The 1,128,042-nt window shown below is 43.1% G+C and overlaps 7 protein-coding genes, 1 long non-coding RNA gene and 1 pseudogene across 32 annotated transcripts; 4 read left to right on the top strand and 5 right to left on the bottom strand.

The window, feature by feature from the left end:
• Positions 1-186,040: 186,040 nt before the first annotated feature.
• On the top strand, positions 186,041-855,042 carry ZBTB20 (zinc finger and BTB domain containing 20). Of its 11 annotated transcripts, XM_073308823.2 has the most exons (13): positions 232,698-232,996; positions 302,464-302,523; positions 346,460-346,581; positions 425,858-425,933; positions 556,435-556,572; positions 617,089-617,181; positions 686,781-686,835; positions 729,587-729,728; positions 796,443-796,544; positions 805,194-805,381; positions 829,197-830,798; positions 841,566-841,899; positions 853,723-855,042. In XM_073308823.2, exons 9-13 carry the CDS (start codon positions 796,480-796,482, stop codon positions 853,724-853,726), a joined length of 2,193 nt encoding a protein of 730 aa, XP_073164924.1. In that variant the 5' UTR covers positions 232,698-232,996; positions 302,464-302,523; positions 346,460-346,581; positions 425,858-425,933; positions 556,435-556,572; positions 617,089-617,181; positions 686,781-686,835; positions 729,587-729,728; positions 796,443-796,479; the 3' UTR covers positions 853,727-855,042. The 11 variants fall into 11 exon arrangements, with proteins under 11 accessions (XP_073164895.1, XP_073164924.1, XP_073164877.1 ...); XM_073308794.2 differs by lacking the exons at positions 232,698-232,996; positions 853,723-855,042 and adding an exon at positions 186,041-186,207 and having other exon boundaries at positions 841,566-843,099; XM_073308776.2 differs by lacking the exon at positions 853,723-855,042 and having other exon boundaries at positions 556,438-556,572; positions 841,566-843,099.
• Positions 814,278-814,592, bottom strand: LOC140896847 (small nuclear ribonucleoprotein F pseudogene; annotated as a pseudogene).
• Positions 855,043-870,184: 15,142 nt separating the features above from the next.
• On the bottom strand, positions 870,185-882,155 carry TIGIT (T cell immunoreceptor with Ig and ITIM domains). Of its 3 annotated transcripts, XR_012154619.1 has the most exons (5): positions 881,929-882,155; positions 877,771-878,094; positions 874,128-874,237; positions 872,898-873,179; positions 872,531-872,594 (listed from the first exon to the last, which is right to left on the bottom strand). XR_012154619.1 is itself a non-coding variant. In XM_073308844.2 (4 exons), the coding sequence occupies exons 1-4, from the start codon at positions 881,990-881,992 to the stop codon at positions 872,406-872,408; spliced, it is 687 nt and encodes a 228-aa protein (XP_073164945.1). In that variant the 5' UTR covers positions 881,993-882,155; the 3' UTR covers positions 870,185-872,405. The 3 variants fall into 3 exon arrangements, 2 of the variants coding, with proteins under 2 accessions (XP_073164945.1, XP_073164954.1); XM_073308844.2 differs by lacking the exon at positions 872,898-873,179 and having other exon boundaries at positions 870,185-872,594; XM_073308853.2 differs by having other exon boundaries at positions 872,530-873,179.
• A 36,004-nt stretch (positions 882,156-918,159) lies between these two features.
• Positions 918,160-933,425, top strand: DRD3 (dopamine receptor D3). The gene is made up of 6 exons (XM_073308834.1): positions 918,160-918,429; positions 927,084-927,196; positions 929,274-929,416; positions 929,942-930,138; positions 931,190-931,529; positions 933,229-933,425. Exons 1-6 carry the CDS (start codon positions 918,160-918,162, stop codon positions 933,423-933,425), a joined length of 1,260 nt encoding a protein of 419 aa, XP_073164935.1.
• Positions 933,426-948,668: 15,243 nt separating this feature from the next.
• On the bottom strand, positions 948,669-971,698 carry QTRT2 (queuine tRNA-ribosyltransferase accessory subunit 2). 4 transcript variants are annotated; one of them, XM_073308694.1, is made up of 9 exons: positions 971,627-971,698; positions 970,133-970,362; positions 969,180-969,235; positions 966,607-966,683; positions 964,042-964,251; positions 962,025-962,224; positions 958,805-958,956; positions 955,461-955,578; positions 948,669-954,299 (listed from the first exon to the last, which is right to left on the bottom strand). In XM_073308694.1, exons 1-9 carry the CDS (start codon positions 971,696-971,698, stop codon positions 954,068-954,070), a joined length of 1,347 nt encoding a protein of 448 aa, XP_073164795.1. In that variant the 3' UTR covers positions 948,669-954,067. The 4 variants fall into 4 exon arrangements, with proteins under 4 accessions (XP_073164795.1, XP_073164812.1, XP_073164823.1 ...); XM_073308711.1 differs by lacking the exon at positions 971,627-971,698 and adding an exon at positions 967,033-967,109 and having other exon boundaries at positions 970,133-970,163; XM_073308722.2 differs by lacking the exons at positions 970,133-970,362; positions 971,627-971,698 and adding an exon at positions 967,033-967,157 and having other exon boundaries at positions 969,180-969,200.
• Positions 971,699-971,828: 130 nt separating this feature from the next.
• Positions 971,829-1,008,866, top strand: CCDC191 (coiled-coil domain containing 191). Of its 9 annotated transcripts, none has more exons than XM_073308570.2 (18): positions 971,829-972,001; positions 973,297-973,335; positions 975,139-975,280; positions 981,511-981,642; positions 982,200-982,378; positions 985,190-985,413; positions 986,196-986,346; positions 988,665-988,855; positions 989,875-990,124; positions 991,380-991,493; positions 991,639-992,114; positions 992,756-992,829; positions 1,001,447-1,001,529; positions 1,003,570-1,003,671; positions 1,004,812-1,004,955; positions 1,005,776-1,005,928; positions 1,006,408-1,006,562; positions 1,007,956-1,008,170. In XM_073308570.2, exons 1-18 carry the CDS (start codon positions 971,933-971,935, stop codon positions 1,008,086-1,008,088), a joined length of 2,811 nt encoding a protein of 936 aa, XP_073164671.1. In that variant the 5' UTR covers positions 971,829-971,932; the 3' UTR covers positions 1,008,089-1,008,170. The 9 variants fall into 9 exon arrangements, with proteins under 9 accessions (XP_073164671.1, XP_073164662.1, XP_078704419.1 ...); XM_073308561.2 differs by having other exon boundaries at positions 981,490-981,642; XM_078848293.1 differs by lacking the exon at positions 1,006,408-1,006,562 and having other exon boundaries at positions 981,490-981,642; positions 1,007,956-1,008,866.
• A 4,069-nt stretch (positions 1,008,867-1,012,935) lies between these two features.
• ZDHHC23 (zDHHC palmitoyltransferase 23) lies at positions 1,012,936-1,023,807 on the bottom strand. Its single transcript, XM_073308671.2, has 5 exons — positions 1,023,719-1,023,807; positions 1,022,982-1,023,263; positions 1,021,342-1,022,052; positions 1,020,358-1,020,525; positions 1,012,936-1,017,775 (listed from the first exon to the last, which is right to left on the bottom strand). The coding sequence occupies exons 2-5, from the start codon at positions 1,023,086-1,023,088 to the stop codon at positions 1,017,508-1,017,510; spliced, it is 1,254 nt and encodes a 417-aa protein (XP_073164772.1). The 5' UTR covers positions 1,023,089-1,023,263; positions 1,023,719-1,023,807; the 3' UTR covers positions 1,012,936-1,017,507.
• LOC140896692 (uncharacterized) lies at positions 1,023,211-1,031,680 on the top strand. The gene is made up of 3 exons (XR_012154604.2): positions 1,023,211-1,023,307; positions 1,031,035-1,031,177; positions 1,031,279-1,031,680. It is a non-coding gene; the product is annotated as an uncharacterized LOC140896692 (long non-coding RNA).
• On the bottom strand, positions 1,025,745-1,109,074 carry GRAMD1C (GRAM domain containing 1C). Of its 2 annotated transcripts, XM_073308639.1 has the most exons (18): positions 1,109,046-1,109,074; positions 1,105,317-1,105,445; positions 1,077,350-1,077,434; positions 1,072,147-1,072,250; positions 1,070,821-1,070,916; positions 1,068,969-1,069,049; positions 1,060,608-1,060,726; positions 1,059,237-1,059,360; positions 1,054,050-1,054,224; positions 1,046,294-1,046,437; positions 1,044,286-1,044,404; positions 1,043,477-1,043,619; positions 1,038,141-1,038,244; positions 1,035,053-1,035,232; positions 1,033,269-1,033,326; positions 1,032,479-1,032,589; positions 1,031,322-1,031,427; positions 1,025,745-1,026,330 (listed from the first exon to the last, which is right to left on the bottom strand). In XM_073308639.1, exons 1-18 carry the CDS (start codon positions 1,109,046-1,109,048, stop codon positions 1,026,253-1,026,255), a joined length of 1,959 nt encoding a protein of 652 aa, XP_073164740.1. In that variant the 5' UTR covers positions 1,109,049-1,109,074; the 3' UTR covers positions 1,025,745-1,026,252. The 2 variants fall into 2 exon arrangements, with proteins under 2 accessions (XP_073164740.1, XP_073164749.2); XM_073308648.2 differs by lacking the exons at positions 1,044,286-1,044,404; positions 1,077,350-1,077,434; positions 1,105,317-1,105,445; positions 1,109,046-1,109,074 and having other exon boundaries at positions 1,046,298-1,046,437; positions 1,072,147-1,072,244.
• Between the last annotated feature and the right edge of the window lie 18,968 nt (positions 1,109,075-1,128,042).

Genomic DNA, 1,128,042 nt, shown 5'->3' with positions numbered 1-1,128,042 from the left:
AAGACTTTTAATAGAAGTAAAGAATTCACCTCTGTAAAATCAGGATGGTAGATACCTTACAGGGTAATTAGATGCAAAACACAGAGAATCCCTCTAGGCAAAACTTTAAGTTACAAAAAAGACACACAGACAGAAATAGTCATTCTATTCAGCACAGTTCTTTTCTCAGCCATTTAAAGAAATCATAATCTAACACATACCTAGCTAGATTACTTACTAAAGTTCTAAGACTCCATTCCTGTTCTATCCCCGGCAAAAGCAGCATACAGACAGACACAGACCCTTTGTTTCTCTCCCTCCTCCCAACTTTTGAAAGTATCTTGTCTCCTCATTGGTCATTTTGGTCAGGTGCCAGCGAGGTTACCTTTAGCTTCTTAACCCTTTACAGATGAGAGGATTTTTCCTCTGGCCAGGAGGGATTTTAAAGTGGTTTACCTCTCCCTTTATATTTATGACAGGGGTCCTACAGAATAACACGGGGGCATCCACATTAATGCCAAGAGAGTTCATCCAGGCTGAATCTTGACTCAGTTCATGATTTCATGCCATTGATAGTAAAAAGCTGCTGGTGTTGAGGTTTGGACTCCATTCCAGATGGAGAAGAACCATCAGTATCCAAAAATAAGAATGTCACTGTGTCCCTCCTCCTCTGTATTTCCTGAATGAACAGCAGGACCTGATGACTTCCCTTTTCCCTACCCATGTCTGTTGGAGGCAGTTGTGGAGAAGGGGAACGAGCATGCTTTTCCAACATCTTTCCTAGAATACTATGCAGCACCACCAGTGTTGGCAGGGTGACAACCTATCCCAGGGTTGCCATGTCCCAGAGGAAGCCATTACAGGTGTTGACCATTGACCCTTGACCTGATCTTGGAGGTTCTATAGTTGCGGGTAAAATATAATCTATCTGCTAAGCATGCTTTTAGACATCATAATGGAAGTTACCAAAGCCGTAACAGCAATTAGAAGAACCAAAATATATGTATTAAAAATTGGCTTGACACTAGATCTTAAGCATTAAGTGTTAAGGGCTTAGAGTGAAGTCCAGTAGAAGTTGGCAGTTGGCCTGAGTATTATGAGCTTGACCAAAGCTTATGAAATGATATGTGCTTAATCTAAGGTTATAAAATTAAGCAATATGTATCTTGTGATAGGGACAGGTAAACCACTAAGCAAACAGATGGTAGCATCTTAGGAGCTTTTTGCAATAAAAGCTAACTGCATTGACATATCAAAACTACTGGGAAAGGGAATGATGTGGTTGGTTGGAAATGTAATTATGAGCAACTGGAATACCACATATGGACAACCATACCCATAAAATTTGGTCGCCCAGAACACCAAATATGAATGGGGGCTGAGACTTAAACAGATGTGGTCCCAGCCGTCTGCGGTGGAATGGAAAAAGGTGTACAAAAGGTTGTCGAACACACCCCAAATCAGGACAGTAGGCAACAACATGGGGCAACAGTTTCTAAATGGTCCCTATAAGGTTGTAAGTACACACAATGTCACATTGTAAACATGGACAATTCAGGAAAAGCACTTATCTCGTTCTTATACTTACGTATATTGATTTTTCTATTATTTCAATTATATGAGTCTGTATTAAGTAAAGCTCAAAGTTTCTGTGTGTGCTTCACCAATGTCATCTTTTTAATTAACTCTAAGTAGCTGCCTGAGCAAGGAACCTGTTATTTGTGACCCTAAATTAATCCCAGGCTACATGGGAATGGCATCAGAGCAGTGACCGTTAAAAGTGTGCAGGTGTTGTGGAGAATGTCAGGCTAGATGTAGACACCAAACTTATGTAAGAATAAGCAACTCCTGACCATTCGGTTCTGCATTAATTGATGTGGGATTGGAAGTCATAGTACATACCTGCCTCTGAGCTCTATTATTAAGGGGGATCTTCTCTCACACATACACAGCAGGATGAAAACACTGGGAACAAATAGCCTGACCAGTGCAGCCAAAACCAGGTTAGGACAATCTCAGATTGTACACACATCCCTACATGGAACCCTCCATAGACCCACCCACATGCTGTGACCCAGCCTCTACTTGGAGTGGTAATAACAGAGACCACCAACACAAAAACCCTCTGTTAGACTGGTGTGGGGGCCACCCCAACTCCTTTTGGGGCAGGCTAGGACTTCCCTCCTCCTTGGAATACAGCTCCCTATCTTCAGGAGGGCTGTGTTCCATCCCAGAGGACTCAGTATTCACCCACCCAAGCAGAAATATTGGCGGGGGCCACTGCAGACACCACTCCAGAAGAGAGGCATCTGATGCCTGAATTTGAGAGTAAAACACTGGTGGGAGATGGGAAAACAGAAGTTGCTGTAATAATGCAGGGGAGGTCTGAGTCAGTGAGCAGAGCATACATTTCTCCCCCTCTCTCTAATGTATACAGTGTAATCTTATAGCTCTTCTTGTAAAACCTGCACACAACCCTACCATCCCGCCTCTCTCTCCTGTTCAAAATCTTAACCCTCTCCCTCATACCACACACACACACACACACCATTAAGGTGACTATATTTGCAAAATAAAAAAGCAGGATGTTTTTATGCCAACAGTTTTAGGGTACTAAAAAATGTGTACAAAAGCAAAAAGTAGACCCTTTTCAAAAACGTGTGCTTGATGTCACTGCTGTCAGCTTCTGACTCAACAGTGACACGTGCATATTTCTCAGAACGGAGGATGTTTTCCAGTAATGTAAGTGCTCTGAATGAGTTTCTCATGAACCTCTAACAGGTTCACTTTGGGGAACAGCTTTGATTGTGTCAACGCCCATTTGACTTTTCTCTTCACTCCCACCACTTGTTCGTCACAGTGAACGCTTGTTATAGTGGACTGGTAAATGCAGAGCACATTCCACTAGGTGTTGCAGTGCATCTTGAACAAACATTTTTTTCAAGTATTTTTTTCAAATATTCCAAATATTTTAAGTTTCATCATTAAAAACAATGGACGTTTCAAGTGTTGGGGTTCCTTGCTGGGACTCTCAAACAGACACAATGTAATCTCCCTCCCTTTAGCACACACGTGGTGTAATCTTTCTCTCTCTAATACATACAAATGCATACACACGCATAACATAATCTCTTTCTAACACACACACACTGTACTCTAACACAGATGCACAGAAACACAATGTTCTCACTCTCTAACACTCACACATAGTAATCTCTCTTTCTAATACAATGTAATGTCTCTCTCCCAAACACACACAATCACGCACACACAAACAGTAATTTTAAAACACACTCACATACGTGCATAGTCTCACTCATTCACATAACTATGGTATCTACAGTAGTAGCAAGAGAAAGACAGAGGAAGATGTAGTCTTCTACTTGGCAGGAAAGGAGAGCTAATAATGGGCAAGATTAAAAAGATTCGGGTGTTTAATGCTTATTCTGCGTCAGTTTTCAGTAAAAAAAAAAAAGTAAATTGCGATAAGATACTTATCCTAATTAACACAAACAGCAAGAGGGATGGAACACAAGCCAAAACAGGGAAAGAACAGGTTAAAGAATATTTAGATAAGATAAATGTATTTAAGTCAGCGGAACTTTATGAAAGTCACTCTACGTACTTAAGGAACTAGCTGAAGCAATGTCAGAACTGTTAGTGATTATCTCTGAGAACTCATGAACGATGGGTGAAGTCCAAGAGGATTGAAGAAGGGCAAACATAGTACCTATCTTTAAAATGAGGAACAAAGAGGACCTGGGGAATTATAGGCCAGTCAGCCTAACTGCAATACCTGGAAAAAGACTAGAACAAATGATTAAATAATCAATTTGTAAGCACCTAGAGATAACAGGGTGATAAGTAAAAGCCAACATGGAATTGTCAAGAACAAAGTATGCCAAACGCAACTAATTTTCTTCTTTGATGGGCTTATTGTGCTAGTGGATGGGGGGAAGCTCTACATGTGATATATCTTGGTTTTAGTAAATGAATTTAGGGAAAAGTAGTCTAGATTAAATTTCTATAAAGTGGGTCCAAAACTGGTTGCAAGGTACTTAAACAGTAGTTATCAATGGTTCACTATCAAACTGGGGGGGTGTATCTAGAGGATTCTCCTGAGGGTTAGCTCTGGATCTGGCACTAGTCAATGTTTTTATTAATGCCTTGGATAATGGAGTAGAGAATATGCTTATAAAATATACAGATGACACCAAGCTGGGAGGGGTTGCAAGCACTCTGGAGGACAGAATTAGAATTCAAAACGACCTTGACAAATTGGCGAATTGGTCTGAGATCAGTAAGATGAAATTCAGTACTGATGTGCAAAGTACTACATACAGGAAGAAAAAAATCAAATACACAACTACAGAATGGGGAATAGCTGGCTAGCTGGTAGTACAGCAGAAAAGGATTTGGGGGTTATAGTGGATCAAAAATTGAATATGAGTCACCAATGTGATATAGTTGTGAAAGAGGCTAATGTCATTTTGGGGTGTATTAACAGCAGTGTCTTATGTAATTTGTCCCACTCTCCCCAGCACTGGTAAGGCTTCAGATAGTGTGTTCTATCCTCTTCTGGGCAGCACTTTAAGAGAGATGTGAAAAAATTGAGAGAGTTCAGTGGAGAGCAACAAAAATGACAAAAGGTTTAGAAACCCTGATCTGCGAGGAAAGGTTAAAAAGACTGTTTATGAGTATTCACTAGATTTGACTCCCTCAGACTGTTCCCCAAGTTGAAGGAACACCTTAGTGGGAAGAGTTTCAAATAGGATAATGAGGTGATTGCAGCAGGGATACTGGAACTAAGGGTGCTGTGGGTGCAGCAGCACCCCCTGGCTTGAAGTGTTTCCCCTCATATACCGAGTTTACAGTTGGTTTAATGGTTTTCAGCACCCCTACTATAAAAATTGTTCCAACACCACATCAAGGAGTTTCTGGACATACAGGACAAGGATTTCTACAAGCCAGGTATAGCCAAGCTGCTCCTGTGCTGACCAAGTGCATCAAAGTCAAGGGGGATTATATTGAAAAATAAATAAACTATTGAACGCGAATCATGGGGTTTTTGTCTTTGTCAGGCTAGAAACTTTCTGAACGCCCCTCATACATGGATAACTCATAAATAATAAGAGACTTAAATGCTTGATAAAAATGTGAGAGTCTACACAAAAATAGAATATTGGCTATATTATTATCATTATCAAACATTGTATTGATATGTTTCAGGATATGTACTACAAGCAAATTACAATATGCAGTTACACCAGTATCTCCTGTGACATATAATGTGCCATAAACCCTGAGAATTCAAAAGCAGAAGAGAAAAATGTATAGAGGAGGTTCCACCTCCACTTAAGCTATTATTTCCACAACAAAAGCCTATGGTTAGCTTGACTGTATTAATAGGATGATATAAATTGTTCTAGTTCTCTAACTGGAATAATGGAACCACTGCTTTGGGGAGCACAGGTCCATGACATAACAGGGGTTGGATAGCTCAGCGAATGAGGTACAGAACATTTCACCTCCGGGTCACTGGTTTAAATCTGGTCCAGGCTGAAAGTGAGTTAATGACTTCCGTCCAATTTGTAGCAGGCTAACGTCCCCACCAAAAGCCCCGCCCTAGCATCTCAGATGATCTCTCCTGAGCAGTCTCAGGCTATGGAGCCCGAACTATCCTTTCGCACCTAAAAATGGTGCTTCTAGGTCAGACTTTAGGTACATTGGCCCCTGCCAGGACAATACCTCTTCTGTTGTGACACTGAAGGGACTGCTCTCCAGAGATGTCAATCTGGCTTCCACAGACACTAACTAAGTCAATAAAACCGGGCATGTGACAAAACTAGAATCTTTCAGACCACTTTTGACAAGAGAAAAATTGACTCAAATCTACAGTAGGAAAAGCGCTTCACCACAGACCTTGAGAAATCCCTAGGATCTGTGCTAGCATTGGCCTCTATGTCTCCATAGAATTGATACCGCAGGAGCCGCTGCAGAGTTATAAGCTTCCCCCTCACTCCACATCCCCAATATGCCTCCTCTCCCCTGACCCTGTGAAAGGGAAGTTGCATCTCATGGCCCATTCAATAACGACATAACACTTATACGTACCATCTTCTACCTGAGGATTTGAAAGCACTTTACAATCTTTAAACTGCAAGCTCTCTCCTTACCCTGAGAGACTGATAAGCATTATTATCCCTGTTTTACAGATGCAGGTACTATCTGACTTACAGCATGTCAGTAACAGAGTCAGGAATAGAGCATAGGTTGGTGCTCTAGCCACTTGGTAATATTGCCTCTCTTGCCCTCTGTGCTAAGACCACTGATAGTATGGAAACCTGTCCAACGGAAATTGTTAACTAAGAAACAGAGTGGGACATGAACTGCGGTAGCCTGAGCCACTCCAGGCTTGTTTACTTGTCCTGGCATTTGGGGTCTTTCAATGATCTTCATGAATGATATTTTTAGGTCATTCCTGGTTGACTCCTGAGGAGTATTTCTGTGTGGGGCGGGGAGGGGGGGGGTGTCTCTTTCTTCTGTCTGTTCTGCCAATTAAGGGTTTCTGACCTTCAGACCTTATTCCACTTGTGCATATGAGAAAATATAATTGTATTTAGAAGATACCTTCCACTCCCTCAATCCCCATCATAGTCAGTCTCTGCAGATATCTGAGGGGAAATCCTCGCAGGTAATACACAGTGGCCTCCCTCAGTTAGCCAAGCCTCCAGTGGGATTGTGCTGCTAGTCATCACAGAGTCAACACACAGTCGGTTCCCTTGAATAGTTGTTGGCAGTCTGCCTCCTGGCAGTGTCTGGGCCACACATATGCTACCGGAAACAAGCAAATCCTTTCCTCCAGTGGCAGGTATATGCTGCACAAACAATCCCACACAGGCAACAGGGGAGAAACACTCTCTGTGGATGCCACTGTCACCACCATCTTTGTCTCAGCTGTCCTCCAACCTTGTTGTTGTTGTGCCTGCCGTAACACAGGCCCTGCCGTCAAAGTTTCTTAGACTGGAGCCTCTGGACTCCTACAGCGCTTCCTTTTTAGCTCTAATGAGATTGACCTATGGGGGAAGCTCTGGAGCTTCCTGTCATCGGTGTCTGCATGCCTCTTGTAAGCCTTCTTCACCTCTTCTAAGTGGCTCTTGAGCTCCTACTGGATGAGATGGATCTGTTGGATCCAGCTGGTGTTGGCTGGTAGATTTGGGTGAAAATGGGGGTGGAACCCATAATTTGCAAACGCGGGGCTCTGACCTGTAGAGGCCTGGTCAGTGCTGTTATATGAAAAGTCTGTTTCTGTCAGGAGTGTGGACCAATTATTCTGATGATAGTTTACGAAACATCTCAAGTATTGTTCTAGTACTTGGTTCGTTCTTTTGGTTTGTCCATCTGTTTGGGGGTGGTACGCGCTGGAGATGGATATGCAGATGTTCAATAACTGGAGCACTTCGTGCCAAAAGCAAGAGATAAACTGTGGGCCTTGGTCTGAAATGATGTGGTCTGAAAGTCCATGAAGATGAACCATCGTTTGCACCAGGAGTAGGGTGCTGGTCTCATCAGCGGGCAAGTGGTAGCAGGAGATGAAGTAGGACATTTTAATTAGTCCACAACCATTAAGACAGTGGATCTCAAACTAGGGCCGCCACTTGTTCAGGGAAAGCCCCTGGCAAGCCGGGCCGGTTTGTTTACCTGCCGCGTCCACAGGTTCGGCCGATCGCGGCTCCCACGGGCCGCAGTTCACTGCTCCAGGCCAATGGGGGCTGCGGGAAGCAGCGCAGGCCAAGGGACGTGCTAGCCGCCCTTCCCGCAGCCCCCATTGGCCTGGAGCGGCGAACTGCAGCCAATGGGAGTCGCAATCGGCCGAACCTGCGGACACGGCAGGTAAACAAACTGGTCTGGTCCGCCAGGGGCTTTCTCTGAACAAGCGGTGGCCCTAGTTTGAGAACCACTGCCTTAAGACTACTGTGTGGCAATCAGATGCTGGAAGTTCCACAATGAAGTCCAGCGTGATGGTGGACCAAGGTCTGGATAGAATCTCCAGGGGCACTAAGATTTTGAGGGGTCTAGTCTGGGACCTAGTCCATCTAAGCATTGACTTTGGCCTGCATGTGGGGCCACCAGAAAAAACAGACAACCATGCAGGAGATATTAAGGCAGCCAAAGTGACCCACAAATGGAGTGCCTTGGCACAGCTATAGGACCTTCAGTCAGGGGAGCCCTAGTGGAACATATACGCTTGAAGTATGTTACCCCATCCCATATGTAGCAGTGCATCTTAGCCCCTAATGGAGTAGACTGTGTTTCTTGGGTGAGTGGATCTTCTTTCGAGGCAGATTGAATGAGGGAAATTAGGTCTTGATAGACTGGGGCAGTGACAAAGTTACTAGGCTTGAAGAGGTAGGGTGGCTCAGAAGTAGGTTCCTCATTTTCCTTATAGTATTCCCCCTTCCGTGACGGAGCATCAGCTTTCCCATTTCAGTTTCCTGGGCAGTAGGTGATAGTAAACTTGAATCAAGAGAAGAATAAGGCCCACCTTAACTTCCTCCAGTTCAAAGCTTGGTCCTTACAGAAGCACACCAGGTTCTTATAGTCAGTAAAAACCTGTACTGGGTGCCAAGTTCCCATGAGGTGGTGATGTCATTCTTGTAAATGAGTTTTGTCCCGTATTTCATAGTTCATTTCTGCAGGGGTGAGTTTTCAGGAGTCATATGCACAAGGGTGCAGAACTGACTGGGATCCAAGTCACTGTGAGAGTACTGCCCATGGGCCATGTTGCACACATCCACCTCCACTATAAATGGACAAGTCAGGTCGGGATTTGCAGAATTGCTCAGGAAGGCGATGGTGAAGGCAGACTTGAGCTAGTCAAAGCACATTGGGCTTCAGGCAGCCAAGTGAACCAAGCAGCTTTACGTCGGAGGGGATATTTGTTCGGATAAGTGGGTGATGAATCACCAATAAAAATTCACAAAGCCCAGGAAGCATTGTGTTCTCAGAGAGTCTGAGATGCTGCCCACTTGTGGCTGGCCTCCACCTTCTGTGGGTTCATCTAAATGCCCTCCGGAGAAATCATGTAACCCAAACATTCAGTGGCTGCCTGGTTGAAGGTGCACTTCTCTAGTTTGGCGTACAAACCATACTTCTGTAGATTCTCCAGGGTGCACCAGACATGATGGTGGTGCTCTTCGGGGCTCTCAGAAAACACCAGTGTATCACCAAAGTAGATGAACACATATTAGTGCAAGGTTTCCCTATACACATTGTTTACAAAATGTTGGAACATTGTGTGGGGGGGTTGATTAAGCTAAATGGCATTACTTAGTATTCAAAATGCCCATACTGGGCATGAAAAGTGGTCTTCCATTTGTCCCCAGATGTAATGTGCACTGGATCGTATGCCCCCTGAAGATCTAATTTAGTGAAGATCCTGGTGGTCCTCAGGCAGTTCAACAATTCCAGGATGGGGGCAGAGAACACCGGTTATGAACAGTCATCTGATTTAGTGTACACAGATGTGCTGTGACCCTTCCTTTTTTTGCAAAAGAGGACTGGTGTCCCCCATTGGAGAAGTGGCTCGCTTTGCATGATTTTCCAGGATTTACATGCGTAGGACCTCAAGTTTGGTTCAGATATGGTGTATATCCATTCGTAGGATACCTTTGCCCCAGGTTATAGGTCTAATGGACAGGTGTAGCCCCTCTGTGGGGGTAATGAATCCACGTTTTTTTCCCTTCAAACATATCCAGGGAGTCTCCATATTTGTTGGGGAGGCCAGGGTTGTGGTCTAGAGCCTCCCCCTTCTGGTTAGCCTTTGCCATCTGTGGGCTCACTTCCGAGAGTCTTATCCAATCCTGGGGCCCAGGGTGCAGGTCACCTGGGGCTTGGTTGATTTGTTGCAGGTAAGCTGTCTGGCAATATTTGAAGGAGACGGTAATGCTCCTCTGCCACAAGGATATCCATGGGTCATGACCCTCCAACCAAGGAATGCCAAGAATTATCAGGAAGAATGGAGAGCAGATCACATCAAAGCATATTATTTCCCAGTGCCCTTCCATTGCAGTTTCTAGGGGGATGGTCTTTTGGGTCACTGGTGCCAAAGATAGGAGTGACCCATCAATCACCTCCACTAGGTCTGGGTTGGGTTTGGCTGGAGAGGGATCCAGATGGTTTGGGCTGCCTTAGTGGTACAAAGCTGGCAGTGGCCAGAGTCTACCATCACCAGTTACAGGGGAATCAGTCTTGCCTCCCCCAAGACATGCAACCACAGCAGCAACTGGAAATGTGGAGAGGCCCTGTGGTTCCCAGCGTGTGTCCTACTCAAGGATAGGGACTGGCTGTGGAACATAGAGCACTGGTGATGCCAAGGCTGTACCCCCTCCCCCATTAGGCCTGTTCTGGTCCTTTTCCTGAGCTCTTTTGAACTGGACAGGTGACAAGGGCATGTCCTGGACACCCCAGTGAAAACAGAAGTTCAGCTGCCATTGATGATCTTTCTCCTCCAGGGTCAGGCATTGTTGACCCAGGGTGACCTGCATGGGTTCTGGACTCAGTTCTGTAGGCTTTGGCATAGCAGGCAGATGTGGGGGATCAGGCTGCCCCTTCTTTCCTCCTTCTGCTTGCACAGCTGAATCAATGTGCAGGAGGAGATCAATAAAGGCCTCTAGGCAGGTGGGCTCTTCAGTGCAGGCTAGCTCATCTTTTCCTTCTCACTGAGTTCCCACCAGAACTGGTATAGTTGGGCAGCCTCATTACATTTGACATCAGCTGCATGTAGGTTCTGTGCCTCGGCAGCAGCCTGCAAACAGATGAACAGCTCATGCAGGGTCTGTGCTTTGGTTGCCAACTGCATAGCTTGGGTCTGCAACATGAAGTTCTCCGCCTCAGGTGGGTGACTTGGTCCTGTAGGTCTCAGGCCCTGAAGGAACCTCTGTTCAGAGGGCAACCTGCCTCTTCCATCTTGTGTGGAGGGGTTGGATGCATAACTGATCAGGCTATGCACTGATCAGTTACCAAGCTGCAGTCAGGAGATAGGGGTAGGATCAATAGCCATCCTACTGAAGAACTAGTATCAAACATGTCAGGTAATTTCCCATTGTGAGGCATGGTAGTGGGGTGTGTGCAGGTGGGAATGGTGATTTCCAGCACAGGATACACTGGAGGAATGTTTCCCATGAGCCGTGTGCGTGATCAGTTTGGAGCTTAGTGTAATGCTGGGACAGTTGCTTTCAGATCTCAGGGTGAATTATTTGGAGGGAAAAAAACCCCAAGGACATACTTAATGACAGCACAGCCCTTTTTTAAGTTTGTCCAACCAAATCCCAACATTCTGGGCTGAGTTGGTCAGACCTCAGTGTTATGTTGCCAGACCCAAAGACCATGTTCCAAGAGCCGTACCTTCCCCAGAGAGTGGGGGGAAAGGGAAACAGGAGCTGGCTGTGGGAAGAAGCATCTGGTCTTGCTGTGTGTGTTTTCCAGGAGCCCTTTCCAAAGCTCAGGGAGAAGGAAAAAGCTGGCCACATTGGGAAGCACATGGCCAAGAAGGCCCTGTGAACCTGGAGCCAATTCTAGACATTTGGGAAAAGACAAGGGCTGGATGCTCAAGAAAGGAGCTGGTTCAAAGGAGTATTACACTTCAGAAGGCCATCCCTTGGCTGTCGAGTGGAGAATGTGCATTTCAGTTGTAACATAATTGCAGTATTGCCAACCCCAACCAGTCAAAATTGATGACTCAGGCCCTCAAAAATCATAAGATTTTTAATATAATACATGGCGGGTTCTTTTTATTTTCCTTCTGGCTTTTGAGACTTTAGGTGTTGTTTTCAAGTTTTTCTTTGCAAACAAACTTGGCGGGGGGAGGTTTAAATGAAAGCTCAGATTCTCCTCTAATCACATGACTCCAAGAGCTGGGGTTTTAAGAAACATATCCAACATTGTAAGACCCATGATTGACTCATGAACACTGGCAACATGTCCCTAAGAGAGGCATGTTGTCTTTCTGGCCCCGTGTTAAATCATCCACACGCACATTGCTCACAATTGTTTTTATGCCTATGGGTTTGTGGAACTTCTGAGCCATGACCCCATGATCAAGGCCCCATGTATTATGCGGCAAGTCAGACCTGAACTGGTGGCAAGGCTTCTTCCCCACAAGGCAGCCTATCACAGTGACTCTCAACCTTTCCAGACCATTGTGCCTCTTTCAGGAATCTGATTTGTCTTGCGTGCCCCCAAGTTTCTTCTCACTTAAAAATTACTTGCTTACAAAATGAGACATAAAAATACAAAAGTGGCACAGCACATAATCACTGAAAAATTGCTTACTTTCTCATTTTTACCATATAATTATAGAATAAAGCAACTGGAATATAAATATTGTATTTACATTCCAGTGTATAGAGTATATAGAGCAGTATAAACAAGTCATTGTCTGTATGAAATTTTAGTTTGTACTGACTTTGCTAGTGCTTTTTACGTAGCCTGTTGTAAAACTAGGCAAATATCTAGACGAGTTTATGTATCCCCGGAAGACCTCTGCGTACAACCAGGGGTACACGTAACCCTGGTTCAGAATCACTCGCCTAGTGGATCGGGAAAGCAGTGGGAGCTGCACCCACTGTAGAGCTCACACTGGGATCTTTATGCAAGCCAACACTTTCTGCTAATGCAGAGTCCACATCTCATTGGAATACTCAGAGGGAAGTGGTTCCCAGTAATGCACATCATGGAGTCCTTGTTTGTTTCCCCCAGATTTTCCCAAGGGGGTTGAGGGCTGCACCCCCAGTCTCCAAGGGTCCGTCTCTCTCCCTTCAGCTTTACATCCTTCTCCAAGTCTTCAGACTCAGGCTAGCAAGGCTAACAGTGCACTAGAGGCCACACCCCATTGACCTCTGATCTGTCACCAGTGGCTCCTCTGGCTTTTTCAGGAACAACACTCAATTAAGTGCAATGGGCTGTTGCCCTGATACAGGTGGCTTGAAGATGAGAAAGAGAGTACAGGATATAAAACTAGGGTGAGCCTAACAGCTTTGAGAGTTGGAGAACCACAAGCCCATGGACACAATGCCTGCTTCTAGAGATTGAGGTTGCATAGCAAGTTTGCATGTGATAGCACCATCTTGGCTGACATACCAGCCATGGAACTGGGGACCTTCAGACCTGAAAACATAAGCTTTTACTTATTGAGCTAAAAATTCAACATTCTGGAGTGTGAGCGGCTGTAACAGACTCATATCCTCTGTGGATTGCTCGGAGGGGGACCCAAATCACACACAAACCGGTGTACTACATGAGCATTCCCCAGGTGTTTCTCATGCAGAATGTCTCTGCTTCTCCTATGGATCCTGTGTGCGTGGGACACAAACAAAAGACAAAAAGGCCCAGGGTCATGCCATCATTACTGCTTTACGGGAGCTCAGATGTTACTTGTTACTACAAAAGGAAATTATACAACTATGTTAGGGAGTTTCAGACTTAGGCTCCTACAGGGGGTGGCAGGGCAGCCCCCTCACCATCCCCAAGGTGGGAACAAGGTCAAAGACCAGCCAGCAGGCAGCACAATGAAGCCCTCCCCAGAACAAGTTCTCCCCACAGCCAGTAAAACGCAGAGGGCAATTGCTAGGAAGGAGGAGGGCTAGCTCTCTGGTGAGAGAGTCCTGCTCTTCAAACTCAATTAAGTGGATAACAGATGAGCTCATTCCCAGCTGTGGGTCACATTCCATTAGAGGCAGGCTTGGTGCCAAGTGGAGTCAGCAGTGCCGGGATGGCAATGCCGATCGAAGCCATGCTGCCACTTACCGTCTCTGCCTGCATTCTCACCGGTTTGCCATAACCTGTAGGACGTCCCATCTCACTCCCTGTCATGCTGTGGCAGACCCATCAGTCATCCTGACTAACTCTCCTACTGAGATAATAGAGGTCAGCATTAGGTCGGCCTGAAAGGTCACAGGCTGCTACTACCCTCTCTGTGAAGGCCCAGTGCTCTGTTATCTTTAACGCTGAGAGAACAGCCTCATGGTGGGGAAGGAGGAGTAAAATTGATGAGAGCAGTGGGATTTGATGAGAGCAGGAGGAACAAGAAGAAAGGTTTCATGGGGGATATTCAAGCTGAGGGGCTTTGTGGGATGGAAACAGCTGGCACCTTGAATTGTGCCAACCTTATCTCATGTGGGGGGCAGCCAGGGAGGGAGCTCAGGGCTTTCCACTCACCACTGCCAGGGGTCCCTCCTCTCCCAGAAACAGATGTGATCTCACAACATATGTGCTACCTCCAAAAATTGTGCATAGATTCCAGAGGTGTGCGTGTTTATGTGAGCGTGGGTTTGCTTGTGGGGGGAATGAACGAGTGTTTCAGGAATGGATATAAGTGTTTGCGGTGTGAACCAGTGGGTCTGTATGTTTGAAAGAGAGAGAGAAAGAGAAGGGTGAATGACTTTGCAAGAGGTGAATGTGTGTGTTTTGTGGGACAGAGATATGGGTGAGTGAGTGTGCGTGTCATATACATGTTAGAGTTGGTCAAAAAGTGTACGCACCTGTGAGCATTTCGCCGAATTAGTGACCAGATTTTGCTTTGGTCTGTTCATCCAACTTTGTTCTGCATTGTTTGCAAATGTTCCTAACAGCACGGTTTTATTCATAGAAACAGGCAGCCAGTGCAAAGAGCCAAGTGTGAGTGAAATTGATTGAGAAAGAGGAGGTTTATGGACATAGCCAACTCAGAGTGGCTTTGCACCATCTGGAACTTGTGTACTGAGTCCCAGGCAAAGGCCTACAAGTGAGATCATTCATCCACTTCCCCATACCCCATGCAGAAAACAAATACATCAGACCAGCTGTGAAATAACACATGCAGCCTGGACAATGATTCTTATGGTACATGAGGCCTGCACAGCATAGGCATCTGCCATCCTGGTGCATGAGACCTCCTCCAATTGTCTTTCCTTCTTCTTCAAACCTACCCTTTATTTCTGTCTCTCTCTGTTTATTCAGCACCACCATCTTCTGTGGCCCTGCCTGAAATTTGACTATATTGTTGCAAGTGCCTTCTCCTCTCCAGAACAGCCTCACTGCACCCTCCCCATCTCACTGACCCTTCTCTTTTCCTGGCTGAAAATGTACTAGATGTTCTTGCCTATACGCTGACTTGTATATCAGCTGATCCTTTCGCTTCACCATCACCATACACAAACAGCAATGGGCATATAGAGTGACACCTTCTCCCTCTGGCCAGAAGGGAGAAGATGTGTTTCCCATCTACCAAACCCCTTTACCAGGCTGGAAGAGGAGAGAGAGAGCAGCAGATCCACCTTGAACGCCAATGCAGGATGGAATGGAGAAAGCCATTTTCATATTGACTTGTGCATACGATGACTTTCACAGAAGCTGATGTGAAATGCTGGTGGAAATGTCTCAGTGACGTCCAGGTATATATGGTACCTTTTTTCCTTCATAACTCCTCTCTCCTTCTGCTATTACCTCTGTGACTCTATTTCTTTTAGTCAAGCATGCTAGGACACAACTTCTGTGAAAAATCCTTTGCAAAATATAGCCTCACATCCCTTGAAATGAGCGATGATAGCTTGCTGAACCTGCCACAGCACAGACAGCAAAACTTGCTGCTTGCATTTAATTACACTGAGAGTTAAATTAATGTGGTTGAGGCCACTGCTGTTCTTTGCTTTGGAATTGACTCTTCTGATAGGCAGCCAGGCAATCCCGCTGCTGCTGCTATTTCTACGCTGTCTCAGGAGGAGAGATCGGGAAGAGGACATTCTAATGGGCTAGCTATGGCTCAGACCTCTGAGCAAGGTGTATCAGTCATACAGCCCCCTCCCGGGGTGTTCTCATCTCCCAGCAGGCATTAGCTTTTGCAATATGAACTAGTTTTATTGCAGGACTTTCGGGCCCATCCATGTTCACTAAGAGCTCCTGTTTCCTCCTTCTTAAGGCTTTGTCCCAACTCCCATTAGAGTCAATAGAATGACTCACCCTGACTTTAATGGGCATGGGTCCTCTTTCTAGAGCTTCACATTCTTTGGCACCCCCAAGTCTCAGAACTAGAGAGAAACCTCTAGCCTGTGTCTCCCAACACTGTCTCCTGGACCATGCAGGTCATCCCACTTTGCCTCTAACTCTGGATCATTTGTTGGCATCATTCTTGGCAATCACACAGGATTCGAATTTTCAACAAGAATTTCCAGGATATTTGAGTGAATCCTTAGGCTTGTTAAAGTGAGTGAGCAAGTGTATTGCGTCAGGCAAACAACAGGCTGCCATGGATGCTTCAGGCCTGATTCACACTGCCTTGAGCCTTGTGTTGTCATTTACACTTGCACAAAACGGGTGTACAATATGATAACATTTTCCATCCATTTTGCAAGCGTAAATTTCCACACAACAGGCAAGGCCCCCTGTGGCATGGGGTCGTGTAGTAATTTTGTTGTCAGAAAGGCGGTCACAGTGCAATGAAGTTTGAGAACTGCTGAGATAGACGGATGGGATAGGAAGGAGCCCTGGGAAACAGCAACAGGGCCTGAGGCTCAGCAGACCTAGCTAGGTAGTTAATCATAGGGTCCCTGGGCTGGAACCCAGAGTACCAGCTAGGGTACAGGGAAAGTGGCACAGGACCTGGAGTTGGAATAGAAGACTACCTGGAATGGCATATGGACAGCTGGTCCAGTAGGACTTCATGCCCTGGAAGCAGGGAGGGAGGGGGCGGACAGAGTATATAGTGAAGTGGCTGGAGTGGTGAATCGTAAAGAGGGAGCATTCCAAGTTGTGAAGAGAGAGCAGGGTCACAGAGTAAGTAACTGATGGCAGGGGCTGGCAGCTGGGGCAGGAGCTAATTCCCAGCCCCAGCAAGAAGGAGGTGCACCTGTGGAGTGTGGACCCCTTTGCACCTTATCCTGGCTTTTCTAAAGCTGTGAGACGTTTGTCTTCACAAAACACCTTCTTCCATCCTGTAACCTAACACAACAGAAGTGCTGAGATGAACTAACCCTCCCACAAGAGCTGCTGGTGCTGCAGCTGCGGGATTCAACTGGGCTGACCTGCCTAAATGTTTTACAGGAGAATGGCCGGTACCTCTAACAAGATTCCTGACACAGAGCTCCCTGGAGGGCGCAGCTGCTGAGATGTATTTAACATTCACCGGGCCAGACCTTTATTAGAGCTAATGTAATCTGCAGCCTGCTGCAGTGGAATCCCAACACTCTCCTCTTCCTCTTCCTCCTCCTCCTCCCTGCATGCCCAGCCATCTCACTGAAGGCTCTGCCAATCAGTGAACTGAGATCCAGAAACTAGCCAATTATTCTCTCAGGGGGTAGAGCATTAGGAAAACTGCTCTTTGGATTTGTGGTGGGCATGGTGCATTGGCACAGCTGTCTTGACCCCTTGCACCTATTGGCACTTGATGGAAATGTGGTGCAGTGGGACAAAGATAAAAGCACATCCTGAGGGGAAGAGAGTGTGGGGGGTCTTGGAAAGGATCCACTTGTTTGTGTCACCCTGGCATAAGGCACATTTTCTACAATATGTTTCTCAGGCATGAAACAAACGCACCCCCTGGTGCCTTCTCCTTTGTTGTTTTTTTTCCTGGGCTTCTGACATGATTTAAGAATCTGAGCATTTGCACAGCAAAGGGTTAACTCCCTCTGCCTCGCTCTGCCTTTTCCTCTCTCCCTCCCTCCTTCCATCTCTCTCTCTCCATTTCCTCCCTCCCCCACTATCCCTTATTTAAATACAAATATCTCCCCCCTCTTGTCTTTCCTCCCACAATCTCCCCCCACTTTACATCATGCTAGAATCACCATGGAAACTGGAACACTAGCAGCTGGCGGCTGCTGCTGAGACAGCCAAGAATTCACAGATAAAGGCAACAGCAACAGCAAAGAGGTGTGAGACCTTTCTGAGGAGATGCCATTTTCCTTCTTCACTGAGACATTGATGGGTCTGGAAAGGGAAGCATGGCTAGTGCAGAGGAGGGGGGTCAACATCAGCCACCTCCTCTACAGAGCAAAAAGAGTGGAGGCAGGATGATGAAACCTGCCCCCTGCCCTGGAGAGGACCCCAGGAGAGCGGAATTCAGTCCCGGCTTCTTTCCATGCTGCTTTGCCTAGGGATGCGTCAGCTCTAACCTGGAGGTTTCTCTCTCCTGAGTATCTAAGTGAATCCAATCTCTGTGAACATTCACAGCATCCAGCAATGGAACCTGCAAGGTCTCCAGGCTCTCGGGAGCTGGGAGGGACAGTCTGTCTGGGCTCCCTTATGCTACCGTTGTTAGGAGTAAAGACACAGCTTTAGTGGGGCACATGTGCACAAGGCAGCTTCCTTTTTTTCTGGATCTATAGTCAGAAGTATGGCAGGGGTGCTGGTGTGAATTCAGGGATCCATTTTGCCTTTTGCTCCTTTCCAGAAGGAAATCCAAATGGACTTCCAATGGCCAAACTCTCCTGAAACACAGCAGGTTAGCTTCAATCTCACCTTGGATAAATGACTCTCCAGCTCAGACATTCCACTGCAACTAAGAGATGCATCTCTGGAGACCTCCCTTCTACTGAGGGTATGTCGCCACTGCAGGGTTAGCCCAGGCTCTAACTCAGACATTTCCCCAACACACCACCCATCCACACACAACACTCTCTCACTCAAGTGTACTGGTGATTTCTGTGCAGATTAGCTGGTCCATCCTGGGCAAGAGGCTAAAACCCAGGTGCTGCTTTCACTCGGGCTGGTAACCAGTCCACTTTGCAGCAAGGACACAGGCTAAACCATTTGAGTACTGATGGACCTCCAAAGCCCCACAATTCCTCATGTACCCAAAAGGACAGACAAGCTCTCCCACAATCCACCAGGAAAGATTCATAGAGAAGCTCAGCTTACTGCCGCACAAAGAACCAGGAGCTATGCCCCCAGAAATCCTAGCAACACATATGGGGAGTGCAGTAACCCAAATATGACTTTGAAGTGTGGCAGTTCACACCTGGCCTATGCTAACCCACGTGTTTATCACCCAACTTAACTCCACAGTGAAGACATAGCCAAAGGCATGTCTTTAAACTGAATTAAAGGAGAGTGTGGAATGGGGCTTTGCCTTCCTACCATTCACACTGGACCCTATTTTACCCTATGCTCATACCTCATATCCCATTGCTGGCAAAATATTGTCCCCGGGAGTGTCTCAGAGACTCACTATACCTACCCTGATGTAAAGCGGCAATTGTGTCCCAGCCCTGGCCTTAACCTTGATCTTACCCTTGCCACTGACCCTAAACCTCTCCCTCATCCTTTGCCTAATCCTAACTCTCATTCCAGCCCAGCCCAATCCCAACTCTCTCTCTCTTACCTTAGCCTTTTTCCTGACCCTAAACCTCTTGCTGATAGTAAACCTGTCCCTCGCCCTCTCTGACCAGGTCTCATTCTGCCCAATCTGTGTGTAATGCTGCATTGTGCCCCTAATCCTTGGCTGTAGGTAAGTGCCAAAGGGCAATAATAGCTTCTCTCCCCGCCTCAGGCTTCTTCTGAGACTAAGATTTTGATTGTGGATGAGACAAACACCTATTCTCAAACTGGAGTCTGCTGCTTGAAGGCCACCAGCTACCTTCTCCCCTCACTTCTGCAGGTTACTCCTCCTCCCTCAGCTCTCTGAATCAGTTCTTTCTTCCCCTTTGCTCTCCACAATCTCCAGACTGGATCAGTCCCTAATACATGGAAGTGCAGATACTGAAATTGCTGTTTGATGTCACTCAGGAAACATCTGTCACTCAATGCCATTAGTTAATTAAAAGATCTGATACGATCTAATAGATATGGCTATTAGATGTGAACCGTCTCAGTCAAAAAACATCAGGTGTGAGAGCTGACATTTCTGTGTAAACCACTCTCATTCTATTTTATGTGCTTCTGACATCATCTTTATTATGCCAAATAAATGTAAACTCCCCTACTAGAGTCACCCACCTACCAGCCATGCACACCCACACCCGTACATGTATTCAAGGCACTCCAGTAATACATATGCATGGAATGTTAAGGTTGTGATTTAAACTCATAAAGAGTCTAGGGAATTCAAGCTGTGGTATGTGATGACAGACTAGTTCTTTAACCTTACCATCAAAAGAGGGTGTTAGAAAGAACACAGATCAAAGGGATACATCTTTTAGGTGTCATGCTGGACACCTCACTACTCTTGGATATACAGATTGCTGCTGAGGTGTGGATGAATTCTTCTTCCTTTGCCCAGTCAGGAGATTGTACCCTTTCCTCTTGGATGAGGACCTAGACATGAGGATCCACGCAGCTGTGACTTCCAAGGCTTGACTACTGCAATGACCGTGATAAACTCCAACTAGTTCAGAATGCAGCACTAGCCACTGAGCATCACAAATCACAAGTACACATTACACCAGTGCTCAGCTCTCTGTACTCATTCTCTATTGAATAAAGAGTCAAGTTGAAAGGTTTTAGTTCTTGTCTTTAAAGCCCTCCATGGGATTGGCCATAGTCATCTGAGATATCACCTCCCCCTACATGACTATGCCCTTCCATGACATCTACACTTCTTTGGAACAATGGAATGGCCAACTTCAACAATGAAATTCATGAATGCAGCAATTGGCCCACAACCATTCCACAACTGAGTAAAATGACCATGGATCTTAACGCTTCCAGAACCTCATGCAAAACTCTCTTCTTTAGACCCCACTTTGCGACAAAACAAACAATGAAGGAATCATTTGGCCAAAGGGAGAGGAAGGGAAACAGAGGGTTTTTAAAGCACTATGCCTTTTCAGAATTTGTCAGGAGCTCAGATACCATCAAGATGAGTGTGGTGCAGGAGGGCAGACATAGGTAGAAAGAAAATAAACCAACAAGAGGAGGTAAGAAAGTTAAGTAGTCCCCCCACTCCACTTTAGCTGACACTTTCTGACCCCTTCTTCTAGCCCCTTGGAGCATAAGGTATACCGTCTTAGGTCTCCTTAGGCTCATTTGCCAATGTGTAACTTATACTGCCTAACGCAACAGTCCTGAATTTTAGTCACCTGCACCTTTGGCGCCTCAGGTCCTTCACATGGTCATTAACTGCCATGAAGTGCCCTTCCTCTTGATCAACATTGCCTGCTTAATCATAAACTGAGTGGACTGTTCAAGCCATCTGATTGGTTAATGTGCAGGGCACTAATTCTTTCGAGATGCCCTGCACATGCCAATGAAACATCATCACTCTGTGACAGGATTCTGGGACCCTGTTTGTTTTCTGGAAGACAGGGAGTTAAATTGCAGCTTAGGCCTCACCCATAGCTGGAAACATGAGGCAAACATGGGGACCCAAAGCAAGCAGAAACTAAGGTGACTGTTTAGCTTATGGTGCACATACGTCCAGAGCTGTACCCTGTAGGCTTGTCAGTTATGAACGTGAAAGAGTTCGTTCCTTCCTTCCTTCCTTCCTTCCTTCCTTCCTTTCACCAGAGGAATTTAAATTTAAAAATGCTTTTTATGGCTGCACATGTTAAATCTCAAAAAATAACGCCAGGCAATGCCTAAATGAAGGCTTCTCCAGCAGTGTCACCTTGGACATCCTGTACATGGTAGATGTGTAACGACACTGAGGGAGAGTCTCACCCCTTCCAGGACTCTGCAAACCGGGGAAAGAGGTCAGAGCAGCATCAAGGGCCTCTAAAAGCCATAAGCTGTCTTCTGAGGACCCTTACAGGCCCTGATGATGAGGGTCTGTCATGGGCATGACTGGGGGCAGTAGAAGCATGTTGGGGGCAGGGCTGCAGCACATAGCACTGTGGAAACTTTGGGCACCACTGAGGCCCATTGGCAAGAAGGGACACATTGCCATAACCTAGCCCCTTCCCCTCCAGTCTGTCTCGGTTACCCCCGGGGCTGCTTTGGCCCCTACAGCAGCCCAGAATTGGGAGGGAACAAAGGTAGCTTAAAGCCCACTGGGTTGGATCTGTAAAGAGTGGCATACTGAGAAATCATATTTAACAAGGATAAGGCAACAGAATATACTTCATAGGCCAAATTTTTCTCTCAGCTATGCCTGTGCAACCCCACTGAAATCAGTAATGATGCTTCTGTGTAAACGAGGACAAAAGGAGGCCCAATATGTGCCAAAGGGCCAAGGTAACATTGGCATAGGAACCTTCTTCAATCCACTTCCTAACATTTTTAGATTTAAGTCATATGTCCTTGACAGTGAATTAGTGTAGCTTTTCCCATTGTCATTATATTACTGTAATTAACCCATCCTGGGTCATCAGCCCAAGTTCCTACCATTGAGGCTAAATGCCTTGAGAAACAAACAGACTCTTATCCTCCATGTGGACCAGCCATTACAGGGAAACTCCACCCCCTCAACTTAGCTAGCATGATTTGTGTTTACATTATATTGTGTGGCGTCCTGCCATTTTGCTGAACCATATGTCTCAGTGTCCAGTGTTGGATGATCACGTAATGAGAGACACTCTTGTAATGTGTATGAACAAGAGGACAGAGATATGATTGCTGTGGGAGCCTTAGCTCTAAATTGCTCTGATTTTCGTGCGATTGAAATCTCAGCCTTAATGCTTCATTCACATAGGTTCCCCTCTCCTGTACCTTTTTCTATAATTTTATGTTGAAGGAAGCCTGTCAATTGTTGCCCAGTTCCTGGTCTATTCAGAGGAAGCACCACGACCTACACGTCTGCCCCTGACCTTTAGCCTGATCAATAAAACTACAAATTGGTCTTTTCTTATCCTTGGCACTTTAGTCATAAAATCTCCATTGAGATGGAATGAGACTTTGAACTTTATCTCTACAAGTTGGGAATATACTTGGGGTGGGGGTGGGGGAGATTGGCAGCATTTCAGCCACCAAATTTAAGGAGCCTCTCTCTCTTGGTGCATCATCCGCATAGTTTATATTCAGCCCCTGTAGCACATCTTATCGTCTCTATATCCAGACAGTTTCCCATCACTTCCTGAACTGACAGAGCCTCTGGTGCCTTTCAGCAGTGCTGCTGCTCCCCATAATCCTCCTTTCTGTGTCTTGTCCCTATTTGCATGCACAGAGGTACTGGGCTCTTCTGCGGGTTGGTGGCCAGATTCCACTTCCTCCTGAAAGCTACCCTCTCAGCTACAACAATGTGCAATGGGAGGTAAAACAACACTGACAAGAAGTCCTAGAAATCAACTTTGTCCTCAATGTATCAGCAGCTGAGGATGAGAGATGTGGATATGACATAAATACACTCCCGCTTGAGGGCCTAGTAACAAATACCTATTTCAATACAGAGCACAACCTAGCAGGGTGGAAAGAGCAGAAATTGCTTGGTGGGTTACAAAGATGAGAGCTTAACTTAACGGGGAGACTGATGAGTGAGTTTGAGACAGTCCCTCCCAGTGTGAGCGTAGAGTATTCAGACACTAAAGAGTTAAATGGTGTTCTAGTGCATCAGTAACTCAGGGACAAGCTTTCTCCCCGCTGCTCTCAGAAGCCTGCACTAGGAGCAGACACAAAAAGGAAGCCACTCCCTATGCGTGTTTCCAATCATTCCTGAGCCGTAATCACTACACTAGGCCACAGGAGACTCCAGAGGGAGAGGCACAGGGACAGCCCCTCCCCGTGTGGGGCTGAATGAACTGTGATAGGGAGAGATATATTCCAAAAGAACAACAGGCAGTGGTGGAGCTGAATTATAGTTCACCTGCAAAGTGAATTGGGTTGAATGTATTACGACTGCCGCTACTACGAAGATGACGCTGATGATGATACATTTAACTGGATTGTGGTCACACTCAGAGGCTCCCATTGGGGCTCGGGTGACATTGTGCCGGGCAGCATACAACACACAGGGAGGAACCGTTCCTGGACCTGATTCTCATTTACACCAAGACCCCTTACCACAGCTCTGGCAATGTAAAGGGGATTAAAGCAGGTGTAACTAATTAACTATAATGACATTTACAACCATTGCAGTGTAAAGGGGCCTTGATGGGAAAGAGCATCCGGCCCCCACAGTCTTATTTAAGATGATACACATTGAGACACAAGTGTGGCAAATGATAGTTGGAAATGGTTATATAGGGTAGTTAAATGCACAACTGGAAGGATTTATTCCACCCATCCTACAGTGAATTTCCTGGTGGTGAAGTCATGTTACTCCTCCGCGCTGACAGAACAGAGTGTAGCAAGCGCATGGTGCCGTTATTGAACGGCTGAAAAACTATAGGTTTTCACTCTGCTCTACAGCCAAGAGCCTCTTGGGAGGGGCCCTGAATATCCTCTTGCTTCACTTAAGGGCATTTAGCTTAAGCACTGAAGAAATGAAACACAGCTGTGAATCAGAGAAAAAAAATCACAGCAGCCTCTCTTCAAATTCCCTTCAGATAGTCAGCCACCTCCTCACACCTGAAACACACGGTGTCCCATCCAGCCAACAAGTGGCCAGAAAGCCAGCCTCAGGCGACTGCTCGCCGCTGGAAGGACTGGAAGACTGTCAGGTACTTGCTAGTCCAAGAGGAGTGGTGGGAAACTAACATGGCTTCCTGTGTCTGTAGCACGCTGTATCATGAATGGGCCAGATGTGTGTTACATACCCTGCTGAGTGTAGAGACATGCCGTCCCACACCTCTGCCTCGGCTGGAATACAGCAGTTATTCTGTGTTAGCATCACAGCACGACACAAGGGTGAGACTAATTTCTCCAGCTTTACACAGCAGATAAGGAAAGCCTAGCCTTTAGAATGGTATCGCAGGGCCTTTAACAATCACATGTGGTCAGGACCAGAGCACTACACATCTTAAATATTTGTATTGCAGGAGCACCTAGAGGATCCAACAAAGATCAGGGATTCACTGTGCTGGGTGTGGTAGCAGCATAGGGTTGCCACCCTCCAGCATGTCCTGGAGTCTCCAGAAATTAAAGATTATTATTTACTTAAAGATTATGTCATGGGATGAAACCTCCAGGAATATATCCAAGCAAAACTGGCAACCCTGTTAAAAGCAGCACATAGTAAGAGTAACTTCCCCAAACAGCTTACAGTCTAAAAAGACGGACAGAGTGAAAGGGGAAGTAGAGGCACAGAGACAGGAAACACTTGCCCAAGGTTGGTCAGGAGCCAAGGTAGGACGAGAGCCCAGGCCTCCTGACTCCCAGTCAAGTGTTCTATTCATTGGACCAAACAACCTCTCTCAGCAAAGTTTCCCCTAACACCATGCTGGGGCACTGCTTCATTGTACACTCCACACCAAAAACCTCTCTTCTGTCCTTTTCATAGTGCTTCTTCAGCTAGTGCCCTGATGTCTCTTCTCTTCATCTTCTTGTAACACCAAAAATGTTGTTCTTAGCTAGGACCACCGATGGGAATGTGTTTGATTTTATTGTTGATTATCATTATGTATTGCTATGTCCTTCTTCTACCCTTCCCCAGTGCTTTCGATCAAAGCAACTATTTAAATAGGAACCACTTCAAGTTGCAAAACTCAGATGTGACTCCAGATTTCAAAACACCCCCATGTCCATCGATCAGTCCAACCCTCTGTTGAATCTGTGGTTCCAATCCTGCCATCAGATAGATCCTCATGGGAGGAATCCTTTGTCCATATAGAGACCCACTAGATCTGACTGTAAGATCCAGTTTCAGGACCGGGGCAATGAGTGAAATCCTGGCTACGGCAATAAATGGCAAAATTCCCAATGACTTCACCAGGGTCAGGATTTCACTCTGTGTGTTTACAGTGTGCTCACTGGTGCGGTCTCTGAGCATGTAACTTAAACCACTCCACATGATATAAATTTAAAATATGCTCCCTACCTACAGACTTATCTTGGAGAGGATGTGGTCATTCTGACCTCTTTATACATATGGTTGAGCTGTGTTAGGAATAAACATGTCTGGTACTGAGTTCAGTGAGAGTAGATATTATTGTAGACAATAAGATATTATCTTCTCCATTGGCATTACTGGGAGTTGATAGCATTTTGCAAAATGCAGAAATAGTATGTGTCTTAATCTCTTGTGGGCTTATCACCATGCTAACTGCTACAATAAATCTTGGGTCAAATGCTGCTTTCAGTTATACCCCAGCAGCCCCAATGATTTCAGTAGTATCAAAAGGGGTATAAATTAAAGCAGAATTTGACTCCTTATAATATCTCATTAATTCCTACCAGTGATCATATTTGTAGATGGTACATATAACCACTCTAGTTTATTATATACTGAGCCAAATTCACCCTTAATGAAACTCCACTGAAGTCAGAATATGCCAGGGAAGAACTTCCAGACCAATAATTTAAGATGATCTGTGTGACATATATTGGGATGCTTGCCCTTTTTCAAAATATATTGTTGGGTAATGCATAGGTTATATTGGGAACCTGAGACAGTAGTAAAAGTACCAAGTTCATGGAAAAATAATATTAGAATGTATCTTGCATTAACTTTGAAAGTCTCTGCCGCTCTACAGCATTCAAATGTTAAACTGCATTTCCTGTGTCCTAATCCAACATCAAACTGTCCGCTTGGGAGCTTCCTGTGTGAGCAATATTATTTTTTTATTATCATCAAAACGCTCTCAAAGAGTGGTGTCAAACAGCTGTCAAATGTGAGCTGAGACTATGCTTGCGTCTATAGCTACTTGAGCTTGAAACAATGACTCTGAGACCTGTGATCTCCTGTGCCCCCTACTAACCTCACTGCAAGCCTAAGGCTTGCCCTTGAAATGTGACACTTAACTAGTTCATTGCTGGTCATTTAGTGAACAGAATGGAGAAAGATGGAGGAGTGATGATGGGGTAGAAACTGGAAGTTGCTGCAAGGAAGGAAATGCAGATGCAAGAAAGGAGAGACACACAGAAAGATGAGAAACAAACAAAAAAAGAAAGACAGGGAAGGAAGAGAAAGAAAGGGTAGAAATAGCAATGGTCATAAAGGTGAGCACATTTTCACACTGGTAAGTGTGAAGGAGCCCTAAGGCCCCTGGGCTAGGCAACGTACAAACCCAGAGGTAGACTGAGGTCTATCTATTCCAAACCAAAACACATCATTAAAAAGAGTTAAGATTGAAAGTGTGTTTAAGTGGAGTCCAACTCACAGTCCCCCAAGATACTTAACCCTCTTCACAAAATATATACTCCTTACTCAAATCAAAGAGTTAAAAATCCTGGAAATGAACGGGCAAGGGATACAGTCACTTCCTCGCTGCCATATAATCCCATCACCCCACCTGACATAGAGTGCCCAGCCAACTTTAACTTTGTCCTCCTCCTTTTTTCTATAATAGAACGATGCTGTTGGAAGCATACTATTGATTTTATATATTATTTATTAAATGTGCAATAAAGATTTCAAGATGACTATAGTCCCAGGGTACATTACATTACATTTTATAAGTTTTCTCATAGGTGATGTGTTGGAGGAGCTGAAGAATATTTTTATGAATAGAAGAATATTGTTTTGAACTGAAATGATTGATCTGTTGGGTATTATGAAGAGTGTTGATTATACAGTGTTGTAGGTTTTTGTAAGTGTATGTAGACCTTAAAAGTGTTTATTTTAACTATAATAGTAATATTGTGTAGCAATTCACATGGCAGGGTTTTTGTTTGTTTTTGTAGTGAAGAATGTAATAGTATACGTTTGTGTTACTGTAAATTGCAACTGGATCTCTTGAATAGGAAATGTAATTTTATAATTGCCTAGTAGTTAATTCTGGGTAAAATTTTCAAAAGACCCAAAGTGACTTAGGAGCTTATGTGCTATCATAAAAAAGGATTTGGGTGATCCTGAGCCTAAATCTTATTAAAGTCAGTGCGACTTGAGAACCTAAGGCAATGAGGTGCTTTTGGAATGTTACCCTTTATCCTTTGTGTGTATTTTTACAAGTTTTAGGGGGGGAAATTAAGGGTGGGTGAGTGGTGTCAGAAGGATGGGGAGATGGTGAATGATGTGTAATTTAGCATAGGAAATGTCAGGACTGGGGAAGTTAGGAGGGGGTTGAAAATAGAGCTTATGATCATAATGGGATGTTAGCTTCAACCTTAACAATCGAGCCACTAGTGCCACTCCATAAATCATCTATCTATCCCATGTCACACTCATCATTACACTTTCTGAGGATTTACTCTCTGGGCCAAACCCAGCTTATCTTAGTTAAGTGAACATTCCACTGAAGAAGGGTGAGTAGGATTTTGTCAGATGAATGCTAAAGGTGAGGCATAAGTATGATCTGGGGCTTTCACATTCCTGGATCAACCTGGAAACCATTCCACTGGAGCTGTGCCATTCCCCTCTTATCCAGTGTCAGCAGCACCCCCACAAGTCACTCGCCCAGGCTCCGGCCCATCACTGCGCCTGCAAAATGCCTATGATTTCCTTTTTACTTGAAAACAGCTGTTGCTAGGGAACTGCTTAAAGCAAAGATGAGAGGGAGGGAGGAGAGTGGCAGTCGAAGGATGGCAGGCCAGAAGCTGAGGAGTGGGAAGGGAGCTGAGGGGAAAAGAAAGATCGAAGAGAGTGGGATTGGAAAAGGAATTATTTTTCATTTTGCCACAGAGCAATAATTCATCATTCCTTCCAGCTCCAGCTTTTCTAAAACAACTTCCCCCGGACTTTTCCCGCACAGCTTTCCTTTCATTTAGCTCATTTTCACATTCTACTCTTGCACTTAATTTAATTTTTTCCCCAAGTCAGCTTTCTGTCTGTGAGGAAAAATACAACCCATACTTCAGCCTCTCTCTCCCTCTATGATCATCACTCTGTGGCAGTGAAATTTATTGTGCATGTCCTGTTTTACACATTCATATTAAACCAACAGCTTACTTTCTCTCTGTCTCTCTCGTGTATTATATGTCATTCTTCCTAGAATTACTGGGATCCTGAGAGGTGACTCTGGTTATGTGTCCAAGAATCACCTTGGGGCATATAACTACTTCCCATCCATAACCATCCAAGATCCAGTTAAGATCTATTTTATCCAATCCTAGGGCTTGAGCCAAAGCCCAATGAAGTCAATAGGAGCCTGTCCACTCTCACTCCAATGGGTTTGGCACCAGACCCTTTGTGATGATATTACAAACCACTACGTGCAACAGACTCTAACACAAAGTCTTCAGCATCAAGGATGTCATCCTGCCAGCTGCTGAATACCCTCAACTCACAATGAAGACAGTAAACACTGAACACCAATCACTGCTTCCATTGCCTGCGGAAGTCACTGGGGATCTTTCCAATTACGTCAATAAGTGTTGTATCAGGCTTTCAGAACTTTGCCAAATCAGGGTTCAAGCTACTAATGTCAAATTCAGAAAGGGCTAGGTCATGTAAATCCTTACTCAACTGAGTAATCTTCACTCACACAAGGGATTCCTATTAACTTCAGGGCTGTAGGATTCGGCTCCAGGCTTGCTGATTTTATCATTTAGGGTATGCTCCAAAGTCTACCTCAGATTTTTCCTGAGAGTGTGTGAGTAGGAACGTATATATGGAGAGGGTGGTCTGAGTTGGGTAAATTTTAATGCTGGACATTGTTAATGCTGGAAACACAGCTGGAGTGGTGGATTGGTACATTTTAAATCAATCAATAAAAGTATACCTTTTTTTTTACTAAACAAAACAAAAAAAAATTCCTTGCAATTTAAAAAAATAATTTCATGTGGATAAAAATAAAAGGATGTGTGTGTACACAAACACACACACACACACACTCAATAAAGAAAATATAGCATACTATATGTGAAATCTCCAAACTCAACTGTGGCATAAATATCCCCTAAAAGAAGCCGTCACTTGTAATAAAAATGACTGCAGCATTGGTTCTAAATGCTAGAATTTACTTTTGACGGGGGGGGGGGGGTTGGTGGTGGGAGATGCAATATTTCACTTCCAGGTGGCTGAGCCAAAATGAGCCCTAGTTAACAGTTATTGAAAGTTATTAATATCTGATGGCTCTTTAGTGGAACATGTGAAAGGAGCTGGAGGTTTCAGTGCCCATACCACAAAAACCACACCACTTTTGGCACTCGTGTTTTTGTTGGCAGTTGCAGTGGAGAGGCTCAGGACTGAATGAGCCTTGGAAACTTAACTCATCTTTCTGCCCCAGATGAGGTCCTCCAGTTCAGTGTTGTGGCACATTAATGGGAGTGTGTGAACAACAGTGCCCTGCTGCTGTCAATGCTGTACCTACTAGACAGAGGACTTCAGTCTTCAGTGCTCTCAGCCCCTTTCATCTACTTTTAGGAAAAAATATTGCTGAGTCTACAGCAGCCCATTCTTCAGTGTGACCCTGGGTGAAGGATCCAAGTCCCAGGGTCATGCCTGGGCTCTTGTTCCCAATTTGGCAGGCAGGTTTTGGGGAGAGGAAGCACCTTCTTGCATTATTCTGCAGTGATCCTCTTGGCTGGACTGATGGAGCCATGATGTCGATTGACAGCTCAGCACTGAGTCCAACTAGTCTCAGACAGAGGCGTCACTGTCACGTTGCATGGGTGATCCTGAAGACAGAAGAAATACAATGGAAGAATGGGATGGAGTCATCCTCTGGACATGGAGAACTCCCTACATCCCGCTGCTCAGCTCCAGGGAAGATGACTGAACTCTGAAAATGGAGGCTCTTTGACAAATCAGAGTTGCTCTTTAGAGGTTGTTCACGGTGCTCCGTAGCATGCATTTGTAACTGACATTTATATTTAACATTTTGCAGGCTTTGCTTTCGCCATGTTTTCTTCCCCCATTGCTTCTTGGCAGACAAATAAATCCACCTGTCTTTTGGTGGCTGCCTGTCACGCTTCCCCTCCTCATCTCCTGGGCTCTCTTCATTTTCTTCCCTCAGTGTCATTAGCTCAGAGGCACATCTGCTTTGCAGCTGTATTTATTTGCTGCTTGACTTTGCAGCACCTGCCATGCAGTCCTCTGAAACTGTCATACCCCCGGGGTTCTCTGTGTATTGGGTGGTTGGCTCATTAACCCCTTTCATCTTTTACATCTTTGCTGCCATATGAGAAATGTGCTGTAAAAGTGGCTTGCAGAGCTTGAGGGGGTGAGCCTTGATCAGCAGAGTGGGGAGGGCAGGGGCAGCCACTGGGCCAAGGCCACAGGGGTTTGTTTTCTTTATAGTTTCCCTTGTGTGTCCAGATAGATTGTATGTAAGAAGATTCAGCAATTATCCTATTTCCATGATCCTAAGGAGCCCTGAATGTTGTCATGTGCCCTGTGTTGGGTAATAGCATGAAAAGACTTCAGACTTGTAAAACTAAGAAAACTATTTACAGGGATGCAGCCATTATAGCTAGAACTCCAGCCATGTGCACACAGGTGGAGTTCCTTGTGCATTGTCCATACTCTCCCCTACCACAACCTGTGCTCCTCCCACCAAGTTCCATGCAGCACCTCTGTGTCATCACGACAACTGTCTATACAGCCAAAGAACACAGATTGTGGCTTTTCAAGACTGCTCCTCCTGCTCCTAGCCAAGCCAGAGGGAGCTGCTGCAAAGGCATATGAAATACTCCCTCCTTCTCACCCTTTGAGTGTGTTGACTCCACTCTGTTCCCAAGCCAAGCCTGAAACAAAGAACAGGTGCTGAGCCTTAATCTCATCTCTACTCTAACTCTGTCCAAGAGTAACATGTTGCACCTACCCTTGCACCTCTCATAAATAGCTTCCTGGCTGCTTTACTGACAAAACCCTCATCCAAAATTGCCTATCCTTAGGGAAGTTGTGATGCTGGTTCCCTTCCCCCTCCTGTTTTTCCTCCTCATTTATATTATCCCCTCTCCTCTCTCTATAATCTTGGCTCTGTAGGCAATGGTTGGATCAAACTTTCTCGGTCAGCCAGAGACCAGATAGCTGCTGTGGTGTCTCAGCACTAATTATTGTAGAGTCAAGAGCCTTCCCTGTGGAAACTAAGTGCTGAGGCTGAAGTTAATGGCACAACAAAGCAGTGTTGTGGTGTTAACAATAGCACAAGGCATCCTTGAATGGTAATGAATGGGATGTCCCTTTCCAATTCTACTAGAGGTTGGGCTCTTCCCAGATATCTCAAGTTTCTTTTTTATTTTCTTAAAGGTGAATTAATTGCTGGTGAAAGTTGCCAGAGTAGAAGCCCTGTAGACCTCTGTATATCCACAGAGCAGGACCATCACTGGCAGCTGAAGTGCAAACTTCCCTCACACACTCACTGCCCATTACCAATATGGATTCATAGATTCCAAGGCCAGAAGGGACCGTTGTGATCATCTTGTCTGATCTCCTGTATAGCACAGGCCACAGAACTTCCAAAATATATTCCTTTTGAACTAGAGCCTGTCTTTACCAAAGAATCCAATCTTGATTTTAAAATAGGCCTCAGACCTGACTTATAAAGACCATCTCTTGGGGCAGGAATGGGATTCATTCTCCAAGGGCTGCTCAGTTCTCAGCTCCACTGCTGTAACTACGAACCACAGCCCACCTATGATGGAGCTTTCTGTGATGTGGGTATTGGCTACTGTCCACTAGGAACAAGAAGGAGACAACCAGTTCTTTGCCTCTGTTACATTTATACCTGTAGTATTTGTCTTAGTTAAGATGACCACAAGCCAATCCAGGTTATGAAGACACGAAGGGCTTCTCTACATGGAGACCCGAGGGAAAGTTCATCCGAATTAACTAAAGGTGTAAATTAAAAGTGGATTAGTTAAATGGCACTAAACATTTGTGTGGATACTCATTCAGAATTAAAGTTGCCGTAATTTGGTTTGGCACCATCATTAGCAGAGCAAAGTTAAGGAAGTTCCTGCCAGCCTCAGTACATGGAAAGCCCGGCCACTCCAGACAGTTGGGTCAGTCACAGCAGACCAGGACAAGGGAGCCCAACATCCCCAGCTGAGAGGGGGCTGGGATTCTCTGGCCCAGTTGCAGTCTATCCTAGGGAAAAGGGATTGAAGCATCTCATATACACCAGCCTGCCCCTCTGCCTGCCACAGATCTGCACCACTCCTGGCCCCTACCACTGCTCCCACCCCAGTTAATCTGACTACTGTCACCACCCTTATCCTTAAATCCTCTTCTCACTTCTCTGGACCTCACACCAGGAGAAGTCTGTGTTTCTCATTTTTCATCTCTCAGAAGGAGAATCTCCTTTAACCCATTTCTCCCTGCATCCCATTAAGTTCCTCTGAACCCTCATCAAGAAGGTTTATGCCACTTAATTCTTTAGTAGAGAATGTTGTTTTTCCTGTTGCATTGTAGTTTCTCTCCTGTGAGAAGAAGCTGAACTTTGGGTTTGAAATGGGAATGTGCTCTCAGATGGGGCTGCCTTGGTTCCCCCCCAGTTCACTGCAGACCATTACACCACAGCCGTATGGGCTCCTGGTCCTTTCAGATTTATACAGCTGGACTTCAGCACTTCTACCAGTCTCTTTTCCATATTCCCGTATAAGCAGAACCTCCTAGGAAACAAAACCCTGATTGAACAAGGTTCTTGGGTATTTCAGATGTCCTAAGCACCCCTGAATGGGTCGAATAGGAGACAGAGGGGTACTCAGCACCCATGAAAATCATCAAATCAAAATGATAAAAGGGGTGTCTAAATGCAGAACCAAACCCCAAAGTGTATGCTTCCAAAAGCCAAAGAATGCTCTGCAATTCTGACTGAGCAATGAGCGTCAGCAGACCTGGTTCTGATTGTTTGACCTTGTACAATTTGTGTCACCTTTCTGAGCCTTAGTTCCCTCCTCTGTAAAGCAGGGGAATTGATACTGGTCTGCCTCACAGAAACAGGGTGCAAAGCTTAATCCATTAATGGCTGTAATGCACATTCAGCTCCCCAGGCGCAAGGTCACCTGCAATGGGCTGACGCTATTATTAAAGACGCATATTCAGAAAAGGCAGCATTTGGAAATTGTTTGTGTATCTAGGAATGCTCTAAAAAGACATGTGCCCATGTTAGCTATGACCTTGCATTTTAATGAGCACCCCGGGTCCAAAATGTTGGCTTTTCTTTTCCAATCCTTCTTTTGCCTCTTGTCTACTTCATCAGAGTCTTTTTCATTTGCATTACAAGTTAGGGAGTGTCTCTTCCCAGGTGCTAGGTGCTCTCAGTGCCCACCAACTTCAATGGATGTTAATGGAACTCAGCGCCTTGTAGGACTGGCCCACAGTCCCCTGTATGTTAGAAAAGGAAAGAGAGCAAATGTGAGCATGTGAACCACTGAGTGTGTGGGTGTGCGCGCAGGAGAAAAAAAGGAAGTAAGAGTGTGTGAGAGCAAAAGAGAGACCAAGAGACAGAAGTGTGTGTGCGCACGCATACATGCATGCACGCATGTATGAGACAGAGACTAGCATTGCCAAAATTGAAGTGATAAATCATACCTGAGATCGCCCCAGAGACGTATAAATAGGAAACTGAAAGCATTTCCTTCTATTTATTTTATAAGAGCAATAAACTTTATCAGCTTTTACTATTGGAAACTTGTGCAATATTTATGTTCTGTTTACTTTAGAAGATATTCAGAGGTTAGTGTCAGGAGGCTAATGAAAAAGCAAACTGGGAAGGTACAGGGAAGAGGGCTTTTCCTATCTCTTTTCAGTAAAGATGTACAACTGCTGAGCCACTCTGCCCTTCTGTTGCCATCACTGGCTCAAGATGTGCTACTGATTCTCTAGTGAGCACCTACCGTAGGCCCCACCACTCCACAGAGGTCACTAGGCACCCAGGCTTTGTTACAAAAATAATGTACTTGCTCTTGGGCTCCCACAAGGAGTCAGTGGAGAGAGAAGAGAGGCTGTGCAATGAGACTGGTGTGGGGGAGTTGGGAATCCCCTGGACAGTTCAATTTACTAGAACTCTCTGTGTATGCACCAAAATCCATGTAAACCTTCAGTTAGTCATCCACTAAAGCCCAAGGGTAGGTTATGGAGGGAAGCTCCTGCCTTTGTTTTGTAGGCCAGGGGCTGTTATTAAGGATGGATCAACAGGTCTGGATAAAATAAGGGCCATCCCTACTCCCCATAGATCTTCACCCAAAACTCAGACCAAATGTCGTCTTTTTTGATGTCCAAAAATGGTTACTTTGCCCTCCTCCTCATTGTTTTTCATTTATGGCCTTTCTACACTTCCAATTTCCAGATGGAATTGGAAGCAGAAGCATCAAGATACTGGGACAGTAAAGGTTGTTCTCAACATTTTCATGTATGGAAGGAGAAAATTTCTCTGAATTTCTAGACAGTCTAAAAGAGTTTTCTACTATCTGTCAATATGGGTGTCCTTCTCTGAACAGGCTTTAGAGATAGTTTTGGTTTCAGCATAAGGAACAGTGACCGTGAAGAGGCTGCTGGGCACGGTTGGCACCAAGGAGAGCCCTGGCAGGGCTGTGGAAACAAGAGCACATTGAAAAACACTTAACAATGAGAGGAAGCAACTTCCTCCAGCTTGCCATAGTAGGAAGGCAGGCCCAGTCCACAGATGCAAAAGGTGAAGTGGTTCAACACATCCAAGATGGCATCAGCAAAGCACAGGGATCATGTTACCATTGCTTGGGGACACTGCATTGTCCAGAGCTGTATTTCTTCTACAAGCTAAGCGCAGAAACGGTGCTAAGAGGGAACATGATGCCCAGGCCCTTAACACACCTCAAGAGGACATGTAGTTTATCCAAAATAAGATGAAGAGGTGACTTGATTACAGTGTATAAATACCATTCTGGGGGAAAATACCAGATACTAAAGTGTTATTTAATCCAGAGAAGAATGGCAAGAACCAATGGCTAGAAGTTAAAACCAAACACATTCAAATTAGCAATAAGGCTCAGATTTTAAAATAGTGGGGGGTCATTAACCAATGGAACAAAGTGCCATAGGAAGTGGTGGATTCTCCACCTCTTGAACTCTTTGGATCATAGAATCAAACAAATACAGAGCTGGGAGGGACCTCAAGAAGTTATCCAATCCATTCCCACTCTTCTGAGGCAGGACCTCGTAAACCTAGACCATCCCTGACAAGTGTTTGTTCAACCTGTTCTTACAAACTTCCAGTGACAGGGATTCCATGGCCTCCATGGGACGCCAACTCCACAGCTTAACTACCCTCATAGTTAGAACATTTTCCTAATATCCAATTTAAATCTCCCTTGCTGTGGATTAAAACCATTCATTCTTGTCCTACCTTCAGTAGATAACGGAGAACAATTGATCCCTGTCCTGTTTATAAAAAGAAAAGGAGTACTTGTGGCACCTTAGAGACTAACCAATTTGTTAGAGTCTCTAATAAATTTGTTAGTCTCTAAGGTGCCACAAGTACTCCTTTTCTTTTTACGGATACAGACTAACACAGCTGCTACTCTGAAACCTGTCGTGTTTATAGCAGCCCTTGTTGTATTTGAAAACTGTTATTAGGTCCTGCTCAATCTTCAGATCTCAAGACTACACATGCCCAGTTTTTTTAACCTTTCCTGATATGCCAGGTTTTCTAAACCTTCTGTCATTTTTGTGGCTCTCCTCTGGACTCTCTCTAATTTGTGCACATCATTCCTGAAGTGAGGTGCCCAGAACTGGACACAGTGCTCCAGCTATGGCTCCTTGAGGGGAGCAGGATAATTACCTCCAGTGTCTTACATACACCCCAGAATATTAGCCTTTTTCGCAAGTGCATCCCATTGTTGACTCATATACAATTTGTGATCCACTGTAACCTCCAGATCCCTTTTCAGCAGTACGACCACCTACCTGGTTCAAGACCGGATGCTTTTCTGGAAGACTATGCTTTAGTCAAACATAAGTTATTGGACTCAGCACAGAAATAACTGGGAAATTCTATGGCCTGTGATTCTGCAGGAGGTGAGACTGAATGATCTAATGGTCCGTGGGGCCTTAAAAATCTATGAATATATGACAGAGGAACTCACTAACACCTATAAGTACAAAACACTGCATCTGCTATTTGATTACAAAGGAGCCCACCTAAGAAACTATGCCTTCCCACAACAAGACATTGCAGAATATGTTTGTTGCATACAGGTGAGATGGTGATACTGGGTGAAATCTTGGCCTGTTTAAATCAATGGGAGTTTTAACATTGACTTCTGTGGAGTCAGGATGTCACACATTGTTTCACGCAATGTTCCTCAGTCTTCCTCTGAGAAATTTCAAATATTCCACAGGAGAAATTCAATAAAGCACCCTAGATCTGTTGCTTGTCACCCGGCATCAAATGGCTTAGAGGAGCATTTTGTGAAGACATTTCAAAAGCATTAGAACAAACATTAAAGTGGAAACTTGCACTGTCATATTGCAAATGTACTGTTATTGTATACATCAACGCTATAGTCCACCACTCAGAAAATTCCAGCAGCATTGTTTTTAAACCATCATTTACAGATGAATGGTGATTTAGTTATAGCAAATTTAGCAAAAATTAAAAAAAAAAAAAAAAGTCAGAAAAGCAACAATATATACCTCCTTGGATTTTACACCTCAACCAGAAAGCTGGTTGTGAAATAACAGGGAGAAAGAAAGTGGGGACAAAGTGTCAGGAAGTTGATAGAACCAGTAAAAGCAGAGAGGTAAATGGGGAGGTAAGGAAGAAACGTGGATCAGCTTTTACAAGACAAGGTGTAAGGCTGAGGCCTTTTCCGGTAGCCATAATAAGAGCGCAGCAGCCATCAGCCGAGAAGCAGAAAGTCACATCCTCAAATTCCATCTAAATTACATTAAAACAATGTAATATCGGGATGTTAAGAAGGCGATCCTGTCCTAATAGTATCTACCATCACCAGATAAAGAAACAGATGTTAAGATAATTAAAGAAAACTTGGTTTGATAGCATTCTGTCTGGCAAGAAATCACTTATCAATAGTTGTGGGTGTGAAATCCTCACTTCTTTATTGTTTTGTCATTATGGTCCCCATTATGGTCCTGGTTCTTTGATTGTTTCAGTCTCTTACATAACTAATTTTGCTAGGTGTCAATCAACTATGGTGGTGGAGTGTGACGGGTTAAAGAATTGTTTTACAGTATGTTAGGATTGGTTAGAAAATTGTTTAGTAATACTTTAGTAAAATGATTGGTTAAGATACAGCTAAGCAAGACTCAAGTTCACTATATAAACTGCAGTCCAAAAGGAAGCTGGTTCTTTGGAATCAACCACAGGACACAGCCCCAAGATGAGAGCTGCCAAACCTCAACACCCTGCAAATCACACCATGCAGAAGCTGGAGTCCCTGGATGACCTGATCCTAACTGGCCATCAGGAAAAGTTTATCTGCCCTATTGGGAGTGGTGAGCATTGTATGCTTAGCATGTGTATTCTGTTTTGGTGATTGCTAATAAATAGAGGTTAAGGATATTACTGTGTAAGGCTCTTTCAGTGGTAAAAGACCCTGTAAACCCGCAAAAGATTACACCCTGAGCTCTAGGAGTGGGGTAAGGGTGACTCTGAGCCTTAGGAGCTGGGTAAGGTTGGGTGCCTTTTGACCAGAGCGCATGTAAGGGAAAGGATGGGGTGCCTAAATCAACCAGGTTATGCCTTGAGCCACGGAAGGGTAAAGGTGGGGTATCCTAGAGTGTAACAAAAGGGTTCTGAAAGGGGAAAAGGCCCTGAAAGTGAAACTGTCACGACCATGCAATACTGGAAGGAAATTGATTCTGCCCTTTACTGGCCTGAAGAAGATGTAAATGAAAATGTTACTCTAGAAGGTGACTCTCAGGGTGCAGATGAGGAACCTTGCTTCTCAGAAGACAATTTTGGCCACAGCATAAACACAGATCTGCCAGAAGACAAAACCGATAAAAGGTTCAAATATTTTCAAGAGTGGATATGTAGCTGAAAGAGGATGGTGTGATTCTGTTTCCATACTGAAATAGTAAAGAAGTCTCCTTGGCTCTACTGCAAGGACAGGTGTAAGGTAGATGCATTTTGTGCTTCACTTCTGGTGCAGAATGTTACAATCAGTCACTGGCCTTTACTCTTGGAGACTTTATATTTGTTCTTTGTTTTGTGTACTCTTAAATAAAATAATCTAAAGTGGAAATACATGCTCTTTTGTTGATGAGAAAACACTGCATTTTGGGATTGATTGATTGAATTATTTACTTCCTTCATTCTTTCAAAAAATAAAAAAAAAAACGCTAGGAAATTCCAACCCAAAAAACTAAAGATAATGTTAAGATTAAATGGTTAAGCACTCCAAAGGCAGGAAATGCCAAAGGTTAGCTTTCCCATGAAACTTTAACTCTGTCCCTTGTGTTGATTTACCTTATGGTTGCAGCGGGACAGAAAACTTTGAAAAGATGCGGGGAGGGGGGAAATTTGCAAAATGTTCACAAAATGTTTTCAGTTTTCCAACCTGCATTAATTATGATACATCCTTTTTTCAAATAATATAATATAATATCATACATCTTTTTTTAGATACACATTTATAGCATTTTGTGTTATGGTGTGCTGCTCTGTGTATGCCTGACAACCAGAGCCCACACAAGTAATTTATATGAGAAGTACGTAATAAATTGTTTTTACGCAATATGCTACTGATTAAGTAGAACAACACAGAGTACCAGGAATAAAATTGCTGCCATATGTGGTCACCTAAGTACACGGCTAAGTCAAACTCATAGTTAACTGCCTCAGCCCCAAAAATACACTCAAAGACTGAACTCAATAGGTATGCAAAATTAAATTAGCTGTGTAGTTACCTGGTTGATTCCCTAAAATGCACCTAAAGAAGATAGAGCAACTGCTTGGTAACATATTTCCTGATTTCTAGAGGTATTCATATCCATAGTTCCTGTAAATTTAGAGTCATAGAATTTAAGGCCAGAAGGGACCACCTGATCAGCCAGTCTGACTTCCTGCACATCACAGGCCACCCACCAACACCACTCAGCGCCTGCACACTACACCCAACAACTGAAATTGGAGCAAGGTATTACAGCCCTCAGGAGACGCATCTATAATGTGCCCCAGGCACAGAATAAGAGGACTGAGGTGCACCAGTGCCTGATAGGGTTGCCAACTTTCTAATTGCAGAAAACCAAATATCCTTGCCCTGCCCCGCCCCTCCCCCAAGGACCTGCCCCTGCCCCGTGCCTTCTCTGACGCTCTGCCCCTGTTCACTCCATCCCCCCTCCCTCCATCGTGCACTCTCCCCAACCCTCGCTTACTCGCTCATTTTCACCAGAGTAGAGCAGAGGGTTGGGGTGTGTGTGCAGACTCTGGGATGGGGCAGGGGATGAGAGGTTTAGGATGTAGGAGGGGGCTCTGGGCTGGGGCCGAGGGGTTTGGAGTGCAGGAGAGGCTTCAGGGCTGAGGCAGGGGGTTGGGGTGTGGAACGTGGTTTGGGGTGCGGGCTCCAGACGTTCTTTACCTCAGGCGCCTCCCAGGAGGCGGCAACATGTCTCCGTCTCCCAGGTGGAGGGTCAGCCAGGTGGCTCTGCGTCCTGCCCATCCACAGGCACCGTTCCTGCAGCTCCCATTGCCCGTGGTTCTTGGCCAATGGAAAACGCAGAGCCAGCACTTGGGGCAGGGGCAGTGCCCAAAGTCCCCTGACTGCCCCTCTGCCTAGGAGCTGGAGAAACATGTCACTGCTTCCCAGGAGCCACACAGAGCCAGGTAGGGAGCCTGCCAGCCCCACTGCGCCACCAACCTGACTTTTAATGGCCTGGTCAGTGGTGCTGACTGGAGCTACCAGGGTCCCTTTTCGACCAGGTGTTCAGTTGAAAACTGGACACCTGGCAACCCTAGTGCCCAAGGCTCGTGCAATGGCAGGAAATTGATTAACTGAGATCTAAACCCACACCCTACGTTACCCACACCCCACATTGCAGAGGAAGGCAAGAAACTCCAAGGTCACTGCCAGTCTGATCTGGTGGGAAATTTAGTGGAACTTGTGGATTTTCAGCACCTCTAAACATCTGGTTAAAATTGAGGGCCATGTAACATGGAGAGAAAGGAAGTTACCATAAAAAATCTACTCACCGATGTCTAACTAAGACACATTACAAATGAATGGGCAGTTTTTCCATGCACAAAGAGCAGCCCTTGTCAGGAATCAGGGCCTGCAGCAGAGCCTGTCTCCAGGCAACCTAATGAGTGCAGCTGGCCTGTAGTAGGCTGCATAATTGGATAAACTACCTGATTGCATGGAAGAGTCAGTAGACCAGCTCTTAAGCCCAGCAGTAGCAGCAGCAGTTCAGTGGCTACTCAAAGCATTTGCCCATGGCTGTGATAACTCCTGGCTTGTTCCCCGCCCTGCCCTTGCCCTGCCTTGCCTCACTCCAGATAACTCAAATCTGACCCTTGGCTCTGGTTTCTGCCTCTGGCTGTGGGGCTGGGCTCCAATTCCACTGATGGCTACTGATGCCTGCACTATCCACTAGGTCCAACCACCCACGTCCCAGTCACTGACCGCCATCGATTTTCAAAAAAACCCTGACTTTTATTTTAGATAAAGAAAAACAATCGCAAGAAAGAAAAAAACTAAATCCCCAGGAGAGAGCACAGTGTGTTTGACTCCTCTGTAATAGGTTGCAGCATCTCTGAGAACAAAATGGATGCCATTTGTGCATACAAGCAGAGGTCTTAGGAATGTAAATGTGCAATACTCTAAAAAGAAATCTGGGAGGACCTATGTCACAGTTTCAGGGTAACTGCACCGGTATTTCCCCCTCATTTTCCCCCTTTTCGTCAAGTCTCAGGTCTCCAGCCGTCATCTGTTTCTGCCTTGTCCTGCTTCCTTCTGACCAGGGTTTAAAGGCTACATAGACCCCTGCCATACACTGTGATATCTCCAGCAAGCCACTGTGCGTAAGGGCCCCCACCTGAGCTGTGCTTTCTCTCTGAGGACAATGACTGTTTTAACTAGTGACCATACAGCTCTTCCAAAGCTTTATTCTTTGGGCACAAGCTTTACAGAGAAAACATAAACATAATAAAAGTTCCAGTATGCTTACTAATAAATGAACCAGAAATCACCCATCTTCCTGGGCTGATAGGCCTGCGTCCCTCCCCAACCCTTCAGCAAGGGAGGGAGGTCTGTCCTTGGACAGAAGGTCCCTGTCCATTTTCGCATTGAGAAAGAAGGCCCTGTGTCTGTTTAAACTCAGCCTTTTATTCCAAAAGTCCTGCTTTGTCCCCCAGCCTCCTGAAAACAGGTAAAGGCAGTCCCTCTCCCTATAGCTCAGAAGATCAAGCTTCAAAGGCTGGGAATTAACATATCCAGCCATGGGATTTTGTATTAATCACCCCCTAGTCATTCCAGATTCCACAGGACACCCCTTCACCCTGCAGTGATCCAGGAACACATCAATACCCATCACCTGTCTGGATACAAAGGGCTCATATACAGCTCATGCTGCCTGGCCCATCTCAGTGAAACGGCTTTTTGAGGATTTCGTACTTTAAACATAAAATATAACATGGTCCCCAGAGGTGCTGCATGTGGCTCTCGGTCCCACCTCTTCAGAGGTTGGAGCCTGGGGACCCATTTGGCCTGACTTAGGCTTCTCAGTGGGGAGGGGGTAGAGTATTTATTCCCTACCCCATTGGGGAAGCCTTTTGATCTCCATGCCCTGAGTCAAGGTGATCAACAGTTCCTTCCTCACCAGGCTCCGGGTCCTTTACATTTTCACAGACCAGAAGGCAGTCACAGAGTGTGGGAAGAAATTCCCCCTTCTTCCTGGATGTAGTTACCTCTGTCATCTCCCGAGCAGGTGTTGTACACTTTACATGGGCATTTCCCACCTTTGGGTGGGTGTCACAGATTTGGCAGTGCACGGTAGTTGCCTCAATATCCCCACTTTCAGATGGAGACACCATCATCACCTTGCTCTCTACTGCCCTAAGTTTCCAGGTAAGGGTGGACAGAAAAGCTTATTTCATTGGCCTGGGCTTTAGGATTCAGGGTATGTCTGCACTACAAAGTTCAGTCAACATAAATTACAGCTGCCAACTTTAGTATATTGCTTGGGTGCGTACACACTTGGTTGCCTGCATCATCACTGCACGTCCTCACCATGAGTGGCTGTGTCACTGGAAAATGTGGTACGCGGTGGGTAGGTATCCCAGTGTAATCCACGCCACTGTCCACTGCAATGCCTTCCAGGACATTTGCACAGTGCTTTGTTATCTACCAGCAATTCACTCCGGGATTTCTGGGAGCTAGGGATCAAGTTCCCACAATGCCACTGTCTCCATCCCATAATGCTTATTCCATCCCATAATTTTCACACCCTTTTAAAAACTACCACATGCTGCCATTTCTTTGGCAGAAGCATGAACCCTGCAAAGCTCAGTGCAATTCTAATAACCATTGCTAACACATGACATCCAATTCTACTGTATTTGCAGAACTTCAATGATATACAGCTACAACCGGTGGCGCCAGGAGAAAGAAGAGGAGATTTTCCACAATCATGACTGGATACTGAGGGACACAGAGAATAAAAATGTCAAGTTTCTGCTGGCATTCATGGAGCTGCTCCACTCAATGGATCAATGCTTCTGGGCCCAAAAAACAAGCCCTGACTGGTGGGATCACAGCTTAATGCAGGTTTAGGACAATGATCGGGGCTGCAGAACTTTTGAATGAGAAAGGCCACATTCCTGGATCTATGTGCTGAGCTCACCCAAGCCCTCCAGCGCAGGGGCCTCAGAATGGGGTTGCTGCATTGCCAGTGGAGAAGCGATGATGATTACACTTGACAAGCTTGCACACCGGATTGCTATTGGTCAGTGCCAATCAGTTGAGAGTTGCAAATCCACTGCAGGGGCCATTATTATCCAAGTATGTAGGGCCATTAAGCATATCCTGCTGCACAGGACTGGGACTTTCAGCAGGTGCAGGAAATCATCGATGGATTTGGAGCAATAGAGTTCCCAAACTGTGGTGCAGCAATAGTCAGTATACATGTCCCTGTTCTGGCACCACCCTGCCTTGCCACTGAGTACATACACGGAAAGGGATTCCATGGTTATGCACACACTGGTGGATCACTGAGGGTGCTTCATTTATATCTGCTAGTCAGGAAAGGCGAATGACATTTGTGACAAGTTCAACAAGACAATTCTTTTCCAAAAGCTACAGGCAGGTGCATTCTTCCCCAGCTGGTCTATTCTACTGCTGATACTGAAATGCCAGTAGTGATTCTGAGGGGCCCAGCCTATCCGCTTGCTCCCCTGGCTCATGAAGCTGTACACTGGACACCTGGACAACACCAAAGCAAAGTTCAACTACTCGCTCAGCAGGTGCAGGATGACTGTTGAATGTGCTTTTGGTAGCTTAAAAGGTCACTGGTGATGTTTAGTAACTAGATTGGTTCTCAGGGAAGCAAACATTCCCCTTCATTATAGCGGCGTTTGTGTACCGCATAATAACGGTGAAGCACAGGGGGAAGTCTACTGCCAGGGTGAAGGGGCCAGGTCGACTGGCTGGCTGTTACATTTCAACAGCCAGACATATGGGCTATTAGAAGTGCCAACCATGGAGCTATAGGGCAGAGGGAGGCCTTAAAAGAACATTTTAACAGTCAGCCACAGCTGTGTTGTGTAATGCTCTTATGAAGCAGTGCTTCCTTGTGTGCATGGAGCTTAAATATGCATGGGCTATTGACTGCTATTATGAATTTTTTAATGTGGCAGTTGTGCTTAGTGTCCATTAATAAATAGTCGGGGATTCAAAAATCAGACATTTATTGTGTCCAAAGAAACAGGAAACAAAGGATAAATACACAAGTTAAACATATTAAATGTTACCCTTCTGCCAGGTGAAGCCAGCAGCAGCCAGGGCCAGGTTCAATATCTGGGGATTCCTTTCCATCGATCCAATACAGAACGATCTTGAGCCCCCACCCAGTAACCTGGGAAATTTACACATCACGTCCGGATGCCTCTGAAAGGCAATACTTCCCCACTCGCAAGCACAGAGTCTGAGTATAGAAAAGAAATTTTTAATAAAAGGAGGGAAGTAACAGAGCATTAATTTGGGAAAGCACCACAAACAGAGTTCATAAACACAACCCATGAGTAAAAGGCCCACTCCAGGTAGGTTGGGCAGTGCCCTTTCCCCCTCAGGTTCTTAAGTCCAGCAACCCAAAAGTCCCCTTCACATGCCCGACCCTTCTATGCACCCCACTCACAGTTGCTGCCCCTGGTCAGTGCAGACCCAGAGTTCAGAGGTGCATCTGCAGAGTTCACCTCCCACTCTGGGTGCGGGGTAAATTTCTCTGCATCCAATGAAATGGGCTGTAACCCACAAAAGCTTATGCGCTAAAAAATTTGTTAGTGTCTAAGGGGCCACAAGTACTCCTGTTCTTTCAATGGGTAAGAGGCATCTTACTCACTCATCACACCTCGCCACCGCTGCCCTGCTGACCGCTCATCACACCTCTCCACTGCCGCCCTACTGGCTGCTCATCACCGGCCACCTGCTCGCTGCTCCCACCAGGCAGTCTCTTAGCGATTTAAGCTCTGTGTAGGCTCAGCCAAAACACAGTCCGACAGTGGTTTCAGCTCTTAGTAAGTCACAGTGAAAACACAGTGGTTTCAGCTCTTAGTAAGTCATTTAACATTACAAAAGCAGCTCCTAATGAAGCCTATTTAACTTTCTTCTTTGAACAGTGGGGAAAAACAGGTTGAACCAGTCTTACAGAGGACCCTGGTTGAGAGTGTGCAGCCTCCTGGCAGAGCAGAGCAGAGCAGAGCAATCTATTCTCCCCACACCACCCCTTTCTTTCACAGGGCTCAGACATTGGAGCCCTTGTTTTCCCAAGGTTCTTTAAGCTAAAAGTGACTCCTTCCTTTGTGACAGGTTAAGCATAGTCCTTCTTTTCTGTATTCCCACAATAATTACAAACTTTGGTAACCATATTTCACTACCCCTGCATTCACTTCTATCATAATTTGTGACCGAACACCAGCCAAGTTGATTACAATGAGCAAAACACCACTCCATCAGCTGAATAACTAGCAAATCTAAGCAAAGCAGGAGCAAACTGTATTTACATAAACACACCCAGGGTCTCTTCCCCGCTCCCAGCTAGTTGTCAGGGAAGCATTCATTCAGACCCTGCTTATATATAAACACTGTAAGAGGGTGAACCACACTTGTAAAAATCAAGTGACCAATAACATCTGTGATTACATATTAAAACATATTACAAAGTTTCATTCATGTTACAAAACATGTAGTTCAATGTGCTTAGTGGCTGATCCTGTGGTTATCACAGGTCAGTATAGTTGTAGTCATAATTCTCCTTGTTTTCCTCTGGCATGGAGAGGTAGGGAGAAGGGTTCGTGCCATGCTACCACCTATTATGTGGGGGTTATAAGGAGCAGCAACCATGGAGTTTTCCATGGACTGGAAAGGCTACTATGTCTCAGGTCAGCATATAGCTCAGTAATGACAGGTTTCAGAGTAGCAGCCATGTTAGTCTGTATCCGCAAAAAGAACAGGAGGACGTGTGGCACCTTAGAGACTAACAAATTTATTAGAGCATAAGCTTTCGTGGGCTACAGCCCACTTCATTGGATGATGCATAGAATGGAACATATAGGAAGAAGATATATATATATAGATATATAGATATATATATATATACACACACATACAGAGAAGGTAGAAATTGCCATACAAACTGTAAGAGGCTAATTAATTAAGATGAGCTATTATCAGCAGGAGAAAAAAACTTTTGTAGTGATAATCAAGATGGCCCATTTAGACAGTTGACAAGAAGGTGTGAGGATACTTAACCTTGGGAAAGAGATTCAATATGTGGAATGACCCAGCTACTCCCAGTCTCTATTTAAACCCAAGTTAATGGTATCTAGATTGCATATTAATTCAAGCTCAGCAGTTTCTCGTTGGATTCTGTTTTTGAAGCTTTTCTGTTGCAGAATCGCCACCTTTAAGTCTTTTACTGAGTGGCCAACTATTTCACATTTGGGGACAATATATACCTTCAAGTCAGCAGCACTGCTATGGGTACCCGCATGGCCCCACAGTCTGCCAACATTTTTATGGCTGACTTAGAACAACGCTTCCTTAGCTCTCGTCCCCTAACGCCCCTACTCTACTTCTGCTACATTGATGACATCTTCATCATCTGGACCCATGGAAAAGAAGCCCTTGAGGAATTCCACCATGATTTCAACAATTTCCATCCCACCATCAACCTTAGCCTAGACCAATCCTCACAAGCAGTCCATTTCCTGGACACTACTGTGCTAATAAGCAATGGTCACATAAACACCACCCTATACCGAAAACCTACTGACCGCTATACTTACCTACATGCCTCCAGCTTCCCTCCAGGACACACCACACAATCCACTGTCTACGGCCAAGCTCTACGATACAACCGCATTTGCTCCAATCCCTCAGACAGAGACAAACACCTACAATATCTCTATCAAGCATTCTTAAAACTACAATACCCACCTGCTGAAGTGAAAAAACAGATTGGCAGAGCCACCTACTACAGGACAGGCCCAACAAAGAAAATAACAGAACGCCACCAGCTGTCACCTTCAGCCCCCAACTCAAACCTCTCCAGCACACCATCAAATACAACCTATCCTGAAAAATGATCCCTCACTCTCACAGATCTTGGGAGACAGACCAGTCCTCGCTTACAGACAGCCCCCCAACCTGAAGCAAATCCTCTCCAGCAACCACACACCACACAACAAAAACACTAACCCAGGAACCTATCCTCGCAACAAAGCCTGATGCCAACTCTGTCCACATATTTATTCAAGTGACACCATCATAGGACCTAATCACATTAGCCACGCCATCAGGAGCACATTCACCTGCACATCTACCAAGTGATATATGCCATCATGTGCCAGCAATGCCCCTTTGCCATGTACATTGGCCAAACTGGACAGTCTCTATGCAAAAGAATAAATGGACACAAATCTGACTTCAGGAATCATAATATTCAAAAACCAGTAGGAGAACACTTCAACCTCTCTGGCCACTCAGTAAAAGACTTAAGGGTGGCAATTCTGCAACAGAAAAGCTTCAAAAACAGAATCCAACGAGAAACTGCTGAGCTTGAATTAATATGCAAACTAGATACCATTAACTTGGGTTTAAATAGAGACTGGGAGTGGCTGAGTCATTCCACATATTGGCAAAAAGAAAAGGAGTACTTGTGGCACCTTAGAGACTAACCAATTTATTTGAGCATGAGCTTTCGTGAGCTACAGCTCACTTCATCGGATGCATGCCGTGGAAACTGTAGCAGACTTTATTTATACACAGAGAATATGAAAAAATACCTCCTCCCACCCCACTGTCCTGCTGGTAATAGCTTATCTAAAGTGATCATCAGGTGGGCCATTTCCAGCACAAATCCAGGTTTTCTCACCCTCCACCCCCCCACACAAATTCAACCTCCTGCTGGTGATAGCCCATCCAAAGTGACAACTCTTTACACAATGTGCATGATAATAAAGTTGGGCCATTTCCTGCACAAATCCAGGTTCTGAGGGGGTGAGAGAACCTGGATTTGTGCAGGAAATGGCCCAACTTTATTATCATGCACATTGTGTAAAGAGTTGTCACTTTGGATGGGCTATCACCAGCAGGAGAGTGAATTTGTGTGTGGGGGTGGTGGGTGAGAAAACCTGGATTTGTGCTGGAAATGGCCCATCTGATGATCACTTTAGATAAGCTATTACCAGCAGGACAGTGGGGTGGGAGGAGGTATTTTTTTCATATTCTCTGTGTATAAATAAAGTCTGCTACAGTTTCCACGGCATGCATCCGATGAAGTGAGCTGTAGCTCACGAAAGCTCATGCTCAAATAAATTGGTTAGTCTCTAAGGTGCCACAAGTACTCCTTTTCTTTTTGCGAATACAGACTAACACGGCTGTTACTCTGAAACATTCCACATATTGAATCTCTTTCCCCATGTTAAGTATCCTCACACCTTCTTGTCAACTGTCTGAATGGGCCATCTTGATTATCACTACAAAAGTTTTTTTTCCTGCTGATAATAGCTCATCTTAATTAATTAGCCTCTTACAGTTTGTAGGGCAATTTCCACCTTCTCTGTATGTGTGTGTATATATATATAGCTTCTTCCTATATGTTCCATTCTATGCATCCAGTGAAGTGGGCTGTAGCCCATGAAAGCTTATGCTCTAATAAATTTGTTAGTCTCTAAAGTGCCACAAGTACTCCTGTTCTTTTAGCTCAGCAATGTTCTGCAACATGTTTCTATTTGCCAGAAGCTGGGAATGGACAACAGCGGATGGATCACTTGATGATTACCTGTTCTGTTCATTCTCTCTGGGGCACCTGGCATTGGCCACTGTCGGAAGACAGGATACTGGGCTACATGGACCTTTGGTTTGACCCAGTATGGCTGTTCTTATGTTTTTAACATCTCCTGGAGCAAAGCCATATGCCCTGGGGCACTTCCCACTGCATTTCTCCATTCCTGTCCTTGATGGTGGACATTTGGTGCCTCCAATCCCTGTGTTCATAGTCATCAGCTGCAGAGGACGGGAGGATCTTGCAGAACATGTCCTTCCTGGTCTGCTTCTTTCTTTGCCTGATCCAGGTCAGGACTGCATTGGGGCTGGAGGAGGCGGCACCTCTCAAGGCCACACTGCCAGAGGCTGCTGATTAAAACAGGCAGACAAATCCTTAGATTTACAGTCACAATGGAAAGGGAAAGATACATCTCCAAACACCCTGACATTATTCCCATAAAGACCTTTAATAAGAAATGGTCATTGTTCCTTTAGCTTGGGAACATCTCGTTACAGCACTGCTCAGCAGCTTGAGCCATGGTGAGTATGGACTAGCAGAGCAGGAGGATTGTTGCATGGAAGGTTTAGATGCTGGGTGTCCCTGAGTATGAGTATAGGGAAAGTGCAGTGAATACAGCCAATATTTCAACAGGCAATGGTGATTTTAGCTGATATCTCACTCCAGAGGGTGACAAAGGGCCAGAGAACTCAGCTGGGACTGGTATCCTGAGGCTACCTGGGCCCGTACGCTTCTAGCCTATTTACTGCAATGGTGCCGACCAAATTCATTGCATAGTTGCATAGGAATGTCTTCCATTGTTGGGGAAGAAACAGGGATGCCACACTGAGAAATGTTTGGGAGAGTATTGCAGAGTAACTTCATGAAAGTTTCATTGAGATTGCTCAACAGAATAAAAGGACATCCCTATTGAGATAAAGAAAGTACTCCCTATGGGGAGAATTGTACTCCTCCCCTACCCTCTGCTGTGACCAACAAGCCAAAGTAAATAAACTGGATGCTGCCGCTACCTCTTTCTTCTACGTCTGCTGAGTGCAGGACAGTGATCAGATATGGACTATGTAATTTGGATTGCATTACTAATCTTTTTGAAATTATTTTCTAATGTTTTACAAGTAAAGTGAGCAATCAAAAGTAATTGCTTTTGTTCTCTAAACACATGGATGGGAAGGTGCCATTTTTAAACAGGGAGGGAGGGACAGTAGGTTTCAGGCTGCAAAAAGGTAAACAAAACTTAAGGAATAATTAATATATATACTTACTCGAGCTTCTTTCCCCTTCATCCCAGGGCTCATCTGTGTTTGCCTGGCAGGACTGGTTTGACTCTGATGGAGTTTCAGACTCCTGACTTGCCGCATGGTTTGCAAGACCCTTTAGTTCCCCCCCACCATCAGTCACATTCAGGGGGCTGATGGGTTCCTGCCAAGTCCAGCATGCGGTTTGTGGTAGAAGCAGCACGCCTGCAGGGCGTCCCCAGACCTGTTGTTGCCCTCCCTTGCCTTGCCAAAGTCCCTTCGCACAGCACTGCTCTTCGTCCCTGTTGTGCCCCAGTTTTAGCATCCGTGAGCAGTCTGCATATAGATTTATTTCTTCAGCTACTCCTTCGCTGGACTTGCTCAGTCTTTTCTCCCCACAGGGTGCAGAGACCAAATGACTTGTTTCCTGCTGCAGACAGATGCGTGCCTAGGATCTCTCTGTGTACACAGAGCCTGCATGTTCAGATGCTTGCAAAAGCAGACAGTCAGGAAAAGGCATTTCAAAAACATGCTGGAGGCTTTGTGGGCAGAGACAGATTAAGGTTTTCTGGGGTCCTGGGCCAGAGCAAGTGGAGGGCCCCATCCACCCCTTCTGCCTACGGTCCCGCCCACAGCCACACCCCTTTCTGACCCTTCCCCGGGCCCACCCCTGTTCCACCCATGGTCCCACCCCATTGCACCCCCCCCACTGCAGCTCTGCAACCCATTTGCTCCTTTCTGCCCCTCCCCCCCGGACTGCAGCCCCAAGACTGGAGAAGCTCTGTCCCCCCGCCATGGCCTTGGGGCCGCAGCACGGAGTGAGAGGTCTCGCAGCCCTGAGGCCACAGCAGCGAGCAAGAGCTCCAGTCCCAGGGCCACAGCGGAGGTCTGGGTGCTGGGGCTTGCCCAGCCACCCCACACTTCTGCAGAGGATCAGGGTCAGGGAGCTGGGACTTCTTCTGGCCCGCCCAATGCTTCTGCAGGGCAGCAGGGTTGGGGCACAGGGGCTTCCCCTGCCCAGCTCTTCCTACCTGGCGCTTCTGCCAGGGCTCCAGGCTTCCACTGCCCAGCGGCGAATTTCTGCTGGGGGCAGGGCTCCCATTTTTCCTGGGCCCCCCGATTGGCCAGGGCTCCTGGGCATTGGCCCTGTCGGCCCATTGGATAATCCACCACTGTTTGGGGGGTGGGAGCTTCCAGTGTCTGTGACCACTGGGTTGTTGGGTTCAAAATTATGACCGAAGCAACCAATGTCGCAGGGACAGGGATGTTATGGGACAGTGACTGAAGGACTGCTAGGCTGAACACAGGTTGACACAGGTCTCCCACTGGGGACGAGATGGATCTGCACCCCGGAGCGGGTTGTGCAGCCTTTAAACCCCAGTCAGAAAGGAGTGAGACAAGGTTTCCCTACCCGGAGACAGGTGACGCAGAAGTCCTGAGACCTGACTGGGCACTCCTGGAGTGGACCACAGAGGAGGGAAAGAAGGTGCAGTTACCCTGAAATTCTAACAGTATAGTGGCAGCTTCTGAGATCTAGGACAGTGTGAATTGCTCATAAGTGCCAGCAACAATGAAAGCAAGTACAGGGGGTGGTGTTCTTGAAAAGGGTGATGGATACTGAAATGACATATACCAGGGAAATTTTCCCCATAAGAAATAATGTAATGGGGGGCGGGATGTATTCACAATGTCACCACACTCACCTATGAGAATGCTCTTTTCACCTAAACAGTATACCTCTTTTACAATGACAGGTTATACAGTACACATTTTACACATAAAACGTTGAATAAAATAATGTAGAACCCTAATAACACCATTCAAACACACAGAACATTTTAATACAGTACAGTAATACAGTATAAAACAGTGTTAATCACGGTCAACTTAAGTAGGAATGGTGACTGTGTTTTCTTGGGCTGGCTTTTCCGTGGCTGGCTTTTTAGTTGCAGAAGTATTTAAAAAGGATTTTATCAACGTCTGCTCTCCTGCATGAATCTCTGAACGATAGATCTTCCTGTAGCAAGCCACTGCATCATTGAGAGCCCTGGAGACTTTGGCAGACCGTTCACGAAAAGGATTACTGCTCTGCATGATTTCCGTCATCTCATCCAGCAATCCAAAGAAATGCAGGAGACTCTTTGTCGTCCTGCCCTACATCATCGTCATCATTGGCCTTGCTTTCTTCGGATAGCCATTGTTGGTCCAGCTCAATCAGTTCCTCATTTGTCAGTTGCTCACCATTATACTCCAACAACTCCTGTACATCATCCCCCTCCACCTCCGCTAAGCTGACATCCTTCACCAACTTGACAATTTCTTGCTCGAGAGCAGGAATGGCATCAAATCCTAAGAAGCTGTGAACAGCATCTGGCCATGCATGGTGCCAAACACCATTCATACATTGTGAAGTGACCTCTTCCCACGATGCATCCATGTTTTCCATGCCATTCAAGATGTTGTAGGACTTCCAAAACTCCTTTACACTGGGCTTTCCTTCACCTGCCATCTCCTTTCTCAGCATGGAAACCGTCCTCTGTAGGTAATAAGTCCTGAACGTGGCCATCACACCCTGGTCCATAGGCTTCAGCAATGATGCGGTGTTGGGTGGCAAAAATAGGACCTTGATGTTTGGGCAGAGGGATTCATAGTCCAGTTCATGGGCACTTGTGTTATCCAGCAGAAGGAAAATCTTAAAGGACAAATTTTCCTTCTGACAGTAAGCCTTAAATTCAGGGACAACATGGTCTACAAACCACTCAAAGAAAATATTGCGTGTCATCCAGGTCTTTTTGTTCAACTTCTAAATTACGGGGAGATGAGACTTGATGTAGCCCCTCATTGCTCCTGGGTTTTCACTGTGGTAGACAAAGAAGGGCTTCAACTTGTAATCACCTTCTGCATTTCCCTCAAGCAAAAGGGTTAAGCGGTCTTTTGGGGCTTTGCATCGAGCAGCAGTCTTCTCGTCACGAGAAATATAAGTCCTCATTGGCATCTTCTTCCAGTAAAGATCTGTCTCGTCAACATTAAAAACTTGTTTTGGAGAGTAGCCACCTTCCAAAACAATTGCGTTTAGCTGCGCAGGAAACATTTCAGCTGCTTCTTCATCCTCACTAGCCACTTCTGTGAGTTATACATTATGTAGATTAGCACGCTTCTGAAACCTATGGAACCACCCACAACAAGCATTGAAGGTCTCCTTTTCTGCTGTTGAGCTCTCTCTCTCTCTTTCCTTTAAATCGTTATACAGGCTTTTGGCCTTCTCCTGAATTAAGCTTAAACTCACAAGCGTTTTCTTTTCATGGAGGTCACCAATCCAATCAGCCAGCAAACATTCCATCTGCTCCATTGTACTGCTTCTCTGTTTTGTTATCTTCATGGATGACAATTTCATAGCACTTCTAGTGCTTTCGCGAATTCAATCAGCACTTTTAAAAATTGAGCCTACCGTAGAAGCAGGCAAAATGAGAAAACGAGTGAGGTCGGCTGCACGCTCATCTCTTTCAATATGCTTTATAACATTTAATTTCACTTCTAATGTTACACTCTTACATTGCCTATTAGACACAGGCCCACTCTTAACACTTTGAATGCATTTTGCACTCACGATGGCTACAGGCCAGCACTGTACTCACTGCTGCCCCGTTTCTTCCCGCCCCCCTCCACCCCTATCCTGCCTCTTTCCACCCCCTCCACCTACACCCCACCTCTTCCCGCCAAGTTCCACCCTCTCCTCCTGAACACTGCCTAACAGCGTGTCAGGCAGGAGGCCCTGGGAGGGAGGGGGAGGAGTTGATGCAAGTACAGTACTGTACTGAACTGTACAATAGGGGAACGTGTTCCAATTCACATCGGTCCCGATCTGTGCAAATGATGGATATGTGGATCAAGACCAACGTGAATCGGGAACACATTCCCCTATTGATGAGTGACAGATATCCAAAACAACGCATAAGGGGGAGATGTATACCGGGGACCCCCTGTGTTGTAGAAGGGGAAAGCAGAGAGAAAAGTGTCTCATGGTGTTTTTGGGAAAGGAATAGCAAAAAGAGAGACTGAGGGAAATGAGTTAAGAGCAGCTGAAGAAAAATCAGTCACGCTCCATCCAGACTGAACGCATCACTTCAGTGGAGGTTGTGGATAGATCTACAGGTAGAGCAAGAGAAGCAGCAGCTGCAGAGAGGCAGACTGCAGCTGGAAGTCCAGCAATTTGCAGACTGGGAAAAACAGTGTCAGCATAAGGAGAGAGAGAAGGAAAAGGAACATCATCAGCTCGATATGAAGAGACTGCGCCAGCAAAACCCTAACTGGTAGGTGGAGCGAGATGCCATGTATGGTACCTGTCCCAGTGAGTAGCATAGACTCCAAATTATTTCCTAACTTTAGGGACAGGGAGGAGAATGATGTATTTCTAAATGCTTTTGAAATGGAGCATGAATTGAACAAAGTGGGGCAGGAGGACATGATACAGTGTCTGACTCCACTGCTGTCAGGGAAGGCTTTAGACACTTTCACCCATACGGACAGAGATGACTAAAAAGATTAGGGCCTATGCAAATAAGCTTTCTTGCAAAAAGATTGACCCACGAACCACAGGAGTAGAAGGAAGTTTCAGGAAGTTCAGGATAAAGGGGACATGACCTATGCTGAGGTTTCAACCCAAATTAGGGGTTACATAAGGAAGTGGAGAACTGGTTGGGGGATTGCCAGGGTCGATGAGGCCTATGAATTAATGAGTTTAGAACAATTCTATAAACTCTGCCACTCCAACCTAAAATCATGGTTAACAGACAAAGATACTAGAGAGGTGTGTTTAGCAGGAAAGCTGTGGACAGTTGACTGGGGTGTGATAGAAAACCTAATAGTGATGTAGTAGGATCAGATACCCTGAGCAAGCCAAATTGCCAAAGAGCCAGAACCTGGGTGTGCTTTCTCTCTGACGACCATGACAGTGTTATTACTAGTGACCACACAGCTCTCCCAAAGCAAGATACATTTATTCTTAAGGCAAAAACCCTTACAGTGCTTACTAATAAATGTACCAGAAATCACCCATCTTCCACTTGGGGAATTTGATAGGGCAAAGACCTGCCCAAACCTTCAGCAAGGGTGGGGATCTGTCCTTGGACTGAAGGCCCTGTCCATTTGCTCACTCAGCCTTTCATTCCAAAAGTCCTGCTTTGTCCCCCAGCCTCCTGAAAACAGGCAAAGCCAGTCCCTTTCCCTATAGCTCAGGGCGTCAAGCTTCATAGGCTGGGAATTTACATATCCAGCCTTGGGATTTTGCATTAATCACTTTCTAGTCATTGCAGATTCCACAGGACACCCCTTCACCCTGCAGTGATCCAGTAACACACCAATACCCATCACCAGTCTGAATACAAAGGGCTATGACTCGTGTATAGCTCATACTGTCTGGCCCATCTCAGTATAACAGCTTTTTGAGGTTTTCGTGATTTAAACATAAAATATAACACAGTCCCCAAAGATGCTGTGTGTTTTTTATAGGCAGCAGGTTTAAAACGAACAAAAGGAAGTATTTTTTCACACAACGCACAGTCAACCTGTGGAACTCCTTGCCAGATGATGTTGTTGTGACAGGTTGAGTCACAGAGACCCCCTTGTGACTGTCACCTGATGTGCTGAGACTACCTCTGAGCCCATTTTCTCTGGCAGTTTGGGCCTCCAAAACCCTGTCTTGTTGAGCCAGATACACTAATCTGATACATCACAAACCCAGGGTCTGACCCACACCCCCAAAGCTGCAGACTTAACTGAAAACAGCTTAGCATATGCTCCTGTCTCTGGTACCCAGACACCCAGCTCCCAATGGGATCCAAACCCCAGATAAATCCACTTTACTTTGTATAAAGCTTATAAAGGGTAAACTCATAAATTGTTCGCCCTCTATAACACTGGTAGAGATATGCACAGCAGTTTGCTCCCGCAGGTATTAATTACTTACTCTGGGTTAATTAATAAACAAAAAGTGATTTTATTAAGTATAAAAAGTAGGATTTAAGTGGTTCCAAGTAATAACAGACAGAACAAAGTAAGTTACCAAGCAAAATAAAACAAAACACGCTACTCTAAGTCTAATACATTAAGAAACTGATTACAGATGAAATCTCACCCTCAGAGATGTTCCAATAAGCTTCTTTCACAGACTAGACTCCTTCCTAGTCTGGGCCCAATCCTTTCCCCTGGTACAGTTCTTGTTAGCTTCAGCTCAGGTGGCTGTCTCATGACTGGAACCACCTTTGTTCTGTTCCACCCACTTATATAGCTTTGGCACAAGGAGGGAATCTTTTGTTTCTCTGGGTCCCCACCCCTCCTTCTAAATGAAAAAGCACCAGGTTTAAGATGGATTCCAGTACCAGGTGACATGGTCACATGTCCTGGGAGCCCCTCCGAGCCTTCATTCTTCCTGGCCTGACTCACAGGAAGACTTGCAAGTAAACAGAGCCATTTACAACCAATTGTCTAGTTGATGGGAGCCATCAAGATTCCAAACCACCAATAATGGCCCACACTTTGCATTATTACAATAGGACCTCAAAGGTATATTTCATATTTTTAGTTTCAGATACAAGAATGATTCATTTATACAAATTGGATGAACACACTCAGTAGATTATAAGCTTTGTAATGATACCTTACAAGAGACCTTTTGCATGAAGCATATTCCAGTTACATTATATTCACATTCATTAGCATATTTTCATAAAATCAAATGGAGTCCAATGTCACAGTTGTGAAGGCCAAGACTATAACAGGGTTCAAAAAAGAACTATTCATGGAGGATAGATCCATCAATGGCTATTAGCCAGGATGGGCAGGAATGGTGTCCCTAGCCTCTCTTTGCCAAAAGCTGGGAATGGGTGACAGAGGATGGATCACTTGATGATTACCTGTTCTGTTCATTCCCTCTGGGGCACCTGGCATTGGCCACTGTTGGAAGACAGGATACTGGGCTAGATGGATCATTGGTCTGACCCAGTATGGCCGTTCTTATGTTCTTATGCGGTTGTGATCTCTGTTACAGCCTGGTTCTCCACTGCCCTTCATCTTGTGTAGTAATTTGTACCTGTGCAAGGTGGGTGTGAAATGCCACCAAATAAGGGCTTATCCACTTATTTTGCCTAGATATAAAGAACTACACAGGCGCAAGACCACAGGGAATTAGGCCCTCTGTGATCGGAGGAGTTGCAGTGTGGAGGTGAAGGTGGCTTTTTGAGTTGGTGACCAGCCTATAAACGTCAATGGGCATTTCATTAGGCTGGGAAGGAAGGACATGTACAGACTGATAAGAGGCTCAATGCCTACAGCAGCTTCTTTCCAGCACACGTGGCCAGCCTATGTCTGTCACAGTACAGACTGACTGAATTCACTGCCACTGCATGGTGCTTTCATCTTTAACATGCTAGCTAAGGGCCAGCTATTTAACACTTTAGGGAATGGCCATTTACCTGGAGGTTCTGTCGTGAGGTAAAGAGAGGATTTCTAGTTCCTGGGGAAGAGCCAGTCTTGTCCTGTCCACCCTGCCAGGAAGCCCTCTTCTTCTACCCTCCCAACATGATCTAATCTCTCCTGCCCAAAGTCCCTTACATCTCCTTACGTCTCCTTCAAACCTGGAACCATCTTTCCCCTCAGTAGAGACTCTGACTGTGTCCCCATCCCAGCCCCTTCACTGTAGGCTCTGATTATATTCCTCCTTCCCCCCAAACCAGCCCTCTCAGTGCAGGCTCTGTGTCCTCCCCACCCCAGTCCTAGACTCCGTACAGGTTCTGACTATATATCCCCTCTTTTCACCACAGGCTGTGAATATTCCTCTTCTCCCCAGCACAATGCAGGCTCTGAGTGGCCCTGCAGCAGGTTTCTCAGCGATCTTCCTGCGCAGCAAAGGAAGAGGCTCCATGCAGCAGTCAGCTCATAATCTACCAAGGGGCCTGTCACCATGAAAGGCAGCCACGCCTGAAATAAATGCATGTGCTACAGTTTTGCCAACACTCCCTATTTTGGAGGAAAACTCTCCCCCCACCACCACCATTTTTTATAATCAAAAATTTTCCTGCTTTTCCCTCTGCCCCTGCAGAACACTCTCCTGGTGCAGGGCATCAATGGAGTTAAAAGGTGTATCCGTTTCTGGGAGCCTAGTCCGGCTCTTCTCTGGCAAGCTTGACTTTGCTCCTGGTTTCTATCTTCCCCCCTCCTCCCTAGAGACTCTCCTCTTCCCTCCCCCTCCCATAGCTCCAGTGAGATGCTGGCTCCTAATTAAAGTGCTTGTGATTCCCTACTGGAGCACTGGCGCCATGGCCTGAAACTGTCCTGCTCCTGCATCCTCCAGAGATGGCCCAGGCAGCCTCAGACACCTTGCAGCTTCTCCTGTCACAGACTTTCTCATGTTCGCTCCATTGGGTTTGTTATTTGTGTTTTCTTCTGTGCTAATTTCCCTCCCACATTGCAGGCAGGGAAGAAGGTGGGGGCAGGAGACATGCAGCTGAAGTGAAAATGCCACAGAGAAATGGAGAGGGAATCAGCAACTGGGGGAAGTGCCAGGATTGAAGCAAAGGCAGAGCGCTGTCCTGTGCTCTGCACGTTTCCATTTGACTCATCCCTGTCGTTTACAGAAGCCAAATGCACCACACAACCTGCACCAGCCAAACACAAAATAAACGTGCACGTATCCCCCAGCTATGGAGAAACATGTTACAGACTCCACACTCACCTTTGTGCTACCAACACACAAATATTCCACACAGACTTGCCTCACACAGCACCATAAACACAAGCATGACACACGTCCCATACATTTCTGCCTGCATTATCCATACCCATGCCTCATACCAACATTGTAGACAAACCTATAGGGCAGGCATTTTGCACATTCAGCACATAGCCACCCCACACGTCAATACATGCATTGGGTAATGCACACAGACTACTGGCTCAAACTACAAATTCACATGCCTCACTCATACATATGTGTAAGCGGGGGAATGGTCCCGCTACTGTGGGGAATTTTCCTGGCTTCTGCACTACCCCGGTGAAGTAGGCTAGGGAAAGGATCTGAGTCCTCGCTCCCACTTCCTTTACCCAGAGGCCTCCCTGCCCTTGAGGACTCCCCTTCCACTCTCCTGTCTGGCAGAGTCCGCATAACCCAAACAAGACTGAGCCCAGGATTCCTGGAGGGGGGGGGGGGCTCAACCCCCAACCCTGCTGCGGTCACCTAGGACAGGGGCTAGGGTGTCCCCACTCTGGGGTGCTCTCTCTGCACTGGACAATTCCGTGACCCACTGATCATTACATACAATTTAAAGAAAATACAAGTTGTTTAATCACAATTAATTTAAAAAAGAATAAGGGGAAATGGGAAAGGTTAAAGGAAACACATCACCCCGCTCTGTGGCAGGGATCATCACAAACAGTGTCTCTGGAACGTCAGGGCAATTCACAGTCTGTCCCTCGTAAGTCCCAGGCCTTCTTCTCAGGCCCTGGCTGTGCTGCAGGGATGCTGTGGGTTGGACACTTGCTCTGGTGGTGGCCACAAACCTCCGGGCTTTGGGTGGTGGGACCCTTCTTCCCAGGGTCAGCCGCCCGTCAGGTTAAGTTTCCCCTCCCAGTCGGGCCTGCAAGGACCCTTGCTTGGGGTTGTCTTTCTGCACTGGACCCTCTGCCCAGGGTCCCCCCTTGGCTGGCCCCAGTTGCTCACCACACCTGGCTCTGTGGCTGCAGCTCTGCTCCCAGCACAGGATCTGCTCTCCCTGGGCTGCTCCTGTGACTCTGCTCCCAACTCTGACCTACTTCCTGGGCTGCCTTTCTGGCCCCTCTGGATCTGGCATGGCTCTGCTCCCCAGCTCAGCTTGAGCTCCTGCTTTCCCCTTAACTCGGCCCCTCTCTGTCTGACTCAGACAATTCCAGCTCACACGGAAGAGGATGGGATCCCCATGGCCTCCTGACTCCCTGATTGCCTGCCCGCCCTGTCATTCACGCTGACCTGGAGTATTGGCCTCAGGACCAGCTCCAGGCACCAGCAAAGCAAGAACATGCTTGGGGCGGCATATTTCCAGGGGCGGCATTCCGGCCATCCTTTTTATTCCCCCGGCCCCGCTCAGTCAACCAATGAGCCCCTGCGTGGGGTTTGAGAGTGGGCTCAGCCCGGGGGTCTCAGCCTGGGGGCGGTCCCTGCCCTGGTCCCCCACCGCCAGGGGAGCAGGGCGATGCAGCTCCTCCCCCGCTGCCCACCCCTGCTGCACGTGTCACAAGCAGTGGAGGAGCCGAAGCTGAGCGGAGCGGAGCCCAGGATCGGGGCAGGACCCGCGGCCAGTAAGGGATCCGCTGCCCCGGGGAGCTCGGCGCAGGGCGGGCACCCCTGGTCCACCCCCGTCCCCGTGGCTGACCCGCCCCCCAGCAGCTCTGTCGGTTACTGTCCCCTCTGTGGGAGTGGGGCCAGGTGTGAGATCGGGCTGGGGGCCCACAGGCGGGATGTACAGCCTCGAGCACCTCACTCCAAACATTGCTATAGCATTACGTATTCTTTTAACATTACCAGTATCAGTGGCTTCTGGTGAGCGTAATTTCTCAAACTGAAATTAATAAAAAATTATTTGAGGTCCACCATGTCTCAAAATCGTTTGTCAGGACTGGCATTAATTTCAGTTGAAAGTACCATAGCAAAAAATTTAGATTTCACTGAATTATTAAAAGACTACGCAAGCATAAAAACCAGAAAAATTCAGTTCATATAAATTCTTGTAATTTATGAGAAACTGGGCGCATCGGAAGATGCTAACGCTTTTCATTACAGTGTATAGTTGATCCCAAATTGTTTGTAATTATGATTTTGTTAAAATTAAATGAGTACACTAGTAGGAAATTGTTTTATTTCACTAACGACAAATTCTCTGTTTTCATTTTTTTTAAATTTTAAACAGTCAAAAAAAACCATTGCAAAGTGCAAATGTGTAAAAGCCAAAAAAAAAGGGGTGGTGGTGGAGTGAGGGCGGGAAGAGGCAGGGGATGGGTGGGGCCTTGGGGCAAGAGGTGGAGTGGGGCGGGATCTGGGGCAGAGCCAGGGGTTGAGCACCCCCCAGCACTTGGAAAGTCGGCACCTGTGCATGTTACAACTATTTTGAACACTCCATACAAACTCACTCTGCACATCAAACACATGAATAAGGAAATGTGAACAGTACTGACGTGCAAACCCAGACACTTAAAATGCACGTCATATACATTACCCACATGTCTTATATGTCACATGTACACAAACTAGAGCCATCTACATGTAAAAGGTCAGCTGATTGAGGGCAAGTCACTCCTGACTGCCACTGAAGGCATTTATGTCTACCTTATTATCATAAATATTGAACTACAAAAGAAAATTAGCTTCATCCTATATTTTGACTATGGGTAACTGTGACAAAGTTCCTGCTCTACCTTGGTGGGTCTTGTGCTTATTGGCAGATTGGCTCGCCTTGGAGCTTCAAGGCAGCCCTCAGCTTGGCCATTTTTCTGAACCCACAGTCCCGGTCGACTCCTCCTGTGTCTGACCAGGAGTTGGGAGGTTTGGGGGGAACCCGGACCCGCCCTCTACTCCAGATTCCAGCCCAGGGCCCTGTGGAATGCAGCTGTCTAGAGTGCCTCCTGGAACAGCTGTGTGACAGCTACAACTCCCTGGGCTACTTCCCCATGGCCTCCTCCCAGCACCTTTTTTATCCTCACCATAGGACCTTCCTCCTGGTGTCTGATAATGCTTGTACACCTCAGTCCTCCGACAGTCCGCGTTCTCACTCTCAGCTCCTAGTGCCTCTTGCTCCCAGCTCCTTACACGCGCACCACAAACTGAAGTGAGCTCCTTTTTAAAACCCAGGTGCCCTGGTTAGCCTGCCTTAATTGAGTCTAGCAGCTTCTTGATTGGCTGCAGGTGTTCTAATCAGCCTGTCTTAATTGTCTCCAGTAGGTTCCTGATTGTTCTGGAACCTTCTCTGTTACCTTACCCAGGGAAAAGGGACCTACTTAGCCTGGGGCTAATATACCTGCCTTCTATTACTCTCCTATAGCCATCTGGTCCGACCCTGTCACAGTAATATTTTCAGATGTGCCTACGTGGTTTAGGAGCCCAAGTTCCATTTCCAAAAGTAATTTGGGCCCTTACAAGCTGAAGGCCTTTGACTTTCAGTGAAACTTAGGCTGCTAAGTGCCTAAGACCTGGATGCACAAAAGGAGTAAGGCGTTATGACACTGAGCATCACTATGCCTTACTTTTAGGCACCTAGAAAAATCCCTGCAATTCACAAAGCCTCTGAGTTAGATGCCTCTGCTCCTATACAAAGGGTGGGGAAAGATAGGTGCCTAAGAATGTGAGCCACAAAAGCCAGCTTTCTAGGCAGGGAGCTCCCTAAGCTAGCCAATGGGAGATGCCAACGAGAGGGCACTAAAGCCCAGCTCTCCTGTGGAGATAGGCTCCTAAATCTAGCTGCAGAGAGGTGCCTATCTCTGCTAGTGAGTCTCAGCTGTGAACCTTCTCCTAGAGTTAGGAACCTACACAATTTTAACAAGAAGCTGGAGGAGGACCTCTCCCATAGGTTAGGGAGCTCACCTGGGATATGGGGACGCCCATTTCAAATCCCTCCTCCACTCTCAGGAGAGTACTTCAACCATTGGAATACAGGATATTCTAATGTGAGGCTCCGTCAATATGAAAAAAAAATGCTATGTTTGTTTTACCTTCCCCCCCACCCAAAAAATCAATGAAAATATAAGTTGTCTATTGAACATTCCAGTTTCAGCAAACAGCCATTATCTTTTTTTGAAATTAAGTTTTGACGCAAGATTTTCAACCAGCTCTACCTAACAGAATGATTGATTTAGCTAGTGAATAATTTCTGCCAGGAATATGGCAGGAGCACTCGGGACATTTCAAACTAGACTTGACTGAACAGTAGTAAACGTACAATGGGTGCAGAACACTTAGTGGCAGGGAGAGTAGTCTGGATAACATACTGGAAATAGGCCTTGTCCAGCTTTGACTTCTGGGATTATGTGACTCAGCAGCTTCCTACCACGGCCGGCCCCCAGAACCATCTGGGTCTGAATAAGAAAGTACTCTTTTCCTGTGCTCACCCTGCCATCCCTGCTGCCCATCTCCATGAAAATCCTTGGCTTCCCTCTGTGTAGACTGGGTTGATAGGATATTACAATAAGGATTTCAGGGCTTGACACCCAGCAACAGTGATGGAGAATATGATAAGTAGGGGTGTGCTTCTGTATAGTAAGGCATTTCTAATTCATCCATTACCATAGTATCTCGGTTCCAGGTAGTGTGTGTTTTGTTCTTATGTCCTGGCCCGGTGGTGTTGCATACAACAACATGCGCATGTGAATGGGTGCTTGAATGTGAGTTGCTTGTGTGTTATACCATGTGATGGGGTGTACAAACCCCACACTGAACCCGAAGGGATTACAGGACGATACTGGGCCCAGGTAGCCCTGCTCCTCCAGAGCTGCAGAGCACGCTCCATTCTAATATATGTTTCCATATCTATGGATATAATTTCCAGAGCTGATCAGGAAATGAGTTTTCTGCTTCATGGGAAATTCTGACTTTTTTGGTTTTGTTCTCAACTGGAACAAAACGTCAAAAACTTTACATTTCCCGTGGAATGGAAATTCCAAAAAAAAAATTCTATTAAGGGCCATCAGAATGTTTTGTTTTGATAGTATTAAATTGTTTCCTTTCAAAAATGTCAAAACATTCCACTTCAAGACATTACTATTTTGTTGAATTTCATGTTGACTTATAGCTTATATTAAAATATGAACTCTACTATATTATATATTAATATAATAAACATCAGAACAAAATGAAACAATACAGTCAAAATGAAGTGTTTTAGCTTATTGAAATGAAATGTTCTGATATTATTGAAACAAAATTAGAGTCACATTGATTTCACTGAGTTTTTCCCATCAAAAATGACACGCTCCCACACAAAGGTTTGAGTTTAATGAAACTGCATTTTCTGCTGGAAAACTCTTTTGCTGAAAATTTTTCAGCCAGCTCTAATGATTCCACAGTTTAAGTGTTTGTGGACAAGTATGTGTGAATGTAGCTCTGTGTGACTTTGTGTGTTTACTAATGGCTGTATGTGTGCATGAATGTATGTGGTTTTGTGGCTTCAGGTATATATGTACAGTGGTGTATGCGGAGAGGCCTGATGCTAGGTGTGCTAAAGTATGCAAGCACAGGAGTAGGTATGTGTCCAAATATTTTGGGCTGTTGTACATTCACACTGGAGGTCTGAACACTTGATAGTAGCGTTAGTTTCATTTCCTCATTTTACAGATGGGGAAACTGAGGCACGGCCACTTGCGCAAAGTCACAGTAAATCCAAACCCGAATTGGGACTAGAACTCAGGTCTCTGGACTCTCCGTTTTACATACTAACACGCTGCCTCTCTTTAGTGACACAGGGAAACTAATGTACACACATATAGAGTTACTAGTACACTCATTTTCACCACAACACTATGGACATGCAGGCACAGATACACTTACCAGTATGTACACAAACTACACAGCCATCTATATGCATACATGCTACAATTCAAAAGTGTGCTGGGCAGTTGCCTAACAGGGAATATCCTGACTCCCAACTTCGGGATACTCACTCCGTCTTACTCTCTTTTAATCTGGGGGCTCCTCATACTTTCCATGCTGTCCTTGCTCATTTAGTGACAGAGCAAGAGTACATAAGAACATAAGAACAGCTATACTGGCTCAGACCAATGGTCCATCTAGCCCAAGGCCCCACCCCCACCCTGCCTCTTCCTGCCCCATTCTGCCCCTCCCATGAGTGCGCCCCACCCTCCCTCCACCTCTTCCTGCCCCTGCTCCTCCTCCCCTGCAGCGCCCTCTGCACGCTGCTGAACAGTTGATCCCAGCGAGCAGGAGGTGCTGGGAGAGAGGGGGAGGAGCTGATCGGCTTGGCCCTTCGGCGGGTGGGAGGCACTGGGGAGGAGCTGATGTCCGGGGCTGCTGGTGGGTGCTGAGCACCCACTATTTTTTTTCCAGTCGGTGTCTACTTAGCCCAGAATCCTGTCTTCTGACAGTGGCCGGTGCCAGATGCTTCAGAGGGAGTGAACAGAACAGGACAAGTTATCATGTGATCCATCCCCTGTTGTCCAGTCCCAGCTTCTTGCAATCAGAGGCCTATGGACATCCAGAGCATGGGGTTGCATCCCTGACTATCTTGGCTGATAGCCATTGATGGACCTGTCCTCCATGAACTTATCTACTTCTTTTTTTAACCCAGTTGTACCTTTGGCCTTCATAACATGCCCTGGAAACCAGTTCCGGAGGTTTAGTGTGCATTATGTGAAGAAGTATTTCCTTGTATTTATTTTAAATCTGCTGCCTATTAATTTCATTGGGTGACTCCTGGTTCTTGTGTTATATGAAGGGGTAAATAACACTGCCCAATTCACTTTCTCCACATCAGTCATGGTTTTATAGACCTCTGTCATATCCCCCCTTAGTCATCTCTTTTCCACGCTGAACAGTCCCAGTCTTTTCAATCGTTCCTCATATGGAAGCTGTTCCATACCCCCGATCATTTTTGTTACACTTCTCTGCACCTTTTCCAGTTCTAATATATCTTTTTTGAGAAGCATCTACCAGAACTGCACATAATATTCAAGGTGGGGGCGTACCATGAATTTACATAGTAACACTGTGATCTTTTCTATCATATTATCTATCCCTTTCCTGGTGGTTCCTAACATTCTGTTCACTTTTTTGACTGCTGCTGCACATTGAGCTGTTGTTTTCAGAGAAGTATCCAGAGTGACACCAAGATCCTTTTCTCGAGTGGCAACAGCTAATTTAGACTCCATCATTTTATATGTATAGTTGGGAATATGTTTTCCAACATGCATTGCATTGCATTTATTAATGTTTAATTTCATCTGCCATTTTCTTGCCCAGTTCGCCCAGTTTTGGGAGATCTCTTTGTAACTCTTTGCAGTCTGCTTTGGACTTAACTATCCTGAGTAATTTTGTGTAGTCTGCAACTTTTGCCACCTCACTCTTTAACCCTTTTCCCAGATCAGAATATGTTGAACAGCACTGGTCCCAGTACAGATCCTTGCAGCATCCCACTATTATACCTCTCTCTACTGTGAAAACTGATCTTTATTCCTACCTTTTGTTTCCTATATTTTAACCAGTTACTGATCCTGGGAGAGGACCTTCCCTCTTATCCTATGATTCCTTACTTTGCTTAAGAGCCTTTGGTGAGGGACCTTGTCAAAGATTTTCTCAATGTCCAAGTACACTGTATCTCCTGGATCACCCATCTCCACATTTGTTGACACCCTCAAAGAATTCCAATAGATTGGTAAGGCATAATTTCTTGTTACAACAAATTGTGTTAATCTATGTGCCACATAATTCTGTTCTTTACTATTGTTTCAACCAATTTAACTGGTACCGAGGTTAAGCTTATTGGCCTGTAATTGCCAGGATCACCTCTGGATGCTTTTTTTAAAAATCGGCCACATATCAGCTATTTGCCAGTCATATGGTAAGAGACTGATTTAAGCAATAGGTTACATACCACCAGTGCTATTCAATATACTCTGATCTGGAGAAAGTGCTAAACAGTGAGGTGGCAAAATTTAGTAATTAGTAGGTCTACACTTTCATATTTGAGTTCCTCAGAACTCTTGGGTGAATACCATCTGGTCCTGGTGACCTATTACTCTTTAATTTATCAATTTGTTCCAAGCCCTGCTCTACTGACACCAGGGCCATCCCTAGCGGGGGGTGCAGGGCCCAGGACAAATCAGCCTCCCCGCTAGTCTCCTCACCATCCGCCTGGTGCGCCCACCCACCCAGTCACTGCTTGTCTCCTCACCCACCTGCCTGCTGCTCGCCTCCTCACCCGCCTGCCTGCCGCTCGCTTTCCCACTAGTCTCCTCGCTGTCTGTCCAGAGCTCCCCCAACCTCCTCACCTGCCCACCCGCCACTCTCCTCCTCGCTGTCTGCCTGCCCACCTGCCTCTTACCCCCCCTCCCCACCTGCCTGCCTCCTCACCCACTTCCCTGTCGCTCGCATCCTCACAGGCCTGCGCGCTTCTCACCTTCCCGTTAGTCTCCCCGCTGTCCATCCGGCATGCCCCCCTCCACCCCCCGTCCGCCCACCGGTTGCTCTCCTCCTCGCCGTCCACCCTCCCACACGCCCCCTCACCCCCCTCCTGCCTGCCCGCCTGCCACTCGCCTCCTCACCTGCCTGCCTGCTGCTCGCCTCCCCACTAGTCTCCTTGCCATCTGTCCAGTGTGCCCCGCCCCCCCCGTCTGCCCGACCGCCACTCTCCTCCTCAGATTTATCACCTAAAAAGAATGGCTCGGGTGTGGAAATCTCCCTCACATTCTCTGCAGTGTAGATTGATGCAAATAATTAATTTAGCCTCTCTGCAATGGCCGTATTGTCCTTGAGTTCTCCTTTAACACTGTGATCCTCCAGTGTGCCCACCAATTGTTTGGCAGGCTTCCTGCTTATGCTGTACTTAAAAAAAATGCTGTTATTTTTTGTCACTTTTGCTAATTGCACCTCAAATTCTCGTTTGGCCTAACTAATAACACTCTTTCTCCTTGACTTGCCAGAGCTCATGCTTCTTTTTATTTTCCTCAGTAGTATTTTACTTCCAATTTTTAAAGGCTGTCTTTTTTTGTTTCTGACTGCCCTCTTTTATTATTTTGTTTAGTCAAGGTAGTGTCTGTGGGGTTTATTTGTGCTCTTACCGGGGTTTTTTTTTTGTTTTGTTTTTTATTTGGGATATAAATAGAGCCTCTCTTGTGGTGTTTGTAAAAAGTTTCCATGCACCTTGCAGGCGTTTCACTCATTCAGACTTGTTTCTTTTAATTTCTGTTTGACCAACTTCCTCATTTTTGTTTAGTTCTCCTGTTTCTAGTTAAATGGTACGGTGGTGAATTTCTTTGGCATTTTCCCCCTAGAAAGATGTTAAACTGAATTATATTATGGTTGCTATTACAGAGCGGTTCAGCTACATTCATCTCTTGGACCAGATCCTGTGCTCTACATAGGACTAAATCAAGAATTGTCATCCCTCCCCATAGGTTCCGGGACTAGCCACTCCAAGAAGCATGTGATGGGCTGTCCACCCCACACAAAGCCTGAAGGGGTTAAGGTGGCTAGGTGGGCCAATTAACCACCTAGGCTTCACCTGGAGGAGGATCCAGGGAGCAAGGACTAATTAGAGATGAAGCTCCGGTGGAGAAGAACAGGAAGGGCCTGTATAATGCCCAATAGCTGAGTACAGAAGGGGGCTGCACAGAGAGAACTGCAGTCAGCATCAGGGTGTGGGAAGGCAAGGTAGGAAGCAATCCAGAGACACAGCAGTAAGATTCAGGGCTGTGTAGATCTTGACTGATTGTTGTAGGGTCCCTGGGCTGAAACCCAGTGTAGAGGGCAGGCCTGGGTTCCCCTACCAGCCGCTGGGGAAGTGGTACCATTAAGGGGCAGTGAATGGGAAAACTGCATGGGACAGTGGGTCCTGAGATGCTTCAATATCCCGGAAGGGGAGAACTACAGTGACCTGGCCAGCGGGCCAACCCATGAAGTGGGAGCAGCTGAGTCCCAAGAGAGTGAGACACAGGGCAGTCTACGCTACTGCTTAAGTCGATATAACTTACATTGCTCAGGGATGTGAAAAAGACACCCCCGCCCCCAGTGACACAAGTTACAGTGACCTAAGTGCCGTCTACAATGGTGCCATGGCGGTGGGAGATGCTCTCTCACCGACACCGCTTCCGCCACTTGTGGAGGTGGAGTAATTATGCCGATGGGAGAACGCCCTCCTGTGTGCATACAGTATCTTCAGCAGACGCACTACTGCTGCGCAGCGCTTCCTAGCGTAGGCCTGCCCACAGAGACAGTGATTGGAGTGCAACCACAGGAAGGGGCATTGGCCTGTCAGAGCTAATCTCCAGCTGTGGCCGGAAGGAGGTGCTCCAGCGGTGAGAAGACCACCCTGTGACAAGCAGTCATTAATGGTATCTAGAAACTTTTATCTCTGCATCATGTCATGAGGTGACTTGTAGCCACTCACTATGGGGATAGTTGAAATCCCCCGTTATAGTTTTCTGTTTTTGTAGCTTCCCTCATCTGCTTGAGCCTTTCGCGATCACAGTCACCGTCCTGATCAGGTGATTGGTAGTACATTTCCACTGCTGTGCTCTTATTATTCCAGCATGGAATTTCTGTCCATAGAGATTCTATGGTACTGTTTGATTCATTTAAGACTTTTACTATATTTGACTCTATCTTTCACATATAGTGGCACTCCTCCACCAGCACGACCTACTCTGTCATTCCTATATTTTAACGCCCTGGTACTACTGTGTCCCACTGTTCATTACCATTTCTCCAAGTTTCTGTGATCTCTGTTCTATTAATATTCTCATTTAATACCAGGCAATCAAGCTCACCCATCTGAGCATTTAGCCTGTTTGCATTTGTATACAAGCAATTATAAAATTTGTCAATATTTAGTTGTCTGCCTTCATGTCATGGAACAGACTCCATGACTCAGACTCTTTTTGTTTGACTGTTTCTCTTCTGCTTGTACCTGTACTTTATCAACTTGTATCTGCTCCTCTTTACTAGGATAGAGAAGATCCCCTTTAATACATCCTCCCTCACAAGGGACATGTCTCTCTGAGTCTTGTGTGCCTCCACACCTGTTGGCTTTCCCAAGCCCTTAATTTAAAAACTCTACAACCTTTTCAATTGTACATGCCAGCAATCTGGTTCTGTTTTGGTTTAGGTGGCATCCATCCTTCCTTTATAGGCTCCTCTTTTCCCAGAAGGTTCCCAATAATCCCAAATCCCTCCTTTGAACACCGTGGGGTGCTCGCCTGGTATGTGGGAGACCTGGATTCAGTTCCCTGCCACAGACTTGCTGAGTGACCTTGGGCAAATCGCTTACTCTTTTCTCAGTTCCCCATCTGTCAAATGAGGATGATAGCACTGCCCTACCTCACGGGGTGCTGGGAGGATAAACTCATTCAAGATTGTGGGTGCTCAGATACTGTGATGATGGAGGCTAGAGCTGACTGAGAAATGCTGTTTCGTCAAAACAGAAGTGTTTCATGTTAACATATCGCTTTGGACAAACATTTCCTCAGGCCTAGGATGGAATTTCCACTCTGAGAGAGAGAAAGCCCCCACCCCAGAATAGCCAATAACCTGGAGGTTAGGGCACTTATATGGAAGATGGGAGAGGCAGGTTCCAGTCCCTGCTCTGTCTAATTCAGAGCACGGATTGGAACCTGGTTCTCTCTAATCACCGTGCTATTGGCTATCCTGGGTTGGAGCTCCCTCTCAACAAACTTCAAGAGCTCTTGGTTTTGTTCCATGGTGGAACAAAAACAAACTTTTAAATCCTTTGCAAAGCAGAATTGTTGTTTTCCTTCTGCTCTCAGCTATTGGGCTTTATATAGGCCCCTCCTTTTCTTGTCCAGACAGCCCTAATGGGGGCCATATAAGTCCTTAAGTTAGCTAAACTGGACTTTCTTTTATAGGGCAGCAAGGCCTTTTATATATAAAATCCCAAACCTTGAAACAGGATCCTAGCCTTTTTTGCTATAGCCATTGAGAAAGGTGAGGGGGAGGAGCATTAGGTTGAGAAACACCAAGAAAATGAGCTCTTTTTCCCTTGATCCAATACACACAGCTCCTGTGAAATCTAGTAATAAGCACCCATGGGAAGGGAGTAACAGGGAAAGTGTATATGCTCAGGTTACAGTAACAGCATAGCAGGCTGAAGGGGGAACATAGTCCATTTGTGTGAGATATACAGAGAGCACCAACCAGATCACATAGGGCTGAGATGCCACCTTGCACACCACTTAAAGTTTCATGTCAGCAAACTATGAGCCCAGTCTTGAAAGGTCAAAATTGCTGGGACCTTTGTCACTGAAGTCCATGGGAGCCCAGGAGCAGGCCCAAACAGACAGTGCAGTGAAATGCTGCTGTAACATGATCACCAGGGAAAGAGGTCAAGCGCAGAGCTAGCAAGCATGACTTCCCTTTTCTGAGACACCATCCCGTAGGGCTTGAAAGGAGACGAGTTTGCTCCTGAGAGGGTCACAGGGCAAGTGTGATTGGAGCTAAAAAAAAGATAGATCAAACTGTTAATACAAACCAAACCAAAAGGCTATGGGTTCTGATTTGATTTGTATTCTCTCCGGTGATCTGTGACCCAGTCTGACCTTCCCCTGTGACTCCTTCCCCTCTACAGTCAAGGCAAGAATTAGTCACTGTAAACAAGGACACAGGCCCAAGGCTCTAGTGTGGTTCGTGAGCATCTAAACTGATTTCCTTAGGATTAGGGCTGTTTAATCCCATGCACCACCAGCTGCAGTTCAGGGCACTGTCGTGATAGCCACCCGTCTGGAGAGGCTCCCCAGGGGAGGGGCAATCTGTTGACTGGTCCCAAGGCAGAAGCACTCTCTAGTTGTTGTAGATAGATACCTGCCACCCTAAGTCATCTTGATGTCTTTCCCCTCTAGTCCTGCTGAAAAGGGACAGGAAGGAGGGGAAGTCAGACTTTGTAAGTCTCCCTCTTCAGAACCACGGTTGGAAGGGTGAGGATTTGACCCCTGAGTTGCTGAGGGAGTGCAGAAGAGCTCCATGCATTTGTTTTTACTTACCGCTGAGCACAGCTGGGTCTGACTGACTGCATTCTTATTAAGCAGGGAGTTAATCTTATCAGATGCTTTCCTTAATGAAGGCTGACTGCCCTTCCTCAGGGCCTAAGCCTGTCCCCGGGGAGGGTACAGCAGGGATACAAAAGTGAAATGGATGCCCTGCCCCCAGTGAGGCATCCCCAGATTTGCAATTCAATTCAATAAAAGATGGGGCAGGCTGCTGTGCTGCCTCTAAAAGGGTCAGGAGGTTCCAGGGCCTGCAAGAGCAGGGGCTGGGAGGCAGGGTGCAGGAGGAAGAATGGTCATTATTCTTCTTCATTCCAGAGTGAACGCTTTGCCCCAGGGACCTGGACAAAAAAAATCACGTCTCTGATTCAATTACAAACAAGACTGGGAGAATACGTGAGCCCTGGGTTGCTGATACCAATTCCATTGGCTCACACGTTCCCAAAGCACCAGAGCCTTCACCTAATATGAAAAGTGAGGCGGCAGTAGCTTACAGTCAAGGACTGGATAAAGGAACTCTCTGCCCTGATATCATACTAAAAAAAGGCTATCTCCAGTTGTCTGGGCCCCTGTCTGACCACCGGCTTCAGAACATTCATTGATCTTCATGACATATTCCGGCAGAGCACACCACTCTAGTAGCATCCTAATGGGTGGGTACAGAGCAGCTGAGCTTTTTTGGTGGCCTCACAATTACGTGATGCTACATCAGCCCAGCCTAGAAATATATGCGGCTGGGGTGTGTCAGTAGGCCATCTCAAGATACTGTTGTTCTTTCAAACACTTGACAGGCTGAGATATGTTGCTAGAGCACACCACTCACAAGCTATAACACCAGTGTAAGTTTTACCAGACTGTTGTGGTCAGATCAGGCCAGTAAGAAGTGAGTAAAAGAGGGTCTGAAAACTGGTAATCTAATGATTCCACAATCTAGATATATAGAATTCTTAGCAGTCAGCATCTTCTTGTCCTGAAAGTTCAAGGTTTTATTATTGAGGATTACAGCACAGTGTGTACAAGAAGGATTCAAAATGGTTTAACCTGACTAGAAGAAATCGCCCAGCTTGCGGTATAAACCAGTCCAATAACACGTAAGTATGGCGCTCTATCTTCCCAGCAGCCTTATCCCCCCCTTCTGACTACATGATAGCTGTTTTGGATTGCCAGCATTCCCTCTCATAGCTTTTAGTCCCCAGCCCTGCTTCATAGCTCCACCCCATACGAGGCAGAATGTAACACTCCAGAATGGGCACATCCAGAATTTTTCTAAGGAAGAGGCCCAAGCTACCTGCCCAGCAGCCCCAAATTGAAGTGGTGGGGCAACTCCAGGCACCAGGTTGCAATACCACTCACTCAGATTACTCCCAACTGCCCCTCTGTCACGCCAACAAGGAAGGGGCTCCACTGTTTTACCACCCAGCTCTGGTCAGGGGCGAAGAGGAGCCCTGGGACTCCTGCCCCTGCCCCACTTATTGTGCCCCTGATCTCCAGGGAAGAGCTTGGCCTTTCAATTTCACTGTCAAAGAAGTAGTAAAATCTGATTGGTTTCCTCCTCTTAGCACCACTAAGAAGAGACGACAAATCCCCCAGTTGCCCTTCCCCACAGGATACAAGTGACACTTGTTAAAGTCAATGGTGGTTACTGCTTTCATCTGGCGTGAGAAAGAGGACATCCCTGAGATGGCATACTGTTACCTGAAGGTGAACTGGCCAATGGCATAGAATGTCTGCTCTGCTGGTTTCTTACAACCCCTGCTTCCCTGAAGGAGGTGCAAAAGTTACTGTCCTGTGTCATGATGCACTGAATCATATCACGACCACATAACATATGCCTTACCCCATCTTGCACCTGGGTTTACACAGGGCAAGTGCAGGCAGCTCATCTGAGAGGTCTGATTTACGTATGCAGTGTTGCTGTAGCTGTGTTGGTCCCAGTATATTGGATATGAACTCATCCACCAGATCTGATTTACCACTTTTTTCTTTATTATAGGCAGGGCCAATAGCACAGCCAATAGTCAAGGTGAGCTGTAGCTCACGAAAGCTCATGCTCAAATAAATTGGTTAGTCTCTAAGGTGCCACAAGTACTCCTTTTCTTTTTGCGAATACAGACTAACACGGCTGTTCCTCTGATTCCTGTTATAAGACTCTGTGTTCAGTTGCTTATAACTTCAATCAGTATGGTTAAAGATTGGCAACATTTTCCATGCTAGTGCCTACCTCAGCCTAAAGATTTTTGGAAAGTTTCAGCTAAGATGGTTCTGCTGTTTCCAGGACCAAGATTAGGGCACCAATAGATTGGTTTGCCAACATGACAAAATATTTCTTACAACTTTTTCACTGAGAAGCATCCCTGTGCTTTGGAGCAAGTGCTTTGGAGCAGGTGCTTGAAATTTGGCAGGGGAGCTGCTTTCGTGTCAGGGAAGTTCCTTTTGCTGAGCCTTTGAAAAATCTCAGTTCACACAGGCTCAGTAGAGGTTTGCTAGCGTTTGGCAGCTACATTCTCCAAAGATCCCATTGCAGGGTCTGAGCAAAACTTTCCCTCCTGGGCTTTCAATACATCTGCTGCTGCTACCCAGGCACCCTAGAAGGGGTAGCAGCCTGACTCAAATGCAGAGGTGATAAAAACTGGACCAGCGGGGTGAGGGGAAGGCAGCGAAGGGAATAGACTGGGGCAAGGAACCAGAGGAGGAGAGTGGGACTGGAAGCTGGAAGAGGTTAGGGGAGAAAGTGGGATTGGGAGTTGGAGGAGAAGTCTGGGACTGGCTGGGCAAGGAGACTGAGAGCCAATGGGGGTCAGGAAGACTAATCAGACATGGAGCCTGGGCAGGAGATGGGAGGAAATTGCCTGGGAAAGGAGACTGAGACTGGTATGAAGAGTTTGAAGGTTGAAGACTGGGACAAGGACAGGCTGGAGGGGGCAGGGCCAAGGGGATCAGGCTTGGGAAGAACAGGGGTCAAAGGATCTGACCAGTAGAAAAGACTCTCCTCCAGAAGGAATGGAATCCAAGATATCTGAGACTTAACATCCCTGTGACAGGAAATAGCTGTGAAACCCACTGGCCAAGTGTGTGTCTGCTCCCCCTTGAGTGCTGTTTACAAAGGCAATGCATGTGTGTGTGTGGGGGGAGGAACACAAGGGGTCACCTGCCCCCTCTCCAATTTCTGCCAGGGTTTGCCAGCCCCACTAGGTCATATGTTGCAGCCAGGCCTCCTTCCTGCGTGGCAGCTTCTAGAGCCCGTGAGGGGCAAGCTGCATCCTGTGGAGAGAGGCAGAAGCAATAGCTGGGAGCTGCAAGGAGGGGCTGTTGCTTTCAGTGGGGGGGAGAGACTTAGAAGGTAAGGAGGGGGATTGCCTGGGGGGCATGACTCAAGCTGTTCCAGGCATGGCTGAACCTTTAAATTGTGCGGCCCCCCATCTTCCCCCCGTCAGCAGGCACGAGTCTTCTCTGGCTGTTCCACTGAGAGGGTGGAAAAGCTCAAGGAGTAGGGTCTGCATGGTGGATCTAAAGGTTCCAGCAAAGCCAGTTAATGCTCTGTGTGTCAATATGAGCACACAAGATGGAATTTTGTTTTCTTCAGGTTTTTTAATACCTAGAAAATTACTCACAAAAACCTACATTAAGAGGGCAGAATCAAGCTCTTGAAAGCTAGAAAATGCCAGAAATAAGGTGGTCTGTTCAGGCCAGGATGATCCTAGACACTCTACACTGACTGTCTTTCTAAAAGCTATTCTTTAGTGCAATCGCAAGTGATTGGGTTTGAAGCAGGAATTACTGGGTGAGGTTCTACGGCTTCTGTAACACAGAAGGTGAAACTAGATGATTAGAATGGTCTCTTCTGGCCTTAAAAAGCTCTGAATCTCCCAGGAGCCCTCTCTCTCTTTCTCCACCCTTCTTTCTTCCCCCATCACCTTTCACCCAGGAGCCTCAGCTGCTTGTTACCTTTGTGCTGCCTGAATTCAATTAGGGTTTCTGCATTGTGTCTCTTTCCTCTGTGCCTTTCCCAGGACAATTTGTGGTGACAAGAAGCAGAGATACCAATTCAATTACACACTGTCTCCTAGCTCCCATTAACGATCCCAAGCAGGTCAGTGTGGAAGGGTTGAGGAGGGGAGTCATCCTCAAGTGCATAGGAGGGGGCTGCAGGAAGCAGTGCCTAAGGGTCCTGTGATGTGTTAGTTTCCTAGACCTCTACGTGCTTATGAGGTTTCCAAGGGGGGTGAAAAGAAACACAGAGAATGTCCTTCTCAATCAACTTGGAGAAGTAGTTCCTGAAAGAGGGAGGTATCTTGCATACCTGGTGCACATGCCTCCTCTATATAGACACTCATTGGGAGAGTGACACTCCTTATTCCACCAGCATGACTTAGCAATGCCATTTCTTCGCCTCTCCATAGGCTATGCCTGGCTTGCTCCAATATAGTGGGTCCTGACTGAGACAGTCATTCCATACGCCCTGTTCCCTCACTATAACACCACTAGCTTCTCCATAATGACCAAACAGCCCTAAACCCTTCCAGAAAAGTCTCCAATCAGTATCTATTGGTCAGGAATCCACATTACTAAACCATGTGAGAAAGCCAACTGTCTCTGCCCAGGGAAGGGTTAGCACAGAACAAACACGGGGTTAGAGCATCTTTCTTCTTTTTTCATCTGTCTCCCTTCATACTGCAGGTCGGAGAGCACAAGTGTAGTGCAAATATTGCCCACTTCTAGTTTCATGGATTCAAATCTCAGCTATTTCCATGCTCGTGGGTTTTCATTTTCTGAGCTCTGAGCTTTGATTTGAGCTACAGGTTTGAACAAACCCAGAAACTCAGTTGAAACTCAGAAGCCAACACGTTTCAGGTGGAAATGGTACAAAACAGGTGTTCTGTAGGAATCAAAAGCAAACCCAGCTTGGATCACAAAGGTCAGGTGAACCTCTTAAAGAGCCTGATCTGACTTTTGAGCTTGCACCGCTAGTTGAAACCAGGTGAATTCCATTCGGTTTCATCTGCCTGTGAAATTGTGGGGACATGTCAGCCAGTCATAGGGAAGATAGAAGAAGTCTCAGATCTTGCTGAAAGCTGCTGGTTACAGATGGAGTCCTGTTCTTGCAGAGAGCCACACTGAATAAAATGAGACTCTGCATAGGTATTGGGGTTAACCTGTGAGAGTAACTTGCTGGACTGGGTCTCCTGACTCCCAGCCCCGTTCCATATCTACCAGAGCACAATGCTTCTGACACAGCAGGACATGTATCCTCTGAAAGTTAATGAGACACAAGCTTCTAGGTCCCTTGGATGCTTTTGAAAATCTTCCCCCTCAGTCTTTAGGCTTGCAGTTCAAAGTCTGTCTTTCTCTCAAAAGCTTTGGAGTGGATTCTCTGGTGTTGCACTCTAGGTGAGCAGCTCATACACTGTATATGCAATTCAAACCCGAAGGACATGGACACGGACACCGTTAGGACTTACACCCACAATGTAAGCTAGTCCCATTGACCCACAGTTTTGGGCTCACTGTCTCTTGCCATCTTCGCCAAGAGGGTTAGTGTCACCAGTGCCAGGACTGTTGCTGTCACCCTTGTTATCAAGACCAGTACTTCCTGCAGCCAGCAACACTAGCCTCACCAGCGGCAGTATTAACAGCACCTTTGACTTCATCATACGAATGTGTGAAGGAGGTAGAAGAATGCTTGCCACCACCGATCAACAGCAGACAGACCTATGGGGACTTTTATTTTTCTTTCCAAACCCCATACTTATTTCCTTGTCTGACGCCAGTTCCATCCTAGAGCTAGGGTGAGCGTTGACCTCAGAGTCCTGTCCACATGGCAACTCAGAGCCCTTTAAACTGCCCCAAGAAGTATCAGCTGGAGAAGTTATTTTTCCTTCCTGAATACTGCTGTGAAGTGATACTTGAGCAAACCAGCTGTGCTTCAGTGGTGGCCGAGTGATATTTATGCGGTAGAGAGAGAGAAAAATCAGAATAATTTATCTGAATTGCATGTAGTTGATGGGCCAGGGGAAGGTTGGATGCAATAGGGCAAGGTTCTAAACCAACCAGGTTTTGGTTCTGCCCAACCAAATCCTGGTTGAATAGGCTTTGCAAAACAGTATGTCTACTATTTGTGCCCATGTTTAACTAATACTTGTTTGATTGGGACACTTTTTGATAAAAGGAGCTAAAGAAATGTAAATGTATTATTATAAATAGTGGCCGTTATGCTTTATTCCACAAGAGCAAATCTTAGTCTTTATAGGCTTAGAGAAACAGAGGCATGTGGACTTTTAAAACTCCATCTGAGCTGCATTTCACCCATCTCCTCCTCCGCTATAGGGAATCTCATGGTGCAGAGATATCTAATGTCAAACTTTTTTCTTTTGGATAACTTTTAGCCAATTTCAAAACAACTCAAATATGAAGGGATCCAAAGTCCAAGTTAAATTCAAATATTATTAGGCTCTTCTTCTGCTTAGGAGATGTGGTGAAGAAAGGAGGAGAGGAGGAAAGCGAAAAATTAACGAAAATCAGATGAAAACTGCAGTAGAGAGAGAGAGACAAATACAGAGAGAAAGAGAGTATGAAATGATGAGCAGAAAGGGTGAGAACAACTAAAGACTGTCAAAATGAGCAGCAAAGATGTAAAGGAGAAAATTTTTAATAAAAAAAAAATACATGATGAATACAGCTGGTCAAAAATAAGTTTTCCCCCCGTACCCCCAGGGGAAAAAATGACAAACGACAAAAAGGCTTAATTTTCAGCAGAAAATTGAATTTTCATCAAAACATGAAATTTTTTGGCCAAAAATGGGCAATTATTTGGTTTTCACTTTTCTGCCAAAAAACTGAAATTGTTTGAGAAAAGTGGACACTTTCCTTGAAAACGTTCACTGACTCAAAAAACGATTTTTTTTCCATCAGAAAAAAGTTTCAATTAGCCCTATCAGTTACACATAGGTTGGCTCCCTCTGAGGCAGCCTCATTTTGGTCAGACTCTTCTATTCCTAACACCAGCTATTTCACATTTCCCTATAGTAAGAAGAAAACCCCAGCCCCTATATTTAATGTCTCTTGGGGGTTGGGGGAATCAAAGAAATTACAAGGGGAAAAAGGATTATTAGCACATATCTCAAAAAGGAGTTGAAGAGATTCTCAAAAGCACATATTCCAGGAGATTAACACCCCTCCTACACAGCAATCTTGGTCACAAATAACTCTCTGGATTCACTTGTATCTTCTACAAAGCCATTAACAAAATCTTCCTTCCTCTGGGTATGCCAAATGAGCTTGCTCTCACACTGCAGCAGGGACAGAGGCAATCCGTCACCTGGCCCTTCCCCCACTCATTAGACATCCAGCACCAGCTAGGCTCTTCTCAGAACATAAAAGGCTGACTTTTAAAACTTGTTTCCACCAGCAGGCAGTGCTTTTAGATTTAAAACACTCCCCTGGAATAATTGCTGTGTTTGCATGGGAGTGTGCGGGAGATTCCAGCTTTCAGGATGCTGGTTTACAGAAAGCCCCTGTCCCCTAGGATTCTGGTTCAATAGGCCAAGCAAACTATGCTCTTCTAAAGGAGAAGGGGGTGTAAGGATGTAGGATCCAGCCTCATCCTGAGCTTTCTTCTACTGCTGCTGCTGCTGCAATACTGTATATCACCCTTAACATACTGTGCCTTTAAGACATGACTGCTTAAGTGAGCTGTCAGTCCAGAGTATGCAATTTGCTCTTGCACAATCTACACCTTGCTCTGGCATTTTTATAATAGGACTGCATATCAGATGGAAAAAATCAGAAGGACTTTGTCTTTTCCATCTCTGCTCTATGATCCCTTATAAAAAAGGTTTACCTTACTATTTCTACAATTCTGCTGGGACTTTCCCTCCTAAAGGAGGGAGACCTGGACATCTCTTGGAGCAGCAGCCACCATGGAGCTCCCAAAAAATTGGTGTTGCCATCTGGAAACACAGCAAGATGCTTGAAGGAATGAGATTTGAGGAGGAAGAAAGGGAAGGAAGTAGTAGTAGCTTTGCCCACACATCTCTTTCACATGAACCAGCCTTTTTGAGTTCATTTAAAATCATCTAGCTGTGCATGTAACCAATCACTTGTTTCCGATCATTGTTACCCAAATCCTCCTTTTCCCCTTCTTTCCAATTATTACACCCACCTGCTGAGTCTTGTCGTAAATTACATTGTCAGCGCTTTGATGCAGGGATTGTTCTTACACTGTGCGTACAGCACCTAGCACTGTGGGGCCTGCATTCTGATTGAGACCTCTGGGCACTGTTGTAACACATCTAATAATAATAATAATCAGGAAGAACTAGCTACATCTTGAAAGTGAGTGCACAGCTGAACGTTCCATTTACGCTGGGATTTTCAAAATAACCTAAGGGAATTAGGTGCCCAAATCCTATTGAAGTTCAATAAAAGTGGAGTACTATTAGGCTCTTTTGAAAATCTCAGCCTTACTCTTCACAGAATGGAAAGGGAAATGTGATACCAACAGCAAAAGTTCACTACTCTGTTATCTTCCTGCAGGCCCGTGATCTTCATCCAGAGGCACTTTGTGGGACTAAGGGACACCTCAATCTTCAGATCAGAGTCCCTGAGATATGACATACAAAAATAGCCTAAACATTGCTCAGTTTGGGGTATCCCCACGTGACACCACAATGGTAACTGGGAACCACGCTGATAACCATTCAGTTCAGATGATAGGATCATAGACAAACACACACACACATCTCTGTACCAGACAGATGATCTAGATGGGTGCAGCGGGGAGTGCAGGCTGCCACCTTAAATGGGTGGCACAGCTCATGCTGCAGCATGTGGTCTCCAGAAGCCCAAGGAGGAAATCTGGCAGAGTCAGCTAGGCCCTTTGGAATCCCCCCCGGCACCAGCCATGACTTGAAAGCTACAATCTGAAAATCCAGCACCCACTCTTTGCACTACCTTGAGCTGGACAGTAAAAATCAATGAATTCAGTTTAATTTTTGTTTATAGCAGCTTTCACTTCCTCATTCTCAATGGTCCCATTTTCGGGGTTACCTTACAATCACTTCAAGAAAATTTAAACAACAATTTCAGATGGAATTTTTAAAAAAATAAAAAGTCACGGAAACATTTCTGTCAGTCTCAGATTTGGAAACAGTCTATTTTTACAAGATACAAATTTTGGGTCCAATCTGAGTCAACAAGTTCTCTTTAAAAACCAACTGGTGGCAAACCATTTTTTAAAAAATCTGCCGTGCCACACACACACCCCCAGTGATTTTAAAATCTCCGTAGTACTTAACCCATTGTATGAACTTTCTATATAAACTAGTTTATATGAACTTTCTATATAAACTAGTTTATAAAAGTGCATTGGGTTTAATGGGGTAACTGGAGTCATAACAATTATGTGTTCTGCACCTTTAAATAGCCAAGAATTTGGCTTTCTAGTAGCCATTGTGTGTTTAATTCAGTGCAGACTTACAAAAGAGATATGCAATATGATCTCTCATGTGGACTTTACTTTTGTTCTTCTTTGTTTAACTCCCATAATCCAGATCAGAAGTAGGTGTGAAAGTTTCTGTTTGTGAGTGACATGTTGTAGGGCTAAATGGAATGCTGAATGTCCATGTGACAAGACACCAAATTAGCCCAATAAACCCCTTTGCGGTGCCCAGCCAGAAGGGATGATTGTTTTCATATTTTGTTTAGGTTAGGAAGTGACTTTAGTGGCTTGTGATAAGAGCTGAATTCACGGCCCTATAAACCAGAGATACCTGAATACCCAGGAAACAGGTGCAGCGTTGCAAACTCCAACACGCTGCTGAGCCAATGAACCCTGAACCTGATTTAGGGGCATAATTTCTTAGAGAGAAGGAGAGCTCATTCTGCAGGCCCATGCAGTCCTTGGCCTCTCTGCTGAGACTGCCAACAAGAGAGCTAAAATATTGCTGGTAGATTTTTGCTGTGTGGACACTTTGTCCACCAGGAACTGGACGGAGACCCATCAGCAACAACTTGCAACCCTTTTAATATTAATTTGAAAGCTAGCCTGTGCTGGATTCAGATCGATGTTGAAGAAAGTGGTTAGGGGTCAAGTGGCAAAGTTAACAGAGCTCTGGATTTCCTGTCTCTTTGCATTTGTGGGTGGGTGGGTGGGTGGAGTGGAGGAGTTGAAGTTTGACTGATACAATCCGTCGCCTCTGTGTGTGTGTGTGTGTGAGAGAGAGAGAGAGAGAGAGAGAGAATCATCTGAATGAAGCACAGTAATTCCCACCGCTCACTTGTTCTCGTTGTTGCTTTTCATCTCCATGCTGACTCTGCTCTCTAAACGTATCCAGAGAGTGTGTCTAGGAGGGAAGGTAGGAGGACGCCAATGAAGCGGAGATGTGCTTAATGCAGACGCCATTAATAAATCACTGATAGTTAAGATATAGATTGGGTGATGGGTGGCAGATGGGAAGGAGGAATGTCAAATTGCTTTTTTCATATAGATTATTGGATTAACAAGGAAGCAGCGGGTTTGTGGCAAACCGGTGTAACAAATTACTATAATAAAAAAAAGGAGCTCATTGCAGGCTAGTAATAACGCCATGTCGGCCATTAGCTCTCTGGAGAGGTTCTCAGAGCGCAAGCATCCGTCTTCTGGCAAAGAGACGGCCATTGGCACATTAGGACATAGAAGGCTCACACTTGAGTCTTTTTCCCCTCTGCCAGCTCACAGCACATGCTGTTGAAACATAGTGGTAAATAGAGGCTGAGTGAATAAATACCACAACTTTTCATGAGTGCAATGAATTATTCACCTCACCTCCCCGCTTACGCACTCTCTGCTTCTGCACACAGAACATGAGAATGAGATCATTGGCCAAACAGCAAGCTGCCAGAGTCTCTCTGCTTCAGGGCCCTGAGCCATAGTTTCCTGATCAATTTTTCCCCTGTTCTAAGTGCCAGCCACGTGTTCACATCCTGGGGTTCAGGAGGTTACTTACAAGTGTTACATGTTCCTCTTTATTCCACAAATGACTACTGTCCACATGCGCTGCATGGCATGCAACAGCATGTGCCTTCCATAGGCTTTACTCTTTCATGACTGCCAGAAACCCTGTTGCTTCCCAGCCCCACCGAGGAAAGGTACCCCAGAGACTGAGGGGCTAATGTAGCGGGAGAGGTCTCATTATCTGAGGGAGAGATGGGAAAAGTATACAGGTATATTTAAAAGAAACTAATAATACTAGGTGAAGGAAAAGTTGTGAAAAATTAATATAGAAATATTCATAATATAAATAAATATACTATAATATAATAAATAAAATATAATTAATATAATGTAACTAGTAGCTGAAAGCCTATGATGTCTCATGAGTGTGGCAGTTGAGGGCAAGTAATCCACCCTCTGTTCAATCTGCCTCATACAACCAATGAAATTGTTTCACATGAATTAGCTATAGAGAAAGGGTGGTGACTGGTTGAATTACCTCTGATATCACAATGGTCTAGGACACTTGGAGTGGCGTAGATACATGCCTTATTGTAGCTGGAAGCCTTGTTGCAAAGCTATAATTCACAAAGTCAAAATGGCTGAGAAATAAAAATTTGATGGTAACAAACCATGAATCCCAGCAATGATTGAACTTGATGATGTTTTAAACAAGAGCTCCCAACCATGCTTGCAGCTACTTCCATCACTTCACACTGACTCAGACATTTTAGGTTTCAGAGTGACACACGGAGTGACAATTCTGGAACCTTAATGTAACATAACATAAAAGTTACAACCTGGCCTAGTACTCCACTGTATGGTCATCAGTCTGTTGCAAGTGGACACATTCTCTAGGTCCCAAGTATTTCCAAGCCAACTGGGTCTGAGCAGAGTCTAATCACTGTTTCTAGCACTGGGACGCTTGGTCACACTCCCAGGCTCAGATCTCTTGTCTGAGACCCTTCCTTGGGACATGGGATGCCACCATCCAGCCGCACTGTACCCTAAAACCAATGTCTCAGACCTCTTGAGTCCCCCAGTTGCTTACGTGCACTCCCTCAGAGCTCCACCCAGGCTGTGGGCTCTCTGGGCTTCTAGTTAAAACTCTTTGGGGACAACAGAACAGCAAAGCAAGGAACACAGGCTTAGCAAAGGAATTTGTTAACCACAGCAACTTCACTGTTCTAGATATTTGACCATAACAAATGTCTTGAGATGAACACTCCCCTCATCTGACCTTGCCCCATCTGTTCGTAGGGACCCATCTTCCATGGGAGAAGGAACATAGTTGAGCCATTCAACATCAACAGCCCCCGATGGCTCTTAGTGATTGCCCTTCAGGAAGGTGCCAAACACCTTTGCTGGGCAGGGCAGCTGTGTGAAAGACAGCACCATAGGATGCTTTATAACAAGTCCAGACTAGGACAAAGGAGAATTAATAATTTGATACAGACATAGCCCACTCTGTCACAGTCTTATACTAGTATACATAACGTAATGTGTGATCATGTAATTAAAGACTACAGTATAATATGAGGCTATTATAAAAGTTATTATATATTGTAGCATATATTATAGTATATACATATAATGCACATACATAGTGGGGCTAAAGTAAAGTTGCACGGGCAATATTAACACCACCATTTCCTTACTTCCGAGGGCTTGATTTGCAACCTTAATAGTGTTCCTTTAACATAGATTTTGTGTGTGTGATTTCCAAGATTTTCAAATTTCTTGTTTAAAAAACAATATGTGGTGTCATACTGACACCCCAGCACACCCCTCTCGGCTCCTCATCCAATCTATCTCTCCCAGTCCCAGTCTCTTTTCCTGAGCTCCTCATCCAACTTCAGTATACCCCTCCCTCTCCCACCCCTCACTGGTTCCTTGCCCCAGACTCTTTCCCCAGCCAGTCCCATTTCTTCCCCCATACCCTAGCTTCTTGTCAGATCTCTCCCCTGCCCCCCTCGAACCTGCCCCTACACCAGTTCCTAATCCCAGGCTTAATCCAGCCAGTCCCAGGCACCCCCTGATCCCCCAGCTCCTTGTTTTATCTCAATGCCCCGACCCCACCCAACAAACTGACTCCCAGTCACCAATCCTGTTTCCTTCACCAGGTCCCAGTCTAGCTTTCCCTTCCCCTTTCCCTGGCTTCCAGTCCCAAACTGCCTATTCTGAGTCCCAGTTCCTGCTCCCACCACAGCCATTACAGGGAAAGTCCAGTTTTGCCACTGTAACCCTATGGTCAATCCCTCTGTAAGGATGGCACATGCACAATTCAGTCACAAGTAGGATCCATGAAGGCATGGAACATGCTCGGTTGCTCTGTATGGGGATTTTTCAAAGACTTATGACTTGGCCAAATTTAGACAGATTTTCCTAGGGATGGGAAAGGGCACATCTCTGACACAAAAAATGCCCCCTTCCAACTTTCAAGTCTCTGCTCCAAAGAATGGGGGTAGTAAAGCTTTTTTCAAAGATAAGATCAACAGAATATTTTAACGTGGGCAAAACAATGCACTTTTCCTTAGCTTCATTCTCAGAAATGACTAAACCATTTTGGCTGAATGTTTCCCAAACAATTCAGCCTGAGGCAGACACCCAGCATAGAAAATTTCAGTCCAAACACAATTTTTTTTACAAAGTTATAAGCAACTGAAAACAGGATCTTATAATGGGAAGTGTCAGGCCACCTTAATAATAGGTAGTGCTACCAGCCCTGCCAATTAATGGTAAACTACTTAATACAATGTATAATAAATTAACTCAGAAGTGTAACCAATTGTTTGACTACACTCGTGGTTCATACTTAAAAATATTCAAAAGACCATATAACTGAACTTAGCCAAATTTATTGTCTACAGACAAAGCAATACAGTACAAAAAGGAAATATACATGCCTCCTACAGGAAGCAAATTCTCCCAGCATATTTACCTTACACAAAAAGTGTGCTTCAAAGATATATATTTCAGCTAATAGTATTTTGTAACTTATAAAATCACTCTTTACATGTCACTAAAATCCAACCCATCAGCTCATAACAGTTCCTTAACTTGTTGTTTTGTACTCTTTTTATCTTTGTTTTAGATGCTACATCCAAACCAATTGGGCACAGAGGTACATCCCAACCTGTGCTAGGCCACACCACTCATGCATCTTGGCTTTGACAGGCTTCCTATATTCTAATGCCAAAGCTGACTTCAGCTTTGCAAAGTGTTGTGGAATACTTGACTCAGGTGAATAGAATTGTGGGGAAGCATAATACATTCAGCTAACATAACTTCCCAACACCCATACATGTAATGTATATTATATTAATGCCATTCACATAATACTTATTGATGTGGTGTATACTATGCCTGACATATATGTATTGGCTAACAATATAAATTACAATATATAATATGCAGCTCAGGGTCTTTTTACTTGGGGATTTTGGGTTGAGAGAGAATCATGTGTATGATAATTATAGAAGCCAAATATGTCTCAATGATTTGGAATCATCAGGTTATAAACATGGTGAGATCTTATTACCATTATGCATCATCCTCATTCCCCATGTTCTCTCCATTATCTGTTGCACTCATTTTTTATATCTTGCCACTGGATATACCATAGACTGTTTGAGGCAGAGACTGTGTCTTTCTATATGTTTGCATAGCACTAGGGCACTCTGATCCTGGTTGGAGCCCTTGGTATTAATAATAAATAATAATACATGTGTCTCATGTGTCCTAGCAGTAAACCTTTGGTGCCCCTGTCATTACCTGTCTTGGGAATGGAATTAGCAGGTGGCAAAAAGGGCTTGTCTCAGGCATGGCAGCTGGACTTAACCCTGCCAGGAGACAAGGGAAAGAGCCTCCATCCCCACTGCCATGGTCGTGCCAGGAACATCCCATCATGCCAGACAGTTTTGGGAGTTCACCCATCCCCAATCATGTCAAGGAGCTCACCCATTTGGGGACATGATTGGTACTCCCAGTTGCATTGGAAGAGGGAACAGACATGTTTGGGGATATGCCAATGGCACACAGCTGAGCTGGGAGTAGGATTTTGGAAAGTCACCCATTCTGGGTCATGGCGGGCACACTCATCTGCTGTGAGGTTTTGTGCCTGTCCTATTGATGAGGTGAGGATAGACAGAAGGAGCAGGACAGCACAAGGTTCTGTTATCATGCTAATGCATTATCTCATCCAGTGGCGGATTAGCCACTGGGCCATGCCCAGGGGCCATGGCCAATTGAGGGGACCTCTGAAAAAATTGGGTGCCCCCACACTCCAACCCACTCCAATTGCCCTGCTCTCCTGCTGGGGAGTGGGGTCAGGGCATGGGGGCTTGCCCTGCTCCCCCCGGCCCACCCAGCATTCCTGCCTGGGAGCAGGGGAAGGCCCCACACCCCAACCCAGTTCCCCAACAGGAGCTCTGGGAGGGCAGGGGAGACTGCAGGCAGAAGGGGTGGGGAGAGGTCCCCACTTGCTCTGGCCCAGGGCCCCACAAATCCCTAATCTGCCTCTAATCACAACACAACCTCCAAGTCTACAGGCAGCCCCAGCGCTCTCACTTTTCCTTGAACCCCTAGTTGGAATGCAGCCATCAGTCAGAGTCCCTCTGGCAGGTTAAGTGTCTCCAACCTGGGTCTGGACTGAGGGAAATAACCTGCAGATTTACAATATTTTAGGACAAATCCACTAGAAAACATCTAATTAAACTACTGCCCAAATTCCCACTCTTCAGGCTCTTCTGGGTCAGATGGGTGAGACAGAGCTGCATTCAATGGCCAGAAGAGGAAAAGTCAAAGTCTGGGGAAAAAAGTGTTTTTCTGTCTCAGTCCAGTTCCTAGCAGTCAGCTGTCCATACCACACAACACCACCAGCACAGCTGGTACTCAAGGACCTCATTGTTGGTAGTGTCATCAGAAAGGCCAAGGACTGTCTGGATCAAGGAGACAATCTCCCACTCACCACAGGTCAGGGCTCAGGCACATTGGCAGTCCTGCCACTCCCATGTTATACCTAATCTGTGAATAAACAGAGTTCAGTCTTCAGGGCTGCTAATCTGCACCTCTCGCCAGCACTAAATTCACATTACAGTTAAAACAAAAATCTCATAAAAAGAATAAAGTCAGATAAAATGCCAATGCCTCAGCGCTGACAGGACAACACCAGCTTTTATTACAGCTGGGCCACAGGTGCCGTAGGCTGCGATTCTCCATGGAAACTCTAATCCCTCTGAAACCTCCATTTGTTTTTTAAGAAACCCACAAAAATAGCTAAGAAATGGAAAGGCTAAATAAAAACTTTGGAAACATGAGAACAGCAGGCCTGTCCCTATCCACATTTCCAACAACCATCAAGCCATCTTTTAGGGTTAAATAAATCGTACTTCCAAATATATGCATCCCTCCCTTTTTCCCTCTCCTCCAACACACACCTCATTTTTTGACTCTCCTTTGTTATTTAAACAAAGAAAAGATAGAAAATCAGGGCAATTCCACCCCAACTCCCTCTTTATATAATTTACTCTGGAGGGACAAATGGAGGTTCTGAGTAGGTAGTGAAATATTTGTCCAGAGTACGTTCAAGAGAAATACACAGCATCAGCATGTACATAAGTCTTGTTAGGCAGGACACTACATATCATACTGGTGTGCAATGGATCCATGAAATCCAACATCTTGATAATGTACTAATTCACTGGCCATGAATAGCTCTGATCTTCACCATCTGTGTTCTACACTGGTCTGGGTTTCTAAATACACAAAACACCCCACAAAATCTAAACAATTACCTATCAGAAAAGACAGAATTTCATAGTCTCTGTTGAGGAATCTGAGCCACAATTTCAGGGCTGGAATCCCTCACTTTAGGTTTCCATTTTGGGGCATTTGCTGCTTGCCATGTAAATGTAAAGCTGAAAGTCCAAACTATCTAGCCATGTTTGAATATTTGGTTTTGTACCCTTTCTTTTACATGAGGGTTGCCACTTTAAGTTGTTTATCTTACTGGACAAGCTTGCCTGTGTTGTGATGTCTGATATCAGCAAGGTGCTGATGTGGTGCCATGCTCATACTCCATGGTAAAGCTGATTGAAAAATGGAATTTCTGTCCCATGGAAAATTCCCATATTTGTTTTCATCTTCTGAGACTCCACAGGAGCTCAGCCACAGGAATAGACCATAGTGCATCATGGGAGTTGTAGTCCAGATGGGGAGCAAAGGCTAGGGAGGGGAATGGAAGCACAAAGGATCTGGAACTACAACTCCCATGGGGCACCACAATGGTTCGGGTACACACAGATGAATGTTCATGAAATTAGATATTTCATTTTGGGTTGACCTAATCTGAAATTATTTGTTTTTTGTTTCAATTTCTCTGATGGGGATATTCCACCGCAAAATTGATCTTTTCCTGTGGAAAATGTTGTTTTAGACCAAAAAAAAAAAACACACCCCACATTTTCTCATGGGGTTTGTTTTGTCTGGATTTTTTTGAACACAGCCCTCCTCCAGACCTTTCTTGTACAATGCAAGAGTACACCTGAATTTTTTTCAAAGTGGGATGACCCTACAATATTCAGGGCTGGTAGCAGCTCTGCTATGTACATACCTCTGACATGTTTCTCCTAGTCTCCAGTGGGACACTGACTAGGTGTGGCATGAAGCAGTAGAATCTGCATAGGAAGCAGGGAGGAGTTTCCCACTGTCGAGTATTTATGTGATTTTATAAAATGTGCTTAACAAGCCCCTTAGGCATATGCATGTCTTTGAAGACACACTAATTACATAACAAATCTATCAATTAACACACTGACTCAATGTATGCAGTGCTGGTGTAGCCATGTCAATCCAACGATATTAGACACACAAGGTGGGTGAGGTAATATTTTTTATTGGACCAACTTCTGTTGGTGAGAGAGACAAGCTTAAAAGCTTACCTCACCCGCATTGACTCAATGTCAATAACATCTTCTGCAGGAAAGAACCTCAACCTCTCCAAACACCCTTTGAAAGTCTATGGCGTTGGATGAACTCTTTGCTCTGGCAGACCTATGGGGCAGTGAGTTCTAGAACTGAGGACCCTCCACAGTAAACACCCTGCCTGCAGCTCAGAAACTGTTAGTATAAGCATTTACTTCTGTTGAAAGCATCTATGGACAGAACGGAGAGTTGCAGGACCCAAAACATGTAGGGCATTATAGGTCAAAACCAACTCTTTGAATTGCATCCAGAAGTGAATTGGAGGCTAGTGTGATCCAGGGAGCACAGGTGTTATGTGCTTTCATGAGAGACACAACAAAGTAAAAAGAAAAGGAGGACTTGTGGCACCTTAGAGACTAACAAATTTAATTGAGCATACACTTTCGTGAGCTACAGCTCACTTCATCGGATGCATTCAGTGGACTGAATGCATCCGATGAAGTCACTGAATGCATCCGATGAAGTGAGCTGTAGCTCACGAAAGTTTATCCTCAAATAAATTGGTTAGTCTCTAAGGTGCCACAAGTACTCCTTTTCTTTTTGCGGATACAGACTAACACGGCTGCTACTCTGAAACCTGTCATTACAACAAAGTAAGCAGCTACTGTGTTTTTATATTAGCTGGAACTTCCAACTGGTCTTCACATGTAGTGCTGTGTAGAGAACCACAGGAGAGTAATACAATCTGCAGGTGACGAAAGCAAGGGCAGTCAGCTCAGGGGAGGAAAGATCAGTCTTAGCTGTGAACTAGACGAGAGTTCACACAGTAAAAACAATCTGACTGAAAGTGTGGGGAGGCACACCAAGCCAGAACAGTAGCACGGGATGGGACTTTTCATAAATGCTATGGTAGTAAGGGAGGAGGAACTTTTACCCTCCCTGCACTCATGGCAAAGGAATGATGTGCTGATGACTGGATTCACTGCCAGGTCTCTGCCATCAGCACGCTCTTCTACCAACCATTGGTTGCAGGTTGTGGCAGCCCATGGCAGGAAGTGATAGGACAGACATTAATGGTTGTGAATGCCACAGTGCTTCAATATCCCACCAGGCTCACATCCAGAGACAGACTGGTTTTTATTTTCTCAGAAAACTTTAATGCAGCAGAGTCTAAGCCTCTCCTAGGATGGACCACCAAAGTAGGTTCACGGCCCTGCCATAAGAATAGAATGGGCCTGACCTCAGTGTGGAGGCAGGTCATTATATACCCAGGCTGGGATTTTCAAAGGGCCCAAAAGGAGTTAAACATCCAAATCACATTGACTTTCAATGGGACTTGGGCACCTAATTCCCCTAGGCTCTTTTGAAAATCCCAGTATCTACACCCCATGCCAGTGACCAGACCACAGCATGTCCACCTGTATACATCAGGCTAGAGGTTCCCTGATGTAGGCACAACACTGACACAAGAAATGGCCAATGCATGTGAGCTCTACGTAGGCTGAAGTGTCCCTGCTCCTCCCCACAGACGATTAGTATGCTCAAGAAAGGCTCTGTGTGTGTGTGTGAGATCTGCAAATCCTGGTGCAGGCTTCCTGCCAAAGCACTGATTTTCCTGATGGGCGTTATTGCCTTCTTCTAGTAATTATTGATAATGTTCTTGGATGAATTACAGACATTTGAAAATGAATTAGATTATACGTCTGTGTCTCTCCCCCTTCCCGGGCCGGCCCCCACAGGGTCTCCATCTCTCAAATGTTGATACATATTCATTACAGCTTCTAAGACTTGAAAGACATAGCTCAAAGGAGAGCTCAAATCAACAAGAATGGGGGTGCTGCAGTGAAAGCAGGATTCACTGATAGCAGGGTAGTGTATAGGCAGCATTCTAGTGGTTACAACAGGGGAACAGCTGACTGGACACTAGGGTTCTATCCGAAGCTCTACCACTGTCTCTGTGAGACCTTGGACAAGTCTTTCTGTCTCAATACCCCTCTCCCCTAGAAGGTGGGCAATGATACTTACCCAGTGCTCTGAACTATTCAGTGTGAAGTATTATTCAAAATAAAGTGACATCCCAAAGAGCTGACAAGTGGATCCAACTATTACCCTGCTTCCAGTTATCAAGACAACTGAAATACCCAAAGAAACACTCTTCAGAACTAGAAGGCATGAGTAGTTATTAGTTATTATTAGCTATTAGCCAGAGGCTGCTTCTGTTCACAGGTAAAGTTGATACGCTGGTGGAGAACTGATAAAGAAATGGATCCGTGTTCCAGCTCAGTGCAGATTGTCAGAGGAGATTGCACATGCACATTCATTGTGTTCTTAATGGAAACTTTTGTTCTTTCTTGCTTAGTTGTGCTTTCCATCGAAAATACATTCTGAATGAAGTTTGGAGGAGCCTCCCTATTCCTGCCCCTTCAGTCTGAGATGATGTGAGGAACTGCAGCTGAAAGATGACTCTGTTGGTTTCGACAGTGGGCAGAACTGGCCTCATGTATATGTATTCACTTAGAGTCCTATGTATCCAGGAGCACTGTGGGGGAATCCAACCACTTCTCCCATGGTTCATAGCTTTCATGTAGATCGCTTCCTGTCTTCAGGTTCAGTTTCTTGATTGTATTTCCCCAGTGCCATATTCTTGCTGAGTCTCCTGCCAGTAGGCATTTTGCTAGTGGCGGTCCATTTAGGGGACGACAGAAGACCACAATGACTGCAAAGACTCACAAAGAGATGCACAGGATAGCGGTTTGCTGTGACCAGATTGGGTGCTGGCAGGCAAACAGAGGCATCAGAGAGAGGAGCTGCAGGTATTCAGAGGTGGAAGAAGGATCCCCAGACACCACGGGGGAAAGTGATGGAATCTTGTATGCCTTTCTTCAGATAGAACCCTGTGAAAACTAGGGACAGCGTTGTACCTTACAAACTGAGAGTAGCATCCACACAGACTATATCCTGCAGTTGACTAGAGCACTGACCTCTGAAGGTCTGTGAAACAATCATCTCTCCCCTTTCACACAGTCTAAGAATACAGATACATGGACTTCTGTGGGCCCTTCTGAGGAAACACTCTCTCCCCTTACTCTGCCTCAGGTACTTATTTAGTGCCTTTCCCCTGTTAGATACAAAGTTCTATTTCCCCCATCTTTGTCTCCTTCCCAGGGATTTTCATACGAGTCATTAATTTAACATTGGTCAAAGGTGCCAAGTTGACAGCACCAGAGTCCTTTCTCCACAGAACAGGATCAGTACAGGTAGTGTCAGGCAGGCTTCTCCAACCCTGCCCCTGCTAATGTGCCTCAGCACAGACCTACAATTACCAGGGGCGAAAGGATAGTTCTGGCTCCATGGCTTATTCAATTCTTATCCTCTCTGCTGATCTGGCCAGTGAGGGGGGCAGTTCATGCCAATTGTGCTGGTGATCACTCCTCCACTAGGAACTGGCCTGATACCTGACTCATTTCATATAGGCTGACATACAGCAATCAGATGGTAGAAATATGCAGTCACTGTCGATGTGGGCTGGATTCATACTGGCTAACTCCAGATGAATGGCTCTGTAAGCCATTACTAAACTGAAGACATCTCCCCCATCTCCTGCAAAGATTCATCTTATAGTACTTCTGATGAATAGCTCTTGATTGATTGAGGTATGTAACTTTTTAAAAAAAAGAATATACAGGAAAGAAAACACATCTCTATTTCCCAATGCATTAGGAAGATCCTTCTCTGAGATATTCCATCTCAGCCTGAAAATGTGTGGATTGGACAATGGGTGCCATCAGATTTACAGGGAGATATTTTATGACCTACATAAAGGACATAGAACCCTGGGCTTTAACTATTTCAGGCTCATCATAAGAGCAGCTTGCCAGCAATCTTTCAAGCAATCCACTTCCTTAGTCGGGTGTGAGGCCTGTTTCCATCGTACTTCATTCAAGTGGGTTTGGAATCCATTCTGCACAGGTGAGAGCATCTCTTGTAAAATTTAACCCAGGAGATAGATCATTAAAGGTTAGAAACTTACTGTACACAAGTATGAATGTGCTGAGACCTTACCATATCCTCAACAGAGAACACAAGCTCTGAGTTCATGGCCAGACTCACCCCCTTCCTGGGGCTGGACTTTACTGATAATTCAAAAACAATTATAAGACAAAAACTGCAAACTGAGTTTCAATCCATATCTTTTTTCCCCTTTAGGGTTCTCTATAGGACCTCTTCTGTCATAGGTCCTTTGTTCCCACCTAATCTCTTTATATCAGCTGAAACTAATTGGACCCACGTGCCAACATGATTCAGATGAAGGATACAATGGGGCAGACACTCATCTGCATAAATCAGCATAGCTCCAATTAAGTCAATGGATCTATGCTGCTTTTGCACCAACTGAGAATCTGGCCCATTAATAATTGTAAAAAATTAGGTATTTAAGGTAATTTATTGCTTTAGATACATGTACTTCCCCTATTACATGGATATTATCTCAACTGTGCTATGCACACAGGAGACTTCATTGGGCCTTTCTAGAGGCAGTAGCTAGCTAAATAAAGGAATGGGAGTCAGCAGACCTGGGTTCTATCCTGATCTCTGCTGGTAACATGATAATCATTTTAAATCACAACCAAAAAAACCCAATCTTTCTGTGCCTCAATTTCCTCATCTTTTAATTGGGGCTAATACCCACTTGGACACTCTCTGATGAAAGGAATTATATATGTGCAAAGATTTATTATAGTAACCCCTTAGTGAGGACACACGACAGCCGTAGCTCCTCCTTAAACGATCACAAGTAAAACAGAGCCTTTGAGTTACTGTAGCAAGACAGTCCTGGTTGCTGACAGACAGCTTTAATGTGACTGTTATCAGTGCCTTCCTCCAAAAGATAAGGAAACTGTTAGAAAGATAGCAGTGGTTTAGGGAATGCTGGCTGAGGCTGTTCTAAATTAATAGTAGGGGCAGCCTCCTTTGATATCTCTTAAAATGATTTGATGGGACAAACTTGCTGAGGTTCAGCCACAAGGACTGTATTATTCATGACACCATTGTATTTGCAATGTCTTTCCTACGTATTGTTTGCTTCTTCTCTGCCATGTCCATTTCTGACGGGCTGATTAGAATCCAAGTGGGCTGCGTATTTGTCCCAATAACAGGCTATTTAATTTCACACTGCACATGGCTTCAGAAAGTGCCAGGACCAGACTGCTCTGGGAAAAACAAGACAAAACTCAGGGGGCAGAATGGGTGTGATATTTTCCTTGCTTTAACATCCCAGAGGTTTGTATATCAGTTTCCCTTGTTTATTTCAGTGGGACAGTCAGTGAGACAGATCCATCCCACTGGCAGAGCAGACTGTAATGTTATAATTCCCACATCACTAACAATACATCAACAGGTTTTGTAAGGACCTATACAATGAATTATGTCAGTGTGAAACTCTGCAGTCACAGTTTATTCACACAATGGACCTTTACCATAGGTCATGTGGTTATAGAGAGACATTTCCATTTTACTTTTTCATGCTGGTGAAGGATGCCAGATTGACAGCCCTGGAGATGAAGGGCATGATTTTCAAAGCTAGAGATGGCAGTTGGATGCCTAATATGCTTTGACTTTGAAAGTCTCCCCCTAAAGGCATCTCTCCAACATGGGGAGCACTGGTGTCAGTTTCCTGCAAACTGTCCCACCAACATGCCTTAACCCTACCAGGGCTGTTTAGTTCTTCCCCCAACCACCTAAGGCTCAGAAGGCAGTTAAATCTCAACAGACCTATTCAAGCCTTGGCTTCTCTGCTTAAACTCACATGATGGATCCTAGCTAGTACCAAACATGGCAGGGGGTTATGATTTGTATAGAAGCCCACTGGGAACAGAACTGAGACCACCAGCTCATTTCACATAGACCAACAAACAGCCTATGCTCTGTGATTAATGTAGATCAGAGATTCTCAAACTCCGGGAAGGGGGTGTGCGGAATGTATTTGGGGGGGGGGGGGGCATGAGAAGCTTTAGGAAAAAATACTTACTGTGGGCATTCAGAACTGGGGGCTGCTGACTGGGCACCCAGCTCTGAAGGCAGCACTGCCATCAGCAGCAGCGGACAAGTAAGGGTAGCATGGTATTGCCCCCCATACTTCCGCACTGCTGCTAATGGCAGTGCTGCCTTCAGAGCTGGGTGCCCAGCCAACAGCTGCTGCTGCTGCTCTCCACTCAGCCTTCAGAGCTGGGTGTCCAGAGAGCAGCAGCTGCTGGCCGGGCAGCCAGAGAGGGGGAGGCATAAACTACTACAGCCACAAAGAAAGGGGGCAGGATCAAATAAGTTTGAAAACCCCTGATGCAGAGCAACACAGAAGATGGAACTCACTGATTCTAGTTGTGGTATGTCGTCATGGATGGTGATGTCACATGATGAATTGACAATGGATCATCTTGTGTGAGGGAACATGGCGTGGGGTAGAAAATGAGCATAAGAGAATAAATGCACCTGAAAGGAGCCCATAGCCCCAGGCAACAGTGTGTATGTGAATGCACACATGCCAGAGTGCAGAACGGTGTAAGGGAACATCGTTTATGCCCCCAATCATCTTCCCCAATGTGGAACATCATGAGGGTAGAGGGAACTCACAGGCCCATTCTGTTTCCCCTGGATTCCAACTGGGGAAGGGGAAGCTGGCTGCCAGGTTTCAGCTCCACCTGTCGCTCCCACTTCAGATGCTCCTGTGAGATATAGCCATATTTTGCCAGCCAGTGAAGAGGCAGGAGGAAGGGGAGGTGAGCTCCCCTGAACCCAGGAGATGAGGTGAACGGTCCTGCTTTCAGCACAGGAGAGGAAGCTGTGCTGCTATACACACACACTAAGACCTGCATCACCCAACTGTTGACCCAAAAGTATTGAAAGGCTGCAAGTCTTTTTACTACTCCCCTGAATCATAGTGTCATCATACAGGGGACAACACTGCACTGGCAGGGGAAGGGTGAGAAGGCCTAGATACCCTAACAAACCTTTTCCAGCTCTGATTGTTGTGATTCCATGGACACAGCTACTTGGGGAGGATGCCGTCTCCTGGCTGTTTTAATTACTGGTGTGTTGTAGGGGAGGGAAGGAAGCCCTAGGGTTATGCACACACCTCTCCAAATTCATTCTCAGAATTTACTTACTGCCCTGAGGAAAACCAGGAAGCTGAGGTGTCAGATTAGCCCGGTTGCTAATCCCATAGAAAAACATGAGGGCTCTTTCTCTGAATGGCCAGTTTAGGGCCAACTTTCATTACAGTCAATAGAAAGCTTCCCATTAATTTAATGGGAGCTGGATTGAGCTCTTATATTGACTGGCTCTGGGGTGGGAGGGCATCAGTGAAGAAATATATATGGATTTCCTCTGCAGAATCCTTAAGGTTGCCAGTTTTCTTCACTGGGTTTCCTAGACAACAATGGCTTCACTCTGTGCTTTCGCCTTATGTATTATGATGTTCCTGATCCCCTTCTCCTCAGAGCTGGCTTTAGGGGGTTGGATGGCTTTAGAGGCAATTGATAGACATTCAGTATGACAATGTATAGTTATTGAGCTAGGGCAAAAGAGTCAGAGTGACTTTATGGCCAGGTAGTGTGGTATCCTAACAGAGGCAACATGTAGTGAGGTGTGGGGGTCATGTGCCCACCCTCAGATTTGCTGCTTGGCTTATACTGAGCATGCTTAATAACTCCTGAAGACAGCTGCCATCACTTTGCCACACACACACCCCACGCACACTATCAGCAGGCACGCATTATCTCTGTCTCCCACATCCTAGGTGGGTGCCTTAAGTTCAAGTCCTTGCTTAGGAAATGTAGAACAGCTTCAAAAGAGAGAGTGAGGAAGTCTCATACTAGACAGGTTTCAGAGTAACAGCCGTGTTAGTCTGTATTAGCAAAAAGAAAAGGAGTACTTGTGGCACCTTAGCGACTAACCAATTTATTTGAGCATAAGCTTTCGTGAGATACAGTGATGCATCCGATGAAGTGAGCTGTAGCTCACGAAAGCTTATGCTCAAATAAATTGGTTAGTCTCTAAGGTGCCACAAGTACTCCTTTTCTTTTTGTCTCATACTAGAGTATTTCATAGCCCAGTGGTGAGGGCAGTGTCCTGAAATGGGTGAAACCCAAGCTAAAATCCCTTTGCCACCTCAGGCCCAGGGTAGGGGTGTGTGAAGAATTATACCTGGGTCACTACCTTCTCATGGGAGTGCTCTATCCACTGGGACAAAACCCTCTTCCTGGTGGGTGAATTATTTGCATTCTTTTGTCAAAAACAAAATTTAATGACCTTTAAGTCATTTAGACACTACCAAAATGGTTGGACTCTTAAGCTCTTGCAACTTTTCAATTTGCCAAAAAGTTTTGAAAAATTGTATTTTCAGTTCAACCCAAAGACCAATTTTCCCCCAGTGAACCAACAAAATCTATTATTTACCCAACTGTACCCCAAATACTACATTCCTCCACACACACACACACACACTCAATTATTTCTGTAGGTTAAAGGCATTAACAGTAGCAAGCTCTCCTCACTAAATCTGTACTGTGACGGGCAACATCTAATTATTAACATCTTGGCCGTAACACCACTTGGCACAATGATTTTGCCCCATAGCGCAAAACAGCTTAATCCCATCTTGGCTGATGCAGAAGTAGTTAGCATCTTTTCCTAGACTTGCTCAATCATGTGGTCCATGTAGAGATGCTAGAGGTAACCAACCAATACCAATTCCCTCGCAGGCCCCTCCCTGACAATTCAAGGTCTCCAATTAATGCAGCTGTGTGAGGAAAAATGTGCAGAACCCACAGTGCAGTACCCATCTCCTCCACTGAGCACTGCAAACAGTCTATATCAGTTTCCTATGGTTTCCAAAAACTACTCCCCCACTGTGGTAAGGAACTAAAAAGGGAAAACATCTTTTTTTCTGAGATGAATGAATGCCTTACGTTGCATTGCCCAAAGCTTTGAACTATCCCAAGTGACAGAGTTTTTATTATTTCTCTTGGGAGATTATTCCTCAGGCTTTTTGGGTACGTTTGCACAGGCCATGGTAGCAAGCTCTCCAGTCCAGGTCAACAGACTCTGGCTCACTGGACTTGTGCTACCGTGTTAAAAAATAGCATATGGATGTTAAAAACAATGAGGAGTCCTTGTGGTACCTCAGAGACTAACACATTTATTTGGGCATAAGCTTTCGTGGGCTATAAACCACTTCATCAGATGCATGGAGTGGAAAATACAGTAAGCAGGTATAAATATTCAGCACACGAAAAGATGGGAAAAAGAAAAGGAGTACTTGTGGCACCTTAGAGACTAACCAATTTATAAATTGGTTAGTCTCTAAGATGCCACAAGTACACCTTTTACTCGAATACAGACTAACACGGCTGTTACTCTGAAACTGAAAAGATGGGAGTTGCCTTACCAAGCTGGGGGTCAGTGCTAATAAGGCCAATTCAGTTAGGATGGATGTGGCCCATTCCCAACAGTTGACAAGACGGGGTGAATATCAACAGAGGGAAAGTATCAGAGGGGTAGCCATGTTAGTCTGGATCTGTAAAAGCAGCAAAGAGTCCTGTGGCACCTTATAGACTAACAGTCTGTTAGTCTATAAGGTCTGTTAGTCTATAAGGTGCCACAGGATTCTTTGCCGCTTTAACAGAGGGAAAATTACTTTTTGTAGTGACCCAGCCACTCCCAGTCTTTATTCAGGCCTAATTTGATGGTGTAAAGTTTGCAAATTAATTCCAGTTCTGAAGTTTCTCGTTGAAGTCTGTTTCTGAAGTTTTTTTGTTGAAGAATGGCCACTTACTTTACTGATACAGACTAACAAGGCTACCCCTATGAAATCTGTATAGATGTTGTGGCCCAGGCTGGAGCTCACCCCCCACCCCCACACACCTCCCTAGACTTCAGAGCCAGAGCTGCAATTTCAAAGTGCTGTCTACACAGCTATTTTTAGAGCAAGCCCAAGTCAATCAATCCAGGCTGGGAGGCTTGCCACTGTAGGCTGTGTAGACATGCCCCTTGCCCGGGGTGGTCAAACTTTTTGGCCTGAGGGCCATATCTGGGTATGGAAAATGTATGGCGGGCCATGAATGCTCACAACATTGGGGTTGGGGTGTGGGAGGGGGTGAGGGCTCCAGCTGGGGGTGCGGGATCTGGGATGGGGGTGGGGATTAGGGGTTTGGGGTGCAGGAGGGTGCTCCGAGCTGGGACTGAAGGCGTCAGAGGGAGGGAGGGAGGGCTGGGGGTGGGAGGGAGATCAGGGCTGGGTCAGAGGGTTGAGGCACGGGTGGGGGGGTGGCTCAGGGGTGCAGGCTCCGGGAGGTGCTTGTATTGTAGACAAGGCCTTGGAGACAGTGTACGTGACATTGATTTTCAAGGCATCAACCTGTGAATTTGAGAGGTTGTGACTGATCTATATGCCTGACCAGGGGGAATTTAAGGTGCACAAAATTGAGTGGGATTTGATAGGATCAAGACTTTGGATCTCTCGCTCACTCACACACACACACACTTACTTCAATCTCCCCTTTCAAACTGATATTTCAAACTTTACTTATTTCAGGAAGTCTTATACTTCCCTTGCAAACAACATAAAAGTCTGACTAATAGACAAAGATCAAGTAAAATGGCCTAAGCAGTAGACCTCTGTGACCATAACTCACTGCTGAAAATGAAGGCAATCCAAAATACTACACACTTCCCAGACGATCCCATGACCATCCACTAAAATAAAGAGGTTAGAACTTATCCATTCATTGTGTTTCCATGGAAAAGCAAACCCTCAAGTCATGCAGAAGTGCTTATATAGTCTCTGAAGTCCCTAAAATCTGTCTTTTAGTTCCCAGATGTGCTATGCTTGGTGCCAACAACATGTGATACATTCTGGGCTGCTTTTTCCCTAATTGCATATTTAGGTATCTCAAAAAAAAAGGACAAGCACGATCCAGCTCCACTATTGGTTCTGTTAACACCTGAGGGTAGATATTTACCAGAAATAGCAAAGGTCCTCAACACAACGATTCAGCTGTGGAAGGAAGCAATGGTGATGAAAACGGTTGCTCATTATAAGTTGCTTGAAGCTATATGCACAGTTGGCAACCTTGAAAAAGGAATCTTTTACCTGTACTGTGATCCTGAATTTATTACAGTAAATTATAGCATTTCCCTACGCTTAGACTTCAGTAGCACAGTGAGGTGTTCATAGTGCAATAGAAAGGGCTCCTTTTTAAGACAGTTGACTGTAATAACCATAATGATAAAAATCATCCAAGACTAGATAAGATCTGGCCTGGAATTTTTAAACAGATTTTAAATGTGGGAATCTAATTTTGGAGAGCACATTTGGAGATACAGTTTAGAAATATAGGGTGAAATTCTGGGCCTATTTACATCAAAGGGAGTGTGACAGGTTGGAACCCCCCTTCTGGGATGCCACCTGATGCATTGGGGTTTCACTGAGCCTACTTGCTCCACTAGCCTGGGCTCCCTCACCCTGTTTTGCTGAATTAGGCTCTCTGGCCAATGGCAGCACACACACAGGTAGGGGCACACCAGCTGTAGAATCACACAGAGTCTGGAAACAGCTCTCTATGGGAAGACCCAGCTAGGAAATTGTCCAGCACTCAAGTGCAGCTCCCCTCTGGAAAGTACACCCAGAATAATATGGTCTTACACGGTAGAGAAATCTATACAACGTAAGCTCATAAATTCGCACCCTCCCTCAATGTGGAGAAAGATATGCACATCTTCTTGTCCCCGCCCCCAGTTATAAATTGCACAAACTGAGTTTTATCATAAACAAAAACAAGTTTATTAACTATAAAAGGCAGATTTTAAGTGATTATAAGGGATAGCAAACAGAACAAAGCAGATTACTAAGCAAATAAAACAAAACATGCATACTAAGCTTAAGATATTAAAGAGACTGGTTTCAAGAAGAAATTTCTCACCCTAAATGTTGCTTTTGGGCAAGTTGCAGAAATTCTTGAAGGTTAGCTACCCTGCTTGCAGCTTAAATCTTCAGACACCGTATTCACAGACCAGATCCCTTTTCCAGCCTGGGCTCAACTCTTCTCCCCTGTGTCTTTGTTTCTCAGATCTTTCCAGCTGTCATCCTGGGTGGGGTTTCAGTGAAGAGTGAGCCAAAATCAACTTATTCCCCAGTCTTAAATAGAATTTACATAAGGCGCGAATCTTTTGTTTCCCAGTTTTGACCTCCCCCTCCTTTTCGTGGAAAATCACTAGAAGTCCAAGATGGTGTTTAGTACCAGGTGACATGACCACATGACCTTGTAGTGTCAAAGCAAAGTCCCAGGACACTTCTCAGGAAGGAGAGAGATTAGCATCTTCAAAGTCTTATTGTTTCTTCATAATGGCCCATCAAGGCTGATGGCCTGCTGTCTGGTGGGTGTTTCCCAAGTACACGCACTGCTGTAATTGTTACATAGTCAATATTCCTAACTTTAGATATGGAAATGATACATGAATATAAATTGGATAATCACAATCAGTAAATCATAACCTTTCCAATGATATCTCACATGACCTATCTTGCATAAAACATATCTTAGTATGCCATATTCATATCATAACAATATTTCTATGAAGAATATGGGATGTAACATCACAGGGAATTTTCCATCAACTTCAATAGGGTTAGGATTTCACCCCGGGCTCTGGTTATTTGAGCATTCCTGATATATAAATTATCAATGAAGTTTTACTATGAGATACACAGAACCCAGTTCACCATTGTGGCTGAATTGTGCTCAGCACCAAACCTGAGAGGAAGGGGAAATATGTCATCTTTACCCCTCCCCTATTCTGAATCTGTCTGAAGGTCATCCAAGCTCCAGGCAAAGATAAAGAAGCCCAAGGTGCTCCAACCTCTTTTCCCTGGAAACACCCAATACATGCACATCAGTAGCTTCTGGGTATGGAGAAAAGGAAAAGCATAAGACTTCTACACAAATTTGATGCCACAAACAGACTGCCCCCTTTGTCAGGGGTACTCCCTGAAGGCTTGTCAGGGGTACTCCCTTAGAGTAGCAAGGGAAAGTGGCTTCACAGTCCCTGGTGCAGAGCAGGCATAAAAGACCCATAGGGCAAGAGCAGGTCCATACATTTGATGTATACAATGAATCGGGTTCCATACATTTGATGTATACAATGGAGAAATGGTCTCCTTATACACAGTGCTTTTCGTCTGTAGAAGAGTACTCATCACTGGCACTCCCCCTCCTGGCTGCACACGATGTAGCAGACTCTTTGGCTAGCATGCCTTGTTGACAGTCATTTGAGTCCTGTGGGGGCCTGTCTTCTCATAATTCAGTCCTCCATAGAATAATAGAATCATAGGATATTAGGGTTGGAAGAGACCTCAAGAGGTCATCTAGTCCAATCCCCTGCTCAAAGCAGGACCAATCCCTAACTAAATCATCCCAGCCAAGGCTTTGTCAAGCTGGGCCTTAAAAACCTCTAAGGATGGAGATTCCACCACCTCCCTAGGTAACCCATTCCAGTGCTTCACCACCCTCCTAAAGAAATAGTTTTTCCTAATATCCAACCTAGACCTCCCCCACTGCAACTTGAGACTATTGCTCCTTGTTCTGTTACCTGCCACCACTGAGAACAGCCGATCTCCATCCTCTTTGGAACCCCCCTTCAGGTAGTTGAAGGCTGCTATCAAATCTCCCCTCACTCCTCTCTTCTGCAGATTAAATAATCCCAGTTCCCTCAGCCTCTCCTCACAAGTCATGTGTCCCAGCCCCCTTATAATTTTTGTTGCCCTCTGCTGGAGTGCCGAATAGAGGGGAATAATCACTTCCCTCGATCTGCTGGCAATGCTCCTACTAATACAGCCCAATATGCCATTGGCCTTTGTCATAAATATAAAAAACACCTTTAAAATCCCTCCTGGCCAGAGGAAAAACCCTTTCACCTGTAAAGGGTTAAGAAGCTAGGATAACCTCACTGGCACCTGACCAAAATGACCAATGAGGAGACAAGATACTTTCAAAAGCTGGGGGGAGGGAGAAACAAAGCCTCTCTCTCTGTCTATGTGATGCTTTTGCTGGGGACAGGACAGGAATGGAGTCTTAGAACTTAGTAAGTAATCTAGCTAGATATGCGTTAGATTCTGATTTCTTTAAATGGCTGAGAAAATAAGCTGTGCTGAATGGAATGGATATTCCTGTTTTTGTGTCTTTTTGTAACTTAAGGTTTTGCCTAGAGGGATTCTCTATGTTTTGAATGTAATTACCCTAATCATCCTGATTTTACAGAGGTGATTTTTTTTACTTTTTCTTCTATTAAAATTCTTCTTTTAAGAAACGGAATGCTTTGTCATTGTTCTTAAGATCAAAGGGTTTGGGTCTGTGGTCACCTATGCAAATTGGTGAGGATTTTTATCAAACCTTCCCCAGGAAAAGGGGTGTAACGTTTGGGAGGATTCTGGGGGGGAAAGATGTTTCCAAATGGACTCTTTCCAAATTATATCCCTGTTAGACGTTTGGTGGTGGCAGCGATAAGTCCAAGGGCAAAAGGTAAAATAGTTTGTACCTTGGGGAAGTTTTAACCTAAGCTGGTAAAAGTAAGCTTAGGAGGTTTTCATGCAGGTCCCCACATCTGTACCCTAGAGTTCAGAGTGGGGAAGGAACCTTGACAGCCTTCTTCACAACAGGGGCACACTGCTGACTCATATCCAGCTTCTCATCCACTGTAATCCCCAGGTCCTTTTCTGCAGAACTGCTGCTTAGCCAGTCGGTCCCCAGCCTGTAGCGGTGCATGGGATTCTTCCTTCCTAAGTGCAGGACTCTTCACTTGTCCTTGTTGAACCTCATCAGATTTCTTTTGGCCCAATCCTCCAAATTCTCTAGGTCACTCTAGACCCTATCCCTACCCTCCAGCATGTCTACCTCTCCCCCTAGCTTAGTGTCATCTGCGAACTTGCTGAGGGTGCAATTCATCACATCATCCAGATAATTAATAAAGATGTTGAAAAAAACCAGCCCCAGGACCGACCCCTGGGGCACTCCACTTGATACCGGCTGCCAACTAGACATCGAGCCGTTGATCACGACCTGTTGAGTCCAACAATCCAGCCAGCTTTCTATCCACCTTATAGTCCATCCATCCAATCCATACTTTTTTAACTTGTTGGCAAGAATACTGTGGGAGACCGTATCAAAAGCTTTGCTAAAGTCAAGATATATCACGTCCACTGCTTTCCCCATATCCACTGCTTTTCTCATTTGGGGCAGCATGCTAGATTGTGCTGAGGCTAGGAGAAGGCTGGAGCAGATACCTGAGACAGTGGAAAGTTGTCCAGGATTGTGGAGGAGATGACAGAAGCAGAGAGAAATAGGGACACATGAAGAGAATGAAACAGAGGAAAGTGGGGGATGGAAAGGAGAACATTTTGGGACAACATGGACCAGGGGAGAGTAAGAAAGTGGCAGAAGAGGGAGGTAGGACACCAAAGGAAGTTGGAGAATAGATGTTAATGGCAGCTGAATGCTGAGATAAGTTGGAAAGTTGAAGAGGAGGTAAGAGCAGAGAAACTGGATGGAAATCATTAGCAAATCAGGGGTGGAAGGGAAAAGGAGTTAAATAAGTATGAAGGGTTCACAGAGGATCATAACGGTAGTATGGTCCTGCCATTAGAGCTGGAGACTGTGATTCAAAAGACCTCTTCCATTGACTTCCTGGGTGACTTTGGCCTCTTTACTTTGTTGTGCCTCAGTTTCCCCATCTTTATAATTGGGATAATGAAACCTTCCTTTGTAAAGTGTTCTGGGATCTGCAGATGAAAAGAGCTTATTAATTAATTCCCATGGTGAGTGTCTGAAATCACCTCCATACTTCTATACAACCTGAAATTTAAGGGCTGGTGCTAGTAAAAAGGCATTGTAAATCACCAGAAAATAAAACCAAGGCACTTTAAACTCGTTGTACAGCTAGACAAATGGCACAGCTTTCCTCCTGCTTCCACAGGTGGCCACTGAAATGCTGTGCTCCCTGATCTAAATCCAGTGAATATGCTTTTGGTGAGACGGACAAGAAAACCTAACATTTCGCAAGGAAAGCCTCGATCCCAGCAGCTTTGTGTATTATGTACACACACACACACTCCTCCCTCTCCCTGGTCTGTGGTTAATACTGAGTTACAAATCACCCAATGACAGCCCTGCAGAGACAGGCAAAGCCTGCACTGCATTAAACCAGAACACAAAGCACACTGAACCAGGTTTGTCAGGAAATATCATGCTCATCTTCCCAGAGAAAAACAGGGCTTCATAACTCACATCAAGTGACAACTTGGGTCCTGGACATTTATGCCCTGAGTGAGCTAATTTAGCCTTTTGTCACAGGTGTTTCATTTTTTTGGCAAGGACTGCTGGAGTGAAATGCTTCTACCACATCAGCAGGCATGTCACTCCCTCACCAGTCACATCAATCACAGAGTCTCTGGCAATCAAATAGCCTTGTCTTGTGCTTTCTGGTGAAACAGGAAGTCCTTTCCCCTCATATCATTCCTCCCCTTTCTGAAGGAGCAGGAGGTTTGTTCAATTACACACAGAGGATGTGAAGAGGCTATCCACCACACCCAGTGGAGAGAGACTGCATCAAAGGATCAGTTTGAGATATTGCAGAACAACGAGGTGAAACAAGGGGATTCGTCCACACTACAGTTTTCTCCTGGGTTTGCAACCAAGGTGTAAAATGGCTGACTCCATACACACTGGATCCACATGCAATATAGGTAACACAAGACCAGATTCTTGGCTGGTGTAAACTGGCACAGCTCTGTTGACTTCAGTGAAGCTATGCCAATTTACACCAGCTGAGAATCTAGCCTATGTGCACATCTAGTTCCTAACCATGTTCATGCACCACGTTTTGATATACAGCACTGGGGTCTGCTTTTCAAGCTGTGACTGGGGTGTAACATGGTTCTTCTGAGGTGCAGAAGAAGGGACTGCCTAACCACATCTGTGTAAGTTCACCAGTCCTCCTGCCTCCTAACTGTCTGTGCTGGAGAACATCCCAGAGTACACTGCACCATGTGGCAAACACATAAGTGAGGAAATTAATGTGGAAAATTCCAAATTGTCCCATGTGGAAAAACACCCATAATCCTCAGGCCCTGACACCAGATACTGAGGCAGTTGTCCCAGAATGCACTGATACAAACAGTTGTGCAACATGCTAGGTGCGGACAAATCAATCTGGTTCTAGGCGTGAAGGAAGAGTTGGAAACAGGTAATGCAAAAGTAGTCCAGGAGAGGAGGGGCTCACTATAGGGGGAAGCAAGACTAGTCAGAGCAAACTCCAGACAAGGTTTCTGAGCTGGACCTACCTTATACAGCTCTCCCTTAAACTGTAGGAGCTGCTTAGTCCCCACAGTGTGTAAGCACCTGGGAATATGCCATTGTCCTATAGGTTAAGGTGAGATTTAAGGATAATGGATTCACAAAGGAAACAGAAAAAGAGCTCCAGATAGATATGGCAGCACAAGTGAATGAGACACCACCAGCTGCAGAAAGTCTTGGGGAGAAGAAAGAGAGGAGACCAGAAGGAGCAGACAGAACAAGCAGGAGGAACAGCAGGATACAACATCAGAAGGGCAGGTACATGGAGAGTTTTGAAAACCAAGAGAGGGCAATATTTAATCAGAGCTGGAGATAGTTCGAAAGTCAGTGAAGCTGACAGAGAACGGGGAGGATAAAGTCTCACTTCCGGGAGCGGGACAAGAGTTAGCATCCTGGACTCCAGAAGTTCACAGAAAGTGGGGATTTAGGAAGACTGTAAGAGAGGGACATGCAATAGTCAAGAAGGGAAATAAACAGCCTGAAAAAAGATCTCAGCAGAAGCAGGATTATTGTGAGGGGTAAGGATCACAAGTTCTGGAGGCAACAGAGACTTAAAGACAAATAAGAAGAAAAAAGGAAGTTTAGGGGTAGAGGTGGCCTTAAGATTTCTGGCCTCAGGAAGCAGCATTAAGGGCTGAGTTAAACAGTGTGTAGGGTGACAGTGATGTGGGACAAAGAATAATGTGCTTCACTCAAGAGGAAGAGGTCACTCTCTAGAAGGTTCAGTGGTAGGAAGTTCTGATGCAGAAGGGAAGTGACTGAGTCCAGCTGGGTCTGGAGATGGGAGATCAAAGGAAGAGTTTCCCATTGGAAGTGGTAGAAGCCCCATTTTTGTCCAGTCCAGTTTTATGTGAATTAGAAAAAACACATAAGGAACAAAGTGCACTGATAGCAAGGGATTGACTAGACGGGGCCAAAATATGTCACCTGGTGAGGCAGTTTAACTGTTTATCTCTGAGTACTGCACATGACACTCTCATCCATGTGCACAGATGCGTGGACTCAAAGAGAAGGCTGAGCTGTCACAACAGGCCCTCGGAGAAACGGTTTGATACAATGAGTGATATTTCTTACAGGTTAAATATTTGGACAGGTGTTTTGAGAAGAGCCGGAAGTGTTGGGTAAACCTGGGATTTTGTCACATAAAGCCAGTCATTGGACCAAATCCTCTCCTGGTCAGCATTGAAATCCTCCCCTGGTCAGCATAAATCAGCATTGAAATCAGTGGAGTTCTGCTGATTTGGCTCAAGTTGTATTTTAAGGATGGATAGAGCTCAAATCTTAGTCTGACGTCTTTAGCAGAGGGAGGTTAATGTATTTCAGCATCTCGGTTCCTAGTGAGCAGTGATTTCCCTGTCTTTAGAGAAAGATAACAATTTTCCAGTATGACTTGAAGGAAAGGCCTGGATTCAATTAACTGGCAGACAAAATGATTTCTCCTGCTCCTTAAGACAGCGGGTGGCCTTACGCACCAAGGCCACCGGCAGCATGTTAGGCAGTGGAGAAATGGGGGTGTGGAATGAGGAAGCTCACGCTGCAGCTGCCAGCACCTTGGTAACCTTCACAAACATCAATTCTGCAGAGATCTGTAACTGTTTTAAATGGGTTAAAATAAAGCCTATTATTTAATGTAATGTGCATGCTAGGAGGGTCAATATCTATCACTCTCACCCACTCCCTCTCCCCCACCCTCAGGCCTCTAAGGGCAGAGGTTTAAGTCCCAGCTGAGGAAACAGGGCTCACTTCATTTAGTAGCGTCACAACATGACTGCTGGGGATATCATGCTTCTGATGAGACATTAAATCAAGGTAAACTCTAATCTCATGGGCATCCCTGTCTAAGGAGCACAGGAAAAAACATAGCTCCCATGCTTTGACCTAACACTACAGTACAGCTCTCAGCCCTCCTTATGCTACAGCACTGGTTCTTAAAGAGGCAGTTTCAAGTGTTAGGCTGTAAAGAGGGTCACACCACAGGAGCACCTCCTCATGGCCAGACATGGCATGGAGGCTGGCTTTCATTCCAGTAACCCTTGCTGACAGCCACCCCATTGCTGCAGTGGTCTCTGTGACGGGTTCAGTCACAGAAATCTCCTTGGGACTGTCACCTAATGTGCTGAAGTTACCTCTGAGCCTGTTTTCCCTGCCATCTTGGGATTCCAGAACCCTGCTTTGTTGAGTCAGACACGCTAGCCTGCTGCAACACTGACCCAGGGTTTGGGCCATGCCCCCAAAGCTGCAGAATTTAACTAAAAACAGCTCATCACGTTACCTGTCTCCAGCACCAAGACACCCAGTTCCCAATGGGATCCAAACCCCAAATAAATCCATTTCAGTCTGTATAAAGCTTATACAGGTTAAATTGTTCACCCTCTATGTCTCTCTGATAGAGAGATATGCACAGCTGTTTGCTCCCTCAGGTATTAATCACTTACTCTGGGTTTATTAATAAACAAAAGTGATTTTATTAAGTATAAAAAGTAGGATTTAAGTGGTTTCAAGTAATAACAGACAGAACAAAGTAAGTCACAAAGCAAAATAAAACAAAACACATAAGTCTAAGCCTAATACATTAAGAAACTGATTACAGATAAAATCTCACCCTCAGAGATGTTCCAAAAAGCTTCTTCCACAGACTAGACTCCTTCCTAATCTGGGCTCAATCCTTTCCCCTGGTACAGTCCCTGTTAGTTCCAGCAGACATCTCAAAAAGGTGGTAAGCAGGGGTTTTCTCATGACTAGCAGCCCCTTTTGTCCTGCTCCACCCACTTTTATAGCTTTGGCACAAGATGGGAATCTTTTGTCTGTGCTTGTCCCCACCCCTGCCTCATCAATGGAAAAGTACAAGGATTAAGATGGATTCCAGTGTCATGTGACATGGTCACATGTCACTGTAAGACCCCTAGTCTCCTTTCTTCCTGGGTTGGCCACATGGCCCACAGGTACACAGGAAGGTTTGCAGGTAAATAAACCATTTACAACCAATTGTCTGGGTCAATGCGAGCCATCAAGATTCTAAACACCATTATCGGCACACACTTTACATAATTACAATAGGACCTCAGAGCTATACTTCATATTTCTAGCTTCAGATACAAGAATGATGCATGCATACAAATAGGAGGAATATATTCAGTAGGTTATAACCTTTGTTATGATACCTTACAAGAGACCTTTTGCATAAAGCATATTCCAGTTACATCATAAAACATATGGAGTGCAACGTCACAGTCTCTCTTCTGTAACTCAGTCCTCAGACCAGGTCATGATATTAATGACCATGCATTTCAAGGTAACAAAGTTCAATAAACAAAAGTTCAACAAATAGTTCCAAGACCTTGTGTCAGGTCTCTGGCCCCTGACTCTGGGCTCATGACACTTTGCCAGTGGCTGATAAGGGAACCCAGGCCCTACACTGGATTCAACCCAATGACAATGTAACCAGTAGCTAAGGTTTGCACACTCCAACCCCTTGCTGCTATTTCCCTGGGCTTCTTCCCCACAACTTCTCTAGGCTGCCCCTTCTCTCAGGGCCAGGGCTAACTCTTCCCCCCACACCCCGGTTTCCTCCTCACTGCCCCCTATGCTCCCAGAGAAAGAGAAATTGCAGAGTCTCCATCTGTGTCCCCTTCTGCTACAGACTTCCTCTCTTTATACTAAGCAGCCTGCTCCTGCCCTCCAAGTGCAGCCCTGGAACATGATTGATTGCTTAGGTCCACATTAACCCATCCATGGCCTGTTTGCGGTACACATCCAATCACATAGGGTTTTTTATTTAAATAAAGGAGAGGGATTTATAAAAATGGCTTTGAGGTTAAGGCACAGGACAAAGAATCTGGAAGAAGCTCTCCCTGTTCTGCCACTGACTTGCTGTGGGCTCTTGGGAAAGTCACTTCACCTCTCTTGTGCTGTGGTATCCTCATCTGTAGAAGGGTAATGATGATCATACTACTAACTGAATCACAGGCCCTTGATTAATATCTGTAAAGCTTTTTGAGACCTTCTGATGAAAGGAGCCATGTAAGTGAAAAGTATCACACTAAGGAAGAGCAAAACCAACCAATACAGATTAGTTACGCCATCCACAGTCTAGTTATATTATCCAAGGCAAGTGGAATGCAAATGAAATCACATAAATTCATCACACATTGGGTATCAGTCAGTGGAATTCCTTGCTTCAGAAGCCCATAGACAAATGCTATATCTAGATTTAGAAAGGATACAGGTAATGTTATGACTAATAGTAATATTTGCACTTATGCCAGTAAATATAAAGGGGAATCAAAACTCAAATCTTAGGGCATAAAGTGGTTGTTGCAAAGGGGTCTGAAATAAATTTTTTAACTATCTGCAGCATCAGAAAACTAACCAGGTGCATTTTAAGCTTGTTTTGTCTTCCTCTGATATTCAAGTTACTGGCCACTGGAGAAGGCAGGATGTCAGACTATATGGGTCAATGGTCTGAACAAAAGCAAATGGCCTGAACAAAAGCCAGTACCAAGTGGAGTGCCCCAGGGGTCGGTCCTGGGGCTGGTTTTGTTCAACATCTTTATTAACGATCTGGCTGATGGGGTGAATTGCACCCTCAGCAAGTTTGCAGATGACACTAAACTGGGGGTGAGGTAGATATGCTGGAGGGTAGAGATAGGGTCCAGAGTGACCTAGACAAATTGGAGGATTGGGCCAAAAGAAATCTGATGAGGTTCAACAAAGACAACTGGAGAGTCCTGCACTTAGGAAGGAAGAATCCTATGCACCGCTACAGGCTGGGGACCGACTGGCTAAGCAGCAGTTCTGCAGAAAAGGACCTGGGGATTACAGTGGATGAGAAACTGGATATGAGTCAGCAATGTGCCCTTGTTGCCAAGAAGGCCAACGGCATATTGGGCTGTATTAATAGGAACATTGCTAGCAGATCGAGGGAAGTGATTATTCCCCTCTATGGAGGGGAGGCACACCTGGAGTATTGTGTCCAGTTTTGGTCCCCCCCACTACAGAACGGATGTGGTCAAATTGGAGAGAATCCAGCGGAGGGCAACGAAAATGATTAGGGAGCTGGAGCACATGATTTATGAGGAGAGGCTCAGGGGACTGGGGTTACTTAGACTGCAGAAGAGAAGAGTGAGGGGGGATTTGATAGCAGCCCTCAACTACCTGAAGGTGGGTTCCAAAGAGGATGGAGCTAGGCTGTTCTCAGTGGTGGCATATGACAGAACAAGGAGCAATGGTCTCAAGTTGCAGTGGGGGAGGTCTAGTTTGGATATTAGGAAACACTATTTCACTAGAAGGGTGATGAAACACTGGAACGAGTTACCTAGGGAGGTGGTGGAATCTCCATCCTTAGAGGTTTTTAAGGCCCAGCTTGACAAAGCCCTGGCTGGGATGATTTAGTTGGTGTTGGTCCTGCTTTGAGCAGGGGATTGGACAAGATGACCTCCTGAGGTCTCCTCCAACCCTAATCTTCTATGATTCTATGAAATGTAACACACACATGGAATTTAACCATGTGTATATATATATAGTTTCTATATTTGAGGTATCTTTAAAATCTAATAGAGAGGTGAGGGGCACATCAAGTCAAGACACAAATAGTCAGCTCAGACTTGAAAGCGAACTCTGTGTAGCTCGTAATCTTGTCTCTCTCACCAAAGTTGGTCCAATAAAAATTATGACCTCACCCACCTTGTCTCTGTCTATATGAGGTACTACCATTATCATAGTAGCTGAGCACCTCACAGTCTTTAATGTATTTATCCTCACAACAGCCCATGAGGCAGAATAGAGCTATTATCTCAATTTTACAGAGAGGGAACTGAGATACAGATAAACTAAGGCTATGTCTACTCTAGAAGCACTACAGGGGTACAGCTACACCGATGCAGTTGCACTGCTGTAGCGCTTCTGGTGAAGATGCTCTATGCAGACAGGAGAGAACTCTCTCATCAGCATAATTACTCTGCCTCCCATGAGAGATGGTAGCTCTATTGACAGAGAAAGCTCTCCCGCCAACATAGCGCTGTCCACACCGGCGCCTAGGTAGGTGTAATTTACCTCGCTCAGGGGTGTGGATTATTCACACCCCTGAGCAACATAAACTATACTGAAGTAAGTAGTAGTGTAGAGAAGGGCTAAGTGACTTGATCAAGATCATACAGGAAGCCTGTAGCAGAGCTGACAACTGAACACAGGTCTCCCAAGTCCCGGCAAGCTCTCTAGTCACTGTCTGGACCATCCTTCTTCTTATTGTCTTTGTGCCACGCCCCCCACACTCCTGGTCATTTTACAAACATAGATTATCCCAGCTGATTTCAATCCTTGGAACAAGGACTTCCGCTCAGGTCAGGATATACAACACATTTCTCCCCAATGTAGACAGGAAGCCACAAGTATCAAAGCTGCACTATTTCAGCCTCGTCTCCTAACCCGTTCCCACAATGCAGACGCTTGTGTCTGGAAATAGCCCCAATGCCCCTGTTCCTTGCTGGAGTCCCAGAATACAGTGGTACAACTATGACTGTATAGGCCTGGTTCTCCGTGCGGATGCAGCAATGTTAGAAACAGAATTACCCTGAAGGAGGCACTGAGCCATCCCAAAGATAATCAAAGGTGCTAACTATCAAAGCAGCCACAGTGGCTTCCTCATTTCACCTAGATGCAAACACAGAGTGAACGAGGAGAGGTAGATACCATGGTTAGAAGCAGAATATAAATACTCTTCATGGCCCTGCATTCTGTACAAAGTCAGAGCAAAGGGCGTTTAAAATGCTCCCATTCTAGCTTACACATACTTCACACTGGTCTAAAGAACTGCACAAGGCAATGGAGAATCAGGACCAGAGAGAAGAGTGTAATGGAGAGAAAGATTGATCATGCCAAAATAAGAATTAAAATGTTGAGGTGTTTATTTCTAGGCTTTTCTTCTGGGATAAATGGATCCTTCAAACAGCCCCTGCCACCCACCCTCTGTATTCTTTCACTTTTTCCAGTCCTTCAAAAGCACCAGTAAAATAAAGGGAATTCTGAACCCAAATGTACCATGCATATCTCATTTGTTTAGGAAGGAACTAAGGATGAAGCAGCCAGAAGGGATTCAAGGAGCTCAGATTTCATGAGATCAAACCAACCCCCCACTCTATACTGCCCAGCAACTTTGGGGAAGTTCTGATTGGGATCCAAGCTTCATAGCCAGAGCCCAGCTCTAGCATGTACGAGTCCAAAGCTAGGAGTAGGGTAGTATTTTAGTCATCATGTCTGTAAGGGTTAAACATAATGCAATCCATCATGACACCAGCACTGCAGCTCTCATACTTCTCCAGTGATCTAGAAGTGTTGGGGACACGGAGGAGAGACTGCATTTTCCATTGGGGAGGAGGGAAAGTGAATAAAATATTTGAAAACATTAGAGTATTATTTTAAATGGGGAACAGAGAGATCAGAGAATTCCAATACTACCACTTACTGAAAAACAATTAATCCCTCCCTTTAATCCAGTCACGTGCAATGAACGTACAGAGCCAAATTCAACACCACTGATCTCATTGGGCTCACACCAACAATGGATTTCCTTCTGCACACAAGCATGTTGTTATATTCCCCACCCCCAGCCATCTTTAAAACTTTCATTTGACTCTGTCTCTCCAACTACCTTCCTGTCTCCCTCTTCCCCCAAGCTTCTAAACTCTTTGAACATACTGTACTAATTTCCTCATCCCAAAGTCATTCCTGGATTTCCTCCAATCCAGCTTTCACCCTTTCCACTCTCAGAAACTGCTCTCACCAAAGTCTGAAATCAACATTTCCTGGCTAAATCTGAAGGCCTCCCTCTTCATCCTCTTGTCTCTCTGTTACCTTTGATACTATTGATCTCTTCCATCTTGACAGTGTGTCTGTAGAGCCCCTCGGCGTTCTGTCCTTGATTCCCTCCTCTTTTCCCTCTAGACTTTATCCCTGAGTGATGCTCATTCACTCATAGGTGTTTACCTATCACTTCTATGCTAACAACTCAAATATACATCATCACTCAGAATCTGGTCCTGAGTTTCATTCTTATATCCCTATCTCTCTGATATTTCCTCTGGGATGGCTTGCCATCTCTAGCTCAGCGTAGCCCAATCCATACTCAAAGTTTTCCTCCAAAATCCTCCACTATCTGTATCTTCCAATGCTGTTAAAGCCCCCATACTCCTTATCAGCCAGGCCTGAAATTATGGGTGTCATGTTTGACACCTCCCACATCCAGACTGTGGCCAAACCCTTTAGCTTCTTCTTCCACAACTTTGCAACAGCTAGACCTCTTATTCAGGAAGATATGACTACAAAAACCTCACCTCCTTTGTTCTTCTGGACATTCACTGGGTCCTCCCTCCCACCTGGCCAAAACTCACTGCATATAAATTGATTGGCTGTATAACACCATGCCCTAATATCTCAAGACAATGGCTAGGAAAGTCAAATTGCCAGGCAGGAGAGTCTGGATACAGACCTTACTCTCCATCCCCTTGCTCCTAAGCCAGCCAGGCTAGGAATAAGGTGAAGAGAGAGTGCTAAACGCCTGGGAGGAGGACAGTGTTATACATCTTTTTAGTGACCCCACTTGGCTGACTGTAGAATGGCATTGAAGGGTTCGAGCAGAAGTCATGCCCAGCTCTCTTCAGCTGGCAGGATGCAGCAAGGGCTCTTTGATTATGATGGGGGTACCAAGAGAGTCTACATGGAGACACATCTCCACTCCCTGCCCCAGAATTATGCTAAGAAGATTTTGGCCTGATCGCTAGTGTTGTTGAAGACACTTCTGCTATGTTTGGGAATAGTAAATCACCCCCATTTCCATGTCACACCCATAGGTACCAATGTACTTTTCAGGAATTCATTGTGCTAAGAGTTCCCATTGTACCATCCAATGAGGATAGGATAGAAATCATGCACTCATGACAGCCACTGCATGACATGGACCTTTTCTCCTTATTCCCATACACAAGCGCAAACTCTTTCTCTTGCTCACACACACTTCAGTACAGACAGGCACATGCTTTCTCACAGAATCTCTCAAACACAAATTCTTACATATCATCTTTCACACATATTAATTCACACAAAAAGACAAACACTCTCTCTCTGTTTCTCTCTCTCTCTCTTTCTCTCTGACACACACACTCTGTCCCTCAAAAATGACATACCCACATTGTCAGTTCTTTAGCTCCAAGAGAAAAGGATCTGGCTTCTCCCTTGGACAAAGCGTTACCTCTCTTTTGTACAAATAAATATAGTTCATTTACCTGATGAGCCATTTAGGCCCAAGGCAGGGAATGCATTAATGTTCAGATTATGTGTCTGTGATTATGATGTACAGAAATGTATTTACACTGCAGAGTACTGGATCTGTTTCTTTATTGCAGGATCAGGACCATCTTTTATCCAGAGAATAATGAAACAGCCTTGAAAGCTTCATCACTGCACTGCAGCAAGGAACTAGTAAAATGGGCCTTCAGAGCCTTTTTCTGCCACTTGAAAAAAAAACCCAACAACCCTGCACCACCTCCCAAGGGCTTTGGATACTGTTGCCATGGCAACACTACATCTGAGTCAGAACTATTAAGGATCACCATGGCAACAAGTGTCTCACTTGCCATTTCCAGAAAACTGACAGTGTTTGGAATGGAATCATCACACCATACAAAAAGGGGCAGGGTTGTTGCTGCACCGAGAACCACAGTATGGGCCAAATCCTGCTCTGGTGTAATTACACTGAGATCAATCGGCCAAACTGATCTACAAGGAACATCCACAGAGTTTGATGGAGCTACACAATTGATTACTTTGGATTTGGAACTCGAATATGAATACCCGATGTGCTATTTTACACCATAACTCTCAGGATTAGGGGGAGGTAGGGTTAAGAAAAGTTATGGTGAGTTGATTATTGATGTAAAGAGTTCAGTATAAGTGGATTGTAGCCTCTAAATTGCAGACAAAAGGATAACAGTAGGCAAAACGCTTGGCTCTGTTTGTAGATTTCCATCCACCCCTGAACACACATTTGTCTTCATGCTCCTCTGAATATTTTGCAGAGACAGAAGTCTTCAGGGATTTGCATTTCACTCTCATCAGCAAATGAGCAGCAGGAAAAAAAAATCACACTCAGACTTTAGAATGGCACCAATACAGATATTTGCACTGGACATATAGCTCTAGGGCCAGTTCTAGGGTCCCATTGTTAGGGGGCAAGGGATATTCTGAGTCCTGGGATGTCGCTATTTAAAAAACAACCAACCTTCGAGCACTCCAGGGAAAAATCCTGGAAAATCTTGGATTTTAAGAGTTTAAAGATGTAAAATTTGGCTACAGTGTCAGAATGTTGATGGGATTTATAATTTATGTAAAGGAGAAAGTCTGTACATATTGTTCATATTTTGGCCCCTCTGACAATAATTTGGGGCCTTTTGAAGATCGTACGGATGGGCAAACATCCCCTTTGCTCCCTCTCCACCCCAGTAAGTGCAAACCTGCACAGATCCACAGCAATGGTGCTTTCCCTCTCCCTCTATCCTAGTGAGCAGGAATTGGCTTTGCAGCCAGCAGGCTAGGTTGAAACCACAGGTAGAACAGAATCTGGACTGCAGTGAGGAAAAAAAAAGCATTCCGAGATGTCCATTTTATGTTTCTATTTTCTAACGTCTGAAGTGACTCACACCATCCCCTCCTCACACAGTTTTTGGGCATAATCCTGTGAGATGCTGATCACTCAACCCCCAGTAAAAATCAGCAAGAATTCCAGGCACCAAGCACTCCACCCGCAGCACCTCACAGGATCAGGACCTTTAACTAAACAAAAGAGGGTTCACTTGGATTTGGTGTTCAGCTCTATGATCGCTGGGGCTGAACCTCCCCACACACAAGACACACGTTTTTATAACCAGCTGGAGTGGTAGCTTAACACCAGGGAGTGTTTGTTGGCATGGAAAATTTGTCAATATGGATTAAATTTAGTGACACAAAAGGTGTAGTTTGCTTGGCAAAATATATTGCATGTACCTGATCGTTGTTTGTTAGGTGGCATAGGACTTACTTTGCCCCTTACCACAGCTCTGAGATCCATTTTCAGTGCAGCGAGCAGGGCCTTTAAGCAAATCCTCTTGAAGTACACCCTTCATTCTCTAACAAGGGCCCCCTGCTCTCACTACACTGTCAAATAAAGGCTAAAACACCGGATGAATATGGTGATGCAGCTACAGGTAGGTGGCGGGTCTTGTACCCAGAGAAATGTGGGATCATCACTCAGTATAACCTAAGTCAGCAAGACAGACGCAAACTGGGATGTGCCACCTGGCTAGCAGAAGGTATGTCTATGGTGGAAACTTTTGTGGCACAGGGCACACCCTGGGCTACATCATGTGTTATTAATTTCTATGCGAGTCATACACTTCTGGCATCCAGGACCACTGAATGAGACATCTGTACATTTACAACCAAGAAGAGTAGCCAAGCTGTCCCTTATTATCCCCAAACTCAGTAGAGCTATGTTGTATCACATACACTATCATACTGCCATCAGGCCAAGTGGCTATACTGTGCCATTACACCCTGGAAAGGTGAAACCGGCCTGGATAAACCCTAATGCACTTTAAAGGCTCCTTTTGTGGCTGCCTGTGAGGAATCTTGAAGTAATGTGAGATTCTTGCTGTAGCTCATAGGCTTGTCAGTACTTGAAATACTCCTCTAGCCAGGGGTGTGCACAGGAATTTAAATTTGACTGCTTTTGGAGGGACACATTAAACACACACATTATACACATTAAACCATATCAACACATGCACATACGTCATACCCATAGAAATAAACAGTACCATTTCAACAAATATCCATGCTGTTCTTCTTCCCATTCTAGCACTACAGCTGAACTCTACTGTTAATCCACCGCGAATACATAATGGGGGAACGTGTGCAAATGAGCCTTAGTATTTGCATAAACCTCACATTATGGGGGTACGTGTATAACCTGAGTTTGTGCGTGCTCATAACTGCATGTTATGAAGAAATACATTTTACTTCAGTTTGTGTCAGTGATAGAAAGGATAAAACGTAGTGAATTGATCCTCAGAAATAAAGCTATTACCAGCAGGAGAGTGGGGTGGGGGTAGAGAAAACCTTTTGCAGTGATAAACACCCATTTTTTCATGGTTTGTGTGTATAAAAACATCTTCTGTATTTTCCACAGTATGCATCCGATGAAGTGAGCTGTAGCTCACAAAAGCTTATGCTCAAATAAATTGGTTAGTCTCTAAGGTGCCACAAGTACTCCTTTTCTTTTTGCGAATACAGACTAACACAGCTGTTACTCTGAAACCATATATTTTCTGACTAATACTGGGGGGGGGGCACATGCCCCTGCCTCTACCTCAAAGCCATTTCACACCAGTAGTTTTATAATGTGCAAACGTGATAGCCACCATCTCAGCAGATGTACCAGAGATTGAACCGGAGACCTCAAGAGCTAAAGCATGAGATGCTACAGGTTGAGCTAAAAAGCCAGCTCTCGTTAACTATGCCTAAAACAGACTCATAGCCTCAGTGAATCAGGCATAGAAAGTAGGGACTTCTAACACACACCTACTAGAGGTCACACATAAAAAAACCCTTTATAGCTGGAATATTCAAAGGGCAGCCGAAGGCAGTTAGGCCCACAGCTCCATTGAATTTTTGTGTCTAATTCCCTTAACCTCAGCTGGATATTGTAACCTGCCTTCCTAACCAGGCCACTGACACAAAGAAAGTACAGGGTATTCTCAAGGCCTTTTCTGAACCACCTCCCCAGCCTGACAAAGCTCCCTTGGTAACACTGTGCCACCCAGACGGGTAGAGATAGTTCAAGAAAAGAAAGTGACATGCAGTAGCTCAGTAAAGAAGAAAAAGGGCTTAGTTTTCAGAGCATCCGCAAACCCAGCTGAAGTCAACGAGAGCTGCAGGATCTCAGCACCTTTGGAAATGAGGCCCCAAGTATCTGGTCCTTCAGGGATTAGTATTTGTGCAACCTAGCCTTCTAGGTGATGACAGGATACTAGAGAGACATAATGCAGGGTTGTTTTATCTCTCCAGACATCTACCCTATTGTAAATTCATCACTAGTGGCCAGTCACATGGCAACTTATTATGGAGCCTCGGGCTGGAAGGGTAAGCCCTGACTTCTGCTTCAGATCTGTTCCTATTCAGCCTCTTCAGCATCAGTCTTCCGGGGTGACAAAAGAGTAGGGGGAAGGGGGAAGGAAAGGCGGAAAATGCATGTGCTGCATGCACACCTAGTGTCACACAGTTCTCTCTATAAGCTTAAAATTCAGGGATACATTCAGCCTTGGTGCAGTTATTGAAGTCAATGGGATTTGCACCCATTTACACCAGGGCTGAACTGGGCCTGTACTGTAGTTTGAGTAGCAGTGAGACAAAGCACTAGGTAGCCAATCACCTGCAACTGCTTGAAAAGGACCCCTACACCACCCCAAGAAAGGGTATTCCAACACAGCCCCATAATTCAGAAAGTTGGAGCCACAGCCATCAGATGTCTATCTTCAACACCGGTTCCCTTGGCATCCTGATAATAAACAGCCATAATAGGGTGCCAAGTGGACCTGGCCAGAAAATTTTGCCCGAAATTTTGGAATTCCCCACACACACACACACACAAAAGAATTTCCCCCCAAAAGAATTTTCACTAAAAAACCCAAATAAATAAAACCAAAGATTTAGCTTTTGGTTGTTCATTTTTTCTGCTTCCCCACAGCCATTTGTGATTTTCTTGGGAATCTGAGCAGGCTGAGGGCAAGAAGGGGATTGGGCCATGCTTTCCATTTCTCTGGGTGGGAAGATTGGTACTTCCCTAGGAGTTTGCTTTTCCTCCCAGTCCACTCAGAGGTGGAACTGATAAGCACTTTTAAGTGTCGCTGGAATTCCTACTATCCCACCTCCCACCCCATAAGTCCCAGCTCACCCATACTCTAGCCTCCATCTATTCCCTCTCTTACATGTGTAGATCCCGAAGAATAACCCTCCACAGTATACCAGGCAGTAATCTATCTTTGTCCTTCTTCCCCAGGTCTGGACTGCAGCAGTGGCTATTCACATCCCCTCCTGGCCCCCTGCTACTTACATTGAGTAAGGAAGCAGCTGGTAAGGGAAACATAGAGAAAGAGAGAGGAAAAGGAGGAGCCACCTGCTGCTATTCAGCATTCAGTCATTATTATTGCTATTTGATTTATTTGCATAGCACTACCCAGGAACCAGGTGCTTTCCAGGCAGGTATGAGGACAAAAAGCTTGATTATGCCTCACTGTAACTCCATGGGCCTCAGTAGAGTGCTGATTTACATAGGTGTGAGCCAAAAATCAGGCCAAAATCCCTGCCTCAAACAAAGTTCTAGGGCAGAGGTGGGCAAACTACGGCCCGCGGGACCCTCCTGCCCGGCTCCTGAGCGCCTGGCCCGGGAGGCTCGCCCCCGGCCCCTCCCCTGTTGTTCCCCGTCCCATGCAGCCTCAGCTCACTGCGCTGCCAGTGCAATGCTCTGGGCCGGGGAGCTGCGAGCACCTGGGGAAGCGGAGCTGCAGAGCCCGGCCTGATCCGGTGCTCTGTGCTGAGCGGTGGCTTGGCTGTAGCACCGCCAGCCACCGGTGCTCCAGGCAGCGTGGTAAGGGGGCAGGGAGATTGGATAGAGGGCAGGGGAGTTCAGGCAGGTGGTCGGGGGTGGGGGGGTGGATAGGGGTTGGGGCAGTCAGAGAGCAGGAAACAGGGGAGTTGAATGGGGGCAGGAGTCCCAGGGTCCTGGGGGGCCAGTCAGGAAGCGGGGCAGGGGTTGGATGGGGTGGCAGGGGGCAGTCAGAGCCAGGGGTTCCAGGGGACAGGGAGAAGAGGTAGTTGAATGGGGCAGGGGTCCCGGGGGGGCAGTCAGGAATGAGAGGAGGGGTTGGATGGGACAGCAGGGAGCAGTCAGGGGTGGGGATTCTGGGAGTGGTCAGGGGACAGGGAACAAGGGGGGTTGGATGGGGCAGGAGTCCTGGGGGGTGGGGCACATCATGGGGCAAGAAGCGGATGGGGGCGCATGCCTCACTGTTTGGGTCAGCCTCCCCTAACCAGCCCTCCATACGATTTCCGAAACCCGATGCTGCCCTTAGGCCAAAAAGTTTGCCCAACCCTGCTCTAGGGGAACATTTTCAAAAGAGCCACAGTGATTCAGGAGCCTAAATCTTATTTTCAAAAAGAGATTTGGATACTTAGGAGCCTAAGACATAGAGGCTGAAGTACTTTGGAAAATTTCACCCTTAAATCTAGGTAGACTGGTACTTAGCAGAAGCAGGACAAAACTATAGATCGGGGGTTGCTGCTTCCTGCAGCTCCTGTTGGCCGGGAACGGTAAATCGCGGGCACTGGGAGCTGTGGGGAGCCATGCCTGTGGACGCTCAACATAAACAAAATGTCTCATGGCCCACCAGCAGATTATCCAAAGGTTGCCAACCCCTGCTATAGATTAAGAGGATTTTTTCCCACCCATCTACTTTTCTGGGGCAAGAGGGGATGATGCCCAATGATGGCTTATTTCTGTCCACCCATCCTTTTCTGGGCAATGGAAAGGCACCTCCCTAGGAAGGTGGACCCAAGAACTGTAAGCCAGGGAAAAGAAGGGCAGCACTGTTAAAGCCGTGCACTCTTTTGAACCGCAAAAGCCCCTTTTTCGTCTCCAGTACCTAATGCTGTATCCAGCAAAAATGGAGAAGCACATTAACTGGACAGTTTGGCTAAAATCATCAGCAGTGAAATAGTTATCAATGTTATCATTAGACTTCCGAATGAATACCTATTGTGATGATGGACGGTTCTCTCTCTGATATGTCGCCTCAGGCACTCTCTGCAGACTCAGACTGTGCTATAGAAGGCCATGTTTGGAAGGGTTTCTCCTCTGCCAGAAGGACTGGAAATGTCATTTTAAAAAGATCAAAGCATAAATTCAGCAGAAACTTTTTTTATGGGGGAAGGAAAGTTAAGCTTGTAAGAACCGTTGGGATTCGCACCTGGGACCATGGGGGCACTGATGCTTCTGCATCACCATTGGAAGCTTAGACTGGGTTATCGCTAGAGAACCCTGTGACGCCTGGCATTGCAGGAAGTACCAACCAGCAGGGCCTGAGTGGCGGCCCCTCATAGCCCACTGATTGGCTCAAGTTGGTATATAAACCAGGAAACCATCATAAGGAGCTGTCTGACCAATGATGCAGATGGCCTGCTTGCTTCTGCTCCAGACCTTACCTTGCTGTGGACCTTGGACTTTGGCTTCTGATCCTGGTTTGTCCCCAACTTTGCTATTTGCCTGCTATCTGTAACCTGATGCCTGACCCTGACTCCCTGGTATCCTGACCTGGCTTGACCCCAACCCCACTACTCATCTTCTGACTGCAGTTTGATAATTGACAATGCATACAGGCCATCCATGGCTGGGGCCTGACAAAGCTGCACCTATGCCCCAAAGTCCTGCCCTGCTGGCAGAGGTTGTGATGAGGGTCAAGTGGAGAGATTCCTCTTCTGCTTTTCACTGGCGGGGAGGGAAGAGGGAGAAGTCAGGGCAAAGCAGTGATTAGCTAAGGAATGTGAGGTGCTATACCAGGGGTTGGCAACCTTTTAGAAGTGGTGTGCTGAGTCTTCATTTATTCACTTTAATTTAAGGTTTCACGTGCCAATAACACATTTTAACATTTTTAGAAGGTCTCTCTCTATATGTCTACATATTATATAACTAAACTATTGTTGTATGTAAACAAGGTTTTCAAAATGTTTAAGAAGCTTCATTTAAAATTAAATTAAAATGCTCATCTTACACTGCCGGCCTGCTCAGCCCGTTGCCGGCCTGGGGTTCCATTCACCTAGGCCGGCAGCAGGCTGAGCAGGGCCTGCGGCCGGGACCCTGGCTAGCAAGGGGCTGGCAGCCAGAACCCCAGGCCGGCAGCGGGCTGGCAAGGGGCCGGTGGCCGGGACCCCGGCTGGCAAGGGGCCGGCGGCTGGGACCCCAGGCTGGCAGCGGGCTGAGCAGCTCAGCCCGCTGCCACTCAGTCTGCTGCCGGTCTGGGGTTCCGTCCGCCGGCTCCCGCCAGCCAGGGTCCCGGCTGCCGGTCTGGGTTCCCGGCCCTGTCCACATAGAGTAGATACCTATCTTCTCCCTGGTTCTAGCCATTCTCTTCCTCTCCCTGCACTGAGCTGAGGGTGGGAGTTTGTTGAGACCAGGGCTGGGGGTGAAAGAGCAGGTTGGGGTGCAGGGTCTGGCCAGGAGCTAGAATGAGGGAGGGGGCTCAGGGTTGGGGCAGGAGGTTTGGGTGTGGAGCACTTACCTGGGCAGCTCCCATTTGGTGTGAGGGGTCCAGGTGGGAATGTGGGGTGTGTATGTGCAGGAGCTCCCGTTTGGTGCTCAGGGCTGGGGGGGGTGCCGGAGTCAGGGCTGGGGTTGTGAGGGGGTTCAGGGATGAGGGCAGGGGGCTGGGGTGTGTGGGGGGTGCAGGGGTGAGGGCAGAGGGCTGGGGGTGTGTGAGGAGGGTGCAGGAGTCACGGCAGAGGGCTGAGTGTGCGGGTGGGTTGAGGGGTCAGGGCAGGGGGCTGGGGTGTGTGTGAGGGGATGCAGGAGTCAGGGCAGAGGGCTGGGGTCATGGGTAGTGTTCCCTGCCCTGAGCGGCACGCGGCAGGGGGCTGGAGGGGATATGCCCTGATTCCCCACACACACACACACACCCCCAAGGTTCCCGGCGCAGAGAGTGTGCTGTGGTTCCGCTTTTCCCTCTCCCCTCCGCAGCAAGGGCCGTCAGCTGGCCACAGGGAGGGAGAGAAGGAGGGACAGGAACCCATCACGCTGGGGGAAGAGGCGGGGGGAGGGGGCGTGGTCCGGCAGACAGCAGCGTACCATTAAAAATTGGCTCTCGTGCCGTCTTTGGCGCGCGTGCCATAGGTTGCAGACCCCTGTACTATACAGTTGCTTGTGCTAGTGCTTCCACTAGATGGACTTGCCTGAGGGCCTCAGTAGAACTTTGTATCTGTGTGTGAGGCTGGAATGAAGCTTCTGTCTGTGTGTAGATATGTGCACATACAACATTTATACGACAGATGGCAAATTACTCTCCATTTATGCAGAGAACTAGGCTATTTTCACTCATGAGCCAACTGGTTTTTAATAATCATTCCTTGCATCTCATAGACTTTAAGGCCAGAAGGGATCATCTAGTCTGACCTCCTGCACGTTGCAGGCCGCAGAACCTCCCCCCACCCACTCCTGTAAAAGATCCCTAACCGCTAAATGAATTACTGAAGTCCTCAGATCATGGTTTAAAGACTTCAAGTTACAGAGTATCTTAGAATGTTAGAGAATAACAGCTCACTTTTCTTGTGGAAAGTTTAGTGGCTCCCAATAGAATTCAGGCAGCAGGAGCAGCTGAGACTAGGGAGGGATAAAATACCACGTTGGATCAAGTCAAACTGACTCAAACCTTTGCCCACCTCTTGGAATGAACCAGAACCTTTTTCAGGTTTATAAAAAATGTTGGGTTGACTCAAATTAAAAGAGGGTGAACAGCAAGACTAAGTTCTGGATTTTATATGCTTCAAGGTGTGTGCATGTTTAAAACAGTGGTTTGGCTTTCAGGCGTTTGTTTCCATAAATGTTTATCTAGCTATTTCTAATGGGAAGAGCTGAAATATTAAACCTGTAGTCTCTTACTCATTAACAAGTAAGGCACACTTGAAAGTGGAGCTAGTCAGAAAACAAGTTGTCCACCCCACAAAAAGTTTTGAAATCTCAAGTCATCTCAAAATCAGGACCAAAAAAAAAGGTCAAAACTTCAAAATTTTCACTGTGAAATTCTGAAAACATTTCATTTAGATCAATTGAAATGTTTCATTAAGACTTTTTAAAATAAAGTAAATTTCTAAATGGAAAATAAAAAATGTCTAAATGAGAAGACAGAAGGGTTGAAATGGGATGTTTCAACATTTTAAAATGGTTTTCCTTGTTTGTTTTTATAAATAAAATTTAATTGAAATTAGATGATTTCATCAAAATGTCACTTTCCAACTGAAAACTGTTTTGACTAACACTTTCTGACTAGCTACAGTTGAAAGGCAAATTCATCCACCAACATGGGGACATAGGGGGAGGCACAAGCTGCCTCCCCTATTTAGGGGATCTGAGGGCTGGTTTAGTGCTCAGTACAGGCTAGAACAACTTTGAAAGCTGCCCCGACTTGAGCCCCTACTTCAGTGACCTCTACAGAGCTTTGCTTTGGCACAGAATAAGCTGGGTGCAAGTGTGCCCTGGCCACACTCCTCCTGCCCCTTTCCCTCTTCAGCTCCCCCAAGTCCAGCCCTCAGTCCACTTCAAAATGCCCCCTGTACCAGGGGCTGCTGCCTTATGTAGGGGCTTTCTGCACTGGGCATACTCCTGCTTAGGGAGGCCTTACACAGCCTCTACTCTTTTGTGTCAGCTGAACTGCTTGGAGCCCTAGGACAACCATCATTTGTCCCTCCTGTGTCAACTTCTCGTAAGTGAGAAGGGAGAGGGAGGTAGGGGTGATGTTCTGGTGTTGGAAGGTTCTTTGTGCTGTGGCTAGGCAGCTGTATTTTGGCTGAAACAAACAGGAAGCTTTTGAAGGATTTTTTTCATTCAACCCAGCATTAAAAAAAGCAGTATTACCAACCATAAGCTCAAAAAATTCAAGAGTTAGCAACACCCTACCCTCCAAAAATATCATGAGATTAGCTTTAAAAAAGAAAAGTTATTTTTTAAAGTGGGTTCTTATTTTCCTTCCGCTTTCCAAGCATTTAGATTAAACTGGAGTCACAAACTAAGTTTTTCCCTGCAATCCTGAGGGCTAGACACTTCTTTTTAAAAAATAAAAGCTGAGATTCTCACCTGATCACACGCCTCCTGGAGCTGGGACTTTAAAAGAAACACCAAATATCATGACACTCAGGCTAAATTCAGAACATCTGGCAACACTTATTCTCGTTCTCTTTTCTTTCCCTCAACCCCCACTCGTGTTCTTAATTATGCATTGCATTTAACTCACTCCTGTTCTGTTAGCAATAGATACAACAGTAGCTTAAGCAGCATTGGGCCAAGTTTAATGTGAGGAGAAAATAATATTTGTAGACTTGTGTCAGTGGAGTGCAGCCAGACATTCCAGCAAAGTCAAAGGGGGTGGGGGGGTAAGTACTCTTTAGTTAAAAAAGAGAGAAACCCAACAGTATTTTTGTGCTGTGAGTGCTGAAACAGAGACACAATGCTCCATCTCCCAGACACATGGTGCACCGGTTGATATCAGATGTACTAAGGCCCAATCAAGAGAAATTTGCATCGTGTTTGCTGGGGCTCCACCCCCTTCCATTTCACTTTATATTCAGACTTGTGCAGGGGAGAGGGGTTAAGTTCAAGGCCCCAGTACAATTATTTCTCCTTTTTCCCCCTATCGTGTTATCCCTGGGTGACAGTGTACCCATCAATTGCCTGTACTGCTTATTTAAAATACCAGAGTGCACATATGCACACCCTGCCCCCCTCACTTACCTCAGCCCTGCCTTTGAGGGTTTGACTCATTCTAGGAGTAAGAAGGAAATTCAGTTTTCGCAGGCCATTTACCCATTGGACTCTGCTGATTTGTCAGGGAGCAAGGAGGTTACCAGTTATGTCCTGCTGAGATCTTGACTCTGGCAGGGCTGCTTTAGGACCATCATTTTCAGACTCTCACTTGCAGAGAGGCAGCTTTTGCCCCTGCTTTTCTCACCCACACATCCCATTCCACCTCTGATGGTATTAAGACATTAGTAAGGGTGTCCTGGTCTTCTCTAGCAACAATCTAGTCCCAGCCAATGTCAGGCTCACTCCTCTGTCTCAAGTGTATAAATATTAAGTAATTTGGAAGCTTCATGGACTTGAATGAAATGCCAAGCCAAACATTAATTCTATGACCCTATACTGTTCTCCTACACAGGGATGGAAATATGAATGGGCCTGACTTTCAGAGTTGCTGAGCTCCTGCAGCTCCCACTGACTTCGACTGGGGCACAAGCATTCAGCACATCTGAAGCCAGTATCCAAGTGAATTTTTTTGTGGGGGGAGGGAGGGTCATTTAAACCAAGAGGTTCAGATTATTTGGACAATCTTCCACACTTCAATGCCCTTATCTGGCCTGAACACCCTAATCCCTTTGGAGTCATCCAGCTGAGAGACTAATGGGGAGGGAGAGAAAGGCACCTGCCACTGGACCTGGCAAACACTGGGAGGGTGAGGTCTGGGGATGGGGAAGGAGGCCAGTGCAGGCAGCTGGTGCAGCTAAATGAAGGACCCAGGGGAACTTAGAGATACCGGAAGGGCTGAGACAGGCAGCTGAGGGACGTAGCAGAGGAAAATGAGAGAGATAGAGAGCTGACTGGGGGAAGATAATAAAGCTTGCCTGTCAGGGGAACTATATGAAGGGCAGACAGCCAGAGGAAAAAAAGCTCACTTGAGTCCATGGACCCATAACTGGGTTATATAGCTACGTAATCCACTTAAGCTTTGGAACGGTCCTGCTCCCCCTCCCCCATCCCCATTCCCTCATGCTCCTCCTCCCCTTCACCTCCAATATACAGAAACGTTTCCTCAAAGCCTCACAGGAAGTCTTGACAGCAGTTCAATTTGATTAGAGCTAGCTGCAGAGTTTTCCCAGTGTATCTTGGGAAATACAGCCTCCTGTACACCTCAGGAACAAGTAGGATATTGATAAATTCATACTATGTAGAAGAGAGATTCTGTAGAGAGAAACAGAGGCGGGGGAATTATTTTTACCTGTATAAAGGTATTAAATGTGGATATGTAATACAGTTTATTCAATAAGTCATTAAATGTTAGTGACAGGAATACTTGTCTTTTCCATTATATGTCATTTACCCTCAGAGAGAGAGCATAGGAGCTTGAGATGTAAAAGGCCTCTTAGAACGTCTAGTCCACTGCCCTGCAAATGAAGGATTAATTGCATTAAGGACCACCACTGACGTCAGTGGAATCAGGATTTGGCCTTAATTGCATAAACACAGATCCATTACAATGCTGCAGTCTGAAAGAAACTTTCTCTTCTAAGCCAAGTGCAGTTCTTAATAAAATGGCTTATCCAAATAGTTTTTCCGTATGCTATGCAGTGATTGTCCAACTTTCTGTTGTTTAATTCCTATTAGCATAGCACCATGTGAGAGATCAACACCTCACGGCCATATCAAAAAGACAGGTCCCTGCCCATGAGGGTCTTCTCTAATTTAGTACATGGATTGGAGCCCTGGATTAACAAACTGACCAGTGGGGTTGATGTTTATGGGAAGGATGAGGGATACAGTAGCAATGCCTGATCCAAAGCCCATTGAAGTAATGGAAAGACTCCCACTCATTTCAGTAGGCTTGGGATCAAACCAGAGGAGAGCCAGATATGCTTTTTGCTATGTACGCATCTTGTTAATTTCCTTTAAATTAGTTATTAAGGAGCAAAGTCAGGGAAGAAGTCAGGATGAAGAGGCCCAGGAAGAAGTGAATGAGGCAGAATTTATAGGCAAGCTAGGCTGCAGGAAGGACAGGGTCAGGGACGCTGTTTCAAGCATAAGGCAGGGTGAGAAAAGATGAAGACAGCAGTGGGGGGTACAACTACATGCTGCAATTATACACCCACGACCAGCCTGTGCTGGCTGACTTGGGCTAAGGGGCTGTTTAATTCTGGTGTAGATGTTTGGGCTTAGCCTGGAGCCTAAACTCTGGGACCCTCTCCCGTCACAGGGTGCTAGAGCCAGAGTTCCAGCCTGCGCCCAAATGTCTACACCACAGTTAAACACCCCCTTAGCCCAAGCTGCAGCAGCCCACGGTCCAACCATGAGTTTTTAATTGCAGTGTAGATGTACCCTAGGAGACCACCAGAGGATTAAAAAGGCTCAGTGAGCTGACAGAGTATAGGGGCAGCTGGAGATAGGATATAGGCAAGGACATAGCTGTGCACGGCCTCAAGAGGAAGATAATGAGTAGGCATTTGATATGAAAAAGATGACAGGAGCCAATGGAAGACTCAAGGAGGAGCTTATGCATTTGGAGTAGCAAACAAAGGTGACTTTAACTGCAATGTGTTGGATGGACCTACATGGTGCAGTGCAAGAACTGAGAAGGCAGGAAGTGGCAATAGTCAAGGCGATAGATTCTAATGGTCTTCAATAAAAAGTAATTAAATAATGTCACAATAAAGGCCAGAATATGAACCAGGTCCCAAGGAAGTCCTAAGGCCTGACTAAGGGGAAAAAAGGAATGGGATCTTACATTACCAAGCAACAAGGGATTATTTCACCTACTGTTGTCTGTAATAAGACTATCAGTCAGCCAGGATGGATGTTTATCCCCTAGTCAAGTATTTAAAGCCATTCATTCCCCAGACACAAACAAATAAAGAATTGTTCTTAGAACCAAGAAGATGAGCCCCATCCCTTTGCCCCTTCAATCAAAACAGAAAGCACCACATGAAAAATATAATCCTGAGCAAGAAAAGAGGGCATTTCATGAGAGGCAGGAGAGCCCCAAAATAATAATAGCGTTTGCAGACAATGCAAGGGGAGAGCGAAGCAAAACAGAAGAATAAGATCTTAAAAGAACACCACACAAAAACACAACCAAACATTCCAAGAGCCATCCCCAGGATACAATGAACTAGTTAACAAATATAGAAGTCAGCACTGGAGGCTCAACTTCAACTGAACATCAGCAAAGTGTTGACAGCAGGGCACTGGGAACCAGGACTCCAAGGTTGGCATGACTTCTGTTAGCTGAACTTGAAGTAGGGCTGGTGCCAATTGCAGAAGATGTTTTCATACACTGTTGGCTGGAGAGAGGGGGGTCAACATTAGAGATGTCTGAAGAAAACCAGGCATTCCCAAATATCATAAGAACTGTGAGCAAATCATGACAGTTGGCATTTTTCTGAATGCTGGAAGATCTCAATTCTTTTTTTTTTTTAAATAAGTTTCTATCCATCATGGTTATGTTAAAAACTTGACTGTGTGAAGTGATTGGAGTTGAGTGGGAGATAAGTTTCCCATCCCACAAGAACTGTCATTATTTTGAAAATTTTCCCTTTTCACATCAAGACAAAACTGAGGCCTTTCAAAACTTTTTGCAAAAATGGTTCACCCCATTATAGCTCAGTGTTTAGAGCACTCAGCTGAGATGCAGAATGCATGGGAGAACCAGCTTCAAGAATCTGCTCTGCCTGAGAGTAGGAGCTTGAACTTGGCTCTCCCACATCTGCGGTGAGTCTCCTACCCACCAGACTGTAGTCTAGAATACTCTTTCCCACATCATGTCAGACTGGAATCGATCAGAAAAGGAGTTTTTTCCTAAAAAAAAAATTTAAAGAATGTTTATTTTCAAATACCCTGTTTTTCTGTTTTCATTTTTTGATTGAAAACATGAAGAAAACTATCATTTTTCAACCAAAATGGGAAAGTTTTCTATGAGGCTGGAAATGTTTTTGCTAAAATTTCCACTTCACTGAAAAGCTGTTTTTAATCAGAAAAAAAGATTACTTGGAAAGTGTTAGAACTAGTCCTATGTCAGGCTATTCTCTCATGCCATATTCTCTGTTGCCAGTAAACTGATTCCAATATTTTCCACACCATGTATGTGGTAATCACATGGTATGTATTGCACATATATGACAACACATGTGAACAGTTTGTATTCTTACCGAAAAAGAACTACAAATCGATCAAATTGTAGGGCTCCAGCGTAACAATGCCAATTGTCCTTTCAGTTCCTGTGACAGCTGGAATGAAAGAGAACAAAAGGACAGTGGGATTGTGTCAACACACACAAGCATTTTAGAGGAAGTACAGATAAGTGTCATTCACTCTGCTGTGAACACTAAACTGTTGGTGCTAGGAGGCTTTCTTGGTACTTTGATCCTCATTCTTTTTGTCTTAATCAGTTCAGCCTAATCATTCTCATGATGTGATGCAACACTTGCAGAAGAAAGGGGTTCCTCGCTACCAGAGACAATTATTCGATTTCACTATGTATTCCCTCTTTATGGGACTGGAATGATTTAACCCATATAATAAACATGTATACACAAATCCAATAGAGAATTTTGAATTTGAAATTGGCATTACAAGCGAGACAAGCATGGCCAAGGTACAAACAGGACAAAAAGTTTTGGGGCTCTTGTTGTAGGTAGGTGCACTAGATCAAGCATCTGCTCAGGCGGGGGCTACCCAGCATATTTGGAATTCAATCCGCCATGTCTATTTATTGTTTCTAATTCAGTGGCAAGTTGATCTGTAATGCAATATTGTCTTTGTCAACTCTCTCCTTTTTACCAGGGCTGGGCAGTTTTCCCTCATCGCCTTTTAATGGTAAATCTTGTCTCATTTCTAATAATTAGGGGGAAAAAATCTCTCTCACTCCCTCATTTTAGGCACAGAGAAAGATTTTCTTGTTCAATTTCAACCTCTCCTCCGTCAGTCTGTTGCACGCTACTCTAGTTTATGATCACTGATTCCGTATTTGGTAAGAATCTGGCTGAGTCTGGCACATTTCATTGGGGTGAGGTCATTTGCTATCCTGAAGACTTTCTGTAGGGATCTGTAGCAGGCTGGTTGATTCCTGATTTTTAATCTGTTCTTCCCAGTAACACACACATTGTTGCTTTAGGTTTTTATCTAGTGTTTTGAGTACCATTCCTCTTGTTTTGGTGAGGTTATTTGCTTCATGGTCCTAGAGATTGGTGTTGCTTAGCCTTGCAGTTTTAGAGGGTTGGATTATGCTTTCATTAAATTAGTCTTTTTTTAATCCTCACTGGCTCTGTGGTGGAGGGAGCATTTGCAGCATTGGTCAAGACAACACCAGAAACTCAGTATTCTTTTTCATACGTTGCAAAGGCATATGTGCTCTCTCCACATGAATGTAACAAGCCTATAGCAATGCCTGCCCTGATGTTACACCTTTTTGTATTTTCAGTTTACTTCAGTGAGGCACATGGAATACATCATGTGATATAGAATGAGAGGAGATAATGCCATATGACAATCTCTCTGCAACCAATTATGCCTACATCCCAACCCTACTTTCTTTGAGTTCCTGTCATACAAAGTAGACTGATGCACAGCAGAAAGTAAATGGATACGGAAGAACTATTCAAATTTTATCTTGCCATATATTAAATGGCCCCAAGTTTGTGGGAGGGATGGACAAGAGGAGAAAAAGAAAGGTCTGTTTGACAGGGGCTTTGGACTCAAAGGGATGAATCCCTTAGCTTGTGTGTATGTGATAGGGAGGGGGTATAAGTGTCTGGGTGAGATAATCTCCTTTGCTTTACTCCTCCCTTCCCCCATCCCTCTTTCTGTGTGACTGTGCGTGCACATGTGCCTCTCTCTCCAGGGAAATGACTCACACCTGCTCTTCCCTTGATATTATCATTCCCCATCAGAAGCACACAGCCACTATGATGTCAGCCAAGCTGTTCTATGTTAGATCCCTGCATCGCTTACATCTGCTCCTTACCCTGTTGGATTCAAATCTATGGAAGAAGGTAGTAGGGAGAGCTCTCCCTAGTAACTAAGCATAGAGTCCTGCAATCCAGTAACCTCTGTGTGGCATTCTGTCCAGATGTCTTCCTTGGCTTTTGAGTCCTTCAGCCTGGTGGGAAATCCATTTCACAGTGGGTCAAGAAATTGCTCCCTGATTATTCCCATTATTAGAGAGGTGCTACTTTCTGAGGGCCCCAGGCAAAACATTCCTCAACAATTAACATCAGAGCCTCAAATAGCTTGCAAAAAGAAAAGGAGTACTTGTGGCACCTTAGAGACTAGACTAACCAATTTGTTTGAGCATAAGCTTTCGTGAGCTACAGCTCACTTCATCGGATGCATTCTGTGGAAAGTGTAGAAGATCTTTTTATATACACACAAAAGATGAAAAAATACCTCCTCCCACCCCACTCTCCTGCTGGTAATAGCTTATCTAAAGTGATCACTCTCCTTACAATGTGTATGATAATCAAGGTGGGCCATTTCCAGCACAAATCCAGGGTTTAACAAGAACGTCTGGGGGGGGGGGGGGTAGGAAAAAACAAGGGGAAATAGGTTACCTTGCATAATGACTTAGCCACTCCCAGTCTCTATTCAAGCCTAAGTTAATTGTATCCAATTTGCAAATGAATTCCAATTCAACAGTTTCTCGCTGGAGTCTGGATTTGAAGTTTAAATGGACACAAATCAGATGTCAAGAATTATAACATTCATAAACCAGTCAGAGAACACTTCAGTCTCTCTGGTCACGCAATTACAGACATGAAAGTTGCTATATTACAACAAAAAAACTTCAAATCCAGACTCCAGCGAGAAACTGTTGAATTGGAATTCATTTGCAAATTGGATACAATTAACTTAGGCTTGAATAGAGACTGGGAGTGGCTAAGTCATTATGCAAGGTAACCTATTTCCCCTTGTTTTTTCCTACCCCCCCCCCCAGACGTTCTTGTTAAACCCTGGATTTGTGCTGGAAATGGCCCACCTTGATTATCATACACATTGTAAGGAGAGTGATCACTTTAGATAAGCTATTACCAGCAGGAGAGTGGGGTGGGAGGAGGTATTTTTTCATCTTTTGTGTGTATATAAAAAGATCTTCTACACTTTCCACAGAATGCATCCGATGAAGTGAGCTGTAGCTCACGAAAGCTTATGCTCAAACAAATTGGTTAGTCTAGTCTCTAAGGTGCCACAAGTACTCCTTTTCTTTTTGCAAATACAGACTAACACGGCTGTTACTCTGAAACCTGTCAAATAGCTTGATGACTTCTCATTTCCAAAGGACTGACTCCTTTCTTCTGCATTTACCTTCTTCTACTCTCTCTCCCACCCTACTTAAAATGTACCTTTTTGCATGTGAATCACTGCATTATCCTTCTCTCTAGTGCTTTCCACCCAAAGAGTTTTGTGAACATTAAAGAACTAAAAGTCCCAACCCTTCCATCAGGCAGGCAATAATTATCACCCTCATTACAAACTGGGAAACTAAAGGCACAGGAAGGTTAAGTGTCTTACCCAAGGCTAGGTAAGGAATCAGCAGCAAAGCGAAAAAGAGAACTGGACTCTCAATTCCGAGTTTTCCTCACAAGACCACTCTTCACCTCTACCAAAAGGGTAGGTGTAAACTGGTGTGGCTGCCCCTCCATGTCTGCGTCTGAGGGAGGCCATTCGCTACAATGGGCAAACATCTAACCTTAGTTCATCTCCATGAGCATTTGCATCCCAAAATTTCACTTGGAGTTTCAGGATCAAATGGGCCCAAAGAGTTGAAATGACATTCAGTCAAGATGGCCCAGTTAACTGGTTTTGCCTCAAAAAAAAAAAAAAAAAACATGCAACTTCCATATGATTCAATGTAAAACTATATTTTTCCCCCAAGTTCCTGAACCCCAGGGAAGCTTCCAGAGACCTGGAGCTAAAGTCATTGAAATATGGCACAGAACAAGTTTCAAGTGGTTCTGAAATTCATTGAGAACATTTTGCCCACAACTACTTCCTGCTATTACTTTTTATAGCTGTGTTCCCAAAGTGCCCATTACTTAGGGTGACTAGATGTCCTAATTTTATAGCGACAAGCCCAACATTCAGGACTTTGTCTTATATAGACGCCTATTTTCCCTGTCCTGATTTTGCATACTTGCTATCTTGTCAATAACATCACTGCAGTATCTGGTGCTCTTTACAGTTATTACTGAGTCCAAGGAATATCCATGAAGGAGTATGACTCTCGTCTCCATATAGCCATTCAGCACCTGCCTATGTCCTTGGATAGTGTAGTTATGTGTTCTCTAGTACACTAGACACACAGGTAGCACTTGCAACCGGAAGGGTCTGATGTCTCCCCTTTCTTTATAGACATTCAGCACTGGCCTATGTAGTGTACTTCCAAAGCACACAGAACTACAGTATCCAAGCACATAGACAGGTAACCCTAATAACCTGAAGGGTCTGATTACAAAAGTAGTCACAGTGACTTCCAGTTATGAAGATGTTTGCCTCAGAAAGGAAGTCTTGCACCATGCCCTGTAAGGTTCCAAGGTTCAGGCTGATCTCCAGTGGAAGGCAATCCCACAGTGGCGGGCCCTTCCTGGAGAAAGCTCTTGCCCCTAAAAAGTCTTTGCTGGGCTCCATCAGTGGGGGTGTCCCTACAAATCACAGCTGCCACTTCAGGGCTTGGGAAAAGGGAAAGACTAAGACAGCCAGACATCAGCATGTTTTACTTTATTTTCTGAAATACTAAGCACCTGCCACTCAGTAGGTTAATAGGAACTTCAGGTGCCCAGCACCTCTGAAAAAAGATCAAGCTCTTAGGGCTCTGTTGATGTGGACCAGAACTTGGAAATAATTAGGAGAAAAAATAGGACTTGACTAGCCTTGTACATTAAAACCACAAGCAGCTACCCATAGAATAAAATGGCATCTGTAGCTGTGTTTCTCTCTGCTTTAATTTTCCACAGAAGAGATGCTACTGAACTCGTCCACTGGGCCTATCCGGTGACAGTGCTGGCAGTATTTGGGGGATATAGTGTAAGAAGAGCTCAGGTCAGGTTTCTGAGGTGGCCTTTAGGGTGACACAAAGCAAGGGGTGTGTGCGCTTTTCCTTCCAGAGTTTTTGTTCTAAGCCTCTGCTTGGTTTAGGGCTTGGCTACACTTGCGAGTTAGAGCGCCTTAAAGCAGCCCCAGGCACCCTAACTCCCAGCCCATCCACACTGGCAGGGCACTTAGAGCACCTGGACTCTGCAGCTGGAGCGCTCCTGGTACTCCACCTCCACGAGAAGCATAACGCTTGCTGCGCCGTGGCTGGAGCACTGCAGTGTGAATGAGGTGTTGCCTTACTGCGCTCTGATTGGCCTCCGGAAATGTCCCATAATCCCCTTACGTCAAGTGGCCACTCTTGTCATTGTTTTGAACTCACTGTAGGAATGCAGATACAGTATGCCCTTTCAAAGCTCCGTTCTGACAGCTGGCTGCTTATCTGCTCCCGGACAAAGGAACCATAACTGAGGAATGCTGCTTGCTGTGAGGTGAGAGAGAGGCGTGGGGAAGGAGAGGGGTCTGCTGCCATCTGAACTTACAAGACAGCATGATGACACGCTCTCAGCTACCCCAAAACCCACTCTCTCCCCCCCCACATACACACAACACGCTCCCTGTCACACTCCACCCCACCCCCCGCACTTGAAAAGCACCTTGCAGCCACTTGCGTGCTGGGATAGCAATCACAATGCACTGCTCTTTCTGGTGTTGCAAGAGCTGCTAATGTGGCCACTCCAGTGCACTTCCAGTTGAGAGTGTAAACACTCAGCAGCGTTTTCCCTGCTGCGGTCTGCAAAGGCTGGTTTAACTCCCAGCACTCTACAACTGCAAGTGTAGCCATGCCCTTAGTCTCTCATTATTCCAGGTGTCAAAGAAGGCCTAATAAAGGGCCTGTTGAATACACCTCAGAGTATCTCTGCAATTCACTAACCACCCGCTGAGCTCTTCTGCTTTCTTGTCTGTATCGCCCAGATGTTTATCTTTCTCTCCCTATCAATTTGGCTAATCTATTGCCTACCTGTCTTCCCTGGCTTCCTGCTCCCTATAATGTCACCCTGATGCATCACTTTCTACTTTTAGTTATTCTATCATTGATCAGATCAGTCATTTGGCAGCTTGCAAGGTCTGCCCAGTGCCTTCATTTAGTCTGATAAGGGTAATACTTAGCACTTGTGTAGCCCCTTTCTAGCTGAGGGGCCAAATACTTCATGAAAGTCAGTGGATGTCATTACTCCCATCTCACATATGTGGAAACTGAGGCAGAGAGAGACATAAGTGTCTCACTCACACAATCCCATACAAAGTCTGCGGCAGTGTCTGCTGCAGGGTCAGGTCTCTTCCTGCCTCCCAGCCCACAATCTCCAGCAGACTACACCACAGAAGCAGTTAGTACCATGCTTTTTGTCACACTATCCAGCCACACGGCCTTAAAGTTTAAAGGGCCTTTAAACAATTGCACTGATGAAGAGATACATAGTGCTGTTACAAAGATTGCTAGGCAAGTGTTGAGTTGGCAGAACTACTGAGCACAAATATATAGTCAGACTGTGTCCCCTGGAACCCAGCAGAGTCCCAGTATTTCTCAGTTACATTAATATTTTATATATTGTGCCACTAAGCTGTGTTGGTGCACTAGACCTGGCGTATCCAAAAGCCGGACAGGCCCCTAAAACTCCAGCCTGATCCTGGCATGTTATGTTCTTGCTGCTAGATTAATCTCAGATCTGATTTCCCTGCCACGAGCACCACAGTCCAAAACATTTTCCATTCTCCACCTTCTCACTTACAGGGCCTTTAAATTTTTAATAAAATGTGATTGATTAACATTTACATGCAAAAACAAAAGCATCTATCGAGCTGCACTTACGCGAATCAATGTTTCCAAGAAACCCAAAGCCCCAGCCCAGTGAAGATGGAGCCTTGCCTTTAGCTAGCAACTTCTCATGCTGTGCCCTGGCTTCCTCGGGTTAACACCTTTTGGATGATGTTTTAACAGGCCAGGATTAAACATGATCCCCCGCAGCCTCAACTTCTACCCAGTATCCTTCTCTGATCCCATGTGTGAAAGTGAGAAGGTGGCCTGGGTCTCTCTTTGGAAAGGAAGAGAAAGAAGAGTCATTCAGGGTGTGAGGAGAAGGGGGAGAAAAATTCAAGGTCTACCAGCGATACAGAGGAAAGCAACATCTTTTCAACGGCTAGAAATCAAGGACCATCATTTCCTCTCGCGAACGAAGGCTCATGGAAGGGGAGAACTTACCTGGAAGGATCAATGACTTCTACTGAACAGCTTCATCACCTTGGCAACATAGGAGGAGGCAGAGGCTTTGGCCTACAAAATACTTATAGGCTGAGGTGCCATTGACAATAGTGTCCAAACACCCAGGGATCTCCAGCTATGTGTGCATGCCTGAGAACCCGTACAGCATACCCACAAGTCTCTGGGATCCCCCACACACATACTAGTAAATCCCTCCAGACACCCCTTTAACTCCCATTGCTGTCATTGACACCCCACTAGTAGCTGCACTCAAGTGATTCCTCCAGTAGGATTTACAGAATGTGCATATATAAAGTCATTAGATTACATACAAGGCCCTCACCCTTTAGACTGAACTAATTTTCATACATTTGTTTCAAATATTTTCTCCCAGGAGTAGCTAGCTTGGGTGGTTGGAAATGGGACACAGAGCTTTTTCCCTAAAGGTGACTGTTATGAATTTGGCCCGAGTCAGTAAAGGCCAAGAGTTGGTACCATCTGGTAGAGGTTTGGTGGTCTGTGAGAAATGACCTGGTGATTCTCAGGATAGCATTTTCCAAAGTGCCAAAGTGATGTAAGGCACTTAATTCCTATTTTCAAAAGTGATTTAGGCACTTAGGAGCATATGTTGCCGAGACTTTCAAGAGATTTAGGAGCCTAAGTGCATAAACCTTTTTGGAAAGAGGTCTATTTTTTTTTCAAATGGATAAGTGTCCACATCACAAGAACTCATTCAATATGAGTAATTTAAGTGACAGCTCCATTGAAGCGGCCAAGAAGTGAATGCATCATGAAGCCTGAACTCCCTTCTCACCTCCAGAGATTGAGCTAAGGGACATTGGTGGGACACTGTGGAGCAACATGCACCATGCGGCTGCTGGCAATGCTGTTTCAGAGATAACGGACCAACTTTAATCTCCAGGGTTATTAATCCAGCACCTTTCATCAATGCTAATTTCACTTTTAAGAAAGAAAGAGAGAGAGAGAGAGAAAGAAAGAAAGAAAGAAATTTCTAGTATAGAGAGGCAAACACTACTAGCACAAAGTGGAGCAGACCTAACGTGTTTAGTGTAGTTGCCTATTTTATTATTCCTTGGAGATGTATTATTTTAACAGGTTTATTTATGGTACTTGAAGTTAAAGATTCCTTTGTCCTTGGAATTTAAATAAACTGTTGCAGAGTGAGATTTCGGGTTGAGGTGGGCAATTAATCAGGTATTTGTAAAAATAGCCTCACGGGTATTTTTTTTAAAATACCTTTTCAGACCAATATATATATTTACTACAAAACCTCTGCTCGTATCAGACTCCATCTCAGTGCCTTGTAGGGGGCAGACCAGTATTTTGGAACAATCAGAGAAGAGACTGGCCCCAGAGAATCCATTCTGCACTTTCCACCAAGCCAAGCACATACTGGAGCAGCATTTTGGGGAGTTTAATGAGCGCTGCATGGATCCTCATGCAGTGCAGATATAATCAATAAAGCGAATCATTCTGTACCTCATTCTTGAGGCTCTGTGCTGTGAGTTAAGGACCTCCTAGTCAGCAGACAACAGGGCTCTCAAAAGTTGTTGCTGGAAATCCTGCAAAATCAAGGGGTCTCCCGCATCTCCCCTTCCTTTAGCACAATACAATAAAGGAATTTAAATAGGTTTGAAAGGAAACAGCTGAATGTAATACTCCTCCTGGACGTAATACACAATAACCTAGATTTTTAAGCTCTACAGGGCAGGCACCACGTCTTCTATTTATCTATAAAATGCCACCATGCACCCATGGTTATGAGAAATTTTGGGGCTTTTTTTTGGCACAGGAGAAATCTAAAATAAATAAATAAAATAAATAATCCCTAAAAGGTGCTTAACACCAGTAATTCGGATTCCAATTGACTTCAGTGGCTGCTGTAGCAGCATAGTGCCACTCAGAATTTAGCCCAATATTAATAATAATACACTTGGGACAACACCTTTCATCCCAGAGATCTCAAAGCACTTCACCAACATTAATCAAGCCCCATAAAGTCCAGGGTGGGCAACAGGGCTGGTTTTGTCATACACAGAGAACAAGGATTAGCTTAGAGCTTCAAAAATATTTCAGTAATGCTGTATGGGTGACTACATGCTGAAAGAGGAAACCATTTTTCTCACTAGCTTATAGCAGCAGAACCCCTAGAGCCAAACATTATTATTCCAATTTTGCAGATAGGCAAACTGAGGCACAGAGACCTGAAATGATTTGCCCAGTGTTACCAAGTGACTCAGTAGTGGAGCTGGGAAGAGAACTGTAGTCAGTCCAGCTGCCTCCTTTGCACCTCTCATGGCCTCAGGTGACACTGAGGCAACCTGCCTCAGTGTCCCATCTTGGACTGTTCAAATAAACTTGACTTCAGGCTTTTTAATTGATCAAAAACACCCCTCCTTGGGGACTGGTTTTATTAATATAAAATAAGCTGTGAATAAAACTCAATATCCCAAAACAATGTCCATTCATAAGTCCATACAACCCAAGGTTTCTCTTCCTCCTCCAGGCCTTCCTGCCTGGCACACTTTCCTCACTCTCTTCAGATTCTACCACAGCTTCCCAAGATTTCCCCCTTCACTGCAACTTCTTGCTCCTTTTATGTTGGAATCACGGGATTCCCCTCAAATGGGGCTCATCCTGTAATCAGGGCTGGCTTAGCCCCAAGCTCTCCAGCCCATGGGATAAGACACCATGTTGCAAGAACCCAGGAATCCTGACTCCCATTCCTCTACTCTCGTTATCTGAGAAACTTCCAAATACAGAATGCCATTGCCCCTTTAATTCTATTCAGCTGATGTTTTCCTGCCAGCTGTTACACAGAATATGCTTTTGACAGTTTCCTAGGAGAACTACTGGAGCTCTCTACTGCAACCCACATTTTTTTCCTAGCAGCAGGGGATCCTCTCTGGCTGTGCAGGGGCAGCAGCAATTCCAACACACTAGTGTGAAGGACATAATTCGATACTTTGAGCCTTTTGTGGATAGGATAGCTTCTGTGACTTTGAATGTTGCTTTTATATTGATAAACACTAAATGACAAGAATAATAAAACCTCTCTCTCTGGAGGAGTTCCCAGAGGAACTCCAATCTTTTGAAAGCATCCATGAACATTTTTTTCCACTCTGCTTTATTTGCCAATCTGAACATAGTATTGGCATTTGGACGGCTCTGGGAATTGGCAATGAGCTATTGTGACTTTTACCTCCCAGGCTCTAGTTTGAATCTTAAGTCCATGGTGACTCAAAGTTGCTACCGTACAATACCTGCTTGGTGGCACATGAAATGAGTTTGGTATGCCTCCGCCCAGTTCCTTATGGACAGATGTCTGCATTACCCTACCCCCACAATTATAACTCATAGCCAATCGGGGCAGAGAGGCCAAGGACTATATAAATATGGAGGAGTTACTTGGTGACCTTTTCATAGTAAGCTTGATGAACATTGATGGGCCAGTGAGGGGGAAGCCTGTGTTGTAAGCTTTTATTATTCTTGGCAGTTTCCAGTGTTGGGGGCTGCCAATAAATTCACCAGCACTAAGTTCATTCAAATAAATCAGAAGACAAAACACATGAAACTCTGTCCGGGACACTGAAAGCAACTGGTGACAATCAATTCTTCTCCACGTCCCATCTGCTGAACCTCCCCATAACCTCCTCTATCAAAAGAGCTGTCTACTCCACCCAAAATACCCTCACCCCAGTTTCCATACCCACAAGAAGCTCCCCCATAACAGAACCCAGCCACATACCTCACACAGATGCAAATGATTACAAAGGGTGCAAGGCAGTGGAGTATCAAGCCCCAAGTATCTGTCCAGATAAGGGATTATGTAGGGGTCTATAGAGGTGTAGAAGAGCAACTCAAGTTAATTTGGGAGCTGGTTAGTTTGAATCTCCCTCTGTTCAGAACCCACCTTCCAGCTTCTTAACCTACAGCTCAGGGAAGTGATATTTTACCCTTCACATAACATAAGAACTAGGGATCATCCGATAAAATTAATAGGCAGTAGGTTCAAGACAAACATACAGTCACATCGCACAGTCAACCTGTGGAACTCTTTGCCAGGGAATGTTCTGAAGGCCAAAAGTATAATGGGGTTCAAAAAAGAATTAGATAAGTTTTTGAAGGACAGGTCCATCAATGGCTATTAGCCAAAATGGTCAAAGGAAGGCAGCCCCATGCTCTTGGTATCCCTAAACCTCTGACTGCCAGAAGCTTGGACTGGATGACAGGGATGGATCATGTGATAATTGCCCTGTTCTGCTCATTCCCTCTGAAGTATCTGGTACCTTCCAGTGTCAGAAGACAGGATACTGGGCTTGATGGATCATTGGTCTGACCCAGCATGGCAGTTCTTATGTAAAATTATTAAGTATCACCCAAAAATATTAAAATCATGGGAAACTGAGGAATTCAGGGGTCCCATGTCTTAGGGAAGATCTTACAAAGGCCATGCAAAACAGTTAGCTAGCCACATTTCCATGGGAATCATATAGTATTTAGAGATGGGCCCAAATCAACCCCCCAGAAATGCTCTTCTTGAACTTGTTCAGATGTTGATCCTAACTAAGTGGCTCAGCAGCATTTCTTGTATTAGCAGTGTAAATATGTATGGTGCTATATAAAACACAGAATACAATAGAGCCCCTGAAAGACCCAGGAACTTTCTCCAGGAAGACAGCCACCAAAGTGCTGCTATTCAGGAGAGTGAGAGAAAAAAAGGGGTGGAGAAAAGAGGTAAAGCTCTTTTGTGGACAGAATTCAATGTTACTTGGTGTACATGGTGCTTAGATCCTAAGGTTGGAAATGTAGACAGATGGGCTGGATATATTGGAGATGTTCAATGAACAGATGAGATACCAGAGGATGGATGGATCAAAACCCAGCCCCACCCTTTACAATGCAGCATAGAAGGGACAAAAATTCAGGGAAGGGAGGTTGTGGGAAAGAGGAGTTAAGTGGTTTGGGGACTAAACATAGAAAACTTCCTGGAAGAAGCTGGGTTTAAAGAAGGATTTGATGAGGCAGAGGAGGCATTTGGACCCTCACCTAGAGCCCACTTAAGTCAATGAGAAGACTTCAATTGACTTCAATGGGTAGTGGATGAGAGTGTGGGCAGACATGAGGAGGGCAGGGCATGTTCCAAATGTGGCAGGAGGAAGGCTAGTCTTTGCTAAACTGAGACTTGAGGGGGAGACAAATGGAGAAGTGGGAGGAGAGCATGGAGGCAGACGGAGAGCAGGAAGAAGAGAAGGGAGACAACTGTAAGGTGCTCAGATACTCCAGTATAAAAATATACATGGAGATGGAAGTGAGGACAAGATTATGCAACAGCATTATTTATAGGTATAACAACATTCTTGCCAACATCATACTGCCTTTATTGTGCAGCATTAGAAATCAGCCATAACTGGAAATGGGAGATTAGAGGAGTAAATAATTACTTAATCAATTAACTCATTTTGACTTCAGAAATTATTTACAAACTAGAAATTACTGAAATCTCTCTCCTCTGGAAAAAAAAGTGCCACAAAATAAACTAATTGTTTAATTAGTAATTTGGGGAGTGAATCAATATTTACTTCAAAACAAGTTAACAATATATAAACACACCCCTTTTCCTTTTCACTGTGTGGGTGGCGATTGCTGGATATTGCTTAACTACCATGTGGGCTGTGTTTAGTAACTATTGTCAATCCTGGAGAAAGATGATGCAGACTCAGCTTGTTCCAGAATTCAGTATTATTAGCTTCAAATCTGCAAGCAGTGGCGACTGGTACAGAAACAGTCATATAGTATCTGGGTGACACACACACAAGTAAAAGGGACACAGCCATCCTGTCTTCCTCGATCAATGCGCACAATAGTAGACAGCAGAGACCACATTAATTAGAAGACTGTCCCAGTCACAGAGTTCTGTATGAGGCTCCTGTTTCTGTATTCTTCCAGGTTCCTTTCTAAGAGACTAATATGAAGCCCATTAAAATCAGAGGGTCCCAGATCCTCAAAGGTATGTAGGCACTTAACAGTGAGAGTTAGGCACCTAAATACCTTTAAGGACCTGGGCTTAGGAGTCTTTCCATTGGCTTTGGATCAGGACCTAAGAGTTCTGTTCTGTAAAGTGCTAATTCCTGGTGGATCTTGGTGCCCTCAACTCTCATTGATGACATTGGTGCTCAGCACTTCCAGGAGATACTCAGCACCTTACAGGGATCTCAGTCCACAACACCCAATTGTATTTTGCTTTGCAGGTGAATCTGCCAAGGCCATTTCACTCACATCTGAATAAGATTGAGGGGAAAAGCAGTTGAGGCCACCCATATTCATGGCATTAATGTCCGCAGGGCAACCACGACAGGGATACATGCCTCCACATCCTTGCATTCTCCAGTCAGGCAGGATTACATTGCAATGTCATTGGGAGTGACATACAGCCACAACAAATGGGTGTAATGTTAGGCAGTTGGGGTTTTATTTACTTTAGGGCCCCTAACGGCTCCTAAAAGGGTCTCTCAATTTTTAATAGGTTATATTTTAAAATAAGAGAATGAATGAAGCTTTCTGAAACTTAAAACACCCTTGCCGGATGGAAGCTTTAAATTACAGAGTATACACTGGCTTCAAACTGAAATGCACGCATTCATTATTTATAACCACTTATAAAATTTAAGTAATCTGCTACGAGTTATTACCTAACACTTGCTTTTCAGTATCCACAATATATTGGTTACACACACACACAGTCAACAAGCCTGCTTGTAGAAGACTTCCAATGAGAAGGAGGAACCGGGCTATCCTGCATGTATTTTCAATTCCTCTCCTTTGCCACCAGTAGGGCTCACGCTGGTCATCTCTTCAAAAGGGGGTATGATGGTCGGTTACCACAAATCTCTCCCTTTCCTGGAAGGTAGGAGTGGAGTGACTACAACAGGTGCTTTGCCAAAAGCACATTCAGAAGGGCACAGGTGGCCAAAACATAGCCCAAATAGCTCCATGAAGTGGTCCATGGCCACTGTCATTTATAATGTGGGGGTGCCACCCAGCCAGAGACTGCAGATCCCAGCCAGCTGTGCTCCATCTTAGTTCAAGCAGTGATTGTTTGGATCAAGATGGAGCACTGCATGCCAGGGCTTGTGGACTACACTCAATTTTCTTCATTTTTTAAAGTACATCTTTAAGCACCTATTCAATCCAGTGGGCTGGAATGTGCTCTATTTAAGGTACACTAGGGGTCATCCTCAGCCTCCCAGGAAGTTGCACACATGGGCTTTGATTGAGCAAAACGCAGATATCCCCAAAGTATGCTCTATGCTCAAAGTGCACAACTTGAGCCACACCACCATCATTTGTGCTAACCTGACTCCTGCATCTAAAACTCTTCATGATGAGTTCAAGATACACACACAACTACTGTATGGCCAACTGGGAATTGTCCTCAGGGAAGCTCTAACATCCATCTAGCTGCATTTTTCAGGAGCATTTTAGGCCACTTTCAACTCCTTGACTGAAGGAAAGAGAAAATCATGAGGTGTTTAGTTTTTAAGAGGGCAAAACCACTTCAGATATCTACAGGATGCTATTTTTATCCTAGTTTCCTTAACCTCTTTCATGGCATGTAAGCCTTGGAATAAAAACAATATCACCTACAAAGCTGTATGGTGTCTCTGCCTTAAAAATCTATCTCCTCCCCCTCTCACACTCCCTCCCTGCAATTTATTTTTGTTTCCATCAAAAAGTTGAAAGTGTCTGAAATGCGACAGAACAAGGCAGCTGGGCTGACGTCAGAGCCTCACTGAGAATGTCTCCTAATAGGCCTTGAAGAGGATTAAACCGTGATCTGTGACAGTAAGGGCTGTTGATTTTCAAATCCTTTTTACTCAGTATTTGCATTGGCATTTTCATGCATGTTACCTCCAAGCTAGACCAAGTATCAATTTGCTCTCACTGGCCCGCTCAATAGCATGCATGAAATAAGCATTAGCAGAGTGGACATCAGCAGTGAGTGATGGTAATCAGCTATATGGCTTTGGGAAACGAATGGCAGGCAGCTGCACATCAGAATCTAACTAGTGGGACTGAGTCAGGTTGCTGCTGAAAGCTCATGCATGGTATACCGTGTCACCAGTTAGAACACGGCCCGATCTTGATAGGTTGCAAGCTCCTCAGGGCAAAGAGCTTGCCATCTCAAACGACTGTGAAGTGCCATGCACGCCTAGGAACTCTATTAACGATGACAGTGACAGAAGAATAGGAGAAGGAAATATGCAGGTGAAATTACCTTTGACAACTTTGACATCCTTCTCCATGTCAAGACCTGCACTGGTGGCAATAGCGAGGGGATGTTGTTTCAGGACACTGGTGGCAGGATCCTTCCATCTCTCAGTGACTGGTTCAAATCCATCCCAGGATCAATAATAAGGACCAAAAACTGATACCATACTATTTTGTTGTATACTTCATATGCATTGTCATTCTTAGTTTACTTGATTTTCCAAGATGCCAGGTGGGATTTCAGTTCTTCTCCAAATGCTTTGGTGAAGAGGCAAATCCTGGAGCACCATCTGAGAACAGCAAGGATTGGATTCTTATTGTTTTTCCTATGGGAGGCTGTTACATTAAGAACATAAGAACGGCCATTCTGGGTCAGACCAATGGCTCATCTAACCCAGTATCCTGTCTTCTGACAGTGACCAGAGTCAGATGCTTCAGAAGGAATTAACAGAACAGGGCAATTATCAAGTGATCTATCCCCTGTTGTCCAGTCCAAGCTTCTGGCAGTAGGAGGCTTAGGACACCTGGAGCATGGGGCTGCATCCCTGACCATCTTGGCTAATAAGTTAATGGAGGAGAGGTCCATCAATGGGTCTCTCGTTCTTTTTTGTGCCCAGTTATACTTTTGGCCTTCACAATGTCTCCTGGCAACAAATTCCAAAGGATGACTATGCATTATGTAAAGAAGTACTTCCTTACGTTTGTTTTAAGTCTGCTACCTATTAATTTAATTGGGTAACCCCTGTTCTTATGTTATGTGAAGGGGTAAATAACACTTCCCTATTTACTTTCCCCACACCAGTCATGATTTTATAGACCTCTGTCTTATCCCCCCTTTGTCGTCTCTTTTCCAAACTGAACAGTCCCAGTCTTTATAATCTCTGATATGGAAGCTGTTCCATAACCGTAATCATTTGTGTTGCCCTTCTCTGTACCTCTTCGAATTCTAATATATCTTTTTTGAGATAAGGTGATCAGAACTGCACGCAGTATTCAAGGTGTGGGGACATTCGGATGTTTTCTGTCTTACTCTCTATCCCTTTCCTAATGGTTCCTAATAGTCGATTAGCTTTTTTGACTGCCGTTGCATATTGAGTGGACGTTTTCAGAGAATTATCCATGATGACTCCAAGATCTTTTTCTTGAGTAGTAACAGCTAAATTAGACCCCATCATTTTGTATGTATAATTGTTGTTGCAGAGTCTTGGACTTGCTCTTGAAAAAGATTTCCCTCAAGCTATCACAATGTGCTGGATTAGCACAGCTACCATTGTGGGTCTCAGAAGGAGAGGCAACCTCTGAGCAGAGTGTATTAAGGGCTTTGTAAATCTTTACCAGCACCTTGAAGGGGATCTACTACTAATGGGGATAGGGAGCCAGGTCTTTGCAGGGCTATAACATGTTTATAACACTGTTTGTTACATCTACCCAAGCAGGATCAAACAATGTTTGGATTAAAATTCAAAATGATCTAAACAAACTGGAGAAATGGTCTGAAGTAAATAGGATGAAATTCACTAAGGACAAAAGCAAAGGACTCCACTTAGGGAGGAACAATCATTTGCACACATACAAAATGGGAAATGACTGCCTAGGAAGGACTACTGCGGAAAGGGATCTGGGAGTCATAGTGGACCACAAGCTAAATATGAGTCAACAGTGTAACACTGTTGCAAAAAAAGCGAACATCGTTCTGGGCGTGTTATAAGCAAGACGTGAAGTAATTCTTCAGATCTACTCCACGCTGATTAGGCCTCAACTGGAGTACTGTGTCCAGTTCTGGGCACCACATTTCAGGAAAGATGTGGGTAAATTGGAGAAAGTCCAAAGAAGAGCAACAAAAATGATTACAGGTCTAGAAAACATGACCTATGAGGGAAGATTGAAAAATTGGGTTTGTTTAGTCTGGAGAAGAGAAGACTGAGAGGGGACATGATATCAGTTTTCAAGTACATAAAAGTTGTTACAAGGAGGAGGGAAAGGAACTGTTCTTCTTAACCTCTGAGGACAGGACAAGAAGCCATGGGCTTAAATTGCAGCAAGGGAGGTTTAGGTTGGACATTAGGAAAAACTTCCTGTCCGGGTGGTTAAGCACTGGAATAAATTGCCTAGGGAGGTTGTGGAATCTCCATCATTGGAGATTTTTAAGATCAGATTAGACAAACACCTGTCGGGGATGGTCTGGATAATACTTAGTCCTGCCATGAGTGCAGAGGACTGGACTAGATGACCTCATGAGGTCCCTTCCAGTCCTACGATTCTATGTTATGATACAGCTAGGGCACAGTTCTGTTATAGTATGGTGCCCCAACACAGTAAGGGCCTAGTGTTCCCCTGTTCCCCTATATGGGTTCTTCTAGCATAGGGGAGTGGAAAGTCCATGCAGAATTTCTTCATTCTTACATTGGGCAGGAGTTTGCACCATGGTGAGAGATGCTGGGTTGCAGCATTCTATACCCAGGGAGCCCTCCGCCCCTTGATTTCTGTGGTTGTTGGAGAATCCACCCATATGCCTTGCCTCTGGACTTCTACCTGGCTCCCCATGACTCTCTGAAGCCCCACAACAGCTTGGCTCCCATAGGAGCCTTGGCAGGGGAGAAAAAAAAGGTATCCACAAGGAGGAAGTGGGGCAAGTTAATATAAACTCTGCAGTAAATTCCACTGATGTGCTCCATCACAGGCTTGAGGATGGAACAATCCACCAGGAAGCACCTTGGCCCCTCCCCACCCACATAGCAGGATCATCACAAAGTCACTTCAAAGGGGCTTGTGGGGGGTTGAGGGAATCATGACACAAAGATGGCTCTCCCTACACCTTCTTCTGTGCCTCCTGAGCCAGATCAGAAGAGGTCAACTCTCCACTCACAGCGGCTGAACAGCGCATGGGACTTGAGTTTCTGTAGGGCACTCATCCAGCCTTCCATCCACAAAAGTAGTTCCTCCAGCTCAGCTGTGTGCAGAAATCTGCTTTGCAGCTACCTGTGCTGTTCCTAGTCTGGATAAAATTAGGCCTAAGTCTAGTCCACAGGTCTGTCATACTGGCACCTTTCCTCAAAACACCACCATCCCCAGAAAAAGACTATGTACAAACTCAATAAGGCAATCCCACAGGTGTGGCTAGAAGGACATAGCTTAGTTGCCACAGAGTAAGGACATCAGCATGCTTTTCATAATGCCCTGTCTTGTAGTTAAGTACAGGCTTCCCAAGGGTTGTGTTGTGCGTCTGTACTCTTCATCATTCCCTCCTGCTTCTCATTTTCAGGCACTCTGTGAGGTGAATTCTTATCACAATTCTGACAACACCACTTGGATTTTTGCTCAGGCTTGGTCAAGCCTGGCTGATGAGCAAATGAGGATTCTCACAGATTTTCTTAAACATGAATGCAGATGAAACAGAAAGCTGGAGATCTGGCTTCCCTCAACCCCCTGAGAGCTACTTCTGATTTTAAAGTTGTGTCTGAGGCTCTTTTCCAATGACACCGTAGTTTCAACGGGGCAAGGGAATTTCTGTGTTCAGCTGTACATAAGACTCTATGGTGCTGCCCGTCTCTAACATCAGTGGAGTAATACCAGGGATGAATCAGGCACTCTGTATTTCACTCTTCCTGTTAGCATCTTGTTCAAAATGCAAAATATGTTAAATCAGTCTAACACCAACGTGGTGGCACATGTGTTTGACATAACTTCTCGGGCTGATTCCAGAAAGGCTGAAATATGGGCACATAGTGTGTTGAGCACCCTCTTCTGGTAATTCTAGTTATTGTACTCCTTAGTATAGGAAATTGCCCAATAGATGTCACTTCCCAGAATTCTTAAGAGGGAGTTGGGTGTGTGTGTGTTTGAATAGTTAAACATAAGGACTAGTGGATTGTTAGATGCAAACTTCAGTCTTTTTCTTTCCTTATTTTAAAAAAAAATGAATCTCAGATGCACATATTAGACCACAATTCCTGTACTATTTTTCGTGAGCTACAGCTCACTTCATCGGATGCATTCAGTGGAAAATACAGTGACTGTATTTTCCACTGAATGCATCCGATGAAGTGAGCTGTAGCTCACGAAAGCTTATGCTCAAATAAATTGGTTAGTCTCTAAAGTGCCACAAGTCCTCCTTTTCTTTTTGCGAATACAGACTAACACGGCTGCTACTCTGAAACCTGTACTATTTTTGTTGCTCCTTGAAATCTTGGCTGTATCACCCTCAGGTTCAAAATGCTGCTTTTAGAAAATGTTACAGGTGAAAAAGACCTGCTTGAGTGTGTCTCAGTAATTATTACTTGTCTTGCACACTAAATATTTATGGCATTTACAACACATATAAATAGATTTCCCTGAGATCCTGTCAAGATTAAAAATAATATGAGCTTTACCACTGTTTTGCTATCAGCAAAAATGAGATTCACATTGATTCTGCCATAGAGCCCAAACTCTCCACTCTTAACCTCTTTGTCTGTCTGCATACAAAACTCAGGATGAACCACAAAACTAGCTTGGTAAGTTTTGCTATCCTTCTTCTGGTCAGTTTTATTTTCCAGTTCCTGCACACTTGCAAAATGCCATTGTGTTTGCAAAGAAATGTATGCGGAGTAGGGCGGGCAATTTTGGAGGTTTCTGGAGCTTTTATCACATCAGAATCTTTAATTAAAGGTTAATCTTTAATTCCTGAAGACTCCAGAAAATCCGGGAGGGTTGGCAACCCTAACAGAGGGACTTTTAAATTAAAAACAAAATAACCTCTTTTCACTGAAATTAGAACAAAAATCATAAATATACTTCTATTTGTATTAACTTTTGTAATCCCCCTTTTTACAAACAAATACCCGTACCAATTTGCTTCTAAACTAACTGGTGCTACTAGACATGCCATCTTTTGCCTGAAACCTAAAATGGAGATTCTGAATATTAATAATCATTAAGGGCGTGATCCACAAAGGTACTTAGGTGCCTAACTCCCACTTTTAGGCACCACTGCGATCCACAAAACTCGCACTTGGCTGCTGCTGAACCCTGAGAATGCCTAAATTTCTGCCTCTGAGAATGCGCACTGCAACCTCATTCCAGGCACCTGGAAGCATATCTCCTGCCTTAGACCCAGAGGGAGTCACAAACCGGGGGAAGTCATACGTTTGGCCGCCTAAGTTGCATGCGGGGGCCCGATTCAGTCAGCATGCTCAGAGACTGCCTACCAGATTGGGCATAGGGTTTCTAATTACTGAAAACCGAACACCCTTGACCCGCCTGGCCTCTTCCCCAAGGCTCTGCCCTGCCCCTTCCTTGAGTCCCCACCCCTGCTCAATCCTCTGCCTCTTCTCTCTGTCGCTTGCTCTCCACTCCCCAGCCTGCTCACTCCCCCCTCTCCTAGGACTCACCTGCTGCCTACAGAGCCAGGCTGGAAGGAGCTGACATGTAACCTGCCTGCCTGCCCAGTCAGGGCACAGCGGGGTTCAGTCCCTGGAGCAGAGAGGTCAGTCTCTGTAGCAAGGGGCCAGGACTAAGGCAATCGGGGCACTGTGGGGGCCGGTCCCCAGAGCAAGGGGCTGGGCCGGGGAGGGGTCAGGCTGTTCCAGGCCCAGAAGCTGCTCCTTGCCCAGGCTCTCCCGGACCGAGCTCTGTGAACAGAGCCCATCGACTGTGTGGTTTCATCCTTGCACCACAGCTGTCGCCAGGGAGAGGGGCCAAGCAGCCTAACCCAGTGCACTGGAGGCACTTGGAGCCGCCGGCCTGGCCCTGAGCGCCTCCTGCAGCCTGTCTGTGAGAAGGCACTTGCAGACCCCTCACCTCTGGGCTCAGGGCCTTGTCACTTCAGCTGGGTGGCCGAAGTGAAAAAGAGAACCCCGCAGAGGGGAGTTCTTAACGCCTAGACTGCTGCGTAGTGAAAACACTGGGCTGGGACTAGCCTTAGGATGAAGGGGGGAAGGAGCGAGGGCCTGACAGAGAGAGAGAGAGGGATCATTCACACACAGATGCAGAATAGTACATTACACACACACGATTTTCAACACAGTTGTGTACGCAAAAAAGGCACACTCACAATTATGGCAGTTGTATGTTCAAACAGTCAGTTTGCATGCTTGATCATGATAATTGCAATTGAGATCATTTGCAGATGCTTTTTGTATTATTATTTTTTTTCATATGCAGTTCTGCACTTAGCACTTGAAAGAGCAGACCCATGGTGTGTGAGAGTAGGTAGGGAGGGTGTGTGTTTGTGTTCTCTCTTTTCTCTCCTACAGGTAGAAAGCCACCATCCTTGCTGTGGAGGGTAAAGTCTTCAGGCAAGGGCAGCCCGGCCCGTAGGGAGCCACTGCGTGCGGGTGCTGGGATGGGACGGAGCCGGCACCTACTGCGGCCAACTGATTCGGGCCTCAGGTGAGTTTACACAAAATAGCAAGAGTGGGTGGAGGACTTCCCTAATAAGCTTTAGACGAGTAGATAGGGTACTCACCCAGGATGTGGGAGACCCACATTTCATATCTCTCCTCATCCTGAGGGGGAGAGGAGATTTGAATAGAAATCTGCCCCTTCTCAAGTGAATCCTCTAATCACAAAACTATAGAATCATTCTAACTCTTTCACCAGCCCCACTCATATTTAATTATTCATCTATTTAACTGAAATGGAACAACTTCAACAGGAGAGACTGAGGGAGCCTCTTCCCCCCGTCAGACTATCCCACAGTCCCAGTGGTTAGAGCATTCTCCTAAGAGGGGGCTGAGCCTTGTTCAAATCCCTTCTCCTGCTCACAGGGACAGGGGACGTGAACTGGGGGGCTCCCAGACCCTGCTTGAGTACCCTAACCACTGGCCTAAGGTTATAAGAGAAGACTCCTCTCCCCCAGTCTGTTTTGTTTCAGGCCCAACCTGTGACTTAGGCATTCAGCTGCCTATCTTTCCCTTGTTTAAGTATCACAAGCAGAGCCAGGCACCCTGGTGCAGACTGGACTTAGACATCTATCTCCATGAGAGGAACAGGGCTTAGCACACCCTCCGGTTGGTGTCTCCCATTGGCAAGTTTAGGCAGCTCCGCAACTGGTGTGCTAGCATTGTGGATTGAAGTCTACGGCTCCTATCTTTCGCCATTCATGGTATAAGATCCTAACGCAGGCTTTGTGGATCACATTGTTCCTGTGATTTTCTAGCAATGCTTAGCACTGCAGCATCTAAGTTCCTTCATGGATCTGTTCCCATAGCCTTTTTCACAAGAGTAGGGATGTCATACTTCCAATCTCCTAGACCCAGTTTTAATGCAAGTTAGTATATTTTTAGCTAAATTTCTTCTCCAATTTCAATTGGATTCAGAGTTCTTTTTCACTTTCTGTCTGAAAATGTTGTGTACTGTTGGTTAAGCACCGTTAAATAGCTTCATTCTACACCAGAGGTTGCTGCATTTCAGTGGTAAATAACATGATTCCTGTATATAAGTGTGTGAAAAGCTTTGAGAAGAAAGTAAATAATATTGTAATTCATAGAGTGACTACTATCTGCAGAAGAATAGCTGGGGAATTATGAATAGCAACAGATGAACTACCATAAAACAAAGACCCTACTTTCATGCAGATATATTTAGTGAGAGGAGAGTAAAAGAGGAAACAAGATACATAAGCAATAAGGTTACTTAAGTAGGCTTTTCAGATTTCATCTATTAGACGCCAGTAGCATTTTTTCACAGAATAACTTTTCCTTGCAAACACCAAATGTCTTTAAACAGGAAACTTTATCTAGTACTTTTCATCTCCAGGTATTCACTAATTACACAAGAAGTCAAAAGCAGAACCAGGAACAGAGTCCCAGGAGTCCCAATACCTAGGTCTTCTCCTTTGATCACTAGACCACATGCCCAGCGTAGTTGGCAGTTACCCAGTGCCTAATGTCTAAGCCTGTGCATTTTGAATGTTTTGACAAAATTGTTCCTTGGGTGCATTTTGCATTCTGCCAGAAGCTCATCAGATATTAATGTTTTCCTGTGGCTCCAATGCTCTCAATCCCTTTAGTGCATGCAAGAAATACAAGAAAAAACACTGACCTCATTTGCTTGTAGCACACCAAGTGTCTTCACTTCCAATTGCAACCAGTCACAGACAGGCAAATCCCCTAATTTTCCATGGGAGGCAAGCATTTGAAAGATATCAGATGACCCTTGCTCTGACCTTTGCCATGATCTTTGGAAACGTTAATTATTGGGCGTGCCAAGTGTCCTCCATCTTCCTGCTAAAATCAGTTAGGATCAAGGCTTTAGATGAAGACAAGCAGCTCAATGAGGGTCTGTTCCTGCACAGTGCTGAGTATTCTCAGCTCCCACTGAAGTGCAGTGGAGGATGCACAAACGGTACCTTGCAGCAGGTGTTCTGCATCTCACAGGACTGGGCTCTAATTGCCTTCTTTTAACCAGCAGCCGTTGCTTGTGTATGTCTGGCCACCAGATCAAACCTGGCTGTTTCTAAACTACTTCTTTATGGTTTCCAGTTTGTGTCTGTGGGTAGTTCTGGGGTTGGCTTTGCTGTCCAATGGGCCCTAAGGTTTAAGTCCTGTGTACCACAGAGACCGACCTCTCTCCTCATATTTTAAACCAGCAGTTGATATCCAATGGGCTATTCCAGCTGGCTGTCCCAAGATCTGTTTGTCAGGGAGCGTGGCATTTTTAGTGGAGGTCCATAGACTATGAAATATTCTCTCTTCCTTAGTCTGACCTAGGCCAAACACATTGACCTGTGTTATGCATTGCAAAGCCTAACTATTTCCCCAGGCTTTTTGGAGGCACAGATTGAGTAGAGGGGTAATTGGGTTGAGTGAGGAGGGTTTAAAAGGCTTGGTAAGGTGGGAGTATTGATAATGGATCAACCTGACTTTTTTGTATGACGATTTAAGACTTGAAATGTACATGGAGCTGCAGGCTTAGGTGCAGTCTCATAAATAATACTCAATGAATTATATAAGAAAAGCTCCACCTTTCCTTGGCTGTTTTAATTAATACCTAGCTTCTAGAGACAAAGGAGGTCAGGATCATTTTCTCCGTTTTACAGATGGGAAAACTGGGGCACGGGAGCTGATATGCTTGGCTAAGGTCACTCAACAGGCCAGTGGCAGAGCCAGGAATAGAGCTCAGGTCTCATGGGGGCTAGTCCAGTGCTTTAGCCACTCGGCGACACTATTTCTCTATGTGCCCCACTCTGGGTTTCTCAGGGCAGAGATCAGTGGAGCAGGCAAAGTGTTATTTGCATGAGAAACCCCAGTGGAGAAGGCAACTCACCTACCAAGCGTAGCCCTATATTACAAGCCAGAGTCTGACCTCTATTTCCATTTTCTGATTGCTTCTCCTGCAGCCCACATTTTTTATATTTGTGCATAGCTAATGAAAAGGTAGAGTACTCCCCCTCACTTCTTTTTCCTTCCCCGCACCCCACAATAAACTTAAATGTATTGCTGCCCCTTGTGAAATATAGAGCTGGTGCCTTTGTTCCTCTCAGCCACCCCTATGGAGCTGTCTGAAGAGGAGACTGCCACGCCTAGTGGCTGGGACAAAGGCAGGGATGAGGAACTGTGAAGTGGCATAGAAAGAATTCACTTTGACTTTATTTATAGGTGTGTGATAAATTGTCCCCGGCAACTCAAAGGTGTAAATCAATTGCTATCGCTATAAACAGACACATACAAAAGGGGCTTAAAATGAATGTCTGATCTAAAATGCCAGCTGATAGAGCATTCCTTTTCCTAGAAAGAAAGGGGTGTGTGACCAGGCAGCTCCCTTCTTTTCAGCTGAGGGAGAATGCTGCCCCCTCTCGTCTAAGGAGAAGAACTGCAATTCCACCCTAGCTACGTCCACAAAGAATTGAATTCCTGCCAGTCAAAATGAAACAATAAAACCAAACCAAAGGGGCTGGCTATTTGAGACATGGCTGAGACACAATATTTGCATGCAGAATTCAACCACTGTGAAGTTCAAGGGTACCTGGATCTCAGGTTTTAGTTTTGCCTGTTATAAATGTAACAGAATCTGCAGATTCTGAAACCCCACAAAGTGTTGTGTGCTTGGACCTGGAGTTACCAATGAGGCCATTGAGGGGAAAAGTGGGTTCCATTGTTAAAATGTGGTTTGGATTCTGACAAACCACCTCCACCCTGCCCCCTTCTCCAGAACTGTTTGGGCTCCCGGTTTTGCTATGGCCCATGACAGAGATAGGAGCTAGCTGTGAAATTCAGCTCCAGAACTGGGTTATGATTACAGTAACTTATCCTTCCCAAAGTCTGGCAGTGAGGGCTGTGGAGTTTAGGTACAGTTCTACGAGCAACATGGCCTTTTTCTTTAAAGACGGGTTTGTAGATTGTGTGTTCAGTGGGATGGCTTTTCATACTGACTAACACTGAGCCATGCACAGACTTGACTTCTGCTGTGTCAGTTTATACAGAGGTGTCTCCTGAGCAGGGGTTCCTATTATACTGAATCTCCAGGGCGATTCTACCGTGCTGCCATGCAAATCCCAGTGCTGTGTTTCCATCACTATCAGCAAGCTGCCAGGTGGATTAAACGAGTTTCTTTTATTCAAGCAAACTCATAAATAGGATTCTCTTCTTTTCTCTTCCCCAGCTGACTCCTTCCCTTGGGCCCTCTCTAGTGTTCTTGTGTATACACTGCATTCACACATTACTGCTCAACTCCATTGACAGTAGACACAGTGCTGCCATGACGTATTCTCATATCAAGGCGTAGGAAGCTATGCACAAACTCCCCATGCCTCTGGAACAGAAAGTATCCCCAAATCCACATTTGAGAGCTGAATATGTCATTTGCTAATGCAGCAAGCACATGTTAATATGTCAATGTAGCATCTTTCATTCCAAAGGAAACCAAAGCACTATGCAAGCTGCAGGATCAAGCCTGCACCATTTAAGTCGATGGGAGTTTTGCTACAAATTTCAATGGGAACTAGGTCTGGCCATGTAAGAATCACTTCCCCTGCTTTTGAAATGCTGCCAACTCCAGGCTGCAACACTACAGGCTAGAGTCTAGCAACATCAGACAACAATTAAGAATAGGAAGTGAGGAAGAAGTTCACAGCAGAGACAGTGAAGAGGATTTAGGGCGGCAGAATGGAATATCACAAATCAGCAGTCCATCAATGTTAGCAACGCTCATTTTGAAAAGGAGCCATGGAATCTGTAATGTCCACATGTTGTCAGGGACTCAGTTTATGTTTCATCTGAAAGGCGGTACCTCCAGCAGCACAGTACACCCTGAACATCATGGTAGGGTTTAGTTCAGTAACGATTCAAAAGGAAGACTGCCATCTAGTGTACTTCCAGCAAAACTTTATGGAGCAGCTTGGCTTTTCTTTGGATATTTACTGCCCCAAACCAGTGGCAGCTAATATCTCAGATGTGCCAGATGGGAGGATGGACTCAAATATTTTATATTAGGTAGAAAAAAATGGTTTAACTTGCTGGTGACCTGAAAATATCTGGAAGGGAAAAAAATCCTATAAAGCTACTTTCAATGTTTTTAGTCAATTTAATCCTGAATCGACACCTTTTATGGGATGCCTTGGATTAACATAGAGAACAGATATGGCACAATCATCCCACACACCCTGCCCTGACAGCATGCCTCACTTCTGATCTGCAGGGACCACTCTAGGATTTGCAGAGCACTGGAGTCCTATATCTGTACCCATTTGTTCCTAGATCATTCTGTGCCCATCCTCACAGTGGGACAGTTGTGATGGTGCTTTTGTGATGTGGACCCTTATCCACTGGGAATGGGACAGAGACCTATCCAGATCACTTCACAAAGACACACTGATTCTAACAACTTTAGTCTTGGGCTAGATTCAAGCCAATAGCATAGAGCAGAAAGTTTCTCTAGCCCACTCCTTGATCCATCCATTCCCCAACAACCACTTCACTGTAACTTTAAAAAGGAACTAAAATCCCACCCAGGGCTCAGACTTCATATCATATACTTCATATACTGATGCCTATGGGAGTTTTGTCATTCACTTCAAAAGAAACAAGATCAGGCCCATTATCTATTTGTTTGGGGCATTTCAGCACTTCATAGCACAGTGATTTGTTTACTTTTAAAATATATATATATTTGTAGGCAACTCAAAGATATCGGGACATTCTAGGACATGTCTAAATGAGTTAGCTTACAGCCACAAGGCAAGTCACAGGAATTGTGCCCTGAGCGCAGCACGACTGTCTGCACTGCATTGTAAATCTAGGTCTCTGGGACCCTGGGCTTGTGTGCTTGCTGGTTCCAAGCCTGTGCTTGAGCATCCACACTCCATTGTAAACCTGGGCTTACAATTGCTGGATCCAGATTCCATAGCCACGTTAATGCGTCCATTCTGTACTAGGCAGACCTTCTGACAGGTCTGTGGCTTGACCTGTGTCCAAACTGCAATGTAAACCCAAGGTTAATGGAACTCAAGTCCCTGGATTCTGGGTTTGAGAACCTAGGGCTTGAGCATCTACACTGATTGCTGACTAGGCTAAGAATTTTTGAACCTGGACCCCAGCCCTGGGCTCCAGTATCCACACTGCAGTATGAAGGCCCAAATCCAACCAATCATATCCCAGACTTCCCAGCACATTCCCAAAATGTAGCCACTCTTGCCCTTTATTGTGGTGTAGTGTGGGAAAACCTGACGGTCCACCCCCACATGTCACAGGAAGTTGGAGCATCCCACCAACACATCCTGCTGAGCCATCATTTTGGTCTACTGTGCCGCAATCCCATGAACTGGAGCCAGCAACATGGAGGAGTCAGCATTTGAAGAACTTCTTGCCTGTGCTTTCAATCCTGTTTCAGGAAACAGACAGAGCTTCCATCAGTCACTGGTGGACATTCCGGCAGCATTTTCTGACCCACCAAAGGCACCTGATGAAGCTAATGACAGCAGAGGAGGAAGAGGATGACATAGACATGGAAGAATCACATAGGCTGATGCTGATCATGACTCCTTTTGTAGCTGCTGCTGCCTGCTACATAGACTGGCACTGCTGGAGCAGGGGCACAGGTACAGACTGGTGGGACCACATCATCATGCAGAGTTGGGATGACCAGCAGTGGATCCAGAACTTTTGCATGAAGAAAGCTACAAATCTGGAGCTTTGTGAGCAGCTCGCCCTGACCCTCCAGTGTCAGGACACATGCATGAGGGTGGCCATGCCGGCCCAGAAGCAGCTTGCTATAACCATCTGAAAGCTGGCTACTCCTGATTGCTGTCAACCAGTCTGGTGCTAGGAAGTTGACTGTGACTAAAGTGGTGGCAGAAGTTTGTGAGGCAATCAGGTGTGTGCTTTACCTCAAGCTGGGGTACATTTATGGACAGCCTGGGATACTATTCTCACCACGTGACATTGTCATAAATGGAGTTTTGTTCCAGGGTTATTCTGGGGCACCCCACATAATCCCTTTTGCCTTGGCTTATGAAAACCTCTCCTGACCTCAGAGGCCTCAGCAAAAGAGAAGGTTTATCTACATTCTCAGCAAGCGCAGAATGGTGGTTGAATGTATGGTTGGCAGACTGAAATCCCTCTGTCATTGTCTCCAGACCCGTTTGGATGTCAGTGTTATCAATGCTGGCCAAATGGGAGTCATTTCCCCCGAATGGGCCTATGACAGCAAGGGGCTGCTGAATTGGTGCACTCAGTCAGAGAGTGCACTGACCACAGCTGGGACTGGATGCACCCAGGCAAAAGAAATCAGACATGCTCTGAGTTCCCACATTATGGACTTGCCTTGGCCAATGGAAAAGGGAGAATAGTACTTTTATGAATGTGTTTAAGGTACATTAGGTACTGTTGCACTCCGCAATGAAATGGGAGGGATTGTTTGCCATGCAGTATACTTATGAATGACATAGCCACTTGTGAAATAGGGGTAGGGGGGTTGATTGCCATCGTACCTCTAAATGACATGACCACTTATGAAATGGGGGGCAAGAACTGTGTATTTACAGTATGGTTTGATGTAGATAACAGTACTGATAAATAGTGTTTATATACAACTTCCCAGTTGTTCCTTATCATGGGTTTACCTTTATTGTTTGAAACACACATTGTATGATGTGATGCAGTGGTGGCAATAAAATTTCTTTAAAAAATTAAAAATGTTTTGAGCATTTGTTGGAAAATATTATACCATTGCCAGGCACGTCAGCTGCCATTAGCAAACCAGAACACCAATAACAACGAAACCTTTAGCAAAATAAAAACAAAGAGCATGAACAGGGCAAACAATGAAACTATTTCCAAGACAGAAATCCCCCACTATTGCATGTCCCTTGGCCTCCTGTTCTCCTTTCCCTTTCTTCCATGTTTACCACGCACTTGGTGCCGACCCAGGCAGGGTGGAGGGGTTCAACATGGAGAATTGCATGGAGGTATATATGCCCTGTCCAGCTGCTGCTGAGGCCTGCTTGCATGGGCCTCCCAGCTATGGAATTATCCAAACTATTCCTGGTGTACAGCACTTACAGGAGAACCTCAGAGTTACGCACCCGTCGGGGATAGAGGTTGTTAGTAACTCTGCAATGTTCGTAACTCTGAACAAAACATTATGGTTGCTCTTTCAAAAGATTACAACTGAACATTGACTTGAAAATTTACTATGCAGAAGAAAAATACTGTTTTTAACCATCTTAATTTAAATGAAACAAGCACAGGAACAGTTTCCTTACCTTGTCAAAAAAAAACAACTAAAAATGCTCTTTATTTTTTTTAATAGTTTATGTTTAACACAGAACTATACTGTATTTGTTTTTTTCTTTTGGTCTCTGTTGCTGCCTGATTGTGTACTTCCGGTTCCAAATGAAGTGTGTGGGTGAATGGTCAGTTCATAACTCTGGTGTTCATAACTCTGAAGTTCTACTGTAGTACCATGGAGGGGAGTCAAGCTGTGATGTAGATGCTCTAGTACCCATGAGCAAAATCAGCTGCTCAAAAAGTTCTTTCTGCTGTGCTCTACCTTCCTGTCTTACCCAAGGTCTGCTCATTCGCTACAACCCTGTCCTCAAGTTCTGCAGCCAACCTGTGCCTTTCCTCTAGCCACTAAGTCCTTCTCTTTTTGGTATTGGACCTGCTTGGTGGGGCTGTCTGGAATGTCAACCACAAGTACATCATGGAAATGCTTCCTCTTGGAAGGGTCCACAACGGTATAGCGTCCAAGGCTTCTACTAGAGTGTGGGCGAATGGTCAAGGTACTGCAGCTTGCAGGGGTCAAGGGGTGTAGCAAAGTGATGACTCACCGGTGTAGCGCCTCCTGCTGGTCATCTGGGAATTGGCTCTTTTCCAACATACGGAGCGTCCTGTGCAGGCTGGTGTCTCACCTGCCTTCAGGCCCCGGTGTCCCTCCAAGACCCCAGTGCTACTTTACCTCAGGGTTCTGCCCTTGCAGTACCCCACCACATTCTGAGTTGCCCCTCCCAGGGGAACCCCCAGTCCTCTAAACCCACCTTGCCTCAGTGGCTACTGCCAGTCATCATCCAGCCCCCTTTCCCTGGGGCAGACTGCAGTCTGTAATGGCCACTCACCACTGGCCTCACCACTGTTAGGACCTGCTGCCTTTGCCTATTCCTAGGCTGTATCTCTGCAGCTCCAGTACCTCTGTAGGCCTTCAACAAGGCCTGCAGCCTGGGGGTTTACTCTCCCCAGCCCTATTCCCCAGCACTGCTCCAGTTCAGGTACCATCCTTTCAGGCAGCAAGCCCTTCTTCCTCCAGGGCTGGAGAGAGACTTCTCCAGCTTCCAGCCCACAGCCCTCTTATCAGGGCCAGCTGGGCCCTAATTGAGCTGGCCATAGCTGTGGTTGCTTCCGCAATCAGCTTAGCTTGTCTGCTTTTAACCCCTGTTCTCCAGGAGTGGGGCACTACAAGGTGCCTGGAAGCAGACAAGGCCCAGCTCCCTGGAAATAGCCTGGTTAATCACAATGAAAGAAGTGCACAGAGAAGGCTAAGGGAAATCACAAGTGTTTTTTTCCCTAAAAATTGCAGGCCACTTTGGGCAAGGGCAGTGACCGCGGCGTGCTACATAACCCTCTCTACCATTTCAGGCATTCCACCGTTTGGAGCAAGTAACAGATCTTCTGGTTCCCAAATGGCAAAGAGATCTTTTATTCCAAGCTGCCAGTGCCAAGCCAGCTGTGCATGCTACTGAAGTATTCAGGCGTATGGTGACTGAACAGCCCATCTATGAGTGGAGTAGGCTGGCCAGCCCTTCCCTGAATGTGACTGTCTATCTGGAGTCCCTGCAATGGGATAAAGTTTGCAGCTATCTGCACCCGGGACTGGGTTAAAATTCATGAGGGAATCCACAGGATGCTGTGTTAGCAGCTACATAGCTTAGTGCTGCCCCACAGCTCCAATACAGCCTTTTGTGACTGCATGAAAACACACCAAATTCCACTGCCATCCCCCTTCCTCTCGTCACATTTCTGGACTGCGTTCAACCCCCCAGCCATCGTTCAGACAAATGTTTCATCACCCATAGAGTGTGCAGACTACATTTAACTAAAACAGACTACATTTGTAAATGGACTACATTTCAACCTTCCCACCCCTACAGTTCACTTTTTGCTGGTGGCTCAGTACACCATTGGGTCGGTACAGAGTGGTGTGTTTACAAGGAAGGCAATATAAAGTTCTTATTTTTAACAAACCGGCACGTCCTACTACAATTATGCTATTTTCTAGTAGGTCACTTTTAGATGCTTGTTTCACTATTTGCGCTTCCCAGTCTCCATTTTGAATTTCACATAGGAGGTGGTGGAGCCAGAGACACTAAGATGTTGGCATGCAATCCACCATTAGGCAGAGTCGACGTGAGGGTGAAGTATGTGGGGTTATGTGTCTTCCCATATTTGCTGCTTGGCTTATATTGAGCATGCTCACATGGACTGAGCATGCTCAGTAACACTGCTGAAGCTGGCTGCCCTCACTCTGCCCCCTCCCACTATTGGCAGGTGCAGGCTGTCTGTGCATTAGTGGATACCCGTTGCTACCTGGGGCTTGTAATAACTTTTGTATTGGTTCATAAAACAGAAATCCCTCCCATAGCTATATTAATAAACCCCAAAATGGAGCCGGAAACATACCTGACTCTGGGGCAACTACTGCCTCTTCCATTTTTGCTGCTGGTTCCATGGAGGGCCACTCCTCCAGACAGGCATGAAAAAACTCCTCCAAGCAGCACCCCAGGATGTGCTGCAGCTGCTCTGTGACAATGCCTCTTTGGGGACCAATTCCAGCACCAGAGTCACTTCAGTGGCCTCATCTGGTACCTGCTGCTAGCTCCCATCCATTCCCATGCTAGAGTCTGGGATCAGCAGGTCGCCATCCCAGCTGGTGCACCACTGTTGGCTCAGCACAGTACCCAGCCCCTGTCAAACTCCTCGTAAAACGGGCACAATGACGGTAAGTTCCCAGAGGTGTGGTTCTGGTCCCTGGCTTTCCAGTAGTCAGTCTGAGCCACTTAATTTGCTCCCTGAACTATCCACTGGTCAGGTAAATTCCCAGGGCTGCAAGCTTTTTCGCTATTTGTTGGTACACATACTCATTCCTGGTACTCTGGCTAAAATCAAATGTTTTGCTTGCCTCACACCAGAGATTCACCAAAATTTGGCTGCAGTCCCGTGACTAGGATGGAGCGTGCTTGGCAAAGGACTTCTTGTACTCAGTGGCCATTACAAATGCAGGAGAAGGCTCACTGTAGTTTGCAGCTCAACAGACAGAACAAAATGGAAGGCTTAAACGCTGAGGAGCTGTACTTGAACAAAGGGGGTTTCCTCTGTTTCTTGGGAGTCAAATGGTGAATTGTGGGATAGAGAGGACAAAGAACACTGGCCCATGGGATTGTCAGATAATGTTGGCAGACTCTCAGGGCCTGAGTCTGGGGAGGCTGCATCCACATTGCAAAACAATAGGGCTTGAGCCCTGGGTCCCAGCAAGACTTGGGCTCAAACCCACTCCCCTGGTGGGGTTCTGGGGGCCAGGCCTGAGTCTGACAGATTTGCATGTGGAGAGAAGGGGATTTGGACTAGAGCCTGAGTCTGAGCCCAGGCTTACTTTTCAGTGTAGGCAAACTCTTAGGTGCTTAGGGCCGATTGTAAAGGTATTTAGGCACCTAAATCACATGAAAATGGGTCGTGCGCTCCTAAGTCCCATAGACTTTTGAAAATGTTACCACTTATCTTCTTACAAAGCACCCCTTGGTGAGGGTTGAAAAGAGTTTTGTTGGAAGCACAACTCCCCTACCTCTTCTAAACACAGGACAGTTCCCGCTTGACTCCTTCTAGGCTTCAAGCTGAGCTGCTCTCCTCCTGGCCCTTCACTTGCAAGTGAAATGAGGATGCATCAGGCAAGAGAATCTGCTGGGAGAGTGACAGGAGGGGCTGGTGGCTGGCTTGGACAGTATATAGGGTTCTAGGCCTTCCTAACATTGTGAAGAACAGCACTGGCACCTGATGGGAGAAGAAGAATTGTCCAAGCTGAGTGCCCCTATCTATCTCCCTGCAGGTATATCTGTCCCCTTGCTGGTTCTGCCTCTTCTCCAGGGGGATAAAGAAGGAAAGAGGCAGAGCCTGCTGCCTCCAGTTCTTCCTCCCCTACAAGAGAAAAGAGGGACCCTGCAGCCAGCTTCCCCTTCCATAGCCAGAATCCAAGGGAAACATAGTGGATCTGTGAGTTCCCTCTGTCCTCCTAGAATGAGTGATATGTGTGAGAGGAAATAAGCAGGGAGGTGCTTGGGAATGCGAAGATTGTCCTTCTTCACAGCTCCGCACTATCTAGGCATGTGCTTGCAGACACACACACACACACACACACACACATATACACACATTCTTGACTAGCTATGTGCCTGTTTGTGGCTATAGATTAGGGCTGGCTGGAAAACAACAATTCCATGTTTCAAAATTTGTTTTCATTCCCAGGCGGAATGAAACTGGCCTTTTGAAATATTTTGCAAAAACATGTAAGAAACCCAGAAAAGAGCTGAGGGGCCAAATCAAAATATCTGGAAGGAAAATATCCAGTTTGATTCAAACCAAAACAAATGTTTTTGTCAAATCGAAAAACTCCAGAAATGAGATTTTTGCTTCATTTAAAGTCACCGAAACTTTTCAGTTGACTCAAAACAATTTTTTTTCTAAGTTTTTCATTTTGATTTGGCCATTTTGGGTGATTTTCACCCTTTTTTGTGGGTGTGGGTTTTTTTTATACTGGCCAAATTTAAAATGAAAAAGCTGTTTCAAATTGAAAAGTCTAAATGAAATGTTTTGATTTTTTCAAACCACATTTTCCTGGAACTGGAACTATTTACCAAATTATTGAACCCTATGATGGGGTATCCACGACATACAAGCCCTGAGCCCGTTAATATGGGCGAGATGTGGTTATAATTAGCCTTATAAGTTGCACCTGGGAAGAAGCCAGGGCTTGATAAGTATTAAATGAAAATGAAGCCCACCTGGTAGAGGAGCAGGGGGAGGAGTATAAAGCCGGGGGTGAGACCTGAGTTACAATTCCTAGCTTCTGATTTATATTATTGACTACCAACTCTCCCTTCTTCCACTTGTTGTTATTATATATAGCATAGATATTATATATGCATTTTATAGCTAACTTTGCTTCCCCTCTAAACCAGTTTAAAAATAAATAAATACAGCATTCTTCCTCAATTGTGGTATTTTGAGAGGCTAGTAAAGTGTTCTGAAAAATTCCCAATTATCTGATTAAATTCTTCCTCCCAGCTGATTTGGCTCATATTTGTTTTCAGCTTTGTGAAATTATATAACTGGTCTGGACTGTACAGTATTCAGTTTTCACATTATAAATGTGATCAAGTCACGACCACTTGTACCTAAGCTATCATTAATTTTTAGTTCTGTGATCAGTTCCTCATCTTCTGTTAAGACAAGGTCCAATAGAGAATTCCCCTAACTTTTTGAGTTAGGAAATTGTCATCTATAATATTTAGAAATTTCAAGGATGTTTTAGTACTGACTCTATCATATGTCAGTCAAATTGAAATCTCCCATCATCACTCAGCTTTTTTCCCCACACATTATAAATAGGTACAAAAGAAACTGGTCACCCTGTTCCCTAATGTGATTTGGTTGTCTGTAGCAGACACCAACAAATAACCCATCTTGTGCTCTAGCTGTTAGGACATTGATCCATAAGCATTCAACGTCATTTGCTTCCCAATTATCAGTGACTCGGAAACAGGTAATGCCGGTTAACATAGAATGCCACTTCCTAAATAGGTTATAACCATTGATATTAACATTCCAATCATACAACCTCCCACCAGGTTTCAGTAATACCAAGTAGGTTGAATATTTTGTTCATAAATGAGCAATTCCAATTCCTTTTGTTTGTGATCCAGGCTCCTAGCATTGCTGTATAGGCAATTTAAAAATTCTTTCTCTTCATGTTCTTTTGTGCATTAATTAATTCTGTTCTCAACATCTCAATTTTGTGCTAAATGAGTGCTCATATCTTCTCTCTTTTTACCCTCCCCATTTGTTATTAGTTTAACAACCCTCTTGACTAGTGTAACCAGCCTGTCCTCCAAGAGATTGATTCCCCTTCTACTGAAATGAAGGTAATCCAAACTATACAGCCTTTAGACAGCGGACCAATGTTGCACAAAACCCAAACCCTACACCACTTACCTAGCCAGTGGTTCACTTCCAGAATCTTCTGCCTCACTTCACTCATGGGGCAGGGAGGATCTCAAAGATCGCTTGGACACTCTTCTTCTTCAGCACGTTTTTGGGTTCCCTGGATCACATCTATCCCTCTCAGGATGGATAGATGAATACAGATAGATCATCACCAAAGTCTCCATGCATTATTACAATTATTTTTATAAAAATAATAAATTTTAAATGAATAAAAATATGTTAAAATCACAGAAAAACCCACTCCAAAGAGTAGGGGTTAAAGTAGACCAAAAGAGGAGCATGATGCAGTCTATCAGGCCTTTTCTTCCCTCTGTTGGAGCCCCTGACCACCCTCCCTGCTCAGGCCAAGCTACCAGCAATACAGTCCTCTAGAGGTGTAGAAAGATCGGGAGGAGACACTGACTTAATGGGGAACTTCTTGCCTTGCACCCCACTGCCTATCTATGGCAAAAGGTGGTCTCCCCTTGCCCAGTTCAATTAGCAGATATTTCACTTCCTCATTGCTGTGAGTTGGTAATTTGTCACCCACCTCATTATTCACACTTCGCTCAATGACCACTGACACAGGGCTGTTCCTCTTCCTTACTGATCTCACTCTCAGGCAACTGACCTTTTGGTTGCCTTTCTGCCACAGGCTCCTGCTTCTTACATTAACTTACTGTCCCCCAGCACTGATGCGAACACTCAGCCTTAAGCTCCGTTCTGGGCAGTGCTCCTGAGTTGGTGCTACTCTGGTCCACTCCATAACTCCTTGGTTAAGTCCTCAGGCAAGCTGTCTGTGCACCACCTTCTTCTCAGGTCCTGTCAAATCTGATAGCAATTAGTCCTGCTGTGGTACGAGGAAGAGCACTCACTTGTGGACATGAAACTGATTGATTAATCTGACCACTTTCCACTAGATGGAATTGATGGTCATACCACAATTTCACAACAACTCGTTGTTAACAAGGTAAGGTTCCAATGCTGTGTGATCACTAGGCCAGGCTGTCATAGTGATCCTGAACCCTGAGATCCCCGTCCCATAATCAGAAAGCGCATGAGAGGGATTCAGTACAGAGGTGGCATGGTGTACTGCTGATTGCTTCTAGCTGACCATCTGCTGCTGCTAGCGCCCAGGGAGGAGAGGAGGAGATGCACTGGCACTCAAGCACCATGGTGTCCCATCAACTCCACAGATCATATCACAATGTGGACACCGGTAAGCGAAGGAGCAGGCATATGCTAGGAGCCATGAAATTCCTACTTAATCATCAGGTGCAGAGCACATTGTTGGTTGTCCAGGGGAAGGAGCCAACATTTCTTTTGGGAGGTAGGGGAAATGGGCAATAATTTGGTGGGGTCCATGCTCAGTCTAGTCTTAAATCCATTCCTACTGCTAGTATACTACATCATAGAATGTCACACTACTCCTTGATTACAGTTCTTATCCTATTTTCTCTTTAATAATAATAATAATTCATTGCACTAATATAGCATCTTGCATCCAAGAGTATATGTTAGTGAATATTAACCCTCTTAGTCCTTTTTCTTTTTGTATCTTTGATTCATTTATATATTAACTATTCTTTAGAATCTTAGGATATTAAAGTGTATGTTGAATTCTAAGGTCCAAGCCACTTGTCCTTGACCAATAAATAACCCTATTCAGGAATTCTATGTGTTAGATTGTATTTTATAATCCTGTATGCCTCTATGTACGTTGAATTCCAGATAGCCTGGGAAACCATTCCCTTCATATATATAATGCTTACAAAAGCATATATAAACCTGGGAAACTGATAAGGGATAATTGTCACAACAGATAGGGAAGAATGATTATGGGAGGAAAGACACACTGAAATATATTATCTTGAAGAACTGCTAGTCCTCTCAGCTCTAAATGATCATGCTTTCACACATAAATCAGATACACTTAAAATGTTTAGAAATAACATCAGAACATATGTTTTTTTGGCAGAGATTTTCTTTGTTTGAAAATCCTATATAATGACACTGGTATGAAAACTTAGTGGGGGAATGAATCTGCCATGCCCCTTCAGCTACAGTGAAGAAGAGACACAGAGCCAGCTCTTTATCATATCATCACATAAAGGGGGAAATGCATCTATTATTTCTGTATTCTGTATAATGCTGTACTAATCTCTGACTGATAATCTTGGATTAAATAATTCCAGTTGAGCCTGTTATTCAACAATCTTGAATCGTCAATAATTCAGACATGCAACACAAGAATCTTAGTAAGGCAAGGTGTCTAAATATCATTATCCCTGTTTTACATAGGAAGCACAGAGAGGTGAAATGATTTTCCCAAGGTTCCACAATGAGTCAGTAGCACACGGAAGAAATAACCCAGGAGTCCTGATTCCCAATACCTTGCTCTATTACCCATACTACCAAGGCCCCACATACTGCATAGGAAGCTAGACCTGCATTTTATAACAAAATTCCTGGATTTTGCAGCATTCTGCAGCAGCAGATTAACCATTCAGTTGGAGCTTACTTTCATTTATAAATGTTTATTTTTATTGATGTAAAAATGAAAGTGAATAATATGGTGAGTACACTAGCCCCTATGTTATGTATTTTACATTAAACTCACATTTTTATGTTTTTCTCACGTTTTCAGTGTGCCAAAGGTTTTGTTCTGACAGTGCATAACACCTGCATGGAAGATGTCAGGGACAAAACTTCAGGTGAAGTAGGCATCAGGTGGGGTTTTTTGGAACCTGGAGAGGTGATGGAGGGAATTTGGAACTCTGGTGTAAGCACATTAGCTGGATTAACAGTGAAATAGTCGGTGTTGAAGTGTAATGTCCATCATTAGGTTTCAGAATTAATAATCCATTGCGAAGAATGGGACAGTTCACATCCTTCAGAGTGGTTGCCTCAGACAGTTGACAGACTCAGGTAGGCAACAGTTCATCATTTACATTTGATTCATATTTTCAAGGTTTTCTTGATTTCAGAGTGTTAGACTGTATCAGCAAAAACAACGAGGAGTCCTTAAGGGCTTGGATTCTGGAACACAAATTTGTGGCAAAGAATGAATGCTCTTCCCCGAGAATCATGCAATACACTGGCCCCTTCCATAGCACATCTGCTTTGTGCTGAGTCCATCTCTTGCCTTTATTCTAATAGAGTTCTTGGGTTTCACATAGTCCATATGATGAACATTGCAGCCACTTTAGCTGCCACTCATCTGCTTTATAAATCAACAACTCTGGTACCTGTGTATTAGTACCCTGAGAGTTTTCACACATACCATATACTATAAATGAGACAAAATGGACGTAAAGTATACACCCTTCAAAATTCCACCTGTTCAGCAGTTATTTTGTACCCTGCAGGGTGAATTCCATAGAATAACATTGAGTTTCTAAAAGAAAAAGCCGCTCCATCCCTGCACGACTGGAGAAATATTAGAAGACCAGGATTCTAGGTATAGTGCCATGGGCATCACTTTGAAGTGCTGCTATCACCAAATGTGAGCAAAAAGGTTAACTCCATGATTTTACTGTAAGCCTCTGCTGTGTATTGAAAAGGCTTCATCTCTCACTGTAACACCAGCCTACGCTTCTTGTTGTAGGTTCTTAATCGTCCTCCTCAGAAGGTTCAGAGGTCACCTTTGATGCGTGCTGCTTTGCCAGTTATCGATCCTTGTGATGTGTGTGTAGTTCAGTCTTTTGGGACTCACCATTTTCATGTTCTGATTGTGTCAGAACATTTCTAAAAGAAGAGCCTTTTATTCACTCTGTACAGCCTGTCCAGATCGTGTGCTGCCCACACTGCCTGCTCTGGCCCAGCCTCCAGTGGAGCAGGCACTGCCCAGCCTGTCTGCAGTGAACCAGCCAAGGCAGCCACTGACTACCCTTCCTGCTCTGTTGTGTGGTGGTGCCTAGACATCCTATTCAGGAATCAAGGACTCTTTGCACTAGACACTGTACGTACAAATAATACAAAGACAGTTCCTGCCCCTGAGAGCTTTCATAGGATTATGAAAAGACATAACAGGTGAGGGTAAAGGTAACAGTAAAGGGGCATCAGCCACCCTACCTGCTCTGGCCCACCTGCCTCTTTGGTAGGCAATAGCTATCTTACTTGTGTGTGACCAGCTGCCTCTGACACACACAGACACACACACACATTAAATAGTCTTTATGGAGTGTTAACAATTAGCAAATGCTAAACTCAAACCAGATGTAACGCCCTCCACCAGCTAGCGGGTTCGGAATGTAGTTCCACACTGTCCAAGCAGGGCTGGCACCCAGTGGGCCTTTCTGGGGTTTCACTTTCCTACAGCTTAACATGTGCTGGATCCATAGTATCACTGCGAAAAAAAGTACAGTAGAACCCTGTTTATCCGACCCTCTGTTATCCGGCTTTCCATATTAACCAAACAACCAGTGTGCACAGGTCCAGAAGCGGGCGATCTCTCCTGTAACCACTAGATGGCGAGGCAGCCCCACACTTTCCCATTCTCTGGATTATCTGAATTTCTGACTGTCCAATCTGGAGTGCAGTCTCAATTAGATCAGATGAAGGGAGTTCTGCTGTGACTAAAATTTACATGATTTGACCCACCACAGATTTGCTGCAGTGAAACTGACAAGAAACATGTCAACTTAAGCCAGCCTCTCCCAGGCCTGCAGGATTCATAGCTTCATGGCAGCCCCACCATACTGACTGTTTCAGAATTGGGGACCCCAGGTCTTCCAAACTCTTGTGCAGGCTGGCTCACTGGGCTGCCCAACTCTCAGGGCAGTGGACTCACCAGACTGTGGGAATCAGGCAGCCCGGGAGTCAGGCAGACGAGGGAGCCAGCCAGCCCAGGAGTCTGGAAGCCATGGGGTCCCTGGTGCCGGGGGTCGGGCTGCCCTGGAGCTGGATCCTGGAAGCCTATCTGAGGACTTCCAGGCTCCTGACTCTGCAGCAGGGAGCCTGGCAGCCCTGAGAGATCTGACAGACTCCCAAGGCTTCAGGCTACCTTCCACAGAGGCAGGAGCCTAGACCTCAAGACACTTGGCTGGAGTGGGGGCCTCCAGAGATGTCTGGCTTGATGGTAAGGAGCCTAGAAACCCTGGGAGCCACAGCTGAGTTAGGAGCCTGGGTTGTAGTGCATGCAGGGCTTCCAGCTCCATGGCTGAGAACCTGGAAGCCCCGAGAGTCCCAGATAGAGCTGTCAGGCTAGTTGGATCCCTGGGCTGCAGGAGTCAGGCAGCTGGAGGAGCCAGCTGGTTCAGGAGTCTGGAAGTCCAGAGGTCCCTGGCCTTGGGGCAGTCTGTATGGCTGGGCTCCCCCAGAGCAATTGACACTAGAAGCCTAGGATTCCTGAATCCAAGGCAGTCCTTCAGCCAGGGTGCCAATAAACCATGCAGGTGAGCTTGCAGGAAACCAGGCAGTTTTCAACAAAACACTGGCAGAAGATTCATAAAAAATGACACATTTCTGCAAAATGTTTTGCTTTCAAGGAGTTGGCATTTTCCAAAGGAAAACTGTTCTGCTGGAAAATGTCTGACTAGTTATAGTCTCAACCTTCTGTGCCTGGCAATCTGCAGGGAACTTTGATTCCAGGACTTCTATATAGGCCTTGCTGATTGTACTACTCTTTCTGTTATTCTGGCACCATGGCTCCTTAGAATGTGTGTTGGCATTGGATTCACCCCTATCCATACACTGTGGCTGAGCAGCAGATGCTGCAGAAGGTCCCTGATGGAATTAATGGGTTCATCAGCATGAACTCCCATGTGGCTTTTTGAGTAGGAATTTGCAAGACACAGTAGGCTGCAGCTGCAAACTATGCTACTCCATGGCTCTGCCTCCAAAAACCTGCCGGGCAGGAGGATTCCCTCTGCTTGAGAAAAAGGGAAGTATGACCCACTGGCTCCCTCTCCTCTTTTCCATGGGCTGATTGTTAATCCTTCACTTCCCTCTGAGCCAGTTAATGGTGGGAAAATCCAGCCCTTCCTGTGGGTTTCTCAAATAACTGTGGTCCTGGAAAAACACTTAGTGGCCTTGGCACTGAAAATGAGTGGGTTTGGGAAAAGAACTGATCAGAATAGAATTACAATCCACATGTCAATTTTAACTTGAACAAATTCATATTCTTGTTCAAAGTGATAGTTCTTTAACTTCCAGAGGGATGTAAAACATGAGTAAGCCTCTGCTGAACACTCCTTTCTGATTAAGTAGAAACTGCATCCCAATTATTATTACTAAATAAGGCTCTTTGTTTGAGTTTCAGTCCATAAAGTACAACCAAATGACTTTTACCGTGCTATCTAAACATTTGGTCTGGTTAATGTCTAACTACAAGTATTTTTAATATTTGTAATAATTAAATTCTTCTGGGAGAAGCTTGGGCCAAATGCTGATCTCAATTACACCAACAACTAGCATAACTGTATTGCTCAACTTTGTCATGTGCTGTAAGCATTTGTGACACTGTTTACGTGCTCTTCCAACTATCCACCAAGAGGTGGCAGCATCTGAACTCGTTTCTTCTCACAGATTTTAAGTAAAAGGCACCCTGAGAAGCTCCTCCAGTTTATTTTCACTCTCTGAACAAGTTGGATTCCCCCCTTCCCGGCCCCCGCCGTGATTTAAAGCTCACTTCTCAGAATAATGACAATAGGGGAGAGAGGCCACTCTCTGAAGCCCAGAGAAATACAAGAATGGATTTCACATCAATACATGAAATAACTAGGATAACTTCACAGTCGATATATCATGGAATAGCTGTCAGAAAGGGCTAAGAGTCAAATATAATTTTAATTTAAAAGCAAAAAGGAAGAAAACCTAATGGAATTCCACTATGACAGGTTTTGGGGCACTGCTGCCTCCTGCAACCATTTTTCGGAACTATACAAAACTGTGACTGGTTAAACAATGAGACTTTAACTAATTAAGTTAAATAATGAGACTTTCACTAATTAAGCTTCCTAACAGTCCTGTAAAGTAAGAATTTAATGCATTGAGCAGTTTGGGAATAGGAGGCAGAGACTACACATAATTTTTGGACTGGAATAACATAGTTATACTGATACAAACCCTATTGTGAAGACAGTTATACCGGTATAAAGGTGTCTTATAGTGATATAGCGTATTCCCCTTCTGCTGTGGAAATAAGCTATCCCAGTACAGTTAAAGCTGTATAACTTTTGTGTGTAGACAAGGCCTGACTACTTTACCCAAAGTCCTGGCACAAGTCAGGCTAAGAATATTACCCGGGTGTCTTCATTCCCAGTCTTCTGCTCTAACTGCTACCCATCATTTTTTTCATATTACTTTCAACTATATCTTAACATAAAGCACCATGATCTGTAAGATTTCACAATGGTCTGGGTATGAAAAGTGATTTATAGCTACAGTGGAAAGCAAATATTCAAAGTACTTACCACAGCACACTTCCAGTAATACCTGGCCATTTTGTGGATGCTTTCAGTGGAGTGTAATTTTTATTTAATCGTGCTTTCTATAGGGCCTGACAAATTATATTTAGTTGCACAGCAGAATTACTGAAAAAATGACGTTTCTTACATTGAAAAACTACACACAAAGATTACTTCATCCACCCATGAGCTAAAATATGGCAGTTATTTAATAGCTCTCACCTGACAGCTTAAGTTTTTGTACCGCGACCCATCTCCGTAATATCTGAGCACTTTCCACGTAAAATTGATTAGAAGTAGTCAAGTCCCTAGTGGACTTCCTGGAGTCTCTGGCTCTTCTCCCTTTCAGGGTGAAATAATTCTGCTTGGAGTAAGGTTTTTTGTTTCAGAGTAGCAGCCGTGTTAGTCTGTATCCGCAAAAAGAAAAGGAGGACTTGTGGCACCTTAGAGACTAACAAATTTATTTGAGCATAAGGTTTCGTGAGCTACAGCTCACTTCATCAGATGAATGTGATGAAGTGAGCTGTAGCTCACGAAAGTTTATGCTCAAATATATTTGTTAGTCTCTAAGGTGCCACGAGTCCTCCTTTTGTTTTTTTTTGTTCGTTAGTTTGATGGTTGATATTTACTAGTTTCACATCTTCTGGGTTTTAAATTTTTTTGTTGGGGAGCGATAGATAGAAGGAGTGCAGGAGCTGTGAATGCAATACTGTGCAGCAGTGCAGGACAGGATGTGAAGAAGTATGCAGGTGAAACTGGAAGGAGTGTTTAGGAAGGAAGAGATCTTTTATATGTGAGGTCCTCAGTTATATCTCACATAAAAGATAACATTACTAGTAGCACAGGATCTGTTAGCACTGAGCTGCACCATTGTTATAATGCTAATTCACAGACACAATGACAGTCCCCAATACCACTGGAGTCCCCACGCCACTTCCTGAAGCTCCTGAGGCTTTCCACTGAGGTCTCGTATCATAGCACTGAGGCAGACTGTAACAGGGTGGTTTGCCTTTGGGCTGGAGAACCTGGAGCTAAGCCAGCCCTGATTACAAGATGAGCCCCATCTGAGAGGAATCGGGTGATCCAAATATAAAAAGCAGCAGGAAGTTGTAGAGGGCATACGTATGTTTCTGTGAGGGAACTACAGCAAAAGAGCATCTCCTGTGGTGGTCCCTGAGGAAGGGATAGCACCTCAGGAAGGAGGCGCTGTACTGAGTTCAAGGCTGAATAGAAGATTTCCTTTGTGTTTGCTTTTGGGACCTTTGATAATTTAATTTAAAAAAATGTGTGGAGCTTTGTTTAAGGAGCCCTGAAGGAGAAAACAGGGGCAGGGCACTTCAGAGGCTCCCCTGGTCACAAGGGGGTGGCGGCAGCCATGGCATTACACAGACCAACAACACTACTTGCTTGAGATGGGATAAGATCCAGACAGAAGGTGGTATTGCTAAAGGCCCTGAAGATATCAAAAGGGCTCCAAGAAAAGAGTTTCTTAGCCAACTGGTGATGAAGAAAAGTGTTTTGTTTGTTTTTTTCCCCTAGATCTGCAGTGCAACCAAGCCTGACACCTCTTGGGTTGGCCATCATGCCCACAATGCATTTTTCCAGCTTTGTTCTAGTCTCATTCAGAGCATGTGTGTCGGGGGGTGGGAGGGTGGGGAGAAGATGCAAACCCTATCATAGCTGGCTGGGTGCCTAAACCAGTATCCCATTCCTGACTCAACCTTCTCCTTAGGTTAATTCACTCTCAGATCCCCAACAGTGGTGAAGCAACAACTTAAATTGTGAGTAGTGACTCGCGCTGGTTGGGAATTTTCCATTACAATGTTTTTTTCAATAGAAAATGAAGTTTTTGCAACATCAAAATTTTCTGCAGGAAAGTTGATTTCACCATTTTTCCACTGGGAAAATAAAAATGAAATATTTAATTTTTAGCCAGGTCAACTTGAATTGAAATGTTGAATTTCAGACAGTTTTACTTTAATCTGTGTTCACCTGAGCTATTGTGGTGCCTCGTGGAGTGGTAGTTCAATTGCTTCATGACCCTATTCTCCTCTATGGGCTGGCTTCCAGAGCTGGAATACATCTCCTACAACACACTGGAATCTCCCCGCAGGTTGGACCACCATAATGCATCATGGGATATGTAGTCTGTCTGGGCCATAGAAGAGAACAGGTTCATGAGCCACCTGAATTACAACTTCCACAAGGCCCCATGGCTGCTCGCGTGGACATAGATTAATGCTGAACCAAACCAAAATGAAATGTTTCAATTAATTCAACAGACTAAAATGAAATGTTTCCTTTCAACTGATAATGAAATGTTTTGACATTTTGGAATTGAATTTTTTGAAAGTTCAATTGCACTGAAAAACACCAATAATTTGATATTTTGGGATGAACATCAGCTTGAAATATCTCAGTTTCCCTTGAGATGGAAATAATGATGTCTGACCAGCGGTAGTAATGACTGACTTAAACTTCCACAGAACAAACCAGATACTGGTATTTAGACTCCTAAAGATCATAACCGTGATGCAATAATATTTTTAAAGTAGGCCAAATTGTGGGCATAAAAACCGCAACAATTATACCCTTTTAATCTCTTCCTAGAAGCAATAAGCCTTTTGATATTATTGCTATCTTAAATATTAAAGAGAAAGCAAATTACAATTACAATCATGTGAATACAATAGATCAACGCTATTGTCAGACCAATATTCAGTCAGATTGTCACAAATTACTCAAAAGTAAGTGCTATTTAAAGAATTAAATAAATTAGACTCTTTATACTACTACTACTGCTCCTGTATAGTGTATCATTGACCCTCCATCTTTGCCAGTTTAATTACCAATTTAATCCCCAGTCCTTCAAATATTTAAGCATAGAAATAGTAGTGGATACTCGCATAAAGTATGTAACTGCAGGATTGGGGCCTGAGTTGGTTCTATCACTTGTGTAATTTTACAGATTTTTTACAACATCCCAGTTTCCAAAACTTTCTACCAGGTGGTTAGATAACAGATCTTTAAAATGTTATCCTCTGAAAAGACTATGAATAGGGACATAACTGCAGCTCCCATTGACCTGAATGAAGTTGCACCATAGCTGAATTTGGCTCAGAAGAAGCAAATATACTGATTAATAAGATGGCCTTTTATAGGAACACTTTTCTTACCATACTTGCTGTGTATCTTTGCTTCATCTAATACTCCCACCTGAAATACAGCACATATTTGTGGTCAGATGCAGGCAACAAGTATCATCAACTGAGGGGAGAATTCCTTCCCTAACACTTCTTTAACATTCCTTTTCCTTTATTCAAGGGTCCATGAGTCCATTATCAAGTGTACTTATTCTCAGTCTAGAAACTCCACCAGGTATATATCATCTATCAGGCACGTGATTCCTCATTCAGTAAAACACCTCATTGATAGAAGAGTGTTTTAACACTTTCCCCAAACTGATTTCAGACAGTTTAGACTCTGAAATATTTCTGTATAAAGTGTATTCAGTTTTTCTGTAGTGTGCCACTGTTTTGACAACCCAGCTGAAGTTATGGGTATGCTGCTATTAAACAGAATATACCTGAGAGATATTATATTTCTAAAAGCATTTTATTCCACAGTCTTTCTCAGCTTAAAGATGCCGAATGGGCCCCAGAAAATGAAATTAAAATGAAAGCTCCAGTTCAGCAAAGAACTTCAGCACATGCTTATATTTCAGCACATGAGTGCTCAGACTAATTATGTACTTAAAATTAGGCATGTGCTTAAATGCCTTGCTGAATCAAGGCCTTTGGGGGATACTTTCTTTAATACTAATGGGAATTGTTTTGCTATGTCCTCCTACAGCATTTTGTAAATAGAGGGGTAGTGTGTAATGCAAAATGGATGTGCCTTATTTTCAACATGAATAGAATCCAATTCACCATTGCCCTCCACCTTGTGTGGTCATTTACACCTGTGCAGTATGAGTTCAAAATACCCTCAAAAATCAGAATTATAGATTTTTTACACATTTTTGGCAGTCACTTCACACTGATGTAAATAGCTACACAACATTCAAAGGCAATGGTGAATTGGCTCAGTCTTTTGTGTGGTTTTCATGTGGGTGAAAGATACCATTGTATTTGTCAGTCCTATAGACCAGAGTCCTGTATTTAATCACCAAATAACAGGTACAGTGTGGACAGCACAAACATCCCCTAAAATGCTTTTTCCCCCTGAATTGAAGGAACCAACATAGGGAATCAAATTCCCCTCATACTCCTTTTGCCCATTTAGTCCTTATTCTCTCTATTGAGCCTGTGAAAAAGGGGAGCAGTTGGCTCCTGTAGTGATGGTGGATTTTGTGGTGTGGACTCACACCACCATATTCAACAATCTATGGCAAGCATAAATGGCTGCTTCTCTGCAGGGGTGATGGAACAATTTGTATAGTGGAAGGGCTCGGAGTCATTAAACCAAACTGTAGTAGCAGGCATCCTTCAGTCTCTGGAGACCATGGGTATGCGCTCCTGAGAAATATAGAATTTACTCAGTTGGTTTTATGGCAGCTGCAAACTTGGCTGAAGAGATCCACTCAAGAGAGACAATCTCTGCCGCATCCACCACATTTAAAGGTGATATTTCAACCCTTTGGACTCTGCCTTCTGTGAGCTCTTTTCTCCTCTACTAAGCTGGACTGCTTCCTCTTGTAACTATGGAGACCTTTGTTTAGCTCTTGTTTCCAAAGGCTGCAGTCTTGAGTGTGATCTTCCCAGTTATCCACATCCAGGTCCATTTCTTTGAGATCTCACTTGCACACATACTTGAAACACAATTTTGGGTGTCCTTTGGGTCTTTTTCTAGATGCCTGTTCGCCATAGAAGATGTCCTTTGGGATGCGCCCATCTTTCATTCAGTACACATGCCCAAGTCAGTGGAGGCATTTCTGTCTGAGAGTGTTTGCATGCTGGGTAAGCTGGCCTGCTTGAGCAGCTCAGTGTGGGTGACTCTGTCCCTCCAGAAGATTCCAAAGATTTGACGAAGGCAACAGATATGAAAACTGTTGAGCCTCTTTTCCTGACGAGAGTATAATGTCCATGTCTCGCTCCCATTCAAAAGTGTAGAGATAACACATGCACGATACACACAGATCTTTGTGTGTTCTGTTATATTGTTGTTTTGTCATACCCTCTTGTTCAGAGGCTTTTCCAGTGCAGATGTTGAGTTCTGTTTCAAGTGAGAGGTTGACTGTGATAGTGAACACCAGGTATGTAAACTCGTTCATCACTTCAAGTTCATAGTTGTTGATCTTGATGGAGGGTGCTTCCTCAACTCCTTGGCACATTATGTTAGTCTTTTTTAGGCTTATAGTAAGCCTGGAGTCTTGACAGGCTTTGGAAAAACTGTCCATTAGGCTTTGAAGATGAGCTTCTCTGTGGGTTGTCACTGTTGCATCATCAGCAAAGAGGAAGTGTTGGATAAGAGCCTCCTGAGTCTTGGTTTTAGATCTGAGTCTTGCAAGATTGAACAGATTCCATCAGATCTTGTTTGCAAGTAGATTCTCTCAGTTGAGGAACCAAAAGCTTGTTTCAGTAGCAGGGAGAAGAAGATCCCAAACAGAGTTGGGGCAAGTACACAGCTTGTCTTAACTCCGCTACGAATCTGGAAAGCCTCAGACACTGAGCCGTCATATAGGACTGTGCTGTACATGTTTTCATGGAAGGATCGAATCATGCTTAAGAGCATGGGGGGACATCCAATCCTTTCTAGAAGCGCGAATAGTCCACTTCTACTGACAAAGTCAAAAGCCCTTGTGAGATCAATGAAGACTATGTAGGGGGCTTTTTTTTGTTCTCTGCATTGCTCTTGTAGTTGTCTCAGTGAGAAGATTGTGTCTAAAATAGATCTTTCAGCTCTGAAGTCACACTGTGATTCAGGATAGATTCTGTCTGCAAGGGTCTGAAGTCTGTTCAGGACAACTTGGGCAAAGGCTTTTCCCATAATACTAAGAAGGGAAATGCCACAATAGTTGTTACAGTCGCTCCTGTCACCCTTGTTTTTACAGAGAGTAATGATGTTGGTGTCTCTCATTTCTTGTGGTACTTTGTCTTCTTTCCAGCATAGGCAGAGCTCATGAAGTTCATGAAGATGTTGCAGTAGAATAGGTTTTCCACATTTTTTGACCTTGGAGGGTAAGCAGTCTTTTCTGGGGGGGCCTTTCCATCAGGGAGGCCATCTGTGGCAAGGCTAAGTTCCTCGACAGTCGATTCCCACCCATCATCGAGTTTGTTTATAACAGGCAGCTGTTGATGGCTGCATCCATAACAATATTTTCATGAGAGTAAAGCTCAGAATAGCGTTCTACCTAGCGATCCATCTGCTTGGTCTTTGATTGTTTCCCCTGTTGTTGATTTCAATGGAGCTATCTTCTTTGAAGTTGGTCGCAAGGCTTTCTTGATCCCATCATACATGTTTCTGATATTGCCTGCATCAGTTGCTACTTCATAGAATCATAGAATATCAGGGTTGGAAGGGACCTCAGGAGGTCATCTAGTCCAACCCCCTGCTCAAAAGCAGGGCCCATCCCCAATTAAATCATCCCAGCCAGGGCTTTGTCAAGCCTGACCTTAAAAACTTCTAAGGAAGGAGATTCCACCACCTCCCTATGCAACGCATTCCAGTGTTTCACCACCCTCCCAGTGAAAAAGTTTTTCCTAATATCCAACCTAAACCTCCCCCACTGCAACTTGAGACCATTACTCCTTGTCCTGTCCTCTTCCACCACTGAGAATAGTCTAGAACCATCCAACCATACTTGGATGCTTTCACAGAAGTGCAGCCAATAGTCATTAGCGCAGCATTGAGCAGTTTGTTGTACCTTGGTTCTTGCCACTCTCTTGTAAGGTTTTTTCATTAAGGTCTCTCTTGTAATTGGTTTGGGCTGCGTGTTTGGCCTCTATGACTGGTGTCAACATACTGGAATATGGGTCAAACCAGTTGTTGGTCTTATTTTCCTTCTTTCCAAAGACTGACAGAGCTGACATCATAGACTGTGTTCTTCAGTTGCTCCTGGGTGCTTGTGACACAATCACTGGTGTCAAGGACTTGTTGTAGTATGTTCTTGTACTGCTGCAACTTTTATTGGTCTGCGATGGCACTGAGGTTAATATGAGGACATCCTTTTACTTTAAATCTATGTATTTTCTTTGGTTTAAGTCTGACCTTGCTGCATACCAGAGAGTGGTCTGTGTTGCAAACAGCACTTTGATAACTGTGGGTAATGAGTATGGTGTTAAGGTTGGTATGCCTTGTGATGATAAGATCCAGTCGGTGCCAGTGGCCAGATCTGGGAGGTTTCCAAGACACTTTGTTTTGTGACTTTGTCTGGAAGAATGAGTTTGTTACACAGAAGTAGTAATAGGAACAAAAATCTAGAAGCCTCTGACCGTTTCCATTCTTCTTACCAGTTTTGTGTTGACCAAGACAGTTGGTCCATGCTCCCACCCTTGCATTAAAGTCACTTAGCAGGAAAACATATTTGCGTTTCGGAATCTTGCTGATGGTGATGTTCAGCTGGTCTTAGAACTGGTCCTTGATATCAGAAGATGAGGAAAGTGTTGGGGTATACACACTCACAAGGTTGACTGGGCCCTCAGATGTGAATAAGGGTAGTGCCAAAATTCTCTCTGATCCATTTGTAGGTGGCTCAACCATCCCCAGAAATGAGTTCTTGATGGCAAATCCGACTGCGCGCTCTCGCATTTCTTCTGCGTTTTTCCCCTATCAGAAAAAATGTGTAGTCTTTTGTTGTGACAGATCTGCTTGACGCTAGCTGAGTTTCTTGGAGGGATGCGATATCCACATTGAGTCGTTTCAGCTATTCATTGATCACAGCAGTTTTACGTGCAACGTTGATCTGTTGAAAGTCCTCAGATACTCTAATTGTCATGGTGTGAATGTTCCAGCACCCTATCTTTAAGGATATTTTCTTTCTTTTACCTGGTTTGCTTGTGCATTGGTTACAGTCCACTTATCAAGTTATAAAACTCTAAGCTCCAAGCACCCATGAAAGCAGGCAGACTGTGGAGGGACAACACCCTATTGTCTGGGGGCTGCCCAGTTTTATAGGGGGTGGTGGTTGCCCAGCGAGATATGATGATCTCTCCCACCATCGGAGGCAGCCCCTGGCGTTCAACTCTACACCAATTGAGTAAGAGCTTAGAACCGGTGACTGCTGCCTCCCGTGTTGTGTCGATGCTCGAGGCGAAGCTGGAGTTCCTCTCCAGGGCGCAAGTCTGGGCAGATGATATGGAGGCCCTGAGTTTCCCATGCATCAGGACCCCCTTCTCGGCATCATCAGTAAAATCCACAGGAGAAGAAGAACCAATACACCTGGTACCCAATGCGCTGCAGGAATTGCCAAAAAGATTAGTACCTGACCACCTTTGGGGCTCCACTCCAGATTTTCAGTCTGCGTTTACTCTCATACCCTTACATTCTCCCGAATCCATCCACTAGGCAGTGGGGCTTTTCTGTCAGGGGTTGCTCCCTTAATCTTACAACCTGCCGGGCTACCCACAAGGCAGTGGGTTTGATGAGCCACAAATAGTACCCTCTACTCTCATTATGATAGCAGGCATAGCCTGACCTGACACTCAAACCAAACTGTAAACCCTTTATATGATGGAAATCACGTCAAGCCAAGAGGTGCTGCTGCACCCTCAGTACCCCTTCTCTGTAAGAATGCACACAAGTTGCTTTCAATGGGGATCTTTCTCAGAAAGTTGAAGTCCCTGAGAGAGAAACAGGGGGCTAGGAAACAGGCTGGGGGTGAGAAACTCCTAAATTCTTCCCCTAGTGATGTCACTGGAATGCTTTGTGCCCTTTGGCTAGTGACTTCACCACTGTATGCCTCAGTTTCCCCAGTTGAAAAATGGGGAGAATGATATTTTCCTGACACACAAGTTGTATTAGGTTTAATAAGCATTTGTGAAAGGCTACATGGATGTTAATATTATAAAATGAGTGCAGGTTTGCAAACCAACTTCTGTAAAATGTCCTTCAAACTTGGTTCCTTGGTTGCACAACAGAAAATATAATAAAATAAGGGATGAGTTCATAGCTTCAGCCCTTGCATGTCACTCATCCCATTTTCAGGAAGGAAACAATTGCAGGTCCCTTCCTCGCACACCCACGGGCCTGACTGCTCGCACTCACCCGAAGGCATCCCTCTTACCCACCCGTTAACAGTGGGAAGAATCTTTAACTCTCACTTTTTATATGGGGACATTGGGCCTGACTGTCCTCTCACTCACTTCAGTTATACACAAGACGAACATGGTTCAGTACATCCAGCGGACCACTCCTTCCATGCATGGAACACTGTGGTCCCCTACACCTGCTGTCCACCCCTGCCGGGACACTACTGCCCTATTCTCCCCCCCACCCCCCCATGCAAGGAGTACTACAAGCCCACTCTCCCTCCATGCCAGGGACACTACTGCCCCCTCCTTCACCTAGGCAAGGGGCACTATTGCTCCCTCTCTTCCCCAGGCCTGGGGCATTACTGCCCACCCCCTGCACGTTCCCCCCTGGCATTTCTCTTGCCCCCCACTCAGCCCTGGGGCAGTCCTGACCTCCCCCCCTTCCAGGATGAACCTGTTCTAAATCCCCCCCCCCAGTAGTTTAGGCGATGGTACAGGCTGTCTGTCCCCCCCCCTCCCCCAGCTGGGAATGGTGCAATCCACATCCCACTCCTGGCACAGACAGTGATTAACTGCCGCCGGTGCCAGGCAGAGGGTTAAGGAAAGGGGGAAGGGATGATTGGGCCGGCCGCACGCCAAGAGCTGAGCCGCTGCTCTCTCCTTATTGGCCAGCACGGTTGTCGGCCATACCCCTTCTCCGTCTCCCATTGGTAGTCGTCTCCGTGAGGCCCCGCCCCGCCCCCCTCCTCGCCGGGGTCATTTAAGTTTATGAAGAAAATAAATAAATAAATAAAATGGGAAATAGAAATGCGTAGAAAGAGGAGGATTCGCAACCTAACTTGCTGTGTTGGGCGGTGTGGCATGGGTAGCCAATCACCACTCACCCGCCGGGGGGACTGACAACATAACTAATCCAATGAACGTCCTGTCTTCGCGAAAGTGGACTTCATCTTTCGGATCTCTGCCAATGACAGACGAACTTCAGTTGATGAACATGTGGCTGGACCAATCGACTGGGCGAATAGCGGGACCTGAGAGCACCGCTACACCAATAAAGAACCAGCATCCAGAGGCTGGCGGGGAGGGAGAGAGTGCGTGCTGGTAGGCGGGGCTCGAGTGGGAGTAGCGTGGTTTTGAGCCAATCGGTATCTGCGTATCCGGGGCAACAGGCCAATGAGGGAGCCGGCGAGGCGGCGGCGGCTGCCTGTGAAAGTGTGGAGCTGCTGCAGAGGGAAGAGAGAAGATGGGAGAGGTACCGCGCTTCCGGGGTCAGCCGAGGGTTAGGGGGCGGAGCCGGCAGGTTGCTCGCCCCGCCCATGGGGGGTACCTGTGGGGCTGGGGGCAGGCGGCTCCTCTGAGCCGTTACTGAGGTGCCCCGGCCGGTCTCGCGACTCCTCCCCCCCCCCCGCCGGCGGGGCAGAGCGGAGCGGGGTGCCCGAGGCGCTGGCGGGTCAGACCCGCCGAGAGCCCTCGGCTGGTCTCTCGGAGCCGAGCAGCTGCCCCGGGATCGGGCCCCCGCTTGAGCCGGCTCCGCGCGGCGAAGTTGGAGCCAAAGAAAAGTTCTGCTGGAGGCGCGTCCCGAGCGCGGGTCCCGCCCTGGGGTTCAAATCCGGCTGGAAACCGTTAAACCCCCGCCAAGTGCCGCCTCCCCCCTCTCGCGGTTCCAGCTCCCGCGCTGTGGCCCTAAGCCGGGGACGCCAGGGGAAGGCTCCCGGCGATAAAGCGCGGTCTGCGCGGGCGCTTTTCAGCCCTAAAACGCTCGGGGAGGGGCGCGTTTTTAACCCCCCCCCCACACACACACACTGAGGGACTAAAGTTGTAGCGCTGGAAGTGGCCCTGCGCATCTCGTCCTGTCGGCGCTTTTAACCCCCGCCTCTCCCGCCGCGCGGCGCTCGCCCTGCCCTGCCCTGGGGACAGAGTATTGCACCGGGGCGGTGAGCAGGCGCCGCTGCCGTCAGTCTGTTCCGTCCCTTAGGGCGGCCCAGCCCCGGAGTCCCTGCACCCCGCCTGCCTCCCGCCCGGCGCGCTCCCTGCGAGCGCGCTGCTCCGCCGCTGCCCTCCCCCCAGACGCTGACAACCGACCAACCAATATCTAAGGATTATAAATAGTGCTGTAAATAACTAACTGTAAAAGGGGGGGGAGGGGAGAGCAGTGGTTCATGTGAAGAGAAGGCATGTGGGGTTTGAATTGTCCGGGTGAAATTCAAGTGTTGAAGATACTAGGTTGACTCTGAAACAAATGTCTTGGTTCAGGTGTCCTTCCATTGCCAAGTCTGAGCTTGTCCCACTCATGGCACCAGGTGCTTGGAACTCTTGTTTTTTTTGCCTGACAATATAACACCTGTATCTCCTGCTCTACCAAATTATTTCCCTTTTCGCTTTGTTGCATAGCAGTTAGGTACCATGTTTAATAAAAGGGGTGGTAAATTTATTATACATTAAATGAATAAAGAGTAGCTTGGCTGGTCAGGAGGGGTAAGGTATGCATCTCTGTGGCACAAGTGGTACCCGTTTTGGATTTCAGCCTTCAGACTAGTAGAGAAGATGTACATTTTGATCCTATGACAGGGACAGCCAGTTAGTATCTGAGTGCCCCCTTTGGACAGTTCACCAAGCAGTTTAGTTTTCAAGAAAGTCAGTTATTTGCAATTCCAGGGCCAAGCATCTGCAGATGCAAAGATCACAGGGCCTCCTGTCCCAGATTCCTGCAGATCCCTCAATAGAATCATAAGTTAAATGAAAGGGCTACTGCCATTTACATCACTTTTCTTTTTTTTAGAGGTGGAGAAGTAACTATAGCTGTAAAAGAGAAAAGATTGAAATGAGGATGCTCTGTGGATAGGCAAGAGAAAATCCACTTTGGGGTGTTTGGATAAATACAGCATCAGGACTGAAATATATTTTCACTTTGAAATTGGATAGTTTTTTTGGAAAACATTGTAAATGGTTATTCCAGTGTTTAAAATAATTTCAATAATTTAGAAAAGTTCCAAGGCTAACAAAGGAGAAATAGTGAAGTGTTAATTCTCTGACCATGTCCTGACTGTCTCAGCAGGTATCAGTTACATGATTTAGAGGCTGGGACTGCTGGTTGACCAATGTCAGTGACATCCCTAAGTGTAATAGATTGGTTAGAAAGAAGGATGTGTTCCTCCCTCCCCCCTCCGAGACATAGTCACTCACACCAGCTCTTTCTGTCACAGTGAGTTTGAATGAAGTATCAAGAAAATCTTAGAACATACTTGTCTCCAGGAAATAGTTTTCATGAGATCTACAATATGTTGGATTCTAGAATCCCCATCAGTAACAGCACTTTTGCTCAAAGACTCTTACAGCACTCGACAGACATTAGTTAAGTATAACAACCCCCATGTAAAGTATGTAAGTATTATCCTCATAGAAAAGGACATGGAGGCATATATACTTTAAGTGAGTTGCTGATGAAATGGCAGAACTGGGACTAGAAGACAAGTTTCCTGACTCTCAGTCTTGTTATCCAGCCACAAGACCCTACTGTCTTCTCTGTCTAAATAAGTTCAGAATCTTGAGGATATGCACAATCTTGTAAAATTAAGTTGGCCCTTGTGCTAAACAGCATAACAATAATAACTGCAATAAGACAAATAAAGGAATCTCAATCGGGTAAAATGAACCAAGCCTGCTTGAAGCCAAGTTCTGAGATCTAAGTAATTATTATAGGAGAAAAACGTCTTTATATTCTAGAAATGTGATTATTTATGATTATACAGCAGACAATCCTGAAATTTGCACATTTCAGTGGGTCTTTCTGGAATGCATTTTATATACAAATCATATCTTTGAAATTAAGAGGATAATAATAAGACTGCTCTTCTACAGCATCTTACATCTGTGGAGCTCAGTGTGCTTTGCAAGCATTAATAAATTAAGCCAAAACCCAGCTCTGTGTGGTAAGAAAGGAGTATTATCCCCCTCTTATGAATAGGGAAACTCTAAGGCATGAGGAGGTTAATGGCTTGGATGTCTTTAATAGGAACTGTTTCAGAGTAGCAGACGTGTTAGTCTGTAACCGCAAAAAGAACAGGAGTACTTGTGGCACCTTAGAGACTATCAAATTTATTAGAGCATAAGCTTTCATGGGCTACAGCCCACTTCATCAGATGCATAGAATGGAACATGTAGTAAGAAGATATAGATATACAGAGAAGGTGGAAGTTGCCATACAAACTGTAAGAGGCTAATAAATTAAGATGAGCTATTATCAGCAGGAGAAAAAAACTTTTGTAATGACAAACAAGATGGCCTATTTAGACAGTTGACAAGAAGGTGTGAGGATACTTAACCTTGGGAAAGAGATTCAATATGTGTAATGACCCAGCCACTCGCGGTCTCTATTTAAACCCAAGTTAATGGTATCTAGTTTGCATATTAATTCAAGCTCAGCAGTTTCTCCTTGGAGTCTGTTTTTGAAGCTTTTCTGTTGCAGAATTGCCACCTTTAAGTCTTTTACTGAGTGGCCAACTATTTCACATTTGGGGACAATATACACCTTCAAGTCAGCGGCACTGCTATGGGTACCCGCATGGCCCCACAGTCTGCCAACATTTTTATGGCTGACTTAGAACAACGCTTCCTTAGCTCTCATCCCCTAACGCCCCTACTCTACTTGCACTACATTGATGACATCTTCATCATCTGGACCCATGGAAAAGAAGCCCTTGAGGAATCCACCATGATTTCAACCATTTCCATCCCACTATCAACCTCAGCCTAGACCAATCCACACAAGCAGTCCATTTCCTGGACACTACTGTGCTAATAAGCGATGGTCACATAAACACCACCCTATACCAGAAACCTACTGACCGATATACTTACCTACATGCCTCCAGCTTCCCTCCAGGACACACCACATGATCCATTGTCTGTAGCCAAGCTCTATGATACAACCACATTTGCTCCAATCCCTCAGACAGAGACAAACACCTACAATATCTCTATCAAGCATTCTTAAAAGTACAATACCCACCTGCTGAAGTGAAAAAACAGATTGACAGAGCCACCTACTACAGGACAGGCCCAACAAAGAAAATAACAGAACGCCACTAGCTGTCACCTTCAGCCCCCAACTAAAACCTCTCCAGCACATCATCAGAGATCTACAACCTATCCTGAAAAATGATCCCTCACTGTCACAGATCTTGGGAGACAGACCAGTCCTCGCTTACAGATAGCCCCCCAACCTGAAGCAAATACTCTCCAGCAACCACACACCACACAACAAAAACACTAACCCAGGAACCTATCCTTGCAACAAAGCCCGATGCCAACTCTGTCCACATATTTATTCAAGTGACGCCATCATAGGACCTAATCACATTAGCCACGCCATCAGGAGCTTGTTCACCTGCACATCTACCAATGTGATATATGCCATCATGTGCCAGCAATGCCCCTCTGCCTTGTACATTGGCCAAACCGGACAGTCTCTATGCAAAAGAATAAATGGATACAAATCTGACATCAGGAATCATAACATTCAAAAACTGGTAGGAGAACACTTCAACCTCTCTGGCCACTCAGTAAAAAACTTAAGGGTGGCAATTTTGCAACAGAAAAGCTTCAAAAACAGACTCCAAGGAGAAACTGCTGAGCTTGAATTAATATGCAAACTAGATACCATTAATTTCGGTTTAAATAGATTTCAGAGTAACAGCCGTGTTAGTCTGTATTCGCAAAAAGAAAAGGAGTACTTGTGGCACCTTAGAGACTAACCAATTTATTTGAGCATGAGCTTTCGTGAGCTACAGCTCACTTCATCAGATGCATGCCGTGGAAACTGCAGCAGACTTTATATATACACAGAGAATATGAAAAAATACCTCCTCCCACCCCATTGTCCAGCTGGTAATAGCTTATCTAAAGTGATCATCAGGTGGGCCATTTCCAGCACAAATCCAGGTTTTCTCACCCTCCACCCCCCCACACAAATTCACTCTCCTGCTGGTGATAGCCCATCCAAAGTGACAACTCTTTACACAATGTGCATGATAATCAAGTTGGGCCATTTCCTGCACAAATCCAGGTTCTCTCACCCCCCTCCCAAAAACCACACACACAAACTCACTATCCTGCTGGTAATAGCTCATCCAAAGTGACCATTCTCCCTACAATGTGCATAATTAAGGTGGGCCATTTCCAGCACAAATCCAGGTTTTCTCACATCCCCCCCACCCCCATACACACACAAACTCACTCTCCTGCTGGTAATAGCTCATCCAAACTGACCACTCTCCAAGTTTAAATCCAAGTTAAACCAGAACATCTGGGGGGGGGGTAGGAAAAAACAAGAGGAAATAGGCTACCTTGCATAATGACTTAGCCACTCCCAGTCTCTATTTAAGCCTAAATTAATAGTATCCAATTTGCAAATGAATTCCAATTCAGCAGTTTCTCACTGGAGTCTGGATTTGAAGTTTTTTTGTTTTAAGATAGCGACCTTCATGTCTGTGATTGCGTGACCAGAGAGATTGAAGTGTTCTCCGACTGGTTTATGAATGTTATAATTCTTGACATCTGATTTGTGTCCATTTATTCTTTTACGTAGAGACTGTCCAGTTTGACCAATGTACATGGCAGAGGGGCATTGCTGGCACATGATGGCATATATCACATTGGTGGATGTGCAGGTATACGAGCCTCTGATAGTGTGGCTGATGTTATTAGGCCCTGTGATGGTGTCCCCTGAATAGATATGTGGGCACAATTGGCAACGGGCTTTGATAGAGACTGGGAGTGGCTGGGTCATTCCACAGATTGAATCTCTTTCCCCATGTTAAGTATCCTCACACCTTCTTGTCAACTGTGTAAATGGGCCATCTTGATTATCACTACAAAAGTTTTTTTCTCCTGCTGATAATAGCTCATCTTAATTAATTAGCCTCTTACAGTTTGTATGGCAACTTCCACCTTCTCTGTATGTGTGTGTGTGTGTGTATTTATGTATATATATATATAATCTTCTTCCTATATGTTCCATTCTATGCATATGATGAAGTGGGCTGTAGCCCACGAAAGCTTATGCTCTAATACATTTGTTAGTCTATAAGGTGCCAGAAGTACTTCTGTTCTTTTTAATAGGAACTGTGGATGCTCAGTACTAGAGCTGGTTGGGAATTTTCTATCAGAATAATTTTCTGATAGAAAATACCTTTTTTTGCAAAATTGAATTTTTCTGTGGGAAAATGTCAGTTTTGCCAGAACATTTCAGTTTTCTATGGGGAACATCAAAATCGTGGCTGGTTGCCTGGAGGGCTCTTGTCAGTTATACTTTCTGCCTGCAGAGAGAATGTGAAATTGACAAGAGCCTTCCAGGAAAAATTCCATTTCAGTTTTGATGAAATTTTTCAGAATTTCTGTCCTCTGAAAAATGTTAAGGTTTCCCCTTTTTGCCCCAGATTGGGATGAAATTTTTTCTGAACTTTGAAATTTTCCATGTGAGACAGAAATTCTGTTTTCCTGCCAGCTTTACTCAGTATCTTTGAATACTGAGGATCAGAGCCTCAGATGGTGCAAATTAATGTAGCTCCACTGAGCTTAATCTCTTGAAAATCTGACCCTAACTCATGAGTAACTTGTCCAGGGACATACAGTGAGTGAGTTGCAGAGCTAGGAATTGAACCCAGAGTTCCCAGCTCCCAAACTTGTTAGATCAATTATACCACAAATTCCTTTTTCTTCATATAAACATTGTTTATATCTTGAACTTTAGTACAGGACATTTTATTCTTCCTCGACAAATTTGAGTAATGAGATCCAGAATTCATGAGATTCCCTGATTGTAACTTTTCTAAAAATTCACATTCTCAAAACCTTTTGAATTGTGGTCTTACTAGAAAAGATAGTAAATACGTTGTAATTAATGTATATAGAACACTGACTTAAGTGTGTGTGTGAGAGAGAAGCCTGAAAAACAGCTTTTGTTATTTAAACCTTTCTTTCAAAGTACAAAAGCATTTGATTGGCATTCCACTGATTTAATAGTCCATTTGTAATGCAGGAAGAACATTACAGAAGATTTGAGCATTATTTTAAATCCAATCATTTAATCTGTAGGTGTAAAAATCCCAGATTTCTAACAGAAGAATACTTTCTGATGGCATGTATGAGAGAATTTGTGATTTAATATCTAGTAAGTTGCCAAAGTTTTGGATATTTCATACCTTTCAAAAAATTAGTGCATGCCCCTCAAATGAGTCCTAACCCGGGTTCCTAATAATACAGTAAAATTAAGTGGCCAACTAGAATTTCACGGTCGCCATTATTTAATTGTGACACAGGGGCCTCCTGCTCTAAAATCACAGGTCTCTGCCACTTAAGCTAAAAGAGAATCTATAACTGTTAGTGGTAGAGGGCTTATGACATGGAGTTGAACTATTCTGAATCAATCCAGCAGAGGGCAGTGACATATATACTTTACTTTTACATACATTTGTCATCAGTACATGCAAAAAGTCACTTTGCAAAGGTGGAAATTATTTCTGTATTACAGATGGAGAAGTCACAGAGACAAGAAAAAGACGTCCCCCCCCACCCCCATAATCTAGACAGAGCCCCTGTAATTGATTAAAGGAAAAGAGCAGAGGACTTCATAAAGTCCATTGGGACTTCTCTAAGCCCATCTAATTTTCCTTGGAGGGACTTAAATAGTAAAGTGATGGGTGCTACAGAAGATCCTAAATTAGGTGAAGATACTTGGCCAGTCGTACACAGCAAATCAGTGGAGGAGCTGGGGACAGAATTTCTGCATCGAAGACTGTTAGGGGGCTTATTCCTTCACCCAGTTACTTCCCTGGTCCTTCTCGCATGAACAGAGAGCAACAATACCCGAAGTCCAAAGGTGCAAATAATTCGATGTTTATTGGGGTGAACTTCTAGTAAGCATGATTCCAGTTTCCTTCCTTAGTGTCCTTCTTCCCAGCTCTGACACCACAGAGCCTTACACCTGTGTCCCTGTTCCCGTTCCTGCCCTTAGCAAAACATGATTCCAACTTCCTTACTCCCATTTCCTGTTCCCATTTCCCCGTTTAGCAAAACATGATTCCAATTTCCCCACTCCCATTCCCTGTTCCCATCTCCCACACCCACCTCAACTCCCCCTCCCACTTCCTGATTGACTGCAGACTATATAGTAAAACTTGAGTTCTGCTTTGCTATACCTTAACCAATCATTTTCCTGAAATTTAACTAACCAATCCTAACATATTGTAACATGATTATTTAACCAATTATATCCCACCACTTTAATTAGTTTACACCCAGCAAAATTAATTATACAGCAGACAGGAACAATCATAGAACCAGACAGAGATTATACAGACAAACAATAGTAAAGTGGGAACTATAATGACAAAACAATACAGAAGTGAGGATTTCACATCCCAGCTATTGATAAGTGAATTCTTGCCAGACAGGATGCTATCAAACTAAGTTTCCTTTTACATTTTCTAGGCACTTCCCTTTCTCTGGAGGCGATAGGCACTATCAGGACAGGACTGTATTCCTAAGGGCCCAATAGCACCTTCTTTCAATGTGACTAGTTTGGAATGTGAGGATGGGACCATTTCCTTCCCAGCTTATGGCTGCCTCTGTTGCTTAGCCAAAGGCCTTAGCCTAAGAACAGGGCCTCAGACTGTCACAGCAAGAGAAGGGCCTTACACCGGCAGACAGTGATTTTGATTCTCTTTTGTACCTCTATAACTAGCTAAGTGATAAGAATACATCTAAATTCTTAGAGTATAGGCCTTTACAGACAGACCTTAATATCTATATCCTAACACTCCACCCCCTTTTTTTTCTTTTTCTTTTGGGATCCTCCTGCCCAGGTATCCCTGGAAAAGCATAGGACATATGGCGACACATTTCCTGATAGGGCCAGGCATCAAGGTGGAAGGTGTCGATATTCCATTTGTCCCACTGCCCCTTGTGTAGTATAGTGCCCTGCACCTTCTCTCATACGGGCATACCACACCTATTCCAATTAGTGTTCCAGACTTCCCATTATAGTGGGCCCGAGAAGGTTGGGTCCGGGTTGTCTAGTACACTGCAGGGTTTGGAGGGCTTATTACATTACTTATAGGTTATCTCCCTATGCAACGTAACACAAGTACAGTTAACAATTCAAAATCCACAGCAACACCAAGTCCTGACCACTGCAGTATGATCCAACATCCGAGACACCACCAAAACACTGCCTCTCCTCCTTCGATGAGGTCACAATTTTATGTGTCCAGTTGCTGGTAGTTGCAACAAGCTGCTCCTGCAAATTTTGCATGCTTTTGTCCATATCATAAGTCCATTGAATGTTCACAGAGAAATGGGATATTGTCCAAACCAGCTTGACCACTTGGTATGGAATCAGGCAGTATGCCCTGGTTTGATTATTCACAGCAATAAGATTCACAGATCCATTTGTGCACCAAAGTCCAGATAGCAGCATGTAAATGTGTGTAGTTTGGTTATGGGCTGGTGTAATTGTGCCCCCAGTAATATGTACATTCCCAGCAAAACACCACAGCTGTACCTCTTGGCTTTATTGATTGGGGTGTTCCCTCCAACCCAACTCAACTCAACATAAACCTCAGTCTAGTCTTGATTTGGACATACAGCTGAAATGTAATAATTCAAACTAATAACTCAGAGAGCCGTTTGTTGAATTACTTATTTTGCAAATTAATAACTTAATGAAGAAATTGATTAAAAAATCAAGTATACTCTATCATACAATCTGCTTTGTTCACTTATTTAAACAATGGTGTTATTTTCATTATCTGTAATAATTTAATAGTATAGGAAATATTCTGTTGTATATTTTGTATAAGTAAGAAAGTCTTATGAGACCTCCGTATAACACTGTCTTTGCTATTAAATCTTTGATGAAAAGTGGGGTGGCAGGTCTTCTGTAGGGAGTTGTCTGGTAGGGATTAAGAATTAATAATAATCGTTAGCACCCATCGTACAAAACCAGCATTTTTATAGTATTCTCTAGTGGTTAAACCACAGCCCTTGTATTCAGTAGTTCTGGGTTATTTTCCTAGCTTTTCTTCAGGCTTACTTGATTTCAGTGGGACTGCTTGATTAGGGGCAGGAAATCTCAACACAGGTGGGATTTTAAAGCTGTAGGTCTAACCTCTTTTGTGTCCAAGTTACTGAGATTCAGATGTAATTACATACTTTGTAAAATAAGGTTTTTTTCTAATCTTATTATTTCCCTGGGTTGTGGATGGCTTGAGTGATAGTACCTGAATTAAATGTCTGTTGAAATAGTCAGCTGTTATAGAAAGAGTGTACATATCATTACAGGATAGATGGTAATGGGATGCTGACATGGGTGACTTCAGCAAGCCTGGGCTGTTTACCTTACTGAAGAACCTTGATGCAGAGTAGCAGTGAAGCACCATCAAAAAAAAAATTAGCTCCTTGTAATTTTCATGAGGAAGATGTGCTGGGACTAAACATTTGGAGTTTTCAACCCAAAATAAAAGTTGGTTAGTAGAGGAGGGATTTTTCAAAAGCACCTAAATGACTTGTGAATACTAGTGGCATATTTGAATAATTTGAATAAAATAATTTGAATAAAACCCGATGGAACCTGATTTATGATTTATGTTCAGAATGTGGACTCCCTCCTGATCATTGATCAGGAGAGGGAGATATGTTAGTAGTCTTGGACTGTACTGTACTCTTACTTCACTTAGAACTACAGAAGACAGAGAAATGAGACCAATCAGGAAAGATGGGAGAGTTATATTACCCTTTGCAATACACGTTTTTTTTCAGAGAAACAGACATGACCCACGTCTGACTTTTCATCTATATACAAGAGGAATGATTCCTTATGTCCTCCCTGCTTTGTTTTAAAATTGAAGTGCCTTAGTACATATCATCAATACTCCATGTTCCATGATAAATACGGGTCAGGGTTAGGTTGCTGTCTTGGGATTTGGGAGACCTGAGTTCAATTTCCTGCTTTGTCACAGGCTTCTTGTGTGACCTTGGACACATCACCTAGTCTCTCTATTTCCCATCTGTAAAAATGGGTATAACAGTATCTTCTTACTTTACATAGGTGTTTGAGGATAAATATATTTAAGATTGTGAGGTGTTCAGATATTATGGTGATGGGGATTGTATAAGTACCTTAGATAGAAGGCATTTCATGGATCTTCTGGCTTGACATTAGAGGCCAAATTCTGGTTGTAACTCTATTGACTTTGGTGGAATTAGTCTACATTACACCAGAGAGCAGAATGTGGCCCTAAAGATTAAATTAATCTCTGGTGTAATTTAAATGACATCAGTGGAGTTACACAAGGGATGCATTTGGTTTTAGGATTTTTGAAAGAGATACTGTGCTGTGTGAGAACTTTGACCACATACCAAGCGAGCTAGACCAAAAAAATTTAGGCTGTATACACACTACATCTTAGGTTGATATAAATTATGTCAATCTGGGGTGTGAGTAAGTCCCCCCTTCCCCCCGTGACATAAGTTACATTGATCTAAGCGCTGTTGAGGATAGCACTATATCAGCAGGAGAGCTTCTCCTGCTGACATAGCTACTGCCAGTCATGGGGGATGGAGTAATTAAGTCAACGGGGGAGCTCTTCCGTCGGCTTAGAGTATCTGCACTAGCAGCGCTACAGTGGTGCAGCTGCGCCGCTGTAAGCTCTGAAGTGTAGCCATAGCCTTAGTAAAATAGTCCAAAGTTTTCCTTGAATTGTATTGTACAAAATTTACTGTTGTAAGTTTATGTGTATTGAAGCTAGCAACTCTGTCTCTTGAGCAGTCTATCCAAGGGCTAGATAAGGGTATCAACACGGCCCTGTCCTAATGTAAAAGGAATACAAAATGCTTTGATTTTGCTGTCTTGTAGTACTGGAAAATGCATATGTCTCACACCCACTGGTTATTAAACAGATGACTTAAACTCCCACACAACCTCTTCCCCACCCATTCTGAGTTTTGGACAGCTAGTGCTTTTGGCTTAAAAAGGTCGAACACTCAAAGCTTGCATGGCAAACCACGCTCAGAGCTGTATGAAAAAATAAAAACACAGGGATCCAGTTTACATGTACAGTGTTCAAATATTAATCTTCACAAACTCCCTGGGAGGTACATACTGTAGTATTATCCTCCTTTTACAGAGGATGAAAAGAAGATAAATCAATAAAGCCCTAACATTTCAAAAATTGCTGTTAATTTAGGATGCCTCTGTTTTTGGGTACACACCTTGAGACACTTTGAGGCTGATTTTTACAGGTACTGAGCATGTACTTCTCCTTTTGAAGCCACTTGAAACTGTGGGTATTCAGCACCTCCTAAAATCAACCCAAGCTGTTTTATGTTGGACACAAAAATAGATGCCTCCAAAGCTAGTGGACACTTTTTGACCATAGTGAGGCAGTAGCAGAGTCCATTGAAATATGCTGGGAGAGCCATTTGGGCCACTAGATCAGGTTGTCACTTAAATATTCTTCAGTATAATAAGGTGCAGCGGGAGATTGAAATAGCATCCCTATTTAGGAAGATCAGCCTCTTCTTGTTTTGTTTAGTTAGCAAATGATTTCCCACTCTATCTTCCCAAAAAGCTCTCCTAAACTAGTGTATTTCAGTGGAATTTAAAGGTATGTCCTTACTTCTATCCTAATCATACCTGGCCCCTCTTCTACCATCATAGCATATGAATAACTTCCACTGAAGTCCATATAAGTTATTCATATCATGTGGCTGGAAAGCAGGGTCGCCTGTTTATAGCATTCAAGTGTTGGCAAGTGTGAGACTAGTGAGAAACTTTAGTCTCACACATATAAATTAGTTTATTTAGAAGAGCCTTACATGCAGCAATAGCCACTTTTAACTGGGCTATTAGAATCACTGGTATCGCTCAGTAACTGTCTTCTTGTTTAGATCTGTCAGCTTGTATTTCCAGGCTGCTGTGTAATAAAGGGGGCCCTGATATTGCTGATTGCAATGATATACTTAGCTATGGCAGTCTTAGCTATTTATAGCAGTGCTAATTATATCAATAGAAATAGCAATATTAATACTATTAAGTGTCAGAATCCATGCTTGACAGCATGAAATAAACACAGCCACCGTGAAACAAAGCAGCCAACTCCTCTCCATTGCTAGTTCACCAATATACACTTCAGGGAAAGTATACACCCAGTTTAATTGCTCAGAGACTCATCATTTCTCACTAGATCTCTAGCATTTCTAGTTGAAAATTCATAAGATTATCTGTTCCCATGAGATTTATCCTGCATCCAAAGTCAATCCAGGAAATTCAAACTGGGATCAAAGCCACAGGGGTGGATTCTGTTTGAAAGCAGCCAAACCACTGATGCCAGAAACTCAAAGCTTTGAATTCAAAGCTCTGATTCTGACCCAAATCATTTTTAATCTGAATTTTCCCATTTTCATGTTGACTAACTCATTAGTGAAAACTCACCAAGATTTCAACACCCACGGTTGCCACGAACATTATAACCAGCCCTAATCGGCATCTTTTAAAGGGCACAAATCACATTACCAAAAAAATAAACAAAATTAAAAGAAAACAAGAGCATATTGAGACTTATTTTCTGGCTGCTTTTTTAACATTTAAAATGTGCTTGATTTTCTGTCATAGCTCTTGTCACTTCTGCCCACCTCTTGTGACAGTATTTTAGACTGGCTTCCCACAGGAGCTTACAAATCAAGCAGGTTAATGCCTTCATTAAAACTGAATAGCAGTTTACTTTGGGAAAAAACATATTTAATATTTCAAGATATTGAACACTAAACTACTATTAAGCTTTAACTAATGCATTTACTTTGCTGACACTTACTCTCCGATGGGACATGTAGCTCAAGTTAATGTCACTAGAAGTGATGTTTAGGGCTTCAGGAGAGAGTGTTTCCAACCCACTCTAGACGATTTTACTTCACTTTCGTCTTGCTGTACTTGAGAAAAAGTTTTAAATAAGTGATTCCAGCAACTCGCAGTTTCTACTTTGGAAATGCACTGAGTATTAATTTCCCCTTTGCCGTCTTAAATAACCTTTCAGTTGCCCTAGATATATGTGGTATATGCAGCAAAGAAGGTGGCAATTTAGTGGCCTTTGGACATGTGTGGAATGTCCTATCACTTCTTCTGCTTTCTGAGTAAAATATAAAGGTTGCTTGACAGGAAAGGTTTGGAGCTGTGTCACCTGAGATTGCAGACCTAGCTTACGGTCTGAGTGCTTTGAGGGAGGGTTGGTCAGGGCCGTCCCTAAACTAAATGGCACCCCAAATGAGGAGCATCTTTGGCTCCCCCCCACCTCCATTTGTTTCCCATCAAATTTGCCCCTGGATGCAAACTAGATTACAACTGAGCTTTCTGCTTCCTAGACTGAGCTTCTGAAGGCTTCTTCAGGGACATCTTTTATTTTCTACAGGGAAAAATACACAGTATTTGGGAGAGTAAAAATCTGTATTCCACAGATTTAGGAAGTCCTCAAATGTTACGTGTTAAGCATGGTAAAAGAAGTAACAATGCGTATGTCTTTTATATTGTTGTGTATATAGGGGTTCTGGCATCTCCTTAAATATGTCCTTTATTAGTCACTACTTGTACTCTTCAACTCTTAAAACACAAATACACTTTCACAATTACACAATAAAACAAGGTTCACAATATTGAAGCTGGGCTTTCACTTCATTTCAGTTCATACTTATATATCACTGACTGGCGATGCCCTGCTCCTTATATGCCTGCGTGGGCATGGCTGACAACATTTTAGGAGGTTTGAGGAAAAAGTAGTTCTCAGAAAGTCTAGAAGGTTCCATGAGATTCTACAAAGGTCCAGAAGGTTAGTGAAAAATGAATCCATATACAGAATACCTGAAACATGTTACTTCAAATATTCTATTTTCCCTTTTGTTGCTAGGAGCAAAAACAGCACCCGAGCCTGGTGCCCCGCAACCCCGGCACCACAGCCTGAATCGCCTCCCCCTAAATCCGGCCCTGGGGTTGGTTACTAGTGCAGAAGCGCAGCAATATGGCCAATCAGTGCAACTACTGTCAGATTCAACACGGACCATCCTCACTGCAGGGTATTTTCCTATAAGATTACTGCTCTTTCCAAGAATCACTTGTAATAGTGCCATCTGGGGCACAGGGACATGAGCATTGGGAATTGGATTCGTTTGGGCTTTTTTTGTTCCTGTCACGTTGTAAATCTCATGGGTTTAATTTGCTTTATCAATGATTTTTTTACCTCTGGGATTTAGCAATCCAGCTGTTTACCTATGTGTTATCAGAGCCACGTGAAACTGTACAGCATCATTGGTTCTGAATCCAACCATAGCAGCTTCTCAGTGACAGATGCATCATATAACATTCTTCGACCGGCAAATTCAGACCAATCCACCTTGGTATCAACTCAGCTTCTGCTAATTTATCTAGAATTAAAATAATTTTATAGTTCTACTCAAAGGGAATACTAAAATTTTGTCGTGAATTAATGAAATTTCTATCATTGGACTATAACAACCACAGAATTTCTTTGACATCTCTTTAAACCCCATGATCAGGTGATATGTGAGTAAGTCTCCCCAAGGAGTGAAGAACTTTCCTGAATTATTTATATAATGTGCAGAAATTCTGGTCATGTGTTGCATACTTGGCTGATTGTGTAGAGATTACAAACTGAGTGATGAAGAAGGAAATAGTGGATGTGCTGAGTATATAGAGATATGAATTAGCGTGTTATATGCACTGGATGAAATAAGTACCTGGTATAACTCAATTGGCTTCAGTGGAATTATATCAGGGACAAAACGGGCCCACGGAGCCTAGGATCCTGGTTATATTCTTGAAAGAGCTCACTGGGGAAAGTGAATGGCTCACGATTGTTAATCCATTATCAAGACTTTCACTTCTAAGTCATCGATAGACACTTGGCCTAAATTGATAATGAGTGGCCAAAAGCCATCATCATTCGATAGCTGGTTTGTAATCCAGTTCCTTAAGTCCACATTCAAAGCTCCATCTCTCTTATCATAATTGGCTGTAATTGGTTACTGGTACTAGGCTAAAGGGTAATTAGTGAGTGGGCATGGAATATGAATTGTCTTTTATCACTAGACATGGTCCCTCCAGATTTGAGTTCAGTAGAGTTGAGAGAATAGTGTGCAGTGAATAACTGCATTCCAATAATTCTGTGTGTCATTCCACTTGCAGACTAAATTAGAGCAGATTGTGATTTCCTTGAATTTATTCATTATGCACATTTGTTCAACATATTTTCTCTTTGACTTCATGGATGGATCACACGCACTTCACCTGTGAGAATTTGACACTACGTCATTTGAAAATAAATTTGTCCTTCGTTGTGATTGCTCAGATAAGTAGCATGGTATTGTTTCTGTTCCCTAAATGGTTGAGTGCATTACTACCAGTAGAGCAGATGCATCTGCAGACTTACCATTTATTTTTTTGTAAATGCCCATGCATATGACTCTGAAATTCACATTCCGTGAACACTTGCTCCAGTAAAACTCAATCTCTTGAATGTTCACAGAATGCAGATATGAAAGGTACAACAAGGTCAAAATTAATTCATTTAGAAATCAGAGTGATTGGGTTGGGGGTCAGTAGTTGCCCTTCTGTAGGGTTGTGTCACATTTGGGGTGCCATGTGAGCAAAGCTTACTCTGCTGATGCCTGAGCTGAACCTGCCTTCTGGATAAATAAAGGGTTTTGGTATATAGGGCTGTTAATCTGGCAGTTTTTAGCAGCACCAAATTACAGGCAGCATTATAACCAGGGCTTTGAGAAATCAGTTTTAATTAATGCTATCCAGACCCCTAAACTAGTATTAACATTATTTATTATTTGTATTACAGTAGCACCTTGAGGTCTCAACTGAGACCAGGGCCTCACTGCAGTAGGTTCTGTACATAAGTTAGTAAGAGACAGTCCGTGCCCCAAAGCGTTTATAGAGTCTAAATAGTCAAGACAGGCAAAAAAGCTGGGGAAAAGAAGTAAGTATTATTATCCCCATGGTACAAATAGGAAACTGAGGCACAGTGAGAATCAGTGACTTGCTCAGGATCACATGGGGGAGGGGGAAAGAAGATTTTCAAAAACACCTAACTGCCATCTGTACCTTTGAAAATCTCCCTAGAGAATCAGTTGCAGAGCCAAGAATTAAACCCTGATCTCCTCGAACCCCCACAAGACCATTCTTCCTCTACTTTAAATACTTTTCGACTGATAAAAACAGTCTGAATAGTGTCTGTAAAGAGTTTACTTTTATGCAGGCCCTCCTAAACAAAAGAAAAATGATGGACTGCAGAAATAAATTAACCAGTGATCACAATAAAGAAAATCATGATCTTGTTATGGAAACCAGAATTGGTCTGTAAATACTGTCATCTTATTACACTACTGAACAAAAATCCACCTTGTAAAATGCTGGTACATTGCAGAACTACAGAAGTAAAAAATGATCTGCTTGAATATTTAAATCTCTCTTTTAAACAGACTTTAAATCCAAAACTAAAAATTGTTATACAGCACCAACTTCTCCTGTTGTATTTCTGCAAACACTATTTATAACTGGGTTGTGTTTGTTTTTGGGAAGAGAATAAAATTTAGGCTCACATGAAGTTCCCATCTCTGTCTCCCCAAATAGTAATAACACTTAGCACTTTTCCTCTTCAAAAATCTGTACAAATGTTAACTAATCCCTCATGGCTCCCCTGGGAGGTGGGCATTATTCTCTCCATTTTACAGTTAAGGAAACAGAGGCAGAGATAGAGGTTGTCTGAGTTCACAGAAGCTGTCAGAGTCTGATTACATCTCTGGAGTGACCTGTGCTCAGGCCTCCCCTAATAATATTTTACAAGCATGACCCATCTGTGTGTGTGTGTGATGAGATCAGAAGCAAGGAAGTATGTGGTTGCCAAGAGAATTTTAGTAAGCAGTGAACATAGTTGTAGGACAAAAAAGAAATCCCAAAGAATTAATAAATCAAGTTAATAGAAATTTGCACTTTAAACTTTTCTTGGATGATCTTAGATTTTATTTTCTGCTCTTGTAACATTTTAGGGGTTCATTCTTCCCTCTGCAAACATAATTTCACTTATGGTAATAGGATTTTCATGCATGTATTGAAGGCAGAATAGACTCCAAAATGAGTAGTTAATCAGTTTACAAAAGGGAAAAATAATACTGCTTTTTCTGAATCTCTTCATTTACTTAGCTTAGCGAAAGCCAAACTTTCTGATATAGTTGCTTCACATTGATCACAAACTTAGGCTTTGGGTCCAGGACAGCTGATACACTGGCCCTAATACTGCTCACATTGAACTCAACAATAAAGTTCCCATTATCTTCAGTGACAACAAGACCAGGTCCATCCTGCTGTCTTAGATCACTGTATTGGCATGCATATTAGAGTCCTTTGTCACACACAATTTTTTGGTTAAAATAATTAGGGCCATCCTTATTCAGTCCTTACTCAGAGAAAACCCCTATTCATTGAAGTCAGTGTGGAGAGTTTTGCTTTTAGTTAGAAGATTCCTGGATCAGGCCCTAAAATAATAGAGCCCCAGATCTGCGTCCTATCTTTTTTATTCATTAACCTATGGCAACAAGTGGTACATATGGCTGCAAGCAATGACAGACTGTGATGCCTTCCTACAGCTGAGTTGCAGAAACCTGCATGTGAACAGTTTGAGAAGAGAGACTTTCTGAGCCACAGTTCAAGGGTTTCAGAGTAACAGCCGTGTTAGTCTGTATTCGCAAAAAGAAAAGGAGTACTTGTGGCACCTCCAATTTATTAGAGCATAAGCTTTCGTGAGCTACAGCTCACTTCCTCAGATGCATATCGTGGAAACTGCAGCAGGCTTTATATATACACAGAGAATGTGAAACAATACCTATTCCCACCCCACTGTCCTGCTGCATTTTTGTCACCCCTATAGAGTCTGAGTAAATCCCAAGATTAGAATGGGGATAAAGGGAGGGGCAAAGCAAAAATAGGTTCAGTGTGTAACCCCTAAAGTGTCTGATACCATTGGCAAAAATTCCATGGACCTCAATAGGAGCTTCACCTGTGTAAGAAAAATAGGATTGGGTTAAAGAGTTAGTTGGAATTGTATAAAATAGCTTTAAACATGTGAGGATATAACATAAAAATACATTGGGGCTTCACACTTCCTTGGGCATTGGAGAAAACCTAAAGATCCATGAAAGATAAGCAGATTTAAAACAACATTTTCTTCCTCTCTTTTTTCTCTTCAGTTTTGTGTCACTCTTTAGGCAATGAGGGTCAAGTTTTTCCGTATAATTTTGACCCAGCCTTTATTTTGCATATTTCAGATTGCACTCCCAAGTTTTTGTGCATATCATTTTGAGTGACCTATTTATGTATTTTTAACATAATCAAAACTTCAGGATTTGTGCACACAATTTATATTTTTTCACTCAAATTAATGCTTGAGTGCACATAAGAATTTGCCCATGCACATAAGAATTTTGGAACATACAGAAATGAACTACAACAGAAACTGGTTAGGCAAACTCAGAGATTTGGCCCTCAGTATATGCAATCCCAATGTTGACACCCCTTGTGAATTCACTGAGTAATGCAGTTTTTCTCTCTGCTGGAACTAGTCTTGCCATGACATGAGAAGTTCCAGCCCTGACACAATTTCCAGCCCTGCTCTCTTCGATTGGCTGCCTTCCCCAGTTGTCCAGCTAATGGGAAAGAGCAGCCAATCAGGGATTCTGTGGGAGGAAAGCACAGCTCTCCCCAAATTTTTCAGGAGTTTAAAGGAGATTTTGGGAAGGGGAGAGGGAGCAGTGCCATGATTCACACAGGATGGGGACAGGAGAGGAGGGAGTAGAAAACCTAGGAGCTCAGGGCAGTTCTGCTTCCTCCCCTCTTGTGAAAAATGGATCAGTCTGGGCTCTGCCCCTCCCCTCTCTCTCCCTGTAATACTAGACTGCGAAGGGAACAAAAGTAGTTAGACTGTTGGGGTTTGGGGAGAAGCTGGGAACTCTGCTCCATCAGGCAGCTGCGAGAGCTCCTGCAGCAGGGCCAGAATTACCTCACTCTGTACAGCTGGAAGAGCTGGCAACTGTAATGGTCACTCATATGTATTGGGGTGGTAGGAGGAGCTCAATAATAAAAAGACAGACCAAAAACAAAATACAACCCTTAAAAGCAATCTGATGCTTTTGGGGCCAATCTCCTAATTTTTGAGCCTTTGAGAGCACTGCAATTCCCTCTCATTACTGGAGAGAATTTCACATCTGCTTAAATGTTTGTGAGTATGTCATTCTCTAGTGGCTGCATCCCACAAAAGCTATGAACCCTAATCCTATTATCGGTCCAGGTCCCCCCGCCCCACCCCACGGGGGTCGGGGCGGGGACAGAGAGAGAAAATCTCCAGAGAATCTCCTTACTGAGATATCCCCAGTGTCCTATTGTCCCTCCTACACCAAAGAAAAGGCTGCGGGACCTGCTCCCAAACATAGATGTTCTAGGGGCTTTTGCAGGAGGCTAGACCCATGAATATGTGCAAGATCTGTACTTCCACACTGGTGCAAGTCCTTTTCTCTTTCCTCTGCCACCTACAGGCTCCCTCATTGTGCCTCTCCTCAGACATCCCAGGGGAGGCTCTATAGAAAAATTAATAACTGGGGTTGTATGGTGTTTTGTGGGGAATCTCCATAAAGCCAGAGAGAGGGCTGTGTGTGCCCTCCTAATCCCAGCTCTGCCTCTGGGAATGGGATTTCCTCACCTAGCCCTCCCACTCTCTTCTTTCCTCTGCATGGATCTTAGACCCCACACATTTCTGAGGAAATGGTGCTGTGGAGGTGGCTGACTCCCCCCTTCTGTGTGGGAATGGGAGAGCCATGTGAGCAGGGTCTAGGTAGGCTATTAATTTGGTTTTAAGTCGGACAGTCCTGCTCCTGTAAGATTTGTCCCCTGTTTGGTACTGAGACAAAACCAGGTACGGTTTTGTGTGGTATTGGATGGGGGCCACCATTTTGAAGAGTGTGCTGCCCTGCCTCCACCAGCGTAACTTGTCACGCACCATGCATGTGAGTTCACGCTTGTGGAGGCGGGGTCATGCAGGTGGAGTGGGCCCATGCTGTTCCTGGAAGTATAGGAATGTCTAGTATTCTGGGGATGCATCAGTGGCCACCTGAGTAAGGTCCCCTCCATTAATGGATATCAGGGCACAATCTGGAACATTTCTTATATCTTTATGCTATTATTTACTTTTGAGTACCCAAAACTTTGTGAAGTATTTCATAGAAATAAATAACTGCAAAGGGTGGCATTTTCAAAAGGGCTCAACATTGGCCCAGTTCTGCTCCTGTTGAAATCAATGGGAATTTTACTTCTTTGGGACTGGATTTAGGGCAGTGCTGAGCATTTTAAAACATTCAATCCATAGTCTCTGACCCTAGAGAATTTAATTTCTAAAGGGACCATGTGATTGATTGGTTAATAGTAAAGTTGACTAATGAAGATAATTCTTTACATCAAGTAGCAGAACTCTGTGATTTAGGAATTGAAAGTTGCTGAGCTTTTTGTTTTTAGTAACCATGGGTTAAGTTCTGTTAGTGTTTCTGTCAGTTTGTTTTATTAGAAAACACAATTTATTTGACTGTGGTATGCTACCTAAAATTGTTGTAATTTGTTTCTTTATTTCCGTAAACATTGCTGGGTTTATTTGGAAGAGTGATTACTTCGAAACAGTTGCACCAAGTAATCCTAAAAATATATTGGTTATCTACAATATCTAATTTTGTCTTTTAAGCAGTGTATATAATTTTTCTATGACACCAGTTAAAAAAAGAAAGACATCAAAATCTATTTTCAGCGTGGCATATCAGACCACACACACTTAGTACGGAGGGGTGGGTTGTTATTTTGGGCAGAATTATGAAACTTATGTGAAGTTTTTTATACAATGTTAGGTCAGAGCAGATTAAAGTTTATTTCAAACTCAGCATATTTGACCTCAAGCATCATAAGAGTCATGTAGAATTGGCCCATGCAATTAAATTCCTACAGCGAATGTTATAATAATGATTAATTTATTTCATAACTCTCTTCATAATTAATATGGGTTTCATTGTGGACACTGATATTCTCTTATTGATTATCTCTACCATTTAGATTGGAACTAGTAAAACTGTGTCTCTTTTTAGTCTGATGACCAGACACTTATTTTCTTTGGCTAGCTCTCATCATTTGTGAACAGTCCTGGATTTGTGCTGGAAATGGCCCACCTTAATTATCATGCACATTGTAGGGAGAATGGTCACTTTGGATGAGCTATTACCAGCAGGATAGTGAGTTTGTGTGTGTGGTTTTTGGGAGGGGGGCGAGGGGGTGAGAGAACCTGGATTTGTGCAGGAAATGGCCCAACTTGATTATCATGCACATTGTGTAAAGAGTTGTCACTTTGGATGGGCTATCACCAGCAGGAGAGTGAATTTGTGTGTGGGGGGGTGGAGGGTGAGAAAACCTGGATTTGTGCTGGAAATGGCCCACCTGATGATCACTTTAGATAAGCTATTACCAGCTGGACAATGGGGTGGGAGGAGGTATTTTTTCATATTCTCTGTGTATATATAAAGTCTGCTGCAGTTTCCACGGTATGCATCCGATGAAGTGAGCTGTAGCTCACGAAAGCTCATGCTCAATTAAATTGGTTAGTCTCTAAGGTGCCACAAGTACTCCTTTTCTTTTTGCGAATACAGACTAACACGGCTGTTACTCTGAAACCTGAGTACTGGGCATATTGACTATCATGGAAATTACAGGTATTTCAGTGCTTGTTTCACACAAGAGCAGGGTCATATTTTAGCACCTGAGGTTAATAGTGCTTTGATCTTCTCTGGCATCTTTCATATGAAGATCTGAGTGGATTATGAGCATTAATTAATGAAGTCATACAGCATCTCTGTGAAACAGAGAAATAGCCCCCTTGTACTGTTGGATAAACTGCGACTTAAAGAGGTTATGTGAGTTGCCCAAGGTCACACAGTAAGTTAATGTCAAGAATAAAATCCAGATCTCCTGATTCTCTGTCTTGTATTCTAACTACTAGAGCCTTCTCCCTCCTTGCATAATTTTTGATGTGGGATAGTTGCATTTGGCAAAAGATGCTTTTTAAAAGGTTATAGTAACAGGCGATATTTTAGCTGCCTAAACAAATATGGACCTTTCATGTTACTTTTGAGTTCATTTAAAAAAAAATTGTTTTCAGTATTGTAGCACATTACAATTTGTATCCAGTAAAATGTTAAAGAGTATCAGAATTTGTTTTGAAAAGAAAGCTAAGATTGTCACATACCTGCAGGGCTCCAGGGGACAAGGCTTTAAGAAAAAAACACTGAATATTGTACAGTAAAATTGTAAGAGTTGGCAATGTTGGAGGAAAACAACCACAAAAAAGTTTTGCAATTTGTAGTATTGTGCATTTTATAATATATTTGTGCAACAGGTAAGCTTCCCTCTGAGACAGTTCCATATTTTAATAATAAGAATCTACTGTATAATACAATTGGGCTCACTGTGGACGCCAGCCTACCCTGGGAAAAAATTGGTTTTTGACTGCACAGAAGTTACTGCAACCTGGACCTGGCCCTTACTACAAACATCGAGGCTGGATTCCAGCGAAAAGTCAAGACCAGTACCACTTTCATCAATCTGTCAGCGGCATGTGACACAATCTGGAAGGATGGTCTGCTACTGAAACTGGCCAAAGTGATTTTATGTATGCTTGGCAGCTGAAGGATGCACATATACCTCGGAGGTAAAACCAGCAAGCTGCACGCTTTGAATAGTGGGCTAACACAGGGCTCCGTACTCACGCCAGCACTCTTCAATGTATACATGGATGATATGCCTGAAATGCTAGCACAGAAGTTTGTGTATGCTGATGATTTGGCACTCATAGTGCAGGCCTGTAGCTTTAAAGAACTTGAAGTGATTCTTACTTCTGACCTTAAAATCATGGAGGAGTACTTCCAAAAGTGGCAGCTGAAACCAAATCCAAGCAAATCAGTAGTCTCTATTTTCCACCTTGACAACAGAATTGCACAAATCACTCTGTCGATTTTTGTGGTGAAACAGTGCATTATGACCCAAAGTCAACATATCTCGATGTAATTCTTGACCACATACTGACCTTTCATGACCATCTCAGGAAAGAAGCCTCTAAAGCAAAGGCTTGAATCAACGTAATTCAGAAGCTAGCGGGAACAAGCTGAGGATCAATAGCCTCGATGCTGTGAACATTGGCCTTGGTCCTGTATACTCATTGCAGAGTCGCATAAACCGGTGTGGACAAGAAGCTGCCATACCCAACTTGTGGCTAGACAGCTGAATCAGACCACCCAAATCATCACAGGAACTTTAAAATCAATACCTCTACCGTAGCTTTCTGTATTAGCAAACATTGAATCTCCAGCTATCTAGTGAGATATAGCCACAGCACGAGAACTTAAAAGCACTGATGACTACCCAGAACTTCCCATGTGGAAGGTTATGGATAACATACCCCAACAATGTCTGAAATCTCAAAAACCACAATGGACCACATGTGACTGCATCATGTCTCTGGATCCAGACAGGGAATGGCAAAGTGTGTGGACCCCATCTACTGTTCCAAACAAGCACACTATTACTGACCCAACAAGCCACCCTCCTGCCCCCCGCAGGTTTCAACCTGCCACACAGACTTTGGACCACATTGAACCGTATCCAAACAAACCATGGAATTTGCAGCTATGTGATGCACAAATAGAAAATTAAAGACCCCCATTGTGTGACTGCAATGAGAACATCTAAACATTGAACACATCATAAAGCAGTGCCCCAAATATATATTCAAAGGTGAATTGGATGATATCCAGAATGTCACAGTGGAGGCCTTGAAATGGCTTATGGACCTACAAATGCATCTATAGAATGTTGCTCTGCAGATGTCATGCATACGTGCGAGAGAGAATACAATATGCAGACAAAATTCTCATGTGATCCCATCCATCAGAGATCTCAGGCATGTATTAGTTACACCAGCCTAAATAACCTTGATGCCCAGTTTTGAAAGGGGGCCTGAAGTGCTGTACCCCCTCTGCCACCACTGATTTCACTGGGAGTTGAGACAGTTCAGTCCCTCTCAGGGAGGTGCCCAGTATCTTGTAGATTCAAGCTCCTAGAGACGAACTAGGACAGAAAAATTCTAGCTATAATTCTAGCTTTTTAGATAAATTCAGCCATCATACAATTGCCAAATCCATGAGTAGGCAATACCAGGTCTGGCTCCAGCTTTTTTGCCGCCCCAAGCAGCCAAGAAAAAAAAAATGAAGAAGCAGGGCCTGCCGCTGAATTGCCACCGAAGAGGGAGAGAGGGAGTGAAGCACCTGCCGCCGAAGACGCAGACATGCTGCCCCAATCACGGACAGAGTGCCGCCCCTTTCTATTGGCCGCCCCAGGCACGTGCTTCCTTCTCTGGTGCCTGAAGCTGGCCCTGAGCGATACTGTGGATTTACCAGGCAGCAAGTATATCATATTGTTAATACTTGGAGTACAAAATCTCCCATGTCGGGGAGACTACTGTGTCCTTGACTGCACTTAGACTTTTCAAAAGTTCCCCATGTGCTGAGATGCCTTACAGTCCCTCTGTGAGTGACCTAGCAAACACCACATGTGAAATATAAATATGTAGAAACTTAAAAGTGGAATGAGATTCCACCCCTTTGAGTTAATTTTATAGTATGCCACATCCAAGGGTTGAGTGTGTGTTGGATCTAATGCTAGTTGAATTGTGCGGCAGTTATTAAATTCAGTATGTACTGGAGACACAACAGGACCTAAAGGGAGATGTGAGAAAGGAGAATAATATGGTGGAAATATTATATTTCAGTGATTTTTTTAAAGAAAGATTGAAGTTTAAACCCATTGACTGTTTGTTTTCTTCAGTCAAAGTGCAAGAATGAGCTCCTGTTGTCATGCTGAGTCAGTCACCGTGACTCACTTTATTGGTCTCCAAATTGTCCAGCCTTCATCAAAACTGGATTACATAGTGTTTATTTTCCTTTTCTTCTTTTTCTTTTCATGTATAATATTAATAGATACACAAATCAATCTATATCACTTTCTTTCCTCATTTACTTTTATTTTATTTTTTACATTGTAAAATTAGCAATGATGCACAATTTACCAAAGATGTATATAATCCTGGGTTTGACTTGAAATTCTACAGAAATTACAAACTTTCTCTGTTATATATTTTTCTCAGTTAAAAAGTAATTTTAAGCCCATCTTTTACTACTAAATAAATAAAAGTCTTTTAGACCCAGAGCCCCAAAGGTATTTAGGCTCGTTTTAATTAAATAAACCTTGACACAACCTACTTTGTAAATATTGATTTAGGATAGATTTAGGTTTTCAGGGTATAAGAAAGGCAAGAAATATGTTTGATCAATCTCTTCATCTTTTTCTGGGTTTTACCCCTTACCTTTCTGGTTGGGATCAGTCATGTCAGCTAAGAAATTGAAAGATTCCAAAGGGCCATTGAATAACTTTTTATTTTGTCCTTCTGTGGTTTTAGTTCTTTGTTAATTAGATCAAACCACACTTCCACTGAGGTTCCAACCATAGTATCATTGGCCTGTAATCTAAGTCTTTTGTAAATGTAGTGCCTCTCTTTAAAGTTTCTTGCTGTATATCATGCAGGCTGTGTTTTGATCAAAATCCTCCTTGGCAGTGCAAATTTCACCATACTTGTAACTTGATGCAAATGTGGAGGCGCATCTTCCTGAGAGTTGTTACTGGGGAATGGGGGCATCGGTCCTCTCTTTTTGCTCAGTCAGTTAAGTAGATGGTGGTTTCTGAAGAATTTTTAACTTCCAGAATGTAATTTATGACTCTTAGATTTTTTTTCTCTCTCGATGTTAAAATACAGTAGGGAACATCAAAAGTCTAGAGGATTGCACTTGAGAAATTCTCTCTTCTTTTCATCTTATTTCTGTAGTCTGAGCAAATAGCAAAGATCTCCTTGTCATGCTTTTCCCTGCATTCTTGGATGGCGTCTTCAGCAACTTCATCACAATATTTGTGCTTTTAATTTCTGATGTAGAATTCGGTGTTATGCAATAGCACATATTTCCCTGTGTGGATGCTTTAGCCATTATTAGGTAACTTGTTTTATTCACCTAGCCACCTTGCATTAATGTCATTGTTGATTCTTTTAGTTCTCCCTTTAATTCCTTCCCCCCCACCCATTATTTCATTTGACGCAGTGCTTTCATTTGACGCATTATTTCATTTGATGCAGTGCTTCAGTCAGTTTTTTAAATTGCTGCAGTGAAGGCAATGGTTAATATAAAAGAAGATTGCATATTTCTTATAAAGTTCAAGTTGTTTTTATGGCATAATCACTTACTGATCTTTGCAATTGTTAGGGTGTTGAAGACAAACTAAGATAGCTGATGTTGAAAAGTTAGTAGGAGGGTTGGGCTTAAATTGACTTTGCAGCTATGTTTCAATGATGATGATAGCACTGAAAATCACTTTCAGGATCATCAAACTCATCAAAGGTATATCTGATCTTCGAGGATCTGAAGAAGCAAATTTTCTGTACTTTTTGAGATGAGCATAAATCTGTCCTATCTTGCTCATTAACACTTCTTGACAATGTTTACATGTTACTTTACAAGAATTATCTCTTTTCATTATGTCAGTCCATTCAGACACTTGTTTCCTGTCACTTCTTTTAACTTTAAACATGGTGAGTCCATTCCATACACTAATTTTGGTAATCTTTAAACCCTGAACACAGTTTGTAGCACTGATCAGAATTTTTCTTATTGACTACAGTTAGAATGAGAAACAATTGTCTTGTGAATTCAGTGCTGTGAAGAATGAAAAGTGAGATGAGCTAGCTAGCTTTCTATAGAACCTCACTATCAAATGTCCTTGCCGTGTACCAGAAGTTTCTAGATCCTTGAAAACCAAGCAGTCATACCTGTTCACATCTACACCCATTAGCCTATCCACAACATCCAGTGACAAATGGTTCTGTTCACTATCCATATACCTCTCTCCAGTCATCAGTGACACCATTCATTCCCACACAGGCTTCTATGCAATTCGATAAATTTTTTACTATTTCCTAAAAGGAACAAAAATCCTGTTGTTCTCATCATTTCTCTATTAACTTTTTAGAATGGTTATTTTTTTTTCGCTCACAGATTAAAATTGGAGCCAAATGTTTCTAGTATCAAAGTGCTTTCTAATATATGTTATGTTCATATCAATGCTTCAGAGTGACAGGCATTAAAAAAAGAGAAAATTTGCAATAATCCCATTTGGGTTGTTGTTATATATGAAAATATATCTCAAATACAAATGTATATCACATTCCTTGCTGAACTGGCTATAAATAACAGCAACAAAAATGCAATAATTTATCACTGTTTTTACAGTTACATCCCTTTGGACCATCAGATTGTAGAAAAGCATTCTAGAATAATTGTATTTTCTAGAGTTGCAATACTCCTTGTCAGTTTGCATTCTTGCTAGCAGGTTAGATGCAAATCTGATATAACAGAATAAATGTACTGCAGTTTTGCCTGTCTTTGCACCATCTCATCAATCCCATCTTTTATTAGGGATTTTTTTAATTGTGTCTCCTTATACCTGCTGTGCATCAGAGGGTTCCATCTTAGAAAGAAAAATGTTTTATGTTATCCAAATTGCACCAATCTTGCTGTCTTCAGTATTTGACTACTTCTATTCTCATCTGCCATCAGTTCATGTGAAGTTCTTCCAGTTGCCTATTGCTCTTCTTGGCTCTCTTTCATTGATAATAAGATAGCGACTCTCAGACTAAATAGGTGCAAGGTAGCATGCATGTAGCACCTTTGCTCAAGTAGTGTGGGCTATGCTTTTGGAGTCAAAGGATCCTGACTGTCCCCTGTACAGCCATGAAGTCCTGCAATGGAGATGAAGTGACTGTGGTGAAGTCATTTGTGGCCACAGACTCATGATTTTGGGTAGCGAAGGCAATAATAATTTGCTCATCAATTTTACAGACTCTCTTTGCCGGGACCCTTAGTATGCCTTCTGTTCTCAGTAATGTCATATTTTTAATCCATGCTCCTGTTAGCTTTAGTTAGAAAGGTTGGAAACATATTCTTATACACCCTTAAGGGAAGTTATTTCATGCTTCTTAAGGGGAGCTACTTAGCTTATGCTCTTCTTCCTTATTTTATTTCCCATTCTGTCCATCTGTTTTTGATAGATTTCATTCTTTGATCTAACTCATCAATTTTAATAGGAATGTTTTCTGCCTCCTTCTCCTGTGATGTGAAAAATATTAGCATCTCATATGTTTCTTTAGGCACAATAGCAGAGATTTGCAAAGCCATCTCTGGGATTTAGGCAACTATCTTCCATTAATTTTAATGGAAGAAGATGGATTTGAAAATCTGTAAATCCTGAGTTGTTTTAATCAATGAGCCTTGTTGAACTGAAGGGAACACCTGTTGCAGGTGAAGATGGGTGAGCTTGAGCCTTGCAAATAGCACTGAGAGCCTGTAAGTCTTTTGCCTTGTTCATGGGCATTTCTTGGTCAGAAAGGAATAGCCTATAAAGTAATTCAAAGATTTTTCAGTATTCTTAAGTGCCTGTCATCACAAACTCACATAAGTAATTATGTTATGGTTTCTCTCGGAGTTGATGCAATTTGAGTTTCCATTTTTTAAGGCAGAGGCCAGATGGAGCTGACTCTTGGCAGCTTGGTGAGCTGGTGCTTTTGCTTGGGGGCTGCCATCTTGTGCTCTAAAATTAAAGCTGTGATTTAGAAAATAGTAAGCCTCTACCCCTTATGGCCACAAATATAAGCTTTAAAGCGTGACCTGGATGTGAACTGATGCTGTGCTGTCTGCAGACAGCCTGAAATTATAGGTCTAGGGTGGTGTGAACTGGGCCATTAACTCTGAAGTCTAATGGTGATCATATAAATGTCATAATTGGTAACTATTTCACTGATTCTCAAAGAACACAAGCAAGAAAAGGGATGATCATATTTATGAAGATCTTTACAAGTGTGATCACATTTTGGCATCGTGACTGGTTGGAGCTTGGATTGAGAGTGGAGTTTAAGAAAGTATCGCCCCTTAACTTTGACCAGTGACCCCTGGACTCCCCTTTCCTGTGTTTGTTTTAAATAGTGAATGGATAACATGAAAAATTCTTATTGATACACTTATCTGCAGTGAGGGTTTACGGTATTTCAGATAGATAAGCAACACTTCCGCATGTCTTTGTGTGTTACAACTTGTGTTTGATTGTTGTGCATTATTTATTTATTATTCAGACAGCTGCAGCAGCACAGGAGCTAGCAAACAGAGCTGTAAACAGGGGAGTTTGAGTGGGAGTTCTGTTGGAGGAGAAGGTATTTGTGTTTGTTTGGCTTTGTATTGGTAGTATTTGTATGTGTAGAGGCTTGTAGGGGCTTTGTGCTGGAAGAGAAGCTGAGCCCTGATTAGGGGGCGGGGCTTCACTGACTAGGGGTCCTATAAAGGTAGCAGCCAGTCAGGCAGCAGCACAGACAGCTGCAGCAGCACAGGAGCTAGCAAACAGAGCTGTAAACAGGGGAGTTTGAGTGGGAGTTCTGTTGGAGGAGAAGGTATTTGTGTTTGTTTGGCTTTGTATTGGTAGTATTTGTATGTGTAGAGGCTTGTAGGGGCTTTGTGCTGGAAGAGAAGCTGAGCCCTGATTAGGGGGCGGGGCTTCACTGACTAGGGGTCCTATAAAGGTAGCAGCCAGTCAGGCAGCAGCACAGACAGCTGCAGCAGCACAGGAGCTAGCAAACAGAGCTGTAAACAGGGGAGTTTGAGTGGGAGTTCTGTTGGAGGAGAAGGTATTTGTGTTTGTTTGGCTTTGTATTGGTAGTATTTGTATGTGTAGAGGCTTGTAGGGGCTTTGTGCTGGAAGAGAAGCTGAGCCCTGATTAGGGGGCGGGGCTTCACTGACTAGGGGTCCTATAAAGGTAGCAGCCAGTCAGGCAGCAGCACAGACAGCTGCAGCAGCACAGGAGCTAGCAAACAGAGCTGTAAACAGGGGAGTTTGAGTGGGAGTTCTGTTGGAGGAGAAGGTATTTGTGTTTGTTTGGCTTTGTATTGGTAGTATTTGTATGTGTAGAGGCTTGTAGGGGCTTTGTGCTGGAAGAGAAGCTGAGCCCTGATTAGGGGGCGGGGCTTCACTGACTAGGGGTCCTATAAAGGTAGCAGCCAGTCAGGCAGTAGCACAGACAGCTGCAGCAGCACAGGAGCTAGCAAACAGAGCTGTAAACAGGGGAGTTTGAGTGGGAGTTCTGTTGGAGGAGAAGGTATTTGTGTTTGTTTGGCTTTGTATTGGTAGTATTTGTATGTGTAGAGGCTTGTAGGGGCTTTGTGCTGGAAGAGAAGCTGAGCCCTGATTAGGGGGCGGGGCTTCACTGACTAGGGGTCCTATAAAGGTAGCAGCCAGTCAGGCAGCAGCACAGACAGCTGCAGCAGCACAGGAGCTAGCAAACAGAGCTGTAAACAGGGGAGTTTGAGTGGGAGTTCTGTTGGAGGAGAAGGTATTTGTGTTTGTTTGGCTTTGTATTGGTAGTATTTGTATGTGTAGAGGCTTGTAGGGGCTTTGTGCTGGAAGAGAAGCTGAGCCCTGATTAGGGGGCGGGGCTTCACTGACTAGGGGTCCTATAAAGGTAGCAGCCAGTCAGGCAGCAGCACAGACAGCTGCAGCAGCACAGGAGCTAGCAAACAGAGCTGTAAACAGGGGAGTTTGAGTGGGAGTTCTGTTGGAGGAGAAGGTATTTGTGTTTGTTTGGCTTTGTATTGGTAGTATTTGTATGTGTAGAGGCTTGTAGGGGCTTTGTGCTGGAAGAGAAGCTGAGCCCTGATTAGGGGGCGGGGCTTCACTGACTAGGGGTCCTATAAAGGTAGCAGCCAGTCAGGCAGTAGCACAGACAGCTGCAGCAGCACAGGAGCTAGCAAACAGAGCTGTAAACAGGGGAGTTTGAGTGGGAGTTTGAAAGCGGAGTTTGTCTTGTGGTGCTTGTGTGGGGTTTGGTTTTGCTGTGGGTGGTGGTGTTTTGGTGTGGTTTGTGTTTCCCAGATTAACAGGATTTAGGTGGGAAGGCTATGACAGATTCAGAGGTGGCAGTGGGAGTGACCCATGTAGCAGATGACACAATGAAGATGACTGGATGTGGAAGCTGTGGTATGTACATGATCCTGGAGGGGGCACCTGGTAAGAGTTTTGTCTGCATGAAATGCCGTCTGATAGAGCTGATGGAGGAAAAGATCAGAGGTTTGGAGATGCAGGTGGAAAGTCTGGTAGAGTTTAGGAAGGGGTTTGAGCAGATTATGGAGCAAAGACATGAGGTATCTGAAGGGAAAAGCTCAGACTTGCAGATGGAAGCAGGACTAGGGAATTTTGAGGGGAGACTGGGTGAGGAAAGTGGTCAGTGGAAGCATGTGACTAAAAGAACTAGGCAGAGGAAAAGACGGGCTAGTGAAGGAGAAATAGAGCTTCAGAATAGGTTTGCAGAGTTGGAAAATGAAGAAGGGGCTCAGCAGGTAGTCACTGAAGGTGACAGGGCAAGGAAGAAGAGAAGAGCGGTTAGTCCTATAGGAAAAGGGGAAGAGTTAATGGAGATTACACCAAATATGAGCCCCAGGAGGATACAGGATGGGTTAAAAAGGATTACAAGGGAGAATGGGAATGGAAAAAACTTGCAGCCAGAGGGAACAGGGGATAGACTGGAGAATAGCACTGTCACTAGGAAAAGGCAGGTCTATGTGATTGGGGACTCTTTATTGAGAAGAATAGATCGGCCTGTAACCAGAGCTGATCCAGAAAATAGGAGGGTGTGCTGTCTTCCAGGTGCTAAGATACGGGATGTAGACCTGAGGTTAAAAAGGATTCTAAAGGGAGCGGGAAAGAATCCCCTAATTATCCTTCATGTGGGAACAAATGATACGGCTAGATTCTCACTGGACAGTATTAAGGGAGACTATGTTAGGCTGGGGAGGACGCTTAAGGAAATTGAGGCTCAGGTGATCTTTAGTGGGATTTTGCCTGTTCCTAGAGAAGGGCAACAAAGGTGTGACAAGATTATGACTATCAATAGATGGCTTAGGCAGTGGTGCTATAAGGAGGGCTTTGGGATGTATGGCCATTGGGAGGCATTCATGGATAGAGGACAGTTCTCTCGGGATGGACTTCATCTGAGTAGGGAAGGAAATAGACTTCTAGGATGGAGGCTGGCACAACTGATTAAGAGAGCTTTAAACTAGGAATTTGGGGGAGATGGTTGGGAGATGTCCAGGTAATCTCCACGCCAGAATTTAGCATAGAGTGGAAAGAAAATGAAGTAAGAGTGGATACAGCTGTAGGTAGGAGGAAGGGCAGTGTAGATACAAGTCTAATAGGTTATACTGGTAGTAAAATAACCGTGCCTAATAGGGTACAGAATGTGAGTGAGGCCAAACAGCAAAAATTAAGATGTTTGTACACTAATGCAAGGAGCCTAGGTAACAAAATGGAGGAACTAGAGTTACTGGTGCAGGAAGTGAAACCAGATATTATAGGTATAACAGAGACCTGGTGGAATAGTAGTCATGACTGGGCTACAGGTATTGAAGGGTATGTGCTGTTTAGGAAAGACCGAAATAAAGGTAAAGGTGGTGGAGTAGCACTGTATATCAATGATGAGATAGAATGTAAAGAAATAAGAAGCGATGAAATGGATATGACTGAGTCTGTCTGGGCAATAATTAAATTGGGGAAGAAAACTATTAGAGCCTCCCCTAGGATAGTGCTTGGGGTGTGCTATAGACCACCGGGATCTAATTTGGATATGGATAGAGCCCTTTTTAATGTTTTTAATAAAGTAAATACTAATGGAAACTGTGTGATCATGGGAGACTTTAACTTCCCAGATATAGACTGGAGGATGAGTGCTAGTAATAATAATAGGGCTCAGATTTTCCTAGATGCGATAGCTGATGGATTCCTTCAACAAGTAGTTGCTGAACCGACTAGAGGGGATGCCATTTTAGATCTGGTCTTGGCGAGTAATGAGGATCTCATAGAGGAAATGGTTGTAGGGGATAATCTTGGCTCAAGTGATCATGAGCTAATTCAGTTCAAACTGAATGGAAGGATTAACAAAAATAAATCTGCAACTAGGGTTTTTGATTTCAAAAGGGCTGACTTTCAAAAATTAAGGAAATTAGTTAGGGAAGTGGATTGGAATGAAGAATTTATGGGTTTAAAGGTAGAGGAGGCCTGGGATTATTTTAAATTAAAGCTGCAGAAGCTATCGGAAGCCTGCATCCCAAGAAAGGGGAAAAAATTCATAGGCAGGAGTTGTAGACCAAGCTGGATGAGCAAGCATCTTAGAGAGGTAATTAAGAAAAAGCAGAAAGCATATAGGGAGTGGAAGAAGGGAGGGATCAGTAAGGAAAGCTACCTTATTGAGGTCAGAATATGTAGGGATAAAGTGAGACAGGCTAAAAGTCAAGTAGAGTTGGACCTTGCAAAGGGAATTAAAACCAATAGTAAAAGGTTCTATAGTCATATAAATAGGAAAAAAACAAAGAAAGAAGAAGTGGGACCGCTAAAAACTGAGGATGGAGTGGAGGTCAAGGATAATCTAGGCATGGCCCAATATCTAAACAAATACTTTGCCTCAGTCTTTAATAAGACTAAAGAGGATCTTAGGGATAATGGTAGCATGATAAATGGGAATGAGGATATGGAGGTAGACATCACCATATCTGAGGTAGAAGCGAAACTCAAACAGCTTAATGGGGCTAAATCGGGGGGCCCAGATAATCTTCATCCAAGAATATTAAAAGAATTGGCACACGAAATTGCAAGCCCATTAGCAAGAATTTTTAATGAATCTGTAAATTCAGGGGTTGTACCATATGATTGGAGAATTGCTAACATAGTTCCTATTTTTAAGAAAGGGAAAAAAAGTGATCCAAGTAATTATAGGCCTGTTAGTTTGACATCTGTAGTATGCAAGGTCTTGGAAAAAATTTTGAAGGAGAAGGTAGTTAAGGACATTGAAGTCAATGGTAAATGGGACAAAATACAACATGGTTTTACAAAAGGTAGATCGTGCCAAACCAACCTGATTTCCTTCTTTGAGAGAGTAACAGATTTTTTAGATAAAGGAAACGCAGTGGATCTAATTTATTTAGATTTTAGTAAGGCGTTTGATACTGTGCCACATGGGGAATTATTAGTTAAATTGGATAAGATGGGCATCAATAGGAAAATTGAAAGGTGGATAGGGAATTGGTTAAAGGGGAGACTACAACGGGTCCTACTGAAAGGTGAACTGTCAAGTTGGAGGGAGGTTACCAGTGGAGTTCCTCAAGGATCAGTTTTGGGACCAATCTTATTTAATCTTTTTATTACTGACCTGGGCACAAAAAGTGGGAGTGTGCTAATAAAGTTTGCAGATGATACAAAGCTGGGAGGTATTGCTAATTTAGAGAAGGACAGGGATACCCTACAGGAGGATCTGGATGACCTTGTAAACTGGAGTAATAGGAATAGGATGAAATTTAATAGTGAGAAGTGTAAGGTCATGCATTTAGGGATTAATAACAAGAATTTTAGTTATAAGCTAGGGACGCATCAACTAGAAGTAACGGAGGAGGAAAAGGACCTTGGAGTATTGGTTGATCATAGGTTGACTATGAGCTGCCAATGTGATATGGCTGTGAAAAAAGCTAATGTCGTCTTGGGATGCATCAGGAGAGGTATTTCCAGTAGGGATAAGGAGGTTTTAGTACCGTTATATAAGGCACTGGTGAGACCTCACCTGGAATACTGTGTGCAGTTCTGGTCTCCCATGTTTAAGAAGGATGAATTCAAACTGGAACAGGTACAGAGAAGGGCTACGAGGATGATCCGAGGAATGGAAAACTTGTCTTATGAAAGGAGACTCAGGGAGCTTGGCTTGTTTAGCCTAACTAAAAGAAGGTTGAGGGGAGATATGATTGCTCTCTATAAATATATCAGAGGGATAAATACCAGAGAGGGAGAGGAATTATTTAAACTCAATACCAATGTGGACACAAGAACAAATGGATATAAACTGGCCACTAGGAAATTTAGATTAGAAATTAGACGAAGGTTTCTAACCATCAGAGGAGTGAAGTTTTGGAATAGCCTTCCGAGGGAAGTAGTGGGGGCAAAAGATCTATCTTGCTTTAAGATTAAACTCGATAAGTTTATGGAGGAGATGGTATGATGGGATAACATGGTTTTGGTAATTAAATATTCATGGTAAATAGGCCCAATGGCCTGTGATGGGTTTTTAGATGGGGTAAGATCCAAGTTACCCGGGAAAGAATTTTCTGTAGTATCTGGCTGATGAATCTTGCCCATATGCTCAGGGTTTAGCTGATCGCCATATTTGGGGTCGGGAAGGAATTTTCCTCCAGGGCAGATTGGAAGGCCCTGGAGGTTTTTCGCCTTCCTCTGTAGCATGGGGCACGGGTCACTTGCTGGAGGATTCTCTGCTCCTTGAGGTCTTCAAACTACAATTTGAGGACTTCAATAGCACAGATATAGGTGTGAGGTCTTTTTTAGGAGTGGTGGGTGAAATTCTGTGGCCTGCATTGTGCAGGAGGTCAGACTAGATGATCATAATGGTCCCTTCTGACCTAAATATCTATGAATCTATTTGTTTATTTGAAGCCTGGGAAATCCCAGATTTTGAGCATGAGTTCTGCCTAACTTATGGTTATGTGTCGTATAGGTTGGAATATATGTGTGGAACTTATATGCTTTATTTGAGAGAACATTAGACCTGAAGAAATGGATGAGATTTTGTTTCCATCTCCTGGCTGCACATGAAGGATGTAAGCCTTAATACTTGTGCAGCTAATGGAGACTTGCCTTTAGCTCAAGTGGGAGCACCATTGTTTTTTAAACTGAAAGTCCTGAGGTCTATTCTATTTATGATCCTCAAATGTGTGAGGCTAGGATAGTGTGGTAGAGGTGATGTCCATTAATTCTCAGGCAACTGCAAAATTGTTTTGAGTTATGTCCTTAACCTACTTCCTGCTACCTAATGTAGCAGGTATATCTAGTTAAATGCACACTGGTGTCAGATATACAAGTTAGATCCTAATGCTCCATTGACTTCACTGTAAACTGCAGTAAAACTCAGCAGGTGGAATAGGAGGCTGGCAATGTAGCTGTTATATAAAATGCCTTTTATCAATCTATTGAATGCTTTCAGTGTGACCTCAAAGCAGGTGAAATTTGGAAATTAAACAAATTAAAAGCAAAAAACAAAAATGAATGCAACATTATAGTTGATATTTTAAAGACTGAAAGTCAAGAAATTAAGTTAAAGTTCCCCCAGCAATTGCAAACTTAATTGTGCTTAATTCCATAGACTTATTACAATGGAGGTCTCTTATTACGTGATCATAGATCATTTATGCAGTAATAAAAAATGCTGTTGTACACACCAGTATGTATACAACTGAGTGTATTTGCAAAGCCTGACTGGAAAAGCAATATAGAATATAGTGTAGTTCTTTTCCATTGTATCATTTTGAAAACACTATGACACCTTAACCTGTATTGTGTGCTCCTGTAATGAAAGACCTTGTAGTAATGAATACAATGTATGCAAAGGGGAAGAGTTTTCTCTAGGAACCTTGAGCTGGATTTTAATCTCATTTAGACCAGGTTTACAGTGATATAACTCTACTGACTTCAGTGGAGTTTCCTCTGATTTTTTGCGGAATCAGGCCTCTGAACTCTGACTCTTGTGTAGTTGAAATCTGAATTAACATAGCCTTTTGATTTTAATTTGCATGGCTTTTAATAATAAAAACCACACTCCCTCTCTCGCCACCAAAAATAATTTCAATTAATATTTAGGTTTTTTTAAAAAATGTACCTCCAAATGGATACTATAAAACAGCTGAACAAACTGTGTTCAAACTATCCAAAAATATTCACCTCCAGGCAAAGAACTAAATTCTAATTGGAACCAGTCTTGCTGCGTTTTTTGTTGAGATCAGGCATGAGATCTTAAGTTTATACAAAATCAAGGAATATTCAAACAAGGACAACCCTTTGCTTTAATGCATCTAGCTATTGCTTCTTCACCAGTGTTTTCTTGTGACTAGATGCTTTAAGGATCATAAGGGCTAAATCCTGCTCACCTATACACACGAAGTCCCACTGAAGTGTGAACAGATGATCAAGATTTGGCCATTAATTTTTTGCATTACTAGTGAAACAGTGAATTCTTCATAAGTTGGTTCAGTGCTTTTGGATGCAGAGGTCTCTAATTCAATTGCTGGAGTGGATTCCTCAGAATAATAATAAGAAAGCTTTTTTTGATAGTTTAATTGGTTAACTTTCTGTGCTCTGCACTGTTACTGGCCACAGAACCCTTTGCAGCGTTTGGTCTGCTGAGGAACAGCAGAAGCAGAGCTCGGGATACTTTTGTACACCTTGGATGTGATTTTGTGCTGTACCTCATAGAGGTGAGGAAAAAGGTGTCTATGACATGTTTGTGACTTCCTGATTCCAGGCTACCTTATGGCTGCATGCTGCAGGCCTGCCCCATCATCAGGGCTAGGTTTCATATGGCAGGCTTATACCGTGCCTGTGCTTGGGAAAATTCTTCCCTGGACAGCTCAGGGATTTATATGGGGCAGCAATCAGCATTGTAGTGGAACCCAATATTGCTCCTTTTCACTGTTGTCATCAACTCTCCCAGTTTTCTCACAAGTGTCGTGATATTTGATGTTTTTCTTAAAGCCCTAGCTCATGGAGTCAAGTGAATATGTGAGCACTCACTTTAGTAAAAGGTAAGTTTCTAGTCCTCCTAGTTCTATACAAAAGCGTGAAAACTTGACCCAAGTGCACTTAAAGCTTCAAAACCCAGAAGTCCAATAATTTTTAGTTTTATGATTTGGGGTTTTGACCTATTAATTTTGAATGCTTGGAGTTGGCAGTACTGTCTTTTTTTGCCAAGTTCTCCTTTCTACATAGATATTCTTGTACTTACTCTGTGAAATGGTAAATCTAAAAAAAAAAGTGAATGTATTTATTTATTTTTCTTTCCGTGTTCTGATCCACATCAGAGTCAGTTTTTCCAAAAGAGGCACTAATATTGGGTGCCTACATATGTGGGCCTGATTTTCTGACATAGTAAGTGCCCACAGCTCTCATTGATTTCAGCTGGAATTGTGGATGCTCAACAACTTTGAAAATCAGATCCTCATTGTCTCAAATTTGACATCCAAAATGAATGACCACTTTTGAAAATGTTGGCCCAACTGTTTTTCATGTGACTTGGGTGTAGGCTTACACACTATTGAGAAAAAACTCCCTCACTTACACCAGGGGAATCAAAATCCTAGCCTCCGAAGCCTTTGCTCGTGATGTGTCTCTCTTGTTTTTTTGCACGCTTAGGGTCAGTTCCTAAGCTGCTACAAATTAGTGCAGCTCCACTGAAGGATCTGGCCTATACTTATTAGGCAGTTGCAGTAGAGAATAGTGTTCATTATAATTTGATGTGAATACAGTAAGAATATGATAACTCTATACCTACTTAGGAGTCCATGGTTTTCACTACGTTCTATGCAATGGCCACCAGAAACCTCTGAGTGACAATAAGGACAGGCTGCACAGGCCCTACTACCTGAGCCAAAGGAGAATCTCTAATAGTAGTATAGAACCTCTGACACAAAGTTAAGCAATTCAGATTCTATCCAGGAGAAGACAGTGGTCAATGCACGTACTAACCAGTTCATTACAGTGTTTTCCTTTTTAAAAAATAGAATATTTTTAGTTTGTAAAACCACTTCATAGTCTATTCTGTGCCTCCCAGAGGGTATTTATAATTGAATCATGGGGTGTCTCATTCTTGTTCCAGATGGCAAGAGGACTGCTCAAATTTCATAGTCCTTTAAATGTTGCCTGAAATGCCACGAGGTACCCTATAATTCAATTATAGGTAGCCTTTGGGAACCATATAATTATATAACTAAAGGTGCCTTGCACAATGGACTAGGCTATGTAACAAGATCCCATTGCATTGTAACTGTACTGCGTGGGAGTGGGTCTTATACAGTAGCTGAACAGCTAAATTGGTCATGAATTGTCCACTGGTGCAAATAAAGGTAATGTCCAGCACCCCGTAAACTTAGCGGATGGGCAGAAAAACCAGATGCATAATTAGATAGTGGATGCTATGGGCTTTACTAGGTGCCAATAATTGTAGCACAATAAAGGGACCGAGGCGATTTATTTATTTAAAAAAATTAAAGACATGAGGACCCCAAATGTGTGTGTGTGTGTGTGTTTAGTGTCGAGGGGCTGAATAGAGCATATTCATTGTATTGTTCTCTGATCTGGTAGTGTAGTAAAGTGTCATTTTGTTGTGAAGTTGCATCTTCACTTGTCATCACTCCGGGTTTGTCTACATTAGGGCTTTCTGCACTGATATAAGGTTTACTGGTGCAGGCCCCCAGCATAGATGCACGACACCCGCTGAAACAGTGGGGATTTGCACTGGTAGAGCTACACAGGTGCAAAAATCCCTAATGTAAACTAGCTTTCAGTGATTCTGAGAGTCACAACTCTCTGACATAACAGTACACCGTATCTTCTTTTAGGGGAGCAATGTCACCTCACAGTGGTGATGCAAATATACACATCATCCTGACATATGGATGCCATCATCATGCAGTGAGGTCACGTGATAGCAAAGGATGATCATATAGGATGTGGGTTATGATGCAGTGATACGACATTATGACTTGGACCCAGATCCTCAGTTAGTGTAAATTGGCATAGCACCATTGAAGTTAACGGAGCTATGTCACTTTCCCCCATTTAGGATCTGGTCCATAATATTTGACAGGACACTTGATTAAATAATATTAGGAGAAGTCAGCAACAGTTTAGAAGCTGTGACTCCACTCTTGTCAATGGACTGAGTTAATTGAGATCCTGTTCCTGATACAAAGAGGGTGTGTACTCTAATGGTTTGAGTATGGGACTGGGAGTCCAACATCTGAGTTATGGTCTCAGTGAGCAATTTGCTCTTTTTGCCTCCATTTTGCTGTCTGTAAAATGGGAATAACAACAGCCCTCCTAACCAAGGGAGTGGTAAGGTTAGTTTCATTATTGTCTTGTAATGCATTGTGAGATCTGTGGATGAAAGCTGCTATATCAGTAGAAAGTATTATTTTGTTGAAGTAGGTCTGGCTTTCGGTAATGACTACTGAGATGGGAGAACTATTGAGATGCTGTGCATTGTGCAGCACATCAAAATCACATTGTAATTCTCTCCTTCTGTCTTCAGTGCATCCTCAACAGCAGTTCTGCAGGGATAAGAAGCATTTGCAAAGTCCTTTTAGATTTTTGTTGACCCCTGCTGATATAAATTAAACACACTGTCCTCTTGTTATCCTCAAGTTTAGAAAACCTGTTTTTTAATCACTTCATACAGGTATCTAATTTGAATCGGGCTACTGAACTGCAGGGCTCTTGTGCTTTTTTAATTGGCATCTTCCTCATTACATTTGAACAAAGTTGCACACACACTGCAGGACATTGATTGATAGAGACAATTGAATCACCAATCCTGACAGTATGGTAGCAGGATGGTGTGATGCACCCTGGGAGTCCAGGAGACCTGGGTATGCTGTGGCAGGGGCTAACTAGAAGTAATAGGGTTCAGACATATTGTTCTTAGTGCTTCTAGGGTCTGTCTATATTAAATGAAAGAGTGCTGCAACAAACAAACTTGTAACACCTTGTATAGCACCTTGTGTCAACTCACAGAAGCAATTGTACTAGTTGGTTGCAATGCCTGGGACGAGGTCTTTCACTCAGGACCAGCTGAAGCAGTATAGCCTACCTACAGCAGCCAAAATGAGACCCCAAGTGTTGTGGCTGCTCTGGGTCAGTTGCATTTGGAAATTGCCCAAAAGCTCCTATTTCCAGGAGCAATGCTGGGCATTCTGGTAAAAAGTGCTTCAGAGAAGTACGAGGATGCACTGGTGCAGTTGCAGTTGTCAGTGTGACGTATTAAAAAGCGATGTTCTGACATATCACAAGGATGAGCAAGACAACCAGATAGTTCATGGAGCCGATATCCCTGGATCAGTGTCCTCACTTCGAGTTCAATTCTGCTTCAGTTAAAATAACTGATAAAACTCCTATCGATTTAAATGGGAGCAGGATTATACCTTTAGACATAGTTCTAGCATGCTATGCCTCCTGTTCCAACTGTTGCTGCTTAGAAGAGGTGTCCTAACATACCATGACAGTGAGCATGGGAGTATGAAATAGAAAAGGGATTTAAAAGGAGAGAACTGAGGAACATACCATAGAACATATTCTTTGGCACTGAAATATGCTCTTTCCATCACCGACTGCCTGCCATGCAGAATGTTGTCCCTTGTAAGCAAAGAAGCTTTCACAGCAACGTCGGTTCTGGTGGGTTCGCCCAATCTTCCCCTTATTAATGAAGATCAGCAAGTTCTTAGGGCTTCTGCAGCTCCTTCAAAGAACTGTAGATGGGGCCCCTGCTGTGTGCATCACTGTGATTCCTTACCCACCTTTAGGAGCCTGTTATTATTTCATTAATATTAAGGCTTTATTGGAGATGCCATCCTCCTGCAGCTGCTTAGTTTGCAGCTCCCCAAAAAACCCAGCCCTGGATGGGAAAGGCAACAGAGATTAAGGAGGAGAGAAGGATAGAGCATTATGTACTGGTTAGAGCACCAGCCTGGAAGTCAGGACTTCCAGATTCTTTTCACAGCTTTGCCACTGATTTTTTAGGTGACTTAGCTCAGCATTTTCAAATTTGTAGGCTTAAAGTTGGACAGCTAAAATAAATGGCCTGATTTTCAGATGTGCTCAGCACCTGCAGCTCCCATTTTCTTCATTTGAAGCTGTTGGTTCTCAGCAGCTCTGAAAATCAGCCTATTTTTATTTAGGTACCAAAAAAAAAAGGATTTAGATGCCTAATGTTATAAATGTATAAATTTAATGTAATACATTTTTCTCTCAACTTCCATAAACCATATGGAGTTACACCAGGGATGAATATGACTCTCTGTCCTTTCTAAAATGGGAATAATAGTACTTCACTATATCCCGGGAGGGTTGTAAGGCTAAATCAACTAATGTCTGTAAAGTATCTTGAGATCCTCTGATGGAAGCCACCACACAAGCATAAAGGATTGTTATTGTCTTCTAGTTATCACTCTATCATCTTAATTTCAGACTCATGGGGCCTGATTCCCCAGAGCTTTGCATCTTGTGCTATCATTTATACATTTGCAAAACACCACCAATCAAAATCCTCCATTCTCATATACCGCTGGTAGTGTTTTTGGATAGGTTTAAATAGCCAGCTGCATGAGTTACAAGATAGTGGAAAATCAGGCTCATGGTTTCTATGTTGTACCTCAGTTAGGCTGAGATCGCAGTGGTCAGGGAGGAAGACCTTGCCTGTTTTCCGATGCATGTGAATCATGATTGTGATATTAACACTAGTGAATCAAGATAGCTTGCTCCTTCTCCATGTGCGGTTTGCTGGAGGGGACAGAATTTACAGGGCTGTGTGGTGTTGTGGTAGCAGCGGATTTTAGCCCCAGGGATCTGCAAAGTCTGCATCTTTTTCTCCTCAGTTGCCACTACTTACAGTGCCCCCCACATCTCCTAACTATTTCTACTCAAGGGGAGAGATATACACCACATCTGACAGCTGTCTCTGCCTTCAGCCCACCACCATTACAACCAGGCACACAACTGCCTATGCCCCCAGGGACACCATTTCCCACATACTCTGAGTTGCCTCGGCCTGCGGGGAAAGCTTCCAAATTGCCTCTGCATGGGGAAGATAACTAACAGATTCTTTTTGATTCTTACTCTGGTTTCTCGGACAGTTTTAGCAGATTTTTGCTTTAAGATTTGGTAGAGATGGGCCTGTGTTGCAAAGTTTGGATCGAGAGCTGAACTTTTCCAGATTCCCAGCAGGTGTCTGATTGGAAAGATGGGGTAGTTTGGATCCATCTTATAAAGGATCCCAGGTTAAGAAGTTAAAATCCGGATCTCAGCTTCCCTACGGTTTGAGGGGACTCAGATACAGAGCTGAATTTTGCAAAGATTCAGGAAGATCACTTCCAGTTCACCTCAAGATGCAATCTCTTTCATATCTTGAGAAAGTTTGGACCCGGCTCTCTGGTTTATATGAGACTCCAAACACCCTCAAAGCTTTGGGGAGTTCAGATCGGGTATTGTGGTTCTGATCTAGATCAAGACTTCAGTCAAATTTTCATGGTTTGTTTCTGGGGTTTCTGTTCAGACCTGGATCTGAACATTCCCAAAGCTAGAGGGGAATGAAATCCAGCTCTTCAGTTCTTATCCAGATCCAAACTTCCCCAGTGCTTGAGGGAAATTGATCTGTTTTTCCAATTTGGATACATATCTGAAATTCTAAAAAGATGCAGTAAGTTCTGATCTAGTTCTGATTAAGATCTAAACTTCCATCAACTTGAGAGGGTTTGGATCCAATTCTCTAGTATAGAGCCAAATCTGAACTTCCCCAGAGCTTAAGGGTTTGGATCCAGTTCTCTGGTTCAGAGCCAAATCTGAACTTTCCCAAAGCTTAAGAGGTTCAGATTCAATTTTAGGGTCTTAATTTGGATCTAAACTTCCTTAAGCTTGTGGGGCTCAGATCTGGTTCTCTGGTTCAGATCCAAGTTAGAATTTCTCCAAAACATGATTGGGGTTAAGATCTCTTTTCTGATTTGAATCCACTGTACATAGATGAGAGTGAACCAAGAAGTTCAGATCTGGATCCAATTACAGTTGCACCCAATATTAAGGGCTGTTTATGTCTGATGTCCTGAATTGGATCTCTATCTATATTTTTGGATTTGAATCTCAAGGACTACCAAGGTGATATGAAATGTATAGGTGTATACAAACCCCTGTGAACTTCAGATGCTGAGTTTCACATAGGTCAACTCATGCTTATCAAAAAGAAAAGGAGTACTTGTGGCACCTTAGAGACTAACCAGTTTATTTGAGCATAAGCTTTCGTGAGCTACAGCTCACTTCATTGGATGCATACTGTGGAAAGTACAGAAGATCTTTTTATACACACAAACCATGAAAAAATGGGTGTTTACCACTACAAAAGGTTTTCTCTCCCCCTGGTAATAGCTTATCAGCAGGAGAGTGGGGTGGGGGGAGAGAAAACCTTTTATAGTGGTAAACACCCATTTTTTCATGGTTTGTGTGTATACAAAGATCTTCTGTACTTTCCACAGTATGCATCCGATGAAGTGAGCTGTAGCTCACAAAGCTTATGCTCAAATAAAATGGTTAGTCTCTAAGGTGCCACAAGTACTCCTTTTCTTTTTGCGAATACAGACTAACACGGCTGTTACTCTGAAACCTGTCATGCTTATCAGTAAATCTCCTGAACTTAGCTTCTATATTCTTCCTCGTAATGATAATGATACTTTATCTTTCTATGTTCCTCTGAGGGCCAAAGCAAATTAATCCTCACAGCTCTCTTGGGAGGAGAGTAATTATTACTTAGATGCATTTTATGGATGGGGAAACTGAGGCAGAGATGAAGTGACACATCCATAGCCAGAGAGTAAATCAGTGGCAGAGCCACAATTAGAGGCCTCTTCATGCCCAGTCCCCTGTCATAACCACAAGACCATATTTCCTCTCCAATAGTATATGTTCTTGAAGTCCAGGAAAACAAAAGAAATATTAGGGCTAGCATGTAGAATTGATGTAAACCATATATTTTCTCTAGATGTGGCAGATTTTTTTTATAATATCTGAGTTTTCTGTAGACATAAGCAGTCTATTGCTTCTTCCCCATTTCTTCTCCTCCCTCCCCCCGCCCCGTGGGAAAAATGGGGATGCGGGGTGTATGCTTCAGCCCAGACCGTTATTTTAAATAACCTTGGCCTGGTTGCCATTGGAAAAAGATTTCTTTACTTGAGGGATTTATTTTTGTCCTTGCAACGCTATGTACTATATGCATTGCACCTGTTCAGACATAAGCACAGTTCATTATTATAGCTGTAGGGGCAGAAGCTTACTAATACATATATATTGGGGGGACAGAATGTTGGGGAGAACTGCCCTCTCTTTTAGTTTGCTTACTGAGCAACCTCTTGAACAGACTTCCTCTTCCAGATCAGTTTTCCCTGCTCCCCTATTGTCTGGGGAAACCTGTCTTCTGGAGCTTCGTTCTTGAAAGATCTCATGACTTTAAAATCATCAGTGGGCTTTGTGTAGCCTGCCTGTCAAAAGAGATATGTTTACACCTTCCCTGCATGTGTTAAAGCTATAAGGTTACGGAGGAGAATGGCTGATACATTTCAGTGTTTCATGCTAATATGCACAAAATGTATTTATGATAATTACATGGACTGTCTGAAACAATGCATTCCAACATTCTGTAACATAAATAAGAAAGGTGGAGCCAGCTGGCTGTAAACAGTTTATTTGCCAGCAATCCTGATCTGCACTATATACCTTTTTTACACTGTCTCAGTCTGGCAGTATTGAACCTGTTGCTGCATTAGCCGAGTTGTATTTTGCTAGATAGGGGAAGGAGGGTTGTCTGCTGTCTGGTAGGAGGGCTTTGTCTGTGTGTGCCTTTCTCTCTCTCTCCCTCTCACACTGTCGCTTGCTCTCTCTCTCTCTCTCACTCACTCCCTTTCCCGTCTCTGTGGTTTGTAAGGTAGGTTGCAGTGTGTGTATATACACAACATCAAGAGCAGGAAAATGGACTCATTAGGGAGGCAGGCAGTCATTACCACTCACACTGTACTTCCAGGGAGACAGCGACTATGAGGAGACAAACTGAGGACTGGGAAACAAGGTAGGCCAGTCAACTTTTATAAAAAAAAAAAAATCCTGCTCCCCCCAGCCCCGTGACACTTCTTTATTCTTTCACCCCCACCCTCTCGATTTTTAATATAGAGATGTAAGTTTGTCAAACCCTTTTGCGAGCTTAAAATTTGGAACATCTATAGAAGGCCTTAGCCTTTACAAATGTTTTTTCTCCTTCTACTTATTTCAGGGTGTGCCCCCTTATGATTCACTTTAATTACTTTTTTTTTTAACATCAATGAAGGAAACAAATATGTTTGTTTTCCAACACTAGTTCCAAGTAAATCAATATCTTTCACTCTTTTAAAACAGCCCTCTCCGTATGTCTGTGGGTCTCTGCTTTTTCTTTTCTGTTTATGCAGTTCCATCTGTCCGTCCATATATCATGTTCTCCTTATTTACTGCTAAATGGGTTTTTGTTAGTATTTGCCAATGAGTTTTAGCTGTATTGCCGGTGACCAGGTTTAACTGTGACTCTTGTTCTGTTTTATATTTACTATAAGTTTAAAGTCCATGTTTATTGTACATTAAATAAAAACAGAAAGCAGGTTCCACTCTTTCTGCCAGGATTTTTATTTTAAAAATTTTGGGTGGGGGGAGGGAGAAGGGGAGGTGAATTTAATTATCGTACATGTACTTTTCCCTGATGGATTTTTTAAAGCATTTATTTTAATTTTTTAACTCTTTATTTTACTTAAGAGGGAGTGGGAGATATATTCAAACTTTTATGTTGCTGATTTAATGTAACATCATAGAGGCAGAACTCGGTTAATATGAATTCAAACTTTCTAAGAGGGAGTTTGTATCTTTGATTGCCCTCCCCCCTTTATACATGGTTGTGCTTGTGTTTCAGTATGTGTATTTGGAGGGGGGAGGTAGATATCCTTTTACAGTGGAAACAATTTATGAAATCTTTTGAGCCATTTTGTCTAGAAACAGTAACTATTTATTTACCATATTTTCATTCCATAAATAACCTTTGTATATGTTATTTCAAACACAGAGTGTGTCTGTGGATTAATTATTATTATTTTTCTGGGTTTGTGTTGCGTTTCATAGCCCATTTAACATTGCTGAGTTTTTCAGGCTAGCCTTATCATGGGTTCTAAAGGCTGGTTAAACAGATCCATTCGAAATGGGCTTTTTATCTGAGCTCTTGTCAGTGCTGTCGGAGGGTAAAACTGCTACTCTATTGGTAAAAAAAAAATTAAGACAGATAGTGAGTGGACCTGAGTTATATAAAACATTCTGGAGAATCCATGAGTAATTATAGAAAATGGACGCTGATCAGTGGAGATCTCTTGACAATAACAATCACCTTTTTAAATAGCAAATTATTTAATAGTAAGAGGCAGACTATTTAAAAAAAAATCTATTAGGCCTTTCCGATAACACATGTCCATAAAGCAATATTCCTAGCCCACTTGGGATTGTACAGGAGATTCTTCAACACATTACCAGGGTTCAAATCTTGTGAAATGTTTATTAAAAATTCACTGTTTCAGGACAGTAGACAACTTTTGGTACCAACAGGTTTATGTTTTGTATTTTTACATCCTGTATCTTGTAACTCTCTCATCTCAACAAAAGTGACTCCGCACTGGACAAACCAAGTCAGTTTAAATCCAAAACAGCAAATAATCAACTGGCTGTGTAGTTACAGAACCCATTCACTGTGTCTTATTAGTTTTTTTTCCAGGGCCTAAGTGGAACTTTACAGTGGCTTTCTGTAGGATTTTGTCAAGATTTGGTAGTCCATCTGTTAGTTCAGGAATGAAATTTAGTGTTTTCCACTCCCTTTCCTGCCTCTTTTTAACTCAGGCTACTAATTAACATTTGGTCGACAAACTTTAACTCTTTTTATTGCTACAAAATACATGTCACTGTAGTAAAATACCCCCCCCCCCCAATCTCAAACCTTGAAACTCTGATTTGAGCATATAGGGAGCTGAAGTATTTCCAAAAATTAAGGACTCTCAAATGGGGGAACATTTGATGCCATTTTTGGAGGGTTAACCTGGAGGGATGGAGCTGGAATATTAGCATTCTCTCTGCCCGCCCCCCCCCCCATGAAGTACTGTATGTGTATGCATTTCTAGACACCCATCACTTTCTTTTGAACCAATACAGGTGTGTATGATCTCTTTCAGCACTGATTTCTATCTGTGTGAGTTTTTGTGAAACTGATGTTGGGACTCCTTAATATATGATTAACAGAAATCATGGTCCTATCCCAACTCTTCCAAATAACTTTAAAAAAGATTACAAAATATCAATTAATTTTATGTAAACCCCAGGAAAAAAGAATTGCCTAGTGAGAGAAGCAGAATGTATGAAACATTTTTTATCATCCAGCAGGAAGAAAAAAAAATTAAATCCTTTTAAAAAAATTTAATACTTTGCCATTAAAATGATTTAATTCTCTGTGAAACCAAAGTATTTTCTATCAAAAGGCTCAGCTCTGTCTATGGCACAAAGTCTATTTGCAATGTGTATACAAAAGCAAAGGGGAGAGTGTGCCTAAGTAAACTTAAAACCAGCATATGATGCTGTAGTTGGAACTCCAAAAGCCAAAAGTCTTTTGGCACAGGGGTGTATAACAGAGTTGGAAGACCTGACATTAGCCAACCTCAGGTTCTTGTGGGGTCTACATGTTCCAATCCTACCAGCCCTTTCAGTCTAACAGAGTAGAACCCCGCCTTGTTGAGTGGGTCTCAGTATGCTTTATTTTAGTGTTGGAGCAGACAGTTATCTAACACACCCACATGAGGAAGTACTCTGGAGCAGTTATTTCATGCTTTGCCATGCCCTGTAGCTAATGCAGTTTTGGACTGGATGGTGTGTGTGTATGCCTCTTTAACTCCTGTGAGATCAAAGTGAGTGCTGGATTTTTTAACAGGGCCAAAATATGGGGATACCAGATAGTTAAACCCAAATGCCAAATAAATACCAAGTCTAATTATTTTTAGTACTTTTTTAGGAGGAGAGATACATATCAATTTTGTTTATTTTGATATACACAGTTGTTGTAATTTCCTGAGTTGGATATATCATAATAGTAAATATTACTCAGTTTTCCTATTTCCACATTTTCTCCATAGGCCCAGCTTACTCATAAGGGAACATCTGCAGAATATGTTTAAAAATGTATTATCATTTGTATAAAACTGAGATTTAAATGGAGAATGAGATCCCTGCTATAGAATTCTGTAGGAAAATCCCATAGATAGGAACTCGTATTCTGTTAGATTTTATAGGTTTTAAATGTCATTTCAGGAAACTCCTGCTTAATTTCTACAGCCCGTATTGTGCCATTAGTTTTTAAGCAAAAATATATCAAAAGGGGTTTTGTTTATTAACTGACGGCATGATATGTCCCTATATAATCCAATTTGTTTCATTCCTATATCATTTTATAGGTCTTTTCCACAATGATGTGTTGGGGAAGATGGCTACTGTTGCGAGGAGTTTACAGATGTGAAAGGGAAATTAATAACTCAAATCTAGCTTCAAGTTATTTAGATATTTGGGGGGGAAAAAACTTTGACAAAACCTAAGACCCATAGAAGTGGTTCAGAATTCTTTTAAACATTCCATTGGGAACAGTTGTTTTTAAAACAACCTATTGTTCCCTCTGCAGGGTTTGCAACTCAAACCTTGCAGCACTGAGAAACTGATGGTAAACTAAAGTGAAACTGACTTCATTGATTTGCTGTCTGGCTCAAGAAAATTCAGAAAATAAACAAACAGCATCAACAGTATAAAATTGGATTTTTAATATTCTTTCTCCTCTAATAATCCAGGGTTTTATTGGTACTTTTTAACTAAGGTCTAAATCGTGAGGATCTTATGAAATGTTTACTCAATTTTAGCTCAGGCATGCTCTTGTTGATTTATGAAGTTTTGAGTAAGGGGTGAATAAAGTTTGAGTAAAGAGGATTTGCCCCAATTTGGTTTTTTTAAGTCGACACTATCCCTTGTATTCCTGTTCATTATTTATCTAATTTTAATTTTAATGCTTAGTCCTATAGTAATTATCAAATTCTCCTTTTAGTAGAAATGGGGCTCTTCATAACGATGACTAATTATGTATGTTTGATTTTCTGCGTATACAGGACCTGATAGTACAGTCTTCCCATGTACACTGTGTATATTGCAGTCACTTCAATGGATGTTCTATTTGTATAGGGTTTGCAGGAATGGGCTCATAAGAAAGAACTGAAACATTTGTGGCTAGCAGGGATATGGGTATGTGCTTGTCCCATGGTCTGTGGGCCAGCAGGGACTGAGAGTATTATGGAGTCAGTTTGTCACATAGCTCTTCTATGGCCAGTGTAGGATCAGTGTTGATAGACAGCAGGGGGTAGGAATGGGAGGTACATCCAGCTTTCATCAGGGAAGGCTATCTGACTTGGAGCATTTGAGAGTCCTGGATGGAAAACTGGGGTAATGGCAGAAGACTATGCTGAAAAAGAAAACAGTTACTCTCTGACAGCCCTTTGTATGTATTATATGAAATAAACATGGGACTCTCAATCCAGTTCCTAATGGGCAGATGTCTGTATTACAAAGTCAAATCACAAAAGCCATTGGCACTAGGTGGCAGTGTGAAAAGAAAGGGGAAGGACTAAATGGGCACAAAGACAGAACTCTCATGAAGTGGTTCCCTCACCGTCAGGAATAAGCCATGTCATCAGCATAATGTGAAGAAGATTTTATTGCTGCTGCCTGTCTTATACCTGTTCTGTGACTGTCAATCTGGCATTATTCAGCAACTGTGTGTGTGTGTGTGTGTAGCTAGATAGGCAGACAGACAGATATGTTAAGAACAGTCCTGCCTAATTCAAACATTGGCACAACTTATAGGGCTTGATTTTCTAGTGTCTTGTACCTTGTGTCATTATTTACACCTGTGCAAAATGAGTGCAAAATATAACCACTGGTGTTTGTGAGTGAGAAGAAAATTATGCTTTGGTAGCATTTTATGCCTAATTTGCACAAGTATAAATGACAGTGCAAGGTCCCAGGAAGTGGCAAAGCATGTTCATTTTGTCCCTTCCTCGATGTCCCAGCCAGAATTAAATTAGTGGTTATCTAATTTTGTATTTTCAAAGTAGTGAGTTTGGTAAACTCAGCAGTGAAGAAGAAAGAAAACCTGAATGGTAGGCTGTGAATCTGCATGCAACACACTGTATAGTTCCTATAGAAACTTTTGGAGTACTGAAGTATTACCATCCTATAAATTACATAAAGATCATCTGAAAATGTAATGCTCACACAATAAATTTGCTTTGAAACTGTGGCACTGCTACTAATGCAAGGGTGGTCTGCCCTTTGATCCTGAGGGCAATTCATCATGGGAAATTACCTGCACTCTACTAGAATACTTTTACAGTAAAGTAGTTGCTTTCTAGTCACTTGGTTCCAAGGTGTTTAGTGGCTGGGAATGTGATCAGTCCCATGGAAATATGAACATGGAGTGGGAAAAGTGCTTTGTGGGACCTCACTGTGATCCTTCCAATTGACTGAAAGAAAGTTAATTATAGATGTGTGCCTCAGGGAGTCCTATGTCATTCTCCTTGGCTGGGTAGATGGTGACCATGATGCAGGAATTTGACGATAATGGTTAAGGGGGAATCTTTGAGACTCCAACAGGGATGCTGAGAATCCAGGTAGGAAGTGAGGTAGGGATTGAAAACATATCCATAGGCATGCTTTGTGTGTGTGTGTGTGTGTGTGTGGGGTTAATATTTGGCGGTGTGAAGGTCTTTTTTGTTACCTATACCTTAGCCCCAATTTTTTTCCGTGTTCTTTATTTTAATCTTCTCTTTCAAAGATACTGTTTAAGCACCAAATTGTCCCTTCTGCTCACAGATGAAGGTTACATAAACCCAACAGATCCCTGCTTGGAAATTGGGTTCTGTACTGTTGCTGTGGTACCCATCTCCCCTTCTCTATAACCCTTAGAGTCTCTGGCTCCACCTGTTACACTCCACTGTGTTGGCCCCTAAACTCCTAACAATTTGGTAGATTACTGAATTACAAGAATTGGAGGTGGACGGAATGCTGAGAATTAGAAAACAGATGATTGTTTAGATACCAGGACAAATTGTTTAATTGCTCTTGTGCTCCCTCTGCTGGTTCTATGTCGAACTAACAAATCCTATCCTTGGAGTCATGCCCAAGCCCTCTGTGAGGGTGCAGTACAAAATGGGATGTTAAATAAGTTGATTTCAAGCTGTTTTGAAATGGACAACATTGGTAGAGGAAAAAAAGCTTCATATGAAGAATATGAAAAGCAGTGGATCCTAGAAAAAGTATTTTACATCATTGTTCTTTTAACATTTGAAACATGCTAACCTGTGATTCTTCCGTCTACCCTTGCTTTGTCATGCTTCTGTGGGACAGGAGTCTTTCTCTGTGTCATTTCCCAAAGTCTGAATTTCTCCCTATTGTTGCTGCTATCACTAAGTTATTTCCTACATGAGGGCTCTATAGAAAAATATTCTTACTGGTGCAACCATTATTTTCAGCTGAGCTACTGGCAGTAGTGGTGGAAACCTTAGTGTAGATAAGGCTCTGGCAGCCCTTAGTATTTTTACAGCTGCATCAGTTAAATCTGCTTCTCTGCTGAGTACAGCTCTGCTCATCTCATCCTGTTCCATGGCCTGGAAAGCTTCTGTTCTTGTTTAGGGTTCTCTTTAGCCTCTTTTCTCATTGTGATGCCTCCTAATTTGTTTTTTAAGATATAGACTTGTTTGTTTAATGAACTCCCTTCTTAATAGGGACATTTGCTTCCCACTTCATATGTTTTTCACATCCATCACTTCCCACCTTCATAGTATCAAAGGTTTCTGAATGTTAGAGAAGACTGAGTCCTGTATAAAACCCAGGTCTGATTGTAGATTCCCCTGGAAAATCTGGAATGTACTGAAGACTTCTGAAGGGGTGATGAGGTCATACAAGATCCTGCTGCCTTTCCCACCTAAGCAGAGTATCGTGATAAAAAGGTTTCAGAGTAACAGCCGTGTTAGTCTGTATTCGCAAAAAGAAAAGGAGTACTTGTGGCACCTTAGAGACTAACCAATTTATTTGAACATAAGCTTTCGTGAGCTACAGCTTATGCTCAGATAAATTGGTTAGTCTCTAAGGTGCCACAAGTACTCCTTTTCTTTTCGTGATAAAAAGCCTTCTCTCACAGCTAACTGACTTTAGTGGGGGTTAACTGTAGAGTTTCTTCAGGACTGGGCCCAAATTGTTAGTCCAGACTTATGGAAGTTTTTGTGGGTGCAAGTCTCATGCTTCCCTTAAAAGTGACTGCTTGGTTGCTCATTGGTTGGAGTGACCCAACCCACATAAAAATCTCATTGTTACTGAATAATTTGAATCTTTTTGGCCAGAGCCCACTTCCTAGACCCCATCCATTTTTGAAGGGTCAGAAAATAAAAAGAAAACACTCAAACTCAAAACTTCTCCTTGTGGGTTCCCCCCCTTTTTTGGGAGGCCTCCAGCATCATCCTCTTTTATTTCCTTTTCCCAGGCTCCACTTCATAGTCACCCACCTGTCTGGGCCAGAGATGTAAGAAATTGACCTCCTTGTAGGCAGTCTCAGCAGAGATGTCATGAAGTGAATTGGCCATTGAGAACTGAAGCTACTCTCTGACCCCTGACATGAGGTCAGACATGAGGAACAGTAGCAGGGAATGGTGTGGCGGTAGCTTGCCCTACTGCTGGACCTGCTTTGGGGTTAAACAGAGAATTCGGTGCCCAGGAACATCAATCCGGTCTCTTTCACTAGCACTAAACTAACAAGTACGAAGTTGTCACTGACTCACGGACAAACTGTTTGAATTCCAAGAAGTTTATTTCGTAATTTCCCCCAGCATTTCATAAAAATGCTGCTTTTTTTTCTTCTCCCAATGACTGCCAAGTTTTGAAAGCTTCAAACTTGCTCCATTTGGAGAGGATTTAAAAAGATACTGACATTTTCTAAACAAGTTGGTTCTTTCTGAGCTGTACAGACAGACTTCAAACCATTTGTCTACGAAGCCAATCCAGCATGCCCTGAAACATTTCATTGCTGTGAAAGTAACTGCTCCTAGATGGTTCAAGTGTTTTCACAGTATGGTCAGCTAAACTGCACTAAATATTGAAGAAAAAACCAATCGAAGAGAAAAATCACACCTTTCCCCTGTTGTAGGGTTTTGCTAAGCATCTCCAGAAATTAAGACTTCCCTCTCACAGAGGGTTGTATACCTGTGTCATTGGCCTCCTTTTTATGGCACAGAGCCTGCAAATTAAAACTTTGCTCAGCCTTTTCTAGACAATTTTCTTTACTTGCATGCAAGGAGAAAAATGAAGGGTTTTTTTTGGTCAGCGCAAAACCACAGTTCAGAGTGCAAAGCTGTAATGAGATTATAATGCTACAGCTGGGGTGTATGGGTAAGTAACTTTCTAATAAACACATCCATGGCATGTGGAGTCAGGAGGCTTGGTTTTTATTCCCAGTTTTGTCACTAATTCCCTATGTAATTCTGAGCAAGTCACTTTCCTCTAAGTGCCTCATTTACTCATCTGTGAAATGGGGATAAGAGTGTTTACCAAACTTTGGGAGGGTGCTTTGAGACCAATGAAGAAGCATTGGGTATAATTTTATTATGATAAGCACTTTTTACCCTCAGACTTGGGCCTCACAACACCTCCCCAAAGGTGCATAGCAACCTTTCCTTCCTTACTTCAGTGGGTTTTCTTTGGTCTTTTGATCTAGTTATTGAGCACTTAGGCTTTTCCAATGTGATTTCAGAAAAGGGCTGGCAGCACAGATTTCATTTGGTCTCTGTCTATAGCTGCCTCAAGTAAAAGAAGCTGTGTTTTGTTTTATTTTGTTTTTTTAATAGATTAAATTGTTTATTTTTACTTTATTAGACAAAGGCCCTGTCTACCTGTGAGTTTTAACTATGTTCGGCAGAGCCACCCTGACACACACACACACACAAGATATATGTATATAAAATATGATTCATGCTAGAAAGGCTCTCATAACATTCCAAATCCCAGTGTCACCTGGGCCTTAGTAGTGTTCTAAAATGGTTCACAAACCCATGTGATAGATTGGGTCTGGATGTAGGCTATACCATATAATGTCTTGGTGTCTCTTATAACATAGTTAGGCCCTGACTACACTAAGATTTGAAAAAAACCAACCATTAGGATGGTAGACTGTGGTTCTGGTTAGACTGCTTCAAACTCCAATGTGATAGTTTCTATTTAAAGAGCTTTTGGGGCAGAGAATATATAGCTCATAGAAAATGAAAGCTTAGTCAGGCTTCTGCCATTTGTGGATCTGGGGGAAAACCTATGGCAAGCATTGCTTGCTGGCATCATAGGACATCCTTTGCTCCATAGTTAAAGTTGCAACTGATTTCCCCTCCAATCCACAAAGACAGTCAGATCAGTCTCAAAATTTCTAGTTTAGTTGGGGGTTCAACTAGAATTTTTCAGGGAGATTTGCAGTGAATTGGATGCAAGGTTCCTCAGATATGACACCCTAAAAATAAAGGCATTAGACCCAGTTCCAAAATTCTTCTAACTTTTCTTTCCCACTTCTTAGGAAAAAAACAAAACAAAAAAGAGATAAAACTAACTTTATGGGAGTTCCTGTCAGAGCTAGTGCGCAGGACCAACATTTAGTTGATGGAAGTCTGATTAAAAAAGTTATTAAAATCCGATTTGGTAATGTGACCAGGGAACACCGGCTGCAACATGGGAAAAGTATACAAATAGGGCAGGATAGGGGAAGGGTTTGGGAAGAATGTGAGCACTAAGAAGGAATGAAAGCTGAGATGCATGCGGTGGGGAAGAGCTGTGTAAAGAAGATGAGGACAAAAAGCCTGAACTTAATGCAACAAGAGGGGGATAATTTAGTCACAGTGGCAGGAAACATAATTCTACCAGCAGTATTTGATATAAACAGCAGTGGAGTGAGGAGGGATGAGGGCATAACTTTTTCCTTCTATCGCATGGGTAGTGAACTGGACTCATATTCTAACAAATTCAGAGGACTGTGGCCCAAATCCTCAAACCTATTTAGGCACTTAACGCCCACTGATATGGGTCCTATTTTGCCCTGTGTTGCATCAGTATAAAACGGAGTGATTCTGTGGAAGTCGATGGGGTTACAGTGTGCTAACTGAAAGCAGAATATGGCCCTATGTTTCTGTGCTAGAAGCTGAAGTTTGGATTTACTTCAAGCAGAAAAGACCACACATGAGATTCTATAAGTGATTCCTATCGAGCAGCCAGTTTCCTTTAGGATGCTGCTGCTGAGTGTGACACCTTCACTACCTTAGATATCGTTTCTCTAGTGGAAGCATATGTAGGTGTAATATCAAGCTTCTTACCAGATCTTTCTTTGAGATCTTACCTAATGAGGACACCCTTTCAAACAGATCTGTGCTTAGGATTTCCTGAGAACTCTGAGGCAGATTTTTGAGGGGGCTTGCTTCCGGCTTCTTACTTGACAGTCAGAGAAGAACTGTTCATCCTCAGCCAGATTACATGCTGGGGAAACTTGCAAAAGTATTAAAGTCCACAAGAGAGAGCTTTTCTGTGTCAGTCCATATAGGTTCAAGTCAGTGATGCTGGAACTAGAGCTGCTGGGGGTGCGGTGCACACACTGGCTTGAAGTGGTTTCCATCATATATAGGGTTTACAGGTTTGTTCAATTGCTTTCAGCACCCCTACTATAAAAATTATTCCAACACCACTGATTTGAGTTGTATAATAGTCAGTCTTCATTTTGTAGCATCAGAATAAGACCATGATCCTAATATGATTCTTTTTGTTGTTCTTGCCACAGGATCACGTCAGGTTCACCTAAGTTTCACCTGACCCCTTTAGTTAAAGGAGCAACACAGGCACTTCAAAATGGAGAGCAATTATCAATGGAGTACAGCCAGAGAAGGGAATGACCATGGAGAATATCTGGGCAGTTTAACCAGAGGCAGCTAATGATAACAACAGTTTTGCTTTCCATTTCTGTAGAAACTCTTGTCCAAATACCTTGCGCATCACTTTACAAAATTAATGAATTTAGCCTCATATCATCCTGAGGAGATAAGACAATATTGTTATCCCCATTTTGCAAATGGGGAAACTCAGGCAAAAAGAGAGGACTTGAATCATCCACTATTACATAGAGAGTCAGTGGCAGAGTCTGGGATAGAAGCTTAATAATCTGACTCAGAGCCCCTGACTTAGCCACAAGATCATTCTTCTGCATTTCCTTCCCAGCGTATTGAAATAAAAGATAAGGCTTGGAAAAGCAAAATCCATCTCCCCTGCACAAGGGAAGCTCAGATTAGCCTAATTCTCATTTACACTAAGGCCTCTTTACACTACTCTGGCAATGTAAAGGGGGGGTCCCAGTGACTGTAAATTACACTTGTATCCACTTTAGGGCCCCTTTACATTGCCAGGGTGAGATAAAAGAGCTCTAGTGTAACTGAAAATTCAGCCAAATGTGTCTAAGGATTTGCTAACATGTCAACAAATTCTCTCTTCTACTAGCAGTTCGAATAAAAAACAAAATGATTCTTAGGGTTTCTTTGTTTGCTTGTTTTATTATTTTTTAAGTGCCATCCTGGCCTAGTTAGCATAACTTCAAAGACTTGTAAAAAATTATCCAGTTGGCTTTTCCACACTTGTAGATGCCCCTCTGAGCTCCAGCGATAGTACTAACTCAGTTCAGTCAAGAAGGAGATGTTAGACAGCTGGACCGTTCTGGTACCTGTTTCTTGTGCAGTGATATCCACAGCGGGAAAGTGTGACTGGCTGGGGTGGCTAGTGGTGTTGCCTGCTTCAGTGAAATGAAAAAAGTCACCAAAGGAACACAAAGGCTCCTATGTGTGAGGTAAGTGGTATATTAAACTTTTGGACTATTCTCCACAGCTAGGTAGATATAACTGCCATTAACCTCAATGGGAGTTACAAGCACATCGGGAGAAAATAAACCCTAAGGGTTTTCTGGACAGGGATATTTAGAGAAGATTGTTAGTTGTCTGTTTAAATCATCAATGGAGTCTAAGCATGTGCAAGTAATACTGGAGGGCACACAAGTGCTGGACTGTGCAGGGATGCATTTCTGCTGATACATCTGTCATTGAGAATAAACATTATGGTAGACTGAATTGCTGATACATTCAACCTGAAAACTGGAACTTGTAAGTGATAAGACTGTACAATAGATTGTTGCACTTACCTCTCTGTTACTTGAGATTCGGGTTCAAATCTCAACTCTTTCAAGCTTGCAAATAAGTTTGTTGTTTCTGTCCTAGTCTCTAATTAATATCTGTCCACTTCTCAAAACCAGTCTGACTCTCTGTCAGTTGATGCTCAGGACAAGTCCAGGGCTGAAGAACAATAGGATTTTTCATTGGCCAGCGCAAGTAATACTATTTTTCTTGAGCACCAAATTCAGCTAGTGTGGTGTGTTTATACGGGCAAAGATTGGAATGCTCAAAAAGGGTTTTCATTTATCAGAGACTTATGGGACTCACCATCACTGGATATATTTGTGAGACACTATAACAAAGAACACTCCTCAGGCATGTCTCACATTTCAAGGATAGGAGGGCAATCTGGATAAATGTCTTTTCTAGGAAATTGATGAACCAGCTTTCTCATATGTATTCTCTAATTTCAGTAATCCTTAAGAAGCTAATAAAAGCCAGGAGGGAGTCAATAAAACCTCATGTTTTTAGCCTCCAGAAGGACACAAAAGTCTGTGGATCTCAGGGCTGGTCCAGATGCCATGTGCACACCTCTTCTGCATTTTCATTTTGTCTGGGCCTGTTTCTGTGTGCTGCTATGATATGACTTTGGACTGGCACAGTCTGATAACATGGCTACAACAGAGTAAGGGTCTGGACTTGCTGGGAAGAATTCTGACTTGACAGAATGTAGAAGATAAATCACAGTCTCTCTATATTGTAGAGCTAGTAAATATATATTTGCTTTTCTCCTGTATGGAATTTTCCCCAGTTTCTTTCTCATTTATGCATAGTGATCTGTTTGAAGATGGCTCCAATGGGCTCTGAAATCCGGTTGGTCCTGTTGATGATCATTGGGGCAATGGTGATCCCATGAGATATGTTTCTATACATAATTGCAATCATATCCTTCTGGTCTTTAGGGCTTTTAAGATTATTATCCAATGTTAAGTTGTAAACTCTTAGAGGCAGGGACTGTCTTGTGTTTGTGCAGCAGTTAGCACCATGGGGTCTGTACCACGTAAGTGTCTCTGGGTGCTACTGTAATAAAATTACCAACTTTTATAAAGTTGGCAACTTCTTACTAGATAAACATCTCAATTTTGTCTTCAAAGTATTGCTTGCAGAAAAGCTCTTCTGAATTTGTGTAGCAGATTTATTACAGAGGTACCTCTGTCTTGCTCTGTGTAATGTGTTTATGGGATGCTTGGCATTCCTTGCCTATCTTGCCTGCAGAGCCCAGTCCAGTAGGCCTTTTCAGAGGCCACTTATTGGATTCCCCATACCCAAACAGTGATGGTACCAGTCCCCATGTAACCTTTAGCCCAGTGGATAAGGCACTCACCCAGGTTTTGGGAGACCCAGGCTGCCTTCTGCAGACTCCCTTCTGCAGACAAATAATTGAACTTGAGCCTCTCAAGAGAGTGCCCTACCCTCTGGGCTGTGAGGTTTGTTTTTCTCAGGCTCTCGTGTTGGAGCCGTTTCACTTTGTATAAGTAAATATTCACTGGATCAGGGAGGATGGAACCTGGGCCTCCCATCTCCCCAGTGAGTGCCCTAACAAGTAGGCTTGTTGCCCTCCCTCTGGCCAAGATGCCCTCCCTCTGGCCCAGAGTTACATCTATAACTTGATAGGGCCTAGTTCTCCACATGCATTGTATAGGCAGCCTAGGCGCTTAGTTCAGGGATGTGGATTACACTAGGCACCTAAAAATTAGGAATTGCTAAATCCCCCTGTGGATCTAATCCTAAAGAATGAAGCAGTATCTGGTGATTTAAAGCACGCAGGTGGGAGTTCTGAAATCTACTCTTCTTTATATTGAACTTAGAGAGCGAAACTATAGGCGGGGAAGGATTGTCTTGAGGAAGAAGTGCAGAACTGTGCATCAGAAGATCTGTGTTCTTTTTCTGGGCTCTGTCCCAGACTTCCTGATTGATCTTGGGCAAATCACTTCACCTCTGTGTGCTTAGTCTTCCAGCTACAAAATGGGGGTTATGATAATCTGAAAGGTGTGTTGAAGCTTAATTAATACATGTAAAGTGCTTTGAGTTTCTTGGATGGAAGGCACTACAGAGGGGCAAGCATTACCACATTCAACTTCTTATAACTTAAAGGAAAAATTATTAAAACCACTTGCATTGCTTTGTCTCTCAAAGCTATGCTTGATTTGTGAATTTCTTCAACAAGCCAGTCCATACCATCTCTAAATTTCTGCACAATGTTCTCTTTTAGAGCTTTAATCATTTCCTTCCTTTGGTGTTGTGCATGGTGAGATCATTCAAAAATGGCAGGTATGGTGAGTGGCAGTGAAACAAAAGAGTTAGATCCTAAGGTATATACTTGTTCCAAGCATGGATCTCCCACTGAAGTCAATGGGAGTTCTGCTTTCCAGAAGGAGGGTAAGAGCTTGGTCCTTCCGAACAGCATAGGAGAAGTGGTTGGGATGACACTGGTGTTGAGGAAGGGTATACAGTTGTAGGGACAACAAGTGGGTGTCCAGCTGGAATCTCTGGGTGATTAAAGGGTCTGTAGATGAAAGGCTAACCTCCAGGTGGTGGAAGAACGTGGTTTTGGCTATACGGGGGGATGTATGTGTAAGGTATGTGATTTATATTTTACCTACGAAGGATAGAGGGTGGATTCAGGAGGAAGTGATTTGCAGGGACAACATGGGTGAATAATAAAGTAGATGGCTGCAAAGAGTGAAGAAGAACATGAAACTGGGAGATAAGAGGATGGTGTAGTTCTGCAGATTTTACTGTCTAGATGCTTGTATTTATTCTTGAGTTTCTGTGGCAGAGCTGAATAGCTGTATGTAATATTCTCAGTATAAACAGAATCCATAAATAGTTTTGTAGGGAGTCAAGATTTTATTTTTCTTGTGAGGTTGGACCTTCTGTGACTTTTTTTGCTCTGCCATTTTTTTTTCTCATTTTACTGGTGGGATAAAGTTTATATTGCTTAGCCCAATTTCAGATATACATATTTTAATAGATTTTCATCTCTTTCTCTGTCGCTTTGTTTATTTGTCTCCGTCTATCTCTCTGTGTGCCTGCTGCTTGTCTGCTTGCCAGTTTTTTCTTTGTCTCTATCACTTTATCATTGAACCCATCTGTGTAGAAAATGGGATATTTGGCTGTCTGGTATTTTTTTTATATTTGTTTTGTTTCATACCTCAGACTTAGGAGGATAAAACTCACACTCCTGGGGGTGTCAGGCGTTCCAGCTCTTGCATTTAGGAGGAGTCATGATGCTTTTTGCATCTGTTTGTCTGTCCATCTGTCTGCCAGCCTATAATAAGCTGTGCAGTGAGACAGCAGTTTACTATCTGTGTGTGTGTGAAATTAGCTAATTGGTGTTAGCAGCAATATTTTCACATGTTTTATAAGCAAAGTGCAGCAAGGTATATAAATGTAGATATGATCCAGACACACACACACGCACGCACGCAAGCCTGTCGCTGCTCATGCATAGACGCTCAGAAGTAATTAATGTTAATAAGATTTTAATGTGCTTGTGAGATCATAATGAGGAGAAATGAATGCTCTGATTAGAAAAAGGTAACTGTGTGTGTTTTGGCTCAGAACAAGATTTCCTATTTTTTTTATAAACCTCAATTTCAGAACTTGTTTGTGATTGCATCAATCGGTTTTTATTTTCAAATTAGAGGTCTGTTTAGCCATTTGAATGATTAGCCAAATAAACTGGTAAAACCCTGATCATAAGGAACGGTGCAGATCTTTTTTTCTTTACAAAGCAGTGCTAGTGTACTGCTGGGCTCCATCATCCTTTCAGCATTACATTTTAGTTGTTGTTGCTGCCTTTAAAGCCCCATCAGAAACTGCTTCCAGAGCCAGTGCTCATTTTTACAATCGTAGATGTTACCTATATGATTCTGGGATGAATAATCAACCACTAAAAGTATTGTGCCAAGACACGTTCCTGTCCATCAGTAATGGTGACTCCTTAGAGTCCAGATGATCACAAGATAGCTTGATAATGTGTTTTCAGATAATTATTTTCCTTTAAAACTAAAATAAAAAATCTATTATTTTTTCCTTCCAATTGTAAGAGGTTGGAGACTATTTGCAGGAATATATCACAAGGTAAGCTGATCTCTCATCATGGACTCAAATGCTGTACAGTCACCAGTCACACACTCCAGTCTGGCTAAAATCCAGATGGACGCTAGGGGTCCTTCTCTCCAGCAAATCATGTGAAAATGTGGTCTACCAGGTTTTAATTTTATTTGCATTATAATTAGTATTGTTATTTATTTTTAGCAATAACATGTGATAAAATATCGAAGAGTTTTTGCTCTGTAGTATTACCCAAAACCTCAAAAATGATTGGTGTAATTATTGCTAAATTTAAAAATTAAATAATTTTATGTTTATTTTTGAAAGCATCTTTTTAATTAAAAACACAAGTAAAAGTCTAGCTAGATTACAGTGCATTTCATTTGCAACAGCGCTCACTTCCTTCTGTGACATGTGGCAAGTTGCTTAAACAAGATTTGTGTTGTAGAGGGGCATTAGGCGTAGCTCTGAATTCAGGAAACGAAGGTTTACTTCCAGAAGATGTTCAGATACCACGATGGTAGGTGCAGTATAAGAATAGAACCATAATAATGTCATGACAGTTTCCAGCCCCTGATGAATCAAGTGCAGTAGAGCTAGATATAGCTTTGACATGACTTGCAATCTCAGAAGATGAACTGACGCAGCCTTTATTTATAATGAATGAATTTATTCTGGGGATAGAAAACACCAGGCATTCTGTATAACCCCTAATATCCTTCTAAACACCTTCCAGCCAACTGCTCTTAGGGAAATTACCTCCAGATTATTATGGGGAACAAGGTTCAGACTTCTTAGCCAATAAAAATAATAATATAGAAACTTTTATCCTGCATGTGCCCTCCCCCACACACACACTTTCCAAAAAGCTGAAGAAGTAGAAACCTAGGCTAAGCCACTAAGGACGCTAGAGCAGGGCAAGAGAACATTGTAATTGTGTTAAGCACCTATATTTACATAAATAAAATACTATTCAATTGTTCTCTGTAATCTTCTGGACACTGGTTAGAAGGAAACCCCCTTCCTTTAAAATCACAGATCTTAGTTACAGCTCTAGATAATTTTATTAACAGCTTTGAAAAACTGAAAAAAATATTATTCTCCAGCTTGTTTCATCTGTTGCTTTTTTGCATTGCCTATTTCCACTTATTTCCTGTACACTAATTCTGCCATTTCCCAAGACTGGTTTACAGGATGTCAGAGAGTGAGAGTGGGAACAAAGTAATGGCAAACTCCAACAAAGCCAGCTATTGATCTCGGTGCATGAAGTGGCTAAATAATGCAGGGACCTTCTTTTTAATTTCTTTTTTAATAAACTTGTATTTAGGGATCCCTTTAATGCTCTAAGCTTCAGGGTTGAGAGATCTGAGCTCTCTTGAGCTGAGCCACTGGTTCAAAATCTGTCTGAATCAACTCAGCTTATCGTCCTTCTAAGAAGCAAATAAACACTTCCATTCAGTTCTCTGTACGCGGGTACTTTGAACAAGACAGTGAAACTCAAGCGTCTCCCTACTATTGAAGGGAAATTAAAGATCCTACTGCACTCTTATTAGAATTTTCCCTGCTGTCCTTAGACACCATCATTTTACTGAGCAGCTGCTGGGTGTTAGCCCCAGAGACGGCTTCATTTCACTGATACTAATTGCATATGTAGTCTGAAGTGCTTGGGGATAAAAGGTGCCATAGAGAAAGGTGCTATATATTTGCAACAGATTAGAATCTTTTAAAGAAATGTAAATATCTTCATAAATTCAAAATTTGGTGACTTTAAAAAGAAGGTGAGCGGAAATACATCTCATGGGCTGAATTGTTCCTTTTGGGTCTCTTGGGTGCAACACTGCCAAACGAAGCTGATGTGGTAAGGTGTATATGAAGGATGGAGAAAGAAGTGATTGTTTACTTGAGTATAGTGGGACCATTGACAGTGACAGGCCAACCTGAGTGAAACAAATTTTCTCTTAAAGGGATCCAAACTTCTTGTGAAAAGGGGATCTGATGATTGTTTGTTCAGGTTGTGACCTATACAGTGTAGATGTGTATTGTCACTGCTTTTGCTGTCTCAGTTATATTACATTTATTAAAGATGAGTTTATTTCTAAGTGTACATATAAAATTAAAACCACATTAATTAATTAAAGTTTAAGATTGATAATTGACTGTGATTTAAGGAGTCAATGAAATCTTTATCCGAAGAATGCAAGTCTCATTTAGAGCACCCTCTTGAGCAAAACCATCTGCAAATAGATGGGCCTAGAGCAGTGATGGGCAACCTGTAGCCCATCAGGATAATCCGCTGGCAGGCCGTCAGACAGTTTGTTTACATTTGCCCACAGCTCCCAGTGGCCACAGTTCGCTTTTTCCGGCCAATGGGAGCTGCGGGAAGCGGCACGGGCCACAGGGATGTGCTGGCCACTGCTTCCCGCAGCTCCTATCGGCCGGGTATGGCAAACCGCTGGGAATCATCAGATCTGCCACTGGGAACTGCAGGCAGCCGTGCAAATGTAACCAAACTGTCTGGCGGCCCGCCAGTGGATTACCCTGATGGGCTGTGTGTGGCCTGTGGGCCGCGGGTTGCCCACCACTGGCCTGGAGCATGCCTGGAAGGTCAACATTCTCTAGTTCTGTCAGACCAGTGGATGAAGCAAGTGGTAGAGCTGAAGGTCCTTGACCGGAAACAGTTACCCATTAGCCCCAAAAACATTTAGAATTGGAGATGTTAGTTTTAGTGGCTTGGCTGATCTCAATTCCCTTGGTCCAACATGAAGACAGAGGCAGTCTAAGACCAAGACTATATAAGCCAAGATTCTTAAAAATGGGTGGCTAGAATTAGGAACTGAAATATGGATGTAAAAGCCTAAATAAGGGGCCCAATTTTTAAAATGCCCCTTGAAGTCAATAGGAGCTGCTGGGTATTCAGAACCTTTGAACATCAGGAGCCTAAATATGGACTTAGAAGCCTAACTTTAGGAACCCATTTTTGAAAATCTTAGTCCTAAATTGTTAGGTAAAAAACAGTGTACTACACTGTATCTGGTAACTTACTAAAAGCCAGTGCAGGCTGCAGAACACAGGTGTCAGATACTTCCTGAAAGCAACACCATTAAGTAAGTAGGCAACCACATTCTGCGGTAGCTGGAGCTTTTGCATGATCTTCAGGAACAGCCACTGTGTACAGCGCTTTGTACTAATCTTATCTAGGAGTGACAGCATGGATAACTGTAGGAAGATAGGAATTGGTGAACTGAATAAGGCAGAAAGTCCATCTAGTTTAGTATCCTGCCTCCAACCATGACCAGAATCAGATGCTTCAAAAGAAGATACAAGAATATATTTAATGGACAATTATGAAATAACCTGCTTGTGGGGGAAATTGCTTCCCACCCCCTGTAAGAGAGTAGCTGGCTTTTTTTGATGAACAATCAAGGTATATATCCCTTACATAATTAGGATTCTATCTAATGTAATTGCAGGTGTTCTTATTATTAATCTAAGTGTCTAATCTTTTTTAGGATTCTGCTAAGCTTTAAGTCATATTATACTTTGGGGCAGTGACAGTGAGTTCCACAGATTAATTCCACATACAAAAGACAAGGGCCAATTTTTCCAAATGTTTATGTTTGGAGGCTGGGGCAGATGCTTGAAAATTTGAGGTGAATATTCAAAGTAGTATATGAATGCACAGACCCCAACCCTTGATAGAATTGCCTTGATAGGATTCAGGTATGTAATTCACCACTCTGTAAATATAGTCCCTGGGCTCCCAGCTCTTGTGTACACGGCCATTAGCAGAATGCCACTGTAAACAAGATTGCCAGTATTCATCAGGAAAAATCCATTAAATACACAATATATGGTATATATGCAATCACTCGTGTAACACTTGCCTATGCTTATAGGTAGCACAGCTGGAAAGCAATCAGGCTGTATAAGAGGAGTATCTGAACAACATTGTTTAATACTCAATTAAATGTGATGTGATAGGGAAAATAAATGCTATGATAATCATCCGTTGAAAAAATTCTACAGCATTTAAGACCTGCTCTGGTTCCCCACTGAAGTAAAAGGTTTTGCCATTGACTTTAATAAGAGCAGTATCAGGCCTTTTTACATATGTCTTTGTGGCTAGTGAGGACAGAAGAGAAGAATGGCCTTATAGCTAAAGCACCAACAAGGGAATTGTCAGAGCTGGGTTCTAGTCCTGGCTCAGCTGTGGTGTTTCCTTGAGCAAGTCACTTCACATTTCCTACCTCAGTTCACCTATGTATAAAATGGGATTGATACTCCCCTCCCTCACAGTTTAATTAATGGGCAGCTCTTTGAAGATCCTCAGAGGGGAGGCATTACAGAAAGGTGGAGTGTTACTAAATGCTGGCTTAGAAAATTACTGACTTCTTTATAGTCTTTTCTATGATACTTGCTACAGTATCATCTGAGCACCTCACAGACATTAGTGAAAAACCTAGGTGTGAATAAAGGCTAGCTGAGGCCAAGGCCCAACAACTGCCTTTCTGCTTTCCCCCCAAACCTAGCAGTCGAATCCCATCCAACTACCCTGGACAGACTAGTGCTTGTACATTCTGTCCTAATAGGCCAACAAGACTGGCCTGATTTTTTTTTCGTCTCTGACTATGTCTTCAGCCCTCTCCTTCCTTCATAATCTGATCTGATTTAAGGATTTGAGATTCATCATGGGAGGGAAACATCATCTTTTCGTGAGTCCTAATTTTATTCTAATAGTAGAAGGCTCACAAGCAGTAATCAAGTATGATGTTTTTTGACTACTGCTGCTTGCTGTGGCTTCCTGCTAGAAATGGCTAGGTGTTTGAGGTGGAACGGCTCACCAGCTACTGGCCCCATGTCCCAAAGATCCACTGTTTTTCTCCTGAAATGATTTGCTTGTTTTAAAGCATCTGGTGCATACTCACAATTTAAGTAGGTATTTGACAATCCAGTGTAATGGAGCTATTTTGGAGGGTCATAAGAGGAGAGCCCTAAAACCCTGGAGTATGTCCACACTGCAGCTCAGAGCAAGCCTCCCAGCCCAGGTAGACAGACTTGTGATAGTGGGGCTCATGTTAGTGTGCTAAAAATAGCTTTGTGGACATTGTGTTACCGGCCGAGGCTCAGATTAGCTACCTGAGCTCAGATTCAGAAGGTAGGGTGGGCTTGAGCTCGGGTTGCCAACCCAAGAGTTCACCAGGGCCACAACAGCCACGCGGCTATCTTTAGTGCACTAGTGCAAGCCTCCCTGACACGAGTCTGTCTCCCCAGGCTTTGAGCCTCACTCCCAGCTGCAGTGTAGACATGCCCTCATTTATCTTGAGCTATATTTACAAAGAACATGCCCTAATGGGATTCAAACACAGTGGAGGAAGATCCCTTCTTGGGTTCTCAATAATGCAAAGTTTTAGCATATAAACTCGCTTCATCCTGCCTGGTGACTCTGGCCCTCCATACATAGCTGACATTCCTGCTACACCTATCTGAAGGATATTTTCATTATTCACATACACAAAGTAGGCACACAGCCACGTGAGTTTCCCTACATACAGTTTACAAAGTATTATTGCTAGTGTTTGGCTTTAAGGGGAAACCCCAACTTTTGTTTTTCAGTCCTGCAGTACTTGCTTTCAAAGAAAGAGATCCCAAACTTGTTTGCTCTTTAGTGGGTTTTTTTTTATTGTTTGTTTTTTCCTCCTCAGGGGAATGCCTTGTATTCAAGTAGCCCAATCTTTGAGAAGTGTGGGTTTTTTAGTTTTGTTTTTGTTTTTTTATTTTGAGAAAGCATCCTTGAGTTCCTGCAATGTCCTGTTAATATTTTGGTGATAACTCTCTCCATTATTGGGGTTGTGATGGAGAAACCTTCATATTATTTGTTGGGCATGGCCGCCTTCTAGTATACAGTGTTATGCCATTGGTTCACTTTCTTTTGAGACCTTCTTTAAGCTACTTGCTCTCCAAGAGTGAAAATCCTTTTTGTGTGATATAGTCCAATAAACGGAATCATAGGTAAATACTATTCCACATTAACTGCCTCCCAGGGTGCAGTGAGGATTAATTAGTTAACATTTGCGCACTGCTTTGAAAATGTTAGATTCTTTATATGTGTTAAATATTGTGATTTATGTGAATTTTTTTTTATTTTGCACACATTTTTGGAGCAACGGTTGATGCAGACATCTGCCAAAGATAGATGATCCTGGACAAATTAGATAGTCATTTATGTTGTTGGGTATGGAGGGATGACCATTGCTATTTCTGCACTGCACAATAGTCTGCATCTCATCATGAACCCAGGAAAGTATACTCTCTTTCTCTCTCTCTCTCTCTCTGTACAGCATTAAGGAGACCACAGCACTGTACCATTCTGGCCACTTTGTAGCCAAAATGTTGTCAATAATTAGTTGGCAGAATTCACAGAAGAGCAACAGTAGTTAAGAGACTGGAGAGACTGAAATATGAACAAAGATTACAAGACTGTAATATGTACCATTTGGATTAAATGATGACTATGGTATATAATAACTAGCTACATGGTGTAAAGCATTAAGACAAAAAAGGAATTATTTAAGGTGCTCCAATGGGGTAAAAGTAATGAGATAAAATTGAGTATAGAAAAATTTGAGTGAATATCAGAAAATCTTCTAGTAATGAGAAGTATTAGATATGTGGAATGGCTTTCAAAATATGTGGTGGAAACCTTTATAATTTCTTACAGCACCCAGCTCATGTTTAGAAAAGAAGGCACCATGACCTCCACCCCATCAATTTGTGGGCAACTGTCTGGAACACAACAGCTCTGAAGAACAAAACTAGAATTGAGAAAGCATTAAAGAATATACCATAAAAAGTAAAATATGGGATGGGCAAGATTATGGTAGATTTTTTTCCATCTCTAATTTCAGTGACTCACCATTTATATAGTTGGTAAAATCACATGGAGAAAAATGGCCATTTGGAAATACACTCTGTAAAGGTGTACATAGCCTGCTGTCCCAAATGGTTACAGCCCCCAATTAGATAACAGTTCCAATGTAATACAGTATTCTCAGTTTAATTTAGATGTAGTTAATCAGGAAACCTGCATGATTAGGACAAATCCCAGGGCACTGATTTAAACCTAAGGATATTTAACAGCCCTGACTGCTGCTTATTAGGGATGATGACTCTGCTTAATGGGGACACCTTTCCTTGTTCACTGAAACTTTTAACCCTTCATTAGTGTGATACAGGCAGAAAGAGTAAGATTTTTCCCCATCCCAGGTTTCTTCATATTAAATTGTTGTATACATGTCAACTAAACATGCAGGACTGTGTTGCCAGCATTGCTACCACTGGCATAGAGCCGGCTCAGGCCCTATCCCTGTGTGGATTCTGCATTCGCTTAACTCCACAGGTTTCTCTAGTATCAAGATAGGCTCTGCAGCAACTTGGGCAATGATAGCACTGTTAATCCCATGTATGAGGGATTCTTTTTAATGGGATTGAATAATCATCCATTGGTCAGCCTGAAACACCCACATCTGGGTGATAGCCCCTTAGGCACCCCCTATTGGGGGCAGAAGAACGTTAAAGCTGAAGCAACTTAACTTAAGAAGATTCTATTGCATTGACATATGCAGGAGAAAGGAAACAAAACAATTCTCTATAGTAGACTAAATGAGAAACCAGGAACCACTCCCAACATCAATAATCCCTCCTTTCCTTTAAGCCACTGGAAGCTGAGCAGGAAATCACACCTTGATGAACCAAATACATACCATGGGCCACTGATCCAGAGGGCTTTGGTATGCTGACAGCATCTGGGTCTGTCTTGTAAATGCACTTGTCTGGGCTAAAACACAGGCCATTTAGTGGTGTGGAGGCCACTGGGGAAAGTTCTGATTGGGGCTAGATTTGAAATACGGTCAATTTTGCACGGGGGAGAATGTGTGTCCCGTGTGATCTGTGCATAGAGTATATAGTATCGTGGCGTATGACCCAGCCAGTCCTCACCCACCCTGAACAATACTTTTAAAGTTGCATTTTACAAGAAAGCTAGCTATTTGCCTCCATCTCAAAAGAATAAGTCTCTCACTGGTTGAAAATGTTGGGCTCTCTGCCCCGGTTATTCTCTCAGGGAGTGTCTTTTCCATCGTTGCTGGCACAGCCCTCTGGCACGCATGGCCAGCTGCAGGCTAAACCCTGTAAAATAAGAATTCTTTTATCCCTTTGTCTGCTGCATTTAATTTTCTGAGTTTGGATGATCCTCTTCTGCAACATCAGGCATTGTTAGTTTTAAAAGGCAGCCTGGATGCCCCAGAGCAAGTGTTGCAGAGAAAGATACAAGGTTTTCGGGCTAGTTCCTCTGTGCTGTGTTGCTATAGATCATGTCACCTTGGTGGATAAACAGTCCAAAAATAAAAAGAGCAAATGATACAAGGAATCCAGTTATATTTTTATATCTCATTAGGTTTCACTCCTCCTTCCAGCCTCATTGGCAGAGGTACCAAGGGGAGTGTAAGTCTCCCATCCAAACAGGGGTGAGGTTGGCCTGCATTGGTTGTGTGGGTGGGACATTATTTTAGCTATAGATATGTATGGGAATTATATGGAAAGGAATTAGGATTTCCCTCCCCCCCATCTCATTTGGGAATACCCTTCTTTTATTGTGAGTGTAGAGCACCTGTTGAGTTTAAGTTTGTTCTTGTAGTCCACCCAGGAGTTCTTTATTTAGGTACTCAGCTGTAAGAGTTGCTGTCATTAAATGTCTTTTCATAAAGAGGGTTTCTCAATGCTGCCATGAGCTGAAGGAATAGAGTACAGGTGAGTGAATGGTTTCTGGTAGGCTGAGCTTTCCTTAGATGGTGGTGGCAGGCAGGGAGAGAAGCTGTTTGACAAACTTGTGATTTTGCACTTACTGCATGTGTCTCACTGGTCAGGTCTGTTCACTCATCTCATGAATCCAGAGTGTTGACTGATATTGTCCATACTCTTCCCCTTGGTGACTAATAAGGTTATCTCTAATTGTCATTGGTGATTTTTTGAAGTCCCTGATTTTTGTTGAATAACCAAAATCTGGCTGGATGATTCTTCTGGGACTTGATTTGCTCAGTTTTCTCCACACAAGTATATAGTGCAGCTTGAGTCAAGAGAAGCACTGGCAGAGGGTGTTGCATTCCCACTGTTGTGGTGCATAAACCGTTCTCTTATATTGTGAAATTCCTATCCCAGGTGACCTTTTTTTTTTCTCGCCTGGTGATAGAGTCATCCAACTGGATGACTTCAACATCTATGTGGACAGTGGCTCTTCTGGAGATTTTATGGCTTCAATGAATGATGGAGTCCTTTGACGGGTGGCTTCTTCCACCACATTCATGTGTGGGGGCACTCCAGTCTAGGTTATAGCCTGGGATACAAGATTGATTGCACCTTAACCTTGATCCAGTGATCATTTCCTCTGGTTTAAAGTTGGGGCTCACCTTTGGTCCTCTTGGGGTTGAGGACCAATCCTCTGAGTTCATCATGCAGATTAGTTTACCTGTGTCATCAGCCTTTGATACTGTTATCCGTTACATTTTGCTCTTCAGAGCTGCTATATTTCAGATGATTGTTTAGGAAGTGATAGAATGGGGGCTATTGTGCCTCTTTTTATAGACATGATCTTGGTGCTGTAGGAATTGTGTTTCACACTTGTGGCCTCTAGTTAGGATCTATATGTAGTTATTTATACCACCCTTGTTCTGGGGAGCATGCGGTAAAGGGCATGACTCGCAAGTGTGGCTCTGTGATGGTAATGATATTTGGAAAACACCAGTTACGGGTAAGTAACCTATTTTTTCTGTATTTCAATCACATAGCAATGCATGTTGCTCTTAGTGCTGAGAAAATGAGCACCAATAAGTAGGAGGTGACTGGATTTTTCCCCCCTTCCATTGGGCCTGAGCACAGAGTAGATCAGGAGTAAATATTGATTAAGTTGCACTCAACAGCTGTAGAGGAGCATGTGACTGCTCTAAAGCCATTCTTTTCAGCAGGTGTTGCCATTATGACAGGGTGTCCCAGGAAGGTTGTAGAGTGTGATGGCCACAGTGAGAAGGTTAAAGTTCTCCACAGAGAAAGAATATAACTTCAGTATGTACAAACAATGACTACTGGTTTCCAATGAGAACACCAATGTTTTTGCTGCTTAGTTTTTGATCCTTTGTACATAATATAAAGTTCCTCTGTGAAAAACAAAACACCAAACTCCCCAAAATATCCTAACTTCTTCCTTCCAAGTAATCTATATTGTTATTCTTGAACTAATTATAAAATAACAAAATTCTACTCAGTGTAGCTCATGCATTTCCATGGAATGTCCTTAACTATTCACTGACTCATTGCCTATTCATCTATAGCTAATATTAAAGCACTTTTGTTGTGGTTTTCTAAAGTATGGAGGTTATGTGAGTCAGATGCAGTTTAGAATGAAGATTATATTTAAATAATCAAAAACATGACTTGCCAAACAATATACTAAAAAGAGGAGAAAAATAGCATCTACTGCTTAAATATGAAGTACAGTACCTTTTAAAAGTTAAAAACAATAAGTAAGTAAAAACAAAAAAAGTTATGTAAACCAAAGGGTTTAGCAGACATCCTTTTACCTTCTTCAAGGAGACAAGGTGTTTTGAAGATTTCCACTTCTCATGAGAAAGGCACATTATTGAAGATTTTCACCAAGGATGTGGGGGAAGAATCTCTCCTTGAAGACTGTCACCAAGAAAACATGGGGGCACACGTGGTGCTACGGAGAACTTACTTCTTGAAGAGTTTCATCAGACTTTTTTGCGAGGCGCAGAGTGGGGGTGTAGATAGTAGATTTATTCAAAAACACTTTTTATTTAAATTGATTATGGCTTTCATACAGGTTTTCACTGATAGTGTGGAGTTAGCTTGGGGATTATAAATTTCATTGCTGATACTTTGAAGAGTTACCCTGTGTTACAGCTGCTGGCCAGTATTTCCCAGACTTCAGTAATACATTGTGGTTGTTTGCCTTGCTTCCCTTCTTTCTGATGGGATTTCTCAGGAAGAATGAGAGGAGTGACAGATCTGAATCCCAGTATAATAAAAGTAGGTGGATTAATTTTGCATTGGGGGTAGATGAGAGAGAGAGATCCAAAGAATTAATGACAGATACAGTATTGTAGTCAGCAAAGGCATACTAGTGATTTACAGAGAGAATCGTGGATAGGCCCAAAAGCTGGAAGAATATGTTTTTAGAATTTGTGTGCAGTGTTGTAGCCACATTGGTCCCTGGATATTTGAGAGACAAGGTGGGGGAGGTAGTATCTTTTAATGGACCGAATTCTGTTGGTGAGAGAGAGAGAGACAAGCTTTTGAGCTAAACAGAGCTGTTCCGTAGGTCTGGGAAAGGTATTTAGGGTAAATACAGCTAAATAGAAGATGGGACAGATAGTTTAGCATATATCGTTAGCACATATTCTAAGAAACCATTCAAGATCCAGTGACCCGTATCTAGAATTTCTCTCTTTTGGCACAAAAGGGCGCTTTTTGTTCAGTGTTGTGCAATAGTGCAGCGACTAATACTGCTGGCAGGCCAGAAAATGTCAGGCTGTGTACAGGCCAGATTACAGTAAAAAAAAATTCCACTATAAAACTGTGCATTGACTTGCATGTTTCCCTATCAAAAATAAAATACTTTTGGCCTTTTTTTTAAGTGATGCTTTGCACAAAAATATTTGCAACAATATATTAAAAGTCTCATATTCCTTTTTCCATTACAACAATTTTTTTTCTCTTCTGATCTTTTTTTAATAACCAAAGGAACAAATATGTCTCAGTTCTGAGCTTTAATCTGGTGCTTCGCGTACCTCTGATGACCTCCTATTCACACTCTCTATGACACATCAATCCATTGCTATGGAGAGTGGGTGATTTGGACTGTCATAAAAGTGTTGATGTAACCATATATCCTGCACACTTAGGATAGAAAAGTTCAAAGAAATGCATCAACAAAATGAATGAAACTTTATGGGAACCCATAATTCAGCTACCAAGCATCCTTTTCCCACTTCATGAGTGGCTCTTTCTTTGTGTTATGACTTTAAATGGGAGCACCAGGTGTGAAGGTATCTGTTCCAGAAATTCAAGAATTATAACATTCAAAAACCAGTCGGAGAACACTTCAATCTCTCTGGTCACTCTATTACAGACCTAAAAGTCGCAATATTACAACAAGAAAACTTCAAAAACGGGCTCCAGCGAGAAACTGCTGAATTAGAATTAATTTGCAAACTGAACACCATTTAAATTAGGCTTCAATAAAGACTGGGAGTGGATGGGTCATTATACAAAGTAAAACTATTTCCCCATGTTTATTTCCCCTCCCTACTGTTCCTCACACGTTCTTGTCAACTGCTGGAAATGGCCCACCTTGATTATCACTACAAAAGGTTTTTTTTCTCTCCTGCTGGTAATAGCTCACCTTACCTGATCACTCTTGTTACACTGTGTATGGTATCACCCATTGTTTCATGTTCTCTGTGTATATAAAATCGTCCTACTGCATTTTCCACTGCATGCATCTGATGAAGTGGGCTGTAGCCCACGAAAGCTTATGCTCAAATAAATTGGTTAGTCTCTAAGGTGCCACAAGTACTCCTTTTCTTTTTGCGAATACAGACTAACACGGCTGTTACTCTGAAACCTGTTCCAGAAAAGATAACTTTCTTTTGTTTAAGCAAAAACAAATATTTCAGAGCCGATGCAAATGATGAAATGTAAAGATGTGAGGGAGGTTTAGTAAATAGTCACAGTGCCTATGTCTAAACAGAGAAGGAGAATGTAGAATGTGGAATTAATTTATGTTGTACTCTTTTCCTGGCTACATAACCCTTTGTCTCCGTGGTATGTTCTCTTTGATACTAGTGATCTTTCTTGTTAGTTTAGAACCTAAAAAGTTAAAATGATGTCTCCTCTGGGGATAGCAATTCTATCTAGACCACAAGATGTAAATGAGTGTCATTAGTTTTCATTTTGATGGACTAATTTCTTCCTCAGAAAGGAAAACTTAAAATTAATATTTTAATTTTTAAAAATGGTATTGACTTTAATATCGAGAGGCATGATATGAGAACAGAACTGGGAGCCAGGAGCTACTGAGTTGTCTTCCTGGCTCTGATACTGACTATCTCTGTGGCCCTGCGTAAATTACTTAATCTTTTTGCCTGAGAATCCCCATCTGTAATATGAACGTAATGCTGTTTGCCTACATAACAGGTATTGTGAGGGTTAGTTAATGTTTGCAAAGTGCTTTGAAGATGGAAAGTTCTGTAAAAGGGCTAAGTGTTATCATTTGATGTTCTCATCAAATGGAAGACAAATATGTAATCAAACACTTTCATCTTCAAAACCCAACACCTCTTTCTTACCAGCTCAGTGGAGACACAGGCATACATTTATGACATTGTGGAATTGTGTTTGTTCAAAGAACATGATGTCCCAAAGTAAGAAACTACTTTTTGTTTGTAGGAGGTGGACTGTGATTGGAGAAAACCTGACCTAGTATCTGAAAATAAAACATTACTTTGCCCATGAAATTAGTCAGTACTACCATTTAAAGTTAATTATTTAGACTTTCATTTTAAAACATGTTTGTAAGGTTTTTCTTGGGTCTGAGGCAGTGTTATTCTAGGTTAGAACAAAGGACTAGGAGATAAGAGATCTGGGTTTTATTGCCCACTTTATCTCTGACTTGCTGTGTGACCTGGCACAAGTCATTTGTATCCAATTCCTGCATTTAAAACCATGCAGTAACCCCAACACACACCTCTCCAAAACCCCACTCTAGTCAGTGGGGATGGCTGCAGGTCTAAATGCAGCATCGGGGCCTTAAACTCTGTGCCTAATTTTCCCCATCTGTAAAATGGTAATAATGCTTTAAGATCTTCAGAAGCATTCTGAAAGGTGGACGATCTGAAATGTGCTCATGAAAAGCATACACATTGTTGGCATGCCTGTGAACACATGGCAGGGCTTACACCACCTTCAGCATAGCCCTATTTGATGCTCAGTGGTTTGAGCATTGGCCTGCTAAACCCAGGGTTGTGAGTTCAATCCTTGGGGGGGGCCGTTTAGGGATCTGGGGCAAAAATTGGGGATTGGTCCTGCTTTGAGCAGGGGGTTGGACTAGATGACCTCCTGAGGTCCCTTCCAACCCTGATATTCTATGATTCTATGACTGGGTTTAAAAAGGGTGAATGTGTGTCTAACAGGCATGGCCTTGCACTAGCAAAGGGTTAAGAGATGAGGCAGTCCATTCTGGGTGACGATTGATTGATTGATTTGATTGATTGATTGATTTAAGCTGAGTGACTTGCATCTCATCACTTAGGCAGTACTTGAATGGTGGTGTGGGCGCTTTGTGGGTGTATACCACAGAGGAAGTTGAGATAAAATAGCTGTTTAAAAAGAGATTATGGGGTTTACTGTAGTGCCTCCATGGGTTGTAATTTAAAGGGAAAGAAGCCCAATTCTTTGTGTTGCTGGTTCTTTCATGAGCTGCAGGTTTTAACTTTTTGGAAAGAGTCCCATATCTTTCTATCAGCCAACTTCAGGAGCTAATCCAAACCAGTCAACACAGCCATATATTGCACTTGATTCCTTGTCATTATAGAAAGCATTTTGGTGTCTGGCTTTGTCATGTGCACATCCTAGTGTTTCTTGGCAGATTTGGGATTGGTGGGCAGGTGGGAGAGTGCCAGAGGACCATATCCAAACTATACTTTTTCCATCATTTTCCAGAGCTATAAAATGTTAAAGTTTGAAAGGGAAAAAAAGGACACGAGGAAATAATAAGAAAATGATAAAGCTTTCTCACAGTTCAGATTAATACTGGATCCAAACTAAAGACTCCAAATCCAATGACCCCATAAACTTGTCCTAGAAAAAATATTAACTGGCTTCTATATAGTCATTTTGAGAGACAAAGGTTTTGAACTTTGGCATCTCAGTATAATATGTATATTCAGTATCAGCCAGCATCATTTTGCATGCTCGAAGCACACCTATTTGGCTAGTGACAATAGGCAGGGACTTAGCATTGTCCATCTTAATCAGTTTGCCACCACCACAAGATTTCCAGAGATAGTTGTGCCTGACGGCATGGCTTTGTAGGCGGTCTCAGGCAGCCTTGTTGGAAATTGGCTTTCATATGACAAGATACTAGATGGTTGAGATGAAAGGCTAAGTGCTGGTGTCACTTGCATTCAGTGGAAATTTTGCTACTGACTTCACTGGTAGCAAAAGTTGGCCCCTGAATAAGTTTTTGTGTGTGAAATGGAGTCAGTTGCATGTCCTGGTCTCACTGGATTTTTAATGCAGCGTTATAAAGTTCTTATTCTCCGCTTTACAGTAGTTGTAACGGGAATAACCTGAATTTGCTCTGCCTCTGTGACATGATTTTTTATTTAGTGTCATCTTGTACACAAGTAACTTCCATCTAATTTTTTTTCCAGGGAGGATCCTGAGTTTCAGTACTGAATCAGCTACCACCGGAACTTTGGGTAACATTTTCAAAACCTCCTATTTTTCAAAAGTGACATATAATTAGGTGCCTATGTCTCATTGAAGGCCATAAATGGGCTCCTAATGACATAAATCACTTTTGGAAATGGGACTTAGGCTCCCAAGTCCCTTAGGGTATGTCTACACCACAGAAAAGGACCCACAGTGGTAAGTCTCAGAGCCCAAGTCAACTGACTTGGTCTTGCAGGGCTTGCACTACAGGAGTAAAAATCACAGTGTAGCTGTTCACGGGCTCTGAGACCCTCCCCTCTTGCCAGGTTTCAGAGCCCAGGCTTCAGCCTGAGCCTGAATGTCCAATTGTTAATCCCATAGCATGAGCCCCAGGAGCCTGAGTCAGTTGTCCCAGGTGCTGCATCTCACTGTCGCTGGTGTGTGTGTGTGTGTGTGTGTGTTTTGAAAAATGTAACCTTTGTGATGAGGAACAGGTTGTCTCAGGGTCCCTGATACATCAGAGTAACCAAAAAAGAAAGTATCTACTTGTGGTCCTGAAGGAGCAGGGAGGAAGAATCCATTTGAGTGGTATGGAAGAGGAAGATCAAAGAATTGGAGGGACTGAAGAGTAACGGGAGGAAAAGTCTATGGGAATCTGATTGATTTTTTGGAGGGGTGAGGAGAATGCAGAAATTTTAGTATCATTTAGCCACCACTTAGTTGTAAAGGGGTTCTGCAACAAGTAGGGAGTTAACTCCCTGCTTAGACCCCACATAGATATGCAAGTCTAATAATGAGATGGGGAACAGTCAGGGGGAACTGAAGAAACATTATAATAACTAAAAAGAAAAGGAGTACTTGTGGCACCTTAGAGACTAACCAATTTATTTGAGCATGAGCTTTCGTGAGCTACAGCTCACTTCATCAGATGTTTACCGTGGAAACTGCAGCAGACTTTATATACACACAGAAATCATGAAACAATACCTCCTCCCACCCCACTGTCCTGCTGGTAATAGCTTATCTAAAGTGATCAACAGGTGGGCCATTTCCAGCACAAATCCAGGTTTTCTCACCCTCCACCCCCCCACACAAATTTACTCTCCTGCTGGTGCTAGCCCATCCAAAGTGACAACTCTTTACATAATCAAGTCGGGCTATTTCCTGCATAGATCAAGGTTTTCTCACATCCCCCCCACCCCCATACACACACAAACTCACTCTCCTGCTGGTAATAGCTCATCTAAACTGACCATTCTCCAGGTTTAAATCCAAGTTAAACCAGAACATCTGGGGGGGGGTAGGAAAAAACAAGAGGAAACAGGCTACCTTGCATAATGACTTAGCCACTCCCAGTCTCTATTTAAGCCTAAATTAATAGTATCCAATTTGCAAATGAATGCAATGAGTGCTGGAAATGGCCCACCTGTTGATCACTTTCTGTGTGTATATAAAGTCTGCTGCAGTTTCCACGGTAAACATCTGATGAAGTGAGCTGTAGCTCACGAAAGCTCATGCTCAAATAAATTGGTTAGTCTCTAAGGTGCCACAAGTACTCCTTTTCTTTTTGCGAATACAGACTAACACGGCTGTTCCTCTGAAACCTGTCATTATAATAACTGCTACTGTGTAGTGAGAATTTAGTGAAGGATTCTGAGAAGATAGAGCTCCACCCTTTGTGGTTACAGGGTTTGGTTGTGTAACAAACTGGGGGGAAGGAGGGTTTGGGTTTTTTGTAAAGCCATTTTTTTAAACCTGAGGTTGTAATCAACACCCTGAAAACTCAGAAAATAAAACCCAGAGGAAGATAACTCCCTGATCTCATCAGAAAGCTGCTCTGTATACTTCCTTCTTGCTGACCCATGCTTCCATCTTACACCAGAGTCCTACCCCATCTGTTTGAACTTCCCACTTGTTGAACATTTCAGGGTCTAAATGGGAGATTAGATTTACTAGATATGGCATATATTCTTATGTTCTTGCTCAAATCAAATAACCACTTTCCAGATAGACAGTATATTTGTGGCAAGGCTTGGCTGCAAGTGTTATGTGGGAGAGCTGCAGTATACCTGCTGTGTTTTATATTTACTAGCATTAGCAAGGTTACTGTGAGACTGAAGTGTATGGTGAATGGAATCTGGTGAGAAAGTTCCAAGGTCATTAGTAGTTTCAGTTTGGCACGGGGCAGTTTGAAGATAGACTGTGTTGATGACAATGAAGGTCCTGTTTAAGTGGAAATAGTATTTAGCTCCCCTCTGTGCCAAACATGCAGGTCAAGTATTGCCTTCTTTGTTTAGTGTTTGTGGATGTGCTCTTTCATGAAGCATGCAAGAAGAGCAGATTTTGCTGACCTTGGGAGATGTCAGAGAGCACTACACTTTGTAGTTGGGGCATTCTGCCATGGTTCCAGGACTCTATGATGAAGTTAAATTGTTTTTTAAAGACTTTCCCAGTTGCTATGAAGTTATAACATGCTAGAGTTGGTAGATAGGGGAAAGTTGTCTCGCCTGCCACAGACTCTTTGGTTCAGACATTCTTAATAAGACCATTACTGATGAGGACAAGATAGATGGCCAGATCCTCAGCTATCATAAATAACATAGCTCCATTGAAGTCAGAAATTGTTGTGGAGCTACAACAATTTACATCAGCTAAGAATCTGGCCCAACTGGATAAAATGAGAACTCGGTCTCATGCAGGGTAATACACAATGATAACATAAGGCCATTATAGGGCTGGGCCATTACCTTTGATTCTGTACATCTAAACAACTCTTTTTCCCTAACTAAAGGGAAGAAAGGGAATTTGATTAGGGCTGTGTTTTGTAGCTGGTTTCCCTTTTCTTCACATTTCTATTTCTCTGATTACGTAGAATGTTCATTAATGAGTTTTTCCCCATTCTTTGGAAAGAGATCAATAGTAAAATTATTTTTATTTGGAATATTTTAAATAAATATTTAAAATATTTTTAAAAAAAACCATAGACCAAACCCACTGTGGTTTCTGTCATGTCACTTCTTTTTGGTCTTTCTTTAATGTCATTCTTGATGCCGTCAACTAAACCAGTCAGTAATACTTAGCCCACATTAAAGCCTAACTTCTTATTTTTGGTCTAGAGTTTGGAAAGAAAAGCATCAAATACCCAGAGAAATATATAAATATTTTGCCTCTGTAAATCAGAAACAGCTTGATGGATTAGCTGTATGTTTTTATTGGGTGTTGGTGGTGTTGAAGAAAGAGGGGACAAAAGATTGCATCTAGGCAGGTAGGATTGTATGCCAAAGTCTCTAGACCAATACTATTTGAAACTGCTGGGAGATTTAACTCCGAAAATCAGGGCTCCAGAAGGCAAATGGGAAAATTAAGTGCAGAAATATTGCAGGAAATAGCCTTACATTGTGGTTCTTCCCTAAAGGCTGGCTCCCCAATCCTCATGCCTTCACCTTGCATCCCCTTCCCTAAAAGCCTTCTCTGGTCTAAGAAAATATTGAAATGTTTATTTTATGATGGTAAGTATAATGTTCAAAGTGCTCCAACTTTAGGGGCTGGCACTATGGTGGGATGGAGGCTCATCCCTCCATCCCACCATAATACTTCCTTAAAACACTGGACGATGGGAAAAAAGTGTGAAAAGTAGCTTCAGAGTCTATATCCAGCAGCTATTTGTTCAAAATACCATACATTTAATTTAAAAATGAAATGCATGCTTTAAATTTAAAAAGCATTTGAAAAATGTGCACCCGAATTGACAGTGTTCATGAAGATTCCATCCCAGTGCAATTTAAAATATCTGAGCTATTTTCTCTCCCCTCAACCTTCTGAAAATTGGAATTTATAATGAAGATACCTTTAAACAAAAGGTTGCTGCCATGGATTTTTGAAGAAATAATTGTTCTTCTTCTAGTGCTTGCTCATGACCATTCCACATTAGGTGTGTGTGCTTGCCACATGCACCAATGCCGGAAGTTTTTCCCTCAGCAGTATCCACAGGGGAGTGGCTCTGGCGCCCTCTGGAGTGCTGCCTGCATGGCGCAGTATAAGGGGCACCGCCGGCTCCCCCACCCTCCGTTCCTTCTTGCTGCCAGTGACAGTGCACGGGGCGGTCGCTGCTGTTACTAGCGTTGCTTAGGCTTCGTTCGTACGAACTAGAGTTCTTGTAAAGTTAGTGTACATAGTTAGTAGTTGAGTTAGTTAGCCCTTAGCAGTAGTTAGAGTTTTGTTAGTCCCATCAGGGACTTAGCCGGGGGATGGGGCATGCTACAAAGAATATAGGGCGATCCTCGATGAGGGCACGCAGCAGACTCCGCCGCCCACACCATGGCATCTGCCATCTCTATGTGGCAAGTGTCCTGGTTGCTCCTCCTTGGGTTGTCCTCCGAGGCTCAGCAGTCGATTCAGGACCTCCCCTTCGATGGCCAGGCCCTGTTTGCATAGCAGACGGACAACAAATTACATGGGCTGAAGGACTTCCGAACCACCCTAAAAACCCTGGGGCTCTATGTTCTGGGCCCGGCATGTAAGCAGTTCAAACCACAACTACCCCAGGGGCAAGGGAGCCAGCCCCGGCAGGACCTGCCACGCAAAAAGCCCAAGGGCTACACATGGTGCACAAGCCACCCACCCCCACCCTCTGCCCAGTTGGGCTCAACTCGCTCCAAGCAAGGAGTTAAAAAGTCATTTTGAGGGTATGCCCAAGGGCGACCTACTAGTCTGTTCCCTGGATCCAATTTTCCCAATTTTTGGCAACTGCCTTTCCTTTTTCCTCCTGGTGTGGTCTGCGATAACCTTGGACCACTGGGTCCTCAGTATGGTGGCGCATGGCTACACTGCCCCAATTTATTTCCACCACCCCCTCCAAACCTCCCTATCCCTCTTCAGGGACCCGTCTTACGAGAGTCTTCTCGAGCAGGAGGTTCCAGGGCTCTTACAGCTGGGGGCGGTGGAGGAGGTCCTGCCTCCTTACCAGAACAAGGGTTTCTATTCCCAGTATTTTCTGATCCCAAAGGCCATGGGTGGTCTGCGTCCCATCCTGGACCTGCGAGACCTCAACAGATACCTGAAGAAGCTAAAGTTTCTCATGGTCTCCCTGGCCTCCAATATCCCCTCCCTGGACTGATATGCTGCCCTCAATCTGAAAGATGCATACATTTATGTAGTGATCTTCCCAGGACACAGTCGCTTTTTCCATTTTACGGTGGGTTCGGCCCACTACCAGTTTGCAGTCCTTCCATTTGGCCTGGCTACAGCACCAAGGGGGTGTTTACCAAGTGCATGGAGGTAGTCGCGGCTTACCTCAGGCGTCAGAGTGTCCAGATTTACCCATACCTCGACAACAGGGAGGTAAAAGGCAGCTCCAAGGCTCACGTTCAACGCAACATCGCTGTACTACAAGCCACGTGCCACTCCTTAGGACTACTGGTCAACCACAAAAAGTCCACGTTAGTTCCAGTTCAAAGGATAGAATTCATCAGGGCTGTGCTTGACTCGACTTGGCGGAAAGTGTTCCTACTGTTAGACAGGTTTCAAACCCTGATGGACCTCATCGAGGAAGTGTCCGTGTTTCCCCTGACAACAGCCAGGGTGTGCCTGTGCGTGCTAGGCCACAAGGCAGCTTGCATATACGTGGTCCACCATGCCAGGCTCCGCATGCGGCCCCTGCAGCAATGCCTGGCGTTGACCTCTTCCCAATCCAGGGACCATCTGGAGAAGATAATCATCATTCTCCTGGCGGTTTTCACCTTGCTGCAGTGATGGACTGATTGCAAGAAGGTCCTGGAAGGAGTCGCGATCGACAGGCCCGCTCCATCTGTTGAGTTAGTATTGGACGCTTCGGACCTTGGTTGCAGGGTGCACCTCGGACATCTCCGGAGCCAGGGGACGTGGACCCTGGAGGAGGCAACATTACATATAAATGTTAAGGAGTTCAGAGCGGTCCGACTGGCCTGCAGGGTCTTCCTGCCGCACGTGTTGGGCAAAGTGGTGAGATTCCTGATGGACAATACAGCCTTGATGTTCTGCATCAACAGGCAAGGAGAAGCACACTCGTTGGCTTTCTGCCAAGAGGCTCTCTGTTTCTGGGACTTCTGCATCAGCCACGACATCCATCTGGAAGCTGGTCATCTCCCCGGCATCAGGAATGCCTTAGCAGATCACCTCAGCAGGGACTTCTCTTCTCACCACGAGTGGTCGCTCCAGCTGGAGGTGACCTGGATGATCTTCCAGAGGTGGGGAGCTCCCCAGGTAGATCTGTTTGCCACCAGGCGAAACAGAAAGTGCCATCAGTTTTGCTCCTGTCAGGGTCTGCCCACTGCATGGCTTCGCCAGCACTGGTTCGGCATGCTCATGAACAGGTGGTGGCCCCTCCCTGGCCCCTTCCCTTCAGTCCGGACCTTCTGTCACAGGATCACAGTTGGCTCCTACACCCCAACCTTGAGTCTCTACACCTCTCGGCATGGATGCTCTGTTGTTGAACCCGGAGGAGCGTACCTGCTCAGAGGCGGTCCAGCAGGTCCTCCTGGGAAGTAGGAAGCTATCCACGAGACTAATTTACCTGGCCAAGTGGACAAGGTTTTCCTGCTGGGCATTGGAGCATGGCATTTCTCCCTCACGTTCTTCAGTGCAGTCCATCTTGGACTACTTACTGCAGCTCAGGAACCAGGGTCTGGCGCATTCTTCCATCAGAGTGCATCTTACGGCCATATTTGCGTTCCACCAGCCGATCCAGGGTCAGAAGGTCTTTTCTCATTACATGACTGTCAGGTTCCTGAGGGACCTCAAGAGTCTTTACCCACAGGTACGGGCCCCTGTCCCACAGTGGGACCTTAACTTGGTCCTCTCCAGGCTCACCGGTCTGCCTTTAGAGCTGGTGGGTTCCTGCTTCCTTTCCTACTTGTCCTGGGAGGTCTCTTTCCTGGTGGTGGTCATGTCAGCGAGACTAGTCTCAAAGATTAAGGCCTTGACCTTGGAACTGCTTTACACAGTGTTTTATAAGGACAAGGTCCAGCTGGGGCTCCACCCAGCGTTTCTGCCAAAGGTGGTATCTTCTTTCTGCATGAGCCAGGATGTATTTCTGCCAGTGTTCTGTCCCAAGCCACACAAGACTGCTGCGGAGAGGCATCTGCACTCGCTGGACATCCGGAGGGCCGTGGCTTTTTACTTGGAGCATAGCAAGCCTTTCCATAAATCGACCCAGCTCTTCATCGCTACAGCGGATAGGATGAAGGGGCTTCCGGTTTCTTCGCAGAGGAATTCCAACTGGATCACCTCGTGTATAAAGACCTGTGACGAGCTAGCAAAGGTCCTGCCGCCGCCGCTCATCAGGGCCCATTCAATTAGAGCTCAGGCGTCTTCAGCGGCCTTCCTGGCACACACCCCAATCCAGGACATCTGTAGAGCCATGACATGGTCCTCGGTACACACGTTCACATCTCATTATGCCATCACTCAGCAGGCCAGAGATGATGCTAGGTTCGGCAGAGCTGTATTACAATCTGCGCAGCCGGGAACTCCTACCCACTTCCATGGGAACTGCTTGGAGTCACCTAATATGGAATTGACATGAGCAAGCACCCAAAGAAGAAAAGACAGTTACCTGTTCCATAACTGGTGTTCTTCGAGATGTGTTGCTCATGTCCATTCCACAGCCGGCCCTCCTTCCCCACTCTCCTAGTTTCCAGCAAGAAGGAAGTGAGGGAGGAGCCAGCAGTGCCCCTTATACCGCACCATCACAGGGCTCCAGAGCTGCTCCTCTATGGATACTGCTGAGAGAAAAACTTCCGGCACCATTCATGTGGCGAGCGCACACATCTAATGTGGAATGGACATGAGCAACACATCTTGAAGAATACCAGTTACAGAACAAGTAACTGTCTTTCATTTTACATAGAGAGGAACCTTAATCAAAGCCCTAGCTATGATCTTGCAAAAAAAATCCACCATGGCTAAGCAGTGGGGCTAGAACCCATGGCCTTTAGCACCACAAGCGTGAGCTTAAGAGACAACTTCTGTGCCCCACATTTCCATATTATCTGAGCACCACGCGCTTTTTAATATATTTACCTTTACAATGCAGTGCGGTAGGGAAGTGCTATTCCCATTTTACAGATGCAGAACTGAAGCACAAAGAGTCTATGTGATTTGCCCAAGGTGACACAGGGCATTTGTAGCAGAGTAGAATTGAACTCAAGTCCCAGGTTAACACCTTAACCAGTGAACCATCTTCCCTGTCTGCTCAACGGTTTGTAAATAGAAGGCTCTTGTCCTTTTATGTTGCAAGCCGCTGCAGGGAGAGATAGTGCAGACTTGTAGTTTCTTATACACTCCCTTTTTAAGAGAAGCTCATCTGTACTGTCTGAGGTCCACAGGAGTTTAGGTTTTTTCTGGGGTGCCATTTTATAATGAGCCTTAGCTGTAATAAGACATGACTTCTATAAATGTAAGTTTGGAGTGGAACTTTGGAAAAGTTTGGATCTGGATGTGAACTTTGCACGTCCATTTTGTAGTTTTATAGAATCTTTCCTTGCCTCTTCCCACCCGGGGAAACATTCTTTAGTAAAAAGAAAAGGAGTACTTGTGGCACCTTAGAGACTAACCAATTTATTAGAGCATAAGCTTTCGTGAGCTACAGCTCACTTCCTCAGATGCATATCGTGGAAACTGCAGCAGGCTTTATATATACACAGAGAATATGAAACAATACCTACTCCCACCCCACTGTCCTGCTGGTAATAGCTTATCTAAAGTGATCATCAGGTGGGCCATTTCCAGCACAAAACCTGGATTTGTGCTGGAAATGGCCCACCTGATGATCACTTTAGATAAGCTATTACCAGCAGGACAGTGGGGTGGGAGTAGGTATTGTTTCATATTCTCTGTGTATATATAAAGCCTGCTGCAGTTTCCACGATATGCATCTGAGGAAGTGAGCTGTAGCTCACGAAAGCTTATGCTCTAATAAATTGGTTAGTCTCTAAGGTGCCACAAGTACTCCTTTTCTTTTTGCGAATACAGACTAACACGGCTGTTACTCTGAAACCATTCTTTAGTAAAGTTATGCAGGTGGCGTTTACCAGAAAGATAGGGAGCATTTTCTTTATTCTGGAAAAGCTGATCTTCATCAGGGCCTGTGAATTCTTGATGAAATGGCTTGCCCAAGGATATGAAGCACTTCATTGGCAGAACTGAGGATAGATCCCAAGTGTACTGGGTTCTTTCTTGCCCTAACTGCTAGATAGGTTGTAAGGAAGGATTCTATTGTCTGACATGGTTCAGTTTTTTCCTGCTAAAATTTTAGTGCTCTGTGCATGCACATCTAGCAAGTACCAAATGCATTTGCTGTCAGTAAGAGGAAAAGATGGAGGTTAGGAATGGATATTTCCTGACCTAGGTGACACCTGGAGGGCATTTTAGGCAGAAGGCTAGGTACAGTCCTTAAAACCACCTTATCTTTGAGGAGGAACAAGATGAGGAGGAACAAGAAATTGAAGCAATTTCTCCTACTCCTTTGGCTAAAACAAAAAGTACTAGAAGGGGGATGGGGGGGGCAGAGTGCATGTTACAGATTCCATAGGCTCAGAGGATGCCACATAATCTATGAGAATCGGGTTCAGGATCCGAGGAGAGGAGAGAGGAACCTAATCTTGAAATAAATGATTAGAGGATATAAACCTACCAGGCTGCCTTCTACCTTACTTAGTTTCCCCATCTATAAATTGGAGATAACACTTACCTACCAAATATAGGGGAGCGAAGGTCTTAGAGATGATTCATTAATGTTTATAAAGTGCTGTAAATTTATGAAAGTTATTATACAAGTGAAACATATTGCGATTTATGCTGTTTAAGGGGAGAGAGCTTTCAGTGCAGATCAACAGCCACATTGTCTGTAGTCTGCATTAGGGAACTCTAGGGAGCTAAAGGCCTCATAATTAGGCCATTGTCCACGTTACATATTTGCTTTGCACCATGTTACTTTTTAGGCCAGTAAACCAATTAGTTCTAAAATGTACACACATGGCTAAACTGGATTCTCTAGGGCTGATCCAGAACTCATTGAGTTAATGGAAAGACATTCACTGACTTTTGTGGGCTGGTACTATGGCTAGCTTCACAAAGAAACTTAGGTATTGTGATGCGGAGCATCACCGCGCCTAACTTTTACGTGCCTAGAAAATTACTGAGATTCACAAAGCCTCAGGTAGGCACCTTGGTCCCTATACAATTAATGGTGAGAGATAGATACCTTAGAATGGGATTCACAAAAGCCAACATGCTAGGCGACTCTCCTCCTAAGGTAGCCAATGGGAGGTGCTACGCCACGGGGTGTGTTCTAAGCCCCGCATCTCTCTTGGAGATAGGTGAAAAGTCCATTCTGCGGGTAGGTGCCTCCCTCTGCTAGGGATTCTCAGCTGCAAACCTTCTCTTGGCATTGGGCACCTACATCATTTTTGCAAGAAACTGGGAGAAGGCGGCCCTCCCTCACAATTTTTAGTCCAGTGCTTAGGGTACTCACCTGGGATTGTGGGAGACTCCCACTTCAAGTCCCTCCTCCACCTTGGTAAGGGAGGGAAGAGATTTGAACAGGGATCTCCTACTTGGCAGGTGAGTGCCCTAACCACTGGGCTCAGGGATTTTCTAATGTAGGCCTCACTCACTCACTCTTTTTTGCTGAAGCTGTTGCACTCTGGATAACTAATTTTTAAAAAGTGGGTCAGAGAAAGAGAGAGAAAGCAAGCATACATATGACTCTTTAGCTTGATGATTAGCCTACTGACCTGGGTAGCAGGAAAACCACAATCCAGTCCCCCTGCTCCAGTGTTTTTTTTTTAATTATTATTATTATTTGGCCACAGTGGAATAGCTTCAACAGGAGAGCCTGAGGGAGCTTCCACATCAGAATATGCTATAGCCCATTGATTAGGGCACTCACCTGAGAGGTGGCAAATCTCACGTAAAATCCCTTTTTCCCTCTCAGGTAGAGGGGGACTTGAACTGAGATCTGAGCACACCTACCGGATATGCCTACTGAGTTACGTGGAGGGAAGCCTATCTTCTTCCAGTTTGTGTGTTGCTCTGTGACTTAGGCATCCTGATGCCTGACATGGGATTGTACTGCACATGCTCGGAGGCAGAAACACAGGCACCTGGGGAACTTTGACTGTCAAATCAATCTGGGCGCCAAGTGAGTGTAGGTGCCTACAGGCTTCAGGGGCCAATGAGTGGGGGTTTCTGAACCCTAATGGGGCCTTATGCTGGGTTTTAGGCTCCTGAAGTGTCAGTTTCAGGGGTCTGAGTCCTTTTGTGAATCCAGTCCCAAGGAACTGATCCAACTCCCACTAAATCAGTGGGAGTCTTTCCTTTGTCTTTAATTGGAGCTGGAGTAGGCCCAATGTGAGGTTATGTAATCCTATTGAACTGCTTAGAACAGTTTAAAGGTTGTTGCAACTGGTGTGCACCTACCGTGTTTACATCTAGTCTAATTAAATATGAATATTTCTACAGTGAAGTTTGAGAGCTGCTGGAGAAGCCTGCTGGCTGATTAGAATTCTATTTGGATCTCTTACTTCCTTCTTTGGAATCTCTTTTCTGTGTTAAATAAAATTAAGGATTTTGTTAAGGATATCCAAGAAGCTGGCTTGTAGTTTCTCAATACTGCACCACAACTTTGTGGCCAGAAAAAGGAGCTGTCTTAGCAATAGCCATCTGCAAAGCTTCCAGTGGGAATCATCTATACATATTCACCAGACGCTGCAAAATTGACAGCAGTGGACATTACATTTGGCTGCGATCCTTACACAGGCATTTTAAAGAGTTCTCAAAAATTTCTACAGTATTCATTGCTTTACAATTAGTAAAGAGGTCAAAGCAACGCTGTCAATTTGAATAAAAAACAAAAAACCTAACTCTTAAACTAAGTTTTTTTTAAAGACCCAGTTTTTGATAGAGTACCCTCTGAATATCACATCAAGAAATAAACAATAACCCTTTAATAGTTTTAAAAGACTTCCTTCTCCCCCATAGATGATTATAATCAAAGCTGTAAAGCAAAGGAGAGACTAAGGCCCCAATCCTGCAAAAAACGTTCTACATGGGTGAATTTCTGTATCTGTGTGGAGCTTTGTTCACTTCAGTGGGTCTGTTCATGAGCCCAGGGTCTGGGCACACAGGATTGGGGGGTAACTAACTGTACAGGGGAACAGTGAAACTGAATGTACATAAAGGGCTGTTAGGCACACATACACTGGAAATTTGGTACGTTTTTCTCCCACTAACTTCCCTTAGTTCTAGTGATCCTTAGCTTTTACTTTTAACTGTAGTAGTACAAAAAATTTTTAGACAAATGTGATTTTTCAAGTGCAAGGAGTCTCTTTTTAAAAGAGTTCATTATTCGTATTAATAATCTGCTTCCTAAGTATTAACATGCTTGTAAGCACCCAGTGGTCTGAAAAGTTGGCAGTGCAATTCTCTGAAAGGAAAGTTTTACTTTCTAGTTCAGTTCCTAACATTCAGATCCACTATCCCTCCCTTCCAGCCCAAAGTTAGGGTGGGATGGATTTTCTTTTTTTTGGTTCCTTGAAACAGAGGTCTATGAAATAAGTTTCTCAATGAAGAGTGAGAGGAGGAGATTGTTATTGAATGCTTTTGACTAGTGGATTTGTCTCAGTACCCATCAGGCTGGACTAGGGCTCCAAAATCTAGAACCTGAAATATTAACTACATTGTCCCATGGAGTGGAAGCATAGTGTCCTGGTTAAAGCACAGCACTAGGAATTGGGAATGCTAGAACTGTAGTAATAGACATCCTGTGTGAAACTGGGCAAGTAACAGCACCTTTCTGCATCACCTTTTCCATCTGCAAAAAAAATGGGGGAGGGGGCAGGTAATTCATTGGAGTTTGCGGAATGCTTTGAGTGACACTCTCTACTGCCTTCCATCAGAGGTTAAGTGTTATTACTCAGTCTCTAGTGCCACTGAAAATTGTTTTTTTGTTTTTTTTTTAAAGGGAGTAACTGCTGTGAACACTCAGACGATGGATGTAAATTGGACTCTTCTGAATGGCTGTGTCAAATCTATCAGCAGAGTTCTGTCCATATAAATAACACCTGGAAAATCTCCAGGTCCAGATCTTCAATTGATATAAACCAGTGTAGTGCATTGAATTATATCAGAAGATGATCTGACCCTTATTCCTTTCCCCCTTTATAATATTTTCAGAATGGCCACTAGTAGGCAGCTTGAAGATATTGTTGAACTTTTTGGGTGGCTCTGATCTGATACCATCTAACTAGGGATTATATATGTGATGCTGAAGAATTTTGGTAGAAACCAATCCATTACCTGCTGCATTTGAAGCTGGGTTCCAAGGGATATAAATGTGGGGAGAGGGCTAAAATATCATAAAACAAATTTCCCCTGATTGTTCCGCCCGGAACATTATTAACCAGCTATATGTTGCCTTTTGTTTCTTTGTGCTTTATTAATATATGTGCATATAGTATATATTCTATACAACCCCCACTCCCCAAATTAAGAGAACGTCTAAAGTTGTACTGTTAAGCAGTCAGAATTTACGAACCTCAAAAGTTAAGGCTGGGCATTCTACTTCAAAGGGATACAGCCAATTTAAAATTCACACTTCTCTCAAAACAAAATTATACCTAGTATTGTTACAGATAGCACCTTAGATCAGAATAACTGACAGAGTTGCGGGGGAAAAACGCCAGACTCTTTCTTTGTTATTTCAGTTTGTTTACTTTGTGCATTTGATAGGCCTTTCTGTACAGTAAATTTGTTTCTCTTGTATATTCAGTTTCCCTTATTGTTTGTGTGGGTCTTTCACATAGCAACGCTGGAGAGAAAAACATTTTAAAAATGGGAAAATTTGCAGGGGGGTAACAAATAGGTGGGCAAGGGATATAGTGTACTTGGACTTCCAGAAAGCATTTGACAAGGTCCGTCACCAAAGGCTCATAAGCAAAATAAAGAGTCATGGGATAGGATGGAAGGTCCTCTCAGGTATCATTAACTGGTTAAAAGATAGGAAACAAAGGGTAGGAATAAATGGTCAGTTTTCACAGAGGAGAGAGGTAAATAGAGGGGTATCCTGAGGATCTGTACTGGGACCAGTGCTGTTCAACATATTCATAAATGTTCTGGGAAAAGGGGTACACAGTGAAGTTGCAAAATTTGCAGACAGTACAAAATTACTCAAGATAGTTACTTCCAAAGCAGACTGCGAAGAGTTACAAATGGATCTCACAAAACTGGGTGACGGCAACAAAAGGGCTGATGAAATTAAATACTGATAAATGCAAAGTAATGCACATTGGAAAACATACTACCAACTATACATACAAAATTATGGGGTCTAAATTAGCTGTTACCACTCAAGAAAGAGATCTTGGAGTCATTGTGGCTAGTTCTCTGAAAACTTCTGCTCAGTGTGCAGCAGCAGTAAAAAAAAGCTAACAGAATGTTAAGAACCATTAGGAAAAGGCTAGATAATAAAACAGAAAATATCATAATGTCATATAAATCTGTGGTACGCCCACACCTTGAATACTGAGTGCAGTTCTGGTTGCTCCATCTCAAAAAAGATATATTAGAATTGGAAAAGGTACAGAGAAGGGCAACAAAAATGATCAGGATATGGAACAGCTTCCATATGAGTAGAGACTGAAAAGACTGGGACTGTTCAACTTAGAAAAGAGAAGACTGAGGGGATATGCTAGAGGTCTATAAAATGAATGGTGTGGAGAAAATGCATAGGGAAGTATTATTTACCCTTTCACATAACACAAGAACCAGGGGTCACCCGATGAAATTAATAGGCAGCAGGTTTAAAACAAAAAACGGAAGTACTTCTTCACACAGTGCACATTAACCTGTGAAACTCATTGCCCAGAATACTTGGGTTCAAAAAAGAATTAGGTAAGTTCACGGAGGATAGGTCAATCAATGGCTATTAGCCAAGATGGTCAGGGATACAAGCCTAAGCTCTGGGTTTCCCTAAACTTCTGACTGCCAGAAGCTGGGACTGGACGACAGGGGATGGATCACTAGATAAATTGCCCTGTTCTTTTCATTCCCTCGGAAGTATCTGGCACTGACTACTGAGAGAAGACAGGATACTGGGCTAGATGGACCACTGGTCTGACACAGTATGCCCTTTGTATGTTCATTGTTCAAGTGATAAAATAGGGGAGGCCTTGTCAATTTCTCCCTGACAGAGCAGTCATCCTGCCTGCTTGCTTTATGTTGGCCCCACTCTCCGCATGCTGCAGTATTTTTTGATAGGGTTGTTGAGGGATAGTTTTATGGAGGCCTGTTACGCATTCTGCGTGGAGGTGTTTGGCTTTGATCAGTCACACTTATCTGTCCACATTTCAAGGATTTCCATGGTATTGACATTTCCATTTGAGGAATTTGAAGAATGTTCAATTATATACAGGCCATGAGACATATTTCCTTTTTTTTTTTTTCGTATACTCTTGCCAACTGTTCCCTGCCAAACTTTAAACTGGGCTGCTATAACTCTAGGATTTTTGTGTGTCTGTTACACTGAGGTGCGCGTGCGCGCTCACACACACACACTTAAAGCTCATACCATAGCATTATAACACAGCACTAGATTTTATCTGGAGGATTATTGCTTGCCTGCTTTTAATTTATATAATGTTTTTGTTAATGGCAATACCTATTTAAAACGCCCAATAAAACACTGTAGCATTAATTTAAATAGAAATTCCAGCCATTTTACATTTTCCCCTGTTATAACAGGTCAGGCTTTTAACAGATGTCTCAATAAGTTTGCTATTAGCAGGAATATTTCATGAATTAAAATCAGACCTCTTTGTTTCTGTTGCTCATTGAAATGACCTAGATATTTGGCAGATGGAGAGGACTTGCTCATGCCCTAAGAGTGGTGGGTAGGATTTTTTTTTTCAGTTGTGATTTTTGGAGAGAAGAGAAAGATTTAACATAAGTTAACATAGTCTATTTTTATTAATACCATACTTCTGTTGCCCTTTACAGCAAAACAATTTTAGGCACAACTTTCCTGTTCTGGATAGGAAACATCTAGGACATTTCTCTCGGGCACAAAACTTCTGTCTTCATGTAAACCTTTCAATGAAGCAGGGGACAATTTGTTTGTGTGTGCGCTGAAAACTCGTCTTGAGATCTAAAACCTACCTAAGCTCATCTGGGGTGTAGATTTTCTGCTTGAGTATTTGCATTCTGCTTCTCAAGAGTGGAGATGGTTTCAGCATTGTGCTAAGGATCTTTCTAAAACAAGTTCCTGACATGCTGTCATGCCAGTACATGTTACTGTCTTCTTGCAAGTGTCAAAAGGGACTCTGAGCTGAAAACCTCATTGGCTGTCCTGATGACAGCAAAGCCTGGAGCCCCGCTGTGAACACGCAAACCATGGAGAGAGATTTAGTTGTAGATTTGGCCTGCTTAGCTGCTGCAAAATTGCTCCCAGGTGTCCTGTGCACCAGCACAGGTAGAAATTACTGCTTATTATTTTTAATGTATGTTTGATTGGAATGTAACTAATTACACAACAAAGTAAAATAACAACCTACATAAGCATGGTATTTGAGAAAGCAATACATCCTACAGCCATAAATCAAGAGATAAAAAACACAGTGGATTTGAGTAGAGTTACATCAGGGATACATTTGACCCATTATGTTTTTCTTCATAAATTAAGGGCCGGATTCAGAGACTTGCAAAGCACCTGCAGTTACCGTTGACTACAGTGAGAGCTGCAGGTACTCAGCATTGCCCCAGATCAGGCCGTTTGAAACTATTGTATTAGTACTATTTGATCAGATTAATTAAATTTGTTAAATATTTGATCATAAATATTTGGAAGTGTGTAGTGACAGGTACTGCTCTTAGGGTGATACTTCATTGCTGAAGATTCTGCCTGGTTACAGAGAGATGTAAATTGTTCCATCCATTGAGGAAGCATGGGTCAGTCTGCAACCATGAATGCTTTCCTACTGGTTTCTCTCATAGTAGATATTTTCATGGAATGAAGTGATAAATCAGGAAAGGTGCTCTGTTAGTGAGCTTGTCTTTCCCATACCTGCTATTCCACTCCTGCTAAACTGTGCTGGGATATGTGTGTGTAGGGGTAATCTAATCAATAATAATACTTAGCACTTAGCGCTTTACAAATATTAACTAATTATTTATGTATTGTAATGTGATTAAGTGCCCACTATACCTACTTCACATGTGATGTAATCCAAATGGAATCCTAAACCCTTTTGGGGTGAGTGGGTTTGGGATTCATTTTAACTCTTCAGTGCCAAGAGTCAGGACTTCGTGTTGTAAGATCTCCCAACAAGATAGGCACCTACCATAGTTCTACTGGGCCTCATCATATATATGTTTTACATCTGTGTACCATGCCATTAGGGGAAGGGGCTGAAAAGATAATGTGGCAACAAGGACTTTCTTTACCACCCAAGGGAAAATAATGATTGTTGAGGTAAAAGCATTAGATCATTGGGTTAATCATCTTGTTGGGTAGCACAGTTATCTCTTAAATGAAAAAGGAGGCTTTTTTGATTTATTAGAGATTTTCCTACAAGTGGGATTAAACACATAATCCCATAGAAAGCCATTGGATATTTATTATTTATGTAACCAAGCAAAAAAACCAAATCAAACCACATACCCTTTTTAAGCATTATCTTTTAACTCTTTTTTTCCTCCTCTTAATCATTCTTTGTACATTGAGAGAGAAACACTCACATATAAAGGCAACGGGCAGGGATGTGGTACATCCCGTACCCATTAACACTGTCAATTAGCACCACTTATCTTGAAATATGTCCAAGTTGGAACACACAGGATGTACGTCAGGGTTTGGGCCAGACAGAAACATGAAAAGATTATGGTATTTGTGGAGGTGGTGAGACACTGGCCAATGAGGGGGAGAAAGAAAAGGCACAGAGCCCATCTAAAGAGATGCAATTTTCTTTTGAAAATTTGATTATGTGATGACTCTTTCACCATAAATACAATTCCCTGGGGACTTATTAATGCTTCAGTAGCATTACAGTGAAGATACCATGCGGTCCGCTTTAATAGCTTCCTGGCTTGAACCCCAATACATAATGTTCTTGTAATAGTTTATGGGTGACTGCAGTAAATTGGTAGCGAATGTTTTCCATTTTTTTTTTTGGCTCTTCTTTTTAAATCTGCTGGTGGAACATTTTGTTTTTAGAAAATTGTAAAGGCAATCGATCTGCTTTGGAAGTGTGCTCACCAGTTCTGTGTCATGTAAATATTTTTAAAATGTATTTTTCTGCACCATATTCTGAGCTGTTGACCAACAAACAGTAAGTAGCTGAGGTCAATGAAATATTATGGGGACCTGAGCAATTGGTTAAAACCAGCTGGACTCCACCCACCCTGACTAAAGTTCTGTGAGCACTGCCAAAAAGGCAGTTTTTCCCCCTACTGATGCTTTCATTGTTCTAGTCTGTTCAGATAAAAGTAGAAAAATTGTTTTTGTCCCTGATGGAATAAAGTTTCCTCCTGCAGGTTCATACTGAACCCACACAACTTGTTGAAATACTAACAAAGATGGATTATTTTGCATTTAGTAATGGGAAAAGAGCCTATGAAGATTGGGTTACCTTTGATTCATAGTGAGATCTGGATCTGAACTTAACTGCAATTATGGATAAAAATTCTATGGCCTCTGTTATTCAGGAGGTCAAACTAAATGATCATAGCACCCATTCTGGCCTTAGATCTAGGAGTTCACAGCTCAAATCTATTTTTATAATGATCCAAATCAAAACTTCCAACTCAAACATCCCATGCCTCACAACTGGAATAGGGGTTGGAAATCTGAACCTGGATCACAATTTCATAGAGGGCTCCTGTCTATAATGGGCTAAACCAAAATTGTGGGTCCCAATGCCCCGGAATTGTTGTTTCTAGAGAAAGTAGAAGTGGTTGAGTTTCAGCAAACACTGTCCTTTATCGAGCAAGTGGTGCTTCTGAGCATAGAGTGTGTGCCACAAGCTATATTTCAAACTGTGAGTATCCAGGCTTATGTGCAATCCAAAAAAAAAAAAAACGTTTGTAGATTAGGTTGAAAATGAAAATGGGTAGAGTTCTCAGAGATAACATTAAACACATGTAAAATAAAGGACAGCTAAGTTCCACCCTATTTCCTTTAGTCTTCTGTGTGTGCTGAAACATTTGTTTTATATAAAGGTTATATTACCAGAAATACTGGACTGGGGCAAAAAGGGAATTTGAAAGAATGTGAGTTAGAGTCTGAAGATCTACCAAGTGCAGGTGGAGAGTTGTTCAAGGAACATTTAAGGCAACAGAATGTAGAGTCTGCCCAGTTAATGTCCAAGTATCCAAAAAGACAGCAGGAGTCAGCTGGGTTGTGATATAAAGCTGTAGAGAGTTGCAGAGGAACCAAAAGCACTGAAAAAGTGGCACTGAGACAATAAATCGAAGAGCTAAGCAGAAGAGTGAGAAATGCTAAAGAAAGTTAGAAACCGAGAAGCACAAAATTAATGATTTTTGTACCAGGACCACTTGTAATAGGGTTAATACTATCACTAGCCCAGTAGGATGAAGATCTCTTCCCCTAGAATCATAACAGTTTGTAAAACACAGGCTATAGACTCCTGGGAGAAAGAGAGTTGAGGAAGTAGATGTCTGTGTACAGGGGGATGTGTCTATGATCCTTAGGGTTGTCAAACCTCCTGGATTGTCTGGGAGTCTCCCGGTGGCTACCGAAACCAGTCCAGGAGAGTTTAATAGGCTGCTAAAAGTCCGGTCGGCGGCACATGGGGGCTAAGGCAGGCTCCCTACCTGCCCTGGCTGTAGGAACCGTGGCCAATGGGGTGGTGCCTATGAGCCAGACATGCCGGTCGCTTCTGGGAGCTGCCCAAGGTAAGCGCCGCCCGGCTGGAGCCTGCAGCCCTCACCCCCTCCTGATCCGCAACCCCCTCTCCCAGCCCGGAGCTCCCTCCCTCACCCAACTCCCTCCCAGAGCCTGTACCCCTCCCATTCCCCAGCTCCCTTCCCCAGCCCTGAGCCCCCTCCCACACCCAAACTTCCTCCCAGAGCCTGAACTCTGAACCCACTCCTGCACCCCAACCCTCTGCCTCAGGCTCAGCCTGGAGCCCAGAGCCCACACCCCTTCCCACACTCCAACCCCCTGCCCCAGTCCGGTGAAAGTTAGTGAGGGTGGGGGAGAACGAGTGATGAAGGGAGGGAGGATGGAAGGAGTGGGGGATGGGGCCTCGGGGAAGGGGCAGGGACAGTTGGCAAACCTAATGATCCTGACCTCACTGGATCTAGAACTAGTTGCAGTCAGTTTTAAATAGATGTTGTTAGCAAGGTTCTAACCAGGTTTCACTGACCAAAGTGAACTGGGATTTTTATTTTTTCCTCATTAAACTGAGTTAATAAAATAATGCTGTAGATTAGTTGGGGTGGGGATGGGAAGGCTAGACTGTTACGTGTTGAGGAGGCATAAAATTTTGTGGGTTTTTTATTGTAAATCAAGACCGAGACCTTGTAGTTTGCTGCTAACAATCCACCAGGCTTCAAGTTTCACTCCACAAATACAGGTGCATTTAACTTCCTGTTAAGGATTCTGGGTGGTGCCATCCAACAGGTAATTTCCTGTACTGAAAAGTACTGTAATTAGAACTACCACTCGAGGACACGCAGCACCCTTTGTGTCCATATTACTGCATTGCAGAAATCATACTAGAAACAACTGTAGTGAAACACAGCTGTTGCTAGCAGTTTCCAATGTGGTAAGGAAGAAATGCAGTGGGGAAATGGTGAAACTGGAGAATTAAATGTTTGTAATAATTTTAATCAGAGACACACTTGCATATGTTGGACAAGGCAGAAGATGAAGTGGATGAACCACCCAGAATAGTCAAGCCCCTTTCACCCAAGAAATACATTGCATGGTGTGTCTCATTGCTACTGGGAATTTTATTTTTAAGGAAAAGGTTCATAACTTGTATTTACACATATAATCCCATTTGTGGACAGCCAATAAGAAAGGTTCTGTGAAGTTGATTGTTCTAAAAATGTTCCACAATATTTTGTTAAATGCTGTGAAAGCTGTTTCAGAGCTTGGAAAATGACAGCATGATGGCAAACTCAAGGACACACAGTAAGAAGCATTGCAGTTAGCTACAGTCAGATTTAGAACAAATTAGCAACCCAGGCTAGTAGATGGCAAATTCTGCTCTTAAATTTTTGGGGAAAGAAGTCTGGGAACAGAGCACTAGAGGAGGAATATAATAGGCCAAATTGGAACAGTCCTATTTGAAATTAATGATGGAAACAAGAAAATCTGGAGATATCAATTACCTTTTAAGTTCACTGTAATCCTTCACTATATAAAGTGCTCTCTTTATGCTGTTATGTGTTTGATGGAGCACACAGTAAGGTTGGTATACTTCATTGCAATGTCTGTCTATATAAAGGACTGTCTCTGGTACACTGGCTCTCAGATCAGCTGTTCATATATTTTTTTAAAATGCTCCCATCTGTTAAATCAAACTTGTTAATATAGGTCTACAGGATTCAATAACGTTAATGCTTTAAGTATCCAAATAAAATGTCAGAGTCCAATTGCATATACAGATGTGGCAGTGTCCTGAATCCACCTCTACTACTAACAGGCCATTTAATAATCCGCATAAGTATCTATAGACATCTAAGTGTCTGGCTTGTGAGGGGCAGATGTACAGATGCAGTTGCAGCATCAAATCCAAGCAGAAGCATTTCCATCACATTAAATTTTGGTCTGTTCTTTGGCTTTTCTGCCACAGCACAGTTTAAGATTTGAGCCTTAAATGGAAATCTGATTTACTGTGGCAAATCTATGAACCCACTGATGTTCCCATTGAAGTCAAAGGCAGTCCATATTTCTGGAATCAGAATCAGGCCCTCTGTGTCCTGCAAAACAGCTTGCCACTCCTCTACACTGCTTCCCAAACTTTGTAGGGTTTTATTATTTGGCATATAAGTAAGCCACTGATGTTGTTGTTTTTTTTCTAGGGGCTACTGCAATTTATTCTTATACTGATCTGGTTGCAGTAAAGATATGTGCCCCTGTTTTGACCCTGGCAATAACAGAGGGCTGAATGTAGGTTTTGTATATTACCTTTCTTGTTTCTACTCTTTTGTATCCATGTTTTTTTTCATTTACATTGCATTATGAGAGGAAACCCTTGTCTTCTGTTGTATTTTTCCCTACCACTCAAATTTTGCATCAACACAAAAGGTTTGTTCCTCTCTTGGTCCTCAGTGTTTGGCCATGTTCATTATGAAGTGTATCTGGAATACACAAATTGCAAATTATATATTAAATATCATTTCTCTAAATATCTTTCTCTACTGATATCTGATTTTTAAGATCTCAGTGGGTAGAAGCCCAATCCATGCACAAAAGTGTATTCAAATAAGCTTTACACATGTAATTTTATATTGATTTTTATTCCTAATTTACAGTGCACCTGTCTGAAGTGCTAGGTGCCCTACAGTAATTTAAAATACAACAGTTATGAATTAGATTACAAATAGACACAGGAAACACAAAGCAAATGGCTACATAGGATCATACAATAGGATAATAATCCCACAATAATTAAAATAACCACGGTTGAGAATAATAATCCGTTTACTTGCCTTCATCAAACAACTAAACCCTTCCTCATCTCCCCTCCCACTGAAATCCCAAGAGAAAAGATGGATTTTGCAGCATATCTGGAACATTAACAAATCTGGACTTTGTCAGTGTGAGCGAGTTCAAGAGTTGAGAACCCTTTCCAGTGAGCGTCTTGCCATCATCTCCTGCTCATTTAAATTGATGGGGCTCCAACTGACCTGGAAATGCTGTGGTATCACATTGGGTATGTATGTGTTTGGAGGGAGTCTCCTGTATAGCAGGATCCAAAACATTTAAGGCTTTATACATCAGACCCCCAAATTGTTGAAATTATGCATACAAATAGTGTTTTCAGGGTCTTCATGATCGTCTATATGCATAAATACTGGAATGTATGATTGTAGTCATGCTATTGCTCCCAAAAATGTGGGTGTGCAGTTGTGCATGCAAGAGGGTCTTTTTTTAAAAATACAGGAATTTATATTGTCAAAAATTGGCCCAAAATGCCATTCACTCAAGAAGAGCAATGTAGTGGTCTAAGCACAGACTGGGAGTTAGGATGCCTAATTTTTCCATCGCTGTCTCCTTTCACCTCTCTGTCTCATTTTCCCGATTTGTAAAATCAGAATTATGCCAGCCTTAATAAAAGTGCTTTGAGATCCTGTGATGGAAGGTGGTCGTGTTATGTTATGTTATCATTGTTAACTGTCTTCTGTTGATAGCCCCTTATTTGTCAGGTGTCCAGACCTAAAAAACCCATTCTGTGTTAAAATTGAAATGTAATGTAAAAAATCTCTCTCTCAAACAAATTCCACCTTGTCTATTGGTAGAAGAATCTGATTCTATAATAACTGATAAGTAAACAGTCAAGCAATTATCTCTGGTACATACTGTAATTCACGTTTTAAAAATTGCCTAATACAGATTCCCTTTTTAAAAACAGAGCTATTTGGGTGTATCAGGGGCATGCTGTACTTCTAAAAAATCTGCTATTTGAAAGAGACTGTTTAACCTTTGCTCCAAGCTAAATAATAGATGTTATTCTCAGATAAATACAACATAGTCTATAGCTTTCTATCAAGTAATGTTTTATTTTATTTGAATGCCCTACTCTCTCACTCTGTCCAATCCGAAAACAAAAACCAAAAGAAAAAATGCATTGCAAATAAATTTAATGTTGTTGTATAAATTAATAATTAAATAAAGTTAATATTTAAATAACTTGGCAATTATTAGCAAAAGTAGAAAGTTCAGCGTTTAAGAAGTTCTCTTCCTCCCCTTAAACACTTAAAAATAAACAGTTAACAAATACACAGAATTCCTGTGTATGCTGTAGGTCTTGCTTCTCTGCGCATGCCTGAATGGGAAAGTTCCCTGTGTTATGGTGCTGATGCAGACATCACTTGGACAAAACTATTAGAATGTGACCTGCTCAGATTCTGATTTTCGTCATTGTTTGTAACTACCATGATGTGAAAAGGAGTAAAGGAGTGGTGGGAGAAGGTGATTTTGAGGATCTATGGCAGTTGCCAGCTAGCCAGAACTCCTTATCTTGATAGAATTTTCGGCACTATAGAAAATTACCACTGACAAATTGGCAACTGAAGTGGGAATTATTAGGAGGTCAATGTATGAGAGTGTCCCTGTGTTAGACTAGAGCACCTCATGCACTTAGTGGCAAATTCTGGTCCCGTGATCTCAGCCTGAGTTAATGAGCTGCGCACAAGGGAGAGTGAGAGGGAAATTCTGTTCTACTCTATATAGGTTTGTAGGCCCATCAAGAGAAATGTAATTATTTTCGGGCCCTGGTACATCATGTTTGCTGGAGCTCTATTTCTGGGGATATTTATAAAGCCGTTTTGGGGGACCCCCTCAACATTAGCCCCCAGTACAATTGTCCTCCCTCTCTTCCCCATCAGTCCTGTAGGTTCATATACTGCGCTTATCACCTTAGTAACTGAGTGCCTTGCGGTAGTGCATTAAGCGATGTGACTAATATCTGTCACGTGTTGTTTGTTCTGTCATCATCCCCCCAGTGGGAGAAGGATGTGCTGTGGAGTGTCAGGTTTTGGTAGGGTTATTTATTTAGTTTTTTTAAATAGTTGTTACTCTGTATTTATGTTAAACAGGGCAAGGTCAAACAAATGTGCCGTGCATTTAGAGCAAAAGGTGGTGAGGTTTGTGATGGTATTTAGTTCTTGGGGGAGTTCATTCCACAGTCTCGGACTGGCCCCAGGGAACATTCTGTCTCCTCCACAGACAAGCCTCCCCCTTATTTTAGAGAGTTCCATTGTGCCTAGGGTTGCCATCTGTCTAAGCGCACAAAACCGAACACCCTAGCCTCGCCCCTTCCACGAGGCCCCACCCCCCACTCACTACATTCCCCCTCTCTCGGTGGCTCGCTTTCCCCCCACCCTCACTCACTTTCACGGGGCGGGGGCTTGGGGTGCGGGAAGGGGTGAGGACTCCAGCTGGGGGTGCGAGCTCTGGAGTGGGGGCTGGGGATGAGGGCTTTGGAGTACAGGAGGGGGCTCCAGGTTTGGGGGGGGCTGAGGGCTGGGGCAGGGGTTGGGACTCAGGCTTACCTCGAGCGGCTCCTGGTCAGCGGCACAGTGGCGGGGGCTAAGGCAGGCTGCCTGCCTGTCTTGACATTGTGTTGCATATGTGCCAGAAGCAGCCAGCAGATCCGGCACCAGTAGGCGGGGGGAGCAGGAGGGTCTGCGCACACTGCTCTCGCCCACAGGCACCACTACCCCAGCACACCCATTGGTTCCCGGCCAATGGGTGTGCTCAGCCGGTGCTCTCAGGGTGGGGAGCATTGGCGGTGCTGACGGGAGCCGCCAGGGTCCCTTTCAACCAGGTGTTCTGGTTGAAAACCAGACACCTGGTCATCCTAATTGTGCCAGAGGAGTGTGGTTAGACTCCTCTCACCATAAGCCTGGGAGCAGGGATGGAGGATGTCTTTAACTACTTCCATACCTCTGATGCTTCTCTACTGTGACATGAACAACGCTATGAACATGGCTTGGGAACCCCGGACATACAACTTTGACCATAAACAGAGACACATGATATAAGAGATAATCATGTGAGTCGAAGAGTGGTGTTTCTAGCAGCTGGCTCAACTCTAATTGGTAGGGTTATGATAAAAGAAAAGGAGTGAATCCGATGAAGTGAGCTGTGGCTCACGAAAGCTTATGGCTCAAATAAATTGATTAGTCTCTAAGGTGCCACTAGTACTCCTTTTCTTTTTGCGAATACAAACTAACACGGCTGCTACTTTGAAACCTAGGGTTATGATGAAGCATATAAGCTTGAACTTAATGCAGTACACTTCACTGCTGCGTTCTAAATCAGGACCTGAATTCTTTCTGCATGTACTTCACTGATGCTTTTTGCCAGTAACTGAGCGAAGAAGATTGCACTTACACTCAATATTTGGCATTTCAGGAATCATCATTTGTTCATGTCTGGAGGGAGAAATTAATCCCTTTTAGGACTGAGAAAGTGACTAACTGTGAGTGAAAGCTCCAGTGTCCCATCATGTGACTTCATCAGTAACCCGTGCTTTTTAGGGAAATCTTTCTCATGACGTATGTGGCAACAGCACTAACATGTATTATGTAGTATTATATACTTAGAATGGAATCTTCTGGAGCAGCTCATTCTCTTGTTGTACGTGCTGGTATCTTTCATGCATGTTGTCCTGTTTTAGTAAGATGAGAGTATCTTTTTAGTTTTGTGTTAACCTTCTCTTTGGAGGGGCAGTTTGAAATGTTACTTTCACAATGAGTTCTGCACTCTCAATCCCTGTTATGCAGTTGAATACTGTAATTTTCACCTCTTTCAAGTCTATCTGAGAGTGAAGCATTTTCTGAACTCTGCAGATGCCTGATCTTTGTGATCCCACAAACAGTGATCCAAACATTTTCCATTATTCTGAAAAGACATTTCAGTCCCAGCCAAGTTTATTTTTACTAGGACTCCCAGTTATTTCCTTTGTTGAATAGTAAAATTTGGGAGCAATGTCTGGAAGCTGATTTTTATAAATTTTCTTTAGGATTTGCTGTGAATTGTTTTTTGCGTTTATCATTTTATATTGGGGTTGAACCTCACGGACTCAACCATATTGAGGCCTCTTTGTGCTAAGTGCTGTACAAACCTAGAGTGCCTGTCTCAAAGTTCTTACAGCTTGAAAGACTATTTGGGGGCTGAAGTTAAAGATATTTTGCTACAGTCAGCATTAGAGATTTGTACATTGGGAACAGGTGAAGTAGCACTGGATGTCTGATGGTTATCTGATGGAAGTCGGGGCTCATGGTCTCACCACTGCTTGCTGTTGTGCTGTTACCTCAGGCAAGTCTCTTCATGTCTCTGCTTTTTTCATAATTTATAAAAAGGGGATAGCACATGCCTAGTTCCATAGGCATCTTGTGAGGCTTCATTCAAACTTACAAGGTGCTTTGAGATCCCTGATGAAAGTCTTTATATAAAGGTGAAATATTATGTTTAGAAATGAAAACTGATGGGGACAGAGATTTATCACAGGAATTCCCGTGAAGCGTGTTTGTATTAATTAATCAGAAAGAAGGATGGCTTTGTTAAGGAGCTGAACTGGGACTTAGGAGATCTAAGGGCAGGTCTTCACTTAAAATGCTGTATCAGAGCAGCTGTACCACTGCAGCGCTTAAGTGAAGAAGGGAGAGCTTCTTCCGTGGGCGAAGTTAGCTACCACTTCTACGGAAGATCAGTTATGTCAATGGGAGAAGCACTCCCGTCAACATAGTGCTGTCTACCCGGGGGTGGCGGGGGGTGGGATGTTAAGTCAATATAACAACGTCACTCAGGGGTGTGGATTTTTCAACCAATATAGATCTGTAGTGTAGACCTGACGTAATTTCAAATTTCCATTGTGCCACGGACTTCCTGTTTGACCTTGCGCAAGCAACATAATCTCTTTGTCTGAGTTTCCCCTCTGGAAGTGTTAATGGAACTCCTTTTCTCTCACTATTTGTCTCTCCAGTCTATTTGGGCTGTATGTTCTTGGGGACTGTCTCCCACTATGTATTTATGCAGTGCATAGCACACTGGGGTCCTGAGCTCACTTGGTGCCCCTACATGCTACTGCAATACAAATAATTAATAATTATAATAATGTATATTCTGAAAATATAGTATAACATGATACAGTTCAGAAACCGTATCTACCTCTGGTTAGTCTAAAAGGATATAAAGCTAGTCAATCCATTAAACTGTTTTAAATATAAATCGGTGAAAGTCATATATATATATATATATATATATATATATATATATATATATATATATATATATATATATATATATGAAGTTGCAGGAAAATATTAACATTTTGGATCACAAATATATATATAGAATTAAAGCAACAATAAAAAATATCCAGGAGATCCAAAGTTCATGTTTTTGTGGCTATTCCCTAAGAAAACAGACTTCTTTATGTAAGAAAATATTTACATTAACAAGTTGTTAATTGAAAATAATATGTTATAACATTCATTGGAATGGGCTAAATTCATCCTGGTGTAAATTCATTGACTTCAGTAGTGTTACCCTGCAAAGATGACTTTGACCCAATAAAATATCCATGGCTCTGCTGAGTGCTGACAAGGAATCCTAACCTGAAAAAGTAAATCCTCTTTTTGGGTTGTTTCCTTCATAGCTTGAATCTCTATACACTTTGTGATATTGGTTCAAAAAAATATGGGACATTCTTGACATGGAGAAATTTACTAGCTTGCAACATAATAAAAATAAGCAATATTTCACTATCTGGGCACACTTCATCCATGTCTTTGAACTGAATGATGGTGTTAATAAACCAGTCATCCCAATGTCCTTAAAACTGGATGAAATGTTAAATGAATGTTAATATTCTAAAATATCCCACTGACTTGATTGTCCAGGAATTGATGTTGATTATCACAATTGCTATTTTTATACGGGCATTAATTATTTTAATATATTGCATTGGGTTTGTGCTCATTATTGTTACTTCGTTTGTGTATACTGATTTTTACCCTTTCATGATATCAAAAATAAATAAATTGTATTGTTACAAGGAATTAATAAAAGAAAGAGAAGCAACTCAAATCATGACAACATTTATTTCTATGCTGGATGCCACTGAATATTCAAAATTCACTGTGCCAGGGACCTGCATTAACTGTGGTATTTTCCTATACTTACCTTAAGAGAAACCCATTGCAGTGGTTCAGTCACTGCAGAGTGGCAAACATTGAATTTTTAATGGTCCCCTCTGAATGTAAGTGGAAAAGATGTATTTTCAGAGAGGTTTTGTAGATTCTTTTTCCTAGAGGAAATGTTAACAGAAATCCTTTATTGTAATTTTAGTATATGCCATTTAAATGTTATATGTGTGTGCACATGTTGGAATATTTTTGAAAAATTCAGAAAAGTACTTGGGGAAGAAAAAGAACATGAAAATGTTTCTCTCTCTCTCTCTCTCTCTCTCTCTCTCTCCATTCCCCCCCACCCTTAATTAAAAAAATGGTTTGCATGTCACTTGACAAGCATCCACTGCAGTTAATGAGAAAAGCTTTGGGACTGAGATTTGTCAGGGATTGTAATAAACAATTAGATTCCTTTTGTAAAATGGTACACAACTACCCTTACCCTGAGAAAAAGCCATTGCTGTTGCTGTGATCACCCAGTTTTGCAAGAAGACAAGGCTGCCGTTTGCTAAAGCTTGAACCTCTAGCTCAGCTGCACAACTCATTGTAAAAGGATTTATAAGTCTGTTGACAAGTTATGGCTTTCGAAATATAAAAATCTAAAGCATCATGGATGCTAGCAAGGCCTTCTCTATGAATGGCATCAACTTTCTTAACTGAGATGCCTTGGGTTTCAGAACCAGGACAGGACTCAACCCAGAATTTTACTGAGACTGTCTTTCCCCCGCAGTGAATATTTACCTGCTTCAAGAGAATCTCAGAAAAACAAGAGTTTATAGAGAAATGTGAGTGAGGCATTTGCTAGAAGTCAAAGGTTATCTGCCTTTTTTCCGGCTTCAGAGAAACAGTCACTTAGTGTACCCTTTCCAAATCAAAAGTGGGTGGTAGAAGGTGCTGTCTCTTCAACCCATAATGGCTCGGTCATTTCAGAAACAAAAAAGATTCTAATGCAGATATTTGGCCAAATATATTCCTGGTATAATTCCATAGATGATTTTGTCCCACTGAGTTCAGTCCTTAGTGAGACAGAACTACAGAATGTCCTTGTCCCTGTGGACCTCAGAGTTACCTGTCAGTTTGTACCTAATTCAGCCATTTTTTTAAGTACGAGGAGAGTGGAAAATAATATATTTTCTCATAATAAAGAAAAAAATATTTTGGAGTCATTTTTGAACAGCTTTACACCCAAAATGGCTGGGGATAGGTAGTTGGAATTTGGCATGGAAATAGTCCTCCCTGAAGTGCTTTTTGAATATTCTGGGGAAGTTTGGTTTTGATTTGGCTGATTTCTGACCCTTTTGAAATTACATGCTCCTCATGCACAGGATATTTTTTACTGTCTTTTTTTCAGCTAAGTTTCCTCGTTTACATTAAGGAAGGTTGCATTACACATGAGCCTGTGGCTACCTTAAATGACTTTAAATGGTCATAAGTCAAGGGCCTCCATTCCTCTCAGTCTGTTGAGATGCAAAAGCGTTAGGGGAAATCTGCTGTGTGTTTTGTTAGGTGCAGAGAATGAAGTTCCTTTGAGTCTTAAGATCTCTGCAATGAGAAAATATACTTTGTCCCTTTCTCAGCTAGACAGCATGAAAGGTTCAGAGGAGAGGGTTTGTGGTTGAAAGTATAAAAAAAAAAAGCTACTGTTAAAATTGCTTGTATAACCTTAACTCTGCCCCACTTGGGCCTATGAAATATAACATGGTCCCTAACTAAATAATTACATAGCATTTCTCAAATATCTGCAGTATATCCTATCATTTTTTTCTGCAGTCTTAGATATATGTGTAGCAAATGTTATTACTCTGTGAGTATCAAACATAATTCAATTTATATGAGAAGTATACAGTAAACTATTCTTATACAACATACTAAATATTAAACATAAAGCATAAAGTGAGAATAAAATTTTGCTAGCATATGTAGGCCACCTAAAATAGCAGCTAAGTTGGGTCTGTAATTAACTGGCTCATCCCCTGAATTGCACCTAAGGAAGGCTGTGGTTGGAATAAAAATGTATAGTGCAAGAGTATTGAAAAAATACTTAAAATACAAAGAAAGAAGAAAACTCATCATATAACAAGTGTGAGACAATAAAATCATGCTGGATCATTATAACAATTAAATAAGTAGAAAAGAATAAAAATATTACAAAATACTATGTATGTCTAAATGTGGTAAAAATGTTTTTTAAGAAGTAGCATGTGATCGTATTATTAAAGTTATATCATAAAGATATATCATAAAGGAGAGACAGAGTTAAGGTTCAGGGGCAAGTTTTGGCATTACTTGCCTTTTGCATGATTTACTGTGTACCTTCAGTTTGTATGCATATGTATTTTGTTGGACTAAGGCAAGGAGGAGGTGTCATGCCATCTCTTCCATTGAAAGGGTAGCTGGGAAAGGCCTCCTACCAGTCAGAAGCACATTTGTTGAGTTATAATGATTTATCTATTTACTATGATCTGGGCCCATCTGTAAAGGCAACCGGATGTGTGATGGCATGGTCTGCTAGAGAGGAGAAAAAATTGCTTTGAGATTTGAACTTAAAGGGTACAGTCTATCCTCAGCAATCAATGCACAGTCCCATTTTCAGGAATGATGATGTTACCCACCTAATTTCCCATATGCTCTCACAACATATCAATATACTGTATTCCATCAGAACCTCATGGTAGACTGCTGGAGGTCAGTCTTAGCAGATTGCCTGATCTGATCCTGAGGGATATATGATGTTGACTTTTTTGCTTAAGGTGCCAACAAGAAGTTTCTTGCAGTAGGCTTAAGAATAAGAATGACTAAGCTGTAGAAGATGAAGATGAACCAAGATAAAGTAGATACAACTCATTCGTTTGTAGTAGTGAGATCAGTAAGCATTGCCATATGGCAGAAAGAGCTACTTCTTCTAACATTGAACAAGAAACTTTACTAGAATAAAGAAAACAGGGTTGTCCCTAAAGCTACTCTCTTTCTCTGTTTCATTTGTAGAACTTCTGTCACCTTCACCAGCTCCCCCTCCTGCCGTGCTTCTTGCTGCAGATTTAAAGAAACAGTGCATATAAACCTCACAGGAATCACTCTTTCACTCAGAGTTACTAGGCAGGAGCAAAGAGCTGATTCACTTGCAAAGTCTGGAATACAGATTGACTTTTAGTCCCATGCTTTAATACTCCATAGTGGTACTACTTGGAGGGTGGCAGCATGGGGTTAACAAGAGGCCTGTATTCCTTCTAAAGAATGCTGTATAAAGAAACTGTTTTTTGTCCTTAAAGAAAGCACGTATTTCATGCTCTAAAAGTCTGAGGTTTGTAGTTGAAAAAGATTAAGTAAATAATTCAGGATGTGTTGTGTTTACCTGTTAATAATTAAGCAGGTTAGACTGTGTATTTCTTATAGACATCGAGTTTTTATTTTATTTATTTGGTTCATGTGGGCTGATTTTTAAGTTAAAGAAGCTTCTGCCAAGAGGGAGATAGAGAAAAGGGGATACACAAAGCCACACAATAAACCAGTGTGTGTGGAGAAACATCCTAGCTGGAGAGAATGGGGAGAGGTTAGTTCGATCAAGAACCCTTGCTCTCTCCTTTCACTAGAGCAGCCCCTACTGTACATGGTGCTCTGAGAGAAATTTTCTTATGGTTCATAAAGATTTCAAGGAAGGAGCACCAGCTTTGACTCAGGATATTCAATGATAGTGACTAAGGATAAAGGAAGCTTTCTTTGTTATGAGGTAAAATTGTAATTAGGTTTTTATTAACAGGGAGTCTCTTTTTGAGTGGAGGCAGGTTTAGCTCAAGCAAAGAAAATGACTGAGAAGATTTAATCTTGTCCAATATTGGAGATGGGATTCAAGTTTGCAGTAACAGGAGTATTCTGTGTCCTTTCTTGTCTGAATTGCATCTTGGTGAAAGGTGCTAGGTTGCCATCTCTGAAGTCTAAAATCCTCCTTGTCAACACAACAGGCCAATGTCAAGATATGCTTCCATTACCAACGTATTTGATACTGCCCCTTGAGGAGCCAGACCCTGCAGTGGAAGATAGTTTCTTCCACATGGCCCACGCAATGCTTGGCATCTTTGCTGTCATTAGAAATGATCAGGCCAAATAGTGCTGATTTGTTATTAGAAGGTGAATACTTAACTACTAAGAAATAGACTGAGATCAGCATTCAAGTAATTTTATGCACAGCATCTTATTACATTGAATCATTGTTGACATAGACTAGATTTGAAACTGTAACTTTGAGGGGGAAACTCCTACAGACTGCTACTAAACCTGTGAGCCATTTGGTACCCTTCTTCTTCATCCTGACAAAAGAAAGAGGTTTGTTTTATATGTTGTTTGTTTCCCCCTGCCGGGCAGCTGTCCACCCCACCGTTAAGTCCTGATGTGCCAAAACAAAATCAATCAATTGAATCTTTCAAACTGTTCATTTGGTCTTGGCAGAGGAAGATATCACTTGGTAGTTTTCACTCACCTTTCCCAAAGCTGAGAGAAAGCACTCTGTTGTGAGAAAAGCCATTTGGAGTAATTGGCCTTAAAAGACAAAGCTGCTGAATTGTGAGAGTGATCTTTGAACTGTACATTAAAAACCAAAGATTTTAAAAAATGTTAATGTCAGAATTAACAGTCTGATTTTGTTGACCGTTGAGGTCTTCATATGTTATCATAGTATGATATGATTTATTTACCTATCTGCATTGGTACTTTCCTCTAAAGAAACATATATTGCAAGTGGTGCCTCTTTCCAGGGCTTCCTTCCTACCTTGCTAATATAACATAAACACATTTCAGGTCTCATGTTTCAGACTCTGTTTTTCCTTTTAAATTTAATTAAAGATTCAGTATGTAAAGATAATGGTTGGGTAGTATGGTGGACACTGCAAGTATTCTCTGATTCTCTTCCGCCATCATGGGGCTGGTGTTTTAACAGGTTTGGGTTTTTTTGGTCCTCTGGCCAGACAATTGACATAAGGCTTTCCCCAAGAAGGATATGGACAAACAGGCTTTTTCAGTTGGAATTTAGACTGGCACAGGGAACTGAATGGCCTGTTTCCTAAGAAATTGCTGAGAACAGACTTGTAATGCTGAGTATTGTTCCTTTAAACTTCATATGTAAGCATACCAAACTTCCTCTCTTGCAGCTGAGCCAAATTCAGATTCAATAGTTAATTGTCTTGTACTCAGCAGGTCAAGTCTACATTTGGCAGTCTACTTGTTGAAATTCTCCAGATGCTACCATTGAACATGGTAGATTCACATTAGCCATTTGATAGTCTATTTTAAATTTTATTCAGTCAGAAAAGCTTAACTCCTGAAATGAGTTAGATGGATCTCAGTCTATTTCTCAGTGGACAAGTGTCCATACCAAAAAAACATCACCACGGTTGGTAGTAATTGGCTTATAGGTTTGTAGCCCCATAAAAGAGGCTGTATCAGCCATTGAGACTTAACTAGTCCACAGTCTAACCACTGAAAGTGGTCTCTCCAGTGAAAAGTTGAGGCATAGTGGTGAGCCTATGTTAGGAAATGTGTACTATGTCTGTTCTCAAGCTAGAGGATTTCAACTCCAAAGCTGCATGAGTACTAAATTCACACAAACATTTCTTTTGAAAAGAAAGGTCTTAACTCTGATGTATACTCCCTTTTGGCAAAGTCTTCCTTTTACCTAATAGTCATGTTGGGTTGACTGATGTGTGAGAAGAGCCAAGTGATTTGCTTGTGGTCACACAGTGAATCATTGGCTGAAATCCTTTTGGTTCCTGTGTTCTTACCATGATCAATAGTGTTTCCCCCCAAAGCACTGAATAAAATGGTTTGCATGTGTGATGACTGTGTTTGCTAGGTGAAGAATTGTGCTGAAGTGATACAAATATAATTGGAAATTGTATACGCTATTGAATACAGAATCTTAAAGGGAGAGAAGAATCCCCAATTACCATGCTCTGTGGTTCTACCCCATTTCAGTCATGCTGAAATCTCAGTAAACTCTAGGGCAAACATAAATAACACAGACGTTCTTGAACTGAAAGGTTAAGCTTATCTCGGTCTCTCTTGGTCAGATTGCAGTTCATTGAATAAACTTTTTATCAGTACTGTAAGTAAAGGTCACAAGCATTTACCATTTATGGTTGATGTCAATTATGCCACTCAACTTATTTTGGAATTAGTATGAAAAGGAAGCAATGAAATATAACAAACATGTAGTCTGTTACTGCTTGTGGGTGATAAATTCAGTTTAACACAGTATGTTACTGTTACCTATATGGACTATATCAATATATAACTTGCTTAGATTAATTGATCTCTGCTTTGTTATAGAACATTGACTGTTTAGGGATGTGCTTGGGTACCTTGTGTGCCTCCTGTGTTTGGGTGTATCTCGCTTCAATACGTTAATTATTTTAGAAATCAGTGAGTTCAGTTCATTGAGTTTGTTCTTGTAAATACATTCATTTCCAGCAAATTACAAAGGCTGTGTGTTTGCCTGCTTGGTGCCTATATGGGGATCATTAATGCCTTGCAACCTGGAAATAGTAAGTCAAACATGAGAGAGTATTGCAAAATCTACTGAAAATTAACTTTTGATTACTATGTGGGACTTGATTTTGAAAGGAGACTCAGCCTGATCCCCTAAATAGCACTCACCTTTTTGCATCCCCATTTTACATTTTGTGGGTGCTATTAGATACTGAGGTATCCAAACGGTAAGATTTGTGCCAGCAATTAACTGTGGGCACAGAAATATGGGAAACATTAATTGTGGGTAAAAAAAAAAAATTCACAAGTTAGGGCTGGCACTGAAAATCTAGCCAATGGCTTGTGACTCTGAACTTGCAATTTCAGTAGGACTTTTTGTCTCAGCATCTTGAATACTCAGTGTTCATCACAAACATAAAGTTTTGTTAATGTAAACCTAGGTTGTCAATTAAAATAGCAATTACAAAAACTATATAGCAAGAATGTTTACCATTAATATAATATAAACATTGATCAGTTAAGATATAGTGTAAGTAAAGACTGTAATACTCCATCTGTTTATGAGAAAATTCATACAGCAGAGTCTAATACCAGCCTTAACTCTGTCCACAAACGTAACACATCACTTTTGTAGTTATATGATGTTTCAGCTGCTGATGGAACAGAGATGAAAAGTTGAGATCCAGATCTAGATCCAAACCTTTTCAAAGTTTGAGCAGTTAGGATCCAGCCAGAGTTAAGGTTGCAGTTGGAATGTCCAGTATGAATTTTTACACATTTTGTGTGTGCAATTGCATGGTTAATGTTGTTTATAAGCTGGCCATGAATATAACTGTTTTATAGTTGTTGGGAATTAGTTGTGTGTTCCCATGCCTTCCTACCATGATGAAAAACTCTAGTGCTGTAATCAGGTTGTTAGTACGGTGCATGTGTTGGACCTGCCAACCCTTCCCCCTAATTTTCCCTCCAAAAAGGATGAGAGACTCTTCAGTGAATCATAATGGGGTTACTCAGCTTTGTGCTAATGCTATAGCTATATCATACTGAAGGTAGGGTGACCAGATGTCCTGTTTTTATAGGGACAGTGCCTTTTTGGGGGACCTTTTCTTATCTGGGAACCTATTAACCCCCCACCCCCTGTACTGTTTTTTCACAGTTGCTATCTGGTCATCCTAACTGAAGGTTCTTTCCAGGGGCTGTGTGAATTTTTGCTGACATAAAATTTTGGGAGGATTATTACTAACAAAAACTTAAGAAAAAAAATTCTCAGGACTTGAATGTAGTACCTTCTAAATGGCAGGGCTGTAATACTAGGCTAAGTAGCCCCTTTGGACTCATCTGAAGAGTCTCAGGTGTTTGGGCAATGGAGAATTATTACCTCGCTTGGAGTGATGAGTTCTGAGCACCTCTGAAAATTGGGCCACTTTTATTTAGGTGCCTCAATATGGATTTAGGAACCTGGGGGGAGATTTTCAAAGGCACAAAGGTTAGTTAGGGACCTAACTCCCATTGCAAGTCATTGGGAGTTGTGTGTGTAATTCTCATTTGTGCCTTTGAAAATCTACCCCTAGTTTTTGGCACCCAGCTTTGAAAATTTTGGCCATTATGATAAGTAGTGCTAATACTTTGATGCTATCTAGATATCTTAAAGTTTCCAGGTTAAAACAAAGTCTTTTATAAATTATACATGTATAATTATAAAGCATTAGACTCCAGTTCTTCAATTTTGAAAATGTGTGATGTTTAACTCCGGAACTGTTAAAAGTATTTACTTGTAACTTTTCCCAAAAATGCTACTGAAAGGCAAGAGTAAGTGGTATAATTTTGGTTAAAACAAGTATTTATTTTGTCCCTAATGATGATAAAACCCCACTTTAACAACGAAATGAAGGGATTTGTAGCCTTGGAGTCTCTGTGAATGCCTCCATAATATGATATTCATGTGCAACTTTTTCCCTATAAAGTACATGTGTGGTGTGATGTTTTCGTTACTAGTGCTTCTTGTTTACATGTTCTTCACCTGCATGCTGAATGTGAATGTGTAGGACTTTGTTTTGTCTTATTCCAGCAGATGGATATATATTGATATATACACAGTAAGCCACCTACTTCTCCAGCTGAACACTGAGTCATCTGAACGTTATGAAAACTCAAGGTGTTGTCTGAGTAAATCCCTAAATATAAGCATTTCTTTTCTTTACAGCAGCATAAAAGAGAAGTGTTAGGAGCTGCTCTTAACCCTTTTGGAGTTGGAAGAGAAAAGGTAACATTAAGCAACATTTTCTGGATACTTAAAGGTACACATTGAATCTACTTGAAAATGCTATTTACCTAGCACACTCAGGCTGAGGTTTTTAGAGAGCTCAAAAATGAGAACTTTGAAGAACAGGCGGGATGCTGGGGCAGGAGAAAGAGAATAAAAAAATTACAAGAACTTTTTGGAAACTTCTGCAAATTTTGGCAGAAATTATGCAAGAACAGATTACAAATTGGAAACCACCACAAACATTAATATATATAATTTACAAAATACAAGTTCACAAATATTAGGAACTCAGTGGGATTTTCTAAAGATTGATCATGGTGCAATAATAATATATATGTATGTATTTAAGTTTTATTAATTCAGTGAGACAAATGTTGCATCTCCTTTTTCAGTCAAGAATCCTTCAGTGAGAGTTTTGTCTAACTGAGTAGTGAGTAAGGTCTAAACAACTAATTAAAATATTCAGTCATTTTACTACTGTGTATAACAAAGCACTGGCAATATTAAAAACTGATAATCTTCCTACTTACTAAAATGTGAACTTCGTAAATACAATGTAGTTTTGCATTTTCTATCATTCATCTTGAAGTACATTAGTAGAGGTGAAATATTTTCCAAAAACTTTCATTTGAATTTCTAAAGGACTGACTTTGATTGTGTTCCTGTCCCTTTTAACAAATATTTGAGTGAGCTAATTTACAAGCAGGACTGTCTGTGAAAACACATATTTTAAGCAAATATTAGAGAATATTCACAGAAAGCAACTTTTGAATGATCAATCATAAGTATTTGCACTTGAAACAAGATGCTCAGAGCTACTCATCCTGTCCAAAAACAGAAACATGATTTATTTGTCCAGTCAAAGCATCTTGTCTTTCGAATGTAAGTGTTCGTAATTGTCTGCTCACAAATGAATTACAGACTACAAATTATTCAAATAATTTTCAATAACAAATTCAAGAGAATAATGCATAGATAATTCAGGAGCATATTCAAAAGTATAATTGGTTAACTATACTGTTAACTGTGACACTCTGGTTACCTTTCCCAGACCTTAAGAAGAGCTCTGGGAAGCTTGAAAGCTTATCACTTCCACCAACAGAAGTTGGTCCAATAAACTATATTACCTCACCTACCTTATCTCTCTTAAATGATCAGTCCTTTGCCCTGCTGTAATTTGCATTTGCAGCATAAATTTCCACTGTTTTAGAAGTAAGGGCCAGACTGTGGCCTGGTACTGCATTGTTGTACAACGCTTCCTCCCCCCCCCCCCCCCCGAGTAGGTTTGCCAAGCATCCCGTTTTCAACCGGAACACTCAGTCAAAAAGGGGCCCTGGCAGCTCCGGTCAGCACCGCTCCCAGAAGCGACTGTCATGTCCCTGCGGCCCCTAGGTGCAGGTAAGATCAGGGAAGCTCCACGCCCTGCCCCTGTTCTGAGTGCCACCTCTGCAGCCAATGAGAGCTGCGAGGGCAGTGCCTGTGGGCGCAGGCAGCGTGCACTCCTGGCTACTCCTCCGCCTAGGGGCTGGACATGGTGACTGCTTCCGGGAGCAGTGCAGAGCCAGGACAGGCAGGGAGCCTGCTTTAGCCCCGCTACATCATCGACCGGGAGCCGCCTGAGGTAAGCACCGCCTGGCAGGAGCCCACACCCTGAATCCCCTGCCCTGGGGATTCTTCCCAGACCCTGCACCCCCACCTACACCCCAACCCCCTGCCCCAGGTCAGAACCCCCTCTCACACCCAAATTCCCTCCCGGAGACCACACCCCACATCCCCCCATGCACCCCAACACCCTGCCCCAGCCCTGAGCCCCCTCCTGCACCTAAACTCCCTCCTGGAGCCTGCACCCCACACTCCCTCCCACACTCCAACCCTCTACCCCAGCCCTGAGCCCGCTCCTGGAGCCCACACCCCCTCCTTCAAATCAACCCCCTGTCCCAGCCCAGAGCCCCCTCCTGCACCCTGAACCATTTATTTCTGGCCCCACCCCGGAGCCTGCACCCCAATCTGGAGCCCTCACCCCTTCCCACATCATCCCAATCCCCTGCCCCAGCCCAGTGAAGCAAGTGAGTGAGGGTGGGGGAGAGCGAGCCATGGGGGGAGGAGGGCTGGAGTGAGTGGGGGGTGGGGCAACAGAGAAGGGGTGGAGCAGGGGCAGGGGGGCGGGACAAGAGTGTTGAGTTTTCTGCAGTTAGAAAGTTGGCAGCTCTAACCCTGACTCTTATACATCTTGGCTGCAGATGGGTATAGAGAGAGGGAGAGCCGGGTCTGCATGGTTGGTGTGTTTTGTCAAGAAAGGGCCAGAAAGGGAATTGGAAATGGGGGAACCCTACATTTCTTCTCCCACTTTTGGTGGCTGGTCCATGGAAGAAGCTGATAATCTGTTAAATTGCTGTAGTGAGTTACTTTCCCCAGGGACAAGGCAGGGAATTTAGACTTTGAAAGACAATTCTTTTCCTGAGCTCCCTCTGTGGGGTGGTTGCATCTGTTCCTCACCACTATGCAAGACTGTGCCTAAAGACTCATTCTAGTCCTATGTATTTAATTGTTGCTAACAAAATTTGTTGCAAAAATAGGCCCCAATCCTGCAAAGTCTTACACATGAGCTTCTCTTCAGGCACAGTGAGTTGTCCTATTGAACTCAATAAGACTAATCACAGTGCTTAAAGTTAAGCAAGCATTTAAGTGTTTGCAGAATCGGAGACATAGTTTTTTATTTCTTTTTTGCTGAAAGTGTGGGAAAATATTTGTTAAAATGTGCTAGGTTTATGGGATCTTCCCCAATCATCTGGCAGTTTGAGAGAAGCAAAATTCGAATTTCTATTTATCCACAAAAATCCACAGTTTTGGTAGGTCCTTAACTGTAAGGCATGAAGAAGAATGGACTGTTATCATTTTTCTTTTTACAAGCACTGTTAAACCTTCCAGCTAGAAAAAGATGGGTTGTATAATTTATTACAGAGAAGTAAACTGCAGATTATATTGCACGAAGAAGGGAGATAGAAGATCCAACAGACGTGTGTGTGTGTGTGTGTGGTATAGAGTGTGTACATAAGTGTGGTATGGAGTGTGTGAACTCTCGCTTATAATTTCTTCACACTTGGGCACACCTCAGACATTTTACTTAGTAACAAGAAATGCAGATTGTTCAGGAGCCAGCAGCAGTTCTTTCAGATAAGATTTTTAAATCAAACCTCAGCAACAACATGTATTTTAAAGCAAGCAATCCAAAGATCTGGGCACCAACTGTGGCCAACATAGTGCAGAATTGTTTTCCCGCCCCTTTAATTTTCCCTGCTTTTATCTCTCTAATTACAAGGAGCACAGTTTCAGTGTAGATGAGCTATTAATCTATATGGAAGTATGATCAAAAAGCAGGAATACTTGTTGAAAACTGGAAGATTTCTGGCATTTGAAGCTGCCCAGGGAAGATGTCTTCTGGTTTTCCAGATGCATTTAAAAAATTTTCCCCTTGATTTTTAAGACCCCAGTATGCTGCAGGGGTAGGTGGAGTGAACTCCTAATTCACTCCACCTACAGATGGAGATACCTGTTTCCTTATTTTTATTTTTTTGGGGATAAATGGAATGTGTGGTTTAATTTGCTACACAACTAATTACAGAAACCTTAATGAATGCTACCTATGATTGGGTGACGAGTTTTTACCTGGTTTCAGAGTAACAGCCGTGTTAGTCTGTATTCACAAAAAGAAAAGGAATACTTGTGGCACCTTGGAGACTAACCAATTTTTTTGTGCATAAGCTTTCGTGAGCTACAGCTTACTTCATCGGATGCATACTGTGGAAAATATAGAAGATGTTTTTATACACACAGACCATGAAAAAATGGGTGTTTATCACTACAAACGCTACAGCTCACTTCATCGGATGCATACTGTATAAACACCCATTTTTTCATGGTCTGTGTGTATAAAAACATCTTCTGTATTTTCCACAGTATGCATCCGATGAAGTGAGCTGTAGCTCACGAAAGCTTATGCACAAATAAATTGGTTAGTCTCTGAAGTTTTTACCTGAGATCCAGAACAGAACATTTTCAAAGTTTAGGGATATTTGGATCCAGGGCTTTTGTTTTGGCTTTATATACCGGGGGTGGGGGGGTGGGGGGTCTGTGAAGTACAAATTGGAATCCAAACCTTTGGGGTGCTCTGCTCTGGTGTCCTGTGTCAAAATGTAAACATGTGATAACATTTCAAGGTAAGAAAATACTGCATAAGTCTCCAAGGTCAATACCTCTTTCCTTCTGCTCCCTCCTCTGCAAATGTCTGCAGATAACAATGTCCAACCCCCTACACTCTTATGTCTTCGAGGGGATGACTTTACGACATGTGCATCAATTAACCAATTGGCTAGATGGGCCAAAGACAACAGTTAGCGAGGGGCAGCTTAACATTGTGTGTGTGCATGTGTGAGAGAGACAGAAAGAAAGATTTGACTGTTCAGATGATTTTTATAAAAGGCTTCTATTTCCATTCTGATTATCAGCCTCATTGTGACCCTCTGAATTCTCCCCCGTAACTTGGTCACTGTGTCCAATACATCCATATGTACAATAGACATGAAATCTCACTTAATCATTTCTCTCCCATTGCATGCACCTCAGGTATTGATGCACCTGGGTCCCTCCTGTTCTCTGCCTGTGGCATACAATAGTTTAGTCTCCTGAGGATTGTAATCCTTTGGTCTAATTGTGGTTGTTGGGCTTGCTGTGGGGGTGGCAGCCTGTGATATACAGGAAATCAGACAGACTAGGTGATTTGGTGGTCCTTGTGGCCTTAAGCTCTATGCCAATGAAAGATGACAATTTGCTGCTGTCGTTACCATTCTCCTATGGGTGGGTTTTTATTTCCTGTTTTAGGTATAGTGGGCAAGAGCAACATTTTAGGCTTCTCCAAAGGCAAGAGAAAGGGATTATTTATTGCTCTGTTAGAATGAGATGACCTGGCCATGTAGGACAAATCCCATCATATAGTGCTCTTCAAGAGATACCATGGGCATAGCAGCTTCCAGATTCTCCAACAATGCTCCTTTTGAAAAGTGGTTTCTAAAATCCTAATTTTTTCCTTGAGCAAATTTGAGACAGCATATACAACGGAACATTTTGTTATAATAACTAGTTCTAGAAACTACTTCTGTCTTGTGGATTCTTCACTTCTCTCCATCCTAACACTGCCTCTTTAAAATCATTAAAGTAAATGAATAATCCACACAGAGAGCAAAGCCTTTCAGAGGGAGAGAGTTTGTCGAAGGAAGAATTTGCTTTTTTGGTAAATAGTTTCTTTCAAGGTCTTGTTAAATAAACAGCCAAAGCTTCTGTTGGAAAATAAAAAAGAAAGCTGTAACTTAGAAGTTTGCCTATGTAACTCTGCATAGCTGTGCAAAGTTAAATCACTGACAAAGCTAGAATAGGGTAGATTGACTCCACCTTCCTAACACTGGAGATCAGACATTAGTGCTGGGTGTCTGTGCTCTGAGATAACCCTGGGACAAGTACAACTGTTTTTGTGGTGGGATTCCTCTTTAATGTACTGCTTTATAATTCTTAAAAAGCCCTCGGTGGAGAGGTTGCACTAAGGGTTATGAATTCCCCGATTTGGCTTTCTTTGCTTGTCTTCCTTTCGTTCCTTAGTTGGCTATGAGCTGCAGGTAAAAAACAAAGTGAAGAAGAGTGGCTGTGATATGTTTGGTTTTGGCTGACCAGGGTTAGAGGCATCCACAGACTATCCCCTCAGTTAAATAGACACGCTTTGACCATCTGTTCAAGCCCTGGCACCATAGCCATGCCTATCATCATTGATACTTGCCAGCTACCGTTAAAGTCCTTCACTTGCAGCAGTGTAGGGAGTAATTCTAGACAGGTAGTATCAATAATGTTGCTACGTATAGTTAGTAAATAGTGATACTGGTATTTGTCACATCCTGTAAACACCAGGTATGCCAATATAAAGGGAATGTTGTCATCCCTGCAGATTTGTTCCTCATATGCAAGATGGAGAAATCGGCTTCTTACTTTTGCTGGCACTGGATTTTGCTGTTTTTCCTACCTTGGCTGGTTCGAAGCATCCAGCCAAGATTGGCAAGACTGCCTTATGGGGAGAGGCCACCAGCATTGCTGTGGTGGCTGCTGCTGTTCTAACTGCCATGAATAATAGCCCAGTGCGCTAATTAATCATTACATTGTAACTTTTTCCTGTTCCCTCATAACTGATCACTGCCTAGGGAACATGGGCAACCGCAGTCGGGCCGCCAACACAAAATTCAGCATTGTGTGAGTGTGTATTTCTGTTTACACATGTACATATACGCGGCATTCTTCAGCATATGTTCCGGTAAAGCTAATAGATCTGGGCAAGTCTCTGTCAGCCTGTCTGTCTTTTGGGAAAAAAAGTTTTACCCCCCTCCTTCCCACCTCTCAAACCACATGCAAAAGTGTTTGGTCTCTTTATGCAAAATTCTGCTATGATGTTGCTCCTCATCCAACTTTAGTGGAAGAATGGAATCACAGGATGCTAGGGTTTTGGCTGACTTAGAGAACATCTTAAGATGAGTTGCCCCTGAGCTGTCTTGGTTTTGAGGATTGTGAGCTGGCACTTGTGCAGTGAATAGGACAATCCTCCTGTCCTAATCTACCAGAACTCAAACCACTGGCATTCAGGAAAACTGTGGACTATGACTAGGATGTCAATGGAAACTTGGGGTCTATTGGGAATTAGATAGTTAACCACAATGAACCTTGCTCGCATGCACATGATTGAATTAATTGCCAGGTTAGAAGTCAGGAAGGAATTTTCCTTCATAGCACTTTGTTTTTTCTTATTCCTCTGGTCCATGGACTGTCTTAGTGTCAGTTGGGTGTGGCCTACATCACCCTTTGCATTTGTGCAGGGTGAACAGACTTTGGTGTACCTGATTTCTTTCAGTCATCTCTTTCTGTGATTCCATGTACTGCAACAGCAAGGATGAGAAGTCATTCAGTAATAAGCAGTCATTTTGTTACTAAGATGCCTGTGCCCAAGTGTAAGAATAGTTTAAAATGTTGCCCTTTAGCTGCTGTGGTGTCTGTATGGAGCAAACTAGCTTTAATCTGTGAACAACTTGCTTAGCTCAGGCAAGTGGCTTTTTTGCCATTCACTGAACAAGTTTTATTGATGGAGCATCCATAGAACCACCAGGCATTCAGATACTGCAGTCATGGCTACCAATATAAGAACTTGGTTTGACAGAGAGAGCTGCTGTAAAAGGCAGGGGCAAACATCTCCTGCAGGAGGTCTGGGATCTTTGCTTTCAGCATGTTGTTGCATCCCACAAAATTCAACAGCCGTATCTTTTACTGGCTGGATGAGTTATGGGTTCCCCCCCCCTCTCTCTTTTTAAACAGACAGTTATTTTCTTCTCGGAATTGATTCAAGGACCTATGTGGCAGTGTTATAATGTTATCCAGTGTACCCTCCGGGTGCCCAGTTAATTTGTAAGACTTTCAGTCAAGGCTGATTCAGGTTATGCAGTCACCACAGTAGTGCTACTAACAATAGAGTTTAAAAAAAAAAAAGAAAGAAGCAAATAAAATGGCAGATGGCAGAGTTGGAGACATCAAGAATCCAACATGTGTGTGGGCTGGGCCACTGAAATGGCAGCAGCATGTTACACGGTTAAGTGGAAGATGTTTTCTCAGAACTACATTTCGGGTCTCAGACTTAGAATAGGTAAAGTCTATATTATCTTTTCCCTTCCAAGTGCTTAGAGTCTTATCTGTGTAATTCTCATTAATGTTAATGGGTCTTTAGTGCATATGTCCCTTTTTATGAAGAGGAGAAGAGGCCCTTTAAAGGTTGAAGAGAAGGCTCTGGAAAGTGGTCAGAAACTCCTGGGAGAAAACAGGCAGCTAAAAACTAGTTTAGTTTAATTTTTGCTGGCATGAGACCAACGACGGTAACCTTGGTAGTCAGTCCAGAGGATGGATTTAAAAAAAAAAATCCTGAAGTAATGACCCCAGGCCACCAAAAGGGAGAGAACTTGGGTCCTTGAGCACCAAAAGTGCTTTTCTTTTTTCTGCAGTAAAGTCTCTTTGCAGAGCTAGATATGGGCACATCAAAATGATCTCATAATGATGCTTGCTGTGTTCTTTGAGAGTTGGAACTGCTCAGCTTCTTTAGGCTTTAGGTCCCAAGGACTCAAAGCCCCACTATGACAGCCTTCCCTTATAAGTGCCTCTCACCAACAGTATAAAGAGAGAGAAATTCCTGCAGTCTAGTTACTCTGTGATAAAATATGGCACCTCAGCCCCAAACTCTTTGCTAATATACAAACACACAATAGGCATCTTTGGGGTGAATTTTACCTTGTTTGTGCATATAGCTTAGAGTTCCAATATATGACATAAGCCTCCTTGGAATTCCACAGACCAGAAAATGGTAAGTTTCCCAGATGAGCTCCTCAATCAAGACTAGACGCATCTAGTTCTTATCCTGATGGTGATCAAAGGAGGTCTTTGAATCTTGGACTGAATAGTCTAATTAAGCAGATTATTATTATTATTTTATTATCGTAATTGCTAGAAGACCTAGTTATGAACCAAGGTCTCATTGTGGTAGGCGCTGTACAAACACAGAACAAAAAGATGGCCCCTGCCCCGAAGAGTTCACAATTTAAATTTAAGACAAGAGACCATGGATGGATACAGAAAAGAGACAGACTGAGGGTGTACCATAAGGAAACAACTGGACAGTATTGGTTAGCATGATAGGTAGTGGTCTCAGCACACCAACAGGTAGAGTCTCCTGGATATATGTTGGGAGGATTAGTCTTGTTACGACTCTTGAATCTACAGAAAAATAGGATCATCACCCAAGCACACTGTGGAAGTTTGGGAGATGCCCCTTGTTGGGTTGCTTTGTGGTTCCTCTTTAAGTATTCTTCTTCGCAAGGTGTATTGTTACAGCTGGCTAATCTCTGAGGATAGAAATAAAAATGTAGGAACGGCAATACTGGGTCAGACAGAGGTCCATCTAGCCCAGTATCCTCTCTTCCAACAGTGGCCAATGCCAGGTGCCCCAGAGGGAATGAACAGGTAATGATCAAGTGATCCATTCCCTGTCGCTCATTCGCAGCTTCTGTCAACAGAGGCTAGGGACGCCGTCCTGGCTAATAGCTTTTGATGGACCTATCCTCCATGAACTTACCTAGATCTATCGAAGCAACATAGAAAGGGGAAAACTAATTAGCTTTGTTGCTCCTAGAGCCTCAGTTCTCTGAGAGAGAGAAAAGCGCTACATGTGTTTCTAATGTTAGTGACCAATTGCATATGTGAAGTGGCTCTCTCCTAGGGTGATTTGCTTTTCATGGTTCTGAGCTTCACACATGGACTTCTGAGGAGAAAATACATAAAGAGAATTCCAGGTGCTGGCAAGTAACTTAGTTTCTCTAGGTCTTTGCTATAATACAGGGGGCCAATGTTCAGTTTCCTGGGTTTTGTTTATGGTTCAGAGCCAGTAACTGAAAGGCAGCAGCAGGTGAGGAGTAATTTGCACTTTCCCTTAACTAGCATTAGATAGTTGTGCTGAATGTTTTCATTCTCCAGTCAGATCGTTCATTATGCTGTCTTGGAATTGTGAGCTGTTCATGTTTCCAGACCTGCATAGTCATTCTGTAGCATTGCAAGTCATTACACTAAGCTGGCTGCTGGATTTTGATCTCAGCCAGTAAAATGACCCTCTCCACTCTCTGTTGTCTACTTCAATGTACATCCTATATGTTTGTGTGTGTGAGTGTGTGTATATAATATCATCTATCTATCTATCTATCTATCTATCTATCTATCTATCTATCTATCTATCTATCTATCTATCTATCTATCTATCTATCTATCTATCTCACAAAATAGATTCTGTGTTTATATGGATATCAGCACTTGTGGGCAAAAAGAATCACATATTGTCACTGCAGACTGGTGTTTTCACATTGTCACTATGTCTACGTCTACACTGGAGCCAGGAGTGTGCTTCCCAGCATGGGTAGACAGATGTGCTAGCTCTGCTTGAGCTAACACACTAAAAATAACAGTGTAGCTATGGTAACATGGGTAGCGGCTGGGGTTAGCTCACTACTTAGGTATCCAGAGGGTCTGGGAGGGTTTGTATTCAGGCGGCTAGCTAGCGTTGCTGCCTGTGCTACCTCCAGCTACACTACTATAATAAGCATGCAAACTCGAGCAGAGCTAGCACATGTCTGTCTACCTACTTTGGGAAACATGTTCCCAGCTGGAGTACAGACTTACCCTTTGAGTGCCACTAACACGATCAGCAGTGTGGCATCAGAGCTAAATTAGGTCTTGCATGTTCAAGTTTTGCTTGAAATATAGAATTCAGAGGTGGTTGCAAAATCTGGGTCCCAGTAGGAGAGCATATTTCAAACCTCTCTAAAATTACAGGGGTGTTTGTGTTTTGGATTCCAGTTTGGCCTATTAGAGAAATACCTGGAAGGCCCTACTTGTGAAATTTGGATTTGGATTTTGACTCCCCACCAAAAAGTTCAGGATACTGATGCAGGCCACCTTTAATGGAATTACAAGGTTTCACATACCAATCAGATAATACATTTAGTAATGGCACTACATTTTCAGTAGCTATAAATAACAGGTGAGTATTTAAACAGTACAGTGAACTATGTGATTATATATGAGATTTGATTGAGCTGTTTGCTTGTTTGTTTTTAAATACAGAGTTTTCCGAAGAAAGATTTTTCTGTTCGTGAATTTTTGTCAGCAGGAAAAGTAAGGAAATAATCCATGGACCCAATGCAGAATTCTCACCAGGCAGAAAAAATTCCTGAGTTAAGTCTGAGCAAACTTCACACTTATTTGACATTAACTACATGCAGAGCTCACTCTTTGGAATGCTCTGGAAAAATCAAAAGGATGAGCTTCTCTGGCTTCAGAACAATTTTTATCATCATCCTGGCCCCATCTCTCATGGCAAACAAGACCACTTTGTTTTCAGACATTTCCTTTGTAAAGTCAGTATCCACAAGGGACATCCAAGCGCCCCAAAGGGTCAAAGGGCCTACATTTTCATAGGTTATTGGAAATATGTAAATAAGCAACATCACAGAAACTTCCCCAAAGGGATAACAGATGAAGCTATGAAGGAAAGATAAAATGTGAAATTGCAGAGTGTAAAGGAACAACCCCCAGATCCATACTTTCCTGTTAAGGGAACACAGGCTCAAACCACAGCATTGTGATGCAGACCCTAGTTATTAACTTCCAAAGCCTGAGTGTGTTTGGATCTGGGATTTTGCTAGAGACCATTTCTAATCTGAAAAGATCTTAAGACATCTTGGTGCAGTTATAACCTGTCTCTAAAGCTATTGTAGTTACACACGATGCCTACCCATGGTGGATGAACAGTAGAGTAAGTCTTAAATATTTTTTTTACTTCCCTTAGAGGTGTTAAACGTTAGCACAGTTTTATTGAACTAGAATTTAGATGAACTGAAAATAGGTAATAACTTATACAGGAGACATTCCTGGGAACCAGCTATACAGACCAGGAGGAGAAGCTTTTCTGGGGTAATTTTTTTCTTTTTTTCAATGTGCTGCATACATTAAAGAGCCGGATAATGAAACTCGCTTCTCACAGAAAGCTGACAGTATTTTAAACCTGCACTGGTTCCAGGGCATCTGTGTTGAAACAGATACCTCACTTGCTTGGCTCTCCTGAAGTAGTTTTATGGACTAAAGCACCGTACATACAGTGCACAGTGGCACCATTAGCATTTCAGAATGAGGTTGGGAAGCAAACTTATCTAGGAGCTACAGACTTAGGTGTAGTTAATAAGGAGAGACAGTAACTGTCATTAAGCATAATTAAGCCTAATATAGATTGTAAACTGTTACTTACCTTAAACTTCTCTGCAGACAGTGGGAAAGGGATTAACCTAGCAGATATGGACACTAATTACTACCTCCTTCATATTAAAGTGACCATCAGGAAGGTCTGTATCATAAATAAAACATAGTAGGGGATGAGAGACTGGGAAATATGTAAATTCATTGCAGAAAAAAGACCAAATTAAAAAAGAAAGTTGAGTGATGCTAGTGGAAGCACAATGGCACTCTGGCTAATTAGCAGGGCAAGTATGATAAATCCTTGACTTCTGACTGATAGAGCCTGCAGAGTCCAGTCTCTCATGCATAGCTTCCTCTGCCTGATTTAAATGAACACCACTTTGAGGTTGTTGCTTGAGCACAACCTGAAGAACCCACAAGTGTTTTCTTTCTTTTCTCAGAAGTTATCATCACATTTTTCCCCTGGGAATGAATTGTGACCATTGTAGACATACTAGCTTTCTTGTCCTGAAAAAGGGTTGTTTTTTCATGCAACTGACAAACCTAAAGATTACAAAAATGGTCTTATGGTATGGTTTAATGAGCATCTTCTTGAATACAACCAAGAAATAGTATGTTGAGACAATGATAAAAATATAACAAATCTTCAGATGATGGGTTTGCATTTACCTATGAAAATATATTGTAGGAAGGAAGGAAGTTCTTGTGTCCAAAGGACAAGAAAAGAAGCCAGGAATTCATGGGGTTTTATTTCTCAATCTTTCACTTGTGCCTTGTGTATTACTTTGGTTAAATCACTTCACCTCTGCGTGCCTGAGTTTCCCCATCTGTAGAATGGAGATGATAAAAACTTCATAATTCTCTGCCCTTCACAACCCTTATTTAGTAAGGTCTTCACTTGGGACTACTCATGTTATTAAGGATTACTCAGGTAATTCTGTCCTGCAGGATTAAGCCTTATTAGATTTTACTGTGTCACTGTTGTTACTACTTAATACTGTTGAGTACTTTTTACCTGAAAACGTGTATGCACATTGATGTCAGTTTATGGAAACACTTAGTTTTCCATATATCTCTGTCTAGACCACCTTCAGGTTCAGTCATGTCAGTATAAACACTATTCGGCGCTAACTCATCAGGGAATAATTGGGGGTATAAACCTATCATTCATATCCCAACTGGTTAGTTGACAGAGCCAGGTCAGGAATGGAAGTATGAGTACTCTGTTGTTTTAACAACTGTGACATTATGATATAATCATCACAATGGCATTTTATTAATCCAGAAATATTTATGCAAAATTAGTGTTGACTTCTACTACACATTACCTTTTAGTTGTTCATTAACTTTTATTATCTGTGCATATCAAAGGAGACATGGTAAATGAACAAAGAACACCTGTTATGGGTCAAGTTTTATTTGACATTTTGGGAAGCTCTTTTTATAGGGTTTCCTCCAAAGGAGGGTGAGGGAGAAGGTTATCATTAGTTACACTTCTGCAGACATTGTGCATTTTTTTAAACAGAAACAGATCCCACAACAATTTCTGTTTCCCCATAGGAAGATCTATCTAGTAAAACACTGAAGTGGAGTTCAGATATGAGCAGTAATGTGTGGTCTCCGGATTCTTGAATGAGTCAATGAAACATGATTCTGTCCAGTTAACAGTATACTACTGCTCTGGTAAATCTTGTACTGACTATGCAGTGCTGTGTGCACCTGACTAATGTTTACAAATGTTGGCCTCAGTCTTCAAGTCCTTTGTAATAACTCCCACTAAGGTCAGTGGGAGTTTAGAAAGAGTAAGTGTTGAGGAAGCACCTCAGATTGTGTATGAAAGATGTGTATTATGTTTAGGATTTACAGGGCCACATTCTGTAATGACATACACAATGGTGTGAAATGGTCAGGAAAATATAGGTGGCAAAGCACAGTGATGGTCACTGATGTGATGTTTAGTGGGTGTACCAAACAATGTGACCTGCACCAAAAACACATGTAGCAAAAAAAAACAATTTACAGGGCTGGTATAAGATAGGCCCTTCCTAGCACATAGAGCATCTGCTTCCCTTCCCCCTTCTGGCCTAACCCGTTAGAATTGCAACACAAGGGCTTTCACGTGAAATTTCCTTTGGAGGCACCACACACTCCTTCTCCTTCTTTAGGGAGCTTTCAAATAGATTTATTTTGATTCTTTGCGTCTCCTCCATCCCTCCATCTCCTCCATCCATGGAGGCTTCATGGAAAAGAACAGAAAAGGGAGAGTAAAGAGGTTGTGAAAGGTTATGTGAATGGACTGTATAGCCTGTACAGTATAGACTATAACAAGATGTCTAGATAGACTCTAGCATGCACCCATATGATTCAGCCACTACTCTTTTGGGGGGGCTTCAACCACCATGCAGCGCCATTGCATCCCTATCAGGAGGCAGGACAGAATTTTGTCCTAAGCAAGGACTTCAACATTTGGTCTATTAGTAGCAGTTGTCAGTGTTTTTCTTTTTTGTTCAAAAGAAACCCAGCATAACAGGCAGGCGAAGAGAGATACAAAATTTATTTTTGTCATAAATATAAAAAATTAAGAAACATAACTCTCCTGTTCTGACACTTTCAGCTACCCAGCAAGTGGGAGGTTAGAGAAGAGCTCCGAACTTTTTTAGGGTAAAAATGGCTATCCTTTGTATGTAATGCACCTGAAAGAAGACACAGATTAGTTCCCATCTTCTTTCCATCCTTTTTCCATTCATCTGGAGGTGGTACTGAACTTTTAACCAGTGTCCAATGGAGTACAATAGATAAAGCAATTAATGAGAATCTTCTTTGATTGTGTCAAGCTTGTTTCCTTTAAGTCATTTAATAGCACTGGCAGATACTTCTAAAAATCAGTTGCTTAAATCAAAAATGTATTAATTCTTGGTCAACTCCAAACCATGAGTCATGTCCTGTGGTCTTTATTGAAGCAGAATTCCCACTGAAGTCAATTCACAAGTATTGGTACCTACAGGATTTGGCTCCATATGAAGGAAATCCCCTTCTTCCATTTTACACAGTCTTTTAAATTGAATTTAGAGCTTGTGAACAGTATCAGGTAGGTTGATAATATATAAAAATTAAATCTTAGTTATCCAAGTACAGGTGTGGCAGTATATACTTCCCTCATACTGACTCACTTTTCACCTGAAGTGACCCTCCAGCAGGGGTGAGACATTCAGTCTCCATAGACTATTCAATCTTTTCTGCTAGGTCTGAGAACAAAGTGGCCAATTAGCGCGAAGTGTGGTGTTTTTGTGGGGTGGACACCTGTCCATTATGTACTGAATACAAAGGCCTTCCAACTAATTTCTCATGGGCTGCTGAGGAGCTGTCACAGAATACCTTCCTTTCAGTACTGACCTATGTCATTTAATAGCTTTATCACACCATAGAATAACTCATTGAATATGGGTCACAGATATATTTGTGTCCTTTACTCCTGAATTCTTGCTGTAGGAGTTAAAGTAAAGGTGCAGAGGACAGACTAATAGGGAGTTGGTTCTTAAGGAGCTAAATTTACAGCAGTTTTAAGTGAAGGCTTCTGACCCACTAACTGGACCTTTTAAAAATTACTTTTTTATTGGACAGCAAAGAAGGGAACATACAAAGCAATTAAAATAATGGGAATGCTCAAGTGATCAACCAGTGATCAAGAAGAAAAAATATAAACGAGTAACACTGATTCTAAGGCTCTACTGAGCATGCATGGACTGTTGATAGAACATTCTGTAAGAGCCCATCATGGACGGAACCATTCTTGAGTCACAGCGCACTCACTCGCTGCCGGTGGCATCTCCTCCTGGCTATTCTGGGGATTAGCTCTCTTCCAGGTCCAACACCTCCCCTTACAGTCTCTCAACCTGTGATGTTCTCTCTCGCTTTGTAGCCCCTCTCTCACTCCAGAGACTGCAGCTTCCTCTTTGTGAATTGGCCCTCCAGCCAGGTCACTATGTGGTTTCCCCTTCTGGGGTATAGAATCTCACTGGATCTGCTGTCCACTCTGTCAGTGGCTGGTAGGGGAACCTGGGTCTGCCCACTACTCTGGATTCCAGCCCAGGGATCCTACAACACACAGCTAACAGCTGCTCAGTTCCCAACCTTGCTGCTCTCACCCTTGGCTATTTCCTACTCGCCTTCCACAGGCATTCTTCTCCACCCTTCTCTCTTCTGGATATGCTCTTCCCTCGGGGCAAGTGTCCCAGGGTCCTTCCCTCTCTCATGCACAGAGAGTGGCTGCAGACATTCTCACTGCAGCCATTTCGTTGCCCACTTTCTGGCTTTATACTAACCCATGCTCTGCTCAGCTGAACTCCCATCTTCCAAACAGGGATTGCTTCTCCCCCCTAAACTCTTTATGTGTGGCTTATCTCACGAACTGGCCCCTTTCTCAGCTTCCTTCAACTGTTTGGGGCTGGTGTGAGGTGAACACCCCATCAAAGGCCTTAAAACAGATCCCCTAATAATATCCATTGTAGGTCATGGTCCTATCATTTTCCAGAAAGGTTGGTAGTCTTTCTCAGACAGCAATACAGGCAGTCCTCAACTTTACGATGTTAGACTTATGACGAACGGCACTTACAACATTTCTGAATTGACACCCTGATTTGACTTAAGACAATTGGTTTTGACTTTACGATGCTTGATCCCGCAATGGAGTGGATTGTGGTTCCAAGTTATGACGTTTTGACTTATGATGCAATTTTCAGGAACCAACTGTGTCATAAATCTGAGGACTGCCTGTATCTTTCATTTGTCAGATCAACTGTCCAGTTTTCAGCTCAGGTTTCCAAAAGAGGGGTATTGTTTCAAGCACTATGAACAAGCAGCCCTATTCTGTTGGTTACCAGAGTTTTCTCCCACCTTGCATCCTTAATGTAGAACTGTTAGGTCCACCAGCAACAATTGAACTTTTATTTCCTTTATAATGTAAATTGCCTGGTCTAAGAAATTTGATTTTAGTTCAATCCACAAATTGCTGAAGATGTGTATCTGTCACAGGATGTTTCCATTGTGACCCGGTGGACCTCACTGCCTGGCCAGTTCAGATGGTTCCGCAGTCACAAACGCACACCAGGCTCTTTCTCTTTAACCAAGGTGTGCATTTATTTCCCTCTTACATAACAATAATGCAGGCTTATAGCAAGGACAGGCTTCCCTGCAGTCCTCATTCATGCTCTGAGCTTCTTTCTGAGCTCCTCTTGAGCTCCCCTTGTTTCCTTTCTTTATATTCTCCCCAATTACCTTGTTAACACAGTGATTGTCACCCAGATGCTCAGAATCTCCCACCAGAAAGTATATAATTGCAATAAGCTGGGTCTGCAGCCTTCTCCAGGCTGCAGCAATGTCAGTGATCAGGGTGCTACTGATAGCACGCTGTCACAGTATCCCACTCCAAATCACCCATCCAACAAGCAACTGGGTAACTGATATTAAATCTCCAGTGATACATTTGTAAAATTTACGAGACACCTACTAGCTGGAACAGTAAATCTAACAGCCCAGGGTAGATATGAAAAGGTGAGTGATACCATTAGCAAGTTCTGGAGGCAAAATGCTATTGCTGCCAGTTTGAGGGAAGCTGGAGGGTGCTGGAATGTCTACTAAAGTGCTCAGGAGCTTCATCTTTCACAACAGCCCTTGGCTGACAGTATATGAGCTTTATCCCCCTTCTAGCTGATGGGTGAAAGAAGGAGCTTACTTTCTCTTCTCCCCTTCCAGTGCTTCCTGGCTGCTATGACCTGGACGGATCTGTGTGACTTGGCTCCTCACTCAGCCTTGAGGTCCTCTTTGTTAATAATACCAGTGTTTGCCTCTGCTTTCCTAAGCAGCAGCAGTGACACTGTGAACCTGGCATTCTCATTATTGCCCACAGGGCTTTGATTAGCAGCAGTGGAAATTACCCAGAATCTTGTTAATGTCATGCTATTGCTGCTTTGCAAAGCTCTGAGCAGTAGCAGAGGCACTGGAGCCATTGGTCTACAGACTAAGGAAAGGGATACTGCATTGAGTCACACTTTGTTTCTGTTTGAAATGTGTTCATGACATCTGAAAGGGCTAGAGACCTTTTTAAAGGGAAGCTTAACTTCTTCAAGTAGAATGACATAGGAATGGATTTGTCAAGTATTTATAATTCTGTGTAACAGGAATAATAACAATTTCCATCGTAAGTGTATTTCCAGAAGCAAATAACCTTAGTTTATTTTAGAACTTACGCTTAGCACCTACGTGTTCAAAGCAGTGAACAAACATTTAAGTAATCCAACAATTCCCTGTGAGCTAGGTGTTATCCCCATTTTACAGACGGTGAAAATGAGCCACAAAGAGGTGTGCCCAAGGCCACACAGCAAATCAGCAAAAGAGCTGAGTTTAGAGCTCAGGGCTTTCCTGACTCCCAATGGTTCATTCCCCCAGACCACATCACCGCTCAACAGCTACCTCTTAATTGCTTGTGAGAGCATTCACATTAAACTAATTATGAAACAAAGTAACAAGCCCGAGCAGGTCTAAAAACGTGAAGAATGGTTTGCACCTTCTCAGCAAAATCAGCGGTACTCCATTTCTCCAATGTTTCATTTCCAATTTGCATCTTAAAGATATGTGACCTCCTCCCTCTCCCAGCTTGGTGCCTCCATTGCCATATACTTTAACTTGAAGTGATTAGATTTTATTTGTACAAACTGCACTAGTTGTCTGCAGTAAGGATGGCTAAACACATTCATGCATTGTTCTAAAATTTGGGTAAAGATAATCCATTAAATTAAAAATAACTAATGCTTATTTTTTTAATTAGGAAGTGTACTTAAAAAATAAGGACAAATCTAATTTGATCAATGAGATTTCTTGGTTGTCTGTTAAATTTCCTGACTAAATAACCTCAGAAGATACAATGTTTCTGCCAGTTGTACCCAGCCCTTCCCCCTCTGGATGAGTCAGTCACACATTTCTGGATCTAAATTTCCTTTTCCCTCAGTCTTTGTTAATAATATGAAAAGAGCTGGGTTTTTAAACTAAGTTGGCTTTTGAAAAATGATTATAACTCCATTAGAATGAAGCGATATCTGCCCTCTGGATGAGATGTGGAATCAAAGTCTTGGCCATTAAAGATTATATGGCACTTTTCACAAAAGTTAAGGGCATAAATCCTCACCGATCTGGTTAAATATCAGTTGGGTTAGTTAAGTTCCACATCCTTAAATTCCTCTTTCACTTTCAGTTGGATATGTAAAAGGTTCTCCAATGTTTTTTATAATATGGATCACATCTGTCATCTTAAGATGTAGTCTCCATTTTTCCAGTCCAAAATTGTTCTTTATGAAACATTTTCTCATATGCTGTCCCATTGAATTTTAAATGTCCCTAGCCATGGGGCTTCCAACACTTCCCTTGGGATACAATATCAGAGGCTAACAAATTGGATATACTCCACCATCACTTTGGCTTCCTCTTGATAAATAAACATCCAGCTTCATGGTAACGTCATCAACCATATGGCTACTTTGCATCAGAAATTTTGCTGAGCAGTCATATAGGCTTCCATATATTCTTCCCCAAATCACTGCAAGGGGGAAGGTCTCTCCTATAGAAGATATATACAGTGTTTTGCTGTGCAGTTCCATAGGTTGTAGTTCTGAAATCTTATTTTGTGTAGTCTTTTTTTTCTCTGTTTTGTACCTCCACTGAGCTTTCTTTCATCTGTTGCTTGATACCACATAGCAGTGGCTGACCAGGTTGAAGGCGGTCTTAAGTGAATTAAGGAGGAGTGATTTCACAGACTGAAGATTTCTTCTTCTCAGTAAAGACATTCATAAATGTGGAGCTTTTGGGGATCATGTAGTGCAGAACATTTTTGTGGAGTTATTTCCATCATTTTTGTTTTCTAGGGATATCCCAGGAGTAGCTGCCTTGGTTGACAGATGTCAGATCACTGAAGAAAATAAATCTGTACAAGGAAAAATTAACTTTACAATAGCCATTAAGTAATTTTGCAACTTTTTTTGCTATTATCTTTTCTCTTTATTATTACAGTCAGCATTAAATATTATAAAACAGCAGTGTGACTTCATGGATGTGTGGATCACTAATCCTATCATAGGTCTGAAAAAGCAAGTTTGTCTCTCATTGTTCTTATTTTCTTCTCCAGAATGATCAGTTTTTGCGGAATGTTCTTCTCAGCATAAAGAACTCTTTGTAGTTAGCTTGGGGTCTCTACAGGATTTCCATCCTCTGGTGAGAGAGAGAGGGAGAGATAAAACAGTTTGCCAAGTGTTTTGACTTCTAGAAAATGCCCCTCTGCCTCTCCAGCAGTCACTGCCTGGGGCAAAAGCCCATATACTGGGACACCATCATAGCAGGGCAGGAAAAATTATAGGCCTCCATGTGATGCTATTTTTCAGGTAAAATTTGGAAGGCTGAAGTTGTTTGTTCTCTTCCAAACTAACTTCTCAATCTTTTCCTCCCCGGTTTCTGTATTTGTTCCTTTTTCTTCCCTTTCTCCTTCAATTTGTTACTCCTACCAATATTTATGTATACATGTTAAGTGCAGAACCTGTCGTAAATACTCTGGATATAACCAGTGTCCTGATTTTGTATGTTAGGCTCTCATTCAGGAAGGTACTTCAGCGTGTGTCTAACTTCAAGCATGTGAGCACTCCCATTGACTTCAGTGGGACTATTTGTACAGTTAAAATCACCTGCTTAAGTACCTTCCTGAATCAGGGCCTTAGAGAGATGCCATTGTGTTTCCATTGCTGGCAAAAGAAGAAAAACAGCTCTCACTCACTAGTGAGCTGATGCAGTGAGAAATGTAGGGCCAGATACGAGCTGTGAATGCCAGCCGAGTAGCATTGTAAGAAGTTATAAAATACCATTTCAGCCAGACTGCACAGATGCAGTTACAGAAGCTTCCATCAAACTAGAGAGTTCTTCACTCCATTTATCTATTTGAAGGTCCTAGTTTCATGACAAATGAAAGACTATTAAATATTGAGCAAAGAAATTTCACCTGGAGTCAGAGCATTTTAATAAATAAAGATTTAAAGAAACCAAAATAGCTCCATGGAATATTGTCATTCCTATCCATACCTCTAAATTTTCCTGTTTACTCTTATCCTTTCCCCCATATGTCATCTATTCTAATGCATCCTTCTCATAGATTCATAGATTTGAAGGCCAGAAGGGATTACTGTGATACTCTTGTTTAGTCTGTCCTCCTGTGTATCACAGGCCATTGAACTTCATAAAATAATTATTAGAACTGATCTTTTAGAAAAACATCCAGTCTTGATTTAAAATTGGTCAGTGATGGAGAATCCACCACAACCTTTGGTAAATTGTTCCAATGGTTAATTACTCTCACCTTTCAAAATTTCATGCCTTATTTCCAGTTTGAATTTGTCTAGCTTCAACTTTCAGCCAGTGGATCCTGATTATAGCTTTTTCTGCTAAATTGAAGAGTCCATTATTAAATATTTGTTCCCCACGTAGGTATATATAGACTATAATCAAGATATCCCCTTAACCTTCTCTTTGCTAAACTAATAGATTGTTTTTCTCTCATTGTTGTTCTTCCTCCTTCATTTCCCCATTGGCGACCCTGTTCATTTGTGGCCAAATCCTGAAGTTTTTACTCAGGCAAAACTCCTATTAAAATTAGTGGAGCCAGGTTTTAACTCCCTGTGTTTTGGCCTTCAGTTCTTACCAGGTAGTTAAATTTTACCCATAGCAAACTATATGCATTTTGGGCCATACATTTAAGCCAACATAAAGACATTGGTTGTTCATTTACTTCTAGAATGAGTCCATTTCCTTTCGATTCTCCATTTGGAATCTTATTAGGAATATGCATGATGCTATAACATGCAAATTCTAATGAGTAGTTGGAGAGTAAGTATTTTCTGTGTGAAATGTTAAGAAGTTTTGTTTTACCCATTTAAAGACAGAGATTTCAATATGCTTGTTTATCATTCAGCAAGCTCTCAAAGCTGAGAGTCCTGAGGGTACGAGGTGGTTAAAACAAAATAACCTACATGTTGAAGAGATGATTAGGTGCAGGAGGGAAGCTGAGAAATGTAGAGAGTTCAAATGGATGAGGGCCAAGATACCCTTAATGCCCCAAAGAACACCACCATTCTCTTCCCATCTCCCACAGGGCTGTCCTAGATAAACTGGCAAATGGATGCCCCCACCAGTCTGCAGTAACCCAGTTGTGAATTAATGAACATTTTACTGCACTTAATATTTTGTTGATATAAAATATTATATTAATAAGCAGTGTATTTTACTACTAGCATTTATCTTTTGGTTTTTATTTTCTGCATGGAAATTGAGTATATATTTTTGACTTGAACAGCCTATGCCTGTGCATGGGAGTCTGTTTTCAGTGAAGAGCAGCATGAATTAGTGCGGAGCTGTCAATAATGGGCCCTGCACCCCTAATTCCTGTCTTCAGTGAACTGAAAGCATTCAGCCTACACAGTAGATGCCAGCAAATCACTTCATTGAGGAGTATCTACCTTCGAGATGGGACTTGCAATATGGATGGCATTATAAATCACATGCATTTAATTCCGCTGGCTGTTGGGATTCTACTAAAATGTAATGCATGATACTCCAGACAATGAGGTCCAGTAGGAAGAGCAGGGAACTGAAAATAAAAGAACCTGAGTACTGTTCCTAGTTCTATCACTGTCTGTGTCTGCTTTGGAATAGTCACCTCTCCTTACAATATCCAAGTTTCCCCATCTGTGAAAGTTGGGATAATAATACAATTTACCAATCTTTGTAAAGTGATGTATGGCTCTAAAAGCGCAATATATAGTTGGTGCTAGGTATTTTTATGTCTTGACACTTCAGTACGAAGACCCTCAACTGGAACCTCAGAGACTCGTTAGTATGCAGTTGTGTCATGCAATTAACCTTTGGTAGAGCGGCTGCCCTTAAAAACATAACATTTACCTGTACACCGTGATTGTGATACAGTGGATTAAGAAAATAGCACAGTTACTGCATGTACTTTGGTTAATGACTGTTGTGTTTTTAAGCCAGGTAGGGTGGAGCTAAGGAGTGAAATCTGTTGTGTTGAATACTCATTGCTATCCTTTCCAGTAATGTATTTGAATAAAGATTTAAGGCTATAGACAGCCCTCAAAATGGGCTCGCAACTCTCATTGACACTATTGGGGATATTGTGTGTTGATAGAGGACATTAGTGGCCCTTGAAGCGGTGCTGTGAGACTCGGGGAACATGATGAAAGTAGAAACCATTACTGCTGTATTTTTTTACACTGCAGCACAAAGGCAGGGTCAGATCCTCAGATGGCATAAATTGGCATAGCTTCATTAAATTAAACCGAGTTTATGTTAGATTATACCTGCTGAAGATCTGGCCCACGGTAAACAGGAAAATGGACATACTGCTACAAAATCCAATATGGCAGCAAATGTACTGAGATTTGGAGTAATGACTTGAGGAATAAAAGTTCTGCCCTTTATGGCAGTGATTCAGCAAGATGATTACATGTGCATAATTTTAAGCATATGACTTCAGTGGGAATACTTATTTCCTTGCTCAAAGTTACTCTCATGCCATTAAGTACCTTGCTGAATTGGAGCCTATCTTAATGATGATTTTGATGGAGAATCTAGGATATCACATCAAAATAAACATGGCAACTTTATCCTTTTTTTTTTTAAAAGCACATTCATTCAAATGCCACCTACAAGCCTGACTTATGAGTGAATAATGATTAATATGTTGGGAAATTTTGCTTTTTGCTCTGAAAACATAACTCCCAGTAAGTTAGGTCTAATTTGTATGTAAATTTGAATGTACATAAATCTTGATAAGAACTGGGTATCTAACTTTGTTTTGTACATTGTTCCCTTTGTATTAAAATATGTAGTTAATTTTTAACCTGGAGAGGAGCTCTCCTGTAGCTTAGTTAACACCTGTAAATTCCTATCAGTTGTAACTAAAATTAAGTAACTTAGTGGAAAAAGTGTCTGCCTTGTAATTATTTTTCCATCAGCATGATTATTTTAGCGTTTACTACATAGCAAATGCTATCACTAAGTTTGTGAAACAGCTCCAGCGGTTCTGACCCCATGTTTTCGGTTGCTCATGACTTCCATTTACTCTTTTGGGGCTGAAATTTTCCATGCTTGGTGACATCTGAAATGTAAATTGGTTGGGGAAAATTTCTTGGGCTGTTCTTATTATACAAGCCTGGGAAATAATATCATTTTTCTATAATACAAAATATTACATGCTTTTTCTTACATAGATAACTCATAAATGGCTGGACTATGAACTGTGGTGTGTATGTAGTGCCCATTTTGGAGTATGTCCATGTATATCTAGAAAGTGTATATCTGAATGGGGTAAATACACAAAGTACAATTCAAAAGCTACTCAGGTGACTAATAGGATGCAATGGATGCAAATTTGTCTGCTTTAAACTTCTAATAAGGCATCAAAATGTAATCATTTGTACTCTGAAAGGTACATATAAATAAATTAGTCTTTAAACCATCTCCAGATATAAAATTTAAGCTCAGGTTTTTAAGAAGTACCAAAGGATACATTGACTGTCAGTCAGTCTTTATCACTATAAACTTTCCTGTATCTCACAGGAATTTATATACTGTAGTGACTCCTCTTTGTTCTCAGTATCAAATGCCATCATTTTCAAATAATGGTGAGAATAGGGTGGGGGAAGCAGAACACAATGTTCTGCTATTGTTTTAGTTCTCTAATTATCGCACGCTTCATAAAATTAAATGATACTTTAGCTGAAGAATCATTGCCTGTGAGAAAATAATGTAGGGCCCAATCCAACTTCCACTGAAATCAATGGGAAGATTCCTATTTATTTAAATATGAATTGTATCAAGCCCAAAATTCTCACAAAAAGGTAAAATCCTATATTAACATTGTATGGTGTCATCATATCCTCATATTATAGCTATAATAACCATAAATAATTCATTTGGTTGAAAATACACATTATATATACAGACAATTTCAGCATAGTTATAAGAAAGGTATAAATTCCGTTAAGAGCACAATAGCAAGAAACTTTTCTAGCAAAACTTAATCACGCACAATATAATCTGTATCTTCTTTCAGAAATACCAGAGTGTTTTAGAAGTTTCAGCATAATAATAATAATAATAACAATAATACTTATTTCTGTTTTTTAATCTGAGAGTCTCAAAGTGCTTTACAAAGGACAAGTATCAGCATCTTCATTGTATAGATGGGGAAACTGAGGCACAGAGCATATAATTGACTTGGTCAGGGTTATGCAATAATTTAGTCACTGTGTGAGGAATAGCATTCATGTTTACCGATCCCAAGTTCAGTGTCTATTCACTGGTGCACTGCTTTTCTACATAAAATACAGTAAAGTACATCTATTACCCAGTTTGAAGAAATATGGTTTGGACTGTAATTATAAGTCTCTTGACTTCATTGGGATTGTATGCAAAAAATAGAGGGCAGAATTTGGCCTCTAAAATATTGTACTCAAAGGTGGTTCCAGGTGTTCTGCTTCTCAGAGCAGAAAATGTTTCTGCACTCCGAGCAGTGTATAAAAAAAAAAAAAAGGCCAGCTGGCCAAGCAACATGGCACCCACACCCTGGCTGTTGATTTAGCATGCCTAGAAGTTGGTGCCCAAGGTGGCCACTATGGTTGCTCACTCTTGAGTCTGGCACTGATTGGGTGGAGTTTGCTCACATAGGTATCTTAATTTTTAAAGTAACATTTTGTGTATATTGGACCAAAACAGAAGGTTAGTAGGAGATAAATGCCTTGGGTTATAAATAATTGTGTGTGAGCAAAAAGCAATACAATGCACTTGAAAGAACAGCTTGGCATTGCTATAAAATGAAAGTGTATTAATCCAAAACAGAAGAGTTATGGCTTGCATGGTACCATAGATGCTCTTCAGAAGTAGTCTCCATGTTTGCTTAGGTCTGGATAAAGTACCCTATAGGTTTTTGAATATATAGGATATAGTTTGATGATTTTCTTTATGGAATAATGTCTTATATAACCATAACTTGAGTAAGAAGGGACAGTCTATAAGAGATCTAAAGTTGGGTTATAGCCCTGCTGGGGCTGAATATATAATTGAAGCTCTTTTAAAATGTATGGTAGCTTTTACTGTGGAGTGGAGTGTCAATGGCACCCTCTGTGGTCTGGCACCAAACCCACTAGTCTATTTTACAAAAAGAAAAGGAGTACTTGTGGCACGAGCATGAGCTCATGCTCAAATAAATTGGTTAGTCTCTAAGGTGCCACAAGTACTCCTTTTCTTTTTGCGAATAAGACTAACACGGCTGTTACTCTGAAACCTAGTCTATTTTAAGAAGCTATTGGGGAAAAGAATAGTTTTCCCTTGACTGCTGTCAGAGCCATGTTGAGGCTCTCTCCCCTCTAAATTACAGCTGACTGTCTCATTTTAGAGAGGAAATAGTGCCTCCAGAGTTGTAGCCAAACTGCTGGTATTTGGCTGATACCATGCTGCCTATGGATGCTTATTGAGTGTTCAGAGAGAGCCCCTGGAATTGTTGACGCCATTAAATGCTGTCACACGGGGTGAACTTCTATCTGTTTTCCTTGAACAACTTAAGAAGTGTCTTTGTCTGCCATTCAGTCAATGGCAACCTTGGATTCAAAGAATGAATAATCACTTCCAGCTGACCTGCATTAGCACATAACTGGAACTGCTCTTCCAGTTCTCTTGCCAGTGATAGCATTAAAGTAGACATTCTCCACAGAAAATCAAAGACAAATTTTAATACAGGAAGAGGCTAAGATCTACTTCTGGTGACTAGTAGCACTGTGTATGTATATTGTCAGGGTTACTTTGGCAGATTTAATCTCTACCAGCTGGACTGAACCAAATATTGCACAGAGGCAGAATTCTTTCAGATTTGCCCTCCTCAGCACAGGGGGAGACATCTCTGTTGTCATCATCTCATTGCAGGAGGAGAGACGTACTGGAGGGTCCTGGTCACCTGCCAAATAAGGGATTGCAAATTCTTCTGTGAAACTCTTCTAGAGGATTCCTGAATCTCAGAATTTCATTGGCGTGCCCTGTGGACTTTCCTGTCTTCAGAGACTAAAGGCTTTGGGAGTTTGCCCTTTTTTAAAAAGCTGAATACAGATTAGGGAGAATCAAAGTCCCCCAACAAAATCTTGAGTTGCAGAAGCCCAAGGCGAAGTGTAACCTGTTAATCCATGATATTGTCTCTTTGAAATAACCAGATCACGAAAGTTGAAGTGGTCTCTAGTAAAACTGCTTTTGGGGACCTTATTAGTATGTATATACCCTGAAAGAGAAAAAATAGTGGTGCAGATGCCTTCCTTGCCTAGAGAAGTGGATGTTTCACTAACGAGGAGGGCAGCCTGGAAACAGAAGGCAAAGAATGAGCCTGCATTGGAAGCTCATAGTAATTTTATTGCAAACAGTGCCACATACATTTTTTCTTTAGCTTTTTGGTTTCCACAGGAGTTGCCTTTCATTTGTCGGATGGAAGATGAACTGTGGTCACAGGTTATGCACTACTTTTGATGTACAAATGTTTTGGTTAATCAGGCCATGCCACTCTTATCTCATACACTCCCACTGCAGTTTGTCTACAATCTCAGCCATGGCTCAGTGCCTGTCATACTGCCTAACCAATGTAGTATCAGTGCATTCTGAGACAATCTAGACAGCTATTCCATAAGGCCTCTGTTGTTGCTGCTGGAGAAGAGGATTGTGGGAGTTGTTCATGATGCCTCTTCTACCCCACTGCTTCTACCACACAGGGTACTTGGATTTCTTACATAAATCCCATAATTGATTGCCCTGGAGGAGGATACTTTCCGTTATAGAACCTGTCTGGCAGTTCAGGTTGCTACATCCTCTACTTTTAGGAGTTTTTGCTTAAGAGCTTTGATGGTAAGCAAGGTGGTATGCTGACAACCAACAAATGTAAACTGAAGTGGTACATGAAAGTGATGGACACAGAGAGGAGGCTGCACATGAAAACGTTTGGGTCCCACTATATTGCCAAAATTGACTGTGGGAATGCTAGCCTATGACCAGATCAATTTGTATCCACTGGAGGAATACTGTGGTTGGATTGACTGAATGACTGGTTGAGAAACCTTTGAATAACTAACCGTATTTTCATCGTTATGTGACTAGAACTATCACCATCATTAGAGCATTAAACCATCTACAGATGAGATGCTCTTCCAGGAGACAAGAGAGTTGCAGTGTTCAGCTGCCAAACTGATCTATGGCAGTGTCACACAAAATAATAAACTTAGTTGCCACCATAAACAATCTTGAAAATTATGTATATGGTTAGTTTAGGAACAGTTGCTTTGCCCAGGAAGATTTAGTTTAGTTGCAGAATTTGGTTTTTAATGGGGCCCTGTTTTTACTTAGAGATGAATGTTTCCTTAGAACAAATGAAAACTTTACACATTTTAGCTCAAACTGTTCTCTGCTAAACCTCTCACATTTATACCCATCTTCCTGGCAGTCATCCCAAAATATGTTTGGGTTGAGGCATTGCACATTACATTTGGTAAGGCTTTAGCATTCCCTCTTGCTCACATCAATCCTTATTCTGTTTGCTCTTGTAATTTACAGTTAATGAAAATTCTAAGTTTACCTTTGTTTTCGTTGGCTTCTGTACAAGAGAACCCTTCAGCCTTTGCAGCCTTCCATCCAACTGGAAAGCAGAAGTGGAGAAAGAAAAATATAACAGAATAGTTCCATTTTAGACAGCAGCCTTGATGTTTATGTCGGTATGATTGCAATCTTGGAGAAACATTGAGAAAGTCTTGCTCCAGGCTTCACTTTACTTACTGGGATGAGTAGGCTTACAAAGCATCCCAAATGGACAGCAGCCCCCAGTTAATCATAATGTAACAGAGCCAATCCTGTAGTCCCTAATCAGTTTCTCCTCGATCCTTGCTCAGACAAGACTCCTGCTCAAATCAACAGGAATTTGCCTAAGTAGTGACATCAGAATGTGGCTCAGAATACACTCAGATGACCTTAATGTGATGTAGATGATATTGACAAAATAAACCATTCTGGAGCCATTACAGTCTCTCCTGACAAAATCTACTTTTAAAAAATATTCACCTCATGGATTTTCAATCCTGAAAGAATTTTTTCAGTCTGCTGCGTACCACCCATGCACAGGAACTGTATATTCAAAAGATTACTATGTTAAACAGGTGTCTGCACATATACAGTATGTATAGCGTGTGTATATAATTATATGTGTGTTTATATATATATAAATTATACACACTATGCATACTGTACGCTTACAGTTTAACATTATACACAAATATTTAAAATAGAAACAAAATTCCTACACATACTCATTTTTAAAAATTCTGCTTAAAAATATACAGTTCTCATTTATTTTGGTGGTCATACAATGTTCCAGAGTGACGTCTTTTCAAATTTAAAAAATCCTTTCTTGGATAAAAATGTAGACAAATTTAGAAGAATTATCCAACAGAAATTGTAATACAGTCATAAATTCCTGAAAAAAACAAGTCTTCGCAGACCAGAAGAAGGGCTTTGTGTGAGCTCGAAAGCTTGTCTCTGTCACCAACAGAAAAGTTGGTCCAGTCAAAGATATTACCTCACCCACCTTGTCTCTCTAATATCTTGGGACCAACATGGCTACAACACTGCGTACAAAGTCTTCATAATGGCAAGCCTGACTGACTCTTTGTTTAGCATCATGTGCACACCACTTTAGTCCAGACCATTGTTCTCATTGCTATAAATGTGTAGCTTATCAATATGGGCTCTGATCCCATTTTAAAACTTAATTTTCTGCTGCTTAGTTCATCTTGTGTAACCATTACTGATGCTGTGCAGTCTGATGCACTAGAGGACAAGGCATGGGAGAAAAGCACTGTTTGCACCTGTTTGAAATCTCCAATGCTTTGTGTGGTTCCTGGGCAACAGGCAGGAATCCTGTGAAAAGCTAGGCTGCACTTGCTCAATTGTTGCTGGCAGCTGTGACTTTGAGAGAGCACATAGCAGCTCCTTAGCAGGTTGCTTGTGTTATGTGACAGGCACTGATCATGGCAAACTCTTGGCTGATTTTTCTTCATTTGTGCCTTTGATCAAGGCTGGGTTACTTGAAGTTGCATACTTAGCCAAGAAAAGAATTAGAGAGCTCTAAGGTGAGTTTGTCATTGGTGAGGGGCAGGGAAGTGAGGCAGGGATTAATTGTGAACCAGTGCTTTCTTGACTGGCAAACGAGGAGAGAAGCACAGACATTCCTCACCACAGGGTATTTTTCTCTACATTTCATGTTCTTTTCAGGATCTTTTTGCAGTGATGCCATGTGGAGCACAAGGGCTTGTAGCCTGGGAACAGTGTGTTTTTTTGTTTTGGTTTGTTGGGTGGGCCGGTGTGCATTTTAGGTTGGAAATCTGATATAATTCATTTTTATTTTTATTGTTGGTTCTGATCTCTTGAGGTTGCCAGTTCTGTAATTTGTCTACTGGGGCTAACAATCACATCTTTCAGAAAAGAAGACACTGATACAAGCCCTGTCTGGGTCTACCCTCAGCATCATCTTAGCAACTGATTCAGTCACACAGCACTCCCTGATTGGCAAATTCAGACCATTTCATCTTTGTATCTGCTCTATGTTTTCGAGCATAAACATCTCTTTTCTGCCCTACTCAAAATAAGTCAGTATTTTATCAGTAGATTTGAACAATTGTCCAAATCTCAAAATATTATGAACGATTGACATCCCCATCCTCACAATGGCAAATCTGGCATTTCTTTGAGATTGCTTTAAACCCTATTTATGCTCATACTGGTTCAGCCCAGAAGGACTGAATACACTATAGCCTGTTTCCTACTTATGCTTGTATCAGTGTCTTCTTTTCTGAAACTTCCAGAAAATCTCCTTTAGACACACAGTGGAACTGATGACAGTACAAGGTGTTACAACCACTTTATTGACCTAGATCAAGAAAGAGTGGAAGAGTATCTATTAGATGGCATGAAGTGTTGGCATGGACCTTTACTTGATATTGCTGTTGAACTTCTTAGTTAACATAATAGAAAAGTGGCTATTCAGCAATAAGAGTCAGTGTGGTGTAATGGCCAGAACACAAGGAGCCAAGGAATCCTGTGTTCTCATCCCAACACCACCATGACTTGCTGTATGGTCTGAGCCAAGTCGATCAACTTCCCTGTGCATTGATTTCTGCATCTATAAAATGGGGGTAATGATGGTTGCTCCCTCACAAGCTTAATTCTTGAATGTCAGGAATGTTGAGATCCTTGGATGGGAAGTAGTAAAGAAGTGAAAAATATTATTGTAAACTTTTAATTGTGTCCTTAAGTCCTGTGGCATTTGCATAAATTCAAAGAGAGTGTCTACTCTCATTATATCTTTTATCATCTTAAAAACTCAAGTCACATTTCTTCTTCAGCATAGAGTCCCTTCAGAGTTTATTAGCCACTGCTTTTGTGATTAGTCAGTGAGGGAAGGTAAGGCAATGTGGAGTGCCTGATAATGTTTTGAGATCTGTGGTTTTGGGTCTTTTATCTGCCCATGCAGGGTGAAATTCTGGCCCCATTGAAATCAATGGCAAAACTCCCCACTGACTTCAGTGGGGCCAGGATTTTACCTGCAGTGTTTAATTTTGGAACAGTAAACATGTAATATCAGTTTCCAAGACAATATATATGATACCTTTTAGTTCTATAGTTGAATAGCCTTTGACCTTGTTTAGCACTCATGTTGGTGCCGTGACTGCTACATGCATACCAGCCTACGGTACATAATGGAAGCATAGGAAGTTAGCAAATTCATTTTGATCCTATACCAGTGTTTTTAAAGTCACAAAAGGCAGATATTTGAAGAGACCTCTTCTGTTAGGTTAGGGCATGTTGTAAGCCAGTAATAATAGCTGTGCTGCACTGTACATGGAAGTCACGTGTTGTGTGTTTACTAAACACATGATGATATGTGTTGCATTTTCATATACTGATTCCTTTTACATAGAGATGATGTAACACAACAATGTTCTGACTTCCATTGTAAAACCTGCACATGTCTGGAAGGTGGAATGTAAAGTTTCTTCAGAGGCCAGTGTTCATTCTTCTTTATAATTCAGCCAGTGGGATTGACAGAGAGTGATACCTTTTGTGGTGCTGTTGGACCACAGGTGATGGTCAAAGCCCAGGAAATGGCTGCTGGAGCACTGGAATATACACTACAGCATTAGACACCTCTCTTTGGCTGGCACATGGCAGATGACAGTGAAAAGCAAATTTAAACAAAATCATGGGTGGGGGAGAAAAAGTTCTGGAAAATAGTCAAATAAAAACATGGAGCATGATTTTCTCTTGAAACTCATGAAATTAATTCATGTGCAAATACAGATTGCTTGGGTCTTTTTAGGCAAGGGTGAACCTTTCCTATGAAGGCCTCTACTTCCAGCCTCCAATGAGGCAAGTTAGCAGGCATTTTTTTCATTGCTGGAAATTCTTAACTGCTGCAAAACAAACAATACCAGGGAACTAATGTTACTTAACTCTTCATGGCCTGTAGTTTTGTGGCACCTGTAATGTCTCTTTGAATGTCCATTATGTATCCTTATACCCTGAGACAAATCAATGGCACTGCCTTAAATCAGCCCAACACCCAAAAAGAACAATCGAATATGCATGGTGTTAAGGAGTTTGGAGCACAAGAACTGATCTCATTGAGCAGCTTTTTTTTCATACAAGGGTGAAGTGAGCTGTGTTTAATAGGCCAGGCTGTGTTCCTGTTGTCACTGCAGGTGTTCAGATGGAGTCTGTACAGTGAAAAGCTCTGTAAGGAGACCAGCCCCTTGGAAACACTGAAGTGCATACACAGGACTGGCACATTCCCATGTATTTAAGAAGTTCAATAAACATTATTTGCAGTGGATGGATGTTAGTACATAGCTTTGTCACAGATCTACGGGATCAGTGCTACACCCGTAGCGTTGGAACAGACTATAGGAGGAACCCCTTCAGTGTACCGGACCCCAGAGGGGCTCACTCTTCCTCCAGGGTAGGCCATGCGGCCTCACTGCCTCCTAAGACTGAACCTCTGCTTCAGCACTCCTGCTTCATATCGTGAGCTCCGTTCAATGACTCCAACAGTTGTAGACTCCTTGTACACTCTTCAGGGATTAATGCAAGACACTAAGTATTTAAAATGACACTTAGGCAGTGTTGTCAAAACAGTAGGGTTTATAAATCAACTAGAACACAGTATAGCAAGTCCTTAGGTTAGCACAGAGAAATGAAGGTTAAAGCATCGTCCATTCTGATTAGCCCAGAGCCCCAGCCAGGCTGTAGATGAACCCTGTGTTCAGGCTTTGTATCTCTCTCAGTCTGATCTCCTTGATCAATTCCCTGGTGAGAGTCCAGAATCCTCGCTTCCTCCAGAAGCCAACACTCTATCCTCCCACCTTCACTCCTTTGTTCTCGAGCTGGGGTCTCAGCTTCCCTGCTGAGAGGCAGGGAAATCCATCTCCCTCTGGGTTGTTGGTTGCTAGGTGCCAATATCCTGTTGATTGGTTTTTGCATTGTCTTCTTGGATTTTCCACTGATATGGAGTCAGCCTCGGCCAGTCCTTTTTAATGACCCACTCATACTCAGACAGCTAGGCGACATACACACTTATGTCTCTCAGCCTGCCCTGAGAGCAATCTTAGTCCCTTTTCCCCCACTGGGTAGCCATGCAAAATATAGAAGAAACTGAGGCATACATGTGAATTTTCTGTAATATTTTATTAATCCTACTTTGTCACAAGTTCTTTTCAGTGAGTAGTACACTCCTGTGTGTTAACATTTTCATATGCTCCCTCATTCACAAACTGCTTCTTATTACCGTAAGGTAGGGAAAGGAGGGTTATGACTAGGGTGTTTGTATTAGAGTGTGTGTGTTTTGCCCGATGTTGTCTTTAATAAAGATGGATAGACTTTGATTCAAATAATGCTACTTCTCCAAAAATCCGCATCCTAATGAATTTCGGCTCCTCAATCTGCATGCCCGTTTGCAAACATGTGAGGAACTCTCAAACGTCTAAGCTGTTGGATGCCCAGCAGGAGTCATCATCTGCTACCACTACTGACCTGTCCTCACTGCTTAGTCTTTTCTCAGGTAGTTGCTTTTGAACTACCCAACATAGCACTGTGATGGGCCGCAGTATGCTACGTGCAGTGTAGGTACAACTAGCAACAAAGGATTTGGAGGATGCATGGTATACAGCACTTGCCAAGGAAGCAGTTAAAAAGGGCTATCAAGTATCACACCTTTGTTTTATTAACAACTTCTGTAATTTGTCAAGTCCAAGGTGAAGACTACAGTGAGATAGTAAGATCAACAGCAAGGGATTTAAAACCCTCTTTAAGAGAGGTTTGTTAATACATATGATTTATTGTTACAAAACTAGAAACACAAGCAAGAAAATGCTTGGAGTAGAGGGTGGCAGAATATTATACCTTTCCAGACAAGTGTGTCTCAGTGCATCTGTATTTACTCTGCTCATTGATCATCCTCCTCCATTCCTGAACTAGCTTTATGTCAGCACCTGTCAATGAAGATTTGCTCTGGCTTTTTTGAATCTGCAGCATGGTAGTCTCTGGACATCTTCTTTGACAGTAGCTGTTGTCCAATTTGTACAGATAGGATACTGAGCCGAATCTTAATCCCAAATTTCTCCTCAGTTAGCAATATGCAGTACTTTTTTCGTCTGGTGGTGGCGGTGGTAGTGGTGATGATGATGATGACGATGATGATGATTATTTCTGCTAGCGACCTTGTGTTCTTTTCAGACCCTGACCAATGGATATTGAATGGACATAGGATGGGAGAGACTAAGTCTTTCTTGTACAATCCAAAATGCATTATCTTTGTAGGCATTTATATTATCATCCTGCAATTCTTTATCACCTTCTACCCAAGCATCCCACCATAGTTTTCAACTGGTAAACCTCATAACCCCTTTTGGGACTACGTCTATGTGTGGTAAGGCGTATAATCCTTGTTCTACTGAGTGAGGAAAGTAACTGTACCAAGCCACACAAGGAGACTGTAACAGAGCCAGGAATAGAACCCAGGTCCACAAGACCGTCCTTCCTGTCTTTACAGTAAACTGTGCTGCATTGTTGTGGGTAACTCATGCTGACATTAAGAGCAATGTGAATTGTATACATCAGTTTCTCTGTCTTATAAATGAAGAGAGGTTTTTTCCCCCTTCCTTTGAAGTTTTCAAATAGAACTTGCTGGTGACCCACTTTTGCTAACAGTTCTCTTAACTAACCCCTGTACTCACTCATACTTTTTTTTTTCTCTCTCTTCCACCCACTGTCTGTCTAGCCCGGTTTAAAATTTTTATATATGTACTTTTAAAAAATTGATTAGTTGGAGAGCTGCCCGTTCTTCTGCGCTGTATAATAAGGATTTAAAAACTGCACTCTGAATTCTGTATAGTGTAATTAAAAATGACCCAGATTTGGACCTGAGAACACCAGGACTTAGCCAAACTTGCCACGAGCTGAGTTCTGATGGCAGATGGGAACTAACGAGGGCACACTGCACTCCAGAATTTCCCAGCTGCTTGGCCCCTTTTTGTACAAACAAGGTTTGGAGTGAAGTCCCGATCCCAAGAGCATGTTCAGCAAATATGCTGCACCCAGTGTTTTGGGAAACAAGGCAATGCTGTCAGACTGTTTCAGAGTATTTTTAAGGCCTGAGCTCCAAAGGGCTTTCTCAGTATATTGTAGCATTAGTGCAAACATGCTACCCCCCAAGCTTCCCTCTTATCCCTAAGGTTGGAAATGATCACCTGCTTCCAGATCTATTTGAATTTTTCTTTTTTCCCCCAAGGGAGACTTGCACTTCATTTTAATAGGGCACTAAAATCAGAATGGACTTCGTCTCCCTTCAAGCTATGGGTCTCTTCAACCAGTTCAATGTCCTGGGACTATTCAGGCAGATGTAATTGAATCAGTTTGAAGCAGCTGTAGCTGGCATGTGGTCTCTCAGATTGCTAGCACCTGCTTGTTTTTCTGTAATTTGCTAGAGCGAAAGTAGTGCCAAAACCAGCATTGGTCTTGGAGCGGATAAAGCACTCCAGATCCTGTATCCCATTCCCCTTCCAACCTAGCCACCTCATTACTGGTGCCTGAATTAAAGTTGTTGGTGGTGAGCAGGAGCAGGTTTATGCTTCTCCTCCTGCAACCATGTCCCTCCCCGCTTAAATCAGTGCACTGCCAATACAGGCTCTCCTCTTCATAAGCAATAAGAGATGGCTTAATAGTGATCAGGTGCTTTGGGTCCCTCTGCCCTCCTTAGAAAATTGGGCAGACTGTGCCTTGCTGTATCAAATTAAAACACATGCACCAAATTTATTTGCTGCTCTAACAGTCTTGCTGGCACAATGAGGGCTTTGTTAATGTCTAACAAATGGCCAAGTGGTTCTGGGATGTTCTGTATAATATTCCTGTTCTCTTGTGGCGAGTCTGGTAGACTTTACTAATTGTATTGCTGCCACAATCTAAACTTTAATATGCTAAGATTTGAAAAGGGAGTGCAAGTCACTTGGTTTCCTTCCTGTATTGTGTGATCTATCATAATCTTACATTCAGATTAAACACACTGGTGCACTTGGTCAAATATGGTATCAACACAGCATGGTGTGGATGTGAGATTATAAAATGGCATATTGAAACATTAATTTCTGAACATATCCCTCCAGTGGATTCCCTTCACTTTCTGTATCAAGTTTATGCATCAAGTCCTTGTCCTGTTTGTTTTTAAGCCTTTGCACAGCATTGCTCTAGTCCAAATCTGCCTCTTCTCCTGCTATTTCTCCCAGCCTTCTTTCACACTCTCCACACCTCACACCTACCCACTCTTTTCTTCTTCTATGCTGTTCCTTTCTCCTCAATCACTTATCTAATTTATCCATGTCTTTTTAGGGTGTCCATCATTGTAGTATCTAGGTGCTGTGGAAACACTTCATTTCCTGATTTTAGTGTAATTGTATTCTCCTCCTCCATCTATGTCTGTTTATATTAGGCTTCTCCATAGTAATAATCACCGTACTATCCTATTGCATTGACTTGTGTTTTGTAATGATAGGCCATACAACTATGAATGTGACCCCTTATTGCCCTGAAAAAGAGGGCCAGATCTTCAGTTGGTGTAAATTGACCTAGTGCCTTCAAAGTCAATGAAACTATGCTGATTTATGCCAGCTGAATATCTAGCTCAGAAATTCTTTCACGGGGCATTAAAGATTTTCCTCTTCTCTTCTCTTCTTTTTTAACATAAACCATTAGGAACTGTGGTTTGGCTGTTCAAATCCCTTCTCCTCATCAGGCGGAGGGGGAACTGAACTGCTCTCCCATATCCCCAGCGTGTGCTCTGACTACTCAGTTAAAGCATATAAGGCAGGTAGGGTGACCAGATGTCCTGATTTTATAGGAACAATCCCAATATTTGGGGATTTTTCTTATATAGGCGCCTATTACACCCCCCTGCCCCCGCACTCTGTCCCGATTTTTCATACTTGATATCTGGTCACCCTAAAGACAGGCCATCTCCACCTCTTCCTTTTTCTCCCCTTCCCTCCTGTTTTGTGTGGAGTCAGGTGGGTGCCTGACTTATTCTCATAAAAAATGACTTAGTTGCCTAAGCCACCTGACTCCAGGAGAGGGGTTCTTTATGGTGGATCACAAGCAGAAATAGGTGCCTCACTTCCTGAGAGGGACAGGGTTTAGGACACACCCCTCTCTTTGGCATCTCCCATTGGTTAGCTTACACAGCTCCCTGCCTATTATGCTGGCTTTTGCAGATTATGTGCTAAGGTTCCTATCTCTGCCCATTCATTGTATAGGGAGCCTAGGTGCCTAACTAAATCTTGGTGTATCTTAGGTCATTCCAGGGATTTTTCGTGGCACCTAAAACCCCTAAGTCCCTTAGTGGATCGGGGCCTGATTTTCAGAGGTATTGAGCACCCTCAGCTCTCATTGACTTCAGTAGAAATTTGCATGCACACTCCCTCTGACAATCAGTTGCTTCAGAGAGACAGTGATAAGTGCCATATGAATATATAAACAGAGAGCTGTAGCACATTAGAAAGCAGTCTTTTGTAAGCTACCTTAGTAGTGATTGAGAAATAATCAAGGTTGCAGACATTTGACTTAGATAATCGGAATGGTCACTAGTAGGCCAATCAAAACTAAAAAAGGATCTGCAGAATGTATGGTTCTCTGGGAAATAACCACAGTTTTGGGTCAGTAACTATAGAGCATATAAAGTCACATATGCACTGCAGAGTGTAGTGTTGAGCTATTAATTTTTAAAATATATATATTTAATTTTAAAGTATTAGTTTTAGGAGTCATATACCATAGACCACAGTGCTGGCAGGGGCCAACTGGGCCATGGCCTGACCACTTTTTGTCTGGGCCAAACCTGAGTGGCAATGCCACTCCTTCAAATTGGAAGGGATGGGTGTAGGGACTCATGGGCCAGGGGGTTAGGCTGCTGGGAGGGGACACCTGAAAGGGGAATGGGATGGTCAGATGGGGGTGGAAGGGGAGTCTATGGCCCTTCAGCCCCCAGTATAAACCCTTTTCTTTGATTCAGTTAACCATCCAAGCAAATGTAAATTATGTCAACATTTTGCCCCTGGAGTAACGTACTTTCAGTAGGCAGATCTAATCCATCACCAGTACCAGGTGAGGGTGACTGAGTTCCATTAATAAGCAGACACTAAAGTGGAACCACACAGGATTGGGCATGGGAGATTGAACCTTCCAGTTGTGGGTAGGTCACTGTTGAGGACCAACATAAGAGGTTAGTAGCAATGGAAAGTAATCACCATCAGGTGAGATTTTGGTGACCTTACCTGGAAATGACTTGCTGAGTCTGCTTCCTCCTGGAAAATTACCACGAGACCTGGCATTTATTGACACCCTTGTCTGCAGTCTCAGTGGAGGCCAGGGGGTTCAATGGATCATAGAGACAAGACTCCTCTTTCACCCATGCAGATAATTTCTACAGAACAGTCTTAAAGCACATTGGGAAGCGTATTTGGGAAGCTTGCATTCCCACTGTCTGTGCCATACATGGTGTATGAATGGAGAACTTTATTCTCTGAGCTTGTCAATCCGTCACTGAATTCACACACACACAAAATTAAACAAACAATGAACAATTTAATACTACAGAGATTATAAAAGACACTGTGCTATATGTGTAACCAATAAATTAAATCCTCTATGCCAATCAAACAGGGATGATTTCCTACACTGATACAAAGCCATAAGAAGGGAAACAGTATTTAGTCTCACAAGAGCATTTCCAAGAAAGAATCTCAGTCCAACTCCATCAGTTCTGCACTCTGTTAATTGGCCCAGTTGCTTCCTAGAAAACTCCCCCAGCCCTGTTAGAATGTGCAACTCTCCTAGGCAATTCCTTAGGTACAGAACATCACACCCAGGATTCCAAGCTTGGCCTGCAAACCAGACAGATGGGATAGGACTTCAGTGGCCAGAAGCCTTCACATGTTACATGCAAATTTACTGATTCAGTATTTTCCACTTAATCAGGATGCTCTTAATCAAGAAATCTGTTAAATTAGATTGTGTCCCAGGGAAATGATTTAGCCTAATGACAGTGAATGGTAATGGATGCTGCTTAATAGGGACAGCGTTGCCAATATTTCTGCTTAATGGGGACACATTTGGCTAGTGCTAGTGGGTTAAGTGGTGTTTAACCAGGTGTTTAACAGGTGTGAAATTCTAAATTCTAATCTTTTAATATAGCAGTCTCCAAATAAAGGTTAAGAGAAGAAGAAATAAAGATTAAATACAGCATAAATCATTTTTATACTTGTATTTTTATTCAGTACAGAATTTTACTACATTTCAAGTCTTTTTAGACATTTTTTTTTCAAATGGCTGCTTCTCTTAATTGAGACAACATATTAATCAAGACAATAGGCCATCCACCAGGGTGTCCCAATTAAAAGGATTATCCTGTAATTTGAATAAAATATCACTTGGTATGGTAGCTAGTGCCAATATCCAGCCCGTGCAGGCCTAAAATGCAACTAAATATGGAAATTTGGTCTTTTGTTTTCAGTGGGCAAATTTTAAACTTATGCTGCCACCAAATGACACAAATTTCTTTCTGTATAATACTCAGGGTGAAGGGTTGTTACCTTGATTCCTCTGAGATGTTATGGAAGCATGTTTTGAGGAAGGTCTGGTTAGACTTCTAGCCTTCTCCACTCACTATTATTCCTCAGATAGACCCTATCTGGAATAGCAAAAAAAGGTGTCTGGATGTTTTAACATGTTTTAAAATCTCAGTGTAAACAGGGCAAATTGTACTTTAATACAGATTAGCTGGTTGAGGTGAACCTTGGTGGGGAGAATAGGGTTCTGCCTCAACAACCTAAGTCATCATAGTGGCCACATCTTAAAATTTTCTTCCGTGTTGAAAGATTCTATCTGTTTGAGAAATATTCCCCATACTTAAAAGGGAACTGTCAATACTTCTTAAAATGGACAAAGCTATAAGTGCTATCACTGTAGCTACAAAAAGCAGACCCAAAATGGAAATTTACTGCATGTGAGTAGGGAGTTTTAAAAGCACCTACGAACATAAGAATGGCCAGCCTGGGTCAGACCAATGATCCATTTAGTCCAGTAGCCTATCTTCTGACAGTGGTTGGTGCCAGATGCTTCAGAGGGAATGAACAGAATAGGGCAATTTATCAAGTGATCCATTCCGTCATCCAGTCCCAGCTTCTGGAATTCAGAGGTTTAGGAACATCCAGAGCATGGGGTGATGCCCCAACCATCTTGGCTAATAGTTGTTGATGCACCTATCCTCCATGAACTTATCTAATTCTTTTTTGAACTCTGTTGTGCTTTTGGCCTTCAAAACATCCCCTAGCAAAGAGTTCCACAGATTGACTGTGTGTGGTCCGAAGAAGTACTACTTTATATTTGTTTTAAACCTAGTGCCTATTAATTTTGAAAGTTGACTTAACTCTCTTTCTACTTAAGTCAAGTGGAATTTTAACATTGACTTAAGTAGAATCAGAGTTAGGCCACTGCTGCTTTTGATAATTCCACCTGTAAAATCTAATCTAAAATGTAATAAAAGAGCTGTCTACCAAAAGAAAAGCCACAAAAAACAACCAAACCCAAACTAGAAACAAAACACCAAACCTAGAGGTTTATAAAGGCAAGAGTTAATTTATGTATACATTATATAAGTAGCAAAACACTTTGCACTTGATTCTCCTCTTGCTTACAACAGTTTCACACTTGGGTAGCGCAGTTGACTTCAGTGGAATTACCCTGGATTTATAACAGTAAAGGAGGAGAATCAGACCTTTGTGTATACAGAAAAATATATAAAAAATAATTCTAATGAACCAAACATGATTTTAACCTTTTAAACATGCAAAAATCATTGTTAAAGTGAAGTTAAAGTTTCAGGCCCGTATCATTGGTTTTAAGGCATATTACCGTCAAATGTTAGAGCATAAAACAAAAAAGACCCCTTCGAGTGCTAGTAACCCAAGAAATGCAGAATTAATGTTGCTTCCCAAACAAGGTATCCAAACTACCTTTGAATCATAGAAATCATAGAAATGTAGGACTGGAAGGGACCTTAATAGGTCATCTGCTCCAGTCCCTTGAAGGGAGATTATTTAGGAAATTATGGTGAAACAACTTCAGTGGTACTGTAAAGTATCTAGAGTCCTCTGGTCTTTTTGACCCCGTTAGAACTGATTTAGTTGTGAAAGTAGTATAGCAGTGACTTTGGTCATGTTGGTTGTTGATCTTCTGCTGAAAATAGATGAAGATGAGGTGTACATATTGATTCTTTTAGCTCTGTCAGCTGCCTTCTGTAGCACTGATGGTGATTCATCTGTGGCCGCTGTGTTGGTGAGGTAGCTCATGAGAGAGACTGTTGTTGTTTTTTTTTCCTGAGAGATCCCAGGGGGTAATGTTGGATGATTACTTATCTTCCTTGAGGGCACTCTCATGGAAGGTTTGTGGGTTTTTATTTTGTCATCCCTATTGTTTTACATGTATATGGGGCAAATAAAAGGATTAGTGAGGCGGTTTGGATTGTATTGTTTTCAGGATGCAGTTGATATCCAGTGTTGTTTTCCCATCCCTTTCACTTTTACCTGCGTTGTGGGGTGACTTGCTCAGTGTTCAACAGAGATGGTGGTGTGTAAGAGGGCTAGCTAGCTGACACTCGCTCCAAGCAAGAGGTAATGCATAGAGAGTAGGGGAACTAGCCAAAGCAAGTACTCAGTATTATAACTGTACAATATCTGACATTTTCCTGCTGTTTGTTTCTAAGTGCATTTCCCGAGCTGGGTTTGCTGGGTTTTCAGGTGATTCTGGATATTCAGGTAGTAGTGGTTGCTAATTGTGATTTTTATCATTTGCTCTTGGCAAGAGGGTTGCGTCCTTTCATTTTGGGACTTGCCTTTTATCACCTCAAGATGGGATTACTATATTGCCGTTACGTGAGGCTAATTCAAGGTGTTACGTGGCAATTGTGGTAGTGCGCCTTTTAAGTGGAATGTCTCATCAAAAGCATATTGCATTTCTTCTGCATGAGCTGTATGGCCTGTCATCTGATTTTCAGTTGAAATTTAAGGAGTTGACTTTGACCTATAAAACCCTAAATGACTTGGATCCCAACTACCTCATAGGATCCTTTCTTCCTGGGTGATACCATGGCAGCCACAACCCTCCAAGACACTCAAACTAACAAACCAAAGGTTTTAACAATAGGGGACTGCAGATATGGTCCTTAAGGGATATAACTATAAGGGATCCTTAGCTCTGGAACATCCTTCTTTCCTTGCTCTGCCACAATCAGGTTTTAAGAACATAAGAATGGCCACACTGGGTCAGACCAAAGGTCCGTCTAGCCCAGTATCCTGTCTTCCGACAGTGGACAATGCCAGGTGCCCCAGAGGGAATGAACAGAACAGGTAATCATCAAGTGATCCATTCCCTGTTGCCCATTCCCAGCATCTGGCAAACTTCAGCTTTTGGTAAACTTCAGGACACACTGCAAGGCTCACATGTTTTCTCAAGCAGAGCTGATTGAAAAATATATTAAAAATAGCTGTGGGGGGGGGGAATTACCCCCATTTGAATTCTTTTAAAAATCAGATTTTTCAAAATTTTGAAAAATTGCAACGAGCACTAATTAAAAGTTTATATTTGTAAATATTTTGTAATGTGCCGAGAGCTCCAGTGAGGCACAGCAAGGGATAGTCAGAACAAAAAGAATTCCTGTACGCTCTCTGAGATCCTGATTTGGGCCTTCAGTCCTCAGACCTGCCTTGTTGTTAGTACCTGCACCATACACCTATGCAGGGTCTGACTAGGGAGTGATCCCCTTTCGTCATGTTAATCGGGTAAAGCTTCTGTACTCTAGGAGAAACAGAGCAGCCCAAATGATCAATGAGGATTTCAAATCTTGGGCCTGATTTGGAAAAAATTACTTCTGGGCATAATGTTCTTGAGCATGAGTATTCCCATCCCATTGCCTTTAATGGATCTGCTCACACTAGAAAGTGCTACACCTGGTAGCACATTTCTGTGGGATCAGGCCCCTGTGGTCATTCACTTGCCCCAAAATGACTAGAGAATTTTTTCTTATTCAGTGACCACATGCCATGCTCTTTTTAAAATGTAAAATTCTAGAATTTCACCTTTGAGCAAAGAGAAGAGGTCAAAGGCCGGAGAGGCCAGAGTGATTTAAAATTGAACCAATCAGTGTAACTGGAATTTCCATTGTGAAGATTTGGAGGGAAGGCTTTTGATGGTGTATACTTTGTTTGGGTGGGGTATGGACACCTGCCTTCTTTCTCTAAAGACTTTCCCTTATATGAGGTCTTAAAATTCTTTCCTCCTCTTCTTCTAGGGAACTAGAGGGCTTGACTTCTCCTTTACCTCCTGCATTTACTCTGACCACAGTCCCTCCCTGTTCTCACAAGTGGAGCTCAGCCCTGCTTCCCTTCCTGTTGATTCCCAGTCAGCTACATGGTAAGTTTCCATTATCTCTATACTTGTTGCCATAGGGTAAAGTCCTGGCAGCCTTTCTATAAAATCCATTAGTGGTGGGCATTGAGGGCAGAGTATTTGATGCCTATCAAAGATCATTCGGTCATATCCCAGTCTGACCAGGAAAAGGTGGTATTGAATTAGCATTGGAGCTGAGCTTCAATGTAGATTGTTATAACAATAAAATATGAACTAAAATATGTGACAGAAATAAATCCATCAGATTCTGTAAAGGAAACAGTGGACCCTTGGACCCTTAAATCCCATTAACCAGACCAGAGAGAAAATGTGTTAAAATGGAGCTGCGCTGTATCTTTTTTCATTGTTTGATGAAATAATCTTTTTCACCCTTTAAGTGGTGTGTTTAAAAATCCTGATATTTCTGAAACAAAGAAAATACACAGCCACTGAGCTAGCTGGTTTTTATACCTTCCTTTTCTGAGTATTGTCCTTCAGTATAATACAGAACCATTTCTTTGTTCTCACAAGCTAGCAGTTAAATTGTATGTAAATGTATGCAAATTAGATGCTGTCTAATAAAGAGAGTCATTAGATGGAAGAAATATTTAGTTTGGGGGGAAGAAAAGAAAAGAAAGCAGGTGTATTTTGCCGGAGAAAATGTAAGATAGCAAGAAAAGAAACCCTCAAACTTTGGGTGAAGATTTCTAAAATAACTATTAAAATATTTTGTAAAAGGTCTGCTCTACTCTTGGTCTTTCCATTTGTGAGTGTGTGTATGTGTATTTGTGAGTGTGTGTGTGTGAGAGAGAGAGAGACAGAGAGATTACACATATGCACAAACTTACACATTTTATGTGTGTATATGTTAAAACACAAATACCCCTACATGTGGCAGTGGTATAAATATTTAACAGAAATAGCATTATATATAATATATTTGGGAAATATTTGTATCTCCTCCACGTAGGATATATATATGTGGGTACAGATTAAAATATACATATGCGTGTGTGTGTGTATCTGTATGTGGGTATACAGAGAGCTGGGTGAATAAGTGATGTTTCAGATCAGTGGCAGTTCTGAAAAAATAAGTGGTTCAGGTCAAACCGAATCTGAAATTTGTTGGAATTTTTGGTGAATTTAGAAAGTCTGTTTCAGTTCAATTCCACTGCTGTGATTTGAACCTGCATCTTGCACATCCCAGATGAGTGACCAAAACACTGAGCTAAAGCTTATAAAGGCAGGTGAGCAGCGATGCCACTTCCTTCTCTTCTGGCCATTTTGTGAATGGCTAAAAATATTAATCTCAAATTCACTAATAGTTTTAGTTAGACTGAAACTGCATTTTTCTTCTAATAAACTATTTGTCCAAGAATTTCACCAAGCTCTCTATGTATATATGTATGAAATAATTTAAGTGTGTATGTACGTGGGGAGAGTGGGGGAATAAATATGATTATTAGTGTATGTTTCTGTATACCACATATGTGCAGGTGATAGCCACGTGATAAATTGCAGAGGCATGGATTAATTTATTTATCATCCACTTTTGACTGCCTCTCCTGCACTCTCCCCCCAATCTGTCTATCTACCCAGGATTTATTCCAGTGTCCCAACTCCCAAGCACCTTCAAGTGTCCACCATTTAATTAATTAATTAAAATCAGCCTCCCACAGAAATGTTTCTCTTCTCTCCCTCAAATGTAGAATTTCCCACTAAATTACCACTTTTTGTGGGATGCGCAAGATTCAGTCCTGGGCCAGTGATTTTTCTGTAGATAAAAAAAGTTAGTTTTTAAGTTCTTATATCTCAGTGTCCTAAAATCCTAGGAAGTGGGAACTTTATACCATTGAAAGTGGGAGATTACCAGCTTGTGGATAGAACACACAAAGTTTGTTTAGACCTATAAAGTTCTGAAGTAATGGACCTTATGTTCCTGCCTTTATTAGGACTAGAAGGCTACTTCTCATCATTTTTAGAGGTTTCTGTAGCTTCCTCTGACCTGTGTATCCTTGAAACCCAAGGAGCAGAACAGCTTTTAGGGTTGGGGCCTTTGTGTCTAAGGCACCTAACTTAACAGGTGGGAGGGCGTTATTTTTTTAAATTTTTGTCAGTTATCATGGTTCTGGTGAGTAGATATTTGTGCCTGAAGTGGTACATTTTTTCATAGCAGTTTTGCAAGGCTGGAAGTGTAGAGACATATATGTATATGTTATAAAATATATGTATATAAAAATAATGTTTTTCAAATATTTACATATAAAGCCAAAGGGATTGGCTTCCTTCCCAGAATTACTGGAACTACCTTCCCCAGGAACATTTGGACTTGAATAATCTCTGCAACAACACTTTTCTTCTGAAACTAAACAACTTTAGAAATGGGTGACTGGCTCTGGGGACCACTCATTCACTGTTCATTTGGGTTCCTTTTCTTATGGTAATAGAAAGGCCTCCATGGCTGGGTAATATATTTTTATTTAATTACTATAAGGTTCCCTTTTATCGCTCCCTTCTCTCATAGTTTTCCCTTAATTTATTTCATGAGGGAAAGTCCCAGTACTAGAACTATGGGGATACTTTTGTAAATGTTCTAGGGCATCTAGCATTGTGTATCGTGGGAGATTTGGGCCCCTTTAAGATTTAGGCAGAAACCATGGAAAAGTTCATGGTTTCACACAGTTTTGAACCAAACCAGTGAAAATTTAACAGTGAAAATCAGAGGATTTGAACTGGAACAGAAACAGAAGCTATTTCACATGGTGCACTCAGGGTCCTGCTTTCCTTTCTCCCCAGAACATGTTTGTGTGAGGTAAATTACTTAGGTAACCAGTCCATACAGGAAATAAGAATGGTCCAATGGGAAAAGAAGGATTGTCCAGTGGTTGGGGTACTAGCTTGGGACTTGGAAGACCTGGCTTCACCACAGACTTCCTGTGTGACCTTCGGTAAGTCATTTAGCCACTCTGTGCCGCAGTTCCCCATCTGCAGAAATGGGATAATAGCACTTTCCTACCTCACAGCAATGTTGTGAAGGCAAAAACAGTAAAGATTGTGAGGTACTCAGATACTATGATAATGGAGACCATATAACTACCTAAGGTAGAAAGCTAGATATACAGACTTGGTAAACATAGGAATGTAAGAGAGATACTATACCGAATCAAACCAATGGTTCATCTATTCAAGTATCCTCCAACAATGGATACGATCAGGTACTTCAGAAAAAGATGCAAGAAACCCTGTAATGGACAGTTGTGGAATAATCAATATTTTTCTCAGTGTTCTGAAAATAATTGAGAATATTTCCACTTTTAATTCTCAGGAGTTTGAAGTTTTATTTTTATACATATAATATTTTTATATATATAAGGAATAAAATATGCTGCATTAAACTAATCCTGGCACTAACAAGACGGCTGTGGGACTAACGGCTTTTGATATTACCTAGTGCTTATTATTGTTATTATTATTATTATTATTTCTTTTTAATTATGCAAAGTGCTAATCAGTTTGATTATGCACAGTGCTAATCAGGTTAATTATGCAAAGAGCTAATCAGTTGTTCTTTAAGCACATGAGGAGAGCAGAGGTGCTGGTGGTGAATGGCGCTTCTAGATGGGGGTAGTCACGGCAGTCGTTCCTTATTAAGAGAGGAGTAGGTGAGATGACAGGGGGGTTTCGTCTCCATTAAAAAATAAAGAAGGAAGGAAAGAGCCCTGATGATGGTGGTTCTGGAAAGGTAATGTCTTCTCTCACAGCAAGGCAGATTTTTTGTTTTTCATACTGCCTGGTTGGACAGTCATTGTTAGACTTTGAGTGAAGTGACTTGGACAAACACAGTAGAGAGCGGTATTGTAGCAGGTGTCACATGTCAGGCAGTCTTGTCAGGCAAATTTTCGTTGGAGAGTTGGAGTCCAAGTGGCTGCCACTTGATGGGGAGAGATGTGTAATCAAGAAGGCTGAAAATATTAAGGAAGTCTGCCCTAATCTAACAAAGAGGACCATCTTTGGAGCACTTGCACTCAGAATGCCGATAATGAGTCTTGGGAGGTAGAGGGAACATAATATATGATCAACAAAGATAAATTTGTGTTAGGAGATTATCAGATGAGCACTCACAATGAATTTAATTAAGTAACCTATCCACAAGTAGACATTCTTCAGGCAAGTCTTAACAAGGGATCTTACTCCACGCTGCCCTTCTTAGTCTGCAATCATATGCTAGTTACACATTTTGGGTAAAGCAGAATTTTTTATGGACCAGTAAGCTCTTCGCTGGTTCTCAGAATTTATTGTTGGTCCAATTTGTCCATTTTGTGGTGCTTGATGATTAATTTCTACTCCATATCTTTTATCTGAATACATTTTACTGCTGGCATGTGGGGAATAGGAATTATTTTTTACTGTTTGTCTAGGAAATGGCACACCCAGAGTGGAGAGTACTTGTTTCTGTCATGTTTTGGGAAATGCCTTGAAGATATTCTGGAATCATTAAAACAAAAAATTACTAGATTATAATAAATTCAGCATTTGAATTTAGTAGGCAACAATACACAGGAAGTTATGCTTGAAATTAACTATTGTAAATGGCTGCTTATTGGGAATACTGACAGATTATCAAATACATTCAGGACAGGAAGTAACATCAGTAATTTGTAGCAGAAACCAATATTTGAAAAAGAATGTGTGTTACCTTCTTGATAGCTAGTGAACATCACTCAAAAGAACTATTACTATCTTAAGGAAACAATCTTCACATGAAAAGAGAAGGGTCTGCTGACGAGTGGCTGGGTTTACATTTACATGTATGCATTCTATTCGTTTCTCACTCACATGTGCATTTCCTCCATGAAAACTGCTGTTCTAACCTTAGGAGCATAAGAATCACTATACCATATTAGACCAGTGTTACATCAGGTTTTGTATCCTGACTCCAAAAGAGGCCTATGCTTGATGTTGAAGTGAAAAAGCGCTTACTGCACTCACCCACTTGTGCAAATACTGTATATGAAGGGAAGAATTCCTTCCTGACCCCAGGAGCAATGAACAAATGGCCTGAAGCATAAGCTTTCATTATTCCATTATTTTAAGTATTCAGGGCCCACTGAAGATAATGGAAAGAGACTCATGGACTTCAGTGGGACTAAACTCAGTCCCTTATAGAACACTGGCCACTGTAATATCTAGGTGCTGCTGCAGTAGAGTCATACCTACTTGCACCAAGCCTCATTTTGGCCTTGTGAGTTTGAGAAAGTGAATTCCGCAGGCTGACTACATGTGTTCTCCCATTGTTTCATTTGTTAGCTGCAGCTTTGGTACTTACGTGCCCGTCCTATGTCACTTTTGACTTTTGCTGAGTGATATCCCTTAACACACACCCCACCCCCCCAGAAGAACCATGTACTTGGGAGTGCTTTAACTATATAAGTCGGTTGGCACTAAGTGAATTAAACTATTTTTCCACTATTCTAATGTTTAAATTGTAAAATGGTCCTGAAAAAGACTGCTGCAAAGCAAAACCAACCAAAATGCAATGACTTTTTCTAGCCAACCCAAAATAGACTACAACTGGTGGGAGGATTCTAGTAACCAGGAATGTTTACTTCCATCCTGCATAACTCATCTGTGCAAGCAAATCTATGTTTGGTGGGTGTGAAATGAATCCACTGAACTTGTCAGTATGCTATAGATGCATGGTTACTGTGATCTGATGTGATACTAATTGTTGCCCCAGGAGGCCCGCTAGTTGTCCAGAGCTAGATAGGTGCACTCAGCATCCTGTGCAGATAGCAAATGCTTTTCAGAGATGGAAACAAATTTTCTTCCTAGTCCAAGAAGCTATCAGAATTGACTTCATATCATGGTCACCAGATCGCTTGTTTGGGTTCCTGGTTGGCCTCTTGCTTCAGGTGGTTTTTGTATTACCTGCATTAAATGAGCAATTATAGCAACTTCACACACAATGACTTTCTTTTCAATAGTATTTATATTACTGTACTTTAGAGATACAATTCCCACTAGGAGTTATGTAATGTTAAGCATATTGATACACGGAGAACAGCAATATTATGGCTGTCAAGCATAAATATTGGTAATGACATTGACGGAATTGTGTACACACTGTTTGCATGAGACAAAGCAGCCAGCCTAGCATAGAAGTTAGGTAAGGAATTAGCTTGCATCTTTATGAATGATTAAACTGAGACACTTGGTCTGTAACACAGTGGCCCTTCAAATTTGGATTTCAGCATCTACGTGTGGGCAAACTCCCCTGCCAAAAAACACCCTCCTAATTCTGGATGGATTTTCCCATGGTATTTAGCAAATGCTTAATCTGGTGACATTGGGTTTCTATAGCAATTAAACATATTCCAATCATTGGTGAATAGAAAATCTAATGCTGATGTGCTAACTGGGCGCCTGGGGTAGATATCATAAGTGCTGGAGGCTCTTCAAGTAAAGTCGAGCTGGTCAGGAAGCAGCCGTCTCGGTTCACTACTGTCTTTGAATCCTATATTTAGCATGTCAGAAAGGTTTAACCTTCGCATAGATTTACAAGCAGCTGGATTTTCCCAAGCGTTGGAGACTGTATGCATTCCACTCCTCCCTCGTCAGCTCTTTGATGAGACACAATGGAAGAGTGTGTGTAGTCAACCACAAGAGAAAAAAAAATCCGAATTTGCTCTTGTGAAGCCATTGGCATCATGCAGCTTCAGAGGAGGCAGATGCTCACTTGGGTGCTGTACTCTAGGAAGAATGGTGGCCATTTATACTGGATTATCTGTTTACGTTTCCATTGTTAATTGGCTGTATATGCTGTATGGGAAGGGAGGGAGTTTGAAAGGTAGGGTTATGTTTTAGCTGTATCCCTAGCTTTCACTCAGATCTTTACAAATTAGTCTTTGATTCTTATAAAGAAAATAGTTAAAGGTTTTGTTATATTATGAGTGGTCTTCACCACCTCTAAGAGTTGCTGTGTACTTTGACACCATTAGTATAATCCATGTACTGCCACGTCTGCTCATTACATTCTAAAATCTAAACCATCTTGAGACACGATCATGACATCTGTTGCATTCCACTAGTTCAGAAGGTTGCTCTTCTGACTCAGGTAGGGGACTAGAAGCCAGGAGACTTGTGTTTTATTCCCAGCTCTGACATGGAGCCTTTTTGTGATCTTGGACAAGTCACGTCCTCTCTCTTTACCTCAGTTTCCCCATCTGTAGAATAGGGATAGTGATTCTGACTGACCTCATGGGAAGGGAGGAGGGAATGGGGATACAGGAGACTTAACTCATTGATTCTCAAGCACTTTGATATCCTTGGATGAAATGAAGTATGTAAGTGCAATGTATTGTGGGCAATTATGAGTGTTAAGTGGCATTACTGCAAATTTGAAGGAAGTTATCGTAAATTCACAATAAAAACACACAAACAGATTAGGTAAATCCTTCCAAAGAAATTTAAGAGGAATAAAACTTAGTTAGCTTGGTACTGGCTTAAGGGGTTAGAAATAGTTAAGGAAGCATAAACGAAGAATCCTGGGCCTCCTGTGGTTTGAGAAGTAGGTTCTGGTCTGAGCTGGGATCTTTTAAGTCTCAGTAGCAGAATGTCAGCATTGTAAAAGTGCTTTTGGATCTCCTTGAGAGTGTATTTATTCAGAGGTGCAAAGCACCCTCAACTGTCATTCACCTCGGCAGGAACTGTGTGTGCTCAGTGGCCCACATGGGATCGGGCTGCGATAGGGGATTAATGAATAAAAAACTGTAGGTGCTCAGACTGGCAATTGTATGTTACTAACGTGCATTCGGGGTAAGAACATACAACACTTCCTTTTGGGCTGGGGAGATTGTGAATGTTAGATCAGTAACTGGATTACACTAGCAGCCTTTTTCCTCTTCTGTTCTCTCATACCCAGTTGCCATGACAGGAGTAAAAGAAGAAGAAAAATATCTTAACACATACACATCTTATTATGACACAAATAGTTGGAAGAAGCCCCACTGGCATAAACTAGCACAAAGTGACACTTTGTTTAAAAAGTTGTTTTGAATGTCTTCTCCCATTGATCGTATGCAACTGAGATAAATAAACACCCTGTGTGTGGTGCAGCCAGGCTGAGCATTTATGCTCCTCCAAGTGTTTATACATTCCCCAGTGGTTGTTTGTATTGCTGTTTGTTGACTGTAAATCCCAGACCTGTATATGTTTGTAATATATACATTAGCAGCAGTGGTGCAGTTTTGGGTGTATGCTCAGGGTAAGACTTTTTTATGAACATGACTAGATGAACGGGTTTTTTCTCCCTCCCGTACAGTGAATTAGTCTTTGTGTTTGTGGAGGAACAGAGGGGCTGCTGTAGCAGGAATTTTAGTCAAGCAGGACATGCTGTGCCCTACTCAAATTCATTCAGGTGGATATGCAAGAAAAGCCACGTAGGATTTATCAGGTAGGAATCAAGTTAGCTTAGCCTTTTCTCTAATTAGGGAACAGGTCTGTTGGGCTCTCAGGTTATTCAGTGGTGATGAGGATGACATATTTTTCCCCTTGAAGTAAAATGACTGAAGTCATTATGCACACCAAAATTCATGGGGACAGAGACCACCTCTCCGCTCTGTTTTTGTGGTGGTGGTTTAACAGTTTTCTCTCTCCTTTAAAGTCAAATACTCTCTTTCTTCATAGAATCATCATAGAATCATCGAATATCAGAGATGGAAGGGACCTCAGGAGATCATCTAGTCCAACTCCCTGCTCAAAACAGGACCAATCCCCAACTAAATCATCCCAGCCAGGGCTTTGTCAAGCCTGACCTTAAAAACTTCTAAGGAAGGAGATTCCACCACCTCCCTAGGTAACCCATTCCAGTGCTGCACCACTCTACTAGTGAAAAAGTTTTTCCTAATATCCAACCTAAACCTCTCCCACTGCAACTTAAGATCTTTACTCCTTGTTTTGTCATCTGCTACCACTGAGAACAGTCTAGATCCATCCTCTTTGGAACCCCCATTCAGATAGTTGAAAGCAGCTATCAAATCCCCCCTCATTCTTCTCTTCCGCAGACTAAACAATCCCAGTTCCCTCAGCCTCTCCTCATAAGTCATGTGTTCCAGTCCCCTAATCATTTTCTTTGCCCTCCGCTGGACGTTTTCCAATTTTTCCACATCCTTCTTGTAGTGTGGGGCCCAAAACTGGACACAGTACTCCAGATGAGGCCTCACCAATGTTGAATAGAGGGGAATGATTGCATCCCTCGATCTGCTGGCAATGCCCCTACTTATACATCCCAAAATGCCATTGGTCTTCTTGGCAACAAGGGCACACTGTTGACTCATGTCCAGCTTCTCATCCACTGTAACCCCTAGGGCCTTTTGTGCAGAACTGCTGTCTAGTCATTCAGTTCCTAGTCTGTAGTGGTGCATGGGATTCTTCCTTCCTAAGTACAGGACTCTGCACTTGTCCTTGTTGAACCTCCTCAGATTTCTTTTGGCCCAATCCTCTCACTTGTCTAGGTCCCTCTGTATCCTATCCCTACCCTCCAGAGTATCTACCTCTCCTTCCAGTTTAGTGTCATCTGCAAACTTGCTGAGGGTGCAGTCCACACCATCCTCCAGATCATTTATGAAGATATTGAACAAAACCGGCCGAGGACCGACCCTTGGGGCACTCCACTTGATACCGGCTGCCAACTAGACATGGAGCCAGTAATCACTATCCATTGAGCCCGACAATCTAGCCAACTTTCTGTCCACCTTATAGTCCATTCATCCAGCCCATACTTCTTTAACTTGCTGGCAAGAATACTATGGGAGACTGTGTCAAAAGCTTTGCTAAAGTCAAGGAACAACACGTCCACTGCTTTCCCCTCATCCATAGAGCCAGTTATCTCGTCATAGAAGGCAATTAGATTAGTCAGGCATGACTTGCCCTTGGTGAATCCATGGTGACTGTTCCTGATCACTTTCCTCTCCTCTAAGTGCTTCAGGATTGATTCTTTGAGGACCTGCTCCATGATTTTTCCAGGGACTGAGGCGAGGCTGACAGGCCTGTAGTTCCCAGGATCCTCCTTCTTCCCTTTTTTAAAGATGGGCACTACATTAGCCTTTTTCCAGTCGTCGGGGACTTCCCCCGATTGCCATGAGTTTTCAAAGATAATGGTCAATGGCTCTGTAATCACATCCGCCAACTCCTTTAGCACTCTCGGATGCAGCGCATCCGGCCCCATGGACTTGTGCTCATCCAGCTTTTCTAAATAGTCCCGAACCACTTCTTTCTCCACAGAGGGCTGGTCACCTCCTCCCCATGCTGTGCTGCCCAGTGCAGTAGTCTGGGAGCTGACCTTGTTCGTGAAGACAGCGGCAAAAAACGCATTGAGTACATTAGCTTTTTCCACATCCTCTGTCACTAGGTTGCCTCTGTCATTCAGTAAGTGGCCCACACTTTCCTTGACTTTCTTCTTGTTGCTAACATACCTGAAGAAACCCTTCTTGTTACTCTTAACATCTCTCGCTAGCTGCAACTCCAAGTGTGATTTGGCCTTCCTGATTTCACTCCTGCATGCCCGAGCAATATTTTTATACTCTTTCCTGGCCATTTGTCCAATCTTCCATTTCTTGTAAGCTTCTTTTTTGTGTTTAAGATCAGCAAGGATTTCACTGTGAAGCCAAGCTTGTCACCTGCCATATTTACTATTCTTTCTACACATTGGGATGGTTTGTCCCTGTAACCTCAATAAGGATTCTTTAAAATACAGCCAGCTCTCCTGGACTCATTTCCCCCTCATGTTATTCTCCCAGGGGATCCTGCCCATCAGTTCCCTGAGGGAGTCAAAGTCTGCTTTTCTGAAGTCCAGGGTCCGTATTCTGCTGCTCTCCTTTCTTCCTTGGGTCAGGATCCTGAACTCGACCATCTCATGGTCACTGCCTCCCAGGTTCCCCTCCACTTTTGCTTCCCCTACTAATTCTTCCCAGTTTGTGAGCAGCAGGTCAAGAAGAGCTCTGCCCCTAGTTGGTTCCTCCAGCACTTGCACCAGGAAATTGTCCCCTGGATTGTCTGTGCACCGCTGTATTGCTCTCCCAGCAGATTTCAGGGTGATTGAAGTCTCCCATGAGAACCAGGGCCTGTGATCTAGTAACTTCCAAGAGTTGCCGAAAGAAAGCCTCGTCCACCTCATCCCCCTGGTCCGGTGGTCTACAGCAGACTCCCACCACGACATCACCCTTGTTGCTCACACTTCTAAACTTAATCCAGAGACTCAGGTTTTTCTGCAATTTCATACTTGAGCTCTGAGCAGTCATACTGCTCCCTTACATACAATGCAACTCCCCCACCTTTTCTGCCCTGCCTGTCCTTCCTGAGCAGTTTATATCCATCCATGACAGTACTCCAGTCATGTGAGTTATCCCACCAAGTCTCTGTTATTCCAATCACATCATAATTCCTTGACTGTGCCAGGACTTCCAGTTCTTCCTGCTTGTTTCCCAGGCTTCTTGCATTTGTGTATAGGCACTTAAGAGAACTCGCTGATAGTCACTCTTTCTCAGTATGAGGCAGGAGCCCTCCCCTCTTGCGCGCTCCTGCTCATTCTTCCTCCCAGTATCCCGCTTCCCCACTTACCTCAGGGCTTTGGTCTCCTTCCCCTGGTGAACATAGTTTAAAGCCCTCCTCACTAGGTTAGCCAGCCTGCTTGCGAAGATGCTCTTCCCTCTCTTCGTTAGGTGGAGCCCGTCTCTGCCTAGCACTCCTCCTTCTTGGAACACCATCCCATGGTCAAAGAATCCAAAACCTTCTCTCTGACACCACCAGCGTAGCCATTCGTTGACTTCCACGATTCGACAGTCTCTACCCAGGCCTTTTCCTTCCACAGGGAGGATGGACAAGAACACCACTTGCACCTCAAACTCCTTTATCCTTCTTCCCAGAGCCACGTAGTCTGCAGTGATCCGCTCAAGGTCATTCTTGGCAGTATCATTGGTGCCCACATGGAGAAGCAGGAAGGGGTAGCGATCTGAGCACTTGATGATGAGTGTTGGCAGTCTCTCCATCACATCGTGAATCCTAGCTCCTGGCAAGCAGCAGACTTCTCAGTTTTCCCGGTCGGGGCGGCAGATAGATGACTCATATGACTCATATGTTGCTACTGCCAGCATCTTGGTCTCTGTGATGGTGAATGAGGAGAAAGCTCTGGAGCTGATGTGGGCACCTCTTAGTCCACAGAGGAGGACTGGTGTAACCACACAGACTATGGAATTACACCAAGGAAGAATCTAGCCAAATCAATCAGAGTCCATTCCTCTAGTGAATGGTCCTTGAACCTTTTCCTTTAACTGTGTCTCTATCATGTTAGTGCTTTGTTAGTTTGAGTTAGCATTATTTATTATATAGTGACCCAAATTGCTGTAGGCATACTTCATGCATACGTTATAGTTATAAGGGTGGCTGGTAGGGGTGCCTATTTTTCAGATTGCCCAAAACTCCCATTATAAAACCCCTGTTTTCAGTTACTTAGAACTTTGCCAAATGGTAACCATTTGATCTGAAGTTTTCCATGTTGGATGGATGTCTGTGTCAAGGTGAATTGTTCTGGACAGTTTTAGACAAAACAAAACAAGTTTATTAACTACAAAAGATAGATTTTAAGTGATTATAAGGGATAGCAAAAAGGGAAAGCAGATTAGCTAGCAAATAAACAAAAACGCAATATAAATGTAATATACTAAAGAGATTGGATATGAGTAGCAAATTCTCACCCTAATTGCTGATTTAGAAAGTTTGCAGAGATTCTTGAGGGTAAGCTGCACTTGCTTGCAGCTTAAAACCCCAGGTATTCCTTTCAGCCCTTCTCCCCTAGTCCAGTCCTTGTTCCTCAGGTCTTTTCAGTAGTCATCTTGGGCGGGGAGTCAGTGAAGAACCACGATGATGTCACACCCCTGCCTTAAATAGCTTTTGTCTATGGCAGGAACCATTTGTCTTGGTTCCCATACCCAGTCAGTGGAAAAACATTGGTATTTCAAGATGGAGTCCAGTAGCAGGTGACTTGGTCAAATGAACCCGTAGTGTCATAGCAGCCATGAGTCAGAGGCTGTTTGTAGCGTCCTCAGGAAGACTCTCTTGGAAGGCTCCCCAGTGAGAGATTAGATTCTTCTAAGATCTGTTGTTCTCCCTCATGGTCCACTGACTTGTTCCCAGCCAGCCATCTAGACTGATTACAGTCTTCCTAGTGGGCATTCCCCAGATGTAAACACATTTGTAGTAGATGCATAGACAATATTCCTAACTGCAGATGCCAAAATGAAACATTCATACAAATAGGATAATCATATTCAGTGAATCATAACCTTTTCAATGATATCGTGCATGACCTATCTTGCATAAAATATATCATAATTATGCCATAATCATATCATAATAATATTACTATGAAGAATATGGGGTGTAATGCCATGCTTGGAATTTGGCACCTTTGAGTCAGGGATGTGGTTTTTATGTCCTCATGAAAATCCACCCAAATTTGACCAAATTGTAAGTCTTTGAAGAATCATGGTTTGCATATGCTCAGGAGAGACTTCTTAGAGTTTAACAGCTAAATTCTCTGAAGATTTCATCCTCACTGCTCGAGGGGGAGATTGAAACTGGGACTAATTCTAGCTAGGCAAGGAGACTGGGAGTGGGAGCTAGGGTCGGGGAAGGGTGACTGGGAGCCAATGAGGAAAGGGGACGGGGCAGGATTGGGAACCTCCTGGGCTGAGAGTAACACTGAGATGAGATGAGAGCTTGGAGGGAGGGGGAAGACTGGTACTGGCTGGATAAACAGACTGGGACTAGAAACCAATGTGGGGAGGAAATAGAGGTTGAGAGGAGGGGAGACAGTTCTGAAAAGGAGCTGGCATAAGGGGAGAGAAATAGGTCTAACTGAGCAAAGACTGTAGCAAAGAGGAGGGAAGGGGTGAGAGGGAGACGGAGATGGATGAGGAGCCAGGGGAGGGAGGACTAAAAGGCAGTGAGGGATTTGGGGAAGAGAGAGACAGATTGGACAAGGAACTGGGGGCAGGGAGACTGGGATTGTGTATGCAAGGAGACTAGAAATGGAACCCAAGATTCCTGAGTCTCACCATTCCTCTGCTGTCATGAAATATCTCTGAAACACACTAGCAAAGGATGTGTCTCGTATCCCTCTCGTGCTGGTTCAGGGGATGGTAACCTAGTATTGCTGTCAGTTACTCTGTTAGCTCAGGGGCCAGAGATCTGTACATGAGAATCTAAAGGTTCCTATCTTGCAGTGATCCTTGTGCTTGTCAATATCATGCCACATGATGGACTTCCTGTTTTTTTATGAGTTTGCTTTTTTTAAAACTGAGCAAATGACAAATAAATAAAACTATGTTAAAAATATTATTAAAGTTATGAAGTCAAGCACCCAAAACTTAGGAAATGCCAGAATTAAGGTTGCCAGTACAATGTTAACCTTTTCCTACATTCATATTTGAATTTATTTAGTCCTTTCTGTTCCCTTTCCTAGAAAATGTAATGTCTGTAACAACACCCCATTCCACCCTCTCTATGCAGAGCCCCCTTGCCCTTCTACCAGTATATTTCCTGTACTTCTTTCTCAGCAAACAACCCTTTCCTTCTGAACAAATCTCACTCTCCTGCACAAATTAGCAGATCTCAGAATGTTGACCTCACTGCTTTCACTTGGTGGTAAGGTTCCTATGATGTGAATTCTGCCCTGACACACAAGCACAAAACTCCTCTTGATACTTCACTAGGAGCTGCAAATGTGAGAGTAGAATTTTTCTCCTTTTAGTCAGGTCTCTTCATTTTCTAAGCATTGGAATTTAAGCTGTTTTCTAATGAATTTTCTCTTCAACACTGTATTGCTATTAAGAGAAACCAGGCCTAGGAGTCAGTTATTTTCATCAAAATACAACGGGTATTTGTTTTGTTTTTTTTCAGTTGACACAATAAGCATTATCTGAAGGAGGAAAAAACCCAAACAAAATGGGAAATAGGGTGGGAAAATGTAATAGGATCTATGAACACTTTCTGCCTTGTCTGAGTAAATGAGACCTTATGAGAAACACAGCACAATAAGGGCTGGGGAATGCCAAGAGAACTGGTGTACGGGGATTGTTTTATTTTACTTCTTTTCACATTACTGGATTGAATTTGAGAGAGAAAATTACCATGGACAGGAAGGCTTATGATAGAAATGCTCTGGGTTGCTGTATCCTTGACATGAACCTGTAGAAACACGAAAAGGAATGTTAAGTAAAGCGGTGTGTGAAATTTGTAGGTATGCATCTGAAAATATTTTTTGAGGAATGTCCAGTACTTTCTGGTACAAGTGGCTCTGCCTCTAGCATTCTCCTGCATCCCTTATATCTTAATCCATTTTATTTCCAAATTGTAAAATAAATCATCTCTTCGCCTTCCAATTTATGAGCCAAAAAAAAATGTTGATTTCATGGTGTAATGACATGGGGGCAACCTCACTTCATGTGGACTTTGGAGGAAGCAAAGAAGAGATTTCCCCGAGATAATACATCTCAAATTTTAAAATGAGTGTAGTGTGGGCTAGGACAGGACTTTTGGGAATTCAACAAGTATTGTCTGGGATAACTCAGTAGTGCACATGTGATTAGTAAATCACACAGGATCACATTTCAGAGTAACAGCCGTGTTAGTCTGTATTCGCAAAAAGAAAAGGAGGACTTGTGGCACCTTAGAGACTAACCAGTTTATTTGAGCATGAGCTTTCGTGAGCTACAGCTCACTTCATCGGATGCAAGTGAGCTGTAGCTCACGAAAGCTCATGCTCAAATAAATTGGTTAGTCTCTAAGGTGCCACAAGTCCTCCTTTTCTTTTTACAGGATCACATTGTGTCTTCTGTATTAAAAGCTGCCAGAATGGACTTTTTGGAGAAAATGTTTGTGCGAATTCCCTTGTGGAGATCCCTCGTCCTTCCATCGGGGAAAGAAGCCCCCAAACACAGTGGATCCCTGCTGTTTCCTCTCCCCGCCACAACTAGAAATACACCTTGTCCCCAGTGTATACAAGGCTGGAGAGGGCTCCGCTGGCCTTTATGGTGTAATGGGGGAAAAGGTGAAGATCTGGCCAACAGTTATGTACCTCACTATCAAGTCTCAGTTCCTTGATTTTAAGGAGCTCCCACTAACCAGGGACATAACAGGCATATTTTTAGCGTGCCTTTGGCACATCCTTTCTCACCAAGTTAAACTACTGTTTGTAATCTTGATCCTTATCCACACTATTCTTGAAACCACACCAGCAGGTTAGCATGCTTATTGCCATCTCAATTCTAGTATCATTTCCTTGACTAATGTGAACAAGGATTTGTTTTCCTACAAGCCATGGTATAAATATTCCCTTAGGGCCTGACAACATCTATAAAATGTACCTAGTCAGAACACTGTGTTATAACGTGGTTTGATCCCATCCAGGTAAGCAAGACCAAATTATGGTATTTCATGGTCTAACTTTCCTGCCTGTGCAATTTAATTTAAGGTCTGTTGAATTTTTCACTTAACAAAAGCGTGGTTGTTAATTTTCTTATTTAAGTCTAACTCTTAGTCCTCAATCCTGCAAAGCATTCAAGCATGCACATCCTCATGTGCACCTACTCTTGTGAGCAAAATCTCGTATATACTTAAGTGCTCTGTAGGACAGGTACCAAAAAGAGTATTGCTTAACACAACATAGCTAGTAAAAGAATGAGGCTCCAAAGACTCACTGCCTAGTGGTACTTCAACCATTGTTTCTCTCCTTTGTTGCTCTCATGCCTATGAGTTTAATAGCAAGTTCAGCCGAAGACAGGAGGTAGCAAGAGTATTCCATTGGTGCAGCTCCTTGCATGTCACTCACTAGAAGTGGAGCTGTAGCTAGAGTTATGTGAGATATTTTACTCCTGGGGGAATTCTGCAGCACTGTGTATGTGCAGAATTTATGTCCCCCACAGATTTTTTTGCTTCCCCACAGAAAAATGACTTTCTGATGGGGAAGAAAAGGGAAGCCACAAGAGCGATCATGAGACCCTCCCCAGCAATATGTGCCCAGGGCAGCCGGCAGAGAGGTAAATTACTGTTGGGCAGGAGGTGGAACTGGGGAAGACCCGGCTGGTGGCTCCTACCCTCTGTTGGGCTCAGCTGCTTGTCTCGGTTGGGGTGGAGAGAACGGGACTTCCTCTTCCCATGCACAGCATCCGGGGCCGGGTCAGAATACCTTCTCCCACCCCCCCATCTGCCGCCCCCCCCGATTTCTCCCCTGGCTGCAGGAAGCTGTGCAAACCCACTCACCCACCCCCACTTCCTGCACCTATCGCTCCTCAGCTGCAGGGGGAAGGATCCCTGTACAGGGAGCTGCTCCCCATCCGCCCAACTCCCGTGGATCTAGACCCCCGAGCCTCACCCCCCGTACTCAGAAACCCCCCCTCCCCTGATGAGCCCCACTCCTCCTGCACCTGGGCCATACTGACAAGCCACCTGCACCCAGATCCCCACTCCACAAAGCCCCAGCCAGTTGCACCTGGATCCCCACCACACTGAGCCCCACTCCCAGACACCCCTGCTGAGCCCCAACCACCTTCACCTGGACCCTCTGCAGAGTCCCATTACCATTGCACCCAGAACCCCCCAACAAGCCCCTATGCATTCAGATCCACTCTGCACCCGGATCCCCAACTGAGCCGCCTGCACCCAGATTGCCCCACACAGAACCCTCTTAAACCACACCTGGATCCCCCCACACTAAGCCCCTCAACACTTGGATCCTGCCTTGCTGAGCCTTCCTGGTGCACCTTGCACAGAGGGGCAGGAATCCTGGGGTGTTTCTGGGACAGGGCCCATTCCTGCACTGTGTCAGGGTCAGGTGCAACCTCACCACTGGGTCACCACCAAGGAGGAGGTGTCTGCACAGTGATCTCCCCCAGGCTGGAGCCTCCACATTTATTTAACAAATAAAATTTGCAGAATTTTGGAGAATTTTAAAATATTATGTACAGAATTTTAAATTTTTCGGCACGGAATTTTTAATTTTTGGTGCAGAATGCCCTCAGGAGTAATATTTGTAACAAAATACTAAGGTGCACATAGTTCAAGTTTTGTTACCATCTCAGATACAGATAATTTCCTCAGAAAGTGTCATTCAGGTACACCATTAAAAAAAAAACCACGTAAAGCTGATCCATTTCAGAAAATAGAATAGCAGTGAGCTTGTTTCTATGTGGAAATAGCTATTTGTCCAAAAGTTTATGATGTTTTTTTTTTAATCAGTTATAGGGGACTGAAATTGTGTGAATTGAAAGGGGAAGAATTTCTGCACAAAGTCCCTGAAAGCACAGGCTGTAAGCTTTGCATGGCTCCAGCTGCAACCACTAGTCTGATATGAAGACGTATTTGTGAGGCTGAAATGTTTGCAAGCTAAAAACAACCCCTGCTTTCAAATAATCTGTGTAAGTGGTAATGTTCAGAAATAAAGTGCCACATTCTGAGAGGTATTGGACATCTGCAACTCCCACTATTTTTGGTGAGGTTTCTGGTGTTCAGAGTCTCACTGGATTAAACCTAGGACATGCCCTTGGGCTGAGTACATTTAACTTATACACTGGTCTTTTGTGGGAGCATGGTTTAATTTTTGTTAACTTCTTGGATTAGTGTGCATTACTTTTTTGACTGGCAAGCAATTTGCTTTGTGGACTCTGGCCCCAACCTGAGCCCTGGGGGAAGGGTGTGCTTCTTGCAAAAGGATGGAATAATAGCAGCTGCATTGTGGCTCTGGTGCCACACTGAAGCCAGGACAGGGAGGGATGGTGGATTCTTTTCATGCCAGTCCCTGCAGTCTCTCTCCCCCCTCCTCATGCAGCCTGACAATTCAAATGATGCCCTTTAGGAAGGATTTACCCCATTTGAACTATTTACAGGAGAGCTAACTGAGAGAGATGGTGTGCTAAGTGTTTCTGGTTGTGACTGATTCTGAGAAGCTGAAATGTCCTAGTTTAAGGCTTGATTCAAACATTTCAAAAGTGTCACAGGGTAGTTGGAAGGTTTATTTATTTATTTAGCCATAATCCATTTCTCCCGCAGCTGCAGCTTTCGAAATGGAAAGCCTCCTTCCTTCCCCTTCAGATAAACTTCCTAGATCAGACAAGAAAATTCTAGATACAGTGACTGCAAAAGTGCTGCCTTCTTCCCCTGGAGTGGATATCCTGTGGGAAAGGTTACCTATGCTGTGGGTGTGATCACAGGGCACAATGTCTGCACAACACTGAAGATAGGTCTGAGAATGTTTTGAAAGAATTTAAAAGCTGGCTGTTATCCACAAATTATTGTAAAAAAGAGCCATTTGCAGCAGCCAAAACTTCCTACAGATTATTTTTTTCTAACCCTTTATGCTGTGCAGCCTAAGAGTAGTGATTCTGTCAAAAATATGTAATAATAATTTCAGTTGATTCTACTAAAAGGAATATTCCAAAATTTTGTTGTTTGACATGTGAAATGCTTGTACAATTAAGTTCCAGACAGTTTCTTTTCCCCCCAATATTGTTTTGTCTCACCATACAACCTTGAAAGTTTAAAATTGACTGGTTTACTGTAAGAAGCATTAAGTAAATGCAGTTTCTCTATTTTTAATAACAGTAGCTCAAATTTCATGTGAGATCACACTAGTCCTCCAAAGTAATTAAGTTTATGGTTTTCTTATGCACTTCAAATGCCCGTGATGTGCAGTTAATAGTATTTTTCAGACATGTATTAGGACACCTCGGCAGCGATGCCAATGTGGGCTGGTGTCTATCAGCAATGCAGACACCACAAAGTAATGGAAATTGCAAGACACTCTTCTGTAATTTGTCTAAAAATATGCGTGACAGCAAAGGCTGTTTTACCTGAGTTTTCAAAATGGTAAGACTTTGAGTTTGAGTGAAGCGTCACAAGTGAATAAGGCATGAAACAAGGTTTCCAACATAGGCTGCAGAGTCCTTTATTACCTACTATTTCGGTATGGCTGAATGTACCCTAGACCTTTGAACCATGTCTGAAACCCAAATCTGAATGAGGTTCCAGCTAAACAAGTTTCAGCTATAAATTGGCTGGCATAATTGGCACTCTGATTAAGTCCTGCTAGCTACAGTCATGTTTATCCAGATCTGAATACAGATTTGGTTCTCAGTTTGCAACTTGAACATTAGCTTTCTAATGGACAATGAAATCTGAACATACCAGAATTTGGGAACATCTGGATTTAAATCTGGAGAATCCACATTTTGGGAGTGTTCAGAAGTGGGGTATTGGTTCCACCCTTATGTACAACTAATGGAATTAGAGCAGGATTTTGGGCCCTGATTTGTTTTCAAACAGCTCTGCCAAAATAAAGTTTCATACAGTACCTATATTAGGGTGAAATTCAGTAAATTCACACAAACACGCAGTCCCCATACACAGACACACTCCCTGTGGAGAGCTAGAGTACAATTTGCTTTGTGTAGGGATTTCAGCAGATAGTGGAGTACAGTGGGCAAGATGTGGGGCAGTTCCTCAGCAGCTGTTTAATCCGTGACCTGACGCCTAGGGACATTCCACACAGAGCGTTGTTGCTACTGGATCTGCACAATCACTGACCCTGTGACCATGCCCGAGCCCTTCCCTGAGTGTCCTAAAACAACATGTGTGTATGCAAATCAGATAGTCCGTCATCTAACTACCTGCTTTGTTCATGCAAATTTGGAGGCTTTTTTGCCCATGCAAATTTAGATGCCAGGGTTCTTCCATTACATATAAGTGGGAGTGGAGTGTTAGCTTGAAGGGGAATTAATAGAAACAAATGTCCAAGTATCGTCATTCTTTTCAGGGAGCTTTCCCTGTGTGAGGACTGCCGGATTTGGCCCCATGGGCATTAGCTCATAAACTCTGTGGGCAATTTTCTTTGGATTGTCTTGTACTTGAAGGGTTAGGATGAGGCTGCAGTAACAGCACTGTCCAACACTGGCTGGGAGCTGCTAGGTGATATTTGAAAGCATATGCTCTATATGAGAAAGCGATGAGTGAATGGAAATTAAAACAAAGGGATTGAAAATAGACCTGTAACCAATCTAGTCTGGTATCTCAATAAACCAGGGACATTTTTTCCTAGCAAATTTGGGGCAGATATCACAGCAAGTGCCATGAAAGCAGGGCCTTTCTCCCACCCCCTTCCCGATCTATTAAATCTACATTTGGAAGGTGGATGGTGCTGACTCATAAATTAAATTGGAGTAATACATACAGTGTATATATATTTCTGTCACTTTGTCTCAAATTAAACACGAACCTTCTCCCCTGACAAGATGATAGAAAAGTTAATTGCTCGCCCTGGCTTTAAATTGGAATTTGAATTTGCAAAATGCTAAAGGTTTATGAGATCTAAATCATGAGGAGCTTAAATTACATTCCTGTGATAAAATATTAATAAATCAATTAAAACATAAGCCGAGTATAATATTACTTTTTTTTGTAGGAACCTTGAACACAATAATTCATTAGAGTGTGCAGTAACAATTATTGTATCTTTTTTAATTTTCTTTTTTTATTAGTTTTTTTTTAATGTGGAAAAGACAACATCAGATGGGAACACACCACACAATGGGGGAACATTATCCTAGTACAGAATCTAGGCATCCCATATACACACAGTGGGAGAGCCTTGCCCCAGTACAGAATCCAGGCATCCCATCCTTCCCCACCCCACACAGTGAGAAAATATTGCTCCATTATAGGATCCAGGCATTCCACAACCACATTCACCAGAGAGTGGAGGGGAACATTGCTTCCGTATCGAATCTAATCATCCTATAACCATACACGTCACACAGTGGCAGAGCAGTATCACAGTATAGAGTCCAGGCATCCTGTAGCCACACACACAGTGGAAGGAGCATTTCCTCAGTACAGAATCTGGATGTCCCATTCTACAACCACACATTGTAGTATGGTTGCAATACAGCAAGATATATTCACTGTCAATCAGGGGAAAGAAAGAAACAAGACAGGTAGGGTAATATCTTTTACTGGACCAGCTTCTCTTCAGAGCTCTTTCCAGCCCGAAAGCTTATTCCTTCCACCAACAGAAGTTGGTTCAATAAAAGATATTACTTTTCCTAGTTTGTCTCTGCCATATCCTGCGACCAACACGGCTACAACAATACTGCAAACAGTCAGGGAAAAGACAAAAAAGCTCAGTGGGCCATTGTCTCCCCTCTCCCACCTGGATATTAGCAGTGACTTGGGGTACGAGGGAAGTGACTAAACTTCCGTTGTTTTTTTCTGCTTCCCTCTCTCACCTGCCTCTTCCATGTTGCTTTACACTTCTCTCTCTCTCTCTTTTCATTGGTACCAAGCGTCTCATGGTTTCAGTAAAGTAAAGCTGGGCTGAGTTTTGAGTTAGTAATGAAATCCAATCCTAGCTGAGTTTACACCAGGGTTTTGAGTTTTGTTATGAGCAATTCACACAGATTTAATCTTTACACAATCTATTTTCTGTGAAAGAGCACTTCAAGCACAGTATGAAACTTAGTTATTATTTGAGGAAGGAGGCGTTGTGGTAGCTCAGCGTGCATTTCTTACATGCAAACACTAACACACAAGGAATGCAATTAAATCTATATACCTGCACACCTCTGGTGCCTGTCAAGGTGTGGATTCCTTAGTCAAGGGCCTTTCACGATGTGAAAAATGACTGGACTGTATGTCTAATACAACTGCACTTTGTTAATTGTCTAATTACTATCATTAAAATATTTTTGTTGGATTCTTTAAACATTATTATTGTGAATTCCATGCTGGTGAAAGGTGCTGAATTGACAGCTAGGGAGACTGAAATCCTTCTGTGTATTCATGGAACAGATACAGTAAGAAATGCAGCTGGGCAAGCTCTCCACAAACTTCCCCACTGCCTGCGCCCTATCTACACTACAGCTTCCACCATTTTTACCATTGGTGGAGCATTCTGGATCCCATTTTTGTCAGAACTGATAGAGAAGGCTAGGATGGCGGTTGCCTGCTGCATCCTCTCCTTGCTCAGGTCAGCAGAGTCACAACACAGAGAGAACTCTTCAGTGGAACATGAATCAGTAGGGGGCATCAAGTGTGGGCTCAGGTCAGGTCATCCTCTTCTGGCATGATTGGCCATAGAAGGCTCTGTTGGGTAGGGAGCAAGAGTGCAATTGTTTCCGTTCTGCCTACTACCAGTATGCAGCCAGCATTCAGCCTCACAGTGCAGCTGCTCTTGGCCAGCTGAGAGCAGTTGGGGCCACGGTCAGTGGGAGGAAGAAGTTGTGAGAGGAGGGGGTCGGTCTGGGACCAGATGTGCAGTGGTGCTTTTAGCTACCCTGTCCTAAAAATACTCTGTTGCGTTCATCAGTCCTCATGGCACACTACACTACACACCACTTTCTTTGGGCAGTAGAACTTATTCTTATGGATCCTCAGATTCCAACACTGTGAGTTCATGGGTCCCCTCCAGTTTGAAACCTGGATCAATGGACCCCTTGATCTTGTCTTAATCCACCCCTTTCCTACCTCAACCCTGACCTGGAGGGTCACCGCTTAAAGTGAGAATCTAGTTCATGTGCCTGTGAGCCATTGAGTCCTTCAGCTCTCTGCTTAGCATGCCAACTAGTGCAAGTTTGATGGTGTGATTTGTGATAATATAATACAAAGCTTTATTATATTTCTATTGTGCCCTTCAATTCATGGCCACTAAACTCTTCATCAATATTAAATCATTAATAATTCGCTCTTATACATGTGTTATTTTTTTCACTATCCGCATTTTGCAGATGGGAAACAGAGGGAAGTGTCTTGCCCAAGATCACATACATGTCAGAGCTAGAAATAGAACCCAGATCTCCTAACTTCCAGGACTGCATCCTGTATCACACTACTTCCCTGAATTAAGCCTCACACACATCAATGAGATAGGTAAAAGGTGATATTGGAAGTGAACTGAGGTCCATCAAACTCATTCCATGTAGATCACTGAACAGTCATCAGATGCTATCTCCTTTTGGTCATAACCAAAATGGAACAGTATTTAAATCAGCAAGCCAAACCTGAAAGCTCTAAACCTGAAAGTCACCAATCACCTGAGCCATTCAGTCCTCCTTTCAGCATTGAGGTCTGACCCAGTTGTGTTGGATTTCAGGATAGTACTTTCATTAGCTAAACAGATTCCATACTCCATGACATCCATTTTATAGACTGTCTGAATCTAGGACAGTACCCCTAAACAATTTAAAAATATTGGATTAGCTGAAATGGTCCTTGCTCTCCGCTTTTCTCATTGATACTGGATGTTTCTAGCAGAGATTAAGATATCTCTGCTGGGATGGAATGATGGGTTTTTAAGTGAAGTTCTTTGTCAGTAAAGTCCCCTTCTTGTGGTTGTAGCACCTCACTGGGCTAATTGACACATTCGTTCTCTGCCAGCAGAATGTTGTGACTGGGGAGATGGTAATCACCCTTCATTAAAAGCACCCTTTGCCTCACCACCCAGTATGGAAGTTGATTTTAGGTTTGGGTCCTAGGTGATTTTAGATAGCTGCTAGAAGTAGAGAAGGAAAGGGAGTGTAGAGCAGTGCATCAGTCCATGAAAATTAAGGAAGAGAGGTTAGGTTGGTCACTGGCATTGAGAGAGCGGACTACAATTTTAGTGGTTTTCCCCATGGACATACATCCTTCCCTGGCTTTTACAGGAAGCAAAATCAGCTCTTTACCTCTGCTGCAGGAATCCTCCTGTCCATTTGGACGAGAGCTGTTGTAAGAATTTCCATGTCTGTTGGGGGCACCGCGGTTCTCACAGACTATGGTAAACATGATTTGGCTCTCACACTCTCGTAATCAGGCTTACTTGTGCTGAAACAGAGATTGCCCTATTGCAGTGCCAGGCCTCTAGCAATACCAACTGTTAAATAATAAACAGGCCCTGGTTGTTGGCAGTCTCTCTCCCCTCCTGACAACATGGAGTACCCATTTTCTGGGTTTACCTGCCTGCGTGTGTTTAGAAACACAGAACAGTGTGTGTGTTTTATGAAGGTAAAAGTGGCACAGAGGCATCAGTCTAAGTCTAATCTGCTTAGTTTATTATTCTCCTAGGACCTCGGGTGATATAGCAAACATGCAGTGCCTTGGCAGCACTAACAATGGCTGTGCTGTCATTCTAGATAATATTACAGACTTTTGCCTAGCGCTTGGGATAATTGTTTTTCCTCTGTTCATTTTCCCCTTCTTTGTTTTTTCCCCCCTGTTTTGTTTTTCTTTGGTGAATTGTTTCCTAATCGGCTCTACTTTTGCTTCTGTTTTTCCTTTGAGTTAAAAAAAAAAACAAAAACAAAAATAAAAATAAGAAAAACAACAAAGGTTTAACCTGCTTGTTCTCCTGTTGGTGGAATGATACTTATTGTTTTATCAAATTAGCGGACTTTACCATGGCTAGCTGTGCTGTTGCTCTATGTACGCAGCAAATGTCTGGGAAGATGATGGTTGTGTTTAGGGTGGGGAAGGAGAGGAGAGTGAAAAGTGGGAGGTGTTTGTTTCAAATAGCTACCATGAAAGCCGTTTCTATTAAGGATCGACCATTGTGTTCTGTACAGATCACACATGGCGCTTGCCCTGTGTAGTTTACAATGGAAATGGTCAGTTGAATGAAAATCAAAGATTCAGTAAATTAAAGACCTCTGTTGAAAAGATCACTTCACTACCAGAAAAAAATATATGTATTCAACAATTCATCTCTCTGTTCTGGAGACATCTCTGTAGTTTTCATTTATTTCATTTTATTTCTCCTGCGCCTATTGCCATGCATGTAACTCACAGATGTGGAAGGTTGTATGTCCTGGGTTTTTTTGCCTGGAGTGAAACTCAAGAGTCTGAAAGCAAGTTAAGAAAAAACATCCACCTGGTTTTATGAAGAGGAAGAGATTATTCTGACAGAGTTAAATTGAAAGTGGAAGAGCAGGCTGGACAGTAAGTGAATTTCTGTTCTATCTGGTTTCCTAGAAACCGGAGCAGGGCGGGAACTGGATTTTTTGTTTAGGAAAATGTATGTTTTCAAAATGTGTTAGTTGTAAAACAGAACAAAACAAAACAAAAATAGAACTTTCCCACAAAATTACATTAAAAAAATGTTTTGGATTGAAAGACTTTATTTCAATGCAATCAATACGTTTTGTTCCAACTTCGTTTTTTCAATTTTTGCCTTATATAATATAAAATAACACAAATACAAAATATAATATAATATATAACAACATTGAAAAGAAAGGTTGCTTCAAAATGGAATATCAAAACACTTCATCCTGAAAAGCTGAAAATGGAACTTATCAACCTTATCAAAAAGCTTTTTTCCCCATTTTTCCTTCAAAATTAAATTGTACTGAAATTGATGTTTCCATGAGATGTTTTACTTTTGACAAATTGGCATTTTTCTGACAAAAAAAGTTCCATCAGAAAATTTCTGACTAGCTCTACTAGAAACTCTACCCATGCTCACCAGCACCATATCATGTCAAGTGACACACATTACAACATCGGAGTTAAACGTGATTAATGTTCATACCCTGAGGACATGACACTGTAGCTAACTCCTTCTAGATGAAACAACCCTCTACAAATTAAGTCTTTCCAAGGTTTCACAGGCTCTACAGTTTGAGAAGTCTTTTAGGCCATTTCATCTTAGTATATAATATTTACACTAAGAAACAGGAGATGGGAAAGACTGAGGTTCGCCACTGCTGTTGCCCCTAGAAACAGATTGTGTGATACATCCTCATCTGTTCTCAACAGTTGATTGCAGCTGAATACTCCAGAGGAAGGCAGAGGGAAAAAAAGTCCATAATCTTTGGGTCAAGTCATGTGGAATAGTATTTTCAAAAATGCCGAAGTTCCTTAAGGAGCACAAGCACAAGTGCTATTGACTTTCAGTGGTACTTGGGCTGTTAAGTCCCCTAGGCACTTTTGAAAATTCTGTCCATAGTCTTTACCCCTGGAAAAGTGGAAGTTTGGTCAAATAAGGACTGCAGTGTTTGACCCTGTATATATTGAGCCTGAGGAAATGTACTTTTTCCGCTGGCTGTCATTTGACTTTCTACATACAGAGGTAATAAGTACTAAATACAGAGGTTCTCTTTTGATTTATTACTCATACAGACAAGCCTGAGCTGCAGTGTTCCTCTCTCTTGTTGAAGATTCCTAAATTTCATAGGTATCAGGGAATTTTTGGTTTCCATCCCTTCTCTACAAAACAGCAGACTTTGAATAGCTCTAAGTCAGTCCTTGGTTTTATTCTTGTGCTGGGATATTGATGCAATGCCAGCAGATAACTTTCAGGAGGCTAGAATGGGGCATTAGGTATTAGGGAGAGGCGGTGCACACAGGAGATTAATGAAGTGTCTTTGTAGCTGCTATTGTAGAAGCTGAAAACGTTGTTTCATTAAGCAGAAAAATAAACTATGGAAACATAAGACTTGCTCTGCTTTCTATGAGTGTTTCCTTTCTTAAAATGCACATTTTAATCTGTTGGGAAGAATCCTTTCTTACTGCTGACCTACTCCTTAAATCATATTGTTTTCAGGCAGTGGGCAGAATATATAGATGAGTGGCATCTGCCAATCTGTAACTATAAAAAAATCTATTATATTTATAATCTGAACTATATATAGAGGGCAGGAGGGAAATTTCAAATTAAATATTAAGGAACGTTTCATATCTTTTGCATGCGGTCAGCCCCACTACATTGGGCTGTAATCTTGTTAGTTTTCCTAATTTAAGTTGAGTTGGGTCTGGTCAGTACTTGGACGAGAGACCAGCCATGAAGAAACATATGCTACAGGGGGTATGTTGGTGATTCTGTAGGTGGCACTTTTCCTTCAAAGACAGTTCTGAAACCAGGGCCAGCATGGTGTTAAAGCACACTGTGCTTGTGCAGGTTCTGTCTTCCAGTTGAGGCCTAAAATCTGAGGTCCCTACAACGTATGGCCATTTAAGATCCTATTATCACTTTTCGACAGAGGTCTGCATCTGAACTGATTTTTGGTTTGGGGCTTACATACTCTGGTTTCACAGTTTAATGGGTGCATTCAAACCAAAAACTCAAAGCAAAATTCAAGGGTTCTTAATCCCCATGAACCGAAGCCAAAAATGGTTAAACACAGCACAAGCCACTATGAAGGGAAATTGCCAGGTAGTTTCACAATCCAGATTCAGGAGATAGGTGTATGATGGGGGGATAGGTGTATGATGGGGGGAATAAATTCCATAGTGAGCAACAAGGGGTTAAGGAACCACTCTGGGTTTAGCTAGCCCTGCCCTGTCACACCTGTAGCAAACACACTAGCTGGAGGAGGACTTCAAAAGCAGGAGAGCAGCTCATTTGGAGGCAGACCAGGGAAAAGAGCAGACTTGCCGCTGGCAGTTCCAGGGGAGATCAGCTGAGGGAAGGCAGAATCTCTCCCAAAACAGCTGCCCAAAGGCCCCTCCCTGAGAGAACGGAAGGCCTGCTGCAGGGACAGCCTGAGATTGAAGCATTCCCCTCTGATATGAACTCTGGACTTGATTGATTCCCTTGTTTTTGTTTTCCCGTTTTCCCTTTTCCCAGCGGGGGAAAGCCCTTGGATCTAGCTGGCCCAGGAGGCTGGGCCATACCACAGGAGGAGGCAGTGGCTATACCACCGCCACCAGGAGGCACCTTGTGGTGAACTAACAACCCTCATGCTGCCTTACCCTAGATGCACTTTGTTTGAATGCACCTTATTACAATCGCAGGGGGGGAGATAGGAAGTGGCCCAGGGAGGGCTGCCTTAAACATCCCTGGCTGGCAGAGTGCTGATAGCTCTGGCTTGGAGCCTGGTGGAGTGCGAGGGCCTGGGCTCCCCTACCAGCAACCCCACTGCATGCCATCTGCCTAAACCCTAACAACTAGGCAATGCTCCCGTACCAACCAACCCTGAGCTAGGGGTGTCCCAGGGTCCAAATAAAAAAATTTAGATTTGAATCTGATTTTCAAGCACTCCAAGTTCATTTGGATCTGAGGTTTTGGTAGAGAAGCCATCTAACTAACCCATATTAAAATGAACTACAGTCACTTAACCAAAGCAACTCTTTTCAGGTTAAAACTCACAATACATTGCCCTCCAGATAATCCCTGGTCAAGGATTGGCATAGACTGTCCTTCATATAACTGCATCTTTTGTGTGAACATCATTTGTTATGGTCACTCAGAACAAGAATATCCAGTAGTTTAAACACACTAGGTCGCATAAAACATGACCTTACGATTTTTAATACTGAGAGATTCATGGATTCATACTTCCACAGAGTTTAAGGCCAGAAGGGCGTTAGACCTAGATCTACTCTGATCTTCTGTCTACTACAGGCCATTACATTTAACCCTGTGTTTAGTCTAACAATTTATGTTTGATTAAAGCATTTCTTCCAGAAAGGTATCCAGGCTTGATTTGAAGACATCAAGAGATGGAGAATCCACCACTTCCCTTGGTAGTTTGTTCCAGTGGTTAATCACCATGACTGTTAAAAATGTGTGCCTAGTTTCTAATTTAATTTTTTATGGCTTCAGCTTCCAGGCATTGTTTCTTGTTATTCCTTTCTCCTCTAGATTAAAGAGCCCATTAGTACCTGGTATTTTCTCCCTTTGAGTACGTACACACTGTAATGAAGTCACCTCTCAAACCTAAACATAATGAGCTTTTTAAATCTCTCACTGTAAGGTGTTTTCTTGAGCCATCAAATAATTTTTGTGGTTCTTTTCTGCTTACTATCCAATTTTTCAGTTTTTTAAAAACCTGGACACTAGAACTGGACACAGTATTCCAGTCTGGATATCGCCAACACCGTATACAAAAGTACGATCAGCTCCCTAGTCCTTCTCGCTACTTCCCTGGTTATACATCCCAGGACCCATTAGCACTTTTTGCCACACTGCTGCAGTGGGAGCTCATGTTCAGTTGCTTGTCCACTATGACCCGTAAGTCCTTTTCAGAGTCACTGCTTTCCAGGATATAGTATCCCGTTTTGTAGGTATGGCCTGCATTTCTTGTTCCTGGATGTATAACTTTGCATTTGACTGTATAAAAACACATTTTGTTTGAATGTTTACCAAGCAATCCAGGTTGCTTTGTATGACTGCCCTATCCTCATTACCATTTATCATTCCACCAATCTTTGTATCATCTGAAAATTTTATAAGCAATGATTTTATATTTATATCCAAATCATTAATGAAAATGTTGAACAGAATTGGAGTTAATATCGATCCCTGAAACACAGTAGTAACACACCCATTTGATGATAGTTCCCCATTGTCAACTACTTTCTGAGATCTGTCAGTTAGCCAGTTCTTAATCTATTTAACATATGCTTTATTGATACTGTATAATGCTAATTTTTTAATTAGAATGTCATGCGGTGCTAAGTCAAACGCCTCACAAAAATCTAAGTATATTACATCTTCACAGTTACTGTTATCAACCAAACTTGTAATCTCATGAAAGAATGAAATCAGGTTTGTTTGACAAGACCTATTTTCCATAAAATCATGTTGACTGGCATTAATTATATTCCTATCCTTTGATTCTTTATCAATAAATTCAGCCTTGGCATATGTGGGTGCAACTTCACTGATGTCAGTAGAATTGTGCATGGTTCTATTTAGCATCTTGCTTAATTACAATATTTTTGAAGCGTGCTTAAGGTTTTTTGGTTTGTTTCCATTTTTTATAAATGCCACGAGTAAAGTATTTTAGTTAATGTCAGGCCCCTGAGAGCCAATTCATACCTTCTACTCTTAGGTGTGCATGAGTGGAATACATGAAAGACCCAGCTGATATTGTCCACTGAGTGGAGAGTAAGGAGGGTCTTGGACAGCATCTTTGCTTTTCTAATTCATCAACATGCCTGTAGAATTTCTCATGAAGGTTAATGCTGGGTCTGAAACTTTCCCTGTGCCTTGGTTGGTGATGTGTCCCCAGTCATTGTGCATTTGATACTAAGAACACAACTGTGATCATTACTAATCGTGTATACACTACATGGCTGTCCACAGAATACCGTCTAAACTCCCAAAGTTCTTTCTCATCGTACACTGTGCTCAGCGTAAAGCTATGGATGTGTTCTCTGGAGGCCAGGCTTTTCTTTTGTTATTCAAACTCCTGATCAGGAATCTACAGGGAAATTCCTCAAGGAGTTTCAGAGTCCTAGACATGGGTAAGGTGACCGATGTAAATGTGTCATAAGGCAGCTGTGTTGCCGTGGGGGAGGGAGGCTGAGGACTAATGTAAATGTCCCAACTCTCTACTCACCTAGCTTGAAATCTGTATGATTTCCCAAGAGTTCTTGGGACATTTGGAGCTTCAGACTCCCTGCCCTCTCTGTTGACCATGAAATGTTTGTCATAGCCCTCGTCTCCTGTTAGGAAAGCATATTGGAATTTCTGCAAGCAAGATTTCTTAGAGTTTTCTATTTTACTTTGGCCACCCTACAGGACTTTATATAGCCAGGCATGATGTGGCCCTGAGTTGTATATTTTTAATTTTTAAGTTTACTAAAAAAGTATGCATGCATTTGTGTCTGACTTTAGGGTGAGAGAAGTTAGTGAAAATTGGGCTGGCAATGATGGGGGGGGGGAATTATAGTACAGAGGACTTGTCTACTTAAAAAAATTAAATCAGAAAAGACTAATGCTCATAGGTACAGAAAATGGCATTTGGAACACTAGTGGTTACAGTCTGTCCTGATCCTGTTTTTATTAATGGCAGACGTGTGCTCTATCCTGGAAGGACATCATGGTATGAACATAACTTTACTGCATGCACAGTAAACCCACATCTCTCTCCTGCAAATAGGCCTGAGCCAACAAGTTAGGATCCGTCTCCAATATTCCCCCAAAATAAAGGGGCGTTCAGGTCCAGAATTTTGGTTTGGACTCATCTCTTCTTCCTTCTCGGGGAAATTGACTAACAAGAACTTTTTTTAAAAGTCTTTTTTGCTTCACTGTCAGCCCAGTTTACCCTTACTTAAAAATAACCATGAACTTAATAAACACTTATATAGCCCTTTTCTTCTCCAAAGCACTGTGTAGAACAAGAACTAATCTTCCCAAAGCACTCTTGTGAGGTAGGTAAATATTATTATCCCTATTAAGTTTGTTGGGGGCAAAGACCATTTCTTTGTATGTGTTTGTATAGTGCCTAGCACAAAGACTCCCATTTTTCATTGGGGACTCTGGGCATTATTGTGATAATAAATATTTTAATGATGATAATTTATGGGTGGGAGAAGCTGAGGCATGAAGAAGTTAAATGATTTGTCAGTATTGTCCTGAGTGTTTGGCAGATATACGATTCCTGATTCCCAAACCCGTTCTCTTACCACTAGACTATGCTGTCTCAGTAAGTAGTATACCCTGAACTATGATACAAAATATTCCATTTTGGTAAAGGAGTTTCCCTTCCCTTCTACCATACATATATTAAAATATGTAATAAAACAAGTAGAAAACAAATCTTTAGTCCCTGCCTTATTTTTCACCCTCTGGTTTATCATTTTGATTAACTGTATTTTGTTCATTAGCAGTTTAGCTATTAATTCATTAAAGCCCTCCACCTTAAAAGCTCATAGTAGATCTAGCATGGTACCTTACTGTGCCTTGGGGAACTTGAGTGATTCATTAAATCCCCACCCCTCGCCCCCTTCCAAAACCGACAGTCAGAATAAAAAGTGAGAATAATTACAGCTATGCAGTTATATTAGTGCTGAAAGACAGGGTAATCTGAAGACTCCCGAGGAATTGCTAACAATACCAATAGTTTTTCATGAAAGAGAGAGAGACTGTCAAACTAGAGATTTAAACAAAGAATAAATAAAATGAGTTAAATGCCATCCTGGGCCAGTTTAGAAGCAATACTCAGTGTGAACAACCAGGACAGAGTTGTCTAAAACCTCAGTGGTGCTGCCAGCTAAAGAGGTTTATTTGTATTAGTATATTTATTTTTTGTCACACTGAAAAATTCACGATGGACACCTGGGAGCAAAGAAGAATTCACCTCCTGTGAAACAGCAGGTCATTGTCTGTAGCTGCTAACTCCAAAGGAGGTGTATAGTACTGGAGCTGTGTGTGGCAACCAATTTGCATGAATGCTGCATTTATACAAATTAAATGGCATGGTGTATTGTTCAGTCATATATATATATATATATCTCCTCTCTTTAAATAATTCATGGAAAAAATGATCTCGTCATAATGCCACAAACTCACAGCAGGCAAAACTAATTTTACATGATATGAAAACAGATTTTATTTATTTAAGAGTAATATTTAAAGAAAACAACAACTTTTTTGACACCAGCTGCTGGGAAATAAATAGAATATTTTATGACAAAAAAAATCCAAATGTGTTAAAAGCTGTTCCTGAGAGACTGAATAAATAAATAAATAAATGGGCAGATAAATTTAAATGCATCAATGCAATTTTGATTCTTAAAGGATGCTTTATCGGGGCAAGAGAAACCCTCAAAGATGGATGAGCTGTGTGTGAGAAAGTTTGCTTTACAGCTACTCTGCCTGTATCTTCAGCGCGGGGGAGACAAATGATCTTTAGAATTTCAGGTAGCAATACTACAAGACCTTTCACGTCCAGTAGTCCAGATAGTTCCTCCAATATATGTTACATAAAAGGCAACCCTCACTGATGCTTACTTTCTCAATTTCTGACTGTGACTCGTAATTGGGAGAAATCTGTAAGGAGTGCAGATATCAATGTTGAACCACAGCATTTTTTCTTGATGTGGTTTAAAGAGTGCTGTGAAAACCATGTTGAAGAAAAAATAATAGGAATACTGTAGACCGCTTTTTCTCTCTCTCTCTCTCTCTCTCTCTCTCTCTCTCTCTCGAGTAATTAAACTGAGAGCTGCCACACAGCTTGCACTATGGTGCAGGGGGAATTGAGGCTTGCAGTGCTATGTGTTAATAACTTAGTATCACAGCAGTCCGGCCGTTGGCTTTGGGCTGGGGATGGGCCCTGTGCCATTGGCACGTCTGAGTTTAATCTCGGATGGGTGAGAGTCCAAGTATCCAGGCAGTTTGCAGTTCCAGTGGGGCAGGCTGGGTGGGTGAGAGAGGAGGGGAAAAGGGAGGAGGAGAAAAAGGAAGACAGGAGGAGAATTGTGCAATGTTTTAGGGCAAAAGCAGTGGGAACAAATGCTGTTGGTAATATAAATGTTGTTTATTGCATTTTTATATAAAATTGTTTAACTTAAAAACTCTTAGTGACAGTGGGAATGTAAATCCAAGACTGAGAGCCTGAGTCACCAGCAGAAGTTTATTATTATCCCTTATAACAGCTGAATTCCAGCCTTTCTGTGTGCTATAAAATGGGGCAGTTTTGTCTATTATTGGCGCCTGGTGCACCACTATAGTTAAGGGTCTGTCAGTAGTTCCATTGTAACCCTATTTTCACAGGTTTATAACTCGGCTGTTAAAAAGTCACTTCCTTGCTGAAACTTGGCACATGAGATGAGGTCTCTCAGCAAGTGGTGGTGAAACTGGCTATCCTGCTTTAACTTCCCGACATTAAAATGCAGTATAGGTGTGTGAGCAGCTCCTTTCAGCAGGCAGATGAGAGCAGAGGTTATGATGTAGCATTATGCCTCTGATTATAGATGGTTTTAGAGATGCTGGCTTTCTTAACAGATCTACCCACATGCCAGACGGCATCCTTATGAAAGTTTTCATGTATAAACTATGGAGCTCCTTCTGATCTAATTTGCATTGGTTTTACCCAAGTAAAATTCCACTTCAAAAGCTTCCCTCCTGATTTGCATCAGGGTGAGGTCAGAATCAAGGCCCATGTGATTCTTTCTTTGTAAAAATAAAATGTTCTGTTGTTTCCCCTCTTTTTAAGGCATAAAACCCATTTAATTAGTTAATGTTTCCATTTAATTAGCTCCCATTCATTAGTTAATATTTGTACAGAGCTTTAAGGATGTAATGTACTATGTATGTGCTAGGTATATTATTATTTCATAACAGCAATAATGCTCTCCATTCGGTGTAATTCAAGGCCATCATACTGATTGGGTGCTTACAATTATGCAACCTTTGCCCTGATCCCATCTAAGGCATTCTGTAATCACACTGAAGAATACTGTCTGTTGGGTTTCCTTGCTTTAATAAATCAAAGAACAGGGGTCAATACATTTATTAAAGGGTCATCTGTCTCTCAAACATGAGATGCCTTTTTGGGCTGTTCTTTTGAAAATATGGCAGGAAACTATTCTGGATGTTACAAGTGGTCACAGTGAGGGTTTAAGCTGTCCTCAAAATTGTTTAGTGGTCCCATTGCTGGTGCAAAGGTCTATGTGTCCTGCAGACAAGCCTAGGCACTTTTCCAACTGTCAATGCAGATAGTGTAAGTTGTTAGTCTGTGTGGTCAGTTAAACAATTGGATTGGTTCAGCCATGAAATAGAAAGTTGGCTTGAAAAATGAATCTTTCTATATGTCATTGTCAGATGGATGGAGGACAGAGAGTTCATGCAAAGTTCATCTAGGAGGGTGGGATACAAAAAAAAGAATGGGTCCAAAAATCAGCCCCTGATTGTGCAACCAAAATATGCAAAAAAGGTACCATTCGCCGTGGGTAAGGAGACTTATCTGTTTGTCTTGTGCAGTTTGCCTTGCATAGTTTTGTGGATGCAAACTGGGATGTAGTTTTTGAAAAATTGACTCTTTGGATCCTATTAATTCTTGGTATAAATCAGTTGATGTTAATGTAATTATACCATAATAAATCTGGCCCAGGGGGCCAAATTAATCTCCCTTATGCTACTGTAAATCAGGAGTAAGTCATGGACATTTATAGTGCTGGTCTTCTGGATTTACACTGGTCTATCTGAGAACAGAATTTGGCTAGCTCTAGTAAAGTAAGAGATAATTGCATGTCACATTGAAGCCCAGAATTTGGATGGAAGAAATCTCTTTTGAACAGGAGTCATCAGGTCTGTCACCCAGCATCCCTGGTTGAAACAATTTCATTATCCTGAAACTACCATCCCTGATAGATGGGTATCATATCTAACCCGGATTATCTCCAGTGATGATAGTATAAATTAGTTATATGCCATCTTCTGGTAATTACTTCCAGATGTTTGGATTTATTACTCAGTGGAAGTAAAAGCCCAAAGTAATGGATTGTGACTAGCGATGGGTTGGAGCCAACCATTTGCCAAACTTTGAGGTGTTCAGATCCAGGCTTTTGGTTTCACTTTGCATCTAATAGTAACAACCTGGAAATAATTCTGGACAGTAGCCAATGCCCAAAATGGGCCTTCGTCACTACAAAGAGATAGTATACTGTGGCTCAGATGGATCTATTTTGAACTACAGTAACTGCAGGTGTTGCCCGTGCTGCACCTGCACCAGCTCAGTTTTAATGGTAACAGCACAAGAGAGAGACTGAGTTCAGTGGGCTGAATAACTAGTGGATCTCTGCACGATCGGCCTTTGAGTCCTCAGTTTAAAAAGCATCATTAACTCGGTGTTACCTTTCAATGCATTTCTAAAATCTTTCATTTTAGATGAGAGGCCTGTGTGCAGAATCTAAGAGGCTTATTCTCTTACACAGAAGTAATGCTGCTAAGCTGCTAGAAATCTCAGCAGCTTAATATAAATGTTTAAATAAAAAAATTAGTGTTTTAACTGAATAACCTTCAGATATAATTAATAATGAAATCCTAAGCAGGGAACTAGGGGAAAGCATTGGAATTCTTTCTATTTGTGGAATAGCTGCAGATGGAAATGGGGACTGGATACGAGCTGTAGTTTGGAAAACCACCAGTGTGTGCTGCATGCATGATTAGAGTTGGGCTATGAAGTAGAGCACGAGAGCAGAATTGGGCCTAAGCTGCCAAGTTCAGGCCCAGATAAGTTTCCAAACTTTCCCAGTATGCAGGAGTGTTTGGATTCAAGGTTTTTGGTTTGGTCCCAGAGCTAGATTGGAGATGAATTTCCCTTAAATTCTCCCCTCTTCCACCAGTGCCCTTAACTAATATACCCTCATCTCCATCTATTCATCAGTGCAAGTCAACCTGTCATAGCAGGGTATAACTCTAAGAAATACCGTGATCGTGAGTAGAAGGTATTACCCGGAGTGATGCTGCGTTGCTAGCCAGGTGGGGCTTACAGTGCTGTGACTTTCTCCCCAGAAGTTCTGCCTCACAAGTGGGAGGGTTAGTATAAAGAATTAAGACAATGAATGTGGTGATATTGACAATGACTCAGAAGGAACAAAAGAAATACCTAACTTACCAAGGGCCTTTGTTCAGGAGGGCCCATATTCTTCACTGAAGTTGGAGCTATTCACTCGCTTCTGCAGTTTCAGTAATTAGAGCCTACATTAGCTCTTCTGCACTTATAGGATTCATGGGAGTGCTGCCAATTCACTCCTCCTTACAGTATTTGAGAGCTTGTTTATAACGAATACATTTGCAGTGCAGCATGATTATGTGCTAGTGTCTCTGTCCTTGCCAAATAGAAGGTAATGCAGGTTTGGGTGTGCATGCCTCAGAGATAAGGTATGCCCATCCACTATGCTTTCACAGCACAGAAGGGAAAGATGATCAAGCGAATAGACACTAATCTTTATTTAACAGCTCTTCATACAGTGCCCAGCACTCTCTACAGGCCTGATAAGGGGCTAAGCTAAGGGATAAATTAGGGGTTACTTACTCTACTGAAGTCCATGGAGCTACTTGAGCATAAAAATGATGAGGGGAGAATCACGTCCAGTATATACAGTAGTCAATGTTTTCCTACAGCTATCACAATGTGATATCTGAGGTACTATGGTTATTTCTTACTGAATGTATCAATTGATATTTTACTGGCAACCACTGTAGAAAACAGTGGTATTGGCTAATGAAGCAGGCCTATCATTTGTCCATGGCGTGACATTTATTTAAAAATAAAATGTGTATTATTCATAGATTCATAGATACTAAGGTCAGAAGGGACCATTATGATCATCTAGTCTGACCTCCTGCACAATGCAGGCCACAGAATCTCACCCACCCACTCCTGATCACACTTCAATTACTTCATTAAGTCTGAGAGGAGCAAAATGAAAGAAGCCGGACCAGATCTCCTTGCAAACCTTTTTGTAAGGTATGTTTCAAATAAGGAGAGGCACAAAGCTCCCATTATTGTGATCAAGGCTAATATGGTTAGGCCCAGAGGGCGCTGCTAAACTATATACACTTTTCTCCACTGGCTCCTACATCAGTGTCAGTTTTCTTCCTTTTCCAGCATATGGCAAACACCCTCATCTCAAACTATAGGATGTTTAATCATTTCAGATCTTTTCTGTGTTTTTATCGGGGAGCAGGAGGCTTGATAGCCACCACAACGAGGTTCCTTGTGAGTGACATACTGTTTGTCTTGTGATTAAGGGTTCTGGAACTGGCAGCTTACAAGTGCTAGTTCACAGAACTGAAGTGGTTTGGAAATCAATTTTACCTCTTACTCACCATCATCAAGGTTCAGGATACTGACTCTCCTACTAACACCAGAGTTTCCTCTTATAATAAATCTTTACACTTAGCACCTTTCACTTGAGAACCTCGGTGTGCTTTTTAAACATGGGTTTAAACATCCGAGTTCTCCCCATTTCATAGGTGAGTAAACTTGAGACACAGACTTGCCCACAATCACATAGCAAGTCTGTGCCAGAGCTGAGAATACAATTTAGGACTTCTGACTCCCCCTTCTGGTCTTTACCCGGCACAAGACTATCCTTTCTGACCTATCACTTTGGTGTAGAAGTTACCAAACATTATAGAGCAGACATAACAATACCAGCTGAGCTCCATTCAGGAATAACTTAATAGGAAGGCTTTAGTTGTGAGGTGACACTTCCAGAATCCTATTAATCAGGACTGATGAAGGAAAGTGGAGTAGAAGGAAAGACTTTCAGTGGACTAAAAGGGAAAAAAACTTGATATTCAGGGGTCTGGGTTCTGCTCCAGGTTGATATGTGGCCTTTGGCCAGTTACTTCTCCAACACTAATATGGGACTAATGATACTTTCCTATCTCCTGGAGAGGGTTGGGTATTCAAATTCATGATGGTGTGTAAGATCCTTGAGATCTCAAGTGGCAAAGCAGTAGGGGAGGGGTCTGTAACAGGCCAGCAGTGTCTCCACCCTGTTTGCAGATAGTGATTCTGTTGAAAGGTTTAAGTGGATTCTGCTGGTTCACAAAAGCAGGTGAAAATGGCTCTGTAGAGAAAGGGTGTTGGGTATGGGCTGAGCAATCTGGAGGGATGAATCCTAGGAGCAGCCAAATTTGGGGAGACAGTTTAAGCTGAACTCTGTTAGGTTGTTGTTTTCTTTTTAAAATAAAGACAGATCCCAGTAAGAGGTGAATTTTTCACTCTCCACAGTGTGCACTCTTTGTTTTAGAACTGGTTGGGAATGGCACTTGCTGAAAGGCGATGGATTATATAAATGTAATACCCAATAATTTAGTTTCTCCTAGTTTTTCTACACCAGTCTGGCTGTAACTAGTCAAAACACTGAGGCTTGTTCTCATTTCTTGTCTGTAATTTATGCTATAATCAGACCCACATATAGTTTTTGATAGGTCTGATCCAGTGTGAGCTGTGCTGCAAGAAGTTGGGTAGTGTTGATATGTGTGCTAGCTGCAACACAAACCCTGAAGGCACATGCTGGTGGCACTCCAGGCACTAGTGCTATGTGGGCATCAAGCACTTTGTTTAGTTCACCCAGGAATGACTGGGTGGTCCATAAAAAAGGAAGTAAAGATGTGTTGACTACACAAGGTGATGTGGCTACAAAAGTTGCACTAAGCAGCATTACACACTAAGGCCATATCTGCACTACAGCCACAACAGTAGCACAGTTACGGTGTTGCAGCTGTGCCACTATAGCACCATAGCATAGATGCTTCCTACATCGATGGAAGGGGCTTTTCCGTTGGTGTAGGTAATCCATCTCTCTGAGAGGCAGTACCTAGGTTGATGGAAGAATCCTTCCATCAACCTAATTATGTCTACGCTGAGGTTAGTTTAACCTAACTTTGGTTCTCAGGACGCAAAATCTTTCACAGCCCTAAGTGATGTGGCTAGGTCAACCTAAGTTTTAGGTATAGACCAGGCCAAAGGTACACGTGCCTGTACCTGCATACTTACTTTCACAACACTTCAACTGCTCCATGTCTCTGCACTGGGAACCTTGCTTCTTCTGGCTTTTACCTGATCTAATTAAACTCACATACAACTAGGATGACCCTAACTTGGTCCTCCTCTCACAGACATTTCTATGCCTCTCCAATTTTTCCTGGCTGCAGTTCCAGAGCTGAATTTTCTGTTGCATGACTCAGAGGCAAATGCTGATGCATTTCAGCTGTTAAATTTTATAGGCTCTAGAACAGTGGTCCCCAAACTGTGGGGGGCACCACCCTATGGGGGCATGGAAGAACATTCGGGGGCTCAGGCCAGCCCCCACAGGGAGCAGGGAGGGAGTGCCACCCAGTCCCACTCTGCCCCCAGCTTCGTTCCAGCCTGGCTTCTGGCCCCAGCTGCAGCTCTGGCCCCTGGCTCCCAACGGCATCCCAGCTTCCAGCCCCAGCCATTGCTCCGCTCCTGGCCCTGGTTCCAGCCCCCTGGCTCTTGGAAGGGCACAGGCAGATTATGATAGGGGTAATGGGGGGTGCGACTCAAAAAGTTTGGAAACCGCTGTTCTAGATACCCTAAGGCCTTATGCAGTTACATTTCAAGGTAATATATAGCAATGTGTGGCTTGGCCCCTAGGGCAGTCTAATAGAGAGTTGAGGCTCTTCAGATTTGGTGTCTGAGATGACCTCTCTTATCCTTTCCTTGATTAGGGACAAGTCAATAAGTTGCAGATTTCTTGGCCAGGATCAGTTTTCCTTCATTAGCTCTCCAGCTCCTCCTTCCCTAACATGGTCCCACCTTACCATGTGGTTTCAGTAGCCTGTCCTGCTGTGCCACTGCCTTCCCAGAAAGAGGGGGAGGGGGTCACTTCTTGGGTCAACCCATTTCAAAGAGTTTCTGGCATCTCTCCCTGTTGGCCAGGCGGAAGATCCAATCTCGTCATCCTGGAGGGTCACAGGTTAGCAGGAAGGGGGTTGAGAATAGTAGTTAAGGTTTTGCTTAGCACTTCCCTCCTTGGCCTCTCCTGCCTTTTCTGTGACCCAGCTCCTTGACTGTTTCTCTCCCCTAACTGGCTCCAGAGAAATTTTCCTGCAGCAACCTCTTCTTATGGAATCCCTCTGACCCCATTCTAAGAGGAAGGATGGCTTTATGACAATGTGTATCCCAGGCCTGCCTTTCCTCATTGGTTTCCTGGAAGCTCCTTCTCTCATCTGAGGAACAGAGATCTGCCTGACTCTCCCTCTTACAACTCCATACCCCATAGCTCCCCAAATGTTCCACTCCATAAGAACATTCTGATTAACTGAGATGCAGCTTGTCTCATCTTTCTTGGACTTTGATTGCTTAGCTCAGGGTGAGACTGTCAGGCTGCCCATTGGTGCTGAAGCTGAGCAACTGAATATTCCATGAATTTTGTTTTCCCTCCCCATATAAGGGTAACATTGTCCCTTTTAGGATCTATTATAATACTTTATCATAGTTTGCTTTTGTTGCTCCATAGTGTCACTCAGAAGTTGAAATGATGCTGCTCTTTCCATAGCTACTGCAGTCATGTAAGGGCTTTTCTACTATCAAGATGCAGGCTATTTTTGGTATTCTGCGGGGAGCACTTAGTAAGTATTGACAGGCATAATGTAAGATACCTTTAGGGTCCCCAGGTGGAAATTATCTATGACTAGACACGCCAAATTCAATTTAAACCAGATTATTGAATCAAGACCTTGCTATGTTTTTACCATCATATATTTATAGACGTCTAAATCTTCCCAGTCATGGAAGGGCACTGAGAACTTGAAATGCAGCAGAGACCATTGGTATCCCTGTCTAGTTTAACATTTAGTCTTCCATTAACAGTACTCATTCTTGTGGGTTTACTAAGGTTCTGTGGGAACTCCACTTGTGGCCATATGGTTTTAATTCTTCTTGGAAATGGGGGCTCTGTTTTGGGGCTGCCTCCCTTCTAATCTTTATTTTTTGATGGAGCCCAATACATGTAGTGAGAAGAAAATGCTCTTTATTTTGTTCCTGAAGTTTTTCCCCTCTTGCTTCTTTTTACCTTAAAACAGTGGTTTTCAACCTGTGGTCTGAAGACCCCTGGGGGTCTTTAGACTATGTCTAAGATTTCCAAAGGGGTCCACACTTCCATTCAAATTTTTTTAGGAGTCCTCAAGTGAAAAAAGGTTGAAAACCACTGCCTTAAAATATTAAGAATGGCAAAATTGGTCTTCCTTCGTTGTGCTTGGGAAATCCTTAGAAGTCTCAGATGTAGACAGGTGAACTTTCTCAAGTCTTAATTGAAGGCTGTGTTGATTCTTTAAGTGAGATCTGTTTCTCCCAAGTGTTACTCAAGCATTTGAGTCAAATAGAGGTTCACAAAACACTGTTAGAAACAAACAATCAGAAGACTAAAAATGTTTACTCTATTAATAAATTACATTTGAATTTGAATTTGCAAGGCGATTCTGAAGTCAAAGTACTACTAATCCTCTGGTCATGCATAGAGTATTTCAGGAAAGAACTCTTTAGGTGCAAAGGCCCAAATTTGGGGTGTAATGTGTGACAGAGATCCAAAAGGATAACCACAAAAATTATTCATGCAGGAAATTTAAAATGCTCTAGGATTTCTTCCTTTAGGGTGAATAACTCTATAACTTCCCCTACATGATTTTTCTAAAAACGAATTCTGACGTAAGCAATTTTTAACAATTAAATGGGGGACACCAAGTGCGTGTGGAATGCAGGAAAATTTGGGTCTAATATGAGTGATGTCCCTCAGAAAAAGTGCATGTTATGAAAAATGAGATAGATGAGACCCAAATTTCTAATGTAAGAAAAACCCCTTCTAAAGCAAAAATCTCCCTCCCTCCAAGTCCCCATGTTTCAAAGACACGGGTTAAAAAAGGCACAAACCTGACTCTTTTTGGTGCAAATTATCTTTAAACCACACCACATCTTCATCAGTCTAGTTTTTCTGGTTTCTAGCTTTCAAGCTGTGGCCATTTTATAATGTGGGGAAAACATTTGCAGAATACATATGGAATAACTTTTGAGGGTGACGTGTTTCAGGAACCTCCCTATTTTTAATTAAACAGTCAGTGTGAGGAGGTGATGATGATCCAGACACACTCCTAAGAACTTTTTGGAGTGGATTACATTTATGGAGCTTTAAGATAGGAATCCGCAAATTTTCCCATGGTATCAACCACATCTTAACAGGTGTCATGTCTCTGTACCAGATGTGGTCTGGCTACAGAGCTTGCTTATACACCCCAGATGCTCTACCAGCTATGGGTGAGGATTGTTTAAATAAGGTATTTTACACACAGCTCCACTTAGTGGCTGAACAGTATAATACAGTTTAGCATTCTATTCCATCTCCCCCTTTAAATTCTACATCACAATTTACCATATTTACCCTATAATGCTGTCTTTGAAGTTCAGTATGTATTGGTCTGTTAAGTGTCTCTGAATCATACTGGTTTCCTAATTATACAACCCGAATTCATAACAAACATGGTCATCTGGCTGTCCATTAGTTGCAATGACTGGCTGTGGTTGGTTTGGAATCCTAGAGATGTCATCGTCTTGTTCTATGTCTGCCATCTGTAGAATCTCCTCTGTTGATTGCTTTCTGAGTAACAAACTAGATGTGGATGGTTTTGGTTGAAGTCCTCACTGTTGATTTCGATCACATTATCTGGGCACTAACTTCTTTTTCTTTACAACAGCTGGAGTTGTCTATCCTCTTTCTTCATCCAATTTGATTTGAACACAGTCACCAGGTTCTAGACCTGGCAGTTCTCTGAGTGATGTCTGTTGTAAAAGTGGTCATAAACTCTTTTAGCCTTTCTATCCAATTTGGTACTCTCTTCATGTCTGGCCATTTTTGAAATAGGTTATTTTCCAAAATAGGAACAGTAGTTCTGATTTGACTTCTCAGGAGTTGTGCTGGACTATATCCAGGAGCCACTGTTGATGTTAATCTGTAACTCAGAAGAGCAAGGAATGGATCTTCCTGTGGTAGGATTTTCTTGGCTGTCTATATAGCTGTCTCAGCCTCTCCATTTGCCTGTGGGTAATATGAGCTGCTAGTAATATGATCAAACTCATATTTCATTCGGAATGACTTAAATTCTGCAACAGTGAATTGTGGTCCATTGTTCGTCACTAGTTGTTCTGGAATACCGAAGTGAGCAAAAGTGCACTTCAGTCTCTTGATAACACTATGGCTTTTTATGCCTCCCAAGTACATTATTTCTATATATCCGGAAAAATAGTCCACATCAACGAGGGAATTTGCAAAAATCTGCAGCTCGTCTCTTCCAAGGTCTGGCTGATAGTGGTGTTGTTATTGAAAGTTCTTTGTGTTATGTTCATCTGTTTGTTCTGCAAAGTTCACATGCAGATACTTTATTCTTTACGGCCTTGCTGATGCCTGTCCGCCAAACACACTTGTTGGGCCACTCATGGGATTGAGTTAATCTTTGATGTCCTCCATGGATGATATTTAGGATTTCTCCTCTCATTTCATTTGGAATTACGATGCAACTGCCTTTAATCATGAGTCCATTTGACTTGCTTAATTGTCCACACAACAGAACACAACCTCTTGCCACTTCCTTAGTGTCCTTTTGTTACTTGGGCCAGCCACCCCTAATGTAACTTAGAACTTACTGAAGTTGCATGTCTTTTGAGGTTGCTTTTTGTAGATGCAGTAGTCTCTTTTCTGATACTGGTTTGTATATGTGCACAGCATCCACGTATGCCTTTACATCATATTCGAGCTCATAGGTAGTTGAGTGTGATGCTTGGCTCTGTAACAGAGGGTCTATTGCTACCAGATTTTTTCCAGGAATGTATTTAGCAATTGGGTTAAATCTCATTAGCCGTAGCAATAGGCATTGGCAGCTCAGCAGTGCTTGATCCAAGACTTTTCCGTTGATGAGGGTTACAAGTGGTTTATGGTCTGTTATCAGTGTAAATTAATTTGGTCCACACAGATATCTCAAAAAATTCACACATGCGCATCCAGTTGCCAGGCACGCCTTTTCAATCTGTGCATATCATTTTTCTGCTTCTGTGAGTGTGTGAGAGCAAAAAGCAACTGGCTTCCACTCAGGTCCATTGTGTTGTAACAATACACCACCTAATCCATATCTACTTGCATCCACACTGATCATTATGGGATTGTTCGTGTCATAGTACTTGAGAACTGGAGCTTATTTTACCTTTTTGAAGGTAATTTCTTGATTTGGCTCCCAGAACCACAATGTATTGGACTTTAACACTTCATGCAGTAGTTTTGTCACTGTAGAAAGATCTTGTAGGTATCAACCAAGGTAATTTACCATCGCCATTACACATCTCAGTTCTGGTACATTAGTTGGTACCTTCAATTCTCGAGTTGCATTTATTTTTTCAGGCCTAGGACTGATTCCACCTTTGTGTATTGTCTGTCCCAAAAGCTCAATGTGGTGTAGGCAGAAAATGCATTTTTCCTTGTTTACCTTCAGTCCAGACTACATGTTTAGGCTTAGGATTTCATTGAGGGTTTTGTTGTGTTCTTCTGTCAAAGATCCATATACCAGACTTATCATCTATGAAAACAACAACTACTCTTGTGTTTGTTAACAATTCTGCCATATTTCTTTGGAAAATTTTAGGTGCACTGATGTGACATTACCCAGGGTACAGTCTGGACTGTTGAACAGATGTGTACCCTTAATTCTCTAGCCTGGGGTACCTTTTACATTATTTTACTTTTAGAACATCCAGTCCTGGCCTGGTCACACAGCCTTCAGCATGCAGATTCACTCCCAGCTAAATATATGAGCACTCTGACCAGTCACTCGTTAATTAAACTGCAGAGCTACACCCACAAATTCTTAGTCCCAGCCTTATCTCCCAGAAATATGTCTCTTGTACTGTCCAGCGCACTACTGAACAATGCAAGCTCACAGAAAGTCTGTCATTTCATCAAAAGAAAATGATATATGCACCAGCTTTCTTATCGAAAATGGAGTTTCCCACACACCCTAATCCAAACATACTTGTAAATAAACTTATCTTATTATTTTATCTTAACTACAGAAAGATAGATTTTAAGTGATTACAAGTGATGATGCATAAGAGTGAGGATTGGTTACAAAAGAAAATAAAAGAGTAATAAACATGCCAGTACCTAAGTTATCAAGCTAAGTGAATTTAAAAGCAAAAAAGTTCTCTCTCACCATACACTGTTGTTGTCATCATAAATATAAAGGGAAGGGTAACTACCTTTCTGTATACAGTGCTATAAAATCCCTCCTGGCCAGAGGCAACATCCTGTTACCTGTAAAGGGTTAAGAAGCTCAGCTAACCTGGCTGGCACCTGACCCAAAGGACCTATAAGGGAACAAGATACTTTCAAATCTGGGGGGGGAGGCTTTTGTTTGTGCTCTTTGTTTACGTGTTTGTTCTCTCTTGGGACTGAGAGAGGCCAGACAGAAATCCACCTTCTCCAACCCATCCTAATCCAAGTCTCCAATATTGCAACCAGTATAGGTAAGCCAGGCAAGGCGGATTCGTTTATCTTTTGTTTTTCTTGTGAATTTTCCCTGTGTTAAGAGGGAGGTTTATTCCTGTTTTCTGTAACTTTAAGGTTTTGCCCAGAGGGGGATCCTCTGTGTTTTGAATCTGAATACCCTGTAAAGTATTTTCCATCCTGATTTTACAGAGGTGATTCTTTTACCTTTTCTTTAATTAAAATTCTTCTTTTAAGAACCTGATTGATTTTTCATTGTTCTTAAGATCCAAGGGTTTGGGTCTGTGTTCACCTGTACAAATTGGTGAGGATTATTATCAAGCCTTCCCCAGGGGTGCAGGGCTTGGGGGGATATTTTGCTGAAAGACGTCTCCAAGTGGTCTCTTTCCCTGTTCTTTGTTTAAAACGCTTGGTGGTGGCAGCATACTGTTCAAGGCCAAGGCAAAGTTTGTACCTTGGGAAGCTTTTAACCTAAGCTGGTAAGAATAACCTTAGGGGGTCTTTCATGCGGGTTGTAAATTTTACAGGCTGAGCCTCCTTTCAGCCTGGGACCACTCTTCCTTAGTTCAGTTCTTTTGAGAGTTGTTGATGTCATGAGCAGAGAGATGGGATGGGGAGAGGTCAAGTCAATTGTTTTCCTCCTTCTTTATACTTCAGTTTTTGTGCTAGAAACATCCTTGCTGAGTCATGGTGACATGCAGTCCATTGTTGATGTGAGGTTTGAATTGTCCTTGTGATGTAATTTTTTTGTTTATACCTTCCCTCCTGCTGGAGGATGGCCACTTACATAGGTGATGACCCTTTAACACCTGTCTGTGGTGCTAGTGACTCTTTGTCTCTGAAAAAACTGACTTGTGGGTGTCACCCAGAATTACAACATATTTCAGTAACAGTCACGCAGTAGACTCTTATAACTGCATAGAGTGTCGCTACATATATTTTAACAGGATAATGATATTCAGCAAATTATGACTTTTCAAGTGATACCTCACAAGGCATACTTTATATAAAATGTATCATAGTCTTGTAAAAGCAGTAACCGTCACAGTGTAGCGTGTCACAACTGTTAATTCTAAAAGGTAATCTATGAAAGGAAAATCTCCCAAATGGTGTGATAAATGTAGTCAGTTTAACACTATTTGTCTAAAAGAATTTGCCAGAATCTGCTCCAGGCATCCTGTTTGGGGAATACTGTCACTTCTTTCACATTGGAAAGGAAGTAATTCAGTATTGGAAGGATATATTTTTTTCTCACAACTGTTTCATTAAGTCTTTCAAGATCCACACAGATTTATATTTTCCATTTTTCTTTATAACTAGTACCATACAGGCACACTATGCTGTTAGCTCAGAGATTTTCTCAATTATGCCAAACTGTTCCATTCTCTTTAACTTATTTTCTACTTTATGAAGTAAGGGGATAGGAATCCTGTGAGGGGTGGCACACTAGATAGTTCAGCATTGTCTCTTAAGGTTATTTGTACTCAGTATCCTTTAAAAAGTCCAGTATCGCCAAATATTCCATTGAGTTCTTCAACCTTTCTCACTAGGCCCATCATGGCTGCCATGCTGTGGCTGAAAAGGCTATTGTTCTGTGGTCCTTTAATCTGTACACTCTGAATGCATGACTTTTGTCTTTGTAAGTTGTTTCTGTGGTAGACTGGACCATAGCGTTCCAGGGCTAGTCTGATCTGTGTCTGACTTCAGCTCTGGGAGGGGTTGAAGGTGACTTTAAGTCCCTTCTGAGATGACTGTGATGTCAGCTCCTGAGCCAATTTTCAAGTCAGTAGTCTTGCTGTGTATATTCTGTTTTACTCTCTAGGCAGGCTCTATGACATCACAAATGATAGGTCCCAGAAAAAATGGATCTTGATTGTCTGTAATATGAGTCAATTCTTTGACTGCTTTGGTGTGGCAAACAGCTGCAAAATGTCCATATTTCATGCATTTATTACACCATGTATCTCTGGCTGGATGTGTACCATGTCATGATTTTTTTCCAACATTTTGCGCATGTAGGCTGGAATTTGTCCCTCTTATCCTGGGCAATCTCTCTCCTTGCTTCAGGGGTCTTATGAGTAATGACTTTTAGCACTCAGTTTGCATCTGTTAAGACTTTCTAAACTAATTTTGTGTTTTTCAGGTTTGGCAAGTTGCTCTTGGTTTTTTCAGTCTGACCAGCTCAGACTGCTTTGACTTTTGAATAGCCAGGGTTAGGGTTAAATCTCTCTTTAGTTGTAGCTGCTGTGAAAGGTTTTTATCTGTTAACCCAATAACCAGCCTGTCTCTGATATTTTCATGTTTTGCATTCCCCAAATCATTTTTTTAGCCAATATATGCAGAGCTCTTCTAAAACATTCAACATTTCCCCCTAATTTTTTAATTCTCTGGTAGAAACATGCACTAGCATAAACCACACTTCTCTGAGGTATAAAGTATGCATCATACATAGCTAAAACTATTTCAGAGTCATCCCTGTGACTGTCTTCAGTAAAGTCAAAGGATTTAAAGATATGCTTTTCTTGCTTCCCCATAGCACAAATTAAAGAGGATACCTTTATATCTCCAGTTTCTTTGTGGAGTTTGTTTGCAATTTGAAATCTTGCAAAATAGTGCTTCAAGTCTGTCCATTATAAAGGTTTGTCAAAGCTGAAGTTCTCTGGGGCATTGAAGAAAGGCATGTTGATGAGATCCTGCAATCTTTGTTGCTTTGTTACTTCTGTCTGCAACCTTTTTTGATGTTCCTTCTGTCTCTGTTCTTAGTTTACTCCTGACACCGTGTCATGTCCCTGTACCAGATGTGGACTGGCTTCAGAACTTGCTTATACATACTAGATGTGTTCATCATAACATCCTGTAATGCTCTGCCGGGTATGGCTGAGATTTGTTTAAATAAGGTATTTTATACACAGCACCACCTAGTGGCTGAACAGTATAATACAGTTTAGCATTCCAATACAAAGGGATGGCATTTGTCTCGTGATCACCTTCCCTTCTCTTTGCAATCATGTGGCTCCCCTCCCCTCCAGTTTGCAGTTGCATAGCCCTCTCTGCAACAGCTACCACAGTTGCTCACAGGGAAGAGTAAAGTATTACATGTATTTTAGCTGCCTTTTTAATGCAGGTTAGCAGCTGGAAATAAAGTGAGCCAATGCCATGTGGCCAGCCAGCTCTCTGCCGGCCACCAGCAAGTGTCCTACCAATGGCGTTAGGACCACAGTTTGAGAACCACTGCTTTAAGAGAAATATCAGTAGTGTATTGCCTTCCAGAAGTACTCCAGCATAAACACGGCACTGGAACATTTCATTAGCCTTTGGAGAGTAATAAAGAAATGCAGGGTATAATAGGGTAATGTGTTTAAGTGGCCTTGGTAGAACTCCACTTAACACAGTGAGATTTTCTACATCACACAGAGGTAGGAAACTGTTCAGTTCACATTTACTGTGTGGGGCTTCCTCCTCCTGGGCTGTCTGTGGTTTAGAGCAAAAAAAGAAACAACTTTCCTCCTGTAGTTCGCTAATGAAAGAAGTGTTTTTAAATACATTATTTGGAAAGATCTATATTTGTACCTGTGAAGGTCAGGGACCCAGCAACCCTTGTTGTTTGTCTGTAATGAGGACTTCCAGTCAAACAGGACAGAGCTGAGACTATGTGAATGAGTTACAATCCTGAATTAGGTTGGAGCTGTGTTTCAGAAGAGGGAGAGTTGCTGCATTGCCCAATCAGGGGGCTCAGTCATGATTTGAAAATATAAGGTAATAATGTTATAGGGCTGCAGGAAAGCTCAAAAGGCTGTGTCAAAAGAGGAAGACAAGAAAATGGGAGACAGTATGGTCGAATGGTTAAATTAGAGAACTGGGAGTTGAAACTTCTTGGTTCTGTTCCCATGTCTCCTGCTGACTAACTGGGTAATGCTGGGCAAGTCATTTAATCATTCAATGCATCATTTTACCCATCTGTAAAAAGGGGAATGCAATTATAAAGCACTGTGAGAAAACTGGAGGAAAGACTTTGGTTATAGCTGGCCAGTTTGTTCCATGTTATTGTGCCCAATTGATTTTAGTGGGGTTAGACAGTGTAATGAGGGCAAAATGTGGTCCAGAAATTATACAGTATTATTTTGTATAGTAATATTCTTTTGACTTATTTTTGTTAATTTAAATACATCTGCGTAATGAAAGAATATTGTAAAGAACTTAGGCAGGAAGGAGGACACAGATACCAGTGCGTAATTGCTTAAAATTTTTGTTATTTAGAAGTGTGGGATAATGTGATAGGTTTAGTAAATTTGAAGGAGGGAACTAGTTTTATCTATATAATGTAAATGAAAAACAATGCTCTTTGGGAACAATTTCTGGACTGCAGTTCAACATCAAGCTGCTGGAACTCTGAACCCTCTACTCGACCATGACTTGCAGAGGCATTGCCGGGAACCCCTGATGAATGAATCCTGACTGGCCATCAGGTGAAATTTGTCTGTCTGTCTGGGAGTGGTGAGCATAAGAGATTTGCTTGGTATATGTATTCTGTGTGTGTTGCTAATAAATAGATGTTTAGAGCACAACTGTGTAAGGCTCTTTCACTGAGAGAGGGTTTCTTTCTGAGCACCGTGGGTAGGATAGGTCCTTTACACCCTGAGCCCTCGAAAGGGAAAGAGTGGGGGTGCCTAAATTGATTGGGTCACGCCTTGAGCCTTCAGTAGAGTAGAGGCGGGGTGCCATAAATTGAGCGGGTAACAATATAGATGTATATTATATATGGATGCTGGCATTTGTCTTCTTTTAAACTGTCATCCCAAAACTTACGTATGTTATCTGACATCATAAAATTACATTTTTTTCCTTGATAGATCAAAATAGCAATACAACAGTCATTAGGGAGACACTTTACGTGGGTGGAATAGCATATTCAAGCCGTTAATGTAAGATGTTTGTATCCTGGCAAGCTCCTCCTCTTTTGCAAGTGCATCCACAACGGAAGATGTAGGTCCAGATTGTGTCTCATGGACAGTCCCCCATATTGGTGGTGGTGTAAAGTGGACCTGAAAAAACACATCAGAGGGAACTCCAGGGGACATTGTGGCGTTCCTGAGCATGCGGTGGTGGGGGGTTGGGGAAGAGTGAACTTCTGTCCATGGCTAGCCAGCTCTGGCCCATCTCATCTTTATGGTGAGCACAAAGACTGCAATTGTTATCAGCCCCACCTGAGTGGGAGTGAAGGGAAGTCACCCTGAGCCCTTGCCAGCCTTGTCCACCCTTAAAATTTTAGTTTTTTCTCCATATCTTTGGATTAAATTCTTTCTAGTTTAGCTATCTGTATAAAAATTATAAACACATCAAAACATGTCACTTGGCTATAGTTTTGTCGCAGGGTTCTGGTGACATCATAAACCTCTGAAATATCACTGATGATGTTATACCTACATAACCCCTCAATGGAATAAAAAGCCTGGTCATGCAATATGTACTTTCTTCATTTTATCAGTGAATAGCACTCTCATTGCATTTCCACCTTGCTCTTAAATATTTGTCCTCTGCTTAGTGTTAGTACAGAAGTTTTAGGTCAGGAGTGTTCAAAAAAATCAGACTGGCTGCTATTTCCTTATACCCACACAACTGAAGGTTACTGGTTTTAAAATGCTTTTTTGTTGCTCATGAAATTCAAAAACAGCTTTGATTTCAAACATGAAACTTGGCAAGTGACTGGTCCATAATGTGTTCTAATCACTTCTGGTATTTTGGAAAAGACTTGAAAATGATGGAGTCATTATTTTATTTAGACATCTAGCCACCATGCATAGACCTTAATTTTTCTCGCCCTGCCATGATAAAATTCAGACAGATTTTTAGCATATGGCTTTGTTGTCCCTGCTCCGGCATTCACACTAATATGACAAATCTTAACTTTGCATTTTCTTGCTTTTCATAGTTCTTGCTTGTCACAACTTTAGTATTATTTTAAAATGTTAGGCTGGTTCTATCTCTGTAGTTTCATTGATCACCAGGGATGAATTTGATTGCTTGACAGTCCTAATTTAAAGAAAACAGAAATAATTAAAAACATGAATTGCAATTAATCATGCGATTAAAAATCATGTGATTAATCACACTGTTAAATAATAGAATACTATTTATTTAAATATTTTTGTATGTTTTCAAATGTATTGATTTCAGTTACAACACAGAATACAAAAAGAACAGGAATACTTGTGGCACCTTAGAGACTAATAAATTTATTAGAGCATAAGCTTTCGTGGGCTACAGCTCACTTCATCGGATGCTGTTAAGGTTCTTTCCTCACTCTGAACTCTAGGGTACAGATGTGAGGATCTGCATGAAAGACCCCCTCAGCTTATTCGTACCAGCTTAGGTTAAAAACTTCCCTAGTGTACAAACTTTGCCTTGGTCTCGAACAGTACACTGCCACCACCAAGCGTTTTAAGCAAAGAACAGGGAAAGAGACCACTTGGAGATGTCTTCCCCCAAAATATCCACCCCCCAAGCCCAACACCCCCTTTCCTGGGGAAGGCTTGATCATAATTCTCACCAATTTGTACAGGTGAACACAGACCCAAACCCTTGGATCTTAAGAACAATGAAAAATTAATCAGGTTCTGAAAAGAAGAATTTTAATTATAGAAAAGGTAAAAGAATCACCTCTGTAAAATTAGGATGGTAAATACTTTACAGGGTAATCAGATTCAAAACATAGAGAATCTCTCTAGGCAAAACCTTAAGTTACAAAAAGATACAAAAACAGGAATACACATTCCCTCCAGCACAGCTTATTTTACAAGCCATTAAACAAAAGAAAATCTAACGCAATTTTCTAGCTAGATTACTTACTTGAATAAATATGTGGACTGAGTTGGCATCGGGCTTACACATATTTATTCAAGTGACACCATCATAGGACCTAATCACATTAGCCACGCCATCAGGGGCTCCTTTACCTGCACATCTACCAATGTGATATGTGCCAGCAATGCCCCTCTGCCATGTACATTGGCCAAACCGGACAGTCTCTATGCAAAAGAATAAATGGACACAAGTCTGATATCAGGAATCATAACATTCAAAAACCGGTAGGAGAACACTTCAACCTCTCTGGCCACTCAGTAAAAGACTTAAGGGTGGCAATTTTGCAACAGAAAAGCTTCAAAAACAGACTCCAAGTAGAAACTGCTGAGCTTGAATTAATATGCAAACTAGATACCATTAACTTGGGTTTGAATAGAGACTGGGAGTGGCTGGGTTATTACACAGATTGAATCTCTTTCCCCATGTTAAGTATCCTCACACCTTCTTGTCAACTGTCTAAATGGGCCATCTTGATTATCACTGCAAAAGTTTTTTTCTCCTGCTGTTAATAGCTCATCTTAATTAATTAGCCTCTTACAGTTTGTAGGGCAATTTCCACCTTATCTGTATGTGAATATATATCTTCTTCCTATATGTTCCATTCTCTGCATCCGATGAAGTGGGCTGTAGCCCATGAAAGCTTATGATCTAATAAATTTGATAGTCTCTAAGGTGCCACAAGTACTCCTGTTCTTTTTGTGGATACACACTAACATGGCTGCCACTCTGAAACAGAATACAAAGTGTACAGTGCTCACTTTATATTTATTACAAATATTTGCACTGTAAAAAGCAAAGGATATAGTTTATTTCAATTCACCTAATACAAGTACGGTAGTGCAATCTCTCTATAATGAAAGTTGAACTTACAAATGTATAATTATGTACAAAGAATAACTGCATTCAAAAATAAAACAATGTAAAACTTTAGAACCTAAAAGTCCACTCAGTCCTACTTCAGCCAATCGCTCAGACAAACAAGTTTGGTTACAATTTGCAGGAGATAATGCTGCCCACGTCTTGTTTACAATGTCACCTGAAAGTGAGAACAGGCGTTTGCATGGCACTGTTGTAGCCGGCATTGCAAGATATTTATGTACCAGATATGCTAAAGATTCATATGTCCCTTCATGTTTCAACCACCATTCCAGAATATATGCGTCCATGCTGATGACAGGTTCTGCTCAATAACAATCCAAAGCAGAGCGGACTGACTCATGTTCATTTTCATCATTGAGTCAGATGCCACCAGCAGAAAGTTGATTTTCTTTTTTGGTGGTTTGGGTTCTATAGTGTACACATTGGAGTGTTGGTCTTTTAAAACATCTGAAAGCATTCTCCACACCTCGTCCCTCTCAGATTTTGGAAGGCACTTCAGATTCTTAAACCTTGGGTCGAGTGCTGTATCTATCTTTTGAAATCTCACATTGGTATCTTCTTTGCCGTTTGTCAAATCTGCTGTGAAAATGTTCTTAAAATGAACTTGAGCTGGGTCATCATCTGAGACTGCTATAACATGAAATATATGGCAGAATGCAGGTAAAACAGAACATGAGATGTACAGTTCTCCCCCAAGGAGTTCAGCCACAAATTTAATTAATGCATTGTTTTTCTAATGAGCATCATCAGCATGGAAGCATGTCCTCTGGAATGGTGGCCGAAGCATGAAGGGGCATATGAATGTTTAGCATATCAGGCAGGTAAATACCTTGCAACACTTGCTACAAAAGTGCTATGCCAACGCCTGTTTTCACTTTCAGGTGACATTGTAAATAAGAAGGAATCAGCAGTATATCCCTTAAATGTAAACAAACTTATTTGTCTTAGTGATTGGCTGAACAAGAAGTAGGACTGAATGGATTTATAGGCTCTAAACGTTTATATTGTTTTGTTTTTGAGTGCACTTATGTAACAAAAAAAATCTACATTTGTAAGTTGCACTTTCATGACAAAGAGATTGCACTACAGTACTTGTATGAGGTGAATTGAAAAATACTATTTCTTTTGTTTCTTTTTACAGTGCAAATATTTGTAATAAAACATAATAACATAAAGTGAGCACTGTACACTTTGTAGCCTGTGCTATAATCAATAAATTTGAAAATGTACAAAAACATCCCAAAATATTTAATAAATTTCAATTGGCATGCTATTGTTTAACAGTGTGATTAATCACAATAATTTTTTTTAATCACAGTGAAATTTGAGTTAATCATGTGAGTTAACTGTGATTAATCGACAGCCCTACTTTAAATATAAAATATAGAACAGGTAAGATTGGATATACAAGTTTAACTCTCTGATATCATCTCTTATATTTTAAGTCTGGTTCTTTTTGAGGTGCAAGTGGATCCAAAGTGATGTTCAATCTCAGCTGTTCTTAGTATTGATCAATCAATCAGGGACAGCAGACTTACTGGGTCAATTTCTCACCTGCCTTCTATCCTCTATAGTTATCCCACATGTTCAAAGTGGGTAAAAGTTGCATAGGTGTAAGTGATTACACAAGATGCAAGATAATGGAGAATCAGGACCATGATTCCTGGAATATATGCAGGAATCATCTCAATGGGATCAGTCCAGCAAGATGCTGAGCACTCTGGTCCCAGTCCTGCAAAGCTCTTAAGTATTCCACCCTCTCTGCCTCCAGCAAGAATGGGCCTATTTTATTCTTTCCCTGAACCTATTAATTGGTCCTTAAATCTAGTGATTATTTTGTTGCTTAACTGAAGTGGTTAACTGTTCCAGGGAACGACTGTCAATCAAAAGAGTTGTTTGTTTGTTTGTATGTTTATACTAATATCTGAACTCAGATGACCATTGCCCCAACTTCAGCCTATTATTCTGTTTTAGCACTGGTGACCAATATGAATGCTTGCTGGTAATTTCTCTTTTCTGTGTTGTTTCCCCTAAGAAATGTAGAATAGACCTGAGCCCGAGCCAAAGCACAAGAGCCAAATTTCCCCAAACTTTTGGGAAGTTCAAAAGTGGGTCTGAATTTCACCACTTATGGGTGATTGCGTCCCTGTGTGTGGAGTGTGCTGAAAAATATGAGGGGGCTCATGTTGGTGGGTTACATTTAAAGATTAAAGGTCAAATTTTCCAGACTGTCTAGAGGATTTGGAAGCCTAATTCCCATTAATTTATTTGAAAAGCTCACCCAAAGATCTGTGAGATGTATGAAAGTGTTTTTATGCTGACAATGTCACCGTAAGATTGAGTCTCAGTCTCCTAATACAATAAGATATTGTTCCCCAGGCCTCAAACTCTAAAACTGCAGTTATATAAACTGGAACAATGCTAAATCTCTGGGCATGGCTTTTTGTATTGTGCAAGATGAAGCTGGCCTCAGACTTTAGATTTAATGGCCTAGTGGCAAAAGAATATGTGATGTGCCCAAGATAAAGTGTATATCTGGTTTGTGTTTCTGCCTGTACTAAGGCCAAAATGCAGCCCATGTGTAACTGAAAACAACTACACTGTCTCCAGCTGAATGGCACATAACTATCCCTGGTTTGAATTCTGAATTTGACCCAAATCTTGATTTACCAAAACAATTTTTGTGTGATTTTATTTTTTATTAATTTTCATAAATTAGAAGTACAAAAAGGATTTATAGCTTGGGTATGCTTCTGAATATAGTATGCTTCATGGGCTCTCCAAAAGAATTATGCCATTTTACAACTTGTCAAAGCTGCAAGACTAGACCAGTGGTTCTCAACCAGAGGTACGCATACCCCTGGGGGTACTCAGAGGTCTTCCAGGGGTTACATCAACTCATCTAGATATTTACCTAGTTTTACAACAGGCTACATAAAAAGCACTATCAAAGTCAGTACAAACTAAAATTTCATACAGACAATGACTTTGTTTATACTGCTCTATACACCATACACTGAAATGTATGTACAATATTTACATTCCAAATGATTTTTTTTATAATTATATGGTAAAAATGAGGAAGCAAGCAATTTCTCAGTAGTATTATGCTGTGCCACTTTTGTATTTTTGTCTGATTTTGTAAGCAAGTAATTTTACGTGAGGTGAAACTTGGGGGTATGCAAGCCAAATCAGACTCCTGAAAGGGGTACAGTAGTCTGGAAAGGTTGAGAGCCACGGGACTAGACAATAGAAGACCAGACAACACTACATAGATGTAGGGGTTACGGTAATAAATTAGGAGAAGATGTCCATGAATAGGGAGAGGTCACGGTGAGATGGAAAGAGGAGGGAGTTATGTGGAATGGAGGCCTGGAATTCCTTGAGCAGTCTCAAAGTTTTTTATCTAAATGTATCTAGAAACAGAGGCCAGATATCTTCGAATTCATGTAACTGATCTCTGCAGTGATAACTATTCTTTAAAATGACTGCTCAGACAAGTCTGAATACCACTGCTCTATTCTGGACATAAGCCTCCTTTTCCATTTCTGTAAAACCATGTGCTTGGTAATCATTGGAGCCCTCAAAACCCAATCTTTTTGGTGGAGTTAAACCCAGCTTGTCAGGTAAATATTCTAGGATAATATAATTTTCTGCAGAAGTTTGGCTGTTGAAAGCAAGCATTGTTTTAACTTTCATGTCTACCTCTTTCCACAGCTGGATGACTGTTAGACAGTCTCATAGCATATGCATCAGCATTCCTCTTGCTTTATTACAGCACCAACAAATATCAGAGGATAAGGCCTTTATCTTGTGCAACCTCCGTGGTAGCCAGTGCATTTTGAATAAAATCTTTTGTTGTATTAAGTGTAGCCCGAGATCCACAGAGGCATCTTTAACCTTATGTGGTATGCTCTGCCACCGATATTCTTTGTGGGCTGTGTTAAATCTGCTTTAGACTCTTTCAGAAAAACCCCAGACTAGTGGACTTCATCAATAAAGCACACATAATGGATATGGGCCTGGGGAGTTAATGAAGCATTTCTAAAGTTGCCAGTAGTTTTGGGTTCTCTGACAGTCCTGGGCTAAATTGGTATGTTAGCAAGTGTCTTAGCTGTGTGCAGTGCCGAGTGTGGCAAGCCATAGCACTGCTTTAGCATTAGAAAAGGACAGAGCTCTCATCATTGACCAGTTGGAAAATCAATATGATGCCCCTGCTCAGCCAGTTCTTCTAAACTCACAATATTTTTTTAAAGTTGTCATGTCCCATCTTACAGGGCAAAACCTTGAGTTCCTTACTCAGGGCCTGATCCAAAGAACACTGAAGTCAGTGGAAATACTCTCATTGACTTTAACAGGCTTTGGATCAGCTCCTCAATGATTTTAGTGGGAGCTCGGACTAAGATCTTTAGGATTTGACCCATATGTCAAAAGGTCCATCAATGGCTATTTGCTAGGATGGGCAGGGATGGTGTCCCTAGCCTCTGTTGGCCAGATGCTGGGAATGGGCGACAAGGAATGGACCACTTGATGATTACCTGTTCTGTTCATTGGCTCTGGGGCACCTGGCATTGGCAACGGTTGGAAGATAGGATATTGAGCTAGATGGACCTTTGGTCCGACCCAGTATGGCAGTTCTTGTGTGTCTTGTAAATTAGCCAAATTTAGTTCCTGCAATGACTATCAGACTTTTAAGACGTCATATAATTTTGACTGACCTTTGAATCCTCTCTCTCTCTACTCAATGTAATTTTGGAAGTCTGGTGATCAGCACTCACAGTATTTCATCTGTGATCTTACCAAAACAATATGAAAGGGTAATATAACCACACTCTCTAACCTCTGTATAATCCCAGGATGGATTTTTTTCTAGTGGCGTTGCACTAAAAATTCTTGTTCAGTTTATCAATAGTTACTCCCAAGGTTCCTTCTTCATCATCACTATTTTCCACCTAAGCAACTTCTCACACACTTATGTTTGAGTTGACACTGTCTCATGCTTGTTCGCAGCCCAGAGGTAATTTTTTTTTAAGTCTGAAGAAAAACAACTATTTTTGAAGATAATTAAAAAACAAAGGAAATTAAATGCAAATAAATAAAAAATGTTGGTGCATATGTTCTAGGGGATACAACTAGGATTAAATTAAGGATGAGAAAATTTGGGCAGAATCTCAATCATGAACCGCTCCCGAACACTAAGTCATTTTAGGCTTAAAGCTTTCCCACCAAGGGAAGTGGTGGAAGCCCCATCACTTGTTGGGACATTTTAAAACTAGGCTGGATGGAATTCTAGATAATGTGTTATAGAAGGGAACATTCCCACATTGGCAGGGGAAATGGAATGCCTGGGACCTAATAAGTCTTATCCCTATCTTATTTCTCCAAGTTTATTCTCTGAATGTTAAGGTTTAGAGTTTAATTGCACAACACTTAGGGAGTTAAGATTCTTGTTTTGACCCTATCTATGTATGCATTGCACTAGGGCCTTTCATTACACAGTTATAACATTTGTGTCACTTTTTATCTAAGATCTCAAACTGGTTCACGGACATTAGGGGACAGATTGTGTCTCTTGGAGGCCAAACTGTACTGGGAATGGAAGAGGGAGAAGTACTCGCTGTGTAGTGGTGGCTGGGGGTATTATATCTGTTTAAGGTACAATGTCTCTAGGACACTGGGAAAAATTCATTGAGCAGCAACATTTGATGCGTCTGTAGAAAAGCATAACAAGCACTACCTTCAGCGCTAGCTGACACACAGGCGTAAGGCTGTGGGCATGCCCGGGCCCCGCCCACACATGCTTCCTCTGGGGTGGCAAGTACTTCTGGCAGCTCTACTGCCCTCTTCCGTACTGTCCAGAGTGCTTGCAGCCAGTTTATATCTGTTTCCTACATGGGGCTCCTTGCAACCTCTCCCTTCCTTCTGGCATACCCAGGTAAGAGGCCACCACAACAGCACTAACTGATTAAGTTTCACGATATCCCTTTGCTGTAAATAAGAGATATAAAAGGAACACTATCATAGAAACACAACCTCCTGTGGCATGAAACAGCAACTAACAGTACCTAGCCATACTACACAACAGCTTAACAAAGGGAGTAGAAAAGAATACTGTATCCAAATGAAACTGCCAGAGAATTTAAGGAAGTGGAATGGAATTACTTGAGTTAACATTTGACCATGACACCAGAGCTAAAATCCTATTGTTAGGAAAAATGACAAGGTATCTTGAATGCCCACTAGTGGTCAGTACCCTGGTTGGAAGTAGTGTGATAAAAATTCTTCTTGTAATGTTCATTCACAAAGGAGCAGAGTTGGTTGTGAAATCCTAGATTCTGAATGTCTGGACTTCTACAGCATCTATATTTAATAGAGTTTTTTGCTTTTGATTCACGTGAAATAGGATTCCATTCTGACCCAGCCATACCTCAGTTATGCTGAAGTCAGTGCAGTTTTGATCTGTGTTCTCTGTCTGTATTTGGTATATGTCTTATCTTTGAGTCATCTACCAATCTGATCACTACTGAAATTTTAAATTCCTTTCTTGGTCTTTAACAAATCTGTTTAATAATAATGGTCCTGGCACCTATCACTGTGGCATCTGAGTAGATTCCTCCCTCCATTCTCATCTAACATCACTGATTAATAACTCATTGCTTCCTTTCTGTCAGACAGTTTTTATCCACCTTATTGTATTATTATCCAGACCATAATTCTGTAGTCTCTCTATGAGCTTCCTGTGTGGTACAGTGTCAAAGGCCTTGCTAAAATCCAAACAAATTATATCCGCCACATTTCCTTTATCCACCCAGTTTGTCACTGCACTGAAACACCCGTCACAATGAAACATTTATTGATGTAAGTTTCTGTGTTAAACCAGAGCAAATGTGAAGGTGCTGCTGTGATTATATGCTAGAACCTGCTTCTTAACAGGTATCATCATTTTATGCACTAAAGATAATTTGAGCCATGGGAGATGATATCATTCAACAGGAGTAGTGGGGCTGCGAAGATCAGAGCATTATGAACCTTGAAAGGAATGGGGAGAGGCTTATATGCTACAATGACTTGTAAAAAGTATAAGCAAAGTCCTCAAGCTGTGTTCTGAGTGATACTCAGAGAATATCAGCCTCAGAGCTGTCTTCACAGAGAATTGTATCTTTATAGAAAGAATTGTTTGGGCAAGGCCTTGCAAAAGCTGCATGCTGTCACTATTCCTGTTCCTTGGGAACATAAACAGGATCTAGGGACAGCTTGTGCAAGAAAACATTTGGAATAGGGAATATTGTGGTTTTCAGTAGCCAGCTTGATTATCATCATCATCACCCCCCTCCCCATAGGAGGAAAGCTTCAAGAGGTATTAAGAGGAATGCTGGGTCCCACCTCAGCTGCAGCATAATTAATAGCTATAGTGCATTTCAGGATTCCAGGTTAGGACTTGCATATAGTTATATCATAGAATTTCAGAGTTGGAAGGGACCTCAGGAGGCCATCTAGTCCAACCCCCTGCAGGACCAATCCCCAATTTTTGCCCCAGATCCCTAAATGGCCAATTCAGGGATTGAACTCACAACCCTAAATTTAGCAGGCCAATGCTCAAACTACTGAGCTATCCCTCCCCCCAATAATGAGCTTCTGGATATATGCCATCATGTGCCAACAATGCCCCTCTGCCATATACATTGGCCAAACCGGACAGTCTCTACACAAAAGAATAAATGGACACAAATCTGACATCAGGAATCATAACATTCAAAAACCAGTAGGAGAACACTTCAACCTTTCTGGCCACTCAGTAAAAGATTTAAGGGAGGCAATTATGCAACAGAAAAGCTTCAAGAACAGACTCCAACAAGAAACTGCTGAGCTTGAATTAATATGCAAACTAGACACCATTAACTTGGGTTTAGATAGAGACTGGGAGCGGCTGGGTCATTACACAGATTGAATCTCTTTCCCTCACACCTTCTTGTCAACTGTCTAAATGGGCCATCTTGATTATCACTACAAAATTTTTTTTCTCCAGCTGATAATAGCTTATCTTAATTAATTAGTCTCTTACAGTTTGTATGGCAACTTCCACCTTCTCTGTATGTATTGTGACAAAGTTCCTCCTCTGCCTTGGTGGGTCCTGCGCTTATTGGCAGATTGGCTTGTCTCAGAGATTCACGGCAGCCCTCAGTTGGGCCACTTTTGCTAGTGGCTCAAACCTGCCATTCACTCAGCTAACCTCATCACTGGCCAGCATGGGGAAAGGGAGGAGAACAATCCCTACAGTCTCTGCTGACCCACCTAGTGGGTCGGGGGATAGGCCAGGGACCTTCCCCTCTGGTGGGACCCACAGTCCAGGTCACCTCCTTTTGTCTCAAATAGGGAGTTGAGGGGGATGGGGGGAACCCGGGCCCACCCTCTACTCCGGGTTCAAGCCCAGGGCCCTATGGATTGCAACTGTCTACAGTGTCTCTTTTAACAGCTGTGTGACAGCTACAACTCCCTGGGCTACTTCCCCATGGCCTCCTCTCAACACCTTCTTTACCCTCACCACAGGATCTTCCTCCTGTAGCCTGATCACACTTCTACTCCTCAATCCTCCAGCAGCACACCTTCTCACTCCTTGCATACCCTCCCCTAACTGATGGGAGGTCCTTTTTAAACCAGGTGTCCTGATTAGTCTGCCTGCCATAATTGAGTCTAGTATGTTCGTAATTGGCTCCAGGTGTCTTAATTAGCTTGCCTATCTTAATTGGTTCTAGCAGGTTCTTGATTGCTCTATTACAGCCCCTGCTCTGGTCACTCAGGGAACAGAAAACTGTTTGTCCGATGGCCAGTATATTTGCCTTCGACCAGACTCCTGTACCCAATTGGTCTGGGTCTGTCACAGTGTGTATGTGTATATATGTCTTCTTACTATAAGTTCCATTCTATGCATCCGATGAAGTGGGCTGTAGCCCACGAAACGTTATGCTCTAATAAATTGGTTAGTCTCTAAGGTGCCACAGTGCTCCTGTTCTTTTTGCAGATACAGACTAACATGGCTGCTACTCTGAAACAAGTTATAAAGAGACTTACTCCAGCAGAGTGAGAAGTTCAGCTACTACTGTGCTTTAGCAGCTGGGTTTCTGAAGAGCTGCTTTCTCATTCCTTGAATAACTCGGATGAGTGGACTGTGATGCAGGTGGCCTAAGTGAATAATGGGAACTAGGGATCTAGTTTTGACCTTACAGCAGGCCCCTACCTGGCAGTGACCATTATGATTATGTGTATGTAGCAGTTTCAGTGCTAGCCCCCTGTTTTCCCATAACTTTCTGAAACTTTCATTTTTCAGGCCAAAATTTTCCATGATTAGTTTCTGTCCAGAAGTGACTTTTCCACCTTAAAGTTTGAGTAAAAACAGTTCAGTAAATTTTCAATACAAGGAAAAAATAAACCTTTCCCATGATTAAAATGTACATGTGTGTCTGTTTGAAAACCTTTTCACCTGAAATTGCTATGATTTGAAAGTTGAAATTTGGCAAGGAGGAGGATATGACCTTGTTCTGCAGAAAACTGGTTTTGATTTGACTGAGTTATGAGCTTAAAAAAATCACACCCCGAGTATGATAGATTTTATTCACTAACTCACTAGGTGCGCACCAATGGAAGGATGTGGTGTACATTTGAAATGGGCCATCCTGATTACGTTGGCCTCATTACCACTATAAGAGTGATTTTTCCTCCCTTGGTGTTCTACTGTTGAGAATAGCCCACTTCCACTTTAATTGAATTGTCTCGTTAGCACTGATCTCCCACTTGGTAAGGCAACTCCCATCTTTTCACGTACTGTGTATATATACCCGCCTACTGTATTTTCCACTCCATGCATCCGATGAAGCTAGGGCATGTCATCTAAATGACGGTGAATTGGAAGGCAGAACTGGAGCAGGCGGGGAAGCTCCTCTGTACTTCGTAGTGTTCACAGCAGTCTCAATTCAGGAAAGCATCCCTTCAGGAAGAGCAATTAAACACATACATAACTTTAGGCACATGTTAAAGTCCCATTGAAATCTTGCAAGTCTTAACCAAACTGAGTGTTGAGCTGGTAGCCAAACTATTGAGTGTTGAGTCAAACTGGCTGAGCTTCTTGAGAGACTTCAGCTAAGATTTATTTTCTTTATTTTGTCTGTATCTATCTACCTACTTTACTTACGTGGCTCCTATAATCATAGTTTCTGAGCTCTATGTTTTCTCACAACACCCCTGTGAGGTAGAGAATTATCCCCACAGAGGTGCTGGAACAATTTCTATCATGGGGGTGCTGAGAGCCACTGAACCAAACTGTACACCCTGTATATGGTGGAAATCACTTCAAGCCAGGGGGTGCGGCAGCACCCCCAGTGCCCCTAGTTCCAGCACCTATGTCCCCATTTTACAGAATGGGGACTGAGGCACAGAGGGAGTAGGGGTATGTACACTGCGATCCTGGGGTATGATTGCAGCATGTGTAGCCATACCTGAACGAGCTTTCGTCTTGCTAGCTGGGGTACCAGAGCAGTTCAGCTGCAGCGGTGCAGGCTTCATAAGCCTTCATGAAACGCAGGGTAATTACTCAGGTGGCTAGCCTGCCCTAGAGCCTGTGCTGTTGTGGCTGCACTACTATAGTACGTGAACTAGGTTGATTAAAGCAGGCTGAAGTATAGCTACATGATCTGCAATAACAGCCTGCAATTGGAGTGTGGACATACCCTTAGTGACTGCACAAGATTACTCATGCAGTCCACAACCCTACCTGGTTTTCTGGTCATGCCTTCGAAACCAAAATGTGAGGGGAATCATTTTGGGCCATATTCTTTGGTCCTTATTTAGGCCCCAGTCCTGCAATGAGATCAGTGTGGGTGGAACTTTGTACATGTGTGAAGCCCCACTGAAATCAATGGCCTTGGTTTTTACTCAGTTCTTGGACAGAACTCTCTCAATGAAATCACTAAAGTTTTACCTGAGTAAGGAGCAAATAAGGTTTTCAGTATTTGGCCTTCTGTGGTTATCCATTACACAGCATGAGCAGCTGTTGTAGGGATCCTGTCATGAAAGATCCACGGGATCAAGTGCCTTTGCTAGTAACAATAGAATTGGTAGTAATAAGTGGATTGAAAATGATTGACTGATGTTATAAATTGTCCATATGTGAATCCCAAAGCTATCATAGGTGATATACTGTTTTGATTGTGAAATTAAATCAATCTCCGATTGCTATTCAAAAAACATTTTAAAAAATCATCGATCAAGGAATATAAATAATCCTGATTAATTTACTACATCTGAATTCAGATGTTCAAGGAAAATCAAACACTTTCAAACTCACACGGTGAGTATGCCTGATACCTACAGCTGAGGAACAGGCTGCAGAAGGGAATGTGCTCTTTGACGGAATGATTTTCTTTTTATTTTGTGAATGAATTTAGTTCTCATGAAAGTGGAAGCCTTAGACTACTGATTTGAGCCAGACATAGCACAGACAGGTGATGTTAGGCTTCTACCATTCAAGTATGCCAGTAAACCTACATCATTCTACAACAGCTCTGCTCTCCCAGTCCTGGGGCTTCATACAGTGTTCTTAGGGCATAGGAGTGACCAAACAGGAGGGAAAATATGCTTACCTCTGAGATTTGTATTTAAAACATTTAATTGAAAGTGAAAACTTGTTCTAATATCTACTAATGCACCTACCAAGTCCTGGGATTTTCTTGAGCAGAAACTCACCAACTGTTTTCTGAGTGCACTTCCTTGATGTGCAGGCTAGTCACCTGAGTAATTACCCAGGGTTCAATATGGACTTGATGTGCACCACAGATCTAATGGTACGTCTGCACTGCACACTCCTTTAGGTGGCATGTAGAGTACGTATACTACATGACCTCCTAGCCCAGGTATAAATAGCAGTGTAGACAGGGAGGCACTGCTTGGGTAAGTAAAGACATACCTGAACCCTATGGGTATGTACTCTATGCAGCTCTCTACACGCCCAAGCAATGGCTATCCCATCTCTACATTGGTATTTTTAAAGATGTTGGAGCAATTTTCCACCTCAAGGAGCTGCCAGAGCCTTTCCCCTCTGCAGAGAAAGACTCTGGCAGCAGGGAAAGGCTCTGGCAGTGGAGAGACAGCGGGGAAAGGCTCCCCGCTGAAGCCTTTCCCCACTGCCTCCCCCCTGACCGAGCTTTTCATTGATATGTATAGATACACAGCACAGTGTGGACACACCTGCTTTTTATTGTGCACATACTGTACATGCTGCTGCAAATGGTGTTCAGTGTAGATGTACCCTAAGACAACCCCGCCTTGCCTCAAAAGTGCTAAGCATGCTGCCTGGAGAACAGGAATACTGGCCTTGTGGTTAAATACAGAATCTGGGTTCTATTTCCAGCTCTGACATAGACTGATCTTGTGCAAATCATTTCTCTTTTTTATTCCTTGGTTTCCCCATCTGCACAATTAAGATGATAATACTTATGGCATAAAGTATGAAAGTCTGTATTTGTAAAATTAGTGGATATTTTTGGATGGAAAGTGGTATAAAGTACAAGATGATATTCCCACTCTTGCCATGTTTTCTTTATATTTTGATTCAGTTTCACTACCAACATGTAGCTGGAATAACCATCAGGATTTCTAAGATACACTTATTGTATGTCAAGGTTCCTATGTTAACTATGGTTATTTTCCCCAAATTCTTCATGATGGTAATGAATATGCTATGAATAAAATAGGCTGTCATGCAACCTTGCTGAGGTTCCTGTTTCTTGAGTTGGTGGATTCTAGGCACATGACAAGATCAGGGACTTGGACTGCTTTGTGGAGAAGGAGTCCTTTTCACCAACAAGAGTAGACCCTGCTGGTTGATTTGCAGAGTGACATTGGACATTACATTTTCTTGCCTCCTTTCCTAACTGAAAGGTGAGTATGGCACAGGCGAGGACTTCAGAATGGAAACTGACACTAGGAAGATACCATAGAACAAGATGCGTGTATCCCTGAGATCAGCCTTTAGGGGTGTTAAGACAGATAAACCTATGCTTGGATTTACTTGGGAAAGGGGAGAGCCCTTTCAGAAGAAACAAATATTGGGTGAAAATCACCGTGGTAAAGAGGGCCAGCATAAAGCGTATGCACCACATAAGTCCCATATAAGCTGTGAAAATAGGGCTTTGGGGGGTGTGTGTGTGTGTGTGTGTGTGTACTCTTTTTGCTGGCTCTGTGTGTGGGGATACATTTCACATTCAGTGAATATTTTTTGTTTTATCAGTTTTCAATTGCATATATCAAAAGGAATAGCTTTTGGCTGCAGCTGCCCCATTCCTTTCTCTTCCAGAAAGCCACAATGTGATCTTAGAAATGTTACAAGGGGGGGGAAAGAAAGAACTAGAAGTTCAGATCAGGATACTTTATCTCTCACCTGACAGCTGCACCATTAGCTAGTTCTGATAGACTCACCTTATTTGTCTGATTTTCTTCACTAGTGCTGTGTATATGCCAGTCAGGAGAGGAAAGGATAGTCTTGTACTCAAAGGACAGCACAAAAGGAGTCAGGAATTCTATTTCCAGCTCTGCCACTGATTCCTGGGGGCAAGTCACTTAACCTTCCTGTGCCTCAGTTTTTACGTCTGTAGAATTGAGATTGACATGCAACCTCACTGGGGGTTCTGAGGCTTAATTATTAATGTTTACAAAGCACTTTGAGATCTACAGATGTCAATGCGAAGTATTACAGTTATTACTGATATGTGACACATTTGTTGCTTTCTGATCCTAGACATGCCAAACCCATGGAAAAAAACTCAGAAATTGGGCTTGTGTTTGGCTTAATTGGCTTGTGAGTTGCTTGTTGGCTAGTTTTTGGCTTGTAGCTTGTTGCCTTTTTTCTTTCCCCTTGATCAGCTCCAGACAAGCAGGGGCAAGTGGGGGAGAGAGTCAGGGGTGCACAGCTGGCCCACCACAGTCCCAGACTGCACACCAGGGGGATTCTAGTCACATAGAGTGTTGGGGTTCTTAGGGATTGGCTTGTTTTGGACTTGTTTTGAAATGGGATTAGCTTGATTTTTGATTTATTGTGAAAGTCAGGGTGCTTATTTACCGCGTGAAAGTTGGCAACTGTGTCTGATCCTGGATTACTTTAGTAATTTTATTTTATGACATTGTATTACACCAATATGTGGATTCCCTTTACTTTCATTTAATTGTTTCTGCCAAAGACATCATAATTGTTGTTCTGTCAACTGAATTGGTGTCTACTGAGTTGAAGTAATACTTTTACTCCTTAGAATAAATTGTTGATCACATTCACATATGCACTTTGTATATGTGCATGCAAGAGCGTGTGGTGGGATGAGTTTGTAAATTATATGAATACAGTGGATACAAAAGAATACACAAATGTTTGTTTGTGTAATATTAGCACACTGATAGGTGCCTTACCAGAATCGTAAATAGGTAGGTAGACATGACATGGAAAACACCTTTATTCACATAAAGTCACATTAAAAACTACTTTAAAATTTTATAAAATTACAATATATACACAAAAAGATATGAATAAAATACAGCAAAACACATCTTAAATGAACAATAAACATGAATCACTAAAGTAGCATCATTATCAAGTTCACTCAAAATTTGGTTTACATACCCTGTCAACTGAAAAGTGTCCAGATTACAAGTCCATTTATCAAAGGTGTAATCAGTCTGCAGCCTGGCCACAATCCGTGTGCAGAACAGCCCTACCACATCACACCACTCCACCCCAGCCTCTTTGTTCTGGTGAGATTTCAAAATGGCTAGTTTTGCCTGAACCAGCAACAACTTAGTCAGGCAGGAAAACGGTCTAGTGCGAGCACTGTATCTCACTCCGAAAACAAACAAGGGCTTGGAGAAAACCATTGAAAAGTTGCTGCAAAAAAACCCTAAAAGAGGAATTAAACAGAGGCAAGATAGGAAAAAATGAAACAAACCATGTCTGACACCAAAAAGACGGGGCACTGTGCAGGCACCTCAGAGGCAATATGGGGCACCAAACGATTAGTTGCTACAGTGCTACATGGGACCCTCCACTGCAAATCACCAGGACACTTAGGAAGAGGTTTGTACAACATCCTCCAAGCCAAAGACCCAGAGTCATCCAGGGACAGAGGCATCCTCCAAGACTATATCAGGGAGATCAGAGAGGGTGGTGGCATAACCTCACACTTTGACACACATACCACAGACCTGCTTGTTGGTCATGTTTGCAAAAGGAACATTCACCAAACCCTTGCAGGACAACAATCTGCCTGGCTGCACAAGGATCTCATCCTCAGAATGGCAGACAGCTAGTGAGGGGAACACGGGATTCCCCGCTGGAAGAATCATGCCTGAAAAAACATTCTGCAAATACTGAGCAGTCCTCTGAGCGAGTTCCACCTGGAATTCAGAGAGGACCTTATCAAAAAAATGCACACGCCAGATTCTGCTCTGAACAGCAAATGCTGTTGCCAACTTGTAGCTTGACCAACTGAGAACAAACCAGTGGGACAGCTTGTTCAACCCAGCCTGAATAAATGCAGAAAACAGGCTCCTGGAGGAGAGAGCTTCAGCTGGAAAAAGTGGGCTAAAAAACAGTGGCTCTTCCAAGAACCATATCTGGAAAAATGCAGATTTCATAGCAGTCACCAGGCATTAAAAAGATCATTGTAGAATAGAAGCAAATTTAGATTCTGTAATTGACCAGTTGCCAACAAAAATAGGTGAGAATTAAAGCCCATCCCACCAGTATGATGGAGAAAAGAGAAGGCGAGGGATTTCCAGGCCAGGGGGGAGTCAGAGTACAGCAACCACTAAACGGACCAGAGATGAAAGGTTACAACCCTGCTGACTAAATCAGTGAGTCTCTGACCCCATTCATCTAATGGCAGGAAGAGAAAAGCAGGGCACAACCAGAGGTACGTAGTCCCCAAAAATATAATTAATATGCCTCTGAATTTGATCCAGGAGGAGAATCCAGACATGCTAGCTGGTGCCACATTATTGAGGATACGTGGTTGTTGGCAATCAAAACCTATCCCCAAATAGAGAGCCTAGGAAGAAGCCACTGTCCTTTCTCAGGTGCCCTTGCACCATCTCTTCAGCCCCCTCCTAGTTCCTTAATATATATTGTTCAGATCCAAAAAGGTCCCCCAACATGTAAATCCCAGAGCTGCCCCTATGCAATTGTTGGGGGCAACAAAGCGGGACTGCTGCACTGCCAAGAGCCCAGTAAGATCAAATTGCTTTTAGCCCAGTTCATGTAAGCAGATGCCTGTTCATTGTGATACAGCAGGGCTAGAAGAAAGCAGGAGAGTGATCGATGTGAGATATATAAACCCCAGGATGATCAGAGCCTTAATCCCTGTAGACTAAGGAGAGGTTACTACAGGTTAATTAGAACAACTAAAGCCAATTAAGGCCCCACCCCAGACCTAATAAAAACCCGCAGATAGGGGGAGGGAAAGAGAGCTGACTGTAGTTTGGAGGTGTACTGGTGTTGACCAGAGGATTGGAGTATCGAGGGAATAGAGACCCTGCCCAAGCAGGGCAGTGGGACTCCCCCAGCACAAAGGATGGAGAGAAACCCTGCCCAGGGGGAAAGAGGGTAAGAAGCCTGTGAAGCCGAAGGAGCTGGGACCGGAGTAGGGGTGAACCTGGGTCCCTTCCCCGCTCCCCTTCTCTCCCCCTCCAAGGCACTTGCGAAGCCCAAGAATAGGGGCAGGGGTGGCACCCTGATCCACCATACCAAGGAAAAGCGTGGGACCCACCAAAATAACATTGGCCATTTGCCACATCATGCACTTGTAAACAAGCACAAAGTGCCTGCGTGTCACTGTGAGATATGATCAAAACTGAGATATCATCAGGCTGACAGACGAATGGGGAAAGGATCTGGCACTCTTGGCACAGAAAAGCCAGTCAGATGGCTTTTGGGGAGGTGCAGAAACTGCTCCAAACTAAGAGCACCATGGATGGTGGTATAATAGGCCAAGGAAGGCTTAGTCTTCCCTGGTGCTGCTGCCCACCGCCATGGAACACCTGGGCTGCGGTGGCCCTGCCCCTTCTCCCAGGCCCCACCGCCAGCTACTGCTGCTGCTGCCTGCCTGCCATATCTCCTCCACTCCACCTCCCCTCCTGAAGTCCCCACTGCTCACACCATCCCTCCTCCTCAGTGTTGGGGGAGCGAGGAGTGACGTGGAGAGTTGGTGGCGTGGGCGGTAGAGGGAGGAGGCTCAGCTGGGCGTTGGGTCTGGCAGCTCAGCCGGGGCATCTGGCGCTTGTGGGACTGGCCCGGCTCTGGAGCCAGCCTGGCACTTGGGGGGCCGGTGGCTTGGCCAGGCTCTGGAGGCGGGGGCCAGCAATTTGCACGGGGATGGGCCTTCAGAGGCAGGGGGGGGCTGGCAGTTCAGCAACTCAGCCCAGTGCTGGGGCTGGCCTGGCAAAAGGGAGGGTGGTGGGTCAGGGGGCTGGCGGCTCAGCCCAGTGTGGCTGGGGCAGGCGGGCCGGGGCTCCTCTGGTTGTGGGGGGGCCCTCAGGGCTTCTCCTGTTGTGGGGGTTCAGGGTTCCAGTGGGGGGGGGCGGAGCCTTGGGTGAAAGGAGCGGGGCCAGTGGGCTAGCCTCCCCAAAGCAGGGATTCACCCACCACCCATGAAGAGCACACAGTATCCCAGACAGATGATACCTCTGACAAATGCCTTTGCAAACTGGGAAGCAGTTGCTAATTAATCTTTAGGAAACTAAAAATGTTATGATACAGTAAAGAAATGTATGAAGAGAACACTGGCCCAGTCCTCAAAGCTTCTGACATTTTTAAAAGATAACTATGGTTAACTCTATCAAAGGCCTTCTCCTGGTTCATTGAAACAAGCCCCACATCCAGATTCCAAGTTTGCTAACAGTAAAAACATCAAATTAAACAACAAATTAAAAACAAATTATCCAAAAATACAGCAGTTAAGAATACAATATGCTTGATGAGGGTGTGTCAAAGAACCCAGACAATCCTCCAGACAATTGGGTAAGGTCCTGGATAAAATCTTTTAATCAGATAAGAGAAGGGAAATAGGTCCCCAGTTCTATCACAGAGGTCCCTTTTTTGTGCAGCAGGGTATCACTGCTCTGAGGCAACTGAGGGGCAGCTCTTTCTCCTGGGTACATTGCAGCACCACTAGAAAAAAGTCAGAACAGAGAAGATGCTAGAAATGCTTGTAAAATTCAGATGGCAGCCCATCAGTACCTGAGGCATTGCTTGTAGAGAGCTGGTGGACTGCAACAGAGACCTCCTGCAGCGACAGAGAGGCATCCAGACACCGCTGTTCCTCACCAGTCAAATAGGGCAACTCTTGCTCGAGCTCCTCCATTGCCAGCACACCACAGGCTTCAGGTGAGTACAGAGTCTTTTAAAAAATAACAGCTGCTTTCTGGATCTCAATAGGATCAGCTGTGAGATGAGTTTCCGGCAGCCGCAGGCAAAAAATCTGCCAACGGTCTGCAGACTTTTTCCTCCAACTCGAAAAACAATCGTGTGGGAGTGTCAGTTTCATGCAGCTGAGTAAAATGAGCCCAAATCAGGACTCCTTGCACATTCATTTCCAAGAAGCACCTCAGAGGCTGGTACTTCTCAGTTATGGTTTGGTGAATCTGCTTCGGGTTTCCCGTATCAAGGTTGCCATGAAGGCCCAAGATTTCTCGTTCCAGGGCATTCATAGCCTGATGCAAGGACTATGTGGGAGCCTGGGTATACTGATGGCAGAACAATTGGTTCTGGATCTTTCTGACATCCCACCGCTGTCTCAAGGACTCATATAGGGGCTTATGCTGCCACCAACACTCCTAGAATACAGCAAACATCTGGGTGAAATTCAAGTGCTGTAATAATTCAGTATTAAAGCACCAGTAGGAAGCACAGGCAGGAAAAGGAAGAAGCACACTGCCAGAGACATAATGATGATCTGATAAGTGAGTGGGAGGCATGGACAACCGAACATACATTCACACTGGCTGTCATGGTACACAAGTGATCCAATCTAGTCCCTGAGACCTGGTAGCGAGTAGCCTTCAGTCAAGAGTACGGTCTAACAGTGGGTGAGAGAACCTCCAAACATCTACTAGCCCAAAGGTCTGCAGACCTGGCATTGGCAAGTGTCTTCAGAAAGGGGTGTCCAGACACTGCTGTTCCTCACCATTCAGATGGGGTAACTCTTGGTGCAGCTCCTCCATTGCCAGCACATCACAGAGTATTGTAAAAAGAACCTGCTGTGTTATGGATCTCAGCAGCGTCAGCCATCAGGTGACCATCCGACAGTTGTAGGGAAAAAATCTGCTGATGGTCCATAGACTTTTTTTCCAACCCGAAAAAGAACATTGTGGGAGTGCCAATAGCATGCAGCAGAGTATAATGGAGCTGAATCAGAGCTCCCTGCCCATCTCTTCCACCAAACATCTTAGGAGCTGGTACTTCTCAGTTAAGGTTTGGTGATTCTGCACTGGGTTTCCCAAATCAAGGTTGCCATGAGGGTCCAAGATGTCTCGTTCCAGGATACTCCTGGCCAAATACAAGGACTGCGTGGCAGCCTGGATACACTTATGGCAGAACAGTTGGATCTGGATCTTTCAGACATCTCTCCACTGTCTAATACACTGTCCCACCACTGTTTCATATAGAGGCTTATGCTGTCGCCAATGTTCCCAAAACACAGCAAACATCTCAGCAAAGTTCAAGTCCTGTAATAATTTGGTATTAAAGCACCAGTGGGCACCACAGGAAGGAAGAAGGAGAGACACATTGACAGAAGCATAATGATGATCAGAGACAGGGAAGACCACACTGGCCTTCCTGGTATAAAAGTGATCCAGTCTAGCCCTGGAGACCTGCTTGGGAGCAGCCTTCAGCCAAGAGTGCTACCTAATACTGGGGTGAGAGTACCTCCAAACATCTGCTAGCCCAAAGTTCTGCAGGAGACAACACAGTTCCCTGGCTGACTGAGGGTGTAGTTCTTCCTGGTTCTTGTCTAAAACATAATCTACAGTGCAACTGAAATCCATTCCCAGGACAGTATTACTATCAGGGTCACAGCCAAGCATGGCATGGACAAGAGTCTACAGAAAGGAGACACGATCTCGCCCCAGAATAGGAGCATACACAGTAAAAAGATTAAAAAGAGTAGTGTCAATATGTGTCTTCACCTGGAGGAGCTGGCCCTGCACAGTCTCCTTCACAGAGAAGATCTGTGTCCCTGCATCCCGGGGAAAGAAAACAGCTCCCGCAGCTGTGACATTGAATCTATGGCTCAAGAAAGCTTCCCCTTCCCGTTCCTTTAACCAGATCCCCTGATTATCAAAGTCTGAGTGTGTCTCTCCTGGCAGCCATTAATATTGAGAGCCAAAGGTGAGCAGCACCACAGAGACTAGAAAGAGAGCCAAGCAGCAGAGGGAGACAATAGAAAGTGGAAATACTGTGAACAAAACAAGTCACGGTGATGGCGGTGTATCTTGAACAATCCCCACCTTGATCAACAACTTTTTGAAACAGAAATGTTTCCGACAACCAACTGAGTTATCTCTCAAGACAAGGGCAGCTGAAGGAATAAAGTGCTGTAAATCAACTCCCCACTTCCTTTTTAGAGCTATCCAAAAACGTCATTAATCTCCTTCACACCATACCCCCCCCTTCCTATCTAGCTGACTGGCTGGGACATCAGGAACCAGTGAGGAGTTAGAGAGATTATCATCATCCTCTTCATCTCCCTAAGACTCCACCGGGTCAGAAGAACATTGAGCCACTATTGTCACATTCTCATAATTCACAAGGGAGAAAGATTCAGTGCGGGCAGCCAGCATATCTATATTCTCAAGAGGGGTAGGCAGTGGGCTGGGACTCAGCATCATCCCTGCAGCATACAGGATTGGGGCTTGAGGACTCACCATGCCAGAAGAGGACAGTTTCCCACTGGAAACACCAGGCATGGAGCTGTCACCCAACACAACACTAGTCTCCTTCGCAGGGCACACAGCTCCATCCTCAGCCACTGCCAGCAGCTCAGAGGCCGCCGAAGTCTTAGTCCTTTTAGAAACAGTGGTGCATAAATCCATCTCATCGGTCTGTTCTTCACCCCCATCTCTAGAACCTCTCTCTGCTTCCTCTGTAGGGAGGTGCACCGCAAACTCCAGGACTCGCTTTTGTCCAGGTACAAGTGATGGGGTCACGATAGAGGGCACCTGTGGTGGGGAGGCTTTTCTCTAGAGGATAGCAGACACATATGGCAATGGTGGAGGGAGACAGAATCTGGCAGTGCAGATGCCCCTTGATGTCCCAACCTCCCCCACTATCCTGGGATCCCACATTCTTACCAGGGTCCCCCAAGCCAGCAGTGCATGGGCAAGATCAGGGTCACCACATAGGAAACATTTCACATTTTCAAAGGTAACGAATACTGTAAAATCTGTGCCATCTATGTGATGCTTTAAAACGTAATTCAAGGGCTGTTCAGGGGTATTTAGAACCAAATGAATCTGGTACTGTAACGACATAACATGCCCCACATTTGGGTTCTTGCACACTAATGGAATCATCCTAAGAGCAGGAAATACCTTCACATCAAGAGAGATCAGACACTGGTGTCTCACTGTGAAGGAAGGGGGGACACTGGTACTTTAGTAGCAGGAGTAAACCAGGGAAAAATTTGAATAAAAGCCTCCTTGACTCAGAGTCTCTCCTTTACTAAACGATCTACTCTTGGGCCAGGAAAATTAGTGTAGATTTGCTCATTCGAGAGGCAGATTTTATATTAGCACAGGCAATAATCTTAACTACACTCAGCAACACATCCTGCACAGTGTAGGAGACAGGAAGTATACACTGAATCCCATGCTTGTGGATTAATCTGCTAAACCCCTCTGAGGCTGAGAACCACACCAACTCCTGCAAGGAAAAGGAAATGGGGGACCAATAACACCCCTAAGGTAAAGAAACAGCAAGTAACAAACCAAACCATACACAGCCTAACAGAAATCTGGCTAGTGCATAGAGCACATAACAAACTCAGCCTCACTCTCAGAAGCTTCCACAATCCCAAGAGAGAGAGAGAGAATCCATCTCTCTTTCCTGTTTTGTAATAATGAGGACTGGAGAGATTCATGAGAACATAAGAATGCCCATCCTAGGTCAGACCCGTGGTCCATCTAGCCCAGAATCCTTTCTTCTGATAGTGACCAGTGCCAGATGCTTCAGAGGGAATGAATAGAATAGAGTAATTTTCGAGTCATCCATCCCCCATCTTCCAGTCCCAGCTTCTGGCAGTTGGAGGTTTAGGGACACCCAGAGGATGGGATTGCATCCCTGACCATCTTGACTAATAGCCACTGATAGATGACATTATCTAATTTTTTTTTTACCCCAGTTTTACTTCTGGCCTTCACATTATCTGGCAACGAGCTCCACAGGTTGACTGTACATTGGGTAAAGAAGTACTTCCTTATGTTTGTTTTAAACCTGCTGCCTATTAATTTCATTGGGTGACCCCTGGCTCTTGTGTTATGTGAAGGGATAAATAACACTTCCCTTTTCCCTTTCTGTACACCATTCATGACTTTATTATAGTCCTCTGTTGTATCCCCCTTTAGTCATCTCTTTTCCAGACGTTCTGCAAACTTTGCCATTACGTCAGCTATGCTTCAGTCATCAGGTACAGAAGCTGTTTTAAGCGAGAGGTTACATACCACAATTAGTACTTCTGCAATTTCATATTTGAGTTCCTTCAGAACTCTTGGGTGAATACCATCTGGTCCTGGTGACTTCTTATTGTCACCTAACAATATTCTCCCTCTCATCCTCTGCAGTAAAGACTGATGGAAAGAATTCATTTAGCTTCTCTGCAATAGCCTTGTCTTCCTTGAGTGCTCCTTTAGCACCTTGATTGGCTAGTGCCTCACTGATTGTTTGGCAGGTTCCTGCTTCTGATGTACTTAAAACAATTTTGCTGTTATTTTTTGAGTCCTTTGCTACTTGCTTTTCAAATTCTTTTGTGGCATGCCTAATTATACTTGACCTTTCAGAGTTTATGCTCCTTTCTGTTTTCCTTAGTAGGATTTGACTTCCAATTTTCAAATTATGTCTTTTTGCCTCTATCTGCTTCTTTTACTTTGTTGTTTATCCATGGTGGCATTTTTTTGGTCCTCTGACAGTTTTTTTTATTTGTTATATACATTTAGTTGGAGCCTCTATTATGGTGTTTCTAAATGGTTTCCATGCACCTTGCAGGTATTTCACTCATGTGACTGTTCCCTTTAATTTCCATTTAACTAGCTTACCTTCAACTACACAGAAGAGGGGATCTATCTTCCCCCCTACAAGGATATTAAATTAAATTACATTATGGTTGCTATTACTTAGCCATTCAGCTATATTGCCTTCTTGGACCAGATCCTGTGCTCAACTTAGGACTAAATCAAGAATTGCCTCTCCCCTTGTGGGTTCAAGGACTAGCTGCTCTAAAAGCAGTGTTAATGGTGTCTAGAAATCCATATTTTCTATTAAAGACAGGCCTGAACTAAAACTCCACATTTGAATAACCCCAAAACTCTGGGGTGTTCAAAATATGAATCTGGATTCAGATCCAAAGTTTGTAGCCTGGGACTTTCTCTGTATTTTGTTAATAAAGGGGACGGCTTTGACTGTGAATTTGTACATTCTAAAAGTTTCACTGCCATATTTTCAAAATAAAATATTTTAACCAAGATATGTACTTGTTTGTTTTTATTTCCTCTTATTAAAACATTACCTATATAAAAATGAATTTTTGTTACTATGAGTCCCAAACCCTGGCAGCTTAATGTCAAATTGTTGTAATGTATTAATTTTCTCATTTGGATATCTGGGTTTTCCCTTTTTTCCTGTTTTCAGAGGTTTTACATTTGGATAGAATTAAAACCATTGATTTTTAAATGCTCCTATAACATTTATACTCAGACTAATGGTGTAACCCTTGGAGTTTTTAATGTCATTCCAACTGTTATTTGAAAAATAAAAATTGTTTTTGATTTTTCATCTGTTCAAGTGGTATGAATGTTTATAGCTATCAGTTCGTAGTCTACTGTTTTTCACAGTAAAAGGGCATTGATTTTACAAGATAAAAAAACTTCACAACCAAATCAGCTATTTTGTATCCTTTAGCAAAAGGATATAGAAGCCCTGTACTTTTTACACCTTGCACAACGCATTTCTTCTTTCTAAATTTGCCTGTCTTTCTTTTCCCCTCTGTGCAATTGTCTGACAGTACTACATGTTGTCAAACGGATTTTAAAAATATATTTGGCTAACATTATTTAAAATCATATTTTCTCTTTCAGTTTGTACATTCTGGTCCTAACAGTTTCCTTATTTGGCTGAGATTAACATTTTTTCCACACTCATCGGTATGTGATGTTGTCTTTCTGTCATTTTTAATTGTTATGCCTGGTTTTCCTTTTAGAAGGTAGATTGTTAAAATTAAGGGGCAGGAGGTTTCTTTCCATGTAATTCTGAGATCCTTTAATGCAGAGGCATATTTTGCTTTTGTGAATTGCTTCCCCCCCCCCCGCCCTTTCTTCATTACAGACTACTCTGGGAAGAGCCTTTTTTAACCCAAAAAAAAAAAAAAAAAGGCCACGCTTGACTGATAATGCATTGCTTTGGATGGTGAAACATTATGAAAGTTTAATTTTTAATTAAATCTGAAATACCAATTATAACTGAAAGAGATTTTAACCTGTTTCTTTTCAGACTGCCTGAAGTTACATTTTAGATGCTGAAATCACTGCACCTTAAAAACAAAAAGATTAAGCTGCACTGCATTCCTGTAAGTAAAAGCTTTTCCGGTACCTTTTGTCAGTATTTCTCTGAAACAGTGCACACAATAAAAGTGTTAGCACAGTAACTGGACATGGATAAAGGTCAGAGTGCCCTTGGATGGGATTTACAAGTTTAAATGACATTTATTTATTTTTTTAAAGGAAGTTGTGCTGGATCTTTGCCAGGTTTTATGTCAGACCCCAAATTGCCAATTCTTTCCACTGGCTGTTTCGAATTTTATTAGGAATGGTGTGTAGCTTTGTCCCAATTGACATACATTTCCTGTCATCCTGTCACCAAGGATTCCTGCACTTTGGTGCAGGGATAATGGAAAGTAGCAGAAGATTCCTGATAGCATCAGAAATATAATTCATTCTCCTTTGTGATGTCATAGGACATTTTTGTCCTTTGTTATAAGAAAAATCAAAAGAAAGAGAAAGTTTCTGGTGACATCACAACAGGAGTCATCTGCCTGAGGACATTGGATGTGATCAGAAATGCATAATTCTTCTGTGTGTGTGTGTGTATGTGTGTTTCCTCTTGTGCTAGGAAACAGTCAAAATAGCATATCTTATGTTTTCGAACGAGAGATGAGGCTGTCTCTAAGAGCCCCATTAGTCCATAAATGCATGTCAGAGTCTACATCCATTCTGGTCTATTCTTATTTAGAAGCTGCTTTGTCAATGTACTCGAGAGAACAATTAATACTTGGGATTTCAGTGCATGAATAACAGGCAAGTGAATGACCAGACAGTGTAAAAGATTCAGATGCTCCGAGTTTAAAAATAATAAAGAAACAAAACAAAATCTTAAAGATGATAGGGGAAAAGGGATTTTAGTTGGGCAATAAAAGGTTGTGAAATACTACAAAGCAAAGTCAATCTGTTTTCTCATTTAAGATCAAAATGTAAGTTTGGTAATGAAATCCAGAAGTTTATGAATTCTTCCCAAGTGATATCTTTGTTTTATAGCACAAAGTGTTTCAGTGTTTTAACTGTTACATAAGGGGGTTTTTACCCCCTTTCAACACTAATGAATTTACTTTGGAGACTAGCTGAAGGGTACAGCATACTGCGGGTACATAATACCCCTTCCAGGAATGGAATGCCAGGCATGAGTCAGTGAGGCAGATTGTGCCATTCTGGCACTAATCCATTGCGTTTTTACATTACTGGCAGGGGCATGCCATTGTGTTGTTAAATACTGTGCATTAACTGCAGACTGTGGCCAGTGAGTTGGGTTTAAAATGTTCTGCTCATAGTTCTTAACTTCCTACCACAAGCAGTATCCCTGGCCACCATGGTCATCACTGTAACTCTGAGCCTATGACCTAGGTTTAAGGTACTAGTAGATTTAGTGGTACCAATGATATAACATTTTGTGGGGGGCGGAGAGGATGGGTTGGGGGGAAAAACTTTGAAATGTATGAACACTGAATCTAAAAGCCCTTTTGTAATTCCCTGTATATTATAAAATAATAATCAGGAGAATTTTGCTTCGAATGCATTAGACATTTTCTTTCCAAATTTTAATAGATCTAAGAGTGAATTAAGGCCGGTTCTTTGGATCTTTGGGATACAGGTGGTCACAGGGTCCTTGATGGAGCAGTGTGGCGAAATACTATTTAGCAGTATATGGCTCTGATGATTGACTGCCAGCTGGGCTGGGCGATATCACTTGGTAAGCAGATCAGAGACTCAGTGGTTGAGGAAAACAACTTTAAATGTAAATGTGGAACAGACCTGCAAAAACAGAACATTAATATCTTCATTTTAATGATGGGGAAACTGAGGCACAAAGGTTAAATGACTTGCTCCAGGTCACAGAGCGAATCAGTCCTAGAGTTGGGAATGGGACACAGGATCCTGACTCAGCACAATTCCATCCTTCCTTGTGCTCTATCAAACCATCATAGCTGGACCTCTGCTTTATGGCATGCATTATCTTATCTCCAACTTACTTCCATCATTCATTTTTCAAAAGTATCTTGCCTGTAAACTCCTAAATGCTCCTAGGTTCTGTAGCCTCAGCATACAGCCCCACCTCTGAAATATACCAGGATCATTGTACTTTATGATTCTTACGCTGTGAGGAGCATGGTGGAAGGATTTTTATGGATGGGCATGCAAATCGTAATAATGAAATCTGGATATTGCTGTTACATTTGAGTGTCCATGTAGTCAGTAACACAAAACAGTTATAATGCATGGTGATTAGCCATAGAAGAAAAGATGCTTTGAAGTCTTGCGTTGTTTCTTACTGAGGTTCATTGTGAACAGTGCCTGCTAATTTCTGAGATCTGGGATGAGATTAATCCCAGAAAATGGCTTTCCTGTAAATAGAGAACTACCTATTTTTAAAAAAAAATAAATTTGGAGTCTGGAGAGATCATTCCCAGGCTGTGATGTCCCTACATCATCTGATTGTTCAGAATGTAAGCCATCTCCTCAGCTGGTGCAAATCATATATGCTGTTGACTTCCATGGAGTTTATGCCCATTTATGCAGCTGAGGATCTGCCTGATAGTCACCTGAAAAAGGGGCTTTCTGAAGGTAGTGTGACATGCTATTCAGAGGAGGTGACTGTGTGATTGAGCCTGCAATGTGCTGAGCACTCTGGGTCCAATCCAGCAATGTATTTAAGTGTATACTTATCGTTGTACATTTATTCACTGAAGTCAGAGGGATTACTCCCATACTTAATGTTAAGCACATGCTTAACTACTTTAGTGTATCAGGGCTAGCACCTAGTAGGATCAAGCCCTTTATGCAGAATAATCTCTGCTCCAGGTGAGTATTTGCTTTCCTTTAACATGAACAATAATCAGAGTCAGATCTTTGCACAAGGGAAAGATACTATACATATAAGCTAAAATTGTCCAAAACATATATGGGTGTGGGATAAATTTTCAAAGCAGTGTCTAGGAATTTAACCATGTTTCCCTTATCTAAGACTTATAAGAATTGCATATAGTAGGTACATTTTTAATGTATGTGCTGCCTTGAAAAAATTCAGCTAATATGTAGCCTAGTGGTCTGAGTACAGGATTAATAGCTAAGAGATCCTGTATTCTTTTCCTGATTCAGACACGCATGGCATTGAGCAAGTCACTTAACCTCTCTGGACCTCACTTTTCATATCTATTTTAAAGTGTGGCTAATACTGACATACCTATGTGAACATTATTTAGTTAGTGTCTGTGAAGCTCTTGGAAGTGCTAAGTATTGTTATTATTAACAAACACCTTGTGTGCACAAAACACCTGGGGTGGAGATACAGTCACTCACTGGGATGATCTTTCATAACTCACTTGTGCGTTTGTTTTGTTCCATCACTCAAAGGTATCAAGGCCAATTGTAATTTGCAAAAGTACCATATCACTCTCCTCACTGAGTATTTTTATTGCAAACATTCTTTCTTTATTTGTCTGTCTCCATACTTTCCTCCATGCTGAATTAACCTTGCTTACCAAACTTTATCCCCTCCTCTGCACTATACAGTAGAAACATTTGCATAGCCTCCAAATTACAAAGAACAAATTCATTTTGTCTACTAATTATGTTTGCTGATGATGTATGAAACAGACAGAAGACTGTTTGAATTTTCATAAGTTCAATTGAGTTTGCAGGCATAAGGAAACGACCTGGCAGAACCCAAGCCAATGTGACATGGAATGCAGGCATCCCAGAGTGCATGCTGCATGTGTAGCGTCAAGATGTCAGGGCTAAGAAGGGCCTCTTCCATCAGAGGAGTGCTTTTAACAGAAGGAAATATTTTGAATCAACAAACAGTCCACCCTAACGTATCCTTCAGGTTCTCCTTTACAGTACATTGAACATCATAGCGCTTGGGGGACATGGGCATCTGCTCACCAATATTGTAACTTACTGTTTTAACCAGAGTTGCAAGTCTGAGACAAGTTTTGTTTTCCCCAGCAGTTCTCTAACTCCTATTCCTCTCATCAGCTCCAACAGTGCTCACAGAGTGATGGCAAGCTAAGCTCTTTTTGCCAGAAAATTTGTGATAGAAAGGGGTCTGCTGGAGAAGACGTTTGGATACAAAAATTGTTTGGGATTCTGTCTGCCCCAAATAGAACTCAATGTCTTGGGGCTGTCACTGAAGAATTGTATTAGCACTAACAAAAGGAATTAATTTTGCCTTCTCTTTCTCCCACAATGAGGCATCAATCCAGAAACTCCTGGGGATAAATTCTACCCTGATTTTTATTCCTGCAACCCCATCAAAGTTAATGCTGTGGTATAGATGTAAGTCAAGGCAAAATTTGCCTCCAGCATTGGATTGGCTGAGAAGGTAGAAGTGTTTTGCTGCAGCATCTGACCTGGGGTACAGTTTCAAAAGTGTATAAGTGACTTAAGAGTCCAGGTGCCATTGGATTTCAATTTAGTCTCCTAAGTATTTGGCACTTTGGAAAATGGGACTCAGGCTTACTCACTTACGCTCTTTTGAAAATTTTATCCTTGGTCAGTTATATTGTCAGCAAGGCCCCTTGAAGGTAAAGGACCGATACTCTGTGTGGTGCTGACAACTTCTTAACCCTGTTTTTGAGACAAAGATGGGGAGGGTGTTAGTGTAGATATTTTGGGTCCAGATTTGTCGATGATGATGATCCGCACAGTTTCACTGAATTTGGTGGAGTTACACTGATTTACGCCACTGGGATATCTGGTCCTTAAACTTCAGATGAAATGAGAAAATCCAAGTTACTTGTTTGTTCCTTAAAAAATCACCTTATTTTAGGTCTTTTGACATGGGACATGGTCACAGTTTAAAGGTGAAAATACAGCGGATGATCGAAAGAATAAATATGCAGCGGGGTTTATGGTAATCCTTTTCTACAGAAAGAAAATTTCTCAGGAGATTATGCAACTTCGGGTTGACTCTTTGTTGTCTTTGAATCTCCAGCTAAACATCCTCAAAAGAACAATAGTGAGACCATTTTGGGTACAATAGCCTTGGAACTCTGATAACGCAGTAGATATTTTTGTTTGCTCTCAGGTTGGCTTTAATCAGACCATCTGCAAGTCAACTGATAGCAGTTAGGACTGAACGTTATTTATGTCCATTTATGTTCACTTTTTGTTTTAGATATCTGGCGTTCCTTTCTAAGGCTGTACTTAAAATGCAGGCTGGAGCACTCACAGTTTAGAAAGTATATTGTAGCATGCAGCTTTTGTTTTAGCGGTGTGTTTGCTACATTAGGTAGAGAGAGGAAAATAGCTCTCTAGTGTACAGTTGCTCTATTAGGCGTAGGGATATTGGTCGTGATTCATTCATTTTAGAAGGTGCAGGGATTTCAGTGTCGATTTCCTGAGCAGTATTGCTTTAATAAGTTATAAAATACTGTAACATTTCAACACTTAGAGGCTACAGTGAAACGAGACAATCTTTCACTCCACTTATCAAAGCATTTGCTGGTCTCACTTCAAGAGAGATGAAAGACTAAAGAATATTGAGCAAGGAAAGTTAATCTATAGCCAGAGATGCCATTAGATAAGAATTTACAAAAAGAAAAGAGTTGACACAAACATGCTGGCTTTTGCCAGCCCTTGCTATAAATGTATTTCTTCTTCTCAACACATAGAGCCAAATTCTGCAGCTAGACTAGTGTAAATCAGGAGTGAATCCACTGAAAGCAGTATGATTATTCTGGATTTACATTGTTGCCAGCATTTGGCAGAATAGACTGGAGATAGTTAAATAAATCCCTGGAAATGTCAAAGCCTCAGATATGTGAGATGCATGAACCTTCTATGCAGGATCCTCCTCTGGTGTAGGTCTGACTCACCCCAGTACATGATCTGGTCTTCTGTGTCTGTATCTCTTCCATCACCACCACCCATCCTTAGATAACATCACCTCTGGGACAGATTTTTATCTCAGTTACACCAATGTAAATCCATCAATCTCAGTAATTTACACTGGTGCAGTGAGGATCAGAATGTTACCCTCTCCCTTTTCCTAAGAGTTCTCTGGGGAGTTCAACCATTGACACATTAGCAGTTCTGGTGCCAACACAAACTCTGCCTAGTCTTGTGAGCTCTGACAGGAAATGTTCTCATTGAACGTGTCTTTAAGAAGTGCTGTATTTTCTAATGACAGAAGAAGTCTGCTTCCAGAATACTTTGTGCTCATCCCAGAGCTCCCCATATCCTCCATTTAAATGGAGCAACTTCTTCCTCCCAACCTGTTGCTTCTGCAGCTCTGCCCATCACTGAGCCTGCTGGAGGTGCCAGTGGGGAAGCACAAATGGAAATGGAAAGCACTTGGCAGATGCTCTGTGCTGTTAAAGGCCTTTGGAACAGGGTCTGGCTTTGCAAGATGTTTTCAATATCAGTAATATTGATGGCATCCCTGAATCAGAAACTGCATCAACAAATCTTTTGAACCAATTGGTATCCATGGTTGGCTTTTTTTTTTTAAAGAGGCCTATAACATATTGTTAAGCATCTCATTCCAGTTCCACATACTGTTCTCATGGAAATTTTGAATAATGAAAGCCTTTTATAAGGTGGAAGTAGCTTATCTAATCTCTTTAAGACTGGCAAGAAGTAATCAGGAGTCCTGTGACTCTTAGCAGCAGCACATTTTCAGGGAATTAGGCATGTATTTCCCAGCAGCAATGATGGGAATTTTGTGCCAAATTACTGCAAACCCTTGCTGAAAATGAGCCCTCTTAGGTCATGATCCTGCAGCTCTGGCTCATTTGTGTAGGCTTCACTGGACTCATTAATGAGAATAAAGGCTGCAGGAGCAAGCCCTGAATGTAAGAAGTGCCAGTACCATTTTCATAATGTGTGGCAGGCAGCTTCCCTGTGGCTTTGGGAAAAATAGAAATGGAAGAAGATCAGTTTCCCATTTGGTCCATTTTCCTAGTAGCGCTAGCGTGCACTCCCTGTTTCATTATCTGCTTAGTAGAGCTTCTGGTGTTATTTACCAAGAATACAATCTTTTGTTTTCACTCTCATTCTTTCTCTAAAAAATGCTAATAGTCACCCCCCTGTGGAGCTTTTGAGAAATTTCTCCTCCCGCTACTGTTGTGCTGTGCCTTCCATGTGGGAGTCGAGGCTGGAGGATGTCTGTGGAATGGGCTTGTTTTCATTTGAACTGTCACTGCTCAGAGTCTGCCATCCCCAAACCCGTGCCAGAGGCAGACTAGGAAGTGAGCCTTGGATCCTTGGGTTCTGGGACCCAACTTCCTAGAGGATCTACGTGAAAAATTATACAGAATAACAGGGGGCAGCAGAGCACACAGTTGGTTGAAGACAAACAGCTGCCTGCTGGAGTGGGCTCTAGGAAGAGTAAAGGACTTGTGCATGGGAGGAAGAAAAAGAGTTCAACCTAGGTTTACAGGAGGGAAATGAGCTGGGAGAAGTGATTGTCTTCGAGGGAAAAGGAGGAAAGAAGCCTGAACTGTTTTTGGCAGAGAGCCAATGTCTGGGAGAATCTGGACCCTATTTGGAATTAGACCACTCCTGCCTAGAGAGTAGAGTAGTGCAAAGGTTCCCAAACTACTTCTTCTTCTTCTTCTTCTTCAGATAATCTGGGAAACCATTCCCTTCATATATATAATGCTTACATAAGCATATATAAACCTGGGAAACTGATGAGGGATAATTGTCACAGCAGATCAGGAAGAATAATTATGGGAGAAGAAAGACCCACTGAAATACATTATTTTGCTAGTCCTCTTAGCTGTAAATAATCATGCCTTCACAGTTAAATCATGTAAACTGAGACTGTATAGAAATGACATCAAAACATGATTTTTTGACAAAGAGGTTCTCTTTGTTTGGAAACCCTATATAATGACACTGGTATGGGAACATAGTTGGGGAATGAATCTGCTGCGTCCCTCCAGGTACAGTGAAGGAGAGACATCATCATCATCACATCAAAGGATGCTAATGTATCTATTCTTTCTGTATTCTATATAGTGCTGTACTAATTTCTGATTGATAATCTTTGATTAAATAATTCCAGTTGAACCTATTTGACAGTCTTGAGTTGTAATTAACTTAGACACGCAACGATATAGTTGATTCATAGATTCAAAGGCCAGAAGAAACCATTGTGATCATCTAGTCTGTATGTTATGAGTAGTCCTGAACCAAATCCTTGCTTCCAGCCACTCCCTGAACTTCAGGAGATTTCAGAGTCTGAACTGGGTCCAAATTTCATAATGGACTGTTATCTCTATAATGGGCCAAACCAAAACCACAGATATGAAAATTGGTGGGGAATGGGAAGGTTTGAAACCAAGATCCAGCTCTGCATTGTTTGGCTTACTCTCATCTCAAAGTCATGTTTAGAACCACTTCTCACTCTTTCAATATTTCCATTAACTAAATTATGCTGGTGTCTCTCAGTGGGAGCTAACGTTCTACAGATATTTCATTGGGCAGGATTTCTTGCTAGTAAGTAGATTAAGACACAGAAAACACATTCTTACCATTGCAGTCAGTAGCATCTGGGAGAATTTCAACGCTGTATGGTAAATTATACTTTTTGTTAGTATAACAGCAGCTAAAACACCTTTTAAATTCCCCTCTAGAATTTACATTTCAGCAACTCAGGAAATCTGAGATTGCCTAAGTATGCTATTGGTGAGACGTATTATTTATGGCCCTGTTTTGTCAGATTCTCATGGCCACAGCTCTCTATATGATTATTATATTTAATTATATTTTAGATACATTTTAATTTTGGAGCATATCTAGATGGACTTGGGGTATGGCAGTGACTCTGTTGCCTTCCCCTCTTCCTTCCACATGCACGAGCTAGCACCATGAGAGCAGTGTTGAGGGAGTTCGTGACAGCTGTAGCAACTGGTATAACTGAGCAGATTCTCCACGGTGTTGTCACTTCTTGAACAGAACTCCAATGCCACTGGATCTAGGGTACTGACTGTACTTTCTTTTGTGCTGTCAACCTCAAGGTAAAGGAGGAAATGCAGGCGTTTCCTGAGTTGACGTAGAGGAAAGGAATCTACAGGGTAAAGATAAATATTTGATGTCCTTTTATAGATTTCAAAGGGAACACTTCTTGGAACAATTACATTTGCCCTTTAACTATAAAAAGGTGATGTATAGATAACTCTATGTGTGTTTTTGCCCAGGAGAAGAGCTCCTAGGATGATCAGGGGAATGGAGGGGCTATCTTATGAGAGGAGACTGGAAGAGCTTTGCTCGTTTAGTCTTGCCAAAAGAAGGCTGAGAGGAGATATGCTTGATCTCTATAAATACATTAGGGCAGTAAATACCAGGAAAGATGAAGCGCTATTTAAGCTAAAGGACAATGCTGGCAGAAGAACAAATGGATATAAACTGGCTGTCAAGGTTCCTCCCCGACTCTGAACTCTAGGGTACAGATGTGGGGACCTGCATGAAAAACCTCCTAAGCTTATCTTTACCAGCTTAGGTCAAAACTTCCCCAAGGTACAAAATATTCCACCCGTTGTCCTTGGACTGGCCGCTACCACCACCAAACTAATACTGGTTACTGGGAAAGAGCTGTTTGGACACGTCCTTCCCCCCAAAATACTTCCCAAAACCTTGCACCCCACTTCCTGGACAAAGTTTGGTAAAAAGCCTCACCAATTTGCCTAGGTGACTACAGACCCAGACCCTTGGATCTTAAGAACAATGAACAATCCTCCCAACACTTGCATTCCCCCTTTCCTGGGAAATGTTGGATAAAAAGCCTCACCAATTTGCATAGGTGACCACCGACCCAAACCCTTGGATCTGAGAACAATGAAAAAGCATTCAGTTTTCTTACAAGAAGACTTTTAATAAAAATAGAAGTAAATAGCAATAAAGAAATCCCCCCTGTAAAATCAGGATGGTAGATATCTTACAGGGTAATTAGATTCAAAAACATAGAGAACCCCTCTAGGCAAAACTTTAAGTTACAAAAAAGATACACAGACAGAAATAGTTATTCTATTCAGCACAATTCTTTTCTCTGCCATTTAAAGAAATCATAATCTAACACATACCTAGCTAGATTACTTACTAAAAGTTCTAAGACTCCATTCCTGGTCTATCCCCGGTAAAGACCAGCATATAGACAGACACACAGACCCTTTGTTTCTCTCCCTCCTCCCAGCTTTTGAAAGTATCTTGTCTCCTCATTGGTCATTTTGGTCAGGTGCCAGCGAGGTTACCTTTAGCTTCTTAACCCTTTACAGGTGAGAGGAGCTTTCCCCTGGCCAGGAGGGATTTCAAAGGGGTTTACCCTTCCCTTTATATTTATGACACTGGCCATGAACAAATTCAGGCTGGACATTAGAAGGAGGTTTCTAACTATCAGAGGGGTGAGGTTCTGGAACAGCCTCCCTATAGGAGTTGTGGGGGAATAAAATATAATTAGTTTTAAGAGAGAGATGGAAAAATGTATGAGTGTGATTGTATAATGGGATTGCTTGTGATGGTAGGGGGCAGGCTTGAACAATCCTGGGGTTCACTCTTGGTTTATGTCATATGTTTCTAAAGTTCATGCTTCAGGGTTTCAGCTGGCCACTGGCAGGGATCAAGCTAGGATATTTTTTCCCATCATTTTCTGGGAGGTTTTTATCTTCTTCCTCTAAAGATCAGGGACAGCCATTGTTGAAGATGGGACTCTGCGTGGGGTGGCACCGAGCAGTCTTTCTTTCACCAATGCCCACGGTTGCTGACCTTGCCACACACATTCACCAAGTACATCGGGATCCTAGATGCCAGTTAGAAGAGGCTTTAGTCGTGGGAACCTGTGGAACACATCCATGCCCCAGACCTCCTGTGGACCTTCCACTGGGCCTGCCCTGAGAAACCTGGCCCAATGGCTCTTTAGAGATTGCTGTCAGGGGCCAGTCCAGCTAGGACCAGCTGCTGGCCTGCTCCCTGACTAACTTCACTGCTAGGCAACCAGTGAGCCCAGATGCACTCCCTTGGAACTGACAGAGTAGTTACAGCACATGACTGGCTGATGGTTTAGTAGCCCCTCTTATAAGTCTGGCACCAAGAGCAGATCAGCAGCTGGTCAACACGTATCATGCACATAGCTGCACTTGCCCTGCTCTTGTTTCCAGTTCCTGCTCCTGCCCTGATCCAGCATGCTTCCAGTTCCTGCTACTGCTCTATGTCCAGCCTGTTCTGTGTTCAGCCTTGATTCCAAACCTGCTCCAGCCCCAGCCCCAGCCCCTGTTCTCCTGGGCTTCTGGCTTCAATCCTCTGCTCCACCTGTGGCTTATGACTCTGGGTTATCCTCTGGCTCTGGCATTCAGCTTCTGTCCCTCCAGTACTGACCCTGAGCTCGTTCCTGAACTTTGCCCCCGTGGACCCTGAGTAGTATGCTGAACTCTTGTTTCAGTCACTAGGCCTGACTGCCCTTGTCCTGGTTGGTCACATCACCATATATGGGGTTCAGGAGGAATTTTCCCCCAGGTCAAACTTACAGTGGCCTTGAGGTGGAGGGGTTACCTTTCTCTGCAGCATGTGAGGGCAAGTCCCTTGCCAGAATTATCTGGGTATATCTCACTTTATCATTTTCCTGCCATTTCAGGGGTCTTGAGCAGTGGTGCACCTCAGTCCCTTCCTTTCTCTGCCTGTGAAATATAATAGTCTAGTCTCCTGTGAGCCATAATACTTTGGTCTCATTTTGGTTGTTGGGTTTAGTGTGCAGATGCTGGGTGGTGTCAGAGGCCTGGGATATACAGGTCAGAATAGATGATTTAGTGGTCCCTCCTGGCCCAAGCTCTGTGACTCTATCAACTAATTTTTGTTTTTTAGGGTGCATAAGACTATTTTTCTTATAAAGCATGGCCCCCTTCTTTGTCTTTCCACTTTATGAGTCTCCTGTGTTCCCTGGTCTGATTTAATCTTTCCAGCAAAACAATCCTCTCTTCTTGGGAAGTGACAAGGCACTAGTCAATTTTATCTGCATTTTAAACACACTGGTCCTGTACTAGCTCTGTGGCTCTGCTTTGACTCCCATTCAAATCAGTGGTAAAACTTTTCTCTTTCTATAGTTGATGCAGTCCAATCCCCAGATCAGCTCTGCTCTGGTACTTCCATGGAGGGCAGGTCTGCAAGCCCTCTTCATGCACTGAGGTTTTTGGATGTTGAGGGCTTGTGGATTGGGCCCATGGTCTGTATTTGGTTAAGTTTAGTGAAATAAACAGAGCACATTCTGGACAATTCAAACTCTCAATTTATTAGCCTAATGTCAACTCACCTGGTGTGTGTATTTAAAGCTAAATTCTACCACCAATTTGGCGGGACTAAATGGGAGATGGTGGAAATGTGTTAAGGATATATGGTTTTGTTATATTTGTGTGAGTAAAGCCCCCACTAACTACAGTAGGAATTTTACCTGCTTGTATATTTGAAGGTTTGGATCCTGCATTTCTTCCCACTCGTATAAAGCTGAGACCATTGTTTCTAATTCATTTCCAATATGGGGTATAAGCTTAAGCCACAAAGCATTCTCAGAAACCTGTTTGTAAGCAGCTCTAGGTTATAGTATGTCTTTGATTGGGTGGAAGGGAGCAGAAACAGAAAAAAGAAAACAAACAAAAATTCTAACCCGAACCTAACTTAATAAAAATTACAGGAATTGGTGTTGCATATAATTGCTTCCTCCATGGCTCTTGTGTTATGTTTGTTCAATTTACCAGTCCAAACAAGATTTTGCTCCTCTCTGCCCTGCAGATCTGTACTGGTATAGAGGAAAATAAATTGTTTTTCTTTATTTCTGCTTCATACATCATACCCACAAACCCAGTGATGTTGTCGAGGAAGGAGGGGGAGGAATTTTTGGGAAATAGGTATGTATGTATATACGTAGGCACAGTAACTGTTGAGTGTAGCTCTTGCTGCAGGACCAAAAATAAATAAAGACCTTTTAGTTTGGCTTATCTTAAATCTCTGTTAAAATGGAATCACCTTGGGTGATGAGCCAGCAAACTGTGTAAGTAGAAGTGCATGGCAAATCTATATACACAGTAGATCAGAGCAGACAGAGGGAGAAGGGGCCTATTAGGTCACCTGGAAGGACTGATGGGTTGCCCCAGGTTTAAACTCCTGGAGACAGAAAGAGTGGAGGATCTTCAGCTCTGGAATTTGCTCCTTGTTGTGGTCCTACAACAGCCAAAACTTATGCTCTTTACAAAACAATGAAAGATGCATCTCTGTCTCAATTTCTAACGTACCCAACATTCTTGTATCTAGGTGCCATGTATATACATAAAGGTCATATCTCATTCTCACTACCCCTCCTCTGGGACTAAAGTGGAAACATTTAGGTGGTCACCTGGCTTTTTGCTGACCTGATGTGGTCCAATAGCAAACTGAGTTTTTGCTGTGAGTGATGGGGAGCAGGAAATGGCACAGAGCTGTCTATGTTGTGGATAGTTATTACTGGACATAGGTATTTCATTGCAATAAACACTGTTAGGTATTGTCTCATTGGGTACTCTCGAGACTTGTAAATAAATCAACCCTGCAGAGCATAGAATATCAGGGTTGGAAGGGACCTCAGGAGGTCATCTAGTCTAACCCCCTGCTCAAAGCAGGACCCATCCCCAACTTTTGCCCCAGATCCCTAAATGGCCCCCTCAAGGATTGAACTCACAACCCTAAATTTAGCAGGCCAATGCTCAAACCACTGAGCTATCCCTCCCCCCTAAGTATGGTTGTTCCTTACAGTATACTTTCCATAGCTAAATCCAGTGTAATTTTAGCTGTTAAAGTGGGCTTCTACCACTTCCTGGGGAGACTAGGAAAATAATTACAACATTTTCAGTCAACTGTAAAATTCAGTACTTGGTGTGGGTTCAGATTCCAAACCACCCCCAAATCTAGAGAAGCTTGGATGAAGCTGCCTTTATTTTGGACACTCTGTTTTCATCTGAGACACTATTCAAATGGGACTGGCTCCACACCCCTAATTCTTCATTGCTTTATTGTCATTCTCATCATTAAGCAATTCATCTTGGGGAAGTCCTGACTGTTCACAATAAGTAGGATCATCTTCTGACTTGGCAAATAGAGTCTCAGCATGGTCTATGGAGCAGCTGTTACTCATTTTATCTACATGATGGTGACCTGATCCTGGATTATTTTTTGGGTGATAAAGGAGATTTCACGTTTGTAAGCAACATTTACAATAGCTTTGTAGTATGCAGGCTTGTTGTAGCCATGTTGGTCCCAAGATATTAGAGATAAGATTAGAGATAAGGTGGATAACGTAGTATCTTTTATTGGACCAACTTCTGTTGGTGAGAGAGACAGGCTTTTGAGCTTACGCAGACTCTTCTTCAGATCTTTGTAGTAGGAATTAAAATCAAAACCTGGATCTGTACCCCCATGCAGAGGTGGATTAAGACTAATGGGGTCCAGATTCACTCCTACCAAAGGCCCTCCACACAACAAGTCAAATTTTCTGATGCTCCTGCTCCCAATGTCCATGGCAGATGCCAACATACTGCGGTGGGTGGGCCCTCACCCAATAGATCCTACTTTAATTCAGCCTCTCTCACACAAACTTTGTGAAAATGCAGATCCAAACTTTGTAACTGTAGTCAGCAGTCTGTTGCTTAACTGTTTAATGCAAGTCAGGATTTAGAGAGCTAAAGAGAACTGCAAAGTCTGCCTGTTGAGCCGGTTCAGTAAGGAATGCCCCTTATTTTCATTACAGTCAGTCCCTTCTCCCCTCTACAAGGAGGGACACCATAGTGGCAGCTCTTATCTGTGCTGGGCCAAGCCATCTTCAGATATTGGTTATTAGACATTTGCTACCGTAGAGATGCAAATTCCTTTTAATAGTTGGTGCCTCATTCCTGTAGCTCTCTAACTCAGAAGAGATTCTCTGGATTTCTGATCCTCAGTCACTGAGCAAAGGCCACCAACCTTTGGGCCCTTGAGTTCAATTGCCATCCCGTGTGTCAGGCACTTGGTTTTACCTCATGGAAAGAATGTTCTTTCCGGGTGTGAGGAGTACTGTGGGACATTGTTTCTTTATTTCTGTCAGCTCATCGGATGGAATTATGTTCATCCAGTTTCTTTGGAAAAGTTATCTCGCTGTGTCCAGAATTTTCATACATTTTACTGGGATTCTGTTAACATTTTGGTATGGAATTCCCAACTTTTTACAATACTTAAATGATGGAAGCTTTGAATTAAGCTGAGCCCTAGTGCAGTGCTCTTGACTTGAAGGTAGAGATGAGTTTGAACTGCAGTTGGAATCCAAATTGGGACCCCCGTATTTCCAGGAGAAGGAAGAAATTCAGATCCAGCATTTGGATTTGGGTTCATCCATACTTTTTGCAGATCATTTATTATCCAGAGCTTCAGTCCAGTGTATGCCCATAAGGATCACAGTAGCAAAACATCTTGTACTGTCAGTAGCAAAACATCTTGTACTGTCAGATCTCACCCATGCAGAAGTGCATCTAACATGCTCCATCCCTTTCCCGTTAGAACTCACCACAGTATTTCATTTGAAACTTTTTTTGGGTCAAAAAATGGCCTTTTAAAAAACTAGATACATTTTTGGCAGAAATTTTCCTGGTTTTGAAATTTTATGATTTTTTTGGGGGGGAGAAATGACAATAACCAATTTTTAAAAAGTTTTTTTTACCATTCCCCCTTTTTTTCAGTCACAAAATGGGATGACAGGGAGGGAGAGAAGGAGAGGAAAAATAAACTAGAGAAAGGAAGGGGGGAAAACTGAACAAAAGTTTTCATTTTTTTAAATTTTTCAACGTTCACAAATTTTCAATAAAACAATGTTTTAAAAAAATCATAAAACATACTTACCATTTTCGAACAAGCTCCATTTTTGTTCATTTTGAGGACCTAAGTGGATGTCCAAGCAGTGCCTACTGATGGAACAATTTCAGGTTACATGGTGTACATGACTTCAGCGAGCTGATCAGATGCGCATTTTTCCTGTTTCTAAGGAACAGAGACAATAAGTGTGAAATGAAACATAACAGGGAGGCACAGGAGTTCAGATCTGAAGGTGGAATTTGCATTGGCTGCTCTTCAGACAGATGGTGAGAAACTTAAAACTATTCTCAGGTCCTGAGACCTTTAGTCCCCTCAGGTTAGTAAACATATCATAAAGAGTGAAACTAGAGAGTCAAATTCTTCAGAGTCTAATGATTCATACTCCCTAAGAAGTAGGAGCCATGGGAAAACTGCCTGAGTTTCACTGTGTTCTTGGATGCACTGGGATGTTTGTTTAGTGCAGTAGATTTGATAATCATCAGATAATCAATCACATGCTTGATACAGTAAAAATCCTCCCAATGTGGAACATAGTTATCGCAAGGTTTACATCCACTACAGGATGGCATGTCTCATTTATTGCTGTCATCTGGCAGCACAATGTACCAAAGAGTGGCCAAAGTCCGAAGCATTCTCCCTGCTGTTCTTTGATTTTAAGCGGCAAAAAGACAGAAAGCCAAGGAGCTCTTCCTCAGTAATTAAAGTGGGATATCTGTGGTTTATTATGCATTCTCTCTCTCTTTCTCAGGGCTTTAATCACAAAAGGACTGATCTTGAGAGATGCGACGCGCCTGTAGCACCCCTTGATTTCAATGGAGGTTGGGAGTGGTTTGCCCTTATGAGGATTAGGCCAAATTTCTAGTATATGCTACAATTCCTGGTGATGTGAACACAGCTGATTTGTTAGTTTTTTCCTGCTTTTAAAGTTGCATGTTTGAACACAAACATGCATAAGCCACCCTCTATCCTGGAGGGGTCAATTACAAGGGCGAGAAGAGAGTTCAGTCTCCATTGCTGATTCACTCCTTGGTACCAAAGAAGCCAGTTAATGATCACTATGGCGGTGATGATTTCTGTGATGCAGGCTCTTGGCCAGTAGGAACTGGACTGATTCATAAAAGTCATCTCAAACAAGCCACAGAACGGCCATCAAAAAGTAAAACCTCACCTGGGCTGGATTTGAACCAACCACCAAGAGGTGAATGGATCTGTTACTATCCCATTGCCAATTTTCAGAGCCAGCTTACGTTTATGTGCATATGTATGTGTGTATATATTTTAAATCTTGAATTTTTATTCAGTGAATCCATCATTCAAAATCCGATTATAAAAACCTCCAAATCTAGATGAAAGTCCCGCCCCCCACACACACCTCTCATGAAGATAGAGAAAAGTGTTCAGGACTTTAAAATATATGTAAACATCAGTTCCTCCCAAATCAGTCATTACTCAGTTAACAGCATGGAGGATTGATTGAGAGAATGATTGTTGCTATAGTATGATGATTTCATAAGAGAAAATTTGATAGATTTGACATGCTTCATAAAATATGCAGAATGGTTATTCTTTGGCAAATTGCAACATTTATTTGCATGCTCTGCAGCCATCACTGTCCTATGCTTTGGCATATTTCCCTCTTGCATGTGCTTCACTGTGATCCTTTTCCTGTTATATTCTCTGCACTCCACATTGTGTTACCATGCTTACTTCTTTTTGGCTGGTTCCACACTGCCAGCACCACCTCCCAACACACACCTAGTACGTCCCTTACTCAGTAGGCCATTGTGACGCTTTCTACCCCCATCTTGAAAAGCTGAACTACAGGAAGCCAACCCATTTTCCCTGTTGCCAAAACTTTTCCTGCCCACATCCATCCCTTGCCCTTCTATCTGACTATTATTTGTTCATTACTTGGAGCTGACAATGTGTTTGATGCAGTATAAGACACAAAGTACAGTCTGTCTCAGCCCAAAGAAGTTTGCGTTCTACAAGGCAGATGGATGAGGAAACACTTATGATGCTCCCACCTCCAGTAATGAGCTTTCTTCTCCCTATCTTTCTTCCTAGAATTCACAAGCATGTTTTTCATTGTCATTTTTTATTTATTAAGGGGGAGATTTTCAAAAGGGATTTGACCTCCTCAATCCTTTTGGTCTTTCTAAAAATCGCAGCCTAAGAGTTGTCAGTGTGTTTGTCTTTGTATAAAAGCCAGAGGATGATACACTCCAAGTCCAGATAATGGTGAGCACCCTGACCCTACACTGCTGCTATGTCCTGCCATGCCAGAGATGCCATGTGAATGACAGAAGTCTGCCCAAGTACAGTCTTCTACTTAGCACACAGAAATGTAGGGCTAGCCCTGGTGCGTGTACTATACAACTAAAAAAAAAAATCCTGGAGTCTGATTATAATTCAGATAAATTCCCCAGCACTCTCTGCACTGAATCTCTTGTAGTGTCACAGAGCAGTATGTAAAATGTCTGATTTTTACTGTATCAAGCATGTGATTGATTATCTGATGATTATCAAATCTACTGCACTAAACAAACATCCATTCAAAACAACAGCAATAACACAGTGCAATCAGGCACTAAACATATAAAAGCAGCAAAGAAACAAAACTGGGACCAAGCATCTGAAACCAGGGACAGTGTCATGAAAACCCAGCCAGTGGTGTGTTTCTACTATGAAAGGAAGGGGGGGAGGTAGTTACTTATGAATCAGTACAACCGTGCTTTGTTCTGCATGAGTGTTTTAATAGAGCGAGTGTAATATAAGGATCAGGTGGGCTCACGGGAATGGAACAAAAGGTTTTGTAAAATTAAAGCAAAATAATTATAGCTCTAGGTGCAGAGTGAGCACACTCCAGCAGTTGATAGCAGGTACCTGCTCAGAAGGGAGGAGGGGGGAAAGAAGCTGGAAGGTTGTTTTTGTGTGTGTGTGTGTGTGTGTGTGAACAAAGCCTTTTAATAAGTGTCACTTGTGAGCCTCTTTTAAAGTAATTAATGCACCCACACAAAAATTTGTTAAAATAAAATTTTAAGGAATTGTCTCAAATGAATTAATTAATTAACAACAAAAAATCACTGCAGAACATTGTGTCTTTTTGTATTAAATAAAGGAGTAAAGATGAACAGGAAGGGATCCTGCGATTTGGCATTTTAAGATGTTCTTGCTGTAAAAACTTAAGGTATATAGACAGGCTGCCAGAAACGAAATACAAACAAGGCTCCAAACGTGGGAGCAGATCCTCCCTCAGCCTGTGTGGGATGCAGAGGGGCTTTAAGCGGCATATCAGCATTGGACAATCTCCTGCAAAGGAGACTAATCCATCTGCATCCTGCAAAGATCTCTGCAGAACAGTGATGTTTGCTCATCATATTCACCCCAGTTTTGTCCATAAGGGCAAAAGTGTTTGGATGGCCAAGGATGAGTCTCCTTAAGCTGGTCATGTACCCCTCATACTCTGCATATATATATATATATATATATATATATATATATATATAAACACCTGAGTGCACAGGAATCATTTCCCAAATAACTAGTTACTTCTCCATTGTGGGTGCAACTAAAGGTCAAGTGGCAGTGACCAGGATACAGAATAGGGATGCCAGGTGCTCAGGGGTATATCTTTCTCTTTCTCCATCTACACATTTCCCTTAGTTTCAACACATGCAGAATCCACCCCATTTTGAGGGCATAAATCTAGTGATAAATACATAGCACACCTGGCTTTTTGCATTGCTAATTTGCTTGTATGTCCTGGATCTGCTTATTCTTTTTGAAATTTCCAGACAAAAGTCCTGGTTAAAGTGCAGTCTACTCAGAAACTGAGCTTTGGCATTGTTTCTCTCAGTGACTCCCAAACAAACGTGCTCACTTTACACATATAAAGATGCTCTGTCTAACTGCCAGTGCCACCAACTCACCTTAGCATCTGCAAGTGTCAAGCTGGGTTCTTGCCTGCTTAATAGCCACCACCAAAAAACCTAGTTCAACTGAGGGTAGTTCAAGAGCAATTGAGGAGATATAATAAGACTACTGGAGATGTTGCTCATGAGGAAATGAACCCAGAATGATTACGATCTGGTTTAGATATAGGTCTAAAACCTCCCCCAAGAACATGTAGGATCTGATAGGTGGAGCAATTCCACTGCACACTCAGGTAGGATATAGAGCCTTTAGAAGGTGAGTTATGTGGAGACTTCTACAGTCCCTGTGCTGCAATAGCAGGGATAGAGTTGATGTGTGGTGCTAAGAGACCTTAGAGAGAGAATTCCATCATCCCCCTCTTGGTCTCCCCTTCCCCCCCCCCAATTTTCCTTTAATCAAGACTTGCTCAGGGTAAGTGGATTTTGCTCATAGACACTACAGTTTTGTACCCATAATAGAATGAGAGAGCAGTTCTCAATTAGGTTGTGGTCTTTGCCAGAATGTGGAGGCTGAGATCATACTGAAGCTTTGTGAGTTCCATTTGGTGCCTTTTACTTCCGTCTTGTTTCTCTCTCTGCAGGGGATGTGAAACTAGATTTGTCCTGTTTCCACAGCAGGGTTTTGGTTTATTTTGTTTTTCCATAGCATTTCATTCCATGGCCCGACTCCAGAGGAGAGTGTACTGCAGAGATGGATTTGAATGTCAGCTAGAAAATGTCTTGTGTATGATACACCCTTCATTGTTGTAAATTATGGTAGCTAGAGAATTATGGTACATTTTCAATGCATCAATACAATTGCTAAATTATCATGTTGAATATTTATCCCTTAGTATAAAGAAAAACTACATCAGACAGGTTTGCTGAAGGGTTGTTTAGTGGTGTAAGCTTCAAGATTGAAACTCCTTGATTCTGTGTAGTCCAGGGCCAAATTCCAACAGCCATTCATCTCTTTATACCTCTGTGAAAGGTAAATTGAAGTTCATGCAATTTACTTTAGTGGTTTCCCAGATGAGTCCTTAAAATTGAGGTCCTGTTAGGTCGGGGTCCTCATATAAAAGAGACTGGGGCAATTTGGGAAGAGGAGGAGTCTACTTTGGTGTATGCAGCCACAACTTTCCCCTTCTGTACTGTTGTGCAGTATGCTGCTCTCCATTCATCTCTCAGCTTGATGTTTTACCACAGAGGTGGTTGCATCTCTAGTAGTTCTGCGTGTACGTATAGCACTTTGGGCTCTTTCAGAATGAAAGATCCTGTTTAAATATAATATATTGTTTTAAGTTTACAATCTAATGTGGGCTATTGACCATATAGCTCCCATCAAATGTACAGTAATGGCATTTACTCATCTGCTTCCCTCTCCAACTCCTTTCTGAGAGTATTGTAGGCAGCGCAGCTTACATATTTGTGTTGATCTCATTCCCAAGTGATTTGTCGGCATGGTGTGTTATGAAATACAAGGTCAATAACAGGCCAAGCATTTGACAGCATGGTATTGTGTTGTACACTGGGAAGGGAGAGGTCAAGAGTACTTAGGCAAATCCCAGGTCCTTCGATGTGCCTTGAAAGCAGTGCAGTCAGCCTTCAGGAGTTGGAGTGTGGTGAGGTTCCTGAATTGCTCTCTCTCATTCATAGCAGGACAGAGTATGGTTTTGACAGAGGCTGAGTGCCCACAATGCTTGTTAAAGTCAGAGAATTCAAGGACTGGGTTCTTGGCACCACCTACATTCAATGCCTGTCCTCTTCTAGCTCTGTCCAGTAACACAGAGCCAAACAATATATTGGCATATTAAAGCCTTTCCAAAGCACGAACTTGAGAAGGTAAGGCATAAAAGCATCATTCTTCATTGGCCTTTCTTTCCCTTGGTAGCTATGAGCTACTCCAGAAGATGTTAATAGTCCCCTAGTGTTTTCCTCCAATCAGCCACACTTTTCTAGTAACAAAAAACAAAACAAACAACGACAACAAAAGAAATAAAAGCTGAGGGAGCCAGAAGGGGGGCACTGCTCTAAAGAAATCACTGCAGGCGGAATTTTTACAAACACTCAGTGTTGGTCTAGCTCTGCTCTGAGAGAAGTCAGTAGGAGTTTTACCATTACTTCAGTGGAGCAAAGTTAGGCCAACACTGAGTGCTTTTGACAATCCCATTCCTCTTTTATAAATTTGGCTATTACAACTGCACCTTGCCTTTAATACATATTTCTCTGGGTCTGACTCTGGGGTGGGGAGATTCCTCCTCTAAATATCAAGTAAATGTTCCCTATTTTTACTATTTGTATTCAGCACAATCATATGCAAGCTTCTGCCTTTCCTTGCATCCCATTTAGACTTATACCAACACAAACACATTGACTTTTCTAAAGATTGTTTCCACCCTGTTGTTGTTTCATCTGACTGTTTTTCTATCTGTAGGAGAACTAACTTAATCTGTCTGGAAAGCTAACACCTTAATTGTCAGAGAAGGGAGGTAATGATGACTAAATAAAGTAAGGATCAAAACTTAGTCCCATTGATGACTTAGTCCCAGACGACTGGAAAAAGGCTACTGTAGTGCCCATCTTTAAAAAAGGGAAGAAGGAGGATCCTGGGAACTACAGGCCAGTCAGCCTCACCTCAGTCCCTGGAAAAATAATGGAGCAGGCCCTCAAGGAATCAATTCTGAAGCACTTAGAGGAGAGGAAAGTGATCAGGAACAGTCAGCATGGATTCACCAAGGGCAAGTCATGCCTGACTAATCTAATTGCCTCTATGATGAGATAAGTGGCTCTGTGGATGAGGGGAAAGCAGTGGACGTGTCGTTCCTTGAGTTTAGCAAAGCTTTTGACACTATCTCCCACAGTATTCTTGCCAGCAAGTTAAAGAAGTATGGGCTGGATGAATGGACTATAAGGTGGATAGAAAGCTGGCTAGATCGTCAGGCTCAACGGGTAGTGATCAATGGCTCCATGTCTAGTTGGCAGCCAGTATCAAGTGAAGTGCTCCAAGGGTCAGTCCTCAGCCCGGTTTTGTTCAATATCTTTATTAATGATCTGGAGGATGGCGTGGACTGCACCCTCAGCAAGTTTGCAGATGACACTAAACTGGGAGGAGCGGTAGATATGCTGGAGGGTAGGGATAGAATACAAAGGGACCTAGACAAATGAGAGGATTGGGCCAAAAGAAATCTGATGAGGTTCAACAAGGACAAGTGCAGAGTCGTGCACTTAGAACGGAAGAATCCCATGCACTGCTACAGACTAGGGACTGAATGGCTAGGCAGCAGTTCTGCACAAAAGGCCCTAGGGGTTACAGTGAACGAGAAGCTGGATATAAATCAACAGTGTACCCTTTTAGCCAAGAAGGCCAATGGCATTTTGGGCTGTATAAGTAGGGGCATTGCCAGCAGATCGAGGGACGTGATCATTCCCCTCTATTCAACATGGGTGAGGCCTCATCTGGAGTACTGTGTCCAGTTTTGGGCCCCACACTACAAGAAGGACGTGAAAAAATTGGAAAGAGTCCAGCGCAGGGCAACAAAAATGATTAGGGGACTGGAACACATGACTTATGAGGAGAGGCTGAGGGAACTGGGATTGATTAGTCTGTGGAAGAGAAGAATGAGGGGGGATTTGATAGCTGCTTTCAACTATCTGAAAGGGGCTTCCAAAGAGGATGGATCTAGACTGTTCTCAGTGGTAGCAGATGACAGAACGAGGAGTAATGGTCTCAAGTTGCAGTGGGGGAGGTTTAGGTTGGCTATTAGGAAAAACTTTTTCACTAGGAGGGTGGTGCAGCACTGGAATAGGTTACCTAGGGAGGTGGTGGAATCTCCTTCCTTAGAAGTTTTTAAGGTCAGGCTTGACAAAGCCCTGGCTGGGATGATTTAGTTGGGGATTGGTCTACTTTGAGCAGGGGGTTGGATTAGATGACCTCCTGAGGTCCCTTCCAACCCTGATATTCTATGATTCTATGAAATAAATAGCCAAGCTCCAATTGATGTCACTGGGACTCAGATTTGGCCTTAAGAAAACATGAGGGGAGAGTGACATTTATCTGCCATTCCTCCTGACTTAGAACAGCACTTAGCAAGACCCAGTGGTGGGTGCCTAGGATACTGGCAGTTAATTTGGAAAATTATCAAAAGTTTGTGTATGCAAGACTCCATGAAACCCATTGTCCAAGGGACTAGAGAGAATCCAGACAGCCAATGAAAAACATGACTAAGTCAATCTAAAACTAAAATGGAAGCTTGTTATGAAAAATCATCTGTCTCCCCATTTATTTTCTCTTTTTTTGTCTATACAGTAGTGTCTGAGGTTATGCCTTTGGCCAAATTCCCTCAAAACCATATGTAAAGGGCATCTACCACTATATTCCTCAAACTTCAGTGCCAAGCTTTGTGAATGAAACACGGTGAAAGGAGGAAGGAGGTTCATTCTCAGGTACCCTTTAAAAGAAATGAACATATTTGGGGCAGTAGGCTGTTAACTTGCACTAGGAATCCATGTCCTAGGAGAGCAGATTCCACCTCTTTGAATTCCAGCTTTTAATTAAAAGATAAAAAAGTATTGCCTAGTGGTTACAACAGAGAACTGGGAGTCTGGAGAGGGCCAGGACAACAGGGAGTGGAGGACTAGGAGGCAGGAGAGGGTTGGGATGACAGGGAATGAGAGACTGTGAGTCTGGAGAGGACTGGGTGATGGTATGGGGGACTAGGAGACAGGAGAGAGCTTAGGACCACAGGGACTGGGAGGCAGGACAGAGTGCTAGGATGACAGGGAATGGGAGACTGCAAGTCAAGATTGGACTGGGACAAGAGGGAGCAGGAAACTGGGAGTCTTAATTCTATTCCCAGCTGTTGATTTGTAATCCTGGGCTGTCCTCTCTGTTTGTCAGTTGTCCCCATCTGTAAAATGGGTAAAATACTTATCCATCTTTGCTAAATACTGTGAGAGCTTCTGTCAAAAGGTACTATAGAGGGCAAAATAATCTTAAAAGAATAACTGTCAGGCCCCTAACCTAATATCACTCACTCACCTTGTTGCAGATGTGCGCTGTCTCTAAAGTATAACAAAGGATACCTGACTCTATATATGTGTGTGTGTGTGAGGTGGTAGGGAAGGCAGAATAGAGATTCTACTTCCATGGAGCTGGGGCTGCATTTGAAAACATTTCCTTACACAGTGTTGTAAACCAGAGTTTTCCCTTTCCACATTTCTTGTAGGAGTTGAATTTTCCAGTTGGCTTGACTTTCCTGTCAAAAAAGTCAAGCTGATTTTTTCTTTTGTCTGATTAAGTTAATAATGGGGTGAATAAAATGTTAAGAGCAATTAAGCCAGAGAGAGTTTTTAATCTGTTTAAAAACAAAACACAATAAACCAACTTCACACATCTGATGTTACAGAGATGTTTTGAAGCTTCTCCTTTCTCTGGTGAAAGCACCATATAAAATCAAAAGTTTCTGTTCTATGGAAGTCTTTTTTTGGGCAGTGAAGTTTGACAGCATAAGATGGGAGTCCACATAAAAGGGTCAGCATGATCCCCACACGTCTGAAGAGGGATAATGCTACAGCAAGTGGTCTTGCAGTCTGGCAAGTAGATTTCTTGCTCCTTCATTCCCTTCCACTGCAAAAAGCAGTGGCTCCTAAGCTGTGATCTATCTGTCTTATTGATTATTCACTGGTTCATTGGTGCCTTAACTAAAGAAACTGATCATATATGCCCTGGGCACAACAGAGGGACAGAGCTGTATCTGTGCATATGTACTGAAGCCTTGAAAATTCTATTGCCCATTCACCCAGGGCAAGCAATTATGTCTGATGGGCAAGTAAACTATATGTTATATTAATACTGGGACAGGCTATCACACTTTTGCCTATAGTGTTAGATTTTCATGCCAGATTTGCAAGGATATCCTGCATGAAGAACAACTGAAGATGTATATTTATTAATAAATTAAAAACTCAGTTAGGAAATAGTGATGATTGACAATGTGTATCACTGGAGCCTACTTAACATCCAGAAAATGGATTATAATTTCCATAGAATAATTCCTCTGTCTTTGAAAAAAACCAAACCCTCATAACCGTGAAAGTCTGTGCATATGCAATTACGGGATGCAGCCGCTAATCATTCATGCCATATCTTCCTTCTTCACTTTCTAACACTCTTTGCATGTTACACCTCCCCACCTGATCCAAGCTATGCCCTATTGCCACATTCTGAATAATATGTTGTTGCATATGTACAGAAAAAAATATATATATATTTTTAATTTAGGGAGAAATTTAGCTCTGTGAAGAGAGCTAGCAAAAAGCTTATGTGCCAGTTAGGCCCCATCCTGAGACTGGGAAGCACAGTGTCCTCCCTGATCCTCTACTTCTTGTCCTTGGCTGTCCTGGTACTTCACACACACACACACACACACCCGTTCATTTGTTCTGTACACTTTGAGCAACATTAAGCACAACATTTCTCTACAATTGGTGAATTATGGCATCTGAAACCCAAGAGAATAAAACCCCAAGGTTGCTAACTTTGTGCATTCTTCCAGTTACCCCGGTCTGAATGGGTGCTAATATTTGCTTTCTTCTTCATTGATTATTAGAGTTGAGTTTGGGTTGCAGAATTTAGATCCAGATTTTGGAAAACATCAGCATTTGAAATTGTTTTTGTTTCACGCCCATGGTTAGTACTGATAGCATTCAACTTTGTTCTCTAAGGCTGAGTCCTGCAACTTGTTCTGCTTGAGTAGAACTCTCTGCTCAGGCAGAGTCCCACTGACTTCCAAAACAGGTTGCAGGAGTGGAGGCCACGTCATTTTCAGATAGCTTCTAATTTCAAGTTCTCTATCTGAAATCCTAACTGCCTTACTTTTTTTATAGTCATCCGCATCCAGGCAAAACCCCCAGTGGACCAGAATTTGATCTGTCACGCCAGCATATATACGGAGTTAACTCTATTGATTTTAGTGGAGTTCCCCTAGTTTTACAATGTAACAGACAGAAACTGGCTCATTGACTTCAATAGGAATATGCCTGGATAAGGACCTCAGGATTTGCCAACTGATTTGGGCCACCTGAGCCATATTCATCCCTCATTTAACTCCAGTGACATCAGTCAAGTTACACCAGGGATGAATTTGAACTGCAATGTCTATGTAATTACACCTTTCCCCCCACCTCTTACATTTTACTAAAGTTTAATTGCTCTGTATTCTGAGTGCAGCTTACTTGTTGTGGTTAGGGATGCTCAAATGTGGTTGATACCAGGGCGATAACTATGCTATTATAGCTTAGATAGATAGATGCTAATAGCTAATTCAGTGGGGAAGAGCAAGATTCTGTGGTATAAAAAAAAGCATTGAGACATTTTGAGAAAGATCCATTTTCTTACCAGACATGACTTCAGAGTGTCTCTCCAACTTCTGAAAATAAGTATAAATTTCAAACTGAAAACAAATATGTGTGGTAAGAGCTTCTAATGAGAAAAAATACAGGCAAAACCTAGAAGGACATAACCGGGACAAGGTGCCCCTTTTATTTCAGACAAATTTGGAAGGGAACCCTCCAAAAACATGTATGTTTAAGCAAGCCAGGTTCATCACTGCTGATAAGACATCATGCCACATCAACATTTGTTCCCCAGTCCATGTGGAAAGGGGGGACTCGCGCACTTTGGTGTCATCCCTCGGGAGATGAATGTAGAGAACTAAGCAGATCAGAGGGTATGCAGTCTGAGAAACGACAGTGTTTTGCACTAACGGCAGCTGCATGAGGTTACCTGAGGACAGTGTCTGGTTACACTGTCTGATTGCTTACAGTGTTAAAAAAACAGTTAATGGGGACACCTTTTAAGCAAACCAAATATCCATTTTTGCTATGCAGTCTCTGTTGAGAAGAATGTAATTTTATGTGAGTTGCAATGGATAAGTAAGAATTTGTTGTGTGTTGACTTGATCCAGTAAATTCCCGTTTAAACAGTTGTCCCTATTAAGTGTGTCAACTCTTTTTTACAAAGCTGTCTTGTGAAAAGAAAAACAAGTACATTAATGTTAAATGTTTAGTTTAAGTCAAAAAAGTTAAGAAACTCTTGCATTAAAGGAACATTATTATGTTGAAAATTTTTTTTTTCAGAAACAGATTTCTTTTCTGACAGTTTGCTTTTGATTATGTAAAGTAACTTTTAAAAAAATCCTACTTTACTTTCCATTCTTTGTACTTTTTATTTTCCTTCTAAGTTTGGACCACGGAAACAAACTTGTCAGTTTCATTTTTGTTTATAGTTGAAAGTTTCACTTTCAGATTCTCATATATCCTTCATATTAATAGTATTTAGCACTTACAGAGCACTTTTAATCTGTAGAGCTCAAAGGAAGGTTAAATTATTATCATTTTACAGTGAGGGAAACTGAAGCTCAGATAGGTCCAGATGTCCATGGTACTACTTGTGATATTTTGGCATCGTGTAACATTTTTGTTTCCTTGTGTGGAAATAAACTGTTGACAACAACTACACTTGATTATTCTTATTCAGAGAGATTCAGGCAGAATGGACTCTAGCGATGATATGCTCAGTATTTAAAGAAATCTGCATCACAGCTGATAATACATATCCCGGTGAATAGCACTAAGGTGACCACCTGCAACAGCACCATTTGACTTTTTGTAATGTTACACTTTGGAAACACTCGCCACCATGGTGTTTATCTAAGCACTAGCACCCACTCGCACAACACTGGACTGTTTGTGTTACACTCACTGCATGATAATGGGTTTATTTCTTTTGGGGAAATTTTATGAAACGATGGAAACATTTTTATTGGTTTTAAATGTTATAAAAGTCTATTTCTACACAACTGAAATATTGAAGAAAATTTGACCTGCGAGCATCCCTTAAGGCTGATCTACTGGCCCTTAAATCATAGGTCTTGCACACTGGACATCAAAGTCAGATTTAATCCTAAATTTCATTGCATGTGTGAGACCCTTGGGGAAAATTTATGGCTGTTTAATATGCAACTAATATACCAAAATGTTCTTAGCTAAAAATGACTCTATTTTTCAAAGGCTTTGCCCTCATAAAGGGCCCTCATCTTTGACATCAGTAAGAGTTTTGCTGTTGTCTTCAATGGAAGCATGAATGGACTTAAGTGAATGCTGAAAATCTACCTGTCTTGTTCTGCAGATGCTTGCATAGCTAGTTAACCTATCAATGAGACATCTCCTATGAACTAATTTCAAGAGGAATTTTCAAAGTTATAGATTTGAAGGCCAGATGAGGCCATTATAATTTAAGGCTGTAAGAAAATCACAAGTAGCAATTTTGTTGCAGAAACCGCAACTTTTAACACAAGCCACAACGTTTTGTAGTTGTCAAAACTTTTAGAGGTCTTGCGACCCTATGCACCAGATCACAATGCCGTTCTCTCAAATTTGGCTTGGCCACCCCTCCTTCATGTTCGCCTTTTAGAGCCAGATGGGACACATGGTATCTCTTCTGCACTGCTGCCCTGCTTTGGAAGGTAGGCTGCATGCCTTGAGCCACAACTTTAGCAAACTAACCACAACTTTTCAATCAAAATATCACAACTTTCTTATAGCCTAATTATGATCATATAGCCTGATGTTTACTCTTGCCATTGAGATATGCCACACTTCCTCTCAGTTCTTTGTCTAATATTTCTTACATAGAAGGCATTGTATGTGCAGAAGATGCCCAGTACCCTTACAAGGTTCAAGGATCTACCTACTCCTTTTTTGCTATATTTCACATTGGCTGATAGGTGTATTGACGCAAGTTAAAGAACTCCTAATATCTTGTCTGCTTTTAAGCAGCTGATATATATAGTGCAAAACATGAAATCAATACATTTCATTAGGGAAGATTAATAACTTCGATACAGTTCATACATCCAAATCATGATGCTTTAAATTCTGTATTTATTCATAAGGAATTATTGTCGTGGTCTGGCATATTTTATCATTTTGAGTTGAGTGATATCAAAATAGGTTAATTCCATAGTTCCTAGAATCGGATCATATCATAGGAAACATGTGCAGAACTTCCAAATACAGCTGTGTATCAAAAGAGCAGGAAATATAAGGCCTTAATTGGCAACTTTGGTCACACAAGTTGCTCTTACTCATCTAAGTAAGAACCAGACCCAAAGTGACTTTGAAAACAGGGCCATGTTTTGCCCTAAGATACAATCTGAGTGATCCAAATTGGGCTCTTTGTCATACACCTATCTAGATATGTTACTTTGAAAGGACCAGATGGATGTATCAGTGTGCTATGGGTCACATTGGATCATTGTTCCTTGAACCTTGTAAAGATATTCCTGCTTCTGGCTCCAGACCCTAGATCTGCCTTTAGCAATTAATATGGGTAATTCGAGTCACTCTTGCTGTATTTTACTTATTTTTCCCAAATATACCATTTGTCACTCTCCTCTTAACTGAGCAGAATGGCACTTGGCTATATGACATTTCTAAGGAAATACAATGTGCACATCTAGATTTCTTACTATACCCACTTTACCCATTATTGCAAGGTGCTAATCTAGTTGTGTGAATGCTGCTTGCACAGATTTACACCCTCTTCAAAAATAGATTGTGTACCTAAATCGTTGACAAAGAGACTGAGACTCAGTGTGTACACCCAAATGCTTAGTTTTTCAAAGCATGGGAGCATATGAATATTTAGCCCTTACAGTTACTACAACAGTTTTTGTGGGGGCATTTCCTTGGTTTTTTTCAAAGGGGTTCTTTAGTAAGTGGATTACTGATGTAATAGGCCATAAAAGCTGCTATGTAGCAAAAGTAATTACTCCTCATTTTGAGAATTAACTTTAAATTTTTAACAATGTTGAAGTACATTTTTGCAGTCTGGTTAAAATGGAGGCTCACAGAGAAAATGTTCTTGGTGTCTTGGTCCGAATGAGCTCTTCTCTAGTGCATGGAGGGACATATGTGCCCCACCTGAATACAAACTGGACCCAAAGCAGTAGTTCAGCTGAGTTGTCATGAATCTTGTATGCTGGGTGAATGTGGTTGAAAGTGTTTATAAATGGCATCTGATCCCCACAGACTGAGTCACTGCCTTCCAGATTCTTGGGCTGGAGGTGTAAGGTTATAGAAAAATGATCAGTAGGGGAAAGTTCTTAATTAAAGCTACAAAATAGCCTTTTGCTAACTGAGGCTTGGCATAGTTGGAGAATGATTGGTGAACGTGTTTTGCTTTGGAGAAAAGACTTTTTGTCCTTGTGACGCAGCAAGGGACGGATTATTGAATGTGCGAGTTAGGAGAAGAAAAATCACAGAACAAGCAAATGGAGTATTTACTGGCAAATAATTGCTCTGTTAAGCTATGGCTCTCTTCCTAAATTCTTGGCATTCCCAAGCACTAGAAACAGAAAAAAATGCATCATTACAAAGTACATTTAAAAAAACATACAAAGGCTGATGTTATATGCTCGCGCAGGTATGAGTGTGTGTATTAATTTGTATGTTTCTTCCCAAGATTTAGATTGAGCTGTTGTTTACTGGAATACTGTACTATTTCCAAGGGAATTAGAAATTTGGTTTCAATGCGATGTTTGCTGCAAACATTAGGGAAGCAGAAGGGTCATCAAAGGCTGTTGTGTGTGCTTTGCATCAGCACTGATATGTCTATGTTTAAAAAAAATACTTCAGTACAAACTGAATGGGCCTAATTCAACTCTTAGTTAAATGAACACAGTTCCCATAGAAATGCCTGTAAATAACTAAACTGCCTTCATTGGGAATAAAACGGGGAAGAATCATTAGCCCCCTATGTGTCTACATCTAGGGCTATCTAATTTTATTTGGGAAATACAGCCCCCAGAGTTACAAATACCAGAGTTACGAACTGACCGGTCAACCACACACCTGATTTGGAACCGGAAGTTCACAGGCAGCAGAGACCAAAAAAAAAAAAAAAGCAAATACAGTACAGTACTGTGTTAAACATACGCTACTAAACAAATACAGGGAAAGTTTAAAAATATTGACAAGGTAAGGAAACTCCTTCTGTGCTTGTTTCATTTCAATTAAGATGGTTAAGAGCAGCATTTTTCTTCTGCATAGTAAAGTTTCAAAGCTGTATTAAGTCAATGTTCAGTTGTAAACTTTTGAAAGAACAACCATAACATTTTGTTCAGTTACAAACAACGTCCATTCCTGAGTAGGGTTGCCAACCGTCCAGGATTGTCCTGGAGTCTCCAGGAAATAAAGATTAATCTTTAATGAAAGATTATGTCATTTGATGGAACCTCCAGGAATACATTCAACCAAAATCGGCAACCCCATTACTGAGGTGTTCATAACTCTGAGGTTCTACTGTCTCTATAGAGCTTTGACTATGTATAGATCTTTTTGAGTGGCTCTGAAAGATTCCCCACTTCAGCAGTAACCAGGACATGCCTGTGTCTGACTCGTTTTGTTTTGTTAGTTTGATATATAAATTCTATTTCATAATAGCAATAAGGCCAGGAAGTTCTAAATGTGGTCAAAAGTAACTCAGCCTTAACGTATAATCATCAGTCTTGTCTTGGTCATCATATACATGATCTATGTCGAGAAAAATAGTGCTGTTGATATCTGTGCCTAGGATTGGCATCATAATGCCCACACTATACACTGTGTATATGAGCACATACAAATATGTGAGAACATATTTTTGAATTTATGTCTACATGGACAGAATGATCTTTAGCAATTTTTGCCAAGCCTGTGAAATATTTTGCCACCAAAAAACCAAACAAACCCTTCAGTGACTCTCCCCATGCTCACACCATACTCTGCATTATTGTGAATGATCAAAACAGTCGCATTTTGAATGAGTAAATAGAGGTGGCATGTATCCCTGAATACCCTGGAATGCCCCCATGTCCCTGTTGGTTTTACAGGAAGCAGGCCTTTGTGCTCCTTTTTGTAAATGCCAGCAGGCCACCTGAAGGGATCACTGGACACTGAGCTGAGCAAACTGACGGCTGGCTGGCTGGTGAGCGCATGTGCACCTTATGGCCGACCCACAGGTTTGTCACATAATGATATAATACCGGCTCCCTTGAAGCTTCCCGATGAGCACCCCAGTAGACAGCATCACACGCTTCAGAAAAGAGTGCTAGAATCTCCCATAATGAACAGTTGTTGGATAACCTGCCCATAGGGGAAGTTTCTTCTGAACAGTTATCAATTAGAGATTGACTTCTGCCCTGAAACCATGAGGGTTTACAGTCCCTATATGTATAGTGTATTGTAATGTCATTGTGGGTGTTCTGTTTATCCGTATGAATGTCTAATTATTTTTGTATTTCTTATTCTATTATTTAACATGTTTATTACCATAGTGCATAAGGGCCAACAAATATTGAGGCCCCACTGTGCTCAGCGCTGAACAAACACAGGGAAGCAGACAGTTTCTGCTTGAAGAGCTTACAGTCTAAATAGATAAGACAGACATAGGGCAGGAGAAGGTGTATAACACATAGGCAGAGTGACCTGTGTGATGGCAGCAAATGTCATGTTAGTTCCATGATTCTTTGGGGATGGTGCGGGTGGTATTTACTTATAGAAAGGGATCAACTAAACAGAAAGAAAAGGGAAGGGTGGATAAGGGGGACAGAGAAGGGGAGAAGAGGATGAGAGGAGTAGGTGTGGAGTGAAACTTAGGTGAAGAGACTGTGAGGAGGGAGGACTAGGAGGGAAAGGAGGGATTTAATTGGGAATTGGTCCTGCTTTTGAGCAGTGGGTTGGACTAGATGACCTCCTGAGGTCCCTTCCAACCCTGATATTCTATGATTCTATGAAAGTGGGAGAGTTGGAGCAAATAGCCAGTCAGCATGGAGCAGACCACTCCTTTTTTTAATCTTAGTAAATTCTTGGCCTTTCTTATGCCTTGTGACAATGAATTCCGCAGGTTATTTATATGTGTGTGTGTATTCTTTCTAAGTTTTAAATTCTGTAACTTTTAATTTCAGTGAATGTCTTCTTGTTACTGAATTATGTGAAAGGGTAAATTGCAGCGCCTGATTTATATAATTTCTCTATGCTTATATTTTCATATCATCTGTACCATGTATCCTCCTTTTCCTCTCCTCACTCAACTGAAGCAATCCCAATCTTTTCAGCTTCTCTTCAGATGGATGTGTCTCCAGTCCTCTAATCGTTATTATCACCTGTCTCAAAAACCTCTTTTATTTCTGCTCTATCCTTTCTGAGATTGGGTGACAGACTATCCCAGATGATGCCATAACACTGAGTTATATAATGGCATTACAATATTCCCAAAACTATTTTCATCCCCTTCCTTATAAATCCTAATATTGTTTCATTTTTCGACTGCCACTGCACATGGAGCAATTTTTATTATGCTGTCCATAGTGACACCCAAAGTTTTTTTCCTGAGTGGTGACAAGGAATTTAACACCCAATGTTAAAATAGAGCAAGCCCTTGGAAAGGCTTGAATGTCAAAAGTAAGATCCAGTAGAAAACATAGCTGTACCTTGTGTAGACTGGAAAGATTGCAAAAAATAGTGCTGGCTGGGATGAGAATGAAGTACAGCCTGTTCTGTGGCTTCTGGACCATCTGCAAGTGACTTGCAACAGACATGAGGATGCCAAACAAAAGCACAATTGTGATATAATGAAAGTATGAATCAGTCATTGGTCCACCCTTCCTGGAAAAAACAGGCGAAGTTTGGGAATATTCCTAGGGTGGCACTATGATACTTGAATGATATGAATTGCAGGCATTAATTCAAGACTAACAATCACATTAAAATGTCTGGACCAATCTTCTTTCAGTCCAGAGTGGCAGATTTTTTTATCTGTACCTATTTACAATATACTGATCAAGAAGAGCACCATCAATAAGAAGAGGCCTTGTCTCCATGTAGTGCACTTGCATGTTGAGTTTTGCTGGAAGTAATTGAGTTTCACCCCAATCTCCCTCCCACTCCTTCCCCCTAGTCAAAAATGCAGAGGCTGTCCTGGTATTTTTGACTACTGTGTAAATGATAACCTTCAGCAGTAAGGTGATAAAACATACTTTCTGCCTTCTTACTTACCCAAAAGGTAGCAAATATATGTAAAAAAGCAGATGACTGAACAGAAAGCCCTGGAGTGCCACAGAACTAACAGGTGCAGCTTCCATTTTAGATTCTACAACACAAAGAAATGCTGTTTCCCAAACTGATCAGAGAATGATGAATAGTGATGAAATGGACTTAGAGTCCAAAACAAAGGGCTAGGTTTTCAAAGTTACTTTTATGTTACATTATGCAGAAAGGGCATTTACATGTTTGAAAGCAACCACTGCTAAGAGGGAAGATGAGTATGTGGCTAAAGAACAGCACTGAGGCAGGACATCTGCTTTGAATACTGGCTCTGTCATTGGCTTACTGTGTAATCTTGGGCAAGGCATTTCACCTTTGTGCTTGTTTCCCTGTTTGCAAAAGCAGGGTAATAGCTGAGGAGTTACTAATTAATGCTGCTTCACTACTTTGTGAACTTTGGATGGCAGATGATAGAGAAGAGAAAAGTGTGTTGTTATTATTAAAACCAGTGTCTGCCTTTTTTTGTATTTATGTTTATTCTCTGTGCTTACTGTACATTCCAAAAATTTGTGAAATACACTTTTTAAAAACGAAACACATTCTCAAGGAAGACAACACATCTAGATCTTTAATAAGGAAGGAAAAAAACTACTACCCCTACCTATTTCCAGTCCAAGCATCACTGTCCAGCCCAGCCTCCCCCATATCCTGTCACTCCAATTTCTCCTTCCATAATTCACCTTCCCCGATGTACACTAGGAAATATTTGAGGGGACAGGTGGCTCTAAGAGCATGTCTGGAAGTTCACTGCGTCTAGGCTATGATGGACCAAGGAGGGAAGCGAGTTTTCTCCCCTTGCTTACCTTTTCTCAGTTTTGATATGGGGCTGTCTAACTTGGTTGCTCACATTCTGGCCTTTAAAGAACACAGTTACTGTTGTCTGCAAGCATATTAACTTATCCCACTCATCCAGTCTTCATCACACTTGCTTCCTGTAATCTATGAATGATTTGGGCATAGAGCTTTGATCCGTACTCATACAGCCATAAAACCCAAGCTGAGAAAGAAAATGCTTGGCTAATACAACTACCATATGCTAATAGGCCTGATCTAGGCCCTGATTCAGCAAGGTACTTAAGCACATACCTTACTTTAAGCATGAGTAGTCCTGTCAAAATGAATGACACATGCTTGCTGAACCAGTTCCGTACAGTGCTGAGAGCTCTTCACTGCCATTGACTTCAGTGGGCCTGTTTATAACACCTTTTATCTGAGGATGTCAAAGCACTTCAGAAAGATATGAGGTATTATTACCCCCATTTTATAAATGGAAAAGTGAAGTCCACAGAGATGGAGTGACTTATGCAAGCCCACACAGTGACTCAATGGCATGGCTAAAAATAGAACCCAGGTATCCTGGCTCTTAGTCCTCTGCTCTGAGTACTAGAAGACTGTATCCCTTAGTTCAAGAAGCAGAGAACCCAATACCTCTCAGAATCCTTGGCTAGTAGTGAGAGGTTAGAGAGTTGGGCAAATGATGAACAAGGTTCCAGGCCCTCTCCTCATACTTTTCAAGTGTTAATATCAGTTGGTAAACTTTAGGTTACTAGGAAAGTACAATCCATTAAGCCCTACCAGGAAACAAACTCTTAATAACCATCATCAACAAATAAAAGAGGAGTGGGCACAGTTCACTGTAGATCATTAATTTTATGCAGACAGTTTTCCTAGGGGAAAGCCACAGTGTCTGCAGTATACATGCAGGTGCCTGGAACCTCATATACATGCAGTTGCTTTGTAAAAGACAATCCCCTAGTTCTAGGACTGGCACAAAATTTATAAAAATGGAGGCGGGGGTGTTGGAAAGGCTACAAAACAATTGGAAAAAATTTAAATAAGAAAGAAGAATTGAAAAGTCTGAGACTGTTAGAGGGGTGGGCAGTAGAAAATCAGGAGATGTTTGTAGAAAAGAGAGTGGATGAGATGGGGGTTTGATCACAGAGCAGTCTTGATGGAGAGTAATATTGTGAGGAGAGTCTTCTAGCCAACTGCAACAGAAGCCATTGATACACAAACATCCTTCTCCTACTCCTGCACCCGTGGAGTGGGACACGAATTCTGGCCCTTCAGTTCCGGTGTCCTCTGCATATTGAGCCAAAGGAGATCTCCCTTAGCTGTAAATTGTAGTAGGACCCTTAATCTCTCACTGGCCCCACAACTAGTGGGCAACGTCACTCACTTACTCATATGAACAACTCCAATTCACTATAACTGTATCACTGCTGTCCTGCCTATTTCAAGCACTGCTCAGATAACTGCAGAATTAATTCACCTCTACGAGCATGTCTACACTGCAAGTGAGGGGGCAACTGTAGCATGGGTAGGCTGCTAGCACTGGTAACTATAATGGAAGAGATGGGGCAGCATGGGATTCAGCTAGTAATCTGAGCACATACCCAGGGCCCCTGGCAGGCGTGTACTCAGGTTGCTAGCCCGTGCGGAAGCCTGTGCCCCCATGGCTTCACTGCTGTTGTTACCCATGTTAGCTAGATTAAAGCTAATGCACGTTCACCTACCTGGGCTGTTATCAGCCCTTTGTTTGCACAGAAGACGTCCCTAAAGCAGCAGTGTGTACAAAATGACCTAGGGAGACCCTTTGGCCTGGAATGTAAAGGAGGGTTCAATGTTGTGGAAGCAGCAGTGAGCAACAATAGCGAAAGCAAAGGAAGAATTCCGTAAGTTTTATTAGTAAAAACTGAACTGAGAAACTTGCAAAAATTTCAAGAACTTTTCTTGATTGCCTTCTCTCTGTGACAGAATGGGAACTACTGTCAGATGACTCTCCAGTTTTGACAGCCCTTTGAGATGACATGTGAAAAATACATAGACTTTACCCTGTGATACAGTGTCCTTTCACAAAGTGATTTGCCCCTACCTTGCTTCTTTAGTATGGTTGTTTTTTCACCATGCCTGTTCACATAGCCTCACTTGTCCCTGAACTGATGTGATCTCAGAGAAATGCAAAGAAGAATAGAAAGCATATGGGACAAAATAGGTGTTACCCATGGGGCCAAATTACCCTAAAGACCATGGTAGTTTGTCAGCCCTCAAGAAATGATACTCACCAAGAGATGGAGGAAAAGGAAATTAGCTTCATGAGCTGCTGTGATGTCAGGGAGGTACTGCATGGCAGACTTACCTTTGAATTTACTGTTGGCAGTAGGACAAACTGTCTAGTAGGGAAGCTTCTTATGGGCATAGTATTTGTTGTATATACATAAATGATAGGTGGTGGTGAAATGAAGTGCAAAGAAATTGATTCAGCACTTTTCTGTTAGTGCCCTAAACCTCTAGACTCTGGTGGCCTAAATTCTGCCCTAACTTGCACACTCTCTGACTTTAGTGGAGGAGAATTTAGCCCAGGTGACTGGGGTTTTGGTTATTTTCTTCTTCATATTTGCCCAGTTTATTTTGTGTAACGCATCTTTTCTGCAACCTTATTTTCTGCTGTTTTATGCCTGATGCTTTGAATCCCACCACCCATGTCACTGGTCTTGGCATTTTCCTTCCTCCTCTAAGGAAGGGAGCAAAGAAGGAGGATGGATTTTACTTGAGAGGAGGAGTAAGGTGCTGGTTCGAGGGGGAATAAAGTGTGCCTGAGGGGCCTCGTTGTGAGGAAATATTGTTCTGTTGTGTTGTGGTGAAAAAAATCTTGCCCGGGAGACTTTGTGCCAGTCATTCCAGTCCTAATTCCAGCTCCTACTTCTTCCCACCCACAGAATTTCTACTGCTGGTACTGCCTGTAATGCCATAGGAAAACCCCATCCAAATTCTTGATCAGAACTTTGGAACAAATGAAGGAGACTCCACCCTCCCCCACCCCCACCCCCACCCCGCAAATCCTGTTTTATATAAGACCCAGCCTGCTGTATGTTGGGGCAGGACTGTGAACCTGTCTTATGCATGAAGTCAGACTAGATAATGATAATAGTTCTTTTTGGCCTTAAAATCAATGAATCTAGTCACTTCTTCATAGGTTCTCAATATGGATGTGTTTAATGGAGCTGATAGTTAGTTACTTTAATACAGACTATTAGTGCATTCATTCAAGAAGCTCTCAATAAACGGAGGATCAGTCTCCTTTCCCTCCCCCTTCCACAGGACCTCTACTTCTTGTGGCTTTGACTCTGACCACCTGTGCTCCAAAAGTACTTCTCCTCCTGTCTTCTTTCTTGGCACTTTCCTTACCCCTCCTGCTTCCAAGGCCTCCGCAAACTTTGTGCTGTTTTTCAATCTACCAGCTCCCTATGAGCAGAGACGTTCCACAGTGCGCACCTGCAGCACTCTGTTCTTTTTTTCTTTTTTATGTTAACCATTTAAACTGGTGTTGGTATATTGCTGTTTTCAAATATTTAAAAAAAAATTGAAGGCATCCCTAATGGAGCAGGAGTCATCCATACTGCTACATTTTAAATGCCAGCTCTGTGTTTTCTAAGCATGCATGTCTGTTTGCTTCTGCTTTCCGTTCCCGCCATTTTTTTTCACATTCAGAAATCTTACGTTCCCGACGGGAGTTTTCATTCCTCCCAATTAAGCTTTTTAAATAAAAAATAAAAGTTAAAAGCAACTGCCACGTAAGATTAGCGCTAAGTGAGCTGCTGCCAGCAGGTAGTTCCCATCTAGTGTAAATGGCTCTGTATTTCTGCAGCACTAAACATTGCAGTTTACACTTGTGAATTGCAGGGGCTGGTGATGACAAACACATGACTTCTAATGAGTGGGTGAAGGTGACAGAGTTATGTTGGTGTCTCAGACCTATGGGTTACTGAAATCAAGTAAGGCCTCATTTTTGAATTACAGTGCCATCACGCCCATGAAGTACTTTAGGGAGGAAGTGTTGTCTAGTTATTAGAGACAGAACTGGCAATAAAACACCTGGATCCTCTTCTTGGCTCTGCTCTAGACTCTATGTGACCTTGGGCAAACCAGTTAGTGTTTTTGGGTCTCAGTTTCTCCATCTGTGAAAGGGGATAACAAGAAATCCCTATTTCACAGGGCTGTTGGGAGACTTCATTAAGTGTGAAGCACGTTGTTGTTCTTAGATTTGCAGGTTGCACCTTTTATCTGGGAATTTCAAAGTGCTTCATAAACAATTGATGAAGTCTTGCGGTACCAATGTGAGATGGGGAAATGTTATCATCCCCTGTACAGATGGTGAAATGGGGGTGTAGAGATATTCTGTGAATGCTTTTAATTTTAACAGTTAATACACAGGGCAAAGCAAAGTATTATAACAGGGATGGGCAGCATTATGGGAATTTTGAGGTAGTTTTAGTCCCTTTGACTAAATCCCAAAATTCAAGAGGGTCAAGAAGCTTAAATAAATGGTTCTTTCTTACTGATCTGGGATTTTGAACATTGTTGTGACAGATATGAATTTATTTAGAGGTTTTTAAAAGAGTTTAGCATCCAGCAGCTCCCATTGTATCCCATTGTGACACTTATCGTCAGACATGGTGAGCTGTTTCAAAAATCTGAAAGTGTCTAGAGCACTTTTCAAAATCTGGCCCGTAATGCTTGCGTCTTTACCAGTGGTACTGTCACTAATAACCTGCCCTTGGCTGGGGGCTTGGCCTACTTTGCAGAGATGAAGAAATGGCAGGCAGCTGGGCGTGACCTCTTGTTCTTGTGTTATGTGAATAGATAAATAACGCTTCTGTATTCACTTTCTCCACATCATTCATGATTTTATAGACCTCTATCATATCCCCTCTTAGTTGTATCTTTTCCAAGCTGAAAAATCCCCGTCTTTGCACAATGTCCAGATGGGTATGTCTGTAAATAACTAAGAGTAAAATGGAGTAGAACAGGAAAGAAAGATTTAGTACTTAAATGTCAAGTGTGTACCAGAAACCAAGAACTTGAGGAGGAGGGGCTATGTGGGAGGGGAGTTGAAGTCTGCTTTTCACTGGCCAGCCCCTCACCCTGACATGAGACTGATGTCTGACTATAACTCCTTTGAGTCTCAGGGCCGGTGAGAACACTGCATTGATAAGGACTTCAGTTGTCTTTCTTTAGGTATTTGTTTTCCTAGGGCACTCCTATCGGTATATTCTTATTTCTAGAATTCAGCAAACCCAGGCTCCCAGTTCAGTTAGATATTTATGCACATGCCTAATTTGAAGCATGCAAATAGATTTAAATGCAACTAGTTGTGTGTTTAAAGTTTGACATATGCTTAAGTATCTACCTGAACAGATCACTAATCAAGATTCTCTAGTATGGGGCTAATAGGGCAGGTAGTAAAAATACTGTTATACCACATTCCCCAGGTTCATACCCTTTCACCCTGCTGAAACATTGCTCACAAAAAAACATGTTCTGCAAATTTCTTACTTCCGTTTTCATGCCCCTGAGATGCTTGTGTTTTGTGAAAATGATATCATGTGGTTTCCCAGACATTCAAAAATGTATATGCTCCAGTGGGGGAAATTATTTTGCTTAATAGTAAATGAAAATGTTGCAAACATTTTATAAAAGTCAGAGCAATTGCAATAAGAATTCTGATTATTGTTGTGGATATTTTGCACAGCTTTAACCAAGAATCTCTTCACATACGCTATTCTTTATATCTGTTTTTAATAATATTCAAAAACTCGTAAGGCAGTATCCAATCCTGTGAATGGGAGTATACTATGGTCCTAGTAAGTAACTGATATGGAATGACAAACTGTGGATGTGAGGTGAGAGGAAGATACTGGGCTAAATTCTGCCCTCATTTACATCTCTGGAGAATCAATGTGGTAGCCTAGGGCATAAGTGAAGATAAAATTTGGTTCACTGTGTTGAATTACAAGGCTCATATCCTATTGTAATTAATTTTGGATTAAATATAGTATATACAGCAGCCTGGTACTATAGTCTGATGTACCAAATAAAGTGATTAAATGGAAGGATAAATTCCCTTTGGTTTCACATCAACAATAATATTGTCACCTTTCATATGGAGATTTCTAAGTGCTCTGTAAACATAATGTATTACAACGTCTCTCAATGCTTCTGTGTTATGCCTAATTATCTCCAGTTTACAGGTGGAGAAAATGGAGCACAGAGAAATGAAATGACTTGCTGAAGGCCACACAGCAAGTCAATGGCAGATCTAGGAATAGTATCCATAAGCCCTGACCCCTAGTCCTGCGCTTTAAGCAGAAGATCGGTAGCATCAGTAGTGTGCACATCAAGTCAGGCTGATTTCAGTTTGTGCAGAATATGCTTCCCCTTCACTGGCCCAGTTCTCTTAATACCGTCATTGTTGCAAGATCCAATCTTCCAATAATTGATTCTGTGCATAAACACTGGCTCACTAGGCAGCTTTGCCTTTTTAATTCTGTGGCAGTTTATAGTCTGAACACATAGCAAATAATATCTCTTAAACTGTGTTTAACTCCTTTTATTGGCAGACTGTAATTATATAGATACCTATATACCAGTATGTATTGAATATTTAACTGCAATATGTATATGAGTCCCTTCCCCCTTGAGATTTCTTTACCCATTCATAATGATATAGGTGTGGTATCTAAGTGTCTTTGCAACGAAATCAGGTACATTATGGAAGAAGAACGAAAGAGAGACTTCAGCTGAGGTGACATGAAAATACTTGGAGGAGAGACTTGTGTGGCATGTATATACTGGCACAAAGTATTAATATTTGATTTCTGCAGTATCTTTAGGGTGGGCTTTTCAAAAGCTCTCAACACTGGCCTAATTTTCCTCCCATGGAAATAAATGGAAGTTTTACCATTCATTTCAGTGGGGGAAAAGAGTTAGGCCAATGCTGAGTACTTCTGAAAATCCCACCCTTAAATAGGATAAGGTTGGCCCATATGAGAACTAAATCCACCTCATCCCCTGCATTTTTTTTAGAGACACAGATAAGGAGAGGGCTGTGGAGAGAAGCAGTGGCCTCCTTCACATACAGAGAGAGCTGTGACATCCCACCTCATTGTCTTGATTTCCAAATTACTGCCTCCTCAGGTAACTTGCTGAGCTGTAGGAAGCCATTCATCAGTACAGCCAAAAGGCTAGCTAGGCCTCTGGTCTTTTTAACTCCATGATGTTGTCAAATCTCTGAGCCAATGACTTTTCTCCTTGAGCTTGTCTGTGAAGCACCATACACGAGTATCATGCAGTACAAATAACAGGAGATTATTAACTATATATGATTCTTCATGTGAGGGAAACACTGTAGTATTTAGAGCTGCGGAATGAGAGCGTGGATTCTTGAGTTAATTCCCAGCTCTTCCACTGACTTATAGTGTGACCTTATGCAAGTCAGTTAACCATTCTCTGTGTCTGTTTCTTTATCTGCAAAAATGTATAATAATGTTGCTGTAATAATAATTAATAAATGTTAGTAAAGTGCTTTGAAACCCTGGATCAAAGTTGCTAGATATAAATTCAAAGTTATGTCATCGGGGCAAATCCTAGGCTCAGTTTATATGGCAGCATTAGCCCAAGGCTGGCATGTAAAATGACTTTGCACCAGATAGGTCCTAAAGATGGTTAGTTTAGTGTATAAAGAGGATGGAAGGGATTCATCTCTGCTGTGTGCGCACAGGACTACCCACGGAACTCAGGATCTAATGCAAATGAGCTCCCTCCTCTGCCGAGTAGCCCTACATCAATCCTCGTTCTGTTTCTTCCCCACGTTCAGGCTGAAAAGGTTGCGCTGGCCCTGGATAGCAATAAAAGACCCTCTGCATCTTCTTGAGGGAGGAAGGCAGAGATGGTTTGTGGTCGCTCAGTGTGTTTTGGTTTTGAAGGGGCATTGTAAGAGGTCAGCAAGGGGGGATCTGCTGGTTAATCATAGGATTATGGGGGTGGTGATGAGTTTCTTGGATTTGATTACCCCCTGTTGTGCCTCTCAGCCTGACAGCTCTGTTTTGGATTTGTCCATTGAGAAATCTGTCTATGGACTGTGCATCCCAGTCAGTCTCTCTGGCTTTTACTGTGGAAAGCTCTGTAACTCAGACATCCCACCAGGGGCCTAGCTGCCATGCATGACTAGGAAGAGTCTTGTTCCTATGAAATGGGGTTGAGTTGGATGCATAAGGGCTACTCAGCCACTTGGGAGTAGGAGGAAACTCCAGTTTACGATTCTTTATGATTCTTGTTGCACTTTGTGGCTGTGGAGCCCTGGTGAGACTTGGTGCCCCAGTGGGCCCTACTTCATGGAAGCGGTGGGGAACAGGATTCGGCCCATTTACTAATAATTCCAGTAGTGTAAATTCACGATCTGTTCTCTCACAATGTGGTCAGGTTGGAGTCTGGATCCAGTAACAACTGTGAATCAATAGCAGCCTTAGGACAGAGAACATATGGTTATTAAGTGCTGTATGCTCACTGGAACTATCCGAAGATTTTATATTCTGTATATCCCCAAAGTGTAAATCATGAGGGAGGGTGCATCATGAATGCCGTGCTTATTCTTAGCATGATTAGCATTGTGAGGAAGGCATTCAAAGGTGGCATTAAGACTGGGATAACTTCAAAGAAAACTTCTTCATGTTCTCTTTTCTGGACTAATTAATACAGAATGAGACACCAGATTATTTGAAAAAAGAACTTTAGAGTGTGAACTCAAGGCAGTTTATCTGAGAAAAAACTAAAGTTAATCTGAAAAACTTCCCATGTTGACAAGCCCCCGCTTCCATTTCCTCTACACTTCTTCTCAAATTTGCTGGCCAGGTCACATGCCTAACTTCGGATTTCTACTGCACTAGCTCACTTGCTTGGCTCATAGGTCCATAACAGATTACTTGGCTAGCATTAGTATCCACTGCCATTGCACTGTGCCTGGCCTGGCATCAGGAGGGGATGTTACATTTTCCACCAAGCCTCTCACTATGTTTTGAAATAAAAAGTTGAAACAGAGTCCCCACTGAGATTTTAACAAGCTGAGAGGTGGTAACCATAGGAATTTGGGAAGCAAGACCTCTTCAGCTGGAAGGAGTCTTGGAAGACAATCTCAGTCCATCCCCTCCTTTGATTTAGCAGTTGCATGCCAAAATATTCTTTATATCCTAAAAAAGTATGTCTAATCCCTTTTTTTTAGCTTTCTGTTGTATTTTTCAGTGACTACACACCGTATGACAACATCCTGTCCAGCATGCAAACGGTACTGCCGAGTACAATGCACAGCTCCGCAAAGCCATTCCCACAGTCCAGACAGAGCTGTCTCCTCCCTCAAGATACACCAAAGCAGTCATTTTGTCAAATTCCACTCAACCGGAACTATGGGATGCTTTCACTATATGAAATAATCCCGGTGAATAACTTAGAGGAGTTTTCAAATCAGAGTCAGGATAAAACATATGTGTGTCCAAGATGCACAAAAAAAAATGCCAAGAATATACTGTTGAAGCCAGTTGTCAATGACAGCTCCCTTTTCACACATTCAGGGAGGAAATTGTTTATTAATTGTTTACCAAGTGTGACAAAGTTTCTGCTCTACCTTGGTGGGTCTTGTGCTTATTGGCAGATTTGCTCGCCTTGGAGCTTCATGGCAGCCCTCAGCTTGGCCGTTTTTCTGAACCCACAGTCCAGGTTGACTCCTTCTGTGTCTGACCAGGAGTTGGAAGGATTTGGGGGGAACCCGGGCCTGCCCTCTACTCCGGGTTCCAGCCCAGGACCCTGTGGAATGCAGCTGTCTAGAGTGCCTCCTGGAACAGCTGTGTGACAGCTACAACTCCCTGGGCTACTTCTCCATGGCCTCCTCCCAACACCTTCTTTATCCTCCCCATAGGACCTTCCTCCTGGTGTCTGATAATGCTTGTACACCTCAGTCCTCCAACAGTCTGCGTTCTCACTCTCAGCTCCTAGTGCCTCTTGCTCCCAGCTCCTCACACACACACCACAAATTGAAGTGAGCTCCTTTTTAAAACCCAGGTGCCCTGATTAGCCTGCCTTAATTGATTCTAGCAGCTTCTTGATTGGCTGCAGGTGTTCTAATCAGCCTGTCTTAATTGTCTCCAGAAGGTTCCTGATTGCTCTGGAACCTTCCCTGTTACCTTACCCAAGGAAAAGGGTCCTACTTAGCCTGGGGCTAATATATCTGCCTTCTATTACTCTCCTATAGCCATCTGGCCTGACCCTGTCACACTAGTTAATATATGTACTGATGCAGCATGGTCTTATAGTTGGAGTATGGATTGTATTACTGACTTGCTGCCTGGCTTTGGGCAAAGTTATGGAACCTCTTTTATTTTCCATCTGTAAACTAAGGATGCCAATACTGACCTGGATCACAGGGAGGTTGTGAAGATCATTGCTGTATAAGTGGGCCAGATCACATTAATTTCAATTGGAGATTTGCATTAATGAGATTTTGGCCTGTCATTATTAATATTATGCATGACTTTTTCTGTGGACTCCACCCCTTCTCCCTCCCAGGAAAAATACACCTGTCTGGGAATAAAGCAACATTTCAAACCTGGAGTCATCCAACTTCGGAGGAGCATAATAATTCTGTGTTACTAACCACAAAGTAGTAATCTCACTAAAAATGTCCCTTGGTGTTTGTGGCAGCATTGGTTATTGGTATCACCTGCCCTCTCAAGCCAATAGGGAGAGTGTGATATATCTCCATTGCTAAAAAAAATCTGCCCTATGAAAGAAACTGGTTCTCAATCTTATACCACATATTCCATCCCCTTGTCAGCTTACATTATAAATAAATAACAAAGCAATTTGACACATGCCCATTGATTAAAAATAAAAGTTGTCAGAGTGAGAGGAGAGACAAAAATATGAATTATTAATGATAATATTAAACAATGCAAAAAAGATGCTTAACATGCAGGAGAGTCCCTAAAAAGTCACTTGGTGAAGGGGAAAGAAAGGACAACAAAAAAAGTCCTTTTATCGAACTCCTCTGTGGCCCTGTCTTTCACTCCTTGGGTCCAAGAAGTTTATAGTGATAGTGTGAGGGGAAGAATGCTTATGTAGGCACCAAAAATAAAGAGTTATTCTGTCTATCTGATCTAGTTTACCTAATATATGGCCTTTCTAATGTGCCCTCCCCACAGCATCTAGGCATTGCGCAGGATGGAATGGGCCCAATTTGAAGTACATCAGATCCCATCATGCTCTGATTATTATCAATGCCTGCTTTATTTATGGCCTTTGTTTTACATTTTTGTGTGCGTTCAGTGCAGATGACAGTTTTATTATTGTTATTACTACTGTGGGGCCAAGGAGCACATCGGGCTTGGTGCTATCCAAATACCGGACAAAAAGACAGTCACTGCCCCAAAGAGCTTACAATCTGAGTGTAAGACCGTTGAGAAACTAATCAGCAGCACTAGTAAGAGAGTGGCACAGTGGTGGAAGACGCTGGACAAACACTGTCACATTGGCTAATTTCAAGTGCTGTGCACACATATGGTACAATATATACGTATTAAAAATATGTATCTATTTATTATTGCTGTTGCTTTTATTACAGTTACTTTGTGGTTTTGTGTTGTAGATATCATTTATATAGTGAGCGACATCTTACTCCTTTTGATACTTCTGTATCTGTCCCACTTCTTCTGGCTCTTTTGGTTTCAACCACTTTAAATAACTTCTTCACCATGCCAGTTTGGATGGATGTTTGGTAGCATCAGCTTCGAGATAACACTAATTAAGGGCACGTCTTCACTGGCAATGTTAAAGCGCTGCCATGGCAGTGCTTTAACATGGCTTGTGTAGTGGCAGCATAGCACTGGGAGAGAGGGGAATAGCTACCATGAGGGGAATAGCTACCAGCACTAGGCGTGCAGCTCCCAGCACTGGTGCACTGTCTATACTGGCTCTTTACAGCACTGAAACTTGCGGGGCTCAGGGGTGTTTTTCACACCCATGGGCAAGAAGGTTGCAGCACTGTAAAGTGCCAGTATAGGCAAGCTCAAGGGGCTTTCCTCTCAGCAAGTTTGTCTGTGATGAATAGATTTACTTTTTGAACAATAACAAAGCAGAGGCAATTGTATAAGGAAAACAATACCCTAAAACAGTGGTTCTCAAACTTTTTTTTTTTCGTGGACCACTTGAAAATTGCTGAGGGTCTCGGCGCACCACTTATTGATCTTTCCAAATGTTGTTTGTACTGTCAGCTAACTATTATAAAGCGCATTGGATAAAAGCGCTATATAAAAAAACGTAATAATAATTACCATTTTTGTTCTACAAATAAAAGCACACAACTCACATTTTAATAGTAGTAGTCTTACCTTTCTAATGCGATGAATGTGCCCTCTCTTCCCCACCACAGCAGCCCCCAAACTGGGGCTGGGAAGGAGAGGGGTATCTACCCGGCCACAGCAGCCCCCGAGCTGGGGCTGGGAGGAGGGCCGTCTCTCCCCAGCAGCCGCAGCCCTAGCCCTGGAGCTGGGGAAAGTCACCTCTTTCTCTGGCCGCCGCAGCCCTGCACATCCCAAATTCCCCCCACCCTCTCTTCTCACCCCATTGCTCCCTCCCACCTACCCCCTAATTCCCCCAAGACCACCACCTCACCTTACATGTGCATCTTCTCCATGGTCCAGGCACCTAATTAGTGGAGCCATGCCTGCACGGCTCCACTAATTAGGTGGGTGGCCCTTCAGTCTCTCGTGTGCAGCTGCCCAGGCATGCACCTTAGTAGGAACTATCCGCGGACCACCTGAATGGAGCTCGCGACCACTAGTGGGCCATGCACCACAGTTTGAGAACCTCTGCCCTAAGAGTAATCCCACCCACAGACCAAGGCAGTTTTCACACTAGTTGAACAGGACTCTAGGTTAAAGCAAGAGAGCTGTACCTATGAACTGTAGACTATTTCAGTGAAGATTGGTTGTGAAGAGGCTTCTAATCCGGGGTGACCAAAGTGCAGTCCATAGAGCTCCCAGGTGTGGCCCACTGCTACCTTCTTCTTATCTGTCCTGGCTTTAAAATGATGGTGTGTGCCATGCAAGTGTGGGATTACATGACCCAAATACCTGTTTCAAGACTGTATCACATATCATTAGAGAGGTTGCATCATCTAAAGAAATGATCACAGGAGTTCTGAGCTCTACTCATGGCTCTGCCACTCACTGGATTCATTGTTACTTTGGGCATGCCATCTAGGTCAAATTTTTCAAAAGTGGCATCTCATTTTGCATGCTTCCATATTTGGAGGCTCAGTTTGAAATATCTGATTTACAGAGATGCTGAATTCCTGCAGCGCTTACTGACTGGACCTGGAGCCGTGTATGCTCAGCATCTCCTACAACCAGGCTCAAGGGGAGCACCCAAAAGTAGAGGCCACTTTTGGAAATGTTGGCTTTAATTTTCCCATTTCTCAGTTTGCCCACCAGGAAAATGGGGATACTAAACTATCTATGTGGACGTTGAGAGGATCAACATTTCTAAATTTTATACAGCATTTTGAAAATGTGAACCACTATTAAGTGCTAAGTTGTTTGCTGTTATGCTTTGTTTGGTGTGTCCATTTTCTCATACATTGTCGGTCAAGTTTAGCCAGGGACTAAGTGGATACACCTGTTGAGTTCAATGGAAATAACTTACATCAAAGGCTGAATTTGGCTTTGCTTGGGATTATTGGACTTTCCTAAATATTAATTAATGTAACTGAATTCCCTTTAGTATTTCTAACCTACAACACCTGACCCTCAACATTTTGATTAGCAGTGATTTGTGCTTTGAATGACCAAATCTCCTAAGCTATCTCACTGGTTTGGTAATGGTACATACTCTATATATTTGCTTCACAAAAAAACCAACAACATAGAACACAGTGAACACACACTTTTAAGAGAATGGCTCCCTCCAGAGAGAAAATTAGAGAGAATCTACAGGGATGGAATTAATGAAAAGGACACAGAATTCCATACATACATACAACCAGAATTGTAAACAAAAGTCAAATAGAGCTATGCAGAGAGATGCCAGCAAAATATCCCATTCTCTTCTTCCCTGTGCAATCAAGACTTCAAGACAATCAGTTCATAAATTGTCAGGGTTGCTACATCCATATGCAGTATTATGGGTCAGTAAATGGATGCATATTTATTTTAAATGATTTGCCTGAGGTCATGGAGCGAGTAAGTGGCAGAGCTGGGAATAGAATCTAGGAGTCCTGACTTGGTTTCCTGCTGAGCTCCTAGGCACACTGTCTCTCAAAGAGTTGCATGGCATTGAAGGCAAGAAAAATGCTGAAAAACATGTCAGGTTCTCATTGCACAAGGAGACTCCTTTTTCAATTAATTTGGGGTTATAACATGTCTGTACTCCACTGACCAATGTTCCCAAGGTTGCTTTCAGTCCAAACCCATGTCTCCTTTGTGGGTGCACATTGCACTACTAAGCCTTTCAGTGTTCTAAACCAAATGTCTTGTGTTTCATGTACAGATGGGGGAAAATATAGCCACCTAAAACGCAGCACTACCAATGAAACACAGAAAGCATGGATAAAATAAAGGGAAATCTATGGAACCATCAGAATCTATGCTGCAGCCTGAGTGCTTCCACCAATCTTAGGCTTTTTCATTTAGAGCAGCGAACAGAAGATTGCGCTGTTAGCAGATGATATTTTTATCCAAACCCCAATCTAGTATTTGCCATCTCAGTGAGCTCTTGAATAAATATGGATTGGTCTCTGAGTTTTTAAATGAATATTTTCAAGTCTGAGAATATGCCAGTTGCGTGGTCTTTGGAGAGACACTCTCTTTTGGAGAGAAGCTTCTTCATGTCAGCTGGTTTTCCCAAGGGCTTTAAGTATTTGAGGGAGAAGGGGAGGGAACAAAGAAGCAAAACTCCCTCTTTCAAAATCTGGCTAAACATTTTAAAGCCCGTGGGACAGAAATTTGGCTAGTGCAAATGATTTACAGCTGAGGGTCTGGTCCAGTGAATCCAATACTGCAGTCCTTACTCAAACAAAGCTCACACTAAGGTATAAACTGAGTTCTTTGCGATTTGTTCAAACAATAATTTTGCCAGATAATTTTCATCAGGATTGTGCCCAACATATTAGAAGGTGTAAGGGCTGATATAGTAAGACAATACATGCATTCTTTCTTAGAATCCCAAACCCTTTAGTTAAGGGAAATATCTGATCCCACATGTTATAATGAAATTCAGTTACAAACAAACAAAAATTCACATACTGAAAGGATAAAGAATGTCAGGTACTTACAGAAAGCCTAACTGGCATTGATACAATGAGCAAGTTGGTTATGTATCACTCTCCTGACTATATAGGAGTTTAACATTGGGAGTAACTCCATTGAAGTCAATGGAGAAGCGGCAAAGAGTTGTTGAGAAAGAGAGAATGACAGGAGATAGAAAATATCCAGAGAGTGCTGCTAGTGAATATGCCTTAATAGAAGAGATTTATGGGCAAAAATATTATATATCTTGTGGATGTTCTCAGCAGTGGAAGAATTCCCTCACATGGTTATTTCATGAAAAGTGCTGTTGTCTCCATGAGGAGTGTTGAGATCTCTTGCTTTCATTCACTTAAAGAAAGAGAGACTTGGTCTTTCTGCTTGCATAGGAAACCCATTTCTAAGATGTTCTAAGATGATTTTCTCAGGCACAATGGAATAGGGTGTCTTCATCTAAACTGAACAGGCTCTGTATGACTGGTATATGGATTGGAAAAAAATAGAATTTGAGATGTTAGATTACAAGCTTTCTTGTCAAAGGGAGGGTAATCATGACACAGAACCAGAGTATATATGTGAGATGCCAATGTGGGATACATCTCTAATGTTAGCATTCTGTTGATTTAGCTCAGCAGCATCGTCCTAGCGACCAATAATATCTATAAAAATATGGTGTTGGTGTAAGCAGAGAGTGGGTGATGAAAATGTTTGTTAGACATTTTGCTAAATCCTAGTCCAGTTTTCAACCAATGTAGCAAGGCTGAGGTTTTCATCCGATTTCCCTTTGGACATAGCTGGATTGGTGTGCATATATTTTCCAAGCCATGAGTAGCAATGTTAACAAAATTATGTTTAGTCCCAAAGTTGGTTAACTGTCTTCCGAAGATGACAAGCTGATTCATATGCTTTGCTTGAGGATATGGTCTATAACATCTTGCCAAAAGGGAGTTGTGAGTCTGGAGTTAATATTCATTTTTCACTTGGGGGATACTCAGAAGCTTATTTTCTGTAATATTTATAAAGGAATATTATGAGTTTCCCCGAGTTTATTGGTTAGGCACAGTTTGCCAGTGCAGGAAGGTATTTTTCTTTTACATGCAGAATAAATCTTGTAAAGATAAATGCCATTTTTGACGCAGTATTTATTACAAGGTGGGCTCATAATTCTCCCCAGCTCATTCAAAAAGGAGGTGAATAGATCTGCAGCTATTTTCTTTAGCAGGACCAAAAACCTAGGTCCGGTTTGGTTAGGCTGCAAAACAGATATATAGAAGTCTCACTTTCTCAAACTGGAAACCTTCAATTGGAGTGATAATCCTCCACTACAGTATAGAAGAGATCTGGATATGCACAAATCTTAATAATAAAGTTCTTATCCATTGAGCTGTTCATTGAAAATGTTCCCTAATGAACTGTTATGGATAAGTCATACACGAATGGAAAGCTAGCTCATAGTGTGTAGATGCCCACAATTGCTTTGTTTTTTCAAGTCAGTCAGCTGGTGACCATCTGGCACATCCAATAGGTCATGGGACTTTCTTACTAGTTGCAGCTAGTTTATTTTGCACAGATCGCCTGGGCGTGAGTGTTCACAGCCAAGGCATGGGTGGTGCATACTGGGGTTTAGGAAGCAGAGATTTCTGTTGATTTCTTCATTCCACTTTCTTGTTTTGCCAGAAACAGATGGAATTTGATTTTCTTGCAATTGCTATGGACCGAGAATAACAACTCTGAAATCGATGAGGATGTGGAAAGGTACAACTAGAAAAAAAACACAGGCACTAATAATCTGGACACTGAAAGCATAAAAATGCAACTTAACATGCAGAATTACTATGACTGGCGCATGATTTATTGTCTACACTCCAATCATATGATAGTTTGAGACTATGCTCTCCTAGTAGCCATTAGAGGTATCTTTTAGCTATCCATTAAAATTATGTAGAATGCTCTATTTACAGGCAAGGGCCCAGATCCTCAGTTGGTGTAAATTGACTCAGCTGTACACCGATTTACATGAGCTGAGGATCTGCACGTACAAGTGTCAGAGTTGCCTGTAGTATGTACTGCTTATGTGGTGGGCAGTTAAAAGTAACTAGGAATGCATCAAATATGTCTTTCCATTTTCTTCATTGATGGTCTTCTGGACCCTTTTGCTCATCTTGAAAATAACCAGACAAAATCTGAAGTCCTTTACAAATTCTCTTCTCAATCCTTATTCACTCAAAGCTCCCATTGACTTCATTAGGTATTTTACTCAAGCAGGGGCCAAGTAAAAAGTTAGTAAAGTATTATAGGATTTGGTGCATTCAACTGAAGGAGAGATGAAGGGGCAGATTGCTTCAATCGCAAAATCTGAAGAGCTTTTGAATATTGCAAATCCTGTTGTGACCTTTTCCTAAAGCATTCTATACATATCTTCAATGGAAACATTTTGTTTTGTCCACAATCAAAGCTGAAAGATTTAGTTTCTAGGTACCTCACCTGGAATCGAGCTTGAAAGAACGGAAAGCCTCAAAACATTTTAATTTCTTTCCCCTGCTCTAATTTATTAATCTTGTGTGCTGGACAGTCATACTATTTCCTGTAAACACCACGTGGGACAGAGATATTGTAAATCCTTCCTAATGCTGATGCAGTGGGAATGAGGCACTGAGTTATGCTAGCAAAGCCTGTGTTGATTTAAAAAAATACAAACTGTTCTTTGTTTTGAAAACTGTATTTCTTACGTGTTAATAGATTTGACAAAGACAGGGTGCCCTAAAGGTGAGGATCATTGGTTACCTTGACTCACTGTTTATAACCATGCTCAGTGTTAATTGGATTGTGGAAAGCCATTGATGCTTTGCTAAGGCACAAAAACAGTTTTACAACTGAAGAATGGACTTGTGGTTAAAGCTCCGGTCTGGGAATCAGAAGCATTCCCAGATTTGCCAGGAGTTACTGTGAGACCTTGGTGCATGTCACGACTTGGTGCCTCAGTTTACCTATTTCATAAATATGGTTGTTAATGCAGGGGTATTGGGAGGCTTGTAAATTGCCCTGAGTTCTTTGGATAAAAGGCACCACAGACATAAAGTATTATTAATTGATATATTTGACACACTTAATATAATATATTAAATATCTTTTGAGGGTATATATGTTACAGAAAGTGTGGGTGACTCAAGTGGAAGTAATTATGGATATGTCTTTAATTGGGAAGAACAGATTCTTAATCAGTGCATCACAGTCTGTCAAGGTTCCTCCCTCACTCTGAACTCTAGGGTACAGATGTGGGGACCTGCATGAAAACCTCCTAAGCTTACTTTCACCAGCTTAGGTTAAAACTTCCCTAAGGTACAAATTAATTTTATCATTTGTCCCTGGATCTCCCCTGCCACCACCAAACTCTAACTGGCTTTACTGGGAAACGTAGTTTGGACACGTCTTTCCCCCCAAAATCCTCCCAACCCTTGCACCCCACTTCCTGGGGAAGGTTTGGTAAAAATCCTCACCAATTTGCATAGGTGACCACAGACCCAAACCCTTGGATCTGAGAACAATGAAAAAGCATTCAGTTTTCTTACAAGAAGACTTTTAATAGAAGTAAAGAAATCACCTCTGTAAAATCAGGATGGTAGATACCTTACAGGGTAATTAGATTCAGAACATAGAGAATCCTTCTAGGCAAAACCTTAAGTTACAAAAAAGACACACAGACAGGAATAGTCATTCTATGCAGCACAGTTCTTTTCTCAGCCATTTAAAGAAATCATAATCTAACACATACCTAGCTAGATTACTTACTAAAGTTCTAAGACTCCATGCCTGTTCTATCCCCGACAAAAGCAGCATACAGACAGACACAGACCCTTTGTTTCTCTCCCTCCTCCCAGCTTTTGAAAGTATCTTGTCTCCTCATTGGTCATTTTGGTCAGGTGCCAGCGAGGTCACCTGTTAACCCTTTACAGGTGAGAGGATTTTTCCCCTGGCCAGGAGGGATTTTAAAGTGGTTTACCCTTCCCTTTATATTTATGACACAGTCACAGCCCCCAGGATATCTTCCTGTAGACTTATGATTTAACTTATTTCATCTGAGTAACATATGGGCTAAGAACTGAGAGCTTCTTCTGAGCTGGGGAACTTATGCAGTGTGACAAAGTTCCTCCTCTGCTTTGGTGGGTCCTGTGCTTATTTCTCACCTCAGAGGTTCCCGGTAGCCCTCAGTTTGGCCACTTTCGTGGCTCAAATCTGCCGTTCACTCAGTTAACCTCATCACTGACCAGCATGGGGAAAGGAAGAAGAACAATCCCCGCAGTTGCTGCTGATCCAGTGGATCAGGGAACAGGCAGAGACCTTCCCCTCTGGTGGAACCCACAGTTCAGTTCAACTCCTATGGTATCAAGTAGAGAGTTGAGGGGATGGAGGGATGGGGGGAATCCAGGCCCACCCTCTACTCTGGGTTCCAGCCCACGGCCCTGTGGATTGCAGCTGTCTACAGTGGTTCCTGTAACAGCTGCGTGACAGCTACAACTCCCTGGGCTACTTCCTCATGGCATCCTCCCAACACCTTCTTTATTCTCACCACAGGACCTTCCTCCTGATGTCTGATAATGCTTGTACTTCTCAGTCCTCCAGCAGTACACCTTCTCATTCTCAACTTCTTGCACCTCTTGCTCCCAGCTCCTCACACGCACACCACAAACTGAAGTGAGCGCCTTTTTAAACCCAGGTGCCCTGATTAGCCTGCCTTAATTGATTCTAGCAGCTTCTTGATTGGCTGCAGGTGTTCTAATCAGCCTGTCTGCCTTAATTGTTTCCAGAAAGTTCCTGATTGTTCTGGAACCTTACCTGTTATTGCAGAGGCTCTTTTATAGTGCAAGTAGTTCGGCGTGGAGCATACTGGCGCACGCCTTCCTGCGCCGTTTCCAAGGGTTTCGATATGACCGGCAGCTCTTTTATCTTTCTCCGAGGGGTTTTCCGCGAGACCTCTCCGGGCTGCTGGTCTTCTACCAGGACCTCTTCCGGACCTGGAAATTGTTTCTAACAACCAGGTCCGTGGCGGCCACCGTGGGGGCAGATCTCCTCACGGAGCCCCTGCTACACAACCCCCAGCTCCGTGTGCAGGTGGCGGAGTCCCGCTCGGTGCGCCAGAGGTTGGTCCTGGCGGAAGTCACGAGGGTCGGAGACCTCCTGGACTACGACCGGAGAGACTGGCTGGATCCCCTGATGCTCGCTCGGCGCATGGGGCTCTCCAGCCTTCGTACCCCCCGGCGCGTACTTCAGGAGGTGAAGGCCGCCTTGACCCCCGCTGCTCGGGCTTATGTTAGCTGAGCCTTGTGCGAGGGCGCACCCCGCCCATCCCTTACCCCGGGCCCGCCGGACCTTTCCATCGGGCCCCCACCCCGTAGATCCCAACAAACCCCTCACCCTTTCACTGCAAGCCGGCTGCACGAACTGCAGCCGGTTAGCTTTCAAATTGCTCCACGGAAATACTTATATACACTTACGCTTCACACCCTTCACGCCCACACCCTGGTGTCCCGCCCCGATACAAAGTGGCGGGATCTCCTGCCACCTTTGGAGGGTGAGCAACCTCGGTGGGCCAGCCTGTATTCCACCCTGGTCCCAAGGCCCGTCGGGGACATCAGTTGGCGGCTCCTTCACGGAGCTGTGAGCACGGGCGTGTTTTTGACACGGTTTACCCCCATTCCGGACACTTGTCCTTTTTGTAATGTGAGGGAAACCCTGGCGCACGTGTATTTAGAGTGTGCCAGATTGCAGCCCCTTTTCCGGCTCCTCACAAATATTTTATTACGCTTCTGGCTTCATTTTTCCCCCCACCTTTTTATCTATACACTTCCCATTCGTGGCCCCACAAAGTCGTGGGATCTTCTGGTCAACCTCCTCCTAGCTTTGGCTAAAACAGCCATTTATAAAACCAGAGAGAGGAGGTTGGCCCATGAAGCGTCCTGCGATTGTGGGGCCGTTTTTCGATCCTCAGTACACTCACGTATCCGGGCGGAGTTCCTCTGGGCGGCGTCCACCAACTCCCTTGAAGCCTTCGAGGAGCGGTGGGCGCTGTCTGGGGTTCTCTGCTCGGTGACCCCGTCCGGTTCCCTCCGTCTGACCCTTTGATTGAGGGGAAGAGCGAGAGACGCCAGCCCCAGCCGTTGCCGCTGTGGATACCATCATTCCTGTCATCTAGGAGGGGTCCTATAATACATGGGTGTCTACCCACCCCCTCCCTAACCTGCCCACCCCGCAGCCGTGCCCATCTTACCGGGCACTCTCAGGAGGGGGAGGATCGGTGACACTGGGCGCGGCACTGGGTAACTCGAGGGGGTGGAAGACCACGAGTGTCGAGGAAGCCCCCCCGCTCTAGGCCACCAGGTAACTCAGGAGGGTGGAAGACCACGAGTGTCGAGGAAGCCCCCCCGCTCTGGGCCCAGGCTAGCCTGAACACTTCTCCCTCCTGAAAGCTGCTGTGTTATACCTTCTGATTGCGTTGTTTTGTTGCATAGTTGTTTTGTTTCCTTTGGTAATTCTGTAAGCGTTACCAATAAATTTTCTTTTTGTTTCAAATAAAATAAAAAAAAAACCCTTACCTGTTATCTTACCCAGGGAAAAGGGACCTACTTAACCTGGGGCTAATATATCTGCCTTCTGAAATGCCAGAATCCCTAAAGAAGAAGCTTGCTCTAACTGAATAGACAAATCATGGACTTGCTTTTCTGGTTGACCAGCATTAATGAGAAACTTCACTCATTAAACTTCTATATATTTGACCATGTAGGAGACTAAAACTCTGTGTCTGATGCAATTATTGGTTGTGCCCTTATCCCAAGTGAGGGTTCAAAAACTTCTATTGTCATTATCTGTTTAAATAAATGGGAACTAGTGTGAAAAATACCACTCTCCTGTAGCCATCTGGCCCGATCCTGTCACAGCAGTTACTTTTGGCATAGGTGTCTGGGTGTTCTCTTCCTCTCTTTCATGGTCTTGTCCAAGCATTCATCTGTGACTTAAATTTCAAAAAGCAAAATCATTCTGAAAGGCATGTTGGTAGGTTTTTTTTCTTCGAAGTGGTTGGTGGAATGGAAAGGAGTATTGTGGTTCCTAAGTATCTAAGTATCTTTGATCACTTAGATGTCCAACTATTCCCAATAAATGTAACACTCATACTAGTCTTATTACATTGAAGTTAATGGGAGTTTTGCCACTGAGCTCATCAGGATTTGGAGTTTTAAGGCCCCATACTGTATATAGGTATAAAGTATTGCTATGAAGGGTTTAGCATGCATAGTGATATCACTGGCTGCTTAGGGTGCTCAGCGCCTCCACAGAGCTGCTCATGGTCATGTGGAATTGGCCCTTAATGTGTAATCTCAATGCTTGTATATGTTATGTAAACCTGTGACTCTGTCCTGGACAGAGGGGATGTGTGTGCATTGTTTACAGTGTTGCCAATTGTCACAATTTTATTGTGAGTCTTGCAATTTCTGTTGTTTTTCTTAAAGCCTCAGCTCTTGGAGTTAGGCGATTAGGTGAGAATCTCAGCTTTCATTTAAAAAAAATTGTGGAGGAAACCTTAAATGTGTGAGCCCAAGGTAACCTAAAGGCTTAAAAACTAAAAGGCAAGAAAAAAGAACCCAGCACTGATTTTGTTTTAATCTCATGATTTTTAGTTAGTCGCAGGATTTTGGGGGCCTGATTCATTCAACACTTGGAGTTGGCTATGTTGCACTTACATTGTATTTTCATTTTGGCCAGGGGGTGGATTAGTGATCTGAGCACCAGGTTTGCAGTCCCTTGCCATTTCTGCAAATTAAGTTCAAATCTCCACAGCAGCAACTTAGTTCTTTATCCTTTTGAGGTATATAAATTAACTGCCTGGTAGTATACTAGATGTTTGTATTTCAGCTGAGGTTGTAAAACTGTGGCCCTCACTGCTTTTGTGGGTGAAATTTACCTCTCTGCAGAGGGCTAGTAAAGCAGTGGGACTTCGTTAGGCATTGTGCTGGCTCTCTGAACCAGCATGAATTTCACCCTATGTGAATATTGAAGGGACACTCAGATTAAAAATTTGCTTTTTCTCTGTATCCATCTACATGCATATGCACATATCGATAAATAATTGATCTTTGTTACTAATGACTGGCTGAGCAAAGTGAGGTCTAACAGGGAACTTGATGGTATTTCTCCATTTGTCTATTTGCTAGAGGTTTAGCTCAATGTCCTTGGGAAAAATTTCCTCCTTCTTTCCCCACTTTATTGCAGCATGTTTTGTAGTCTGTCTGTCTAGCTGGCTCCAGGGGTGGCTTCACTGGTGTTGTGTGCTGATGGATATTTCCTCACATTTCATTAGAAATTTGGTTGAGAACCTTTATATACATAACAGGAGGTCTTCAAAGTGAGATTTTGCTCACATACTATGGCTATAGTTGGATTAGGGGAGCTTGGGACGTAATCTTTTGTCTTAACAGTATTAAGGACCTTGAATTGGTCTATGTTTTGCCAGCAGCACTATCAGAACCTCTTCAAACTAACTCCATTCAGTTTTCACAACACTGTGATGAGAAAGAGCTATCTAAGAGCAGACTGTAAAATAGAATAAAAACATAACCACTGGACCCAGGCTTTTCGCTTCAGCTGTTCTTTTCCTCTTTTCTCTTGGTCTCTATTCCTTCATCTTTGTCTCTGATGCTTCATGTTGTTTCATGGCAACAAGCATGCACATTAGTTCTTAGTGTATATTGATGAACTAAAAGCTAAGCTCTATGCCATAGTTCCAGAGAATCACTGCCCACTGACCTCTGTATCTGATCTGAGGAAACATTTAATCTCCATGAGCATGTAAACTTTAGCTAAAAATGCTGTCTGATGTAGGGTGTAATAGGCTTTTGCTCACTAGATGATTCAGGAAGCAACCTTTTGCAGTCCATACTTGTGAGAATCTGAGGTGAAATCATGGCCCCAATGAAGTCAATGGGAGGTTTCCCATTGACTTCAGTGAGGCCACAATTTTATCCCTGGTGGTCCTGGCTAGCTAAAAACCTTCACTGCTAGCCATCTCTGCCACCAAGAGCAGGTGAACCTGTTCCTCAGTGAAGAGGAGTCTGCAGATATTTGAATCATCTGAAAAGACAGAGGGCAAAGGATGCCAAACTGTGAGTCTATAGCTAGGAGGCTGATCCCAGCCACAGAGCAACTAAAAAGCCTGCGACAAGTTTATAAATAAAATTTTACAGCTTGAAAATGCTCTTAAGTCAGTTATTGGGTTTAATTATTATCAATTAAATAGACAGTTGTTTAAGGAGATCAATGCAGGTTAAAATAAAGGTGTTCTTAGAAATACCTTTCTAGCTGACTGGGAGAATTCCTGACAATGGGCTTGAAAGCATTCTCATAGTGGATGCTTGAAAAGTCCTTATCTTATTTACAATGGAGCTACACTGAATCCCTGTCTCAAGGCCGAATTGCCTTGCAGTGAAAGAGCAATGAGGGATTTGGATAAGGGAATGTCACTCATTCCATTCATTATTGATTACAAACCCATTTGCTTTCCCTGTATTTCTGTATTTTTATTATTTTAGTAAACCTGGATCTTTACAATGGATATTCTCAGGATCAAATGAGTGACTTCACATGCAGGACCTAAAATAATGGATGTTGATAGTTGAAACTAGAGATGAGAAGGAATCACAAGCCCAGATCTGAGCCCCTCCAAAATGCATGGCTGTTCAATATGTGAATCCAGATCCAAACATTGCAGTTTTTCTTGTCTTTGTAATGACTCAACTGTTTCATCCAAACACCCCTGAATATTAGGGCATTCACAAACCAGATAGATCTGATAAGCACCTGAATTTTAGAGCTTGGATCCATCCCTAATTAAGATTTTTTTTAAAATTGATCAATAGTTCAGCTAATACTGAATTTGGCAAGTGAGAGTAACCACTGGAACAACTTACATGGAGATGTGGTGGTTTTTCTGTCACTAGAACTCTGAATCGAGATTGGATGTCTTTCTAAAAGCTACGCCCTAGTTCAACCACAAGTTAGTGGGCTCCATGCAAGTATCGCTGAATGAAATCTTATGCCCTGTGTTATGCAGGAGGTCAAACTAGATGATAATAAAGATCCCTTCTGGCTTTAACATCTGTGAATCTTTGAAATTACTTTCTGGTCCTTCAAAATGAACAGCTGTCTATTAATTCTTTTCTCTGTAGAATCCATTTTAAAAATAACTACAAAAGAGTTTTACAAATAAGATAACTTGTTTGCCTGATCATTTCTTTATTATTATTTTAGTTTATAAATTATTTGTATTGCAGTAGTGTCCAGGATCCCCAGACAAGATCAGGGCCCCACTGCAGTAAGTGGTATGCAAACACTGAGTAGGAGCCCATCCCTGCCCTAAAGAGTTTACAATCTAAATAAATAAAGCAGACAAACAGTGATAGACAGTGTATAAACAAAAATGTCAAAGGATGTGTCTGAGATTTTGAGATGGCCCATTACAGAGATGGGGCCAAGCAATGAAGTTCTAATCCAGATTCAGAACCCAATTCTTCACACTCAGAACCCAAGGGGGTTGATTTGTGCTCATTTCTAACATAAAATGAAACCATTTCAATCCTAATCGCATGCACACTTCTTCCCCCATCCCCACCCTGTCATTTTGAGTCTTCATACTCATATAAATTAGATATAGAGCTAAATGGAATTTTTTTCTCTGTGAAAAAGTTATGATTTTTTATTGGAAACACACACCTGCACACATTCCATGAATATTCAGATGAAAACTTCTTGGGTGTTGATTGAAAACATTTTGGTTTTCAACTAAGAGTTCTCTGACAGAAACGATAAATTTTTCAAGGACAATAGATACTTGTGGGGAAAAAATCATTTAGTCAAAACCCCAATTTTCTGCTGAAAAATAAAGTTTTGAACAGCCCTAGTTGGGAAACAAATAAAAAAAGTTGGAAACAATGGTCCTTGATTCAAAACTTTTGCATGTGGTATGGCTTGAAAAATACACCCAACATCTGCAAACCCATGACAACATCTGCAAACCCAAGGACTGAACCTACAAGCCAGGATGAAAATAGTTGGTTTTCATAGAATCATAGAATATCAGGGTTGGAAGTGACCTCAGGAGGTCAACTAGTCCAACCCCCTGCTCAAAGCAGAACCAATCCCCAACTAAATCATCCCAGCCAGGGCTTTGTCAAGCCTGACCTTAAAAACTTCTAAGGAAGGAGATTCCACCACCTCCCTAGGTAACCCATTCCAGTGCTTCACCACCCTCCTAGTGAAAAAGTTTTTCCTAATAGCCAACCTAAACCTCCCCCACTGCAACTTGAGACCATTACTCCTCATTATGTCATCAGCTCCCACTGAGAACAGTCTAGATCCATCCTCTTTGGAAGCCCCTTTCAGGTAGTTGAAAGCAGCTGTCAAATCGCCCCTCATTCTTCTCTTCTGCAGACTAAACAATGCCAGTTCCCTCAGCCTCTCCTCATAAGTCATGTGTTCCAGTCCCCTAATCATTTTTGTTGCCCTCTGCTGGACGCTTTCCAATTTGTCCATATCCTTCCTGTAGTGTGGGGCCCAAAACTGGACACAGTACTCCAGATGAGGCCTCACCAATGTTGAATAGAGGGGAACGTTCATGTCCCTCGATCTGCTGGCAATGCCCCTACTTATGCAGCCCAAAATGCCGTGAGCCTTCTTGGCAACAAGAGCACACTGTTGACTCATATCCAGCTTCTCGTTCACTGTAACCCCTAGGTCATTTTTGCAGAACTGCTGCCTAGCCATTCGGTCCCTAGTCTGTAGCGGTGCATGGGATTCTTCCTTCCTAAGTGCAGAACTCTGCAGTTGTCCTTGTTGAACCTCCTCAGATTTCTTTTGGCCCAATCCTCTCATTTGTCTAGGTCCCTCTGTATCCTATCCCTACCCTCCAGTGTATCTACCACTCCTCCCAGTTTATTGTCATCTGCAAACTTGCTGAGGGTGCAGTCCACGCCATCCTCCAGATCATTAATAAAGATATTGAACAAAACCGGGCTGAGGACTGACCCTTGGAGCACTTCACTTGATACTGGCTGCCAACTAGACATGGAGCCATTGATCACTACCCGTTGAGCCTGACGATCTAGCCAGCTTTCTATCCACCTTATAGTCCATTCATCCAGCCCATACTTCTTTAACTTGCTGGCAAGAATACTGTGGGAGATAGTGTCAAAAGCTTTGCTAAACTCAAGGAACGACACGTCCACTGCTTTCCCCTCATCCACAGAGCCACTTATCTCATCATAGAGGCAATTAGATTAGTCAGGCATGACTTGCCCTTGGTGAATCCATGCTGACTGTTCCTGATCACTTTCCTCTCCTCTAAGTGCTTCAGAATTGATTCCTTGAGGGCCTGCTCCATGATTTTTCCAGGGACTGAGATGAGGCTGACTGGCCTGTAGTTCCCAGGATCCTCCTTTTTCCCTTTTTCAAAGTTGGGCACTACATTAGCCTTTTTCTAGTCATCCGGGACCTCCCCAGGTCGCCATGAGTTTTCAAAGATAATGGTCAATGGCTCTGCAATCACATCCTCCAACTCCTTTAGCACTCTCGGATGCAGCGCATCTGGCCCCATGGACTTGTGCTCATCCAGCTTTTCTAAATAGTCCTGAACTACTTATTTCTCCATAGAGGGCTGGTCGCCTCCTCCCCATGCTGTGCTGCCCAGTGCAGTAGTCTGGGAGCTGACCTTGTTCATGAAGACAGAGGCAAAAAAAAAAGCATTGAGTACATTAGCTATTTCTACATCCTCTGTCACTAGGTTGCCTCCCTCATTCAGTAAGGGGCCCACACTTTCCTTGACTTTCTTCTCGTTGCTAACATACCTGAAGAAACCCTTCTTGTTACTCTTAACATCTCTTGCTAGCTGCAACTCCAGATGTGATTTGGCCTTCCTGATTTCACTCCTGTATGCCTGAGCAATATTTTTATACACCTCCCTGGTCATTTGTCCAAGCTTCCACTTCTTGTAAGCTTCTTTTTTGTGTTCAAGATCAGCAAGGATTTCACTGTTAAGCCAAGCTTGTCGCCTGCCATATTTACTATTCTTTGTACACATCGGGATGGTTTGTTCCTGTAACCTCAATAAGGATTCTTTAAAATACAGCCAGCTCTCCTAGACTCCTTTCCCCTTCATGTTATTCTCCCAGGGGATCGTGCCCATCAGTTCCCTGAGGGAGTCAAAGTCTGGTTTTCTGAAGTCCAGGGTCCATATTCTGCTGCTCTCCTTTCTTCCTTGTGTCAGGATCCTGAACTCGACCATCTCATGGTCACTGCCTCCCAGGTTCCCATCCACTTTTGCTTCCCCTATTAATTCTTCCCGGTTTGTGAGCAGCAGGTCAAGAAGAGCTCTGCCTCTGGTTGGTTTGTCCCAAGAAGAAAAACTTCTTGGATTGTCTGTGCACTGCTGTATTGCTCTCCCAGCAGATATCAGGGTGATTGAAGTCTCCCATGAGAGCCAGGGCCTGCGATCTACTAACTTCTGTTAGTTGCCGGAAGAAAGCCTCATCCACCTCCTCCCCCTGGTCTGGTGGTCTATAGCAAACTCTCACCACGACATCACCCTTGTTGCTCACACTTCTAAACTTAATCCAGAGACTCTCAGGTTTTTTTGCAGTTTCAGACTGGAGCTCTGAGCAGTCATACATACAATGCAACTCCCTCACCTTTTCTGCCCTGCCTGTCCTTCCTGAACAGTTTATATCCATCAATGACAGTACTTCAGTCATGTGAGTTATCCCACCAAGTCTCTGTTATTCCAATCACATCATAATTCCTTGACTGTGCCAGGACTTCCAGTTCTCCCTGCTTATTTCCCAGGCTTCTTGCATTTGTGTATAGGCACTTAAGAGAACTCGCTGATCATCCCGCTTTCTCAGTATGAGGCAGGAGCCCTCCCCTCTTGTGCTGTCCTGCTCGTGCTTCCTCCCAGTATGCCACTTCCCCACTTATCTCAAGGCTTTGGCCTCCTTCCCCCGGTGAACCTAATTTAAAGCCCTCCTCACTAGGTTAGCCAGCCTGCTTGCGAAGATGCTCTTCCCTCTCTTCGTTAGGTGGAGCCCATCTCTGCCTAGCACTCCTCCTTCTTGGAATACCATCCCATGGTCAAATAATCCAAAGCCTTCTCTCCGACACCACCTACGTAGCCATTTGTTGATTTCCACGATTCAATGGTCTCTACCCAGGCCTTTTTCTTCCACAGGAAGGATGGACGAGAATCACCACTTGCTCCTCAAACTCTTTATCCTTCTTCCCAGAGCCAAGTAGTCTGCAGTGATCCACTCACGGTCATTCTTGGCAGTATCATTGGTGCCCACGTGGAGAGGTAGGAAGGGGTAGCGATCTGAGGGCTTGATGAGTCTCGGCAGTCTCTCCGTCACATCATGAATCGTAGCTCTTTATCCTGGACTACCTGCTTTCCCTGAAGAGAAAGGGTCTTGCAGTGTCTTCTTTTAGAGTCCATCTAGCTGAAATCTCAGCATTCCACCCAGCTGTGAATGGCAGGCTGGTTTTTCCCAACCCAATTTGTGGCCAGTTCTTAAAAGGTTTAAAGTGTCTTTAACCGCAGGCACATCAGCCTCTGCCTCTCTGGGATCCCAACCTGGTGTTATCTTGGTTGACAGGGCTGCCGTTGGAGCCATTGGCAGTGTGCCCCTTCATCTACTATCTTCCTGGTGGCCATTACCTCGGCCAGGAGAGTTTCAGAGATCTGGGCCCTCACCTCCTAACCACAATACACGGTCTTCTTCAGGGACAAAGTTCGGCTTCGCTCACACCTGTCCTTCCTTCCTAATGTGGTCTCATATTTCTATGGTAGTCGGGACATTTTTCTCCGAGTCTTCTATCCTAAGCCTCATGCAAACAGACAGGAACAGAGGTTGTACTCTCTGGACATTAGATGTGTTCTGGCCTTTTACATAGAAAGGACCAAACCCTTTCAGAAGTCTACCCAACTTTTCATGGCTATCACAGAAAGGATGAAAAGGATACTGGTCTCAGCACAAAGAATCTCTTCTTGGATAACATCCTGCATCCACACATGCTATGACCTGGTAAAGGTGGCTCCCCCATGCTTAACAGTGCACTTCACGAGATCACAAACCTCATCAGTGGTATTTGTGGCTCATGTCCCAGTCCTGGATATCTGCAGGGCGGCAACCTGGTCTTCATCTACACGTTCACTATGCCATCACTGAACAGGCAAGAAGCAATGCAGCCTATGGTATAGCGGTCCTCCAGTCTATATCTCAGATAAATTCCAATCCCACCACCTAACTGATTGCTTGGGTATCACCTATATTGGAATGCACATAAGCAAGCACTTGAAGAAGAAAAAATGGTTACTAACTTTTCCGTAACTGTTGTCTTTGAGATGTGTTGCTCATATCCATTCCACAACCCGCCCACCTGCCCCTCTGTTGGAGTCGCCGTCAAGAAGGAACTGAGGAGGCGGTGGATCAGCAGGTGCATATATACAGCACCATGGAGGTGCCACTCCAGGGGGCACTGGAGTCGACCCGACTGATACCACTAGGGGAAAAACTTCTGGCGACGGCGCACACAATGCACGCACACCTATACTGGAATGGACACAAGCAACACATCTCTAAGAACAGTTACAGAAAGGTTAGTAACCGTCTTTTCCAGAATAATCAGAAGTAGCCTGGCACAGTATATGGTAACCAGTGAAGTGAGTTTCATTTGGTTTCTTCTCATTTCCATGCGAAAGTAAAACCATTGCCCAAAAATATGAACCACACAGCACAGTCAGTCTTCAGATTTCCTCATGGCATCCAGATGTCCATCTCTGCAGCAGCCCTAACTCCAGGTTTTTTTATGCATCCATAAAAAAGATAAATAACCATTGCAAACCAATTAAGGAGGGGACACAATTTCTACAGCAAAATGGTGCAGAGATTCAAAAGTACTCTTTTGCCATAATGCCAACTAAATACCCAAAGGGGAGTGGGTATTACTGTTCACCAGTATATACTTATCAGTATATACTTGTTTATCCTTTGTGGTTCTTTCTTGGCCATGGTGAAGAGGTTTGGTTTCTAGAACACCTGGCAAAATGTCTAGGGAACTATGAATTCTTGATTTATGGTATAGTGACTGTATGGGTTGTTTTATTACTTGCTGTTTTTTTGCTTTAAGATTGTTGTTGGTTTTCCCTTCTCTCCCATCCTTTTCCTTGTGGGGGTGGAGGGGTTTTCTCCATGGGGTCCACTTCAGAGGGGTTTGGCAGTTTGATCCGCCAGCATGGAGTTTGGTGTGTGTCTGCTGTCTTCTGCACTGGAGGATGTGTTGCTGAGTGTAGGTAAGATTATTGCCTGTGCTAATATAAAATCTGCCTCTTGAATGAGCAAATCTATAGTAATTTTCCTGGCCCAAGAGTAGATTGTTTAGTAAAGGAGGGACTCTGAGTCAAGGAGGCTTTTGTTCAAATTTTCACCTTGTTTATTTCTGCTACTGAAGTACCAATGTCCCCCCTTCCTTCACAATGAGACATCAGTGTTTGCGCTCTCCTGTTACAGGAAGGGAAGGTAGTTCCTGCTGTTTGGATGATTCCATTAGTCTGCAAGAACTCAAACGTGGGGCATATTATGCCAGGCTTATGTGGTTCTAAATACCCCTAAACAGCCCTTGAACTTCGTTTTAAAGCACCACATAGATGGGACAGATTTTACAGCAGTGGTGGGCAACCTGCGGCCCACAGGCCACACGCGCCCCGTCAGGGTAATCTGCTGGCGGGCCGCGAGACAGTTTGTTTACATTGACTGTCTGCAGGCATGGCCCTCCACAGCTCCCAGTGGCTGTGGTTCGCCATTCCCGGCCAATGGGAGCTGCAGGAAGCAGCAGCCAGCAGGACCTACAGCCTGCACCGCTTACCACAGCTCCCATTGGCCACTGGGAGCTGCGGGGGGCCCTGCCTGCGGACGGTCAATGTAAACAAACTATCTTGCGGCCCGCCAGCAGATTTCCCCGATGGGCCTCAGGCTGCCCACCATTGTTTTACATTATTTGCTACCTTTGAAAATATTAAATGTTTCCTGTGTGGTGACCCTGATCCTGCCCATGCACTGCTGGCTGGAGGTCCCTGGTAAGAATGTGGGATCCCAGGATAGTGGCAGGCAGGGGAGTTGGGACATCCAAGGGGCCAGCAGGAGACAGAGCCTGCATCTGCACTGCCAGATTCCATCTCCCTTCACGACTGCCATACATGGTCTGCCATTGTCCAGGGAAAAGCCCGCCCACAGGTGCCCTCTGTCGTGACCCCATCACTTGTACCTGGACAAAAGCGAGTCCTGGAGTTTGCAGTGCACCACCCTGCAGAGGAAGCAGAGAGAGGTTCTAGAGATGGGGGTGAAGAACAGACCGATGAGATGGATTTATGCAGCACTATTTCTAAAAGGACTAAGACTTCGGTGGCCTCTGAGCTGCTGGCAGTGGCTGAGGATGGAGCTGTGTGCCCTGCGAAGGAGACTAGTGTTGTGTTGGGTGACAGCTCCATGCCTGGTGTTTCCAGTGGGAAACTGTCCTCTTCTGGCATGGTGAGTCCTTAAGCCCCGATCCTGTATGCTGCAGGGATGATGCTGAGTCCCAGCCCACTGCCTACCCCTCTTGAGAATATAGATATGCTGGCTGCCCGCACTGAATCTTTCTCCCTTGTGAATTATGAGAATGTGACAATAGTGGCTCAATGTTCTTCTGACTCGGTGGAGTCTTAGGGAGATGAAGAGGAGATGATAATCTCTCTAACTCCTCACTGGTTCCTGATGTCCCAGCCAGTCAGCTAGATAGGAAGGGGGGATATGGTGAGAAGGAGATTAATGACGTTTTTGGATAGCTCTAAAAGGAAGTGGGGAGTTGATTACAGCACTTTATTCCTTCAGCTGCCCTTGTCTTGAGAGATAACTCAGTTGGTTGTCGGAAACATTTCTGTTTTAAAAAGTTGTTGAGCAAGGTGAGGAAGTGTGTGTGGGGATTGTTCAAGATACATCACCATCACCGTGACTTGTTTTGTTCACAGTATTTCCACTTTCCATTATCTCCCTCTGCTGCTTGGCTCTCTTTCTAGTCTCTGTGGTGCTGCTCACCTTTGGCTCTCAATATTAATGGCTGCCAGGATGGTCACAGAAGGGCACAACTCTCTGAATTTCTTAGATCAAAGCAGGTTAATGTTTTTCTTTTGCAAGAGACACACTCAGACCTTGATAATCAGGGGATCTGGTTAAAGGAATGGGAAGGGGACGCTTTCTTGAGCCATAGATCCAATGTCACAGCTGGGGGAGCTGTTTTCTTTCCCCGGGATGCAGGGACACAGATCTTCTCTGTGAAGGAGATTGTGCAGGGCCAGCTCCTCCAGGTGGAGACACGTATTGACACTACTCTTTTTTTTAATTTTCTTACTGTGTATGCTCCTATTCTGGAGCGAGATCGTGTCTCCTTTCTGTAGTCTCTTGTCCATGCCATGCTTGGCTGTGACCCTGATAGTAATACTGTCCTGGGAAGGGATTTCAGTTGCACTGTAGATTATGTTTTAGACAAGAACCAGGAGGAACTACGCCCTCAGTTAGCCAGGGAACTGTGTTGTCTCCTGCAAACCTTTGGGCTAGCAGATGTTTGGAGGTACTCTCATCCCAGTATTAGATAGTTCTCTTGGCTGAAGGCTGCTCTCAAGCAGGTCTCCAGGGCTAGACTGGATCACTTTTATACCAGGAAGGCCAGTGTGGTCTTCCCTGTCTCTGATCATCATTATGCTTCTGTCAATGTGTCTCTCCTTCTTCCTTCCTGTGGTGCCCACTGGTGCTTTAATACCAAATTATTACAGGACTTGAACTTCGCTGAGATGTTTGCTGTGTTTTGGGAACATTGGCAGCAGCATAAGCCTCTATATGAAACAGTGGTGGGACAGTGTATTAGACAGTGGAGAGATGTCTGAAAGATCCAGATCCAACTGTTCTGCCATAAGTGTATCCAGGTTGCCACGCAGTCCTTGCATTTGGCCAGGAGTATCCTGGAACGAGACATCTTGGACCCTCATGGCAACCTTGATTTGGGAAACCCAGTGCAGATTCACCAAACCTTAACTGAGAAGTACCAGCTCCTAAGATGTTTGGTGGAAGAGATGGGCAAGGAGCTCTGATTCAGCTCCATTATACTCTGCTGCATGCTATTGGCACTCCCACAATGTTCTTTTTCGGGTTGGAAAAAAAGTCTATGGACCATCAGCAGATTTTTTCCCTACAACTGTCGGATGGTCACCTGATGGCTGACGCTGCTGAGATCCATAACACAGCAGGTTCTTTTTACAATACTCTGTGATGTGCTGGCAATGGAGGAGCTGCACCAAGAGTTACCCCATCTGAATGGTGAGGAACAGCAGTGTCTGGACACCCCGCTGTTGCTGCAAGCGCTCTCTGTTTCAGTCCACCAGTTTGCTACAGGCCGTGCCCTAGGTATTGATGGTCTGCTGTATGAAATTTACTAGTATTTCTGTCATATTATCAGTCCTTACTTTTTTCTGGTGGTGCTGGAGCGTATCCAGGAAAAAGAGCTGCCCCTCAGTTAATGCAGGGCAGTGCTCACCCTGCTGCACAAAAAGAGGACTTCTGTGACTTACAGAACTGGAGACCTGTTTCTCTTCTCTTATCTGATCATCAGATTTTATCCAGAACCTTAGCCAATTGACTGAGGGACCATCTGGGCTCTTTACACACCCTGATCAAATATATTGTATTCCTAACTGCTGTATTTTTGATTATTTGTATTTAATTTGTGATGTTTTTGCTGTTAGCAAACTTTGTAATCTGATGTGGGGCTTGTTTCACTGGACCAGGGGAAGGCCTTTGATAGAGTTAACCATAGTTATCTTTAAAAACATTAGAAGCTTTGAGGATTGGGCCAGTGTTCTCTTCATATATTTCTTTACTGTACTATAACATTTTTATAAAAGCAGATCTTAGCCACTGCTTCCCAGTTTGCAGAGGCATTCGTTGGAGGTATCCTCTGTCTGGGATGCTGTGTGCTCTTAGTTTGGAGCCATTCCTGCACCACCACCCCCGCGAAGCTGTCTGACCGTCCTTTCTGTGCCACAGTGCCGGATGCTTCCCCGGTTCATCTGTCTGCCTGTACTGATGATATCTCCGTTTTTTATCACATCTGACAGTGACGTGCAGGCACTTTGTGCCTGTTTACAAGTGTATGAACAGGCATCTTCTGCCCACACTAACTGGGCTAAGAGCAATTCAATTTTACTGGGCTCCTGGCACTGCAGCCCTTTGTTGTCTCAACAATTGCCATGGGGCAACTCTCAGATTAAGGTATTGAGGGTCTTTTTCAGATCAACAAGAACAATATATGTTAAGGAACTGGGAAAGGGCTGAAGAGAAGGTTCAGGGCACTTGCAGAAATGGTGCTAGCTCCTTCCTGGACTTTCTTTTGTGGGGGTGGGTTTTGATAGCCAACAGCCTTGTGACCTCAGTGTGTGGCACCAGCTAGTGTGTCTGGACCCCCTCTGGGCCTTTAGGACTGGATTCAGAGGCATATTTACCATTTCTTTTGGAATAGTTACCACTGGTTGAGCCCTCCTTTGCTGTTCCTGCCATTAGATGAAGGGGTCAGGGGCTCACTGATTTAGTCTGCAGGATTGCAGCCAGTGCTTAATTTGTGCCAGGGCTTGCCTGGGATGAGTCCTGGCACCTCTAGGCTTGGCAGTTCATAACCCCGGCACCTCTGGGCTTGCCACATCAGTTATGAATATAAAAAAAATTGCTGGAGCCCTGGCACCTAATTGCTTGACCTCTGGCACCTCTTTCATTACAAATTAAGCACTGGTTGCGGCCTTTTGTTTCTGGCCTGTTCAGTGGTTGTTGCACTCTGACTCCCTACTGGCCTGCAAGTCCCTTGCCTTCTTTCTCCTCCATCATGCTAGTGGGATTTTCTTTTACTCACCAATTTTTTTTGGCACCTGGTTGATTACAGAGTCTATATTTACTTCCATTCTACAATGCTCTTCTTTAATGCCTGGCGTCTGCTGCGAAGTGTGCATCTGACCCAGGCCTTTTCCAGTTTATGGCTCTTGGAAGAGCCGCTTTTCCTCCAGTTTCCTCCAGGAACCTGTTTTCTGCCTTTACTCAGGCTGGGTTAACCAAACTATCTCATCTGATGGTGCCTAGCTGGTCAAACTGGAAGTTGGCGATACCTCTTACTGTTTAGACCAGAATCTAGTCTGTATTTTTTTGATAAGGTCCTTTCTGAACTCCAGGCAGTGCTACCTCAGCAGGCTGCTCAGTATTTGCAGAATGTTTTTTTCAGGGATTGTTCCTTCAGGGGGGAATCCTGTGTTCCCCTAACTCCCCTTCTATGGATGAGATCCTTGTGCAGCCGGGCAAATTGTTGACCTGCAAGGATTTGGTGAATGTTGCTTTAGCAAGCATGACCAAGAAACAACTCTGTGGTATGTGTGTCAAAGTGCAGGGTTATGCTGCCACCCTCTTTGATCTCCCAGATACAACCTGGTGAATGCCTCTGTTCCTGAGTAACTCTATGTTTCCAGCTTGGAATATGTTGTACAAACCTCCTTCTCCTAAGTATCCAGTGACTTGCAGTGGAGTGCGGGGGGGGGGGGGGGGGGGAAGGGATAGCTCAGTGGTTTGAGCACTGGCCTGCTGAACCCAGGGTTATGAGTTCAATCCTTGAGGGGGCCATTTGGGATCTGGGACAAAAATTGGGGATTGGTCCTGCTTTGAGCAGGTGGTTGGACTAGATTACCTCCTGAAGTCCCTTCCAACCCTGATATTCTATGATTCTATGATCCTGCATAGCATTGTAGGAACCAATCATTTGGTGCACCATATTACCTCTGAGGTGTCTGCACAGTGCCCCTTCTGTTCAATTTCAGACACAGCATTTCATTTTTTCCTACCTTGCCTCTGTTTGATTTGTCTTTCTGGGGGGTTTTGCAGCTTCTTTTCAGTGGTTTGGGTCTGGTTTTCTCAAAGCTTCTGTTTGTTTTCGGAGTGAGATACAATGCTCACATTTGGTCGGTTTCCTGTCTGGCTACATTTTTATTGGGTCAAGCAAACCTAGCTGTTTTTGAAATCTCATTAGAGCAGAGAGGCCAGGGTGGAGTGGTGTGATGTGCTTGGGCTGTTCCACACACTGGCTGTGGCCAGGCTGATTACACCTTTGATAAACTGACTTGCAACCTGGACACTTTTCCGTTGACTTGGTGTGTAAACAATATTTTGAGTGAATGTGGTGATGATGCTACTTTAGTGATCCATGTTTAATGTTCACTTAAGACATGTTTTTCTTTATTTTAGTCATATATTTTTGTGTATATATTGTAATTTTATAGCATTTTAAAATAGTTTTAATGTGATTTTATGTGAATAAGGGTGTTGTTTTTCATGTTATGTCTCTCTCCCCATCCTCACCCCATATCCTCCCATTCCAGAGTCTCCTGACTGCTGTGAGGAGGGGGAAAGCAGAAATTTCCACCACTGCCCCCCATTCCACTTCCTTTTTTGGGTTATCCTCCCCAGTGAATATCCTCAGTGTCTGCCTCTCCTGTTGTTTTCCCAGCTAGCAGCAGAATGAAATTGACCTGCTTCCTATCAATTTCACAGCTGCCTGGAAGATGATAAATGACAATATTGATTTGTTTTCACTTTGCTGCAGCTCGGTAAAGCTATGGGCAGAATCCAGAGGTACTGGAGCTGTCTCTCTGCAGACTCAGAAAGACAGCATCAGTTTTCACTTAGTTCATGATAGGACGGGTATATTATACAACCATAAAAACTAGAAACTTAGGGCAAGATACTCAGCTGGTGTAAATCAGCATAGCTCTATTGGCTACAAAGAAGCGATGCCGATTTCCACCATCTGGGAATATTGCCCTTTCATTTTTTAAATGAAAATGTAGGTACTGTAGAAACCAATGGCACTCGCCCAGGAAAGCTGCCTACCGGTCATAGGCAAGTGCGTTTTTCAAACCCTACAGATTAAAATTCAGGCAACAGAGAAAGTGATGAGTATATCCTGCAGGTACTGTATAGTGTAGGGCTGGGGGGAATTTTGTATTAACAGGTTGTTTAAATGGTCATGTACAGACCACCACACAAAGTGGCAGAAGTTGTAATGCTTTAATCAATCTGCATTTACTTCAGCTACAAATAAAATAAAGGGAAGGGTATAACCTCACAAATGCTTCTTGATCTGATGTTATTTTTTGCAAGTTAGACAGATGTGCAGGCCCCGTCAGCTGGTGCTCAGGACTAGCTATCAAATTGTGAATCTGTGGACTTGCTCTTCAAATCCCAGCACTAATCGCAATGATAAAGAGCTACCTTTCGATTAATCCTACCCTGGACTTTAGACGAAAGATACTGTAGTTTAATTACTGAGTGAAATCCACTTTGTCTGATCTGCCAGTCTGCACTGTAATGTCATAATATAATCACCACCACCTCTGTCTGAATCTCTATGGCTGTGGAGTCCAAGGACCTATGTGCTTGGAAGGAATAAAACTATATTCAAACAACCACCAGCTTCAGTGTTGTAATTACCAGAACCTTGTTTGCATCTGTCTGTTGTTATTGCCATTGGTTTCTTAAGTCACCAAGAGACAGGGAGAGAGAGTGATGGGAAAAAAACAGCAACCTGATGGGTACTGAGTAAGGTGTGGGAGGGCTTGCCTTCAGAAAGTAATCGGTGTAAAATATTCTGGCTAATTAAATTGGGGCTCTTTCTAATACATTTCCCATTGACTTCAGTGACTCCTACAGGTTCAAGCAGAGCCAACCATCTGCTGTGTCTCCTTGCAATTAAAATCTAGTAACTGAATTAGATGAACACTCATGGTTTCAGCTGATGTTTCTTTGCGGGGGCGGGGGGGTGGAGGAGGAGGAGGTTGTGTGTGCATGTGTGAATTCACTGCTTGTGATTGATAGCCCCAAAGAGTGAAACCAGCTCTTTACCCACACAAGAGTTACAGCATAGTTGGTTTTGCCTCAGTGACCTATTAACAAGACTCATACCTGACTTGGAGGGACCATTTCTTTGGGCCAAGGGGGAGCCATTGCGTGGTGCTGTGAACTGATGATTGCTTCTTTGCAAGAGGCTTAGTGCCCTCCAGTCCCAGGGTAATGAATGGGAATAACAGGTGCTCAACATATCTCAGGATTAGTTCCTCAATCTCTGTGGCCTCTTTGCTGAGACTGCCAACAGGAGCACCAATCAGTGTCAGCTGGGACTTCTTTTTAATGTGCCATGGACACTTGTACTCTGGGAAGTGGACTGCAACCCCACACTCATTTCACAGAGGTCACTGAACAGCCACCAGAGAACAATGACTTTTGGTCACTACTGAGCGTGGCTTAATTTGGACCAGTGACCAAGAGGTGAAAGGCTCCAAATATCCTAGCACTAATTTTATTTGGGTATTTTTTTATCCATTCCAAGGCAGCTGCTGAAAGTGTTAGAGATTGAAGCATGCCTATCTCAGCCCTGAAAAATAGTATACTCCAATAGAGGGTTGCCAGATGTGCACACTGCTAGGCACGGAAAGAATCAAGCCCCACCCCCTCTCTCCTAAAGCAGAGCTCACCCTCCCACCCAGATGCTGTTTAGCTGCATAGGGAGGTTCTCCTCCTTGATGGCATCTCTTGAACACCTGGGCTCTCTTCTCTCCTTCCTTTCCCTATCACGTCTGTCCTTTCCTTTCTTTCCCCTCTCCTCCCCTTCCCTGATTCGCTTGCACCTCATCATCTTCCCATTCTCTGATCTCCGCTCCAGCTCCCTCTCTGTGCCTTCACCCCTTCCTTCCTCCCTTGCTTTCTGACTCTTCTCTCTCCTTTTCCCATCCAGATCCCCATTAGGTTCCTCCTTCCCTAACATTATTTTCCCTTCATCCCACACCTTGCAATTTGCCCTCCTAACTCTCTGTTTTATCCCACCTAACCTTCTCTCTGGTTCCTCTACTGGCTCTCCTCTGCCCATTCACTTCCCCTGGTCACACCTACAATTTCCATCTCTGTTCCTCTGTTTTTACAGAGTGGGCACAGTGGATCCCTACCCACAGTTTGATCACCCTCCCCATGCTGACTCAACATCAGAGTATTGGCTTGATGGGCAGTTTTGACCAGCGAGGCCAACCACAAGGGGAGTAAGAGTCAGTCTTGAGCAGTGGACCCAGATGTGCTGGATTACATGCCATGGGCAGATTTCAGTGCAATGACCTTCCCTTCCCTGCCCTATAAAACCAGAGCAATATCTTTTGATTGAGACAAGGGATTGGGGAGTAATATCGGACAGCAATGTGTGTGTGTGTGTGTGTGTGGGGTGGGGGGGTGCATGTGTGTGTCTTAAGCTGGCAGTACATTTACTTTCTTCCTTTTCTTTTTGTAGCCTGTAGCTGACAGCAGTGCCAACCATTGCCTGTCAACAAGGATGGCATGTAGGGGTGTTTTGCAATGGAAATCTCGCTTTTAACCTAACTGAGTTTGTCACTAGTGTTTAAACTTCTAAATGGTATTTAAACATTATAGTGTGCATACTCTGTCTAGGCAGCATGCACCCAGAGGGACTTGCCTAGGAATCTTCCCTGACCAATCTTTGATCAGCAGCAATGGCCCTAATGCTTCACTTGAACGTTCCTTTTGCCCTCGGTTTAATCCCTTGTTTTAAAAACAGAAATGGCAGAAATAAAATGTGAAGAGCCCCATTTAAACCCCAAGAGAGTATTTTTCAGCATGAAGGAGTTCATCTAGTGATATGGCCTTCCTAGTACCAGCCCGCTGCTGTCATGATCTTGCTTCTCAGGGGAAAAATATCTGATATCTCTGAGGCCTGAAGAGGGGTGGATGGGCAGTTAATACAGAAAAGATCACATCACCAAAGCACCATGTAGAGTGTAATGGAGGGCAGGAGAAGTCCATAGCAGTACCTTTTTTTAAAAAAATGAAATTTGTGCAGATAGATCCGAGTGAATTATGCTCCTTTCCAGTGAGACAGTGGTCCCTGCAGGCTCAGCCTGTGGCTCAGTAATAGCATACACAGTGTGGGTGTGCCCGCCCTGTATGCCTCAGTGCAAACCTGTGGCTATATAAAGGAGCCTTCATTATCCAGTATTCTAGAAGCCCTGAATTGCTGTCCAAGTGTTCAGTGCATTTATAAATGTTCACCCAGGGTAATTCTTCTTTACTGTATTGTCTGATAAACACTTTGATGTCTGTAGCCTTGTGTCCAGGGTGGAATTTCCACTGAAAACGGTAGCTCATGATATCCCTTGTGGCTTTCTGTACAGTTGTGGAGTTTGGCATCGGCTAAGTGAGTGACCTCCAGAGTAGCAGCGTACTAATGGGACGGCCATGGTTGCTCGCCAGTAGACCAAATCAAACTGCTTATCTCTGGCTACGCAGTTTCTGCCTCCCACTTCCTCCCCAGAAAGTTTTCATTGTTTCTATAGAGTGTGCAGCTGGTATCTGCAGGTCTTAGGTGAACTGCACCATCCTGTGGGATGACTGCTGTGGGACTTCCATAGAAGCTCTGCTGTGCCTGGTGCAACGGATTCTGTGGTATCTTCAGAGCTAGTGGTTCCCACTCCAATGGATCAAGGAAATGCAGGGGTGCTCTTTAGTCAGAGGAAATGTCTCACATAGGGGACCATATGGGCAGGTGGGAGCAACAAATAAGGGGGTGATTTGAGGAGACATCAAATTCCATTCTTCCTCAGGCACCAGTGCAACCTGGACTGCCCTCTTTGCATATTTACTTTTTGCCTTGTGCTGCCTCCTCTATCATTCTCTCTAAAAGCCAGATCCTGTAGCCATTTCTTTTGTGAGCCCCATTGGCTTTAATTGGCCTACATATGAGTCAAGGCTACAGGATCAGGCCCTCAAGCAATGATAGCAGCAGCAAGTGCTTCTGCCCAGCTCATCTTTGGTTTTTATTTCCCAGGTTAATGTGCAACTGGTCAGACAGCTGTTTACAAATGTGGTGGTAGATAATCAGGATATTGTTTTTCCTGGATTAATAAGATTAGAGGTTAATTTAAGGGGACAGCACATTAAAAAAAAAAGAAATAAATGATTTACCCAAGGGTTTCTGTCAACCTCTTCTCATACCCCAAAATGGAATTAGGGAAATTTGCTGGTAGAAATAAAGGGTGTGATTCTCCCCTCACTGACATTGGCACAAATCAGGAACTACCCCACTGAAGTTAAGGGAGCTGGTAAAACTGATGGAGAATCAAGTACCAAGGTTATACTTCAGGGGCTTTCAAGCCCTGCCCCAGGATGTGTGAGTAACTAGAACAGAACATTTTTTTTTTAAATCGAGGATTGTATCATTGATTTTTTTATCCAAATATTAAGAGCTGGCCAAAATATTTTTGATTAAATGGGCTGTTTCCTCAAAGCTAAAGTGATTTGTGGAGATGTATTGGTTTTGACAGAGTTTTTGATGAGAGGGTTTTGAGGTCTAGGGCTCTCTGACGAGAGCGAGAGAGAAATCTTTGATCCAAACCCAGCCATTTTGGCTCAATTCTTTTCCATGACAGCTTTTGAAAAGTGTTGTTTTCAGTTCAGTGCAGAACAAAAATACATTTTGAATCTTTGAATTGCCATCCTCCGGCCAGCTGCAATTAATATTAACCCTCCCCATCAGCCCTATGTCAATTTGCAGGCCCCTTGTAATACACCTCATTCTGTTGTGAGTGTTTGTGCAGTGGGGAAAGGTCCTGGACTGAGAACCTTGCGGCTTTACGTTCTCCACTGAGCCATAACACAGGGAGAACGAGAGCAACAACAATGCAAGCTTCCCCCTTATGCACCTGCTAATGAGCCCCAAGGTGACCAGCAGGGACTATCTCTATTGAGAGAGGAGAGTTGATTTCTCTCTGGCCCTTCTAGTGATACTGCCAACAATGTGTGTGGAGGACAGGGGGGCAGTTAGTGGCAATCGAGACGTAACTGGAGTTGCGCCATCAACTCATGTCACAGAAGTTGGACAACGTATCGAACACTTTTGCTCACTGCTAACCTGGGCTGGATTCAATCTAACGAGCTACAGTTAAAAGTTCTTGGGCCTGAATCTCCACTTGCCCCTTGTGTAGTCAGTTGCCCCTAGTCAGAGTAGGTATAAAATGATCTTATTGTCAGAAGTGAGGAGTGATCTGCTAGTGTTTTACTCTCATTTTTCACAGGAGTAAATAACTACACAGGGGCAAGGCAAGGGGGAATCAGGCTCTCCATATTTGTTCCAAATTGTTTGAGCTATATAGTCCCCCCAGGGTCTACTCCTCTTCTGAATCTTGAAAGGTTTGCTCCTGGGTTATCAGTTGAAGGATCCCTTTCCCCTTCCCCACATAGTGCAGTGGAGAAACTAGGGGGACAGCTTACTTGGCTATCACAGCATCTATTGAAATCATCCACAAGTCTAAAGAGTTCAAGATCCTTTGAATTGACTCTTTCTGTTACTAGTGTGGAGAGAAATCCCTTAAGCCTTTGGCTTTCTTGTCTTGTACAGTCTCCCTTTGTAAGTTCAGGTCCGAGGTCCCTGTTTTCATTTTTCCTGGGGCTAGCAGATGCACTAGCAGTGTCTGACTTGGTAATTCCTGCAGAGAGAAAGACCCAGCACTGGTGGTGTAAGATGTACGAGGTGAGCAGATGAACAGAGCCCGGAGTGGTTACAAAATTTGTATCTGCATCCAATCCGCGACCCACAAACATGGTCTGCGGATATCCGCAGGTTTGCAGGGTTCTATAGATGACCACGGCATTTCTCCCCCCGCCTCAAAGAACCACTTCCTTATCCAAAATCAAAGTATAGCGTCGGTGGCAAAAGGTGACAACGATGGTGGCTTCCCCTCAGCAATTGATATTTGGCTTTTTTCTTTTAAACATATTGGGGCAGGGATGCAAAAGGAAGGAAGGACACAAGTGTTGCTTTCTAGGGCCCTGCAGACTGAAAATGATTGTGTTTCTAATGCTATTGATTTTTTGCAGCAGCTGATATTTCAATCTGGGTGCAGCGTGTCTGTGAGTCTACGCACACTGTCAAGAAGAAATATGATAGTGTCTTAAAAGATTAATAATATCGCTGGTCCTCAGGAGGCCTGTCTTAATTCACTGGCCTGTTCCTTGGCATGTACTGTAATTTATCTAGTCTGATTTGAATAGCAAATGGCAATCGGCTGCCATTAGGGAAATAGGCATCATTCTTATTGATCCAGCATGGGCTGAATTTTATTTAAGGAGAGCTGCAAAATGTTATTAACTTCAGGGTGAAAGGAGGGTTTTTTCCAAATATTTTCAGGAGGGAGGGTGGTGGGAAATACTGCATCTCAAAAATAGTAAAATGGGTTGTGGGAAGAGCAAGGGAGGGGGTAATCACTCCCACTGTGCTTACTAGGGCACAGGTTATTTTCAACCCAGCTATTTACAAGTTGTTACCTTTCTTCAGCCCTTTGCATGCTGAATTACTTCGGTAGTGATGTACAGAGTTGTCTCTAGGTGAAGGTAAAGGGACAGGAATGGTACTTAACATTTTGGAGAAAGAAAATGTGATGCTTGTTTTTCCTATTGACTCGGGTACAATTAGAGGTGACTATTCACTGTGATGCATGAGTAGTTGGTCTCCCATTCCCCATTAACCTTAATGGGAGCCATGCCGTTTAATCACCACACATCATGTGGTATATGTGCCCCTTGCTGACAGACTGCGTGCTGAGTATTTGTTACTGCAACCATACTAGATTTTGGTGGAGAGGTGGGAGTGGTTGGTCCAGGTGGAAGGGAGGTAATTTTCTAACAAAATGTTAGAATTACTGGCTGGATTACATATTTATATGAATCCCGCAAGAGAAGTCACTGTAAAGTAGTGTAAGAGCATTGTCAGTGGGTAACTTCACAGCTGCTCTAGTTCCAGTCTCTTTCAGTGACTGTGAGAAGACCTTGCGGGGGGAAGTATTGTGGGGTGTAATGCAGGAGCTATTGCTTTAAAGGAGTTTACCGCTAATTCAGTCCCAGAGTCTACCAGCAGGAGACACAATAACAAATGTTATAGGGTTATTAAACACGTCTGTTTAATAAAATGAAATTAATAAAACCGCTGATTATCTGGAAAACTTTCTCACTTTGTAATTTATTAGGCTGTGGAATTTATCTCCCAAAGGACAGGATGAAAGCACTGTTACATGGCACATTTAAAATTAGATTAAACAAAATATTGTAAGGAATACCCTGCTTGGGGGTCGGGGGAGGAGGAGATGATTTAATACAGTGGGTCTTTCCAACTTTAATCTTTATGATTCTTTGATACATCAGTCTCTCCCCATCCGTGGTCACTATAAAGAAGGGCCCAGGGGTGCTACCTATTAAGGAGCACAAAGATACTGGAGTCCCAGCTCCTTCCATCCCAGCAGGAGGCACTGCAGAGAATGGTGCAGGAGGGCTGGATATAGGGGAGTTCACAGCTATTCTAGGTGAGCTTTGTAGACACTGGTACATGAGGATCCCATCTATCCCACCCTCTACCTGAAGGAGTCACTGTGAGGAAAACAAGATGTCAGAATGTGCCATGGAAACAGCTCCTAGCTGATGCATTTCTTTTCGATTGCACCTAAAGCTGCTGTAGGGAAAGACAATAAAGTGCTCTGGGAAATAGCCAAGTGCAAAAGCAATAAAATAAATTGAAAACAACTTTGTTTTTCTGAGCGGCAGTAATTGCTATACATTGTGATGTTTGCATAAGAAATTAGTTAATGAGTACGAGAATGACATGTGATACTTTTTATGTTCCTGACGAGTATAGTCTCTGAGTGAATGACTTATTAAGGTTAATAAAGAAAAATTTGCTTGTGACTTGTAATGATCCAGTTGCTAGAATTTAACATCCCCTTATGCATAGTTGCCTAAAGGGGGAAAAACAAACTGCACATATATTCTAATAGCCAACTGGCTATGCTTTTATTTATTATTTAACAGTGGTGTGAGAACAAACAGTGTGTTCTAAATTGTCGGTCTGTCTGTCTTTCTGCCTGCCTGGGCAGGAACGTTATGGCTTTCTTAATTCTCCTGTGTGATTTATCATCCCCAATTCATTGTTTTGCATAACTCTGCTCAAAATGAAGAAATGTCATTATTTTGCAGTGAAAAAGTTGTCATTTGCATAATGCCTGCCATTAATTATTGTGAGACTAATGCAGTTGTTGATATTTTTAGGGCACAGTGGTACAGCCTGCACCTTGTATAATGTCATTTTGAAAACATTGGTAGTTAATAGGTGCCACAACATTGCACAAAATGCAGAAAGGAGGAGGAGGAGGAGAAGAAGGGGACATAATAGAACAGGCTGTGATCTTTATTTAGCATTTTTTTGTGAAATACTTGGTGAGAGACGACTATAAAAGGAAGCAAAAGGAACAGGAAGCTGTGACACTCAGGAGCAAGAGGGAATGGAAAAGCAGAGATTTTTCCCTTCTGTGTTTATTAATCAAGATGGACCTGAACTAAAAAGCCTCAGATTGACCACCCTTAAGTTATGGGGAAATTCAGCATGCTGCAGTGACTAACTGTTCTAATCTCATCTCTGGCACTGACTCCCATTAATCAAGTCATTTGCTCTCTTTATCTTAGTTTCCCCATTTGCAAAATGGGGACCCTTTGTAAATCTCTTTGAGATCTACAGATGAAATGTGCTGTATAAATATAAGCTGCTGTTGTTATTATTTATTATCTGGCACCTGCCTCTCTAAAGGGGGAGAGAAAATGCCTGGATCCATCCTCTCCCACAAAACTTTGTACAAGGTTCTTGGTATGGTTCTTGGTATGAACTTTGTATCTGGGTTCATCTCTGTTTATTAGTATGATCTAGCTTCCAGAGGTAGTTTGGAGAAAATAAAACAGTCCTGTCCAGTTGGATTTATGCATAGTGGATGAAATTCATCCCTTGTGTACCTTCATTAACTCAAAAGGAATGGATTTGGCCCATTGATACTGGAAATGGACAGAGATGAGGACAAATTTCTGGTTACGTGTTAATGGGTCAAGGCCTTGTCCGATATATGCTGACCTTATCACTGGAATTTTCATTTTTCCCTGACTAGTTGAGAGTGGCTTCTGTTTCTTTGAGCAGTGTGGGTGAAATAATGGGTGCTATGTAAACAGCAATAGTTTCCTGAAATAAGTTGATGGGCTCTGACTCGTTGGGTGAGACTTTCTTACTTTTATAATTTGCATGCTTAGAGTTCTACTCATGTAGTTTTCATGCACCAAATCCATGGTACACTCACAGCTTGAATACTGCATGCAGTTCAGGTTGCCCCATCTCTAAAATGTTATATTAGAATTGAAAAAGGTACAGAGAAGACTAGCAAAACTTATTAAGGGTATGAAACAGCTTCCATACAAGGCGAAATTAGAAGGACTGATATTGTTCATCTTAGAAAAGAGACGACTGAGGTAGGATGATAGCGGTCTATAAAATCATGAATGGTGTGGAAAAAGTGAATAGTGTTATTTACCCCTTCACATAACACAGGAACTAGGGGTCACCTAATGAAATGAATCGGCAGCAAGTTTAAAATGAACGTATACAAGTACTTCTTCACACAACATATAGTTAACCTGTGGAATTTGTTGCCATGGGATATTGTGAAGGCCAAAAGTATAACTGGGTTCAAAAAAGGAATTAAATAAATTAATGGAGAATAGGTCCATCAATGGCTATTAACCAAGATGGTCAGGGATGCAACCCCATGCTCCAGGTGTCCCTAAACCTCCATCTTCCAGAAGTTGGGACTGGATGACAGAGGATGGATAACTCGATGATTATCTTGTTCTGTTCATTCCCTCTGAAGCATCTGGCACTGGCCACTGTAGGAAGACAGAATACTGGGCTAGATGGGCCATTGGTCTGAACCAGTCTTAAGGTCATGGTAGCTAATTCTCTGCTTTATTTTTTTTTTTAATTGTCAGCAAGGGAATGGCAATGGGCACTCTTGATGTTATATTTATAGTAGAAAGCTAGCTGGGAAAGATGGGTTTTGAATGCCACCAAGTAGAGATCAGAGAGCAAGCTGTCCAATTCATTCATGATGCAGAGTTGAAGGACACTTTTCCTAATGTGTGGATAGCTTTGAGGATTCTGCTTGTGTTGCTGGTCAATTGCTGGTCGCAGTCACGAGTGGGGAGCACAGCTTTACAAGAGCAGGCTTGTTAAAACTTATCTTCAGTTGACAATGTTTGATGAGAGACTGACATCGCTTGCTATTTTATCACTTGAAAGTGCCATTGGTCAGTCTTGACTCTCTCTGATGCTGTGAGGGCAAAGGTGAGAAAAGCAACCTTTTGACCTAAAGGACTAAGATTAACATTATAAGGCTGTCACATACTGTAACACTATTTAATACTTGTCCACCCAGTGTTGGTGCACAGTTCAGTCTCTTGATGTTAGTACATTTCAGTTATTCTTTAAATTAAAAAGGTTCTATAAGCTGAGAGGAAATGAATTTTTTTATTTGCTTATATGGCATGAATAAATACAGATTTACAGATCCTAGCATGCAAATTTAACATCTTATATGACTGGGATAAATCATGCATGCAAATTGTGCATCAAAATCATGAAATGGGCTACAAATGCAATAAAAAAAATAGGTATTCCAAAGTTTAACAAATGGTGGGGGCGCCAAATATGCTCGTTGCCTGGGTTGTCATTTGGTCTACAGCCAGCCCTGGCTCTGATGCCAGTTAGGTGGGGGGGGGGGCATTTGCCCCTTCCCCAAGGTTTTTGCACTTGCTCAAAGTTCCATTGACAGTGGAACTGCAGGGGCCATGGTCCATTCACTTTTAAGCAGTGGTCCCATACTAAATCAGTACAGCTGCTTCTGGAGCAGTCCAGTGTTGCTTTGGCTGCATGGCCACACCACCACTCAGTTTTGACTCTGTACAGATGGAGGGGATGGCAGGCCAAATTTCAGTGAGTGGCATTGTGATCAGGGACCATAACACCACTCAAATTTGTCCCGAAAATTCCTCTGTCTAGACAGGAATTTTCCTCCTTCCTTTCCCTGCCCCCCCAGCAAGAAATATCCAAAATTGCACCACTGCTTATTCTGATAAGCATCATACAAAAGCAAAAAAGAAAAAGTCTTCTTCGGTGCAGGGTTTGGATGGTGTACAGTAAATAAAGCATGCAGCCACACATTGAACAAAGAGGATAAAAAAAACCTGAATCTGTCTTAGTCACTGGAGTGCCATCCATTCTGCAGAAAACCTAATGTATGATCATGGAATTGAAGGCTGTATTGTGATGTGTGCAGTTTTACAGGATGATTGGATTTTGTCATTTCAATTGTTGAATGCTTCACTTTGCAACCTTAATTTTAGTTATTTATTTTAGATGGAATATGCATATTTAACTATTCACTGTGGGCCAAATCCTGCTCCCATTGAAGTCAGCCAGAGTTTGGCCATTAACCAGGATTTGGCTCTGAGTGCCTGATCCTGATAGATGCTGAGCACTCTTGGCTCTCACTGAAGACAGTGAGTGTAGTGTGTCCTCAGCACGTCTTATAATCAGGTGCTATATCATTGATAACATAACATGATTGACACTTCTAATAAATTCTTCTAGAATTCTGCCTGTTTAGAAAAGCTGCTATACGTAGACCCCAAACCTCATGACTGTTCACACATTTCTCTCACCATACATATTTCACTGTAACTCCCACACTCTTTGGCTTTAGGGGAGGCTTGGTGGAGAGGGTATACTAGTGTTGCTGTATTTGTGCATGGAAAGATTCGTGTCTTGATAATCAATATCCAGCATGTCAGCAGTGCAGTAGCAAATCAACAGTAGCAACCATTAAAGCTGGAGTCTCTCTCTGAAATAGGATAGTGAACTGTAAATTAGCTGTGTTATGACTGCTTACCTATGGCTAGTTATCATGTCAGAGGGGCCTATCTTAATATCCAGAGATTTTCAGGAGGGCCTTTCCATTTCTGAACCATTAGTATGGTGTCTCTGCTTCTGCCTTTCAACCCTAAAGGCTAAATTGTTGTGAATGATCCTGTGTGAGTGCAAAAGGAGGAGTAAAGTGCACATGGAGCCAATGCACCCATGAAGAAGTCAGCCATAATTTTATTGGCTGTAATGGGGAGCATCGGAGAAGGGATATGCTTCTACTCATCCTCTGCACTGGCAGAGTTGCTCTGGGAGAATAGTTGGCTATACCTTTTCTTGACATATTAAGTCCTGTTGCCCAATGAACTCTTCCTGGGCATACTATTTCCAGGCACCATTGCTCAGGCAGTCAGCCTCCTTTTTCTCCCCAATATGTCTCAAGTCCCCTAGAGAGAGATACGGTTGAGCCCCCATATCCTAGTACTCATTTTGAGATAGAGCATCCTTGGACTGCAGACCACTTTTTTCTTGCAAGAGCCATTAGAATGAACAGCATGTTACTTAATACCTCTGGAAGTTTTGTCCTTTTTACATGTCCATTAACTTTCTTGAATAGAGGTAAGACTCAGGAAAGAGACAATTTAGTATAAGATCTTACCAGGTAACATGCCATTGCGACACTCAGTCACTCATTCATACTAATACACTGGTGGGATTAGAAGCTGTCAGATTGCACTCAAGACATAGCTTTGCTTTTGTTTTATGTACAAAACACAGAGATGTTGTTGTCTGTTTACTTGTCAAGAGTGCTGCCTCCCTAAGTCGTGGGGATGCTTCTACCCCAGAGGACCTACAGACCTTAAAGCCCACCCAGTGACATGCTGTAGGTGTTTTTTTTTTAACAAATAATTTTCAGTGTACATCAGAGTCTGAATAACATGGGAAGGACACTGAATAAGTTTTAATAATAAAGTTTACCAATAACCAAAAGGACCTGCATGCCTATGGCTTTGTGGAAATAATTAGTAATAGATTCAATTTACCATTTAATTAATAAATGACAGGGAATATAACCTTGTTTGGGTTCACTGAGGTTTGGATAATTGAGGCTGTACCGTATTTTAAAATGTGAAAAATCAATCATTATTCTATATGCTTGAGATGACACTGGTTTAAAAAAAAAAAAGAAAACTCCATCTGGCCCATATAACAGGATCAGAGCCCAGTGAAGTCATTGCCACAGAATGAATGACTATTTCAGAATGCATTGGACAGGCAAAGATTTGGTCTGTGCAGAAAAGGTATCTCCCTTTTTAACAGGTGTCTTGGATCTGTGACTTGTAATACTATAGGCTAATGTCGGCCTTGAGACTCTACATCTGTCCAAGCATCAGTGTGAGTGGTGGATGATCTTCTCACTGCACGAAGGAGGAACCAACACAGCACTGCATTCAGGGCCTGTTTCTGATCTCAGTTCCCCCAGTGTATGTTTGAGGTCCAGTGTCAGGTTTACAATGGTGTAACTGAGATCAAAATCAGACCCAGTCATGAATGGCCAATAGGAGTAGAGTTGGGTGAAATTTTCTAGCTGAAACTCTTTTTGGTGAAAAATGCAGATTTGCCAAAACTTTAATTGTTTAGAACATTTGTATTAATTTAGCTGCATTGTTCATTTTGAGGAATAAAGGGAAAATTGTGTCCATATTTTCAGAATGAAACATGTCAAGTTCTTCTCAATAAAGAAACTGTAAAGTAGAGATAGGAACTTCTTTGATTTAGGCCGCTGTCTCAATGTGTCTTTTAATCAGTTGTTCTGGAGATTTTGCTTTAGTAACTGTGTCTAGAAGGTATTTACCTTGTAGCATATAGAAATTCCAAGAAGGTAAATTAAATTAAATTCTAAACTATTCAGAATTCAGTAGTGCTATGCCCTGGAAAAAGTGATTGATAGTCCCTTGGCATCCCATCTTTTAAAGTTAGCAGCTGATTCTTGGTCTCTTTTCATGCTATATATAATTTCTGAATATTCTGTGGAGTTCTTTTTTTATATACCAAAAGTGGAAGTACAACACTTAAGGAAGGACGTTCACTTTTATCAAGTTGACTCAGTCAGTTGTAAATAGTGGTACATGGTATCATCTTAGAAGTTTGACTTTGGGTATGTAAAAGGGGTTGCAGATTTAGTATTAATTGCCTAATTATACTGTGTGAAATGTATACCCCCAGTTCTTTGAATCTCTCAAGTGGCCATTGGCCTATAAAGTTAAAGAATCTCTTGTTGGATGGGTGCCTAAGATCATTGCCTCTGATTAGTCATATTTACACAAAAAACAGATATTGAGCTGTAGATGTCTGACTTCTTTGAAGCATTTAATGAAGACTCACATTTCATTGAGATAAATCAAGGTGAAAAGAGCAATCTTATATTATTTATTATGAATTGTGGAGTCCTGAATCTCTGGAGAATCTGCATAAGCTATTAGAACAATTCAGTGGACAAAGCAAACAGAGGAGTTGACAAAAGTCATCCATGCCCTGGCTCTTTAAAGCCCACTGAAGTCAATGGGAGTCTTTCCATTGATTTCAGTGGGCTTTGGCTTAGGCCCTAAGTCTCTGATCAGGAACCTATCAAATAAAGCAATACAGATGGAAATATTAGATAAGTTCACGGAGGATAAGTCAGTCAATGGCTTTTAGCCAGGATGATCAGAGACGCAACCCCATGCTCTGGGAGTCCCTGAACCTCTGACTGCCAGAAGCTGAGACTAGACAACTGGGGATGGATCACTCAATAATTGCTCTGTTCCGTTCATTCCCTCTGAAGCATCTGACACTGGCTATTGTCAGAAGACAGGATACTGGGCTGGGTGGATCATTGGTATGACCCAGTATGGCTGTTCTTATGTTCTTAACAGTTAGATGGAGATTATAAATTGATGTCTGAAATTAAAATTCCCTATTGCTTCAAAAAGATAGTCCCCAAGAACCCTACTGAACACCTTCTCCACACTTAATGCTAGGAAAAAGGTACTTGTTTTGGTTTGTTTATTGTGATGAATGATGTTTGGTGTTTACTGAATATTATGGTTTATAGCTCTCCTTGAAATAAAGCCAGATTGGACAGTTTGAATTAGTAATGGTAGGACTAAAGATAGCTGGTTTGCTAAGACTGTTAATCATATTTTATTTTCTGGGCTAATAAAAGATATTGGTCGAAATGATCTACCACCTTCAGGATTTTTATCTTTTTTTGAGAGTGTGATTATACTGTCTTCCAAACGGGAAAGAGAGCTATTTTCCCAGTTCAAGGGAGTGACAGAACATTTGAGTTATACAAAGCACTAGAAGCTCCTGGAAAGACTGATAGAACTCACTGTTAAAGCCCTGGAGATTTGCCATTTGGAAGGTCCCATATACCATTTTGAACTTCATCTGTCAATATCTCTGATTCAGCTATTACATTTTGTTCTTAAATAAGCCACAGGATTTTGGGTTCTTCAAAAAAATATGCCTTTGTGCTAAAGAAGGGGTTCCTGAGGGTGTTCAAAGTTGGGGAAGAGGGTTGGTACAACTTAATAACTGTTTCTGTTGTTGCTTTCTTATCAAGTTTTTCTTCCGTTACAATTGGAGATGTAATGGTTGGGGCATTGGTGGAACGGCATATTTTTGAAAGCATACGGCTGGCTCTTTTTCCAAATTCAAAAAACCGTTGTTGGGCATATGAGAGAGCTGCTATTGCCTAGAGATGTGATAATGTTGCCAAGTTGCACATGCATATCTACAGCTTAAGCTTTGTTTTTGGGAAGCGCCAATGATTAGTTGTTGACGAGATTTGAGCTTTTTTTTCTAAAAAGATCTGAAATGGCTCCTTTGGTTTGCAACAATATGTGTCACGGTCATTCCTCTAATGGATGCTTTAAATGTCTCCCACAAAACCTGTGAAAATAATAGCCTTTTGTCCTTTATTCCAAAACACCCTTGTATGTTCATTGATAACTTAGATAAGTGCTTTAATTTTTAGCATATAAGAGGGGAATCTCCATCTGAGTATCCGGCTGTGGTGTTGGGCACTGTGCATTTAAGAGCTGAGCTTCCCAGACAGAGACCCTAGGAGGAGGGCAGTGAAGGTCTTGTTATGCCCAGTCAGTTGGAACCACACACAGAATAAATCAGAGTTCTGGCAAACGCCTTGAGCACTGAGTGATCACTGAATATCATACAGGTCTTTGACAGCCTATGCTTCTAGCAAGGTGTATGCTGGTGCATGGTCTGAGATAAATATCACACTTATCTTAGAAGCTATATCTTTTAGTGCTGTTTCAGCCTTACTGAAATAATAGCTCCTTTAGATCAGGAATCACGGAAGTTGGAAAGAAAATCTTTACCACTTGAATTTAGCAGACTGGTCTACACATAACTTTTATACCAATATAACTGTTTTGGATAGGGGTGTGATATTTTTGCCAAAATATTTATGCCATTACACCCCTTACTGTGGACACAATTATATTAGTATAAAGGTGTGTTATACCCATCTAGCATATTCCTTTTCCATTACAGGAGTAAACTATATCTGTACAAAGTGGTCTAACTTTTGTGTTTAGTCAAGGATAGTACTGACCATTTTAGAGTTCAGTTCATTTGGAAATAGAGAGGCACTTTGTCTAATTTGGGTTCTACCAAATTAGAATTAAAATCTTCTCTAAGTAATAATTTATTATTTGTAAGTGTAATTCCCAGTGGCTGAAATGGTTCAGAGCCACCATCAAGTGGTGCGTGGATAAGCTGGTAGCCAGGGGATCAATCAGTATTAGACACAGGCTGGAGCAAGGTCAGAATTCTCACAAGGATTGGTAGCTGGGAGATCCAATCCAAGGGGGCCAGGTTGGCAGGAGAGGGAGGCAAGGTCAGGCGAAGTGACAGGGTCAGGTGAGGCAGCAGGCAGGATCAGACAAGGCAGTATGGCAGGGTTAGACAAAACAACAGGGTGGCAAGGTGGTCTAAAAGGCAGAAACCAGCAAGCAATGGCCTGTTGCTCAGACAGCTTCCTCTTCCTGTTCATTATATAGTCCAGATATCCAATGAGAATGCTGTCTGGCTAGCCAATCAGGGACTTGGGGTGTGGCTGCTGTGGAGCTCTAGATCTTTAGCATGAAGGCCACTGGTTAGAGGCAAAAAGAAAAGGAGTACTTGTGGTTCAGAATTATTGCCATAGCATGGAGGCTAGGGATGCCATCTGGGGACCCAGTGGGCCTGGCTTCAATACTGGGGACCTGAGGGTAAGACTGGATTAATTGGTTTGTAAATCTGAGAGAGAAATTATCATGAGGTATTTACATGCACTTTAGACATTAAGATATATTTCCAGACAATGTGCCAATAAGCAAGAGGTATTTGTTTATGTATTAACATTACATAGTGACTCCCTTTCAAGCAATGTAGGATGCATTACATGCATGTCCCACAAAATATTTTCCCAATGTATTGTATACAGAGGAATTTAGATGCATTCCTGAATTTGAGCACCTTCATTTCATAAGAAAGGATAGCACTTTCTTACATTTTAGCAGGTAGTAGATACTCATAATGCTCTCTGTACAGAATTTTTAAAAATTCAGGAGAAATGAGGTGGGAAGTTGCACTAGTCTAAAAAGTCTCCTCTATGTATAAACGTTGCTTTGTAGGACACCCCCCACAGGTAGACTACTGGGTAATCGATAGGGCTGTCAACTGTCTAATCACACAAACTCAGACACCCTTGTCCCACCCCCTGCCCCGCACCTTCTCTGAGGCCCTGGCCCTGCCCCTTCCCAAGGCCTGGCCCTGCTGACTCCATCTCCCCTCCCTCTGTCACTTGCTCTCCCCCACCCTCACTCACTTTCACCAGGCTGGGGCAGGGAGTTGGGGTGCAGGAAGGGGTATGGGTTCTGGGCTGGGGCTGAGGGGTTCAGAGTATGGGAGGGGGCTCCAGGCTGAGCCTGAACCAGTGGGTTGGGGTGCAGGAGGGGGTGTGGGGTGCAGGCTCTGGAAGAGAGTTAGAGTACGGAATCGGGCTCAGGGCTGGGCCTTGGGGGGTGGGAGGGGGTTTGGGGTGCTAGCTCCAGGAGGTACTCAGGGCTCGAACACTGCTCCCGGAAGCGGTCAGCATGTCCCTGCAGCCTGGGGGGGGACGGCTCAGTGCGCTGCCCCTGTCTGTAGGCATCGCCCCTGCAGCTCCCATTGGCCGCAGTTTCCAGACAATGGGAGCTGCAGAATTGGCACTTGGGTTGGGGCCGTGCATGGAGATCCCCTGACCCTACCGCACGGGCTGCAGGGACATGCCAGCCACTTCCAGGAGCAGCACAGAGTCAGGGCAGACAGGGAGCCTGCCTGAGCCCCGCTGCGCAAGCGGACTTTTAGCGACCTAAAATCTCCTGGTTTGGCTTCAGTCGCCTCCAGGAGATAGAGCCCGATTCCAGGAGAGTCCCTGCGAAACCTGAGGCGGGGGAGGGGTTGGCAACCCTAGTAATCAATCTGTTGCAAAATGAATAATTAAATACAATTTCTCAATTTAATAGTGTTCTTAAATGCACTAAAACTATAAACAATAACCTGATGGGGGCAAAATGAATAGACAGGTTATTATATGACCACAGCTAAAAATAGTACAAATGTCCAGTCATTACAGTTATCATGCAACTAATATTATTAGCTAATTGTTAGTATTCTCCTAGTGGTGCCTAACTGATAGTGTTGAAAGAATGTAGCATGCTAACTAATGGTAATCTCTTTTCCCTCCTTTTAAACCCTTATTATTTTTCTAGGAGGGGGAGTTTTTCAAGCACTATGAAATTTGTTTATTTGGTTTAATATTAATAAGCTTAGTCATGGCAAAATGTAAAGTATGCCATCCAAATCTCTTAAAATGGCTGTATCAAACATTAATCAGTGAGTTAAGATGTATCCTTGAGTGTGCGAAGAAGTTTAGTTTACCCCAATTTAGCAGTCTTAGTCAAATATGAGGATCAAGAATTGGGACTGTCAAGACCATAAAGAAAGAAAAGAATAATGAAAGACTGTAGGAGTTCTATGTACATGAAAAGGATATAAAATGGTATTTGTTATATGCACCTTTAAATAGTCTGTATATTATATGGAAAAAGACTGGTTTCAAACAGGACCGTCAAAGACTAGGTTGTTATAAAATGATTATAGGAGATGTTTTACAATAATTAACACAGAACATTGCAGCTAAGCATGAGCAATAGAACTAAAAAAAAATTATTTAAATATCTTTCATTTAACAAATAATATTGCCATCTTAGTTACACACTAGCATGTGTAATTTACACCAAAAATATTTTAAGGTCTTTTTACGTTATGTTTGTTTTTATTTCTTAATTTTTATTTTTTCTTGACTCTGCTAATTTCACATCTTTTTTGGGGTTTTTAAACATGCCATAAAAGTTTGCATCGTTTGAAAAATCTTTTGAGTCACTAGCTGTAAGCTAAGATACCTAATACTCTGGATTCTGAGTAAAGTCCTTGCTGGATTGAAAGCAGTTCTTTGTTGCTGTAAAAGGGAAGAAACATCTTGATAAAATCTCTATATTGTCTGATTTTAAAGTTAAGTAGGCTGATAAGTACAGATTGGGATGAAGGCAGAGTCTTGCAGCTGTCCTTGGTGCCCAGTAGGATCTAGCTACTTCTATCTTGTTCCCTTTTACCTGTAAATCCAGTATTCTGAGGATCTACTCAAAGGGGTTTTACCAGAATCATTGAATCAGGGTTATCCACTCCTGGAAAAGTGAGGAGTTACATATTGAGTCTGTGACCTCTGTTTTCCAATGACTTTTAAGTAGTTGGAAAGCCACGATGTAGCTCTTGAAATGGAGATCTTCACAGGTTGGGGCTGTGCAGATCCTTGAAATGCTTCTGTATCTTGAGTGCAACAGGGCTGCATGCAGGTGCTCTTACCCACCTCCCTCTCACAAAATCATGGAGAGTTCTGTGTGTGACCCAGGGAACTCTTGATGCCCACTGGCAGCGGGCATAAGGGGTACATAAGGGTAACAGGATTCCCTTGGGCCTGATATTTATATTCTGGTTCACCAGAAGGGATCATGTGAGATCTCTAATAAAAGCCAGTGTCACACTGGTCATCAGTATTGATGCAAAATGCGTGTATGGATATTGTGTGAGGAGTTATGTATATACACTGAAAATCATGTCCCTAAGGTAAGCTGTGATGTACTGTTCCTTTGGGAACAGCAGGCCTGGTAATTCTGTGATTGTTCTGTGGATCGGGGCGGGATGCTACAGGGAATACTTGGAAGACTCGGGCGGGTGATGTGTGCCTATTGCTAACCTGTACTGAGAGAGCAAGGCCTGTGGAGGCCTGGAAGGCAATGCAAGTGTTGCCAGAAGCTGGTTTCAGGGAGCTAATCCATAGTAGGCACAGACAAGACTGCTTCCCATAAGGGAAGATAGTGGTGAGGTGCCTCACAACCCTGGGTACCCCAGGGAAGCATCATAGCATGCAACCATGATTCCTTTCTATTATTGTTTTGGGGCTGCTGGGCCCTGTTATCATTGAAGTCCTGGAGGAGATACCTTCTCATGAAGGTTCTTTTGTTACTGTTTGAGCGAGGCCACTTTCTAACACCTTGTCTAACAGGTGAGTTGGCAAGGGAAAAACCCACTTTGTGGTTAGGGCCTAAAGGAAATGTGCTACTGACATAATGTCCCTTTCAAATGCCTGATCAGCCTGGGTCTCTCATCATGGGGTACCACCCTCTTGGACTCGGAATCAGTCTCAGTAGCTGCTTTCTACTGATGTTTTTCACAAAATTTACTGCTGTAGCATGTGGGCAGTTCCACTAGTGGTAGCAATGGTGGGAGTGCTAGTGTAGACTCAGCTTTTTAATTACTGTGTCACCCAGGCATCCTCAGGGCAAGTCTGTGTCACATGGCAGTAAAAACACTGGTGGGTGCAAATGCTTGCTACACATGGGTGTTCCCGGCACTGCTACCCCCAGCAGAGCTACAACAGTGGAGAAACGTAAGGAAAACTCAGTGTAGAGAAGGCCTTTGACTCTGAAGCCCAGTAGCTAACAAAGCTTCCAAAGGCCAGCTACCATGAAGACTTATTCAGACCCCCAGTATTCAGCTGTGTACCACTCTGTATGTGTTTATATACATTTCTATAATGCATGTGTTATATATATTTTGCACATGTTTATATTTATACGCCTGTGCTGTTGCTGATGGAAATTCATGAGCATACAGTACATTCATGCATATTCTTGGGTGTATCAGCATGTGTTTATATATATATATATACACACACACACATAATTGTGTGTGTGTGTATATATATATATATATATATATTATGTATGTGTGTAGAGAAACAGATGCACTGTAGGCAGATAGAGTAGATAAATATAGATTCAAATAGAAGCATAAGTGTATAAATATAGACACTATATAGAGTGAAAGCAAGCAGATCAGCACAGTTTCATTATTACTTGTATTCCATATAATAAAAGAGTAGCTGACATTGAAATGACTGACTGGGTGACACTGTCAGATTTCAGAAGGCATAGTGTAAGGTAAGAAAATAACTTCTTTCTCTCTCCAGTATCAAGAGCATTTAAGCAGGAAGGTTTATTGCCTTTAATTATTTGCTTGATAAAAGTTTTTGCGTGATCTTTTTGGGGGTGAGGAAAGAAGGTGGAAGCAAAATATAAATATGTAATTTTCCCCTAAAATAAGTAAATAATGTAAAAATCTTGACCCAGATTCAGTGGAAGTGGAACCATCCCATTTAGCACACATTACATCCAATATCTATTTTTATAGTGAGCCTCATGTACGATTGTCAACTTTGTTTCTTCTGGTGCTGGCCAGGTCTGCTTTGCTTCATTTCTGCCTGTCTCTGCAAATGAGCTTGGGTGGCAGTGAATGAGGAAAGATTTTAAAGTATCAGGAAAAAAATTAAGCATGGCTAATGGTGTGTAAGTGTGTGTGAGTGAGAGAGAGAGTGTGTGTATATGTGTGTGTGAGACAGAGAGAGAGAGAGCATGCACATCTTTGTCTCCAATTTGTTAATCACATTGTGTCTGCTTTTACTGGTGAAAATAGTTTTTTTCTTTAGTCCATTTAGCCCTGCAGGACAATCTAGTTTTGACTAGTCTATTCTGTGTTTTTAGTGATATATATATATTTAGAAACAAGATGTCAGGCGCTGTCTCCCAATATTTAGGCCTACTAGGATGGGGACTGGGCTCAGGGTAGCCGTTGAATTGAGATCCAGGGACACGCTGGGGTCAGAACTAAGGTTGCCAACTTTCTACTCAAACTCAGGGTGCACAAAACTGAACACCCTGCCCCCTTTCTGAGGCCACGCCCCCCACTCACTCCATCCCCTCACTCTCTGTCACTTGCTCTCACCACACTCAATCACTCATTTTCACCAGGCTGGCTCAGAGGGTTGGGGTACGGGAGGGGTGAGGGCTCCAGCTGGGAGTGCGGGCTCTGGTGTGGGCCAGGGATGAGGGATTTGGGGTGCAGGAGGGGGGGTCTAAGCTGGGGCAGGGGGGTGGGGTGCGGGGTATGTGTAAGGGCTCCAACTGGGTGTGCAGACTCTGGGGTTGGGCTGGGGATGAGGGGTTTGGGGTGAAGGGGGGTGCTCTGGACTGGGACCGAGGGGTTCAGAGGGCAGGAGGGGGATCAGGGCTGGGGCAACGGGTTGGGGCACAAGAGGGGGTCCCTTTTTGGCCGGGTGTTCCAGTTGAAAACCAAACACCTGGCAACCCTAGTCAGAACTGAGATCAGAGTCCATAGACGAGCCAGTATCAGTACCATAGTGGAGTCCAGGTGCCAGCCAGGGTTCAATGCCAGGTGGTTAGATTCTGCAAACAAACCATGTCAGTACCATAGCTGGAGTCCAGGTGCAAGCCAGGGTTCGATGCTGGGTGGTGAAAGTCAGTGAACAAGCCAAATCAGTACTGTAGCCAGAGTCCAGATACAGGCCAAAGGTTGAAGGAGCATATCAGTAACATGGTTGGAGCAAGCTCAAAGTAGGGCAAGGACAAAACTGGAACAGTGGCTCAGGCAAGACTGGGGCAGGAACTGGATCAGGCTGGGAGTTCTGAGAGGCTGGTACATAGTGAGGCAGCAGGATGGTTCCTGGCCAAGTAGTGCTCTTGCACAGACTGATCCCCTGTTCTGGCGGGGCTGGGAAAGTACCTGAGCCTGGGGATCATCTGACTCAGGCTCTCAATAGGCATGCCTGAAGCCTGAGTCACTGCAGACTCTGTGGGAAGGGTAAGTTAGTGCAGCTGACCAAGCAGCCCTGGTTTGCTTGCAGGTTTGCCTCACACAATAGGGTGCTAATCTTATTAGATTGAAATATTTCTCAATGCCTATACTCAGGTTGATCTGAAAAGGCAGAAAATTTGTCTTCCTTGGTGTTTCTATTAAGACATTGGGAAAGCTTGGAATTACTGGGGCTTTCCAGAATATTGTCAATAGCATGCTTTGTTTTCCTTTTCTACAGTAAATATGATAGTCAAAGAGGCAGTGTAACATGGCTTGAGAAGGGGACTGGCAGCCAAGTCTCCTGAGTTCTGCTTCCAACACTGACCTTGGCCACGTTGCTTGACTTCTCTGTGCCTGTTTCCCCATTTATAAAATGGAATTGATAATAGTTTTTGCACAATGATGAAGAGTTGAATAGTGCCTTACTCTGTGAGTAGTCACGCTGAGCTCATTGGGAATACTGATGAAGTAAGGTACTACCTACCCAAGGTGAGTAGATAAGTTAGAACAGGAGTGGCCAACCTGAGCCTGAGAAGGAGCCAGACTTTACCAATATACATTGCCAAAGAGCCACAGTAATACGTCAGCAGACCCTCCATCATCTCCCCCCTCTCCTCCCGCTCCCAGCACCTCCCAAACACAGGCAGCCCCGCTGATCACCCTCCCTCCCTGCACCTCCCGGTCAGCTGTTTTATGGCGTGCAGGAGGCTCTGGGGGAGAGTAGAGAGGAGCAAGGGCCTGGCAGGCTCAGGGGAGGGCGCAGGAAGGTGTGGGGTGGGGGCGGGGGCAGGGCCTGTGGCAGACCTAGGGGTTGAGCTCTGAGCACCCCCTGGCACACTGGAAAGTTGGCACCTGTCGCTCCAGCCCTGGAGTCGGTGCCTATACAAGGAGCCGCATATTAACTTCTGAAGAGCTGCATGTGGCTCTGGAGCCACAGGTTGGCCACCCCTGAGTTAGAATATGGCTCTTAATGTTTTCAAAGTGCTTTGAGATCCTTGAGGAGCAAAAGATACAAAAATGCAAATTATTAATTATTATCATCTACTATAAGCAAGCAGCCAATCTATTTGTAACTTTGTAATTGTTTTCAAACAGGCCCTATTAGCTGATGAGCATCTTCAGTTTTCTCTAGTTGGACTAGCTGAATGATAAAGCAGAATAGAAATAAACACCAACATACACACACACTCAGAGTATAAGCAACATTAAGGGTGTAAGAAAAAACCTAGGAAATTCAAACAAGGCTGGCAATCCCTTAGTAACATTCGACCCGTTGTGTGACACTTTTATGGTATAATATGTCACATCACCAATTGGGGCCTATTCGTCCCTTCTTGAGGACATACTCAACTCCCCTTAACGTTACATTTTGCAGGCCAGAGTATATTTGTGGAGTTTAATCTAAGGGGAGAGTTTAGTAGTAAAAGTAAAAGCCTGGAAGAACTCAGGACTCCTGGGTTCTGTTCTTGATTCTACTGCTGAATTGCTATTGGGCCTTGGGTAAGTCACTTAAGGACACAGTTTTCAAACTTGTATGCCTATAGTTAAGTAGCCGGATGTGTATTTTGACACTTACATACCCATATTAGGCATCTAATGTTAATGCTGATTTAGGGTCAGATTTTCAAAAGCGTCCAAGGGCCGTATTTTCAAAGGTATTTTGGTGCCTAAAGATGTAGATAGGTGCCTAGTGGGATTTTTAAAAGTGTTTAGGCACCTATCTGCATCTTTAGGTGCCTAAATACCTTTGGGGAAAGGTCCTAAGTGACTTAGGAGCCTAACTTTCAGTGGGACTCAGGCTCCTAGATCATGTAGGTGTTTTTTAAATTTTTGTCCTTAATGAGTAAATATGGATTTGTGTGCCTAACTTCAGGCAGCCAAGTTTGAAAATAGGAGCCATTTCCCTCTGTGGTCAGTGAGTATTACAATGCATATCTCACAGGCTAGTTGTGAGGCTTAATTGATGTTTGTACAGTACTTTTGAGTACTTGAATGGAAAGCAGAGAAGGTTTGTACCAAAAGTCTGAATATGGACAATCACCTTGGAGAAGTCTGGATTGGATATTGGCAGCATGGTCTAACTGTTAGGACAAGTGAAAAGTATGACACTAACTAGCAAAAAAGGGTACAGGACATGTTTTCTGCCTGTATTTTGAGTTAGTGGGATTGTATTACACCATTTTCATTGTCTATTTTAGGAGTGGCATTAAAAGGATACAAGAAATGTATCAAATTGACATGGTAAGCTATGGTATTTTAGAGACTCCTAACAACTATTAATGAGCCAGCAAGTTCTTACAAGTCCTCGTGGTCTCTTTTTTGCAGCTGTAAAACTACGATCCATAAAACGTTTAAATGTTTAATATGGCCAGATTTCGAGCTGGCATAAGTGAGCACAGCTCCATGGAAGTCAATGGAACAATGCTGATTTTCACCAGCTGAGGATCTGGCCCACAATATATACTAGAGATGGGAAAGCACCAAAACGCTGGGTCCAAACATTCCTTAATTTTGGGGCCATCTCTGCTATGTACCAGTTAATCCGTAACTGCTTACTACAGTGTTATCCGGTTATTTTTAACAGGTATATTGGTTTTCAAAATAGAACTCCTCCCCTAGGAATCAATCCAAGTCTGAGTGAAGTCATCAGAATGTCTCTCCATTGACTGAGACAGGAGTTGCGTTGGGCTCTTAGTTACAGGTCACTCACAGTACAGTTTCAAAGTCTGGCGTGGAGGTTATCCTAACAAAGTACCAAGTACCAAGAGCGTTTATCTTGGTTTCCAAATGTTATTTGCTACATCCCTCTTCCCCTCCTTCCCCAGCACTCAAAAAAAAAAACCTTATAAAGGGACTGAACTGTACTGTTTTCAATATTTGCAAAGAGAAATTTTAAAAAGCCTTGCCCCTGGTCTGAGACCATGTGCATGTTGTGTTTCAGCTCATTACAGATCAGATCATTACAGCTGAGCTATGAAGTCTTAAACAATGAGGTTTATAATGGAAACACTGACACAGCCTCAATTATAGTGATTCTGGCGTGGTTGGCCATAATATCCAGAGATACTTTCCTGTCTCTAAGTTCTCTGCTAATCTCCTTGGACCTTCTTTTCTGAGTCTCTGCCAATTGCACTGCCATTCGTTTTAGCTACAACCATCTTGGAAATGTGTCAGTGTGTAACAGCCATTATAAACCAAACCATTACGTGTGGCGTGATTTTTTTAATAGCTTCTGCTGTGTCATGGTAGTTTCCAAAATGGTGGAGCCTGGGAAGTTCATATGAAACAGAGAAGCCCGTGGGAGGAACATAAAGGTAAATAGCAAAGTACAGGATATTTCTTGCCAGCTACATCACTGTAATGAAAACAGTTTTACCGTTTGTCTGCAAAAGGTTCTAGTGACTCTCAGTAGCAGAAACAGTTGCTGTATATCACCATATTTATTTTTCTGTTCCCATTATTTCTATTCTGTACTGTTCATTTTGTCACTGTCAGCCCACAGCCGCCTAGCACTACTCTTGTCCCTTCTGTTTATCCAGCGGTTCTCAAACTGTGGGTTGGGACCCCAAAGTGGGTCACGCCTCTCTTTTAATGAGGTCACCAGGGCTGGTGTTTAGACTTGCTGGGGCCCAAGGCCAAAGCCTGAGCCCTGATGCCTGGGGCCAAAGCCAAAGCCCGAGCTGCACCGCTTGGGGCTTCAGCCCAAAGGCTTCAGCCCTGGGGAGTGAGGCTTGGGCTTTGGCTTCAGCCCTGGGTAGCAGGGCTCAGGTTACAAGCCCTCTGCACAGGCTGAAGCCCTTGGGCTTGGCCTTTGCCCCTCCCCACCTAGGGCTGCGGGGCTCCGGCAGGCTCAGGCTTCAGTCCCTCTTTCTGGTGTCGTGTAGTAATTTTTGTTGTCAGAAGGGGGTCGTGGTACAATGAAGTTTGAGAATCCCTGGACTTCTATTCCATTAAAAGACAAATCCTGTATTAAGAGGATGTTAAGATTGTACAGGTAAGCCCCCAACGTCAGGAAATGCCAGAGTTAAAATTGCTTATAAACTTAACTCTGTCCCTTGTACATATACCTAATGATTCAGTCTTTAGTTACAGGACTACATATTATTTCTCGGCTAATAAAACATAATATCATGCTTCTTTTCTGCATCCTTAGATACACTCAGGTTCTATTCACATATTACTCTAAGTATATCAAATCCAAACAAACAACTACAAAAACAAACAAACAAAAATGTTAGTGGAAATTATGCTATTCGTATGTATCTAAGGTTGTAGAAAAAATGGTCATACTCTATTATCTGCTAAATTAAAGGCTGTACCATAATGCATATGCACAAGAGGGCAATTTAAGTTTGAATGTGCAAACTTAACTTTTGGATTTCATGACTTCTGAGTACTTAACCATGCAATTGTTAATCTGTTTGGGGTTTTTTATGAGATTTCCTACGTTTGAAAAAAGAAGAAAAGTTCAGAATCTGGAATTATTATTTACCTAGCCCCCCCTCCTTCCATCCCAGAATGTTGTATGCACACAAGGAATGCATTCTGTGAGACAAGGATGTATGTGTTTAGCTGCTTCACTCATTTTATAGCTTCTCAGTGAGACAGGAGCCCTTGATTCATTTAAGGCCCAGTCCTACTCCCGTTGACTTCACTAGGAGTAGAGTGAGGACGCCAACCCTAAGCACTTTTGAACATCCGACCGAAAGTTTTCATTGTTGTGGAAAACAATTTGCCCTTGGTATATAACGTTCTCAACTGTGTGAGCCAATGCACACTCAGTGAGACAGTGCTCCTGCCAAAGTTCATCTCTCTACCCCCTGATCCCACCTGCTTTGGTACTACAGATATTTAAAACAAGTTTGCAATAAGTACTGTATAATGGGTAAAGTTAATTTTTATATCCAAAAACAAATGAACTTCGTTCAAGCCTTCCTCAGAATTTTACCTTTAGGCAGAGAACAGGTCTAAAAAATTGCAGTCCAGAAGGCAAAACTTTCAAAAAGTTAGGAACAACTGAAAACAGGTTGGTCATATTGGAAACTTGTTGTCTAGCTTTGCCATGGCTAGATCAGTAGCTCTCTACCCATAAACTATATTAGAGATGGATCTGAACCATACAGGGTATGAACCCACACATTTTAGGACAAGTTTAGATCCTGATCTGTATCTGAAATTTACAACTCAGTGCTCATCTCTATATATAATACATGTCCACACTCTGGGCCAAGTTCACTGCTGGTGAAGCAGGCATAATGCCACTCACTTGGAATTGCTCTCATTGAGTCCAGAGCTGAATTTGTCCCAGTGTAATTGTTCTTCTTTCCTCCCACTACATCTTTCCTGGACATGAGATTGCAACGTCTCATAAGGTGAGATGCTGCGTCCAAACTTTTAAGTACCGAAATCATACTGAAGTGTTTGGCCTAAACCTTGACACACATCGCCAATATGGGATGGTGAAGCTGTTACATTGTTTGCTAAATTTGTACTACTCTAGTTCAACCTGCCAGAAACAGTCGTCCTACAAGGCATCACTGAGAGCTTCTTTGTCAAACCTTTTGCCAGTGACCCACTGACTATGAGGTAGTGTTTGTGTTCTCCATAGGTCATTCCTTTCATTAGCATTCTCCTATTCAAAAAAGGAAATGCACCTTAATACATTTTTTTATCAGCCCACTCTATTTTAATCTGTGTGCCTAATGCACATTGCATGCCTTATTACCCCTTTACAAATAACTTTCTCTTTAGTTCTATAAGGATCAGTTTCATTTTAAAACAATTCAGAGAGTTAAACAGGCAGCTTGTGACTTTTTGAGCCGACCTCTTCCAGAGGAATTTCAGTGCATTTTGCCCTGCCCATCAGACAACAAAATGAATGAGCATGTGTGAGTGATGGCGGGAGAAATGTGCTATCTTTCTCCCCATCCCTATCTAATCTACCTAATGTACTGACAAAGAGAAACCCAGGATGGACAGTAATGGTTAGTTAGTATCAGTATTGATGGTGTTCTGTATCAGATAACTTGTATCTCAGCTAAAGCAATTTGGATTGGCTATAGTGATTTCCCCTTTCACTGACTTCCAGAGTATCTAACAGAATAAATCCCTGCCCTTGGTGGGTGTGCCATAGGAGAAGAATATTCATGTGCATAGACCATGAAGAGTACTAGAGCCTTACAGAGCAATACCCCTACTCGTGCCTCACACCATGTCACAGAAAAATCCCTGGAGAGAAAACAGGCAAATATAGCTCATTAACTGGTGTCAGAAATGTTGTGTGCATAACTGCGCACCACCTGTGGCATTTCCTCAAAACAGGGTTAACCAAGTCGGTGATGGTAGGATTGGTTTGTTTCTTGAATTTTGAAAGCCTGATTGTGAGACCCGGAGACTAAAGGACTCTATCCATTACCAGAATATGCAGGGGCAGTGCATTCTTCCCCCGCACTGCCCTCTGAGGGGCCCCTGTAGAAGCTCAAAAAACGCTGGTAGTTCATTCTCCTTCCAGCTTGCATGCTCCGTGTCACTGTTGAGAACATGTTAACAAGGGAGCCAATTAGTGCTATTGGCAGTTTTTGTGATGTGTTCCCTTCTTCACTGGGGACTGGACTGAGGACCAAACTTATTTCACATCTCACCTCAAATAGCAATCAGCTCAGAACAGTTTACAGTCACTACCAACCAGGGTCTTAGCTGCTGACTTAGTAAGAAGCTCCATAACCCATTGAGCCATCCAGTCCCCTTCTGAGTATAGGTCTGTATGTATCTTCACTGTAAGGATTTAGCAGTGATACTGAAGCACCAACGAAAGAGACTGACTTTTTTTGCATAGTCTATAAATCCCAGGAAATAAATCAATGAATGGCCAGGTGGTCAGTTTTCTGTCTTTCTCCTATAGAGCAGTTGACTCTGTTTTATAGGCTCTTATATCAGGTGGGGCATTTGGGGCCCCAGGACTGTGATAACTCCTTTCACACATCTGAGATGAAGGGATGGATTTCACAACTTGGAAATGAGAGCAGTAAGGAGGATGGGGAAGGGAGGATTTCACCTGCTGTTAGAAGGACTTGACTCATCATGCATGTCATTATAGGGCTATAGAGTTCTGGATACCCAAGTGCATCTTTCAGAATATGGAGTATGGGAGCGGGAAGATCCCAGCAAGTGAAAGAAGCAGTAGGTGTGCTGGGAAGGGGTAATCAGAATATCAAGTTCTCCCCTATCCCCAATAAAAAACAACAAATATGCATGGAGCAGCATACAGGTGTACAACTGGTGACTTTCATATCCTTGCAGCCCTTCTTGTAGTGGGTATAAATCAACCTGCAGCCCATAGGCTGCTTGCGGCCCAGTCAGTGCAGAGCTGTGGCCTATGTGACATCCTCAGGGCCATACAGCTGGTATTGGATGCATCCCACAATGGTAAATAGGTTGAGAACCAAGGGTATAAATCTACAGTTGATGGATTATGCAATGTATAATGCCTTGGCTTCATCTTCATAACTGATTGTAAGCTCTGTGGCAGAACCTGGGTCTTCCTCTATGTTTGTATACCTACCACAACTGGCACCACTCCTGATTGGGGCCTCTGGGTGCCACTGCAATAGAAAATAATAATAATAATAATAATAATAATTAATAATAATTAATATAATTAATAATTAATTACAGTTAATTAATAATATTTTCAGTCTTGCATCATGGGGGGTGGCAGTTGAGGTGCTCACATTAGGCACACACTAGGCACGGGCTTATGGTCATTGTATCAGGGCTGTGCCACACATCCATTCTCCCAAAGACCTAAACAAAGAGCTGTAGAACAGAAATGTTGGGAAATGAACATTGTTGTTCCAGGCAGGTGGAATTCTTCCTTTAAATGGTTCCTTTCCCTGCCCTCTCTTGAACCCCCCACCCCTCCCTGGCCCCCCTCTGTCTTTCCCTGTGTGTGTCTCTGTCTCTCTTTTAGTGCTCTGAATTCATTATATGGAGTAGTGTAAATCAATAGTAAACGCTAACCGCCCACGCTGTACTCAGTTACGCAACATCACATACCGTGTACACAGAGACAAAAAGGGAAAAAGCACACACAGCCTTTACATTCAAGAGCTCTTGCATAATTTTACTTTTCTACAGCCAAAAAAAAAAAAAGGAAATAACAGATGGGGAGACTTACAGTTTTTTTCCCCTCTTCTCAGACTGTTGAGAGGGGAGTTAGTTTAACATCCATGGCCATTTCTAATTGCCCTAGGCTGCAGCTAAACAAGTCATAATTACCAGTGCCTTAACTTGCGTTAAAATATGACTTTCTTGACCCTCCATGATGTGGTGCACTTTCCAGGTAATACAAGAAAAGCTATTGTGAAATGTGTAAGGCTGCTTGGGTTATTGATATATATGTTTTAATGGAAAGAGAAGAAAAAACACTTAAAGTACTCAATGAATTTTAAAATGGAAAAGGGGGTGAGAATTAGAGGAGGCTGGATTGATTTCTCGTATGTGTGTGTGGTGCTGTTGTTGCTTTTTTCCCTTCTCTGAAAACAAACTCTCTCTTGATGTAATATTTATGTAAAAAGACAGTTATGTAACCTTTGTCTGCCTCTTGCTTTTGTTACCTCAACAGACTATATAGCTTTAATGTTTTTTCTCACAACAAACTATATTCAAACATGCATATCCTGAGGAAGGGGCAGAATGCCTGGGTGCCCACAGCACAGACTTTAATTTCTAGCCTTTTTAAAGGCTTCAGACGGGAAGACAATGGATCTATTTAAGATCTCTTTTTGGCTTGTGTACTTCTCATTGAGCATTTTCCTGTTGCAGTGTTCCCTGGAACATCCGTGACTTCTGCACAGTGTATGTATCTCTCTCTCCTTCTTTTAAAAAAAACTTCGGAGGTATACAGTGGAAGCTTTCTCCCCCTCCCCACTCATCCTAACCTGCAGCGTTAGGTCATTCTCCACATGATAGTGGCAAGTGCAGACACATAGTAAAATTTTACAGTGGATTGGACTTATGGTATTTAGTTTTTTCCGGTATAATATTTCATTTCAGTTAACTGATTGATGTCCACAGAGATCCAGAAATTCTTTTGATAAGAGTTGTTTTATTTTCTATTTTTTAATGAATTTCTGCCTGTCAGATAGATGTATGAAAGGATGCTTTGTACATATGGATAAACTGAAATAGATATCCTCACTAAGAGAAATTAAGATAATGGGTTCAGGGGGTTCGGGAAATGGAAGGGGCTGTAGTGAAAAATGTTGATGTTCCTTGGCTGATCGTATTTCAGGAGCAAAAACGTTTCTACATTTATTGACGTCATTAGATCTTCACTGATTTAATCCAGCTGAGGATCTGACCCATTGTATTTAAATGCATTGTTTTGATCAGCATTCTTCTTCCCTTTATAGATAGTTCCCTGCTGGGTGCACATTCTTGATTATATTCTTCCATGGTGTAATGCTGCTGATTTTGCTGGAGTAAAACAAGGGACGTATTTGGCCAAATATAAAGTCACAGGGCCTGAATCTCAGTTATACTAAGGCTCCTTTATACCTCTCTGGCAATGTAAAGGAGCCATAAAATGAGCATAAATGTAATTTATACCCACTTTAAGGCCCTGTTATACTGCTTCAGCAGTTGCTGGAGCAGTGTAAAGGGGCCTTAGTGAAAATGAGAATCAGACCCAAAGAATCCTCTTTCACATTATAACTGATCACCAGAGATTTTACAGAGGATTTCCATATGAATAATAAGTAAGATAGTTTAATGCTAACAGACAGAGATCTTTGAACCGTAGACATCTTTTCAACCGTTGTCCTTGAGATAGCAACTTCAAAAGAAAATAGATATTTTTGTGAAAATAGGAAGAGCTTTTGAACACCATAAATCTTTGTGGTTCAAACTTGGGGAAGATATACATAATCAAAAGTCTATTTGAATACCTGGGTTCCCTTCCTGATTTTGATGTTGCCTCCTCCTGTTGCCTTGGCCAAGTCCCTTCAACTCTCTCTGCCTCCATTTCCCCCTCTGTACATTGGGGATAATAGTAGATGTCTGCTCTATTGTAAATCACAGGGAAATTATAAGGCCACTTCATTAAGGTTTGTAAAGCGCTTTGAGGTCCACATGTGGAAGCTGCTAAAATCATATTCATTAATAGCTGGTTAACTGCTTTGAAGAGGCAGAGCTTTATGCAAGTGCTAAGTATGATTATTAGTATTACAGTTAATATACTGTTGGCTGTTGGAGTGGCTCAGATATCTCAAAATGAAATGTCTTTCAACAAATCTCCTCAGGGTTTTATTCGTAAGTGTTCTAGACTGTACAAATCAGAACAAGAGATACACAGCCAGAATGGGCTTTCAGAAGTAGAGTGTCTGTAACATTGAGCATGCAGTTTAAGGCCTTTTCCTTTTTTCCAAACCACAAAGTAGCTGCTTTATAGGATCTTGGGTTGCCCCCCAGGGTCTGATTGGGCCTTCACTCCCCATCCTTGCTTTGTTATTACACAGTGTACACTTGTGTGAGGTCTAAGCAGGGAATTAGCCATTGTACCCTGTCACACATACTTATAATTATTTTCTTTGCAATTACTCATTAAGCAAAAATTAGGACCACTGGAAATACATACTTCAGAGAATCTAGCTGTAATACACATTTAGGTGGCCACCAAATTTCATGTTTTCTACAGAATTCAAGTTCTCTTTTCAATTTTTAAGCACGTTTTTGGCCATTATGTTTGCAAAGAAATGCCTGGGAATTTGACCTTATGCAGTGCTGTCTCCCTGAGCTCAGAGGCAAAAAATGAGGTATGAACTGCTCCCATTCTTATCAACACTGTTGTAATACTGAATTCTAATGACTGCCAATTCACTTTGCATCTTTATTAGCTAGGGCTTTCTTTAAAGCAGGTCTCATTGTTGACATATCTTGTGATTTCTTCGTGAGTCTCTCAATATTTGCTATTTTGCTGAAAGTCTCAGCTCCTCAAGTCATGTGATTATGTGAGACTTTGAGCGTTCATTTGTTTAAAAGGCAAGCTGCTGGCTCTTGATATTGAAGAGAAAAGCTTGACAATATGACTCTCTAGAGTCTCAAAAACCAGATGGAAAATAAAAGGAAACTCAGATTGATTATGTTTTTAAAAATCTTGTGATTTTAAAGTCAATCTCAAGATTTTTGTGGCCTGACTCATTCTTGGGACTGGCAAGGCAATATTGTAGAAACAGCCAGTGCACATGCTTTTGCTTTGTCCAATGTGGTTGAATTGGTCAGAAAAGTCATTCATTACACAGGAGTGAAGTGGCAGGATTTATTTTTATTGACAAAAATCTGAAGGAGAATATTTTTTCTACTGACTGATGATTTGGGTGCACTTTTATAACAATTTTTTGTCCTTCACCTTCACTAAGGTATCACTGGTGAGCAAGATAGGTTGGGTGTTTTTTTTTCCCCTTACCTCCATTTGATTAGGAGATTGCAACCATTTCTTTGGGATTTGGACCTTACTACATGGCACTACTTGAATCAATTTGGAAACTTCAGACTTTTGCTAAGCAGCTGTGTGTCCAACCACAGGCACATTACACCAGTACTGCATAAACTGAATTAATTGCCTGCTGGAATTTCCAGATGGAGTTTATTTGTGTTGGTTTTGACCTATAAAACCCTAAATGTTTTGGGACCGACCTAGCTGAGAGACCACCACTCTCCTTGTGTGATACCTCTACATTTTAGATCAGCAGCGACACTCAAGGTGAAGCTTTCTCCACTGAAAGAAAAGAACTGAGAGCTGGGCATTCTCAGTTATAGTTTGTCCCCCACTTTTGTCCAAAAAGCCTGTATCTGTTGAATTTCAGGAGAAACTGCAAAACTCATCTCTTTAGCTATACTCTGGAGGAGGCCGGGATACACCAAGAGCTGGCAGTTGTGGGCAAGGCGTTTGTCATCGAGCATTCTGTTTGGTAATTTCTGATTATGAAGGTTGCAAGAGGATGCTGATCTCACCATTTCATGACTGTGCTCTGAAAAGTGTCAAAGGCACCTTGAGTTTTCAATAGATTTTTTTTTTAATTTACTCCTTCTCGTAACACAAGAAATAGGGGGTTACCAAATGAAATTAATAGGCAGGACAAAAGGAAGTATTTCTTCACACAACACACAGTCAACCTGTGGAACTCTTTGCCAGAGGATGTTGTGAAGGCCAAGACTATAACAGGGCTAAAAAATAAACTAGATCAATTCATGGAGGTTAGGTTCATCAATGGCTTTTAGCCAGGATGGGCAGGGATGGTGTTCCTAGCCTCTGTTTGCCAGAAGCTGGGAATTGGCGCCAGGGGATGGATCAGTTGATGATTACCTGTTCTGTTCATTCCCTCTGGGGCACCTGGTATTGGCCACTGTCGGAAGACAGTATATTGGTCTGACCCAGTATGGCCGTTCTTATGTTCTTATGTATGCAAATAAAACCAAATAAATAATAGCTATATCTTTCCACAGTGAGAAATTATTTGCAGAAAAGGATTAAGAGAAAAGGGTAGGGAAGTAGCTGAAAACACTTTGGTCTATGATTTTGACTACAGTTATTTTTAAATGATTTTTCTGTAAAGGTTTTCATTATGTTCCCTGGATTTGCTATGCCCCTTCTCCTGACTAGAGAGGAGTGCAAAGTTGGGGTCCAATCCAACCCGTTCCCCTCTCTCCCAAGTTCTGGGATGCATTTGAGTATGGATTTTTGATAAAGGAGTGTCAGTCCCATAGTTTGCAGATGGAACTTGATAGGCTCTGTTTGGTGGTGTACAGATCCATGATGTTGGTTCAGGCCCATCTTTGCTTCTAAATGTCAGCTGCTCTTGCTTCGTACTGTAAAAATTAAACAGGGAATGTTAAGCGTTTCCCAATTTAGCATTTATAATGGAAAGCGGCTGCAGCGCCAGAGCGCACTGCTGCAAGGGCAGACATACACATCAGGAGTGGTTTAAAACTACTTTTGTTTTCTCTTGAGGCCCATCCATTCCTCCTCCAGCCTGGCTGCTTTGCTTTGCTTTGCTTTTCAGGCAGGTGTAGGCTGTTTTAAATTTTACTTTCACTTAAGTAGGAACTAGTTTATTTTTGCAAATGAAGTTTAAAGCAGTCCAGCCATCTGCAAAGCAAAGAAGGAGGCAGCAGGTTTCTTTGACATTCAGATGTCGGTGATTCTCAAACAGCACCAACATGCAAGCAAAAATAGCTCCCTTGGCACCTATGATTACTAATATTTATTATTATAAATCTAGTGTCTTAGGTCTAAATCTGGACCTCAACTTTTAAAAAGTTTCCTTGTTGCTTTTGTTCAACCATTTGAATAGTTGAGGCCAGCTCAGAGGTGTTTTAATCAGGAGATTTGGTTCAGATCTAGTCCTGGAGTGCAGTGAAATCACATTCTTGACCTAGTGGCAATACAGTCCTTCCAATAACTTGGTTGGTGATGTCATATGGAGAATTGTGACTTCCCTTTTTGGACAGCAAAAAGAAGAAAGTTTGGGAGCTCTTAAAGGTGATCCATAAAGGAAAAAAAAACAAAACAAAACAGTCACCTCGCAAAAAAAACCCCTACAACAAACCTACAACAAAACAAAAACAGTTGTGCCCTTTTGGTAGGATTCACATATTTCAGGTTCCCCAAAGAGAACATTGCCAGAGGAGGGGGGAGGAAGGCGGTACTTGTGGTGGAGGTACTCACTGGAGGTGGGGGGCAGTGTCACTCCCTGTCACAGTGTCAGGGTGGCTGGCACAAGCCCAGGGTGCAGCAACACCTGTCAGTCAGCACCTTCCTTCAAAACCTCCTTCCCAGGGGTGGGAGCCAGGGCCTGGGTGGGTGGGATCCAGCAGATGTGCCTGCAGGGGAATGGACCAATCAGCTGTGGATGCAGGGACCAATCGGAAAGCAGACCATTCTTGGCTTTTTCTGAGCTGCAGTGTCTGCTCTGCAAAAATCCTGGATATTTCCTGTTGTTTGAAAAATCTGCCCAGAGAGAGGACAGAGCCTCAAAAAAGAGGAAATGTCCAGGAAAACTTGGATGTAGGGTAACTCTATTGTTTGGCAACTTTATGTTGAATAAGAAAGGCCTGAACGTTTTTCCCCCCTCTTTCTGGTTTTGTTTGAGGGCTCATTGGTGATCTCAAATACGTATTTCAAGCTTTCTTAATTGAAATACTAGGGGCATGTTGTATTTTTGGCAAAGTTATCTTTTGTCCCAAGCATTTTTTATGTATTGCAGTTAAATACATGTCAATAAAATGCATTTTAAACAGTTTGACTAAAAACCCCTTTCTTTCTCAAGTGTCCAGCTTTCAAACATCTCTCTCTTGTGATATCAGAACTTCACTAGTTCTCCAGTCACTGTATAGTCTTTCAGAGTAGACAAGACCTGATTTTTCTTTCTCTGTGTATGTATATATATATATATAAAAGAAGAAAACCTTCTTTTGGATCAAAAAAATTCAGATCTCCTTTATAAATAATAAAATAAAAGAGAAAGGCAAATACCTGGGTTGTTTTTTTTTCCCCTCAGTGAAGGTAACTTTTAAGCACTACTTTAAACTGAGCATATTTACACACGAATACATTTATGTACATGAGTAGTCCCTTTCAGAAGTATAAATTTAACCATATGTGAACGTTTGCTGGACTGGGGCCTTAAATTGTGATTTTCTTTTTTCAAAGGGAAGCTTTTCTTTTCTTTTACTGTCTTCTCCCCCCCCCCCCCCCCCCCGGCAAAAAACAAAGTTTTTGTTTTTAAAACATTTCATCCTCTTTTGATTGCGTCTGCTCCAGGAGGCTAGAATTTTTGTATTGTGCATTTATTTAAGCTCATGGAGAAAAGACAAGCCCAATATTTTGGCAGTCGTGAAATTGAAGATGAATAATCCATAGTCTGTTCTCTCACCATTGCTAAAATTTATATCCAGAACACAAGTAGTAAACAAAACAAAAAAATCTAGTTAGCTTTTATTTATAAAGTGATTAATGAAAAGTAAAGTTCAGATGGGGCTACAAATCCTGGTGGTGCACAATGGATTGATTTATTTTGTAAATAGAACATGGATAATTAACCATAAAACAACCTTTTTTAAAAAAACTTGCATAATAACACTGGTTTCTTTTAGTTCCTGAGAGTTGCACAGAGGGATAACGACTAATTCACAACTGGTTACGACTGGTTACAGCCAAACAAGAAAAACCCATGAGCAGCTAGAGAAACAAGTCATTAAAACCCTGCTGCACATGCAGTTTTATAATGAAGCATCCACTTATAGTTACATGATGGCCAAAGCTACGCTCTTCTGGTAATGCTAGAGGGGTGAATCTGTATTTAGGCTTTGCTGATGCTTGCCATGTTATCACATGCTGTAGCTCAAACCCTGGCTACAAAGGACAACCCAGCAGCTGGCCTTGGCAGCTTTTCAGAGATTGGGGTAGAGAGGAGTCCACCATTCAGCATTCATTGCTGAATAAGCTTCTGAGGTGTCTGTCTATGCCTCTTTTGTCTGACTTAGGCGGAAATGGGTGATGGATCATTGTAGCCAAAGATCTACTTGCCCTTCTGCCATATCTCCCTTTGAACTGCAGTGAGCAGAGTATTTCCGTGGAGTTGAGATCTGTGGTATGTAAGATGTGTATGTGCCTGCATGGGCTCTCCAAATTCTGCCTCTTCATGTTTCATGGAGTGGACCACATTAGTCATGGGGAAAGGGCCATTCATGCTCAAGGAGGAGGAGGCAGGATTTGCCTGTGAGTACATTTACTGCTGGTTAAAGATGCTGCTGTTGTAGCCCTGGAGACTGCGTATGTACAGCTACAGCAGGGGCCCATGTAGAGCAACCAAGGAGACATCTCAGGCTTGTCTTCACTGAAGTGTTAACTTGAGTCATCTACACTCAAGTTAACTCCTTGCAAGTTAGCCTCACTCAAGTGAGAGTGGCTGCTCTGCAACATAACCCTCAAGAGGCACAGTGTTTGTATTAGCATCACAGAGTAGCTGGGTCCCCACTGCATGGTCCAACTTCTACCCGCACACCCTGACTGACCAGGTAGCTTGAGTTTAAAGCACCTCTTAACTTGAACTTGAGATTTTTGTGAGTGCATGGGAGCTAGGTGAGGGGTATGTTTGAGTTATACCTAAAGCTAACACTGACTGCAGTGAAGACAAGCCATAGATGTGAGAGGAGTGTTCAGTTTCCATGACTCAGTCAATCCTTGGTGTCTGTGCTGGAAAAGGAGCCAATTAATGCCCATTGTGGTGGTCGTTTTTCTTAAATGGACATGCTAGTCCACTGGGACCTGGATTGAAACCACCAGTTATCAGACATTTAATTCTGGAAGTAAATTGGAGCTGAACCTTTTGAATAAGTCTGTGAGTTTCTTTCATGTGGTGATAATTTGTTTGTAAAGACACGCCATCCATTTCTTTTCTGTCAGACTCCACCATCCGTCCATTGTCCCCCTCCACCAAACCTTCCCCTGCGCAGCTCTGACACTTTTACATAAACCCAGTGATGGTATTTCTTTTCCCAACAGTTCTCCACTAGAAGTTCACAGTCTCTGTTACAGAGAGGGTGGCATCCTACAGATCAGCTGGTCCATGTGCAAGTTAGAAATAGTGTTCTCACGGAGAACTAATTGGCACAGTTGTTTAATACCTTAGATGTTCACTCCAAGGGGTTTGGATTCATAAGATCACTTTGGTCAGAAGTAAAATTAATTTGGTGTCTAATGAGATTTTATCCATGTTACAAAGAAGCTCTTTACAGAGTGGCACAGGAAGCAACCACTTCTCATGAGAGTCTGAAGACTGGAATAACAGGGGAGCCAATGATGGGGACCGAGATGCTGTCACAGTTACAGGCTAGCTGCATTTCACCCCGCTTTCTGGTCTCCCTGAATGCACCCCCTCAGTTGTTAGGTCTCTTGCCCTTACTTGCCTGTGGGTAGATAAGGTGGGGTGGAGGTCACCCTGGCGTGCCCCCTTTCAATCAAGCATGATTGCAGATGAGCCCTGCTTCAGTTTCCCTTTCACCCAGATTATAAACAAGTCCCAAACATATCTTTTTATCAAAGAGCGCCCCCTTCCAAGGGTCTCATTTATTAACGGACAGAAGCATAAATAGGACCTTAGATACATGCTGGGGCATTTCTTGTCTTGGCCTCAGTCCAGCTGGCAGTCTCTGGCTCCCCATCAGCAAACAGCCTCTTTTTCTGGAACCCATCCCAGATCCTTCTCTGGATTACTCCTTTTCTGTCCTTCCTTAAGCAAGGTGCCCCAGATCTCTTTGGAACTGGGCTGTATCAATTAGTCCCTCATTCTCTCTTTAAACAGGTGTCTCCAGGCTTGATCCCTGTTGGCCCCTGGCTGGGGGTGGAAATTTGGCCCAGCTGCCCCTCCATCATGACAGAGGGGTGGCTGGGCCAAATTTGAGTGGTGCTCTGAGCCTCTGGGCCTGGTCACATGCACCCCCTTGCCCACACACACATACACCCTTCCAGTCTTTCAGATGCCTAGAGGCAGTGGGCACCCCCAGCCCCTGAGGAATAGCAGATCAGGTGGCACTGGGAATCCCCAGTCCCCAGGATGTGGGAGGATTGGATCTGGGATTTAGGTGCTTCCTGGGAAAGCAGAGGTGCAAAAGGAGAATGGGACTGGGTCTCCCAAAACTGCCTGGCCCCTGTGGGATGATGCTCTTCATCCCCTGTGGGGATGGCCTTTCTGGGTAGAGCTCAGAGCTGGGAGTTGAGTGGGGACACTGCAGGGCTGGGTGCAGGTCAGTGTGATGGGAAGTATGCAGGGCTAGGCATGGGGCAGCAAGAGGTGAGTGTATGTAGAGCTGGATGCAGGGGGAGAATGCAGGGGAGAGAGCTTGAGGCTGGGTTAATGAGAGCTCTGGGCCTCCTCCTTAGGAAAATTCTGGTTGTGCTCCTGGGGGTCGTCAGCAGGCCGCCTTTCACTGCTGATCTCTCCTGATGTCTTACCTGCTATGGGGGAGGAGGCAGCCTTTACCCTGGTCCCCTTCTACTTCATCCCCAGTTGGTTAGGGAAGAAAAGACCAGGTGATGACAGTGGTCCTTTCTGGCCTTGGAATCTATGAATCGACTCATTTTATCCTTTTGGAAACCTGTGATCAGTGACCAACAGCCTTCTTAAAACAAAGTATTTTTACTTAGTTGAAACAGGGCATTGGAGAAAAGGGAATTTTAAAATACCAATCTATACGCATATTTAATCTTGCGCTTCACTACCAGCTAAGTTAGACAGACTTTCTTCTTAAGTTGCAGGAACAAACAGACATAAAAAGATATACATTCTCCTGACCACCCCACATCCTCCTGTGTGGTTCCCAGTCTGGTTCTCTCTTCTGTTCAGACTTGTTTTGGGTGCTCCTCAAAATGGCTAGAGCCACTAAGAGTACTTGCTCTGGCAACGTCTCCTAACCGTTATGTAAGATGTGAGGTGAGGGCCTCCTCCCTCTTTCCCTAAGTGGGTAGGCTTTACTATCAATCCCCTATACGGTCTAGACCAGTGGTTCTCAACCAGGTATACATGTACCCCTGGGGGTATGCAGAAGTCTTCCAGGGGTACATCAATTCATCTAGATATTTGCCTAGTTTTGCGACAAGCTACATAAAAATCTCTAGCGAAGTCCGTACAAACTGAAATTTCATACAGACAATGACTTGTTTATACTGATCTATATACTGTACGTTGAAATGTAAGTACAATATTTATATTCCAATTGATTTATTTTATAATTATATGGTAAAAATGAGAAAGTAAGCATTTTTTCAGTAATAATGTGCTGTGCCACTTTGTATTTTTATGTCTGACTTTGTAAGCAAGTAGTTTTGAAGTGAGGTGAAACTTGGGGGTATGCAAGACAAATCAGACTCCTAAAAGGGGTACAGTAGTCTGGAAAGGTTGAGAGCCACTGGTCTAGACACATCAAAGTAGTCAGATGCACTGTTGATAATTATTACAGAGCACCCCGCCAATTGCCACTGGTGCATTAGCAGAACGATAGAGCTATTGTATGCGAGGAACCAGGGGTACAATAGCAAGAGATACTGAAGATCAGGATGAGAGCTGGTTGAAAAAAATCCCTACAGAATGTTTTTCAGCTGGAAAAAGCAGTTTTGTCAAAATCACAACATTGTGGGAGCATGTTGATTACTATTACATTTCACTCTGAAAAAAACCCTGAAACAAAATATTTTAACATTTTCAGAATGAATTTTTTTTTATTTTTTTGTTTCAAGACAACTTTTTGTTTCAAAATGTATTTAATTATAAGTAACAATGAAATGATTTTAACAAAACAAAGCATTTTGATTGACCCACAACAATTTTTTTAAATATTTATTTTGTGGGATATTTTGAAATTCGATATTTCATTCTGATTTGGAACAAAAACCCCCTTTAGAAACAGTGAAGGTTCTAGTGAAATGGAAATTGTGGTTCCTGCACATTTCTGGGTGGGACTTTGGAAGAGCTGTTTGGGGACCCAGAATTGGAATATTAAGGATGCTGCAAAGTAGGATTGAAGAACACAGTCAGAGGTATCTGAGGATCCAGGAGTATGATAGCAGGATATATTGCAGCCAGTCAGAATTGAGACACACTGATAAAGCTTAGGCAGGGTGTGGAGAACCCTTAAATTGTGTATGACTGTACTGCATATTGAGCTGTTGTCACTCACATTCATGAACCCCAGATGTATTCATATCTTTCAAAGGAACGATACTATTGACCTCACTTTCTGAGTGTGTCTATAAAATGATGGACGTGACTTCTTGGGGTAATTTAAAAAATCTTCTTTTAACACGACTCACCATCTCCGTTACACTTACTCAGAATTTGTCTTGGAGTAAGTACGCTTAGTTCCCCTCCACCAAATGATCTGAGTTCCTGTTCTTATAGTCATCTAGCCAGTGAATTGGGCAAATCCATTTGAGCATTTCAGCTGCTCTGGCCTTCTTACTTGTGCAATGGGTTAGGCATGGGCAAAATCTGCAAAGTTTGTACCCAGAGCTGAATCCAAATATCTTCAATGTTAAAGGTCTTGGGCCATACCTGTATTATGAAAGTGAATGTAAGCAAGCCAAATAGAGTGTTGTGGATACACTTGCGTTCGTCATTGTCTGAGCTGTTGGTAAAAGAGACCCTTAATGGAGGAGTCCCTGCTTGTTGTAGTCAGCCTCTCCTGACTGTATCCAGCACCCAGAACCTCACATCTTTTCTCCTCAGTGTACTACATATCTTTTTTCTCTTTGCTTGTACAAGCCTGATGTGTCTGAGTAGTAAAGCCCTTCTGACAACTCCGTGAGTCCGACCTGAGACAACGGTACAGCTACAGCTATACCACCTCAGGCAGTTATCTTGTCAAAACCCAGGTTAATCAGGATTGGGACTGGACCAGTAATTGAATGGGAGACCTCCATGGAAAGCCCAGGTGAATTAAGGAGTGGTATCTGTGACTATTAGAGATGCTTTCCTTCCTGAGTAAATACTAACTCTGCGCCATAGCCGATTGCTAGGGAGTTCTATACTACAGGTGCCATTTCAGATAAGACATAAGATTCATAACCACATTTCATTCTAAGTTCTGAGGTCCTTTTTTGCAAGAACTGGGGCATTAACCATGATATCATGCACAGATTCCAATTTGGTTAGTCACGTTCGGTTTTCCTACATTCAGCTGGTACAATAAGGTTGTTCTTAATAAGAATAAAAGTGTCAGAATCTAGGTCTAGATAAATTACAGATGGGAATGATCCAAAACTCCAGATTTTAGCACTTTTTCCCCCTCAATTTAGGGGAAATTTGTGACTGCAGACTTACTTTGTAATTTGGGCCCATCTCTCATAAAAATGCAAATCCAAAAGGAGAGGGTTTTGCCTTCATTTAACTACCTGCTTTATGGTACTGTTTTTCAGACCTTGCTTTTTACTTTGTTAAATAGAGAAGAAAAAAAAAGCCTTTGTTAATCAAAGAGATGCTCTAGAAATGATGCTGTGTAGTTACAGTGCTTTAGAGTTACAGACCTGTGACAATATAGTCAGAATAGATGCTCTGTCCAACAGGTGTCTCCTGTATTCATAAGAAATTTGGTATGTGACTAAGCATGTAACATGCTGAATCAGTGTAAAGTGGATTTATTGTTAAGAAGGTTGATTTAATCTGAAGAATACATTTTCCATCGGCCTCGAAAGTGAATAGCTGAAATGGTGATGTGTTTAGACGTTTAAAAAATAAAATAAAAGCTCCCTCACTTCAAAGCTGTAAAAAGAAATAAATAAAATAATAGTTTACAATGTGGACATGGTCAAAAATGTTTCTGCATGCTGGTAGAGCAGTGCACATGAAAAAGGTAATAATATAAGCAATAAAACATCCCAAGCAAACAGAAAGCATCTGTAGATTTTGCCTGGCTGTCTGGTATAAACAGTGAGAAATCTCTCTCTCTCTTTCTCCCTGTTTCTTTATTTTCCCCTATTATATTTGTAATAGATGAATGCTATCACATCTCTCTGGGCTTCAACCCCAGGTTCTATTATCAATCTTTCTGCAGAAAGCAAAGGCCATCTCTGCAGTCTGGACGGGTGAGTGTTCCAGTGGATATATTCATGTAATGTGACTTCATATGATTTTTAATTAAATGTCTTTTGCCATATGCTGTGTGTCTTGTAGTAGAAAAGAGACAGGTAGGTTGCAATGCATATAGAGCAATTCCACCCCTTGACTTCAGTGGGCTTTGGATCAAGTCTGTTATGGGCAATGTGCATTCAGTCTGCTGGAGACAGACAGATCCTGTGGTACCCTCTGGCTCTCTAGCTCCCAGACTGACTTACACAGCTTGTGCTGCCCACTGTCTCAACCCATAGTCTCCTTAGTCTGTGCTGCTCTGGCAGCTAATAAAGATATAGCCCTTCTGATGTTATCACAATATCGTGTGTTGCTTTGGGAAATTCCTCCCTGGTGTGGAGTTCTCCATGCCCTTGCTGGAGCGCTGAGGATTCCTCCGTCTTATTTTGCATCCTTTCTTACTCTCCTCAAGCAACCAGGTAGGCCACATTGCTGGCCGGTTGAGGTTGTTAAGTGTTGTGCCAAAAGTAACCTACATTCAGCTCTTACTTGGTGGCTGTTAACAACAGAGACAGTAAGAAGTCAATCATTAGGCAGCACTCTTCCCTCTGAGTCAATGTTGGATCAGTGTGCTAGGTAGGGGTCACAGTGCTGCTGAAGGCATCATCTTTCACAGGAGACGTAAAAGCAAGAGCCTGACTATTTGTGACCATTGTCATTAAATTTCCCATTGCACTTTTCAAAAGAGTGTGGGTCTTAGAAACAGTTCCCTGGACAAAATCCAAGTAATTATAATGGGCCACGCCCATCCTGTTGTATTTCCTGTTGGGGCTACACCACTGATAGATTTGGCTAATTTCTGCTTCCCCGGCAGTTTCAGGTTGATCTGGGATCCTTCTTTACTTCATGTCCTAAACTACGTTGTAGTGTTGCTGTTTTGTAGTGTTGAGGTTAAAAAGCTGCTGCCTTCCACCGCATAGGTGACTAGATTTCAGAGATAGATGCTGTGATCTCTTGTATTCAGTAGTTTTGTATGTTAGTGTAAGGCCCTGATCCTGCCATTTGTGCACCAGAAGGCATGTCCCTGCTCTTGCACAGAGTCCCATTAAGGTCAATGGGGATCTGCAAGGAACCAGGCAGCCTCCAATGCAGTCACTTGCTGGACTGGGCCCTTCGTTTGTAAATGTGTTTAGGATTCTTTAGGTTGAAAGGTTTTCTATAAATGTAAGCTCATCATTTTTCTTAAGGGAATCCTGATTTTGGCCATGCTGTCACAGAAGACCTACAAAAAGATCCTGAAATATCTTTGCTGCTGAAACAATAGAAGGTTGTTGACTTTGTGACAGAACAAGGTGAAATAATGTCATAACAAAATGTCATGTGACAATGATAGGTAGAGCTGGGCAAATCATTTGCAACAAACGATTTGGTGGCGTATGTAGCCTTTTTTTTTTTATCTGTGCCAGAAGTATCCCAAGTCGATCAGTCTCTCTAAATTCAGTAATCACCGGACTTTATTTGATGAACATCTCTGAAATGTGGATTCTGTGGATTCCTTGTGAATGGAGGTTGCAGAGGGAAGGTTACAGATTAGGTTAAGGAACAAATTATGGCTGGTCCTGCATGAACGGAGTGGGGAAGAGGGCATAGTCACTCTCCCCAGTGCCCCGCTGCCTTTGAAAGCCAAAACGCGGCCCTTAGTAACTTGCCCAGTTGCACACAGAACAGTTGACGGGCTGAAAATAGAATGCAAGAATTCCTGGCTCCTAGTCTAGTATTTAGACCACGTCTTATGTGAAGCCTGTGCTCTGTACCTGCCTCTGCATGCATATTCCTTTGAAAATGTGTGCCTCCCCCTAGCATGGAGATCCCATGGATTTTGTGTGCCATTATTAAAGAGAACCAGTCACCAAAGAACTGCTGAGTTGCCTCAGCCTCTAAGACTTTTTCTCACAATTCTGCCTGTGGTGCCTGTCACTAGCAGTCAAATAAGGACAATTTTACCATTCTCTCCTGCTGCTCTAATTTTTTTTCAGTGCCAGTACATGTATTTGTTATTCTTTATAACTCCCTTTGAAGTTGGGAATCCAAGGGGAATCTAAAACCGACCAGATGTTTCTGCTGTTGGAGAGACAGAAGACAGCAAGGATTAAGTTTAACTGAAACTTAGTCCTGTACAAAAAACCATTACAGCTAGAAATCTTCCTCGGGTAGATTTAGTTATTTATTATTTATTTATATTTGCACTTGCCATCCTGGGTAGGTGATACCTCATGTCATCATGCCCAGGAGAAAAATGAATGGTTTATCCAAGTAAATAGTGTATCAGCGGCTGCCTGTGTTGATTTCCCTTATGGGATTTCAGTTCCATTACGCTGCATATTTCCCACCCACACTTTTTATACTGCATTTTTTCTTAAGGAAAATCACTCCCGTGTCACTTTAAGTTTGGAGGGTAGACATGCGGATCCATCCAGAGGGAGTTCAACGTAGCCAGCGGGTGGGGAGGGTGATGTGCATAGAAGAGGGGATTGGCCAGAAGGGAGGGATCAAACAACAACATTTATGTTGTTTAACTCTTTCTCCCTTCATCAGTGTTGCAGGGGGGAGCAGGGAAGTGGTGACTGATTTATGAACAGAGAGAGGCATGTTAATTTCAGCTCCCTGGGCATAGGGGAGGAAAAGGTGTCTACCATACAGAAAAGGACAAATCTATTCAGGAATAAATGTTATTTTCAGCGCCTAAGATTATGTTACAAACACTCGAGGGTGCAAAAAAAAGTTCAAAACTAGTTTTTTTAAAAAAGGTACAATACAATATTATGAATCTGCAAACCCTCCAGAACCTCTTAGATTCCAAGTCTGTGATCTGAAGATTCTCTCAGTCACGGCCAGGAAAGAGGAAGAACATAGTCAGAAATCTCAAGGCTCCCAAGGGTGTTTAAAATGGGAAGACAGCACACAGAGCACAGGGCTTTGGGGCATTCATTTCGAGGATAGCTGAAGCCATAAAATCCTGATCCAGATCCCCATTTAAAACACCACAAACTTCAGGAGTATTTGGTTGCTAAATATTTTTGGTTAAGGGCCATTTCTCTTCTTTACTGGTATAACTCTAGTGCCTTTGTTTACCTTCCTTTCTGTTATGGTAGTGAGGAAAGCTTCTCCATATCCTTTTCTAGGAGTCCTCTTTATTTTTTCCCACCAACCTGCCCTGACTGCACCATCAGAAAGGAATGCCTTTGGGTTCTCTCAGAGCCACTCCTTAATAGGCCCGAGGGGTTAGTGATGATCTCCATGATGCACTGTCATCCACCTCCTCCACCACAGACTGGGTGTGCTGCCTGCCTCCTTAGTACCCCAAACTCCTGTGCACCACCCTCATTTGTTTTTCTGTAGAAAATGGGAGCCCTGGATAATTACATTAAGCCTCATAAGCAGCAAATATAACGTGCATATACTGTTACAAGCACTTCTCAGTGTGTGTGAGAGAGAAAATCATTTGGCTGCTGATTCACTTATTTTAAGCTGCTTTCCCCCATTTTAAAATATAAAAAATTCAGATCCTGGAACACTGGGTGATGTGAATGTTCTGTAAGGATTTGAGAAAAGATACAAAAGAAAAAATTAATCACATTTAAAATTTCATGTTCTTTGGGGCCTGAAGTCTCAGCTTTGTACCAAGGGGAAACAGGTTGAAATTGGGGAGTTTGGGACCCAACCATTTTCTCTTCTTCCTTTTCCTTTATTTATTTATTGTCAAGACAGATAGTATGAAAAGCATTTATATTGGTCTCAGTGGTGATGGAGCTTAACGTAATAATTCAGGACTTGGAACTGGGTGTTTCAATAAAGAAAACACTCTGAGATTTTTCCATTCAAAATGCCATTAGAAGTTTTTAATTTGACGACATCAGAAATCAGTGTCCTGCCAAGACTGAATTTCTGTGCCATCTTGCTCTTGCGAGCAAGATACTAAGAGGACCTGTTCTGAACGATAGGGTTTTTAATAATTCTCCCCCCACCCCCGACTGAGACAGTTTCTGCTCCATGTTGTACAGCAGGATCATGAGCTCAGGAGATTCTACATCATAGCATCTTCCTGTGTGTGTTTTTTTCTGCGCACTTCCTTTTTAATATTGTGATGCTTTCACCACATAATCCCAGGTCTCTTTCAGACCTCATGTGATCTCCCAGAGACATTCAAACGTGCCATAGAGCTAAGCAAGTAAAAAGACAAACAAAGGGTGGAATATAAATGTGAATCTAGTGTTCCAAAGCAGCAGTCGAGGCTCCTCAAGGAAGGTGGGATGGCCCTGCCTATCCCGATGTGTGTGAGATTGGGTGTGATCTTTGCCATGCCAGCTGCTGTGTACTCGTTTTAACACCTTTATACGTCAGTCCCACCTGTCTTCTTTCAAACAGTATCACTGTCTACTGGAAGGGAGAGTGCGTGCCTTCTCCTGCTCATCTGAAGTGATCTGTTCTGGACTGTGTCCCCTCTATGGCAAGTACAAGGACATACTCCAATTCTGTCTATAACACATTTTACCATCATAAACAAAATCAAACAGCAAGGCCAGACAGATGATAAAATGAAATTAATCTCTTGTCATCTCTTGCAACCCTGAACACCAGAGACTAAGCAATGACTGTAAACCAACAGGGAGCAAGAGGATAAACTGCAGCCCAGACTGTGAAAGACATCACCAAATCCAAATACTCGTACAAGCGATTTCTCCTTTGGTTCTCAGAGGTTGGCTTGGATTTTAGATTGAGGCCCAGACTATGTTCACACCTGAATGAATGCTTTTGTGGGGAGAGAGAGGGCATGTTGTACCCATAATATGGCAGTTGGTGCTCTTGTGCACATGGGGGTGACTAATGCTGCCTGCTATGATGAGTCCTCGAGCGCAGAGAACATCTGGATGGGGTGTAGACTTGGATATGGTCCAGGCCCGCTATAATCCAGCTCAGAGATTTTTCAAAGATGTAGCAAGGACCTCCATTGAGTACATTCTGTACTGCGCCCATGGAGGCACTATATGTACTCTTTGTCTTGGGAAGCAAAATGCCTCCTGCCACCACTTCTCAAGCAGTCCACTTACTTTCTCCACTCCTAATGTCCCCATGTCTCGAGGGTATAACTGGGCCCTTTTAGCCCTGGATTCCTTGATCTTCCTTCCACGGAGCCCCAACTAGGCCTCTGAATCCCTGGATAGATACAGGGTGTCTCACTGACTTGCTATATTCACCCCTGAGATTGCTGGGCCCAGATCCCAAGAATGTAAAGATTCTAGCTAAATCCTCCCCTGCGCAGAAGAAATAATAATTCTCGATTGCTTTCTTAGCATTTACTGTGACATCCAAAGACAAATGCAAACTCATCTCTAGAATCATTATTCTCTTTGAAGAACAATAAATTGTCCGGGGAGACAATTTACTGTGTATGGCTTCACTTAGAAGTTCTGTCCCCCAGCATGGTTCTCCAGCTGCCCTGTCATATCCTGAGTTGTTTATACAACTCTTAATTTTCTTTTCATTCTAGAAAGGGCCTCTTCATTTTCTGTGTGCATGTGTTTTTATTTGTCTCATTTTTAATGGTTTTAATTCACAACGTACAAAATGTATAGGAAAAAGGCAACTATTTCACTAAATATATGTAATGTATATGTGAGTCCTTTGTATATGTATTAGTTTAAATTTCCAAAGGTGGCTAGTGATTTTTTTGTCTCCATTTTTGGGTGTTCAACTATAGACGCGGTTAGGTTCATTTAAGGTGTAACTTGGTCACCTGAAACAGCTAGTAATTTTTGAAAATTTAGACCAATATGCCTATATCTATGTATGTACATCTAATCTATATCTGTGGATCTATATGCAGCCTCCTGTGTATAAACAGTGAGGTGGGAGAAGTGATTAGAGCAGAGGACTATGGGCATTGGTTCTTTAGTGACTCAGAAGGAAGAGTGACACCTACTGAATTACCAACTTTATTGCTGGTAGCACCTAAGCGTTCCCTTATTTATTTAGATTTTCAAGACTGTTAGAGGCACCTATCTCACATCACAGGCACCCTCTGTCAGACCGATTAATTGGGTCTGCTTTTAACCCATCCCCGTTTTACAGTAAGAAGGACAAAACCAGGATTAATTAGGTTAATTTATTTTTATTAATATAAGTTTCCATTAAAAATATTAAGGCAAGAGATCAACTCAGACTGATCCCACAGATATTGATAGCAGCACGCACACATCTGATTATGGTTCATAGAGAGACCACCATGAAAGTCCAACAAGCACTGCAAAATGTTGTTTCCTCACATCAGAATAACAATAACGAATTAGCCCGTAGCAGTAAGAAATGGAAACAAAATGCTTTCAGTTTTGTCTTTAGATTTAACTATTTTCAGTGCAATACTGTGGTAGGTAACAGCATCGGATTCTTTTTCTTTGCATTCTTTCCTGCTGGCCAATGTTGTGTTGCTCAGCTAGCCTTGTAAAGAAAATCATATTCCAAAATCCCCAAAACAAACCCCACATACCACTTTCAATTCTATTGTCTCTGGCGGGAAATGTAGAATGGAAACAACAAACAATGTTAGAGATAATCATCAGGGGTGAAATCCAGGCCCAACTGAAGTCAATGTGAGTTTTGTAATTGACCTCAATAGGACCTGGATTTCAACCACAAACCTTTGAAAGAATTGGGATAGCATATCTGAGAGAGAGAAAGGAAGGAAGGGCCAGTAGTTAGGGCACTAGCTGGAGACTTGAGTTGTGGATTCAGTTCCCCATCTGCAAAATGCGGATGATAGCACTTCCCTACCTCACAGGATCCTTGTGAGGGTAAATCCATTAAAGACTGTGAGCCGCTAAGATAGTACAGTTATGGGGCCCATATTATTAGTTAAAATAGGCATAGGGACTCAATTTGATGAGTCAAGTGAATGAGTACAAGATAGAAACTTGGACCCATGCCAGGAAATACTTCTTCCCTAGTCTTGGGGTCTGTTGAATATGCACTAATTATTGTTTTGCTGGCCCCAAGTTACTACACAACTTTTCCTTGTAACTTTCCATGGCCAAAGGCCTGTTGGCTCAGTTGTTAGGCTGCGTATTGGATTATATGTTGCTATTGTCCATTAAAGCATTTAAAATATAGAATATAGTATTTGTAATACTTAGATAATTGTATTATAAGATTGATGATCTTATTAGATTTATAAAATGATGATAATAGTAACATAATAATGATAAACATCCATTCCAAGCCATTTATGTACTTGTGCATGTAAATTCGTGTGTGTGTGTGTGTTGTTTCCATTGCCTCACCTCATCACAACTAGGCTGTATAAAACAGCAATGAATGCAGCTGTGTATATGGAGATCCTCGGGATTTTAAAATCAGGCCCTTACATTATGCTACATTTGAATCACTTCAGTAAAGAAGGAGAAATCTACTATGGGGCTGAGCATGAAGGAATATGAAAAGGTGCAGTAATCTTATCTGTGAAAAGAATATGATAATATTCATTGACAGGGGAGCTACAAGGAGCAATTATCCCAAGCTGTGTCTTTTAGACAATGCTGTCAGTTTTTCGTCTTTGATGAGTACAGCTGGGCATGTGATGCCAGGGCAAGAAATTCCTCAGTGTCTGGAAGCCTACTGTATTGGCTGTGGGTTTGTCCCTGAGTGCTGGCACCTTGAGGGCCAGACCCTCAGCTGTGTAAATTAGCATAGCTGAACTGATTTCACTAGAGCGGTTGATCTGGCTCTGAATTCCTTAACCAGCACAGCTCACTTCCTTTATAGTTTAAATGTTTGTGCTGGATGTTTCTTCCGTGCATAATAATTGGGACTTTTTACAGAGTTTTTTTTTCATCTTCAAAGCACTTTACAGAGATTAACTAACTAAAGCTCCCTGATAGGAAAGTAAGTGGTCCATAAAGTTTATACACAGTTGTGCACTCTAACATGAGGTTTATTTGGATACAGCGTTTCAGTCCAGTCCATCCTGGGGTCAGCCAACAATTCGGATGTGGATCCAAATTTCTCCAAGATTTAGGGATGTTCATAAGCCGTGTTATCATTTGGGTCTGGTACTAATAAATGTTGTTATCCTCAGAGATACAGAGACAAAGAGTGATTTGTCTAAAGCCACAGTCGGGCAGCGTTGGTGACAGGACTGGAACTCCCTGCCTCCTACCCCTGGGCTCAGACCACTTCAGGCTGTTTCTCTCACATACATCAGATCTTGAATTGTATGGTGGTGTTTGAAATAAAAAGCAGTATGCCATAGTGTGTTATGCCTTCTCTCGGGGATGGTATATACCATTCTTAATAGCCTTTTTCTTTGTTGGTTGTTTTGGATCAGTCCATTGATTACAAGTTACAATCCCCTTTGATCATCTTTATACAGTATCACTAGCAACATCTTTTGTCCAGTACATCTGATTACTTTGACTCTTACCTGCTGTTTTGCTGTAATGAACTGAATAAATGGTCCCTGTTCTCTTTCTTAGTCTGTTTTTTCAGATAGTCCTTTCTAGGCACTGCTTTGTAATGTTTTCTACTTTCTCCCTTGACAGCTTGAAGATTCGGGGTAATTCACTAATCAGTCAAATAGTTCAAATAATGGACCCCAAAAATGTAGGTTGTTAATTATTTTTCAGTATGATGACAATTTAATGTTTTACAGTGGAGCCTTTTGGTAATACCTAAAATAGCTTTGGACATACTGAGAACTAGAATCATAATTTGCACTTACATAATGCCAGGCTTTGGAGGATATCAAAGCACTTTATAGCATTTAATGAATGAAGCTTTCCACACAGGAGGTACTAAACTAATATAATCCCCCTTTACAGATGGCAAAACTGGGGCATGGAGAGGTGAAGTGACTTGCTAAAGGTCACATGGATAGTTAGGGGCAGAGCCAGGAACAGAATCCAGATCAGGGCTCCTGCCAAAATAGGACAGCATAAGTATTTGTTCAAGTCCTGGGCAGGAGAGTGACACTTACCAGGGTGGTAGAGTGTTCCCCAGTCATTAGGTCTGATCTGTGTTGCTCTACATAGTGTGACAAAGCTCTGTCCTTGCCTCCGTGGGTCCCGCATTTCCTGGCAGATTTTGTGAACCTCAGAGGCTCACTGTGACCCTCCACATAACCCTTCTCTCTAGAGACAAGGGTCACAGTCTACTGACCCATTTTCATCATAAGCCAGCGAGGGAGGTGAGGAGTAGTTATCCTTCCTTGCACAGTCTCTGTTGTCTCCCCATCTCAGTGATTAATCAGGGGGCAAAGGTGGGTGGGGGAGCCCGGGCCCACCCTCTACTCCGGGCTCCAGCTCAGGGACCCTAATAGTATCAGCTATGGTAGCTGACCTTTTAGAAATATAACATATACAATTCCCTGGGCTACTTCCCCCACAGCAGCCCTCACTTCCACAAGCTCCACTTCACCCTTACATCAGGGCCTCCTTCCTTGTGCCTGATATGGTGTGTACTACTCAGCCTCTCCAACAGCACAACTTCCTCCCACAGCTCCTGACTAACTGGGAGGCTTTTAACTAGTTTCAGCCAGCCCCTGACTGGCTTCAGGTATCCCAATCAACCTAGCCTTCTCCCTGCCTTCTGGAAAGTTCTTAATTGGCCCCAGGTGTCTTAATTGACCCAGAGCAGCTGCCATTTCACTTATCCTGGTACCAGAGATTTGTTTAGCCTGGAGCTAATATATCTATCTCCCACTACTTTTCCATAGCCATCTGGCCTTGCCCCATCACAATAGCCAGAGTACTTGTTCCCCTTTCTCTAGGACACCACTGTGCTGACCTGATGTATAGTAGTGGCTGTCCCACAGGTACTGCTCCCAGTGCCTGATTCTTTGGTGCAAAGAGCCTGATGCACTCCCTGGATTTCCTCATTCCCAGATGCCACAGGAGTGACTCCTCCTGGACAGCTAGAACCTCTTCTGTGCTCCTTTTGCTCTCTCTCTCTCTCTCTCTTCCACACAGGAGAGGCCCTTTCACTTTGGAGCGTCCTCTCTCCTCTGCTAGTCAACCCCTACAAGAGCAGGGCCCTGTCTCCTCTCCTTTGCCCCCTCATCTGCTGAAAAAGCTCTTTCTGATATTCTGGACCCCAGCTTTCACCAGTGCCTGCAATGAGTTCCTGCCACTACCCCCTCCTCCGAGCCCACGGGGAAGTTGACGGATGGATTAGAGTAAGTTAGGCCTGCCCGGACTCTGTGTATTTGTTTGGGTGAAGGTGAGTGTGGTTGGGTGAGAGAGAGAGAATGAATGTGTTATAACAAATGAATGGGTGCCTGGGTGATAGAAGGAGAGAATGAATGAGTGTAAGAGTGATTGAGAGCATATAGGCAAGAATAAATGAGCCAATGTGTGGGTGAATTAGAGAATGAACAAGAATGAGAAAGAATGGGCAAGGGAGAGAGTGACGTGGAACAGAAGCCATTCCTTTATTCTCTCAGTAGCCAGCCCATAGAGTACCATTTTGTTTACTATATTTCTTACTATGTACTATGGAACTGGGTATTTTCTTGAAGCATTATAAGCTTTCAACTCTACAAAGTAAAATCTTCTACCTATATTTTGCTCCATCTGTTTAAACTGGACACACATAATAAATGTCACCATGCAGTGGCCTAACAGGATTATTTCGGGATAATCCTGGTCTTTATGTTAAAAGGAATGAGGACATTGGGTAAAAACTGTGTTGTGGCTAATCTTTGTGGCAATATATGTAATGAGCATCTCCAATGTGTCTTAAGGCTATCCCTGAGATAAGGGTATCAGACTTCAGAGTCTGTGTAAAACATTTTTGTAAACAGGTGCAAGTAGCTTTGGATTTTTTCCTCAGTAATTGCAGCAAAAATGTTACTGCTTGATTGTTACCTGTAAGCTATATCAGCTGTTAGTGCCTTTTTCTGTAGATGTAGGATTTTACACATTACGTTCTGGTTCTTGAACAGGTACAAAATGTGAAAAAATTTATAGATGTGGGAAACTGACACTCCCCTATTGTAATGTAATATGGAATAATAAAAGACTGATTCAGACTTTTAGATCTATTCCAGTGATTTTACAGTGAGCTAGAAATGACCAAACAAATAAATGATCACATATGTTTATAGCATACAAATCCAATCAGCCAACCAAAGGCTACTTTTGATAGCCCACATATTTATTAAAGAAAGCACGTTTTCAGACAGAATAACAATGTTTGCTTGATTCAGATCCTTCATGTCCTGCACATCTTTTGACTCTTATGAAGAGGTTGTCCTTGGCCTGACTTCATGTTCTCTTGGGCTACTAAACTGTGGGGTTCTTCATCCCTTATAAACACTAGACATGCAGCAAGAAAATGTTTGCAGATGAGTACCAAGAGAACTTCATTTGAAGCCTGTGGAAAACTAACATTTTTCATATAAAGGATTCATCTGCACAACTGTGTCGGATTCTGTTTTCAATATCAGGCTGCATCATCATGCTTCAAAGTTGTATTTAGTCCACTTGTGTTGCTCCTGACTAGCTCCTGAGACTCCTTTTGGCTGTATGTTTTATGATTTTTATTTATTATTTCCGGTCTTATTACAGTTTTCTTTTTAAATAGCAGGTCGAGCTGACTCACTGCTGTTGACTCCATGACCTGCTTCCCATTTCAACCTCCACCTGTTTAAAAAGTTTGCTAGCTGACATTATATCCCCTGGGATCATCTGAGCAGTGGACCAGCAAAAAACAAACCAAAAGGTAAAACTCCTCCTTGCTTGTGAGGCAGGAGTTCTATAGTCACATAAGTAAATCACTGATTTGCTGATTGTTGAACCTAGGGAATGGGAGAGAAAGAGGAAACCTCATGCTGAGCGAAAAGAGCTGCTTGAAGTAAAAAAAACCTGGGTTTTGCCATATCAGCTGCTTGAAGTGCTAGGGGAAGAATACTTTCCTGTTCTTGATATAAAATACCCTGAAAAGGAAGGGAGATGCAGAGCAATCTAGTCAGTAGTCAGTGGAGTGGGAGTTAGGATTCTATTCTTGGTTCTACCATTGACATGCTCTGTGACTTATTATTTAACTTCTCTGTGTCTCAGTTTACCCACGTGGTAAGTAGAGGTTGTAAGGATAGGTACTGTAATGGTTGCTGTTACTATTTTAATTGCTTGTATTCTGGTAGTGCCAACAATATTCTAGGTTCTGTGCACACAGAATGAAAACACAGTCCCTGTCCCACGTAATTTACAATCTAACTAATTATGTGACTAGTATGGGAGTGACTATTGAGAAAGATAATATTACTATATATATATATATAATGGTAATCAGTAATTGTAATAAGCATCTGTGCATGCCTATTGTGAGCTAACTAGATATTTCTAGAGCTCTGAGCAGACTTTGACTGAGCCAAGTGCATTTCTTAAATGTGCCTTCTCTCCTGACAAGTCAAATTTCTGTATGCTTATAACTAACCATTACAAGACCAGTAATTCTCACCCTTTTCATGGGGGTGTTGAGGCTAACAGGAACACATTGTTAGGTAGCTTTGCACCACAATCTAGGCTTTATTTTTGTTAAATGCCTTACAAATCTCATATTAATAGAAACATTTGGTTTATTTTTTTAAAATGCACATAGAAATGGGGGGGAGGGTGTTTTTGGATTTAAACATTTCCCTACAGTGTTTTTACAACCCCAAAGGAAATACATTGTTCTAGCATAGGAGAATCTCCAACTGAAACTGACTAGAAGCAAAAATAAAGCTGAGAAACCAATTTTCATTTCCCAAGATAAGCAGCATGTAAAAAATAAACCAACCTCAAAACATAATAATAGGGGAACATTAAATTAGTTTCAGCTCAATAGTCCCAAGTGTTATTAGTAACACAGGTAAGGAAATTACTTAATAAAAATATATGATTTTTAACTTGACAGTGTCCCTCTTAATTAAGTTATGAGATCCTCAGATGAAAGATGTTATAAAAATGCAGTATATAGCTTCTGATATTTATAAGAGAATGCTAAAGGTCTAGCTCAAACCGATTAAAGCAAGGAAAATCTCATTGAAACCTTTCATTCTATTATGGGTATTTCTAAAGACACCTATCTCACCATGCTGTCTCTAGTACCGTATCTGACTAGCTCCTTAAATCACCCTCTTTTGATGCAGGAATTGCACGTATTTGCAGTCATTTTGGCCAAGTCATACATGTATTGGAAATACAACTAAGGGCTTCTGAAAAAAAAAATTGCATTATTTTCAAAGGTGGTGACTGTGATGAAATAATGTTTGAAAGCCTGTATCTACTGCCCACCTAAATTACAAGTTATACTAAATCAGCCTCTTGCTACATATTTAGTTTTTCACAGAACCTTCAAATATTTGTGTCAGTCTATTAGCTGAGCATCCTCCCAGCTCCTATTATAGGGCCAAATCTTGCTTGCTTTATTGAAGCAAATAAGTCCCATTGACTTCACTGGAACTAATTAAGTGAATACATAAAGCAGTATTTGGCCCACATATGCAATTTTACTTATCACTGGTGTCCCTTTCCACAGTATTTAGCCCAGTTCTCTGGTACTGAGGTACTGTAGAAATTAAATTATTTATAATATAAATAGATTGTAAGGATGAAGTCCTGGCCCTGTTTAAGTCAATGGAAAAACTCTCATTGACTTCAGTGGGGTCAGGATTTCATCCTAAATATCCAAACTATAAGCCCTTAGGGGCAAGGATCTACTAGTAGCATTTCTTACCTTGCTTTAACTGCCTGTCAGATTCTTCGGCACTGTAAAAACAATAAATGATATTAAAAATGTATATGGCATGAGCATTTTTGTAATGCCCGGAAATCAGGCAGGTCAAAAGTCTGTCCCAATCAGTAGTTAGAGTTTGCACAAGAAGCAAGAAGCCCAATTGCTGGGTGGGTGAGTCAATCCAAGGGAAAGGTATGGCAAGGCAGCTGACGGAGTCTGGCGAGGCAGCAAGGCAAAGTCAGGTGGGTCTGAGTGAAAACGAAACCTTCCTGTAGGTGGCATATGCCTTCTTAGCTGCATCAAGATGTTGCATTAGCTTCTCTTGGTTTTGTTGGATGTGGTGTATCAGATCTGAGGCTGCAGGGACAGCAGGCACCGTGAGAAGAGCAGAATGAAAATGGGGGTGAAAACAGTAGTTAGCAAAAAAACAGGCTAATCCAGGTCAAGACATGGTCCATGTTATTCTATGCAAATTCTGTGTATAGAACCAGTGAAGAGCAAATGTTGGTGGAAATTTGTGAAACATTGTAGGTACTGTTCCAATACCTCATTCACTCTTTCTGACTGACTGTCTTTTACAGATGATAGGAGGTTGAGGTATGGAGACGCACCACTAGTAAGTGGAATACCACCCTCTAAAACTGTGACATAAACTGGGATCCCTGGTTTGAAGTAATGTGGCTGGGAGGCCATGGAGGCAGAAAACATGGGAGATGAAGAGACAGGCAGTGTCCTCAGTGGTGGGGAATTGTGTGCAGGGAATGAAGTGTGCCATCTGTGTAAACTGGTCATCCCCTGGCCGGATCCTGACTAGATTGTAGGCTCTTGGGAGATCCAGCTTGGTGAATATCTGGGCTGTCCTTACTAGGCCTAGCAGCTCCGGGATCATGTCTGCACGGTATTTTATGGGAGGAGAAACAGCTAACCCTAGAAGTAACAAAGCTCTTTGTGCTGCTTGAGACAGTACACCCTCTACCACCCGTCCTGGAGGACGGGTGGGGTGTCTGGCTGGGGGTTCTGGAAACCTGGACTTGGGGCTGAAAGGCATTTGGTTCAGCAGTACTCTGAGCTAAAAGTCACAGTATGGTGCCACCAGAAGATACTCGGGTAATGCTTGGCCAGCCAGGGGATTCCAAGTATCACAGGGAAGTGTGGGGACCAGATTAAGCTGAATCAATTGAGTTCATAATGTTCCCCAATTACTGTTTCCAGACCTGTGGTTTCCTGACTGACAGGACCAGAGGTGAGCAGTGAGCTGTCAGCTGTCTCATCCAAGTTGGGGCAGCCTGAGGGTGCCTGGAGAGACCAAGGAATTGTGCTTCAGTGGTGTCTGTGGATCTATCCCTTTCCCCAGAGTCAGTAAAAGCCTGCCTGAGAGAAACAGCTTGTCTGGAATTCTGATGTAAGAATTGCAGCTGTAGGTGAAGGGATGATCTTAAGGGGGTTCGGAAGATACCTGTAAGGGCTTGGCCAGTGAGGTTTTCTATGTTACCCAGGTTTGACCACCCCTGATTGAAGCTGGGCAGGTCAGCAATGCTACCCCTGCGGGTTCCATGCCACTTTCCTTGGAGCAGGGGCGAGACCAGGAGATTGAAAAATTGGTCTGAGCAAACTATCAAGCCTGGAAATCAGGCTGGTTAATGGGCAGTCCTGATCAGCGGTAAGAGTTTGCTCAAGAGATCTGATTGCTGGGAGATCCAATCTAAGGGAAAGGTACAGCGAGTTGACTTGTAGGATCGGGCGAGGCAGCAATGCAGGTTCAGGTGGGTTGGAGTAGTACCTGTGGGCAATGGCTCATTGCTCAGACAGGTCCAGAAGGGAAGCAGGAAGTTTATGTATAGTCACCAGCCAGTGAGGGCCAAGACCCTGTCGCAAATCAGGAAGTGTGTCGCAGAACCCTGGAAGCTGGCCCACCCAAGACTGTGAATTCCCTGAGCCAATACTGCTTTCCAAACACCGACTAGGCCTGAGTTTGAGAGCAGTGTCCTGACAATTTGAAAGAGAAGTACTTGTTAATATATTTGAAACTCTTGCTTGTCTGCCTTCAGATAAACTCCTAAGTAACACAGATAATAAAGCTGTTTATTTTAAATACTTCCTTCTAGGAATATTGCCAGCCACATCTTCAAGGGGAAAAAATGGGCATGATATCTTAACATGATTATGATTGTAAACCAGTTTTCTATAGGGGTTCAAGGTATAACGCCTAGAACTGATAGAATAGAATTTGTCTTATGACAATCATGCCTGGCATAGAAAATGAATATAGAGAAGACTTCTCCTTAGATTAACTCTGTGCTGCTGATGTGTTCAATGAGCCTGTTTCCTGTTTTGCTTTGTAAGGATCCCCCTTATAATCCAATCCCTTAGAGGCATTTTATCTGCTAATACGTGTAATGACAGGCATTCCTGCTGTCATTTATGAAATTAGAAGACATTTATTTTTATTCAGTTTGGGGGTTCAAAACTGCTAAGTTTCTTGACTGGAATAGAAGCTGTATATTCACATGTTTCTGGAAGAATTCACTGGCACACCTGGTTGTCCAACTTTCCATTTATCATCAGTCAGTGCTGAACTAGTCACAACTCACTGCATGCGTGGATTTTCATCATATTTGAAAATGCTCTGTGTGTTTAATTCCTTGCACTTCATCTTAAAAGTACACTTACTTAGCTCCTTAGTCTTCTCTCACTCACACTGGTTGAGTCAGGAGTCTGAAGTCTATAGAGTTACACCATTGTAAACTTATGCGAGAGGAGACTCAGACCCATGGCATTTCAACTACAGAAACAGGGCACAACGTTTTGCATATTTAGCCATCTATATAAAGGGTTTTAGAGAGCCTTCTAGGGTGTGTGAGAGTGGCTCAGATTTTATAAAGTACTCTGAGGAACTCTCTGTTATAAATTACTCTTGGCTGGAGTGACTTATGGGGAGAGCAAACCATCTTGGAGGCCTGATGCTGCTGGATTTAGCCAATTATGCTTTTTCCGGCTCCAACCATTGTTTCTCCTTTAAACCAATAGAAACCTCCTTTGCCAATCTCCTGCCATCTTTTTAAGCTGCAAGCAATCAACATAGTCAAGATTTAGGAATCTACCATTGGCTGCCGGGACCAAAGTGTTTCCTTTGAACACCAATAGCAACAGTTACTGAACTGGGTTGCTTATAACCTTTTCATCCTTGCTTAGTTTTATCAGTGTTTGTCAAAAACAGTAAATAGAGTTTATGCTTCTTAACTCTGCAGATAATAAATAACAGTGATTGCTGCTGCCTTAGTAGGCATCAGACATCTGCAAGTCAATTATCTGAATACTCAGGTGATCACTACGTGGATGAACAAAACCCAAGTTTCATATCTTTTACAATCAGCATGATATTGGACCATGAAGTCTGTAAGAAGTAGAGTGAGCAGGTGGGTGTGGTGAGCTTAGAACAAAGGGAGACTTATATTACATTCTGAATTCAGATGTTATATCATCAGCCAGTCCCTAGTTCCCTAATTCAGGGCACAGGTATATTCTGTCTGAAGTATGAATTCAAGCAGTACTGTCCCTTGGTTTAAAGGAAGATGTGTTACCACTGTGGAGTAAGTACATCTGTAAACCAGACCATAATGCAGAATCCTAGGTTTTTCAAAGCATGTGGGGGGAATAATGTGCTGCTCTGGGGAGCTGCAAAAATGTTCAGATTAATCATCTGGACACAAGGTTGTGACTCTAGAGGCTATTTAGCATGGAGTTAGCAGAAGCACTAAAATCACAAGCAAAATGTTAGGGTAGGTCACTCAGTTCTGCTGGGAAGAAATATCATCCTTTTAACTTGCAAAATTCTGCTATCTAAAGATGAGCCTGTATAGAATAGCTCAGGCAGGGGCAGCACCAATAAAACCTGTAACTGTCACTAATTTCACCCTCACTGGTATTTGGTCTATGTAACTGCTGTTTCCTCTTCCTAATTCACATTATAGCTGAGATTTTTTGTTTATCCACATGAGTAGACAAGCTCATGAAATGGTCTCAAGCAGCAAATGGCTTTGGAAGCCAGACAAAGTGAACTAATCTCCAGTTTATGAATGTTTTGCAATGCTGAAGGAACAAATGCTGCAGCAAACAACTTTAAAGAGGCACTGGGGTGGGAGGTTGCTAAGGAGAAGTATTAGCGATGGAGGAAGAGCAATAATGCCCCAAGAAAAATGACATGCTGGGTAAGGACATTTATGTTAAGGAGGACAATAGAAGGATCAGCTAGAAGGACACAGGATTTGGGGTGAGGGAGGAAAATAGAGGAGATGGACTACGTGACCATGGAGAGAAAAGGGGCAAGAAAACCTGCTGGGCTCCCACTAGCCACGCTTTGGTTTGAAAAGGGAGATTTGAAGTTTTAAAAAAAACGAACGTCTTCTCCAGATTGATGAGGAAGGGCCATGCAGGTGAGAATCTTCTCCACTATCATACTACTCAAACTGCTTCAAACTGCTATCCAGAGTAACAAATAATGCTTTGAGCTCTCTGGATGAAAGTCTCTTTAGAAGTCCAAAAGATTGTTTAAAGGCCAGACCCAACAGCTCTTAGTCCTAATTCAGGCAAAACTACCATTCAGAATTGAAAACAATCAAGCATCCATTCCTAACCTATTGTTCTTATAAGCCCAGCAACCTTGCCTGGTGCTACACAGTGTGTAAATCAGGTTAGAATGTTGTCCCGGGTTTCTTTGTGATTGTTTTTGGGGGTAAGGAGGAGAAATGTGGATATCTTCCATTTGTTTGTGAACAAATTTTACCTGAAGTTGGTAATCACTGGCCATCATCAAGTAATCACTTGGGCAGTTCTTTGGGTATATAGTCCTCAGCTCTTAAAATGCTAAACGATCCTTGTTGAACATTCCCATGAGGTGTTGAGCACCCTCAAGTTCCATTCAAGTCATTGTGAGTTAAGAGAGCTCAATAAAGTGTTCAGCACAGTGCAGAAACAAGTCCTTAATGCTCATAGGCAGACCTTACTTGAGCAAAACTCCCACTGAAATCAGTTGAAGATTTCCCTGAGTGAGGACTGAGTTAAAAACTTAGGGCATAATTCTGATCTCAAACTACCTTTTACCCAGGTGTAACTCCCATTACTTCAGTGATATTTCACCAATGTAAAGGAGACCAGAACCTGGCCCTGCATGAGGACTTCAAGATTTGGCCCCACATCTGTAGTTCTTTTTTATGTTATTTATTTCTTTACAAGGAGGGTTACACTAGACTATAATAACCCTTACCTCAAAGTTCACTTGAAATAAGATTTTTTTATTTAAAAAAACCCACCTAAAAATAAAAGTTGAGCTACGCTCAGCCAGGGTGGGAAATTCCATTGTGGCTGAAAGCCCATGGCAGGTAGAGTGGAATTTAATGAAGGAAACTGTTGTGTTTTTGTGTCTTTCTGTATGTTTTTCCTTTAAAACCAAGAGCTGGGCAGGCTTCCCATTTGACCTGATGTGACCCAAGCAAATTACTTCTTATATAAAAACAACTGCAGACTTGGAGAATGTGAAAATGCACTGTATCCTTTTTCCAACTCAGGGAAAACGAAAGCCTGAGAAACAAGACGGCCCTGTCAATATTGGTTGAGCAAAACTATCACTCAAGCCCAATAAAGGGAGATTAGAACAGGCTTCTTTATGCCAGAGGGATTCATTATAAGTTAGATCTCTTTATGTTTTTTTTAAACAGACACACTTACCGTCAGTAGGAGAAAAAAATCCATTTTTTGGATTGTGTGTTTTATGAAGGGAGGAAAAAGGAAGAACTGATTAGACAGAGGGAAAGAAATGTTTGATCTTATATTGCAAAACTAAGAGAAATAAAGTAATCATTTTAAGAGAGAGGGAGGAAAGGACAGCTTTTAGTTTTTGCTGCAGCACTGGAACAGCCTAGTTGCAGCGTTTCAGGGTGTGTCCATTGATATTGTATTCAGATGTCTTGCCTTGGCATGTGTACTGACGGATTTATTTAAAAAACAAAGCAAAAAAAAAAGCATTGTGGGCTTGTGAAATTACTTCATGAAATCCTTCCCTTTATGAATTATTTTGATCACAGGCCTGTTGTTTAAATTTCTAAAGTACTATGTTTTTTTAATTGCCTTCTTTTCAGAACTATCTGCTCTAAAGTTGGCGTCTCCCACATAACAGCATTCAGAAATTAAAGGCGGGAGGGGGCAGGGAGGAGGTATGGAGGCTTTAATCTGACCAGAGGACTAATGTAATGCATAATCAAATTCACATCTGCTGTGGGTCACAAATGAAATGAGTTTAAAGGTCTTGACTGAATGTCTAGTATGCAGACAAATGTAAACTGGAGAATTTGTTCAGTTGAAGGACAAATAAACACTCTTTGATGACTGTCATACTCTGTCATTGTATGGGAGATGAGAATAGAAATTGTTTTCAGTCTCTTGCTGAAAATCAAGTTAAAGGGCTTCCCAATCAGGAAGGGACCAGTCTGTTGGAGAGATGCAACCTTGTGGAGTGTATACAAAGCCATTAAGAACCACATTTCCAAAACATGACATCTGTACACATACAATCACCTTCAGACACAATTTTTTGCACACTGTCACTAATGGTTGTGCAAATAGTTTTGAGTGTGTATATTTCATCACTGTGTGTACAAGTGATTGAATGGGCAAAGTGGCACGTGCACAAATGGAGGCTGTTTTGAAAATCTTGCCCTAAAAATGAAGCTGGCCAAGAAAGTTTTGATATTTAGGATCCTTGTGGGGACCTGCACTCTCGATGCTGCTCACTTGCACCAGGAAACGCTCTTTGTCAGCATTGTCATTGGTTAGATCCTGTGTTCATTTCGAAAACGAAAGATGATACTCTTAAACTAGGCATACAAGGAAGCATGTTCTACTGGTTAAAGCACTGTGCTAAGAGTCAAAAGAAAAGGGTTCCATTTCTGCCTGTCCCCTGGACCTGTTGAGAGACCTTGGACAAGTAACTTTGTTTATTATTTATTTATTATTTGTATTTATAAGCATCATGGTATTTGGGAGTACCATTCTGTGCCTCAGTTCCCACATCTGTAAAAGGAGAATAATAATGCCTACCTCACATGTGTTTAGTGAGGCTTAATTCATGAATGTTCTTTAAGAGCTTCAGGATCCTAGGACGGTAACCAATATAGCTCTTGAAAGTACTAGTATTTGTATCGTGTGTAAGTGGCGATACACAGAACTGGTGCCATCAGCCCATTATTAGTGCAGGGGGCTTGATTGGTGTTTGTTTGTTTGTTTTTCTCTGATTTGTTTTCAGTACTCAGCCTTCTGAATTTCCTAATTAGCTCATGATTTCTAAGTGTTTTGCAAAACCAAGAAAAGAATAAATGAAGTATTACAGACTGTTGTGAAGGAAATTTAAGAATAGCCATTTGGCTGCCTGACCAGCATGCTAAGCAAAATATATTTTGTTCTTTGCAATGTGGCAACTCTCTAAAGGCGGTATAGATCTCAACCCCTGGGTTATTTGTATTCAGCTGGATTCAGGAGGGTTACAAAGAGACAAATAGTGCAAAACCTATTACCAGATTCTAGAGAGACTTCACCAAAGCCTAGTGACCCTCTGTTCCCAGAAATTCCTTGCTTCTTCTTCTGTGTTGTATTAGGACAGCTTGAGATGCAACAGATTGAGTATCGCTGAGTAGGCTTTGCCTGATGCTTTTCAGTGCTCATGCTCTCACATAGGAGGCAGTGGCATATTGTACCTGATGTCCTGAAATCTATAATCACATTAACCTTTCTTTCTTTCTTTCTTTCTTTCTTTCTTTCTTTCTTTCTTTCTTTCTTTCTTTCTTTCTTTCTTTCTTTCTTTCTTTCTTTCTTTCTTTCTTTCTTTCTTTCTTCATATTCTGAGACAGCATGTACACCAAGTCATATAACTTTGTTTTATATATTCTTTTAAACCTCTCCTCCCAGACCAGCTGACTCAAAACTCATTCATGTAGTTGTTCATTTAACATGTTATTTTTGGAAATATGACTTCTTTATCATAGTTTTTATAACTAGTCTATTAAAATGTACTGGAGGAACAATCAAACCATCTACATAAGTGTGTTTCAGGCTCTGTACTCTTTCTATAATAACAAAATAAACACATGTATACATGTCACCAAAATTTTGTGACATTGTGAATATCTCGCCTCATGCAATGCTGCTGAGAGTTACTGCAGTTGGGATTTGTTGGAATGTGTAAAGGTTTGTGTAGAAAAGTTCATTGATCTTTAAGGAAAGGCCTGAGCCTTCTGCTGCAGTTTTAAATTTGCCTTGTCTGTCTATTATGGAGTTTCAGAAAAATATAATTAGAGAAGTAGAATGTAATCTATGTCTTGAGAAAATAAGGACTTCTCAGCATTTTACAGTGCAGGTCACACAGCACATTGATGAAGGCAGTATAATTAGACAGAAATTTTCTGAGAAAGAAAATGGGGATAGGTATTGAGTAGAATTTTAAAGGTTGTGCAAAGAACACTACCTTTTATAATACATTAATAGTCAGGGAAGGAAAGCTTTGTTTTAAGGGATCTGGTTGGGAGGGTTCATTTGTTTTTGAGACATGAGGTTCAATTTGTGGATTGTATTTATAAATATTGTAATATGTCTAGAGCACTGACTGGATGCATTTTTAAAATCAAAATAATTAAGCTTTTCAAACATATTCATAGTTATAATATTTTTCATTTATATGTCTACTTTGACCTCAAATGTTTCCAAGGCACTTTACAAACTTAGGCCCAGATCCTGCATATACCTATGCATGCCCTTTAAGCACATGAATAGCCCCATTGAACTGAACGACATTCAGTGAAATTGCTCACGTGGTTAAAGTTAAGCATATGCATAAGTATTTCATGATATGGGCCTTAAATTTCTACACAAACTATGCAAGTATCTTATCATCCACCACAAAAATATGACCATTTCTGGAGTAAAATACAGCAGCGGTTTGACTACACAATTGTTTAAGACAGAAAGCGAAGAGTCTTATGCCCAGTTGAAATTAGATTGTTTATACATAAACAAAATGTAATTACCCAAGTTGGAATTTGGCTGGGACACTGGAGTTAATGTACTAAATTCCTCCATAAATTCTGAACATCTCTTATTTTTATCTCATATAAAAGATGCTACCGATTTCTGAGAGGGCTCTAGTGACAATCTAAATGTCATGACTCACTCAGGAAAGATAGCCTTCTTTAATCCATGAGTGAATATAAGGCATTTGACAGGGTTGAGTGCATATCATTTGATATTTGAATAGCGTTTAGGTTTAGGGTTTATACAGTTTGGAGTTGGCCTCCCTGTAAGTAGCCTAATAAATACTGCAAACTTCCCAATTATTTGAAGCTAAAACAGGTGCAATATATGGTAGAGTTATTCTTTTCTTACCTTGCTCTTTGATTTTGCATTTAAGATGCTTGATTAGTCAATCAGGAATCAAGATGATCTTGACATAATTTAGCACTGCATAGGGTTTCCCTTTAGGCATACAGTGCAACGCTGAACCCCAGAGATGCATCACCATTTGGACACATCACAAACTATCTGTGCTTGTATGCTGCCCTCTAATAAATGAAATGAGAAAAATTCCAAATACCTCTAATAAACTAGTCAAGGGGACTTACCATTGACCTGAACATTTTAATAATCTCATGGGGTAATAAATTATTGTGGAGTATACATGCCTAGAGTCCTTCCCCTACCCTGTGACCTGAACTAGTACTTCTGAGTCCAGTGTAGGCTGAGCTGACTGGACTGTAACACAGTGATCTGTGTCAGCTAATGGGAGATAATTGTACTATTTCTGCTATGTTTAAAATAAAGTGGGTAAAAATTGGTTGTTATTGCTCTTCCTTGTACATCTACTCAGTTTACATAGCTTTGTTTTCTGAATGTTTAAATAACTCATAAGGAAAAGTAAATCCTCCCAAATGTCTAGCCTGAAATTATTTCTGCTGCTGGATCAAGGAGACTTGGATTTGCCAGGGTAGATGTCCTTTTACTGTGAAGCAAAGCTCTGCTACATTCTCTACTTCTTTGTTTTCCTTCGTGGCATGGGGCCCCAGATGTCTGAATTTTGAGTCTGTTTAAACTCTGGGTCATATTCTCATCTCAGTGCATAGATGATTTCCTCAGAGCACTCCTACTAATACTAATGGAATTCATGCATGTAAATCCCTTTTACATCTAGGGAAGAAGGGATCCCAAAGATTTTATCCTCCCAGCTGTGCATTTGGAATGGTCTCAGTTGGGAAAGATGAGAAATATGCCAAATATTTAGAGAAAAAGTTTTATTTTTCCCCTGCAGCGAAATAGAATCAAATACATTTGAGCAGAAATAAGTCTGAGTTGTGAAGTTTGGTTCTGGACTTAAACTTCCCCAAAGCTTGAGAGAATTAGGATCCAAGGTTCTGGTTCAGGCCCATCAGTACTTTATGAGCAGAGTAGGACAGAATTAGGACTAGTTTTGGAAAAGCAAAACTGAGGGTAGTTCATATCCAGATTTCAGTTTATCCAGACATCCAAAGTTCAGTGTGTTCAGATAAATGACTGTAGATTTGCTTTGTTTCTTCTTTTGAGCCCTGCTATTGCTTGTTCCATGAGCCTGTCTATAAATTGATTAAATGGACCTTGTATCCCACAGGGGAGAGTGTTATTGGCCTAAGCATCAGTTCTGGCTTGCGGGTACTTAGACTTCATGCAGCCACAGTTTTGAGTCCCAGTAGGATTGACTCAGCCCTCCATCTTTCCAAGAGAAATGATTATGGTAATTTTTTATTGTGCCACATTCCCAAAGGCCTTCAGGTGTCTCATAAAGCATGTATTTAAACAAAAAAGGGACCATACCCTAATAAAATCGATAAAATGTCCCATTTATGTACAGTGTGTCAAGTTTGACCACATCATTTCTAACTGAAGTTAGAAAATTGGGATCAAAGTCTTTGGGTCTTTTTTGTGATGGTAGTAAGGAGATCTTGGTGTTAAGGCTCAGAACTGGGAGTAGACAGCCTCAGGTTCTTTTCTCAGGTCTGCCACAGAATTGTTGTGTGGCCTTCTTCAAGTTACTTAACTGCTTTGTAATTCAGTTTTCCCATCTGTAAAATAGGGTTAATGATACTACCAGAGATGTATGTGAGGCTTTATTCATTGATGTTTATAAGATGCATGGAGATCATCTGATGGAAGGTATTTGAGAACAGTACTGTTATTACTGTGTATCACTGCACTGTAAGGTCCGGGTGGGCCTGTAGCTTGCTGTTTGTACATCAAAATGGCTTTCTTATTCCAGTAGCCATTGAGTGGCTTAAGTGTTGAAAATTGCGAATTAGGGAATTAAGTTTTGTCCAGGTTTCAGAGGTCAAATTACTATAGATTGTCTGCTGAACCAAGAAGACGTTGACTATCTAGTTGCACAAATACATTGCTTAATAATATCTAATGTAAAAAAATGGTTGTTAGATAGAATAGCCATGCTGTTTAGTTTTCAGTAGCTGGCAAAGTGATCTCTCATAGTAATTCAATAGCTCTACAGGAGGGGTCGGCAACCTTGGCACGCGGCGCATCAGGGTAATCTGCTGGCGGGTTGCGAGACATTTTGTTTAAGTTGACCATCTGCAGGCATGGCTCCCCGTGGCTCCCAGTGGCTGGGAATGGCAAACCGTGGCCACCGGAAGCTACGAGGTGCCGTGCTTGCGGACGATCAATGTAAACAAAATGTCTTGCTGTCTGCCAGCGGATTTCCCTGATGAATCACATGCCGAAGGTTGCCGACCCCTGCTCTACGGTCATGTTCATGTGTTATTAATTTTTTTTGTTTCGTTTTGTTTTGCTGTTAGATTTGCAGATTGGGTTTTAGTCTCCTGTCCAGCTGTAATGAGCATAAATGCAAACCCGCCCCACTTGCCTTTTTATTTTCCCAAACTAATAAATATTTCACATGTATATGTTGTACCACATTTTACTGAAGGGACTCAGAGCTCTTTATACCTATTAATTAAACCTCAAAGTCTCCCAGAGGTAGGTCAATATTGTTATCTTTATTTTACAGATGTGGAAACTGAGGTACAGAGATGTGTTGTGACACGGGCAAGGTCACGTAGCAGAGCTGAGACTAGAACCGATGACTCCTAATTCTGTTTCTTAACTAGAAGAACACGTCCCTGATCTCACTTTATTAAAGGCAACTGTAATTTTCCTTTCACTGTCTAGTAGGGAGACTAGAAAGCTCAGTTTTCTTAGGACCCTGTGCTAAGCAGCTGTATAGACTTCCCTGGAAAGAATTGCTAGATGAGGTTATGCAGCTGTTACTCTTCCCTTCAAGATAGCAAGAGTGACACCTTCATGCTTTACAATCACTATTTGCTAAGCCTTGGAGAGAGTGAGTTGAGGGCACTTCTGGCCCAAGTCCAAGGTATGTTGTGCTGCCACCATGCCAACCAGTTCCATATTGTTACTTCTTGTGTGTATATATATTACATATATAAAAATATAAATATATACCCTAGGGATGCACTGGATATAGCAGCTCCAATCCCAGTGATCTGGGACTTAAAGCTGTTAAAACTGATTTTAATTTCCCAGAGCACTCCTTTCTTCTGTGTAAAGCAAGTAGAAATGGTACATGCTCTCCTTGCAAAATTTTTTCCCCCCACCACATCTGAACAGTAAGGTCAGGACCTCACTTGTCTCAGAAAACAGGGAGAGACAGCTTTCTACGAAGGGGACCCAAAATAATCAGTGTGGGAGTTAATGATAGTGTAAATTGAACGAACTGCTTGGAAACTGCCTTGCCTTCCCTGATCTTGTGTGCCCTCAGACTGGAAAAGGGTGATGTGGCCTTTAGAGTCTTTGCGATTAGGGTTGCCTGTTCTTAAATCAAATAAAAACTCAGTCCTCTCTCCTAAGACAGCAGGGCTGGAAGAAGGGAAGTAGAGTTAGTCGAGGGGCCGGTGCAGTTATTTGTACATTACTGAGAGACAGTGGTTTAGGCACAGGAATAGCGTTCAGGTGGTCCTACTTCTGAATAATCCTGGCTCTAGCAACTGTCTCCCTCTGTGGTCTTGGTCAAGTCACTTTACCACTTTGTTTCAGTTTCCCCATGTGTAAAACAGCAAAGATGATACTTACCTATCTCAAAGAGCTGTTGTGAGAACTAACTAGATAATGTTTGCAAGGACTATTTGGCATAAAAATTGGCTGCATAAGTGCATGGAGGAGCAGGGGATTAAACCCTCTTACACGGCCTTGATGATTTCCAAGGAAATTCAGGTAAACATTACCTGAAATTTGAGACTATATTTGTAAGTAACCCAGGGAGTGCACATTTATTTACTTTTATTCCTTGTTAATTAAAGAAATGTTTGAAATACATGGGCATGCTTAGTTTCAACTGGCAGCCTGCAAGCTAAATTATCTTTTTCTGGGCTTGACTATGTGACCAAAGCACTAAAGTAGGGAGCATTAGATTTTTCTCTTCTAGTTATCTTGTGCATCATGTCCTACAGTTCATTTCTATTGCAGGGAGCAAATTCGGAACACCGCACCTTTAGTGACTTGGAAATTGACAAACATTTGTCATCTGTGTTTTCTTTTTGTCTTTTTCTACCAATTTTAAGTTCTGTATCCTATGGGTCTTAGATTCAGTCTTCCTACAGAGCACAGAAAGAATCATTTTTACAGCAGAGTTTAGAAGAAACACATTGCCACTCAGGTCCCTGTCCTGGTTTTCAATACCAAAGTAATGAGTACCTGAGTTCCACAAAAAGTTTGTATCTCTTGAAACGACCTTTTAGAAGCCAAATGAACTAACAGTAACATTGATTTAATGGAGTACAGCCTATAAGAAATTGTCTGTAACAAAAGCTTGCTTACATGTACTCATCCTTTGATTTAAGGAGTCACATTATTGCTCAATGACTCAACCTCCCTCTTGCAGTTACTGGGAAATTTAAGAAATAAAAAAGGCAAAATATATTCCTGCAGCACAACAATGCCATGCATTGTAAATCAGTGCCAGCCAGAGAGATATCAGGAAGCAAGGTGAAATCAGCATATATTTGTTAATTCCAGGAATGTTTCAGATATTTGAGGGCTGTTTCTGGACAGAACAAGGATGATGGAGAAACTTGGAGTTTCAGTTTGTTAGAGGAACGATGAGTCTTGTGTTTTGTGGTTTTTTGCACTTGGGCTCTCATCTAATTGCACTCTAGGTGATTAAGTCTAACACACTGTTTCTGCAGGCGTGGCAGAAAACTGTATAGACAAATGCAGCAAGTAGTATTTCTTCTCAAAATCCCTTCTGGGAACTGAGAGCTTTCTCCATCCCTTTTCTCTCTCTCTCTCTCTCTCTCTCTCGCTCTTTGAACAATAATTTAGTATGTATAGGAGGCCACAATTCAAGCATCACAGTTCAGATAATTTCAACTAACGAGTATATATTACATTTACTTTGTTTGATCATTTCTTGGTACACCTTTTTCTTTTCCAGTATCATATCTCACTCTTATTCCTTCCTGTCTTTTCTCTATGCCTCCATTACTGATTTACCAGGTCCTCCATAAATACCTAAATACCGTAGATAGGCAGTTATTTGCAACTCCACTCCCTTCATTGCATCTACTTGACTCATAGATCTTCCTTGGTGCCTGTTCTAGATCTCTTGTTTCTTAGATTTCTACTCTCTCTGATTTTTCCCTTATACTCCCACAAGTTTAAGATGTCTCTTATCTTATGGACCTTATGCAAAAATTACTGGATGAAATTATGTGGCCTGTTTTATGCTGGAGATTAGATTAGATTACCACAATGGCCTCTTCTGGCCTTAATATCTGTGAATATGTATTTTTTGATACCATCACTCAACTTTCAACAAAATATCCGTCTTGACTTTAAAACCACATGTGCAAGTTTTGCAACCAGGCATCTGTACATGCAATGTTTTAGATTTGTTTAGGCAAACTAGGAATTTAACTGTCACTCTGCCGAAACTATATGAGTACAAATTCCCAAACCAATCCAAGACCTCCATGCGAAAAATGTCTGGATAGAAAGGGGGGGGGGAAAGAGGCATGCAAGAAAAAAATAGATGCTTGAATCCAAAAATGTGACGGTTCTGCTTTGTTCTCTTCCCTCTACCAGGTATATCACCTGGTATCCAGCTTTTATGATGATCCCAGGCTTTTCTCTTTCAGAATTACTGCACTTTTTCCAGCTCTACTTCTAGTCCTGCTATTTCTTCCCATCAGAGCTCTCCATTCACTGTTTCCGCACAGTTTACTGCTGTTCCAGACTCAGGGCTTGTCTGCACTACAAAATCAAGTCAGATTACGTTAAGTTGACGTACAGCCACCACATTAATTAAAACGGTGGTTCACATCCACACTATGCTCCTTCTGTTGGCAGTGCGCGTCCTCGCCAGGAGTGCTTCCACCGACTGAAATGGGGCCTTGTGGGGTACTGACAGCTGGAGCCCTGTGCTGGGGCTATCAGTGACATAGACTGTAACTCCCATATATTCCTTACCACAAATAGTTCTGAATCTCCCCAACAACTTTAAAGGTGCTCAATCTTTTTCTTTCATTATGGACAAAATTCTCTTTGCTCATTTTTCATATATACTAGGGCTGATGTGGGGCCAGCCCTGGTCTTCCTCATAGCTGAATGGGCAATGTAGAAAGCCGTGTATCAGTCAGCTCAGAGGTGATGATGTATCCAAGCTCTGCTGGTGAGAGAGATGCCTCCTATCCTTTTATCTCCAACATCTGATGGGATTTGGTGAGCACCTTTTGTTGCATCCCTGACCACAAATGATGGCCAAGGACAAATATGTCCTCAGCTACCAGTGAAGTTACAGGCTGACATAATCTCATGTACTCCTCTCTCTTCCACCTTCTAGTATAAAGCAATTAAATTTTAAGATAATTTGCTGTCTAGAGATCTGCACTGTCATGCAAGAGACCTGAGATAAATGCCTGTTCCTTTTTCTTCACAAACAGGCATAAGTTTGGAGTAATGCAGTTAGTGTGCACAGTACCACCAGGGGAGGAACTGTCTCATACGTCATATCATATAACAGCAATCTATCTGACCGGTGAAGGAATGGCACTGGCAAGGTCTGAACAGAGTTCTCTCCAGTAGTGGTAGCTGGGACTTAGGACTTCAGTGGTTGAAACTAGATTTAGAGCTGGGAGAAAATGAGTGATTCTCATGGTTCCAGTCTGGACACAGAAGATGCCCCTGGGGAAAACAGCTAAAATTCAGGATAGTCATAGCTTTATGTTTTGGGGACTTTGGAACAGCACTGGAAGTTCTGTGCTAGTAGAGAGTTGGATGCCTGAACAGTGTGGAAATCCCTTCTGGATCTATATATAGGTTTTGGTCTGTGACTGTTCTCTCAGCAGATGTGTTACTTGTCATTTTAATGCATTAACTGAACATGTAACAAATGAAAACTACACAACAAGCAGGTTCGCCCCCCCCCCACCCCCGGTTCTAATTTGGTTTGATGCACAAACTGTGAAAGGCATGTAATCAATCCCAAAGATACCTTACTTTTATATGCTCTATCCTGACTGGCAGCCTACAGTTGCGTATAAAAGGATGTTCTTTAATCAATAAGGGTGTGTGTGTATATAATATATATATATAATATGTGTATATATAATTTGTGTGTGTGTGTAAAAGAAAACCTCCAGTAAGTAACTGTTGAAAGAAGGACAAGATAGATACAAAAATAAACATTCTGTGTGACAAAGAAGCATGCTGTACTGCTAAAGGAAACAGTGCAACTCTCAGGAATCAGTCCTTCATAAAGGACTAAGATTGTTCAAACCGTATGTTTTCCATGCACCAGGCCGAATGCTTTAATAGTTTACAACTGTATTTGAACACGGAAAGCCTAAAATTAGCCAGGTTTTTGGAGGGATAAAGACAGACACCAGTCTTTCTAGATAGTAAGGCACTTCTTTTCATCCTGAGGTAGTAAGTGAACTCAATTATACAATGTAAGGGATGTGTTTAGGGAATTGGCCCGTCTGTGGCTGCTGAGCAGAACTGAATACAACTCTGGGGCAGCCCTTTGCAAGCACTCTCTTGAGGCATTGTGGCCTCATGGCTAGAGAACTGGGATGGGACTCAAGAATCCTAAGTGCTAGTCCCTGATCTGCCACTGGTCGGCTGGGTGACCTTGGGCAAGTCACTTCCTCTCCCTGTGCTTCAGTTTCCCCATCTGACCTCCTTGTAAAGCCCTTTGAGGGCTACTGATGAAAAGCACTTTATAAGATCTAGGTATTAGTGGGTTTGATCTGCCAGGGTCTGCACCCCTTTCTCACAAAGCTTCAATTTGACTTCTGTGTTCAAAGCAAAACTCAGGTGAGTATCCAGGGTTTCAAAGGTTTATGTGGAAATTGCACAGAACTTCAAATCTTGCCTGGTATCAAGGCAACGGCCCCAGGGTCACTCAAAACTGGGCCTGGATTCACTTAAAGGGTTTGTAAACCTCAGCAAATCTTTCATCTTCTGCTCTGAATTATTGCTTTGCAATGAAATCAGAGTCTTCTGCTGAGCTGTGAAGGCTTTGTCGATCTGTGTAGCAGTGTCACCACAAAAGCTAAATTCTGATTATGCAGCCCTTAAATGCCAGCTTTGCTCTGATGCACGCCCCATCTAGCCACCAGCTCTTCCCTTGATGGCAATATCTTGGATCCTTCTTTCAGTGTTCTATTATGTATGGCCTACATGGGAATGAAGCCCTGTTTTGTGACCTTGTAGGATGCTTCTGAGCATGTTCAGGCATCTTGCCTCCACCATACCCTGCTCTTCAGTACTGACATGAGGGCGGGCTCTATGACTGAGAGGCCTTCACATTAAGTTTCCTGACATCCTGTTTTGGGTGGGTTCAAATAAATTACTGGGTTTAATCATGTTGTGTGGCAGAGTCACCTGACCCCGCCAAATTTTCTTGGCTTGAGCATGAACTCCATGAAGACATATGTTGGCTCCAGGTTCATTTGATAAGTTTACAGAGCAAAGTTTCAAGTTTGTAACAAACTCATGATATTATATTTTGTTGTGTAAATACTTATATGGCTGTAGCTGGGAGCAAGGCGTTGGTAAAGGTCTTACCCCGATAGACGGAGAGAAAGCACTTCACTTTGCTTAACAGCTAAGTATGGAGCTTCACCAGAATCCTTATCCAGGTCTCTTTTCTGAAGCATGATAAAAATGCACAAAAGTCTGTCAGTGTATCATCTCCTTTAGTAAATAATTCCTCTCAGTATCTGCCACAAATGGTCACGTGATAAACAATGAAGAAAAGTTTGAAATGTTAAAGGAATAAAACTGCTCAGAGAGTAAATTATCTTTACAACTGGCCAATATAAAATAATACAGTGCAAGCATCTTAAAGTAGTAATTGATAAAGGAATAAAACTGTTAAAAGAATATATTCTTCATGCACCGAGGCTAAGTGTTTAATAGTGTTCAGCTGTATTTAATCTCCAAGGGCGCACAGAAAATGAACTTACCCTAAAGAAAATAGATGTGGGTGATATTTCATGAGATCTAACATACATCTGCTTTACCTGCTGTCTGCTTCCAACAGCTATGGAGTGCTACAGCGAAATCAGTCTGAGGAAAAGTGTCGATTAACATCACAGTAATACTTTCCCTTTCTATAGCTCCTTTCATCTGAGGATCGGAAAGCACTTAATGGAAATTAATGAGCTATGCCTCACAACCTCTCCCCCCTTCCATGAAGTACCTAAGAATTGTTTCAGTTTTATGGTTGTGGAAACTGAGGCACGGAGAGGTAAAATTACATGCCCAAAGTCAGACAATGAGTCAGTGGTAGAGCTGGGAGTGGAGCTCCGGAGTTCTGACACCCAAGCCTCCACTCCCTCTGTAACTAGTGTTTAAATATCTCATCTCCACTATGAAACAGGACATGTCAGGCGACTCATTTACAACAATAAATTACCCAGAAGATTACCCAGAAGTCACCTACTACAGGACAGGCCCAACAAAGAAAATAACAGAACGCCACTAGCCATCAGCTTCAGCCCCCAACTAAAACCTCTCCAACGCATCATCAGGGATCTACAACCTATCCTGAAGGACGACCCATCACTCTCACAGATCTTGGGAGACAGGCCAGTCCTTGGTTACAGACAGCCTCCCAACCTGAAGCAAATACTCACCAGCAACCACACACTACACAACCAGGAACCTATCCTTGCAACAAAGCCCGTTGCCAACTGTGTCCACATATCTATTCAGGGGACACCATCATAGGGCCTGATCACATCAGCCACCCTATCAGAGGCTCGTTCACCTGCACATCTACCAATGTGATATATGCCATCATATGCCAGCAATACCCCTCTGCCATGTCCATTGGTCAAACTGGACAGTCTCTACTAAAAGAATAAATGGACACAAATCAGACGTCAAGAATTGTAACATTCAAAAACCAGTCGGAGAACACTTCAATCTCTCTGGTCACTCTATTACAGACCTAAAAGTGGCAATTCCTCAACAAAAAAAACTTTAAAAACAGACTCCAACGAGAGACTGCTGAATTGGAATTAATTTGCAAACTGGATACAATTAACTTAGGCTTGAATAGAGACTGGAATGGATGAGTTGTTACACAAAGTAAAACTATTTCCCCATGTTTATCCCCCCTTCCTCACCCCCCACTGTTCCTCAGACCTTCTTGTCAACTGCTGGAAATGGCCCACTTTGATTACCACTACAAAAGGTCCCCCCACCCCCGCTCTCCTGCTGGTAATAGCTCACCTTAAGTGATCACTCTGGTTACAGTGTGTATGGTAACACCCATTGTTTCATGTTCTATATATATATAAATCTCCCCACTGTATTTTCCACTGAATGCATCCGATGAAGTGAGCTGTAGCTCACGAAAGCTTATGCTCAAATAAATTTGTTAGTCTCTAAGGTGCCACAAGTACTCCTTTTCTATTTACAACAAAGTTATCCCCCAACATGGTTATAGCACAGCTCAGTTTTTAACTATAGACTAGATCCAACTATATTTTATCTAGGTGCCCCAGTTTTGGTGCCATCTTGCAAAGCCCAAGGCCGTAGCATACTTTAGATGTAGAGTTAAAACATGGTTTGCTTCCACTAAGGACTGTAAAACCAAATGGCATTTCAGTTGTAATTGTGTTGTAACTGAGTCCCTTGGCACAGTAATTTTTCAGCATAGACTATCCCAAAATTTCACAGTGAGCTGAAAGTGTTAGTTTTACAGAAATAAAGGGTTAAGGAGCTATTGCAGCACATTGTCTATAGGTTTCAAAGGTTGATTCCCCTGATATTATCTGACAAAGGAAGTGCATTCAGAGATAGGGTAGAGTTCTCACAGGGTGCACTATGGCATGATTTGATTCCTGTTTGACTGGAAATATGTCTGTCCCAATCTGATATTTTAAAAGATTGCATTGGGGGAAAAGGGAGATCTGCTTTTGATGTTCAGATGGAGCATTATAGAGTGTGTGGAAGGAACGGGGGGACAGATTGGGGGTTGAAAAGTATGAGTCAAAATGCATTCAGATAGCACTTTAGAAAGGTGGTACAGTGTGTGTTGTATGTCATGTCTTAGTAGAATCTCTGATAGAGCTCTGTGGCGATCACAGTTGCATTGATCACAGCTCATGAGTCATGCAGAATGCATCCAGCAAGGTTCTCCCTAACTCTGGCCATTCTGGACTGTTTATCTCCCATTCTCCCATTATTGTATTGGCTACTCAATCAGTCCCACCATACAGCTGAAGTTCATTCACTTAGGGCTCAGTCTACTTCCACTGAAGCTGGTGGATGGGTGCACCTTGATTTTGATGGGAGTTGTACTGGGTTTTTTAATGTATCTGTCAACTACTTTTCTGTATTCTTCTCTTTTCTTATTCTTGGCTAATTCTCAATTAGCTCAATTAGAAATGAACCTAAACCAAAACCACAAAGCTAAACACTCTCAGAAGTGAGTCCAGATTTTGCATCATTTCTGGATTTAATCTCTTTATAAAAGCTTGAAAATAATGGGCCAGATCGTCTGTCTTGCTCTGCTTGCTTAGAGATGCTCAAATGGAGGGGATGTGAGAACCTTCAGTGAGCAGGTATAGAAGAATAGAAGGCGGGTGGGTTTGGAAAGCAGCACATTAAGAAAGCTGCTCATAATCTGTGTTCTTGGATCACACAATACTTTCATTACTAACTTATTCATTGTATGCTGACCACAATAATTAATTCAGACGTAATAACATACTCTATAGACAGTGCTAAAATGCAGTTTCCATTTTTATTTCATACTTCCATGTGCTTACAACTTTCTCAAACTAATTTGGGGCTGAAATTTTTCATGCTTAGCTCAGAGGTGAATTTGTCTGAAAAATTAGTAAAAAATATAGTTCTTGAAGAGTATGTGTGTGTGTGTGTCTGAGAGAGAGAGAGAGAGAGAGTAGATTATGTTCTCTCCAACATGTTCCAGTAACAAAAGTTTGTGTCTACATAAGTTAAAATAAGCTCAAAACCAATGTTGTTCAAACTTGGCTGGTTTTGTAGATCTCACTGAGATCTAAGTAATGAGCCAAATTTTGTTCAGTAGTTGCAAAGTGTGACATTTTGCACATTCATAATATGTATAGACTGGATAGCTCTTGTAACTGTACTTCTGTAATTTTTCCATTGAGATCAGTTCTCATGCTCATGGTGACCAACTTGTGATTGTCAGGAAATCCATACGTTTCCATTTATTAGCTAATATATTTTCACCAGCTTTCCTGAAAAGGGGAGCAGAGTTTTTCATTATGGAATATATGTGGAATAAAATTCAAATGAAAGATGTCTTGGGGTCAGCTAGAGGGAGGAGGTGGTAAACAGAAGCCATATTGCCTGTACAGGGTCCAAGAATGTGTTATTATTGGTGCTATGGATGAATGTCTTTTGTGGTTGCAATTATTGCATCTACTTTTGAAAGATTCACCATAAATGTGCTTCTCAGTCACTCTTCACTTTTGACCCAAATTTAACCTCTGCGCTATCAAATCCTATTATTTATCCCTCTTTTCTATTGGGAACATTCTCCCTGATGATCCATGTTGAAGACTTTTTCTTCTGAGTCTAGAGATGATCCTTAACTCAAATCCTGGTTCTGAACATCTTTTATTCCTTATCTGTTCTTAGCTGCTGATAATCTTCATGCAGTGAATTTTACATTGCATTGGGTCGTTGTTGACAATGATACCATGTAAGTAAAAAAAGTTGTCACCCCTTATTTTTGATCTTTGTCTCATATCCAGCTTTAAGATCTTTAAGTAGGTGAAAATTGGGGCCTAAAGTACTTGAATATCCATTTAACATATCCTGACAATTTCCTTTTAATCTATCAGATACTTTAAAAGTCTAATCTCTCTTGTTCTAGCAATAGCTTGTCTTATTTGAGTGGCACCTTTGGGTCTAATGAATCTGGATGTTGGTGACTCACCTCTAACTGTGCAACAGCTCCTGGGGTGAAAGTTTTTACCTGTCATGCACCTCGGAGTGGGAATTTTCTGCCTATAGCATTTGTGACATTGACACTATTTCACTTTCCTATGTCAGACACAGGTCTTACTTGTGGACTTGACAGATTTCAAGTTATGTGAACTGTGTCTGTTTTCGCAAAAAGAAAAGGAGGACTTGTGGCACCTTAGAGACTAACCAATTTATTTGAGCATGAGCTTTCGTGCTGTAGCTCACGAAAGCTCATGCTCAAATAAATTGGTTAGTCTCTAAGGTGCCACAAGTCCTCCTTTTCTTTTTGCGAATACAGACTAACATGGCTGTTACTCTGAAATGTGTCTGTTTTGTAAAACTTTTTAGGAACAGGGGCTTGAGGTGTTTAGTTTTCGTTTAGAAATGGGCCTAAACCAAAAGTTTATATGTGCACCGCCCTAGGGCTTTGGGGATTTTTGAACACAGGTATGAGCTTTGCATCTTGGGCCCACCTCTAGATTTTGTTGGTAAAAAATGTACTGCATTTATTGTAGGGTAAAGGTTCTCAGGTTAAAAATCCTGTTATTGTGAATACATGATTATTAAAGGTGGACTGTAGATACCCCGAAGGGCTAAATGTCAGATCATAGAGGCACACCATGCTTGTACATGAGGGACACAAGTTTGGAAGCTTGCCACACCTTCTCCCCAGGCTGGTAAAACTCACCTCTGAGTTAGGGTGAACGCTGGATGCTTCATAAGCATCTACTGATGGTTTATATACAGGTCTATAGAGGTGTCAGTGTTGGAAGAGTTCACTCCTTACCCGGAGTATGCCGGCCTCCCAGACAAGTGGCTCATGATGAAGTGGAACTGTGGAAAGAGGAGGTGAGAAAGGAGTGTGGAAAGAGAACCTTTGAGAAGCCAACATTAACCAAATGTCATGTGCCTTTTTAATGAGGTTTCAGGACAGGAATCATTACAACAAACAGTTTGTCAGACCCTGGTGCAGAGCTCCCAAACAAAATCCACAAACCCAAGTCTGTGAGTCATGTTAGGTTTGTCCCCTGGCGCCTGAGAGAGAAATCACCACCCACTGCAGTCTCCCTGGCTTCTCCTCTCTATTCCTCCCTCCCCTGTCTCTTCTCAGTTTCCTATTCCTGTGTTTAAATAGATCAGCCCAAGGGCAAGATGGGGCCTCCTAGATTATTGCCTGGTTTCCCCTTAAAGGGGTAGTACACTTTTCCCCATACACTGTTTCCAACAATGGTTATATGCAGTGCCTTTTGTACACAAAGCCACGATGCTATGCTGGAGGTGCACATCCTGGCCCTCTAAATAGAAATGATTGAAATAATGTATATATGGGGGGGGGGGTTGTTGCCTGAAGCCTGGTTCATTAGTTAATAATCCCTTCTACCCTTCTATGCCTAATCTTGTAAGGAAATTGAGTTAATAAATCCAAGATATTATTCAATGAAGTAAGTATTTAATATCACTTGTCCTCTTCGAATCCAAACTGCAATACAACAGAATTTCATTTTATAAATAACACCTTTCGTGCTTGCACCACAGGGCATGATACAAAAGAATCTAAATAGAACATGAATGCTGTAATCAAATGCAGACCCCAGGAAGGCAGATTAAAAAGGCATGTTGTTGGTTAGAGCAGCAGACAAGGTAAGTATAGTGGGTCACAACAGAAAAGCTAGTTGTAAATACAAGGGCACAGTCAAATGAAAATTATTTGCTTGCCCACTCCAAATCATGAGTGACTGTTCCTGCATCCGTGATCTATTTTTTCAAACACAAGAATATTTGGTGGGTTGTTACACTTCAGTAGTTTCTGCAAAAAAAAAAAAAAAAAAAAAAAAAAGACTAGCAGAATATCTATATTTATACATCTAGATACTGCATCAGGAGGAAACTGTTGGAAAGTCAGTTTATCTGATCTAATCTAATGTAGCACTACTGTATCTATAACCACAATATGTAGGCATCAGATACAAGAATTAAGTATAATTATAAGAGGGGTTTGGATGCTACCTTGAGACTTAGGAGACCTGGGTTCCATTCCTAGCTGTACAACAGTTTTTCGTGTATGACTTTGGTTGTCACTTAGGGCCATATTTCCAATGTATTTATGTGCCGAAAGAGGTAGAAAGGTACCTAGTTGGATTTTTAAAAGCACCTAGGTGAAAATTCTCCTACAGTATTCTCTCTGTCATGTAGTGGAGAGAAGTGGTCTGTGAGGTGGGCATGTCCTATTCCAGTAAAGGCTCTAAAGATGGAGACCAGGACCTTATTGTGACATCAGAATTGGATGGTGAACCATTGCAGAGCATAGAGGAATAATATGATGTGATCCCAAATACATCTCTCACTCAGAAGATAAGCAGTCCGTCTGGTAGACCAGATTAAACTTCCATGTGACCATTCGTAAATGTGGACAGGTGTGTAAGGCTTGCACAGTCCATGCAGCAGAATTTTGAAGAGCAGGTTAAGTAAGCAGTGCACACACCTCATTCATAAATTCATAGATTTTAAGGCCAAAAGGGACCATTATCATCATCTAATCTGACCTAATTGAATGGGACAGAACTGGTACGTACCATGGACATTTCTGGAGGCAGCTTTCCATGCAAATGCAGGCTTCATAGGATTCAGAAATTGGAAAAAGAGAGTTAAAGTAGGCTCCCTAATGTTCTACAACATCCAAAGGGCAGGAATAACTATCTATCTAGGTATCTACATGGCCTCAATCACCATAGTATCTGAACATCTCATATAGATTAATTAATTTATCCTTGCAATGCCCCAGTGTCATAGGAAAATATTAGTAGTTTCATATTACAGGTAAGGCAGTGAAGGAAAGAGAGATAAATCAGACTTTGAGTCTGTGTGGAACTGAACCTGTCTCCTGAGCCTAATTCAGTGCTCTGAGCACATGCTCCCTGTTTCTCTAATATAACAGCATTGGCAATAGCCACGTCATAGTCTAGTAGTATTTGTGAGCTGCAGCAAATACAAAGTCCAAGCTTAGCGACAAACGCAGAGATGTGGTTTGATGAGTGAAAGGAGTATTATGTTACTGAGGTGAAAATATACTAGAATAGATTAGTTCCTTGGGAGTGGTGCTGTTTGATGGAATGTGCTCTAGTGGTCAGAGTAGAATACGGGTACGGGTAGCCCGGAATTCTGTGACTCTTAATTTGTGTGTGCCAAATGGTAAATTAGTGAAGTAATACTACGTACAATGGTTGACTAGGATGTTTGTAAAGCGCTATGAGATTTTGAGAAGAAAGGCTCTGCAAAGGGAACAAGTCATTACTTTCTCAAAGCTTTTGTTTATTTTGGGCACATTGCATCTTTCAACACACACCCTCACACATGCAGAAACATACCAAAGGGGACAAGGGTACCAGGAGGCTCCATGAGCTTTGTAGAGTTTCTATGAAGTGTTCTCATCAGGGTAGAGAGGTTTGGAGAAACCAGAAAAATAGTGTCTAAATCCAGTGGATCCCAAGAATCCTTGGAGGGAGGTAGCACCATCCCCATTGTGTGTCAGCCTTTCTGTAGCGCTGCCCGGCCTGTGCTCGGTCATCTCAAGACCTCCCCACTGGGGTTACGGAGGTGGAGCAGAGGTTAATGGAGATACGGCGGTGGAGCAGAGGTTAATGGAGATAAGAGTTGAATTAACATCCATGTGGATATCTGCAGCTGATTCCCAGTGTTGTCCCCAGCATGAATCCTCCAGACCCACAGAACCCTAATTGCATGAAGAGGAGAAGGAGAATATGCAACAGTGTCTGCATCACTCTCCTGCACTCCCTCCTACTTCTAATAGTTTTTGGTCTCCTTTGCCTTGCATACCGGGTTCCTTGAGACCTATATTTTTGCAGCATACATCAGACAGCCAGATGAGCCCCTGAGTTGCTCTTGTGTTTCTAAACGGACATTGTTCAGTAATACTGGGAAGTTGTGTATTTTGAGTGGACCTGTAGAATCACAGCCTGATGTGCCAGTCTGCCAGACTCTAGTCCCAGAGATAACAGGCAAGACGGGCTGCAGCAGTAAAGCTTCAGTGATGATAGTATATATATTAATATAAAGAAAAATGTCTCAAGAAGGAATCTCTGAAGAGACCTTACTAGAACATATAGTACACACAGTGGAGATGTTTCTGTGGCCAACTGATTATTTTTGTTTAATTAGGTATGAGCAAACGAGTCTAATAGTGAAGAACAAATCCCTAGAACCAGTGTGTAAACAATGTCAGTGAAGAAAAAAAATAAAAATAAAGTTTTCCAAAGCAGCCTGCCGCTTTGAAGGTAAATGAAATATTTAGTGGCGGCAGCAGCAAAAAAATTGAAATATGAGCTCTTGCATCCCAGGTTATTAGTGACCTGTTAAAAGACAGGCTGCAAAGTGCCTTTACCAAATTAAAACTTTGAAAAAGGGCACAAATGGGAAATGTCAAAATAAAGAATTGGAGGAAAATGATTGTCCTCCTGGCTCTTATTATTTTGTGATGCTGAGGCTGTGGCCGCTGGTAACGGAGGTGAAATAAGAATGGCATGATTCAGAATTGCTCCTAAAATCTGTAATGGAAAGAATCTGCATTGACTGGCAACCAGTGGAATTTGCTGAGATTTGGATCATGATCTTCATAATACGTCTGCTGCATAAGTTGTTTGTTTAGTCCTAATTTTGGGAAACCTCGTAGGCTTTTTTAATGGAAGGTTTAATTCGTCCTTCTTTTCCCTGTTCATATTGCTGGCATCCCTAATGTTCCATGATACTAAATAATCCAAATGCCAATGTGCTTAATTTAATGCCTACTACTGATCTCTAATTTATTAAGCACAGAGGGCCAAATAATACCCTCACTTTCATCTATGCAAATTCTTTGAATTCAGCAAATCATTGGGAACACAAGGTGAGTTGATCAGCTTGCAGATCTTATCTTCTGCAGGGAAGTGCTGGATGTTTTATGATGCTTGGTCAGGAATTATTTTCTCAACCTCTATCTGTTCAGGTTCTTGTACCACACCCATCACCATGCTACCTGAGCACCTACCTACTCCTTCTGACTTTTCATTGACTTCAGTCGGGCTTCACTGAAGTGAGGGTATAAATTGGCTCAGTGTTCGTAAAAGAAGTGTCTCCTCAAAGCCCAAGCAGAAAACATCTTATAAAGTGAAGAATGAATGCAAGGATAATCCAGTAGATCACCAAACAGATGAGAATAGGTTCTGGGGAGCACATTAGAGCTGTGGGCTGAGTTCTGTGTTCTATTCTTGGCTTTCTCCTGAATCACTCTTTGACACTGGGCCTCTCTGTGCCTCAGTTTCACCATCTGTAAAATGGGGGCAGTAATACTGGTCTGCAGTACCTCACATCAGCCAGGTGATCAGATCTACAATTAATCAATTAGACTGGCAGGATCAATTAGAGTAAGTTTTCTCTTTCCCACACCTCGTCATGTGATGTGTTGCTGATGTCACTTTGACTTTGGAGGAGCCTTTTAAAATTCTTCCTTGGTTTTTTTTTTTGTTTTATGGTCTGCTTGGAGTTTTATACCTCAAAATGCTTTAACAATAATAGCTTCCCAAAGAGGCCTGAGTCTGAAAGAGCAGTATTTCTCCATAACTTTCATCTTCAATTCACTCAGCTTTTATTTTTGATCTTAGCTCCTATCTAAACATGCCTCTGTCTGTCTAATCTGTCTGCATTTGTAAAGCGCCTATCATGGAAGGGAGTCCAGAAAGGGAGAGCACCACTTCACCAGCAAGGCACCATATTAAAATACGGATTTTTAATTTGTATCTGATGAACACATTGGTGCTCAGGAAAGCAGTATGGGTGGGCTGTGCAACTCTTCCACTGAAACTCAGTCTTGAATGACAGAGCCCCTACTGTATTAGTAGTGGCCACACTCTCACAGCTCTACCAGTGGACTCACTGCTATTCCAACACCCCTTCTTGTTCCTATCCTATGTCTCCCCTTCCTGCAACTGACATTTAACTCGCAGCATCCCCTGCCGTTCCTGTCCTGGCCCAACACCCAACTTTTCAGTGCACCTCATTCTGACCAGCAGCCTATTCTGTTCTAGCCCTGGGCCCACACACAGCTTTACCAGTCTACCTGTAGCATCACCCTGCTCTTGCAGTCCTGGACCCTCCCCCATCATAGCTCTGATATCTAGCCTTCAGTGCCTATACTGTTGCAATCTTTGGCCTCTCATGAGCAGAGAACTGTGACTCACACTGCATTGTGCCAAGCTGTGCAGTTGTTTTGGTTTTAGACAAGAGTCTAGGGACTGTATTGAGATCACCATGCTCACTTCACTTGTGACCTATGATAAGATAAAACCCATCTATAAGTAAATATGAATTCCAGTCTTCTGGGATGAGAATCATGGCATTAGCTTGCTAGCCCATAAATCTTCTCAGAGCTAGGGAGGGGTGGAAAGGGAGAGCAATAGTACCTCCCTTGCAAATGCTCATGGCCTATCAATGCCTCTATATATTTTATTTGACCTTCCTCCTTCTTCCCCTTGCCTTGAACTTCCCTTCTGAAACTGTGCTAATGGCGCAGTGATGATCAGAGCTAAAGAAACTTTGTTAATAGGCTGTCACAAGAAATCCTGGAACAGTGACATCTGTTGAATTTGGACAGTTTTGTTTGTCTACTGGGAAATTGGATTAACGTCCCAACTAAGTTTTTTTGTTTTGTTTTGTTTTTTAAAGTTCATGTTGTGCTTTTTTTTTTTTCAAGGGAGGTAGCTTCAGGAGAAATGGCTGCTTTCTTGCTTTCTGATGTAGTGTAAAGTTTTCCGTTGAGAGACAATAATGTACATTCCTCTGGCAGGATGGGATGGATTTTTGTGTTTCTCTTGCTGTTGTTTATTTATAAGACATTTCCTCTTGGTTAGTGGAAGTTTGATCGTAAGAGGCTCCAGTGATTTTCCTTCCCACCTCTCCCCTCCCTAATTTCTCTGCCTCGGCACTCGCTTTGGAACACAGTGAACTCAAAAAGCCCATCAGGGCAGGGGGAGTTTAGCAGCCAAACCTTACCACTCTCAAGAGACTGTGAGGTGATTCTCCTTCGTCACTGCTTGGATCAGAACTACAGCCTTGGTGAGTGGTGAGGTTCCAGAATTTGATGTGTCAAGGATTCTATTCTTGGTGCCTTTGAAGCAAAGCAGGAAACAAAGGTTTTTTTGTTTTTTGGGTTTCTTAAGTAACAACAATCACACTGGAAGATGGAGCTTTTAACAGTTTTTGCAGAGCTGAGGAAACTGCACTTTGTATTCACTAGGCAGTGACAGACCAAATAGATCCTGTGTTTAGGGTGACTTAGCCTGTGTTGGCCAACAGTGGGTGTCAGATTTAGCAACAGCTAACAAGGCTTGTGGGAGACAAGAGGACTGGATGAGCTGGTAAGGGGGAGGGTGTGGGGGGGAGAGAAAAATGTTAATCCTTCACTTGGAGTTTCTGTCTGGCAACTTTTCATATCTCTGTGTTCTGAGCATTTACATTATGCTCTGAATACCTGATTGCCCAGCCAAGCAGAAAAGAAACTCTACAGTGGATGCATAGGAAAAGAAAGTCGTTCTGTGAAGGCCACCTCTGGGAATAGGAAGAACTAGTTGGTTTACGGACTGCAACTCCATGATTTTTGGTTTTTGTCTGGAGGGTTGTTTTTTTTTTCTTTGTTTTTTTCTACCCTCTCTCTCTTGCCTTGTTTTCTCTTTGGGTTCATATAGGGAAGTGGCATATCAAGGCACTGGGGAAAATACGAATTCCTTTGATGAGATTTCTGTCCAAATGCTTTACAAACATTAATAACTTAAGTATTACAACACCTTGTGAGGTATTTAGGTGGAATTATGCCCATTTTACAGATAGGGAAAGTGAGGCAGAGAAAGCTGAATTGATTTGTTCAAGGTCAAGGGAGAGCCAGTGAAAGAGCAAGGAATAGAACCCATAGCTTCTTACTTCTAGTCCCAAACTACACCCAGTCTCTTTCCCCACCCCATGTTAAATAGATATCACTTTTCCTAATCTCATGATTGTTGTTGTGAAAGGGCAGTGGGTGTGTTGTTCTGACCCACCTTTATCATCTCCCATTTTATCTGATTTCAAGGAAAAGGCATATTTTCTACAGTTAGTAAAGTAGGAATAGGGAAAAAACACAGGGTAGGAGTCAAAATATTTGCATTTTTAGGTATTATTCTGTTCTCTGAAACATGTTGTCCTTGGCAGAAGAACAAAATCTTTAATGGTGCCAACATAACTCACATGGGATACTAATTGTGGAGTGCTATCCTCACCCACCCCCCTGCTTTTGAAGTGGATGCTTTCAATGGGTGTATCAACACATATGCATCCCCTACCGCCGTGTAGACTTAACTCCTCGAGACATTGCCATTGACCCATAAGTGCATATTAGTGAACTTCATAGAGAAAATCAGCCACCTCCTGCCAGGGTTCTTAGGCTGTGTGGAGCACATATAAAGACATTGGGCCTGACTCTTCTCCAGCTGAAATCACTAGAAGTTTTGCCATTGACTTCAGATGAAGCAGAAATGAGCCCAGTGTGAAAGCAAGTACTTTAATTTAGGGTCGGATGGGATATTTCTTTATAGCCAATAAGTAAGATTTGGTGATTTCACTGTGTGGCTGCTTCTGCAAATATTTTCTGTGGTTTTGATCTTTGTGGGGTTCTCAATCCCTCCCAGAGTTTCAATTTCAGCTTTAAGTTTGACTGAACCTGAAAACTGTGTGTGGAATGCTGAGTTTCATCTGGTTTTGCATCAGAACCAAAAAGAACAGTGATTTCTCATGTTTTTGACATAATACCATAAATTGGCCCTAGGATTTCTCAAAACTGAGCTTAGGTTTGCTCTTAATGTTCACAGACATCAAGGGAACCTTCCTATGAACTTGAACTAAGTGTCCAGCTCTTAACAAAATCCACAACCAGGTGAATTTTGTGGTTTGGTTGCTCTCGTTTTGCCTGGTTCTATCAGTAATGAAGTTGTACATATAAGTAAAATAACTTTCTTGGTCTTAATTTACTAGAGATGGGCCCAAATCCAAATAGTCCCAAACTTTGAGGAGGTTGAGATTAGGATCTAAACTTGGCTGCTGGTCCCCCAGCTCTCTAATGTGCCGAAACAAACCAACAGCTCAGAACATCCCCAAACTTTGAGGAAGTTTAGATCCAGATGCAAACATAAAGGCTGTTCTTTGTCTCTGTAATGGGCTGTTCTAGACACCCACATATTTCAGGAGAGTTTAGATTAAGATCTGATCTTCGAAGCTTGTCATTTATTTACTCTCTCCCTCCAGATAGAGTAGATCAGACAGACATCAATACTTCTGAAATGGAAAGTTGCTCAAAGCTCAGTGCTTCTGTCTGAAACTTCTTCTGCCCATGCAGTTCTTCTTCTCTGGATATACAGAAGACTTCAAAGGCAAGGGCTGTCACTGGTATCTTTCACCAGCAGTCTGCGGATGAGAAACCAATGCTTAAAACAACATTTAGTTTAGTTTTTAAGAACATTATGTTGTCCTAAATCTCTTGGAGTTTAAATTATTGAATTAATGTATTTATTTTGCAATCTTCCTCACTACAGTTTCAGCTGTATAGACTACAGTTCAGAATTATAGTGGAAGAGGACTACCAGGGGGTTGAAATATATGGGATTAAAATATGTGATTTCAAGGAGTTGGAAGTATTTTAACTCCTATTTAGACCACTAAACCATCCCCTTCAGTAATTGCCTATGCACTACAGAAAAGTTAGATAGTAAATTATCTCATTATCTCTAACTTCTTTGTCAGCTATGTAATATTTTATCACAATTGCTTTCACAGTCAGCACAAATATATATAGAATGTACATACGGATTTTTGTATAAATGCAGGTATTTGCATATGATAGTTAGCACTGCTATTGTAGAGCACCTTCCAGTTGAGGATCTTGAAGTGCTTTGTAAACAGTTATGAATGAAACCTCCCTATTTTACCCATGGTGAAATTGAGGCACAGAAAGGCACAATTACTTGCCCAAGGGAAAACAATGAGACTATGGCAGCACTGGGAATAAAACCCAGATATTCTGACTGCCAGACCTGTGTTTTACCCACTAGTCTGTACTTCCTTTTGCATAGATATGTTTTGCAGAATGAAAGCCATCATCAATATCTTCACAGCGGTTTAGTTTAGAGTTTGCTGGTCTGTAGCTGTTAACTCCACGTCAGTCATGAACATGACACAGACAGGGATTCAAAATAGACTAATATTCCTCATTATAAACATCAGAAGTACAAAATGTTAAGCTAGATCCAGAGTCTGATTTTGCAAATGCCCCACGTTTGTTTAATGGTACAAATCAAATGCCTCAGTTCAAGCACCTTGGAAGTCTGAAGGTGTCCTAAATCTAGATCTAAATTTTGTATCTTCAGCCTGCCTCTTTTGAAAATGTAACGATAGCCTTGACATCCATTCTCGTCAGATTTACAGAGTGATCCACACTTTAATGGCAACACCACCAAATACCTTCTTGTAAATCAAAAACAAAAAGTGAAACTAGATTTCATACAATACACATAATATGATAGGGAAAAATTATTGAAGTAAAAGAGCAAGGTTTCATTATAACTAGTCAATTGTTATAATGATATAGTTCAACCTAAACAGGACAAAGCACTAGAAAATACCTCCCAAAAATTAACTGTATATTAGGGTTACTTAAGTAATGTAACCTTATTAAAAATATGAAACTACAGCATTACCTTTAAATAAAACATTAAAAATCGAGATTAAGGGCATTGCATTGCATCCATACATGGAAAAAAGTCGTGGTTAGGTTGTGGTTAGTTAAAAGACTTCAGCCTAACTTCGATCTATTTTTCTGTTGTAGACATACCCTTTGTGTGGAGAGTAATGGAGGTCCTCTTCTACCCGCTATAGGAGGACGGTGGGAATGTGCTCTCCTCCAGTTCTGCACACATACTAAGGTCCGCAGGAGCAGGGACACTATGGTCTTTGAGCTTTGCTGTCTAAGCATTATCATTTTTCTCTCAAGACACAGGCCAAGATTTTCAAAAGTGACTACTGATTTTGGGTGTCCAACTGAAGATGACTTAAAGGGGCCTTTAAGGTGTCTGAAATTGGGCACCCAAAAACTGAGGCACCCTTAAAGTTACTAGCTACATTAAGGTCTAAAATTGTATCTGCCAAGTTTTGATCTGTAGACTTTCCCTCTACTCATGCCTCCAAGTGAGGCATAAAAAAATGGCCACATGCATGAGAACAGGCACAAAGGAGGTCTTTTTTTGTAGTAGGGGGTGTTTGTTGTTTCAATTCCAGAGGAAGCTGCGACTCAAGAAATCTGAGTTCTAATCTTAGCTCCTCCCTTGCTGGGTGACTTTGGGCAAGTCACTTAATTCCATCCTGTGCCTCAGTTCCTGATCTGTAAAGTGGAGATAATGCTTCCTGACTTCACAGGGGTGTAGTGAGGATTCATTCCTTAGTGTCTGTGTGAGGTTCAGATACTATAGTGATTAGTGTTATAGAAAAGCCTATAAATACAGCAAATAAGATACCCTCATTGTGGGATTGTTTCTTTTTCCTCTGTGAATGTTTCAATTTCCCATAATACATGTCAGTTCCAGAGCTAGCATGGGTTTATACTGCTGGCAAAACAAAGCAGGTACACATTACAGTGGAACTGAAATAGCCCGGTGCTTTGAAGCAGCGGATTGCCCAGTTCACCTCAGGGCATATGTCTGAGTTCACAGAAACATGGCTATCAAGTGCACCCTGAGTCATTAGGTGTGTTATCCAGCAAACAAGAAGCCTAATCATATTTTAGTGGGAACATTCTTATGATAAACTCTGCGTTAGTGAAGCTCCATATATACAGCAATTTCTCCTGGCCGCGTATATTACACAGCAAAGAAAAGCTACCCTGCTGCGTATCAGAAGGCTGTAATTTCATTTAGGGGTTCTATTGACATCGTAAACTGCAAGAGCAGAGCTCAAGTGGCTATTTAAGTCATAGGAACTTCAGGCTGAAATTACTGCCTAGCAGTAATTGCCCCTCCCCCCCAGGGTATGCATGCCCATATGTATGTACTTAATGTTTTCATCTATGTGCCTATAAATAATAAATCTCTTCAGAGTCTTGTGTAGTGAGCAGTTCCATAAAATGACAGTTATCTTCCACCCTTGCAATTGGTACTAGCTTAGTGCTTAGAAAAGCAGTGCAACTTCCAGACTGGTGGGGGAGAAGGATAAAAGAGGTGAGAATGTCAAGATATAAGGCAAGGCTGCATGCACAGGTATACCTAATGCTCCAGTGGAGGAAACACAGTCTTTTCTCCAGTGTGGCTCAGGAAGCTGAAGCACGCTGGGAGCAGCAAAAGAAGAACATGCCTGTGCTCACTAGTGAAGCTGTTTGTTGCCATCATAGCTGACATATCTGACCTTTCCCACTTGTAATTTACAGATGTACATCCTTGCACATGTGAAGATAAATGTACTGTGCCATTTCTGTGATCCACCCCAGTACAGCGCATTTCCTATTTATACCATGCCTCACTAAAGTCATTCCCTGGAGTCCCATGAGTGACATGCTGCTTGGGAAGGAGACAATAGAGGAGATAGAGAAAATATGAGAAAAGGATTCATAACTAAACTGAGCGCTCATAGAATCATAGACCCATAGGGTTAGAAGGGACCACAAGTGTCTTCTAGTCTAACCTCCTGCCAAGATGCAGGATTTGTTGTGTCTAATCCATGAAATCAGAGCTTCACAGAAGTGTGATCTGATGCAACTGAGAGGAAGGAATTAAACAATTTTTTAAGTGAAATAATGCATAGGGCCAAAGTCAAACTGATGAATGTTAGGACGTTTTGAGCTAAGATTTCTCCTCCATTCATCCCCTGCCTCACAATATCAATCCTCGCATACTCTGAGAGCAAAGATTCCTCAAATCTTCTCAAAAAGAGATGGATGGGGCAATGACCAGGATATGATCTGCCTGTTTTCCCTTTCTGCTGCACAGGTGACACTAACCAAAATAAAGGTCATTCAGTGGCCTCTCTGAATTGATTTTATTGGTTTCAGTTGTCTCCTACTGGACAGCTATCCACAGCTGACATCCCCCTCCACCACCACTAATGGGCTCTCTCACTGGGAGATTCAACAAAAATTGAATGGTCCATTTAAAATGAAATGTACTCTCACCCTTAGGGGACGGGAGGGGGTAAGGAAATGTGCATTGCTCCTGCATCCCTGTTTTCATAAGAAACAGAAGACGTCCTAGTCTCCCGATCTGTCAGTCTGACACATTGCACAAACATTAAAATTAATGTTTGGGGTTATTTCAAGGGGTAAGTGAAGGCTGAAGGATATTTGTTATTTTTTATCAAGGAGGTGAAGTGGGCCATTGGTTATCGTATAAGTCAGGAAGCCTAACTGAGAATCCTTGATTGATCAATGACTATGCGACCCTGGGAAAGTCATGTAGGCCAAAATTTTCACAAGTGCCTATTAATTTTGTGTGCCTCAGTGTTCAGGAGCCTAATTTTGGTGTCTCAAGTTGGGCACCCAAAAATGAAGGCACCCAAAATTGGTGTACACTTGAAAATTGAGACCTTAGCTTCTCTTCACCTCAGTTTCCTCAACTGTTAGGACAGGGATAATTACACCATTTGTAAATTTCCTTGAGCTCTCTGGGTGAAAAGTAGGTGCTAATTGTTACCAGTAGGAATACAAGTCATATTTATTTATTTTAAATTGACCAATTTGTCCATTCTTAAATTTCATTTAAATTAAACAGAATGACATCTAGTCATGTAAAACTTTATGTAAAAACCACTCAGTTAAGTTAGTAACACTTCCATCATTTACAAATATTTTTTTATTTTTATTCTGGTGCTATCTATGGCATCCATTGGCCTGGAAAATCAATTAAACCGATGTCTCTGCTTCTTAAAGTGACACCTGAGACAGCGGCACAGTTTAAATGAAAGAGCAGTGTAGAAATTAAATAAGCAACTTTGTATAAACATGAGGCATGAAAGTCTGCATTGAAAGGACAGACTTCTCTCTGGGCCAGGATTAAGCTCCGCATGCTTCCATTTACATGAGAAAGGGTTATACCTTGTAGTGTGTGTAAACATATTATCCCACTGCTGTCTGTTACGTATTCTCAGTGAATCCATTAGAGTGACCTAATCTGCCTGTCAGTGGAATGCAAATAGTGTCCAGCACACTGAGGGGTGGGTGCTATAGGTCCAAAAGTTACTGGGCCAGCTTCTTAACCCTTTCATTCTGAGAAGAACCAGGCAGCTGCTGCTGTTCCTTTCTTTCACCCCATTATTGGTGTCTGGTTCTGATCACTGGTGTTGTCAAAGACTAGGTTGTAAATATAAAGCAGGTGAAGGAAAATTGATGACCTTGAGCCAAATATGCTCTGTGGCTGGCCTCATATTTAATGTAGAGGTGCAGCCCATGCAGACATCAGGCCCCCCCACACAGTGGGGTCAAGATAATGCAGTGCATGCTGGGATCTGTCATTTCCATGGGCCACATCTCTACATTTAATAATGATGAAAGTGGCCACAATTTTTTAAAATTTTGTGCAAAATAGGCAACTGAATCGGTGTAGTGCTGAGCACCTTCTGTGAGGTGCTGAGTGCCTGAAGATACATATTCTCTATTCAGCACTCCAGCTCCTTGAGTGGAGCCTTCCTCATGCAGAATTTGAGTGCCTGAGATGTAAAGTTATGTTACTGTATTGGTGTCTATCCAACAAAGATGTGTGTTCTACTTGTGCCATGTGGAAAAATGAATAAAATATCTTAAGTTAAAAAACAATTTATAAACACCATATGCATGTACATACCGCACACACAACTTCTCACTGAAGAAATCACAATGGGATAACCTTCCAGATTCTGGATGTAAAGAGGCTGTAGAGTCTGTAACTTACTTTGTCAGAAAATGATGTGAGGCAAAGGCTATTTCCTCTAAAATCTGTATCGTTCTGCCTGTCTAATATATCGCACTTCTAATGGGCCCATCATCTTTGTTTCTGGGTTCCACGACAGTTTTAGCCACTAACTTGTGTGACGATGGGTGAGTCACTTCACCTTTTGGTGCCTCAATTTCCTCCATTTTCCAAAGAAGGTTATGATAGTGACCTGCTCTCCTGGGAGATTGTGAGGCTTAAATCATTAATGTTTGTGAAGGATTCTGATACTTGTTTTAAAGATGGGGAAACGGAGGCAGAGATTGGTGAATGACTTTCTTAAAGTTACACTGTGAGTGCAGCACACAATCAGGAACGGAACCAAAGAGTCCTGCCCACCAGTCCCCTGCTTTAACCATTAGGCCACATAACTGTACTTTTAGTAGCAGACAGAATCACAGATGATAATACTGGCTTTCAACGTTTAGGAGTTTTGTTTCTTTTTTTAGTAACTTAAAATGAGCTGTGATGGGTTGTCTTTAATATATACAAGCTCATCAGTATCGTTTTGTGACTTCAGTGTGAGACTTCCAGCTTGCCTATGAGAGTGAGTAGTGTGAACATTTCCTTTCCATCCATCTTGGAGTCTCCATTCTGAATGCTGGTTGGGTTGGGCAATGCTATGGCTGTTTTTACTTTATTAATATTAGTATTTTTAGTCTGTTCAGTGATACCTTGTTATTTCATAACATTTACCCTCTTCTGTAGGAGCAATATACAGGTGCAAGAGAAAGCTGAATGACTGGTTACATTTTGATCTGTTTTCTTTGTGGGGAAGGAAACGCACCTTTGACAGGAGAAAAGGAAAATTCACGTCTTTCAAAATCAGGAGAAGACACACGTTTTAGTGAGCAAGAGGCTGAATGGGCTTGACTGTATTTTTTAATTCTGAGCATATCTAGGAAGCCGGTGGAGCTGAGTGATGTATAGAGAACTGCTCTGTCACTGTGGAAAATTAGAGATTTGAACAAGAAGATGGGCTTACTAGTAAAATGAAAGCAACGGCAGTTTATGATTAATGGCTTCTGGCAGAGGCAGCACATTTTATGTTTTTTTGAGAATTAGGAATTGATCCTGGGACAGTTATGGACTGGAGTGGCTTGTGGGGGGGTGCAGACTAGTAGGGAACCCCAGCTGGCTTGTGTGCTTGCACTGAACACTCCAAGCATGGCATTAAACATTTGTTAAAGGGGTCGTCTACAATTTGGGAAGTTTAAAACATGTTTTGAAATATTTTTAAAGGCTTAACAGATCCATTAGGAACACAGTGTTCACCCTTCTGGAGCAGACTGTCAGTCCTTCTAATCTGGATTCCACCTCTGAAGTAACCAATACTGGGTGTTTCTGGGGAAGGTGTTCCATCCTCAGTAGTGCAAGGAGCCAGTTGTGCAATACTGAAACTCTGGCACGTAGACTAATTCCTTACTGAAGCTTGCAGTGATCAGCTGCAGCCTGAAGCTTGCTATATTATACGATACACCTTAAAATGCAAAGGTAGATTTGTCTTATGTGTAGCTTCAGGTGTGACTCATGGTCATTAAAATTAGTCACCAATTTGTGAGGAAAACAAAGGAAATTATATATTACAGAAACTAAAAGAAAAAGCAAAAAGAAAAGGAGTACTTGTAGCACCTTAGAGACTAACATATTTATTTGAGCATAAGCTTTCGTGAGCTATAGCTCACTTCATCGGATGCAGTATTTTCCACTGAATGCATCCGATGAAGTGAGCTGTAGCTCACGAAAGCTTATGCTCAAATAAATTTGTTAGTCTCTAAGGTGCCACAAGTACTCCTTTTCTTTTTGCGAATACAGACTAACACGGCTGCTACTCTGAAACCTAAAAGAAAAAGGAAATTTGCAGAGCCCCCTTGTTGTCTTTGTTCCCGGCAAATAATTAGTCATTTCAGTACATTGTGAGGAACTTTACAAAAGATGTTTTTTCCCCAAAATATGTTCAGGGTCTTGTTGTTTGCCCCTCCCACTACCATTTTGGCATTTCCTTGAGAATAAAAATCACTTTTGCTTTGCACACCATTTAATTTTAAACAAACAAAGTACTATTTTCAGATTGATATTTTTTCCCATGTAAAATAAGCAAATGTATAACGACACTTAGTTCTTACACAGAATTTTTCATCTGCGGGTCTCAAAGCACTATACAAAGGAGATAAGTATCATCATCCCCATTAATAAGAGATGAGGAAACTGAGGCACAGAGAATTGAAATGATTTAGCCATGGTCACCCAGCAGGCCAGTGATAGAGGCAGGAATAGAACCCAACTCTCCTGTTTTCCAGTCTAGGGCTCTATCCATTAGGCAACACCGCCTTTCCCAGAGAGTGACTTGTTTATGGCTAGCATAGCTTTTCATGCTTGATTGTCATCTGTCTGCTGAAACGAAGAGACTTGGAAACAATATAAATGGTAGCATCCATATCCTCTCTTTATTAGAGATTTGAGTATTGCTGTTCAAATATTCTATTATCAGGACATTAATCCCATTCTACCAATTCCCAAGAAGATATTTTCGCTTCTGGGGATGTATCCCAAATCTCTGTGACATGCAATTCAGAGACTCTTCCCTTTGGGAATTGATTCCAAATTCTGATTATTATTCCCATTTTGCTATTGGGGGAATTAATCACAAGCTCCTGGCTGCTCTTCTGGGACTGAAATCTGTCTATAATTAAGATTTTTGTACTAAATGGAGATTGACAGAGAGCTCTCCTGTCTACCATCTAATTTTTCTTCTGGCTGGTAAACTGAATCCAGGTTCACTGAAGGGTTAACACAATCTATTCTGACCACCAATGTTTCTAGAAGGCCTCTGAGAGCTCAGGCATCTGGCTGAAGCCTGTGGGACAGTTGAAGTGTTCTTCTGCTGATGAACTTCTGCAGAAAAGTGTGAAAATTGTCATAAGCTGAGCAAAATGGAGCAAATGTGGTGTGGGTGAAACAGCAGGAACATTGTATCAGAAAGGAGGGGAAATAAATGAATGCCTGCAGCCCAGCTCTTGTGAGCATAGTACAATACAATAACAAACCAGTTTGCACATGAGATGGCACTTAAAAGAAAAGTTCAGGGGATCTGTCACGGGAAACAGACTTTTTCCATCTCTAGAGATGTTCTTAACCAGCACGACCACACTGGTAGTGATCAAAAAAGTTGTTACTGTTTGGTTGCCTTGTGAAATGAGTTTGGTGGGTCTCACTCCACTTCCCAGTCAACAGGTGTCCACACCACAGTTGACACTTAAACTCATGGGCATTCTCTGCAAAGAAACCAAGGATTAGAGGGCCAAGGAGGCTGATCTATGCCATCTTCTCAAGATATGGTCTCTATGTAGCTGTGCCCAGTGACAAAGCAGCACAAGGAAGTTTACACTGGCACTGTGCATAACTTGTAAATATAAAAGCTTCATTCTCTAAGGCTGTCACTCCAGTGTCTTTCGCCAGCACAAAATTAACACCACTTTCGTTTAAAATATATACATTGAAAATTTCAGTAGGGAAACTATTTTCCACTTAAAGCTTCCAAGGAATCATTTAAAAAGATCTGTGGGGAGAAAAATGATAAAACAAAAAATCTGAAGAAAAATAACCTGACATCCAGTCGACTTATTTTATGATTCCATCACCAGAGAGTAAGCCATTGATAAACTTTCAGTCCAAAATGACTGTTAGAAAAAGGAAAAGAATGACAAGGAGAAACAAAAGTAGTACAATGATAAGTGCCAATATAAAACCCATTGATGGGCTCTGTGTGTGCGCGCGCACGTGCCACAACACCGAGGACAAAACAACTGCTCTCTCCACACAGACAGAGGTCTTACAACTGTAAAGGTGCAATACAGAGAAAACAAAAACAAATCCTCACAGTACCATAGCTACATAAATCCCCCTTTTTATTCAATCTGGAAAAGCTGGATCAGAACACCCGTAGATTTAGCAGTCATTGGGATCTGGACCTACATTTTGTGTCTCAGGCCTCTCTCTACTGTTACTAGAAACAGTGTTTCTAGCGACGAGAGTTGGCTCATGTGTTCTCTAACACTTCAGAAGAGATCCCAGGTTCCTCCTTTTCCCTCTTCTTTTGCAGTGGGCAGTCCTGCAACCTTTTGATCATGCCGACTTTGTACATTACATGACTGAATTCGGCTATGCCAAACATCCTTTTAGGACGTTGACATTTGTGTGGTTTAAAAAAAAAAGAAAAGAAGAATTAATACCAACTGCTTCCTCCTGCCTTTTTGATTAAGAGAGCAGTAAGTCAGCAGGAGTGGTGCAACTTTTAACAAGCAGGGGTGTGCATAAGTTGATTGAGATCTTTCTATAGCAAAAAGGAGGGGGAGGAAAGGAAAAGAAAAAAGATTGATGTTAAACAACTCTAATCAGAGCTGATTACAGGGAATGAATGAATTCATTGATGGGAGAGATACAGAGACAACAAAAGAGATAGATAGCATAGGCAGGGATAATCCTAAACGAGGTGAAGGAGTTTGAATTTAATGACCAATGAGGTCTCTAATTTCTATGATTCGGTAATCCTTTGTTTCCTGCTACTTTCTGTGCGGGTTGTTTTGTGTACATATCCTGACCTGCAACACTCCATACTACACTTTGGCTCCACACAGCTCCACCAATGTCCCTCAATCCTCACCAGCAGCAGCCTCTGCTATTCCTGTCCTAGGACCCCAACACACTTCTGCTGATGCAGCGTTATAGCAATAGGGATGGAGAAGAGAGGACTGATTTTAGCACAGTTGTTGTTCAGACAAAACAGCAATGAGATTTAGTGAGAGCTCATCTAGGGGTTGTAAGAAAGGACTGGGAGCCGGCCTGATGTTGGGATCAATACGATGATATGCCAGAGATTCTTTGCACGAGCTTGGATAAGTCACAAGACTTATTCCAGCCCTAAATTGATCAAAATGCCAAAAGCTCATTGAAAAATCGTCCACTGTTTCTGAAGTGAGTTAAAAAGTTGCGCCAATCACCCTTTTCACCTCCAGTTCTGTTGCTTTTAAAAATCTGTTTAACCCCACTTTATGATGTTCTCCTGACGATGCAGACAAACTTCCCATGGATGTTTGTTGCAAACAGCTCCATCTGAAACCCAAACCTGTACAACTCCATCATTGAGGAGACAGCGCTTGCATTGCCCAGTGGTACATTCAACATTTGTGATGACAGAGATCATCACAGAATGGCCTTTGTGATAGGCCTGTCATTTCACAGCACAGACTTGGGAATGAAGTGTGCTGTACTGTCTGTAACGCAGCCTCAGACTAGGCAGAGTTCAGGGAAAATACATTTCAGTGCAACTGATTGAGAATGAGTGAGCAAGAAAGAGTCAGAAAAGAATAAAACATCTCTATGAATAACAAGAATACCTAGAAAGAAAAGGAGTACTTGTGGCACCTTAGAGACTAACCAATTTATTTGAGCATAAGCTTTCGTGAGCTACAGCTCACTTCATCGGATGCATGCTGTGGAATTACAATAGTTAATGCTATCAAATTCTGGACAATTTATTAAACCTCCTGCTTCAAGGCGGAAGCCAGTCTCTCTTGGGGAGTAGGATGAGACCTGCATAGACGCATATCTGCCTACTATGAGGTCTCTTGTGCCTTCCTCTGAAGCATCTGTTGCTGGCTACTGCTGGAGACAGGATACTGGGCTGGTGGACCACTAGGTCTGATCCAGAACAGCAGTTCCTGTGGGAGAGAGAGAGACAAATGGAGACAGGACTTTTGAGTGGTTGTTTGAACTAATGAAAGAATATTGAAGTACTGAAGTATTCAACCATGTTTTAAATGGATCCCTTGTGAAAAATCTGTATTTAATTGTTCTTTAATGATTAATGAAGTATTTAAAGAGGAACACCTGGACACATTGCCTCCTCCTCACCTATTTGAGTGCTCAGTTATCTGAAAGCCATATGAAATGCACGTTAGTGTAACCCACTGCTCCATGTGTGTTTCGTCTCCCCTCTCCATGGCTGATCCACAGAGGAGAGCTGCCCGCTACTCATGCCAGCTCCTGGATTTAGTCTTTAGCTCAAGCAGCTGAGGTTTGCACTGGAAGCACTGCAGAAGATCCTGGTTTAAACCCTGCTGACAGCCAGTGTTGGGGAGGAGGTCAGTACATTGGCACGTGGCTGCTGTAGCCCCCCACCCACACACACAATTTTGAAATTTCCATGTGTAACTTCACCAGTCCCTGTTTGAAATCTAACCAGCTTCACTAGGTGGCAGTAAGTGGTTTAAATGCCTCCCTTTGGAATGGATGATGGGAATGAATGGATGGACCATGGTAAAGAATTGGATGCCATTCCAGGGAAATTTACTTGGATCAGTACAACAGCAGTTGAGAGGTGCTCAGGAATGAGGGCTGCAGAACTGAGGTGGTAAGGCTGCAAACAAACTGTTCTTAAGTGCAGAAGGATTTCCAAGGGCCACCATGCTACTTAAAAGCGATGCTGTGATGCCAGTAGTAGGAGTTCAACATCAGAAAGATCATAAACCAATTTCCATCTGACTTATCAGAAGGGGAGCTTTTTGGTTTAAAAATAAAATATTTTGCTTTGGCAACAGCATGTGACAGTCCTTTCATGTTAGCGCTCAGTATAGTGAGTGGGGGAGGGGGGGAAGTAAGTCACAAATAACCTGACTGGCAAAATGATGTGACAATAAAACCTCATTTGAATATTTTCCTCTTCTTCAAATTAACTTGTAGATGGCCAAGAGATAGAGGATGTTGACATGAATATTTCTGGGCAGAGAGTTCACATTTCCCACAGTTGAAAATGAACTGGAGAACCATAAAGTCTTGTGTTAATGAAGCTTATGGATTGCTACTTGCTAGCTTGCTCACTTTCTCTCTCCCCACAGAAGGGACTACTCTCCAGTCTAGGATACTATCCCTGGGTGTAAATCATACCCAGCTACCTAGCTTGTAGCATGTGTGACTAAGCCTACCTCCCTCCACCCGCAGTGTGTCTGATATAGTTACTTTTAGTGACACAGCACACCAGGGTGAGGAAAAACTGCCCTTAACAGATGGGTGGCTTTTAATAACGAGCTTCATTTGCTTTGGAAATACACTCTGAGCATCTCAGGACCTCAGTTTAAATCCTGGTGATTCTGGCCTGGGCAGCACCTCATTTCTTGTGCAAGTCTTATCAAGTGACCCTGCAAACGGGTTGGGGGAGGGAAGAAGCTAGCCCGTAGCTGAACATCTCTTCCCACACCCCACTAGGTGTCACCACATTCAATGGAAATCTACAAGGAAAGTTTGTTTTGTTTTTTTGAAGGGGCGGGGGGGGGGGGGAATAAGGACAATTCAGCCTGGCAGGAATTAACATCTGTGCTTCTGTAAACAATGGAACAAATAGCATGTGGATCCACGACTCCAACGTACTGTACGTAGAGGCGCTCATTAAAGCAGTATTTTTAATGTAGTTTGGTTATAAGTGTCCCATTTTTACCTTTGTGTGCATTATCCTCTCACTTTCCCCTTCTTTAAAATGATGTCTCATGCATAGGGTTGTCATTTATGTGCTGACTGCATTTTGCATTATTACATTTTAATGGTGTTTGAAATTCTTTCATACGTATTCAGCTTCACCGGTATAAATGCAGAAAGAAAAATAATCAGCATACTTGTTATCGCATGACATTTCATGTCATCAGATAACTTTATACAGCTTCTTCTTTAAGATCTAGTATAGTACCTATAGTAAACAGGGGCTTCAACCAAAACTTTCTCTATCTTAATGTCCGAAATCCAGATGCAGATTTTGCAGTTTAAGCCCTTTTGCACTGAAAATGGCAACCATTTAACTGAACCTACTCCTTCGTGGGTTTGGGTAAAGGGAGACCCAGATCTGTATCATCCCTGGTTGTGGTTTTGCAAAACCATCATCATCTCAAATCCTGCCTTTGCATTAAGGATGTATGTGATGATCTAATACAGTGTTTCCTCAATGACTGGTCCATGGACCGGTGCTGGACCCGGAGATCTCCCTCACACAGTTTAGGAAGGCAGTAAGCTGGTACCTAGTATCAAAAAGGTTGAGAAACACCAGTCTCATAGATCTTTGGGTTTTTCCTTCCTATACCCTCTTTAACTATAATGATCCTATACCATCTAATAGTGATTTCTACCCTTTGGAGCAGAGTTTTGTGTTAGGATAAAAGTTGATTTAATGTGGATGCTGTGGGGGTTTTTTTGTTTTTTGTTTTTTTTTTATTCTTTTTCTCACTCTCCATTTCATGAAAATTCATTAATCTGTGACATTTAAAGACTCTGTCTGAGAGGTGTCTGGAGCAGCGGCCGGCTGCATACATCAATAGTTTCTTAGAATCTGGAACTCTGTCAATATTTGGGGGCCTCAGTAACAGCACTTAAATGCAGCGCCTGCCAGCCGTCACGCTCTTAGCATGTCTGTAAGAGTCTGAATGAACGGATATTAGCATGTCAAGTCCTTTCACGACTGGCAACACTTTAGAGACAAACAGCTTGGTAGGTATCTTACCTCCCCTGCCCCTCCCTCCTTTTGGGCTTCTTCTCTTTCTTTGTCTGATGTAGCTCATATATTTACACACAATTATGTATCCCACGAAGAGGCTATTGTAAAATGTGAGGTCAAAGGCGGTGTTATGGCAAGCTGTATGAAACAGTGGAAATGGGTTGAGGATAGGGCTGGCTTAAAAACAAGAGCTCTGTTTTGAGAGAAATTTTGAGTTTTGGGAATTTGTTTTCATTCCATATTCAGTGAATCAGACAGAGCAGGGACTTAGACCCAAGTCTCCTGCATCCCAGGTGAGTGCCCTAACCACTGCACTATTGAGTCAGCCTCTTGCTGTTTCCTCAGTGAATATTTAATTATAGATATAAAGAGAACCCACTCCCACACGAGAGAGAGTGACTGTTTTGCCAAGTAATCAGGGTCCTGATCTGGAATGTGGGAGACCCACATCCTCACTTGTTCTTGCTCCCAGTCAGGCAGAGTAGGGTCAGGGTCCTCTCCATCTCTTGTTCTCTGCTTTCAACCAGAAATTCAATCCTGGACTTGAGCACCCCGTCACAACAAAGGTTTCCTCAAACCTGTATGTTTCCATGAAAAAAAGTTTCAGTTCCAACAAACTGGCATTTTCCGACGAAAAAAAGCTGCTCCAGAAAATTTACAAGCAGTTCTGGTCAAAACTGTTTGGATCCCGAGAAAGATTAGGTTTACGGTGGAAGCTGGGCTGGATGAATTGGAAACAGTTTGGATTTAGATTTCATGGTGCCAAAAATCTTGTGAGAGTTCAGTTCCAAATAGTGAAAATCTTGGACAAAAATCTTATGAGAACTGCTGCTATGGCAAGATTTCAGCCAGCTCCAAACCGGAACTGGAAAATGGGCCAAACCCATAGGAGCAGGTTCAGAATCCACACCTTCCCGTCCTCTCTCCTTGCCTCCCCCATACTTCATAAAATGGATTTGAAACTCAATCCAAATGCTCCCAGTCACCTGTGTAACCCTATTGACATAGTGGAGAAGCACGAGGGAAGCAGAATATGGTCCATCATTTATTTTTGGCATGGGTGAGAAATACAAACAGAAAAGCTGATTCATAAACATCTATTCTATTGCATTTATTCTCCTCTCCCCCTTCGCTTTGCTGGTACACTATTAGCAGGCAAAGATCCTTCAACAGCTGTTTTTATTATTAATCATGTTTCTTACACAACCCTAAGGGTCAACCAAAAGTGAAACCCCATTTTGCTGAGCACTGTACAAAAACAGTAGGCGATCATCCTTGCACCAAAGAGTTTACAATCTAAGTTGACCAGACAGATGCAGGGTGGGGGGAGAGGTATAACACACAAGCAGAGTGAACTATATGATGGCAGCAAACTTCACTTTAGTGCCACAGTTGTTGTTTTGGGAGTGGGCACTTCAAAAGAGATCAGCTAAATGAGAAAAAAGGGAAGGTGAGGGGAATGGGGTGGGGGAGAAGATAGTAAGGGAGCAGCTGTGGAGTGAAAAGACTGCGGGGAGAGATTAGAGCAAACAACCAATCAGTGCAATTCAGAGAAAGTTCAGTCAATACTCTAGAAAGTTCTCTACCTGACCACATGCCTCTCTGCTTTGCTGTTTCAGCCCCTACCTGCTGGAGTGTCTCTGGGTCCTCTCTGTAGTTTTCCCTTCAAGGTCAATTGGTGGGTGGGAGGGGAGTGAGTCATGCTACTTAGAACTCACCTACTTTTCAATACCCCCAAATCACTTCTAATAACCCCTAATTCATCCTCCAATAACAGCAGCCAACACCCCCTAACCTGAAATCACGTCACTCCTTGCAGTGATAACTAGAACCCATAACCTCTGCAATCCCTCAAGTAACATCCAGAAACACCCTTCATTGAAGTTCCAATCCTCCTCCAGTTACACTATGAAAGACTCTACCGCTCTAGGATACAACCGCATTTGCTCCAACCCCTCAGACAGAGACAAACACCTGCAAGATCTCTATCAAGCGTTCTTACAACTACAGTATCTACCCGCTGAAGTGAAGAAACAGATTGACAGAACCAGAAGAGTACCCAGAAGTCACCTACTACAGGACAGGCCCAACAAAGAAAATAACAGAACGCCACCAGCTGTCACCTTCAGCCCCCAACTCAAACCTCTCCAGCGCATCATCAAGGATCTACAACCTATCCTGAAGGACGACCCATCACTCTCACAGATCTTGGGAGACAGGCCAGTCCTTGCTTACAGACAGCCCCCCAACCTGAAGCAAATACTCTCCAGCAACTGCACACCACACAACAGAACCACTAACCCAGGAACCTATCCTTGCAACAAAGCCCGTTGCCAACTGTGTCCACATATCTATTCGGGGACGCCATCATAGGGCCTAATCACATCAGCCACCCTGTCAGAGGCTTGTTCACGTGCACATCTACCAATGTGATATATGCCATCATGTGCCAGCAATACCCCTCTGCCATGTACATTGGCCAAACTGGACAGTCTCTATGTAAAAGAATAAATGGACACAAATCAGACGTCAAGAATTATAACATTCAAAAACCAGTCGGAGAACACTTCAATCTCTTTGGTCACTCGATTACAGACCTAAAAGTGGCAATTCTTCAACAAAAAAACTTCAAAAACAGACTCCAACGAGAGACTGCTGAATTAGAATTAATTTGCAAGCTGGATACAATTAACTTAGGCTTGAATAGAGACTGGGAGTGGATGGGTCATTACACAAAGTAAAACTATTTCCCCATGTTTATTCCTCCCCCCCGCTGTTCCTCAGAAGTTCTTGTCAACTGCTGGAAATAGCCCACCTTGATTATCCTACAAAAGGTTCCCTCCCCCACCCCATCCCCGCTCTCTTGCTGGTAATAGCTCACCTTAAGTGATCACTCTGGTTACAGTGTGTATGGTAACACGCATTGTGTCATGTTCTCTGTGTATATCAATCTCCCCACCGTATTTTCCACTGCATGCATCCGATGATGTGAGCTTTAGCTTACGAAAGCTCATGCTCAAATAAATGTGTTAGTCTCTAAGGTGCCACAAGTCCTCCTTTTCTTTTTGCGGATACAGACTAACATGGCTGCTACTCTGAAACATGTCAATCTGTTACTCTGCTGTAATGAGCTTGTGAGAGTGAGCCAGCACCAGGAGTAACTATCTACCACTTCCAAATATTGCTCCCATCACCTCAGCATTGTTTCTAGACACCCCCGCATATACTGAGTATTTTCTTCCTCCAACCAGAATTTCATGTAAGCCCAATTTTCTATTTTATCCCCAGAACACCTGAACCTGTTTATTTTTTTTCACTTGCCTAAAACAATCCTGATACACCCTAGAAGGCTTTTGAATAGGTCTGCAGGGGTAATTAGCCACCTGGTAACACTGCTTCAGGCAGGCAAGCAGCAGAGGGAAAATAAAGAGGCTCGGGAGCTCTGTGGACACTGATGGTGCTACTGGTAAGGCAGCAGCGATGGTCAATAAGTATAGACAGCCAGCAGAAAACAGCTTTATTTTGAATTATAATAATTGCTCTTTTAGCTTAAGCATGGGAGGGATGGGTGGGGGAATTCACGTCTTAAGGGGTTTGTTCACTGCGAATGAAACCCCTGGATGTGCTATGGTCACATTGCCAGTGATCAGCATGGTTTGTAAACTTGTGACTGTCCACTAGCAGGTGGCTGGGGGTGAGACTTAGCCTCTGGGGAATGGACATTCAGAATGGTGAGTGGTGTCTCCTAGTCCTGAGCAAGAGCAATATGCGTTTGCCAATTATGGAGTAGCAGCCAGAGGAAAATACAAGCAGGTTGAGTTTAAAACTTCAGTGAAACTTTTAGGTGAGTGAAGTATGCAGGATCAGGCCTATGTTAGTAGAAGTGTCCAGCATATGGGTTGTTAGAGGAATTGTCTGTACTGTTCTTTCTCAGTTTATGCTTTGCTCTGCCTTGTTAATGTCTCTGAGAAATAACACAGGAGCTTAGAATAACCATCCTTTTGTACCCAGGGAGCTTCATCTCAACATGTAATGGGGCACATCTTCAGCACTGTTTTAAAAACATGACTAAACTTCCTGCCAGTGGCAGACATTTATGCTCTGAAAAGTCCCCTGGCCCAGCCCTCAGTGCTACTTGTTGCAGGTGAAGAGTTTGTGGAGTTGTTTCATTTTCTATTCTTGTATTGTTTATTTTCTATCCAGTTCTAAGGACTCCCCCCCCCCTTCATAAAACCAGTACGGAGCGTGAGATCCATGGGGACTGCAAAACAAGTGCAAAGAGGCCTCTTTCCTTCAATCACACAGACTTTCTGTAGTGCTTTAGAGACATGCCTTAGGCTCATATTGGTAACTGAATGGGCTGCAATTTAGCCATGCGCTTCCCATTAACACTAATGAGGGTTTCCTGGCTAATGCCCTGTGCAGAGAATTGGGAATATACCTGTTAGCATTCTGTTAAGGAGTTCTTCCTCTTTTAATTCGGGTACTTCTCTCTTGCTGGGAGGGCAAGTGGGGTTGGTCCTTGGAAGCAGGGGCCCGATAGTGCTGAGAGTATCTTGGGATCTGCCTTGCCACTGTACAAGACCATGCTGGCCACTTGTTTTCTACCTTTTAAAACTGGGCTTGAAGAGATAGAAACAACAAGCTTACACTTTAGTTTTATTATAATAAATTAATAAGACCATTGGTTTTCCCATGATTGTCAAAATACAAAACTAGCCTATTGCCCCTACTTTAAGATTGGACCACCATTGATTATTATTTGTATTGCAGTGGACACTAGAGGCTTCAGCTGAGATCATGGTCCTGTTGTGGTAGGCACTGTACAAACAGATAGTAAGACTCTGTCCTGAAGAGCTTACAGTCTAAGAAGATAGGACAGACACAGGGTGGGAGGGCAAATAGAGGTGCAGGGAGATGAAGTATGTTCCCCATGGGTACACAGCAGAACCAGGAACAGAACTGAGGCCTCCTGACTCCCAGACCAGTGCCCTAGCCACTAGGCCATACTGCTTTGATGGTCACACACTGTCATATGTGTTTGAACCCTATTGCATGCCTATATTAATTATACAGCCAAACTCTGACTGTGTGGGGCGGAAAACAGTACAGGAAACCTTTCCGTCTGAAGCACTACCAGAATTTTAGTACTTGAAATTCCTGAGCACAAAGTGATAAAGAGAGATTATGGTTGGGTGCATTAGGGGCTCAACTATGACATCATTCGTCTTCAACACCTCTGTGTACTTCCCTAGTGTTCCCGGAGCCATTCTGCTGTCCTGAGCTTCACAGACAAATTGCCTCCAGCAACTATTGTTGATGCGATACCCTTTGCTCTGCACCCCCCACCCCCGCATATGGTAGTTCCTTGGGGCACAGGCTGTATGTCCCTGTACAGTAGATGTGTACAGTGCCAAGAACCTGGCATGCTGTTCAACAATAATAATAGCATGCAGTACTGTACACTGGAGAGTTGAGTAGCATGGGGAAGATCTTATGCCTCAGGCTCTTATATTTTCATTTTCAAATGTAGTAGTATTTTGAAAAGTATTGCTTACAAGTTAAAATTTGCATTTATCAGAGCTGCTCACAAATGGGATTTATAACAAAGCTATCATTAAAGGGAAACAAAGCAGGAGAAGGAACAAAAGATACATTCTTAGCAAAGTTTGAAATGCAGACACTTTCAGCGTTCCTTGCTGCCACAGGAAAGATGTCTTCCTCCTCTCCTACCACTCTGTCCCCCTCCCAGAAAAAAGAGGCAGACAAATGAGCAAATATAGGTTTCTCCCAGGAGACTAAACTGCTGATGCTCAAACTCCTCCTTATCTCTGGTGGTAGCATTTCCCAGTGCTCCACATCAAAAATAATGTTTTAGTGTTTCCTGCATGATCATTCCCACCCTGACTGAGATTTCTGCTAGTTACAGTTCCAAATCACAGTTACCAGTTAGCTGTGTATTGCTGACGTTATCAAGGGGATGATGAACCATCTCTCTATCTTAGATATTTCTAATGCACTCATCACTATAGTATCTTTATCTAGCTTACCTATGTACAGTATGTTTTGATACCATCAGCATCAGTATGTTTTGATACCATGGTATGTACAAAATTTAAGTGTCACCTTAAATGTGTCTGTAAATTCATCTGTACCCCTTGCTTCAGTCACTGTTACTTAATTTTTCCCCGTCGACATTTGTGCATGAGAAATGAAACCAGGACATTCTTAAGCCTTCATTGTTGGGGAAGACTTGTGCAAAAAGATGGAGTTTGCATCGTGCTCTGAATGTGCTCCGTCTAGTGTACATTCAGATACTTTCTGCAAAGGAATTGCACAGTAAAGAGACTGTTCTCCGGATTGCATTGGCACTCACTACCGAGAGCTTCATCCGGGGATTCGTCAGCCACAGTGCTCCTTTTGGGTGAAATTCGCTTCAGTATTCAATGCCTGCACAATCCTTGGCTCTACTCAAGCCCCACATGAAGGGCTCAGATGGATTGGGCCTTGTGTGTTTTTTCAGTAATGAGATTAATTTCTCCCTTTGAGCTTAGCTGTTTTGGTGAGTTGCAGATGGAGAGGGAAGCCTCTAGGATAGTCAGTCTGTATAACCTATTAAGGACTTTGAAGATTAGAACCAGACTCTCTAGCATATGCAGAATTCTTTAGCATTCATTTCCCTCAGTTCAGTTTTTAAAATCATAATTTTAAAAAGCACTAATGCCAAACCTTGACCCAGTAGACCAGAGGCAGATGGACCGTCAAGCAGAGAGCAATGAATAAAATGTAAGAGACAAGGCTCAGGCACATTCTCTCCAACCCTCTCGTCTCCTCTTGGATGTAGTGAGACTAGCTTTGTGCATATTTCAGATCCTGTTTATTAGTTTCCTCTTCTATGAAAGTCTCTCTCTGTCCTATCATCCATTCTGAACCATTGGCTTTCTCACTCCTTTCCTTCAATCTCACTTCAAGCCCCTTGTGATAAATCCGTGGATGGGGGCATTCACCTTCTCTTGTAACTTACTGTTTCTTCTGTCCTGCCTGTGCAGCACAATTTGCTAGGTCCCAGATAATGGTAGAATTAGAGTCCTGAAGCAAAACCCAGATCCACACACTTCAATTGAGACAATAGTGTGCAGGGAGGAAGTTAGTTGATATTCATTCATATTTGAAAAGGAATTTTGATATGACTTTGTTCACTTTCCATGAAGATTGTAGTAAAAACATTTTTCATTCAGGTGCCCAGCTATTCACCAAAAATTAATTTTGAATTAAATGTTTGCAGTTCATTCTCTGTCAGTTAGCGTGTGCTGCTAATTTTAACAATACATTATGCAATTCTCAATTAGCTTTTTGGGGAGGTTGGTTAGTTTTGTAAATCACCCAATTGGAGACTCAAACCAATACCACATGACTCACCAATGCAGCACAAGTTGCAATTTACAATTTGAACAATCCACAGACTTCCTTCACTGAAGAAAATCCCAAATAATTTAGTATAACAGACAACTTCCCCATCTTTTTGCTGACCATTCTGTGAAGTAGAAACAAAATGTAAAATTTCTCAGGTATTTAATTTACTGCAGATTATTCACTCAGCTCTACCCAGCACCCTGAATATTGAGGAGATTCAGATCTGGTACCAAATTTCTTTGTTGTCCTGTATCTCTGTACCAGGTCAATCCAAAACTATGAATCTGAACAATCCCAAGCTCTAGGGAAATTCAAATATGGTTCTGGATTCAAACTTAGCAGCTCATACTCATCTCTGTGTAGAACAGGATCCTATGCACTCAGCACTTGCTATTCTTTAAAATAAACAAATCGGTGACATGGTGCGTGGGACAGCAATGATTAATTTAAAATTATAATGTCATTTATAGAGCTAGGCGAGAGCCTGTATCAGTTCCATGTACTATAGTGGAAATGGGCAGTGGAAGGAATGTCTAAAGGCCTTTCAGGCATGTGGTTGAAAATAAGCCTATTAAACCATAATAATAAGTGGTTTCCCATGAAACCTCTTGACATCAGTGGTAGAGGATCAGTAAAGCAGGGTCTTATGCTCTCACAGCCAATGGCATACTTAAGAAAATGATGTCATTATACTCACTGTGCTGGAGAACTGCATAGAACTGCTGTTTTATTGGTGGTGGTTGCCTGCATTCCTAGGGCATCCAGATGTGTGTTTGCCCTCCCTGCAGCTGGTCCCAACCAAAGGCTGTCCTAAATTGGAACCTGAATCATGTAGTTCTGGGCTTACCTGTTACACCCTAATCCATTTCCTTCTGCTGGCCTTGGGTATAGTGCTCATCTTCCTCTTATGCCAACAGCAATTACCTGTGTGGATTAGTCAGTGGGGAGCTCTTGTACCTCCTGGGTACATCTATGCTGCAATTAAAAACCCATGAGTGGCCCATGCCTGCTGACTCAGGTTTGCAGGGCTTGGGGTAGGGGGCTGTTAATTGTGGTGTAGACATTTGGGCTCGGTGTAAAGCCCAGGCTCTAGGACCCTGTGAGATGGGAGGGTCCCAAAGTTTGGGCTGCAGCCCGAGCCCGAACATCTACATCACAATTAAACTGCCCCTTATCTTAGACCCATGACCCCGAGTCAGTATAACTGCAGTGTAGACATACCCTGTACAGCCATCATTCCTGTTCCTTCAATCTCCATCAACCCCTGAACCATTATCTTGAGACACAAGTTGGTGTGTTTTTTCTCCAAGAGCAAGACAACCACAGTCTCCTCTGAGTGCTTCTCTCAAGCAAACAGTAAGACTGAAAATTGGGAGTTTGCCAGAAAACATTAGAAGGAGTAGCAGTGGCAGGATAATGTTGGTATGAGTGGGAAGAGAACTTTGCTTTCCTTTTACTGTTCTTAAAGATTCTCCAAACATCTTGTGTCCATGTGCCATAGCCAGATTAGCATGTCATAGAAGATTAGGGTTGGAAGAGACCTCAGGAGGTCATCTAGTCCAACCCCCTGCTCAAAGCAGGACTAATCCCAATTAAATCATCCCAGCCAGGGCTTTGTCAAGCCAAGCCCTAAAAACCTCTAAGGATGGAGATTCCACCACCTCCCTAGGTAACCCATCCAGCGCTTCACCTCTCTCCTAGTGAAATATTTTTCCTAATATCCAACCTAGACCTCCCCCACTGCAACTTGAGACCATTGTACCTTGTTCTGTCATCTGCCACCACTGAGAACAGCCGAGCTCCATCCTCTTTGGAACCCCCCTTCAGGTAATGGAAGGCTGCTATTAAATCCCCTCTCACTCTTCTCTTCTGCAGACTAAATAAGCCCAGTTTCCTCAGCCTTTCCTCATAAGTCATGTGTCACAGCCCCCTAATATTTTTTGCTGCCCTCTGCTGGACTCTCTCTAATTTGTCCACATCCTTTCTGTAGTGGGGGGCCCAAAACTGGACGCAGTATTTTAGATGTGCCTTCACCAGTGCCGAATACAGGGGAATAATCACTTCCCTTGATCTGCTGGCAGTGCTCTTACTAATGCAGCCCAATATGCTGTTAGCCCACTTGGCAACAAGGACACACTGTTGACTCGTATCCAGCTTCTGGTCCACTCTAATCCCCAGGTCCTATTCTGCAGAACTGCTGCTTAGCCAGTCGGTCCCCAGCCTGTAGCAGTGCATGGGATTCTTCCTTCCTAAGTGCAGGACTCTGCAGTTGTCCCTGTTGAACATCATCAGATTTCTTTTAGCCCAATCCTCCAATTTGTCTAGGTCACTCTGGACCCTATTCCTACCCTCCAGCATATCTACCTCTTCCCCCAGTTTAGTGTCATCCACGAACTTGCTGAGGGTGCAATCCATACCATCATCCAGATAATTAATGAAGATGTTGAACAAAACCGGCACAAGGACCAACCCCTGTGGCACTCCGCTAGATACGGAGCTGTGTACAAAAGTACTCCTTTATATCTTCCATGCACGCCGTGTTTGTTTGCCTCAGATATGTGGGCATGTGGATATGGATATCAGCTCTTGATGCAATCCAAGTATGAGGCATTCAGTACACTGCAGAATCTCCAGTTACTCTTCAGTATATGCAGTGTTAGTACACAGAGCCAAGTACTAAGAAGGGGTCACAATATTAAATTAATAGCATGAATTATTTAGAAACAGTTAAAGGAACTATATTTTCAACAACACTGGGTTTAAGCATAAGTAAGTCAAAAAGCTGCTTTTCCTTTGCAACCTCAGCAACTCATGGGCCGGCCATGTCTTCCCCTCTAACAGTGGAATCATGGGATCCCCCACTTCTGATCTCTCACTTCTAGTGAGTTGGAACACAAAACATGAGGCCACTCTTACTGACCACTCAGCATGTAGTGTATTTTGCTTATGCAGGAGCTGTTGGTATCAAATATGGTGGCTGGATTTTTAAAAGGGCTGGTTAGTTTTATGACAGAAAGGTATTTTTCACCTGTGGATAATACTGTTCAGCTAACAATGTGTTGTCACAATTGGGTTGTATTTTCTCTTCCTCTCACCGTCCGGTATTGGCTGCTGTCTGAGAAGAGATACTGTTATTGTTATTACTTGTATTATTGTAATGCCTGAAGGCCCCAACCAAGATCAGGGCCGCAGTGTGTTAGGCAGTGTACAAACACTTAGTGAGAGACAGTCCCTGCCCTGGAGAACTTACAGTCTAAATAAACAAGAGGGCAAGCTGGGAAATAGAGGCTCAGAGAGGGTGAAATGACTTACCCCAGAGCAAGCTGCAGGTCAGTGTCAGATCCAGGAACAGAACCTGCCAGCCAGTCCAGTGCCCTATGCACTCTGCCTTCCCTGACTTGGCTCCTCAGTCACTATTAGTGCAGATGCTTTGGTATCACCTAATCATGCAGGGCTATGTTCTGTAGGTACACTAGTGTGTGGAGTGTGATCCTAAAGGATCATATTTTCCATAATTGCCAGTCAAGGAAAGTTTCTCACTGCTCTTTATGATCCCACTTTGTGGACTGAAGAATAAGGACCCGTTATGTTGGCTGGTGGCCATATTTATTTTGTACACTTTACTACTACACTTTGTCACCACAGAGGAGAGACATGCTTCACTTTCAAAGCCTTGATCTGAAAGGCATGGTTTAGCTGACTGTTCTTTCCGAATCATTGCTCAAAAGGGTCTAACTACAGAATTCTGTGATATAAATGGGCATTCAGATCTACCAGAGGAAACATTGTAGGTTAGTCTTTTTCTAGTCCTGACTTCTTTTTTGGAGTACGCTGTACTCTGGCGATCATCTCTTACAAAATACCTCTGAAATAAAATATTTTGCAACTTAGCTTTACATTACATGTATCACTCTGTAACAGACACCAGGTCCTCGGAGATTGTTGTAATCAGATAGATGTATGGGGTGAGATTTTCAAAAGTACTCAGCATTAGCCAAATTCTGTTCCCATTAAAGTCAATGGGAGTTTTACCACAGACTTCAATTGGAGCAGAGTAATGCTGAGAGCTTTTAAAAATCTCATCCATGTCATAGAAGAGGTAGATGTCACTAGTGTTTGGTTTATGAAAACAAGACATGCACAAAGAGTGGTGTCCGAGACAGAGAGCAAGCTATAAAATTCAGTTCATCACTTTTCCAAAAAATGAAGGGGGTTTGGAGCTGGAATTATTATAGTTCAGTCTGTTAAAGTTTGGATCTGAATCCAAATTCTTCCAAAATTTCAAGAGGCTTCTGATTGAAGGGTTTAGTTCATGGCCTTCAGAACAGGTTAACTTCTTGTACCAGCCTCTTTTCAAATACTGTGCCTATTTTTTTTCTGAGAAAACACACACGTGCACGCATGCACACGCTTTTGGAGGTGGGGGTATAATGTTTCTGTTTATACTTTGGTTTAGTGACTGCAAAATGTATTCTTGTAATAGTTGTATTCTTTTAACAGGTGTCCCTTTAAGTGTATTGTATATTTCCCAAGATATTGTGTTTTTTAAAAAAGTATCCTATCATATTAAATAAAGTCTGGGGTTTTTTTTGTTGTTATTCATGCATAAATTGTTTTGAAATTATCCCTCTAATTAGAAAAGGAGTACTTGTGGCACCTTTGAGACTAACCATTTTAAATTAGTCTCAAAGGTGCCACAAGTACTCCTTTTCTTTTTGCGAACACAGACTAATACGGCTGTTACTCTGATCCCTCTAATTGTCAGTTTCAGGAAAACCTTTGATTGTCAGACGAGCAACTTTTTTATTTTTGTTTTCTTTCTGGTGCTTTTACCTTTTTATGCTATGTTCTGTAGAAGTGGGAATTATATATTCTGGTTGTTATGTATGCAAAACTCAATTTGTGTATTTTATTGTTTCTTCTTCCCCCACCCCCTTTTCTTTGCATTTTCCCAACATCTGCATTGTGGATTGATGGCAAGAGCAGCAGTGGCTGGCACTTTTCCTCTACGGTGCGAGAGAGAGAGAATTGGCTGGAATTGCTTTCCATATAGCCGGCTTGACATGCAGCATTGAAAAGGTATCATCTCATTTTCTGTCCTGAAACCAGAGGTGAAAACCACAAGGAAATAGTCATCTTGGTGCCAAGCCACCTGTTGATTCACACCAGAAAAGCCATTGGCAATACATTCCTAACCATATCCAGTTGGAACGGTTGAATGCCTGACATCTGTGTACCTACAGTATCTGTCTGTACCTATGCATCAGCTACACAGGCTAATTCAGTAGCCTTTTGCCTGAAAAAACCTGGGTTCAAATTTAGGTTAAGGCAGAAGGGAATAGAGTTTTCTGGTCTCAGTCTAGGCCTTTGACTAGTCTATTGTATGTCTGCTTCACATCATTAATGTACGCAATTTGGCATGATTGTCAGTCATGTCTCAGTAAAAGCCCATTTCTGAAATAGCATGGGGAGTTGTAAGACAAACCTGTTTTGTTGGGAGATCTGTGTGGCAAGAACAGGACTGAAGTAGCCAGGGGTGCTGCAGAACAGGATTGATTGAGATGCATTCGCAGAACTGTGTGAATAGCCCAGGACTGAATAGCAGGGGAGACTGCAGGTCAGGACTAAGGTGCGTTGGCAGAGTTGAGTGATGGAATCTTGCATAGTGTCTGCCTGCACAATGCCCAGTTCCAACTCGTGCAATCAGTGCTTCAATTTCTGGTGCACTAGAATTCACCATATCAATTCAAAATTAAATTAAAACAAAATCCTGTCCTCGGACCATCATGCACACCCCCAGTTACCCAGTGTGGTATGTATGTAATGCAGACGACTGCAGTGCATTTAAATTACATTAAAGCGCTGAGCTAAAACTACAAAAAATGATCAAATTCTGAGTTAAGAGATTGCTAACTCAGCCTCTTTTGTGCTTACACCTTTTAGTATATATGTTCCTGTGTGTGGGTCCCCCAAAGAGCAATAGCGCTAGAAATTATAGGTAACTTGATATATAGAACCAAATTCTGTGATTGCTTACATGCTGTACAGCTCTGCTGAGGTTTATGGAAGGACATGAGCAAGGGCATAATTTGGTCCATGGTATTTATATTTATCCATATTGCTTTGTGCTTGACAGATGAATAATTCCTGTGGGTCTGAAGCAGGGCCGGCTCCAGGCACCAGCGTTCCAAGCAGGTGCTTGGGTGGCGGCAATTCGGCGGCAGCTTCTCTCCCCTGCCGTCCGCAGTGGCAATTCGGCGGCAACAGGTTTTTTCACTGCTTGGGGTGGCAAAAACAGTAGAGCCGGCCCTGGTCTGAAGCATTGTCCAGTGTTGTGCAGCCATCCCATATGTATCCTTGGTGGGATATCTAATCTGTTGCAAAACAATGGGGCAATGAGCAGTGAAGCTGCACAGTGACTGGGCTATCCTGGGCTCTCCAGACCGAAAAATCAAGTTATGGTTACTGTCCTCTGAAGCCTCCCTAAGGCTGAGGCAAGACACTCAAATGCCTTGAAAGGTGCACCATTCATTTATGAAGTTTGCCATTATAAATATTTTATGACAGAAGGACTTCGTAGCCTGCACTCTAACATGGGCTATCCCACATACTTCAGATCCAGACTTCACAGATGGGAGGGTAGGATTAGTTGTGGTAGGAGTGATAAGGTCCACTGAAGTTCGGGGATGTCCAGAACTAGGGTTTTTGATGGGCACATTTCTAAAAACTAACCTCTAAATTCTCTAAGCTCCTGGTTGAGTTTTAGCTGTACAACTCTTATTAATGTCAGGGAGTCTCTGAGCTAATCAATCCTCAAACAATTCTTTGACCATTTTTCTCCAAAGCACCTTCGTTTCAAAAACCTGTGCCCTGCTGTTCAGACTAACATTTGGCCTATGGGTTAACTTTTGTGGGTGTGTCAAGTGGCAGCTGCTTGCTGTGTTGACAGAAGTAAAAAATAGTAAGAACATGTTTTGTCACTAAAATAAGCCAGTGTGGTATGGGATACATATGTGGGGCAAACTCAGTCATGTTTTAACTCCCTTGAAGTCTGTGGATAGGCAAAATTCAGTGGTTTTGACTTCAGTGGAATTACACCATTGATTAATTTTTTTAATTGTTGGGTTTGGGGGGGGGGGTGTTCCATGTTGCGTGATGAATACATCATGTGGTTTATTTTTGCTCGTCACTTTGTTCATACCAACCACTTCCACAAAATTAACGCCTAGTGTATTAATGAATTGCATTTCTGAAATTCTTCCATTCAGTTTATAATGTAATCCACTTGAAAGACTGTGCTGCTTGCAAAATTTGAAATTTCAAAATTGCTGTGTACCTTCCTGACAACCAATATAATTTATGTCATGTTGATGAGCCTGAGATATTTCTCAATGTTAGCCTCACGGGAACAAGACAAGGAAGAGGAACTTTTGACTGATCTTGTGGATGTGGCTGTATCTAAAACCTCTTATTTGCTGGAGTTCTTAGAAGTTTTTGATTTGTTTTTCCTCTGTCTCTGACCTAATTAATTTTATGGGATGTCCCCATGGACATAATTTATATGACAAATGAATTATATTAGCAATTGCTGTCGTGGTATGAAGCCCCTCATTTATGGTAAATTTAATGTGTTCTTCTGTTCTTTTCCTTTATAAACTGTGATCTATCAGCAATCATCTGTTTTCTTTATTTTTCAGATGATTTTGATTGCATAATGTCTTTATTGCCAATATAAAAATATGTAAATTTATAAATGCAAAGAGCAAAATATTACTGTAATTCAGAATTGGCTGGCACTAAAAGCCTCTGAAATTGCACCAGCTCTACATTTTTGGTGGTTTTCTTTTGGCTGATCCAGTTGAAATACATTTTTGTAGAAAAAGAATCAAATCGTATCTCCGTTCTCCACCTACTTGACAGTTTTCAGCTTGGTGCAATATGAAAGGATGATTATTAACCCCCCAGAAGAGAGTTTATTAAGGGAAATGCTGACATAACCTTAACTAAGCCAGTGCCAACATGAGCTGCAATCATTTCATTTGCCCCATTCAAAACTGTCCCACTTACAGGGCTCGTATTAGTGGTATTGTTTAACTCTTTCAAGCCAGTGAATGTTCACAGCCTTTTTCCAGCAGCAGTTGTGTGGTAATGTGTTTTGAGCCAAATTCTCCTCTTATACCTGTGCAATTTCACTGACTTTAATGAGGTTACATGGATGAAACTGTGAATCACATTTTAACATTTCTCCCTAAGCCCCACTCCAACTTCTGAAGGATTAAAGGGACACCGGGTCTGCTTCTGTTCCTATTGAAGTCAATTGGAGCTTTGCCTTTGATATCAATGGGATCAGAATTGGAGCAAATGTTGTGCAGTTTAGGGCCAAAATACATGTTTTGTGTGGGAGTTTTTTCAAGGGGTAAAGGGGTTTACAAAACACATAGAAATATAAATGTTTTCATGATTTTCTAAAAATACAATGAAAACAGTTTGTCTTTGGATTTAAACATTCCCCTGTAGTGCTGCCACTTGGTGCTTGTGCGTGAGGGCTGGAAAGAGAAACTGGCTAGTCTAGTTCCTCTTTCCAAGGTGAGTGAAGGGCAGAAAATAAACAGCTTAAATGAGGGGGAAAGTAAATTAGGTCTGTAGCACTCCTTGACTTTGAAGTATCTACAGTCATATACGTAACACAGGTAAGGAAATTTAATTCCTAAATGAAAGGAAAGCTAATGGTAAAAGTGTTGAACAGAACTTAAAATGCAAAGGTACGTTGGAAGATAACAGCAAAGCCAATCCTGGTTCTGATTCAGGAAATCACCTGCGAACATGCTTAATGTTAAACACATGCATAAGTAATGTGCCTTATTGGGGCCTCTATGATGTTCCATATCATGGAGCTGTGCAGAGCTCAGCAAGCAGGCCTGATTCAGTGACCACGGGCTGTAATATTCATCCTCAGAAGGAATCCTGGAAAATGCCTTGGCAGTCATATACTAGTTAGATGGCTTGCAAAACATGCCATTGGGACCTTGTGCATGGAACGTAACTGAAAGGACAGGATGATGTCTAGTAGTTTTCAGTTCTATGTGTGCATGTGTGGTTAATTTTTTATCAATTTTCCTAAAGAAATAGACAATGAAAAGTTCAGACAGTTTTGTTTCTTTTTTTCGCATTCTCTATTGTTTATAGAGACCCCTAAGAAACCTCAAAATAAAATGACATTCACTAGCAGGTTTGTAGCCTGTAAGAGGGTGCTCGAAAGGCTGGGCTGCCTAGTAATTGGTGCACCTGACATCTGGCAGCTTGCTTCCCTGGCAGAAGTGCCTCACTCCTTAAAGAGGAATAGTAGGGGGATCCAGGCCCTCTTTCTTCTCCACGTCCCGGCCCAGAGCCCTGTGTGAAGCAACACTGGCAGGATCCTCCCAGCAGAGAATCTAAGTCTGCTGCCCTGGGTTACTTCCTGCCTCTGTTTCTTCAGTTTGGGGCATGGCCTCTGTAGTCCAAAAGGTCTGCAGTGGCCCTACTCGAGTGACACCGCCTGGTGGACTCTTTGTGGCATCCGGCCCCAGTCTGACATCCCTCTTGGTGGGAGCAGATGTAATATTGCATGATCTTAACTCCATAATGTCTCTGTGGTTTAGTCACACAGTTCACTCACTCCTGGGTGTTCCTTGGTCTCCTCAGCAGTCTCCCTCAATCAGGGACTTGGTGCTTCTCCCTGGTGGCTGGCCCGGCTGTCAGCCTTCTAGTGATGCTCCCCTCATGTAGAGGGGCAGAGGTGTCTCCTGCCTCTTCACCAGTCAGCCCTGAAATGAGCCAGGTTCTCCCGTTTTCTTCCCCCTCCAGGCCTGGCACTGGCTGCAGGGCTAGCTGGGCCCATGGACTCTCTTTAACCTTTTTTGTGCTGTTGTGAGGTTTCTCAGCCTCACTGCATGGCCCTTTTAAATGTGGTGAAGACTGATTGCTCCCTGATCTCACTTTTTCTAATGGTGCTTAACAGTCACATGATGACTAGATGACCTCCTGAGGTCTCTTCCAACCCTAATCTTCTATGATTCTATGACATTTTTAAAAAAACCTTCCTTATAAGACTTTCTTTCTTTTTCTACTGTTGATTCAGAAGACAAGATAACAGTATTTTTTTTAGGCCCTACACAAATATGTGTTTCTGTTTTGAGGTGGTGGATTATTTTATTTTTCCAAAAGTGAATTTCAGAACCTTTTACTCTCCACTTGCCCAACCACCACCACCACCATCCTAAGTTAAATTTTAAAATTGGTGAAAGGTTCTGATGTTCTTGGCAGAACTTTAAAGCAGTTTCTGAGTTATCACAATTTCTCTTTTCCTTCTTTAGTAGAGTCCATAGTTCAAGATATTCTGTGGACTGCAGCTACTGCCTGCTAGCATTTGAAGGCCTGTGGAAAGGCAGAGGACATGCCAGCAGCTGTCAAGCTTGACCTAACATCTGTATTGTTTCTCAGTTCACTAAGGGGGATGAATGGAGCTGATTGTTGAGCTTTGCACTATAAGAAAGTGGTCATGATTTCGAGGAACAGCTGCACGTGTAAAAACAGTGCAGTTTTTACTTCTTTTGGGATGGTGTTGAAGAGGCGCTTTAGAGATTTTAAAAGAAAAAAAAAGTCATTGGGACAAAATCATCTATTGGGTAAAATCCATTGACTGCAATGAAGTTACACCAGGGATGATTGTGGCCCAGAAATTCCATGGTGTAGAATTGTGCATGGGACAGGCTCTGACTGTGATGGCCTTATGTAGACAGTGCTGTTGTTTCCTGAAATCTCTTGACTGGGTATGGTCCCAGAATTTGGAAATGCAGTATTAATTCTACTTGTCGCATGATAGCATTTCCTCCTGAGTAGGATTGCTTCTGAACACCCATCCTGAGATTGCCAACATTGTCCCAGTTTGTCAGGGTGACCTCAGAGCCTATAAGCACAGTTAGAGATTACTTTGGGGAGTCCTGAAACATAATTAGAGTGTTGATGTTTGTGATGCCTTGGAGTGATGTTTGAAGCATAGCTTTTTCTGTCTGCCAGGCCAGTAAATAATATCCAGTGTTTCCATTCGTGTAAAACATAACAGGTAAGCAAAATACACAGAGAAATGTTTTTACTTCAACTACATGGTTCAAAAATCTTTGGGCTAAATTTTAAATATGACATGGTGATGTCTATGCACCGAGAACTGTCAAATTGCATGTCAAATTGGGCAGGTAATTTTACTAGTACACTTATTATCACTTCAGTAGGCGGCACTTAAGAGCATAAACTTTATGGCAGGCTAAATGAGAGAGCAAAGATAACTTGGCAATCGTGGATCATGGTCATCTGGTGAAGCAGGTAAGTATGTACTAAAGATAGTTAGAGAGGGGAGTGCAAGATAGTGGGTAGCAAAGGGCCAAGAAGCCAAGACTTTGGGGTTCAACTCTTGGCTCTGGAAGGGAGGGAATATAGCCTAGTGGTGAGAGCAGGGGACTGGAAGTCAGCACTGGAGCTGTGTAAATCTCAGCATTTTTACACTAGAGGGAATCGTGCAAAACATTCTTGGTTTTTATTCACACCTCCTGGGGTTTGCTGTGAGTTTCAGGTTCAGACAAAACTAAAAAAAGTTAAACTCAATTGAAACCACTAAAGTTGTTTCCTCCCCCCCACTCCAGGTTGAAGCCACTGAATTTCACATAGTCTTTATGCAAATCTATAACTTTTTGCTATATTCATTTGACACGGGACCCAGATTTGCTCATAAGGTTTGTGATCCTCTGTAAACCTGATCTAAGAAATATTCCCGTTGATAATGAAATCCCAAACCAGGGAAGTTTCACCAGCCTTTGAGTTTTGAAACAAAAAATTGGTCCAGTTCTACTTAGGACTAGCCATGGTTCTGATCCAAACCCCATCTCAACCCCCAAACTTTGGGAAAGCGCAGATCAAAACTGCTCAGCTTGGCCTATCAACTCAGTGACCCCAAATGCTGGGAAGGTCAGATTCAGCTCCAGCTTTCTGCTGCTCTGGCCGATTTGGACTTGGAACTCTCCTCACCCCATAACTTCTGTTCTCTGTTCTGACACACTAACTCTTAGTATGTTCTTGACCTTTGGCCTGGTGCACCTCAGTTTCTCCATCTGGCAAAGGAGGATAATACTTACAAGTAGCTCATCATGTAATGGTGGGGCTTAATTAATGAATGTTTGCATAGAGCCTTGAGATCGTTGGATGAAATTGTATAAGGGCATAGAATTATTACTGCTATTGTTATTAACTATGTGCTTAAACCTAGACAATGTATTTGCACATGTAAGTAATTATGATGCACTTCAAGGCATTCTGTTTGTAATGCTTTGCTCTCCATTTCCTGCAAATCAAATTACTGAGGGATAGATTTGATTTCCACATCATTTTGAAAATATTTTCTTTTTCTTTTTTTAATTTCCTTTGTATTAATTTTTGTCAAAGTTCAAAACACAACCAACTGTGACTAAATGCATAAAACCAAACAACCCCCCCCCAAGTATAATAAAATTAAAGACAGCATAAGATGATATGCATTCAAACAATGTAAATCATACCTAACAAACATGGTTGTAATAATATATCTTATCCATGTCTGATCCACTAATAACAAATACTTATTCAGAGTACAAATAAGTTATTCTTTTTCTTAGAGAGGGAGGGAGAAACAGACCCCCACATTCAAATTATATCTTGCAGTCTAAATAAATATGAAAAAGTTGCCAAATCTTATAATGAAAATAGGAGATTGTTGGGATTTTTATATCTTTTAGCAATAAGAAGACTGAAGAAAGAAGGGCAGCTTTTACTGCTAATACAGGGCCCGATCCCATAGCCTTTCTATGAGTAGGCCTGCTGCCTTCAGTCAGATTGCTCATGTGTTAGACCTGAAGGCACAGGTTGAGGTTATTTTTAATGCTTTTTTTCATAACACAAAGTATTTCAGAGGTGTAGGTTTGACAAGCAAATTATAATTAATATCCGTGGCCAGTTTAAAAAGATTGCTTCTAAAGGAAAAACTGTTACTAGAAGATAATTAATATTTTCATCGCAGCATCAAGTAAAAATAGGTTTTTGTCTTCTTCTCATTTCCTTTCTGATTACAGAGGCAATTATTGTTTGTGTAAAGGAATAAGATCATCATCCCTGTCCCTCACTCTGGCTACATCACCTTTATTTTTTCATTCCCCCTCTGCCTCCCTCTGTTTCAGTTCAATTCATTTCCATTCCAGGGGGATTCATTGGCATGACAAGCTATACAGGTACTGCTAAAGTAAAAGAAAAAGTCAGTCAGCCACCCACCCCCAAGAGGATAGTTATGACCCAGGGTAACACACTGTGCTTGGGGTTTGATTCCTTGTGTCCCTTTACATTAGTGCTCATTCCTGATCTGGGAGCATAATGCCACCTTTGCCATCTCTCTCCTGTCTCCCAGGCTTGGGCACTGTTTTGCCTCATTGCTTTCTGATGAGAACTTATCTTTTATGATTCCTGATAATTGGAGGAAATATCTTTCTCACGCTTCCTCCCATTAAGGACTTTGGAGTAGAAAGTCTCCCTTTGTGTCCATCTTTCCTTTGTCTCAGTAGCTGAACAGTCTCTTCTCTCTGATTTCAGATTGTGGTTTGTACCTGTAAGTTTTCACCTCTAGATTGTGGTCACTGATTTGGTAAGCGTCTGCTCTAGTTTTGCATATTTCATTATGGTGAAGAATCTGCTATTGTGATAGCCTGCGAGGTAAGCTGAGAGCTGCCTAACTAGGCTCTAGTCTGCTATGTTTGATCCCTAATCCTTTTAGGATTCCTTGACAAGGGGGTGGGGCTAACTCAGGGAGAGCAGGGTTTAAAAAGTCAGCACCTAAGTGACCAGACAAGCTACAGCAAACAGGAGTTTTGTGAGGAAACGTGAGAGCCAAATATGCCTAGCAAGCTTGTGCTAAACCTAGGCCAATAAACATCCCCCTTCCAAAAAAATAAAACAAACAAAAACCCCTTCAGTAGTAAAAAGAATACAGGCAGAGGTCCAGCGGCGGAGTGGGGTCTATAAAGTTTATTTCACTCAATGCAGCATGTACGATTACTTGCTTTGTGGGCTGATGGCATATGTGTGCATTTCTGTGCAAGCAACTTACGGCCCTCAGAGACCGAGTACAGGCTCTTGAGACCAGACTTGCTGAACCAAAGGAACTAAGGAAGACAGAGAGGTACACAGAGGAGACTTTCAGGGGCATAATAAACTGCTCCTCTGTGCAGTTGAGGAGGAAGAAAGTCTTGAGGATGGAGAACATCAAGCTGGAGTGAAGTGAAACAATCCCATAGTTGGGATCTTCCTTCTAGATGATGTCATGGTATCCTCTCGCACTGAGGATACTGCTCATGGTTAGGGGATCCAAGTTATTTGGAAGAGAAAAGTAAAAGTAATGTGGGATTCGATTATTAGAAATATAGATAGTTGGGTTTGTGATGGCTGGGAGAATGCATGGTAAATTGCCTGCTAGGTGCAAAGGTTGTGTGCCTCTTCAGACATGTAGATAGACCTATGTGCAGTGCTGGGGTGGAGCCGGTGGTCCTGGTACATGAAGGTACCAGTGATAAGGAGGGAGATGTTGGAGGCCAAATTTAGGCTGCTACAAAAGAGATTAAAGTCCAGGACCTCCATGATAGCATTCTCTGAAATGCTTCCAGTTCTATGTATGGTTTCAGAGTAGCAGCCGTGTTAGTCTGTATTCACAAAAAGAAAAGGAGTACTTGTGGCACCTTAGAGACTAACCAATTTATTTGAGCATAAGCTTTCATGAGCTACAGCTCACTTCATCGGATGCATAAAGTGGAAAATACAGTGAGGAGATTTATATACACACAGACCATGAAAAAATGGGTGTTTATCATACACATTGTAAGGAGAGTGATCACTTAACATGAGCTATTACCAGCAGGAGAGTGGGGTCAGGGGAGAGAAAACCTTTTGAAGTGATAATCAAGGTGGGCCATTTCCAGCACATTTCCAGGAGTTAACAAGAACGTCTGAGGAACTGTGGGGGGGGGGGGGGGGTTGGGAGAGGAATAAACAAGGGGAAATAGTATGTATGTATGTATAGGGCCAATTAGATAGGGAGAGCCGCAGAGTCTTAATGCGTGGATAAGACAATGGTATTCAGAGGAAGGATTTAGGTTTATTAAGAACTGGGGAACCTTTTGGGAAAGGAGGAGCCTATGCAGGAAGGATGAACTCCATCTAAACCAAAACAGAACCAGGTTTCTGGCATGTAAAATTAAAAATGTTGTAGAAGAGTTTTTAAACTAAGGGCTGGGGGATAGCTGACAGGCATGTAGCAGCGCACGGTTCAGACAGACGTGCTATAGGGGAGGATTTATTAAAGGGGATACTCTATATCCTAGTAAAGAGGAGAAAATAGAAGTTGATATAGTATGGCTAGGAACTGAGAAACAGTCAAACAAAAAAAGAGTCCAATTCAGTTACATCACATGAAGGCAGACAGCTAAATACTGACAAATTTTATAAGTGCTTGTATACAAATGCTAGAAGTCTAAGTACTAAGATGGATGAACTTGAGTGCTTGGTAATAAATGAAGATATTGGTCATAATAGGCATCACAGAAACTTGGTGGAACAATGATCATCGATGGGACATGGTCATATTAGGGTACAAAATATACAGGAATGACAGAGAAGGTCGTTCTGGTGGAGGAATGGTACTATTTGTGAACGAAAACATATATACAAATACAGTAAAAATCTTTAATTGATCAAACTGTATCATAGAATGTCTGTGAATAGAAATTCCATGCTTGAAGAATAAGAGTGTAGTAATAAGAATGTACCTAACCAGGATGGTGATAGTGAAATGCTCAAGAAGATTAGGGAGGCTAAAAAACAGAAAACCCAATAATAATGGGGGATTTTAACTATCCCCATATTCACTGGGTACATGTCACCTCGGGACAGCATGCAGAGACAAAATTTCTAGATACCATTAATGACTGCTTCTTAGAGCCGCTAGTCTTTGGATCTGGTCCAAGAGGTGAATATAGTTGAACTGCTCAGTAATAACAACCATAATGTAATTAAATGTAACATCCTTCTATGTGGGAAAATACCAAAAAAGCCCATCACAGCAGCATTTAACTTCAAAAAGGGGAACTACACAAAAATGAGGAAGCTAGTTAAATGGAAATTAAAAGCAACAATCGCAAGAGTGAAATGCGTGCAAGCTGCTGGAAGCTTTTAAAAACACCATAATAGAGGCTAAAACTAAATGTATATCACAAATTAAAAAAAAAGGAAGAGGACCAAAAAAAAGCCACCATGGTTAAACAAAAGAGTAAAAGAGGCAGTTGGAGACAAAAAAATTCTTTTAAAAATTGGAAGTAAAATCCTACTGAGGAAAAGAGGAGCATGAACTCTTCCAAGTCAAGTGTAAAAGTATAATCAGACAGGCCAAAAAAGAATTTGAAGAGCAAATACCAAAAGACACACAAAGTAACAGCAACAATTTTTTTTAAAGTACATCGGAATGAGGAATCCTGCCAAACAATCAGTGGGGCCACTGAAGGACAGAGTTACTAAAGGAGCACTCAAGGAAGACAAGGCCAATGCAGAGAAGCTAAATGAATTCTTTGCTTCTGTCTTAACTGAAGAGGATGCGAGGGAGTTTCCTACCCCTAAACCATCCTTTTTAGGTGACAATTTGAGGCACTGTCCCAGATTGAGATGTCAGTAGATGAGGATTTGGAATAAACTGGTAAATTAAATTGTAATAAATCACAGAACCAAACGGTGTTCATGCAAGAATGCTGAAGGAACTCAAATATGAAACTGCAGAACTACTAACTGTGGTATGTTTCAGAGTAGCAGCCGTGTTAGTCTGTAACCCCAAAAAGAAAATGAGGACTTGTGGCACCTTAGAGACAAACAAATTTATTTGAGCATAAGCTTTCGTGAGCTACAGCTCACTTCATCGGATGCATGCATCATGTAGCTCACGAAAGCTTATGTTCAAATACATTTGTTAGTCTCTAAGCTGCCACAAGTCCTCCTTTTCTTTTAACTGTGGTATGTAACCTATCGCTTCAGTCAGCCTCTGTACCAGATGACTGGACGATAGCCAATTTAATGCCGATTTTTAAAAAAGGCTCCAGAGATGATCCTGGCAATTACAGACTGGTAAGCCTAACTTCAGTTCTAGGCAAATTGGTTGAAACTATAGTAAAGAACAGAATTATCACACACAAAGATGAACGCAATATGTTGGGGAAGAGTTAACATGGCTTCTCTAAAGGGAAATCAGCTTCACCTGTCTATTAGAATTCTTTCAGGGGGTCAACAAGCATGTAGAAAAGGGTGATCCAGGTGATATAATGTAGTTGAACTTTCAGAAGGCCTTTGACAAGGTCCTTCACCAAAGTTTGCAGACGATACAAAATTACTCAGGATAGTTAAGTCCAAAGCTGACTGAAAAGTGTTACAAAGAGATCTCACAAAACTGGGTGGCTGAGCAACAAAATGGCAGATGAAATTCAATGTTGATAAGTGCAAAGTAATGCACATTGGAAAACATAATCCCAACTAGACATACAAAATGATAGGGTCTAAATTAGCTGTTACCTCTGAAGAAAGAGATCTGGTGTCATTGTGGATAGTTCTCTGAAAACATTCGCTCAACATGCAGCGGCAGTCAAAAAAGCTAATGGAATGTTAGGAACCATTAGGAAAGGGATAGATAATAGGCCAGAAAAGGTCATAATGCTACTATATAAATCCATGATATGCCTACACCTTGAATACTGTATGCAGTTCTGGAAAAGGTACAGAGAAGGGCAACTAAAATGATTAAGGGTATGGAACAGCTTCCATATGAAGAGAGATTATACTGGGACTGTTCAGTTTAGAAAAGAGATGATTAAGGGGGGATATGATGGAGGTCTATAAAATCATGTATGGTGAGGAGGTGAATAGGGAAATGTTATTTACCCTTTCACATAACACAAGAACCAGGATCAGCCAGTGAAATTAATAGCAGGTTTAAAAGAAACATAAGGAAATACTTCTTCACACAGTGCACAGTCAGCCTGTGGAACTCCTTGCCGGTGGATGTTGTGAAGGCCAAAAGTATGGCTGAATTCAGGAAAGAATTAGATAAGTTCATGGAGGACAGCTCCATCAATGGCTTTTAGCCAAGATGGTCAGGGATGCAACCCAATGCTCAGTGTTTCCATAAACCTCTAAGTGTCAGAAGCTGGGACTGGCTGATAGGGGACAATCACTTGATAATTACCCTGATCTGTTCATTCTCCCTGAAGTATCGAGCACCCGCCACTGTCGGAAGACAAGATACGGGGCTGGATAGACCATTAGTCTGACCCAGTGTGGCCGTTCTTATGTTCCAGCTTTGTGTATGGATCTTTTGAAGTCTGGAATGTTATGGTTTTCGACTGTGCCTAAAGGCCCTTCACAACTCTATCCCTCCCTATCTGGCTGCTTTTGTCTCTTACTGTGCTGCTACCCCAGTTCTTCCAGTGATGGCCACCCATTTGTCAGCTTTTTACACAAACATCTTGGTGCCTTCTCCCATGCTGCCTCTTACACATCGAACACTCTCCCTGAACTAACTAAGGGAAGCTCCCTCTCCTTCTTCAGATCTCTCCTTAAGGCCTACCTCTTTTGTGACAACTATTAAAAAAACCCTGCCGATTAATAACTGGATTTAGGGAAAAATGGGAGTAGTTGGCACTTTTTTTATCTATATATAAGAAAAAAAGAGGGGAAATTGCAAATGTGTGTGCGTTTTGTTGTCATTTGCCTCTCTACTCATCACATGTAACTTGTCTTTTTATAGGCTAAACGCAGGGACCATGCCTTAATATGTGTTTGTACAATATGTAGCACAATGGGGTCCTGATCCTCTCTGGGGCCTCTGGGCACTGCTGTAATATAGGTATTAAATAATAATGAGCATACTTCTATAGTGCCTTTCATCTGCGCACCTCATCTCATCCAGTGTCCTGTCTCTGACAGTAGCCAATGATCTATACCTCACAGCAAGGTGCAAGTAGCCTAATGATAGAATAACCCACCTGTAGGGAAAATATTTTCCTAACCCTAATAGCTAGTGGTTGATTTATACTGTGGAACACAATCTTTATTATTATTATTTTATTTTTTTACTATTATTTATTATCCTATATACTATAACTGTGGATGTTCTCAGTCTCCATATAAATACCTAATCCTATTTTTAATCCTAATAAATTCTTGGCCTAAATAATATGTTGTGGCACTCAGTTCCATAGTTTCCAAGTAATAATAATTGTTTTTTGTTTAAATAGCACCATGGGCACATGATGCTCTCCAGATATGAAGCAATATTAGGTCCTTAGTCCAATGAGTGTATAATCTAATATAGGATGTGGGAGAGGGAGCAGTAGGATATGAAAACAGAGGTAAAGGTGGGGATAGAGCCATGAAGTCTTGAAAGTCAGGAATAGAATAGAATACACCTTTATATAGCCCTTTTCAGATTAAAATGATCTGAAAGAACTGTATAAAGCAAAGTGCTAGATACTGACCCTGCAGTGAATTTGCAGGCAGATGTGGCTGCTCCCAAAGAGACTTGGTGATCAGAACTTGTTTTATTGAGAGATGGGAGTGTTTTTCAGGATGCTAGGTTTAGCTCTGGGGCACATTTCTCAGAGTTTTCTTTACAGTTGGTTGGGCTAGAAACATTGTTTTTCAAGGAAAGCTAAGATTCTGCTGTTGATGTAATGATATGACTACAGGAGGTAGGGCCCTAGGCACAGGCCTATAGAGCCTCTGCTTTAATATGGCCCTGCCAGAGCCAATGTGGGCAAACCATCAGAGAAATGAAGACGTCTTGAGTTAACCTCTTATCTAACCAATGGTGCTTCTAGCTTTGCTGTGCATCCTGGAACTGCTCTGTGGTGTCAGCACTGGTTCTTAGCCCAAAATCAGGCATGATATTTGGACCTATGTCGTGGTGGTCCACAGTGTTTTGACCTGAACTGCACTGATGCCTTCAGTTACTCTTCCCAGATCAAGATAGTAATGTACTTGTCTCTGTTGGGTACCTAGTGTCTTGTCTTGTTTTCCGATGCCTCCCAGCTTGTCCATATTTTAGTTGTTTAAATAGTCTTGGGCTTTAACCTTGTTGGATCTTCCTTGTATAAGTTCCATTCATTTAATCAGGATGGATACAGCATCTCTGATGGGGCCATGTGTGGTATGCATTGAGCGTCTGCTTTTAGGATTCTTGCCAGGTAGCAATTGTGCTTTTGGGAGTTGTTTAAAGAATGAGTATTCATATTCAATCAACATACCTAATATTGCAGTACGATAGCATGGACCAAACAAAGATTCTGTTTACTTTGTGAGAGAGCAGTCCTGCAACTCTTACTTTCACTAGTAGTCCCACTGAAGTCAGTGGTTCAACTCATGTAAGTAGGGACAGATTTCTCATGTGTTGCAGAATGGAGACCTTAAACTGTACAAGCTCCTGTGCAACATATCCCAAATAATGTATCCTCTTCAGAGACTGACAGGAGCAGGTGCTTAGGAGTAACAGCACCTAGTCCGTGGTGTGATCAGAAGGCATTCTCAGTGGAAATTTCACTTCATTCTGTCCACGGCACATAAAGCACAGTTTCTGGATATGGCCAAAAAGTTTTATTCCAGTGCACGGTAGACAGAGAAGTACACTGTAGTAAAATGTCCTTCACTGGCAGCACAACCAGTGTAACCATCAGACATACACAATGTCTCAAGCAGCCACCACACTGGAGAAAGTACACTCACACAGTATCTGATTCCAGAGTAGCAGCCGTGTTAGTCTGTACCCATCAAAAAGAACAGGAGGACTTGTGGCACCTTAGAGACTAACCAATTTATTTGAGCATAAGCTTTCGTGAGCTACAGCTCACTTCATCGGATGCATGTCATGTCATGTCATGCATCCGATGAAGTGAGCTGTAGCTCACGAAAGCTTATGCTCAAATAAATTGGTTTGTCTCTAAGGTGCCACAAGTCCTCCTGTTCTTTTTACAGTACCTGATGCCGTCCCTGTACACTATGGAACATATGACCCCCCCACACACACACACACATTATAGCCCAGCTGTGCAAGTGTAACCCATACACCTTCTGGGTGTGGTGTTCTGTCCCATCTAGTGGCACCAAGACCACTTAGAGAGAGTTAAATGAGTTTGCTCTATAGCCTTAGCTAAGAGCCAGTTGGCTTTTAGCTCATATGGTAGAGGCTCATGCACTAAGCTCCAGAGGTCCCAGGTTCAATCATGCCTGCCGACAACTGGGGTCTGTTGGTGTTACACAAGCCTCACACTCGGAAATATATACAAATGTGCATGTTTTCACACGCCGACACAGTACCCTATGCATGCAATAACCATGCATTGGGGAAGTACAAACGGACACAATACCTGGTGCAGCCATCAAAATGGGAAAATTCATACACACACACACACCATTGTTGGCACAGCCACCACTGTGCAAAATTACACATATGATGGCACATCAGGGAGAAACACAGACTACACCCCATCCAGCCATTACACCTTGAAAATAGATATAAAATGCCAAGTCAGTATGAATACACAGCTCATAATAGCCTAAGAGAATAGATCACACCACAGTCAGGTACATCTGTTCTCTGTACTAACCATTATCATTAGCTTAAAACACTTAAAATCACTGAGCTTCCTCAGATCTAGGGACAGATTATTCTAAGAAGAATCTGCTAAATAGATTTAGCAATGCAGTGAGTGGGGACCTTGACTACATTAAAGTGATACATTTTGCATCTCAAAGGCTGTAGGCTGTTTTCAGAGGAACAGTCTGAATGAAGAATGACACTAACACTGTATAACAATTTCTTTATCTCTGTTTAAATGTGGAAGTGAAGCCCTTGGATGAACGATGATGGTGCCAAGCTGGAAAGCAACTTGTTAGTAAAAAATCATATTTGCCTTGCACAATGGGCCACCAAATAACACATACCCTCTCCTCAAACTGGTCTGTGCAATGTAAAGATCTCAGTGAGGCTGGACTTCAAGTTATCCTGTTCAGCAAAAGAAATAAAAGCTACAGCCTTTCCTTCATGAGAGCTCCTTGCTTTCTAAGAAAGAAGAAATTACCAGTGTCTCCTTGTCTCATTCTCTCCTTGTCTGGGCCTTTGGTGTTATTGCAGTGCTATGAAATTTGGATTACAAGCAACAAGAGAGCCAATTACTGTGATGAAGGATCCTAAGAAAGTGTCTAGAAGATGGGTGATGCTTTGACTTGTGTGCTTCAGTTACTGCTGGTGTGATGTGTTTCTACTGTGCAAGAGGTTTTTCCACCCAGGCTTGGGAAAAGGATGTATAACTGTTCTCCAGGCAGTGGGAGAGGGGCTATTTGGCTGATCTGTGTAAAGAGGAATAGAGGAAGTGGGGCTAGGACTAAATGATTCTGATGGAAATAGATTGATTAAATAGCATCTTAGACTTTTTTTTTAACAAAACTGAGACTTTGCAAGAGCAGGTCGCATTACTCAAGTCATTCTATACTGGTTCAGAACAGATCCAAGGAAAAGGACAGAGGCTTAACTTGTGTTTCCGGGTATCACAACAAGGTAACAAAATCCAGCTGCACCTTGCAACTGACAGGACCTAATGACTGGCTAAGAGTGCTAGGGATCTTGGACAGGGCAGAGCAGAGGGAGTTCAAGCAAGGGTTCTGCACATTTCCACTCAGTCTCACAGCTTTGTCAGGCAGAGAAACTGAGGTTCACTGAACCTCGAGGGAGCAAAAAGCTACAGATGTGCCTGGGGGGCAGTGGCGATTTCACATCATATTCCCCCCAAGAAAGCTCTTCACTTTAGTGACTAGCCTGTGCGGTTAGGATAGAGGTGGAGACAGCTGCTGCCACAGCATCACCTTCCCACAAGCCTGCAAGGGTTTCTGAGGTGAAGCAGTTATGAGCCTGTCAGCATGAACTTTTATAGCCTTTTCCCTACTGTTGAGTAGGCTTGCTGGACTGGTTTGGTGCCAGCTGAGGATTCTGCCTCAACACTCTGGTGGTGCAAAGTGACTTTCAGTGTGGACCAGTATCTGATCTGCAGTTACTTGAGCTACTGTTCCTGATGGTTAAATGCCAGATCTTTATCTCCAATGGACAAATCCAAAGGAGGGGGCTGGTGAGGAGACCTTTGTGGCGTCTTCCAGGAGCCAACCCATCGAGTTTGAAGCATCATGGATTTTGGAGGCCCTTTGGGAGGCAGACCACTTTCACATGGAGACAAGAGCCATCCTACATGGGCAACTGCAGCTCCACTGGCTCTGGGAGCATAGTTCCAGCAACAGCAGCGCTGCCTTTGTCTGGGCACCCACCTTTAGTGCTGTACAGTTGGTGGAAATCCTGACAGAGGTAATATAACTCCCAATTGTGTTACCTCCTGACTGCATGTACACATTGAAATTCTTGGGCTCTGCAGGGGACAGTATCCTTGAGAACGGCATCAGCCCTGCTTCTCCTCGACCCAACCTTTGAAGTCCTCAGTGCTCCATCTCTGCAAAGCAACAGTGGAAGGGCATCCGCTTGGGTTAAGAAATGGAGGTAAAGTGCTGCAGAGATGACCATCTTGTATATCAGCCGGGGGAGATGGAGACACTCCCCAAACAAATCCCAGAGGGAAGATCTGTGCTTCTAGTTCGTGTCATCAGTACCCTTAGCATATGCCTAATACAGCAATTTAGGGTCAGGGTAGGAGAAATAAACTTTTTGCAAGAAAAAACAGCTAATAAAGTTGCCAAGAACAGATATTTTATAATCTGTGCTGAATCTCTGCTGGAAAACATGAACAGCAATGAAGCTGAGAAGACACTAAAAGAAATTCGGGGCAAAGTGCCAGACGCCCAGACGGAAGCAGAATGTGGACCAAAAAGATTGCGACAATCGGGTAATTATGGTTTATGAATTTCAGCTTTAATCTGTAGTTCAGTGAGTCCTGATTAAATATCTGTTAAACACAATTAAAGTTTGTTTTTGTATTTCACCGTCTTGATCAGAATAATTAGAGACTGCGTGTTTCATGTCAAAAGTAGCAAGAGGAATTTTAGTGAATGAACATCGTTTTTAAAAGCCATTTGTAGCACCAGCTGTTGGCATTATTGTATATTTTAGTGTTATCAGCATAAAGACGGGTCCTCTTGATGCTGAACACTTTCCAGCAGGACCAGGATGTTATTGTCCTCTATTGAGCCCATGCTGAAATTTTAAAGGCACAAGTTGGGAACCATGCTTGATCTCAGGGCTGTTTGGAGGTGGGGCTTTGGAATTATGATGTTAAGACCACACACTTAAATGGTGGAGGATAAGAATTGCTGTAAATAGGTCATGTAGCACCCTGCATGTGCTGTTCTGTCAGAGATGCTTTGCATAGATTATGTGATGAGTGATGGGAAAGAACAGTGCAAAGGGCACATATCTGATGATCTGAGTTTGAATTCCCTCATGACATCTTGGCAGAAGCTCAGAGAGTCCAGTGGCTTAGGTGTTAGAGTGATATCCTATAAAGATAATTGTGGTAGCATGATAAATGCTCTTGGGAAGGAAGCATTAGATTCTACCAGTGATCTTTAGCCAAGGTGACAAGCTGAGGTGATGAGCCCATGCAGAGGCTGAAAATGATTGACATATTCATTTCCATTACCCCAAGAAGTTCACAAGTACAATGTTATTCCACAGTGGGAGTTTCACCTGAGTAAGGAATTCAGGATAAGGACTTCTAAGCTCTTCCATCAAAGGATGAGAAGTGAAAATCAGGAAACATTTGACAGGGAAAAGAGGAATGAAATGGGAAGAAGACAGGAATTGCAAATAAAAGGGAGACCCATTTGGATACAAGTTCTGTATATGGGGGATTTTTTCAAGGAGTTGAAGTTTACCTGAGTGCCACCTGTATGTGGCAAGGATGTGTAAAGAAGTCACTTTTTGGTTCTTTGAAATTCTTAAACTGCTTTGAATATTTGTGATGCTGATTATGATTAGCCTTAATCTGTTCCTTCTTACCACTGGAGGTGAATCTTCTGTCACATTCAGTTGTCGCTGAATGCATCTTTGAGATGTTTTGGTCAAGAGGATAAGGAACAAGTCTCAGAGGATTTTAAAATTTAGAGATGGAAAATACCTACTGGGGACTCTTGACAGTCAGTGCGAGTTTCTTTCCTATAGTACATTTTTACTCTTCTGTGGAGTCTAATTTCAGATTTCCCAAGTCATGGGTTTTCCACTACGGTCTAAGGGAAAATATCTCCTGCTTTGAAACTTTAACTGATGTCATCCCAAGGAGAGCAGAAGTCATTGGGGTGTTTATAAAATTAATAGACAGAGTCTTCAGTTGTTCTTTGAGTAGTGTCACTTGGGTGTCCCACGTCACGATGTTTGCATGCTCTTGCACTCTTGAATGGAGATCGTCAGTGTCTGTGGGTCTTTGTCTGTGCCTCTGATACCTTCATGTCCCGGTGAAAGGGTATATAGGGAAGGGGCAGACCTGCCACCACTCTAGTTCTTCTCAGCTGCCTGCAGCTTGAGATGGAGCATCACAGTGGCCATTAGCTTCCTATGCAGCTTGTTACCTCTCTCGCTTAATCTTTTCGTTGGCGTTTTCTGTTATTTAGCACTGATTGTGCTTTTGGGCAATGTGTGTGTGAGGGTTGTTCCTCTTACCTTCTTCATTTGCTAATTTGGGCTTTTTCCCACATGTCTTGATCCATGGCCTCATGTATAGGTTGTGCCCGAGTCCCTGGGCTTCAAACCCTGCCAGACTTGCCATAGGTCTTTCCCCCACAGCAAAGGACATTCGAGCTGCCTCTGGGAGAGAGACTCATGCCCTCCAAACATAAGATCTGCTCAGGTTTTAAGTGCAGACCTAAGAAATTGAGGGAGGACAGACTAAAATTCCTGATAACAGAGCAGTTTCTGAGACCCATGGGGTCCAATTCACTCCCTTGTACCTTGGATCCAATTGACCAGAGAGCCTTAGCAACAGTGTCTGCTACAATGGTAAGGAAAGACCCCAGGGGCACCTTCAGAACCATCCAGACTCTCAAAGAATAAAAGATCCCATTCTCCAGAATGGGATAAGACAAGGGAAATGTCACCCCCTCACTCTGGGTCTCAGGAGATCTCACATATCACACAATTACTGCTGAGGCTTCCATCACCTCTGGTATCAAGACCACAGCACTAGCTAAGAAGATTGTGCCATATAGTGAGAATCATCAGGTAAACAACTGGGAGCAGTACCAGCACTGTTCTCAGTGCCTTCAAAACACAGGGACTCCAGACCCTATCCAGAGTCCCTGGTACCTTTCAGGCTGCTATTCCATGAAGACCTTTGAATCCTATAATAGCCTGAATCACTGCGGGGTTATTGAGAGACACTCTCCACTGGTACCAACTCACCTCCTATTTATCCTCTGATCCTACTTCAGTGGTGACTCATCCTCTAGAACCAACACAGTCACCATCCCCACACAAAGTCTTTGAGGTTACAGAGAGATATTTCCAGCTGGTAAGCAACACTACATCCTCCTGTGCTGTCTCACCAGCCAACCAACCAACCAACTAGACCTCCAGGTACTGCCACAATTACAGGACCCTCTCCAGACCCCAGTACCAACTCAACCATCTGTACCGGCACAATTTGCCCCTCTCATAGATATGGGTGATAATAGCTCATCCAATTCAAGGTGTCTATACAAGGTTCCTTGTCCTTCCAGCCTCCATCCCTTGAAGTACACCCTGAGGAGGAAACTCTCAGCAGGAGAAACGCTCACCTGGCTATCCTGGTACAGACAACTTTGGGGCCCTGCCTCCTTGCTTTATGCCCCACCACAGTGGGCTTATTGGAAACCAGGGGCCCCTTGTGATGACCAGTTCTACAGGGTCCCATCTTGTAAGAGGGCACATCAGGAAAAACAACCTCAGCGCGTGGGTCCTGCTCCAAAGGAGGATTTTATAAAGGAGCAGAGCCAGCTGAGGAAGAAGAAACACCACCTTCCCACAAATCCTCCTCCTCATCAGATGAGGCTGTCATGCCTCTCCCACCATCTTACACCCATTTGTTTCAAAGCTTTATGGAACATACAGCAGAGACCTTACAAATTCCATTGGAAAAGATACAGGGACCCCAACATTCCCTGTTGGACATCCTTCATACATCTCACGACAAAATCACCTTGCCCGTCAATGATTCTTTTTTGACTCTGGCATGTATGGTGTGGCAAACTCCAGCTGCTATACTATCTACATATAAATTGGCTGACAAAAAATGGCCCAATCAACCCTTGGCACTTTTCTGCTGAGACTGTGGGGAGGGAAGGGAAGTGCAGCTGTTTCTCTTGTGAGGTGAAGATTTGTTTACTAGGAGATGGACTGAGGCCACCAAACAGTCATCCTCTAGTAACAACTTAAACCACACCAAACCTGTACAGGATTTGAACCACTGATCTACTAGTGAAGGTCTCTATGGTTCATTACTAATCTCTCGAGCCATCCCATCTGCCAGCAGCTTAATGTTTTAACAAGCAAGTTGTGAAGTTAGATGGAAAATGTTAACGTGGAAAAGAATTGGCCTACCAAAAGTTTCATGCTGAAAATTAATTTTAAACACTGACCACTTCCTTGTAATCTCTCACTTAGGTCTCCAACTAAAGAGAAGAAAACTAATGCAAGAAAAGACAAGATTTCTAAATCAGCGTTCCAAGAAAACTGTAGTTACTTTATTTCCTAAATGAAATCAAGGTTAATGGTGAAAGAGTTGAACAGAATTTAAAAATCAAAGATACTTTGGAAGATTACATTAAAGGCATATCAAAAATATAGTGGTCTTTTTTTCTTTATAAGCTACAAGTCCTGAAGATACAGTGCCCCTAGTAGAGCTGACGGAGAAAGGATCAAAGCAGATGATCATTTGAGTCTGTTTAAACTAGAAAGGATATCTGGAGCAAATCTAGGAAGAGACGTGTTTTGGATGAAACTTCCGTAGCATTAGGATCGTTTACCAAGTTTTGAAGCTGAGGTATGATAAAAATGATCGGCTCTGTCTAGGGAAAGAGGAAAAAGATATTCATTTCAGAGCAGGAAAATGAAGGCCAAACTTGTCTAGCTGTGGAATGTGGTAGAGTATGGACAGAACTTCCATGCTGACCTACTTTTAAAAAATACTAGAAAGTGTAGAGTTTCCTTGTTTTCCTCCATAAGATAGTTATTGTGGTGAGGCAAATGGCATTCACAGGATGTTTAGATGAAAAGATTGTTTTTGCTTTTTGTTAAAAACAAAAATAAAGGCATGAGAAGTCAGTGAGACTGCACATGTGAAAATGAGAGAAGAATTTAGACCTCTGACTCTTCTGTTATCTTTTGATGTATTTTGATTGACTCCAATCTGATACTCAGCACCAGTTGCTTAAATCCATCCAGCTGGATGAGTGAACTAGTCCAAATCCATTACTCCCATATTTGGGATAATTAAAGTCAGCATGGTATGTGGTTCTCAAACATGGTCTCCTTTATAAGAGGTATGAACAGTGACTTATCATTCAGTAGATGCAGGACTTTCATAATGCATGTACAAACCCCAGTGAAACAGGATCAATTTATTCCCTTGGCAATAGCATTCGTAGGTCTTCTATAATGCTGTATCCCATGCCTGAGGCTCATTTCTCTTTCAGAGAAGCATTGACAGCTGTGATGAATGGGAGTAACTGGGAAGAAGCATGTCTAGGTGTTTAAACAGATCAGATTTCTTGTTATAGAACAGTAAACCTTAGGTCACAAATCGAACCATCCTATCTTCATGGACAATCTGGATCAATTCCATGCTACTTAAGTATGAGCTGACATTAACAAGGGCGTGTACTTTATAGTCTTTATACATTGTCACAGCTCTAAGCTCACATGAAGCTGAGATGAGTGCCAGGGGCCCATGTTGAGTTGCCTCCCTTATCAGGAGGAAAGATTATCCATCTATCACTATTATTTACAGCGAACCTCCTGCCAGCCAATAAACATCTCATTCACACCATCTTCCATTAATTACAAAGTGACTAGAAGAATCAGGATCAGTTTGAATTGGAAAACGATTGTCAATTTCATTTTTATCTTTGGAGGCCCTTTGGAAAAGGGAAAGATGGTGACATGGATGGAGGAGAAGATGATGCCCATTGTCTGCACCCAAACAGACTGGCACTGCCATAGCTCTCAAATGGCTCCTCATTTTACCAAGGACAATAGATTCATAGCATGCAGGCACAGTCATTGATTTTACCCTTCATTGGCTATGCCATGTTATGATGTCATGATGGTGTCACCCTGACGTGAACAACAATAGATGTTGACAGGTTTCAGAGTAACAGCCGTGTTAGTCTGTATTCGCAAAACATCGTTGCATCTGATGAAGTGAGCTGTAGCTCACGAAAGCTTATGCTCTAATAAATTGGTTAGTCTCTAAGGTGCCACAAGTACTCCTTTTCTTTTTGCGAATAGATGTTGACAAGCTCCAAGAAAAATTATTTATAAAAATTTAAATTTTAATTTCAGTATAGCACAGAAGAGAGCTCCCGCCGTCCAACCCACAAAGTTCATATCCAGTCTAACAACGAACTGTTTGTAGTGTGGCAGTGGAGGGAAGAGAAGGAAATATGGGGAGCCCCATCTGTTGTTAAAATTGTGCCAGCCCGTGTTCTTTTTAATAGGTATCAGGTAGTTTAAAAAATGAGTGCACTCCTTTTATTTGTTACAAGAGTTACATTGTGCTGGTAGTCTGCTGGATAGACCTTGGGCTTTGTCCACTGCCAAGTCTAGATGTCCCATTAAAATATCTCTCTTAATGGCTCACTTGGCAACAGTTGTATCACAGATCCACAGAAGAGACCCTTGTTTAGAAGGACAGTCAGGACTCTGGAACCAAAGCTGGGAACATTATATGGAGGGATCCTGCAAGCACAATAGAATCTGTCTGGTTGGCCTCCCAAACTTAGTCTCTGTGGGGTTTTTTTGTTTTTTTTTTTCAGTTCAGATGTGGTGGGGGTGAGAGGAAACCTCGCACAAGGCAATGAGTGTGAACCCTATAGCCGTTGCCTGGGTTTATCCTGAATTTTAATCATCTGTTTTAAGGGAGATGGAAACCATTTGGTGTATAGCTTGGTGAAGAGTGAGTGACAGGATAGGCAAACCAAGGATGCCTAGATATCATGGTGATGGGCACATTGTTAATGGATGGATAGATTAGATATGCTGTTATTCTTGGTAGGAAGGAAGGAAGAGGGTGATGTGTGTGCAAGGGAGGGAATAATATTCCTATAGCTTTCCCTCCTTTGTCCTTCAGCATGCGCGCACACACACAGAGCATAGTGCAGGATCTCTTGTGTTTATATATCTGTTCTTTCCCTCTCGCCTCTCACCTAGCAAAATGCAAAGGTTGGTTTGTTTGCTTTTTTAATGTTGTGATAAAAGTGTTTTGGTATGTCAGTCAGTGGCCACATGTGTAGAGAGATTTTCTCTTGGAGCTCCCAAAGCTCATAACCATTGTGTGAGACTTAATTACACTCTTTAGAAATACAGTTCAGTCCATAGCACGTGGGGGTGGGAAGGCATATTATGGACAGATTTTAAGAATGTTTGGTCAAATTCTCATTCTCTTCCTAGGAGTAGCATGGGAGGGGGTTCCAGGCTATTCTACCCGCACATAATGGCTTGGCCCGTTGCAGAAATAGCTAGTATTTAGCACTCTGTAAGAGATGAGGTTTATGCCAGTGGTTTGGGAAGTGAAATAAAGTTAGGGAAGAGACCACCACTGGTTATTATCCATGTCTTTAGCTAATCTAACCTTGTTTTTATGCCATGCCCATTACTGTAGTATCTGAGCTCCTATTGGCTCCTGTGAGATCTTGGACTTGGTTTGCGAAGGAAAATGTACTTCCTAGTGATGATTTCTCAATGGAATAAGGCTACCGTTGTAAATGATCAGGAAATGTGCCTATGCTACTTGGTGATGAATATAAATCTCAATGACTGGAATTATTTTTAATCACAAATTTGCTATATTTTTCGTTGAAATAAACTATTTAACTAAAAACAAATGTACAATTATAGTTAGCATAGTTGGAGCCAAACTAAGGGCTCCATTAGCAATTTTCCATGAGCTTCAGGGTCACACCTGGTTTGTGTAGAAGTGTGGCAGATTGCAATGGCTGTCATGAGACTGGAGTGTAGCATTCAGAGACTACAGGGTGCTTAGACCAAAATAGAGAATCGTGGCATACTAGGTTGTGCAGTATCTATGAAACATACTTTCATACTCAAAAGAAGGGATAGTTATTGGCCACATTGTCGCATACTGTAGGTTGCATTTGGCCAGAAGTCTTCCTATGACCGCCTGTTTTTTTCACATATAGAGCATCCTCTGGGGAGCTGAGTATTGAGTTGTTTTCTGAGTTGTTTAGCCTAAAGATGCAGGTAGGTGCCTAGTGACATTTGTAAAAGCATCTAAGCAGGTTAGGCACCTAACTCCCATTAAAATAACTCCCATTAAAATTACTGGGAGGTAGGCACCTAACATACGTAGGTACTTTTGAAAATCTCACAAGGCGCCTATCTGCTTCTTCAGGTACTTAAATACCTTTGAAAATCTGGCCCTGGATTACCACACCCACTAATGTCACAGAATTCTTCTAGAATTCTCAGTACCTTCCAGTCTGGTCCCATATAAACCTGGGGACTGAAAAATAGCTCCAGTCTGCGGCTTTTGAACCACAGCAAAAGCTTTTTCAGCAGCTCTGCTTTGAGCAGGGGGAAGTAGGCTATAGCACTGGAAGGGGCTTCAACCCATTACACAAGTGCTAAAGTAGCCTTGAACAATGAGGAATTAGTCCAAAAACCACCAAGGAAGAAGCTGAACAAGTACTAGAAGGAGAGAGGGGAACAAAAGGAAAGCTAGAAAATATGAAATTACAATTGACTTCCTAACGGATGGAGAAAAATGTGTACAGTCAGCACTGCACAGAAAGCCAGAACAACATACTTATTGTCCTCATGCCATGCTCCCTAAGGAGGGAGGAAACTGATCTGAAGAATGGCAGGCTTGTTGGGTGTCATGTTTACACTAGAATACTGTACAGACAAATCAACTGCAATTTGGACTTCAACCAGCCAATAGTGAGCATAGCTTGACTTGATAAACAAATACTCAGCAATAGACCATATTCCACATTACTGGTCCAGTTATAGAGAGAGCCTGTAACAATAACTGTCCACTGTACTGTGTTCACTATCGCAGATTGATAGATAAGACTTGCAATGACACTGGGAGAGAAAAGATTGTTCAAGCTCTCAAGCAAGAAGGAAGCACAGCTACTGAAATATCAATTCAAAACACATCTTGAGTGACTGAAAGAAACAACTGTCCTTATCCTCAGGTGATATAAATCATCGTAGCTCCATTAATCTCAATGGAGCTATGGTGATATACACCACCTGAGTATCTGATCCATTTTGCATACTTAGGCACTAAATAAGTGGCCTGATGTTCAAACATACCAAGCCTGGGAGATTATTTTCACTAGCATTTTTGAGCCTAACTTTGGACTCCCATTTTTTAAAATCTTAGCCACGAAGAAATTTCTCTCCAAGGTACAGTCCTCTTTCTGTTGCTTTCCTGAGAGTCATAAAATGTTTGAGGGAAAGTAAAACGAAATCACCTGTATTTCTTTTATGCTTGAATCTGAGTTCCAGGGCCTCCTAATGAAGGAAACAAAAATACAGGGTTTGTCTGGCAAAGCAACTGTGCCAAAGAGCAACATTCCATATTTGCAGTTCTCTGAGGAAGCTAACAACAAGCAGGCTTGACCATGGTTTAGGGAATATTGTAAATACCATGGTATAGGAAATACACAGACACCATAGTAAAAAAAAATAGCATGGTTGCATAACTGTCCATTTTTAAAAATAGCACTCACTGTAAGGATCTGATTCAAAGCTCACTGTAGTCAATAAATTACCATTGACTTCATTGGCTTTGAATCAGGGTCCAGGGCCTAGATCCTCAAAAATACTTAGCTGCCTAATTGCCATTGATTTCAGTGGGAGTTAGGTGCCTGAGTAGCTTTGAGGATCTGGGCCTACATGCCTAAATGCCCAGTAAATACTGAGAAAAGAATTTAGTTGTCCAGTCTACATGCTCAAGCTTGAAAGTTCTTCCCATTGCTTAAGAATTCATTTTCGTTTTTTCCTGGACTTAGTCCATCCAGTTAGTCCAATTACAGATCCCTGAATGCTCTAAAGAAAACATTTTCCAAGGAAAAACTTGAGGTTAATGTTCTGTACCCAATGAAAGTTAAAGTGACTGTGAGGAAAGACATTCAAGGGGCAGAACGGCTTTTGGAACAAGTTAACAAACCACTGGCAGAAGACTCTTTGAAAGTGGGATTTCAAGTTAGGTCCAGTTCAACTGAGGGCTTTATTGGTTTAATGTTAAAATGATTGTGGTTGCACTCTGTTCACAATTGAAACACACATTAAGGGGATTGTGGATTATTTATCATGTAGTTCCTTTCCTTTTGTGCAATGTACTGAGTTCAGCAGAACCTGGAAAGAAATGTTGGCCTTGTGTTCTTTAACAAGCAGCTTTGTAGTTAAGACTGAGATGGCACATTGATTTTGGAGATCTGATTCTGTAGTCTTCCTATATGCAAATCTCCCCTGGACTTCAATGAGAGTAATGCATAAGTGACAATTGCAGCTCTGGGCTCTTCGTTCCATTCACTTACCATTTTCCCTACAATTACCTTTTGGGTTGTAATTTCTTCCAGGTGTGGGTGCGGTGGTTTTTTGGTGAGAAAAGTTTTATAAAAATCCATTCAGTTGCTTTTGAGTTAACTGCAGGAGGGGAAAAAGCATTTGTCAACTATTGACTTCTCAGACACATCTTTGTGACATGGATAGCTCCATGTTATAATTATAGTATAACATACTAAAGATGAGTTGAGGAGACGATGTTCAGATATGGATTGAGTGTAATTGAGATTTGGGGCTTGGGTTCAAGGTAGAATCAAGGCTAGAGTTTGGGTTCAAATTTGAATTCAACTGCACTGATACCTCATGGGCTCTTTTTGTGACATTTTTGCTATCTTGAATGGAAATTATGCAAGACCAGATGTCTCACAAGATTTCTGCTATATTGTGCCACAGCTGCCCATGAATGGCTTCTTGTTGGGAGATTTTGGCTGCATTTGGACTGGAACTAGGAGCAAGCCCCATCTGGCTTTCTATCCAACTCAGCCAAAACTGTGGTGGCAGTTTTGAAATAGAGAAATTTAATCCAATTTGAAAATAATCTACCCTCTTTCCTTCCTATCCCTGAAATTCAAGGGGGTTGTGCCGGTGCATGTAGATGGACATAAATAGAAATAAAGATAAAATGCTTTCTGGTAACTAAAACTTAACAAACTAGACTTGGTTCAATGTAAAATTCTCACCACATGTTTTCATCAGGATGGCTGACCAAACCCCGGGTCAGGATCTGTCCCCCAAAGTCAAAGGGCTAGTACCTTTGTTGTCTTAGGTGAAAGACAGATAACATGAGGTTTCCTTGCCTCTCTTTTTTATAGTCCAATGAGCCTTTTAAATGGATTCTTCTGAAAGATACCTCCAGACAAAAGTTTATTTCCAGCTGTGAGGTGGGCAACATGGAGTTTGTCTTGTTGGAAGTGTCCTGCTACTTCTTTCCCCTCTGGAGTTATCTGCTAAAATGCAAATTATTTAGTTTCTGACCCCTCCAGTGCAATTGAATGAACATTAGATATGTGATTGTCAATCTTTTTCCCTTGCCGTGATAGTTTGATGGGTCTGTTTATACATTTTCATTGTCTTTCAAAGTATTTTGGAAGTAACTCCGAGGTGCGGAAACTACATTCCTTTCTCTGGGTTAGACCTATTTAACAGCTTTACCTAGGCAAGAGCATCTTGTCTTGAACATATGTGAGTGACATCCTACAAGGAGGGTTCATAACCTTATCTATAATATTGGTACATACATTTTACCATTATGTTATTGACCAGCAAACTCTCAGTTTTCAAATAATACCTCACAAGGCATATTTTCTACAAAGATCATTAGAATCATGTGTAGGATGTGAATTGAGGGTACTTTGTATCGCACCTCCCTCTCTTACAAAGGTGCAAAATGGTTAGCCACTGGTTGACCCAGAGGCAGCAGATTAGAGCCCATTTCCCTGGACAGGGCATCTGCCACCGTGTCGTCCCCTCCCCCATTTTATATGTACAATTTCCATAACATATTCTTGAAGCATCATGCTCCATTATAGTACTTTGGAATTGGAGCCTTTAGTTTTATGTAACCACACTTATGGATAGTGATGAGTTAGGACCCTGAATTTCTTGTTAAAGAAGTAGGGCCTGAGCTGTGTAACTGCCGACGCTATGGCATAGCATTCTCTTTCTATAACAGAATAGTTCTGTTCAGCCGGTGTCATTTTCTTGCTTAAGTGAGGTGTTTCTTGTAACTCTACCATGATTGCATTAGTACAGCACCTAATTTGATGTCTGACATGTCTGTGTATAGCTCAAATATTTTGTCAAAGTGTGGACTAGCGAGAACCGGCTTTTCAGACAAGATTTTCTTCACCTGATCAAACCCCTCTTGACATGTATTTGACCATACTATATTGTTTGGCTTTGTCTTTCCATAAGTCTGTGATTGTACCTGCAATATCACTGAACCCACACACAAACTCTCAGTAATAGTTTACAAGACCTATGAAAGATTGCACCTGTTTTTGGGTCTGAGGCACAGGCCAATTAACAATAGCTTCAACCTTTAACGGGTCAGGTGAGATTTGACCACCACCTACCCAATGTCCCAAATAAGGTACTCTGGCTCCTCCAATTAATCTTTGACAACACAATCCCCAAGTGTTTCTTGTGATCAGATGTTGCTAAACACCATTATATCATGGACATAGGCCCTTGTGAAGTCCTGTAATCCATTTAATGCTCGGTTGACCAGCCTCTGAAAAGTGGCTCCTGCATTAATTAACCCAAATGTTAACATTTTGAATTCATACAGTTCCACATCAGTAACAAAAGCAGATTTTTCCTGTGCATCATTGTCTAAAGGAATTTGCCAGTATCCCTTCACTAACTCAAAAGAGCTGAGATATTTAGCTTTGTTTGTGCTATCCAGCATATCATCAATTCTAGGCATAGGATAAGGGTCTAGGGCTTTGGAGCTGTGGACAGACTGCTGAGGTCAGAACTGTTGAACTAGGGCTGTCTAGCACACAGACACTCAGGGTGTCACCCATGTGCTTGTAGGCTGGTTGTGAGTGTCCCAGGCTGGGTGCTACATCAGCAAGGCATTGTAAGGCACCCAGGGTTGCAGGGCAAGTGGTGGCACAGCTTCTCACTGGTCTGGATTGGACCCTGAACCCAGTGACAGGATGATTTGAACCTGGCAATCTTTAGGACCTGGAGATATTTCTGAATATCTTACAGCAAACATATATCTTCTAAGAGTCTGGCTCTTTGTACTTGAGGCAAAGCAGTTATAACTGTCCTAAGCTTTCCAGTTTGTCATCTGTAGAATGCAGAATTTGTTACCTAGACAATTCTAAAGCTCAGTGATATAACAAAGTCAATTAATGATACTGAAGAGATGTAGGTACTTCCTGAGGTAACTAAACTGTGAGTCACAAAGCGTTGCCATTGGTAGTTGGATATTTGAGAGTGTAGCACTGGTACTGGTTTGGGCACGACAGATTCTGGAAGGTAAGCAGAAGAAAGTCGTGTTCTTGTTTGGATGAAGAATTAACAGCTTGTGAAATAACATATGCATCGTTTGATGCAGTGTTGCTAACCGGCTTCAGATAAGACTGACTCTGATAGGAAAAGGAGATTTTCTTCTAGCTTAAAAAGTAACCCTACTGCTTTAGATGCAGAGGTCCTGTATTGAATTTTGTGCTGGAATGAATTCCACCGAAAAAAGGATAATCCTTAATTTGACATTTATTCACTTGGTTACCTTCCTGTAGTCTGTGCAGTGCACATCAGACTTTGCAAATGTTTTTTGTTCTTGCCAGACTGCATTTATTCATTAGCTGTGTTTATTGTAGTAATGGTTAAGACAGCGCTTTCATTGTAAGCCCCCTATCTTCAGTGGTTTATAACTTTCTGAAACAATTACCATTTTGGCTGAAATTGTTCAAGCTTATTCTAAGCTCAGAGGTGAATATTGTTGCAGAAAGTTTTTTTTAAAAAATCCATTAAGCAATTTATGAGGACAAGATGTTCCAATAAACGTAGGTGTGTTTATTTTTGATGACCCACTTATTCCAATAAAGTATAGTATTATTATTTATTATTTCCCCATTTTAAATTATTTTGCCTTTTAAAAAAGAACAAGGACATATTGTAGTGGATTTTCACATGTAACCTTGTGTGCACAAGTCATTTGCCCTCTGTTCCTTGTGCACAAAAATGTACAGGTGCAGAACCCATTTGTGTTCAGCATGAGGTTTTGCACATGAAAATTCTGTCCTTTTGTGGCTGCAAGTGATAGTTCATCTAGATTGTCTGTCTGCAAATGGGATGGCGCACTCAAGATTTTGTGCACTGGAATGGAAGTCATGTTTGGAAAGCAAGGCTCTAGTTTTAAAAATATGTTACTTGAGTGTTAAGATTGAGAATTTACTGGCACAAAAGCACAACCAATATATTTCCACTCCTTTGCAAGTGTGGGTTATATATCTTTCATGTTATATGCACTGAGTAATCTGTGATACTATCTGGCAAATAATACGACATAATGTAATTGAAAGATATTACACTTTTTCTGCACTGATCTTCCAGACAGACTGTAAAATGAAGCTTACCCTGTGCATGTTTTATAACTCAGATATGCTCCTTTATGCACATATGTAGTGTTTTATGTCTGTTTTGCTCTGTACATAGTGTAAATGAGATGAAGTTCTATTATCCATGTACATACAAGGGGTCCAGTTCTGCTTTTCTTTACCACAGTATAATTCTAGAATAATTCCAGTGAATTCTGTGAGAATACTACATATTTTACTTCAGTGTAACTGACAGCAGAATATGGCCTAGTGTGGGAGGATTAAGATAGTGTGTGAACTTTGACTCTGAATTCCTTGACTTTTTTACACAATTAAGACCTCAACTTTAACATTGCATTAACCTCACTTTTTTCATTTAGTTATAGATATTGGGTTAAAAGCTCTAAAAGTTGTTAATATTGTAAGTCTTCACTACTGTTAGTCAGGTAATTGATGTTGTGCTGTACTGGTTAAATAAAAGATTAGGTAGTCCATTTGATTATAACAGCAGATGAGCCCAGTTTAGCATGGTAGAATGGACCCCCTGGAAGCTAAATGCAAACCTGTATTGTGACTCCCGGGCCACTGGTAAAGTCCAAAAGCTGTTACTGATATCTAGCACAGAGAACCACTTAGTCTCCAGGTCAAAGGTCTGGCATCTTTGCCACAGTAGGGGCACAAGTAGGGGTGACCTGATTTAACTATCTGTAATCGATGGTGAGGTGCCAATAACCATCTGGTTTCTTAATGGGCCAAATCGGGGAGTTGGCTGTAGAAGTGCATCTACACAGGACTCCCTGTGCCAGCAATGACTTGATAGCCTTGGCTACGTAAGGTTTGGCCTGGTCTGGATAGGAATATTGTTTTTGGGCTGCACATCTCCCTCATCCACAACAATAGTGACTGCCTTGCACCCGCAGTCATGTTGTTTGTGTTTAGCAAAGACATCAGCATGTTTGCGAAGTATGGTCTGTAACTCTGGATAGATTGCGTGTTTGGCTATTAATGTGTCCAGGCGGTATTCATCTGGTTCTGGCCCCTCTGCTGGGGTGACCATACCACACTCCGGCATGAGCACTAGCAGGCAACCCAGCTCTTGTCCTGCAGTAAGACACAACAACTGATTAGCCAAATCAATAACACATTCCTGCCTACCTAGGAAATCAGACCCCAACAGATTACCTTTTGGGTCTGACAATGTGAGCAATGCGAAGACATGAGTTTTGCGCAGGTGACCAATTTCTACTTTGATAGGTTTAGATAGCATGGCCATAACTTGGTAATTTACAAACTTTGATAGCATCTTTGTTTTTCCAGATGCCAAAACAGAGGATCTAGGATCCTTCACATGGATGATACTGATTGCTGCTCTGGTATCTACAATAAAATTTAGGTGGCGGCCCCCTACGAATATAGATACTGTGGGTCTTCCACTTGCGTCTCTTCCCAAAGGGACTGCTGGCGTCATGCGGAGTAATCTATAGGATAGATAGGCGGGTAGCCTTCAGACTCTTCCACCTCCGACTCCTCAGGGATAGCTGATCCTGCATGAGAATAAGCCACCCAATTGGGAGGAAGGGTTGAGTCCACAGAGGCCACTGGTTGGTTTAAAGGATTTGGACATTGATCTCCCAACACCAACTCTTTTAGGCGTGTCTGGAGTTCTCGGATATCCTGGCGTTGGGTCTCCAGGGTTTGCTGCACCCTCTTGAACATTGACACCACTGAGAGGTCCTGCTCCTGATGAGGTGGTGGTAATCTAGAACCCTGAGGATGAGAAGAGTTCTGCACAGCACCTGCAAGAATAGGAACACTATCTCGAGGCCCCCCTCGGGGCCCGAATGCATATCCTTGTCGATTGTTCCATGAATTGAAATTATTGGCCCAGCGCTGAGATTGATGGAACCTGGGATTAATCTGGTTCTGCCCTTGAGGTGTCCCGATAGGACCATCAATCCTCACTGTGGGAGTAGCCTGTGGCTCTTGTAGGGTTGCAACAGGGGCTCCATGCCAACCTGCTTTAGGGTTTCTCTGGGTATGGGCCTTGGCTAGAAGAGCCAGGGTCTCATCCAGGAATCCTGAAAAGCCTCCTGAACTGGTCTCATCCAGGAAGATCCCATCATGGATATGCATGTTAACCCTTTCCTGTAGGTAGGGAAGAGAATTATTAACCAAGAAGCTAACATACTGTGGTTCATCTGTGCCCTCTTTCACGTGACTGCACCCTTCCTATACTCTGGTGGCAACGTGCTCCATAAGGCTCGATTTACTGTGAGCTGTAAGATTTTAACCCAATCATCACTTGGCAAACCAAATATTTGTGCTGTTTCCTGAACACGCTGTGCCTGTACTGCAACAGAAGAATCCTCCATCATTACTACTTGTTTAGCTACCAAATCCAGAGTTTTAATATCTGTAACTACTGCTATGGGACAGTCAGGAGTTACATCTGGAGAGTTTGGGCGGCTCCCACTGGAATCAGTATCTGAAGTTTCTCCCCCAAAACCTAGGGGCCTTCTCCTACCCGAGTCAGTACTTCCTTCAACAGAACTATCAGATATTTCATTGGAGTGGAACCTGGGAACTATATGGTTAGTGTAGCATTCTGGATAACTCCTATGAAGGGAACTCTCATACCGTACTGACACATTCCTTATACCAGTGAAAGGTATGGATGGAAGTTCCGCTGGCACACATGGTGACATTAACACATACCACAGAGTTACTGGAGTCGGAGTTCCTAGTTATTCCAGGAACCTGGGAGGTGCTGGTGACTGGCCCAGTTGCCATGACAAAGGACCGCCCCCCTCAGGAAATCCCACAGTATTAGAAAACTTCCTTAGAAGTTTTTAAGGTCAGGCTTGACAAAGCCCTGGCTGGGATGATTTAGTTGGTGTTGGTCCTGCTTTGAGCAGGGGGTTGGACTAGATGAGCTCCTGAGGTCTCTTCCAACCTTGATATGCTGTGATTCTGTGAAATCCTGAAAAGCTTCCTGAATTGGATGATGCCACCACATTAGGTGGGGAATTACATCTCTAGGCTTCACGCTCTCTCTCTCTCTCTCTCTCTCTCTTTCCTGAATCCTGGTGATGATTGTACCACATGCATTAGATATCTGAACCACTTCTGATAGAGCACGCTCCATTTGAATCCATCTGGGCCATTTGAACCTCCAGAGGCGCTTCTCCTGCTCTGCTAAGAGCTGAGACACTTTTCCTGAGAATCTCCTTCTCTCTCTCCTCTGCAACATCCACTTCATTTTCTAGGATGACAGTGGCTGGTTCACTTAACTCCTCCTCTAGCACTGTGGCCAGAGGACTTCCCTTTTCTGCTGGCACACTGGCTCCTGTTACTTCACTGTCAGTTTCCTCTGCTAACTCATCAGGCTGTTCCTCTGTGTTAGTGGCTTCAGAAGCCATCTCCGCACTAGCTAGCTTTCTCGTTCTCCTTGTTACTGGCCCCACAGGCTGATCAATTTCTGTTGGTTCCACTAACCCGATAGGAATAGAAACCACTGCTGACTCATCTCCCATCTCTCCTAGCTCCTTTGCCATAATTCCTGGGGGCTCCTCTGTATCGACAATCAATGTCTGGACCCAGGTGCTTACAGTTGCAGGTTCTCCTGTGGTCTCTCCCATACAGCTTGACGCCGTACACCTTGCCTTTCCTTTCTGAGTGAATCACAACTGCCTTCTAACTTTCTGATCTGATCCAACAACCAACCATGGTCTTGTTTATAACCTTCCAGTAATTTTAAACTGGCAGCTGCTTGTTTCTGCCACCCATATACTTCCTCATGCACCTCATGGGCATGATGCTGACTTCGTTCTAACTTCCTTTTCAACTCTTTTCCCTTACAGAAAAGAGATAACTGCTCTTCAGAAGCAGTGCATAACTGCTCCTTTAACTCCTGAATTTCCTTATCCTTCTTCTCCACAGCTTTCTGTGCCTTCCTGAGCAGCTCCACTCTCGCATTTAACTTCCATCTGAGAAGACCACACGCTGTCAACAAACACTCCATTGCAATCCCTTTCACTTCACTATCTTTTTTTTTTCTTTCTCAGTTTCAATTTCAAACACCTGGCTCACGAGACCCCACGGGTTACTATGCTCGGAGAGAACTTCCCTATCTTTCAATTGCTCCAATCCTCCTCCATGTTCCCTAATGTATCTTCTAACAAAAATCTCTAAAGCTATATCGAAGGCAGCCTCTACAGGCTCTGCCGCCTTTCTCTCATTCATTTTTGCTTTTTATACTGAATAGACTTACTTAACCTTTAAAATAACAAGGAGAAAAACTTAACTCTAAATCTTAAATCTAAATTAAGAGATCTAAAGGCACCTTACAAAACTAATAATAGTAATAAAAAAATATATATAACCCAGACCGGACCAACAATACTTCAAACAAGTCCAAAAAAGAAAGGATGGGGGCAGGATCCCTCTCTTCCCTTGATGGCCAACAAATATTAGCAGATTGAGAGGTAAACCCCTGGCGGGACCTACTGAACAGAGGGACAAATACTCCTCAGAGACGGCTCAAGGGGGCAACCTGGGGAGCTGAGGGGACTACAAAGGGGGTAACTGGAACTGTACAAGTTCTGAGCTACCATGGCCCTTTAAATATTAATCAACTCCACCATCACCACGAGTGTGGGTCATTGGGCCCAAAGCGATTGCCTAATCAATACTCAATAATCAATACACAAAAACCCCACACCCCTTATCGCGTGTACAATACCATTACTCCCAATATTTGGCCATATAAAACAGACAAACAGACATGAAACAGTTAAACCATTCGACCCACAAGCTGCAAGGGGGGGAAAAAAGGAAGTATTATAAGTTCTCTGGGATCGGTGCCCAGAATTCATCTGTTCCAAAGGAAACTGCTACCAGACTGTGCCCATTGACTAGGTCACACAGAGTTTTGCTTTTTAACCTCTTAAATAAGTGTTTTAATATTGTTTGGGGCTGGAAAGAGGAGACTAAGGCTAAATCTTCACCTTCACATGATTCAAAGTCAGAAGGATATGAGGTAATCATAGGTGGCAATACACACAAAATCAGGGAAAATTAGTCATAGCAATAAAACAGCAGACCAACTATCCACCTGGGCTAATGACACAATACTAAAAATACACAATGTACCCGCATATACGTCCGGCAGGTATGGAGCAGGAATTTGTACAGTTCTCCAACCATTGCCTAATAATTGCATTTGGTGGAGCTATACTAAATTAATTGTTCGACCATCTCACATAAATGACTTTTCAGAATTTGTAAATTTGGATCCCCATCCTGAATTCATCAACCATCCAATCCAACATGTTACAGGAATTAGGGGGGAAGAAGTCACCTTTAAGTATCAATTAACAGGGGTGACATCACTGCCATCAAGTGGTTGGAAAAAAATTCGGCCATTAGATGAGGATTCAAAGGGGGGAGGATGTAACACTTATATCTCCTCACTAACCAATTCCATGTCCCTCAGACATGGAATTCCCTATGGGGATTGGAAACACAAGGCCAATTGTGAAAACTCTGTAACTGGAGGAAGTCTAATCTTACACAAGGTAGAATATGAGCATGAAGGGCTATATGAAGTCTGTCTCATAGCAACCTTTCTGACTAAATTAGGACATAGGAAATACATAGTGAATGTGACTTTTGAACTTAAGGTTCGCAACCCAATAATTGACTATGACTATGACAACACCATGGGTGATGTATTGATTTGTCCAGTAACAAACCCAGAACCAGCTGGTGGTCTCACCGCAACACCCATGTTTCGTGTATTGATTAATCAAGTTCGATTTATGCATAGTCCTGTGGTGTTAAACTTATCCTACTGGCATCTGGGGGAGTTTGAATACTGCAGACACACCTTCTTCTCAGTACTCCTTGTGGATAAGATTGTAACTTATCAGCAACAAGTATGAGATGTATCAATGTTGGGGGCAGATAACAAAACAAAATCATATACCTCCAGGCAAAAATGTAGCTTGTATCTGCTTGGAGTTCTGGGATCCATATCAGGACTATTTGGTTCAGGGATGTCAATTTGGAACTGTATAGATGTTTGAAAAATCTGCAAGCACATAAATTATGTGTTACAAGAGGAAGCTAATCAAGTGATGAATCCAATGTTGCAAGGCATAAAAGGGCTATCACAGGAGGAATGTTTTACCATTTGTAACATGTATGACATAGCATGATTATTCAATGACACTCCATTCAAAATTAACCAGCTAATTGCTCATAATAATGATCCACAAAAGGACCAATCATTTGGAAAGGAAATTATTTGCTCTGCATATAGGGACTATGTCATTAACACTGTCACTGAGGCATTACAATCCCTAGAATTGGGAAGGATTCCCAATCTAATCAAAGATGAGCAATTATTAAATTGGTATTGCCCTAAATGTTTCAGAGGCCAGCAGGGGAGATATCTGTAAGTCTGAATGCATGTCCACATGTGTCCGTTGGAATTATGAAACAAATCGGGTCTGTGACACCGCATCCCAGCCGAGACAGTTGTTTATTTTCTGAAAATTGTGTTGTAGCACGATCCTTGTGTGTTTCATTCACAGTCTCTTTACCTGTGTTTGACTCAGACACGGATGTGTATAAGCAATTGGCTGCAGTACAGTCCATAGGTCACCTCGAAAATGGCATCTACAAGGAATGTGTCAATGTGCCTCCCTTCGTAGTCAATCACACTCCAACCCAAACATGGAAAGTTCCGCAGATGGCCTGTTGCTCTAAAAAGGGGGCTCAGTATATCTGCAGATGTAATGTGTTTGAGGCAAATACTATCTTGTGTGGACTGCAGGAAGAGCTCCAGAATCAATCATCAGTCCAACTTACCAGGTGGAAGACTCCTACAGAGAGGGTGACCTGTGCTGGAAATAGCCAATTTTGCATAGTAATCAACCAGGAAAGGTTCCTGTATGGTTCCTTGGAGTGTCAGGTCACAGATCCAAACTTCTGGTTTACTCCTAAGCAGTTTACCTCAATTGGAAATCAAGTGATTTCCCCTATTCCTGCCCTTGAAAACACAACTGTTGTTCTATCTGATCCCTCCTATCAGGATTTGACTATCCAATATACCCCAACATTTTTAGTACATATTCCCCCTCTGGAACTACAATTAAAACAATTGGTATCCCGAAAGGAAACCCACCTTATCCAAATTACAAATGACGTGGATAAGGCTAGAAAAGCAATTGTCCAGTTATTAGATGGGGAAGGCCAAGAAGTAGATTCTCCCTGGGAGGAAATTGGATTGAATGGATGGATTATTATCCAAGGTATTGCAACCAGAATGGTTTTCATCACTTTAGGATGTATGCAATGTAAACTCAGTAAGTTACAAAGGCAAACACCTCTAGTACAACCAGCTGAATATGCCTCTATAATGCCCTTGATAGAGATATATCAAGAAATAGAGCCTATTCCCACACATGAACTATCTGTCCCTTCGTCAGTGTGATGGGATTCTTTAGTAATCACCTCATCAAAGGGGGGACTTGTAGCCCATAGGATTACTTTGCTAGCTATTATATCCTACTAATCCCGCCAGCTGTATCAAGTAATATGTTTCTCTTTCTGAGTTAATCAATTTCATATATGATTCTTATTTTATCAGTATTAATTCCTATGAAATTAGGATGTGTTGAGGTATATGATATGTGTTTCCTTATAATTATACATAGAATAAGTTTTGCTGAAATGCAAGAAGCCTACCGGCCTGTATCTAGTAAGATCAGCTAAATGTATGATAAGTTAAGAGTAAGTCAGCATAAAAACTGGCAACCTTTGGCACAGATAGAAATGGTCCCTGAACTTTGAGGAAGCGAAGGGAGGAACTACACACAACATTGAACAGGTTTATCCAGCATCTGCAACCGGTTGGTAACCGCAGGGTACACCACAAACCTGGAAGTCGCCAAGAGAGCCTAGGTTGGCAGTTTTTGGAGTGGGACCATCCTTATTAATATGTAGAGAGTAAGTGTCATAATCCACTAACCTATAGGATAAGAGTACCCATAAATTTCTTAGGGTATAGAAATAAGATTTGGGTATAGTAGGTTGGGCCTGAATTACATAGTGTCAGGATCCTATAAAATACCATGTAAGGATATCTTAGGAGGCTTTTTCTTTTCTTAGCCTATAGAATATAGGAGAACAATCTTTTTATCTACCTATCATTCTATCTTCTATCACACTAGGAGCTCAGCTTGTGTAGTATAGGATAACTACTCAACATTCCTAACTATTGGGGAAGCTAGAACCTTAGTGTTATCGGACATGCCAGGAGTGAGACTGGTTGTTCACCTCCTATTACCAGGTCCTCAAGGAAGGGTGTGAGTATGTTAGGTTAAGGTACTTATAATAGGAGTGTTACCACCAGAAGTTTTGGAATTCTTTTACTGTTTTGCAGTCATAAATTTCATAGGATTTATTATTCTTTTGTTAATCTCAATGAAGCTTTTATCAATTTGGTATTGTCCTCAGTGTAAGTGTTTTTGCCAAGCACCCCAGAGAGTCTATATCTCCTGATATAGAACTCTCTGAGTTCTCGGACCCTGTAGTCTGAATTGGACAAGAACCTATAAATCTTCTGGCCGGATGCAATCAGTGGCGAGCCGTAACAACTAACCCATAAAATTCAGGTCAACATAGACAAACCAAGGAGGCAAAGGGAATGTAGTTAATTTGAATAAGCTGTTTGTGGGAGATATTTGTGAAATACAACAGTCTTTACCTTTCCCACCCCTGCAAATATTGATTTGTGTTTTGGGTTTGTATGGGGGAGAAAAGATTTTTCGATAGTTAGGGTGACCAGATAGCAAGTGTGAAAAATCAGGACAGGGGGTGGGAGGTAATAGGAGCCCATATAAAAAAAAAAAGCCCCAAATATCAGGACTGTCCCTATAAAATCGGGACATCTGATCACCCTACTGGTAGTAAGGGTGTTAGACTTGGACATACAGTTCAGTTTCCTGCTCTATTATATTCTTCCTTTGTGACTTTCAGTGTGACACTAGTCTCTCTGTGCCTTAGTTCCCCAACTGTAAAATGGGAATAGTAGCATTTCCTTACCTCATCAGGGTGTCATGGGGATAAATAAATTAAAGATTGTGATTGTGTTGAGATACTATGGCGATGGGGGCCACATAAGTACATAAGAGAGAGAGAATGAATTTGAAATCTCAGGGCAAAACTCCATCAAAGCAGCCAAAGTTTCCTTGGCTGTACCAGATTTTGCATGACTTCAGTATCGTATCTCAAACACAGAGAAGGGAAGTGACTTACCCAAGCTGGGCAGACTGTGCACATCTCGTGACTTTCAGTGCCACTGTTTCAGTGCTTTAGCTTCAGGATCATACTTCCTCTCATAGTCTATCCTCCTTCTGCTCAACCAGAATACTGATCAGAGCAGGTGAAAATCTGATATTTTGAGCCTACTACAATATATCCACTTAACTATTAGATGCACAAAAGACAACGGCTGTGAAAGAGATCCACAGAGCATGCATTTTTACAGCTTAACCTTTTAAAATTTTGAACATTCTGTTTCCAGAGGCTACATAAGGAATGGATGTGAGCAAGGCTACTTTGAACTCTTTTCCAAGACCTTGCTTTCTATATCGATCCAGCTGCACTTTTTCAAAGGAGTCCCAATTCTTAGAAATAGGAACAGAGGATTTGAGTATGTTCATGACAGGCGCAACCTTTATGCTAAGTTTCTCAGTTTCTTGCTGAGATATTGAGTGACTCTGGGCTGATGGGACTGCAGAGCTGTTCTCCTTATGCAGTTTCTTAGGTGCCTAGATTGTTCTTTTGATTCTGCAGTGTACTTATTTTTTTAAAAAAACACTTTATTTTACATCTGAAGATATCCTTTTGGCAAAGGGAGAAACTGAGGAACAGATAAATGAAGTGATTTGCCCAACATCATAGAGAAAGTGAGTGAGTGACAAAGTTGGGAATAGAATCCAGGGGTGAAATCCTGGATCCTTGAAATCAAAGGCAAAAGACTCAGTGACTTCAGTGGGGACCAGATTTCATCCCAGCTTTCCTGACTCTTTCTTGTGCCCTGTCCACATACCCTCTAGTAATGATGGTCAAAGAGTTTGGAGGATCTGTTCGGATGAGCACCCAAAATGGTAGAAAATCAATGTGAAGCTTTTGGATCTGCAGAGCTATGTAGAGAAGCTCCTGAGAACTGTCTTGTGTGAAGTTTATTGGCACTTATGCTTCCAGGCCTAATTAGAACCTGGAAATGTAGATGCAAAAAGCAACAACTAATTGACAGTATGCGGAAAGTCAACTGTGATTTTCAAACTTCAGATAAGGTTCAAGGCCCAAATATGCAGCAGCTTTCTGCATGGACTTCCTATTGATTTTGCTGGTCATTCCAGAACTGCAATGGCTCTGGGATCATTCCCTCAGTTTGAGTTTTGGGTGAGAGATCAGAGCTGTTTGTAGTTTCTCTGAGCCTCAGCACCCTTGCTGTCCAAACGTCATACCATCAACTCTGCCCCCAACCCCTGAGCTCTGGGCTAATACCAGGTGGGTGCTGGCGTAGCTTGGCACAGGGGGCAGGGACAGGATGAGGTGGGTGGGGAGGGACATCAAGGCTCAGGGTCTCTGGCTCTCTGTCCCCTGCTCTCTGTCTCTAGCACAGCAGAGTGGTATTGACATCCACATAAACTATAAAGCGGATTTGCCTCTTGCTGTAGGGTATTAGTCATTTCAGGGGGTTGGGATCAGGTAGATCTTACATTCATATCCCAGCTGTAAGACTGTACAGTATTTACAGGAGACTGAACAATCTAATTGTATATTTTTGTGGGCTCCAGCTACAGCACAATGCAGCCACTGCACAAACATCTGTTTAAGGAATGGCCCTGTTAAAAGAACATAATGTTACTATAATGTGGTGATTCATTTTAATAGTCTCCTACTGTACTTTCTCATACTCTTTAGATCCCGGTGGAAAACAATGTGCTCCTCTTGCCCGTTAGAAGTTCTCACATACAATTACTTGCCCCAGAGAGATACCAGGAGAAAAGGAATTAGAACTCGTGACTTCTTGCACCATAGTCCTATTCTGGAAACCAGCATTAACATAATTCTAACTGTACAGAAGGTGTTGTTTGGGGTTTTTTAAATATATTTTTGTTGCTGCTGCTGCTATTTCATTACTGTACTAAAGGGCAAACAAGTAGATTTTGTGTCAGGGAGCCCTCTTCCCAGTCTATGGCATGGTAGGAAAGCCTCTCTGCAGAAGCTACTGGAACCTTGGGGCTGGTAGATTTTCCTGACAGTTTTGCAAAGCTTCCCTAACCCCTATACCGTGCTTCCTTCTCAGCTTCTATTTATAGAGCTGTGTGTGACTAAAGTACTTGGTGAGCACTCACTTGCCAACAGTCATGTTTTCACAAGCATTTGTGGGTTTGAGTCACAGCGTTGCCATTTCTGAGAGCAAATGCCAATTTGAGAATGGAAAGAATGGTGAGCGATTACCCTCTTGATTAAATTGTGATATTTTTTTTCAGACATTTGCTCCAGCTAGACATTTGCCGAGCAAATCCAGCTTTTCCACACAAAATGACACTTTTACACGAACAAAATCGGGTGATAGTATGCTGTCTTTGCTGAGGTGAGGATGCTTTCACACATTTCTGTTGAGGAAAAAGAAGATGATGTTTGAAACTCAAAAACTAAAAGCTGTATCCTGCAACGTGCCCCCTCCCCAACAAGGTGTTGAGGGCTCTCAACTCCCACTGAAATCAGTAGGAATTGAGAGCTCTCAGCACCTCACAGGATCTGGTCTTTGGTTTTGTGTGGATTAAAACCTTGGGAGCCAAATTCAGCTTTCAGGTACCCAGTCACAAAGGGGCTATGTAGTTGTAAATGAAGGCAGAATTTAGCCTTGTCTTGCTTGTAGTATTGTGATCACTTGTGTACTGCAGCTTTAATAGTCTAGTTGTCTTTCCGTATTACACAAACCACATGGGTGTTTGATCTGATACAGCATGTTTATAGAAGAACAGGTTATGAATGACTTAAGTGGGTAACCATGTGTCATAGCATAGATGTCTTAATGAAGGAATGCTGACACAGTAGTCCCTTGTAAGGGGTTAATTTAGCATCAGCATATCTGTTTTAATCCTCATTTTTCTGGGAATTCTGACTCAGATGTAAAAATGTCACTCGTCTCTGGAAGTTGGCATATACTCATGGCTGTCACTTTTATGTGCCCGGCAGAACCCTGCAACTCAAGGATGGTGAAATCCCACCATCCCAGGGATTCCTGTCCTGAGGCTTTGAGTAAAGTAGGTGAATTAAGACTTTAATAGGGCCTATCTCAATCTAAATGTTAGGCTACCTAAAAAATAGTAACTTCTAACAGACTATTCATCCCATCTCTGCTCTCAGGGAGATGGGACTAAGCATGGAACCGTTGATAAACACTGTGGCAGATGGATCTGCACTGCAAGACACTGATCCTATGCTGAAATGTGGCAGCTCCTTGGAGTCCAGTGCTCTGTGTTCTCAAATTCAGAGACCTTTTCTAAGCATGGGACCTGGATCTTGTGCTGCAAGATCCTGTTTTAATATGCTACCAGTTAGGCTGTAATGAGGAGACACTCCAAAAGTGCTTTAAAAAAAAACATAGTCAACTTTTATCCTTTGTTACACCATGCCTCCTCATTGAAAGCAATAAAGTTGCACAGGGCTCACAGTATGCATATTTTGCAGGCAGTGGGGTTACACAGGTGTAGCTAATGGCATAAATGACAAGTAGTCACCTTGCAAGGTGTAGCTTATGTCAGACTGCGTTTGCACTGGTGTAGCTGATGGCATAAATTTCAGACAGTGGGTTGCACAGGTGTCGCTATGGGGAAAAATTGAAGACAACGGGATTGCACAGGTATAACTGGGGGGATAATTTGGCCCTCAATATTAGGGGAGCACACTGCAGCCATATTGTAGCTTTTATAGTATTAGGTTGGATTTTAAATCTGTCTCTGTCTACTTAATCCTGGGGCTTGCCTTGCAGCTGTTTCTTATTTTTTCAAATTAAGTTCATAGTTTTGAACTAGGATTAATTATTTCACTACATAAATTTAAGGAGGGAAATGTTCTTAAGCCAGCACATTCTGTTAAAAAAAAATCTTCGCCCTTCTATAATAATTATACCAAGTAATTACATAACTTTACCCTTTGATGTTCACAGCACTCTTGTCAGGTAAGCATAGAAATGAGCCTGAATCAGAACGTTGGATCTGAGCTACCCACTCAATGCCTGCACTTTAAGGGTTGTTTAGATCTGGATCCAGGTACATTGTCATCTGGACAACAGGAAGTTAACACTGAAACTCTCCAGGAAAGCAAGTCTGTGCAGTCACCAGATGTAGAATTAATTTTGTTATTGTTAAATGTCAAAAGTCCTAAAGAGACAAACTTCAGTGGGTAACGAGGGATGGGGGGGAAAGGGGTCTGCAAGCTGACCTCTACAGAAGTCAAGTGAGGGAGCATGACTGTCCCCTCCCCTCCCGGGGTTTGACAAGGTCCTCCTGAATATGTCAGAGGGAATTGGTGTGCTGGTTTTCCCTTTGAACATGTCAAGGGGGAAGGAGGATAGCAAGCTACTGGCCCTACATTCAGAGAAGACAATACAAGGTATGGGGACCCAGGGCTATGTGGGCATGGAGGGAAGGAAGAAGCATTGTATGGAGAGGAACTGTAAGAGGGACCCTTACGAATAAGGAGGTCTGGAATTCTGGAACCTCACCAATTGTTTGTGGATTTTTCACAAAGGTAGTTTGAGCTTGCAGTCCTTTCCCCCTACAATTTAAACTCATGGTTTTCTTCAAGGTTGATTACAGTTTCAAAGTATTATCCTAGGTAAAGAGAAACCTCTGCTATATATTCTAGAAGACCCCCCCACAAAAGCAGGGCAGGTGCAAGTGGTATTTATTTTCCATTCACTTTTTTCTCTCTCCTTAACATTTAACTCTCTCTGTATTTGATTAGCACTCTGATCCTACTCTTTGCTGTGTTGTATTTTTCTCAATTCACCCAGAAGCCCTGCCCACTCCTATTGCTTCTTAATTCATAGTTTCTCTGTACATATTTGTTCGTTTCCCCTTGTCTGCTTCTAAATTCACAGTCTCTCCTGAGTGGAATGAAACTCAGTAACACTCGCACTGAATTTTAGAGCCTATAGTGAATGGGTGTGAAATCAGGCTGAGTGGGGCTCACCTCTCTTTGCTTCTTGATAGTTTGTGTAAGCTTCAAAAGGAGAGACACAGTTTTGGAGGGTTTTTGTAGATAAACCCAAACCACTGCAGGTTCCTCCCTCAGTAGGTCTTAACAAATTTGACAATTTTGATTTAAATTAAACGACTACGGCTTTTTAAAATATATTAGTTAAGTTTGTTAGTTTCAGACTCTCTTTTTCAACATATGAGCCTAAAAATTGTTTTGATTTAAAATTTAAACTTGGCAAGGGATTAGTTCATATGGTAAGAATTTTTTTTCGTTTATAATATGTTTTAATCATTTTTGGTGTTTTCAAAACAAATGGTGAAATGTGTTTTTCCTTCTATATTTGGCTAGCCTCCTCTAAGAGGCCTTAGTTCTCTCTTGTGTGTATATTTTGCTGTCAAAGATGCTTTTAAATAGACAGAGGCCTTGTGCTAGATCTGAACACCCACGCACTTGGGGTAAATTCAGATCCAGATCCTTCAGACCTGGACTTTGTATCTGATGTCCATCTCTGTTACTAAGCAAATGTCTCAGGCCAGCAGGGCACCCGGGTAATGGGGTCATGCCAAATGGTGCAATAGGTGGTGGGGCTGTGTTGGCATGGCAACCAGTATTTGGAGGTAGCTCAAATATAAAAATAAGTGTGGAGCTAGCCCCATAACCCTGTTCTAAATAGCCTGTTTGCCTGAGAAGCTGTTTTTAAGGATAAATTTCTATTCTCCATGCTGAGGTTACAGTGACGCAAAATTGCCCTCAAATGGAGTTTACTCACTCTTCTCTTTCAGTCCTAGTCGTGTGTGTGTGTGAGTGTGAGAGAGAGAGAGAGAGAGAGAGAGAGAGAGAGATCCAGACATTCCTGTTTTGCCATTCCTGTGCAGCCTAGTTAGATCCTTGTTTTTAAGTGATCCTCCTTGACAAACAGGGGCCCTAATTGTGTAGTGGAAGGGAAAACAGGGTGTAAGTTAAAACTACATTTATAAGTTTGTTGTGTCAGCTTAGCATCCCATGGTACAGAATGTGCATGCTTTCAAAAGAAATTTAAGATTGGCCTCTTGGCCAACCAGTAGCACCCAGCTGTACTGGAGATGTAGGGCTGGGTGGTACCAAAAGATTAGTAATGGCATATGGAGCCCATCAGTTTGAAGTCACACATTCATATTTGACCCAGGTTAGTAATGCCCAGAAGTCATTACCGTAGGATAGCTGTTGGATGGCCTCTGGGAAATGAGTTGGGGATTTGAGCCCAGTTTCTAGCAGGCAGGTGTCCACATCATGCATAACCCATTTGTACTAAGTGGCCCTGCCTTTTGTGACAGTCTCAGCAAAATGACCAAGTATGGAATGTTAGCCTCATGGACTGAATTACCCAATCTCTCCTGTGAGTGATCCCTCTATGAAAAGGTGCAGGGGCAGTACTGGGGAAGCCTGCCCTACCCTGTCTGTGCTGTACCTCTTCCATGGATAAAGTCAGGCCATCAGTTTCCAGAGCTCTCAATCCAGCACCTTCCACTAGCACTGAATTTACTTTGAAAGTTCACAGAAAGTATTTCATAACTGACAGCATGTACAACCTTGCATATACATCCATTTGGTTTCTACTTTTGTATCATGAAAAATATAAACAGGAAAACTACATTTTGAATTCATTAAGTTCTTCCTTCGCTGTTTATAAAAGATAAAAACTGCTTTTTTTTAAATAAAGGATTGATTGGTGTCATGTACATATTCATTCACTTCTGTTTCTGCAAGATAATAAAAGTATTAACATAGAGGTGGAATAATGGTGTTTATAATTCCATCACCACTGTTTATATAAGATAAAAACAGTTTAAAAAACAAAAAAACCAGAACAAAAAATAGCGAGAACATTTGCTGTTACATACATACATTTTTTTCCACTTCTGTTAATAAAGAATGTGGGGGGAAAGTATAACCAGTTGAAGAGGACTTGATGCTGTTTATAATACGCTCAATGCTGTTTACCTAAGATCAGTTAGTTTAGAGGCTATGTAATGTGGCTAGGGAGAGGGGAATTGAGGTGACAGAGGGGCTACTGGGACCGTGTCTCATATTCTAAGAGCCTTATAATCCTTTCCTTTATTAGGGAATGTGGAGGTTGTATGTTGCATCATTCCAGTGGGAATATGATACACTCTGTGAGGCAGGGACACATGGACATGTCATGCCCGCTAACGGCATGTATTCTGCCCCAGGGGTTCTGAAGCATTCTCAGGGAAGTGGGAAATGAGAACAGGGAAGATACTACAATAGTCTGAAGAGGTCTCATGAACATTAAACGCTTTGGAATCACAGACCATAGACTCTATCTAATGATAGATTTTCCTGTGTGACCTTATTTTGTTCTGCAGCTATTCATATCAGGCTATTCCTGATTTCCTTGAGTGGAAAAAGACTTTTAAAATGGCTGATCTTTTATAGAGGCAATGGAATGGCTCCTTTGATGATTGGTTCTACTCTCAAACCAGCATTGACTTTTTGATTCTGTCCAACCCATTTCTCATACATAGGGCATATTGACAGATCAGGTAGGCTGCTGTGTATGAATATTCACTGAGGCTGAATAATGATGTGTCCTTTCTTGATGTGAGCCAGAGGGACTGTATATGCCTAATAGAAGTAGAGTTGTGTGGACATTGCAAAAAAAAAAATATTAAAAATTGCTTTGGCCATACTCACACCCCTTTTGTGTTTGCTTTGCGCAAACATTCAGGAACGTGTGCTTTACTCTCATGAATACCTGCAAAAAGTACTCTTTAAAATCACATGCGCCGGTACTTTTAGATAGGAAACTATCAACTCATTTATCTGCTCTGTAAAAAGTATATTTTATATAGGATGGGATTCTGCTCTGCCCTGGCACAGAGACAAATGGATCAAACAGGAATCGGACCTTACCTTCCACAGCTAGCATTGTGCCTGCAAATGCAAGTATTTTGTGTGAATGTGATGAGAGAAAATTAAACTCTGTACCTATCTAATCAATTGGACAATATTAGTGTTTTTGGAAGTCATGCATCAAGAAGGATTATGTAGCCTAGAAAGTTACTAAAATTCCCTAAAACTATTTGTTTCCTCTCACTAAACTACTCCCTGCCCTGAGAACATCAAAATCCCAGTGACTTCTTCAAGACTTCCTCCTGATTATGACCTCAGTTCAGCAAAGCACTTAAGACGTGATTGAATACATCCCTGCCAAGCAAAGCATTTAAACATATGCTTAATTTCTAGCATGTGCTTAAATTCATTCCTGTTAAGCAAAACACTTAATTTTAATCACATCTGAGTCCCATTGAAGTCAATGAAACGTAATCAAGTGCTTAAAGGTAAGCACATGCTTAAGCGTTTTGTTGATTTAGGGCCTAATTTGCACTAATCCGGTCAGGATGCAGAACCAGTGACTCATGAACAAAAGCAACCAATTGTGTTGGTTAGTTTGGACCAGAGTACCAAATATCAAATATTTGGAGCAAACTGTTCATGATCAGTCCATAGCATTGCCCCACAAGTAACAGCAACAAAACCGCCAGTTACATTGAAGGTAATGGCAATCTGCTAATGGATAATCTATGAGCAGAGAAAGAGAGCTAAATGAGTCAAGTAAATTATTCCTTGAAAATTATTCTCTCTTCTCTCATTATTAGCTTCTACTTCCCCTAATAATGACACAGAGGTGGATGCAAATAGCAGGGACAGGTCCATAAATCATCTAGGGATGGAATTTTAAAGGACTGCAGTCTTTAACAAATTTTAAAACGAAAGGTAAACTAACATGGGATTGAAATTTTATTTCTGGAAATGAGGGACACCTCTACCATCTCTGGGCTTGTTTGTTTGTTTTAATAGGGCACACTGAAAGAGAGGGAACAAAGATTTTACCGTTCAGAGTTGCATAATGAAGTTGCTCTACCTTGGTATTTAGCATGAATGGCAGCATGTGCTGAAGAAAAGCCTAAGACTGGAATAACTAGGGTGGGGGGAGCAGCGGGTCAGAGTGGTGGTGCATTAGGAGAGCTGCGTGGGGAGCCCAAAACTAGAATAGCAGGAGGTGCTGCAAGTTACATTGAGCTGGTAGACGGTTGGGAGATTATGCAGCGTTTGCCTGTGCTGTGACTGTGTCTCAGTGATCATAATGAGCTTCTTTCCCATAAAGGCTTTGGGGAGAAAGTACTGTGTTTGAATAGGGTCCCTTTAAAAAGTAGTTTTAAAAGAGCTCATTTTCCATTCCAATCATGTATATCCCTCAGTAAGATTGGAGCCAGATGCTGGTAGATCTGAAGAAAGCAACCCAGCCCTTTTCTTATCATATACCAGAGATGACGGAATTTAAAAGCCCAGTGACTTTTTCGATAGCCTCTAACAAGAACTGGGACTTGCCAGGCTGCATTTGTCTGGCCAAGCAAGGCTATATTTCTGTGCTATATCCCATGAAGATTTTCAGCAGAACCTTACACTTAGTGTCTAAATTAATGATATTCCTTTGTTTTTGCCATGACAAAACCACTCTCCACTAGACACATAATGTTAAAGTTTTTGTCTTGGACGTATTCTGTAAAAGCTTTTTCAGCTTCATCATTTTGACAAGCTGATTCCATTAAATCATCCACAGTTTTCATGTATTTTTTCTTTCTTTTCTGAAGTTAGAAAACTGTGATAATTTGTGGGGTTACAAGGTGGCTCCTTTCCTGCCCTTCCCCCCCCCACCCCATCACATTTTGGAGAAACATCAGCATTTTCAACAGAGCAATTACTGCAGTACCTATAGTTACTCCTGGGGGAATTCAGTGCCACTGCGCAATGCAGAATTTTGCAGAAAGTAACGTTGTACATGCAGAATTTCCTTTCCCCGACAGAAATGGGCTGCAATGCTGCTAGCTGCCACTAGGGGCTGCCGGACCTGGGAGAGCCTAGCTTGCACATAGAAAGCAGTGCTGGAGGGAGAGAGAGGGAGCTAGAGCAGCGGTTTTCAAACTTTCTTTCTGGCGACCCAGTTGAAGAAAATTGTTGATTCTTGTGACCCAACGGAGCTGGGGATGAGGGGTTTGGGGTGTGGGAGGGGCTCAGGGCTGGGGCAGAGGGTTGCGGTGCAGGGGTGAGGACTGTGGGGTGGGTCTGGGAATGAGGGGTTCAAGGTGTGGGAGGGGACTCTAGGCTGGGGCAGGGGGGTTGGGGTGTTGGAGGGGGTCAGGGCTCTGAGCTAGGGGTGCAGGCTTTGGGGTGGGGCTGGCAATGAGGGGTTTGGGGTGCAGGAAGGGTCTCTGGGTTGGGGGGGCTCAAGACTGGAGCAGGGGATTGGGGCATGGGGTTGGGGTGCAGGCTTACCTCGGGCTCCCGGTCAGCGGGGGTGCTAAGGCAGGTTTCCTGCCTGTCCTGGCATCGCAGATTGCGCTGCACCCCAGAAGCGGCCAGCTGCTGGTATGTCTCCTAGGTGGAGGCACACAAGCAGCTCTGTGCGTCTCTCGCCCACAGGTACTGCCCCTTCCTCAGCCCCCATTGGCTGGTTCCCATCCAATGGGAGTGCGGAGCCAGTTGTTGGGGTGGGGCAGTAGGCGGAGCCCAGTGGCCCCCATGCCTAGGAACTGGACCTGCTGCTGGCTGCTTCTGGGGCGCAGCGTGGTGTCAGAACAGGTAGGGATTACCCTGCCTTAGCCGGGCAGCACCACCAACAGGACTTTTAACAGCCCGGTCGGCGGTGCTGACCAGAGCCACCATGACCCTGTGCCTTCCATTCCATGACCCAGTAATGGGTTGCAACCTGCATTTTGAAAACCACTGAGCTTGAGGGTTCCTGGCAGCTGCAGTTCCCAGCATGCTTTGAGGGAAGGAGAGGGCAGCGCGCAGGAAACTCCATGCAAGCCTGATACCGAGCATCAGGCTGTTTCTCCCTCTGGATCCCTGGGCTCTGGGGGAGAGAAATGTGTGTTTCTGGGCTGAGGGGGCACAGCTGGGCTTTGTGGGGGAGAAAGTATGATTATCTGGGCTGGGGGGCCCCATGACGGCGCTACAGGAGGAAGGCGTGATTATGTAGTGTTGTTTTGACAACTAAAATTTGCAGAATTTTGCAAAATTTTAAAATATTGTGTACAGAATTTTTTGGCACAAAATGCCCCCGGAGTAGTGTAGTGTCTACTTACCCTGGGGTAGCTGGACTGTTCCAAATCTTCTCCTCGAGCGCTTTCTTAGGATTTAGACATGATCTCATCTGATAGAACACCACTGGTGGTTTGTTAAACCCTGATTATTAAAATGCTCTGGACACAGATCAGGTTTCTTTACTTGGTATTTACCAATGTCTCACTTGCTTTGAAATGGAAACCGCCAAGAATTTTGACAAATTAAGGTTTCCTAGTTGCACTCATACATCTGAGCAGGTGAGTGTCCTCTGCTGACATTCTGTTACAGGATGGTAGCATGCCTTTGTCAATCACAAAAGGCACCTTTCCACCTCCTAAAGCACCAAAGGGCTGTGTGCTGCATTGTGCTACTAGGACTGGCTATACTAATAAATGCTGAAGAAACAGCACAGATATAAACTGGAAAATCAGAAGAATGTTTGCTAGAGCTGATAATTTGTGGACGGCAAGAAATAATGATGCTTAATTTTTTTTTTCAAATATTAACCCTCACAATGCCTCTGTGAGAAGGTGAAGTATTATTCTCCCCATTTTACATTGGGAGAAAACTCAGGCTTGACTCTGCAGACACACATATGGAGTCTAGGGAGAAACTAGACCACAAAACCACTGCTTGAGTTCCAAGAAATACTTTCTATCTGCCATGCAAGGCTTGGTATAAATGAGCACCATTACAAGGCTACCTCCTGGCATCACTCTGGTTGAAGTCAATGAAAGGGTATGACAATCAGTATTTATGAGGTGACCCTCAAACAGCCCTTTGTGTGTGTTCCAGGGGAAGGAAAATCTATCTAAGGCATTAATATGGTTCCTATTACTGTAGTATCTAAGCCCCTCAAAATCTTTAATGTAATTATCCTTAAAATGCACCTTGGAGGTAGGGAAATGCTATTATCTCCCATTTTACAGATGGGAAACCCAGGCAGCTAGAGACTAACCTGCCCACAGTTATGCAGAAAGTACATGGTGGAGAAAGGAAGCAAACCGACGTTGCACGAGTCCCAAGGTAGCACTCAACTACTGCACCACGTTTCCTTTCTTCTGCCTTAAATGCCTGCTTGTTGCCACATATTCTCACATTGCTCAAATTGACAGCTTCCTGATCCCCAAGACCGAATAGCTGGCTAGCTCAGCTTCCCAGCTTATGCACAGTTTATTCCCCCCAGTTAAAACAGCAGAAGCAGTGGCTGCACACACAGACCATTATCCTAGTTGAGTTGTTAAAGTTACCTTAATGCTGGCTTTATTTTCTGAAGGAAAATGTTTCCTTTGAAAGGTCTCAGACCTCTATCCTCCCAACTCCTGATCACAGTAATAACCAACCTCAAGGAATCATTAGCGAAGACTCAAACAATATACTGTTACGAGTCAGCAATGAAGAAATTGGCATAGTTTATCTCTTGATTCATGTTCTTATAGAGATAATGAGTTGCAAAATAAAGCCAGTATTTCTCTTGTGCTGTACAAAATCTTTACAAGAGACATTGGGACTGATTCTTCCACCCTTCCCCCACTCTCCTTTACTAATGTTGAATATAATCTTGCAAGAGGCTGTAATAGCCAGAGTCCATCTACAGAAATGGCATGCTCTTATAAAGTGGTGCCACTTCTTTTACTGTGCTGATCTTTATGCTGACTTGGTCTTGGTTGGGGTAACGTCTTGCATTGTTTTCAGGTGCTGGGCAAATGGTTTAATGATTGTATTCAAATCCAAGCCATCTTAAGAGTTTTTTTCATTCAGGAAATTAATATGATGAGCTATATAAACTGGGTTTTGATAAACTCATGGATCTGTTTGCTTCTTTGTCATCTTCTTCTCTCTTTTGTCGTTGTTGTTGTTGTCATTGTGAAATAGACGAAAACTGTAACTCGCCACTCAGTGACTTGTAAAATCTCTGTCCCTGCTATTTGGTTTGGCTTCTGCCATCAAAGGTTTGAGGTTTTCTTCAGCAAAAGGAATTTGCAGATAGATCTTTTTTTTAAATTTCTACTGTCATTTGATGTGGTTCAAAAACTGGGGATCGGGAGATTTGGGTTCATTTCCTAATTCTGCTGTTGATTTGCTGTGTGACTTTACACAAGTCACTTTACCTTGCTGCTCTTTGGTTTCTTCCTCTGAAAAATGGAGATAATGATAATTGGCCAAAAGAAGTGAGGCCTAACATTCAACTTGATGGCATTTCTCCATTTGTCTGACTATAGTATGCTAAGATTTGAAGACCACATCTGATCAATTCCAAAAATTCAGGGAACAGTCTAGGCATCTATGGGAAGAAGAGCCCTATTGAATTTGGTGACAACTGGGAAACTGGAACATGGGAAAAGCCTGATTTCCACACAGTGCCTATTTGGTGCAGCAAGCAGAGGAGCACTGTGACATCAGAGATAACTCAGCCACTCATCGCTTTCTCCCTCCAGTTCATTTGCATACTTCAATCACATTGGTTGAAATAAGTCAGCAAATGAAACTACAGGTCAGAACTGAGGTGCTTTGACAGAATTGGGAGGGTGCAGGGGTTCAGGACTGGAATAGCAGGGACTGCTTCAGATTAGAAGCCATATTGGCTAATTTGAAGTGAGGCTAGAGATTTGCATATGGCTCCCTCCAAACTTTGCCTGGCTAAGGGAAGATTATTTGCCTTTTCCCAGTCAATGCTGTTTTACTTCCATCCCAACAGTGCCCATTTGGTACTGCTGATGGAAAAATTCCTCTACATGCAGCACCATCTGGGCACTGTCAAGGGGAGAGATGACCAAGGCAGGCAGCAGAATTAGGGTTAGGATTTAAGGTTAAGGTTACTAGCAGGGAATGAGTGATGACAGGCTGAGTTATCGCTGATGTCACAGTGCTCCTCTGCCTGCAGCACCAAATGGACACTGTCACAGGGAAGTTGATGTGAAGTTGATAGATAAATAAATGAAGAGGAGCAACCTAACAATAAAATTTAAGTTTATTGGCAGTATCCTGTAAAATTGCTATAGGTTCAGGGACAGAGGCCGCCACCTCCCACCACCCAACAGGTGGGCCTCCACAAGTAATGAAGTGTGTGACCCCCCCCCCCCCACTTCATCAAGTAGGTGTTGTGAGGCTAAACGAATGTTGTAATTCACAGTGACAATATCAAATGAAAAGTGCAATGTATTATTCTATGGACCTGTTTTAGTGAGTCTTCATGAAGTAGTCTTGAATTTTGATAAAAATAAGGGTTTAGAAAGGATGTGCTTGTTCAGCAACATTTGATGAACTGGAATTTTAACTCAAATTTCCTAGCCACTTGTGTTCAAATTTTTGGGAGAGATGAGTTTTACAATCGAGGTTGGCTTCCAAGAGTAAGTGCTGCGCTAATGTATAAATGTATGTCCTACACCCCTGTGTGTACAGAGGCGCCAGAGCCTCAGCAGCTGTCAGTTGGCACAGCACCTATGGAACTATTTCACTTGCATAAACTGAAAATACAGCTTTAAATGTGCATATGTTATTCTGCAACGTCCAGTTTGTGGCTATTGAGGCTCTAAATTGTGTTTCTTGAGGTCAACTGTGTTAAAAAGAAAATGTGCATTTTATTATGAACTGAATTATGCTCCTTCAGCTCTCGGAATGGCTGCTAGCTGCTCTCTGTTGCAAATGCACAGCAGCTCCCCTGCTGGACACCTACTGAATTGCAGGAGAAGGAGAAGAGAGCAGTTCTTTCTGGTTCGTGGCCTGCTTCACAGCTGGGATATGGGAGCCCCAGGGAAAGGTTGACTTTTTCTGTCTGAGCCTGGGGGAGCATTAGCAAAGGATGGCGCCTCCACCCCCGCAGCCACCCGGAGCATCCCAGGAGAAGCGGGGGAGGGAGACGTTGAGAACCAGCAACCAGTTACCGATCCTGATTCTTTGTCCCAGTGTAGATTAGAGCCTGAGGGATGGTTTTAGGTGTACTGGCTGGCTGTAATCCCGAAGGATCATCTACTGTTCCAGCTGGAGCTCAGCTTGTTCCAGTCTTCTCCCCCAAAACACCCCTCCCAATACCCAAAACACCGTCAGTAGGCAGGAACTCTGTGAATGAAGGCATAGGAGCCAGCTATCCCAGTTGTATGCCTAGTGGGGATTCCCCAAACTGAGGGGATTTTCCTTTTTAGCTCCTGAGAAGCATAAAGGGGAACAGAACAAGTTGGAGAATCATCTCCAAAATGTTGATTGTGACCCCTTGGCCTTTTTGAAACTATGTGTTTGGCCATCTGGCTGAAAAGGTTAGATACCACTGATGTATAGCCGTTCTCTGTTTACTGTGAACTTAATTCTGCACTTACTCATGCAGCTGCATAACCCTGTTGACTTCCGTGGGATTGGAGTGGTGTAAAGGAGAGCACAGTTTTTCCTGTAATGCTTTTTGTTTAGGTCCAAATATTACATGCTACCATGAGAGCAGTGTTTGTTACAGGCAGTACAAATTGTAAAAACTGTAGAACAAAATGAATGCCACTAAGGTTAAGATCCCCAGGATTTGCTACTGTTATGTATGATGTCTGACAATTTAGCATGTTCCCATATATCTGCATAGTTTCGTGGTGTGATTGTTTTATTGGGTTTACTGATGGAGAAGAAACTTTTGGTCACTTTTCTTCTAAATTTTGTATTGAATTTTGTTCTATAGGTCTAGGCTTAATATATTCAGGCTTCTTTATCATGACTCTGCTTAGACACTTCATCCCTGACTTACAATGCACCCTAATGTTCCAGTCCTAAACCACAACACAGGCTGCACAGCGCTCCCAATATACCATAAATCTGATTTCTAATGCCTACTTTTATTCTTGGGTCTTCACAGAGCTCTGCAAATGCACCTCAATTGTCTCCTGCAGCATCTGCTGCTATTCCCGCCCGGGGTTCTCCACACACAACTGTGCCAATGCACCTTAGTTCTGCCCTACATCCCTCACCACTATTCCGTTCCTGGGCTTCCCTCACAGCTCTGCCCAAGCCCATCACAGCTGACCTGCAGCGCCCTTGAGGGAAGAGCATTTCTGAACCCGATGTCCCAAATTGAAAGTGTTAGTTATGTCTTGGAGTAAAGGAGATTTTGAGGAGAACTGGCATGTCTGATTTTGGAAAGGAATTACATCGAGCTCATTGGAGTGCCTTGGCTCTTGAGTTCAAAAGCCACCATATAAGCAAATTATCAGAACACACTAGATTTTTGGATCACCCTCGGAAGTCTTTCATCCCTAGCAAGAAAGTAACCATCAATCAATAACTTAACTCATTTCCCAGGGTCTCTTCCTCACATCAGTAACCTATTTATATGAACCATTGGACTTTTAAAGTAATTACCTAATTATTAACACTAGACAACAAGCCAGACTTCAGTAATTGCTTTTATTAACTACCAATGCATGTCATCACTAGTACAACATTTTTCAACTTAACATTTCAATATTTAGTGTTTGAGTTATTCATATTCAGTTTGCTTAATACTTCAGTATTAATTTTAATTTAACTTTGTGTGTCTCGGAACACCATATTCATAAAGACTTTGACTTCTGTCCAGGTGAGATAGGAATTTTCCGAGATGCCAGGTCTCTGTAATTTCTTTGACGTTCACTGATGGGCACAGAGGAAACCTCTGTTTTCTTAGGCTGTGATTCAGAAAGGCATCTCTATTCAGGATAACACTTACCACATACTTGAATTTAGGTATGTGCTTAAGTGTTGTCCTTCATCGAGACCTTAAAGCTGAGTCCAAATATTGCAATTAAGCCCTCTTTTAGAAATGGCCAACGGAGGAAATTTTTTAAATCAGTTGACTCAAAATCAACTGATTTTAAGCTGTCTCTTCTGAATTTCCTCAAGGAATTGATTCGTGACTAAAGCTATTACAAATTATAATTAATACTATTTCTTGTCATCTTTAAGTCAAAATATATACTTCAGATATAAGTGGTTGGCTTATGGATAACATAAAATTAACCCATTGTGGCGCTTTGTGAAAACTCATTCTAGACTGCAAACTAGCCTCAACAGCTCAGCTGCTGAAGCTGTACTGTATCTTCTGGAGAGCTCTACAGCCCTTTCTTTGAAGGTACTTTCTTCAAAAATGCTTCGTATGGAGAGAATGAAGATTCTCCTTAGGCAGCTAGAGACTCCTGATGGATGTTAATTGGAGTTCAGTGTTCAGATACTAGAGTCCTCTTTTATTGCATGTGTCTTTCACTGGTTTCTATGAAAACTGCAGTTAGGACTTCTTTTCGGTAGAGTTACCTAAGAAATGTAGCTTGTATACATTTAGAGTTAAGACTTTGATTTTGATTAGCTTCCTGTGTCTTATGTAAAAAACCGTATCACCCAATCTTATTGTCAAGCAGCACATATTCAAAAGTCTGTTTCCCCAAATTGTTCCTTTTATATCTTCAAGTGAAAACTGTATAAACTCCTTGATTTGTTAATAGATTCTATGTAGTGTGTGTGTGTGTGTGTGTGTGTGTGTATATATATAATATAGAGCCTTATACAGTTAGTATTCCTTAACCTTAATATGTATGTTACATCATACTAAAAGAGCAAAAAGCTGCAATCAAGGCTGTTTTTTTCATCTGTTTTTAATTACCAACAAAAGGAGCGGGGGGGAAGCTCTTTTTGTTCCAATACAAATGCAAAATGCAACCATATTTCAAAACAAACTAACTTATACACTAGTTAAAGGAAGGATAATGTATAGTTATCTTGCATTATGTACATTTTAAAATGTGTAATTAAGCAAACTGTAACTTTCTTATCTTTAAGTAGAGAAAAGGAAAATCTAGTTATTTCTCCTGTTATCTGAGATGTCTCTTCTGGAGATGTTTTATAAGCTTTGTCCTTGAAGAATAGGTAACCTATGTATCATCAGTAAATCAAAATTGTTAAGCCTTTATCATATCCCATTATGCAAAAGTTGCAGAACCAGTAATTGGGTTACTTTTTTTCACACTGTTTAACTGTATCATACCTTTCTATCTTAAAATTCATTTTTTCAGTTTCATTATAAAACAATCCACGCATGCATATAAAATACACTTCACTTTTTTTATCAAAACATGACTTAACTTTAAAATATTCGTAAATATTGCTTGTTACTTGTTTCAGAGTAGCAGCCGTGTTAGTCTGTATTCGCAAAAAGAATGAGGAGGACTTGTGGCACCTTAGAGACTAACAAATTTATTTGAGCGTAAGCTTTCGTGAGCTACAGCTCACTTCATCAGATGCTTATGCTCAAATAAATTTGTTAGTCTCTAAGGTGCCACAAGTATTCCTTTTCTTCTTGTTACTTGTGCAACTCTCTGCTACTCCAGATGTGAGATTCCATACACAGACCTGCCATTGCCGTTTAAGCTTGACTTGCAGCATCCCCTGCTAATATTTTGCCTTGATTGGATAGAGGCAGACAATCGTGAGACCATCTTCTAGGTTCTTTCTGAGTCTTGGCTTCCCTAGCATTAGTCCATTAGGCTGACTTTCATGTCCTGTCTTGTTTGATAGCCCCAGAGCATCAAGTCATTCCCTTACTACATCTCAAGAAGGGATATACTGATCAGCTAGAATGTATTAGACTGAGAAGCGGCTGTCTGCTAATAGGAACAAACAGAATTAGAAAGATATGAAAGAAGACTGAGAAGTTGGCCATTTACTCCTTTGGTGTCTGCTTCTGATCCTGTCATTGAAATCTACCAGTATGTCTACACTGGAGTTGGTAGTGTAATTTCCAGCTTGGGTAGATGTGTGTGCATGAGCTTTGATTGAGCTAGCATGCTAAAAATAGCAGTGTGGCCATGGCAGCATGGGCAGTAGGATGGGCAAGCTGCCCAAGTAAATACCTAGGGTCTCAGACAGGATTGTAGTCAGGTGGCTAGCCTGTCCCACCACTCTTGCCACCTCAGCTACATTGCTACTTTCAGCCTGCTAGCTTGATCAAAGCTAGAGCACATACATCTACCCAAGCAGGAAACTACACCTCCAACTCCAATATGGATGTACCCAATGAGAAAACTCAATGGACTTCAAAGGGAATCATAGAATCATAGAATATCAGGGTTGGAAGGGACCTCAGGAGGTCACCCAGTCCAACCCCCTGCTCAAAGCAGGACCAATCCCCAATTAAATCATCCCAGCCAGGGCTTTGTCAAGCCTGACCTTAAAAACTTATAAGGAAGGAGATTCTACCACCTCCCTAGGTAACGCATTCCAGTGTTTCACCACCCTCCTAGTGAAAAAGTTTTTCCTAATATCCAACCTAAACCTCCCCCACTGCAACTTGAGACCATTACTCCTTGTCCTGTCATCTCCTACCACTGAGAACAGTATAGAACTATCCTCTTTGGAACCACCTCTCAGGTAGTTGAAAGCAGCTATCAAATCTCCCCTCATTCTTCTCTTCTGCAGACTAAACAATCCCAGTTCCCTCAGCCTCTCCTCATAAGTCATGTGTTCCAGACCCTTAATCATTTTTGTTGCCCTTCGCTGTACTCTCTCCAATTTTTCCACATCCTTCTTGTAGTGTGGGGCCCAAAACTGGACACGGTACTCCAGATGAGGCCTCACCAATGTCGAATAGAGGGGAACGATCACGTTCCTCGATTTGCTGGCTATGCCCCTACTTATACATCCCAAAATGCCATTGGCCTTCTTGGCAACAAGGGTACACTGTTGACTCATATCCAGCTTCTCGTCCACTGTCACCCCTAGGTCCTTTTCCGCAGAACTGCTGAAGATTGCACCCTTGAAAACAGAATTTGTGGGAGGACCACCAATTGACTGCCGGCTCAGTTTGTTTCCATGTTGTAACTGGTTGAGTAGCTGCACAGCACTGAGTTCCTGGTCCATAATTACAGTCCTAGGCACTACAGTAGTACAAATAGTAAATAATAATAATCAGTCCACAAGCAAATATCATTGCACCCTGACATCTGTTAATAACAGGCAATAAGAGGACTGCAGATATTTTAACTATTAATAGGTAGCCATTTAAGAGAGTGTGACAATAAAAATAAGTCCTTTTAGATCAGTTTTCCTTGTGCTTTGCCAAGGCACTTTTCCTGATGCACACCTCTCAGTTTAATGCAGCATCCTTTGCCAATGCACTTTCACATTGATAGGAGGTTAAAAATTATGTTCTTGGAGTGAACCCCTAATATTAAAGAAGGATCTACCTCTGGCCTCCTTTGCAAACTGATTGTAATATAGTTTATTACACAGGTGGGCAGGTCAGCACATTGTCAGAAGCATTTTAGGTGGCCACCTGCTACAGTGTGAGTTATTGTAAAGGAGATAGGAGATCTCACAGGGACTGAGATTTTGCTGGCCATTAACAAAGGCGATTGCAAATAGCAAGAGGTAATTAGTACAGGTTTCACTATACCAGTTTTCCATCTGCTGTTGGCTACTGGTTTTTGAGCTGATCCCTTCACTCTCTTGTCAGCTACTTGCATGCTCTGTCTTGGATTCTGGATGAAAAGGACATTTAGTGAAAAGGGGCATAAATCAACAAAATAACAATGTAACCTGTAGAAATATGAATCTATGTAGATTAATCCACGTTTCCTAAATTGCATACTAGGTCGTAATTCAATCAAGGGGCAGGGGTCTTGTGACGTTTATGAACATTTATGGATAGCATGAGGGCTCAGATTAAATGTCAGCCCTGATATTCAATTCAGGATCACGTATTATTGTTGTTCATTAATATATAAAAACAACAATTATATCCACTAAAATCCTCAATTTAATTTTGCTGTAATCTGTCTCTGCCCGTGTCAGACACGCAATGAACTTTCTCTCCACCTCAGATTCAGATCATTCACAGTGCTCTATTGAATTTCAGCTCAGAAGGGTCTGGTGTTTTGCGGTTTTTTCCAGACATGGGCTTGGATTAGTTCGGGCCCTATTTGGATTGAGAATGTAATAACATTAGGATTTCTCCATTGCCTTGCCCATCCTCCTTTGGCACTAAGTTCTATATCAGATACTATAAGGGTAAAACACATCCAGAAGTGTAAAGGCCATGGAAAGCTTACAGTGCAACAGAACCTTCAGTGGAGTTGGTATACAGCACAGACTGCATGTGGTAGAGCTGTGCTCCATGCCAGCTCCACATAGGCTCTTGGAGAGGGCAGTCTGAGGTAGGCATGTCCAGTTAGTTCATGATTACCCGTCTTCCCTGTGTAATGGGAATTGCATCCTCTAGGCCAGTCCAGGCTTTGCATTAATAATAGTCAGCACCTCTCTAGTACATTTCATTTGTTAGATCTCAAAGCACTTTGCAAAGATGGGTAATTGGCATTATTTCTATTTGACGGATTGGGAAACAGGTACAGAAAGGAAACATTTTCAAAAGCTCATTCAGTGACTTAGGAGCATTTGCAGAAGTGACTTGTACACTTAGGATCCTGTGGGCTTGTCTGCATGAAGCAGCAATGTGCACTATGGGGTTGTGATTTCTAAAACACACTAATGTGTTACACAGTGATTGGTCTGTGTAGATCCTGCTGGTGCATGCTAAAAGTTGCCTAGCGTGCTTCTAAGTTAAAGCACACTTGGGGAAACTTTATTGTGCACCAGCACCAACCAGTCTACACCAACCAATTAATTGGCAACATGTTAGTACACTTTAGAAAACACACCCCTATAGGGCACATTACCCTGCTGTGGAAACAAGCCAAAAGTCTTGTTGATTTTCAATTATAGGTGGGTTCCTAGACACCCAAGTCATTTTTGAAAATGGGACTTGGACACCTAAATCACTTAGGTGCTTTTGAAAATTTTACTCATAGGGCCAGATTCTGCCATCCTTATTCACACTGAGTAGTAACTTAGACCACAAGTAGTCCCGTGATTTAAATAGGACTAGTCATGAAACAATATTAGAGGAAAGTACTACTCAGTGTGAGTAAAGGTGGCAGAATCTGGCCATTGGGAGTTAATGGCAGAGCTAAGAATAGAACATGGTGTCCAGACTCCCAGATCAGTATCCTATTTACTGGACAACAATGCCGCGAAGTAGTGGCCATAGAGGCATTAGTGGCATGACCCACATCTTGCTGGTGAGTCAGGAATTCGATTTTATCCCCTCTCCCCGCCGACCACCACCACCACCACCACTCTGGGCCCTTATGGAAAATCCTCTTACATAAGCTTCAGAGAGGATGAGGGTGGTAAAAAGTGAAATTCTGCTAAGATTAGTAGCAGTGGCATTTCCTTGGGAATTGTTAAATAATCCTAGGAATTGGAGAAGGAGAAGCTCGGTTGGTCGTCTTGTACACACCCACCACATATATTGATTTTGGGTTGAAAACACTTGACATTAAAAAGAACAAGGGTAATAGTGGTATATGAGTCCGAGGATTATTCTATTTATAACATGGAGTACTGGAAAGTAAATGGTCAATTTTCATAGATTTTATTTTTTTACATGTTATATAATAGTGTGTCCTGGAGAAAGCTGCTGTGTTAATTCAATGTAATTAGGTTGTGTGTCTCTAGTGACAGAGTGTGTCTCAAAGTGCCGTATAATAAAAAGTTACACCCTATCATTTTAATGGGTCAAACTCTACTCTTAGTTGCAATTAAGTCAATGAGGTTGCAAAGGGGTAAGAGAGTAGAGTTTGGTCATATGTTTTCTATACTTATCTAACATGGAGTGAATCACAGTTTCCTCAGATACATCCTGTTTTTTCACTACTTCACATGGAAAGTTTTATTTTTATATTTTGGACATGATTTAAAATCAAGCGCCTGGACCCCTTTTGATCATTAAAGAGTTTATGGCACTTTTGGCAGAATGTTAGCCCTGGTGACTTGCCAAATTCCAATTTAGGCCTAGTGTAATTACTCATCTAAAATTTCCCTACCGTTTTCGTTGGATATAGTGCTCTTCCTCACTTCTTCTACCAAACATGTTTGTAGTGTTGCTATGCACTGGTAAACGGGTGTTGAGTGCCACCCCAGAACTGACTGCCTTTCAGTAGTTAGTGATGTGATTTTTGTATACATTCTCTGTGGCCTAATTCTGCAAAAGCCGATGAATATCTTCTGCAAAATGGTGAGATTCCCAATTAAGTCAATGCTCAGTACTTAACTTTATAAACTAAGGACCCAGTCCTGTAATTTGGCATTTTTTGGCATTAAAGTTGTTACTGTAAATGATGCAAGTAGCAACACCTATACTTAAGACTGGCTGACACTTCCCATTATAACACCCTGTTTTCAGTTGCTTATAACTGCCAAACTTTAAGAATTTGGGCTGATGTTTTTTCATGCTGGGTCTGCCTCCAGCTGATTTTTTTCCCCCTCCTGGAAAATTTCAGCAAAAACAGTTCAGCCATTTCTCAGAACAACATTAGGGAAAAAATACATTATTAAAAAATTACCATGGTAAAAGATTCTTGCAACGGTTTCATTGAGAAACACTTGTGCCTCTATGCTTGGATCAGAGACTTGAAGTGTGGGTGGTCAGCCTGGTGTCAGGGATGTGCCTTTTGCTACTCCTGTGAAAATCTACCTAACTTTAACCAAGTTATGACACTTTCAGTTCGCATCTATTCAGTACGGTCTTGTTAGAGGTTGTCAATCAAATGCTTCAGTCTACACTGAGGATGCTCCATCCCAGGGCTGCAGGGGCTGGGCAGGACTTTAGGTTGAATTACTGCTTCCTGCTACTGTGGCTGTTGCCATACTGGACACAGAAATAGAAAGCAGGGAGACTGTATCTCCTGTGATCTCAATTCTCACCATGTTGACGCCCAGTCAGCAAGGACAAGGAGGAGGAACGGAGAGGGGGTGGCAGCTCCAAGCACAGACAGTGGAGAGGGGATGGAGGGAAAGGGACAGGTCAGTACACTGGGGAGGGGGGTTCTCCCAAGCCCCCACTGCAAAACAGCATACCCCGCCACCGACAACTTAGATGGAGGGGATAGCTCAGTGTGGGGGTACAATGTCCTTGATACCCCCCCACTGCAAAAATGAAACCCCCTCCCCCACTGCTTGCAAGCCAGATGCTGAGGAAGTGAGTAGGAAACCTTCCAGCTGTGCTACTGCTGCTTCCCTGACCCCAGCTTCGCCCCCCCCCCAACCCCCCCAAAAAACCCCTCTCTTCCAGCCCTTCCCCCCTGCATATGCGGTCCACGGAGGCAGGGCAAATGGACGGGGCTGTGTGCCCTGGAACTGCGCTGAAGGGCCAGGGTTTGAAGGGGAGTGGAAAGACACAGTTTTTTGGGGGGGCAGAGCCCCTCTATGCGCCCCAATCTCCACCTTCAGATGTGATGTCACAAGGTCACAAATGTTGCTCTTATGCGGCGGCTATGTTGCTGTTACCAAGTGGACCATTCACAGTAGGGACAGTGTTCCCAGGGGAAGTGTTCTCTGCAAGTGGCGATTGCTCTAAAAAGACGTTGCTGCAAGTAAGTTTCTACTGTATCAATTTCCCAGCATTCCATTCTGCTGCTGGGAAGTTCCACTTGACCCTTTTAAACTCCCCTACTAGGATACCAATTTGTTTGATGAAAGGATTGCAGTGCTCCTACTGATGGACCTCTTACTAGCGCTGTCAACGTTTTTTCATCAAACAGTAATTGAAATAAAAAGTGGGGTTTTTCTGTCAAAAATGAAATTTTTTACTAAAAAAATTAATTGGCTTTCAGTTTTTAAAAAATTGGCTTTGAAAATAGGTTTACCAAAAATCACAAATTTTTCTTGTCAAAAACAGTTTGTTTTTCATTGAAAAACAATATAAAACATTTTTGCAGGAAATTTCAGAGAAAAAAACAACAACCCTGAAAATGTTTTGGAATTTCCCATGGAAAAAAAATTGGTGTCTGCCAGTTATAGCTTGAATTGCAACCCTTTTTCTATAACAAAACTCATGCTCCTGAGGTCGCTTTGTTCTTGACGCCTATGCTAGCCAGCATGTTGCTGTTCCCAGGATGGCCAGCCCAACTGAAGCTGTATGCATCTTGCTAGCTGGCCTACAGTTCCAATGATTCTTCTCTACCCTGGAATTCTCTCTAGCTATTCCTTCCCACTTGCTAGCCTACTTGCTTCTTTGTTCACTCCACCCCCACTACTCTTCCCCCGGGCCCAGAATCTGCTGCCTCACCCCTCCTTACACATCGGGTTGCTAGGCGTCTGGTTTCCGACCGGAACACCCAGTGGAAAAGGGACGTTGGTGGCTCCAGTCAGCACTGCTGACCTCGCCGTTAAAAGTTCGGTCAGTGGCGCAGTGGGGCTAAGGCAGGCTCCCTGCCTGCCCTGGCTATGTGCAGCTCCCCAGAAGCGACTGGCATGTCCCTGCAGCCACTAGGCAAAGGGGCGATCGGGGAAGCTTCCGCAGGCTGCTCCAGCATCAGCTCTGCAGCTCCCATTGGTTGGGAATCGCAGCCAATGGGAGCTGTGGGTGAGGTGCCTGCAAGCACAGGCATCGCGCATAGCCGCCCGGCCCCTAGGCAGAGGGGTCAGGCGGCTGACGTTCTGGCCACTTCCAGGAGCAGCGCGGAGCCAGGGCAGGCAAGAAGCCTACTTAGCCCCCCTGCGCCGCCGACCGGGAGCCACTTGTGGTAAGCGCAGCCCAGCCGGAACCTGTACCCCAAGCCCACTTCCCCAGGCCTAACCCCCTCCTGCACCCTAACTCTGTCCCAGACCCTGCACCCCAACTTTCTGCCCCAGGTCGGAACCCCCTTCTACACCTAAACTCCCTCCCAGAGCCCGCACCCCCTCCTGCAGCCCAATCCCCTGCCCCCACCTTGAGCCCACTCCCGCACTCCAAACCTCTTGTCCCCAGCCCCACCCCAGAGCCCGCACCCCCCAGCTGGAGCCCTCACTCCCTCCCACACCCGGCTCCCTGCCCCAGCCCAGGGCCTGCTCCTGCACCCCCAGCTGGAGCCCTCACCTCCCCGTGCACCCCAACCCCCTGCCCCAGCCCATTAAAAGTAAGTGAGGATGGGGGAGAGCAAGCGATGGAGGGAAGGGGGCTGGAGTGAATGGGGGCAGGGCCTCAGGAAGGGGTGTGGCAGCAGATGGGGCAAAGGTGTTCAGTTTTATGCAATGAGAAAGTTGGCAACCCTACCTACACACACACACAATTGCTGCAATACTTACCTAACTCCCAGTCCCTCCCAACAGCAACACCAACCCGCTATTGCTCCTTTTCCACCACCATCCCTCCTTCATATTCCTTAATATATTTTAACATACATTCAGGAAAGAAGGGGAGTCTTTTGTTGGCTAGGGAAAGCTAAATAAGATTCTCTCCTCCTTATCTTCTGAGAGCAAATAGGTTTCCTTATAAGCACCTCCTTTTGCTTTACTGCTGACGGTTAGTTTGGATTTAAAACACACTGGAATTCTGTGCTCTTCAAACCATCTCCATGAAATGATCCTTCAAACATCAATCTTTTGTATAAACCTTTGCTTTCAATCTCAAATAGGAACAGATCATCCATTTGGAACAACTCATCAGAGTAGCAGGGTTTGACTCATTTTGGTCATTAATTCATTCCATGTTAATATGTCCTGGACGATAGGTTTACAGTATAGCTCAGATAATCCATAACATACATTGGTAAATCCAGAGACTCTTTGTTATGCTAAGTGTTTAGACTATCAGAAGGCAATAGTTCCCCCAAACATTCTCTCTTGAAGCAGCGATCTCTTTTCTGCTAAGGTAACACATCAGTTTTAGGCCAAAGACAGAAGAGACTGACATACCACTATTTATCCACAAAACAAGCAGTTGTAGTGTAAGCTTCCTTACCTCTCTGCCCCCATAATGTACCTCACCTCTGACCTGCAGGGATTGTATCTAGGACCAAGAAGAGGAGTTCACTCTCTGTGGCCAATTTAATCCTTAACCTCTCTGCTGAGACTACTGACAAGGAGGCCAATTAGTGCCGATTATGGTGGTGGGCTTTGTGAAGAGAACACCTGTCCACAGGGACCACCATCTTATTTCACACAAGCAACTGAACAGCCACCAGATGGTAACATCACTTAATCTTTGCTGACTTGGAATGGATTCAAACTAGCATCCTAGGGATGAAAGGCTCCCTAGACTATTATCAATCCCCTGAGCTATCCAGTCACCTGGTTCTGATAATTTCTGAGCTTGTAAGGTTTATGTGATCCATGAAGTGAAAATTTTATTTTTTCTGCAGGAATTGCAAGAATCCCTGTGGCTCCTGGGTGTCTTTTTTATTTTGGTATAATTTAGCTTATTTATACCTGCTTTATTCTTCATGCTGTTTTTCCTGTTTTCCTCTCAGATCCTTGAAGATCAGTTTGTGCTCTTCTCCTGAAAGAACCTTTTCTGTGTTTCATGTAAGTACTCAGCATTTTGTACCTTTCAGCAACAAGAATCATGTGTTTTATTCAGGGCCCAGTCAAGCAAATCTGAAGCCCCTGTGAAGTATTTTATAGGTTTCTCTGGCTGCAAGGCTCGGTATTCGGTGTGTATCCTTATTCTGCCCAGTTGTCCCAAACTTCTGTACAGCATCAGTTTGTAAGATTCAGAATGGTTCATTTCCACTGTGTGATGGGGAGAATAGGGAGCATGTACAGAAGTGGTGTGAGCATTTCTGGATTGAATTAGGGAGGCAATGGATGGAGGATTCCTGTTAGAGATGGCGAAAGCCTGCCATGATTTCTTAATGGGTATTATCCCATCCCAGAGCTTTCATTCAGCACAGAACAGCTTGTATTCCACATCATCCAGGACTGGAACAGGTACAGAAAATATTTCATTAGCATTTCAACCTGTGCTTGCTGGGATACAGCTTCATGACCTGGAACGCCTGCAACTGCAAAGTTGGCAACAGTATGTGAACCCTCGCTGCTTATATTGACACCAATGTGTATGACTGACCATTAGCATAGTTTTCATTAAGTCTTAGTGTACGTAATATAGTTTCTTGAGCATGCCCCAACAGCAGCGGCAACATGTGGGGGGCACACATGGGGTCACGTGCCCTTTCAGATTTCCGCCAGGGTTCATATGCCCTGCTGCATACTACCAGAACCTTTAAATCAGAGGTTTTCAAACTTTGGGGCATACCCCCTAGAGGGTGTGGAGGAATGTTCAGGGTGGGGGAGGAGGGGGAGTGATTATGCCAGACGGCTTGGGCTTCAACCTGGCGGGACTAGGGAGAAAATGCCACCTCCACCCCAAGTCGCCTCTTTTTTCTGCGTTGTGGGGTGCAAACAAAAGCTGTAACTCAAGGGGACATGGGGGGCTCTGCTCCAAAAATTTGAAAAACTGCTGCTTTAAATTGTGGGGCCCCCCACTATCAACAGTTACGGGTCATCTCTGTCCAACAATGCTAGAGTTAAAAAAAAAAAATCTATCAGTGGTTTCCTTTGCAAACCTATGCTATGCGTGGCTTTTCACTTGGGCTTGGTTGTTGGTATGTAAGTTGTCAGCTCAATGGGTTTTTTTCAGTGAAAAAAATATTGCTTTACTCTAGGGAGTTGTTTTTAGAGATGTGGGGCAGCAAAAATGTAAAAATTCTCATGGTTTGAGGTTTGCTTTTTACAAATGTTGCCAAGTTCTAGGATGTGGTGTTTTTTTAATTAAACAAGTTTACATTTTCCTAATATTTCATAATACATTAGCATTGTGAAATCTAGTGATTCTATAAAACAGTAAGACTTCTTAATACAATATATAAGGAACCTTAGCACTGCCAAGCAGTCATAATTGTAACAGGTAATTAGAGATTGTCTTTCCGTTCTGGCCTAAATTTTCAAAAGTGTCCGCTAACTTTTTGTGCCTCAGTTTATGGGTGCCAGACTTGAGACCCCTTGAACCTGATTTGCAGAGGCATTGAGAATCTGCAGCTCCCGTTGACTTCAACTGAGATTGACACCTTTGAAAATGGGACTCAAGCTATTTTTAATGGGAATGCAAAATTACTGGATGTTGAACATTTAGGCGTAAAACTCCAGATCCAAACTTTGGGGGTTTTAAGATGTGTTCTACTTTTTGCAGCCTAAACCCATATCCAGTACTTGTTCAGTGGAAAACAATTGAACGTTAGAGAACTGTCTGGAAGAAAAACAATGTAACAAGCAGCTCTTTTTTAATTTGCTGGAAGCATTTATATCTGCAAGTTTATACCCAAGTTATTTTTTGTTTCTGGGAATTTTTTTCAAAGTAGACCTAAAAAGGGAGTGGAAATTCTTAGTTTCTTCAGGTGTGTGCTGAAACATTCTAGCACCCTAAGGAGTGTTGTTTGGTTGGGATCAAACATTACAACATGTGACTTATATAGGTAGGAGTATATGCATATGCGTAGAGCTCCTATTTATATTAGTGGCAGTGCCAGGCTTGTGCATCAAGGAGCACAGAGGCCTTCAGAAATGAAGTATGGTTTACATCTAATGTGACATTTATTTGACTGAGTAAGGAAATAGATTAAAGTCCCACCAGCCCTTTCCCATCATCTGTTGGTCCAACAGGGGTGGTTCAGAATGGCCCCTAACCAATCCTGTTATTCTCACTGCAGAACTTCAGAGTATCAGTAGAAAGTATGAATGATGCTCAAAGGCTTCAAATGTGTACATTTATGTTAACCCTTTCTGCATCAGCAGCCATTTATGGAAACACCGGGGACCACATGGCATCAGCATTTATTGTAGCTGACCATTTCATCATTGTTATAGTTATATAAACCTGCTCTGTGCTTTAAATCCCACTCTGTCAGTGACTTACCATGTGATGGTGAGCAAGTGATTTCCCCTCTCTAAGCCTCAATTTCCTAATCTGCAATGCTAGAGAGTTGCACACTTTTTTGTGTCTGTAGACGGAGTTTGTTGCACACACCGAGGTTCCTTTCATTTCACCTCCCCCCCACCCCCCCCGCAACACCCTCTCATCGCTCTCTATTTCAGGGACATATATAGATAAGTAAGATTGTATAATTTTTAATTTGTTAAATTATTTCTTTTCTTTCTTTCTGGAAGCTAAATTATTCAGGGTGTAGACATTTCAATTCCGTTGGGACAATGGGCAGAGCTGAGATGGGGGTGGTGTTATGCCGGAAGGTGTTAGTGACCCTTATATCTTTTTGAATGTCCTGTTCTGAAAAAGCCATTTATTCCACAGCTTCATGAAGTCCTCTGCAGTAGAGTAATGATGACCTAAAGGAAGCTGAGGGGCATCCTGTTGACCTCATCATAGATATGAGAATCATTAGTCAGATGGTCAATGATATGTGTGTCAAAACACAACTGGCAGTGTTCCAGACTGCCAGTTGCCAGTGTCCGAGCATGACTGTTCATTATATCAGACAGATGATACTAAAATAGTCTCTGATATCCATATGTGTGTTCCATGCTGCTGGAACTTGCTCATCAATTAATTATCCTATAGTCAGCATGCTGTAGCATACAGTGGTGTACAAATGTCTACTAATTATCACTCTCAGCACTTCTGTGAAGTTTGTTAGTATCATTATCCCCATTTTACAGGTGAGGAAACTGAGACCGATAGCATAAGTGACTTGCTCAGTGCAACACAGGAAGTCAGTGGTAGAGACAGCACTAAAAATCAGGAGTTTTTGGTTCCTAGACCACTAGACCACATTGCCTCTCACAAGTGTCACATAATCTTTCTTGACATGAAAACAGAAGTTCTCACTGTTGCATGTCTGGAGTTAATGATTATTCAAGATTGTCAAAAAACAGGCTCAATAGGAATTATTTAATTAAAGATTATCAATCAGAAATTAATTTGTCAATATACAGAATACAGAAAGAAGAGATACATTACCACCCTTGATGTAAGATAAAGAGCTGGCTCTGTGTCTCTTCTTCACTGCAAACTGGTGGGATGTGCAGTTTCATTCTCCAGCTAAGTTCCACAACTTCTGTCATTATACAGGGTTTTTAGACAAAGAGACCCTTCTTTGTCAGAAATCCCCTGCCAGAACCATATGTTCTGATGTCATTTCTTATGTTCTCATAGGATTTCCTTTAATATCTGTGAATTCTTAGTTTAAGAACATAAGAATGGCCATACTGGGTCAGACCAAAGGTCAGTCTAGCCCAGTAGCCTGTCTTCTGACAGGGGCCAATGCCAGGTGCCCCAGAGGGAATGACCAGGTAATCATCAAGTGATCCATTCCCTGTCGCTCATTCCCAGCTTCTGGCAAACAGAAGCTAGGGACACCATCCCTGCCCATCCTGGCTAATAGCTATTGCTGGACCTATGCTCCATGAATTTATCTAGTTCTTTTTTGAACCCTGATATAGTCTTAGCCTTCACAACATCCTCTGGTAAAGACTTCCACAGGTTGACTGTGGGTTGTGTGAAGAAATACTTCCTTTTGTTTGTTTTAAACCTGCTGCCTATTAATTTCATTTGGTGCCTGATGTATGTGTGAGGGCAGAATTATTTATAGCTGAGAGGACTGATGTTCTTCAAGGTAATATCTTTCCGTTAATCTTTTTCCCCCCCATAAGCATTCTTCCCTATTGATTTCCCAACAGAAAACATCTGCTGTAGCAATCATCAAAATATCTGGAGTTCTATGAACATGGAGGTGCCAAGGATTATTAGATATAGTTTAATGCATAGAATTCTGAATAGGGTGACTTACAAATTTAGAATCGGTATATTTAATGACAGACTAACTTTCAGCAAATTCAGGAAATGTGAGGCAGACCGAATGCACCAGAAACAGCCAACAAAAGCTGTAGCAATGGTCACAACATAAAAAACTGCTGGAAAGCATCTTTCTGTTTCTGAGAGTTGTTGAGCATTTAGATACACTAGCACTTTCCCAGTATCTGACAAGAGGATATGACCATCTAGGCCAACTCTCCTTAACTGTGAATCAGTGAAAGAGCATTTGGATGACAAAAAGGCTATAGTACAATGAATCTTACATTTACAGTATCTAGTAATTTTCTTCCTGAAGTATACCAGGTTGCTTAATAAACTGATGTACAAACTATCCATGAGAATCACTCCATCCACCTTTGAAATTAGAGGGGAATTCTTTGGAGGGGAAATGGAGGATCTGCTTAAGGTGGATGGTAATACTACACAACATTTTGGGATAGAAAATGAAGAGTACCTTTCCCAAGTACTGCGTATCTTCTGAAGAGAAAGAATGCTCTGAAAAGGGAGCAACATGGGCAGACTCTCTTAACTTGGCATGTGCAAAGAGAAGAAATAGTGAGACAAGCAACAAATTAGAAACAGAGTAAAGGTTCTATACTGGTGTGTGTACAGAAATCACATCATATGACTAAGGCGGCACTCCAGAAATGAAGGGCTTTAAACACAAGAGTCATGACCTTAAATCGAATTCTCCACCATAAGATGTAACCAGTGAAGGCACTTAAGCAACAGGATTACCTGAGAAAACTGAGCGTTGTGAAAAAAATAAGATGAACCTCATGATTTTCTGCCTGTTGCAACTTAGTAAGACTAGATTCTGATAATCTGGCCAGGAAGTCCTTGCAGAAATCCCCTCAAAAGAGGGAATCAATGTATGCTCTAGGATTTTGGCTGTATTGTTAGTTCAAGTGCGAATTTTCAAATTGTTTAATGATTGATAATGGCAAATGCTAACTAGAAGTCAATGTAAGGATGAAAAGTAGAGACAGACTTGTCAGTCTATGTAGTTTTATAGACTGTGAAAATTCTGAAACCCCGGGTTGTGGAGCCCAAAACTGGATCTGTTGAACTTGAATGATATTGAACCTAAGGGGTGGCCTGGACAGCAACTAAGGATAAAGGAACCCTCTGATGGTGCTCGCTTGAGATGTTGTTGTATGTTCTCTCTCATACAAGTAATTGAATTTATTGAAGGTATTTGGATGCACAGAGACGTAACAGGCTACAGCTGCAAAATCTGGATCTGAATCTGGAAAATTCAGGGTGGGTAAAGATTTTAGATTTAGGAAGGAACCAAAGGAAAAGAGAGATTTTTTTGTCTCTCTCTTCTCGCTCCCTCTAATTTCCCAGTCCTCATTTATTCCACACTGGTACATTCATTCCTAGACTCAGATGGAAGAAGGCCACTTGATGAATCGCTGGCAGTGCTGCTTGCAGCAACCTAGAGATCTTCCATCCCAATATTAAGCCTCGTTTGTTAGAGCTGATGGTCTGCAGTCAAACCACCTGGCGTTATGATCCCATGTTGTAGTTTTCAAGGTAGTGCCTTCGATGTAGTGGGAAATTATCTTGGTGAATCTGGCATGCCTGTTGTTGTTGTTCTCTACCTATATTGTCAACCGTCGCACAATGAGATTCCACACTACCACCTTGGGTACGTTGGTAGTGCTGCTGTTACATTTTTACAGACCAAAAAACCCTGCTTCGTGCAGTCAGTGCTGACTAATTTCATTTTGTACACCTATCTCTGTATAATTTATAATGTAGACATGAAGCAAAACAGAGGCAGTAAAGACGAGTAACACTGAGTGCTGGTTACCATGAAAATCCCAATTTGCAGATGTAACTGCCTTTACTGGAGCTCCAGATCTCACATCTGGGTGCTCAAACTGGCACTTTTACACATACCCACTCAAAGACCTAAGTGCCAGACAGAGACTCAAAATTTATTCTGGGTGTCCTATATAAGATACCATATTTACAAATTAGTTCTTAAGAATCTTTCAGCAATTTCCTTTTCCTGTCTACCCCTATTGCTTTAAAAAAAATCCATCTGCCTTCTGGCTGCCTATATACAATCAAACAGATGCACACATCTGTATGTGTGTCACTGATGATCCATTTGCAAACACACTTGGTGACAGTTGCTTTATTTAGAGGCTGGGAATAGGAATCTTAGAGATGAAAGATCTACAGCATATAAAGAAACAATGTTTTCTTCTCCCCAGTTTCCAGTTCACTTCCACTTCCTTCTTTCTCTTTTTTTCTCCCTCATGTTTGCACTCAGTTCATACTCGGGGAATACTTTTTCAAATCATTAGTGCGCCCACCAAGCAACACCAAATTTTCTGAGGACAACCCAATGGCAATTTTTTCTGGTGGTACCCACAGGACACATGCATGTCTGGTTTTGACCCATCTCAACAAGCAGATTTATGTCTTTTATGGAATCAACAATGTCAACCCTGTGATTCCTATTTTTCAATTTTTGACTTGTTAAGCAGATGATAGACAGCTTAATTCTTTAAGCAAAACCTCCCATGCTGGAGTAGGCCAAACCCACAAAATAGAAGTCAGATACAGATTTCAAACACCATACCATTCAGGGTTGTTCATGTTGATAGTTCTGTTTCAGCCACTTGTAAAGTTGGAGGCCATTTGTAAAATTTGAATATGGATCTGGGTTCAAATTCAACTGCACCTCTTTATACACCTCCCCTGTCTACACACAAAACAAGATGATTAATGTAACTACAAAGCAAACTACTGCAAGAGTGAGATCAGCTTTCAGATATCTGGTATAATGTAGGGACTGCAGCTGCACTATAAGATTTCTTCTTTTGCTTTTGTATAAGGATGCATCACAACATCTAGCTTTTATGGAATCTGTGTGTCCCTAACAGTAGGATATCTGGTACTTTTCACACACTGCAGCATTTACAAGAGGGCACATTTAACAGTCCTGGTTTCAGGTCTTCCTGACATTGCTCCAGTGTAAATCAGGAATAATTCTACTGAAGCTATTCCAACATAAAACAGGTGTAAGTGAAATCAGAATCCTTTTCAGTATCCAGTAATGCAGGCCTTGCAAAATTCCATTTGTTTGCTCACCTCGGGAGGGTTAATTTTGTTTTGATAGGCAAGTGAAATCTCATTTGTTGTTTTTCATTGTCTTTGTGGCAAAGGGCAGGTGAGCAGATTTTGAGCCTTCGCTGGTGAATGTTCATGATGATTTTGCAAAAGTGTGCCTAGTGCCTTACAATAGAATCAGAGACATCTACCTGTACATGAGAGTGCCTGGGCACTTGCATTTGCAAACCCTTAATGTATGTATCAGTAATGAAAATCTTAATTAAGAAAGCTGCATCATTGTCCATGAACACTCTTTCTTTTTCCCTGTGTGAAGTCCTTTGTGTATTGAAGCATCTACCTGGCTGAGACAGACAGAGCCCTCAAAGAGCTTGTCTGGCAGATCTTCTCTTGATTATTAACAGCTAGCGAATGACAAAGTCTCAGTCTCCTTTTGTCTTGTTACTGAGGCTCAGAACTGCAGAACACATAACGTACAATAGGGTTGGATGGTTGGCTGGTTTGTTTTTTTAGTGTTTTTTTAACTTGATTTTATTATGTTGGTGGGACTAAAAATCTGACACTGTTGATCAGAACTAATTTAAGTGGCTCATAGTTCCCAAAATTTGAAAAGATGCCCTTTCATATACACAAGTGTACCTTTGCATTTAGAAACAATACACTTAGACCACATGATATGCGCGCACACAAAAATTATGCTGATGTAATGTGGAGATTGAGATTTTAATCTCACTAAAATCAGGAAATTCAGAGTTAAGGTTCCTGCAGCAACCTTACCTCTGCCCCTGTAAACTGTGTTCATTACAGTGAGGTCTCTCACTGATCATATGCTGCGTGCTGGGCAATGTGATATACTACTTTTAGAAAAGACGGTAAGGTGGGAAGGAACTGTTGTTTTTTCTATAATCATATTGTGGAGATTATTTATTTGCTAAGCACCAATAAAGTGTTTAGTGCCGTTCAGAACACACACACAAAACTTCATAATCTAATGGACATATAAGGTCAAAACACTGAGGTACATACAGAGGCAAATTGTGCCAACCCTGTGTGACAGCACAAATAGGAGAGAGGGCATCAAGAGTCTCTCTCTCTCCCTCCCTCTCTCTTATTCACACACATATATTTGCTCCTATGCAACAGCCAGGAATAACTGCACAGCTTGTGTCCCGATGGGCCAGATTCTCCTCTCACATACATCTTTTGTAATTCCATTGACATCAACAGTTTCTCTTGATTTTTCACATAAACAAAAGAAAGATCAGGCTTAGGAAGGGTAAGGACTGTAAGGGTCTAGCGTCACCAATGCCACTACTCTCCTTGAGGTAGGTAAGGAGCAGCTGTATGCACAGATTAGTAGAGCTCAACCCCACACCTAGGGCTTGTCTATACTTACAGCTAGATCGGCACTGCTGTGATCAGTGCAGCGGTGTCGATTTAGCAGGTCTGGTGAAAACCCGCTAAGTCAATGGCAAAGCGCTCTCCCGTCGACTCCTGTACTCCAGCTCCTCAAGAAGAGTAAAGTTAGTTAGCGGGAGAGTGTCTCCTGTCGACACAGCACGGTGTAGACACCGCAGTAAGTGGATCTAGCTACATTGACTTCAGTTACTTTATTCATGTATCTGAAGTAACGTAACTTAGATTGATTTACTGTGGTAGTGTAGATAAGGCCAGAGAGCAGTGCATGATGCATTCTTGCAAAAGTGTTGCAGCTACCATTCACCCTTGGAAGAGTTACCTCCACCTGAAGGAGGAATTCCAGCTGAGACCCTCAGATTGTCCAGTGGCTGAAAAGCACAGTTTGTCCCACATTGTGTATCATACATGGGCCCTTATATTGTAGGAGTGAGAAAAAAGGATCAGGAATCAAACCCAAGTCATCTATCAAATCCAATCTAATCTGTTTTAGGTATTACTAATATACCCATCACTGTGCTACCACACCATAACCACAGGTTAGTCCACGAGGTAAAAAGACAAAATCTAAAACATTTCACATTAAATTAATTATTAAGGGGCTGATTCTCACCTGCCTGGCACTTTGCTTTGTCATTTATGACTGTATAAAGTGAATGCAAAATGCCACCAGTCTGATCTGATACTGTTTTACACCCACGCAAAGGTGTAAATGACAATGGAAAATAAGTCTTAAAATCTTCAAGATACACCATTACCCTCACAGAAGAGCATGAAGCCTAGAAGACCTGATATTTTCAGATTCTCTCCAGCCAAATAATAAGCCTGCTCAGTTTTCAGACAACATCAGGGTTATCCAGATCACTAAGCCATTTCTTTTCATGCCCTGAGCCTTTTAGTTGCAACTTTTTATGTCAATAATTTATGCATCCCAGCATGCACTTAAAGAATGTACTTATCATTATTTGATTTTTATATGCTAGTTTTAAAATGTTATAAACTCTTTCAGAGATGACACACTAAAAATTTATAGAGGGGTTTTGTTTCAGGAGAAAGGATGGTGCTGGTGATTGCTCACCTAAGTAATAGTTTCAAGTTCTTTAGAGGCTATATAAATTTTCTGTCTGATTATTCAAATTTCTGGGGGATTTTGCACACCATATTTTAAAATTGTGCAAAATTCTGCATCTTTTGTTTTTCAAAATAACACAATATAATCACTCCAGTTTCAATTATTTTGGTAGTTTATTTCCAAATACCTGTAAGCAAGTATGTCTGTAACAATACAGACAACAAAAAAGATTCAGGAAATGTGGGGGGGAGTTACAAATAGATTACTACTTAGGCATATGAATACAGAACCCTCACTCAGCCACCCCCTGTACTCCTGTCCCATGTGGCCTTGCACTCCCACTCCCATTCAGCTCCTGGCTCAATATTGTCACCCCCTAGCTTCTGTGCCTTCATCCCAGTGTGTCCACTCCACTACCCATTCTGAACCCCAGTATGTGTGATACCCCCCAGCAGCCCCATGTGCCCCACTTTTTCCATCCCCCCATATTCATACCTCCTCACCTGGGCCTGTGAGTAGGGCACTGTGAGGAAGACCGCTTCTGCCCTGTCCCTCCCCACGGCTGTTTGCTCCAGCCTGTGAGACTGCCCTCTCTTCTGGCACCACATCAGCCTCTGGTGAGTGAAAGGTGTAATTGCAACTTGCCTTCACCTCCCCATCAGAATAAATTATTCTGGGGGGAGGAATCTGCAGGGGACATTAATTCTGCACTTGCGCGGTGACACAGAATTCCCTCAGGAGTAAATAGCCTGCAAGTCTAACTTCAGACCTCCTATTCTTATCCTTCACACAATTCAGTAGATTCACTAATGGCTACAATCTGAAAATCATAACACAAAGCACATTGGAATCTTTAAGGCAGTAAATGCTCACTTAGCTATTCTGAAATGGTAATAACTTTGTTATTTCAAAACCAAATGCTTTCAAACATGGCAAAGTTGCTACTTCTCTTTCAGGACTATGTATATGTCAAGTTTGATATTTTAAAACAAAGCCATATTTTAATTATACAAGCATGTTTAAGGGCAGAAAGCTTATGGAAAAATTAACAGCAGGAAATTATTTTTTTACATACTAGGATGACTCAAAAACGGCGAACTGGATTTTTGTGAAACTTTCCTAAAAATGTCACTTTTGGATAGAGACAAGGCATGACCAAGTGTCTGACCAAAAGGTAACTATTTTGGAGTGGTATAAGCAACTAATGGAAGGGATTTAGTATGACAGTCTCATCTCAACTTGAACTATAGCATAATTAATATGATACTGTAATAAAATGATAATTTGCACATGCATAACAGCATCCTTCTGTGAATCTCAAAGCTCTTTACAAAAATGTAATGAATTAAGCTTTGTCACATCCTTGTGACTTAATGAAGTGTTGTTATTCACATCTTTCGAACAGGAAAACTGAGGCACAGAGATGTAAGGGACATGCTAAAGGTCATATAGGAAGGTAGTAGCAGAGCCAGGATTAGAACCCATATCTTATTTATCCTCATCCTATGCTTCAAAGTCCAATTCTTTTCTAAAACACAACTTTCTAAATATGACATAGTGGTGTTCCATATTTATTGTCTCTCCCTGATTTCCTTATCATATCGTTCAGTTTGAAAGTAAAGAGCTGTTCTTCTTTGAATGATTATACATCTCCATTCCACTTCAGGTGTGTTCATGCCCAGTGCACTAGTGTTGGAGATTTTCCCTTAGAGGTACCCGTCAGGGTGGCGCATGTGCCCTCTGCTGCCACATGCTGCTGTGGGATGGTATAGTTGGCACTCGTTCACAGTTGATCTTTTATAGTCTTAGTGCAGTTTTCTGCTAGTAGGTTTCCTTTTTTATGAGCGTACTTACTGTACACTTCTGTTCCCACTGGTCTGGGATACTGACGTCTAGTGCCAGTGCATGTTTCAGTCCCCAAGCTTCAAACTGCTTTGGATGCAAGGTGCTGGTCAGTGACCCTAATTCCAGGTTTCTGAAGAGCCTTGGAGAAACTCACATTAGGGACAGGCGCCAAATCTGCAGGGACTTCAAGCCCAGAACTAAAAAGGAGAGGGAGGTCACACTAAAGCACCTTCTTATGGAGGCAGCTTCCACTCTCAGAGCATTTCGGTTCGGAGAGGGCACCAGGCACCTCTACTTCACCTACAAGTGCTTCTCCTGTCATGACAGAGTCCTGTCTCCAATCTCCTTCTCCAGTACCAAAGAAGAAGCACCAGAAGACTTCATCGAGGGACCCATCATCCAGAAGATTGAGTTCCCCAGCGCCAAAGTCCAGGAAACAAGCTGGGAAGAATGTAGATTGTAATCCTGCCGAGCAGTCCCTGGTACAGAGAGCACCTCAGGTAGGGTCATTGACTCTGGCGCCGGTACCAGTACCAATGATCTCTAAGGATGCACCATCTTATTCAGCAATGCCATCATCTTTGGTTCAGAAACAGCTGCAAAGATTCTCCCTGTGCCTTCAGTGCCTGAGGCATATGCCATGGCATGCGATCTCTCAGTGCTGGCTTCACCCTTGAGGTTCGAGGAGAGATTAAAAATACTGGGACTTTTCAGCTTGGAAAAGAGAGATAATGTGGAGAAAGTGAATAGGGAGGTGTGATTTACTCCTTCACATAATACAAGAACTAGGGGTCACCCAATGAAATGAATAGGCAGCAGGTTTAAAACAAACACAAGGAAGGACTTCTTCATACAATGCACATTCAACCTGTGGAACTCTTTGCCAGGGGATGTTGTGGAGGCCAAAACTATAGCAGGGTTCAAAAAAGAACTAGGTAAGTTCATGGAGGATAGGTCCATCAGTGGGCTATTAGCCAGAATGGGCTGAAAGATGCCGAGAGTGTCCCTAGCCTCTGTTTGCGAGAAGCTGGGAATGGGCGACAGGAAACGGATCACTTGATGATTGCCCGTTCTGTTCATTCTCTCTGTGGTACCTGGCATTGGCCACTGTTGGAAGACAGGATACTGGCTTAGATGGACCATTGGTCTGACCCATTCTTATGTTCTTATCTTGCCTGGTACTGACAGACACTTTCATGGATTTGCTGGCTACCAGAGGTCTTCCGACTCATGTTTATCGTCTGAGTCAGAAGTTCGATCTTATGCGTAAAGGCCATATCATATTAGCCATCACTTTCTTCCAAAGGGCTTTCACCCCTGGTATTCAGTAGAACTTCTGCATTGGACTGCTAGTAGGGAGCCATGATCAGGAAGAAATTGGTCTCTTGTGCCATATCAATGGCTGTATTGGAACTTATGGGGTTTCCTCCAGTCTCCAGATCCTGACCATACCCTCCCCTTCTACATCCTCCACCAGACATCGTGAAGCTGCACTTCAAGATCTTCAGGAAGCTGCTCCTAGTACTGAGTTTGATACCAATCGTAGGTATTCTGCGTCAGTGAATCCCCCTTTGGAGAAATTGGGGGAAGCTCCACCTCAGCCAGCCTTGGTTCCTCCTCCTTATCATTCGAGAAGGCAATGTCTGGTGTTTCCTCTTCTCACCTGAATGGTTACAAAGCTCACTAGGACCTCTTAAAGAGGGTAACGTCCTTCCTAGATATACAGGTGGAAGTAGTTCAAGAGAACTCACACAGATTGGTTGATACCTTGGGATCTGTGGGCCTTGTCAAGTGCCACTCCTCACAAATGAGGCTACTCTGGATCAGAGCCCACAAAAGTATTGTGGCAAACGCTATCTTCCCTGCCTCCTACAGCTAAAAGGACTGAATAGAGGTCCCCTCATTGGGGTCTGTACATTATTACATGCAAAAGAGAATGCTAGGGTCAACGGGCATCTGCCCGAAATCAAAAGATGGAAAGAAGCTTGAGAGTTTTTTTGGCAGAAAAGCTTATTCAACAGCTGGACTACAACTCTGGAATTCTAATCAGCAACCATTGCTAGGACATTATGATTTCTCCTTCTGGGACACAATGTTTTATTTATAATTTTTGATAATTTTTTTCCAAATACAACAAATATACCAAAATACCAGATTCATCATAATACATAAAGGAACTAGAGGGGGTTAGGATAAAGAGAGGGGATGGGAAGCAATGTATCTATCTTCAGGATCTCCGTTAATCATAGACCTCTAAAAAGTCAGTCCAAATTGCTTTGAATTTTTTGGGCATTCACTTTCTGCAGAATGCCAGCCATTCATTAGTTGCAAGGTCAGCCATATCACTGATCCAGACATCAACATTTGGTGGAGATTGACTTTTCCATTTTTGCAGGATTAATTTTTTAGTGACCAAAGCTGCCCACTGGAACCACACCGCCTTGTTACTAGGTAATCTCTGGGACAATGTTGTAAAATTTACCAAGAAGCTCCTAGAGGAGGCAAGTCAAGAATTTCTCACAGTAGTGGATGAGAGAAAGATGGTGGCTAAGACCTTGCTTCAGGCTGCATTGAAGATTCTTGTGCCAGAGCCATGGCACTGGCCATTACATTGAATAGATGTTTGTGGCTACAGTCATCGGGTCTTCCTCAGGAGGTCCAACAAACCATTCAGGATCTCCCTTTTGAGGGACCAGTTCTTTTTTTCACAGCAGACTGATGACAAGCTTCATCGCCTTAAGATTCTAGTGCTACACTCAAGTCTTTGGTTATTTACACTCCTTTCACAAAGAAGAAGCAGTTCCATCCACAACAGTCCTGCTATTATGCTTCCTTTTCACGTGCCAGCAGGACCAATCTAAGAGGAAAGGGGAAAGTTACAGAAGGACACCACCACCACCTCCTTTTTCATCTACTGCATGCTCATTCAGACAGACTGGGAAAACTAAGCAGTTAGTTTTATGTTCTTGTCAAGGGAAGCTTTCCAGGTTGCAGTTTGTCAGCCTTTCCCTACCCCTATTTTTTCTGATCGGTGTGGCAAAATACCTTGTTTGTCTCAGTAGGCTCAGTCCTTTTTAGCCTTGGAGACTGAGATTTGGGGCAAGGCGAATCCTTATAGGTGGCACAGGATCCTGCTACTCCTCTCCTCAGTCAGTCCCTTGTGCTTGTTTTCCTTCCCTTCTGGGGAGCGAGTGCAGCCTTCCTACTAGGAAGGTTTGGTGTCTTGCTCCAAACAGCCTACTGGCAGCTTCCCTGCTCCTCTCACTCCCTCACTCTCCCACTCCTACCACCCAGGGGAGGGTTTAAAAAGGTCCCAAGTAGTTGGAGTCAGCTGAACCTAATTGGTTCTTTTAGCAACCCCTTTTCCAGCTGAACCTTATTGCCCCATGGTTCTCTCTCCTCAGTGGATGGGGAGGGGCCTTTTAATCCCCTGGAAGTAATTACTACCCCCCCTTTTGTAGCTGTTTGTCCTGGTTTTACCACACTGGCTGTCTCATTTCCTAAGTGCTTGGACCCATGTCACTACAGACCAGTGGGTCTTAAGCATGGTGGAAATGGGATACGTGCTTCAGCTTAGTTCTAACCCCATTTTACCCCCCCTTCCCCATCCCTTCTCAGGGACCGTTCTCATGAGAAGGTTCTCCTTCAAGAGGTACAATCTTTCCTCATGTTGGGAGCCATAGAGGAAGTTCCTCCTTTGCACAGAGGAAAAGGATTTTATTCTTGTAATTTCCAAGCAAAAGGAGGTCTCAGACCCATACTAGATCTTCCAGAGCTGAACAAATACATAAAGAAAATAAAGTTTTTGCATGGTCACTCTGGAATCCATTACCCACCCCCATCCCCAGATCCTGGTGTCCTTGACTTAAAGGACGCATATTTTCATATAACAATATATCAATGCCACAGGAAATTCCTCAGATTTATGGTCAACCAATCCCACTATCAATTTGCAGTCCTGCCATTTGGAGTATCTATGGCCCCCTGGTGTTCTTACAAAATTAATGGCAGTGGTGGCTTCATTCCTAAGGAAATCAGGAGTTCACGTGTTTCCATACCTGGATGACTTGTTGGTGAGAGGACAATCCAAGAGCTCGGTGATATCCAGTGTGGCCAAGATCCAGTCCACCTTCGATATGTTGGGATTGCTGATCAACGGCGAAAAGTCAATCCTCTCACCTATTCAGGAACCCAGCGGTTATGCTGGACATGCAGCATGGGGATCCGGGTGGGATTAGACAAGCTGTTTGTCTGGTTTTAAGCCAGTCTGGCTTGCTTTTGTCTGCCTTGTCCCCTGTCCAGTACTGCAGGTATCATGCCCGGAGGATGCCATTTTGCAGAGCAGGTTCCAGACAGTACTGGACATTTCATTATACCTAAAAGCCCATCCTGCCATGATAGCACAGAATTGCCTCAGATTTCTTGGGCACATGGACTCATGGATTTATGTGGTTCAGAATGCCAGGCTGTCTCAGAAAGCTGCAGAACTGGCTGAGCTCAGTGTGCTTCCCAATGCTCCATCCACTGGATATGCTGATTCAGGTACTCACAGAAGTCTTCGCCTCTTTGAACTGATGGATGGACCCATCCAATGTATGTGTGAGAGTTCCTTTTGTTTCCCCACAGCCAACTCTGACTCTGGTTACAGATGCTTCTGCCCTGGGTTGGGGAGCCCATCTGGGAACTCTGGAGACTCAAGGTCTCTGATCTGGCCAGGATTTAGCTTTCCATATAAACGTAAGTGAGTCAAGAGCCATTCATCTAGTTGGTCATGATTTTTTCTTCTGCATCAAGGGAAGGAATTTACTAGTTCATACAGACAATGCAGTGGCGATGTCCTGTGTGAACAGACAGGGAGGGGTCAGATCATCACTTCTGAGCCAAGAAGCAATACTGCTTTGGGAGTTTTGTATTGTCACCTCAATCTACCTCAAAGCCTCCCAGTTTCTGGGTGTCCACAACGGTCTGGCAGACCAGCTGAGGAGATTATTCCTCAGTAACCGGGAGTAGTCTCTCCATCCAGATATAGTCAGTCATATTTTCCAAATCTGTAGCATTCCCGTTTGCAACCTGACACAATAGGAAATGTCAGTTTTGTTCATGAGCAGGTCACCAGCCCCATAAACTCACCATGGGCTCTGAAATCAAGCTCAGCTTTCCATCTCACATATCATCAGTAGGTAACATGTTCTATGTGCCAGCTTATACCCTCAGTTACAGGTGTGCAACCCACTGTCTCCAAATGTTGCCCCCAGTTAAACCTGTGCATATGCCTTCCCATCTCCCACCACCCAGCTGAAGGCTAATGAGGTTGAAAAGGTGATCCTGAAGACATGACCTGAAGACTGTTGTTCAAAATATCATCAAATTGGTAACTCAGAAACAATAGTTTATTGGCTGAAACCTCTGCCAGTGATTTAATATAATCTCACCGCTCCTTGACTTGGGTGAGGAGCTGAGCTGCAGAAATCTCTGCTCTGTTACTTTATATGTTTCCATATTGCTTCAATGCTTTAGTAAAATGGCATATTATTTGCCATTATGACCTCTACATATTTTCTGGGCAGTCATTTAAATCATGACAGGTCACATCTTTATTTCCAGAAATCAGAAATATTTTCGTGACATTTTTAGAAATATAAAGAGAAATGTATTAAAGCAGTGGTTTTCAATCTGTGGTCCGTGACCCCGGGGGTCTGCAGACTATGTTTAAGATTAGCAAAGGGGCCCACTCCTCCATTTGAAATTTTTTAGAGGTCCACAAATTAAAAAAGATTGAAAACCATTGTGCTAAAGTATTCTCAGATGATTGTACTGGGCAGACAGAAGAAGAAAAGGTACAATAATGGGAAGACTCTAGTAAAAGCAGTATGATCTTATGGTTAGCTCAGGGGTCTGAGACTCAGAAGACATACAATTAGGGCTAGGATTAAAATATAAGTCCCTCTTTGATGTTAAACCAATCTCTTCACCTTGCAACTCCATGCCTCATTCTCCTCATCTGAAAGATAGTGATGATCGTGACTTTGCTCGCAAGAATATGAGGCTTAAAGTTCAGTTATGCTCAGAAAAGTGTCTTTACTAAACCAGTCCCTTCTTACTCCACAGACATGCTCTCTGTGTATAGGTTTCAGAGTGCAGCTGTGTTAGTCTGTATCCGCAAAAAGAAAAGGAGTACTTATGGCACCTTAGAGACTAACAAATTTATTTGAGCATAAGCTTTCATGAGCTACAGCTCACTTCATCGGATGCACTTCATCAATGCATCTGATGAAGCGAGCTGTAGCTCACGAAAGCTTATACTCAAATAAATTTGTTAGTCTCTAAGGTGCCACAAGTACTCCTTTTCTCTGTGTATAGAGAGTCCTATCTGCTTTACTGATAAGTCTGCACCATTCTTGTCTCTTGTTAGCTCTGCAGAACCAATGACTCTGGGAGCAGGTACAGAATGCCATTCTGCCTTATGCATGATCAAAAGAATTGTTACCTAAGTTTTTATTTCAGAAACTGGATTCTCAGGATGAGTATGCAGCATGATATTTAGGGGGAGGACAACGGCTTTTAATGTTGTATTTTGAGACCATTTGATCTGGAGTCATTGAGATACAGTAAATGTAATCCCCACAATGCCATTTTTACAGTCACTTTCATACTAGACCCAAACTTTAATCAGTTACAGCTAAATTATTAATTTAAGCCCCAGCCCCACATCAGGGATGATGTGAAATTGCACCCTACCAGAGTGGGAGTTCAGAGAGGCAGTGCGTCTCAGGGAGGCACATGCCTTCAAGAGCTCTCCGACACCTAGGGGGAACAAGGCCACACGACCCCTTCAGAGGCTATGGTGTGTTCTCCCCTCTGTGGCCAGCCTGCTCTGCCAAGCATGGTGAAGGGGTGGGCCATGGCTCTCCTACTCTTCTCCCCTTTTGTAGCGAGTAGTGCTGCTAACATTTCTCACCAAAAGCAATCTGGGTGCCTCAGTGGAGCACAAAGACTGCAGTTAAGGCCAGCTCCTGCTCAGGGATGGAGGGATAGGATGCTTTTTGCACTTTTCCAACAACTTCACTTGTGCATGTTTGCAAACAAACTTCTGATCAAAGCATTCTGGCCCATAACATTTAAATGCTTTGAGATCCGTGTATTGAAAGTACTTTAAATGCTGAATGTTGTTATTGTATTGTACTGTATTATGACTGTACAGTACATATATATCTCACACACCAAGAGGTGTCAGGATGAGGGGCTTTGAGAGTCTTGGCATCTTTCAGATCATATGATTTTGGGTATTGGTCAACCAGAGGGGATATATTGAGATGAATGGATGGAGAAAACAGGAGAAAGAGTATAGAAGTTAAAATAATTGAGTTTGCTGATCTGATGGAGATAAATTCCTCCTTGGAGAAGGAGTTTGCATCTTTTAAGACTCTGAAGGATCTGTAAGCATCTTCTGTGCTCTAGAAAGACAGTAGTTGGTGTGACTGAGTAACAGGCTGGCAAATTCCCTGCTTTCCTATTCACTAAAATCCAACTAGAACTTACAAAACATCCGCCTCCAAAATAAACGAATAAATAAATAAATAAATCCAACCTAGTGCCTTTCCCCCACCCCACCCCCGAAGGAGGAACAAGCCAAAATATCTAGTAAGTAAAGCAGCCTTAAAAGACACATTCCCAGCTGTAACTATAGCACTTTGCGCCATCCTGTGAGCTTGCTAGAGCTGGCACATATTTAATAATACAGATGCATGAATACAGCCTGCTAGAGACAGAACCGTTGCAGCAACCTCTTGGCTGCTGCTTCATTCCAAGGAGTTTTCACTGTGTGTAGTTTCCTTAGCAGGGCAACCTTTATATAAGAACATTGATTTCTTGTGTCAGGAGCAGCAGTGTCCACTATAAAGAAGGTTTCCACATGGTTATCATTCTAGCCTTCTTGTTTTCAGTCACTAATAACTTCCTAAAAGCATCACCTTTTGAGCTGAAATTTTACAGACTTGGCCTCTGCTCAAAGGTGATTTTTTTTTTATGTTTTTTAAAATGTTTTTATTTTTCGAAAGCTTGAGCAAAACTGGTCCCGCTGTTTTTAGTGAGTGGCAAGTGTATGTGGTGGGAGGTGAAGGAGAGAATTACTCCTGTCCCATTTTTAAAAAAAGCCCAGTGACCTTGCAACCTTTTTGAATAGCTTGAGCCATGACAAGGGCAAAGGTTGTGAAAGAGGAAAATATGGCATGGAAATAGCCCACAGTGAGGAGCAAAACATGGCTTTGTTTCTGGGGAAATTGTTGTTGCTTTGACAGTTAATGACCAATTGAAAATTAGATACTTGAGCATTCACATATATTTTGTTTCACTAAAGCCTGTGAAGAAAGGGTGTGCTCCAGACATGCATGTAGCCCACTTGACCTTACAGGTTTTTAGGAGCCCTTGTCTCAAACTGTTTGCACCTTACAGTGTGTTTTATCTGAGCTCTGCAATTGCCCACCCATTCATCAGATACAGTGTTAAAATTATTTCCATTTGTACTTGGAGCAGAGGGCAATGTGAGGAGTACAAACACTGATCAAAAACAAGAGGAAATACCCAGGTTCCTATGTGCTAAAATGAGCTCATTAGAGCAGATCTATTCTGAAATTCTAATGTTCCTATTTTCATTAATTTGTTGCGAATAAAGCAATGAAAGTACAAATGAAACAGCCATCTCAAGCTACTGGGTTTCCCAATACTTGGCAATGTATCATCCAGCAATAAGTAACAATAATGGGGTTGCCTCTTGAGTTAGTGACTGTGAGAGGTGTACCTGTTAGTAATAAAGCGTGAGGCCGGAACCATGCCATAGTTAAGTCTATCATTTTTCCATCTTAAAAATTCAGAGGCAATGACCCACAACAATGCTGTTTTTTCTGACAGTTCTAGCTTAGCTAGAAAAATCTGTGGACAGCTAAAACTTGGCAAATTAGATCTGAGGTCAGGAAAGACTTTTGTTTTACAAATTTAAAGACCAAAATCTGTTTTAATATTTCCTAAATGTCAAAACAACCCTCTGACCCTGAAACTGACTTGCTGTGGATTCTGTTCGTGCTTCTCTAACTAGAAAACAGCCACATATTTTTTGCCATGAAATGCTGTAGCCTGTTAGTCATTGATTCAGAGAATTTAGAGATGGAAAAGAGCTATTAGCTCAACTAGTCCTCCCCTCTGCCAAAGCAAGAATGGGCATCATTCATTTCGATGGCAAGTGGAGGGAAGGAGACTTATTAACCTTTAACTAAACTTCCAGTTCATTTTCATAATGTACATTACTTCTCATACACTGCTCAGCCCTCTGTGGGTATCATTTCAGAGCACCTACTATTATTTCATAGAAGCATAGGACTTGCTATCATACACCAGTTCAGACCATTGGTCCCTTGAGTCTGGTATACCCTGTCCGGCACCTGAAGTTCAAAGGAATGTGAAAATTATGTTTAATGCACCTGACCAATTGCACAATGCTGTACTCTAAATGCATAAGTCCTTCCTGGGCCCTAAGGTGGAGCCTCTGCAGCATGACATTTGAGTAACTCATCTTATTTTACATAACTACAATAATACCATTTGCCATAAAATTAGCCAGTTTCCATTGCAGAGGGCCAGTCCATTGTGGTCCGTCCCTCCTGCTGCCATTCTAGCATCGCACCTGACTCTCACCCTTCGCCTCATGGGCGGTGAGCCCACGAGACAGGTCCTCATCGCCTTTTGCATGGAAGGCAGGTGCAGTATCTTTGGACTGGCAAATCGGGGTGGTGGTCCCGATCTTTCCAAAAGGAGACCAGACGGTGTGTTCCAACTACAGAGGGATCACACTCCACAGCCTCCCCAACAAAGCCAATGCCAGGGTGCTGGAGAGGAGGTTACGTAAGCCCATTAGTTGAACCCCGGATTCAGGAGGAACAATGCGGATTCCGTCCCCGCCGTGGAACAAAGAACCAGCTCTTTGCTCTCTTTCATGGATACTCAAGGGGTCATGGGAGTTTCTTTTTCCAATCTACCTTTGTTTTGTAGACCTGGAGGAGGCATATGACTCTGTTCCCTGAGATGTCTTGTGGGAAGTGCTGCGCAAGTATGAGCTGCCGGTGCTGCTTTTGCATGCTATCTGGTCCCTCTATTCTTGGAGTGAGAGTTATGTTTGTATTCTTGGCATTAAGTCGAGTTTGTTCAAGGTGAGCATTGGACTCCACCAAGGGGGTGCATCTTGTCCCCACTACTGTTCCCGATTTTCATGGATGGGATATCAATGTGCAGCCGAGCTGTGGAGTGCGTCTGGTATGGGAACTCGGAGGTGACATCTCTGCTGTTGGCTGATGATGATGTCCTTCTTGCTTCTTCAGACTGTGATCTCTGACACGTACTCGAACGTTTCACTGCTGATGTGAAGCGGCTGGGATGAGAATCAGCGCCTCCAGATCAGAGGTCATGGTCCTCTCCCGGAAGAAAGTGGATTGCTCTCTCTAGGTGAGGGGGGAGCAGCTGCCCTTAGTGGACAAGTTCAAGTATCGAGAGATCTTGTTCATGAGTGATGGCAAGCGGGAGTGTGAGATCAACCTGCAGATTGTTGTGGTGCCGGGAGTGATGCAGGCGCTGTACCAGTCCATGGTGGTGAAGCAAGAGCTGAATTCTCAGATGAAGCTCTCAGTTTACAGGTCACTCTATGTCCCCATACTCCCCTTTGGTCATGAATTTTGGGTAATGACCGAAAGGACGAGATCACGGATACAAGTGGCAGAAATGAGGTTTCTCCACAGGGTGGCTGGGCTTGCCTTTCAAGATAGGGTGAGGAGCTCGGCTATTCGGGAGGGCCTTGGAGTAGAGCTGCTACTCCGGATCGAGAGGAGCCAGTTGAGGTGGTTCGGGCACCTGATAAGGATGCCTCCTGAGAGGCTTCTTTTGGAACTCTACGGGGCATGTCCCACTGGGTGGAGGCCCTGAGGCTGGCCCAGGATACGCTGGAGGGATTCTACCTCGCAGCTGGGGAGTCCCGCAGGAGGAGTTAGAACTTGTTGTGGAGGAAAAGGGGGTCTGGTCCTTCCTACTCTCCATGCTGCCGCCACGACCCTCGCCAGGAAAAGCAGCATACAGGAGAAAGAAGAAGAAACCATAAAATTATCCAGCCTTTCTAAATTTTGCCTTTGATGGTTTTTCCCCACTGAAAATCTCCCCTACCCCTTCTTGACTTCCTCTTATTCTTATCCCTTCCAATTCTTTCAACGGTCAAACAGCCTCATGGTGACACTCTGGTCAGTAAAGTAGGGAGAGGAAATGGCTCCTTCCACCGAATAGAAAATGTCATTTGAGAAAGCATTACAAAGCACTTCTCCCACCCCCAAGAGCTATGTTCCCAACCTCTGCTAGTCTGGAAGCATAAAAACAAGACCAGATCCTTTTTAGTACTCTTCACAGGGGAAAGATATATTCAAAAGGTTTATAACTTTCCAAGAAATGAGTTCAGGGCCCAGGTTTTCTTCTGCTGCAGTTCATAATTGTAATTAATATTATTTTGCACTTCTCTATTATCTTCCATCTGCAGACCTCAAAGTGCTTCAAAGATATTAATGAAGTCAGCCTTCTAGCACCCATGTTGGGTAGACAGGTATTATTTTTCCCATTTTACAGCTGAGAAAACTGAGGCACAGATTGACTTGGACCCCTAGTCAGCAAAATACTTAAGCACATGCTTCTTTTAAGCATGTGCTTCAGTCTTGACTCCAATGGGACTGAAGCAGATGCTTAAAATTAAGCATGTGTTTAAGTGTTTTGCTGAATAGGAGTAGATTGAAACTTTAACTTAAATGATGAAAATTTAAGTCCTGATGAAATGGGGACTTGGTGCAGAAAGGAACTAAATGAGCCTCACAACATCATAGGGTAATATTATTCCTACATCAGAGATGGGGAAACTAAGACACATTATTTTCCCAAAAAGAAAAGGAGTACTTGTGGCACCTTAGAGACTTAGAGAGCTCACGAAAGCTCATGCTCAAATAAATTGGTTAGTCTCTAAGGTGCCACAAGTACTCCTTTTCTTTTTGCGAATACAGACTAACACGGCTGTTACTCTGAAACCTGTCATTATTTTCCCAGAATTTTTGGAATAAATTCTGAAAGCTGCTGCCCATGGAATTCAAACTTCCTTCTTTTCATTATCTTTTAAGGTAGTGTTACTTGCTCATGCCCCATAACTGATCCCTAAAGGATTTAACCAGAACCTTTGGATATTGGATAGAATTTGGAGACATTGAGTGCACTGTTCCACGGAGACAGTTGCTCTGCCAATTCATACTTTAAAATTATTAATAATTAAAGACATTCAAATGTAAAAATTTGTAAAAACCTGCTCAGCAATACACTAGCCTAATATAGAGCAAACACCTACCCATATGTAGTTAAATCACTTAATCTAGAACTAATCTATTGATCAAACCAGTTTTTAAAATGAAATAGTTATATCACAAGAAATAATTAATAGTTTAAAGTTTAAACCCATCGGGGCTAAATTCAGCAGTGATCTAAATGATACAGTGAATTGCAAGCTGGACATAAGTGAGTAGAAAAGTACGTGTAAGTGGCAAAATAGTGTTACTTTCACTTATTTTCCCCTACCCCTGCCTTCATCATCATATACTTTCCTGTCAGTTTCATTTTCTGCTACATGGGCTCTTTGCCTCAGCATGCAAGTTCCACTTGTTTTACGAGAACCTTAAATGGAAAATTGGAGCAAGTTTACCTCACTTTGCCATCAACAGTAGAACCTCAGGGTTCTGAACACCTTGGGAATGGAGGTTGTTCATAACTCTGAAATGTTTGTAACTGAACAAAACATTATGGTTGTTCTTTCAAAAGTTTACAACTGAGCATTCACTTAATACAGCTTTGAAACTTTACTATGCAAAAGAAAAATGCTGCTTTCCCTTTATTTTTTTAGTAGTTTATGCTTAACACGATATTGTATTGTGTTTGCTTTTTTTATTTTTTTGTCTGATTGTGTACTTCCGGTTCCAAATGCGGTGTGGGGTTGACTGATCAGTTGGTAACTCTGGTGTTCATAACTCCGAGGTTCTACTCTACCTCCACTTTGTGACCTGACATTTAACTTGCATCATTACTGACCTTACTAATGCATTTGGCTCAATGGGCCCGATTCTGCAATCATTTACACAATGTATATGCCAAAGTAATTCCATTGACCTAAGTAGAATTGCTCCTGATTCACTCTGACATAAGTGAGAGCAGGATCAGGCTGATATGCTTTGCTGATGGCAGGTTTCAAGCCTTCCAGTTTAGAAAAATAATGAACCTATTCGAAAAAAAATTAACCTTCTCTCCTCCAACACAACACAATATATATAAACCAGTAACATTTTCTTCAGCCTGCATGAAGAAAAAATCTCTATCACAAATTAACTCAGGATAAAGAGACTGAAACACACCATCTGACTCCTGGAAATCCAGAGTAGAAAAGGAAGATGCTTAGTCCTGTGCTGTGCATTTAGTGCCATGCTTGAAGCACTGTGATGTGGCACTTAAAGCTCTAGGGGACCTGGAAAAAATGTTACAAATGCAACCAAAACTCTCATGAATATGAGCCTCTTAACAGCAGATGAGCTGGTCTGCAATGGCCTCAGGAAATCCCCCTGGCTATACAGGTCCTTTTTATCTGCTACATTGCTTTGATTCAAAGGGAAACCTCACATCACCTCCTTGACCAGAACTGAGCATACATGAAGTCTGTGATGTAGTGCTTTATTATTTCCTTATTTTCAATTAATTATTTCCCACATCCGTCCCCAAAAAAGCATGGCCTACTTCTACTTGCAGTTCTCTTGCTTCAAGCATACAGAGCCCAATCCTGCAAATACTTGTTATCAGGCATAGTGCTTCCTTTGGAGCCAGATCCTCAACTGATCGAAATTGGCATAGCTCCATTGATTTCAATAGAGCTATGCTGATTTTCACCAGCTGGCCATGTGACCCATCGATTGTAATGGGATTTGAGTGCTCGTGGTAGTAATACTACAAGTGATTCTATTTTTTTACAGGCTCAGGACCGTGTGGGTGTGTCTCTGTGTGTATGTGTATTATTTACAACAAAGAGCAAATCTGCTTGACATTTGATTTTGTTTTTCACATTTCATCACAAACTTGAAAATGAGCTGCATTTGCCAAAATATTGAGCCGCATTTCACACATTTTTTCACTCAAAATGGGCCCATTGGAAAAACTGACATGTTAAACACAGAAAGAAAATGAATATATTGACATATGGCTCTTCTCCTGAGCAAAGAGGTCAGATAACACATCTTAAAAGACTAGACTCCCTATTCTATACCCCAGCACTGATGGTACTTTCACCAATCCCACTAATGCTAGATTCATTAATGGTTTAGGAAGTGGTGTTTTTTGCCCACAGATTATCCTTTAATTTGAGGGGAGGGAGTGTTAAAAAGTTATAAGGAGGAAACATAGAGAAATCTAGAAAGTAATATAAATATTTCTTGTGAATCTACCTTTAACCAGCTTTTAAAGCACTGGGTTTAATTTGTTTATTGGAAACTTTAAAAGTTTATCTCAAAATGAAGATAAACCCATTCAACCTAAAGATGTCTCTGAAATACATAATTTGGATTTTCACGTTTTCTTTACAAATATGGTTGTTTCATAAAATTCCACCGAAATTTTAAAAAGGAAGAGGCATGAAATAATCTGAAGCAGCAAACATTTTTTGGTGAAATTTCACAGAAAAATTGTTTTAATTTTGTACAGATCTAATGTACAATATGTGTGTATCCAATTATTTACAGAGTAAATTAGATCTCTATGTATGTGTGTGTATTTACATATCTATATAGAAATATGCATTCTCATATATATCATTTTTAAAATAGCTTTCTTTCTGAAGTTTAACTTTTTATAATAATCTTTTAGGTGCCATCATTTGTGGGGAGAAAATTCTTTATAATCAAATGTGCTATGCAAGAATTAATGTACCTGCTCTGGAAATTCCCCTAAACATGTTGGGGTAGATTCTCATTTACACTAAGGCCTCCTTACGTTGCTCTTTATTTCCTCTTTAAAGCCACTTTACATTACCAGAGTGATTTAAAGGGGCCTAAATGTAAATGAGAATCTGGCCCTTATATAATAGAACTGTAAAAAGTTCTACCTTAGCTGCTATAATTATGGTCCCATCCTGCAATTGACTGTGCACAGTTGGACCCGGCACTGAGCCTAACGCTTAATTACATGAAGGCCCCTTTATGCCTCTCCAGTGGAGAACATGTCTAAGGGCTCTGTACCCTGCTCCCAGCCCCCAGTGTAGGGGATGGGTTGTGGACGTGTTAAGGCATGATTAGAAGACCAGCATGTAAGGTTTGTGAATGTGTTAGCAGGGGAATTAGTTGCAGGAGACATCTAGAACACACTTCACTTGGGCATTTAGAAGAATCTGGGACAGGCCTTTCCTTTAAAGTTTCTTGGAGCAGCACTCTAATCACCTACGCAGGGAAGTGTGAGAGCAAATTAAGCCTCCTCCGTCTCTGAATACCTGCTACTTACTTGTTCATAGAGTCTCTTAAGAAAAATAGAGTTAATATAATATGCTGTGCTGTTTAACCATTTTAATTTTTGATTATAAATACAGTCTGTTGTACTGGTAATTGTAAATGTATTTTCAAACAACAAAAAGTAAAAAATGGATTATGGGGAGGAGATGGGTAAGGAAGGAAGCTAATGATTTCACTGTGTAAACATCTTCCCATGCCTTATTTGAGGCACAGAGTGCAGTGTTAGGTGTCTTTTTTTAATTCTTCCCTGAACGGTGACTGTACAAATGGAAACTTATCTAATCTTGCCTGTGTGTTGGAGTCAGATCTGCTTATTTTAGTGATGTCAATAAGTTTTTACTGCTTTTTGACCCTATACAGCTAAGAAAAGAGAGGGGGCAGGAATCTATTTAGTCTTGTGTCTCATCAACTAGATTGTTTATAAAATCTCTATAGGCTGAACTTTTGAAAATCAATTGAAGGCAATAGGACTGCAGAGATGTTGCTGAGGACATAATTTGCCCTTCAGGATTTTATTATTGCTGATCATGTACAAGAAGGGGGAAAAGACTTGATTCCTAGATCCCAGAGTGAGTTTGCAGTGCTGGCAGTTGGAAAAAGCTTAATTTACCAGTAAAGATAAGCGCATTTGATTTGGAGTCACTAAGAGACAATGAACGTGGAGCACTGGATTATGCTATTTTAATTGAGTCACTTTTCAGCATAGAAGCACTCCATAAGATTGGAGAAGATACAGCAAACGGCTACCATGGCTATTTTAAGGAATGAAGGCAAATTCCTATGAGGAAATGCTTTGGGAGTTGAACATGACCAGTACCAGATGCTTCAAGAACAGGTGCTAGAAAGCAGATCCAATTATGGTACACAAGGGGGTAAGCTTGGGAAGTAAATGCATAGGGTAAAGATGTAGGAATGAACCTGTTCATTGTGCACAAGGGTAAATTCCTTGTAATCAGAAACTAAAGTTAAGACAGGAGAGATGTAGGTTGGATAGCAAGTGTGGCATTTTTCACCTTATTGGCATGTGGATATGTGTGTCAAACATAACAGTATGAGCTAGTAGTGATCCTGAATGGATAGTGAAGGTATCTACATGGAGTCTCATAACTTTTTTGGTAATGCCTGCCCGTAGGCAGGGGACTGAGTATATAGTAAGCAGACTTTCATGTCTTCCTGTCAGAAAGGTTCCTGTTGTTTAGACGTTTATCCCTGTCCGCATCCCCTCCAACAGGCTGTGCAAAGTTAGACCTCTGCTCTGAATAGAAATTACATGGCATAGACTTAGAGCTCTTTACATCTGAAAGACTCAATGATGTCTGAAGGGATAAATTTTAACAAATTGTCCTGCGAGAATATAGTTACACCACTTTTGTCAGGCAGACAGATTTCTTAACTGGCTCATCTTATTTCTTAACTGTCCTTCATTACAAAGCACTTCACTCTTTTTAGAACTAAATTTTCCTCTGTACCACACAGACCTGGTGATTTCTCGTTAATGTGAACTGACATGTGAAATGCTAAATGTCATCAGTGGGATTATAGCAAAAGTTGTATTTATTAAAGAAATGAACGTTGTCATTTCTAGCTCCCTCCTACCCTTCTGTTTTTATTGCATCCCTCCTTTTGGGTCATCTTTGTAACACATTAGGGAGTTGGCAGGTTTAGAGCTATGCTAATGGTGACTTTTGCTTGTGTAAATCGTACCCTTTGCTAACAGGAAACCCATTGGCAATGTTCATATGTGAATGTCTTTCCTCTGTTATATACTTATGCTGTACCTATAGAATGCATACCATGCATCAGGGCTTCCCACCTTCCTCCACTGTAGTTTACTTGTTTCAATTTGGATGGAAACAGCAAATACCACTCAGGCTGATACACTGGACTGTCATTTCAGTTCTCTGGCCAGAACTCCAAGGCACCCTCAATGATTTATATGAAGGAAGAATGATAGTGATAGAGAGAGACAGAAACAAAGAAAGAGGCCATAAGGGTGTAGCTGAATTAATAACTGTGATAAAATCTCCTGAGATGAAGGTATTGTACAATTCTAGACTTGTTCTTGGCCTCTTGCATTTATGCTTCATTTCTGCCCTCAGTTATATAAGTGAAATTCTAATTGAAATCAGTGGCTGTTTGACCAATGTAACTCAGGGTAGAATCAGACCCACTGACAACAGAGGCCTTAGGGCTGCTTTCTACACTAGGAACTATAGGAGATTCAGGAACCAGTTCATCAGGAGCTCATTGTCTGCTAATGAAATACATTTCCTATAGGAGAAATTCACCGAGGGTGAAATCCTGGACCCCCCCGAAATCAATGGCAAAATTCCCATAGACTTCAAAAGGCTTGGGATTTAAACCAGAGTATCTAATACCAAGAAAGTGAACTGAGAAGTCAATTAATCAGGTTCCTCTGATAAATCTTTTGGAAAAAAACGTTCGGCCATTTCTGAGAATGACTTTAGAGAAAAATATGATGTTCTACCAATGTTAAAATTCTTATAAACATTTCTTTTAGAAGCTTTGGTGCCTCCATGCTTTGGCGCAGTGACTGGCATTTGGCTGGGAGAGAGAGGGTGTCTTGTAGTCAGGTGTGTTCCTTTTGTTTTCCCCATGAAAATCCTGAATATGACCAAATTATAAACCTCTGAAATTAGCTGTGTGTGCGTGTTCAGTAGAGGTTTGTTAGAGGCTGACAGCTGAATTATCCGAACATTCCGTTTGAATGGAGCATGCTCCATTCCCCTCAGAGCTGCATACTAAGCACACTGAGCATGGTCACCCCCACTGAGAGTGACGGACATGATCAAGCCAAGGGCACTGGACACCAGAAGTGAGTGCAAGGAAACTGCCTTTCATGTGCTCTCAGTACTCAGTCTGCTGGTGCTCACTGCCCAGGGAGCATGGACGAGAAGTAAAAAGCAGACTGATTTGAGTAGGAGTGGCGATGATGGGGATAGGTTGGACCAGGGGTGGGGATAGTAGAAGTAGGGTGACCAGATTATAGGGACAGTCCCAATTTTGGGGTCTTTTTCTTATATAGGCTCCTATTACGCCCCCCCACCCCATCCCAATTTTTCACACTTGCTGTCTGGTCATCCTAAGAAGAAGGGGGAACAGAAAGAGGCTGGTAGGGGACAGGCTGGTGCAGGGGGACAGGAGCAGGAGGAGAAGGGGTCAGGCTGAGGGAGGCAAAAGGACAGGGGAATGGGATGGACTTGGTTGGGGGACAGGAGCTGAAGGGGATAGGAGCAGGAAATATGGGGATCAGAAGGGCCCAGGCTGTGGGGTACATGGTTGGGCACAAGAGCAGCAGGGGACAAGCTGGGGATGGAGGCAAGAGGTTCTGTAAGCATTAGAGCTCCCTCCCTTCAGAACCTGGAATTGAACCCAGGATTCCTGAGTCACAGCATTCATCTTCTGTCAGCAGATAGCTGTGAAACCCACTAGCAAAATATCTTTCTCATCCCTCTGTGGTGGCTGGTGCACTTTGAAGATAACAGTGTACAACTGCTACCAGTTACTGTGTCAGTTCAAGTGCTAGAGTTCTGTGCTGTAACTCTAAACCTTCCAGTCATGTAAGGGTCAGTATGGTCCCACATGATGAAATTTGATTGTTCAGTGTGGTTTTTTTTTAACAAAACTGGGAAATTATATTTAAAAAATTCATTAAACTAAGATTAATGTTGCAAAATCAAGAACTCAAAAGTTATGAAATGCCAGTAATAATGTTGCCTGTGCAACCCTTTTGGCCCCCTTGTGCCATTATAATATTGCCTAGTGCCATAAAGATATTATGTGATTGTCTTTGATTACATGAGTACATACTATTTCTTCCACTGGACCCCTGACTCAAGTGATCAGGACCTCGCTGTATCTCATCAGAAATGTAGCACTTCTATCTGTACCGAGCCAGTTAGTACCTCATTGGGTTATTAGTTCAGTACTGAGCCAGAGAAAAGAACAGTAGTTTGTTTCATGGCGATTTCTAGAAGCTCCTTTTTTAAAATGGAAGATCTTTTCCTTCTTTGTGGGCTCTTGACTGCACTGTATTTCACTGAGATTTTCTTTTGCACTCCTCAGAAATGACTTCATTTCTGTAGCACAGCTAATGGACATTGCTCACTTCTCTATGGGCAACTGTTCTTTGTGTGAGGGAGGGGGACTTGTACGTTTATCTATCTGTTTTATTCTATTCTGTTTGCTTCTTTAGCGGATCTGTCTCCTTTTGAACGAGATTAGTTCTTTAGATAATCTGTCCTTAGTCAGTGGACAGCAGTTGATGGGCAGAGCTGGATTTAGGGGTAGGTGGGGTAGAGTCACCTAGGGCACTGAATTATAAGTGACAAATGGCCAACCCATCCTCTTCCTGGAGCACAGGGCATTGGGAATAGGTTATAATGCTGTTGCCAGTTATCAACTGTCCACCTACCATATGGCGCATACATACAGCTAGCACTAACCCTGCTGATAGGTTTATCACATGTAGAAAAGATAACTCTGAATTAATTTATAGAGCATGCTTCTTTTTTAACACCCAAAATATACAGTATGAGAGGAGATGCCCAGAGCTAGTCTTCCAGAAAGACAGTCATCTCCTCAGAGTCTTAAGTGTAAAGGATTATCCCTTTTTCTCTCTACCCTGTTCCCACACTTCAGAAATGAACCTGTGTGGCATAGCTGTATCTGTACAAATGGTGATTTACAGCAGATATTCATAAAGTGGAATTCATGGATTTAGTTCCCCATCCCTACCCCATTTGGAATATCTAGAACATACCATACCTCCTGCACATAATACATTTTCCATGTGTGTGGGGGGGTGGGGAAGGGGGGAGGGAATTCCCATCATTTGGATAAATGGATGTCCTGTGCATAGTGTACTGAGGGTTAAACATCTTCTAGTAGTAGCAGTGATGTTACCTGATTCCCTTTTTTCAGACAGAGAGGGTAGCTATTCCATACCTGTTAAAAGTAGAGTTTTCAGAAGTATCATAAATACCTCCCCTGCCTGCCATGCCATACTTTCTCTGCACTGTTTATCACTACAATTAAACCATTTTAGCTGCATCTCAGATTGCAATGCAGGGCAGAATGAATAGATTGGTTTGCACCTATTTGTAGTTAGAAATTTTGCCTTTAAGGAGACCCTGTGCTATGCTTAGGACTTATCTATCCATAATACCTGGGATTGCCTTTCTGTCTACAGCATCCATCCATCTACAATTGGTATCTGTGTCTGTCTGTGACATCTGTCTACCCTACCTAGCCGTTGATTCCGAAGATATACCCTCACAGAGCATACAGTCTCTGCACCTTAAAAGTCCACCTGATCCATCAGGAAAATTCCTCTGAATAACATTAAGTTCTTGTTTTGAAAACAAAACCAATACCTCTAATAACAAAATTAAACCCCTTTTCCATGCTGCAGGACAGGTAGAATTTGAAGGCTCCAGAATTGTGTGTGTGTGTTTGACCACCAATAGAACCTTTGATAGCATGTTAATAAAAAAGAGAGAGGGAATCTCCCAGCTTTTTACAGAGGGCCTCTGTATAATGCCATTTGTATTTTTACTTTTTGTTCAGTGGTAAGTTTTAATAGTTACCCTTTGAGGATTTTCCAGTCTAGCTTATCAGAATACACCAACAGTCTTTTTTGTAATATTCGCATTTCCCCTTTGGTTCAGCCGAGCCCACTGACAGATCATTCAAATTCAATTGTTTTATGTCTAAGCCGAACAGCTAATTAAAGTAGGGATGATTAACCTGACTGGCAGCGTCGCGCTCTCTCTCTCTCTCTCTCCCCCTCTTCCTCTCTCTCACTCTCTCCCTTGCTTTCTCTCTCTCTCTCCCTCCCTCCTGTTCCAATCAGTCTTTTTCTCACTCTCTCTCTCTCTCTCTCTCTCTCTCTGTGTCTTTTGCTCTGTTTTTTTTTCTCTCTCTCTCTCTCTCCCAAACGTGGTCTGCTTGCTGATGGCAGAATGGCACTCGGAGATTTGTGCATTGTGTCTGGTTTCCTACGGGCAGGCTGACCCAGTGCCTCTAGGGACTTATCAATAGACCACTCAGAAGAGACAGAGACAGGAGAAAGGAGGAGGGGTGGGGGGGGGGGAGAGAGAGAGAGAATCAATATCAAGAATAGAAGGAGCTCCGAAGCCATTTTTTTTTTTTAAAGAAGTATCAGGACTTGGGAAGAGGGTGACAAAGAAGGTTTTTCAAAGAGGCAGTGGAGGAGGTTCTAATAAATTTGGAAGGAAACAGTTCCCTGTCTTGAGAAAAAAGGAGAACTCCTGGCTGATTAGCATTCACACCAGGTATGAGATGTTCCCTACCCCTTATCACTGTGTCGCAAGCAAGATGGAAAGCTTTTTTTTTTTTTTTTTGGAGATGGAGCGAGCATTTATTTTGGTATGTTTGTTGTTGGATGGAGGGGGAGAGAATCTGTGGGCATTCGTGTGATGGGAGCAGGAAGAATGGAAGCAGGGCAAAAGAGGGGGTGGGGAGAAGAGTATGGAGTATGTTACTGTGTCTCCTCTCTTTGTGCACTCCTGGGGGGGTTACCCAAGTTCATTTCCAGCAGGTGGATTTAGACGGGGAGTTACTTAACGCTTGACCGCCAGTTTTGAAAAAAAAAAAAAAAAAAAAGCTTCCTATATCTATTAAAGGAAGCTCCAGTTTTTTTTCCTCTCTCTCTCTTCTCTCCCCCCCCCCCCTTCCTAACCAGACAGCGGGAGGGTTTCTGGCTCTCAGCCAGCCCAAAAGCCTCTAAGTGTTTTGCACTTGTTTCAGGGAGTCGCTGCCCGGGGATTTTTTCAGCATTTTCACTAGAGAACAAAGAGTTCTTTACAAAGGGTAGGGGGAGAGCGAGCTTAACGCCTGAGATATGTTTTTCTATTTTTATTAGGGTGGTTTTTTTCTCCTTAATGGAAAGTGACAGAAGCAGACCACAGAATGTGTGACAGCAACAAAATATATTGAAAGGAGATTCAGTTCCCTTACCCCCCGATTTTATATTTTGGAATAAATCAAAGGAGAGATTGAGGGGGGAATGGGATCAAGTGAGTTTGATATGTTGCTCTTTTCTCCTTTTTTTTAATCTCTCTCTAAATCCAGCTGCTGCTTTGCTGACTTTACCTGGTTTTTATTTTCCCCCCATAAAAGTTATGGTGTAAGCAGTTTGCTTACTTTAAAAAAAAACAAACAAACAACCAGATTCTCATTGGGAAAAAGGGAGGATGCAATGGAAAATAAATAAATGAGTGGAGGCAGAAATCTTTCACTTTCTGCCACTTAAGAAAAAAGTTAGTCATGGCTTGTGGAAGCTGGGTTCCTAAAATACAGATGGGGCACTACGGCATGCATCAATGGCCACAGCTTTTTCCTGGCCATCTTTCTAAAAGTCACCTCTCATTGGAAGCCTCCGCTGTTTAGTGGGACTCAGGGTTTTTTTTGTTTTGTTTTGTTCCTCCTGCTAGATGGGAACATCTCCAGAGTGACTACGTTTCATTTACAAACTCTGCTTAGTTCTCTAATGGAGCCACAGATAAGGATTGCCCAATCGATCTATGTGCGTTGTAGGTTTGTGTTTATGTATGTGCATTTTGTGTCATGTGCATATTCTTATGTGCACTTGTACATGTAATAGACATAGGCTATCACACATATAATATACAAACTAATAGTACAGTTGTGGTAAAGGAGATGCTTGTATATGAAATGTATGCATGCATAGTATACAAAATACACTAAATCCCATGCCTCATGTACATTTGTTCAGATGTTTGAGTACACAGACCGCTGCAAATTCGCAAGCTCAAGGAAATGCTTTTTAAGCTAAACTCTTTCTTCCTTCTTTTATTGGTTTATATTTTCCTTGCTTTGTCAAATTTCAGACCCAAAAACTACATTATTTATCAATCATACAGGAAGCAAGGAAGAAAACAATATATACACACCCAAAAAATCATAAATACACAATGTATAGAACTAGATCAAAGGCAGTTCTAACAATTGTTTCTGGATACAAAATATCATTAATATTAATTTTTTCTTTTATTCATGCTGCATGCCTCTCTTCCAGGAAGTGATCTTTTGTAGCTACATATGTACTGCATACATTTATACTACATTCTTTTTTGGCAATCCCGTGCATTTAATAGGTGCATATTCAGAATTAATGTGTTTACAGAAGATGAAAGGGACAAATTCTTCTCTAAATTACAATGCTTTAAGTTCAGAATAACTTCTTGCAGTCAGTGGAGTTACTCTGGATTTACACTGGTGTAACAGTGGGCAGAGCCTGGTCTGAAGTGCCTCATGGACTCCATAGTTGCGTGTGAAATGCCAGAGTAATGAGAAGTTGGTGGACACTGCAAGAAGTTCAGTGGCCTGTTGACAGACAATTAGAAATGTCAAAAATTCCTTTCTGTTCTGTGGTGTTGGTTTTTTTTAAGCCCTCATTTCTGTCGGTATTCTGGAGACTTTTCCCAGCTTCTGACTTTTCACTGTTTTAATAAAAAGAAAAGGAGTACTTGTGGCACCTTAGAGACTAACAAATTTATTAGAGCATAAGCTTTCGTGAGCTACAGCTCACTTCTTCTGTAGCTCACGAAAGCTTATGCTGTAATAAATTTGTTAGTCTCTGAGGTGCCACAAGTACTCCTTTTCTTTTTGCGAATACAGACTAACACGGCTGTTACTCTGAAACCTGTCATTGTTTTAATGTTTTCTGTGATTTCGTCTCTCCCCCCTTCCTCCCCCACAAAAAAAAATTACCTAGAAAAGTAAATACAAACATGCTGAGAAGGAACTCGGCCTTTGAAGTTTTCCATAGAAGAAGAGATCTCATTACTCCTCCTTCCCGAATATTTTTTCTTTTCTTTTTCTATAACATGCTACATGAGCATTTTGTGACTGCAACCCTGGAGGTGGTGATAGAAGGAGCAGGGTACGCAGTACTGTAATCTACATAAGTCCCCCTCAGTCTCAACTAGAAGGCATCTTCCACCGGCTATCTCCATTTCCAGAAGTACAGTGAATGACGATAGCTGTCTTTCTGGGATTCTTCATGGACCTGACCTAAGAGTAACACATTCACAGTAGAAGAGAAAAGAGGAGGGGGGGGGGATAGAAAACAAGGAAAGAAAAGCTCTTTGAGCAGGAACACACTGGCTCTTTCTTCCTGCAGGCAATCTGCTCCAGCTCCTGGCGACGTGTCCTGCACTATCAGATATCATATGACTCCTTATTTGGACTCCCTTTCGCAGAATGGGCCTGTTAGGATTCTGTTTGTTTTCTTTTTCTTTCATTTCTTTCTCCCTTATTCCCCAGTTTTTGTGTGTGACTGTGTGTATGTTTTCCGTTCATTTTCTCAGCTTTTTGTTCTGATGCTTTATTTAAAGACAAAGCTTTAATTATTTCCAAAGGCTGATTATACTCCTCTGCCAAAATTAAACTTCACTGTAGATTTTTTTTAAAAATACCTCTTTTGGTTTTATTTCGATCATTTACCCCTTTTCTCTCCCTTACTATTCCTCATACATGTGTGCACACTTTTATATATATATATACCTCTTTCTTTTCTACTTTAGTGGGATAAGTTAGGAAGCACCTGTCTTGGTGTAAGGGAGAGAAACACTGGGCCATTGGTTGCTGATTCAGATCTATGCTGCTAGTTTCACTTCAGTAAACTATTTATTTATTTATTTATTTATTTATTTGACATCTTTTATTTATTGCATTTGAAAGCTTCATGGATCATAAACTGTAGGCTGAGCTTTTGTGCGTCCATATGAGCAACAGTGGAAGTTCAGAAAGAGGCTGTTAGGAAACAAAACTAGCTTGCATAGGAAATACAGAATAAAGTACAGGATACAAATCAGACCTAGCGTGTGTATGTTACAATGGAAGTTGCCTGTAACAGAGCATTGAGGGGGAGGGGAAGACAGCAACTGGGAATCAGAGGTGTATGATCATATAAACAGTCCTTATGGAAACAGCATTTATTGTAGGGACCTACCTTTTAGCTAAGCGTTCCCCACTTGTGCTGGTTTTAACAATAAATCACTTGTGAGGAGATTATTGTTACAGTTTTCTGAAACTCAATGTATTTATGTCTTTACTTGAGGAGACTTCAAAAACCAGGTTCTGTCTGGTTTGTAGACTCATTAAAGAACTCGTAGCAGTCTTTATAAGAAGTGGACGTTTAGCCTTGGTTTCCAAGGGCCAAAATTTCTCCTCCCCACACTGCTCTACAACCTGCTGTGCGCTGACTGGTTGCCCTCTTCAAGTGGAAGGAACATTTGTATTTTGTATATACAGTTAGTATGCTATATTTTGGATAGATGGTACATGTGTGCATAGACTGTGATATCAGAAATGGGCCACTTTATTATTAGTTTATATTTGAGTCAGCAGATGAGCCCTGAAGTCCCATATGTCAGACATATGTCACTAATACAGACTTTGTTACAGACCTAGAGGTAGCTGCATTTCAGTGTTACCCTACATATGTAGAACCAAATGCAGAGGTCCCTACTCATTTTTTATCCAAATCTGACACTGTTGAACTCAGTGAGAGTTTGCCCGAGTAAGGGCTAAGTGAAAACAGAGTTGGGACTTAAGGATTAGGCCTAACACTTATAACTGGAAACAGAAAAATAATGTTTGTATGCATAATTTCGCACAGAATAACATAGATGTATAATATGTAGCACACCGTCTTTGCAGCAGAGATGCTATAGCAGTGATTGAGATGGCTCTTCCATTCTTAAACCTTATTTTTCATCTTCTCACTTTCAGCCTCAATGGTAATTTTCTGAGAAATATTTCATGATCTGTCTCAACAGTTTGAAGACGTGTTTCCCTTTTTTGCAGTCATCTAAGCATGAATGAAAAAGAGTCTTTAACCACTTAAGACATTTTAAATGTTTCTTTCTTTCTCTCTCTCTTTCTTTTAACATTTCATATTTAGGCATGTACGTGGTGCTGAATGAATAGCTGGGGTTTGTCTTGGAAGAAATTTGGTTTTGAAATAAATGTTATGATCATTTAAAAATTTTGTACTGTTCCTGCATGGTACATTGTGTTCCTTGTTGCTTTAAGCACGTACCAATGTTCTGAATAGTCAGAGCTGCAAATATTTATTTGCAAGATCATTTTCGTAGCCACCCATGAATCTAGTTGACTTGACAATAAGTAGAAGGGTCAAATTATAGCTGGAGACATTTCTCGGTATGATGTAGAAGACTTCTAAAACCTTTTACAAGCTTTGACCATATGATGAGCTCTGCTCAAACTCTTTATCCTAGAACTACCTCTCCCTGAAACTTTTTAATTTGGTTATATGCAGAGTCAATTATTAAATTGTAACACTCATGTAAATCCAAATAATGTTTTGTAGATGTACAAGTGCATCATGAGATTGTGGAGTCACAGAAAATTAAAACTGAAGTGACAGTAGATGGATGTTTGAAAGTGCAGGGCTGCAGTGGTCTTAGGCTAAATTTATGACTAGTGTAACTCCATTAGTATAACCTGAAGCCATTGGAATTACACCAGAGTTGTGCTTGGTTCAATGTGATTGCTCCCATCTGATTTTTAAAAGTTGGGTCTGACCATTATTTGGGTGGGTAATTGCCAATGAGAAATCAGTTAGTGTAACACATGTATCTATAGTGCACCAGATTGTGCTTAGGATGACTACTGACAATAGACACTGATTCTTCTTTAGCATGATAGGTTACCCTGCTGCCTTCAAATACCAGAGATCAATTCATGGAGGTTAAGTCCATTAATGGTTTTTAGCCAGGATGGGTAAGGAATGGTGTCCTAGCCTCTGTTTGTCAGAGGGTGGAAATGGATGGCAGGAGAGAGATCACTTATCATCACCTGTTAGGTTCACTCATATAATATCAGGGTTGGAAGGGACCTCAGGAGGTCATCTAGTCCAACCCCCTGCTCAAAGCAGGGCCAATCCCCAATTTTTGCCCCAGATCCCTAAATGGCCCCTCAAGGATTGAGCTCACAACCCTGGGTTTAGCAGGCCAGTGCTCAAACCACTGAGCTATCCCTCCCGCTGGGGCACCTGGCATTGGCCACTGTCGGTAGACAGGATACCGGACTGGATGGACCTCTGATCTGATCCAGTATGGCTGTTCTTATGTTCCAGTTAAATTTCTTGGTGAAATGAGTGCTGACAAGTAAGGATAAACTCATTTAACATTTTGCAGAACATGGAGTTCCTCTGTTCTGTATTTGCCACATTGGGGCAGGCTTTGCAATTTTGGTTTATTTTTGTCAGGTTTATTTTGCATTTATTTATTAGATGAGTTTATTATTGTTATGGGTGAGATCATATTTTCATCCTAAGCACCAATTTTCAGGGGTTTCCACTTTCACAATAAATAAATAAATCAGAGCTGAAGTGTCTAACATTTGTTCTCAGCTCAGAGGTGAATATTATTTTATCTTTAAACCATGATTTGATGACTTCCATAGCTCAGACATAGGTTAGGGGTTTGTTACAGGAGTGGTTGGGTTAGATTCTGTGGCCTGCGTTGTGCAGGAGGTCAAACTAGACGATCATAATGGTCCCTTCTGATCTTAAAGTCTATGATTCTATGAAAAAATAATTGTTTTGGGTTTTTTTAGGACCGGGCAATCAAAGACACTTCTGATTAATTACTAAAATACATTTTTTTCTATTTCTATTTTAATTTTTAGTGTTTAATAAAAATATAAGTTATAAGCAACTAATTTCCTTAAAGTAATTACCTTTACAGTTTTTAATCTAAAAAAATCCAACAAATCCATGCAATGGTTTCTGTAACCACTGTAATTCTGCCACATTGCAGATGCCACTCTCCTCTTAACACCTCATATATCTTCCTTTTCATAAGCCTGGGAAAATACTTAGGCTTCTAGCAGGTGCCCAAAAAAAACTCAGATCCAAACACTCCTGAACATTTGGAATCATAGGGAATCCTGGTCCATATTTGGTGGTTTGAGTCCATCTGTGTTGAAAAAGATAACATTTAATTTCCAGACTTTTGTGCAGTTAAGTTTGCAATCATAGCATTGCATTTAAGATAATACATCAAAGTGTGTTCCTGATCCTGTTCCCACTGGAGTCAATGGGAGTGGAACTGGATCATTTGGATAAGATTTCTCATGGCATTTTCCAAAAACTTATTTTACGTCAGATGGCCTTTACAGTTTTGACTGTCTGGAGAACAGTGAAGAAATTAGTTACCTAGAATATTTTGTGTGCATTCTCTTGAATAGCATGGATCATTAAACGCTTTCACCTGTTAATCTCAACTACATATCCCATAAAGTTTGAAGAACTAGTATGAGAAACAATTTTTATTCCCTCCCCCATAAAAAAATTGTGTGATGATTTTTCTGGCCAGGAAATACCAAAGAAAATGGTGTGTGCATATGTAGGAAGGTGCCAGAGTCTTCTCCAGTGAGGAGATCAGCTGTTCTTGTCTTTCTTTCTTTCTTTTAATTTTGTTTGTGACTTTTTTTTTTTGGCTTGCTGAAGCATATCCCCATAATCTTCAGAAGCCACAGCAAATTCCCAGTGCCACAACAACATTGTACAGCTGGAGAGAGGAAAACAGAGCTGATCAGCTGCAGGCTTCCCCACTAATGAAATGAGCCAGCAGGCTGCTCCGCATTTTGCGTACTGTTGCTGCCTGTGTGCTGCAGGGCCATAAGGGTGTACAGTACATGGAATTTTTCCCTCTGTAACTAATTACTTTTTCCCTCAGGGTCCAATCTTGCAACCGCTCTATGCATGGAATTCCCACTGAAGTTAGTGGGAGATCTGTGTCCTGAAGGCATGGTTGGAATGGGCGCTCATTGATCACATGGCCTCTCCTGCTAACACAGTTGAATGTCCAGCCTATTTATCTGTTTTTTTCTGAAGGAGATATTCATAAGGAGAAAATAAAACACATAGTGAGAAACGTAAGCCTGCATTTTGCAGCCACGCAACCTTGTGTTTTGTTCCTTTCAGCCACAATCAGGCTTGGCCAGTATTTGATCTGGAGGACCTTCATGACATACAAGAGCACTGCAGAAAGTGGAGTCAGTGACTGAGTAGGGGACACTGTTGTGTCTGATCAGTATTGAACTAATGCCCCAGCGTGATGGTGGGGGGGTGATCTCTGGTGTTGGAAGTGCTGTCTTTTGGATGGAATGTAAAATAGAGATCTAGGCCATTTGTGTCCTGTCTCAAAAGCCTCAGTGGGTGTGGGAAATTGATGGGGCTGGCAGTGAAGGGGGGGGGGCAGTCCCAGCAGCAAGGGAGGGGACATTTGCTGAGGGAGACCAGGTAACTCCTCCCACCAGCAGGAAGCTCTGGTACTAATTGGCCAGCATTCCCCAGCTCCCAGGATTCAACCTGGACAGGGACCATGTGGAGTCTCTCTCAGCTCCATTGCAGCACCCTTCCCCCTCAGCTGCCCAATGGGTGTCAGAGAGCCTCGGAGGAGAGGAGCTACTTGGTGTCCCTCAGAGAGTGTCCCCTCCCTCACTATTAGGACTGTCTACCTTCGCCGCCGGCCCCATCAGGTTCCGCCCTCATTGAGGCAGGTGGTTAGCATTTGTGTCCTGACTAAATATCAATTCTGGTCATTGCATTCTGCCTCCTTAAATTCCCCCAGAAGTTACAATTCGATACAGTATTTTTCTACACTTCCTGATGTGAACTGATGTAAAAGTGTTGCTGGGTATTGTTAAACAGCTGCCGGGGGGATATGATAGAGGGTTATAAAAATATGACTGGTGTGGAGAACGTAAATAGGGAAATATTATTTACTCCTTCTCATAACACAAAAACTAGGGGTCACCAAATGAAATAGGCAGCAGGTTTAAAACAAACAAAAGGAAGTACTTCACACAATGCAGTCAACCTGTGGAACTCTTTGCCAGATGATATTGTGAAAGCCAAGACTATACGAGGGTTCAAAAAAGAACTAGATAAGGTCATAGAGGATAGGTCCATCAATGGCTATTAGCCAGGATGCACCAGATGCAAAACCATGCTCTGAAGTGTCCCTAGCCCCTGTTTGCCAGAAGCTGGGAATGGGCTACAGGGGATGGATCACTTGATGATTACCTGTTCCATTCATTCCCTCTGAACCACCTGGCATTGGCAACTAGATGAACCATTGGTCTGACCCAGTATGACTGTTCTTACATTATCTCCCATCCGGAGATTGCTGCATTTCAAAGATGAGTAAAATAAAAAATTTGGGAATCCAATCAGGATGTAATTGAAACAATAATATTCGCATTTACACACTGCACTTCTACAGCATAATTTGAATTAAAGATGACAAAATGCTTTATAAACATTAATGATTTAAGTTCCACAACACCCAGGTGATGTTTGTAAATATTATCTCCATTTTACAGATGAGGAAACTGAGGCACAGCGAGTTTTGAGTGACTTGTCTAAATTCATACAGCAAATCGTTGGCAGAGCCGGGAAGATAACTTGGGAATCCTGGATCACAGGCCCATGCTCTAACCACTAGGAAACACTGCCCCTCCAAATGTGAGTTGTTATTTACATATAGTTTCTCTTTCACATGAACTGTCATCTATTATATTGCCACATTTGCTAATAGTTACCAAAGCTATTTGTGTTTTAAACAGTGATTTGCACACTCACAGCTCCGTGTTTATTTAACCATGCAGTGGAGTCATTATGTTGAGATCTTGGCAAAAGTAGTAATGCTTCATAAGCTCAAAGCACTGTATAAATGATATAGTAAGTTACAGCAATGCCATAAATCCAAAATTTGGAACGGGTCTAAGCAGGGCTTGAAAAATCCATTCAGCTCGGGCCAGTAGAAAACATACCTGGGTGATTGTCAAATCTTCAGTTCTTACACTTCTGTGTTTTAAAAAAATCTAGCCCTTATGGTTATGAAGATAATCTTCCAAATGGAAATTCAGTTTAAATCAAAGTCCTGTCGATTTCATAAGTCTGCAGTCTTATAGCTGTGTTGCTGCTGAAAGCTTTTCCAGCCTTTTTCCAAGCTTCAGAGGGGTAAAAACTGACCGGTCTCCACAGTTTTTGTTGCTGCAGGTGGGAACTCTAGTGAAGCTGACAAGAATTGGGTCAGTTTCAATCTGAGGCTCTTTGGGAAAAGCTCTGAGTGGCAGCAGCCATGGCAGGCACTGGGACTGTGCACAAGTGAGGACCACCCAAAAGTGGAGGTTGTGGAGGGGAGTATATCAATGGAGATACCCATCACTGCCACTCTTTCAACAGCTGGCAGGCTCTGAGGTGGGAGAGGATACCCAAGAAGTAGGAGAATGCTCCTAATAGTCAAAGGAAGCTGAGTGGTTTTTGTTTATCAAACACTTACTAGCTGGAGGCTTCAAAAGATAAGACTGCCAAACAGAATCCAGAGACAGCAAGTTGGGCAGTATCTTGGCTTCTCCCTGGGGCATTGATTGAAATATATTCATAGATATTAAGGCTAGAAGGGAGTATAATGACAATCTAACCTGACCTGCAGACACAGGCCATAGAACATCACGCAGTGATTCCCGCTTCAGACCCATATCTTCTGGCTGAGCTACAGAATATCTCTTAGAAAGACATCTAATCTAGATGTATAAACTTCAAGTAGTGGAGACTCCACCACACCCCTAGATCATATGTTCCAATGATTAGTTATCCTCCCTGTTAAATATTTACTCCTTTTTTTCTAGTCTGAATGTGTCTACTTTCAGCTTCCAAGCTTCACTGAATCTTGTTATGCTTTTGTCTGCTGGATTAAAGAGCCCTCTGCTGTCAGAAATCTGTTCCCCATGTAGGTACTCATAGTCCTTAGCTTGGTCCTCTGACTGTTAGATGTCTGCTGAACTTTTGAAGCCAGATGTGCAATTGAAGGGTTGGGGGTGAGTGTATAGGTAGAATTAAGTTTTGGATGGGGAGGAGGGTGTAAGGGTATAGAAGGGGAAGGTGATTGATGGGATAGAAAAGAGAAGCAGCATACTTTGGAAGAGATTTTTTTTTCCTGGGTGAGCAAGGTGGAAAAGAGAAAATTCATAGAAAAAGGTGGAGGTCTCACTGGAGAGAAGGAAAGGAAAAGGGATATAAGGGGTTGGAGGGAGAGAAAAGCATTGGAAAGAGAGAGGGAAAACAATGTGAAAAGAGATACATCGTGAGCTATTACAGGCCAAAAAAAGAGGGGGAAAACGTGAAATGAGCCAGTAGTGGTCAAAAGGTACAACACAAAAGCATGAGAGACAGAGTAACTTTTGTTAAAAATATAGCAAGATAGTTGACAATGTTATAATTTGGTACAGTGCACAATAAATGTCAAATTGTTGTTTTAAAATGAAGGGAATGTGGCTTTACATGTATATTTCAGCCTGGCTAATAGGGACTTAGGGCCATATTTTTAAAGGTGTGTGTGTGTGTGTGTGTATATATATATACACCTTAAAAAGTACAGCCCTTAGGCTCCTAAGTCACTTAGATGCTTTTGAAAATGATGTCTTTAGTGCTCAGATTAGTAGGGGACTCGTACATTTTTCAACCCGTGGCCTGAACACAAATGCCAATTTGGGGAAATTTTGGATCTCAGTTTTGTGACTTGGGCCCATCACTGCTCAGGATTACAGTCCTAGCCTTCAGGATCTAACAAAAGTGAAGCTGGGTTAGAAGGGAGAAAGCATTTCTTAATACATAGCTATCTTCATTAATAGGAAAGGGACCAAAGAAGTGAGTGCTCCAACTAAATCTGTCTATGTGTAAATGTTGTTTTGATTTTCAAGTTTGTTCTGGCGTGAATACCTTGCTGTAGTACTGAAATGGTATATTGGCTTTCCTTTAGAGAGCATATTCTGGTGGTTAGGCTAGAGGATTCAGTCACTGATCTGGCTCCATTCCCAACTCTGCTACAGATTCAGTGTGCAACCTTGTGCAAGTCATTTCACCTCTTTGTCTGAGTTAATTTAACTATAAAATAGGACTAATAGTTCTCTACCTCACAGGGGGTTCTGACGCTTACTTCAGCAAGGCTTGTACAATGCTTTGAGATCATTAGATGCAAGGTGCTGTAGAATGGCAAAATGTTATTAATCTTTGCTTCTCATGCAGTTAAGTATAGAGAAATTGGAATACTTAGCTCTTTGCCTCTCAGACTCCCAGTCATGTCTATCTTGTATTTTTATTAACTTGTAAAATAAGTTTGATAACGCCTGTCAGTAATGTTATAAGAGTACTGTGTGTGAAGGTAATAAATTCCCCACACATTGAAAGTAATGTAATACCACTCTTCTCTTCTTAAATCTTGATAAGATCATTTGGCCAAGGTAGAACTAGGGTTGGCTTCTATTCAGAAAAAAATAGCATTTTTCAGAAGGACTTAGATTTCCTCTTGAAATCACAGGCCTGAGTCCTAACCAGACCAGAAAAATAAAGAGGGTGAGACCAAGTAATAATTTCTAAGCAGCTACTATAGCAGTGGGGGGCAACCTGCAGCCAGGGACCACACATGGCCCGTCAGGGTAATCCACTGGCAGGCTGCCTGACAGTGTGTTTACATTTACATGGCTGCCACAGCTCCCCATGGCCGCAGTTCGCTGTTCCCGGCCAATGGAAGCTGCAGGAAGCAGTGCGGACCACAGGGATGTGCTGGCCACCGCTTCCAGCAGCTCCCATTCGCTGGGAACAGCAAACCACGGCCACTGGGCACTGCGGGTGGCCGTGCAAATGTAAACAAACTGTCTGGTGGCCCGCCAATGGATTACCCTGACGGGCCGCAGGTTGCCCACCACTGTACTATAAGCTAAACACTGACACTGCTAATCTGAACCAATCTGTCTGATTTTTTAAGAAGATACGTGCTTTTGTAATACACTTAAAGCTGTAAAAAGCAACCCTTCAACCCGTCTTTGTATGGCTGACATGTCTCTGATTTGAATGAAGTCCATGGAAGTAAACTCCACGACACTTATTCCTTGCTAAAAACTCATATCTGGGTTTTCTTGTTGATTGATGAATCACTGAGTGTTGTACTCCAACACCTTTCAAACAATGCTATCCCAGGGAAATTGTGTGAGCAAAAAAAGACTCAGAGCAAAAAGTATAACTGATAAAAACATGAAAATCATTTCTAAAACCATTACTGCCTGTCACTGGCATTGTGAGGATTTACATTCTGCTTAAAACAATTTAAAAAAAGGAATGATCAATATACTTGGGTCCTAAACTAACAAGGAGAGAACAATTTAATCCATTCCCAGTGCTGAAACCCAACTTTTACCTGCACGAAGTACAGCTCCAGTGTTTCCATATACTGTCCAATGAGATAGCTAACTGGAAGAGCTGGTGAGGGGAGGGTGAATGGTCACTATTTGCCTCAAATTTTTTTGAAACAAATGAAAATGATCTAAATATTACGAGAAATGTTTCCTTTTCTTGGCAAGAAAAAGAACACTGAAATATTTTTGGTTTAACTAAAAAACAAATATTTGTGTCAGGTTTTGGTTTTATGTTGTTTCTGTTAATTTTTTATGTGAAAATTAGTTGCTTTTTAATTTTGATTAAATGAAAATTTCCATTAAAAATTATTGTTTGGAAAAAGTTATTTTTATAAATAAATTCAAGTATTAATTTTTACCAGTCGCTATGAATGGTCACTTACCATAAATAACTATCAAATAGTGCACCTGACAGAGTAAGCTTGATGTCAAGAAGAGTTGGTAGGAGTAGTTACTTTAACCTTGTTAATGTGAGGTTGGTTTGGGTTAACAGTGTGGATTAGGAAAATGACACTGATTGTGAGGGTCATTCATTGTGAAGAGTGTAAGGAATATGATAGCATCACTTCCTGTGCTGCTGAATATCACGGGGAAGGGGAGTATCTCCTGCTGAGGTGCAATCCAGACCAGTGACAGGTTGTGTTACCATCTGCCCTGCAACCCTGGGTGCCTCTCATTGCTTTGCTGCTGTAGTGCCCACCTGGGTTGCTCACAAACAGCCAAGCAGCACTCTGAGCATCTGTGAATAGCTGCAGCCCTGGTCCAGCAACTCTGACCCCAGCAGCTCATCAGGAACATACCAGCCACACTCTGGCTTCCAGTAGCCTTGGTAACCACTTGCAGAGTAGCCCCAACACACTCCCAGTCCTGGATTTTCACCCCAAATGTGTGTTCTGCACTGTCCAGACCTCTCCTGGACAGTTCAGATATTATAGGTCCATTGCCTCTGTAAGGGATCAATGTACAACAGTTTGCTACTATAATTGGAGTTACTAAACATAGAATGAGAGACCCCTCAGGAGGTCATCTAGTCCAACACCCTGCTCAATGCAGGACCAACCCCAACTAAATCAAACAATTTAGTTTAAACACAACATTGGATTAGTTTTGACTAAAGAATAAAACAAGTTTATTTAACTACAAAGAGAGAGATTTTAAGTGAGTACAAGTATAAGTCATTATGGTGACAAGAGAAATAAAGATAAAACACTTACTAGTAACTAAGGGTATGTCCACACTAAAAACTTAAGTCGACCTATATTAGGTTGACTTACAGTCACCGCAGTAATTACTGCTGTGGTGCATGTCTACACTACCCTCCTTGGGTCGGTGGTGCGCATCCTCACTTGGAGTGCTTTCACCAACCTAAGAGGGGCAGTGTGGGGAGATGAGAGCCTGATCTCTCAGCTCCACTGGCAGCTCCCTGGAGCCCAGCTGCCTCACAGGCTCCTGGCGGGCTGTCCCCCTCAGCTCCCCATTCCCCACTGGGTCTGGGGGAAGCTGCCCGGGGCTTCTTGCCTCCCTGTTCCCTTCCGGGAATGGGGGGAAGCTGCCCAGAACATCTCGCTTCCCTGTTCCCTGCTGGGAGTGGGGTCCAGCCACCAGGGCTTCTCACCCCTGCGGAGGGGGGTCCAGCCACCCAGGCTTCTTGCCCCAGCTCCAAGTTGCCCAGGCTTCTCACCCTAGATCCTAGCCAGAAGCAGAGTCCAGCTGTCCAGGCTTCTTGCCCTGGCTCCCAGCCAGGAGCGGGGTCCAGCCACCCAGGCTTCTTTCATGGCTCCCAGTTGGGAGTGAGGTCCAGCCGCCCAGCTCTCCAGGGGAGCAGGGGGAAGCTGGGCTCTAGCTGCTTGGCTTTCTTGTGAATTTTACGGCTCCAGCACTAATAGTTGATGTAAGTAACACAGTGTCTACACCGACACTGTGTCACCCTAACTACACTTACTTAAGCCCAGCGCCTCTCATGAAGGTGGTGTGAAAGCGTAGTAGGGCACTTAAATCAGCGGGAGCAAGACTGTAGCATGTACACTGACATAATTAGGTAGACGTAAGCTGCCTTACATCAACCTAACTGTGTAGTGTAGACCAAGCGTAAAAGTTAACAAACTACATGTGGTTCAAGGTAAAATCTTTACCATGTGATCCCAGCAACAGGCTGACCAAATTCTCAGGCTAATGACCACATTAATGCTTTACACTTATATAGTCTCTTTTGTATAAGGATCTCAAACAATTTTACAACAGTTGGGATCATTGCTCCCACTGGAATTCCCAGATACAGAAACTGAGGCACAAAGAAGTTGCCACGGATCACACACTGAGTCAGTGACAGAGTCAAGTGCCAAACCCAGGCACCCTGACTCCCAGTTCCTTGATGTAATCATAAAGTGCATGATGCCTCCCTGTTACCGAATGCACCCTGTATTCATACCCTACATGCTATTGTAATAATCTTTGTGCAAAATATGACTTGTGAGGTATCCTTTGAAAACTAACTCATTGATCAATAATATGGTGAAGTGTGTGTAGCAACATTGTATGTAAAGTTATGAACATAAGCTGAAGTTGTGGCTGAAATGTGTTTACTGGACAAGTCTAGGGAGGGAGTAAACCTGTTTCTCAAAAACAAAAGGCAAGCTGATGCCTCTAGCCAGGTGACATCAAAGTTCATTGGTCATAATTCTAGCAACAAAAACAGTGCAGCTTGGTTGATAGTTTGGTACTGAATTAATGGTAATTTTTGTATTGAAGGTGTAGTTTAGGTCCAAACTCCACTATGAGTATCTTCAGAGTTGATCATAGCTGAATTTACACCAAAGAAGCACCTGTTGAAAGAGAGATGCAAATCTGCCACAGAAAGGGCAGAAAGGGGTGTTTTGTTTTTGAGTTTTCCAGAGATTAACCCCTCCAAGAATCCCTATGTGATCTGGCCCGGTCTACAGCTATCAGGAAGCGTTACTCCTTTAGCAGTGGCAGATGCTTCATGATTGCTTACTGAAGCAGCTCCATAAACCACCTGCAAATGCTCCACAGACCACAGTTGGAAAGCCACTGAGGTTAAGAAAATTGGAAGAGATCATCAGTAGGCTCAGGAAGACCATGTAGAACTGAGTAATTGGCTATGTACATTATTGGGGATTGTCACCTTCAATGGAAGTAGTAGGTGTTGACCACTGAAGCAGAGGAATGATACCAGACAGTGCGAACCATTGGTCTGATGAAACAAGCTGATAGGGGTGATGTGATGTCTGTGGCCAAGCTGAAGGTAAATGAAATAACCACAGAGTGAATTGCTGAGTATATGGATTGTAGGATGCACTATAGACACGAGGCAGATGGAATGATTATGGGGATCTTCGTGAGACTGTGGATTAGTTCTTCTATTTCACCACCCTGGCATGAGGCTAAACTTGCTGCTGGAGGTAATGATGAATCGTTAATGAAGATCAGACTGCCTGAATAACGGGCCTGGCACTGAGAGCAGAAAGTTTTGCAGATTTCTGTGTGTGTGTGCACTTGCTGCTTCTGGTGTTCCTGGTGGGTGGCTGAATCATCCTGATGGCATTCAACAGGAGCCAGCTGCTGAGAATATTAAAATGCAAGCATTTATTCCTCTAGAGAGACAGTAGCATCTGCAAAGTTTTCCTGTCTTGATAGTACAGATAATCCCAGGGTGCATTCTCTAGTAGTTTTAACTCTCTATTCATTCATATGTTTTCTTTAAACCTTTGTCTCTGCAATGAAGGTGAACTTAGACCTAGATCAGAGCTCCCAATTGTTGTATGCAGGCAGTTTGCAAGCCCTCATCCAGGCTTACTTATCAGGTGAGTTATGTGGGGAGAGGGAAGTAGGACTTTACCCCATCCTGCATGTCTTTTTTCACCCACTACTTATGGTCTTAGAAGGCAATGCGCAATCAGTCATGGCTGGAGTCTTCCATAAGACCATGTTCCTACACTATCGAAGTCAATGGGAGACCAAAGTCAGGAAGGTGAGACCCTGAGGATATGTTTACATGGCAATTAGGCACCCCTGGCTGGCCCATGCCAGCTGACTCAGGCTGATGGGGCTCGGGCTAAACTGCTATTTAATTGTGGGGTAGAACATGAGTCTTGGGCAGGAGCCCGAGCTCTAGGACCTTTTGAGGTGGGCCAGCTGCGGGGGCCTAATTGCAGTGTAGACATACCATAAGAGACTAGGCTATTGACTTGATGGAGCAACATGTTGATTTTGTCCACTGTTTTTCATATTATTTATTATTTCTGGAAAGTTTTTGATGTGCATGACACTTAACAGACATATAAAAACAAGAGCTCCATGCCCCAAGGAACTTAGGCCCAGATCCTCAAAGGTATTTAGGTGCCTAACTCCCATTGAAATCAGGGGCCTTACAGTCTAAGGACGAAGTCCAGAGAGGTGATGGGCACCTGCAGCTTGCGTTGACTTTCATAGGAGTGGTAGGTACTCAGCATTCCTCAGGAGCTGGCCATAAGTTAGACCAAATGGTACCATAGCACAGTGAGTAATAACCAAATTTGAGGAGGAAGGGAAGGATGAGGGCTACAATAATAAAAGATCATGAGAGATTCTTCTGTGAATTAGTTTACTTAAAGATATCTATCTATATATTTTCCTTGCTTTGAATATATTAACATATTAATAGTTTGAAGGAACAAAGTACACTAATAGGAGATGAAAGATATAGATTCAGGGCATATGATGGCATGAAAAAAAGTGCAAAATCATTTGTTGGAGAAAGAGACACAGTGAGTTGAGACAAGGGCAGGCTTCAAGGAGGGCATTAGTAGGGGAAAAGAGACAAGATGTAGGCAGTGCCAGAGCTGTGCGGAGCTTTTAAACTGAGGATGAGGTGTATGAATCTGATGCAAAAGGAGGCTGGAAGCCAGTGCCAGAGGCTCAAGGGAGGGCCATCAAGGCTCCAGTTCAGCAAGATACTTAAGCATGCGCCTAAACCTAAACATGTGAATAGTTCGGTTGAAGTCAGAGGAGTTATTTTTAATTGATGCCACTGTACGTAAACGGAGGGTTGGCCCTGCTCCTCCTGAGTTTGGATATTTGTTGTGTCTGATCTAAAAGAGGAAACCAGCACATTATAGCAAGCAGTGCAGCACTCTGAATCCATTCTTGTTTCCACCTTGCTTCATTCCCAGACACATTGTAAGGAGAGTGATCACTTTAGATAAAGCTATTACCAGCAGGAGAGTGGGGTGGGAGGAGGTATTTTTTCATGCTTTTTGTGTGTATATAATAAGATCTTCTACACTTTCCACAGTATGCATCCGATGAAGTGAGCTATAGCTCACGAAAGCTTATGCTCAAATAAATTGGTTAGTCTCTAAGGTGCCACAAGAACTCCTTTTCTTTATACTGTACATGACTGAGTGACAACAGCAGACTCTGTACCTGATAGGGTGTCAGCAAGTCAATGTTTTGACAGGATATTACATATGCAATGACGAGGACTGCAAATCTCACTCTGCAAAGTTTATTGATACCCCCTCTTGTGATGTGACAGGCCAGAAAAATTGTTGCAGGAGAGTTTAGATCTAAACAGCAGTGACTTTATTGCAGCTCCTGATTTTTGTCTTTCCTTGTAAAGAACTGCGAAAGTCCTTCAAGACTTGTGTAAGACGTGAAGTCAGAGCTTAGTATGGCATCATCAGAATGATGGATGGCTCAGAGAGTCTGTTGTGCTCTCATCCTTTTGCTTGTGAGTGTTATAATGTTTTATATTTTAAAAGATGATAATTTTAAGGAACTCCTGCACAAAGGTCTTTGGGCTTTTTAACAAAGAATAATTTCATGAACTAGCCAGTGTATTACTCATTGCCTTCAGCTAGTAAACTATGTCATAGGCTCTGGACTACAAATAATTAAGTCTCTTTTAGCTCACATGCTAAGGTCTTTTGCTTTCAGAGGAGTATCTGAGTTCTATCCCACTTAAGCACAAGTGCAATAAACCTGTGGTGACTTGTGACTTACAGGTTTGTTACAATAAATAAAAACATGATTTATCCTGAATAAGGTGACACGACTAAAAAAGATCCTCGAAAGCTCCCAACAACACTCAGCAGCACTTCTCCTAAACATACATTACTGATGCTGCCCCCCATTTAACAGCAGAAGGGAACAAAAGAAGCTTATGCCCCACCCTGAAGGATGCCACACATGTGATTTGGCAACCATAAGAGAAAACAACCTTCCAGATTCAGGCCTTTGACGGAGAAGACCCTTCCCTCCCCATTGGATTATGTTTAGGGATGGACTGGTCAGTAGTGACTACGTTGATAGTTTCAGGTGCTGTAACAGAACAGAGGGTATCGACATGGTCCCTCAGGTATATAGCTTAATAGAAATATGTTGCAGTGTACTGGCAGAACAACAGCCAGTGTGTAGCTCTCAAAGCCACACAGTTTATAACTCGCCTGTTCTCATGGCCCTGCATTCTCCTGTGCTGTGCAATCTGTGAGCAATCTGAAGAAAGGATCAAGTCGCCTTTTGTTGAAAACATGTTGTTTTTCCACTGTATAATTTTTAGCAGGTCTGCTAACTTCAAGCCAATAGTAAGAAAGGCAGCTTTCCCTTACTTTAATGTCTCTGTATTTCATCATGGACATTTCATCTCCTCTTTTCACTGCTTATCTGTGCTACATATGTACCACTGCAGAATGATAATGAGACAAGGGTTAAAAAAAACAATGTTTTGAGCTGTCTCTTGTCCTCTAACAGCATGATCCTCCAGGGTGATACCCCTCTCACCCAGCCTAAGCAGCTAGCAAAGAGAAATTTGGACACAAATGCAACCACCAAGAATGAAGTTGTAGTTCTGAGCTACAATAATACATTCCATCCTGAGGAGGAGGGAAAAGCCTCAGTGGAGCAATTGCATTTCTGCAGAGCTATGACCTGGTTCTCCATCCTGTGTTTTGAAACTGCATGAGATTGTTTGAGTTACGTTTTTGGCCATGGGAAACTGTAAGCCTTTCAATTCCATCAGTGTTGTCCACACTGACAAATAGCAGGGAGGCAGGGACTGTCCCTTATTCACCTGGAAATACTGTGTGATAGTTCAAGACAACTAAGTGGTAAACTACACAATAATTCTGTGATAAATACGATAATGGTAGTCACTGCAGCATTGCATTTTACTGAGTTAACCCTTATGCAAACATTGGGCCCAATGCTATAACTTTTTTAAGTCCCCCCGAGTGGGGATCCAGACAGCCTTGACTCCTCTACAAAAGTTTATCAAGAATTCCATGCACTCTTCAATTAAAGAGTTGTGGAACAATATCTGTAACATTTCAGAGCCAGACTGAACAAATGGAATAACAAAACTGGCGAACTGCTAACTTGGTGCTTCACAAAGGCAGAGGGCAAGAGATAATCTCTGAGATTAACACTCCACATAGCATTGGTTTGATCACCTCTCAAACTATATTGATGAGATATCCTCCTCTTTTATTAGATATTGTAGACCATAACACAGTTCTTAGAAGAATACCACTCCCAAAAACCATTTTGCCTTTCCTCCTTAGAAAAGGCAACATTTTCGCTTTCATCTTTAAAATCAAGAAAATTCCCCAAGGCTGGATAGATTAATGTTTATACAATGTAGGGTTATAGCTCCAAAAGTAAATTCTATAATTCCCATACCTCCCTCAGTGTGATTTTGCAAATGCAAGATTTTTGGGGCAGATTAAACTCTGCTCAGTGCACACAAGCTACTTCATTTCAAATAAGTTTAGTTATCTAAATCATGGCTGGGAGAAGACACCTGCAATTTTACATGCCAGTTTGAGGACCCTTTGAAAATGTGACCTGTAGGACCCAATCACACTACAGGTATAGGTGTGCTTTGGTGACCCGGTCATGACACTTCCATCTGATCCAGTTGAGTTGTAATTACACAGCAACTTTTTTCACAACACACACATGTCAAACTTGTTTGTGTATTCACGTCTGCTGTGCTGTTTAGCCACATTCTGCAATGTGCATTCTGGGAAAATCTGGACAGCTATTTTATAATGTTTCAGCCATGGAATAGATTGCCCAGAGGACATGCACACAGAATGAAACTAGCTGCCTATGAGCCAGTGCACTCTGGGTTATCCAACTGCAAAGAGAACTGTGAGGAAGGAGAACCATCTACTAATGCTGTTTTCTCTCTCCCATTTTCTCCCATAGACAAATTAGCCAAGTGCCATATAGTGAGCTGTTGCATTATTGGTTCCCAGTTACCACCACTATTAGTGCAATAGAAATGCACGGATAGACAGCCACACACAGAATACGAAGACTTCATTATTTTTACAAAGTTTACTGTAGCACATTTACTGATACATTGTAAAGTATTTTCATAAATTATAACTAAGCAGTTGTCAAAATAAATGAACAAAGTATGTTCTGTGATGCATTATCTTTGGTATTTATTTTTATTTGGTATTGTCTGTTCACGTTTTTGCTAATTTACAAATTTTACTCACTTGTGATGGGTCACTCTCTCGGTCATTAGTGTGAATTAGCAAGATTGTATTCTCTATCCTGACAATATATACAAAATATTATGCTAATGGGAATAACATTATCTGAAGCACATTTATGTTTGTGCTGGAAGACTAGGGTCACAACAGATAATCCAAAGGATTATTCTGTGATGGATTATCCCAGTGAGTGTTTTCCCAAAATGTCTGCTCACTAAAAGGTCATGTCATTTCTGTGCTGGACTCTCTGTCAAACCACATCTTACCGTCTGCAAGAGGATAAATTCCAAAAGAAAATGATGGGGGTGACAGAACTGAGTGACATGTGGTAGGCATGTCAATGAAGTGAACGGCATGCCACACACCTGTTTTTGGCTGTGCCATGCCACAAGTTAGCATTTTGGATGAGCAATTTCCGTTCTGTTGTTTTCTCTCAACACATGGTGTTCAAAAACAGTTACAAGAAAACTGTACCCGTTTGCTCATCCCAGAAGCCTGCAGTTTCAAAAGATGATGCCAGATTAATTTTCATATCTACAGTATTTCAAAGTGGATACATTCTGAGAAATGTGGCTTATCTTTTGATATTGCAGTGCAATGGCTAGAGCAAAATGTATGTCCTTCCCTTTAACATTCATGAAACACACAAAAGCTGTTTATATTTACTGTAATCAAAATCTTCAAGGTATTTCTCAAATCCACATAATCTTGAATTCTAACATTTGCACTGAGACCTTAACATTAGCAAATATATGTGCAAAAATACAAGTATACATCAACCATTTTTGCTAGATGTACATTGATAAGGAGGCTGCTGTTTTTCATTTATTCAGCTTGAACCAGACTTCATTTAAGCCAGTACTAGGATAGTAAAATCTAATTTAATGGTGTGCTATGTTAAAACAAAAAGAACGGGAGTACTTGTGAAACCTTAGAGACTAACACATTTATTAGAGCATAAGCTTTCGTGGGCTACAGCCCATACAGACTAATACGGCTGCTATTCTGAAACCTATGTTAAAACAGTTTGTTTGGCCAAACCACTTCCCCTATCCCCTTTTGGGAGGGGCAGGCAAAATCCATTACTACCAATGTAAATGTGATATGACTATAACAAAAAACATTATTTGGAAGATGTGAGGATTCATTGGCACATCACCACACAATTCAGGCAGGAAAAAGGCCTGGTTCTTTTCTAATTTACACTGGTGTAACTCAAAAGTAACATTAATATAAGTGAGAAAAAATCAGACCCATATACTCTAGTTAAGCATCTTATCTGAGATCCATAGAAAAGATCTGGTGGTAGATTTTGGACCTTAGAAATGTGCTGTCTTGCAAGTGACTATATCTATATAATTGGAAAACAGAAGAGATTTCCTTACTTTAATCTGATGTTTATCTCCATCCTCCTTAAGGCAGGAATAAAGCTAAGGGACTTAGTATCTTTCTTGAATTCCTTACAACCTATTGATGTTGGCTGTGGTTAGAAGCTCCTCATGATGTATTTTATAGCAGGATGTCCTTATCGCTAAAAACTGAGCCATTTGTTGCTGGATCTGAACCCATTCAATCATCCCTTTATTTCTGTGTTCCATTGGAATGTCAGCCCATCAAAGTGACATGACTAGCACAAGATCAGCTTCTGTCATGCCCTTAGCCTGTGTATCAGGTACATTACTCAATAGTCAAGCAATTTAAAGGCAGATGGCTTTAAATGCTGAAATCGAGTTAATTTCAGGGGGCCCTTTTTAAGAGACCAACTGGACCTGGCACCAGTGAAGACAGTTCAAGTAGGGCAGGATCGATGTGTTCACTGTACTTTTAAGAAGAGGTGTTGATGGGCTCCTTCATGGCGAGGCTCCTTAGGATAAAATTTCAACCTATTACATGGGGATTTAGACACTCCTTTCCCATTAACATCAATGGGAATCATGTGGCTAAATCCCTGTTCAGCACATGGAAATTTACTCCCTTATGTCTTAATGCATGTTGTTGTGTATACTCTCCTAGACAGAGAGCAAATGGAACAAAGAAGCAGCTTTGAGTACTAAAGCATCCTGCAGTGGTTTTTTTTTTTTGTAGTGAACAGCATTTCTGGTTGTGTTTGGGACACTAGGTTAGAGGCCAAGCTTCAGGACACTGGGAAAATGGATGTTAATATGTCTGTATTACTCATTGATCTATGGGATAAATTGGATAGATGGCTAGCTGGCCCTTCATCCATGAGAGTGGGATATGTCGTTTCTCTCAATTCTCCACCACCACATGCCTCCTGTGGATCCAGCTCGTGTGCTTTTGACTACAAGTTACCGTTTAGGATCACTGGCTTTCCGCTGATCTGTAGTCTGGATGCCTGCCCATAAATGTTTTGGCCTTCCTGCCCTGTTATGTGTAATTTCCACAGAAGTGAGAGGGTTGGGTGCATGAGAGGCTTGGGTGCATCCATGGACCATGCTTATCAGACACATTTAAGGTCATAATACAGTAAAAGCTTTTTTATCCGTTATGTTGGGGGAACGGGGGGTGCAAGTAAGTGAAAAATTCCGGTTAACTAAGAGGGAGAGAATTTGAGTGTGTGAGGGGGTGCAGGGCTGGGGATTGGGGCGCAGGAGGGGGTGCAGGACATGGGCTCTGGAAGGGAGTTTGGGTATGGGGGGGTAAGGGCTGGGGGTTGGGGCGCAGGAGGAGATGCAGGGTGCTGGATCTGGGCGGGGCTCACCTTGGGTGGCTTCCCACAAGCGGTGACATGTCCCCGCTGCTCCTCGGCAGAGGCGCAGCTAGGCAGCTCTGTGCACTGCCTATACCCGCAGACAGCACCCCTGCAGCTCCCATTGGCCAAAATTCCCAGCCAATGGGAGCTACAGAGCCAGTGCTCGGGGCAGGGGCAGCATGCAGAGATGCCTAGCCATGCCTCTGCCTAAGAGCAGCTGGGACATGTCACCACTTGCGGGGAGCCGCCCGAGGTGAGTGCTCCCAGATCCGGCACCTCAAAACCCTTCCGGTGCCCCAAACCCCTGCCCCTCACCCCCTCCCACACTTCAAATCCCTTGTGGCCATTCCTCTGCCCAGGACCAGGCGGAACATGTCACCACTTCCAGGGAGCCACACAAAGCCGGGTAGGGAGCCTGCCGGCCCCTCACCAACCGGACTATAAACCAGGCTTTCAATGAAGATCAGAAATGCTGGTTTATAGAACTTTCCGGTTGGTAAAGTGAGGGATAACACAGCTTTTACTGTAAGAGGCCACTTTATTAGCTTCCTGAGCAAAGAAAGAACATGTTTTTGACACCCATTATTTTTCTTTGAGTAGATGCAGCCATTTATTCCACTGAGGTGTGCACACGCCCAGTGCGCTGGAGCTGGAGAACTTTTCCTGTAGGGGTGGCATTTTTGCCTCATGGTCATAGACCCTTCGCTGACTATATGAAAAGGCGCCACCCCAACCCCTCCTCAGTTCCTTCTTACTGCCTGTGGCTGGAGCCAGGGCTCTACATGATTCTTAACCTCACAATTCCTCTATCCTTTTAGTGACTTGCTCTTGTTGTATGTAGTTAGTACGTACCTTTAGTATTCGTTAGATTTAATTAAGTTTTCTGTGGTGATGTCTTCATCAGGGTTCAAACACTGTCTATCATCTGGGGGAGTGATCCCCAACAACGATCCCCACACAAGGTGCTTGCTTTGCTTAGGTGAGGCACATACCAAAGAGTGGTGTTTGATTTGATTCACAAAATGGACTCAGGTGGCTAAGGACTTTTAAGTAAAGCAGCATCTTCTCAAACAGGTCATGCAGCCTGCTTTGACACTGAGGCCTACATCAGATCACAGGTCACCCTTGGGTTCAGAGAGTGTTACTGTTTCATGCTCTGGAATTGGTGCATTTCTAAAGAGGTGGAGAAGCTGCTTTCCCTCAATTGCACCAAGGAAAAGGTCTCATAAGACCAGTTGAGACCATTCCAAGTCTTACGGAGACTCTTCTTACTCCTCCAGGAACAGTACGGCATAGCATTACTGCAGGCATGTGGGATGGAGCAAGTCCTTCCAACTTCTCCCTGGTATGCATAGAGTGGTGAGAGAATTCATACTGTCAACTCCGGTTCCAGCCCTGGAGCATCTGTTGAGTCCGGTACTAATGAGGGTGATGCCAGCACCAGCTGTTTCCATGCTGGTGGCATATCAGGCGGCAGTGGACTTCCTCTGCCTTTCCATCCTGAGTTCTCCCTGGGTGTAGGACTTCACCAGAACTATGGCGTTTACAACCCCGCTGTCTGGCTAGGCTGCTGAACCTTTGGGTCCATTGGCACCCTATCCCAATATTTCCATGCCTAGACTACAGAAGTGAGGCCGGTGCTGGGCTCAGCCCAAGGGACCTTCTTGGCTCGGTGAGACTGCTTAGCACTGCTGCACTTTGCACTGCCAATGTTACCGTGGCGACACTTTCTACCCTCCACCTCAGCGCTGTCAGCTGCATTGGCACTACCTCTGACTTCAGGACCGACAGCACCAGAGACAGTGGAGGTGTATTCAGTGCTGTTTCCACCATCAGCGCCAGTCCCTCTCTTGTTCTGAGCAACAGATTAGTTGGACTGGTTGCTCCTGCCCTCGGTGCTGGCTCCACCCTTATCCCCGTAAACCCAAGATGCCTCAGCATCCAGGTTGGGGTCCTCCTCCCGCTCTCCATCACCTGATCCACATCGAGGGCTGTTCATGGAGCAGCCTGGGTACCAAAATTGGCACTCGTTTCTCAGTCAGGACAAGGGCCCTTGGCTTGGAGCTTTCTGACCACTGGTGTCCTACCCTTATGCCCAATAGCCTCCATGGAATCTGTGGGGTTGCTCCTCGGTCACAGAGGTTGCACTGCTCTTCACCACTCCAAGGGAAGATCACCAGGCACATCCATGGTTGGGGCTGTCAATCCACTGCATGTTCAGGTCCCAGGTAATCTTCCCCTTGCAAAGCCTCTGGAGTTGTCCTATTCAAGTCCGCGAGTTCAGGAATGAGAACTAGCCCTGGCGCAGTTAACTGCCTCTTTATCATCCCTGGACGATTCAGCGGTGCCTGGCTCTTCCTTCCCTTCCGTGCCTGAGGACTTCAAGAACCAGAACAACCAGAACATTTTGTGGTGCATGGCTGCTTTCTGGGCATTTAGGCAGAGTTTCTTCAGGAGAATACCCATAAGTTGCTGAACATTCTGCAGCCATCAGCCCCAGGGAGAGTGTCCCTTCCCATTAATGATGTGATCCTGGAGCCTGCATAGGTTCTTTGAAGCATGTGAGCTTTGGTACTGCCTACTGCAAAGTATTTAGAGAAACACTGCTTTGTACTGGTGCAGGGTTTTGAGGGCTTCTACTCCCACCTAGCCCCTACTTCCCTGGTTGTAACCACAGTGAACATCAGAGCTCAGCAGGACAGATTTAAGTCCACTCCTAACGACAAGGACTCTGAGGATGGACTTAATGGGTAGAAAGATCTATACCTCCTCTTCCATGGAAACACAGATTGCAAACTAGCAGGCAATGTTGCCCAAATAAGACTTTGTGAATTGGACAGCTATGTCTAAATTTACAGACCAGCTACCTAAAACCTCCAGGGAGGAATTTTGGTTTTGAAGCTCTAATTTAGGGGAGTGCAATTGTACTGTAGTTTGGGATAGATGGATGCATGCATGGAGGAATATTGTTTACTAGTTTGTGTAACCACAGAGTGGGAGGGGGGTCTTCATAATCAGTCAGTCAGTCGGGCTGACCTGAGCATTTTAGGGTGGGAGAAGCTGCTTCTTGGCCTTTTGACTTCAGTCATATGGAAGGTGATGGGAATGATGTTCTAATAGCTTTCTTCCATCTGGAACCATCCTAAACCACATGGATAAAGGATTGGTGTAATTTATTTTGAACTTTTACTCTACTTATCCCATGAAAAGGGTGTCCTGCAGTATTTTCTTCTTTCAGTCATCTGTTGGATATACTCAGTGCCATGGATGAAAAAAGTTTGGAAATCAGATCTGCTAGCTCCCATTTTGTATAAGCTTTGATCCCATCTGGTAGCAAGGAAACTAGCACCCTTTTTAACAACAATATATGGGGAATCCACATTAAAAATTGTACATAGGGAGTTTTGACACACTCAAGAAATTACTTGAAATTAAACTTTTTCTGTGCCCCTGACTATCTAGCTTGGTTCCCAAAGACTTAAAAATCCTGCCAGAAGCCTCCTGTGACAATCAATATAGAAGTCAGTTCATTTCTTGTATAGGGGGAATAGTGTTAATGGATAGTAAAGTTAGTATAGGGGGAACAGTGTTAATGGATAGTGAGTTAGAAGGACTTTCGGAGCTGAGCACTCTCTCCGTATGTATCTTCAGGAAGGTAATTTTATCCCTCTAGGCTTCATCCAGTCCAGCTATACAATAGCGTAAATATCAGAATATCACTGGAAGCCAGATGCTGCATCTGTACTTCCTTGTAAAGTAAATTAATAACATAATTACACTTGTTAAGGTAAAAGGGATAGGGAACTAAATCATATGCTTGGGATGGTATCTATTGCATAGCATGGTGTTCCCAATTAAAGCATGTCTTTTAGGAACTGGAGTATGCTACAAGATGTTAAGGAATTGTTTCAGGTTTAATGTTTTTATTAATAAGTTCCAAAAACTAACACCATCCATCCAACTCAACATTTACAATTTTTTTGGGGGGGGAGGGGGTTGATTTTTTAAAATGAAATGAGGAAACTAGTCAAAAAAGATCCTAATGTCCAGGTGAAGAAATTGAAATTAGCATAAAGTTTACTTAATCATACTATAATGGTGTCACAGAAGGCATACATGCCAAAAACAAGAAAGGAAGCAGGAAGGCAAGGAAAAAATCCAGTATGATTAAATGGCAAAGGTATAAGAGGTTATGCATGCCAAACAGATATCCTTTAGAAGGTAAAAATCCAACCCAAATGAAGTCATAGAATCATAGATTAGGGTTAGGAAGAGACCTCAGGAGGTCATCTAGACCAACCCCCTGCTCAAAGCAGGACCAATCCAAACTAAATCATCCCAGCCAGGACTTTGTCAAGCCAGGCCTTAAAAACCTCTAAGGATGGAGATTCCACCACCTTCCTAGGTAACCCATTCCAGTGTGTAACCCTCCTAGTGAAATAGTTTTTCCTACTATCCAACTTAGACCTCCCGCACTGCAACTTGAGACCATTACTGCTTGTTCTGTCATCTGCCACCACTGAGAACAGCCAACCTCCATCCTCTTTGGAACCCCTTTCCGGTAGTTGAAGGCTGCTATCAAATCCCCCCTCACTCTTCTCTTCTGCAGACTAAATAAACCCAGTTCCCTCAGCCTCTCCTCATAAGTCACGTGGTCCAGCTCCCTAAACATTTTTATTGTCCTCCACTGGACTCTCCAAGTTGTCTACATCTTTTCTGTAGTGGGGCGCCCAAAACTGGACACAGTGCTCCAGATGTGGCCTCACCAGTGCACATGAGAAAGGAACATAGTAAGTAAAATATAAAAGGGGAAAAAAGGACTAGGAGGTAATTTAAAGAGCAAATAACCAAACCCATGGCTCAGAAGATAATTTGTAAGTGTGTCAGAACCAGGGGAGTCTGAGAGAGAATAAGTAGGACTGCTAGAGTAAAGGAGCAATTAAGGAGGATATGGATATTGCAGAGAAGGTAAACAATTTCTTTGCATCAGTCTTCATCACAGCATATGTTGAGGAAGAGTCCTACTCTTCAGGTAATAAATATGAGATAAATGTATCAAAAGAGGAATTGCCAGAACAATCAGCTAAGAGACAACATTTGCTACCTACAGTCAGCAGTTCAGCCACTTCATTCTTAAGTTCCTTCAGATCTCTTGGATGAATACCATCTGATCCTGGATGATTTGTTGCTAATCTTTGAAAATGTCTATGGGTGATCTGTGAATTAGACCTGTGAACCTTATTCAGTAGGAGGTAGATTGTTTGAAACTACAGTATAGTTAAAGCCAGAAATTATTTCTGTGGGCAGGTTGTTCCATAACTATTCTTTATGGAGATTTTAAACCTTCCTCTAAAGTGTCTGGCCATTGTGGGAGACAAAATAATGGACTAGATGGATTACTGTTCTGATTCAATATGGCAATTCCTATATTCTTAAGTATTGTTGCAACAGAAGAGGAAATTTCAAAGCATTGAGAGTCAGATCTTGTGCCACTTATTGGCATCTGCTAACCTCTGTGTTGTGTGAAGTAAGCACTAATTGGCATGACAAAATAAAAATGTGTGTACGTTCTATCCAGAAACTGGCAGGAACAACTTGGGGAGCCAATGCAAAAACTCTATGGACCCATTCACCGGCCCTTGTTTACTCTACCACAGAATATTCCTCACCCTTCTTGACAACAGCTCCCACACATCGCTCATCGACTCTCAACTTAACACTGCTATACAGATCATTACCTGAACAGTAAAATCAACACCACAGCTGTGGCTTCCCATAATGACACACAATCACCCACCCCAAATTCATTGTGATATGAGAATTCTTTAGGAGTCCCATTATATTCCAGGGAACAAGGATATCCCAATACATGAAGACCTAAATAAAATTCTGAGATTCAAAATCAAATCTAGAAAACCTTTTTGGCTTTCAGGGCAAGTGCTCAAGGACTCAGAGTTTCCCCCTAAAGATCAATGGTGAGCAAGGTGGAAAGATTTCAGCATCCTAAACAAATGTCTCATTGAGGATCCAGCTGAAGAATCAATGGCTTTTCCCTCCCAAGAAAGATAATAAACTGCATCTGCACACCACATGACAGATGCACCTACCTCTTTCATAAATGGGGACTGAGACACAATCCTATTTGTGACTGCAGAAATGGACTTCACACTGTGGAACATCTTGTCAACCACTGTCCCAAGTGATTATATCCTGGTGGTATCTCTGCCATCCACTCCATGACACCTGAAGCAATCAATTGGATCACCAATTTGGACTTAAACATCTGAAGTTGCTATTTTTAAGCCATATGAAAGAAGGCAACTAATGGGCAAAATAAAGGGGACCATGTATTTCAGAATCAATATCCTTGCATGTAAATGCGGAGAAAGAGACTGGACCAAATGTGTTGCTGGTGTAATTCTATTGAAGTTTAATGATTTCAGCCCACCCTGTATACATGGCCTTACTTTTGTAAAGGGCCATATTAGACATAGACTCATAGACTTTAAGTTCAGAAGGGACCATTATGATCATCTAGTCTGACCTCCTGCACAATGCAGGCCACAGAATCTCACCCACCCACTCCTGCAATAAACCTCTTATCTATGTCTGAGCTATTGAAGTCCTCAAATTGTGGTTTAAAGACTTCAAGGTGCGGAGAATCCTCCAGCAAGTGACCCAGGCCCCATGCTGCAGAGGAAGGCGAAAAACCCCTAGGGCGTCTTCCAATCTGCCCTAGAGGAAAATTCCTTCCCGACCCCAAATATGGCAATTAGCTGAACCCTGAGTATGTGGGCAAGATTCATCAGCCAGATACCCAGGAAAGAATTCTCTGTAGTAACTCAGATCCCATCCCATCTAACATCTCATCACAGGCCATTGGGACTATTTACCGTGAATAGTTAAAGATTGATTAATTGCCAAAATCATGTTATCCCATCATACCATCTCCTCCATAAACATATCGAGCTTAATCTTGAAGCCAGATAGGTCTTTTGCCCCCACTGCTTCCCTTGGAACACTGTTCCAGAACTTCACTCCTCTGATCGTTAGAAACCTTCATCTAATTTCAAGTCTGAACTTCCTGATGGCCAGTTTATATCCATTTGTTTTTGTGTCCACATTGGTACTGAGCTTAAATAATTTCTCTCCCTCCCTGGTATTTATCCTGCTGATATATTTATAGAGAGCAATCGTATCTCCCCTCAGCCTTCTTTTGGTTAGGGTAAACAAGCCAAGCTCCTTGAGTCTCCTTTCATAAGACAGGTTTTCCATTCCTCGGATCATCCTAGTAGCCCTTCTCTGTACCTGTTCCAGTTTGAATTCATCCTTCTTAAACATGGGAGACCAGAACTGCACTCAGTATTCCAGGTGAGGTCTCACCAGTGCCTTGTATAACGGTACTAACACCTCCTTATCTCTACTGGAAATACCTCGCCTGATGCATCCCAAGACCGCATTAGCTTTTTTTATGACCATATCACATTGGCAGCTTATAGTCATCCTGTGGTCAACCAATACTCCAAGGTCCTTCTCCTCCTCCGTTACTTCCAATTGATGCGTCCCCAGCTTATAACTAAAATTCTTGCATTTAGGGATTAATAACATGACCTTACACTTCTCACTATTAAATTTCATCCTATTACTATTACTCCAGTTTACAAGGTCATCTCAATTCCCTTTGTCAGTTTCCCTCTAAGATGTGCTAGGGTTGTGAAATACTCAGTTGAAATCCATGGTGCTTTGTGTCAGTGCAAGCTTTTCTTCATATCCATCTTCTACCATTCCCAAATTACAAGTTTGTCTCATCCTGAATAAGATATTGTTTTAAGGGAGGTGTCCCTGAGCGTAGATCGTACTAGAACACTTAGAATATGGCTGTGCCCATTATTGTAAGGTAAAATCAACAAACTGCATTGTCAAAGAAATAAACAGAGAGAAGTTTCATTCAGCATACAGGCATAATATCCTTGTTCTTGCCCCCATACCATGCTCCACCAGGCAGATGTGAAGTTTGATAATCATTATCTCTAAAAGAAAATGGAGCCAGGAAACAATGGCTATACAGTTTCCCTGTGACCATGCCGGGGCAGAGGGGTCCTTCATATGTAGTACTTCCACACACACACACACACACACACACACACACACACACACACACACACACACACACACACACACACACACACACACACACACACCAAGGAATGAAATTTACACTTATTATTAACTGTATATGTCAGTCCTGGATTAGTGCCAAAAGCACTGCCAAATCAGGAGATGAGTAGTAATTTAATAGCCAATATATCATAAATCACCAGGCCTAAAAATGCATGCCATATACCATGGAAAGCTGTGGTTCTCAACTTCCAAATGTATAATGCATGCTTTTCATTATTCACCATGACAGTTCATGATATATGAAACCTTAAAGCCACATCTTTCTGATGATCTTGTCTTTTTACTCACTTCAATTCTGACATGATTTTAATGGCTACCATCTTGAGAACCAATAGAACTGGAAATGAAGGATCTGATCTTCTCAGGCCTTACTCATGTGAGACAATGAGGCTGCTCACATGAGAAAAGCCTGAGGATCAGGTCTCAGTATTTGATATAATCTGAATGAAGGTTGAGAGCCCAACTTTCAAATAGCATGACCGTAAGAGCAGCCAGAACTGTGTGGTTTTAAAGTCTGACACATAGTGTCTACACTGCAGTTAGACACCTGTGGCTGGCCCATGCCAGTTAGCCTGGGCCAGCTGACTTGGGCTTGTGGGGATCAGGCTAAGGGGCTATTTAATTGTGTTGTAGACATTCAGGCTCGGGCTGAAGTCCAAGCTTTGGCACCCTCCCACCTTACAGGTATAGAGCCCGGGCTCTAGCCCAAGCCAAAATATCTACACTGCAATTAAATACCCCTTAGTCTGAGCCCCTTGAGCCCGAGTCAGCTAGCACAGACGAGCTACAGGTTTTTAATTGCAGTGTAGACTTACCCCTCGTGACCTGCCAGTGTTAGAAACACTTTTGAGGCCCAGTAAAAAAGCTTTGAGGGTCAGTAAATTGTTCCCGACACTGGTTCTAGGCTATGAAGCAGAAAAAAAGATTCCCTCTGTCCCCCACACAACAAAAAGAGTGCATGAAAGCAGTCATACAGCATGATGCTTGCTATTCTGAGAAACAACAAGCTGAGCTGGTCTTAACTTTGAATTTGTCTGTCTGTATTCCAACCTTAATGTTGTTAACAGAAAACACAGCTTTTTTGCTTATCTTCTTCGGTGAGGGATTATATTATTTGTAAAGGAAAGTGAACCCCTTATGTAACTGTTTTCAGAGCTCACCATCATGCTTATCAGGGTGTAGATATATACAGTGATGAGCTGCCAAAATCTTAACAACCGGTTCCCTCCTCACCCCACGAGGGGGTCGTGGTCCACCCCCGCCCCCTGGGGACTCCTGCCCCATCCAACCCCCCATGTTCCTTGATGCCCCCCCAAACCCGGACCCCTGCCCCATCCACCCCCCTAACCCTGTCCCCTAACTGCCCCCAGAACTGGGCAGGAGGGTCTCATGGGCCACCGTAGTGGGTACCCACCCCACCCCTAAGAGCCAGAGGGACCTGCCGGGGGGCGAGGTGGGGAGTCACGGCGGTGTTTACCTGGAGCAGCTCCCAGGAAGCATCTGGTAGGTCCCTCTGGCTCCTAGAGGCGGGGGAGCCTAGCTAGCAGGGGAGCAGGGGGAGCAGCCGCTCCCCCCACTGATCACATCAAAAGTGGCGCCTTAGGCACCAACTCCCTGGGTGCTCCGGGGCTGGAGCACCCATGGGGAAAATTGGTGGGTGCAGAGCACCCACCGGCAGCTCCCTGCCGTGCCCTGCGCCTGGCCCCCAGCTCACCTCCCCTCCACTCTTCCTCCTCCCCTGAACGCACCGCCCCGCTCTGCTTCTCTGCCCCACCCCCCCACCCCGGCTTCCCGCAAATCAGCTGTTCGTGCGGGAAGCCGGGGAGGGCTGAGAAGGAGGCGGCGGCTTCGCGCTCAGGCCAGGGTGGCGGAGGTGAACTGGGGTGGGGAGCGGTTCCCCTGCACACCCCCCCCAGGTTACCTGTTGCGGCGCGGGTGGCCCTTCTCTCCCCCCTCCCCCCCGGCTCACCTCCTCTCCGCCTCCTTGGGCATGAGCGCGAAGCCGCCGCTTGCTTCTCAGCCCTCCCAGGCTTCCTGCACAAATAGCTGATTCACGGGAAGCCGGGGGGGCAGAGAAACAGAGCGGGGCGGCACGTTCACGGGAGGGGCGGGGTGGGGAGCTGCCAGTGGCTGCTCTGCACCCATCAAATTTTCCCCGTGGGTGCTCCAGCTCCGGAGCATCCACAGAGCCAGCGCCTAAGGTGCCACTTTTGGCCGGTTGTTAAATTTAGAAGCCCTTTTAGAACCGGTTGTCCCTCACGGGACAGGAGGTTGGACAACCGGTTCTAAAAGGGCTTCTAAATTTAACAACCGGTTCTAGCGAACTGGTGTGAACCGGCTCCAGCTCACCACTGGACATATTATATATTATGTTATATATATATAGGGAGCTTTTATAAAATATGGATTATTGATGTGATCATTTGGTGCAATTGCAACCTTTAGTGTAAATCTGTTATGCAACAGGGCATTACATGCACAGCATTTGATGGCAAGGGTTGCTCAATTACCCCCTAGCAAAACTAGAAGAAACTCTGTATTTTCACTTTGCAAACCTTGGCAAGGATATAATGTTATATTTGCCAAATTTTGTAAAATCTAAAATGATGGAATTTTGCTCTTATGCCCATCAGTGAAACAACACTAGGCATGGCCCTGAAAAAAAAATGCCAGGGAAGTGGGGGTATCAGTCCACCAACCTTAGAACCTACTTTGTGAATGGGCTCTAACAGTTAGGAAGTGTTGTCCAGGAGCACAAGATGTGGAATCTGCCCTTCTGGATTCTACAAAAGAAAAAAAAAACACCTCTCTTATTTACTATGTTGCTGATAAAAATACATTCACACACTGTATCCTTGTAGGGCAGTCTTCGCTGAAAGTGAATTTATGTGTCTGAAGTATAAAGCCCTGATGAAAGAATATGGGGGTATTATAATGGAATATATATAATCTAAGTTTGTATCTATTAGCTCTGTTATTAAAATCAAGAGGACAAGCTGTTTCTTGTCTTGATACTTGCAAAAGTTTTCCAAATTTCTCTCATTTTACAAAATGCCAGTTCATTGCTGCAGCCTGGAGTGAAGCTGTTTACAGCTCTGTGCTAAGTAGAAAGTTCAAATCAATTATTGTCCATTAGAGTTAGGTAGAACTGATGAAATATCCCCAGAGGAGTGTTGTAAATGTATCAAGATGTCCTCCCCCATTACAGAAATGGGGAAGCATGGTGAATTACTTACACTTAATGCCTCTGAAATACTGCCAGGCAGAAAAAGCGTATCTTCTCTCACTGGGGTTTAAGAGAAGTTGCTGCAGTCTGGGTTCTGGAAAACCAACAAAGCTCCAGGTGCTGACCAACCTTAATATTATTCCCAGACAGGAACAAGAATAAAAGATAGGGAAACACCATTTAACAACAGTAATAGATTCAAAATCTAAGCAGAAAATACCCAACCCAAAATCCAGGACTGGAGACTTTTTTCTAATATGGTTGGGAACTTTTTGTGCAAACTGTATAATAAATTCAAGCATTCAAATTACACTGACAGAGCTTTAATGGTAGAATGCAAAGCCAAGAAAAGCCAAGAAATCCATGCTTAAGGATGTGCCCTAGTGCCAAGGAATACTGGGACATGGAACAGAAGCATGTAGGACTTCACCATTTGTGCCTATCATGGAACTACCCTCAACCTGCATTTTTTCACATCTTATTTGTCAGGCCTCCTGTATTGGGCTTTGGGCTGTACTGCCATATAAAAGGACAGGGCTACTGCCCCAAGAGAACATTGTTTCATGTCAGGCCCTTACCATGCACATGAATGTTTATAATTGACAGTTTCTTTTAGTTTGTACTTTGAGCTTTAAATGCACATTTCATTTTTCAGTCTACAGCTCTGGCTCCCAGATGGACCCAAAACCTCTTCAGGGCGGAGTTGCAGTGGTCCCTGCTGTATGTGACTGCCAGTGCCATTTAGCCTAAGTCAGCAGTGGCAGCAAAAATAAACAAAGGGAACCTCTAAGCAACAAGGGTTGTCCCTTTGCCTGTCTTTCACTGGCCACCATGCGACAGATTGAAGCAGCAGGAGGTGCTGGCAAAGAAAGGAAAGAGAGGAGAAATGGGGGTGGGGAACTGCCATGCTCCTAACGGGGCTGCAGAAGTGATTCCCATGTATATAATGATGTGTTTATTTAGATTTATAAAAGCCTCTATGCTATGCTCCAAGCACTCAATACAGAAATTAAAATACACAATATGACATGGGGCTGTTTATCCATCCTCAGCAACAGATATAATGAGTAGAATAAAATAAACCCAAACTCCTGCAACCCTCAGAATAGCCCTGCCCCTAAACCTAGGGGGAAAGAAATGACTTTGCAAAATGCCCAGGGGTTAACAGATCTGATGGAGCACAGACAGAAAGTAAGGTCCAAGGTCAAAGACCCTGAATGAAGGTTGCCCTGCCAGCAGCAACTTCTCCTCTGGCGGGCCTCCAGCTCAGCCGCCTCTGCTGCTCTCAGCTGCAGCAGTAGGCCACAGAAGGACAAGCGGTCTTTCAAGTAGGCTGGTCCCAAACTATTTAGCTTTAGAGATGAATACCAATGCTATGAATTCACCCAGAAACTGTGTGCGCATATCCCAGCCCATTGGTGAGCTGCACCTGAAATGAGAGCAGAGCGTGGCAGGTGGTTCTTTCTGCTCCGCTCAAGCAGCGGAACATGCAGCGTGCTTGTTTTTTGCTTCCAGAAGAGCGCCTCTCCCCAAGGGCTCCTCCCCTACTTTCAGCATGGTGAATCCTGCTGATGAGCGTAGTGGAGAGGGAAGGGGCAGAAATGGGATCGCACCAAGGAAGATGAGAAAGGGGAGATGGAAAAGCCAGAAAGAGGTCTAGATGAGACTGAGGGGGAAGAATCTGAGAAAGAACGGTGAGAGCTGCGGGAGAAAGAGGCAAGAAGGGGAAAAAGTGGAGACAGAAAAGGTCAGCAGAGATGAGAAAAGAAAATGGGCAAAAACCTTTGGAAGAAGTCAGTGTGACCAGGGCATGGCATAAGAAGACATGGGAAGGACAAGTATGTTTCCAACACAGACTGAGGAGGCTTCAACACCAAAATGGAAAAGGAAGGATGATCTAGTGGTTAGAGCACTGAGCGGCTACTTGGGAAACCAGAGTTCAGTTGCCTGCTGAACTAAAGATTTCCTGTATGATCTTGGGCAAGTCACTTAGGCCTAGAGTCACAAAAATGTTTAGGTGCCTAAGTCCCAATTTTAGGCTCCACTGCAATTCACAAAACTCCCCATGAATCCTGTAGGTGTTTAAAGGTGATCAGTGCCTTCGTTTTCTCAGTAAACATTCCCTAGGTGCCTATGTTTCTTTCTGCAACGTCTAGGTCTGCCTGTTTCGCCCTCTAGGCACCTGGGCACCTATCTCCTGCCTAAGCCCCAGAGTGATTCATGAACCAGGGAAAAATAGGCGTTTGGCAGCCTCTCTCATGTGCAGGCCCCAATCTGGTAGGCTCCCTCTGAGCACACCTGCCAGACCAGGCCTCTCAGATGAGTTCACCCAAAACAGCCAGGGAAGAGGAGAAGGAGGAGGACCTTCCTTATGCCTTTTAGCCCAATGGTTAGAGCACACACCTGGATTGTAGAAATCCCGGGTTTAGGTCCCCCTCCACCTGAAGGGGAGAAGGGATTTGAATACAGTTCTGTTATATCTCAAGTGAGTGCCCTAACTGCAAAGCTGTGGGATATTCTGGTTCAGGTCTCCCTCAGTCTCTCCTATTGAAGCTGTTTATGGACAAATAATGAGTCATTTGGGCCAGAGGGAGAGAGAGAACAAGCATAAAAATGATTCTATAACCTGGTTGTTAGAGCATTCACCCAAAAAGTGGGATCCAGTTCCCCTGTTCCAATGACTTTTTAGTTATTTGGTACATCAGAGTATCCCACAGCCTAATGGTTAGAGCACTCACTTGAGAGGTGGAAGACCTCTGTTCAAATCTCTTCTCCCACTCAGGTGGAGGAGGGACTTGAACTGAGGGTCTTCCACATCCCAGGAGAATACCCTAACCATTGGGCTAAAAGTTGTGAGGGAGGTCCTCTTTCCCCTCCCCTCAAACCCTTTCTTCTTGCAAAAACAGCATAGAGGGTTCCCAGCTGTGAATTGCTGGCAGATCTAGATGCCTTCCTGCTGCCTGGGCTTAGGAGCCTATCTCCATCAGAGGAGCAGGGCTTAGCATACATTCTGGTAGACAGTTCCCATTGGCTAGCTTAAGCAGCTCCCTGACTAGCATGCTGCCTTTTGTGAATCACAGTCTATGGTGTGTATGTCCCTGCATTCATTGTATAGGGAGCCTAGCACCTAATTCAGGCTTTGTGAATTCCAGTGATTTTTCTAGGCACCTAAAAGCTAGGTGCTGTGCTGCTCAGTGTCACAACATGTAACTATTCTTAACCTATCTGTGCCTTAGTTCCCAACCTGTAAAATAGGGATAAGTAGTGCTTTCCTACTTCAGCAGGGTGTTGCAACGATCAATATCGTATAGATTGTGAGGCGCTCAGATACTGTAGTAGTGGGGACTGTATAAATACCTAAGATAGATAAAAATGCTGGGAACCACTGGTCTGTGGACTGAAATGTAATATGTGAACAGTGAAATGTAGGTCTGGTCCTATGAAGTGCTTTTGTTCTCATCATAAGGGAAAGGGAGAGGGATGTTAAGGTCCTGCTCTCTTCCGCTTCTTAGGTGTAATTTTCAAAGCATTGCGCAGGGAGTTTAGTTTTATGACTGGTATCAAAGTGAATTAATCACATAGCTAAGTGTCTGACTCTGAGAGATGCTGAGCCTCTTGCAAGTCCCACTGAAGTCAGTGGTGCAGGAGCTCAGTACCTCTCATGATCAGAAGAAATCCTTGCTGACAGCTTTGGGATTTTATCTTCTAGATTTTTTTTCTCCTCCCTTCCCCCTTTATAGGTTAGTAAGTGTAAAAAATGAATCTGGTTGTAATGTAAAAGACTGACAAGAAACACACTGAAATTTAACATTGATTTTGTTTTTGTTCTCCCAGACAAAAAGCGATTCCCTTTTGCTAACTGCTCTGTCCGTGGTGCTAACAAGCAAACATCTTCTCCGCTTCAGTTTTCATCGTGATGCGACCTAGTCCACTAATGCACTATTATTTCACTTCTCAGTACATTCAGTTACGGTGAAAGCATAGCTTGCAGGATAGCAGCCAGCTAACAGTCTTACTTTCGAGATGGCGATGGGCTATTGCATAAATTAATCCACTGACTTTTTTCAGTGGGGTGAGGAAGAGCCCTGTAAGTTCCCTATACTCCCCACAATTTATTCCCCATTGCCACCACCTTCAGACTCCATGCGTCGTAACAGTCCTTTCTCTGACAGATGAGAGTTGAATGGTGCTCTCTACCATCGCTAGAAGGTTCACTAGAAAGTGATATAATTGTTCATTTCTCCCAGCAGCTAAGTCAGCTACCTCCATATCTCTCCCAGCCTCTCTTGGTCAGGGGAGTCAGTGGACCTAAACTGGAATCCCCATGTAATGGCAAAATGCACTACCAGGCTAAATCACATAATTAATGTGTAGATTTCAGTTCGTATTGATGTAGTGTGGATAGAGTGTACATAGCAAGGCTGTGTGGCATAAAGTCTTTAAAGGCATGAGTTTGGGGTGGCCACATTGCTTGAAAGTAGGGAAGCCACCAGTAGGTAAGTCATGCAGAACTTCCGACATGAGTGCTGGTAAATCCTTTATTCCATCCCACCCCTCATATAATTCATATGTGGTTTATATATATCACGCCAAAACTGTTTACAAATGTGAGAGTTTATGTTGTTTGTATGAGTTGTCTGATCCCTCCACCTTTAAACATACCTTAGTACTAGAGCTAGCAGGACACTGCAGAAAAGTTGTCAGTGAATATTTGTTCACATTTTTAATGTCTATTTGATTTGACTATATTTGTGCTTCTTTTTACTGGCATTTCACAAATATTCAGGTGAAAAGCTGTTAGTTAGCATCTGTCTGGATTGATTTAAATCACTGGTTTTAATCATGATTTAAACCAGCAATTGGAAAATCTTGATTTAAATCATCTATTTTAAGCTCATTTTGCATTTGTACTTCTTAGTTATTTTCCTAAAGAAAGGATGCTTCTCATAGCTTGGGAATTACTGAAAACATGTTGATTTGCAACGAAATATAGTCTTTGCATTATATTTCATGCTGCCTTCTTTTTCTTTTCTAACTGGGCAGATACACTGTATCTGTACACTGTCTACTTATATGTAAGTAATTATTCTTGATGTTTACCATTTTTATTATGTTATAAAATGGTGAATGATGCATTTCTTATTTACTAGATGATGATGAATTTTTTACTTGTGATTTATGTCAAACTCTATTTGGATGGAAATTCAAATTAAATTAAAAATGCACAAAACAAGCATTTTTTTTTCTTAAGTGGGCTGGATACGTAACAAAAAAAACATTTATCAGAAAGTTTATCAAAACGTGTTTTGCATTTAAAATTTAATTGATTTATTAAACAAAGGAAGTATTTTCTGTAGTTATTGAATTAAACTCATGGTCTCTAGTTACCACGTCGGTCAAGATTTTAGAACTAGTAGAATTCATCCTCTTACACCTAGTTTTTAGTCAAATATTGGAAGAGGAAAACAGTGTTTTTCTGCTTTCTCAACTCTGATTGGTTTCTTAACTTTGAAGAAACTAGTTATTGAACTGAACAAGTTGAATACACTGAAATTAATAAAACATTCTGACTACACCTGCAGAAAAGGCTACTAATGACAAAAGCTGGTTTAGTTCTTCAAAAAACTCTGGCTCTAGTGCTTAGCCAGTGACTTCAACCAGCTCAATGGTTTGACTTTAAAACTTGACAGCAAATGTACTGTTTCATATTATTTTTTTAAATTTAATATAAATGATTCATAGAGTATAGTAAGATTAGGCCTTAACATAAACAGTCATGATTTCAAATTTAATTTTAAATAGGTTTATTTTTAAAAAAGAAAACTGTATTTAAATTTTAAAATATTTGAATTTAAATTTTAAAAATCCATTTTTTAAAAAATCATAGATTTCTATCCCACCTGGTTAACAAATCACGTAGCAGAAATTATTCCATGTGACTTAGCTGACCTGTGAATAAAATAGTATAAATAACAAATAGTAAATGTGAACAGTTCACAAACATTCGATAGGGTGAAAAACATACATCCGGGCCAGTCAGTGAATACTTAGGAATAGCAAATATGTTTGCAAAATTTAACTTGGCTCACAAATTATTCCCAAACAGAAAAAAGGGGTAAATGAGGGTATGTCTGCACAGCAAACGCTGTATATTGGCTAACCTGCCCAAGCTACCTTGAATCCAACTAGCGCAGGTAACAGTAAGACCGAGTAGCGCAGGCCTCAGCATGGGTAGCACAAGCCTGGCACAGACCCTGGGTACTACATACTTCGTTCATTAGGTTTCTCTAAAGCCCATGCTGGCTTCTCTGTTATTGTTACTTTTACGCTAGCTGGATTCACACAAGTTTGGTGTATGCTAGCCTGTGCACTGCTTTTGCTGTGTAGACATACTCTGAGTTTATTAATATATTCACAATGAATACTACAAATAGCTCTATCTTTATATATACACCTTTATATATTCTGTAGGTGCCACACACATTATGGAAAAAATATTTGAGGAAAAATTTAGATTTTTGGTTTTTTTAATGTATTGGAACAGTTTGTCACGTATCTTCATCTGCAAGGCCAGGTCCCTTAGGTTCATGAATCCTACAGTGTAGGGCACAGTGGGAGAAAAATATTCAAACTAATAAATATCAAAACCCTACAAATGACCTAAAATAGCCTGTGAATGACATTACATTAATTTTGATCTGTTGGGCACGATCAGGGCTAGAAATGAGTGCTGCATATCCCATTAGGAAGTTGGGAACCTCTCCTTCCCAAGTGGGATAAAACTCTCAGTTCTTCCAGTGCAAAATATCAGATGTTAAAGCAGTGACATTTGTATAGATAGAAAACCTGTCACTGGGGCAGGATTGAACCCTCATGTCTTGGGCAGATGTGATTTTTTTTAAGGAGGATCTGTGAGGAGAAAGAGGAAATGTTGCTCTGGCTTGTTGAATCTTTTTAAATGGTGGCTGTCTGAAGATGCGCAGTGTTTTGAAATATTAGAATAAGCCTTAGGAGAAAGGATGTGTGCTATGTTGACTATGCAGCCTATGATAAATTTATTTAGCACATACCTATGTAATCTGACACAAGGATATCTGTTCTAGATATATAGTGTATGTTGTTTTGTAAAATGGACATTACAAAGAATGAATCTGACTGGATGACAAAGGCTGTTGAGATTTCATTGCAGTTGTTGAGAGCTTATTAAGCTAATTTTGCAAAGTACTTTGAGGCAAATTCTAAGAGGTGCTGAGCACCTGCATAGCTTCTCTCAGGGCATGACTTTTTATATTTCAGGAGGAAATAGTAACAACAAACACCACATTCCTTATGTGTTCAAAGACACCTGATCTCCACCTTTGGTGCCTCACAGTAACCTGAGGTATGTAAATTTTTGCTGTGACCATGCACCTTGCCAGATGCTATTGCTGATCTATTTCATCAGAACCTTCCCTAGGCATCTGTGGTCCCTGTGATCACCCTCAGTGGAAGCAGGACTTAAAGGGACATAATTGTCATGGGCTTGGGGTGAGTGTGAAAGCTTCTATTTCTATGTTTATGGGGGGAACAGGAAGCCCATGCGTCCATGGGTCAATTGTGTAAGTACCATTATAAATAGACTCTTATAAATGAGAGGACAAATTGCTCTCATTTGTGCCAGACAGACATACAGTACGTGCGGTTTATCAGGCAAACACTCTCTCAGTGTATGCAAAATAAGCTTCCCATGAGACTTTGCAAAAATATAGCAAAAAAAGCAACTCTTTGTTATTGCAGTAGTCACGAGCTACTGAGCTATGTAAGCTAAGGCTACCCATAAAACCACGCATAAACTAAGGAGATTCACTGTCTATGTTTTCTGCCTTCCATCAGAACACTAGAGACACCATAGTTCCCAAGAGCTTTAGTGCCCTCTAAGACTAAGATAACTTTTATCCTCGACTTTGTTGAAAAGTGACCTGCCAAAGGACCATCCTATCGTAGTTAAACCCGAGGAAAGGTTACATCTATCGGGTCAGATTCACAGCCTGTTGCAGCTGCACATCCTGGCTGGATTCCCCAGCTACTCATCCTGAGCATAGAAAAGCCCCTTCGGGACAGGCCACGTAGTGTTCATGTTGCTGGACATGCCTTCACTTTACCAGAGGCAGTCACAGATTCAATGAGGAAATAGCATTGGAGTGGGTTGCATGATGCCTCCCAAACATCCATGCAGGTAGCAGTCAAGAAGACTGAACTGGGCCACATAGCCCCAACAGTAGTCTCCAGTCTGATACCTTTGAAGTGGGCATGGATTCCCTCTGCCAAGCTGGTTACAGGACCATCGGGGTCTCATGTGCCCTCTAGAGGATTTGTTACATATGAAATACTTGAACCACAGAAGGTAAAATAATGTGTGACTTCAGAGATTTTTTGTGAGTTTTTGCTGATAAATTAAATTTTTCTTTCTTTCTTTCTTTCTTTCTTTCTTTCTTTCTTTCTTTCTTTCTTTCTTTCTTTCTTTCTTTCTTTCTAGAGAGGCCACAGTCCTTATATGTTTATCATAGTAATTAGGGAACAGCTGGAAAGTTAATCAGATGGGCACAAGTCTGATAGTCCATACCCGTGGAATCTGTGTAACGCACTCTTCATGATCATTGCAGATCTGGCCTGTATTTAGGTTTCTCCTCTGTGCAGGCACAAACCCAGTTAGAAAACCTGTGATTTCTCTTCAGTGTACCAAGCTGACAGCCTGGGAAAAGGACGTGAGGAGGATGCAGGGAGTCATTGAGCTAACAATGATCGGCAGTCACACTCAAAATGTCTATCCAATCAAGGAAGGCGTATTGGGCACAGAGGTCTCACCTCACTGTACAAACTGTAGCGTCTCGGCACTTGCAGATGCTGTGCTTGCTGTCAATCAATCTCTGACAGCCAGCATTGCCTCTACAAGTACCTAATTCCCCCCTGTGCTTGGTGTGAACTGAGGAGATTAGGAAATAAGAGTTAACTAAAGGTGTGGGAGCAAGGCTGAGAGAGTTTATCATAATAAATGCAAGATAAAGGTAAACATAAAAATTATGACCCAGCACTAAGATGCTACCCTGATGGATGACATCAACAAACCTGGGAGACATGGACAGAAAAAGCAAGAAAGTAAATTTAAATGAGAGGATATTATCATAAAGTAAGTAAATCTGAGTGTAGAAAATAAGTGGAATGTTAAAGAAGGACAAAAGATAAATAATGGATAGCCAAAAGGAAAGAAAAAGAAAAGGGAAAATGAGATGAAGCAGCGAGGTACAATTTATAATGCATCCATTCATAAGAATACCTACTCTAAAGGATATGGGGGTGATTTTCAAAACTGCCTATGTGAAATAGGTGCACAAATCTCATTGAAATTAAATGGGACTGGTGCTCCTAACTGCTTTTGAAAATCCCACCCTATATTCTTAACAGCACACATTAACGCTAATGAGTGTTGCCTGACTAAAAGCCTACAAATTAAGATTAAAATAGCCCCCTGGCACTTCATTAAATGCTAATGCATATATTGTACAATGTGTGTGTCTGAGGGGTGGTATTTTTTCTGGGTTATGGGTGCAGCTGGTAACAGTGCCAACTGTTAAGGTTGCCCATCACTTCCCATTATAAGACCGTGTTTTCAGTTGCCTATAATTTTGTCAAATTTTAAACATTTGGGCTGAAATTTTCTATACTGCATATATGATTCAGACAATTTGTTCTGGAAAATTTCAGCCAAAGTTGTGGAGCTATATCCAGAAATGAGGCTAGGAAAAAATAAGGTGTTTTGCCCATCTGAAAATGTTCTGGTGACTTTTTCTTTGAGAAGCTGTACTACCCCCATGCTTTGAAGTAGGGACTTGAAATTTGGTAGTGGGGTGGCCTTCCTTTTTGCATCCTGTACAAAATCTGTACAAATCTGGCCAAGTTATAAGCCTCTGAAAAATCACTGTTGCCTCTGCTCCGTAGAGATACATTAGTCTCGATCACTGAAGATTGTGTCCACACTGAGCATGCTGCAGCTGGGAGTTGAGCAGGATTTTCCCTGCAGTCGCAGTTCTGGGTAGCTGCAGACTGTGCTGGATCTCCATGGGGGCACCAGAACTGAGAGCAGGAAGAGTCTGTTTCTCCTATGCTCTCACTGCCTGTCCCCTCCTTACCCTACTGACAGTTTGTGGGCCTGTCTCTAAAAAAGTAGCAAAGAACATAATGGGCCTGATTCTTGACTGCCTTGCGCCTTTTGGAGTTACTATCACTAGTGCAAAGTGGGTGTATGATGCTACCAAACCAGAAATCAGTATGGACCAACACTGGTGGGAATATTTTCCACTCATTTTGCACAGGTGTAAAGGAGCAAGGCAGTGAAAAATCAGTATGCTTCCTTAATTTGCTGGAAACCAAAATCTCACTGGGACTAAAGCCACGTATGCCAAAATTTCAAACCAAAGTAGAACTTAATTCTGTTATTGGAGGTTTATTGTGTACAACCTGGTCAGATGCTCCCTTAACTGTAATTGAACTGCTAAAACAAAATCTATGTTTACCTACTGCTGCCCAGAAGATTTGAAATTGAACAGATCCGTTAGCAGCAATGCAAAAGTTGCTGTGTTCATGCTTTGGGCTTAATAGCATACCTCCTGATCTGCCCTGGAATATTGTTCTGGGCAGTGAGAAGGAGGTGAAAATATGCTTTGCCTGGGCAGAAAATGCCTTTGGATTATGAAAAGCCCTCTGGATGGGAAAAGGTGCCTCAGAAGAGCGTCAAAAGGAGAATTGCAAGCAGGGTCAATAGAAAACTATGGGCAAAATCTGCCAGATTTAACGGAACATTAATTCAACATGCCAGGCTTTAAAACTGTGCTTTTCTTTAGCTAGTTTTTCAAGGATATTAGTGAAGAATGCAAATCAGGGCATGCCTGACCAACCCAGGAGTTTAGCTGATGATTAATTTAAAAATGAAAAAAGAAAAGATGTTTGGCATATTTTTAAAAAGTCTTTGGTAAAAATTAACCCTTTACTTCAGCGTTAAAATAGTCCTTTTCCAGAGCCAGGTGCCGCCTTTCACATGGTGCATGGGGCTCCCATTAGCTTCTGTAGGATCACTTTGTGCAAATCCAAAGGGCAGAATTTGGCCCCAGATGTTTCATAATTAAGTTCCAGTGGCTCACACTGTAAGCTTGTGTGTTGGATAACTCACTTAAGGCTGTTAGCATTTAAATAGCCACAACTGGGGCTTTCATGTTAATGCACCATTAATCCTTCCACTCTGGTAGCTGTTGCTACCAGCAGTAGATGCACCCAAATTGCTGGTGCACAGGAGGTCAGATGCAGGGAAGAGATGGTGCAGATCTTTGCTGGAGTTATTTTTGTAGCAGCCCCACAATGGTTGTAGGATAGGCTTGTATTGCATTATTTCTGTCTAATGAGGCTTCTTTGTGTAAGATTGTCAACCAAGTCTAATAATATCATGGGTGTCATAATAAAATATCCTAACTTTCCATTTGGATCTGATTACTCCTGAGGGAATTCCATGCCAAAAAATTAAAAATTCTGTGCCAAAAAAAAAATTCTTCATACAACATTTTGAAATTCTTCAAAATTCTGCATATTTTGTCAATACATAAATGTGGAGGTTCTAGCATGGAAGTGGGGAACACAGGCCACTGACTGCAAGGAGGTGGAAGATCACTGTGCAGCGCCTCCCTGGAATACGGTCTCAGCAGTGAGGCTGCACCCAACCCTGACAAAGTGCAAGGGTCAGGCCTGCCCCAGAAAAACCCCAGGGTCCTGCCCCTCCATGCCAGGTGCACGAAGATGGTAAGCAAGAGGAGCAGAGTCTCGCAGGCACACTCAGCCCTGGACCCTGATCCAGGTGTGGGGCAAGCAGGCTCAGGATCCAAGTGTGGAGAAGTTTAAAATGGGGGGATCCAGGTGTGGGTTGAGATAGTTCTGTGTGGGGCAATCTGGGTGTGGGCAGCTCAGTGGGTTTAGGGAGAGGGGGCTTCTCGATGCACAGGGGCTCACTGCGTGGGGGGAGGTTCCAGGTACAGTGGGAATGGAACTCTGCAGGACGGTCCAGGTGAAAGTGGTTGGGGCTTGGCAGGGAGAGTCTAGGTGTGGAGGGCCTCAGCAGGGGTGTCCGGGTGCTGGGGGAGTGGGGCTTGGTGGAGTGGGGGTCTGGGTGCAACTGGTTGGGGCTCAGTGGGGTGGGGGTCTGGGTGCAGGGGACTCAGGGGGGAGGGATAGCTCAGTGGTTTGAGCATTGGCCTGCTAAACCCAGGGTTGTGAGTTCAATCCTTGAGGGGGCCATTTAGGAATCTGGGGAACAAATTGGGGATTGGTCCTGCTTTGAGCAGAGGGTTGGACTAGGTGACCTCCTGAGGTCCCTTCCAACCCTGATATTCTGTGATTCATCAGGGTAGTCCAGGTGGGGATTTGAATGCGGGGGGCTCAGCAGAGGGTGGTCTGGGTGCAGGGGTGGGGGATCTGGATGCAGAGAGGAGGGGCTTGGTGGGAAAGTAGGGGAGTGGGGCTCATTAGGTGAGGTTGGGTGCAAGGGGCTCTGGATGCAGGGGATGAGGCTCAGCCAGGTGGGGGGTTTGGGTGCAGAGGCTCGGTGGTTGTGTTCTGGGTGAAGGGGGAGTGAGATTCAACAGGGGGACTGGATCTAGGGGGGATCTGGATGCATGGGGGTTGGGTAGACAGGGAAGCAGCTCCCTGGACAGTGATTCCTCCCCCTGTGGCTGAGTAGCAATGGGGGCAGGAAGCAGGGGGCTGGGGTGCAGCTTCCTGCAGTCGGGGAGGTTTTTGGTGGTGGCCTTGGCCCTGGCTGCTCCTTGCAGGAGAAGAACAAGTCCCATCCTTCCCCAGCCAAGCCAGGACTAACAGCTGAGCCCAGCACAGGGTAGGAATCACTAGCTGGGGCATCCCTAGCCCTGCTCCCCACCACCTGCACAAGCCCTGCCCCCCATGGTGATTTACCTCTCCGTCGGCTTCTCCAGGCACCCAAAGCCATGCCCCCGTACTGCTGGGGAGGGGTGGATGACCGTTATTGCAGCTTCCCTTTGCTTCCCCATCATTTTCTGCAGGGAAGCAAAGAAATCTGTGGGGGACATGAATTCTGTGCACGTGCAGTGGTGAAGAATTCCCCCAGAAGTAGGCTCTTCAAGATCCTAATTTTTACTTCAGGAGATGTTGGATCAGACATCAGATTGGAGGTTAGGTGTGTTATAACCTATTTTGTGGGGCTATGTCCTTAATGGAGATGTCCAGGTAAGTAACTATATTTGAAGATTAGGACCTAGATGAGTCTGACTGACTTTTATTACTCAGGTTTGTAAGAACCTGGAGTTCTTGTGCAAAACTGGTTCCTTCTGCATATATGTGTGTTTTTTTCCACCTGTATTTGGCAAGGAGCTTACAACTGGATCTTTCTGGATATGGGCCTTGCCAAGGTTATCTGTGCCATCCTCACTATCAGATGGGATTATTCCAATCTGCTCTACATGGGACTACACCTGAAGGCCACTTGAAAACTTCATCTGGTGCACAGCCCAGCTTACTGCTTACATAACAATGTTTCCAGTGTGAAGCATGTCACGCCATTGCTCTGGAGATTGTACTGGTTTCCAGGTCATTCCCAGGTGTAATTCTAGATCTTGCTTTTTGACCTAGCAAGGGCCTTTATGGCTTGGGTCCTACCCATTTAGCAATGGCTTCTCTCCTTGTGCTTTTACTTAACAAATGACTGGGATGCTTGACCTGTCATTCCCTTGCAGTGTTCATTGTCTCACTGGTGGGTGATCAGCTCTGACATTCATTTTTCTCTCTTGGTCTGAGAGAGCCAAAGTTTGTTGACTTTCAACAGAAAGGCCTATCTATTTTCCCAGGCTTTTTCTGAGAGGGTGAATTGAGGAGAGGATGAGTGAATAGAGGGAGGGAGGGAGGGATTTGGTTTCTGTGGCCTGGGAACATTTTAATGGCAATAGTGGGCAAATTCAGTCTCTTCTTTGTATCTGAGTTTTAGGTTTAATTTATATATGTGCCTAGTGTTTTTGTGTAGGCTCATTTTTATAAACCTTAGCAAATAAAACTGAAAAGCACTTTATGGTTTAGGGAGTTGTAAATATTGTCAAAGTGATAATGTAATTTTTATTTCCAAACAGTTATAGTCACTAGTGAGTTTTGTAATTCTCCACTCGAGTGTTCAGAAAAGCTATCAGCTGTCAGTCACAACAGCAGTGCCCTAGGGCAAAGATTGCAGGGATGGCCAGGCTGAACAGAACCCTGGGGTAAGAAAAATATCCCCATATATATATATATATATATAGATAGATAGATTTGTGGATTTAACTTTTTTAATTAGTTTGCACATGTGGAGAGAGGGCTGTGATTAAACATTGCATTTCTCAAATACCTACTTAAATAGTATCCTCACTAGAATAACTGCCAGAAATGCTTCGTCTATTGGCTATGCAGAAGGTTTTTTATGGTGTTGCTTAGGTTTTTGAGCACAGTGCCTGCAGAAGATATGGTAAGCAATGAAGTATCACATGTAGCTTCTAAATATGAAGATCAAGGTACCAACACGCATAATCAGTTGGAAAGCACATGCAGAGGCAATCAACTGTGTTTGACACAGAATCAAGCCCTCTTTGTTGTAATACCTCACAGTATCATGTCTTCAGTATCATGACTGCATGTCTTTCCTAGTACTTTCTCAGGCTCAGCAGGGATTCCCTCCAATTCTTTTAATGAGAACTACAAGTGGCCCTACTGTATATCTGGACAGGTACATGGGGTTAGTTGGCAGGGGGCAGCAGAAAGCTACAAAACTGTTCAGAGCATGGACCACAAGGGAGCATTCCTGCACACAGGTCTAGCATCACATGCAAGTAACATTATTACTGCACATAGCTTTAATTCTCTAATGATGTGTTATATGCTGGACCATACTCCTGTAGGTGGAGTTAAAGGAAGGACCCTTCTGGAGCCTAATCCCTGTTGGGGTTTCTGTTCACCTCTTAAAACCATCCCATGGTTGGCAGGCCCTGCTCAAGAGGTCTAGGACTGTGAGGGTTAGGATGGAAGTGCATTCATTGGCTGAGCTGTGTGGGAGGGCCAGAACTGAAGTAGACAGGGAAGCTGCAGGTTGCTGAGGTATAGTGGAGAGCACAGGGCTGGGTGGAGAGCACAGGGCTGTAATATCAGGCCAGTGGCAGGTGCATTGGCAAAGCTCTGTGAGAGACCCTTACGAAGTGCCTGAGCTCAATCTGCCTAGCATTAGCCAGCGTTTTTAGCCTTTCACTTTCATGGGAGCTAACATTTACCAGGTTCTCTCCTCCTCCACCAGAATAATAAGGTTTTGGAATCTGCAGAAACTAAACTGTGAGCATTCTTTGGAGCACTTCCTTTGTAGGCCGAAAAAAAGAGGCTTCCGTTCCTGGGTCCATCACTTCATTCTTTTGCCCAGAGAGAAGTTTTTACCCTAAAATTTAATGAAAATATAAAAAGAAAAGCAAATGTCATTCAGAGAACATGCTGATAACGCCTGTTTTTCCATCTGATGATAGGGCCGAATGCAGTGAAAAGGCACTGTCCTACTGAGCCTGTGATTTCAAACTTTCAGCAAAGAAAAGTTTATTTCCCTTCCTCCACCCACCTGAATTCCTTACTGTCCAGTTAGTTAGGGAAGCTGAGAACTAGTTTCACTGCAGGTTGACACTGCACAGGATCTGGTTTGGCTTATCTTTGTGCAGGAACTTGCACATTACAGGTTTTGCTGGTGGTTATCCTACCTCCATTCACTGATGCTAGTGTGCTTATGAATGGGAATTGACAGTAGCTTTTCATCTCATCGCTTCCAGATGTCTGCCCTCCCTCCATTCCCCCACCTGAACAGCATTGTGATTTTTCTATCTGTATCTGTGGGCTGCACTTCGCAGCATTTTAGTGCTCAGCTAGGGAGAGAGTTGCTTTTTCCCTTCACGAGCCTAAAAATAATGTTCAGAGCTAAAGAAGCATTACTGATGTAGATTGAGCCCCTCTATTGTGACAGCCTGCTCCTGCTCCTCTTGATGTCACTGGGAGTTTTCACTTCAATGGAACAAGATCTAGCCCTTTCTTTGCAGGGCCAGGTGTGCAGAGTTTTAAATCTCTGCTGATTGTAATAACACAAGTTATCCCCTCAGTGGGCCGCCTAACCCCAGTTCAGAAGGTCATTTGCCCCCTGTGGCCCCACTCATAGTTACATTTGATCCTTGTTCCATAGGTGTATCTCTCCATTCACCTCAGCCATTACCCTGCTCTGCTAGTCCGTCTCTCCTCACTGTATCACCTGAGTTTAAAAAGGCCATTTCCCCCGTGCCCTCAGAACACAATTTGCCCCTGCTTATTCAGCTGTCTCTTTACAGTGCCACCTTGGACTAATTCATATTAATTTAGTCCCCTTCTGACTATTCATCATTTTGTCTGCTGAAGTTTGTTTCACATGTTTCCATATTTTTAAAACAGGTTTGGTTTTGGCCAGAAAAAACTCTTGTACCCTTAGAGTCATGGAACTGGAAAAACTGTCCATATCAAATCCTTCCCAGCACATCTCCCAGAGTCCAGTGCAGGATTGTTTTCTGCATCACATCTCTAGTGCTTTTTCCAGTCTAGTTGTAAAGTTCCAGGCAAGAGGGGCTTCTGTCTCTTTCCTTAAGAGGCTATTCCACAGCCTAGTATATTTTGCTGTCAGCCTAAATTTTCAAACTCTTAATCTTATGTCTATACCTTTTGTGCTGTAACTCCTCTCCTTTTTTGGGATTTACACCTTTCAACTGCATACTGTTGTCTGTTATCATGTCTCTCCCCTCTCTTAATCATCATCACTTAGCCAGTCTATACAGACTGAGCAATTAATGTTAGCTAATAAGTCAGTCCTTCCACCACCTGGATGATTTATGTGGCTTTTCTCTGAACTCTCTCCAATCACACTGATGAGGAAGTGCCCAGAAATGAATGTAGCAATCCAGGTGATGTCACCTCTGAGTCATATAGAGACTGTATTATTGTACCTCACTGTCTTTGTGATGTGATTGCTCAGTTTTTTAATGGTGCAAATTTTTCTTGACTTTTTCCTCTCTGTGTTTGGTTTGGACTATGGCCACCATCTGAGATGCTTATAAAAGATTCCTTGGCAATTTTTATGCTGTTTCTATGGATCTGAACTTCATTTTTCCTTCAGGCCCCTTCTGATTGAAACTCTCTAGTTTAAATTCCACTTCCTTAAGTTTCTCACTGAACTTTTGATATGACCCCGCACCCCGTGTGGCTGTTGTTATGGTCACTGTTATTTAATGGATCAGATACACTTATGTCCTGAACCAACTCCGATGGACTGGGTTTTACACCGTTTTTCCCAAGTATATCAAAGACTTGCATTCAGCTAGCCATACAACTCCCACTAAAGTCAATCAAGTGCAGCTGTTTGTAATGTAGGGATAAGTATGATATCTCGCACATCCAGGGTAGTGGTCCCTCAGTAGAGTGACTTTAAAATGACATGGGATCTGTAGCAAAATGTGGGCACCAGACTTCTTCCCCATTCTGAACTTCTGGAGGAGCTGAACCCAGATGACTGAACTCTATCTATATAAACAATGGACGGAATCAAAACCCGATATCCATGTATATATGAACTTTGAAGATGTTTGGATTCAGATATAGGATTGCCAAATTTCTAATCGCACATAACCGAACACCCTTGCCCCACCCCCTACCCAGCCCCTTACCTGAGGCCCCACCCCGCCCTGTCCCTTCTCCAAGACCCTACCCCTGCTCACTCCAGTCCTCCTCCCTCCATCACTCACTCTCCACCACCCTCCCTCATTTTCACCGGGCTGGGGCAGGTGTTCAGGTGTGGGAGGGGGTGAGGGCTCTGGGATCCAGATGGGGCCAGAAATGAGGGGTTCAGGGTAAAGGAGGGGGCTCTGGGCTGGGGCTGAGGGGTTCAGAGTGCGGGAGGGGGAGCAGGGCTGGGGCAGGGGATTTGGGTGCAGGAAGGGGTGTGGGCTCTGGGATGGGGATGAGGGGTTAGGAGTGCAGGAGGGGGCTCAGGGCTGGGGCAGGGGTTGGGGTGTAGGCTCTGGGTGGAAGTTAGGATGCAGGAGGAGGTTCTAATCTGGGGCAGAAGGTTGGGGTGTGGGCTCCAGAAGGGTGGTGCTCACCTCAGGTGGCTCCCAGGTATGTCCAGCTCCTAGGTGGAGGGGTGAGGAGGCTCTGTGCGCTGCCCACACCTGCAGGCACTGCACCCACAGCTCCCATTGGCCACGGTTCCCAGTCAATGGGAGCTGCGGAGCTGGGCAGCCCCTGCGCCTGGGAACCAGACGTGTTGGCCGCTTCCAGGAGCCGCACGGAGTAAGGGTAGACAGGGAGCCTGCCTTAGCCCCGCTGTGCCACCAACCGGACTTTTACTGCTGACCGGAGCTGCCAGGGTCCATTTTCCACTAGGCATTCAAAAACTGGACACCTGGCAACCCTATTCAGATATCAGTTTTGCGTTAGCCCCTAAAATCATAATTGAAGTTGGTTTAAAACAAGCCAACAAATAACCCAAGCAAAGCTTCTCAAAACATGAAGCATGAAGAGCAGAACCTTTTATAAAGTCCATGATGGCCACCACCATGCAACTCTAATATGCCTGTTCAGCAGTTAGTTACTACACTGACAGGCTCTATAGAAATACTAGATTGATGGATTAGATTCTGTGGGCCTGACTGTTGTCTGCCTTACGTCTTCTGTTGTTATTTAGACCAATGCAAAGTGGGGTGGAAAATCTCTGTAGCCTAGTGCACTCTATCCATATCCCTATTTATCTCTGTCTCTCTAATCTATTTTATATATTTACACTGTCTAGGTTTTTGTACCACACCCATCACTGTAATATGAGAATCTTCCAAAAAGATGACATCCAATCAGGAAGTGGTCTGCTTTCCTTGCCTACTTCCCAAGTGGCAATTAGTATTATGGATTCTGATTTGTGGTGGATTTGAGGGTGAGGGGTGTTTAGCATCTCCCTCATCTCCTCCTTCCTTTTCTCACTTCTCTCTATAATACCTTCCACACAAGCAGCTCAGGACATTTTCTCGACATTAATGAATGTCAGTATAGTATTATCCTGATTTTCCAGATGTGAAAACTGAGGAGAAGGACAGGGACCATGCAAGGCCTGAGCGGCATAGCTGGGAACAGAATGCAGATCTCCTTGCTCCCTGGCCTGTACTTTAACCACTAGATCATAGTTCCCTTTGATTGATGAACATTCTATTGGATGATGATGAGAACGATGCAAGACTCATTTTTTATTTTAAAAATGGATCTTTTGATTATTTATTCTTGATCTTCTGTTTTATAGATTCATAGTTATTAAGGTCAGAAGGGACCATTATGATCATCTAGTCTGACCTCCTGCACAACGCAGGCCACAGAATCTCACCCACCCACTCCTGCGAAAAACCTCTCACCTATGTCTGAGCTATTGAAGTCCTCAAATCGTGGTTTAAAGGCTTCAAGGAGCAGAGAGTCCTCCAGCAAGTGACCTGTGCCCCATGCTACAGAGGAAGGCGAAAAACCTCCAGGGCCTCTTCCAATCTGCCCTGGAGGAAAATTCCTTCCCGACCCCAAATATGGCGATCAGCTAAACCCTGAGCATATGGGCAAGATTCACCAGCCAGATACCCAGGAAAGAATTCTCTGTGGTAACTCAGATCCCACCCCATCTAACATCCCATCACAGGCCATTGGGCCTATTTACCGTGAATAGTTAAAGATCAATTAATTGCCAAAATCATGTTATCCCATCATACCATCTGCTCCATAAAATTATTGGGTTTAATCTTGAAACTAGATAGATCTTTTGCCCCCACTGCTTCCCTTGGAAGGCCATTTAAACCTTTTTTTTCTGCCCGTTCTCCTTCATAGCTTTGATTTTACTGGCAGCCATGTATTTTCTATCAAACCAGTAGAACTTTAAGACATCCACCTAAACTCTTTCACAGTCGGTAAATCAAAATTGACTGGGTCTTTTTGAGGTAGAAGAAAGGATGTTGTGCATAGCTCTTTTAATGTAAGCAAATCAAACTGTGCTGCTCTGCGTTTTCACGTAGCTTCCTTTGCTTGGTACATTCTGATTGATGACTCTGTTTTCTTGTTGATCCTTTTCTTTTTTATGCTTATCCACTTGTAATAAAATACCCAGCTATCTTCAGTGTTGCATTTTCATACACTAGTCAGCAATCTCATAGCTGTTCTATAACCAACTGAAAATCCTTTTTCTTTTTTTCCTCTTGGGAGATTTGTGTGGCAGCTCAATCCTGCTGCAGACTTAACCTTTGCCTACTTTTTCGTTATTCATGAAGTCATAGCTGTCTGTGATATCACAGTGGGCTACTGTGGGAAATCTTGTGATGTCTAAGGAGAGGATTATAACTAGGTTAACAAAGCAGTGGCAGGACTGGAGTGATAAAGGTGTTTATCATACCATAAAGCATCTCAGTAATTAGAAATGTAAGGAAAGACATTTCTTGTTTTTGAAGGGAGAGCTGGAATTTCAGTTGTTTTTTTCAAATGTATGGTTGATTAAGAAAGTTCACATGTATAAAGCAAGCAGAATTGAAACCATACTTTGTTTTTTCACACAAACAAGAAGAATGGAGGAAATGTGCAGGCAGCCTTGGTCTATAACATTGATTTGTAACCAACAAAGGAAACGTCAACTTATGAGACACAAATCAATGTAACCAGACTGTGAAAGTGCAAACAGAGATGTGAGAAAATTATATGATCATTAGTCTTCCTTGGAAAAAACAGAGGGCCAAAGTCTGTTCTTTTTAACACGGATAAAACTTGCCACTGAAATCAACAGGAGATGTACCCTTGTAAGTGAGAGGAAAGTTTAGCCTAGAATTTTTCTGATGAGTGGTGGTTAAATATTAGATTCGGGGGAAGGGGTGTTTGTGCTCTAGAGTCACCAGAGAAGGCAGGGGAGAAGGGTGGTTGCAGGCCAGACTTTGTTGTAAATGAAGTGGCAAGTTCAGAAGCTATATTAATATTCCCCTCCTACAGAGGTGATCTGCATGAGTTGCATACCTAGTTGATTTCAGGTGAAATCTCCAACAGTTTTCACAAACCTGAGCTCTTGCTGCTGTAAGATGAGCCATTTCTTTAGAAATGGAGTAGCTTTAGGAAAAGAGAAGTAACCCAGTGCTGCAGTTTCTAGCAAGCAGGGTCATCCCCTAGAAAAACCCAGTATTACCAAACCAGGCAGTCACTTATCCTAGAAAATCTGGAGGTCAAAGTCCAACTGGACTTCTGACAGTTATGGACATTGGATTGGAGAATCAATTTCCTCTGTTCCTCATATATTCCTTGTGCCTGAGGGCTTGGCTTCGCAGTTGCTTTTTGCACCTGTGTAGTTATACCAATATACTAGAATAAGTGCAAAAATCCTCAGTATAGACCAACCTTGAGCGCATCACCCAACAATTCCAGTGGGGAAGTCTTACTGATTTTAACCTCAAAAGTTGCACCAGAGAAGATGCATACTCCATTCCTTCAGTAGCATGTTCTGCTTCATTCTAGCCTTCTATCCACCTTCACTTACAACACTTCCCTGTGCTTACACTGGTAATGGGCGTTCTCCATACTTCTCAATTTGATTTCATTAGTTCCATTACGTGAAAGACCGGGAGAGGGACACATACATGGCCTAGTTCCTCTAACACTTAGGCTGTGTCTACACTGCACTTTTGTCGTTAGAACTTTTGTTGCTCAGGGGGGTGAAAAAACCACACCCTGACCGACAGAAGTTTTAACGACAGAAAGCACGAGTGTGGACAGCACTGTGTTGGCAGGAGACATTCTCCCACCGACAAAGCTACCGCCCTTCATTGGGGGTGGTTTTATTTTGTCGGCAGGAGAGCTCTCTCCTGCTGGCAAAGAGCAGCTAAACTGTATACCTTACAGCAGCATGGCTGTAGCAGCGCAGCTGTGCCGCTGTAAGGTACACAGCATAGACATCATCTTATACCAGCTTAGATAAATGGACAGTATTTCTCTGATTTATGGCAGCTCATTTCTGTGGGTTTACTCTTAGTTTATACCCTGCAAGGGGAAAATCTGGCCCACAGTTTCTCAAAAGATAGAGCCAATCCAAGCAAGTGATATATCTTTGAAAGAGTGTTTTTTTGGTTAAAATCTATTTTTAATCTAAAATGTGTTAAATGAGCTTTTTAAAAAACCAAACAACCCAAAGCTGACATCAATTTCAGTTAAACTCCCCTTCACAGCATGGGATGCAACAAGTCATATTGTTTTAATTTGCAACAACAACAAAGTGGGACCCCTCACTATTCTAGCTTCTAGAATGAATTTGGGGTTTTTGAGATGGAAACAAAGCTTGCCCGCAAGCCTCGCACACAGAGCGTATTTACTCCTGGGTATGCTCTGTGTCCTAATCTTTTACATTAAGTCTCTCACTGTCAGGGATTGCTGTTATATAATACATGTTGTCATCTGGAGTGAGGCACAGTTGTGCATATTTAGCTGGTTTACTTTGTAATGCGTCATTACAAGTGACCGAAAACATGGTACAGGAAGTTGTTTGTGTGCTTTTTTTCATTGCTTATGCAACTCCCAAGCAGAAAATGTTCTTGAGACCAGATGGTAAAGAACTGTCTATGGCAAGTTCCATTTTCCAGATGCATTGATGTTTCATGTCTACTTGAAGCTACTTCAGATGGCTTTGTAAACTTGAGTCTAACTTTTGTTTGACCCTTCACCATGCTGCTCGTGACAATTTTCTGCACTAACTTCAATCCAAAAAAAAATTGTCAAGATGCACTAGAGACTGTGTGTCAAATTATCTAGGAGGTGAACATGTCCTGGGCATTGTGCTGTGATCAGGAATGAAGAGATTAACTCTGTTATTCCCAAATTAGTGTTATAGATTCAGAAATTCATGTCCAGGCTCAGGCTTCAATAAGATTCTTTCCTGCTTCTTTCTCTCTAACTTTCACTCAGTAGCACAGTGACCAACACCTGAATGTGTTACTGCCTGACTTGGGGATCACTAGCCAGTGAAAGAAAGTTACTTTCAGTCTCTGCAGAAAAGCCATACTCCTTGCCTCAGGGCAATAACACAGTCCTGTGACTATGTCTGCAAAATACAAGTCATCTGCAGTTACAGCCCAGCATGATTTGGGAGAATTTTTACTAGCTTGGGCTCCTTGGAGTTTTTACAGTGAAGCCTGGTGCAGCAAAGCTCTGTTTGTATGCATTTTATTTTTTACTACAAATGAAGTTATTGGCCCAAATTTTTATCTCAATTATACCCATCCAAACCTATTAACAAGGTTGCATGGTTGTAGCTGAGGGCAGAATTTGGTTGGCCATGTCTGCATGAAAGTGAGTCTGTCATTGCTGATTAGCTTCCATCAGTCCTCACCACATCTCCACCTTTTAAGGGAAGGCTGCTATGTGAAATAAACCACCTTTCTTTTCTGAATGAATCCTGAACTAGCACTAGGTTCCATCCTGGATGCTCCTAACACATCCACATCTGTCCAGGAGACATTGTCCACACCTTTCCTGGACTACAAAGTTTAGAGAGCCACTTTAATGGTGTTTTGTTAGGCCCAAATCCTGGCTTCTTTTCACTGGTGTATAGGACATGTTAATAGGCAATAGTAGAGACCTAGTTTGGAAATGGATCTGCAGCTTAGAGAAGAGGAGAACAGGCTTCAAAGAGTTTTCACAGGAAGTGTATCTGAACTGCTTGCATACCGCAGGGCTGCCTTCTGCTGGTGCACCATCCATGGTAGCATGAAGAAATGGGGACAGGGGCAAGGGCATGGTTAGAAGATCCATGGTTAAACAACGGGGTGGGAGTGGGGGCAGTGTGTGTTAGGGAGAAGGGGAAATAGCAGTCGAGGCTGCTGCGGACCAAGGGCTGAAGTAGCAGCCGTAGAGCAGCCTAAGAGAAGATTCCATCCCCTTTGCCCCCGCCTCCCAACTTTAGTAGAGAAACTTGTACATTTACTTCAGCTTTGTACAGGGAGGAAGGATTTAGTCCTCTGTAGGAACAGTGTCTTCATTCCTTTAGTAGCTGCAGTGTACAGTAACTCCTTACTTAACATCCTCCCGCTTAACGTTATTTCAAAGTTATGTCGCTGCTCAATTAGGGAACATGCTCATTTAAAGTTGTGCAATGCTCCCTTATAACGACCTTTGGCTGCCTGCTCTGTCCACTGCTTGTAAGATTCTGTGGAAGAGCAGTGACTTTACAAGGGAGCATTGCACAAGTTCCTCTTCTCCGCCTCCTTCCCCTCCCTCCCAGCATTTCCCCCACTGCCTAACAGCTGTTTGGCGGCACTTAGGACTTTCTGGGAGGGAGGGGGAAGAGCGGGGAAGTGCTGCGTCTCTGCTCCTCCCCCTCCCTCCCAGAAAGTCCTAAGCACTGCCAAACAGCTGTTTGGCAGCGCTTAGGACTTTCTGGTGGCGGGGGAAGGAGTGGGGATGCAGCGTGCTCTGGAGAGGAGGTGGAGTGGGGGGGCGGGAAGAGGCAGGCCTGGAGCATCCCCCGGCAAAGTCAGCATCTGTTCTTCTTCAAGGAAGCTGCCGCTGCTGCTGCAAAGTTGCTTCCTAGTGTTCTTGCCAGCAGTGGTCTGTGCCTGTGTGGAGTAAGCCTGGGGCACTTCCCAACCACAGTACAGTACAGTATATAATGCCTTTTGTCTGCCCCCCAAAAATTTCCTTGGAACCTAACCCCCCGCATTTACATTAAATCTTATGGGAAAATTGGATTTGTTTAACATTGTTTCACTTAAAGTTGCATGTTTCAGGAACATAACTACAACATTAAGTGAGGAGTTACTGTACATCAGTGTCACCGAAAACATGCAGTGGGCTCTAAAGGTTGCACATGTGTGCACATACACATGCACAGAGCAACTAGCCTGGCTCTGGCTGGCTCTGCAGAGCCAATGCACAGCCAAAGACTGAAAGAGAAAAACCTTCTCCTTTATCCTTCACCTCCCCTGGTGCTAATGTGCTTGAGCAAACACTTGACTCAGTGGCATTGATAGATATTGTAGCATTGCCTGACAGTGCTAGCATGATGGTAGTGATGGTTTTGCCTGCGATTTCTAAGAAGCTGTTTTCTTGTGCTTTAAGACATTTGTTAAACCCCGTTAGTCTGAAATTTCTTGTTTCAGACCAGCAAGGATCTTTGGATACAAAATACATTTGGTCTTCTTTTTGTCATCAAGTGAAAAATAAAGGTATTTGTTGCATAAAATATTTCTAAGAGATACTGGTCCAGTGGAATTTTTTGAACCATATCTGAATTTCAAACACCTCAACATAAGTTTGGGTTCAGGTCCAATTTCAGGTGCTTTTAATAACTTAGAACCACTTTGTTTTCATAATAACAATACTTGCTATATCACATATAATCCATAGATCCCAAAGCAGGTAGGTAGCATTACCTCCAGAGAGAAGTGCTTTCCCCATAGTCATACAGTGAGTCACTGTCATAACTTGGATTACAACCGAAATCCCCTAATGTGTAGGTTGGTGCCCTGTCCATTGGGCCACATAACGTCCCTGACTTTTAGAGTGACAAACTTGTTGGAAACATAGTCATGGCTGAGGAAAACATTAAGATGAGAAATAACAGTTGTAATCGACCATTTTCCACTAGGCCCTCAAACAAGTTGACCACTTACTGTATGTCCACAGTACACAGCTAAGGTTGTCAACTCTGACTGAAGCTGTTCCAGGAGATTTTTTTTTCCCCGACATGACTGTGACGGTGCCCCCCATAAGGCTTTATGGAAATATGCTTATGAATATATATATGACATAACTAGAATGTGTTTTATGCTACATATGCCATGTAGCATATCTCTGTAAAGGTTATGCTCTACTGAATCTATTAATCCTATTTGTATGTATGTATCATTTTTGTATTCGAAGTTATGAATATTGGCTGCATACTTGTTTGGTTCTGAGTAGGTTTTAGTGAAGCAGTTGGTCAGCTTCCTGAGAAAAGACTATTCTCAGTAACTGCCAAATCAAGAAGCCCTTAAGCCAACAATGAATTTGGAGATGCCAGTCCACACCTGGGCTTTGCCAGGAATGTGGCCTGGCTGGTAAGAAACTCAATCGTGCATGGACATGTGACTTGCCCAGGTGACTCCAAAACTCCATTTTGTAGCTGGACTTTGCATAGGAGAGAGGAGGGCTCTCCAGCCACAAGAGAAAGTCTATTTAAGCCCGTGGGAGACCCCTCCATTTGGTCTTCAGCTGGCTAAAGAGAGAGCCTTTCCACGCCCAAAGATACCTGAAAGAAACTGGAACAAAGGACAGTAACTACCGGGGGTGTGAGTGATTGCTGGACCCAGTCTAGAAGGAGATTAGTCTGTAAAAGAAAGCTTTCTGGAATTGGTGAGGTCTTTATCTGTATTCAGTTTTTATTACTCTACTAGACTTAGACTTGCGTGTTTTATTTTATTTTGCTTGGTAATTCACTTTGTTCTGTCTGTTACTACTTGGCACCACTTAAATCCTACACTCTGTATTTAATAAAATCACTTTTTACTTATTAATTAACCCAGAGTATGTATTAATACCGGGGGGGGGGGCGGGAACAGCTGTGCATATCTCTCTGTCAGTGTTAGAGGGTGAACAATTTATGAGTTTACCCTGTATAAGCTTTAAACAGGGTAAAACGGATTTATTTACGGCTTGGTCCCCGTTGGGAGTTGGGCATCTGAATGTTAAAGACAGGCACACTTCTGTAAGCTGTTTTCAGTTAAGCCTACAGATGTTAGGAGACGTGGTTCAGACCTGGGTCGGGGCTTGCAGCAGGCTAGGGGGTCTGGCTCAAGCCAGGCAGGGCACTGAAGTCCTAAGTTGACAGGACAGGAAAGCAGGAGCAGAAGTAGTCTTGGCATATCAGGTGGCAGTCCCAAGGGGGTTTCTGTGATCCAACCCATCACAATGACATAATATCATTTTCTTAAAATATACTATTAAAATCTCCTAGATTGCTTTCCATGGTCACTGTGAGACTCCAGGCCAGTCCTGGAGAGTTGGCAACCCTATACACAGCCCGGTTAAGTTTAAACTGAATGCCCCAGATCTGAACAGCCCTGAACTTTAGGAAAGTCCAGATCCAACTCCACTTCCAAAATTAGTTGCTTGGAGCCATCTTAAATATGTTACAAAATAGCAGTTTGGGATAATCAGGATCTGAGTTTATTTTGGAAGTGCAGAATAAACTAATGTCATATGTCAGGGTGAAAACTTATAACTGCAGAGGTCAGGAGGAGTTTGTTCTCTGTGAGCATCATTATGCAATAAGAATATAAGAACGGTCATACTGGGTCAGCCCAGTGGTCCATCTAGGCCAGTATCCTGTCTTCTGACTGTGGCAAGTGCCAGATGCTACAAAGGGAATGAAGAGAACAGGCCAATCATCAAGTGATCCATCCCCTGTCGCCCATCTCAGCATCAGGCAGTTAGAGGGTTAGGGACACCCAGAGCATGGGGCTGCATCCCTGACCATCTTGGCTTGTCGTCATAAATGAACCTAACCTCCATGAACTTATCTAATTTTTTTTTAATCCAGTTATAGTTTTGGCCTTCACAACATGCCCTGGCTATGAGTTCCACAGGCTGACTGTGCGTTGTGTGAAGTGCTTCCTTTGTTTATTTTAAACCTGCTGCTTTTTAATGTTATCAGGTGGCCCCTAGTTCTTGTGTTACATGAAGGAGTAAATAACACTTCCTTATTCCTTTTATTTACATGATTTATGATTTTATTTACCTCTATCATATTTCTCCTCAGTTGTCTCTTTTCTAAGCTGAACAGTCCCAGTCTTTTTAATCTCTCCTTGTATGGAAGCTGTTTCATACTCTTAATCATTTGTGTTGCCCTTTTCTGTGCTTTATCGAATTCTAGTGTATCTTTTTTGAGATGGGATGACCAGAACTGCACACAGTATTCAAAGTCTGGGCTGTTATTAATAAGCCATTATTGTTGTTATTACTGTGTATTATTTGTATTACTATAGTGCCTAGGAGCCCTACTCATGGACCAGGACCCAGGGTGCTAGGTGCTGTACAAACACAGAACAGAAAGACGGATCCTGCCTCAACGAGCTTACAATCTAAGTGCAGTGTATTATGGCTGCATTTATGACTTCCTTTGAAATATCAGATATTTATCACTACCAGAGGCAGGATACTGGATTTGATGGACCCCATGGTGTGCTCCATTATGGCAAATCAGATGCTAAATTTTGTCCCATTAAGGAAAAGTACAGATGGTACAATATCCTGCAGAACATAAAATGGCAATAAGGTTTTTTTAGTTTTAGTCTGAACGTTTATAATTTCTGTGAGATCTCATTCACACTAGATAATTGTCCACACTGCCTTCCTGAGAGCTACTTTTGAGTTACAATAAGACTTTGAATATCTATCAACCCCTTACTCTGAAGATGTAAAGGTGCTGAACAAACATTAATTAATTTAGTCTCAGAGTACTCTAGGAATAGGGTTTGTCTTAATACCTCGATTTTACATGTGTGGAAACTGAGGCACAGAGCGACTAAGCAGCTTAACCATGTGTCAGAAGCTGGGAAAGAACAGATGTGCCAAATCCCAAATCATGGGTTTTAACAAAAAGACCATCCTACCTAGTTGTAAGTTTAGATTGAAGATTTTTTAATTCTCAAGCTAATGAAATTCACTTCTCATTAAAATCTCAAGGTACAAGGATCTACTCTAAATCTGTCCTGACACACAGCAGGGATCCCTGTGCACCTGATGTAGGCTGAAAGGAGGGTAGGGGAGAGATGACATATCATATAGCTGAATCCATTCTTCAAAGGGCAGATTTAAGTTTCTTATGCCATTTGGAGCTAGATCCAAAACTCAATATATAAGGCTGTGGAAAGACTCTCATTGACTTCAGTGGGCTTTGGATCAGGCTTTTGGTGAGGTTCTCCTGTTCTGCTATTTTATGTGGGTGTGTGGAGGGTTTTGGGTGGTTCAGAAATAAGATTGGTGTTGAAGACTTGTGAATTTCCTGAGTTTCTAGCATTTAGATTTTTAAAGTACCTCTGAAACATGCTATTAATATTATTTCAAAGTGATATATTCTCAGTTTTAATTCACCTCTCCCAGAATTATACAGTAATAAATTATTTCAGAAGTTGCCTGCCTGGGTAGAGTAAAGAAGGACCACAGATCCAGAGACAGTCAGGCTTTCAGATCAGGATCCAACTGTCAACTTTGCAGCTCAAACTCATCTCAAGCTCAGAGGCACTGGCTGGGTTTCTTGTTGCTCCCTCTGGGTGCTCTGTTTTTGCAGGAAGCATTGCACATTCCTGAGGTGTTTAATATATGAGCTGCATTTTAAAACAATAGTCACCAGCTCCTGTAATTCAGAATTTTTAAAAATCACCTTTACTCCCTCCCTGTAGTGAGAGCACTGGGAGTGTGTGTGTATGTCTGGTAGGTAGACAGATTCCCTACCTGGAAATGGCTTGCTATTATTAGACGTTCAGTTACCAGGGGTTATGTAAGACAAGTGAAGCTCTGTTTTTTAACAGAGACATGATTCATGCTACTTGTAGTAACAGTAACCACCTCCAAACGAGACAGAAAGCAGACACAGACAAAAGGCTGGAGAAATCAATGCTGGCTGAGTACAGCTATTCTCCTGCTATCTTCTTCCTCTCAAGCGGAGGACTTGGGTTATCAGGAGAGGAGATTGCTGCTAATTCAGGATCTCTTGAAGTCTCCCAGATTCACTGAGCTGATGCATCTATGTCAGTGGCATTGGCCTGGAGAGGCTGAGTCTGCAGGAGCTTTGGCAATGGACCACAGTCAGCACTCTTTACACCATTCCCAACAGGGTCTCCACTATGCTGTGTGAGGCTGAAGTAGCTGTGACCAGAGCTAGCACTCCTACTCTGTTTTCTCAGTTATTTCTGCTGGGGAAGACTGGAACCAAGACAGCTTCTGGCTTCTCTGTAGTTAACACATCTACATCATTTTTATAGTCATGTGCCGGGAGAGTTAAGACCTGGAGTAGCTTTGAACTTCTGCCAATACTGTTCATTAGAGCAAATTGTGAAATCTGATTGGACTAAAATAGCTGTGAGCCTCCTACAGCCAGCACTTCTGCATCATTCTCTAGAGTGCCTCCTGCTGGGAGAGGCAGGGATCAAAGTAGCTGAGAGCTCCACCACAGCCCCACTCACCTACATCATTCTCTGCAGTGATTTCTGCTGGCACAGGGCAGGTCTGAGCTTCCCTAACAGCCGATCCAGCACCATTCCCCTCAGAACCTCTTGCTGATATGAGAATGGAGTATTTGTGAGCCCGACAAAACCAACACACTTACACCATTTCCTACAATGCCACCTTCCTGGAAAGGAAAAGGATTACAGAAGCTGTTACTCACCCAAAGCCAGGGTTCCTGGGCCACTCCCTGCAGTGCCTGGAAGACTGATGTAAATTTCAGCAAAAACACATCTAAACCATTCTACGTAGTAACTTCTGCTGTCAAAGGAGAAGAAACTAAGGAGTTGGAAATGGTCTTTATAGTACTCAGAAAACAGCACTCCTACATTAGCAGCATTTATCTAACAGTAGAGGCAACTGCCTTCAGTTTTTCTCAAAGCCTTTTGAAATAACCGGAGAAATATCCCTTAATATGCACAGGAGAGAGCTAAATACTGAACTCCAATAAACCCCAAGTGAGTAAGACTGGCAAATACTGGAATAAGAACAATTAAAATAATATGTATTATTATTTTATCCTTACTAATGCCCTATGCCATATGCAACAGGGATCATTTTACCAGCTACTGATATTCAGCAATCATTCTGTGTGAGCCACACTATATACACTTTCAGGAGAGAAGTGAAAAGTAGCACATACAATTCATTACAAATGGGTCTGCACTCAAATTCTGAATCCAACCTTTCCTACCAGACGTACAGTTTTTTGAAAGCCAGATCCTAACATGGCAGCTTTAGCTGTCATCTGTACATTTTAGACATACTTAAGGAATCCTGTGTTGAGACAGGTAATACATTAATTTATTTAAAATATCAAATCATTATAACAAATATACATCTGACCTCAGGACCTATTGCATTCAGTGACTTGATATTTAAAATGATATATTTCACAAGTGTGCATAACCATCAGTTTGGTTAAACAATGGTTTGGAATAAATTCATGTGTTCATCTAAAACTTCTAAACCTAGTGTTTTGTCACTGAAGTGTGAAACATGAAGTCTACGGTGGCTTTCTCCCTGTTTTTCAGGAAGCAATCTCTTTGATCAATCTTCAAACTCCAAGACTGCAGTCAGTTATCACTCAATGGATAATGGAGCCAAAGCTCAGAGTTTCCCTCTCTCACCATGGATCCTGTGTATTTTTCTTTAATCCTTTTCAACATAAATTAAATGAGCATTCAGCTGTGTAATTTGAGTCTGGAATCATCAAGCATACAGGAAGAGCCATATGAACATCTGGAAAAGTATGTTGCTGGTTCTTTTTACCTAGTCTTTTCACTGGGTTTGTTACTGATTTTATAACTGTTGACTTGCAAGAGAATTGGGATGCTGTTGCTGGTAACATCATGTGAAACTTAGCATTTTTAGCATGGTGAGAATCTCAGGAGCTGGGGATGAGACATTCTCAGTGAAGGATGTTTGGTTATGAACTCCTTACCCTACAAGGTTAAGGAGAGCTTATGTCTTGCCTCTCTTAGAGCACAATGCAAAATTCATATTTTCAAATGGGCCTGCTGTGACATTCCCTAGGGTACAATCTGGACTGTCGAATATCTGTGTCCCCTCAATTCTCTAGCCTGGGGTGCCTTTTACACTCTTTTCTGTATAAACAACAACTTCTGGCCAGTTCATACATAGCCCCTAGCATGTAAAATCACTCCCAGCTGAATACATGAATGCTATGGCCAGCCATTCATGAATTACAAACAGGGCAATACCAACAACTCCCTAGTCTCAGCCTTGTTCCCCAGAAATGTGTGTCTTATACTGTCCAGCCTACTACTGAACAATTCAAGCTCATAGAAAGTCCATCATTTCATCAAAGGAAAATGATATATGCCCCAGCCTTGTTATCCCAAATGGAGTTTCCCATGCATGCTAATCCAAACACATTAAGATAAAACAATAATACACATTTATTAACTACAGAAAGATAGATTTTAAGTGATTACAAGTGACGATGTATAAAAGTCAGGATTGGTTACAAAAAGAAAATAAAAGTGTAAAACACAAGCTAATACCTAACTCAACAAGTTAAGTGAACTTAAAAGCAAAACGTTTTGCCTTACCATACACTGTGGTAAATTTCACAGGCTGGGTCTCCTTTCAACCTTGGGCACTTCCCTTAGTTCAGTTCTTTGAGAGTCATTGATGACCTGAGCAGAGATGAAGGAGGAAAGAGGTGAAGAGGAGACCACTCACTCTCTCTCTCTCTCTCTCTCTCTCTCTCTCTCACCACCCACCCCTCTTTGAGGATTACCCCCATCTGGGGTGCAGGCGACAAGTAGTCTCTTGTGGAGGTGGGGGTTGAACCATCCCTGTGAAGAAATGTAAATTTCTTGTTTACACCTTCCTATTGCTGGAGAATGGCTGCTTAAGCATGTAGTAGATCTTTAACACCTGTCTGGGTGTTAGTCTGTCCTTTGTTCCTGAGAAATTGGTTTGGGCCTGCTTTTCTTAAACTTGGAGCATGTTATAGCAATGTTATATTGTAGAAACTTATAACTTTACGTACAATGTTGATACACATTTTTACCAGGACAGTAATGTTCAGCAGATTATGAGTTTTCAAATGATACATCACAAGGCATACTTTGTACAAAATTTATCATAGTCTTGTAAAAATTGTGACCATAATAGTGCAGACCATCACATTCTCATATTAGCTAGCAAGTTTTCTTCTTCCTAAAAGACATCTCTCTCCACAGAAAGTCATCTGCTAAAATCTTGCTAAGGGAGGAAAATAATTCTGCCAAGATGATGCTGAGATATTTTTAATTCTTGCATTTGCCCATTTTAATACATTTTGGTGATTGGTGTGTTAGAAATGGATGAGTAGATGAAAATACATGATGAATCCAAATTTTCATTTGCTTCTTTTTGTTCTCTGCATATCTGTGACAAGTTGATCAGATAAGTCCAAATTCATACCTGGTATAACTCCATTCACATCAGTGGAACTACACCGGGGAGGATTGTGACCTATATTGCATAGTTACTGCATGTACTTACAGCATCTTTATTGTAAGGTGAACCTCAGGAATGGATCAGTTAGCAGCCAGTTTCTTTTCATTAGCCAGAAAGGGATGAATCCAGCCTGCTGTTTGCAAATAACTATGAAAGAGTGAGAACCAAGGATCTTGTGGCCACCAAAAAGGACCAAACTGTACTACATTAAGTGTTGTACACTTCTGACCATTCTCTCCAGGATAGTTACCAGGAGTTATATTATACAGTCAATGTACATAGACAGGTGAGAATCAATTGTCAGTTTGCAACCCTCTTATCTATGAGAAATGGAGATCTTTTCCTCTTTCAGGAATTCTTCCATTTATTGACACCTGTGGAGCTAAGAGCCTGTTGTTTTGGAGAGGTGCTGAAAAGTTTGCAAGCATAGCAATAAACTGAACCAGTTTGTGAAGAATAGATGAGCCATTCTCTCTGATACTCGCATTGTTTTTGTTCTGCCTCAAAAATAATGTCCTTTGAGGCTTCGTTTGACATCTCCATGATGTTGAACAGATTTGGAGAAATCACCAATATTTTGACAGGGTTCCTTGGCAATGAAATGTTCATGAAGCTCATCTGTCATAACTAGCCAAAGCAGTGGAGGGGATGGATACATTACTGTTACAATGTTAATTCCTAGTCATTTTCTTGGTCCCTAGTGGGTGCAGTGATGGCAACTCATATTTCAGTGCAGGGGCGTTGGCGATGATAATGGTTTCTGGGAGTGGATTCACCTTTATTCGACTGCAATTGCAAGACAGTGTCATTCTGTCCAAATGTTTTTCTTGGTGACTAAGCAGCTGCGCTCTTGCTGCATTGGCCATCTTCAATGACTGCTGCTGCTTGTGGCTTCAAAAAATTTCTGAAGGGAAGCTTTTTTTCTTCTTTAATTCTTCCTCTATCTATGACCTTGTTCTCCTTTTTTGAACTCCTAACTCATACATCTGACTCATTGTAAGTACAAGGCTGTGTCTTAGTGTTGTACTCTTGGCACATACATTTATGAGCCTGTTTCCGAGCTCACACTGGTTTTAGTCGTAGAAGTAGTATGGTATATATTTTCGGACAGCACGCAGAGTCCCTAGTCAGGATTGGGGCTCCACTGTGAGGAGTGCTGTACTAATGCAGGTATGAAACAGGCCCTACCCCAGAGGCCTAACACCAGTGTCACTCCATTCACCACAGGAGAGTTCTTCTTTATTTCCATCTGCGCAAGCGAAACCAGAATCAGGCCTCAAATATTTGTCTCCCTTACTCATGTCTGACTTCTATAGGGTGATAGGAAATGTTTACACACTTTGTAATTTTGTGAGGCAGTCAAATACAATAATGATGGACACTTTATATGAATGTAAATAGACTGAATTGGATGTGATATAATGTATTTTCAAAATTTGAATAAGATATTTTAAAAATGTAGTAAAGGAAAATATGTACATTATATATTAGACATACCAGGTTTATGTGAGTGAGATAGTTTTTCTTTTCTATGCCTGTGCATAAATCTGGGCTTGATGAGATCTTTCTTAACAGCAAATAGCCAGGTCTTCTGTTTTATATCTTAAATGAAAGTCAACTTTTCCAGTGGCTGCTAGCACAGTGTTGGGCCATTGGTGTTTGAGCTGACACAATGAAGAGCAGCACATTGTGGCAGGAGGGATCATTTATACTCTGTGGGATTTTGGCAGGAAGGGGCTTGTTCTTTAGACAGGGGAGACTTTGAACTGGGAACTGTCATTGCAAAGGGAAAAGGAATATCAGATACTGACCGTGAACACTACTTAAGAGTCAATCCAATCAGTGACGCAGGAGCACAAAAATTCACAAGAGCCCCTTGATAAATCCTCCTCTCTGGCCTGCTAGTTCTTCAGGAACTGACAATTCAGTGTATTATGATGGGATCAGGACTTTTTTTAAAAATATACCAAATTCCAGCTTAAGCAAAGAATTGCTGCTTAAGCATGGTGAAATGTTACACTGTCAGATAAAAAAGTGGGGGGAGGGGGTGGCGGCTAGGGAAAGAGATAAATACATACAGATAAGTAATAGAGATTTTGTATGACAAATACTGGGAACATGATGCAGCCTTTACTATAAACATGAATTGCTGTTCCAGATTTTGATAGGAACCCTTGGGATTCGAAGGAAAGTATTTCTCTCCCGTACTTTTTACAAAGATATATTTATGAGAAACTGGCCTTTACCAGACTAAAGCAGCATCCCAGTACATCTCATTTAAATGGTTTACCTACAAATATCCAATCCATGGAGGAATGATTGTCTGAGTTTCAGGACCACATGTCTGAAATGGATACACAATGCTCCTAGCAGGGCAGGGGAAAGGCAAGTTTCCCTTCCTTGGTGGTATTTATTAAAGCTCTATCTGCTATGAACAAACCACAGTCTGGTCTTCTTACAGGGGGCTCTGTGCTCCTGAGATTTCATGTTTTCTGAGGTTCAAGTTCTGCCCTCTGTTGTACAGGTGCACTGTGTGCAGTAGTACACACACACACGCAGAGAATTCTGTCTTCCTCTCCCTCCTTGGTGCAAAGCAGCACAGCTGGTTATCTACTGACTGCTCGGAGGAGGGCCCAACTTCTACACTGATGTCCGCAGTACATATTTGTCAGGGTGCATATCGTACCGCTCCAAAGGATCAGTATCATTCCTACTCTAGAGGACCTAGAATCATTCATTTGTGCCACTAGACAGCTCTTGAACCTGATATGCTGGATAGCGCCGTCTCCTTGCAGTTGCTTGAAGAATTTCAGCCAAATATGTTTCTGGTTGTCTCCAGTTCCAGAAAGTAATAATGACAAAGACCAAAACTATACTTGGCCTGGACAACCCAGATTTAAAATATCTCTCTGATCAGGAAAGTGGCTGTAAAAATAGTCCCTTCTTATTCAAGAGATCTGCCCTATGTGTGTTCAGAGTCAGATCTGCTCCTTTTAATGACATAAGCAAGTTCTTACCACCATTTAGTCCTGCAGAATCAATACCACATGAGGACAGCAAGTGGAATTATTTGCTGCCTCACACATCATCAACAAACTAGTTCGCTGGTTATGATATAAGAGGCAAAAGAAACAAAGATTTTCAGATCCCAGTGCAGGTTTGCAGCACTGTCAATCTCAAAAATCAGCTTTTGACTACAAAATTGAACCCATTTGACCATGTATCACTGAGAGAGAATTACCCCAGATCCGGATATCAGATACTGAATCCCTGCACAGAAATGCATAGCTGTTTTGCTGACTGACCATGGCATCTAGATCATGTGAGTCTTTTTATCTCCAAACAGGGAGTAGAAAAGGAGTTGTCGGGTGCCTGAGGCAAAAGGAACTAGAGTTAGGGACAGAGACAGAGGGGCCCTGCAAGAAACAACCCCTGGAAACAGCCAAGATCAGGTCCAAGAACTGGCAGGAAGCTTTTGTTTGCTATTATTTAAGTTAACAAGAAAGGAAACCACAAGAAAGTGGATAAGTCTAGATTATTTTGCTTGTGTGTACTGTGTTAGGAGCAGAGTAGGAACACCACCTGTTTATGTGAAATTTAAATAATAGGCTTTGACAGACCATTTCTGATCGATGGTGCTGATTAATGAACAGTCCAGGTAAGGTAGCAAACAAATAAAGATGGTTGAAGACACAAATTACAGAAAGGGAAAGAGCAGGATCAGAGCATCAGGATGTGGAGTTATGGTAAAGGAGCCCATTAATCATCAGCACTATTATAAAGGACCACATTTTGTGCTGACTTTATGTCCCTTGCAACTCTACTGAAGCCAACACAGAAATTGACCTAAAGTGCACCTCTTAAATTACAATCTGAAGTACCTCACTGCTGTCATGAATGGACCTTCTTTAATACAAATAATGAAATGATTAATGTGTTGTCCTCCCTCTAAAATACTAAATAAGATTTGGGTGGGTTGGAATACATGTAAATATGTATAAATATATATAAAATACCCAAGTTAGTAACATTAATGGAAAGTTTTTAACTAATTCTTTGTACTTCCATAGTGCATTCATGGAAGAAACTCAGTGTCTTCAAAATCTTAATTAAGCTTCGTAGCACCCCTCTGGAGTAGATGTTAATATTCTTCTTTTATAGCAGAAGGAACCAAGGTACAGTGGGGCTATGTGACTTTCCAAAACTCACACAGTGAGTCAGTGGCAGAATCACAGAGAGAACGTAGGAATCCTGACACCCAGTCCCCTGCTTCCTTACTGTTATTTGTGAAAGATGTTTTATGCTCCAAAATCCATGTCATCTGTTGGCCTTCCCATCTGGCTCAAGACCCGTTTCCTAAAGTGTTTCTGGATGCTGCTTTCCCTGCTGTGTCTGTCTGTCCGTCTGTCCCCCCCAGTCCCGTCCCCCCGCCCCCAGGTCTGATCAACCTTCAGTTTCATTGATTTTGTATTTTAAATAAAATCAGTTGTGTCATGTATCCCACTACAGCATTTTTTAATATTAAATCCTTAATATTTAATCATTACTAGTCTGATGCGATTAATGCATATTATTGAACGAAAACAGCCAAGCTGTTCAGGCCATGCAAGAAGCTCTCAAGAAAGGAACTATGAAGCTGGCTAAGTGTTCTGAGACTTACAATTTTCTTCATACTCTTCACCCAGAGTGGATTTTTCAAAAGTACCTAAGGGAGCAAGGCTCCTAAATCCAGTTGACTGTCAATGGGAGTTCAATACCTGATGACCATATGTGATTGTGAACAGCCCATCCCCAACATCCTTTCTTCCTGCCATGCTTGGTTATGAACCACAGGGTGAGTGCTGGCCATGCCACAACCAAGGATCTATTAGATTAGAGTCCTAAACACCAGAGGCGCAACAAATGACACAGAAAAAAAGAGATGTAACAAAATACATCTGGCTAACTCTGTCACCCCTTAGACTTGACTTGTGTGAAATTTCTAGACAATAGACATGTTGTCTGGCTGAAGAAGGACTGGGGGCCTGAAAATCTACTGTGGGAGTTAAACATGCAGATAAACTGTATGATTGGATCCTCTGTAAGGACTTCAGGATTTTGACTCTAAAAAGGTGGGGTGAGGGGCAGAATAAAAGACAGAATGACATGGATGAAATGTACATAGAAAGCAAGGTTGAAATTAATAGAAGGGGAGATGAAGGGTGTGTGGAAAACAAGGTAAGCAGGGAGAAGAATTGAAAGGAAATCTTATGCTGAATGTAAATATAAATGAAATCTAATGAAATCTAAATGAATGAAATCTAAAACCATGCACATATTGGGCATCATTACACCCTTGACATTCAACCCTTGATGTTTGTCACTGTGGTTTGTGAAGCTTTCAAGCAAATCAGGAACTGACTTACGGTTCCACTCCAAACATAGGTTAAACTCAGTGGTTCTGAATAAGTTTTGTATTGAGCTTTCAGATTCGTTTAAATATGAAATTCAAAACAAACTTTAGGGAGGGGTGTGTGCCTACAAAAACTGGAACCTCAGAGAAAATGTGTGCTTGAGCCCCTGTGAAGTGTAACTGCCAAGTGGTGCATCGTCTGTCTATACAGATCCAGCTTGCCATTAGCCGTCATTATTACAAAAGGTGTACATTAAACTGATCCTGAAAGTATGCTTTGTGAAATGCAGTATTACAGTGTCATCTAAAATGCACTGAGAGAATACTTAATTGTATTGGTAGGCACTCATTCCAATGTGTCTGCTCTATTAATTAGTGGTTTTGAATATTATTGTGATGAGTTTCCTAGCATACATTCAGAGTAATGCTCAGTAATGTTAATTACCTGTGAAATAACAGTGACACTTTGTAACATTTTTGTTCACCTGTGGGTTTGTTTGATTTTGCTGATAAAGCAAATATTCGTTTTTCTTCACTGATCCTACTGAAAATCCTGTATTCATGCAAGTAGCACCATTGTGGGCAGGATTGGAGACACTGATGTCCATGGAGCTACTTGCATGAGTAAAGTGAGCAGGATTTAGCTTGTCATCTGGATGTTGGTTTAAGATACACTTCCATCCTCCACAGTCAACTACCAAAGGATTATAATAGTTAGAGAAAGAGAAGCCCTATTAGTCTAGTCATGGATTCAATCACAAAAGATTTCAAAAATCCCCATATTTCGTAGAGTTCCGATCCAGAGATTTGGTCAAGCCAGTTATAAAAGCAGGAACCATTGCAAAAGTCAAGTCTGGATACTGAATTCCCCCTTCTATCAAATATCAAGGATGCTCGGTTCTGAAGGGTTTTTTGGGGGCCCATTCTGTATTAGCTCATTGAGTTTACCTCCTCCTCAGGGCAGCATATGGCCTCCAGAGAAGACATTTAAGATATAAAACTGCTACTAAGGTTTGATGTTAGCTGAAAGACTGAGAATAAATTATCTCCCTGGTTGGTTTTTGTCACTAAAGTAGCACCCACTGGTGTCCAAATGAGGAAGTAGGTGGAGTTTCTGCCTTTGGACTGATACACTTTTATTTTAGCCACTGTTTCTGTGATACAAAGAAAGCAGGAGGAGAAAGGCAGGTCCTTTTCCTTCCTTCATCTGTATTTTAGCTTAGAGGCAGCTCTTTCTGTCTTCTCCTCTGAGCAGGGTTAGATCACATGATGGGAAAAATTCTGGTGCCCCTTCTACATTAGGGCTCCTGCTGTTGCTCAGTGCAGCTGCAGTCATAGCAGGCAACCTGCAAGACCAGGAAGGAATTCTATTGTGTGGCAGTTTGCTGCTTGATTTCCCCTATCTTACCTACCCAAAATAGTTTGGATGGTTAGGCCATGGAGATGAGGGACCGGAATCTATCCTCATTTATAGCTGGGGTTTCCCAGATGTAACAGAGGACAGAATTTTGCCCTGCTAGGCCTCACTCTGCCATATAGATGTGGAGAATACTGATTAACCTTGCAGCAAATTCTCTCACTCTTGATAAATTATTAACAATTCCCCCATCTCCTTTCCTTTTGTTTCTTTCCAGTACAGACACAGCCTCTCTCTTTCCCCTGCCCCAATGAATGTCTGCACTAGGGCCAAGGCTTGGAGTGATTTACCTGAAGAGTAACACCATTTGGAAACCACTGTAAGTAAATTTTATGTCCTACAAAAGATTTCTTGTTTCAGCAAAAAGGAAACAAAAACAAAAAAACACCCGAAAACCTTCAACACCTGGCCATTGCTGGTTAACACAAACTAAATTTTACATTACACATTTACCTGGGAAGTAAGTGGGGTGAAAAACAAACCAGTAAAAAAGTTGGTAAGTATTGGCCTGGTGTTGTAGTTCAGCAGTGGTTTGACCTCTTTGCATCTTCTAGCTGTGCCCTGCTCTGGTAGGAGTCCCCTGCCTATTACTCAAGTTTAATGTGGTGTCTTCATGTCTCTCAGTGGTGTTTTGCCCTGTTTTTTTATTAGATTTCTTTGTCTTTTGTAGAGTTACTAGTCTGGTGCAATCATATTATTTCTTGTTGCAGTTCCGTGCAGTGCAGTTTGGTTTCCCTGCAGCTCGTTATAGTTTTGAGTTGCTCTTGTCAAGTCTCAATGATTCTTGTAGTTCTGTATAATTCAGGCTGGGTCTCGGTGTGCGTCACTGGAGTTTTGCAGAAGCTTGGTTGGACTCTGTGCTTCTCAGTGAAGCTTCCTGATGTTCTCAGTGGGTTTTCTGTCTCTTGTAGTTTCACAGTGTTCTGAAATGAACTCTTACCTGCTGCCCTGGAGGGCATAATCTTATAGTTTTAACCAGTAATGGACAGATCTCTGTTCCTCTTACTATAGGGTTTTTTTTGTTTTTTGTTTTTACTGCTCTAGTGAAATTGACTTGATTCTCACTTGTAGCTTCCTGCTTCAATGCTCAGGCTTTTTGTGCCTCACACTATAGTTTTATCCTGCTCGGGCTGGATCCCCGTGCCATTCTGATCAAGTCTCCCTACCTCCCATCCCAGTTTTGTGTTCTGTTCAGATTTTTCTGTCTCTTGTAACTTTTTGTGGTGCTGCTTTCAGAATTCTGTGTATCTTTCCATCTTAGTTTTGTAGTCAGGTATCTGGTCAGACTTCTGTGCTCCTCTCAGGGTGGGTTGGTTGGTTTGTTTTTAACTGAACATACTCATCTCTCTGTCTTGCATAGTCAGTTTCTAACCACACATCACATATTGTCAATGTCACATCTGAGAGAGGGTCAGGACTCACAGTGAGAAGCACTGATATCAGGAGTGGCATGAGTATCATACATGCAGGCGGGAGATGAATGTGTAGTGAAACACTCAAAAAATATTGCTTAAAAATTCTGATGAATAGCTTGCTCTCTCCTATGTTTTTAAAACCGGAAAAGCCAGATGTCTCGATCTTTATATATATATATACTGTGTGCACTAACTATGTTAATGCCAAATTATGACTCAAAAAGCCAGTGGAATGCTTGCTTGGGTACTACAGATGCTCCTCATCAGGGGACAGTGGCTGGAGGGAGACATTATGCCTCTGTTAGGTGTAATACTTGGAGTGTGGAGGGTGGAAACTCAGTCAGTAGCAGTCTTTGTTACATCATTAGCAATCCCCTGGCATTGTCCTCCAAGCACTAGCTGATATTCCAGGGAGCAGGGCTTAACCATGACCCAGCCCATCCAGACACACTCCTTCGGGTGTGTAGTGCTGCTAGCAATGCTAACATATCCTTGACTATGCAGAGGGTCACCTGGGGTCATGTGCCCCCCCTCAGATTTCTGCTAGGGTTTATTTGCCCTGCCCTGAACCCTGCTGCGTACCACCAGAACCTTTAAATTGTGCCCTTCCCCCCTCCCCCCGCCCCCCACTATCAACAGTTATGTGGCATCTCTGCTTGATCCCTTGTGCTCAGGGAGTGCAAATGGCCTTATTATGACTGCCTCCTTTACAGATGCACTAGGGAAGGCAGGGCTCATTCTAACCTTTTTGTCACCTCCCTTTCCCAGTGCATTCACACAGGAGCAATCATAATTTGACCATTAAATAATAATTCATCTTTGTAGTTATCACTGAAAAGCTTTACTCTAGAGAATGTGAAAGGCACCTGCTCTGTATTTTCTCTGCTGCCATAGCACCCCAGCCCTGCCCACAAATAAGTCCCTTTTCTAGAGGCTGGAGAGTTCAGCCTCCACCTTTACCAACTCACCACCTCCCCATGCTAACAGATGCTGATCTGAAGGGCCTGAGGCATCTTGGTTACCTTTGGGCTCACCTATACCTTGCTCAGTTCAGCTCTTTGGTAGTGGGTTGTGCTCTGTGATGGGGCTCAAAGAAGTAACTAGTAGAAACTCATAAGAAACCACTCAGCTGCCCTGTCTCACACACTAATCCCAGATCACGCTGGACTGAAGAGTAACCAGGAGAAATTGAATCTTTTCAATAACCTGCATCAGTTGAAATGGGTTTGATATGCTTCTAAAGTGGAGAACCTCAGACACAGAGCATTTGGGTCCATTTCAAGAACTGGGACTCGGGCCGATGTCTGTTTCAAAGGGTCTCAAACGTTCGCTAGCTGACATGTGGGAAATGCTAGCAGCTGAGCAAACTAAATTGCCTGTGTGTGAGGGAGACCAGACTGAGAGGTTTGCTTGTTGTGACATGTTAATACATCTGGGGGAAATTAATCCCAAACACAGATAATTGTTGTGAGGGAGAAACCTGGGGAGACGTAATGTTTGAAAGAGACTGAGGAGGATTGCTGGACAGCAAATTGCGTGTGAGTTTGCAATGCAATATGGTAGCAAGAAAACTAAGTGCAATTTTGAGTTTGAGAGGCATCCTGACACAAGGAAATAGTTCTCCCTACCTATATAGCTCTGAGTCTACCACACCCAATCAGTTCTGATCCGTTCTGCCTTTAAAATAGACAGACACAAAAAATTACGCTACTCTACATTCAGTACCTAAAATCATGTTGTAGCTGCATTATTGTGAGATGTCAGGTTTCTAGACCTTTATGACAGAACACTGCAGTACTTATATACATAAAAGGGGGGATACTTCGTTACCAAAAAGATATTGGCACTTTGGCAGGATCAGAGGTTGGAGGGACTGATTTATAAGAAAAGTTTGAAAGACTTACTAAATAAGTGCAGTTTGGTTAAGTGATGATTAATGCATGGTGGGGACTTGATAACAGTCTATGGATATTTGAAGATTATACAGCCAAGAAAGAAGGGGAAATATTTTAAGTGGTGAATATCATGAAACACTTCCCAAAAGATGTATCTGGCTGTGGAAGAGTCTTCCAAAGGAATTGTGTAGAAGCCTCATTACAAGGGCCATTTAAAACTAGTCTGGATGACACCATACTAAATGAACTCTAAGGAACAATCCTGCACTGACTAGTTGAGTAAGATAAATAAGTCTTCGCCATGTCTAACTTCTATGATTCTATACATCGGGGCTATCTACCATAGTGTCCTTCCCCCAGTGTGTTGGCCCTGTTTTCCTTTATAATGAGGATAAAGATGATGATGGTGCCTTGAGTGTTTTCAGACTCAGCTTCAATGTCTGGAAGAGCTAATACAATAAACCACAACCACATACAGAGAAAGAGCGTGGTCCTCCCTGGGGATCAGACCTGGTACCACCCGCACCTGGGGCCTGATTCATAGCCTTATGAAACTGAGTAACTCTGTTAGCTGGCAGTAAATAGGCTGTTTGTTACTAGAAGGCAACATGATCACATGTATTGAAGTAGTGCATTACACTGACACCCACAGGTGAAATTGTTATGTGGTACTGCTAAGTACTGTAGCCAGCTCAGAGGAAGAATCTGGGAAGATGTACAAACTGCAATGACGTTGGAATACTCTACGGTCACTTAGAGAAGCTGCCCCTCCCACCAAACCCAAACCACAGCCATTGTTGCCTCCTTCTCCCATTTGTTTATGCACCAGCCAAATCCAGCTCTTCCATTCCTTTTGACACAGCCAACCAGCGGTCACATTCTGAAACTTCTGACTGAAGTGAGACAGTGCTCCAATTTACCTCCTGGAATAAGGAGATAAGAACACGTTGTGTAATAAACGGTTTGGGATTTGCTGCCTGTCCATAGCACTGACTATAGGAGTCTAAGCTTGGGGATTGGAGAAATGGGGAGGGGACCATTCATAAGGCCTCAGTGCCTGGGCTCCTACATAGGTAATTTCTGATCAAAGTGAGTGCCAAGCCTTGTTTCTAATACGTTTTCTCTAAATTCTAAGTTGGCTTTGATGTTTCCCTAACTTGAGCTTCCCTCCTCCTGCTGGTTCCCTCTCATGTGTTTAAGTTACTTAGATACAGGGAAAGCTCTCTGATCAGTAAGAAAGGAGAGGAGTAATGCTGTGAACACTTATTTCCCTGGTGCCAGACAGCATCATTGCCTCCTTTCCCTTTCCACTGAGTACATGTAGTAGGGCCACAGCATTCTGATTTGGAATAGTTTCTGTTGTGAGGGCCTCCTGATAATATACTGTCTCCCTTGAGAGCAATGGTAGCAAATAAACCCATTCAGAGAGGAAAGAGATTGGAGATGGGGGTAGAGGATGCTATCCATAGTGTCACTGGGGCCACAGCCTATAGTGGACCACATCCACCCTGACTAAATTGGCCTTCAACATTGGTTCTCCACTTGTAAGGTAATTCCCTTCTTTTCATGTGCCGATATATATTTATGCCTGTATCTGTAATTTTCACTCCATGCATCTTAAGAAGTGGGTTTTTTACCCACAAAAGCTTGTCCCAAATGTATCTATTAGTCTTTAAGGTGCCACCGAACTCCTCTTTGTTTTTTTAGCCTATAGTTAAAACATTTTCTGGTCTGCCTCTGTACTTGATTCTGAGTGCTTGTGATGCAAGAGAAGTAGAAATTATTTAGCAACATGGCACTCAGGCTATTTCTTCACTGCAGAATTAACTCAAGTTATCGACACTTGAGTGAACTCCTCTCAAGTTAGCCTAGTCTGAGGGAGAGCAGCCACACTGCAAGCTAATACTTGAGCTGCACAGAGTGGTTGGATTAGCAACACACTAGTGTGCACTAGTGTTAGCAGCTGACAAATTGTGCTAATATGAGCTGTCACCTGTACTCTATGATGGGTCAACCAACTCAAGTTAAAAGCATCAACACACTCGAGCGCAGGCTTTGTGGGTGAGGATGGGACATAAGTTAGGGGCAACACTTGAGTTGTAACTCGGATTAACTGAGGTGACGACAAACACTTAGTTGTTGTAAATCTGTTACCACGGATGTTTATTACCACGGATGTTTATTACTACACCATATGTACAGCCACTCCAACTACCTTGGCCCCCCAGATCCACTACTGGCTGAATAAGAACTGGCATTGCCTGAAAGCTTCACAACTAACAGTGCTATGAAAGAGACTTGTGTGTGTATGTACATGTGCAGAGGGAGGAAGGTACCGGGAATGAGCGGAAGGGGGGATATTTCTCTACAGGCCCTAGGAAATGTGACAAGAGTTAGCCTGTGAGGATGTTTGAAGTGCTCTCATGGACAAAAGGTATACTTTCCTTACTCAAGTTTCTAAAATAAATTGCCATGTGGCAATAGACTGTGTGACCAGAAGTAGATTTTAGCAGCAGAATTGGTATCCAGATTTCAAGCATGCTGGAATTTTGAGGGCTGAGATGCTGAGACGCTCAATTTATTTTTCAGACCTTTCTCTATGAAGTATACTTAAAATATTTCAAAACTGTCTGATTTTCATGCAGTTTACAGTGATGCAGTTCTTGCCTCAGTTAGTCAAGTAACTCTGTTAGCTTCAGTTGAGTTACAAATTTGGAATAACTCAACTGAAGCTAATAGAGTTACTTCAGATTTACTCTGGTGTCGGTGAGATCAGAATTTTCAACATATTTGTAATATATGTTGTTCCCTACCATATAGTGTATGGCACAGAGTATTCGCCACTGCGCTAAGCCTCTGATTTTGGGAAGGGTGGCTCCCCCAACATAAAATACACTAAAGCTGCCAGCACCACTGGGGTTAACAACAAATCTAACTCAGCCTCGATTCACCTAAAACTCCCGTCTAAAACCCTGGAGCAGCCTCTTTGGAAACAGAAACATGAGCAGTGGGAAAGCCTCTGAAGGGTGGCTCCCCCAACATAAAATACACTAAAGCTGCCAGCACCACTGGGGTTAACAACAAATCTAACTCAGCCTCGATTCACCTAAAACTCCCGTCTAAAACCCTGGAGCAGCCTCTTTGGAAACAGAAACATGAGCAGTGGGAAAGCCTCTGAAGGGTGGCTCCCCCAACATAAAATACACTAAAGCTGCCAGCACCACTGGGGTTAACAACAAATCTAACTCAGCCTCGATTCACCTAAAACTCCCGTCTAAAACCCTGGAGCAGCCTCTTTGGAAACAGAAACATGAGCAGTGGGAAAACCAAAAAGTTTTTGTGCTTTTCATCCAATTTGGGAGGTCCAAGCAGAACTGACCAGCACAAGACAGGTGCCTGCAGCCATGTAGTTTTGTCCACTGAACGCAGTCACTAGGGCATGAGGAAACCCGGGGTGCTTGGCCTGGATTCTCCATGCCTCTGTGTGTGTATACTCACCCAGTTTTGCTTTGTGTTTGTTTATGCAGTCTGCCTTTTCTTTATTTCTTTTTCTTTTTCACATTTTCCTTCCTTTTTTCTATTGTTTTACTTTGGGTTTGGGTGCTCGGTTGGGTTTTATTGGTGGGGGGGGAGGGCTGAGGGCGGGCCTGTTTAACTTTTTTCACTTGAGCTTTCATTTTCCAGCTGAGGAGACACTTCATTGGAGTGTGTAATTTTAACACTTACGGCAAAGAATTTTAAAAAAAAGAAAAAGAAAAAGCAGCAGCTTGGCAGACTAACCTCTGGCATGGTGACCAGGAGGAAGATTCTAGGGAGGTTTTGTCTCACTGCAATGTAGCCTGGAGCCAGATGGTGCTTTGCTGCCCTCTGAAGGTGACCAGCTAGAACTGGCAGCCACCAAGGTTTGACAAGAGCTTCCACATGCTATGCCCTCAGATATGCCAGGCTTATATAATTCTTTTATGTAACCGGAGACAATGTTCTCGATTAATGGCAAAGTGGCTTTGCTCTCTGTTGCGTGATAGATGCTCTTTCTTTCTTGTGTGTGTCTCTTTCTCTCTCTTCGCCCCCCCCCCCCCCCTTTCTGGTGCTTGGACCCTAGAACAGGTTTTGTAAAATCTGTTAAATAAAAAGATAGGCAAGAGGCAGGACTATTTCTCAAAGGTATGATTTTGCTGTCTTTATGAGCCTGTATCTTTGCAAGACACATTGAGTGGGGATTTTGGTGGTGGAGACTATAGGAGAAATCTGGTTGTTTTGTTTATTTACATTTACCAGGGCAATAGGCACTTCAGAAGGGGCTGCTGACATAGCAACCATTCCAGTCGTTTAAGGAATTACGGTGATGGATGGTCCGGTGCTCTGTAGAATGGTGCTGTGATGTGGGGAAACTGGGTAAAACAACAGGAGAACCTTCAGTGCTTCTGTAACACAAATGAAGATCTCCCTGGGTGAAAAATAATGCATAGCTGTTGTTATAGAGAAAACATTTTATTCCTCAACAGTTATTTGTGTTTTAAGTGGGCATCATTCTAGGCCAAATAAGAGCTTTTGAAATCAGGTTTCATTAGGTTGTACCTATGAACAGCAGTATGTGACACATCCTGCCATCAAGGCAGGTAGTACCTGAATTGCTATGTTTACCCCCCATAACCTTCTGCTCACTTCCATGAGCACTGCACCTGCCTGGATCCAGACATACAGTAGGACAGCCAGTCTGCTGGCCAAAAGTTACAAGTCATTGCTTCTCCAGGACAGTGATTTTGCAAATTAAACACTGCAATTAGAGCTCCAGCTGTAACTTACTTCTCTAAAGAAGGAGGTAGCATTTTCTAGGATTTAAAGCACAGAGATCTGGGCTTTTTTCCTTTCTGTGACAGACTTGCTGTATGCCCTTGGGCAAGTCACTTTCCCTCTTCATGCCTTAGTTTTCCCACCTGTAAAATGAGGATAATAATGCTTACCCACCGCACGTGGGATTTTTGAGGCTTCATTCTGGATGTTTCCAAAGTGCTTTGAGGTCCTGGATGGAGTGCACTAAGGAAGTAAAAATATTAGACTTAGCAATTAAGGGCTTTCTTCTTTTAAGGGAGGTAGAGGAAGTCAACATGCAGTGTGGCTATTGCTGGTTGTGTAAGGTTCCAAATCTTATTGCTTCACCTGCATAGATGACCTCTGCCTCTCTAAATTACCCCCTTTCACCATCCTTGCCCCCTGCACCCATAATCTTCTTCACAAAGAGCCAGCTTAACTTTCACACTTCTTGAACTGGAAACAACAGTGTTTATTTGTTTTCCAGATACATTTGCTATATATTTCTGTATAACTTTAAATTCAGAGTGATACAGCGTTGATCAATATTTGTCACATGGAGCTCAGACTGTGTAAAGTACTCAGACAGGTTTTAATTTATATGTAGTCAGTAGGGACACAATGGGGAGCTTCTGACTTGGTCTGTATGCTTTAATGTGGTCTCAGGGCCATTGCATCAGAGTGAAAACAAGGAGCAGCTTGTTTCCAAACAAGAGGCATGGAGTCCTCCCTGCTACCACCCTTTAAGGAGAGAGAAAAAAAGCAAGTTATCTTTAACAGATTCTAAAAATGCCTTTTCCCAAATATGCAGTTAGTCCCTTCAAAGGTTTCTTTGTTTATTTTCAGGAAGAAACCCAAGACAGCTGAAAACCAGAAGGCGTCTGAGGAGAATGAGATTACTCAGACGGGTGCATGCAGCGCCAAGCCAGGCCTTCCCTGCCTGAACCTTGAAGCTGTTCCGCCTCTGAGCCCAGCCCTCACCCACTCATCACAGTCACCAACAAACCTGCCCGCACACACAGGGTCATCTGATTGTGAGTACACCAATGTACTGACGAGTCGCTGGGAGCTGGTGAAATACCATTCCACACTGTGGACCAGCTTTCCCAGCCTGTTGTATGTTGTTTCCATAATGTCATCAGCAAGGCCTCATCAGCCTTTCCCTTCTCCCTTTTTTTGGCCCGCTTATCTTCAGAATATTTTCCAGGAAGTTTTCTGTGATAAGATTGTGATTATTCAGTCAGCCTAAGAAAGCTGAGAGAGTTTCACAGATCAGGTATGCAAGGCTGGCTCTAACTTCTGTGAAGTAATATGTGCATGGCTCCCCACCAGCTCCCTCCCTACCTAGGACTGGGGTTCCTCATCTTCATGTAGCTGTTTTTCTCCTCATCCCCGCTTGTCTTCTGATTGGAACCCCAACCCCACCCCAGGCCTCAATGGAGGACAGCAATTAGGGAATGCAAATCTCTAGCAGACCCCGGGATACAACAGGACTTCAGGCAAAGAATCCCGGTGATGCTCTATGAGGTGAATTGGGTTTAGGGTGTTGGGGACCTGGAAGACTCAAGGCCCAGTGCAACCAGATAGGCCAGATGCCTTTGCTGTTGATATGTTTTCAGTGTATTAACTCAGAGATGGGTCAGCACAGATTTCCAGGCCTTTTTAAAATGTTCTTTTCCATTTCATCCAGGACACCAAACCACCCCCCCCCCAAAAAAACCCGCCAAAACAAGGAAATGAGCAATTGGAACTGGATTTTGAAAAGGCAGAAATACACAGCAGATCTTCAATAAATTGAAATTTACCAGGATCCCTTCATTGGGTTATGTCAGCCCTCACCGTCTCCATTTTTAGGGGACATAGTTTACCTCTTTTGGAGTGGTTTTAAGATATTGTAACATTTACAAGGGGAAAAAGAAGTAAGATGAAAAAACAGCTTCCAAGAACTCAGAAGTCAGCTAAAGTTTGCAGAGGTCAATAAAAAGAAAATCTAGGCATGGCAATAAAAATACTAGATAAAAAATAAGATATCATTTTCTTTTTTTAATTTAAACAACCTGCCTGAGGGCCAATCTTGGAAGCAAACGAGTTATTGGGATAATTGCTATCCAAATCACTTCAGCGGCAATTCATTCCTGCCACCTTCTGACTTTATTCATTATGAGCCTCTTCTTGAGATCTCAATTTTAATAGAACCAATAAACAGAATCGGGAGGCTTCCCTAAAGCTGGCCCAGTGACCTGGTAAAGAGAAAGAGACATGAGACAATGGAAAAGGAAGCACCATACAATTTGCAAAAGAAAATTCTCTTCAAATTTGAGATGCCTGTCACTGGATAAGACTGGGATTCGGGTTTGTTTTGTAAGGTGGTTGAAGCACTGGATCCAGATACCAGGTATCTGAATCTATTACAGCAGGTTACATGAGTCCTTATTTATTTTACATGTATTTGGAAAAGAGAATTTTATGGACAATATTTTCAAAACCAGATTTGGAACGTGCACTCACTATTTTACATGTGCAATCACTTGTGCATGAAAAAACAACAAACATTTACAAGGTGATCCTCCCCAGAGTATCTGGGCGCTCTGTACATGGCTCAGCTTAAGAGCAATTTTCTGAATATAGGTATCAAATAAACCAAGACAGCCAGCTGCACCTCATCTTTAAAAGACAAAGACGAAGAAAGTCTAGGCAGTAGTTTGAATGCCAAGGGTGCTGAGGCAAGCAGTTAACAAGAAGTCTGTGCAAAGAGATGTATTATACAGTGCTCTCTAAGTGCCCCATCCTGTGTGGTGAGTGCCCCCTGTGTGGTTCTGTGTGCCATCAACCTGCGCTGAAGTCACATTGACTCTGCCCCATGTAGGATTGGGTCTTAAATGTTCCTATTCTTGGGCTTAGAAATATTGCCAGTGAGAGGAAATTCCTGAAGCAAGGACTTTCAGTCTAGAATGCATTGCCTCAAACTCCCATCGCCTTCTCTCCTGGGAGAGATTAGCTTAAGCGTTCTAGGCAAATGTAGGTGGAATGGCAGTTCAGAAGGAGAGGTGGTTTCTGAGATAGCTGGGTCCTAGTTCATGTAGGGCTTTGCAGATAGAAACCAGTACCTTGAATTCCCTTGGAGTTATGCCAGACAGATTTCTAAATACCTCATGGTGTACATGCGGATGCTGGTGTGCAGAGTGAAGAGTAGTGAAATGTGAAGAGTTTGGGTGTAAATTGCAGACACAGGCTAAGAGCTTCCATTGAAAATCTTGCCCTATATGTTCAGAAATAGTTACAAGGAAGCAAGGGGTTATTGTCAGATGGTGCACATATTCCACACACTTTCCTAATCTCCCAAAGAGCAAATGGGAATAGTTAGTAGGGGCCAAAACCTAAGGCCATACTCCACTTTCTACTCGAGCAAAACTCCCCTTGACTTCGATGCATGTAGAGTGAATAACGACTTCAGAACATGGCCCCATGTGAATAGGTTAGGCTTTCAAAAGTGTAGATAACACAGGAGTTGTTCAAACATCAATGGCTATATAGACCTATGTTTGGGGAGTTCCAAAAGATAAGAACATTCTGGCAGAAAATTTCAACAAATGCTTAAGGATATAATAAAAATAAAGCTTCATTCAGACTCTGCTATATATACATATCTTAGCAGATGTGTCTAAACTCATAGGAATCTCACAGGAACAGAGCAGCTGAATTTCTTTGTGTCTGTTGATAGTTAAAAGCGTTATTCTTAGACGCAAAGATGGCCCATCTATGGAGGAATTTGTTCCAGATAAGGGAAAGACAACACCTTAGCAAAGAGTTTCCATGGGACTGAGGAGCAGGTTGGATGATTATTGAAAAAAATGGGTGGTATGGGGTTTATGAATTAAGAGGACACAGAAAAGGGGGCTGGCCTGAAGGTAAATTGTCACAGTGAGTGTACGTCGAAGCAGGAAAGTAAGACGAGATAAAGAAGAAACATGGAACAGCAGTAGTAGGTGGAGGGGATGAAGGGATGTGGAGGTCATTTATTTTTCATTGGGGGCCAACACGGTTCTTGCATATAGAAAGGAATGCACTTTTTAATCTCTGGCAATGGGCCTGAACCACAGCCCTCTGTCCATACACCCCCACATTTTGTGCCTGTCCAGATCCCGGTTTGGGCTTCACAGCATTGCAGACCAGGACAGAAACATTGAGCCAGATTCCATTTGCATTTTTTTCTTAAAATCTGACTTTCTTATTTTGATGGCTGTTTGCCTTTTAAACTCCACGGGGCCTCTAAGGGAAAGGGAGAGAGAGGGAGGGAAATATCCTTCAGGATTCCTAAACTCCACAGAGTACTGAGCTAGTGGGGATGGAAACTCAGGATGGTATTTTTCCTGAGCAATCAGTAAGGGTCTATACACCTTCCTTGTGACTCAGTGGGGCTGCTTTCCCTAGTGCTAGTGCTGGGTTTTGTGAAGTTGCAAGTTAGTGGAATTTTGTCATGTCCAGTTTTTATGTTTTAATCCTTCTATGTCCCCCCTCTGAGGTTCTGTAGTAGGAACAAGATGGATGTGTATCCTCCTGGCCTCCTGTCTCCTTCTCCTGGGCTTCACTGTGCAGCCCTCCTACAGACTGCACTGGGACCTTACAGCCCAGACAGCACAGGGGAGATGCTGGGACACATTGTTAGAATGCACCTCAGGAGGGCCCCAGTCCTGTTCCCATTGAACTCCAGGGAAAAACCCGTGTTGACTTCCTTGGGTGCAGGGTCAGACTGCGTGTTCACATTAACAGTTATCTCATCTATATATTTTTTAAACTGCATGTGATATGGGATGGTATTTCAGTTACATAGTCAATGGGTAAATTTTTAAAAGCACTTAAGTGACTTGGGCTCCTAAGTTCTATTGGTGATTAAGTCAATGGCACTTAGGCACATAAGTCATTTAGGTGCATTTGAAAACTTTATGTAATGACCTTAATTGAGACCTTAATTGCTAATTCCCTTTTTGAGTGTCTTTAATGTTAAGTTGACGAAGTGTTGTCTGGTCTCATGATATTTGGTGCTTTTCGTAAAGCCCCAGCTCCTGGAGTGAAATGATTACATGAGAATCTCAGCTTTCCTTTCTGAAAGGAAAAAAAAGAGTTTCTAGCCCTCGTGGTTGCAGAGAGGAAAAAAAGAGTTTCTAGCCCTCGTGGTTGCAGAGAGGAAAAAAAGAGTTTCTAGCCCTCGTGGTTGCAGAGAGGAAAAAAAGAGTTTCTAGCCCTCGTGGTTGCAGAGAAAAGCTTGAAAATATGTCCCCAGTGTATCCTAAAGATTCGAAAACCAGAAGGCAAAAAGAGAGAGCCAGGATTGTATTCATTTATTTATTTATTACTCCCATGATTTTTGGACACTTGGGGTTGGCAGTACTGTGATGCTTTTGTCTATGAGTCACATTACACTCCCCTAGATCTGTTACAGCTATCCACTAACATTTCCCAACTATTTTCCTGACTCTAAGGTAAAATGTGCTGGTCTCTCTAATTCTCAAGGTCACCCATTAGTATCACTCTTTAAAGGTGTGAGTCACCCTGTAATCCCTCAATTACATACTTGTACTAGCAGCTCAGCAATTTCATTCATAGTTCCTTGATGAATGCCATCCATTGCAGCTTAATTTCTTAAGATATTCTATTACCTCCTCCTTTATTTATTCATTTGTTTATTTATTTTATAATGTTCTCCTGGACAGTGCCATCACCTTCATACCCTGGGATCGTTTTCCTTGCCCCATCATTCTCCATGCTGAAAACCAATGCTAAAAAAATCACATAGATTGTGAAATTTCTGTGTCCTCTTTGATTACCCTACCTTTTTTACGCACCGGTGGCCTACCTAACCCCACTAAGTCTCTTACTTGTCTATTTAATCCGTCTGTCCACGCTATCTAAGGTATTTCTTAGGCACCACTCATTGCCTTGTGAGCTTCTTCTTTCTGATGTATTTAAAGAATTTGTTATTACAGTACTTTCTTTATACCTTCAGCTATTTTTCTTAAAATTTCCTCTTCACTTCTTTAATCTCCATGTTACATCTTGCCTGGTACAGTTTATGCTCTGTTCTATTAGCATCACTTAGGCATGATTTCCATGTTTGGAAGGAAACTTTTTCAGCCTTAATAAACTCTTGTGCCTTGTTACTTAACTATCCTAGTGTTATTCCACTTCCTTTTTCGATTGTTGCTGTTGACTTGGGATATGCATATTGATCCTAATAAAGGATTTTTAAGGCCACCTCCCTGCTGATTTAAGGATTTTAATTTCTTATAATTTCCTTTCAGGCTCTTTCAAACTAACTTCTTCAGTTTTCTTATTAATCCTCCTCCTTGAAGTTGCATGTCAGATCCTACCTTGTGATATGATCCTCCTGCAAGGGTGTCAAACTTAATAATATTCTGGTCTCTGTGATTTGATGGCTTAACTATACACATTTCCTGAGCCACCTCCTACTCAGGTGTGTGAAGACTTTTAGTTAAGAGAAGCTCCTTCCTAGTATGCTCCAGAATGAGCTGTCTCATACAAAAATTATGTGTCAGCAATTCCCACACTTTTGAAAGGTGAGTCTCCCATCAAGAAAATGAAAAGCAATCATACCCCTTTCAGCACTACCACGTGGTGTTAAAGGCCTACTCGTCTTAAGGTACACACCTCCTGTGCCCCTTCTGGCTAGTCATTTGCACTCCCTTAGGATGCACAACCCACACTTTAGGAAACATTGATTTAAGGGATCGAGGAATTATTAACCAGACCATGTCCTGTTACCCAACTACTTTGGGTAACCAAAGTTTACAGTTATTGGTAGGATAGACTTTGTTGTCATTCTGTTCTCTCATCACTCTGAAGTCTCCGGCTTAGGAACTTTTTGCTACCCTCATTCAGTGTTCCAGATTCACTTGCTCTGCATTTCTCTTGCTTTCTCTCTTGAAAGCAGCCTTAGTACCTTGTGCCATGATCCCATTCAGTCATTCCAAATAGGGTAGGGCCTGGTCAGCACCTGAAGGAGAGGAAAAACCCAGGTGCTACTTAAAGAGATGTCCTTGACTGAATAGGGCTCTCGCATGGGCTGTGCTGCTGGAGATACTAAAACATAAAATTGAGATCCTAGTCATTACAGTCCATAAATGTTTGCAAAGCATTTTCGCATTCTCTGGTGGAAGGCACTAGAAAAGATCATAGTATTACAGTACATACAATATGCTTTGAACTATTAGGGGGGAAAAATAAGGTATGTGTGACTGAAGGGTGCCACCCAAACTTCTGACCGACCTGCTGCTTTTATCAGGGATACTGTGTCCTACCAGCCTGCTGTGTGATGATTGAACACAACTGTCTGTTTATGGAAGCATTGTGTATTTGGGTTCCATAGCAATTCAAATATTACTATTTATAGTGGCACCCACAGTGCGTTCAGTGCTGTTTCAGTATTTATGTTTGCTGTGAATGTTTTCGTCGTTTCATGGAGTCATTTCTGAGGACAAAATAACATGAGATCTAGTGTTACATTTCCACCATTCAGGAACTGAAATAAACAGTGAGAAGTCTAGATCTCTAGTAATTCATCACTATAAAAGGTTCCTTGAGGTGTTCTCAAAGCCCATGGCACATGTAAAAACAAATACTAGAACTCTCACGCATCCCTAGTTTGTGCAGTATGCTTGGCTATGTTAAACACTGAAAAGATCTCTGCATAGGTAGGATACACAGCATACCCTGAACCAGTATGTGACATGTGGGGCTAATGCTTCTCCGTGAAAGCCCCCAAGAGAGAAGTAGTGTGAGTTAAAAGTAGTCTCCCAAAAGCTATTTTTCAGTTTTAACCAGTGACAATGGCAATATTGTACATCTATTAAAAATCTTGAAAAGTTCTTTATACCTAGAAGAGAGGGGTGGTAACATGTAATTTATTGATGTTATACAGATAGAGAAAAAAGACAAAATAGATTTGGGGGCAGGGGGGAGTGTGCTAGAGGAAATAAAAACAAAAAAGGTGACCTCTCAACACAGATTCATGGATACCTTAGAATCATAGACTATCAGGGTTGGAAGGGACCTCAGGAGGTCATCTAGTCCAAGCCCCGGCTCAAAGCAGGACCAATCCCCAACTAAATCATCCCAGCCAAGGCTTTGTCAAACCTGACCTTAAAAACCTCTAAGGAAGGAGATTCCACCACCTCCCTAGGTAACCATTCCAGTGCTTCACCACCCTCCTAGTGAAAAAGTTTTTCCTAATAGCCAACCTAAACCTCCCCCACTGCAACTTGAGACCATTACTCCTTGTTCTGTCATCTGCTACCACTGAGAACAGGCTAGATCCATCCTCTTTGGAACCCCCTTTCACGTAGTTGAAAGCAGCTATCAAATCCCCCCTCATTCTTCTCTTCTGCAGACTAAACAATCCCAGTTCCCTCAGCCTCTCCTCATAAGTCACATGTTCCAGTCCCCTAATCATTTTTGCCCTCCGCTGGACTCTTTCCAATTTTTCCACATCCTTCTTGTGGTGTGGGGCCCAAAACTGGACACAGTACTCCAGATGAGGCCTCACCAATTCAAAATAGAGGGGAATGATCACATCTCTCGATCTGCTGGCAATGCTCCTACTTATACAGCCCAAAATGCTGTTAGCCTTCTTGGCAACAAGGGCACACTGTTGACTCATATGCAGCTTCTCGTCCACTGTAACCCCTAGGTCCTTTTCTTCAGAACTGCTGCCTAGCCACTCGGTCCCTAGTCTGTAGCAGTGCATGGGATTCTTCCGTTCTAAGTGCAGGACTCTGCACTTGTCCTTGTTGAACCTCATCAGATTTCTTTTGGCCCAATCCACTCATTTGTCTAGGTCCCTCTGTATCTTATCCCTACCCTCCAGCATATCTACCACTCCTCCCAGTTTAGTGTCATCTGCAAACTTGCTGAGGGTGCAATCCACGCCATCCTCCAGATGATTAATGAAAATATTGAACAAAACTGGCTCAGGACCAACCCGTGGGGCACGCCGCTTGATACCAGCTGCCAACTAGACATGGAGTCATTGATCGCTACCCGTTGAGCCTGATGATCTAGCCAGCTTTCTATCCACCTTATAGTCCATTCATCCAGCCCATACTTCTTTAACTTGTTATGAAGTTAAACTTCTTTAACCTTATGCAACCACGTTGAGTTTAATAGGTGTACCTTGTGCTGTGATCCCTTTCAGTCATTCGGGAAAAGGTAGAGCCAGGCCAGTACATGAATGAGAGAAAACTCCTGCTTAAGGTGATGTTTTTGACTGAGAAGAGTGTGGGATGTAACTGAGGGCAGAATTTGACCCACAGGTGATAACTGTTATCCACTATATTAGTATCCCCTGTTAGTGTCAGTATATATAGCACATCAGTTTTTCTAATTTTTTTCAAATGTTTTACTGGAATATTAAAAATGGCAATATCTTCTTATTGTCATAGATCAGTCCAATAACATCAAATAACCCTAAATGTAGCCTAGGGCTGAATTTGTTTTTATTACTTAAAGTTCCCATCACACCAAAACTAAACGAGGTGATGTTGGAGATACACCTTTGCTTGTGGTTGCACAGGTGTAGCTGAGGACAGAAATTGTTTTAGTGTGCTGTAATGTCCAGAAACAAAATCATGTCTTATGCTGAGTATGTGCCACTATCACTCTGCTCATATGGGCTAGATCATAAGCAGCTGCTGAACAGCCATGCAGAGATGGAAGGATGCACAGAGCTTCTTCCTGCATGGTGCTGTAAAAGGACCTTTCACAATAGCTGTCTGTGCACTCCTAGCCTCTGGTGTTTCTTCTGGGGGAGACAGCTCCCTCCTTTCTCTGAAAACTCAACATAAAAAAGCACAGTCCAACCTTTGAGATCTCTCTCTCTCTCTCATGTTATTTTTTATGTGTGTGAAAAACTGATCTTTATTTTCCAGAAATATACAAACTTATTCTCTCATTTCTCCATCTTCTTCTACTCCTCTGATGTACAGGACATTGTTACATCTTATCAAAACTTCACCAAGGTGTCCTGACAATGCACCATCTATGTATTCTTCTGTGTTTGCAAGCTGCACGTTCATATAACCGTCGACAGACACCAAGTAGCCCTTGTACTCCATCCCCCACTTCAGCTTCACCATCACCGGCTTCCCCGTCAGCCTGTTCAGGAAGGGCTTGGGGTTCAGGGGCAAGCTCATGGTAACACAGCCTGGCACAAGGCAGCGGTAAAAACAAAAATTACTCACAGAGCCGCACATGCACCCGCTGGAGTCTAGGTTGGAAAATTTACTGCAGCAGCCAGTCTTACTAGTTAAAAATTACCCTTTAGTTAACAGATCAAGGAGACACATCAAAAGACTAACCAAACAAAGCATTCTTCTTCAAGTGATGTCCCCATGGGTGCTCCACTGTAGGTGCGGCAATGCCTTTGTGTCTGGAGTTGGAGATCTTCAATAGCAGTGCCCATCGGACCAATTCCTCTCCCTCGCGCTGTGCGTGGGACGTATATATAGCGCTTTGTGGTCTGACCGCCCTCAGTTACTTCTCTACCGCCTGATGTCTGATGGTAGCTTCTCTCCAGACAGAGACCTCTTTCCCACTTCTGGCTAAGGTTTTCACAAGCTGCTTCCCCACTCCAAGTTTTTCCAGTCAGCCACTATGTCTGTAGATAAAACAGATTCCACATGCTACTTCCCTATAAAGCTTCCTTTTCCTTCACAGACTGCTACAAATACTGCCTATAGAGGGATACTGGGTTGAGTAAAAACCTTCTAAACAGGTAATTATCTTAAGGGGGTTTAATCTATATTTTCCTTTTAACCAAAGCCCACAGGCTTTTAGACTTACTGTATTTAACCACACTCAAACTGATACACTTCCTCCCAGTCTTTGGAAAAGGTAATGATACAGGGGCAAATCCAGAGATGCCTAAAGGTTAACAGTTACCATTTTGGGAGATGGTCGTCAGTGCAGCAGTGCCAATTATTACATTCACTCCCCTCCTAAGGACTGTTTTCATTGATGATATAGATCCCTGAAGTCAAATGCAGAGAAAAGAGCAAGAAGAGCCCACATTCATCTTTCTTATGGGGCTTCAGTCTCAGGGGCACCTTGAGGGTTTGGTCAAAGTCCATTGAAGCTAATGAAAACATTCCCAGTTACGTCACTGGGCTTTGAATAAGGACCTTAAAGAAGAAAGATACATCACCAGGGAAGCCCACATTTTCCTGGGAGCAAATTCTTCCCTTCTCCAGTAAACATCCCTCCATTTTAAACTTGAAGGAAAAACCCTCAAAGACACAGTAACTTCATGGGCATTGTTGGCTCCATCTCAGTAGATGATACACTGTAACAAGTACAGCATATCCTATGAGTAATACAAATTGGCTCTGTGAGGGAAATACTAGCAATAGAGAACACCCGGATTTTAGTCAAACAGCCTTAAACCCATAGCAGATAAATGAAATCAGGGCCAAATTTGGATTTGGTGTAAGCAGGTCTCACTCCTGTATCTTTGGGAACAGGTGAGCACAGCAAAAACCGTTTTCATTGAGACATTAAAAAGTTCAGTAATAAAGACAGTAGCTGTAGTAGAAGCTTGAATTCTCATCTGAGGAAATGGTGCCATCATGTGGCCATTTTGTTTTGTTTGTTTCCAATTATGGGCGGGCACTTTTATAAACTGTTTTCTTCTATTGTTTTGGTTTTTTTTAATACGCTAGGGCGGAGGGGAGCGTAGTGTAAATCCATGTAACTAGTGAAGTCAATGAGGCTATGCTGATTTTTACGTGCTAAGGATCTGGCCTTGGAGTTTTTCATTTATCATCTGATTCCTCGCCGTTTTCTGTCCAGTTTGCCGTCAGTCTTGGAGATAAAAATCAGCAAACCCTGCAGAGGACTGAAAGAAGGGAAGTAAGTGTGTGTGTGTGTGTGTGCACGGCGCATTTATGCTGGAGGAGGTGGTGTGTGATTTAAAACCAGAAAACAGATTACATCTGTTTATCAAAAATTGAAAGGATACAAATGACTATAGGATAAATGCTTTCTGCTCTGTGCCTCCTTGTGGGTATGAAGGGCCCTAAGCATAGTAGTGCTAGTCCAGTTCCACTGTGCAAGGATGGAAGAAGGAATCAGGAAGCCTGTTTCAAGGTATACACCCCAAGGCGGAGGCAATTTTCAGTGGTAGATGGGAGGAGAGGTCACATACATTGCATGTGTTTTTAAAGCATTCCCCTGAATTTCAAGGAACTATAAAGGTGCAGGGTGCTGTTTACAGGCAGGATGCTGTGCTGGATGGACCTATCATCTCTTCTACTCTCCCTATGATCCAAGAGTACATGTCTGAAGAGAAAATGTGAGCGCTAAATCTTATTTCTTGTAACAGGAATAAATCTTTTAACTTAAAAATAGTTGGGCATGTCATTGGCACTTAGAAACCTATGGTCACCAAGATACTGTGAAAGGAAACTGCCATTTATAACCAGTGCATTGCAATTATAAGTAGGCTGCAGAGTGTCAAGAGACATGGGTGGGGATGAAGGCATTGAAGAAGTGTAGGAAGAAAACTCAGCGTCTTCAAGCCTGGAGAACAAAACTCTAAAGGAATCAGAGGAGCTAATACCTGGCCTGTCTCTGGTGCCTTTCATCCAAGGAATTCCAAACAATTTGTAATGGTCATTTAAGGCTCACATCCCTTCTGTAGGTTAGTGCCAGTAGTATTATCCCCATCTTAGGGATGAGGAAACTGAGGCACAAGAGAGTGAAAGACACGCACCACATCATTTCACAAAGCTGGAGTAAACAAGCAGAGGGCAAGCAGAATCCTCCTCCCATCCTGCAGGCAGAGCATGGGGTAGAACCATGGTGGCTGCTCCTCCAGCCCATGGGGCAATGGAGAGGCTGCCATCCCCAGCATGGGAGTTTGTGCTTGCTGGAGGTAGGACATTCAAATCCTGGGCACCGCACAGTTTTATTTGAGGAAGATCCTGTATTTAGTCTTTGTTTAGATGCCAAATGGATTCGTCATAATTGGGCAGACGAGCAGGGAATTGTGCAGGACAGTTTGCGCAGGAAAGGAGAAGAATCTGTGCTGCATAAAATAAAAGTAAAAATCTTTTCAACTAAGATTTCAAGGCAAAGATAGGAAATCAATGGGAAGTGCAAATTCTTGCTCATTTGCCAGACACCTGGAGAGCTTCCACGTTTTTTATTCCATGTTGGGGCAAGGGCTGTTTTCTTTCTTTCAGATGGATTTAGTTATTGGGCTAGAAAATCCAAAGATGTTTGGTGGATTTTAGCAGACAGTCCTTTCTTACACAGAGTACATTACTGACATGTTAATTGTTGTTATACTAGTAAAAATACAGTACTTCCTGTTAGATGTAGACTGCTACATATTTTGATTCTAGCAACAATCTGGTAGGGTTAAAGGCAACTTGTGTAGTGTCATCTGGTGTTTGTTTTAGACAGATACTATACAAAGAGATACTGATTTTCAAGATGTTCAAGCAGATGATAAGGCAAAAACTCCAGTAAACCTTTAAAGCAACAGAAAGCCGGGGTGTTCCTGGTCAGCTCTCACGCAGAGTTGGCAAATGTTCCTCCATCCTCCCACAGCTCCCTACCAGCATTTCCCCTTAAAGTCCCCTTTTGAGGAGGCCACACGGTCATAAGGACCACCCTGAGCAGGACAGGATAGACTTTCAAGCATTTTGATTTGAAAGCAGATCATTCCCGTGAGCAACAGAAAGTTCTCCCACTCGGCTTGGCTTCAGGAGGTAGGATCCTGCTAGAGGCCAGGTATATAAAAGCACTGAACTGCATTACTCCGGTTGTATTTTGGTGTAATTCCATTGAAATCAATGGAAGGTAAAACAGTGGCGAATCAGGCCCCCAAGCTGTTAAATGAAAAGAAAAAATAGTGTAGTGGTTAGGGTGTTAGCTGAGGACTTGGAGACCTGGGTTCAGTTCCCTTTTCTCTTTGACCTATTCTTTATCATGTGGACTTGTGTTATATTCTCAGTCAGAATCAAGGGGTTGACTACAAACCTTTTGGTGAAATTTTATGAAAATATATTAGCATTCCATTCTAGGTCCTTTCCAGTTCAGGAAATTCAAAATATTTAGGAAATTGACTTGTTCCTCCTCAAAACATAGGACTACCAACATGTTCATGTGTTTTGATGTGAATGCTGAACTTCAGCTGAACCAAATGTCAAATTTATGCAAATCTTCAAGTTTTGACTCCAAAATAAAGTTCCTTTTCACTCAGAAGTGGGTTTGCTTTTTAATGAAAACCTGTAAAATTTCCAATTTGGAGGGGGGTGGGGGCAACATTGGACAATTTCTTTAATATAAAATGAAAAAATCTTCAGATCTGGAGGATTTCTGTTGCTATTTCGCGGAGTCTTAGTGAGAATGTGGTTCCCATCTCAGAAGGTTAATTTGGGGAATCATTCACTAAGTCTCCAGTGTATTTCAGTCTAGATTTTAGAACATCAGGACTGCAGGTTTAATATGCCACTGTCTTCTAAATGAGAGCAGGAGTGCTGAAATGAATCAAGCAAAGCCTCCTAAGTGGTACTCAACCTGCTGCACCTCTGTCTGCTCTAAATGCAACACTGAAGAAGCACAGTGATGACTTGTTGAATCGGCAAAGAGAAGATGCTTGAAGTAACCACAGCAGAAATAGCAGATACACAGGCACCCCTTTGTAAATCAGAGTTCAGGATGATTGGCCGCCCACAATTGTTTTGAAGAGTCAGAAGATTGTGTAGCTCCAGCATTTGTGGAGCAGTTTTGTAGAACCAGAAATTGCAGGTTTCCAACAATGCTTGTAGGGAAGCAGAGGGTTGCAACAATAGTGGGCTAAGAGGAGCAGATGGTTCTGCTGGGACCCAGCTGAGCTGAAGTAGCAGAATAAGGTTATATTACTTTGCTCTGATGGGGCATATAGGAGCTAGTCTCTGGGCCACTGACGCACAGTGAGTAAGTGGCAGGACCAAGAAGAGAACCCAGGATTCCAAACTCCTAGGTTCCTGGATTATACACCCCTCTGAGTAGGAAGTGGCATTTTGATGATGGATGGGCACTGATGGGGAGTATGAGAGTTAAATATGCTTTTTCAAAGAAATTAGCAGAAAAAACAGGTTTATCCAGTGTGACATTTCAGGAGAAGCACTGACATGCATTGTGACAGGCATATCAGAATGTATCCCAAGGGTAAAGTAGCGGGAGTAGGAAACTCCTCTTGGGATCCTATCATGACTTCAGTGGGAGTTCAGGATACTCCGCACCATTCAGGAGGTGCTCAGCACCTCTCAGGATCAGGCATTTGGTATGCAGGCGAAAAAGCTCACAGCCAGTGTTTTCAGAAAAGAGAGGAATCCAAGTCAAAAGTCCAGGGCTAGATTCTATGCTACATCTACTGAGTGATACAGCAAAGAAGACACAGCCCAGGGAGATGGGGGACTTTATGTCACCTTTGCACCCTCCAGGTTCTGGATTTATATTAGCCCTATATTCCTACTGAATAGGGGTAATTCTTCTCCAGCCCCTTGTAGCTCTTGCACACAGCATTGACCCTCCAGATCTTGATTTAGAGCAACTCCAACTGAAGGGTATTTGGAGCCAGAAAGCAAAGCCCATTTACAAAATTTGAATCTAAGCCCAAAATCAGATTTCAGACTCTACCAAAGTTTGAGCGTGTTTGGATGCAGGGTTTGGGGTTTGGCCCATCTATTTTTCAGAAGTATAAGGTTATTCGTGATGATCGACTAGGTCTAGTTAATACTGTATAAATATCAGTCTGACAGATTTCCAAACAATTCTCCATTGCTACTGGGGAAAACCTAGGCAAAGCCTGACTCCAGCAGAGAAAACTCTTCTGGGATATAGGCTCATCTTTCTTTTTGCCCTTCAGGTGAGAAAGTGAAGCAGGGCCCTTCTGCTCTGCTCTGCTGGTTATCCCCATTAAAGATCCCCTTGTATGTTTCAAAAAAGAATAAGGGACAATGCTGGTGTCCTGCCCACCATTCCCTTTCTGAGTCAAAGAGGTTTAAAGTACAAGACTGTCTGTAGAGATACTGCTGAGCTATAATGGCTTCCGTGGTTGCCCACTCACTGCCCCTCTAGCAATGCAATAGTCATTACATTGTAATGAACTTTGAGCTATCATGATGAACACTATAGAAAATCAAATTCTGTGATTTTTTTCAGCTGTCAGCATTGAAGAATTGAGCGTTTACTTTGCAGTTGAGGACACCTTGTCGCCACACAGTAGAAACTTACTACAGTAAACAAGCTTTAAAGTACTTAACAGTAATGGGTGGCCGTAGTGGTCTTCAGCACCACTTACATCCCCTGCTAACTAAACTGTTACTGAAGGTTCCCGGGGATCATTTTCTGCATTTATGTTAAACATACGGCCACGTTTATTGGCCAGAACTGCCAAACTTTTCACAGCTCTCTCTGCAATATTTTTGCACATCGAAATCCACATTCAAAACTGCTCCATAATTCAGCTTCTCATCACTACTATCTACATTTTCCATAGCATCTTCCAGGAGACTGCTGCCTGCTGTTTCCTTCTGCCATCCTTTTCCCATATAGTACTTTGCATCAATGACTCTTTCTCATTTTTATTCTAATGTTAAAACCCTACTTCTTTTTGGACACCTGCAGCATAAAGGTCAGCGGGAAGTGCTGGATTCAGGAAAGCAGTAAACTAAACATTTGGTCATTTATTACGCAACAGAAGTCTTTCCCCTTTCCCATCCATGTTGTGCTCCTTCATACCAGCGGAGGATGCATTCCATGCATATTTCTGTGAATAATCTGACAGTTTAATCAATACATTTGCTTATGGGAAAAATGAGCATTTTTCAGACATGCACAGTAATACATTTCACCTTTATACCATGACAGCTTCATATCCCAATCCCAGAAGAGCTGCAAATGTGCATAATCTGTGCAAAAAAAATATTTTCTTTCTTTCTTTCTGAATGGGGCAAATGCCTATTCATTGCCTATCTAATGGCTTTTGCATTTTCACACTCTTTCTTTCCTACCCAGTTTCTGAATACCCCTCCAATCAGAAGTTTCTTTCACAGAACAGGGACAAAACCCTCCGACAGTAGCTTCTCAGAATGAGTCCGTCAAGATCTATATGTTGCTGTTCACTGAGTGAAAAGAAAGGGAGCACTTAACAAAGACTGCTTGAAATTTTACAGAAAGGTTTCCCACTGTCTTAACTCTAAAAAGAGTGGCAGGCCTGGGACTAGACCGAGACCGCAGTCTTTTCCCCTGTGCCAGGCATTCTGTGCAGTGACTGTTGTGTGTATGTGTGTGTAAGCATATTTCCATTACACTTTATTCTGATACCTTGGGCTTGCAAGAAATTGACACACTTTCTTGCTTGTCATATAGTGTTCACCCCTCTCTGTATTCTTGGTAACTAAGTAATGTCTATTTTAGATTCGCAGACTACAAAGCTCACATTTTGTGGTGGTGTCTGACTTAGGACTTTTGGTTTGGCACATTGTATAGGTAAGGGACACACACAAAGGTTGGGTCTGAATTCAGTCTTCCTTAGAGTGTGGAAGGTGCTGTTTGGACCTGGAGCTTTGATTCAGGCCAATCCCTAAAGTTAATGTGCTTGCCTGGGTGAATTGCATGTTTGTACTACTAGATTTTGTGTATTAGCATGTTTGACAATGTGGCAAATGATTTGTTTTCAAGCTTTCTGGGATTGTCTTTACCTTGGATAGGTACAGCTATATCTAGTGATGACTGGCAGACAGAGACCCAGAAAGAATTTCATCATATTCTTTCCATGCTTTTCTGCCCCCACTCTCTCCCTGTTTCTCCAACTCATCCCCAGTCTCTCTTGTTTGTCCTAATTATTCGTATTCTAGCTGAGGCTCTCATAGGTATGGGCACTTCAGCTGCAGGTCCCCTCACTCTCACACAGTGGGCCAGGGATCCTTTTGACATTTGTAATAGGTGTGTAGACTTGGAACCTGGGTGTGGTGATTGGAAGGGAGGGAGGGAGGGAGGAAGGAAGGAAGGAAGGGGATAAATGAAAGTTTTGTAGTAAGTCACTAAACAATGGATTCAAACAAAAAGTTTTGCCATGATGCTAGTAACCAAAAGCCATTACTGTCTGTCTGCTCATTGGCTTGTATATGAAATGACTCTAGTGAGGGGTCAGTCCAGTTCCTAGAGGACAGAGGCTAGATTCACAGAGGGATTTAGGCACTTCACAGCCACTTTAGGTGCCTAAATCCAAAATTTAGAGGCTCAAAAGCCCCCTCTCAGCAGCCAGCTAACCCAGTAGGCACTTAAATGCCACAGGTACCTAAATGTCTGCCAGTAGGCGTGCACCCAGGTGCCTAAATCCTGATGCCCGGAGCCTAGCACATGTCTAAGCCCCAGTGGGATTCTCAAACTAAGCATTCCCCCACCTATCTTACCTGTGGGGCCTGTTTCAATAGGTGTGCTACTGGATTGGGCCCAGTACAAAACGAAGTGGGGGTGTTACCTGTTCACCACAAGAAGTGGGAAACCCAGGTTCAAATCCCCTCTCTGCCTGTTGTGGAGCAGGCATTTTTAAGTGTTTATACAAAATGAAAAAACTTCAACCAGGGAGATTGAGAGAGTTCCCCTCCTCCCCCCACCCCCCAAAAAATCATAGAGCCCAGTGATTAGATCACTCTCCTGGGAGGTGGGAGACCTGGGTTCAAGTCCCTGCTCATCTCAGGCAAAGTGGGGGTTGAACCTGAGTGTCCCATAGCATGGGTGAGTGCTCTAACCACTGGGCTCTAGGTTAAAAGGGAGAGGGCACCAACACCACTTTCCTCAGGATCAGAATTAGGCACCGAAGTTTCTTTGAGGAGTGGGGCTTAGCCTGCATGCCTCTCTTCAGTATTTCCTGTTGGCCAGCTGAGGCAGTTCCCCACTCAGTTTGCTGGCTTCAGTGAATCCCAGCTTTCGGAGCCAACTGTTCCTTATGCATTCTATAGGGAGCCTGAGCTCCTAACTCAGGGGTGTGGATTCCATTAGGCGACAGGGCACCGCAATGCTAAGTCGAAGTTCCTTTTGTGGATCTAGCCCCTGCTGTCCACATCACATCAAAAATCCCCTCACAATCAGTACATGGTTGTACTGGTCCCTGGTTGACCATTTCAGCAGAGAATCATAGGAATAAAGTCATCAAGTCCAGCTCTCTGTGCTGAGGCAGTACCAAGTAAACCTAAACCATCCCTAACAGATATTTGTCCAACCTGTTCTTAAAAACCTCCAGTGATGGGGTTTCCACAACCTCCTCTGAAGCCTATTCCACAGTTTAACTACCCTTATAGTCAAAAAGTTTTTTCTAATGTGTAACCTAAATCTCCCTGGCTGCAGGCTAAGCCCATTACTTCTTGTCCTACCTTCTATGGACATGGCAAGCAATTGATCCCTGTCCTCTTTGTAGCAGCCCTTAACATATTTGAAGACTGTTACCAGGTTCACCCCTCCGTCTTCTTTTCTCAAGAATAAACATACCCAGTTTGTTTAACCTTTCCTCAAAGGTCAGGTTTTCTAAACCTTTTATCATTTTTGTTGCTCTCTGGACTCTCTCCAATTCATCCACACTTTCCTAAAGTGTGGCTCCCAGAACTGGACACAGTACTCCAATTGAGGCCTCACCAGTGCTGAGTAGAGCCTGGCAGTTACATCCTGGGTCTCCCATTTGACCCTCCTGTTAATACACCCCAGAATGATATTAGCCTTTTTCGCAATCATATTCAAGTTGTGATCTACTATAACCCCCCCAGATCTTATTCAGCTGTACTACCACCTCCCCAGTTATTCCCCATTTTGTAGTTTCGCATTTGATTTTTCCTTCCTGAGTAAAATACTCTGTACTTACCTTTATTGAATTTCATCTTTTTGATTTCAGACGAATTCCCCAATTTGTCAAGGGGGTTTTGAATTTTAATCCTGTCCTCCGAAGTGCTTGCAACATCTCCCAGATTGGCGTCCTCTGCAAATTTTATAAGCACACTCTTCACTCCATTATCGAAGGCATTAATGAAAAAATTGAATAGTACCGGACCCAGGACCAACCCTGTGTGACCCTACTAGATATGCCCTTTCAGTTTGACAGCGAACCACTTTTTGAGCACTGTCTTTCAACCAGTTGTGCACCCACTTTACAGTAATTTCATTTAGACCCCATTTCCCTAGTATGCTTATGAGAAAGTCATATGGGACTATGTCAAAATCAAGATATATCGCTTCTACTGCTTCCCCCTAACCACTAGGCCAGTAACCCTGTCAAAGAAGGAAATTAGGTTAGTTTGGTTTGATTTGTTCTTGACAAATCCATGCTGGCTCTTTCTTATAACCTTATTATCCTCTTGGTGCTTACAGATTGATGGTTTAATAATTCGTCTGAATATCTTTCTAGGTATTAAAGTTAGGATGATGGGTCTGTAATTCCCCAGGTCCTCTTTGTTCCCCTTTTTAAAGATAGGTACTATGTTTGCCGTTCTCCAAGATAATTGCTAATGGTTCTGAGATTGCTTCAGCTAGTTCCTTAAGTACCCAAGGATGAATTGCAACAAGCCCTGCTGACTTTAATACATCTAATTTATCTAAATATTCTTTAACATTTTCTTTTCCTGTTTTGTCTTGTGTTCCTTCCCCCTTGTTGTTTGTTTTGAGTATCTGATCACCATTAACCTTTTTAGTGAAGAATGAAATAAAATAGGCATTAAACACCTCAGCTTTCTTGATGTCTTCAGCTAACTCTCATTCCCCACTAAGTAGAGGACCTTTTTGTCTTTCTCTTGCTCCCTATGTATTTTTAAAACCTCTTCTTATTGCCTTTATGTCCCTGGCTAAGTATAATTCATTTTGTGCCCTCACCTTTCTGGTTTTGTCCGTACATGCTTGTGCTATTCTTCTGTATTCCTCCTTTGCAATTTGCTCAAGTTTCCAGTTTTTGTAGGATTCCTTTTTAATTTTCAGGTCATTAAAGGGCTTGTGATGGAGCCATACTGGCCTCTTACAGTTCTTCCTATCTTTCTTTTGCATTTGGGATAGTTTGCAGTTGTGCCTTTAGGCCAGATCTCCTGAACTTCTTTTTTCCCTTAGGTTTTCTTCCCATGGGAGCTTACCTGCCAGTTCTCCAAGTTTGTTGAAATCTGCTGTTTTAAAGTCCTTACTTTGTCCTTACTCTTCTTTTCTCATGACTTTCTTTCCTTAGAATCATGAAATCCATCATTTCATAATCACATCACCCAGACCTTCAGATTCGCTATCAATTCCTCCCTGTAGGCAGAATCAAGTTTAAAATGGCTGCCTCTCTGTTTACTTCCTCCTCTTTCTGAAACAAAAAGTTGTTCCCAATGCATTCCAAGAACCTATGGGAAATGTTGTGTTTTGCTGTATTACATTTCAAACAGATGTCTGGGTCGTTAATGTCCCACATTACAACCAGGTCTTGTGTTTTGTGTATTTGTATTGCTTGTTCTCAAAATGCCTCATCCACCTCCTCTTTCTGATTTGGTCGTCTGTAGTTGACCTCTACCATGAATCATGCTTATTTTTTATCCATTTTATCTTTACTCAGAAACGTTCATCTAGTCTACTTCTGACCTCCTTCTGGATCTCAGAACAAGTGTATTTATTTTTGATGTGTAATGCAACACCTTCTGCCTTTTTATCCTGCCTATCCTTCCTGAACAAGCTATACCCTTGTAATCCAAGGACTGAATGGAGCATAGATACAGAATTCCCCTTTCTCTTCAGGTTAGGGCATGGGAATGCTAGAGGGATGTATGAACAAAGCTTCCCTGATGCTGCTCAAGTTGTTCATCTGTCCTGTGAATAAACAGCAAACTTCAGTCTCCAAGGGTTGTCAGTCCAGTAACTTTCACCAGCGTTAAATTACTTTGAAATAAATAAAGTTGAACTGAAGTATCTTCTACTATGAATGTGTGTGCAAAAGTCCAACTTCCAAACTAATGTGGGCTGCACTGGTGCATCAAAAAAAGGGACTCACAGCACCTCTGAAAATCAAACCATACGTTTATAGAATCAGCCAGGTGCTTCTGGGGTATTCCCTCCAGTGTTTTTTGGATGTGAGAGGCTAAGCGAGGCTGTTGTATGTCTTGCTATTATTTAATATATCTTTTTTATAAAATGGAACAAAATTACAGGGAGAATTGGTTTTAAAGATCGGTTTGAATTAAAAGGATACCTCATGATCAAAGCAGATTGTGATAGGTATGTTTTGACCAAGCAGAACTTGTGAAAAAGAGAATGTCTTGTGTATCCGCTCAATTAGACATCCTCATGCCCTTGTCCAGGGATGGCCTTGAAGAAAGGAGGTGTCATCCCTTAAACAATCAGCCACAGCACACTCCCGCTTCTGCAGGGGCCCTACCCCTATAATGCCTCCAAGTTCTCTGTCTTTCGGAGAGAGATTCCTTGTGTTTTATCTTGAGTTCATCTTGAATTCTCATGTGATCTGACACATAAGGATGTGTCCATGGCTGGCCAGGAGGACTCTGGGAGGTGGTTGACTTGGTGTAGGAGGAGGAAAAGACCCATTCACATTACTTGGTGTGATACCTGCAATATCTATGAGTGAATGCCTATGAGGTACCTGCAGTATCTTTCCAGTGCCCTTGTCAGTCGGGGATAAAGCTCACATGTCCTGGCAAAGCTTGTGAACAAAACAGATATAATTCACAGTCTCCATGATTCCATTAGTGATTTCCCAAGCATTGCTGCCATATGAGCATCTCCCGGGAGAGCAGTTTCATATGGAAATTAGTGTAATCCCTAATACTGGCCTGTTTCCTTCTGTAAGCATCAGGCTCCTTTAGGCAGCTTGTCCCCATCAGAATTTCCAGTTCCTGACATTTTTGGTCCCCTTTTATCATCAGAGAATTTAAATAACCACCTGTGTCCAATATGGTTTCTCTTTGAAGCACCAGAAGAGAGGGTGCTTGAGATAGCAGGAATGGGTAAATGAGGAGGAAAGGGCGTGAGTGAGAGGAGGCTGCATTGTTCAGCAAATTGCAGTTGGTAGCATTTTGCTGCCTGTCTCTAAGATGAGAATAATAACAATGGCCAAATGTTCTTTATGTTGGACTTAGAAGAACACTGGCAAGTTAAAAATCATATATTCAAAAAATTAAACATTCTTACATTTGTTATTAATATCACCTTAGATGCTGTTTCTTTGCTTTACATTTTTTCTTAAACAATAAAAATAAGCTAGTTTGATTTACTGATTTTATAGAGTCAGTTCCACTTTCAGTGTCTCATGCACTTGTGCATGACTGCAGTGAGTGTGGGTTGCAGACATGGGATGGGAAAATTTCTGATGGAATGTTCACTAACATGCTAACAGTGACATTTGCATTGGTCTTGGATCTTAGCACTCAGATACTGTGTGAGGGTTCATTAATAAGGCTATTATTTATTTAGCCTTCAGAGTGTGGTAAGTTTTTTGCAGGCACATATGAAGGCACATCTGCCTCCAAATTCTTGTTATCTAAACCAGTGGCTCTCAACCTTTCCAGACTGCTGTACCCTGTTCAGGTGTCTGATTTGTCTTGCGTACCCCCAAGTTCCACCTCACTTAAAAAGGACTTGCTTACAAAATCAGACCTAAAAAGACAAAAGTGTTACAGCACACTGTCACTGACAAATTGCTTATTTCCTCATTTTTACCATATAATTATAAATCAATTGGAATATAAATATTGTACTTACATTTCAGTGTATAGTATATAGAGCAGTATAAACAAGTCATGGCCTGTATGAAATTTTAGTTTGTACTGACTTAACTAGTGCTTTTTACATAGCCTGTTGTAAAACTCGGCAAATATCTAGATGGGTTGATGTACCCCCTGGAAGACCTCTGCATACCCCCAAGTGTATACGTACCCCCTAGTTGAGAACCACTGATTTAAACTGACAAGAGAGGGGAGAGAGAATCAATATTAAATCAAAATAATTTTTGGGAGAGAGAGAAGTGGACTGAGAGATTAAAAAGATAGTTATTTTTTAGCCAACTGTAAAAGCAGTGAGAGGTAAATAAGAGAAGTTCTCCTTAGAACAGGCATTTTGGCCAGGTTCCTTTTACTTCCCACTTCTGGTCAGGCAATAAATACCCTCAGACAGCTTTTATCTTGGTATTACAGCACTTCTAATCCCAGCTGGTGTAGTGTCAAAACCCCCACGGTGGAGTGAAAACAGGGGAGAAAGTTAATGGATCTCCTTTGATTCTTGACCGAGGGTTAGTTCACTTTTGAGTAATGAATGACCTAAACCAAGCCCCCAGACACACAAACAGTTGGAATTTTGGAAAGGTTTCAAATCCAAACCATGGTCCAGATTTGGATTTCGCAAATGGCTGCCATTTTTATTAAGGGCTGAACTACAATACCCAGGATCAAACTATGCCCTAACTTTGGGAATTTCAAAATCCAGATCTAGATAGAGGGCCAGAAATTTTTAAACTATGGCCTCATCATATTACCAGTGTGATGTGAAGATCATTACTGTAAGTGAGAATCTGACCCTTAGTGTCTTGTCTAGTTTTTCTTGAAGAGTCAAGGCACTCATCCATCCCATAGAGATCCTGATAAATCTTTTCCCTGGGGAGTTGATTGTCTCCACGCATAGAGGTGATGCCTTGTGCTCAGTGCCCCTTTATGGTACCTCTAAGATGTTCCCTGTGCCGTATATCCAGTGGGTAGGTGTTTTAGCCAGCTGTGGACATGCAGAGGACAAGCCCTGATCTGTCCCTCTGTTTTGTCTCATCCTTTGCTACAGGTAACATCAGTTGCAAGGGGATGACAGAGCGCATTCACAGCATCAACCTTCACAACTTCAGCAATTCTGTGCTCGAGACCCTCAACGAGCAGCGCAACCGTGGCCACTTCTGTGACGTGACGGTCCGCATCCACGGGAGCATGCTACGCGCCCACCGCTGCGTGCTGGCGGCTGGCAGCCCCTTCTTCCAGGACAAGCTGCTGCTGGGGTACAGTGACATCGAGATCCCCTCAGTGGTGTCAGTCCAGTCCGTGCAAAAGCTCATTGACTTCATGTACAGTGGGGTGCTGCGGGTCTCACAGTCAGAGGCCCTGCAGATCCTCACAGCTGCCAGCATCCTGCAGATCAAGACTGTGATTGACGAATGCACAAGGATCGTCTCGCAGAATGTGGGGGAGGTCTACCCAGTGATTCAGGACTCTGGGCAGGAGACGCCCAGGGGGACCCCCGAATCGGGCACCTCAGGGCAGAGCAGTGACACGGAGTCTGGCTACCTGCAGAGCCACTCGCAGCACAGCGTGGACAGAATCTACTCAGCTCTCTATGCCTGTTCCATGCAGAATGGCAGTGGGGAGCGCTCCTTCTACAGTGGAGCAGTGGTCAGCCATCATGAAACGGCCCTGGGGCTCCCCAGAGACCATCACATGGAAGACCCCAGCTGGATTACACGGATCCACGAGCGCTCACAGCAGATGGAGCGGTACCTCTCCACCACTCCAGAGACCACACACTGCCGCAAGCAACCACGTCCGGTCCGGATCCAGACCTTGGTGGGCAACATCCACATCAAACAGGAGATGGAGGATGACTATGACTACTATGGCCAGCAGAGGGTGCAGATCCTGGAGCGTAATGAGTCTGAGGAATGCACTGAGGACACTGACCAAGCCGAAGGCACTGAGAGTGAGCCCAAGGGGGAGAGTTTTGACTCTGGAGTCAGTTCCTCCATTGGGACTGAGCCTGATTCCATGGAGCAGCAGTTCATGGCTAACCTGGGCCGAGAGGGTCAGCAGGAACCATCCCAAGCAGAGCAAAATGAAGTCCCTGCTGAAGGCACACAGACCCATCCGCAGCACCTCGATGCCAACACTTCCTCGCCGGACAGAAGCAATGACATTGAAATGGACAGCAAAGTGCTCACTGTCAGTAACAACAGCGAAAAGGGGGCCTTGCAGCCTTCTGTCAACACAACAGTTGCTCAACCATTGCCAAGCACCCAGCTCTACTTACGCCAGACAGAAACCCTCACCAGCAATCTGAGGATGCCGCTGACCCTGACCAGCAACACACAGGTCATTGGCACAGCTGGCAACACCTACCTGCCCGCCCTCTTTACCACACAATCTGCTGGCAGTGGACCTAAACCTTTCCTTTTCAGCCTGCCCCAGCCCTTAGCTGGCCAACAGACACAGTTTGTGACAGTGACCCAGCCTGGCCTATCAACCTTTACTGCCCAGCTGCCAGCCCCACAGCCCTTGGCCCCATCTGCGGGCCACAGCACAGCAGGTGGACAGGGTGAAAAAAAGCCTTACGAGTGCACTCTCTGCAACAAGACTTTCACCGCCAAACAGAACTACGTCAAGCACATGTTTGTACACACAGGTGAGTGCATGGCCATTTGGCTTATATGTGAGCCCAGGGACAGGCCTTTACAAATATGCAGTTGATTTTGACATGTATTCCATTTCCCAGCATGCCAGTGCCTAATGCAGACGTGAGACAGCCTTCAGATCCTTACAGGGTTCCAGTTATCTCTGGGCACTGTTACTGCCGTGATGAGAATATAACTAGTGTTTGCCACAATATGGGAAGGGAGAACACTGGGTGCCTGATCCATCAGCCTTTACTCAGATGAGGAGTCCTATTGAAGTCAGTGAATGAGTAAGGGCCTCAGGACAGGCTCCTGGTTAAGCCTATAGATGGTCCCTTTAGGGAGGTAAGGGTGTCAAGGGTACAGGGAAGGAAACTCTTCCTATATCAATGAAATGTGTCTTAAGTGACTATCCAAGGAAATAATTCAGATGTGATGCCTAGCACAAGTTGATCTTTGATTAAAGGTCAGACAAAATGTTGCTGGAAACAACATGAGGAATCTTTAACAGAGAGCCATTAAAGATAGAATTTCTCTGTTGGAGGAGGGGTTATTAGTACTGGGTCATTCACTGCTATGTACGTCTGTGTGCATAGAATACCTGGTGGTGGTGTGAGGTTCGGTTGGTTGCATTACTCATGAGTGATGAAACCATGTCTGAGTTATGCAGGTCAGCCTAAATAAGTGCCAAGACAGCCTTGCAAAAATGACCTACAACAGCTTTCCTATACATTCAAAATGTATCTACATTAAAGGCTGGTGTCTTGGGACCTTCTAGGGTTAGAAGCAAAAGATTTGTGTCCCACTGGGAAACTATACTTCCCACTGGGATAAAGCTCCCTTTTTTAGCCTTATAGAGTCTTTAGATTTCAAAGCAATGACATTTCTTGTATGGAAAAGCTGTCCTTGGTTCAGGACTGAATCCTGGCTGTCAGGCAGTTATAATTCTGGGAGGAAATTCCACATTTGGAAGGAGAAGGAAGAAATATTTATCTAGCAGTTATCAACAAAACAGGTGCTGTGTGAGCACGGAAATACTAGAATAATATGGATGGTGGGGAATGGGCAGAGTGCAGCAGAGGCAATCACAGGAGAAAGAGAAATGTCTCTTGTGCCTCTCCAATTTCTCACATAGCTATCGCTTCCACACACCTAGCATATATGTATATATCAAATAGCGTGTACATATTTTTGTTTATATTTTTATATAATTAGCACTTATATGCTATTGTGAATCATGCTCTAAAACATCTAAGATATACATTATTGGTTATATAGTCTATTGCTTTATAAACCATATATAAAAGCTCTGTGACACTGATATATACACTTGCTATATAAACAGTAATTGTTACAGCAGCAATAAGGACTTCTGCCTTGTAAAACCTTAGAGGAGATGGTTATTCAGGCTGCTTTAGGTAAATCACATGATCAGCATTGAGGACATCTTTCATGCAAATGCATAGAAAGCAGTCTTAAAAATCATCAGGCTGAATTGGAGCCCCTTCCTTGATCCACTCACACACACACTATAGAATCACTTAAGGGTCACCCAGGGTTGGACTGGGCTACAGGGAGCTGTTATGTATAAAAGTATTGTGGCGTTCAGGGTTGACACAGCAAAACTGGCATAGCAGCCCCTTACCAACCTTCTCTACATGCAGCACTTGTGTCTCAGGATCTCTTGCCATCATCAGCTGATACCTGTAGTAGTTAATTGGCAAAACATTAGACTAGTGGTTGAGAAATAGCCAGGATCAACCATAGAAATGCACCCAGGTGAATCAATTCAACATGAGGTTCACCTTGCTTGTCTCAAGTGGAGCATTTCCATATACACCTCACTTCCTCTCACTTCTAGGCCAAATATAAAGCAAATCAATGGTGAAGCAGTCCTGAATCCAAAGGGTACCAAGTATCTCAGCTCCCTCTTTCCAGTCATGGATCTGTAGCTAAAGCCTCTGCATTGGTGGCATTGCCTCACTCAGAAAAATTAGAAAATCAAGTCACAGAGTGAAATAAACTAGTTTCATCTCAATTCCCAGAGCTAGAATGGCTCTTCCATGAAAGATCCATTTGGGTTAGCTGTTCCAGTAACTAAGAATATGTACTGCAGGTTGCAACAGGAGCTTCAAGCCAGCAGAAGGATAGCACATGTGGAGTAGTTAAGGAAATATGCAGGGCCCTGCCTAAATATTTGACCTAGAGTTGCCACTGACTCTCTAGATCCGGGGTGGTCAACCTGTGGCTCTGGAGCTACATGTGGCTCTTCAGAAGTTAATATGCGGCTCCTTGTGTAGACACTGACTCTGGGGCTGGAGCTACTGGTGCCAACTTTCCAATGTGCCGGGGGGTGCTCACTGCTCAACCCCTGACTCTGCCACAGGCCCTGCCCCCACTCCATCCCTTCCCGCCCCCTCCCCTGAGCCTGCCAGGCCCTTGCTCCTCTCCCTCTCCCCCAGAGCCTCCTGCACGCCATGAAACAGCTGATCAGGAGGTGCGGGGAGGGAGGGGGAGGTGCTGATCAGCGGGGCTGCCAGTGGGTGGGAGGCACTGGGAGCAGGGTGGGGGAGCTGATGGGGGGCTGCTGACGTATTACTGTGGCTCTTTGGCAATGTACATTGGTAAATTCTGGCTCCTTCTCAGGCTCAGGTTGGCCACCCCTGCTCTAGATGTTCTCAGTCCTGAGTCAGCAAAGATTCTCTTTGTGTGGATTGGAGATTTCAAAATTCATATACTTTCAGTGGCAAGTGTTTCAGTGGGCAAAGAGGCAAAGGGGAACTCTTAATGTATTTCCCAAGTGACTTGCATTTCCATTTGGGAGCTAACTGACCTCTGGGATACTCTTGAAAACCAGTACATGGGTGAGCAGATTCCAGGCACACCCGAAAGGAATCTTTAAGGGTACTGTGCAAACTTGACTAGGTCCTTGGCCAAACAACAGAAGCCAGGGGAGTAGAAGACCAACTGTGTCCACTGCTTGGATGGCTGGAGGAGTGGCTTCATTGTCAGAGTGCTCAGGCCTGTTAAAAGAATCCCAGAGAAGAAGCTCTAGAAGGGCATCAGAGCAGCAGGGAACAAGTAGGGAACCATAAAATGCAAAGGCTATGGATTGGGCTTGCTGTATGAAATGCAGTCCCAAGAGGAAACAATAGGAGACTTTGAGCCCAAATGAGAATTCAGAGACCTGGAGTGTATAAAATATCTGCCCAGCTTCCATGCTTCCAAAAACTAAATGTTGGTGGGGTTTGCTGTAGTACACAAACACACACGTACGCATGCCTCACTCCCACAAATACAGGATCAATACTCTACTGTCTCATGTAGACTGGCATTAACCTATCCAACAGTGCAATTATTTAACTAAGATCTGCAGTATTATGAAATTAAAGCTCTAGAAAAGCTTCCTTACACATTTTAAAGCATCACTGCCTTTTCCTTCATGTCATGCTTTGATAATTTTTGGTCAGAATCTCACACCACTCTCCTCAGTGAGATTCAGATATGGGAGAAAGGCCCAAAATGAGGAACACATGCATTTTAGAAGTGAACGTGACTAAAACTGATATGGGATTCATGTCCCGAAAAGTAATGTTTCCTGTAACCTTAGTTTCTTCTTCAAGTGCTTGTACATGTCCATTCCAGTGTAGGTGTGTGCGCACCCCGAGCACAGTTACTGGAATTTTTTCCCCTAGTGGTGTCCATCGGGTCAGCTCTGGTGCCTCCTGGTGCTGCGCTCTCATAGCGCCAGTATAAGGAGCCCTGCTGACCTTACACCCCTGCCCAGTTCGTTCTTACCACCCATGACAGTTGCTGGGACTCCTCTGGTTGCTTCAGCAAACTTCCCAGGGGTTTATCACTATCTTTCTAGTGTAAATAGTTAATCAGTTGTTTGTAGTTAGTCAGTTTTTAGTTATATTAGTGTAGGACCCTTCCCTGATCAGTTAGCGAAGTTCATCTGCCCCCTGGTGCCGGGGGATGCCTCAGCTACCGGGCTTCAAGCCTTTTGCTTCCTTTGGCAAGTCAATGCTATTGAGCAACCCGCACTCAAGCTTTCTCAAGTTCTTGGGAGAGGCACATAGGAAGGACTGCTGCCAGATCTGTAAGAACTTCAAACCTTGCACAAAAAAGGCCAGGAAGTGAGATTGAAGGTCCGTCTCATGGAGGAATCTCTGAGACCCGCTTCAGAGCCGAATTGCTTGGACTCGGTACTGAGTAACTCGGCGTCAGTGCGGAGCACGCTTGCCACCAGGCGGAAGTCTCGACACCAGTACCTGGCTCCAGTGCCTAAGAAAAAAAAACAAGAAGCAGCTGGAGAGTGCTCAATCCCCAGAACCAAATTTGGCCAGACGTGGAGACTGGGATAGAGTGAGATCCATGCCAAGCCACTCTTCCACCTCAGCACCTCAACACCTGGTACCGGCAACTCCGGCACCTATACAGGCTCCGCTGACTCTGACTCCGGAGGCACCGACCTCGGGCAGGCAACATGGCTCCAGTATGTTTATGGTGCTGTCAACTCCTGAAGCATTCGCAGCAGCCGAGGACCTCCTTTCATTCCCAGTCTCTCCGTCTTTGGCGGTGCCACTGGGTACTGCCCAGTACCAGGACTATTTTCTAGGGGAAAACCTTCCTTGATAGCCTCATTGCTGGTTTCACCACTGCGGCACCGATCTCCAGCACCAACAGGGTCCACACTGCCCTGGTTGCATCACCGAGACTCCTTGTCATCAGAGTCGGAAATGGGGTCGTACTCCTCTTGCCTTCACAGCCGCCCACGCTACTCCCTGAGGCACTCCTACTCCTCTATTGCCCCAAACATAGGGATGCCACCAAGTGCATGACCCTTCTGGAATCTGTGGTGGTTCCCTCCAGCCCAGGGATCTCTCTCAAGATGCTCCTACTTGATGGCTTCTGAGAGCAAAGCACCACCAGTGCGTTTCCAGGAGACTCCTGATCTGGACTCTGGTACTGAGCCTGGTACCGAACTTCAAGAGGAGGCCCCATGGCTCTGGGGCAAAATGGAAGGAGAGGTGGAGGCTCCCCAGCTGGTGCTGGCTTCCTCCTATTCCTCCCTGGATGAGGCTGTGGTGACAGCTGGTGTGTCTCCTCCCCAAGATAACCACAAAGCTCTCCTGGTGGCCTCAAAGCGGGTGGCCTCAAATCTGGGCATCCAGGCAGACGTGGTCAAGGAGTCCTCTCATAGCCTACTGGACATCCTGATGGCAGTGGGCCACTCAATGAAGCTATCATGGACCCAGTTAAGGTGTTGTGGTAGACCCCCACATCCCTTCCTCCAACGGCAAAGCGTACAAAGCAGCATTATTTCATGCCAGAGGAGGGTTACGAGTTCTTACACTCACATCCCACTCCAGGATCCCTGGTAATTTCAACTGCTCATGAAAGAGATTGGCAAGGGCAGTCGGGAGCAATGCCTAAAGTGAAGGACCCCAAAAAACTAGACTTCTTTGGCAGAAAGGTGTATACTACAGGAGGGCTGCAACTTCACATAGCAAACCAGCAGACACTACTGGGATGCTGTGACTTTAATATGTGCAATGCCATCCAAAAGTTTAAAGACTGGCTGCCTCAAGAAGCCAGACAGGAGTTCTCTTCGCTGGTCGATGAAGCAAAAACAGTAGCGAGGGCCTCCTTTCAGGCAGCCCTGGACATGTCTGACTGTGCAGCCAGATCCAGGCCTTAGCTGTAACCATGTGTAGGAGCTCATGATTGCAGTCGTCTGGGTTTCCTCAGGAGATTCAGCAAACCCTCAGAATCTCCCTTTTGAAGAATCTCGCTCTTCTCGGAGCAAACTTGATGCTAAACTCCTAAGGACTGCAGGGCAACCTTGACATCCCTGGGGTTGTATACCCCAGCAACTTCTAGGAAACATTACAGGCCCCAGCAGGCAGACCAGTACTTTGCCCGATCAGACCAGCAGGACCCACAGAGGAGAAAGAACAGGCAAGGTGGAGCATGCTCTTTCCCTCTGTGTCGGGAAGCAATTCATCTGTGGGAGTTCTGCATAGCACATTCAATCCATCTCGTGGCTTTTCACCTCCTGGGAGCGCAGAACCAGCTGGTGAATTTCCTCAGCAGGTCCTTCTCCACTCACCATGAACAGTCCCTGTGGCCGGACATTGCAAGGATCATTTTCCAACAATGGGGAACTCCCCCATTAAACCTACCCGGATCAACAGGAAATGCCACCAGTTCTGCTCTCTGCAAGGCCACAGCCTGGGGTCTCTCATGGACAGTTTCCTGCTTCTGTGGACAGATCATCTGTATTACACCTTTCATCCTTTCCCACAAGTGCATGAGGTTCTAATGAAGGTCATTCTCATAGCCCAAGCATGGCCAAGGCAACATTGGTTTGCCACCTTGTTAGGCCTCTCAGCAGAGGCTCCACTTCTGCTTCCTTTGTATCTGGATCTGATCTCCCGAGACTACAGTCAACTGCTCCATTCAAACCTCAGCACCCTCCATCTGATGGCCTGGAAGTTCCATGGCTGAATCCAGAGGAGCAGGCATGCTTGGAGCTGGTCTGTAAGGTCCTGCTAGGCAGTAGGAAGCCCTCCACCAGGACCAATTACTTGGCAATTCTCCATCTGGTCTTCCCAACACGGAGTTCTGCCCTTGTGTTCCTCTTTGCAGCTTATTTTGGAGTACCTATTACATCTGAAACAACAAAATTTGGCTATTTCTTCAGTTAAGGTCCACCTCACAGTGATTTCTGCTTTCCATCCCCCAGTCAACAAGCAGTCTGTCCTCTCGCATGAGATGGTTATTCTTTTTCTTGAAGGCCTAGAGAGGTTGTACCCCAGGTTGTACCCCATTTCTTCCTGGGACCTAAACCTCATCTTATCAAGGCTTATGGGTCCCCCGTTTGAGCCACTGGCAACATGCTCATTAGTTCACCTCTCCCGGAAACTAGCCTTTTTAGTGGCCATCACCTTGGCCAGACAGATTTTGGAGATTCGTGCCCTCATGTCGGAGCCCCTGTATATGATTTTCTTTAAGAATAAGATGCAGCTGCATACGCACCCAGCCTTCCTTCCAAAAGTGGTTTTGCAATTTCACTGCAGTCAAGCTTTCTACTGAGTTCTTCACAAAATCGCATTCAAACAGGGAGGAGCAACCTCTACACTCTTTAGATGTTAGACTAGCCCTGACGTTCTATATACAAAGGACCAAGCCATTCTGTAGATCTGCTCAGCTATTCATAGTGGTAGAGGATTCTCAACTCACTGTGCCGTCACCCAGCAGGTCAGAGATGATGCCAGCTTTGATCTTTGCTGTCAGCATGTTCCTGAACTCCAAGTCCACCTCTTATGCAACTGCTTGGGAGTCACCTACATTGGAATGGACATGTGCAAGCACTTGAAGAAGCAAAAACAGTTACTAACCTTTCTGTAGCTGTTGTTCTTCGAGATGCGTTGCACATGTCCATTCCAAGACACGCCCCCATTCCTCTCTAGTCAGAGTCAGCTGGTAAAGAAGGAATTGAGGGGGCACAGGGTCAAGAGGGCCCTTTATACCAGTGCTATGTGCATGCGGCACCAGGGGGCACCAGAGCCAACCCGATGCTACACCACTAGGGGAAAAAATTCTGGCAACTGTGCTTGGGGCGTGCACACACCTACACTTGAATGGACATGTGCAACACATCTTAAAGAACAAGAGTTACAGAAAGGATAGTAACTGTTTTTTCATGGGTCTGCTTGTTTTGATGCAAATAATTCTCAGTAAGAAAAGGTGAAAGAAGGATTGTTTGGTAAGGAAATAAATTTGCATCTGAAAAAATATTGATTTATTTGTGAGATTCCTAGGAGAGAAGACCCCACACAAAGATTTTGAAGCAAATGATGGGATAAATACCGTATCACAATATATATGAGGATATAATAATGCAAACGGTAGCATAGGGGGAGAGCGGGAGAATATATTTTCCTGGCTAGGAAACTATTGACCATCTGAAGCCAGGGAACAGGAGTTCAGAAGGATATGAAATGGGGAATTTCTTGGTTGACACAGGTAAACTATTGAAAGTGTGGAGTACGCATTGGAATGGATTGGCTTCTGCTCCCATTGAAATCAATAGGCAAAACACTTATTTGCTTCAATGGGAGCAAGATTGGTTCTGAGGAGGTATAGTTCAGCTGAGTTGATTAATCGAGTTACAGACACAGTTAGATAATCCCATCTTTGTAGCAGACTCACCATGCTAAAGCCTCGTTACAGCCTGACATTCGTGTTATAGGTGTGCTTAGAAACAGAGCCGAAGTGCTGGAAATTCACACGTTTAGGAATCATGTGTTTACCATGTTTTGCATTGAGTCAGTCACACTACCTGCTATTACCTTTTTAAAAAACCTATAGTGGAGTAAGAGATCCTTAATTTTGTATATTTGTACAATCCAGACTAATGCACTTGCATTGAGAAGGAGGTAAAATGGGGAAGTGCAAATGGAGGGATATCAACAGGCCTCTGCTTCATTTGCTCAGAAAGCTCAATTGCATGATGTATGTGGTCATCACACCCAGCAGTTCTCTTTCTACCAATCTCATCAGGGATCTCGGGGATCAAAACCCTAGCTGTTTGCCATACCAGATGGGAAGGAAGCTTTCCCTTCAGCCGCGTTTATCTGTGCAGATTATTGCAAACCTGTGACCCTGATGACTGGCAACGGTTGCTAAACCTTTTGCTTAAATCCTAGATGAAAGAATTTGTTATTTGGAGAGGCAGAGATGAAAACAAGTGGTATAAATTTGTACCACATTGGCGTACACTGCGGGAGAGAGGAAGTGCTTTTGCCAATAATTTTGCAAGCTATGGGACAGATTCACCACTGCTTTAAGGAAGTGCAATGCCTGAAGACAATGGAGTTGCACCCACTTACACTAGCCACTGATTTGGCCCCATGCATTCTTTGTCTAGTCAACTGCAAAGTAACTGGAGAGGAATAAAGGCTCATAATAAAAGTATAAGCCCTTCCCCGCCCGGTCTGAATTAAATGATCTTTTCTGACACAGAGTTTTGAGCCGTATACTCTAATCTCACAGCACAAGCAAGCAATTAAATGTTGCCAATGACATGTTCTTGTCTCTGCACGTTGATATGAGACTATGCCATGTTACAGTTTAAAGTAGCCAACACATATACTCTAAGAGAAAGCGGAAATATCTCTTCAAAAACATGAAGCATCTCCAGGGGCTAGGAAATTGATGAGTAACCAATGGGCAAAAAAAACAAAAGTGCCATTACAATCTTTTTAAATGAAATGTTAGAATCCCTCTCAATGACAATAAATTCTTGGCATGATGAATTAAAACACTTGACTGCCCCAAGTATGATTTAAGAAATAAAGTTAAGGAGTTACGGTTTTTGGTGTGGCATTTAGGGATTTAGATGAATGATAAGATGTGGAGTGAATATCATGAAAACATTGCCTGATAGTACAGTATATGAGGCTGGGAATTGTCTCCCAAAGTAAGGGGTGGAACATCACATGGGACAATTGAAGCTAATCTGGACAAATCTGTCACATATACTGGACTAAATGATGCCCTCAGTTGCACCCTTCTGGTCACTGGGTTGCCTGGATCATATTGAGGGAAAACTTAGACCTGCTGTAGGGAAAGATCTTAGATTGGCTGTGGGTGGAGAATACACTGTGATAAGAGGGCCACATCCCTAATTCCCATGATTTTTGGTGTTCAATTGAAATGACAGTCACACAGTTTAATTCTCATGTCTGTCATGCTGGAGATGTAGCCATTGTATGAGCTTTGACTTTGTGCAGCTGGCCCAAGAATTTTTGTGTGTTCAAATATCCTTTGTAGTTATTCTTGCAAATTGTTTAGCTGCCATGTTTGACCAGAACAAGGAGCAATAAGTTTAAACCTCTCTTATGAAATAATAATCCTTTGCCCTTCTCTAGCACCTTCCACCTGAGAATCTCAAAGCACTTTACAAACATTAACGTATTAAGGGTCACAGCTCCCATGTGAGGTGGGTCAGTATCATTATCCCCATCTAATATTTACAGGTGGAGAAACTGAGGCATAGAGAGATGAAGTGACTTGACCAAGGCCAGCCAGGAGGTGAGCGCTAGAAAACAAGAATGAAACACATTTCCTAATTCCCAGCCCTGTGCTCAGAGATCAACTGTAGCTGAGTGGTTAGAACATGTGGCAGGGAGCAAGGGAGAGTTGGGTTCTCTTCCTGACTCTGCCAGCGACTTGCTGTGTGACCTTGGACAAGGTCCAGATTTTAAAAGGTATTTAGGCATTGCTGTGCTCAGTGATGCAATGCCAAACAGATTTAAGAGCCTGCATCTCATTTCAAAAGGGAGTTAGGCACACTTAGGAGCTAAAATCCCATTGACAGTTGATGGAATTTAGAGTCCTACATTCCTAACTTCCGAAAATGAGATATAGTCTTCTGAGTCAGCTAGGCTTTGCAATGCTGAGCACAGCAATGCCTAAATACCTTTAAAAATCTGGGCTGAATCTCTTTCATCCTCTGTTTAATTGGGGATAATGATCATGCCCTTTGTAAAGCATTTTGAGATCTATAGATGAAAAGTATTGTTTATGTCCCAAGTTTTGTATTATTATTAACAAAACCATTCTTCCTCCCCCAGATCATGTCTCCAGAGATTCCAGAAAGACCTGGAACTATTCCAGAGAGCCTCACTGAACTGAGCTTAATTTGTTAAAAAAAATTTTTGTCTGTTTATTTGTTTATATTTCTCTCTCTCTCTGGTACTGGGCAGGTGAGAAGCCCCACCAATGCAGCATCTGTTGGCGCTCCTTCTCCTTAAAGGATTACCTAATCAAACACATGGTGACGCACACCGGCGTGAGGGCCTACCAGTGCAGCATCTGCAACAAGCGCTTCACCCAGAAGAGCTCCCTCAACGTGCACATGCGCCTCCACCGTGGGGAGAAGTCCTACGAGTGCTACATCTGCAAGAAGAAGTTTTCCCACAAGACCCTTCTGGAGAGGCATGTGGCTCTGCACAGTGCCACCAACGGCACGGCTGGCTCAGCAGGCACTGGTACCAGGGCTGTCCCTGCCGGGGTGGTGGCCTGCACAGAGGGGACCACGTACGTCTGCTCTGTCTGTCCAGCTAAGTTTGACCAAATCGAGCATTTCAACGACCACATGAGGATGCATGTGTCAGACGGATAAGTAGAATCTCTGTCTCTTTGTTATGAACAAAAAACAAAATAGAAACAACAACTAAAAAGCTATGGCACTAGAATTTAAGAAATGTTTTTGTTTCCTTTTTACCTTTTTCTTTCTTCCTTTTTTTTCTTTATTTTTAGTTTCGTTGTTTTTGTACTACATGAAGAACTGTTTTTTGCCTGCTGGTACATTACATTTCCGGAGGCTGGGTGAATAATAGTTTTCCCGACCTCCCTTGGATGGTGGCCTTAAGGCCAGGTAGTGCTTCAGGAGCTCCACTGGTTGGATCTCTAGCTACTGGCCTCTAAATACAACCCTTCTTTACTACAAAAAAAACAAACAAAAAAATAACAAAAAAAAAATTTTAAAAAATCTTTTTTTTCTCACTTGTGAAGAGCACTACAAAAAAACAAAACAAGAGTATATTACGAAATCTACAAGGCCTACTGTCGTTTTAAGTACACCGTTTGCAGTGTTTCAATGGACGTAATTCACAATTCTGACCGCTCTCGGACTTCACAGTATCCAGTTAGAACTGTGGAATATATCACTATTGGTTGAACAGCAACCAGACGAAACAAGGCCCTGCTGGTTTCCACCGTTTGTCTGCTTTATCTTTCTCTCTCTCTCTCTCTCTCTCTCTCTCTTTCTCTCTCTCTCTCTCTCACACACACACACACACACACACACACACACACTCTAAAAGGGCTGAGGAGAGGGCTTGGGTTGGATGGTGAAGTGTCCCTTCAGGATCAGGAATAAGAATCACAGCTTCTTCTCCTGGATCCTGCTCCATCCCACGCTCTTTAGCTCACCCTCCCATCCCGCTTTCCCCTCACCACCACCACCTTTGAGCAGACACCAGGAAGATTCAGACAACAAGCAACGGTGGCTTTCTTTTGTAATTTATTCAGTGTCTTCGCTGAGCCCAGAGCCTCAGCACAATCAAGAGGGACTTTCACGGAAGGCAAAGAGAAACGCAGAGAAAAACAAATATTGAGGTTTGCAAGCTGCGAGTGGAGGTACAAGAGAAGGATTAGTTCCCACAATCTTTGCAAAAAAACAAAACAAAACAAAACAGTTGCATCAGGATTTATTCTTGTGGAAGAAAGAGGAATAGAGGGTGGGTGGGTGGGAGGGGATAATTTAAAAAAAAAGAGTTCTTGGGACTTTTTTAATTGAAAATTTTATAGAGGGGCAAAAGTGACGTTTACCAGATAGAATGCTGATTTTTTTAAATATATTTACAACAGTATTTGTGTAAAAAAAACAAACAAAAAAAGTGAGATTGCTAAAAGTAATTTTTCTTTGTTTTCTTTTTTGTTTTGCGTACACTGCCACTAATATCTTCTCTTTTATTATATATATACATATATATATATATATATATGTGTGTGTGTGTGTGTATATATATGTATATATATAAACTTTTAAACGGAGACTGTTAAGGTTAGCTAACCTGCTTCCAGATAAGAGGGAGGGTGGGGGGAGCGATCCTGATTTTTGATTTAAAAAGAGGAAGGACGTTTCTTTATTTTCTATTTTAGTAGTATTGTTTTTTCCTTTGTTTTTTATTGTTTGAGAATTACCTGGGTCTGTGGGGGCATTGTGAGGTCATCTACTATAGTCTGTCCATCCTGCAATAGCATTTGAACTGCTACTTTGTTTGGATATTTGGTTCTCTTTTGGCTCTTATCAAGGTCCTGTTGTTTATTTTTTGGTGTTCCAGTTAGGATTTTGTTCCTATTGAAGGGAGGTTCATTGTGAGAAGCAGGTTTTCTAGCAATGTTCATTTTGCCTCTGGAATGATAGAATTTATAGTCAAAAAGTATGTAAGATCCAGAGGTTAGGATTTCCCTTCCTTGTGGTCACTGGAGAAGAATTAATCTGCTGTACTGCTGTCACACTTCCATCTTGCTCACTACGGATCTTCCATAGCTGTGTGGAAAACGGATCTCCCATTAATTTGTACTGATGCCAAAATAGCTTTCTTTCCTTACAATTTCAAATAACCTGCCCTTCCCTCTCATTTGCAAAAATGTCAAATCAAAGGACATGACTTACATTCTTTGTGCACCCAAAACTGCAAGGAATGCAGAATCAGCATTTAAGATTCCTGATCAGCATGTATGTCAGTATATTTATTTTGTTCTGTTGTCTCTCACCTCTCACATTACTTCCCTCCATAAAGACCTTTGTGAGAATTCCCCCAAGGCAAACTCTCAAAGTACTTGGGTTCTTTACTTCAGCTGGAACAGTGTCTGACGCTATCTTTGTATTGTTTGAAATCCTTATCTAGGATTAGCACCCGCTGCGCTCTGGACTTTATATTTTAGGCAGAGAAGCACCTAACAATAATATGCAAAGAAAGAATTAAATAAAAAGAAGGAAAGAACAGAAAAATAATTTCTTTAGATTTTAAATGGGTCTGTATTTAAATTAAACTTTCTTAAGTTTACAAAACTTTGCTTGTAAAATCTGAAAATTTCCAAGTCATTCTTTCCAGACAACTTTCTAAAAAATGAATCAGTAGATTTTCTCACTAAATGCTGAGTATTTCTTAAGCCTACAACTTCTATTTCAGATGTCTGTAATTTAGCACAGGTGACTTAATTGCTGTGGGTCAGGTGTATACGATTACTGACTGAAGGGGATACTGTCAGATACTTTAGGCTCACAAGATCCTAAATATGAAAGGCATGATTCTTAATTACAATAAGATGGTATAAAGGGACTTCAAAGCAGGCTCAAATGTAAATAAGAACCAGGCCCTATTTTTTTTAATTTACATATTTCTGTTACCAGTTGTTTTTAGAAGTGACATATTTGTATCATTCTCCAATATTTTGACTTGGCTACGAAAGGAACGCAAGTTAATTAGCAAATATTATTCTCACATCTATATTGATAATACTGATGCTGTCATGATGAACCAGGAAGTGAAAGAGAGAGAGCCTAAGGTACAAAGAGCAAAAGTTAATGTCTGCCAAATAAAGAACCCGCTAAATCTGTACAGGAAAAAATGTTCCAACGACAATGGGGGGAGAAAACTATACAAAAGTATTTGATGGTGTCCCTTGGAAGTAAAATTAAATGAAATCATAGGACACAACTTTGTCTCATGAAAGATTTCCCACACCTTTATAGTTGTAGCCTGCCCATTCACCAGCTGAGGCCTGGAGAAAAGCTGTTTAATTTGCCATTGAGAAATTTCGTGAAGAAGCCAAGACATTGGATAGTTGCAGTGTGAGTCTGATGTCAAAGGAGATACACCAGAGTGTGTGAGATCAGGATTTACATCCTCAGACTGTTGAATTTAGACAGAACAATCGTGTTCAGATTAGACAGCTTCCATTTTCAATCTTCCCTAAATCAAACAAGCATCATCTGCAAAGTACAGATTTATAGCAGGACCTCATCAATTCTCACAAGTGAATTAAAGACCCATTGTGAATGATTAAATTGTGCTAATTAGAGAATAAGCAAGGAAACAGATTTTAAATAGATAAGAGGTAAGGGTAATGCAGCCCCAAATGAGCTTTAACTGCTTTGACAAGCAGTTTAGGCCAAGATTTTCAAAAATGGTTGCCTTAAATTTAAACTGATTGTAGTATATTATTAGGTTCAGTAATAAGTGGCCTGGATTTTCTAAAGTGGTGAGCACCCTGCTGCTTGGCTTTAGTAGTAGCTGATAAATGCTCAGCATTTGAAAATCAGGCCACTTATTTCAATGCCTCGTTATGGAGTCAGGAGCCTATCTTTTAGGCACTCATCTTTGAAAATATAGGCCTTGTTTTTTAATTATTTCATCATGCATGCAAGGTCACGCCCATGGAGAAGCAGGGTGGCCCACGCTGTTCTGGAATTACCAGAATATCCACTGTTCTGGGCATGCATCAGTGGCCTCCCTACCCTGTACAAAGGGCCTTATTCTGCATTCCTTGGACCTGATTCTCATTTACCCTGAGGCACCTTTTAATGTAATTTACACCCACTTTAAGGCCCTTTTACAGTGTTAGAATGCTGTAAAATTGGCCTTTGGATAAATGAGAATTTGGCCCCTGTGCACCCAGAACTCCCATGGAGACCAAATGAAGTCAGCTGAACATATAGGAAATACCATTTAAGATCTGACCAGTATCCTGTCTCTGACAGTGGCCAGTACCAGCACCTTCAGAGGAAGGTGCAAGAATCTCTGTAACAGACAATAATGGACTAACCTGCCTGTAAGGGAAGCCCCAGTTAGTCAGATATCTGTTTAAGGCCTGAATCTTGATGGTTCCTTTCCCTTAATTTTGTGCTCTAGCTAATATAACAGCCAAAATTCTCATTCACCTATAAATGTCTAGTTCTTTTTTTTTAATCCTGCTAAGCGCTTGGCATCAATAATATCTTGTGGCAGCGAGTTCCAGAGGTTAATTATTATTTGCATAAAAATATTTCCTTTCCAGTATTAAATATATTGCCATTGTCCCTTTATTCTTGTATTATATGCAAGGGTAAATTGGAGGACCAGATTTACCTTCTCTCTGCCATTCAGTTGAAGTCTGCCTCACTGAGAGATTTGAATGTGCAAGGAATGCAGAACCAAGCCATATATCTTTGTTGAGAAGTAAGGAGTGAACAAGTGTTTTGTGTGTAGGTGTGAATTAGGGGGGGTGTGAATTAGTGAGGGCCTACTGTAATTATCTCTTGCAAAGGAGGTGATGGCACAACTTGTATTTCATGAGAGTTGTCTGGCAGGTAGTACAGTGGGTGAACCCACCAGCTTTACACCTCTGGAGACTTGAATAGGATGAGTTTCACCTAATGTTTGTCCCAGTCACAGAACTCTCACAGTTTGGCACAATTACTAGTCTCTCATAAGGGGAGGTAGAGGAGTGGAATAGGTGCGGGTATTTTGCATGAAATGCTTTGAAATAGTTTGCACAGCAGCTGTCTCCATTATGCCTGCTTCTAGCCAATGCTTTTCGCTGCACTCAGATTCACCCCAAATTTGTGATGAATTTCTACTGGAAGGAGAGATGTTTTTGGAAAGGCAACAATAGCACTTAAGGCTGCCATGGATGCCCTCAGAGAATTAGATTTGCACCAAGATCAGCGGCCAAGCAAAGTCCATTTTTCTTTGTTAATTGTTTGTATTTTTTTAATCCAAAAGAGACATGAGTATAACCACTATGAGCACAGTCCCTCATTTCTTGCATACCCAAACTCCTAGTGGAGTTTGAGATGCCCACTTAATGCTGGATCATTCACTTTGCAAGCAGCAAGCTTAGAAAACAAACCTCTTGAGTTCAGTGGGTATTTTCCACTGGGACAGTCTTCTCTTAGGGGTGAAACCAAAAACACTGAAGGAAGAGACACAAAAGAGATTCATTTCAAGATACTTGAATCCAATCTGATGTGTGAAACATCCAAACCATGTCAAATATGGCCAGCCCCTCAGGGTATGTCTACCAAGCATTTTGTCTGAGCAGGGCTGAGTCTCCCAACCCACAGTGATAGACTTGGGCTTGACGAGCATTCTAGTGTCTAGACAGCACTGAGGGCTTGTCTACACTACTGCAGTGGGTCAATTCAGCTAAGTGAATTTTAGAGTGCTGCTAGCCCAAGTCTGTCAACCCAGCTGGGAGACTTGCTCCCGCTCGGTCCCAAATGCTGTGTGAACACACCCTCAGTGTCCAAGGCTGTAGGTCTGTCATCATCCTAAAGCAATCTGCACCGCTCCCTGCTGAAAATGACTCCTGCTCAGCAGGGCGCACCCCCAGCCCTGCAGTAAGTTGCCCAACCCTTCCTTCTCCCCATCCCTGCCTACATCACAGCATTGTCTATCTTAGCGGTTAGGAGGGAGCTTCCCTGTTCACAGTCTCCCTTCTCCTTCTTAAACAGCAGGGATTGTCACTGCAATGGCACAGATCTCTTTCTCACCTGCTTTGCTTCTCCACAGTGCCTAAATCCTGCTGGTTTTGTCTGCCTCCTCCTCGGATTTGCCCAATCTCACCCTTCCACAGCAGCACAGATGTGACTGCTGACTTACAAAAAAAAAACCATGTGGTCTGAAGAAGGAAAGATGCATCTTATTCATACAGATTAGCTCAACCCAGAGCAAAAGCCAAAGGAAAGCAGAAACTCCTTTTAGCATAGAACTGTCAGATATAATCATTCACCATGACACACACCCAGGCTAAGAAGCACCTGTCTAAAAACGAGGCAGCCTCACTCCCTCGTGTATTATTTTAAAAGTAAAAGGCTGTTTGTTTCATTGTGCTTGCAGTGACAGTGGAGGGAAATATTTAAATAGTGTAAGACCATCAGAAACCGAGAGTTCTGGGGCTGGAACTGATGACAGGAGGGAAGAAAGAGGCAGGGCTTTGTAATCTGATTATCCCTGATGTTGTTATCTATTCAACCAGAATATTGTCTCTACAAAGAGGAGGAAGTTTTAGGAAACCATTTGGACTAATTCTGACCTCTCACCAGTGTAAATCGGCAGTAACTCAACTGACATCAAGGGAGCTACACCAGTGTGAAACTGGTGTGAATGAGAGGAGAATCAGACTCAAAGTTTTATATGTGAAAACTTACCAACTCTAATATTTCTAGTTATTAAAGAGGACACTGTCAGGTAGTGTTGGTCCAAAATGTAGGTTCTCTAGTTTAAAAGAAAACAAAATAATGTTTTACAAACCTAATAGAAATGTTCTTGTGGTACTGTTTAACAGAGTCAAACAGTATTTTTTTGGTTGCATTTAAACAGTCTCCAGCAATGGTTGTTCCCCACACATCGCAGCCCTGTGCTAGTGCATGAGAACCAGAAGGTGGAACTGACGGTTGTCACTGCCCCTGCCATGAATGAGGTGAAACTAAATAGGAGGGAACAAGGAAAAGTAAATTGGAATTGTAACATTCCTGCAGGCTAATAACTTAAGATATTGTTAGTAACACAAATATGAATATTTGTATGTTTGTTATAAAGTAGGAGGGGGCCAAACTCAACCCCACCGTAACTGCAGGGATGGAGTTGGCCAGTGGTTTTTAATCTCACGGTGCTCTCCCTTCAGTTACCAATTGAAAACTATCCAAAATAACAACAAAGGAGACAAACTTGAATAGTTTCAGAGACTTCTGATAATGTAATGAGTGCAATTACCATGAGAATCCACCTTCATGGTTTCTGAAGTTAAAAATACGATCCTATGTCTACAGCCTAAAATTAAATCTGTTTCCTTATTGCCATTCCCTTCCCTGCACTCAGTGAAATGAGCTTATAGGCCCAACAAGAAATATACTAGGAAAGCACCTAATGTTTCTTTAATGCACATTTAGCATAGCAGAGATCTGATTATCAATAGCCCCTGTAACCTCTACAGCCCTTTGTCTTGAACTGGACTCTGCATAGCAGGATACAGCCATGCAGTGAAAACAAGGACCCAGTCTCCTCATGAGTAAGGACTGCCAGGGAGAAATGGGAGACAAGAGGAGTACGAAATCAGTGTGAGTGGGGTCAGGAAGGAGGAGTGTCTTCCGAAGCGTACTGTTAATTTAGATTTTAACTCTCAGCATTACACGTTTGTGCTTAAAATAAAATTAAATTAAATTAAAATAAAACCCACCCTAGCACTATGATTCAAAACCTAGGGAAAGTAGGATCAAGTGGAATGTTTCTTGGGGAAGCAAATGTATTGCAGCCTTATGTAGAATTGCTGCCTTAAAACAGAAATCCCTCTGGGGAGGGTGGAGTGTCGTTATTTTTTGTATCGCTATATAAATAGATCTGATTTAAAACATTTATTTATGTGAAATGCAGTATTTTGTGTTTTCCTGTTCAAGATGTGTGGCAGCACTTGGGATGGGAGGGGACAGACAAGCTGTGACAACTTCATCAGTGGGAAAGTATCAGCGCTAATTAAGAAGTATCTTGAATCTATTTGCACTGCATTCTCAGTAATCTGTTAATTTCAGTGATGGCTCCAGGTTTGAGATCTAAAATAGTCCTCTTGTCATTTTCTTGCTCTTGACATTGTCTCTTCATAAGCCACTACAGGACAAGTCTTGATCTCTGACAGAACTCCCTTGATGTTAATAACTTGAGTACAGGCTTTGAGATTTGGCCTACTCACTCAAAGTCACCAATCCCAACAGAGTTGATGAGAGAGAGAGACTCCACTGAAAAGTTACATCCCTACTTTTATGAAGATTTCCTTTCTTCCTCTTTCTTTCCTACAAGTCTTTATGTTAAATTCAGGCCTTCGTTTACGCCAATTCAACCCCTTGATGTCGGGATTGTACAGGTGTCATTGACCGCAGACATTGGCCCTTTGTAGTATTCAGTGATGACTTCTGCTAGGAAAAATGTAGTGTCCTCTCATAATCTTCGTACTACAGTGGATGTGTCACTGAGGGCCCAACATGCATGATACTTCTGTCAGATTAATCCCATGAGCTGCAGGCTCGTGTTTCCTCTTCTGGTGCAATGCAATTTCATTATCAGCTAAACCTTGCTTATGCTAAGACGTTTCAGACCTGTTTTTCAGCGATGGTGCAGGTGCACCACTGCTACCAATGATATCAGCGCTAGGGTAGGCCAAACTCAGGTGAGATTGTGGCAAAAACACCTGTGCATCGTCTCCTCTAGACCTTATGCTACTGGCAGCACTAGTGCAACTGCAGTAAGAAATTTCCTAGTGTAGACATTCTCTTAAAAGAAGAATTGCAGCAACATGCATTGTGTACATCTCCTGCAGTTGACTCACTGGTGATTTCCACCGTACTCAGTATTCAAAATGCTCTCAAGAGGTGTTCGTAACTTGGTTACACATTCACTGAACATGGACCCCAAAATGGGGCTTCACTGTTCTGCAGCTCCATGTTCCTTAGGAACAGCCAGGTATATGCTGTGATTCCCAGTTTCAACTAGGTACCTTGTCCATCTAGGTTTGCTTCTGTTCTCACCTCTAGTTTGCAGCACTGATGCTGTCAATATTTGTTGATGCTTGTGTTGTCTCAAAAATCACCCAAATACTGAATATGTAATATGAGATGGAAAAAGAATATCACGTTCATGAGGAATTATGACATAATCACACAAATGTACATTTCACTGAAATCCATTGCCACTTTTTCCTGTGATCTTTCAGTGAAGTCCTTAGTCAGTTTTCATTTTGTCTGAATTCTCATTGACATCAATTAGATCTTTGATAGAATGAGAACTGATTAAAGACTTCAGGTTTGGCTCTCTGTATATGGGGCTTTGTTTTGTTTTGGAGTGGGGAGGGTTGGACAAAGAGAGATGATCAGAAAAAGGGCTTAGAAAGAGAGGATGGTTGCAACTTTAACTATGGAGCCATTAGCATGACTTCGTAATACATTATGGACATATATGTATGTATACAGCATATATGCAGGTCTCTCTACTTTATAAACACACCCATTTCTGTGGGCCAAATGCTATTAAGTGGGTCTTTGCCCAAACAGGATCTTGGTTAAAAACTGAGTACTGACTCAGGATTTTGCCCAGTATATTTTCATGTGTACACGTACCGGTACTGCAGGGATGGCCAAGTGTGCCTCACAGCACCTCATGTGGCCTTACAGCGCTATCAAGATAGCCCAGCATTGCTTTCCTCACTGCAATGGAAATGTTCACACATGAAGGCTCTCTGCTCTGTAACTCTGCTCCCATGGTCAGTCGCTTATTTCCATCTGCTGTGGTCATGTCTTTGAGTTAATAAGAACAAAAATAAGTTACGGGACTCGAGCACAGCGGCAGTAATGGAGTTGTTTGATGCCTCCATCCCCCTAAAAAAGGATAGGAACTGAAATTAGCAAATCATCAAAAAGTCAACAGCATTTATGAGAACGAGGACTATGGGACTTTCAAGGTCCAGAATCTCTAAAGCCCCATATCAAACAGCTTCTTCTCCAGCTCTTGTAAGATACTATGCGTAGGCCTGTGCATACATGTACACATATATCTAATCCAGTCTGCTTGTGCAGTGACTAACAATCATTCATGAACTGTCTCCTGAAACCAAGGTGGCCTTTGCCAAAGTCTTTCCAGGAGTATGTGTTTTTACTGTGTCTAGCAGTCCAATCAACTATCAGGAGGAGGAAAATTTCAGTGAGCTATAAGAGTATTCTGGGTGTAGTTCGTGCATACATCAGACTGCCAAAAATCATGTCACGCTAGTTCATTTAGTGGGCTAAGTGAGAAAGTTTGGCTTTGGTCACCTACAGTGGAAGCATGATAGCCCTGAAATAATAAAAACCAATTTCTTCACTCCGGAGTTCTTTTGCCAGATTGGGGTTTTGCTGTTGTGACTTGTATAGATAGATACATAGTTTTGCTCATACAGAGTTGAGTAAATGTTATTTCTCTTCGTGTATCTTCAAGTATTGGTGGCGTTTTTCTTCCTTCTGTAAGTGAGGCAACAAATGCAACCATTTCTTTTTTCTTTTCTTTTGTTTTTGTTTTGTTCAATGTATGTTCATTGTCTTTCTATCGTTAAAAATGTCTGTGACTGTCACTGAAGGTATTTTTTTTCTTGGAAAAATATGTTATTTTTATTAACAGTAGTAGTGACTTTGTGGAAGAAGAGAAGTTGCTATTTAGCTCTGCTTAGTTAAATACAATACACTACAAGGCAGTATTTCTGAAAACTAGAACATACAGTACACTATATAACAACTTTACATCTCTATATATACGTAGTATATTCATTTTAAATTTTGCATCTGCCTGTGATCATAGAAAAATGATTGCTTATATTTATCATTCACCACCGACCTGCTGCAGCTATTTTGAAGCATTTAATGATCATTATTACAACTCTAGTTTGCTTTTTGTATTATTGGCTTGTGTATTGTCTTAACAGGTTTTCTTTTCTAGATATTTTTTTAATCAATCTGTTTAGCAAAATGTAGGAAGGTGAATGTAAAAAAAACCAACATAAAACAGTATTAGGCTCTACAAAAACTTCATGATTGTGTCCTATTATCCCTTTTATATCAGAAGAAAAAGCAATTAAAAAACATGAAGGAATCTGTGAGCTCTCTTCAAGGATATTCAGTTTCATCGTTTCATTTGGGGAAAGAACATGGCAGGTTTCCTTCTTGCCTTGAAGAATGGTGCCATGAAGTATCTTGATCCCTTCACTCTTCTCTATTCTGTTTCTCCAAAAATTTTCAAAGGAGCGATTATGACTTCCTTAGATTCCCCACCAAGTTAATGTTACAGTAGTGGAAACAAAATTCTCTGCTGCTGTCTTGAATGCGACCCGTGGAGTTTGATATGAGTCAGATAAAGAATTATCTTTGCCTGTTGCCATAAACATGTTCTGATCACAACTTAAGTGTCATCTTTGCCTTCCCCATTTTCAGATCTCAACAACCTCCAGTAGATATGAATGTCAGCTCAGGAGGTTTCATGCTTTAGTTTCCATGTTGGATGTTGTCTTTTCTAATTTTTGTGCAACACTCCAGAAATGCCTAGTTGGTTTGAAGTCTGGGCCACATCTTATTTTATCCAAACAGATTTACCTTATCCCCAAAGAGTTGCTGAAAAGATTTAACTGGAGAAAGGCTTAACCAAACCCCATATCCAAATGCTCCTGAACTCTGAGGAAGATTTGACCTAGAACCAAACTTGATGGTTCAGACCCATCTCTAGAGTCAATGCAACAGCCATGCCTCCATTGATTGAAATTACAGGGTGACTTTTCTTTTCCTTATTTTTTCATCAGATAATCAGTATTGATACACCAGATGGGCCCAAGCTGCAAGTCCAGATCTAAACTTCATACAAGTTTGGGGGAATTTAGATCTGTTGTTCTCTTTCATGCTCATCTCTCTTTGGGTAAGATTTATCATTCTCTCCTAACTGAATATGGCTAAAGTGAAGTGGATGGGGATAAAGTATCTATTGTACCTAATTTCTTCATTCTCTGTACAGAGCTGGTGGGAATGAGGGATAGTCCATCTAGAAGTTGTACTTCCTCAGATATGAGAAGAGTTGTGTCACCGTAAATCAGTTTACTTGGAACTGGTGTTGGAGGGAAAATGTTATCCTCAGGCTTGGTCTACACTTGCAACTTATGTTTGTATAACTACGTCACTCAGGGGATTTTCCACACCACTGACCACCCAGTTATACTGACCTAACTCCCAGTATAGACAGCGCTATGTCAATAGGATGTCACCATATCTACTGCCTCTCAGGGAGGTGGATTACCTAGGGTGACAGGAGAAGTCCTCCCATTGGTATAGGCAATGTCCTCACTGAAGCAGTATGGCAGCGCAGCTGCAGCATGTTAAGTGTAGACTAGCTCTTACTGTGTTTGTACAATAACAAAGTAGGGACTTCAAGCTTAGAGATCAGCAGGTATTGACATTCTTTACATACTCTATTCTGATCATCTAACGTATGCACTTCCGTGGAAACCAGACTACTACAACTTCCCATTTCTTTCCTTTCCTCATTTCCACTTGCAATTTAAACATTGCAGTCTTCCAGCAGCGATGTCAACATCCAACCTTTCTTTGTTCTCTGTGTATCGTTTTGACTCTTTGAGACACGAGGGGGAAGGAAGCAGCCTCCATAAAGCAATTGCGCAGGTAACAAACAGTATCATTTTGTGAGTTGAGGAGGCTTTTTTTTTTTTTTTTTTTCCTGACAGGCACCTTCTGGTCCAGTTAGTCCAAGGAATTACTGCTTGCCATATTCATAAAGCTAATTCCATTTCGCTAATGACACAGAGAGCACTGAGCCAAAGGTCCATGATTTCTCATCGCAACCTTTGCCTTGTCCTTCAGTTAGTTTCAAAATCATGTTTATTTTCCTAAAGAGCCTTTTCTCCCTGGTGTGAATGCCTGATCATTTAAGTAATTACACACCCATTCCACACTTTCTTCTGCTAATCCTTCGTAAATTTCAGTAACTCACTTAGGATAAATTATTAGTTACCGTCGTGTCTCTTGATTTGTTATCTTTCCTGTTGCTTTTATTTTTCCCAATGCATTTTTTTCTTTTTTCTTTTTCTTTCTTTCTTTCTTTTTTCTTTTTTTTTTTGGCAAAACCTCGGTTCATTTTACAACTATGCAGTTTACAGTGTGTATTTTTAGGCTAAGAAGTGGTCTGACAAACAGGATGGTAACAGACCTGTAGATTATCCACACTAGAGATTGTACTTTTAGAATGTAGTGTGTATAGGATACAATTGCCTAAATGAAAGTGAAACTAACAAAATAACTAGCTGGTGAAAACTACTTTAACATATCAAGACAGTCATTTGTTATCCAGAAATCTTGCATTTGAGCAGCATTTTGAATTCTTATCTTTTCTTTTGTATTCTCTGTAGAAATGTAAACCAGAAAGATTGTGATGTTCTAAGGACCCGTTTTTGAACTAGCATTCTTTGTCATTCTCTTACTGTGCTGGTTTTGAAGATTTATAGACCCCTGGATTTGATACCTACCTTGGCATAGACATCAAGGAAAGCTATTATTCCAGTATATCATTCATTATTACTTTCTCTTTCTAGTTCTTAACTGGTTAAGTAGACCTTGTAGACTAATGCAAGCTGCAATCTCATGTTTCTATAGACTGTAGCATAGGATGAAGTGAGCTGTAGCTCACGAAAGCTTATGTTCAAATAAATTGGTTAGTCTCTAAGGTGCCACAAGTACACCTGTTCTTTTTGTATTCAACAGGCATCCATCTCAAGTTCCTTTTATTATTAATTATTATTATTATTATTATTACACAGCAGTTGAGTAACACAACAGGTTAAGTAACATTGTCATCACTAGAGGGAGCACTTGTACTAACAGAAAATAGTTTATGTTACTTATACATGGCTAGAAAGGGATTTTCTTTACAGATCTTCACTGTAAGGTTGGATAATAAAGGAGAGAAAGTTTCTCCTTTGGAGCCCCGGTACCAAAATGAGAGGTCTTGCACCAAAGAAAGGGAGACTTCCCAGGAAAAAGGAGGGCTTGCACACCCACACAGGGGCTTCTGTTCACCCATGCCCAGTTCAGGAAAAGAGTGATGCTTCTGCTCTGCTTTAAAAAAAAAATTTTAAGCTCAGAACGCTTTTTTATTGGTGGGGTGCAGTCACCTGAGTCAGGGCTACCATTGTTCATAAACAAGTTTCACTGCCTTGCAGTTTGCCTCATCTCCTTTTTAATTAATGTCAGGAGGTAGGTCAGCATTATCTGCAAACCTGTCAGATTATTCCTGATTTCTGATATGTTGTGGGTGCGCACCCCTGAAGTTTTGCTCTGAATTTCAGGTTCAAAGTCTCAAATAAAAACTTGGGGAACTCAGTCCTTTCCCATGAACTCCATCTGTAACCATAACTCAGCCTAGAAAACTGGGCAGTAGGAGCTAGTCAGCACAGAAAGGATGGGCATTCTTAGTCAGATTGAGTGGGATCATTACTTCCTATTGTAAGCTGCTCTGAGCACTACTTCGTGGGCCTCATTCTGCAAGCCTTATTCACGTGAGCATTCTCCTTGGCTTCTGTACACCCGCTCACATCAGAAAGGCAAACCTAGCCATATGGAATGATATAACCCTAAATATCAATTTCCCCTACTCTCTTTAGTATGTCACAGGACTTGCCTGAACATGGCCTGTTTCTGCCCAAAGGTGAACCCGACTGAACATTTGGGTTTCCCCCACCAGGCAGCTTTCACCTCATTCAAGGGTTTGATGATTAAAAGTTTCTTGCCACTTTGCTAGGCTGACGCTTTACCTATTTGAAAGAACTGAACAGAGACGAAGCTGCTTCGTTTAGAACAAGGCACAAGATGTTTGTGTCAGCCTCATTACTATCTTGGAGCCTTTCTTCCTCCCACAAGTCCACATTTTTGGTTGGCCTTTAAACATGTAATTGAATTTTTATCATAACTAGAAAATAATGAAAAAGGTAGCCCAAAGTATGGACACAATCATTTACATGAAGACTCCTTTACAGTGCCAGAGTGGGGCAAAGGGGGTCCTAGTGTAACCGAGCAGCAGGCCCTGTGAATTTCCAGTGATGTTACTTGGAGTCAATTGATTTTAGTCATTAGGCTATTTTAGCCAGAACTATTTACATATCACTGATCTCATGAAAACAAGGTGGGTGAGACGACCCTGCTTTTGTGCAATAGAATAGACTTGCCACCCCAGGACCAGCACACCCATCCTTTGAAGTTTAGAAACACACTGCACTATGCAAGGTTGTCTGTAGGCAACCTCTCTTCATAAGGTACCACACTGTTTTGTGAAGGAGAATGGATGTGAGTGACTACCAGGTGGCATGAGCTCAACATTTCAGCAAATAGAGATTATGGCCCTGACGTGCAGCCAGCTGAGTATCTAGGACTTTTATTGATGGTATTTTGTATTGAGTAGGTTGGTGTTACATATTTTACATAAGAGCTAGTTGTATCAGTTTTATATTTTATAGATTCTCTGACATGGGGAGGCTCTGGGGAAGGCCTTCAAAGAATGATTATATCTTTTCCATCTCTGTCAACTCTGATTCCATATAGCTCTTTTCATGGTGGGCTCTCAAATAGCTATAAACAACAAAACTAGTTCTTACAACTGTCATTTTTCTGCAGTTGAGGTATACAGGGTAGATTTGAGATGTACCTCCAGGATCTCCACATCCCTATTTGGACTCTGCCTGCTTAAATACATCTAGGAACAAAGAATGCAGGCCATGCTTACAGGATGGGGAACACTATCCCGGGAAGCAGAGCCTCTGAAAAAGCTATGGGGGTTGTGGCAAACATGAGCTCCCAATGTGATGCTGTGGCCAAAAGAGTGAATGCCATCCTGTGCATCTCAAGTAGGAGTCAAGAGGTTATTTTAATCTCTGTATTTGGCATTGGTGTCCACAATTATAGAAGGGTGTTGGTAAATTGGAGAGAGTTCAGAGAAGAGCCACAAGAATGATTAAAGAATTAGCAAACATGCCTTACAGTGATAGACTCAAGGAGCTCAATCTAGTTAGTTTAACAAAGAGATTATTACAGTCTATATATACCTACATGAGGAACAAGTATTTAACAATGGGCTCTTTAGTCTAGCAAAGAAAGGTGTAACAACGATCCAGTGGCTGGAAGTTAAAGCTAGACAAATTCAGTCTGGAAATAAGGTGTACATTTTTAACAGTGAAGGTAATTAACCATTGGAACAATTTCCCAATTCGGGGAGGGTAGTGGATGCTCCATCACTAGCATTTTTTAAATCAAGATTGGATATTTTTCTGAAAGATCTGCTCTAGGAATTATTTTGGGGAAGTTCTGTGGGTGGTGTTACACAGCTGATCACAGTGATCCCTTCTGGCCTTGGAATCTATGATTCCTTCCTTTCTTCTTTCTGAGGATTTGAAACCATGTTAAATCTTTCCTGCACTGAAGTGAAACAGAGTGTGATGAGTACTCCTGTCTTCCTGAAAAGGCTCAGAGGGAGAAAGTAGGTCTTTTTCCTTTTCCCCCTCCACTATCAGTCCAGGATTCGGGGGGGGAGTAGGGGTGTTTGTCTGGACTCAGTGTCCTGCTGAATAGCAGTGGAAAAATCATCCTACCGCATAGCACTTTGCATATGTTTATGTTTTAGCTCATTGCCTGTTCTGTTTCCATGCTCTCAATGGCTTCCCCACACTCCTTTCTGATTGTGTGAGGTTTAAAGGGGGACCCTCAGATGTGTAAATAATCTTCAAACTATTGAGAACGCCCAGGTCCTTCCTGTGCTTTCCAAGATAATCTTCTAATGATCATTAACTAAGTGGCAAGCCCTGAATGGTTATTGTTTTTATAAAAACCACAAGGGAAGGTGAGCACTGCAGGCTGATTGGGATTCAGTAACCCTCTTGTCCATTTTAGAAGTGTGCTTTATTTTGTTTTCCTTGTGCATTTTTGTTTTTAAATACTGAACAGTTTATATCTGTACTGATAATTTCCATCTCTACCACCCCTCCTCCACCCGCCGAAAAGGGCCGTGAGAATATATATGTGTGTGTGTTGGTGTGAGAGGGAAAGGACTAAGGCTAGTGTTGATCCTTCTGGCTGTTTTAGGGTGGCTGCTGAGAGTTGCCACTTCAAAGAGTTGATTGCACTACAGAACCTTCAACTGGGCACTGTTGAAGTAAGGACTGTGTTTTGGGAACAGAGAAGCTTTATATCTTTTCTACGCTTACACAGGCCCTTTACGATGGAGCCATCTGATCATCTTTGTGTAAAAACCACTACTGACCTTTTGCTGTATCCATTCAATTCTCTCTTCCTCATATTGCCCCTCCACAATGACCTGCCTCCTCTGCTTTTCAGCCATTTGACTTTTTTTGTTCCTTTTTGTTTCAAGTAATAAAGGTTACATCTGCTAATGACAACTCTGCATTGAGCAGGCAGAGAGAAGATGAGGCATGTGAAAGTATGGCTGGGAGACTGCAAATCCCACTTTGTTTTGGGGCATGTGTATACTTTAATGAGAGTTGATTTGGGGGTGGGGGAAGTTTGAGCTTTTGGTCTGGATAAGACTTTTTATTTTTGCACTAAGTATGACTGCACTGCATTGCACTACTGAAATGTATTTACATGTGGTGGGATTGGAAGGGTACACAAGGGCCCAGTGAGGGAGAAGAGAAGGGGTAGGGACAGAGCATAGGGAGCAGCAAAACACTACATCTTTTCAGATCCACCTTCATCTGGCAGGATAACGCTGGCGATATCTTTACTCCAGGCAACTAGTCAGACACTGAGACAGCTCCACTGAATGTCTTCTGTCCATCAGTTATGGGAGAAAGAGATAGCACTGCAGATGAAACTAAACAGGCATCCTAGGACAAGTGGTTTCAAGGTGTTATAAATCTTGTTTTTCAGCCGAGTTTTCTATATGGACTGAGGGAGATCTGGGAGAGCTGTTCAATATGAAATTGAAATCCCTGTTCTAGGCTTCAGCACAAAGTCACTAATCTCGAGTACAGATACAGACAAACTCCTAGAAGAGCACTTGATTGCTCTGTATCCCTAGTTTGTATTCCTTCAGTCACAGTATGAACTCAGCCCAAAAGGTGAAAAAGGCTACCAAAGGTTGGAAGGTCATTGAAAAAGCACTTCTTTTAGAGGGCTGTTAAGGGAACAGTGCAATAAACAAGAGTCATGAACATGTGTTTTAAGAAGTGCTGGTCAAGCCTTTGGGGGGGGGGAGGGGGGATGGAATGGAACCACCCCAGATTAGAATATTCTTGCTTATACAGAACATTCTTAGTGGCATTTATAAGTTCCTTTTGAGATTGCTGAAGGGATCAGTGTTCTAAGATTCTTTCATGTGGCCCTCAAGTGAATAGCCAACCTTAATGGGGTCTTTTGGCTGGAACCAAACAGAACCCTGAGCTGAACAAAACCTTTGTACTCATGATGTAGGTTGGTCTATACCTTGATTTTAACAAGCGTAATACAAAAGAACAGTTAGTAATATGGAGCCAGATTCACCCCTGCTGTAACTGCACGTGAGCCACAACCTCACAAAAGATTGTGTTGAAACGATCAAATGTTATAAAATTAAAGCGTGGGCATAACCTCTGCCAAAAGGGTAGAGATTAATCAAATTACTCCAGGTACGGAAACTCTGCGCTTCACGGAGTAGAGCAAGCACATCTCCTCCAGTTCTGCAGTGCAGAAGTCAACTCTTGGAACAAAACGGTCATGGAGTGAAGATTTCAAAAGCTGAACAATGGGAGTTGAGCACCCAACTAACTGGCCATCTGTGCCCTTGAAATCCTCCCCATTGTACTCCACAAGCCAACAAATTTCACAGCAGATTTTAGGTTGAAAAATAACATCTGGCTTCACGGGCACCTTGCGGTGAATTAAGGAAGAATTGGAGCTGAACCCTACACTCAGAAGGGGGTCACTCTTATTTAGCAGGGTGTGTCACAATGCACAGCTAATTGCTGCTGGTCAGTCTCTTCGCTTGAGAAAAAGATCCCGGACTTAGGAGTGTTGGGGAGGTCTGTTGCAGGGGCTGGGAAGAAACAAATCTATCTGGTTTGAAGGGAGTGTCTCTCTATGGGGCCCTGAAGTGCCAACCACTGGTTAGCTTTAACCCACCCCTTCTGGTAAAGTTCAGGAGAGAATAATTAGGGATGTCTTCTGCTGCAGTGAAGCCAGCTGCATGTGTTGCCAGTGGCAGTCCCATGACTACGCCAGAGAAAAGTGAAGCTGAGGGTTGACTGAGCCTGCTGTGTCCAGAGTGCCTTTTCTGCTGTGGTAAAATAACAAACTTCTTTAATTTGAGCACTTCTGGCTGATTGCTGCAAACTCCTTCCATGAGATCTGACTGGACGTTGGCCATCTTTTGGCAGGGGGTAGAACGCCGCATGCCTGCACTGCTGTGATAAGATGACATTTTTGCACTAGATTCTAGCAAATAATGCAAACTGGAGACTTAAAGGCCCTGTCTCCACTGGGCTTTGAACCATGCTCAAAAAGTAGGTTTGAATTCAGGTTCAACTTGATTCCAGCCAAACCAGTTTCACCCAAAGTTTGGCTAGTGCTTGCAAATGAGGACCAGGCTAGTTTAAAACTGCTTTTGAAAAGCACATTCAAGCCTAGGTTCTTTCACAGTGCCACCGCTCAATCAGGTCCCTCCATGGCCTTAAGCATGGTTGTTTATTTTTAATGTTTTTAAAATAGGTTGTTCCCAGTTACATGTTAAGCCAAGCCACATTTGAAATCAGTTTAACTAGACATGAGATTAAATACAAAACAAAATTTTCCAGCATGGTTCCAAAGCCCACTCTAGAGTGAGAAACTAAGGCTAACTTGAGGTTTATATTAAGAATCCAAAACAAGTACTGTCAGCTAGGGATGCCACATAATTCAATGGCCTGTGTTATCTCCAGATGGAGAAACACTATTTTTCCACAATCCTCCTCCACTTTTCATCGTGCTTCTTTTCTCTTAAGCCCAAATGGCATTGGCAGTTGGTTAGATCCAAAACAGAACTGCGCCTTACTAGTTAATCATCGTCTTGTCTATAGATCTTCTCTTCCTAGTCATTGAGAAACACTATGGATGCATGCTGTCCAGAACTGTGTGGCACAGCTAGGGGGTCAGTAAGATGCTGATGGTGTTTGCACTATAATGGCTCTGCGAGCAGTAATTTGACACCGTAACTGTGGCGAGGGATGGGGGAAATGAAAATGACACTTTTCGGAAAAGGCCCAGAAAATATCACAGAGCCATAGTAACAGCTCTATAGCTAAGCTTCTAGGGAACATGTTTCTGGTGGTTGGTTATGCTTGAACACTAAAAAGGCTGTTTTCAAAACAGTAGAAAGGTTATGCATCCCTGCTCATAGGGTGACCTTGCACATTTCCCCAGATTAATCAGCCACTTTAAGGAGAAGGCTGGGAAATCTCAGATGTTCACACTGTCTGGTGCAGTCTTACTTTAGCTCCAGAACTTCAGTCTCTCCCTACCTGGCCAGCCTCATTCTTGTTAGACAGTCTATGTTCTGCACTGGCCTGATGGGTTTTAAAGGCTACCAAGACGACCAAAACACTTACTTGACCCCGCCTACATGTCTTGGTGTCCCCCCCCTCCCTTCCTTTTTGGTTTTTACATCAAAGCAGCAGTGTGATTAGTGGTGAGTGGATGACAGATAAATTGTTAGTCCAAATGACAAGCTACTATGCTGAGTTGGGATTGGATTGCTGAAGTCCTTGAGGACTGCAGCAGAATCTAGAGGCCAGGCTCAGTTTGCTGGGAGGTTATAGAAGCCTATAGCTTCTGTTGCTTGCCTCGCCGAGATTGTTTTGTTCAGTCCCTGCTGGCGCCCCTGTTTTAAAAATGGAATCCAACTGTTCTGTCTTCTCTCTTCTGCGCCGGGGCTATGTTACTAACCTCTCAAGATAAGTTGGTTTTTATTTTGCTGTTATTAACGTGTCATTCTTCTGCAGACCAAAAAAAAAGAAAAGAAAAATCAGTTTCTAGGCATATAAGACGAGTGAGTGAAAGGTGACAATTGACAAGAAAAGGTGAGCGAGAAGCAACGGTTAATCAGGTTAAGTTAGAAATCTAAGCGTAGCCGTACCTATTTCTTAACCAGTGCTCACGAGTCAACCCGTAGTGGGGTCAGGTAGGTTTCTCTGCTCATTCATGCTTGTATCCTATATATATATGTTCCTTTTGTTTGTTATTGCAGATGCACACAAGGTCGTCTTTTACAATGTCTGATTTTTATTGTATTGTATTTTTTTAATCAGTCTGTTGGTTTCTTTTTGAAGGACGGGGGGGATCCTTTTTTTTATTTTGAATTTTTGAGAAAAAATGCACTGGAAGTAAAATTGAAAACATTTGACTGTTTAACAGGAAATCACACACCCACCTAAAGGAACAGGCTAAGAAAGATATAGCCCCCCCACCCTTCCATATTTTAGAGGATGTCCTCTAAAAAAGGTCCCTGTATATAGAAGCTAAAAAGACCAAACCCAAACAAACAGCCCAGAGAAGCGGTGTTGATCCCAGCAATGCAACTGGGAGTATCTAGCACAGAAGGTTTCCAGGGTTGTACAGCAGTTATGAAATCCAGCCCCACATGGGCCAAATTCATCCCAGCTGTAAGCAGCTATCACTGATCATAATGGTCCCTTCTGACCTTAGTATCAATGAAGTAAGTTACACGAGGGATGGATTTGACTATATGTGTTCAATCTACAGCAAGACTTCCCCTTGGCACCCCAGTCCCTATAGCCATTTTTGTAATTGATGTCAGAATGGTCTTTTGGTTGTGTGTCCTATTAGCATAATAGCCAGTGGAAGTTGCTCAGAGTAGGCAAAACCCATTCCCTATTGAGTAAATGGGTTTAGTGTGCACCATTTATGCATAAGTTTTTCCTGTCAACCTTCCAATGTAATCCGCCCCACTGGTAATAACCGATATGATCGAACACCGGTGCTGAGATCCTGCCCTTGCAGGAAAATTGACTTTGAGTACTCAAAACAGTAAAACTTTTCCATAATCTGATCCAAAAAAAGTCCCCCGCTCCCTTGCACTTTCGGGGAAAGTCCTCTGTGTCTTTCAAAATGGCTACAAAGTTCCTTTGCAAGTAAAATAAGTAGAACAACCTCCCATAATCCTGTTCTCTGTATAGCTCCTTCAGCCCTGAACAATATCCCTTCAGCACGGTTCCTGCCACTTGAATACAGTAGAGCTGTTGAAATAAAGTACAAAGATGCAACATTTTGAAAGGCAGATGATTTCCCCTCATGCCATAGTCTTTGGCTTTCCCTACATCAGCTCATGATATTTTCTAGCCTGCTGGCTTGAAATCATGTGTTAAAATGTTTGCTTGCTTCTGTTTTGTTTTCAAAGGAGGGTATGTGGGTGGGGAGAAGGCAGGATCCACTGTTTGTCACGTCACGGTCCTAATAGTTGGTTTGTATCTTCCATATTTTATGCAAAAACATACATTTTAAATCAATAAATAATTGTGCCCTAGGCTGAAAGATAAATGTTTAGGAAAGGGAAAAAAAAGATGTCAGATTTTTCTCTCTACATTTTTTTGAAGATTTATTTGGAAAGGAAGGGTACATATTTTTGTTGTGTAATATTTTCTATTTTTGAATGCATTTTCTTGGTACAAGACTTTTGTGGATTTTTTTTTCTTGTGAAGACATTATTTAAAAAAAAAAGAAAAGAAAAAACTAATTGAAAAGTTTGCCCTTACGGATATGCTGCAGTTCTGAGGTTTTAAAAAAAAATCACGATGTGTTAAAGTTGGGGGATTGTATTGTTGGGTTTTTTTGTAATTGTTACAAGAAGAAGTTTATATCCACTGCTGTTAAATATTGTTTCAGATGAGTAAGTAAAGGGATTGTTATTTTTTTTTAAGAAAGTTATTTATGAAATGTCACAAACACTGGATGGTGAGTTTGTGTGGAAGCATTTTACCACCTTGTGTCTTCATTGAGCTGTTGGTGACCCTATTTTCCCTTCCTCTGCCTTATGACTTTATGAATGAGGTGAATTCAGGGGCAGAGGGGTGACAAGGTAGAGCCTGATGGGGGCAGGAAGCAGAAACAAATGAGTCTTCAACACAGAGGCTGGAAAAAGGAAAGGCAAAATTGTATTTTGGAATCCTGCCTATGATGCGATCAGCCAGCTTTATTTCTCCTTCTCATAGCAGCGTGAGGAGAGAGGCTTAGAATGCAAGGGTCTGAGTGAGAATAGCGGTGCTCATATCTATGTCTGTAAATGACACCTCAGTTTCTCAGTAACCATGCCCCTGCTCTTGTAAGCCCCACCAAGCTCGCCAAGTAAGAGCACCTGGAACTTTGTGCCCAACCAACCCAGCTGAGACCTCTGGGCTCTGTAACTTTGTTTCCAATAGCTTTCTGTAAACTAGAGCTCTGGGATGGGTTGCAGTTTCGGCCACCAAGTCCAGCTTCCTTGGCGTTCCTGCCTTCCATTAGTGGGGAGCCCTGGCTATCTGTTAAGTTGGAGGGATAAAGGCTGTAGGTTGCCACATAGCTTCTCCATGTTTCCAGCTTTGAAGAAAAAAAAGAAGAGGGCTAAAGTAAGAGTAAAGCTGTGATCTAAAAGCTCCTCAGTTTGGAGGGAAGGGAAAGGGACGACACCAACAGCTGTAATAATCAACTGGAGATATGTAACTGGGCTACATTCTAGGCCAACCAGAATCTTTTCTGTTGTGGACAATAACAGAGCTAAATCTTGAGACTGTCAAACAGACAGAAAGCTGAACAGTGGCCTTCAGTTCTCCTGCCTTTTAGTCTCCCTCGCTGCCTCTTTCTCTGTCCCCTGAAACTATGGCTTTGTGGGCATCCGTTCCAGTAAGCACTTTTTACCCTCCACCTAAACTGCCCTTGCTTTCAAAACATGGGGTTCACTCAAGACGGACTAAAAATCACGTGCCTTCTTTCCCCCCTTTTGTAATTAAGCCACCTTCTCCCCTCCCCGCCGCTCACACACGCACGAGACAGAGGAAGCTGTCAAAAGTGCTACTTGTCTACTGGCATCCAGCAAAACAACATGGGGGGGGAATATTTTATTAAATCTTTTCTTTTCACACACTTACACAGATCTTCCCAGGGAGACATCTTCCTTTCCTTCCCTCACACCCATCTCATCCACAATCCAATCTTAATGGGGGGGAGGGGTTTGCTCACCTTCCCATCCTAGCACAGTGAAACAATTTCTCTCTTGGGGAGAGTTCACACCACTTAAAATGTTAGTGACAAGGAGGAAAAAAGTTTGTGGCCTTATGGACATGATTTTTAACCCATGATTTAACCCTAAAAATGGCCAACCCATTTGTGCCCAAAGTTTGTATCATTTTTATAATCAGCCTTTAGGACCTTTTCCCTCAGTCCAGCCTGAGGGTGATGGTAATGATGGAGGCTAAGCTGGTAGACTAGCAATTAAATTTGGACGTTCTAGTCTTATGCGTCCCTTACTCTACTGTAAGTCAATCAAGTCCAGAGCCCTGCTGTCTGCTTGCTTTACTTACATCCTTTCCACTGCATTCTCTGCTTTACTAGTCAACTTGAGTATCATGGTGACCCAATGGGAGGTGGCTGATTTGGATTTCATATAGTTCTGGATCTTTTAGAGGTGGAAGGGCATAACAGCTGTTAGAGCAAATGAAGCTTCTGATGGGCTGACTGCAGTATTCCTAGGGTCAACAAACCCCATCAAATCATTGTAATACACCTGTGCTGTCCCCGGGCCAAAGATGAAAAATAAAATGGCTCTTTGGCTTAATTAAAACTGAGCTACAACCACATAACTGCTACTGTTCAAAGAAAGACTGTTTAAAGGGAGACTTTCAGAGTCAGTAGCGCCAAACTCTGACCTACTTTCCCCCACGTATTATATTGTTGCATATAGTCAGGATCATTTTTATGGTGGGGGGGTAGGATGTATTGTAAGGAGTGGGGTTTTTTTGTTTGTTTGTTTTAAGAATTAGTGCTAGAATCCCCCTCCTCTAGCAAACCTATAACAAACACGTTTGCACCTGGAATGTGAATTTGGCAAGAAAGGAGAGGGATTTTAAACCCAAATTTCCCACAGTGTTGTTCTAAACAATAGCAAACAACAATATGAAAAATTTCTCAACATCATGAAATGATTTGGAACATCATAAATATAAATAGTTGCTAACCTTGGACAAGGACTTGAAATTTCTACTTGAATGTTAAGCTCTAGAGCAGTGGTTCCCAAACTTGTTCCGCCGCTGGTGCAGGGAAAGCCCCTGGCGGGCCAGGCCGGTTTGTTTACCTGCCGTGTCTGCAGGTTCGGCTGATCGCGGCTCCCAGTGGCCACGGTTCGCTGCTCCAGGCCAATGGGAGCTGCTGGAAGCGGCGTGGGCCGAGGGACGTGCCGGCCGCCACTTCCAGCAGATCCCCTTGGCTTGGAGCAGCGAACCACTGCCGCTGGAGCTGCGGATGTAGCAGGTAAACAAAGCAGCCCGGCCCGCCAGGGGCTTTCACTGAACAAGCAGCGGAACAAGTTCTCTAGAGCATGGGGGGAGAGAATTTATTCCCCACATCATTGCAAATACTGGGTGGTGTGGAGACAAATGGTGCATTCCTAGAGGTCTTTGGTGCTGACTGGGTTAAAACTCTTTTCCAAGACCTGGATTTAACAGTTAATGTACACAAGAATAACCTGTATCACATGCAATATTTTGATGAGGGGAGGAGAGTATCGTGGGAAATGGATTGGTAGGCTAGCTGGGTAGTTGCTCCCCAGCCCCAGCTTTCATAAAGTTGTGACTTCTACAGTGCCTTATTCTTAAGAGATGCTGGCACTCAAACACAAACCCCCCTCCCGTACACACACAAATTCGGCCTCAAAAACAACACAAACTGAGGGAAGAGTCAAAGTGTACCTTAGAGTCACACAGAGGAATGGTAGAGGTCATTAGCAAAAATAACTGAAGCCATGGTGGGAGTAATAGAATCACCTTGAAATCTGGAACATTTCAAACATTCCGAATTTGAGCAATATCTCTTCCACCTCTCCTCCCACCCTCCCCACCAATGGTGCTGCTATACTGCAGGAGTCCAGTTTGCCCAAGAATAGCTGCCCATCCAGAGGCCTGTCATGCATGGCCCCATTTGTTTTTGGCATGGTCAAGTCCAAGGAGGTTTAGATGAGTCAGGCTTTTTCCACTACTAAAAGTGTTTTCCATGGGGTACATGAATGCCATTTATTTTGCTTTAAATGCACTTTAAAAAACAAAACAAAAAACAGTGCTCCAGTCTGTTTCAAATACACAGGAGGAAGCTAGTGCATGAGTGTCTGAACCCAGTTCACTTTATCTCCAGTTAAAATACACTCTGTGGTGTATGTATGTATAGAACATGTGGATACGTACACACATACCTGTATCCATAGCCACACACCGAGACACACAAAGCTTAAGTAGAGAGTCTGTCTATAGTTAAGCTCACAAAACCAGATGCTACACGAACACAAAGGCAGCAGAGGAATTATGGTTGGGCTCTTGAAACACATCACAAAACATGAAAACAGCTACTTGCAAGTGACTTTGGTTCTTTCTGTACGTTCAATAACTATCGTAGGTGTGGGCTGTAACCAGAATAAAAAGGAACGGTGCTAACTGAAGGCAACTGAATGAATGGGCAAAAACCCTTTCGGTCCAATAATGCAATTCAAGTGCTACACCAATTCTCAGCTGGGTTGTTTTGGGGGGGTTTTTTTGGTCTCTTGTTGTTTTTTTTTTAAACTAAAAATAGAAATCTACAAAAATACATGCTCCTCCCACAAAAACGAACCCTGTCCTGAAAAAGCCCTTGTTTATGGAAGATGTCAGATCTCAAAACTCTTGGCCTTGCTCTCAATCAGCACATGCAAATCAGTACTTTTTAAATGTCTGAAATGAAAAAAAAAGAAAGAAAAAAAAAAAAAACTTGTTGAAGCACCTTAATGTGGCTTCCCATTCCAGGAGTGGTAGCCACCTTTTTCCTTTGAGCACCTTATTGATGTGTTATGCTATCTGCTGTCTTTTTGTTACCTGTTGGCTGAATGGCTGGCTGTTAACATGCACACACGTGTGCGGGGGTGAGGGTATGGCTGTGTGTGCGCCTAGTGCATTCCACAGGCCTTTCTATGAAATGCACACACATGCACGCACACCCTGCTGTGAGATCTGTGTGTGTGTGTGTGAGAGAGAGAGAGCTGCTCCATCGATGTTCCCGTTCTTCATTGGATTGGTTTGAATTTAGAGGGAAATTTCTTAACCCGTCTCTGCCCTTTTTGGCGGACAAAGTTAAAAATTCATAAATGGCTGAGGGAGGGGGACATTTCCTTATTGGGAACAAAGAAATTCCCAATAATCATTCAAAGCTGAGTGAATGGGAAACTGCATTCAGGCCTAAATCCTGCAGTCTTTGGGCAGGCAGCACCCCCTCACCCCCCCCCCGGCGCCCTGCTTTCAGTGGCAGTTATGCCAGAATAAAGACTTCATGATTTGGTCCCCAGTAGGCAAAGCTGCTTCTCAGGAGACAGGTCTTTGCCTCTAGCAATGTGCGTTGTTGTGGTTGTGTGTGTTTTTATACACTCACACACATTGAGACATGGTTTGTGAAGATATGAAGAGCAGGTCAAAAGTTTGGAGGGGTTATGAGTTCCTTTTGTTTCTCTTATTATACTCTGTAAATGGTATGTCAGTTATTAAACAAGCAAACAGAAAATTGTTTAAAGAAACCCTTGCATACGCCTTTTCTATCAAGTGCTTTAAAATATAGAATCAATACACACATCCTGCCAGTTTTTCTTACAGTGAGAGTATCCTTACCTGCCATTTAATATTAGCCTCGTATTTTTCTCACGTATATTTACCTGTGACTTGTATTTGTTATTTAAAACAGAAAAAAAAAAGGAAAAAAAAAGAAAATTAACTAGCGCTTCATTATACTATATTATTATTATTATTATTATTATTATTGTGACATTTTGGAATACTGTGAAGTTTTATCTCTTGCATATACTTTATACGGAAGTATTACGCCTTAAAAAATACGGAAATAAATTTTACAAGGTTTCTGTTTTGTGTGGAAGAGTAATTGATGTTGCTAAGAATGATGTTTGTTTTTTTGTTTTTTGTTTTTTTTTGTTTGTTTGTTTTTTGGGTTTTTTTTTAATGTTACCAGCACTTTTTTTGTAAGTTTCACTTTCTGAGGTATTGTACAAGTTCACACTGTTTGTGAAGTTTGAATATGAAGGAATAATTAAAAAAAAAAAGTAAAAAACTTGGCAGGTGTCTTTGTGGGTTTATTTTCCTCCTAGACTATACAAGGTTGCATGTAAATACACAATCCTGCAGTTGATAGGACAGAACCACATTGGCGCACACACTGTATGACTACACTGCAACATTTGACTCGGGGGCTAAACTTCTCCAGAGGACCCTGTAACACAGAGAAATCACTGAATGGAAGCTTAATATCACAAAATATGGCCAAAAAAGAGGCTTCTTAAAAATAGAAGCTTTTTGGTCAAATAATATTTTAAAAATCCATTACAACAGCAGACTAAGTAACCTGCCCTGCATCTTCCCTTGCTATTCCAGTCCTTGGCTCCTCACACACAGCTCTGCCAATGCCCCTCCATCCTGATCTGCAGTCCCCCTGCTCGTCCTGTCCTGGGACCCCTTACAGATCAGCTAGTGCATCTAAGTCTTAATCTGCAATATCTTTACTATTGTACACCCCCTGTACAATTCAGCTTCTATATTTCAGTCCTGAGCTGCAAAATCTTGGTTCAGTGATTTGTATAAACCTACTCTGAAGATAAGGCAAAGGTCACCAAACTTGCTCATTGGTGACCTAAGTCAAGTTTGAATCCAAGACTCCATTGGTAAAAAGGCAGCAATGGCTGCTGGAAGTTACATGATTTCAAGCCAGAGCACAAGACTTGCCAGGCAGGAGATGCCACAGGAAGGTCAAGCAGGAGCTGAGAAGGCAGATGCCCTACGTATCCTAACCTATCCCTCCTCCCCAAACTCAATTACTAGTTTTGATTTTTCTTTCACGTCCTTAGCCAAATCCTGGTCCCACTGAAACTAACAACAAAACTCCCAGTGATGCAACAGAACCACAGTTTCACCACTGGAGCACACTTTTCAAATATGGAGGCTTAATTTAGGGCACCCAGTTCTGCACTTGGATTGAGTCCAAATGCATAAACAAGGTATTCTAATTTAGATGTCTTCTTGTGAAAGTTAGGGGACACACACACCCCTCCTTCCTTGGGGCTTTTGGTTTTGCCCTAAAAGATTAAAAACTTAAAGACTTAAAACTTCAAGACAAGATATCTTCCATTTGTCATAAGCCTGGAAATGAGATGCTCCTCCAATGGGATGCATGAGAATTATCCCCACAGTCCTGGCAAAGCAACATCATTGCTAAAAGATGAGGGCCATAGAAATACATTGGATAATCATTTCCATAGCAGGGGTTGAAAGAGCATTTTAATGGAAATCTAGACTTTTTTTTCCTCATTCTACAGCCAGGAGGCGCTCTTCTCAAAACAAGGTAAACTCACCAAATCTGCACCGCGAGGCCATATTGACAATCCGGGACATATTCCAGTGGGTCTCAGCCTGAGGATTGCAACCCCAAGGCATGTCATTAACCAGCAGGGTCCTGTGGGATCAAAAGGCTGCTTCCCATTATCCCGCAGGTCCCATATGCAAAGCGAGTGGCAACTGACTGCCCCACAGCCATTTTCATGCCTAAATTCTGTTGCTAGTGAATGGTGCTGCACTGACAGCTTTGGAGACTGAAGTCCTCTATCCATCAGATCAGGTATAGTCCAAGCAGCAGCAGGTGGGTTGGCACCATTCCCACACAAAGCCCCCCAGTTAGTGTTCTTCAGCCCTGCTCGAGAGACCATCTCCAGAGATGAGAGGAGAAGTCAATATCCATGACTCAGTCATTACCTTGCTTCTCTACTGAACCAGTTTTCTTCCCCCAGTTGTGATGTGGTCACTGGTACCCCTAGAAAACTGGAGTGAGACCTCCATGCAGCCCTTCAGCTAGTAACAACTTCTTGTCGCTACTAGCCTGGATGAGATTTTGAACAAAACCCTAGAAGGTAAAGGCCTTCCCAATCTCTTGATTTATCCAGTGCAAACACCCTGTGCCTGTACAACAGTGCTCTGTACTTCTCCCTTCCACCACCATCACCACACATACCCTTTCTCTTGACCAGCCAACCTCCAGACCGTTTTACGGGACTTAAGAGGAGGAAGCAGAAAGGTTTCAACTAAAGAATTGATGCAGGAATGCTAAGCTTCCCCACAGCCAAAACTCCCTCCTCCCCACCCAGCTACCCCATTTGTACCACGGTGCGCCTGCTGCTGTGGCTTTTGTATTACAGGACATTGAAATAGTCGTGACCATCATCAGACTCCTCCTGAGCTCCCACGCTGCTGGCAGGTGCCACCCTGGCCTCTGCTGAGCTGCCTGTGGTAGGGTCTGGTGAGCTGCAGTCCTGCCCGCTGCTGCTGGAGGGCGCCTTCTGCAGGACATGGGACGGCACGTGGATCTTCCGAGTTTGTTTCTACAAAACAAAGCCACACAGTTTTTTTTTCCTCCAATCATTTTAAACCAGAAATGGCCCCAAGGGCCATTGTTCAGATCCAAACTTTCCCAGAATCTAGGCAGGATTCCTGTTTACAGGTTGAGATCAGGCTCATCCTTTTATTTAAACAGCTGCTCAGGTTTCCACCATCCTTCCACCTCTTTCCTAAGAGAGAAGAGCGATAGAGGAGGGTGTGTTATGGAGGGGTTGAGAAGGTTGGGTATGAAGGGGGCCTGAGATGTGCCCTTACACTGGTGGAGACCCCCTGAGAAGCAACCTCACCTTTGACTGGTGTGGAGTAGGGTCCTCCATGAATCCAGCCCTCAGCCGGTATGGAATAAAACGCCTCCCAGCATCCACCAGCCCCCTTGTCCAGTGAAGCAGGTATGGGCCCATGAGATATGCCAGCATATTTGACAGCTTGACAGATTGGGTCCCCCATCTGACAGGCCCTCATACCTAGCGGGGGACCCCAATCTTCGCCAGTGGGATGGGCAGGGGGCCTGAAATGGACCCTCACACTCAGACCATTCCTGCAGGAGTTGAGAGGTGCCCACATAGTAGCTAGTGAAAGGAAAGAGGGGTAATTACTGAGACACACCGTCACACTTCAAGGGAACCTGAAATATGCTCTCAGCATGGAGTCTGAAAGAAAGGGGGCCCAAATATACACCCCATTCTCTGCTGACTCTGAAAAGGTCTCTCACACTCATCTAAGAGGGGATGCTGAGATGCATTCAGCCCGGATGGGGAAACATGAACTGTGCCTTCACCCTCAGCTAGGGGAATAAGGAGAGACCCCAGATATTACATCATAGTCAGGGGATGGGTGATATGAGCAATTCCCTCACACTCAGTCCAGGTGAATTAGGGTGGTCAGCAGAGCCCTTATACTCACTGGGGAGTGGGGAGGGAATTATGGGCCATAGCAAAGCCCTCACCCTGAGCTGGGTGCTGACTTACTAGAGCTCAGGGTCTGGGATGATTTCTTGGCCATGCTGGGTATTTTTCAGCAGATGCTCAAAATTCAGCCAAAACAAGTGAGTTCTTGGGGCTGTGGGCTGCAGAGCCAGTTTAAGGGGGAAGGGATAGTTCAGTGGTTTGAGCATTGGCATGCTAAACCCAGGGTTGTGAGTTCAATCCTTGAGGGGGCCATTTAGGGATCTGGGGCAAAAAAAAATTGGGGATTGTGCCTGCTTTGAGCAGGGGGTTGGACTAGATGATCTCCTCAGGTCCCTTCCAACTCTGATAGTCTATAAGGTGAATACGCTAGGCAGCACAATGAGTAACTCTAAGTGAATGCTGGAGTTGGGGACAGCAGAGATCTGTCCACTTAGACAAAGTTGCATCAAAGTCTGCATCAAAGTTACTCTGCATCTTTATGTTTAAATGTACATGTGTACATATGTAAATGTACACAATCAATGTAATTAAAGATTCACTAGCTAAGAAAAGTAATGGGATGAATGGAAGGGGGATCTGGTGACCTTATTGAAACTATCTTCCGGTTACCTTTCTCCTAAGGATCCAGACTATGAAACACGTGAGGAGCAGAACTCCCAATATCAGGCTGATTATTATGTATGGAAGGTTCTTCCAAAGGGTCATCTCCTCTGATGCTCCTGAAATTAAGTGAAGAGAAATGTGAGTTTGGCATTAAAAACACCCTTGGTCACACTCACCAAAGGCATGCAGAAGTGGGTACAAAGCTACAGCCGTGATCCTCAGGCCTGATGCTAATCTCACACTTTTTTTACACCTGTGTAACACCATTGACTTCATGAGAGTTACTCCGTAATTACGGTTGTTTTAATGAAATCAGAATCAGGCCCCACATGTCCATGCTTGACAAAGAAACCCTGATAGGAGGGCACTCTACCTCCTTCTTCCTCAGGACAGTCTGGATCTTCGTCCAACTGGTTTCATCTTAAACAATGTTGGGGGGTAACCTGGTGACTATAAATGCCCCATGGAGACCACCCTGTTTAATTATTTCATGCATAATATATCTCAAAGATATGCTGTATCCAGCTCAGGACATTGAATCCTGCAGCCCAAGTCAGTTTCCGTTTCTGAGTAAGCAGAGCATCTCCAGGAGAAGAGGAACTGCTGACAACTGTACCAACAAGCCTTCCTTACTCCAGCAGAGATCACGGGCACACATGTACACCAACACTTCAATGGGGAGCCCCATCCTACGCTGACTGTGCTCAGCAACTCCTAGGAGAAGCACTCATTCCACTGCAGAGTCAGCCTGTAGTGAACTACCTGAAATAAACCTGGACTATAACGCCAACCTTCAGTAAAACACAAAAACAACCTGTCCAACTGTCACCAAAACAATTCTTTTTTCACATCTCACTTCGGTAGGTTGCCTGACATAAACTGATATTTTAATAACCGGGGGGGGGGGAGGTCTTCCTATTGACAAGGTAATGAATAACTGTATCCCAAGATACAGAACCTGCAAGGCCAACATCATTGTTGGTGGTAGTTTATCATTAGATTATTACCACCAGGTGACAATTGTTTTTGGAAAGCCCTGGAGAACTGGATACCAAAAAACTGGGTGGGGAGAGCAGTATGGGAAAAGGAGGCAAACATGGTACCAATCTGCTAAAAAAAAAAGAAGAGTGATTCTGGCAGTTACCGCCCCGGAATTCGGACTTCTAGCTCTAAGGAATTGTAAGTGATATTCCTTGGTCTCAACAAGTGCCTCACCCTCTGGTCCCTGTTGCCCTGGATTTGAGGGGTGTGTATATCCCAGAATGTGATCAAGCTAATTGCAACCATATTATGTGCATTCAACCATCCTGAATTAATAAAACAGACCCACCACACAGTTAAGGGTTAGTTTGGAGACAGGCTTTCAGAAGCAGAGTCAAAACTAGCTACAGTTTCTGCTAATCAAATGGGAGGAGGGGACAGACAAGTCAACTGAGACTGAAAACCTTGGTGGCTGGAAAACCTTGAATCTAGATGCCTCTGATATTAAAAGTGTATTGAAAATTAGAAAAGTGATCATAGAATCATAGAATATCAGGGTTGGAAGGGACCTCAGAAGGTCATCTAGTCCAACCCCCTGCTCAAAGCAGGACCAATCCCCAAATTTTGCCCCAGATCCCTAAATGGCCCCCTCAAACCACTGAGCTAACCCTCCCCCGAAATGACCCCTCCAGTAGGGGGTCATTGTGACCTGTGTTTTGCAGACCTTAGTTATAAAAGATCAGCTAATATAATGTGCTTTGGAGCCGTCCTCTGAAGCCATCTTGAGAGACATTTTCCCTGACACCCTTTCTCCCCAGCAGGTGAGCAGCTGGCCACTGTGAACCTGCTGTTAAGCAATCAATACTGTTTCAGACAGTAGATAAATATCTGGGATGTTCTCAACCTATTGCTCCTGTCTGCGTGTGCTTAAATCTAATACACTGCAGTGTTGGACAAGAGCATGCTCACTTGCCTTTAATCCTTTATCAGACAGAATTGTTGTGTTCCTATGATTTATTCCTGGCCCACCGAGAGTGAAATAGTTATGTTGCCCCTGCTGGGGGTTCTGAAAACCCCAGGTAACACCCCCACCAGCCGCTGTATGCTTTCCTCTCTCCCCTCAGCAGCAGCAGGCCCCTACAATGAGAATTATACCCTTCTATTAAGGACAGAATTTGGCCCTAATTAGCCTTCAAACTCCCTGTATGTTAAGTATTATTAGAGCCAAATCCCCAAACCAAATCAGGGGCAGATCACTTCCTTTCTCTGTCCCTCTAAATGCAGTCATCTCTACCAACCACTAGACCATCCTTACTTTTGTAATTCAAGTAAATACATCCGGCAGAGCACTGAGCTAGTGAAAGGAGAAATGGCAAGTGAAATTGACCACAAACAGAAAGTGACATTGGCCAATCTAGCTTTATTGTCCAAGCTAAGCGAGAAGAGCAAAATGTAAACAAACAGTACCAAAATGACAGAATTGATTAAAAGTAAATTAGATCTTAAAACCTTTCAGCTTTAACAATATAATTTACTAGTAACAGAGGCAAAAGATAAATGTTAAAAATAATAATTTTGGCCATATCACCCATAAAATGAATCTACTCTAGGGAAAGGATGAGGGTATTTTGGATGATGTTAATTCTTCAATTGCAAAATAAACTTGCTAAAGGTTCCTAAAGGGGTAAATTTTCAAAAGTGCCTAAAACACCACTCCTAGGTTCCTAAATAGAAACGGGTGACATTTTTCAGCTAGAACCTTTTTCACCAAAAAAAAGGTAGATTTGAGTCAACTGAAACATTTCAAGAAGTCATATTAAAAAATTGTATCAATCAAAAAAATTCATTTTGAACTGTCAAGACAAAATGTTTCAATATTTTATTCGAAGCATTTTTTTGTTTCAAAATTTACTTCAATTTTATTTTTTTAAACGTTAACAATCCTCACAATCATTTTCAGTCAAACAAAAAGTTTCATTCAACCTAAAACGAATTCATTTTCGACTTTTTGGTTCATCAACTTTTTCTATTTTTTAATGTTTTTTGGTTTTTCAGTACAGCCCACAAACTGAAAAAATCAGTTATTCATGCAGCTCTTCTCCTACAGGCTTGTCTACATACAAAAATTAATCCAGAATAAGATAGGATGTGAATTTAAAGCAGTTTCACTATTCCTGATTAACTCCATGTGTGGCTACTATTAGGGTTTGTCTACACTGGCACTTTACAGGACTGCACCTTTCTCGCTTAGGGGTGTGAAAAAACACCCCCGAGTGCTGCAAGTTTCAGCACTGCAAAGTGCTGGTGTAGACAGTGCACCAGCGCTGAGAGACGTGCTCCCTTGTTGAAGTGGGTATTTTAGAGCACCAGGAGAGCTCTCTCCCAGCGCTGTGCCGCGACTACACAAGCCACGTTAAAGCGTGGCCACGGCTGCGCTTTAACGTTGCCAGTGTAGACAAGCCCTTATTCTGGAAGAAGAGTATTTTATTATGAATTAGCTTAATCCGCTTCCAAAAAGTGCCTTGTTCCCTTTGATTAACATGGAGTTAATCAGGAATAGCTATTCTGAAATAACACCCATGTAGACAAACCTTGAGTCACTTAGGTGCTTTGGAAAATTTTACCCACATTCCATATATCTGAGTTATCTGTAGTTTTGTTGGCTCACCTGCCAGTTCCAGGAACATTCTCCCTTCGTATATCCCATAAGGGAAGGTGTGAAATTCACAACAGTAATCTCCAGTGTCATTGACACCTAATAAGTGGATTGTTATCCCGTACTCTGCTGCCAGTGATACCTTCTCAGTGAACACCGGCTGGACTATGCCTTTCTCTTTGTTTAGATAAACTGCAAGCGTGACCTTGTTACACCTGTTCCAGTTCACCTGTGACACAATGGCATTGGTCAAAGAGAGAGAACACCGCAGGGTGATGTTGCTGTTTTCAACTGCAGAAACGTTCCCAGCTGTTAGAATTTTTTCAGTTGTGTCCCCTGGAAGACAGCAAACCAAAGAGCATGTCATGAGAGTGATGCAGTGTAGGACTCCCAGGCAGCTTGTGAGAGAAAAAGTTTGTTTGATTACCTAAATTCCCACTCCACTGCAGTCACTGAAATCAGATAAAACAAGCAAAAACCAAACAGGGAAGAACTACCGGTATATCTGAGAAGAAAGGGAATTCTTTGTGATGGGTTCGGTCACAGAGATCCTCTTGGGACTGTCACCTGATGTGCTGAAATTACCTCTGAGCCTGTTTTCCCTGCCATCTTGGGACTCCAGAACACTGCCTTGTTGAGCCAGACACACTAGCCTGCTGCAACACAGACCCAGGATCTAGGCCATGCCCCCAAAGCTGCAGACTTTAACTAAAAACAGTGCAGCAGGTTACCTGTCTCCAGCACCCAGACACACAGCTCCCAATGGGATCCAAACCCCAAATAAATCCATTTTACTCTGTATAAAGCTTATACAGGGTAAATTCAAAAAATTGTTCGCCCTCTATATCAATGATAGAGAGATATGCACAGCTGTTTGCTCTCCCCAGGTAATAATCACTTGCTCTGTGTTTATTAATAAAAAAAAGTGATTTTATTAAGTATAAAAAGTAGGATTTAAGTGGTTTCAAGTAATAACAGCAAGTACAAAGTAAGTAACCAAGCAAAATAAAGTAAGATATCTCACGCATATCTAAGCCTAATACATTAAGAAACTGATTACAGGTAATATCTCACCCTCAAGATGTTCCAATAAGCTTCTTTCACAGACTAGATGCCTTCCTAGTCTGGGCTCAATCCTTTCCCCTGGAACAGTCCTTGTTAGTTCCAGCAGACATCTCAGGTGGTAAGCAGGGGTCTTCTCATGACTGGCAGCCCCTTTTGTCCTGCTCCATCCCCTTTTATAGCTTTGGCACAAGGCAGGAATCTTTTGTCTGTGCTTGTCCCCACCCCCGCCTCATCAATGGAAAAGTACAAGGATTAAGATGGATTCCAGTATCATGTGACATGGTCACATGTCAGTGTAAGACCCCTAGTCTCCATTCTTTCTTGGTTGGCCCACAGGTACACAGGAATTTTTGCGGGTAAATAAACCATTTACAATCAATTGTCCTAGTCAATGGGAGCCATCAAGATTTTAAACCACGATTAATGGCCCACACTTTGCATAATTACAATAGGACCTCAGAGTTATACTTCATATTTCTAGTTTCAGATACAAGAATGATACATGCATACAAATAGGAGGAATATGTTCAGTAGTTTATAACTTTTGTTATGATACCTTACAAGAGACCATTTGCATAAAGCATATTCCAGTTACATCATATTTACACTCATAAGCATATTTCCCCATAAAACATATGGAGTGCAACATCACATTCTTCTCTTATCCTAAGAGAAGATGGTCCCAGAAAGGGAGGGCTCAGATCTCTTGGTGGAGCAATGTATGGAAGCCCAGGATTGAGTGGTAGTAGAAGACCAAATTGCTGAGGAAGGATTTTCTCCAGGTCAGGGAGGACTGAAAGAGACGCTTATATAGCTGTATGCAACTGCCATAAGCAAACATCCCAAAAGTTTCAGATTACCACTCAAACGTCCAGGTACTTATCTCAAACTCATTTAAATGATCAAACCTCCTTTGGCCTGGAATTTGGGAAAAGCCAGATTTGAAATATTATTTGGTTTCAGAAGGTTTGGAAAGATATCAACAACAGTTTTTTGGAGAATTGGGTTTTTGTTTATTTATTTGATTGACTGTTTGGGGTTTTTTTGTGGGGTGGGGAGGAAGAAACTGTGGGCAGTTTACTCTTATCTTTGAAGCACTATGTACAGAATCCTGCTGGTGAAATGATACTGATGTAGATGATCCATAGTTTGATCTGCTAGGGCAACTTCTATAGGATGAAAGTCTCTTGAGTGTACAAGTGTGTTTGATTTTAAAATAAATAAATAAAAAGTTGATTCATACCACTAGTTTATGTTCCCAGAACTAATTTCACACACACACACCCCATGCCCAATATCCCTTCCTGTCCTCACAATTTCACTGGACTTAAAACCTGGAAACAGATGCAAAATCCAGTTGTGCAGTCACTCATTCATTTAGATTGGTTCAGGCATTGTGGCCAGAGCAAAAGAACCAAGTAATGGCTCCCGGACTCTGTTCCTGGCTCTACTACTGACTCTCTGTGTGGCTTCAGGTAAGTCACCTAACTGCCTCATGCCACAGTTTCTCCATCTGTAAACCAAGGATAGTAATACATCTCTAACTGAGTTACTGCACGGTTTAAATCGTCAATGTATAAAGTGCTTTGACACTAAGGATGTCCAAATAACTGAATTTTCAGGTCTGAAAAAACAAAAATTCTTTTTGGGTCAACCCAAAACAAAAGTGTTCCAAAAAATCCAAAATAAAAACATTTTGACTTTTTACTTTGGAAAGATAATTTGTTTTGGAAATGCCAAAATGAACCATTTCAACATTTCTGATTTTTTTTAAACCAACACAATTGTCCAAAATTGACCTGAATTCATGCATTGTATTGGTCAGCCCAAATGTGCATTTTTTTGGCCAAAAAAAAAAAAAAAGTCTTGTGAGAAAATTTTCATCCAGCACTAAGATCTTTGGATGAAAGGTGCTATTAATAACAGCAATAGAAAAATTAAGTATAGCCTGCATTCAGCTGTACTAAAATGCATATTGTCACTTGCTGAAGGATTCTCTGCTCCTTGAGGTCTTCAAACTACAATTTGAGGACTTCAATAGCACAGATATAGGTGTGAGGTCTTTTTTAGGAGTGGTGGGTGAAATTCTGTGGCCTGCATTGTGCAGGAGGTCAGACTAGATGATCATAATGGTCCCTTCTGACCTAAATATCTATGAATCTATGAATCTATGAATTGTTTGCTTGCATTCAGTTTACCAAACAATCTAGATTACTCAGTATCAATGACCTGTCCTCTTCATTAAATACAATTCCCCCAATCTTTGTCATCTGCAAACTTTACCAGTAATGATTATGTTTACTTCAAATCTTTGATAAAAATGTTAAATAGCAGATGGCCAAAAACCTATACCAGCAGGACCCCATTAAACAAAACAAAACAAAAAAACCCACAACACACCTTCTAAAATTACATTTTAAGGTCTCTCAGTTACCCAGTTTCTAATCCATTTAGTGTATACCATGTTGATTTTCTATCATTCTAGTTTTTTAATCAAAGTGTCGTGCAATATCAAGTCAAATGCCTTATAGCAGTCTAGGTATATTACATCAGTACTATTAGCTTTATCAACAAAATTTGTAATCTCATCAGAAAAAGATATCAAGTTCGTATTGACAAGACCTATTTTCCATAAGCCCATGTCGATTAGCATTAATTATATTACCAGATGGCTGGGACAGAGCTAGCAAGGTAGCTGTACGGTTTTACTGTGATTCCTATAATGAGCAAGACTAAAAAGAAAGCAGCTGATGGAAAAAAGAAGAGGGACCCAAACCCAAGAAAATGATAAGTCTGCCAACAAAACTACAGATAACTCAGATCTATGGAGTGTGGGCCAAAATTTCCAAAGCACCTAAGTGAATCAGGGTTTGTCTACATGGGAGTTATTTCAGAATAGCTATTCCTGATTAACTTTGTCTTCCTTACTCAATTTCAGATGCCACCAGCAACCAATAAAGCAGAGAGAGGTCAAAACTCACTTGCCCAATGTCACCCCGCAAATGAATGGTAGAATTAGGAATAGAACCCAGGATCCCTGACTCACAAGTCTCTGCAGTAACTTATAAGAAATCATAATAAGACAGAAAACTCCTAGAACTATACCTGAAACATGTAGGAGAGGAGCCATATGCCACAGCAGCTGCCCCACAAGGAGAGGATAACCCATGCTACCAGAGAATCACAAAAAAAGCCACTGCTTGCTCTGGAGACTGGCAGGGCTGCCGAACTGCAGCTGTGAAAACACCGCAAAGTTCGAGTCCGGGGCGAAGGGAATGAGCTTTGGGGCAGGTGGGGGGAGCGAACTCCTTCTTGATGCAACACAAACCACAGAACCGTGGAGAGCATGTTTCAGAAAAGACAACACAGAGAACGCTTTACAGCAACAACAGGCAGTGGTTACTTGTCACTGCAGGTGACTCAAACACCGCTTTACTCATTAACCAAGGTGCCCTTATTTAGGCTTCCTGACCACAAACTCTGAGAAGCAGCTTACGGGAATCCTGTGATAACTGATTTGAGCAACAGCCCCTTCCTCATTCCCTTATGTGGATAATTACTTTTGAAAGATCACCATGAAGTTCCATGTCACCAGGAACTTAACCTACCAAGCAAAAAGTTTCCACCTTACAAGGAATCAGTGAGCTCCTTCAGGCACTGAGAGCTAACACGGATAACTGATGTTGCTATTGCCTTGCTCCGGTTATTCCTATCAGACAAAAGGCTGGTCTTAAACTGAAGCCAGCAGGTCACTGCCCTGCCCTTCAGGAAGATCTTCCATAGACTCAGGAAGATGTAGCCTCTTCCTCTTCCCTGCTGCAACTGGGCTGAAGGGGGAGGCAACTCTCAATCCAATGTCCCCCCTGTAAATAGCACAGTGAGAATGGAGGCTTGGTGTTTTGAAGCAGCCACCTGACACCTTCTCTGCCTGAGGCCACACACACTGTAAGGCTATCCTTGCTCCTACAAGCAATAGTACCTTGCTATCAGTACAGTTATGGCTTTGCAAAGAACAGTGGTGCTCAGTCAGGGATCCAGAGCCCCCTAAGGGGCCATGACCAGGTTTCAGGGGGGCCGCCAGGCAGGGCCAGCATTATACTCGCTGGGGCTCAGGGCAGAAAGCCGAAGCCCCACCACATGGGGCTGAAGCCCGGGGCCTTGAGCCCTGCCACCTGGGACTGAAGCTGAAGCCTGAGCAGTGTAGCTTTGTGGGGGGCCCTGTGGCATGGGGCCCTGGGCAACTGCCCTGCTTGCTCCCCCCTAATGTCGGCCCTGGCTTTTATATGCAGAAAAACGGTGGTTGTGGCACAGGTGGGCCGTGGAGTTTTTCTAGCATGTTGGGGGGGCCTCCTGAAGAAAAAGATTGAGAACCCCGAGCATAGAAGACTGAACAGTCCACCTTAAAGAGCTCACCATAAAACAAACAAACAAACTATGGAATAGCAGCAGCCATGTCTCTTTCTAAAATAACTGTAAAGAGTGTTGGCTGACCTGTGCCTGGTTAGTTTTATTTGGGATCTATTTTAGTGCCAAATTTAGCAGTGGCAATGAGGAAGACAACTCCACCTCGACACCATGCTCCGGGGGGGGGGGGGGGGGGGGGAGAGAGCAGGCCACTTTTTAAGAAATAAAATAATCAGCAGACCCAATTTTCTTGCTGCAGGAAGTCTTGATAGAAAAAAGATTTGTGAGTCTGATAGATCATCATTCTCTGAAGTTTATCAGCAGCATATTCCAACTCTAGCTGCCAACAAAACAGCCAAGGAGTTTCAACTGTAGTCTGCTGTCTGCATGCCCATGTCTTGGGGCTTGGTCCTGCTTTGAGCAGGGGGTTGGACTAGATGACCTCCTGAGGTCCCTTCCAACCCTGATAGTCTATGATTCTATGTCATTCAGCTGTACTCTACTGTAGTACAGAATGGCTGAATGACATGGCCATGCAGGCTGCTTGTCTAGATTGCTTTTGCCATTCAATCAACCTCATGTCTTTGCCAGTTATTTTTTACTGCTTCAGAGAGAGAGAGTGTGTACAAGTGAGATCCCATAGTGTCTCAGGTAGTTCTAGATCTTCCCCATCTCCAAGACTTCTCAGGGTTAGAGGACAGAGGCAGGACTGATTTGTTCTGTCCTGAAAGCTTTCTGGCCACAGGCCTTAACGGCAGATTTTCCCACTCTTCTCTCACTTTGCCGCTTTCTGTATTCACAGACTGAAAAAAAAAAGGAAGGTGAGAGTCTTCACTGCTGGGGGAGGACCATTTCTCATCTCCAGCTTCATGCTCATAAAAGCATGCTTAACAAGCTGAATTCAGAGGTGAACAAAGAATTTAGAGGGGATTTAAGTTGGTATAAATACATCTTCTTTAAATTGGTGTAACTGACACCTCTTTACACCTGACTCACCTTGACATGGAGATAACACCAGTTTCAATGCCCTGAGATTTAGGACCTGATTAGGGTTGCCACCCTCCCAGATTGGCCAGGAGTCTTCCGGAATTGGGCTCGATCTCCCGGGGGCTACTTAAACCAATCTGGGAGATTTTAGGCTGCTAAAAGTCCGGCAGTACCGCCTGGCCAGAGCCTGCACCCCAAGACCCTGCCCCAACCCTGAGCCTCCTCCTGAACCCAAACTCCTTCCCAAAGCCTGCATCCCCTCCTGTACCCCAACTCCCTACCCCAGCCCCCTCCCACACCCGAGTCTCCTCCCACACTCAAACTCCCTCTCAGAGCCCGCAAACCCTCCGGCACCCCAAACCTCTGCCCCAGGCTCAGCCCAGAGCCCCCTCCCACACTCTGAACCCCTCGACCCCACCCTCCAACCCCCTGCCCCAGCCCAGTGAAAGTGAGTGAGGGTGCGGGAGATCAAGCAAAGGAGGGAGGGGGGATGGAGTAAGTGGGGGCAGGGTGTCGGAGAAGGGGCAGGGCAAGGGCAGGGCCTCGGGGCAAGGGGGTTTGGGTTTGTATGATTAGACAGTTGACAACCCTTGACCTGATTCATCACTGTATTACCACAGCCTTACACCACAACAGCACAAAGGAAGCAAATAATCTAGCTCCCTACCCACCATGCTCCATTTCTGTACAGTTGCCAATAAAAACCTCTTTTTATTTAAAATTGCCTGAATGGGGCTATTAGTTGAGACATTTATTGGCTGGCAGCTTTGAGAGAGAAACTTACCCTGACCCTGGAAACAGCAGCAGCAGCAGGAGTGGGTAACAAGTAGGCCACAAAAGGTCAGAAGCACAGTGGAGGCTGTGGTCTCCCTCCCCAAGTGCTGCCAGGTGGCTGGAGAGGCCCAGAATGGACACACAGCAAAGCAAAGAACCTGGAATGTACCAAGCACTGATCTCCCTCCCAAGGAAAAGGAGTTGGTCAGACATCACATTTTTGCTTACAGACCTCACATAGAACTATGGCTGACAGGGAAAACCAGCTTCTCCCTTAGATCAGCAGCCAGGCAGCCAGGCTGTTCTTAGAGGCAGAGACTTCTGGTTAAATTTCTAGCCAAAAACAATTCTTTCCCAGTAAGGAAAAACCTTCATTTGATAACTACATCATTAGATACGTTCCTGACTTCCACAACACCTGCTCCATCCCCCTCCACACATTTGGAAAATTAAAAAAAAAAAAAGAAATGAACTAACATATGAAACTTCTCCACACAAAGGTTCCCCTATGAATTGAGACTGTGTGAGAGAAATTTTAGCCCAAAAGGTCATTTGACGTGGGTGGGTGGGGAAGTTACACGTAATTGAAAATTAGAGGTTACACTGGAAAGATCATCTCAGATTTAGTATCATAACCACAACCCTCTACACTTATATTCTCGCAGCATGTGTGTTGGTCCTTCTGTAGAAGCAGAATGTTCTTTGCACTTCAGAGGACAGCACAAGCATGTGCTGCTGACATCAGAAATGTTCCTACCACATTCCAATGAACCCTAGATACACGTTCAGACTCTTCTTTACATTTCGTCATTGTGCTGCTGAGCTTCATGCACTTGCTTCTGCAGCCATCAAGTGTGGAGCAGTTTGGCTGGCTTACTTGGTTTTCAGGAGCTAGACTCAGCTTAGAGGACAGTGCGGGGCTTGGAGTGCTGGCTGTTGGTGGGCCATCCTTAGGAATAGCCATGTAGTCTCCTTGCTAGCACCTGGATTTCCAGTAGCCATTAGAGCCACATGGAGAATCTGGCAAATGGGCCACCAACGAAATCTATGGGAGAGATGGTTTCTCACAGAGTGAAGTCTTCCATATTGATTCAGTGGGCCTGATCATTTGTATGCAGAGACTATGGGCCTCTCTTCTGTTCCCACTTTCTGTGAAATGCAGGGTGGGAGAGCAGGGCCTCCAAGGAGCCAGTTACATCTTCCTGGTTCTCAGCCCAGGGCTGGTAACAGGCCGCAAGGGGCTATCTGAGAATAGCTGGAATGCACCAGCACTGGTCTTCTCTCCTCCTGCTCTTAGACCCACACTGTGCCTAGGAGTGGTAGAGTGTAAGAGCCTAGCTGAGGATTCCTCCACACTGGGGGGAATTATCAGCTGGGAAGATACAGTCAATTTCCAGCCTCTTTTGCTGCCAGAGCAGAGTAAAAGGACCAGATTGCAAGAGGAAATCTGGCCCTATATCCTAAAGCACCATATAAAACACAGACGTGCCAATGCACCTCAGTCTTCACCAAGAGCACACACCCTGCCATTCCAATCTTGGGCTCCCTGCACAGCTCTGCATGCCGTGAGCAACAGCACTTCTCCTCTTCCAGTTCTCGGCCACTAACAAAATGTTGTCAACAGCGCTGCTGCTAGCTCAGATCTTAGCACAGCTCAGACTCTGCATTTTAATCCTGACATTCCAACGCGGCACAAACTGGCCAGGGACTTCCAAAGATTAAGACAACTTCCTTGTCCTATGTCACAGCACATAAATCTCCAAAAACACAGGGTCTGATAAACTGAACGAGAACATATCCCACTTCTGGAGTCTTGCCTGCTGCCAATAGTAAAACACTCACCCTTGAAGAGGTCTCTCCTTATGACTTCAACCAACACTGCTAAGGGCTTTAAGATTCAGTGGAACTGATTTAGGGCATGAATTTTAACACCTTTTTTTAAGTCAAAAAACTTGTCTCCAATTTTTGTGGGTGTGATTCTGCGGTGTGACTCCAAAGGAAAAGCACCAAGCCATTGAGCAGTAATTTTGTTCCTCGTTCTGCCACTGAACTGGTCTGTGACATTAAGCCAGTCACATTTTGTCTTTCCTTCCCTTCCAATCCTTTGACTTGCTTATTTAGACTGTTAGCTCTTTGAGGCAGTGACTGTCTTTCACTATGTGTTTGTACAGTGCCTAGCACAATGGGGACCTGATCCTGGTTGGGGTCTTGGGCACTACTGTAATATAAAATCAAGAACTACCACATGTGCTCCTCCACCCTCTGTCATTGCAAGGACTCTCTCTCTCTCTTTGGAATCTGTATAATTTCATCACTCCCCATACTTAAATTTTTCTTTCTGGTTGGTTATTTTTCTATATGCTCTTTAAATAAGTGAGCACCATGCATATATATACAAAGTTGCTATTGAATGTGATCTCTAACTTGACTTGACTGCTTTTATTACTCTCAAGATGTTGTGTGGCCTTTACCCACATGACAACATTATAATTCAGGTGTAGGATTTTAATTTTTTTGCATTTGAACTTTATTTATTTTGTCCTGACTTGTGCCTCCAGGTTAGGAAGCAGGATCACGCTTTAAATATGAATACCCAAAATGTGGGGTATTATGTATATTCTCCATCTTCCTCTGGACACTAAGCTGTGCTAAGAAGACATCTGCCTGCACACACACACCTGATATTGGATGAGTAATATGCAGAATTTAGTGAATTTAAATACTGACGGCCATGCAGTTGTCTAGCAGATCTCAATACAGGAGACATGACTACTCCACCTGAGGTTGTCAGTGCTACTGAGGACTGGGCTTTGATGCTTAACTGAATAGGTCTTGAATTAATTAGGGAATGAATGCTATGACAATTTTGAAGACTACCTGTGTGAATTAAACATACAATACTTGGTCTCCTTAGAGAAAGTTCACAACTCAAAAAACAAAACAAAACAACATAATCTGATTGGCGGCAATAGCCTTTGGATGGATAGAAATAGAATGAGACTTTCTGCAGGAATCCAATCTGGATAGTCCTGCAGGGAGCAGAATGAGTTTCCACTGTTGCATTTTATAACCAGGCGGGAGTGGAATAAGGGCTGACACATTAAGGAAGCATTTAAATTGTTGGGATTTGTACAAAACGTCCTCTTCTTGAACATGCTGAGAACATCATGCTACTGAAACTTGACCCTTTTTGCTTGGATACTCTTATACACCCACAACAAGGCCCTCATGACAGAACTAAAGGCTATGTTTCACTGGTGCAACATGTTCTTTAAACTGTGGACTTTGCACCAGCCAGCAGAACAAGTTCTATTTGTTGACCTTTCTTTTGGGATCCATTAGAGCAATAATCACTTCTCACAAGTATTTGTTTTAAACCTGTTTGGTCCCACATGGAAGATAGGTCTTGCAATAGTAGATCTCTTCTGTGAGACAGAGATGACATCGCCAGTGCTACATCAATCAGGCCCGGGAGTCATAGCCTCTTCAGTCAGAAAGGCATAAACAGGATCACTACTGCGCTCTCGTTCCTATCTCTTGTATTGTCCTGGGGAGCAGTGGAAAAGGTGGGAAGACACGTAGCAGGGACTTTGCGCAGATCTGTGAGAGGTCATTCATCACCTCATGTCCCACCAAATTAATTTACAATCAGTGAGAGATTTCTGGATGTCAGAGCCAATCTACTAATCCAACATTGCCATGCTGGCCTTGGTGTTCATCACCCCGTTGGTGGACAGTAAATACAGCAATAGGAAACTTTGCTCTGCCCCGGACAGGAAAATTTGTCTATGGGATGGGGCCAATCATGTTCTTCCTAGTGATTTATGAAAACCCCATCAGACATGTTGATTGTTACCACCAGAACAGAGATTGGTGATTCTTGGATGGCACAGTGCTCTGTGACCTCAATGGTATGCATTCCCTCAACTGAATGGGAAGTCCCCCTCAAAAAAATCTGATCTTCTACATTCTTCAGTTGAGGGAGCAGAGACTATACAACTGGACCTAGATCTCTGCCAAGGGATGAGATAGAGAGATGCAGAGGGGATTACTGGAAATACTGGATCGGGGGCAGCAGGAAACGTAGACTCTCCCTTTTGGCTCTGGCTTTTCTTGGCCCAACTCACTCCCTGAAGCACCAGCTGCTGCAAATGCCTCAGAGGGGAAGAAGAGCTGATTGGACAGGCAAAGGAAGCCCTGGAGCATGGCTAGGAATTAGATGCACACATCATTGAACCAAACTGATAGAAAGTTGAAAAAAGTTTAGAATTTCCCTCAGAAAAAGCTCTGAGCAAGGGTATCGGGCTGGTGGGTTTTACCTACATGCTCAGGGTCTAATTGATCACCATATTTGGGGTCAGGAAGGAATTTTCCCCTGGGGTCAGATTAGCAGAGACCCGGTGTTTTTTTTGCCTTCCTCCGCAGCATGGGACATGGGTCACTTGCAGGTTTAAACTAGTGTAAATGGTGAATTCTCTGTAATTTGAAGTCATTGAACCATGATTTGAGGACTTCAGTAACTCAGCCAGAAGTTAGGGGTCTATTAAAGCAGTGGGCGGTGAGGTTCTGTGGCCTGCGATGTGCAGGAGGTCAGACTAGATGATCATGATGGTCCCTTCTGACCTTAAAGTCTATGAGGCCTGGCTGAGCCACCAACCACTGGGGAGGCAGAGAAAACTGGAGGGACCTTCGGGGCCAGGGCTTCCCCTGCTTTCAGTGACTGACAGGTCTGGTTCTGCCCCCAAGCTGGATGCACGCTCAAGTACCCATTGTAGCAGATCTGTGGTCCTTTGTTGTACTAAGAAATAAAGATTTAAAGCTACACAAACTCATTTTTATAACTATACAAACAATGCAGAGGTATCCATTAGGGAGGCAAAAAAATATCTCTCATTATTTGGTCAAATACTGCCTTTAATTGGTGCAAGTACAGGTCCCAAATAAGAAGTATATAAAATAATGACTGGTGTGTGCTCCTATTTATCTTCTCTCATATAGGCAACATTTGATGATGTTAAAAAGCGACCAACACTGAAAAAAGGGAACAAACATTCTTTTACATACCAGGTAATTATCCTGTGTAATTCATTGGCACCAGGTATCATTGCAGCCAGAAGCTTAGCAGGATTAAAAAAAAGATTAGACGTTTATATGGCTAATGAGAACATACATGGCTACAGTCACCTGGAAAAACAATGTATAAGGGATATAAAAACTCTCCTGCATCAGGACACCAGCCAGCTACTGTCTCAGGTTAGAAAGAAGCTTCCTCTAAGGGCAAATTATTCTACAATTCTGCAATACAAAGTTTCTTGCGCCTTCTCCTGAAGCCTCTCTGGGACTGTCCTCTGTCTATTCTCTGTAGCTCACCATAGTATCTGAGCACCTTCCATCAGTGCATTAAGTGACATGACTAATATCTGTTACATGTGATTTGTTCTCTTCCCTCAGGAAGAGAATTGTGTGTGCAGTGTAATGTTTTGTTTTAGCAGGGTAGTTTTTATGAACACAGGCATTACTATGTTTTGGTTTTTTGTCAAACACACAATACTGGACTAGTTGGACCACTAGTGTGATCCAAACAGCTTTTCTGAAATGGTCTGACCTACCTGGAGTGAAAAACTTGTCTGAGCCCAGTGGTGCCTGACCTCTTCAGGGTGTAAACACTGAATGTCCACCTGTTTCCACCTCTGAATGTCCTAAATGCTTCTGAGAAGCCAGAGGGAAGAAACAGGCCCTGCAACTTCCAAATATGTTCAGGAACTTGGTGACCTTCCATCTTCAATTCTGGTTTTTGCCTGGTGTTGTGAGCACTTTAAAGATAGGTTTATCAACTAACCACCAGAGCGATCTAAACAGGGCTCTGGTTTCCTGTGGCGACGACAACTTAGAATGTAAGTAGTAACTTCGGAAAAACATGTTTCCACTTGTAGCTGAACCAAGAAACCTATTTTTGTTAACTTGTCAGAGCCAAATAATGCAGAAGCCAACAAAAAAACATGATCAGTGTTGGCCTTTGGCCTGGGTTTATGTGGAAATTCACAGGGCATTGCTTTTCCTGGGGCTCCACACCACGTGCAAACAAAGTGATGGTTAGCGGGGTCATCGGCTCAGATGCTATACAAGCACAGGCTATGGTGGATTTATGAATGATGTATGCCATGAGGGTCATAAACATACTTCTTAAGAACACATTGCTTGCCTTCAGAATGGACCAAACAAAACATCAGAACTGAGAATTTTCAGCCCAGGGAGAGGGGTGGCTTGCATCCTCTGGATATTGGATCGGGGCCCATCCAAGTTACAGCAACCTTCCTGAGGTTTTCCTATGGGCCACAGCACTGCCTACAACCTCTGCAATGCTGTATTCCATGGCCCCATTCCCAGAATGCCCCCTACACCAGGACTTGCAAGGGAGTCCTTGCAGGGCAACGTTATCGTTGTCTTCTGCAGAAGGTGCTACTTCAGCTGCAAGTCTCTCATCACCTGAGTCCTCTTGGTGAATGACTTGCAGATGGAGCACCTCTCTTTAACATGTCCCTTGCAAAGACATGACAAGCACCTCACGTGGGGGTCGCTGTTGGGGTGGTCCCCCCTACATGATGGGCAATGCTTGAACCCTGGTGAGGGCATCACACAGGGCAGCCAACTAAGACTTAAACCTCACCTAAGGTACTACTACTACGATATACAAGAAGAGTTCTCAGAAATCTGAGTGTGAAAACATGAGGCGAAGACAACACACCAAGCTCCGATTCTAGCCACAGGTGACGAAAAAGAACTGAGAGGGATCAAGGCAGCGCTGCCCTTTTACAATCAGGGGAGGAGCTACGGCTGCAGGGTATGAGTGCTGCCCCGGTGGGTACTGCTAGGCAAAGCTCTCTGGCTCCGGTGTGCACACACCCCCATACGGAACACACGGCTGCATCTACTTCACGATCAGGCCCTTTATCATGTATACAAAAGGAGCCATCCGTACAGTGAATGAGAATGGCACATTCCCATGCACATCCCTAGAGTGAACAGCCGTACGAAACATTCCATCCTCCATAATTTTATGATGTCTTTTACTTCAGTGAGTTTGAAGAGCGGGCAACAGTTGCACTGCCAGGTATTATGTGGACAAGTGCATATGGAAGCTTCCCCCATCCCAAACACTATCTCTGCCAATGACTCTCAATCCTGACCTGCTGCAACCCCTGCCATTCCAGCCCTGGGCTCCCCACCCAGCTCTGCCAATGCCCCTCTCTCCTGCCTTGCAGTACACCCTGGTGTTCCAGTCCTGAGCTCCCCACACAGATTTGTCAATGAACCTCCATTCTGACCTCCAACACTTCCTGCTTTTGCAATCCTGAGCTCCCACATAGCTCTGCCAGTGAATCATAACGCGTGATCTGCAGCATCCTCTGCTATGCTAGTGCAGGGTCATACACAGCAATGTGCATGCACCTTATTCTTGCTCTTGTACACTCCAGTCCTTGCCTGCTGCTGAGCATAGGCAGCCAACTTTGTACCAGAGTGCCAGGCAAAAAAAAACCTTCATTAAACTGGACTTAATGTTGAGCAGAGGTGCCATCAACTTTTAGTGAGAAAAAGCCTTAAGAGAGTGTTTCAATTGTTAAATAAAGTGAAAGTTCCACATGAAACCAAATACACACAAAAAAATGCTGAAAACGGTTAGCCAGCTTCAGTCTTAACTATGCTATTCTCCAGGTCTCATTGTTTTGCAATGAGAAGCAATTTTCACCAGCCTTAACCAGGCTGCTTTTAAGCCCTCGGAGGCAGTGTCATCTCATAAGAGGAACACAGACTAAGATATTTCTTGTCCTCCTCAGGAATTCACTCCGGGGAGCTACTGTGTACAATTTAAATACATTCCTGGGGCAACACTATTTTTTGTTTCTCACCAAGCTCAACAGGCAGCTCATGCTCTCTGCATGGAGAGAGCTGTGCTCTGGGACTGGGGCGGGAAGAGAGGCTGTGCCTGTGACTCCATAGGACAGGTATGGCCAAACTGTGGCTTGTGAGTCACACGTGGCTCTTTTACAGTTAAAGTGCAGCTTGCAGAGCCTGACCCCGACCCAACCCCATTCTTCACTTACCAGACTTGGGGGGGGGGGGGGAGGAGCTCGGGACCTCTGCCTTGCAGCAGGGTAGGGGTTCTGCCCAGCAGGGAGGAGGGTTTCGAGGCTTCAGCCCCGTGGGCTCAAGGTTTTAAGCAGGAGCGAGATTGAAGCCCCGAGCTCCAGCAGGTGCCTCCTATGGGGCAGAAGCCCAGGCTCTCGAACTTCTTAAAATTGTTGTATGTGGCTTGGAGGCTCAGTAAGTTTGGCCACCCTTGCTATAGGTCCAGCTTCACTCTGTGGAACCAATTCAGCCCTGGTGTTAGCAAGCACTTCTCTACTGACTTCAATATAGTTCCTTCTGCTGTGAGTAGTGGTGGATGTAGAGCTTGGTGTTAATGACTATACCATGTGGTAAATCTGCCTGGGAGTGAAATGGATTAGGATTACACTGCTGGTGGGGGAGCAACAGACTGGCCTGTGTATGCCCATATCATGCTTCTATTTATCTGTCTGAACTTGAACTTCACATTTTGCAGTTCTCTTCATGGCCACATGGTGTCCCCAGTGTCTCTGTGCAAGAAAGCAGTGGGTAGAAGCTGTTCAAAGGAAAGCAGTTCATCGAAAAAGCAAAAGTTTATCTCTAAAATGTCCTTAGCCACTATCAGAGATAAATCCAGCATTTGTCATTGCAGTAATAAACCTATGAGACTAAGGGGAGAGAAAGAGGAGCAAGGGAATGTCAAATACCATGATGAATCTGCAAAGTGAGAACTCACTTTCTAATATATGTCCAGAGCCTGATTACATCCATTCTCACTCCAGACAGCAGTCTCATATCCAGGAGGCTCTGCCTTCTCACTTTCAACAAACTGGTTCAATGTATTGTTTGAGGTCCATCAGTTACCAAGAAAGCTTCCAGGCAATTCTTCGATTGACTCAGACTAAGAATATGTTTTATTGTCACTCTTTCTGCATGACACTTACATTAAGGTGCAGATACTGCCCCACTCAGCTTCACTGTGCCACCTTCCTCACTGCCCCATGCAGCTTCCTCCATAGCCCCTCTGCCACCTCTCACCAACACAATAGTCTCACCTACCTCTCCCATTTCACCCTTCTCTGCATTTTTTCTCTGTTGCATCTTCAGGTAAAATTCTGATCTGTTAAGAATTATAGATTTTTCACTACCCTATGGTTCCACACCAGGGATTCAACCAGGGACCTCAAGAGACAAACACATGAGTTGCTATAACTAAAGAGTCAACTGTAATAGATGCATATCCTCTGCAAGTCAGACCTAAACTGGGACCTGTAACACACAAACACTTACTTTGGGTTATAAATATATTGTGGGCCTAGCAAAACTTTTCTGTCAGTAAATGCAACTTGAACTGCTTGATTTCTCTTCATTCCATCAACAGCCCCACCTCCCCACCAGGTACGAATTTATTGTTTCTCATTACTGATATTATAGTCTTACAAGAACAAGACAATGCTCAATGAAACCAAAAGGCAACAATTTTAACAAAGTGAAACTTTCCTTACAAACATGTAATTGACATGTGGAACTCATGGCCGCCAGATATTTTTCAGACAAACTGCTTAGTAGGATTCAAGCAAGAATTAGATATTTATCTGCAGAGCAAGTGTGCCATCCCCAGTTATCCTAGCTAGGATAAACATTTATAATTGATATCAAGATTTAAGCTTCAGGGCACAAGTCAAACTGACTGACCTACATTCGGAAGAAACGTCCCAAATTGGTATGTTATTGCATAATTGTCCATCACAGCGGCTGTACTCCTTCCTCTAAAGCACCTGCTACTCAGAGGAAGTATAGCCTTGTGGTTAAAGTATTGACTGGGACTCAGGAGAATGGCATTCAATTTCTCCCCCAGACTTTCTATGCAACCTTGGACATGTCACTTAATTGCTCTACCACCATTTGTAAAACTGGAAGGATACTACTTCCTTTCAGCTAATCTTTGTATGTCTTGACTGTTTAAGGTCTTTGGAGAAAGGACCGTCTCTTACTATGTGTACAGTACCTAGCACAATGGGATCATGACTTCAGTTGGGGCTTTGGAAGGTTTGCTTTAATATAGATAATTACATCTGAAAAAAACTACCGTAAAGAGACATGAAGGTTGCAAAGTGAAGCACTCCAAAGTTGGGAATTTCAGAATTAAGATTGCCTATACAACCTGAATTTCCGCCACCCCTCCCCCACATGTGTATGAATTATGATACAGTCTTTAATTACATGATCACATAATATTTGCGGAGATGGCGCATACACAGTCCTGTTGGCTCATAAGGCTTGTATGGGGCTGGAGCATGCCCAGTGCAGATAGAATCTTCAGAGAAGTTGGCTGCAAACTCATAACAAGTCTCTACTGAGCATGTGCAAACACATTTTTCAGAGGGTCACACCTTGGCCAAATTTGGGCAAATTCTCACAGGACCAGGAAAATTCACATCCTGGACATTAGGGCTTGCATTCCTCAGCAAAATGATTGTTGAAGCTTGTCATAAATATAAAGGGAAGGGTCACCACCTTTCTGTATACAGAACTATAAAATCCTTCCTGACCAGAGGCAAAACCCTTTCACCTGTAAAGGGTTAAGAAGCTAAGACAACCTCACTGGCACCTGACCAAAATGACCAATTAGGAAACAAGTTACCTTCAAAGCTCAGGTGGGGAGGGGGGGGAACAAAGGCTCTGTCTGTCTGTCTGTCTGTCTGTGTGTGTGTGTGTGTGATGCTTTTGCCGGGAACAGATCAGGAATGCTCTTCAGAACTCCTGTAAAAAGTTAGTAAGCAATCTAGCTAGAAATGTGTTAGATTTTCTTTTGTTTAATGGCTGGTAAAATAGCTGTGTTGAATGGAATGTATATTCCTGTTTTTGTGTCTTTTTGTAACTTAAGGTTTTGCCTAGAGGGATTCTCTATGTTTTGAATCTGATTACCCTGTAAGGTATTTACCATCCTGATTTTACAGAGGTGATTCTTTTACTTTTTCTTTGATTAAAATTCTTCTTTTAAGATCCTGATTCCTTTTTCATTGTTCTTCAGATCCAAGGGTTTGGGTCTGTGTTCACCTATGCAAATTGGTGAGGAGTTTTATCAAGCCTTACCCAGGAAAGGGGGTGTAGGGCTTGGGGGGATATTTTGGGAGGGAAGATGTCTCCAAGTGGGCTCTTTCCCTGTTCTTTGTTTAATACGCTTGGTGGTGGCAGCATAGGTTTCAAGGACAAGGCAAAGTTTGTACCTTGAGGAAGTTTTTAATCTAAGCTGGTAAAAATAAGTTTTGGGGAGTCTTTTATGCAGGTCCCCACATTTGTACCCTAGAGTTCAGAGTGGGGAAGGAACCTTGACAAAGCTTTTTTTAACATGGGCAAAAAAACCAACCAACCAAAAAAAAAACACCTTATTTTTCCTTAAGCTTGTGCTTGGAAAGAGCTTAACTGTTTTAGCTGAAACTTTAAAAAAAAAAATCAGTTTGAGGCAGGCACCTAGCATGAAAAATCTCAGCCCAAATGGCAAAGTTTGGCACGGTTATAAGCAACTAACAAGGAATATAATGGAAAGTAACTAAAGGCAACATTACCTGCATTGCCTATAATAAAGGTACTGTCAAATACTGAAGTAGATGGGCTGTTGGTCTAATCCAATATGGCAAATCTTATATTCCAATTTGCTTAGCACCAGTGTATTTCACAGTGCATAGAACACTGAAGGAGACATAGTCCCCGCACCAAGGAGCTATCAATCTATTTAATGAATTATAGAAATCAGACACAGAAGTATCTTACTTATCTATAATATTGAATCAACTGCCAATTTACTACCCTTACTATCTCTGCTTCTAATAAAACCTTTCTTCAATATAACCACTCCATCCTACTCTCAAAGGGATTCTGTCCAGAGTAAAGAAACTGCACAAGCACCCAAAATGTGTGTTCTTCACTCATCATATGCGCCCCACTAGAGTGGTGTATTTTTGCACCAACCAATCAGTACATTTGTTGATGGAGACTCTTCATTCCATCTGAGTACAGTGTCCAGTCAAAACAACCTGGAGGGAATAAGAGAGTCCCCAGTTTGGGGAATGGATGGCACCGGTGACTGGTACTGGCGTATAGTGCCTTTCACTAATAGATAACGGATTCATGTCCAGCCCACATTAGTAGCAATTTAAAGCTGTTACCAGCTGATGGCTGTTCAATAGTCTGTCATTTTTCTTGTCTGAGTCAAGTGCCCAGTGCTCAAGCAATCACACCACAAACACTGCCACAATTGGCCCCTTTCTCGGCATTCTCAGCACAGAGGTAAAGGAGTGAATGACAGGCAGAGACTGAACTCCCTTTTTCACTATGAGAGTGGGTCCCCTTGGTCAGGGTAGAAAGCATGCTGGAACGAGGTTTTGGACAAGCTTGTGCCACTACCTGTTCTGTGGGATAAGCAGGGAACTTCAGTCTCCAGAGTTGTCAATTAGACATCTGTCACCAAGGCTGAATGGTTGTCTGTTCAAAAGGGTGGCCCTCCCTTTTGCAGGTGCAAATCAAACAATTAGAGGTACAATTGATCAGCGTCTCTCCTGTGAAAAAGGGAAGCCAGTTGTCAGCATGTGGAAAATTTGCCCCAAAGTTTATATCTTGCCAGTCACTGAAGTGAAGTTTATATCTTGCCAGTCACCTTACATCTTAAGCTTTAGCATTCAGAGAAAGAAAGAAAGGAAGGAAGAAAGAAAGAAAGAACGAACTGGGGAATCAATTCAGTCTTGCCAGCTCTCATGATTTGATCATGAGTTTCACCATATTTGGCATTTTTCTTAAAGTCCCAACTCCTGGAAGCATGTGATTATGGGAGAAGTTTCAGGTTTCATTTAAAAAGAAAAAAGTTTCTAGCCTTTGTGGTTACTGAGAAAACTTTGAAAACAGAAACCCTAAAGACAAGGGAACCAGAAGGCAAACAAAAAACAACAACATGTAGTAATTTTTTAAATCTCTTGATATTTAAGCCAATCCTGTGATCTCTGGGGCTGGCAACACTGTCCTCGACCACAAAGTCTTGGATTCGTTGTTTTTGTTCCAGTGCTCTTAAAAGTCCCCCCTTTCTGACTTCAGTCAGTCACAATAATTTTGAACAGTTTGATCTGCTATAGAACTTATCAAGTGTATTTTTCTCCATTATAGCTTCACAGCATGACATCCCCATTGTTCTCACTCCTTCTCATACACTCTGCTCTGACTAATCTATACATCCCTAAAAGAAAACTCCAGCAAACTCTATTATCATTGCAGGGCTGTACATTAATATCCCAGAATTCGAGTCAGTTCTTTTCACAGAGTTCTGGTTTTATGGAAATAAATTAATCAATCCCTGGCTGCATTAATATTTCACAGATGCAAGTGCTGTGCAGATGGATTCTGATTAAGCTGCTATTAGGTCCCTTGGGAACAGCTCTTAAACCAAGATTTTAAAACCTGAGCAGCGTGTAAATGGCAACTAAAAAGGCAAATGCAGATAAGAAGAGAGAGTTAAACTGTCTGCTCTTCTCTTCTAGATGCACTTCAGGGACTGTACAAAGTAGGAACACAGAGTGGCAGCAATAAGTCTTATCATTTTTTCCCCCACTAGCCAGAGAGAACATGGCAAAAGTTTGTATTGAAAGATTTTCAAGACAGGCAGCAAGGCAGATTGTGCTGAGCTTGCTAAAAGAGTCACATGGGGGTCCTTGAGTCAGCAAGTCACTGAGATGTGAGTTAGAAAGGAATCCGAGGGTGTCTTGGTTGGAAAGATGGGGGTGCACAGACAGATTACAAGTTCACACCCAGGGAGCAACCTCTCTAGTGCATACATCTTAGGTTCACAGAAGCAATTTTCACTTGAGATTATTTTATTACGTGCTTTGTGTGTGTGTTACAGTTGGAGCTCCACTGAAAGCTATAGTTAAGGTTACCAGACTATTTCCTTTCTTACCTCCCTTTCTTCATTTCCTCATAATTTTCTGGCATTGTCACCTTTGGGGCTGTAATTCTACAGTTCTGGCATCAGCCCAATGATCAAAGAGCGCATGAGCAAAAATGGTTAGGGCACTTTTGAGAATGAGAGAAAATATACTTTCCTCTTGTCAAGGTTCCTCCCCCACTCTGAACTCTAGGGTACAGATGTGGGGACCTGCGTGAAAAACCTCCTAAGCTTATCTTTACCAGCTTAGGTCAAAACTTCCCCAAGGTACAAAATATTCCACCCATTGTCCTTGGATTGGCCGCTACCACCACCAAACTAATACTGGTTACTGGGGAAGAGCTGTTTGGACGCGTCTTTTCCCCCAAAATACTTCCCAAAACCTTGCACCCCACTTCCTGGACAAGGTTTGGTCAAAAGCCTCACCAATTTGTCTAGGTGACTACAGACCCAGACCCTTGGATCTTAAGAACAATGAACAATCCTCCCAACACTTGCACCCCCCCCCTTTCCTGGGAAATGTTGGATAAAAAGCCTCACCAATTTGCACAGGTGACCACAGACCCAAACCCTTGGATCTGAGAACAATGAAAAAGCATTCAGTTTTCTTACAAGAAGACTTTTAATAAAAATAGAGGTAAATAGAAATAAAGAAATCCCCCCTGTAAAATCAGGATGGTAGATATCTTACAGGGTAATTAGATTCAAAAACATAGAGAACCCCTCTAGGCAAAACCTTAAGTTACAAAAAAGATACACAGACAGAATTAGTTATTCTATTCAGCACAATTCTTTTCTCAGCCATTTAAAGAAATCATAATCTAACACATACCTAGCTAGATTACTTACTAAAAGTTCTAAGACTCCATTCCTGTTCTGTCCCCGGCCAAGACGACTACAGACAGACACAGACCCTTTGTTTCTCTCCCTCCTCCCAGCTTTTGAAAGTATCTTGTCTGCTCATTGGTCATTTTGGTCAGGTGCCAGCGAGGTTACCTTTAGCTTCTTAACCCTTTACAGGTGAGAGGAGCTTTCCCCTGGCCAGGAGGGATTTCAAAGGGGTTTACCCTTCCCTTTATATTTATGACACCTCTTTATAAAAATGTACCTAATGACATTTTCTTTGCACAGCAGTACAGTCGGAATGGCTGGGGCTAGAAAGTTGAAATTTAGAAGGGAGATACAAGAAGTGCTTTGGAGCATTTTGGAGAATTTGATTTGAAAGTGAAGCTTCTGAAAAAATCATACTTCGTATAAACAGTGGATTCTTCAAGAACTACCTCCCAACCTTCTAAGGGAGAGAAAGCTGCACTACACATGCACAAATTAGCTGCCGAGTAAAAAATGTAGAGGTTGCAACAGCATTTCACCCAAAGTGATGGTTTTCACAGTCAACTTTTGTCAGATCCATAGCCTCACCTCCAGCTAGCTGCTCAGCTCATTCAACCCAAGTTAACAGCAAACAGGAGCAAGGGCCCCAAACATGCCTTCCCACAAGAGCCCTGAAAACACACACACACACACACACACCATTATCTCATGCAAGAAAGGAATTAGACAGATAATTTAAGGCTTTTGATAGGAGCATGATAAAAATAAACATTTTAACTGAGAGTAGAACAGAGATGTCAGAAAATGAAATTTGAGCTGAGAACCTGTGGGTGCCAAGTTGCCAGGCTTGAGTGGGAGAATAGGATGTCACGAGATTTGTAATTAAAGGCACTTGCATAATTACTGAAAATGAATATGCAAGAAAACCCTTTATGTTGCAAGAAGCTACATGATATATAGCCCAAATGAATCAAAGAAGCATAAACAGCACTGAAAAAATCTAAAGCTGTCCAGTGTCTATATGTCAGTGACACAGGCAATCAACCAGGGTAAATCCAGAAGGGATGAAAGTTAGAAAAGAACACAAACTTCAGGGTTGTATGGAACAGGAGTTTTGGTTCAGGCCCATAAGACCCATACTGTCATTTAAACTGACTCATTGTAGCGATGAAAAGTTGAGGCGATTTATGGAAAGTCTTGGTACGTTCTAAGTAAAAAGCCCAGGCCCTCTGGACGTCCAGGGCACGAAGACACCTCTCTTCACTGGTCTTGTGCGGTTTGAAACAGAACACCGGGGGGAAGATGTCCTGGTTCATATGGAAGGTGGAGACCACCTTTGGCAGGAAGGCCAGGTGGGGCCGCAACTGAACCTTATCTTTGTAGAAGACGGTGTACGGCAGTTCCGGGGTTGAGGCTTAATTTCCGAGACCTGTCTCGCCGACGTCACCGCCACCAGGTACGCGGCTTTCCATGACAGGTGGAAAAGGGAGCAGGAACCCAGCGGTTCAAAGGGTGGGCCAGTGAGCCTAGAGAGGACCAAGTTAAGATCCCACTGCGGGACAGGAGCCCATACCTGAGGAAAGAGTCTCTCCAGCCCTCTCATGAATCTGACCGTCATGTCATAGAATCATAGAATATCAGGGTTGGAAGGGACCTCAGGAGGTCATCTAGTCCAACCCCCTGCTCAAAGCAGGACCAATCCCAACTAAATCATCCCAGACAGGGCTTTGTCAAGCCTGACCTTAAAAATATCTAAGGAGATTCCACCCCCTCCCTAGGTAACGCATTCCAGTGTTTCACCACCCTCCTAGTGAAAAAGTTTTTCCTAATATCCAACCTAAACCTCCCCACTGCAACTTGAGACCATTACTCCTCGTTCTGTCATCAGCTACCACTGAGAACAGTCTAGATCCATCCTCTTTGGAACCCCCTTTCATGTAGTTGAAAGCAGCTATCAAATCCCCCCTCATTCTTCTCTTCTGCAGACTAAACAATCCCAGTTCCCTCAGCCTCTCCTCACAAGTCATCAGCCTCTCCTCATAAGTCAGGGGAGAACACCATCTGTCCTTGGATCAGCAGGTGAAAAGTGGAGATGGCTGCAAGATATACTCTAATGGAAGAGAGTGCCCAGGCGCTGGCTCCTCAAATGGAGCAGGTAGTCCAGGACAGCCTGTATGGAGAAACACAAGGGAGAGATGCCCCGGTCGGACGCCCAGCGGGAAAGCCTCGTCCACTTGGCCAGGTAAGTCAGTCTGGCTGAGGGCTTCCTACTTCCCAAGAGGACCTGTTGGACTCCTTTCGAACAGGTCTGCTCCTCTGGGTTCAGCCACGCAGCATCCACGCTGGGAGGTAGAGGGACCCGAGGTTGAGGTGTAAGAGCCGACTGTGGCCCTGCGACAGCAGATCCAGTCAGTTCGGCATGGCCAGGGAGGGGCTGCTGACAGGCTCATGAGCATGCCAAACCAGTGCTGGAGAGGCCACATCAGGGAGATCATGATAACCTGCACCTGATCTCTCTTGATCTTTACCAGGACCCTGCTGATGAGTGGAATCGGAGGGAACGCGTACATCAGGCTCCCTGACCACAACAGGACGAAGGCATCGGAGAGGGAGTCAGACCCTGTCGAGAACAAAACCGGTGGCATTTCCTGTTCTGTCTGGTAGCGAACAGGTCCACTTGGGGAGTTTCCCACCTTTGGAAGATCATGCAGGTGACCTCTGTATGGAGCAACCACTTGTGGTGAGAGGAGAAGTCCCTGCTAAGCTGGTCTGCCAGCGTATTCCTGACGCCGGGAAAGTAACAAGCTTCCAGGTGAATCTCGTGGCTGATGCAGAAAGTCGCACATATGGAGTGCCTCTTGACAGAGAGCCGACGAGCGCACTTCCCCTTGCCTGTTGATGTAGAACATCGAGGCTCTGTTGTCCATCAGAATTCATACCACCTTGCCCGACAGGTGGGGAAAGAAGACTTCGCACACCAGCCAGACTGCTCAGAGCTCTTTGACGTTTACGTGTAACTGCACATCCTCCGGGTACCACATCCCCTGTGTCTGGAGGTTGCTGAGATGTGCCCCCCAGCCGAGGTCCAAGGTGTCCAACACCAACTCAACGGAGTGAGGGGGGGTTGTCAAACGGAACCCCTTCCAGGACTGTCCTGCGGTCAGTCCACCATCTCAGTGAGGTAAGTATCGCCTGGGGAATGGTAACAATCTTCTCAAGGGGGTCGTGGGACTGGGAATAGACCGTCGCCAGCCATTGTTGCAGGGGCCAGCATGGCGGACCACAAAAGTGCATGTTGCCATGTGGCCCAGCAGGCGCAGACAGACCCTGGCTGTAGTCAGAGGGAACATGGAGACTTCCGCCATGAGGTTCGCCAACATGTGGAATCTTTCCAGTGGCACGAACGCTCTGGCGCAGGTAGAGTCGAGGACCACTCCGATGAGCTCCATCCTCTGCACTGGCACTGTCAACTTTTTGTTGTTCATCAGTAGGCTCAGGGAGTGGCATGTGGTTGAAGCACCATGACATCCCTATGATATTCTATACCTTGGGGGAGTGTACTGTAACCCCCATATTCCTCATTTTAATATAATCGTGATCTTACATATAAAGCACACCTTGTAAGGTATCAGGGAAAAGGTCATGATCTGCTGAAAGTTGTTTCTGTATCCCAGTGGTTCCTAAACTTTAACAGCCCGTGAACCCCTTTCACTAAATTGTGAAATCTCGTGAAGCCCCTCCTAAAAATGAATATTTCCAGGATTTATTGGAATTTCCTCCACACTCTGTGAGACTCCTGCTGCTGGACCCCGTTGACCGCCCCGGTCAACTGAGCTCCACTGAGCTTGGGCTGCAGTCCCGCTGACCGCCAGGGCTCGGGCTGCCAGCCCCATGCGGAGCGCTTGGGTTTGGGCTGCCGGCTCCCGCGTTGACAGGGGCAGGGCTCGGGCTGTCAGCCCCAACTGCCCTGCCCCGCTCTCCCTGGAGCTCGGGCTGTCTGCCCTGCAACCGGGTCCCACCTGCTGCCCGGGGTCCTCTGGCCGCCATGAGTGAAATTTTTCTGGTGAGCCCCCTGTAACATTCTGCGAACCCCAGTTTGGGAACCACTGCTCTATCCATATATATGTATCATTAATTCATATGAAGTTATGAGAATTGTGTTGTATGATGGTTACTAAAATAATCTGTAAGTTGGGGAATCAGCCAGATATTAGCTCCCCAGAGGCAACAGCAAGGAAAGTAACCAATGCCCGGGTGGGATGTCAAACAACCCATCAGCAGCCCTTGTCCAGCAAGGGAGCTACAATGCAATGACTCACCTGCATGAGGCCCCACCAGGGGAATTGCTCAGCCTTGCTTGGAGAGACTCAGCAATGCCCCCCAGACATGCCTGGACTTGTGCTCCCCAGCACATGGACTGAGGGTATAAAACAGACAGACTGGACACATGCTGGGCCCTTCTCCTGACCCCACCTCCGCAGCAAGCAACAGGGACACTGAGAAGAAGACAAGACTCCAACACAGGAGATTGGCCCAGGTTTAAGGAACAAACTTTTATACTAAGGAGTGCAATATCCAGTGGGGTGAGAAAAACTGCTTACTCTAGTTGCTGCCCAGTCTAATAGGGTTAAGAGTTTAAACTGCGTGCTTATATTTTATTTTATTTTGGTAACCACTCTGACTTGTTGTGCTTTGATTTATAATCCCTTAAAATCTATCTTTGTAGTTAATCAATCTGTTTGTTTATTCTACCTGAAGCAGTGCGTTTGGTCTGAAGCATGTCAGACTCTCTCCTTGTGATAACAAGTCTGGTACATATCAATTTCTTTGTTAAACTGATGAACTTATATAAGCTTGCAGTGTCCAGCGGGTATAACCGGACACTACAAGACAGAGGTTTCCAGGGTTGTGTCTGGGACTGGAGATATTGGCTAGTGTCATTCGGTTGCAAGTAGCTGGGAGCAGCTTACATGCCAGAGGCTGTGCGTGAACAGCCCAGGAGTGGGGGTTCTCACAGCAGAGCGGGGTAAGGCTGATTCCCAGAGTCAAGGATTGGAGTAACCTAGTAGATCACAAGTCCAGATAACACCAGAGGGGAATGTCATAATCCGTTCGGATTTGAGACCCAGAGCCGCCCTTGACGAGCCAGTCGTCGAGGCAGGGGTAGATCTAGATACCCCAGTGCCTGAGGTAAGCCGCTACCACTGACATACGCTTGGTAAACACCCTCTGTGCTGTTGTCAGGCAGAATGGGAGGACCATAAACTGGTAGTGGTGGGGCCCCACCATAAACCGGAGGAAGCGTCTGTGTCCTTGAAAAATTGCTAAATCGAGGGGTCCAGGGAGGGAATAATAGAAGCCAGAGAGACCATGCGTAACTTTAGCTTCTGTAGGTCCTTGTTGTGGTCTCGCAAGTCCAGGATAGGCCGTAGACCACCCTTGACCTTTGGGATTAAAAAGTACTGGGAATAGAACCCCTGGTTCCTGTACTTGAGAGGAACTTCTTCACTGCACCCAGCTGTAGTAACCCCTTTACATCCTGCACAAGGAAACTCTCATGAGAGGGGTCCCTGAAGAGGGACAGGGACAGAAGGTAGGAAGGGGAGGTAGAAAGAAACTGGAGGATATAATCCCATTCCACTGTGTGAGGACCCAGCAGTCCAAAGTTATAGCAGTCCAAGATGGGAGGAAAGGGGAAAGGCGGTCAGAGAAAGATGGATCCAGGCAATAGTCTTGTAGGTCACCCTCGGTCGCACCCTCAAAATGACCGTTTGGCCCCCTGCTTATTACGGGTCCAGCCCAACTGGGCAGAGGCTGGAGGCGGGCGGCACTTGTAACCCTTGGCTTGTTTATGGGGATGGTCCTGCCGAGGCTGGCTCCCCTGGCCCTGACGCTGCTGTGGTTTGAACCGCTTATGCGCCAGGAGGCCAGGAGGATTGTCCTGAGTAGGGCGATCTCCTTCTTGGAGGCGGGCGATGACGGCTCGGCAATCAGCGGTCTCTGGTGTCCGATCAGTCCCAGGATCCGTACCAGGTCCTTGGAGACGGTCGGGGCCAGTCCTGGAGTTCTTGCTGGGTGGCACGTGCCCCACAGGGTCTGCACCAATCCACCGGCGAGGTACACTTCAAGTCCCTTGATCGGTGCCCCTGTGGCAGGGACCAAAGAGGGCTCAACTGAGCCTACCTCTCTAGTCCTGAGGCGTGATGGGTTCAGGCGGGCAAGAGATGGCAGGATGCCCCTCTCGATGGGGACAGTGCCGCTGAGGGTGGGAGGGACACATGTGTAGGTCCCAGCACAGGTTTTCCCCAAGACCAGGGTACCGCTGGAGCTGGTGTGGGCGACACCGGGAGGGTCAGGATCTCCTGAGCCACTTGAAGGGCTTCAGGCATCGACACCACCTGAAGCTGGCCTGGCACTGCACCGCTATCCGGGGTCGCAGGTGAAGTATGGGATGGGCTGCTCTGCTCGACCTGAGCTGGAGCCCAAGTTCCCAATGGTGGCATTGAGCTGCCCAGCATGGGTCATGGCTTGCCCCCAGCCCTCTCCTTTCCCTTAAGGGAGGTAGGAGATCTTCCCCTCACAGTCTTTTTTGGCTTCTTCATCAGAGCCAAGGAGGGGACCGGTGCCAGCTAGTGGACAGCGCCGGCGGAGCACTGCGCACAGAGGCCGCGGTGCTCAGTGAGGCATCGGACCGCTGCTCCGGTGCCGAATCAAATGCCAAATCCATCAGGAGCACTTTCAGACGGATATCGCGTTCCTTCTTCATTCTAGGTTTGAAGGACTTGCACATACAGCCTTGTCACTTGTGCCCTTCGCCGAAGCACCTTAGGCAGCTGGTATGTGGATCATTGACGGGCATAAGCCATTTTCAGCGATTACAGGGCTTAAAGCCTGGGGCATGCCCCGTTCCCCCATCTGAGTCCCATTCGGGACTCACAAAGAGTTGAGAACTACTATGAAGGGTAACTAAGAACTACTAATACAACTATATTAGTATATATATTATATTAATATATATATTAGTTACCAAAGGTTTTCAAAGTTTGCAAGAACTGAGAATGAAACAATGCTAGCTGAAGCAGCAGAAGTTCCAGTCCCATCACTGGCGGCAAGAAGGAACTGAGGGTAGGGGGAGCCGGTGGTGCCCCTTATACTGCACCATGCAGGCGCCACTCCAGGGGGTGGTGGAGCCAGTCCCCTATGGATACGGCTGAGGGAAAAACTTCCAGCACCAGTGCATGTGGCGAATATACACACCTAATTTGGAATGGATATGAGCAAGCATTCGAAGAAGAAGGGTGCTCCATGCACAAGGAAATAAAGCAAAACAAGGCTTCTAACAGAAGCAGAGAAATGATGGAGGTTGGCATTTTTGGTAGAGAGGGGAGGATAAGAGAATTGCTATAACAAATTACAAAAGAAAATAAATAGGGAAGATTTCAATTGTGAAGAGTCTGAAGGATATGGACCTGAACCAGAGGAAGGATGGTCTTATGGTTAAAGCAGTAGATTCGGCAAATCACAATCTCTCTGTCCTCAGCTCATGTCTATGTCACCTTCCTCATTGTGTCTTTCTACTGATTCCCCCTTTTCCACTGCATCAGATATACAGGATTATTAGTAGAAATACTACAGCGGCACCTCCTAGAGGCTCCAGCAAGCTAAGCTCTTGATGAACATACAATAGAAAACTGTCCTTGCCCCCAACACAAGCATTGCATCTAAACTACAGACAAAAAAACTACATCAAAAGAACATTATTAGCCAAAACCAAGCACTCAAAAATTAGGAAATGCCATTATTCAAGTTGCCTGTGCAACTTATGCATATCCATTATGATACAGTCTTTAATTACATGACCACATATTATTTTATCCACCAGACCCTGCCTCATTCAATGCACCTCCTTGTCCCTGTCTCACTTCATGGGCCCCCTCAGCTCCTTGTCCCAGAGATCCCTGTGAGCTCTTCATCCCAGTTCACACATACCCTCAACTCCCTGTCTCAGTCCCTCCACTTCTGCACCTTTGTCTTGGACCCCCTGCCCTTTGTCCCAGCCCCATTCCCTCTCAGCTCTACATCCCAGTCCCAGATCCCCTACTCAACTCTATATCTCAGTTGCTCATCTCTGCCTCCCTGGTACCTCCTCCCAGTCCCACTCCCCACAGCTTCACCTTCCAGTAACTCCATCCTTTGGTTCTTCATATCAGTTCCCCCCTCATCCTCAGAGCCACAGCCCAGTCCCTTATCCTGAGCTCCTTATCCCAGTCTCCCCACTGGTCACCTGCCCCCAGACCCAGCTCCTCACCCTTCTGCATTACAGTCATTTTCTTCCTCCTTCCCCTCTATGCTGCCTGGGTGCCAGGAGGGGTAGCATTGAGAGCACAGGAGAGAGAGGCTCCCTACTCTCAGTTCCTGCATCTGGCATCCTCCCAGCAAATAGAAAGAGTAAATGCAGGGAAAGTCCTGCTCAGCTCCTAAAGCCCTGGGCTGAATGGAGCATGCTCAATTGCTGGGTGAGGATAGTGGCAGAGCATGGGCAGTCTAGTCAGCACAGCACAAGGAGCTGAGAGGAACTGGAGGATGGCCAGTTGCTCTGATCCCCCGCCAAATTGCATGTCCCTGCTCCAAAGTCTGGAGGCACAAGAGCTTCTCCACAAAACAGTTGTAAGAATTTTTCAACATGGGAAAAAACAAAATATTTTCCCTTATCTTGTTTTTGGAAATGGCTGAACGATTTTTGCTGAAATAAAAAAAAATCAACTTAAACAGGCACCCAGCATGGAAAATTTCTACTTAAGTGGTTAAAGTTTGTCAAAGTTATAAGCAATTGGAACCAAGGTCTTATAATGGAAAAGATTAGGCAACCTTAACTATAGGCAGCGCTACTTGTAACAGGCAAAACAGATGAAGGGTGGAGATGAAATTTCCCTCGATTTACAGAGGGGAACTGAGGAGTAGAGAGATCCAGTGACTTATCCAAAGAAATCCAGTTCCAGAGCTGTGAACTGACTGGCAGTATCCTGAGTTCCAGTTCATTGCCTTAACCATAGGGCTATCCTTCCTAACTTTCTAGCCTTGACCTCGCTGGTACAGAAAGAGGAACTTGTTCTGTCAAGTAAAAATTTGCTGATGGCAGGGGCCATCTTTTCTTCAAATAACCAGTGAAAGGCCTCCAGCATTTCACATCCATCTCCACAACAGACTGCCTGAAAACTCCAGCTCTCTCCTTCCCACTACTCATGACATGGTGCGTCTCCTTGGTAAACATCACTGAGTGGTGACTGGGAATGTTTTCCCTGTGCTCCTGGAATATGCTCCCAGAAGGAATATGTGGAAATGATCATTATTTCTCCCCTTGATTTTGGCACCAAGATGTGGGTGTATTGGGCTGTTTCCCAGCTCAGCATATTCGCTGTTAGGCATTAAAGTGCCTCTGTTCAGATATTTTTCCAGTACTGCATCTATCGTTTCAAAGTGAATTCCCTGATGGTGAGAGGCGCAGGACTGACAGCTCTGGTTCTCTGTTAATCAACAGAACAATTACAGCATAGGCAATAAAACTTCTGTTACTCTGTGTCTCAATCCACCGACGCACCACAACAGTGAAGGAGCAGTGCTAGGGGCAAGAGGCTAGCTGTGTCTCCATGGACCATCCAGACTTGGGGCTCTCTGTTGGGTCCACCAGCAAGGAGGCCAATTAGGGCATCAGTTTATGGGATATGAACAGTTATCTATTAAGAACTGGACGGAGACCCACCAAGTTCATCTATTACAGGCCATTGAATAGCCTTCGGATGGTAACAAGTGTCACTCCCAAGCTGGGTTGAATTTGAATGCCTCACTTAGAGATGAAAATCTGTGGCACTCATTGCTCTGTCCCACAGACATCCAGTCCTCCATATTTGCTATGCTTTGTTCCCTCCTCCTCTTTTCCTCCCAAGCAGTCCAATGTAAGCATTCGCCAACTTCTCACATACACTTGATTCATATCTGCAACTCTGCCCCATTTTCTCCTAGGACAAGGTTCTCTTAGGCTTACCAACATGGCTTCATAACCCAGCCAGTGAAAGTCTCAAGGCATCCTGGCCAAGATAGGCCATTTGTAAGCTAAATGACCTGTTACATTTCCTCTCCTTCTCTTCTATCTATGAGTTGGCCCAATGTCACTAACTTTTGTATGTCAAGGGAACAACACTTTCTTCCTGAGAGCGGATTCCACCAGGCACCTGCTGCAGCACTCCCACCTTGAGTCGTCATCAATCCCTCAGAGTTCGAGGATGGTTGTCTTCCATAAAACGATAGCCAGGTATCACTGGTGGATCCAAAGGTGGCTGATGAGACCAATCTGGGATCCATAGATCTTGTCACAATTGGGGCAGACTTTTCCCAATGGAAGGGGTGGATCTGGATTGTTGAGTCAGGCTGCAGCGCATTCTTTCTGCCTTTCCCGTTTCTCTGTTTCCTGTTGTCTCAATTGGATTTCAAAATACTGGGATCCCTGCTACAAGGTACTTTTCCATTTTGGTCGGTCAAGGGCTTGGGTTTCCCTTGAGTTTATGTCAATAAATGCATCTTGAGTAAGGCAGAAATCAAGGATGGGTTTAAACTCTATTCATTGTGGCAACATGTTATGTGCCATCGTTTAGGGACACTGGAGCTGAAAATGGGAGAAGCAAATATGCCTAATCCTGCAAAAAATAGGAGAGCCGGCAAAGATAGCATCACAGCACAGAGCATCCCACCACAGCATCAGGAATAGACAGTAATGGTACCTGGGTAAAGAGGATCATATCCCAAATGCACCGTGAAGCCCTGTCATGGGCAGATTTGTACAGACGTCTGGGGCCTCAGAGCAGGGGGCAGGATCTGATGATCTCTCAAGGTCCCTTTCAGCCCTACATTTCTATGATTCTTTCACATGCTGGGCATGCTTGTATAGCTTATCAAGCCAATGAAGTATTATTGAATTGAACTGCATGCACTGCTAAATCTTGTCAGCAACAGAACTGCTGTGATTAAATTTTTCCTGCTGTTCACAGACTCTAGTGACCAAGACTTTTTGGCTTTCCACCTTAGTTTTCATGGGTGTGTTTAATACTCTCCCTTTTCCTTTTGTGTCTCAACTTAGATTCTCTCTCCTTTGATCTTGATAGGTTTCTTTCAAATATTAATTACTTTTTACCTTTAAACTTGAGCTATATTACACATAAAACCTCTGAAGTGAAGCTGTCTGGGGGATATAGGGTAACAGTCAACCAGCACACAACACAATTGCTTGGGGAAGAGAAATTGTGGCCAAAAGAAAAACCCTACTCGCACATGGAGTGATGTGAATTCTTTAGGCCAAAATGCTCAAGTTAGGGGTGCCAACTTTCTACTCACACAAAACCAAACACCCTTGCCCTGCCCACTGCCCTGCCCCTCCTCTGAGGCCACACCCCTGCTCACTCCATCCCCCCTCCCTCTGTCGCTTGCTTTCCCCCACCCTCACTCACTTGCTCATTTTCACTGGGCTGAGACAGTGGGTTGGGATGTGGGAGGGGTTGAGGACTCCAGCTGGAGGTGTGGGCTCTAGGGTGGGGCCGGGGATGAGGGGTTTGGGGTGCAGGAGGTGGCTCTGGACTGGAGCAGAGGGCTTTGGAGTATGAGAGGGGGCTCCGGCTGAGGTAGTTGGTTGGGGTGTGGGAGGGGGTATGGGCTCTGGGCTGGGGATGCAGGTTCCATGGTGGGGCCAGAAATGAGGGATTCGGGTTGGCTCTGGGCTGGGGCAGGGGGATTGGGTGCGGGGAGTGAGGACTCCAGCTGGGGGTGCGGGCTCGGGGTGGGAGGGCTGTTGATGTGGGGTTTGGTGCAGGAGGGTGCTCCAGGCTGGGATTGAGGGGTTTTGAGGGGGATCAGGGCTGGGGCAGGGGATTGGGGCACAGGAGGGGGTCAGGGGTGCAGGCTCCGTGCAGCGCTTACCTCAGGGAGCTCCCAGAAGCCGCAGTATATCCCCCCTCCAATTCTTAAGTGGAGGCATGACCAGATGGCTCTGTGCACTGCTCAGTCTGCAGGCGCCAGCCCTGCAGCTCTCCCAGCCAATGGGAGCCACAGAGCTGGTGCTTGGGGCAGGGGCAGCGTGCGGAGCCCCCTGGCTGCCCCTGTGCCTAGGAGCCGGAAGAGGGATATGCCACTGCTTCCAGGAGCCATGCGGAGCCACAGCTGGCAAAGAGCCTGCCTTAGCCCCTCTGCACCGCTGACTGGACTTTTAACTGACCGGAGCCACCAGGGTCCCTTCTCAACTGGGCGTTCCGGTCGAAAACCAGACTCCTGACAACCCTAGTTCAAATGTGGCAGTCTAAAGTTAAGCTCCTAAATCCCTGTTTCAGGCACCTACATTGAAGTGGCCTGATTTGCATTAGATGATATCCTGATGCTCCCCTTGACTTTAGCAGAAGCCAGGCTTGCTCAGCACCTCTGAAAATCAGGCCACTTCTGTGTAGGTGTTTGAACAGGGATTTAGGAACTTGGCTTTAGGCCCCCAGGGGGTTTGAAAGTGTTGGCCTTAAAGTCTCTGCAGAGGGCCTCAGTCTGAATTCTCAGCAGGAAAACCCAAGCAAAGTAAACTGAATGACACTCAGAAGGATGAAGAGCAGATATGGCCCTGCTCAAATTGTAAGCCTGACTGGATCTGAGCCTGAGCCCAGAATTTTAACCTATGATTCCAAGCAGTCTGAGCTCAGACTTAACCTATTAAAACCTTCTCCTTTTAACTGCTTTTTTCCCCCTAGAAAGCCTTATTGTATATTTATGGTTTGCAGTCACCAATCCTGTCTCGCATCTCAACTTGCGCTGCAAAAACTCATATGAACAAAAGGGGAGGACGACGACAAAGATGGACCAGCTGCTATAGCAATATCAGAGCACGAGAGAGAGAGAGAGGAGGGTGTGAGTGAAAGAGCGAGATAAAGAGAAGTGATGTCAAATGAAAGACAATGAGATGATGTAGAATTAGATGTATGGGACACAGAAAAATTGTGAAACTGTCTATACTGAAGGGAAGAGACAGTGAGGGAAGAGAGAAGGAAAAAAAAAGAGGACAGAAGAACAGAGGGAACCTTCCACCTTTTATCTTGTTGGCATCAAGGATGAAGACTGGGAGCAGCTGGTCCACAATAGCCCTCAGAGACCCTCCCAAAATCATCAAGGGAACATATGGTTCTAAAATCAGCTCCAAGGCACAAAGTAAGATGTGATGGGGCGCCTGAGGAACATTCATAGCACAGACTTCACTTTGGAGTCAAACACGGGCAATTTGTTTCTCCCATCGTTTGCTCCGTTTCTGTGCCCTGAGAAGGGCAAAGTTTGCCTTCCTCAGGCATGTCTTGTCAGCTCCAAGCAGCTGCAGGGGCTTAGATATTCAGCTTAACATTCTTCAGAAACACAATCAGACTGAGGGTAAGTCATTATTTCTCTCTGTTGTTTCTTAATTGTGTCTGTGAAGATCTGGCTTACAGTTTCTGCAAGGCTCTAAGAATACACTCAGTCCAAAAGAAAAATGAATTATTGCACCAAAAACATTGCTCTCAACCTATAATCTGGTCTGAAAAAAATCCTCTCCTTTGTGTCTGAGTGTTTGGGGGGCATCGACCTTTTCTTTCTTCTTATTTTTCTTTTCCCAAATAAATTCATTTGGATTTTCTGAGGTTCTCTCACCTCTTTCACACTTACAAGGCATTAAAAAGGGACTGGAAAAAAGGAAGCTTGGAGTCAGAAGTAAGTTGATATTTTTTCCCTCCTAGGTTCCTGTAATTTTGAGGCTCTTTTACTTTAGATTCCTTCGTTTTAATGCTGCAGTGAGCTAACTTAGAAATCTCTGACAGAAAAAGACTTTTCTTTTTACAGCACCATATATTTCAAAGGAGACAGGTTTCCAGACAAGAAAGATTATTCTCCAACAGAGAAATGCTAATCAAAATGGGAATTGTATGCATTGTCTTTATTGATGACATTTTAAAAAACATGCATGAGGTGAGATATTGACTTTATTTAGTGTCCTAGTTTTCACAGCAGTTAGGCTTTACTTCCACTGTGTACATTTGATTTAAACACAAACACAAACACACACACACACACACACACAGAGCAGCAGCACCTGCAGCACATGGAGTCTGATATTAAGATACAAATGCCTTGATGGGCTATGGATTTTTAAAACTCTGCTTCTAAGGTCTGCCACTTCCAGGTCATCTTGGTGTTTTTGTCCTTGAATGTGAATGCCTACCTGATCTGAGAGCAAGGAGAGAGATGGGGAGAAAGGGAAAGAGATAGGGAAAGAGATTCACAAAGTTGTTGCTGCTTCTCCAGACTGAAGTATCCCAAAAGATAGCAATGGGGAACAGAATAGGACAGGATCAAAACTAGCAATGGATCAACTCTCCTCTGATCAGTTGTCCCTTTAACCAGACTCACTACAGCAGGCATGATCTGTACTCAACAGAATGAGAGAAACACACAGTGCTCAGAGGCTGAGATGTGCAACAGCTGAAATAGAGTTGAGGGCTGAATTCTCAGCTTGCCCTTATTTTGCTGGGTACATCGGAGCTCTGTTTCTTTAAGACTGTTTGCTGCTTTCTTGATTTGATGTAACTCTCTGTACATTCTTGTAGCTTTGGACCTTGGACATGTGAGGTTTGTCCACTCTCCAGCTGTGCTATCTCCCTACAGGAGATAGCACAGCTGTCCTTTTTGCCTGCGCACTGTGGGAGCTTCCTTTACCATACAGAGCAGTTGTATGCATGTGCATGGAGAAAATGACTAATCCTATATAATGAGTCCCTAGTTGATATTTGTCCATTTGTACGCACTACAAACTATAGCATAATTTGGCATGATTTATAGTAGGGAGTCTACTCAAGATGGACTCTGGGATGGAATAGTAAGAGGAGCAGCAGGTCAGGATGGAGACACATTTCATAGAATCGTAGAATATCAGGGTTGGAAGGGACCTCAGGAGGTCATCTAGTCCAACCCCCTGCTCAGAGCAGGATCAATCCCCAATTAAATCATCCCAACCAGGGCTTTGTCAAGCCTGACCTTAAAAACTTCTAAGGAAGGAGATTCTACCACCTCCCTAGGTAACGCATTCCAGTGTTTCACCACCTTCCTAGTGAAAAAGTTTTTCCTAATATCCAACCTAAACCTCCCCCACTGCAACTTGAGACCATTACTCCTTGTCCTGTCATCTTCTACCACTGAGAATAGTCTAGAACCATCCTCTTTGGAACCACCTCTCAGGTAGTTGAAAGCAGCTATGAAATCCCCCCTCATTCTTCTCTTCTGCAGACTAAACAATCCCAGTTCCCTCAGCCTCTCCTTATAAGTCATGTGTTCCAGACCCCTAATCATTTTTGTTGCCCTTCGCTGGACTCTCTCCAATTTATCCACATCCTTCTTGTAGTACGGGGCCCAAAACTGGACACAGTACTCCAGATGAGGCCTCACCAATGTCAAATAGAGGGGAACAATCTCGTCCCTCGATCTGCTGGATATGCCCCTACTTATACAGCCCAAAATGCCATTGGCCTTCTTGGCAACAAGGGCACACTGTTGACTCATATCCAGCTTCTCGTCCACTGTCACCCTTAGGTCCTTTTCCGCAGAACTGCTGCCTAGCCATTCGGTTCCTAGTCTGTAGCGGTGCATTGGGTTCTTCCGTCCTGAGTGCAGGACCCTGCACTTATCCTTGTTGAACCTCATCAGATTTCTTTTGGCCTAATCCTCCAATTTGTCTAGGTCCCTCTGTATCCTATCCCTGCCCTCCAGCGTATCTACCACTCCTCCTAGTTTAGTATCATCCGCAAATTTGCTGAGAGTGCAATCCACACCATCCTCCATATCATTTATGAAGATATTGAACAAAATGGCCCCAGGACCGACCCTTGGGGCACTCCACTTGATACCGGCTGCCAACTAGACATGGAGCCATTGATCACTCCATTTAGTAGAGCTGGAAGGTGGGCACAGGACTGGAATAGCAGGGAAAGCTGCAGATCAGGAGTGAGGTATGCTATCAAAGCAGTATGGGGAGCCAAGGACTAGAATAGCAGACGGGTGTTACAGGTCAGGACTGAGGTGCATTCATAGAGCTGCACGTGGGGAGTCCAGGAATAGAAGGGCAGTGCGGGGGAGTCCCAGGACAGGATTGAGGGTCACTGGCAAAGCTGTCTGGGGCCTGGGACTGAAATCTCAGGCAGAGGTAGCAAGTCAGGATTGTCATCCAAAGCTGGAAGGGGAAAGACTAGAATAGCAATTTAGATCTAGGAGAAAAACAGGTTTCCAATACAGTTTTGTTTAGCTTTTCATTAAAATTGTATTGGTCCTTTGGCTTGTTCACCAACCACGTAGTTAAGACATGGAGCTTGCTTATCAGAGGTGTAGATCCTTAGCACAGCCTCTTCTTTAGGTGAAAGAGTTGGTATTACATAGTTTAAGAGAATAAATGCTGATTGATTGCTAGGCGTTCAGCACAGCATTTGCAGTACCAGAAGTGCTCTGCCATAAGAGATATCACAGAATGGATCATGGCTGGGCATAGCTCTAGCTGGTCTTCTTTAAATCAGGACCAGCATAAACTCACATGCAACCTTGTGCAAGATGTGGAAAAGCTCCATTAACTTTGATTGCTTTGTTTTTTTAAAAAATATCAATTTCTTGCTGGTGGAAAGTGCTGACTCATCAGCACTGGAGACTGGATTCTATTCTATACTGATTCTTATTCCAAGGCCAGCACTGAAGTATCTGAGCACCTCTATGCATCTCCACAGGTGGTGCGGCATAGACAGAAGCAGGCTAAGCTTCCTTCACACCCCATAGCTAATAGGTCTCATCCCCCGCCTGGGGGACCCACATTTAGGGAAGAGAGAGGACTTCAGTTTCCATGGCCCATCCAGCCTTTAGCCTCTCTGATGAGATTGTCAAGGAGGGGAGCAGTTAATGCTGGTTTAAATTATGTGGATTTCTGTCCACTGGCAATCTAGCCATCTGTCCACTTATTGTTTATGACAGAGTTTCTGGTCAAGCATTTGCACAAGTCTCAATTATTACAGGGGAGGTTTCATTTAGACAGGTTGGGTGGAACAGGGCTAACATTTGCAGCGCCTCCAGGACAGTCCTGTGCAGTGCTTTTAAGAAACATGTGCCCAGATGCTTCAGTGATGGGGGCATTAGCAAAATAATTAAAGTAAGCAAATGAGTTAAATGTCACAGAATGGGACACTGGGACAGCAGGCTTAATACATCTGGAACAAATTAAAATAAGTCATCTATCTAAGTACTGTAAATGGAGAAAAGTATGTTTGTTGAGGATGATTGCAGCTGCCTTATAAGAGAACAATTTGAAGCCCCTTGAATTTGGCTCCTGCCCAGTTACCTTGAGTGGTGAGTCTATCAGCTGAGCTCCTAGTGCAAGGATTGCTCCTTCTACTGCATTTAGAAAGGGCAATGCACAGTATCAGTGCCACAATAAAAAGTAATAAGCCTACAAGCTAAAACACAATTGGACCTGATCAGTAATTGGATGGGATACCTTCTTCAGCAGAGAAGTACTGCAGAAAATGGTAATGGTGATTCAATAATGGTGACTCTCTCTTGTTCTGTTGAATACAGATCATGCCTGCTGTAGTGAAAAACACAGTGCTCAGAGGCTGAGACCTGCAATAGCTGAAACAGAGTTGGGGGCTGACTTCTCAGCTTGCCTTCTGAGTTAGTACTGAACCTAAGGCCAAATATGACTGTAGGGTGCTCCTGATATTGGAGGTGTCATTGTTCGGCCAAACTATACAACCAAAATCTTGATCACATGCAGTTATTAAGAAGTCCCTAGCAGTTTTTGCAAAAGAAGAGAGGCTAGCTTCAGGGTTCTGCCCAAATTCTAGTTCAGGTAACTACAATTCTGCCCTTCTGGACTTCCTCTGCTCTCTCAGTTGGATGGTGTTTTCCACTAACTCTCTTACACAGTTGTGCAGCGTTGTTGTACATTGCTAAACAGCTGCCTAACTCCACATGGCTGCATTTCATTGACAGAGGAAATGTGCATTAGCTACATAAATAGATTAAAAATCCTGAATCCTTTACTCTGTTTGCACTCAGGCAAACCTCCCACTGGCTTTAAGAGCCTCTCCTGAATAAAGGCTTCAGGATCTGGCTCACAGCCTGTAGAGAGCAGTGAAATAATTTGGATGAAAGATGCAGGTCACAGCCGAAGCTATTGCTTACTAGAGTTGCTCTGTGTCTCTTTTCAGCTCTCCACCTGCCTCCCAATGGCGCTCTTCACTAGAGTCAACACTACTACCTCAGTCACACATGGGCAAGAGAACTCAACAGAGCCGGGCCTGCCACACTCCCATGCCTACTACGCCCTCTGTTATTGCACCCTGATTTTGGCCATCATCTTTGGGAATGTGCTGGTCTGCCTGGCGGTGCTAAGAGAGCGCACCTTGCAGACCACAACGAATTACCTGGTGGTGAGCCTGGCCGTGGCAGACTTGCTGGTGGCCACACTGGTGATGCCGTGGGTGGTATACCTGGAGGTGAGTACATCTTAGGCCATGTTTAAAGAGCAACAATGCCTTGTGGCATTTATACATGAATGAGACACATTCAGAGCACAGGAAGGCCACTCCTGAACCAGCCAGCAGTGTCACTGTTGAGCATTCCCCATTGCTATACTTCCACAAGTTGAGCCTACTGCCCAGACTGGTCTCTCCTTTTGCTGCTCTAAGCAGCAGAAGGCCAGAAGAAAAAAGTTGAATCCAGGCCTCCTACAAAGTTATTCCTGGGGAAATTCTGCACCTCTCCACATGCAGACTTTGCACAAAAGTTAATATTTTTTGCACAGGATTTCCTTTTTCCTCCACAGAAATGGGCTGCAGAGCTGTTGGCTGCCACTAGGGGCTGCTGGACTTGGCAGAGCACAGCTCAGCTCACAAGTAGAAGACACTGCTGGGAGGAGCGGGAGGGAGCGGAGGCTTCCTGGCAGCTGCAGTTCTCAGCACACCCTGAAGGAAAGTGGTGTCACACAGGAAACTCCACACAACCCCGGGACCAGCATCAGGCTGTTTCTCCCTCTGGGTCCCTGGGCTCTAGAGGGGGTGGGGTGCAACTGTCTGGGCTGGGGAGTACTGCAGCTGGGATCTGTGTATGCCCCCCGCCCCCACCAGGCTCTGGGAGCAGGGAAACAGGAACTGGGTTGTTGTAGGGGTTTTGTTAACTCTGTACTCGTGGAGGAATTTCTTTTGTGTCTGTTGTTACACACATAGTTGTGGATAGGTATTTTGAAATAAATTACCAAAATAATTGAAATGGGTGTGATTATATAGTGTTATTTTGACAAATAAACTATGCAGAATTTTGCAGAATTTAAAATTATTGTGTGCAGAATTCCTACAGGAGTACAAAGTGTACCAAAGCACTAATGGTGTTAGGCCAGTCCCTGGCAATAATTTTCAAGCCCTGCTGGCACAGAGAAAGAGAGACAGGGAGCCTGACTCTCCATTGCACTGCATCCAATGCGGTCAAATACACCAGTGCTAAGTGGGTAGAAGGTTGTACCTTTTGACTTTGCATTGGTGTAAATGACTACAGGTGGTGCAGAGCAATGGAGAATATGACCCTAAAATTCAAGTTTCCCCACACAGCAGTGTAGAACACTAACTGTAGGGCCACTCCTGGCTTGGTCATTTTTATTGATGGAAATCAGTGAAGGTTTATTACATGGGGCTTGTTAAAGCTATTTTTGCACAAGTTCAGAGAAACCCACTGAGATATGTAACAACTGTAGCTAATGCGCATCGATTACAGTCAGTAAGCCTGGTTAAACCTACAAAGGCTTTGGAGACTGTTATTCCATTAATGTTTCCTTTATGTTATCTGGGTCATTCTCCTAAACTGACATCCATTGCAGAATCACCCTGAAGAGAAATGAAGGACCTGTTCTATTCATAGGTGATATGAATAGTGACACTGATTATTATTTATGACATCATAGTGGATCAGAAATGAAAGAATACCATATTGCATGCCACATCACATTCCTAATTAAGTCAGTAGCAAAACACAGAAAAATCTACGTAGAACTACCCCATAGCTAACATAAGGAATATCTAGTACTAAGGTGTCAGATCTATGACCTCAAGAGGAGAAAGCAAACAAAGATAGAAAGGAGGCAAAAAATGAGGGGCAAAATGAGAAAAGGTAAGGAATAAAGAAAATAAAAATACTCAGGAAGGAGAGACTGGAGTGAATGGAATTTTAATAGTGAAAGACAAATGCTGTTAGAAAACTATCCTCATGTCACACCAACAACACTTTACATCTACAATATCTTGAGATCCTAGAATGAAAAGTGGTCTGTAAGCATCAATGAGTTCATTAATCCTCTTATTATCTACATTTTATGGACCAGGAAACTGAGGAACATTGTGGTGCAAATTCCATCTCCATGCAGCTTTGGGCCACAGCTTAAGAATGGGAAGGTGGTCCACTTTGTAGCAGCAAAAACCTTTTAACCCCTAAGGTGCCTTACCCAAAGGAAAACAGAGAATCAGGAGCCAGTCAGGAAGAGAACCCAGGAGTCCTAAGTCCCAGTCCACTACTCTGACCATTACACAGCACTTCCTATGCATCTAGTAATACAAAGGTGAGAAACTCAGAGTACAGAAGGTGGATTTTTCCCATTGTTTGTAGAATAGGTGATCCCACCTATTAGCTGCAGTCTCTCACCTGTGAGCATCATTCTTTAGTATGATGGTGAGTCTGCTGTGTTTCGTCTAATAGTGCAGTGACCAATCATTCCCAGAGAAGACTCAATAATTCACACCAATATCCAAAATCATGTAAAATAGTTATTTCCAGGGTCCATGTTTTCCAAGACACATCTGAAGCCTGCTGCCATCCATCCCATAATTTACGGTACAACCAAAGGTGGTTGAAGGCTTTACATTTACAAGTCATTTGCTATCCCAAAGCACTTTGTTAACATTTTGATAGGCAACCTTCACACAATCTGGCCTGGACCCTGTCCAAGAAATGAACTCTGGACCCTAATGTCCTTGCCAAATGTCACTGAGCCAATAGCCATCCGTTTCTGAGAAAGATTGAGATGGTGCTAGCAGGCCAACCATGGCATCATCTTATAGCTTCAAAGTCTTGGAACCCAACCAGTCAGGTTTCTTGGCACAAAAACACCCATTCATCACAGTGACTGATGATTTCCTGAGGGAAGTGAGTGAAGCCTAGTCCCCTTTATGGCTACTGCTACCACAGATCTTTCAAAAAAATATTTGATCATGAGCTGCTGTTGACATGAGTGGCTGCAAATTCCATCTCCACAGGGGTGGATGGAATTGTCTGACATCTCAGAGGAGGGGGGTGGGCAACTGCTTATCCCCCTGGTGGCCTCTCTCTTTCTTTCCTTACATCTCTGTAAAGTCAATGCAGAACATGGGCTGCAACATCAGAATGCTAGTGATACCTAGCACCTTTTCTTCAGACCTAGACGGTAGCCACCACCAGTGTCTGGCAGAGTTTGAGATCTGGAGGGAAGCCAGGTGGCGGAAGCCACGTTTGAGTAAGAGAGACAATGCTAATGGACAGTGAGAAGCACAATGAAGTAGACCGTCAAGTCCACCATAGCTTTCAGCCAAAGTGACTCTCAACCTCATGTTTTCACGTGGGTCATCATTGCTCCTGGACTCCTAGGTGTGGCATCAGTGCCCAGACACAACTTTTAAAATCTGCAAGTGGCCATATTTCGTTTTGTACATTTTCAAAAGGGGCTCAGTGGAATGAAGACTATAATCCTATTATTCAAGATGTGTTTGAGACTGTCACATTTTAATGTTTTTTCATTTATCATTTCTACCTTTTTTGAGTCTCCATGGCTGCCAATCCAATACCTTTCACTGGCAATATTTCCAACAGTGGTGGAAAAGCTAAACATAACATTGATCTTGTGGATAAAGCACAGGACTAGCAGTCAAGAAATCTGAAGTCAAGAGGAGTTTTGCCAGGATTTCACCCATGGGCTCTATTCCCAGCAATGTCACTGACTCAGTGGGTGATCTCAGAAGCCTGCCACCCCATCTGTCTATGTTTCAGGTTCACCATATGTGAAATGGAGTTAAAACCCACTTAATTCACAAGGGTGGTTGCGAGGATTAATTTAGTAAAATAGTTATGAAATGCTTTGAGATCCTCAGATGAAAGGCACTAGGAAGGTCGTATAAGTATCCCAACTACAATATGAGAACCAGAAAGGCAAACTGACAAGTTCTAGTTTCATTAACAAAGCTAAACGGAATAGAAGAAGAAAAGAAAGATCAAAAATAGCAAAAGGCAAATTAGGTCTATAAAAATTTTTCAACTGTAATAATCTACGTCAAATTCGGATCTCAGCTACCCTGGGACAAATATTGAGTAATTCCACTGACTTCAATAGAGTTACTCCATATTTAGAAGTGCTGACTGGGGCAAATGAGAACAGATTTCAACCCATCATTTTGATCTGACAAACATCCCTTTTCTATATGCTAAGACTCAGTATGTAGTCAGTCTAGTCTGAATGTGTAACCCTGAGAGGTTTCACTTCAGAGCATTTTCTGCCAAAATTTTCTTCAGTATCACTTCCAGTGGTTCATATTCCCAGATTTTCATGTGCTAATGAGCCCAGGACTTTGTAAGCTACCACATTTGACATACATGAGCTGTGTCCTCTGCACCTGGCTTTGATGCAACCTCCTGACTCCAACTTCTGGTGAAAGGTTCTTGAAGCGCCACAGACCTTATGACGAACTTGTAATGAGTTTTGTGTTTGCATCAAACTATGAAGCCAGATGCCCTTTTTGTGATTCTCTTGCAAAAATTTCAGTATTGTCAGCTTCACACATTCAAAAAGTCATGACGTTGGTCTCAAAATATCATAACATGGGTTTACAAATTTAGATTTATAAAAATAACTTGTAGGGCCTTTGTTTTCTAGTGTCATAGCCTTTATGGTTCAGGTTTTCAAGCTTTTCTCCACAGCCATGAGGGCTAGAAACCTAGCTTTCATTTAAAAGAAATAAAATAAAAATTAAGATTCTCACCTAATCATGTGTCTCCAGGAGACACATGATTAGGTGAGAATCTTAGCTTTCAAGAAAAGCACCAGATAGCACAATATATCACCACATTTTGCACATCTCTGGGAATGCTGGCATGAAATAAACAGTAACTAATGAATAACAACAAGCATTTCAGATACTGAGCAGTAGGACCAGGAAGGGGAGCTGAACAGATGCTGAATGCTTCATTCACTCAAGCACATAGTTTACAGGAATTAAAAACATTAAGCAGCAGCAGAGTGGTCTCATTTCAGAGAATTGCCTCCTCATTTGCTTTCTGCACTTTCCACACTGCCTGTTGCCTTAGAAGCTGAAACTAATAACAGTACCACTTACTAACTGACCTTGCATGAGTGTTCCTGATGTGAGGAATTCTACAACTTGGTTGCCCATGGTGTGGTAGGAAGCCACTTTCATGACACCATCACGCTCTGCTCCAGACCTCATTCATCACTTTCTGTAGGTCCAGAAAGGCTGGATGCAGACTGGGGATAAGAGAGGGAGCCCATCATTCCCCACTTACCCCACAGGAAATGAGGAGGAAAATTATTACACTCAGATACTGCATTAGTTTTCTTGCAGAGCCTCTCTCTGCTGTGATGCATCCCCTTATGGGGAAGCAGCTGTCTGTTGAGGAGTCCTTGAAGCCATACTCTCAGGAAGCTGGCGTAGGTTGCAAGGAGCCAGTGCAAATGTCTGGTTGATGTCCAGGATCCACTTGGATCCCAGGAAATCTGCAGAGTTTGGAAGCTGAACTCCCCCAGTTCTTCTGCAAAAGGAGGGCAAATCCAACCGCCTGAAATAAGAATTTGGATTCCTCCTTACTCCTCCCCACAGGTTTTCCCTCGGGAGGATAAAATTAGACCCCGGCACTAGCTCACTCTGCACCTCTGATTATACTTAGTTTATGGAAGGGAGGCTTCTTTCTGGTTTCTCTCCTCCTACACAGATCACTATGGCAGCAGGAGCTGAGAGCAAGACCTCAGGCCATCCCATAGCTGGGAATCAGAGATGTTTGTTACAGACATAATATGCTTCCAGAGGTAACGTTTTCATTTCAAAAAATGAATTTGGTTTTATTTTTTTGAAGGCCCCCCTTTGCCAGCATGGAGAGAGGCATGTGTGTTAAGAAACATGCTGTCGGCAGCCTTACCTAATGGTCAGGACAGGAGGCTGGCCTAATGGCTGAATAGGGATGATCAGGCCTAGTGACCAGAACCCAAATGAGGAACCAAATTACCCAGTCCAGGGAACAAGCCAGAGCCAGGAAGCAGGGGGCAAGAGTCAGAACCGGAGCAGGAGCAGGAACTAACTACAAAGAGCAAGGAGTAGGCAAGATCAAGACCAGAAACACAGCTGCAAGCATGGAACTGTACTGAACAGCCAGAGACCAGGCCTTGCTACAGGTGTTAAGAAAGTGCCTGCTAGAGTCTTCAACCAATCAGGAGACCAGATTCATTAGCAGATGGGGGCGGATAGGGTGTGTGTGTGTGTGTGTGAGAGAGAGAGAGAGAGAGAGAGAGAGAGAGAAATCCTGGCCCTCCGAGACTGATATCCAGAACAGGGAAGCTAGTGCTAGGGGACTGGTACGAGCTAGGGTTGCCAGGCATCCAGTTTTTGACTGGAATGCCTGGTCAACAAGGGACCCTGGTGGCTCCAGTCAACACCACCAACCGGGCCGTTAAAAGTCCGGTTGGCAGCGCAGTAGGGCCCCAGGCTAAGGCAGGCTCCCGGAAGCGGCCACTAGGTCCCTGAAGCCCCTAGACACATGGGTGGCCAGCGATGCTCCGTGTACTGCCCCCACCCCTAGTGCCAGCTCTGCAGCTCCCATTGGCCAGGAACTGCAACCAATGGGAGATGTGGGAGTAGCGTCTGAGGGTGCGAGGACAGCGCACGGAACCGCCCTGTGCCTAGGGGCTTCAGGCACCTGGCAGCTGCTTCCAGGAGCTGCGGTAAACATCGCTGGGACCCCCACATCCCAAACCCTCTCCCGCATCCCAACCCCCTGCCCCAGCCCGGAGTCCCTTCCTGCATCCAAACTGGGTGCCAGCACCCCAGACCCCCCCAACACCCTACCTCAGCCCTGAGCCCCTTCCTGCACCCCAAACCCCTCATCCCCAGCCCCACCCCAGAGCCCACACCCCCAGTCTGAGCCCTCACCCCCCCACACCCGAACCCCCTGCCCCAGCCTAGAGCCTTCTCCCACACCCCAACCCCCAATTTCAACAATTTCAGACTCCTGTGGAACAGCAAAGAAAATTACTTCTGGAGTCAAGCACCCCTCCCCCCTCCAGGCCCCTTCCTTGTCAATGAGGGGACAGTAAGTCTGAGCACTTCTGCTGATCACAGCTGCCGTGGTATCACCCAGGGAGGGAGGCAGCTGCTGCAATAACCAGCACCCATCCTCTTTAGGGATTTATTGCTTAAAGCCAACACATCAAACTGCCCCCAGAAATGAACTGGGAGCCAGTGCAGATCACAGAGCACATGGGTAATACGGTCTCTATGAGAAGCCCCAATTCAACAAGCTGGCAGCCACATTCTGCACTTAGCTGACGGGTCCAAATGGTTTTCAGGTGTAGAGCACATTGCAATGATCCAGTCTGGAGGGAAAAATGGCAGGGATCACTGTGGCGAGATCCACATCTGAAAGGAAAGGTCGCAACACCCTGACCAAGTGCTCTTGGTCATTGCTGCTGCCACTGCATTGAAGCAGGTGAGGAGCCCATTGAAACCATGAGCTGTGATCCTAAGTAAAAAAGTAGGACAAATTCCCTCATTCGAAGCAGCTTTTTCCTCCACTATTTCTGCGGGGTGGAAAGGTTGGGGGAAGCAATCCTTTCTGCTGCCCTTGATTTTCTGTGGATTAAAAACAAGCATTCTGTCTCCGTGGCTGTCACTCTAACACTTTTCACCAGCACTAGCAACAAATTTATTAGAGGTCCTGTAATGGACAATTCATCAAGTGCTCTGAACAGCTTAATGATCCTTGGTGCTTTACGACCTAGCCAGTGGAATTCTAGCCTGGCATCCGTGTCAGAGGTGAGTCAGCAACATTGAGTCTTTATTAGAAATCTAGAGGGAATGAACAGTCCAAGGAGCTATGGTCTATTCTTCAGTAACTAATAATCTAGGAGGTGATCACATATGACCCTTGGTGTGTTCAGAATTCCCAAAGCATCTCCTGTAGATTCAACTTCCCAACACTAGCACTTAAAGAGGACATTACAATTTTGCAGTTGGGCCTCCACACTGGAGCTTAGCTAGGTATACCAGGCATTTACATGCCAGAGTGTTGATCTGAGCGTGTGCAGAATTTGAAAAAGTCCTCACTAAAATCTGACAGTTGGGCTGAGCATGTGATTTATCCGTCACTGGACGCCTCCATGACATTATTCTATATATTTTACATTACATTTTAAATGTAAATGAAAGGAAACTATAAATGGGTGCAAACCAAACCCCCAAATTTCACGACCGTGTGAATTTTGGGAAAGTTTGGATCCAGATCTAATATTCAAAGTTGGCAGCTCAGGCCCTCCTTTAGAACAAGTGAAATAAGATTTCAGACAAGATTCTGGAGAAGGATCTGTGCGTCATATGAATATGCAAAATCCCTGGGCAACAGAGTCAATTTCCCAGTTCATTGGCTCTGGAATAATTCCAGAAGCCAAGCTGAGAAACATTCTTAGCCACTCATTTTGTACTTGTTTTGTCTGTGATTTTCCTTAAACAGAGGAACTGTGTATTACATTAGTTGTAATTCAGTTTCTGTGGCAGTCTTCATGCTAAAATGTTGGGGTAGGGGCTAATTTTCTCACCTTCATCCTCTTGCAGCGCACACAAAGCAGTGGAATGGGAATCAGGACTCCTGGTTCTATTCTTGACCTACTACTGTATGATTTTGGGCAAATTGCTTAAACACTACATGCCTCAGTTTCCCCCTCTATAAAAAAGGCATAATAATGCATCATTAATGTTCACACAGTCATTTTGATATCCTCAGATGGAAGGACAAATAGACGTGCAATGCATTGGTATCCAGTGTGAAACAAGGCTAATATTTTGAAATTGATGCTCAGGTGACTGGAGGAGTCTGGAATTTCAGCCGCGTCTGCTGCGACATCTTTGTCACTATGGATGTGATGATGTGCACAGCCAGCATTTTAAACCTCTGTGCTATCAGCATTGACAGGTAGGAGCCAAGGAGATTAGCATGAAGCTAGGGGTAGGTCTCGGGACTGAGGATGGAAGGGACAGCAGGCTGGGCCTGCTTGCACAATGGTTGGGTACAAATAACTTGTCTAAATGCCAAAGGTAAAGCAGATCATCTGGGAGAATCCAGTCCTTCTTGAAAGCCTCCAGCCACCATCATCATTATGACTAGTATTGTTGTTGCTACAGTCGTGCCTCCCATGTGCTAGGTGCTGTACAAACACGGAAGATGGCACAGTCCCTGCCAGAAAGAGCTTATGCTATAAAAAGGCAGAGAAACAGAGGGTGGGGCAAAGACGCACATCATACAAGGAAAGTGTTCATGGGGTGGTTTTCCAGGCCTTGATAATAGAGGGGAAGATTTTCAAAAGTACAAAAGTGAATTAGGCCTCTAACTCCCATTGACTTTCAATGGGAGTGGGCGCTTAAGTTCCCTTTGTCTTTGAAAGTCTCACCTGTGAGGTTTTACTAAACACAGCTTAAAAGAGAGAAAAACTATCTTGATGTGCTCTCCAGCCTTGCCATAGTTTTAACACACCCTGAAGTGGAGCAGATGACTGGTAACATTGTGGGACTGAAGGGATTAGTGTTTAAATCAAGTTCCAGTGAATGTCTGTCAAGGTTCCTTCCCCACTCTGAACTCTAGGGTACAGATGTGGGGACTTGCATGAAAGACCCCCTAAGCTTATTCTTACCAGCTTAGGTTAAACGCTGCCACCACCCAAGTGTTACACAAAGAACAGGGGAAGTGCCCACTTGGAAACGTCTCCCCCCCAAAATATCCCCCCAAGCACGACACCCCCTTTCCTGGGGAAGGCTTGATAAAAATCCTCACCAATTTGCATACGTGAACACAGACCCAAACCCTTGGATCTTAAGAACAAGGAAAAAGCAATCAGGTTCTTAAAAGAGAATTTTAATTAAAGAAAAAGTAAAAGAATCACCTCTGTAAAATCAGGATGGTAAATACCTTACAGGGTAATCAGATTCAAAACACAGAGAATCCCTCTAGGCAAAACCTTAAGTTACAAAAAGACACAAAAACCGGAATATACATTCCATCCAGCACGGCTTATTTTATCAGCCATTTAAACAAAACAGAATCTAACGCATATCTAACTAGATTGCTTACTAACTCTTTACAGGCGTTCTGACCTGCATTCTTGCTCTGGTCCCGGCAAAAGCATCACACAGACAGAGCGAACCCTTTGTCCCCCCCCCCACCCCCCTCCAGCTTTGAAAGTATCTTGTCTCCTCATTGGTCATTTTGGTGAAGTGCCAGCGAGGTTATCTTAGCTTCTTAACCCTTTAAGGTGAAAGGATTTTTCCTCTGGCCAGGAGGGATTTAAAGGTGTTTACCCTTCCCTTTATATTTATGACAATGTCTGTGTGTGGTGGTGATAGGGATGGCCACAAAACTCGGCACAGACCTCAGAAGGTGCAGCTTTAGGGGGCTGAAGTCCTTGGGGGTTGGGAGACTGGGGGAGAAACACATCCTGCCATTCTCCTTTTACCATGATTCAGAGGAAACTGTGCAAAGCAAGCCTCACAGAGGGCCTAGTCCAAAGCCCACTGAAGTTAGTGGGAGCCTTTCCACTGATTTGAATGACAGGATCAATGAGTTGGCTCATGCCCTGAGTTTCCAGCCATATCTGTCATCTTCCCCAGATCTCACGGCATCCAGAGCTGGTAGCCTTCATTCTAGCCTTCTGCCTCACCACTGGGGCAATATCAGCTGTTCATCATTAACCTTAGGGATGATAAGTGACAGTCTGCTTCTCTGTTGTTTCTCTTGTTCCCTTTCCCACCCTGCTTACCACCATTGCAAATCCTTGCTCTAATTATTCAATCTCCTGGTTCTCTCCCTCTCTCTTATATCCACTACTTTCACTATCATATTCCCTGTCTCCCATTCTCACGCTGCCTTCACTCATCCCTGTCAAACCTGGGCCCTTTCTCTCTCTCTTTCACTCTCTGTCTCTTTTGTTTCGATCACTGTCTCCTTTCCACGCCTTTCTTCCTCCTCCCTCTCTCTTTGGAGCTGGTTCCTTTCGCAGGTACACAGCAGTGGCGATGCCAGTTCAGTATCAGTATGGCACAGGGAAGAGCTCCTGCAGGAGGGTTTCCATTATGATCGTGATGGTCTGGATGTTGGCATTTGCTGTGTCCTGCCCCCTCCTGTTTGGCTTCAATACCACAGGTAACAGCAATTTCCAGAGCAGGAGTGCCTGAGCACGATTAGAAATGGGGGTGCCCAAAGTTGGCCCAATGGCCAAACGTGGCCTACAAAGTCTAACTGTCAGAGGCAGCTGCTGAGAACTACAAATCCTGCATCTAAAGCGGGGAAAGGGTTCAATTCACAAGGAGGCCCTATATTTGAGGGCACTCTCCAGTCTGACATTGACCTGCTGCTGTTCTAGTGCATTGGTCTGTGCTTGACCAGCTCAGCCTAGACTACCCAGAAAGTGGAGGCACTCACATACCACTGTGATGAGTAGAGACAGACAGACAGACAGATAGGCCGAAATGTAACTTGGCATGCTGGCCTATATCTCTGGAGTTGCACCTCTATGACATAGTCCTCGGCTGCATTAAACACAGGCCACATTTGGCTCATGAGCAACACTTTGGTTCACCTTGATGTGCAGCAAAACATCCTTGTAGTTCCTGAAGTCCATAGAAGTCTAACCATTCCCGCTCTCTTTCTCTCTCTCTCTTTCTCCAGGGGATCCTAGTGTCTGTTCCATATCCAACCCTGATTTTGTCATCTATTCTTCGGTGGTATCCTTCTACCTTCCCTTCATGGTCACCTTGCTGCTTTATGTCCGGATTTATTTTGTGCTGAAGCAGAGACAGAGGAAACGAAGCCTCTCCAGGCAGGGCAGCCATAGCATCAGCATCAAAGCCTGTTACACACAGAAAGTAAGATCCACATGAAAGCAGTCTGAACTCACCAAATGCCAGAGCATTCTCTGCCTCCACTCCCATCCCTTAAACTGAGCCTGGGGAGCTTATTGCTTAGCACTTTCCATCAGTACATAGGAAACCCGGGTTTGACTCTTGCTCCCCAGTCTGGGGGCGTGTTGCAAGTCAAGGCATTCAGTGCTAGGTGTGGAGGAAGAAAAATACCTCCTGTTGCTCCGCAGAAACACCCCTGGAATAGGGGCTCCAACCAAAGCCTTGTCCGGTCCTCAAACAAGGGGATACTGTTCTGGAGCTTGTATCCGTATCTCCACTCTCTAAGACCATCACAGCAGAGAAGGGCAAGGCCTAAATCAGTGCTTCTTCAGAGCTGTGACAGAATGACCCTACAGCATTCTGGCTTTTTTTTTTCTTTCATTTTTATGGATATTTTTAATTATCAGAGCCTCAGGGATTGCAAACTGTTAACGCTCTCCTCACAAAGGGTCAAACAGCTACAGAATTCTGCTTGCTCTGCTCCATATGTGGCTCCACAATATTGAATTAACGTGTGAGGTTTCCTCACAATAATGCTACACTGGAAAATATGCATAAGGGGAGGCAGGGAATACCATTAAGCACAAATATACTCCAAAGTCGGGCGGCTGGGAAATGGAAGGTTCACATCCAGGGCTCTTGTTCATCCAGTTAAAGATAGAGCTAGGGCACAGGTCCTCAAAGGAATTTAGACTCCTAGCTTCCACTGATATTAATACAAGTTAGGAGCCTGAACACCTTTGAGGTTCTGGGCCTTAGTGCAAAGTAGAAATGCAGGGTTCTAGGTCATCCCACTGTGAGATAGGGGTCAGGTGCAAAGTTCAGCTCCAGCTCCAAGAATGGATCTGGAACCTACCCAAAGTTTGGGTGAATTTGCATCCTGGGCGTTGATTCAGGCCTACTCCTTGCTGCTGAAAGGGAACAAGAGCTCCCTTGAGTCCCGCTTTACACTTGCTTTGGCAAACTGCATTGTTCACCCTATTTCCTGACATTTCTGTGGATTCCTCCATTTCAGGAGCACAAAGAGAAGGAAACTTTGCACCATGGGCACCAAGACCCGCTCTCATCCCGTCTGCAGCTAAAATCCCCAATCCAAGAGCTTTCCCCTGAAAAGAAGCTGCTGACCCCCTCTGACCTGCAGCCGTACTGCAGCTTCTGCCACCAAGCTTCCTTCCCCAGGACCGGGACCAATGGAAATGAGCTAAAAGAGGAGAGAAGAAGCAGGGAACAGAACTTGGAGGTGCATAAACTCAGCAATGGCAAAACCTTGACCTCTTTGAAGCTAGTGCACCAGCAGCCCCGGACAGTACAGCTGAGAGAGAGGAAGGCCACACAAATGCTGGCTATCGTTCTGGGTGAGTGAGAAGCATTCTGCTTAACCATCTCACTGTGAGGCTAAGTGTTTGGAAAGTGCTTTGAGATCTCCACATGTAAGATGCTATTGAAATTCAGAATACTAGCATAAAGTGATATAAGGGACTTTTGTAACTGAGAGCCCCAGCTGGTGTGAATCATTGTAGCTCTACTGAATTCAGAAAGATCTCTTCTTCCACAGAAGGAAATGTTAAGGGACAAGGAAGAGAGACTTAAAAGTTCTGATAATCATCTCAACTTTTGGGTGCCCCTCTGTACTGTGAATCTTTTGAGCTATCACTTATTTTTGACCACCACCACCCCAGGTGTAGGTCAATAAGAAAAGTCCCTTAGGGCTTGTCTTCCCTCTGGGGTAAGTTGACATAAGTTACGCTACTCCAGCTACGTGAATAACATAGCTGGAGTCGACGTAGCTTAGGTCAACTTACTGCAGCGTCTACACTGTGCTGAGTTGACGGGAGACACTCTCCAGTTGACTTCCCTTACTCTTCTCAGAGAGCTGGAGTACTGGGTAGGGTTGCCAACAGTCTAATCACACAAACCCAAACACCCTTTCCCCACCCCTGCCCCACCCCTTTCCTGAGGCCACAGCCATGCCCCTTCTTCCAGGCCCTGACCCCCACTCACTCCATCCTCCCCTCCCTCTGTAATTTGTTCTCCCCCACCCTCACTCACTTTCACCAGGCTGGGGCAGGGGGTTGGGTGCAGGAGTGGGTGCAGGCACTGGGAGGGAGTTTGGGTGCAGGAGGAGGTGCGGGAGAGTGGGGAGGGTGAGGGGTGCAGGCTCTAGGAGGGAGTTTGAGTGTGGGAGGGGGCTCAGGGCTGGGGGAGGGGAACCAGGGTGCAGGCTCTGGCCAGGTGGCGCTTATCTCAGACGGTTTCCAAAAGCGACCGGCACATCGCTCTGGCAGCGGCTATTAGGTGGGGGGGGGCAGCAAGAGGGTCTCTGTGCGCTGCCCCCACCTGCAGGCACCGCCCCCGCAGCTCCCATTGGCCATGGTTCCCAGCCAATAGGAGCTGTGGAACCAGCGCTTGGGCAGGGGCAGCATACGGAGACCCCCAGGGGCCGCAGGGAGATGCCGACCGCTTCCAGGAGCGGTGCGGAGCCAAGGCAGGCAGGGAGCCTCCTTAGCCCCGCTGGAGTTTTAGTGCCTAAAATCTCCCAGTTTGGCTGCAGTAGCCTATGGAAGATCAAACCTGATTCTGGGAGACTCCTGGCGAAACCAGGAGGGTTGGCAACCCTGTTGATCACAGAGCACTCTACTGATTTAGTGGATCTTCACTAGACATGCTAAATCAATCCCTGCTGCCTCGATTGCAGCAGTGTCAATCTCCCAGTAGTGGCGATTAGGATGATGCCCCTCTCTCTGTAAATAAGATCACACCTCTCTATCGGTTTCTGTAGTTTATTGAGTTACATGTGTCTTAAAGAGCAGGAACAAGCCTGAGTTGGTGAACATGTGCATGCAGGAAACATGACTGTGGTGGGTGATATGAACCTCACTTTACAAAAGGGGAAACTGAGGCATGGTGAGGTGAGGTGACTTGCCCAGTCACACTTCTGGCAGAAGAACCCAGTCTGGCATAAGTATAAGTGGTATAAGTGGGGCAGAGTTTAGCCCTGAGCAACAGCGTTAATCCAAAGTCAGTATGTTCTCTCGTCTCTCCTTTAAACCCTAGGGACATTCATAGTCTGCTGGCTGCCGTTCTTCATGACCCACATCCTGAACACTCACTGCCAGGCTTGTCACATAACCCCAGAGCTCTACAGTGCCACCACATGGCTTGGTTATGTAAACAGCGCTCTCAACCCCATCATCTACACGACCTTTAACACTGAGTTCCGCAAAGCTTTCCTCAAGATCTTGTGCTGCTGACAGCGGGGCTGGAAGGACGAAGGCTTGATTTAATAGTAAACCCAGGAGGATGTTGCAGGCAGAAGCCTAACGAGATAGTTCCATAGCGAGATGCCACATGGATAGACGCTCTCAGCCATCAACGGGGAGAAAGCTCAGGATCTTCTGTCCCACAAGTCCCAAACACTTCAGCTAAAGAAGAATCTCCATTGGCTGTTGCCATATCAGGGTTTCTATCCCCTGCAAGCTGTAGCCACTAGAGTGCAGCCTGACCCCACACACTTCAGCAGGTCAGGTGCTCTGGCTCTGGAGTGCAGAGCATATACACTGCCCAGTGCAAAACAAATGGGAGCGGGCCAAGTTTGGCTGGCTTCATTCACTGAATCACAAAGCTCCCACTTGGATTCCCTTAAATGCTTAAGGTTTCCTCAAAAGCACAGCTACAGGTTCTGGGGAGATGGAGAGCCAAAGAAGCAGCACACACCTCAGTGGCTCTCCAATTCAAACACAAGCACACACTTGAACATGAATCACAGCAGTGTATCCTCATTAAGAGTTCTCAGGCATCTCTAGCCTTTAGGAATACAGGAGACACATGGGAGTCTTAGGTCTGTCTACACTGTGATGGGAGGTGTATTTCCAGCACGTGTAAACGTACCCAAACTAGCTTTAATCTACGGTTTATCTACACACACATTTCATTTGCAGCAAGATAGGGTGCGACACTATCCCACACAAGCCTCCCATGGGCTAACTGTACAGAGGGACCCTACTGATGAGCTGGGATTAGATCAAAGCATATTAGTGAACTATTAATGCATGTCAGCAGGATCCACACAGTCAAGTTTGTCTATGGCAGGCTAGCATTAGGTAGATTCACAGCCCAGCTTGCCACGAACAAAATGTTTGTGTAGATGAGCCTCTAGCTAACATGAGTACCAATAGTAGTGAAGTTGTGGCCATATGAACCTAAGTATGCACTGGCTGCACAAGTAAGTACCCAGGGTCCTGCGTGGGCTTGTACAACCTGCACTGAAGCTGATGTTACTGTGGCTAGCATGAGTGCTAGCTAGATTAAAGCTCATCTGGGTCTGTCTACATACGCTGCACTCACACCTCTGACTGCCTCCGTGCATATGCTTTAAGAAGTTAGTCATCCTTTTGTTGCTGGTTTCTCTCACTGTGGAAAACATATTGCTAATAGCAGGTGTGTTTGTACTGTCTTCTTGATGAGATGTCAGGAATGTGCCCACTGGGGTGTATAAGAACAAGAGAGAAATTGCTCCCCACAAATCTACTGATGAGACTAAGGAAGTGAGCTAGTAAATAATGTACAGAGGAACAAGTGTTCCCCTGTTGTCTCCATCGAGGGGTTGCCCTCTACAATCAGTTCAGTTTGAGTAACTAAAAGACCACAATCCAAGCACTCAGATATTACAGAGCAGTGTAGTATGAAAACCTAGACAGGGTGGATAGAATAAGCCATTAAACCAGATCAGGGGCCAGATCCTCTGCTGGTGTAAATCAGCCTAGCTCCACAGAAGTCACTAGCGCTATGCCCATCTACATCAGCTGAGGATCTGGTCCTAAGACCTGCCTGTCGGTTTCAACGCTTAGGTTGTTCTTTCACTCCTAGCAGTGATAACATTCACTTCACACAGCCTCTTTGCTGCTGGTACCTTGTTGTTCTTTGTTATATATAAACTCACGTGACTGTGCCTAAAATTAAGTAATTTTATAATCAGTTTTGATGATGCCAGCATAATCTAGCTTGCGTAGAGTCTGTTGTGTTGATACTTCATGCAGAGGGAGTTATTGTTCCCTTGGTGAGATTTGTATTAGTAAATTAGATTGTGTCAGCAGAAGCTCACCAGGTTACCAAATGTATAACGTTGCCTTTCCTCCTAACCCAAGGATCAGCAACAAATTGACAACTAATGATCTACTGTATATGCTCTCATCTCTTAGGGCCATTAAGCCAGTGGTATTGGTTGTGATTCCACTATCCAGCCACATATTTCTGTCTTCTGCCATGAGTGGCCTTCTTGCTGCCTAGCTGCTATAAAGAACCAATAGCTAGAAAGAGACGCGGGTGCAGGAAGGTGACCACTGTGGAAGGATTTCTCCTACTAGTCTCTGACCTCTTTGACTGCTCTATTCACACTGCTGTTCCTCACAAGAACACAGCTTGAGTAAGTGCTTAGCTTTGTTTTTACTGATGTTATAATCTTCAAGTGCACACAGCTATGGCAACTGCCCCGTAGTGTCCCTGGTGGTAGGGAAGAGTGGTGACTCAATTGTAAAGATAGAATAGAAGGATTCTTTACTGAGGCTGCTGGATGCAGGCGGACCCTGTGATTCCCTGATTCTCTTGCTCCCAGACTGACACAGCCTGTGCTGCCTTGTGTCACCACACAGGGTCTCCCTAAGTCCTGGCCTGGAATAAGCAATCATTACACTCCCTTCCCTTCTTGGTGGATATTTATCCCTTGTAATTTCTGAATGCAGTGGTTGCTCTGAAGCACAGTATAGGTTGATCACATCAGTCCTGTGCAGCATGGGCCCCATCTCAAGAGCCAAGGCATCTAAAGCTTGTCTCCTTTCACAAGAAGCCCTTCCCTGGCTGATCTCAAGACATTTCTTTCAGATTCTCTCATTGTACAATATTAAGCCTGTCAAGATTCCTTCCCCACTCTGAACTCTAGGGTACAGATGTGGGGACCTGCATGAAAAACCCCCTAAGCTTATTTTTACCAGCTTAGGTTAAAACTTCCCCAAGGTACAAACTATTTTACCTTTTGCCCCTGGACTTTATTGCTGCCACCACCAAGCGTCTAACAAATACATAACCGGGAAAGAGCCCGCTTGGAAACGTCTTTCCTCCAAAATCCTCCCAAACCCTACACCCCCTTTCCTGGGGAAGGCTTAATAAAAATCGTCACCAATTTGCATAGGTGAACACAGACCCAAACCCTTGGATCTTAAGAACAAGGAAAAAGCAATCAGGTTCTTAAAAGAAGAATTTTAATTGAAGAAAAAGTAAAAGAATCACCTCTGTAAAATCAGGATGGTAAATACCTTACAGGGTAATAAGATTCAAAACATAGAGAATCCCTCTAGGCAAAACCTTAAGTTACAAAAAGACACAAAAACCGGAATATACATTCCATCCTGCACAGCTTATTTTATAAGCCATTTAAACAAAACAGAATCTAATGCATATCTAACTAGATTCCTTATTAGCCCTTTACAGGAGTTCTGACCTGTATTCCTGCTCTGGTCCCAGCAAAGGCAACACACAGACAGAGAGAACCCTTTATCCCCCCCCAGCTTTGAAAGTATCTTGTCTCCTCATTGGTCATTTTGGTCAGGTGCCAGCGAGGTTACCTTAGCTTCTTAACCTTTACAGGTGAAAGGGTTTTTCCTCTGGCCAGAAGGGATTTAAAGGTGGTTAGCCTTCCCCTTATATTTATGACAAAGCCAAATACATCAGTGGCTCCAGCTCAGTCTCTTGTCTTGCTCCCAAGCTCAGACTTTGATGTGTTGTTACCCACACACTTGTCATCTGAAGCTGTCAATCTATTCATGCCCTTGCCCATGCCACAGCTCCTTTGGGAAGTGCTTCCTTTCTCTTTAGCATAAAGGCTAAACATTCTCCTTAGTTTCTGGGCTATATAGCTGAGATCTATTAATATCATTTTGGATGCTAGCAATTGGCATCCTTGGGACTGTTTGCTTGGGAAGGTGCCCTGGAAACTGCATCAATCAAATAGAATGATGCAAAGCAAGTTTGCAGCTGCAGGTTGTCGCTTGGTATAGTATTGGCACTTCTATAACACCCTTCATCTGCAGTACACAAAATGCTTTACAAACATTAAGTGATGACTGGCCTCCCAACACCCTGTGAGGGTGGCATCGTTACCCCCTTTTTACAAAATGGGAACAGGAGGCACAGAGAAGAAAAGATTTGCCCAGTGTCATACAGTAGATCAGTAACATAGCTGGAAATCAGTCTGTGCTCTAAACACTAGTACCATCATATAGTAATATTTGTACTTTGAAAAATGTGGCAGATGTTTTTTCTGATCTGTGCTACGACAAGCCCATCGTGTAATTCTTTCACCTGGCTGGTGTCTCAGGGCAACACAAACCATCATACAGAGTGTGTTCAATAAGTGGAACATTTGGGGGGTGGGGCGGGAATTTAGCATCTAGCTCAGGGGCAGACAAACTTTTTGGCCTGAGGGCCGCATTGGGTTTCTGAAATTATATGGAGGGCCAGTTAGGGGAGGCTGTGCCTCCCCAAACAGCCAGGCATGGCCCAGCCCCCGCCGCCTATCCTACACTCCCTCACTTCTCGCCCCCTGACAGCCCCCCCAGGACTCCCGCCCCATCTAACCCCCACCCTTCCTAACTGCCCCCCTGGGACCTCTGCCCCATCCAACCACCCCTTTTCCCTGACCGTCCCTGGACTGCTCGCCCCTAACTGCCCCCCACTACCCCATTCAACCCCCCCTCCTTCCTGACTGCCCCCCCATGACCCTTGCCCCATCCACCCCCCCTGCTCCCTGTCCCCTGACGGCCCCCCGCCACCCCATCCAACCCCTCCTCTCCTTCCTGACTGCCCCCCCAGGACCCCTGCCTCCATTCAACCCCCGTTCCCCGCCCTCTGACCGCCCCGACCTCATCCACGCCCCTGCCCACGCCCTGAACTCCCCTGCTCTCTATCCAACCCTCCCCGCCCCCTGCTTCCTGCCCCCTTACCGTGCTTTCTGGAGCACCGGTGACTGGCAGCGTGGCTGCACCAAGACAGGCAGCCACGCAGCAGAGAGCACCGGGTCAGGCTGGGCTCTGCAGCCCCGCTGCCCAGAGCATTGCGCTGCATGGCGGCATGGCTGTGGGGAAGGGGGGACAACAGGGGAGGGGCCAGGGGCTAGCCTCCAGGGCCAGGAGCTCAGGGGCTGGGAAGGACGGTCCTGCGGGTTGGATGTGGCCCGTGGGCTGTAATTTGCCCACCTCTGCTCTAGCTTGTCTTGCTGCTAATGCTCTGAGAAGTTTGCTGCCCTTCTGAAACCTCTATTATTTGCATTATGGTAGTGCCTAGAGGCACCAACCTCAATTGTTCTATGTTCGTATAGCGCTGAGCACAATGGGGTTGCGCTGGTCCACAACAGAGCCCCTATACTGCAATACTACTACTAATAATAAATATATCCCCAGAAAGTGAGAACAGTCCTTCAGATGGTGTGTGTAGTGTTGGTTCAAGATCAAACTGTTCTCTAACCTCTAAGGTCATTTCAGAATTGAGGGAGGCATGCGCAGGGCAGTGATAAAAGCCCAAGCTGTAATCAGAATGATGTGATTTTAAGGTCAGATTTCTTGGGAACCACTAGGGGTAGGAAAGATCTTCTGTGTGCAGTTGCCAGTTTTCCACTGGTGTACTGTTTAGTATTAGTTTATGTCCCTGTCTGTTAATGAACTAGGAGATCTCAGATCTTAAAACAATCATTGATCTCTATGACAGGGTTGGGCCACATGGCTTCAGGAGAATGATCCTATTGGGATCCAGGAAGTAGGCAAGCAGAAGCCCGCCCACTGCTAAAGGATCCCCCCCAGCCTACGAGGGGGATCCACAGGACCTGGAAGCCCAGTGAGTATGGGGGACAACTAATGAAACAACAGGGACAGGAGCATGGTCAAAGGGCCAAACGAAGGGAACCGGACGGAGACACCAAGCAGAGAACCCCAGACAGCGCCCACTGCTCCTCAAAGGCATCAAGGGAGTCAGTGGATGCTGCCCAGAGGAACTCTGCCCAGACATGTAAACGGACCGAGGATCGGAAATAGGCCCCACAGTCACAGGAGACTCCATTGGCCAACCTCCTTACCCTGGTTTTATAGATGGAAGGCAGATAGATTAGCCCCGGATTAAGCAGGTCCCTTTTCCCTGGGTAAGGTAACAGAGGCGGTTTTTTGTTTTGTTTTTTTGAAACAGAAAAGAAGTTTATTTGTAACACTTACAAAGAATTACCAAAGGAAACAAAACAAACTATGCAACAGAACAACGCAAACAGAAGGTATAACACAGCAGCTTTCAGGAGGGAGAAGTGTTCAGACTAGCCTGGGCCCAGAGCGGGGGGGATTCCTCGACACTCATGGTCTTCCACCCTCCTGAGTTACCTGGTGGCCTAGAGCGGGGGGGCTTCCTCGACACTTGTGGTCTTCCACCCCCTCGAGTTACCTAGTGCCGCCCCCAGTGTCACCGATTATCCCTCTCCTGAGAGTGCCCGGCAAGATGGGCATGGCTGCGGGGTGGGCGGTTTAGGGGTGGGGGGGTAGACACCCATGTATTATAGGACCCCTCCTAGATGACAGGAATGATGATATCCGCAACGGCAACGGCTGGGGCTGGCGTCTCTCGCTCTTCCCCTCAATCAAAGGGTCAGACGGAGGGAACTGGACGGGGTCACCGAGCAGAGAACCCCAGACAGCGCCCACCGCTCCTCGAAGGCGTCAAGGGAGTCAGTGGACGCCGCCCAGAGGAACTCTGCCCAGACACATAAACGGACTGAGGATCGGAAATAGGCCCCACAGTCACAGGAGACTTCATTGGCCAACCTCCTTACCCTGGTTTTATAGCTGGAAGGCAGATACATTAGCCCCAGATTAAGCAGGTCCCTTTTCCCTGGGTAAGGTAACAGAGGCGGTTTTTTTTTTTTTTTGAAACAGAAAGAAAATTTATTGGTAACGCTTACAGAATCACCAAAGGAAACAAAACAACTATGCAACAAAACAACGCAATCAGAAGGTATAACACAGCAGCTTTCAGGAGGGAGAAGTGTTCAGGCTAGCCTGGGCCCAGAGCGGGGGGGCTTCCTCGACACTCGTGGTCTTCCACCCTCCCGAGTTACCTGGTGGCCTAGAGCGGGGGGGCTTCCTCGACACTCGTGGTCTTCCACCCCCTCGAGTTACCCAGTGCCGCGCCCAGTGTCACCGATCCTCCCTCTCCTGAGAGTGCCCGGTAAGATGGGCACGGCTGCGGGGTGGGCGGTTTAGGGAGGGGGGGGGTAGACACCCATGTATTATAGGACCCCTCCTAGATGACAGGAATGATGGTATCCACAGCGGCAATGGCTGGGGCTGGCGTCTCTCGCTCTTCCCCTCAATCAAAGGATCAGACGGAGGGAACCGGACGGGGTCACCGAGCAGAGAACCCCAGACAGCGCCCACCGCTCCTCGAAGGCGTCAAGGGAGTCAGTGGACGCCGCCCAGAGGAACTCTGCCCAGACACATAAACGGACCGAGGATCGGAAATAGGCCCCACAGTCACAGGAGACTTCATTGGCCAACCTCCTTACCCTGGTTTTATAGCTGGAAGGCAGATACATTAGCCCCAGATTAAGCAGGTCCCTTTTCCCTGGGTAAGGTAACAGAGGCGGTTTTTTTTTTTTTTTTAAAACAGAAAGGAAATTTATTTGTAGCAATTACAGAGAATACAAAAGGAGAAAAAAAAAACTTAGTAACAAAACAACGCAATCAAAAGGTATAACACAACAGCTTTCAGGAGGGAGAGGTGTTCAGGTTAGCCCGGGCCCAGAGCGGGGGGGCTTCCTCGACACTCGTGGTCTTCCACCCCCTCGAGTTACCCAGTGCCGCGCCCAGTGTCACCGATCCTCCCTCTCCTGAGAGTGCCCGGTAAGATGGGCACGGCTGCGGGGTGGGCGGTTTAGGGAGGGGGGGGGTAGACACCCATGTATTATAGGACCCCTCCTAGATGACAGGAATGATGGTATCCACAGCGGCAATGGCTGGGGCTGGCGTCTCTCGCTCTTCCCCTCAATCAAAGGGTCAGACGGAGGGAACCGGACGGGGTCACCGAGCAGAGAACCCCAGACAGCGCCCACCGCTCCTCGAAGGCGTCAAGGGAGTCAGTGGACGCCGCCCAGAGGAACTCTGCCCAGACACATAAACGGACCGAGGATCGGAAATAGGCCCCACAGTCACAGGAGACTTCATTGGCCAACCTCCTTACCCTGGTTTTATAGCTGGAAGGCAGATACATTAGCCCCAGATTAAGCAGGTCCCTTTTCCCTGGGTAAGGTAACAGAGGCGGTTCCAGAACAATCAGGAACCTCCTGGAACCAATTAAAGCGGGCAGGCTAATTAGGACACCTGGAGCCAATTAAGAAGCTGCTAGAATCCACTGAGACAAGCAGGCTAATCAGGGCACCTGGTTTAAAAAGGACATCACTTCAGTCAGTGAGGGGCATGCAAGGAGCTGAGAAGGTTTGCTGCTGGAGGTCTGAGGAGTACAAACGCTATCTGGCATCAGGAGGAAGGTCCTGTGGTGAGGATAAAGAAGGTGTTGGGAGGAGGCCATGGGGAAGTAGCCCAGGGAGTTGTAGCTGTTGCAAGGTGTTACAGAAACACAGTAGACAGCTGTGATCCACAGGGCCTCGGGCTGAAACACGGAGTACGTTCCGCCCATATTCCTCCCTCCTATTGGATATAAGAGGAGTTGACCTGGACTGTGGGTCCCACCAGAGGGGAATGTCCCTGGCTTGTCCCCTGACCCACTAGGTGGCTCAGCAGAGTATCACAGAATATCAGAGTTGGAAGGGACCTCAGGAGGTCATCTAGTCCAACCCCCTGCTCAAAGCAGGACCAGGCCCCAATGTTTGCCCCAGATCCCTAAATGGCCCCCTCAAGGATTGAACTCATAACCCTGGGTTTAGCATGCCAATGCTCAAACCACTGAGCTATCCCTCCCCCCAGAACTGCGGGGATTGTTCTCCTTCCTTTTCCCCATGCTGGCCAGTGATGAGGTTAGCTGAGTGAATGGCTGGTTTGAGCCACTAGCAAAAGTGGCCAAACTGAGGGCTGCCGTGAACCTCTGAGGACAGCAAAGCTGCCAATAAGTGCAGGACCCACCAAAGCAGAGGAGGAACTTTGCCATATCTCTCAAGCTACCTACCTAACAAGTAAAGATTTTTTTCAGCATTCCAATCACCCTGGTCCAGTCCATCGCACAGGCAGAGCATGGCTCCAACTAATGCTTTGCATCTCTATATTTAGTGCCTTTCCAGCAGAGTATTTCAGATAGCTCACTTTACAAGCAAAACATCCTTTTGACCAGCTCTGCCAGCGTGCATCATTGGGTGAATCACTTCACGGGTCTGTGCCCTTGTTTTACAATGGGGATGGTAATGCTACTGTTTCTCAAAGGAATATTGGGGAAACAGACACAGAAAAGTGATTTCCAAGGTCATTCAGCACATCAGTGGTCAAGCTGGGGTGAGAACCCAAGAGTCCTCCTTCATGATCCTCTGCTTTGACGAGTGGACTGTACTCCTTCACTTGTTTCTTAATTGAAATGTTTTCTCTTAACTTACAGTTCCTATTATTTTTGTCCTTGCTGTTTATTTGGTTTGTTTTTTCTAACATCGATAACAGGAGGGGAGAGATGAGCAATGACCTCATGTTCTCTGCTCAGGGACACCAACCAGCCTGAGTTGTCTCGTTTTGCAGCTTGGCTATTTTATTGATTTTCAGTAAGATACAGATAATCACATTAGGGGAGATAGAATATACAAATGCACTCATGGAGGCCAGGAGGGAGGGGGGTCAGCCCTCCGGGCGCTGTGATGCAGCTCCCAGTGCCAGGAATGAGGAAGAACCTATATTGCCACTGTGGCCTGACAAGTGGCAGGGAACAGGGAAGGTTTATGCAGTGTGTGCCTGGATTGTAATAGTACTTTCCCTTTCACCCCTTATCCGCAAGGCAGCAAGAGAGCCTTAGCTAGGCTGGCTACTGTGCATAAACGGCTGCACCGAGTAGCAGATGGCTCCTTTATGACTGTTGAAAGATGCCAGTCTATTTGATAACTGGGGTGGTGGGTGGAGCCCACCAAATCAGGAAAAGGCCTGCCCCCCTTAGGTGTGTGTTGTGGCAGGAGATGCACTGTGCACCATTTTTACAGTCCTGGAGACAGACATCCTCTCTCCATCTGTCTGTGCTGCATAAATCAGATGAAAGCACAACGTATCTCACCCCTGACTTGGAAGGACAATCTCTAGAGATGAGAGGGAAGTTCAGTCTCAACGGTCGGAGCCATTCAGTCTTTGGCCTCTGCCAACAAGGGGGCCCATTAGTGGCAATGGTCTTTGCTGTGGACATATTGTCTGCAGATCAGACACAGAAGGGAACCTATAACACACGCTCACACCTGTGGGTTATGCTTGCAGGAAGGAACCACATCATCTAGGCTGTGGTGTCTCTTTAGATGGAAGAGAATTAAACCTTATTGGGAAGAAGGTAAAACAAGCTTTAGGAAGGGGAAGCTGACTGCAGCCAGGGTACGGAAATAGAGCACAAGACATGTTTCTTCAACAAGTCTGGGCCCTGTCATTCTGCTGCTGAATCTGTTTGACTGATTAACTCAATTACATCTTTGGTCTGAAGTGATTATGCACCTCTGTGTACTTACCAAACCTGTTGCATCCAGACTTAAAATGAAGCAACTTGCTGGAATACAGAGCAGGAGCAGAAAAAAAGACACAAAACAAAGATACCATACCAGGCAGTCAATTCCCTCCTCAAAAATCCTTATGATTTTGATCAGTTGATCTAACAGATCGAGTTCAGTAGGATGCTGTTATAAGACTCAGTGTGTGCAATGCCCCTTCAACAACTGCAGCTAGACAATCACTACATACAGCTCCACAAGAACACACAACCTACCTGAACAGGCTCAGGGAAGAACAGTTGCCATCCTGTCTAGTGCAACTCATTCTCTGCTTGCAATTTAGTGTGGACACAGGCCCGTGGGGTTATCAGCTCCACTCAGCTCTTCCAGTTGGGACCAGCCTTAAACACAAATCAGAGTATTTATTGATCATTGGCCGAGCAAAGTGAAGCCCAACACTCAATTATCTGTTTGTATCTAATGTGATGTGATAACTTTGGAACATGGCATCTAAGCACTTCCAAAACTTCAGGGAATGTTCTATGCATCAATGAGCAGAACCCAACTGATGTTGGTGAAAACCAGAAGGAGAAAGGGAGCGACGCATGAAGTCCCTGGCATCTGGTTAGTAGACCAAGCAGCTTCAACCACCTCTATAATTGTTTATAGAGCAAAAAGAAAAAGGAGTACTTTGTGGCACCTTAGAGACTAACAAATTTATTACAGCATAAGCTTTCGTGAGCTACAGAAGAAGTGAGCTGTAGCTCACGAAAGCTTATGCTGTAATAAATTTGTTAGTCTCTAAGGTGCCACAAGTACTCCTTTTCTTTTTACGGATACAGACTAACACGGCTGCTACTCTGAAACCTGTCATTATAAAGCAAAGAATCCCTTGATAGCAGCCATTAACATGTTAGCATAACAACACCCCCCAGCTCAGTTCTGCCCTTTTCCCCAGTGGAATTGCAAATGCTGACACTGTGAGTAACTTTCTCTCTCAGACAAAACTGTCATGTCAGTTTTACCTTACACATCATCCAGGCACTCTGAGTTTAGATAACTACACTGCCCTCTGGGTGAACATTTTAACTGAGCATTTTACTTCTCAATGGTAACAGTGCTTTCCATCTGGTCTGCTGCCTTAGTACCAAAGAAAGATATAATACCATAGTTTCAAATGATTGCAAGTAGTTGGGGTTTCAGACTTACCAACAGCTAGTTTTGATACCGCGTGTCTCTGTGTCACCGTGCCTCAGTGAGTCACAGCTGAGGATGCCAAATTCAGAACAAACTGCTGAGAATTTGAGCAGACTCACCCCAAACTCGTGGTTATTCTCTAATTAGATTATACCAAGCCAGTAACAAAAGTAAGCTTCTGTCTCACCACACTGGTTAACAGGAAATCAAAAATGAAGTTTCCTTAGGCATTCCAGCCCTAGTCTTACCACCCAGACACTGGACTCTATGATGAGTGGTTACTGAAAACTGATGTCATCAAGCATAGGGTTATTCTAATCCCAAGAGATCAGCCACTTAGCCAGGTCAATATATAACTCAGATCTTACCCAATAATCACACCCATGCCAATCATTTAGTAACTAAAAGGTAAAGGTTTAATAATAGAAGAAGAGAGTTAATAATGGTTAATAGATCGTATACATACAAAACAATTGCAAGTCCTTATTTTAGGTTTGTAGCAGTGATGTTACAGACTGCTAGCTTGTAAAGTCTCTGGTAATTTCCAAGAGGTTGGTAGGTCCTCAGTCCATAGTTCAAAATGCTCCTTTTAGTTGTAAATCCACAGTCCAGAGCAGGAAAGAGGCAAAATAGAGATTTCTCAGGGGTCTTTTATATCCTCTGCTATGTGCCTGGAAATTTACTGTCTCACAACAAAGCTCACACACCAGTTTGTGGAAAGTTACTTGCCCAAGATGGAGTCCAGGGTAACAAGAGCATATCACATGTCCTTATATGCTTTGATACTCACGGGGGCAGCCATTGCCCATATTCTTACTAAGGCGTCCACAGGAAGGCTTACTGGGTGGGATGAGTTTCTTCTATGGCCCATTGTTAGAGTGAAGTATCCTTACAGGGCCGTCAACACATAGCTGTCTGGCCTTGACGTAAATTTTACCTGGTGAGAGTTACCCAGGAATACAGTACATGTGTAAGCTACTAATGTATTCATAACTTCAGATACAAAGATAATACACGCATATAAACAGGATAATCATACTTAGCAAATCATAACTTTTCCATTGACACCTTACATGACATACTTTGTCCAAGATTTGTTGCAACTGTATAAAGTGGTAATATCAATTAAATCAATGGTCATATTCAATCATACAGAATCACCCACTGGCAGGCTGAGGTTGGACAAATCCTAAGCATGGTATCTTCTAGCTTCTGTTCAATGAGTCCTTGCAAGGTCAGATGCTACTGATTCAGTCCAGCTCTGTTAGTCCCAAACTAGCCATTCTCAGGCCCCTGCAGGGCAAAAGCCCTTCCAGCACTGCTTCCCTGACCATCACCACATCAGCCCTTCCTTGGCTCAACACTTCTCTGACTGCCATAAATAGAACCTACAATTTCTGATTCCTAGTTCCACTCCCTGCTTTAACCACGTGACAGTGCTGGGGGCAAGTGAGGAAGGCCCATGAGAGACTGTCTCATGAATTTGGTCACACACGGGTGTCTTCTTGCTGCCAAGCACCAGGCAGAAGCTATATCTCTCACCTTCCTGACCCCCCAGGAATATGAGGTAGGGAAAAAACCTCACAACCAACAAGAGAATTAATGTAATTAAAAATTAATATCAGCATAATTATTTAAATATCTTTAAGAGGCAAAACCAGGCTGCTGTCTGATCAGCAACATGGGGCTGACCTTTCTGGCTCCCTGCCCCAGGAATCATTGTCAGTTTTAATAAGCTTTATCCCATAGCCACAAATGAGGCTAATTGAACAGTACAGCAAAGGCTGTTTCTAATTAGGCAGGAACAGCTCGCCATTTCACCCTGCGACTTTCTCAGCAACTCGTCACTGCCTCTGTCAGCAAGAAGGAGCCTGGATGTGACGAGGAAGTGGATTCGGGTGACCCAGCGCATTGAATTGGCTGTCGCATGACAGCCTTTCTATCCAACCGCAGTGTGTGAACCGGCTGGGTAAATGCGGGTGGCTGATTGTCTTGTAGATATCTGTGGGTTGGGAGGGGATGGCATAATGGGCCTGAGTATCAGGTGTGAAGCAAGAGCATCCAGCTTCTCTGGAAGCACAGGCTTGAAGCTCATCAGTTCCATTTCAGCCCTATGTCCTTCTAGTCAGACACGCAGCATTGGTTTAGAAAAGGGCTGTTGATTAATCACAGTTAACTCATGCAATTAACTCAAAAAAATTAATCTTGATTAAAAAAATTAATCGCGATTAATCACACTGTTAAACAATAGAATACCAATTGAAATGTATTAAATATTTTGGGATGTTTTTCTACATTTTCAAATATATCAATTTCAATTACAACATGGAATACAACGTATACAGTGCTCACTTTATATTATTTTTTATTACAAATATTTGCACTGTAAAAATGATAAACAAAAGAAACAGTATTTTTCAATTCACTTCAGACAAGTACTGTAGTGTAGTTTCTTTATCATGAAAGTGCAACTTACAAGTGTAGTTCTTTTGTTACATAACTGCGCTCAAAAACAAAACAATGTAAAACTTTAGAGCCTACAAGTCCACTCAGTCCTACTTCTTCAGCCAATCGTGAAGAGAAACAAGTTTGTTCATATTTACATGAGATAGCGCTGCCCACTTAATTACAATGTCATCTGAAAGTGAGAACAGGCATTTGCGTGGCACTTTTGCAGCTGGCATTACAAGATATTTATGAGCCAGAAGCGCTAAAGATTCATATGCCTCTTCATGCTTCGGCCATTGTTCCAGAGGACATGCTTCCATGCTGATGATGCTCGTTAAAAAAATATTGCGTTAATTAAATTTGTGACTGAACCGTTTGGGGGAGAATTGTAGGTCTCCTGCTCTGTTTTACCTGCATTCTGCCATATATTTCACATTATAGGAGTCTCGGATGATGACCCAGCACACGTTCATTTTAAGAACACTTTCACTGCAAATCTGACAAAATGCAAAGAAGGTACCAATGTGAAATTTCTAAAGATAGCTACAGCATTCAACCCAATGTTTAAGAATCTGAAGTGCCTTCCAAAATCTCAGAGGGATGAGGTGTGGAGCATGCTTTCAGAAGTCTTAAAAGAGCAACACTCTGATGCGGAAACTACAGAACACAAACCACCAAAAAAGAAAATCAACCTTCTGCTGGTGGCATCTGACTCAGATGATGAAAATGAACATGCGTCAGTCCGCTCTGCTTTGAATCGTTACCAAGCAGAACCCATCATCAGCGTGGACACCTGTCCTCTGGAATGGTGGTTGAAGCATCAAGGGACATATGAATCTTTAGCACATCTGGCATGTAAATATCTTGCTACAACAGTGCCATACAAATGCCTGTTCTCACTTTCAGGTGACATTATAAACAAGAAGCAGGCAGCATTAACTTCTGCAAATGTAAACAAACTTGTTTGTCTGAGCAACTGGCTGAACAAGAAGTAGGACTGAGTGGACTTGAAGGCTCTAAAGTTTTACATTGTTTTACTTTTGAATGTTTTACTTTTTTTGTACATAATTCTACATTTGTAAGTTCAACTTTCATCATAAAGAGATTGCTCTACAGTACTTGTATTAGGTGAATTGAAAAATACTCTCTCGTTTTTTACATTGCAAATATTTGTAATAAAAAATAAATATAAAGTGAGCACTGTAGTCTTTGTATTCTGTGTTGTAATTGAAATCAATATATTTGAAAATGTAGAAAACATCCAAAATTATTTAAATATATGGGATTCTATTTTTGTTGAACAGAGCGATTAATCGTGATCAATTTTTTTAATCGCGTGACAGCCCTAGTTTAAAACTTTCTCAGCACCAAAAGAGATCCTCCCCACTATTTTAAAAAAAAAAAAAAAAAAAAGGAGAGAAACTGACAAAAGAAATTAGAAACGTATTTCCCAGTAACACTTTTACCCCAGTCTTGGCAACACCTGTTGTGGGCACTCTGAACAGCTCCCACTCCATTCTGTGCAGGCCTTGCCAAGTCCAAATCATCTCAATCTTTGCTCCATCCCCCAGATACCTTATCTCCATTCCCTCATCCACTCTGTGAAAGCCATGACACGTACTCCATCCCAATCCCTGTTCTGTTCCAAACCACCTGCTCCTCCTCTATTTTAGCATCTAACTTTCCTAAGAAATAAGGAAGACACCCCTTTTACATACAGCACACAAAAGTGTTCTTACACATTGCAAAATATCAAGTACAGCTCTGTGCAGCAGAGTGCAATACAACTAGAAAGGGTAATATTAAGGCACATGGTTAGGAATCAAGGGTTCTTATACCCAGCTCTGCCACTGACTTGCTGTTAGACCTTGGGGAAGTCGCTTCACTTCTCCGTGCCTTGGTTTCCCTGTTTGTAAAATACAGATAATTCTGAGCTATATCCTATGGGGGCATTTCAAGTCCACATAAGTACAAAGCATTATTACACAGCATCCTTCAGCCCAAGGGAGAGCATCACAACACACAGCCCCAGTGAAATGCAGCCATCACTGAGTTGGAAGGTAGCAGTCAGGGGGTGCACAGCAGAATAGAGGGAGCAGGAAAAAGTCTGGCCAAGGATCTAGGAACAAACCCCTCCCACGTGAAACATCTGTGGGATCTAATGTCTAAGCACAGCAGATAGGACCTTGGTATTTAAGTTTTTTCCTAAAGGACCCATGTGCTGAAAACTGCTGTGAATCTACCTTGGAAGGATGAAGGGCTAAGATAAAACGGATGACCTTCACACCTGAGGTTCTATTAGAGCATTTGGGTGCTTCAAACTTGATACTTAGGCCCCTATGCCATCCCTTTGGCTAGAATGTGGTATATATGGTGGAAAATATTAAGGCTGAGATGTTCAAAGCTGTCTAATGGATCTAGATGCTCAATTCCCATTAATTTCAATGTGAACTGACTTGAGCATCCAAGTCACTTAGAAACAGCTTTGGAAATCTCAGCCTTGAAGTTTAAATAAGCCAGGTCAACAACACAGCGAGCCCCCTCCATCGAAACTACAATCACAAAGTGCTCTGTGGAGTATTCATACGCATACAGGCATAAAAAAAACTGCGGGGGGGGGGGCATAAGCAAGGGAGGGGGTTTTCTGCTGCACTTTTAATGAGATAGAGGTAGTGAGATAGAGACCTATAGAAATTGTCAGAAACCTTAGATAGTGTCAGTCTTTCTCTTGCCTTCACAGATCTCATTCCTTATCTGTTTAATTAGACTGAATGGATGTAGAAATAACAGAGCAGCCAGCTTTCATCTCTCACCTCACAGCACAGAAGCCACTGCATCTCCCATCTGATATGCCCTAATGGGAAGATGGAGGTAGATGATCTTGTACCCTCCACCCTTCGTACAGTGGCAGCTTCAAAGCAGAAACTGTAGGATGTTAACTCTTCTTTATCCCCTTTCATGCCAGAGCCAGGTCTGTCTATAACCAAGTTATCAGAGGGTTTGAACTCCACTCCCTTTGTCTGATTGCTGTTACCATGCCTACGACAGCGTGCGCTGTGCATAGGCTAGTTGCGTTACTGAGGAGAGATGAAGCTACTAGTGAATTATGCTGGTCACCTCAAAGCAGCACCGATTAATCCTTTGGACTGCTCTGCAGCATCAATTCTATGCAGCCTGTCCATGTCTTAGGCTGTCTACGCTGGCAACTGAACAACAAAACTTTTGTCTTTCAGAGGTGTTAACCCCACCCCCCAAAAGACAAAAGTTTTGCTGCGACAAGTGCCAGTGTGAACAGGGTGTTGCCGGCAGGAGCACTCTCCTGCCGACAACGCAAACGCCACTCATTGGGGGTGGAAGTTTTTTATTGACAGGAGAGCCGACAAACAGCGGCTACACTGTGCGACTTTTAGTGGCACAGCTGTGGCAACACAGCCATGTCGCTAAAAGCTGGGTAGTGTAGACACAGCCATAGAAAAACTATTTCAGACACAACTTAGAGGGGGGGTTAAATTTTTTATTGGAGCTGGTTTTTATAGCCCTCTGCCTGCAAGGCCAGGTCATGATTGAAAATGCGCAGGGCTCAGTTAAAAAAAAGAAGAAAATAGCTACTATTTAAAGCACCTCTAGAATTTACAAAACATTGATTTTCTATCTGTAAGAGTGTCATGATTTTAAAGCTCTTTGGACCAGCAAGATTTAGAAGGAAATTGTCCATTCAGTTGGAAAGCTGGGAACCCCCCATTTCTAGAGGGGTACAACTTTTGTAATCCTGCAGGGTCACAAGATATCTGCCCTTAAACCTGCCATTGATGCAGGAGTGTACATGGCCTGTAATGGGTATTAGGACTGGATAATTTATGGGAGGGGAGAGAGAAATGAAACATCTGGGGGAAAGGAGAAAATATTTTTTTGGCAGACTGATCTGAATTTATAAAACAAGCAGATCTTTGAAACTGCTGAGAGGATGGAATGCTAAACCAGCCCTGGCAGCAATGAAATAGTGAGCAGAGTGCAGGCAGAGTGGTCAGAGAAGCGTGGTAAATATTATTTATCACATGGCCCTGTGAACTATCCCCACCACATATGGTACATAGAACAACATTCTACAGCTGCTGCTCAGAGCTAAACAGGGCAGCTGAGATGATGATATTGCAGAACATTACACTTCTGTGCCTCACCCACTCACTTCCACCCCTTGCCTCCAGTAGTTTTGGGGAGCAAGCCACCCAAGAAAGCTTCCAGAGATGGCGTTCTGTACCAGGGTAGCACTCCACGTGGTCCCATCCCTTTTAGTTTTTGCTTCTCAGTAACTAAACAGATAGGGAGGGGAAATTGCCTTATAGTGAGAAGGGTATTATAGGCTCCAAATGAAACTAGGTATCTGGTTGGAAGCAGATCTGAGAAGTTGGTAGGTTATTAAGAAAAGAGCTGCTTACTCTTTTCAGAGTCACTGAACACTCTCAACTAACCCCATGTATAGCAAACCTGGTCTACGGTCTGGGTTTTCTCAGTGGCATTTGAGATTGGCCATTGTTACAGGATGCAATCGAGACCACTCCTCTGTTCCAGTATGATAATTCATACCAAATTAAGAATCTAAGGCCAGGTATTGGGGATGGGTGTGGAGGTGTTCCACAGCAGAAGCAGTTCCCACAGGCATTCTGCTTAGGGAATTGTCAGGCAGAATGCCTTTGATAGGTGTGGATGGTGCAATTCTCACACGTTTTTGAGATGATGCACGCACACCTCTTTTCTGGGAGCACCAGGTGGTATGAAGAGTCAGTGCTGTAGCCCCTACCCCACACAACCCCCTTTGGGGTTTGTTTTGACCTGCACATTGTATTCAGGGAGCACAACCACAGGAATTCTGGGTTCACAATGTGTGGAGCATGCGATCTCTCTTCCACTTTGCATATCCATACAGGGGCATTCAGAATCTAGCCCTAAACTGGCATATGTAAACATTCATGTTAGCTTTGGTTTTGATCCTAGTTCCCAATTGATGAAAAAGAAAAATAATCAATGAATCCATCTTTACTGCCAAATCAAAAAACCGCAACTAAACAACCTGTCACTATGATGGCATGTGCCAACAGCTCAAGAGAGTCAGGAAAGGAAGTTAAAGGCTGGCACATAACATGGTGTAAAAAAGAATGTAAATCCATAATGCCCTAATAAAATCAGGCCATGGGAAGGTAGTAGTATTTGTGGGGTTGACAGAAGACAGAATTGAAATTTCCTTGTGATACTGAGCAGCTTTTCTTAAAGAGAAACAGGTGTAGCTGCAGCTTCCATGTAGGTTTTAAGGCTGTAAGAATGAAGCGGGAATTAATACAGGGAAACCGTTTTGCCTGTGTTTGGTTGGTCAGACTAGGAAGCAATTCAGAGTGTAAAAAATAGTTTTATTGATGTTTTCATAAAATGAGATAAATACATCAATGATTCCAGTATAAGGGACATAAAGAACCTAGTAAGAGGAATATAACAGAGCAAATTAATATTAAAAAAGGAGTCATATGGTTTTAAAACAATGCCTTGTCCTGGGTTCTCAATCATTTATGTGGCTTCATCTCACATCAGCGTTTGTGTAATCCACTAGGATCTCAGCAGCTAAATATAGCCGACATGACTGTGGTATGTTCAGTGCCACCCACGTGCCAGTATGGGAGTGAGATTCTAGCTCATAAAGGCAGAATGGCAGAGTCAAAAAACCCTGTAGCAGAATATATAGCCAGAAAGACTATAGATCAAATGCCCAAAGAGCCATGGATGGGAACCAGCCCTGTGGCTGACGCTCTGCAGTACTGTGCAAGGCCAGACCTTGGTTAGAGGGTCCCAGGCTACCAAGGGGGATTGGTGAGCTGGCTTAGTGGCAAGTGCTCTGAATTGCGACATGGGAGATAGCTATATGCTATCCCTCTCTCCCTGGACTGGAACTGTGAGGCAGCACGGAGGAGAGGACGAAGAGGGGTTGGCATTGAACAGCTTTGAAAGCCTCCCATGCAGTCAACATCAGTAGGAGGAATGTTGGCTGTGGCCTTAAGAGAGGCGTTAAGATGAGGCCGAACCTCACTCCAAGCAAATACGTGAAGACTCTCCCTTCCCTTGTCCCCCACAAGGATTTCTTTAAAGAGATACAAATCCTAACTAGACTGACATTCATCTGTTACATTCACTGAGGTTGAAACAACAGCCCAAAATGGCAGCTGGGAGTCTCCCATCATGCATCTGTCTCTTTTTCTCCCCACCCCAAGCCTGAGAGTTCTGTTGCCTCCAGAAATGCTTTTTGATCACTGAATACAAAGGTAGTTGCACTGGTCCTGCAAGACTCTAGAGAGTCTTTTCCAGCTAGTCTCCCTCTCAATTCTTCCACTTTACTGGTGTGAGGGGGGAAAATCCTCCTTCCCTGTCATCTAGCCTCACAAATCCGGAATGCACTGCAGGCACTCCAGCCTGATCCCAGTGGGAAGTGACACAACCTGGAGCCTTCCCCACTTCTCTCTCACCCCTTCTCCCCTACACTCACTGGCCTGGCTATGCATTTCCTGGGTCTCAGAGTGCCTGCCTGAAGATGAGCTTCTTCAGCTGATCCAGCCTGTCATCTCTCAGTGCATCTCGGATGGAGTGGAAGAAGCTGAAGTAGTGCTGAAAGTTATGCATCATGAGCAGGACGCCAGCCAACAGCTCATTGGTCACGAGGAGGTGATGGACGTAGGCTCGACTATGGTTCTGACAGCAGTAACAGGTGCATCCGTGCACCAAGGGACCAAAATCATCCCGGTACCTAAGAAGGTAGAGGGGGTAAAAGGGCAATGGGAAAAAAATGTAATTCCAAGTAGTAGGGAGCACCCATAGTTACCACATAGCAGCTGTTTGGTGGCTTGCATCAAAAGGTTTGTGGGTTTCAGTCCAGCTCTTAGGAGACCACATCAGACTCCACCCCTGACTGACACTAACTGCATTGCAAAGAGCATTACATACAGGCTCATGAACTGAGTGCAGTAAAGGATTGTTTTAATGCCAGTCGACAGGCTATGTGAGCGGTGATATTACATCCACACATGAAATAAGTCATAATAGCTTTGCTTGCATTACTGTACTAGATTATCAAATCAACAAATTACTGCTTTAAAAGTCACACCCCTGCTGCATCACAACACACTAAAATGAACTGATAGGGAACAGGGGAAACAGAGAGTTTCATTCACGGATATAATGTGAGAGCAAACATTAAGGGCCTGACCCAAAGCCCACTGACATCAATGGGAGTCTTTCAGGATTTTTGATTCAGGCCTTAGCTGAACAGAATAATGGTTGCAACTGAGGGTCTTCTGAGAGTGCCACACCAGTGATATTTTAATCATTTTCCGAATGCGGGATCTTTTCATCCACCTCTGAAACGCAGGATTCTCTGTGATGGTAGATTAGATCATCGCTACGTTCACCATTTGTGTAGTGGTAACAGAACTGAAATTATGGCGGATGGAGGGAGGGAGAGAAGGAATATAGGCCAAAATGTTCAGAAGTGTGGGTGCCTCCATTTTTGGTGCCAACCTGAGACACATTAAAAGGTCCTGGTTTTCAATGGGTGGGGGCTCAGCACCCCCCAATGAATCTCAAGTTGGCCACAACATACTGTGAATATTGCCATAGGATTTTTAGTAACTAAATGGCCAGAAACTTGGTTTTAAGTCATTTGAAAGATGACACATTCAGCAGTGCATTTCCCCCCAATATCAATCCGGGCCATTTGTCCAATACGAACTCAGAGGGAAGAGGGCCACCCATTCAGTGATCAACATTTCCTGCAGCACCCTAACCGTTCAATGGATATTCCCCGTCCAATGACTGCCCAGGTATGACCCTGCATGGAGGATGAAATCACAGCTCAAAGTGGGAAGGCTACAGACACTATTTAAAAGCCACCACGCACAAACCCATTTACCTTTTCTCCTTCAAAAATATCTCGAATGAAGTTATTTCTGGGTCAGCTTTTGAGGTTTCATTTATGCCTTTTTCAGTGCCATTTTTTCCTGCATCCTGGATCCCATTTTGCTTAATGACTGTAACAAAACAATATCATTTCATCAATAGGCAGAAGCGGACAAGAAAAGGTGAAAAATATTCTGACAAGAGGCATCTCAGCTGCCCCTTGTCATAGACTGAACTTCCATCTCCATTGTCCCCCTTTAATAATCATACAACAGTCAAGCCAAATAAATTTTAAGTGATCAAACTCAGACTAGAAGAGTGAGGTGGGAGCGACTCAGCTAATCTGATAAAAATTCAGAACTGAAATAGCTGCATAGTTTTTTGCTGATCTGAGTTTAATTCCTTTTATTAAAGTCATTAAAAATTCTTGTAGTCTAAATTCCATTTTGTACAGTGTTTGATCACCTGGATTATTGATCTATTTTACATAAGAACAGCCATACTGGATCAGACCAATGGCCCATCTAGCCCAGTATCCTGTCTTCCGACAGTGGCCAGTGCCATGCTTCAGCGGGAACGAACAGAACAGGGCAATTTATTGAGTGATCCCTCCCCTGTTGTTCAATCCCTGCTTTTGGCAGTCAGAGGTTTAGAGAACATGAGGTTGTGTCCCCGACCATCTTGGCTAATAGTCATTGATGGACCCATCCGCCAGGTAATTATCTAATTCTTTTTTGAATCCAGTTACACTTTCGGCCTTCACAACATCCCATGGTGATGAGTTCCACAGGTTGACTGTGTGTAGTATCAAGAAGTACTTCCTTTTTCTTGTTTTAAACCCTATGCCTATTAATTTCATTGGGTGACCCTTGGTTATTGTGTTATGTGAAGTGGTAAATAACACTTCCCGATTCACTTTCTCCACACCATTTATGACTTTATAGACCTCTATCATATCCCCCTCAGTTGTCTCTCTTCTAAGCTGAACAGTACCAGGCTTTTTAACTTCTCCTCATATGGAAGCTGTTCCATACCCCTCATCAATTTTGTTGCCCTTTTCTGTGATTTCTACAATTCTAATATATCTTTTTTGAGATGGAATGACCAGAACTCAACACAGTATTCAAGGTGTGGGCGTACCATGGATTTATTTAGCAGCATTATGATCTTTTCTGTCTTATCATCTGTCCCTTTCCTAATGGTTCCTAAAATTTGGTTAGCTTTTTGGACTGCCGCTGCACACTGAATAGATATTTTCAGAAAAGTATCCACAATGACTCCAAGATCTCTTTCTTGAATAGAAACAGCTAATTTACACCCCATAATTTTGTTTGTATAGTTGGGACTATGTTTTCCAACACACATTACTTTGCACTTATCAACAATGAATTTCACCTGCTATTTTGCTGCCCAGTCACCCAGTTTTGCGAGATCACTTTGTAACTCTTTGCAGTTCACTTTTGACTTACCTATCTTGAGTAATTTTGTACAGTCTGCAAAATTCACCCCCTTTCCCAGAAAATTCATTAATACCTTGAACAGCACTGGTCCTAATACTGATTCTTGGGGGACCCTGCTATTTATCTCTCTCCATTGTGAAAGTTGCCCATTTATTCCTATCCTTTGTTTCCTGTTTTTTAACCAATTACTGATCCACGAGACACCTTCCTTCTTATCCCATGACCTCTTACTTTGCTTAGTAAATTTTGGGGAGGAACCTTGTGAAAGGCTTTCAGAATGTCCAAGTATACTATATTATTAGATCACCTTTGTCCACGTGTGTTGACCCCCTCAAAGAATTCTAATAGATTGGTGAGGCATGATTTCCCTTTACAAACACAGTTATTGATTCTTCCCCAACATATCGTGCTCATCTGTGTGTCTGATAACTCTGTTCTTTACCATAATCTACTATAGTTTCAATCAATTTGCCTGGAACTGAAGTTAGGCTTAATTGCCAAGATCGCCTCTGGAGCCTTTTTTAAAAATCAGCATTACATTAGCTATCCACCAATCTTCTGGTACAGAGGCTGATTTAAACATCTTACATACCACAGCTTAGATTTAGATTCTGCTGGAGTTGACAAGGGATTCATGTGCATCCAATCTACTTTATTTGAAGTTGCTGAGTTTGATTATTTTTTCGGGGTGAGGGCGAACAATTTAAGTCAGAAAGTCTGGACTGTGGTGGCAGTGATAATGCAGTTATGGGTGAAGATTCCAGACCGGAATTTTCAGCAGCACATATCTTTCACAAATCATTACCTTGGCATCTGAAATTTCTCTGGCTTGCTCTCAAGTCAGAGGGGATGTTTCTGGGAAATTACTACTATGATGTATTATTTGTATTGTGATAGTGCCAACGAGGCCCAGTCACGGACCAGGACCCCATTGTGCTAGGCACTGAACAAACACAGAAAGAAAAAGGTGGTCCCTGCGCCCAAAGAACTTACAACCGAAGTATAAAACATGAGACACAAGGATGCAGATGGATGGAGAAGGGAGCACAAGGAAACAATGAGACAACAAATGTGCTGCAAGTCTATTCAGCTGGTTTGAATTACCCAGGCATGAAAAACAAAACTAGATTCCAGCCATTAAGAGAACTGTTAGATACCTTTTTGTATTAAAACACTTATGTATAGGAAGGATGACAGTCTCTCTGCACTGCTCAGACATTTGGTGGGACCATGTGTAAGACCAAGCCTTTACTTATTCATTTAAGCAGATACCTTCGGTCACAGGGATTTGACTAACCTGCATTATTTTGGAAGCATTTATATTAATCAAGGGAGCAAACTGGGTGAAGGCAGGGGAAAAAAACTGCCCAAGAAGACTGGCATCCCCAACACTCCCCAGCTGGAGAGGGAGAGAGGAGCTACATTACACACTGAATTTGACACTGCCAGGTGCCTTCAAATCCCATTGAAATGTATAGGCCCAATCCTGTCCTGCTGAAGGGAAGGACAATTCTGCCATAGACTCCAATGGGCGCAGGCCCAAAGGGAGATGAGGGGACTCAACACATGACAGGATCAGGTATACAAAGGCTTCTGTTCAATGAACCTCAGAGGATGTATAACTATGTTTTGGTTAACTGGATTTGGATAACCCAGGTCCTAAATTAAGGTCTTAAGTTCTCTTTGCTTAACTTCATCCCAAGTACTACCCAAAGCAACTTCTCCCCTGGAACGAGCAGGACTCAGCTGTTCTTCTCTGACTCCAGTGGTTACGATACTTTTTCCTGTGACAAATGAGGCACATGGAAGATGACTGTGGAGCATGAACTATATTGGGCATACCACCACTGTTACATCAGCTTACAACCACAATGGCAAGGTTATCATGAAAATCTACCTGCAGCTTCAGGGTCAGGATTGTAATCGTAGCTGAAGGATAGGGCACAGCCCCGCTCTGTCACCTGGTAGGGAAAAGAGCTCTCAAACACGTCCACTCCTCTTTCGATGCACTCCAGTACCTCATCCGGCTTGCCAATACCATGAATGAGTCTAAGAGAGAGATACAACAATACAGGTCTAAAGTGTACTGAATGGAACTTACTGGGTCATTGCAGTCTCTCTCCAAGGAGAGTACATAGGTACATACGAATTGCCTTAATGGATTAGACCTGAGAGTCAAGCAGTCCAGCATCTTGCCCCTCACAGTGACCAGCACCAGATGCTTCAGGAAAGGCATAAGAAACCCCAAGAGTGGAATTCACAGGAATGTGTTTCAGCCAGTGAAAACAGTAACATGTGAGCCCTGCTGTCATTAAATAGGGTGAAAGTTGACACATGGTCTATCGCCAAGCATGAGACCATCCTTCTCCCACGTTCCATCTGTCCGGTATACAGCGCCCACTGTTCTGCCTTTGTTTAGAAGATTACACCAGCCACACATTAACTCAAGGATAATGTCAAAACATTATCAATTGTGTTTAAAGTGATTTGGCTTCCTCAACACCCATGTACATTGATTCTATCTCACGAGCCATCTCATACCTTACGCTCTGGGTCAGATACTTTGTTGCACATTCTATGCCCGGGGTAGCAAATGTTTACCAGGTATGGGGATTTATTTAGTACATTAGGCTCCTAACTAGCAAAGTACCATTCCATGTATTGGAGGGTCCTTTTGAAATCCAGCAACAAAGTCACAAATCCACCCCAAAACCAGAACCCACAAACATATAGGTAACGTGAGTGATATTACTTGTGTGTATTCCTCCTTAAGGCAGTGGGACCACTCATGGGAGTAATGTTATTCGTGTTTACAGAACTGGGTGCTCAGAGCAAAGAAAGGAATTCATATTTATTTCACCCTGCTGTCCCATCACGGTGCATGGGAGATAATCTGCAGCTGATCCTCAGTAGAAGGTATTTGGAAGGCTCTGGGAGTAGATTCCAACAGGTGCAAAGGGTATTAGGGGATGATACGTCTCAGCAGTGGGGAAGCATTCCCCTTTTGGGAAGCACATATTTATTTTATAAAGTGTTTGGGATCTGTCTGCATGAGGCGGCACTAATGAGAAAAGTCACTGTGGGAAGACTCAGTTGTCCTCCCCTCCCCATGTCTAGCTCTAATGTGCCCAGTTCACACAAGGGGATTTCCTTTCAGCTGATTTTCCTAAGAGGCAATTTCCCCCAACAGCCAGCACTATCAACTCCTCCGGGACTTGGCAATCCAGCTGGGCTCTTCCTGCCTCTTACGCCATCAGTGGTAACACAGATACTGCTCCTGTCCTAATTTAGCTGGCAGCTTTGTCGAGCATGGGTGAGGCAGAAGAGAATATAATAGTCGTGCTTTTCCCCAGGTGCACTGGCTGTGCTGACAACAGTACAACCTAATGTACGGCAATGAACTAAACAGATCACTAGGAAAATACACAGAGACTGAGAAGTGCAGTAATAAGGTGACATTTTTAGTCATTTTTCTGACCATAATTACATAAGACCCTGTATTAGCACAGAACATGGATGGGAAAAGTTTACAAGATGATTTTGTTACATTCCCTGCTCCAGATAGGAAGAAAATGCTATTTAATAGTTAAACAATCAGTACTTATTATACATGTGATCGAGTCCCTTACTGCAATGTTTCTTACAGAGGGCAAGGGTATAACCTTTCTTGCAGATGCTGAGATTTCTAAGAATGCTCTGGTTAAAATGAGAAGACAAAACCTTCTAAGCAATAGGTTTAGGTAGCATCTTTCATCCTAAAAGATCCCAAAGGGCTTTAGAGACCATGTACATAGGCTATACTCCTTTACCATAGAAAAGCAGCCATCTTTGGAGTGGGACACAACAGCTGTTCTTCACCAACTACACAACACATTTTTAATATGGGCATGCATACATGCATGCGTGCGTATGTGTAAAATAGCTTCTACAACTAAATGTAAGAAAGTGGGGTGTAAGTATCACACAGGACACACAGGACCCCCACCTTTACTCTTATAAAGAGCGGTTATGATCACTTCTCTGAAACAGAGAAGTAAACTATTTGATAGATGAGGTGGATGCACTTGTACAGTCACTCAGGATAGCTGTACTGATAAGACTTTACAGCTCATTGGGGAACCTATTTAAGGTAGCTTGGATGGCAGCAACACGAGCTATGGAGAGCTCCAAACTCAAGGTACCTCTGAGCAAAAGATAACTGCAAGGCTAGAACCAGGCTCCTGCATTGCCCTTCCCTTTGATCACCATAAATTGAGGGTTCAAGTCTTAGAAGGTGGTCAGGACAAAGGGGTGCTCAGAGGGAAGCTCAGCTACAGGAGTTAGCAGAATGTGAATCATTCTCCTCATAAGACACTGGAAAAGACAGCATTCATTGAGTTGAAACATGAGCTCCATAAGAGCCACAGAAGAGTATAAATGAGGCATCTGTTTTTACCCCTTCCTCCCAAAAGACTCCAACTGCACTATCTTGGCATGCACTGGATTGTGTTTTCTGGAGCCTCTGGCATGTTTATAAACATTTCTGGGAATCTTGAATGAGTGTCTATCATTTATAAGATTCAGGGTAATCTAACGGCTGGAGCCAGGCACAGTTCATGCAGGCAACATACAAGCATTCCCCATCCTCATCCGCCAATGCCTCTCACTCCAAATCTACAGCCCCCCGATATTCCAGTCTTCTGAGAGGAGACAGCTATAGCAAACCAGGTAGGAGTTTTTGCTAAGTGGATAAACATTCACTCCAGATTGCAATGACTGAAACTGTTTTTAACTATATTCCAAGTTAGTCATGATCCATGGAGGCCAAAGGTGAAGGGCTCATACCAATCCCACCCAGGATTCTGTCTAGAAATAGGTTTGAACCCAAACCCTGAATCCTCCTCAAAGGAAGAGATCATATCCATACTGTAGGCTGTTCCATATTTCTCACCAACTATTCCTTACAAGTAAAATTGGGGCCATCAAAGTCAGCACTTATATAGCAAAGGACTCAGCATTTGGCTCACTCAAGAATCTTCAAGAATAAATGGATTTCCTGGACACTGGCCAGAAGCAGCCTATGGTAATTACCTACAGAAGAACACATGGATTTTGATCTCTCCCCCATTAAATCTGACCTTGGTTTATCCTCCGGCAGCTCCGCTGTGACAGAGGCCATCAGTTTCAGCTTGGTCTCCTTGGCCATGGCTTGTCCCTGAAAACCATCCAGCAGGAAACCACCCACAGGTCGCTTAGCAGTCTCTCTAGCTGACCTGAGTCTCTCCTCCAACATGTCTCCACCTTCGATCACTCCAACCATCACACTGTCCTGCAGCTCCTGGGCCAGGTGAAAGTTTCAAATTTAAAACAAGTGCACTTCACCAAACAAATCTGTTTCAGGAAAGCCCACCATCACCCAAGAGTTGGTGGGTTGGCCCAGAGTCTGGACACTTGGCACTCTACATTTGCTTCCCGGGCACTGTTGGGTTCAGTGGTAGTTGAACCTTCCTCAGAAGTATCAATTAGGACCAGTTAGGACGTAGTGTATGTGACGTTACACTCTATATGATTCTATGAAAATATGCTAATGATTGTGAATATAATGTAACTGGAATATGCTTCATGCAAAAGGTCTCTTGTAAGATATCATTACAAATCTTATAATCTACTGAATGTGGTCATCCAGTTTATATAAATGTATCACTCTTGTATGTGAAACTAGAAATATGAAATATAACTCTGAGGTCCTACTGTAATTATGCAAAGTGTGGGCCATTAATGGTGGTTTGGAATCTTGATGGCTCCTATCAACTAGGACAATTGGTTGTAAATGGCTCTGCTTACTTGCAAGCCTTCCTGTGAGTCAGGCCAGGAAGAATGAAGGTTTGGGTCTCCCAGGACATGTGACCACGTCACCTGGTACTGGAATCCATCTTAAACCTGGTGGCTTTTCTATTTAGGAGGAGTGGGGACCCAGAGACACAAAAGATTCCCGCCTTGTGCCAAAGGTATATAAAGGGGTGGAACAGAACAAAGGGGTTCCAGTCATGAGAAATCCCCTAGTTACCACCTGAGCTGGAGCTAACAAGGATTGTACCAGGGGAAAGGATTGTGCCCAGACTAGGAAGGAGTCTAGTCTGTGAAAGAAGCTTACTGGAACATCTCTGAGGGTGAGATTTCATCTGTAATCAGTTTCTTAAATGTATTATACTTAGACTTACATGTTTTGCTTTATTTTACTTGGTGACTTGCTTTGTTCTGTCTGTTATTACTTGGAACCACTTAAATCCTACTTTTTATACTTAATAAAATCACTTTTTGTTTATTAATTAACCCAGAGTAAGTAATTACTACCTGGTGGAGTAAACAGCTGTGCATATCTCTCTATCAGTGTTATAGAGGGCGGACAATTTATGAGTTTACCCTATATAAGCTTTATACAAAGTATAAAGGAGATCCTGCCCCAATGCCTTGCTGCTACCATGGCTGTCACCCACCACTATGCATGTCCCATGGTCTTTCAAGGGATTTCTAGCATCAGTTCCTGGCAGCCCCAGGCTAGGCCCCTGGTCTCCTTGCTAGTCCAGGTACAGGCATGTCCCCCAACACCAGGAACAGGGGAAGTCTCTCAAACCCACAGGAAAGGCTAAGGAGTGGTACTGATGAGTCCTATTCAGTTCCCCTCAGCTAGGTGGACTGTGGTGGCAACACAGGGCTCGACAGAGTTAAAACTGGAAAAAATAAAATGGAAAGGCAGGGTAGGTGGGATCTCTGATTTCTGAACAAGGAGAAAATCCTATCCCCTGCTCTACCAAGGAATACAAAGTGACTCTAAAGGATAGGAGACCAGTGTTCTGTGAAAACAGAAGGAATTAAAAGCCATGGAGGCTGAACTCCTCCTCACTCCTAGAGGTTAATCCGTCTGGGTCAAGGCTGAGGCACAAGGGCAGCTTGAGAGAAGTTTGCTAGGCTGCTGCCCATGTTGTGCCTAATCTGGGGATAGACTAAAGACTTCCATCTCCACTCCAGCCCTCAGGTCTAACCCCACTGTGTGCACTAGGTGTTCTTTTGCTCACGTGCTGGGACCTTCACAAGGCTCAGCACACATAGAAAACCAGCTGCAGTGCTGCTGCCCCCGATACATTTGGACCTTACCGGTGATTTTTCCTGCAGCTGAAGGCACTCATCCAGGAAGAAAAGCGACCGGTCCACAGACTTCTTGGCCCGCTTTCTGGAGGTTTCACCAGAAATAGTGTCTCCGTCAGAGAGGCACTGAAACCAATCTGGCTGGAGAGCACGCTGCATGCTCATGAACTTGGAAGCTGTCATTTCCATTCGCCCTCCGTATCCCCATATGGACACTGTCTGTCAAATGCAAGCAAAAGGAACACAGGGATGGATGTTAATTGAAGAGGTTAAGAAACCTTTCAGGGGAACAATTGGTCCTGGTAAAATGCCTGCCACTGCAATAACATTCCCTGGACAAGCTCTCAAAGGGACACAGCTCAGAAAACCAGCCACCTCTGGCATAAGGCATGAAGGTCCAAGTGATTTGAGCAGGGAACTGGGAATCAGGAGTGCTGGGTTCTCTTCCTGATTCTGACACTAACTCCCTGTGAGATCCTTGGCAAGTCGCGTCATCGAATGCCTCAGTTTCCCCATCTTTACAACGGGGATGGCAACACTAACCTACCTCCCAAGGATGTTGGGAAAACAGGCTTGAGAGCTGAAGTGACTTCCTCACAGCCATCCAACAAATCAGTAGCAGAGCAAGAAAACACCTAGATCTCCTGATTGCCACCCTGTGCTCTACTCCGTGAATAGTTGCCAACTATGGCAAAACAAATTGCAAGTCATTTTGCAGTGCCTACACAAAAAAAAGTTTTTGAACAGTGAACTTATACATACACACACTCCTGAGGGTAATTCCACCGTTTCCCAAGTGGTCAGATGTGAGGCCTGAAATTAAGGTATCTCACTTTTTTTTCCCATTCTTCCTAGTATGTCTGTGTGCATAGGCCTTCATCTTCCATTTTCATTATTCTCATATTATCCCATGTAGGCTTTTTATATTAGGAAGATAAAGCATTGGCCCAACATTGTAATTCTTGCATGCAGGCTCCTGAGCAAACAAAGGTGTTGCTCTTCAAGTGCCAGCCTTCTTCAGCATCAAGCATGGGCCTGAACAAGAGAGCTCAGGAAGGGTTATTGAAGCCATCACCACTATGGACATAATGTGTTTCACCTCTATCTGTGGATAATGTAATTACGTGGTGTGGGCTGCCTGGCAAGTGCTCCAGCTGAGTTGTTATTGGTCTTGCTACACTTGTGATCTTAGATTTTTCATGGACGCCCAAGTAATTTAGGCCTCTACATTTAAAAAAAAAAAAAAAGGATTTTACAAAATCTAATATGAACACACATTTTCATGAATTGTTATTACTTTTTTTTGTTCACTGAACAGCTTTTCTGTATTTAAATATAAAATTAACTCTTCTGCTGTATTGGAAACCCATAATAAACAGCATTGTGTTAGTCCACAAGACCCACAACGTGAAATTAATCAGATTTGTTTCACTTCTCAAGCTGATGTGGAAAATATAAACACTGTTTTGGTTTTTTACCAGAATGGCTATTTTATTTAATAAAACTAAACCATGGGGAACGAGACGGCCCAGGTTCAAATCCAACCTGGGACACCGATTCTGCAAAGCAGATCTTTATGATCAAAGTCACAGTAACTTTAAAGAGACTTCATACCAGGGTGAGCATCTGCCAGTCCAGATCCAGTTACAGTATTGGGTCCTAACAGCCTGATCTTATTCCCGTTGAAGTTAAAATTGCCACTGACTTCAATGACAGCATGATCCAGCCTTAAGCAAATAGCGACAAAAAGTTGTTGCCATCTGACAGCATTGTAGCCTGTGTGAAATTAGTTGGGTGGGATTCAGCCCAGTTCCCAGGTGTCTTCTTCACAAAAATCACCACCACAAAAAAAAAAAATTACCCACTTTTGTTGACACCTTCACCAGATACTTCCAAGACTGAATGGTTCATAAAGATTAAATTCCCTCCCCTGACCCCTCAGAGGGGGCTTCCCTATGGTTGAGGTACGACAGTGAGCAGTAAGGGCAGAGCAAAGTGTGCGAAAGGAGTCTGAACTGCGGCTGTACATAATCTGTGAATATACACATTTCCTGTTCTTGGGCACGCATGTCAGCACCTTCCACGAGCACTAAGTTTCCCTTCATGTGATCCTCCTGAATGTACGGCTGTACAAGTGAGGCTAAAAATATTATGTGGTCTCCTAGGGCTCCATGTTTATTGCAAATAACACCAGAGAAAGTTTGCTCAATTTACAAGCCACGACTTTTTTAACTGACATATAATCAACTGCACATGAATCCAGTCTGCTCATCCATATTTGTGTGGCCTTATAAAGTCAGCAGACAGGACATGGGCACTCAGGAGCAGTTATGATGTGTAAAAAAGTGCCTCTATCTGACGATACCTCCACTTTAAATCCCATTGGAAGATGATGGGGAAAATCTGGACATTGTATCCTAGCATACACTGGTTCATTTTCCTATGACCCCAAAGAGGGCATTCTGTAGCTGCTAAGCAGGGCGCATACAATGGTAGATGTGGACACTGACTCTTTGGCATCTGGGAGACATAAGTTCTACGTTGGATTCTCATAAGTTTTTACACTCACGGTACCTTGTTGTTGTTGTAGCCAGGTGGGCAGGGGCTACCGGGGTCATGGAGAGAGCAGTACAGCACTGACTCTGGCATACCTGGAGGCACAACAGAAAAATAAATGTCAGCTGTAATCTTGTAGACCACTATGGCTATGTTGGCAAGTTGCTAAGAGATGGCTATGAATTTACAAAAAAGGGAACCCAGGAATAAATGCACACACCTGACATCTTTGTCAGAGACAGACATGGCTTGTTTGATCTCCATAGCAACAAAACATTCAGTTGGACAGCTCTGTCCACACTCTGCTTAGTTACAGGGAGGGGAGAAGAAAACCACAGGAGTAGCATTATATAATGCCACAAACTATGTGTAGCCTTTGGACTGTTTACTTGATTAATGCTACTGCTGCCAAAAATAAACCAGACGCAATGACAGCTGACTCACTTGTCCGCTGAATGAATGCTCTGGGGACATCTGACACTTGACATCATCTAGGCTGGGTGACATAACCAGTCTCAGACCTGGAGTTTAAAGGAAGGGTAATATATACACCAAGATAGCAGAATGAGCTGTAGCAATGAGAGATTTATGATCATTTCACATGTAACAGAACAAGCTAGATGCAATGAATGCAATAAAGGTTTCTGTTTTATAGATACAGGTAGAGATTTTTCAAAGCCATCTAGGGCAGTGGTTCTCAACCAGGGGTCTAGGGCCCCCTGGGGGGCCACAAGCAGGTTTCAGGGGGTCCTACAAGCAATGTCAGGGTTAGACTTGCTAGGGCCCAGGGCAGAAAGCCAGAGCCCTACTGCATGGGGCTGAAGCCCAGGGCCCTGAGCCCTGTCACCCGGGGCTGAAGCCAAAGCCTGAGCAATGTAGCCTCACGAGAGCCCCTGTCTTTTATATGCAAAAAAACAGTTATTGTGGCACAGATGGGTCGTGGAGTTTTTATAGCATACTGAGGGCGCCTCTGAAAGAAAAAGGTTGAGAACCGCTGATCTAGGGGATTTGATGCATAGGCTATGACTTTCAAAAGAGCCCAAAGAGTTAGGTACCCTAATGCCACTGAAATTCACTGGGGTGTGAATTTCACCTAACGTCCTTAGACTCCTTTGAAAATTCCAACCATAACTTCCACTACAATTAATGAAAGGTGTCTAAATCCTCTAGATGGTTTTAAAAGTCTTTGCCATATTGTATAGAACTGAATATCCCCAATAACTAATATATTCACACAAAAGCCTAACTGGGCACTCTCTGCACTCAGAACTCCCTCCAGTAAGCGTTTTGGATACATAAGGAATGCAGAGTCAGGCCTTTACTCACATAAATATATCCCTAATCAATAGAGGGGACATGACAAATTTGTGTACATACCATAAAAAAAAATTACATCAGGAGAACTCAGAGGTTTCAGTGTTAAGAATTCTAGAACCAGGAAACGCCACAGTTAAGGTTTCATTTACAAACAGCGCCTTTAAGGAGTCCTGAGGACCACAGAGGATGACTGACCCTGGTTCAGTGCTGCTAGATGGCTGATATGCAGTGGGGAAAGAGGAACACAGGAAGTGTCTGTCTAAGGTAGATAAGTGGTGCCCTGGTGAAAGGCCCTGGAGCCCTTACTTCTCTTTCCCTGGCTACTGGGGGGTGAAGGGCACAACTGGTCTGAACTCCTGTTTGTGTTTCTTCCTGAAACAAAAGGAGCATTCCTGTAGCCAGTCAGCCACCATGGATCAAAGCAAAAAAAGGAAGAGAACAAAGGGAGCAAAATAAGGAGAAGTTTGGTGGGATAGGTAAATGTGAGCTCCTCACTGGTCCAAAAGGATGGCAAGATAAGTTTGTTCACATCCTTAAGCTTGCCCTTCAGGGATTTCTGCAGGCCTGTAACATGGTTCCTTCTCCAGACAGCCATCCAAAACAGTTCCTTCAGTTAACAGATCTGCTCTAGAGGCAGGAATACCTATCAGGAGAGCCTACCACTTTTTTAAGTGAGACTGATGGGTCCTATGCTGCTCTGCACTGCCGAGGCGAAATGAGGGCTTTGTATCAAACTGATCTTATTTTGTGGGGGAAGTAACCTAGCCCAGATCAGCAGGGACCTGAAAGCTGTTACTATCTGGGGACTGCGTGAAGAAAGTTGTTCTTAGTATTGTTTCTAGGGGGAGAGGTGTTCACATCACCAAAAAAAAAAAAAAGTCACAAATGGCACTTATTAACACTCACACTACAGAGGCCAAGGACTGAAAAGGCCAGCGATACTCAACTCCCTTCTTAACCCAGAGTTAGGTCCCACCAAGTGAGTGCTGAAGCCCATTCCTGGGGTGTTGTGGGAGAAGCTGTAACTGTGAATAAGAGAACTTCAGTCTCTACTATAGTGAGTGTAATAGTTTACAACTGCATTAAATCCACTTTGAATAGAAGAAAAAAAAAGAGCTTCTCACACAACTCACTTGGGATCAACAACAGATTTGCACTCAAGTTTCTAGGGCTGGACAGCTTGTGCCCTAATTCATTGCACCAAACAACATGGAAGTGTAGACGATGCATTAGATGAGATCAGACTGCATCTAAACACATACACAGAATTTTACCTATAAATTTCCCAATTCCTTCTTTATATTCCTCCAAGACCTCGTGAAGTTCTACCCTGTGTCCAAACATAAAAGAATACACATTAGAAAAAAAATAATGAGAATGAGCCTGCAGAGAGGACTGTGGATGAGCTAATTCCTCAGTATATTAGAAGACACACTCCAATCTTTCCAAAAAGAGCCCTGAAGTTTCAGCCACATAATGGAGTCAGATGGAGGAATGACATTATCACTACACCAAATCTCACAAGATCTTGTTGCCCCTGTACCTGCAAGATGGAGCTGTCATATAGAGAAGACTCAGGCTTCTTTACTGAAGTGTTGTCCAAATTTGGATTAGACTAGATAATGGAAAAGAAGCATAAACCCTATCTACACTACAACTTCCACCATTAGTACCACAGTGGATCTGCAAAAGTGGGGAGTTACAGGTCCCGTTTTTGTCAAGTACATGCAGCCTAAGACTACAGCTTTTAGAATTAGATGAGGGTGCTCATTAGAGAGTTTTACAAAAAGTCATAAAGAAACAGGAAAAGGCCATTTACACCATCCTGTTCACTTTTCAAAAAAGGCTTCCCCTTACATATATCTGCTCTTAGCTCTCACCTATAATAAATGCGCAGCAACCCATCCATCCCCAAGAAATCCAACCATAAGGCAGAGTGTGATGGTCAACATCTTGGCCAACACACCAGTGACTGAATCAGGGACCTCCACTGGTAGAAATCATGAGCAGCTACATCTTGAGCTAAGATGCCAATACTCGCTAGCTGGGGCTGTCACATCATGTGGTCTGAGGTGGAATAGCTGTTTCTCTATGACCTCATTGTCCTGACGAACTTTAATGAGGTAAGTCTCAAATGCTTCTGGTGAAGCAAGGAAGTATTGTTTCTTGTTTCCAATGGGGAAACTGAGAACACAAAAGCGGTGTCCCAGCTAGGCTTGATACTTACAGAGTTGAAAGCGTGAGTTGAACAATGGCAGGAACCCCTTTAATTGCCTGCAGTGTGTCGTGGGTGAGGTGCGGTGGGGATCCTGTTTTGGTATACAATAGGCAGCCTGGAAGCTCCATGGTTTGAACCCCATTCTTGCCAAGGTTTGTCAGTGTCCCAAGACGACACCCACTGACCACTTTGGAGAGACTCAGCTTCATCCTGGTTAACTGGCAGGCAGTGTCCACGTCCTTTAAAGAAAGAGATTATTTAGGTAGGTCTTTCTCCATCAAGATTTTGGGTTAATATTTGTATCTGTAAAAGCTTAGTAATTGAGGGAAATGAAAAAGTAAATTAATTGTTTCTAAGGCTACTTGGATTCCAATACACCTGCAATAGATTCATTAGTAACAGTGGGGGAAGAAGTAGCTCACAAGACAGGTATTATGGTATGAACTTTCACTCAGGAGACCTTGATCTGTTCCTAGTTCTATTGTTGTGACACCTTGGGTAAGTCACTTCATTTCCCAGTGGTGCCATTTCCTCTCCCACCCTTTGCCTGCCTGGTCTATATAGATGGTAAACTCTTCTGGACAAGAACCGTCCCTCACTGTATTTGTACAGCACTTAGTGCAATGAGACCCATGTCTTTACTAGGGCCTCTGGGTGCCAATACAAATTATTATTTTTAATACTTAGATTAGTCAGGACTAAGGAAGATTATGAGGAACATAAATCAAGATAGTACAATGGTAGATAAAATTCAGTGTTCATAAATGCAAGGTAATGTACATTGGGAATAATAATCTGAACTATTCACAAACATTGGGGGGGCGGGATTCTAAGTTAACTGTAAAAACAACACGGAGTCCTTTTGTGGCACCTTAGAGACTAACAAATTTATTTGGGCATAAGCTTTTGTGGGCTAAAACCCACTTCATCAGATGCATGGAGTGGAAAATATAGTAAAGGTATAAATACACAGCGTATGAAAAGATGAATGTTGCCTTACCAAGTGGGGGGTCAGTGCTAAAGAGCCAATTCAATTAAGGTGGAAATGAGCTATTCTCCATTGTTGACAAGGGAGGAAAAAAATCACTTTTGTAGTGCTAATGAGTTCAATGTAATCAAGGTGGCCCATTTCAAACAGTTGACAAGAAGGTGTGAGTATCAGCAGGGGGAAAATTAGTTTTTGTAGTGACCCATCCACTCCCAGTCTTTATTCAGGCCTAATTTGATGGTGTCCAGTTTGCAAATTAATTCCAGTTCTGCGGTTTGTCACTGGAGTCTGGTTTTGAAGTTTTTTTGTTGAAGCATTGCCACTTTTAAGTCTGTCATTGAGTGTCCTGGGAGACTGAAGTGTTCTCGTACTGGTTTTCGAATGTCGAAGCCCCGCTCGGCTTAACTGGCCCCGGCCGCACCGATCGTGGTGACCGAGGGCGGCACCGGGCCCCCCCCCCCCAGAGCCCCTCGAGGCGCCGGGGCACCGACCCAGCCGCCCGCTCTCGCCTTTACCTGGCTCGCGCCGGCCGCCGCCCTCGCATGAGCGTCTCTCTTCCCGGGTCTACTCAGCGTGCGACACGTCATTACTGAGGGACGCACAAGATCCTTGTCGCCTGGACGGGGGGGGGTGTAAAGGTGGCTGCGCCGTTGCCATGGAGAGGCGACCCTCCCGGCGCGGTGCATTCTGGGTCTTGCAGTTCGTGCTGATCCAGGTTTCCGTGCGCCTCGTCCAGTGGGGAACTCCGTTTCCCACAAGGTTCCTCTCCCGCCGTGTGTCTGGGGCGGGGTGGGGATGCTGTGTCTGTCTGAGCCTTGGCAATGGCCTTCCCAGCGCCCAGGCCCCAGCTCTATCGCTGGCAGCGCCTCACCGCCGCGGCCAGGCCCAAGGTAACGGAGGGGGCGGTGTCCCCCCGTCCCCAGCGCCCAGTCCCCGCGCTGCCCGGGGGCTCCCACGGGGGTCACCAGCAAATCCATGGGGCGCCCCAGGTCATCAGCGCCCAATCAGGGGGCTCCCCGGGCTCACTGTCAGCCCCATGCGGGGCGCCCTGGTCACCGCTGGCCAATCAGGGGGCTCCTACCCCTGCCACCCGGGGCCCGGCAGCCGGGACCCCTTGGGGTCACTGCACCCGCTCTGCCCCCGGCCTTCCTGTGGCGGGTCACGCCCCCGGGGTCAGTGGAGGCCAAGCCCGGCAGGTGCCCCCTGGGCTCAGCTTTACCCAACTAGGGCATGTGGCCAAGCCCAGGCCTTCAGAAACCACGAGACTGGCTTAAAATCCCGAGATTTATTTGAACAGTAACAAATGTGCATTTATTTTTCTTTGCCTTCTGGTTTCTGAGTGTTTGGGTTCACGGCAGTCATGTTTTCAAGCTTTTCTTGGCCTCCATTAGGATTGGAATCCCCCCCCACACTTTCTTTTTTTGAAATGAGAGCAGAGATTCCTGAATAATCACTTGACTCCAAGAGCTGGGGCTTTAAGAAAACCATGAAATATAGGGAGCGTGTGTGTAACATCACAGGAGTTGGCAACATTGTCAGCCCCAAATCAATGACATCATGGATTTTAAAATACAAGAACGGCAATTTTTAACGGGCAGTATTAATACTGTTATTTGAATTATAGAGGCCCTTTCCAACCAAGATCAAAGCCCCATTGTCTTAGATGTTGCACAGTCGCCGCCGCAAAGAGCTAACAGTGTAAATGGACAATACAGACAAAGGGTGGGATAAAAAGAAATGTCTCCATTTTACAGATGGGAAACTGAGGCAAAGATTTATTTAGTTTCCAACCCTGCAAAGATTTACAAATATACTTAATTTTAAGCATGAGAGTAGTGCCATTGAAGTCAACTGGATTACTCACACTCTGAAAGACTTATCTTTATGTGTTTCAGGATCAGGAGCTAGGTGACTTGCTCAAGGTCACATAGGAAATCTGTGGCAGAGCCTGGAATTGACTCCAGATCTCAAGTCCTCATCCAGTGCTTTAACCACAAGACCATTTGATTCAGAAATGAATGAGAAACAGGGGGAGTTGTTTGAGGATGGGAGTAATATTTCTGGAGAAAGAGCACAGGCTTTTTCATTGTACTCAAGTGACTGGCTCTAGGCATGACAACATTAAAATGAGAGTTAAAAGGAAGCAAAAAAAAATTTAAGTTAACATTTTGTATCTTCTTTGTAGCCAAATTTTGACTCTGATAATGTGGAGCACTGGATCAAGGTAAGGTCATTTGCAAATGAACTTGTGAAACAGAAAAGTAATTGAGTCAGGGAATATGCAGGCTCAGTGGGATGGAAGTGGGACAGAAAGCCTTTCAGTCTTATGTTTGCATCCAGTTTAGGTTGACTGTGCCAAAAATTTGTACCATCTGATAATTGCTTGATGGATTCTAGGGAGTAAATTGATGGCTGTCTGGTTTCCTTATGTCTACAACACGCTGTCCACCATCACGGCTGGTAATCATCAACATACCAATGCTTATAACTTAATTACATATAAATCAAGTATCTTCAGACATGTCAAAGGTAATAAGTCCATGAGAAATGCTAAGTTTCAAAAGAGAGCAAATTTTTGTGGATATTCAAATTCATATTCCATATTCCCTTTTGTTATGATCCTGTTAATACTGGGTTGAACCACTGAATACTTGGATAGGATGCAGCCAGGAAAAATTCGCTAACTACAGGATGTGGTGTTGATGATTCAGTAGATGGTACTGTTCATTTAGAGCCCATACTATGCCAGTCCCTGGCAAGATGTACAAGGTCTCTGTGCTACTGGTGGTGCCTTCTTTTGTGTGAAATGTAAATTTGAGGTCCAGACTGCTAGCAATCGTTAAAAAATCCAGTGAAACCGTTTGCAAGACTGGGTGTTAAACTCAAGTATCCTGGCCAAATTCCAGTTTGGTAATTACAGTCTGCCTTCCTGCATTTTCCCAGCAATTAGATCTGCTTACAGTATTCGGTACATCCTATCCTGCCCTCTTGTGAAGTAGTGCTGTGAATTGCCAAACAGCTGCCACATTCCAGGTGACAGCACTTGCAGGATAAGAGCTCCCCTTAACATTTTGGCATGGGCCTATGAAACACGGATCTGTGTGCGCCAGCCCCAGTTATAACACATCTCTGTTCCCTGTTAACACACTGCTATGCTCAGAGTCAGCCTCAGACTTTGGGGGGAGTGATTTCATGATTGTTTAGGACGTGCTTTGTTATAAAAAGCACGTGAGAGAGTGTTTACGACCTTCTGCTATAGGTGTAAAACTCCACTGTGCTTGTTTCCTTAATCCTATTGATTGATTTATGTTTTCAATGCTATCTTCACAAGGTCTAGAAATGCATTATTTTAAAAAACAAAAGCCAACATTTTCTGCTACAGTTTGAGCTCCTCGAACACAGAGAAGCCTGCAGCCTGGGGGTCGGTGGGGGCCTCTGGCCAGCTCAAACCACAGAGAGTGAAATGTTCCTTAGATACAATCTCTAAAGCCCTTTGTCCTTTTTCAGGGTGAAAGGTGCTGTACTGATTCAAGACTAACTATTCATTTTCAGTGATCTGAGCACACACAATGAAGGATCAGAAGATTTTATTTAATCCCCCCCTCCCCCCCATTATTTATCTTAAAAACAACCAAATGTGATGTGCCTAGATCTATCTATCCTCTGTCCCAAACAAATCCACCACAGCCTCTGGACTGAAAACAAACCTCAGAAATTTCCACCCCATGGGGTAACATTTTTGGAAAGTTATAAGCATCTAAGGACAGAATCTGATCACGTAAGCACTATCTCAGCCTCATCAATAGCATCATGCCCATGCCTAAGTAATGCTTAGGGCCTCAGTCCTATATACATGGATGAACCTTATTTCATGCAGCTCCTTCTTCAGTCAGTGGTGCTCTGCACACATGCAGGGGTCCACTCCTCCAGAGTATCTTACAGGATCAGGACTTGGAATCTGTAGTGTTTGACACTGAGTATGTGCAAGTTATAAGAAATGTTTTTCTTCCCTTATTTATTTTTAAAGCGAGTGGAACAAGCCTCCGAGTTTGCCGTTTCTGAAGCTTTTTCCCTTAAAAAGTCAGCTTATCCTCAAAGGCCACGTGGTCCTGTGGTGGATCTGGAAACAGTAGAGCAGCTGCAGGATCACGATGAGGCTTATGCAGAAGGTAAGTTTGAATAGCACCAGCCCAGAGCTGCTTGAAGGGACTCTGTGAAATCCAACTGGAGTAATGGGCTGAAATTGTGTGTTTTACAGGAGGTGGGACTAGATGACCTAAATGGTCTCTTAAAAATCTATGAACAAGGGTATGTCTACACTACAAAATTAGGTTGAATTTATAGAAGTCGGTTTTGTAGAAAGCGTTTTTATACAGTCGATTGTCTGTGTCCCCACACAAATGCTCTAAGTGCATGTAGTTGGCGGAGTGTGTCCACAGTACCGAGGCACCATCGACTTGTGGAGCATTGCACTGTGGGTAGCTATCCCACAGTTCCCACAGTCTCTGCTGCCCATCTGAATTCTGGCTAGAAATCCCAGTGCCTGATGGGACTAAAACATTGTCACGGGTGGTTCTGGGTACAAATCATCAGGTCCCGCTTCCCTCCCTCCCTCCGTGAAAGCAAGGGCAGACAATCGTTTTGCGCCTCTTTTCTTGAGTTACCTGTGCAGACGCCATACCATGGCAAGCATGGAGTCCGGTCAGCTCACCGTCACCGTATGTCTCCTGGGTGCTGGCAGACGTGGTACTGCATTGCTACACAGCAACAGTTTATTGCCTTTTGGCAGCAGACAGCGCAGTATGACTGGTAGCCATCATCGACGTAGTCCAGGGTGCTCTTTTAACTAACCTCAGTGAGGTCAGGGGCGCCTGGGAAAACATGGGAGTGATTCAGCCAAGTCATTTCCCTTTTAAGTTTAGTTTTATGGCGATTCAGTCCTACCGGCAGTGCACTGTCTTTTAATCTGCAGCCAGCAGAAGACGATGGCCAGCAGTCATACTGCACCGTCTTCTACCAAGCACCCAGGAGATGATGATGGCTAGCGGTCATACTGCACAGTCTGCTGACAGCAAGATGTATAAAGATAGATGAAGTGGATCAAAACAAGAAATAGACCAGATTAGTTTTGTATTCATTTTCTCCTCCCTCCCTCCGTGAGATCAATGGTCTGCTAAACCCGGTTTTGAGGGGGCCATTCTGTTTCTCGCAAAGCCATCCCCTTTGTTGATTTTAATTCCCTGTAAGCTATGTCGTCAGTAACCCCTCCCTCCGTCAGAGCAACGGCAGACAATCGTTCCGCGCCTTTTTTCTGTGCAGACGCCATACCATGGCAAGCATGGAACCCGCTCAGATCACTTTGACAATTAGGAGCACATTAAACACCACACAAATTATCCAGCAGTATATGCGGCACCAGAACCTGGCAAAGCAAAACCGGGCGAGTAGGCAACGTCAGCGATGAGGACATGGACACAGACTTCTCTCAAAGCACAGACCCTGGCAGTGTGGGCATCATGGTGCTATTGGGGCAGGTTCATGCGGTGGAACACTGATTCTGGGCTTGGGAAACAAGCACAGACTGGTGGGACCACATAATGTTGCGGGTCTGGGATGATTCCCGGTGGCTGTGAAACTTTTGCATGCGTAAGGGCACTTTCATGAAACTTTGTGACTTGCTTTCCCCTGCCCTGAGGTACAAGAATACCAAGATGAAAGCAGCCCTCACAGTTGAGAAGCAAGTGGCGATAGCCCTGTGGAAGCTTGCAACACCAGACAGCTACCAGTCAGTCGGGAATCAATTTAGAGTGAGCAAATCTACTGTGGGTGCTGCTGTGATGCAAGTAGCCAACGCAATCAAAGATCTGCTGATATCAAGGGTAGTGACCCTGGGAAATGTGCAGGTCATAGTGGATGGCTTTGCTGCAATGGGATTCCCTAACTGTGGTGGGGCCATAGACGGAACCCATATCCCTATCTTGGCACCGGAGCACCAAGCCGGCAAATACATAAACCGCAAGGGGTACTTTTCAATAGTGCTGCAAGCACTTGTGGATCACAAAGGACGTTTCACCAACATCAGAGTGGGATGGCCAGGTAAGGTACATGACGCTCGCATCTTCAGGAACTCTGGTCTGTTTCAAAAGCTGCAGGAAGGGACTTTATTCCCAGACCAGAAAATAACTGTTGGGGATGTTGAAATGCCTATAGTTATCCTTGGGGACCTAGCCTACCCCTTAATGCCATGGCTCATGAAGCCATACACAGGCAGCTTGGACAGTAGTCAGGAGCTGTTAACTACAGGCTGAGCAAGTGCAGAATGGTGGTAGAATGTGCATTTGGACGTTTAAAAGCGTGCTGGCGCAGTTTACTGACTCGGTTAGACCTCAGTGAAACCAATATTCCCACGGTTATTACTGCTTGCTGTGCGCTCCACAATATCTGTGAGAGTAAGGGGGAGACGTTTATGGCGGGGTGGGAGGTTGAGGCAAATCACCTGGCCGCTGGTTACGCACAGCCGGTGCTACCAGGGCGGTTAGAAGAGCACAGGAGGGTGCGGTGCGCATCAGAGAAGCTTTGAAAACCAGTTTCATGACTGGCCAGGCTATAGTGTGAAAGTTCTGTTTGTTTCTTCTTGATGAAACTCACCCCCCCCCCTTGGTTCACTCTACTTCTCTGTAAGCTAACCACCCTCCCCTCCTCCTTCGATCACCACTTGCAGAGGCAATAAAGTCATTGTTGCTTCACATTCATGCCTTCTTTATTAATTCATCACACAAATAGGGGGATAACTACCAAGGTAGCTCAGGAGGGGGCGTGGAGGAGGGAAGGACAAGGCTACACAGCACTTTAAAAGTTTAAAACTTATTGAATGCCAGCCTTCTGTTGCTTGGGCAATCCTCTGGGATGGAGTGGCTGGGTGGCCGGAGGCCCCCCCACCGCGTTCTTGGGCGTCTGGGTGAGGAGACTATGGAACTTGGGGAGGAGGGCAGTTGGTTACACAGGGGCTGCAGCGGCGGTCTGTGCTCCTGCTGCCTTTCCTGCAGCTCAACTATATGCTGGAGCATATTAGTTTGATCCTCCAGCAGCCTCAGCATTGAATCCTACCTTCTCTCATCACACTTCCGCCACCTTTCAGCTTCAGCCCTCTCTTCAGCCCACCACTTACTCTCTTCAGCCCGCCACCTCTCCTCCCGGTCATTTTGTGCTTTCCTGCAGTCTGACATTGTCTGCCTCCACGCATTTGTCTGTGCTCTGTCAGTGTGGGAGGACAGCATGAGCTCAGAGAACATTTAATCGCGAGTGCGTTTTTCGCGCCTTCTAATCTTCGCTAGCCTCTGGGAAGAAGATCTTGTGATCCTTGAAACACATTGCAGCTGGTGGAGGAAAAAAAAAGAGACAGTGGTATTTAAAAAGACACATTTTATAGAACAATGGGTACATTCTTTCACGGTAAACCTTGCTGTTAACATTATATACATACCACACGTGCTTTCATTCCAAGGTTGCATTTTGCCTCCCCCCAGCGCGTGGCTAACAGCGGGGAACATTTCTGTTCAGTTACAGGCAAACAGCCCAGCAGGAACGGGCACCTCTGAATGTCCCCTTAAGAAAAGCACCCTATTTCAACCAGGTGACCGTGAATGATATCACCCTCCTGAGGATAACACAGAGAGATAAAGAACAGATGTTGTTTGAACGCCAGCAAACATACACTGCAATGCTTTGTTCTACAATGATTCCCGAGTACGTGTTACTGGCCTGGAGTGGTAAAGTGTCCTACCATGAAGGACGCAATAAGGCTGCCCTCCCCAGAAACCTTTTGCAAAGGCTTTGGGAGTACATCCAGGAGAACCGCGAATGCCAGGGCAAAGTAATCCTTTCACATGCTTGCTTTTAAACCATGTATAGTATTTTATAAGGTACACTCACCAGAGGTCCCTTCTCTGCCTGGCGGATCCAGGAGGCAGCCTTGGGTGGGTTCGGGGGGTACTGGCTCCAGGTCCAGAGTGCGAAACAGTTCCTGGCTGTCAGGAAAACCGGTTTCTCCGCTTGTTTACTGTGAGCTATGTTCCTCGTCCCCAAAACCTGCTTCCATGTTGCCTCCATGTCCATTGAACAACACAAACAACACAGCTGGGGTAGTGGTGGCTGAACCCCCTAAAATGGCACGCAGCTCATCATAGAAGCAACATGTTTTGGGCTCTGACCCGGAGCGGCCGTTCGCCTCTCTGGTAGGCTTGCCTCAGCTCCTTAAGTTTCATGCGGCACTGCTTCGGGTCCCTGATATGGCCTCTGTCCTTCATGTCTTGGGAGATTTTGACAAATGTTTTGGCATTTCGAAAATTGGAACATAGTTCTGATAGCATGGATTCCTCTCCCCATACAGCGATCAGATCCCGTACCTCCTGTTCGGTCCATACTGGAGCTCTTTAGTGATTCTGGGACCCCATCGTGGTCACCTCTGCTGATGAGCTCTGCATGGTCACCTGCAGCTTGCCATGCTGGCCAAACAGGAAATTGAAATTCAAAAGTTCGTGGGCCTTTTCCTGTCTACTTGGCCAGTGCATCTGAGTTGAGAGTGCTGTCCAGAGCAGTCATAATAGAGCACTCTGGGATAGCTCCCAGAGGCCACTACCGTCTAATTGTGTCCACAGTACCCCAAATTCAACCCAGCAAGGCCGATTTCAGCGCTAATCCCCTTGTCGGTGGTGGAGTAAGGAAATTGATTTTAAGAGCCCTTTAAGTCGAAAAAAGGGCTTCATTGTGTGGACGGGTGCAGGGTTAAATCGATTTAATGCCGCTAAATTCGACCTCAACTCCTAGTGTAGACCAAGGCTAATTTTATTTGATCTTTTTCATTCCCATGGACGCTTCCCCTCCCCCCAAATTAATAAGTGTTCCCTGTGTAATGTTGCATCCCAAACCCTGCAGAACTACAAATCTGAAACTTAAATGTCTATAAGCAAAAGGGAAACTGACTTCAATTATTTCTGTTGTCCAAAGTGAAGGAAATGCAAAAGCTAAACTGACGGGGTCGGGGGGGAGAAGAGTTGGAAGCAAATTGGAGTTTTATATATATTATTTTGCAGCACCTAAAAATGTTCTAGAACAAATAGAAAGACAAGGTCTCTCAGAGTTCATTCTAATAAATTCAAAGTCAGTTCTTTCACTTGTAATAATATGAGGCACCATTAATAGCACAGATGAATAAATCTGTCTACACTCAGATTTCTGTATATAATGTCAAATGTCTCTCACAGATGGAGCTAACTCTCTGTAAGTGTCTGGAATATGGAAGATGCCTCCTTTTTTTCTTCCCCTGCCTTTGTATCAGTGTTCCGGAACTGCCTGTAAGCCTTTTATCTATGCCCCACAATTATAATACATAAGAATACTGATTATTTGCAGCACCCCACCATGTTAAGAAGCATACTGATAAGGAAAGCGTGAAAGCTCCTTTACTCCAAATATGAGGAGTCTGCACTCTCTTGTCCAAGAATGACACAGCCTCAACAAGACAAACTGACTTCTGCTTTTCTTATTGAATAAACTTTGTTGTTGTTGCTGTTAAATTGGGCTAATTGTAGACTGATAAAAGGACTTGAAAGGGATTAAAAAGCCTCAGTTTGTCTTTTTTTGAACCTTTTTAGAATATTTAAAGAAGCCTAAAAGGGAAATTTTTGGTGGTGGTGGTCTGTTTTTTTTAAAAGGTTGCTTATACTTTTCCTAAGAAATATCTGGAAGGCTAAGTTATATCCTCCATGATTTTTATTGTATAACTTAGGTGCAGTACCAGAGAGACTTGGAGTGAGTGCTTTCTTAGTTCTTAATTAAAGGAGTAGGATTTTGTATTTAAAAAAAAAATTCTTCCAACTGTTTGTCAGGCATTTGAGTTAACCAAGTATTAGCAAAAAACCATGGCCACATTCCTACAAACAGACTTACATATGGTTTTGATTTTATGCCAATATGTAGTCCTGTTGAGGCTACATGTATGCATTTGCAGGATCAGGGCTGGAGTGAAAAACCAAATGTTTTAAGGCGTCAGTTCCACTTGATCAATCAATTAGGTTTCACCTTATTGGTATCCAATGTCATGATCTTAATAGTTCTCTGGACAACAAGAGAGTCTTGCAGGAAAAACAGACTAGACAATTTCTAATGTATGTAACATAGAGAAATAAAAAACCCCTCCACCTTTCAAGCCTATTCACATATCAAGAATGGGAGAGGTGGGGAAGCACCAACCCAATGAGTTTTTCCTTTACAGATCACACTTCAGTCATTTTAAACAAACTGCATAGCACGTTGCATAACAATCCCAAGAGGACAGAGTCTTGCCATCTTACACTTACTATAATATTTCCAATCCTAGTAAAACCTTTTATCACCATAGCCCAGGAGTTGCTCAATGATTGGATGAATTCCAAACTGAGACTGGAGCTAGAAAGTGACCAAGAAGAGAATGTTGGAGATAATGCTGCTGAAGAGGCCCCTGCTGGGTTTGTGAAGTACGAGAGGTTTGATGGTGAGAACACAAAACATTTTTAACTTATTATTTGGGGATTATTATTAGTGTTTGGGGATAACAGTGGTTAGTTCGTAGGCTTGAAAGGCAGGAGTCATGTACATACCAAGGTAATAGTCTCCTTAGGAACAACCAGAGTCAGTAGAGTCCTTGGTTTTTCCCAGCTCTGACATTAATTTGCTGTGTGACATTACAGAAATAAGCCTCAAAATCTTTGTGCTTCATTTTCTCCTTATGTAAAATGGAGTTAATATTTCCCTAACTCAGAAGGGCGAAAGGCTTGTAAGATTTGTGCAACAGTTTGAGATCCTTAGATGCAGGGCAGTAAAGATTGGGAAAGTATTATCATCCTCCTCCTCCTCCTCTAAACATAGTGAATTTGAGACTGCTTTAGATTCTTGAGTCTAAATGGAGTGCAATCAATATGGCTTCTTTCATCAGGATTACATTTATAAACTGGGCAGTTCTCTGTTTAATCACTTTATGTTTGATGGCATTAGGCTCTGGAGTTTGTTAATTACAAATTAGTGTGAGCTAATCTGGATTCTTTGTTATAGATTTGTGTGGTTATCTGGAACAAGAAAAGGAAAGTACCACTGTTCAGGATTTTCTGCAGAATCTTCTGCAAAATGAAGTGGTAGATTGCGGGATATTAGAAGGCCTCAGGATTGAAGAAATCAAGGAAAAGAAAAAAACAAGGGACCCACGAATTACCATGGAGCTAAGACACAAGCAGGTGAGGAAAAGGCAGTACATTGAAACCGATATAAGGAAACACTCTTTTTATGTAACATATATTCACCTGTGTAACTCATTGCCACATCATATAATTGACACAAATAGATTAGGACAGTTCTCAAAAGGTTAAGGCATTTCTGTGAATGAGGATAGCATTTGCACTAGCTCCGGGCTGTAATATTGATCTCCACCCACCATGGATCTGTGCACTCCAGGAATGGACAGCAAGTGACTGTTCTTTGCTAACCTCCCTACTCAAGTCAGGAGTAAGCAGAGTGCTAATTGCATCTCCCTATTTAGTAACCAACCTCTTAAGCATTAAGGTCTCATCCTTCTGTTAGTACTCATCTCGAATACCTGGGCAAATGGGTGGGGGGAAGGAATCCTTCACCCAGGCTGCAAAGTGGTGTGCTGCCATTTACCTGGCCCTTTTGTGCTAATGCACGCAGAGGACCGCACAGTGTGAGGCTCTGTTCTACATATGGGATGCTGCTTTCACATCACCCTACCTCTAATCCAGCCTTCCATTTGAACTGTGGAGCACTGATGTAGGGTCCGGGCCCTAGAAATAATATGGAATGTATACAGTTGTCCTCTAGGCTTAGTACAAGAGAGTCACAGATATCTACAGTATCCATCATACTCTGAGTTCAGTCATTTTGAAAAAAAAAAGAAAGTGTTCAGTCATTTCTGATGCTGTCTCAGAACAAGATGATTTTTAATGCTTCACCATCAATGTTGCTGGCCCACAGTGAAAACCAGGTGCTAAGTTTGGGGGGTGGAGGGGACAAAAAAAAAACAAAAAAACCACCCAACAAAAAAAAACAACCCTCACAATTGTTAAGAATCACAACGTTATAAACAAAAACCAATTGTAAATGGGTATTCTTAAATGGAGCATTTAATAGTATTTCAGCCATACGACCACAAGACTCAAACATTCCCCAACACAAATTATTCCCACTCACAGCTACCTTTAATATGGCATCAAAGGGAGTCCATCCTACAGTTTTAAACCTCCTGTGCTCTGGGGCTGTGTCCCCCAGTTACTGTTCCGGTGGCCTCTCTGTTGTGCTTCTGCCACCATCTATTTCAAATTGTGCTTGCTCTGAAAGGCCCTCCACATTCTGCTTAGATCCTTAAAAAAATTTTTTTAAAATAGCACTGGTTGCTACAAGACTGATAGCCCAAAGTGCTGATGTCTTCATAAATCCACAGAAGAGTGTACACCACAGGTAGCAGGGCAAGCTTTCCTCACCAAAATACCTCAACCTTGTCCAGATAACTTGCATCCAAGTTTGAGGAACTTTCTGGATCATTAGTGTTGATTTTTAATAAATCTTAGAAATCTGGAGTAGTTTAAGAGAACTGGAAGAAGGCTAATGTGCCAATATTTAAAAAGGGTAAACAGAATGACCTGAAAAATTATAGGCCCGTCAGCCTGACATCTATCCCAGGCAATATGTTCCTAAAGGTTGAACCTGGATCAATTACCCTGCAAGCTGCTTAACCCTTTCTAGCCATGTTTCACACTTTGTATAAGATTTGTTGCAATTATATAACCGTGGTAGCACAATGATTTGCATGGTCATACTTGAATCAGGTAACCTCACAGTGTGTATATACATACATATACACCCACTACTGGTTGGGATTGTACTCTGTGCACACAAGTGTAATCAAGTCATGATCACTTGAACCTAAGCAATAACTAATTTTCACTAGATCTGTTCAGAATTTGACTCCCTTGACAAGACTACCAACAAGGGAGACTGATGCTGATTCAGATTTTTGATTACATCAGTTTTACACTGGTATCACTCCACTGACTTCAGTAGCATTAATCCTGACCCCTCGTGACAGAGGTGCCATCCCTGTAACCCTCTTATGACATGAGACGGTGTTGCAGCCGCTCTGCTTCAGTTTCCCCAACAGAGCTTAGCACGCTTCAGTTAAGGATGTGGTTTAGCCCTACAGCCAAGTCACTGAGGGAGTTTTAACCCTTTCCAGTGTATCAGAGTCCTCAAGTCAAAGTCCAACATAAATACGAACCAAAAGAACCTTCAGCCCACTGGGCTCAGCATACAGCCCCATTGCTTTCAGGCTGACCCCAGCTGCAGCAGCTTGCCTTAATGCCCACCAGTAGGTACCTGGCAACAAATTAAACCACAGTCTGCATCAGGCCTACCCTCCCACAGGGAGGCTCTAGGAGACTATAGCCTCCAATCAGCTCCTGGCTACAGCCAGGCTTCTCACACAATACAGAAGCTGCCATTCTGCTTCCCTCTTTTTAACTACTTTTTCCAGGCCTGACTCAAGAACAAGTATAACAGGGTGGGGTTCATTGCAGACATTACAGCTTGTTAACCCCTTCCTGGCCAGTGTGGGGTTCACATACCCCATCCCACCCACCCCCACTGGTGCGCCTAAAAACACAGTCATATCCAGTGAATGTCAAATATAGAGATTATAGCTTGTTATTATCATCATCATCACACCCAGAAGCCCCAGCCAGGGACCAGGACCCCACTGTGCTAGGTACTATACAAACATTGAACAAAAAGACAGTCCATCCCCCACGTTACTTACAATCTAAATGTAGGACAAGAGACAACAGGTGGAAATGGACAGATCAATGGGTGAGTACAAGGAAAGAATGAGATTGTGTGTAATGTGGCCATCTGTGTATTGGCAACCTGATTGAGACCCACCCTCTTAGTTCAAAGAGACTCCCAGAAGCCTTTCTTCAGATGATATAACTCTTGCCACTACCGCTGCCTTGACTCATTGCTGTGCTCTTCCTTCCCAGGTTAAAGAAAACTGTTTAAGGCGTCAGAAGGAGCTAGAGCTCCAGAGACGAGAAAAGACCCTGAAAAAATTAGCCCTGGCTGAGGCTAAGCAGCGAGTGCAGGAGGAGAACAAAAGGCAGGCTCTGAAGGCCAAGAAGGAAGAAGAGGAGATCCAGCGGGAGATGGTGAAGCTGCGGAAAGAGATGGCAGAGAAGAGGCACTTCATGGGAGAAGCACGAAGAATGTAAGATGGGGTGGGGAGGGAGAGCGGAGCTCAAACTCCATCTAATCATTTGGACTACACAGCTTATGAACCCCAAATGATAGGGAATTTCTTCAGTCATCAGCTTCTGGCTGCAGTGAGCTCTCTAAAATATATAAGACATGGTAGTCTCAAAGGAAAACTGCCTCCTGGGGCCCTGAACTCTCATAATGTATGTATTTTTAAATGACTAATCCTGGAGGCAGCATCATTACTGTCTCTAGTTACATCACAGAAGCTGACAGATTGAAAGAAGGAATCAAATTCTGACGTCAACTTGTACACATCAAAACTCTAGCATTTAAAATTGGAGACATCCCCTCTTTAGGAGGGGAAAGAATGTGCCTGTCCAAGGGAGCTCAAAGCCCTGCAGAGGCAGAGTCTTTGCTTCTGCTGAATTTAGGAGCTCCATAGGGCTCATACCTTCCATAGTGCTGCAACCCCCAGGGGGCACTGCGAGGGCCACTTATCTCCATAGGCATCTATGAGATCCTAGTTCTCCATGTGTGCTATATTGACATCCCAATACCCTCTTACTGCTGTGTTCTGTAACCCCTTCCCGACTGTTGAATTTGTGTAGCTCATGTGCACTGGACACCCAAATTTACCCCTGTTCTCTAAAGGCTGGGCTTCAGTAGCTATCATCTGTCCAAGCTACAGAGGTCATTTTCACAGGATTGGTTTAGAAAGGGGTGAGACCCATACCACAGTACTCCCTTTATTTACTATCTACCTTTGGTTCTTGGCGTTTGTCTTACTTGCAGAGAGAGGAAGAGGCAAGAATTAGAAAAAGCTCAGAAACTGGCAGCGGTGGGCCTGTCTCACACTACGCCAAAGCCCCTGGAGCAGGACAAAGAGGAGAAAAAAAGGAGATTGCAAGAGCTGCTGAGCAAGAGTCATAGTGAAAACCAGAAAGTGAGCATCCTCTTCCTGTATTTAGCACTCTGAGCCAAATTCTACCCTCAGCTATGTGCTTTTGCAACACTCACTGAAGTCAAAAGCCCTGGCTGCCAGGCCTTCTGCCTCCTCCTGAGTGTCCTCTGTAGGGAGAGTAAGATAAAAGATCCGTTGAGAGAGAGAGTAGAGGATGGCTTGGGGAACTGTTGCGTAGTAGTTAGAACAGGGAACTGGGAGCAAGGGACTCCTGAATCCTAATCCTTATTCTGTTGCTGGGTATCCATGGGCAAGTCATTTAATGTCTCTGTGCCTCAGTTTCTCCAGTGGGGCTTCAAGGGGAGTTGTGGGTAAAACTTCACTGTTGGAGCAGTTGTGGGCAGAGAGCAACCCAGTGTGACAGATCAGGCAAATAGACACACAGAGGGGCCTTGGAAAACTCATGATGAGATCCTCAGCCCCAGTCTGGCCCTTCAGCACCAAGTAAAAGGTCTGGAGTGGTATAAAGGGGCCCTAAAAGACCCACTTCTGCTATAAGTACTGTGGAGCCAGCCATAAGGCTTCCCTTTGAGGACTTCTTCATATTCCTTGGCATAGGAAAGGGTGGGGGTAGGCTGACGAAGGTGTGGGGCTGTCCATGAAGCACTGTGGCCCCTTGGGGAAGCCCCAGAGCAGTGGTGAGCAACCTGCAGGCTGCATGTGGCCCATCTGCGTAATCTGATTGTGGGCCACAAGACATTTTGCAGACATTGACCAGCTGTAACTACGGCCCCCAGTGGCCGCGGTTCGCCGTTGGACATATGCCCTGAGCACTTTCTCCCACCCCTCACAATTCAGAAAAATAGCCCAAGAAAGGAATGTTGAATGGCCATGAAGTGCAGTGGCACATAATAAACTTGTCTCCTCGCTTCTTAATGTCAAGTTACAGTTTTAGGTGATGCAACTTGGTTAAAACAGCTGATAGGATACAATCTGTCTTACAGACTTCCATGCCAAGACCAACTACACTTTGTCTCATGAAACACAGATGTAGGCACAGGAATTTCTGTATGTTTCCCCAGACATTTCCCTTGGCGTTTCTGCTAATTGTCAAAGACAGAATTTGCAGAATGGAAGGGAAAGTCTCAAACAGTAAGACAAAGTCTGTGCTAAAAATTTAAGTTTATTAGACATCTGGAAATGAAAAGACCCTTTTGTATTGAACACCCTATAGAGTGAGTAAGTTCATTATAAGGAAGAAGGTTCCTTGTGTGGAGGCAGGAATGACATCATAATATTTTTAATTAATATCATTTACATCATATATACCTGTAGCACATTTAATACAGAAGAATCCCATAGCACTCAAATTGAGAAACCAGCTATCCCAAAGGATCACTTTGTCTATAACTCAAATGCCACTGCTGCTGGAGTGGAATGTGCACAGCAACACTACACCACAATTTAAGATAGGGAGTGAAGAGTCCAAATGAAACTACAGGGGGATTTAGGACTGGTATAATGTGAGCTGTACATTTTCAAGGGCAGAAACTGCAGCTGAGCAGAGATCAGCAATAATGAATCCATTATTATCTTAAGTAGCTAGCGTGTTGACATTTTATCCTCTTCATAATTCTCTGTTTGGATTTCCATGTCTAAGAATGTTGATGCAATTAATACAGGACATTATGAGAAAGAGGAACAGCTGAGGAATTGTTATGAGCTGACCCACTTGGAGGATCAAAATGAACAGCATCTCCAGTGACAGGTTTAGAATTAAGAGGTAGATTAGATAGCAAATTGCTCTTCTGTCTGAGGTAAATCACTCCTAGAGGAAGCCAATATGATTTTACTTCTTGGGAGGAAACTATAACTTCCCAGCGAGATGAGGGTGAGTCTAGGTCACATTGTAAATTTTAGCACTGGGAATGGTCTTGTTGGTGCTTAAAGAATAGCTTACAGTTTATGGAGTAATTTGAAAAAAAGTTCTACATTGAGTTCACCCTTCTCTAGAATCATATGCTTTCTAGATTTAGAGACAATTCTGATTCTAGAATTTATATTTCTCTCTCATGGTTTATTCCTTTTTACTTGTAAGCTGAGCACATTTTGCTTTGGAGTCACCATGAAACAATAAACATGGGGTCCCATGATGCTATTTTTACAGTCAGTTTTCAGACTAGAACTGCACAATAAGCATTGCTCTCCTCACATTAGTCCTCCGCCCTCCGGAAGCGTTTGCTGGGGGTTTGAAGATAAGGGGTTGTTCAAAAGGAAAGGCCCAGGGAAGGATTGCGAGGGTCAGCATTTTTGTGATGAAATGTTCTCGTTCACTGGCTCTATTCACCTTTTCACTGCAGTGCCTACAGCAGCATTTCTCCGCTTGGTACAAACTCATTCTGGCTCATAGGATTAAAATGGGGAAAGCCAAGGCCCTTGCTGACTGGAAGTGCCAGCTGAAGGCCCTGCGAGCCTGGAGGAACTATACATGGGTCCAGAAGTTGGAGCAAGAGACTGAGCAGTTGGAGACTCATCTCAGGGATCAAAACAGGTAGTGGCCCTTAGCCTATGGAATGCCTCCTTCTCACAGAGAAGCTAGCAGCCTTCAAACAGAGTCTAGTGCTAAGCGGAGGGTTGTGAAATGGTACGGTCTATTTAGGAGCATGTGGAAAGCCTTGTTCCTAGAAAATCTACACGTCACCCGCAGTTGGAGACACCATGGCATACACTGAAACGAAGCTGGATCTGAGCAGAGACTTGAACGCCTCTTTCCAACAATCTCTAATTTCTTTGTTTGGGTGTCCTTCATGGAACCTCCCTCATTGGCTCGGCATGTGTTTGGGGCCTGGAGGAAAAAGAGTGAGCCAAATTCATCCCTCATGGATCCAGTCATCGACTGGAGTTACATCAGCGATTAGTTAGGCCTGATGCCTTCAAGAAGGAGCTTGCTGGTTGGATTCCCCATACACAGCAGCGTATTCTGCAAGTGGGGCTACCCCTCACCTCCAGACAGCTGAAGAGGGAAACAGTGTATCCTTCTCATCTTTGTGCTGTAAAAGAGGAGTGAAAATGGGGACTGTAAAACAAGCAGGAAAATATTTAAAGAACCCAGTTCATGCCTTCTGTATGCATCACAAGCATCCTTTCACCTTTAGTAGAAATAGATGGTTTTCAAAGACTTCCAGAATCAAGTGATATCAAGCAGACCTCATAAAAATATGAAATCTCATGACCTGTTCTGGATTGCTCCACCAATTTGGTAAATGCCAACACCTGGAGAGACAGTGTTGCCTAATGGATAGAGTACTGGGCTGGGACTCAGGAGATGTGGGTTTTAGGCCCAGCTCTGCCACTAGCCTGCTGGGTGTCCTTGGACAAGTCATTTCATGTCTTGGTGTCTCCGTTTCCCCATCTTTAAAATGTGGATAATGACACTGAGTTCCTTTGTAAAGCACTTGGAGGTCCACTGATGAAAAGTGCTAGATAAGAGTGGGGTATTATTAATTTTAAGCAGGCTAGGAGGGAGGCCTGTCCAATGTCTGTTGGTAATGGGAGTGCTTTATTTTCCAGGAAAAAACAGTTGGCTATTGAGCATAACCGGAGACAGGTTTTACGGTGCTGCTTTATAGAGTGGCAGCTCTGGAGCAGAGCCGAGGCTGAAAAGAGAAAGCTACAGTTGAGACAGAAGGAAACTAGGAAGAAGATGGCACAGCTGCTGGAGGCAGCATCAGTGGGGAAACTTGGCACAGACGGATCATGGGATGTTGGCAGGACCAGGATGAGAAAGGTGACCCAGGATCAACCTGTGAGGCAAGAGGAGGTAAAAGTTCTTTCCCATATGTTTCCTCATCCCAGTCTCTCCCGCAGTGATTAATCATAGCTCTATTAACCTCTGTGGTGCTTTATGACACAGGGATGGGCACTCTCCTAGTGCAGCTTCATCTTCCTGTTATGTCATGTGCACATTCCAGCAGTCGTTCAGGCACTCTAGAAACAAGTCTTTAAAGATCAGAGGTGGATGGGGAAGGTGGTAGACTTTGAAAGCACTAGAGACAGATTTTTTTTTTAAAGTATAATCCCACCATGTAGCGTCTACCAACTGAGGCATGCATTCTCTTGATTGCTTTGGAAGGGAGATTAAAATCACTTTTTTAAAATGACTCAATATGCTAAAGAACCATGTACATTGACTAAAACCAGGGTAATAGAAGAAAATGCTAAAGTCTGCCCTTGGTTAAACAGAGTGCAATCCTCTCTACTTTAAAGAATGAGAGAGCTGAATTTGGCCCAGGAAGCGTCCAGGAAATGCACATCAAAGAAAACAATAAGTGTGCGCACAATTGGATTGTAAGCTATCGGGCAGGACCATCTTCCTTAGGTGTTGTATTGTTCCTAGCATAATAGGGCCCTGATACTTGACAGAGGTCTCTAGGTGCTACCATAATATAGATAATTAAAAAATGAATATATACTCACGTCAGGCCAAGCTTTTCCTTCATTTATACCAATGTAACTCTTCTGAGCTCAGTGAGGTTGCATGGGGATAATTGAAAAAATTCTCCAGTTCCATCTTTGCAACACCAGTGGGACAGTTTCTTCACTGAGATACTCCCATTAGAATGGGAGTGTCATATTTGTAATTGCGGGCAGAATTTGGCCTAGGAATCAGATCTGAGACTTAAGTATTCACTAATCATACAATTCTGAGAGGGAAGGCCACATGTCTTAAAGTTTGGGCCTGGTTTATCACCACGCTGTAGTTTTATGACTGTGTAACTACTTTAATTTCAGTGCATCTCTGTAGTGTAAAGCTAGAGTAGTTCCATAGTGAATCAGTCCCTTCACATTTTCCTTAATTAGCCAGATAGATTGGTCCTGTAGACCCCCTTGTCACAGCTGCGTTTCTTTTAATCTTAGCCTTAATGCCTAATCAGAACACCTGAGTCCAAGTAAGAGTTCATTAACATGGTTTGGGTTTAGACCTGCTCATTGAATTAATATCCTGTGTCATCAACTGCATTACAACAGTTCTGAGCCACAGGACCTCCCCATAATAATCCTGTCCAATCCTCTAGGGGTATATACCAACCATAAACCAGATGGACTTGGCCAGTTCAGGAGACTTGGATCGTGTGGACCAACCTTGTAGCTCCTGTACCTCCTCCCACCCTGGGATAGCACTACAAATGGTAAGAATTGTGTCCAGAGTACACACCTGAGGTTACCCTGCCTCTCAGACCGATTTCACTGTTGCTCCATTCAGAAAAATGCTCCTAGCTCTTCAAGGGCAGCAGAGGTCTTGACTTCAGTCAGTGCAGAATCCTTCCCTTGCAGGTGACTGAAACACCCCTTCTTCAGGAGGAGCCCATCAATCCTGTAGAACCCTGTTGTCAGGGTGCTGGTCAGACACCCAGTCTTCATTCATGCAAGAAGCCCAAGTATGCCTGGCAGGTTACCCTACAACACACTGCTGTGAATTCACAGGATCACGCTGAATCCAGTCATCAAACAGTCAGTCCCATACAATGGTTTGGGGCACCTGGGAAAAAAGTGGCCCCTGCATTCAGGGGCCACTTTGAGCACCGCTATGCCTTCCAGCAGCAGCTGATTGAGAAGCAGAGGAGGCAGCTTCAAGAACAGCAGGAGGTGATCCTCGAACTGCAGGAAAACCAATGGCTGAGGAGGGCTAAGCAAGAGGCAGAGCAAGCCACAGCTGTCACCATGGCACTCAACAATCCAGTCCCAAAAATTAAGGAAAAAATGCTGAAGAGAGGGGATCTGTCAAGCTGCAAGAGCGTGTCATCTTTAAGGTACGGCCACCTTACTGAGCCATAGTGGGAGCAGACTGTACTATCCAGAGCACCTTACTCCTGCTCACAAGCTGAACAAGGTCATTTGGGTCAGCACTCGCATGGTAAACCTCCATGCAATACCTCTGTGCACCTGAAAGTGGTGTTAATGGTGCACTAGGAGTTGCTCTTCCTTTTGAGCCAGCACCAACTGTGGCGTTAGCTGGGCCAGATCCTTGACGCTGCTCTAACTGCTTTGCATTGCCCCGAAGGCATGTTAAACTCGTAAGGCACCTTGGGATGCAAAATGCTCTATTGTTAAAGATGGAAGCAAAGTGGATTTATTTAGTACAACAACACTATCAGTACTTTGTGCTTCTGTAACATCCTTCAGCCAAGGATCTTAAAACACTTCACAGGCGCTAGTTACTTGAGTCTCACAACCTGCTTGTGATGTAGGAATATGTTATTACCCTGTTTTACAGATGGGGAAACTGGGACCAAGAGAGGTTGAGTGATTTCCCCAAGGTCCCACAACGAGACTGCAGCAAAACTGAGACTAGAAGCCGTGAATCCGGACTCTCACCCTTGATTATTATACGCAAGGAGGCCTTGCGTAAGGAAGGTGATGATGCTAGTTTCTTTTCTCTTTCACTTCACAGTTCACCTTTGCCTTTGGGGCCAAAGAGCACAAAGACTGTGACCCAAAGCCGGAGGAGCTCAAACCTGCTGAAAGGTATCATTCTGCTTGGTAGTAAAGGCTTTTCCTGCCCTCTTCCCAGAGAATAGCATCTCTCTCCTCTCCACATCCCTCCTCCATATGGGTGTTCAACCATGCATGAGCAAAACCCACTCAATCCCCTCCCAGCAGAATCAAAACTACTAAACACCACCACCAAAAGGGTGGGTTGCTTTAAGCATACACTGGCAGCTTGTTACAGGGTCTGGCCCTTTAATATCCAAGTCAGGCATTTGGGTCCTTGCAAGTTCTGTGGTCAGTAAACCAAGGTGAGTTGTTGTCCCCAAAGATCATGCTGGATTTTTCCCCACACAAGAAATTATAGAGCTGGCATTTTGTTCATGTCACGCTTTATCCTTTTACTGCAGGCTAAAGCTATATAGACAAAGGCAGTCTGGCTTCCCTTCCCATCCCATGTGATTTCACAGCCTCCCCCCCTGCAGTCTATATTGAGCGGTGTGTAAATGTCAGAGATGGGCGGGAGTTGCATTTATTAAAGCAATATCAGGTTCCTTTAACCATTCCCAGGGCCTGTAGCATTGTATAAACTTATGTAAGGCCTTAGCCTGCTTGAAAGGTTTTCCAAAAGGTGGCCATAGTAATATTTTAAACAGACCTAGGAATCACAAAAATTCAGTAATGTATTTTTTTGGCCGTGGTGCCTGCCTGGCTGCAGCCTTTTCAGCACTCAAGCATGCCTTCAGCATCCATAGTGCATGAGCCTAAATATCCCACACTTTGCTTCACTCAGACTCTCTGCTGCTCTAGGTGGGTAAGCACTTCTCCAGCATAAATGGGTGTTTCTCTACAGACATCCCAGTGACTAAATTATAATCAAGAGAACGCAGTGCAGGATCAGGTGCTGCTCAGTTCTGGTCCATTGCAGAGTGTAAAATAGCAGGTGTTCTTCAGACTACATAGAAGAATCTAAGATACCTGTCACGGGGTTTGCTACTCACCAGTTTCATTAGCTTTATTCCAGTCTGATGGCCCCACTTCCCACAGTTGCTCATACTGCACTCCTCCTCACTTCCCAGAACTCTCTCTCTCCGTGGCTCAGCCTTTCAGCCAGGCCACTGTACAGTCCTCACCTTCCAGGGTATAAAAATATCACTGGATCAGCTGTACTCATGCTGCTCCAGATAGTCTTCCAGTCCATGGGCAGGTCCTCTGCCACTCTTCTAGCAGCTGGTGGGGAACCCAGGCCCACCCACTACTCCAGGGACCTTGTGTCCAGACACTGTTGCTATTTTCCTAGACTCCTTCCTACTTCCCTGCTCTAGTCTCTGGCCCCCCTTCTCTGGGTTTACCAGCCCTTACTCCTTCCTCTTGGGGAGTAAATAGAGGCTATTTCCCCCTCTGACTTCTTGCCAGACTGTGTAGCACTAAACATACCTCCCTTCTCCCAGAGAACAACTGTAAACTGCTTCCCTACAGCCCCCTTCTGGTCTCAGCTTGCTGGCTGTATACAAGCTCAGCCTGCCCCTGCCCAGCTGGGCTTCATCTTCAATTAGTCTTTCAGTCCCTGGCTGTGCCCCAGGTGCAGGCTGTCAGGTTAATTGTCCTAACAATCTACTCTGCCTTGTGTGAGGTGGATGCCCCGTTGCAGTACCACCACAGGACAAAGGAAGTAACCACAGATTTTGGTGGGTACTTACAGCTGGGTTCTCCTCAGAGTCCAAATCTAGTTTCACATGTTATCCATTGCTAGGGTCACAAATAAGGATCAGCTGGTTCCATCTGCTTAGTCCTGAGGAGCTCTGAGGCTGTGCTAAGCCACTTGGGGCTAATGTTATTCCATCTCTAACAATACAGGCCATCTCGGTTTGTTCCTCCAGGCCATCTCCTAAGATCACACCAGATGGGAAGTCACCCTCCAGACCCTCTGCTCTCAGCCCTGCCCCTCCTTCCCAGCTGAGTAATACCTGAACCTGCACTTGTACGTGCAGGAAATCCCCTTAGGGGAGGGGCAGCATATTTTTTGGCTAGATCCAGCTACTGTGCTCCATAGATCTCTCAGCATCCACTTTCCAGAGTCCTGGCACCTGATTCCCTTTAACATGCATCAGTGGGAGATGGTTCTTTGTGGGGAGTGGTTTAAGAGCTTTCTCCTGTGCATTTGAGACACTGGCTCCTGTGTCAGGCCTGGCTTGCCCCTTTGCTCTCCAAGTTGGGCAATTCTATGGTAAATAGCCCATTGACTGGCCCACCCAGCACCTTTCCCCCTTTATTCCTGTTTTACCCTTACAGGGGTGACCTGGAGTTGGGCTGGACTTTGGCCTCACTGGGTCATCACTGCCTCTGGACCTGTCCCTCTGACCCTGTTTTCTCCCTCCTCCTTCCCTGCCAGCACTTCACGGTCTTGTGTACAGTGGACATGTTCCCCTCTGTTAGCACGGCAACCTCTTGAAGGGATTCACACAGAGGCCTTCATAACGCCCCTCGGGAGCTGCTGTAAGGCTTGTGTGTCCCTCATTTCCACACGGTGGCAACCTGCACTAACTCCACCTCTTTATTAAATGATTCCCTTTTTGCCTTTAGATTCACCAGCCCCTTCCAGGGGCAGCCATGGAACTGGCCGGTACCATTTCATCTCTGGCTGCTGAGTCTGTGGCTCTGGTCCCTGTAGCAGCATCTCTGTCTCAGCCGGAAATGGTGATTATGTAACAAACATCTCACGCTACTGTCACTCCAAGTGAAATTGTAGTGCATTAGTATAAAACCCAAATCAGGGCCAATTATCCTAAAAAATGAGGAGGCTCTAGGAAACTGAAGTGTCCATAGCTGCAGCCAGAAAACAGGCAGGGCCAAGGTGCCCCAACAGGCGAGCCCCCTGCAATGGCAGGGAGCTGGTTTTTGTGCGATAGGTCCAGGTGATCCTAGCAGATGAACTCATTCGATGCTCCAGAGGAAGGCAAAAAACTCCAAGGTCTATGCAAATCTGACCTGGGGGAAAATTCCTTCAACCCCAGATCTTGTGATCAGTTTAACCTGAGCATGTCAGCAAGGATCACACAGCTAATACACATCTGGCATCAAGGGATTTATTGTTACTGCCTCAGACCATTGGCCCTCTGGGCCAGTGTCCTGCCTCCAGCTGTGACTAAGATCAGATGCTTCAAAGGAAGGAAAAACCCCACATAACTGATTCAGCAAGTTGTGAATTGGGGGGGTCCTTCCTGACCCCAGCAGAAAATCAGCTGAAGACCTGAAGCATGAGACTGGATTCCTCTAATTATCTCACCAACATAGATACTAGTGTGAACATCGTGAGGGCAAAACAGAGGTGTGGGTGTGGGGGATGCAGGAAGGGAAGGGGCTGTCATCTCTCCGTGGCATGGAAGGGAGAAATGTGGGACATTTGTGTGTTGTCCTATTTACTTGGTAAGCTATTCAGGGCAGGGATCTGTCTTATCCATGTTCTGTAAAGTGAAGTGCTGGTAAGCGCTATTTATAGCTCAGTCAATATGCACTGTGCTTTACAGAACCCAGATAAGGCAGGTAGGTCCCTGCCCCGAAGTCACAGACTAAAAGCACAAGACAAACATACCTGCACTGTTGAATGCTGGCTTCTCTGTGAAGTGTGGGTGCTGATGCTGCCCTGAGGGGGGGTCCTGGGCGGCTTTGCTTGTGGGTCCCAGTCTCTTGCTGCAGCACTTTGTGCCTCTCCCTCTTTGTAGGTTGGAGATGCTGGTCATTGTGAGACCTGTGCAGAGAAATTTTATTATTCTAGCAAAGTGGTACAGTTGAGCTTTGGTGTTGGCTGTACCTCCCCATCCCCCAGCCTGACCCCAAGGGCCTGGGACATGAAAGACAGTAATAGAACTATGGTGCCATCCCCAATGTGTTATCCCCATTGAGACAGCCCTTTTGAATTGCAGCTCCCCTATGGGGTTGCTGCATTTTGACTGTTCTGTTTCCCCACTCCACTATTTGTGCCTGTCTTTTCAGCCACCCAACTTCCACCAGAATTGAATCCTTGTTCTTCCTTTTACAACTAGTTTTCTGGTTCCATTCAAGGCAACGGAGTCCATAGAATCATATGCAGTAGGGCCAGGAAACAACCTCAGGCCAATACTTTGATTTTTTTTTTTGGGGGGTAAATATTCATCTTAACCAAGATGCTTTGCAATTATTAAAAAGAGGCAAACTGATATAGAATTGAAGATCCACTAAGCCAGAAAGTTCAAGACAGGAAGGGAGAGACAGACAGGAAAGGAACTGTATGAAAGAGAGAAAACTATACATGAGAAAGGGAGAGAAAAATATTGATAGAGAGTTATGGACAATAGGACATCATGTCTGAAGCCTGCTTAATGACTATGGGTGTGATCTGCAAGCGTGCCCTGGAATACAAGTCCCATTGATTTGGATTATGCTCCTGCCTCACTTAGGTACTATTAAAAATCCCACCCAAAGGCCATTTGTGCTAAAGCCTGTTCTCAGCTGTTCATGAATCTCTGCACTGGTGGAACTGCCCCTGCTAAAGTTTATTCCAATAACCAGTCCCTCTCACTGTTAATATATTTCCCTAGTGTCTCAGCTCTGTGTTTCCCTCTTTGGCTTTGGCCGTTGCTACTGATCCTACCACCATGTGAAGCTGTGAATAATTCCTGTTTGCTATTTATTCTATTCCCTGGCAGAAGTGTATCAACACTCATCAAGTCCCCTCAGCCCATGGGTCCTTTCTGTGCTATGTTGCATAGAGTTAACACCTCAGTCATTACCCATGTTTCTTACTTTCTCTCAAGCTGCCTCATTTCAGCCAGTATCGGGGCAGTACTAACTGGGGAGGGGCCTGAACCAAATTCACAGATCAAAGGACTCCCAAACTCTGGGGAGGTTTGGAATCTGAACCAGGATCTGGACCAGAATTTAAGAGCTGTTCACCCTCACCCCCCAATCCCTGTAGTGGATCCAATCAAACCCAGGATTGACACTGTGGTGTTTGAAATCTGGGTCTGAATTTAGCACCTCAGTCCCATCTCTAGTGTTTATTACGGATATATCAGTCAGTGAGATCTCAGGGATACCTGGAAGCCTTTTCTTTCTCTCCCTCACTCCCACAGAGAGAGTGGGCCCAGGACAGCTGGGGAGTGGGCAGCCATCCCTACTAACTCCTGCTATGTACAGTCCCGTGACTCATTGCACTTATCTATTGGAAGATGAGATGCTTTGCTGATGGGTCCCACTGCCCTGCTTTGTTGTTATCACTGTATCAACTAGAGATGCAGCTGAACCAAAACCCTAGATCCCAGCACATGCCCTTCCCCCAAGTCTTAGAAGGAAGGGATCAAAATCCAGATTCATTTGACTTGGGCCCATCTCTCACAGCAAAACAGCCTGGCTGGGAAAGCCCTAGCAGAACTGGGGAAGCAATTTCTTTACTGTGATAAAAAGACTGAACTGCCTTTGGTTGTTAACTGCACCTGTCACTGCCTCACTCTGACACTGAGGGGCAAAGACTAGCTCTGGCAGAACATACTGGAGAGATGAGGTCATCAGCACTGTGACACATTGATGATGATTTCACCCTCTCTGCTGACCAATGAGAGTGCAGCATTTCAACAGATCTCACAAAAGCCATGTGAGAAGCAGTGGCATCTCAATAACTGTACCCATACCCCAAGAGTCAGAACAACATGAAGAGCTGCATCCTGAAGTCCTTGTGAGTAAGCTAAGGAAGCTGCTTGCATGAGTAAGGTCTCCAGGATTGAACCCGTGGATTTTACCTCTCTCACCAGTCAGTCAATCTGTCCAGGTCTCTTGGAGATCCCATTGCAGCTCCCCTTCAATCAGCTGCACTGCACCTCTGCACCCAAACAGAAGAATCAGGAAAAAAAAAATTCTCCATGGGACTGTTCTTAAAGTCTGACTGATGTGTACTGCCAGTTTTTATTGGTAAGGGAGGTAACAATCCCAGGCATTGTAGGCTGGCTGTTGAGGGTTGCAACAAGAGCTGCCTCCTAAGCACCCCCTTGGGGCGGTTCTGTGGCACTCTGCCTCAGTTTCCCCTCCTGGACTCCTGTCACAAGTGTAATAACAACAGCCCTTCCTGGGGTCTGGTTAATTAACAAAGTTCAGAATAATTCAAACCATACTTAAGGTCCCAAAAATAATTGAAGCAGCCACTCCCAGGCTTTTCCTACCCAGGCCTCTGTCTGCCTTGTCCAATTCTCTGGCTCCAAGAAGTCGTCAGGCAAACCCTTCTGCTGCTCTCCTGGTTTCTCAGGGTCCCTACAAGAGCCTAGCTGCTCTCAGCAGCTAGGCCACTGATGAAGTTTCTCTCCCCGGATACCTCTGGGTCACTTCTCTATCCAGGCCTCTCCCTCATTTATCCAAGAGGCCCTGATTGAATCACATGACCCACCGGTCACATGTTCCCACCTGAGGAGTACAGTTGGCCATGTCACAGGTGGGGCTGAGACCAGTGCTTAATTTGTAATGAAAGAGGTGCTGGGGCTCAAGCAATTTTTTTAACATTCATAACTGATGCAGCAAGCCTAGAGGTGCCAGGGCTATGAACTGCCAAGCCCAGAGGTGCTGAGGCTCAGCCCTGGCAAGCCCTGGCACAAATTAAGCACGGGCTGAGATCCATCTCCTTTTAAAGTGCCAGCCACGCTGTAAAAAGGATGTTTTATGTGGATAGCCTGAGAATAGAAGAGTAAAACCTAGGGACCATGCCTTATTGACTCTGCATTGTCATGCTGGCAACTCTCTCTGTCTCTGCTCCCTCCCTGCCTTGTAAGTCCGTTTTCAGTTACCACAAGGAGAGTGAAACTATACAGTCCCATCCTTGGACACTTTGTCTTCTTGTACTTAGGACAAAACTCATCACTTTTGAAGAGTTTAGAGCAAAGGCCTCTCCTATCATGCCCATAACCCAGCTTTCTCCACTCAATAAGAGATGCCCATCTTACAGCCTTGGGCAGGAGTTTTGCTATGGTACATGCATCAGGCTGACATTTGCTGAGAGGCCTTTTTAGCTTATGCCCTCTCTCTCTTAGTTCTCGCCATTTTAACTCTAGTACTATGCGGTAAGCTGTGACTTTGAACAGTAGAGGTCAAAAGTCAGCCCAATCACTCTGCCATGGACTAACCTCTGGTCTCAAATCAATTCTTCATGTGAACCCCAAGATTTTTGTGATCTTTGTGATCCAGGATCTGATGGCTGGAAGCTGACCATCTAGGCATGGTTTATTTCCAATGTGAGGTGTCTTCTGCTAGCAGAGGCGTCAGTGGACAAGCACATCCATTCAGTAAAAACAAAATTGCAAAGACATGAGGCCTTCTGGGGGATTGAGTCTCCTTTTGTGTTACCCCAGGTGTGGGTCATTTTTGCTGATGAGCTACATGAGACTGTTGTGGATGTTGGAATAATTTATAACCACGTTGAATGATTCTCCAAACACTGCAAGGAAGCATTGCTTAGCTTCTCAAACAAAATCAGTGGGAACGCTCTGCTACACCTAAACTGGCCATTTCCGGGGATGGAGAAGGGCTGCTTGGAGAATGTCCTGTACCATTATACTGAACCTACTATCTGCTCAATATCCTTAGCACAATGGTTCTCAAACTTTTTTTTTTCCACGGACCACTTGAAAATTGCTGAGGGTCTCGGCGCACCACTTAATGATCTTTCCAAATGTTGTTTGTACCATTAGCTAACTATTGTAAAGTGCATTGGATAAAAGCTCTCTATAAAAAAACCCTTAATAATAATTCACGGTTTTTTGTTCTACAAATAAAAGCACACAACTCATATTTTAATATCAGTAGTTTTACCTTTCTAATGTGATGGATGTGCTCTCTTTCCCCAGCTGCGGCAGCCCCTGAGCTGGGGTTGGGAAGGAGGGGGGTCTCTCCCTGGCAGCTGCAGCCCTGGAGCTGGGGAAGGTTGCCTCTTTCTCTGGCCACTGCAGCCCTGCACGTCACAAATTTCCCCCAACCCCTCTTCTCACCCCACTGCCCCCTCCCTATTCCCCTCAAGGCCACCACCTCACCTTACATGGGTGTCTTCTCCAGGGTCCAGACACCTAATTAGTGGAGCCACGCCTGCGCGGCTCCACTAATTAGGTGGGTGGCCCTTCATTGTTGTGTGTGCGGCCGCCCAGGTGCACACCGTAGCGGGAACTATCCACGGAATACCTGAATGGAGCTCGGACCACAGTTTGAGAACCTCTGCCTTAGCATATCCTGATCACATATAGAGCTTACTAAGGCCATCATGTGTCTCATAGGGATGGGAAAGAGGAAAGGAACAGATTCTCTGCATTTACCTCCTCTTAAAGGTCCTGTGTTGCAGAAACTCTGGACGTGGCTCCTATCCGAGCCCATCAATGTTGCTCTGAGAGGTGGCCACAGGGGGTCAGTCATAACCAATGTCAGGCACTCCCATAACCAGTGTCACTTCTTCCCACAAGTCCTCCACTGCACTGCCAGACTGAAGAGCTGGCGGGACCTGAGCTCCTCAACACTGACGGTGCCAAGTCCAGCTCGAGTGTGAGTTTGGAGACAGAACTGCACATTCGTCCTGTTCCCAAACTGCTACCATGGCCTTGTAGCTCGTACTACAAATAAAATCCTACTTGTCTCCTTGGTCCTAATTCTCTAGCCATGGAAGAGAGAGCAATTCACCGAGCAGAACGGAGGAGGGAACTGGAAGAGGCCAAGAGAAAAAGAGAGGAGGAGAAACTGGTAAGTAAAGCCGAGAGCTAATCTGAGACATCCCGGCTGAGGGAGTGGCTGTGAAAGGAAGCCCCTCACAGTCAAGTGCTGGGAAAAGCACCTCCTCCTTCATTTACATAATGAACTTGAGCCCATTGGTAAGTGTCTGATAGACACCCCAAAAACAGATAAACAAACCCTATCACAGCAGGACATCCCCACCCACACAGCCTGGTGAGTGATTGACCTCCCTGCTGGAGCGCTGAAGTCGCTCATTTTTCCCCACTTCTGCCCCTCTTCCAAGCCCCTCCCTCATGCCTACTATCCTTCCAACCAGGGAGGATGGGGTGGGATTCTCTTCAGAGCCCATCAGTTCCAGTACTGAATGGTCCACATGGGTCACCATTGAGTGATGTGAAATACTAGACTCTCTGCCTCTCTTGCTCCTGGATGAACATGCTGCATCTTCAGCACTTCTAGAAATAAAACATCTCTTATGCATCTGGGGGGAGTCCCTGAAAATCCTAAGCTCATCCGAAAAGTGTCACCATCTCTTCACCTGCCAAACTGTCTCTCCCTCCACAAGGTCCTTAAACCTAAGGAAAGTGGTTGGACTTCTGATTTTTGCTATCATAGACAGGGCTCAGGGGTCATCATAGACAGGGGTTTTTTCCCCTGCTCCACCCACTCATGTGCAGCACTGCATATCCAGCCAGGTATGTGGTTTTTTTTACCTTCCTCTGTAACATCAGGAGGACACAGAGCTTGATGAACCTTTGATCTGATCCAGTACGCAAATCCTACATTTCTTTATTTAGTAGTAAATGTCTACCAGCAAATAAGGATAATTTACCATGTATGTGTGTGTCTGTGTAATTAATGTGATTAGCCCCACCCTAACCCATGGAAAGTATTTTCCAGGATCTCCAACCTGTATAGGCTCAGGTAGCACTTTCAAACAAATGCCTGGAAGGTTAGAGGCAGGAAGGGAGTTGTTTAGATGTGAATTACCTTATTATAGGGGAAATAAATCCTGAAAATAAGAAGATCAGATAATCCACATGAAATCCTGAGCCCAGCTGCTTTCAGACAGAGCAGCATCTCACCAAGGACCTGAGTTAGGTGGAATGGAAGGAGGCCAAGCCAATCTCCATGGTTCTTCTATCACAGGGGCTCTTGTGGGTTATAATCTGTGCTGGAATTTGTCATAGATGTTCCTTTGACAGAGTGGCCCTTTTAAATGCAACCAACTGTTACTATAATGCTGAGGTTGTGATGTTATCTGCACTGAAATCAGGAAGTTCAGAATAAGGATCCTCCAGAAAATGATGTTTTGCCTCCTGTGGGATGGAAGTGGGTTGAAGAGGCTTAACCAAACCATAGAGAAGGTTTCAATTGGTGGGCAGGCCAGGATCTAAGTTTCACTGTGTACACCTGGGTACACAAATAGGTTTGCCTATCTGTGACTGACACGCCTTGAGGGCTTAGACAGTGTGGTTTTTGGTTCTTTGATGTGTGTGCTGAAGGTGACAGCATTGTTGAATTGAAAGTGATTGTGCTACAGAAGGTGTTGGTATGTGGGAAGTTTGTGACAGGAGAGGGTGAATGCTTGGAGAATGGTGCTGTGCTGGGTGTGAATGTTGCCTCAGTGAAACAACTTTCTTGATTTTTAGTGTCCATGGCACATCAGGGAAATACAGTTGAGCCACCATAACACTAACTTCATGATGGTTTTGTGTGGGAGTAAAAGTAGAACAGCCCAGATCATAGAGGTAGCCTGTGAAACTCAGGGCTGAGTGAGAAACTGGGACTGAATAACCTTCAGTAATATGTAAAGTTATTCAGGCACAGAGAAGGGTTGTCAAATGCAATGCTTCAGGCTGTACAGCGATCACTTGCAGGAAGAAGTGTCCTTCCCCACCCTAATGTACATCATTGCACAATAGTTGCTGGTCACTGCTAGAGGCAGGATGCTCACCTCTCTGGTCTTTGGTCTGAATGTCCTTTGTTCCTGTAAACGTTCAAATATGGTGCATCTGGTTTTATTCCAGCCATGTCCTTCTTTTCAAGGTGCAGCTGAAGGCCGAAGAGGAAGAGCGTCAGAGGAAGGAGGCTGCTGAAAAAGAGGCCCAGCTGGAGAAGAGGAGGGAAGAGAGGAGACAGCAGAAATTGGTGCGCAGAACACTGTGTGCCTCTGCCCCACATCCACAATGGTAGAGAGCAAAAGCCATTACCCTCTGGCAACTGTTCAGTGGCCAGAATGAAAAGAGTTGGTATCTCAGTTACTGTACTGGTGTCCACAGAATAAAACCCACTATCACTCTTGGATGCTCCCATACTGGCAGTTTCAACAGAGGCTGAGGTTTGAATGGACTGGGGACGCTGCATTCACTGTCCAGTTGATGGTCCCTGCAGATGCTTTGCCAGGTTTGAGGTGCATCAGTGAGGCTGTGTGGGGGAAGCCTGCATTGTGGCTGGCTGTGCTGTACCCACACCTCGTTCTGGGTTGCTCCTTTCATTCATGTCCCTATACCCTGCTGCACCAGTAACAAATATGTAGCCTCAGCTAAATAAGCCCTAGAAAGAGTTCCATAGTGTGGCAGCTTCCCGCCAAAGAATGGGAATATCTCCTCTGGTACACCAGCAGTTTCTGCCAGGCAGGAACTGCCATCTCAAGGCTATTGCTTGGGAAGGAGCTGTGGCAAGCGAGATGCTTTTAAATCCCAGAGATATGCTTCCTCTCTCCCATTCAGTAACCTAAATGCTGCTGTAGCACTTCAGTGTAGACACGGCCTACACCGACAGGAGGGGCTCTTCCGTCAGTGTAGATAATCAACCTCCCCAAGAGGCTGTAGCTAGGTCGATGGAAGAATTCTTTCACTGACATAGCTCTAGTTACACAGCGGGCTTGGTCGGTATAGGTGCGTCTCAGGAGTGTGAATTTTTCACACCCCTGAGAGACCGAGCCATACCAATGTATACATGTGCTAGATTCTCCATTCCTTTGACATGCAAGTTGGGAGTGACTTTCTCTAATACTGTGGTCATTCTTCCAAAATGGTTTCAAGCCTTCATGATTTCTTGAAGGAGACTGTTCCCCTTGCTCCACACAGCCATGGTTGGCTCATTCCAGTAGCAGCTGATGCGTTTGTATGTGTCAGAGATGTTTGGCCACCTTGTGGTAGTAGCTACACAAGCTGCAGATTCCTATTTCTGGCCAGGTCAGGATCCCCATCTACTCACTGTCTGTGTTATATGCCTTACCATCCATTTCACCCCGGATGAGTTAAACTGCTGGTCTTTGAATTGCAGAAAGAACTGGAGAAGCAGAGAAGGCTGGAGAAAGAGCGGCAGCTCCTGGCAAAAGCCAGAGACCATTACGAGAAGGTCCTGCTGAGAAAGCAGGGGCTGGAGCCCTGGAAGAGGCTGAGGGAGCAAGCCAAGGAAAACATGGTGGTAAAGTGCCTATTGAAGGAAGAGAAAGGGAGGAAGCAGCAGCCAGATGGGTTGTGGGGGAGAAACGGGTAATGGACTCTGAAGGCAGAAGGAGATGGAAAAAGCTGTTGACTGACTGAGTCCCTCCCCCTGCAAGAGCAGGGCACTGCATCCTTCCTTAATAGAGGATGTTTCCAATATTAAATTCACACAGCAGTGGATCCTCAAAGGTATTTAGGTATCTAACACCAATTAATTTCAAGTACCTAAATACCTGTGAGGGTTTGGGCCTTAGTGCTTTGGAAAATTTGGCCCTAGGACTATTTCATTTGAAAGGAGAAGAGCAAGAGGAGACATGGTAGTTGTATATGAAATAAAGAAGGACAGACGAAACCTCAGCTGGATGCTCCCATGTCTCTGCGTACAAGAACAAAATGGCACACAGTGAAATAAAGACAGCAAATTCAAAGCTGATGAAAGTAAATCATTTCTGATTAGCCTGCAGTTACCTGCGATACTCCCAAGGTTTGAGGCTGATAGCGTGGTAAGAATCAGTGTGACGTTCTGTCTGAGTAAGGAGGGCATCTGCAGTTATACAAAGATAAAAATGACTGACTCGCAGTCATGAGGGGCTTTCAGTCCTCAGTCCACAAGCTGATCAGCCACTTGGTCAGAGACATAGTCAAGCCAGCGTAGAGTGTGGCACAGTTGGGTATGGTGCATCATGGGATCTTTTACATTAAAGCTGAGGTAGTTTTGCAGTGGAGTTTCCCTGGCTGCAGTCCTACAACATATTTATTTAGGTAACTGGCCCTTTTCTCTCCCTCCTAACTCTGCTCAGGTGGCACAAAAGCACCACAGCTCGGGATTGCAAAGAAAGTGCCTGCTGGCCTGGCTCTGGCACATCCAGGAGAGCCTCGCTGAGAAGATGGCTCAAGCTGAGGAATTCTCGTCCCGCATGTTACTCAAAAGGGGCTTCAGGAGCTGGTTAAAGGTGAGCCCAGACCAAAGGGGAGGGGATGTTACTAACCCAACCAACTGTTCTCACACTCCAAACCCAACTTCAGGGCCTACCACATGCACCCATGGGCTCCAGGTGAGCCTTGCATCACATGAACCTTGCATGCTGCCTGCTATGTCACATTGACCTCCCTTTCACATGTCACTTGCCTCCTCAACCCCTTTCTCCCTTCTCCCCTGTCCGCATCACCCCTTGCCTTACTCCACTCTGCTCCCTTCCTCCCCTTATCACTCCCCCTTCCTATTGCTCGTCTTCTCACCCCTTCAATCACAGCCTCCTCTTTGCTCCCCTCAGTCATTACCCCTTTACTCCGCTGCCTGTTGCTCTTCCCTGCCTCTCTTTCTCATTCCCATGCCCATTACCTTCACTAGAGGTTTCCTTGATATTCTTCTGTGGTTGTTTAGTGGGGAGGCCAGGAGAACAAGCTTACTTTCCCTCTGTCATTTCTCCAGCTCAAGGATTCTCTCTCTGCTCTGGAAGAGAGAGCTAGCAGGCTCTATGCAGCCTCCCTCAAGAAAAAGTTGTTCTGGGCATGGTTTGACCTGCTCAACGAGGAGAAGAGTGTATTATGGGAAAAGCAGAAGATCGCAGCTGAGCACAGTGATAGGTAAACATATTCCCCTAGTGGGAGTTGTTCTTACTTGGCATGTACCTACCTTATGGGACATTTTTGAGTGTCTGGCCTTTCCCCTTCAACCCACCATATTTAGACAATACCCTGCTGTCACTTACATGTGAAAGGTGGCTCTTGCTTGTGATATTCTGGTCTCACAATACGCACGGGGCTGACAATGGGTGCAGAATATCTGAAGAAAGATGGCTCCATGCAGATTGGAAAAGGGAGTTTGGTCTTTAATCTTTTCAGCAATTCTGAATTCCCTGGAGGAGGGGCAGGGAGAAGATGATGAACGGCTGAAAGTTTCAGAGTCGGTCAGTGGATCTGGCCACACAGCTCCTGTTAAAAAGCCAGCTTAGAAAAACTTTTACGTACAGTGATAGTGAGTCAAGTGATTGTATGGGAATAACATTGCAGGGTTTCCAGAGCTGCTGTTCTTGGTGACCTTGCAGATTGAATGGGCTCAGTTTATGAATCCAAAACTGATTAGCTGCAAACAGCACTTGGGATCTGAGAATCCAGGTGGTTCTTTCTGCCTCTTACCCGATTCTGCAGTTTTGTCAGTCCCAAGCTGACAATTTTGTTGACGATGAATGAAGCTGAATAGATTCCAATTTACTCTCCCATAGCTGTGCTGTAGTGCAGGTTTAACAGGACATTTCTTACAGTCAGTACAGTGAAGAGCTAAGTCTCAAAGACACTGCAGGAAGCAGAGAAGTCAGATCCCATTCCTATGGGTTTGATGCAGACAAGCTCCATCACTGGCTCATGGGAAGAGTCAATGAAATCAACGTGTTTTTTGGTTTTAATTTGCAAGTTTAGCTCACACTCCTGCATAGTTTAATGCTGAACCTGATTGACAGGGCTAAGATCGGAATGGTGCCTGGTTATTGGTGACAGGCACAGTGAACTGGAGGAGTAGAGGAGAATCCAGAGAGACTGGAAGTGAAGTGACTGGGCCTGCAAGCCGTTGAATTGCACTGAATGAGGCTGCTCTTCTCTCTCACTCCTTCCATGAGGGAGCTTCCCATGAAGAAGCCACCTTCACCTCCTCTTTCTCAAGGACCCTCGTTAGCCTTTATATAACACCTTTCATCTTCAGAGCACTCAGCAAACACTGACTAATGAATCCTTCCAGTGAGAGGAGTGAGATCTGGAGGGAAGGCAAGAGAGAAGGGCACAGTGTTAGTATTCTGGGATGATTGACATCTGTAATTAAACTGCCTGCACTGGACAGTTTTAATCTGTCACTGACCTGACTGTAGCAATAGAGGGGATGAATCCTGGGGGTCTCTGGCTGTTTTAGAATAGAGCAGAGGCTTTTAATGGCCGTGTGTGATGGCTCTGTCCATTCATCTGTCCTTTCCCTCTCCCTTTTTTAAAGGAGAATAACACTGACCATGTTCAGGGCCTGGAGGCAGTACCCAGCACTGATGAAGGAGGAAAGAGAAAAAGAGGCAAGGAGAGAGCAGCTACGCAAGAGAGTAGCCGAAATTCTCCCCGACTTCCGAAGATGACAGGAAGGACTCTGGGCAACGCTCCCTCCTTGATGAGCAGAGTGGACCTAAGTGGAAGGCTTCAGCTAGTGATGTGAGCTTACCCCTGTGAATGACAGGAGCTCTTCCTGGTTTGGTGCAGTGGGGGGCAAAGCAGGTGTTCTAGGGCCCATGACTACTTGTGTTTCAAGTGCCACTTTTACCGTTCAGTCTAACCTGAGGATGACAGTGGAAACTGGACTGTTGGTGTCACTCTTTAGCCACAAGGCTGCTTTCCCACAGTGGGAACACACCAGAGCAACACCCCATCAGACAGGCAGTGAGCAGGGCTAGAACACAAGAATCAAGGCAGGATAAATTCCAGGCCAGATGCACTTTGCTTCTAAACCGCCCCAGGGATTTTTGCTGCCTTTAGTATAGGGCTGGCGAATTGAAACACTGAACTTCCTCCCTAAGGGACAGGAAGCGCAGAACCGAAACGTGCCTTTTTGCACTGGAGCAGAGCCCGGGAAGCCTTTCTGTTGTCAGTAGTCTTGTCTTGTGGTTTGACACAATGTGGCTGTATCTGCAAATAAAGCAGCGGACGTGTTGTTCCTTGACTTTAGCAAAGCTTTTGACATGATCTCCCACAGTATTCTTGCCAGCAAGTTAAAGAAGCATGGGCTGGATGAATGGACTGTAAGGTGGATAGAAAGCTGGCTAGATTGTTGGGCTCAACGGGTAGTGATCAATGGCTCCATGTCTAGTTGGCAGCCGGTATCAAGTGGAGTGCTCCAAGGGTCGGTCCTCAGGCCGGTTTTGTTCAATATCTTCATTAATGATCTGGAGGATTGCGTGGATTGCACCCTCAGCAAGTTTGCAGATGACACTAAACTGGGAGGAGAGGTAGATATGCTGGAGGGTAGGGATAGGATACAGAGGGACCTAGACAAATTAGAGGATTGGGCCAAAAGAAATCTGATGAGGTTCAACAAGGACAAGTGCAGAGTCCTGCACTTAGGACAAAAGAATCCCATGCACCGCTACAGGCTAGGGACCGAATGGCTAGGCAGCAGTTCTGCAGAAAAGGACCTGGGGGTTACAGTGGACGAGAAGCTGGATATGAGTTAACAGTGTACTCTTGTTGCCAAGAAGGCCAATGGCATTTTGGAATGTATAAGTAGGGGCATTGCCAGCAGATCGAGGGACGTGATCGTTCCCCTCTATTCAACATTGGTGAGGCCTCATCTGGAGTACTGCGTCCAGTTTTGGACCCCACACTACAAGAAGGATGTGGAAAAATTGGAAAGAGTCCAGTGGAGGGCAACAAAAATGATTAGGGGACTGGAACACATGACTTATGAGGAGAGGCTGAGGGAACTGGGATTGTTTAGTCTGTGGAAGAGAAGAATGAGGGGGGATTTGATAGCTGCTTTCAACTATCTGAAAGGGGGTTCCAAAGAGGATGGATCTAGACTGTTCTCAGTGGTAGTAGATGACAGAACAAGGAGTAATGGTCTCAAGTGGCAGTGTGGGAGGTTTAGGTTGAATATTAGGAAAAACTTTTTCACTAGGAGGGTGGTGAAACGCTGGAATGCGTTACCTAGGGAGGTGGTGGAATCTCCTTCCTTAGAAGTTTTTAAGGTCAGGCTTGACAAAGCCCTGGCTGGGATGATTTAGCTGGGGATTGGTCCTGCTTTGAGCAGGGGGTTGGACTAGATGACCTCCTGAGGTCCCTTCCAACCCTGATATTCTATGATTCTATTAAATGAATGGAGTCCTTTTACCCTCAAAAATAGCTGCATCATTGAACAACCCATGTCCTGCTGAGCTTTACACGAAGCCCTGCCCCCATAAGGAACTGTTCCTAAACTGTTGTATTGGGGGAGGAGAGGGAGGCTAACCTTTAGAAGCAGGTGTTTTGCCATTGAGTTTGCTAACAGGATTTGAAACACAAACATAGCACTTTATGTAGACACTTGAACATCATTACAACCATTAGTTGGATGGGGATCGACCCTAGCAGCAAGTCTAACTTATAGCACAACCCGCTAACTCAAGTGTATAGGCATGAAACTATCTACTCATGGTGCTGAGTGGAGTTTCAAATCATAGCAACTAGTTCCATTTTTAAAAAAGCCCCCTTTTTCCTAGTCTGTTCCTAGTGCTGCTACATCCTTTGTTTGTAACCACACGTAGGCCTTGTCTAGACTAAGATTTAAAGATGTATTGTTAGTTAGATCAAGCTAGCTACCATGATCAGATAACTTCTAAAACTCTAGTCCAGAACAAGGCAAGCTGAACTTTAGCATAAGCTAAAGTGGTGGTGTTGAAGCCTGGGCTCCCCACAAGTTAATTTAACTCTACTAGTTTAGCATGTGCTGAAGTACAACTTGCCTTGTCTCGATTAGAGGTTTAGAAAGCGTTTGCTGGACACTAACTAACATGAGTTACCATCACCCGTTTACATCCTAATCAAGATTAGGCCTTAACTTGTTACAAAGTGTTGCAGCTGAGTTAAGAAATAGTGCTCTAGCCTACACATGGGAATTTGGTTAGTACAGTTGTTTAAAAAAATCTCGTGTCTATATTAGATAGTTGTGATTGCTATGCCTGCTGAGATCCGCTAGGACATTCTTCCTAACAGTCCCCAGCTCTGAACACCTGAGCAATAGACACAGGCATTTGGAGACTGGAATTTGCTTCTCTCTCACTGGTGTAACAAAGCTGGAAACAAGGGCTCCTCTCTTCTCAGGCTTTTGTCTACTTGGGTGTGAGGACTGGATGGAGAGCAGGGCAAGTTACAAAGCACACCCTGTACCATGACAGCCTAACAGCTCCTCAGTTCTATCCTAACAAGACTATCGTTCCCTAATTTTCCCTTCCACAGCCTACTTCTCAAATGCTAAGTAACACAAGGCATGCCTGTTGCCCAAATCTTGGTTACAGACCTGACTGCTGTCAAGTCATGTGGGCACTTACCTTGGGGTGGAAAGGAGTTGAAGGTGTGTAGATGGAGGACAGGTGAGTGTGGTGGGAGATCAGCTAGCAGCATTAAGGTCAGATTGTGTGAGAGAACAGCAGCTGGAAGGGCACTGGGGAGATTGCTTGTGTAGGTGGGGGAGAGGGTGGGCACTGCAGAAGGGATAAGATCTCCTTTGGAGAAAGATCAGCAGACTGGGAACATGGGCAGAAGGGAAGAGCGGAGGACCAACCTAGCCAGCTTCAATTTTTCAATGCAATTTAGACTCCCCTCCACCCATTGGTGCGTTCCTGGCTAATGTGTGATGATAGAACAGTAGCAGCAGTGTCTGCCTCTTGGTGCACACTGGACCCGTGGAAATCTCACCAGTGCAGTCTCTACATATTAGGATGCATTAGAGCCAGCCCTTCCGTTCTCAGGTTACCGGCCTCCTTTTTATAGAGAGAACATTTTAATCCTCCCTCATTCTCCTGTATTCGTGCACCAGTCAGGAAGCTGTCATGTGGGAATGGTATGTTCTCCCGCTACCCCACTCTAAGGCTGGATTCCTGGTATAGGTAAAATTGCAGTTAGTGAGATGAGAAACCCAATGTGACCCTGCCTTTGTCATCAAGGTAGAGCAGCAGGCAGCTGGTGACGGGACAGTTCAGGGCTTTTCCAGGGACAGCTGTGGGAACATAGGAATTGCCATACTGGAGCAGGACATCATCCACCGCTATCCTGTGTCTGGTACGGGCAAAGGAAGATTCTGGAATAACCTTGCCCTGGGGGCAGGTTCTTCTGAACCAACCCCTCATATGGCATGAAACAGATGGGTTCAATTTTTGGATGCTAAATTTGTGGCACCTTGGGTTTGAGCTGGGCATGCACAGCTCTTACTAACTTCAATTAGTGTTTGCTCAGCACTATCTCTGAAAATAATGCATCTTAGATAGAGCACACAAAACATGAGGTATCTCAAACCCATGGTTATGCATGATAGATGGGCCCTAGGTGCTCTTCAGCATTCTCATCCTCCCTTTTCTTCCTGCTAGTTTAGCAGACCCACCCATACTCTGGCAGACTTCCTAGTTTGGAGGATTCCAGCAGAGACCATGTCACTGGGAGGTGCTTAGCTTTTTGTCAGATGCCTGTGAAGGCCTGGACTGCTGCAGTTATGTCCCTCACAGTCTAGGATTTAACAGTTCAGATAGGTGCAGTTTCTCATGAATTTAGTGCTAGTGAATGGGTTAGAAATGCAGCTCTTGGGACTAAAGTCCACAGGGATGAAACTTTACCATAACACCAGTTTTCTTCTGAATCAGACCTTGCCCCCGCTGATTTCAGCCAAACAGCTGAAATAATCGTACGCAGAGCAGCCAGAGCCCAGGCTCCTTCTGATAAGGCTATTGGCAGATTGTACAGGACACCTGTAAAACATTCTGAGTGGATGTTATGGTTTTCCAAATTTAAGATTTATCCCATCAAACACTTACACCTCACCCCCTTGGTGGTAAGAGATTTTGGCATAATGAGAAAATAGATTCAGCCTCAGCTGGTGACTGTTTTAGAGTTTGCCTCCAGCTTTCAAACTTGAATTGATGCAGAATTTAAATGGTCGAAACCTATGTCCTCGAGGTTATGAGGAAACACTTGGGGAAGTTCAATCCTTTTCCCTTTGAGACTAGGAGTGACTAGGCAATACCAGATGTGATGATGGTGTCGTGCTATGGCTGCTTACTCACTGGGAATTGGGCCATCTCCCCCCAACATCCAAATTCATTTCACAGCCCCTAGATGGCGGTAGCTTTCAGTCACTACTGACCTGGCTGGATTTGATTAGAAATGCAAGTCTCTGTAACCCAGTACGATTGCCCGGAAGCATTCAGTTAATCTGCACTGTAACATAGTATAAATTAATCAAGACCACTCTAAAGATAGTTTTTATTTATTTGAACTCATAACTACACCCCTCTGAAAACACTGGGCATGTTACAAAGTGGCCACCCAACACAATCCTTTTAATAAAGCTCACACAACAGCATTTTATATTTAGGGTTCCTCCTGTCATTTAGGAAAAAACAACCAGGTTAGAAGCAATTCTTCTTTCAGACACTGTATTTTTCATTTTATCATTAAAACCATTTCCCTAATGACGTAAACTCTTGGGAAGTCAGATTCCTGATTTCAGGAAGGATCTCACCTCGTCCCTTGCAGGGTTTTCATTTGACAAACATCCTTGCCGGTGCCTCCATTGAAAACATAGTAGAGATAGGGAAAATACATCCATAATCACACACACACACACACACACACACACACCCTGCTCTAATGAGGCAATATGCATTTACACAGGGAAGGAAGCCATAGCACATGTGATTATTAAGACACTAGGCAGAATTCGTTTGTCTAGAGAAGAAACCTTTAAAGCACATGATTTTTTTTAAGACACTCGAAGCAGTCTGTTTCGAAGGGGGAAAGCACCATTACAGCCTGGAGTCTGAAATAGGATTGGAATCTCTGGCATTTCTTGGTCAGCAGGGACTTCAGTCATTTGGGTAAAGGTGAAAGTCAAGAAATGGTCTTCAAAAAAAGGTCACTCATCTACCAGAGCACGAATGCAAAATTGAGAAGAGGCAGTTATGGCAGAGTGCCAAGTTATCGCTCGTATCATGCATTTAACGCTTTCACTAAAATTCACCAACCAGGATGCTAGTATCTGTGCAATTTTAGTAGTATTATGACAGTCCTAGTCCTTTAAAATTCTTCCTGGTGTGTAAAGTGAATCCCACTCAATAGCACTGAAAGTCTCTAAGAAGGATGCTACCAAAACGGGATAAATCTTTTTACATTTCAAAATGTTGAGGCAGAAAACCAGGAAAAACAATTTAAAAATTTGCTAGAGTCCCCAGACTTTTACCAGCTCTAGACACTCCTCTTCTGCAGCTCAGGAGAGCCTTTAAAGGGCCAGAATGGTAATGATTTTGTGATTGTTATGAGCATGCATGACAATTTACAGACAAGTAAGTGACTGCTCCCTGCCCCAAGGAGCTTAGATTTAAGTATCTGTTGGACCCAGCTGGGTGCCCAACCTGCAGCTCATCTGTCAAATGCAGTGTGCTCCCCATCTATCCCTCACCAGCCTGCCTTCCTTTATTGCACGAACTGCATCTCTATCCCTTTTTCACAGCCCCAAGACTCTCTCTTTATGTCCACTACTGTGGTGGATTTTAACATTTGGCTGGAAGTTTAACCTTGTGTCATTGGACTAAGGGTGGGCAAAGCCAAGAATGTGAGATAATCCACCCTCAATAGAAATGAAAAGGGGGGCATTGCCCTTCTTGGACTTTCTGCTGCACTGTAGGTACTCAAAGGAAGCTCCAAACCCCAAAACAGAGTAAATCTGAAGCTCTTACCATGAAAAGGACAGAACAGCATTACTTCCCGATATTAGTGTTTATATCACTATAGTGCCTAGGAGCCCCAATCATAGACCAGAACCCCATTGTGCCAGGCACTGTACAAACAGAGCAAAAAGTCAACATTGTGCTTTCCCTCTCCAAAGACATTCATGAGGTAATCCTCTCTCAGGAAGGCTAGGACTGTAAACAAGAAGGTGGCCATTTAAGACAGTGCATTTGCCACCAGAGTGCATTCTATGGCCACTTAGAACTTCCCATGCAGTAGGAATAAAATTCAGATCCTCCTGCAGCAAAAACACAGGCCTCTAACCACTTGAAGCTGTTTGGGCCTGACACACAGTTGAGCAGCTCCAATTCCACCCACTAGATGGCACTGGTAAACACACCAGTTCAGAGTTTTATTCCCCCTTCACAGAGGGGTTAACAAGCATGGAAAGGTTAGGTGACTTGCCCAAGGTCCTAGCTCCTAGTTTTGTGCTCTACACCACATGCCCTCTAGTGGCTTTTTTCTGCCCAGAAGGCAACATTATCTCAACCTTTCCAAGTTCCCAACAGGACAGAGGTTTGAGAGAGATCACTGTATGAGGCAGAACTCTTCCATCTAGGCTCCCCACAGCCCCACTAAATGTATTTCTGCTACAGACACATTTGCAGTTAAGTAGCATTAAGGCAAGCTCTTGATATGAACATAACTCCAGTCCCAGGAGAAGTGAGATCATCATAATCATGCCAGGTTTCAGAGTAACAGCCGTGTTAGTCTGTATTTGCAAAAAGAAAAGGAGTACTTGTGGCACTTTAGAAACTAATCATGCCAGTGGACGAGCAGTGTGATCCATGTGACTGCTTTCTCATTGAAATGGGGATAATAAAGGGCCAGAGGTCTCCACATCTCTTGATTTTCTTCTTTCCTTCCCTCTGACTGGAGACAGAGGTTTCTCCTCTTTAAAGTGATCACAAAAAGGGGACTGCACAAGTCAGCAGCTCTTTCCATGTCACTGGGCTCCAAGCACAGCAGTTCCTAAGGCTCATTAATTATGCTGTAGGGCACAGAAGTTGCATATACCACTTTAGCAAGCAACAGAACAGTATAAAGAGGGGCATATTGACTTGAACTTGGGCATTGTATCTTGAGCGGTGATGGTGACAGATGCCAGACTAGCAGATTGGGGGCTGAATGTACAGTAAGACGGGGAGGGGAAGTTTGCCTTTTTGCTCTCTCCTCCCCCACCCCACACACACCCTTTGGTAATACACTTTATCAACCCTGCCCTACAGAGTTGACCTCTAAGCAAGGAGAGGGGAGTTCAAGTCTCCAATCAGTCCTTGGTCTGTCTGCCACCAAGGGGGCTACTCATTGATTGTTGTTTTTGTGGAATGGACGCATATTAATAATTAGAGTGAGATTCCTCTCATCTCTGCCGGTGCATCTCAGTCTGGATCTACAATACTCCAATGCTCTCTGAGCCCAGGGCTTGTCTAGCCAGGCATATCAAATTACAGTGGTGTTTACAATGTGCACAAACAGGGATAGACATAAGATCTGCCAAATGACATCCCTTGTGATTTCAGCTAAAACTGGAGCCCAGGTAGGTGTGGTTGAGAGGCAGGTGCACTCAGTCCTCACAGGCCTCTAGCAACCCCGCTGTAACCCCCGCCAACCATTTCACTTGAGAGACACAGTGAGGGAGGTAATATTTTTCATTGGATCAACGTCTGTTGGTGAAAGAGACAAGGTTTTGGGCTTACACAGAGCTCTTCTTCAGATCACGCGAGCCTGAAAGCTTCTCTCTCTCACCAAAGAGAAGATGGTCCAATACAAGATATTACCCCACTCACCTTGTCTCTCTAATATCCTGACTATACAACATTGCAACCAACATTTTCATTTAGCAGTCTTCTGTGAGGCCCAACAAACCCTCCCCTCATCCCCAGACCTCCGAGTTAAATCTTGCCTTTCCAGTTCCTTTGAGAAGCAGGTCTACTGGGGGTAGAGCACATTCTCAATGATTGGGGGACAGAGATCTGGGCAGCTGTACTTCAGCTGTGAGCCATCTCCCAGGAGTACTATTATTCCTCTCTCATCACAGGGAGGGGGGGAAATCACAAGCCAGTAGCAGCATCAGACAAGGGTCTATTTACTTCCCACCTGGGCCACTGCCCCAGAATGAGTAACAGCTACTTGGGAACTTAAAGCTTTCTTACTTGAAAAATATTTACCAGCTGTGTGGTGCTAGCAATTGCTAATGGAACAAAAATATTTCAAGGGAGTCAAGCTCTTGGATCAACTCAGAGAAGCAGAGGAAAGAAATCACTGGCACAGGAGGGATCAGTCCTCCGCTCACACACAGATGGAATAGCCCCTTTGGGGGCGGCTAAGAGAGGACAGGACCTCAAACAGCCCTATAGCTGTACTGCTCACAAAGGCACTTAAGAGAAGCACTAATAGCTGATGCAGCTTTATGGATAGGTTGGAATGGAAGATTGAAAAATATGCCCACAAGAGAGAAGAGTGGTCCTAGTTGGTTCTTAAAGCTACCACAAGACAAAGCCCCTTTTAAATATCTTCCCCTTAATCCTTTATGATTGCGATCCTGTCTCTTGGAATGGCTTGCTCTTGGTACACATTATAGTTCGCCTCATCAGCACAAGGCATCACATCATTTGTGAAATGCTGCACGTGGATAAGAGAGGGGAGTCTGTCCTGAACCCTGCAGTGTCCAGCTGAGGCCTGAAACCTGGCATTTGATTATCTTGGCTCTGAAATCTAGACATGGAGCATCCACGTTCTCAAAGTCTTGTGTTGTTAATCTTCCTGAACTGTGCATAATTTCTTTGTGTGGAGACAGGTGGGGTAGGAGTGTGATTTCATCTCTCCTGGTTGGTGCATATGGCTTAATTCATTCTGCACCCTACTTTTGGCCTCTGGTGTACAAGAGCTATCTGTCCTTTAATGCCTCTTCAGACACCGATGATGAGATGGGCACAGCCTCCAAGTTCGTAGGGAATGGCAGTGGGATCCCTGTGGAAGGAGCCATTCACCTCCACAGAATGTCACTGCGATCAGTGGGAAAGGGATTTCACACAATGTCTTCGGCAGAGTGCTGAGGAGTGGGTGACCCCAGGGTCAAGAACTGGCCCCAGTTGTACAGGAAGCCCTGGTTATACTTGCCCGTGTCTACCACAATCCCACCCAGAAGCCTGCGCCCGGTGTCCTCCCGCAGAGCCAGCCGAGCTTCCCTCTCGGTCACGTTGTAGCTGATGTTCAATAGCTGGATGAGGAGGATGTAGCCCATCCCGGCCGTTACAATGGCACAGTACCACACACACGTGAATGACAGAGCGGAGCTGGCAGTGGGGAAAGAGATGGGAAGGAAGCCATTTAATGTGGGCATAGCTGCTTTAATCCGTAGCTTCAGAGATTGAGAGAGAGATTTCCCCTGGTAACAGATCTCCCTTCTGTCCCTTTCCATATCTGCTACAACAGCCCCTTTCATCAGGTGATCCCAAAGGGTTTTACAGACATTAAAGCCCCACAACATCGCTAATAATGATGCTTAGCACTTACACAGCCATATACATTTCCAATAATAAAAAATAATAATAATACCCAGCTCTTATACAGCACTTTTCACCAGTAGAATGCCACGTGTTTTACAAAAGCCAGTATCATCCTCCTTTTATAGGTGGGGAAACTGAGGCCCAGATTGGGGACTCATAATAATAAAACTAAGCTCTTATCTAGTGCTTTTCATCAGTAGAACTCAAAGTGCTTTACACAGGAGGGCAGTATCAATATGCCCATTGTACAGGTGAGGAAACTGAGGTCACCACCAGAGCCAGGATTTGAACCCGGACCTCCTGAGTCTCAGTCCAGTGTTCTAGCCTCTGTTTCAGCACTGTATAAATGTTAATGTTTTTGTCACCATGCCGGGGAGAGAGGCAAGCACTAAGCCCTTTTTATAGCTGGACAAACTCATGCAGAGATGTGAAGTCACACACTCAGAGTCACACCAGCAAATCTTTGGTGACGCTAGGTAAAGGAGGTCTGACTCACATTCTACTGCCCTAACCACTAGATCACACTGTTTTACAAACTCTAAGGGGAGCTCAACTTATACAGTCACAGAAGGAAGCAACTGCAGTCTGGGACCCACCAGCCCTCATTCCCTGTCTGCTCATTGAATCTAGCCACTCAAATGCTCTAGACACTAACAGCCTGGTCCACTCTCCCACACCAGTTGCATGGGAGTAGAAAGGGGTGATCTTTCAGGACACCTTATAAAATCCGCTAGACTATGAAGGCCAAACTCTGCATGGCGGCAACCACTGGATGTCCTGACCTACACCTAACTTGGACTGGTTAAGTCTCTGCTGCAGTCACAAACACAACCTCTCCATTGCCCTCCCACCTCCTCTCCTACAACTCAACCTCTTTCCTTCTCTACATCACCGCCACTCCCCAGCTACACACCACCCAGTAATCCCCAAAACTCTTGGACCTGGCATTTCATCTCCCAACCTCCCTGATCACTTGCTTGTATATTGAATTCCTTCTCCCCACTCCCGATCTTGTCTATTTAGACTAGGGGTGGGCAATTTTTTTTGGCCCGAGGGCCACATCTGGGTAGGGAAATTGCATACAGGGCCATGAATGTAGGGCTGGGGTAGGGGTATGGTGTGCAGGAAGGGGCTCAGGGTGCAGGAGGGGTGGAAGCTGAGGCAGGGGGCTCAGAGCAGTGGGTTGGGGTGCAGGAAGGGTTCAGGCTCCAACCCGGTGCTGCTTACCTTGAGCAGCTCAAGGGTGGAAGCAGCGCGCAGCGGGACTAAGGCAGGCTCCCTGCGGCCCCTGGGGGAGGGGAGGGCAGAGGGCTCTGTGAGCTGCCCTCACCTGCGGGTAACTCCCACAAAGCTCCCATTGGCCACAGTTCCCCGTTCCCAACCAATGGGGGCTAGTGCCCGCAGGTGAAAGCAGTGCTTGGAGCCCTCTGCCCCCCCACTCCCTCAGGGGCTGCAGGGACATGGTGCCGGCCACTTCTGGGGGCGGCATGGGGCCAGGGCAGCCAGGGAGCCTGCCTTAGCCCCATGGCTCCACTGGGGTGGCAAATTCCGTGGGCTGGCAATCCCGCGGGCTGGATCCAAAGCCCTGATGGGCCGGATCCAGCCTGCAGGCCGTATTTTGCCCACCCCTGATTTAGACTGTAACCTCTTCAAAGCAATGGCTGTCAGCTACTGTGTAAGCTGTACAGGATCTAGTCCAAAGGGGAGTCCATCCCAATAGGGGCTTCTAGGTGCTACTGGATAATAAAAATAAATAAATCTTGGAACTACAGGACAACACAGAGGCAGCTGAATGGAAGGAGGATCTGTGGAGCTGATGAAGGGGTGGCAGGATGCAGCCAGGCAGCATGAGAGCTCCTAAGCACTGGAGAGGCAGCGGAAGGGAGCAGGTGAGGATCTTTGAAGGGAGCCAGAGAGTAAGAAAGGAAGTCTGGGGACTCAGGCAGCAGGGATTGGTGGAGGGAGTCAGATGAAGAAGCAACAGCTTGGAAGACTCATACACTGAGGATGAGGTGAAAGGACAGAGACGGAGGGACAAGTAGGATGGTCTTATGTTTAAGGCACAGGAGTGGGACATAGGAGAACTGAGTTCCAGTCCTGGCTCTGCCACTGACTTTCTATGGGACCTTGAGAAACTAACTCTGTGCCTACAGCATCCCTTGCTGTAGAATGGGGACAGCACTTCTCAGTCTCCCAGGAGTTGTGAGGATAAATTCATTGTTTGTCAGGCATGACGCGGGCCATAGGAGATGGACTGGGGCCTCCGGAACTGGAAACAAGTAACAAGTGGGAACTGAGCTACATGATCTGACCTCTGAGGAAGGACCCATGTCCCCACCCCGTGCCCTGTCCCTGAGAAGATTTCTCACCTGTAGTCTGCATAGGTCCCTGGGCAGTAGAACAGCGCTATGAACATATTTTGGCCCCTACAGATGGTGTCCAGGGTCAGTGTAATTCCATAAACGGAGGTGAGCAGGAAGAGTGATAGCACAAGGATAAAGGCTCGGTGGTTCCGCTCCCCTACGCAGCTGTTAATCCTCCAAAGGAAAGAACATTTTATAAAACATTTTTCTTTACTTAAAAAAAAAAGCGTCTCTCTCCCTTGACTGGCAGAGAATTTGGTTCCAAGGTGTGTCTGTATAATACACTCACCAGAGTGCACATAAAGCCACTCAAGGGCACAGGCTAGTAATTTAGGCCAATAATTAAGGAAATGTAAAAACAGCATATTCAGATCCTGCCAGTGTCAATATAGCTCTGGGAGAGCCTCCCACATCCTGTCAATTGCCTGCTGGCAGGCTCTTAGCCTTTCCTAAAACCCTAAGAAAGGTGACGTCTCTTTGCTTGATATATCCACACACCACCATCCCTGGGATCTTGGGCTGCATTTACACTGGCAATTTTAGTGACTCTCCCCCTGCTGCTGTAGCACCAGTGCGGCTCCAGTGGTGGAAGCAATTGCAGGAGTGCTAGCATGTCACAAAATTTATACCTGCTTAGAGCATATTTAAACATCATGGCGGTAAAAAAAAACCTGACCCCTTTCTTACATCACTAGCACTCCACTCAGTGGAACTGTACTGGTTCTAGAGTCACAGTGGGAAATTTCCCTAAAACTGTCATTGCAGACAGACTAGGACCCAGAGACCAAAACCTGGTCTTGAAACATAGATCTCCTATACCAGAGTTGGCTAGTTATCAGGTCACCCTACTTAGGGCAAATGACAGCTCTCTGTACCAAAATGAAAGGCACCAATTCCAAGTGGCAGCCCTATTTGACTGCTAGCATCTGGATCAAAGAGCAACAACTTCTTTAACCTTAAACAACAACCTCAGAAGTCCATGGCACCTACCAGACACAGTGATGGTCCAGTCTCCTTACACATATGCCACACAACCGGCAATGTCCAGCCCGAGGTGGCCTAATCAGCTGACATTTGGTGCACCAGTCCTCCTTTGCTCTGTCTAGTCCCTCGGCCAACGTTCTAGAATAGCCCTTGGCATCACTGTTCTTAGCATGACAGCTGGCAATGCCAGACAAAGCTGCTCCGTGAAGCCCATTGGAACTCCCCAGGATTTTCCTGTTTGGCAAGTCATTGCTGCCTTGGCATGGTGATTTGTCATTGCTCATTTGGCTGGCAAGGTAGCCAGGGTCTCTCTTGGCTTGAGACAGGGCCACAAGCATGAGAATTAGCCCACAGGTGAGAATAACCACCTGAGTTTGCCCCACATGGCCTCGGGGAACCACTTCCCGGAGGAACACATAATACATGTACCCCAGAGAGAACAGCCCCAGGCTCAAAAAGAAGAGAGTCCGTCCCTTTCTTCTGTGTGTGAGGTAGTAGTACCACAGCACCACCACAGGAAGGGATGTCAGGATAACAAGTGCCAACAGGAAGTGCAGAGCTGCTACATGGAGGAAGACTGGCAGCAGGACGAGTGGTGGGAGCAGGCTAATATTGATCTTTATGGCCCCCTTAAGCCAGGGGATGCGGAAGCGATCCAAGATGGTGTCTGCAATTCTCTCTAAAGTCCCCGGGGGCAAAGATCTGCACGTCAGCCACCTGTTAGGGAAAAGCACAGATTTTGCTCACATACATGAGACACTTCTGTGCTGTCTACTCCCCTCTTAGTTCAGTCTCTCCTTACAATCTAATCAGAACCCACAAGATTCAATCACTTCACATCAATCACTTTGACTCACTCCCTATTTCCCTTCCCATTTCTTCCTATTCTATGCCTATCTGATGTAACCTGTAATCTTTCTCAGACAGGAGATGTGCCTTTTTAAAGAAATTTCTAAAGACCAACGCAAGGTTATTCTATTAATATTAAGCCTTTCACTCTCTAACTTCTGTGATTCCATCTACCCACTTCAACAAAATCTGTCCCTGATTCAGAAACCAGATGAATAGCAGCTGTGAAACTGACAAGAATCAGGTCTGGGTGTCCACAGATCTCTGGCTCTGGGGCAGTCCACACTGTGGGGCTTACCCTAATGCTGCAGACCCTGGAAGTCCTGGGTCTCTAGCAGCCCTGCATGCAAGCTGGCAGGAAACCAGGCAGGCAGGAACCCTGCCTGTGCTTCAGTGAAAGTTCTTTGAACCCAGTAAGTTTCCACATAACATTTTGGGTTTAACAAACAAGAATTTTCTGATGAAATCCTGTTTTGCTGTGAAATTCCCAGCCTGCTCTATTACCCCAGCCTTTATCCCAACCAGGCAGAAGGCTTTTGACATTCCCAAAATGCCCAGTCCCTTGTCAATTGGCACTTGACACAGACAACCACTCCTATCTGACAGGGAGATGTTTAAAAGTACCAAATGGAGCAGTTATGTGTAGACTGGGTTTCCAAAGCTGAGCCTGACCACACAGTGCCCCTTTCTAAAGAAGCTGGTTAAAGGTGGGGGGGGGACGACACTCAAGATACCACGGTAATGAGCGTGGTATGAGCCCCCCTATGTAAAGGCAGATTAGAGACTAGGCTCTTTACCTTTCACAGCCCTCATCGAGGTCCTCGCAGTCACAGCAACAGGCCACTAGATGGTTCTTCTCCCCCCTCCGGTCAATGTACTCGCAGCAGCAGAGCGGCTCCTCCATCTCAGACCCTTCGGCCTTCTTCCTCCTTTTGCCCGGTTTCCAGCCGCTGATTCCGCAGGCAACTGAGGCTCCCGCTTGCTCTGGCCGGCGTGCGATGGCGACTCCTGCGGGGGGGAGGGGGGGCAGCGGGGAAGGGCACAGGGACCCGGCTGCCCCGGCACTGCCTGCTGGGGTCCTGCAGAAGCGAGTAGTCGGCTATTTCTGGCACAAAAGCCAGACGTGAGTGGAAAGAGGGGCGGCGGGGCCGGGCGGCGGGGCTTCAGGGGCAACTCCTCTGCTCCCCGGCTTAGACCGGCGGGGCCGGGCGGCGGGGCTTCAGGGGCAACTCCTCTGCTCCCCGGCTTAGACCAGCAGCCCCGGGCCCCCACGGCTCTAGCCCGGGCCAGCCCGTCGGAGGGAGAACGGGGGTGGGGGGGTCCCAGCTGCCCCCTGAGCCCACCCAGGTGCTCAGCCCGTCCTCCCCCGGCCCCGCACACCCACCAGCCCTGCTCCACCCGAGCCCCCTCCTCCTCCAGCCACCCCGCCCCCCGGCGCCCGCGCCGCCCCCCTGCCATTCACTCCGCACACCCCATCCCGGAGAACAGCTGTGATTGGCTACGCCCCCTGCAGGCTCTCACCCCCGTCACTCACCTCACGTGAGCAGGGCGCCCGGCTGAGGGTGGGCAGCCGGCAGCCTCCCCGCCCACTGCTCCCGACCGCTTCCGAACACCCCCGTGCCAACGTCAGCCGGGATGGCCCAATGCCGGCGCGGGCGGGGCGGGGCCAGCCATGACGTCACGGCAGAGGCCGGCCTGCTTACAGGGCGCGGGGGGTGGCGACAGGTGGGGGGCGCAGCCCGGCCGCGGGAATGGTGTGCAGGCCGAAGCCTGGCACAGAACGCGGTGCAGACGCTACGTCACAGAGCCGGCCGCGCGCGCTCCCGGCCCCCGGCCCGTACCCAGGCATTGCCGCGCGCGCGGCGGTAGCTTTGCCCGGCCAGGCTGGGGCGCTGCGCTCGCGCCCAGCGAGCCCGGCTGGGGCTAGAGGAGCCGCGAGCTCCCTTGCGAGCCAGCGCTGCCGCATCCGCCCCTTCCCCCAGGCCGCGCAGCCGTGGCATCGGTTTAACGAAGCGGGGGCCGCGCTTGGGCGTGTTGAACTGGTGCAACTCCGCGGGTGGCCGGCGCCACGCACGCTTGCTCCGGTTTAACGTCGCTGTCTCCTCGCACCGCCGCAGGCCCCGCTGGTGGCTTTTGAAAGGCGCAAAGGGGAAGGATCTGCCCAGCAAAGTAGCAGCTGATGAGCAAGACAAAGCACGTCCCTGCGGGTACCGGTTTGCCAGGGGCAGCTTGCAAAATCGGAACTGTTCAGCGGAGGTCTGTAGCCAAAAGGCTGTCGGTGAATCCGACTCACCAGCAGCTGCAACAGAGAGGAGCAACTACAACTATCCTTCCTGCTCAGTACACGGTCCTGGGAAGTTCTTGGTTCCACAGACATGCATAGTGTGGCCACAAAACACAAGCCAAAGTATTTCAGTCAGTAGTAGACAAGCACCAGTCTTGCATCCTAACTGCTAAAAACTAGCTGCCTTTACCCATATGCTTACCAGATGACAGGCAGGCCGGCCGCCAATAGATAAGGAGGGGGAGATAATGCCCCAATAATTGTCACGGACTTGGCTCACTGCAGCTAGTGGATACAGAGCAAGGCACTGAGCTCACGCTTTCATTGCCATACAGCGTACACCTCTGCAGCGCCATCTATGCTACAACTGCATCAGGGAGCTGGTAACAACGGTGGTCCTTTGGTTGTAACAGCTCTAGTTTACAACAGAGACAAGACCATAACTATTAGGCTGCTTATAAAACACTCAGCATTCCATCTACACTGGAAAATAGACTGGGTCAGGGACAATTATAACCAGGTCCCCCTGTAGTGTAAACAGGACGCTAGTTTTTGCAGGCTATAGCCCTGTTTGAAAGGAACTCCAAAATACAACATACACTGGTCAGTAAATGGGTTTGTAGCACAGTGATGCACTGCATACACTGGCCAGGGAAATTGTGGCCCTTCCTCCACAACAAAACAGCCAATTTTCACATACTTGTAACCCAGCCATGTTATAATATAGTTTCTTCTTGCTTGTATGAACATAAAACCAAAACCATGACAATCACAGCAGGGAACTACCTTTGAGGGTTAAAATACACTTCCCTCACATATTTAATGTGTTGTTTTGCTGTCCACAAAGACATGAAAACCATAACACAGCTGGGGTACAAGCATGTTTTTCAAGCATGATTAAACATGCCAGTTTCTGTAATGCAGAGTTGGCAATGTTGTAGCAGCAGCCTTGGTTAACCCTGGTTTAGGTTTTTTAGGAAGTTGCTAACAGGGCTTCACCCAACCAATATAAGGGCCCCCTCAATTTTGGTTTCTAATCTGGCCGTTTCCCAATGGTCTGTTATCATTTCTGGGTATCACACCAAGGATTGAAGGAACAATTTCTTTTGGAGTGCCGAAATTTCATTAGGCAAGCTGAACAGATGTGGTGGGGTGGGGGGGGAGGAATTAGCAGAGCCCATCAGTGTGCAGAACAATTTAATAAGAGATTAAACATGGAGCTCTTTCATTTTGAGTGAAACAAAAAAATGCAATCTTAAAAAAATAAATATGGGTATTTCAAACTGCTGACTTGTTTTACACAATATGTATGTCTATGAAGGAGCATATGAATATCCTGGATATGTGAAATCACTGCCTGCTGTTATTTCTTTACAGAACATCCCCCGTCCTGCCCCCGCTGTAGCTTAGTGCCACTGATTCTTCAAATCAATATAAAAGAGTTCAGTTTTCATTAGATACAGTCATTGCTGTGCTGAGGTTGCACTTCTCTGTAATTTGCACATCACAGTTACACAGTACAGTACAATGTTCTCACTCATTCACACCTCTGGCTTGTTCACAAGAAAACCAGATGTATGGGGGTGGTGGGTAGAGATTCTCAGAGTTACAGGACCTCAGAACCTGCCCTGTTTTATCCAGAGGTCTGTATTAGCTGCACCAGGAGCTGCTGAACAAAAAATAGTAAAAAGCTCTGAGATAACAGAATGTCAAAACCCCCACCCCCAAACAGATATGCAGCATCTTCATTCTCATGACATCTTGAGTTGTGGGTGTTGGTAATGTTAACTCTCAGTCTCATCACTCTTGGTCTTGTTCAGGTGATCAAAGCTTCTCTGAAGCATAGAAAGGGAGCTCTTCAGCTGTGGAGATACAACCCCCGGCCCCCAAAAGTATATAAATTATGCTGCTGCAAGGATGAGATGTAAATGTTTTATTTTTACATTCAGAATAATTCCCTCCCACCCTTTCATATTAACAGTAGTTTGCAGTAAACCATTTAGAATCAACCGTAGAATCACAGAATGTCAGGATTAGAAGAGACCTCAGGAGGTCATCTAGTCCAACCCCCTGCTCAAAGCAGGACCAATCCCCAACTAAATCATCCCAGCCAGAGCTTTGTCAAGCCTGACCTTAAAAATCTCTAAGGAAGGAGGTTCCACCACCTTCCTAGGTAACCCATTCCAGTGCTTCACCACCCTCCTAATGAAAGAGTTTTTCCTAATAGCCAACCTAAACCTCCCCCACTGCAACTTGAGACCATTACTCCTCGTCCTGTCATCTGGTACTGCTGAGAACAGTCGAGATCCATCCTCCATGGAACCCCCTTTCAGGTAACTGAAAGCAGCTATCAAATCCCCCCTCACTCTTCTTTTCTGCAGACTAAATAATCCCAGTTCTCTCAGCCTCTCCTCATAAGTCATATGCTTCAGCCCCCTAATCATTTTTGTTGCCCTCCACTGGACGCTTTCCAATTTTTCCACATCCTTCTTGTAGCATGGGGCCCAAAACTGGACACAGTACTCCAGATGAGGCCTCACCAATGCCGAATAGAGGGGAATGATCACGTCCCTCAATCCGCTGGCAATACTCCTACCTATACAGCCCAAAATGCCGTTAGCCTTCTTGGCAACAAGGGCACACTGTTGACTCATATCCAGTTTTTCGTCCACTGTAACCCCTAGGTCCTTTTCTGCAGAACTGCTTCCTATCCACTCGGTCCCAAGTCTGTAGCGGTGCATGGGATTCTTCCGTCCTAAGTGCAGGACTCTGCACTTGTCCTTGTTGAACCTCATCAGATTTCTTTTGGCCCAATCCTCTCCTCCCAGTTTAGTGTTATCTGCAAACTTGCTGAGGGTGCAATCCACACCATCCTCCAGATCTTTAATGAAGATTTGAACAAAACCGGCCTCAGGATCGACCCTCGGTTTGATACCAGCTGCCAACTAGACATGGATCTGTTGATCACTATCCATTGAGCCCGATGATCTAGCCAGCTTTCTATCCACCTTATAGTCCATTCATCCAGCCCATACTTCTTTTAATGTGCTGGCAAGAATACTGTGGGACACCATATCAAAAGCTTTGCTAAAGTCAAGGAATAACATGTCCACTGCTTTCCCCTCATCCACAGAGCCACTTATCTCGTCATAGAAGGCAATTAGAATAGTCAGGCATGACTTGCCCTTGGTGAATCCATGCTGACTGTTCCTGATCACTTTCCTCTCCTCTAAGTGCTTCAGAATTGATTCCTTGAGGACCTGCTCCATGATTTTTCCAGGGATTTATATTACAGCTGCTAGGCAAGCACAGTACACAGCATAGACTGTCATTTCTACATAGTTACAGAGCTGTCCTAAATTCTGTTACCCTGCTAGACTATGCTGCACTGGCTACATTGCAAGAAAGAAACCATTACATTGTCATTTTTAACATAGTTGCTGCATATGGCAAATACTGAAAGGAACACCCCAACAAGATGTGCACTATAATAGAGGCATGATGCCTTCAGTGTGCTCTGAGGACAAGGATGAATGCAGAAAACTGCCAGCACTCAGAAAGGGCACAATATTATAGCAATCTAAAGTGTACCATGACTTGCACAGGAAAAAAGTGGTGAGTGATTTTTTTTTTTTTAAGATAGGAAATGTGGTTAAATTCTCACTCAATATAGTTCAATATTTAATTTTCTATGTTCTTTAAAAATACCATTTTAGCTATTTGGAATTAACTACTGTCAGAATGGTAGGAAGTTAGGAAAATAGGAGAGTCGGAGTCAGAAAGAGAAGAAAAAAATAATTAAGTTAAAAACGTTAATAGGCTAAAAAGTTTTAAAAAATGAAATCAACCAATTTTGCAATCTTTCATTTGCTAAGCCATGGCTTCTCAATCCAGAGGTCAGAAATGCATCTGCACCCTCCTTGTTTTTATAGCTAGATGGAAGTGGGGCAGGTCCCCAAACTTTTCCTGTTATAATATAGGGTCATGGTATGGAGAAAGTTTGAAAACCACAGTGTTATGCAACTGGAGGAGCCTGGAAAGGAAGAAGGATGAAAGGAATGATCCCACAAATATCTGCTCTCCCTCAAACACCCTTATCAGATATTTTTAAAATGTGGAGTTTTTAAAATAAAAACTGAAATGGAGACAGAGCCAAATATCTGCACACTGATGCCATTGCAGGTGAAGCCAGCTCATCTTCGCCTGTTGCCATCTTACATACATGTAGAGCAAGAGGGATGACCACTTAAAAGCCTGTGGCACGCTACACAAAAAAAAATCCTCAGAGCAAATTGAGCAATTGCCCAGTTCTCTCAGAAAGAAGAGAATGGAGCCATTCAAAAGTAATCCTATCTTAGCTTTTCATGGGTTCACAAATGCACCAAAGCCACCTCATAACCAACATCAAAGGTATTTGATAGATGTAAAAGGATCAGCATGGACACTTGATCTTTGTCCATCGCAAGGGGGAGATCACAGAATCATAGAAACGTATGACTGGAAGGGACCTTGAGAGGTCATCAAGTCCATCCCCTGCTCAGAGGTAGGACCAGGTAAACCTAGACCATCCCTGACAGGTGTTTGTCCAACCTGTTCTTAAAACCTCCAATGATGGGGATTCCATAACTTCCCTTGGAAGCCTACTATAGAGCTTAACTACCCTTTATAGTTTGAAAGCTTTCCCTAATATCTAACCAAAATTTCCCTTGCTGCAGGTTAAGTCCATTACTTCTTGCCTAACCTTCAGTGGATATGGAGAACAATTGATTCCTGTCCTCTTTATAACAGCCCATAGCATATTTGAAGACTGTTATAAGGTCCCCCTTTGGGTTTCTTTTTTCAAGACTCAAAACAAAACAAAACAAAAAAACTAAGTATATTTAACGTTTCCTAATAGATCATGTGTTCTAAACCTTTTATCATTTTTGTTGTTCTCCTATGGACTCTTTCTTAAAGTGTAGCACCCAGAACTGGACAGAGTACTCCAGCTGAGGCCTCACCAGTGATGAATAGAGCAGAACAATTACCTCCTGTGTCTTACACACAAAACTCCTGTGTCTACACCTCAGAATTATATTAGCCTTTTTCACAACTGTATCTGAGGTCCTGGCCACACTGTGGCTTTTAACAGTGTTTGAAACCATTCCCAAACAAGCTTACAGCCAATGGCTTCATTTATGATCATCTTCCAGCAAGACCAACACAGTCTCTGTACTCTATTCAAGCTTAAAATGAAACCGACAGTGGTCAAGGAAGTCTGTGGTCTCCAGGTAACACTAGGGCTGCCTCACCACAACTTTCACCAAAACAAGGGAGCAAAGTTAGAAACAAAGATGTCATTGGAAAGGATTATCCGTATCAAGAGGGGGTTCTTAAGTGTGGGCGTAAATCACCAGTTTGTGAGATGCTGGTGCCTTTCCTGCCTGATGGTCTCCCACCAACAAGCGGACCAAATATTCTTCCACTAGGATGTGCAGTTCAAAGCCCCCGGGGCATCCTAGAACTTCACTTAGCAAAACAGGCTGAGTTTCAGCCTGAGAAGACTTCTTGTTCGTCTCCACTCCTGCATTGATTGCTCTCAGAAAGGCAGCCAATCCAATCTGAATCCAATTATCTTGAGGTAGGCAGATAACTCCTCACAGCATAAAGAAAAGGAGTACTTGTGGCACCTTAGAGACTAACCAATTTATTTGAGCATGAGCTTTCGTGAGCTACAGCTCACTTCATCGGATGCATACTGTGGAAACTGCAGCAGACTTTATATACACACAGAGAATATGAAACAATACCTCCTCCCACCCCACTGTCCTGCTGGTAATAGCTTATCTAAAGTGATCATCAGGTTGGGCCATTTCCAGCACAAATCCAGGTTTTCTCACCCTCCACCCCCCCACACAAATTCACTCTCATGCTCAAATAAATTGGTTAGTCTCTAAGGTGCCACAAGTACTCCTTTTCTTTTTGCGAATACAGACTAACACGGCTGTTACTCTGAATCCTCACAGCATGAAATTTTCCACTGTGTATCCAAGTCCCACTCTTCTTACAAACACCTTTCATTTGGAAACAACTTGAAATCCAGTGGCTGTATGAGTCTTCCTGCCAGAACTTTATCGCTAGGCCATACTAGCATAGAAGCAAACTCAAATCTACCTGCCTACGTTCCCTTTTTAAGCATTTTAGTATGATATGCCTCAAGCTCCTGGACTCCCAGAGTTAGCTATCCTGGCAAATATGATTTCTGCCTTAGCACAGGGTGATCCAAAGAAGCAGAACTATACATTATGGGAGAAAAAAAATTAAAGGAAAATTTAGACAATGAAGATTTGCTATTTGTTAGATTTACCAGGCTGTGGAACAGTCTCCTAAAAATAGTGTTGAAACCCGGTCATAGGAAGCTGAACTAGGCAAACCAATGGGGCATGCACTCTATGGCAGAATCCAGCACTGGCAGGAGGAGGGACTAAATTATTTAATAGGTGTTCTCCGCTTCTAATTTTTATGATTCTTCAAAGTGCAATGAATATATCAAATCAATGTTTTTTCTATTTCTTCTTCTGCTCTAGGCAAACAGAAATACGGAGTGCTCAGGAAACAGGCAATTTGTACAGAAAGACAAATGAAGCCCAGCAAAAGAAAAGGGGCAAGGCCTGAAAATATTGCCACTTTCTTACACATCCTGCTGCAGCTTTGTTCTTCCTGAAGACAGGTAGCCACAGACCGGCTCATTTATTTCATAGAGCAAGACGTTTTTTAAAGGGGATTTTAAAACTTTTGAAAAATGACCTCTATTTTTTTGTTTCCTCACAGCTACCTCAGAAGCGACAAAAGCGTGTGCGGGAAGGAAGCCTACCTGTTCAAGCATTGCAATAGAGTCTTGCAGCACCCCCTTCACCTGCTGGACCTGTTCCTTGTCACGCTGAGGGATATCCTCTCTGGACACCATGTCAGGGACTAAGCTGAAAAGGGAACATGATGAGAATCATCAATACCATGGAATAAACATCTGTACATCCATACCCAGCAAGCACTGGTCTCTACCTGCACTCATTAGCACTTTTCAAGCCAGGACCGCATTCAGACTGTGTACAGTTACATTTGAAACTATGTTACCACTTTCTTAGAGATGTTGCCTTAGTGCATTTGTATACACTGGACACTAAGAGGAAACATGCATTGTAATTAACAAACTGAATTCCTCAGGCTTCTAAACAGGAGTAAAATCTTTCATCTGAAGGAAAGTTAAAGTGATCTAGTTCTTTTGCCAGTCTTATGTTGCAAAGGTCTGTCCTAGCACAAAATTAGAAGGACTGCCATTCTCTGTCCCTGCTAAAGATTAGGTTAGATTTTGAAACTCTGTCTTTCAATGCTATGGCCAACAGAGGTGAAGCAAGACAGGTATCAAGGTCTGCATTAAACAAATAGAAGCGGGGTAGCCAAAGGCGTCAAAGTCATGAACATATCAGCCCTCACACTAAAATCCTTTAAATATAGAGACACCGCTTCCCAAATTGTCTCCTTCAAGTCAGATACACAAACCTAGTTATTGAGAATATCAAGTCCATTTGCAAATGTTGTAATGCATTTAATTGGATAACATGTTCACAGTGTTGGAAGATGTAAAGCACAACAGAAGTGCAAAAATGTTAAATTACATCACACTCCAAAACTGGTACTTCATCCTTTTAAAAAGTGAGCGGGACATGAACTTTGAGATATTTGTACCTTGCAGGGATCAGCAGAAATGAGGAGGCTACAATTCTGTGTAGATCTCCATGAGACAAGATGGAGAAAAACAGCAGAAAAAGGGCAGGCTAATTCTAAAATATCTTGGAGAGGAAGAAAGCCAGTGGTGCAATGTGAAGCCATTTGCTGGACAGCAGTGTCAACTGTAAAAGGGCTACAGGTTACAAAAGTATTTAAAGATTTGCCTCCTGAAATCTGCTTGTTATGAGTCCAATCCAAGTTATCAGGTTCTTATATCTGGATGAAGATGAGGAATTCACTCACTTTAAAGACTTCTCATCCTGAAGGTGGACCCGGTAAAATGACTGAGCTGCACGCTCTATCTTTGATAGTTTAAGGAAGAGAGTCACATTCAGCAAAACCAAGAGCAGCAAACTGTGTAAAGAAAATCAGACTGGTTTAATCATTGCTATCATTTTGCTTCTGCAGTGTTACTTGGGCCATGATGGCCAGAATGAATAATGTTCTATCCTATCTGAACAAACCCTCAGGAAAGAACCTGAGAAAGCATCATGCAGGACTTTAAGGTATCAAGAACATCTGAGTGGGATGTATTAGGCTGTGAAACAGTCTTTCAAAGGAAGTGGTGGAAGTCTCACCCTTTGGCATTTTTAAAACTAGAGTGAATGAATACTAGAAAATGTACTGCGTGAACAATCATGAACTAGCAGCAGCACCGACTAGTTCAACCACGCACATTTTTCATTCTACATACAACGCAGTAATTGAGCTCCTCCCCTGGAGTCTTCCTCCCATTCCCCTGGATGCCAGGATGCACGGTGACCACCCTGATCGCCTGCCCCTCAGGCCAGCCCTGATTAGGACCCCACTGTACTAGTGCCATGTAAACACAAAGAAAGAGAGAGTCCCCTTACAATCTAAGAAAATGATGAGTAACAAAGGGTTCTACTCTGAAGACCACTGAAGTTGACCTCACTTGGGGCCCATATACCACAGGCTGCATGAATCGTCTTTTTCTGCTCCTATATAGGTGTAAATACGATTAGCTCTCAGACATCAGTCAAATTGTGGTTTAACCTCAGTGAGTACTTACAAGATGCTCATTATCACAATGGTGGCTGTGGTCTTCCTTGCAGCATCCCTTTTCCTTCCTGTAGGGAATGGAAAAGATCAGGTTAGAAATGCGCAACATTAATTCTCCTAAAGAGGAGTCTACAGTGCACAACAAGTGGTGGATTAGATGGCAGCCCCGATGGACAGTCACACCAGCTGTGTGCAGTCTGGGATGCCCATTTATGCACATAACAGAAACTATTTCTCTGTCCATCCCAATGGAGGAATCAAGTTTATATGTCCATCTCTTATGCTAATGCAAAGCAGTGCTGTGAAGTATGTTTCTGAGTTAGGCTTGTTCTACACTTAAAACTTAGATTGACCTAGCTACGTTGCTCAGGGGTGTGAAAAATTCATGCCCTTCAGAAACACAGTTAAGCTACACTAAACCTTGATGCAGACATCGCTAGGTCAGCATAAGAATTTTTCTATCGACCTAGCTACTGCCTCTTGAGTGGGTGGATTTACTGTAACGACCAAAAAAACCCTTCTGTAACTGTAGCAAGTGTCTACTCTACAGCAGCACAACCGCAGCTCTGCTATGTGGACAGCCTTAGACAAAGCAGCTCCCAGTGGGTACTCACTTCCATATGCCTACCTGATCACATTGCCAATGCTGCATACCAGTGACCATTCTGGTCACATGGCCAATGCTGCGTACCAATGACCATTCCAGTTTCTTTTCTTGTCTATTGAACCAAAAGTCAACCTGGTTTCAGTAATTATCATCCTGCAGAAAACACTTTAAATTCAGCTGACTGCAAAACCATTCCCCATTGGACACCTTTGGGAATTTGATATTGGCATAGGGCAGGATGAAGTGTACATTTTCTCTCAAACTAAAAGGTGTCACCCACCACTACCGACTGGTTAACCTAGAATTGTGTAAGTTACCTGATCTCCTACAATAGTTCCTAACATTCAGATTTCCTGGCCTGGCAAAGGGACATACATTAAGGCTGCAACATGCATGGAGACAAAAGCACTCACCTGGAAAGCTGGAGCAATGGTGGCAGATTAGGAATGTGGGAATTAACACAGTTACATATGCTACTAACCCAAGTTTACTCTGGTATTCTCAAGGGCTTTTTTCCTGGTTTAAGGTCTGTGTTCTCCATTCAGTGGTTACAATTTAAGTTGTTTCATATAAGTCAGAGTTCTCTGGCACTCATTATTGCACAGATGTTCCTTTTCTCTTTCAAAGTAGTTACTGTACGCCATGGCGAGTCAATCTGTCACGTCTAGTGGCAGGAAGGGGCAATAATGCTAGATGAGCTTCAGTGCCCCAGAAACGACTGAAGCAGCCAGAAGATTGACAAAGAAGTCAGTTTAATTAAAAATACAAAACAAGATGATCATTTGGGATGATGAGTCCAGGGGGCAACTGTAAAATTGTAACCGTTTCAAGGACTGCATTCAGTTACCTGTTTAGTCAAAGTCCAAAAATTAAATGCTTTGGGATTTTGTGCAAGTTCTTAAAATCAGGTTGCATTGCTTTTCCCGTGCAAGCTTTGTGCTGTGTTTAGAGTTACCTTGGAGCAGAATACATTATAGATTGGACTTGAGTTCAGCAGATGCTTGTCACTGCAAAGAGGATCAGACATGCTCCAGATCCTGTATATCTAAGCTTTAGTAATGTAAAATAAACATAAACTATTAATCCAGCTGTCTTTATCTAACTGGGTCTAACAAATACACATAGTGGCATCACGTTTGTTCTGTTTTACTAATTAAAACACCCTCTCTAACTGCTGCTATACCCACCTACTACGTTGCCCTGGGACTCTAATCCAATGTCCCCAGAAGAGTGCTGTGAAGAACGCTTAGGAAGCAGCTCTGCCATATTCCGGTGTAAATTCCGTCGTCGTCTTCTTAGGGCAATAAGTTTCCCAGGATCTTCTATAGATTGGGTTATTGCATATTCTTCCATTAGCAGATCTGATTCTACAGTTGAAAATAAGTATTTATTTTTCCCTTTGCTTTTCAAATGGAAAGCTCACATTATCTGGCTATGATAGAGAAAATAACAGGCAAGGCAAACAAATCAATAGAGGCTGTTGTCTTCTAGAAAATATATATATGATACATAAGAGATTCCTTAAACTGTACCATCGACTTGTACTACCATCATTACACTCAGTACTTTACAGGTATGAAATGTATACTTTTCCAGCACAGTACAGCTCAATGTATTTGCCAAGTGCTGTTGCTTTCTTTCTCATAGCTACAACCAAGGAAGCACTTTGATTTAAATGGGAAATCAAATTAATGGATTTTTTTTTTTTTGTATCCTCACACCTCCTCCTTGGGAGCTGACCCCAATCCCCTGGACACAAGACTATTGATTGCTAAGTGGAAAATTTTTGTAGGAGCCCTTTGATAACATACTGGAAGCACAATACAGTGGCACCCCAGAGTTAGCAATATATTGACCTAGGGCAGGGGTGGGCAAACTACAGCCCGCGGGCTTTGGATCTGGCCCGTGGGATTGCCACCCCCATGGCACTGTGGGCCCTGGCACCACATCCCTGCAGCCCCTGGGAGAGGGGGCCAGAGGTCTGTGCACACTGCCCTTGTCTGTGGGTACCTCCCCCTGAAGCTCCCGTTGTTGGATCATATTAAAGAAGTTCTGTATTAAAATCACAAATAAGTTTGATTCCCCATAGTTTAAATTCCAGGGTATTACTAATGAAGAGGTCTCTTGGTTTTTGGTACTGTTTCTCTCCCTCTCTTTGTGAAACTTGCAAGCTGCTAATTGTGTTAGTACGTTCTAAGACAGAGTCAGTTCTCAAAGCAATTATTTGTAACAACAACTGCTCACACAGATTTCAGAGTAACAGCTGTGTTAGTCTGTATCCGCAAAAAGAAAAGGAGGACTTGTGGCACCTTAGAGACTAACAAATTTATTTGAGCATAAGCTTTCGTGAGCTACAGCTCACTTCATCGGATGCACACAGAGGGAGACTCAAAGCAATACTCTGTAACAACAGAAACAGCACCCAGAGACTCCCCGCCCTTTTGTTGTATTCATCTCACTTTGTTAACAATTGTGATTAAAATAGAGATACAGGATGTATGTGGATGGTTGATTGGTGTGGATAATAACTGAATGATCAGGGAGGTGCCAGCCTAAGAATCCAGTGTACATCGGCTGAAGAAGGCGTCAAGTGGAAATAACCAGAGGACCCCTGGAGGGAAGACTGGAATCCACCCAACAGCCTCAAGGATGGGAGAACCAAAGAACAAGATAACATCTGGCAGCACGGAGCCGTCAGGAATGTGCCATCTGCTGATTGATTCAGCAACAGCATGATGAAGCAATTCCCATAGACTGCCATAGGAATAAATTCCTATAAAAATGGACTCTAGAAAGTGAGAACTTTGGGGTCTGATTCTGCAAACTATCTTCCAGAAGCATCAGATGAGCATCTGACAAGGCCCTGCTCCTTCCTCATGTCCAGGCCACCTGGCCAGTGGCTTGGCATGAGCAATTCTAAGGCTGGTAACTATGATAACAACCTTGCAGAACCTGTGTGTGTGTGTGTGTGTGTGTGTGTGTGTGTGTATGAATGAATGTGTGAATAAATAGGAGATTGAATGGAATGTTATAGCTATAACTAACTACTTACTATGATTCTTTCTATATTCACAATAAATGTGGCATTTTGTCTTTTCCCCTTTAATAAGATCCTGCTAGTTTTTATTTTATTGGTATGACACCATTGCCCGGGAACAGGGAACCATGGCCAATGGGAGCTTCAGGGGAGGTACCCACAGGCAAGGGCAGCAGGGGGAGCCCTCTACCCTCCCATTCCCCAGGGGCCACAGGGACGTAGTGCCGGCCGCTTCCCGGAGTGGGGCTGGGGCAGGCAGGGAGCCTGCCCTGGCCCTGGTGCATGCTGCTGCCACCCTGGAGCCGATCCAGATAAGCGGCACCGGGCCAGAGCCCGCACCCCGAACTCCAACTCCCTATCCTGAGCCCCGTGCATGCACCTCAACCCCCTGCCACACCCCACACCCCTCCTGCACCCCAACCCCCTGCCCTGAGCCCCCTCATACACCCCGGACCCCTCCTCTGCCTCAACCCCTTGCCCTGAGCCCCTTCCTGCTCACCGCACCCCCTCCCACACCACATTCGCTCCTGCACCCCAACCCCCTGCCTCAGCCCTACATTCATGGCCCTGCATGCAATTTCCCCACCCAGATATGGCCTTCAGGCCAAAAAGTTTTCATAGACTATCAGGGTTGGAAGGGACCTCAGGAGGTCATCTAGTCCAACCGCCTGCTCAAAGCAGGACCAATCCCCAACTAAGTCATCCCAGCCACGGCTTTATCAAGCCTGACCTTAAAAACCTCTAAGGAAGGAGATTCCATCACCTCCCTAGGTAACCTATTCCAGTGCTTCAGCACCCTCCTCCTGAAAACGTTTTTCCTAATATCCGACCTAAACCTCCCGCACTGCAACTTGAAACCATTACTCCTTGTGCTGTCAGCTGCTACCACTGAGAACAGTCTAGCTCCATCCTCTTTGGAAACCCTTTTCAGGCAGTTGAAAGCAGCTACAAATCCCCCCTCATTCTTCTCTTCTGCAGACTAAATAATCCCAGTTCCCTCAGTCTCTCCTCATAAATCATGTGCTCCAGCCCCCTAATCATTTTTTTTGCCCTCCGTTGGACTCTTTCCAATTTTGCTCACCCCGACCTAGGGGATCCTCTGACTTGAAGGACACACGAAGAGAATCTCACACTTTGTAAATTTATTTCTTGTAGAATCAGTTTCATGACCACTAAAATTTACCAGATCCATCCACAAAAAAGATTTCACCCTGTTACTACGAAAAGCAAATCCTCACCAAGTTGTTTGAAATTCTCCTCTATCCCGCTCCAGGTGTTCTTCTCAATCAGAGACTTGATGAGGCCCCATGGCTGCTTTTTGTATTTCACATCTGTGGAAAGCCTGCCACAGCACAGAATGGAATGATAAAGTGAGTGATCAATGGTAAAGTTAGTGGTTGTCCATAATCCAAAACAGTCACTATTATAAATAGTCAAGACTTTGTCAGGTGGCAGCACTCACACTGAACAGGTAGGGATTAGACATGGGTAGAGAAAAACTATAAACTGCATTGCAGCTAGAGCTCTGTGGGAACTTGAATTTCCATTTCACAGGACATTCCACATTTCAAAATTTGCTTTAGTTCCCAATAAGAATAAAAACAGATGTTTATATCTCACAAAATAAATGTCAGGGGGAAAAAAAATCCTTTTCAGGTAATTTGTAATGTTTCATTTTGACTTTGACTTTTTTAATATAATTTTAAATAAATTTCAAAAAACAAACAAAAAAAAGTTAAAATGTTCCATTCTGAAAATGTCAAAATGTAATGTCTTTGACCTTGTCAAAATGCTTTTCTCTCCCCCAGTTGTTTTAAACAGATTTTTGTTGCAATTAACACGTTCCCTTGGGAAGTTTCTGGTTTGATGGAAGCATTTTCCAACAGAAGAAACTGTATCAGAAATGTTTCAGAGTAGCAGCCGTGTTAGTCTGTATTGGCAAAAAGAAAAGGAGTACTAGTGGCACCTTAGAGACTAACCAATTTATTTGAGCATAAGCTTTCATGAGCTACAGCTCACTTCATTGGATGCATTCAGTGGAAAATACAGTGAGGAGATTTATATACATACAGAACATGAAAAAATGGGTGTTGTCATACACATTGTAAGGAGAGCGATCACTTAAGATGAGCTATTACCAGCAGGAGAGCGGGGGGGCAGGGGGGGAAGAAAACCTTTTGTAGTGATAATCAAGGTGGGCCATTGCCAGCAGTTAACAAGAACGTCTGAGGAGCAGTGGGGGGTGGCGGAGGGGGGGATAAACATGGGGAAATAGTTTTGCTTTGTGTAATGACACATCCACTCCCAGTCTCTATTCAAGCCTAAATTAATTGTATCCAGTTTGCAAATTAATTCCAATTCAGCAGTCTCTCGTTGGAGTCTGTTTTTGAAGTCTTTTTGTTGTAACATTGCGACCTTTAGGTCTGTAATTGAGTGACCAGAGAGATTGAAGTGTTCTCCAACTGGTTTTTGAATGTTATAATTCTTGACGTCTGATTTGTGTCCATTTATTCTTTTATGTAGAGACTGTCCAGTTTGACCAATGTACATGGCAGAGGGGCATTGCTGGCACATGATGGCATATATCACATTGGTAGATGTGCAGGTGAACGAGCCTCTGATAGTGTGGCTGATGTGATTAGGCCCTATGATGGTGTCCCCTGAATAGATATGTGGGCACGGTTGGCAACGGGCCTTGTTGCAAGGATAGGTTCCTGGGTTAGTGGTTCTGTTGTGTGGGGCGTGGTTGCTGGTTAGTATTTGCTTCAGGTTGGGGGGGTTGTCTGTAGGCAAGGACTGGCCTGTCTCCCAAGATTTGTGAGAGTGATGGGTCGTTCTTCAGGATAGGCTGTAGATCCTTGATGATGCGTTGGAGAGGTTTTAGTTGGGGGCTGAAGGTGATGGCTAGTGGCGTTCTGTTATTATCTTTGTTGGGCCTGTCCTGTAGTAGGTGACTTCTGGGTACTCTTTTGGCTCTGTCAATTTGTTTCTTCACTTCAGCAGGTGGGTATTGCAGTTGTAAGAATGCTTGATAGAGATCTTGTAGGTGTTTGTCTCTGTCTGAGGGGTTGGAGCAAATGCGGTTGTATCGTAGAGCTTGGCTGTAGACTATGGATCGTGTGGTGTGGTCTGGGTGAAAGTTGGAGGCATGTAGGTAGGAATAGCGGTCAGTAGGTTTCCGGTATAGGGTAGTGTTTATGTGACCATCGCTTATTAGCACCGTAGTGTCCAGGAAGTGGATCACTTGAGTGGACTGGTCCAGGCTAAGGCTGATGGTCTACCAGCTCTAATTATAGCTCCTGGACACTACTGTGCTAATAAGCAATGGTCACGTAAACACTACCCTATACCGGAAACCTACTGACCGCTATAGTTACCTACATGCCCCCAGCTTCCATCCAGGATACACCACACGATCCATTGTCTACAGCAAAGCTTTAAGATACAACTGCATTTGCTCCAATCCCTCAGACAGAGACAAACACCTATAAGATCTCTATTAAGCATTCTTAAAACTACAATACCCACCTGCTGAAGTGAAAAAACAGATTGACAGAGCCAGAAGAGTACCCAGAAGTCGCCTACTACAGGACAGGCCCAACGAAGAAAATAACAGAACGCCACTAGCTGTCACCTTCAGCCCCCAACTAAAACCTCTCCAGTGCATCATCAAGGATCTACAACCTATCCTGAAAAATGATCCCTCACTCTCACAGATCTTGGGAGACAGACCAGTCCTCGCTTACAGACAGCCCCCCAACCTGAAGCAAATACTCTCCAGCAACCACGTAACAAAAACACTAACCCAGGAACCTATCCTTGCAACAAGCCCAGTGCCAACTCTGTCCATATATTTATTCAAGAGACACCATCATAGGACCTAATCACATTAGCCACGCCATCAGGGGCTCGTTCACCTGCACATCTACTCATGTGATATATGCCATCATGTGCCAGCAATGCAGCTCTGCCATGTGCATTGGCCAAACCGGACAGTCTCTATGCAAAAGAATAAATGGATACAAATCTGACATCAGGAATTATAACATTCAAAAACCAGTAGGAGAACACTTCAACCTCTCTGGGAAGTGAGCTGTAGCTCACGAAAGCTCATGCTCTAATAAATTGGTTAGTCTCTAAGGTGCCACAAGTCCTCCTTTTCTTTCTGGACACTCAGTAACAGACTTAAAGGTGGCAATTTTACAACAGAAAAGTTTCAAAAACAGACTCCAAGGAGAAACTGCTGAGCTTGAATTAATATGCAAACTAGATACCATTAACCTGGGTTTGAATAGAGACTGGGAGTGGCTGGGTCATTACACATATTGAATCTCTTTCCCCATGTTAAGTATCCTCACACCTTCTTGTCAACTGTCTAAATGGGCCATCTTGATTATCACTACAAAAGTTTTTTTCTCCTGCTGATAATAGCTCATCTTAATTAATTAGCCTCTTACAGTTGGTATGGCTACTTCCACCTTTTCATGTTCTGTGTGTGTGTGTGTGTGTGTGTGTGTGTGTATATACACACACACACACTAATATATATTTATTGTGACAGGGTCGGACCAGATGGCTATAGGAGAGTAATAGAAGGCAGATATATTAGCCCCAGGCTAAGTAGGTCCCTTTTCCGTGAGTAAGGTAACAGGGAAGGTTCCAGAACAATCAGGAACCTTCTGGAGACAATTAAGACAAGCTTATTAGAACACCTGCAGCCAATCAAGAAGCTGCTAGAATCAATTAAGGCAGGCTAATCAGGGCACCTGGGTTTTAAAAAGGAGCTCACTTCAGTTTGTGGTGTGCGTGTGAGGAGCTGGGAGCAAGAGGCACTAGGAGCTGAGAGTGAGAACGCGGACTGTTGGAGGACTGAGGTGTACAAGCATTATCAGACACCAGGAGGAAGGTCCTATGGGGAGGATAAAGAAGGTGTTGGGAGGAGGCCATGGGGAAGTAGCCCAGGGAGTTGTAGCTGTCACACAGCTGTTCCAGGAGGCACTCTAGACAGCTGCATTCCACAGGGCCCTGGCTGGAACCCGGAGCAGAGGGAGGGCCCAGGTTCCCCCCATATCCTCCCAACTCCTAGTCAGACACAGGAGGAATCGCCCGGGACTGTGGGTTCAGAAAAACAGCCAAGCTGAGGGCTGCCGTGAAGCTCCAAGGCGAGCCAATCCACCAATAAGCGCAAGACCCACCAAGGTAGAGCAGGAACTTTGTCACTATATATATGTCACTACTATATGTTCCATTCTATGCATCCGATGACGTGGGCTGTAGCCCATGAAAGCTTATGCTCAAATAAATTTGTTAGTCTCTACGGTGCCACAAGTACTCCTGTTCTTTTTAATTATAGCTCAGTGTTACATATGGTGTTACATACTGTATTTGCTATTGTCCTACACGTACACTCTACGTGCATTGCTTGTATATCCCTCTCCCCTTGACACGTTATGATCACCATACATCTGTATGAGAAGGACCAGAGGAGTCTCTCTTCAGAGCCAGTCAATGCTGCTTCGTAAGCCAGGTTTACACTACAGACCTATATCAGTATAATTGTATTGCTCAGGGGTCCCCTGAGTGAAGTAGTTATACCAACCTAACCCCCTGTGTAGACAGCGTATGTTGAGGGGATAGCTTCTCCCAGACATAGCTACTGCCTCTCAAGGTGGTGAATTAACTATGCTAACAGAAGCAGCTCTCCCACTGGTGTAGTAGTGTCTTCACTAAAGTGGTGCAGCTGCGCTACTGTAGCGCTGTACATGAAGACAAGCCCTTACATCAGCTAGGAGGGTTGCTCAAGGCATTCAGTTTTCCCCAGGCACAGAGTTCACCCCTTTCCCTTCATACTCCCAGTGCCAGAGATCCCAGCCTAAAATCAAACCTGGGTTTCCCACACGGCAGTGTTGAGCATTAGCTGCTACTAGACCTATTCTCTTACGCAGTGTGCTTCAGCGCCAAAAAGCGACTGTAAAAATGGTATTATGAGGGTTCATGTTCATTGTCTCAGTGATTTTCACATCAGATGTGCTCAGTTTATAAGATGATTTTCCTGACTCCCAAGTCTGCAAAGTCAGCTTGGGATCTGAGATTCAAGCTGGGTTCTTTCTAGTGAGCACCATCCCCACTAGTAGAGGTGGTGCAGGCCAAATTACACTTTCACTTACACCTGGGCAATTTAATAGCTTCAAGTTATGCCTTTGGCAATAACAACTGTGCAGGAGCATACACAGGTGTAATTTGTTGGTACTTGGTAAACAATTCCACGGAGAGTTCCCAAGGAGGAGGAGTACAACCCAGCTCATTCTCTTGAAACTACGTTAGCTGTGCAGGGCAGAAGAGTAAAACCTTATTTTTGTCACTAAAAGCCACCAGAGCTGACTAATACTTGCAGGAAACACATACAGTGAATGAGAAGGGGCCATTTTTACATATTTTTCACAGTGGAACCACACTTCAAGGGAAGAAATTTGTGCAAAGAAATGCAACTTTTCCATGCTGTAGACACCTCTTTTAGTAAGTATATTTCAGTGCATACAGCATGGCTCTCCCGCCCCACACCATTCTGGCTCACCGTAATCTGCATTTCTGATTGCATGTGCGGGTGATGGAATATCTGTTCACAGTGTAGAAGTAATCATGATATGGGACATCATGCGTCAGCACCTCTGCATCTATGCGATAAGACTGACCTTTCTGGCTCTGTTTATTCAGGGTCTACCCATAAAAAAAGAAGGGGAAAAAAGACATTTTAAATACCCTGTCTCAGTTCTCTTTCATTCAGTCTTTGGGTTCATCATGCCAGCATAACTACCACCTAAAAGCTACTGGCAGTAGGGAAAGAATCTGAAATAGTTTGAGAAAATGAGACAGGTGGAGAACTCATAATGGTCACAGATAGGGGTTGGCAACCACTGTCCTTCCCACATTGCCAAATGGGAGAAGGCTCCTAGTTAGCTCCCAGCAGGACAGGACAGTTTTAGTATGAAAGAGGAGGAGAACCACTGGTCTAGAACTCTCAGCGTGAGCCTGGGGGCGGGGGGGCAGTAACTCCTGAGTTCTAGTCCTGGCTCTGCCTCTAACTCACTGTGTGACCTCTGAATAGTCATTTCACTTCACTGTGTCTTAGTTTCCTTGTCTATAAAATAAGGCTCACACTTACTCCCGCAAGGATTGTGGGGAAGAAGTAAGGTTTACTAACCTCTCTGAAGATGAAAGGCACTATATAAGTGTTTATTAAAGATGTGGAGGGCAGCTGATCATCATCATTTAACTGCTGAGCCACATTCAAACTCCTAAACTCTGCAGTGTGGTCATTACTGTAGCAGATACTGAAGTGAGGGTTTCTCTCATTTTGGCACACATTGTGAATGCACACAGTACCTGCTTTTCTGTTGCAGTTGTGTACTTCCCAATGAGCGGATTGTTAATCATTATAGTGTAGGTGAGGGTCCTCAACTGATTGCCACTGCTGTCCATATTCCAAGGGGTCGATACAGCATCTAGTCACAAAATGTATAATTATTAACGTCCAACAATTGATAGGGAGTGGTCTCAATCCTTAACTTAGTTGAAAGTGGTTTCAGAGTGAACAGGTTAAAGGTCTGCTCCTCTCCTTCGTGAGTCCCTGTATGTTTACTATTTAACACAATGTAGAATCAGCTCATGTTACTCACTGAGGGATGCCAGAGAGCCTGATTCTCCCTTGCCTTGCACACCTTGCATCATCATTCACACCTGTCAGCAAAACACCATCACTCTGATCAGAGACCATTTCACACCAACTCTGAATAGGTGTAAACAAGGACATGAAGGTAAGGCAATGGAGAATGGGGCCTGAGTGTTTAGAGGTCAGAATTCAGAAGTGTGCTGGGGGAGGAGGGAAGGAATACTTCAACACACACTCTCTTGTCACTTTCTGCTTGTAACTCCTTCCTTGCTGTTGGACATAGAAGTTTTCCAGTGGAAAGGCCCACCTGGAACCAATCCAGATGGTTGGTAATTTACAAGAAGAGGGAAAAGTGAGAGAAGCGCTGGCCAGTATTTCTGGACTTTTATGTCCGCTAGATGCTAGAAGAGCAGAATAGACCATGGGAAAAATTAAAGAAAGGCTTTAAATAAAAAATTACACTGTGTTCTATCTGCCTAGGATGACTATAAGGTTCATTAGCATTAGTAAAAGAGATAGTTCTTGCTGATTAGCCTTAAAATCGGACACTGAAAAAATATTACTCTCTTTCGGACTTTATCTTCTGTTTCTATGATCCCAATGAATAAAATTTACTTGCCCAGAAAATTAAAGCCTGTGAATGTTATTTAGGAGTATGCAATGATTTATTCTATGTGCAAATTGCATGGACTTTACTATTATTTGAGTATAACATGATTAAAAAAACAAACAAACTATTGAGCCAATACCCTAATCAATAAAGCAGAGACTTTAAATAATTTAATATGTGATTGATTTTAATGTTGTAATATTACAGTGTACGGTGAATGTTCTACTCCGAAAAGTGAATATAAAGAGGGTATTGTTTCTGTGTTCATTGTCTCAATAACTCCAGAACAATCATGCTCAGTTTATAAATAAAAATTGTTTTTCTGACAGTCCTGCACACTCATATCTAAAAGTCAAGCTCATTTCTTTCTGACTCTTGTATAACCATTATTATTTTACAGCACCAAAAATATGCTAGGCAAAGTGCAGCACAGATAGAAAGATATGGTCCCTGCTCTAAAGAAACTAAGATTTGATATTATCTAGGACACAATGGGTGGGGTTAAAACAATAAAAAGGGTGTGGGGTGAGGACAGACACAGGTTACAGCAGTAAAATCCATGAGGTTAATCAATCTAATCTTGTACACACCTTGGTAGTTTAGTTACATCTCTTTTCATTTTGAATAAGAAAGATTATGTGAAAAAGATCCTGCCATTATTACTCCTGGCCAACCCTATTACCTTCACATTCTTCCCTCAGTTACGCTTGTGCTAGCTGTTGTCGTCAGTGAGGCAGCACAGGTGCAACTGATTAGTCCTGTCACTGGAACATAGCTAACAATTCTGATGCTGATGTAGTAAGTAGAAGAGACTCCAGCTCATTGTCCTAGAGCTGGACTTGGCAAAAAGTAGTAAAAGTGTAAATACTTATTACTTCAGTCAGAGCTTTGAGTCTTGACACACACAGAGAAGGAAAGGGCCCATCTTACGTAGTCATTTTCAAAGCAGAACCTTATCTTTAAAAGCAGGTTTAATTCCCCCTTTATGGGCAGAATCTGTTGAATTTTGGTTATTCATCTCCAACTACATTAACACTTCTCTCACCAAGATTGAGCATGCAATTTTTTCTAGCATAAATCTTTACGTGAACTGAAAGGGGAAACTATATTACCTACTATATTCCTGGTGTTGTGAAATTTCTGCACAAAATGGGAATTGGTGAAAAGCATTTCAAACATCTTGTCTGCGCTGATATTGAAAACTCTATTAATAAAGAGTCTCCCATGCAGGTCATTCTCAGGCACAGTCTCCTTGGCTGATAAGGAAATGGAGAGAGAACACGTTAAGGAAATGGATGGGCCCCATCATCTGCCCACAGTAAAAAAAGACATTTTTATGCTCGATCCTCTGTTGTGGCTCAACCAGTTACCAAACATTAATCCACACTTCTCTCCCACTCCCACAAACCTAACAGCACAGTATTTACCATTATGAGACAGCCCAGAGCTGGTCTTCCAACCAGCCCCATCCACTATCTTTTCACCAGTACTTTTCCAGGTAGAAAGCCTCAGTTGGGGACAATCAGTCCCTTTCAATAGCATCACTTACTCCTTCAATAACATGGTCCCTGTCAGGTTAAAAATCTTTCTTAAATGCATTACTAGCCCTCCAAGAACCATCTGAGGGGATTAGAACAGAAGGAACACTATGTTATTGATTTACTTGTCACTATTCACTCTAGGCCAGCTGTTTGCCTTGTATACATCACTCAACTGGACAATGAAAATAGACAAGTCACTTTCATTTTTGTTGGTAGTCAGTTTCTAGTCAGTTTGGTTTTCAGCTTGCCATACTCTTGCAGGATGCTACCATGTTTGCTGTGTAAGTGCTGCAGGAGACTACTTGTAAAAACATATATTTCATTGGCTTTTTTTTTTTTTTTTTTTGTAATTTGGGAAAAAAAAAATATTGCTCCTAACAAAAAATACCTTCCTCACCTACCATCTGTCTCTGTATGAAGGGAATGTAAGGGGGTATGCTCCCACACTGTAATCCTGGGTAGGGCACTGGTACCTGCTTTACCCTCCTCCCCCATTAACACAGAGCTGTGAGGAGATGCTTTCTCCTGCGCCTGCATCCACTCCTGCTGTCTCTATGGAGACCCAGTGCTGCTCCACTGCAGAGTTTCATTCTTTAGCTGCTGGGCTACTTGCTTTTGCCTTCACCCTCTGCTACCAGGCAGGAATGAGCTTTTGAGGTTTCAGATGTGATAGCGGGTGCGGGGGGGAGGTGTTGTTCCTCTTAAGGGAGTCTGGTGTCCTTGGCAGCTCATAATCTATTCTCAACTTCCCGTCCCCCATGCCCTCCCCCTGAGGATGCTTTCAGCCAGCTAGTATTCTAGTCCTGTATCTGTCCCATTCAAAACTTCCAGTTGCGATATGCAGACAAGTGATCCAAAACAAAAATCACCTTCATGATACCATCACATTTTCACTTCTGGGGTCCTGAATTCGAAGTTGAACATCCTATTTACATCCCAAACAGGAGACTAAAATAAGGTATACATAAACACACGCACTTCTCTTCCTGTGATATGTTCTGATTACAAAATATGCTTTTCCATTTGTAATTATAGGGTGGACCCAAAGATCAAGACTATGTTTACAGAGATGCCTAGTTAGCCAACCAATTCCGTAAAGTGATTACTCACTATGGTAAGAATTTTTCTGCGTTGAAATACATTACAAGGAGCCAGGACTTCGGGGAGTGTTTACAGCCTACACAATGACATTTACAATATTTACTCTGGGTAGAGGCCCACGTAAATGCCATCAGGGTCCAGACTTTGGGTGAGCTTTACAAGTATCATGTTAGCTCTGACAGCTTTAACATCTAACCCTAACCCACTTCTAGCCTTTTGTACTGCCTATTTACCGTCCTCATAGACAGCAAGCTTTATACAGTTTGGTATAAACATCCATTTTGAACAACTGGGTGCCAGCTGATTTACAGCGAGTCAGATACTTTATTTTATTAACATCTCCCAGAAAAAAAAACTACCTAAAATTTGTTGGTGCGTAATAACTCATACTACTTATGCTGGTTACGAACCCTCATCCTCAAATGGTCTATATCATCCTTAATTAATCACCACTAACCAGCATTTTACATTGATAGTGTCCCTTTCATAAATCTAATCATTTTTTTTGAAGAGTAAGACGTAGTTTTAGTTATTGTTTCTGCCCCCAAATCTCTGACAAATTTACTGGGTTTGTATAATTACATGTAAAAGTGTTTCTCCCCCATTGCTGTGTGAATAAACCCACACAAACCCTGTAAGACTTGCGGGCTGTATAGGGAAACGTGAAACTGATGAAGACACAAAGTACAGTCAAAGGGACAAAGTAAACAGCTATGAAAACGGAGAGAAATATTTTTACCTGCAGTCTCTCTGAACTCTTTGGAACACTTGGTGTTACAAGTAATGGTACTTTGTTGAAAAATTAAGTGTTGTCATTAATTTGAGGGATTGATAGAACATGAAGCAGAAGTCACTTTCTGTGTTAGGATTCAAACCTCATTCCTCTTTAAACACAGCTGCAGCCCTTTTTTTTGCCACAGATTTATTTTTTGTTAATGCTCATATGGAGTTGATGCCTGTGAAAATGAACTCCTGTTAAAACTGGTACAAGTTAGTAACAGTGGAAGCAGATGCTGTGCAAACATCCTCCAGGCAGTTATGCCCATATTCTTCAATATTCACTTGTAGAAGTCCCTGCTCTTCCAGCCCTGTGCAGGACCATGTAGTGATAATCTGTCAGAGGCACATACCCCCTGTGTGGACCCTAAACTCATTTTACTAACATCCTGGATCCGGCTTTGAAATAAAGATTCTACAAGTGAAAGGTTAGACTGCTAGCCTAATGTATCATTTTAGGTCCTCCAGTTTTTAAACCTGTAAGGCAAGTATATGGAGTGCAATTGCATGAATATTTTGGCCTGAACAGATTACATGAAAAAGTTATTGTATAACCAAAACCTAGCTAAACCCATCACCTCAAATGTCCTGATTCCAACTGGAGACAGCATGCCTGGTTCTCTGGTACCCTCTACTTTATGTGTTCATTCACACCAGTGCAAAGTGAATATAAAATGCTACCACTTGGACTTGGTAGTATTTGCAACACTTTGCACCAATGTAAATGACAACAGACTGTGCTGGACAACACGGAATTAGACCCATTGCATTATAAGGTTTCCTGTAAGATTTGCTGCACAAAATTAGATAAATTAAAAAAAAATAAACCACCTAATCCCTCATCTACAAATTAGATAGTTGGGAAGACACTCAAAATCTAATTCCTCTCTTTTCAAACAATGCCTCGGCTCAAATGCCTTTTAACTCCTAACAGCAGAACAAGGAACCCAAAATAATACATGCCAGACCAATGGACTCTGAAGAAGCCAAACTGACAAGAACAGGGCATACCAAACAAATGAGAAATTGATTTCCACTCCAATGGAAAAAATATATCAGCAACACTGTATACACAGAGACCTGGCAACCAGAAACAGCTGGGGTAAAGATAAGGAACCAAACAGATTTCCACTCCACTGGAAAAATATCACCAACATTGTGCACAGAGAACAGAGCCCTTGAAACAACTGGACTCAAAATCATGGTAACCTCTTCGCAGACAGGAGTGTGACAGAAGGAATGAGCACAATTATGCAGTCCAGACATGCCACATTTTAGGATTGCACTGGTTACATTAGTCATGGTTGGGCTGATCATTCACATGATGGATCTCATCTCAAAAGTGATATTAATTTAAAATTTTTTGTGCGATTTCTGAGTCAACATTGAAAGGAAAACCTTATTTTTCCACTAATAAAAAGCTTCAATTTTTTTTTTAATTTTAGATCAAATAGTTTTTAAAACTTCAAAGCTATAAGTATTTGACATTTGTATACTAAGCACATCCTGTAATATGCTTTTATTAACATTTTAAACAACATATTGAGATACACAGCTCCTGTTCCTCATGTGAATTGGCGGCTGTGATTGCAGAGCCATTGGCCATTATCTTTGAAAACTCGTGGCGAATGGGGGAAGTCCCAGATGACTGGAAAAAGGCTAATGTAGTGCCAATCTTTAAAAAAGGGAAGAAGGAGGATCCTGGGAACTACAGGCCTATCAGCCTCACCTCAGTCCCCGGAAAAATCATGGAGCAGGTCCTCAAAGAATCAATCCTGAAGCACTTACATGAGAGGAAAGTGATAGGAACAGTCAGCATGGATTCACCAAGGGAAGGTCATGCCTGACTAATCTAATCGCCTTCTATGATGAGATTACTGGTTCTGTGGATGAAGGGAGAGCAGTGGATGTATTGTTTCTTGACTTTAGCAAAGCTTTTGACACGGTCTCCCACAGTATTCTTGTCAGCAAGTTAAAGAAGTATGGGCTGGATGAATGCACTATAAGGTGGGTAGAAAGTTGGCTAGATTGTCAGGCTCAACGGGTAGTGATCAATGGCACCATGTCTAGTTGGCAGCCGGTGTCAAGTGGAGTGCCCCAGGGGTCAGTCCTGGGGCCGGTTTTGTTCAATATCTTCATAAATGATCTGGAGGATGGTGTGGATTGCACTCTCAGCAAATTTGCGGATGATACTAAACTGGGAGGAGTGGTAGATACGCTGGAGGGCAGGGATAGGATACAGAGGGACCTAGACAAATTGGAGGATTGGGCCAAAAGAAATCTGATGAGGTTCAATAAGGATACGTGCAGGGTCCTGCACTTAGGACGGAAAAACCCAATGCACAGCTACAGACTTGGGACTGAATGGCTAGGCAGCAGTTCTGCGGAAAAGGACCTAGGGGTGACAGTGGACGAGAAGCTGAATATGAGTCAGCAGTGTGCCCTTGTTGCCAAGAAGGCCAATGGCATTTTGGGATGTATAAGTAGGGGCATAGCGAACAGATCGGGGGACGTGATCGTTCCCCTCTATTCGACATTGGTGAGGCCTCATCTGGAGTACTGTGTCCAGTTTTGGGCCCCACACCACAAGAAGGATGTGGATAAATTGGAGAGAGTCCAGCGAAGGGCAGCAAAAATGATTAGGGGTCTGGAACACATGACTTATGAGGAGAGGCTGAGGAAACTGGGATTGTTTAGTCTGCAGAAGAGAAGAATGAGGGGGGATTTGATAGCTGCTTTCAACTACCTGAGAGGTGGTTCCAGAGAGGATGGTTCTAGACTATTCTCAGTGGTAGAAGAGGACAGGACAAGGAGTAATGGTCTCAAGTTGCAGTGGGGGAGGTTTAGGTTGGATATTAGGAAAAACTTTTTCACTAGGAGGGTGGTGAAACACTGGAATGCGTTACCTAGGGAGGTGGTAGAATCTCCTTCCTTAGAAGTTTTTAAGGTCAGGCTTGACAAAGCCCTGGTTGGGATGATTTAATTGGGGATTGGTCCTGCTTTGAGCAGGGGGTTGGACTAGATGACCTCCTGAGGTCCCTTCCAACCCTGATATTCTATGATTCTATGTGTACTGTGGATCTGGAAACAGGCACACCCAAACAAATGCAACTGCACTTATTTCAGTCATCCCAAATTTCAAATGTGTGATCCCACCTACCTGTGAGAAAAATCAAACATTCAGTGCACTTGCTTGGCTCTCACATCACACATTCAAACAAACACTTCTATTTTCTCTTTCATCCCAAACCGCATTTTTAAAAATGGAAATTAAATCCAAAAAAGAATACGTGTGTTTTAAGATTTTAAGCAAAGAATTCAAGACACTTACAGTTGTCTCTCTGTTGTACATAGTTAAGTAACTGAAAAGACAGGCTAGTCTATTTTCTGTGTACCATCCTAGGGTTTTTTATTGTTGCCCATCATGGTAGCATGTGGGTGCCTTCCATGTAAAATTGCTACCAAAAAGTGAAGTCCCTGGAGTCATATGCAGTCTCTGGCACTTCTCCCTTTCTGAGGTAAACACCAGTTGGGATTGGGGGTTTCATTTTTAATTAATTAGATTTTATTAATTTATTTTTTGAGCTTTGTCAGGTTTTTTGGTTACAAGGGTGTGTCAATGTTGGGCATCCGCAGGATCTGAATTCAGGACTATGGTACCACAAGTAGAAACCCATATACCTGGGCCACCAGACAGCTGTGGACGGTTAAAGCCTTTTCAGCACTAGAGAATGATAGAAAAAAAATTCCACTGGTGCTAACACTGGTAAAGCTGAATACATAAAAGAACAAACAGACCCCTAGTGTAGGCAAGACTCTGTCAGCCTCAGGTTTAGTTGATGCTGTGGTAACAAGAAAAATCCAGAAGCTGCTGGAAGAGGAAGACATGTGGTCATTCCCCACAGCACCTGCTACAACTGCATTTCCCAAAGTGTGAAGCACGACTCACACAGAATGGGCGGGCACAAAGGACTAGCCAGAGGGCGTAGATGAGGTCTAAATCAAGATGGATAGGCCTAAAATGTCACATGTTGAAGGGCAGTTGCAACTGGTTTCTGAGGAGGACTCAGCTTTCAAAAGTTTGGGAAACGCTGGGCTAGATCTCTTTCCATTTTGTGCAGTGGAACCAGAAAGTCCTGCTTTCAAGAATAAACAAAGAGCTCACCCTAGAAAAGCAGGAGGACAAGAAGCATGAATAGGAGTTTTTCTTTCTTGAACAAAAGGCCTTGAATCTACTTGAGTCTGTCAGCTTTTATTTGCTTAACATAAGAAGTCAAATAGTCTCAACTAGTCTTTAAAGTTACCATTAAGATAGAGCCTATCTTTGTTGCGGCTCTTTTAATGTTGGGTAAATTTTCTGCCCAGCTGGGTGAATAGGACAAAGAGTCAATTGATTACATTATAAGTGTCTTCAAAATGGGGAAAGAAAAAAAAAGAGAGAGAGAGAGAGAGAGAGAGAGAGAGAGAGAGACTATAAAAACCTAAGGCTCTAGGACAAACAGAAAAACTGCAGAAGGACACTAAAATGATAAAGCCTGCAACTTTCTACTGCTATAGGCAATATATCTGTGATGGAGAAATGCATGTAAATTATTTATATAGCACACAAACTATAAAGGGGGTAAGTTATTACACAACACCATGTAAGATTTGTATACGTGTAATGCAGATTCATAGTGCTGAACATGCTCTTTTGGGGAGTTGAATATTCATGTTACTCTGAAACAGAAAGCCAAGTCATAGTCACAAACATTTTGTAAAGTTTCTTTCCTCTTTGTTCCCATTTCTTTCTTAAATATTCGTTATATGCTTTGAAGATGAAAAGCCTTCAAGAGGAAACATGGTCTAATAGTAAGAATAATGGACTAGGAGTCAGGTGATCTGGGTTATGTTCCTGACACTGTCACAGATACATTGTGTGATCTTGGACAAATCTCTCCCTGCTCTCTGACTCAGCTCCTCTCTCCTCCCTCCCAACCCCCATCTGTACAATTGAGATAATTACTAGAATTAGATGGAAAATAGGCATTGTTCTCTGTGAAAATCAGAGAGAAAAATCCCCGTGTGAAAATGTTCCCATTGGAAAAGTTTCAAAAATGTGGGGAAACCCTTTCCCTCCCACAGGCTCTCTTATTGTTTTCCAACTGGGAAAAGCTGGAAAAGTCAAAGAGTGGAGAAATGCCCACAATTTCAAAACTAAAACTTTCAAAATTGCATGGTTTCCCCCCCCCCATGTTTGTCATTTCAAAACCATTTTGGAAAATGAATTTCTGTAAAAAGATATAGCTTTTAACAAAACCTTATTTTCTGACAAAACCACGTTTTGTCAGAAAATGTTCAAGCAGCTCTGACATGTAACCCCCTCCCGGGGAACTGTAGAGTACTTTGAGATCCAGACTACAGTCATGTTACGGATCTCAGTTGGATTTCTAAATGAGCAGCTATTTACCTTCTTCCTCACTATCTGAGGCACTGCTCTTCTCCAGAAGATTCTCATTATCGATTGGCTCCAGGGACTGTGCTGGGAGCCTGCGTCTCTCTAGCTTAAATGGTTTCTTTTCTGAAGGCAACAGAAGGCTCCTCTTGTCCTGTTTCTCATTTTGGGATTCCTCCTGCTCAGACCCCTATGGGAAGAGCGGTCAGCAAATGGTATAATTGACTATAATAACCTTCATAAACACTTTATATACAAGCTTAGTTTAAAAAAAAGTTACAATTGACAAGTGTAAACAAGCTGGCTGTCCAAATTCTATTTACCACTTACCTGGCGCAAGTACTGCCCCTAATACTGGGCTGTGAAATTCCTTCTCTGTATCCAGCCTCCCTCATCTATTTATATGGCTCCAAGGCAGATTCTGCCAAATGGAAGCTTGCAGCTGAAATCAGTTCCTAGTCACTATTCCTGTGAAGGTAACCTTTCAAGAGTGAAATGATGCAGCACCATTTGAGACACTCAGAGGTGTGAATTATCCCCATCAATCCTATTGACTGACTGACTCATAATGACTTAACTCTGAAACCCAACTATGACACTTGTGGGGCCAGACTATTATAGAAATTCAGGCAAGCAACTGCACACCTAATGAAATTCAATAAAGACAAATGCAAGGTATTACACTTAGAAAGGAGGGCGGGGAATCAAATACACAGCTACAAGACGGGAAATAACTGCCTAAGCAGTAGTATTGCAGGAAAGGATGCAGGGGTTATAGTGGATCACAAATTAAATATGAGTTAACGTGATCCAGTTTCCAAAAAGGCTAATATCTGGAGAGTATTAACACAAGTGTCATATGTAAGACACGGGAGTTTACTGTCATGCTCATGTGAAGCCTCAGTTGAAGTATTGTGTCCAGGACTGTGATCAATTGTTCTCCATGTCCACTGAAGGTAGGACAAGAAGTATTGTACTCAATCTGTGGCAAGGAAGATTTAGGTTACACATTAGGGAAATCCTTCTAACTATAAGGATAGCTGAGTTCTGGAATAGGATTCCAAGGGAGGTTGTGGAATCCCTGTCATTGGAGGTTTAAGAACAGGTTAGACAAATACCTATCAGGGATGATCCTGCCTCAGTGCAAGGGACTGGGCTAGATGACCTCTTGAGGTGCCTTCCAGCCCTACATTTCTATGGTTCTATCATTCTAATTTGCATATATTTATTGAGATTGAGCATGCAAATCTGCTAACTACAAGTAACACAGCCAAAGAAAGGGCAGGGATGGTGGTCCTCCTAAAGGTTTAGTTCCTATATAAGAGCCATATTCTATCCTCAGTCTCTGTGCAAACTTCTTGTTGTCTTCAGTAGGACATTGGTTGTGGATCAAGAGCAGTATGTGGCCCCAAACTTCGTAGCTCTGATGTGTGCAGCATAATGCGATCAAACTGTCTTCCTAAATGATTTTAACTCATCTGCCTTACCACCATGTTGGAAGACTAATTCAGTGCTGATTCACAAGGAAGAGCTCCATCTACATGAATAATCATCACCACTTTCTGTAGCGCTCGTGTGTTCCTTGGAAGTCTGTTATCAAAATGTAGACCTGACCTTACATAGCTTGGGTGATTGAGAGATTCAAAGTACAAAGCTGGACAGCTGAAGGGCATAAAAGCCAGCACTGAATTTGTGACTTCAATATAAAGAGGCAAGGTATTTTCTATGCCAAAATAAAGGGAAGATTGAATTACGGAAGCAAATTAATCAGATACTGGTATTGAATCGGAAGCAATTCGTGAATTCCATGCAACACACTGGAGTGCAAAGGAAGAAGTAGGACAATGGGAAGGGGAAAGAATAATTCACTGCATCAGTATTTCAGCATCAAGGTTCTCCAGTCTGGGTGAGGAGATGGATGAAGCAGCCACCTGTGGCAAGCACTTTTTGTACAGACAAAGGTCCCATCCATCTTTCCACACCTGATACAGATCCAAGGAATTCTTATTCTGATGGCATTTTGAGAGAGACCATGGATTTGAAGACAACAGGGGAGTTTAAACCACCCTGCATGGGCTTAACCCAAGGCAATGGGTGAAGCATGACACTTCTGAGAAGAAGACCATTCCCAAGACATACTGGCCCATCAGAAATTTTTTTTATGCATGCATGACATATACATTCTAAACCCAGATTTCTTGTACCTTCCAGCCATTAGACAAGGGCTAAAGAGAAATATTAACTTTTTTTAAAAAAAATTAAACTGCTACTAAAATCAAAAAGCGGTAGGAGGCACATACGTAGTCTAGTGGTTCCACGAGTCCTCAGGAGAAGCTGGAAATGTACAGTGAGGGAGGAGGTGTCGTACATCTCTTTGAAACCCCAAATTTGGCACCAAGCTTGGCAAACCTCCTCCTAAGACTTGCTCAGTGCTACTAGTGCCTAGTCAAGTCCAAGAATGGGGATCAGTGCATGCAATTTTTGTCAAGGAGAACAGCACCATATGTCTTGATGGCTGTGCACCAATTTCTGGCGTCAGGGAAAATTCGGCAACCGACTGGTATATACTGTTAGGTGCACTGTGCTTTAAAAGAAAACCATGACTGATGGTGCACACAAAGGCTGCACACTTTTTTTTTTTTAAAAAAAAGAGAGAATTAATAAAAACAAATTCCTAGTTTGTCAAGCAAAAGCTAAAACATTAACTGTGGGATACAAAAGCCCTTGAAATGTTCTTGAGATAACATTATATCAACTCCAAGAGTATCAAAATGTACCACAAAAAGGTTAATCATAGCAAAACTGAAGACAGATTTGAATGCAGAGATGGCTGTTCAAGATCCTAGCAAGTCCTGTTTGCAGGAGTCTGACACTGCCCTCCCGCCCCCCAAAAAATCAAGTGGGATTTGTCATAAATATTTATGAAGTTGCAATACTCTTCATTCTTCCTTTATTCTTTTGCAACAGGGCTTACAAGAACCAGGCTATACTTTCCGCACCACTCTCACTGTCAGGATCAAGGAGCAGTCATGCTGTATACTGATGGCCTATTTCCTTATGGCTACTGAAATATTTATTATTGAATAAACTCAAATCATTGTGACTGTTTGCAGGATGCATGTAGGATTCAGAAGACATGCGTTGGATGGATTTATTAATGTAACTGGAAATACCACTTGGAATAATAACGGAAGCAAAAACACTCCATTCAAAAGCACAACCTGGCAGATATTTGCTGTATTTAAACAGCATTAAAGATGGCCTACAAAGGGGGGGAAACTCTGTGCATTTCCCTTGTTTTTCTTCTTTTGGAAGAATAAATAAGGCATGACATATTTTTCCTCCTCCCTCAAGTTACTGGGCTCAATACAAGGGTAACTGGGAGAAATTCTTCAGTCTGAGTTATGCTGGAGGCCAGCCTTGATGGACCCCCCACAGAGGACCCTTCTGTTCTTAACATCTATGAAAACTATCATGATTGTCAAGCATCTTGTCTTTCTGAGATCTCCATGGATGACTAAAATGTGTAACAGGAACTAAAATACACACCATAAATATGATATTACATTAGTTCCTATGATGTCAAAACCCTACTAGTTCTCCAGAAGTAGACAAGATCTGAATTTCTCATGTGAAAAAAAAAGACAAATCCTTTAGGCCTTTATCTTTTTAATTTTCTTTTGGAAAAAGATTCCGTCCCCCTTTATACATCAAAAAGCAGCAAAAAGGGAATGAGTCAGTTTTTCCCCTTTTGCAGGTCACCTCTAAACTACATAATGAGTTTTCACAGCTTTATTCAGACATCTTATGGCAGCAATACTTCAATAACTATTGAAACCCTCTATTCCTTCTGTAATCCTGAAATATTTGCATTCTGTCGCTCAATTACTCTAGCAAAGACCACACAAAATGTATACCTAAATGTAACAGTCATACATATTGTAAGTTATACAATAATAAAATCCCCCAGATTAATCTCTCTCAAACTTCAATGCGCTCAGATGCTAAGAAATATACTTCAACAAATTGAGCCTGTACATAGGATTGGAGCCTATATTCATCAAAATGGCATTACTGGGTGAGATTTTCAAAGGCACTTTCATTGTTACAGGATTAGCTCTAATTTTTTCCCGTTAGGTCTCCCTTGAGCACATACATGCTTGACAGCACATACATGATACCTCCACTCCTCTCAGGGTGGAATCCCACGTTTCTCCCACCCACAAACCAGGTCCCTAGGCTACAGTACCTGTTCACCATAGATGGTTTGTCAGCAGGCCCAAAAGCATTTAGCAGTGTAAGAGACTTCCCTTTGCGAGCTGTGACCAGTATAATGCAGTGACTCAGAATAGTTTCTTTCAAAGTATTACTTATCCATAGGAACATAGCATTCTGAGAAAAGGGATAAAACTACAAAGCCTATACACACCTTGTCTTACCTAAAGCCACTATAGGTCTAACTTATCCCACACACTCCAATCTCTAGGAATGAAGTGTCAGTCTGTTCCCCCAGTACTCCCATCTTCCCTCTAAAATCAGTTCTTTTAACAAACCCCTACATCTAGAACAATTACGAGGAAGTGTGAGGAGATTCTAATCTGGAACAAAAGCATCAGGCGAGCGGGTCTGAACACAGAAATGGAAAAAAGACAATAAGAGGTTTTATGGAGTCCTTTTCATTTGTAGATCTTAAAGAGCTCTATAAAGATGGATAAATAGAATTATCCTCTTTGTACAGATAGAGAGACTGAAGCACAAAGAGTTGCAGTGACTTGTCCAAAGTCACATGGTGAATCAATGGCTGAACAGGGAATGGGACACCAGGAGCTCCCCACTCCCGACCAAGTTCCCTACCCACTTGACCACACTGCCAATAAATAATAAAAATAATAAAATAATAATAATAATGTATTCTTTAAGTAAAAGAAAATTCAAAACTGATCAGAACTATAAACAATCCATTTCATGTAAATGCTAGCAGCCAGCAGGCAAAGTCTTAAAACTCTGAAAGATGAATAACTGACCTTGACCCATTCACCTCCAGATGCTAAATCTTCTAAACTGTTCTCATCTTCACATCCTTCATAGGTAGGAGGAGTAATCCTTACATACATACATACACACACACATACACACTTAAGGATGTATGATCTACACATTTGTATTTGTTAAGTAAGCAAGAGAGGCTGTCTAAATACTTACTCCTGTCAGTGTGTTTCCATGGAATGGCTCTGCCTCTACTATCTGAATGATGGGTTCATGAATTTCACAGATTGCTTTGGGTAATTTTTCATCTCTGTCTCCAGAATCATCACAAATGCTGGATCTGTCCAAAGCAAAAAGATAATAAAGACAGCGTTAATTTAATTTCTTAGCATTTATGGCACCAAACTCATACTTTTGGAGATTTATTCAATTTAAAAACATACACTACAAACCGTTAATTGAATTGCCACATAAGACTCCCAGCTCAGTCATCCTACATCCAGTTCATTAACCCATCAAACTACCCTGTCCCCAAGTGCCTGTGAGAAAACCCTGGCTTAGCACTGTGTCTGGAAAGTTAATAAATCAAGGTTATGGTGAACTGAGGGAGAAAGCTAATGTTGTGGATGGTAGGGAGATAAAAGTATCTTAGGCCTCAAATGGAAAAGTTTTGTCCTTTTAATGATTATTATAATAGGCATTTTTCTTACACCCATCCCTCTAGCATCCTATGTCAAAATATTTTGAAGATTATACTATGAAACATTTTTAAAAAACAGGCGGGGGCTTTTTTTGGGATATACACATTTCCTCAACATCTTCATTCAAAACACAACAGCACTAAGTGTTAGTGCATTCACTAATTTTTGTTCACTTTTATAAGACGTTACCATCTAAGGGCGTGTAGACAATTAAGACCACATTGTTTAAAGAGTAAAGCTGAAAATTAACAATTTTGCTCAAGGTCATTTGAAGGAGTCAAAGAAACTGTAACAGAACCAGAAAGAGACATTGATAAATCCACTTTCATTGGCCAAAAAAAAAAAAAAAAAGAATTAAACTGTAAAACGGTGAAAAATAAAGCAGCAGTTTTAAGTGTTTCAATTTTAATAATCTAAGACAGAGGGTCTCAACCTGGGGTTCATGAAAAGGTAGCAGAGGGTCATAATCACTCAGCAATATCCATACTACTTACTAGGATGATGGGCCTGACTAGATTCTATCATGGGGAAGATTGAGAATCCCCAATCTAAAGTGGCGTTAGTAATACAAGTATGGGATTTTTTAAAAATATTACACACAATTCCTAGATTCCTTTACCTGAACAGAACCAGGAAAAGCCAGGGAAACACAAGCTTCCTCATACTTCTCTGCACTAAGGGGTCTCAATTCTGCTCAACCTACAACAGAGTGAAGGCAATCAAGTCTTTATGCCTAGTCAGTACTTTAACCCCTTTGCTAAGGCTACTAAAAAGCGTACAGATTAGTGTCAGTAATGGAGGCAATTTTGAAGGAGGATTTTAAGACAGAGTTGTAGAAACAGTGTTCTATTTCCATAAAAGATAAGTATCCGTAGTATCTTCTTACCTAGACTGTCCATTGTCTTCAGAGGATGAGTAAAAGCTCTCCATCTCCTCACTGTTCAGGCCCAGCTCAGAGCCATAGCTCTGTTGTACCAGTTGCCAGAACTCCTGTTTGGTCAGTCTCTGAAAAGAGAAAGCACATTGTTGGTCAAAAGCTGCAGTGAAGAGCTGCTACTTCTACCTGTTCACAAACAGATTATTTTACCCTCGATATATCTGGATCCATCCCTGTTATTGTCTAAGAAAGCTTTCTTTCTAAGAAACAGCACACATTTCAGGCCCCACTGCAGTTGGTAACCCTCCTTAGAAACATAAAGGAGACTCTCATCTTCCATTTTTAAATAGCTAAACTTCTAGCCAAAATGGATTTGATAACATAACCCAATCTAAACTGAGCACTAGAGCTGAAAACTTCTGACTGGTTTTTCCTTAATATCACAGGCTACTCCCATTCTCCCCTCCACCTCCAACTCCAAACAGCTGCCCAGAGCTGACCTTTGGAGCTCGTGAAAACTATAAAGTCACAGTCCTTTGACTTGAGCCGCATCATTCAGGCTGCCACTGATGACAGTGGGGTATCACAAATTCCTTCCCAGCCAAATTGCCTACAACTCAGTTGGCTTCTTTGCTGAATAACCCATGTGACCTTTGGTCACAAGGAAGGACAGTTCAGCACTTTGAGAGGTGGAATGGTAGGGTGACCAGATGTCCCGATTTTATAGGGACAGTCCCGATTTTGGGGTCTTTCTCTTATATAGGCTCCTATTATCCCCCACCCCCTGTCCCGATTTTTCACACTTGCTGTCTGGTCACCCTATGGAATGGTCTAGTCAGTGACTGAGCACAAGGGACTGCGACATTCAAATCCGAGCTCTAAACAGACTACCTTGGTGGCCTTTAATCTCTCCATGCCTCAGTTTCCCCATCTGCAAAATGAGGATGATCACACTTACCAACCTCACAGGAGAGATGTGAGGAGTAAGCAGTCAATGCCTAGGAAGCACTATAGTACACAAACCATACAGCTTATTTGGACAACTATCCCTTTTAAATTCATATTTTACACACACACACACAGAGTTGTATTAGTTCTATTAGACTGCCTACATTGAACTGGGCACTCTAGAGAACACAAAGCAGGCAAGCTGCCTTCCCTAATTTGCTTACAGTCTCGGAGCTACTACTGTTATTTGTTGTTTTGAGTCAAGTAAGGCCTACAGGTCCCAATCAGGCTCTAAGCCTTCTTGTATGAGGCACTGTGAAAACACAGCGTAGGAGACAGTCCCTTCAAAGAGTTTACAGTCTAATCTAATACAAATTGCCAACAATAAAATCAGACACGTGTCACTTTATGAAGGATTATTAGCACAGGTTAGGGTAGCAGATCCACTGGATCGGCACACTTTCACTGTACTAAATGAGTATAACGTTATTTGTTTCTAGTAATAGCTTTGAGGATGCACAGAGAAAAGCTTGTTTGAAGAAGTGATTTGAAAATCCCCAAATCCTTAAACTGCTTCTGGGCATAGAGGTGTGACCACTGTGAACACAAAGGTGGCAGAAAATGGTTTCATAAGTCTGTCCATACATACAAAAGCTCTCTCTAGCCACTCCCTTACTCTCACTCATCCCTATGCCTTCCTACCATGTTGCCCCCATATGCCTGAAATGCTTCTTTGTGCCAGTGCAATAAAACACATCCCTCCTCTTTCAACTAGCTCCTCAAAGCACACTACACTGTGCATCCTCAGTCTCTATTGTTTATAAATATTTATTTCTGGTAGCATCCACAACGCACTGGGACTGAGCCCCATAATCTGGTGCTGGTAATCGGTCAAAGACAAAGTAATACTTGTGCAAACTACTGATAACAAATCACACTGTATTTGATCCTGAGCACTTCAGGGCAAGAACTGTCCCTCTAATATGTTTGTACAGCACCTAGCACTGTAGGGCTCTGTGCCTGAGTCTCTAGGTGACACCGCAATCCAAATAAATACTACTTAGAATACAAACACAGATCAGGACGGGCACCTTGGGTAAATTTTTCAGAAGTGCTTAAGTGACATTCAGAATTACCATGATCTTAATTCGGTGTAGCTTCATTCACTTCCAAAGTGACTTAAACTGAACTCAACGAAGGTCGCTAATTCTGAATAAAAAAGTGTCTGAACAGGGGTTTAATGCAATTGAATTAATCCACTTTAATTCACACTTCCAGTTAACTCAAATTAACTTTCCTCAGTGTGCCTGTGTAGTCAAACCCCTCATCACATTTGTCAAAAGGGATTTAGGAGATGAAATCTCATTGTCTGATTTACAAAAAGAAAAGGAGTACTTGTGGCACCTTTTGCGAATACAGACTAACACGGCTGTTACTCTGAAAATTGTCTGATTTAGGTGCCTAAGTCACTTTTGAACATTGTATCCTGTCTCCCCCATGCTCTGTAAAGACCCCATATACCGTTAGCATTCAGCTACATATAAATTATATGCATACAACATTTTGAAAAGTAAAGTAATATAAAACAGTTTAAAATGCAACTAATGTAGTAATGGCCACACTTCAGTGTTTCTTTACTTGTCATAAATGTTTTCTTGGACATTCTTAGAACAAAAGAACCGTCTGCTTTCCTCTCAAAATCTAAAGGATAGGGCACTAGACCAGTACTTAGGAGTTCTGGGTTCTTTTCCCAGCTGTGCCAGTGACTTCCTTATGACTTTGGGTGAGTTGTGTAATAGATATGTGCCTCAGTTTCCCCATGAAGTTTACACACTTTTGTAAAACACTGAGTTTTACAGATGGACAGAACTACCTAAATTGTAAGTTACTATTATCCGGTACTGACTGCTGCCAGAGACAAGATACTGGACTAGATGGACCACTGATATGAGACACTATGGTTATTCTTATGACTAAACAAGGATATTACTCTCAGGAAGGGTGAGGGGAATCTTAGAAATGTGTTCAGATTTCTTTATAGAAGTCCAGTGCTAGGTTTTTCCTTTCATTGTTAAGAAATTGAGCCAGGTTTCCCAATCCACCAACAAAATTCACATTTTGACCTGTTCAGGTGCTCTCGGGTATTCTCAAGAGGGGTAAGAAAAAGAGAAAGGATCCTGACACTTAAACCTATATCCACAAAGTAAACAACCAGTCTCAAAGTCCATTTTTCTTATTGAAAAGAACTCGAAGAAAGTGGGAAAGAAGGCATAAGGAGTTTATGGATGTGAAAGAAGAATGTCATTAATGGTCTCTAAAGACGCTGGAAACTGTGTATCAGCCATGATCCATATAGATCAATGGAATTGAACATTACGAATGAAGAAATAACATAAGAACAATTTACAAGAAAAATCATATTAAATATCTGTGCATTAACAACATTTTAAAAAGACACCACTGTCCTGCTTACGCAGCTTGCAGGGTTTTGCAATAGTGACAGAAATTTAAAGGTACAAAAAAGGTAACACACAAGCACAAATATGTGGCTATCCATATATATATTTATACCTACACACACACACACACGATTTTTCTTATATGACTATTATACCTTAAGACTTCCACAAATGCAGAATGTATTTGGAAGTTATATTTAAAATGTTCAGCTTCAATAACTATTGATTTATTAAGGCTACTAGCAGATTTCTGATTATGAAAGCATGGTTTTTAATCACATTTGCTCTGTGTCCCTTTCAATAGAAAGTGGTGAGAACCTTACATTTTCAATTCTCAAATTCTGCACCTACTTAGCCAACTTCATATTGATGCTCAGGAAACAAGCCCTCACCAAAAGACAGCAACCTGTGCTTCTGGGACTGTAGAACTCTCCTGCATTCAGAAGCACATCATTTCACCCCAAAGGGCTGAGTTTTCTGTGAAGCAGATGAACCCAAGGGGCTGCATGGCTACCAAGCAAGTCCAAAAACTCAGAAGAACAATTCCCAGCCCATGCTAGTTTGGCTGTAATCAAGACCCAATGGGCCTTGAGCTGTCAACGTGAAGACGACTCCACTACACAGTGGCAAAACTCCTGGGGTAAGCAGGTTGCTTACATTGTTGTTTATTAAGACATATCTTTGTCTTGTCGAAGATGGATGTGCTGCTGTTTCAAACCTGTTTCTCCGTAACTTCCTGCTTGGCAGTAGCAGAGCTGTTCACAAGTGGGCTGGTCTGCCTGCAGAACTGGAACTTGTGCTAGATTCCGGTCTGGTTCCTAGGCCGCTCCCACTAAGGAAGCATAGGTAAGCAGGGTTTGTTAAAGACACAGTCTTTTCCTTTCCTCTTCCAGACATATTAAGCTGTACGTAAAGTTCCATTACAGCAAGAGACAGCTGGAGACAGACTTATTTAAACTCATTTGGAGTTTTACAATGCCCATTCAAGCAGTATTTTAAATATCTAAAGATGTTAAAGAATGCCTTGAATCCAACACACAGCTTCTCAAGGGAGTGGCTTCAGAAGCTGCAGCTTTTGTCACTAATATCTCCACTTAAAGCAGCTTAAGCCACTGTTTACTGCAATGAGAGAACCTTCTTTTTTAACGACAGGTTTCAGAGTAGCAGCTGTGTTAGTCTGCATTGTTAGCACAGCTCCCTTATCAGGCCTCTTCATTTAACCTTTTCACTCCTGTCAGTACACACATGTGCCACAGCGTGAGTTTTAAATGGAAAAGCAGGACATACTATGCCCAGCCACAGTGAAAGAGAAAGAGTCCTTGGTGCCTTTACCTTTTCAGTGCTGAATTACGTAACTTGTCTATTACAGTTTAAAAGCAGGCAAGTTTTTGTGCTTTATATAGTAACAATATGGCTTTGCATTTTATATATAGATGTTGATCCTATACAGGGGTTTTCTTCCACAGATTTTAAAGCTGGGATGCACCCAGTTCTGTTGCTACTAAAATCTTTACATCACACCGCATCATCATTTATTTTAGGACATAATTCACTAGAAGATCGATTTGCAAAGGTGTTAGAGAGTTTAAAAGATGAATTATACTATTTTTCCTATCCCTCTACCTCACAAATCAGACTGCCTTAGTACGAGTCCAACTGTACATGGTGGGGGAGAAGAAAATATTGAATGCATTTTTAAAAGTCTCCATAAAATAGTTTTTATATTCTTAACATTGCAGTATTAAAGCGCTGATATTGCAAAATCTACTAATTCTAGAAACAAAAGTCTTACACCACTGGAAAGAAGAGATTCTCAATTCTTCTATTTATAGCTCTGATGGTTGATAACCGATGTTAAACCTGTCACTGGTCCAATATCAAATCCTGCTTGTCCTAGCATTGAAGGTAGTGCAGTTTTGGGAGTGAGAAAATTATTTTTGGGGCAGGCAGTTTTGTGGTTTTTTTAGAGCCCGTTTGAAGCAGCTCAGAAACATTAGAGGTTATCTCAAGTATTGCTGAACTAGTAAGCAAAATACAGGTGGAAGGGTCAAGGGAACACAAATGCATGCAATTTGCTCATGACTCTCTCATATTGCCACACATGAAAACCAGACAAAACGCAATACATGTTTAAGAATGGCTCAAACAATATAGTTCTTCCTTCAGGACCAGGAGGTCACATGTTACAATCCAACACTAGCACTTGGTCTTGCATGCAGTTCAGGATACTGCCCTACAATACCTTCAGAGTGAGCATGAGGACACATTTTTACAATTACAGGAGTTTGGATGAGAAACTGAACAGAAGTTCTTTCTGTGCATCTCTGCAGACTTTCAAGATAAAAGTTAATAGATTCTGGCCAGTTGTGCAGGGGGGTAGGGAGGGAGAGGCACAATACATTCCCCCTCCCTCCCATATTCCCTTGTGACCCTGCACAGGGATGGCTAGAATTAGTCTGGGAGGATGCAGTCCCTGCTCCCAATTAGCTCTCTACAACAGCACTAGCTGCTCAAAAAGGAGTGGGGAAAAGACACCTCTCTCCCCCCCCACCCCCATCAGCACTGAGGAGTTGGCTGGCTGCAAGGGTGGTAGAGCTACTTCTCTGGTATGTATGCCTCGGAAACATCAAGAAGAATTCTAGCTACTTCATTCCACACCCCTAAAGCTCCTTCCTCCTTCCTGCAATGTAATTGCACTCAGGAGCAATTCTGTACCCAGCAAAGCTCAAAACAGCTAATTGACTAAACTAAAATTCAGAGAGGAAAATACATCCAAAAAACTGATAAGGAAGAAAACTTGCAGGAGTTGAAAGTGAAACCTGATTATGAGTTATAACTGTTCGTTAGAAATTAGGAGCACTTTTGTTATGTTCTTTTTGCGGATACAGACTAACACGGCTGCTACTCTGAAACCTACCATTTGTTACGTTTGTTCAGGGTTTTAACGACATGCCTGATAAGATTTTGTTTTGCTGATGCTCCCTTAACAAAATGCAAATGGACATTTATGACACCAAAAGACTGTGATGATGAAGCTACTAATATACATTTCAGTGTCTGTGAAATTTATGATATTACAAATAGGTCAGTAGTGACTCTACATTAAGACAACATGCAATTTTAAAATATTGACTAACTTGCTGAGGAAATTTTCAAAATGCTCCCTTTTTTGACTAAGGACAGAGATAGTTTTTTTAAAATATTGCCACAATAGTTCTCTAATGCCATAGGCTTCCCCCTCATTCCACTCCCCTAGCCACCATGCCAAAGTGACAATTATTTTTCTCCCTCCCAGGGCATGCACAAGGGGAGACAAGCAGGGGCACAGGCTCCCCAGTAATTGGCCAGGGCACAGCGCTCCTCCGGTCCTGGGGGCATGGTGAGAGCTGACAATTCCTCTGACCCTGGGGCCCCGGTGGGAGCTGACAGCTCCTCCAGCCCCAGGGCTGTGGTGGGGCCCAGAATGTGCCCCTCCAAAAACAGTGAAATTTAAATTCTTGCACATGCCCCTGCCTCCTTTTATTATTACTAACATCAATTTATATTCATGATGAGCTGGATTAAGATACAGTATCCATACCCAGTCCTGTAGTGGTAACATCTACAAGAAAATGTGTACAAGTAAAATATGAGGTTGGAGTGAAGGTTGCGCACTTGAATAGGGGATAGGGAGGAATTGGGTGGATACATTGTAGTTGTCTATACTGGATGCTGGAATGGAAAAGGAGTGTGACATGGAGTTATGAGTGTGACAGTGTGTTCGGTTTGTAAGGGATGTGGATTTGTGGCTGATCTGGATGTTAAATGTTACCTTAAATGGTGTTTTCCTTGAATTTTAGCATTTGTGTTTCTTTTAAACACATTTGAGCCACCTTAACTCTAAATTAGCTAAGATTATGTGCAGGATATGTATATAAACAGTGCAGCAGATTTAAGTCTCTGGGGGACATTCTTCTTCAAAGTTATATTTGTGTATCTTGGAATTTAGCTGCCTCTGCTTTGAAATATTAAAACAATGAGAACTGTGAGTTACAGGAAAGAGATCCAAAGAAGCATGTTATTTGCACTGACTCTTTGCAACAAACATGTCATTGCATTTTCAGGAAGAAGCATCAGATTAAGTGTACACAAACTGCCATATAAATCAAGCTACCTAGCAGAAGTTGCCAAAACACACCTGTATGTAGTTCAGCCTTCATCTTTGTTGGGTCTTTTCAGCTCAGGGGTCATATTGAGCTGTAAAAACCTGAACCAACTATAAATCAATCCAGTAATATCTGCCTGAGTTTACAAATAGCCTGAAACAATAGCTCCAAAAGAGGTGTGAGCTTCTCTGCCATCCCAACGGAGTTATTAACTTCACAGATAATGACTACATTTAAAATGTAAATGCAAGAAAAGCGAAGGATCATCATATTATGAAGATCTTCTTTGACAGGAGTCTCATTCTGGAATCTGAAGTAAGTGGAGCCTGGGAGAGTACCAATACTTTCTCCCACCCCACCCCACCCCACCCCCACTTCAACTCTTGATTGGAATACTTGAAGAACCAAACCTCTGTTTCTGAAATCATTTAGCCTCCAGTGCAGATCTAGTGCTCACTAGAAAAAGGTTTATTTTTCTCTCCTGCTGGTAATAGCTCACCTTCCCTGATCACTTTGGTTACAGTGTGTATGGTAACACCCATTGTTTCATGTTCTCTATTTTCTAAAATCTCCCCACTGTATTTTTCACTGAATGCATCCGATGAAGTGGGCTGTAGCTCATGAAAGCTTATGCTCAAATAAATTGGTTAGTCTCTAAGGTGCCACTCGTACTCCTTTTCTTTTTGCGGATACAGACTAACACGGCTGCTACTCTGAAACTAGAAAAAGTGATCCTTGACTTTTTTTAATAGTGTTGATCAGCTACATTACTCCCTTCCCCCCCTCCACAGAAACAAAAAACAACAACAAAACCTTACCTTGTCCAGCAGTGCATTCTGCCATAAGCGGAAGATACTGAGGTAGCTTCTATCTCTAGCACTGAAGGACGTGAAGAAAAACTGGATGGAAGATAAGATGATAGCTCGCTTTATTGAATTCCTATGTGAATCAATATTGTACAGTTTCTAGAAGAGGCAGTAGTAGTTCTACGATGTCCATGGTATGGTCAAACGATATACCTACCCTCAAAAACATGGCCCCAGGGAAATGGATTAATACCTACAACTAGGCAGTCAGTGGGATATGCAGCTATTGAGGACACTTACTGAAGCCTGTAGATTCCCACTGTCTATACATTATATAAAACATTTTTCTTGCTTTTTGTGGCATCTACTTGCAAGCACTTACTCCAGTATAAAAAATATCCTCTATATCATTTATCTGCTCCCTTAAGCTCTTTCTCCCACTTGCACCTTCATGTATCCCTCTATGCTTGCACTAGTCTCCACCTATCAGTACCCTCACCCTCCTCCTTCACACCCACTGATTGCATGATTTTTTCTTGCTAATCTTCTCACCAAGGCCTAGCACATCATCCTTTACCTCAGGGGTTCTCAAACTGGGGGCTGTGACTTCTCAGGGGGTCACAAGGTTATTACACGGGGGTCACGAGCTATCAGCTTCCACCCCCAAGCCTCGCTTTGCCTCCAGCAGGTATAATAGTATTTAATATAAACAGTTGTGTTTTTAATTTATAAGGCGGTGTTGCACTCACAGGCTTGCTGTGTGAAAGGGGTCACCAATACAAAAGTTTGAGAATCTCTGCTTTACCTAATCTGCTCTCTTGGGTTTTGCCTTATCATTCACTTTTACTCATTCCATTTTTAAAAGTTTCTAACCTCTTCAACACACGGATAGAATCATGTCCTTTGCAGCAGGGAAAAACTAGTAAGACTCATGGGCCCCATTATGGAACTGCAAAGGTCTCCCTTCAGTGTCAGCTATATTTGAATAAGCTATATTGAATAAGCAGTCGTTCCTCAAAAACACCAACAGACTCACACTAGGCAACTGTCACCCTGTTTTCAGCCTAACAGTTTTGTTTTTCTGGGAGGGGAGGTTACTGAAAAGCTGGTGATTAGCCAACTCCCATCCCAATCCAGATTGGGCAGGCTAACCTTTTGCAACTTGCTCTTTGGAATTCCTTTGAAATTCACCCAGAAGCTACAGCTAGTGCAGAATACAGCACCCAGGAGGCAGGGAGAAGCTCCTAATTATACCAAAACCCATTACAAAACAGCCCTTTTAGCATATAGCAACTGTCTTCCAAGGATGCGTTTTATTTATAGAGGTTGCAAAACATCAAATTCCAATGCAAACCCACTCTGAAAAGGAAATCCCTAAAAATGGCATTATGGGGCCCTGTGTTTATTGTGTTCACTGATTCCACAGCAACTCTGCTCAAACAACAAGTAAAAAGATGATATTACTAGTTACTAGCTCGGACTCACTTGGTTCTTTCTGGCCCAGGCATCATCCCTAGTAATAAAGATTTTGCAACTGAAACTTAGCTGACAATTCTGTTGATGTTACAGAATAGACTTTGACATCCTCTCCCACAGGTATGCTGACACTGCAGTGCTAACCCAAGTAAAGAGTAGTAAACACTTGTTTTAGTCACCAAAGTTATCAGATCTGACTGTGACACACACAGGGAGCAGATGTGTGGTGTAAGATTTTTTTTATTTTTTTTTTTAAAGAAACAGTCACTTCTCTGATCATAACTGCAGTTTAAATATAAAATTGGGACGGTTGCCTTAGCCAACAGGAATCAAAAAATGCTGTGCCCCAGGAATTATTGTTATGAAAAAGAAAATACTAGCTTTTCACCTTCTCCCCTTCTGTTACAATCTGGATGGCATTTGGAATGAGCCGTGCAGTCTTCTCCTTTGTCACGAAGGTTATATCCTTCAAGGCAATAGAAATCTGAACAGAAATAGATACAAAAAAACACACATAGAAAAGTTATTAAATCCCAGAAATCCACAGGGCACAAGACATGCAAGAGGAACTCAACATCAAACTAACCCAAGCTACTTGAATAAAGCACAGTAGATGTAGGGCACAGGACACCAGGACCACCACCCTTAAGCAAAAGCATACCAAAGCTTTGTCATTCACAGCCCTGCCCAGCCCAGCCGAGCGCACCAGAACCAAATAGTGAGCAGACAATTCACTGCACCCTTACCACTCCCACAGCAGGACTAGAGGATTCATGACAAATCCTATCCTGACAGCAAGCTGAGTCCCACAAATCTGAATACCAATCCTGGCTGCTACACTGGAAAAGACATCTGTACTCCCTTCTTCTGCTATAATGTCTCATTTCTGCTAACAGCCTGACAGATGTGCATGTAGGTACATTTGCCAAGTGGCGTGCAGCCTAGGGCACGGGTCACTTGCAGATTTAAACTAGTGTAAATGGTGGAGTCTCTGTAACTTGATGTCTTTCAACCCTGATTTGAGGACTTCAGTAACTCAGCAGAGGTTACGGGTCTATTACAGGAGTGGGTAAGGTTCCATGGCCTGTGATGTGCAGGAGGTCAGACGAGATGATCATGATGGTCCCTCCTGGCCTTAAAGTCTATGAGTCTATAAACACTGCTGCGGAATCCCCCAGTCGAAGTGGGGGGTGCTCTGCACATTAGTATAGGTGACACTTGAACTGCAACTATCTAGAATGTTAATGAGCAGCTCCCCAAGGTGATCCAAAAAAGAGCTTCCTCCTGGTCAATCAGTAAGAGTTATGGCATGTTTGTTTCAGCTGGAAGCCATCTTTGCATAGCTTATACACACAAGGCTGAAGATCCAAATAGAAAAATCCCATCATGGTCTTTTGGCATTTCTTTTTCGACACTTCACCTCATATCCATCCCTCCAGCACTGAGGGATAGAGACAATTTTAAACAGACTGATCTTAGTGTTCCATTGACTTCCAGGCTGCTCTTTGATTTTACTGTGCAACAGAGATTTGTAACTCCAGTCATGACGGCCGGCTGCCTTTTGCAGTATCAGCCCCAATGGAATGCCCTCCATGATTACCATCACCAAGAAGGATCCCTCAACCAGAAAGCTTCAGGTATGATTCCCCAAAACAAAAAGGGATAAGGGATTTCTTTTAAGCAAACCAATAATCAAACACACAAACCAACTTACCGTGGTCTCCCATCGGAAGATGTTGCTGTGGAAACAGAGCCAGTTTTCAGAGAGGTACATGCGTCCTTGCAGCAGAATATCCTTCTGGAGGGCACAGGCATAATCTAGACATAAAGACCAAGAGGAGCTTACTCACTCATTACAGTCCAATCGGATCAGCCCTATTTTTTTCCTGTAAACCCAACTCTCTTTGATTTGGAAATCAAAACTAGGGGAATATCTTTCATTACTCAATGGAAAATTCCATAAAAATTAAACTCATATTGGGCCAAATCCCATTTATTTATGGTGAGAAATCCTGTTGATGTCCTACTTTACCAAAGTCAATGGAACTATTTGTGTGAACAGGGAAATCAGAACTCTGGCCATTGTGTATTACCCTCTGGTTTCAGATATCTGGCAAGGCGTGGCAGACAATGAACTTCTGCTTGATTTTCTTTGCAAAACAGAATATTGAAATTGCACTCTACAAGTCAAGCTTCAAGTCACTTGAATGAAGTAGCCGAATACAAAGGCAATATTTTGTCTACTAATTCAGAACATATAGTCAACCAGTCACACATACCACAGTAAACTGTGCGTTTCTAAGGTGAATCATTTTACATTCCTTATCGTATCACAACCCACAACGAGTTAAAAAATCCTTATTTAGTAGATATCCACATTCCGGCAGGGATACTTCAACCAGAGGCCTTTTTCAATCAAGGTTTCTTTTTATTACCTATATGAAATGGCCTCTGGCTGAAATATCGCTGCTGGGAACTGACTGTATCTTGAACAGTACATTAATGGATCTCCATTAACAACAGCAAGGAGCTAATTTATTTCTTTACTGGTGTCACTCTGATTTAAGGAGCAGAAAGATTCACCACTGAAGCAGTACGTGTGAGATTTTCATAAACGCCTAGTACTGGCTTTGTTGCTGCCACTGAAGTGAAGGGTAAGAATCCTCTTAACCTACACTGAAAGCACCGTTAGGACAACATTGAGCCCTTTCGAAAATCCCACCCTAAGAATTTAAATTCTGTATAAATACTAGGTTGATTTATTTTACACATTTGAGGTATTAATTATATGCATGCGGCTGAAACAACCATGACTATTACAGGGAAACTGTCAGGTGAAACTGGCCAAAATTTAGCTTTAGTACACATCAACTTTTACAAATTGAGGACCAATAAAAATATTTCCTTGAATTTCCCCCCTAAATTCAAATTGAACCACTGTTTGCAAACAAATTAAAATTACCTGGCAATATTTGCAACCCCAATATATGAGAAACTGAAAGCGGAACTGACGAACAAGTTAGAACAGGCTGAAAGAAATTCAGGTTAACAAGCAGCACAGCAGAAATTAAGAGAGACACTGTCCAAATCAGTCTTCTGATAGAGAATCCTTTAAATACTGTGTCCTGACTTTTAAAAGAATTCCATCTTAACTCTTTTATTAAATTTTTTGATGTCCTTCTGTGTTTATAAGGGTCTTTTGGGCAGGTATAAGATCATCACCACCACCAAAACACACAGGGGCCACTTCTCCACCCTATCTCCCTTCTCTCTGTACACTTGCCAACCAGCCTCTTTGGTGTCAGCTTTGCTGCTACTAGTAAACACGCTTTCTTGCGGAGCTCAGGGAAGAATATGCACATGGGATCCCCCCAGAGTAGAGAATGAGCGTGATGCAAGTGATCAGCAACAAAACAGTGGAACTGACTATACACAATGGGATGTCAAAATGCACAAAATAGGCAAACTGAAAATTGAGAATTAACATTAATCCCAGTTCTAGTAACCTACGAGCCTAATTGTAAAAACGGATATAAAATGTTAAAGATGAAAAACTTTTTAATTAAATGGTGCTCTTCCAATCAGATTTTTTAAATGCTTACACTATGAAAATCAAAGGCACTTAGTTTATAGTATAGGTATGGAATCACAGTCATTTTTGTATAATCTTTAACTCCAGTTCTCATAATTATAAGAATGTACAAGAGTAACCAGAAAAAAAAGAAAAACATATTATAAAGAACAGCAGTAGTTACATTTCTGTGGATAACAATGAGTAGGTAATTACTACCTTAAATATTTATAGATGAATAACTAATACAGCTTGGGTTCAAATCCACTATACCAAGCAAACAAAAGGTTTTAAGACTGGAGGTCAGAAAAGGTCCTTTTAAATGAATGCTACTCCCATGGGGTAAAGAGTAATTACATAAAAGAATGCCTTTGTTTGCTTCTGACTGAGGAGGTGCTATATGGCTGGGGTTAATCCATCAGCAAGTCTATTCTTCAAACCCTAGGTAACCTGTTCATGGCAAATATGCTTCATAGAATTTGCTTAGTTGCTTTCTTAATCATCCCTATCAGAGAGTAACTTAATAAACTCAAACTATGTTTTGATATGTTTCTTCTAATTTACTGTGTATTGAACCCAGTCCACAGGAATGTCCTATTTTTAACACAGAAGTACACTTGATGGCATAGAATAACTTCGTTTTCCATTGCAGCCTGAGAAGGATGTAAGGATTTAGCATGTCACATCTTCCAGGTGGATGAAAGTTCTAATTTCTCTTCTATAAAAGCACTTGGCTGTTTCTGGGTAGACGGTGCTGTAGCCTGAACACCAAGCATCTAGCAAGACTTTCTTGCTGGATTAAAGGCTGCCTTTTTATTGCAAGAGATAAACCCTGATGTTATGTTGGTATCAGAATACTTATCTCTGATACAGTGTATTTGTTAAGTGGGTCTCCAGTGGTGCAGTCAGGCTTGCTTGCTGAGTGACCTTTTAAGAAGTGGTGAGGTGAGTCAGCAGCAGCAGGTACAGAGGCAAGAAGATAGTGGGTCTGATGGGTTTTAAACGTTCTCCATTTGGTAACATCTGGCAGAGTGGGCTCAAAATAGGTGTTTCAGTGCCTTCAGGTAAATACAACAGCCTGATGTTCTTTTCTCACAAACCTCTTGTTTTTCTTCTAGTCAAACCATTCTTTTTCTCCAGATCTGTAATCCTGTTGTTGCAGTTCCACCGATGTCCTCTCGATAGAATACACGGTTCCAGTTCACCCTGGTGATCAGCAAGCTTTATCCTTTTTAGCAGTAGTCATCCAGTTAAGATTGTAGAGTTGTTTACATATTTTCCCATTCATTTCCATAACTACAGTGAGATCTGGAGTAATTTTCACTATGCATTTCTTATAAGTATCTGGGGCTGGTGGTAGCTGATATCATTGTATTTTCTCTCTGAGTCCAACAAACTCAAAGTTCTTTTTAGATTGAAGAAAAGACTCCATGGAATGGTCCTAAATTCTGCAGACCACTTTTTAGTGAGGTTCTTGGGGGGAGGGATAGCTCAGTGCTTTGAGCATTGGCCTGCTCAAACCCAGGGTTGCGAGTTCAATCCTCGAGGGGGCCATTTAGGGATCTGGGGCAAAAATTGGGGTTTGGTCCTGCTTTGAGCCGGGGGTTGGACTAGATGACCTCCTGAGGTCCCTTCCAACCCTGAGATTCTATGATTCATTAAGGTTCTGAGCTGATTATTAAGTAGCAGGGACAGAGCTCATGGTAAGTGTGACTTACCTAGCTATTCGAGACACCTTAGAAATACTTACCACCTGTCTAACAGCCAAAAATATTCTGACATGTTTACAAAAAAAAAAATCTAAACTTATTTCCCTGGGTCATGGTGAATTTAAAATGTGCATCTTTTCCGCTTAGCACTAGGCTAGCATCACAGGTCCCCAAGAAATAGGTAAGATTTTTACCTGAGAGTGCCCCTTAGAGGTACATTAATCCCTCAGAAAGACACTGCTTGTTGTGCTTCATTTCTTGCATAGTCTTTCCCAGACCTGATGGTATAGTTCTTTCTCCTTCCCATTCACTACCTTGCCTCAAAGCAAGGTGAGTTTAGCAACACAATTCATAGGCCATGACTTTGGGGACAGGGAGTTTTCCCTTTACTTCCCCCGCCCCACCACCACCAAAAAAACACCACCCTTGAGACACAGGAGCTGCCTCTGACAAATTAATTTTTCACAAACCATTCACCTAATGAGACACCTGACGTAGGTGCCAGGGCATATCACCTTCCAGAAGAAATGCCTTCATATTAGACTTCTGCCTTATACAGTCCTTTGAAATAGCATATCAGGAAGAAGTGACAGTTCTGGGCTGCAAGTCTCTTTCTCTCCTCCCTCCGCCATGGGCGGTCTATTGCTTCAGAAAGAAGAACATCCCAATTCTTCTCCCTGCAACCCTGACCGTCTTAAAAACAGACTCCTATGCAAGGAGAAAGCTTTCAGGAGTCCCTCTGGACATTTGTCTGTCTGTCAAGGTAACATCTACTAGCCTCTGTGCCATTGCTGCTTTTTCATGGGTGGCAAAATCTCTACTGGCAGTGGCGTATACGTGCCAGAAACAGGACTCATGCAATTACAACAGTGAGCAATGCTTTCTGGGACTTTATCTCCTGCAAAAGCCAGACTGATAGGCATCACTAACACAGTGTTCAATTCCCTGCCAGCCTGAGAAATGGTTGCACTTGGACACATTTTTAAAGATGCTTCACTTAAACCCAGTGTCACCTTAACGAGAAACATGATTTTATTTTTTTAGGCTTCATTTGCTGAGACTCATTTCAAGAGAGCTTTGAGTTTAGATTCTGTATTAACCCCCTCTCCTCTGTTAAACCTAGTTAACCTTTGTTAGTTACCGTTTTAAAAAATTGCCCCCCTTCACCCCCTTCTCATTCAACATCCATTAAGTGTCTGAAGCAGCAGTATGTGAAGATGCACCAAATGTATTGCCCATGCCAGAAAAGAGTCCAGTGGCACAAATCAAAATTTCTAGGATATAATTCTAACTCTGCTCTTTCCCCACACTCTCCAGACCAGTCATAATCCAAACATTTCTGAGCCTATCTATTCAATATGCTGTCCCAGCACATCCTTCTCAGGATGCCCTGGCCTCGCCTTTCCCCTCATGATTGCCTGTGACAGATGCTACCTTACATACGAACCCTGGCCAATAGATGTTTGGCCACCTATGGGACGGGTAGGAGAAGTTACCTTAAGAGACACCCCATGACCACCATCCAGAGGGGCTGGCAGCATTCCTCCAGCATAGGAGTCTACTTTTAAGAAGTAAAAGCTAAAGTTGTTTGACATTATCAGCAATAACACAGTTTGGTTGGTTTGTTCACATCTTACCTACTATGAGCCTCTCCAAATCTGGCAGATGTGAAAACTGTCTCTTAAACTCCTCACTCCTATATTTATAAGTGGAACTTGAGATCTGCAACAATGAAAGGTGAAAGGTTAAAGTAAACAGCTTTATTTTCAGCTATCAACTATCTTCATACTAGCAGGAAACTAGGGTTATAGTGTAAAGAAAATAAACACCAGAAAACTGGAAAAGAATAGACAGTATCTAAATGTATTTATCACTGTCATTATGCTCCATTATACAATGCTATGCTGCTATAAACTAAAATCCCAAACCGAAATATCAGATCTGTTAAATACAGCATTGTCTCAGAAATGCAGCTGCACAATGGGATTTTTGCCACTTTCAGTAATTAAACTGGTAGACTGGTGACACTAAAGACTGAAGTCCAGAGAACAGGTACAAGGTAGGTACCAGCAACACAAGATTCCTGATCCTGCTTTACCTATATGATTCACCCCTTAATAAAGGGATCACATTTAAGGGTAACAGGGTAGTTTGGTCTCCAGGGACCCTTTAAGACTACAGGCTTGTCTGCACTTACAGCACTGCAGAGTGCACCACTGTAGTGCTTAATGAAGACACTACCTTCAGTGAAGGGAGAGCTTCTCCCAGTGGCATAGTTAGTCCACCTCCCCAAAAGACAATAGCTCTGCTGATGGGAGAAGCCCTCCTGTCCTATCGCTGCCTACACCAGGAGTTAGATTGGTATAACTACATCGCTCAGGCGTGTGGATTTTCCCTGAGCGACGTCATTATACCAACATAAGTCTGTAGTGAAGACCAAGCCTTAGCCTCTCTGCTGAGGCTGCCAACAAAGGGGCCAATTGGTACGAACCATGGTGGTGGTTTTTGTAATGTGGATCTAAACTTCAATAATATATAAAGAATTTTGGAACACTTTCCATAGAAAATGGTATTGTAAAAACAAATTCTAATCGATTCCCTGTTAACAGTAAGGTGATTTACAATAAACTAAATTGCTCCTGTACAAATCATTGTGTTTTAGCAACATTACAACTGAAAGAGGAAGAACTCGCCTCCCAGTGTCCCAACAATGGGATATAAACATACCATAAAAGCCTCATTAGATCTAGTGTATGAAACTTTTATTAAGAGATGTAAGCAACAATTGGCCATTGCTCTTTCTGAATAATAAAGGTGTCAACAGATGTTTGACATGTTCCGTACACACACATTTCTGTACCATTGTATCAAGCAGTTCAGTGTAAAATACAATTAATCACTTTTTGGCCATTTGACCAGACTCTCTTATAAACGCTTAGTCCATTTTCCATGCACTATTACGATATGCATTGCATCAGTTAACAGCCAGTTGTAGCTGTGAATTTTAAGTTTTCAAAGTAATTCTGCCCAGAGTAAATTAGTCTTTAGCTAGGAGTTATTTTTAGTAAAGGAGTGATAGTGATGGCCCAAACGCATTAGCTCTAGGTATACAATCATAGAAATGTAGAAATGTAGGGCTGGATGGGTCTCAAGAGGTCCTCAAGTCCAGCCCCCTTTGCTGAGGCAGGGCCAAGTAAACCTGGACCATCCCTGACAGGTGTTTGTCCAACCTGTTCTTAAGAATCTCCAGTGACAGGGATTCCACAACCTCCTTTGGAAGCCTGTTCCAGAGTTTAACTACCCTTATAATCACAAAAATTTTCCTGATAGCTAATCTAAATCTCCCTTGCTGCAGATTAAGCCCAGTACTTCTTGTCCTACTTTCAAAGGACATGGAGAACAATCAATCACTGTCCTCTTTATAGAAGTCCTTCACATTATTTGATCACAGTTATCAGGTCCCACCTCAGTCTTCTTTTCTCAAGACTAAACATGCCCAGTTTGTTTAACCATTCCTTATAGGTCAGGTTTTCTAAACCTTTTATCATTTTTGTTGCTCTCCGGACTCTCTCCACCTTGTAGACTCGTATTCAATTTGTGATCCACTATAGGCCCTAGGATCCTTTTCAGCAGTACTAGATGAGCAGTACTTTTCGAGCAGGGGGTTGGACTAGATGACCTTCTGGGGTCCCTTCCAACCCTGATATTCTATGATTCTATACTACTGCCTAGCCAGTTATTCCCCATTTTGTAGTTGTGCAGTTTGATTTTTCCTTCCTAAGTGAAGGAAGCCTCATGTAACCTCACTTCTATGATTTTAACATTCCCATCTGGGACTTCTGCTCTGTACTGCCAGAACTGATGACCCTGTGTAAATCAAGCACTGGTTGTCTGCCTATGCTCAGGACTCAAGTTCTTTAGTCAGGATGACAAGGAAATAGATACCATGAGGTGATGAGTTGAAATGAATAGTCCTCATAAGTTTGCAAGTGCTCTTTTTACATTTAGCTAACTGTATTTTTTTTAAGTCAGCAGTGTTACAAATACCACCTATGACGACTCCAAATAAAAGGAATTAAAAATATTTTTCTTTATTTTTTAGGTTTGTTTACTGAAACAGAACTTTGGGTACAGCCAGCACCTCTGGTTGATGAGCAGCTCTCATACAGCAACAGGAGAGAAAAACACATTTTTAAAACTGAAAAAGATGTGCTTTGTAAATCAGAAGAATTGGCAGGGGAATTCAAAGGCTGGATGGCATTTGGAAAGGAATTGGCAGGAAACTACATTTAATCAGGGCCTGTGTGTTCTACAATTCGGTAACTTTATAATTTGGGTATGTTATGGAAACTGTAAATATTAACATCCGATGAAGTGAGCTGTAGCTCACGAAAGCTCATGCTCAAATAAATTGGTTAGTCTCTAAGGTGCCACAAGTCCTCCTTTTCTTTTTGCTAATATTAACACTGTTACAATATGCAGGAGTTGTTGCCTGAGAATTTGGCACACGTACCACAGCATACATGCTTTTAACTCACTGTTTGGAACTGGCTACATTTTGTGAAAGTGCCCCTTTAAGGTCTTATCCAAAAGATTCAGAGTAAACTTCAAGGAACTCAATTTGTCTACCTAGGAATCTTGGAAAGCTGAGTCAACTCTGCTGAGATTCCTGTGGTTTCAGGGAGTCTAGGGTTTTTGAACTTGATGCTTAATGACTGCAATCTGTGCTTGTGATGATGGAGCACTGGTACACACACAAACAAATGTATTTACAGTCCAGTACAGTAAATGTGACACAGATAATCAAACTACAAGCTTTCTCACACTGGCTTCAGTATCATCAGTTTAAGGAACTACCCCTCCAAGGGGAAGGAGACGTAATGTCTCCAAACAATGTGTGTGAGAGAAAAGAGCTATGCAAAAGCTAGATATTCGGAAAAGGGCATGAGGCAGTGGAGAAAGTGTGAATGTGCCTGTAGAAGCCTAATGCCTGACACAACCCAGGCAACAGCACTGAGAAACAAAACTCTAGAGAGTCTCCAGAATCTAAACACTAAGTTTCACTCAATCTCTAGGGCATTAAACCTGTTATCTCTATGTTCCTTACCTGAGAGCCCTTTGTTGGCATATAAAATCATGTCGGTTTTTCCAATCATTTGAACAGAGGACAACAAGAAGAAATCATCCTGCTTATGTGCACACTAAGCTTTTCAGACAGCTAGGAAAAACCTGCTCTGAATTCTTATCTAATCAGTCCAGTTCCACTGGAAGGAATTTAGACATTGAACTTTCTTAACCTTCTCCTTTTCTTGCTTTGTATGGCAACTGGTTCGCATTCCTAGGGCTAGAATTAAGTGTTGACTTTCCAGCCACCCAATCTTTTAAACCAGCCAGCCATAACCAGCAGGGCAAGTTGTGCTGGAAGACAAATGGGAGAAATTTCCAGACCACTGGCACAAAAAGGCTGGAGCTCATTGATGCTGTGATAATACAAATAAATGAATAATATAAAAAAAAAAAAAAGAAAACAAAAAACTCCTAAGACTTTTCAACTTCTCCAAGAACTATACCTCAATTGTTCTACAAGCTTAAGTGTAGTGAAATTTATGATAGGCTTTCATTCTGGGCTACATGAGATGCCACAGAGGTTATGCAGAGGACTGGCAACAAGTAGACAAAAGCTCTAGCATTTTATACAGGAAGTAGAGGTTTCAATTTTAGCACTATAGAGCCTGGGCATTTCTCACAGTTTAATTATGTCATCATACATATGATATCATGCAATGCCACACTACAACAATACTATAATGAAACTAGATAGCTATATGTGGAGACAACCTGTGAAAAACTATGCACTACCATATCACCAATTATCTGATCAATTTTTGTAAATATTAAAAATAAATCATTGTAGGAAAGGTAGGTAATGAAGACTAATTATGAATTTTTGTTGCCCATTATATAAATGCCCTTAGGTATGCCATGCAATTTGTGAAAAAAATATCAGCAGAGTAAAGCAAGACCTATCCAGCATTCCTGAACTAAAAGTATTACAGAAGAGACTGTTACTTCAGTACACAGTATCTTTAGAAAGCACCCAGACAACCCACGAGCTTTCCAGATTGTCCTACTTAAAACTGTATCCATCAGGAAATTCAGAGTTAACCCTCCAAAAGCAACCTTAGCTCTGTCTCTTTGCAATAAAACAGAGTCTTACTAAAAGATACCTTCAGCTAATAATGTATTATTCAGCAGATAAAGAACTATAGTTTTCTATGCTGTTTTTCCAATGAGGCTCCATAGGTAAACGGAACTGTTTAAACTGCACCTTATCTTTCTATCCCTAAGATGTAATGTTTCCTAGAAAGTGCAAAAAGTCTGAACACATCTCAGGCAACCACTTGGAAAGGAAGTTACTTGAGAACATGCATAAGTCAATGGGATGACACACATGGTTAAGAACCTTGCTGAATCAAGACCTGAAGGAGAAGAGCTATACAGTCTATTGCATTTGCCTTTTGTTGTTGGTTGCAGTGTCCCAGAGCAGGAAGGACAAACCACATCACACACTAGTTGACATCTTGCGTTCTCTGGATTTTATTTTACAGTTATGAACACAAATATAAATAGCTATGAACAAAATTATGGCTTCACCAGTGGTGACATACCCCCATATGTATCCTGATCTCAACCACAGACCCTCACACCTGCCAACAGTGCTTTCTGACCTTAGCACAAATTCCTGCTAAGTACTCAGGGCAGCACGTTGGGTCCCAGTGCCATGTAAAGCCCTCAGGCCATCAGTGTTAGATATTCACTGCTTATAGCCGTTAGCCTCACTTAGACCTTAAATTATAATCAGCAAAGCCTGTCTTTTCATTTCTGCTCCCCGTGTCTACAGCCAAGCAGTGCTGAGCCACCTCATCTCTCCACCAACAATGCAAATCCTTCAAAGTAGAAGAGTAGAAGGAATGTAGTGCTGAAGTCAGCCTGCAGGTTGGAAGTAAATATGGCCTGGAGTGGTGTATTTTGAGAAGACTGGGCTGAAGAAACAGAAGAACAGAGACCAGATGTGCACCATTTCTCAGGGACAGTGAAGTGCAGGTTAACTGTTTTCATCTGGAATTCCTGGACATTGTCTAGCAATAAAATTCAGAACCGCCACTTAGGTTACAATCAAACTGCATTTACCTCACCACTACCACACTCAAATATATATTGCAACTTACCTAAAATCAGCATTTGAAGCCCAGTGGTTTTCCCATGGATTTCAGTAATGAGTTTCTTCCTGTTCAAACTTCTCTTACTTCAGCCTCCTTAGGATCAAACATCCATCCCTAAATCTTTTTCAGAGTCATTGCTTCCTAGGATAAAGTCTCCTCATCCTGTAAGTATGGCCTACATTCTTTGTTCCTAGATGTGTGACCTTACATTTGGTTATATTGGAACACGTTACTTGTTTGCACCCAGTTTAACAAACGATACAAATCACTCCATATCAGCAATCTGTCCTCTTCATTATTTGCCACTCCACTACTCTGTCATCCACACATTTTATTAGTAATGATTTTATATTTTCTTCCAGGTGACTGATTAAAAAAAAATTAAACAAAAGAAGGTGAAGAACCAATCCCAGCAGGATCCCACTAAAAACACACTCACTCACTGATGTTTCCCCATTTACAATTACATTTTGAGACCTATAATTTAGTAATTTTTAATCTATTTAACGTGTGCCTTGTTTATTTTGTATTGTTCTTATTCCTTAACATGTCATGCAGTACAAGGCTTTACAGAAGTATACCTAAGTATATCATATCAAAATTGCCTTTATCAATCAAATTTGTAATTTCATCAAAAAATAATCAAGTTAGTTTAACAAAATCTATTTTTCATAAATCCATGTTGATTGGCATAAATTATATCACCTTCCTTTAATTCTTTAGTAATCCAGTTCCAGATTAACCATTCCATTATTTTGCCTGGGATTGATATCAAGCTGACAGGCCTATAATTATTTGGGTCATCCCATTTACCCTTTTTAAAATATTGGTGGAACATTAACTTTCTTCCAGCCCTCTGGAACATCTTCAATTTTCCAAGTAGTATTAAAAATCAACATTACTATTCAGACAGCTCCTCGGCCATCTCTTTTAAAACTCCTGGATGTGAGTTTATATGGCCCTGCTGATTTAAAAATGTCTAACTTCAGTAAATGTTGTTTAACCAAGAGGAGGTTGATGAAGGCCACAGGCTTGTTTCACATAAGCCAAAAAGCTGTATGATGGTAATGACTTTTAATCACTATCAACATGGGCTACATGTTCAGACAGGTAACTTGTAGATGAATTTTGTCCTGTTCCCAACCACGCACCAGATTGTTCTTTTCTCTAGCATGTAAAGTGAGTGGTTTAAACCGTCCTGGACAGGGTGTGTGTGCATGCTGTCAGCCGTTTTGTTTTTTGAAAATAAGGAGCCATCTGAGCATCTGTAGTCACCTATTACTAGATTTTCCAAACAATTATGCTTCATTTAACAGGACACATGAGGCACTTCTTAACCAATAAGAAGAGGGAAAATAAATATAATGCTGGAAGAAGCATCCCAGTTGCTGTAGGATATGTAGAAGTCCGTTTACCAGAAACTTCCAGGCAATGAAGGAAATGCAAGCATATTCATAGCCACTGCAGGAAAGTGTTTAAAGAGCCAGGACTAGGTCTTACTTACATTCATTTTCTGATCCTCTTCATTCGCCCTGAGCTGCTCTGGGGAGGAGAGTCTCCTAAGCACAGGGAACTCTTCCAGCTGGTCACTGGCAGGCACAGGTCTGTGTTCTAGTGTCATTATGTTCCCTTCTCTGGCCCAGCCCCCCTCCTATTTGCAGAGGCTGAAGGAGAAACAGATTTTAAATGTTTTCAGTTTATCTGTGGTGACAGAATGGAGAGAGAGGTAGTTTTCTCCTTCAGTCAGACCTGGGGTCAGGTGAGATGTTCTCCAATAGTATTACAAAAGGTTTCATTCCAGCTACATCATTTCTGCTTTAGGAGCACAAGCCAGAAAATCTCTAGAGAAGGGACATTAAAATACAAAACACAGAGTGAATGCTCATGTACTAAATATTCCAGCTGAAACACAGAGATGAGGTGTTTCTGCTTTGCCACTGCTGGAGCCTTTCCCTGCTGCAGGGAGCTGCCGGAGCATTTCCCCAATGGAGTCTTTCCCTGCACCAGGGAAAGGCTCTGGTAGAGGGGAGACAGCATAACACTACACTGCTAAAAATAGTAGTGTAGATGGGGGATGCATTGCCTGGGCATGTAGAGAGCCATGTAGGGTACATACCCTAAGGTTCTGGCGTGTCTTTACTTGCCTAAGCAGTGCCTCACCATCTACACTGCTATTTATACCCATGCTAGGGGGCGTGTAGTGTATGTACTCCACATGTGGTCATAAGTATGAAGTGTACTTAGAGTGGGGTCAGCTTACTTAAAGGGGCAATGCACATCTCTCTCTCGCTCACACACACACACACACACACACACTCCTGGTGTGCGTGTCTGTGTCTCACTTTGGAAAGTGGAGGGAGTGGTGCGCTCCAGTGGGATAGCGTGGGTTCATCCTCCCATTCAGTTTCCGCAGGAAATGTTTGCAGCCACTGCCATGCATCTATTGTGTCCCCTCCCTCCATTCGTGCTGCCTTGTCGGGCTACATTGACAACAATGGGTTAACCCTTGAGGGCTCAGCCAAGTGCTAGTTCATCATTTAGCAGCAAGGCATTCCCTGGGAAATATCCCACCCTCTTCCACCCTCTGACTCCTCCAGCTCAACTAAGCTTCACTATCATCATTGCTGCGTACAGTATTAAATTGTTTGTCTAAAACTTATACTCTGTGTGTGTGTGTGTATATATATAATATTGTATATCTATATTATACTCTGGTGTGTGTGTGTGTATTTATTTCCAGGGAAATTTTTTTCACCAGACAAAAGACTATATATATAGACTATATATAGTCTTTTGTCTGGTGAAAAAAATTTCCCTGGAAATAAATACACACACACACACACCAGAGTATAATATAGATATACAATATTATATATATATATATATATATATATATATATATATATATATATATATATATATATACACACACACACACACACACAGTATAAGTTTTAGAGTATAAGTATAGTCTATATATATAGTCTTTTGTCTGGTGAAAAAAATTTCCCTGGAACCTAACCCCCCCACCCCATTCACATTCATTCTTATGGGGAAATTGGATTCGCTTAACATCGTTTAACTAGCATTTTTCAGGAACATAACTACAACATTAAGCGAGGAGTTACTGTAATCCAAATATCAAGTGTCTGTAGAGAAGATTTTGTGAAGGAACACTACCATGTTCCCTCTAATTTTTTCCATCCAGGTGCGGAATGAATTTTGTTACGTGCAGCACCAGTATCGAGGTAATGTGTGGCTGTGCACCACCAGTAGAAACAAAAAACCTAGATATAATATATATATTTTAAAAAGTTATAGGTATGGAAGAAGAAAGAATATTAAAACAAGGGATAACTAACAAGGTGCACCGCTTAAGATGTTGATTTAATATGAACGCAAATAAAAAGAAAATTAACACTGCAAAATTTTCAGTAGCCTTTTCAAATCTTACATGTATCTATTCCTTTGAGGCATAAAACAAAATTATCCATTTTCTTGACATAGGAAACAAAATATTTTATCATTAGTATTGGTGCATGAAATAAAATAATTGCTACGGTTTCTTTATGCTTGAAATACGTTGACCTCTATGGGGGCCTCACAAACCCTGAAGCAAGGGGTTTGGCAGGGCTAGGTTTGGGGATTTGAAGGGGCACCCCCAGACCCAGAGCTACTGCGTCTTTCCCGGCCACAGCCCTGCATTCCCCAAGCTCCCCCATCGCCACCCCCCACCTCGCCCCACTGCCCCCACCCACCCCCTATTCCCCACCTCACCCCACTGCCATCTTCCAGGTCCACCTGTGGCTGCACCCCTCCGTGCGGTGTGCACGCCTGCATGGCTCTGCTAATTAAGTGAACGGCCCTTGGTGGGCTCTTGTGCAGCCACACAGCCGCACACCTTGGAGGGAACACAGTCCAACACATATCCATATAAATCCAACCCATGTCTGAAAAGTGAATTTTGAGCTACACAGAGCTCTTCTTCAGGAAGAGCGTCTCTCTCTCCCCAATAGAAGTTGGTCCAAAAGAAGATATTACCTTACCCACATTGTCCCTCTAACATTAGTTTTAAAAGCCAGGTGTAGTACAATCAGATGCTATGCAAGCTCCCCCTTACACTGCCCTGCCAACTCACTTCCATGTTGAGCATAGCACCCTCATAGTAGCCCAGTCCTGGATTCCCCACATGCTGCTCTGGGCTGATTTGCTTCAGTCCTGACCAAAGGTATCCCATACTATCCCAGTCCTGGGCCTTGACCAAGGCACCTCAGTCCTGACCTGCAGCATATTATGCTTTTCTGAAAAAGCAGCTGGAGGTGGTACTGGAATACTGTAGTCAAACAGTTCACAAACAGGCATAGCACATCACGAAACTTATTTAATCTTATGACTCCGTTGGATTGGTACTCTGATCTTTAGAAGTAAATTCTTTGCACACACTCAACTCCTTCCACCACACAGATCTCACCAACTCCCTGGTCTTTACTAGAGCCTAGACCACAGTTTCTTAATATGGTTACAACAACATAGGTTGGTTTCATCCACATAGGCAAGATCAAACTATGTTATAACCAGGTCAGGGCACTATCATATTGAAGCACATTTCTTGAACAGTCACATTTATAGTGCAGATTACCAGAATAATATAATTCTGTTGCTTAAAAGACTAGGAACTTGTTCTTAAAAACAATGTTACTCCTGCGGAAACTCTGCAGCACTTCATACGCACAGAATTTATGTCTCCTGCAAATTTTTTTTCTCCGCGGAAAATACAGTCAGAGAGGTGCTGCAGTTATGCCTTTTGCCCACCAGGGGCTGCTGTGGCACCAGAACAGAGGGCCTCCAGCTTATCATCCATAGCAGCTACCAGCCAACAGGGAGGAGAGGCTGTGTTCCTCATAACGCCCTGCCTGTGGGGCCAGGTGATGAGCCAGGGGATATAAGGGGGGACAGAGAGAGCTGGGCACATGGGGAAGTCACATAGACTGGGATTCAGATAGGCTAGAGGGGGGAGAGATTTGGGCAGGGGCAGAGTGAGGGTGCAGAGCCACATGGGGGTGGGGGACAAAGGTGGGTGAGTGGCAGTGCAGGGCCACATGGGACAGGGGATGGATAAGTGGGAGTGCAGGGCTACATGGATGGTGGTGTCTGAGTGTGGGGTACAAGAACACATGGAGATGGGGGGCAGATGTGTCTGACTGAATTGGAGAGGCTGGAGTCAGCCAGAGTCTGCATGGGGAAGGCTCCTCAACTCCCTAACAATCCCTCATTCCTCCCCAAAAAATCCCATTTCATTCTTCTCCCACCCACACCCAACAATCCTCCAGGTTCACGCCAAGGCTCCTTCCCAGCAATTACTTCCCTCTCCCACAGCTCCTCTGTTACCCCTGACTCCCCCAAGCCTTTGTACTGCTTCTGACAGGTGTGAGAAATACATTTCAGCATTGTAGTTTAAATGAATTATTACTCAAAGTTTAAATGAATTAATATGCCTAGTAAGGAATCTCTTTATCAAAAACATTTCCTGAATTTTTTTTGTTTTCTGTATTGTTACAGACATACTTGCTGACAGATATTTTCAAATAAATTACCAAAATAATTGAAAGTGGCAATATCATATTGTGTTCTTTTGACAAATAAAATATGCAGAATTTTAAAATACTGTGTGCAAAATTTTTAATTTTTTGACATAGAATTCCCGCAGGAGTAAAACAAGCTATTTAACTAGAGCTATGTGGCAGATCCTCTGATTCGCAGAGGATTTTGAAATTTGGCTTCTTCCAAATTAGAATGAAAACCAAAAATTTCAAAATTCTCCATGAAGAAAAATGCAAAAAAAAAGGGTTTTTTTTTGTTTCAGTTCATTTAATTGATCTTTAAATATTCATGGTAAATAGGTCCAATGGCCTGTGATGGGATGTTAGATGGAGTGGGATTTGAGTTACTACAGAGAATTCTTTCCTGGGTATCTGGCCGGTGAATCTTGCCCATATGCTCAGGATTTAGCTGATCGCCATATTTGGGGTGGGAAGGAATTTTCCTCCAGGGCCTCTTCCAATCTGCCTTCGTCTTTTTGCCTTCGTCTGTAGCATGGGGCACGGGTCACTTGCTGGAGGATTCTCTGCTCCTTGAAGCCTTTAAACCATGATTTGAGGACTTCAATAGCTCAGACATAGGTAAGAGGCTTTTCCCAGGAGTGGGTGGGTGAGATTCTGTGGCCTGCGTTGTGCAGGAGGTCAGATTAGATGATCATAATGGTCCCTTCTGACCTTAATATCTATGAATCTATTTAATAGATTTCATTTTCACAAAATCAAAACATTTCATTTTGATTTTAACCTTTTTTAATTTGTATTATCATTTTAAAACTTAGAAACAAAATGTTGTTTCAAAATGAAAAATCCCAGTGTTCCATTCCAAAAACGTAGAAGTGGGACACTTCAAAATTGTCTGAACTCCCCCCCACACACACACCCATTTTCTACCAAAGCAAAATTCCAACAAAATCAACCAAATTTTGCAGAGTGTTTTGATTTTGATGGAACTTCATAGTCTCATGGAATAAGGTTTCATCAAAGTATCTCCAACCAGCTGTATAGTAAACCACACTTGGTTTTATTCTCCACTCAGTGCAAGTGGGATTCATGCACACAATTATATCCTTTAACACGAATGGTAGTTCAGGATTTAATTGCCCTCCCTCACCCCCTTCCTATCCATACCTAAGAGACCCTAATTAAAGAACCTCATCCTCCAGATGCAGGAGGAAATGCACTTTATAACCATAAAAGTACTCATCCCTGCTGGAAACATGGTAGCGATGCTTCAGTTACAGCTGAGATGGCATTCGTGCAAACTTGGTTTTAGGAGTATTATCTCTCTTGCCCTGCAAATTATCATTCTCAGCTCAGAAGTGTAAGTTCATTTAAAAAACAAGTCAGATACCGTTGTGCTTTGAAGACTCAGAACCAGTTTGGATGTAGAACTTCAAACTTGGAATGTACTTTGAACTCAGGAACACTCTGTTCAGTTAAAAAAAAAAATTGGTTGACACACAAATTTAGAAGCCAGTGAAAACCGCACAATGAACATGCCCTCCATGTTACTTTTCTTACAGAGGTCTGCTGTTATCCACATAGATCTCTGGCAAACCCTGACCACTTTGGAAATCCCTGCTCCATGAAAAGTGGTCCCTACAGTTCCCCTCTATAACCCCTTTTGCTCTGAATGCTCTGATGAGACCCAGCAGACCTGGCAGCATTCTGCCAATCCCAGTTTTTGTCTGTTTTCAAAGCTGGCGTACTCTTCAGGCTTCAGTGCAGGTGGGAGCACACACACCTCTCTTTCAATGTGCAGTCTAAGGAGGGTATATACAAGTCTGTGCCATGCTTCCTCCCTGTCCTCCTACAAAACACTCCTGTATAAGTTGATTTTGGGAGCCAAACCAAGCCCATTTTTAGTGGTGGAGTGAGCTAGTTTATAATCAAGTCCATCCAAACTGGGATGTCCAGTCACAGGTAGGAGAAGGGATCCACCATCACCAGGGAGACATTGGTCTTTCCTGGAGTGGTCAATTCCCAGGCAAGTAAAGAGAAAATGCATGCTCCTTCCCCACTTACCAATACAGTATGTGGAGCTTCCACAGCCTGCAGATTTTAAATACTATCTTCATTGTTATCTCATGCTCCCTCCCATCCATTTGTTGTATCAACCTGTTGTCTCTTCTCTTATATTTAGATTATAAACTCTTCAGAGCCGGGCTTGTTTTTTTGTGCATTTGTATGCTGTCTAGCACAATCGGGCCCCGATTCATGACTATGGCCTCTAGGTGCTGCCACAGTATATATAAGCAAATAAATGCATACATACATACAAAGGGTTTAATCGCCATGAGGAGAAGCATGCAGAATTTTTAAGCTCTGCATGTTACATCCACTTCGTTCACCTGGGCATTGGGCATTTAGCCCTTTTCTGGAACTTAACCTAAAATACTCCTAATAAGACACAAGGCAGAAAAGAACACCGCTCCCTCTCCCAGAACTGTACAGTTCTGGAGGGTTAACAAAGAGGAATAGTATGAAAAATTTAGTTTAACCACTAAAGTCAACAGATGTGATGAGTGAAAGGAGCAGATATGTTGTATAAAAAGGGGCCATAGTTACAGATAGTTGACCATAATTTCACTTTACCGTTATCCAAATGCCTATTTACATATAACTGGTTAGTGACAATATAGTTGGCCAATATGTACTTTGTCAAATACCTAAATAAGTCCCAGGAACTCGTTTTTCCAGATAAACAAGGTAACCATTACCTGCCTAGAATACATAACATGCATACATAACATGGAGTCATAGGGTGTTACTAGCATACAGGATTAGGGTTGGAGACTGAGACCTACAACAACACTACAGTGAATATTCCCTGATTGCTTCTTCCTTTCAGGAAGCCGTCAGGCATGTGAAAATGATCTCAGTGAACAGAACTGGCAATACCAGCATGCCAGCAAGACTCGGGTATGCCACAAGACTCTAGGCTACACACCAAGAGCACAGGTATTATAATTGTAACTTGAGGGTGCTTTCTGTTCATGAGATCATCATCATCATCATCATCTCCTGGGCTGACTGAATTCCCAGACTCATATGTTCAAAGTGAATTAACTCCAAGGCAAAAAGTCTGAGAATTTTATTCTCCCAGAAGATGGTTAATAACAGAGTAACCAGGAAGCAGCCTCAAGTTAGGATATGAACATTTTAGATTCATATTCAAATTTTAAATGAAAGAACAAAATTAAAAAACCCAAATGTGCTGCGAAACTACTGGAAGAAACAAACCTCCATAGCTCTGAATCAATAACTATACAGTGCCTTTTTTGACTGAGGCAAACCCACTTCTGTATTATCCTGCATGCCCTCACTTCTTGAAAGGTGGTACAGCTTGTATAAAGTTTTCTGAAACAGACCAATGTAACTATTGAGGTGGTTATAAATATCCAGGCAGTTAGACAGGATATGAGCCATATTCCTTTGGGATTCCCAGCTAACCAAAAAATCTTCTTTATACAGGAACTAGAACTAGAGACCCTAAGGAACTAGAAACCCTGCCAATTTCTGTTACCTTAAAGGCAAGGAGGCGTGAACACCTGGAAATGTATGAGGAAGTTTGAGTTGCTTGGAGTAATAGCATTAATGCATGTGGGGGCAATTCAAAGAAACATCAACATAATAGCTCTGCGCCAACAGGATACTGAAGAACTGCTCAGGCACAAGAGACAAATAGAGTTGGGTCATCAAAACAGCTCTCATTGGCTGATCACTAACCACAAGGTCATGACATGCTTGCCAATATCCAATAAATACTGGCATTTACCTTACCTTTACTCTTACCTGAATGCTACTTTATGTCTGGTTTGGAGACCTACCAAAGGTAGTGCTAACTACAGCAAGTAGTTGGATTGAAAGCTAAACTAAACAGGATTACTGTTGAAAATTAGTATTACCCTGGGTATTAGAGCTGTGGGAATTACTGATTTTTTCAGTTTGCTGGCAGTTTTGATAAAATTAAAAAATTGGTTTGGACCAAACAAAAACCAACATTTTAAAAAATTTTCAGCAAAACAAAAAAGTCGGAAAAACATTTTGCTTCAACAGCAACGTTTTGGCTATTTTTAGTAAAAGCACAGGAAATGAAGGACTAGATTAACAAAAACCAAGGAGGAGGGGGTGAGCACCCCCCCCCCCATTGATAGCCCAGTCATTATGGCACTCACCTGGCATGTGGGAGACCCAGGTTCAAATCCCCAATCTGGAGCAGAGACTGGAGCCAAGGTATCCCCACTCCCAGGGAATGCCCAAACCACCAGGCTATAATACTGCAGTGGTTCTCAAACTTTTTGTATTGGCAACCCTTTCCCACAGCAAGCCTCCGAGTGTGACCCCCTGCCCCTTATAAATTAAAAACTGGGGGTGTGAAATTTTAATTAAACAGAGGCGTGGGGCTGACAGCGCCTGCACAGGGCTGGACTCGTGACCCCCACGTAATCACCTTGCGACCCCCAGTTTGAGAACCCGTGGGCTAGTCTGAGGTGGGAGTCTCTCCTGTTAATGCTGTTCCACTGTGTATAGCATACTTGAATAGTCACTGGCCCAGAGAAAGAGTGAGACTGACTCTATATCCCAGTAGTTAGGGCACTCACCTGGGCGGGGGGGGGGGGGACAACAACACCTGGGTGGGGGGGGACTTTCCACTCCCTGCTCCAAAGATAATTTATTTATACAAAGTGGAACAGTTTCAAGGGAAGAGATTGAGACCCCTACCCTAGAGTAGCCAGGTGGTTAGGGCATTCGCCCAGGTGAGGGAGAACACTTGGTTCCAGTCCCTCCTGCAGAGTGGAGATTCAGACCAGCATCTCTCACATCCCAGGTGAGTGACCTGATCACTGTGCTAACCTTCCTCCACCTTCTCCTGAGGACAAAATCCCTTTGTGAATCTAGGCCCCCAAAACTGAGATGTTTTGTCTTGATATTTCCTTTTTTATTTTCCTTTCAGCCAAACCAATTTATTGACATCCACATGAATTTGCAAAATGTTTGGTCAACCCAAATCTGCATTTTTTGGTGAAAAGTTTCATCCAAACTTGTTTTTTTGCCCAGCATTAATTAATAAGAAATTAAAGAATTAGGCCCCTTAGATTGGAAACTCTCTGGGACAGTGAATGTGTCCTATTCTGTGTTAGTATACATTCACACAGCATTTTACAATAAAATAAATTAAAATTAATGCTGCATATGATGCTGTACTATCCCACTACTATTTCTTGGTGACATCATGAGAAGTTCATTCACAGACTAACCCAGTTTTCCAGCTACAGCAGGGATGGTTACCAAGCGTATTGGCCACAGAACACACTCCAGCACAGACACTGGACAAGACACTGACAGCCCAGAGCTACAAATTCCAGAACAAACTGTACACATGGAAAAAGGATAGAGATAATTGCAATAATAAAAAGCAATTAATACTTCCTGTTCGCACCATGTGCTATTAATATATGTTAATAGCATTTATTCCTCCTCTGTGGAATTTATAGGAGCAATTATTCACTCTAGCTAACATAAAGCCAACACTAGTCAAGCCTCCCAAGATACTGGTCTTAGCTTTTACAGATGGTTTGGTACTCGGTAAACATGCCTGATTGAAAGCACTGAAGTCCATTTCTATCCAGACAGCAGTGGTACATGCTTCCCCATCCTGCTTTGTCAATGTGTCACAACCTTGACTTAGAGACCGCTTACAAGGACGTTAGGGGTGCAGACCCCACGCCCTATGACAGTGGACCCCAAACTTTTTACCTCACATCCCCCCCTTATGCCTGCCTGCCATGCCCCCCCCATTTCCCCACCCCAGGAGCAGGGCTGCAGCTCCAGGAGAGTGGGGGGGATGCAGACAGGGTAAGGGGGCCAAGGCTGGGGCCACAGCTGGGGGTGGGGGCCAAGGCTGGCAGCCAGGGTCCTGGGCGCAGGACTGGTAGTGGGGCTCCGAGCACAGGGCTGGCAGCCGGTGCTGGAACCAGGAGTGGAGCTGGGTGGCGCTCCCTCCATGTCCGTCCGTCCGTCCCCCGCCCCCCCCCCGTGGGAGCTGGCCTGGGCCCCAGCCATGCCCCCCATATGTTCCTCCGCAACCCCCTATGGGGGGTGCCCCACAGTTTGGGGAGCTCTGCCCTATGACATGCTCTCTCTCTCTGCCTAACTATGGAAACCAACCTGGCTAGAGCACATTTTCACCTCCTGTCTTCTGATCGGGGTGGGCCAACAAGGGTATGTTACACCTGTGCTCAGGTCTCCACATTAACTGCTAAATGATTTTTGGTTGAAATTCCAGGTGCTTGTAAATGGCCTAGGCCCAGATTTCCTTAAAGGCCATCTCCAATACACCATCTGATCTATGCTTGTCCAGAATACCGGAGAAGAGTGAAGCTTGAGAGAGGCAGAGGGCATTCTCAATTCCAAGTCTGTTCCTCTGGAATTCACGGATGGAAATACATTAAAGCATAAGCCTGACCATATGCATTAAGAACTGTGAGATGCGTCTCTTTGCCCAGGTTTCAGATAACTGAACTGTGAAATCCTGAGCTCTTAACTGATTGACAAGGTCCCTGTCCATCCAGGCCTTAAAGATGAAGGCCATAGGGAAGCAAAGTGGCTTTACAGCTATTCTTTGGAACAATGATCATATTCAAGCCATGTAAAATCTGTTCAGTTTCTTCAGTGATGGGCTCCATGTAAATGGAAGTGTGATCATTTCTATACATATTTCCACACCACCACCACCACCCGCCAATAAGGCTATTAAAGTTGTTAACAATCTCCATGCCCTATGGCAATAAGCTCTAGCTAAACCTGAAAGCCATTTTGAAACTCTGGCTAGTGCAATTATAGGCTGGTGCAGGTCTAGTATATTCAAAAAGGGTGGGGAAGACTTCTCCTGAACCACAGAAAACTGTATGTTAAGGTCTTCCAAAATACCTCCTCCTAGAATGTCACAAGAGTTAAGGGAGTCACTGAGAAGTGACAGGGAAGAGATTCCAAGATTTTCATTCACAGAGAGCAAAGAGGGAACTGACTAGTCCTTCAGACATGTATTTACAGCTCCATTCAGAGTCTTTACTGCATCCATCACTGCGGTATCTGAGTGCCTCCCGGGAATCTGATCAAGGCCACTGTCTAACCATTATGGGGCAACAACTATCACTCAGCACTATCCTGGAAAAATATACCACTGAGGAAGAGGGTAAAGGCTGGATTGTCTTATTAAAAACATCAGAACTATCATGTTCTATATGTAGAGCTGGTCAGAAAGTTTTCATCAAAACATTCTTGACAGAAAATCCCGTTTCTGTCCAAATTGAAGCTTTTTGAAAAAATATGGCAACTCTGACCAAAATCCCCATGGGGGAAAAAATGTTTGAAACAAAAAAGGTTCAGTTTCAGAAAACTTTAATTTTGTTTTGTATTTTACTTTTATGTGTTTTTTCATTTTTGTATTACATTTATTACTACTATTGATACCATGAAATAATGTAAAGTACTGCATAATATGTACTATTACTCATGTTATGTTAGAATAGTTGAAACGGTCTGGTTTTTATTTATTTTTAAATCATTAAGGGCAGCTGCTACTTAGTACTGATTTAAAAATCTTATCTACTAACTCCAAGTGTCTCCTATTTCTGTTTTAATGAAACAATTTGACACTGACACAAAGCACTGTGTATTATGTTACTCCTGACAAATAATAAAATGTTAAAATGAAAAAACATACAATAAAGTGAGAGACAAGCTAAGTGAGCTAATATCCTTCACTGGACCAATTTCTGTCATCTTCCTCTATGTAGTATAACAGTTGGTCCAATAAAAGATATTAGCTCACCTACCTTGTATCTCATATCCTGGGACCAACAGGGGTACAAAACACCGTGAAATGAAATAAAATAATCTGAAACAAATTTTGAAATTCCTCAGTGAAAATACACAATTCCAAAACAAAATGTGGAAACCTGAAACAACAACAACAATTTCCCCAAATTTATGATTCACAGGAAATTTCAAAAATACTTGTGAACGAAGAAATTTAAAATTGTTGAAATTTCCAGCAAACTAGAAATTCTAAGTTTTGACTAGCTCTAGTCCTATATTCATTACATAACTGTTCCAAACACATTTAACAGAAACTCTCATAAAAAAAGAACAGGTAAATTTATTATGTGACTATATTAAACAAAGACAAATTATATACTTCGCACCTTTCAGGTCATTCAGCTCTACCTGTGTCCTCACTGGCCCTTTCCAGCTTGTCTGTGGCACTATTCACCACTATTCTCTGCTGTGCCTCTGACCATGTATTCAAGCTGTTACCTACTACTGTTTCCACCAAGGTCAGATCGCATTTTGTGTCTCAGGGAAATTAGTAAATGCCTGAACTAACAGCACCAAGGCCAGTTAAGGTAACCTTTTATTGGCGATTATACAGAAATCTAGAAAAAAAGTGACAACATGAAATAAAAGTCTAAACTAACTTGAATAGATGAATGCCATTATTATTGAAATATTACCTACATTGCATAGCAGAAAAGAACCTTTTTTGTCCTCAAAGCCCAAGATATCTGTTTCTTGATGCTGGCTCAGTCCATTTGACATATCTCAACGTGTCTGTATCCGCAGTTTAACTGTAAGCCCTGTAGATATAACTCTCAAGCTTCGGCAGTCTGAAATCTACTGACTTGACATTGCAGCATGTTCCAGATCAGCCCAAGATGATAATTTTCTTCCGAACAAAACCACATTCCTTTCTGAGTATCTGTTTTGGCTGATTCATGTTTCTTCCAGTCCCACACATGTGCGAATATTAGGCAATATTATTTGTAAGTACATCTTCCCCATTCACCTTTGTTTCCCTTCACCAGCTCTTCCACTTAGGCCGTGTAAATAAGAAAAACTGTTTAAACTTTATTTTTCCCCCTAAATTTTCCCTATCTGCTGTGACCCTGAAAATCATCCTGGATTTTGTTTTAAACATAATACATGTATAGATACAAGGGCACACAAATAAAATTAAGATGACCTCAGCACTAGAGTCCCCTAACACTCTCATTTGTAGCTTGACCTCAGGATTGGACCAGGTAGTCTCCCACCCTGCAGCTTGAACTCAGCACCAATCCCCAGTGGTTGCTCGGAAATGTCAGTGAAATACTGTCTTACAGAGGGACACTAGAAACATTCACAGTTATGAAGATAGTTTGAAAATGGAGACATGTTGAAAATTAAAATTTTAAAAATATAAATTTGTGGGTTTTTTTATTTAGTAATCCCAGGTGACATAATGGATCAATGAAGTTTTCCTTTAAGAATTTTGCTAAATAAGGTTTTGTATTTATATCAACCATAATCCCCCATGCTTTTCACTTAGGTTCCAGTTCGGCAAGGTACTTACGCACATAAGTAGTCCACAGAAGTCAATGAGATAATTCAAATGTTTAAAGTGCTTATGTACCTTGCTGAATCAGGACCTTCACCTGCTTTATTTCCTAATATCGTCTCTAACTATATTACCTCTCACTGGACATTTCTCCATGTTTCTAACCTATTTAGATAATAGAAATTTTTGCTCTGTAGTTTCTACATAAAAATTGCTGCCAAATTTAGAACTCACTATCAACATGGATCACGCATTCACGTTTTTTTCTGTTTTCATGTTTTCCACCCTACTTACACACACCAATGCAAAACCATGAACAGAACTAGATACACACAATGTAACTTATGAAACCTGATATCAATCATCAAAACAAAACTACAACATGGCTGAGTCCCAAGACAGCTGTCAGCGTTCAGAATGAGAGTGGAGATATGTGAGCTGTGGGTGATAGACGGAGGGAAGAAGCTGAGGATGAGATGGGAAACTGATAGTGTAAATTGGGCATTGAATGATTTAACTACTAATTTATTTTCTCTCTCGCTCTTATTTTAGGATTTGCATTGGTGGGATATGGGCAGTCTAGCAAATCTTAACTTTAAGGCCTGGTCTACACTACAGAGTTATATCGACTCAAGGCATTTTACATTGACCTAACTACAGAATCGTGTACACTAAAATTTTGGCCTTGCCAAAATAATTCCTTTGTTATACTGACTTAATTCCACCTCCACAAAATGTAGAGACAATGCTGATGTAGTCAGGTTGATGCAGTATCAGAGTAGACACTTTGTTGCTTACATTGACTATTACTGGCTTTCAGAAGCTATCCCACAATGCCCCACTCTGACAGTACCATCATACAAGCGCTCCGGGTGAGGACACATGCTGCCAACACAAGCAGCATAGTGTGGACTCACAAAAGCAATTAATTGTTGCAGTGGCTGTAACTTAGGTTGACATAATTTTGTAGCGGGGACATGCCCTAAGTTTTTAGTTGGTGTAGGAACATTCCCCCAGTCTTGAACCGCACTAGCTCAGCGATTCTGACTGCAATAAGAAAAAAAAGCACTTTGTTTATTGCTGGGATTTCTGGATTTACTTAACTTATTCCAAGTTATTGCCAATGATATTTTTAGTAATATCCGTAATATTTTACGCCTTGACAAAGCAAATCATCATGTACTAAAGCTACACAGAGAATATAAGAATATCCTAAATAGTTCTGGCCAAGGTAAAACAAGTTACAAAATAGTTTGTATACAAAAAAAGCCCCAGTCATTTATCCACCTCTCAAGAAAACACTTACCTGTATCAAAAAGTATGTGAATGCCTCAAGTCTTCTACACATACAGCTCAAGAAAATCCTGAGTGCTTTTTTTTTTTATCTATTTTTAGGATTTTCTCCTCCCACTCATTTCTAATGACTGATCAATAATATGAGAAGTGACTCTAAACAAATACATCTGCTGCAGTTCTCCGCTTATCTGCTTTCCCAAAGGGACATAAGTAGCTCACCTAGAACAGACCATTTTATTTTTTAAAAGAAAGATGGGGGGAGCTATTTTGCTGCTGCTTGTTTACAGGAACAACAATTAAGTTAAAATCAAGCCCCAAATGTAAAAAGCTTACATAGAGGGAAAAAATGAAAGTCTTCTTTTAAAGTTCTCCTTCAAATGCACTCTGGAGTCCCCTATCTTCAAGGCCAAGTCTACAATTGGAAGGCTTTGCCAGTATAGCTATGCTGGTATAGTACAGAATCGGTCGACGCTACACACAGCTCATGCGGCGCCTCGTGGTCTCAGACACCATCTGATGGTCCAGGGACATCTATACCAAACACATCACTGGCCACTGACAGTAGCAGGAGGCGTGAGCCGGAGCAACGTTGTGCATCAACTATGAGAAAGGGACCGAGAGACTTTTTCCGTTGGACCATATGAACTTGAACCGTAAGCTCACTGAATGTTAAATCTCACCAAATGAGGGTCAATCCATCCTCAGCATTGTATCCACTCATTGTACTCCACACCTGAACATAGCCATTATATGAACAACATACCCTTATATCTCAGTGTCTGTACTTTGACACGTTAACCTTTTACCCCCAATCGGGGATATGCAGATTATGTATTCTTTAGGCCATCCAATCTTAAACCGAACTTCACACTCCTTGATAATCTGTACATTATTCCCTGATAACCAGAAACTTCCATGCTTAAACTCTGTACAGTTTACTTTTTTTTTTTTTTTTAAAAACATCATCCCAATAAAATTTTTAAATCTGTTCTTACCTGCAAAGCGCTCCTAGTGTGGACGCAGTTTATACCCACTCCGTGAAATAAGATACACTAAACAAAGTGCATTTTCCCCCCAGTACAGCTGCATCTATACTAAATGTTTTTGCCAACACAACTATGTCTGTCAGGGATCATATCCCATCAAATCCCTGATCGACATAGCTCTACCAGCAGACATTTGTAGTGTACGTCCGGCCTTAGGTATAAATATGATCAAACATTCCCTGTTGGTCTTACACAATAACTCAAGTATTTCTAATGGAATTTTGTTCCCAATGGCAACACTTGAAAAGGAAAAACAAAGCTCTGAGCCTAAAATTAAAGGAAACTTTTTTTTCCTACCAACCAAACCCAGATAATCTGATTCGAGGCTCACCCTCAAGAGCCTTGTCTACACTAGATTTATTTTTAAAAATCTCCCACTGCTGCATTACCATTGCCACAGTTTAACAGCGATAGACGGGGCACCAGCATTTTTATCACATTTATTGTTTTATTTATTTATTGTTTCAGGCTGTTCTGAACAGAGTTCAAGAACAAAGTACATATGCCAGAGCCACAGCTCTGCTAGCTGCACCATCACAGCAACACAACAGACAGATTTCCCAGAAAAGTCTAATGTAGAGACAGCCCATTTGGCGAAAGTTCTAGGCCAACTAAACAATAACCAATTTCTCCTTTTGTAGTTCCTGCTACCAGAGAGCTCCTTGATGTGTCAGTAGTTAAAGGACTGTTATTCTTGTTTCCAAGATAACTAAACACTGCTTCCAAATAACTGCAATTACAACGCATGCTACAAACAACAAGAGCGTACGCGGAGGTTTTTTTATGTTACAAAATGTGCCCGTGGAAGGTTTTTATTTATTATTTCAAGAACCACAGACAATACTTATTTGACCTCTCTGGATCCATAAACTGAAAAGCTGCTATTAAAATTCTGTAGCCATAAAATAATAGTAGGCATTTAAGAAATGATTTACACATTCAAAGAGCAGTACACACATTAAGGACCAAGTTCTGAAAACCTTTATACATGTGAGAAGTCTAGGCACATGAGACTGGGGGCGGGGAAATGCAGTACAGAGGCATGAAGTGACCTTCCCAGAATCACCCAGCGTCAGAGCAAGGAGCAGAACCCAGGAGTTCCTGACTCCCAATCCTGTGCTCATTCCACTAGATCACAGTGTCTCTGTAAAATGGCAGTCACATCTGGCCTGACTTTCAGAGGTGCTGAGCATCCCAACCCCCACTCAAGTCAATGGAAGTTGCAGATTTGAAAATCAGACCAATCAGGATTTTATAGAGAAATGCCTGGTTTTCATCTTCAAGGAAATCATAGTACTTACCTGGAGAAGGAAAGCAAAAAAGCCTTTGAAACAAGTCAGTGGCTAGTCAGCAAAGTACAGTTTTGTGCAGCAAATATTCCAGTTAGCAGAGCTGACATCTGTGCAGTGTTGTGTATGTTAACGTTTAGGGAGTAGCTCCATGTTTATTACAATTTCCCAGCCTTTATACTGGCTAAAAGAGTGGGAAGGACCCTACTAAAAGTCTGTACCTGTCATAGAAAGCTACATCATCTTTGACTGAATATTACTGACATATGATTTACGTAATAGCACAAATGGTTTGCTGTGTTATTACCTACACATCTATTATGACTCACGGGAGCTATAAGAACCAGTTTATATTCAACAGCTGATAGCCAACCAGGCAAGACATTAGTGAAACATGTGATTTTCATTCCCTGGGACAGTAGGCAGAAAATGACATAACACCATTTTAATGGCAGTGGAGTCTAATGACTTCATTTTAGCACAGGAATGCTGTTGTCTGACATGGCTCATGACATCATTCTTTCTGCCTCCTGCTGCTTCTTCATTCTATCCCCACTAATTATGCTGTCACCTTTAAACTTGGAAAATAAATGCCTCATCATCACAGCCCCCTAACAAGCGCGTGAAAGATTTACTTCCCATTTTTAAATGATGGGTTGTTGTTTTTTTAAGCAAATAACTGGGAGGCTTTTTTGAGATAATCTATGATAGCATCTGGCTCCTGCAGCATAGGTATTGGTGGTGCCATTCAATGGCCAAGTATGTGGAAATATTATACAACTCCCTTGTTTTAAATACAAGAACATATTTATATAAACAGTTAAACGTGAATTACAGGCTTAAATACATCCAGGAGTTCAGGAAATAGCAATCACAAAACAGTGTTGTTTTATTTCACTCAATAGAACAGAGATACATAATATATTAGAATACCTACATAGCATCCTTCATCACAGCAAAGAATCCCAAACACTTGACAAACTACACACAGACAGCACCACTGAAATTTAACCATTTCTGAGGCAGACTGCAGCACTCCATGGATGAATGACACACTGTACAAAAATGGGCAGGAAGGAAAATTTTGGCCAAACTTCTACCTTTAGACATAGTGCCACAGGACCCTACAAGTGCAATTCTGCCTGAAGAGGTGACTGTGATAGTGGCATGGTGAGGTGCTGTATTTATTATTAATTGTATTACCACGGCACCTGGAAGTCATGGGCCAGGATCCCATTGTGTTAGGTGCTGTACAAACTTGTAACTTAATGACTTCAGCTCAGATTTGCCAAGTTTACAAGTAAAACTCAGGTTTCAGAGTAGCAACCATGTTAGTATGTATTCACAGAAAGAAAGGGAGTACTTTTTTTTTTGTTAGTCTCTAAGGTGTCACAAGTACTCCTTTTCTTTTTAAGTAAAACTCAGATGTCTTTTTCTAAGTACCAGACCATCAAACAGCTGCTGAGATCTGAGAGTCAAAATGGGTCTTTTCTTTTTGTGAATTATCAACAATAACAACAGTTGTTTAGGCTGAATTACACACTGGCACATGTGCAACCTCATTTAGCCCTGTAAACAAAACATAGTTAACAGCTACTACATCTGCGTAACTCCATTAGTCCTTAATTCAGGTACCCAGACATAGCTGAGCAGGCAGAATATATGCCTGTAGGAGCTTTAACATTGGTGAGAACATGTGAAAAGAACATAAATGTGAATCTCAGATCCTAGTGTACATTTGCAGGGCTGACAGAAAAACAGGTTTACTTTTAAACTGAACAAATTTGATCTGGAGTAACAGAGGATAAACATGAAACTCTATGATACATTTTTGACAATCAGAATTGTAACTGTCACTTTGGCATTCACACAGAAGCTTTGTGAGGATACACAGTACAAATCACAATGTTCCATTTGCTTCAGCAGACAGAAGGGCTGAGTCAACCCTAATAGGTTTAAGATTCCCAGAGGTTTTTATTTCAAAGTCAATGCTTTGATTATTTAAAACATCACATTCCAGCTTGAGGAGAGAGCTGGGGGAGTGGGAAAAGAAAGATATGTGCTAGAGGTATGAGCATGGGACTGGGAATCAAACTCCTGACTTGTATTCCTGGTTATTCCACTGATTCACTGACTCATGTGACTTTAGCCAAGTCACTTAAGTTCTCTGACTCAGTTTTCTCATCTGAAAAATGTGATTAATACTCTTTATGCGCCTCACATGACTGTCACCAGAGCTGTTACAGTTAATGCTCCCAAACCTATAGCTGCAGCATTGTGATTATTTACCACATGGCGTGGAGCATGAGTTACTTTGCAATGACTGAGTTTTGGAGTGAGAACCTTAGCCCCTTGGTCAGGATATTGTCCTCCTAATCTAGCTCTGGCTGGGCACAGTTCATGTTCCCCACTCCTTCATGTTTACAAGGAACGCCCGCCTCCCTCAAACCACTATCTCCCACTGCAAAAACACCAGTTCTAGATACATTATGCGTGGCCCTTCCTAGGCCCCTCTGGTGCTATTTCAAAGAAATCTTCAGCAAGTAGTGGGAGAAGGATTTAAATGAATGATTCTTATTGCCCGCTCTGAGGTGTGCTGAGTATTCTCTCTCTCAAGGGCTTGGCTGGCTAGTTCTTGTTCAGCTGCTCAGGGTCTAACTGATCACCATATGCCAGGTCAGGAAGGAATTTTCCCCCAGGTCATATTGGCAGGGACCTTGGGGTTTTTTCACCTTCCCCTGCAGCGTGGGGGCGCAGGTCACTGCCAGGATTATCCAGGTATATCTCACTTAATCATCTGCCTGCCATTGTGGGGGCCTCGGGCACTGGTGCATGTTGGTCCCTCCTATTCTCTGCCTGTGGCACATACTAGTCTACTCTCCTATGTGCGGTAATTTATTAGTCTTATTTCAGTTGTTGGGTTTAGTGTGCAGGGGTTGGTGGTTTGTGATATACAGGTCAGACTAGATGGTCCAGTGATCCCTTCTGGCCTTAAACTCTATAACTGATGGCCCTTCACTCCTTTCAGTGTTAAGTCATCTGTACAGGCGTGGCAAAATAGACGCCTACACACAGCCTGAGTCTGCAGCATCTCATTCTCTTATGCAGACGTATATCAAGTCTGGACACGTTTTCCACAAAGGAGGTGCGTAATATTCATTTTGTGGTGAAATATAAAAGTATCATCAGAGCATGCTACATTCTCATAGCAATTGAAATTCAGCCTTTACCGAGAAAAAGTAGCAGCAATAAATTTCTACAAGCATAAAACAGGGAGGAGGTATGGTCTAATGACCCAATCAAGAAACTGGGAGTCAGGACTCCTGGGTTGTATATCCAGATCTGACACGGACTTGATACACGGCATAGGGTAAATAACCTCACCTCCTTGTGTCTCCATTTACCCTGCAGTAAAGTGATAACAATAAGTTACCTAGCTCCCAGAATGGGCTGGGAGGCTTTATTAATTAAAGGCTATGAAGAAATTTGCATAAAAAGCACTTATAGTTTATATATAAATAAGGCATACATTTTTAAACAGTCAGGGTAGTTCACCATTGGAACAATTTACCAAGGATCTTGGTGGATTCTCCATCACTGGCCATTTTAAAATCAAGACTGGATATTTTTCTAAAAGATCTGCTCTAGGAATTACTTTGGGGGAAGTTCTATGGCCTGCATTATACAGGAGGTCAGACTAGATGATCACAATGGTCCCTTCGGGCCTTAGAATTTATAACAATGAATTAAGAGAAAAAACAATTGAGTTACCCAAAAGCTCCAGTCAGTACTCCAGTTATATGGAGCGGGGGCCTGCATTTTCTCAGTACATGCACCAAAAGTCTCCTCTGAATCGGCAAGCAACTGGCGGATAAGACCATGATCCACTTCATGGATTTCCTGTGAACCAAGCAGCAAGCAAAGCATGTAGTTTGATAATGGAGGGGAAAGGTATTAGAATAAAAGGTGGTTAATCAGTTTGCAGGCTTTATAAATAAAACCTTAAAGGGCTACATTTAACAGGATAAATGATGGGGAAACATTTCCCACTTATTGATTCTTAACTAATGAATGACATTTTTCAATGTCAATTATATTATAAACATTAAGGTTTTATTTCCAAATGTCCCTCAACTCAGACATCAGTGTTTCGCAAACAATCAAAAGGCAGTCATAAATGTTATTTTAGCCACCATTAAACTGACAATCTCAATGCAAATTATTAAAAAATAAACTACAAATGAATCCTTTTTTAAAAAAAGAAAGGGAGAACATCTGGTTTTACTGAGTCCAACCTTAATTACTCACTGTCCATACACATGTACATAAACACAGCACTTCAGAAATGTCAAATTATATTATTACTAATACTTTATTAATATATGGAGCTTTTCATCAGTAGATCTCATAGTATTTTACAAAGGTGATCAATAGCATTAGCACTATTCACAGATGGGAAAACTGAGACAGAGAGGCAAAGTGACTTGCCCAGCAGACCAGTGGCAAAGCCAGGAATAAAACCCAAGTCTCTTGAGTCCCAGTCCAGGCCCCTAATCATTTACCCACACTGCCTGTAATATCCAATACTGCCTGTAAAAGACAAGACACTATGTCAGGGTGGCCAAACTTATTGACCCTCCAAACTGCATATGACAGTCTTCAGAAAATCAAGAGCCGGGGCATGCCTGCCGGGGCTCGGGGCTTCAGCCTTGCTCCTGCTCAAGCCCAGAGCCCCAGGAGGCTTGCTCCATGAGGCTGAAGCCCCAAAAGCCACCTCCGCACTGGGCAGAAGCCAGAGGCGACGCGTGGGAGCCATGTGGAGATACATACCCTCCCAGATTTTTGCCTGGGTTTGTTGGCCCCTCTGGGTCACACAGTGCTGCTGGGCCCCCTCCCTGTGCAGCAGCTGCTGGAGCTAGCAAGCTGGGAGCTGTGGCCATGGGGAGAGGCAGTGGCAAACAGCTGGGAGCTGCAGGGAGATCTACTGCTTTTGCCGCTGCCTCTCCCTGAGGAGCAAAAGCAGCAGCCCCTCCCTGCAGCTCCCAGCTGTTTGCTGCTGCTTCTCCACACAGAGCTAATACTACCTGGGAGCTGCAGGGAGGGGCCACTGAGAGTAAGAGGGGGGCATGCCTAAGGGGGCGTGACTCAAGATGTTGGGAGGGGGCGAACCTTTGAATTGTGCCCCCTCCCCAGCAGGCACCAGTTGTCTCTGACAGAAGCCCCTAGCTCCACTACCCAAGTTCCCCCCCACCAAGTCTGGTAGGTGGAGAATGGGGAGAAGGTCTGTAAGCCACATGCAGCTCACCAGCCACGGTTTGGCCACCCCTGCACTATACCATTTTTAACCAATGGAGCCACCATGAGTAAGGCATCTTTAGCTGCTCATCAGCTCATTTTGGGGGGGGGGGAAGAGAGCCCACTGATCAGCACCATACTACTCTCTGCTGGGGTTGCTTAAGGATGAGCATGGCACCAATCACAGGAGCATTCCTTACTCGGCCTGCTTTGAGGGGAAGCACTCATGTTCAGTGCTCTTGAGCTCAAGCAGAGAGAGGGCCAAGTGACAACCACAGGAGCCCTCCCTTTGCAATAAGACAGAATAGGGGGAACACTCAGCCACCAGGGCAGCTGCTGTGTGCCCCCCAGTAGTGGGAACACCTGTCACAGAGCACTAGAAGCCAACCTGCTCCAGCACGGGAGAGGGAAAGAGGAGATGCTCTCATCTCCCTGATGAGATGTAATGAGAGGCACGGGGTGGATGAGAAGAGAAGTGTGTTTTCTCAAAATGTCCCACATCCGTGCAACCTTAATTCTAAACAGTTGGGATTCATCACGGCGATTGTCTACATATCACCCCCAAAAACTTGTTAGTGCAACATGAGGAGCCTGAATTTCCTGACCATTTGTACAATTAAAATTAAGAAGTTGTCACAGCCATCTTAACTCAGCTCCCTTGTATGTATTCATTACAGTGATACAAGCTTTTCAGAGTACAGCTTGCAACACTGCTAGATAAAATAATCTCATTTTGGAAAGTCTGAAGCTTAGAAAGGTCATGGGACAGATCAACACTAGGCTGTGGTTTAGAACCCAGCCCAGGTCATAAGGGACCAAAAGTGGTTACCATCTGATGGATGGTTGGTGGCTATAACAAAGGAGAAGGCAGGTTGTCAGCCAGTTTCTAGTAGGCAGGGGGGAAATCATAAAACTGGCAGACTCAGCAAAGCCAGGACTGCCATCTCCTAAAGCAGTCCCTGCAGAACAGAGGCCAATCATAAGGTTAGCATGGGGAAGCAGCCATCACCACTGCCTGTGCCTTATGCTCTGTAGATAGTTTATTACAGCTTCCAAGGCTTCCTTCCCTCTGATACCTTTCACCAGCACAGCTATCATTAAAAATACTTTAAAAACACATATTCTATAGACACCTGCAAAAGGGATGTGGAATATTCATGCTCCATTTCCTATCCTAAATTTGTACAAAATCTACCCTCAGCAAAACAGCAGCTAACAGGCTTAAGAAAAGACACATCATAATCGCCAGAATCCAGGGACCCCTAACAGAACAGTGCTGTGGGAGCGAGTCCCCAGCCTGCAAGGCAAAGTCAAGTTTTGAATGTTGCTGCCAAAGAGTGGGACAAGCAGGCAGCCCATTCCCCTGAAGACACTGGCTGTATATGTGAGATCAAGTGCAGAAAGAAAGCTGACTTGCTACCCCTCCATCCCATCCCCAGTCCCCATTCACAAATACAGGAATGGTGAGGGAGCAAGCAAAGGAGTCCTTCCCTGCAGAGCCCTGAGCGAAGATGGACAGCCCCTAGCCAATCAACCCCACATATAGCAGAAATGAGGGGTTGGGAGCAACACCCCTCCTCTTAGTCACTGTAGGCCAGGGGTGGCCAAACTTACTGTCCCTCCGAGCCACATATGACAATCTTCAGAAGTTTGAGAGCCGGGGCACGTCTGCTGGGGCTCGGGTCTTCAGCCCCATTCTTGCTGAAGCCCCAAGCCCTGGCAGGTATGGCCCACAGGGCTGAAGCCCCAAGACCCCCTTCCCTACTGGACAGAAGCCCCTACCCCACCACCCCACTGCAAGGCAGAGGTCCTGTCCTTAGCTCCCTCTACCCAGTCTGATAGGCAGAGAATAGGGGGCACATGGGGGGCTTGCGAGCTGCACTTTAACAGTAAAAAAGCCACATGGGGCTCGTGAGCCACAGTTTGGCCACCCCTGCAGTAGGGCCTATCTGGGCAGTTTGTTGCTTTAGCAGCTGTTATTGGGTAGCTAGCTTGCAAGGGAACAATAACTCAGCAGCTGGCATTGCAGGACTTAGGATGAAACAAACAAACTGGTCGAGCATTAGGTCTCACATACACAGAGTTTAAGGAGACTATTAAACCGATGGTTAAAAAGCCAAGTAGCTTAAAAATCACCCCTGAAAGAAGCAGACCCTTAGCAAAGCTAGAAAGCAAAAAATTAAGAAAGAAGAATCAAATACTTACCATAGAGAGGAGAAAGAGATGCAACCTGCAAGCTGATTGTCTCTAAAATGAGCACCATAGGGCTACAGCTGCTGCTTTCTCTGCAATTTAAAGGGCCAGAGGCAATAAGACGACTATGTGGAGAAAGGCTTCAATATATAAAAGGAGTAAACCTGACACTAAGAGAGTTAGCTGATATCTAAGTGCTACGGAGAACAAGCTGGCTAATGAAAAGAGATATGAAGCTAGCCACCTGAGGGTCAGGGCCTGGTATAGAGCTCCCCTTACAGCTAGCACCTTCCTTAGAACGTTTAATATTGTATGCAGGGACGTCTAAATTTTTGTTCACAGCTGAAAAATAAATTACATTTTGCTACAGACTCCTGTGTCCTATGAGTGAGTGGTACGGTGGAATAGCCACTTCGCACAGTCCCCTTCTGGGACAAAGGGAAGATGTTGGTTGCTTCCCTAGCACTCTTCCCATCTCATCCCCCCTAATTCCACAAAGCCCAATCTGCAGAGAGAGGGATCTGCAGCTGGAAGAAAGTATTGTAAGGGGGAACCTTGAGAGATGCATGTCCCACCGGTCCCAAAGAGAAGCAAGAAGAGCACTAATGCAGCTTGTGGATGCCTTAACTCTTCTGTGACCCTTTCTGCAGTAGGAAAATGACAGCCTGTCTCCAAAGGTTTCAGAAGAGAGACTAGGTATCCCAGAGCTGGTGCAGAGTCAGAAAGCTTCCAGCACAGAAGGCCCTACTCTCCTGGGAATCTGGAGGGGACCCTATTACCACAGCCCTTGTCCCCAAAAGGACGACCCAAGGAAAACTCCATGAGGGGATCCTCACTGGGTTTTCCACTCCCCAGCCCCACAAATAGTTTCACAGGAAGAATGTGTTCTGGGCGGTAATTCTACCAGCACACCTTCATGCATGATTTCTGTTTTCTTTCACTGTTAAGTCTGTAACTAGATTTAAACCTGAATAAAGTAAAATCAATAAAAATAATTTAGAAATCCAACTTCTATAGTGATTAAGAACTAGGTGTTATTATTATTTATTTTATTTTATTTTATTATTAGTGTTGATTTAGTGGTATGTGATTAACTGATCCCTAGCTGTTTAAAAACCACCTTGGGGACCAGTACTTCTGAATGAAAGGTCCTGTATAAATATGGAGTGATAGTATGCATTTTATGTCATGTAGTCCATCAATCCGATTTAAAAATTTTGTTAGTATGATGTTTGAAAAAAAAAAAAGAACAGTACAGAGTTTAAGCGTAAGAGTTTCTGATTATCAGGGACAAATGTACAGATTATCAAGGGGTGCGAAATTCAGTTTAAGATTGGATGGTGTAAGGAATACATAATCTGCAATATCCCCGATTGGGGGTAAAAGGTTAACGGGTCAAAGTACAGACATTGAGATATGAGGGTATGTTGTTCATATAATGGTTATATTCGGGTGTGGAGTATAATAAGTGGATATGATGAGGAGGATGAATTGACCCTCATTTGGTGAGATTTAACATTCAGTGAGTTTATGGTTCCAGTTCATAGGGTTCAACGGAAAAAGTCTCTCGGTCCCTTTCTCATAGTCGATGCACGATGTCGCTCTGGCTCACGCCTCCTGGTACTGTCGGTGGCCGGGGATGTGTTTGGTGTAGATGTCCCTGGACCATCGGATGGTGTCTGAGACCATGAGGCGCTGCATGAGCCATGCATAGCATCGATGGATCCTGCAGGTCTATTACACAAATGGATTACCCTAGTTTTAATGTAAAATGAATTTTAAATGCTACTCTACAGAGCCACCTAGAGGGGAAAGCGTGAAAACCTGCTTTCAAGGAGAAGAAAATAAACTTATATAACTGAACAAATGTTTAAAAGTAGTCTAGCCCCAACATGTTTCCAGGAGAAGAACAAGGGTTATAAAAGCTAATAGAAATGGAAATATGTTCATGACATTAACAAAAATCTGTGAAAACATAACTGGATTTAAATGTTGACCTGGTATGTTGGAAACAGAATTTTGCCAGTGCAGGGGAACAAGAAGGTGAAGTAATGTAGTATGTGGTGATGAGAGTAAATAAAAAACCAACAGTTGTGACTGCGCTTAATGGTTTTTAGATTCAAGCACACACAAGAGTTTGCTGAAGATGTGTTCTCTGAGGGAACAATCATCATGAATTACTTTATTTGGTAAGTGTTTTGATATACCATCCATTCTCTCCAGCTTTTAGTTACATCTACGACAGATTTCAGTTGCACCCTACACTCTGCCAGATTAATGCATCTTCTTCCCCTGGTCTCTTTCTCTCATGGCTAACTCTCTGTCCTTTCTCACACTGCCCTTTATTCCTGGGATATTCTTCTTGATCCTAGGCACTTCAGGTGAGATTTTCAACAGAGTTACGCGCTCACAGATGGGGCCAAACGTTCAGACATGCTCAGCACCCAGCAGCTCACAGAGTGATGCTTGTGGTTAGATTTTCAAAAGAGCTGAGTATGCGTCTTGCACCCAACCTGCTGAGCTCTTTTGAAAAAAATGACTATGGCTACTGAGCTCACTTGAAAAGCTGGCCCCATGAAACCACCTTCTTCTTTAAATACCTCCTGAAGCCAGGAGCTCATTGGTTGAATAATGCTGGTCCAGGAATAATTTCTTCTTCACCACTCCTGCCTGACTGGTGGACTTTACTCCTTCAGGCTGTAAGTATATTAATAGCATAGCCAAAATAAATAAATAAAACAGTAAAGCAACCAAGACCTGTACATAAAGCGTATCTCATACTGTTTTATAACCCCCATCCTTCTCATGTCCCCCAGCCTTTGTCTGTCATCTCTTACCATCTAATTTAGGGTCCAACCCTGCTCCCACTTAAAGCAATGGGAGTTTTGGCGTAATGCCATCTCAAGGATGTGAGCATGTCAACTTTTGGGAGGCAATATAGGCAAGTGGAAAGAGTATTGGACTGGGACTCAGGACACCTGGTTTCTATTCCTAGCTTGGCCACTGGATCATCTTGAGCAAGTCACTTTGCCTCTCTGTGCCTCAGTTTCCCCATCTGTAAAAGACGGCTAATAATACTGATCTACTTTGAAATGTACTGATGAAAAACGCAATATAAGAGCTAGGTGTTTTTAATTATTATTATTATTATTATTTTGCTACTGACTTCAATGGGAGCAGAATTATGCCTTTTAAGTTGCAAATTCCTTAGCAGCATGGATTTGTTTAAATGTCTTTAAAATGCCATACACATTTATCATACTTGTTGTGTCTCTGGTAAAAATAGACACACTCTCTCCTAAGTAGACACATTTGGCAATTTACATGTATGTACTTTAACTATGAAAGTAGAGAAGCACTCACACTTCTCTCTCCTTTATGCCTGAAGACATCCTCTAGAATCAGGTGTCTGTTACTCTTGATTATTATCTTTATTTATTATGTGTATTTTTGCAGTAGCACTTAGAAGCCCCCGTCATGGGGCTGAGACCCCATTGTTCTACGTGCTGTACAAACTGTAGTTAATTGTTCGCTTCACTCATTGTTAAAAGTAATAAAATATGTTACTACATAGTAAAAAAAGAAAACCAGCTTTTTTTCACTATCTAAAAAACAAAGAACACGAACAGCATAATAAAAAGTAGGTTAGCTTTTTAGTAGTTTCAGTTCCAGCTGAATATACTAGTATTAACTCAGGTAAGGTATATTCTTAATATAGGTGTGTCTAGTCAGTATCCGTATCAATAAAGACCAAAATTTCCATAATTTCAGGTGGTCAGCAGGGGACCCTGCTGGAAACAATTCCAACTGATTTCTATTGGAGCTGGGAGTGCTCAGCATCTCTGAAAATCAGGCCAGGAGAGGTTCAAGTTGAACTCCCACAAATAGAGGGACCCAACATTAGTGGGCACATTTGAAAATACATGCCTACAAATTTGTGCCTTTAAATCCCTACATTATAAACACAAATTGAGCAGTGTGGCAAAGAGGAAAAATTCCACCTCAGTTACCAGTGGGTCAATAAGAAGCTGCAGGGGGTCAGGGATGCCTCAAATTGTGGGCAGAGGAGAGCAATGTACCAGACATGTGGTCATTCAGGGGACTGGGACTGGTGAATCAGGGGGGCTTGAAGCACAGCAGACCAGGCAGCGGGCCTGAGGAGTTTCAGGTCAGAGAGGCACGTCCAGTTGCCATGGCCAGGGGTCAAGAACCATGAGTGTGGGATACAATGGGTCATAGGGTGAGGCCGGTGTGTGGTTATGGGCAGTATGGGATACAATGGGTAGGGGGGAATGGGATTTAATAGGGTGGTGCATGGCGAGTGCTGTGGATCTTCTCCTCCGCGACTCCTCTGCTCTGGGGTCCTCAACTCCCATCCTGGCCCATGGAAGGCAACAGCCCTGTTACCTCTTGGGGGCTCAGAGGACTCTCGGCAGGTTCCATCCAGCTTCAATCTCGGGCCCAGAGGTCTCTCCTGCCAGAACACGAGTCTCCCGCCTACAGCCCATGCGCAGGCGCCGTCTCTCCGCAATGGGAAGGGCTGCTCCTGCCAATTCCCCACAAACACCTGGTGCACCTGCGTGGCTCCCTCTAGCAGCCATTAGCAGCCACTCCGGGTTCCGCTCTCCCCCACCCAGCCAAGCTCGGCAGCCATTTTGTTTCCTTGATTATTTGTGTAAGCAAGTGGTGGCAAAAGGGTTACACATGTACTTTGCACTTGCCTCGCTTTAATTAATCCCACCCACACAGAACACAACCCCGCCCCCCGACTTCACCCTCCCAATACAGCCCCCATCCCCACCCAACCCCCCAAGGCACAGCCCAGGAAGGGTGCAGCCATCCAATACAGCCTCTTTTCCCGGCCCTCCAAGGAACCTCCTCTCCTGATACAACCTGACCCTTTCTGCTCCCACCCCCTGGGATCCCCACCAGATCCCACTCCCATAGCCTGGGAACCCTCTTCCAGCAGAGCCCTCCTCCCCCAAACTTGTGTTTCTCCATCCTTTTCCTCCCCAAACCCAGCAGCACTGCCTGTCCTGTGACAATGAAGCCTATATGTGCTCCAGCCAGAGAAATCTGCTTCTATTGCTGCTTTCCGGGGAGGCCATTTGAGGCCTTTGTTGTGGGAAACCTTATGGGCCATAAACTGCAGTGCTCTGGCAGTCACCCAGTGTCACATTACTCAAGGTGATAATGATCTCTGTGACTGGAGTCCCCACCCAGCTGCTGGAGCAGACAAGCCAACGCCAGTATTGCTAATATCAAGCATTCAAAAATCATGAGATTGGTTTAAAAATAATAACATTTGGATTCTTTTGATTTGCCTTCTGGGTTTTGCGTCTCTAGCATTCATGTTTTCAAGCTTTTCTTCACAATCAAGCAGGCTGAAATTTTTTTTTTAAATGAAAGCTGAGATCTCTCATACTCCCATGACTCCAGGAGCTGGTGCTTTAAGAAAAAACACCAAATATCACAAGACTCACAATAAAATCATGAGATTTTAGCAACAGCTGATAATTCCTTGTTCTCTAGTTTAGAAATTGCCGGTATGTCTTTTTTCTCAAGAGTAACAAATTTATTGGGAAATGCACAAACAAAATATGAATTCAGGATGAGGTAAGCATAAACAGCAACAGTGCAATAATGATTCAGCATGGACTACTCCTTCAGGGCACACACGAGGATTTTATGTCTCAGTACCTACTTCCTCAAATTTGGTGTTTAACTCCTTTATATGATCATCAGGGTTCCTAGTTTTTTGTGGGGGAAAAAATTTCTCTGATAAAAAAACATAGAAATCCATGTTTTTTTCTGATTAAAATGAAATGCTGATCTTTAGTTTCCCTCGCCACAGTATATTATCAGTTGAACACAGTGTTTTATTGATATACAGTAGAACTCCATTTTTCCAAGCCTCCATTATACATATTAACCGAACCACCAGCCGCCCAGGTCTGACAGCAGCTGGGCTCCAGCTGACTGCTTGAGCCTCGGCTGTGTGGGGGCTGACCGCCCGAGCCCTTTCTGCTGTCAGCCCCAGGTGGCTGGTGGTTTGGTTAATATGGCGAGCCAGATAATGGAGGCTCAGATAAATGGGGGTTCTACGGTATGTGTTTTTATTTTTTCATAAAATGTAAAAACTAAAGCTTCTCTGTAAAAGGCAAAGTCTGCATTTTTGCGTGGCAAATGCATTTCTAGGATCCCTGATAATATTTCCTTTTGCTCAACATACAGCATCATTCAGAGCCTCCTGTTGCAGAAATACAGGCCTCCAGTTTTAAAACATCAGTGTGGATTTCCACTCCTTCCAGTTCCAAATGATTATTTGTCAAAAGGGACAACTCTTCAGCGCTGTACCAGTGCTTGGAAACCGAAGAGCCCCCTTGTTCAGCAATAGGCAGTGTTAAAGAGTTGCAGTCCTCTCTAGTTCTAGGACTCCAGACAATCCAATGCTGTAGTTCCCCTCAGAGCTCTTTGGTTTCCCCAGAGAAACGCTGAGATAAAAGAAAACACTTGGATGGACCCTGCATTGACCACAAAGCTGTAAAATGAAGATTTCACAATTATTTTTAGAAGCTTAAAACATGGAAGAAAATGTTGCCTTTTCCAGCTCTTTTAAAACACTTGCGAAGAGGGACCTTTCGGAGCCATCATCCATCTGTCTAGCTATCAGCATAAGAAACAGGCCTATAAAAATAGCAATTCAATAGTACTACAGCTTTGTTCCTCAATCTCCCCACACCCCCAAGTATAAAAAAAAGTACTTAGGATCCCTTACTGGAAACTTTTAAATGGATGTGGAACAGAATCTTCACCAGCCCATAAGAGTACATTCCCATTTATCTAAAGGACATTGAGGAACAGCCAAAAGCTTCAGCTATCAGCGCAGAAATAGGAAAAAGAGTCAGTGGGCTTCAAGAAAGCTTCACTTAGGTCCGCGATCCCAGAGCTCAGGGAAGAGATGCCAGCCAGGCCGCTGGCATGGTGTGTCCACCATGCAGCTGTAACACTGCCAGCAGGATCAGTGGGTACTGAGTGAGCTGTTGCAGAATGAGGAGCTGGCTACTCGAGTTCTTCCCATAAAATAGCTGTTCCTGTGTGCGAGCCTAGCTTTACTTTCCACAGACAAGACAGTAGCTTAGTCAGCTTTGCAGACAGGTCTGCTATTTTCAATCCCCATCCCCAGGGGACATAACCCATAACCAAGCTTCAGTTAACCATAGGTTAAATCAGGATTTCTACTACACTAAAAAAAATATTTTGGTGGGATATATTTTCATCACACATATGGCCAGATTTTCAGAGGCACTGATTATCCACAACTCCCAATAGAATCAATAGGAAGTATGGAGGCCCAGCTGCTGAGAAAATCAAGCCAATGCTGGGTTTTTTTCACTTTCATTTGGGGCTCAACCGACAAGGAATCCTCTATTGAATAGGCAGTCATCAGCTCCAGGTTCCAGCGCTGGTGTACACAAGTCCAAAGCAATAAAGAGAATAATTGTTGTGTCCTCCCCGCATTTCGACAGCGTGGAAGCCACTAAAACAAGTTAAAATGTGGCAGTCATCCCGGTATCATGCTGCGAACTTGAAGCTGTGGTAACTTTAGAAAGTGTGACTTTCATTGGGCAGAATGCGAACTCCTGTTGCAACAGCAGAGATATTTTTTTGCCCATACAATCTGAGAGGCAGGGTAGGGCAAAGTGACTGTATACTTCAGCAGCTATGAAACAGCAAGCTGGGAAATTCTATGTCTATGCGGTGCCTCTTCTCCTGTTCTCCTCGAGGATGGGTAAGTGCTGATCTGTTTACACGTCTTCCTTAATCTGGAGGAGTTTGACTTATTTCTGAAATTTGGTTTGTGAAGCTTTTTTTTTTTTTTTTAAAGCCATTCTCCCCTAAGGACTTCTCAGGATACAGAAGGAACTTTGTGGGTCAAATTCAGTACTGGATTTTGCATTGAAAAACACATTCCTGTTTATAGATCCATTCCTATTTAGCTCATAGGCATGTTTGTTTGCGTTTCTTCCCAAAGGGGAAATGTATCTTTCCATTTCCATTAGTTCTCAAGAAGGCTGACTGTGTACCTTCATTAGTAGCAGCTTTATGGCTTGTTAGTTTTTCTGACATATTAGCAGGGCTTTGGAGCTGTGCTCCGACTCCACTCCAGCTCCAGGCAAAAACCTGCAACTCCACTGCTCCGGAGCTGCTCCGTGGGCTCTGCTCCAAAGCCCTGCATATTAGTTACCCAGTGTGTTCGCAGAACAGTTATAAATATTAATTTTCCAAAGCCAACCTCAGCCAAAAATTCTTATAAATTAAGCAGAGGCACATACAGTCATTTATCACTTAATTATAGAATGTAGAGATCAGATCCTGGGATGCAATGTGGCTGTATTGCACTGGATTGCTGGCAGATCCCAGATGTAAAGCCAGCATAACCAGTTGCTGTAGTGCAGGGGAATTCTTTGATGGTGGAGACCTGGTATAATGACTTTTTGCCACTCCCCTCCCAAACGTCCACTTAGTAGGTATGGCCAAAGGAATGGGGGCATGACCAGGAGACCTATGCCCTGTGCCAATCTCCAGCTACCATTTTAGTTCCTTGAGGTTGTTTGCACCTGGTGTAAATTAAAGACACCCATAGGCTGCTCTGATTTACTCCAGGGACCAACCATGTATACAATAGCCCCAGGTTTGGGGTAGAGCAAAAGTAAACTTTATTCCATCTTTGAGCTACCCCGCCCCCTTTAACCTGCCTTGTATGTGCCTCAGGACCCGGCCCTAGATATGAAAAATCTCAGCTTTATATTAAAATTACTTCTTAGGTTCCCTAATCCATTCCTCCTGGCCCAAGAGGATTGTCTCCTGCACTATATTTCCCAGTGCATTGGTCAGCCAAATTTTAAGTATCTTAAAAGCAAAAAACCATAGAGCTTGTCCCCAGCAGGGAATCAGACCTGACTTCCACATGACAGGTGGAGATACCCATCTTTATACTAATGAAGAGAATGGAATAAAAAGAGCTTAGTGGCAGAGTCAACAAAGCATTTGGCAAGAAATATTCCTGGATGCCAACATAAGGGTATTGTCTATTTAAATATCAGGGAACTAGTCACTTCCCAGTTGCGCAACATGGAAAAAAAAAAGTCTGCACTGTGACCTTCACAGCGAAGACCCAAAACACAGCTGGCACTAAAAGACACAGACCCCTCTTTTGGGTTCTGATTTTTAGTGATTAATTGCAATCTCAGTGATGTATATTGAGACAAAGATACAGGATCACAACAGATGACAAGGTCAGTTATATCAAGGTGGAAGTAAAACTTGTGGTGAACAGTGATGATGTTAGAAAACACAATTAATGAAAAGTGCCGATGTAAAAATGGTACCTTCTTACTCAATAAATGGAGAATAGACACTGCAGATGGGCATATGAAATATGGTCTGGTCTCTTATTTCAGCCCTATATTTGTATAATGACGTCACTCAGGGGTGTGAAAAATCCATACGCCTGAGCGACGTAATTATATTGACCTAACCCCCTGTGTAGGCAGCGTTATTTCAGTGGGAGAGCTTCTCCCACTGACGTAGCTACCGCCTCTCGGGAGAGCTCTCCCGTGGGCTTACAGCATCTTCATCAAAGTGCTACAGTGGTGCAGCTGCATTGGTTTACGTGTAGATTTGCCCTAAGAGTAGGATACTCCAAATAGTTAGGAAGAAAGGGTGGCTGTTTAATGACAAAATAATTCTGACTTTTCCTGAAAGTGGGCATGCAGAGGTGCTCGCCACTCTTATTAAAGAAACAGTTCATTAGAGAGACAAGGCGGATGAGGTTATACCTTTTACTGGGCCAACTTCTTTTGGTGAGAGAGACAAGCTTTCGTGTTTACACAGAGCACTTCCTCAGGTCTGGGAAAGGTAAGCAGAGTGTCTCAGCTAACCACAAGGTGCAGCAGATAGTTTAGCACAGGGGTTCTCAAACTGGGGGTCGTGATCCCTCAGGGGGTCACGAGGTTATTACATGGGGGGTTGTGAGCTATCAGCCTCCACCCCAAACCCCGCTTTGCCTCCAGCATTTATAATGGTATTAAATATATTTAAAAGTGTTTTTCATTTATAAGGGGCAGGGCTGTCCCTAGCCTTTTGGGTGCCCTACGCAGCCCCCCAGGGTCTGGGCGGCAGGAGCTGTGTGGGGCCACTTTTGGGGGCCCCACGGGCCTAGAGTGGCCCGGGGGGATTATCAGGGGGCCGGGAGCAGCCCGCTCCGCTTCCCTCGCCCCGGCCCCAGCCATGTCGCTCAGAGGAGGGGGCTTGGGGGAAGGTATCTCCTCCTCACCGGCAGCGGCGGGAAGCGGGGCAGCCCAGCCCCAGCCCGCTCTACTCCACCAGCTCCCAGTCGCGGCGCTCCGCTTCCCGCCAGTGAGAGTGGGGTCGGTCCTTTCCCCAACCCGAGCGACACAGCTGGGGCAAGGGAAGCATTGCTCTGCTTCCCGCCACTGCCAGTGAGTGCAGAGTTGCTGGGGGAAGAGGTGGAATGGGGGGCGGAGCAGGGGATAAGAGGCAGGGCGGAGGGAGTTGTCCAGGGCCCCACACCCTCCTAGGGACAGCCCTGCCCCTTGCAGTGGGCGCAGCCCATGGGGGGGCCGGCCGAGGGATAGGGCTGGTCGCGGGGCTGGTGCTGCCGCGTATGCAGCATGCAGCTGCCTAGGGCACCATGATAAGGAACAACCCTGATAAGGGGGGGTCGCACTCAGAGGCTTGGTATGTATGGACACAAATCAGACATCAGGAATTATAACATTCAAAAACCAGTTGGAGAACACTTCAATCTCTCTGGTCACTTGATTACAGACCTAAAAGTTGCAATTCTTCAACAAAAATCTTCAAAAACAGACTCCAACGAGAGATTGCTGAATTGGAATTAATTTGCAAACTGGACACCATTACATTAGGCTTGAATAAAGACTGGGAGTGGATGTATCATTACACAAAGTAAAACTATTTCCCCATGTTTTTTTCCCTCACACACACACACACACACACACAGTTTCTCACACGTTCTTGTCAACTGCTGGAAATGGCCCACCTTGATCATCACTACAAAAGGTTCTTTTTTTCTCCTGCTGGTAATAGCTCACCTTACCTGATCACTCTGGTTACAGTGTGTATGGTAACACCCATTGTTTCATGTTCTCTGTGTATATAAAATCTCCCCACTGTATTTTCCACTGCTTGCAGCCGATTAAGTGGGTTTTAGCCCACGAAAGCTTATGCTCAAATTTGTTAGCCGCTAAGGTGCCACAAGTCCTCCTTTTCTTTTTGCAGATACAGACTAACACAGCTGCTACTCTGAAACCTGTCATTGCGGGAACAGGAATTGTTTCTTTAAGAAAATAAAACTTTAAAAATATTTTAAATATGGATTCTAAACCATCTATTGCTGTTTTGTTTTCGTGCTTGGTACCACATCCAGTTGTTCCAGTTAGGCATTTCAGAGGGAAAAGATTCCTCTTGTTTTGTGAGCTGAGGTTTGTTTCCAGAAATGTGGTGCACTCAGCTGTCCCAGAGCTCATGGCTGTTTGATACTATGATTAGCAGCAGCACAGGGAAATGCGGTTTGAAATCCCTGCAAAGTATCTCTGCTGTTTATACATATAAATAGTGCTGCCTCTTCTCTGGTTTTGAACATAACCCTGGGTACTGTCAATAAACTTGTTAATAAACAGATAAAAGTCTGTTGGCAGTGTTCTTGAGTACCTCTTCTGTCTTTCAAGATGCCAGCTGTCAAAACAGTGTGGGACATTTGGATACTGTTGGCTTCCAACCTTCATGCCGTTGAAGGAGAGAGACAGTGAATGGGCTGATTACCAATCACCTTTCTGTTGAGCAAACATCAAAGCAAGTCCCATCCTTGTCCTTCCTGCTATACCATGACCATAAAGGAGCTGCCTAATGTCATTTAGCTCAGTAGCCTTCCTTGTTAGGCTCACTTGGCTGGTTGAGCTCTCTTCTTCCCTCCCTCTTAATTTCTCATCTCCTTCTGTCATTTTGTCCCCTCTCCCCTCTGACCAATGCTCTACTCTGCCTGGTGCACTTTGAGTTAAGGGCAGTGTGGATAAAAATCAGGTTCTCCCAGGTAGGAAGTGGGCAGATGATGTATTTAAAAGTTAATGAGAGGGGAATAAGAGAGTTGTGGGAAATAGTCACATTCACCCTTAAACTCATTTGAACAGAGACTTGGGCTGGAGGTTCCATGAGTTCTCACACACACCCAGTCCTGCCAAGAGTTTGGGCCAAGATTGTAAAAAATGGTTGCCTAAACTTAGGCTCCTAAGTAAGTGACCTGCTTTTCAGCTGTGCTAAGTACCTAGCAGCTCCCACTGTTCCACTATTAACTAGGGTTGCCAACTTTCTACTCGCACAAAACTGGACACCTTTGCCCCGCCCTCTGCCCTGCCCCTTCCCCAAGGCCCCTCCCCCTCTGTTGCTCACTTTCCCCCCACCCTCACTCACTTTCACTGGACTAGGGCAGGGGGTTGCGGTGCAGGAGGGGGTGAGGGCTCCAGCTGGGGGTGAGGGTTCCAGGGTAGGGCCAGAAATGAGGGGTTCAGGGTTCAGGAGGGCTGTAGCCAAGGCGTTCAGAGTGTGGGAGCGGGCTCAGGGCTGGGGCAGGGGGTTGGGGTGCGAGAGAGGTGCGGGCTCTGGGAGGGAGTTTGGATGCGGGAAGGTGCTCAGGGCTTGGGTTGGGATATAGGAGGGGTGCAGGCTCCAGGCGGGAGTTTGGGTGCAGGAGGGGGCTCAGGCTGGGGCAGGGGGTTGGGGTGCGGGCTCTGGGAAGGAGTTCGTGTGCTGGAGGGGATTCTGACCTGGGGCAGGGTGTTTGGGGTGCTGGCTCTCGCTGGTGGTGCTTACCTCAGGTGGTTCCTGGTCGGCAGTGCAGTGAGGCTAAGGCAGGCTCCCTGCCTGCCCTGGTGCCGCACGGCTCCCGGAAGCAGCTGGCGTGTCCTGCTCCTAGGCACAGGGGCAGGCAGGTGGCTCTGCATGGTGCACACTGCCTGTGCCTGCAGGCACCGCCCCCGCAGCTCCTATTGGCCACGGTTCCCAGCCAATGGGAGCTGTAGAGCCGGAGCTTGGGGCGGGGGAAGCACATGGACCCTCCCTAGCTGCCCCTGCACCTAGGGGCTACAGGGACATGTCAGCCACTTCCAGGAGCCGTGCAGAGCCAGGGAAGGGAGGGCGCCTGCCTTAGCCCCACTGCACCGCTGACTGGACTTATAACGGTCCGGTCAGCGGTGCTGACGAGAGCTGCCTGGGTCCCTTTTTGACTGGGCGTTCCTAGCAACGCTTCTATTAACCTCAACACCATTCATCTTTCTCTCTGTGCAGCTGTCTTCATTTGTGCTGAAGATGCAGCAAAAGAGAACGCAACCATCGCCCTCAGACCTCCTGCTACTGCTCACACAGTGGTGCTGCCCCTAGTGGTGACCACCCCTAAGGCATGGCATCCATTTGTGGATCAGATCCCAGCCAAGGAGAAAGCCAAAGAGGGTGAAACCGTGGCCCTGAATTGCCAATTTCACAGTCCTTGGGGCTCATCCCTGAGCAAGCTGACAGTGAAGTAGTACAAAGAGGATGAAAAGGGGCAGAGGGACATACTGGAGAACAATGTGACTGTCTTGACAAACTACTCCAGGGCTTTCATACATGGGAACTTATCCCAAGGAGATGCCTCCCTGACTGTCCTCAATGAGACAGTCAGTGATCACGGCATTTATTTCTACCAGGTGACACTGTCCAATGGGATGGTGGTGATGGGGAGCGGTACAAAGCTCAGGATCAGGAGAGCACTGGGTAATATTTTGTGTTCATTTCAATTCCTCCCCCCCTTGAAGTTGGTTTGTGCACTAGTAGATGGAAGAGGGGAGCTGATACTAATTGGTAAAATAACTGACACTATAGATCCGGGGTGGCCAACCTGTGGTTCCGGAGCCACATGCAGCTCTTCAGAAGTTAATATGCGACTCCTTGTATTGGCACCGACTCCGGGGCTGGAGCTACAGGTGCCAACTTTCCAATATGTTGGGGGGTGCTCACTGCTCAACCCCTGGCTCTGCCACAGGCCCTGCCCCCACCCCACCCCACACCTTCCCGCCCCCTCCCCTGAGCCTGAGGTGCCCTTGCTCCTCTCCCTCCTCCCCAGAGCCTCCTGCATGAAACAGCTGATCGGGCGGTGCGGAGAGGGAGGGAGAGGCACTGATCGGCGGGGCTGCTGGTGGGTGGGAGGCACTGGGAATGGGTGTGGGGGCGAGCTGATGGGGGGGCTGCTGACATATTACTGTGGCTCTTTGGCAATGTACATTGGTTAATTCTGGCTCCTTCTCAGGCTCAGGCTGGCCATCCCTGGTATAGAGTATGCCTCTCACCAGATCTTGGCCGTTGTCTGGTGAAATCTCACATTGTTTGTTTTGATAGCCTCATTAACACATCATCCCCACAAGATGTGTGCTTCATGACCAGTGTAACTGCCTTTCCATCTTTCTGGGGCAGTGGAATGCATCAGTTCAGCAATATGCTTGAATGAAAGGGACCAGCGAATGAGAGAAATCTAACTCACAATGGACATTATTTACCACAAAACTTGGTCCTCCTAAAACTGATCTAAATAAATCAGATCTTTTCCATCTCTAAAGCTCTATTAGGTTGACTAGTCCACCTCTTGGCCAAACTGTGTATCAAACTACAGGATAGTTCCCCATAATATATTCTCTTGGCTATGCCCACGCTAGTTTTGGCATTTCCCCACCTTTCATAGAAGGTTTTTGTACATTGTAATAGATCTCACGTTGAGACATTTTCCTTGAAGCTCTGCCTAATATCTGCCTTAACTCACTTTAATTCCTTTATTCTTATCTCTCTCTTAAGCAATTCCTTTCCCTCTAACTATTCCATGCCCTTCTGACTGTCCTTTCAGACAAATTCTTCCAGCACTTTGCTTTCCTTCTGTCCCATTTTACATGATTCTAAAAGAGGTCCATTGCAAAGGCCTTTAAACTAGTGACACCTGCTGATAAGCTGCCTCCTCTGCATGTAGGCCCTAATTCAGCAAAGCATTCAAACAGGTGCTTATCTTAAAGCATGGGGAGCAACCCTAACACTATTCTGCAAAGGATGCTTAATTTTAAGCAGATGAGTGGGTCAATGGAATTAACTTAAGAAATGATGAATCATGGCCAAACTCTGAGGTCTAGTTTTTTTTTACTCAGACAACTCCCATTGATGTCAGTGGGAGCTTTCCTAACTGAGGACTTATTAAAAACTGAGTAAGGACCTCAGTATCTGTCCTGCAGCCATCACAGTGAACAATGTTATCCACATTTTCTAGTGCATGGTAAATTTATCAGCAAACAGGGATGTAATGAATACCTGACCTACATCTGATTGTGCATCAATCTGGCAGTTTCGTTGGGGAAATTATTGCATTTCAGATGTACAGATAAAATGTCCCTCACCATGACTATCACATAGTGGCAGCCATTTTAAGTCTGGTCTGGCCACACCCTGCTGATCCCTGACCTGTTCTCCCATTCACTTCCTTCTTTCTAAAGACATACTTCCTCTTGCTGTTTCTCTATTCTACCACCCGCCCCAGATCAGAGACCTTCTATGTCCCCCAAGCAATACTCCATTCCAGTGAATTCTGACCCAGAACCTCAGGATGTAATGATCTCAAAGAATGTGGAACTGTCACATCTCTACCTCCCAGCCAAGTGGTGGTGGATGCCCCCATGTCCCAGTGAAAAAAAAAATGTCTTCAGATCTTACCCCCCTTTGGTGCTGTCTCCTTTGGAAAGTTGCAGAAAAGTTACAATACTCAGAATATTGCAAGGTATTCTTTACTGTTTGCTCATATCCTATGAGTGCATGAAGAATACAGGGGAAATCCTTATAAATGCAGCCTGATTCATAATTCACTATCACCTCACAGCATAGTACAGCCCACAGCCCTGTACTGAAACAAATCAGTGTGCAGTGCAGTGCAACACACTGTCTCCAGTCCCCATAGTGTATTGCTGCTTCCTGCCTATGCTGAAATAAATCCACATGATCTGCAGCGGACTATACTCTCTCTCTCTGCTGTAGAGACTTGCAGTTTCTTGCCCATCAAGAAATCCGTAGAATCTGTATCACAGTAGGTATGCCTTGGCAAGATACTGTAGAAACCAGTAACTTCTCCTGTGTACTATCCTACATGGCATATAGCTCCATGTAATATGTCTTGTGTCACTGTGCCTCTTTCCTCAGGGTTGTTTGGCATAGAAGAATCCATTGGAACAATCATTGGGGTTGTGGCAGCCGGTATAGGAGGCTTGGTGGTTCTGATTATAGTTCTAACTCCTCGGTTGAGGAAGTGTCTCCTGTGCATAAAACAAGCACCTCACCAAGGTATGGAGGAGACAGTGAATTCTCGGATCAGTTACTAAGAAAATATGAGCTTCTCATAAAACACAGACAACATGTTACATGTGTCCCAAGTACCTTTAGAACTTCTGTAGATTAAGCCACTTAGTTGTCCCAGATTGGGCAGGGATCATGCAAGGAACAGGATAGCTGGACAGTCCTGATGAAATCCAGTGACAAAGACAGATGTAAGTCTGTGTCTGTTTTTCAGACAATCCTGGATGTAACAGCCTGAGTGGACATAGTACATCATTCACCTACAAAACACTTGGAAGGATCGCCTTGCCCACAAACTCCCACACAAAGATACATGTTGAACAGACACAGACCATTCAGAAATACTGAGTTGTCTTCGATCTCTTCCCCTGCCCCTTCAGTCTGAACCACTTAAGACCTTACATAGATTTTCTCCCAGTGGCTGCAAAAGATCGCAGCGGTACAGAGGGCCAAATTTTCAAAGCTGCTAACTCCCATTTAGGTGACAAACGAAGTGCCAGATTTTTCAAAAGTGCTTAGCTAAGTGTCATAATGGGAGCTGAACACCTTTGAAAGTCTTATTTATTTGGCCAAATGGGAGCCGAGCTCTTTTGAAAATCTGGCCCAATTGTTGATTCTGAGCACTTCAGAAATCTGGCCATGGCCACACACCCGCCACCCCATTTCCTCCAAAGCAATGTGTGCACACACTCATGTACCTCTTCCGCAAACACATGCACACACACCCACACCCCTTTTCCTCTAAAGCAGTGCTGCCACCTGATGACCAGTCCTAGAAAGGGCTTGCAGTCAGCACACTGCTCTGTTTCATTCCACTCCATTGAGTATTAATTACCACCTTGACTGCCTAAGTCTTCTGTCTGATTCTAGGAATAGCTCCCCAAGTGGTAGCCTCTTTTGCTTCAAGACTTTGCCTTCCAAACCACATGAATGGGTAGACTTCACAAATGCATTTGCTTCTACGATGCCTATGACAGTCTAGCGGTTGTAGGATACTTGGTTGTGTTGTATTATATCCGCATCACTCATTTGTTCTCCCTTCCTTCCTGCACATCATAGCTTGAACTGCATGGTTGCAGAAAATACCAGAAGACTAAACAGTTTCTTGCATGTGTGTCATAAAGTGTCACATTCTGTGAACCAAAAGGGGCAGGTTTTTGAGCTATCCATGTGTGCTGTCTATAGCGATAATAAAAATGTTTGCCTCAGCGCACATTCCTGCTTTCCGAACATGCTGACTCTTTACTGTTGCCTTTACGTACACAGTAGTGTGGTCAAGGTCCTCATATAGCACGCACCCGGGGTTCTCAACCTTTTTCTTTCCCCCCAACATGCTAGAAAAACTCCACAGCCCACTGTGTCACAACGACTGGTTTTCTGCATATAAAAGCCAAGGCTGGTATTAGGGAGGAGCAAGCAGGGCAATTGCCTGGGGTCCCACGCCACAGGGGCCCCCACAAAGCTACACTGCTCAGGCTTCGGCTTCAGTCCCAGGTGGCAGGGCTCAGGGCCCCGGGCTTCAGCCCCATGCAGTTGGGCTTTGATTTTCTGCCCTGGACCCCAGCAAGTCTAATGCTGCCCTGCTTGTCGGACCCCCTGAAACCTGCTCGTGGCCCCCCAGGGCCCTGGTTGAGAACCACTGGCATAGACCAAAACAGCCTTTTGTAAGAGGTTAACCTTATTATTAGCTACAGTCCTTGTTAACTCGACTACGTATCTTGGAAGAATGGGTATATTTCTTATGCATCACCCTGGATCTTTCCTGGCATTGTTCCTTGTTTTAAAAGGTAGTGCCCTAGCATTGTCAGCTACAACATTCTTGCATAAAACCTACCACCTGTTTCAACAGAGACTGATGGATGAGTGAAATACTCAGTCCCACCAATTGCTAACTAGTACCCTATAAAACTCATATTATTTGTTCTGAATCCATTCTTTCCAGGGGAGCAAGGAAAGTCAATGTTCTAACCTATCAGCACCACCCAGTATAGTTTACCTTGTTCTGTTGACTTGTTGTCATGGCAAGCTCTTATAATGAAGAAATGTAAAGGTAGAGGAAGAGCCATTTTACAGTACCCTGGCCAAAGGAATTGAAGTACTCTTGAGGGTTGATTTTACACACCCAGAGGACTTATTAGGCAGAAAACAAAGGGATTTCAAGCCTCTACCAAAATAAAATATTAAAGGCAACATTAACACTCTTACAGTGGTCCAGAAACATTCCAGATAGAGTTTGAACCTTCAACAAAGCCTGGGAGTAATTCAGCCAAGGGCTTTTCAGAGGCTCCAGGAGATCTCCCATGTTAAGGTCTGTCCTCTGAGGTCAAGTGAGTTCCCTGGAGCACAGTAGGGATTCTTTGTGGGATTTTCAAAAGCGCTGGACGTTGGCCTAACTTCACTTCCATTGAAGTCGATGGGCATTTCATCATTGACTTCAATAGAAGCAGAGTTAGGCCCCTGTGGAGCACTTTTGAAAATCTCACCCTTTATACATGCACCCTGACGCTCCTAGAGGTCTCTCACATAAAGAGACCACATTTTCACCTCAGGT

This window comes from Lepidochelys kempii, chromosome 1, assembly GCF_965140285.1.
Source record: "Lepidochelys kempii isolate rLepKem1 chromosome 1, rLepKem1.hap1, whole genome shotgun sequence".
NCBI classification, from domain to species: domain Eukaryota; kingdom Metazoa; phylum Chordata; order Testudines; family Cheloniidae; genus Lepidochelys; species Lepidochelys kempii.
The sequence above is the reverse complement of the archived record's forward strand: the minus strand, read 5'-3'. Positions and strand labels throughout refer to the sequence as shown.

Bases quoted from the DNA above. Each gene is read 5' to 3' on its own strand.
- GRAMD1C (XM_073308639.1), bottom strand. The intron at 1,035,233-1,038,140 runs GTGAGGATTTGC...TTTCAACTGTAG, and splicing joins GGAGAATTTCAAACAACTTG to AATCAGATCTGCTAATGGAA. The intron at 1,032,590-1,033,268 runs GTAAGTACTCAC...TTCTTTACACAG, and splicing joins ATTGTGATAATGAGCATCTT to TTTGCTGCTCTTGGTTTTGC.
- TIGIT (XM_073308844.2), bottom strand. From the start codon at position 881,992: ATGGGTTATCCTCTCCTTGTGGGGCAGCTGCTGTGGCATATGGCTCCT. The intron at 878,095-881,928 runs GTATAGTTCTAG...GCTGTCTTCCAG, and splicing joins TCCTCTCCTACATGTTTCAG to GGGACACAACTGAAAAAATT. The intron at 874,238-877,770 runs GTGAGCCAACAA...ACTTAATTTCAG, and splicing joins AATGTTCCTGGAACTGGCAG to GAGCATCAGAGGAGATGACC.
- ZDHHC23 (XM_073308671.2), bottom strand. From the start codon at position 1,023,088: ATGGAGGAGCCGCTCTGCTGCTGCGAGTACATTGACCGGAGGGGGGAG. The intron at 1,020,526-1,021,341 runs GTAGGTGCCATG...TTTCCTTTGGAG, and splicing joins CTGGACCATCACTGTGTCTG to GATTAACAGCTGCGTAGGGG. The intron at 1,017,776-1,020,357 runs GTGAGAAATCTT...CCCCACTGCCAG, and splicing joins GGGACCTATGCAGACTACAG to CTCCGCTCTGTCATTCACGT.
- QTRT2 (XM_073308694.1), bottom strand. From the start codon at position 971,698: ATGACGTGTCGCACGCTGAGTAGACCCGGGAAGAGAGACGCTCATGCG. The intron at 964,252-966,606 runs GTACCGTGAGTG...TGCATTTGACAG, and splicing joins CTGGCTACAACAACAACAAG to ACAGTGTCCATATGGGGATA. The intron at 955,579-958,804 runs GTAGATTTTCAT...GTTTTGTTACAG, and splicing joins TCCTGACCCTGAAGCTGCAG to TCATTAAGCAAAATGGGATC.
- CCDC191 (XM_073308561.2), top strand. From the start codon at position 971,933: ATGGCCTTCCCAGCGCCCAGGCCCCAGCTCTATCGCTGGCAGCGCCTC. The intron at 973,336-975,138 runs GTAAGGTCATTT...TTATTTTTAAAG, and splicing joins ATGTGGAGCACTGGATCAAG to CGAGTGGAACAAGCCTCCGA. The intron at 1,005,929-1,006,407 runs GTGAGCCCAGAC...TCATTTCTCCAG, and splicing joins GCTTCAGGAGCTGGTTAAAG to CTCAAGGATTCTCTCTCTGC.
- DRD3 (XM_073308834.1), top strand. From the start codon at position 918,160: ATGGCGCTCTTCACTAGAGTCAACACTACTACCTCAGTCACACATGGG. The intron at 930,139-931,189 runs GTAAGATCCACA...CCTCCATTTCAG, and splicing joins AAGCCTGTTACACACAGAAA to GAGCACAAAGAGAAGGAAAC. The intron at 931,530-933,228 runs GTGAGTGAGAAG...TTTAAACCCTAG, and splicing joins AATGCTGGCTATCGTTCTGG to GGACATTCATAGTCTGCTGG.
- ZBTB20 (XM_073308794.2), top strand. From the start codon at position 796,480: ATGTCTGCACTAGGGCCAAGGCTTGGAGTGATTTACCTGAAGAGTAAC. The intron at 796,545-805,193 runs GTAAGTAAATTT...GTTTATTTTCAG, and splicing joins AACACCATTTGGAAACCACT to GAAGAAACCCAAGACAGCTG. The intron at 830,799-841,565 runs GTGAGTGCATGG...GGTACTGGGCAG, and splicing joins GCACATGTTTGTACACACAG to GTGAGAAGCCCCACCAATGC.